The sequence below is a fragment of the Cydia fagiglandana genome, chromosome 6, assembly GCF_963556715.1.
Source record: "Cydia fagiglandana chromosome 6, ilCydFagi1.1, whole genome shotgun sequence".
Taxonomy (NCBI): Eukaryota; Metazoa; Arthropoda; class Insecta; order Lepidoptera; family Tortricidae; genus Cydia; species Cydia fagiglandana.
Window position 1 is genome coordinate 6,994,750 of NC_085937.1, and position 1,137,786 is coordinate 8,132,535.

General features: G+C 37.4%; 19 protein-coding genes and 2 long non-coding RNA genes across 40 annotated transcripts; 11 read left to right on the forward strand and 10 right to left on the reverse strand.

The window, feature by feature from the left end:
- Positions 1–918: 918 nt before the first annotated feature.
- On the forward strand, positions 919–162,747 carry LOC134665084 (alpha-L-fucosidase). 2 transcript variants are annotated; one of them, XM_063521894.1, is made up of 8 exons: positions 919–1,262; positions 1,481–1,619; positions 1,898–2,034; positions 2,223–2,552; positions 4,876–5,016; positions 6,018–6,379; positions 7,319–7,426; positions 162,733–162,747. In XM_063521894.1, the coding sequence occupies exons 1-7, from the start codon at positions 1,028–1,030 to the stop codon at positions 7,412–7,414; spliced, it is 1,440 nt and encodes a 479-aa protein (XP_063377964.1). In that variant the 5' UTR covers positions 919–1,027; the 3' UTR covers positions 7,415–7,426; positions 162,733–162,747. The 2 variants fall into 2 exon arrangements, with proteins under 2 accessions (XP_063377964.1, XP_063377965.1); XM_063521895.1 differs by lacking the exon at positions 162,733–162,747 and adding an exon at positions 143,460–143,470.
- Positions 8,763–54,163, reverse strand: LOC134665105 (TBC1 domain family member 9). The gene is made up of 19 exons (XM_063521928.1): positions 53,952–54,163; positions 53,703–53,869; positions 52,990–53,157; positions 52,465–52,561; positions 51,781–52,044; positions 50,169–50,433; positions 46,707–46,906; positions 45,026–45,149; positions 43,968–44,247; positions 42,641–42,834; positions 40,916–41,110; positions 40,076–40,225; positions 38,997–39,185; positions 37,905–38,084; positions 32,673–32,872; positions 31,897–32,012; positions 30,286–30,486; positions 13,208–13,323; positions 8,763–12,684 (listed from the first exon to the last, which is right to left on the reverse strand). Exons 1-19 carry the CDS (start codon positions 53,993–53,995, stop codon positions 12,463–12,465), a joined length of 3,372 nt encoding a protein of 1,123 aa, XP_063377998.1. The 5' UTR covers positions 53,996–54,163; the 3' UTR covers positions 8,763–12,462.
- Positions 15,754–28,309, forward strand: LOC134665060 (uncharacterized). 3 transcript variants are annotated; one of them, XM_063521852.1, is made up of 7 exons: positions 15,754–15,779; positions 15,889–16,000; positions 16,438–16,548; positions 22,061–22,434; positions 23,278–23,485; positions 23,949–24,118; positions 24,328–28,309. In XM_063521852.1, exons 3-7 carry the CDS (start codon positions 16,530–16,532, stop codon positions 24,616–24,618), a joined length of 1,062 nt encoding a protein of 353 aa, XP_063377922.1. In that variant the 5' UTR covers positions 15,754–15,779; positions 15,889–16,000; positions 16,438–16,529; the 3' UTR covers positions 24,619–28,309. The 3 variants fall into 3 exon arrangements, with proteins under 3 accessions (XP_063377922.1, XP_063377921.1, XP_063377920.1); XM_063521851.1 differs by lacking the exons at positions 15,754–15,779; positions 15,889–16,000; positions 16,438–16,548 and adding an exon at positions 20,431–20,674 and having other exon boundaries at positions 24,328–24,550; positions 25,388–28,309; XM_063521850.1 differs by lacking the exons at positions 15,754–15,779; positions 15,889–16,000; positions 16,438–16,548 and adding an exon at positions 20,431–20,674.
- On the reverse strand, positions 65,704–67,352 carry LOC134665572 (uncharacterized). Its single transcript, XR_010098387.1, has 2 exons — positions 66,306–67,352; positions 65,704–66,141 (listed from the first exon to the last, which is right to left on the reverse strand). It is a non-coding gene; the product is annotated as an uncharacterized LOC134665572 (long non-coding RNA).
- On the forward strand, positions 71,687–84,799 carry LOC134665062 (protein rogdi). Of its 4 annotated transcripts, none has more exons than XM_063521854.1 (7): positions 71,687–71,845; positions 71,951–72,022; positions 72,091–72,222; positions 72,630–72,805; positions 73,986–74,106; positions 77,644–77,853; positions 79,799–84,799. In XM_063521854.1, exons 1-7 carry the CDS (start codon positions 71,810–71,812, stop codon positions 79,865–79,867), a joined length of 816 nt encoding a protein of 271 aa, XP_063377924.1. In that variant the 5' UTR covers positions 71,687–71,809; the 3' UTR covers positions 79,868–84,799. The 4 variants fall into 4 exon arrangements, with proteins under 4 accessions (XP_063377924.1, XP_063377927.1, XP_063377923.1 ...); XM_063521857.1 differs by having other exon boundaries at positions 72,648–72,805; XM_063521853.1 differs by lacking the exon at positions 79,799–84,799 and having other exon boundaries at positions 77,644–77,952.
- LOC134665073 (sorting nexin-13-like) lies at positions 85,596–120,032 on the forward strand. Of its 2 annotated transcripts, XM_063521870.1 has the most exons (24): positions 85,596–85,931; positions 86,041–86,152; positions 89,367–89,581; positions 90,943–91,160; positions 91,756–91,908; positions 93,673–93,845; positions 104,933–105,049; positions 105,551–105,662; positions 105,824–105,949; positions 106,264–106,302; positions 107,501–107,721; positions 108,338–108,399; positions 108,499–108,539; positions 111,723–111,818; positions 112,482–112,595; positions 113,541–113,674; positions 114,140–114,352; positions 114,812–114,908; positions 115,654–115,733; positions 115,899–116,017; positions 116,348–116,416; positions 117,078–117,184; positions 117,294–117,407; positions 117,862–120,032. In XM_063521870.1, the coding sequence occupies exons 1-24, from the start codon at positions 85,819–85,821 to the stop codon at positions 117,966–117,968; spliced, it is 2,952 nt and encodes a 983-aa protein (XP_063377940.1). In that variant the 5' UTR covers positions 85,596–85,818; the 3' UTR covers positions 117,969–120,032. The 2 variants fall into 2 exon arrangements, with proteins under 2 accessions (XP_063377940.1, XP_063377941.1); XM_063521871.1 differs by lacking the exon at positions 106,264–106,302 and having other exon boundaries at positions 85,597–85,931.
- On the reverse strand, positions 94,517–96,225 carry LOC134665110 (uncharacterized). The gene is made up of 2 exons (XR_010098339.1): positions 95,648–96,225; positions 94,517–95,338 (listed from the first exon to the last, which is right to left on the reverse strand). It is a non-coding gene; the product is annotated as an uncharacterized LOC134665110 (long non-coding RNA).
- A 108,273-nt stretch (positions 162,748–271,020) lies between the features above and the next one.
- On the reverse strand, positions 271,021–860,077 carry LOC134665092 (RNA-binding protein Musashi homolog Rbp6). 5 transcript variants are annotated; one of them, XM_063521910.1, is made up of 15 exons: positions 859,770–860,006; positions 859,650–859,690; positions 668,778–668,859; positions 606,044–606,128; positions 587,837–587,878; positions 505,054–505,146; positions 430,199–430,247; positions 313,640–313,722; positions 296,630–296,714; positions 294,786–294,818; positions 293,758–293,838; positions 282,033–282,098; positions 279,144–279,364; positions 276,024–276,090; positions 271,021–275,250 (listed from the first exon to the last, which is right to left on the reverse strand). In XM_063521910.1, exons 1-14 carry the CDS (start codon positions 859,826–859,828, stop codon positions 276,049–276,051), a joined length of 1,062 nt encoding a protein of 353 aa, XP_063377980.1. In that variant the 5' UTR covers positions 859,829–860,006; the 3' UTR covers positions 271,021–275,250; positions 276,024–276,048. The 5 variants fall into 5 exon arrangements, with proteins under 5 accessions (XP_063377980.1, XP_063377981.1, XP_063377982.1 ...); XM_063521911.1 differs by lacking the exon at positions 294,786–294,818 and having other exon boundaries at positions 859,770–860,035; XM_063521912.1 differs by lacking the exon at positions 282,033–282,098 and having other exon boundaries at positions 859,770–860,012.
- On the reverse strand, positions 273,088–275,265 carry LOC134665504 (UPF0450 protein C17orf58 homolog). The gene is made up of 2 exons (XM_063522478.1): positions 275,076–275,265; positions 273,088–273,329 (listed from the first exon to the last, which is right to left on the reverse strand). The coding sequence occupies exons 1-2, from the start codon at positions 275,263–275,265 to the stop codon at positions 273,088–273,090; spliced, it is 432 nt and encodes a 143-aa protein (XP_063378548.1).
- On the forward strand, positions 362,999–371,525 carry LOC134665474 (uncharacterized). The gene is made up of 2 exons (XM_063522449.1): positions 362,999–365,228; positions 371,424–371,525. The coding sequence occupies exons 1-2, from the start codon at positions 363,048–363,050 to the stop codon at positions 371,523–371,525; spliced, it is 2,283 nt and encodes a 760-aa protein (XP_063378519.1). The 5' UTR covers positions 362,999–363,047.
- A 10,839-nt stretch (positions 860,078–870,916) lies between the features above and the next one.
- LOC134665077 (uncharacterized) lies at positions 870,917–882,822 on the reverse strand. 2 transcript variants are annotated; one of them, XM_063521883.1, is made up of 10 exons: positions 882,605–882,822; positions 882,323–882,509; positions 881,615–881,818; positions 881,102–881,170; positions 880,230–880,361; positions 877,246–877,452; positions 875,893–876,033; positions 873,717–874,430; positions 873,255–873,454; positions 870,917–872,466 (listed from the first exon to the last, which is right to left on the reverse strand). In XM_063521883.1, exons 2-10 carry the CDS (start codon positions 882,470–882,472, stop codon positions 871,839–871,841), a joined length of 2,445 nt encoding a protein of 814 aa, XP_063377953.1. In that variant the 5' UTR covers positions 882,473–882,509; positions 882,605–882,822; the 3' UTR covers positions 870,917–871,838. The 2 variants fall into 2 exon arrangements, with proteins under 2 accessions (XP_063377953.1, XP_063377952.1); XM_063521882.1 differs by lacking the exons at positions 880,230–880,361; positions 881,102–881,170; positions 881,615–881,818; positions 882,323–882,509; positions 882,605–882,822 and adding an exon at positions 878,256–878,373.
- A 14,373-nt stretch (positions 882,823–897,195) lies between these two features.
- On the forward strand, positions 897,196–903,367 carry LOC134665087 (isocitrate dehydrogenase [NADP] cytoplasmic). Of its 3 annotated transcripts, none has more exons than XM_063521900.1 (2): positions 897,196–897,279; positions 901,969–903,367. In XM_063521900.1, exon 2 carries the CDS (start codon positions 901,979–901,981, stop codon positions 903,203–903,205), a length of 1,227 nt encoding a protein of 408 aa, XP_063377970.1. In that variant the 5' UTR covers positions 897,196–897,279; positions 901,969–901,978; the 3' UTR covers positions 903,206–903,367. The 3 variants fall into 3 exon arrangements, with proteins under 3 accessions (XP_063377970.1, XP_063377969.1, XP_063377971.1); XM_063521899.1 differs by lacking the exon at positions 897,196–897,279 and adding an exon at positions 897,449–897,589; XM_063521901.1 differs by lacking the exon at positions 897,196–897,279 and adding an exon at positions 897,857–897,881.
- A 1,829-nt stretch (positions 903,368–905,196) lies between these two features.
- LOC134665080 (serine protease nudel-like) lies at positions 905,197–973,539 on the forward strand. Of its 2 annotated transcripts, none has more exons than XM_063521888.1 (11): positions 905,197–905,547; positions 953,779–953,914; positions 963,738–963,869; positions 966,638–967,282; positions 967,373–967,572; positions 967,829–967,916; positions 969,128–969,275; positions 970,042–970,167; positions 971,023–971,147; positions 973,039–973,141; positions 973,401–973,539. In XM_063521888.1, the coding sequence occupies exons 1-10, from the start codon at positions 905,485–905,487 to the stop codon at positions 973,065–973,067; spliced, it is 1,692 nt and encodes a 563-aa protein (XP_063377958.1). In that variant the 5' UTR covers positions 905,197–905,484; the 3' UTR covers positions 973,068–973,141; positions 973,401–973,539. The 2 variants fall into 2 exon arrangements, with proteins under 2 accessions (XP_063377958.1, XP_063377957.1); XM_063521887.1 differs by having other exon boundaries at positions 905,198–905,547; positions 967,829–967,928.
- Positions 973,540–980,186: 6,647 nt separating this feature from the next.
- LOC134665085 (uncharacterized) lies at positions 980,187–983,139 on the forward strand. 2 transcript variants are annotated; one of them, XM_063521896.1, is made up of 4 exons: positions 980,196–980,442; positions 980,959–981,128; positions 981,298–981,595; positions 981,903–983,139. In XM_063521896.1, exons 3-4 carry the CDS (start codon positions 981,488–981,490, stop codon positions 983,100–983,102), a joined length of 1,308 nt encoding a protein of 435 aa, XP_063377966.1. In that variant the 5' UTR covers positions 980,196–980,442; positions 980,959–981,128; positions 981,298–981,487; the 3' UTR covers positions 983,103–983,139. The 2 variants fall into 2 exon arrangements, with proteins under 2 accessions (XP_063377967.1, XP_063377966.1); XM_063521897.1 differs by lacking the exon at positions 981,903–983,139 and having other exon boundaries at positions 980,187–980,442; positions 981,298–981,396.
- A 3,342-nt stretch (positions 983,140–986,481) lies between these two features.
- LOC134665063 (sugar transporter SWEET1) lies at positions 986,482–993,665 on the reverse strand. The gene is made up of 5 exons (XM_063521858.1): positions 993,477–993,665; positions 993,314–993,391; positions 992,841–993,067; positions 990,948–991,123; positions 986,482–990,106 (listed from the first exon to the last, which is right to left on the reverse strand). Exons 1-5 carry the CDS (start codon positions 993,551–993,553, stop codon positions 990,005–990,007), a joined length of 660 nt encoding a protein of 219 aa, XP_063377928.1. The 5' UTR covers positions 993,554–993,665; the 3' UTR covers positions 986,482–990,004.
- A 762-nt stretch (positions 993,666–994,427) lies between these two features.
- LOC134665102 (GATOR complex protein Iml1) lies at positions 994,428–1,037,835 on the forward strand. Its single transcript, XM_063521926.1, has 28 exons — positions 994,428–994,639; positions 995,249–995,383; positions 996,068–996,237; positions 997,162–997,428; positions 997,765–997,907; positions 997,985–998,172; positions 998,677–999,154; positions 999,758–999,900; positions 1,001,530–1,001,721; positions 1,002,773–1,002,979; positions 1,003,732–1,003,890; positions 1,005,107–1,005,121; positions 1,006,557–1,006,774; positions 1,007,422–1,007,505; positions 1,008,401–1,008,528; positions 1,009,392–1,009,566; positions 1,010,067–1,010,264; positions 1,012,130–1,012,204; positions 1,014,209–1,014,288; positions 1,015,760–1,015,831; positions 1,016,275–1,016,473; positions 1,020,247–1,020,352; positions 1,021,183–1,021,407; positions 1,022,628–1,022,788; positions 1,024,135–1,024,303; positions 1,025,535–1,025,766; positions 1,036,637–1,036,736; positions 1,037,569–1,037,835. Exons 1-28 carry the CDS (start codon positions 994,597–994,599, stop codon positions 1,037,770–1,037,772), a joined length of 4,566 nt encoding a protein of 1,521 aa, XP_063377996.1. The 5' UTR covers positions 994,428–994,596; the 3' UTR covers positions 1,037,773–1,037,835.
- Positions 1,037,836–1,038,654: 819 nt separating this feature from the next.
- LOC134665065 (caspase-1-like) lies at positions 1,038,655–1,041,603 on the reverse strand. Its single transcript, XM_063521860.1, has 2 exons — positions 1,040,524–1,041,603; positions 1,038,655–1,040,036 (listed from the first exon to the last, which is right to left on the reverse strand). The coding sequence occupies exons 1-2, from the start codon at positions 1,041,413–1,041,415 to the stop codon at positions 1,039,840–1,039,842; spliced, it is 1,089 nt and encodes a 362-aa protein (XP_063377930.1). The 5' UTR covers positions 1,041,416–1,041,603; the 3' UTR covers positions 1,038,655–1,039,839.
- A 1,181-nt stretch (positions 1,041,604–1,042,784) lies between these two features.
- On the forward strand, positions 1,042,785–1,046,368 carry LOC134665573 (uncharacterized). 2 transcript variants are annotated; one of them, XM_063522544.1, is made up of 2 exons: positions 1,042,785–1,043,428; positions 1,043,723–1,046,368. In XM_063522544.1, the coding sequence occupies exons 1-2, from the start codon at positions 1,043,044–1,043,046 to the stop codon at positions 1,045,726–1,045,728; spliced, it is 2,391 nt and encodes a 796-aa protein (XP_063378614.1). In that variant the 5' UTR covers positions 1,042,785–1,043,043; the 3' UTR covers positions 1,045,729–1,046,368. The 2 variants fall into 2 exon arrangements, with proteins under 2 accessions (XP_063378614.1, XP_063378615.1); XM_063522545.1 differs by having other exon boundaries at positions 1,042,826–1,044,019; positions 1,044,655–1,044,737.
- Positions 1,046,369–1,047,312: 944 nt separating this feature from the next.
- Positions 1,047,313–1,059,829, forward strand: LOC134665064 (protein PTHB1). The gene is made up of 11 exons (XM_063521859.1): positions 1,047,313–1,047,684; positions 1,047,837–1,047,925; positions 1,048,418–1,048,682; positions 1,052,741–1,052,852; positions 1,055,402–1,055,543; positions 1,055,760–1,056,077; positions 1,056,474–1,056,947; positions 1,057,141–1,057,457; positions 1,057,917–1,058,092; positions 1,059,051–1,059,180; positions 1,059,474–1,059,829. The coding sequence occupies exons 1-11, from the start codon at positions 1,047,431–1,047,433 to the stop codon at positions 1,059,723–1,059,725; spliced, it is 2,529 nt and encodes an 842-aa protein (XP_063377929.1). The 5' UTR covers positions 1,047,313–1,047,430; the 3' UTR covers positions 1,059,726–1,059,829.
- Positions 1,059,830–1,060,331: 502 nt separating this feature from the next.
- Positions 1,060,332–1,075,348, reverse strand: LOC134665071 (obg-like ATPase 1). Of its 3 annotated transcripts, XM_063521868.1 has the most exons (11): positions 1,075,205–1,075,348; positions 1,074,692–1,074,877; positions 1,068,013–1,068,069; positions 1,065,844–1,065,971; positions 1,065,394–1,065,569; positions 1,064,833–1,064,910; positions 1,064,384–1,064,481; positions 1,063,577–1,063,717; positions 1,063,069–1,063,165; positions 1,061,401–1,061,548; positions 1,060,332–1,060,601 (listed from the first exon to the last, which is right to left on the reverse strand). In XM_063521868.1, exons 2-11 carry the CDS (start codon positions 1,074,874–1,074,876, stop codon positions 1,060,516–1,060,518), a joined length of 1,194 nt encoding a protein of 397 aa, XP_063377938.1. In that variant the 5' UTR covers position 1,074,877; positions 1,075,205–1,075,348; the 3' UTR covers positions 1,060,332–1,060,515. The 3 variants fall into 3 exon arrangements, 2 of the variants coding, with proteins under 2 accessions (XP_063377938.1, XP_063377936.1); XM_063521866.1 differs by lacking the exons at positions 1,060,332–1,060,601; positions 1,061,401–1,061,548; positions 1,063,069–1,063,165; ... (4 more) ...; positions 1,074,692–1,074,877; positions 1,075,205–1,075,348 and adding an exon at positions 1,069,577–1,074,654 and having other exon boundaries at positions 1,065,846–1,065,971; positions 1,068,013–1,068,076; XR_010098337.1 differs by lacking the exons at positions 1,060,332–1,060,601; positions 1,061,401–1,061,548; positions 1,063,069–1,063,165; ... (5 more) ...; positions 1,074,692–1,074,877; positions 1,075,205–1,075,348 and adding an exon at positions 1,068,147–1,074,651 and having other exon boundaries at positions 1,068,024–1,068,076.
- An 826-nt stretch (positions 1,075,349–1,076,174) lies between these two features.
- Positions 1,076,175–1,078,496, reverse strand: LOC134665066 (protein Asterix). The gene is made up of 4 exons (XM_063521861.1): positions 1,078,336–1,078,496; positions 1,078,133–1,078,244; positions 1,076,763–1,076,878; positions 1,076,175–1,076,347 (listed from the first exon to the last, which is right to left on the reverse strand). The coding sequence occupies exons 2-4, from the start codon at positions 1,078,242–1,078,244 to the stop codon at positions 1,076,249–1,076,251; spliced, it is 327 nt and encodes a 108-aa protein (XP_063377931.1). The 5' UTR covers positions 1,078,336–1,078,496; the 3' UTR covers positions 1,076,175–1,076,248.
- Positions 1,078,497–1,137,786: the final 59,290 nt, after the last annotated feature.

Consider the following 1,137,786-nt stretch of genomic DNA (forward strand, 5'->3'; position numbering starts at 1 on the left):
ACTCAAACGAAACCAGATTAATCCTCCTCTCTACTCAAGAAGAGGCGAAATTTAGATGTTGTATGGAAGGCCATCGCGCATTTATGCCGTCTTTTTCTAGCTTAGAGGTACAATAATGTATACCCCCATTACTCCCTACACACTATAGTTAATAGATAAAAATATTGTCCTGTTATACCTATGATAGTATGAGTACATTGGTAATATGGTAATAGCAATAGCACTGTGTGTTGTTCCATATTCTTGTATATAAAACGTCCACTCAAACGAAACCAGATTAATCCTCCTCTCTACTCAAGAAGAGGCGAAATTTAGATGTTGTATGGAAGGCCATCGCGCATTTATGCCGTCTTTTTCTAGCTTAGAGGTACAATAATATAGAGATGACACGGGGGAGGGGCCAAACGACCGAACGAGATGCACTTATGGAAATTTCAGTAGGAGTAGCAGAGAAAGCGGTATAATGCTTGTCCTTGTCACAGTCTCACTTTTTGTTTGTTCCCCACCAAAAATTTACTATGGTTTATGGTGGGCAACAAATAACTCGACTGAATTACGTAGAATGTTTTTGGTATGTTGTCAGGAATATTAAAACGTGTTTTTAATATTGTCGCTTTGGGTATGTTTTGTCTCTAACGGAGGCACGCGTATAGCTCATCTATGTAATACTATGTTTATGTTTTCTAGTGACGAAACGAAATTTGACAGAAGTGGTTTGTCAAACTATACCTAAGGTTTGTGAGGCCTTTTGGTAACTGGCAACTCAACATATTTGTTTTTAATTTTTAATAAGTAACTTCCTTCCGTTGCCCTCTCAGTTGATTGGTCGACTCGATATTTTGAATCGTTTGAGGCTTGACTGTCAGTGTCACTTTCATTCAATCAGTCATAATCAGGTTTTGGTAGAAGCTGGTCGTACCGTTAGTTGCGCAAAGTTGTTTTGAACTTGTGATAACAACTAACGGTAAAGATAACAATTAATAGTCTTTGTGTTCTATATTTATATTACGCTAAGAAGTCATCTAAAATGAAATGTGTGCTGCTGTTTTTTCTGCTCCCTCTTATAAGTGCAAAAATTCGTAATAAAAGATTCTATGTGGAAAACTTCGATGTGTCGCGGCGTTACATCCCTAACTGGGATGATTTGGATACTCGACCTCTGCCCCAGTGGTACGATGAGGCCAAGATAGGTATTTTCCTGCACTGGGGTGTGTTTTCTGTTCCAAGTTTCGGTTCTGAATGGTTTTGGAATGATTGGCAAGGTAAGTTAAGAAAACTTTTTCTATTATAATATCATTGCGCCTGAACTAAATCAAATTCTTTGTAAGTACTTTACTGTTGGCTTAAGTTCATTATTAATTTGCCATGCCTAGCATAGTGCCTAGCTTAAAAATATTATACATATAAGAAAATCTTTCAAAAGCAGACTTCTGTCTGATTATCTTTATACATTTTATAATTTCTATAATATCTTTTGTAGGGAAAAAAGATAACTACACAAACTTCATGAAGAAGAACTACCCGCCAAACTTCACTTACCAGGAGTTTGCTCCGATGTTCACCGCTGAGTTCTTTGACCCGGAAGAGTGGGCTACCCTGTTCTCTAATGCTGGAGCCAAGTAAGTATCTTACATTGTTAGCTCTGTTAACAAAGTTACATATGAACTAAGTATTCTGCACTGTGGGGTACTGTGGTATAGCCAGTGCAGCAAGCATAGCTTAGCAGTGTATTTACCTTATTACCTACCTATGTTTTATTTTTGGGCTAGCCAAACGAGGCGTCCCGTATATGGAGGTGATAACTTGATAAACCTTCCTTCAAATTTGCCGCCATTTTAAGTGATGAATATATTTGGCCAGATTATATGTCTAAATTGAAATTGTATATGTTACACAGTTATATAGTCCTCACAACCAAACACCACGAAGGCTTCACTCTGTTCCCGTCCAAGCGGTCCTACAGCTGGAACGCCGTCGACGTCGGCCCACATCGCGATTTGGTCGGTGACTTAGCGAAAAGCGTGCGCGGTGCAGGTAGGTTTGCTATAGACCAACCACTTAAATGAATCCTCGCCTGCGCGGTACGAGGGCGTACATTTAAGCGGTCGGTCTATAGATCGATGGACCAAAGACCTAATGTCTAGACAAAATATTAAAATGTAGAGATTTATGTAGCGAGATACACAATTTTTTAAAACTTTTCCTTTCTCCCACATTTGCAGGACTCAAGTTCGGCGTCTACCACTCGCTTTACGAGTGGTACAATCCCATCTACCTAGAAGACAGGAAAACGAACTTCACTACAAGGACTTACGTCATCAACAAGCTATGGCCAGACTTGAAACAGCTGATCAACGACTACCACCCCTCAGTTCTCTGGGTCGATGGGGACTGGGAGGCCTATGACCGTTACTGGCATTCGCAGGAGTTCCTGGCTTGGCTGTACAATGACAGTCCGGTTGCTGATGAGATTGTGACTAACGATAGATGGGGGATCGGCTGCTATGGCAAACATGGAGATTTTTATAACTATGCTGACAGATATAATCCAGGTACCTATATTACTTTTGGTAAGTGTCCGCGCGCGATCTCTTAAGGGGCCCACTGATTACCATTTCGCCGGACGATATCAGCCTGTCAGTTAAAAGCAAAATTAAAGGTAATCTGTGGGTACCTTTAGGATTGAGCCGTTTAGCTATGGAAGAGGACACTGATGAGCAAGCAGAAGGGCCAAGATGGCCGGCTCTTTATCATGTCACCATGCCTGTCACGTCCTAACAAGTTAGTATGTAAGTGCGAAAGTGACATGACAGGTGATAGAAACGCAACCATAATACCTGTGCAGGGGATTTCCGTTTCCTCGATTTATAAATTATTAGGCTATTGTTAACGATATAGCTTCTGTTCTTTACTTCTTTACTCGCATGACATAACTAATCATACTTAACAGGAAATAAGTTTTTTGCAAAAATTTCATTTTTGGTACAAGCTTTTATCGCTGACTGTACTTTTCTTACGACAGACAACTAATACTCATCGAGACAATTCTAAAAACCCCTAACACAATTAGGTTACGTTGTTTCAACACAGAGTTCCTATGGCCACCTACTGTCTCCATCATCAGATCAGCTCGATGGTACCATAATATTGCATTGTCATCCGATTTATACATGCATGCAAAATTTCAGCTCAATCGGAAACAGGGAAGTGGATCAAATTTAACTTGCAAGATTTGATTACACACAGGCAGACAACGGTCAGGCCCCAATTTCACATCGGTGACAGGTGCGACAATTGTAAAATCACTGTTGCTGACGTCACAGGCATCTATGGGCTGCGATTACCACTTACCATCGGGCGGGCCGTATTCCTGTTTGCCACCATCATTGTAGTATTAAAAAAAACTTTATTATATCGGAAAAAACAGATATTTATCTTGCTAAGTTTATGACAATTGTCAAAGATTTAGAAGAATTTTAGGTATTAATTCTTGACAGGTAATGAGTTATATGTCGGAATTTCGTGACAATTGTAGTGTTTCTTGTGACAATTGTCATAAACTTAGCAAGAGAAATATCTGTTTTTTTCCGATATAATAAAGTTTTTTTTAATAATACAATGATGGTGGCAAATAGGAATACGGCCCGCCCGATGGTAAGCGGTAACCGTAGCCTATGGATGCCTGTGACGTCAGCAACAGTGATGTTTTACAATTGTCGCACCTGTCACGTTGGTGAAACAGGGGCCAGGTGAAACTAAATAATAGCTTGTAACAATGATATTTTGTTAACGAGTGCATATGAATAGGTGTTATGTATTTACTTAACCTTTGTTTATTGTTATTGTCGTATTGTTTATATATGTGTATAGTATAGGTGTCATGTATTATGATAACTATGAAACTAAGTCCATAATGCCATATCTGTTAGATGTACATTATCTATAATTTTTTCGCAATTGAGCGCATACATATATATCAAAATCCACACTAACCTAAATAAGTAGTTGATTTCAAAACCAATTAAGATAAGTATAAGTTCTGATAAGTAATCGAGGTTGACAAACAACGTTCCTTCACTGGAACTGGACTTAGATATTTACGGCAGATAGTTAAATATTTGAGAAACGCGGTTATTGGTTAGGCAGATAACTTTTGTGTTTTGGCGCTTTGCGTTATTGGCGTGAAACTGAGAAACTAAAATCGGCGTGAAAACAATGTATGCCCTACATTTCATACTCTTTGATACTACAGGTTGTCCCAGAATTCGACGTCAAGCCGTAAACGGATGATAGACCAAGTCATAACAGTTATCATAAAAATACAAAAAAAATCCAACTCATGTTCTTTAAAAATTATGGTCACTTTAAAAATTCACTAAAAAATCCACACCCTGTAATTATTCAACATTACACAATAATAAAAAAATTAGAATAAATTATGGAATTTGTAGTAACAAGAGTTAAAGAACCATTACAGGGTGTGGATTTTTTAGTGAATTTTTAAAGTGACCATAATTTATAAAAAACAAGAGTTGGATTTTTTTTGTATTTTTATGATAACTGTTATGACTTGGTCTATCATCCGTTTACGGCTTGACGTCGAATTCTGGGACACCCTGTATAAGACAGGGGTCTCCAAACTTTTTTACCTGAGGACCATATTGCGCGTCAGAAACTTTCGCGCGGGCCACCGTCGGTTTTTGCGCCGGGGGAGGGTGTCTGGTTGATGCTGTTAGGAACAGTTCCATTCTCAATGAATGCTGAACCCCTGGAGCCTGGCTCACGGACAGTGGGCACTGGATTAGAACGCGTCGCGGACCGGGGCTTGGAGGCCCCCGCTATAAGACATTCACTAAGAAGTTTGTGTATGTACAGGTAAACTCTTGGCCCACAAATGGGAGAACGCGTTCACGATGGACTCTAAGTCGTGGGGTTACAGGAGGAATGTTAAGCTGAGCGAGGTGCTCAGCTTCGACGAGTTGTTGTACCAGGTCGTGTCGTCCGTCAGTTGTGGAGGTAACATTTATTACAGGGACCTACAGAGACTTATCCCTTCAAGTGGCGGTCGACCTGTGAATGGTCGATGCGAAAACCAGTAAACTGTCATCCACCAGTGAGTGGTTAATGAGGTGTTGCCGTATTTAGAGGTGAAATTGAATGCATTTAAGTATAGTTACGCTCTTCTAGCGCCCAAAATTAGGTAGCGAGTTAGAGAAGGATAGCATACCATAAGAAACACAAAAACACGTGGTATAAAATTTGTTGGAATGAAATATCAATTACCTCCAATAATCAATTAGTTTTATGGTGGTATTCATTTTTAACAAGGAAACTGGAAAACTGTCATTCTTCCGGAGTTTTATTAGGTCTGGCCAAATATATAAACATTAGAATAATTTAATTGCTATATTCAAATGGCCTATTTAACGCTGATTCTAACAATATGTGATTTAATATACTTTCAGACAGAAAAGCTTAAACCGACGATTTTGAAAAATTTTCTTTATCTGCGCTGACCATCCGCCCCGCCACTTGACTACTTTTCGCGTTTTTGCTGGCGCCTGGCGCCACTTGAAAGGTTAAATTACGGGTGATTTCTGGGCCCACAAATGGGAAAACGCGTTCACAGTGGACTTCAAGTCGTAGGGCTACAAATTGAGTGTAATCTAGAGTGCACTGATCAGTGCTCAAGCATTCCAGAAGTTATGGACGTACACTCAAACTTTTACTCGCAGGTTCTAAGTTACTTAATTTCTTAAAACGTTAATAAGAGAGGTTTGTTCGCTGACAATTAAGGTCTCTTTTCGTTCAACGCCATGAAAGTTGTGTAGACACACTAGTCACCAACAACGCATCACTTTAACTTAAAAAAAACTTAACCATTGTTTTATACTCTCGCTGGCCAACGTTTCTGAATTGTGATTGAACTGAAAACAGATTCAAATGGACAAACACAAGAAAACGTCCCACCCAACGGCTTCAAAGCCAATTTAAATAATCCACTTGTAATATTTCAGGTAACGTCCTAATCAACGTCGGCCCGACCAAAGAAGGCACAATTGCCCCAATCTACCAAGAACGCCTCCTGTCCCTAGGTGCCTGGCTCGACATCAACGGTGAAGCCATCTACGCCTCCTCACCCTGGCTTCACCAGAATGACTCCGCCAATACCGACGTCTGGTACACTTGCCGTAGAGCCGAATACAATGTACAATCGCCCTCATCGAAGCCTTCGAATACTGATAGTTTGACAGCTATCTATGCGATAGCGCTGAAATGGCCGCAAGACAGCGTGCTGGTGGTTAAGGATATAACGATGACGTTACATAGTGGAAATTATAAGATTGAGATGTTGGGTAACCCGGATGTTAAAATAGAGGTATGTTTATGGTTAATTGCCCCTTGCCTCAGCTATCGTCAGATATGGAAGATGGAGGAAGCGTTTCGTAAAGCGCAAACGATTGGCATCTTGGCTAGGCTCCCAGGTCCCCTAGGATCAAAAAATGAATTTGTTCATTTTCCAAATCTTGTAAGAGTGGACCACTATGATACCGCGATATCTTGAAAACAAATTCTACTAACATAGTACACTGATATCTACATGTACTATTACTTGTTATTAATCATCATCATCCTCGCGTTATCCCGGGCACGGTTCATGGGAGTCTGGGTCCGCTTGGCAACTAATCCCGAGAATTGGCGTAGGCACTAGTTTTTACGAAAGCGACTGCCATCTGACCTTCCAACCCAGAGGGGAAATTAGGCCTTGTTGGGATTATGTTTCCTTACGATCTTTTCCTTCACCGAAAAGCGACTGGTAAATATCAAATGATATTTCGTATATAAATTCCGAAAAACTCATTGGTACGAGCCGGGCTTTGAAACTTTGAACCCGCGACCTCCGGACTGAAAGTCGCACGCACTTACCGCTAGGCCACCAGCGCAGCTTACTATTACTTGTAATAACAAATTAAATAAATTAATATTTATTATTATTATTTCTTTATTCATCATTTCTCTTAGGCTAGGGTTTTTATAATATGAATATAAAAGTAAAATATAAAAACACTTACAAAACAATAAAAAATACATATAAACACATTATAAAAAACCTAACCTAGGGTGCCGCCAGCAGCGGGGCACGGCCCAAGCTACACGGTCAGGGCTGCAGAGAGAGGAACCGACGTACTATCCGCGCCGTGTCCAAGATCACCGCCTTCTGCATCTGTCCCTTGATCCAACCACCTAGCGAGAGTCTCTCAAGATTATTATTATTTATATTTATTTTGTTGTATTAATAAATGTAATTTTTTTTCAGTGGATGATAAACGATGGGCGAGCTTTGATCTTGTTGCCGAATAAAGCTGTGGTCAAGTCTACCAACGCGTGGGTACTGAAATTTACTTTAAAATAAATGTATTTTTTAGTAACTCGTGTTTTTTTTTTTACAATCTACCTAGCCCAGCCAGTTTTAATGCCTGTGCACACCGGCTGCGTGTGCGTGACGTGCGGCGTTGTAGTATACAGATCCTTATGAGAGACGGCACACCGCTTGCGTGAGGTGTGCGTGTGCGGCTCCAACATTTTAGCGCATACGCACCTGCACGTCACGCACACGCAAGCCGGTGTGCACAGGCCTTTAAGGCCAAACAAATTTACCTCTCCATAGAAAATGGACCAGCCAAAATGTATGAAACAGCCAAATTTCTTTTCGCTATTTCGGGATTGGTCCCATATTAAAAGTTACTCAATATAATCCCTAAACCTCAGTGGCAACGACAATGCATTTGTTTTTTGGCCACCCCGTATAAAGTGGCTAAACCATGAATCTAGTATATACAATACACTGGATCAGACATGAGGGGTTGAGGGAAATGACTGAACGGGATAGTTTTATGTACCTTTTAGTAAGAGTGGCAGCGAAACCGTAATTATTGTTTGTCCTTATCAGTCTCATTTTTTTTTTATTCTCCACCGTAAATTTAGTATGGATTATGATGGGCAACAAATAAATTCGAGTAATTATAGTGTCGCATTGCGTATGTTTTGTTCCTCAGGGAGGCACGCGTGTAGCACATCTATATCATCCTACCATCTATGGGATAAACATATTGTAACCCACCTTCTACCATATGGATAAGATGTGATGCGATGTTTTGTCAGTAAACATGCCACTATACTTCGTTTTTTTTAGCATTAGAAATTAGGTAAACAATCTTGATGTGTCTTTTAATTGAAAAACACATTTTAAAAATAAGTTACGGCAAATACGTAACAATTATGAATCTAATACGATCATTTATATTCTCGTGCTTTCATAAGTAATAGTTTTTGGTTTTTTTAAAAGCATTTTTCAATTAAAAGACATGCCAAAATCGCTTACCTTCTTTCAAGTTCTTTCTAATGCTAAAAAAAACGAACTATAGGTATTTTATTTATGCTAGTGCATAACTCTACACGATAACGTGTGGCACGTGTATTTAGCACGTAGATACAATAAGTAGGTACGTAAAATACGATTGTTTAAGTATATTTTATTTTTAATTTAATTGCTATTGTTTTAACTTTCGCTTTGGCTGCGTCAGGGGGAGAGGATGGGACGCTAGTGTGCGTAAAGCACCACCTAGCTGGCTATAATTAGTTTTTCAAAAAACACAATTTGACCGAATCATTAGTACGTCACAATGCGAGTAAGTATACGAGAATCCGACGAAACAAGAACTCGACGAATCGGGAACTAACCAGAAATAAAACCCAATAGATAACGTCAAACAAGTGTATTCATGTATACGATCTTTAGTATAACAGAATAATCTGGTAAACGGTTGGAATACATAATTAGATAACCCCAAATTGTGCATAGATTACATTAGGAATGATTTCTACATCAAGATTGTTATAGGATCGAAAACTTTATAGACTGTTTAAATTTGCAACTAAACTAAAAAATAACATATGTAGTTAATTTCTGGATGAAGCAATTTCCAGTGCTTTGACAAATTTTAAGTAAAACGAATAAAACATAATTTCTTTAATAATCTGTTGAGATAAGATATAAGATTTGTTAATAACATGACACTGTATAATACAAAACTAGACTCTACAGGGCTAAACATACTTCATACATATTTTTATAAATAATGGGACTTATTCTTATTTAAGAAGCATAATAAAATTGGATGGTGTTAAGCAAAAATTAGTCATCCCACATCCATTTTTCAATAAAATTTCAACCTTATGCGTCAATATTTTGAGTTGACATCTTATTGAAAAAACAATGTGGGTTGACACATTATTGCGTATCAGCATCCAATTACAATATTGTCTGGTATCGGGTCGTACCCAATTTGTGTAGAGGCTTCTGGTATTACTGGTTAACATAAGTATAAGCTTATAAAAATATACTTCAATTTCGATAATATAGCTATAAAGAAAAAAAAAGTATTTAATCGTAAAGACAGTTACATAGATTTCACCATAGACAAAATGATCTTAGTATGTATACTATAGTTCGTTTTTTTTAGCATTAGAAGAAACTTCAAAGAAGGGAAGCGATCTTGGCATGTCTTTTAATTGAAAAACGCTTTTTAAAAATCAATAACTATTACTTATTAAATAAGAAGAATATAAATGATCGTATTAGATTCATAATTGTTACATATTTGCCGTAACTTATTTTTAAAATGTGTTTTTCAATTAAAAGACACATCAAGATTGTTTACCTAATTTCTAATGCTAAAAAAAACGAGGTATAGACGTTTGCTAGCCAATGTATGCAGTTTGGGTGCGGGCCCCGTCACCCCTCGTCGAACGACTGTATAGACTAACCCTAGCATGTAGTTCAAATCATCAGTCAAAACCGCTAGACCGCAAAATCTGTCTACTATAGTTTTACTGTCTATGGTTTTAGTAAATGATTTAAGGTGCTTGGGAATATTTCGCACCGATTTCGCGTGGATACCAGCGATACCATACAAATAAGGTATATAAACACTTATCCCCTTATTAATAAACGTTTACTAAAGTTGACAAGCCGATAATAATCGTTTGTCCCTTTCCAACGTATTGGTATGGATTATGATCGGAAGGGACAAACGATTTTTATCGGCTTGTCAACTTTAGTAGACCTTTATGAACAAGGGGGTTTGTTCATTGGCTTTAACTGTCCAATACTTAATAATTGCACTACATCCATAAACGGTGTATATTAGCGAAGCACCATTATTTTACATATGAAGCATTTGCAAGCTATGAAATATGCAATCCCTCAGTACTTTCCTAAAAATATTTAGCTTAAAAAATAAAATATGATTAATACAACTACATATTATAATTAATATGGCTAGTTTATAAATTCATTTAAAAATAAAACTTGGGACTTTAAAAGTGCCTATATAGATCTATAACAATGTTTTTTGTTGATTTTAAAATATATGAAAAAGTTAATAATAAAGTATAATGAAATCAAATAATTAATGGCATGAGATTAAAATAAACCTGATAGATTAGCAGTATTGTACATTGTAGACAACTAATTTGTTTCTTTGAATGTTAAAAATTAACTGATGTTTCTCTTTTTCTGTAAATAATACCATTCTGTAAAAAAAACACGTTCCTAAGTTTTGGCAATTCATATTATTATAATGGCTACAAACGTTAACTCACCTCTTTTTACTAAAATTCATGGTAATACATAAGGAAAAACCCATTTGTTCCCATTTAAAAAAAGTATTAAAAATAAGAAAATAAAATTTGGAATGTTATTTTTTATCGCTTATCATGCGAATATTGCGAATGTTTCAAATTATAAAAAAATACAAAGCAATAAATTTAGACAGGGCCATAAATTTCATATATTATCATACCTGTATAATTTTGACCTAAAAACACAGCGCATTCGGTAGTTATGCGATTTTTAATGAAAAAATAGTAGCATTCAAAGCTAGACGTATTGGTAACGTTTTTAAGTTACATTTTATTAGTATTTTATTTACAAGTAAAACAATCGTAGGTAATTTTCTTGTTTAAGAATTAAAGGATAATGTTACACTAATCAGTAAAATAAACAAATATTCGCACATATGTTAGTTACTAACAGAAAAAGTAATACATCAATACAATAGGAGCTCGCCATACAAACACCTACTGCCCTATTCGAACTTTAAGATACATCAATTAATTAAAAGATCTAGAAACGATATGGATTAGATGAGTCAGTCTCAAATGTGACGTTTCTTCAAACAAAAACGTCACTATTGACACTGACACATCTAATCCATCTCGTTCCTAGATCTTTTAATTGACAGATCTTTGACACTGACACATCTAATCCATCTCGTTCCTAGATCTTTTAATTGACAGATCTTTGACACTGACACATCTAATCCATCTCGTTCCTAGATCTTTTAATTGACAGATCTTTGACACTGACACATCTAATCCATCTCGTTCCTAGATCTTTTAATTGACAGATCTTTGACACTGACACATCTAATCCATCTCGTTCCTAGATCTTTTAATCGACAGATCTTAAAGTTCGAATCGGGCCGCTACTCTTCAAAATAGAGATCGTTTCGGATACCATTAACAAAGATTCATTGATTGTATACGATGTGTAAAGTCAAAGGAAAATTCGTGCCTTCGAATTTGACAGCTAAACAAGATAGCGCTGTACATCGCCAGCTGTTTTGCATTAACATAATAGTCAAACGTCAACTTTCATCATCTAAATAGAGTATTTGACTGTATTTATTAATAAATTATTTTACACCATGCATGAAATAAATCACCAGAAGATTAATAGAGAAACGTAGACAGCAGTTATTTTTGATCAATTTCTATTATTAAACCCGTATAAAACTATAAAGAGTAGTAATTAAGAGTAGTAAGGGCCACTTGCACCATCCTACTTACCCGGGGTTAAGCGGTTAAAGCGTTAACCTGGTGTCAAATTGTACTGGAAACAATGGCAACTCCAGGTTTAACCGGTTAACCTCGGGTTTGTGGGATGGTGCAAGTGGCGCCAAGAGGAGTAATTTCATCGTGACGTCACATGCTAGTGTTTCATATAAATTCCATAGTAGCAAAATCTTTTTGACAGATCGAAAAAAGAAACTGATTTTGACTAGTTACAGCGCCCTCTACATAAGGTTTTAAATTCGAAGCACGAATTTGTCGTGACTTTAAACATCTAATACAATCGATGTATCATTGCTATTACAAAATAAAGTACATACTACTGGTAGACAGATACCAAAATACAAGTACATTGCGGGAGCGTTACTAATCGCTAAAACCCTTTGCTTGGTCAATGGGTACATATTCTTATTAGTTGCTGTCATACTTTTAACAAAAGATAATCGCTAGAACATGACGTAGCAATTTTACAATGCATATATTGCGCAAAAGGCCTCATTAAATCTCTTACACAATTAGAAATGCATTTATAGTTTTCAAATACCTTCACGACATCGATTGAAGCCTGTCTCTTTGTTTCAAGGCTTCTAAATCAGGTAATATGGATATTTTCTCGTTGAAGAACGCCTCTAGAGGTTCCTGCGAGAGCATCGTGGCGAGGAACTGCTCAAGGGAAATGGACCATTCGTCGTCCGTCGAAGGTTCGGTTTCCTTTGATGGAGATGGCTCAGTTTCTTGGTCAGAGGTTGTGTTGCCGTTGGGATCCATCTATAAATAACAACGTTTTATATGTGTGATTTAAGATTAGTAAATTAGTAAAGCATATTTTTTTATGTTAAGCAAGTACTCATTGATTTAGATTTAAATCCTAACCGGCTAAGTAAGCAGGGATGTTGCGGATGCAGATTCTTTGTCATCCGCGGATGCGGATATTTAAAGGCTCAGATCCGTAGATGCGGATGTCATGATTAGGTACTTAAAAACGTCAAATATTACATTTTAGTAATTTTTATTTAAAAAAAACGAATCGTTTAGTATTTGAGCAAGTAACTTTGCCGATTTTTCTGGATCTAGACGATTTCGTTATAGGTAATGACGAAATAACCTATCGCTTAAGCCGCCGCTAAGACGTTCCTGTACCGACTTGTTCGGCATCCGCATTAAGCTCCGCATCGATTTAGTGCGGATGCGGATTTTGAAAATTCTGCTGAAGTTCTGCGGTTGCGGATGCGAATATTCGCAACATCCCTGCTAGTAAGTTTAATATAGACGGTGAACAACAGTATCTTACTTGTCGCATCGCGGACTGCTTTTCGGCGGCGGCCAAGTACAGGCTGTCCTGTGATATCTCGCGGTCCAGACTCGGCCGCCGGTGGTTCCATTCACCCATCTTCAAGAGAAGCGTACCTAGAAACCAAAATTATAAAGGTGAAAACTTGTATGTTTAGATGAATTTAGATTTGTAGTGTTGAGAGATATTTTATTTCTCGAAATCGATCCCAAAGCGGGAGGCGTGGTTTTTACACGGATAAAGTTACGGGTAAACTATGACAACTCTGATAGAGGCATCCTTAAATTTGTCAATGCAGATTGTGACAGGGTTTCCACTGACTCTTATGGCCGTATAGTGAATGTGGGATTTAAAAAATCTTCAAGTCCCATGTAAGCTATATCGAGTCATAAACGACAATCAAACTTAAATTTTAAATTGAAACCTCAAGATCCTTTTTCGGTTCGCAAATGTAGGTCCTCTGAAGCTCCAGAGGTTCAATTTGGATTTAGTTTAGTTTAGCCGTGTATGCACTAGCGGCAGCATCGGGTCGAGCTGCATCTATAGTTCGTTTTTTTTAGCATTAGAAATAAGGTAAACAATCTTGATGTGTCTTTTAATTGAGAAACACGTTTTTTTTTAACCCTTTGACCGCCGTTGGCATGTATACAAGACAACGATAGAACGATACACTGGCGCCGCTGTCTTGTATACAAGACACAAATTCAACCGCTCGGTAAATGTGAAAAAACATCAATTGTAGTATTTTTTACACTCGTGTTAATGTTTTAGGTCTTTGATTTTTAAAATAATTGCATTCAAAGCAGATAAATAAATCCGTTCTTTTATAATAAGGCAATCAAAAAAATTTGCTCCAGTTTTCAACGTTTTTCATGTTCCTCGTCGCCGTTGTCTTGTATACAAGACAGCTAGGGATGGGAATGTTAACTCGATATGAGAATATTAGAGGTGCAACGGATAGTTGTTTGGCCAGATACCGGATATTCGGCCTGACCATCGGCCGAATATCTGGTATCCGGCCGCCGGATATTCGGCCAGCGGAGCTGCACCTACATTTCAGTTTTTCAGGTGCGCATTCTGCAGTTTTGACCTGTTTCTAAGTGAACGATCACGAGGACACATTTCTAGGTTCGAAATGAGTTCGAAGTCAGTGGAATCTCTAAATTGTTTTAAAATAATAAACAAGTACGATTATGACCGTGACTGTTTCTTAAATCCAATTTGTTTACTCCGAAATCAAGCAATGGTACTATCCGGTATCCGGCCGGATAATAGGGCACTATCCGGTATCCGGCCGGATATTAAAATACTGGCCGGATACCGGATAGTAACCGAATATCCGGTGCATCTGTAGAGAATATTCAAATTAAATATCAAGTGGCCAATCTGGTTTTATTTAAGCATTTGAACACCTGATGTTAAGGTGGTTCTCCTTATCTGAATTTCATACAATTGTATTTACAGATTTTCTCATAATAAGTTCATTTCCCGCACTTTAAACCTTGATCCATATCTTAATATGGATCGTTTGTTTTTGCAAAATGAAAAATTATGACCAGTTATTCAATGATATTATTTACAAATTCATTTAAAAATTTAGAAGATTTTGCTCTAACGCTTGTTTGTGTGAGTGATCTTTACGCTATCCATGTGAAACAAGATGGCGAGGTTAAGTTTAATCATAACCAACAAAGATGTCACTTTACCACAGGCGACCTGACTAAGTAGTGCCTAATTTGCTCGATAGGTGGTATTAGCGTAAAGGTATATGATTCACAAAATATATTGTACTGGTTTAGCTTACAAACCATTACCAGTAAAATTTAATCCCTTGATTAGTTATGTAGGTAACTACTAATCGCAGGTCAAGCCTGATTTGGTTTCTAAAGGGTTTCCAGGAATCTTCGACAATCATTTACCAGTTCCAATCTTGGATTGGCAGTAGGTAATAATTTATAATGATTTTAAATTATAATATTCTTTTTTTAATATTATAAATGCATTTTCATTGAATTATCAAAATTATTTCATTATTTATAACATTTCTAAAACATTATCATTGAGCCCGCGAAAGTGTGAAGGGTACTTTTATTCCATAGATAACCTGAGCGTTTTTCTACATCCATTTTTTCAAACTACCTACCTACCGCGTGATTTATTTCCCGTTCACCGTAAATTAGACTATGCTATACGGAATATCGCATGGTTTTAGTTGTGATCAGTTGGGATTTCATGGGTCGATTTATTTATACGGAAGACACCAAAACTCATTGTATATAGGTAAGTAATAAATGTCAAGTCATTAAAAATGTCAGTCCGTACAACAAAAGCCTAGATATTGTTGCCTTCATATCAGGCGATTCGTTTTCGCAGGGAAATGATGAGAATCACGATTCCTTCGGAGGTCAACTTCTACTAAGCATTAGTTCATACCCGGAATGACGCTGTGGCGACCACCGGCTCGCCACTCTCTACGCGCCTAAGTCCGCGCGCCTGCGCGATGCGCCACGTCCGTCGCTTAGCAACGACTCACAATACAACACACAATACCTTCTGCCTAAGAAGAAAAATCGTACGTTATTTTTAAATCGTTTTATAAATTTATGTAAATAATATTCTCCTATATGAATAGGAGAATATTATTTACATTATGATTATGAAACTTAGTTTCCCTTACATAGTTAACATGACAAGAACTAACAAAGCTGCATACAAGAAACATCAGTGGTCAGGTGGAAAAAGGAAACGGCGTCAAGTCCAAGCTGCCTTACAACACCATTATGGCACCAATTCGTAAGTATTTCACTGTCAATATCAAATCATACTAGGCTCTTCTAGGTACAGTCGCCATCAGATATATCGCAGCGGCCAAGGTATTCACAATATCTAAACACGCGCTCTAACGCCTTGACAATAGAGGCGTGTTCAGATATTTGTGAGCACCTTGGCCGCTCCAATATATCTGATGGCGACTGTACATGACACATCATCATCATCATCACTATAGTTAAGTAATTATGAATTTAAACTTTTAAAAATGTGCACTGCTGCACAACGACTACTACTCGTGCGCTGCCCGTATTCGACGGTTTTCTGCCATGTTGTTAATTTTGTAATTCTGCCTTTTTCAACCATTTATAATATTTCTTGTCCTCGCGGCTATGAGTATTACTCACAGAAATTTGCGGACCGAGTTGAAATTAACATAATAAATGGTATCATAATTCCAGAAGAAACGTGGCTTGGCGTAATGTTCAAATGAATAACCCATCTGACGTCACGATGTGTGACGATCCGTCAAATGCCCAAACGGTGATAAATAATGGTTCAACTAATGCTGAGTAAGTAAATTGATACCTGTTAGCGTTCTTAAAAGATAATGGCTTGTCACAATGTGTTTTGCATCAGGCGGTCTAGTGAAAGAGTTTGTGTAACTGGCAACCTTGTTCACTAGGGACGGGACGGTACCTACGGTAAGCATGATAAAGATATTGAAAGGAGAGTGATGCTGGAAATCGTGTGAATCGAGCGCTTAACGCTTTTATGAGCTGCCAGAAGGTGTCGCAAAAAGCACGGTTGGCTGTTCATCATGGTGTTGGTGCCTACACTTATGTATGGTAGCGAAAGTTGGGTATGGCAGAAGAGACATCAGAGCCAAGTGAATGCAGTGGAAATGAGAGCGTTGAGAAGTGTGTGTGGTGTTTGATTGCAAGATGCTCGTAGTTTATACAAAAACTGGCCAAGTGCGAGTCGGTCTCGCGTTTCTAGGGTTCCGTACATAAGTCCAACTCACGCTTGACTGCACATTTCTTATAGGTTTTCCTGTCATCTATATATAGGTAAAGAACTATTTTGTATATTTTTTTTTCAAAACTTTGAGTCCCATTCGTTTCGGAAATAAAGGGAGAGAAACGGTTCTCATATTTTTCGTCGAAAATGGTATGGCCGATTATCACTTCCCAACTCACGTTTTGCGGAATTTTATTTCGCCGAATTTTCATTTCCCAACCAAATGTTTTTTTTTTATTTGCCAACCGCACAGTTACCAACTAAAGGTTTGGTCTGTGTTTTATAATGTCAATTTTCAAAATGCCAACTTTCATGTCGTAGAGTGTATTTCGGTCAAATTGTGTTTTTAAAAAAACTAATTATAGCCAGCCTTTTATGAATGTAATATGACACCTTAGGGTATGGTGTTTTACGTACACTAGCGTCCCCCCCCCCCCTGACGCAACCCCCCCTCCCCCCCTTTTGCATGAAATATGTCCCGGTTCACAGTTTTTTACATTTTTTGAGGAAAGTATAAATTTTAGGAAAAAAGTGTCAATGAACGGAATAGTCCTTAATAAATTCTTAATAAAAAACATTATATTCATTTTTTTATGTGATGCACCATATTCATGTATTAGCTTTTACTTAGGGTTTGAAACTCATTTATTATACACGGTCACGGTGTATAACATGAGGAAACCGAATAATTTTTACAGCGTATTCGCGATCATATTTAGAGACAAAAATATCCTATAAACTTTTTTTTAAATTCGCCTAGTTTCAGAGTTAATACCAATTTAAAAAAAAAAACAATTTTTTAATGTTACATAGTGCAAAACGCCTTTTTGATGGCGACGTTGCTACTATGGAACGTAGTCTAAATATCCGTATTGATAGATGTCAAAAAGTGACAAGTAACACTTTGCAAAAACTAAGTTTTACGAAAAAAAAAGCAAAAATCCATTTTAACTGACAAGTTTACCAATAACATTTACTTCTTTTAAAATTTACTACATTCATTAGGGTTTGCAATCCGGATCCGAAATGTATGAAATTATCCGGATCTGGATCCAGAGCCGCGGATCTTCCCATACATTTCGGTACGTCGTGCAAACCCTACTTCTTATGTACCTACAAATATATATATATTCACTCACAAACACTTGCAACACACTCTAATTTACAATATTTTGATGAAATAATCACTTTTTTACAAGTTTTTATTTAGTTTCACCTGACCGTTGTCTGTCTGTCTGTCTGTGTGTAATCAAATCTTGCAAGTTAAATTTGATCCACTTCCCAGTTTCCGATTGAGCTGAAATTTTGCATGCATGTATAAATCGGATGACAATGCAATATTATGGTACCATCGAGCCAGTCTGATGATAGAGACAGGAGGTGGCCATAGGAACTCTGTGATGAAACAACCCAACCTAATTGTGTTTGGCGTTTTTAGAACTGTCTCGATGAGTATTAATTGTCTGTCGTAAGAAAAGTATAGTCAGCGATAAAAGCTTGTACCAAAAATGAAATTTTTGACAAAAACTTATTTTTATTTCTTAATAAACTTTTCTCTAAAATTAATAATGGCTGAGATATTTGACCCGAAAGTTGAGAAAAATCTAGGACTTGGTCAAATTTACGATGGATGTTATGTCATTATAACATCTAATTAACCGACTTCCAAATCTCAAAGAAGGAGGTTATCATTATCAATTCGGTTGTATGTTTTTATTTTTTATGTTTGTTACTCCATATATCCGTCATCACTGGACCGATTTTGAAAATTATTTTTTTGATTGTATGTATATGCATATAGATTGGTCCCGTTTTTGTCAAAACCCAGTTCTGATGAGATCCATGAGGAATTGAGGGAACTCCTCAAATCTTAAAGGCATATATGTAGTGATTTTTAGGTTTTTATCAACAAATTAAGCATATACATCCAAAAAAGTGACATTTGATGAAGTGGAACTGCTGATGATGATCAGAACGGAACTCTTCAACGACGCATAGTTCGCGTTTGGCGATTTTTCCTCTTCGTTATGTTTGTTAAGCAAGTTAAGTTTTTAAGCCACCTTTTTGTCAAACTCGAGTTCTGATGATGGGATCCATGAGGAATCGAGGGAACTCCTCAAATCTTAAAGGCATGCGCATAGAAATTTTTGAAAATCAAGCATTTTCATTAAAAACTATCGCATTTGATGAAGTGGACTTGCTGATGATGACCAGAACAGAACTCTTCAACGACGCATAGTTCACGTTTGGCTATTTTTCCCCTGTGTTATGTTTGTTAAGCAAGTTAAGTTTTTAAGCCACATTTTTGTCAAGCTCGAGTTCTGATGATGGGATCCATGAGGAATCGAGGGAACTCCTCAAATCTTAAAGGCATGCGTATAGTAATTTATGTATTTACATTAGAAAATTAAGCATTTTTATTAAAAACTGTCGCATTTGATGAAGTGGAACTGCTGATAATGACCAGAACCGAACTCTTCAACGACGCATAGTTTACTTTTGGCGATTTTTCCTCTTGGTTATGTTTGTCAAGCAAGTTAAGTTTTAAAGCGATTTTTCCTCTTGGTTATGTTTGTCAAGCAAGTTAAGTTTTTAAACCACATTTTTGTCGAGCTCGAGTTCTGATGATGAGATCCATGAGGAATCGAGGGAACTCCTCAAATCTTAAAGGCATGCGTATAGGGATTTTTGCATTATCATCAGAAAATCAAGCATTTACATTAAAAACTGTCGCATTTGATGAAGTGGACTTGCTGATGATGACCAGAACAGAACTCTTCAACGACGCATAGTTCACGTTTGGCTATTTTTCCTCTTTGTTACGTTTGTTAAGCAAGTTAAGTTTTTAAGCCACATTTTTGTCAAGCTCGAGTTCTGATGATGGAATCCATGAGGAATCGAGGGAACTCCTCAAATCTTAAAGGCATGCGTATAGAAATTTTTGTATTTACATCAGAAAATCAAGCATTTTCATTAAAAACTGTCGCATTTGATGAAGTGAAACTGCTGATGATGACCAGAACAGAACTCTTCAACGACGCATAGTACACGTTTGGTGATTTCGAATTTCGATTATGATTTGGACTGCGGCCCGGATTCCGACCAGAACCGGACTCATCGGACCGGTTTGGACCCGTACCCGGACCTGGACTCGGACCCGGATTCGGACCCGGACCCGGACTCGGACCCGGGATCGGACCCGGACTCGGACCGACTCGGACCCGGACTCAGACCCGGACCTCGGACCTTGACCCGGAAAACCACTATGATACCTAAACTAAATAAACCACTATGGTTACTAACCATAAAATGTAGGTACAAAATATGATGATGCCAAACCCCTCCCGCTTAAACCCCCGTACACCGCACCGCATGCGCCTTTAAGTGGGTTAGGTTAAGTTTGAACTGCGATCCTCACAGAACCGAACAAAAGTGGGTTAGGTTAGATTAGGTTAGAGGAGAGAATGGGAGAGGATTGTGCCGTGAAGAGAGCGTACTTGGGACAACGAAATGAGAGACACCCGATTGGACGTCCAAGGTACCGCAGAAACGACGTCGTTGCTCAAGACCTGCTCAACCACGGCCATAGCGACTGGCGAGAGCTATTGCAAGACCGAGAAATATGGCGTGATCTGGTGTTGGAGGCCAGGACTCTTTTTGGGTCGTTGCGTCACTATAGTAAGTAAACTCGCCCTACCCGTTAGCTTCACCCCCACTTCACTTTTAGTCGGTTATTTAATACACCATCCCAACAACTATGCCAAAATACGCTTATACACGAATTATTTCCCCCATTTATCCTTGGTTTGATGGCCTAACAGGGAAGTCGCTTTCAATAATATCTTATCTCTCTTCGAAGGCCGCAAAAATATGTGATACGCTCTTATAGTTTTACATATAAGATCTGTCAGATATTTTTGCGGCCTTCGTTATGTAAGATATTATTGCACAATGCTGGAATTAATGGAGATCAAAACCATTGGCGAACAATTAGATAAAAACCGAAGAATTGCGAGTCTGACTCGCCCACCGAGGGTTCCGTACAAATCTTACTTATTTTTTGCATTTTTTTTACAAATGTATACTTTTCATTTTTTTCCATGTACTTGTAGTGTAAGACGGGAAGTACCCTATACATTTTGATCTGAGCAAGAGTTTGCAATCTGGATCCGAAATGTATTAAATTATCCTGGTCTGGATCCGGATACGCAGATCTTCGCATACATTTCAGATCCGTCTTGCAAATCCTAATAAATGATAATAAATAATTTTGGCCACCTTAGCCTATGGAGACTAGCAAGCAACGCTAAGTGGTTTTCTTAGTCTATGGATGTTACTATATTAAGGGGGTCACATGCGCGTTTCTAGACTCAATGATTATTATAGTTGAGTTAGGAGCCCATACATTAAAAATACCCAATTGCAGTTTGGTAATCGAAATCCTAATGCAAGAATTACAGTCGACGAGTAGAAAAAAACTTATATTAGGTTTGTATAACAGTTTCATTGTAATTGAGCCTGTTTCCTGAACTAGGACAAAGCCTGTGACTCAGGATTCAGTGATACCTCTGAGGAAAGTGCTACAGGTTCTTTTATGAAGTTAAGTATTTAAAGTATAAAAGTATATGGTCTTCATTTCAACCCAATGTCTTCATTTTTAACAGACTACTGGATAGATTTGACTGAGACGATCTTGTACTGATTTGATTGGGATCATTTTCGTCAGGTCAGGATCTAATATGAAAACATCTGATGAAATCGAGGTTACTCTTTAAAGGTTTCAGGTTCACTAATACTTAATGTTTTTCATTACACTTGCGATACAAAAATTAAGTATAAAGACAAAAAACTGTCAATTATCGCATTAGAAACTTCATAACTCCCTAGGGAGAACGCTTTTTCTATAACTCCCGCTAAACCTGCGTGCATTTACACATTTACTGAGCGAGTGTGATGAAAACATCATTTGTCATACTGATGAAGGCTTATGTACTGATGGAGATTTTTAATATAGGTATGTAGTTAGTCGGCTCTTTTTTGCTAAAGAATATATTTATTTTTTAGGTTTGTCACAAACGACTGGATATAGTTGGCACAAACAAGCATGGCTTAAAACCTCCAGCCATAATATTGGCCAACATTTCCAACTTTACATAAAAAGGAAAGAACTTATCCGGATGCGACGCCAAAGATGTCCAAGGACGCGCAATTTTAAACCTACTGTCATTAAACCCGACAAAGACTATGGTCCCAAAGCATGCGATCCTGTTGACTTGAGTCGAGAAGATATAAAAAGAATAGGGCAAGAAAAGCTTATGGAACTGCAAGTGACACCCGACCAAATCGCTGAAATAGAGCAACAAACTAAAGATCAGCATGATAACGAACTCTACAACGTGATCAGGAGTGATAGATTGACTGCAAGCCAATTCGGGATGGTAATTAATTACTCTTCCTGAGACCAAGATAAGTCTGCAAAGATTTTGTTAGCAAACTCAGTGCAAGTGTTATTTTAAACGTCAAACTTTCATGAAATTTTGACTTATAAATAACACTTGCACTGCGTATGCTATCAAAATAGTTGCAGACTTTTCTTGATGGTCTCACTCTAGCAACATACTCTACATTTTTTTTCCTATGAACTTGTCTGAAATGTATATGCAACTATCTGTAGACTGGACATATTGGACCGGAATATGAACAGAACCTTTTGTATTGATTTCGAGCTCACGATATTTTCACGCAGTTACATGCATCTTGTTTATGGGTAACTGATAGGGTTTGCACGACGGATCCGAAATGTATGGGAAGATCCGCGGATCCGGATCCAGATCCGGATAATTTCATACATATCGGATCCGGATTGCAAACCCTAGTAACTGATGATAGCGGGCGGGTGTCTCAGTATAGGTGTAGTAGACCGCGCTCGCTCTACCCTTAGGTATTCGTGTGCGTCGGTTGCGTTCGCTTTCAACGTTATTACTGAATCGCGATTAGAAAGGGATTGAGATAGCTGTCAATCCATATTGATTTTGACGTAAGTGTATGGAAATCTGTTATTTCTAATCCCTTTCTGATCGCGGCATGATAATACCACTAGTCGTATTCACACTTGTTGGTATGTCCACGCACACTAAACTCACAGTGTCACTACGCGTGTTTGATTCGGATATCACTACAAAAGGTTATCACGGTCCATATCCCGGTCGATATAAGTCTAGTGAAACTAACCGTGAATCATTCAAAACTGTTTTCTGTAGACTATATTTTTTTCTAACCAGGTATGCAAACGACGAAATAAAACTCCTTGCCACAATCACGTGAAACAAATTTTGTATAAAAACAATATTTTAACATCTGATATGAAATACGGGCAGCATAACGAAGCTGTTGCAAGGACTCTTTTTGAAACCACAACGAATAAAAAAGTGGAACGTGCGGGTTTATTTATTGATAAACAATACGGATTCCTAGGCGCAAGTCCAGATGGTAAATATGTATCTGCAAAGAATCTTTGTTTGAAACTATGACAAGCACAGTCAAGCGCAGTCTTATTAATGCTAATATTATTAAAGTGAAACTATTATTCTATCGCCCAAATGTTTTAGACTGTCTACTAGCATGTCGCATTACATTAGTTACAGCATTAGTAAAACTCTACTTCATTTCTAGTACCTAGAGTTCATAGTCTGAAAGCGAGGACCTATAACACCAAAATAGTCAAAACAAGAGTTCATGTCTCTCTGAAATAAGCATCATCATCCAATTCCCATCTATTGCTGGTTACTCGCAACTCGCAAGCATGTAGACATCTCGAAAACTCCAGTGTAACGTGACCATGAGATTGATGAGATCCATTTGTCGAAATTTTTCAGTTTAATGCCTACAATCCGAAAAAAAATTTTTCTTGCATCGTAGTTTCCTAAAAGCACTCAATTAATTTTTATTTTAGGTATCATTATTGATGAGAATGCTCTACTTGAAATAAAATGCTTTCCATCACTGAAAAGAAGCCAAGAAAGCATTGAAACCGCGGCTGAAAGCCGCGGAAATAAGTTTTGCTTGAAATATAATAAGGAAGGTAAATTGGTTATGAACACAAACCATAATTATTATTACCAGGTGAGTATTTTATTGTGTATGTGTATAATAACTTTATTCAGATAATATTAATTATAAATACAATACTAACAAATCTAAATATGCGTGTAAACATAATCCCAACTTATTCGACTTGTTCTTGTAGTGTTTTAGTTTATATAATTTTTCTTCGTGGATTACATTTATCAAATAAAAGTTATAACTTAATGACTATTATATTGTATTACTAGGTGCAAGGACAACTGCGTATTGCTGACATGGCAAAATGTTATTTTGTCTGTTTTATTGACCCTGGGATAAATATGACTATAATCGAAGTAGACCGAGACGAGGACTTTATACACAATATGATACCAAAACTCGTATCTTTTTACAAGAACTGCATCGTCCCCGAGCTCATTCTGCGAAGAGTTCCAAAAAACCAAAAATGCGTCGAAATTTCAGACTTGCCTGGTACGTTACAGATTTATTTACGATTTACCCAGGATGGAACAGAGGTGGTATATTTATTCAAAGTGTAGTTGAATTGTTGTTTTTGTACACAAATTGTATATCCGTTTGCCTGATTCAGTCCTAGATATATACTTCTTACTTTTAGTTCATCTGATGTTGGAGCCAGGAGGTTGATTTGCTAACTCAATCTACTAGAGTTCAATTTGTTCAAAAAGTCCTTCACATTATCTTTAGCATAGTCAACGATGGAACTATAAAGAAAGAGAGAAATTGGGCGTCTTTTGTTGTTTTACAGAATTAATATAATATTCATTCCTATGTATAGTTATCATTATTTAAATGAACTCAACACGGGATGAGCTGTGGTTAAAGTATAATTTGTGTTAATTTATAGTCAATAATTAGTTTTTGGTAAAAAAATAACATTTTTGGTTTGGTATATGTTATTATCAATGACTGCAGTTTTCTTTCCATAGGCAACAAACAACAACATTCAGACAAATCAAATAATCCCAAACACAATTAGCTTGCGTTGTTTTATCACAGAGTTCCCATAGACACCTTCTGTGTTCATCATCAAATCAGCTCTATGTCATAATAATATTGCATATTGTCATTGTATTATGAGTGCAAAATATCAACTCAATCGGAAATCGGCTAGTAAGCCTTATTTAGCTTCCAAAATTTGACCTACACTAACATACATACTTATGGCGTTATTCATAAATATAGGTATTCATAAAACATTTAATTTCAAGTACTTTTAACTATTGTAATTTCGACTAGATTTTTTAAACTTTTTTATCCTTTCCTATAATCAATTATGATCGTTTTTAGCTGATCATCAAAAACAATAAACGTCGGACAACGGACAGTTCACGTCACGTCATCCCTGTAAAGATGAAAAAAAAATAGTATAGTATTTGTAAATATATACTCATGTACATAGTAAAATCATGTTGTTTAATTGATAGTGCCTACAAAAAGAAAATACGTTTATTTCCATTATTTCACTATGTTGTGAAAGTTATGATTAAACATTACCTAGGCCCTAAAATGAATAAAGTTTGGAATAATGTTTCGCCCTGAAAACTCTGAAATACATGCTAACTAGCATGTGATATGTATAATGATTATAATGAATGATTGATTTATTTGAGGAATATAATTTTAATTTAGTTTTATTGGTAATATAAAACTAAATTAAAATTATATTTTATCAATTTGATTAGCTGACTGATGCACGGATCTAAAATGTATGCGAAGAACCGCGGATTCGGATCCAGATCCGGATAATTTCATACATTTCGGATCCGGATTGCAAACCCTATGTGCGGACAACCAATCTGTCCGTATTTTATTTACTGTAAGCTTATTTTTAGGGTTCCGTACCTCAAAAGGAAAAAAAAGAACCCTTATAGGATCACTCGTGCGTCTGTCTGTCTGTCTATCTATCTGTCTGTCTGGCTGTCCGTCTGTCACAGCCGATTTTCTCCGGAACTACTGAACCAATTAATTTGAAATTACTACTGATTCTAAAATTTTTGAAAAACTACATAAAATAAATGATGTGTTAAAAATTGGGTATCGTCTTGGGTCGTCCCATTCGTTTTTCGTCAAGTTCTTAAATTAGTCCTATTCTGCTTTCGTCACTCATTCTTCATTGATCACAATCGTCGGTGGCTTTCAATGTAGAATGAGTGACGAAAGCAGAATAGGACTAATTTAAGAACTTGACGAAAAACGAATGGGACCACCCAAGACGATACCAAAAATTGTGTTATATACGAAACCAGGAACGCGAGTCCGACTCGCACTTGGCCGGTTTTTTTTTGTTGCTATTTTTCCATACATCATTCCGAATCCAATGAGGTACCTTATGTCACACGTATTTTTAGGATTAGTAAGTATCTCTAATTTTCACCATTTTAAACTTGACGACGAAACTACACTCTGCGTGTACACGGTGGCTAAAAAATAACTGCATTCCCGTTGCCAGGGAGGTTTTGGATTTACACTGAGCAACTTTTGCGAAGTAAAAATTTACCCTTCCATAGAAAATGGACCAGCCAAAATGTTTGAAACAGCAAATTTTTTTTTTTCACGATTTCGTGGTTGGTTCCATAGTAAAAGTAGTTCAGTATAATCCCAAAACCTCTCTGGCAACGGGAATGCAGATATTTTTAAGCCACCCTGTATATGTACTGGAAATAGATAAGAATGGGTATCTTTGGCTAGGCACTCAGTTTTGCACCGTAGCGAACGAAACTCTAAGTCTCTCTGTCGCACTAATTAGATGAGTGATAGAGAGAGATAACCGTTTCGTTCGCTACGGCGCAAATGATTGGCACCTTAGCTAGGCCCTTTGGAGATCTAAGAACTGTGTATATTCGGAAAATACGACCATAGTGGTTATCCCGAGCGGACATCCCATTTGCCGCACTCGCTAAGCGGATGGAATGAAGCAATTGCTTTAAAGCTTGCATTATGTAGGTACTCTCTCCTAAACTACCTACTAAAGCATGAATATTTCAGTTCTGCATTGAAATTCAACTTTGGATCCATGGACATTCTTTTATTCTAGTTAAAACCGTCAGTGTGCTCCATAAGTTCCACTACGTCACGTATTTTAGTACTTCAAGCTTACAAACGTGCATGATGTACCTACTTAGTGGAATCTACAAGTTCTATACAAATGTGGCTTTCCATCAGACAATGGTCCTTTTTTATCAGGAGTTCTGTTGAAAAGGACCATATTGCACTTGAAGCCTAAGGATTATGTGATGGAAAGCCACAAATATTTGGAACACTTTTTTAGCATCAGGATTGAATATAGGTACCTACTAGTGATTTTGAGTTGGAAGAACCAGATTAAAAAGATTAGGATCTGTGAGGCTCAGGTCTTAAATTTTTTTTCGAAAAAAGCTCTTTTGGACCATTATGACGCATGCTCCTTTGCGGCATGAAAAAACGCATTGTAGAAAGTATGTTTCAGTGACCCTTGAAATTTTTAATTTTGAATGTAAGTAGGTAGTTAGAATCGGACCAAGCTAACGCCTGAGCCACGAGCCACGAAACGCACGCTACGTGCGTGCATATGTAAGTATTGCGTAGGTAATGTATGGCACTCGATGACAACGTCTAGCAAAAAGAAATAAGTAAAGGTCTGTCTAAGATCTGCATACAGTTACGAATTTATCGTATGGGCCCCTACAAATCTCACAGATAATTGCATGTGATTTGCGTTACATTCTACGATTTATTGCAAGGTACCTATGTAGTATGTACTTATATGGAATACACCGTCCGTGACCATAGACAATCCGCCCATTTTGATGCTAAATTCAGCTCGTCTGGTTGCGCCTTTACCATAAATTAATCTTGCTAAAAATTCGTCTCCTACACTGCGCCATCTAGTTTAAAGTATTGTCCCTAGTTAGCTAATGAAAGTAATAAGAGAAAAGCCACTTTCTGTACTAGCGACCTCTAGTCTATTTTGGCGTAATAGTAATACGACTGACACCTGGTGAATGACAGTACGTATGGTAGTGTGCGTGAATGTAAGAAATTGCAATATTTTGCAGTTTATACAGATTTTTGATGAAATTTACAGACTGTTGAGTTAAAATATTTCGATTTAGACGTCATATTTTTTGTTGTCGTCGCCAGATATCAACATGTCTTAAAAATGTTTGAGTTTTGGAAACGATAGTGATAATTCGAAAATTGTGCACAGTCACGCCATCTTTTGGCGGTTAGTCGGCAGGACATCCCTACACATCCACCTTAAATGCCAATTGGTGATAACTAGTAACTAGAATACGTTAAACGAGAGAGAGACAGGCATAACTATAGCTGGAGTTCAGGGAACTTGTTCAGCTGTCCATAGTAGAGTCAGACAAGTAAATCTGTCCTTGTGGTCTATTTGCAGAACAAATGATTCATTTTGAGATGATAGTGTATACTGCAAAACGTAATTCAAGACCAAAAAAGTAAGAAATGTTGCCACTTTTTACTAGCGCGTCTTGTATTTATGTACAAATAAATAAATAAAAGTACTTTATTAAATAGTAGGAGTAAAATTACTAAGGAATAAATTATCTGAGCGTGATTATTTATCAAAAGGAATTTACTATTTTACAAACAAATTATTGCAATGGCAACATTGTCGTACTTTTTTTGGTCTTGAATTACGTTTTGCAGTATAGTGGGGAGTGATACCCTGCAGTGACCGCTTCGCACAAGAATGGTACCTACAGGCGGACGCTCGGACTTGTCAGTGTCGCCTAACTATGAGAATGTTACCTATGTATTTGAAATTGACGAAAAATTATTATGGTAGGGAGGGTGTAATACGGGAACTGACAAGCTCTTCTAAGGAACATGTCGAATGTGAAACATGCATTCCCGAACATTTCTGATCCCCACCCTTTTCCAATATTATTGTTCTTCACTCATTGACAATTCAACCCACGTGTCATTTTCCCCAATGCAGTTCCGGTACATTCATATCATCGACACACGATGCGCGGCTCTAACCTAACGCTTATAAAGTTTACGTACCGACAAGCGCTTACGCCGTTGACCTAGAGACTATTATTACTTAATCCGCGCGGAAACGGTCCTTGTCGGTCTGCACTGCGGGCAGTCCATGCGCGCCGTTGTCATGTATACAAGACTTCTCGTAGAGCCTAGTGCGGTGATATTACGTCATGAATCGATATTGTTTAGTGGTTGTTTTTAATGATAAAGACCTTTATTTTTAACATTGTCGTGTGTAAAAAATATGTTAATTTTTGGCATTCTAGAAATAAATTAAAGTTGGTTAAGAACAAAGCCAAATTGAGAAGATTTTTACCATAAATTGTAAATATCGATATCACAATTTGCAATCCCTAAACTTTTTATTAGTTGTTTACTTAAAATTTACTCTGGCGTGTGAGTGAGCGTCTTTGCGGACTAGGTCCGGCGGCCAAAAGGTTAAATAAGTCACGGCAAATATGTAACAGTTATGAATCTAACACGATCATTTATATTCTTCTACTTTCATTAGAATAGTTACTGATTTTTAAAAAGCGTTTTTCAATTATAAGGCAAGTAGGTAGATCGCTTACCTTCTTTTTAATGCTAAAAAAATGAACTATAGTGGATACGCGGCTAGTGGCGCCGTTTGATGGAGACGGGCTCGCACTCTGCGGGATTGCGCACTTGTAACGTGCTTCGAGTCTATGCCTCAGAGTGAGTAGCCTCAGACTGAGGCTATTTGCTTCAAAGTCGAGAGGCTGTTCGGCCTGAAGCTGCTCTAATGGATACTCGGCCACAGAATAATAGTACTATAGTTCGTTATTTTTAGCATTAAAAATAAGGTAAACAATCTTGATGTGTCTTTTAATTGAACAAGAGGTTTTAAAAATAAGTTACGGCAAATATGTAACAATTATGAATCTAATACGATCATTTATATTCTTCTGCTTTCATAAGTAATACTTACTGATTTTTGAAAAGCGTTTTTCAAGTAAAAGACATGTCAAGATCGTTTACCTTCTTTAAAGTTCTTTCTAATGCTAAAAAAAAAACGAACTATAGGTACAGAAGATTCACTCTCTAACAAAACGCGTCTGTTACGATTAGGACAGATATGACCGCTAGGTGGCGACAGCGGCACGCGTGGCTTATGGCTAGCCACCAAAATTGGAAAACCGCGGAGTGAGCTACGCCTGACTCGGCTTACGTACCGGCTTGTGCGGCCGCCTCGTACAGCTGATCCTTGTGCAGCGTGAGCGAGTGTATGGCGGCCAGCAGCTGCAGGAAGTGCGCGCGCGGCAGCGGCGGCGCGGCGGGCGGCGCCGCGCCCGGCGTGGAGGCGCCGGAGCCCGCCCCGACGCCCGACCACGCGCACGAGCGGATGGACTCCGCTACGGGGTCCACGCTCGATGCTGAACATAGAGGTACAATAATGTAGAGATGACACGAGGGAGGGGCCGAACGACCGAACGAGATGCACTAATGGAAATTTCAGTAGGAGTAGCAGAGAAAGCGGTATTATTGCTTGTCCTTATCACAGTCCCACTTTTTGTTTATCGTGGGCAACAAATAACCCGACCGAATTACGTAGATTGTTTTTGGTATGTTGTCAGGAATGTTAAAACGTGTTTTTAATATTGTCGCTTTGCGTATGTTTTGTCCCTCACGGAGGCACGCGTATAGCTCATCTTTGTAATACTAAGTCGATGAGGCTGAAAAATATTATTCATTAAATTCCATCCCGTTTTGAAGATTCAAGGGAATCCGTCAGAAAAGTCATTCATTCTCGTACTTGGGAACAAAAATGGTCGTTTTATACAACTGTTTACAGGAATTTCCTTAAACGAACCCTCCAAAGAATTGAATGAAGGCTGCGGAATGAACTTTTTGTTGATAATCTAAAATATGGACACATCAAAAAGGAGTTTGAACAGGTTTGAAGATTTAAACGTTCAGCAAGTCACGTGTAACATCCCTGAATTTGCAAGCGTGCATATGTATGTGTAACCGCTTACCATCAGACAGGCTATATGCTTGTTTGTCAAATAAAATACATGTAACATAAATCAAAGAATACTACAGAAAGATAGAACGAACTTGGTCTACGGAGCGAATATCTAAGTTAAAAGTTTATGTTGAGCTTACCGTGGGGCTTAGTCAATTTGTGTAAAAAAAAATGTCCTATAATATCTATTTATTTATGTAGTAAAAAAATCATGTACAGTCAGCAGAAGTTGCTAAGCGGGCGAGGTGTTCAAAATTACCTTGACACGCTCTTATTCTCTTAACAATAAAGTCGCGTTAAGATCATATTTAATACCTGGCCCGCTTTGCAACTTATGCTGCTGATTGTAACAGTAAACTTGTTTGCAGAGAGATGAGGGTCAGTTATCTCTGCTTACTGTACCTGAGACGTGGACACTAACGATGTGCGGAATGAAGAGGCTCAAAGTTGCACAAAGAGCGATGGAACGCAGTATGCTCGGTATATCTCTCTGCGATAGAATTAGAAACGAGGAAATCCGGCGACGGACCAAAGTAGTAGACATCGGCCGACGGATTGCTACTCTTAAATGGGCCTGGGCCGGGCACATATGTCGCAGAGATGATATGAGATGGAGCAAGCGTGTCCTAGCGTGGAAGCCTCGTTCAAAAACACCGGATCACAGACCTCCGACAATATGGGAGGATGCCATTAAAAAGATTGCAGGCCCACTCTGGAGGAGAGAAGCAGCAAATAGGGCTGCTTGGAGGAGATTTGGAGAGGCGTATGCCCAACAGTGGGCGCATACTCGCTGAGGAAGAAGAAGAAGAGACTGTACCTGATTGGCTGTTGGAGCTGTCGCTGGATTTGTCCATGTAGCCGGCATCACCGGCGTCGCTTATAGACCGCTGCAGCTCTTGGGGCACGGGTTCAGCTCCGGACGAATTCTCTACACTGTAACAATAAGTCATAGTGTTACAATTTTGTTGTTGTCGGTCGTTCATTTTCGTTTCAACTGAATAGGTATATAGATTGTTAACCACGGGATGAAAGGCACTCATTTCTGGCGAGGTAGTCTCACTACGTTCGAGCGCCAATAGTCCGAGGCTGAAATGATATCTTTCATTCGAGTTAAACAGTCTATTTTTAATTTCGAATACGAGAAAAGTAAAATACATGTGTTTTTTTAAAAACGTGAGAAAGTAGACATTTTAATAGTAAATGTTGAGGGTACTTTCAATTAACAATATAGGCAAAAGTATCGTTATTTATGGAATGGGAAGTCAAATATCAGAATTGAAATTGTTTAACAAATCCATTCATACCCAAAATTCAATTGATTATCGTAAAAAAAAAGTTTTGGAACCTAGAATGCTCTAGTGCTGAAACGTATGATTTTCTGCACACCTTTTAGAACAACAATGTTCCTCTTTCAGAACATGAGAAATGAAAAATCGTCGGGTGACAAGCAAAAGTCACCAATTAACACTATTGAAATTATTGGACAATAAACCATGTTACAAGTGTAATAAAGTGCATTGTTACTTTAATTTTTTGATAGTACTTAGTGACTTTTGCTTGTCACCCGACGAAATATGAAGGAATCACGGCAACCTGTCGAAGAAGGAGATGGCGTCAGCGGCGAGCTCGGCGCCGGCTTGCGCGGCTCTCGCGTCGTGCAGGTCGGCGAGCGGCGGCGCGTGCGCGCAGTACAGCACGCGCAGGCGCCGCGCCGCCTCTGCGCGCGCGCTCACGCCGATTGCCAGCGATAGCCCGCGAGCCGACACGAACCCATCGTTGTCGTTGTCCATTAGCTGCATGGAATTATAATAGTACATTATTGTCGAGGCTCGGAAGTAGCTACTTGCAGGCTGAGGATTCGTTTTAAAAGGACGACCTTGGGAGTCCGTTTAATTGAATCCGAAGCCAGCAAGTAGCCTTCCAGCCGAGTCATATATAGTGCTTTTCTCAAAAATGGTGCAAGAAATATAAATATCATAGAAGTATTTTACAAAACCAACGTTCTTACGTATATATTTTCACAGAAAAAAGCACTTGCCGCCTTTTTATTAAAAAATAAATAAAATAAAAGTGTATTTTTCTGCCGAAAATACGCCAACCTATTTGAGATAGCTAAATAGTCGCGGTACTAATCATCTGTTTGGCTGTTTAATGGGCCTGTTCCTTCATTTGACATGGTCATTTCAACTTTCTAAAAGTTTGGAACCAGTTTGGAACTCGACAAATAATGGAATTTGTATGCAACATTTTTAACTTTTTAATTTTTGACTGACCATAAACTACGAGCGTTCGCGACCTATTTTTTAGACGGCAAAGTCTTTAGCTTTAGTTTTTTAGACTTTGCCGTCCATTTTTGAGAAAACAATCTTAGCCTCCTAAGTCCTGAATTCCTATAAAAAGGACAAATTAAAATCGAGTTTTGAACTATAATGGAATAAAAGAAGGTTCCAAATTCAAAACTGCAAAAATGACTGGGTCATAGGAGGCTAGAGGATATAACCAACCAGAGACGCCATGTCTGTAATTTTCGGTACAAAATAGTCTGCGATTTTTGCGAGGGAGGAGCACGTCAAATGTATATGTATCGTAATAGTACATTACTACAGAGGCCGGGACGAAAGGGGTTGCCGGCCGAAGACATATAGACGGCCGAGCGAAGCGAGGCCGGATAGGTCTGAGCGCGGGCAACCCCATTTCCCGCCGAGGTATGTATAGTGCTTTTCTCAAACATGCAATGAAATAATTAAAATAAAAAATCCACGAAACCCAAGTTTTATTTATAGAAAAAACTAAAAGTAAACTACACCCAAAATATAACCAACACGTACCTATATCATTATCACGCGTATGTTTTACGCGAGTCGTGTATTTTTACTACCCGTATATTTTTTCATGTATCTTTGATTTTTTCGCCTTGTATCCGTCTGACTGTCGTTTTCGTCACGTAAGTTTACATATAGTCCTTCATGTTGATATCATGTTTCACATACATCGTTGCTTTATGCATGGAGTAAATAAGTATAATTTCCACATTGTTGACGAATTTGTAGTTACATTCATTTAAAATATGCCACAAAACTGTTTCTAATAAACTGCAACCCATTTTTCTTCGTTTCTCAAATAATAAAATTGCCATAAGCAACCATATACAATACTTCTTCTTTGACTTGGCGGCAGAGGCAGCAAGTTATTTAAAATAAATTCTGCTTTCGCTGCCAATTCCAACACCTACGATTACAATTAATATTAATTTCATTATTTTGTCGGAACTCATAATAAAGTAAAAAAATCAAGAACGCACTATAAACCCAATAAAACGGAATGAAATTTTTTCAACTTTACCTCCATAACAATTTAAAAAAATAACTAACTAACTAACGCGTGTTTGAGTCACAGAATAAATAATAGTACTACCGTACAGAAAGGAAGCTTCCTGCAAAACCGAAGTTTGACAGCGGTTCAGGGTCGAATCATACTATCCCTTTCTAATATATGGCACTATCCCTTTCGGCTATTTAGGGTTGTCAAAATTTAAGTGATTATCTTATCTGTGGTCGTGCACGCAAAAGGAAGTCAAGTGGTGCCAACCCTAAAAATTGCTCGGAGCAATGCTGAGCCGAGCGGAGCCGAGTTAGGCCGAAGTCAGGAGCTTCGCACCCCTGTTTGAGTAGACCTTTTTACCGCTAACGTTTAGATGAAATATTTTAAATGTTTTTATTTGTGTAGTTAAATTAAAAGTTAAATTTTAGCAAACATTTTTTTTTATAGGCGTAGTGGCAGAGTGTCATTACGAACCATAAAGCAAATACTGCCTCTAGTTTTTTTTTTAATGGATGAATGCCACGATGTTGTGTCACAAATATCTGTGAAATGAAAATTAAAAAAGAGGACTTTGCCGGCCTAGGCCTGCAAGATTTGTATGAAATTCCATTAACGACCTTTTGTCCTAGCCGCACCTGAAACGTCATACTTCGCAGCCTATTATAAGGAACATAACATCAATATTTCATTGTATGTTTGAGAAAAAATACAATGTGTATGACCATTGGTCGCCCATTTAGACAGAGGACAACGCCTGTTAATGGCTACTCCTTTTGGTTATAACCTCTAAGTAAACAAAATAGTACATTACTATAGACTCTATAGAGGCCGGAAAACGAAGGAATGCATGTCATGTACAGTCAGCAGCAGAAGTCGCTATACACTCCAGGTGCTCAAAGAGAGGTAAACGTTTAAACTGTCAAAAAGTTGTTGACTGTCATGGTAGCATTTACTTGTGAGCGCTCAACATGTCACAAATATCTAAACAGTCGCTATTCATTAATTTCTACACTTACAACAAATCATTGATACCTTAGCTGTCAAAACACCGCTGGTATCTAAACGGTCAACGTGTCAAATATATCTGAACAATATGGAAAAATAGACGTTAAAAGCATACATGTATGGTCGTATATTGAATGAATAACAGCTATGCTAATTTCAGGTAAAGCGTTTTGACAATCATCGAAAGCAGTACAGTCTTGTCATCACATACATCTATCTCACGTTTTGCTCTTCAACCATTGACAGGGGCCTGTCAGTCAACTTACTGCAAACTATTTGATTTATATAAAAGAATCATCAAAACGAATGAGTGACACATAGCGAAAGCTAACTGAAGCCGAATTTAGAGCCAATTGTCAAGGCACATTGTGGTCTTGTTACTAAGGCTTTGCTTTTCAAAGCAGAGACCGCGGGTTCAAATCTCAGTCGGACGTAAGTACCTAGAGATTACAGCTTTTTTTTTGGGTTTCATTTCTATTATTAATTTGTGGTATTATAATAATTTCGTAAAGTTTATGTTTTTTGAAGATATGTCACATGTAGCGTATGTACGACTTTCTAACAGGACGTTGTAGGTTTGAACCCGCAGTGGGCGTTCCTTAGATTACTCCTGTGCGGAATGCCATTTGATGTTTACTGCTAGGTTATACCTACTAACAATAAGTTCAAAGATATACAGTATGTATCAGAACGAAAGGCCAAAAAAGAGACCCATTAATGTTTAGGTCATACTGAACAACTTTTACTATGGGACCAACCCCGAAAACGCGGAAAAATAATTAGAAGTTTCATACATTTTCTGGCCCGATGTTGAAATTTTCTATGGGAGAGTAATTTTTTTCCGGGGTTTCGGGGTTGGTTCTTGGCCTTTCGTTCTGATACAACTGTATATAACTCCGTATACTCTATCCCCTCTACTAAGTTGTAAAAACAAAATTCGTCATTCCTATGGTCAACAGTTAGCATATTACGTAGGTATATGCATGGCAGTGATGGTTTTATCGCATAGGTACATCTATAGAAGAGGAGGCACCGTTCTTGCGGATCATATGTCCAGCCAACAAAATAAAGAGAGGAGTCATAGTTGGATATGCTTTACTGCCCGTGCTCCTCACGTGGGGCCACGGCTAGCCTCTATTACAAAGCCATAAGGTTTACATGTCAGTTTGGGACAGTGAACGTGTTAAGTTTCAATTCTATTATTTTCTCCTTCCTTCTTTGATAGATTCGGACATCGTATTTTAGTACTATATAGTATAATTATTTTAGTACAATAAGCGGGCTAAATAAATATATTAACTATAACAATTATAATTAAATATAATATACTCTACGGTTTGGAAGAACGGTCGCCTATGACAGTTAAAATAAAAAACCGATCATTCTCGTAGAACCTAAGTACTTATTTATTGTCTAAGTTTGACACTTGACGATAAAATACTTCTTTAAGAAAGGAGGAGTCAATTCGTAGCTGCTACAGTATTTTTTTAAACTTAACCAGATAAAATGTTGATGCTTAGTTACCATTGAAATAACAACTGCTTAGCAACTGGTGGCAGCCTGGCTGCTGACGTACGTGATTGGCAGTGAGTGTAGGTATTAATGACAGCAGCTTGAATTTGAGCGCTTAGTTACCACTGACGTTCTAACCGTTATTGTCATTGTGATTAAATAAGGGTGTATGTGTTAAAGAAAAACTCAGAAGTTAAGATATATGTGACGAACTGAAAGCCTACGCTAAAATGACAACTTAGATGTCCTTATTTTTGTGACGATTGAAGTGTATATGTTTTCTTGGACACCTTGCCCGCTCAGGTATATCTGCTGCTGACTGTAGATATAGACGGCAGAGCGTAGCTAAGTCGGATACGATCCGTGAGCAACCCTGTTTCTCGTCCGAAATTTGTATAGTGCTTTCCTCAAACTTGCAATGAAAATATCCATAGGCTACGGTGGCCAAAATCGAGAAAAAAAAACCGGACAAATGCAAATCGGACTCGCCCACCGATGATTCTATACTTTTTAGTATTTGTATATAGCGTATAGCGACAACAGAAATACATCACTTGTGAAAATTTCAACTGTCCAGCTATCACGGTTCATGAGATACACCCTGGTGACAGACAGATGGACGCACAAACAGACAGTGGAGTCTTAATAATAGGATCCCGTTTTTACTGTCCCTTTTAAAAACTGTCCGAAAATTAAATTTAGCGCGGAGCAAGTACCAGGACCTCATGAATTACGAGAAGGTGTCGTTGACCAACCCAGAGAATCCCGGCGGCCGACGCGCGCACCAATAATTTTTACCTTAAACATCCTAGCAGTGATGGCCTCAGCGCACTTGCCCTTCCCCCACGGCGACAGAGCAGTGAACAAGTTCTTGAACTGTGTGTAGTCCAGTCTATACGCTTCGTATGGGGCTTCTAGTCGCTCACACAGCCCACATTTTACCCGAAAACTTGATAAAGAACACTTCACATAAAAAACCCATCTTACCTTGAACATCCTAGCAGTGATGGCTTCAGCGCACTCCCCCTTCCCCCACGGCGACAGAGCAGTGAACAAGTTCTTGAACTGTGTGTAGTCCAGTCTATACGCTTCGTATGGGGCTTCTAGTCGCTCGCACGGCACGCGTTTAGCCCAGAGGAGCTCTTCACGGATTATACTTAACAATTCCTGTAAGTAAGAAAAACATTATCCCCCTTATTCATAAACGTTTACTAAAGTTGACAAGCCGATAATAATCGTTTGTCCCTTTCCGACGTAATGGTATGATGGAAAGGGACAAACGATTATTATCGGCTTGTCAACTTTAGTAAACGTTTATGAATAAGGGGGATAATGTTTAGTTTACATATATATCATTGTTTGCGTCATGTGTATTCATTTGCAGACAATATACTGTACTTTGTGCCCAAGCTGGGACCAAATGGGATATGTCAGTTTGGATATCAGCTGTATTATACTTTGTCTACCATAGTTTGGTAAGTCGTGTGTCAGTGGAGCATAGGCAGAAAGAATCACTGTATCTTCCTTATAATATTATAAACTTATAACCTCAAAAGAGGGATGAATAGAATTTTGTTTTTCTGCTATTACTGACAAAACTTGTTTGCCAGTCTATAATTTCCCAGCTGGATTGGAATTGGAAAGTGAAATCGCTGAAATCTAGGCACTTTTAAGAACCCCAGAAGGCACTAATAAAAATAGTTTATTATTCAAGTAGGTATTACAATGTGCCAAAAAAGCCAAAAAAGGTCGTCAAATAAAGCTACACCGGCTCCAACCCTACCCCTCTGCCTCGAGATTTAAATCCCCCCTCAATTGGAGGAGGGTATCCCAATATAGGACCGGCAACAAATACCCTCGTGCCGCCCACCATACAAAATTATAGCCAAGGAAGTTAGAATCTTGTTGTATTTTCAATTGGGTTCAATATGATTTGTTCGAAATTTTTACGAGACAAATGAAATGCTACCTACTATGTGTTTAATTAAGGTTGACATTCCATCGAAACTGAGTGTACGTGTACATCCTAATGTACATTGGGCGGCACGAGGATACAGTAAGAACAAATACGAGTAAGACCTGCAGTTCCTGTGGCTCCAGCAGCCGGTCCATCTGCAGCGCTCGCAGCGTGTTCCTTTCCAGGCTGTCTTCTAACTGCCGAACCACTCGCAGCCTGTGCTTTAGGCGGAGATGTTCTATACATTCCGGTGTCACGCTCTGTCCGTATGAGCGGTAGGACTGGTAGATGATCTCTTGGATTTTGACGCTCTGAAATTAATTGAGACCTGATTAAAAAAAAAGTTTTCCTAATGACAATGCTTGTCAAAATGTATTTTCTGTAACAACATTTACGCACGACCGGAAAACTACAGGCTTTGACGTATCCTCTACGAGGACAAACGCGCAAAGCTCTACCCAGTTGGTACTGTAATCTTTTAGGTTCGAATACACGAGCCTTTTCGGAATTGCTCGATAAAATACGTACCTACATCCATCATACGCTTGCTGGGTCATAATATTTTTTTCATTTTATTATTAAAATAAGTTACACAGCATGACAGTATACACCAAGACACTGCGGAACTACAAGTAAATTTAAATATGTATAAAAACAATATAACAAAAACATTGCGATACAAACATACTACTATATGTTTCACAATTATAGTACCTACTTTTCAAACTGTCGAAGGCCGGTTATCAATCATCTCGCAAAACGTCAAGCATTCCGACGACCGGTCTGGCCTAGTGGGTAGTGACCCTGCCTGCGAAGCCGATGGTCCTGGGTTCGAATCCCAGTAAGGGCATTTATTTGTATAATGATACAGATATTTGTTCCTGAGTTATGGGTGTTTTCTATGTATTTAAGTATTTGTATATTATATATATCGTTGTCTGAGTACCCACAGCTTACTGTGGGACTTAGTCAATCTGTGTAAGAATGTCCTATAATATTTATTTATTTATTATTTATTTATTCATCACGCACTACATTCCACCTACCAGCAAACAGATCACACTCAGGAGCTGATGCTAATAGCGCATTCAGGAGGTCGAGGGCGCGAACTAGCGGCGATTTTCTGCGAGAAACAGTTCGTGACATCTGCAATGCCAGTATATAAATTGGTCACATAAGGTTCACTCGCATTTTATCTCACCTTCTCAGCGGTCCTCGGCTCGGTAGATAATGCCATGGCCTCATCATTGTAGATGCCCTTCAGGTAGTCGTTCAGCACCTGCATGGCCTGCCCGTCCTCTGTACACTTGAGCAACTTGTCCCGGTTGATGTCCAGAATCTTTAGCGTCACCTGGAAGCATAAGGAAATCGGGCGTTCAATGTGGCTTTGGAAGTAGAACTGAACTGAAATTGACCACTCCTTTCGCTAAAAAAGGATGCACCAAAAAGTAACCACAGTCTTTCACTGCCCAAAATCAAGGGTTTGCAAAGACCTTGATTAGATCATCATCAATAGTTTTAGCCGAAGTACTGCTAAAAACGACCTCCCCTAATATTATCTTCAATAGTATTTCATTACTCTCGTCCACAAAAATCACGAGGAAGTCATCCACAACACCTACGTCTATCAGACATGAGGTAATGACCAAGAAGGTTTTCTTCCAACAGTTTCCAAAGATTCTTGGGTTGTTGAGGGCTTTCCCAAGAGATCTTATAAAACTGTTGGAAGAATATTCTTCTCCGATGCCAAATATACCGAAAAGGATTATTCCCACCAAGTTGTTACCATTGTAACCCACCAAAAATCATAAGACACATTTTTGAATAGTACTTTAGGTGGAACCCTCACTGACCTGGAAGATGACTTTAGCTCCGTCGTAGAAGAAACAATCCATGACGTTGACGGCGCACTCGTAGGGCATGACGCTGATGAACAGCGTGAGGAACCAGGACAGGGATATCATGTTCATCATGCCGAGCTCGTCTAACTTCGCGTGGAGTTCTGGTAGGTGGGATTATTTTTATTAGGAACTACTCTCACCTGGAAGATGACTTTAGCTCCGTCGTAGAAGAAACAATCCATGACGTTGACGGCGCACTCGTAGGGCATGACGCTGATGAACAGCGTGAGGAACCAGGACAGGGATATCATGTTCATCATGCCGAGCTCGTCTAACTTCGCGTGGAGCTCGGGTAGGTGGGCCTCTGTTAGCTCTTCTAGGACGCCTTGGTCGACCTTGAAATGAAAATTAAATAGCCTGTTGTAGGAACTGGCCGCCCTAAACTAAAAATGAATTCTATTCACCTATAAACAGAATTCATTTTAGTATAAGGCGGCTAGTTATTGAGGGCTGGCCAGTTACCTTTTACTAAAATGAACTTTGTTTATAGGTGAATAGAATTCATTTGGTGGCCAATTACTAAAACCGGTTACCCTACTTATTGGCACGAGCAATGATGTCGGTTGATTAAAAAAATGTAAGAATTGTTATGGAGCGTTTCACGGGTCTGTTCCGTACAAAAGCATGTTTTGTTCTCTAATGGCGTTCTTATGAACATTATTAAATCGATGACGCATTGATGATAATATAAGATAAGATAATACAGGACATGCGGTGGATTCCGTATGCTGCTTATTTTTATGACTAATGTGTAGTGAAATACGGTATCTGGTCAATTCTGGTCTTTCTCATTTCAGTAGTGAAACCCCAAGTCTCAGTTTATAGTTTTTACGAATCGTCCGTAAGAAATCCTAGTAAGAAATGCAACACGAATCTATACTGTGTCTGTCTCTCTGTTACCTCTTCACGCGTAAGCCGCTGAACCGATTTAGTTGAAATTTGGTATAAAGATAGTTTGAGTCCCGGGGAAGGACATAGGATAGTTTTTATGTCGGAAAACATCCCTGAAGATAAGATAAGATAAGATAAAGATAAAAAATAGTTTATTCAAGTAGGCATATTACAATGCGCTTATGAACGTCAAATAAATTTACCGGCTCCAACCGTACACCTCTGCCCCGAGAAGATTTAAATCCCCCTCAATTGGAGGAGGGTATCCCAATATGGGACCGGCAACAAACTCGGCGGGACACATCTTTTCAAAACATTATTACATCTTATAATTAACATGCATTACGAGTAATTAAGAAAAATACAATTTAAATTACTATAGAATTCATGCAATTATACTCAGTGAGTACATAACTTTATAGAATTTGATATAAAAAAATAAACATATATGTACATGAAATCACAAATACGTAGCTCTTTCAGAAAACAAATCAAATCTTACAAAAGGAAAAGAAAATAAAATCAATAAAAGAAATGAGAATACATATTATATGAATCTAACTGATTGTTATGAGATGCTTTCATACAATTTGATGTGCTTTCTTACCTGAGCTGAGTCACCTTTAACTCTACACATAATACAATGTTTTTAATTGCTACTTGTCGTTATTACAGTTTCTGGTTTGGACCATGCATGTTTGTCTGTCAAGTAGTCCTCGACTCTGTAATAAGCCTTCAACATCAATGACTTTTTTAAGTAATTCAAAGAGTGCAAAGGGGTGTGGAATTGAAAGAGTTAATGAATTGCCTAATAATCGAAGTAAGCAATGCCCGAATTGAATGATTGCTATTAGCATTATCCAGGCGCTATACCTACTTTAGTTGCAGTCACTAATTCCAAGCAGACGAAGTCGCGGGCAAAAGCTAGTAACGAAATACGGCGAAGTCAGTAGACATTTCATACTCGTACTCACCAAGGCGCCAACGACCCTCGTATTGTAATAATCCGGCAGTAGCGTCTCGCAGATAGTGGCTAGTAGCCAGAACGCTTGCTCTTCCGGACAGTATATGAGCAGTACTGAAGCCACGATGTTCATGGCTTGGCAGTAGCCGATGGTCGGGTTCTTGAGCGCGTACGCGCAGAGGACGCGACGGAGTGCCGAAATGCCTGGAGAGATCACATTCAAATTTAGAATATAGTAATTATAGTTTCATTAAAATTACAGCAAAGATAGGCGCTTTAAGGTATTTTAGTCCTAGAGTGGGTTTTGGAGGGAAGGGCTTTAATATTCAGCCTTTGACAAGATGGACGGACGACCTCGTAAAGGCCGCTGGGATGCTGTTGTATGTAGCACAGTACTTTGGCCCCTTTCAATCTTATTTGCCGCTTGATCGCTTGGTTTTGGAGAATAATGCCTCATTAACCAGCCGTAGCTTCCCATTTGGACTCTTAGTTCATACTAACTGATTATTCCGAAAAGCCGGATGCTATGTAAAATCCTTTCAATTTCATCATTCGCCTGATTCTTCGAAGATAACGCCTCATTCACGAGCCGTTCATACAGTCCTTTGTTCTGTGTCTTCTGTAGTATGGAGCCAGAAAGGACAATACATAGCTCGCCTTTTAGACTCTAGTATGAATCGAAATATTTAAAATAAACTCACCAATATTATTCTAAAAAGCCGGATGCTCGGGGAGCGACCGATGCAAATCCCTTTCAATCTCATCATTCGCCTGATTCTTTGAAGATAACGCCTCATTCACGAGCTATTCATATAGTCCTTTGTTCCGTGTCTTCTGTAATATGGAGCCAGAGAAGACAATCCATAGCTCGCCTTAAAGACTAGTAAGACCTTGATATAGAAAACTAAACTCACCAACATTATTCTGAAAAGCCGGATGCTCGGGCAGCGACCGATGCAAAACCCCTTTCAATCTCATCATTCGCCTGATTCTTTGAAGATAACGCCTCATTCACCAGTCGTTCATACAGTCCTTTGTTCTGTGTCTTCTGTAATATGGAGCCAGAGAAGACAATCCATAGCTCGCCTTAAAGACTAGTAAGACCTTGATATAGAAAACTAAACTCACCAACATTATTCTGAAAAGCCGGATGCTAGGGCAGCGACCGATGCAAAACCCCTTTCAATCTCATCATTCGCCTGATTCTTTGAAGATAACGCCTCATTCACGAGCCGTTCATACAGTCCTTTGTTCTGTGTCTTCTGTAGTATGTAGCCAGTTAATACATTCGATAGCTCGCCTTTTAGTAAGACAGTTATATAGAAAACAAAACTCACCAACATTATTCTGAAAGGCTGGATGCTCGGGCAGCGACCGATGCAAATCCCTTTCAATCTCATCATTCGCCTGATTCTTTGAAGATAACGCCTCATTCACCAGCCGTTCATAAAGTCCTTTGTTCTGTGTCTTCTGTAATATGGATCCAGAGAAGACGCTCCATAGTTCGCCTCGGAGTGACTCTGGTATCCCATTGATGACCAGCTCGCTACCAGCCGTTGTTTGGTACATGCTTATACCGCGACCGACGTCGGTCATGTGGTCTTCCCATTGTTTTTCCTGGACGTATAAAATAATTATGGCGTCATTCATAAACGCGCTACTGGCCTGATTTAGCTATGAAACGGTTGTCTTTATCTGTCATTTTGACTTATGTATTTGTAAGAAAGGGATAAAACATAATTTAACTAAAACAGGCCCGTAAACTTATGAATAAGGGGGTTAGTATTTTTGTATTTGCAGTTCGTTAATATCAAATGTTACTAGATGTAGACAAAGGTTAGTGGGGATAGTGTTAATTATTCGGGAATTTACCTACTAATAGAAATACGGTTAGCGGTCTTCGTAAAAGCTGTATAAAATGGAGTCTGCGCATAGCCTAAGGCGAATTGGAGATACCATTCCGCTGCTCACTCCAATATTTTACGCTTCTAATTTTGTATATTGTACAATCATTGTCACAGTTACCTACCAATTTGTATACCTTATTACAAAGACATACGGTCCATGAATGATCAGATAAATATGTTGCTGTTGGGATCCTATTTCATCGCATATTAATTGATTGTCTTAATGTAAAGTTACGCATAAATCTCTTTTCGCATATTTTTTCTCCAGCTGAAACAGAAAGTATTTTCGAAAATATTTTGCATAAGTTATGTAGAATAGGGTAGGTTAGGTTAGGTTTGTGTTATAATTTTTCAGAAATGTTAATATTTCCAGCACAATAACAATTATGCGAAATGAGTTTTATGCGTAACATTACATTAGGACAATCAATTATTATGCGACCCAATATGAACCCGTTGCTGTTAGTATGATATAGAGTTGAACACACCTTTTTCTGCTGTATCTGCTTAATGGGCGAAGTCTGCTGCGTCAAGAACAGCGACATCAGCGGCGGCTGCGGCACCCACGAGGGCTCCTCGGTCTTCTTGTGTGGCTTCTCCCTGTACACATCACTGACATTCAACAGATTGAGAATTTAGTTAAGTAAAGGGGGCACCCTCTGTTAGTAGACCATACGCGTAGCAAGGGAAAATTGTAGGCGGAAACCCATACTGAAAATGATTGGAAACGATACGTACAAGTTGAAAGATACATTTCAAACTTTTTCACTGAAATCGAATAAGGTAAGTTATGCGGCATGAAGTTGAGAGATGGTACGGTATGTACGTTTTGCTATATCTTTTTGAACGAATTTGCTCACATGTTCTTGAAATAAGTTTGTTAATGTATCCTTAACTTGAATAACCCCAATAGTCGTCCTGGCTGCATTCGAGTTAATAGCTGAAATGAAACTGAAAAATTAGATGATAGATTAGAACCCATAGTTACATACACGAAGGCAAGGAGAATCAAGGGAAATTGATAAAAACATCTCATGCTAACATTTTTTTTTTATAATTCAAGATCAGTATCTTTGATAATATTGCTGAACCAAATTACCCCGTGGAAGGTAAAAATACTCGTATTTTTTGTACCTATTTAATAAAATCTTATAACCATGTTTATCTCCAAGTACAAACTGAGCACAATATTGTTAGTGGTGAAAAAGTAGAATATTATATTATGTTCATGTTTGAAGTAGTGTAAAGCTGGAAACGAATTATCGGCCGCGGCTGACGGGCGCGACATAAAAGTGTGCACAGTGTTCGGGACGTGGCTTGCGGACGCGCAACAACGCTTAGTCCACAAAGAACTGTAGACGAAGAAACATGCATTTTTGTAATCCTTTAATTTGAGATTATACAGTAATTCGTTGTTGCGAACACACTCGATAATTCTTTCCTCCATTTTTACCGTACGCTCGTCTAAGCTCTCACGTAGTCCGCGTCCTTCTGGCGCAGTGACGCGTCCCGCACCCCGTGCATACTACTGCATACCGTCCGCGGACGTTTTCGGCTGACAGGAACATCCAGCGCGCCAGATTTCTGTCGGATGTCCGAAGGCTCGAGGTCAGCACAAGGTTACGTCCACGGCTTACTTCCGATAGTTTGCACAGTTCAGTGTATATTCATTATCTAGATACCTATAAGTCGCGGCTGTGAGCCGCGTCCGTCAGCCGCGTCCGATAATTTGTTTCCAGGCGGCGTAGCACGGTCGCGTTTTTATCCCTTATCACCATGCCTGTCACGTTCTAACAAGTATGTAAGTGCGAAAGGGACGCGCATAGTGATAGTCGATAAAAATGGAACCGTGCTGCGCCCGCAGCTTAAGATATTGTAATCACATATGTTGAAGTAGATGGCTATTCTGGGTCATAGCAACCCCATACATTGATTCGGCGTTCGCATAAGGGGATCGATAAGCTTGGAATCACTTTCAATTCACTCACTTGGGCAGCTTCGCCAGCAGCTCCGAGATCTTGTGCACCAGGAACTCGCGGTCGGAGATGTTGCCGAACAGGAAGCTGGTGTGGTGCGCGGTGGTGATGAGGATACTGCCCGAGTCCGAGCTGCCCGTGCCGCCCGAGTCCGCTCGCTCCACTTGGTGCAGGGTTAGACCTGGTTACTCACTTGGGCAGTTTCGCCAGCAGCTCCGAGATCTTGTGCACCAGGAACTCGCGGTCGGAGATGTTGCCGAACAGGAAGCTGGTGTGGTGCGCGGTGGTGATGAGGATACTGCCCGAGTCCGAGCTGCCCGTGCCGCCCGAGTCCGCTCGCTCCACTTGGTGAACGGTGCGCAGCGGGATAGTCAGACGGACCAGGTTACGCACCTGAAATTAAGTATAGATAAGGTGTGTTTAGTTCTGAGCCGACTTTTATTTGGTTTTCGAATTTTTTTTCAAGTCAGATTTCGATCAAATATGTTGGATAGATAGAGTTCCCTACTCTGTACAGTCGCCATCAGATATATCGGAGCGGCCAAGGTGCTCACAAATATCTGAACACGCCTCTATTGTCAGGGAGTTAGAGCGCGTGCTCAGATATTGTGAACACCTTGGTCGCTCCCATATATCAAATGGCGACATGTACAATCTAGGCGCAATTTCGTAACTAAACGGAAAATTTGTAATATGCATACATTTTTCGACACCAGTGCCCTGTTCATCAAAAGCTTGTAACTTGTAATACAAGTGGAAGTCACTCTCTAACAAAAGCTGTCAAAAAGGGACTTCCACTTGTATTACAAGTTACAACCTTTTGATAAACAGGGCCCAGGGGCCCGTTTCTCAAAAGCTTGTAACTTGTATTACAAGTGGAAGTCCCTTTCTAACAAAAGCTATCAAAAAGTGACATCTGCTTGTATTACAAGTTACAAGCTTTTGAGAAACGGGCCCCACTTGTGATTTCATATTTCGACAAAATAAAAATTTTATATGCGTATCCAAAATTATTAGAAAGATTACCTATACTGACATTATTTGCGAGTGTTTTGCATTAAATTACTATGTTATGATCTAAATCTAATTCTAATACATGTTATGAATAAAATTTGCCTGTTTGCGTGGCTCCAAGCCTTTTCAATCATATTTATACAGAATTACTGTCATGTAAATATGGCAGAAGCTTTGGAGAAGAAGAAGACTTATGGCGGTCACGACCCTCAGTCATGAGGTTACGACGAAGAAGAAGAAATGTACATAATCACCTCACAGGCGGCTAAACACCCTGTCGGTATATAGGTACTTAAAATAAATAACATTTTGGAACGAAACAGACATTGAAGAAGTAGAACATTTCAAACTCTTAGGTATTACACTTGATAACCATATTAATTTTAAAACTCATATACTATGTACTAAAACCAAAATATCCCAGTTTCTGTATGGTCTTTTTATGCTTCGCAAAACTACAAACTTAGCAACAGCCCTAACCGCCTACTATGCCTTCGCTAATTCATGATTACGATATGGGATCTTAACATGGGGTAATAGTACAGATGCACACGACTTATTCGTGATGCAAAAAAAATGTGTTCGTGTATTAATAGGAATCCGAAATTGGGAAAGTTGTAAACCTCATTTTATTAAACTTGGCATACTCACTCTACCATCTATATATATTATGAATTAGGCATATATGTAAGAAAAAACATTCACTTATTCCGAGAGCTACCAAATAAAAGACTAAAATATAAGCTTGAATTACCCGTCCCAAATTTAGAAATATACCGAAAAAGCCCTCATTATGCAGCAGCCAAATATTACAATCACATCCCGAACTATATAAAGGCAGAAGAAAGAGAAACGGCATACGCAAAAAAGTTGAAATCGTTCCTTACAGAAAAAGCGTACTACTCTGTCACAGAATTCCTTAATGATAGTTTTCTTAAGTAACTTAATATCAATAATTTGTATACATTTAATTTTAAGGCTTGTTTGTGTTCCCAAATAATTTGGTTGATACTTAGCTTAAGAAAATGCTTGCAACACCCTTCTGGGGTCCATGAGAAACTTTTATACTTTGTATTTTTTGTAACAACTGCTTACCATGGTGCAATAAACGATATTATGATTATGATTATGACATTATCATAATTGCATTTATAGCTCGCTGTGACTTAAGTAATTACTTACATCGCGTGCTACAATGCGATAACCTATTCGACAAACTATGTCAACATGCAGTCTTACTATCATAACATAACTTGTTATAATGTAACGCTCTGTTTAGTCTGGGAAAAGAGAATTTGAAATAGAGAGTTACTGTCATGGTAAATTATTACAGTACATTGTCTGCCATCTTTTTATTTGTTTGCCACTAACGCCATCTACTCGAGAGTAGGCTGAAGGTTATGGCGCTATCGCTCGAAAAGATTACACCATACCTTTGGCCTATAGTCAAGTAGATGGCGTTAATATTAATATTTAATAAGTTAACACATATCATCATCATCATCATTCTAGCCTTCAGTCGCCCACTGCTGAGCATAGGCCTCTCTTCGAGTACGCCACTTATCCCGGGCTTAACACATATCAGTGAAAGAACAAAGGATCAAATTCAAATGGCATTTTAACAGTTTTATTTTCTGTCGAAATATGGCAGTAAATTTACAGTGGCTACATAATTTACTTTGGCAATCCCTCTCTATGCACTCTATTCTCTTGCACTCTGAGTAACCATGTGAATATGCAAATGTACCTACCTAATTAACACTACACTTACACTATATATAGGTGTGCGTCTACCCACAACTATGATAATTTATGTGCATCAGTGTTTACCGCGAATTAGAAGTCAATTCTGAAATGTGTGACTTCAATACATTTTAGATTGAAAAAAGGCATTCCACGAAATGTCGCTTACAGAATGTCATTGTCGCTTACAGATTGCCATTCTTGTAATACTTCTGGTAATACTGAGAAAACTATGTTTGGTCTAATAACATTTAATGAGTTGGCTAACAAATTCGCACTATTGGCAGTATATTCTTGAGCGTTATGCATTTGATTAAGGTAGCTACCATACCATATAAGTATTAGGTACCTATGTAACGTAGCAATATCTGGGAGACCGAGCTTTGCTCGGGAAACATATAAAAACGAAAAAATGCGCGTTTTCCCAGAGATAAGACCTAGCTAGATTGATTTTTCCGAAAATCCCCATAATTATAGCATATTTCACCGAAATCGTTAGAGCCTTTTCCGAAATCCCCGAAATATATAAATAAATAAATATACAAGAATTGGTCGTTTAAAGGTATAAGAATGACAATGCTCCTTTTACTCTATCCTCGTGCCGCCCACCATACAAAATTATAGACAAGGAAGTTAGAATCTTGTTGTACCTATTTTATTATGTTGAATTTCATTTGTTCAAAAATTTTACGAGACAAATGAAGTGCTACCTACTTTGTTTTTAATTAAGGTTGACATTCCATCAAAACTGAGTGTACATCCTGATGTACATTGGGCGGCACGAGGCTATGATTATTACATCAAAATAGAAAACCAAATGTATAAAAACTACCAGTCGAGCACAAACTAAAGATAAAACCGTCGTAATCATAAGCAAATAATCTTCACATTTACTTACCCGACTATCAAAACAAATGAAATTCTGCGATAAGTACAACCGCCCCCAGTTATGTCTTTTATTATAAGGCGTCCACAGGGAACACTCTTCGGAGCCGTCCAGCTTTTCCGTCTGCGGCAATCTGAACCTTAGCGTGTAGAGATTAGATTGCTTTCTCGCGTCCAGGTCTCGTTTCAGGAAGGAGGGTTTCTTTGGGACGTTTTTGCTGAGTTTCGTTAGAAGGTCCTTGTCTATATTGAAACTGCCCGATTTGTCGTCGATCAACCTAGAAACAGATGAAATAAGGTTAAAGGATAAACCATTTTACAATGCCAAGTTAATTGATAATTTAAGAACCGTGTTGAAATAACATACTCCTTCTTCTTCCTCGCGTTATCCCGGCATTTTGCCACGGCTCAAATAGGAGCCTGGGGTCCGCTTGACAACTAATCCCATGATTTGACGTAGGCACTAGTTTTTACGAAAGCGACTGCCATCTGACCTTCCAACCCAGAGGAGAAACTAGGCCTTATTGGGATTAGTCCGGTTTCCTCACCATGTTTTCCTTCATCGAAAAGCGACTAGTAAATATCAAATGATATTTCGTACATAAGTTCCGAAACACTCATTGGTACGAGCCGGGGTTTGAACCCGCGACCTCCGGATTGCAAGTCGCACCCTCTTACCGCTAGGCCACCAGCGCTTTGAAATAACATACTATGGTTTGCTAATTTAGCGACGGTCTCCATTTCAGGTTGGGCAAAAATTCTTTCGTATGTCGGGATATTCTCCTCTACAGGTCGCATTCCTCGACCGATTCTAGTGAAATTTGGTATGCAGATTCGATACTTATATATTTTTGATAGAAATATTTAAGTGGGGCTCGGAGCTCCCATACAACATACGTGATTTGTTCTGCCGTTTTTAGCATAATGGTACGAAACCCTTCGTGCACAAGTCCGTATCGCACTTGGCCGGGTTTTAATATAATTCAGAGAAACTTCTATCAAGTATTTTTGGATTCAGAGTATATTTGCATAAATCAAATCAACACAATTAACAAACTACACTTATCAGTAACTTGATATGCTCCGCAAACTATTGATAAATGTCTATGACACATACCAAAACCGCGGTGATACTTTTAATTAACCACATTTCAATTCAAAAATATAACTAAAATAATTTCCCTAACTTACGAGGTTAAGCCAACTGCACTTATCAAACCACCCTAGTAGGTAAAATGTTGTATTGTATGGTATACTTCATTGGCTCTATTGTTAATTTGGTAAACACACATCAATGGTGCTTTACATGTGAGAGATGTTTGATGAGACACAACTTACATCAAGGGCCCCCCCCCCACATCTAGCGTCTTTCGAGCGTCGGCGTCTGGTCAGCGCTACGGAAAATGACGTTGCTGCGCAGTTATTTGACGTTCATAAGCGCATTGTAATATGCCTACTTGAATAAACTATTTTTTATCTTATCTTTTATCTGTTGCGTCGACGTTGCGCCGAGCAGCGGCCATAGAGTTGTAGACGCCGGCGCTCGAAAGACGCTAGATGTGGACGCTCGAAAGACGCTAGACCCTAAGACCTCTTCTTAAACAGGATATCACAAAAATACTCACTGTTTCATTGCAATATTCGCTAACTGCTGCATAAGCGCATACGTCTCATTTTTCTTCAAAAACAAGGTAAAGTAATGCTCCGCATCCCTCGTCACCACTTTGATGGAGTCCGGAAACAGTAAACTGTTGGTCTTGGCTAGCTCCGTCACATCGGCCCATCGGATCTTGATTGTGGTCTTGTGTCCGAATATGTTGGAGTAGAAGCACATGTAGTGGACGGACAGGTACATCCAGCCTTGTCTGGGCATTTTGCTTTTCCAGTAACTGTCAAATGAGAAGTATTTCAGAATCATGAAAAGCAAGTTACTACCAAAATAAACTACAGTAAATAAATGATACATAAATGGTGACAGTTGAATTGTTTTTGTTTAACACAAAGACTGGACATCAAAATTTCTTAGATTTTATTTAAATTATCATAAACTTAATTCCTATATGCTATATACATATAGGATACTGGTCATCGGAGCTCAAAACAATTACCAAAAACCCTCATTAAATTATAAATCTTTTATTTTATACAAGGTTTACATTTATGTTTTCAAACATACACGGTATACACTCTCACTCTTGAGTCACTATGTTATCAAATCACATTTTTATTTAACCAGTACTCAGACCTCTATCAGATTTAGGACAGACATGATTCACATATCACTTGAATTAACAAGGACAATGACTCACCTACAGGAGTAATAACACACCAATTTTTCATCTTTCGGCATTCCAAACCTTTGGTGGAACTCATACACAACATTTTTGTATGTTATTGTATCCTCATCTAAAAAAATAATACATTAAAAATCATTTATTCACCCAAAATATACATTTGCACATTGACATCTTACAAATAGACTAAATGATCAAATAAAACCTAAAAATATATCCAGATTGTATACAAAATATCCACAACGCGGGCTTCGTCAGGTGGCCACAAATGCAAATAAGCAATGTGCCTCGTTCAAAACATACCAATGATGATATCCGCAACAAGCTTCGTCATTTTTAAATAATAATGCAAAGTCATAAAAAAAAAATTTAACAATCTTCAGGCAACATATACAAATAGCAAACCCAATTAAATTGTTTATTCAAATAATTATTGGGTTAGATTATTTAATAATTGTATGATTTCTTTGTGTAAGAAAAATAGAACGAAATTTACTATGGTGTTGGAGGGACATAAAGAAAATAGAAAAAAAATTAAACCTTCTGTAAAGTTTTCTTGTTCCGTAGCAATGATCGAGTTAATTTTACAACAAACAAACTCGGTGATCTCCTCCTCAGTATCAAAGGAATGTAGTGTGGGGCAAACATTGTCTAGCAACCACTGCCAATCTTGACGAATATCTTGTTCCGTTAGGGCTGACGATATAACTGCAAAAGTCAGAAATTTGTATATGTGAGGGCAACTTTTTTAGATCATAATAAAAACTATTCTGGTATTAAACAGCACAATGGTATGAACTACTAGTGCTACTTCTTCTTCTTGTTAAGGGCTGTATAAGGCTCCACAGCCTATGTATCACTGTGACCATCCCTGATCTATTGTGATAGCCACCTATTACAACTCTCGATCCGTACCTGCAACTTCAAACAGCTGCAGGATCTTTTTGTTTTCAAGAAAATTTAACTCCTTCGGGCGCAATATGTGTCAGCCCAGGATAAAGTCACGAGTGTGCATTAGGTAAGGGCACTCTGTGAGGATGTGCAAGGGCGTCTCCTCTGCCTCCATACAGAGTCTGCACCGCCCCATGTCACGTTTCCCCAGTGCTACTGAAGTAAACTCTATTCAGTTTTGACCAATTAAAAGTAATTTTAAGTGTAGTTCTAAAATAGTCACAGACAAACTACCTACTTACTAATTTCATTAAATAGGCAATTAGAAAATTAACCAAAGAATTCTTATAGTCAATTCTTACCATAATATATTTCCGAATTGGGAGTTTGGTGGAGTATCCGGTATGGGGCAGGCTTTGTATCTCGGACACTGTCGAACGTACTGACGAGCAACGAAGACAACCCCGCTGACTTGCCATGCCCTTTCCGTCTCTGAAGTACGAAATATAGCGTCGTTTCATCACTATCCCTGTAAAATATTACTCCATTTTAACTTCCAAATCAACTGCATATGTACAAAATAGATAAGCCACTGCTTGAGTATACATTACCACAACGCAGTTTTTATAAACACTTCCTGCGGCTTAACCCACATGATAACACTTTACGATAACCTTGGCAATGAATCTTCACCGGCCATACAACAATATTAGCATTTTAAAACAGTTAAGAGTTTTCTGTGGACGAAATTAAAGATATTATGGTACAAAATGGCACAATACAAAACAACGGCAACTTGACAGGATCAAGACAGTACTTGACAATCGTTTTGACGGTTTTGACGTTTCACGGTGAACGCAATATATTGGCGTTTACAAAGGCCGCTGTGATTATAGAAAGAGATATTTCTTTCTCACTCTCACTTTTGGTTGCGGCGCACAGCCACAGATTATATAATAGTTAGCACAGCGCACCAAGCAGAGTATAAAGCCCGCTCCACACTCGTGCGCGAATCGCGGCGCGAAGCCGCGAACGCGAGTCTGGAGTCGATTTCGCATATCAGCGAACTAGACTCCACACTCGCATTCGCGGCTTCGCCCGCGATTCACGCGCATAGTCTGGAGGGGGCTTAATAAGAGTATGGTCAAGAAAATCTTGTATAGTAAAGCCCTTGCTACACGGTCGCCGACAAGCCCCCAGACCGCGTGGCCTTGGCCGGTCCCGGACCGTGTAGACAGTTGTTACCAGCAAAATTTGACCTAGGACAGACCAGACCAAGGTCAGACGGTTAGAAGGCTTGTCCGCGACCGTGTAGCAAGGGCTTAAGGATATTGAAGGATATGCACTTTGATATGCACCAAGGTCGCGGTGGAAAAAAGGGCGGGAAACTTCGACCGTGTGCGCGCGTGTTTTTTTTACATTTTGCAAAATTTAATTATTTTTGTGTTAATAGTGGTCATCTCAGTGTAAATAGTTTGTAAATATCATTAGTAGTTAGTTTATTATTTTTTGTCTATATAAATTCATAATTTAGGTAAGTTTTATTGTACATTTTACACCGCCATGAGCGGTGACGAAGGGGAGCCGCCCGACCCAGGGGGAGGTGGTCCTCCAGTTTCTCATACAATCACGATTGAAAGTCATGCATCTGATCAAGACATGAAAGAATATCACAGTGTGGATACAGACAGCTCTGTATCTTCTGTGGTTAGGAAACGTAGGACAGCATCAAGGAAGGTTTGTCGTCATTGCAACAAAAAAAAGCGACATAACAAAGACAAAAATAGGGATAGGGAATCTATCAAAGATGATTGTGATTGTCAGGGTTCCTCAAACAGTAATCTTAATAGTTTACAGTCTCAAGGTCCACTTACAGCCCGTGCTCCTGCTCCGGCCTCGGTTCCGGCCCCGGCCTCAGCCCCAGCCGCGAATCCTGCTGATATTACCTCCTCTCACCCCACAGTCACGGTTAGGAACCAATATATTCATACAGATTGTTCACCATACATTGTACATGTACAGAAGCAACAGGAATCTAACAATGATGGCACTTCAATGCATTCAGTTGCTTTTGGCAACTTTTTAAAGCGCAATAATTTTAGAAATATTGTAAATGGCAGTGTTAAACGCATAGGCCGCAATAGAGTCTCTATGTCCTTTTCAAAATATGAGGATGCCAACAATTTTCTGCAAGACAGCCGACTGAATGAGAATAAATATAAAGCATTTATTCCATCCTTTAATGTTATCAGAATGGGTGTAGTTAAAGGTGTTCCATCTGAAATGTCGTTAGATGAGGTGAAGGATAACATTAGTGTTCCAGTAGGTTGTGGGGAAGTCCTTAAATTAAGGCGGATTAATTATAAAGTCCATATAACCAACAAAGCCAAGTGGTTCTTAGACGTATCTGTTATCAATCAACTTAACTTTAATACCAACCACAGAATGCTACAAGGTAAAATACACTCCAACTGCCCAAAAGAAAGTAGAAAAAATATAAAAACCGGCCAAAACCTTGTCCCACAAATACTCCCAGAAGACATAATCCGAGACCTGAAAACTTCCCTCGAAAATATAGAACAACAACAAAGCCTCCAAGAAAAATATAATAAATTAGAATATGGATTACAAAAAGTAAACAAACAAATAAGTATTGCAAATAAACAGAAAGACAAAATTGGATCTCATGCCAGAAATCTTATAAACGAACGAAAATTACTTCTAGAAGACAGAAAAAGTAATAGAGCTGCAATATCACAACTAAGCAAACAAATTAACCTCAGCATCAGAAAACACAAGAAGCAGATACAATCTGAAACATTCAAATTTCATCTGGAACAAACAGGAGGGACAGCGAAAGCAATGAAGGAAATGCAGGAATATAGTAGCTGGATACCGAGCATGAGAAACAGAAGAACCAAAAAATTTGAAACAAAACGTAAGAATATCTCAAAAGCTGCCACACAATTCTATAAAGAATTATATGACTGTGAAGATATGACCCCCCCAAACTTAAAGCCACTATATCAACTCGACGAGGAGATAATACCACTAATAGAAGAAAATGAAGTTATTAAAGCTGTGTCAACTCAAAAAAATGGAAAAGCAACTGGCGAAGATCAAATCTCTAACGAACTTCTTAAATGTACACTCCCAGCATCACTCAGAAGCATCGTCACGTTATTCAATGAGATCCTTCAGAAAGAAGAAATACCTAAACAATGGACTACCTCCACTATCATCTTACTACACAAGAAAGGCGACAGAAACGACGTCGGCAATTATAGGCCCATCAGCCTCATGTCAAACCTATACAAGATATTTTCCAAAATCATACTACAACGCATAGAAAAAGTGTTAGATGAAAACCAACCCAAGGAGCAAGCGGGTTTTAGGAAAGGCTTTGCAACAATAGACCATATTCATACCATTAAACAAATAATAGAAAAGAGCAATGAGTATGGTAAAAAATACTACCTAGCTTTTATAGATTACAGCAAGGCCTTCGACTCCCTACTCCACAGCTATATATGGGAAGCGCTGAAAATGCAAAACGTCCAGAACAAATATATAAGAATAATCAGCAATATATACAAATGCATAACAGCAAAAATAAAACTAGAAACAGTAGGCGAGGAATTCAAACTGAAAAAAGGAGTGAGACAAGGAGACCCACTGTCACCTAAATTGTTCTCAGCAACTTTAGAACAGGTATTTAGAAACCTCAACTGGAAAGAATATGGTTTAAAAATAGGTGAAAGGTTGCTGAGCCACTTGCGATTTGCTGATGATCTCATACTTCTCTCGGAAAACACAGATGACCTGCAGGAAATGCTTCACCAACTTTCTTATGAAAGCAGGAAAGTGGGACTGGAAATCAACACCGAAAAAACTAAACTTATGACAAATGGACAAAAAATTGAAATGTCAATAAACAACAACATAATAGAATACGTAAATGAATACACATATTTAGGACAAATAATTTCTCCAGAACACCAGAATGACAAGGAAACAGAAAACAGAGTGTGTATTGCATGGAAAAAATACTGGTCATGGAAAGAGGTTATGAAGAACCCGGAAATCCCACCAAAACACAAAAGTAAACTGTTCAACTCTTGCATCCTCCCTAGCATGACATATGGTTGCCAAACGTGGGCCTTAACACAAAAAAATAGGAAATCCCTAGAAGTATGTCAACACAACATAGAGAGAAGTATTCTCAACATCAAAAAGAAAGACAAAATAAGACTAAGCACCATAAGAAAAAACACAAATTTAAGGGATGTATCCTACGTAACAGATAGCCTAAAATGGAAATGGACCGGACACATGCTCAGAGAGCCAGGACAAAAATGGTCAAAAATTGTTACAACCTGGTACCCCAAAGACGGGAAGAGGAAAAGAGGCAGACCATACCGCAGATGGGAAGACGACATTAGAGCTATCGCTGGACCAACATGGACATGGACAAGAAGAGCAACGAACAGAGAGGAATGGAAGGTCTTAGGGGAGGCCTATGCCGGGAGGCAAGTCGACCGATGTCAACTCTAACAAAAATGACAAACAACCTTATTCTAAATATTTAAAAATTATAATAATTAGTAACAATAAATGTAGATACAAACAATAATAATAATAGTGTAATATGTTTGACTAATATGAATAATTTGACAAATATCCAATAACATGACAAATATCCAATAACATGACATAATGTACCACTTAAAAATTTAAGGTCGAAAATAAAAGGCTATTTTATTTTATTTTATTTATTTTATTTTATAATTATAAAGTCATGGTGGATGGTTCTCCTGTATGGAAGCCATCGCAAACAGTCGTACTAACTTTTGATGGACAGGTTCTACCAAAACGAATTTTTATGTGTTACAACGCTCTTCCAGTAGATTTATATGTTTATCCAACGATTCAATGTTTCAACTGTTCCCGGTATGGTCACACACAGGTGCAGTGTAGATCTAAACCCCGATGTTACAAGTGTGGACAGAGTCACACTGGGTCCTCTTGTACTATTGAAGAGGATTGTGCTTCTTGTTGCCTATGCTCTGGCATTCACTTTGCTACAAATAAAACTCGCTGTCCAGAGTATGAAAGACAGAAAAATATCAAGCTTTCCATGGCTCAAAATGCTATTTCTTATACAGAAGCAACAAAATTGCACCCTCCTGTGACTAAACCGTATGCAGATGTGGTTATGACCACTCCAACATCTCCCCCGACCCAAATAACTAGAAATAATAGTAATCCAGGCACAACTACTCATTCATATAAAAAAACAGTCTTTCTCAAACCTCGCAGTTTGCCAAAATCCCAGAAAGGTTTTGACACTGCCTCACATAACAATTTAGTTAAAGATTACAACTTGCCATCTCCTTCTGGAAATGGTTGTGCCATTGTGCAACAATTTAACAATAAAACTACCAATGACCTTATATTAGAACTTATTCAACTGTTAAGTATTAATTTACATAAAAAACATTCAGAACCGTCCAACGCTGCACATTTAATTACTAGTCCTTCTCATGGATCCTCCAACAATGGCCAACAACTCCAAAATCCTTCAGTGGAATTATCGGAGTATCAACAATAAAAAAAGTGATTTAATTCACTTAATCAAGAAGTATGACCCATTTGTTATTACCCTATCTGAAACATGGCTCAGGTCTGAGTCATGTTTCAGAATTCCTGGCTATGCATGCCTCCGCGAAGACAGGTCGGACGGGCATGGTGGTGTAGCCATCCTTGTAAAAAAATCATATCATTTCTCTCATGTTCCATTATCACCTCATAATAATGAATTTTCCATCATCTCAGCACTTGTAGATAACATTTGTATAGTTTCAGTGTACATACCTCATCCTTCGCTTACCATACTTAGTGAAGTAAGAAATATTATATCAACTCTTCCTACTCCATGTTTGATATTAGGAGATTTTAATTGTCATCACCCTGCTTGGGGGTGTTTCAACTCAAGTACTTTAGGAGAGGAAATAATAGACATAGTGTAACCGGCTAGCTAGAGCGGTAAAAGAAAACCAAGTTCTTTGCAATAAACAATATAATATGAAAATATGTAGGTACAATAAAATAAACTAGTTTCTGTCAGTACTTGAATCTAAACCAATAAAATATCGTCACTGGCCTTAGCGTTCTTGAATCCCATTCTTTGTCGAACCGTACGATCAACTTTATGAGGCCGCGGTTGCGGGAGTCAGCTTTGGCAACGCAGGCTCAGCGAGGTCCGTGGGTAGAGAAAAGCTTCAGCAGCAAACGTCCAAATAATAAACAGCAACAGTAATAAATAGCTCTTCAATTTAAAGGTAGAAGAAAGGGCTGGAACAATCGTACGTTCTTAGACTTGTAGTCGAAACCTAACCCAAGCCTTATTCCGTTACAAGAACCAGTGACATGTATTATACAAATAAGACTTGGATTAGGTTTAATTTCAACATAAACCTAAACTTAATGCTATATATACAATTATACAAACTTTACCTGCATTAGTGGCAGCCCTAGTATTAAACTTTATCACTAATTATAACCATACAGTATTATTAAAATAATAATTACAGAATTGCTATCTCCAACAACATTTCCAAAGGAAAAATTTATGAATAAAAAACAAAAGACGGGCGAGACCCTTAGCTTTTTTATTTACAACCGGCCAGTGCGCGCGGTGACTGTACATGCAGGTTTGCCATGTTACAGTACCCCTCGCGCCCAGGAGAATTTTCCAGAATACAACATGAAGGAAAATTCCAGAAAGAAAAAAAAAACTTTAAAATACCTATATTATACAATATTTACAATTTCAGATCCTTAATGTGCCATCTACCCAGGGCACGCCCATTAGAATCGGCAAGTTCATATACAAGAGGAGATACTTTTTTTAATACAGTACATTTTACAAATTTAGGCGCTAGTTTTGCAGTAAAATATTTACCAGCATCACTAAGCTGATAATTACGACGCCAAACAACATCGCCTTCATTAAACTCTGCATGTTTACGCCTTAAATTATAATATTTACAATTTTTTACATGTGCATCCCAAATTGCAGCCTGCACTTTGTCGAGAATAGGGGACAAGTGGCCTAAGTTCTCAGCGTATATATCACGCGGTGCAAAAATTAAGTCGTCATAATCGATTTCACTTGAATTGGGGGCACCATAGAAAGACCCGCAAGGGACAAGCTCTCTACCGTACACCAGAAAAGCTGGACTGAACCCAGTTACTTCATTAACACTGGTGTTCATAGCAAATTGGATTTTAGGAATATTAAGATCCCAATTTCTGTGATCGTTCTCTACAAAAGAGCTAACAGCTGTCATTAAGGTTCGATTGTATCGCTCAACAGAATTTACTTGAGGGCAATATTTAGGAGTAAAATGTACTTCAGGGATTTGATATTTACTAAAAAGATCCTGTAAATCATTACTTATAAACTGAGCACCATTGTCCATTATAACAGTCCGTGGAAAACCGTGTACCAAGAATACAAAATCTTCCAAAATTTTACAAATTATATTAGACGTTGCCTTTTTAATTGGAAATATTAAACAGTATTTGGAAAAGCAGCAATTGACAACTAAAATGTACCGATTTTGTTTACGAGTCATTGGTAATGTGCCAACAAGGTCGATAGACAAACACTGAAACGGTCTGCAACACTCTTTTGGTTTGCCCATCATCCCCAAAGTTTGATGATTCTGGTACTTATAGGCTAAACATGTCTCACATTTTGCTATATATTTACTGATGTCCCTGTACATGCCAGGCCAGAAATAACGCAAAGAAATCCTTTTATGCGTTTTAAAAATACCAAAGTGACCAGCAGTAGGCTGTGAATGATTCTCATGGATAATATCTTGCCTCATTTCTTTTGGAATTACCAGTTTCCAATCATATTCAGAAGTCAGAAAAGAACTAGTTCGCTTGAGTCTGTACAAATTATTATTTACAACTTTGTAGTCAGGAAATTCAGAAGGGTTGTCCTGACAACCTTGTAAGAGGTTATTAAACCAGTCGTCGTTAGACTGAACATAAACCAAATCGACTGGTACTGAGCGCGATAAAGCATCAGGCACCACATGATCTTTACCCTTTTTATGTTTTATCTCAAAATTAAATGAAGACAAACGGACGCTCCAACGAGCCAAACGCCCAGTAGGGTTGTCTAAACTTAAAAACCATTTGAGAGCCGCATGGTCAGTATATACAATGAATTTCTGACCGTTATCTAAATAACATTGCCAGTGTTCTAATGCTAGAATAACGCTCAAAAGTTCACGTTCCGTTATTGAATAATTTTGTTGTTGTTTTGATAAGGAACGGCTAAAATAAGCTATAGGTATTTCAATACCGTCTTCATCTTGTGTCAGCATAGCACCGATCCCGTAATTTGAAGCATCACAATGGACAGAAAATGTTTTAGAAAAATCAGGACAAGCCAAAACAGAACTAGACACAAGTGCTTGCTTTATATTGTCAAAAGCAATGCTAGCCTCCTCATGCCACTTAAATGGAGGAGCCTTTTTTCCCGTAGATGTAAGCATATTAAGAGGAGCGGCCAAAGTACTGAAATTAGGTACAAAACGCCTGTACCAGCTGGCCGTACCGAGAAACTTTTTAAGTTCACGTCTCGTGGTAGGAACAGGAATATCAAGAATTGCCTTCACTTTTTCAGGGTCGGTTCTTAAGCCTTTGTGGTCAACAATATAACCAAGATATTTCAACTCACGTCGAAAGAACGCAGATTTTTCATAATTAATTGTAAGCTGAGCAAATTTTAACTTGTCTAAAACTCGGGATAGTAAAGAAATGTGTTCATCGAAACTGTTTGATATTACAATAATATCATCTAAATACCAAAACACGCGGTTTTCAAATTCAGGAGTAAATAGCATATCCATTAGACGCTGCTGGGTGGCTGGCGCATTCGTAAGACCGAAAGGAGTGACCTTAAAACGATACATGCCACGGCCTGCTACATAAAACGCGGTCTTATCCCTATCTTCTTCGCGTAGAGGCACTTCCCAAAAGGCCTTGGCAATATCAATGCTAGATAGATATTTTGCATCACGTAAATTGTCTAGTATTTCATTTATAAAAGGCAGCTTATATGCGTCTTTTTTAGTAACTGAGTTAAGTTTTCTGCTATCCAAACAGAATCTCCAGCTTCCATCCTTTTTAGGAGTAACAAGAACAGGACTCAACCACGGACTTTCGCACGGTTCTATGATGTCTAAAGCAAGCATCTTGTCAACTTCATCTACCAACACCTTTTGTTTTTCAGGAGAGAGTCTATAACATCTCTGCCTGATCGGTTCATGTTCACCAGTGTCAATTCGATGCTCAATCAAATGCGTGCGACCGAGCGGACTAGATTCCGTCGACGCTTCATGAAATCGCGATATAATATCATTCGCTTGAGCCTGTTGTTCTTGAGATAAGTCTTCAAAAGGAAGAACTTGTTTATTAGTACTAGTAGTATTTGTATCATTATTCGCAATTAAAGTAGAGCAATTAGAAGGTTGCATCAATTTAGCGTGTGTAACACATTTAGGTAAAAGGTCAAATCCTTTCCAAAAATCAATACCAAGTATTAGATGTGACGAAATATCAGGGATAACGTGTGCAGTAATGTTAAGACATTTATTATCAAAACATACTGGTAAGTCAATGTAACCAATAGAGTCAGCGGAAGCGTTCTGTTTTTTAGCAACTCGTACAGAGAGTTTGTGTGATGTGTTAAGAACAAAACCTTGTTCTAGTAAAACATGGTGAGAATTATTACCAAGTATAGTAAGAGAACTCCCACTGTCCAAGAGACCGCAGAGAGACAAATTATTTACATTAATATTTACATACGGCCGATCGTGATCATTTTGATCATCAAAGAGGATCAAAGATGTTTTACATGATAACATGAAAAGACGAACAACTGATAGCCAATCTTCCCACTCGCGACGTGAAAACTTATCACTATTATTTACATCCAATCTTTGATCCTCGTTTACTCGTTTTTTGGCATACTAGTAGTACGAGTAGACTTGTTACATTGAGGACATTCAGTGCTGCGGTAACCATCTTGGCCGCATTTAAAGCACACTATCTTGCGCGGTTCCTTACATGAACGCAAAGAATGGCCATTCACTCTACAGCGCACACAAAACTGCTTACTTGAACTAACTATATTTACCGACTTACTATTTACAGGTTTATATACAAAATCATCAGTCAAAGACGATGGACTGGCAGTAGGAGGCTCCTTAAAGTTCCTCGAGCGATCAAGGCACGCCTCATACTTCCTACATACAGCCTTCAAGTGCTCAATAGTTTTAATATCAGCTTGAGCTACCATACAATCGTATTCAGGACGGATATTTCTGAATAAAATTTGCAACCTATCCGTCTCCGGCATAGTATAGCTGAGCCGGCCAAATAAACCTGACATAACGGCAAAGTACGCAACGACCGACTCATCCTTACCCTGAGTACGGTCCTGAATTTCACGCATTAGTTTATAGTCATAATCCAGAACACCAAAATCATCAAACAGTTTTACTTTTAAGCTTTCCCAGGTGGAAAAACTGTCCTTGTAGGCACGGAACCAGTGAAGTGCTGCATCCGTAAATATTTCATAAGAATGTTTTAATAAGGTACTAGTAGGCAAGCTCCTAGAAATCGCAAATTCCTCAACCTTCTGCACAAAACTACGGGGACAACCTTCACCCGCGTATGTAAACTTCCGAAATTCGCTAGTTACCGCCCTGTCACAATGAACAATAAGTTTACCCTCAGAACCTTTGTCAGAACTCGCGGTAACAAATGAAGATGAAGAATCGCTGTTGTTAACATTTTTTGTATCAAAACGCATTTTCAACGCGCTGAATTTAGATACGAGACCTTTATAAGTGTTACGATGTTGCTCAGTGTCCGCATCAATACGCTGAAGGCGCATGTATATATGTACAAGATAGGCCTGAATTTTATTTACAAGTTTTGAGTCACCGGTACTTTCGTATAATACTATCTTATCCTCAATAAAGGAAAGTGATTTTTCAGCGCCTGACAAGTCATCGGCGACTGAAAAACTAGAGAGCAAATCCTCATCCGCATATTTTATTAACAAATTACTCAACTGTTGTCTCAGTTCTACAACAGTGTCGAGAGGCTTTTCTTGTCTGATACTTATTTCGTAAATAAGTTCAGACTTATTTAACATATTTACATTTACACTAGACAAATCCATGTTAGATCCCTATGAAATAACGCAAGTACAAATAAAACAGACTATTTACAAGAAAAACATACAGACATACATACAAATAAATAGTACATAATATGTACTATGTATACGTTATACTATAAGAAGTGTATACTTAGCTACATAGGTATATTAATATGCATACGAATAAAACGGCAAAATGCAAACTGCAAATTTGGTAACGCCAATAAGTCTATTAATGACTATATGCTTAATTAGTACACAAAAACTACGAAAAAAAAAACAGCATATACAATAAAATTAATAAGGTATGTACAAACACATAAAGTATTTACAAGTATGTACATAACCCAATCCAAGTCTTTAAAGACCCACGTACTGACAGAAAACCCTTTGGGCGCCAATGTAACCGGCTAGCTAGAGCGGTAAAAGAAAACCAAGTTCTTTGCAATAAACAATATAATATGAAAATATGTAGGTACAATAAAATAAACTAGTTTCTGTCAGTACTTGAATCTAAACCAATAAAATATCGTCACTGGCCTTAGCGTTCTTGAATCCCATTCTTTGTCGAACCGTACGATCAACTTTATGAGGCCGCGGTTGCGGGAGTCAGCTTTGGCAACGCAGGCTCAGCGAGGTCCGTGGGTAGAGAAAAGCTTCAGCAGCAAACGTCCAAATAATAAACAGCAACAGTAATAAATAGCTCTTCAATTTAAAGGTAGAAGAAAGGGCTGGAACAATCGTACGTTCTTAGACTTGTAGTCGAAACCTAACCCAAGCCTTATTCCGTTACAAGAACCAGTGACATGTATTATACAAATAAGACTTGGATTAGGTTTAATTTCAACATAAACCTAAACTTAATGCTATATATACAATTATACAAACTTTACCTGCATTAGTGGCAGCCCTAGTATTAAACTTTATCACTAATTATAACCATACAGTATTATTAAAATAATAATTACAGAATTGCTATCTCCAACAACATTTCCAAAGGAAAAATTTATGAATAAAAAACAAAAGACGGGCGAGACCCTTAGCTTTTTTATTTACAACCGGCCAGTGCGCGCGGTGACTGTACATGCAGGTTTGCCATGTTACAATAGTTGATTATTATAATTTATGTATATTGAATTCTGGTGTTCCCACACGTCGGTCTGCTCCCAATGAGAATCCTAGTGCATTAGATTTATCAATTTGTAGTTCTTCCATTTCACATTCCTTACTGTGGGAGGTACTTCCACTTTCCTACGGCAGTGATCATTTTCCAATTCTTATTTCTTTTCCTATTAAAAATAAACCAGTACTTAAAAGATCTCCACTGTTAGCATATAAACTTCAAAATGCAGATTGGGATAAGTTTCGCAAACATATGGATGAGAGGTTGAGTGAATTACCTGATGTATCTCGGGAACATTTGTTTAAAACTTCTGATGCTTTTGCTAAGTTTTTAATTGATATAGCTGATGAAGTATTTCCACGTAAGAAGTCCTCTAAATTTAATATTCCCAGTCCTCCATGGTGGGATTCTGAATGTTCAGAAGCTGTTAAAAAGAGAAAACAGAGTGAGTTGACGTATAATAATAATATGAGCGAAGAGAATTTTAATTCCTTATTAGTTACATTAAAAGAAACAAAACAGTTTTTGAAGAAGAAGAAAGTTAACAGTTGGAGAGCCTTTTGTGCATCTTTGAGTCCCAGTACTCACCCGTCAGAAGTTTGGAGAAAAGTTAGAATGTTTAGAGGAGCTTTTGTAGAAAATAACGCCATCAATCTTGAGCCTCCAGTAGCTGAGAAATTTTTAGATAAATTAGCTCCCCCATTTGTCCCATTCCCTGTGTGTCCTGAATCGGCTTCCCCGTCCAATAATGATAACGTGCAGCGTTTTAATAGTCCATTTTCGTTACTGGAGCTAAAGAACGTTTTATCATATGTTATTGATTCTGCACCAGGATGCGATGGTATTCCATATTCATTTTTGAAACATTCTAGTGAAAAGGTTATAGGTTACTTTCTTAATATTATCAACGGGATTTTTATGACAGGTGACATTCCACCAAATTGGAAAATACAGTTGGTGTTACCATTTCTCAAACCGAATAAACCCCGTAATGATTCAAATTCTTATCGTCCAATTGCGTTATCTTCTGTTTTAATTAAGATTTTAGAACATTTAGTTAAAAATAGGTTGGAGTGGTTTATTGAGAGTAAGAAATTATTACCCGATATTCAATATGGTTTTCGCAAAAGCCGAAGCACTTTAGACTGTGTGGGTTTGTTAGTTTCTGATATTCTTTCAGCCTTCTCGAAACGGGAATATGTAGTAGCTTGTTTTATAGATATCAATTCGGCCTATGATAATGTAAATATATCAATTCTTGTAAATAAGTTGTTCCTCTTGGGAGTTCCTGAACGCTTGTGTAATATTATTGCTGCTATGTTTTATGAACGGACGATTAGGTTAGATTTAGGTGATAAAGTATTTCACAGAACAGTTTGGAAAGGACTACCACAGGGTTCTGTTCTAAGCCCCTTGCTTTTTAATGTATATACTTACGACCTTAGTTCTAATTTGCCAGATTATATATCAATTTTACAATATGCCGATGACATAGTGCTCTATTCTAGAAATGGATCCGTACAAAAGGCCTGCGAACTTATAAATGCTAGTTTGAAGGAACTAAATGTATATTTAAATAATAATGGGTTAGACCTCTCAGTTCCGAAAACCGCAGCAATTATATTTTCTCCAAGGAAAAAAACGGTTGATAAAAGTTTATCATATAGTGGATCTACAATTTCCTTTCGTCAAGAAGTCAAGAGTTTAGGAATGGTTTTGGACTACAATTTGTCAGCCAAGGGTCATTGTAATTATGTTAAAGGTAGATGTGAACGCTCATTAAACATATTGAGATGCTTGGCTGGTGTATGGTGGGGCAGCCATCCTTTCTACTTGAAGCTTATTTATAATGCAGTTATAAGAAGCGTTGTTGATTATGGTTCTTTTCTTTTAACACCAGGTACAGAAGATGCCTTTAAAGTATTCAATGTTATACAAAATAAGTCACTAAGGACTATCCTTGGTGCTATGCGAACCAGTCCGGCTAATGCCATGCAAGTGGAGTGCGTTGACCCTCCTGCACATTTGAGACGTCAATTTTTATCCGACAGATTCATTTTCAGGACTATGCAATTTTCGGTACATCCTCTTATCACAAAATTATCGACTCTTTATGATCATATGCAGTCGTCTCCATATTGGCGTAATAGAACTCCTCCTTGTATAATTAATAGCTACCTTAAATTTTTGTCTATATCTTCTCCCACTGTCAGACATATTAACCTTCCTATATACGAGAAAGATTTTGACTCTCTGATTATTTCTCCGCAAGTTTTTCTAGACTCCAATATTTCTAAGGATATAATATGTGGCATGGCACTGGGTAGGCATTAGCCGGACTGGTTCGCATAGCACCAAGGATAGTCCTTAGTGACTTATTTTGTATAACATTCAACATTCCTACCCTTTTACTTGACGTTGGCTACGGGCAACACCGCCCTCAAGCCCATATAAAGAAAAAAAAAAAAAGGTCGCGGTGCGGTGCGGTAGACTGTTAGAGTTAGACTCTGTTAGACAAAAAAGTACAACGATGTACAAACAAAAAAGTACAACGTTTATTGCTGCAATAATTATTATACATTTTATATTAAAACTAAAAGAAATGGCTTTTGAGGTATATAATTGAAATGTAACAGACATTTTAACACATTCAGAGCCAAGAACCCGACTGTCGGGTACACTGTTCGTAGCGAGTACGCACTTCATACGGCAAAGACGTGGCTACGCGCTACGAGCGTAACGTAAACGTAACCCGTAGCACTTCGTGGCAATGAATGTGTTAATGAAGGAAAGTAGAGCTAGGGTGACGACTAAAGTAAATATGTTTTTACCTACTTTTACAGTGGGCGCTTGCGGTATTTTAACCCTTTTCCGGGCATAGTACGATTTAATATGTAACCTTGTCTTCAAACCAATCAGCATAGCTAGATTAATAATTGGAATATATTTGGATTTTTTGGGAAAACCTTGTAGATTAGCGCGGCCTGGAAAAGGGTTAGACTGCGTTTGTGCGTTATAAGGTTATAACTGATATCAAAAATCGGTGGTTTCAATTAAGCTCGGTTGTGCAGTAGAGTCTCGAAAAAAATTCAAAAAAGAGGACTAAAAAATTCAGTCAAGATCCTTACGCTACGTCTTACGTAGGCGAACAACGCGCGAACGCGGCGCGGCGCGGCGCGGCGAAATCAATCCTTTGATGCCCATAGAAGTGTCCTACGTAAGCGATCTCGTTGCGAACGCGGTGCGGCGCGATTTGCACGCGAATGTCAGGCGGCGCGGCGCGGCGCGGCGCGGCGGCGGCCGCTTTCGCCGCGCCGCGCCGCGCCGCGTTCGCGCGTTGTTCGCCTACGTAAGACGTAGCGTTATCAATCTTATCATATTCAGACAAGAAGTAGAAAAGCCGCAACCGTCCCCTGTAAACACCCTTCAAGGGGAAGTAACTATGTAGTTTTAGGAAGTTATTTTGCAATTTATCAGTTTTATTGAGAAATAATAATGGTAACAATATTTTCTTAATGATGTGCTTCTTTTTCAGCTATTTTTCTCTGTGATTCTGCCCAACTCGCTTTATTTGCGTCAGAATTTACTGCTGCATGAATCTTTGCAAACGCGTAAAATCCAACAAGCCAGCCTAGTGGATAATACATCCAGATATTGTTATATTTCATATAGTGAAACATAGGAAACTGCGCTATTTTTGCAGATAAAGTGTAAGGAAATTTCATGTGCCTTCCGGATTTCCTGAAAAAATATTAAATTAACACGATCAGTAAGTATTGCAATGAAACGGGCGCCAAAACTAACTTCGCATAAGGACAGTCAATTCGTGCCCGTATCTTATTATAATAACTGTTGTATTTATTGTAGTTATTCATGTTTTAAGAAAATGGGGTAAGACGAGTTGCTTTAAAGTGCTTAAAAAAACAGATTAACATTCTATGAATATGATGATAACATGACAGCGGTTCACACTCATCACTCATCACAATCATAATAATCAGCAGGGTATGATGCGGTTTTCTTTACTGATTATTTTGGAATGTAAAGTAAGGGTTGGGTCTTAAAATAAGTCACCTTATTTGAGGATAACTGGCGCTGCGAGGGTTTGTTTTGGGTTGTTTTTAATTGATTTAAAGCAATTTTAGCTGCCGCTAATAAGATTTTTTTTGGGTGATCATTGAATATTAAGACGGTCTAGAACGCAAAATTATTATATAGGTAGTGTAATGTTCTGCCTATATCCCTTATATATAGTCTATATATGTAATTCAGAAACCAAGCATTTCCGCGAGGGAAATTTGGAGGGGGGGGTTGTCCCCACTCCCCCCTCCCACCCTCTCCTTCCCACCTTTCTATTAAGGCGACTTATTTTAAGATTTTTACCTAAAGTAATTAGATGATTTACTACAATTCAAAGAAGGGGAGTATACTTAATGTATACTTTTGAGAAAATAAATACCCGGCAATGTGACCCATATCGCGCAGAGTTTTCTCAAGTGTAGCATAAAATACTTGCATGGCATTAGGAGTAACCATATTGACGCTTGTATTAAATGAATGAATCAACCGAAATCTACTGAATACTTGTGAATCTCTTTCTGCCAAAATCTACGAATTTACAAGTAAATTTAGCAAGTGATTTAGCACAAAAGAAATTGTCATTAATTCGTTCGAGGTTTGACAGTTTAATAAAGATTGTCAATTAGTTTTTTTATGTCCAGTTTTTGGGGCCTTTACAATGTACAAAACTCAATGCAATTTTAGATATAGTTTGCCAAACAATTATGTCAGTAAAAAAGGCGCGAAATTAAAATTTTCTATGAGACGATAACCCTTCGTGCCTACAATTTTTAAATTTGCCGCCTTTTTTTACTGACAACATGCGATTTTCGATTTATTTAAATTTTTTGGTATTATAGGCCCTTTGATTTCAGCCAGGTATTCCGGACGTGTGTAATCAGACTTATAGTTTGTCAAAGGACGTCGTCGTTTTAAACACAGACAGAGAGAATCATACTATCTTTGTCTTACACTAGTACTAGCACCCAAAAGAAAAGGATGAATACAGTTTTCTTTGGTTTTATTTACTGACAAATTGGTTTGACCAACTATAGACGGTCAAGCAAATCTTGTCAGTAGAAAAAGGCGCGAAATTCAAATTTTCTATGAGACGATCTCCCTTCGCGCCTACATTTTTCAAATTTGCCGCCTTTTTCTACTGACAAGATCTGCTTGACCAAGTATATATTTTCATTATTTAAATTCTCCTGCCGAAGGAGTGCCGGCCGCCTGTCCCGCCACGCCAGCCTCAACGATGTCATCCGTCGGGCCTTTGTCAGCGTGGGCGTGCCGGCCGCGTTGGAACCAGCCGGTCTGGCGCGCGACGATGGCAAGAGGCCCGATGGAATAACCCTCATCCCCTGGCAGATGGGACGGCCGCTCATCTGGGATGCCACATGTGTAGACACCCTAGCGCCGTCCCATCTAGTCGCCACGTCTCAGAGAGCTGGCGGCGCGGCAGCAGCGGCTGAAACCCTAAAACGCCGCAAATATGCTGGTCTTACAAACAACCACATATTTGCGGCGTTCGCGGTTGAGACCCTGGGGCCGTGGTGTCGTGACGCCCACAACCTTTTTAAAGACCTTAAAAAAAGACTGTTGGAAACGACGGGTGACCCTAGGGCTGGCTCATTCCTAGGCCAAAGAATAGGCATAGCTATTCAGCGTGGGAATGTAGCCAGCCTTATGGGCACACTTCCGCAGGGGACAGATCTGGGGGATCTAAGGTAGGTGGGTAAGTTTTATTTATTTATTTATTTTATTAGTTTTAGTTTTAATTTATTTAGTCTATACTTAATTTTAATAATAGTTTGTATAAGTTTTGTTATTGAATAAATTAAAATAATTTTTCTGAACGTCTATCAACTGTCAATAAAAAAAATTACTCCCACAACCAATTCCTCCTCCCCCTCTTACCTTCACTGACATCTGTCACGTCAATTGGCGAAGGCGAAATTACTTCACGTGAACCATCGGAAGGAAATTATTAAAAATTTACAGACGGCTATTCAGTTCGTCAAAATTCTATTGCAATGAGCGATAACGAAAAGGAAGAGGCTGCCAATTTGGTAAAAGACTAATCTGCAGTCAATAAAAACATAATTATCTAATGACATTTTAGTTTAGAGTGCTATCCTAACAATTTAACGTTTTTGGTTTTTGTGTTTTTTTAGAAAGAAGAATTCGAATGGGTTCTTCGAGAGGAGGTTCACTCGATCTTGCATCAGCTACACTCGGTTTTAGTCGTAAGTTTCTTTTTAATTTAATGAATCGATGTACTGTGGCATAGTTAGTATATGGCTTTGTTTTGCAGGGTTGCGCTCACAGATTTCCTGTCCCCCTGTATGGGAATGAGGGCCAGAAACAAGACAAATTTATACTGACCTCGCAGCCTGAACAACTGAAATGCATTGTAACACTTACTGGCGACAGCATAACTCATGCAGTAAGTATTATGTTACTTGTTAATCTTCACTCATTGGAATACAAATGAGTGGCCTTACACGGTTGGAATCGCTAACAGACGTTTGTTGTAAGCTTGTTAATAATACATTGATACTTTATATGTATTGGTGTATATGTTATGGAAGAAATTTTGGTTTTTATTATAAATTAAATAGAGTTGTACGTTTTTGAGGTAAAATAATGCTTAAGTTTTACTAGGTACTAATGAATAGCTTTCTAACATATGGAGCTTGAGGAATTACAGTTACAAGGGTATAATATGGTGGTAATCTAAATTATATGCCACTAATATGACTAAGGTTTGTTAATAACCATGGCAAGGAAGTAAAACACAATAGATTCACTTAATAACATTTATTTTCGAAACTGTTTATCTTCAATAAACAGTCTTGTTTCTCCCACCAGGACATAAGTTTCAAAGTGCTCCGGCAAATGCACACAATATGCCGCACATCAATCAATCAGGACGGGCCGTGGAAGCTTCAGCAGATCCAGGACGCAGCCAACCACTTGCAGCAAGCCATCGGCTACATTGACAATGTAGACAAACATTATATATTCAGGTTAGTGACATATTGGTGACACAATTTTACAAGGGCGTTATGAGAATAACATGACCTTATTGTTTCTGTAAATATATGATAGCAATGACACTATTTTTGGCCGGAAAATATAATTCTTTATAAGACCTGTATGTCTAATATAACTTTGTGGCTTATGTGTCACTATTTCAACTTAATAACATATGGTACTTGATTTTAATTTATCAGGCAAAAAGGGTTTTATGTGGTCTAAATAATATGGCTTCATTTGTCTGTATAATTTAAGAAAATTGATTGAATTATTACTTAAATCTCATTTAGTTGCAATTAGTGCACAAATGAGTTTATCATGAAAACACCAATTTAATAGTAGCATATTATCACTTTTATTTTATCAGTTCAATTGATCACTATAGTCTGTATCTTTAGGTATTTAAATAAAAGTAAACAAACAATTTGTACATTTTCGGGTAGTTATAACATTTATTGGTTCATCATCATCATCATCATCATCAGGCTATATTAGTCCACTGCTGGACATAGCCCTCCCCTAAAGAGCGCCATAGCGCCCTGTCTTCAGCTTGCCGCATCCAGCATCTGCCTGCAGTCTTTCGCAGATCGTCATCCCACCTGGCCGGAGGGCGTCCTACACTACGTTTGCCGAGTCGCGGTCTCCACTCAAGAACACGTTTCCCCCAGCGGTTGTCGGTTCTTCGTGCGATATGGCCAGCCCACTGCCACTTCAGCTTGCTAATTCTTTGAGCTATGTCGATAACTTTGGTTCTCTGTCGAATGTATTCGTTACGAATCTTATCCTTCAGAGAAACTCCGAGCATAGCTCTCTCCATAGCTCGCTGAGCGACTTATTTATTGGTTAACCAACTATAATTACAAAACCGCCTTGATCAGTCCCTGAATGACCTGACCTACATTATTTTTGATCATATAATGTTTTCTTTTACCCTTAACTGGCTTAAGGAGCCATTTGAGGGTAAATTTTGTTTACTTTTATTTAAATACCTAAAGATACCGAGTATAGATCAGTGATTTTACTTTATGTCAGGTAATTTATAAAGTTAAGATTAATCTCAGATATAACAAATGATAAACATATTAACTTAGACAAATAACAATATTTTTAAATGGATTTAGCACTTATAAGGGCATTTTAGTTTATAAAATAAGTTTTTCTTTGTTGCAGGTCATCAGATGAAGTACTACATATAATACAATGCCTGATTGGTTCCCTTCAAAGGGCGCGCACAGCTCTAGTCCTGCCAAAAAAGAAAGCCATTGATGAACTAATGAAAAGTCGAAATATGGTAAGTACATAGATGTCGCTTAACTTCAGACTCGGGTCATACATGGGGATAAACATCTTTATGAAAATGTAACAGTTATGGTGGTGATGTTAACAACCATTTATGTACTTCGCTTGCAACAAAAAACTACTGAGTGCATTTTTTTTTGTATGAGAGTAAAATAATAGCACACTGCGTCAGATTCGCACGTCGCTCCGGCGTGCGAGCCAGACGTTGCTATAAAACGCACATAGCGTTCTCTCGCTCAAACTTTCAGAGCGACGTGCGAATCGGACGCACTCTGCCATGCCCCATAGTTGCAATGTTATCTGTGACAACAAGCAATTTTTATTTATTTATATAGCCCTTTATTCTGAACATGGTTGTTGGTTTTTAGTTTTGAATGTTTATATGAAGTCTCTTGGTTCAGTGTGCCTGTCGGCAAAGGCCTCCTCCAACTCCTTCCAGTATTTCCTCTCTCTTGCCACCCTTGTCCAGAGTGGTCCCACTGTGAGTATAATTTCGTCTTCCCATCGTGTTAATTGAGGGCCTTGCGATCTTGATCCATCTGTAGGGTGCCACATGAGAATTCTTTGGCTCCACTTCTCTGTCTTGCATCTTATAGTGTGGCCTGCCCACCTCCATTTTTGCATGTCTATGTGGGTGAGGATGTCTGTCACTTTTGTTCTGGTTCTTATGTCAGAGCTGCGGTTTCTATCCTGTAATTTTACACCGAGCATGCTCCTCTCCATAGCTCTCTGGCACTTTGCAAGTTTATCTCGTTGTTTTTTAGTAAGAGACCAAGTTTCGCAGCCATAGGTTAGACATGGAAGCACACATGTGTTAAAAGTTTTGCTTTTTATCCGTATACCAAGGTTGCTTTTCATGATTTCTTTGAGTGACCAATATTTGCTCCAGCCGGATGCTATTCTTTTTTCAATTTCTTTATCCATTTGGTTCTTGAAAGATATTATTTGATCTAGATATACATATTCTTCAACATAGTCCAGACTGAATCCATTAACTGCAATTTCTTGTCTCCTAGAATTTGTCATCAATTTAGTCTTGTCTGAGTTAAGCTCCAGTCCCACTGCCTCACTCTGTTTTGCTAGATCTAATAGCATGCATTCTAGTTCTTTTGGGTTTTCCTCAAACAAGACTATGTCGTCGGCAAACCTGAGGTGGTTTAGGCGTGTGCCATTTATGTTGAGGCCAAGGTGTTCCCATTCGAGTTTCCTGAAAATTTGTTCCAAGACAGCGGAGAACAACTTTGGTGATAGTGGGTCACCTTGCCTGACACCTCTTTGTATAGGGAAGTTTTTGCCAGTTGATTCTAGTCTAATTCTGCTTTTGCTGATTGTATATATCCTTCGGATAATTTCCACGTATACTTCGTGTACTCCTTGTTGTTTCAGGCTTGTCCATATACAGGTGTGGTTAAGGCTATCGAACGCTTTCGAGTAGTCGATAAATGCTATGAACAAAGGCTTTCGGAACTCTTTATACTTCTGAATTACTTGTTTTACTGTATGGATATGGACAATAAGCAATACTTGTGATATATTATAATTCCTTGCCAATCTGTTTTAATTACCTAGATTAGCAATAAGCTGTAATACAATTTTTATCAGAGGCGGCATTGAATTTGAACTATCAATACTGGAATACTGCCCGTCTTTATGACTCCTCTACACGATGGGCCAGCGCCGGCCACTCCAAGGGACGCAGCCATGCGGTAGAATGAGATAGCAATATCACTTGCTTCCTCTAACGCATAAATACGTCCCTTGGAGTGGCCGGCGTTGGCCCATCGTGTAGAGGAGCCATTATTTGGGTTTTGTTAAGTTTAATTGTTGTTATCTCGATTAGGTACTATCACAATGCATTCAACTTATAAGGATTTACCGTATAACTGTACCTATCTCCTGTAATCTTTTATCAATCAAGTCATCGTCTAATATTTATCTTATGTTATCTTCAATGCTAGTACCTAGTTTGGTACAACGCATGCACTTGCACATTGCACATAAAATACCTATATTAGTAAAATAGATTCTTGTCAAAAAACTGTGTCTAATCTTAGATTATTAGTATGACTAAAACAAGCAAAACTTTTGTAAAACTATGATTCAACTATGGTTTCGAAGTTTGAAGTCAGTTAAAAATCAAATCCATGTTACATAATATGTAATAAACAAAACTGATTGAGACTTTTATCAAAATGGGCTCAGTAATTTTGACGTTACGGTTGAACTCATGACCCTACTCCTAAAATAAAAACCCTTCGCGTAGTCATGTAAAAATCAAGGAAATTATAAATACAACATAAGAGTGTTTTAATCAAAGTTGTGTAACTGTAATATTAACATGTCCTTAACTGTCAGGAAAATAAATAAGAACTCAAATCAGTGTATGACTCATTTTCTCAGACAATGTGTTCTGTTTTTTTATTTTGGTCCTTACCTATAAAGCATTACAGTTGAAAGTCCATTGTCTTACCGCTTTTGACCTTCTATGGGATAAGAATGACATAACATGAACGCTCATAAATTCATGTTATCGCACGAAGAACGTATAGAAAGAAACCCATTTATTATCTCACATTCATATTTCATATGATTATACACAAAGAGGTATTTACTATGTAAAAAAGATGGAAAGTCTAAAAAAATAAAATTGCCGTCAAGTTTCACTCAATAGATGGCGATATACGGACTACGAACTGAATTTTCAATCGTCAACTTATGATGATGACGACCAAAGTTATTGCATAAATTTATCAAGACAATATGTTTTCTAGACTTTACACCTCTTTTGATATTAAGAACTCTTTGCTTATACTTGTCTCTTTTATCGTCGTGAATAAAGTACCTATTTTAGACTATATACCTAATATAACTTACATATAGGTACGTCTGTCTGTTGTCCGGACATTATATTATACGGTCTGTAACATCTCTATAGTCCGTTTTTTTTAGCATTAGAAAGAACTTCGCAGAAGTTCGCTTGTGGTTCTAAATCTGGCACTTTTAGCGGTAACAATTTGAAGTAAATTATATGTATTGACCATGCTACATTAGATAATTCAATAATTATTAAAAATTAACGAGTCTGATAAAAACTGCACGCTTGCTTCTGCGGAGTTCTTTCTAATGCTAAAAAAACCGAACTATAATGTCGTCTTAACGAAATGTGGTGAATCTGTAAGCTTTTGACGCTCCTAAGGGGGTATTATACTGCGTGTTCTCTCACGCCCCGTTTCTTGTGCCTTTTAATCGCGATTGATCTGTTCAAGAACCCTGTTTCTTATTACATTACGCTATGCTATTTCTTTTGGCAGGGCCAGTGGCGGATTTGCAGTGTTGGCCGCCCTAGGCCCCAGGCCCTGTAGTAACTACTAGCCGCCCATTTCTCAGCACCCATCTATAGATTGCCGCCCCCAATATCTTGCCGCTCTAGGCCCAGGCCTTAATAGGGCAAGTGTGGCACTGGGCAGGGCCCGGCAAAACGTGTAACCCTTATCGTTAATTTGTAAAGCGAAATATATTTTCTTTCCAGAAAGCCCTATCACCAAACCTACCCGAAGATCTCGCAATATCATTCTACATCCAGTCCCACAAGCTGATATTCGTGGCCTACCAGCTCAGCTCGGTCCACGGCACCATGCGTATCGACTCGTGCCAGGCGGACTGCGCCGTTCCGTGGCTTAGTGATGTCTTGTTCATGCTGACGGCAGCGCTACACATGTGTCAGCAGCTTAAGGATAAGGTGAGGAGGGATAGTAGTCCCGACTGCACGGATTGGCCTGATCTTGAAAGCTTTGTTTGTGCTACTGTTGATTATGATGATTGATGACTAACCCTTTAAACATAATGTCGATGTCGGCGGCCGATCGTAAGATCAGGCAGATCGTAAGGTTCCCCGTGTATTGTTTTGAGGATAGTCACATTAAACCAATATATAGGTAAGATAGGTTCGTTAGGTTGCTTCAGATGCCCGAAGGGGAAACTGCCCAGAAATAGGAGCCCCGCCTAGCGGGGCTCCGTCCACTCGGGGAACGAGTCAAAGATTTTCACGTTTCACGATATGCCTAGGAATTTCACGATATGTCTGATCTTACGATCGGCCGCCGACATCGATAAATAATTCGCGATTACTAACTTGATAATGATCAATGATAACTGTTGTAAGTCAACCAAGATGATTGCGTCCATAGTGGAAATTTTATTGTCACTATACTGCAAAACGTGATTCAAGACCAAAAAAAGTAAGACAATGTTGCCACTGCAATAATATTGTTTGTAAAATAGTATATTCGTTTTGATAAATAATCACGCTAAGATAATTTATTTATTAGTAATTTTACTACTACGATTTAATATAGTACTTTTATTTACTTATTTTTACATTTGTCTTACTTTTTTGGTCTTGAATTACATTTTGCAGTATATAATTACAAATGCATAGAATTTGTTGTAATTTTACTGTGAAAGGTGCTTGAGATTTAAAAAAAAATATACCACATTGGTTCTTATATGGACGCAATAACCCTGGTTGACCTTAATTTAACGATATTTTACATTTATACACATTATTTTATAGTTTTTATTTAATTTAATTGTGAAAATAAAATATAACCAATAATTTATAATAGATTTGTGATGTTTTGTTTTGTGATGTTTTTTTACGTTTTACTAAACCGAAATACTAACAGAACCTAACCCTGCTTAATTAAATCCCTAATGAATATATTTTTCTACATATTGTGCATGCTTACTTACCAGGCGATATACTTACAATATATACATACCTAATAGAAATACGTAAAATTATAGACACAGGAGAATTACGTTGTTTGACTTCATTTCTCCTAAAATACCTAGCGAATATTCAAACTCAATTTGGTAGATAGTACGTGTTTCGCCTCCCAAGAGAAATTAAATAAACATTAATATCGACCACTTAATTTCGCTAACTCGTATTATTGTTTTGGGTTCAGCCTAAATATGAACTCTTTTCCTATCATAACTAAGTCCATTTTGCAGTGAGAGAGTTGAGTAAAATACGAGTTTGGTTTGGCATTTCGATGTGGGTGGTTATCTTGACGTGACCTAGCACACGCCTTGATAACGTTGTAAACGATAATCGAAGAATTTTGTAAACATCTTTTTTTTAATCGCTTGATTATTAATATCGATTTTATATCGATTTATCGAATCAATTCTCAGTTTTCTAATCTGTGGATAAACGGTTTCCAGTGTATGGGTTAGAAAGACTATCTTCTACATTCTTTATGGTAAAAAAAAACTACAACTCACTACACTATTTATTTACCTTCATAATTTTTCAAAATTTCCTCTTAATACGATTTCGATGTATTAATTCTGTCAGAAGTCTAGTTTTTCGTGACAAATTGTGTTTTTCTGTCTTTGCGTTTTTTTTAAACCTATGATTGATACAGACCTCAGATCCGGACCTCTCTCAAAATTTATTATTGGCCAAGAACCACCAACTGTTTGTAAGTTTTAACTATTAAAATAGTTAAATACCTATAGCGAATAAAGTCCACAACGGGTTGTTCTGTTATAAATTCGCGAACTCTTCAGGTGCTTTCGGGGAACACCACTTAAGAACCACATTTATTCAAATTAACTACAGTTGGCAATAAAATATTGTACCTGTTTTTTTACTAACCTAAACTTTTTCATTACAGCTGTGTGTGTTCTCGCAGTACAAAGACTTCACGGTGGGCTCCCGCTCCGCGTCCATGGTCTTAAACTGATTTCCATCTCCACGTGATTCTCAGTAATGTGCGTATGAATATGATTAACGGATGTGGGTGGCCAGTCGAAGCTTTTTACAGACGGCGCCATTATAGATTTCCATGTTAATCCTACCCAATATGTCAAATTCTTTTTTTTATTGTATGACCCGGATGCAAAGGCAAAATCCCATAGAATAAAACTAGAGACAGGGTAAACCTATGTTGGCGCCATTTATAAAAACCTTTGACAGTTGCTGTCCCCATTGTATGTATGTGTATTTATTTTATAGTTAACGAGTCCATTGTTGATATTCTTGTTGAATATGTTGTAACATAATGTATATGCGTAATAATTAACATTAATTTAATTAAGTATAGTTAAGGGAGGTTTGCACGTGTTAGAAGGATAAAGGATGGTAGCTGTTGAAATTAATATTATGGCGCACTACAAAGCTGTTTCCACACTTATATTTAACTTGTCTCACCCTAAGAAAAAAAAATGCCATCACAATTGATACAAAAAATGTATCTGTCTGAAACGCTGACATAAATTTGCCAGTTGGCATTTTGAAGTGTTCTGTTTTCATAACCTGTAAAACTGAATGCTACCCAGGAAGGAATTGGAAGTTGTCTTTTCGCATCCGAGACTAAATAAAAAAAAAACATTTCAGAAATAATAAAATTTGGATACTAATTTATTACATTTCTAAAAAATTATGTGGACACAGCTTTTTACACAGAAGCAATATAGCACAGGGATACCGCTGCCGATATACTTAATGTTAAATCACAATTGTATAGAGTTGTAACTTCACAGACTATTTTGACATACAAACATGTTGGTAGAAATTATTTAGTCTTGTAATAACTAAAACAGTCTCGTATAAGTTAGGCTAAAGCAATGCTTATTTCTTGTACAATGGGTGGTTGCAATGATGTCAAATGTCAGGGGCCCATTTCTCGAACGCTATTAGACTAATATTATTAGTCCACGAACTGTCAAATCGTATGGGTTGCCATGACAACCCACTAATAATATTAGACTAATATCGTTTGAGAAATGGGCCCCAGTTTAGCGTTCTACAGACGTATCAGTGAATTACAAAAAAAACGATATAGATTCAGCTAAAATGAAATATGTAGTACACGTACCTCTCATTCTAACAGATAGCTGCATCTCATAATAAATTCAGTGCAATGTTGTTATGTCTGGAGGGCGAATAAATTGAAGCTATATACGGTCAAACAAGTTTGTCAGTAGGAAAAGGCGCGAAATTCACATTTTCTATGGGACGATAACTCTTCGCGCCTACATTTTTTAAATTTTGCCGCTCTTTATATATAAATTTCTATATACATGTCTGAATTTTTTTTAAAGCTCCTGCCATACTTATTAAATAAACAGTGTCGGCAGTTGGTATAAGACTTTCACTTCGCAAGACTAATGTTAAATCGTTATACTTACACTAAACTGCTAATATTCGGTGCTATAGATTTTTTGTTACAGAAACATGTCAAGTATACACTGGATGTATTATAATTTTCTATGGTATTTTTTTATCAATCCAATCAGGGGCCCATTTCTCAAACGATATTAGTCTAATATTATTAGTGTGTTGTCATGGCAACGCATACGATTTGACAGTTCGTGGACTAATAATATTAGTCTAATAGCGTTCGAGAAATGGGCCTCTGATTCTGATATGACTGTTAAGAATAGTTGTCTATGTAGGCAAATTGGCGTTTTTAGTACAAACGATTTTACTTATACGAGTTATTTTTTCTTCCAATCAAAATGAAAACAACTACTTAAATTCCCAAAACCTGGAAAATTATTATTTTGTTTTAAAATCAATGAACTATTCATATTTTATGATATGTATAATTCGCACTGCGATATCTTTATAGAACCTCGATGAAAACAATGCTTATAATCTACTGAAAAAAGCCATTTGTAAAATTGTATTTGGGATAGATCTGAAAGAAATGAAAGGTTGTTGGTTAGTAATGTAATTTTGGAGCAATAACGCTTCTATTGTTTTAATCGCGAAAATTAACGTAACCCTCGAATGCATTGTAGCTAATTAAGTTTGTAGAAAATAATATGAATGTCTCTTCCTAGAATTCAGATGTCAAATTTTATTTTCTATGAAATTGTACTGCCCTCATTATATAGTAAAACACTTATCTATACTTACCTTTAGTACCATTACATTAGATGGAGACGAGTAGAAAATTAAGAGCCTTATCACACTGGCGATTTGCAGCAGAGTTGAAAGTGAGACGACTAGTTCGTCGTGAGCGTGCAATGATTTTGCCGCGATGGTGCTAATGTGATGAGGCTCTAAGCGCCGCTTGCACATCCCACTAACCCGGGGTTAAATGGTTAAACCGTTAACCCAGTGTCAACTTGTACTGGTAACCATGGTAACCAGTGGCGTAGAGTGAACTAATCTAGCCTTGGGCGAAATCACATCTATGAGGCCTTTCTCTTTCACTGTGTCCGAAAGGGCAAAGGGCGCGAGGCCACTCTTCCCCCGGGTTAGTGAATGGTGCAAGTGGCCTTAAGGGTCGGTTGCACCAAACTGTTCGTATCGTTAAAGAGTACGTTAAATTTTTATGTATGGAAAGTTTCATAGTAAAGCGCCAGGGCGCGCCGGCTGACGTTGATCAGTCTGTCAAATGTGGTTGGTGCAACTGGCCCTAAGTCTGCTAATCTTTGTGGAAAGTTCATCTCTGCCCGATGGCGCCACTTTAAACCTCGCTATAGACAGTCCTGATGTCATCAATTACCTACTACCTATATCGATTGGTAGTCGATATTATTTACTTGTCTCTTAATTAGCCTAGGATTGCCTTTGTTACTGTCCAGAATTGTGCAATTAATATATGTTTATAGGTCTATGAAATATACAAATTCATGGAATCATTGTGTAAATTCGAATATCAAAACACATTCATAACGGTTTCCATTTATGCCATACAAGGCGGTCACTGACGAAAATAATGGAGGTTTAGGGTCTCCCCAAATATATCGACGCGCATTCGGCAAAAGCCGATAGGAAAAAGCTTTATGTCCGCGCAATAAGAGCGAAAAAGTCGTCGTTCGGCTCGGCTCGCATCGGCCGGCACCTGCCAACGCGTCGACGGCTTTTTCGCTCTTATTGCGCGGACATAAAGCTTTTTCCTATCGGCTTTTGCCGAATGCGCGTCGATATATTTGGGAGACCCTTACAGACGTAGCCATTTCGCTGGCCCAACATTACACGGTTCTATGTTACATTTTCAAGACAGTTGAATTTCGACTTAATGTCACTATATGACAAAGTTCAAATTTCAGTTTGATAAAAGTGAAACATAGAACCCTGTAATATTGAACAGCATCGAATGGCCTTTGACGTTGCAAGCGGCAGCGTCAACAGCGTCAAATGCAGCGGATTTGCTCGGAGCGTTCATTTTGGCTACCTTTCCGCTGAGGAGGAGGAGGAGATGTAACACTTTAAACTCTCGCGTTTTGTACACATATTCAATTACACAAACGGGTCTACCGCGATATAATTATATCGCGGCAGACCCGTTTGTGTAATTGAATATGAGGAGGAGATGATTGGAAAATTAACCAATAGCACTCTCATCTTCGCCTCAGTGGAATGGCTGCCTTTGGCCAATTTGGCCCACTACATAGGCCAACAAATTTAGCAACAAGTTGCATGGTGACAAAATTTTTATATCTGTAGATCTCTCATATTATGTTTTAGGATCTGATCATAAATGCATATTTCTGTAATAGTTCAAAAGTTTTTTGCTGATGTAATATCATAATTACATATAAAATATAAGAAAAATACCTGCAATTAAAAAAATCAGTCATTACATTATGTTGCAGTAAAAGTCATCTGTTATATTTTAGTAAAATTTACTATGTATCTTTTAATTTAAGGATCTATTATGAATTATGATGTAAAAAAATATAATGTGATAATAAATCAAACAACGGAATTGGGAAATAAATAATGTTAAAATTGTATTTTTATGCACACAATAATAATTATAGTTATTGTTAACGCACTTTCTATTGTAACTTATAACCGTTAAGTACACGTAGGTACCGACCTTATTTAGTCCTTGTAATTAAAGAAATGTATTATTGTATTTTTTAAGTTATTTAATCAATACAAACGGTACCTAAAGTCATAACTCCACTAGTTTTCTGGTATCGGTTTAGAAATATGCAGGCCATGCACGACTCGTGCAATAATAATATTGTTTATTTTTATGTTAAAATACCTATAGCAAAGAGTTAGTTTTTGTAGAAGAATATAAAATAGTCTATGAAAAATTGATGCTTCGAACTTGGCAGCTAAGCAGGGCAATGCTAACTAGATATACTTGGTCAAGCAGATCTTGTCAGTAGAAAAAGGCGGCAAATTTGAAAAATGTAGGCGCGCAGGGATATCGTCTCAGAAAATTTGAATTTCGCGCCTTTTTCTACTGACAAGATTTGCTTGACCATCTATAAGAATAAGAATAATAAAGAAATAAGATGCGTACGCATGCGGGTCTGCGGGACGGTGAAAGCATGCGTATTGCGTACGCATCTTCATACTAACGAGCAATTTCTCATATATAAAATGCGGCCCAATACTGACAGATGTGATTCCACCTATAATCTCTTCTATAATCAATAATTCTTTGCTTTATAGTATAAGAGGTCTCCAATATTTGATTATTGTCCAATAATTTATGTATCCAAAAACTGCATTTATAATTAACATTTTCTTTTTATTAGACCTCTCAAGTACCACCTGTGTAATTTTTTTGACATGTTTGACAATAAAATTATACTATACTAGTATTATTAGGTAGTCTCGGACTATTTAAATCTGTAATATATAATAAATAAACCGTTCTTGTGATTGTGTTGTATTTCAGTAAACCAAAATGCTGTTACGTGTGTAGTTTTATTTATGTTTATTTCCATTACTATTTTTATGCGGATCTTAAACATGCCCAAAAGATATCTTCTTATATAAGTAGGTATAAGCTCACATACTAACTCTCACCAGTTTATTAACGGAGTATTACAAATGGAACTTCCGCTCTATATTAACTGTGTCCAAGTTAAATTTGAATCTATTTATAATGAATAGGATTGAATTTCCTTTGGTAAAAATATGAAAGAAACATTATTTTATTTGAGACAGTAGGGCCACTAGCGCCGTCGGTGTATAATGGCTCCTCTACCTACAGGATGGGCCAGCGCCGGCCACTCCAAGGGACGCAGTCATGCGATAGAATGAGATAGCAATATCACTTGCTCCCTCTAACGTATAAATGCGTCCCTTAGACTGGCCGGCGCTGGGCCATCGTGTAGAGGAGCCATAAGCCGTAACAGACTACCGCACCGCGAGGCCACCTTGGTGACCAAGCTTTTAGCGTGTGAAATTTTTGGGTCTGACAAATGACATTGATAAAGTTACACATACCTATTATATTTATTTTACTCTTTTGTTACACACGTAATGAGAAAGGCAAGACTAGAATGCGATACTGATTTCATGTTTTAGCCATTCTCAATTTTATTCCAATCCATTCTGGACACATTAATCGACGTATTGCAAACTAACTCCGTAAACGCCATTGACCTTTGGCTGCGTTGACGTCTATCAATAGACGCTTTTGTTTTGAATAACTTTTGTTGACGAAAACGTCGTCCTATTTTCACAAAATGTTGTTGGTTGTGAAACAAAATTTATCATTATTGCATGTAGTTAGAGCTTAAAATAGTTTACGATGATTTTATCAATCTTGATAAAAACAACGTTGTATTTCTATTGACATTTGGAAATTGTAGTGTTTTAGGGACGTAGTGTTAAGTTGATTTCACTGATATTTTCAATTATTTATATTTTTCTTCGTTCTAATGTAACTAAATTAGGGTCCTGCAACTGTAGAAACTTAAAAACACAATGGCATTAAGAATTGGTGGGTGGTTTGGTTTAATTTCCGTGATAGTGATTGGGTTGTTTGGATTCGGATGGTATTTAACAATTCTTTCGTTTTTGGTCTCGTTTCTGGCAGGGTAAGTACGTTTATTTTAACCGAAAATACTGTAATTTCATATAATATATCCAAGAATCTAGTTTTGACCTTTCAATGACTGTGATTTGTAAATAATATTTATTTTACAGTATATTTACCATCCTTTACTTAAATTATGACGACAAGAAAATCTTCAATGTAGACATAAATTGCCTGGATGACCCACTGCAGCGAACAAATTATTCCATTCAGTCCCCAAAGGTGAGCTTTAGCAGAATTTCTATAGTATTGGTTATGGTGTCTTACCATTAACCTTATAAGTAGTGATGTACCGACTATTGATTTGGCCGACTAGCCGACTAGCCGACTAATCGGCGCTCGACTGGCCGATTAGATCATTACTTCGTATAAGTTTTGGTGAAAAATTATAGTTTTGCTCCTTTGATTGCGCTATTCATCACATTAGCTTGGCTAAAAGGTGTTCTCTACAGGTTAAAAGTGTTCAAACACCTAATATCACAAGAATCGTCGTAAAATTTTTTTTTTATTATTTTGCGATCCTGAGCAGACCGTCAGTACAGCTTGTAGGGGGTATTTCCAAGGCTCTATTTCCCGTACGTAGTCGCCTGTTAAGAACCTATCCCCTGGGGTCAGCGTCTTTACGAGCAACGTGCCCTATCTAAGTCTCTAAATTTTGCAATAACGTTAATAGTTCCCCATAGATCCACCATAAAAAAAATAAAATAATAAATAAAAATAAGCCTTTATTGCTGTGTAACATAATAATAATATAAGTATTAAGTTGCACTATGTTTCTTTTATACTACACTATATATTTTATATCTAATTCCTTAACTAAGTGAATCAGCAACCGGTTTTCGCTTCTTCCTTTTTACAGCTTGTCTTTCGACATAGGCCTCCTCTAAACCTTTCCATTTTATCCTGTCTTTTGCAGTTCGTCTCCATGTAGGGCCAGCTATCTTTCTTATGTCGTCTTCCCAACGTTTAAATTGTCCTCCTTCTTTTCTTGTCCCGTCCCTCGGGTACCATTCCGTTATTATTTTTGTCCACTTTTCTGTTCTTTCCCTTAACATATGCCCTGTCCATCTCCACTTTAATCGTTTGTAAACATATTGGATGTTTTTGAATTTAGTTTTATTCTTTATAATTTGTAGACTAACCTTATCTCTGCGTTTTACTCCTAGAACACTTCTCTCCATTCCGTTTTGACACACTTTTATTTTGTTTAGTTGTTGTTCGGTCAGTGCCCATGTTTGACATCCATACGATAAGCATGGGAGGATACACGTATCAAATACCTTCCTTTTCTCTTTGATGGGCATGTCTTTGTCCTTCATAATTTCGCTCAAAGACCAGAATCGTTTCCAGCTATTTGTAATCCTTCTGTTTATTTCTTTTTGCATTGTATCTTCTGGGGCTATTAGTTGACCTAGATATATGTATTCGTTCACATACTGTATTTGTCCATTATTTACTTTAATATCTACTCTAGTTGAGTTTGTCATCACCTTTGTTTTGGAGGTGTTCATTGAGAGACCTACCTTGGCACTTTCATCAGATAGCTGTTGTAACATTTCTTCTAAGTTACTTGGATCTTCAGAAAACAGGACGATATCGTCTGCGAAACGTAGGTGGTTAAGTTTTTCGCCGTTTATGTTGATTCCATTTCGATCCCATTCCAAGTTTCTAAAGACCATCTCTAATACCGCGGAGAATAATTTCGGTGAGATTGGGTCGCCCTGTCTGACTCCTCTTTCGAGTGGAAATTCTTCCCCTGTTCTTTCCAGCTTAACTTGGGCCGTACTGTTCGAGTAAATGTTTTTGAGTATTCTAATGTATTTGGGCTCTACTCCCTGTATTGTTAGCGCTTTCCAGATGGTATCATGATATATGGTATCGAATGCTTTATTAAAATCCACGAATCCTAAGTAATAGACTTTATTATATTCCCTGTATTTTTGGATCACTTGTCTTAGGACGTGGATGTGGTCTATCGTGGAAAATTTGCTTCGAAAGCCCGCCTGTTCTTTGGGTTGATTTTCTTCGAGTTTGACCGTGATACGTGATAGTATTATCTTTGAAAATATCTTATAAATGTTTGCCATTAGACTTATTGGTCTATAGTTACTCATGTCTCCCTTGTCTCCTTTTTTATGTATTAGTATTATAGTTGATTTCATCCAATCTTTGGGTATGCTTTCGGTTGTTAGGATGTCGTTGAATATTTCTGTTAGTCTTGGTCCAATCACTGGTAACGTGTGTTTTAGTAACTCGTTTGTTATTTGGTCTGAGCCTGGTGCTTTATCTTGTTTTTGTGTGTTGATTGCTCTTATTGTTTCTTCCTGTAGTATATTTGGTACTGGTTCAGTGTCTGCGAATATTTCCATTTGGGATTCTTCCGGTAGTGTTGTTTGTTTTTGGTATAGTATTCTGTAATAGTCTGTGGCAATTTCTAGTATATCTTCTCTTTTGCTTGTACACTTTCCTTGTCTGCTTTTGATGTTTGGCATCCACGTTTTCTTTTTATCAAGTCGTTTTAATGCTTTCCTTAGTCCTCCAGTTTTTTCAATGGATGTTTTGATAAGGTTCAGTCGTTTATTTTTTCTATCTTGTCTTATATGCACGAGTATCTGTTTGCTTATTTCTGATATCTTTTCGCGATAAAAAAAAACTTAATAATAAATAAATTGTTTTACTATCGATCTAGCCTATGAAATTACACGAGAATCAGTTGAGATCAACCTGTAGAGGAAAATACAGAAAATACTAGCCCACCAATAGACGATAACGATCAAACTGTCAATAATTTGAACAAAACTTTTCATTTGCATCCTGAATAGGTATTTTAGTAAAATAGACATAAAACATATGGTAAATATTGTCTGTTGATTTCTTTTTTTTCTGTTTTCCTTTCACTAATAAAGTGCCGACTAATCGGCCATTTTTGCCGACTAGTCGCCGACTAATCGCCGACTACAAATGTGGCCGGATAGTCGGCTTTCCCGACTAGTCGGCGACTAGTCGGTACATCCCTACTTATAAGGCCTTATGACCTATTATCGGTTATATATTTATTCAGGTGGTAAAGTTGTGCCAGAAAAGTGCTTCGAATTACCCAGTCATACCCATTTTTCATAGATTTAGACAATAACTGTTACTTCTGTGGACTCATTCACATCATCCGAATGTTCACATGTTACATTATATTTGGGTATCATTAAAAGTATTACATTTTCGTAAATCTTTGTCACCAATAATTTGTTGGTAAAGTAGATAGGTACATATCTTAATGACAACACGCTGATAAAAATAATATTGCAGTGTTAAAGCTTTCTTCTGCACTATTTTTTTATACTTTGTAAATTTTTCTAATATAGTGACTTCTGATATATTTGATTACAAAATATTCAGTTAAATTGTAAGTTTATTAACTAATGCAACTTCTATATTTCAGATCCTAGAGCTATTCAAATCCAATCAACCTTTGCCAAAATTTGACCAGCGCATTACTGGCAGTGATACAGTGGACTCGTTCCTGAATGAAATCATCACTATCATCATAAACGACTATGTGACCACATGGTACGGCATCTTGACTGATGATGAAGAGTTCACAAGCCATTCAATCAAAAAATTGGTGATTTCTACAAGCGCTAATGTAGCCAATAGGTGAGTTTTGTTTAAATCTATTTACATCCTGCCCATTAAGTTCCTGTCTCATACAGTTAAACTATAATAAGAAAATAGTGTACTTCCATTTTAAGGCTTTCAAATTGCTTACCTTCATGCTCATGGTTAATGCTTTCCCACTTAAATCTTCTAGTAAACCTTGCTTGCTTCGTAAGGCTAACAATATTAAAATTTAATGAAGTTTAAAGTTCAAGGCAAGAACCTTAACCTACCCACAGAATGTTTTGGTATAGCACCATACTTAGGGGTCATCCATTAATTACGTCACACGAATTTCTAGGTTTTTTGACCCCTCCCCCCCTCCTTGTCACACTTGGTCACATTTGGCAAACCCCTCCCCCCTAGTGTGACGTCACATTTTTTCTACGAAATCGCCAAATCGAATTAAGTAAGTACCTAAGTATTATTAATATTTTATCAAAATATTTTTGACGATATAAATATTAGTAATTTTATAACCCAAAACTGCTTAGGAAAGAAAATTTAAGGAATAAAAACGATTATCATTTTAAAAACTTGTTATTTAAATGTACAGCGAATAAAATAATTTAAATAATTTTTCAGTTACTGATGAAGTTAAAGTGACGTCACAAACTTTGTGTCACCCCCCTCCCCCATGCCACAATATGTCACATTTTCTTGACCCCCTCCCTCCTAAACGTGTGATGTAATTAATGGATGACCCCTTAACATTATTACTTGATCCATAAAAATACCTCATTAGTTTCAAAGCTATGGTGAAACCAATTGCATAAAGCCTGTCCAAAAGTGTCCTCCTTACCTTCATTTAAACTTTGTCAGAGTTTTATAAAAAAAACCCTGTTACTGCCAGACTAACAAGAATAATGTGCCTTGTGTATAAATCACAAATGTTCCTAGATATAAATATTTGTTTGAACATAACATTGTATATAAATAATGTAATTATAAAGAGGTTAATGTCCACTGAGAAACATAATTAATGCTTATCTAATGAACTCTTTGCTATTACAATAATACTCTCAGGGAAGGTCTGTTATACATTACTTTAGTTTAGAGTTTTAGACCTTGACAATATGATTATTTTTTAAATATAGGCATCGTAGCATTTGGCATATTCATCATTGCTGCAATTTTGCAGCAAATGTTTAGTTCATAAAATTATTACACAATACATATTTGCGGGTTGCGTCTTGGGGTGCTTCTATACTTATATTTCATATTTAAAAGCCAGTCGCGTGCCGCGCGCCGTCGATTGCTTGCGACGGCGCTACTGTAGTATCCACTGTATATACATCTATAGAAGGTTAAAATTAATTTGACACGAGACGTGTCACGGCATAAAATGTTATCTTTTCCAGAGTAAAAAGCGTGGACTGGATCCACCTCCTCTCGACAAAATTTCCCGAAGAACTAACTATGCACCTAAAATTATTCAAACAGTCGAGAGTGAGGTTGAAGCACATAGATCTAGTAGCTGCTAAAGAGGTCAACGGCAACGGCAAACCTAGTCCAAAGAAGGAGGAAAAGAAGACGCATAGGAGGAATAAGAGTGACACAGATTTGTCCTGGCCCCCAGGTATGTTTAAGGTTTAAATCTGATTATCTAACCTTGAATCCAGAATGCGAAAGAGCAGTGTGACAGTTGCGAGTGTGTATTTCATGAGATTACATAAAAATCAATCATGTTTTGATACTATTACTATTGACTGTGGCCAGGCGTGTCTCACTCCGCGATTTCGTCGTTTTGCTACAGGTAGCTAAAAGTACATCCGTTCGACCCCAATTTTGGGGTTTGCCATAAGCCGCGCGTGGCGCTGTCGCCACCTAGCGGCCATATCTGTCCTGATCGTAACAGGCGCGTTTTGTTAGAGAGTGAGTCTTCTGTACCTAGTACTATTATTTATTCTGTGCTGTGGCTCTCAACAGTCTCAACATGTGGTAGTAATTAGTGAGTTTTGGTTGTCACCTGACGATATGTAGTAATACTTCTACACTGTCACTTGAAGTCGATGCAAAGTTAAACGGACTCGCAGATAGACTGCGCATTCTGCAGACTGGCTAGCATGAGTTGCGCAAGTCCATACTTGAAGACGCGCTAGAAGTATGGGAGAACGCAACTCATGCTAGCAGGTCAGACCTGAACAACAATAAAACCAGCGGCGTTTTTCCAGATACTCAAACATTTGGAAAGTCCAAGTTTTACGATAGCTCCGAAGATTTAAGTGGGAAATCATTGACCGACCTGTTCTTCGATTTGGAAACGTCTATAGAGAACAGACAGCTCTGCCGGGACGCTTTTTGCACCGATCCTAAAAAGGAATATGGTAAGAAATAGTAATATATGAAGGCAATTCTTCCTCCCTACTTAAATAACAACCGTATGTTACTATACATCCGAAAACTTCTTCAAAAACTATTGTACAAGTATGTATTTTCCTTCGCGCTAAAAAGTATATGTTTAAACTGTTTTTCCGGTTACATACGAGTGTTATAAACAGAATAAGGAAAAACGGCAACAGGAGCAGACTTTATGTCTATATTCAGCCAAGTTTAATTTGAAACTGATCCAGATCACACCATGCACACCTAAGAAAAAATAATGCTTTAATTCTTTACCAGGCTGATATTTAAAAAACCGGGCAAGTGCGAGTCGGACTCGCGCACGAAGGGTTCCATACCATAATGCAAAAAAAAAACAAAAAAAAGCAAAAAAAAACGGTCACCCATCCAAGTACTGACCCCTCCCGACGTTGCTTAACTTTGGTCAAAAATCACGTTTGTTGTATGGGAGCCCCATTTAAATCTTTATTTTATTCTGTTTTTAGTATTTGTTGTTATAGCGGCAACAGAAATACATCATCTGTGAAAATTTCAACTGTCTAGCTATCAGGGTTCGTGAGATACAGCCTGGTAACAGACGGACGGACGGACGGACGGACGGACGGACGGACGGACGGACGGACAGCGAAGTCTTAGTAATAGGGTCCCGTTTTACCCTTTGGGTACGGAACCCTAAAAAATACAATCGAATGTCAGTCTTACGCATCGAAAATAGAACACTAGATAGTAGAACACAATGTTTGAAGTGCCTTGTAATAATAATAATAAATATGCCCCCAGGGCAGCTTGTGGCGAGCTGAATGGGAAGTGACGTCCCTTGGGTCCCATACCCCCGAGAGTCGGTCAGGCCCCTCTCTCCAGCTTGCCTTCATTGGCCGGCTGGAGTGAACACTGAGCAGGGGCCGCAGGACTCTCACCTCTGGCTTGCCTTAACCGGCCGTCCAGAGTGGGGTGTCAGAGCTATATGCTCGCAGGGCGGAAGTGAAACATGCCTAAGACGCGAGTTGGCACAGTGGCTGCTTACAGCCACTGGGTAGAAAGCGGTGCACACCTCTCCACGCCCTGAGCCGCTCACGTGATGTTGTCCCCTTGTCGCTCCGTGCGAGCGGCCGTTTTCGGGGACCCATGTTGTGAGTTGGCGAGTCACCACCTGGCCCATTTTTTCATGTTTTTTAACATATGAGCAGGGCAGGTGCCATAGTCTCCTCCATAGTCCCGGTTACTAGCCCACTAACAACTCAACGCTATAGCCCGGTTTCTTTTTGTACCTTTTCTTGCAATAGTCCTACACTAACCGGGGCTTGTCCTTGGGTGCACTACTATAGTGCAAACAGGGATAATCGTCGGTTGGTGTCACATTACATTTAGAGTAAATTGTCTTATTACAAGGGGCCTCTACGTGTTGGCTTCGGCCCCACGCACGCCTTCCAAATGCCCGGGACCCCATGGTCCCGAGAATTTGTAAAAGACAGACATAATAAATATTCTTTATTGTGCACCATACAGTTAAAAATACATAGAAAATTAAATGCACATTATATAAAAGCTAAGTAAAAACAGGCGGTCTTATAGCTAAGAAGCGATCTCTTCCAGACAACCTTTCGGTAGCAGCCTTCGGTAGGTAGTGCCTTATTTGGGAAATATATATCCCTTAGCCTGGTAAAGGTTAAAAATTGAATTTTCTACAACCACAAAGTGACCCGTTTGTGCTTATAATTTACCCGTGTTTTTTGCAATTAATTTTTCAGCATTACTATGCGAAGTGTCCGAAGCCGTGATCTACCTAGTAGCCCCCGAGGAAGTGTGGAAATGCCACGCCTTGAAGCTGTTACTCATTGATCTACTGTCCTCGGTGGTTCTGCGACCTGTGGTGGCGCTGCTCAGTGATCCGGACAACATCAACAGAGCCATTATTAGGACGGTGAGTGTGAAACTCGTTATAGATTCAAGTATTTCGCCTTATAACATTTTAATTTTGTAGTTCAATATTTGATTAGGTAATTTTGAAAGCCAATTGATGATCAAGACGCTGAAAGATAGCTGGAAACTTACACTTACTTACACTTACTTACACTTCTTTTATAGATTACAAACAGACCACTTGTCAACTTATAAAAAAAGAACACTGTCATCCAAGCATAGAGTATGCTCATTATATTTTTTACTTCCTTACTTTAATGTACATTTGAAGTGTTCTTAGTATAGTAAGCATTTGGCTTTTTTTCAACCCTTATATTTTTACTGTAACGTAGCACATTTTTCTAAATTTAATATAAATATTTTGGGTCGATTGATAATTAAAAGAAAAATACCTCTTCTAATTTCAACGTTTTTAACGGTGTCCAAAACAAACCACATTGATTGCATTTCTATGCATAATCTGTTGCATTCAGATGCACCTCTCGTTGCTTATCTGTTGTCGGGGTTGTCATATGACTAAAAATAATTAAAACTTGAGATATTTATGTTGTCACTCCAGGAAAACTTTGTATGAAGTAGGTATAATTTACAAGATAAAAAACAATTTTGATTTAAAACAAAACATAGAAATTACAGACTTACAAAGTGGCTCTGGAATGAAACAATATTAGATTAAATGGTAAAAATATATTTCTTAGGCTCAGGAGTGATATTGTCTAAATAATTCAGACAGAATTTTCGTGGGATTTGTGTCTTCAAGGGACTGCCACCCTATTACCTTTTGTTAGGGCTCTCAGGGACTCCATATTGGAGATCATTCGAGAATGATATGCACATTTGATTTGGGAACCCCTCTGGGGACACTCGCTCGCAAGAGCCCAATTTGTGGGAAGGCCACACTTTCGGCATGGTGGTCTGAAAGATGGAAACGGCTTGAGTCCTTCGGAAGCTCCACTGAGTGAGTAGAAATTAAATTTCGTGGTGATCGACTCCACAATGGCGCGAAACGTTGTGGGTTTGTTCTTAACCAAATTTTGGTTCTTTGCAGAGAGACTCCTGCTCGAGGGAAGGGAGCGCTCCGCCAGAAGGCTTAGCAGCTACCAGTGCGGTGAGCCAAATTTCCAATGGTTTCATCTCTTTTCTAGCGGCCATAAAGGGCGTAGGCTAATATAACCTTTTCTCGGTTTTCAGGAGCCGGGATTTACTGATTTATTCATTCATTTATTTCATTCGTTGAGTAATTTATCTCAAAAGCTTCAAAAATCCTAGAAGTCAATTTAGTTTTGGAGACCTCCTGGAGCGAAGAATTTAAACACGCCATCTACCTCTGCCACGTCATTTTGGTACCACGTGCGCGGCCCCTGAGCTCTACGTCTCCGCTCAGCATCTAGCTTCACCGGGGAAAGCAGCCTGTCACCCCGCTGCATCTGAGGAACGTTTAAATTCTGAGGTCGGTCCTTTCCATGATTTAATTTAGTAGGGCATCAGCGCCAGCTGCAAAGTTTAGAGTAAATTTAGAATTTTGAGCAACCACTAAAGTAAGATAAAGACATTTGAAAATCCTGGTACATAGTATTTAGTATAAAATAAATTAGTTCCTAAATAAGTAGAATTCTGTGTGAAGCTTTATCCTGGACCTGTAAAGCGGCCCAGCTTTCCACTGAGCTAAGTTCTGAAATTAGGTGTCGTCAAATCAAGTTAAAGGTTCACATAGAAGTCAACAAGTTTAGATTTATCAACTAACATTCCATAGGCAAGATATTTAGGCTTAAATAAAGTTTCTATAATATAATTTGTGTTCACCTTTTTCATCTCCCAAAATAGGTTCCTATAGCAAGCAATTTAGACACCACATTTTTTATTAAGATTTAATTTCATTTTTTTTGTGCTAACGTGCTATAGCTTTCTTTGAACAAGCCGGAGCTTTGCAATATTATTTAACCCCTATAAAATAGCACGTTTCACTGGCGCCCTGGGTATAAACTTGCTAAAGGAATCTTGTGAAATTTCATGTACCAGGAAAGTTGTGAAATATTTACTGTGTTAATCACCCTTTTGTTTAGTCTTGGTTGCTCTCTATTCATTAAATAGTCTTTAGATATAGTAATTTGAGGATTTGATTGCAATTTTGCTGGTTTGATGCAATTTATTTGATGTTTTTTAGAAGAGAAAGTGACAAGCAATTTTTTGATTTTTGAGGTTATTGCCAACCGTAAAAATAACGTGGTTTTGTACTTTGCACCAAGTACATGCTAGGAAATTTCACTCATTTTAGATACTAAGATTTAATTTCAACATTTGTTTTAGATTTGTGTTGCTTTTAAGCGTAAAATTGAAATTTAAAAAGGTTTTTGTGCATTCTTTTGTAGTACGGACTTATGACAAAGATATTCGAATTTGAGAAATAACAATTAATTTCGAGTACTTGCTTACATTTCCCTTAAATTTCTTTAGTGTCAGCTCATTGTTACATATTTAAAGTAAAAAGTATTGAATTTCGTTGGAAGTATTACCTTCTTGGAAGTTTGTGGTATTGTTTGGAACCAATTTCATAGTAGCTTTCACTTTGCAAATTTAAAAAGAAAGTTGACGTTTGAAAGTGTACACCTGTCAGTTAGAAATTATTTTCGGTAGGAAAAATACTTTACTCATTAAGGATTACAGTTACATTATTTGTAGATTAAGATTGGTTTAAAGAAAATAGTACACTATTTAATATTATTTAATCTTGTTAGAAAACAACATAGTGATACAGTCATACATACAATACATATTGTTAATACCAGAATTTTCAATACAGTAGTTTATACACTAGTTAAAAATGGAGCGCAGCATTCAATTTCACAGTCTTTTGAAGGATGAGTTGATTTATGAGGTTCAAATTCGGTCGGAAACGCCTGCAACCACGGTTGACGCTTTGAGAAAGCAACTTAGGTCTCTTATTTTAGAAGCGCCTAGCGAGGACATAGTGGAGACTGAACTGTCAGCGGAGTCGGAGCTAGGCATTGTCTCGGAGAAAGTGATCGATTTGGCTTCTATTGTTGACAAATATTGTGAGACAAAGGAGAGGTATTCTTTAAGTCGCGCTAAAGCCCTCGGCTACCATATTTATCACCGTCTGGCTAGGGTTCAGCCGGAACGCAACCAGACATTGCTAGAACTGAAGACTAGTTTGCAATCCAAGCTTGAGAGTTTATTGGCAAAGATTGAGGGTCCAGGTTCAAGTCCAGCAGCACCCAGCGGCAGCGCAGAGGTTTCAAATCCAAATCCTTTGGTCTCCGGCAATAATTCTGAAATGTTAACAAGCGGTATTAGGGAAATGCAGGTTCAGTGCTCTAGTGATTTGAATATTTCAAAATGGCAGGTTAAATTTAATGGTTTGACAGACCCGCGCTCATTTTTGGAGCGTGTGGAGGAACTAAAAGAAGCAAATGGGGTTTCAGATGCCAAACTATTTAGGGCGGCACCACATTTATTTGTAGACTCGGCGTTGTTGTGGTTTAGAGGTGTCAAGGGTTCGGTTTCATGTTGGCAGGATTTAAAGTCACTTTTGTTGGATGAGTTTGTCCCCGGTGACTATGATTTTAGGCTGAGACAGGAAATTCAAGCTAGAACGCAGGGGGAAAACGAACCCATCCACTTATATTTTGCGGTAATGTCAGGAATGTTTGCTAGATTAAAATCAGACTTACCGGAGGAGGCGAAACTGGACATCTTGTTGCACAACATTCGCCCACATTTTACTCAGCAGTTGGCATTGGTAGATATTAAGTCGGTCGCCGAACTGAAGGCTTATTGTCGCAAGGTTGAGTTTTCACAGCAAAGGGCGAAATTATTTGTAGAACCGCCCAAGGTCAGCGAGCATACACTTTGTCGTGATCATGTTTATAAAGGCTCCAGTGCCAAGCAACCTCAGGTGAATTCCATCGCTGCTAAACAAAGCTCAAGCTTCGCGACCAAGTCGGATAGTTCCTTTTCACAGCGAAAACAGCAACCAAGGTTTTCGGACGCGAAGTTTTCGAAACCACATCGTGGAGTTTGTTACAAATGTGGTAAACCGGATCATAATTTTAAATTGTGTAAAGAAAAGCCTAAATTAAATTCGTATAGCTGTTTTGGTTGTGGGAAAGCAAATACAATACGATCGGAATGTGAGATCTGTCAAAAGGGTAACGTTACAAAACCAATGCAACAACAGTCAAAAAACGCCTAAGGTTGAATCGTAGCAAGTGTCAATCGAATCGATTAAAGTTTAAATCGATTGAACAAAATAAAAATGCTAGTTCGATTGCTACGATTCTGTTTGCTCCAAATAAAGACGATATTAGACCATATTTAAAATTTAAAGCGAATGATTTTGAGATTTATGGATTGGCCGATAGCGGTTCAGCATTGTCAGTTTTAGGGAACAATGCACATTTGGATTTTGTCAAATTTGGTTTTACATTTCAGGAAGCGTACTCTAGTTCGTGTAGGGTCGCAAATGGAGTAAATTGCGAGTCGATTGGGTACATTTTTGTCCCGGTTACGTTTGAAAATACTACGAAAGTAATAAAGTTTGTAGTAATACCCTCGATCGTAAATTACGTTATTTTAGGGTATGATTTTTGGAAAGCTTTTGATTTATTGCCTGAATGTTTAAAAAATGCGGAACACATGACTCCACCTGAAAATTATTTTAGTTGTAACGGTTTAAGTGCAGAACAAGTACACACGATTCGGTCTTACGAGCATTTAACTGCGGCCGAGAGGGAACTCGCGGACACCGTCGTAGGGAAATTTAGAAACATTTCGTTCGAGGAGAAGGGGCTTGGCAGAACCAGCTTGACGGAGCATGTTATCGATACTGGTGATGCCACGCCCATCAAAACGAAACAGTACCCGTTATCGCCGGAAAAACGCGCTGCTTTAGCCTCCGAGTTAGACCGCATGTTAAAATTGGACGTAGTTACACCCTGTGAGAGTCCGTGGAATAACCCGGCTCTTTTAGTTAGAAAACCTAACGGTGATTGGCGATTTTGTTTAGATTGCAGGAAATTAAATGCGGTCACAAAGGGAGATTCGTATTCCATTCCGTATATACCCCAGATTTTGGATAGTTTGAAGGAAGCGAAATACCTGACCTCGATCGATTTAAGTTCCTCATTCTGGCAGATCCCGTTAGCTGAAACCTCACAGGAGAAGACAAGTTTTTGCGTGCCCGGTCGTGGAATGTTTAAGTTCAAGGTCATGCCTTTTGGTCTCTGCGGCGCATCGGCGCGTCAGCAGAGGCTGATGGACAGCCTTATTGATCACAATTTGACAGGTGACATCGAAACCGGTTTAGCTTTTTGTTACATCGATGACATCGTTATTTGCTCATCAGATTTTCAGACGCACTTGCTTTTGCTAAATCGTGTGTTGGCGAAGTTGGAAAAGGCGAATTTAACTATTAATTTCGAGAAATCTAAGTTTTTCAGGCAGTCCATAAAATACCTCGGTTACGTCGTGGACGAGTTCGGGTTGCGTACTGATCCTGACAAGGTTTCTGCCGTTCTAAACTTCCCCACACCCACGAATGCGCGTGACGTGAGGGCATTCTTAGGAACGTGTTCCTGGTATCGACGGTTTATCCGAAATTTCGCATCGATAGCCGCTCCTTTGAATAAACTTACGTCACAGGGCAAGAAGGCGCCACCTTTCGAGTGGTCTGCGGAAGCAGAGGAAGCATTTAAGACTTTGAAGAACGCTCTAGTGACGGCACCCATTTTGGCGGTACCGGATTTTAAAAAGGAATTTTCAGTACATTGTGATGCGTCTTCATACGGAATCGGTGGAATGCTTTCCCAGACCATCCAGGGGGTTGAGCATCCGATCGCATACGTTAGCCGCGCCCTGAACAAAAGTGAGCGAAACTACAGCGCCACTGAAAGGGAGGCTCTTGCGGTCATATTTTCAGTGGAGAAATTTCAGGCATATTTAGGCTCACGTAAGTTTAAAGTGATCACGGATCACGCGTCACTCAAATGGTTCATGAATCTTGAAAACCCGTCAGGGAGGTTAGCTCGTTGGGGTTGCAGACTGTCTCAATTCGACTTTGAGATTGAGCACAGAAAGGGATCACTTAACGTTGTGCCTGACGCACTGTCAAGACTCATGCAAGTAGATGCAATAAACGTGACAAATGATGACGTTGAGCCAGATGAATGGTATGATAAGATTTTAAATGGTTGTAGATCTTTTCCCGCAAATTTTCCAAATTTTTGTTTAAAAGACGGGAAACTTTTTAGACTTTCAAAGTCAAAGTATAATTTGTTGCGAGAGTTCGATTGGAAGGAAGTGGTGAAGAAGTGTGATCGTAAGAGAGTTTTGCAGCAAAATCATTGCGAAGCAACTGCTGCGCATTTAGGTGTTTTTAAAACTCATCGCCGGTTGGCGTTGACTTACTTTTGGCCCGGTATGTATAAGGATGTAGTCGAGTTCGTAAAAGCGTGCGATGTTTGTGCAGCGTACAAGCACTCGCAGAAACCGACTGCAGGCCTCATGGGACAGCCAAAGGTATGTCGACGACCATGGTTGGTAGTTAGTATAGATCTCGTCGGTCCACTGCCGCGCTCTCGCGCAGGTTATACATTTTTATTTGTTGTTACATGTTGCTTTTCGAAACACACACTGCTATTTCCACTTCGCCGCGCTACTAGCGCTTTGGTGGCGAAGAATTTTGAAAACCATGTCATTTTGGAACATGGCGTGCCTGAAACCGTGATTGCAGACAATGGAACGCAATTCACGGGATCAGAGTTTAAGCAGTTATTGAAACGCTACAACGTACCTAACATTTTTTATGGCCCGCGCTATACTCCGCAGGTAAATTTAGTCGAGCGTTATAATAAGGTAGTGATGACCGCCGTAGCGTCTTACGTAAAGGACAATCACCGTACATGGGACGAAAAGCTGCACCAAATCAGGTTTGCGATAAACAGTGCAGTAAGTGAGACCACCGGGTATTCTCCTTTCTTTTTAGTGCACGCTAGGGAACCCGTCATTAACGGCTCGTTTTATAAAGATACTGATAAACAGTACGATGTGGGTATGCCTAGAGAGGAGTATGCAGGCGAATTTGGTTGTATGAGAGACATTTTTGAGCAGGTTAGGGTACGTATGCTGCAAGCACATGAAACAAATGCCAAATATTATAATTTGAGACGCCGAGAGGCGAAGTTTTCAGTAGGGGATATTGTTCACAAGCGTACTTATACGCAAAGTGACGCCTCTAAGTTTGTTATGTCAAAACTCGCACCTAAGTATGAACCGTGCAGAGTTAAAAAGGTTTTATCTCCTTTGGTTTATGAGCTTGAAAGGCTGGATGGTCACCCGATTGGGTCGTGGCATATTAAAGATTTTAAGTAGGAAATGGAAGTTAGGTTTTGAGGTGGAAGTTATCTCTGGACGCAAGACCCCGAGTCTCTTTGGGCTCGTCGTCTTGCCGCCAGAGTTGACAACCACTATCACCTACCTCTCATAACATAACAAAAACGGTTGAGATCGTTAGTAGTGTTAAATATTCGGTAAATATTTAATTCACGAATTTTGTTCGGAACGTGGCGAACAGTAAAACTGTTACGTTATTATATTTGCATGGGCGATGAATGTTTGAATCTGTTAGTGCGTGATGTATGTGCGGTGCGATCGAAGCTGTGCTCAGTCTCAGAGCGATTTGGACTATAGGACTTAGTATGGTTTTAGAGTTTGGAAGAGTTATCCTTGGACGCACGATCCCTCGTCTTGTACCAGTCGTCGTGCCGCCAAGGACGACAAACCACTCACCTGCTAAGTACCTCTCAACCCCAACATCGGAGCTATCTTTAATATGACCAAACGGTAACGCATTGTTACGCTTTGTCCGGTACTTACCATACCCGACAAATATCGAAATAGTACTTTATTTTGTTTTTTTTAACTTAGCGTATTTTTGTAATTCACGTGTCGTTAGGCGTAAGTCCTAATGATTTTTTTATAGTACTATTTCGCATGTTGCCGTACCTCGTTTTATTTAGGTATACCGTATTTTTGGGGGTGTTGTGCAACATGATTTGGGACGTTTCGTTTCCTCCGACAAGTCAGTCGGGGACAAATTTTTTAGGTAGAGATTAAAACTCAATTTAGCAACTTTGATGGTTTAAAACTTAGATTTTCTTGGATTGTTTTCCGGTTTGGATTTATGGTTGTTGGAGTCGGGTGATGGTTTATTACCCAGACTTCATCATTTTGCCCGGACAAGGAGAGTTTATATTGATGAATGCTGAACATCGGTCCTGGCGGTTGGAATTGGCTTTCTCAGTACAACTGCAAGCTTTTTCCGCGTTGTGCTGAGAAGGCCAACGGTTTGTTCACTGGATAGTAAGGTATAACGGAGGTTTTTTTCTATGTGTTGCGCAGATGGCCGCATAGTTTTTTTTCACCTTCCGTATGTTAACGTGGGTTCGAGATTTTATATTTGGTCGTTGGTTTTTAGATTCGTTTGATCCATGTTTGTAGAAACGTTAGATTTTTTCAAGATACATAGAGTAGAGTCCTTAGACTCCTGTTGGACAAAATCTCGAAGCCGCGTTAGATTTTTGGTTCAATTTGATTAGCTTTGTTTATTAGGTTAGTTTTTTTGCCTTTGGTGTGTTGTTGGTCTGGTCAAATAAACTTATTTGTAGGATCCGAGTCGCTGAGGACAGCGAGCGGTTCACCTACGTTGAACCTTAAAATCGGGGAGGGGGGTATTGTAACGTAGCACATTTTTCTAAATTTAATATAAATATTTTGGGTCGATTGATAATTAAAAGAAAAATACCTCTTCTAATTTCAACGTTTTTAACGGTGTCCAAAACAAACCACATTGATTGCATTTCTATGCATAATCTGTTGCATTCAGATGCACCTCTCGTTGCTTATCTGTTGTCGGGGTTGTCATATGACTAAAAATAATTAAAACTTGAGATATTTATGTTGTCACTCCAGGAAAACTTTGTATGAAGTAGGTATAATTTACAAGATAAAAAACAATTTTGATTTAAAACAAAACATAGAAATTACAGACTTACAAAGTGGCTCTGGAATGAAACAATATTAGATTAAATGGTAAAAATATATTTCTTAGGCTCAGGAGTGATATTGTCTAAATAATTCAGACAGAATTTTCGTGGGATTTGTGTCTTCAAGGGACTGCCACCCTATTACCTTTTGTTAGGGCTCTCAGGGACTCCATATTGGAGATCATTCGAGAATGATATGCACATTTGATTTGGGAACCCCTCTGGGGACACTCGCTCGCAAGAGCCCAATTTGTGGGAAGGCCACACTTTCGGCATGGTGGTCTGAAAGATGGAAACGGCTTGAGTCCTTCGGAAGCTCCACTGAGTGAGTAGAAATTAAATTTCGTGGTGATCGACTCCACAATGGCGCGAAACGTTGTGGGTTTGTTCTTAACCAAATTTTGGTTCTTTGCAGAGAGACTCCTGCTCGAGGGAAGGGAGCGCTCCGCCAGAAGGCTTAGCAGCTACCAGTGCGGTGAGCCAAATTTCCAATGGTTTCATCTCTTTTCTAGCGGCCATAAAGGGCGTAGGCTAATATAACCTTTTCTCGGTTTTCAGGAGCCGGGATTTACTGATTTATTCATTCATTTATTTCATTCGTTGAGTAATTTATCTCAAAAGCTTCAAAAATCCTAGAAGTCAATTTAGTTTTGGAGACCTCCTGGAGCGAAGAATTTAAACACGCCATCTACCTCTGCCACGTCATTTTGGTACCACGTGCGCGGCCCCTGAGCTCTACGTCTCCGCTCAGCATCTAGCTTCACCGGGGAAAGCAGCCTGTCACCCCGCTGCATCTGAGGAACGTTTAAATTCTGAGGTCGGTCCTTTCCATGATTTAATTTAGTAGGGCATCAGCGCCAGCTGCAAAGTTTAGAGTAAATTTAGAATTTTGAGCAACCACTAAAGTAAGATAAAGACATTTGAAAATCCTGGTACATAGTATTTAGTATAAAATAAATTAGTTCCTAAATAAGTAGAATTCTGTGTGAAGCTTTATCCTGGACCTGTAAAGCGGCCCAGCTTTCCACTGAGCTAAGTTCTGAAATTAGGTGTCGTCAAATCAAGTTAAAGGTTCACATAGAAGTCAACAAGTTTAGATTTATCAACTAACATTCCATAGGCAAGATATTTAGGCTTAAATAAAGTTTCTATAATATAATTTGTGTTCACCTTTTTCATCTCCCAAAATAGGTTCCTATAGCAAGCAATTTAGACACCACATTTTTTATTAAGATTTAATTTCATTTTTTTTGTGCTAACGTGCTATAGCTTTCTTTGAACAAGCCGGAGCTTTGCAATATTATTTAACCCCTATAAAATAGCACGTTTCACTTAAAGCGCGCGCACTTTCTAATACAGTCAAGGTATTAAATATCGACACGATAAGGTGCCGTTAGGGGCCATCCATTAATTACGTCACGCGAATTTCTAGGTTTTTTGACCCCTCCCCCGCTCCTTGTCACACTTGGTCACATTTGGCAAACCCCTCCCCCCTAGTGTGACGTCACATTTTTTCTTCGAAATCGCCAAATCGAATTAAGTAAGTACCTAAGTATTATTAATATTTTATCAAAATATTTTTGACGATATAAATATTAGTAATTTTATAACCCAAAACTGCTTAGGAAAGAAAATTAAACGAATAAAAACCATTATCGTTTTAAAAACTTGTTATTTAAATGAACAGCGAATAAAATAATTTAAAGAAATTTTCGGTTACTGATGAGGTTAAAGTGACGTCACAAAGTTTGTGTCTCCCCCCTCCCCCATGTCACAATATGTCACATTTTCTTGACCCCCTCCCTCCCCCTAAACGTGTGATTTAATTAATGGATGACCCCTTAATATGTACATTGTACACACTACCTTAATGTATGTCCATGAATAGATGTCGACCGTAATGCCCTAATATTACGGTTGAAACATCTCCAGGACAAAGTGCCAACTTCTTTTTGGCACTTTGTCCGTGTCGATATTTAATACCTTTTAAGTTAGTACAGTTAGTGCTCATGAGTGTTTGTTTCAGTGTTGTCGTGACGGGGTTCTGCCGTCAGAGCAGTTCCTCACAGTGATACGGTGCTGCGGCGATGCTGAGGAACTGGATGCCACGCTGGAGATGGTGCAGAAAGACATACAGAAACTTGTAAGAATTCTTAACTTAACATTTTAAATTACATTAAACTGGTAACAGTGATCTAGAACGACTAACGACCAATTATTTTCTTGCGTAAAAAACGTATCATCGTCCATACGGTTGACAATTCGCTAAATTAATTGCAAAAATATAAGGTTGCTATTTGCTGAAGCTAAAAGACAAAGAAAAAATACTCGCTTTAACCAAAGATATTAGGTACATCCATTGAGTAAGATGCGTAAAATCTAAGACAATTTCCTGCTTCGAATTTGACAGGTAAACGAGATGGCGCTCAGTGGCGTACTGGCGCGTGTACTAATCTAGACATGGGCGAAGTCGCATCTGTGAGGCCCTTTTCTTACAATGTGCCCGAAAGGGCCTCGCGCGATTTTATTGTAAAGTCGAGTTCTATGATATCTTTACACTTTTGCACCTTACTCCTTTGTAATAAGGCGAAAAATGTAAACATATCTTTGACGTCGACTGTAACATAATTTATTGTAATTTTAGCATTCGAGAGATAGTGCCGGAGAGTGGGAACTGCAAGATCGGCAGAAGCTTTCTTCACTGCAATACCTCACTAGGATCATACAAGCCCGGAAAGCTACTTTAGGTCCTCAAGGTACATTTTTTCCTGTAATTTCTCATCTGTAATTTGAGCTTTTTATGCGTTATTTTCACCTCTGTAAAAATGGCCAAAATTGTTAGTGTATGATTGGCTACGAGATTCTCAACCCGCCAACGGAGTATCAGCTGACGTTTATTATTAAACTTCCTTTTTAGGAACCAGCAGCGCCACAGAAGTGAAATTGTCCGAAGAAGTGATTAGATCCGAGAAATTTCTGCGGGCGCAAGAGAACTGGAGGTCTCAAGCGCAGTACACATTAGACATTGAACTCAATGAAGCAGGTCGGTTTTAAACATCATTTTAATTACCATTTCGTTCTACTTATGTCTTATAACGTAGCATAAATTGGTTCATAAAATGACTTAATATCATGCTTTGTTGTGATTATTCTGGATTTATCAGTAAATTCATAACATTGTAACGAAAAATACAAAGAAGCTTATACTAATAACTAAAAATATTAGTAATATTAGCTTTTAGTTAGAATTACAAAAATACCTAGAAAAAAAAGGATAAATTCTAGTTACTCGTAAGTCATGGTGGTTTTTATGTTCGTAAATTCTTGTAATTGTAATAATAGTTTTATATTTTAAAGTTACTCTATTTCGGAGGATGTCAACATTATCAAGCAGAGGTAGGCATGTTCTGCAAAATTCTAGATTAGCCTGTACTGCTTGCTAGTAGGTAATCATTAGATATAGTATGGTAAAGAGTTATAGTGGAGATGTAAAGTTCAAGAAGAAATCACGGAAGAATGAATGAGCGCGCCGCGCTCTGACGGGAAACGGCATAAGCCTCGCCAAAACGCTATCACAAAAATTAACCATATTTTCTTATTTCGAAAGGGATTATGAGCCCTCGCCCATCACAATAATTTCAACTTACAGTAAAGAAAATGATGTCGAAATTGCACTACAAGGCCTCATTTAGACGATGCGAGAATTCGCATGCGAGTTTCATTACATTGCGGTTTTAAATCGGTCGGTTGAATTGGATGTAACCAACAGTCCGCAATGTAACTAAAATCGCATGCGGGTTTGTGCGCCGTCTAAATCAGCCCTTACGGTCGATCACCTCGTACATTATACAAAAACTTTCATTTTCAAACGAACACAATTTAGTTAATTCACAATTGCCATAAAGTTCGACTATCAAAACCCCTAATTTTTTTTCAGACTCTCTTCTATATTCAATAATTCTTATAATTAATTAGAAAAACCGGGCAAGTGCGAGTCGGACTCGCGCACGAAGGGTTCCGTACCATAAAGCAAAAAAAAACGGAAAAAAATGCAAAAAGAAAACGGTCACCCATCCAAGTACTGACCACGCCCGACGTTGCTTAACTTTGGTCAAAAATCACGTTTGCTGTATGGGAGCCCCACTTAAATCTTTATTTTATTCTGTTTTTGGTATTTGTTGTTATAGCGGCAACAGAAATACATCATCTGTGAAAATTTCAACTGTCTAGCTATCACGGTTCGTGAGATACAGCCTGGTGACAGACAGACGGACAGACGGACGGACAGCGAAGTCTTAGTAATAGGGTCCCGTTTTACCCTTTGGGTACGGAACCCTAAAAACATTCAATGTGCTTATATGCGATTACAGTCTAGTGTCATTTTTCAATCAATGTATAGTCTCATTTGGATCAACATACCATAGTTACCACTTACCAGTACCTACTGGATTAACGATTTAACGGGTTAACCCCGGGCTTGTGGAATGGTGCAAGTGCCGCTTCAAATAGACGCAATCTTATGCTGTATTCAACCCGCAACGCATAAAACGCAACCTTACTACACAAACATAAAGTTTATATTTCCATTTTTCAGATTCGACACAGTCCTCTAAAGTAGTGATCGACAAGCTTCGGTCATCCGCCTTAGAAGTTTGCGACACATACTTGTCTCCGAGCCGAGTGAGCGTTTTGGGTCTCCCGGACAACTGTTACGCGGAACTGGTCAGAAAGATCAATACGGAGGGAGAGGAGTTTACGAACAACCCCGTAATATGCTTCGATGAAGTGTACAAATGCGTTTGGGATGCTCTTCAGGTGAGTTTTTTTCATTGATTTACATTGTGTCTGGAATAGGTTTCCTAGGACGTAGTTTTGTATAGTCGTTCGATTTGTAGCTGGCCCTAAACGGCTAATCCTTTGTCTATTGTACTTATATGTATAATATTACCCCACGAAAAAAAAAAGTTCGAACTTTAGTGTAAAACATGAAGTAATGAATAGATATTTAGTATGGGTTGGTTCAATTTGGTTCCCGTCTGCAGTCTGCAGAAATACGACCTTGTTTATGAGCTAAGAATAATAATATCACAAATATTGTAACGAATAAAAAAAGGAAATTTCTGACCGCCGTTCCGACGGCTACCTAGACCGTGAGCGTCGCGTAAGCGTGGCGTAATACGCGCGTACGAGCACGTACAAGGTCAAACAGGTCCGCAAACTAAGCGTAGTCGTAGCGTAGCGTATGAGATCTCTGTCGTCATTACGACAGGCGTAAGTGTGAAGAACTTGTATGCAAACAGAACGATCTCGCTTACGCGACGCTTAGTGCCCAGAACTCTACACCTCTCGTAACACGCTTATGCGACGCTTATGTCTCGTGTATTGAAGGCCTAAGTTTGTTATTAACTGGAAGTATACTATTTAATTTTAGGACGATTATTCTTGGCAATTGTATTGCATGACGAACGGAGAACAGGACTCAACTGCTAACAGGTATATATTAATGTTTATTAATTTAAACAACAAATGAAAAAAAAAATGTTTATTTATTCTAAAAACATCTCGGTCACATTGTTAAACTTTTATTTTCAGTGAAATCAAAAAAGATGACAAAGACACCAAGAAATATAGCGGTAAGATATTCACTAAAACATATCATAACTATAGGGACGATGTGCGTAGGAGTCTTCCATTTTGTAGCTTAAAAAGAAAACTTAAGACGAAACAGGAGCTGAGTTTTAAATATTTTAGGTAAATATACCCGTCTCGCTAACAGAAGTGGCTCCTCCTGCCTAAAAATCCTGCGTAAAAATCAAAAATCAAGGTTTCGTACTCGACTGTTTCCTCCTCCAAAACTTAACCAATCGTAACCAAATTTGGAAATATAAATGATTATGAAATTATCTGTGTCGGACCGTTTTGCTTTTTTTGGCTAATTGATGTCAGTTTTGAAAACTACGCCTCTCATTGCGGCATAGTCAATCATGCCATTTTGGCCATTTTTGAAGGGCTCTAGCGCCTTAAAAAACTAAAATATCAAAAAAACCGGGCAAGTGCGAGTCGGACTCGCGCACGAAGGGTTCCGTACCACAATGCAAAAAAAAAAAACAAAAGAGCAAAAAAAAAAACGGTCACCCATCCAAGTACTGACCCCTCCCGACGTTGCTTAACTTTGGTCAAAAATCACGTTTGTTGTATGGGAGCCCCATTTAAATCTTTATTTTATTCTGTTTTTAGTATTTGTTGTTATAGCGGCAACAGAAATACATCATCTGTGAAAATTTCATCTGTCTAGCTATCACGGTTCGTGAGATACAGCCTGGTGACAGACGGACGGACGGACGGACGGACGGACGGACGGACGGACTGACGGACGGACGGACGGACGGACAGCGAAGTCTTAGTAATAGGGTCCCGTTTTACCCTTTGGGTACGGAACCCTAAAAAAGCAAAACGGTCCGACACAGATATTGACAATATTAATCTGTGTTGAAAAAATCATTGCTCTAGCATCAAAACCCACGGAGGAAACCGTCGAGTACGTTTGTATGGAGAAATGATCACTCCTGTTGGCTCTTAAACTTGACATTGACATTAAAACTGTTTATTTTATTTATTTTGTCTTGTTTGCCAAGAAGCGGGTGCTACGCCATGCAGTTCAATGCGTTGGATAGTCTCCCACTGTGTAGTCTCAATCGGAAAATTAAACTCAAAAATAATACTTCGTGCGAATATGTTGGACACTCCTGTGTTGCATCTATAAATCACCCACCCCCCTATTGTCAATTCACTAATAAGATTAGGTACAATAACATTTTTAATGTTTTAATGTTTTTCGATACGTGCCGTCCGGCTGCGACTAGGGTGTGACGTCACACCTTTGTGTCAGTTACGTAGTCTTTGTGTTACGTGGCTTCAATGCAGGTCCCATATACCCATGTAATCGTCATCAAAATAGTACCTATAGATGGACAATATAAAAACACGAGCGCGAGCTTTTGCTCGAGCGCGAGCTTTTGCTCGAGCGCGAGCTTTTGCTCGCGTCTTCGTGGAATCAGTAACAGCAGCTAGTGTAAGAATAGCGCCTGAATAAAGTGTAATAGCAATCATATAATTTGAGCATAAGTTTTAATCAATGATCAGGCAGTTCATTAACTCTCTCAATTCCATCCCCCTCTTTTCACTCTCTGTAGGGATGATTCCCGACATAAAAACTGTCCTATGTCCTTCCCCGTGACTCAAAATATCTATACCAAATTTCAAATAAATCGGTTCAATGGTTTAAGCGTGAAGAGGTAACAGACGGGCAGACAGACAGACAGACAGACACACTTTTGCATTTATAATATTAGTATGGATTTAGTCAACATGTGCCTTACAATAATAGTATTTATCACCAAGCCCACCCAAGCAAATGCAAGAGACTATTGAAGTCGTGCCTCAGCACGTTTCCCAAGCTGTTTCACAAAACCGACAAGCTCCAGTGGACGAATAAGGCCTCCACATTCCCGCGTAACGTCGCCAGAAGACCACCGTGCGACAGGAGCCATACGCTGCCTAAATGCAAATTTGGTATTTCGTTGCGGTTTTGTAGTAGTCGGTGCCCCAACTTAAGTACCCAAATGCAATACTAATTGTATAGAAAAGTGGATAGTTACGTTAGGGAACCGACTGGAACGATGGTGAATACAGTCGACTTCAAAGATATGTTTACACTTTACGCCTTATTACAAAGGAGTAAGGTACAAAAGTGTACACATATCTTTGACGTCGACTGTACAGTACCATCATACTGCCAGCGGAGTTATACATACATAATTAGAAAAAGATATATTAGAAAAAATAGCGACAAGTAACTGTCACTATAGCTCGTTTTTTTGGATTGGAAACATAATCATGTAATTTGACTACGTTTCAATGTAATAAATATTGAAACATGGTCAAATTAGATGATTATTTCCAGCAATCTTGGAAGAATATTTTCAGTTTTAATATTGTTTTCTTAGTAATTGCACACTTTCTTAATCTAAAAATAAGAAGTATACATTTTGATCTCACAGATACCTACGATTTTAGTAGTGATTGATGTATTTTGCCGGGCACATTTTCTTACTGTATTATGTATCTTTAGTGTCAGTTGGTACATAGATTATAGATGTAAATTAAAGTAGCATTTGGTTAGTTTTTGAAAACGAATAAATGTAGTTAAGTACTTAATTCGCTCTGGGTGATTATATTATATATTTTTACACTGAAAGGTAATATTGATTACCGAATTGGCTAGATATTATAAATGTATATGTATAGTACAGAGTTTTCATGAATACTTCCCTGATGGTGGATATGACTTGGTCGCTAGCAACAATGCTTTAAATTAAACAATAAGGTCCAATACCTAGTACTGTGTGGGACCTTGTTTATTTCTTAGTTTTATTTTTAAGTTTTAGGCGTGAAATTGAACAAACCGCAAGCTGATTTTTTTTACTAATATTAAGTACGGCCGGAAGTATAAATTTATGACCCATTTTGTACCTTGTTACAGTGACAATCAATATGACAGTCGCTAGAGACCTCATAATATTGTCACTGCAAGGTACAGTCAACAACAGAGCTATGAATACAGGCAAAGTGCCAAAATATGTAAACACGACCTTAATGTACAGGCAATAAAGTACTGTATACATATTTTTGACACTTTGCCTGTATTCATAGCTCTGTTGTTGACTGTACAAAATGGGTCATAAATTAAAACTTTCGACTGTACCTAATTACATATTCTCTATGTTCATCGTCAGTATATGTTGTTTTCATAACAGGAGTAGACACGTTACCAGTGCCTGGTGCAAGACACAACCGATCACGGTCTGATATTGTGGGGAATTTGGCTCAAAAAATGATCAACGAAGGCGCAGGTTAGTTTGTCCCTTTCTCTTATTTGTTCAAATTATGTATTACAATTATAATTTGAAAACATTATCTTGTATGTTCTTCTTCTTCTTCTTGTTAGGAGCTATATAAGGCTCCAAAGTCTATGTATCACTGTGACCATCCCTGATCTATTGTGATGGATGACCACCTACTACAACTCTCGATCCAAACCTGCAACTTCAAACAGCTGCAGGATCTTTTTGTTTTCGAGAAAATTTAACTCCTCCGGGCGCAATATGTGTCCGCCCAGGATTAAGTCACGAGTACGCATTAGGCAAGGGCACTCTGTAAGGATGTCCAAGCGTCTCCTCTGCCTCCATACAGAGTCTGCACCGCCCTATGTCAAGTTGTATGTTACTCTAAGTCGCATTTTCACAGAGGTCCTCTGATTGTCACGGCGGCCATTACGGAATCTCGGAGAGCATTTCACCTGTGTTTATGAATACTGCGATATTATGTTATGCACCTAATCTACCTCAGCATACCTGAGTATTTATACCTTAGTCTACCTTAAAGTGTCATTCTATGGAACTTGTTAACTATGTAAACAAACCGCCATACTGAAATTGTCATAGAATGACACGTGAGTCGTGACATAGAATGACATGTGAGTATTATTCACTTGAAAAAAAATCTTAAAATTTCAGGACCGTCAAATTTGACTTCTCCCAACACAAGCAATATGTCGCTGTCTCACTCAAACATCAGTCAAAACGCAAAGAATCTCACTTCTCCATTGCAAGCGTCAATCATTGAAACAGGTAATCATTTATTTATATCAATCATGTTGAAAGGTATTTAATTAAACAAAAAAAAAAGAAACTTAATACATTCATTGCCACTACGTGCTACGGGTTACGCTCGCAGCGTGTAGCCACGGTTTCGCCGTATGGAGCGCGTAGTCGCTACGAACAGTGTACCCAACAGTCGGGTTCTTGGCCCTGAATGTGTTAAAGCCCGCTCGGTATTCTCGTGGAGAGCACCCGAGAAATGCTCTCTATCTATAGTTCGTTTTTTTTAGCATTAGAAATAAGGTAAACAATCTTGATGTGTCTTTTAATTGAAAAACACATTTTAAAAATAAGTTACGGCAAATATGTATCAATTATGAATCTTATACGATTATTTATATTCTTCTGCTTTCATAAATAATAGTTACTGATTTTTTAAAAGCGTTTTTCAACTAAGAGACATGTCAAGATCGCTTACCTTCTTTCAAGTTCTTTCTAATGCTAAAAAAACGAACTATAAATAGGCGGCAAGATTGTCTAAGGTGATTTTATCGAGAGTGTGGGCCTAGTATAATTAACAATCTTCTAAAACCCATCATACAAAATGGTTGGGTATTCTTTTGTAAACTCTCGACCGTAAATCAGTTGAACAAAATATGTGCGAGTGTTAAGTTCTAAAAAAAAGTTTAATTTTCATTGAAATCGTGTAGAACAGCCATTCTTAAAGTGTGTTCCGCGGAACCCTAGGGTTCCGCAAAGCCTCTGTTGGGGCTCCGCGAAAATACTTGTAAATAAGAAAAAAAACCAGCTCTTCTATAGTTATATCTGGTCCACAGTGAACCAAAATTTTTAATTTCGGGCTCCGTGAAATATTTCGCTTGCCAAAAGGGTTCCGTCACCAAAAAAGCTTGAGAACCGCTGGTGTAGAAAATGTTTTTATTTCGTGGCGTTAATAACCTGATACCTTCCTTGTAGCTCTGATGCAGGACAAAGGGAAGACAATTGGTATCTACGCTATAGCAGTGACGAGAGTGTCGGATAACGAGAAATGGCACATTTATAGGAGATACAGCGACTTTTATGACTTACATTCATCGATTAAAGATAAGGTAAATGAGCTTAATTTAACCCTTATTTATTATAAACAGCAACACTTTTAACTGTGGACCTTATGTCTCGGTAATAAAGCTTACGAAGTGATAGTTTATAATGCTTACAGATGTAGTATATAATTATTTTCCATCGTATCGTATCGTTTTCACGGAAACGTACGAATGTGTCTTGCTATTTCAGTTAGTCTCGGTACAAAAAGTACTGAGGTTGACTGAAGTAGCATGACAAATACGAACGTTTACGAGATGTACGATGGCATGTGATATTCAAAAGCATGTATTTAAAAAAAAGGTTTTGTTTTTTCTGGACCTGAGATTAAAATATCAATATAAATTATAAGTATAGGACTCTACAATAAAAGAGTGAACCGGTTTCTAATGCGTTCAATTATATGGACAAGAAACAAATATTTGTATTTAGTCGATTTTTACTTCATTCTTCTCTTATCTTTTATGTTCTAGTGGCCTGAATTAGGCCACCTCCCTTTCCCTGCGAAAAAGACGTTTCAAAACACCTCCCGCGCCGTCCTGGAAACCAGGAAACGGATGCTTAACAACTACCTGATGAATCTAGCGAACCTCGCAAGGGAAGCGCGTTATATGGCGCTCTGGTCACCGGATTATCTAGGAGGGTTCCTAAGCCAGGAGATACAGACTGGAAAGACTAGTAATATGGTAAGTACTATTCTTTATAAATAATAAATAAATAATTCAAAAATACAGGACCTAAAAGTTTCAAAATTAAGTTTTTTCTTAACTTCCAAAAAGGAAATAAGTAAGGATACCATTCGATTCCTTACATTTTATCCATAAAAAGACTGTACAGCAACTATATACATAAACGCAATATTTCACCGACAAAAACACAATTTTCTTGTTTGGCCATACTTCAAGATGGACTCTCAGTGACCTTGACGTCACGTTCACTTATCGTTTTGTTAGGAGCGTTTCGCGAGTGAAGTACGACTGTCGGAATTTGACATTTCTGATTTTTGTATTGCTTTAATGCAATGGGGCCCATATAGACATTTGATCCTAAAACAAACCTGATCAATTGATACCATAAATGGAAATTTGTCGTCTAGCCTATTACCTGATGAACTTTTAAAATGCCTAATCTCTTGTATTCCACAGTTCGATGCCCTGTTTGTGAATTCAATAAAGGCTGGTGTGAGGACCTTAAAGAATATGCCTGACCAGTTTGCCAATACAGTCGATGGAGTTATGGATGGTAAGGAGCCATTGATTTTTTATATTTTGATGCTGACTGAGCATACCAGTTTGACAACATATCTTCTTCAGTCTAGCGTTTTCCCGGCCTAGCGCCAGGGTCCGCTTTCCTACTCAATCTTCTCCACTTTGCCCGGTCTTCGGCATCCTCAGGTGTGAGATTGTTCTCTTCCATGTCGGCTATCACGACGTCCAGCCAGCGCTTCTTAGGCCTACCAGTTTGACGATATATACAGGGTTACTTTTTTACCGGTACAATAAATTTTACCACATCATTGGTATCGATAATAGATCACATTGCACAAATAAAAATTTATTTTATTTTATTTCGCATCAATTAATTTATCCTTCACCAATTTAGTAACTTCTGGTTGCACTAATTACAAGGTGTCAACGGTATGAAATCGCGCGCGATGACGTAAACAAACAGTTGCCAGTTCGTGCGTTTGCTAATTGATGCGTAAGGCATCCACATTTTCTAGTACTTTAGCGGATAAGTTCGGGCATTGGTTTTTTGTTTTTTGTTCCCAAATAGTAGTAACAAAGAATGCTGGTATTTTTTATTTTTGGCAACAATTACGTATGTTGATTTATTGTACTGGTAAAAAAGTAACCCTGTATACATATACGTACATAAATGACTTCCATGAAAAATTTCACATTTCACAAAAGAGTATAACATATTTGCTATCCTTCTATTACGTTAACCTTAATTTGGTCAGTTTGTCAAGTATTACTATTTTCAGGTATATCAAAGGTGTTCCAAAGCAAAGGAAGTGACAGTTGCGAGGACCTTAGATACGCCAATTCTTCGGATAGTCAAGATGTAAGTATTATTTATTTGATTTGGATCTTTGAGTACTAGTTTCAAACTGTTATCGCCCGCTGCGGGCGTATAATGAACGCGGTTCCCGCATAAAAACCACAAAATAGGCAATCTATTTACGTAATGTCCTGGTAACTATTATAAACTATTGTATAATTTACGCAGGAGGGTGACGAGAGCGCAGCGCTGCGCCTGCTGGAGGAGGTGTTAGGCATACGGGGGCTGTGGCTGCGGAGGAAACTGCTCGCGCCCTTGCGCACACTCATCGCAGACCGAGTCAACAAGTAAGTTCGGTCACAGAGAAAACACATACATAGAGTCCTCACTCCATACTTCAGTTTTAGTACCAAAAATACTATTATTTTCATAGTCGACATCTAGCATCGAGTACCGGAATTATACCGGCCGGCCGGCCGGCGTTAGGCTTTTGGAAATAAACTAAGTAAACTATTAGACGGAGCACATAAGACAGTCGAGGTCACCAAACATGTGTGGCCCTCCCATACTAAATTTGCAATGGAACTCCCGTGCAAATTTAGTACAGGAGGCCCACTTATTTCAGTTGCGCCTACAATTACGACCAATACTCCTGTAAATTAAAATTATTTTTACAGAAAGGTGTTTGATTTAGTCTCCTCGCTGACTTCGCCCCGGAACGTCGTTCAATATCTTAAGACATTTAAGTAAGTTGAATACTACTTTAATTTGTATTAATTGCACTATTGACAACATAATTACTGTATGCAGCCATCGTATATAATTATGTCGGTGATGTATTAACAGAATATTTTAAGTGTGCTCATACATACCTTTGTAAACAAATATAGGTAAGCTCATAGCTTCCACATTGCAGTGTTTAAGGCGCGTGTATGGGTGGTATTCCACCTGTCCAATGTGTATTTTGTCTCACATTTTGCTTAGTGAAAGAGTGAGACGCAATGACATTGGACCAAGATATTGGACAGATGGAATACCAATACCTAAAGCGACATAATGTTGCTTTTCATGCTCTAGGGCGTAAAGTGAAATCATCTATTACGAACCCTCTCGCGCTCTCTCCCCATGTGGCCGTGCGCGGGTACGGATATTTTCTTAGTCTTGAAATACGGTAATACATATAATCTTTTTATATTTGTTATTTCTGTATATTTCCCTCGCAATCGAAGTGAAAGCAAGGTATATAACTCGGGCATAAAGCCCAGTTCATCCTAGAGGTATCTTTAAATGATCTCGGATAAAGTGGATTACTTTATAATCTACGATTGTGTTGATTCGAATCTTATTCTGTGGTCTTGAAGGGCCTAGGTCTGTATGGATCCGGACCTAACAATATTTCTGTTTCAGACAATGGCTGACGAGCCGCAACAACCCGCAGGGCGGTAACCGCGATGCCGCCACTAAGGCCAGGACCAGAGTTGCTGCCAAAGTCGCCCTCTTAGCCGCTTCATCAGGTTTAAAACTATTATTACTAGCTTTTTTTCTTACATACGTAAAGACTGTAAAAAGCAAACTCTACATATTAGCCTTTTGTAATATGTAATTAATGTTGTTGTTTGACAGATGAGCTGAAACACATCGTTGGTTCAGACGCGGCCAGACGGGGCCTACTTACAGTCTTCGATCTATTCCAAAATGAAGAGATCAACAAGAGGCTTATATTCGTGCTACTTGAAGGTATGTTCTTATGTATATTGGAACTATTGAATGAATTATATTCATACATTATGAAAATAATTAGTCACTTTGCCGAGTTGCGTCATTAACCTCTCGTGTGCCGTGATTATTTTTTTCTAATATTTTCCTCGTACGCGGATCCGCGCTGCATACGGCTTAAGAGTGACAGTGAAAACGCCTATAACCGATTCGCAAGACCGAAGTGATCCCATAACAGTGTAACAGTGAAAGCAAACTAGTGTGAACTTTGAGTGTCGTATTATTTTAATGAGAAAACGTATGAAAGTATATTCATTGTAACTAACCGTAGATTTTATTCATATCAAAAATACAATAGTCATTTTTTTATCGTGTCTTACACACACGGAAGCCTCCGTGTGTGTAAGACACGATAAAATTAAATCGCTCGTCTCCTCAATTAAATCGCTAAATTAATTGTTTGGCATTGTTACAGCTACACTGGCGAACTTGTTCCCAGACAACGAATTCCCTGAACTGTTCAAGAAACTATACTCTAACTCACCGAGAGTGCCTGCCTCTAAGAAAAATGTTAGTACTTAGATTAAATTAATAAAAAAATACATCGTATTTAAAGTGAAGGGTCCAGCTGGTCCGATCTGTTCAAAATGCCGCGTGCCAAGTAATTGACTGTAATTGATATGTTATTTAAAATGGCGGTATGTTGTGCCCTAAAATGTTCAAGATGATTAGACAAAATATTTTGTACTGACTGTCGCATGTACAGTCGCCATCAGATATATCGGAGCGGCCAAGGTGCTCACAAATATCTGAACACGCCTCTATTGTCAGGGCGTTAGAGTGCGTGTTCAGATATTGTGAACACCTTGGCCGCTCCGATATATCTGATGGCGACTGTACAGTGAGCTGCAAAATTGCATGGACACATTATGAATGGCATCTTTGCAGCAGCACGATAAAAAACCATACTACAGCGAAACATGTTAATTTCTAAGCGTCAAGTATACCCCACAACTCGGAGTAATTAACAACGGAGACGCCATGTCTAAAATTTTCGGTACAAAATAGTCTGCCGTTTTTTGCGGGGGAGGGGCACATCAAATGTATAGGTACGTCATGTCAGATAAACGTCAGTCCATACATATGGTTGACCATTGGCCGCCTATTTTCGACAGAGGGGAACGCCTGTTAATGGCGGCTCCATTGTTAATTACTCCGAGCCCCACAACGATGTTAAAGCATCTTAATACAAATTGCTAAATCACTATACCTACCTATATAATTTAAGAAAATATAAATTCAACTTAATTATATTCGTTTACAGCGCATGGTCTACGTTGAACAGTTGCGTTTGATATACTCCGTCGAAACTTTGGAAAAATAAATTAACGGCTAAAAAAACTTTTTAAATTGAATGAACAGTGAATCTACCGCATGTTTTTTTCACACAAAATCATATTTCATTTAGTTAAAAGATTCCATCCTTTATGTATAGGCTAGTAATACTTATAAAAAATATACATATGTATACATATTTAACTAAAGGACTACATTGCACCGTGATTGAAGTATTATTCATATTTAATGAAAAATAAACAATTAGAGTATTGGAAATTATAATGTGATAAATTAGAAAAATTTACATACTTACCTAAATACTTGTACAAAAAAGCTTTTTACTATTGTTGTAATATTTACATATTGTAGTAAAGTTTTGAGATTACTTCGCAATTTATACTATAATTGTATATAATTTAGGTTGTCTTGGTAAAAATATCAAACTTTTGCTTTGTATTGTGAAAGACTATAAAAATACTTGAATAGTCCGAGAGCCAATCGTGTGGAATTTAAATTCACAACATTCAATGAGATTATTCATTTACCACTGAGCTATTCACGTTTATTTTATAACATACTGACAGTGACAGTTAACGGAATGTAGCGTGAAAGTTTGTTAAATAATGTACTTTATTGACAAAGCATTTTTGAAACAAGTACATACTTATACTCTAATTAGGAATCTGGAGGAAATTGCTGCGAGCGCTTTTTTTTAAATACTAGTTGGCATCTTGGAAAACATTGTATACACGCACTTCATGTTTAACATTTACCACAGACAACTGAACTAATAGACGTACAAAGTAAAAAGAAAGGTGCCGTAATGTGCCACGTTGTCATAGATTTTATTGGCTTTGTGAGAGAGTTATTTCGATAAATTCTCTTCTGCTTACCAGCATGACTATTTGTTGGGGTTATCTGTGTTATAAGCATTACATTATAAGCAATTATTAGTCTGGAGGGGTGCCATGTGACGGTTAAAATCTTATAATTTTACTTTTATTTTAAGTTTTGTTTCTTTTACTCATGTACCTATATTTAAAAGAGGTTATACAGGTTTTATGGTTGCTGGTCTGATAAGATACTTTTAGTTCAATTGAAAGCAATAAAATAATCAGCACATATCATGTAAGGTTAGGTAATTTCCGTGTTGTCTTCGTTACTATAATGTTAATAGTATTATATTTTTTATAGCTGGATACATTCCACTTGTTTAACTTATTTAAATTTTATAAATAGCCGAATGTTAGTGTAATATAGTTACGTGCCTATTTATTGATTTGAAATAAAATGTTTCAACTTGAAGGAGACATATGTTTTATTGACATTAAAAACACTTCTTTTTTTATTAATCGCCTCCTAATACTCATCTGATAATCCTTAACTTTCCGTCATCTGTATTAAGGTGCCTTTCATTACTTATATGTATTTGAAAAATATTAAACATCCACTAAACAGCGATTTTCCGATTGGGCTTACTTTGGAAAACTTGTTTTAGTACGATAATTTCCCCATTTATGGAGGTTATTGTAATAACTAAACTTTCATCTTCATTCAATTTAAGAGGTGGGCTCTTGTCGGTGCACCGTGATGAAGTTGTCTCCAACTTGGTCGGTCCAAAGCCAGCCCTTTAGTGTCCTGGTACGATACGGCCCCTAATACATGCTCTTTTACTTGGCCCTTATAACTAAACTTGACCAAAAGCAAATAGCCCATATTTATAAAACTGCGCTTTTACGACTTAGCATTTTACAGGCATAAACTACTACACTAGGTATGTCCTAGTACATGCTTGTAAAAGGCTCCCAAATCTGCAAATTCTGCCGAAACTAGACCATTAAACCGCCTCGTTTGCATACAATTCATCGTTAACCAGAGCTTTTCTCATTATAACAGCAATTAAAACAGTGCAAGACGTTCAAACGTAGACACTTTCTTGGTTTTCTCACAAAACTTTGTGAAATGGCTCTTGATTTCTTGGGTCGACTAAAGTCGGTCACGAAGGCTTATGCTTGAACATGACTTAAGAACTAAAACCCTCATTTGAGCGGCTGGCAGACCAGCTTAAGCCTCTGTCGAATCTAACCTAATGAGAACTGTTCTGAAGTTCTGTAAAACATATGCTTATTAAGATGGTACAGACAACATCAATAGTTAGTAGCGTATAAAACAACGCGCCAAAAATATCTGCCACACTCGATTACTTTTCTAAATAGAGATATAGGTATCACGACAATTAGTGTTCAAAGATATCTGCAACAGTCTAATTGTTCTTTATAAAGGTACATATTCCTTCTTGTGTGTACACTACTTTTGATCCTGACTGTACCTACTAAATTAAAATTAGATAATTAGGTAGTGCACCCTGCAGTGACTTTAATGCTTAGCGTGATCGAGTGCTTACAAATTAACGCATTTCCCATTAAATCTCAATAAGTTAAGTGCCCGTATTTAGTATCTGTATTGTTAAAGTCATAGTCTAAATAGACAGTAAGGGTTAAGCATTTCACTTTAACGGCCGACTCTTTCGTTCAATGCGATAATTCTTACGAAACTCAACTACTTGATTAAATCAGAGATTATAGAGGGAGAGGGATTAGAGCTGGTGTAGCTTTGTTTGACTTTTATAAGCGGATTGTAACATATTATGATATGCCTACTTTAATAATAAACTATCTTTATCTCTGTATCTTAAATCAAGTATTAGTGATAGCAACAAATCGTAACAGTATCTAACTAACTATACACCAACATTTCACAATTTCCGAAAAAGTCCACTCGCTTCCCAGATTAAAAACCGCACCGCGCGGCCAAAAGCTAACTCACCGTAAACCGACTTAACCTTCCTTAAATTATTCAAAAGGAATAATAGTGTAACATGAATTGAATGCATATTACTATGCAGTGAAAGATTGCCAAATGAAGGCGGTAAACGTTGCGACCACTTTGTGTCTGGGGGTTGGGTGGCCGCCAGAGGCCCCGATGCCAAGTCGCACTCGCACTCGTTAATGTGAATGGATTTGGACTTCAAATCTGCACGTCCGATGTGTTTTAATGAGATGTAATCAACGCAGGTTTCTTGGTAATTGCATTTAGTTTTATGTTTTGCTAATTTTTGTGTGATTTATTTTCGTACAAATAAAGACAAGCGAAACATTCGAAAAATTATAATTAAACTTGTTTTTTTTTTCATATAAAATCCTCCTCTTTTTTCGAAGTTAGTCGGTTATAATGTAGCCTATGTCATCTGCACCGTGAAAATGTATCGATTATCATCTTAAAAGTAGTAGTAGTACGAGTACCTAGGTACCTACATAAAAATCGGCCCAACAGTTTTGGCGCTATGGTGGAACATAATATTATGATACACAACATATCCGTGTAGGTACAAGTTGGCCTGGTTATAAATATGTATTTATAACCATGTTTATTAGGCATACCTAATATTCTTAAACTTTGATCTTGTGCATCTCGCTCGTATTTATTACATATACCCGTATAAGCGTGATGTGCTGCGAGATTAGTACTTAGGTAATTAATGTCAAATCATGACTAAAATGAGATTAACTTCGAATAGGCTTAAAATTAAATGAACCAACCAATGAAGGGCTTCATTTGGCTTGATGGTTTACATTAACTACATTCTAATGATAGGTACAACGGTTAAGCAATTAGGCAATTTTGAACTCCTTTTTAATGTTTAAAAGAGTAAGCCCTGAATTGGACGTGGTCCAGAGTTCAATGCTGCTGACGCGACCCGCGGTGTCAGGGACCTCCGGTACGCTCGTAGCTTGATGAATAGCGGAAGTTCCTTGACAACAGTTTAAACTTTCAGGTAAAATCGTTTTTAACAGATTTGTCGCAGATAAATGGCCCGGGATCTGTTTTCGTTGTGGGTGGCAGATTATTTGCAGATATAAATCCATGATGAATGTGCAGTCGACGTACCGACGTTGCGATATGTTTGTATCTTCATGCGTATTATTATACCGTTGAGACAGCTATGTTTTCGTTTGTTTATTATTTGAGTTAAAATGGGATAGGGGCGTACCTGCATACTAACTCGCTTGCTAATTATATACCACATGTTTTAAATGCTATTTAGACCGCGTTAATACATTAAGTAGGTATATAGCTGAACGCGTTCATAAGTACCTATCGGTTAAGCCGACCATTTATTACCTATTGAAAATTTGCGTTTGGGGGAAAACAGTTAGGTTAGACCCTCATTTATTAACGTCAAAAGAAGGAATGGAATTATTGTATACACGTACAAATATTGTAATATATATATATATATATATATATATATATATTTCCATAGTATCTATCTTGAACTGTACATAACTCTCGCTCATAAATAAACCATTCAGTAGGTCACAAAGGCGGAAATTTAATCATAATTTTGGGGAGAACAGCTGTTAAATTCCTAAAATTCTTTCCCACAACAACCATCGGGATTTTCTCAATGGTATAACTCCCGTCTAATCCGCAAATTAGGCGCTTCGTATACTCCCGGGGAATACCGAAAAGACTCACCTCAAACGGTAAACAATTTCACGGACAGTGCTTCGATTTAATTGGTCGATTATCTTTTTTTACGCTCGGGTTGTGTAGAACCGTCGTCAAGTGTGTGACAGACAATAAATGATGCATCGGGCATCGCTAACTAAAGGGTTCCGTTAGCGACCGAACTGGGGTCCTATTGACTTGTCCGTTTTTGAGTGATTGGTGGCCAGCGGCGAAAGGTCACGTCCTTAACTGTCTTTGATTTGTGCTCTTTTGTGACGAAACCGTTTAAAATCTCATTGATGTTGCCTTGTAAGGATTTTAAGCACTTAAAGGAAGCGTGGGTTTGAAGCGTTCACCCTAATAATAACGAGTCGCTATTCAATACTTGCCATTGTTTTTGAAGTAGCAAATTGGTATTGTGAGAGGGGTGTTGGCGGCAGTACATACTTTCAAGCTTTTAAGTCACGCCCTTTGAATTGATCAACCAGATTAGGACCGTCTGTAATATCTTGCCCTAATAATAAAGCACCTAAATTTCATTGTTGCACTTTACTTGACAACAACCCGATTTCTTTCATGTAGAAATGTAAACATACCTAATACTTATATTAATGGGTAGAGACATTTAACCTCCTGGGAGAAAATTAGGTTTGTATTAAACTTTAAAATAACTATTTTTATTCATAGATGCATACCTTTAATCGAATATAAAACTACAATAGTCCATAACTTGCAAACTGCCACCAAAGAGAATATAACCACTGCCACGGCGAAGTACCTTCGAAGTAGGTACCTACTTTTACTGTGTATTTTCGCGTTTAGTTGCCATTGGACGCTAACGAAAACTTATGAGCAGAACCCGAACAGCAATAAACCATCGCACGGCTAGATGTCACAGCGAATAAAATTATCTGAAAGTATTTTCTCTCCTAGCACTCAAACTGCCAAACTGTAGGTAATAAACTTGCAAAGAAAATTAAGAATGTGAAAAAGCAGTGAACGTTTTTTGGCAATCGCCCCAGAAGGCGGCCGGCGGCCGACCTTGCGAACACAACCAGAGAAAGTCCAGGATATTGCAATTCTCTTCCTACTACATAAATTGAGTGTCCCTTTGAAACAACTCGAACGGCGCGGGGTCTGCAGGGCCATTTGCAAACAAAACGCCCTACACGATTTTAAAAGGCAAAATTGTATCCTCTGCTACGGTCTTCGGCGGCAATAATGTAGGGGTATTTAGCAGACTATTTACTGCGCGACACTGCGCTCGGCGACTCCTCTAATACTCTTAATTATTTTTGCCAGTGTAAGCTGTTTTTCTGACGGGGAAATGCAATTGCAACATTTTGCATCCCCCTGCCGGCGGGCGCTCTCATTACGTACCCCGCATCCGTCCGCCACGGCTGAGATCGCAGAATAATTAGACTTTAAATCAGGAGTAGCAAAGCGGTCAACCTCTCCAATGTGGTATGAATAGTCAATCGTCATTAAATTGTTCAGCTTTGGTAGTCTAATGCGTTCGAGGGCGGATGGAGAGCCTTCCGCGGCCCTGGCATACGTGCTCACGTATACCTGTATGAGGAGAATTTATAATGAACGTCAACCTAGCTACGGCGAACTACGGATTTATTTACGTAAATTAATTTGTTGAACTTTCATTTCACCTGCGCTTTCCAACTTGCCGTTCCGGCTCGTATGTGCGCTGCGCTATCTAAGTGCTGCATAATTATTTTATAACAAAAAGTTACCGTATAATAAAATTCATTAGCGATTAAAATTAAATTAATACAGTCCGGGTGGAGTTCGCTCAAATTTAAGCAGTGCAAGATTTAAACGACAGCTCACATTTCGTACGTAATTATACCGTGGGTCGCCCGCTCGTGGCGCAATGTGCCAAATCGCTTACTCGCGGCTCTGTCGAGCTACCATCGTTGCTCATCGAGACATTGCATATTGCACACCTACTTCAAGGGCAAGAAAACAGGATGTTATTAATACATAGTGCGCCTGTGCTGCGATAGAGCGAATAGCGACTGACCATATTTCACGCAAAAAACGAAGATTTGTACACGTAGTAGATGCATGTTGCTGACGAGTACTTTTGCTAGAATAAAAAAAACTCGCCCGCTAAGCATACCGATCGGCGCCGCCGCTTCTCGGTCTCAGCTACCACTCCTAGTAAGTATCCTCAGTCTTGCAAGTGACAGCGGGTTGGTGTTGGCACTATAGCCGATATAGTTATATAAATACTTTATATCGGCACGGCGACTCGCTAGCGAGCTCCCACTTCGTTGTCCGCCTTCTTGGTGCCGACGCAGCGATCCTTCAGCGTCGCTCGCCGCGCTCCGCTGCCCGTATGCTGTAAAAGAGTTAACCATCAGTACATAGGTCAATTGTATTCAAAAGTACAGCACGTGTGAGTGATGTGACGTAATCTCACGCTGGACTCGCTGCGAGCTCGCTTAGTACCGCCGCAGCGATCCTGAGTCAGCGCCGCTCGCCGCGCTCCGCTGCCCGCTTCCTGTCGCCGTATGCTGTAAAAGAGTTAACCATCAGTACATAGGTCACTTGTATTCAAAGGTACAGCACATGTGAGTGATGTGACGTCATCTCACGCTGGACTCGCTGCGAGCTCGCTTAGTATCACCGCAGCGATCCTGAGTTAGTGCCGCTCGCCGCGCTTCGCTGCCCGCTTCCTGTCGCCGAATGCTGTAAAAGAGTTAACCATGAGTACATAGGTCAATGGTATTCAAAGGTACAGCACATGTGAGTGATGTGACGTCATCTCACGCTGGACTCGCGGCGAGCTCGCTTAGTACCGCCGCAGCGATCCTGAGTCAGCGCCGCTCGCCGCGCTCCGCTGCCCGCTACCTGTCGCCGTATGCTGTAAAAGAGTTAACCATCAGTACATAGGTCAATTGTATTCAAAGGTACAGCACATGTGAGTGATGTGACGTCATCTCACGCTGGACTCGCGGCGAGCTCGCTTAGTATCGCCGCAGCGATCCTGAGTTAGTGCCGCTCGCCGCGCTTCGCTGCCCGCTTCCTGTCGCCGAATGCTGTAAAAGAGTTAACCATGAGTACATAGGTCAATGGTATTCAAAGGTACAGCACATGTGAGTGATGTGACGTCATCTCACGCTGGACTCGCTGCGAGCTCGCTTAGTACCGCCGCAGCGATCCTGAGTCAGCGCCGCTCGCCGCGCTCCGCTGCCCGCTTCCTGTCGCCGTATGCTGTAAAAGAGTTAACCATCAGTACATAGGTCACTTGTATTCAAAGGTACAGCACATGTGAGTGATGTGACGTCATCTCACGCTGGACTCGCTGCGAGCTCGCTTAGTATCGCCGCAGCGATCCTGAGTTAGTGCCGCTCGCCGCGCTTCGCTGCCCGCTTCCTGTCGCCGAATGCTGTAAAAGAGTTAACCATGAGTACATAGGTCAATGGTATTCAAAGGTACAACACATGTGAGTGATGTGATGTTATCTCACGCTGGACTCGCGGCGAGCTCGCTTAGTACCGCCGCAGCGATCCTGAGTCAGCGTCGCTCGCCGCGCTCCGCTGCCCGCTTCCTGTCGCCGTATGCCGTAAAAGAGTATCATCAGTACATAGGTCAATTGTATTCAAAGGTACAGCACGTGTGAGTGATGTGACGTCATCTCACGCTGGACTCGCTGCGAGCTCGCTTAGTACCGCCGCAGCGATCCTGAGTCAGCGTCGCTCGCCGGGCTCCGCTGCCCGCTTCCTGTCGCCGTATGCCGTAAAAGAGTATCATCAGTACATAGGTCAATTGTATTCAAAAGTACAGCACGTGTGAGTGATGTGACGTCATCTCACGCTGGACTCGCTGCGAGCTCGCTTAGTACCGCCGCAGCGTTCCTGAGTCAGCGGCGCTCGCCGCGCTCCGCTGCACCCCGCTTCCTGTCGCCGCCCTATGCTACAAACTTTCAGTTCATTTCATCGGTTACGTTTATTGTACGCAAAATGACAGAGTTGGGTTTGTTGTTATCTGTTCACTTGACTTGTTCGGTGAAATGGCGATAGGAATTGTTGCAAATCGATCAGATTTTATTCGTTATTATTATTTTTATAAATAATATTAAAGCCTACTCTACTAACGAACATGGCTTGCCAGATCATAATATATAAATATGCGGAACCGCAAGACTGTGGCACAGTTACAAATACATAGTTTGGTAAACTAATAAGTCAGTAGAAAAGGCGCAAAGGATCGATCTCAAATACAAAATTTGAATTTCGCGCTTTTCTCTACTGACAAAGTTGCCTTGCCAGAGCATAATCATATTAATCATTTGTTAAGTGTGTGGAGCCGTATGTAAGACAGCGTGTGGCACAGGTACCTATGTACCTAATTACCTATGTACCTACTCGCAGTTTGGTAAACAAAGTCAGTAGATTAAGGAGCAATTTAAAACAACTACGAAAGACCACACTTTTCAAATTTGCCGCCTATTTAGATATGCCAGATTATGCCTTTATTATATACCCAGGTATATATTTATTAAATCTTACCTACGAGTATAGTACAGTCGAGTGCATACATATTCATTCACCTTAACCCATTGCAATAAGGTGATTTTTTTAAAAATATTTATGCACTCTACTTAACTGTACCTATAAGGTATAAATAATTAGTTACCGATGACCTCTCCTATATAACAATATCTATACTTGACACATCTTTTAAAAACGGGTAGCGACATATAAATCTACCCAAAGCCGGGGTAATTAAAAGAACGGCGTTTTACATTGGAGCTTAATCAGCACCCGCCCGCATGGTGCACGTGAAACGCTTGCTTCCAATGCAAAACATAATAAAGAAATTTTCATCCACTCCAGATAAAGAAATTTCTAGAATATATAGGTATTTATGGATGCTATAGGTATTAGGCAGTAATAATATATGTAAATATTTTGATGCCGCTGCTGGAACGACTACGATACGATATTGAAAGGATACGATACGAGTAGGTACGACGGTGTTGTTTTTCATTATTAGTTGTTAGTTTTTTTTATTAGCACCAAAAAAACTCTCAAAATGTATAATTTTGTCGCTGACTGTACATTTTTTGCAATATCTGAAGTTGCCAATAAATTTCTTTAAATGGTTAGGGATACCTTCCTAAGACTACTTTTTTTACATTACATAATCCATCCTTTATACAGCAGTTGACATGTCTCCTTAACTCCTTTTAATCGAAAACACCTTCCGCTAACAACAATTACAGGTGTGGTACATAAGCGCAAAATTGCATAACAACTTACAGCACAATGCTGCACTTTGACAATGCTCCACTTTGATTAGACGGCTTCAAACCCCTTTAATAAGCATACCGGGCTTAAACTAATAAATCAGCGTGATTTGATTAGCGGTATTTACTGCCGCGGCTCACGTGTTTGCGGAGCTTGCGGGATTATGTCGGATTCCCGGAATTACTGCGTTACGGCTGCAGATGTACTGCACGCGTGATCATTAACGTGGCTCTTACAATACATTTTCGAAAGCGTTCTGCGTTACATACTGTGCTGCGCTTTAGGATCATTAACTGGGTTGTTACAATACATGCTCGCGGCAATGTGTGCTTGCGATTTAAGTACATTCAGCAGCGAACGATTTAAAACATTTAAATGCAACGAAAATGAGTCTCTTTTGATATTTTATAAAAAAAGTGTAAGTAATCACTTTAATTTTCAAAAGATAATGAAAAATCTTGGAAATAACTATTATTCACAGCTGGCGGTCCGTTTTTACTAAAACTTCTATGGCAAGCAAAAGTCTCCTTTTATACTTACTCATTTCAGAAAGGTATTCGATAAAAATGATGAAACATATTGCGCAATTGATGCTCAAGAATATAATTAACTGTAAGATTTGTTAGCCGTTCGTCTGGCTCGCATTTGGTCCAGGTTGCTGTTTGTCCAATAAGCGTTTGGTCCAATACGCAATTTGCCCTAAAATCCGGACCAACAGCGAATTGGCTTAGTAGCAGTTGGTCCCAATCGGAGTTCGCCATAAATGCATTTTGACATACTCGCTGCTCGCCTTAAAAGCAGTTTGTCCTATACGCAGTTAACCCTTTTTTCGTAATATATTATCCATATCGTCAAACCAGGGACTGAAAAGGCACCTTTAAAAACGGGTTTGACCGGTCTTTTTAAAGGTACCCGACCGTTAAAAGTGGCATTTCCGTACCGATATCAATCGATACCCGTATCCAAACAAGCTTCCGTTCAAACGGTACCGTTAAATAAAAGTACCTTTAGGTGTTTTATTTATAGGTACCCCGACCGTTAAACTAGCATTCCATATTGATATCAATACTTTAGGGATCCAAATAAGCTTTAGCCCAAACGGTACCCTTAAATGTAGGCTTCCGTTCAAACGGTATCGTTAAATAAAAAAAAAACCTTATAGCGTTTGATCTGATAGCTCAATTCGGGTGTCATTCTGAATCCCTAACAACGTTTGTCCTAAAGTCACTTGCCCTAACTGGTTTGTCCTAATGGGCACATGCCCTAACAATCAATTGTCATAACAATTATTTTCCATAATGTAAGGTTCTGAAAAATGGTTAGGTTTTTAGAAGGTTAGAACTGCGACCCTCGCAAAAAAGAAAATATGCTTAATAACATTAGGATAGGTAAAGTTAGGTTAGGGAAAACAAAATTAGGGTTTTTAGTGTTAGGACAAATGATTATTATGACAAACAATATTAGGGAATGCAAAGATAGGTCTGGCTACTGAAATTTTACACAAATGTTTGGCGGGAAATTCAAAAAATCTTGGGCTGGTCACACTTTGTGTAGTAGGAATTATAGTTTTGATACTAGACAATATTATTGATTTTCTGTGCACAGGTAAGGTACCTAGGCAAATAAGTTAAATAAACGTTTACGTGCACTCAAAGTCAGCTCACATAATTTGTACCACTATTTAAAGTACAGTCAACGACAAACACATATGTTTTCGTTCCAATATTTAGATTCTATGGATATTTTTTAGAACTTTTAGTTTATCCGTTTCTTTATACACTTATCCTGTTTATGAGATTCAGGCATTAATAAATTCACGTACTTAATCAAAGTAATAGGCAAATGTTAGAACTAGTACTTAAAGTATCAAAATATTTATAGAGCACCAACTTTCTAATTTGTTTACATTTGGTTAGGACTTGTAAACATTGCAGTTTTTCGTTATACAAAGCTACACGTCGACATCGCACATTGTCGTAATTATTTACGAGCTTAAACAATAGTTTGCAAACCTCACTCAGTATAGAAATTATTAATATTATTTAAAATAAACCCCTTATAAACCGCAAACAATTTGAATGAATGACATAAATTGCCAACTGACTTTTAGCTTTTTTTTAAATCATAGACAATTGGTGTTACAACAACGAAATATCTGTCAACAATTTTTGGCTAGCCAGACTCTAGGAGAAAATACTTTAGGGATTCAGATATCAATTCAAACCGGTCACTAGCGAGAGCAGGAGGGAACGCGTGTCTCCCTCTCACTTTTCACTAAGTACATGGATCCCAATGTGATTGTTTGTGAATTATATTGTCATCATCATCATCATCATTGACATAAAAGTCATCATGGGTGTCGTTTTATAGGTTTTAGGGAGTGCCGGATTCGAAAAAGATAATTCCAAAATTGTTAGTTTTGGAATGCAAAATTGTCATCATTTTCGAATCCGGCACTCCCTAAAACCTATAAAACGGCACCCATGATGACCTTTATGTCAATTATGATGATGATGATGACAATATAATTCACAAACAATCACATTGGGATCCATGTACCAAGTGAAAAGTGAGAGGGAGACACGCGTACCCTCCCGCTCTCGCGAGTGACCGGTTTGAATTGAGGTATCAGATCAAACGCTAATAAGGTTTTTTTTATTTAAGGGTATCGTTTGGACGGAAGCCTACATTTAACGGTACCGTTTGGTCTAAAGTTTATTTGGATACCTAAAGTATTGATATCAATATGGAATGCTAGTTTAACGGTCGGGTACCTATAAATAAAACACCTAAAGGTACTTTTATTTAACGGTACCGTTTGAACGGAAGCTTGTTTGGATACGGGTATCGATTGATATCGGTACGGAAATGCTACTTTTAACGGTCGGGTACCTTTAAAAAGACCGGTCAAAACCGTTTTTAAAGGTGCCTTTTCAGTCCCTAGTTTGACGATATGGATAATATATTACGAAAAAAGGGCTAACTGCGTATAGGACAAACTGCTTTTAAGGCGAGCAGCGAGTATGTCAAAATGCATTTATGGCGAACTCCGATTGGGACCAACTGCTACTAAGCCAATTCGCTGTTGGTCCGGATTTTAGGGCAAATTGCGTATTGGACCAAACGCTTATTGGACAAACAGCGACCTGGACCAAATGCGAGCCAGACGAACGGCTAACAAATCAACTGTAACACGACTACATCTTGTTGCCATACTTCAAACCCCTTTCATAAGCATACCGGGTTAAAGCTAATAATCAGCGTGATTTGATTAGTGGTATTTACTGCCGCGGCTCACGTGTTTGCGGAGCTTGCGGGATTATGTCGGATTCCCGGCATTACTGCGTTACGGCTGCAGATGTACTGCACGCGTGATCATTAACGTGGCTCTTACAATACAATACATTTTCGAAAGCGTTTTGCGTTACAATACTGTGTTGCGCTTTAGGATCATTAACTGGGTTGTTACAATACATGCTCGCGGCAATGTGTGTGCTTTCGATTTAAGTACATTCAGCAGCGAACGATTTACAATATTTAAATGCAGCAAAAACGAGTCTCTTTCTATATTTTATTATAAAGTATAGGGACATATAACTTTAATGTTCAAAAGATAATGAAAAATCTTGGAAATAACTATTATTCACAGCTGGCGGTCTGCTTTTACTTAAACTTCTAGTGCAAGCGAAAGTCTCGTCGTCTTATACTTACTCATTTCAGAAAGGTACTCGCTAAAAATGATGAAACATATTGCACATGTGATGCTCAGGAATATATTAACTAACATGACTACATCTTGTTGCCATACTTCAAAGCCCTTTCATGGGCATACCGGGTTAAAGCTAATAATCAGCGTAATTTGATTAGCGGTATTTACTGCCGCGGCTCACGTATTTGCGGAGCTTGCGGGATTACGTCAGATTCCCAGCATTACTGCGTTACGGCTGCAGATGTACTGCATGCGTGATCATTAACTTGGCTCTTACAATACAATACCATTTCGAAAGCTGTCCGCGTTTTTGCTGTAGTTTGTGATCCTCAACATGATGATCCTCAGCGGCAATGCACGCTTCAGATTGAACTTCACTAACGGACTGTAGACCGAGGTCTCGGCTCGATTTTTGGTAAAAAAATGCCGAGACCAAGACAGAGATCTCGGTCGGACCTTAAAGAAGTAGCTAGATCAGTGCCCCAAACGCGTTAGTTCCGCGGAACGCGGAGCATTATTCCCGATCGCATATTTCCCCACTCGCATTAGTTCCACGTAGCATTATTTCCGGTCGCATTTTTCCCCACTAGAGTTTGTCTTCGTTCATATTTAGTTCACAACTTAGCTAGATGGAGCCCCGCGAAGCTATTTCTGGGCGGTTTGAAGGTTTGAAGGTCTGGGCGATTTCTGGGCATCTGAAGCTACCTAACGAACCTAACCTACCTAACCTATTAATTAAGTGTGATGTACATGATAACATTACACTTTGGCGAAAAAAGTGTAGGTAGGTTAAGTTCATTAGGTAGCTTCAGATGCCCGAAGGGCAAACCGCCCAGAAATAAAAAGCCGTCTAAAAATGCGACCGGGAATAATGCTACGCGGAACTAACGCTAGTGGGGAAAAATGCGACCGGGAATAATGCTACGCGGAACTAACGCGAGTGGAGAAAAATGCGATCGGGAATAATGCTACGCGCGGAACTAACGCGTTTGAGGCACTGATCTAGCTAATCCCTTAAAGATAGATATATCAAATCAATATCACATGTTCAAAGTCCAAACACGCCTCCTGTCTCGTCACAGAATGCACCCAGCAAGTCCTGATGCCAGTTTAATTGCTCCCGACTGTTCTAATGCCCAATGTTTGCAAATCTCTCGCACGATCAACTTACTTGATAACAATGTTGTGTGAAGTTTATCCGCGGTTGCCGTAACTTCGGTGCGGGATTAAAACAAGCGTAAGTGATTGTTTAAGGCTCTGAATACGGGTTGAGGGTTAAATTGGAATTCTGTTTCTAATTACGCTTTTAGACTTATTTATTTATGATATCACTAGTGTTCACCAAAATTGAAGTCTACAAGCTCTGTTGTCGCTTTCAACTCCTGGGTACACAACTACACATACTCCATACAGTACAGAAGGCCAGTACAGCAGAAAGAGCTCTACCTTTCTAATTGAGTCTGAGCGAAATACAAATACGTGAGTTCTTGTCCCATGACGGTCTTACGTGAAATAAATTTTACGAGGATATACCGGTCTTTTCCACAGTTTTTCGGTTCAAAAAAAAGTTAATTTCAATGCCATTTTTAACACACAGTGAAAAAGACAATAGACATCAGTGCCTAAATTTAGGTAGATTTGTGTAAGTACTTAATCTTCAATGAAACGTGAGATCTGGAGCAAAGTTTATCTGACGCAAGTCAGTGGTGCCCCAGGTCCAGCCACGCTCGCCAGTCTCGCCACAACTGAATAGTTTCTGACTAGCCGCGTTACCTGACTTAATGAACGAACTCACAGTGTATTTAGGTAATTGTAGTTTCTTATTTGAATCAGACTGTATTTCCGCATTCAGTTTGTTGACAAACAAGATTTCGATGCTTTTTTAAATACAAAAGATGTCAGTGCCTATTGTTATGTGCTGTGCTGCGCTGTGAGTATTCGTTTCAACAACACATGAGTGACCTGAGGCAAAGTTATTCTGACACAAGTCTATAGTTAGTTGTGCCGCAGGTCTAACCAGCCAGGTCTGTATACTACATATGCATTGTTTGCAAATATCGAGTCACAAATCAGGCTCAGTATCAGTACCCAAGTTTTTACAATATTAACACTTCGACCGCCATTTTCTATAAAGTTTCTGCATCAGATCAGTATACATAAACGCGATTTCGAATCAAGTTGCATTTTTACAGCCACATCGCGATACTGACAAACGACCATACCATACCTTTAACTTGAAAACGACACAAATATCAGACCTATGTAAACAAAACTAAAACTTTCACTTATCTTGAGGAATTCTGTAACAAATTATAGGCAGACTTATCAAAACAATCGCTGATAACTTACAAAGCAAGTCAGAATCAAAACTCGTAGTACAATTTAGACTTTTGAAGATACACACTGAAATGAATGATAGCTTCCACCTAATAAATTTGATGATTAAAACTGGAAGTTTGGACGTTAATAAAATGCTCGCGGCGTCAGTGGAAAGTTTCATTTGCAGATCGCTAACTCAATAGATGGAGCATATAAGTAAGACTAATCAAATTGAAACTTACAGTACGTGCGCGGTGCGCGGTCATCGTGCACTGGTGCTCAGCACAGTTAGTGCTCGAAAATGGAGAGATCTCGGAAACACTTTAAACTCTAAAAGACTGAAAACACATTAATCTTAAATTTGATATAAATTAAATTGACACATGTACCGGTAACAATACATTTAGCTTGCACTTACGCTACGTCTTACGTAGGCGAACAACGCGCGAACGCGGCGCGGCGCGGCGCGGCGAAATCAATCCTTTGATGCCCATAGAAGTGTCCTACGTAAGCGATCTCGTTGCGAACGCGGTGCGGCGCGATTTGCACGCGAATGTCAGGCGGCGCGGCGCGGCGCGGCGCGGCGGCGGCCGCTTTCGCCGCGCCGCGCCGCGCCGCGTTCGCGCGTTGTTCGCCTACGTAAGACGTAGCGTTAAATATTGCGAGGAATTGGCACTCAGAGTACCTACCTAATGTCAAAATTCTATCGTTAATGGATTTTGAAAGTTAGAATGCTATTCATGAGACCAGTGATAAAGAATAAAATATGCTTAGTTCAGTTACACCGACGTGAACACCCTGAATCGGTATTCGAAATTGAAAAGAATTGACTGGCTTTGATTTTGATTAATTATTTAACACTCACATCAAATCATGTACCTACCTATTACTGTTTATTCTATTAATTCCACTTTTGTACGCGTATAAAAATTACCTAATTTATACATTTTAACTTGGACTGTGGTTCTTGAAAAACAAAATAATGTAAGATGTAATTAATTAATTGTTGGGTACTTATGTGCACGAGTATATATGTTGTGAGCGAGCTTTCGTATAATCTTTATAACGCGAAATACAGGGGAGGTAATCTGTGGTTGGGCTAGACAAAACTCGACGGTCAAAGGGTTCATTACTTTATTGTAAATTACTTCGCAATAAATTCCAACATTTCCAACACAGATATTTAATTTATCGATGCTAAGTATCGCAATCGGGGTTATTATGCTTGCCCGTACCGATAACGAAAAAGTTAAGTAGTTGAGAGACTATTAAAACAACTTTTAATTGTTCTTTTGAATAAAATAGTTACACTTTTTAAAGACAAAGCGCTTTTGAAACGACGAGTTTCTATATACAATATTTTAGCAATAAGACCGACTGTTGTCTTACTTACAATTACGACATTATTTTTGACTAGTTTAAGTTGTTTAATGTTTTTTTTTTGTGACAAATGAAAATAAATGTGTGTAGTGTCATAGGACATAAGTAACATATTGGTTTAAAAATGGGCCTAATAAATTAGGATTTACCTATGTAAGAACAAATATGTTGATTTAATTGTAGCGTTTGTTCTATTAAATATTTTTTTTGTTATTATTATTAAAAAAATAAAACAAAAAATAGGATTCTGTATATTTGTAACATCACCACTTTTACATAAATTTTGTTACATTGGCGAGAGCATCTTTAATAAAACAAACAAATAACATAACATTTCAATCGTTTAAACATACAAATACACAAAAGACAGAATTCCTTCATCTTCTCAACAATTTACATAATATTGATATCCCAGTTTTCACACAGTTCTAAAAACCTAGTTCTCAGTCAGGACGCTAGCCCCCGGGTGCAGGTTCGACTCCCGGTGCTAGGCGGTAAAGCGTGTGAAAGATTCATCACGGCTCCCCCGGGGGCGATTCCTCTTCGAAGTTGTTGCCGACCCTCCTCTCGCTCCGTTAAATATCATATTTTTCAAAATTTCCCGCAACTTTGAAATTTCACCGGCTATATGATGAGAACTTTAACTTTGAATAGAATCGACGAACCGATATTATCGTTGTTTTGCTATCAGTTTAATTACGTTTAGCCACAGAATAAATAATAGTACAAGGTACAGAAGACTCACTCTCTAACAAAACGCCTCTGTTACGATCAGCACAGATATGGCCGCTAGGTGGCGACAGCGCCACGCGCGGCTTATGGCTTTCCCCAAAATTGGGCTGGAACGGATGTACTTTTAGCTACCTGTAGCAAAGCGACGAAATCGCGGAGTGAGCCACGCCTGGTTTAGCTCGGCTTGATCTATAGTCTGTATCTTTAGGTATTTAAATAAAAGTAAGCAAAATCTACCCTTAAATGGCTCCTTAAGCCAGCTGAGGATAGATGAAAACATTACATGATCAAATAATGTAGGTTAAAGTCAGGTCGTTCAGTGACAGTCACCTGGATAGGCAGTTTTGTATTTGGTCGGTTAACCAATAAATGTTATAACTACCCGAAAATTTACAAATTGTTTGTTTACTTTTATTTAAATACCCAAAGATACAGACTATAGTTCTGTTGCTTAGTTTTGTGGTTTGTAATAAAAGTTTAAATTGTTGGAAATTTTTGGCCGTGTTTCGGATTGTTTAAGGGGGAGAATCTTGGATTTTAATTAGAGCTTAAAGTAAGTCGTTCCTGAGTTTGCTTATTTATTCAATTAGATGCCTAAAATAGCAGGTGCGTGATTAATTGAAATCACAAACGACTATTGTTCACGCGAAATGTTAAAGTAAAGTTTGTATTTACTTTAAGTACCTAGATTATTACCAAAAATAATTTTAATTGTTTTTTGCAGATTAATGTGATTCAGGATTTTACATTAGTTTATTTAGGAGAACTGAGAACGCACAGAAAAGTGATATTGATGACATTTATAGTATCTTAACTGCTTTGAGAGCTTTTTGGATAGTCTAGTTTTAGGAACCCTGTTACTAGGTCTCGATATTGGCCACTTTTTGTCCAGTTTTTGTAATTAGCTAAGCCCGAGGTCTCAAACTTGGCTTGTTCATTATAAACAACTCTGCAAAACTCAGAACCAACGGATTTAGCGTAAAACTCAAATGTTTAAGTCAAGTTTGGAAGTGTGCTAGACTGGGGGCAAGATAAACATATTTCAAGTATCGCCTAAATGTAATTTCGGTACTTATATGGAATAATATCGAATTATTGAATGATTAACAGGCTTACAAATAACATAATCTACGGATGACAGACAGAGAACAGACATACATTAGATATCTAAGTTAATAGTTTATGATCGTAAACAAATTGCCGTTTTACATTCTAAATGCTTTTATCTTCACCCGAGGATTAGTTGCGCAGGAGCGTAAATCAAACTCCAACAGAACAAGACACTAGGCACTTAAGCCTAAACGCACCAAATAGCAGCAATAACCGATTTGAGAGGCATAACTTGATAGCTCTCAATAGTTATGGCGCGGTATCGCGTACTAACGAGACATTAGTCTGCCGGTCGGTCAAATTGCATATCATCTTGATTATAATTAACTGGCAAGTTATAGCCGGCAGCCACTCCCAGCCGTTAGGGCTGGTACACACCTACTGCCGTATTCGAACTTCAAGATTCACAAGAGACGACACGTACTAGATACATTCTAGATACGTTATAGTTTAGATATCAACTAGTTCTCTTTTGCAGCGCAATTCGGGCAACCAATGTCACTTTTACGTTAGATAGAGTAAGATATCTGTATTAGATGTGAATTGGATCTCTAAGTCATATCCTGTGGAAATCGTTCAAGAGTATCTCCAGAATCGCGCAAATGTCAAATTTGACAGCTTAGATCTGAAACATATTGTTATCGTATCTTGGTGATGTCTAAAAGATCTAATAGATGTCTATTTCAAAATCCGAATCGGGCCCCTACAATCGTTGCTCCAATCGTATACCTAGTGCAAACGAGTTGGCTCCTCGTTCAAACCAACTTATGACATCTATCAGATTCCGTACAGTCGTTACAGATCTCGAGCTCAAGTAATATTGGTCATCTTTAGAACTCGAGTTTGCTCACGTGAGTATGCGTTGTGAGTAGAAGAAAAGGCTATATGTGTAATTGTGTATCGTCTTGTTCGTTCTCTTGATGATCGTGCGAGACGGTTCTCATATAACGTAGCTCAAACGCAAGTTTATTTATGTTGTTAGTGGAAACAGATAATCAATTAGCTGGAATCTCAAAATTGGTTTTGAATAGGAAATCATCGAGATTTTTGAAATATTTGTACCAATATTGTCGAAAAAAGAAAAAAACTAGAATTGTCGCTACTTCATTCACATCACCATAAAAATCGAATTAATTTTCAATATTTTTTGTTGTATGATAGGTAGAAGAAATGCGTGTAAGTACCTATACAAAAGAAAAACGGTACAAAGGCTCAGGGGCCTATTTTAGATTTAAAGCTAGTTATTAATTTCGTTTAGTAGTACCAATGTATATTATATCTTTTATGTACCTAAATACCTACATGATTTTTCTTTAATAAGCAGGTTTTTAGAAAAAAAAAAACTTATTTCAAAACTTGAGAATAATATCGTAACAGTAGCTACTTACCTCTTAAAACCATGTTCCCTATAAAAAATTCTGGGGTATTTCCTGAGGGCCTACCGCGAACCACGTTCGATTTGTTGCCTTCCTGTCAGTCTTACGTACGAATTAACAAGTGCAACAGAGAGGCAGCACGTCGAACGTGGTTCGCGGTAGACCCTCTGATCCACGACCACGATCAGTGGTTTTAGTGTCGAATCGTTGAAAATAATAATAAAATAAATTCGCGAGAGACCCAGTATAATTATGTTCAAATAAGTGTTGAAAATGCTGAAGTTTTTAATGTTAAAATATAGGTAAAATATAGGTACCTACCTACTATTCGAAAAGCATAATGACTTCAACTAGACGTCAACATTTTGCATCATTTTTGTCTGACCTATAAAACGTGTTATCTTTACAAACACATAAAAAAAGAATAAGTATGGAATAAAATATCTTATTCAGCAGAGTTAGCTGGGAGGGATCGGTACGTTACTATCCCGGGGTATGCCTCCCGAGTAGGTAACTGCAATAAATGTCGGGAAACTTTTGCAAAACATCCTTTAGTTGCGCTCGTTCGACATGTTTGGTTTTTAGATTTTCACTTGAGCGAGTTTCGCGATTTCGTTTCTTAGTTATACTGGTCTTACCGGTTCGCGTGTATCTGTACAGTCACCTGCAATAATATGTTACACAACGAAGGCCGCAAAAATATCTGACACGATTTTATTTGTAGAGCCATAAGAGCGTGTCACATATTTTTGCGTCCTTCAAAGAGTAACATATACTTATTATTGCAGATGACTGTACCCCTAGTGTACATTTCATTCAATAGCGTTTGCGTTAAGTGTAATTTTGTATCATCTTTTTGAGTTTCCAAAACGTCCCGCTTGGCGCGCTGTTCAAAATCCTATACAAAAATAGACATAACGCAAACGAGCACGCTCGAACCGTCACGCTATCGAATGAAATTTACGCTAGGGGTCCTGATTTGTAGGTATAGCTCCCGTATGATTTAACGAGATTTAACGATTTAACTCATGAGAAGATTGTCATGTTGCTATGTCTCGAGTCATGTCGATTGGAAGTGTCGTACGTGTTAAAGAAATTGTAGCCGTGGGCGATTCTTGTTACCGATGTAGTGCATAATTATTTTCACCACACCAGCTCGGAAAGGCTTACTTTGCACTTCAAAAACTGATAGCAAAGTTGCGTTTTATTCACATGTGAGGCAAAGTAATCAAATGCAAATTCTGAGTTGTTTTCTGATGTGTGCTGGTAGAATTGACTATTAAATGATGATTTTGGATGATAAATATTTAATAACATTCATTTGGATTTGATTTGGTTTGATTTTGTTTGATATTTTACATTTAATATTTGATTCGGGTTGGTGTGGTGAAAAATTTTGTGTTTCACTCGGGGGCAAATTTTGTTTAACCCTAGTAGTATTAGCACGAGCTGTTAAACAACAACTTTGTCCCCTTGTAAAACAAATAACTATTTCCATCGTATTTTCACGAAAACGTACGATTGTGTCTTGCTATTTCAATCAGTCTCGGTACATAAAGTACTGAGGTTGACTGAAGTAGCATGACAGATATAATCGTTTCCGAGTAAATTCGATGGGAAATAATTATGCACTACATCTGTATGAATAAGATTTGTTTACAAATTTTAGTATGCATGAGTAAAATACATACATATTTTAATATTGTGCATCCTATTTTGTAGTGACGGTATATTTTGCCTTCAATATTAACATTAAACTGGACCCGGGTATGTCCTTAAACTACGTCCAAGGCCACCGGTGGACGGGCAGCAGCGTCCCTCAAATTCGGTGTGCTCGACTGCGATCGCCAACCCGCCTGCCAAGCGTGGCGATAATGGCATTCACCCCCCATCATGCAGAGCAGAGCGGTACGAATGAAGGTCCAAGGGGGAGGCCTATGTTCAGCAGTGGACGTCTTATGGCTGAGATGATGATGATGATGATGATGATGATGATGATTAACATTAAGAGTGCTATTACATTTCGGGGTTGAGCGAGTTTAGGTATTTTACGCGCTGCGGCAGGCCGTGCGAGCTCAGTATTCCGATCCCTTCTACCACACTCGCAGTACAATGATGGATTAAACATTCTTGATCCTTCGCGAAGCATATTGAAATCAACCATAACAACACTAACTGTACTTATAAAGTCCTAAAACTGTTATTTGGTAAGTACGAAAATACTAAATGCAGTGCAAATGTACATAGGGGCTGTTCATAAATTACGTCATATATTTTTGACCCCCCCATCCCTCAAATCATCCAAAAATCATGCTTCGGATGACTCTGTTTCCTCCTACGTCATGCTACCATCATCCGATGTCCAGACCCCCCCTCCTCCCATTTGAAACGACGTAATTTATGAATAGCCCCATACTCGTACTTATGAACGTATATTACTTGAAAGAAATTATAGGTACTCGCTTATTTACAAGAAACAAGTTACAAGAAACTGAAGATACACAGGGTCTGATGATGGAGCTGGAAGGTGGCCACGGGTACCAGTCTATCATGTAACTAAACCACTTCGTGTTTGGGCTCGTTTGATTCGTCTCAACAAGATCTTTGACACAAGACAGTACTCAGGGTCTGATGATGGAGCTGGAAGGTGGTCACCATTACCAATCAACCATACAACTAAACCACATCGTCTAAATGTATAACTATGTTTTCTTTTCTGAACATCGTGTTTAGGCTCGTTTTATTCATCTCAACAAGATCTTTTTGTCACTAGGTGATACTCAGAGTCTGATGATGGAGCTGGAAGTTGGTTACCGGTACCAATCAACCATGCAACTGAACCACTTCATGTTTAGGCTCGTTTGACTAGTCTCAACAAGATCTTTGACACTAGGTGATACTCAGAGTCTGATGATGGAGCCGGAAGGTGGTCACCGGTACCAATCAACCATGCAACTAAACCACTTCATGTTTAGGCTCGTTTGATTAGTCTCAACAAGATCTTTGACACTAGGTGATACTCAGAGTCTGATGATGGAGCTGGAAGGTGGTCACCGGTACCAATCAACCATGCAACTAAACCACATCGTGTTTAGGCTCGTTTGATTCGTCTCAACAAGATCTTTGACACTAGGTGATAAACCAAACACAAAGTGGTTCAGTTATGTGATAGACTGGTACCCCGTCGCCACCTTCGAGCTCCATCATCAGACCCTGAGTACTAACCTGTGTCCAAGGTCTTGTTGAGACGAATCAAACGAGCCCAAACATGAAGTGGTTCAGTTACATGATAGCAGTGTTGGCAAAAAATCAATTCGAATTGACGATTGAGAATTGACCGATCAATTCGAATTGACGATTGACGAAACTAATTCTAAATCTACTGATTGAAGATTGACGATTACTAATCGTTAATTCGAATTGATCGGTCAATCCTCAATCGTCAATTCGGATTGAAGATTACTTTGTATGTACCTACCTAATGTCCTTTTTATTTAGGCCATTTTTGTGAAACTGACCAAATGCGTTCAAAAGCGGTGTCTGAGTTTACCAAAGATTCCGAAACATGTTTCCGACGGCTATATGAAGGATGTCCTTTTTGTAACATTTTCGGGACTTTCCTTGAAATTAACCGATAGCGTTCAAAATCGATATCTGAGGTGCCCAAAGGTCTCGAAACTTGTTTCCGAGGGAAATATTGAGAGATGTCCTTTTTTGGGACATTTCTAGAAATTACCCGATTGCGTTTAAAATCGATATCTGATTTAAACAGAGGTTTCTAAACATTTTTTCAACTGCAATATTGAAAGGTGTCCTGTTTTGGGACATTTTAGTGACATTCTTTGAAAGTGACTGATTGCATTCAAAATCGATAGCTGAGGTGCAAAATATGGTTTCAACGGCAATATTTAGATTCTACACTTTAGCCGCGTACTTACTTTACTACTTTACGCCACCCTGCTGAAAAAAGGTCATTTCTCGGTATTGCCGTCAGAAACATGTTTCGAAACCTTTGGGCACCTCAGATATCGATTTTGAACGCAATCGGTTAATTGGAAGTAATGTCCCATAAATGTCCAGAAAATAAGGAAACTCCGTCTGTATTGCCGTCGGAAACATGTTACGGAACCTTTGGAAATCTCAGATATCGTTTTAAAGTGCCAACGATCAATTTAAAAAAATGTCCCGACATGGAAGGGACATCCTTCAATACTGACGTCAGAAACATTTTTCGGGACCTATGGTCGACATCGATTACGAATATGAACGTAATTGGCCAATTTCGAAAAATGTCCCTAAAAAGGACATCAGTCAATATTGACATCAGGAACATGTTTTCGAACCTCTGGGAACCTCAGATATCGACTTTAAGTCCAGTAAGTAAGTCCCTAAAAAGGACACCTTTGAAAACTAATCTTAGGGAAGGAAAAGGGACCCTAGGTTAATCTAGATTGAGAATTGATTTAATCCCAATTGAGGATTGATGCGTTAATTCCAATTGATTCAATCGGATTGACGCGTCAATCAGAATTAAATCAATTCGGATTGACGCGTCAATTCGATTGATCAATCCGGATTGATTTACATAGTTCAGAATTGATGCCAATACTGCATGATAGACAGGTACCCGTCGCCACCTTCGAGCTCCATCATCAGATCCTGAGTACTATCTTGTGTCAAAGATCTTGTTGAGACGAATAAAACGTGCCTAAACACGAAGTGGTCCAGTTACATGATAGACTGGTACCCGTGGCCACCTTTCAGCTCCATAATCAAACCTTGTGTATCTTCAGTGTCAAAGATCTTGTTGAGACTAATCAAACAAGCCCAAACACGAAGAGGTTTAGTTGCATGGTTGATTGGTACCGGTGACCACCTTCCGGCTCCATCATCAGACCCTGAGTACTATCTTGTGTCAAAGATCTTGTTGAGACGAATAAAACGAGCCTAAACACGAAGTGGTTTCGTTGCACGGTTGATTGGTACCGGTGACCACCTTCCGGCTCCATCATCAGACCCTGAGTACTATCTTGTGTCAAAGATCTTGTTGAGACGAATAAAACGAGCCTAAACACGAAGTGGTTTAGTTGCATGGTTGATTGGTACCGGTGACCACCTTCCGGCTCCATCATCAGACCCTGAGTACTATCTTGTGTCAAAGATCTTGTTGAGACGAATCAAACGAGCCCAAACACGAAGTGGTTTAGTTGCATGGTTGATTGGTACCGGTGACCACCTTCCGGCTCCATCATCAGACCCTGAGTACTATTTTATGTCAAAGATCTTGTTAAGACGAATAAAACGAGCCTAAACACGAAGTGGTTTAGTTGCATGGTTGATTGGTACCGGTGACCACCTTCCGGCTCCATCATCAGACCCTGAGTACTATCTTGTGCCAAAGATCTTGTTAAGACGAATCAAACGAGCCCAAACACGAAGTGGTTTAGTTGCATGGTTGATTAGTACCGGTGACCACATTCCGGCTCCATCATCAGACCCTGAGTACTATCTTGTGTCAAAGATCTTGTTGAGACGAATAAAACGAGCCCAAACACGAAGTGGTTTAGTTGCATGGTTGATTGGTACCGGTGACCACCTTCCGGCTCCATCATCAGACATCTTGTGTCAAAGATCTTGTTGAGACGAATCAAACGAGCCCAAACACGAAGTGGTTTAGTTGCATGGTTGATTGGTACCGGTGACCACCTTCCGGCTCCATCATCAGACCCTGAGTACTATCTTGTGTCAAAGATCTTGTTGAGACGAATAAAACGAGCCTAAACACGAAGTGGTTTAGTTGCATGGTTGATTGGTACTGGTGACCACCTTCCGGCTCCATCATCAGACCCTGAGTACTATCTTAAGTCAAAGATCTTGTTGAGCCAAATCAAACGAGCCCAAACACGAGGTGGTTTAGTTGCATGGTTAATTGGTACCGGTGACCACCTTCCGGCTCCATCATCAGACCCTGAGTACTATCTTGTGTCAAAGATCTTGTTGAGACGAATCAAACGAGCCCAAACACGAAGTGGTTTAGTTGCATGGTTGATTGGTACCGGTGACCACCTTCCGGCTCCATCATCAGACCCTGAGTACTATCTTGTGTCAAAGATCTTGTTGAGACGAATAAAACGAGCCTAAACACGAAATGCTTTAGTTGCATGGTTGACTGGTACTGGTGACTATCTTCCGGCTCCATCATCAGACCCTGAGTACTATCTTAAGTCAAAGATCTTGTTGAGCCGAATCAAACGTGCCCAAACACGAAGTGGTTTAGTTGCATGGTTGATTGGTACCGGTGACCACCTTCCGGCTCCATCATCAGACCCTGAGTACTATCTTGTGTTAAAGATCTTGTTAAGATGAATAAAACGAGCCTAAACACAAAGTGGTTTAGTTGCATGGTTGATTGGTACCGGTGACCACCTTCCGGCTCCATCATCAGACCCCGAGTACTATCTTGAGTCAAATAAATACATATAGAATGTCAGGTCGTTTCAAATATTTTTAATCCTGTCCGGTAGAGTATTAAACTGTACCATTATAAATTATAATACTATAAAAACAGTGCTAGGATCAAAGTTTCTCGTTGCGGTTTACACGCACACAGTATAGCGTTTTACACGGCGCCCGCCGCACACAATGATAAAAAACCTCGTCGTCGCCGTTGAAAATGTGCGGAGCCGACCGACACACGTCCTGCCTGTACAAGCTCTGCCGCGGCACTGAGCTGGCGAGCGCGCGTCATCGGTAATATAGAGTAGTTTTCAAAAAATTGCCAAAAAATTATAGTAGAATTTCATAAACACTTATGTATACCAACAGTTTAAGCAAACGTTGCAGATTGCTTGTGTATGAAAATGACTTCGATATTAAGTAGATTTTCGTAGAAATTGACACTTGTTTCGGAGAGAAAATTGAGTTCGTTTTACTTTGATTTTCTCTTTCTCAAAGGTATGTAGGAAAAATATCGTTTGATATGCCTAAAGTACAGGGTATTAGTAATACAAAATAGCCAGGTTTAGCAGAGTAAACTTCTCAACATTTCCAAATAAGAGCTTGCCGTTCAGTGCTTCACGGGGTTTTTCGGAAACGACCATCAGAAAAAAATTCATTACTAATTTAATAAGTCCTTTTTCTAATATTTACAACGATATTTAAAAAGATAAGAAGACGCTTTTACTGGAACAAGTACTCATTGTTTCTAATAATGAGCACAAAGTCCTGAATTTCGTCGACTAGTATCATCAATTTTGCATTATTTCGACTTTTCTTGTAAGAGCGCTCTTAAGTACACATCATCAATAATTTTCTACAATTTCTTGTCGGACTAGTCGCTTAAATATGAACAAAGTCAAACAAATAAAGAGAACAAGACGTAAATAGCAATGTGTATGAAGGTCGATCGATATGAAACAGAAGTTGAAACCTAACGCCGTAAAATAACCGGGATAAAGCGGTATCAATAGTTTGCTAAGTAAATACAGGGTGGGTAGTAAAACTCGTAAATTTATGCTCGTTTTAAACATGTCATATTGGAAATGTTCTTATAGCAAAGCATATTTTTCTATTTGATGTAACCTATTGTATTGATCGCTCTATCTCGTCGATGCTACCATTTGGAAGTGTACCACTATGTGTAGGTACCACTTGTAGAAGATTCTATGACAGAGACGAGACGAGACCGATAACTTTACCGTAATTTAAGTAAATGGGTAATAATTCTAAAACTCATTACTCATATAATCATACGTGCCAATTTGAGTTTTAGTTACTTGATCTGTTTCCCATATGATCATATCTGTCAGTGTTAATAGTAACGTTTTTGGTTGAAGAAATGTCAGTTTTGACACTGACAGTTCAATATCATATGGGAAACAGATGGAATAACTAAAACTAGAATTGGCCTGATAGTTCAATTTATAGTGTGATCGCTGAAACGAGAAACATGCATGTCTTTAACATTTTTCTTATTTTAATTAATGTAGATATGCTCACTCAATACCACCAAGTACCGTTTGATCATCCCTCGAACGTTTAAAACGCCTTTTCTATTAGAGTCAGACCTAGAATAGTCTGCAGCGGATTTATAGCCCACGCAGTGAAAGTTTTATTTTAAACGTCAAACTTCTATGACGTCAAACATTATGACGTATACATGACACTTGCACTGCGTGGGCTATCAAATACGCTGCAGACTTTTTTTGGTCCGACTCTAGACTTTTTTAAAATTTAAAATATAGATTTTTTTACTCATATCATACTTAATTGTATAAATGCATAATATTATCCGTTTTCTTTTACTATTTACCTTCCCATAATATACTGGAGTAATTTTTAGAAAGCAACATTATGTCCAGACATTTTATAAACCCCTCCTGTATATACCAAGAAATAAAAAGAATCTCTCTTAATAATAACAGTTAAGATAATACGCGTATGAGATCCAGAAACAGTAGTTTCCTTCTTCTTTGGTTATTGTTCAATAACGTTAAATCGAGTTGTATAGGAGCAAACTGGGTTACTAACTTCTGCAAGTCGCTGCTGCTTCCAGCAAAATTGATATCTTACTACATTTTTGCGATAGTTTCAACTGATTACATAGTTGTTTATTGTTTAGCTGGACACTCGAGAGGAATGGAAACTGGTCACTGTGTTTGGGCATTTAAATGTTAAGCCTCTTTTAAATTTTAAGTGTAATGCGATTTATTACTACTTAGATAGAATAATCCATTTTAGGATTTTTAAAATTTTTCCAGTATTAGTTAGGGTTCCGTACCCAAAGGGTAAAAACGGAACCCTATCACTATGACTCCGCTGTCCGTCTGTCCGTCCGTCTGTCTGTCACCAGGCTGTAACTCAAGAACCGTGATAGCTAGAAAATTGATTTTTTCACAAATGATGTATTCTGTTGCCGCTATAACAAGAAATACTAAAAATAAAACATGTTAATGTGGGGCTCCCAACACCACGCGTTATTTTTTTGCCGTTTTCTGCAAGTCCGACTTGCACTTGGCCGGTTTTAAAATTATTGTAGTATTTATTTACCTTGCCAGATCATAAAATAACCATATACCATAAAGTCTAAGTGATAATAGAATAAAATAACCATTACTGAGAACATCTAAGTGCTGGTACAAATAACACTAGCTTGCTGCGATTAAGATTCTTTGTTCAGACAGCCGGTGAGTTCGTTGATATTTGAGTCAATTTAACCGTCTTTCACTCTCACTCAATCGTGTTTGAATGTTTCAAAAGTTTGGGACTATTTGGTTAATGACGGCTGTGTCTAATTGATAGTAAAAAAGTAATGAAGCATAAATCTTAAATGCGTAACACTAAAGTTTGCGTAACGTGGACATAACATAACACTTTACACACATCAAAAGAACACAATAATAACATTTTTCCGGATGCATCCTGAATTCCGGAATTTCCTTTGACAGCCCAAGGACCTTTTTGGAATTAATCCGGTTCCCGTAAGATATTTTTGACTTACTTACTGTTAAATAGATCCCACCAAAAACATAAATGTAAAAAAGGAGAGCCAAGTTCAATACAAAAATTATGCTTGGCTGTGGGGCTCGCCGCAAAAAGAATGGAGATCTAAATGAGTGCCACTGCGAAGTTCTATACAAAATCCAAATATGTATTTATAGGAACAAAATAACATTATAAACAAGTATCAAACTCTATTTCCTTGCTTTATTGGATACCTATAACAATTGCTGTTATTTAAAAAAATGTGAGATCTTAAAGTAGGTTAGATTTGACTTGGCCAGTTTTCATTACATCAATCATTTTATATATATTGTAATTCTGATAAAATCTGGCCAAGCCAAATCTAACCTACTTTAAGACCTCACATTTTTTTAAATAACAGCAATTGTTATAGGTATCCAATAAAGCAAAGAAATAGAGTTTAATACTTGTTTATAATGTTATTTTGTTCCTATAAATACATATTTGGATTTTGTATAGAACTTGGCAGTGGCACTCATTTAGATCTCCATTCTTTTTGCGGCGAGCCCCACAGCCAAGCATAATTTTTGTATTGAACTTGGCTCTCCTTTTTTACATTTATGTTTTTGGTGGGATATCAATACTTTTTGTAAAGAAAACTAGGCAGGTATTGAGATTTAATGTTTTTTCTTGTGTTTCCGCTGTATGGTTTTTACTTCTGTTCTTTGTATAATTATGTGGTGCCGCGCGCCGCCGACGACACACCGTTGGCCGGTTGTTTAGAGCGTATTACAAGTTTTTTGTATGGGGACACCACTTATTTTTTGACTAAACTTTATTTTAATATATTGGAGTAGTTTCAAATATCTGCTTGTAACGGTTCCAACGCTACAATAAAAAAATATTTTTTTTGTATGGGGACCCCCCCTATTTTTTAACTTTTTTTTAATTTTAGATTTTTTCCTACGCTTACACACAATAACCGAGCTGGATTCCAAATTTTATCCTTCTAGGTCATCTGGAAGTAGGTTAGGTTTAGGTACTTATATGTCAGTCCCAATAAAAAATGGTTTTTTTTGTATGGGGACCCCCCCTATTTTTAAACTTTATTTTAATTTTAGATTTTTTCCTACGGTTACACACAATAACCGAGCTGGATTCCAAATTTCATCCTTCTAGGTCATCTGGAAGTAGGTTAGGTTTAGGTACTTATATGTCAGTCCCAATAAAAAATGGTTTTTTTGTATGGGGACCCCCCCTATTTTTTAACTTTATTTTATTTTTAGATTTTTTCCTACGGTTACACACAATAACCAAGCTGGATTCCAAATTTCATCCTTCTAGGTCATCTGGAAGTAGGTTAGGTTTAGGTACTATAAGTCATAAGTCAGTCTTAAAATTTACGACTTTTTGACCTTCATATCTTTATAACCGTTTGAGCTGGCTTCATGAAATTTGGGCTTCTAGATATCCTTATGGATATAATTAAACACACGTAGTTTTATGTGTTTACGTCAAAGATCTTTTGAGTTATAGAAGGGTCAAAAGTGGCACCAAGTGGTTCGTGTAATATTACACTCGGCGCTGGCTAGCCAGTTCCTTTGCTTGAACTTGGCTTGACACGCTGCCGCGTGTCTAGATAATTACAGTCCTTAGATAAGTTTCAAGAAATTAATTGATGTTACTCCAAGATCGGGCCGGCGGCTGATACCTATTCAATACTAATCTCGACGTATTAGGTCCTCGAAACTTTTTTTTGCTAAAATCAGGCTTTAAGAAAGCTCTACCAACGACCAACTTTTTATCTGCGCTTAGAAGATTTGTAAACGTGTACATACACGTGTGTGTGTGTGTATGTCGTGTACGTGTGTGTGTTTGACGTACACGTCAAGTTCCATGAGCGGCATGTAGATTTAAAACACATCACATTTAAGTGGCGTTTATCTTCTTAACATATGTTAAGAAGATAAACGTCACTTAAGTGTGTTTTATCATATGATAAAATGAAACCCTTAACGTGTATCTAACTGAGGAAGATGCGCTACTCATCTCCACGATTTATCTCAGTCCGTATTTATTCCATTTATTATTTACGGACACCGAGAATACGTTCCTCAAATATGTCACGAGCACACAAATCCAAAGTTGCCCTAAATAATGTGTGCATTTCGTGGAATTGTCACACGTTGCTGGCTTAACACGTGCTAGACAAAGACATACTGCCGTATTCGAATTTCAAGATATTCACAAGAGACGACACGTTCTAGATCCATTCTAGACACGTTATAGTTTAGATATCAACTAGTTCTCTTTTGCAGCGCAACTCGAGCAACCAATGTCACTTTTACGTTAGATAGAGTAAGATATTTATTAGATGTGAATTGGATCTCTAAGTCATATCCTGTGGAAATCGTTCAAGAGTATCTCCAGAATCGCGTCATCAAATGTCATTTGACAGGTTAGATCTTAAACATATCGTTACCGTATCTTGGTGATGTCTAAAAGATGTCTAATAGATATCTATTTCATAATCCGAATCAGGCCCATAGCTAGCACACGGCCTCCAGCACCTCGCTAACTTACCTGGCATTCCTGTTTAACTTTTTGGCACTTTCGACTAACACAAATATTCTGAAGAAACAGTCGAGTGAAATGGCGCTGACATTTCTAGCTGTTAGAAATTTTCAACGTGTGACTTAGAGTTGTTTGTTAAGATTTTACGGGTTGCGTGTAACAGTTTTGCAGTTTTGTAGTTTTCTCGGGGCAAAAATAACAAATGAAAAAGTCACAGTGCCTAAATAATCAGCCAGTTTTAAACCACATTGACCGGATAGTAGAGATAGAGCTTTAATATTTAAATTTTCTGTAATTGTTTATTAGGGAGGAGAAAAAGTAAACTTTCACTATGTACATCGCCTAAGTTTTGTAATAAAGAAGAGTTTTATAGAAAACAAAAATACGATTATGTATAGTTTCCACCTCATAATTTAGGTACCTAAATATTTTATATGAAGTTGTGGCAAGTAGACATAGTCTGCAGATACATAAATCCAAGACAATTCTTATGTAATTTATACATAGCATTGACGGAAGATGATTAAATTTCAGAAGAATAAAATAATCGATAAATCGTAAAATATCACTTTAAAAAAATACGTAACGCTAACGATCAGTTCCGTCTAATACAATATTCATTACCGCTCCCCGTCGATTAGTCTTTGATCAGTGCGTAATACCGGGCTATTATATCGAGGATCCTCACAAGGGCCTAAAAACGTGCTATGACAAAGAGTGTCGGGGCCTCGCCTCGGAGGGCCTCGGCCGGCCTCGCCCCGCGAAGGGCCCTCGGCTTTTGTTCGAGTTGCAACAATGCCTCTGTAAGGGCACTTGAGCGCACTTCAATCCGATGTGATATTCGCTGCTGGATTAGGGTTTCCAAGTAATTGTATGTTAAAAAGTGCCTTTGTCTCTGTCCATAAATTGTAGCATTTCTTAAAATAGGAGCGCTAAGTAGTTGTTAATGTATTCTGGGAAGGCGATACGCCTGCAACTGAAGGAGCCGCATCTCCTCTTGCTGATCTAAGTTTCAAGGAATACTCACTTTTCTTGTTTATTAACATTTGCAAGATCTTAGTCTTTAGATGGAGAAAAAATATTGTCAAAATATATGAAAAACATTAAACAGGCTACAGACCTAATATAAATTTTGTTCTTAAATATTCGTTTTTGTATTATATTTATTTCCGGAATGGAGGTTAACAAAGGTGTACAATAACATATAAAACATATTTTAGTTTCACCATACCATTTTGCTCTCCCTGGCAACGGGAGTGCACTTATTTTTTGGTCAAAGCACGAAGAGTTAAACAAAAACCATTTTTCTATGGCAAAAACTATGCCCCCTTGTAAAACAAATAACTATGTATTAACAATCAAGTCTGAAGCCTAATAATCTTCGATTACGTATGTATATAAAGTCCATACAAAAGCCGAAAGCAAAAGTGCGTAAGTAGAGTTTCAGTAAACGCCGGAACTAAGAGCACTCAGCATTGTTACAGTTTCCATGCTTCAACAAAATGCCATCTCTTGCTATCAAATAAACGGAACATACGATCTTCTGTAGATAGAATGAAGAGTTGTATAACAATGGCAAGGAAGCCGTCTCGTTCGCTCGCATTCAACAAATTAGACTTATTATAATTGTGGATGCAAACTTGTTATTATTACGCAGTTGACAGAGAGTCTTTCCGGCGAAGTTGCCCTAATCCTCTGTTGTTTGACACGGCTGTGTGTGTATGCTAATGAAAACGCAACAGGGAAGCAACAATGCTTATTTATGAGAAATTATAATTTATAGGTTTATAAAATGATGCGTAACAATTGTTAATAAATTAATTGTTAATTTTCATAACAAACCAAATAAATTAGAGGAGAGAGGTAAGTAATAAAGCAACCATTGGTGTATGAAAAAGGAGGAAACAGGTCTAACGATACTAAAAAGCAAGTGTTTCATTACTATCCAAAAATAGGGCCATAGTTAATTTACCACATTAAATCCTGTAGGCAGTTTTTTTACATTTAACATAAAAAGCTTAATCTATACCAATCAGGATAAAAACTCCGGGGTTTACGTGGATTCAAACTGGCTTGAATAAATTGCGAATTTTATAGAAGTCATCTCGCAAAATGTTTCCAAAATCATAGCGCACAATAAAAGTTTTATTGGCTCGGTATTGTCTCGCGGGAGCTCGGCTCCGCTTGGGGCCCACCCGCACTTTATTTTCATTGATTAAACTGTTTGTTTAATTGAACATTTCGTTTAAAATCGAATGGGTTTGTTTGCAGTTACGATGACCTTTTCCAGCGTAGATATAAAGCATCATACATATTAATAACATTTTATGTTGAATACAAAATATATGTTGAACATGAAATAGTAAGTTTTTTGGCTAAGTCAGGTAGCGTAGTTTAACTTTACTGATGAATTAATAGAAACTTTTCAAGTTTAAAACGTACTTAAGCGTAATTTTAGAATGCGTTGTATTGTCATCGACGGCCAAGTCTTTTGATATTAAAAATGTACCACCAAACGAAAAAGATTGACGACGCGACGGTGCGAATCGTAAGTAAAAAACCCATGTAGGTACAACATTTTCAGGCTGCGAAGTATTGATGCATTATGTGGCCAGTTAGTACTTCAATTTGTCCTTTACATATGTCTATAAAGTTTGTTTGACACAGCAACGTCTTTGTTAATATGTAAAAACTTGTAACTTTGGCTTTGACAAAAATAAATGAAATTTGGAAATAATGTGTTTGATGAAAAAGATAGTTTCAGTATACCAGTGATGATCCCTATATAGGTAGAGTTTTGTACAAACTAAGTAACTAATAGTCAACCTAAGCCCTCTTAATCCGTGGAGCGCCCTAGTATCACACGTGTGATACTAACTTAATTTGGGTCGTAGCGACTCAGTATCAGACGTGTGTTACTACAGATCAATATGGGTCAAATTGCTTTGCATCAATTTTTTATATGATGGTCGTTCGACGGGTTAAACATGCAACCAGAGGGCCTACCGCGAACGACTTTCGACGTGTTTCCTCCCTGTCACACTTACGTACGAATTTACAAGTGCGACAGAGATGCAACACGTTGAACGTGCTTCGCGGTAGGCCCTCAGGAAGTCGCTTAGATGACGAGTCGTTAGATAGATCTAAGTAGAACGCACCCAGCGGCGTGGGCGCGACTGCGAGCGGAGCGGAAAGCGGAAGCGAGTTGACATGACGTCCAGCAACTCCGCCGGACGGGAAGTTGTGTAATTTTTACAAACGTGAAACTTCGGCGTGACACCTTGCTTGCGTGACTTGTTTCTCGATACTTTGCAATCGATTACCAAAAAAGAAACGTCCTCAATTCGACTTTTGCTAACTCGGAATTCTGTAATTCAGAAATCGGTATATATTTTTGACCCTTTAGTCGAAAATCTTAGGAGTCAGGAACTTTTGAAATGTTCGCTATTTTATTTTGCTCCGCCATTCTTTATAAAAAAAAATATCAAAAAAGTCAAATCAAGAGGCATAGCTGTGGTTAATATCCATAGAGGAAAGTCGGGACTAAGTTATATGGAGAAGCGATCGTCCACTTTTCTCTTAAATAAAAGGAGCGTTATTAGATTTCATCGAAGAGTCTAATATTTCTATTATATTAGTCGGTTTTTATTAACTATGCAGTATGTACTGCCCATAGGAAATAGTATGGAACGCTCATTTGTTTCGTGCATAAAAATGGTGTAGTACTTTATAACTAGCTTAATCATATTTATTTATTTAATCTTTTATTTCAGTAACATCACATTACATTACAAATGCTATTTTCTAGCAGTGTACCATGTCGTCAAACAATATTAGCCCGATTCGACCATTAAGATTTATATTAAGATATGGATTAGATATATCAGTGTCAAAAGTGACGTTTCTTCAAACACTGACATATCTAATCCATATCGTATCTAGCCGTAATATTTGACGTAGGTATCTTAAAGTTCTATCGGGCCGTATATTACAGTGGGGGTAGAGTAGTTAAAACAAAGACGAGGTACATTTCGTCTGGATTAAATCGGTTCCATAAATATTTAATTTAGTAACCATTTTGATAAATTGAAATTTCTTATACAGACACTTTACGTGAGTGTTGAATGGATAAGTCGGGCTTCAAAGTGCTCGTATTACTTACGAATATAGTATACATAAGAACGTTCCCGAGGATGCAATGAAATGTCGACCAGCCGTCTGTTTTTGATTCAGTGCGAAAAACATAACAAACAATTATTTACAATCTGACAAAAATCAACCTTTCCACAAACTTAGCAATGCTCGTGGATGCAATGTACTTTGGATAGGCGACGATATTCATACGTGTTTAAATACAAACTCAGATACACAGAAACATTCCACATAAACACACAAATAAATGTCCTTACCGGGATTGGAACCCAGAACCTCCTGCATTGCAGGTAAGGTCAGTGGCGGATTTGCAGTCTTTGCCGCCCTAGGCCCCAAGCCTTGTAGCCGCCCCTTTCTCAGCATCAGCACCCATCATATTGACTACATTTAGATCAGGCAACGAAAAGATATATTATAGAGGGAAATGCTTGGGACACATTTTTTTTTTACTTAGTAACTTTTTTGGACTCGTTAGGAGGTGAACATGTCAAAAGTATGGTTTGGTTTGAAGGTCACATTTTGTGACATGATCAGGAACATAGGTTTTACGAAAAAACTTATTCATTTTAAGTGACAGTTTTACCTATAACATTGACTTTTAATGTACCTACAAAAACATTCAAAAAATCTAAAAAAGAAACATAAGAAAAACATTTTTTTGCCTATTTTCTTGAATAACTGCTAAATTATTTATCCTAAAATTATAAAAAAATTATATTTGAGATTCTTACAATGAGCTCTTTGATTTGATATGTAACACGATGTAGTTTGAAAAACTTTATCTTTAAATTTTCTCATTTACCTCCCAAAAATGGCCTCCATATTTAAAATTCATTTATTTACGTTACACGTCCATCTTTGGGTCACAAACGTACATATGTGTGCCAAATTTCCATTTAATTGATCCATCAGTTTCGGAGAAAATAGGTTGTGACAGACGGACAACCAGACGCAGGAGTATAAAGGTTCCGTTTTTTCCTTTTGAGGTACGGAACCCTATAAACGGGGAACAAGGCGCGAAGGCGTCAACAATATGCGAATACGCCACACTCGCGTTCGCGGCTTTGCGCACAAATGTGGATAGGGCCCTCCAGATATCGTAAAAATTTTAGCTTGTAGCAAATTTAACCACCTTACCTTTTTTTGAGAATTCGTTGCCTGGCCTAATTTTGAGTTATTTTTTTGTTATCATCAGCGAATTTTTTGTCACAATTTGCCGCCCCTAATATCTCGCCGCCCTAGGCCCGGGCCTACTGTGCCTTGGTAGGGTTTAGGGTTAGGGGGTAGGGTTACTACCGACTAGGCTAGGAGGCCGGTAAATAATACTGTGAAGAGTCGGCAACGCTCATGTGACATTTTTGGAGTTGCAGTTTTGTTTGGTATTAGTGCCGTAGATACTTTCATTTGCCATCACTGGTTTTATAAGCTTTAATTAAAATATTACCCTCCCACATACGACTCTATCGAGTATTTTGTTGGCCGGACGTAGAGATGTGAATTCCCTAATGATTGGCTTGCCAGCCACCGGTGTAAAACGAAATCTAAAATGGTTTAATCCATTCCCTCCGTGGGAGAAAGAATATTGTTCAGTATATGGTCATCGTCATCATCCTATTATGTGTTGTTGACCATGATAATTGAATCTCAAACTTTTTAGGATTGATGCTTGGCAAAATAACTTTTATACCAAGTGAGATTTCCTACATATTCCAAGCAAAACTACTGTAACAGCTACAAAGTAACTTCATACAAATGCCATTTATAAGGAACTCGTTTTACTTTTGCAAAGTTGAACAAATTCAAACTAGTCGAAGTGCGTCATTTCAATACGGAGCCAGTGTGCCCCCCACCTTAATCTATGCGGCGGATCTTAGAAACAATCCCGCCAGATCTTTCCAACAACTGAATTGAATTCATTATTCGAAAGAAAACACAACATGACCAACTTCGAATTAAGTACTGCACTTTTAAATTGTTAGTAAAGTAGAACTGGAGAATTGCATCGATTTCTATATTTCTCTCAATAAAGGAGAATCTAAATTCATCGAATACAAATAAAACGAACTGTGAAAGTTCTACCGTGCAATTAAACCGCACTTTACTGCTACAATCCCTTCAGTTAAATAGAGAACTTTTAAAGGCGTGTCCTTTTGTCCCAGTTCCTTTATTTCTTGCTGGGAAATAATGTGGGTGCGAGCGATGTACCTGCACTGCATGCGACGTCCGACCTCAAATGGCGATGCATTTTGTTTCTTTTCGGAAAGAGGATTAACCGTATTTTGGAATCATTTGCATAGGTACGAGTACGCTTGAGTGCTGGACTCTTTTGTTTAAACGGTAAAATAAAATCATTGGAACGAAATGTGTTTACATAGATAGGAGATTAAACAACGCCTTGCCTTAGATAAAAAGACATCGCCTTGGGCGTTCCGTACCGTACGTTATGGAGTTTAGTTTTCCTGTCTGTAGGTTATTGCTGGATTTTCAATTACTGTCATTGCCAGAAACAACCCATTTTCGGGAAAAAAATAAGCTAATTCGTATTTATGGCTCTTTGTCTAAACTATGTCCGACTAATACGATAAGTTGTGAAAATGGACATTTAATAATTACTACATATTTTGAATAGTACGTAAAATTATTAGACGTTTTGACGTGATAACGTCTACGTCTTATAAATCGATGAACACCGGTTGCATGTATTACGACAAAGTGTCACGTTGCGGTCAAATCTCCATGGTAACGTCGTGGACAGATCTCCATGGTGACGTTACGGCCACGTATTTTCTTATGACGTTATCACGCAAAATTATCATCCGTAAACCGACTTTACAGACAACCATATTTTTTGTTACTCATCCTAAATCCATCTCTTTTGTCACATAAACTATAAGTAAAATTATTCAACACTGTCGCTCAAAAATAAGGTCCCAAACGGCAGTTTTTCTTCCACGAATACGGGTTGTTATCTGTGTATATTTAGACGCGGGTAGTAAGAGTGGGGCGAGATAGCAATCAAATAGATGTTGTTTCACTGCAGTCCTCGTATGCACACGTGCCGACAAGTGGTCTCGAAGTCTTGACACTTGCGCTTATATACTGCGATGTAGATTATGACAACGGACCAAGGCCGTTTGCAGGACAAGAGTATATTTTCACATGACATTCGTGTGCAATGTGACTTGGGACCAGATTCGGATTTTGAAATAGACATCTATTAGATATCTTTTAGACATCACCAATATACGATAACGATATGTTTAAGATCTAACCTGTCAAATTTTAAATTTGCGTGATTCTGGAGATACTCTTGAACGATTTCCACAGGATATGACTTAGAGATCCAATTCACATCTAATAATTATCTTACTCTATCCAACGTAAAAGTGACATTGGTTGCCCGAATTGCGCTGCAAAAGAGAACTAGTTGATATCTAAACTATAACGTATCTAGAATGGATCTAGTACATGTCGTCTCTTGTGAATATCTTGAAGTTCGAATACGGCAGTTGAACGTGTTTCAAAGGATGGTTACGATCGATCGCTACTCACGAAAAGTTTCTGTGCAATGTAAATTACAATATGAAGTCGTTTTCATTGTCTTAGTTCCCAACTTGTCTGAATAATGCAGGTTCTTTTTTAATTCTTCTAGTTGTTTTTCTTTAACTCTTCAAACAATAACACATATTAAAAATAACATACTACAAGGAAAAGCAAAGTACAAAGGCGAACTTAATCGGCTTAATCCCTTTGAGGGATTCCATTTAAACTTTGAGTAGATCAGTTAGTATAAAAGTTATATTTATGTAGGTAATTGCCGAAAATCCTACAGAACGGAACCAAAGTAAAAATTATTTGTATTTTTCATTCGATATCCTATTCATAACATGATTCATTTGCTGGGCTTGCATCGCAAATGAGAGCCCGATGACGAAGCGTTTTGTCCAACTATCCGTGGCGTAAATATTAAAATGCAACCGATACAGTTGATAATTTTATTCTATCGTTTCGAAATTTTCAACAAAATATGCAAAATCAGCGAACGTTACATTTTTCGAGCGAAATACAACGGTGAAAACCGATGTTTTGTGGAAGTGTAAATTATAAATTGGTTCAGTGGCAACGTTGCACCGCAATTCAGAGGTAACATTTGAAATCAGCGCTACAATTAAAATATTTTGAAATAAATTTAATTTGGGTCAGAAACTTATTTTAAAATCGTATTAAACGGTGTAAATTTCCACGATATGCGCGGGACGAGAGCAATGGGCCCATAGCGACATAAAATATTTCAGGTAATATCGCGGTCGCTGGCGACAAGCAATTGCGGTAGGTATTTGTGAAGAGATTGTTATAAATAATATTGCGTTTTGTGTTGCAGCCGCTTCTGTGTTTCCAAGGAAACTCACTAAATGCATTTCATAGTCGCTAACAATGTAATTTTTGTAGAGTCCGCAAATAATATCCTGGAACAAAAGAGGCGAGAAAAATGCAATTTTACGCGCTAAATCATATTTCCCTGCTTTTAAAAATAGTGCACACTGCCCTTTTATCTTTCTGATTTTACATTCCTTCTTATGCTTACCATAATAACTGTACTTATTTACCAGCTAATAGTAAACAAAGAAGAATAACAAACTATCAAAACTTCAGGTTCCATGTACATTTTTCACCTGAAGTATGTTTCTGCTGACGTAACGGTCATGAAACGTATTTTGGAAGAGCGATAAGGAAATGACACAAAGAAAACAAACTACAGTCCTCGGTCGAAAATTTGTCGAGGCGGGCGGAGGCGGGGACGGCAGCGGGCGCGGGCGCGGAAGCGGGCGAGATAGTAGCAAATGTCAAAGTTATCGAATCGATGTCAGCGATCGCTCGCAACGGATATCTATCGACTTTTACGACGTTATTGCAATCTTTCGACGCTTTTAGACATATTCCCGCTGCCAATAAATTGGCGAGTTCCTAGGTAAGCTGCATTTAATAAAGTATGTACGTTATGTTGTTCGCGGAGCTTTGTCGTAAAATTATTTTGTGACATTTACGATCGAGCAGTTTGCGCGAAATTGAATAATGGTGATCCCACCTCCGGAAAATTGTGCTCTCCATCTGCAGCAAGCTTTTACTTGGTGCAAAATAAATCTATATTTTTACTAGAGATGATTAGACTAATGATAAAAGTCTGCAGCGATTTTGATAGCCCACGCAGTGCAAGTGTTATTTATAAGTCACAATTTCGTAGCAGTTTTATGTTAAAAATAACACTTGCACTGCGTAGGCTATCAAAATCTCCGCAGACTTTTCTTTGTCTAACTCTAGTTACTTATTACATTGGTTATTTTATTTATGTAAGCAGTAAATATGAGTACACTAGGAAGTTATTCCTGGAAGCTAGACATGACAAATCGATAGGCATTGTAAATTCAGTCCAGATTAGAATTGTATGCCGCACGCGAGCGATTGACGTGTCATCATATTGTCTTTGAAAATGGCCTTCCAAGAAATGATTTCTATAGCCGGCCAGTAAACATTACAGCAGCGATTTGTCAAGGGAATGGATTTCAACAAAAGGGTCCCAATTTGAATGGCAACTTGTTGTACGGCCGTTTTAATTTCATAAGTCGTTTATCATAATCAAGGCGTCGGGGTGATTTCACAACCCATGTCAATGTCTCGCCGTCAGCGATGAAGGAAATGTCACATACCTGCTTGGCCAGATGTGTGGACAAGGCCCGGACAAATAATCCACACGCTCGATAAAACCAAACATACTTTCAGGAGTCAGCCCGCAGTGTGCGTTCATCCGCCGACTCGTGTGCCCGTTGAAACTCTTCAATATGGAGCGAAATCTTAGCAATCTTATGCGAATTACCCGTTTTGGGTGGTGTATCCTAATTAAAGAATATCTTGATTTTTTCGGATTGTATTGTAAATATCTTTGTGGTTCTTTGTGATTTGGTGTGTGGTTCTTTGTAGTCGAATCACTACACCATATAAAACAAAGTTACCCTCCGCGCCTGTCTGTTTGTTTGTATATGTATGTACGTGATAAATTCAAAAACTACTGAACGGATTTACATGTAGTTTCCTAACATCAAACAAAAGTAACAATAAATCTTAATACGTACAAATTGTACAATGTTACAAAATTTATACCTAATGCAATTTTCCAAAACCGAAAGCCGTCTCCTCTTATCCGAGCAGAAGACATTACGACAGATTCAGGTAGCTAAATAGTTCGCGCGGACCGATATCCCTAATCTAATATGCTCCGTCCGGGGTCCGGTGTCCGTGCCGGCTGCAATCTTCACTCTGCTGCGGTCACGGTGTCCTTTTCACCCACTATTACTTGGACATTTTGTCCAGTACTGACGCTACTTGACCAGTGGTCTATTTTTCGAACGATCGAAATTGTAGAAGAATTTTCGGAAGTGTAGAATATTTATTTGTATATAATTATTATTGAACTAAACTGTTAGAATCAGTTTACTGTGGATACAAAATACTAACATGGGCATTATGTTTTGAATGCACAATACATTTTTTAAATCGCATAGGTTTGGTTTTTAAGGTGCCGTAGGTTCAGAGAACTGAATTTAACAAAAATACCGTTTTTTCACGACTGCCCACAAAAAAGAGTGTATTGTTTTCAGCGTTCATGTTTGTATGTATATATTTATTTAGAACACAATTTAACTAACAATGTTCTGGATTCTCTTTAGTCACTTCATCGATTAGAATTCTGATAAAAAAATCACGAACCTATGTTTAAAACGCACTACAAAAATTGCACTCTTGTTTTTTTTTTCCCCATCGATAATTTAGTATGGTTTATGGTGGGTAACAAATAACCCGACCAAATTACGTAGGTTATGTTTGGTATGTTGTCAGGATACTTAAAACGTGTTTATAATTTCGTCGCATTACGTCTATAGTAAATATAATTTAATTTTAATTATAAAATACATTCTGCTAAAACTGAATAAACGCTGCAATTTGCTTAGTGAAAAATTATCTACTGTTTCACTAATTGCTACCCCGTACGGTTACCGCGCATTCGAAATGTTCTACGAGTAATCCTGTATTGGTTGAATTAAAATTAACCTTCCTAGCTGTATGTACTTATATACCTAAACTTGCACATGTAGGTGTGAATACATAGTTACTGGCGCATTGTAGTGTTCGAGCGAATTGAATTGAGAGGATTGGTCTAGAATAGAAACCTAGTTTAAGGAATAGCTACTTAGAAAGAATGGGTTTCTATTTGTTGAAAAGTAATGATACTTTTGAGAGTATTAGTGGCTGAAAATCTGTTCTCATGTTGAAAATTTAGAATGCCTCAAGGCATTAAGTCCGCCACTTGTACATTTTGTTATCGTGCAATAAAGTTTAAATAAATAAATAAAATTTAGAAAATATGTTTTATACAAAGCTTAGAAAAATGCTAGCTATATTTACTTATGCATCTAAAATACAGACTGGCTGCGAAACATTCCGACAACAATTGTAATCTGACTCGAGTGTCTGGTTTCAATTGACCGTGTCCGTCACTCCAAGTTGATACCGACTGTCAGAAAAATTCCGCAATGCTCAAAACAATTCTATTCCCGGAAACAGACCGACAATACTTTTGTTTTAAAAATAGCTATCAGAACCCGAAATCTAAGTACGGGTATACGTATACGTGTAACTGAAGAACTCTTTATTTCTTTAGCTTCACAGTCGATACTCGCCGGCTTTATTGCGAAACTTTCGGCAAGCATTCCTCTTTTATTACTCCAATTTTGTACGACTAAGCCTACGGAGCAGAGGGGCCGCGCGCGATCTTTATTATTTAGATTTCGATTGTTTGAGCTTACAAAAATACACGGTAACGCGTCATATATATTCAGCGTTTCCGATTCGGAATCAATTGCGGATTTATAGCCTCGCGGCATCAATGGTTTATCTCCTTTGAGATTATATACTCAGTTTTGTTGAGCGTACTGCCAATCCATAACAGAAGGCCTGTTAGACATTTAAAAAATATTTTTTTTAATTATTGATATATATACATATATATATATATATATATATATATATAATATTTACCTAGATTTTCAGGACTACGACACACTTCGAGCAACACCGGGAAGGGAGACGGTGTGGCGTCTCCTCTAGCTGTCACTGCCGATGTCGTGCCATAATAATCTAACAGATGGCGTTAGGGAGCTAGAACGCACAAACGACTAAAAAGATACTACGTCTAGAACGCAATTAGTATGAGACCCTACATCGCGCTTACGGAGTTATAATGTCAGTTTCTTTATACAGGGTGATTCATGAGACGTGAGCAGGAATAAGCCTGCATACTCAGTAAGTGATAATTGATCGATCACCGTCGTATTTAGGTGAAACGACCACACTTTTTCCTATTTTTTAACTTTTTGGTGAGGGCAAATTTAATTCTCTAGAACAATGGTCACCCTACAAGACCTAATTAATAAACATAAAACCTCTTTAACCGTAATGACAGCATTTTGATTACGAAGAAAATAAACTGTCAACTTGAGTGAGATACGAGTTTTCAAAAGTAACCAGACCGTGATGACAGTGTTGACATTCAATTTGACACAGATTATCGGTAGTTTAGTATTCTAATTTTAGGGTGACCATGCATGTGGTAAATAAATTAATTACTTTTTTTTTCAACACGACTAGAAAATTAACGTTAACCTCACTAATATTGATACGAAACAGTTGCTTATAATTTACGAAATGCGCAGTGTTAGTCCTGCTCACGTCTCCTGAATCACCCTGTATATATAACTTCCGACGAACTCTCAACGGACTTCGGTCCCCAGGCATAACACCCGCCTGGAGAGAGTACTCTCTATTGCTTCTCTACCTTCTACAACGGCATTCATACTATTTCCCCTCTGCTTCGGCAGCAATAGGTAAATAAATAAATAATTAAAATTGTTTATTCATTTTAAGTAGGTATTTGTTTACATTGTACAAAGCTGGTACCCCTTTTTAACCGACTTCCAAATCCCAAAGGAGGAGGTTATCAATTCGGTTGTATGTTTTTTATTTTTTTTATTTTTTTTATTTTTTTTATTTTTTATGTTTGTTACTCCATATCTCCGTCATTACTGGACCGATTTTGAAAATTATTTTTTTGATTGTATGTATATGCATACAGATTGGTCCCGTTTTTGTCAAAATCCAGTTCTGATGATGGGATCTATGAGGAATCGACGGAACTCCTCAAATCTTAAAGGCATACATATGGTGATTTTTGTGTTTTTATCAACAAATCAAGCATATACATTCAAAAACGTGACATTTGATGAAGTGGAACTGCTGATGATGATCAGAACGGAACTCTTCAACGACGCATAGTTCACCTTTGGCGATTTGTCCTCTTCGTTATGTTTGTTAAGCAAGTTAAGTTTTTAAGCCACAATTTTGTCAAGCTTGAGTTCTGATGATGGGATCCATGAGAAATCGAGGGAACTCCTCAAATTTTAAAGGCATGCGTATAGAGATTTTTGTATTTTCATCAGAAAATCAAGCATTTTCATTAAAAACTGTCGCACTTAATAAAGTGGAACTGCTGATGATGATCAGAACGGAACTCTTCAACGACGCATAGTTCACGTTTGGCGATTTGTCCTCTTCGTTATGTTTGTTAAGCAAGTTTAGTTTTTAAGCCACATTTCTGTCAAGCTCGAGTTCTGATGATGGGATCCATAAGGAATCGAGGGAACTCTTCAAATCTTAAAGGCATACGTATAGAATTTTTTGTATTTTCATCATAAAATCAAGCATTTACATTAAAAACTGTCGCATTTGATGAAGTGGAACTGCTGATGATGATCAGAACAGAACTCTTCAACGACGCATAGTACATGTTTGGTGATTTCGAATTTCGATTTTGACTTGGACTGGGACCCGGACTCATACCCGGATCTGGTTCGGACCCGGACTCGGACTCGGACCCGGACTCGGACCCGGACTCGGACCCGGACTCGGACCCGGACTCGGACCCGGACCCGGACCCGGACTCGGACCGGGACTCGGACCCGGACTCTCACTCAGAGACCCGGACTTTGACCCAAAAACCACTATGATACCTAAACTAAATAAACCACTATGATTACCTACCATAAAATGTGGGTATGATGATGCCAAACCCCTCCCGCTCAAACTCCCGTACACCGCACCGCATGCGCCGTTAAGTGGGTTAGGTTAGGTTTGAACTGCGATCCTCACAGAACCGAACAAAAGTGGGTTAGGTTTGGTTAGAACTGCGAGTCTTACAGAAACGAAATGCTACTAGAAAAGTGGGTTTGATTAGGTTCGAACTGCGATCCTCACAGAACCGAACTGCTATCAGAGAAGTGGGTTAAGTTAGGCTAGAACTACGACCCTTACGGAAACGAAATGCTACTAGAAAGTACTGGTTTTACCTCCTTTTCTACACCATCTACCATAATCTTTCACCGGGCCCCATAGAAGTCGGTTTTTTTTTCTTAAAAATTATTTAGTATCAAATACCTGTATTAAGAGAGTAATAAGGTACAACTGTACCTATGGTAGTGTGTGTTGTGACTCGTCCTTACAGATTGTTGTCATTACAGATTGGATTTTGTATGTAGTGATTGAGAAGTGCGACTGTATGCACATTTTCCTCAGCAAAAAATGGCAGAACCAGTACGGTAAGATATCGCTTCAGCTCCTTCCTTCCGATATGTCGGAAGCCGGTGTTGCTCGAAGAGCGCACAGCAATAGGTATTACAGTGCAAGCGAGATCATAATCAATAACAAATTAAGTTGAGAGTTTAAAACTTGAATGTCGCTCCAGTTTTGTTATATTCAGTTTAATAAATAAAAATTATTGGTTTGATATAAATGCCTGTACGTCTGTCTTGTATCTGTGTGCAATTCATTTATAATGACTCGACCTCCACGTTACTGTACTTGGTAACCTAAGTAATGTCTATTTCCAGTAATAATTGTTCCAACTTTTACAGTGTTTAAAACAAACATTGCGCGACGCCTTAATTGCATTCTAAGACAACTAATTGCTATTGTATTAAGTGCACCGAAAACAAAAGGAATGCGATAGACAAATTAAACCGTTACCAAAACGAAGCGGGTCGTTTGGCGCTTAGCGTTTTTCGAGTGGTTTGAACATACACCCCCATACTACCCCTATATAACGCGGTAAATAATTATCTACGTGCTAGCCGTGACGTATGCGCGCTATTTAAGCCAGGCGGCCTTATTTCCAAAGCGTTCGAGAAACTTCCGATAAAATACCTGTAGGAATTCTACATTTTAAATAAGTGATGGATTTGTAAAATGAAATGTAAATGTAACAAAGCTTGATATGAAAACAAGATTATAGTTAGGTACTGCTGTTTGATATACTTACCTATAAGTTGTATAAGAGTTTTCAGAAAAAAGTGTTTTTCGAAAAATTTTGAGTAGAAGTATTTTAATAGTTTAATAGTTATTCGAAAGTTTTTTTTTCTAAAAATGCCCATATACGCGTCATACAGTTACAGATCATGTGTCAAACATATAACTCGGTCTACACTGTGTCCAACCGGATACAACCTGCCTGTTTACGTTTGACGGCATCCGCGGAAAAGGTCCAATTTGACAGGCTGTCAGATTTTTTTGGTTAGGAAAATGGGCCACCCCAATCACAATTTACGCTCACATTCGAGATAGTCTTTAACACGTTTTTTTAACCCTCAGATGAGTTTTTCGTTAGAAATTGTGAATATAGAGAATTAGAGACCGTGCGTGTTTGAGGGTCTGCTATCTCGTATCCTGAATCGAAAGCGAAAACAATTCACGCAGGTGCTGCCCCCTATACTTCACGCTGGCTCTATTTCGCTTAGAAGGGTTAGCCATCTAGCGGCTTAAATGTAAAAATGAAAACCTGACATAATGCTTCTCGCCAATGTATAAATATAGGGGGTTTCTGTTCTGCCGTCTACAGTTCATGCACACTCTATTATGTATTTATGAGCTTGTAAGTATGTACTTTCTGTAAGTACGGCGTTTTTACATTCCAAACATATTTCGCAGGTGTCAGAATAGGCTCCCGGCCAGAGTGATGGTGGCGATAAGCACTAGCAATTAAAGCATTGCTACGCGACGCACGCGTTTCTTTGCGCCTCCCTTAATGGAGATTTGTGGTTGCCTGTTCCGCGTGGATTGGAGTCCGCGGTACCTACTACAAGATGGCTGGTTAAAAAAAGCAAAAAAGTAGCAAGAGTATAAAAAGTACACTTAATTTTTAGTGCTCCGTACCAGGGATGGTTAACGGGGACTTCGGCCTGTCCGTTTTGGGTTTCTCAGTTACCGTAAAACAAAGAAAGCTCGAATAAAGGATGACTCACGTTAGACCGGGCCGTGTCAGAAGTTATTTAAGGAAATAGCCAAATAATTACCCTTTAACTCCGAAACTACTGGGGCTACAATTTTCAAAAAAAAAAAACACAAAATAGTTTTTTACCTATAGATGACAGGAAAACTTATTAGAAATGTGCAGTCAAACGTGAGTCGGACTTTTTGAAGGCGTTTCACTCACATCACGTTTCACGTACAAAAAAAAAATGTTGAAAATTGTGTGATGTACGGAACCCTTGAAACGCGAGTCCGACTCGCACTTGGCCGGTTTTTTTAACCATCAGAGTTCATTAAATGGCATTGATAAATAAATGTCATGCATTAAATCCTCTTTTTCTACGTTAGTGCCTAGTAGGTAAATAGACCAACAATAATTATGAGTTATGAGGCACGCGGCGATTAATAAGGGTTGTCAGGCTACTGGTTGGTATATAATATTCTCTAGTAATAACATCAGAAAACTGCAATTTGAGATACCACAGTAAGTGCTTCTACCTAGAGGTCTTAGAGCTCTTTCCCACTGACGTCCAGTTTACGGTTTTTTGATCCCGTTTTCTGTAGTGTGCTTGCAGGTTCCCACAAATTAACAGAATCCTCGTGTGAAAGTTACTATACAGTCTGTGTCTGACTAACTATGGGGCTTTAAATCCAGGGCTCGATTCTACTCGCTAAATTGAGCTACTTTTACTATGGCACCAACCCGGAAATCCCGATTTTTTTTTACTTTTTTATACATTTTTAACCGACTTCCAAATCTCAAAGAAGGAGGTTATCAATTCGGTTGTATGTTTTTTTTATTTTTTTATTTTTTTTTTATTTTTTTTTATGTTTGTTACTCCATAACTACGTCATTACTGGACCGATTTTGGAAATTCTTTTTTTGATTGAATGTATATGCATACAGATTGGTCCCGTTTTTGTCAAAATCCAGTTCTGATGATGGGATCCATGAGGAATCGAGGGAACTCCTCAAATCTTAAAGGCATACACATAGTGATTTTTGGTTTTTTATCAACGAATCAAGCATATACATCCAAAAAAGTGACACTTGATGAAGTGGAACTGCTGATGATGATCAGAACGGAACTCTTCAACGACGCATAGTTCACGGTTGGCGATTTGTCCTCTTCGTTATGTTTGTTAAGCAAGTTAAGTTTTTAAGCCACATTTTTGTCAAGCTCGAGTTCTGATGATGGGATCCACGAGGAATCAAGGGAACTCCTCAAATCTTAAAGGCATGCGTATAGAGATTTTTGTATTTACATCAGAAAATCAAGCATTTTCATTAAAAACTGTTGCATTTGATGAAGTGGAACTGCTGATGATGATCAGAACAGAACTCTTAAACGACGCATAGTTCACGTTTGGCGATTTTTCCTTTTCGTTATGTTCGTTAAGCAAGGTAAGTTTTTAAGCCACATTTTTGTCAAGCTCGAGTTCGAGTTAGAGGGAGCAAGTGATAGTGCATGGCTGCGTCCCTTGGAGTGGCCGGCGTTGGCCCATCCTGTAGAGGAGCCATTATACACAAGCGAAATGCTAGTAAAAAAGTGGGTGGTTTTACCTCCTTTTCTACATAGTGTACCATCTACAATAATCTTTCATCGGCTCCCATGGAAGTCGGTTTTTTTTTCTTAAAAATTATTGCTTATCAGATGTCAACGTTTTCTATGGAGAAGCCAAAAATTTTTCCCCGATTTAAGGGTTGGTCCCATAGTAAAATCAAGCCCTGGATTTAAAGCCCCATGGTCAGACACACCATGTATTAGCACCTATGCTACTAAAAAGGAAAGAAGGAAGAAAAATTTTTTTTTAGATATATTTGTTATTTTTGTATGATTTTATATACCATTAACCTTTTGTATAATAAATAAAAATATATCTAACTAAAAAGGGGTCCCGCAAAAAACCGTAACCGCAAAAAACTGGACGTCAGTGGGAAAGCGGTCTTAAGTACCCATCTCACCATGGACATCCATTAGGACACCGTCTGTACTGTGCTGTGTAAACGATTTTTTTTATGCTTATGAAATATTTTTCATCACACCAGCTCGGAAAGGCTTACTTTGCACTTCAAAAACTGATAGCAAAGTTGCATTTTATTCACATGTGACGCAAAGTAATCAAATGCAAATTTTGAGTTGTTTTCTTATGTTTGGTGGTAGAATTGACTTTTAAATTATGATTTTGGATGATAAATATTTAATAACAATTATTTGGATTTGATTTTGTTTGATATTTTTACATTTAATATTTGCTTCGGGTTGGTGTGGTGAAAAATTTTGTGTTTCACTCGGGCGCAAATTTTGTTTAACCCTCGCGCTTTGAAACCCTCGCAACGCTTAAGATTCCATTTTTCGAACCACTCACTACGCTCGTGGTTCAATTTTGGAATCTTTCGCTCTGCCCGTTGTTGCTTAACCGCTCGTGCTAATATTGAAAAACAAATAACTATATTCTCAGGTTAGAGTGATTAAGAAAAACAGCAGGCATTCTATATTTTTATTAAATAATAATTAATATTTTAAAACAGGTAGCAACTTAAAACGTACTATATACAACTAGGTAACAATTTAACGGCGAGTATTAAATGCTCAACTTTCCGCCCGTTTGGCCGGTTATTTCAGCTTTTTCAGATCAATTACGGCTTTCTGACTTTAATCCGTACTTACTGCGGCACTGAGCCGGTTTCAATTCTAGTTAATAACTCTCGCCCGACTTACTTCTCTACTATTGTATTAGTCTGCGAATGTGTATGTAAGGTATACATGATGTGGTTAGTTTTACAAGCAAATCATTACGTACAACAATGTATTAAAATTATACCCTTTAGATCTTTTGGCCTTTAACGGGAGCTGTGAGGAAAATACACACTGTAAAACATCAAACCAAATGATATCCACATTAACGTTATTAAGCATTAAAGATAAATGTTTATATTTTAATACAACGTAAACATTAAATATATAACTAAAAGTCTAAGAACGTACTTTTTATTAGAAAAATCACGTTGCGTCCTCCACACAACCTAATACATAGAAGGTAGGATCCTATAGAAGTGCTATACGCGCGGCTCCGTGAGCAATCCGTGAGAGACAAAACGCAACGCGAATTAAATTAATACGCGAATTAATCATTTGTCATTCAAAATCATCATTTCAAAGCCATTTCTACCAGTCAACATAAGGAAACAACTCAAAATTTACATCGAATTATTTTGCCAGTCTTGTGGATAAAATGCAACAGTTTTTGAACAATCAAGAGAGCCTTTACGAGCTGGCGTGAAGAAACATTATATTAAACGTCAATTGCTAAAGGTTCAGTGTAGTAGTATTAAAAGATTATCTATCACTTTAAATGCTCATAAAATCCAGTTTAATAACTGATAAGCCATTTATGATGACACGACATAATAATTTACGCGGATAATGAATCGTAGCTTTAATAAAAAAGAATGTACCTAATAGTTTAGAAATATTAGAATATTACAAAGGTTAAGATAAGTTTTGCAATGCACTTTAATATGAAACTAAGAGGTGGCCTATGACATATACATACTTACTCTTTAAAACTAGGTAATATAGAAACGATATCTCTGAAAGTATACTTCTGTTTAAAATTTTGCTAGTCAATATATATTTTGTACTAAAATTATACTACATATTTTATACTAAAATTATACTGCACTGGTATGCGGAGTAACAATATACAATTAATAATATATGAAAATTAGTAGAGTAGTACCTATTGAAGAATAGTTTGGGAAATTTTGTTAATAATGTAAAGAATTAGACAATGTGTGAAACGATATATTAGAGATAGAGGTTTCTGCGAAATAGAAAAAATAATCGGTGCTAATGTGCGAGATAGAAAAAATAATCGGTGATTTGGTTATCACTGGCTACAACTGTAGTGGGTACCAAATTACTGTATTTTTTCAATTAGGATTTTAGTCGTAGGAGTAGAAAAAAGCAGAGTCTAAGAAAGAAAGTGAGAAGAAGTTTAAGTTAGTTAGAAAATACTGTTTGAATTTAGAAATGCGTGTAGGTATTGACACGTAGTATAATGCTTATTTCACTACATTGCTTCCCTTTTTTCCTTGTAAAATGTAGTATGACATTCCGATTCATGCGAGGCTTAAAGATTTTCCCATCAGGATTTATATTCTTGATCCAAGCATGTTCGTAGAAACCCTTTCCAAATATCCTCAACTACGATAAATCACACTAAACGTAATAAGTACATTTCCATTGGGAATTTTATTTCTAAATCGGGCAACCCTCTAGATATAATTTAACAACGAGAAAATCAGGAAACTTGGTAATACTTGGTTCTCGCTAGCTTACAATTTGCGAAGTTCACTTCAGTACCCGTAACTAGAATTTGGTAGTTTGTAGCAAACCTACTTGAAACTGAAAAGTTTCAATGGATGCTGGTGCATAGGGAAATTAAACGTGGATTAGCAATGTATAGACTCACGGTTAACTTTGATTACGGTGCGCAAAACTGATCTTTGCTCCTCGATTACCCTTGAATGGTCAGAAACCGTATTATTAATATTTGGAAGATATATATTTGGCGACTGAGCCCCGATGTTACCAAACTATGCAGAGGGCGTAATCTGCGATTACGGTTAAAATTATGTTCTGATCCGGATTAGTTATCTCCGGGGATAAACTTATGTCTTGTTTGGTCGTATTAACATTCAAAATTATTGGATTATAAGGCTACTAATTTGATATAAGTATCAAACCGGCTTACTTAGGTATCTACCTCTAGTTTGTCATTGACAAGTGATTTTTTATAATAGAATTTCTGTACATTATCCTAATTCTCATTAATTACATATCAAAAGTATTATACTGGCTATGTTCTTAAAATATACATTTTATTTTGTTTGTTATAAGGTGGGAAAGTTTAAAATTGGTCTATCATCATTCATCAACTAGATAAGGTGGACGTCCGAGTGTCCGTTCACTGTCCTAGTACATGTCATCTTTAAACTTAAGTCCTTGTCAATAGAGGTGACAGCAGGGTGTCATTTATTGGGCATTCGCATGTCGAACACTAGGACTTTTATCTTAAATCTTCTCGGGGCAGAGGTGTACGGTTGGAGCCGGTAAAGGTTTATTTGACGTTCATAAGCGCATTGTAATATGCCTACTTGAATAAACTATTTTTTATCTTTATCTTTATCTTTATCTTTAATGCACCTGAATACTTTATGCTAAGGATCATAGCTGGTACATCGTAAATTAGTTACATCGTAATACCTTTAAAAGGTTAGGTTATATTGTATAGAAGATAAGATGGAGAAATAATATTGTGACTATTCTTTCGGAAATACATGAATGAATTGACATCGCATTGCATAGGTCAGGATATCCGCACGACAATTAGCACAAGTGCGTCAATGATGAACCACTAATCCGGCAAGGAATAAATTTGCATCCGTAACGGCGCATTATACTTAGGTGCATTCAGACTATATAATCTGTACTATTATATTTCCCTATATTAATAATACCTGTGCGACCATGGTTTGCCCAGGAGACAAAATGCTTGTTCCCAATTTAAGGCATTCGATAATCGTACGCCAAGACGACAATCGTACATCGATAAACGCCAAACAAAAAGATAAAATGTAGGTATCGGGATGACAGATACTACGGACTCACGTGACTATTGGCAGCATCTGTAGTCACTTACATTATTTAAGTTTCGGCTGGCGTGATCTATTAACGATTGTCAAGTTTGCTCGGTTTTATAATTTTCGTCCGCGTAACTAGACTCTGACCACACCAACTTTGCACAAGCTTGATAGTAAGAATGCATAAATAAATATCCCCCTATAAACTCCTTACTTGAAGTAGCACATGAAGACTCAGCGTAGAATAATACTTTCAGAAGTTCTAAATTTTTTTAAACCTCTAGACCTCTTTATGATTAAATAGGTGCCTATAATAATATTGTGTGCATATTAGACTACCCGCATTGTTCTAAGTAATTTAATTAAAAATTAAATCCGACGTAGGTACAATTAAACCAACAATTTCATTGTAAGTTTCTTAAAAAACTACAAAATAAACCTGAATACAGCTGCAATAACTACAGTTGCTTCATGCATTAAAACAATGTTTATCTGTAAATGCAGGGAAAACTGGAGAAAGATTGCATCATTTGCATTGCACCAATTCGTTTGCCTCAAAATACAGTGAAATAATCCACCTGCATCATACGAAGCCCGCCGCTATTTCAGGGTTCCGCGGCAACCGTTACAATCTACGCGTATCAGAGAAACTGTTCTCACTGCAATGCGTTTATTAGTCATACGACCCGATTCGAAATTTATATGGATTAGAGATGTCAGTGGCAAATGTGAGGTTCCTTCAACACAAACGACGAAAACGCCACTTTTGACACTCACACATCTAATCCAAGGGCCCGATTCGGATTATGAAATATACATCTATTAGACATCACCAAGATACGATAACGATGTCTTTGACATTTGCGCGATTCTGGAGATACTCTTGAACGATTTCCACAGGATATGACTTAGAGATCTAATTCACATCTAATAAATATCTTACTCTATCTAACGTAAAAGTGACATTGGTTGCCCGAATTGCGCTGCAAAAGAGAACTAGTTGATATCTAAACTATAACGTATCTAGAATGGATCTAGTACGTGTCGTGTCTTGTGAATATCTTGAAGTTCGAATACGGCAGCATATCGTTTCTAGATCTATTAATTGACGTACCTTAAAGTTCGAACCGGGCAGATAGTCAATTTAATATGTGAGCAATGAACTATGTGACTTATATGTATGCGTCGTTACTTTCTGCGTGAAAATCGAAGGAGAATGAATTTCTTCAATCTCTATCATCATTCGTTATGGTTTTTGCGTTTATGTTTACGTTTTTAACTTCACGTAGCCATTGAGAAGACAAAGAAATCATCTTCTCTGCAGATGGCTTCCAAGATTTATTTCTGGCTTCAGACCCTCTATAGTTAGATTTCAAATTTGAAACGAGCTCTGTTTTTATCTTCTATAACATTCTTTAGGAACTCCGCAACGTTTGTGTATGTACGCATCATTAAAATCGGCTTATCTGGGATACCAGAGTCCATATAACGTGGACTGGGCGGGTAAACATAATTATACTTGTTTTATAGCAACATTTTGTGTTGGTATTTAGTTATTATTAAAATGTAGTCCCACGTAACTCGTGTAGTTTTCGAATATATCATCTTCAAATATGTGAATAAGACTTTAATACACTGGAGTTGCTAAATGAATTAGGTACAATATCTATATCTGTAAGTAATGAATTAATGATTTATATGTACAATAAAAATGTAATTATTAATAATGTCTTTCCCATCACGGAACAATGGTGTTCCGGACCTTTGGGGGGCGTGCGCGGAGCCGAAGCCAACACGTAGAGGCCCTTTTGACACTTTAATGAAATGTAAGGGGTACACCGAGCGGATGCTGCCCTTACCCGTGTCATGGGACGCACGCAGAGGCAGCACCCGCCAGGGTGTAAGGGCTATTGAGAGTTGATGAAATCTAAAATGAACTAGGTTATTGGGTGAAAGCGATGGACTAGTACTGAGCTATGGGGTAAAAAACCGGACGCCTGCCTAATAAAACGGTATGCAATTTTATTTCCGGCAGACGGTGACTCGCCCTCACAAGATGGGCCCCCACAAAAAAGCGACATCTAGGATGGCTCAAGGGCAACACCGGTGTGAGCGGCTCAGGGGTGTCGAGAGGTGTGCGCCGCTTTCTACCCAGTGGCTATAATTATTATTAAGCACTTAAAATACTACAAGTATTAATGAACATTTATATTTTTCGAGAATCATTTTTTTTAGTAACAATGTAATTAATTTATTATAACACAATAAATAAAATAAAATTGTAAACTACATTACTACCTAAATTAAAAACTAAAATTAAAAACTAAACTAATCTTAATTAAAATAAATCTATAAAAGGCCCCCGTGGCATTGTGCCAAAGGTGCTGGCAGCATTCCCTCGCAGAATTGCAATACTGCTGCGCTGCGAGAGAAAGCTGCCAGCTCTCTGGTCACCGGTGGTATCAACCAGCTTTTTGCACAGTTCTTTTAAAAGAATTAAGATTTATTAGATATATCTCGAATATGAAAAATATTAATCATTACAATAAATATCCAACAAAATCATACGTTGGATGTATGGATTGTCAAGTGGATGACATGTTCCCTTCTATTTTTTTCTTACCTACATATTCTGCATACATGAATAAGTTTCATACTTACTCTCGGCTCGAACTGCTGAGCTTATGAGTCGGACCAACATAGTTATTTTAGGTGAAAACGTTCCATTCCCCTAGCTTTAAGGTTTTAGAAATTCGTCCGTTTTTGATATTGCTATTTCCCCTAATTATAACAGTCGTATAATATTATCGTATGTTATAGGCATTACTGACAGAAATATAGTACCCACCTGTATAAGACGTAAGGCCTCATTTATAGAGGAAAAATGCCGTCGGTTAGTGCAAATGGAGCACCATATATCATGTGTTACTGACCGCTTGCTATAGTAAAAGCTTTATTGGTAGGGCAGCCCGTAATGTAGTATTCGTGTGACTATTGAACGCTGAATGTCAACGTTCCTACCGGTATATTTCTGAATAAATCAGTGGTTATTATTATTATTATTTGTTTGTCCTTTCCACATCTCGGGACCATGGGATCCCGGACTTTTGGGAGGCGTGCGTGGGGCCGAAGCCAACAGCGCAGAGGCCCTTTAAGACAATTTAATCTAAAGGCAAGGGATACACGTGGCGGATACTATCCCCGAACGCACAATGTGATACATCCGGAGATGGTCCCCGCCAGGTGCAAAGACTATTGGAGTGCAGCACTTTTGTGCTGCGATGGGAACTAAGGTCATGGGCTATAGATTTGAAAGTTGGATGGACTGGATAATGGGCTATGGGAGAGACTAGCGGACACCTGCCGTGACAATCAGTCTCAAAATTGTGTAAGACAGGTGGTGACTCGCCTACTCATTTAGTGGGCCCTACAACGGCCGCACGCACAGTGCGACAATAGGGCAACACTTCGGAGCGGCTGTAAGGTTGTCGAGAGGTGAGTCTGCGGTAGCCAGATCCCGGTGATCCGTTCAGCAGGCCGCCGGCGTTATGACATTTTACACTTCCGACCTGGAGCATAGGTCCCGCTCTTGCGACTCCACTCTGGCCGGCCAATCAAGGCAAGCACAGAGGCGAGGGCCAGATGACAGGGCCCTCTGGAATAGGGGTCCGCGGTGTCGCCACTCACCGTCAGCTCGCCACAAGCTGCCCCCGCGGGGTTATTATTATTATTATTTGTATGTCTTTTCCATATCTCGGGACCATGGGGTCCCGGACCTTTGGGAGGCGTACGTGGGGCCGAAGCCAACAGCGCAGAGGCCCTTTAAGACACTTTAATCTAAAAGCAAGGGATACACGTGGCGGATACCATCCCCGAACGCACAATGTGATACATCCGGAGATGGTCCCCGCCAGGTGCAAAGACTATTGCAGTGCAGCACTTTTGTGCTGCGATGGGAACTAAGGTCATGGGCTATAGATTTGAAAGTTGGATGGACTGGATAATGGGCTATGGGAGAGACTAGCGGACACCTGCCGTGACAATCAGTCTCAAAATTGTATCAGACAGGTGGTGACTCGCCAACTCATTGAGTGGGCCCCGCAATGGCCGCACGCACAGTGCGACAACAGGGCAACACTTTGGAGCGGCTGTGAGGTTGTCGAGAGGTGAGTCTGCGGTAGCCAGATCCCGGTAATCCGTTCAAGGGCCGCCGGCGTTATGACATTTTACACTTCCAACCTGGAGCATAGGTCCCGCTCTTGCGACTCCACTCTGGCCGGCCAATCAAGGCAAGCACAGAGGTGAGGGCCAGATGACAGGGCCCTCTGGAATAGGGGTCCGCGGTGTCGCCACTCACCGTCAGCTCGCCACAAGCTGCCCCCGCGGGGTTATTATTATTATTATTACGAGCCCATTGTGTCCCACTGCTGGGCAAAGGCCTCCCCCCTCTTCTTCCATTCTTCCCGATTTTGAGCTGCATCTGGCCAGTCTCTCAAAAAGGAGTCTAAGTTATCCCGCCATCGCCGACGAGGTCTGCCGCATCTCCGGTTCGACTCATGGGGCACCCACTCCGTGGTTATCTTGGCCCATAAGTCATTCGGCATGCGGCAGACATGACCAGCCCAGTCCCACTTTAACTTGGCCGCTTTTCGAGCTACATCTATTATTTGAGTTTTAGAGCGCAGCGTGGTGTTCCGGATGTGATCCCTTAGTTTCACACCTAATATGCTGCGCTCCATAGCTCTCTGACAAACCCCGAGTTTGGACTTCTGAGCTTCCGTCAAAGACCAAGTTTGAGCACCATAGGTGAGGACTGGAAGTATACACATGTCCATGAGCCTACGTTTGAGAGACAGAGGTAGATCTCCCTTCATGAGGTGTTTCATGGACCAATAGCTCTTCCAGGCGTTCTCGGTCCGTCTGTCGACCTCTTTTCCAGTGGTTATTAATAAAACTTAAGTAATACTCTTTATATTTAGCTAGAACGGTGAAGGAAAATCTTAAATTATGAGTCTACTAGCTTTTGCCCGCGACTTCGTCTGCGTGGAATAGTGACAGCAGCTAAAGTTGGTATAGCGTCTGGATAATGCTAATAGCAGTCATTCAATTCGCGCATTGCTTACTTCAATTACTAGGCAATTCATTAACTCTTTCAATTCCACCCCCCTTTGCACTCTCTTCAGGGATGATTTCCGATATAAAAACTATCCTATGTCCTTGCCCGAGAGTCAAAATATCTCTATACCAAATTTCAACTAAATCGGTTCAGATGTTTAAGCGTGAAGAGGTAACAGACAGACAGACAGATAGACAGACAGTATGGATTTATCGTAGCAATTTCTTGGATTTGTTATATTTAACTATATTTTTTACTAGCTGTGCCCGCGGCTCCGCCCGCGTGGAATTCGGTTTGTATCAGTAAGCTGCTAAATATATAAAAAATAGTAAATTACATTACGCTGTATTTTTTTATTAAAAAAAATATAACATTTATAATTTCCTGCATTATAATTTCTTAAAATAATTCTATCTTATTGTTTCATACTTTTTAGAGAGCGATTTGTAGTAGTCCGACTACGCCCGACTCTTTTAGTATGAGAAAGTCGAAGTCGCCTAGCTTTGGACCGCATTCAGCGCGCCACGTGCGTCGGGCTTAGCCCGATGCTTTGAGTATGAAGGTGCCTTCGGCTCCCAACTTTGGCAAGCGTACAGCGTGTCACGTACGTCGGGTTACGCTCGACGCTTTGAGTATGAGGGAGGCGCCCGGCTTTGGAACGCGTACAGCGTATTACGTACGTCGATCTACGCCGGACACTTTTAGTTGAGGGCGCCGAAGGCGCCCGGCTTTGGAACGCGTACAGCGTGCCACGTGCGTCGGGCGTAGCCCGACGCTTTGAGTATGAGGGTGCCTTCGGCGCCCAACTTTGGCAAGCGTACAGCGTGTCACGTACGTCGGTCTACGCCCGACTCTTTTAGTATGAGGGCGCCGAAGACGCCCAGCTTTGAAACGCGTACGTTACGCCCGACGCTCTGAGTATGAGGGCGCCGGAGGCGCACGGCTTTGGAATGCGTACAGCGTGTCACGTACGTCGGTCTACGCCTGACTTTTAGTATGAGGGCGCCGAAGGCGCCCTGCTTTGGAACGCGTACAGCGTGTCACGTACATCGGTCTACTCCCGACGCTTTGAGTATTAGGGCGCCGAAGGCGCCCGGCTTTGGAACACGCACAGTGTGTCACGTACGTCGGTCTACGCCCGATTCTTTGAGTATGAGGGCGCCGAAGGCGCCCGGCTTTGGTAACCATACAGCGTGTCACGTACCTACGTCTCTTTTAGTATGAGAAAGTCGAAGTCGCCTGGCTTTGAACCGCGTGCAGCGCGCCACGTTGTCGGGCTACGCCAGATTCTTTTAGTATGAGGGCGCCGAAGGCGCCTGGCTTTTGAACGCGTACAGCGCGACACGTACGTCGGGTTAAGTCCGAAGCAGTGCCGGATTAAGATATTTTGATGCCCTAAGCATTTCTAGACTATGGTACCCCCTCTCCCTAGGGTCATTAAGATTACATTATTTTTTTTGGTAATTTGAGTGAAGTTCATTGCCGCATTTCAGCTGAGAATTGAAATCAGTCACATCATTTTATCTCGAAAATTGACAGTGCCGCAGCAGTAATGTTGCAACAGAGTACCTAATGCTGCTGCAGTCGCCACCCGAATGTCACCTTTATCATATCTTAGGCTAGAATGTAATTGAAAACGCGAGCGAAGCGAGCGCGAAATGTTTTCGATATAAAAACGCAATTTGATAGACGGTTGTAAATTTTTACTTTTAGTATGGAAATCAGTCACATCATTTTATGACGAAAATTTACAGTAACGTTGCAACAGAGTAATGCTGCTGCAGTTGCCACCCGAATGTCACCTTTATACCTTAGAAAGTTATTAAAAACGCGAGCGAAGCGAGCGCGAAAATTTTTCGATATAAAAAACGCAATTTTACTTTTAGTCCCAACCAGGCGCGAATCCAGGATTTCATACAAAGAAGGGATGGGACAGTTTTCTATCAGCCTAGCTTCGCATAGGGCTCGATATTTAAGGGTTTCAGCGAGGTTGTTTTCATGCATAAAAGATGAAAGAAAGCAGAGCTTGGAATTGACCAAGAGAATTTGAATTGGCGAAGTGTGAGCAAGGCAGTAGGCCCAGCTGCGAAAGAGGAAAGCTTGGATCCACGCTCAAGTTTAATTAAGGCAGAAGATCGACTTTGCCGTAAGGCAGAAGGCCTCGCATAAGACCTAACGCCGAACCGCAAAATAGTGAGAGAGAGTGAAACCCAGATAAATAAATATATACCTACATACAAACACGAACGCTGAAAACACAATACACTCTCTCTCACTTTTTTTTGGGTAGTCGTGAAAAATATGTCACTGTGCAATGAGGGGTAATTAATTTACTGTCGTTGAATTTTGTTGTAGGTATATTATTAAATCGACATAATTATTCAATTAAATTTGTTGATGTCCGTACCATCTAAACTTCGAGTTAATTTGGCAAAAACCTTCCTCGATGGCTATTCATGTCACTACGTATTAAGTAATTAAATGTAATTCAGCGCCATCTGTTAGTTTACCAGGGTACTCAATAGTGGTAGCACATATTTGAAAAAAGTTTGCCCCTCCTTCCTAAGTAGCGCCATAAGATTCAGGGGCAAACTTAAATCAATTGAGTGTTGTGGCTACCCCCCCTTTTAAGGGTTGAATTTTTATAGCCTATAACCTGGCCGGAGATTTTCTCGACAGATTAGTAAAGTTTGCATCAAAATCCGTTCAGCCGTTTTCACGTGATGCGCGTTCAAATAAACAGACAAACAGATAAACAGACAAACAGACAAAAATTCTAAAAACTGTTGGAACGTGTTCTGTTATCGATTCTAAGTATCCCCAGCCAACTTTTTTTCAAATATCTTCCATGTACAGACTTTCTACCCTCTACAGTTTTATTATATGTATATAGATGTATAGATACGAGTAGATTATCTTTACGTAATTCACCCACAGCACATCACTTTACACACAACCCTTGACATCATTAACATGTATTCGGGGTACATAGGGTCGAAAATAATCTTATTTTTTTTAAACTTCCACTTTATGCCATATCAACACAAAGTCACCTTGCTTGCAGTTTTGTGGTAAGCGTATGTTACAGACACGTAAGTAATGCCAAAGATAAATTGCTTCTAAGGTTGGTTGGTAGAAGTTCTATAAGATACCCTAATACATATATCTTACAACTTATTCCATTCTCTTGCTTTATTAAACAGCGTTTATATCTAAAGTTTATGACTAAGGATAAAAGTACGCAAAGTGTCCACCTACATACCATTAAACAAAACAAACTCAACGTTAACAATATTCTTTCAGACCCTCACTATTCAGTTTTATCTCCCTTTGCAGGTCCTTAATAGCGTAAAACATTCTATTACAGTTTTACCGGGGCCGTAGCCGATTTAACTGCAGTCCGCTTCGATTTAACCTTTCACGTGGTGAATCATAAACTGCGCCGGTTATGGAGCTCAAATTACGAAGAATGGCAGTATGCCTCCCTCATTGTCTGCCCTTTAAGGGCCTGAGTGTACAAAGGAATACACCGAAAATGCCCAATCGTATAACATTTCTGTGACCTTTAAATTTGGGTCAGGAGAAAAATTGAATTGGTTAGGGATTATGATGGGGCTTTTATGACTGAGCTTGTAATGTATGGCATCGAATGGCTTGTTAAAAGGCAGGTCGTTTCGTTGCGTAATGATTTGCTATGAGATTTTGTGGGCTTTGAGAAAGAAATTCATTCAGGTAATGCAAAATACATTCAGAATTCTCTCTAGGATGTTTTAAACGCACGCCGCTAATAAATCTCGTGGATCAAAATGAAATATTTACATATGAGAACTTTCGTTTAGTGGCTAATAAATTAATAATTAACAAACAAATGAAAGATTTTTGACAGTCTGTTTCAAAATGAACCGTCATATTTTCGCCCTCCCGTTATAACTTCGAAATAAGAAAATAAAGTCATCAATCAGCAAAAAGCACGAACAAAAACTGCAAATTAATCGCGAGCGATACAGGCTGACAATAAAGTGGAGACGTCCCAAATTGCGGGCCACTTCGAGGCGTAAATAAAAATCGTGGGTCGTCGAAATTAAGGTTCCTACGAGCGTTGTCATTAGGGCCCGAATAGGGTTGTGTCCCGGTGGTTGTAATAAGTCATGTCTGCCGCAGGACCCGACGCCCTCGACCCTGTCCCCCGCGCCGTGCTGCCCTCCCCCTGCGACGCCCGGAGAACATTATCGCTCGCTAAGTATCGCCAACAGTCAATTTAATGGACAAATAGCCTGACTGACCGAATGGAACAAGTTTTTGGTTTTGCTCAAAATCTATCACTCACGTTAGTGATTAGGTACTTAATTCATTTGTTTCGACATGATTATGACAGGTGGTTGAGGAAAATTTTCGAAGCCACATTGCGGACTTGCTTAAAGAGTCATTCTATGGAACTTGCTAACTATGTAAAGAATCCGCCATATTGAAATTGTCAAAGAATGATGAATTTACTAGTAACTTTTGTTTACATAACTAACAAGTTCCATAGAATGACACTTTAAGTCCGCAATGTGGCTTCGTAAAATTTCCTCAACTACCTGTCATAATAAAAAATAAATAAAGTACATTTATAATAATCATTATTCATTACCACTCTGTTTGTAATATTTGTATTGAGGACGATTTCGATAAAATTAAATAGAACCAAGTAGAAAACCGTTTCCCGTTTATCTTGAGTTAGTAATTTGGAGGTGCACTTATTCCCTGTTCGTACTTATCCATGTAAATACCTCACACACACAAATCCTGAGCGTAAGCTTAGGGCACTTTCCTGGGTCCCCGGTATCAGTTCGGTCCATAAACTACGTGCCCCTCCCGTTCCAGTTTTCCCCCGATGTGTTCCTCTTTGCACCTCCTTCCCCCATCCGTTCTTTCGTTCGCGAACATAAGCCCGGCCATTTTTTAAAATGCGTGCTTCGGACCACGCCGTTACATGCTATATCGACTCTTTGAAGTGTTCAACTTTTATTTCTTCCGTAGGTGTGCTAGGATTCTTTTGTTTCCCACGCTGCGAGAGATATATCGAATGGCGCACATGTGAGTGCTGTTAGGACGTATAAAGAGCATTGAAACGTTTTTAGTCCTAACGTGTCTTTTTCCTCGTTAGTTATAGTTTTGAATTTCGAACTAAAAATTAACTCTTTTTTTAAATACATTGCTAGTTAAATTTACAAGGTTGAAGAAAAAAACATAGTAAATACCGGGTAAAAATATTTATTATTTAGTTCTAGGTCCATACAATACAATTTATTGTACACATCACATACACGTACTCCATGCTTGTGTTTTATACATTCAAACATTTCACCTAACCCACTGCCGTATTCGAACTTCAAGATATTCACAAGAGACGACACGTACTAGATCCTTTCTAGATACGTTATAGTTTAGATATCAACTAGTTCTCTTTTGCAGCGCAATTCGGGCAACCAATGTCACTTTTACGTTACGTAGAGTAAGATATCTATTAGATGTGAATTGGATCTCTAAGTTCGTTCAAGAGTATCTCCAGAATCGCGCAAATGTCAAATATAACAGGTTAGATCCTAAACATATAGTTATCGTATCTTGGTGATGTCTAAAAGATATACGTATATATCAAAATCCGAATCGGGCCCCCAGGAGATAAATGTATTAATATTATGAGTACGCATTATAATATTCTATGCATAAACTACACATTATCTGCCGTAAATGTTAATCGTAAACAGATTAGAACAAGCGAATCTGCCATGATACCAGTTTAACCAACATTAAATTAATTTTGGCAGCGTCATGTAACGTATGAGGCAAATAATTGCAGCGATTAAGTGGGTTCAGATAGCTGAGAGGAAGTCTGAACATTTTGAAAAGTGACTATAGCTTCAGATTGTGTAATGTATCTCTAAGTAACGCGAGAATATTTATTTTATTTATAATTTTAAAATTTTATTAAAAATGGCAAATGAATGACATCACATTATACAGACTTACAGACAAACAAATCTTAAATCTACTTCCAGAGAATTAATCCACTTGATAGCTCTTTCTTTTATCAGGTCAGGTCTTCCGGGGGGCCTCCAATATATCGATAAATAAAATTAATAATTAGAATCTTGTTGTAACCTTATTTGAATTATCATACACGGCCCGATTCTAACTTTAAGATACGTCAATTAATAGATCTAAAAACGATATGGATTAGATATGTCAGTGTCAAATGTGACGTTTCTTCAAACAAATACGTCACTTTTGACACTGACACATCTAATCCATATCGTTTCTAGATCTATTGATTGACGTATCTTAAAGTTCGAATACGGCAGACAAATCGCACCTTCGACCTAGGTCTACGCGCAAATCTCTAGATTCTCTAGGTTCGAAGGAATTACAACAATGAACCCGTAACGCTGCCTACTTATGCATTCTGTGTGAAAACTACCAAGTAACAGGATGGAAACTACCACTAACCGCCGCGTGGTAGTTTTTGCGAGAGGTTGTCACAGGCATGACGGGTCGTGGCCTCTAGTGCCGCAGAAGTGTCGCGGAGTGTGGCAATTAAAACTTGCGAATGTCAAGTGCTTGCGAGGTCGCATTATAGTTTTATAATTGTAAACGTTGGGATTTGTGGGGCATTTATGTACTGTGGGTCGCGTAATTGCTGTGGGGCATTGTTTTCAAAAAGAAATGTCGGTGTAATTATGAATTTAAGTATCCACACTGGGTTATACGAATGTTTTGTATTGTTGCCTTATTTAGTGAGTTTGTCGCCAACGGTTGGCGACAAACTTCGCGCTTCATGGGTTACCCATGAAGCGCAAACAATAAATGGTTGTCATTCTTTTATGATGGATGTCTGCTACGAGCGTACTACTACTCACTACGGCGTAGCGCTACATGTGTAGCTTAACAGAAAAAACACGTTTACTTGGTACATTTAGTTTATTTCAAACCTTATTCAACTAGCGTACTAATGAAAATATTGTAACAGTGAACTTTCGAATTTGCCTGCTAGACATAATATGCTTTGGCACGTATTTAACCGATCAACTAATTAATCGAATTTGGGTAGTTTAAAAAAATAGAAATGGGTAATAAAATTAATAGATTGGCAACAAAAAGGGCGCCTTAAAGGACCCCGCAGCAAACATAGGGAAAAAGTGGTTTCAGTTAAATCTCACGAAATTTTAGTATGATGTTAATTTGGTTCTCCTGATTATTTTTTTGTATGGGCACAAATCTCTCAGAAGTATACTTCCAGAAATAATCAATATAATTGTTTCATACAAAATATGTGTTTGTCAACCATTATTTACGTAATAAATAAATTTTATTGACCCACAAAAAAACATAATAATAGCAGTACCTTCAGATCCACAGCGCAGGCTTCGTCACTATACAGATAGCTCATCCACCTCAGGTTTCGTCAATCAGGTTTCGTCGTCGTCAGGTTTACGTAATTCCGTCTCTTGACAGTTGTTGGCTGCACCTTATAACGTCGATAACTGTCAGTGCGTGTCATAACAATATATCAATTTTAGAAAACATTTCGCGTAAATAGAAAAATATATACTTGATTATTTCTGAAAGTATACTTCTGAGAGAATTGTGCCCATACAAATAAATAATCAGGAGAGCCAAATTAACATCATACTAAAATTTCGTGAGATTTAACTGAAACCACTTTTTCCCTATGTTTGCTGCTGCGGGGTCCTTATATACCAAGTTTTTCTTTAGCAATTGAATTATTATATTGGACACTATTTATTTATGAAGCACATTTTAAAAAGAAAACGGCTATATAGTAATGCAAAAACAAAGTTCTATAAAATATTTTATTTGATCACTACACGAAACACAATAATAAATTAAAAAAAGCTTTAATTACATAATAATTTAAAAAATCACTATTTCAGAGCGAATCAGATCTATAGATATGTTATTGAGTGGGTAAGTCAGAAACTTAATTTTTTATCGATTCAGATTATCGCAATTGCCCCATCACTTGCCCCTAAACTGAGAGTTACTCGCAGATAACGGGGTTTAAAAATTACATAGTATAACGATTGTTATAACTATTGTTTTGTCGACTGGTCTGGCCCAGCGGGTAGTGACCCTGCCTGCGAAGCCGATGGTCCTGGGGTCGAATCCCGGTAAGGGCATTTATTTGTGTGATGATTTATTTGATTTTTGTTCCTGAGTCATGGATGTTTTCTATGTAAGTATTTGTATATTATATCGTTGTCTGAGTAGGTACCCACAACACAAGCCTTCTTGAGGTTACCGTGAGACTTAGTCAATTTGTGTAAGAATGTCCTTATAATATTTATTTATTTATTATATGTCTCTTGACATACGTGCGTAAACTAAAATGCAACTGGATGAAAATCGTCTTCAAAAACGCCCGACTGCCGTGTTCGAACTTCATAATATTCACAAGAGACCGACACATACTAGATCCATTCTAGATACGTTATGGTTTAGATATCAACTAGTTCTCTTTTGCAGCGCAATTCGGGCAACCAATGTCACTTTTACGTTAGAGTAAAATATCTATTAGATGTGAATTGGATCTATAAGTCATATCCTGTGGAAATCGTTCAAGAGTATCTCCAGAATCGCGCAAATGTCATATTTGACAGGTTAGATCTTAAACATATCGTTATCGTATCTTGGTGATGTCTAAAAGATATCTAATAGATGTCTATTTCAAAATCCGAATCGGGCCCCGAGTGTACTGAACTAACACGGGAGTGAAGTTCAATAAAAGCTTGTAAACTAGTTCTGTGACAGTTTTAACGACTGAACGAGTTACGGAACGTACTGCTACCAGAGTTGGAAATTTACACTATGACATATAAAAATCAGGTATGTTCCTTTAGTTAATACTTAACCCTTAAATGTATAGTGTTGCCAAATGTCTACAAAGCATTAGACAGCTCACAGATTTAAAAAAAAAGGCTTCCGATCTTGAACGTACCTTTATAACAAACCTCAAGTAGTAAGGTGATGATTTAAGGGTTAAATTTACGCAATATTTTTAAATTATAAAAATTAAATTCGTTTAAAGACGAAAAGTCGGAAAGCTTGGAAAAATCCAGAAGTTGTCAATTTTTGGTATGTGATTTTGAACGGTGTTTTCGGGGTTTGTAATTATTTTATATTTAAAAACTTTACCATAGGTACATCACAAATAGTGTACCTTTGTATTGGTAGTAAAAATTTCATATATCTATTACTGATAATTACATATTTACATAAACATGATTTAGCCGATTAAACTTCTAACACTGATTTCGCAGTGAAAATCGAAGTTTTTTTTTACTCTTTTTCCTAGAATCGGCAAACAATGATGTGATACATATATATTCATTTCGGCCAAAAAGAAAAAATCATGCATTTAAGGGTCAAGATATAATCCACAACGCGACGACTCTCAATATCCAGGATATTAGGGTTTTTTTATTGCTAATCAGGATCTGATGAGTCCTGGAGAAACAGAGGATACTCTGCACATCTCTATAGATCACTGTTGATTACAGTCGCCATCAGATATATCGGAGCGGCCAAGGTGGTCACAAATATCTGAACACGCCTCTATTGTCAGGGCGTTAGAGTGCGTGTTCAGATATTGTGAACACCTTGGCCGCTCCGATATATCTGATGGCGACTGTACAATATTTTTCATACTCGTGCACTAGCACCTGGAAACCACTGTTATGCAGCTATTTAGTAAAATGGAACTACTAACAAACACCATAGAATATATCGTTTTGTATCGACTTATTGCAATTTTTCATATAAGCTCACTTACAGACCTATTCGGATTTCGAGATAATCACAAGATCTAGAGACGATTTAGAGATCAACTAGATCTACATTAGATATCGACTAGATGTAACTTGGATATCTAAGTCATAACTTGTCGAAATCGTTCAGGAGGACCTCCAGAATCGCGGAAACGTCAAATTTGACATATCTATCTTACAAATATCTTTAAATTATCCATGTCGTAACTTGTTGAAGTCTAGTAGAAATCTAATTCATTTTCCGAATCGAGCCGTTACTCGTAATCTAAAAAACATCTTATATATTGGTACATGCGAGATTCACACGTGTTGATAAATAACAGATTAAAACGAGATTTCTAATACATCGGGCAATAGCCCCACAGAGTATAATTTCATTTCTATTCTACTAACGCAAATATGTACTATGTACTAAATATTTCAGTGTTATGTTCGGTCTGTAATGCTCATATTATCTCTGGTGTAACAACGCACCGCAATTTCGACCATATGTAATTGACACAATCACCTAGGAATTAACTAACTAGATAACATAATCTCCCTATTCACTGTAGGTCAAAGTACTTACGGCGGAGTGGTTATAAAGCCAGCTATCAAGGCACTAGGCACAAATGAACTGACACATTAATACAGAAGGGATCAAATTACTACCCTCTCCCAAATAGATGACCTCATTTGCCTGTGCTACTGGTTTTCTATTTGCTTAAACTACGAGTATTCACCGACTTCGTAATGGCATTCGTGTAATAGATGGTTATGTCAGAAAAATGCTATTAAAACTAAGTAGTTAGAGGTCTTGTGCCGAAGACTTTTGTTTTGAGCGAAGAGGACGAAGCTTGTGGCAGACTCTCTTTTTAGGGTTCCGTACCCAAAGGGTAAAACGGGACCCTATTACTAAGACTTCGCTGTCCGTCCGTCTGTCTGTCACCAGGCTGTATCTCACGAACCGTGATAGCTAGACAGTTGAAATTTTCACAGATGATGTATTTCTGTTGCCGCTATAACAACAAATACTAAAAACAGAATAAAATAAAGATTTAAATGGGGCTCCCATACAACAAACGTGATTTTTGACCACAGTTAAGCAACGTCGGGAGTGGTCAGTACTTGGATGGGTGACCGTTTATTTTTTTGCTTTTTTTTTGTTTTTTTTTTGCGTTATGGTACGGAACCCTTCGTGCGCGAGTCCGACTCGCACTTGCCCGGTTTTTTTTTTAAGTATCGATGTTTCATTATGTCAATCCCTAGTGTTCGTTGGAAAAAATTATACGCGATTAGTACAAAATCAAACTCCACAAAATCCGTAACCGTTTTGATTGACTACATGTATTATTATGCAAAAGCATATCTGCATATTTTTATCACAATTTATGCTTTCGCCGGTTCACGCTGGCCGACAATGATTTCCGAAATCAGATTAGCTACTTCGTTCAATTCCAACCGAACGTATTACGAATGAAATTGATAAAATCGTCTGCGGTGTCAATGGGATTTATTCGCTTTTGAGCGGATTGACGTCAGGAATTGTATTTACTCACCTATGGGTTTTGGTGTCAGTGTTTTATGTCGGACTTCGCATCTATTTCGTGAATAACTAATTTAGTCAGTATATTTTTGTTGACGTTTTAAAGAGGCTCGTAATGACATACTTATGTACTACAGTACTGGAGACTTACATTTAGAAACGGTATTGATACGTCAAATCTTTAATCTATTCTATATTCCCTTTAGTTTGGTTTGTTTTATATTGGAAGTGCGTGTCAATAACAAAACATGAGTTAGTTGTTAGCGTAACTTATAAAAAATCGGGTAGAATAAATACGCAAGGTGTCAATAAATAAATAAATCAATATTATGGGACAATCTTACTTAAATAACTTAACAAACTTTAATATTACTTAGGTATACAGGTTGATTCATGAGACGTGAGCAGTAGCTCTACTATCAGTTGGCAGAGTATTTTTCACTTACACTCGGTGAATAAACGTGCCGTGTGTCACGTTTTACGTTTCTTTACGGTCTTATGTACCTAACTTCACTCCACTCCAAACGATGCTGTCCCTTTCTAAGTATACTAAAAAACAGAGCAAGAGTTATATCGGAGTTTTATACAGCGCCTCTAGGACTCACTTAAAGAACTAAATAAGAAAATTGACACATTTTCTCACGTCTACGTAATTTACTATCTATGCATCTCGCTCTCGCATATTAGTGCAAGTGAGATGCACAGAAAATAATGTTACATATAATGATGGTAGCCGTGAATATGGAGGGTAGAGGTAAGGAGAATCCTTTATGACTTTATGAGAAAACTCCTTTATGGGAGAATATTTGCAAAAACTGGGCACGCTGTCAGCTATTATAATTTTTCTAAATCTCTCCAGAGTAGCGAAAAAAGAAAACCCATAAACCTAGTTTTTCATTGTATCATTACCATACTAAAAATCATGGAGAATGGAAGTTTCTCGTATTTAGAAGTGGAAAAACGTTTTCTCTTTTTGTATGGACGATTACGACGTATAGTCAGACCGTAAAAAGTCTGCAGCGATTTTGATAGCCCACGCAGTGCAAGTGTCATTTTAAACGTCAAACTTCTATGAAATTAATAACACTTAAGCTGCGTGGGCTGTCAAATCCGCTGCAGACTTTTATTGGTACTACTATTATAGTATACTTCCCTCTTAAGGTTTTTGACGGAGACTTTTTCATTAATTAATTACATGGAGATTGTATTCCTTTACCTCTACCCGCCACTTAGAGCATTTAGAAAGGAGATGTCATCGCTGTCATTTTCTTTACAAAACGCGGGGACGTCAAATGTATTGCTATTTCTACATGATTTGTACGTAACGTACAAATAGCCATGTCAGTCCATACAAAAGTTTGCACAATTGTGCAAGTTTTTCGGCACAGGGGTGAGTAATATTGTCAACAAAAAAAATAAAGAATATAGACTAGGTATCTGCCGTATTCGAACTTCAAGATATTCACAAGAGACGACACGTACTAGATCCATTCTAGATACGTTATAGTTTAGATATCAACTAGTTATCTTTTGCAGCGCAATTCGGGCAACCAATGTCACTTTTACGTTAGATAGCGTAAGATATCTATTAGATGTGAATTGGATCTCTAAGTCAAATCCCGAGGAAGTCGTTCAAGAGTATCTCCAGAATCACGCCAATGTCAAATTTGACAGGTTAGATCTTAAACATATCGTTATCCTACGAGTATCTTGATGGTGATGTCTAAAAGATATCTAATAGATATCTATTTCAAAATCCGAATCGGGCCCTATGATATTTGATTTATTCGGTTGTCAATATAAAACAAATGTAGTTGTTCTTTCTTCTTGTATGAGACGCCATTACTATGTAGTCTTGCTTGAGATTAAGAAACATTATTTGGTGTTAAAACAAGCTTTTTTTTCCTGCTTGGAACCCTAATCCTAACAGTAAGCACTCAATGACCACTCCAGTTATTAAATGCTCTAAGACCAATTTTGTCACTTTGTTACTGACTCAACCTTCATTCTAATTTTTTTTAAGATTTGACGTTGCCATAGTTACGAAAATAATAAACACATCAATATTAGTAAACAATGTATAAAATAAAATATATTGTATTCAAGAAAAAAATTGCAAAATATGATAATTACGTAAACATCATTAATTAACGAGTTAAAATTATAACTTTGCGTGTTAAAAAATAGGAAGCAAAGTATATGGCGCGATTATACAGGCTACTTTTGGCTACATATTTATTACCTATGATGAAAATAGTACACACATGAGAAGAAATCTTAATATACTAAAATAGGTATATATTATATTATGGTCCGCTTCAGTCCGCATCATAACAACGGCCGTCTCCTGCTAAGTACCATTATCAAATAGAGTGTGCGGAAAGAGAAGAGTTGTGAAATGTAGGGGAGCCCATACTTATACCTACGACTCTTCTCTTTCCGCACAGACCCTGACCTTAATAGCGATCTTAATTTTATAGTAAATGATCTCGAGTATATTTCAGTGCCAAGCGCCCCATTTCCAATACAAAATGAACCCACGCAGCGGGTTTTTGGCAATAAATGTGTTTAAACCTTATTTAAATTTTCAGATTCTAAACCACCACGAAAAGTTTTTGAAGAAAGTATTATATTTCCTGTTACCAAATTGACATGAAAAACGATTACCTAGGTATCAAACACAAGAATTTGAACATCGGAAAATAAACTATACTTACTTATTAAAGAACAATAAATAAACTCACAGAATATTTGTATGTTTTATTTTATGTAAGATGATAATACTTAATAAAATACGTAGGAGTTCTTGCGTACATATTATAATAGGTCTTGCGGTATTCTTATATGTGTTATGTGCAGTAGCGGAAGCAGTTATAAAGTTGACCCAAAAAATTTTTATTAAGCTATGAGCTTCATCACATATGTTCCTTGAGTAATTCTAAGCATTTCAAGCCTGGGAGGCAATAAGAAATGTGTGTCTACTCGGATTTGTAATGGATTCAAACTTTCAACCCCCTTTTAACCCTGTTAGGGGATGAATTTTACAAAACGCTGAAATTACTTTTCCTGTCTTTTAATAATATCCCCAAATACAAAGATTCAAGTCCCGCGTTCGAAAATTTTTTTGATATCCATACAAACTTTCAACTCCTTTTTCACCACCTTAGGGGATGAATTTTCAAAAACGCTGAAATTAGTTTTCTTGTATTTTAATAATATATCGTTTTACGAAGTTTCAAATTCCTAGCTTAAAATAAAACTTGAACCCCATACAAACTTTCATCCCCTTTTTAACCCCCTTAGGGGTTGAATTTCTCAAAATCGCTTCTTATCTCTTGTACACTTTATAAATGTAATCTAGTGTGCGAATTTCAACTTTCTATCTTTTGTAGTTTCGGCTCCGCGTAGCAAAAATCTCCAACCAAATTTTTCACCTTTTTACGTTTTTCTTGTAAACTTACTATGAAATTGAAAAAACAAATATCAGCAATGAATTCTACGTCTTTGGTTTATACGAAAATGATACCAAACTTGCCCTAGTACCCACCAGGATCAGAGTAGATTTTTTTTAAAGATGACGGATGGCGGCCGTCTTTGTACCCCACCCTCCCCCCCACTTCAGGCTAGAAATGCTTAGAATTACTCAAATATCAGATGTGATGAAGCTCATAGCTTAATAAAAAAATTTTGGGTCATGTATGGCAGCGTTACATAACTGACTCCAGTACAGTGTGCACCCAGCAACAAAAGCAGCAGCATATCGTACCGCTCCTTGTAATGACCCTTAATTCTTATTGCATACATGCATACGCATGCATGCATGATGCCATCCGGATTTTCATGGAAATGTTGGTTCTTGCCTAAAACCAAAAACTGCTCGTAAGCAAATGTAGCAGTAGAAACAGGAAAATATGATGTCAAGTATATCTCATTACCTTTGTACTAAATCAGCCTTTTATCGAGCTATTAATTGATTTACCCCTTAAAGTTTTGCTTGAAGTTCACGTACTGTTATAAATTTATACATATTACGTTGAAAATTGCATTAATACTCGTGAAAAATCTGCGTATTTGTTGTGTTTACAAGTTGACAGAAATGTCACGTTGGAAACGCACGTATTTTTCGATAACATCTGTCACGTTTACTCGCGTAAGTATTTACGCAGGATAATTCTGGCTCAGTTTTCATTATATAATTAGAAAGAGAGCGTTTTAGGTGTGAAGTTAGGCAAGTATGGAAAACTCGCGTAAAAACGTTTATAACTCATGGTACCAATTGAAATTTTTAGTTCTTTAGGTGACCGGTAGAGGCTCTGTACAATTACTCCATACATTTTCCTTAACTTTCTCACTATCGACTGTCATTCACGGAACTTGACGGAACTCATAGTAGAGCTACAGGGCTAATCCTGCACACTCAGTAACTATCCGTCACCGTCGTATTTAGGTGAAACAACTACACTTTTTCTAGTTTTTCAACTTTTTGGTGAGGGCAAATTTAATTCTCTACAATCATGGTCACCCTACAAGAACTAATTAATAAAAACCTCTTTTACAAAAAAATTAAAATGTCAAACCTGAGTGAGATACGAGTTTTCAAAAGTAACCAGACCGTGATGACATTCAATTTGACACAGAATATAGGTAGTTTAGTATTCTAATGTTAGGGTGACCATCCATATCGTAAATAAATTAATAACTTTTTTTTTCAACACGACTAGAAAATTAACGTTAACCTCACTAATACTGATAGGAAACAGTTGCTTATAATTTACGAAATGCGCAGTGTTATTCCTGCTCACGTCTCCTGAATCACCCTGTATAAAGGCATGTAGGTATAGTACCAATAAAAAGAAAGAGAAAAAGGAAGGGAGTTAATAAGTTAACTTGTACGTCATGCTAATAACAGTAATAACGATTATGCTTAGTACATTCAGTACCCAAACATAAGTATCCCCGTGGGTACATAAGTTATACGGTACATCATGTAGATAAATGTGAGGGAAATTGAAAAAAATACACGATACTTAAATATAAATCGAAAACTGATACTCGTAAATTGAACATGAGCGGTGCGAAGTGGTCGATATGGTAATTCTAAGTAAACATACTTGAATCCAGACGCAAACTGCATGAAATTTCTCAGAGCTCAGTGAAATTATACTAACGATCTCCACCGTTATCAAATCTGGATGTTTGCGGGGCCACGGGTACTTACGCGAAATTAAATGTAGCTTTAATATAGGTAGGTCTATATATAAGGCCTGATTCGAATTCAATCTGCCAAATTGAAAACCCTATTAATGGTACTGAAGCTAGCTGAATCAAGATTTGTTTTTCCATAATTTATTGAAAATTTGTTTAAAAATTGTTATTTATAAGTAAATTCATCATTTTCCATTTCTTCCCGCTCCTGTCGTTAGTTTTGTTGTATGCCCTCCATCATACATCCGACAGTGTTTTTTGACAGTTTCTTAGTTTGAGTCCTATCAAGAACAATGTTTATTTTGAAATATTATATTGCATATAGTTTTTGTTGTTTTAACGAACTAATTCCTTGGACACTCCACTCCATACCGTTCAATAGGTCAATACTGTGGGACTTTGTTGAATCAAGTTTTTTGGTCCGATTTCGAGGGTACTGGCTTAAGCATGCTGATTGCCTCATAAACATCGTGGATCATCTCCAAATATTATCAAAGTAATATTGGAAATCCGCATTATTAAACTAAAGCTGCGAACCGTTTCTTTTAGTGATGTTGGTGTCGATTTCTCTGTCGAAAAGTAACCAATGCCCGGTAACTGACACCACATCGACGAAATTCCTGATACGCCAGATATTTGAAGATATGTCTAGATCCTCATTGTTTCATGGATATTGCAATGAAATTACCTTTCAGTATTGGTATAATATTAGGTAACAGGTTATGTTGGAAATTAGTTATGTGCAAGTTTCTTCCATACTTATCAAGTTTTTGACAGCAATTTGGCGCCTAATTAAAAAGACGGCGGCGTTTATTTGATTTTTTTGATCATCTTAGAATTGATAAAAAAAAAATTTTTTGGTATAATAATTTTGTTTTTCTGATAATTATAATGTCGTAGTGTATATATAAAGTAAGCTAGAAAATATCCAAGAAAAATCACTCTGAATTTGTCAAATTTGTTTCGAATCAGGCCTTATGTACCGTGAATCTATGTAAAGTTTATCATTATTAATTATTTGTAGAAAAACGTTTATATGTACTTATATGCTGTAAATCGATATACGAGTATGTGCTGCTTGGCTTTTAAAATTAAACATATTGAGAAACAATAATAACATTCTACGAAATAAAACTCACAAATGTACATTAGGTATTATAGTTAGTTCGACATGTCGATTCCGTTGACATAAGGTCGTTTCTCAAAAAGTTGGCACCGCCAGGTTAAAATTTATGTTTTTCAAAAATTTTGCATTTTCGCCTTTTTTTTTATTGGGGTCGTTAAAAGGCAACTTAAACTATTAGAAAATGTGGAAGGGAAGCAATTCCTTCAATTAGTTTAGAAGATATAGGCGTTTGAAATTCAGGTGAATGATATCAAGGACAGGTGAAAGATATTTTGTGTCCAGGTTATCGATAGTAGAAGCAGGTTATCGAGAAATAAGTACAAATTCCAATGAAAATATTGACAGGTTATCGAGAGGCGTCATTAACCTGTGTCCGTTGCCGTTAACCTGGTTTCTTGTCATCATTCACCTGTAATGAGTGTCATCCACCTGTCCACCATATCATTTTCAATGCCTTCTAAAAATAATCGAAAAATGTGTCATCTTCGATAAAAAGGGAACTAATTGTCCACCACGATGATAAAAATTTTGGATTCTGACCCACCTCACCTTCGATTCGATTCCCAATTTAACAACAAGTTTCTGTGAACAAGTAAACATTCAATCTTGCTGTCTATTCACCCTGGCAGTACCTAGTAGAACTCAGGTTTGGTGCAACATAGACACACGCTGTTTTGGTCATCCAACACGTCTTGATGAGCACTTGGAAGTGCAGTACCAAAGATAGAGCTGATGCTGAACCCTCGCAGTACCTACTGGAACTCAGGTTTGATGCAACATAGACACACGCTGTTTTGGTCAATCGACACGTCTTGATGAGGACTTGGGAGGGCAGTACCCAAGATAGAGTTGATGCTGAACCCTCGCAGTACCTAGTGGAACTCAGGTTTGGTGCAACATAGACACACGCTGTTTTGGTCATTCGACAGGTCTTGATGAGGACTTGGGAGACCAGTACCCAAGATAGAGCTGATGATGAACCCTCGCAGTACCTACTGGAACTCAGGTTTGATGCAACATAGACACACGCTGTTTTGGTCATTCGACAGGTCTTGATGAGGACTTGGGAGACCAGTACCCAAGATAGAGCTGATGATGAACCCTCGCAGTACCTACTGGAACTCAGGTTTGATGCAACATAGACACATGCTGTTTTGGTCATTCGACGCGTCTTAATGAGCACTTGGGAGAGCAGTACCAAGATAGAGCTGATGCTGAACCCTCGCAGCACCTAGTGGAACTCAGGTTTGGTGCAACATAGACACACGCTGTTTTGGTCATCCAACACGTCTTGATGAGCACTTGGAAAAGTGGTACCCAAGATAGAGCTGATGCTGAACCCTCGCAGTACCTAGTGGAACTCAGGTTTGGTGCAACATCGACACACGCTGTTTTGGTCATTCGATACGTCTTGATGAGCACTTGGGAGAGCAGTACCCAAGATAGATCTGATGATGAACCCTCGCAGTACCTACTGGAACTCAGGTTTGGTGCAACATAGAGACATGCTGTTTTGGTCGTTCGACACGTCTTGATGAGCACTTGGGAGAGCAGTACCCAAGATAGAGCTGATGATGAACCCTCGCAGTACCTACTGGAACTCAGGTTTGATGCAACATAGACACATATATGCTGTTTTGGTCATTCGACGCGTCTTAATGAGCACTTGGGAGAGTAGTACCCAAGATAGAGCTGATGCTGAACCCTCGCAGCACCTAGTGGAACTCAGGTTTGGTGCAACATAGACACACGCTGTTTTGGTCATTCGATACGTCTTGATGAGCACTTGGGAGAGCAGTACCCAAGATAGATCTGATGATGAACCCTCGCAGTACCTAGTGGAACTCAGGTTTGGTGCAACATAGAGACATGCTGTTTTGGTCATTCGACACGTCTTGATGAGCACTTGCTGGGAGAGCAGTACCCAAGATAGAGCTGATGCTGAACCCTCGCAGTACCTAGTGGAACTCAGGTTTGGTGCAAGGTCAGGTCAGGTCTCCGGGACTCCGGGTTTGAGTCATGGTCCGGGTCCGAGTCACAGTCCCGGTCCGAGTCCGGGCCCGAGTCTGGTTCCGGGTCCCAGCCCCAGTCCCAATCCAAGTCGAAATCTAAATCGCCAAACGTGTACTATGCGTTGTTGAAGAGTTCTGTTCTGATCATCATCAGCAGTTCCACTTCATCAAATGCGACAGTTTTTAATGAAAATGCTTGATTTTCTGATGAAAATCCAAAAGTCACTATACGCATACCTTTAAGATTTGAGGAGTTCCCTCGATTCCTCATGGATCCCATCATCAGAACTCGCGATTGACAAAAATTTGGCTTAAAAACTTAACTTGCTTAACAAACATAACGAAGAGGACAAATCGCCAAACGTGAACTATGCGTCGTTGAAGAGTTCCGTTCTGATCTTCATCAGCAGTTCCACTTCATCAAATGTCACTTTTGTGAATGTATATGCTTGATTTATAAATAAAAACACAAAAATCACTATATGTATGCCTTTAAGGTTTGAGGAGTTCCCTCGATTCTTCATGGATCCCATCATCAGAACTGGGACAAAAACGGGATCAATCTGTATGCATATACATACAATGAAAAAAATATTTCTAAATCGGTCAGGTAAACAAACGTTAAGCATTAAGGTTTCAGATTATCATCATCATTCGCTTGCCCTTGCCCCATTCATTTGGGGTCGACGCAGCATGTCTTTTTCTTTTCATCCATACCTCTCTCTCTCGCCCGTCATCTCATCACACAATAAACAAAATGAGCATGTTTTCACCTTTTTACAAAACATTTTAATATATGTCTAAAACTAAAAACGATCCTAAGGTACCTTTTCCCGTGGGACGTCACAAATCTAGTTTGAGTATATGTAACGTGGATTTTAAATATTTATCGATCACCTGTCATATGGCAGGTGAATGACGCTTCATTCACTTGCCATTGCATCGTTCACCTGACTTTTTAGGACAGGTTAACGAGACTTAAGACAAAAGTACACAAATTTCAATAATATGCAGCTTTAACGGACAGGATCGTTTTTATTCCTAAATTAACACACAAAAGCGATATAACCGCTATATAATTATACAGTTACGAGTATTAGTTGTGGTATCAGTGACATTAACCTGCCGCAAAATCTCATCCACCTGGCAGTTTTAGCCAGGTGGACGATATGCAGGTGATGGGGAAAATGGCAGTTATATCGCGAATACACAAAATGTATTAGCTTGATGAACTCCATACTTAGGCATATAAAACTAAACTATTGTTTACGTTACATATCTTGATAGTAATGCGATAGGTTACATAATTAGCAAGATATCGACGCCAGGATAAAGAGTACTTACCCATTACAAACTCCAATTTCCGATACTTTGTCGTTTGTGTTTTATTTGCGAAGCACATTAACCACGTCTTCGTCCTACCAGGTGATAGCTGATGAGTGACGGCTTCGGCTCGTGCGGAGTGAGACGGGATAGGTGCGGTGGGGGTTATACAATCGTCGTGAACGTGACGCGCCAGGTGACTGTTAAGAATTGCCTTGGACAAACTTTGAAGCCGAATAACTTAAAATATAAGTATAATATTGTTATGCCATAGTAATACTTTAAAAGTTAAGGATATGTTAATAAAATACGGTAATAACGTTAAATTAAGTTAATCATTTATGTGGTTTTCATAGCTCGGAACATCAGTACCTCGCGTTGGGACACGGCAGGTTAACGGATAAACGTAGTTACAATATTTTTTTTGTAATCAATATTTATTAAATCTTTTTCAAAGTATTAGGCCTCTGTGTAAAAAGTCTCTCTAAATATGTGTTAAAATTTTATATATAAAAATTATACATAATGAAAAAAAAGTTCTAACATAAACCTATTTACAGGTGGCGGTGCCAACTTTTTGAGAAACGACCATAAATATGTATCACTTTTTAACACGGCGCGCGTGCGATTGAAAGAGACAGGGTAGTCACGCTGTCACGTAGACAAATACGACCATCATATATTATTCGTACTGGTGATCATTGATATCGGTATCTAAATACAACGACCAATATATGTCTATTATTACAATTGGTAGTCTAAATGTCGCTAGCTCTGTGACCGACCTCTGCGTTTGGCAGTCGAAATAATGTTCACACCCCACTGGGTGAGGATAATTAACGTGATTACATCAACAACATAAGTTGGCAATTACACTACAATATACGCACATGTAGTCGGCTTAAGGCATATTGATCTCACTACGCAATTACGCATGCCCTGAGTTATTATGCCAATGTTAACTCTGTGCGGACGGCACTGAGTCGATAATCTCTTAAAAGTAACGCATATCTTAAAAGTAATATATATTTGTAGTTGTTTCGTTAAAGCTTTATATTTTTGTTTGAAGTCTTGTTTTATAGATTGGGATTAATATTTGAAAGACCGACAAGAGTTTTATTAGCTGTAATTAATACTGAATAATATACTTAGTGTATTCTAAGTGTAATTACTGCTCATTATGAATTTAATTTTAAAGGAAGGTTATATCTATCTATCTATTACATATAATAAAGCTGAAGACGGTCGAAAGTCTGTACATGGAAGATATTTGAAAAAAAGTTGGCTGGGGATACTTAGAATCGATAACAGAACACGTTCCAACAGTTTTTAGAATTTTTGTCTGTTTATCTGTTTGTCTGTTTATTTGAACGCGCATCACGTGAAAACGGCTGAACGGATTTTGATGAAAACTTTACTAATCTGTCGAGAAAATCCCCGGCCAGGTTATAGGCTATAAAAATTCAACCCCTAAAAGGGGGGATAGCCACAACACTCGATTGACTTAAGTTTGTCCCTGAATCTTATGGCGCTACTTAGGAAAGAGGGGCAAACTCTTTTCAACTATTGATCAATAGTTGTGCTACAACTATTGAGTATCCTGGTAAACTAACAGATGGCGCTGAATTGAATACGTTGTGACATGAATAAGCCACCGAGGAAAAATTTTGCCAAATTAACTCTAAGTTTAGAAAGGGGGTACGGATATAATATCAACAAAAATAATTGAATAATTATGTTGATTTAATAAATTAATAATACAACAAAATTAAACGACAGTAAATTAATTGCCCCTCATTGCACAGTGCCATCTTTTGGGGAACCGAGTAAACATTAAGTAATCAAGAAAACTAAAAATGAGTTTAAGTACATAGTAACGTAGAGATAAAATAAACACACATATCAACACGCCTGTAATTTCATAGTTATTTAAAATTATTAATTTTCTCCATCATGAAATTATACCTAATCGTAATTATATCGCACCCATATCAAATCTATATTCATACGTATCGCCTACTTTAAGCACTTAATAATAATGACCACGAAGGTGGGTACTTTGAGAAAAAAAAAACATTGACCTCTGTCATTTGCAGTGCCGGATTAACCCTTTTAAGCAAAATATGCACTTGCTTAGGGCACCAAAACCGTAGGCAAAAAAAAGCGCAGGCAAGTACCCATCTAATAACGAAGGCCCGTAGGGATCAAGTAAGAGAGTGAGGGTAAGTAAGAACATCTCCAACGTAGGCTTTCGATTTGACCTTACGCGGAGGTCCTTAAAGTCATGGAAAAAATTCTTGCTTTCGGGCTTGCGGCCAGCCGATTTTTTCGACATAGGTTACCGATTTTATAGCGAATTTTGCTCTATTGCACGCCAGATTTGTCAGCCAAGCCGAGTTGCTCCTTAGCTGCGATCCTGAGACCTAACTGTCAGTGTTATAAGCGGCCCCGTGAAAGCCGAAAACTAAAAGCATCCTATGAAGTAGCGCTTTCGAGTGAAACCAAAGAGCGTGCAGTAGAAGAGTCGTGATTACATGCATAGATTCGATTTCAAGCCACTCTTTTGCAGTTCGGCGTAAGGTCTTACGCGAGGTCTTCTGCCTTATGGCAAAGTTGATCTTCTGCCTTAATTACACTTGGGTGTGGATCCAAATCCAAGCTTTCCTCTTTCGCAGCTGGGCCTTCTGCCTTGCTCACACTTCGCCAATTCAATTCACTTGGTCAATTCCAAGCTCTGCTTTCTTGCATCTTTTCTGTATGAAAAGAACCTCGCTGAGACCCTTAAATGTCGAGCCCTATGCGAAGCTAGGCTGATAGAAAACTGTCCCGTCCCTTCTCTGTATGAAATCCTGGATTCGCGCCTGGTTGGGACTAAAAGTAAAAAATAATGTACAACTGTCTATCAAATTGCGTTTTTTATATCGATACATTTTCGCGCTCGCTTCGCTCGCGTTTACAATAACATTACAAGATATGATAAAAGTGACATTCGGGTGGCGACTGCAGCAGCATTACTCTGTTAAACGTTACTGCTGCAGCACTGTCAATTTTCGTGATAAAATGATGTGACTGATTCCCATACTAAAAGTAAAAATGCACAACTATCTATCAAATTGCGTTTTTATATCGAAAAATTTTTGCGCTCGCTTCGCTCGCGTTTTCAATCACATTCTAATGTATGGCAACTACAGCAGCATTACTCTGTTGCAACGTTACTGCTGCAGCACTGTCAATTTTCGTGATAAAATGATGTGACCGATTTCCATACTAAAAGTAAAAATGTACAACTGTCTATCAAATTGCGTTTTTATATCGAAAAATTTTTGCGCTCGCTTCGCTCGCGTTTTCAATATCTTTCTAAGATATGGCGACTGCAGCAGCACTACTCTGTTGCAACGTTACTGCTGCAGCACTGTAAATTTTCGTGATAAAATGATGTGACTGATTCCCATACTAAAAGTAAAAATGCACAACTATCTATCAAATTGCGTTTTTATTGCGAAAAATTTTTGCGCTCGCTTCGCTCGCGTTTTCAATCACATTCTAATGTATGGCAACTACAGCAGCATTACTCTGTTGCAACGTTACTGCTGCAGCACTGTCAATTTTCGTGATAAAATGATGTGACCGATTTCCATACTAAAAGTAAAAATGTACAACTGTCTATCAAATTGCGTTTTTATATCGAAAAATTTTTGCGCTCGCTTCGCTCGCGTTTTCAATATCTTTCTAAGATATGGCGACTGCAGCAGCACTACTCTGTTGCAACGTTACTGCTGCAGCTCTGTCAATTTTCGTGATAAAATGATGTGACTGATTTCCATAATAAAAGTAAAAATTTACAAATGTCTATCAAATTGCGTTTTTATATCGAAAAATTTTTTATATCTCAAAACTATTGATTTTGGATTGTAGTTTTATTTAGTGGGACCTAATTGTAAAATATTTTATCTGGACTACAGTCCTCTAGCATATCCATCTGACAACTTTACTTCAAGTTCCGCCTCCAGGGGAGAGGGAGAGAAATTAGGATTAGAAATTAGCCGCTTACTGACACAGATCGAATTCCACGCGGGCGGAGCCGCGGGCACAGCTAGTTTAGATATAAACACTGTCTTTAGCCTTATACACCCATATAACCATTCCAGTCGCAGAATCATCAAAGTGGTAACTAAATGTCAGATGTGTCGTAACAGAGTCCACACAATGTGTCTAGAATTGTTTCGAAACAAAGTGTCGTCGCCGTGTCTACACTTTTCCGTAACAAGGTGTCGACACATTTGTGTGCACTTTGCGTGTGGTTTGCGACTAAATCTGACAGCAAATTTGTGACAGCAAATGTCAATATAAAATACCTCTTGAAAACCAAGGTTTGTCAAACTACTATAAGTTGTGTCTCGTGTGCTCGTAAGTAATTCTAATAAGTCATCATGGGCGATGCGAATGATAAAAATCGACCAAAACCATATAAACACCCAACACCCGTCAACCTTTTACAGAAAAGTTTTTAAAGAAATGCAATAAGCTACTTAGGTCAGCCAACGAATGCTCAAAAAAGTTGTAGAGGGAAATGCTCGGAACACAATTTTTGACTCTGTAACTTGGTTTGGACAAGTTAGGAGGTGAACATATCAAAAGTCCCCGGCCGTAGCCCTTGAGCGGGGGGAAGAGAGGGGGCTTTGAATGTCCCATTTTCCGGTTTTTCGATTATATCTCGGAAACTATGCATCTTAGCGACATGGCCACTTATACAAAATGAAAGTTACTTTAATTTGTTACAAGTTTATTCAGTCAATTTTTTCGATATGTTGAATAGTTTTTGAGATATCGGCTCTTGAAAGTTTATTTAGGGCTCTCAATTTTATCTTGATATATCTACATCAGTGAAGGTGCTAGGCCGTGTATGGTATCGTTTTCGTATAAATCTGGGTTGCTGAATCCATTTAAGGTATCACATTGAAACCATTCCACAAAATTAAAAAAAATCTTTTTAGGGTTCCGTACCTCAAAAGCAAAAAACGGAATCCTTATAGGATCACTCGTGCGTCTGTATGTCTGTCTGTCTGAATACACAAAATAGTTCTTTACCTATAGATGACAGGAAAACCTATTAGAAATGTGCAGTCAAGCGCGAGTCGGACTTAATGTACGGAACCCTTAATACGCGAGTCCGACTCGCACTTGGTCGGTTTTTTTAAACTCCTCTTGACGCTTAACCGCTGAACCGATTTCGTTGAAATTTGGTATAGAAATAGTTTGCGTCCCGGAACAGGACATAGGATAGATCTTATAACCAAAATCATCTTTTGAAGGTGTGAAAAGTGGCGTGGAAATTTGTACGGGAAATCAATAACCGCTGAACCGATTTATATTAAATTTGGGATGGTCTACATCTTTGATTTAGTTAAAAATGATAAAAAAACATGACTTCAACCTAAACTTAAACAGTATTAACTTCAAGAAGTCAATTCTGATTTCCCCCCTACACCTCATTTCACACCTTTGAAGGATGATTTTTGAGATAACTTATTATGTCCTGTCTCGGGACTCAAAATATATGTGTACTAAATTTAAATTAAAACTGTTCAGCAGTTTAAGCGTGAAGAGGAGTTTAAAAGAAAGTAAGTTTATATGTTTTTACTTTGGAATGGTGTCAATGTGATACCATAACTAAATTTGGTACTGCTAATTTATACGAAAACGATACCAAACATGGCCTCGTAGCTTTACTGTTGTAGAAGTCAAAATAAAATTGAGAGCCCTAAATTCTTATTACTTGACCAAACTTGTGTAGAAGGAAAAAGAAAAATAAAAGTCTTCGGCAGGAATATAAGACACAAATATAATTTATTTTTGCGTTACTATTTCAATTATCAAATATAAACATACCTTGATTATATTATTCTAGTGAGATCCTCACAGATAAACAAAAACATTTACATAAAAAATTACAAGGTCGAAATGTCACGGAACTTGTGAGAGTAATACGTGAAAAATAAAAACTTTTATGACAAAAAAATCTGGACACAATTTAAGAAGCATCCAATTGCGTCGAGGAATCATCTGTATTTTTGCTTGTTTCATTACCTCCTCGCTTCTTTTTTTGTCCTTTGTATTCTGTAGCAATTTGTTAGATCTGAAAATAAAGATAACTTGCGTCGTCACGGATGTCGATTTATAGGTTTTAGGGAGTGCAGAATTCGAAAACGATGATCATTTTATAATCCAAGATGGCCGCTACGTATTTTGTCATAAAAGTCGTCATGAATATCGTTTTATAGGTTTTAGGAAGTGCCGATTTCGAAAATGATGACCAGTTTAGAATCCAAGATGTGTGCCGTGTATTTGTCATAAAAGTCGTCATGGATATCGTTTTATAGGTTTTAGGGAGTGCAGAATTCGAAAATGATGACCATTTTGGATTCCAAGATGTCTGCCGTGCACTTTGTCATATAAGCCGTCATAGATGTTGATTTATAGGTGTTAGGAAGAGCAGATTTCGAAAATGATGACCATGACCAACAAAACGACATCCATGTCGACTTTTAACATAGTGCATGGCCGCCATCTTCGATTCCAAAATAGTTATTATTTTCGAAATCTGCGCTCCCTAAAACCTATAAAACGACAGCCATGACGACTTTAACGACATACTGCATGGCCGCCATTTTGGATTCCAAAATGGTCATCATTTTTGAAATCAGGGCCCCCTAAAACCTACAAAACGACACCCATGACAACTTTTATAACATAGTGCGTGGCCGCCATTTTGGATTCCAAAATGGCCATCATTTTCGAAACCTGCGTCCCCTAAAACCTACAAAACGACATCCATAACGACTTTTATGACATAGTGCATGGCCACCATTTTGGAATCCAAAATGGTCATCATTTTCTAAATCTGCGCCCCCCAAAACCTATAAAACGACACCCATGACAACTTTTATGACAGTGCATGGCCGCCATTTTGGATTTCAAAATGGTCATCATTTTCTAAATCGGGGCCCCCTAAAACCTATAAAACGACATCCATGACGACTTTTATGACATAGTGCATGGCCGCCATTTTGGAATCGAAAATGGTTATCGTTTTCGAAATCTGCGCCCCCCAAAACCTATAAAACGACATCCATGACAACTTTCATGACATAGTGCATGGCCGCCATTCTGGATTCCAAAATGGTCATCATTTTCGAAAGCGGGGCCCCCTAAAACCTATAAAACGACATCCATGACGACTTTTATAACATAGTGCATGGCCGCCATTTTGGAATCCAAAATGGTCATCGTTTTCGAAATCTGCGCCCCCTAAAACCTATAAAACGACACCCATGACGACTTTTATGACATAGTGCATGGCCACCATTTTGGAATCCAAAATGGTCATCATTTTCTAAATCTGCGCCCCCCAAAACCTATAAAACGACATCCATGACGACTTTTATGACATAGTGCATGGCCGCCATTTTAGAAACGAAAATGGTTATCGTTTTCGAAATCTGCGCCCCCCAAAACCTATAAAACGACACCCATGACGACTTTTATGACATAGTGCATGGCCGCCATTTTGGATTTCAAAATGGTCATCATTTTCTAAATCGGGGCCCCCTAAAACCCATAAAACGACATCCATGACGACTTTTATGACATAGTGCATGGCCGCCATTTTGGAATCGAAAATGGTTTTCGTTTTCGAAATCTGCGCCCCCCAAAACCTATAAAACGACACCCATGACGACTTTTATGACATAGTGCATGGCCGCCATTCTGGATTCCAAAATGGTCATCATTTTCGAAAGCCGGGCCCCCTAAAACCTATAAAACGACATCCATAACGACTTTTATGGCATAGTGCATGGCCGCCATCTTGGAATCCAAATTGGTCAACGTTTTCGAAATCTGCGCCCCTTAAAACCTATAAAACGACACCCATGACGACTTTTATGACATAGTGCATGGCCACCATTTTGGAATCCAAAATGGTCATCATTTTCTAAATCTGCGCCCCCCAAAACCTATAAAACGACACCCATGACGACTTTTATTACATAGCGCATGGCCGCCATTTTGGATTTCAAAATGGTCATCATATTCTAAATCGGGGCCCCCTAAAACCTATAAAACGACATCCATGACGACTTTTATGACATAGTGCATGGCCGCCATCTTGGAATCCAAAATGGTCATCATTTTTGAAATCTGCGCCTCCTAAAACCTATAAAACGACACCCCTGACGACTTTTATGGCATAGTGCATGGCCGCCATTTTGGATTCCAAAATGGTCATCATTTTCAAAATTGGGGCCCCCTAAAACGTATAAAACGACATCCATGACGACTTTTATGACACAGTGCATGGCCGCCATTTTGGATTCCAAAATGGTCATCATTTTCGAAATCGGCACTCCCTAAAACCTATAAATCGACACCCATCTCGACTTTTATGACAAAGTGTTTGGCTACCATGCATGGAAGACATTTCTATTATTTTTACGTACAAAAATGGCCCCCTGTCAACTTCCAACCGAGATTTAATCGATAATTTATTCGATTAATGTTCAGATTAATTCAATTTCAATCTATGTTAGGTCGACTAAACTAATCGTGATTAAAAGTTGAGGATTAACTTTTTTTATTCCATTAATTAGTCGAATAAACAGTTAATCTATTAAGTCCCATCTCTGACCACGTCATTTTTACACTTTGAGAATATCTGAAAACAAATGAACACAAGGAGCCATTTTGCAAATCCAGTAACTTTGTTATTACTTTTGACAGCGCGTGTCATGTGTCTACACAGAGTCGACACAAAGTCGAAACATTTGCGACTACTTTGTGACTGCAATATTTCTCAGCCTTAAACCATATTTATACATCATAATTAACAAGTTTCGTAGTATGTAAAGCGTTATTTCTGTTATTTAAGTATAGTATACGCATCGAAGTACTAAAAATGCATCAAATAATATATTTATGAACACAAGCACTGAGAAATAAACAATTTCATTTCCGGCTAAACTAAAACAATGTGGTGGCGCGTTGATTATATTACACTTAGTTTATCAAATCACTCGAGCAGTTTAATTCCCCATAATAATTTAAGTCCTATTGTAATATAAATGCAAACAATATATAATTACGTCTTGTAATCCGTTTTAGGGATGGCGTATTAATGTCACTTATTTTTATTTAAGTATTTTTCCATCTGACAGTTTCCATTTGACAGGAACAAAATGAACGAATGAACGAATGATTTTGGCATAAAGTAGTCGCAAACCCGAAACAATGTGTGCACACGGCGACCACACTTTATGTCACTTTGTGTCATGTGTCGACCCTTCCCCATTTCTGGTAACTGTGTCGACACGGCGACGACTCTGCGACTGGAATTGTGACCGAAACAGACGGTGTCGACACAAGATGTGTCTACACCGCGTCGTAACGGCGACTGGAAATGGTTGTATGGGCATATAACTGTATAATTAGTGCTTCATTCGTATTAATATTAAAGATTTACCCCCTTATTCATAAACGTTTACTAAAGTTAGCAAGCCGATAATAATCGTTTGTCCCTTTCCATCATACCAATACGTCGGAAAGGGACAAACGATTATTATCGGCTTGTCAACTTTAGTAAACGTTTATGAATAAGGGGGTTAATATCTAACATTTGTTCTAAAATAATTTGTGTGATAGACCTAATAAAATAAGTTACCATACTCGTAAACTTACTCTTCTTTATACCTACAAAGTATGCAAAATATGGCATTGCACTGAACGTTTACTCACATTAAATAGAACTAAATATGTCAATGGTCAAATGCAACATTTTTTTTTATCATACTGTAAAAAAATATTCAAATGATAATTTCAAATTCAACAAAATATTAAGAGGTCTACAAAGGTTTACTTCGTAATACGCAAGCGATAACAAAACCTTTGTAAAGATACTAATTTCATTTGTACAAAAAACAATGTGATTATATTATGAATAATTTTCCAATAACCCATTACAGCATGTATCGTACAATAGGATCATCTAAACCATAACGAGGGATATAAATTGGCCTCAAATAATAATAACGCATTAGGTACCTAATCCAGTGAACCCTATTAGGAGCCACCTTATTATGCATATAGGTATAACTTTAAAATACTGGGTTGTCTGCATAGGGGAGCGGTGTAACGCTACGTCTTACGTAGGCGAACAACGCGCGAACGCGGCGCGGCGCGGCGCGGCGAAATCAATCCTTTGATGCCCATAGAAGTGTCCTACGTAAGCGATCTCGTTGCGAACGCGGTGCGGCGCGATTTGCACGCGAATGTCAGGCGGCGCGGCGCGGCGCGGCGCGGCGGCGGCCGCTTTCGCCGCGCCGCGCCGCGCCGCGTTCGCGCGTTGTTCGCCTACGTAAGACGTAGCGTAATAGAGTTACAGCGCAATTCGGGCAACCAATGTCACTTTCGGCTCGAAAATGAATTAGATTTCTACTAGACTTCAACAAGTTACGATATGGATAATTTAAAGTATTTGTAAGATAGATATGTCAAATTTGACGTTTCCGCGATTCTGGAGGTCCTCTTGAACGATTTCGACAAGTTATGACTTAGATATCCAAGTCACATCTAGTCGATATCTAATGTAGATCTAGTTGATCTCTAAATCGTCTCTAGATCTTGTGATTATCTCGAAATTCGGATTTGCCTGTTTGGCCAGCTTTAACCCCCTTATTCATACAGGTTTACTAAAGTTGACAAGCCGATAATAATCGTTTGTCCCCTTCCGACGTATAGGCATGAGGGAAAGGGACAAACGATTATTATCGCCTTGTTAATTTTAGTAAACGTTCAGGAATAAGGGGTAGCTGTTTAGCTCTGGATCATAATGGTTTTTACAGTGTCTGACCGTTGTAGAAAAATCAAGGGCACAAAATAAATAATAGTACTAGGTATAGAAGACTCACTCTCTAACAAAACGCGTCTGTTACGATCAGGACAGATATGGCCGCTAGGTGGCGACAGCGCCACGCTCGGCTTATGGCAAACCCCAAAATTGGGGTGGAACGGATGTACTTTTAGCTACCTGTAGCGAAGCGACGAAATCGCGGTTTCGAAGAAAAATACATGATTAGCCGAGCCCAATTAAATTAAGTTTAAATAATATTGAATTGGCTAATAGTCGTATTCGAACAATGAGATACGTCAAATACTAGATAATGAAACGATACGGATTGGATATTTCAGTGTCAAACAAGTGTCATAAGTGACGTTTTTGTTTAAAGACGTATCTCATTGTTCGAATACGGCTGTAAATTGGTTTGTATAAAAACCCAGACATCCAAAAAACCATAATCAAATTTGATGTAATACACATTGCTCGACTCGACTGCATCCTCGTACAAACTCCAATTCTACAAAAACAGAGTTTCGAAACAATGTAGCCCAGTATTTAATGGATTGCGCTTTTATGTATTGGACTGGTGGAATTGTATTGCTAAATCCAAGATAATCTCCTTTCTGCCGTGTATCGCCCGCGCGCTATTATCCGGTCGAAATAAAACGACACTTTAATAAAATAACTGAACTTGCATTTGAGTACCTGCTCAATACTGACGGATAATCCTTTTGGGTTTCTTTATTCATATTACAGTAGCCAAAGAGTACAGTCAACAGCAGTAGTTCCTAAGCGGGCGAGGTGTTCAAAATTACCTTGACATGCTTATTCTCTTAACAATAATGTCGCGTCAAGATCATTTTGAACAATAACCAACCTCTAACACTAAACCACCATTATAGTAGTAGTAGTTAGTAGTAGTAGTAAACTCTTTATTGTACAAAAAAAACATATAAAAAATGACATACAATTAGTAAGAAGTACAAAGGCAAACTTATCCCTTTGAGGGATCTCTTCCAGTTAACCTAAGTCAAGTCAAACTTATAGTCACGTACCTATCTATAGAAAACTATTAGTTGGATGGGTTATATGATACTGTACGGAAACTAGTTTTAACAAGGAAAAACACGTTTTCACTAGAAACGGGTTTTTACGGTAATAGATACACGCAGAAAAATATAATTTTTATCTTCCATTCCTGAAAGCCTTTGGGGTGTTGACGTATAATATTTGTTAAAAATGCACCCGACGAACTGCACCAAAAATATGGGCAATTGTTTTAACAAAGTCCATAAGTACCTAACTTCCAGAAACAGAAATATCAAATTAAAACCTAAGTAATGGTAACATTCCATTTCTAACCGCAGCTGCATTACCGGTGCTGAACGCGTCGCTGTCATTGTCAATTTCCATAGTAAAATTGACAGTAAAGCAGCTGCCGTTGGAAATGGAATGTTACCATAATGGTAACATTCCATTTCTAACCGCAGCTGCACTACCGGTACTGAACGCGTCGCTGTCATTGTCAATTTCCATAGTAAAATGAACAGTAATGCGGCTGTCGTTGGAAATGGACTGTCACCTTATTACTCCGCCAACGATCGCGATGATGCTCGTTCTCGGTTCTTTCTTCTTCAACCAGTGAAGAATTTTTACTCTTGACATTGACATATCATTTGATGTCATTTATTTATCATTCGCTCGTGTATTGCGCTGGGACTTGTCCATACATGTATTGACGTGAGCGCACGGGCGAATGATAACAAAAATACATCATTTAGATATCAAAATGTAAGTTTGTATTGGCCTCCAAATTAAATTCGTAACCCATTATTGCAATCAGAATACGCTTCAGGCTCTCCATCATTTTAATTTTTAATTATCATTTATTTTAGGTATACGAGTATCAAACCGTACTATTACTGTGATAACGAGGAAATAAATATTTAATAAGTATTAAAAAGTTACATAATTGCATCATTCTGGTTTTATGTCCCAAATTTTGTTAAATAATTCAAAAAGTTAAACATTTTCTGCGAAATACAACTTCTGGATTAAATTACGTTCTATTTCATACTTGGTTTTGCATGGAAATATCATAATTCACATCAAGGACCGAAATGAATCCGTTGCTGTATACAGATACGTGGAAATAATTTAGAAGTATTTATTAGATTTTAGGCAATAACTTTAAACTGCAAACATTAAGTATTTGTTACAATATCAGAGTTAGACCAAGAAAAGTCTGCAGCAATTTTGATAGCCCACGCAGAGCAAGTGTCATTTATACGTCATAATTTCATAGAAGTTTGACGTTAAAACAATACTTGCATTGCATGGACTAACAGGCCTATTCGGATTTCGAGATAATCACAAGATCTAGAGACGATATACAGATCAACTAGATCTACATTAGATATCGACTAGATGTGACTTGGATATCTAAGTCATAACTTGTCGAAATCGTTCAAGAGGGCCTCCAGAATCGCGGAAACGTCAAATTTGACATATCCTATCTTACAAATTATCCATATCGTAACTTGTTGAGGTCTAGTAGAGATCTAATTCATTTTCCGAATCGAGCCGTAAGTATAAAAATACCTAGCTGCAGACTTTTCTTGGTTTAACTCTAGAAGTAAAATCGTAGGTATAAAGTAGGCGGTTAATTTGATGACTACGGCATTATTTTAAAAATAGAATTTCATTGGCAATCCGAGAAATATTAGATAAGGAATTTTTCCTCACACAGAAAAGCCAGTCCAGCGCTGCGCAAGCACCGAGCCGGATTAACGAACTTCCTACAATCTTCCCGTGAGGCGAACTTAAAATGCTAACATCAGTTTCGGGAATTAAAGGATTTCCTTCATAAATTTATAAAGCCCGCTTACTTCAACTTAATCTTGTTTGCTTATTCCTAGCTCTATTAGCGGATAAATCGAATAAGTTATTCCCTTTGGCGAGCCAGGTTGATTAGGTAGGGATTATGAGGCGCCAGTGTGATTTGATAATTTTCTATTGTTGAATAAAGTAGTGGGTTGGCGAGTTACGTTTGTTTCAATCTTGAGCAAATTTGTTTCAAAATGAAATTCAAACTGACATGTACTTTTGTAGGTATATTAAAAGTACAGTCAAGGTATTTGAAGGTTTATCACTTTTGAATCTTCATGATATCACATATTTTGTAGCATTTCTTACTACAAACAACATAGTATAGAATTGTAAATGTAAATTATTACCATCAAGGATCCTAATATATGTAATTAGTTAAAACATATTAATAAATATTATATCTCCAAAGCAGTCAGCAGCAGTCATAAATGTTAACGAATTATTAGTAAAAAATATTTGTGTCCCTGCCTGAATGCTGCCAAAATGATAGAAGCCCGTTTTTTTATTTGAACCAAACCTTATTTCTCGTACAAATAAACTATTTTTATTTCAATACGAATTGGTATAAATATATCTGTTATATTATGTATATTATGTGTGTATTATGTATGTCTAGCCTTATTGAGCTTACTGTGGAACTAGGTCGATTTATGTAAGACTGTCCAATACTTGTTTATTAAATTTAATCATAATGTTTTGGTAAAAATTCGTAAACACACGTAATAGTAGATAATGTCTTAAAAAACCGGGCAAGTGCGAGTCGGACTCGCGCACGAAGGGTTCCGTACCATAATGCAAAAAAAAACAAAAAAAAAACAAAAAAAAAAACGGTCACCCATCCAAGTACTGACCACTCCCGACGTTGCTTAACTTTGGTCAAAAATCACGTTTGTTGTATGGTAGCCCCATTTAAATCTTTATTTTATTCTGTTTTTAGTATTTGTTGTTATAGCGGCAACAGAAATACATCATCTGTGAAAATTTCAACTGTCTAGCTATCACGGTTAGTGAGATACAGCCTGGTGACAGACAGACGGACGGACGGACGGACGGACGGACGGACAGCGAAGTCTTAGTAATAGGGTCCCGTTTTACCCTTTGGGTACGGAACCCTAAAAATACCCTACAACCCACTTAACAAACAAATAGTTCCAACGCGTGCCGCTATAAAGCGTCACCTTATAATAAATTTTAACCCATGTTTGTACTATAAAATATGTGAACAGGTACTTTATCAAATAGCAAAGCCGTGTGTCAGGGCGGTATGATGTACCGGGACTTGGCGGGCTTACGGTACGACCACGTTTACAAGGATCACGCCAAAATTAGTGGTTGCCGTAATAGATTCCCCGAACTCCGAGTTAAAATGCTGCTGGTTTTCTTTTTTGTTCGTCTTTTGATATCGCATTTAAAAACTTATTTTAGTTTTGTAAACGAATGTTATGGCTCTGGAAGTAAGGTAAAAATTAAGTTGTAAAATTTCTATTAATTTAATAGAAGTAGGCATCTAACTAAGATTACTTTTAGCAAGATTCTCGGAGTTTGGTAAGAATTTATGAACCTAAAGGTTTTAATTTAAAGTCAGACCCCGAAAAGTCTGCAGCGATTATTATAGCCCACGCAGTGCAAGTGTCATTTTAAACGTCAAACGTCCGGTGTGTAAATAACTCGGAGTAATTAACAATGGAGCCGCCATTAACAGGCATTCCCCTCTGTCGAAAATAGGCGGCCAATGGTCAACCACATGTCAATTATATGTATGGACTGACGTTTATCTGACATGACGTACCTATACATTTGATGTGCCCCTCCCCCGCAAAAAACGGCAGACTATTTCGTACCGAAAATTTTAGACATGGCGTCTCCGTTGGTTATATCCTCCAAGGTAAATAACACTTACACCGTGTGGGCTATCAAAATCGCTGCAGACTTTTCTTGGCCAACAGTATTTAATTTAGAGTTTTGATTGCACCTTTAGCAATAGTGAAAGAGAAAGCATAGTGTTATACGTCATAATGTCATAGAAGCACGACGTTTAAAATATCACTTGCACTGCGTGTTCTATCAAAATCGTTGCAGACTTTTCTTGGTTCAACTCTAAAGCCCCCTCCAGACTATGTGCGTGAATCGCGGGCGAAGCCGCGAACGCGAGTGTGGAGTCGATTTCGCTGTCTGCGAAAATCGACGCCACACTTGCGTTCTCGGCTTCGCGCCGCGATTCGCGCACGAGTGTGGAGGGGGCTTAATAGACATGTGCCAAAGTTAGTTTACCTACAATGTAAAATCTATCAAAGGACAACTTAAGATAGGTAATAATAGAATAGAAGTGATCCTACCATATAATTCTCCTAACAATTTAGTACCACCATACATAATTGTAAAGTGCAACGTAGCATTACGCATCGCCCCCTAGTATAAAGAGTATAATTATATCAATGTCATTTATAGCCTTTTAGATCGAACGTGCCAAAGAAAATTGAATCCACTTTGTATAATTACATGATTGAAGCAAATAATTAGACCTCGTTAATATTAAAATAGAAGACGACAATTAAAACACACGGACTGGTTTTTATATTGTTTTTTCCAACAACAACTTTTACCTCGGAAAGAGAGAGAATAAGGGTAACATTCCATTTCTAACCGCAACTGCATTACTGTCAATTTTGACGCGTTCAGTACCGGTAGTGCAGCTGCGGTTAGAAATGGAATGTTACCATAATCTGGAAATTCGTATTCACCTTTAAGGATGACTCACGCTAGGCCGGGACGAGCCTGGGCCGAGGCGTTCGACATGTCACTTTCTCTGACGGCTGATCGGTGATCACGTGGTGCTTTCTATAGAAATTGAAGCGCCGGAAGCTCCGGCCCCGGCCCGGTCTAGCGTGAGTCATCCTTTATTATGGCGTTCTATAAGTTAAATATGTATATTTAAAACGGGTCAAAGTTTTGTTATTAAAATCGTTCTATAAGTTGTCTTAAAAGTCACAGAAAATCTCGTGTGTGCGTCGGATACTCGGCTTTTGGCCAATATCGAGGTTTGTGTAGCTCTATTGATGTTTTGTTTACGTCAAGGTAAACAATTATTCATACGCTCAACCGTCTTCAAGAACTCGAACACTTACCTAACCCGACTATGGTAGTTTCGTAATAACTAATAAAACTTCTTCGCTTCCAAGGTTGATTAAAAATTTACGCTTTGCCCACGTCATGAAAATGAATCGATTGAGTCCTAATTTACCTAGTATTAACGCTACAGTGCGGAACACTATAGACTGCTAAAATATATAGCCTTGTTGTAATATTGTCTTTAACTTAAAATAAAATTTTGCTACCTATTAGGTAAAACAAATGTCAATGGTTAGTAACGTAATGGTAGATTTGTGTAACCACCTCAACCGTTCATTTTAATATTTTACACGAAATACAGTAACACCTGCAAGCTTGAATTCTCTGCTTCAAATCACTGAGTTGAGTCAAATTTAGAAACACAAAGTACACATTTAATGTGTACTTTTAGGGCTATATTCAGAAATGAATATTCATTATCTATGGTGGCAATCAAATATAAATACGTAACAGTGCGTAATTCTCGCAGGATTAAACTGCACTCTAGACCGGAGGAGCGAAGAATACTTGAAGAACGTCAAATGTAATCTAAAAGTAAAATAAACTAAGACGCTTGAGAGCGTTTCATGTCGGATACGACTACAAAGAAGCAATTTCATTATTTAATTAAAGCAATCTAATAAAAAATTGAATGTAAAAGTATTAAAATATTTATTCTTATCTTATCATGCTATCGATTACTTGTTAAATAAAACTGCAAAGGAAATATACCCCAATCTTTAATATTATTGCACACTGGTAGGTTTGTGAGCGCCCAGAATAAGATGTCAGGTTAAACTTGGCAAGCCAATATCGAAATATGCTGACGTTGTTACCACTGTGCCAAGGGTTCTATTCTTGTTTCAACCTGCATCTTCTATTGTGCAGCTGAATGCTACGTTTACTTCGAACAATTATTTTATGCAACTAAGCGTCAGACCTTTAATAATTATTTTCATTAAGCTGGCGCAATTTAAAACCGAGAATAAACCCAGAACGGGTACCTAATGGCATACAATACAATTTCCATAGTATAGTACCTATATTATTAAAAATTTACTGCATTTGCATCACTTCGTAGCGTAGTACAAATTAACAATAACTCAATTACATATAATTTGCCAGTGTGTAACAGACAGTTACAGGCCAATACGAACGTACATTGATATCAGAATGACATCAAATTCTGATGTCAGTGTACGTTCGTATTGGCCTGTCACTTGAGTGCAGGTAGCTTAATTTGGACCTCTGACTAAAACTTGCTGCAGTTATTACTGAGGAATTGATTTTATTTAAGCAACAGACCACTGTATCACAATAAATAGTGTACCACTACCTAAATTACGCAATTATTTAATAGATAAACAGAATACTATGCAGAACATTTATTTTCTTTCTGATAACATACCTTTCGAAAAGCCTGCGTGACCGGCAAGACGATAAGGCATACTTTGTTTTAAAAGAAATACCTACTACGAGTAGAATTAGGTACTTCAAAGTAGCTTATTCGTAACAAATAACGATAAACCTTAGAATTTCTGGAAGCGTTAAAATAGCGACACGGAACAAAACTGCTGCATTCTATGAATTCTAAATTAACCTCAATTTGCGATTTCCGCCTTCATAGCAATTCCCGTCAACTATCAACAAGTTCAATAAGCAATCAACATCGCACCGCGTGCCGCCGTGTAATGAATAGCTGAACTAATTCTACGTTATGGACCTGAAAAGGCGGCGTAGTTATAGCACCATCACCGGTTGAGTTTCCCTGCCGCTCGCACTTCGTCTCATAACCTATCTCCAAGGGGTTGACGTTTGTTACTTCGTAGACCAAACTTTAAAAGATGTACGCACAGCTCGCACTTTCATATGGACACCGTAAATCAAAATGTACCGAAATTAAAACCAGGCTAGCAGAGCCGTCTATTAGTTTGAAGTGCAGCTGGGCAGCGGCGCCCGACGGGGACAGATTTTGCGGTCTTGTAAAGCTCGGAATTGAGACGCAGTTGGTAACACCTGTATGTTGCTGGTAGCCTAGTCTTTGTTCGCGAAATTGTATATTTTAGCAGTAACATACGAGCGGCTATTTAGGAATAAATGGCTGAAGGAATTTCAGAGCGCATGTTTGATTAAAATTTTATAATAAAGCATTTGTAGCATATCTAGATATGTAGATTTATTTTTCAATCTTGTTTAAGTTTAAGTATACATATAATAATAGGTACTTAGATATAAATGTAACAATGCTTTAGATCTCGCAATCAAAATAACAAGTGCCAGAATAACATTAGCCTTAAGGCTCCATTCGGATTTTGAAATAGACATCTATTAGATATCTTTTAGACATCACCAAGATACGATAACGATATGTTTAAAATCTAACCTGTCAAATTTGACATTTGCGCGATTCTGGAGATACTCTTGAACGATTTCCACAGGATATGACTTAGAGCTCCAATTCACATCTAATAGATCACAATCTTACTCTATCTAACGTAAAAGTGACATTGGTTGCCCGAATTGCGCTGCAAAAGAGAACTAGTTGATATCTAAGCTATAACGTATCTAGAATGGATCTTGTACGTGTCGTCTCTTGTGAATATCTTGAAGTTTGAATACGGCAGTTAGTGACCCTTAAGTCTTCTTCTTCTTCTTCCTCGCGTTATCCCGGCATTTTGCCACGGCTCACATAGGAGCCTGGGGTCCGCTTGACAACTAATCCCATGATTTGACGTAGGCACTAGTTTTTACGAAAGCGACTGCCATCTGACCTTCCAACCCAGAGGGGAAACTAGGCCTTATTGGGATTAGTCCGGTTTCCTCACGATGTTTTCCTTCACCGAAAAGCGACTAGTAAATATCAAATGATATTTCGTACATAAGTTCCGAAAAACTCATTGGTACGAGCCGGGGTTTGAACCCGCGACCTCCGGATTGCAAGTCGCATGCTCTTACCGCTAGGCCACCAGCGCTTTTTTTTTTTAGTGACCCTTAAGTACCTACCTGTAATTATTTTAATAGCGAAAACATGAAATAGATCACAATTGGTGTGCAATGCCGAGTCGGAGCATGTAACCGAAGCAATCTAGTTACAATCCGCAAATGGTTGACACAGAGTACAGAGTGGTCCATTTCTCAAAATGGACGGCTTTATTCAAGTCCACAGGTGCCCGATAAGCGCGGAGATCACTGCCACTCGGTTGATGGAATTACCGTCTTGGTGCACGCTGCACTACATTTGTGCAAGTCTTACTCGATATGCTTTTTGTTGTATGCACCTGCATCTTTGTGTATTCAGTAACTTGAGACGCCATGGCTGTCATTTTCTGTACAAAACAGTCTGCCGATTTTTGCGGGGGAGGGGCACGTCAAATGTATGGCCATTTGTACGTAACGTACAAAATTACAAATAGCCTTGTCAGATAAACGTCAGTCCATACAAAAGTTTGCACAATTGTGCAAGGTTTTCGGTAGAGGGGTAAGCTTTTAAAGGCGACTCCGGTTATTAAAGTCAAGTCAAGTCAAAAATACTTTATTCATGTAGGCCTAGTAACAAGCACTTATGAACGTTTTACATAATAATATATTATCTTAAGCTAATTATCAGAGCAATTTATTGAAGTTAATATTATTCCATAGTAATATTGGATTATTATACAGATCAAATTTAATACTAAGAATTTCTCAAAAAGATCGTCAAACATAAAAAAAAATTGTATAAAAAATACTAGTCTAGAATGTTTCTAGAATAAAATCTAAATGTCAATAAAACTTAACAAAGAAGTACATACATTGAATTATCTATTTCGAGTCACAATTAATCCCACGTTGTTTTATCACTCATGTAGTCTTGTGTGGTATAATAAGCTTTAGAAATAAGTTTACGCTTTACATAATTTTTAAATTTATTAATTGATAATTCAGTAATATGGTTTGGAAGTTTATTATAAAATCTTACACAATTACCCATGAATGATTTTTTAATTTTATGGAGCTTAAATGCTCTAAGACCTGCATTTGTATCAAACAGCATCATAGTGTTAAATTTTGTCATATTTTTTCTCGATGTTAGCAAATGACACATTTGCTCTAAAAGGCACACAACAAAGCTGGCACGTGGTGTTCTTAAGTATGATAATATAAAGGTTATTTCTGCGTAACTTACTGTCAAACATAGGACAATAATAATATAAAAATATTATTCTATTCCTGTCATCATCATATAATTTAAGAGCATGGCTCTTGTCGGTGGAGTATGCGGCAGTTTTCGCGGTCCTCGGCCAGGTATACTTTTCTATATTAAGTATTAAATGTTCAGGGAAAAAGATGCTTCGAATTATATATGAACAAATTTTATCTAGCATTTAGTAATAGTATATAGTTATATGGAGCGGACCAGGGCGGCTTGCTTGCCGCTGAACCGAATCTGCGCGAGCATCCGGCGGTAACTGACCGGGCCGGATTGGGTCGGCTTCTGATTCATCGTAGCGAATGTACAAACACTCGATGCTAGATGCTGAAGCAGAAACGTCGAAAGGATTAGACTATAGCCAAAGGTAGCTAACCTGGCGTGCCGATATTCGACTGCGAATGCGATCTACGACGAGCCCACCGCGTTTTGACCCGGCCCTGCCTTTCGATGTGCTTACTCTATGTAAATAGTAAATCTTATTGATGAAATGACGATGGCAAAAAAGAAAAGGAACATAGATTCACATCCAATTACTGAATTGATAGACCACCCGGTGGGCCTCGTTCGGGGGATTCTTATGCTGCTTTCAAATATAAAGACGATGTTCTTCTTGACAGGTTATTAATTAGTATTAGTTTTACAAAGCTGGTTTCTAATTTTATCGGCAATCCTTCACAAGTTGACAGGCAAAGTTAAATCACAGACATGTCACAGTTAACTTATATCAGCACTACACGCTCAAAGTATTGATTCCCTTGTCTCATCTTTTCTTATCATTCTTTCTAACGAATACAATAAACTGCTGCTACTGAATCCTGGTTAAGATGGTTATGTTATACCATAACAGTAACAAAAGGTCCCTTATAATCACGGCAAATCAGTGGCTGGAGTTCATTTATTAGAGTTAAATTTAAGCAACAGTATGGTCCATTTTCTGTTCCATTTCACTTACGGTTCAATTATAAAGTTTAAAGCGCCAATGGAAGATCAAATGGACACTGAACTCTGACTGGGCGCTTGGTAACTTAATTTTCACAGACTGTCAACATTCTCTGTATTCGGGTGTGTTGACTGCAGCTTTAGAGTCGTTGGATTAAGTTAAATTAGGTAGTAATGAGTTTACTCGTTATAAAAACATATTATAGCGACTATTGTTCACAAATCGACCTAGTCCCACAGCAAGTTCAATGCAGACATTTTGCAAATGAGAAATATAAGTATAGTAGCGGGGTAAGTAAGTGCAGTGAGTATGCACTTTTGTCTCATGCGATGCCGCTTGGCACAATTATTCCTTGAATTAAACAAGTCAATCTAGCCTGGTAGCCATGAGATTGTGCGTGGCTACCCCCCAAAAAGAGGGGGAAAGGCTTGTTGGCTCGTCAGGTCCGGTCCTTGGAAGAGTTGGAAGGATGTCTTGTTTGTGGTAATCAGTCTCCGAGCATCTCTAGACAGAAAGTACACAGAGTAGCTGATACTTTGTGTATAAAATCATTAATTAATAACCCACAAGAGCACCGTAAACAAATTTTATACGATTACTTAGAACTTAACTATTCTACGAACGACAAACGCTTGCGCGTTCTATCTCGATGCCACCGCCATCTAGTGAGCGGTTTGCATACTAATCTCGAATATATGCCATGAAACTGTGATAGATTAACGCTTGCGCGTTCTATCTCGACGCCAGCGGCATCTAGCGATTAATTGAGTAAACTTTCTGTATTGGAAGTGACACTTTTGGCCTTTAAAATCACAGTGATTTGCACTAATATTTATGTTGGTTTGTGGAAGAGGTAACCATGATAGCAATATCGACACGGAATAAACCCCAGCACCTATGATTAATACCGGTCGAGCGGGTGACGCGTGTTCAATCGCCATCTGCCCTTATTAATTGCCCTGTCAGCTGTAATCGTGTGTCCTTCGCTCGTTGTCCCGCGCCAGAGGGCCTACCGCGAACCACGTTCGACGGAGTGCTTCACTGTCACACTTAAGTACGAATTTAAAAGTGCGACAGAGAGGCAACACGTCGAACGCCGTTCGCGGTAGGCCCTCAGCATGCCCTATCTACGGGATACTTCCTGCAGATAATTGCCATTCGTACGAATATGAATACAATCATATTTCCCGGATTTTTACACCAGTCATATTCTGAAATACGTTAGTATTCTAGGAATAGCATTATAATAAGAATTTCAATACGCATATGGCAATATGAAGAATACATCGAAGCATATTCGCACACAGCTGGGGTAATTTCGAAGATCACAAATTTGTTTTCAATAAAAACCACTTTATTCTTCGAAACGCTTATCAAGGCGTCTTGGTGCCTAGGTTGGTGGTTAAGTTGTGTTCTAATGTATGAGGAAGACATACAAATTATTGCCAGCATTAAATGAATGTAGTATGTAGTACCTTTGGGTATGGTGCTTTACGCACACTAGTGTCCCATCCCCTCCCCTTGACGCAAATACGTCCCATACATACATACGCATGAAATATGTCCCAGTTGTCGATTTTTTTGGGGGAATGTATACAATATAGGAAAAAGCGGCCAAGTGCGAGTCGGACTCGCCCATGAAGGGTTCCGTAACAGCAAGTAACATAATAAAATTGCGGTTTACGGTTTATGACGTATTAAAAAAAAACTACTTACCAAATCTTGTTGAAACCAATTTTCGGTGGAAGTTTGCATGGTAATGTACATCATATATTTTTTTTAGTTTTATCATTCTCTTATTTTAGAAGTTACAGGGGGGGGGGGGGGGACACACATTTTACCACTTTGGAAGTGTCTCTCGCGCAAACTATTCAGTTTAGAAGAAAATGATATTAGAAACCTCAATATCATTTTTGAAGACCTATCCATAGATACCCCACACGTATGGGTTTGATGAAAAAAACATTTTTTGAGTTTCAGTTCTATGTCTGGGGAACCCTAAAAAAATATTGTTTTTTTTCTATTTTTGTATGAAAAATCTTAATGCGGTTCACAGAATACATCTACTTACCAAGTTTCAACAGTATAAAGCTTATAGTTTCGGAAAAAAGTGGCTGTGACATACGGAAGGACAGACAGACAGACATGACGAATCTATAAGGGTTCCGTTTTTTGCCATTTGGCTACGGAACCCTAAAAAGTGTCAATCACACTACATTCAATGAATGCTGGCTATAATTTGTTGCTCAAAAATCTTATTTGGTATATCACATCTAAATGCTTGTTCCTGTCCATTATCCATTTCAAAATTCAACCTAACCACCTCATTAAATCTGAAATAGTGGGCTTAATATTACGTGCTCAGCGAAAACGCAAGACATTATTAGAGTTTTTTTTTGTATAGCCTATATTGTGTCCCACTGCTGGGCAAAGGTCTCCCCTGTCTTTCGCCACTCCTCACACATTATTAGATTTAGACCAAGAAAAGTCTGCAGCGATTATGATACTCCACGCAGTGCAAGTGTTATTTATACGTCATAATTTCATAGAAGTTTGACGTTTAAAATATGTAACACTAGCACTGCGAAGGCTCAAAAATCGCTGCAGACTTTTCTTGGTCTAACTTTACATAAATTACCTTGGGATACCAACATGGTCAACCCTCCCTATTTGACAGACACTTATTAGTCACATTCAATTGCGCCATAGCTCAAGGCTCGTTTTGACTAATGTCTGCACAGTACAATCAACAGATGACAAGCAATTAATCGAATTAATTACCACAACGGTTGGGCCCGGCGCAAATGACCGAACCCTCCAGTGAATCCTCATCACGTCCCGATCTCCAGTGCATTCCACAAGATGACGTTTTATTACATTATACCACAGATATGAAATTATACCGACGGGAACGCAGGCAACCCTGGGGACCACGACAGATTCACCACTAGCCGGTAGCGACAGTATCTCGCCGGGGGACAGACTACCCGAGTTAGAAAAAGACGGGTAGTCTATCTCGCGGCGAGATACTGTCGATGTCGCGACAATCATGTGCTTGGCCTACAGGCACGTCGAAGTCATCCAGTTTAAATGAAATCAATATACAGGGTGTTACTGACCATCGGACTTTAAATCTAGGGCTCGATTCTACTCGCTAATCTGAGCTACTTTTATTATGGCACCAACCCCGAAATCCCGATTTTTTTTTACTTTTTCATACATTTTGGCTGATCAGATGTCGACGTTTTCTATGGAAACGCCAAAAAAAAATCCCCGATTTTAGGGTTGGTCCCATAGTAAGAGTAGCTCAATTTAGCGAGTAAAATCAAGCCCTGGAATTAAAGCCCCATGGTCAGACACATACTGTTTAGATTGTCAGACACACCAAACTCATACAAAATTCGGTTTCTCACTATTGTGTAGCTAGTCCTCTCAAGATATACATTTAGATACTAATTTAAAATTAAATTGATAATGTATAACTTCTTACAAGTTGAGTCAATTTGTGTAAATTATGTGCAAAGCTTTGTTGATTTAATATTTAATTATATTGAGTAAACTGTCACCTGTTAAAGTGATTTCAGTTAAGTATTTAATTTAAATGTAGAAAGATAGATACCTACATAAAATACTCTTTATAAGTTATGCCACATTAGATAAAACTTACGGAAAAGTTGATTAAAGAATAAAAATACAAGCAGACAATTAGGCAGTCTTATCGCTAAGAGCGAATGTATTGCTGTTCATTTAAGTAGTATTTTTCTAAGCTCCCAGCAATCAAGTTTCGTCATTTGGTGACTTATATGTATCTATAATAAAAAAAATCCTTGCTTGCATATCCGTATTTGTACCAACATGTTTATGATACACAAATAAATTGAGTGTAAAGTTCTAGGAGATCTCTACAAAAACAATAGTAAACACTTTTAATCACTATCATAGTCCCCAGGGAATAGCTCCGGCGAACAACCCGTGTCCCATTCTACTATTCCGGACAAAACTCTTCAGGACCTCTACCACCAGTTTTGACATTGACAGATACGCTCGCGTCTAAGTAACTTACTTTCTATGCATTTCACTCGTACTCGCATATTAGTGCAAGCGAGATGTATAGAAAGTAATTTACGTAGACGCGAGCGTATCTGTCAATGTCAAAACTGGTGGTAGCCGTACAGATGTAGTATTATTCACAGCACGACAGTGCCTACTTGTCTCTGACTACCTTGCAAGAGAGTAAAGCCATGCGTATGTAAACGTGTCGTGACTAAACGTTCCCTCTACTTCGATATACCGGGTGTGGCCTGTAACACGAGCAAATAATTAAAACATAGATTGTACTCCTCAAACAGTGACACTTAGGTTCAACAACTATTAAAAATTTTGAAGTATTTAGAGTCACTATTTTTCATACAAAATAAATATTATCTTCAATGGACGCCATCGCCACGCCATTTAATTGTGATTGACGTTGCTTGTCACGTCTTAAACATAACAAAATTCGCAATACATTGCGTCTTAGAATAAAATTTAAAGTGTATTAAATATCAAACCATAAGTTATTTTTAAAAGTCGCTGAACAAATGTTGGTAAGTATGAGGAGTACAGCCTACAGTTTAAATTTTTGCTCATATTACAGGTCACACCCGGTATAGGTATCTACGGTAGATAAAGCAAACAACTACTCCCAGCGACAGTAAGTTTCAACTAAAGCGTGACAAAGCAAGTTTATAATACACCTACAATCTGTGATTCAAATCAACTTTATCATCCGCGAAGGCAACAAAGCGTGTGTACGGGACTCCAAGTTTTCAGGCCCGAGTCACACCTGCGACTTTCCCACAAATTGTAACCGGTTCCAACTCGCAAGTCGCCCGTCGTCGCCAACTTGGCCTTCTCCACTTCATAATTAATTCTTTATTCTGAACTCAGACTTCGGACAGAAGCGGGTCGCGTAAGCACTTAAATAGTCCAAATTGTGTCGAAGAAGCGCCCGTTTTAATGACGATGCTCATTTTTAATTAGTTCGGAAGAGCTCTTTAATTGTTAATGGCCACATTTTGAAGTTTGATTAGTTGTTCAAGTAAGCGGGGCTCGCTTTATTGCAAATACAACACCCTGGAAGTTAGCCTGTCTTTTTGTAAATATGGGAGGTCAAATAAAGGATGAAGTAAACTCATGTCACGTTCTAATATCATATAGGTTCTAAACCATTTCTCATACCTGCTTGAGAAAATAATGTTCTAAAAGAAAAAAGCAGTGGATAATATTTAAGATAAGTGTATGAGCTGAATTATAAACTCAAATAACGAATCAGAAACTTTTCTACGTTTTCTTTTATTACTGAGGACTGAATGGACTGAGATTAAATTCTTTGAAGTATCTAAGAATTGTTAATTATTTAAAAAATAAAAAGTTACAATTGCTAATTGGCTTTTCTTAGTAAGAAAGTCGCGGACCGGACGGGTAAAGAGCTATCAATATTTAATAGATAGGATTTTCACATATAAAAATTTTCAACTTTAAAATTTTTGATCATCTATTAAAAAAAAGCCTATTTATAGGTATAAATATATAGGATTTTTAATGCACCAGGCGGATATATGATATCTCGTTGACATCGTTGTATTTTATAATAATTTGTATAAAATCTGGCCCCTGTTTGACCACGCTGGCAATTGTTGTATCCGACATTGTCAATTTTCCGTACATGGCTGGTCCAACAAGTAAACGTTCACGCGATCCTGCAAAAAGCCGTTCCCACAAAAAATATGGTTGTCTGTAAAGTCGGTTTACGGACGATAATTTTGTGTGATAACGTCATAAGAAAACATTGATGAAAAATTGCATACTTTAAGCATACGTAACCATGGAGATCTGTCCACAACGTGACACTTTTTCGTGCATGCTACCGGTGTTCATCGATTTATAAGACGTTATCACGTCAAAAACTGGACCTCAGTGGAACAGAGCTCTACCCTCGTTACTTATCGACCCAGAAATGTACAGGAAATTGTCAGTATCAAGTGTCAGTTGCAATGTACCCGCCTTACAATAATATGAAAAATTACGAATGATTCGTTTATTTACAGTGCCAATGATTCTGGTTAAGAAAAAAACACAAAAAGATGGTATAAGATTTTGTAAAGTATTTTGGATACTGCAAAATTAAGGGTTAAACAGCCTTAACTTCAAAGCCCAAGCTACCTTCGTGTGGTGCGGTGCCAAGGTTAAACCAGGAAAGGTCCAAACCTTTCTTAGCAACTAAAATTGTTGACACCCGAGAAACACCTGACGGTCGAATTTATAGGCACCGCACCACACGAAGGTATCTTCTAATTTGTGCCAACATACCTTACACGTACTTTGAATGTGATAACTTTTACCACGTGGCTTTAAGGTGGAGAATGGTGTGTTGTTTCTATTCGCCGGTGTCTAATGGAGGTGGTGTGTATAATGTTCGCCGCTTAGTGTAACTCTGTCAGTGTCAGCCCTAATTAGAGCCATTGAAATAGGCTGATTAATATGCGCAATGCCGTGGTCTATGCCGATGCTCTATTGTGGATGCTGTGAATTATGTATATTAGGTGATTATGTGTCATATCTCAACGCACTGGCTGTTGATTCACCGATAAGGGAAAGAAATGATGTGCTGAAGCCATAATTTACATGAATTATTGGTCAATAATTATCGATAAGTACATGCTATCGGTCAAACAGGAGATTATTGTATTGTAACTTTGAATTAGAGGTAGAACTGATTTGAAATGTTTTTAGATCCATGCGTCATGCAACCATATTTTGCTACATGCAATCTGAAAAAGCTGAATCTCTTTATACTTTTTCGCAGTGTCGACGGATATCTTGGCAGTATCAATTTGTGAAATAAATGTAATCAATTACAAAAATATGGCTCCGATTTAAAAGTATGAACACGCTTTTTAAAGCTGTTTGAATGCTTAATCGACCATTCTGTACGACTCGTGTGTCTGTCTGTTCATTCGTCTGGTACACTCAATTTGCTCTGAAACTACTGAACCAATTTAATTTAAGATCAATCAAAGTAATTTATTGACCCAAAAAAAAAACAATATAATACTCGTAATAACAGCACTGACCGATTTAATTGAAATTTACACAGACATGTCGGTGACCCAAAAACGGACACATGTAGGTAACGCAAATGTAAGTGAAAACAAGAGAAAAAAATTGCGAACTATATAATGAGAGTTATCAAGTATTGGTATGGTAGTTATGTTTTTTCATAGTTTTGAGACTAGATAGCACAGATTTGCCAGGCTCAAATTGCATTGGAAGTAGCACACTGGTTGTAAAACCGATGACCGCTGGGGTACAAAGGTTCCTAATGGCTCCTCTACACGATGGGCCAGCGCCGGCCACTCCAAGGGACGCCTTTATGTGTTAGAGGGAGCAAGTGATATTGCTATCTCATTCTACCGCATGGCTGCGTCCCTTGGAGTGGCCGGCGCTGGCCCATCGTGTAGAGGAGCCATAAGTGTCGGAAATGTACCAGACAACGCAGGTGGTTGCAAATGATCTCGACCGACATCTGATTAATAAAGGTGAGTCCATTTTCAACGACAGCTGCAATACTGTTCATTTTACTATGGAAATAGACAATAACACCGACGCGTTCGTACTAATAGTGTGCAGCTGCGGTCAGAAATGGAATGTTACCCTAATTCTTAGAGGATGCTTGTGCGCAGAAATGAATCATGAATATCAGGTAAGTATTCCTAAACATGTTGATACATGATAAGGTGGTGGTACTAGTGCTCGACATGCAAATACCCTGCAGTCCACCTCTATTGACAAAGACTTAAGTTTCAAGATGACATGTACTGGGACCGCGGCGAGCACCAGTACCACCACCTTAGATGATAACCACGACCTTCAGTAATGAAGAACACGAAGAAGAGTGATGATAACTACTAGCTGATATAGATGATAAGTAGTTAGTACAGTCGTGATTTTCGTTCCACTTTATCCTGGTCGGATATGATGGTTGTTCTTGTCTACGTGACAGCATGATAAAACGGTGTCCGTCACTTCTAAAAAGTGGCAGTTATTTTATCACGTCACGGATAAAGATGCCATCCATAATATGCCGGCTGGGTTGTTGTATGTTCCTACCTGTATTTATACGACTCGTTGTCATTAGCTTTAATTCAATGTTGGGTTACAACAATGGTTTTATACGTCTGTCGCAAGCAGCGGCGGATCGGTTCGGCAATCCATTGTGTGCTTGCATTGCGATTGCTAAGCGCATTTCACGCAGGTGCTCCTATCACTACATTTTCGGTAATTAAGCAAAATATTGCCTGATTTTGACGTGACGTCAGATCGGCAATCCGTTCGTTGACTATACATACATTTAGAAATTGTTCAAAGAGGTAACCGTCAGCAGCATGCTAGGCACATTTACCCGGGTACCTATCGACCCTTAGTCTCAGACTAGTAGTCTGTAAATTTCTATAATATTACCTACTTTTTATATTTGTTATATAAATAAATAAATCGTTTGCTGAAATAAACATTTAGACATTTAGTCTTGATTATTTTAATCGTACAGTAAGTAGCTATTTAATACAGCACCTATATTCTTAACAAATCTAAAATTATTTGTCTAATAGGTTTGTTGTATATTTATTTAACCTTTATTGCGCAATACCAGACAGAGCAATTGGCGGACTTGATGTTACATGTGACACTAGTTTTATGACTATGAGCCTAAAAGTGGTTCAATATGATCGAATTTAAGCTGTTGTGAGACATACTAACATTGAATAATTTTACGGTTTAGACTCACTTGTTTTTAGTCACTCGCGCGACATGGTGCGAGTGACTAAAAACAAGTGAGTCTCAACTGTAAAATTGTTCAATGGTTAAATATGTTCCACGTTACGAGCAAGTGTGTTGAAAAAATTTTAAAACCCACATTTTATATTAAATATCCAACTAGATAGTCAATAGTAATAAACAGTGTGTACAGAGGACAAAGCAGGCGGGACAATGCCGCGAAAACAATGAATGCGGCTGCAACACGCAAACAGTGTTCCCGCCCGCTCTGCTCTGTCACTGTCAGACCTAATTAGACCCGCCATTGAGATTGTCTGATTAATATGCGCATTGTTTCCTTCCATGTCGCACTCTACAGACCTAAATTATTGACTCTTTGCGATATTTATAGGGCTCCAAGTAAATTGCCAACGTTACGACAATTCGAATACCTACCTTCTGTTTTAGCTTCGTATTTCCCTTCTAAGAAATTAAGTATGATACCGCTTTCATTTCAACATCATTAGGCTTTGCTCACTAAGCGCACAGTTACACATATCGATCACGTTCTAACAGCCTACTCGTATAGTACGCCTATTTATTTACATAATAGAAAAACTATTAATGCGGCTGCGACACGCAAAACAGCATTCCCGCTTCTACTGATGTCACTGTCAGACCTAATTAGACCCGCCATTGAGATTGACTGATTAATATGCGCATTGTTTCCTTCCATGTCGCACTCTACAGACCTAAATTATTGACTCTTTGCGATATTTATGGGGCACCTCCAAGTAAATAGCCAACGTTACAATTCGAATACCTACCTTCTGTTTTAGCTTCGTATTTCCCTTCTAAGAAATTAAACATGATAGCGCTTTCATTTCAACATCGTTAGGCTTTGCTCACTAAGCGCACAGTTACACATATCGATCACGTTTTAACAGCCTACTCGTATAGTACGCCTATTTATTTACATAATAGAAAAACGATGAACGCGGCTGCGGCACGCAAAACAGCATTCCCGCCTCTACTGATGTCACTGTCAGACCTAATAAGACCCGCCATTTGTATTGTCTGATTAATATGCGCATTGTTTCCTTCCTTGTCGCACTCATTAACACAGATCTAAATTTATTGAATGCAAACTGCAATGTATGAGGTACCTGGATGGTAATTGCCAGCATTACCTGCCATAAGCTGATGAGGATGACCGTTAGAAATCACATTTCGATACACTAACCTTACCCACTTTAAACCCCAAATATTTACAGCTATAGAGCTGCAGCAGTTCGTCTCACCCAACTTTTTTTCTTATACCACGTCGGTGGCAAATAAGCATAGATCCTGCCTGATGGTAAACAATCATCGTAGCCTATGGACGCCTGCAACTCCAGAGACGTTACATGCGCGTTGATGACCCTTTAAGAACCCGTACACTTTTTTGAAGAAAATACAGTATGGGGATATTGTAGCGCCTCGGGAAAACCAGCCGGAGCCAGCCGATATCGATAAAAAAATGTTTTTACTTTAGCAAAGTTACGACAGTCTTTTGTTTTGCCGTGTAAATTCCGGATTTTGTTTATTATTATTGAATATACAATTTCTCTACATAAATAAAAAAAAAACGTATTGCAACCTAAAATACGACATAAAATAATTAGCAAATGTCACGAATGAAAGTTGCCATCATGATAATTTCCCCCATAATTAAAAGGCGACCAAACAACTTAACATTAGGTTTCTCGTAAAAGTTATAAAGCAAGTCGAGTACCGTAGTCGTAACTGGCAGGGCGAGAAATGTGTTCGACAAAATTACCACTTTTTGTTGATAAATGTTCGTCGGTCCCTACAGGCTGCTGTTTATGTGCCCATTAAGTTGATATACCTATTTGTTAATGAGTAATCTGTAATTGTATTTTGTTAGTTGCGAATGTACAGGTCGTTAAGACTATTCAGTGCGGAGAATGCAAACACGCACAATACTTTCTACGAGCGCATCGCAAGTCTAGGCACGTAATGTCAAATTTTTTACAAAAGTATAGTCCGTTTTTTTTAGCATTAGAAAGAACTTCGCACTTGTGGTTCCAAATCCGGCACTTTTAGCGTTATTAATTTGAAGTAAATTATACCTATGTATTGACCATGCTACATTACATAATTCAATAATTATTAACAAATAACGAGCCTGATAAAAACTGCACGCTTGCTTCTGTGGAGTTCTTTCTAATGCTAAAAAAACGAACTATAGGTACTGTCAAACATATTATGTATACGAGTAACCCATGCCTTCAGTACGGGAGGTAAGAAGCCGATACTATGCCATGACATAGTCGATAAAAGAAAAATACTAATATGCTTTTAACCACTAACTATTTAATAAAATTGCTAATATCTACTACACAATACTTTACCAGTCTCTCTCCGGGACCAAGAAGGTAATGTTACCTTCGAGACGCGAGAGGCAATTTTCAAGCATCTTACGAGGTCAAAAAACAGGTTAAGAACTAAAAAAGGATTAAATAATTTAATAATATGTAAAAATCTTGGAAGTTTATCATCAAGAATGTCAACAAATTCTGAGAAGCGATTGAAAAATTAATGCATAAAGCTCAACGGTAATATCAAGTGTCGCTTCTTTCAATATTAATTCTTTGGTGCGTGTAGATACAGCTGTTGTTAACGTACCAATAATGTTGTAAACTTTGATCGCAATATCTCGCAAGAAGCCACACAGGGTGCTCGCTTATATCGTGCTTAAACTTAAGTGGTTTATTATGGAACGGCTGTAGAATTGTTACTTCTAAACAAGCAAATGGTATAAACCATCTATATGACAAGGCACAGTACATCGAAAACTTCTTAGACGAGGAGCTTATTTACCTAGTGGTACCTAGTGTCCAATAAAGTCGTGTTTTACATTGTTTTAATAAGCTATTTTCCTACTAGTCAAATCAGTTACTTTTTTAGAACTGTCAAAACGATTTGCTAATATCAAACATTACATCGTGACGTCACTGTCATTCCACCTACTTTTTATATTTCTATACAATTTTTTAAATAGAACCAGTGTTTAAAAATAACTCCTATCTATGTTTTTCTAATAATAATATCTATTGCTTTATTTCATAAATGGTGTAAAAATAATTTATTTTAAATACAGTATTATGAAATTACTTATAAATCTGTCAATAACTTGCTTAGTAAGTTCAGTTCAAGATCTCTTTTTTTTGGTTTGCTTTTTTTCACACGCCAGTTTTGTAAAACTAACGTAGAAACTACAGAATCCAACCAGTGCCCTGTCATTTGTTATCTCCAATGAAGTGAAGGTATCGTGTTATCAAAACGTAGGTAACTACAGTGCCCACATCCACTGTCGGCTTCTTTGAATGTAATCGTTGGACCAAGTCCGGTACGAATTACAAGCATGACATTTACAGACTTATGGTAACATTCCATTTCTGACCGCACCTGCACTATTTTAACTTACCTACTGGTTACATTACACCGACGCGTTCGGTACCAGTAGTGCAGCTGCAGTCAGAAATGGAATGTTACCATTATGGTGTTATTCATAACCGCGCTGCAAGTCCAGTTAGCTATACTGCCCGATTAGAACTTTAATGGCTCCTCTACACGATGGGCCAACGCCGGCCACTCCAAGGGATGCAGCCATGGGGTAGAATGAGATAGCAATATCACTTGCTCCCTCTAATGCATAAATGCGTCCCTTGAAGTGGCCAGCGCTGGCCCATCGTGTAGAAACGATATAGATTAGATGTGTCAGTGTCAAAAGTGACGTTTTTGTTTGAAGAAACGTCACATTTGACACTGACGTATCTAATCCATATCGTTCCTACATCTATTAACTGACGTATCTTAAAGTTCGAATCGGGCTGATAGTATGTTATGAAAGGAAAAAAAAAACATAAATTAACTAATTAGGGTTTCTAATGCTTTATGAACAAGGCGTGTAAACGCGCAAATTATACCACAACATTCTTACAGGCCACATTGCACGCAGAGAAGATGGCCGATGGGGTCGAAAAGTGCTCGAGTGGAGACCACGGACTAGCAAGCGCAGCGTAGGACGTCCACCCACAAGATGGACAGACGACCTTGTTAAGGTCGCCGGAAGACGCTGGATGCGACTCGGTCCAAGGGGGAGGCCTATGTTCAGCAGTGGACGTCTTATGGCTGAGATGATGATGATGATGATTCTTACCGTGTCGATGTACCATGGAAACCTACAAATTTAGGGTTTGTCATGGAGTCACAATTCACACAAGTAGTTCAGACTTAATATGCAGAATATATAGTCAGCTTCAACTTAGCTGTTCAAACAATAAACTACAAACAAATTGAATAACATGCACTATTGCAGACTTATTCTATTTTTTCGCTGAACAAAGCTAGCTCCTTCAATAGCATATTCATCGTGTTCCATTGTGACTTGATTACAATTGTAAGAGTGAAAATCGAAGCTATGGATAACTGAAGCACATTATAATTATAGACGGCCGTATTATTCTCGAAAGAAAACGAAATTGAGTTCTTTAATTTGATTGACCCAGAATTCTATTTACACATTCACATGTAGTAGGGTGACTGCCATAGTAATTCCACCACTAATAAGCAAAGCAAAGCTATATATATGTCGTAGTCAGATCGTATAATCCGCCGTATTACATTACGGCTAGCCGTTTTCAAAAACAGGGGCGTTTTGAAATGCGGCGGTTCGCCGATTAGCCGGATTGTCATTGCTATACGTTCTTCAATAAGGCGGCCCACGTTTAGCCGCATCGTACATTGTAGAGTGACCAGTTCTTTCGGTCGCCTACGTAACCGGAGTTTGACAATGTTTGCAATTTAATTTATTTCTACCATGGTCCCACCGCACTACATGTGTTTCTTTTCCAAAACATTTCCTTCACAACTTAAATAGACGGAGCCCCGCAAGCGGGGCTCCTATTTCTGGGCGGTTTGCCCTTCGGGCATCTGAAGTTACCTAACGAACCTAACCTACTTACCTACCTTCGCTTTTTTCCCCAAAGTGTAATGTTTTCACGGACGTCTCACTTAATCAATAGGTAGGTAGGTTAGGTTCGTTAGGTAGCTTCAGATGCCCGAAGGGCAAACCGCTCAGAAATAGGAGCCCCGCGAAGCGGGGCTCCGTCTACTTAAGTTGCAAAGGAAATTTTTTTTGAAAAGAAACAGTCCGACGAACTCCAGATTTGATGGACACCTCAGTGTTTGTCAGGCAGCGCCACGAGTGTTAAAAATGGGAACTAAAAACTGTCAAAGCGGCGGCTAATGACTCACTGTATTACATTACGGCTAGCCGTGTTGAAGAACGTATGACGCCGAATACATTCCGGCGGATTCTCATTCAGCCGCATTCAATACGGCTAATCGTTAAACCGCCACATTTCAAAACGCCCCTGTTTTTGAAAACGGCTAGCCGTAATGTAATACGGCGGATTATACGATCCGACTGCGACATATACATGGTCATTTTTGGACCGTTAGCCATATAGTGCGAGGTGATTAGGTAGGCCATACTGAACAACTTTTTCTATGGGACCAACTCCGACATCACAAAAATTTTTTGGCCATTTCATACATTTTGGCAGAGTGGAAGTCGACGTTTTCTATGGGAAGGCCAAATTTTTTTTTGGGATTTTGGGGTTGGTCCCATAGAAAAAGTTGTTCAGTATGACCTACCTAATCACCTCGCACGATATGGCTAACGGTCCAAAAATTACCCTGTATAGTAATTGGCCATTCTTGAAGGAATACCGTATTAGTAACAGCAACATTTGGATGGAAACTTTTAAAATCGTTTATACGGCGTCTATGCGGTAAAGACGTCTAGCCGTGTGATCGATTTTGTAAGTTGCCATACAATTTTTGCTTCTTAATGATTTGTTAGGAGTGGCCAATATGTAGTATAAATAGAGCAGTCATCCTACCTGAAGGCAACAAAATTGAACCCTGTGCCACCACTAATAAAATGTTTGTCGGTTTATCAGTCTGTCTGTATGTTATCTTTTCACGCATCGATTTTATCAATTTAGATGAAATTTGGTATGGAGATATTTTGAGACCTAGCGAAGGACATTGAGATAGTTGTTACCATCAACATTCTACGCTAATGAAGTTTCGGGGAGAAACTAGTAGCACTATAAGTTCAGAAGTACTGATAGTTTCCTTCCCATTTATAACGTACATTTGACTGACGCCCCAAAGTTCCATTTAGTTGACCATACAGTATACTAGGTTAGTTTTACTAGAGTACTTATATTTACGTAATTTAGTTTTAGTTTTATGTTATTAGTTACTTATTATTTGTGCTAATAAACATTTCTTATTCAGGTATACTAGTTTTTGGCCCTTTGTCTTGTTTGATATACGATAAAATACTTTCACACCAAGCAACGAATAATGATAATATTTATCGTGACGTCATAAATTTAGATTCTAAATAATATTTAACGCAATTAATGTTGAAGGTAGATCGATACAATATCTCCCTAATATTAATGAATATTGCCCGAGCATCGGAGCATTGTCGCCAAATACCATAGTGTAATTATTATAAATAAATGAGCAATACACGGGAACCGCTTCAAATATCCTAGAAATGTTCATATGATTTATTATGCATAATAAGGGGACGTTTTTAACCATAAATGTTAACAAAACCAAATAAATATAATGTAGGTATTTCTTTGTTACAAATCTGCATAACGCAATGTTTCAATGTTAGTGATCAAAAGACAAAAATATTAATTACCCATTCAGTGTTATTTAAAATAAAAGTTTGAAATATGGAGAAGTTACCTCGAGATCAAGCAATAAAATAAAACCTTCTTTTTATATATTTTTTTCAATAATTTTGTTCATTTTGGTCATTTTGTTTGTAAATATAATATGCGCCAAGTTAAATTTTCCAATCGTATGACTTTATACTATTTCCGATGTGACCTCAGTGACCAAAAAGTTCCATTAAGTTTCGTTCAGCGTCTAGTTTTAAAACTAGACTCTAGTTTTAAAAGATTAATTTCCATGAAAAACCCCTCAGTTCAAATAATGTTGCCTTAAATAATATGATTTTACACTAATCACTAGATTACTACGACACTAAGGGCAACTTGCACCATTCACTAACCTGGGGTTTACATGGTTAAATCTGGAGTTGCCATGGTTATTAGTACAATTTGACACTGGGTTAACGGTTTAACCGGTTAACTCCAGGTTAGTGGGATGGTGCAAGTCGCACTAAACAAGTCAAGAACACTTTATTACGACCACATTATCCCTGGGAGAAATCTATTCCAACGAACATACAGCAATTAAGTCAGACTAGACAAACATGTCGGTCTCGACGCCACATATAACGTTTACCGCCTCGTAGTTACATTACTCAAAGGACATATAAGAGCAATTATTAAAATGATACACGATCTTTTAGTAGGATAGAAGCTGGTTGTAACTCTCCCAAGTTCGCAACTTGACCAATCTAGCTGATAGCAGTTGATCCTCCAGAGACTCTCTTCTTTATCTGCGACGCCAATGTGCGATATTGTTTAATAAAAAAAATGTTGTAGAAGGTACCGAGATTTTATTTTTAAGGCTAGCAACTATGACATGCGCTTTGGATATGCGCTGAACTAGACAAGACAGTTCAACATCTTTTTGAAACTAGTATATCTTGTCTCTTAGAAAATGGTTATATTTAAGACATATTCATATTGTCAGACTAGACAAACATGTCGGTCTCGACGCCACATTAAGGATGACTCACGCTAGACCGGGCCGTGGCCGGGCCGGGGCGGGCCGAAGCGAGCCGACACAGGAGCTGTCAGGAGCGCCACCGTGACCGCACCGTTCCGGGGCCAGGGCGTCAGGGCCACCCGTTTATTACATTAACACTAGTGCTGTCCGAGCAATGTGCGAGCCTCTAGTATTTGTACAAACTCGAGTCCTTTGAGTCTGAATTGACTCACTGACTCACGCTAGAAGAACAGCTCCTTTTTACAAGACTGCGCTTTTAAAACTTCTTCCAAGTCGAGTCCTTTGTAGTCTTTTTTAAGAGCAACTCAAAAGGACTGGAGCCTTCAAATAAAGACGCCGTGAACAATTTTGTAAGTATTTCTTATATAACAGTAAATAAATTAATCGTAATTGTATGATTTCTGTACGCATCTTATCTACAAATTATACATAGAGACAATGTATTTCGATTTTTTTGTAAAAAAAAACGAGAGTTCTCTGAAAAGTACTCAAGTCTCTACAAGAGACTTGGGTCTCTATCTAGTTGAAAATAACTCGAAATTAAACTTAATTATAAGAGTCTGAAAACTCAACTCAGTCTTCAAGCAGAGGACTGTAAGGGCTCGAGTACTGCCCAGCACTATCCGAGCTGACCGGGACGTCCGAGCTGACTGTTCGTGACAAATGTCATAATAAATGTCAATCAGATTGAAAAAAATGGTTCGATCGAAAGCAAGCGGATATGGAAGGAAATAATAAAATCAAAATATTGGCCCTGGCTGCCTTAATGACTGATGAAGAGGCTACTGCACATTCTAGGTAATGGGGCGTACATGCACTTTGGTCGACACGTTCGGAAAAATGAGAATACACAGCATGATGTAAAGAGCTTTATTTACATATGATATGACCCAAGACTCTTTCGAAGCCGTTCACTGCAGAATTAAACAACGTTTAACAAAAACAAAAACTCTGGATCTCTGCTTAAGGTAAGATATGGAAATACAATGCATGTACCTACTAATAAATATGTATAATCAAGTGCCGAAACATATTAAGCTATTAAGAGGAAAGGGAATGACCGATTCCCCATACAAACATAGTTCCCGTTTTCCTGACTGGATATTGATATTATGGAATATTTAAGTAGCCTTCAGCAAACTGTAGTGATACCCAATGCATTTTGTTACATTCCACAATTGTAGATTTTTCAGCTTATCGGGTTTTGACATTATTTTCTCCCATCAATCCGACGTTCTTCAGTGTTCATGTGTTCTGTTCAGATTTGTTCAGTTCCAGGAACGCATACCTAAGAAACAAGTTTAAAACAGAAGAAATTTACAATGGCTGCGAGAATGTAACAAAAATTTAAAGTATCGATATAAGATAATTATCTTCAAGCTGTTTTCGGCCACAGCGAATACAATACAGCACTAAAAATGTCGGTGGTGCGCTCTCAATAAAATAAGTAAGTAAATAAAAACTACTAAGCTCGTTACACTAACATAGAATTGTAATAAACTATTTACTCACTCACTTACTTTCCTCTGGTGAAAAACAAGCCAAAATAGCAAATACGGAACCCTTACAGTTTCGTCATGTCTGTCTGTCTATCTGTCCCAGCTATTTTCACAGCTATTTTACTCAAAAAGTATAAGATAACGAATTTGGAAAGTAGGTGTATTTTGTAAGCCACTAATTAGTTTAGAAGTTCAAATGTATACAAGTTTAATATTTTTTCAGGCAGTTCATATTACGAGTGACGTGACTATAATCATCATATCAGCCTTTTATAATTACCCACTGCTGAGCATAGTCGAGACAGATCATCCGCTCCAGATGCAACCATGATACTGACCACGATCCTCAGACATGAGGGACCGACCAAAGAGAGAGCTGAGCATAGGCCTCTCTTCGAATACGCCACTTATCCCGGTCCCAAGCTAATCTCATCCAGAAGTGACCCGCAGTCTTCCACCCAACGAGCTAACGGACGTCAGGCACTCCTTTCGTCTGTATGTGGCCACCATTCCGTTAACATTTTGGCCCACCTGCCATCACTCTGCCTGGCAACTTGTCCCGCCCAGCTCCATTTAAGTTTGGTAATGACGTATCCGACTTCTTGCAACTTGGTGCGACGTCGAATCTCTACATTCCTCACTCGATCTTGTAGTTTGATGCCGACCATCGCGCGCTCCATGGCTCTTTGTGCCACTTAGATTTTATGCATGACGTGACTATATAGGAAAATATAAATATAAATAAATATACGAAGAGTTTTATTGAATTATTTCAGTAGTTAGTGCCTTTGGGTAGCTTTGGGTAATTTAGGCAGGAAAGAGGGAATATTACGCAAAATTCTGCGTAGGGGGCGTAACTACCACTAACCCCAGGACCTACTGCGAATCACGAAAATCAGGATTTCGATTTTTGCCTCTCTAACACTAAATATCTGCCTCTCTGTATTTTTATAGCTTGTCAAAGGACTGTCTTATTTCAAACATAGATAGAGAGAATCATACTATCTTTGTCTTACACTAGTACTAGCACCCGAAAGAAAAGGATGAGTATAATTTTTTTGTTCTTATTTATTTATTTATTTAAACTTTATTGCACAATAAATGAAGAGTACAAATGGCGGACTTAATGCCAGAAGGCATTCTCTACCAGTCAACCATGGGCTAAACCGAAAGAAGAAAGAAGATATTTACTGACTAACTTCGTACGAAATAAAAAGTATCTAAGTAATAAGTTGGAATGTGAGAAAAACTAGTAATATCTTAATATTTATTACTCAGTGATTTGACAAACCATCGCAAAACGATCAAAAATCATTTATATCTCAAAATAGGGCTAGGTTTATTAAACTCATATTATGTATCTTTATAAAATTTCCAGATTGTAGTCAAAAAACTGCAGTTCAAAATTGTTAAAAAAATTGTATCATGTTGTTCCAAACAATATTTATTTTTGCGATAAATAGTCCGAACTCTGTTCATTATAAACCTACATGCTCATTATTAAATCATTTTTACGTGCAGTAACATCAGTCCCATACAACCATTTCCAGTCGCCGTTACGACGCGGTGTAGACACATCTTGTGTCGACACCGTCTGTTTCGGTCACAATTCCAGTCGCAGAGTCGTCGCCGTGTCGACACAGTTACCAGAAATGGGGAAGGGTCGACACATGACACAAAGTGACATAAAGTGTGGTCGCCGTGTGCACACATTGTTACTAGTTTGCGACTACTTTATGCCATAATCATTCGTTCATTCGTTCATTTTGTTCCTGTCAAATGGAAACTGTCAGATGGAAAAATAGTTAAATAAAAATAAGTGACATTAATACGCCATCTCTAAAACGGATTACAAGACGTAATTATATATTGTTTGCATTTATATTACAATAGGACTTAAATTATTATGGGGAATTAAACTGCTCGAGTGATTTGATAAACTAAGTGTAATATAATCAACGCGCCACCACATTGTTTTAGTTTAGCCGGAAATGAAATTGTTTACTTCTCAGTGCTTGTGTTCATAAATATATTATTTGATGCATTTTTAGTACTTCGATGCGTATACTATACTTAGATAACAGAAATAACGCTTTACATACTACGAAACTTGTTAATTATGATGTATAAATATGGTTTAAGGCTGCGAAATATTGCAGTCACAAAGTAGTCGCAAATGTTTCGACTTTGTGTCGACTCTGTGTAGACACATGACACGCGCTGTCAAAAGTAATAACAAAGTTACTCGATTTGCAAAATGGCTCCTTGTGTTCATTTGTTTTCAGATATTCTCAAAGTGTAAAAATGACGTGGTCAGAGATGGGACTTAATAGATTAACTGTTTATTCGACTAAGGCCCACTTGCACCGTCCCACTAACCCTGGGTTAAGCGGTTAAACCGTTAACCCAGTATCAAATTGTACTGGTAACCATGGTAACTCCAGGTTTAACCAGTTAACCACGGGTTAGTGGAATGGTGCTAGTGGCGCTAATTAATGGAATAAAAAAAGTTAATCCTCAAATTTTAATCACGATTAGGTTAGTCGACCTAACATAGATTGAATTTGAATGAATCTGAACATTAATCGAATAAATTATCGATTAAATCTCGGTTGGAAGTTGACAGGGGGCCATTTTTGTACGTAAAAATAATAGAAATGTCTTGCATGCAGATGGTAGCCAAACACTTTGTCATAAAAGTCGAGATGGGTGTCGATTTATAGGTTTTAGGGAGTGCCGATTTCGAAAATGATGACCATTTTGGAATCCAAAATGGCGGCCATGCACTGTGTCATAAAAGTCGTCATGGATGTCGTTTTATACGTTTTAGGGGGCCCCAATTTTGAAAATGATGACCATTTTGGAATCCAAAATGGCGGCCATGCACTATGCCATAAAAGTCGTCATGGGTGTCGTTTTATAGGTTTTAGGAGGCGCAGATTTCAAAAATGATGACCATTTTGGATTCCAAGATGGCGGCCATGCGCTATGTCATAAAAGTCGTCATGGGTGTCGTTTTATAGGTTTTAGGGGGCCCCGATTTAGAAAATGATGACCATTTTTAAATCCAAAATGGCGGCCATGCACTATGTCATAAAAGTCGTCATGGGTGTCGTTTTATAGGTTTTAAGGGGCGCAGATTTCGAAAACGATGACCATTTTGGATTCTAAGATGGCGGCCATGCACTATGTCATAAAAGTCGTCATGGATGTCGTTTTATAGGTTTTAGGGGGCCCCGCTTTCGAAAATGATGACCATTTTGGAATCCAGAATGGCGGCCATGCACTATGTCATAAAAGTCGTCATGGGTGTCGTTTTATAGGTTTTGGGGGGCGGAGATTTCGAAAATGATAACCATTTTCGATTCCAAAATGGCGGCCATGCACTATGTCATAAAAGTCGTCATGGATGCGTTTTATGGGTTTTAGGGGGCCCCGATTTAGAAAATGATGACCATTTTGAAATCCAAAATCGCGGCCATGCACTATGTCATAAAAGTCGTCATGGGTGTCGTTTTATAGGTTTTGGGGGGCGCAGATTTCGAAAACGATAACCATTTTCGATTCCAAAATGGCGGCCATGCACTATGTCATAAAAGTCGTCATGGATGTCGTTTTATAGGTTTTGGGGGGCGCAGATTTACAAAATGATGACCATTTTGGATTCCAAAATGGTGGCCATGCACTATGTCATAAAAGTCGTCATGGGTGTCGTTTTATAGGTTTTAGGGGGCGCAGATTTCGAAAACGATGACCATTTTGGATTCCAAGATGGCGGCCATGCACTATGTCATAAAAGTCATCATGGGTGTCGTTTTATAGGTTTTAGGAGGCGCAGATTTCAAAAATGATGACCATTTTGGATTCCAAGATGGCGGCCATGCGCTATGTCATAAAAGTCGTCATGGATGTCGTTTTATAGGTTTTAGGGGGCCCCGATTTAGAAAATGATGACCATTTTTAAATCCAAAATGGCGGCCATGCACTATGTCATAAAAGTCGTCATGGGTGTCGTTTTATAGGTTTTAGGAGGCGCAGATTTCAAAAATGATGACCATTTTGGATTCCAAGATGGCGGCCATGCGCTATGTCATAAAAGTCGTCATGGATGTCGTTTTATAGGTTTTAGGGGGCCCCGATTTAGAAAATGATGACCATTTTTAAATCCAAAATGGCGGCCATGCACTATGTCATAAAAGTCGTCATGGATATCGTTTTATAGGTTTTAGGGGGCCCCGATTTAGAAAATGATGACCATTTTGAAATCTGAAATGGCGGCCATGCACTGTCATAAAAATTGTCATGGGTATCGTTTTATAGGTTTTGGGGGGCGCAGATTTAGTAAATGATGACCATTTTGGATTCCAAAATGGTGGCCATGCACTATGTCATGAAAGTCATCATGGGTGTCGTTTTATAGGTTTTGGGGGGCGCAGATTTCGAAAATGATGACCATTTTGGAATCCAAAATGGCGGTCATGCACTATGTCATAAAAGTTGTCATGGGTGTCGTTTTATAGGTTTTAGGGGGCCCTGATTTCGAAAATGATGACCATTTTAGAATCCAAAATGGCGGCCATGCACTATGTTAAAAGTCGACATGGATGTCGTTTTGTTGGTCATGGTCATCATTTTCGAAATCTGCTCTTCCTAACACCTATGTATAAATCAACATCTGTAACAATACAAATTCTCACGACGCGCAGGCTCGAATACTTTCTCGCTCGCACAGTACTACGTCACACCGGCCAGCCACCGAGGAGCACCGAGCGCGCACGACGATCGCCGACCGGGCGGTATAAAAGCCGCAGCCCGCGCCGCATCAGATCACTTAGCTAGCGACTGCCTTAGCGATAGGTACACCTCTGTCCTTTGGCGAGTCATAATGAGTCTGGAGTTCGATAGCCCACCTGCAGTCTTCTCCAAGACTTACCTAGGTCCCTTGGCGATAGGTTCATAGACTGTCCCTTGGTTTTTACATTATTGTGAGCTGTCACGCTCAACAATGACAACTACCCACTCTTTTAAAGAAGAAGTTGCATCTACCCTACATTATTTTTCTAAACTACCCTACGTGTAAAATGGGACTGTACAAAATAAATAAGGAGGCAAACGACGAATCATCTAAAGAAGGTAGTAACAACACAACAAGAAGTCATAGTAGCAACAGAAAATCCACAGTAACACCAATACAGTTGATGTATGCTATTCAAACCAGCTTCACTCCAGGGGGAGGGTTCCGTCGAACACCCTCTCGGACAGTAACTGTAAGGATAGTGCCAACTTGGCGAAACTGAAGGAGACATCGTTCTACACATGTCCTGGTACTCTCTCTTCAGACATACGTGTGCCAGAGGGAGAGACTATAACAGTACAGATCCTGGTACTCTCACGGGACGTTACCCAGCACCAGAGGTAGAGAATGTAACAATACTGATCCTGGTACTCTCACGGGACGTTACCGAGTACCAGAGGGGGAGAATGTAACAATACAAATTCTCACGACGCGCAGGCTCGAATACTTTCTCGCTCGCACAGTACTGCGTCACACCGGCCAGCCACCGAGGAGCACCGAGCGCGCACGACGATCGCCGACCGGGCGGTATAAAAGCCGCAGCCCGCGCCGCATCAGATCATTCTAGCTAGCGACTGCCTTAGCGATAGGTACACCTCTGTCCTTTGGCTAGTCTCAAGTCTCGGTCGGGAGTTCGATAGCCACTTGCAGTCTTCTCCCTGACCTCCCTAGGTTTAGCTAGTGCCTTGGCGATAGGTTCCCGACTGTCCCTTGGCAATTTGCATCGGTAACAGGCGTGCTCAACCTTGCCGTCGGTTATTCGATTTTAAGTTAGTTAGGAAGTAACCAGTTTTGTATGAACCCATAAATGTATGCACCTATATGTATAAGTTTTCATAGTCAATAAAAGTATCGTTGACATTGGCGTTTGAGTGAAACTCCCATCTACCCTACACATCTATGACGGCTTATATGACAAAGTGCACGGCAGACATCTTGGAATCCAAAATGGTCATCATTTTCGAATTCTGCACTCCCTAAAACCTATAAAACGATATCCATGACGACTTTTATGACAAAGTGCACGGCACACATCTTGGATTCCAAACTGGTCATCATTTTCGAAATCGGCACTTCCTAAAACCTATAAAACGATATTCATGACGACTTTTATGACAAAATACGTAGCCGCCATCTTGGATTATAAAATGATCATCGTTTTCGAATTCTGCACTCCCTAAAACCTATAAATCGACATCCGTGACGACGCAAGTTATCTTTATTTTCAGATCTAACAAATTGCTACAGAATACAAAGGACAAAAAAAGAAGCGAGGAGGTAATGAAACAAGCAAAGATACAGATGATTCCTCGACGCAATGGGATGCTTCTTAAATTGTGTCCAGATTTTTTGTCATAAAAGTTTTTATTTTTCACATATTACTCTCACAAGTTCCGTGACATTTCGACCTTGTAATTTTTTAAGTAAATGTTTTTGTTTATCTGTGAGGATCTCACTAGAATAATATAATCAAGGTATGTTTATATTTGATGATTGAAATAGTAACGCAAAAAAAAATTATATCTGTGTCTTATATTCCTGCCGAAGACTTTTATTTTTCCTTTTCCTTCTACACAAGTTTGGTCAAGTAATAAGAATTTAGGGCTCTCAATTTTATTTTGACTTCTACAACATTAAAGCTACGAGGCCATGTTTGGTATCGTTTTCGTATAAATTCGCAGTACCAAATTTAGTTATGGTATCACATTGACACCATTCCAAAGTAAAAACATATACTTTCTTTTAAACTCCTCTCCACGCTTAAACTGCTGAACAGTTTTAATTTAAATTTAGTACACATATATATTGAGTCCCGAGACAGGACATAATAAGTTATCTCAAAAATCATCCTTTAAAGGTGTGAAATGAGGTGTAGGGAGAGGAATTCAGAATTGACTTCTTGAAGTTAATACTGTTTAAGTTTAGGTTTGAAGTCATGTTTTTTTTTATCATTTTTAACTAAATCAAAGATGTAGACCATCCCAAATTTAATATAAATCAGTTCAGCGGTTATTGATTTCCCGTACAAATTTCCACGCCACTTTTCACACCTTCAAAAGATGATTTTGGTTATAAGATCTATCCTATGTCCTGTTCCGGGACGCAAACTATTTCTATACCAAATTTCAACGAAATCGATTCAGCGGTTAAGCGTCAAGAGGAGTTTAAAATAAACCGGCCAAGTGCGAGTCGGACTCGCGTATTAAGGGTTCCGTACATTAAGTCCGACTCGCGCTTGACTGCACATTTCTAATAGGTTTTCCTGTCATCTATAGGTAAAGAACTATTTTGTGTATTCAGACAGACAGACATACAGACGCACGAGTGATCCTATAAGGATTCCGTTTTTTGCTTTTGAGGTACGGAACCCTAAAAAGATATTTTTTTATTTTGTGGAATGGTGTCAATGTGATACCTTAAATGGATTCAGCAACCCAGATTTATACGAAAACGATACCATACACGGCCTTGCACCTTCACTGATGTAGATATATCAAGATAAAATTGAGAGCCCTAAATAAACTTTCAAGAGCGGATATCTCAAAAACTATTCAACATATCGAAAAAATTGACGGAATAAACTTGTAACAAATTAAATTAACTTGCATTTTGTATAAGTGGCCATGTCGCTAAGATGCATAGTTTCCGAGATATAATCGAAAAACCGGAAAATGGGACCTTCAAAGCCCCCTCTCTTCCCCCGCTCAAGGGCTACGGCCGGGGACTTTTGATATGTTCACCTCCTAACTTGTCCAAACCAAGTTACAGAGTCAAAAATTGTGTTCCGAGCATTTCCCTCTACAACTTTTTGGAGCATTCGTTGGCTGACCTAAGTAGCTTATTGCATTTCTTTAAAAACTTTTCTGTAAAAGGTTGACGGGTGTTGGGTGTTTATATGGTTTTGGTCGATTATTATCATTTGCATCGCCCATGATGACTTACTAGAATTACTTACGAGCACACGAGACACTAATAGTAGTTTGACAAACCTTGGTTTTCAAGAGGTATTTTATATTGACATTTGCTGTCACAAATTTGCTGTCAGATTTAGTCGCAAACCGCACGCAAAGTGCACACAAATGTGTCGACACCTTGTTACGGAAAAGTGTACACACGGCGACGACACTTTGTTTCGAAACAATTCTAGACACATTGTGTGGACTCTGTTACGACACATCTGACATTTAGTTACCACTTTGATGATTCTGCGACTGGAATGGTTATATGGGGTAGGTGTCGCATTGAATATAATCCGACTAATATACATTTCAGCAACACCTCCATATTTCACAAAATAAATCAAGACATTATCCAACCTATATAATCTTGACGTATATTATATCAAAGACGCCTGCAAAGAAAATTAAATCACTATGTTTTAAGAGTCTGCACTCTCGAATAAGCCTTGAACCGAATTATGAACGTACATTGTGCCAACACACCAAATACATGTCAATACTACCAACACAAAAAAAACAACGCTAGGGCTCGACACTTCCAGTACCTACTGTTTATCGATATCGATAAATCACGTGGATTAATAAAAGAAAGCATTATATAAATAATTTTATTTTACATGATAAAAGTAACATAGTTTATTATACAAGTAAGCAAATTACAATATGCACTTATGAATTCTCGCGCATTCTTTTTTAATCAGTTTCCGGTCTAAAATGCAAATATCGCATACAAACATCAGTTTACCGACCTGTTCGGATCAAGTGGAAATCTGGCCAAAAATATGTCAGTAGTTAGTCTTCTTACACGCCCACCACAAACTTCACATTTTCATAAAGATTTGGCCCCAATTTAATAACAACTAAAGTATTTTGTCTAAATCAAAATAAAAAATAAACACGTATTTCCACGTTCACAACATTTTAAAATGACGTTATTGACGTTTTACTACCGATAATACAAACCTAAAAAAACTAAGTATAATCTGTATAATACATCTAAGTTGAAAGCAAGTATGGTATGTGTTACCAAAATGCAACAGCAGTCATTTTAATTCGATAAGATTATTTCTATGCCTCAATGTTGGTAACAAGTACGTTCATAATTTATCATAGTATGGGAAGTCGATGGGCTGACGCCAAGTACCTAATATAAACCGACCAAGTAACGAATTAGCTATACCATCATATTTAACAAACAAATTTATGACGTTTTGCAATCCTCTTAATTTGGCAAATATATCCCGACGCAGCCGAGCATGTATATTGTGAAAGGTGGTATTCCATCTGTCCAATCTTGGTCCAATGTGTATTTGCGTCTCACATTTTGCTTAATGAGAGAGTGAGACGCAATGCATATTGGACAAAGATCTTAAACTAGTAGAATACCACCCGAAGAGAAAAATTGGGTCTCCGGGCCGTCAGGAGGCTCCGGGCCGTGACAGGGCCGGGCCCGCACCGTGCCATGCCCGAGCCCCGGTGATCACGTGATGCTCTCCATAGAAAACGAAGCTCCGGAAGCTCCGGCCCGGCCACGGCCCGGTCTAGCGTGAGTCATCCTTTATACGTTTACCGCGTCGTAGTTACATTACTCAAAGGACATATAAGAGCAATTATTAAAATGATACACGATCTTTTAGTAGGATAGAAGCTGGTTGTAACTCTCCCAAGTTCGCAACTCGACCAATCTAGCTGATAGCAGTTGATTCTCCGGAGACTCTCTTCTTTATCTACGACGCCAATGTGCGATATTGTTTAATAAAAAAAATGTTGTAGAAGGTACCGAGATTTTATTTTTAAGGCTAGTAACTATGACATGCGCTTTGGATATGCGCTGAACTAGACAAGACAGTTCAACATCTTTTTGAAACTAGTATATCTTGTCTCTTAGAAAATGGTTATATTTAAGACATATTCATATTGTCAGACTAGACAAACATGTCGGTCTCGACGCCACATTATACGTTTACCGCCTCGTAGTTACATTACTCAAAGGACATATAAGAGCAATTATTAAAATGATACACGATCTTTTAGTAGGATAGAAGCTGGTTGTAACTCTCCCAAGTTCGCAACTCGACCAATCTAGCTGATAGCAGTTGATCCTCCAGAGACTCTCTTCTTTATCTGCGACGCCAATGTGCGATATTGTTTAATAAAAAAAATGTTGTAGAAGGTACCGAGATTTTATTTTAAGGCTAGTAACTATGACATGCGCTTTGGATATGCGCTGAACTAGACAAGACAGTTCAACATCTTTTTGAAACTAGTATATCTTGTCTCTTAGAAAATGGTTATATTTAAGACATATTCATATTGTCAGACTAGACAAACATGTCGGTCTCGACGCCACATTATACGTTTACCGCCTCGTAGTTACATTACTCAAAGGACATATAAGAGCAATTATTAAAATGATACACGATCTTTTAGTAGGATAGAAGCTGGTTGTAACTCTCCCAAGTTCGCAACTCGACCAATCTAGCTGATAGCAGTTGATTCTCCGGAGACTCTCTTCTTTATCTACGACGCCAATGTGCGATATTGTTTAATAAAAACAAGTGCGAGTCGGACTCGCGCACGAAGGGTTCCGTACCACAATGCAAAAAAAAAAAAACAAAAAAAAGCAAAAAAAAAACGGTCACCCATCCAAGTACTGACCACTCCCGACGTTGCTTAACTTTGGTCAAAAATCACGTTTGTTGTATGGGAGCCCCATTTAAATCTTTATTTTATTATGTTTTTAGTATTTGTTGTTATAGCGGCAACAGAAATACATAATCTGTGAAAATTTCAACTGTCTAGCTATCACGGTTCGTGAGATACAGCCTGGTGACAGACGGACGGACGGACGGACAGCGAAGTCTTAGTAATAGGGTCCCGTTTTACCCTTTGGGTACGGAACCCTAAAAATGTTGTAGAAGGTATGATGACCGAGATTTTATTTTTATGGCTAGTAACTATGACATGCGCTTTGGATATGCGCTGAACTAGACAAGACAGTTCAACATCTTTTTGAAACTAGTATATCTTGTCTCTTAGAAAATGGTTATATTTAAGACATATTCATATTGTCAGACTAGACAAACATGTCGGTCTCGACGCCACATTATACGTTTACCGCGTCGTAGTTACATTACTCAAAGGACATATAAGAGCAATTATTAAAATGATACACGATCTTTTAGTAGGATAGAAGCTGGTTGTAACTCTCCCAAGTTCGCAACTCGACCAATCTAGCTGATAGCAGTTGATTCTCCGGAGACTCTCTTCTTTATCTACGACGCCAATGTGCGATATTGTTTAATAAAAAAAATGTTGTAGAAGGTACCGAGATTTTATTTTTAAGGCTAGTAACTATGACATGCGCTTTGGATATGCGCTGAACTAGACAAGACAGTTCAACATCTTTTTGAAACTAGTATATCTTGTCTCTTAGAAAATGGTTATATTTAAGACATATTCATATTGTCAGACTAGACAAACATGTCGGTCTCGACGCCACATTATACGTTTACCGCCTCGTAGTTACATTACTCAAAGGACATATAAGAGCAATTATTAAAATGATACACGATCTTTTAGTAGGATAGAAGCTGGTTGTAACTCTCCCAAGTTCGCAACTCGACCAATCTAGCTGATAGCAGTTGATTCTCCGGAGACTCTCTTCTTTATCTACGACGCCAATGTGCGATATTGTTTAATAAAAAAAATGTTGTAGAAGGTACCGAGATTTTATTTTTAAGGCTAGTAACTATGACATGCGCTTTGGATATGCGCTGAACTAGACAAGACAGTTCAACATCTTTTTGAAACTAGTATATCTTGTCTCTTAGAAAATGGTTATATTTAAGACATATTCATATTGTCAGACTAGACAAACATGTCGGTCTCGACGCCACATTATACGTTTACCGCCTCGTAGTTACATTACTCAAAGGACATATAAGAGCAATTATTAAAATGATACACGATCTTTTAGTAGGATAGAAGCTGGTTGTAACTCTCCCAAGTTCGCAACTCGACCAATCTAGCTGATAGCAGTTGATCCTCCGGAGACTCTCTTCTTTATCTGCGACGCCAATGTGCGATATTGTTTAATAAAAAAAATGTTGTAGAAGGTACCGAGATTTTATTTTTAAGGCTAGTAACTATGACATGCGCTTTGGATATGCGCTGAACTAGACAAGACAGTTCAACATCTTTTTGAAACTAGTATATCTTGTCTCTTAGAAAATGGTTATATTTAAGACATATTCATATTGTCAGACTAGACAAACATGTCGGTCTCGACGCCACATATAACGTTTACCGCGTCGTAGTTACTCAAAGGACATATAAGAGCAATTATTAAAATGATACACGATCTTTTAGTAGGATAGAAGCTGGTTGTAACTCTCCCAAGTTCTCAACTCGACCAATCTAGCTGATAGCAGTTGATTCTCCGGAGACTCTCTTCTTTATCTACGACGCCAATGTGCGATATTGTTTAATAAAAAAAATGTTGTAGAAGGTACCGAGATTTTATTTTTAAGGCTAGTAACTATGACATGCGCTTTGGATATGCGCTGAACTAGACAAGACAGTTCAACATCTTTTTGAAACTAGTATATCTTGTCTCTTAGAAAATGGTTATATTTAAGACATATTCATAGTGTCAGACTAGACAAACATGTCGGTCTCGACGCCACATATAACGTTTACCGCCTCGTAGTTATATTAATCAAAGGACATATAAGAGCAATTATTAAAATGATACACGATCTTTTAGTAGGATAGAAGCTGCTTGTAACTCTCCCAAGTTCGCAACTCGACCAATCTAGCTGATAGCAGTTGATCCTCCAGAGACTCTCTTCTTTATCTGCGACGCCAATGTGCGATATTGTTTAATAAAAAAAATGTTGTAGAAGGTACCGAGATTTTATTTTTAAGGCTAGTAACTATGACATGCGCTTTGGATATGCGCTGAACTAGACAAGACAGTTCAACATCTTTTTGAAACTAGTATATCTTGTCTCTTAGAAAATGGTTATATTTAAGACATATTCATAGTGTCAGACTAGACAAACATGTCGGTCTCGACGCCACATATAACGTTTACCGCGCCGTAGTTACATTACTCAAAGGACATATAAGAGCAATTATTAAAATGATACACGATCTTTTAGTAGGATAGAATCTGGTTGTAACTCTCCCAAGTTCGCAACTCGACCAATCTAGCTGATAGCAGTTGATTCTCCGGAGACTCTCTTCTTTATCTACGACGCCAATGTGCGATATTGTTTAATAAAAACAAGTGCGAGTCGGACTCGCGCACGAAGGGTTCCGTACCACAATGCAAAAAAACAAAAAACAAAAAAAAGCAAAAAAAAAAACGGTCACCCATCCAAGTACTGACCACTCCCGACGTTGCTTAACTTTGGTCAAAAATCACGTTTGTTGTATGGGAGCCCCATTTAAATCTTTATTTTATTATGTTTTTAGTATTTGTTGTTATAGCGGCAACAGAAATACATAATCTGTGAAAATTTCAACTGTCTAGCTATCACGGTTCGTGAGATACAGCCTGGTGACAGACGGACGGACGGACGGACAGCGAAGTCTTAGTAATAGGGTCCCGTTTTACCCTTTGGGTACGGAACCCTAAAAATGTTGTAGAAGGTACGATGACCGAGATTTTATTTTTATGGCTAGTAACTATGACATGCGCTTTGGATATGCGCTGAACTAGACAAGACAGTTCAACATCTTTTTGAAACTAGTATATCTTGTCTCTTAGAAAATGGTTATATTTAAGACCTTTATTTTGTATTCATATTGTCCTTAAACATGTTTTTATAAAAATACTTACTGTGATATTTTCATATTCTCATATCAAGTCGCACAGTAGTATTAAGCAATTAATTAGGATTGTTGAGGTTTTGTTTGGTAAGGCCTAAAATCATTTGCTGGTACTCAATATACTACTTATTTTCATAGTATAATTATGGCTCACAAAAAGCTTATAAATCATCATCATCATCATCACCATGGCGGAGTTATAGTGGTTCGCGAGGTCTACATCTCGCAAACCCACTGTTACACGCAAATAAATATTATGGTATTATAAAACAGTAAAGCGCTTCCACTAAACTGTTACAAATCAATCGTCCTCACAGGTAGTTGTAAAGTCGGTCGTAAGTTCACTGGAATCGATATCTGGGCCCGAGAATAGCCAAGTTGCAAGACTTGCAAGACTTCCTAGAGACACCTAAGTCGCAATCACTGACTGTAACGGTCGCCGCCTCGTTACGCAAGGGACTGTAGAATGGCGGTATGTATGCTGCTTCTTGAAGAAGTATATAATTGCCAGTGTTGCCAACTTGGCATAAATGATGCCAGATCTGGCATATTTTCACTCGCTTAGGTACCAAAATTTTCCATTTAGGATCTGGCATATTTTTTTAGCATAATTTTTTAGTCTAAGCCATGTTTGCACCAACTTGGCAGCAACAATATGCGCCATCGCCTTATGTGGTTCATATTTTCATATGAATATTGACTTTTGTGGACGGATAGACGTCAACGGACTATATAAAGTTGGTCAAGCAGATCTTGTCAGTAGAAAAAGGCGGTACATTTGAAAAAAGTATGTGTTTTAAGTGTCTAATTGCAAGTGATATTTTAGCATTTTTTTAGCATAGGGGTTTCAAAAATCTTTGGCATAATTTTGGCACAATCTAGACATTAGTCTAGCATTTTTTTTAAATCCGAGTTGGCAACACTGATAATTGCTGAAAATGCAAGTGCGTATTTTGAGTTGAAGATGCTATACAATTGATGTTTATTGATTTAGTCACCTTGTTTGTTGGTTCGGTACAATAATGATTGGCATTAGAACTATACAAATCTGATCTTGATTTAGCAGTACATTAGGTACCTTTACATCAGGGATGTTGCGGATGCAGATTTTTTGACATCCGCGGATGCGGATATTTAAAGCCTCACATTCGCGGATGCGGATGCGGATGTCAAGATTTGGTACTTAAAAAACGTCAAATATTATATTTTCAGCATTTTTTATTTAAAAAAAAACGAAACGTTTAGTATTTGAGCAAGAATATAGTTGCGTTTTATTTAATAAACAGTAACTTGGCGGACTTTTCGGGATCTAGACAATTTCATTATATGTAATGACGAAATTACCTAGCCCTTACGCCGCCAGCTCCGCCGCTAATACGTTCCTGTTACCCGACTTGGTCGACATCCGCATCGTGCGGGTGCTCCGCATCGATTTTATGCGGATGCAGATGCGGATGTTGAAAATAATGCGGATGTTCCGCGGATGTGGATGCGGATGCGAATATTCGCAACATCCCTGCTTTACATCTCCACCGTGAATGTTATTGCCGCTAGCAAAATACAGTGACAGTACCTAACATCTAATCAATTCGTTCGAATGGCGCTCTAAGTGTGACGCATTACCTAGTTACTCCTCCTGCGGTGCTACGTTATAGCATGTTGTAATATAAACAGCAGCACTACGCATAACAACCGTGAATTACGCCGTAGCCTTAACGTAAAATCTAGCATTACATTCAAATACTACAAAAACCCACTACCCAGGCTACTAATATACCTTAGCATTGCAGTGCAATCATGAACTAATTTTTCATATATCTGGGTAAAAAAATAGTAGATAAAACTCGATGCGTCTGTAGTATGTCAAGAGCGATTACGTGGCTGTAGCGTGTTCGTCGAGCTTCTTCATTTACATGTTAATAGCTAGGTTAAGATTGGCTGACGCGGGCTCCAGATATAGCCGTCTTGCGGCCCGAGTTCAGGAGTCGTTCGCAAAGGCCAGGCGAGCGCTCGACTCGGGTTAACTAGTAGTTGGCATTGAGGTAGTTGAGATTCGTAACAACTATATACGAGGACTATACAGGGTGACATTTAAGTCGTGATCAGTAAATATGTTTTTCTAACTCCGTAAACACCGAACAATTTAATGCCCCTACTCTTACTAAAACCAGTCAAGATTTATTTAATTTTTTGCTTATTTTTTGTCATTTATTTTACTTTTATGAGTGGCAACGTGGTATTTACACAGCTTTGTAAGATATTTCAAATGAAAAATTAAGTAAATTTCAAAAACAAAAAAAATTAAAAAAATCTTGTCTGATTTTAGTAAGAGTAGGGGCAATATGGGGCTATGGGGCAAAAAATATCCTTGGGTGCACTGCTATAGTGCATAGAGGGATAATTGTCGGTTGGTGTTACATCACATTTAAAGTACATTGTCTTTTTACAAAGGGACTCTGCGTGTTGGCTTCAGCTCCACGCACTCCTGGTTCCGAGATTACATTGTAAAGGATTATAATTATAAACATTTGGGGACAATTTTACACAAATCGACTTATTCCCCAACGAACTATCAAACTAATTTCCATCCTTTATCTTATGTTCATCTATCTTGCACTATTAGGGTGGCAGGGAAGAGGTAGACAAGTTTCAAACACAGACTTCCGCAACAACTGTACGTAATAAGAGGGCCTACCGCAAACCACGTTCGACGTGTTGCCTCCCTGTCACACTTACGTACGAATTTAGGTACAAGTGCGACAGACAGGTAACACATCGAACGTGGTCCGCGGTAGACCCTCAGATTCTTAAGAGGCGATGCGCTGGTCGATGGGAATAACGATTCAGAACTAGTGAACATTAAATACAACAGTGCACTTTTCAGCGGTTTAAGATATCAGAAGTTGTGTAATAAATTATAATACATTAAGGACCAAAAGAAATACTTCCAGCAAATATTAAACTTCAAAAATCATTCATTTTACAAATTTAGTGGCTTCTATCTGGTAAATTTACCATTTCACCTGACATCATCATCATCATCATCTCAGCCATAAGTCCATCCACTGCTGAACATAGGCCTCCCCCTTTTTTGGGGGGTGAATGCCACGCTTGGTAGGCGGGTTGGCGATCGCAGTCGAGTACATCGAATTTGAGGGACGCTGCTGCCCGTCCACCGGTGGTCTTGGACGTGGTTTAGGGACATACCCGGGTCCTGGACGTAGTTTAAGGACATACCCGGGTCACCTGACATACTTCAGGTAATGTACCTTATAATTAATGCATTTTAATATAACCTTTATTTTACATGTACCCTATTATGATCTAAAAGAGCGCTACGATTTTAATAAATGCGAATTAAACCTACTTAACCTTACTCTTGTAATTACGTATTAATTCTACGACTTCTTAACTGAAAAAATTTAGAAACTAATTAAAATTACATACGCGACTTCGGGGCCCGAATTCTCACCAACATCCGAATGGAAAGGCAATATTTGCACCGCAAAAAATAAGAATGCGCTTATGTTTTGCGGAAATAATTCACTTTTATTGTATCCTACGCGCTCTTTGCTATATTTATTGCTCACCTTGCGTTGCTACTATATTCGTACTTATAATAAAATATGATGTTACTGGGAGCAATACCTTATACCAACATACATACTATATATATTATAAGGGCGAAAGTCAGTCTGTCTGTCTGTTACCTCTTCACACTTAAGATGCTAAACCGATTTAGTTGAGGTATAGAGATAGTTTGAGTCCCGACACAGAATAAATAATAGTACTAGGTACAGAAGACTCACTCTCTAACAAAACGCGTCTGTTACGATCAGCACAGATATGGCCGCTAGGTGGCGACAGCGCCACGCGCGGCTTATGGCAAACCCCAAAATTGGGGTCGAACGGATGTACTTTTAGCTACCTGTAGCAAAGCGACGAAATCGCGGAGTGAGCCACGCCTGGTCCCGGATAGTTTTTATGTTGGAAATCATCCCTGAAGAGAGTGTAAAGGGAGGTGGAATTGAAAGGGTTAATGAATTGCCTAATAATTGAAGTATGCAATGCGCGAATTGAATGATTGCTATTAACATTGTCCAGGCGCTATACCTACTTTAGCTGCTGTCATTAATTCCACGCAGATGAAGTCGCGGGCAAAAGCTAGTACATAATATGGGGTCCCTTTGTTTCCCATAAAGTTTTAAGTCATAATGTATTGTTTGTCATATTATCGTTAGTCATAAAACTGAAACCGTTAACTTTTCAGGATTTTCCTAAGGTTATTCTATAGATAGGTTAGGTTAGGTTAGGTTAGGTTTGTTTTATGGCAATCCTGAAAAGTTACGCGTTTCTGAGAAAAACCAATTATGACTAACGAAAATTCGGACAAACAATACATTATGACTTAAAATTATTTGGGAAACAATAGAGACCCACATAATATACATAAACAAATACTTGCATGTTAATATGTGTATATGTTATTCCATTTCCGATGCTGATGGATTGTAATCAGGTAGGTACTGTTGATATTGTTGATTGACGTCATGATGTATATCAATAATCCCAGACACGTTTCCGGCTTTGGACGACGTTATACGGATTAATTAGTGTTAAAGACACTTATCGCGGGTTCTAGTATCTCCGGGTTACATCCCAATCTCACTAGTATATTGCTACAAATGCTCAATGCCGGTAAACTAAACTGTCGGTATACTTATTCGTTCTTCGATCAATTAGTGTTGCTGTTGATTAATTTGTTATTAATATAGCTTTTTTACTTATATAGTATCGGCTAAATATGTTACTTTTGATTAAGTGATCAAAACATATATTTTGCTAGATCCTCATGTGCCACATGCACAAAAAGAATACAAGAATTGCTCGTTTAAAGGTACAATAATACAAATTCTACACAAATCTTGTACATCAATCACCTAGGTACACAATCCAATCGTCATCTTGAACCAGATACAATAAAACAAAATCACCAACTTTTTTTACAAATGCCAACACAAGTACCCTTCTTGGTACTGAAATCGATACGCAATGTAGTGGACATTACATTCATTTTGAGACACTTAACCAACTTAGCAAGCACTTCGTAACCTCGTAACAGTGTTGTCTTTGAGTCGATTTTGGCCCGTATCAACTGCAGCGGACCTGACAGCTAGGCCAACGTACAAGTTGCAGGCTTGCTGCTTCTTAAGCCTTGGTAATAAGAATGTATTTTGTTTGTTTAGGTGTCAAGTCCTGGTTGGGTCAGTTTGGACGATCGCTCGGAAGGAGCAAGTGCGTTTGACAGTAGGTCGATTAGCGTGCTAGGACACGGGTTCAAAGGCATGCGACAACTAGTGATACTGCCCGCTATAGACTGGACGAGATGCTATTTATAATCCACAGGTAAACACCGGGGGTCTTTGAAAGGTACTGAAGGGTTCACTAAATTCATCTATGCACACATTTGTACTTTTGTCAAATATATAGGGTGGATTTCTTAAATAGGTCACTGAGGGCAGCAGAGCTACCGGATCCTGTACTGCTACGAGAAAATGTTCTTAGGAGATCTTCTCTACGAGTAAGTGTTAATATAGGATGATTGACATTTTAATGATTCTGGAAAATAGGTACAGTCTGCGACAAAATCGTGAATTAAGTATGACTAAAAAATCCAGAAATTAAAGATAATGTTCTACATACATTTAGTATAAAAATTATGATCCCTGCTCTTTTTTTACGCTAATATTATACGAGTAGCAAATACAAAAAAAACTACATACAACTACATAATATTTTATTTTCTGGATGACAGGAATAGGTACTTGTAATATTAAAGTATTAAAATACTACATACATTTTAAATAGTTCTCTTTAATCTAGCGTATCCGCCATAGTGCAGTCTCACCAGAGCAAGCGTAATTAAAAGCAATGTCTGGCACCGGCGACTCTTCAATTCCGTTACATTGTTGGCTAAGTGGTCCGAAGTTATGGTGGTTATCTTGAGGTGCAATTGTCAGCGATTAATGTTGCTGAAATACGTTGTACCTACAGAGATTAAATGTACAGATAGATGAGCAGATTTATAGAAAGTATGTACCCAAATTAACAATATTGAAAAATGTTAAAAATAACTTTAATATTGAAAATCATGTTCCTGAATACTTAAAATACACTTATAGGCAAACACATCAAAGTAAAATTAGTACTTTCTCTCTCCTCTTTTATATAAAAGAACGAATATCCCTAATTAAGCAACGGTGTAATATAATCACGATCAATTATTATTATTAGTCATATCATTTCAAAAGCAGTACATTTTATTTACCACTACATTGTATCACTACACCTTACAAAGTCCCCGGCCGCGTCTGTCTGTTTGTGTGTGTTGTGCTGTGTGTTTGTATATTTGTATATTCGCGATAAACTCAAAAACTACTAAACGGATTGTCATGCGGTTTTCACCTATCAATAGAGTGATTCTTGAAAAAGGTTTAAGTATAATATAATTGGTCAACCCGTGCGAAGCCGGGGTGGGTCGCTAGTCTGCTTTAAAAGCCAAATGAATGATCCTTTTAAAACTTACATTCCGTTCTCGTGTAATCTAGTTATTCAAATAGTTTAGCCTGGGACAGATATGATTTAGGTTCCAGTCACACGGAACATCAGAATCCATTACAATATAATCGAATGTTATTGGTATTTGTGTAATATATAGGCAATATTGCGCGGTCGTTTGTCAAATAGCACTCTCGTAAACTGGTGTAATGAACGTCCCATGCTGTAGGGCAATTAAACGAACATAAACCAGTAACAAGGTGAACATTTTACATTGTATTTAAGTACTATGTCTCTGTTAACACAAAATCAATTAGCGAATGCAGCCATTTTAACATGTTGCGAGATTAATTGCTAGTATTAGCCGAGCGCAAAGTAATATCAATATAAACTGTTTCTAAACGCAACCGCCATGCATCTAACAAAGTGCAAAGCAAATACCGAGAAACATTTTAATTTTTATATTGAGATTATTTTATTGAGCTACTTAATGTTAGTAATATGCAATACACTTAAGTCAACTCACTTTATGACTGTTTTATTACAATATCAATAGACTTTAGTACTAATTTACTAAAGACCTGTCTACATTGTCGTGAATTGAGCGCATTAGACGACTGGCCCCGTCACATACGCTATAGTACGTTTATCCACTGTTATACGAGCATCGTAGGTTGTCGTTTAGATTATGAGCTTTAAGAACTCGCATTAAGGTCGAAATTAGACTGCATCTAAAATGGTGTTAGAAGCTTTTTAGCCTGCTAAGTCAGTGAGTATTTGTAGCAGGAGATAACAGCGCACGAGCCGGCAGCGGACCTGTTGATGATAAGCCATAGTCGATAAGGACTCCAGTTGATGGACTGGACGAGACAGAATTTCGGCGAATGCATATTGCATGAGTTGATTAAATAGTTTACGTTTTGGACTCGACCGCGTATGTGTACGCTAAGTGGGAATACCACAGAATTTGCGGTAGAATTTCACGAATGTTTTATGTTTGAATTGTTATTTCTGGTGTTTACGGATAATGCTAGTGCTCTGACTCGACCGGATAACGTAGTGCGGTGGTATTTAGAGCAAAAGGGTACGTGTCACGCAAGGACACAGTTTTATATATGTTTTAACAAGATTTAAATGTGGCAACTATTATACGAGTTAACCATTGCCACGGGTTACGGCTAGCACGGGGGCTACGGGTTACGCTCGTAGCGCGTAGCCACGATTCGCCGTAAGGAGCGCGTAGTCGTTACGAACAGTGTAGCCGACAGTCGGGTTCTTGGCCCTGAATGTGCACATTCATTACCACTAAGTGCTACGGGTTACGCTCGTAGCGCGTAGCCACGATTCGCCGTAAGGAGCGCGTAGTCGCTACGAACAGTGTACCCGACAGTCGGGTTCTTGGCCCTGAATGTGTTAAACGACAATTTGATAGTGATTACAAAGAGATATACGGCTCGATTCGGGAAATGAAATAGATCTCTACTAGATCTCAACAAGTTACGATATGGATAATTTAAAGATATTTGTAAGATAGATATGTCAAATTTGACGTTTCCGCGATTCTGGAGGTCCTCTTGAACGATTTCGACAAGTTATGACTTAGATATCCAAGTCACATCTAGTCGATATCTAATGTAAATCTAGTTGATCTATAGTGGAGACTGGTCTGTTTAAGCTAACACGAGCTATTATACTTAGTAACTTAATTTTTATTAACTAATTACAGTGAGACGCCTCATTCTGTTCTCGTATGTTTCTTTTCTCTTAATGAATGTATTAATTATACAGGATATTGACTCTTGGAGACCCTATACATCTCTAAGGATAACTTGATAAACTATATATAATCTTATAGTTCTGACACCTAGAGACATTTACACCTCTAAATATTATAGATTTTTTTTGTGTGTTTTTTGATCTGTATTTTGTATGTAATTCGACATTAAGAGACCATATACATCTCTTAGTAATTGTAATACGTTAGATTGAATTGTTAGTTTTATTTTATAAAATTGTTGATGTTATTATTTTTGCTTTTGTGTAAATTCAATGTTGACGTGTAAAAGTGCCCTTGTGGCCTATTTGCTGAATAAATGTTGATGTTTGATGATGTTTGATGTATATCGTGTCTAGATCTTGTGATTATCTCGTTTCCCGAATACGCGTGATAGTTAATGGGCTTATGCTAGGAATCCCTTAGAGAAATAAGTATATTTTTATTGGCACGTATATTTTTACTTATGCAATCATTCAAAAACCATTTCATAAGGAAAAATGTTCAAGGAAAGCTTTACGTGGCGATTATTTTTAATGAACTATGCAGGTAGCAAGTAGTAAAAAGCATTAAACCGCCGGTATAGTATACGGCTTTGTTTTTACAATCCTTAAAGTGAAGTAGTCCGTAAAGTAACTTCAAGTTTAACATAAATCCTTTTCCTTGCTTAAACGTTCGTATAAAGTTAACTTTATATGGACTGTTTCTAAAAAACTATGTCGCCGCCAAACCGTGCGATGGCCGCGACATTAGTTGCAGTACTATGGGTGTTTTAAATAAAATGCAATTCGTGTTTCGTTTACTTTGTTTAAAGAATTTGTAAAATATTTACATACATGTTTTGATTAAAAATCTGATTTCCATTTTATAATATAAAATCCTGCTCTGATCATCCAGACGCCGACGTTATGACATGCGTAGCGCACAAAAATGCACGGGAAAAAATAATCTGTTTTTGCTTCGATTTGTGTAACGGCTCGATTCGGAAAATGAATTAGATCTCTACTAGACCTCAACAAGTTACGATATGGATAATTTAAAGATATTTGTAAGATAGATAATATCTATATGGCTTGACATATTATGTCAAATTTGACGTTTTCGCGATTCTGGAGGTCCTCTTGAACGATTTCGACAAGTATGACTTAGATATCCAAGTCACATCTAGTCGATATCTAATGTAAATCTAGTTGATCTCTATATCGTCTCTAGATCTTGTGATTATCTCGTTTCCCGAATACGCGTGTAAGCCATTCGTCGAAAGGAGATAACTTATCACGTATAAATAATCGAACGTTTACTCGTAGCTGTTTCGAATTTTAAAAGTGTAAAATTTGCAAGTACACAATTTAAAAATCCACCACTCTAGAAAATTCACTATGCTTTATCTTAATTATCGATCGTAGTTTCTAGTGGGTTCCGTTCTAGAACAAATAGTTGCGCACGATTCTGCCGCGTGTGCAGTAGCGGCGTGAGTTAGCGGCTGGCCGCGTTCACGATAAAAAATGAAATATATCCCGCGACGGACACCACTTTTATTTTCACGCCGCACTCCAAATTGCGAGCGTTTTCCTACACTAGCTTTATTAGAAGAGAGTTAATCCCTTTCCGCGCGTTCGCTGTTTCAAACTCATAAATTTAACGCAATACTAATAATGACGAAAGTATTGGTTCCAGGATTTTTTTTAAATGACTGTCGTTGGTGACGCGTCTTCAGAAATAAAATTAATTTATTTGTCCAAATATGTATTGATGAAACCTTGAATTAGAATTATTGCGTTTCATCATATTCTACCGTGAAAGCGGTGTACAAATATTAGGTGTTATTAGGTGTAGAACTCGATTAGTAGGTCCAAAACATAATTTTAGAATATACTCAAAAAGTATACTGTTTTCATACTGCCGTCTGTCACTTAATTGATAGGTTTATCAGTTGCTTTCTGTCTGTTAGTCTGACTGGAATTAAAGACCTTCAGTACCTACCGGTCTTCCATTTATAAAACAATTGCTGTATTGACACCGTCGTTAAGAATTTGTGTTAATAACGAAGCTCAACAAAATACGTTATAACCAAGCAGTTAACAAACTAAATCCCTCGATTTCAATCAACAACGCGGCAGCATTTGATGCAGTCCACTTTTAGTTGATAGGATTATAACAAACGGTGCAATATCGCTAATGGCTCGATTGGCTTGCGCACAGATACACCAAGAGCTAATGTCGTTGCACACGCGACGATGTTTCTGAGGATATGTGGGTTTTGAACATTGTTTTGTAGGTGGGTGGGTAAACGTAGGATCTAATGTAAAGGATAGATAACCCAGGAGGCGTTTTAAAATTTAAAAAATACAATTTTGTTCATATCGACCTAAAATATCATCCCTTACAACTGGTTTTTACCAGTCCCATATTGGATTACTTTGATTCGATATCATCAATTTTTGAGCAATATGGAGTTCGTATCAGAACGCGCGCTTCAGAATCTTATGATGTGGTTGGAATCTTAACGGGAATATATTTATGACGAAAGCGTTCAGAAACGTATTTCTTAAAGTTTAATAAAAAACCGGGCAAGTGCGAGTCGGACTCGCGCACGAAGGGTTTCGTACCATAATGCAAAAAACAAAAAACAAAAACAAAAAAAACCAAAAAAACAACGGTCACCCATCCAAGTACTGACCACTCCCGACGTTGCTTAACTTTGGTCAAAAATCACGTTTGTTGTATGGGAGCCCCATTTAAATCTTTATTTTATTCTGTTTTTAGTATTTGTTGTTATAGCGGCAACAGAAATACATCATCTGTGAAAATTTCAACTGTCTGTGTATCACGGTTCGTGAGATACAGCCTGGTGACAGACGGACGGACGGACGGACGGACGGACAGACGGACGGACGGACGGACGGACGGACGGACAGACGGACGGACGGACGGACGGACGGACGGACGGACAGCGAAGTCTTAGTAATAGGGTCCCGTTTTACCCTTTGGGTACGGAACCCTAAAAATCGATCTTCGATGTTATCCAACGAATCAAAATAACCACAGTTTACCGATAACTTCTTTTTTAATCATTTATTGGTCTTAATATCACACTGAAACGCTAGGTAGTGTACGTTATTAATTAATAACATTTCATGCAATAGTGTTCAAATTTACAACGTTACAAATGTTGAACAAGTAGTTTTACTCATAAAATAATATTTATTTATTTTATTTATTTATTTATTTAAAATACCTTGCTCTTGTACTATACCATGACCACTCAGCATTGAGTAAACTGTTGTACTTATGTCAAATAACGTGCTTTGACTCATTTCCTGTAAACATTCTGTTAAATGCAATAACATTTATATTAATGGGAGTTTTGATTAACCGTAATCAAATAACAATTTGAACAGGTAAATAATTAATAAGTTTAATAACATTCAACTAATAATATGCATGAAAACAAGTGGAGAAGAGATACATTTTGGCCTCGAAGGTACTTAAAGTGGGTTTGGGTTGGAGAATAGTATAAAGATGATGAAGCCAATTTATGCAGATTGAAGATTAATTAGGATAAGTATACAAATGTTGTCAATTTAGACAGAGTCCGCTTAAAATAATAGTGAAAGGTAATTCCACAACAGAAAACGAAAGATATCTATTATTTTCGTTTTCTGTTCTGAATATTTTTGAAGTTAGAATTTAAAATATTTGTTTATGGTCAAATATTCGTTGATTATAGACGTTACGTAGTGCGATGTTTGTTTGTTATATAAACTCCCTTTATTCTTTAGCTTCGCCACTATGCTCAATTATTTCATTATAAAAATGTATTCTCTACACAATTCCTAATAAGCAGCAGAATATCTTATTTAACCAAATATAATGCGCGACAAATACTTCCTCGGTTTAATAGATATAAAATAAATGTTACGGTTTTCAAGGATGACGTTATCAAATTATATGCTGCCACGAAACTAGAGCACGAATCTGCTAGCACTAAGTCAGTTTGCCGAATAACGGAAATTATTATGATGAGCATGTGTGTGTACTTACTTTAAATTTGGGTCAGAAGTTCAACCAGTTTAAAACATTTACGCGCACGAGTTGTCTATCGACGAACTTTGTCTAAAACTCTCATTTAGCTGTAATCCGTATCCACGAGAGTTTAAATTGAGCAAAAAGATTTTTTTTTCACCATTTTCTGAAATAGTTATAATCGTTTATTTTTGCCTAATGACCCGTCGGGCGGCGAGGCTTCCTGAGATACCCGCGGGTGCAAAAGGTTACCATTTTTGGCCCGCCTAATGCCAGCAGTTAAAAAGTTGCGAAATAAAATGCTAGTACTTAAATGGACGGTTGATATGCTAATTTACTGTATTCAACATTCAGAAATGAAACCATTATTTATTATCAAGAGCGCCGTATTATTTAACGTCTTTGTTACCGTTGTAAAGATGTATGAATATGTTGTTTGCTAAATACACTGCAATGAACTAATAAAAATTTACCAATTACTTCATAATTTAAGTCATCATTTCTGCTTGGAAAGTTCTAAAGTACTCAATAAAACTCACTTAATTATCCTTTTCCAATTATTTCCGCAGCGCTCCCCAACAACACTCACAATAAAGAATCGGCGGTACAAAAGGCGTCGTAAGTTTAGCTTATCGCCTCGGCCGTTAGCCGAACAATTGATTCTTGCCACTCCCAGTCGCAGATTCCCTTAGATAAAACCCCACTTTTGAATATTATCGTATTTTACTGTGTCAATTGCAAGTACTATTAACCTGCGCTTATAGCGAATTTCTCTTTTGATTCCGCATTGGATGGTAAATACAAAGAATCGTTATGCGATTATGGCTTTTGTACTAAGTTGACCGAGCAGCTCTCGAATTTAAATGGAAGAATGAAGCGAGCTAAAAAAGGAACTGCGACGTACGGAGGGAAGAGGAAACGGAAAATCGACAAATGCATAAGTGATCAATGCGAATGGGATATCTAAATTGTGCATAGTCACAAAAGGGAGTTACCATTTGCAACCTCGAAACATTGTTTGTCAATTCATGCTTCATTTCATTAGCCAAATTTTGATTTGACTGTTCCGTAGGTCAGGGTTTTTTTCATAACGTCGAATTTTGAGAATAATAACAAATCAAACCGTTGGTTTAACTTGGTTTAATTAAAGTATTGAGATTTTTTAATCCAACCCGTTATGGATGGCTTTTCCAAAAAAACAATACAAGTTTTGAAAAGACCTTACAGTAAAAAAAACATTCGTCAAAATGAAATTTCGGATATTTTTTCCCAAGTTCTTTTCCCAAATCTCATCTATATACTTACCTACATTTTTAAAAGTTAGGTAAGAATGGAATGACTACGCTACACTTGATTACATCCTTAGATTAGATCATTGAGGCATTAATTCCTTACATCTGATTTTATTTTAATGATGTTATGGGTTTGTTACTAGGTAAATATAAATGATAAAAGCGTGCTTCATAACTATGTAACCATTAACGGCCGGTTAGCAATCGTCACAAAACTGACGGTCTGTGTCAATATCCATGCATTTTGTCAGGAATGTGACGGTTAGACATTACTGAAATACGACTTAAGTCGCGTTTTAAAGTACAAGTGAAAACGAAAATGGCCCTATATGAAATAGAGATTAGATAAATCCTGAGTATACCTACGTGAAAAAGAAAGCAAAGAGAAACAAAAGCAAGCTTTATGAAAAAAAAGAATAATAAACATTCAACCCATTTCCTGAAAATCTGCATGATAATAACTTTTTGTGACACTGTGTACGTTTAATTTATTTTGGCGTGTCAATTGCAAGAAGGTACCTACCATTAAGCTCAGTCGTATTCATGTTGCACAAAGGCTTTTCTGGATTAAAATGTGCTGATATTTGCGATGCGATTGCTTTTTAACGTAGTGCAAACATAAAAATCATATATGGATGCGGGAGTAATCTGTGTCTGCACTTACGATTAAAATGTTCAATGTTTTATTAGCTATGTTGGGATACTTGTATTGGAGTTTAAAAATTAAATATAAATACAACCAACTTAAGTGAGCGTAAAATAATCTAATTGTACAATTTTTATCAAGTATACGCACACTTTCGTTGTTAAGTATTGATTGTACGGTCAATAATTGTGAATTATCCAGGTGAAATGCATAATGGGTTGTGTACCTATTTAATTATTTTATCGTGGCCCAAATTTCTAAATAAGTTTAAAAGTTATACCTAATTAGAATTTTAATTCATTTGTGGTGAGCGTTCCGACTGAACATCTAGCGACCTTCACCAATGAGGAGTTTTGGCCGAAGGGTGTCAAGTTTCGGCGGTTCCGCGGCCGGCTCCCAGACACTGCGGGGTTGCGTGATGCATCATAACCATAATGTGATTTGTAGTGTTTAGTTTTAAAATATATTTTTATATTATATATACATATTATATAGTTATCTAGGTTTAAGGTATTTATGTATGGGCCACTAGTTGCCTGAAATAAAAATATTCATTCTTTCTTCCTATATAAAAAAAACTCTATATTTTCCTTTAGTCTTATACCTAGTAATTTCGCTACAGTCCCTTTATTCTGCATTTCGCACATGCCTTCCTATCTGGCCAATATCAAAAAGCATATGGCTTATTATTAACCGGCCAAAAATTTTGCAAATGAAACATCAGGCAATCAAATTTCATAGTTGCGATATGATACCGGACCTATTTCTATGTAATCAGTATGCGATACGATTCCGATCTGCCATTGTCAAAAATGGCATTTCTTAAACCAAAAATGTTACTTTTGACATAGACAGATCGGTATCGTATAGCTGTGCTATCTCATAAGCAACGGCATACGGCCATTATTTACTTGTAATCTTACAGTTGATTTTAAACATTACACAAATCCATGTTAAAGGAAGTACCTAATGTATGTGTTGTATGTAATTGTACTACTCAATAGGATATCCTGTTTAATTGACTAACGATGTCACTCCGGTTTACAAGTACTTATGCACTATATATATATAAATACATATAGGTATTGGTACAGACAGGCCATTGACATACCACCTCAATATTTAGGTAAGTACTTGGCGGCTGAATGGCATAGAAGTGTACGACAGTATTTTTGATCTGACAGTTATAAATAATGTTAAAAACCGGAAAAGTTCGAGTCGGACTCGCCCATCGAGGGTTCCGTACTTTTTAGTATTTGTTGTTATAGCGACTATTTGATGTGAAAATTTCAACCAGCTGCCTGGTGGTAGACAGACGGACAGACGGACAAACGGACAAACGGACAGACGGACAGACGGACAGACGGACGGACGGACTTTTGGTACGGAGCCCTAATTAGCATTGCTTTGCCTTGAATATATACTATACAGGGTGAAATTGTTTTCTCTGGCCATACTCTGAGGGGTGGATATGTAGGTCAACTTATATTATTGGGCCAACCCCGAAACCGCGGAAAAATAATAAGCTGTTCTATAGAAATATTGACTCTGATTAACCGAAATGTATGAGACGGCAGAGTTTGGTCAGAGATAATAATTTCAACCTATATTTGCATCTAGATAATGGTCCTGGCACTAACGATTTATACGCATAAAACCTTAAAAAATGTTGACTTAAAAGTGTATTAATGACACTTTGAATTTCGTAGGTGAACTGCGTAGGTGTCGTTGACCGCCTGTCACTTATTTTATCGAGAAAATTACTTACTTAAAAACCTAGGTACAGTCAGCAGCAGAAGTTGCTAAGCGGGCCAGGTGTTCAAAATGATCTTGACGCAACTTTATTGATAAGAGAATAAGAGCGTGTCTAGGTAATTTTGAACATCTCACCCGCTTAGCAAGTTCTGCTGCTGACTGTACTTACATTACCCGTTTGCTGCTCCTGCAACGCTGCGTCGGCAATGCTGCTCTTTCGTAGTGTTACCTTAAGAGCCCCAGCAAGCTCGGCCGAATTTCACCTTCCCATACAAACGGAGATCCGTTCTTATTTTAAAACCTTATCCTAGGGTTCCGTACTTTTTAGTATTTTTTGTTATAATGGCTATTTGATGTGAAAATTTCAACTAGCTGCCTGGTGACAGACAGACGGACAGACGGACAGTGGAGTCTTAGTAATGGGGTCCCGTTTTTACGGTCGGCAATGCTGCTACTTTCGTAGCCGTTACCTTAAGAGCCCCAGCAAGCTCGGACGAATCTCACCTTCCCATACAAACTGAGTTTCGTTCTCATTTTAAAACCTTATCCTGTTGTAAGTACAAAGTTTCACAGCAATTTAGCTAGTGATTTTAAAATGAGGGCGAAACTACGTTTGTAGGAGAACCGAGCTTGGCAATACCCAATTGGAAGACTCATATTCGGATGATTAGGTTTTTAAACTACACAACAGTTTGAGATTCTATTATTGTACGGCAGTACCCTTATTCATCTCTTCTCTTCTTCTTAGCCCTTTTTAATCTTAAGGTGACAGTCCATTTCCAACGACAGCTGCACTACTGTTCATTTTACTATGGAAATTGACAATGGCAGTGACGCGTTCAGTACCGGTAGTGCAGCTGCGGTTAGAAATGGAATGTTACCATTAGAGATGTAGTCCTCCTTAAATTACTGCCATTCTGTTCTAAGTATTTTGGGCTTTATGTACCCATTTCGATATAGCTGTTCTTTTAATATCATCATACCAACGCAGGCAATTCGTTTTTGGCTTCCCTGCTGGGCGCGACTCTCCCCAAGGTCTCCTTTCTACCAGCTTCTTACACCACAAGCCGACTTTTCACTTCAGTTTTGCCATTCGCCTGGTTAAATCAGTGACTGTACTGTTTACTTTTATTCATACAACTTGGCAAACTTTTCTCATAAGTGTAAATATTACAGATAGAGTCCGTCTGGGCTAACTGGTCTACTGAGATACTTACCAATTTTCATTAATTATTTAGGTTTTATAGTAAAAATGTATTATTTTTAGATACCTCGTAGAAAAAGCATTGTTTACAATAGTGATATAATCAAGCTCCTCAATCTCGTATCTTATTTAGGCAACGAACAAGCTTGCTGAGTTGCCTAAATAAGATACGAGATTGAAAAGCTGTCTATTATATCACGGTTGTATAAAATACTATTATCGTTGATGTTACAATATTGGGGTGAAATAAAGAATGAAACAACTGGTTATTGTTTGAACAATGTCCATATTATATTTATTACCACATACACACGGCACGATGTGAACCTTGTCTTAAATCATTGTATCATAATAGGTATATGTACATTGCACAATGTGTATACATACATCGCCATACACGCGCGCCCCGAGAGGCTGTATGATTATATATCTCATAGTATTATGTACGTTATATAATGTAATATTCCCATAAGTTAAAGTGCACTGGTGCACGGAATCGGGGCGGCGGACATACCCACCGCTTTTTACAAAATGTTTTGATATCATTATTTTAGTAAAGAGATGACGTAAAAACTAATTTATTTATTTTATTCAATCATTATGATTTATATCCATATTGTATACAGATTCATGTAACATATAATACACGAAGAAATGACGAAAATATTGCGCCGACGTCGCGACGAACTGTCGCGACCCGTTCGCCTATCGTTATCCTTCTTTCTCTAATATTTTAAATGTACATGACACCAAATTCGAACGTATATAAATCCAAATTTATTTTAATGTAAAATCTTAGGTAATTGATTTTTATTGCTATAGAAAATCAGTCAGCACGCGAAGCACGCAATCGAGAAGTAACCGCGAGAACGAAACCAAGCGGGCGGCGTTGCGCGGGGGGGCGGGGGTGCCGGGTGAAGAGGGGCAGGGGGGGACACAGGCGCGAGCGCCGGCGGCGGCGGCGGCGACCGTCACCGCGCGGTCGCCGCCCGGCGCGAGCTGCTTGCGCGTCGCGTGCGCCGCGAGCGGCCGGCGAGCGCTGGCTGGCGGTGCCGCCGCGGCCGCCACTGCCCGCTGTTTAAGTGACTTCTCATCATATTCTATACCCATAGACACGCTCTGATGGTGCAATGAAACAACCGATCGGCTGGGGTCGGTTCGTGCGGAGCCAATGCGCGTCCGGTTCTACGCGAATAAGTATACCTTTGGTCCTTGAAACATTATGTTGGCCATCGCCGAATATGCAAAGCTACTTGATCTAAGGCCGCCACGGCGACTCTACGAACTTTACCAGTCTGTCACGTTATTAGATTAAAATTAATTATTATCTTTAATAACAATATAAAGTAGGTCGAGTGTAAAATAATGTAGAATGTTATTATACAAAATATAATAAATTATCTTTTCAATTTTATATATAAGATAAGTCGCAATATTAGGATCATATAACGAATTTTTTAAAATAAATTTGAGATCTCGCTTATTATTACGTAGTCTTTATCGTGATATAGATCACATTTCTAGAAATGATGACTGAATTAAATCAACTAACGCATATACGAGGAAGCGAGAAAGCGGTGCAGCGGCGGCAGAACGCCTGGGCACATGCATAGAGGCGTCGGTTCACGGCGCCGAACTATCAAACTGATATATACTTTATATGGGTTAGAAAGTTCGATGCCATCGTAGTCGTGTCTATGTTTGTGCCTCCAGGGCATCTCCCGCGCCTTTCCGCGGCAACTAGGGTCACACTAAAGAAACAACCTCACATACCGTAACAACAAACCATTTCAACAACAATGAAACTAATCCATCGTCAAGCTAATCCTGATTGCAGCTCGAATGAGTCTAATTTCGATCAGATGGTATCGGCTAACGTCTTTTTACATGCGGCTAACTATGTAACTATATACAATAGTAAGTATCATCGTCTCGATGCATCGCGGCGAACCGATGGCTTCTCACGAACGCGGCGAAACGAACGTCTCTCACTAAAATGTTTGTTTGTTTGTACTCGTACTCGCACGGGGACAAGCGGCCGTGTGCGCTTCTACTACATTAAAAAGGTCGGTAAGAAAATATAATTAGAGTGAGGATGTGAGAGTGAGAATAGTCGGCCGACGGCGGAGGGGAGCGCGGCCGCGCCGCCGCCGGCCCGGCCTAACAAGTATAACATCTCATCGTAATAATTAAATATCCTAAGAAAAAATGTCTTAATTACCTATAACACCGTAAATATAAAACAAATAATTACGTTAATTTGTTAGGTATGATATCGATTTTCCGACCGTCCTACAGACTCACACCTTTCGATTTCATTATCAATTTCCTAGCTAACGTTTAACAACATAATCGCGGTCGCGTCTCCTGCGGTGCGGTGTGTGCGGCTCGGTGCGGCCCGGCGCGGGCGCGCTCGGGCGCGCTCGGCGCCGTTCGGCCGCTCTCGGGCGCGCTCGGCGCCGCTCGGCCGGCGCGCGCGGCGCTCTCACCGTCGCGTCAGCGAACCGACTCTCGGCACGAACGAAAATACGCAAAGCGAGCGCGCCGCCCGGCGACGAGCGCACTCCCTCTAACACTCCATTATTCAATTAACTACATACTCATAAGTAATAAATCACCTTTAAAAAGAATATTGATTTATTTCGTATGATTTTCAATATTTTTTTTTGTAACAGGAAACATTTATATTTATAACGTATTTATATAATAATAGCATTTAAAAGATTGTTTATTATAATACCTAAAATTTAATACCTAGATTTATAATATTAATGTTTAATTGATGTAGATAATGTGTAATAATAGTAATTAATAGTAAATAACGAACGAATGAATGCAACCGAGTGCATATGTGTGTAGCGAGCAGGCGGCTGCGCAGGCGCGGCTGCGTAGCGGCGCGTAGCGCGTCTACGGCGTAGCGGGCTACGACGCCACCTACGCGCCTGCCTGCAGCAAACTAGACAAAAGTGGCCGATAAAAATGTCTCCAGTACCTAACGAATATGATTAATGAATTGACTTCATATTTAATCTATTACCTCGAACCTGCGCCTTTGGCCGAGTAACTTTTTGTGATATCCCTGTCTTTATTTTATTGAAATGCTTGTGTCGTGTGACTTTATTATCTGTACGAAAATTTATTGTTTATTAATAATTTGATTAAAATTGTAAATACAACTAAGTACGGTGTGACGCCACAATCTAGCGACGCCTCATTACTCATTAACAGTGGTCTTACATTACGGTAAATACAATCGTAAGAAATAATGCAATATGTATTACGTAATGCACAAAATTTTCATTTATTATAATTACAATACCTACTTTTAAAGGTACAAGATAGAAACGAATTATTATCTTAACGCGATGAGAGATATTGTGAAATGTTCCGACTTAACTTCCCGACCGTCCTTATGAACCGTCTATAATCATTATTATCCTTAGGATAAAATTTTATATCATAATACATAAATATTAGAAAGTATGTATACGTAGTATTTTATCGTAACTAACATAGTCTTATACAGAAGTAATCGAGAAACTGTAACTACTTGAAACGGAACAGCGGTTCAAAGACGTGATTTTATACAATTCGAATTAGGCGAAAAATAATTACATTCATAGGTAAAATATGCGTAATATATAGTAGTATAATAATTATTAATATTTGACATTAATATTAAAAATAGAATAAAATATGTGTTGGTGGACGAGCTAGGAGCGTGGTGCGCGTGCGTCGAGCCGGCGCGCCTCGCTTATTGTCACATGGCCGTCCGGGCTGCGGGCCCGCTGCGCCGACGCACGCCGCCGCCATGCTAGCGACACGTTAGAACCTCCATACATAACTGCTCTTCATTTTCAAACTCCTACTCATTACAAAAGCTTGTTCCTAAAAAATTGTGACCCGTGAAACGCGCTCGGTGGGCGACGTTATAGTACATGCCAAGTAACTCTGTATCTAGAAACGAAGGTCCCGCGCGCGTGGAGGGACATTAAGTTACATCTTAAAACTGTAATTTAACTATGAACAATAAAATAGTGAAGATATATCTCCCTGCGATTTAACTGTCTAGATGCATGTTTATATAATTATGAAATGTATTTTTTTGTAGTTTAATCCTTTAATATTCTGACAACACATCTACGGTACAGTTGAAAGCGAGAAAAGTTTGAAAAAATACCTGTTTAAGTAATAGACTATCTCTCGTTCACACGATAAAAAGTAGATTATTATTATTTACAATAGACAGGGTCTCCTCAGGATCTTCGGGATAGGGGGTGGATTTAAGGAAGGAGGGTAGAGGTGGGGGGGTGGTGTTTGCGGTCGACGGATCGGTCCGCGCGGTGGTCGGACGGATGAGACGACCGTCGCCGGCGCACGCGGGGCGCCCGAGGGGCGCCGGGGCGGCGCGGGGTGAGGGCGGCGGGGGCCGGTCGAGGAGACGTGTCGTGCGGCGGCTGCCGCGGGACGTTACGCGACGCCACACCGCTCGCCACCTGCGCATACGACATATATCCTTTCCTGAAGGCCACGTTCGCACGGCAGCTTATTCAACGCGCTTTAAAAAAGCGTTTGAATGACACAAATAGATAACCATGTATGTATTCACACGACAGCGGTGGCGCTTTTTATCAAGCGTTGTTGGATTTTAGACTTTAAGCCTTGGTCGTTAAGTCGAATTTAGAGTGTGGACAGATTCAAGCGCTTTTTTAACGCGCGTTGAAAAAGCTGTCGTGCGAATGGGGGCTAAACCATTTAGTAACTGGAGACGTTATGGCTGTCATTTCCTGTACGAAACAGTCTGCCGATTTTTGCGAGGGAGGAGATGTCAAATAAATGTATTGCTATTTCTACATGATTTGTACGTAACGTACAAATAGCCATGTCAGTCCATACAAAAGTTTGCACAAATTGTGCAAGTTTATCGGCAGAGGGGTAAGCTCTTAAAGGCAACTCCAGTTATTAAATGCTCTAAGATGGTTTCATACTCTAAAGTCACATAATACGTATATAGGTACTCTAAAAGTAACCAAGAAAACCAACATCCTAGATATTAAATATTCAAAGAGAGTAATCTGGGACCTACTCTCTTGAAAGTCGAATCCACTCACATTTTACAATGTTCCCACTATGTAATTAGAAAATACCTAACACTTGTAAATAATAGTTTATGGCAATAAATTAGTCTATTGCACCTACAAGTTATATGAGAATAATAAATAAAAATGTAAAAATAGGAGGACGATGAGTTTAACGCTAAAATACTTACGTAAAATATTAGTGCTGAGACACTTTCAATGGTATCCATTGGTAAAAGCCGCAGGAATCAGGGGTCCCTGAAATGAGGAGAAAATACCATCAAGTACTTTGTTTTAATCCGATTTTATTTTAATCCGAAAAGAAGATTTTTGACATTGCACTTAATGTCCTATCCGTTTCGATTCAGTTTTAAAATAAAGCCGAACTGCAAGCCATAATTGAATGGAAGTATAAAGCGTTCAGTCGAACATTATCCTCTCGGGGGACAGATTTAAAGGTAGTAAGTTTGGTGTTCGCAGTCGATAGAGCGGTAGAGGCTTGGTGGCCAACAAAATAAAAACAGTGAGCGGATGAGTTAGAGCTGCGCGCGACCGCTCGCCAACGGTAATTACACCGCTTGTTCTCCTTGATTTACTGTTATTGCCCGGGGGGCACTCCCGTTACCTAATAAGACCGTTTTACACCCGGGAACCACATGCGCCGCGGCCCGCCCGACGCCTGGACCGTTCATTCTCTCATTAGCGACATATTTGTTTTGCCCCGGCGATTACGGACGATTGAGTTAATATCCCATTTGATATATGACGCGCCTGCAACGGAAGGGTAGCTTATAGCCTCCGACCACCCGAATTAAGCGACGAAAAACATTAGCTCGCAAGTCTACGTCTACTTAAGTCAGTCCATCATTAGCACTAGGCCGTTTTCGGTTTAAGTATCCAGCAAATGAAAGGAGCTTCCGCTCTTGAAAAATGTGTTCGAGATACGAGGACGTGAGGAGTTAAGATCTCGCCGGCGGCCGCGCTGGCGGGCGCCGACAAGCAATGAAGACTGATGGCGTCTCAGAGAAGCAGTTATGGAGCGTGGTCGCAGTTTTAAAAAGCCATTACCCGCGGCACTGCACCGCGTAGATTGCCGCCCCGCCCGCTCGTCCCGCTCATATTTCGGAACACTTTATAATCGCATCTCTCACGCTTCACTCGCTCGCTAACTTATGGTGATTATGCTTTAAGAGCGACAAGGAAGATCGGTTCCATAATGAGATTGGACCGTCTCGCTAAAATTTTAGAGTGCCGTCGGCTGCTAATTGCGTCTGCGGTGCTCGGCGCGCAGCTCGTGGCGCGCGCGGCGCGTGTCCCTGCCCCGCTCATCAACACACCCACTAACTAACTGCTAACCAATTTTTTTTTACAACGCCTTGACTTTTAAAACCCGCTCGGCTTTTTACTGGGCTCTGCAAATGATTGTGGCTATAAAGAAAATGCAAAAATGATTTCAACATCTCGAAGCGCGAATCAAAAGCTCCGAAGAAAAACAAAACAGAACAAGCATTAATTTGAATTCCGTGACAGTTGAAACTTCCCAAACGAGGACAATTTTAGGAATGGCTGTCGTTTGAATCGGCATTGGAATAGGCATTTTTGAACTCGACGCAATAAATTAAAAAGTTAATAACTAAGTTAACAAGTTTTAACATTTGTCCGTGATGAAAATACTAAATTGTTAATTTGTTTACTACATTCCAAAGGTACTATCTAATATAATATACGAGTAAGAGTAGATATTTAATATTTTATGATATCATAACATAAAAATACGAGTATTTAAATCGTTCAATACAGTGTACCCTTTATTAAACATATTTTATTATTTTAATTAATAGCAAAGGTAGAAATGAAAGAGTAACAACACTGTACAAAGTTAACATAGTAATAATTAACATCCTATTAAAGTTTTAACGTCAGAGCCATATCAGTTTGAAAGATGTTCGAAGTTTAATGATTTTTGATCCACATGTTGCATTAGTTCCAACCTACAATATTACTAATATATGCATATAAATTAAGCCACATAAGATCTTCTAATGTGGCTTTAATCGTGGATTTTGTGTAAATAGTATTGTAAGATTTGTAAGTTATCATGACCAAGTTGCAAGTTATTATAAACGATGATATTCCATACGTTTCCTCAGGTTTCTAATCATAAATTCATAAGTCATAAACATCAGCTGGTTAAGCAACAGGTTATGTTAATATTTTTTCATATCTCATGCTCTGAAAGTGGGTCGTTGTTGTTCTAAAAGGTGCGCAGAAAGTGATACGTTTATGCTCTAGTGCAGAAAAGTGGTGTACTCCTCTGCGTCCCCGACCCACGAACAACTGGGTGGAACTGGAAACAAAATGGTAAAAATAGTGTCTTTATTTCCTCGCCTGGAACAATTCGTACTTAATTGTTTAATTTTACTAATCCCACGTTGATCCTTTTTTTATAAAAAAATATGTAAGTAAGTGAATTGTTAAAAACAAATTATTCTTGATTCCTTTCGTTGAATTCTATTTACTCGATTTCATTTAAGGCGGGAACCAAAAGGAATACACCAAAAATATTTTTTAAACCTTACACTTGCGTAAATGAGCAAAGGCAGAATCTTATACAGCCACAGTTAATAGTTTGTACGATATTAAATTGATTTTTAAAGTTATTTAGCACTATATTCATGAAAATAAAATAAAATACAAGATAAAAATTACTATAATTGTTAATTAAATTGTTATTAAATTTAACATTTAAAATACTTTTATTATGTTATTACGTGGTGCGGCGCACCAAGGTCGCGATGCGGTCCGGTAGTCTGTTGCGGCTTTTAGAACGAAAAAGTATAAAATTAAAAAGTAAGAGGCAATCCCGCTGATTTTCATACTATAATGAACAAATCATTTTAAAATTACTGCAGTTTGTTAAAAATCTGTGTTTTCGTAAATATTGCAATCTAAATGATTTTCGCTAGGGGTTATTATTCTTCACACATGTAAAGTCTCCGATTGCAAGTAAGTCTTAAGGAAAATAAATCATGGCCGTAGATCTATTAGGTACTTCCATTACTGATTTTGTGAAATTGCCTTGTCTTGTTTGGTTTCCTCGCATTCGATATGAAAAGTAGAGTGTTTAACTCGGGTGAAAGACACCATTTCTGTCTCGGACTATTGGCGCTCTCACTGCGTTCGAGCGCCAAACTACCTCGACAGAAATGGGTGCCTTTCAACCCTTGGTTAACAATCTACTATTGTGCACCGATCAAAACAAATGCAAAATGAGAATGTGAATGGTGAATACGAATGCATCCTAATCATACCGGGGTGTAATTGAGGGGCGCGCGGCTGACTGCGATCGCGGGGAATCCAGAGGGCTGGGGGCTGGCGGCCTGTACGTAGCCGACGCTGTCCGCCGCCGAGCCGTACACGTCCAGCGCGGGCCCGGGCGAGCTGGCGGCGGGGAAACCCGCGCGGCCGCTGGCGGCGTGTGGCGACGCTGGCGGCCCGAACCCGGCGGCTGCCGCTTGGTAGTTGTTCATCACTGGGGATGCAGAAGCACACAATGAAGACGTAGTTAAAGGGTGAGCAATTAGAAAATTGGCTCTTAGCACTCTTGAGTGTGGTTTTATAGAGGCAAATTAAGAAAAATATAATTCCTAGTTCCAAATTCGGCCTCATGACAACTAAGAACAATTTTCTGTATATCGGTTTTTCCTTGAATACTCGATCTATTATTTCAGTTATTTTGATCAGCTTTTTTTTATAATCGATTGGGCAAAAGAGGGCTTGGGCAATCCAATCTTTTTTAAATGATGAAAAAACCTTCAAGGAGCAGTCGAGGACATACTTAATGGATATTCATATTTATGCAAGACCTTAGAATGATTCTGTTTTATGAGTACATACTTATATATGCAAGGAAGATTAATTGAAATGTCATAGTTTGTAATTTTATAATAATCTGCATTGATTGGCCAGTTATAAGAATATCGATTGTTTTGAAATACGGCCAACTGTTGCTCCAAACATTATATCATAATGTCACACAACATTTACATAAATTATGTCTTTGTTTCACTTATGGGGTTGAATAGGACAACTGATCGTCTCTTCATAGTAACGAGTAAATTGTACATAATATTTACATACCATGATGCTGTTTCAAGTTTATATTCAGAGATTATGATAGAAGATTGCCACTTGTTGCCAAACAAACCGAAGTTATGACAATATATTCGATTTAGTTCAAACATATTTATGTACTAATATTACCCGGCAACCGATAATCTTATAATGGGACAAAATCTTTTTATCCCGGCGTAATTTTTATTTGAGTAAGGCCGTCAGCACACGGCGTCGTAACTTAAGAGACGCGTAATACAACGAGAGTACGAACAAATTTAAATAAGTCCGCACACGAAGCGTAGTCGTAGCGTAGCGTATGAGATTTTTGTCGTAATTACGATAGTCGTGGCCTAGTGCTGGCGTAAAAAACAAGGCGTAAAGATTTTTTTTATGCAAACAGTTTCTTCGTAATTACATAATAACATGGGTGATAAACTGTAAAAGTAAGATCGCCGAATACATCTGACGCTAGTGACGCCATGATTTAAACGAATGAGATTTCACTTATAAACCACTCTTACGCGACGATTATGCTTACGCGAGCAGAACTCTACACGCCTCGTACTCGTAACGTTTTTAAGATATGCCGTGTGCTGAGGGCCTTAGTAATCTTAGTATATGCGGGCAATTGCACTAACCACCATTAGCGTAAGTTTGTTAGCTAGAAATGACATGCTTTTAGATCAACTTTAAATAATGATTTAAGTTTTATAATATGACATATATGAGTTTATAGGTATATACCTAAACGAGCGATTGACGAAAAGTTATGTCAAAATTTTATTTTATCAATCCCTCGTTTTTGTTACAACGAAACTTAATAAATTTAGATTAAAAATTCAACAAAACTGTAACAATTATTTTCGACCGTATAATTAGCTTGCCTCATAGGCTACTTGCATGGCCATTTCTAGCGTGTTTGCGTGTAAGTTTTGTGTCACATTGATATACATATGTAATGTGTAATAAATAGCCCCTACAGACTCACGGCCAGAAAACTCTGCTAGTTTTATTGATAATTTTGGAGAATTCAGCGAATCATCCACACTCACGGCTTGTTCTCATTTTTATTCTCATCACCATCCAGCATCTATGTTTGTATGTAAGTGTAAGTGCGCCAATATAACTATCATAGTTTCATAATGACCTGAGCCAGTGTGGTGTTATTCTCTTGCTCGTGAAATCTCTTTAAAGTGGGAAAAAAGCTAGATAGCGCCTGGAGACTCCCGAGGTCAAAAATGAAAAGAGAAATTCATTACATACTTGTTTCTCGGGGTTTTTGAGTCTTCTCGCCGTGAGTGTATAAAAGTGTTAAAAGAGTTATGAATAAACAGTAAAGCTGTTCTTTACTACTATTTACCTATCTAACAATAATCAAAACTATACAAGCAAAAAATAAATAATGATATGAAAATAAATAAAATGGTTGCCATTGCAAAAGGTACCTTATGGGTAATATGCATAAGACTGGATTTTAAAACAATTATTCGGTTCTACAAAGAGCTCCACCACGAAGTTTAGGGTAGTATTATCATAAAAATGGTGTAATATTTTATGTATTATCTAAAATAATTACACGTACTAACAGAAGAAAAAGAAAAATATATTTCCACAAAAGGAAAAAGAAAGACAAGTAAAGAAGTCGTTAAACTGTTTCCATTCTGGTGAGTTGTTGGTAATTATTGGACCAAATAAAGTTCGACGTAAGCAGGTACCTAGTACAGAACATCTAATGTGACAAAGCAAACAGAAATGTAGTTGACAACGACTAACACAACATTAAAAGACACAAATACAAATACAACACTGAGATCTCAAGCGACCAACGTGGTGTTATTAATGACTGTAATACAATTTTGTGTTATTTCGTGTAAATTGTTAAACCTGTAGGTACAAAATGAGTGACTGCTTTAAGCGTCTAGTTAAATTTGGCGTGTTTTGACAGCGCTTTATTGTATTGTTGCGACAATGCGTTGCGTTAGTACAAAAGCAAAGTTTAGATTTTAAAAGTGGTGAAATAGGTGTGTTCGTGTGGTTATTGAAGTACATGCGCAGGATTGGTGGCGGAGGGAGCTGGTGCTCACCTGAGAGCGCCTGCGCGAGCAGCGGTGTGTTGTTGTTCGGTGTCAGTTGGCCGTTGGTCAGGTCAACTGCAAATATACACACGGTTCGCATTCGCTCCATGTTCGAGTGACGCGCACTCTCGTTAGTGACACACACATCCATGACTGAACCATCGCATTTTTGAATTTCAAAAACTTGCCACCTCGCTCGCAACACCTCATCTTTTCTCAATTTAGCATATTGAACGGTAAAGTGACTATCGATGTAATCCCAACTCAATATTAAAGTTCTCCAGAGCGGATAAAGTTGGAGCGCGTAAATGCATGAATAATTTAGCCGTTGGAGACAGATGCCGTGCTGACGAATGAGGACAAGGAAGACTCCCCGGACTCAGATTATGTCGGAACAAAAAATATCACGTATGTCACGTGCATTCAAATGAAAAAGAGTACTCCGAGTTTCGCGGGTATAAATCACAGAGGGCGAAAAAACTTTTACAAACTATCCAGTAAATTATCCGACGTGAGTTCTCGCTGGCACGCGGCGGTGTGCTTATTGAATAGGGAAGGCATTAGCATACGGGGCACGTCCCAGCGTCTTGACGCCGCGCCCGCGCGGCTTACGCATTCCGCGGGGGTAACTTTGATACAGCTTGCCGGACTACGGCGGCGGGTGCATAACGATTGCGACGGGCTGCGGACGCAATATGTCCACGTACCAGTGATTTATTCTCCGTCTGAGACTAACTTTTAATTGTTACGCTTACTAAATTAGGCCAATTACGACGATTTGCAGCGAATTCAAGAAATGAAAAGTAGACGTCATACTTAAAATAATGTATTATGAATACGAGTGTTTATTTTGGCAGGAAATCCTACTTATCAAGTAGCCGATTTATTATTCGCTTGTCGTTTTTTGCTTGCTCATAGTGTTACCATTAGCCCTATCGGCTTGTACGACAAATTTAATTTTTGTCAGATGCGCGAGTTATCATTTGGTGTGAAAAATGGAGGTCCGCGGTCGCACCAGGTGATTACCGGCCTGCGAGTGACTTTGCGAAAAAAGTACAATATAAGTAATGGAGGATGAATGATAGATGGCGTCGCGAACCGGGCGGCCGGCGTGCGTCCCGTTCCTGCCCGCGACTTCGCCCGCTTCCGTTCTCGCTCGCGCTCTGCTCGGCGCGCCTCTCGTACTAAAATGCTGACACGTTTTAATAACATTACTTTGCGTTGCGAGAGGCTATTTATTTTAGGGTTGCTGTGTACCAAAATATGAAGTGGAGTGTTAGTTCAGACACGTCCTTTGATCGTTAGCGCGCCGATCCGTCAAACTTCATTTTTTCCCCATTACTATAGGAAATAGGCTTTCTATTTAAGTAGCACTATTTATAACGAATACCAATATTTTTGCGGAAATAATATTTCTTTCGTCTGTTAAATCGGGAGGGCTCAAGGGATGATACGAGCCGGTGAAACATTTGTTGAAAATGTTTAGTTACACACTGAATTAAAAATTAATTGATTTGCAAGATCGAAGTGATCCCATAAGTGTTCCGTGAACAAAGTTTTGTACGGAACACTAATAATTAAATAATTAGGCGATTGAACTACAATTTCTTATAGCATGCTGTCTGTAGCTTTAGTTTATATTTCGTCTCTCAATCCCGGACGCTAGTTATTGTATAACCGTTATATAAACGTCCAGCCTTAATAATCCGGCCGCAAAAATGGCAGTCAAGTGCCATAAATCTTTATTTATCCGTCTCAATCATAGCCCATGGGTCGGTGGCGATCAAAGTCACCGCCAGGATCCGAGTCCGCCGACCTCAAATAATTTACGATTCAGTTTACAAGCACGGAGAAGCAACTCTGTTGTTAGTTCTAACGCCGGTCATATCTGCGTCCGACGTTAACTTCCAACTGGAAACTTGTGGGAATCACGATAAAATTGCGATCTGTCTTTCGGATTGCCTACCGCGAGCATGAAAAATAGCAGACAAATGGCGAAAAGTGCACGCATGAGACAAAAAGTGCCCTATAGCAAATCTATCTACATATGTAAAATTTGAAATGAAATATTAAGAAAATGATGTTTTTGTACCTACTAGTAATAACTACTTTTTACTTTACGCTGCTCTCAATTAAATTAATTTGAAATCTTTTATAATACGTATGTAGGTATATCGTCACCTAGTACCCATAGCATATAAGTGTTGCTTAGTTTGGAGCTAGATAAATCTGGGTAAGATAGTCCCCAAATATTTATTTATGTATTTCTAACTAACAGGTCAAAAGTAACGTTTCTGGTGAATAAAATGTCACTTTGGACAGTGACCGATCATATCCATAACAAATCCATATCATATTCATAACCTGTTAATAAAAATATGCCTTCATTTTACTCGTGTGATGTGCACTTAGTTGACCGCGTATACGTCATACGTATTATCTCTAAAATTCACATTTAAGATCTCGCGATCTGTCAAGAGGCTGCTAATGGAAATGTAGGCTGTCTCAACTCCGCACACTTGGGTCAGCGCGTTAACAAGATGAGTGATGTGCTAATATTCGCCAATGTTCCACCTTGCAGGTGAGCATACATCTATAAATTCAGGAGCCGTCCTGCGAGAGCTATTCGAACTTTCATAATTGCGAAGTTCGGGGGAAACTTAATAATTCTTCTTCAGAAGTGGGATGACGGCCGAACGGGAATATTCACAGGGCGTACTCGCGTAACACCCGCCCTTCAAGCTACTATATTACTTACAAGTGCCAGCTTTTTATATCCTCCACGCAATATAAAAAGTTTCACATGAAAATATTTGGATGGTGTGTTGCGGAGTTTTTTTGAGTTAAATGGTGTGTGGGGAAGTTTTGCTTTGAGTTAAACTTACAAATTCTTATTACTGTGTACAGTTATGCTTTCAAAGTGCGGAGTTAATACGTATAAAAGATATATAATGTGCTGTACATCGCTTCATACATTAAACATATTGTACCACAATGTATAACAGCATTCTACATTTCTAAGGAGCATTAATAAAACAAAGGTATCTGGCAACAATGCAGTTGCAACAAAGCAGCGTAAGTTAACGCTCCCACAGCGATGCTCGTAATCGCAGAGGGCATCACTCGTCGATAACATATGCGTATCTACCGACATTCGCAACCGTCGGATTGAAATGTTTTATATGAGCGGTTACGGGAGGCTCGTCCGCACACGTCTTGCCGTAAACGTATATTTAATAGACGCCATCAATAACTCCTCGAGATGATACGCTTTGCGGGTTTTCGCGATGGTTTAGCCGTTGGGACTTATCTCAATTGCAAATTAATCGAATTTCTATGCTGGGTGGCCGAGGAGTGGCCATCGCGCACGCGCCAACGCCCGGATTTGTAATTCAAAGAAGCATGCGTCCTTTCTTTAAATCTCTCCCTGGACTATATTTTAGTGCGGTTCGCCGCTAATTCAATAAGTTGTTTACTTTGGCGCGGTCATGCGCACCTACGTCATCCTGGTTCAGTCATGGACACGAATGTTAATCAGTACAAGTAAAGCGACATTAAAGAAGCAAAATGAAACATAGACAAACATTTTTAGTTAAAAACCCTTTAACACACGCTTCAAGTACTCAAAAAATGCTACTTTAATTGATTACTATCTATAAAATTGGTTAAAATTTTTCTACATTGTTTTAATACAAATTTTAACGATACTCTCCATCAATTTGGATTTACTACTACATACATTGTAAACTACAGTAGTGAAATAACGCAGAATTATTCTAGACTAGTTTTATAAAAATAATTTGTCTATTCTAGTTGCAATTTGTAAATTAATTTTAACATTGTATTACAATTTACCTAAGGCACAACAATGTTCAAAATACGGTCTAAGTCTAACTTAAAACTAAACAATAATATTCAACACGCTATAAAGAGTTTGCACCACCAATCACAAATTATGTTGACCATTTTGCTATCTAGTCATTTACAAAGAACAGCTACCAACTGTGTCAATTACTGATAAAAGCAAAGTTTTGCCATCCTGGTATTTAGCATAAAATACATGGGACCCTTAATACTGACACTAGTTTTGAAGCTTTGCTAAATTACAAAAAATCAAATAGTCCACCATTATTTTAAAACAATCTAGACTATTAATACCGATTGAAAATCTTCTAGTTTAAAATTGGTAACGATAACAGATCTACAGACTTTTGATTACTTTGACACGCTTAAAAGTTTCTATTTCTTAGTCTATTCTAGTTTCTATCAGAATTCACTAAAAACTAATTCAGCATTATGTTTATCTATTGAAAATCTACCACACTTGGATTTTAATGTATGAAACTTTAACAACAATATATCCAACGGTATAATTAAACTATTCTATATTTTCAAAATGGTATAGTACCTTACTGATCAACTCGATAATGTTCAAATAGAAAATTACTCGCCCTAGTTTCGTCGCCGTCACACTCCATTCACCAAACTGCTGTTTCTCTTGTTTTTCTCTTCAGCGATTTTTTTGTTTATGCTCACTCATATATTTGACTATTTGTGCTATAGCGTTCGTAAATCCTCTATCCCTTGCAGGGATATGAAAGGTAATATTACTTTCGTTGTAAAGCAGCAGTGTGGAGTGTAGAGAAAGCTACGTCGACGAGTGCTATTACGACAGAGAACGCCAAGGCTTTGGCTGGGGCATTGGTGTTACCAGAAACCTGACGCAAGGAGACGAGTGGCTAATGCGCACGAGAGCGTTACCGGATCGACCATGCAGGGGAGAAAGGATTTACTACGCAAACATCCCGGGTTTCTGCGCTGAATTCGTGCGCTCAACTGAACACTAACTAGAAGAGATTAGTATGCTAACAGTCACCATTATGGTCCCATGGACACACTTCCATTCGGTGAAACACTACATTAAAGTTTATAGGCGATGGAGCTCGCTAGACTAGCGTGTTTATAGTCAAAATCTATAGACATCCATAAAATAAAATAATCATCTAAAACAACAAACTAAATTATGAATTCTGACCCATCCAAACACAGCACTCGTGATCTAAGACAGCGATGGATGGTCGCCGGTCGCTATGATCGACAGCTATGTCTATATAATTATGTACATGATGGACTAAGAATGGTCAAAAGTAGCCGGCGACTCGAGCCACGTTCCGACCAAGCAACAAGCACTAAACGTAACAGTTACTAACACAATTAACGGTCAAATATCTTAAATTACAAATGGAGTTGGCACAGTTTGCGACACGCGGCCACTCGCCGCCTCGCCAGCTAATTATTTGGATTCAACCCGACGGCTGTGTGACCCTTTAAGGGATTTTGTTTTAATGCGCTAATTTCGCTGAGGCATTGACTTGAAACTTTTTTAAACGAATCGAGAATTTAATCCGCTGTCTTTGTAGGTACAATATATGGGCAATATTTTATCGGAAACGCGAAGCTGAATATTTCCGTTTTGAGTTGTAAGCATTAAAGTGGCCGAATTAGGTAGTGTAGGCGTGTTCGGTACCTAGATAGTGCATTCTGGGGGTGAACGTGTAGAATGCAAGGAATGCGGATTACGCGTGCGAGGCGGCGGCGGCAGCGGTCACCCGGCGTCCCCGGCGGTGGCTAGTGCATGCACTCGGATTGCAAGTCGCACGCTTACCGGCCGGCTGCGCAGCGGCGCGGCGCGGACACCACGCTGCTAGTGCCGCATTGGATGAGTCAGAAAACGAAAGCCACCGTTAGAAGTAGAACACATCGAAAGTACGGCCGCGGTGCGCTTCCCTGAACCCATGTAAGGAGTAATCTAACTTCACCACTCGCTAGCCAACTCCTCGCTAACACACTATCTCTTCCAGTTATTTTGGTCGCAATCGATATGCGAACGAACGGTAAATAAGTGAGGCCTTGATTGACCTGTATTACAAAACGATCAATTGGACAATAAGCGATAAACGTTTTGCTTAATACAACGGCAATTTCCTTTATTTTAAAATATAGCGACTTCACAATATGACAAACTTACGGATAATGATATATATAAGACGATATGTTAGAACAGCGATAAGAACATTTCTATTGACTTATTATTAAGGAATAGACTTATTGAAATATGAATTTGACAAGTGTTTACATTACAATGTTAAAAGTAATGCGCCGTTGACGACGCTATTTCTTATAATATAAGTACCTAATTATTTATATAAATGGTATGACTTCCTGAGGGAGACCGCAATTTCCTGATTAAATTCGAAGCGAATTTGCTCAAGTGACTTGCAACGGGCTATATGGGCGAACCTAGTCGGGCGATCATCGGCACACATCTGCGAATCCGGGCGGGCTCAAAGTTATTTATAAACCCTTAGTTTTTGCGACATTGCATTCCTGGATCCGCGGCGGGGTGGCGGAGGGAATTATACCAAAGAGATATTCGTTCGAGAAAAGTTTTATTTGGTTTTATGTTCTTAGATGTATCCGGGAGCCGTTAAGGTGGTTGTGGAAATAGGGAGTGGTATAGCGACGTGGAGGGCTCCCCGGGAGTACGACCGACGATGCGCTACGAGCCCTGCCCGAGCACCACTGGGCTAACGTACTCGGCGCCGACCAAGAGCCGACTTTCCGCCGGGATAACTCCTACTACACCTGCGGCAACAAAAAATAAAGCTACAAAGCTGGTCACGCAGTCACTGACCGCTCAAACCAACTCACATGTCTGCAAATAAATCAAAATTAAAAAAAAAACGGACAAAAACTAAATGTGTTTTGCAACTTATGCGCTGATCTACCTACTTGAACATAAGATGAAAAAAACCCAACGGGTCCAAATATATCATTACTCTTAGAAATAATATGAAAAACGGAGTATATCGCCCGGGGCTCCACTCATCGAATCTTTATGGGGAAACTTGGAATTGATAGTTTCCTGTTTACTGTTTTCGGGGTATTTAAAATTGTTTGCACGCACAGACACGGAACGATAGACTTGGCTTTATTGGGTATTTGTATTCAAACTATCTGCATCACGCACTGCCACGATGCGGGGAGGGGGCATTTCGTGTTACACTTATTGATTCAATCAAACTATCACAAACATACGGTTATTTACTAATATTTCATTTGGCGTTAGTACATCTAGACACGCACTGGGAACTCAAACGGAGTCAATATGTAGTACAGCTGCCCGGAGTTTGATTTTTTTGGAGGACGGTTTGGTACATAATTATGGTTAGGGCTCCAATGATACTTCCAAGAATAACGGGCGCGAACTGATGCAACCGTTGCATGTTATGATATTGCTCTATCCTAAATAGGAGTACCTTATTTCGTCTTATTGTAATATAACCTTATTGTTATTTATGACTAGTTTAGAGGATGGCGATAAGGACGGTCGCTCACTTCGGTGATAGCGATTTAATGATCTTGATCAAACATTAACTTATAGTTATGTAGTAATTTTGATATCACACTTTCAATTTTGACAAAACGTAATTGCGAGGTTTGGTAAGCGATGGCCAATGAAGCACATACTTGCCACAAAAAATTGACAATTAGATATATCGTAAGAGAGCGGTACATAAGGCCGAACCAAACCCGATGCGTTTGCATACTCCTAATGTGGTTCGGTCTTTACTGCCCTTCAAATTCGTTGCACCGTTACATGAATACAATGAACCACTCCATAACAACAATAACACGAAGAAGAGCATAAAATAGTAGCATTCAAAAATATCATACAACAATAACAATAAATTTTATAATTACTTCATTTTATATAGAGTCGTGTAAATATAATTATAATAGAGAAATTACTTTTCGAACAAAAAAATACACAATAGTTATTAATGTAGGTATTATAGTGAATACAAGATAAAAATTTAGTGATAAATTATATTATCAAGCTCGATAAAGTTTTTATTATTTATATACGATTGGCATAGGAAGTGAGAAACTATCTAAACTAGTCTAGCTACAGGAAGCTAAATAACAAAACTGCTAAATGTATATTGGTTAGAAGTACTCATCCTCTAAACTTAGTAATTTGAAATTAACGGCTAGTAATTAACCTTCTACTACCTATCCCTTAACTATCTAGGTCAGATTATTTTACTTATCTAACTTTAAACTCTTAGACAAAGACAAATCTAAATTTAGACTGACAATAACACTACATGTATATCCAACGTCAACTTAAACTCCAATGAATCTCCTACATGAATTAGAGAACGTTAAGAACTATCATTTGGTACAGAATACATACGTCTTGTAATATTATTGTTGGATAATGTATGAAACAACGAAGACAATGACAAATGACTTTTATTCATTTTATTGTACGAAAGTACGGCGCGGGCGTATGCCCGTCATTTCGTATGCATGCACTGGGACATAGAAGCCCCTACTACGAGCTAATACAAGCAGTCGAATATAGCCAAAAATAAGAAACAACTTTTTTATGCTTAGCTCAATAAAAATCTAAAAATATAGGTACACTGAGAGAAAAATCATCACCAGGAATTAAAAAAAACAGTTCTGTACTGGGGGAAAAAATGAAGTTTTAGTAATAATTATGGACGTTTCACTATTTCTGTAAAGTTTATTTATTTCTACAAACAGCTCAGTAATCCCAAATATAATTTCAAAAAACAGATAATAGAAATTGCAAGAACTAATAGAAATAGCAAAAGTCAATTTGTTCCTATTAGTTAACTCTCCTTGTCCCCGGATTAAGTTTATTTTTGTAATTCTACTTAAGTGTATTTTTGTTGTACTTTTCTCTCAGTGTACTTAGCCCTGCCAGAGTTCCTTGTAAAAAGGTATCGTGTAGGTAAGTTACCTGATGTTTGAAATCTAAGAGCAGTATTATCGTCAGTCAGGCCTAGTTTCTAATGAATTCGAAACTATCATCTACAAAGTTAAATTGAAGATCTCCTGAATATATGGACTATTAAAAACACTACAAAGTCCCTAATGCGTCTAGTTATTATAATATCTATTTGGTATATAATAGAGAACTAAATTGATACTAGATTTAAATCTATTATTATATATGTATATCTACGTATATTAAGTAGTACATATCTAAGAAGTTCTGAAGAGCTATGTTTAATTTTTTTTACGCATATGATCAATGCAACGTTTTAGTGTTTACGGTGGCTTTTACTACATTGTATATTGGAATAAAATAAATTTTATTGTCACGCCTGATTATCAGAGATATGAAAACCAACAAGTTTCTGGCAAACTTTTATTATTAGTTCTATAAGTTTCAAATACTGGAATTAACTAGACATACTTAGGTATGTATCATTAAATGTGATGGTCTTAAATGTTTGGCGCACTTTAGAAGCTGATAAATACAAATAAACAACCACTTTTTTTATAACAAAAGTGATTGATTTATACTTCTTTATATTTATACTTCTCGATAGCAGTTTCGCGCTCGTGGTAGCACACAATAATTTCACCGAGTTATTTGCCATCGTAGTGCGAACTATGTGTAAACTATGCCCTTGCGACTCGCATCTTTTCTGGCAACTGAGGCGGTGTATTAAAATGTAAAAGCTGCGAAAATTTCTTATTATTTTTCGAAATAGGTTTAAATCTAAAATATGTTCTAGTAAAAATATTATTTTTTTCATTATTCCAGTACATATATTCGTACGTATTGCAGGTTAAAATATAAATATTCCTGGCAAAGTCAACATGCTACACTCTATTAATGATGATGGTAAATACACAACACATGCCATCGATCTCATTATGATTTCAGCAGCGTAATGTAGGTATGTCTGGGGGTGTAATTAATTTATGATGTACTTAAATATCGCTGTAGATGACGTTACCAATAAGCCGGCGCGTCGGCGGAGGAATGCTAATGGCCGTAATGGACGTACATTAATTGCGGGCGGTTGCGCGGCATACGCACGTTGCGGTCGCGGGCCCGCGCCGGTCGCCGGTCGTCGAATACGGCTGCCCGCCGGTTCACAGTTACCGCTACCAAGAAAATGATACCTACATATATATAATACGCGCTTGATAATGTCACCCTCAATAATTAATATTTTAATAAAACCTAACAGTAGGCACCATTGCTATTATCTAATTTTGTTTTTGTAATAAGTAGCTCCTTCTGGATTATACCGTGATCGAGCGGCCAAATTTCTACCGTAACACCAGTAAATAAAAAGGTTCATATGGGACACTGTAATTATTGGGCTGGTTCTATTGTTAAATAATATTTACAACTAAACGAACGCCTACAATTAGTGTCATTTTGTGAGCCAGCCTGTAGAAACGTCTGTCTCGCGTGCCGTAAAACGCTCACTCGAAAGTAATTAACGCGGAACGATTTGTACGACTAATACGAAAGAAAAACTACCCTAAGCGCGGTCACCGACTTTTCTGCGATAGCATCGACCACCGCCAAGTTTTCCAAACAGACCGCAATCCAATACAAACTGAACTATGGTTTAAGCGCGATTCTCTCAGTTAGAATTCTCAATTCGCGTTTTCGGATTCTGTATGCTGGGCGGTGTTGGGACCAAAAAAAGTGTAAAGTCAAAGCTTAGTGGCGCAATTATGGCTGAGCGAAGGCGGCTCAAGTACGGAGTGTGGACAAATAAAGAGGAGAGTATTTGTACAGCTGTGCTCTGCTACGGCACTTATTAGGGAACCCCCACTCGCGCCCTATATCGAATCGCTTTTCGATGCAACTCACTAACCTCAAAAGTATTGTTAAAGTCAAGCAATAATTTACATTCTGGCCCCATTCTGGGCTCTACTACCGACCTCAGGAGGACTACGTTTAATTAGTGGAAATTCTTTTTCGTCGGTTCCAGATTTACATAGAAGTCACCGCAAAAAGGACGTCACTTTTTCAGTACTTTTGTTTGAATCTGTTTAAATCTCTTTTAAAAGCTTTTGCTGTTAATGAGGGGTCGGCGATTGTGCGATACTAGTCCGGCGCGAGCGCGGGGGCAGGCTTGCGGGCGGGGGTATGTGGAGCGAAGGCAAACACGGTATTTGCGCTAGAGTGTTTGCACGACGCGTAGCATTTGAGAATCGTTAGGGCGACTCGTTGGTAAACATCGAGCGAGGCGCTCACGATTGGCCGGATTTTCTAGACAAAATTCTGGAGATAAACAATAAACATCATTTCTCAAAACATGGACGTTTTGTAATTGACAGCTTGGCAGATTTATCTAGATGGCTCAGTCGTTTTTAAGGGTGTTAAATTGTTAGTAAAGTTGTTAGTGAAAGTTTACACGAATGAAAGTTTTGTTTTAGAACAAGTTAGTTGAAATAACAAGTTAGAATTAGTCACCACATTTACGAGAATCAGTGCTCGGATGCGATTTTAATGACGGGATAGAAGAAACAAAAATAAATCTACGGCAACGATTCGAATTATGTATCCAACTATAGGTATCTTGTATCGTGTGACAAGTGGTCCGTTTAATCCGATATCTGACGCACTTCTCGTTGATCGAGTTACAAAACGGTCGAGATATCAAATGAAACGGGGCCGAGTGTAGCGCGACAAATGGAAGCGAATCGTTGCCGCCGGAAGTTAGCGGTTAGTGGAATGCATTGTCGCAGGCGCGAGTTCACAGATGCATGGCGTGTACATTGTAGACGCCGCTCAACTCGAGCGGATGGTAAGGCAAGAGTGTCGCCAAGTGGTGGTAGTGATTGCCGGACAGTTGGTGGTGCAAGCTCGTCAAGGGATTACCTGCAGGGTATGGCAGCCCGAAGCTAGGATAGCCCGAATAGCTCCGTCCTGCCGCGTAGGCGGCGTATGCTGCGGGGAAACCTGTACAACAAACGAAATACATTAAACAACCGCTTCATAAAGCTCCGCCGTGAGAAGCAAAGGTTAATTGTCAGGTTGCATGCTTTCTTTGAAACTTTGGAATCGATTGTACAAATGTGTCGACTCTCTTTTCTTGGCCGTGATATTTAAAACTTGTTCTATGTTCCTAAAACTTGTCCTGGTGGCCCAATTCTAAAATAGAGCTGTCTCACTGAAAACATAGGTAAGTGTATCGTACATACTTCATCGTACGACATCGTTTTGGACAATGTCCAGCGGAATATATTTTGTAAACATCGTTTCATGTTGCGCACTGTAAGTGAAGTAACGACGGCTTTATTAAACAGCTACAGCGTCGCTAATACTGCATGTTATTAACAATCTATCTATGCGTATCGTTTTGCTAAACAAAAGGTAATTACACTATTTCAAAACATGACATTAATACTAAAACAACTAGTTATAACAATGGTACCATGGTTTCATTAACATGTAGGTATGTACTAAAAAATCTACTTGTTCATCACATTTCCGATATCAACAAAGTCCGGCAAATATAAAATGTAAAATGAATGATGGCCGGACCCGTCCACAGCGGCTGATATGATTACTACACCGGATCGTTTATCATATTATTGCCAATCAAAATAGTGTATCTGTCAGGCTCCGCTATCCATCATGCGGTAGATGGACGTACAGCGCGACAGGCTGATGTTCGATAATTCATTAATTAAATGTACTAACACCTACTAACACTTAAACTGGCCGAGTTAATTATTACTGCCATAATCCATTTCCATAACCCCAATAAGGACAAGTTCATTAATTAACATCGAAAAGTTTATCGAGAGACATAAAGGACGCGTTCATTCCAATGAGAAATGATCAGAGAGATGCAGGGTAGCAGAATGAAGTGACTTTGGTAAAAAAATATGCAGTAAACTTACCGTCAGGAAGAGCACCCAATGACCACATGAAATCTAGAAATGTAAAAACATTTACATAAATCGATCGATTCTTACACTTAGAAATGTGTCAAATTTATATAATAAGAGTTATTTGACATTAATGTGCCGGGAGACACTATTTTGCTTGGCGAAAAGTGTTGCTAATTATTAAGTAATATCAATACTGATTGTATAAAGAGTGTGGAGTTATAATTAACAATGAATGTTTTGAAAGGCATTCATTTTAAAGTGTTCCGCCACCGATTGTATGATCAGTGGCTCAGGGGGTATGTTAGTTATGTCATCAATGATGATAATAGTAGCTAATTTAACATGTTAATCTAATCTACACATTGTTAGTCTAACGCTAAACATGTTAAACAAACAGACGTTTTCAAATATTTTGGAAATGATATTTATTAAACTAGACTACCGATTACCTACTTTAAACGTTAATACAATTAATTCTATTAGTTGACGAGAACTACGATTATAATACAATTCCAGTGTATCTTTATAACTTTACTGCTTTAAAAACAGAAGGGTCTAAAACTACAACAACTAAATCAAACAAATGATGAACATCTGTTTAGTCTTAAATTGTTATAATATAGCATATAATAAATAATAAGAATACTAAATATGAACATCTATGGTATTCGATATTTATCTAAAATTAGGTGACTATATTACACACAAAGATGCTTTTAAGTACGTATACTAAGTTTGAAAATCATATTATTATGACACAAGTTAGAGAAGAACAGGTAGTTCCTAATCGTCTAAGTGATAGCACAAACCGCATAACATTCAATGATAGATAATACCTCTTGTTTCCACTCATACAATATTTTCAAAAGCCGACATCAAACTGTAAAGCTATTTATAGTAAAAAGCTAAATAATAATAATATAAGTTAGGAAAATATGATTCGTAAGTGACTTCACCAAGTATCCGTAATTACTGGCGCGACTAGATTCTGTGGCTAGAAGGTAAGTTAATATGGATGGACACGTGGCATGGCAAGCTGGTCGAACCAAAAGGCTCTCTCCAAAATGTATATCATATTAAAAACTACATAAAAATTTAAAAATACCAGGCTTAGTATTTGTAAAATCTATATGTAAATCAAATCCAATTAAGCGCCTACTACCTGGTAGAAAAATATCTCTATCTCCCTAAAATTAAAATTGATCCCTAAAATAATATTATTTTGTATTAATTGGATATACGAACTCCTTTCTATGGATCTTCTAAAATCTGATTAGTACACAATTAGAAAATCTGCTAACTAACTGATTTACTAATGGCATTACTAAAATAAGACACTTTAAGATATTATCAGTTTCCTTAGAATTATAATCTTTGTCGGTCGGAAAGAAAGTTGTAGGAATGTAATATATACTAGGAATATATAGGAAGTTTGCCGCAAAGGAGAAAACAAGCGGAGTGATATCATCGATGTGATTTTTTTCCCCATAAATTTCAAAAGGGATGGTGCGGATGTTGCTGGAAAAGGATCGCGGATCAGAGGGGCAGAGCGGCGGGCAAGGTTGCATGTGTCAGGGGGGAGTAGAGCGCCGGGATGTCCAGAGCATGGGCACCCAGCAGTTCAGAGACGGAGTACGTCAGGGGAGGGATAGCGAGCGGCGCGAGCGCAGGACGCGGAGGCCGCGGGGCGGGGCGGAGAGCAGCGAGCGCGCGGCGGTAGGCGGCCGCGTGCGCAGACCCCCCGCCGCCCGCGCCCGCGCCCGCCACCAGCAGCTGGGCGGGCGCTGGGAGAGGGTAAGGAGCGTACCGGATTCCGCTGGCACCGGCCATCGCCGCACTGCCTAGCAACTCACCGTACGCGCCGCGACCGGCGGCTCTCGTCTTTGCCAGATTCGCTGGTAGCATAACTTCTTTAGGTTGTGCTTTCTTGCATTCCACCTGAAACAAGTACATATTATAAATTTTAACGCTTAGAGTAAATAAACCCCCCAACAAACATCATCAATGTGGGTAGACCCCCCACAAGGTGGCCTGACAACCTGGTAAAGGTCGCGGGTGTCCGCTGGATGCGGGTGGCGCAAGACCGGTACTGTGGCACTCTTTGGGGGAGGCCTATGTCCAGTAGAGGACGTCCTCTGGCTGAACTGATGATGATGATGAGAGTAAATAGAACCATTAATTGCTTCTAGACTGATGTTAGGCCGCTTAACAATTGACTTTACAGAATAGCGAAAATGCTTCCTTGGAGCGGGAGTTCGTAGAATTATGGAAGAAAAGGGGCGACGAAGCCGGTCGACAATCCGTTATGCTTCACGGTTCGACTAACAAATTGAATTTTAATTTGCTTTATCAAGTCAAGGAGCTTATCATTAACTGCTTATTATGCACTACGACAAATTTTACGACATTTGAAGCAATTGTTAAATATTATGTTCAGATTGTACGAAGAGGTGTTTAAATTACAAATAGGTATTACAAAACAGTTACCTCTCAAACAAAAGTAAATAAATAACCCCATACAAATGCAAAAAACCTTATTTTACTTGTTTTAAAATTGGTAAATATTCAATATAATGCAACATTAATATTTATTTGTTAAGTAGTGACAGTCAAAACACTTTATAACGGCTTCGCATATAACGATCAACTTTTCTGTTTTGGTACAATATGAGTATTTAATCTTGGTTATAGCAACTACCGGTTATATCGACCGTAATCCATCGGTCCCTACGATCGATATATATTGTGTATTTTGCTTTGAAGAAAATTAAACATCTAATAGTTCGTCTTAGTATACTACATAACCAATTAAACATAGGTTTATTAACCTATCGATTAGCTATGTGCACCCTTGTAGTAAACTACATTTTAATATCCACAAAATAATTAAATTCAACGCTTAATCGATCCATTAGGTAATTTTAACGAACAAGATAACTCTCTGCAGTGCTTGTATCTCCCCCTTCCGAGGTGGAGGGCAGGAGGCAAGTATAAATTACCCAATCTACGCTAACCCAAACCTTTAGCAATAGAATTTTCTCTACCAAGTAGCATCGTTACAGAAAAGTACATAGGCTTAAATAATGTTAAAGCCAGTAGGATAAATCACTTACTTAACTCTCCCCCGATCCTGTTCCGAAGTTACGTTCTATTCAAACGCGAGTTCCTACTTGATGAATAGTTATCGTACAACGCTTGACAGACAAGTAAAAACTTTTCAGTTTCATTTTTCATAGCGGTGCATAATCGCGGTCGACTATATGTGTAGATGTAGCTAGGGCAGAGGCGGTGTAGGTAAGTCGCGTCCACATTTGTCACGCGGACGTCACGAGCCGACAAATGAAGGCTTTGCCACGGCGTTCGCACACTTTGTGCACTTTGCACAACTTTCTGTGCCGACGTGGAACTACGTGCTCTTGCATTAACGCGGCGAAGTGAGTGCGCTGCCGCCGCAATGAGTGTCTTCCCGCCAAGTTTTATGCCTAGATAAAGCTGATTAATCAAAACGTAAAATTAAAGTTTGTTACAACCTCGGCTTTAAGTAATAAAACGCGTACATGGGTATACGTACCGCAATGAGATCTTAAAAGTTTTTAGATATTCGGAGCATTCAGGAGTCGTATTATTTAATTATTAGCTTGTATCAAAGTTGCAACATAAAAAAAGTTGAACAATACGAAACAGAGCTAAATCGTTCCGCAACATGAACGGTATTCTTCGATCGTCCGCGACATAAAAATAGTAAGTGTCGCCATTTGTCAGGTCCGATAAAGCTTTACAAATGAACCGGCGCCTACGCCAGTGGCGGCCGCCAGCGCCGGGCCCACCCTCCATTTGTTCCCCAACACGCAACCTAGGGGACATGCCAGATAAATGCCACTCCACTTTAAAACTAAGACAACACGACTTTTGAGATTTGTTAAAATTTAACGATCCTACTTTGTTTCGTGACCTCGGCACCGAAGTTAAGCCTGGAGAATTTGAGCCCAGTGACATAACAGAACTCCCGCAGGTATGCAGCATTATTCAGCGGAAAATGATTTAATTTTAAATTTATCTACAATTCGCCAGTATAGCCAAGAAGAAAATTCAGCCGGGGATCCGACGTTAATTGATGTCGCGTCGCTGGCGGGCGAGCGAGAAACAAAAGCTCACAAACAATTCGCATTGGAGTTCGCAATCCCGATCAAGCGTTCCGAGATCGCGACGCAGTTAAATGACACGAAAAATAACAAAGGTAAATTGTATTTAGCCCCCGCTAGGTAGGCGACGTATCGATCCGACACGGATCGAGTAGTCCTCGACGCTGCCGATGCCGACGCGAAAATGTCGGTTTAACCGAGCGGACTTAAGATCCGCTCCGACGCGCCCTAGCTTAATGCGCCCAACCAGGGTCTTTCGCCCAGAAACTCCGCGCTTCTAATCCCAACGATGTATGAGAAATTTAATTGTTTCGCAGGAAAACGCCGCGCTTCATGCTCTACCACACTCACTGAACATTCGCGTATGAAGGTGAATTAATACGAATCTGAAAGCAGTCATTAAATTTTCGCTCGATTTGTTCTGGTTGAAAGCCTTTTAAGGTAAAACAGTGATGTCAATAAGGTTGCTTGCAAATGATTTGGCCTACCTTTTTGTGAACGTGATTACATACGTGAATTTGAGTAAATACCAGCACAATAGGGCAGCGTTTTTCGACTTGTTTCGTTAGCATTACGGGATTACGTGAGAGCTTGCGGAAGCAATAGGGCTCCGGTTGATGTTTTTTTTCATTCACCTTTATGGACCTACCATTGAACATAAAAAAGCGTCGAAATAAAACGGCGAAATAAAATACTCAGGAGTTTTGCGAATAAAAAGCCCTGGGGTGTGTTTAAGTAGATCCGGGACGGAGTCGAATTTTATTAATTCTCGTATTGGCTGTATATTGCGGGGACCGATGAGTTATTGCCGACCCTGCTCCTAACGGGGACCTCAGGAATAAAAGACACTGAGATTAAGACATTCACTGCCAGCAACCCGCTAGGCGGGTTCTCTGTTTGTATGGCGATTTTAATGGGAAAAACCGTGTTATTGGCTATGCTCGTAGCACGTAGCCCGCGCTGATAGTTAAGTGATCGAAGGAGATGTCGTAAAACGATATAGTGGGAATAGGGGCCAAAGCAAAGTAGTAGTAGCTACAACTCTATGTAACAATCGATAGTGAAGTAGAAAAACTAGTTAGATCCATTGCGTCGTGTGCTCTGAGTATACCGTCCAGGATTATGCCGAGTACTACTGATGAAACAAAGTCCTATGGTTGTGGACATTACTTGAGATATCCTAGTGTAGCGCAAAGTATATAAGAACTTGCAGAATAAAGCAACTTCACCGACTTGAGTACAAGCTCACCGAACCAGTCGGCATGTGTGTTGACGTTAACTGCATTTTATAAGATTTCGTGTTTGTTTTCTTTTACTAAAATTTCTGTTTCCTTTGAAATTCTTGCGGCGGTCCTCGGGCAACCAGCCAAATAGACAACTTTTATAAAAGGATAAAATATTATGGCCATTCTTAAACGAATATGAATTGGTACACGTTGAAGTGACATTTGATAACTTCTGAGCATACATTCAAGTGAATAACTCTAGGTTGTCTTAATAAACTGAAATATGTGATTTTATATTTTATTCGTTGCCATCTAAAACGTTATAGTTCGAACTTTTAAGTCGACGCACTGATAAAAAGTCAAGGAGCAAGCGTCACATTCGGTGAGAGTAATGTGGTGCGGGCGAAGCGTACGGAACATACGTGAGATAAACGCAGTAGACGGGGGAGGTGCGGGGCAGAGGGGCACCGGGGAGGAGAGGGCGCTAGATAAGTTTATCAAGGAAACCTCTCGCCTTCGTATTGACAGAGCGCGTCGCAAGCGCGCCCTGATTGCCGCTAAACGGAAGCCCGAACGTGGGAACCGGGAACAGCCAGGTTTTTCCCAAATACTCGATAAAAATACTAAATATCGTCGATCATTTTGTAAGATGTTCAAGAAAACGCCTAATATTTGTATGGAATACTCCATACGAATTAGTACGTAACGTAGTTATTATTTAGATTTAATAATGTTTTAAGCGATGGGGAAACAAATAAGCATCTTCTTAAGTCTTAGCGTATACTTCTTTAAGCCTTAGCATATACTTCTTTTTAGTAATTGCGATACGGATGCTCTCTGTCGCTAAACTACAAAAATACTCTGTTTTGTTATAATAAAGGACTTATAACAAAAAAAGTACCTACTTTTTTTCCCGAAACTGCACGTAAGTACGTATTTAAGAGCCGCTGGAGAGTGGTGTAGCTACATTCAAAAATTGCAATTATTAGTATTAAACATGTGTGAGTGTCAGCCACTCTTTAATGCGCTCTTAAATACTTTTATAAGTTTCATTATTCTCTAGAAATCGACGAGTCATAGGGCTTGTAGATACATTTAAGCTACAGGCAAGGTTACGTAAGAGATGACTCACACATCTTGCGCTCAACAGGTCAAAGCACAGATAATGAAATAGTCAGCCGCACACCAGCTCTTTCCATATTTACCTAACCGTTGTCTGATAAAATAAGACAAGCGCGAGTCGTGAATTCAGCTCTCAACTATGGGCCCGATTCGAATTTTGAAATAGACATCTATTAGACATCTTTTAGACATCACCAAGATACGATAACGATATGTTTAAGATCTAACCTGTCAAATTTGACATTTGCGCGATTCTGGAGATACTCTTGAACGAACGAACGACCTAGAGATCCAATTCACATCTAATAAATATCTAACGTAAAAGTTGCGCGAATTGCGCTGCAAAAGAGAACTAGTTGATATCTAAACTATAACGTATCTAGAATGGATCTAGTACGTGTCGTCTCTTGTGAATATCTTGAAGTTCGAATACGGCAGTCTGTTTACGGAGTGGGGACGGGGGCCCGATGGGCTGTAATGCGAAATTCAAATCAGATATAAGCGATCGACGCTCGGCGCCGATAAGCGGTAACGTTACCTGCAATGCTCCGCTGATAGCCCTCCAGCCAGTCTTATATTGAAGACGTTTTATATGGAAAGGTTAAAAATAAATTTAAAATACGATAAGCAGATTTTACGCGCCCAGGTGACCGCGTGGTGAAATATATTAGATACGTATTTTTAAGCTTGTTTGGGTAAATGCATTCTAAATCTTTAGTCTTTTATTGGTAATAATATATTAGCAGTTTTAGAGGATAAAAGCCTAAAGGGGTCATCCATTAATTACGTCACACGAATTTCTAGGTTTTTTGACCCCTCCCCCCTCCTTGTCACGCTTGGCCACATTTGGCAAACCCCTCCCCCCTAGTGTGACGTCACATTTTTTCCACGAAATCGCCAAATCGAATTAAGTAAGTACCTAAGTATTATTAATATTTTATCAAAATATTTTTGACGATATAAATATTAGTAATTTTATAACCCAAAACTGATAAGGAAAAAAATTAAACGAATAAAAACGATTATCGTTTTAAAAACTTGTTATTTAAATGTGCAGCGAATAAAATAATTTAATTTAATTTTCGGTTACTGATTAAGTTAAAGTGACGTCACAAAGTTTGTGTCTCCTCCCTCCCCCGTGTCACAATATGTCACATTTTCCTGACCCCCTCCCTCCCCCTAAACGTGTGATGTAATTAATGGATGACCCCAAAGCGGGTAGGTGCAGTTTTATTGCGCAAGCTCTAATCGGTCACTAAAGTTATGATATAATGTCATCATCATCATCCCGCCTCGGCTTCGTAAGGGTTACACACAACCTTAACAGATTATAAATAAACCTTCCTCAAGAATCACTCTATTTATAGGTGAAAACCGCATGAAAACCAGTTCAAATTTGAATACAAAATTTAGATATTTTGTCTTATTTCGTTAATTAATACGAAATGTTTTAAATGAATCACCATGGTAACGAGAAAGTAGGTGTTGTGGCGTTAAACCGTGAGTATATAACTTCAGTTTCCTGTTTGCAACTAATAACACCTGAGGCTCGGCTATCCCTAACTTCTCCGCCGCTGGCCATGCAATGATTCATCATCATCATCTCAGCCATAAGACGTCCACTGCTGAACATAGGCCTCCCCCTTGGACCTCCATTCGTACCGGTTGGAAGCCACCCGCATCCAGTGTCTTCCGGCGGCTTTAACAAGGTCGTCCGTCCATCTTGTGGGTGGACGTCCTACGCTGCGTTTGCTAGTCCGTGGTCTCCACTCGAGCACTTTTCTACCCCATCGGCCATCTTCTCATGCTTCTCTGCAGAGAAGATGCAATGATTGCAATAGTTTTATTTCCTGTAAAATTATGTGGCTTTCTTATCATCATCTGACCTTTTATCATCATCATCAGCCTACTCTCGTCCACTGTTGGACATAGGCCTCTCCTATCAGGCCTTTACAGAAGATTTAAGTAGCATCTATGAATTATTATATCTAGCGACAGACAATAAAACACATGCGCGATGGGGTTCGCCTCGGTGCGGACCCTCAATGTACTTTTATTTGTACTTTTAGTATTCTTATACAATCTCAATAATGAATATCAGGTCATTCGAACGGCCTTGTAACCTAGTTTGGTAGTGACCCTGCTAACAAATCAGGAGATCCTTCGTTCGAATCCTGTAAGGGCATTTGTGTGCTTATCAGAAGTTATATGTATCTCGTCTCGTACCCACAAAACGAGAGACGGCGAAATGTCGCAACTGCGATTTTTACGGGGTTTATAAAGCATCAATATCTTGTGTTTTTATATTTTTCTACACAAATATCTTATAAATGGAGGTTTGTCATAAGATATTTGTGTGGAAAATTTTGTCGTCACTAAATAGCATAGCAATTTGGTTACAATTTATATTAAACTCAAGAATACTACATAAACTGGTTCGACAACTCTACTTTCTAGTTACCTATACGAATCGCCCAACGATAAATGTGGAAATTTCCAGCGGTTTAAAAACAAACTGAATAAAATCACTTCAATTATTCAACAATAGTCGGCAATCAGTTACGGCTTCAACATCACAAATTTAGCTCGTGTCACATTAATGTTGAATTTCAAATTACAGTGGCATACTTGCCTTGCGATTCGCCGTCATATAAATGTTAGTTAGGCATTAAATATGGAGGGTGGTGTAGAACGGGGCTTGCAACATTCTGAGCAAGTGTAGCACCCGCGGCTATTCTGAGACATCGATCGCAATCGATAGCAATCGCGAGCCGCGAAGCCCTCGGCCTGCCGCGGCTGCTTCGACGCTCACTGATTTATTTATTTTTACATTTTATTTGCACTTTTCGAGTTATGGAGCATGTAGTAACGTTATCATATTTTTTTTTACACAAATATTGTTGTTGTAATTTATTGGTATAAAATAAGTTAGGAATATGAACTTCGGATTGTTTAAATTAATTGTTCAGTATTTTGTATAAAACTTTTATAATTTTAATTAGTTAGTAAGTTAACAGTTAAGTGTTGAAATGCTTTGGTGTAAACTGTAATGTTACGTTACTTGTGTTTCCAATAAATAATAATAATAAAGCGTATGGGCCTTGTCAAGCTGCTGGCGGCACGCTAGTTGTATTTTATTTTTATATCCATATTGTTAAAAACCCTAACTTAAGAAAATAAATAAATAAAGCATAAAAGTATTTTTAAGGTTAGGTTATTTCACGCGAACGTATAACGTGATTATTTTTTTATTCTTTCGCACAGGAAAATGCATATTCCGAATAAGAAATTTAATCTGATTCGATATTCAGGTAAACTTCCAAATCCATTGAAAAAACAATTACAATGAAAGCATAAGTAACAACAAAAATATAACTGGTAACCACTCAACAGTATTAGCCGTTTGCAAGTGAACATGATTACCGCGGACTCGTTGCTTTACTAATCTTAAGAGGGTAGGTACTTGGATGAATGAGAGTGGGATAACATGATGCGGAATGACTATCCGACACTTTCACGCCGATTATTCGTTTCAAATGTATAAGTGATCAAATTTTGTGTAAGTATTAGCAGACTTTTATTGATGGGTATAAAAGTATTTCCATGTATTCTATTGAAATGCCTCGGGAATGAATTCCTCGACGAGATTCAAATAAAACTGCTCCGATTGGTTGCAGAACCTGCATTAGCAATAAAAGGTAGTCGTTGAATGCAGCAATGCTTAATTGATACATATTGGTGCAATATGGTTGGTGATTGAATTCAAATTACACTTATTTGTTTTCCTTTGGTGTGACTCTTGAAGTTATGTGTGGGTGACGTAAGATTTTAATGAATGTATTCCAGGAGCCCGCACTAAGGTGAAGTTTATGCCGTAGGTACCAACGTACATATCAGCTGCAGCAATTAGTTGGCAGTAATTAAGTAGGTTAGAGCAGGCGCCGCCGGCGTCAGCCGGTGCCGACTAGATTAAGGTCTGAAGCACGTGGTCTCACCGCTCGTAACTTGTTTTGCATGAATCTGTACGCGACTTTCATATGACTCCCGTAGGAGTCTCCGCTCAGCACCTCTAATGTAAATGAAATTGTGCGCAAGAAGCAAGAAACAAAGCAGGGCTTCTTGCCCGCTATTTATCGTCGCTCGCGTCTCCTAACTCCCACGTAATGGGAATGTGGAGACGCCGAGCGCAGTAATGAACCGGCCTGCCCTAACGTATGGCCTTTATTGATGACGCCCGCGCCCTCAACACTCCCGGTACTTTATTGTCTCACTACGCAGCGACACCGTTTCAATTACGCGCGGCTTCTTACAATACTTTATGGTGATTTAATAATTTGTCGCGAGCTCCCGTTCGAACCATTCAGTTAGGTACCTACTATGCTACTGTGTCATTTGGGTCTTAGAGCATTTACTAACTGGAGACGCCTTGGCTGTCATTTTCTGTACAAAGCAGTCTGCCGATTTTTGTGGGACGTCAAATGTATTGCTATTTCTACATGATTTGTACGTAGCGTAGAAATAGCCATGTCAATCCATACAAAAGTTTGCAGAATTGTGCAAAGTTTGCATAATCGGCAAGGGGCAAGCTCTCAAAGGCGACTCCGGTTATTAAATGCACAAACATTTGGGCATTAGTGCGTGATTGTTAAAAGTTCCAGCCGTGTCAGCCGTCCTTAACACCAGGGGTATGCAAGTGTAAGCGTATTGGATAGGTATGGCAGGTTCGTGTGCGCGATGCCGTGCACCACCTGTGATTAATTAATTTTCTTTCACGCTTCGAATTTAAGTCGCAATCGTTAACGGCAGGAAAGGCCTGTTGAGCCATAATTTACGTCTTCGCGTTCGACTGAAGTTGGTCGCGTCATTTGGAAATTGCGTGCCAGTTGCCTTATAACCATTAAATTTATATTGTACGTACATAGGAAATTAGGCAGTTGTTCAAATACTGACTGCCGTGAGATTAGAATCGAACTTGTAAATTTTCGTTAAAAAGCTTCGATTATATACAGATCAATAATGTAACCCTAACTTTCAATTAATCGATGTACTTTTTGGATTTAATTTAGGTAGGTACGTATTTTTGGATCAATTTATATCATAATTTTATTGTGCAGGATAAAACGGTTCTCGGATCTCATTAGCGGGAAGGTATTGCACACTGCTAATCCGACAGGGGATTCATGGTAACGTAACGCCTCTATTATTAATGATACAGATATGCTCTGGGACAATTCCCAGCCCAACTTTAACAAATGTATATATGAGTAACCAAATATTTTGCGGCCAAATATATTTGTAGACCAACGATACATTCGTACGCCTTTAAAAATTGGTAGGAGCATTACGTAATAGGTACTTTTCACTCATTAAAATTGCATGTTAGAATTGGTAAGTACGTACATTTAAAGATATTCTGTAATTACATAATAAGTAACTATGAAACTCGTTACTAAAATATATTTGAGTTGTGACGTTATCAGTGATCACTAGAATAACGTCAATGGATGTTATTCTCAAGGTAATCAAAAATAATATTCAGGTATAGGTATAACGGCTGCTCAAAAGTAGGTAACTTTTATAAAGAATGAAACTTTAAAAGCAGTTTTATAAACAAAAAAGCTAGCTAAGCCGTGGCAATAGTGAGTCTCAAAGAAAAGGGGACTGTCACAAAACTCTTAATACTTATATAGAAAGCGTAAAAATGGCCGAATCGATAAAGCTTAGAAGAAGCGAGCCGGGTCGTAGTAAAACGGAAAGTTTATGGTAATCACGGAGCAGAGGAACCCGTGATTGATTGTTCGACGGGCCACAATGGCGGGAGAGAGTGCTGAGTCGTGATAGACGTGTCTCTCCAACACGCATATCCAGCGGCCGGCCTAACAATGGAGCACTCAGAACAAGTTAAGCTTCATTTAAGTGAGTCTTTTAATCAAAAGTTAAGCTCGGATTGGCTAGTGACAACGGCCGTATCTCCATCTTAATTTAAAGGGTTAAAGGTCGTGAGGCGTAATCCTTATCGGGGGCTATCTGCGCCGCTTAGGTATGTAGGACATTCTTTAATGCGCAGTAACGACGAGGGTGCGCCCGGTCCCGCACCAGTTAAGACACTAAGAGAAATGGCGATCGAGGATCCCAAGATTTAAGTGGCAGTTTCAAATGTGCCTACTTTTAGTGTTATTTCCTAAACGGAAACCATTTGTTTGCCTCATGCTCGATCGGGGAGAAAAATATACGCAATACCCAAGATATTCCTCTAACGTTTACGCGAGGATGGCCTAAAGAAGAATGCATTTATGTGCCACGCAGAACTTCGGGTTGCTAATGAATATTGAGCTCCAAAAATATTAAAAATAGTAGATTTATATGTATCGTGTAAGGCGTTTCTGCCATAAAAAAAAACTTGCCTATGAATCATCGAGTCCTGTCACGTTGTTTTGGGAAACCATTAGTTAAACGTCCAATAAAACGCAACGCGTATAGCGAACGAAAAATAAAATTTAGGGAATTCTTTTATATCGCTAGAGTTATAAAAGTTTCTTATGCTCGCAAGTTTGAAGTTATAAAACTCGTTGAACGTTTGCAGCTAAAATAAAATAAAAAAAGCACGAAGGTAAAATATAATCAATTTAGCTGAAAACTGAAAAACAAATTCATGAACTCGCGAAGTGAAACATATCCGTCTGGCTCTGAAAGTGTCATCAGAAACAAACGAGCCTTTCCCCTAGTATTTATGTTTGGCGTCGAATGTTTACAAAGTTGATGCGATACTATTCCCGCAAAGGTGGAGTTGGCGTGTTTTCATTTGTACAGCAGCGCAGGTGCGACTTCATGAGGCACCTACATATGCATAAGGCGTGTCGACACTGCTTCTACCGTTGTTGCATTGATTGCTTATCGACTACGTACTCGCGCAATATGAGAACAAGAATTTTATGTCATATCGGGAAAGAGTTTAACATGCTGTTGTATAGGACTGAGGGTGGCTTACTAACCAATGTAACACGCGCTTAGTAATACCACAATAATTTCATAAAATACGCGTTTTTACTGCCGCAAGAAAGTCACGGTATCACCCTATCACTCTCGTGCGAGGAGGCGGTGCCGCTATTAGCTTAACGACCATTTTAATATAAGAGATGACATATTAAATTTACGAGGGCAGCTACCCGTAACGCAAACCTCGCGTTGACGTGCCATGACCCCTCTGTCTCCTTTATTGCTGGAAATATAACTATTGGAAGTGTTTATGATACGCAAAAGTGATTGTTTGCATTCATACTATTTTCTGTATCTCCATGTATGTATGTGTCGGCGGCCGATCGTAAGATCAGGCATATCGTGTAATTCCTAGGCATATCGTGGAACGTGACAATCTTTGACTAGTTCCCTGAGTCGACGGAGCCCCGCTACGCGGAGCTCCTATTTCTGGGCAGTTTGCCCTTCGGGCATCTGAATCAACCTAACGAACCTATCCTGCCTATAACTAACTAACTATTTTGGCTCAGCGATCCAAAGAGAATCTTGGCCTCCGAAACGAGAGCGTGCCACCTGTCCCGATCCTGCGCAACTTCCTGCCAGTTACTGACGCGAAGCTGAAGCAGATCCGCCGCCACACTGTCTTCCCAGCGATACCTGGGCCGACCCACTGGACGGCTACCAGTCGGTCGTCCCAAGAACGCCTTCTTGACAGCCCGATCCTCTCCCATTCTGAGTAGGTGACCGAACCAGCGAAGTCTGTGCGCTTTCGTTTCGCCGATGATATTGGGTTCGGCCACTAACTCCTCGATCTCGGCATTTTTCCGGATCCTCCAGGTGCCGTCATCTCTCTGAATAGGTCCCAGGATCTTGCGAAAAACTTTTCTCTCTGCTACCAGGAGCTGACCTTCTTCTTTTAGTGTTAGGGACCAGGCCTCACAGCCATACATTAGGATAGGCCGTATAACGGTTTTATATATCCGTAACTTTGTATGTTTGCTGAGAAGCCTGGACACCAACACCTTGTGGAGGGCTGCACTGCACCGCAGGGCGTTTTGGATGCGTATGTTGATCTCCTCCTCTCTGGTGTTTGTGTCGGTAACAGTGCATCCCAGGTACCGAAACTTCTCAACTCCACGGTAGACGGTACCCCCAACATGAAGACTATCACGCTGGATGCGTGTATTCTTGTAACGTTTCATGTGGAGGTATTCAGTTTTTGCCTGGTTGATCCTGAGACCTAAACTAGAGGCCTCTCGTTCCAGGACACTAGCTGCCTCCGCTACCTGTTCACGGCTCTCCCCTAATAAAGCCAGGTCATCTGCGTACCCCACCACCTTGTGCCTGCCGTTCAGCTCTACCCCTATGTCCAACACTAAAACTAAAAATCCTGCCTATATATTGGTTTAATGTGACTATCGTCAAAACATTACACAGGAACATTACGATCTGCCTGATCTTACGATCGGCCGCCGACATATGCATCACATCCATTATAATTACTATAGCTCATACTTTACTTGAGAAATACTTTGTCAAAATAAATTATTTCATTAACAATTTTATCCAACGCTCAAATTAAATACATAAAAACACAAATACAGAATATCTTTTGTTAAATTCAGGAACACATTTCTGTTAGTGTTATTTTAGCAAACATTGTCGACATACACAAAATACTTTGTTACTTAGCAACTTTCTACATTTTATTGGAAGACGAATCGGTTTTAAAAACACCTTTGTACTATAAATATTAAACTGTTACAATTCACTTGATAAAGTATTTTTGATCATTGATAGCATAGCATTATTGATGAAAGGAAGTATTCATCTCAAATTACAATGATTGAAAGTATTACCCGTAACATTTACATAACACAACAGAACAACACAAATAAAAAATTACATAGGGGTAATCTTAGATAATGTGACCTAAATAATAGTTTCTCACTAAGTCCATTAAGGCTTAAGTTGTCTACATACATGGTGTATGGATTATATCGCCATACTATCGGCCTAAACCTACTTAAAATATATCTCATCACATAAATACTTAATTGCCCTTAGGTCGCTATTGTCCGTGTTAGGCGACGATGTCTTCAATTTCAAATTTCAATAAAATTTCACTTATTTATTCGTTTAATTTACATTTTATACGTCATTATACAATTACAGATACTTAACATATATATGTATAATAAACCGATTTTCTTGGATAGCTGTTGGTAACCCCATTAGAAACTGGACGTAGTCGCGTAACACGGTTCGTTTTGTCCGGTGACAAAAACGGACGTATATTTAGGTAGTTGCAGTTGTGGCCAACTATAGGAACACGTCATAGGAGAAATAGCTAAGGGTGGATTAAATCATAATGTCCCATCCCATTGATTGCGCCTTGCTTTCGAAGTCTGTATGCAATGTTAGGCGAAACATTATTCGATTAATTTCCGCTGTGGCTGCGTGTGTAGGTACATTACGCGTCGCAAAAGAGCCCGATTCATGCACACCTCACGTTTCGCGGAAGCGAACCGTAATTGCTCTAAAACGCCGCCCATTTGTTTGATGTCTTTGTTCCTTGTTTGCACCACTAAGGGTACATCAGGCGGTACTGTACTCTTACGAATTCAGACCCGCGAGTTTCTACACCCATTATGGCGGAGACAATGGGTGACACAAAAAACAAGCATTAATAATCAGGAATATGCATCGGCTGGGGGCGGGTGCTGAGGAGACTTTACAGCGACAGTGAAAGATGATCCCGGTGAAAACTTTTAGTGACAATGAAGGTGGGGGTCTGAATTGCGGGTACGTTTTAATGAGTGTTCGCGGATTTTCCTCGTGAAGAGTGAAAATGTGTGGTATTGTTAACAGCTAATGCTTCTTTACACTCTCCTGTTTATGAGTACCTGTCCCGAGTTTTGTGTTTAAAAAAATATTCATTGTACATTCGAATTCGCCTGTATGGCATTATTGCGTCTAATTCGTTATTTCGCGATACGTTTGTTCGGAACGCCCTCTATGTCGTGTTTTATTCTCTAAGTACCTAGCTCAGGCTTTTATCAATAGACGACGGGAGTTCTTAGATGCAAAACCCCATAGTCACATTTATCCCGGTCGACCTTACTTTGAATTTAAACTATCTGAGTCTCGTTAATTGAAATCTTACATATAATATATGTAACTGAACGAAAAGCAATTACTTATACCTGTTAATGGTTAGGTCATACTGAACAACTTTTACTATGGGACCAACACTGAAAACACGGAAAAAAAAATGGATGTTTCATACATTTTGCTGGTCTGATGTTGAAATTTCCTATGGGACAGTCAATTTTTTTTCGCGATTTCGGGGTTGGTCCCGTAGTAAAAATAGCTTAGTATGACCTAAACATTAACGGGTTTGAGTAATTGATTTTCGTTCAGTTACATACTGTATATGATTCATCGTCCTATCTCAGGCTTATGCCGAAAATTTACTATATAATAGTGGACAACGGTTGCGTGTTGTCACAAGTTAATCGAGGGCGAGGTTTACTGCGTCACATGATTGTAATGGTGTTGTAAAGGGTGAAAGTAATGTATTGCGGACGGCTGTAGCCGACAAAGTACAAGTAAACAGTACGCAAAAGGTTTGCCTAAAGTGCGGACGTGTTGTTTCGTAGAGAGAGAGATAAATTGATTAAACCAAGGATTTTGGATTTAATTGAACTATTGATTTGAATTTGCAAGTTTCTAATTCTTTGTAAATAAATACTACAACATAAATAATTAAATATAAGGTAAAAGTACCAGTGCTCGACACGCTAGTGCCCAATAGATGACGCCCTTCTGTCAAATTTATTGATAATGACTTAAGATTGAAAGTGGCATCTACTGGGACACTGTCGGGCACTCGGACCTTACTTAATATCGAAAGTGAAATCTCCTCTTTCATTCAAATACAGTCCACCAACACTTTCTATCTTTTTTAGTAATCGTCACCTAGGCGTTGAGAATACTGGTCATACTATGAATAGAAAAACCTTGTTGGAATCAAAGCCTTTTAGAAAACTTGTTTTAACTATAATGGGTTTATACTGTAACAAAACTGTAGTGAGTACAATAATACTACTACTAATATCACAGAATAAATAATAGTACTAGGTACAGAAGACTCACTCTCTAACAAAACGCGTCTGTCACGATCAGCACAGATATGGCCGCTAGGTGGCGACAGCGCCACGCGCGGCTTATGGCAAACCCCAAAATTGGGGTCGAACGGATGGACTTTTAGCTACCTGTAGCAAAGCGACGAAATCGCGGAGTGAGACACGCCTGCTAATATAAAGAAAACGTATTTAGTTGTGGTGACATCTCGAATACACGCGCCGCGCCCCTCTCCGGGAAAAATCTAAACACAGTAAAAGCTGAGTTTACTGGTGTTTTATTGGCTCCGTTTGGAACAGCGCCAGCGCACTCCTTCGCTCCTAATTGATATCTGACCGACAATGTTAACAGTGGGATTGACTTGCGCTGCGCAGATGATTGCATGTTTGTGTTACGATTCTCGAATTTAAACAAAATGTTCATGATCGTTGAAAATATGTAAAGAAAAAAATGTGACCTTGAGTTTGATAGCTGTACTGGATGGTCAGGTACCATATATTTTATGGTAAAGTAAGGAGCCTAAGCTCGCAAGCAGAAATATATCTAATTATGAGCGTGAATAGAGATAGGAACAGAGCGGCTACTGCGAAAATCAAAATTCGCAAATTGCGGGGATCTTTCTCTTTTACTCCAATGAAGGCGTAATTAGAGTGACAGAGAAAAATCCCCGCAATTTGTGAACTTCGATTTTCGCTGTTATAGCCCTGGCGTAATGTACGAAATTCTTCGCGCTTCACTAAGCGCACTCCCTTACTATGTAAGGACACTTCCTTACTTTAACCAAATTATCAGACACCAAGTTATGACAACGGCCGGCCTAGCCAAGGTGACAATCGCTATCGTTACGACAACGAGACGCTTTGTGTCTCTCTATCACTCTTCCATATTAGTGCGACAGTGACGGTTGCGTTACGATTGCCACGGAGCGTTAAGGGTAACATTCCATTTCTAACTGCAGCTGCACTACTGGTACTAAACGCGTCGCTGTTACTGTCAATTTCCATATAATAGTAAAATAAACAGTAATGCAGCTGCGGTTGGAAATGGACTGTCACCTTAAGCGATTGGCATGTTGGCCACGCGGCCAGTTTAGGTAAATATTGCACGAAGATTTCTGTACATCTCTACATTACACATCTTAATCACATTCATTTTAAAGTAAATATTTATGTTAAAACTCTGTAGACGCAATTTTACATACATGTTATTTAACATAATTCATCAAGTTGTAATTACGTAATGAAACACTTACCATTTTGTTGTTGATTTCGTGAAAATGTATTTCGCACACTTTATCTACTATGTCTTCACTTTGAAACGTGACGAAACCGAAACCTGAAACAAAACAATAAAATGTTAGAAATAGGTAAGTATTATAAACTTTTACAGCAGTTATTGCGAGATACGTTCCAACTGCGAACACAAACTATTCGTACTAGTAGTAGGTAAGTTTGCGCTTCGAACATTTCACGATTCGACAAGTCTCGCTATTACCGGCTAATACCCCGGAAAATAAGTTATAAAACTTAGAGTTACCTGTGAGCACCGACAATATTTAAGTTAAAATTGTCTTATCTCTCGGATCGTTTTAATTAAGTAAAGGAAATTTGTGTCGGACTAGTTTCAAAGAAGCGCGTCAGTCAGTTTTCGACAACAGCTATCGGGCGGAATAGCGCGGCGCGTGGCGCGGGCAGGCACGGCCGCGTTCGTAGGTACTACCGATTTCATAAAACATAAACTCACCAACTAGGGTAAGACCACCAGTGAATGAACACTTAAGCAATTATCCAAGTTTGAAAAATCATTGCTCAGCATACATTAATAATTGGTATAATTAACTGCAATTTAATCAATCCTCATTTAATAAATAAGAAAGTAATTTCTGCGATTTTTAATTACTTTCATAGTTTTTGAGTTATACCAGAATTTACCAAAAACTACCCAAAAACCTAATGAATGAACATAAAAACTAGTGAATGAACACCGAAAAACCCAGTGAATGAACATTATTTAACTCTTTTAATTAGCACAATAAAATCATTTTTATCACAAACACCGTTTCCGGCTCTATTTTAATAGGTATAGCGATAGCGTTTATATCTTTTTATTCCTCCATATTGACTTCAAATCGATTAGAATGTGATAAAATGATGGTTATTCACCAATAACATAGAAACCCGTTACATATTAAAAGGAAAAAATAAAATCAACCATTAAAACAAGAACTAACGTGCATAATTTGATGAAAAGGGGTCATGCTCACCAAATAATGCTTAAAATAATAAACTTGTCACGGCATTGTTCGTGGTTACACTGTTCATACATAGAATTAGTAGAAATCCAATAAATGAACAAGCCAAATTTTGTATTGTTCATACATAGGCATGACAAATCTAGTAAATGGACTATAGAAATTTGGTTTGTTCCAATACTGGCTAAATGAATCGGAATCGTTTTCTATGCAGAATCACAAAAAATAAGCTCAATACGATTTGGTTTACATATACATTTGGGAAAAAAGTTAAATCTACGCGACACCAGTAAATGAACACACTGTTCATTTACTGGTTTCAGAACATTTGATGAGCCAGTAATGGAACTATAAAAAATAAAGACTTAATCGCATAATATGCCGACAAAGTGTACATAAATAGAAGGTTCAACTCATAATCTAATCAAATAACTAAACTTTGTACTGGTAAAGATTAAATAAGCACTTCATATGTTGCTCCAAACGTACACTGTTCTTATCTGGGATCTAATATTTCCATACAAAACTTCAAATCCAGAAACACGTAAACTTCAAATCCAGAAACACGTAAACTTCAAACGCCAGTCACATCCTAACTGGTCGAAAATAAATTTATTACGGGTTGTCATTGCATAGGAAATAGAATTGTTAATAAGAAAAAAAATATGACAAGTGGAAGAAATTACTACATTTCTTATTTTAGACAAAAAACGTGATTTTGTTCATTCACTGGGGGGTGTTCATTCACTGGAGGGTTTACCCTACTTATGACGACAAACTATACAATATTCCTTCCTTTAAACGTTCCCAGATTCGCTGAGCCGCAGCGCTGAACAACTTCGGCGATACGTTCCGCATTCGACGCATAAGATCGCTCAAGTTCACCCCCTTATGGGATTCATGAATTACAAATTGCGATTTCGAGTTTCGCACTCGACATCCGAATTGCTTTCCGATATTTACTCTATACTCTTAGATAACTTACTTCAGAGATTGAAATGTGTTACAGGAATAGGTCAACACGACACGGAATGCCTAAATCACGTAATCACCTGACACGGGCAAGTTTCCGCTTAAAGTGGCAAACAAAACACGATGATGAACCGGCGTGTTTCGGTCAGTTAACGATGAAGACACACACACGCAGACGTGACGTGACGCCTCCACTACGACAAATAGCATTAGCGAGCCGCTCGACAAACAGGAGGTGGCGCCGCGATTATGCTGACACGTAGGTACCGAGGGCGCGACTCCCCTGTCTCGCGCAAAAACTTTCTAGTTCGTCCCATGTCCACGTGTTGATATGGGCACGTGTGAAGTTGCCCGCACTACACATGATGCGGGATCAGCGTCTCACTGCATCAGGACGGAAAAAGTAATTTCGAAACGGAGTCACATTCTATAAACAAACCATGAACCGTTGTTTTGAGCCACGCCAATACCCGTCAAATACTATCTTTCGAGAAGGGAAATATGACAATTTGATAGTCGATAATTCGGGTTTGTTAATATTAAGCCCATCACCTTTCACGATTGTTCTGCCCTAAACAAACAGCGCGAGCTCTGTGATCGGCGAAACTAGGACGCATTTGGTATTTCGCGCGCGAACGGGTTTTACGATGGAATTGAGGCAAAGATAATAAGAGCCCGATTCGGATTTTGAAATAGATAACTACTAGATATCTTTTAGACATCACCAAGATACGATAACGATGTTTAAGATCTAACCTGTCAAATTTGACATTTGTGCGATTCTGGAGATAGGTACTCTTGAACGATTTCCACAGGATATGACTTAGAGATCCAATTCACATCTAATAGATATCTTACTCTATCTAACGTAAAAGTGACATTGGTTGCCCGAATTGCGCTGCAAAAGAGAACTAGTTGATATCTAAACTATAAAGTATCTAGAATGGATCTAGTACGTGTATCGTCTCTTGTGAATATCTTGAAGTTCGAATACGGCAGTAACACCCTGAAAGGCAAATATGGGTTCCCGACGAGTTTCATAGATAATGGTGTTATTTTTAATCCATCGTGCATATAAATGCATCAGAAATAGTTCTGTACAAACTTTTTACTGGCAACTTTTTCGCAGTTCTTGATAGCTTTTTGATATTATTCATATGAATTAATGAAAAATGAAAAGAGTTGGTAGAATCGGCAAGCATAGAATCGCGGGGCGCTACGATGCCCTTATTTATGCGGGTCCGCAAACCGAATAAAGTAAGCAACAACGGTCCGTCTGAACTTATCTGCGGGCCAATGGCTAAGCAAATATGAAATAGGACCTCCGAATCAAACTATAAATGAAGTTCCTCTAAGTACGCGAGTTAAATTCGTCAATGTCAGTGACCGCATAAAAAGTTTTGGGTTTCGTTTTGCTTTTGTGTGGCCGCTCTAGATAAATGGGCCGTTTTCAAGAAATTCGTCCGCGTCACTTCTGGTAACAATGGGGAAGATAAATATCACTGCGTAAGAAAAGCTTCCTGTAAACATAATTATTTGAACTTGTAATTGTAGCCGTGAATCGCTAATGAAAGTTCTCGAGCGGCGTCGCTCCAGGAATTAACTTTATTTTTTCCGGCTTCAATTAGACTACCTTTATTTTTTAGGAGGAATACTTTAATTAAATCCTGAAGCTTACAGGTGATTTGCGAGCAGTGCTTTGGACGTTCGGTGAAATAAATTGAGTTTGCATCACTGATCGAGATGTTCCTACTTATATTAATAGCGGGCTCGCACCTGTGCGGGTGGTATTTCCTATTTTAATATGTAAGAAGTGGGGTGGTTGTAAGGCGAAGATTATGAAAGTGTCTTCCGATATCGGGTATCTCGACACATCTGTCGGGCGGCACGTGGTGCTGACAGTGGGCGGGCCGCCCGCCCCGCGCCCTCGCCCCCTATCGGGGCCACAGGCAGTATAATCTGCCCCGGCACTGTATGAAACACCGGCCGGTGGCGTTTATGGCGCTATAATAACCGTATAAAGTGCGACTTATTGTAGGCGTCGATAACGGACGTTATATACAACCTTAGGCCTCTTGTTCGTGCCCTCTGCGCTGACGTTTTCGTCGTCGAAACTTTGTATTTTTTATGGTACCTTACCTTTCTACAATACCTTACTAATACAGTTATGAAAGTTCGAAGGTTAAGCAACAAACATTTGGTCCTAATATTTCAGGTTATATTTTGTGGTTATTACCATTGTAACTATGGGGCAAATGCAACTATAAAAATAAAATGAGTCTAAAGCTAAAAGCCACTTCTATTCATGGCATACTTTTGCCAGTCATAAAATATAGGTATAGTTCATCTATGGTATAAGTGGCTCTAGCTCTATAGGTAGCATATGTCTCATAGTGCTTTGCTGTATGGTGTATTAAAATTTAAGAGTGAATTGGAAATCTATACGGGAAATATTATTTTGCTGCCTACACGCAGACTATGCAAAGTGATCAAAGTAAACTAGAGCGCAAAAAAACATACACTTGTTCAAACAGCTGCCAAATCGAAGGCTAAAATACAAACTTGAACTACCCGCGCCTAAATTACAAAAATATAGGAAAAGCCCTCTTTATGCAGCAGCTAAATGCTACAATCATATTCCGGACTTTATAAAGGCAGAAGAAAGAGAGACAACATATACAAAAAGATTGAAATGGTTCCTTGCGAGAAAAGTATATTATTCTATTAATGATTTCTTTGCAGTTAGCTTTAATATGTAATTTATTAGTTTTATTTATATAATTTAATAATTTAATAGGATGCTACTTATTGTGCTGTATTGCATGACATATGTAAATATTATAAATCTTAGTTTAAGGAAATGTTTGTCATACCCTTTTAGGGTCCATGAGGTACTTACTTGTATAAATGTTGTAACATCTCTTGTTGTAACCATGGCGCAATAAATGATTGATTGATTGATTGATTGACAAGTCATTGAGGACAGTGGACTGCGCGCGAAAAATAAAAGTATGTTCGTTCTATGTTCGCGGTAACTAACAAGTTTTCATTAGGAGCGCGCAGAACAGCACTCAAATGAGCAGCAAACTTGCCCAGCCGCGCTCCGACGTCCAAACTTTTGTTATTGTTTCGCTTCATTATTGTAATACGAAATACGCAGCAGTATAATTAAGAGATGCCCTAGAATTGTCCTCGCCGACGTAATAGTTGGCCAAAACTTTTATCTACTTGCTCTCATCGTGACAGAATGTTTGCTGCGTAAATAATTGCCATTTTTCTTTTGCGTCCAGCTAATAATAACAAGTTAATCGTAATAGTTATTAGGAATGAGAGACCGTTAGGAGAAAATTGGCCACGCCATGTCTAAACGTCGTGGCGAATTCGGGCCTTATTATTAGATATCGGCTGATTGTCGGCGGTTGATTAATTAATGGCTTACGCATAGCTGCGGGGGAGTCGTACTGTTTGTCGCCAAGTCACTATTACTTGCTAAAGTATTCATAAGCAAATACGGAAACAAACTATAATAACGAATCTCTCTGCTTTGCCTTAAGGTTGACTGGTAGTGAATGCTTTTGGCATTAAGTCCGCCTTTTGTACGATAAGTTTTTCTTTTGTGCAATAAAGATTAAATTAATGAAGAGCTAAAATTATAATTAAGATATTTTGTACAAAAATAGCTCCAGACAAATTATTAAGTATTTTTTAAGTTACGGATATTTGAATTTTATTTGAGTGTGTTCCAGCTCAAACAAAGATGGAAGGAAGCAGACAATAGATTGTTATGGAAACAAACAGTTTATCAAAATTGGAACTTTTAAGGTAGTAGCTGATTCCAAGACAAATATGTACAGAGATTCTAATGCATTCTCGGCGAAGTGAAAACTGTGCGCAAACTTTCGGCTGAGCGAAGAGATTCAGGAGATAAAAGCTGTTGTAAAAAGAATTGGCTCCTCTTCATTTTCTCTATTGTGAAGTTGAATGGAACACGAACAATCAACTTTCCCGTCTAGCTGATTGTGTGGAGACACCCTTATTGTCTACCTTCAGGTAAATAAAATAGAAACACAATTGGCCCGGTACTCGGTGCGTCGAGATGCTCAACTTTTAAATTCCCAAACTTGACTAAGTTATTTTTATTTACTTTCATTTATTTTGTTCGTTTCAGTGTTAAGTTGCTGGTACGGAATGTTACGATAGTCCTCCCCAGTGTACAAAGAAAATTTCAGAAAACTTGTCAAAACATATAAACGAAACTACTTAGGTGCCATAAATCAAGCACACATAAAATTCTTTAGAGCGATACGTTAATACACGAGAAATATTTGGTACGTTACATCGAGAGTGACCGCTAGGCCGCAGCTAGCAGAACAATTTATCAAAGGCGACGGAACCCTCGTCCAATCAGTTGATAGCAATGCCATAAATATTTACTTTAATAAGATTCTGTCCTTTCTTTCACGACCCTGTTGTTTTACGGCACACTTTGCCCTAAGGCTTTGACTTGCAGTAGCCAATATTAGAAACAAATACCATGTAATTTATAATGTAACTCTTTCAATAAAATGTGAAATTTTCGGACTAAAAATTTCATATCGATTTCATAGGTATGTGTAAATGACAGTACGTCTAATGATACCTGACAATAAGTTACGTTCTTCTTAAAAACGGCTCAAATAAAGCATTACTCGTAGTATTTCTGAAATGCCAGAAAGACATCATTAATGCTATCCTTAAGCCGCTAAGACGCCAGCATTACTAGCAGCGTATGGACGTCCAGATAGTCGAGTATGATTGTTGTGGTCACCCGGGATCACGTCTAGATCGCGCAAAGCGCGTAATCCCGCGGAGAATACGTGCCTGCAACTCAAGGGATGGGATTTGCGGGATCATCAGGCAAGACGGGAATTCCCCGTTGGTCTCGACGTTGCTCCGAGTCTGATCTGCGTGTTCAGTTGCAAGACAAACTCGATAGTGTAATCCCTACGTCAAACTATCATCCTGTTTGTTCTTGTCATATGCAGCCGGAAGAAAACCGATGTATGCATTAAGGTTTACTTTGTAGTTGCAATTATCCTTTTTCTTTTACTAATGTATGTGTGGCCGGGTGGATATGACGCCTGACTTTCAATCCGGAGGTCGCGGGTTCAAATCCTGGCTCATACCAATGAGTTTTTCGGAACTTACGTACGAAATATCATTTGATATTTACCACTAGCTTTTCGGTGAAGGAAAACATAGTGAGGAAATCTGCATACATCTGCGAAGAAATTCAAAGGTGTATGTGAAGTCCCCAATCCGCATTGGGCTAGCGTGGGGACTATAGCCCAAACCCTCTCGTGCTTGAGAGGAGGCCTGTGCCCAACAGTAGGACGTATATAGGCTAAATTATTATTATTATATTATTAATGTATGTGTAATTTATTCAACTTGTCACCAGAAAATTCCTTGACTGCAAAAATATCACGTCACTGCGTAAATCAAATGATTCATAAAGCTGGCGCAAAGTTAAAACTGATGACAATGGTACGGACCCACATAATATTCCAATATTAGTAACGGCTCACACGAATCCCACAAAGATTGGGCGTTCATATCTACATTTATAATTCAAGCGCTGCGAAAGAGAAGTGCATGATTCTGATAATATCCTTTTAATTGCGTAGCGTGGGAGCATTGTGATGCCACAAGCGTACGCTCGGGGAGGGAAGGCGCTCACTTGTTAGTGAGACTGCGGCGGGAAAACCAAATATTAACAATTGAGGAAATGCAATCTGATTAAGATTTAGAAGGGAACACTACGATGTTTAGTAAATGTATTAAATGTATTTTCCTATCAAGGAAATGTATTTTTTTATTTAGTGACTGTCGTACGGTAGATAATATTCTCTGGTGGTCTTAGATAACTTCGATTATAACATTTATTTTTAACTGATTAAATAACAGTAAAATAACATAAGGGAGGTTACTTTGTTGTAAATACACAACAAAATGAGCCCTAAAATTTTCATATTTATTTTAGCTGAAAAGAAAAACTTGAGAACGTAGACAATTTAACCAATAGCGATACGTATCTCTAAAAACTTTGCACTCGAAAAAGAGTCGTCCAAAAGTTGTCGGACGGGTCGTAATTCGAGTTGTCCTCGGTCGAGTTCTCGAGTGACCGGCGCGGGTCAGCCGTTATTGCGAGAACGCTTATTTGCAGAACACTAGAGAACAGTTTTCGTGCTGATTTTGGCAATATACGACTAACGGTAGTGGTCGGTGTGTGGTGTGAAAACTTTTCGGATTGTGTTTCGAACGGCTTACAAAATCGCCTATATTGTGATGAAACTTTTATGCAGGTACATTGTTTGTCCTGATTTTCTACATCACATAACTGTTAAGGTCTTTAAGTAGGATAGGGTAAAATACCCAGTATTTAGCAGCACTCTGCAGGGTGCATTGATTGTAAGTTCCTACAAAAATGAATGCCAATGTCTGGAACTTTTAAGGCATCTCATTGCCCTAACTGGTACAACGTTATGCTAAGCCAGTTGAATTTTAGGCGTGTACAAGTAATTAAATAAGGCATGAGTGAATTTCTAAAAACGGCAATGCATTGTTTTCTCCACCTAAGTAAACACATCAAAATTTATAATATGTTTTCATATTGCTGTCAAAGTCTCCTAAGAAATGATTCAACTCGCAAACAATAATGCACGTGACTAGAAGTATGTTACGTCACGTGTCTTCTCTCTACATCGTTTTAATCACGGTAAGAAACTCCGGGCATATGTAGAGTTGTAGACACCCTAATTTCTGTAAGTACGTCATATCAGCTCGACTTTCACCAAAGAGCCACTTGGGAAACCACCCTTATACTAAAAAGTTGATACATTGAACGCTTTGATCCGTGCTTTGTTCCAGCAAGGGCCTGCACACACGGAGGCATAAGTGCAGAGCGTATTTGCGCGCCGCGATTACGGTGGTGCAGCCGTGTTTACAGTGGAATATTAAACGAACGTTAATGAATGCTTAGGGTTTTAAGTTTATTTCATTTCAAAGTGATTAAGGAAAATTTCAATGGTTTTTTAATGATTATATATCGTATAAAATCAACCGTAGGGTTTCGTAGTTATCATTCTGTCAAGATAGGCCAAACGGGGGCTATTAGTAAATATCATAAGGGAGTACCTTTGGCGCTTTGTACATGACGTCTTTTTACTAAGAAAAGAAGATTTTTTGCAACAAACGACTAGACGGATCATGTTCGCTATAGTTTTCATTGAAAGAATTTATTAAGCTCTTGTATCGCAATTTTTTTCATAATTTTTCGATCCGTGGTTCAAAAGTTAGATGGGGGGACACATATTTTTTTTCTTTCGGTCGCATATTTCCGAAAATATTAACTTTATCAAAAAATGGTTTTAATACACCCTTATTCATTTTGAAACACCTATCCAACGATATCCCACACTATCGGGACAACGTAAAAAAAAATTAAAAAAGAAAACTTTTTGTATGGGAGGTAAAAATTGTATTGTCGCAATTTATGATTTATGTATCCAAGCCAAATTGCAGCTTTCTAGAACTAATGATCACGGAGTAACGCCTCGGAAAGACAGACAGACAGACCTGGCGAAACTATAAGGGTTTCTAGGTGACTACGAAACCCTAAAAAGGTTGTAACATACGGACGAACAGACAGAAATGACGAAACTATAATATATTACAACAAACTTTATTACATTACTACATTACTATCACAACAAACACCACATTAAATAAATAAAATACTTTCGAGGTACTAAATTAAATAATAAACCTATAACGAGAAACAATGCACTTTTCATGGCAATAAATAATTCAAATCCATTAATAATAATAACAAATGATCCTGTGATCATGACGTAAAACTTTTGGGATTATAGTATATTTAATTGGTCGATGCTCGTCCATTGTGTTAAAATGTTTGTAGTGAAATAAAGGAATTACTTACAAAAGAACTGGCTCGTTTACATTTCGAAATAATGTTTTTATTTGTTTCCGTTCCTATTAAGAGAGGACTAATGCAAAATTGTAGTTTTTATATTGAGTTAATACACGTTTTTATCAAGAGCAAATGCGATGAACAAATTAACTCGGAAATTAGACTATAAATACTTGCAAGGGCAAACTCTAAGAAAATCTTAAAAAGTTAAATGTGGATCGATAGAAAAAAAATCACGAAAATATGTCTAATTTTCATTCATATTCAATTGTATATAGTTACTTACCCTGCATCCCATAGCAGTATAATTTTAGTAAAAAATAGCTAATGATACACATAAAACGGAATTATGCTTTTAGAGATATTGAGGAAAAACGTCAAAACCCGCGCGATCGCGAAATCTTGCCTTATCTTTGCGTTGCGTTGTTTTATCACAGAGTTCCCATGACCACCTCCTGTGTCCATCATCAGATCAGCTCCATATCATTATAATATTTATAATACATACATACATATGTATGCAAAGTTTCAGCTCGATCGAAAATCGGGAAGTGGGTCAAATTTAGCTTCCAAAATTCGACAAATCAAATCCAACTCCATAATAAATAACAGGATTAAATTAGCGTAATCAGAGTTGTAATGACGGAATCGGATAGGAAATTTACAGGTAGGTCGCAATAAAGACGCGCATAAGAGAGAGTTAACTGCGCAAAGTAATCGCGGCCGACCGTTGTTTTACGGTCCGATTTTGCATATCCCAACATCTGTTAGAACAATAAAACCGAAAGAGACGCCCGGGTGTTGTGCGGAGTTGTTACTTGTTATTCCGTCCATATCTATCTTTTAAAAGCTTAAAAGCATGTTTTTATAAGCGTTTGATCTACCATTCATGTGTAATCTAAATTATTGTGGATTGAAAATATTTCAGAACGGTGATATGCCCTACATTAAATGAAATTTTAGGTTATATTACAAGATGCACCTAAATAATTTCCTTAAACTAAATTGTAACTTAAGTATACGTGTTGTTAAGTATTAATTAACTAATAGGTACACAATGACATGTGTGTAGCAGAAGCAATGCTCAAGATTTAAAAATCATTTATTTGTACATATCTATTTCCATTTGAATTTTTGTATCCAATATTTCATTACCTTCTTACTCAACCATGCATTTTTCTCCTAACAGTTGAAAAAATGTACTTTAAGTTGAAAGAAACATAAATGTCATCAAAAGAAATATATGTAATTTAAAATTTAACCACCCTGCTACTTTTATAGATAGCACAAACAACCTCAACAATAGCTTATGGCTATGTGAATGTTGACGAAGTTGACAGGTATATTCGGATTTTAACCGCAAGTTGTGAATTAGACCTGGATCTCATCCGTCAGTGTCAAAAGTGACGTTATTGTTTAAAGAATGGTCACTTTGACACTAACAGATCAGATCCATAACTGATCCAGATCTAATTCATAACCTGTTATTAAAATCCGAATACGCCTGTGATTCTACGAGAATAAAAGACCGATGCGACATATATTTATAACATAGCAATTATAAAACGCGCTATGAATGAATACAAAATAGGTTTAGCATGATCGCATCAAATTATTTAATCGTATGATATAGTCAATACGCTCAACAATGCCGATGCACGCTATTTTATAGCGATCGTAAATACTTAATAACAATGTTCCTGTTTATCGACGTTCTTTGAAAGCGAGCCCTCATTAGTAATACTGCGATAAACATTGTCTTCAATTAAATATTATTGAAAGGAACTTAAGTACATATGTAGGTACCCTTTTTATTATTTACTATAAAGTTATAAACGCCTAAAGGAGTTTAGCTCGGGAGAAATTTAAAATAGATGTTTTTAAAAATTGCAAACTCTCTCGCATTTAAATTTGAAAAGTTGGCCGGGACCGTTCGGTTCTGTAACGGTAAAAGGGTATTACTTATGAATCAATAGTTAATGAGTATCAATGGGAGGCTTTTGAAACTCGCCGGCCTCTCTGTGTGCATTCTCGGCGCATCATTAATATTGAAACTTACTCTCCCGTCCATTGTCTCTCGAGTGGGCCTCTTTGTATAACTATACAGCAACTTCCTTGCCCAAATGAAAATACTCATTTCCTTTGCAAAGTGCTTTTCTCTCAAAAATTATAATCGGATTGGTTTTCAGCGAGTCTGTTTTTAAGTCTGGTTTTAAGAATGTCATTCGAATGTGTTTCCTTTAGGACAGTTGGACGTTCTCTTGACATAAAAATGATGTTAGTTATCATTCGCGCGTTCATTTTGTTCGGACTTGTCCGTAGCGCGAGCGAGACGCACGAGCGAATACCATCTAGGGAATGCAAATCGGTTAATTTTTGTATGGAAATAACCGCGGTTTCGGTTAATAACCGATTATTTCCATACAAAAAATAACCGAAAATAACCGATTTGCATTCCCTAATACCATCATCAGCACTAACTGACGTCATTCAGATTTCGTTTTGATATCAAGTGTACCTACGTTTGAATTGGCCTCCTTGGCTACTTTATGTTTCGTATATGACGTCTATTTCAGTTACAATAACAGTTTTGAATGATTCACGGCTAGTTTCACTAGACTTATATCGACTGGGATCCCGCTTTCTTTAGTTACCCGTGAACAATCTATTCAGTTCTAATCAGTTCAGAAATTATGTAGTGTGTGTTGCACGTTGTTCTCATAAGGTAAACGTACTAGTGCTCGTCACGGTCCCAGTACATGTCATCTTTAAACTTATGTCATTGTTAATAGAGGTGACAGCAGTGTGACATGTATTGGGCATTAGCAATATTAGCATGTCGAGCACTAGTACGTTTACCTTACCTATATTCCAAAAAGAAAAAGTAAAAATTAAATAAAATGCATTACCAGTTGTTTTGTAAAACGCTGCAATAGAAAAATAAATATAGGTATTTGCTCATTTTTCTACAAACTTTTAGTTACTACACTGCACGCAAAATGCGAGAAATGTTGGAAAATAGAAAGCCTTTTTTCATATCGCGTGAAATGGCTATGGCAACAAATATACTATTTTTCCCATGGAAACTATTTTAATTAAACCTGTTCGGTTGGAAGGAGTTTATAGGGGGGCAGAATCGAGCGGGAGCCGATAGATTGGGAATGTTCAATTTGGGGGCCTCTCGATGAAGCTTGGTGGCAGTAATTGTCGTAGTCATTAACATTTACGATAATGACCCGGCTGGGATTGACGCCGCTATCTCCGATATCGTGCGCCGGAGATATCGTCAATCCCTGTGCGCGCAAACGACCGCGACGGATTGATATGTCATAAGTGACGCCAACGCCGACGCCGACCTACTTGTAATGTAACGAAATTAACTTAATCCGATTCCCGGTAACGACGGTAAAGATAATTAAACTTATTTGAGGCTTATCTGAACTTCACTGAATGATCACATTTTGTCATTACGGAGCATGTTGCTATGCAAACGAGATATACTACCTGCTTGATTGGAACTTTTAGATACGTCATTAATAGATCTAGAAACGATATGGATTAGATGTGTCAGTGTCAAAAGTGACGTTACTGTTTGAAGAAACGTCACATTTGACACTGACACTGACATACCATCCATATAATCCATATAGTTTCTAGATCTATTAATTGACGTATCTTAAAGTTCAAATCGTGCCGTACGAGTAACATTTAAATAAGATCAAGTAGAATAGTTTAATAGCCCTCCTGAATGCTGAAATTAAATCAAAACAGGAATCATCATTACACTCTTTATTGTTCAAAAATACATTAAAAATAACATACAATTAGTAAGAATTACAAAGGCTTCTGGGATCTCTAAACTTATTTCATGAATCTAATTACAACAAATTTTCTTATCTTTATTAAAATTCTGTCCTAGAAAAACAATCTATCAAGAAAATTTCACCGTATTTCCAAGAAATGTTTATCTCTTCTCAACTTCACAATCGCTTTGGAATCTTATTTTTATTAACTAATAATGAGAGTAATCAGTAGCCATTAAAAGTTACAATTTAATTGGAAGTTTAGTATTAAAGAGATCATTTCGCTTTTGTACCTACTAATGATGTCTGCTTTTTCCTTTCTTGTTTTTCTTTTTTGTTCAATAAAGTGTTTTACTACTAAGTAGTAACCGTTAAAATTCACATTTTTTCTTTAAATTACAGGGCCGTAATAAAAGGAAGAAATCTTGTAGTTGGGAAATTTTTTTTGTTTACATACAAGATATATACAGTTGTAGGTATACTACATATTTAGTAAGTAGATAGGTCTGAGTTTAGGAATTATAAATAGTTTATATTTGTGTACTAAATTTTTATTTAACATTATGCAAATTAGCATAACCAAGTTCTCATCAATGTCCGTAAGTGACCAAAAAATACTCCATAGTTTATGAAATTTATCATTATGTATGTTAGTTTATAAGGGCTTTGTTGCCTGAAATAAATTTAAAACTTGATAACTTTACCTACCGCCACAGTTCCATGGACGACCTATATTTTAAGGTTTTATTAATTTCTCATCACTTATAATTTTTTAAGGTTTTATAACTTTCTCATCGGCAGTTTTAGCTCATTACTCCCTAGTCGTATGAGTATTGGTAAGTCATTAAGGCGGAGACATCTGGCGAGGCCTGCATATGCATGATTCGCGCATATTAATATCGGGCTCACGGCATCGATGCTCGCTGCATAAGACGGCTCAGTTATGAACTCTGCATACAGACATATTACAATATTCAACATTAATTAATCCAGTCTTTTTATGCTTTGAAATATAATGCACAGATTAACGAGTACTATATCATACAGAAACAGTGGTGGCCGAGTGGATATGACGTGACTTTCAATCCGGAGGTCGGGGGTTCAAATCCTGGCTCGGACCAATGAGTTTTTCGGAACTTATGTACGAAATATCATTTGATATTTACCACTAGCTTTTCGGTGAAGGAAAACATCGTGAGGAAACCTGCATACATCTGCAAAGAAATTCAAAGGTGTATGTGAAGTCCCTAATCCGCAGGGGGCTAGCGTGGGGACTATATAGCCCAAGCCCTCTCGCGCATGAGAGGAGGCCTGTGCTCAGCAGTGGGACGTATATAGGCTGAAATGATGATATCATACAACCTTTATGATTTAACGTGAAAAGTACAGGGCTTATTTTCCTAAGGTACTATTTAAGAAAATTCGGGGCCCCAATTGCTGCTGTGGCGTATCGTTCACGTCAATACATGCACGGACAAGTACAAGTCATCATTTAGATATAATTTTGATGTGACGATGTAAGTTTTCATTGACCTCCGTGAAATAGATGTATAGGTACTGCCTTATTCGACTTCAAGATATTCACAAGAGACGACACGTACTAGATCCATTCTAGATACGTTATAGTTTAGATATCAACTAGTTCTCTTTTTTTTTCTTTATTGGGGAAAAAAACAGACATAGGCAGATATATAATACAAAAGAGGACATAGATTTATACATTAGTAGGTGCAACCTACATCCTGAGACAATTCCCACTATGATTTACAAACCTAGGATATTTAAGTGGCATTGTCATCGGATTGAGGTATAACAGGATAATAGATACTAAACTAACATTTTGCAGGGCAATTCGGGCAACCAATGTCACTTTTACGTTAGATAGAGTAAGGTATCTATTAGATGTGAATTGGATCTCTAAGTCATATCCTGTAGAAATCGTTAAAGAGTATCTCCAGAATCGCGCAAATGTCTAATTTGACAGGTTAGATCTTAAACATATCGTTATCGTATCTTGGTGATGTCTAAAAGATGTCTTTTAATAGATGTCTTTTTCAAAATCCGAACGGGCCCATAGTTTTTATTGTCAGCCTAATCACTGATGTCATGCAACAGTGCTACGCCGTAGCATTTCGTAGTCTGTAGCACGCTTATGCCGTATGTCAACTCTTTGGGCTCGAACTATGCTTCTAAGATGTCACAGCAATACGATACATCTATCAGTGTCAAAACTTTACACCTACCAACCAACCGATCAAGTTTGGCTTCGCAAGTCAGAGCGTTCTATGTTCCTGACTAAAAGCATTTGGAGGAGTCGCCGCCGTCGGACTCGGTGAGGAGGGCTATATATATATATATATATATGTGGGTGGCCGATCGTAAGATCAGGCAGATCATAATGTTCCTGTGTAATGTTTTGACCATAGTTACATTAAATAAATGAATAGGTAGGATAGGTTCGTTAGGTTGCTTCAGATGCCCGAAGAGCAAACTGCCCAAAAATAAGCGGGGCTCCGTCGACTCAGGGAACGAGTTAAAGATTTTCACGTTTCACGATATGCCTAGGAATTTCACGATATGCCCGATCTTACGATCGTCCGCCGACATATTTATATATATCCTCCTGAGTCCCCCTTGTCATTATTGCTGTTTTGAAAATGGAATATAGTATATTCTATTTTAATTCAAAATTCCATTTGGATTAAATCCTTTATAAAGTCCTCAGGGACTCAGGAGGGTAAATATGTCAGTATAAAAAGTGACGTTTTTGGTTGAAGAAATGACGTGTCGTGATTTTTTTAAAGCTCTGGATGGGTTTAGGGATGTTTTCGTCACTAGCGCATAGAAAACACTACGTTATAATCGGATCTATTCTTATTATATCAGTGCCTTTCGTGCAATTTAGTATAAATTGTTAAAGCTCGTTTATTTATTTATCTTAAACTTATATTATACTACTATGCATACTATTGGCGAGAGCTCGCACAGGACCGAGAAAAGTGGCGCTCTCTTGTGTCGGAATCCAAGTATAATTTTGGGTCACTGAGCCAACGAAGTAAGTAAGTAAGTAAATAAATATACTAATGGACATTTTTTATTAAAGAGCCACAAACTTTCACAAATACAAAGCATCTAATCAACCACAAAAGTCCACTAAAGAAAGAGGAGTCTTAGTCTTAAAAAACTTTTCAAAAAACTTGATAGCAAGACGGTTTTCTGTTTGAGCGTCAGAGATGCGGATCCACGTCGAGTACACCATGTAAACACGGCACCCTCAAATGAGGCTTTTGGCTGTGTACACAGTGCGCTAGCGAGCGGGTAACGCGTAAGTAGAAAATAAGGATGGGATGTACCCAATGACCTTTTATTTATGTAGACGGGTGACGTTCATAGTTGACAAAACTAAAATTTGATCCAACGATTTTGACAACTTGACAGGTTGGCGTCACCCATACGACTAACTAAATATAGGTTTCGGAACCTATATTTAATGGCTCACGATCGTGCGCCTGGTACCATATCTACCACAATTTACTTACATCTATGGATCATCATCATCATCATCTCAGCCATAAGACGTCCACTGCTGAACATAGGCCTCCCCCTTGGACCTCCATACGTGCCGGTTGGAAGCGACCCGCATCCAGCGTCTTCCGGCGACCTTAACAAGATCGTCTGTCCATCTTGTGGGTGGACGTCCTACGCTGCGCTTGCTAGTCCGTGGTCTCCACTCGAGCACTTTTCGACCCCATCGGCCATCTTCTCTGCGTGCAATGTGGCCTGCCCATTGCCACTTCAGTTTGCTAATCCGGTGGGCTATGTCGGTGACTTTAGTTCGTCTACGGATCTCCTCATTTCTGATTCGATCACGTAGAGAAACTCCGAGCATAGCCCTCTCCATAGCTCGTTGAGCGACTTTGAGTTTTGAGATGAGGCCGATAGTGAAAGACCACGTTTCGGATCTATGGATCTATGGATGTACCAAAGAAAATAGATAGTATAGAGGAGTCCTGTTATAGTTAATTTTGTAGTCACAGTAAATTTACTGCCATCTATAAAATTACACGTATAAAATTATCAAAAAAATGTATAATATATATATATGGATAAATGATTTTATTATTTTTATATTGTTTTGACCCATGCTTATTCACTGATATCTATGTGTTAAAATTGTGAAATATGAAACGGTGTCATCACGCCATCTAGCCGAGCATAGGCCAAAGGTGTGTGCGTCATCTATGCGAGAATGACTATTTATTGAATTCCGAGGCACGTTTTTTCCTTAGACTTTATTCATCTTATATAAGAAGTTACATATGTTTTTGGATGTACTAACACATACAACATACATGTTAGAGTTTTATTTAACGCTCCTTCTTGGGATATATATATTGATTATGATTACTAAAGTAAAACTCCTTTTTACCTTTACTTTAAATAAAGTCTTTTACTTATAACCTACATGGTTCGTTTGAATTAGTCACAATAAAAAAAAAAACACTTTTTTTCACTATCCATAACTCCCGCAGGAACAATATAGGTCTTGGTCCTTCAGTACACCTGCATGAAAAAAGGTATTTTTCGAGAAAGTGTAATGAAAAGAATCTTCCAAAAATGATTTTACACAAAACGATTCCCTCAGAATTAACGTTCAATATATGCTTCTGATTCTGATATTGTATAAATTTATTCGAGAAGCGCTGGTGGCCTAGCGGTAAGAGCGTGCGACTTTCAATCTGGAGGTCGCGGGTTCAAACCCCGGCTCGTACCAATGAGTTTTTCGGAACTTATGTACGAAATATCATTTGATATTTGCCAGTCGCTTTTCGGTGAAGGAAAACATCGTGAGGAAACCGGACTAATCCCAATAAGGCCTAGTTTCCCCTCTGGGTTGGAAGGTCAGATGGCAGTCGCTTTCGTAAAAACTAGTGCCTACGTCAAATCATGGGATTAGTTGTCAAGCGGACCCCAGGCTCCCATGAGCCGTGGCAAAATGCCGGTATAACGCCAGGAAGAAGAAGAAGAAGATTGTATAAATTTATTCAGCAGTGATACAGACAGCTCAACCAGTCCGTATAGGCTATAAGGATCATCATCATCATCATTGGCCACAGCATCTTTACTACAGCAGCGACTACGAGTAAAGAGGTATTTTTAGGAGGTAGTCTACAGCCTAAGATGTAGAATATTGCCCTTCGTAAGGGGCCCACACAATATAAGTTCACCGGACGACATCAGCCTGTCAGGTAGTCGCAAAAGATAACAGTTCCGAACAACTGACAGGCTTATATCGTCCGGTGAACTGGTAAGCTGTGGGCCTGTAGAGAAATATGCTAAAATGTATGCCCGTGGTACTTTTTAAATTACTTTAGTACTTAAATTTGAATATGGACTAATAAGTTAACGAATAGGTACATCAAGTTCATATACAGTATGTGGACCAACCCTAAAATCGGGGATTTTTCTTTGGCTTATCCATAGAAAACATCGACATCTGATCAGACAAAATGTATGAAAACGTAAAAAAAATTTTCGGGATTTCGGGGTTGGTGCCATAATAAAAGTAGCTCAGTTTAGCGAGTAGAATCGAGCCCTGGATTTAAAGCCTGATGGTCAGTAACAACCTGTATATTGTTTTATTAATATCACTGGCTCTATATTTCACAAAACTGGGCGTTCGAAAACTAAAGCAAAAAAAAAACGCATTCCGCTCCGCTCACCGCTTCCTCTTTTTCCAAGTTACCTGCCCGCCCGCCCTCGGCGCCGCATCACCCCGTAATGATACGTCTCGAGAGATGCAACTCGAGGCAGCCTCGCGAATTTTAATTACGTCACGCACGCATTTATGAACTGTGCTTTATTCTTCTTTACCAGGCTTTAATATGACATCGTGAAGTCGAGCGGAAAAAAATACGCAAACAACGGCAAAAAAATCTCGTTTGTTGCGCGGGAGCCCCACTTAAATATTTATTTTATTTTGTTTTTAATGTTTGTTGTTATAGCGGCAACAGAAATACATCATCTGTGAAAATTTCAACTGCCTAGCTGTCACGGCTCATGAGATACGGCCTGGTGACAGACAGACAGACAGACGGACAGCGGAGTCTTAGTAATAGGGTCCCGTTTTTACCCTTTGGGTACGGAACCCTAAAAATTGATGAGAATTGTTGAAAACTACGAGGGCTGGTCCGAAAGTTGCAAGTTGTTCCGGCTTTACTGAGCGCTCTTCAACTATACAATTTCAAATACAACTACCCATACAAAATTAAGCACCTATAGGTTTAACACGAACGATACGTCAGTCATTTCAACCCTCAAACTTTTCTTCAGCTAATAAATGAGTCAGTTCAACGGAATCGTGAATCGATATAGTATAGCCCATTATTATTTCACCAACTATGTAGGTATATACAAATACGCTATAACTATTAGTTTAGGCACCGTAATTACATCAGTACCCACACACAATTTTACCTCTATATAATAAATGGGGTTGTACATAACTTAAATGTGAATTGATGTTATTAAGTTACGCTACGTACGTACCACGTACTTACTCGTACCAAAGACATATGTAACTTAGTATAAGATGAATAAAGTCTAAGAAAAAAACGTGCCTCGGAAATCAAGAAAAAGTCATTCTCGCATAGATGGCGCACACACCTTTAGCCTATTCTCGGCTAGATGGCGTGACGACACCGTTTCATATTTAACAATTTTAACACATATATATCAGTGAAAGAAAATGATATAAAAATAATAAAATCATTTATCCATATATATTATTTTTTTGATAATTTTATACGTGTCTATTTTGAATTATAGTCGTGTGTCGATAGATGGCAGTAAATTTACAGTGACTACAACATTTACTATGACAGGACCCCTCTATACTATCTATTCTTTTTGCTCTATTTACATACCCGTTTCATAAACAAGTTTGTAATTTATAGAAAATCTAACTTCATAATTCTAGCAACCGTTTTAACGCGGCTGTATCATTATTATTATAATACTTGTGAGCCAAATAATATTATTTCGTCACTGGCTCAAAGTTGTTGGTTTTCCTCGTCCATTTTATTTGATTTACACGAGCATGCCTAAGGAAGAATTTTATTCGCAGAAATATCAATGTGTACACAGTCAGTTAGCCACCTGACTTCGTGTATGGCTTCGTGTATTGATGTAGTTAGGCCTATATATTTATTTCGTAACGGGTACTTCAATTATAGTTTTACGTATGATATACGTATCAAACACATTTTTTAACAGACTCCAATTTCAATTTTCTGTATTCGGTTGTGGCTATGTTTTTTTTATGTATGTTCACCGATTACTCCGAGACCCGGGGGTCGATTTGAGTAATTATTTTTTTGTTAGAAAGAAGGCATTTCCAAGGTGGTCCCACATTAATCTGGTGCTGTTCTGATGATGAGATCCATGAGGAATTGAGGGAACTCCTCAATTTTTCAAAGCACATGTATGGTGATTTGGGTGTTTTCTTAAGCAACCCGAGCATTTTCTCTTGAAAAGCACCAATTTGATGAAGTGGACCTGATGATGATGATTGTTGATGATAATGATGATGATTTTATAAATGTAGATTACTCCAAAACCCGTGGTCCGATTTGAGTAATTCTTTTTCGTTTGAACGAAGTTACCTCTAAGGTGTTCCCATAACATTGTTGGTTCTAATCTGATGACGGAATTCATAAGGAAATAAGGGAACTCCTCAATTTTTAAAGGCACGAGTATGGCGACATCGTTGTTTTCTATAGTAACTTAAACATTCCCCCCGGAAATCACCAATTTGATGAAGTACAACTGTAGCCCTACCACGAGTTTGACACTACTACATATTCGCTAACGTCTTCGCAACTTACTTTCTATACATCTCGTTCGCACTAATAGGATGCCAGCACGACGCATAGAAAGTAAGTTACGCACACCCTAGCGAATATGTCAGTGTAAGACTTATGGTAAAACTACTGAGGAGTCGGGAAATGGCGGTTGAAAGGTTGGGGGTTCAGGGTCGAGGGGTTCCGTGATCAGGGGTTGATGTGCTGTGAGGTTGAGTGGTCGGGGGGTTGAGGGATTGGGTCAGTGGCGGGGCGGAGGATGGATTTTGTGTTTGTGTAGTGACAGGAATAATTTCGAATTTAGTGATACGCATTATTATGCTTTTCATTCATGCGCCACACGTCACTCATAAGCTTTTAACAATGCCTTAAAACTAAAAATTGAAAAATAAAAACTTTTACAAAAAAAAAAAGAAAACCGACTTCAAAAAGCATGAAATAAAATATTATCCGTTTTTAAGTATATGCGTTACCAACTGATATGTTTGAAGTCGGTGCCAAGCCAAATTTGAAGCATACCATGATTTTAGGGTGATTCGATAAGAATGTGGCTATATGTACGTTGGATTACCTACCTTACACCACACGACAGCAATGATCATACTTTATGTAGATACCTAAGAACACACCTTATTTTTAGATACGCTACGTAATTACATCACAAAATTGATTTTACACCAAAGTTAACTATGGCCTAAAATACACTGGTTTACTTGTTCCCACGCTGAATATTGAGTGTCTACAAGGTTATTAAGTTTATACCTAATGTTGCGATTATAAGATTGTATAAAACGGTCTTGTTTTGCCTCTCTGATTAGTAAATAATCGGGTGTACAAATTGTACAATATCCATAAATATATTTATTTTTTGGAGATAAATAAAAGTGTTCAAAGGGTATGCAGGTGTGTTGAATCCAACTGATCCCCTCGCCCTGGGGAGTCAGAAAGAAATATCGTAAAAACTCGTGAATATTGCAAACAATTCGTGAAGTTGTAAGTACCTGAACATTTTTCTCTTTCAAGTATTCGCGTGCTGGAGTTTTGGGGCTACATTTTGTATCTAAATGTGAGATAAGGGCGTACTTGAGAGCGTGATGCACTAACGAAGGAAAAAATGAAGCTCTCCAAGCCTCTCCACTTGAAAGAGGGCACCGTCTCTCAATAGCTCTAAATAAAGATATTTCGAAAGTATATATGTTTATTTTGCGAATGTTTTAACAAAATATGGAGTTTACTCCTATGATAAAGTGTTTTTTTAGACGGCATAAATACCAAGTTAAAATATTAAAACAGCATTATATAATAAAAAAAAGTATTTAGAGTAACGTGCCAGTGTCAATGTCAGTGTCAAATATGACGTTTCTTAAAACAAAAACGTCACTTTTCTAATCCATATCGTTTCAAGGTCTATTAATTTACGTATTTTAATGTTCAAATCGGACAGTTAAGTCACTTCATCCCATATAGTTATATAAATACTAGCACTTCTTACGAAATACAACAACAGTTGACACTTGAGAAGTTTTGTTTTATTTAAATAATCTAGTTAAAGCTGTATGTTTTCTGTTAACTAAGCACTTACTCGATTTTCATTATAAAATGCCTGTATATACCAAAGCTCACATTAACATCAAGTATGAACTAGTTACACGATGCGCGTTACCTACCGCGTTACTTACACCTACATACTTGTTCGTGCTCGCATTAAAACATAAAAATAATCAAATTTATAATATGTAACAGTACCTAGAAAATAAACACTCACAAAAGCAATGTAAACAGGCCGCTTTATATGAATATTTCCACATCATCACAGGTGACCTGAATTAAATACCTAAACAAAAAAATGGACATACTAATTATTGTTCTTAGATTTTAAGTCAAACAAGAGGTTATAAATACAGATAGTGAATTTACATATTCAATAATTTTGATGTAACAAAGTTATATATTTATTACTACATCTATGTTTCAGAAACATACGTGTCCTCAACAGGTTTTCAGCTCTATTAATAGTTACTACGGATATCCAGAAAGGCAAATACGGTATCGTCTTGGGTCGTCCCATTCGTTTTTCGTCAAGTTCTTATATTAGTCCTATTCTGCTTTCGTCACTCATTCTACATTCGTCACAATCGTCGGTGGCTTTTAATGTAGAATGAGTGACGAAAGCAGAATAGGACTAATTTAGGAACTTGACGAAAAACGAATGGGACGACCCAAGACGATACCGCAAATACATATCACTAACCTATTTTGTCAAGGATAGAGATCCGGAATGTCGTAAACTAATGCAGTGCATAACATCGCAGTTCTGCAAAAGAATTTCCACAGATGTCGCTGGTGTCACCGGCGTCATAAAGGAGGAATATGTTTACAAGCCGGTAGCTCGTCAGCAAATCCACCGTTGCGAGGGCGTCTTACAAATTGTCGCACCCGCGGCTACGCTGCGTTATGAAAACTTGCCACAGGTAAAGAGAGCTCCGGCAAACAATTTGTGCTCCGTTTACACACTGAATAAATATACTTGCTTAACTGCCGTATTCGAACTTCAAGATATACACAAGAGACGACACGTACTAGATCCATTCTAGATACGTTATAGGTTAGATATCAACTAGCGGCCCAATTCGAACATTAAGATACGTCAGTTATTAGATCTAGAAAAGATATGGATTAGATATGTCAGTGTCAAACAAGTGTCAAAAGCGACGTTTCTTCAAACAAATACGTCACTTTTGACACTTGTTTGACACTGACATATCTAATCTATATCGTTTCCATATCTATTATTTGACGTATCTTAAATTTCGAATATAGCTGTAGTTCTCTTTTGCAGCGCAATTCGGGCAACCAATGTCACTTTTCCGTTAGATAGAGTAAGACATCCATTAGATGTGAATTGGATCTCTAAGTCATATCCTGTGGAAATCGTTCAAGAGTATCCCCAGAATCGCGCAAATGTCAAATTTGACAGGTTAGATCTTAAACATATCGTTATCGTATCTTGGTGATGTCTAATAGATGTCTTTTTCAAAATCCGAATCGGGCCCTAAGTGTTTACTACAGCACAAAGTTTTCTGTCGATGACGATGTCCGTGATGTAAAAAATAGTATATATTTAGAGTCAGTCAATATTTTTATCTAATCCAAATTATATATATAAAGTTAGTTTTTCTAATAATATTCCCGATAGAGTGCGCCGAATATTTTATATGTTCAAAAGCAAATTGGTAAAGGTTCCATGATGTTGGCTAAATAAAATCTTGAATATTCGACACGGACACTAAATCAAGTTACTAAATTCCTACAACAATTTTCAACAACACGCAAACCTAGATAATGTGGAAAATTTATACATTCGCGGTCCCAGCACGGTTATTATTTATCTTTATTGTATTGTAATTGCTTTTTACAAATAAAGCGGAACGTCGTACACGCATACGTCTATTTTAATCGGCCCCCGAGGAGCCGTAATGACGACTCAATTAAAGCAATCCACCGTAAAGCGTTTACAGTAATAGTCCGTTTAATAGAAATGGCGTCTTCAGTAAATATTATAAACAGTTATTGGCGAGTCCTTGTATTTATGTAAATAATTATTTTCTCCTTAATTGCTTAGTCGGGATAGCTCGTATTTCATCACTAATGAACTCAAATGTAATGGATATTTACAAGGTACCATAGTGGAGAAAAGATGTTATGTTCGACCAAACGAAGCCAATTTTGATCTATTATGGACCCGAAGCGTAATCGTGGGCTTAATTTTCATTAAGCGGAAGAATGGAAAGTTGAATAATTACTCGTAATTGCTAAGAACGAAAATGTAAGGATAAATGTCGATTTATGCGTGCTTTATAATTATGGCAATTATTTCAGCAATCCAAGGACTGGCTGAAATTGCTTGGAAGCTTTTTCCGGAACAAATGTGTACCTTTTAAATATCTGGCGGTAATATTTGTTCATTTGAAAATATGTGGTGTATAAGGTGGTTCGCTTTCTATATAAAAAACAATTGCGTTATATTAAGTAATTGCACATTATTACTACATAAATATGTGCGCATATATCTACTTTCGAATGCTTATTTGCGCTAAATTGATAGTAAAACTTTGTTTTATACTGAAATCACGCAAAAAAACGTTTTATTTTTTATCAATGCAATACCAAAATAACGTTTTTTGCGTGATTTCTGTATAAAACATAGTTTTACAACCAATTTAGTACATAAACAATTGAAAGTAGACAGATGCGCACATATTTATGTAGTAATAGTGTGTAATTACTTAATATAACGCAATTGTTTTTTGTATGGGTAGCGTACCTTATACCGGGTGTGGCCTGTAATATGAGCAAAAAAATTAACTGTAACACCACACACACCACATTATCTAGGTTAGCGTGTTGTTGTAATGAGTAAGCCCATTCATAATAAAAAAAAAAACTGTAGGCTGTACTCCTCATACTGACCAAGATTTGTTCAGCGACTTTTAAAAATAACTTGTGGTTTGATTTTTAATACACTTTAAAGTTTATTCCAAAACGCAATGTATTGCGAATTTTGTTATGTTTAAGGCGTGACAAGCAACGTCAATCAAAATGATATGGCGTGGCGATGGCATCCATTGAAAATAATATTTATTTTGTATGAAAAATAGGGAGTCTAATTCATAATTTTTTAAAGTTGTTGAACAAAAGTGTCACCGTTTGAGGAGTCCAATCTATGTTTTCATTATTTGCTCATGTTACAGGCCACACCCGGTATGTAGCGTTTTTACAGGCCTGTTAACGTCTAATTATGAACAGTAGCCTTATCAGCTAATAAAGTAGAGAAAAACGCTGGAATTTATGGCGGACTGAAGAAGGGCGATAATTGCAGGTTGAGGTGGTGATACCTGATACGTCGGCGTCAGTGATTTGTTGAAACTTTAATTACAGTGGTCGTAAGTAAATAATTAATGGGGTCGGGCGTCTTATCGTTGATCAGAAGTTGGGTCTTGAGGCAGCGGTGCGTAATGTATATAAATATATCTAATACCTTTAACCGACCAATTCTTGTTTATTTACATACATATATATATTTCGGGGATCTCGGAAATGGCTCTAACGATTTCGCTTATTTGTGGGTTTACGGGGGCGAAGAATCGGTCTTACCGCTGGGAAAACGCGCATTTTTTGAGCTTTTATAATTATGCTGTCCGAACAAAGCTCGGTCTCCCAGATATTGTAAATAATAACCGACTGAAATCAATTATTCAGCCATACGTTTAAACGACATACTGTCGTATTCGAACTTCAAGATATTCACAAGAGACGACACGTACTAAATCCATTCTAGATACGTTATAGTTTAGATATCAACTAGTTCTCTTTTGCAGCGCAATTTGGGCAAACAATGTCACTTTTACGTTAGATAGTGTAAGATATCTATTAGATGTGAATTGGATCTCTAAGTCATATCCTGAGGAAATCGTTCAAGAGTATCTCCAGAATCAAGCAAATGTCAAATTTGACAGGTTAGATCTTAAACATATCGTTATCGTATCTTGGTGATGTCTAAAAGATACCTATCTAATAGATGTCTATTTCAAAATCCGAATCGGGCCCATAACCAATAAGACGCAATATGATTAAATTGTTTTGAGATAGTACCTGTTGAATAAAACGTACTTGTGTTAAAATATTCCTTACGTTGTTGATTAATCAATTCATGTATATGCATTCTTATTTTTGTTACAGTGATGCGCTTATTATGATAGCATAGCATAGTATTTACATCATTACATATACAAATATTCAATCAAAACAAATTAAACTAAAGCTCAGTTAGTTGAATCAGAGTCTTGATTAACAAGTGAATACATCTAATTGGATAAGGACATGCCTCTGAGCGATTTGTATAACAGAATCAGACTTATTTTGGTACATTTTAATTTAACTTCATGCGTTATAATAACTATTCCGCTACATTTAAAACGTAACCTTATAAGTAAGCGGGCGATCAAGGGTTCGCGTTATGACTGTGAAGCACGCTGTAGATAATTACGGCAGGCCGAGTGGCGGAAACAGAACAAATATATACTCGCACACCTCGATCCTGTCTAAAAACAGTAATAAAATATTCAGTGAGTCGGACTCCACTTAGGCCGAGCAGATTTCTGAACTGCAAATTGTAAACACGTAAACATATGTACAGTGTATGTGTGTATGTATGTATGTATTTTGTATTGTTTTCTTTTATTGAGGTGTGCAATAAAAAGTATTTGTATTGTACTGTATTGTATTGTATTAAGGCATACATAAATTAAAAGGAGCTATCAAATTTCAAGCAGTGATTATTTTCAATAACACTAGTAATTTCTTTTTCAATTTATGGCGTATCTAATAGTGTTCCATTAACGAAAATACATATTCCTATTTTTCTTATCAAAATTATACAGAGCGCACAACAACGCTAGTAAATATATGTATACGATATAATATATACGATAGCTACATATAAAACACTTATCGAGATTTATTAGCTGTGATAAAATATATGGACCAGCTTAATCAAACGCGCAATAGCCAATACATCTAATTGTCCACCCCCAATTCTATTTCAAATTAAACCCTTCGTACGTTTACATTACTTGTAATAAGAAATGGATCAACCGACCCTTGCTTTAGTTTTATTAAATACTTATATAGACTTAGGTACTAAGTATGTCCTGGCCTAGTTATATCAAACGGCAGTCGTGCTAACTCTCAGCTTAGTTTTATCAAACGTGCGTCGAAAACAGCTGCACTTCTAGTTAAACTTTGTAAATGCTAAGGCTAAGTCCTTTTATCTTTGAATTTATTCAGCCTTTAAAACTTTTCTAAGACTCGAAAGCGATTAAGGAGCTGGCAGTCGCGCGCAAGATCCTGATTATTCCAAAGTGTGAGTCGTAGAATTTTTAAAAAGCTCACGGTGCGCCGCGTTGGGTAAATAGTTCTGTTGTAATCTTGCACTGCTGTTCTTTAAGCTCAAGTAGATATGCAATATTTAAAGTTGAAAGAGTTTTAATGAGACATATGTTGGAAATTGAAAGTGAACACGAAAAAAGTTGCAAATAAAGTACCTAGGTAAAACCCGATACGAAAATTGTAAGTCAAAGTTGTGGCAAAAATTATACCGCAAACATTCCAGGTGCTTGTTTTTGTTGACGCGTCAAGATTTAAATCAATATCGGCCGTAAATGCAACGTGCCGGGAATCTTTCGGGAGATCGTTTCCTTAACTCCACGACGCAATCGGATCTAAGCTGTCACACCGCGCGCCACTTTTACACAACTTTTGAACTCCTAATGGTTGTAACATTGTGGGAGTTCAAAAAAGCAATTTCGTGCTTGCCGGTCTAAGGTTTATGTTAATGCCGTTGTGTCCCGTCTATAGCTTTGTTTAAAATTGTGCAATATTTGTTTGGAAACTGCGCCCGTGGTTTTCAGGTGCCTTACACAATGGCCGTGGAAGTTAGTTCCAGAATCTTTGTTTGTATAACGGATACAGCTTGAAATAGTGGCCGGTGGATTTTAAAAAGTGGTAACTGATTTTCACTTGTGTATTTTTATTTACGTGTATTGTAGTGGTGTAGTTTAAGTTTTGCGGCACGTCGAACGTGGTAAACGTGCGAGGTGGAAGCCGGAATGATGTTGTACAAGTGAGCAAGCTGTAACAATAATGTAATACAGATATAGCCTGCGGGAACGTTGGGCGGACGACGGCGGATTCCGGCCCCGCTCGGCTTATCACCGCTGATAACGCGCGCCACATACCTAACTTTCTACCTATAAACGACGGTATTTATCTTGTGGATTTTCTAACATAATTGTAAAAAAATAAATTGAACGGCCGGTCCCACTTAAAATATGAGATTTGCCATGTTTAAAATCGGACAGTATTTTATTTATCGACCGTAGGTACCAAGTTGATAATAAATCGTATTTATAATACGAGTTTAATGACATTGACACTATATATAATATAGCGTGTTAATTAAAAAATTAAGTAAACGCAGCAATTAGTGATGTTTACATAATTGCAGGTCTGTCGTCGAAGAAGAAATTATGAGATTTTGTGTATACAAGAACAAAAGTACTTTAAATTGACAGCTTGTAAACTTAAAAATCTACGCTTTTTCATAAGAACACATTAGGTACGGCTTTATCAAAACTTTCTTGAGATAAAACAAAACCTGAATGTATCGGCAAGCAACTTGAATGTAGGATCATTAACCGTACATATTACTCGTCCGTGCATTGTTATCTTCGTAATAACAGCCCTTATAAGACCACTCAGCGTGAACCCCTACATTCGCCATAGCTTATCGTCTCATCTTATTACGAACTGATCCCCTTTTTATATACCACAAACCAGAAATACCCGCTTATTTCCGAAATTAGTTCCCAACTACAGTGTTATCGAAACTTGTACACGGCTCGATTGGTCCAATTTGTGTAATATTACATAAGTTCTTGATTAAATTTAATAAAACCAAGACGGTTAGCTAATTGCGCGCGCGAAGTTTGGTTAACGATGGTTCGATTCCGGCGCGTTCGCGAAATTTCCGATTCTTGATTTGACGACATTAATGAGGATCAGTGGCAGAAACATACAAATATAGTCTTACGTTCACGCTAATGCTTCTACAGTCGCCATCAGATATATCGGAGCGGCCAAGGTGCTCACAAATATCTGAACACACCTCTATTGTCAGGGCGTTAGAGTGCGTGTTCAGATTTTGTGAACACCTTGGCCGCTCCGATATATCTGATGGCGACTGTACTATGTAATAATTAAACTATTTTTATATTTTTCGGTCTTAGTTGAAAAAATATTAGGTATGAAACTAATAGATTTGTTTCGGATTGTATTTTCATGCTCATTACTTTAATCTAAATAAATGAAGCATTTTGTTTTTATTGGAAGGCCGTCTATAGCTAATGAGGTTTATCATTACAGTCATGTCAAGTTTAACAATCCCTTACTACAAAAAGAATAGATAGTATAGAGGGGTCCTGTCATTGTAAATTTTGTAGTCACAGTACATTTTACATCGATAAATGATTTTATTATTTTTATATCGATTTGATCCATGTTCATTCACTGATATCTATGTATTAAAATTTGTTAAATATGAAACGGTGTCGTCACGCCATCCAGCCGAGGATAGGCTAAAGGTGTGTGCGGCATCTATCCGATAATTACTTTTTCTTGATTTCCGAGGCACGTTTTTAGGGTTCCGTACCCAAAGGGTAAAACGGGACCCTATTACTAAGACTTCGCTGTCCGTCCGTCCGTCCGTCCGTCTGTCTGTCACCAGGCTGTATCTCACGAACCGTGATAGCTGGACAGTTGAAATTTTCACAGATGATGTATTTCTGTTGCCGCTATAACAACAAATACTAAAAACAGAATAAAATAAAGATCAAGTGGGGCTCCCATACAACAAACGTGATTTTTGACCAAAGTTATTTCCTTAGACTTTATTCATCTTATACGAAGTTATACATGTCTTTGCTTACTACATCAATAAGCAAAACGTCAACATAATATACAAATACACAGGCAACAAGAAAAGGCTGCACTAAGCATATATTATTTTTTAAGAAATATAATCCTTTATAATATTTTTGAGGTACCATCGCCCACACTGTTAACTGTTACAATGAAATCTTATTACAAAAGTCATAACGTCCACCGATGTACAGATTGGAGTGTTGCTGTTTGTATTATATCGTTTGGCTGTCATTTGTATTTCAGCCGGCGTATTATGGATAGCTTTGTCCATCTTTATCCACGTGATAAAATAACTGTCACTTTTTAACACCGTGGGATAGAAAGTGACGGACACCGTTTTATCACGCTGTCACGTAGACAAGAACGAGCATGATATCCGTACAGGATTGCTGGCAATTTGAAAATTGTATGTTGAGCGTTAAATAAAAAGTGACTTTAAAATAAAGAGTGACGGGCTAATACTACAGTTTTCTCTATTCTATAAACTTTCAGTTTGCCCCTTGTATGTAGCTATAAAAAATGTAGCTAAATTGAGCCCGAGGTTTGAAGCAATAGAGTTCGATAGACAATTGAATACAACTGACACTATTCTTGTAGTTTCAAAGTATAACCAACTGCCAGAAGTCATCTATTGATACAGTTGAAACCAAAGCATCAAGATTATTTGCTCTGTTAGCCTACAGGCTAAAATAGAAACTTTCATGCTCGGGAATAAGCCAAAGGCGTTATGATTATGCAGATTAAGTTGCGCCGCGTGCTTTCAGTTTTGTCACTGAACCACAATTGAGCCAAAATGATTTAAATAATGCCCCGAACACTTAAGAATATTGCCAATCAAAATTTTAAAACGAACACGGGGCTTTAATATTATGAGTGAAAATCGTGTTAGTTTAAATCAATATATTGCTAATCAAATTATTATTTCAAATAGCTGTAAGAATCTAAGTTGTGATTGTGTTCTTTCTATTTTTTTTTACAAAATAGCTGATTCATTGATGCACATCAAACATTTCACAATGTTCGATATTATCTGCATCAAATCCTGCGAAAAGTACGAAATACCGATCTCACCCTCTTTTAATTAAAACAATGAAAAAATTATTCTAAAATCGACCAACCCGATTCCGACAATTCCATTCGCGCGAGTCACCTAAGCCCAACAAAAGATCCGTTTTCCATTTTAATTCTATGTCACGTTTGCGATTGAATCATTTGGGAAATGTGGGACCGAAAATGAGAAAGCCCAGCGAGTGGATGAAATGGTACTTGCGTAAATGAGATTTATCAACGCGGTAGATTTGGCAGACGATTGCCCGTTTTAATTGCCGCGCGATGTTCTCCGCAACCTTGGAAGTTAGCAAACTTGTTACACTGCAATAAGGTTGCTACGATTGCATCAATATCATGTTCTGTACTTCATAAACATTGCCAGTTACTATTAAAGTGTATTTAATATTCTCCGACTGAAGCAATTAAATCACTTCATACTGGCGCCTGGGGATCAGAGCACTATCATGTTAATATCAGTTTAAAACACGTTGGCAACATTTCGCCTCGTACCTACACGTAAGTCTGAAACTAACACGGATAGCAACACCGGTGCGGTTGTTGCTTATTAAACTTCGCTCTACCTTCTACTATTAATAATCTACATGCGTTTATTCTACATCCACGCGCTCCGATACTATTAAACAATTAATTAAATTGCTCGTTGTCTTACTCGTACAGGCTATACAAGTATAAATACAGGATATGTATTGTTGATATTACTAGTTAATACGTCAGTGAAGAAGTTCCAAATACCTTCAAGTAATATTTAAAAAAAACTAACGATTTTGGGACTGTCTCGCTTTCGATGATAACATTTATTGATATAATTATTAGAAACCTTATTTGTTTGACTTATTTTTATATGAAAACAAATAGACCGTACAATAGCAGCTTCAAATTAAACTGAACTCATCAAGTTAATCAGTACATCACGTCGAGCGAGAGCGCATATAAATAGTTCTCTTACAGATGTTCATTAAAGCAGTTAAACAGTAGCTTCTAGAAGCTGAACAAATTCCACAAGCAAGTCAGCTCTGACTCCTGTCTAGACTACTACAACTTAGAGCACTGTAGAAACAAAGTGAAGCAAACTTTAACTAAGACAACTACTTTTACATACAATATTCTCGGGGATACACTGACTTTTGACTTTGCATGTTTAGTAAACAAATCATACACAGCAAAGAACATCGTAGACTTTATACCTATTTCCAGATTGGAATCGCAGACGAAAACACTTTTAGACTTTAATCAAAAATTCGTAGCCAATAATCAAAGAACGAAGAAAAGAAAAAAACAAAATGATGTCTCTTTAGTTAATACAAAGGCCGAGTGAAACCGGTAGACCGTGGACAAAAACAGTAATGGATCCGAACTTATGAAGCATAATTTTATCATTTAACGTTTGGGAAGCATAGAACGGACCGTCGAAAAACCTCTCACCTCGAAAGGCAAAAGCAGAACGGAAATAAAACCGGTATTAATTTAATTGAAACTCCTCTTCATTAGTTTCAGTCGTGCAGTTGAGTGGGCAAACAAATAAAAATGTTTGATCTCACCGGTTATGCAATTGGAATGATATTCGAATCGTAACATACGGCCGAGCGCTTCGATGGTTATGGTTTTGCGGCGGGGAGCTACTACGAGTAACAACCGCTGCTTTCATTATGCAACTAACTTTTCCCTGCATCATTTGCTAAAAGGTAATAAATACGCATACTGAAGGTACGCTAGTTAAAGAATTTCTTTTAGCCAGATTATATCAGTGGCATCGAGTAACTGACCAGAAATGATTTGATCTGAAACATTGATTTTTAGTATTATTGTACCTGTGTGTATAACGTTATACTCTTGATATTCCAGACGTTAGTTCAATGAAAACATGACTTAAAAGTTACTTTTTCATGGTCACCAACCAATTGAATTTAGATAGCGTTTCGTTGCCTCGCAAATCTTACTCTGTCTTCATAACTTCATGTTAAACAAAATAACGCTATAAATATATCATTTCAATAATGTGTTACTTTTGATGAACTATTTGGAATAGATTAAGTAAATAGATAAGAGTTTTGATTTTATTAATCTAATTTATAACGTAGGGTACCTTGCGTCGAGCTTAATGCAAATAGATAATTTTACAAACAAAAATCCAAACTCGGCCTAGAGATAGATATATTTTATTGATAAAATTATAAATATTATGGCATTAAGTCCGCCTTTTGTACTATAAGATTTTTCTTTTGTGCAATAAAGATTAAATAAATAAATAAATAAATAATTGTACACCTTATTATTAAGTAACCTATTAAAAAAATCGTTTTATAGTCGATGCTTTAAAACGATGTGCTTAAAAATGTATTTATATGGAGGAACAAGTAAGTAATATACCTTTATGCTCTAAACAAAACATTCGTTGGCCAATATTCATCCAGCACGTTTATCGGGATCGCTCGCAGTGAATAGGCAGTTCTACCCCCGTACGTTCTATCCATGTTCGATTTTATGCCACTGTTATTGTTTTCATACAAACACCTATTAAAGCTTTTGACCGACTAGAAAAGCTGGCCTCCGCAAAAAAGGGGAAACGTATTTAGGCATTTTCGTGAAATGTAAAACGGTTTTCTCGATTTGGGCTAAGCGGTATATTCGACGGCTTTTAAAAATGCGTGTGAATTTTCAACTTTTATGAAGGGTAAATTTAATTGTGAAACGGTAGACAATGGGGTTAAAGCGTTAAGCGGTGTTTGTTTTAATTACCACTAAAAGGCTAAAGGCGTCTGAGATATTATGCGCAATTTAATGGTCAGTGAACAAATCCTAGTTGTAGGAAAGTTTGTGCTTAAATCATGAAAGCATTGTGAATTCTGGATTAAAATCTCTTTCGGTGTGTAAAGAGTTCCTAGTAAACTGGAACTTTAGTTTTATGAATAATTATTATTCTCATTGAAAAATGTTGGTGTGAGCAACTCTATCGCTAAGCGGTCATTTATACGATGCGAGAACTCGCATGCGAGTTTCATTACATTGACGTAAGCAACAGTCCGCAATGTAACTAAAATCGCATGCGAGTTCGCGCGCCGTCTAAATCAGCCCTAACAATGTATTCTCTAATAAGCCGAGCGAGATCCGAAGAAGCGCCGGCATCCGTCAAGCGAACACTCGACTCCGTCGAGAGGCCTACTGCGTTCGTTAGCGGCAGCGTGACGAACTGCTGTCCCACTCTGTCCCACTCCTCGGCTCTTTTCATTAGGAAGTAATTCAGAGTGGGCACTCTTCCGCTTCATTCCTCCACGTTTGTGTCTCGCAAGAGTGCCTCGTGGCCTCGCTGATTCAGGTAAGGCTTTTGTGACGAGATTAAAGAGAACACATTTCCTTAGTGGTGCAGCCGTGTTCTCGGAGCTATATTTGGAATTAAGGTTGCTTCGTTGTTAGTGTAGCTGGGAAGTTGATAACTTGCGTCGTACGTCTCCGGTGTCATAGTCGCGAGACAAGCTCGACTTTCTTACTTGTTTTGGAGTCGTCTTAATTCAATAGTTTTGCCACAAATAAATATACGGTAGAAAAGCAACATTAACTATTACTATGATGAAAACAAATTTAGCGCAAGTATTATATTGAAATGTGTTGTCTGCAGTGTACCTGTTTGTATGCATGAGGTTTTCAAAATTACCTTGACATGCTCTTATTCTCTTAACAATAAAGTCGTGTCAAGATCATTTTGAACACCTCGCCTGCTTAGCAACTTCTGCTGCTGACTGTACTCGTAGATCAAGTATAATAAAAGTAATAAACTAGAATCAGAATCAAGCATTTTATTCGTGGTAAACTTAAAACTTAAATTACATACAAGAGTATAACGTATAACGTCTGGTTGACGTAACTGGTGACCGAAGAGCTGGCGGCTACCTCGCACAACGTATCAGTATTGCGATACAGCGGGGAAATGCCGCCAGCATCCTTGGTACAATGCCTCAGGGGCCTATTTTAGATTTAAGCTAGTTATTAATTTCGTTTAGTTGTACCACTGTATATATATTGTATGTAAATAAATGAGAAAAAAATAAAAGAATATAACTAAAAACTACAGTTATTAATAAAATAAGCGTTAAAGCTTCCCAAGTAGCATGGAAGAGTCGGCAACATCAATATACCAGCCAATATAGAACTTAGAGAGATTTAAGAGACGTATAAGAGTGTCAGAAAAGATTTAAACTGTATAAAAGGTATTTTACCGACATTATACAGCTCAAGCTGTATAAAATCATTATAAAGGATTCTGCGGAATCATGGGGTGCTTTATCAGAATATAGAAAATCTACTATAAAACTAAAAGTGTTGTGAAACACTACAAGCTAATTCTATCGTAAAAGCTGTATACAGGCTGTATTGTAGTAACACTTGGCACTTTTAGCTGTATAAAAGTATCTGTCAACTCCGTTTTAAAACTTTAAGTGTTGTGAAACACTACAAGCTAATTTTATGGTAAGAGCTGTATACAGGCTGTATTGTAGTATCACTTGGCACTTGTAGCTGTACAAATGTATCTGTCAACCCCGTTTTAAAGCTATTTCTTATGGCGTAATTTTACTCTCCTATAAGAATAGTAGTTGTATAACTTCTGTCTGTAAGGGTATTATAAAACTAAACGAATAAATGGCAGCTATAGTACAGCTTTTTTCTGTATTACTGACAGAGTCGCTTATTTCAGCGTAATTTTACACTCGTATAAGTATATATTTCGACCACGAAAATAAAAAATTGTAATGAACAAGATTAATAATTAAGAAAATTATGAAATGGAACGAAGAATAGACCAAATACATTTGGACCTAAGGGTTTTTTTATTTGTTATACAGATCTCTAAAGAGACTTATAACTTATGTACGGAGAACCGAAATACAGCCAAATGAATACAAATCTTCTATTCTAAAGCTGTTTTAAATACAAAAGCTGTAAATGACACTCCATTTATTACACAGCACAGCTACTAAGATTATAATGCTCTCCAACTATCCTGTAAGCTGTTTAAAAATTGTCGCCATTTTACAATGTAACAAAAAAGTATTTGTAAATATAATTAAGGAAATACTTGCAAATATTAAGCAGACTAACATCGTGTTATGATTACCAGCTACAATAAATTAACTTTAGCCTTAGAATTAATATTTATAAAACTTTTTGATATCCTAACCTTAAAAACAAACACTAACTTTCCCGATTTTTGATATTTTCCTTATGGTTTCTCTTTGTTATTTTGCAGGCGCGTGAATATTTTGCCGCAAAAGATACATAGGTTCACAATAAATAATAATCGGCACTTACAAATAGTATAATATTCCACTTAAGTCCTCTATAATATTTACTTTTACTTTTACCATCCACTATAACACTTTATTGTCGCCATTACTATATTACGAATGAACAAGATTAAGACATTTGAGTTTCCTAAATGATTATTATTCTCTTGTAATCATTTTTAAAAACTCATTTAAAACTCATATTCTTATATCGTACTTATAAGAGATTATCTGTAGTGTTAAGGTTTCCTGTTACACCGAAATATAGCTGTAATGCAGCTATTATGCAGCTTATGTATTGCTTATACAGCTACTCTACAGCTCTAATAACGCGAAAGGCTGTATAATTTGGGCCCTTTTTTAACTTATAAGGGCTGTATAAGCGCTTATACAGCCTTTGTACAGCCTAACTGTACAGCTTATAGTATACAAATAAACTTCAATACAGCTTATATACAGCTTGCAATGCTACTTGGGTTACCACGGAAATTGGCTCGCCTCAGCGTAATACTGACCCGAAAGTCAGCGCTGATCTTCCGGTGAGACCATTTTGTGGGCCACGAACGCAACCGTACAACCGTAGACTTATATCGACCGGAAAATAAGACGTGATTACCTTTTATATCATCAGTTACCCGTGAACAAGATGCATGTAACTGCTTCGAAATAATCGGGAGCTCAAAAACAATACCTACAAAATGTAATCACGGTTCAAACCCCGATCGATGTAAGTCTACATTCAATAGAACTTGCTAACTATGTAAACAAACCGCCATATTGAAATTGTCAAGGAATGATGAATTTACTACTGGCTTTTGTTTACATAGTTAGCAAGTTCCATACTGCCGTATTCGAACTTCAAGATATTCACAAGAGACGACACGTACTAGATCCATTCTAGATACGTTATAGTTTAGATATCAACTAGTTCAACTCTTTTGCAGCGGAATTCGGGCAACCAATGTCAATTTTACGTTAGATATCTATTAGATGTGAATTGGATCTTTAAGTCATATCCTGTGGAAATCGTTCAAGAGTATCTCCAGAATCGCACAAATGTCAAATTTGACAGGTTAGATCTTAAACATATCGTTATCGTATCTTGGTGATGTCTAAAAGATATCTAATAGATGTCTATTTCAAAATCCGAATCGAGCCCATAGAATGACACTTTAGTGAAACCAACCGTGAATCATCCAAAACTGTTATTGTAGCTAAACTGTAAAAAAACGGCCTTACAAGAAATTTTATGAAGTGGGAAACGGCAGTCTCGCACGTTTCGCACTGAAATTACTGAGCGAGCCGTCACTTCAGTGAAATTACTCGCTAAAGCGGCGTGTGAAGCAATTTGGTAATGCACTTTTATCCCGACTGCGGACATCTATGTAAGGCGGTTAGAAACCAGCAATACCTCTAAACGACACTGCGATTACGTGTGTAAGGTGACAGTCCATTTCCAACGACAGCTGCAAAACTGTTCATTTTACTATGGAAATTGACAGTGACAGCGACGCGTTTCCATAGTAAAATGAACAGTATTGCAGCTGCAGTTGGAAATGGAATGTCACTTTAAGAGTGACAGTCCATTTCCAACGACAGCTGCAAAACTGTTCATTTTACTATGGAAATTGACAATGACAGCGACGCGTTCAGTACCGTTAGTGCAGCTGCGGTTAGAAATGGAATGTTACGATAAGAATGTCAGATTTATGTCATATGTCGAACGAAAGAAGTAACGTGGAATGCCTATTTTCGATTCAGGGGCAACTTTGATAGAAACTTATTTTCGTGTTTTAACTTTTTTGTCTGTGTGAGATTTGTAGTCGTGGGGTCAAAAGACACATAATATTATTAGTGACTTATGAACTTTTAATAGATGGTTCTAATAATAACACAATACAAACTTTAGTAGATACCTTACTTTTACTTTAGTCAGTGGATCTTTACTGTAAATCATGTCTTGAATGAATCAGATAATTACTGTTGTTACAAGAGGTTACCGTAAAAATAAGGAAATTTCTCTTTGAGTCTTCTATTTAGATACTAGAGATAACGAATGACCCAGTAAATACAAAGTTTCAGTGTTAATAGGGCTGCATTAAAAGTAGCATAGTATTTTACGCAAGAGGCGTATCGCAGGGATCAATCGGCGGTTATCGGGGAAGAGATCTCAGCGCGTGTGTAGGGCATGTAGCTCACTATCGCGCGGCGATCGCGCGCGGTATTAGCGCCATTCGTCTTTGTCGTACCGTTACCTAATTTGAATAATCGTCGGCGACTAAGGTGAGAATACCTAGTGAATTGCCTCACACCGTACGAACCCTCCCGGCAACCTGCAAGAAGCAATATGTCTTCCAGATTGGAACTTGTTTTTCTCCAGTCAACAAAACATAAATTTAGATGCCAGCTATAGAACCCCTATAACTCCGAATTCAGCAGTAACAACAGGAAAATAAGACACGTAAAATAATACAAAAGAGAAATGACAAAAATTCGAAGTGAGAATTTTCTCATTACACCACAAATCAACTGTTAAAACAAATATTTAAAAAGAGAAAAGAATTTGCAGACTACAAAATGCTCCTCATCCCTGGCTACTGCGAAATGCGAAATCCGATTTAATTTATTTTTATCGCGAGGCTTTATAATTTCATTTTCGCACTTTCCATTTCGAGAGCGCCGGCGCCGCGGACCGCTGCTCTATCCGAATGAGATCTCTACGAAATCAGGTACAAAAGAACGATAATGAACGCTCACAGCTCGCTACGTAATCTAAATTATTATACGAGTCGAAATTCTTACTTGGCAGCGAAAGAAATCAACTTTATCTCGGTACCGGGAGATGTTTAATAAAATTAAAACGTCGGAATAGGGCTCTGTAACAGTATTCCGATTCTAATTTTCTCTCATCTCTCCAAAAACGCGTTTTATCTTCTGCTACATATAGTCAGTTCATTTCGGACGAGCAAGAAACTCTGGTGTTTTTGTTAGATAGCGCCAACGTAAAGCATAATTCAGTACTTACTGTAAGGGCTGATTTAGACGATGCGAGAACTCGCATGCGAGTTTCATTACATTGCTGTTTTTGATCGGTCGGTTGAATTGGACGTAACCAACAGTCCGCAATGTAACTAAAATTGCATGCGAGTTCGCGCGCCGTCTAAGTCAGTCCTAAAAGTAAAAATGCTTATGCCGCACAGTGCCGCACACTGGTGGAAAGCTGCATTTACATGCACCTTAATTGGAAATTAGTATGTTATATGTAAATATAACATGTATGGAATACGTAGTCCAACAGAAGCAACCAAATGTGCGTCGTTCGTCATCATCATCATTTCAGCCTTTATACGTCCCATTACTGAGCACAGGCCTCCTCTCATGCGCGAGAGGGCTTGGGCTATAGTCCCCATGCTAGCCCAATGTGGATTGGGGACTTCATATACACCTTTGAATTTCTTATATGCAGGTTTCCTCACGATGTTTTTCCTTCACCGAAAAGCTAGTGGTAAATATCAAATGATATTTCGTACATAAGTTCCGAAAAACTCATTGGTACGAGCCAGGATTTGAACCCGCGACCTCCGGATTGAAAGTCAGACGTCATATCCACTCGGCCACCACTGCTTGTGCGTCGTTGTGTGCAGTTAAGTCTCAGTTCCCTCCCTTCCGCCGTGTTTTAATTTATCGCCGATCGTTGCGATTTTCCTATTTCGCACTTGTATCGTAATATACCTACTAATTGTGATCAAAGCGAAGCGAAACATCAAGATGGCAGCGTTATGGCGAGACGTGCTAGAAGTTGCTTTTAATAGTTATTTGTTTTACAAGGGGGCAAAGTTGTTGTTTAACCGCTCGTGCTAATATTGATACCCGAGCGAGCGAAGGATTCCGAAATTGAACCACGAGCGTAGCGAGTGGTTCGATAAATGGAATCTTGAGCGTTGCGAGGGTTTCAAAGCACGAGGGTTAAACAAAATTTGCCCCTGAGTGAAACACAAAATTTTTCACCACACCAACCCGAAGCAAATATTAAATGTAAAATATCAATAAAAACTAAAATCAAAAATCAAATCCAAATGAATGTTATAAAATATTTATCATCCAAAATCATCATTTAAAAGTCAATTCTACCAGCAAACATAAGAACACAACTCAAAATTTGCATTTGATTACTTTGTTTACATGTGGATAAAATGCAACTTTGCTATTCGTTTTTGAAGTGCAAAGTAATTCTTTCCGAGCTGGTGTGGTGAAAAATAATGTAATGCTAACTATAATGTAATGAAATACGATTTAAGAAAGTAGAACCTTGATAGAGAGTTTTAAAAGTAATAGTGACATTAATTTACATCCAGTAGACACTTTGGTCGTTACCTTTTCTACTCTAATTGCGTTTCATGTTACTGAAGACGAGCTAAGTTCAGTTATTTATATCCTAAGTAATAAGATTCCGTCGGGATGCGACCAGATGATGTCTGAGATGAACTCGAATTTTGTAGAACATAATCGGGCTGAGTAACGTAGACGTCTCCCGAAATAACCGTTTCGGTAATCACGAATTGTCACACCAGTGAACTGAGCTGTAATTAGGCAAATGCACCATGTAACGTGAAGTGTACGGGGCGGGCGCGGCCCGCGCGCCCGTCGCAGCTCGCTCGCTTCGCAGCCGTATTGTTCCCGTAATGATTATATTGTTCAGCGGTGAGGTGGATAATGCCGGTTCAGTTGAGGCGAAGATAATTAAAACCGTCTTGTATAGTCACAAATAATTATATTATCAAAAGCACAAGTTACATATTTAGGTGTAATGTGAAGTATAAATTATTCTCGTTCCCATGGTAATATAATTCAAGGATAGAACAATACCATAGATAACTATGAAAAGGAATTAGTCTTCTGTTGGACTTGCCAACATGCTGGGGCGGGCCGAAACCTTCGCCTTAAATAATAATAAGTCCATAATTTGCTACTAAAATAGGTATAACCTCATTACCCAGCATCATGGTATAATCCAATTAAAGAAACTTATGTTTACAATGAAAGCTAAACAATAAAGAGTAACATCTTATTAAACGTTATTCAAATCCTACAGAAAAAACAAGAGAAAATCAATATTATTGAGGTCATCCTGTTGAAGCCGTATATTTTAATGTGTATGAATTTCTTTAGTACTTCACAGTTTCACATAATGCATTCATAGATGGCGTTAGTAGTAGCGATTTTGGAAATTTATTATGGTTATTTTTGTTGGCAATTCATTCTAAAATATTTGTAAAATTATTTGGAATAACATGTTTGTAATATTTTGCATTAAAATTCACATTTTAGCAATTTGTTATTATAGGAAATTAATTACCAAATAAATCAAAAGATGGCACTTTGTTCCCAACGCGTCGGTTCTACAACGCGGTGTTAAGATTTTTCCGGGTTTCGTATATAAGCTTCGAGGAACAATAGGTCGTCAATTCAAAATTCAAATCAAGCAGTGAGTGTTATATACAGTGTGTAGTAGTAGTAAGTTGTAAATAAAGTGGTGGTTTATACAGTGTGGTGTTATTTTTGGACCTCGTACATGGTCCTTCGAGCCGGATAGTTTGGCTATTCGGTTCCAGGAGTCGACGGCAGAGGGCGCCGTCCGGCACAGTGCGGGGCTGCCGAGTGCAGTGCCGACGTCAACCACGGCCTGACGTCATCGGCAGCAGCGTCATCGCGTGACGTCATCGGCAGCAGCGTCATCGCGTGACGTCACGACAGCGGCGACATCGGGTGACGTCATCAGCGGCGAGTGCAGTGTGACGTCAGTTATGGTCAAGTATGAGTGCCGGTGGTGAATTGTGAGTACTTTATTATTCATTACTAAGTGAGGACTTAGAAAATTTCACGTGTAACTGGACTTAGAAAAATTCAATCAGATAATCTGGGACTTAGAAAATTTTCAATCCGATTGAGTTGGGTCTTAGAAATTTCAGATCAGTAGCCAGGACTTAGAATATTTTCACGGGGAACTTATGCCCGATTTAAGTTAGCTGTCAAACACTTAGAAATAAATCACGATGGAGAAACTTCTGAATATACAGGATGACTTGCAGTCTAGAATTGTTCGCGGTTTCGAAAACTTCAAAAAGTCTCCCAAAGAACGCCGTAATTCTATTGATTATCTCAACACTAGATTGGAATTGTTGGAGGAGTTATGGACTCAATTTTCACGCACGCATACGCATATTATTCAGAACAGCGAGTCAGAAGCCTTGACTCAAAGCACATATGTCGTAAACAATGTGTATGATGACACTGAAGAAGCATACATAACTTATAAATGCCTTGTTAAATCTATGCTTAGCAGTCTCCAGCCAGCTTCTACATCTGCGACGTCAAGCATGAATGTCACCGAGCCCAGTAAGTCAACCAACAAGGCTGAGGCACGCGTCAAACTGCCCAAGATTTCAATACCAACGTTCTCCGGTCAGTATGCTGAATGGGTGAGTTTCCGTGACATGTTTGTTTCGTTGATACACAGCAACAAAGATCTAGATGATGTCCAGAAGCTGCATTATTTAAAGGGGCATTTAACTGGCGAAGCTGAACAGTTGTTGAGACACATTCCAATCACCAAAGATAACTACAGTACCAGTTGGGAGCAACTCGAGAAGAGGTATAACAATAAGAAATATTTATCAAACTGCATCCTGAAACGATTATTGAGTCAGCGTAACTTGGCTACTGAATCTGCAAGTGCCCTCAAGGAGTTATTAGATACAACCAACGAGTGTCTACAAGCGCTGAAGAACTTAGGCATAGATGTTAAGAGTTGGGACGTTATTATTGTGCATCTAATGTGTTTAAAGTTAGATGCTGAGTCGCGAAAGCAATGGGAACTGAAGTCAATTGAACACAACAATGAATTGCCAACTTATGAACAATTTCAAATATTTTTAGAGACACGGTTTCGCGCATTGGAGTTCATTGACCCAAAGCTTTCTAGACCCAGCACCAACGCTCACCAGAGCTCCAATACATCTGTGAAGGTCCATCATGTGTCAGTTGTGACAACCCCAACCTGTACATTCTGTTCTGAAGCCCATAAGATTAGTAATTGTAAAGAGTTTTCCAAACTTGATACTGATGCTCGTCGTGGTTTTGTCCAGTCACATAGTCTTTGTTTTAATTGTCTAGGACCTCATCATTCAGTTTATGCATGCCGTCAATCCTCTAGATGCCGAATTTGCCAAAGGAAACATCATTCTTTATTGCATTCCAAGAATAACACACCAGCAACTGAGTCTCAGGAGTCTGAAGAAACAAATCACTCAGTTGTACCAAATGTGGTTGCAACTGCAACTGCATCTCACTCGTCATCTGATGATGAGCGCACCACTACCAACATTAAAAACCACTTTTCGACAGCTCATAGGTTGGTTTTATTACCAACAGCATTGGTTAATGCCATGTCGAAATCTGGTCAACTCATAACACTCAGGTGCTTTATCGACCAAGGATCAGAAGAGTCGTTTATCAAAGAATCTGTGGTTCATCTGCTCGGACTTTCCAGGATTCCCCACAAAAGCACAATCACGAGACTATGCGAAGATGAAGAGCAGAGTTCCCTGAGCTCTAACTCGTCGGTGAAGATAACAATCACATCTCGCCTAGACTCTGATTTTAAGGTAAACGTAAATGCTTTTGTGTTAAGCAAACTCACATTGAATCTTCCAGAGAAACGAGTCAATGTTGAGTCTTGGTCCGAGCTGTCTAGTGTAAATTTAGCGGATGCAACATTCAATGAACCAGGACAAATCGACTTGCTACTTGGTGGAGAAGTTTATAGCCAAATATTCATGGGCGGTGTTCTAAAAACTCCACAGGGAGGACCCATCGCTCAGCAAACTTCCTTAGGTTGGATCATTTCCGGGCCGGTTCGCTCAGGTGAGTCGGAGTTACACAATAAGATCAGAAATAACTACATTCATGTCAATGACAACGAGTTCCTGAAGAAGTCTTCAGAGCTTGAGGCTGATCCTATTGCGCCAGATCTTAAGCACAAACACACTAAGGAAGAAGAGAAGCAAGAAGAATCTTTTGCTACCACTACTAACCGGGATTGTAGTGGTAGGTATTCACTCAAGTTACCCTTCTGCGAAGAAAATACACGGCACTGCAGGTGCACCGAGGGGAAACTTTATCTCGCAGCAGTTAAACAATCCAATTCACTCGACAGAAAAATCGAGCAAGAACCCCAGTTGAAGAAGAGGTACATTAATAACATCAAGGAGTACGAAGAGCTTAGCAACGTGAGAATGGTTTCGAATGAAGTGCAACCCAAACCAGAAGTTGTGTGCCTTCCCCAAAAGGCAGTTACTCCTGAAGACAACGAGGTACCGATAGTCTTCAATGTCTCATGCACGGGAATGAAACGGCAAGTCTATGAAGAAGATGCTGAGTTCCGACAAAGTTTATGTCGAGATGGTCAAAACGAACTTGGAACAACCGTGGCACCTGCTCTGGCTAACAAAACACTGCAGCAAGTTGCACCTGAGCGCGAAGAAGCCTATCATTGGACAGCAGCAGACAGAGTGTTGCGTGTGAATGACCTTCTGTCAGATTGTGAGCCTGTGGGAGAAGGAAAACGACCATACAAAGAACTCAACGAATCATTGGACAAAGCAGGTTTCGAAACAGCAACGTGGAAAACTTATAGCCACAACCTATTGAAAACAAAGAATCAAGATTCTAGGAACGAAGATAATATGAAGATCAAGCTGGACACAGCGGTGAAAAATTTGGGTAGGACTTGGTATCAAAAAGAAGACATATTCGAATACTCTTTTGCAGTTCAACTATCACATCTCAAATTTTGTTCAATGAGGACAAGGATGACTGACATATACTGGGTTGTTAACCCGCTTGGTTGGCTGGCGCCGGTTATTCTCTGGCCGAAGATATTTCATAAAATTAAAATAAACTCTATGTGATATCAAGCATTTTGGCTGCCTGAATTGGAATAGAAGACTCTTTCTGTTGACAGGACCTCTAATGCTGGAACCTAACTTTTATTAGAAATGTCAATAATCTCAGAAGAAAGCGGTTGACTCAGAAAATGCGCAAGATTTTAATTTCATTTGTCAAGTGGCAGTTTTATCGTCGTTCCAAGTCTCGTCACTCCTGAGCCAATTGTTGGTGTCGTTGTTTTATCCAATTTAGACTGTTCCTGCATTTGGATGGTTGCATGGCATTCAAACATAAAACATTCAGGTGCGAACAACATCACACGAGTAGTCAGTTTGAGTAAACACATAAAAATGGGCTGTATATAAACTGTTTCCTTGTTATTAAGTATTGTTATTGAAACTGTTTTCTTTGTTATTTACTCTCAATCTTATTGTTTTAGGTAAATGCAAAGGGCATGTTAATTTTGTGTTCACGTTATCACTTGCCTTTGCTTTTATTTGTTATATCATGCCATGGTGGGCGGAATTAAGAACAAACTGCCCTTTGTTCTTGGTAGGCGGAATGTTGAAGCCGTATATTTTAATGTGTATGAATTTCTTTAGTACTTCACAGTTTCACATAATGCATTCATAGATGGCGTTAGTAGTAGCGATTTTGGAAATTTATTATGGTTATTTTTGTTGGCAATTCATTCTAAAATATTTGTAAAATTATTTGGAATAACATGTTTGTAATATTTTGCATTAAAATTCACATTTTAGCAATTTGTTATTATAGGAAATTAATTACCAAATAAATCAAAAGATGGCACTTTGTTCCCAACGCGTCGGTTCTACAACGCGGTGTTAAGATTTTTCCGGGTTTCGTATATAAGCTTCGAGGAACAATAGGTCGTCAATTCAAAATTCAAATCAAGCAGTGAGTGTTATATACAGTGTGTAGTAGTAGTAGTAAGTTGTAAATAAAGTGGTGGTTTATACAGTGTGGTGTTATTTTTGGACCTCGTACACATCCTAAGAAATATTACCTAAATAACAACAAATACAACGCATATGTTGATAAACGCAAGAAAGAGAACTAAATGTACTCTCTTTAACTTCTAAGTAGTGTTAACAAGGCAGCAGTTTACCTGCAAACACTTAAGAGTTATAATCAAAGAAACAAGAACCTTGTCAAACTATAAACTTAGCTTACACACATATTTAGACATACTTAGTGTCCAAACTTAAAGGTGTATTAAAAACACAATGCATAAAAGCTTACTTATACAATAGAAAATTATTCAATGGGTAGCACAGCAAAACCGCTTAAAGATCGTTTGTACACCTTTTTATTAGGTGCCAAGAGGTCTACAACGCGTACCTTATTATCATCACCAGGATATACTTTAACAATTCTGGCCATGGGCCATGTCATGGGGGGAGGGTTAGGCTCTCTCATAATAACTAACGAACCAACTTTAACATTTGGTTGGCTATCGCGCCACTTGGGACGACATTGTAATACATTCAAATAATACTTATGCCATACCTTCCAAAAGTGGCCTTTAACCTTGTTACAGATCTCCCAGAACTTTAATCTATTATTAGGTAACTCGGCCAAGTCCGCTTCCGGGAAGGATGTCATAGAAGTACCAATCAGAAAGTGGCCAGGCGTAAGGTAGCTGTAATCGTTAATATCGTCAGCAGTTACAGGCAAAAGTGGCCTAGAATTCAGGGTCCCTTCAATTTGACATAAAATAGTATTAAGTTGTTCATACGTCAGTACATAAGCCTGCAATATACGCTTTAAGTGGTACTTAGTACTTTTAACAGCAGCTTCGGCAAGACCAGCAAACACTGGTGAATAGCTTGGCACAAAGTGAAAGGCAATACGTTGCTGTGCCGCATAGGATTGCACCAGAGTCTGATGATCCTGTGATGCATTTAAATTGTACAGCTCAGCTAATTGGTTCTTTGCCCCCTTAAAGCATCCACCATTGTCACAAAATACGTCGGTCGGAAGGCCTCTTCGCGCTATGAATCGCTTGAAACATGCAAGGAAAGCATCAGTGGTTAGGTCTGAAGAGAGCTCCAGATGTATAGCCTTTGTCACAAAACAAACAAATACGCATATATAGCCTTTTGTCTGTAAAGCTCTTCTTATCCATAGGTCCTATGGTATTGTTCTATCCTTGAATTATATTACCATGGGAACGAGAATAATTTATACTTCACATTACACCTAAATATGTAACTTGTGCTTTTGATAATATAATTATTTGTGACTATACAAGACGGTTTTAATTATCTTCGCCTCAACTGAACCGGCATTATCCACCTCACCGCTGAACATTGGTCCTTCGAGAGAGAAGAAAGGACGAAGATAGAAAATTCCGGCTTGCGATAAATGGTCACCGATCCATCGGCTTCTTCGTGCAAGAATATTCACGCTTTTAAAAAGAAGTACGCAAGCGGCGCGAAACAATAGGGGTGCAATACCTATTCGCTGCATACATTCATCGTCATATTTTCGTGCAACTGTTCACGCAAAGATTCGCATGCGACGCAAACATACTCGTCGCATCGCGCATATCGTCGGTCCCACGCACACCCCACGCTTCAAATTCATCGTGGTCATCGTGGATCTACATTTCAAGCAAAAACGCGCGTGTGTCGCGAAACTTATATTCGTCGCATCGAGCATCACGTTGGTTCTTCGCTTCTACACATCGAGAATCTACATTCCTCGCATCGCGCAAGTTTTTACAAAATATTTACAATTTTAATTATGTAATTCGTCGAAATGTCATTCGTCATTCGTCGCGAAAAAAATAATTTTTCATATTAGCCGCCATTGCAGCATTGGGTTGTCAATGCTGCCAACTAACGAATACTTTAAAACACATTTCATGGTTGAACTTTACTGGTCATTGTAGGGAGTGAAGCTTGTGCCTATATTAAGTAATTTAAACTATACCTAAAGTTTATGTGGTACTTTAAGTCCTTTAAGTCGCAATCACCAATAATGGCATCTGAAGACTTGAGGAGGTTGCGAGCTGCACGAGGTTACACCAAGGCCTCAATCACTCGTCTCTTCAACTTTAGCAATAATGAGAATGATGTTGGCCTTAGTGCAATTTCTGACTTGGAAACGAAGCGCGCCAGGATAGAAGAGTTATTCAAAGATTACGAGCAATGTAATAAGGAGATTTTAGCCTTAGACGAAGCGGACGCGGAGGATGTGGAGGACTATGAGGCAAAATACTACAACATTCTCACTATCCTCAATGAGGCTATAAAAAACAAGTCGTCCTCGTCTGATGCGCCCTCGTCTGACGCTCCCGCGTCTTCCTGCAAAAAGGCTAAACTGCCTACTATAAAAGTTGAAACTTTCACTGGTAAGTATAGTGAATATACAGGTTTTATTAACTTGTTTAAGGCAATAATACACAACGATAGATCAATTGACAATGTCCAAAAATTGTACTATTTGCGCTCATTTCTCGCAAATGAACCCTTTGACTTGATTAAGAACCTGCCTCTAGCTGAAGGCAGCTACGAGGAGGCTCTTAAGCTTTTAGAGGAGAGGTATAACCATAAGTTCAAAATTGTAAATGAACACATTAATTCCTTGCTTGATATAAATGCCTTGGTCAAATCTAACCCTGCAAATTTAAGACAGTTTGTGTCATGCATTAAACAATCTTTATCTGCATTAAAGAATTTAAATGTAAGTACGGATAATTGGAATCCTATTATATTGGCTATTTTGTACCGTAAATTAGACACCTACACGTCACGGGCATACCAATTGGAGCGTGATGACACTGAGGAGCCCACAGTCACCGAGTTCCTGCTGTACTTGGAGAAACGCGCCTTGGCACTGGAGAATGCTGAGCCGTCGCCCACACCCGGGAAGTCTCACCACAAGGCAGTGGTAAATGTGACAGCGACCGTCTCGCCTGCCTGCAGTTATTGTAAGTCCAATCACCGACTATTTGACTGTAGCAAATTTAAAATGCTTACTAGTAGTGAAAGGATAGCTTTCAGCAAAAATAATGACCTATGCTCTGTCTGTCTAAACAAACACAATGGAAAGTGCCGCTTTCATTTCCGGTGCAGTACTTGCAAACAGGCTCATAATACCTTACTGCATCCGGACTCGGCTAACCAACCCCAAGTTTCTTTAATATCAAACTTGGGGCATAATGGGGTACTATTACCCACAGTCAGAGTGAAGTTATATTCACGGACAGGTAGTGAGGTTCATGTGAAAGCTCTTTTAGATTGTTGTTCACAAAGCTCTTTAGCCACCACTAAATTAATAAATGTTTTAGGATTGACCCCAAGCAAGGACAACAGCAACATAATTGGTGCTGGTGGAAAAAGTACTGATACACAGTATTCTATACCTTTAGATGTGTATTCTTTGACCATGCCTTACCGAGTCACTGCGAATTGCAATGTAATGGAAAAAATTACATGCCAGCTGCCACAAAATGCGATCAAATTGGACGCTATTAGTATACCTGATGGGATCACTCTGTCTGATGCTGATTTCCATCAGCCGTCTGAGATCAATTTACTTCTAGGTGCTGACATATTTTTCCAGGTCCTCCTTCTGGAGCCAGTTCTGGGTCAGCAGGAGCGGTCTGCGCAGCCTGTTGAAGACCCAGCCAGTCCACACCCGACGGTTGTAAATACAAAGTTTGGCTACATCATAGGTGGGGGTTTACCACGACAACAAACCAGTGACAAAAGTAAGGTAACGCTTTTATGTACACAATGTGACTCAAGTCTTAATGACAGTCTACAAAGATTTTGGAATGTAGAGAGCATACCTGAAACCTTTTGTGAACGCATGTCAGAGCATCAAATGTGTGAAGATACTTTTAAGAGCACAACGGTGTTAGAAAATAACAAGTTTCAGGTTGACTTGCCTTTGAAAGTTCCTTTGAATGAGGTCAATGATGTGCTTGGTGGCTCTTTTGATATGGCTTATTATAGGTTCCTTAACCTCGAAAAAAGATTGCACAAAAATATAAATTTGCTATCAGATTATGAAAAGTTCATCAATGAATATGTGGACTTGAAGCATGGGCACTATATTGACTTCAATCAATTGGATTTTGAGAATGATCCTCTATACTTTGCATCCCATCATGCTGTAATTAATGACTCTAGCAAAACTACACGTACCCGGGTAGTCTTTGACTGTTCTTTGCAAACTAACAAAAAGGTATCGCTCAATGACATTTTGCTTAACGGACCTCCGGTACAAAAAGAGTTGTTTGACATAATGCTTTTGTTCCGATTAGGCAACTATACCTTCTCCACAGACATACGACGCATGTTTCGATGTGTTGATGTTAATCCTATACATGCCAAATTGCAAAATATATTGTGGAGAAGCAATCTCGATGAGCCTCTAAAATGCATACAGCTAGATACTGTTACCTATGGGCAAAAGAGTAGTACATATTTAAGCACTCGATGCTTACTAGAGTTAGCAGATAGGTTTGAAAGTGATTTCCCACTTGCAGCTTATATATTAAGAAATTGCACCTATGCAGATGATATGTGTTTTTCAAACTCCGATTTAAAGGTTATGATGGAAGCCAAATCGCAATTAAGGGAGTTGTTAAGTAAGGGTAGTTTCAATACACACAAGTGGGCATCTAATGATCAGAGAGTCTTAGAGGGCATTCCCAACGATAAACGGCAGTTTGATGACTTAGACTTCCAGAAAGATAATTTATATTTAAAGACGTTAGGTTTAAAACTGAATATGCGAGACGATGTCTTTGTTTTTTCTTGCCCCGAGGCCTTTAAAAAGGAAAAACCTACCAAAAAAGAAATATTAAGCTATATTTCGAAATTTTATGATCCGCTAGGTTTTATAGCGCCAATTATCATGAAGGCAAAGGCTTTCATGCAAAAAATATATGCAGAAAAAATAGGTTGGAATGAGGTTCCTTCAGCTATGCTGCTTCAGGAGTGGTCTTCATTTGCTTCCAAATTATCTCAAATGGAACCCTTCACTATTAATAGGAACCTGCATATACCCTCCAATGCTTCTGCATTGCAATTGATAGGTTTTGCTGATGCATGTAGCACGACTGGTTACGGCTGTTGTGTGTATCTTCGGGTGGTCGACGAACACGGTAATGCTTCACTTTCATTACTTTGTGCTAAATCTCGAATCAACCCCCGCAATAAGGATACGCTCACCATAGCTCGCTTAGAACTGTGTGCTATGCTACTATTATCTAAACTAATCGCACGAGTTTATGAATCGCTAAAATCGCAATTAAATATACAAGATGTATATCTGTTTTCTGATTCGCAAATTGCGCTAGCATGGGTGAAAACAGAGCCTTTAAGGCTCCAAGCTTTTGTTGCCAATCGGGTCAGGTTGATTCGAGATCTCACAGATAGATGGCGCTGGCTGTATGTACCCAGTGGAGAAAATCCGAGCGACTGCCTGAGCAGAGGTACAGATCCAGATGAGCTGCGTCACATACCCATGTGGCTGCATGGCCCAAGCTTTTTACAGGAAGGTAACTATAATTTTAATGATAAGCTTAACCCTCCTACAATCGATGACCTACCTGAATTGAAAAAGGCGCCCTCTAGTGCCAAGGTGACGTTAGTTACCCAAAAAGGATCAGATCCTTACGATTTCTTAGAAAGGTTTTCTGATCTCAACAAAATGGTAAGGGTAATGGCCTATATAATGAGGTTTTGCTCTAATTTAAAAACTAAAGACACAAATAATCTTGAGTATCTCTCCGCTAAGGAGCTTCAATTAGCTTTACTTCAGATTATAAAACGTGAGCAAGGCATTTACTTCAAACATGAAATTGACAGTCTCAAGGCTAACTTAGATAATGTTAAAGGTTCGCTCAACTCCTTACATCCTTTTCTTGACAATCATGGTTTGCTGAGAGTTGGTGGCAGAATAAAAAACGCAAATGTGTCATACTCACAAAGACATCCTGTAATACTACCGAGGGAATCTCGCATAACAAAGCTTATTGTAAAGCACGAGCACCTTAGGCTGCTACATTCTCCGCCCAAGTTATTATTGTCAAGCTTAAATGATAAATATTGGATTGTAAATGGTCTTAGCTATGTAAAAAGTATAGTTAACAAATGCTTACCTTGTTTCAGAATGAAAGCTCAGTGTGCAAAACAGCTGATGGGTTCTTTGCCACCTGAAAGAGTCACGGCCTGCCGAGCTTTCCAAAAAGTCGGCATCGACTTTGCAGGTCCAATAGCAGTAAAGAATTCTCGCGTAAGAAGAGCTTTACAGACAAAAGGCTATATATGCGTATTTGTTTGTAACTGCTGACGATATTAACGATTACAGCTACCTTACGCCTGGCCACTTTCTGATTGGTACTTCTATGACATCCTTCCCGGAAGCGGACTTGGCCGAGTTACCTAATAATAGATTAAAGTTCTGGGAGATCTGTAACAAGGTTAAAGGCCACTTTTGGAAGGTATGGCATAAGTATTATTTGAATGTATTACAATGTCGTCCCAAGTGGCGCGATAGCCAACCAAATGTTAAAGTTGGTTCGTTAGTTATTATGAGAGAGCCTAACTCTCCCCCCATGACATGGCCCATGGCCAGAATTGTTAAAGTATATCCTGGTGATGATAATAAGGTACGCGTTGTAGACCTCTTGGCACCTAATAAAAAGGTGTACAAACGATCTTTAAGCGGTTTTGCTGTGTTACCCATTGAATAATATTCTATTGTATAAGTAAGCTTTTATGCATTGTGTTTTTAATACACCTTTAAGTTTGGACACTAGGTATGTCTAAATATGTGTGTAAGCTAAGTTTATAGTTTGACAAGGTTCTTGTTTCTTTGATTATAGCTCTTAAGTGTTTGCAGGTAAACTGCTGCCTTGTTAACACTACTTAGAAGTTAAAGAGAGTACATTTAGTTCTCTTTCTTGCGTTTATCAACATATGCGTTGTATTTGTTGTTATTTAGGTAATATTTCTTAGGATGATCTCAATAATATTGATTTTCTCTTGTTTTTTTCTGTAGGATTTGAATAACGTTTAATAAGATGTTACTCTTTATTGTTTAGCTTTCATTGTAAACATAAGTTTCTTTAATTGGATTATACCATGATGCTGGGTAATGAAGTTATACCTATTTTAGTAGCAAATTATGGACTTATTATTATTTAAGGCGAAGGTTTCGGCCCGCCCCAGCATGTTGGCAAGTCCAACAGAAGACTAATTCCTTTTCATAGTTATCTATGGTATTGTTCTATCCTTGAATTATATTACCATGGGAACGAGAATAATTTATACTTCACATTACACCTAAATATGTAACTTGTGCTTTTGATAATATAATTATTTGTGACTATACAAGACGGTTTTAATTATCTTCGCCTCAACTGAACCGGCATTATCCACCTCACCGCTGAACATATATAACCGTACTTTTACTACGCAATTAAAATTTAAGCGTTCCTAAAATTGTACGGAAGATTGTACAGTGCCTACCTACTCTATTTCATCTCAACCGACCGTGGCGGGGCACGAAAGGATGTACCCGAAATCGGACTTTAATGTTAAATTCAAATATTAAGAAATGCGAGAGCGAATTTGTCAAAATATGATTCAAAGACATAGTAAACCTAGGTATCATGCCATTAGCAGATGAAACTTAAGGCGCAGTAGCGAAGCGAGTGGATTATTATCAAGATAGCGAAATATGAAAAAGCAGCATTCTGCTGAGGGGCGACAAATCCAACAGAAAAGGTTAAAATGTTCTCGGCGGTAAGTTCGTCAGCAATACACTCGGAGTTTATAAAGCACCTTATTCGAAATAACAACGCGAAACGCTGCGGATGTCTAACTTAAATAAGATTTAATATTCCTATCCGACAGGAAGTTTCCTGAAGGAGCGTGTGTAATCAAAATCTGCACTGGGAAAGTTTGAGCGGGAATCTCCCAGCAATTGCAGAACCAAGTTGCCGGTAAAAAACTGAAATGAACTTGTCGCTTGAAACTAATTTCATTCCCAACTTTGTGTTAGAATAGTTTTTTCATGTTTTGCAGCTTTTTTCATTCCAACTTGTTCACAGCTTAAAAATCAATTTCTTGAAAGTTAAGGAAAGGGCAAGTTGTGAGGTGTTTACTCCGGCCCGCGACACTGCTGTGTGAACGAAAACTTTAACTTACTCTACGTACAACGGAACTTTCTTTCCTAAATTAACCAACTTTAAGAAAATATTTGCGAATAAGTTTCGTCGACTTTAAAGCGGATAACCACTAAAGAAAAAGTAAAAAGCCATAAAAAATAAATGATTGTAGAAAAACTCATATGGAAATAAAATAATTTTTCTAGTAACTATAATTATCTGTCATATCTTTCTCTTGTTATCTCTATAAACAAGTCGAGGTTTCCTTATAATAATCCCTACCAAGAAAGGTCGCAACAAAAGCTCTAGCCGCAGAATCACTGCAAGTTATAAAAGCAATCTTATAAAAAAATATAAGCTGAACAAAATTAATCCCGTTTTGTTGATTATCGGGGTCGGAGTGAGCCCTCGAGTGGAAATATTAAACGTGACTAAGTACGTTTACTACAGAGCGGTAGTGCCCCTTGTCCTTCAAGAGCGCAATTAGTCCGCTTTTTGCTGCACTCGGATGCTTTGAGTAATGATTGGACGCTGAGAGCTGCGGTTGTTTATGCTCGCAACAAACGCTGATTTATAGTTGTTCTAGCGAACCATTTAGGCACATGACAACATCATTACATACAGTATATATCAGAACGAAAGGCAAAGAAAGAGACACATTAATGTTTAGGTCTTACTGAGCAACTTTTACTATGGAACCAATCCCGTAAACGCGGAAAAAAATTGACTCTCCCATTAGGAAATTTCAACATCAGACCAGCAAAATGTATGAATCATCCAATTTTTTTTCCGCGTTTTCGGGGTTGGTCCCATAGTAATAGTTGCTCAATGCTCAGTATGACCTAAACATTAATGGGTCTCTTTTTTTGCCTTTCGCTCTCATACATACTTTATAAGACCATCACGTTTTGAACATTGCTAGTTTTCTTTCTTCAGCACTTACTAGAGAATTGCGTTTACCGCTAATATGTGCTCCAGCATCAAACGATTCTATGAAATCGGTGTAGAAATACTCCAAGAGGAATAGCTTGAACGGTGACGGCCAAAAACAAGAAGACTCAAGACAAATTTCCTTCCGCGTACACAAATATTTATCCTGGCAAACCCGTGATGCTCCGCTGTGTAGACGGATAAACAAATCGCCAAGCAAATGGGTCACCCCATTTATTACCGGCTTATAATTTTCTCGTTAGTCCATATATTGTCGCTGGTTACAAAATAATTAGGAATTAGGGCATTTCTATTTAAATCTAAAATGCAAGTTGGGGAACTTGCATTTTATATTTTGTATTTTTTATATTTTTTCCACTCAGAATCACGAGCTCTTTCGATCCTAATCCGAGAAAAAAACTGTCCCCAAATGTCATTCAAAAATTTTTATCCCGTTTTGTTACGATCATAGAAAACTTTAACCAAATGGACCAAAAATTGTGAGGATCTTTTTTCTCATTAAAAATGGAAAGAGCTAAGTGATTCTGAAAACAAATAATATAAAAATTCCCAATTTTAAAATTTAACAAAATTTTTTGGTATAACTTTAAATGAGAATGCCCATTAACGAAAAGGATAAAATAAAATGTGAACGTCATAAGGTTTTCGATAGTTACGCTTCTAAATTACTAGCAGGGGCTTGGAAATGTTGATATATCACAAAAATGAGACGGAGACGCAAGCGTAAGATGCAAATCATATAGCCGGACTTAAGGAACTTGGCAACGAACGCGTGGTGGTGGAGCAAATCTGTGCAGCAGGCTTATCAGCTGATTCACATCCCCGCCGCATACAGGGCATCGGGGACAATGGTAACGAGAGAAGCTAGACGACTATGCGACTTTATATATTACGGTGTGACCGCGCGCTGCATATCATTATACGTATAACCTTCACCATTACTGTCCTAGATCTTTAAAGCGCTCACACTGTGGTAAACGAATAAATCATGATTAATATAGGCGTATAAATATTGTTTAGGAAACGAAGCTTACTCTGACAAGACCGCATAGCAAATTTGATTCTTAATTACTGAGAAATCCAGTATCAAATGATAAAACTAGAACAATATAGACGAAATTGAGCTGTCATGCCGATCTCGTTCAAAACAACACATCCAGTAAACAATACCTGCGAAGGTAATGCAACAGTTAAACAGGAAGAGTACGACGTTAACAACATTTTTTCACTTGTAGGTCGTTACAAAAATACAGATAACAGCGCACGTGCCGTTTATGGCTGGAAACATTGAGGGAGACGCGAGCACAAAGCGGCCGAGATTTATTGGTCTGCCGTAAACGCACGTAAGAGGAAGTTTGTTTACTCCCGCTCGACGAATCGCAATATCTAACGTTCAACTATTTCCATCAATTTGTTCTACCAAGAAAGGAAAAACTTAAATTGAAGCGATTAAATTGCGCGCGGCTCGTGATTGATTCCTCGGAGCGAGGCGCGCCCGCGCCGATGGACCCGCGCTCGCGCCGTTGCCCCCATTGTACCCTTAGATTTATTTCTATTTCGCTGTTTTTATTGCGTACTCAGAACTTATAACGAAATAGTTACGGCTGTTAAAAGGTTTTATTGGTTAACCTTCGGCGTGTGTGGTCATAAAATAGATTCGTAACCAGAGAAGCGTACGCATACCGATAGATTTATAACTGAATCACGTGAAAAAGAAACAAATTTGCCCTACAGAAGGATATAAAACTAGAGGTATAGAGGAAATTTATTGGAAAATTGTGCAAATCTCCGTATAATAAAATATTTTCTATTGAATATTGTATGGAAAGTGTTTTACGGGTCTCACTCATTTCACTCTATTTTACTACCTTTTTATGCAGGACCTCTGTATCTTGGAATACAAAACAGCTTAAAGCTATACGGGGGTTTAGGATGTCGCTTGGGGCTCACTTACCTGAAACAAAAGAAGGGTTCAATTAGAAATATGTAGCAATAACATTTATTATGCTACTTATAAATAATATTAATGTTCTGGCAAGGCGCTTCACCGTAGCCATTACATTTTAAGAAATAGGTATGTAAGTGCAATGTGACGATACCAGCGCAACCATCATATTCGGCCTGACCACAAAACAGATAGGTACAGAAATCAATCTACATACAAAGTGCGCTCGAGCAACGCACACATAGACGCTGCTCACAGACACGATATCTCGGACCAGTTGGGACCAGTGCGAGCGCGAGTGCCATCCGCTTGAGACACGCGTCTGTGAACTTTTTTGTGCAGTAATGGAGAAACAAAAAAAAGTTATTAATAACTGTACAGTGGACGGTTGTTTAAATTCAACATTAAACGGTGAATTGTCGTTTTTTAAGCTACCAGTGGTTTCAGAGAGAATGCGAATGCGAATTTATTACACTTAAAATATAATAATCGTGCATTTCGCCAATCTCGAAATCATCGCAAGATATTCTCTGTGGCAAATTTGTAATATAACTATGACATTAGAATTAAAATACCTATTTGAGTTATTAATGTTATTATTAATTTATATTTCCATTCTTCCCGTTTCATCCTCAACAATAAATCAAAGAACTAGATACGAGATACGATACGATAGATTCGAGTGCCACTACCACGATAGTTTTAGTGCATAAACCATAGTTTGCAACCCTAGAGCGACCGCCGATCGTAGGTATGAAAAGTAAAGTACATACATGTGATTGACTTCTGTACCTATCTGTTTTGTGGCCTGACATCTTTTGTCACCCATGTTCTATCTATGTTGTTATAGCAGACCCCATATATAAATAATATATATGTAATGTTTAGTAATAAAACATTTGTTTCGTTTTACACATGTAAGATCAAACAGCCTTTAGGGCTTTAGGGTAACATTCCATTTCTGATCGCAGCTGACTAGTACAAACGCGTCGGTGTTATTGACAATTTTCATGGTAACATGAATGGTAGTGCTGTTGTTGGAAATGGACTGTCACCTTTAGTCTCGAGCAAATCCGTTATCACCAACCCCATAGTTACACAGTTTATTCCTATTCAACAACGTCTGACCTTGCTTAACAAATTGATATGCTGGTAAATAATTATTAAAAGAGGCGTATTATCCGAAACCAAGGTCCTCATCATCATCATCATCATCTCAGCCTATATACGTCCCACTGCTGAGCAAAGGCCTCCTCGCATGCGCGAGAGGACTTGGACCGAGGTTCTAGTGGTTATTAAAATCATGAATGTCACTAGAGTGATCGTTGCAAGCGGTGTCTAGAGTTTGCGAGCAAATTCACTTAATTTACCTCTCGTCGGCTTCGAGCCCTTCCGCTAAAACTTTACGCACTTAATAAACTCCGAGCCGAATTAAAATTCCGCCGGTTTAGTAACAATCGTGTCGGAACGCCGTTAACTCTGCGCTCGAGTTATTAATAAGAAGCACGCCTCGCCGCTGATTACTGTCCCTTACATTTTGTACATCTTAATTATTGTCAATTTAGAGGTTTTTAACTACGCGAGCTGTGCCGTTTATGAATATGGTAAGTGTTAACTTTATTGTACCCAACAAAATTTGCAGAAATAGAGTACAAATGCGGGGATAACCCCAAAAAGGGATATCTTCCTTCGATTAGAGAGTTGCAAATACATGATTTGTAACTCTAAGAAACATTTTTTAACAAATTATAATTAGTTAGAAAAACTTACGGAATGAATAATAATATAAAAAAAATTACAAACATCGTGTCCTCAAATTATTAAAATACTTAAATAACATTATATTTATAATAATAATATACAAACTACGTATATAATACCACCTTCATTACCTTAGAAATCCGAAAACAAGGACTTGAATAGTTAAATATTATTAATCAATAGTTAGCCTTTAATAATGTATAACAATATTACTTACATATTAAAGTACACCGACCGTTAAAACATGGCAAGGATTCTGTATTTGTAATCAAAACAAGACAAAATTAGTACTTGCGGCGCCGTGCGTTGTTTATATGCAAATCATTTTTGAGTGCACGTTAGTTCGGTTGCACTTGTTTAGCATAAGCAAATCGCACTCTCGTGTGGCCACTCTTGCGTAGTGCAAAGATTGTTGACAATATTACAGGGGCTCATTCTACTCGAAAACTTGACAGAGAGGCGACAATATGACTCCCATGTTATACCACATCCATAATAATAATGATTTCTCTGGTAGATAATTATACCGGGTGTGGCCTGTAACATGAGCAAATAATTAAAACATAGATTGTACTCCTCAAACGGTGACACTATTGTTCTACAACTTTTAAAAATTATGAAGTATTTAGACTCCCTATTTTTCATACAAAATAAATATTCTCTTCAATGGACACCATCGCCACGCCATATCATTGTGATTGACGTTGCTTGTGACGCCTTAAACATAACAAAATTCGCAATACATTGCGTATTAGAATAAACTTTAAAGTGTATTAAAAATCAAACCACAAGTTATTTTTAAAAGTCGCTGAACAAATGTTGCTCAGTATGAGGAGTACAACCTACAGTTTAATTTTTTGCTCATATTACAGGCCACACCCGGTATGCACAAACGGCCACGTTTTGAAGGAGGATGTCTATGAGTCTTTACAAAATTCGAGTTTAAAGTGCTCTTGAGCTGGCCTATCTTCAGGATTTCTCATATCTGATCAGATAAAGTCCGCCTAGGTCTACCCCTTCCAACTCCTTACATGCTTACATGTTGTAGCTGTAAAAATTAATTACACAAATACACTACCGGGTCTAACGCGATATAATTTCATTCTTTTTACCTTAAATTCCGACGTTTCAGCTGAGTTGCACCAGCTGTGGTCACGGAAAGACTGACGTTCGTCGTGACGTGTGTAATTTAATATGTGTACAAAACGCGGGAGTTTAAAGTGTTGTATAATGTAATAATTATCATGAATTAATAGATGATATAAATAATAACATTACATATGCTGCACTCGAAACTTAATCCTCAAGTTATTTCACTTATCGCCTTCGTTCAGCAAGTAATGTTGTTCCGCGGTTCTTCTAATGGACTGCGAGAGAATTAATTGAATAAACTTACGATACCGGCGTGTTTGAAAGCAATATAACTTTGTTTTTAGTTTCCTGTCATATTGAGACGTTTACTGTAATACTTGTGGCGGAGTCGCGGAGGAATAAAAATTAAAACGCGGACGAAGATGGTTACATTTTGGATAATGATGTCATTTAGTAGAGGAGTATTAAAGTGACATTCCATTTCCAACTGCAGCTGCAATACTGTTCATTTTACTATGGAAACGCGTCGCTGTCACTGTCAATTTCCATAGTAAAATGAACAGAATTGCAGCTGCAGTTGGAAATGGAATGTCACTCTTACACTAAGTACACTTGTAACGTATTTCAGTTTCACTATCACAAATAGGTCAACAAGCGATACAATACAATACAAAATACAAATATTCTGTATTGCTCATCAATATGGAAAAGTACATGATATACAAATTAAGCATGACTTAAACTATGGTAGACAACGGTCTTATCGCTAAAGAGCGATCTCTTCCAGACAACCTTAGGGTAATGGAGACACGGCACAAAAAAACAAGTAATGTGATACCTTGATCTTGAAAAAAAAGAAATCTTTTTGATTTGTAGAATATTTTTATATAAATATTGAGACGTCTCGTTTATGGACTGCTATAACTTCTTTAATGCCACTGATTATTTTTAAATTTCTTGTCACATCAACAGTAATGACTTCCGAAATTTTATACCGACAGAACTTCTAAGAGATAAGCAAGTTTTTTTATACCTGAACTATTAAGGAATGTTAATTACTGAATTGTATTAAAATCACAATCATACACATTGTCATCAAGTAAAAAATATAGTAAGATTAGTTTAAAGTTATAAAGCAACTCTTAATATCTTTATTCATCACAATATTCAAATAGAGCAATAACAAATTAGCTTGCAAACTGAAGATTAAATAAGTTTTTGGCAAAAATTTCATTTTTGGTACAAGCTTTTATCGCTGACTGTACTTTTCTTACGACAACTAATACTCATCGAGACAATTCTAAAAACCCCTAACACAATTAGGTTGCGTTGTTTCATCACAGAGTTCCTATGGCCACCTCCTGTCTCCATCATCAGACCAGCTCGATGGTACCATAATGTTGCATTGTCTTCAATGATTGATACTGATTTATACATGCATGCAAAATTTCAGCTCAATCGGAAACCGGGAAGTGGATCAAATTTAACTTGCAAGATTTGATTATAGTCAACGGTCATGCAGGTGAAACTAAATAAAAGCTTGAAAAAAAGAGTGTAGCATTAGTTTGGTACTTCGAGTTTAACTCTAAATTTTCTTGTGTCAAGTTGTGCCTTATCTCTGCAGTAAAATTAAGTAAGTTGCTTCAACTAGTTAGAAAATATTCTCCGCAACTAACTTAGTGTCTATGAAAGTTAAAATAAGCCTCGCTGCGGACGACTCCAAATAATAAACGAGCGGATTAAAGATCACTTAAATATTAAGATTAATGAGGTATAGCTAGCTGTTAAAATGGAGTTGATCACTACTAATTTACATAGTTAACTTTTTAATTAAAAAAAAACTAATTTTAGGTTTTCATTTTCTCAATATTTTTTTTTTTTTTAATTTATTTAGGCAACAAACAGTCTTGTACAAAAACTTATATAATAATATTATATGTGTTAATAGACCTTGAGTGCCCTATCTTAATAAAACAATTTTTAATCTAAGTGTAGGAGCAGTAAGCGGAAAACAAAGTTATCATTAAATAACAAAGTTATCAATGAGTGCATAAATTATACTAACTAATATACATAAGTTATTTTCAATTATACCTATTTTATCGTTAATTATCGTTACCTATTTAAATATACAGTTTGTTATTGTTTATAATTTCAATTTAAAGTGAGTAATAATTTGTTTTTTAATACTTTCACAGGTTTTATACGAAAATAGATCAATGTGGGATACATTTATATTATAATAATTGAGACAACGGTTGAAATAAGAATTTGAGCAATATTTTGTACGAGAGAAAGGGATAGCAAATAGTTTCTTATGGCGTGCAGTGCGTTGAGGTGTCTTAAATAATAACCTACCAAGAAGTGAGGGGGAGTCAATAAAGCTGTTAATGATTTTGTAAAGAAACATTATATCAAACTGTGCTCGACGATCTTCAAGTGTCAGCAATCCATAGTGAGAAAGACTGTTTTTATATGAGTTCCGACCCCGTCCCATACGGAAGTCGATGGACTTAAGAAATTTCTTTTGCACACGTTCTATCCTATTGATATGACACTTAAAGAAAGGGTTCCAAATGATACACGCAAAATCTAGGATTGATCTGACTAAACTGTAGTATAATATCCTGTATGTCATTTCGTGTTGAAAAGGCTTACAAACCCTTAATATAAAACCAAGTTGTTTGTAAGCCCTTTGAACAACAACATCTATGTGATTATTAAATGTAAGTTTATCATCTATTATAACCCCAAGGTCACGGACCTTATCAACCCTGTATTGCCATTAAATCAATAAATCAATACCAATATTGGTATTGATTTAAGCGATTATGTACAATATAATATGCCAGTCAAATTAGATTTTTTCGCAAGAATTAATTCCCAGCAAGCTGGAAAGCGTCTTAATACCTTCAAATTGATTGCTCCTTTTTAGTTTTTTGCTTGTACTTCAAAAACGGTACGTCCGACGGAAAATTTGCTTTAATCATAATAAAAATTTACATCTGCCGCCATAAGGTATCTTTTGCCGTAGAACGTCACATATCTTTACTATTTCATATCTAGTGAATCTCTAATTCATTTCCTGAATCGTGCCGTTTATGCGATTTATTTTGGCATAGTTTACTTTGACTGCGTAGGCGACGTTAAACCTCTACACCGTAGAGTCTACGGCTCGTAGTATGCGGATTCGAAGGCGCATTCAGATTGTAATAAAAGGCTATTGTAAATTAGGCCTCCAGTAGCGATGAACGGATTTTTAAATCTGTTAAGGAGACAAATTTGATCTTACAGTCATGAAAACAAGTTCATATTAATATTGATATGATACGATCGCTCGCACTTAAATATATTTGAATACGCGAGGTATCAAAGTTACGACTTGGAGTGCTATATGCAAGTGATCAATTGTGCTCGCGAGTTTTAAAAAATCTGTAATTATCAATCCTCACGCCTTACCTCGCTCGATAATGAGATCAAATCGACATGGATTCGAATCTATTTTATTGATAAAAACAAAGAATGATGAATAATTCGAATTGACCTCCATATACCGTTAAAAACACATACACTGATTATATTTTTACAATTTCCTTCTAGTTTTTGTTTACGTCAATAGTGTCAATACCAAAAGCTAAAAATATTCCTTAAAGTATTGATAGTAAAATCTTGAATATAAACAGATGTCATTATAATTAACGAGTTGTATGTACATATATAATCATAATAATACAATGTACTCAACAGAACAGAAGGATTACCTGAGGAGAGGATAAAATACAGGATTATTCGCGTCTCCATGCACGGCACATTCCTTGTACGAAGATTACAAGTATGTATCTGAGTACGTAAATAAAATAATGCGCTGGCACATGGTCTCTCCCACGAAGCCTCGGAGTAAATTATAACTTTCTATTTACGATTGCTGGCTGGCTTAAACCGAGCTATGATTAACAGGACAGTTCGAACGTGCACGGACTTCAAAATGACATCAATGATGTCGTGCGTATTGGGGCGAGCGAGACGTAGGTACTATAACTAAATGACATCATTCATAGATTCTAATGTCAGTGTAGGTAAGTTCGGCTACATGTCGACTTTGAGACCGAATTTTATTGAGCGAACTATGTTTAATCGTAAAACTTGTTGAAGTTCTGAACTAGTGTGAGAACTATGGTTAATACGGGATTACAAATAACCGGGCAAGTGCGAGTCGGACTCGCGCACGAAGGGTTCCGTACCATAATGCAAAAAAAGGAAAAAAAAAACGGTCACCCATCCAAGTACTGACCCCGCCCGACATTTCTTAACTTCGGTCAAAAATCACGTTTGTTGTATGGGATGTTAAATCTTTATTTCATTCTGTTTTTAGTATTTGTTGTTATAGCGGCAACAGAAATACATCATCTGTGAAAATTTCAACTGTCTATCTATCACGGTTCGTGAGATACAGCCTGGTGACAGACAGACGGACAGCAGAGTCTTAGTAATAGGGTCCCGTTTTACCCTTTGGGTACGGAACCCTAAAAACGATACAATTATTGTACCCTATAGTCCGTATTTTTTAGCATTAGAAAGAACTTCGCAGAAGTTCGCTTGTGGTTCTAAATCTGGCACTTTTAGCGGTAACAATTTGAATTATTTTTAATGTATTGACCATGCTACATTAGATAATTCAATAATTATTAATAATTAACGAGCCTGATAAAAACTGCTCGCTTGCTTCTGCGGAGTTCTTTCTAATGCCAAAAAAAACGAACTATACATACGGAATGATTTCTTATATTCGATCATGTTATACGACAAGTGGTATTTTGGGGTCCTAATTGAACTGATTTTTTGTGATGCTTTAAGGAATGCCTTTTTTTTTTGTTAGCCTGATTAAGTGTCCCACTGCTGGGCAAAGGCCTCCCCTCGCCTCCTCCACAGGAATGCCTTAAAGTACATATTATTTAATACGTAGTATTAACATAATATACCTATTGTAAGTAAGGGTAGTTGTAAGCTTCACATATTAATTGATGAATATGTAGTCTTTCATGTATACATATTTATATTAATTTACATTTGATTATACAAAACAAAACAATTTTCCCGCAGGTATAAACGTCTTATTATTACCCATTCGGACACACACGAGCTCAGGTTGACACCCACGCTCGGCTACGTAAATGGACGGAGAAAATTGCGTTTGCATAACGTTGATGTTTCCAGAATTAAATTAGTATGTCTGAAATTGTGACTTCAACGGGAACTCATTTTTTTACAGTGGTCTCACGTGGAAACTTAGGGCTCTTTTTGGTAGTATAATTTTAATAGAGCTACCTACCTTTTAATGTTTATATGAAAAATATAATATAACCTATATACCCTGTAAATGAAAGGTCATTTTAAAACAATACTTACACAGAACCTAAAACTAACAACTAAATATAAAATATCTCTCCACCAAAGCTACCCACTTTCCTTTATATTATTATGGTTTTTCTTTGATATAAAGAAAAAGGTATAAATGTCAGTAACTCAGTACACTTTTAGATCAGACATTTATAGATCGAAATTATCATAAAGTGTCCCGATTTGGGCCATGGTGCGTCCATTAATGAATCGCATACTAACGGATAGGGGTTTACGAGTACATTCACGGAAAAATAGTTTCATTGTTATTTGAAGTGGGCATATGATTATAGGCAACCCAACACTGGTGGCTTAATTGCCGTTTATATATCTGAAGATTCTTCATGGATACTGTCAAATCTTATAAAATATGTCTCCCATTTCTAATCATGGAGGTTTTATTGGTTGTGTTAAATGCCTTGCACAATGCACACCCTTTTTACCAAATAATGTGCTGATTTGGCCCGGTAGCAACGAGATCATACCGTGTACCAAAAAAAATGGAAGTGGGGAAATGGTCGGCTCCCCAGGTCCAATCTATGCTATATTTCTTCATGCTCTTAGCAACCAGGGCAAGTTATATATCATTTTTTGTGTAATTTAGGGGCGAGGAATTCATTTTTGAAATAATCGGTATACCTTTTCATACAAATAAATAGATTTATGCATTATAAATGAAAATTATAATGTATTTTTTTAGGACAATTTTGGCCTTTACAATCACAGTGTGGCGATTTGTACTGAATAAAAGATTGTACAATTTAGCTTATTTTTTCCTCATTCTAAAAAGTATCACTTTAAAATAGGCACTCATATATTTTTTTGTGAATAATAATTTTTAGGGAGTGGCGGTGACGATTTCCATTTAAATTGAATTATGGTCAAAGTCAAACATTAAAAATGTTTAAAAAAAAACTGAATCTGGCATTTGAAAAGCATGAATACAGTGTCTTAAAATTTTACAGATAAATTACAGGCGATATTTTTACAAATGAAATTGGTTTCTGTCGCCCTATTATAAGGCAGTAGACTTTTTTGCTAATAAGGTATGCCCACCAAATACGCTCATAAGAATGATATATTTTATCGATATAGGCTATGTACTATCTAATGATATACAAGTTACTTCGGGACGCGTCATGGCCCAGAACCCATACTATCCGGGTCACGGTTCTTTAAATGTGAGGAAAGGTCTTCTAACGGTATATATGCGGATAATATCAGTGGACGTAAATAGTAACCTAATTTGTACTTATTAAAAATCCAGCACATCGTACGTAAGTATATTGACACTGTCTGAGACTATAATTATGTTGGTAGTGTAATTTTTAATCCTAAATACGTTTCTAATACGATTTTCATACACGGCTAATTTTAAAAACTTTTATTACAAATTGCATAAAAGTTTTTAGCCATGAATAGCAACATTTGGCTAAACTATACTGCAAAACGTAATTCAAGACCAAAAAAAGTAAGAAATGTTGCCACTTTTTTACTAGCGCGTCTTGTATTTATGTACAAATAAATAAATAAAAGTACTTTTTTAAATAGTAGGAGTAAAATTACTAATGAATAAATTATCTTAGCGTGATTATTTATCAAAAGGAATTTACAATTTTAGAAACAAATTATTGCAATGGCAACATTGTCTCACTTTTTTTGGTCTTGAATTACGTTTTGCAGTTTACATTATATCTAAGAGTCAAACTTGGTTAGTAAAGGTAAAGTTAAATAGTAAAGTCAAGCAATTTACGATAATTATTATGAAAATTGATTTTGACAACCCTTACGAGTATTTTCACTGAAGTCCTAACGTGTTCTGTGCGGATATGAGGGTCGTTCTTGTCTACGTGACAGCGTGATAAAACGGTGTCCATCACGTTCTATCCCACGGTGTTAAAAAGTGACAGTTATTTTATCACGTGGATGTAGATGAATAAAGCCATCCATTATACGCCGGCTGGTTTAAATAAATGCAGAAGAACATTGAAAACGCAACGATACATACGCGTACGCCTTCCGTGGAGGTTATAATTTGCAACACACCCTGCACTTATCAAGAACCACTAATAGTGTGGTATTAAATTAATGACAGACATTATTAAATAGCAAAGAATAGAGGCTAAATGGATGATACGTTGATTTTAACTGTAAGTTGTATTAACTAAGCGTTCCATGTTCCTAATTGAAAACATTTGGAGGAGTCGCCATCGTCGGACACGGCGAGGAGGACTATATATATATGTATTAACGACAATTATGATTCTTCTTTAATGTTGATTTAAGCATTGTTACTAACAAAGTTCATTCACAAAATTTTGTGAATAAATTATAAAAACCGGCCAAGTGCGAGGCGGTCGCACGAAGGGTTCCGTACCATTACGCAGCAAACGTCAAAAAAATCACGTTTGTTGTATGGGAGCCCACATTAATATGTATTTTATTTTGTATTTAGTATTTCTTGTTGTAGCGGTAACAGAAATACATAAACTTCGAAATTTTTTACTGCCTAGCTATCACGGTTCATGAGTTACAGCTTGGTGACAGACAGACGGCCAGCGGAGTCATAGTAATAGGGTCCCGTTTTTACCCTTTGAGTACGGAACCCTAAAAATTAGAACAACCGGAGAAAGTCGAACAAAACTGTCGACATATGGAAGTATTTTTTTTAAATACGGTCCGATAAACATTGAACATATTTTGGCACTAGAGCTCGCTAACTAATAATTATCATTTGAAATAAGGTGAACGGCCTAGTGCTAGTTTTGTTTTTGTGTTATAAAGAAACAAGATGCAACACGTTTGGTATGCAACAAAAATGATGGTATAAGAAGCGCGATTAACCAATAATACGTGTATAAGTACATTCTAGTCATGTTAAAGTAGGACTCGGAACGAATCTACTGGTAACTCGTCCAAATTGATGACGTTCTTGAATTTTAACCAAAGAAATAAGTAAATTAATATACACTGAAACAGCAACTTAGTAAGTTCCGCCAGTATACAGCAAACTGCCGACCTATTGGAATTGAAATTGGAAAGTTGGCTCTAATTAAAGATTCCCGGATAGGGTCACGACGGAGGGCCGCCACGTGAACGCAATTTCTGGGATTAATGGTGCGAGCCTAATCCAACTAAGCAGGCGCACAGAATCTCGATTACAACAGTAACCTCAAATACTCGTAAGCAGAATCTAGGCCTATCATAAAACATGGCTGACTTTAAATGCTTTTTTGTAAAGTTAGTACCTTCTTCCTCGGTCCCTCATTACTGAGGATCGCGACCATGTATGCTACGTCTCCACAGTGTGCGATCATAGACCATATGGGACACGCACTGCATGTTGCCGCCAACCACCCTCTTCACAACATCAGACCATCTCGTGGGTGCTTTTCCTCGCGCTGCCCTTTATATTGGCCTTTCTAGGTCGTGCTTAAAAATCACGACCGCATGATATGACCAAAGAAGCTGAGTGCGCGTTCTTGACATATTATTGTTATTTGTATCTCTTTTGAAGTCACGGGTATATACATCCCGGCCATTTGATAGGCGTGCGTGGGGATACAGAAGAGAGGCCCTTTGGAGAAGTTTGCTGTTATGTAATACACCTGCTAGAACCCATTCACGGGTACAAATAGATACCCGTAAATCGGTCCCAACAGGCGTAGGGGCTATTGTAAATATAGTGGAGAAAAGTTCTGGTTATGGTAATGAATGTTGGCTGGTCAAAAGATTGGGCTATTGCTGTTATTATTAAGTTAGTACCTATGTATTATGTCACCTAAGTTAAATATTCATTTGTTATTTTACAATACTGATAAACTAAAACCAAAACGTAACGATGTCATTAAAAATACCTATTCATAATACCTATATCTCATCATCATTCATTTAAGACTTATTCTTTTGTCGGTGGAGTATCTTCCAACTTTCCCTGTTTCCCTATCTTGTGCCAGCTCGTTGACTTTTTGACTTTTTGATACAATCTATCTGCCAAAAGATATTTATTGAGAAACAACTAGTTTTTTTTTTTCAGTTTATTTTGCATTTATACATATTTTAATATGTTGCCTTGCGGAAAAGATGAGAATTCTCCACTGAAAAGTTAATACTACTATAATAATCTTAATATGAACATTATTGACAGGTCCAGGTAAACGTATAATATTTTTGCTAATCGTTATATCGATGGCATTTAATAAAGTGTATTATATTTTATCTTAATACTATTTTGCACATTTGTAGTATACTGTGCACATCACGTATACTGTGGCTGGAGATGAGTACTACCGAAATTCGATACGTTTCTCACACGTCTATCACCTTAATTTTCTCGAACTATCGATTTCAATTTGATTCAAATCAATTTGAGGTAATTTTATTCATACAGTGGGAGGAGTCCAATGAATTTATTGACTTTTCCAGTATGAAATGTTTAGAACTTGATTTGGAAAATAGGTATGAATTATTTGGGTCTTTTTACATAGTTGAATTATGATGTCAACCTTTCTAATTGTATTTTTTTATTATTATTTTTTTAAAACAACATATTATGTACAACATAAACTTGTGGTAACGCTGGTGATATTCTGCTGCGTAAGGCCATAGATCTGATATAAGTGGATACTAAACACAGAGTATTATGTATTGGTTCTCAAAATTGGTTGTTGTTTTAGAGCAGAGGGCAAATAAAGGGTATGGCTTAGTTATACATCAGTTTCAGTCCATTACTATTTATGAATTTTTAGGGTTCCATACCCAAAGCGTAAAAACAGGACCATATTACTATGACTTTACTCTCCGTCTGTCCGTCCGTCTGTCTGTCACCAGGCTGTATCTCCTGAACCGCGACAGCTAGACAGTTAAAATTTTCACAAATGATGTATATTTCTGTTGTCGCTATAACAACAAATACTAAAAATTACGGAACCCTCGGTGGGCGAGTCTGACTCGCATTTGTTCGTTTTATTTTTAAATTGATAGCCTTTCTTATAATCATGATCTTCATTTATAAAATGTGTTTTTCGTAACGTTGCTAGGTAACTAAGCCTCTTTAAAAGCAGGCTTTAAACAAATAAAATTACATGAGCTGCTTATACGTTTGAGGATCCTTACAAAGTCTAAAACATGAAACATTATATACTTTGATATTTAGGTAAACTCATAAAATAGAATGTTTCTATGGGTTATTTATTTTATTAAAATGTTTAAAGTTCCCTTTCTATGGCGTTTATTTTACGAATACCATGGTTAGCCAAGTAGAAGCTTCGTTCGAGTGTTATGTGCTTAATCGATACGTGGTAATTAATCTTCTTTGAAATTACTCGAACGTTGATCATGACGACGCTTATTAATTGCAGGGCACTTGCTAGAAATTTTGTTCATGTATGTAATCAAACATATATTTCGAAATGATCAAATACAGGTAGGTTACTACCATTTGTATATTTTACTTAATTTTTAGATTATTTGTAATTTGTAATAAAAATATCTGACGTAAGATTCGATGATACATTGTTTACTTGGCTAAAAATGTAAATATATTTCCACGTATAATTAATAGAATACCACTATTAACAAACAGTTGCCAATGCAATTTAAAAAAGGATTTACTTTAGTAGGTACTATATTCATCACGTTTTGTGTCTAACTCCTTTTTCTTATTTTTTCTTACTTACTGCCGTATTCGAACTTCAAGATATTTACAAGAGACGATACGTACTGGATCCATTCTAGATACGTTATACGTTGTAGTTTAGATATCTAACTAGTTCTCTTTTGCTGCGCAATTCGGTCAACCGATGTCACTTTTACAGATAGAGTAAGATATCTATTAGATGTGAATTGGATCTCTAAGTCATATCTTGTGGAAATCGTTCAAGAGTTGCTCCAGAATCGCACAAATCTCAAATTTGACAGGAATCTTAAACATATTGTTATCGTATCTTGGTGATGTCTAAAAGATATCTAATAGATGTCTATTTCAAAATCCGAATCGGGCCCTTGGTTTTATTAATGCAATTTAATCATTCCTTGTTGTATAATGTAGTTTTAAATATATTTAAAAGGTGCCTTGATTCTCAAAGTATCTCCTATACGTTGCATGATGGCGGTATTGTGCAGACGTCAGCGATCAATCAACCGATTGCCTGGCTCATCTATCACGCCATGGACTTCGCACCAAATGGCGGCTAACTGACGAGAAATTAGAAAACAATTTTCACCTACTTTGCCGTGGAAAATATTCAAGTATTTGCTTTTAGTGCGACTTATAACGAGAAAATAGGTATAACAAATATCTTTATTAATTTCTAGAAAAGGTAAACATGTTGATTTGATTGAGTAAAATAAGATGAAGCGTTCTTACTGAAAGTTAATCTATATTCTTAATAAATAATCATCATCATCATCTCAGCCATAAGACGTCCACTGCTGAACATAGGCCTCCCCCTTGAACCTCCATTCGTACCGGTTGGAAGCGACCCGCATCCAGCGTCAAATCTCTTAATAAATACGCATTATTAAATATGATCAATATATATGATGAATATATCGAGAATCCCGTCAAATTACACGTATAGCCTGTAAATATTGAGGAAAATCAGGCTTTAGATGCCATATAATACCGTGGATATACGTAATATAATTACAGTAGATATTAATAATCAACTCAGGTTCGTCTCTCGGTAATTTCAGTAACTTTTCAGATGTTACTTAGTTGTATGTATTGATATAAATGTTTTGAAGGTAAATGATAAAGCGACGTTTGTAGTTTTATAAAAACAAAAGCAGCGAATCGATTCTACGGGAAAATACATTTGTTATGGCAATGACGTGTCACGTAAGCAATATAATACATTGTCCTGTGGAACAATACAGTGTCGGGTAAAAAACACAGTCATTTGTTAATTTCACCGATTTTCTTAGCTTTACAATTTAATAGCACAATTTGATTTGATTTGTAATCACGCTCCAGTATAATAGCAATCAACATAATCTTCTAAGGCTTTTACTAGAGAACGATCTTTATTTTTTAATATACTTACCAATATTATTGCGAAGGTCAAAATACATTTTGAGAAAATATTTATCATAAGTTCGTGCGTTTTTTGGTAAAGAAATAAAGTAAGTATATTTATTAGGTAATACTCATAAGTACCTATATCAAAACCTGTACACTCAAATAAAAGATAATTGTACCTACATTACATGAGAAAAATGTATATGCTACTAGTGAATGACAATGGGTATTGTTTTATATCATTTAGTCGTTTTACTGAAAAACGTTTCCGGGTCATAAATTTTACCCCTAAATCCTATTTGGATAAAATGCAAAAATGTTCGGAAAAAATTTAATCACGCGCGGTAATTTCTACGGGACGTGCCTAAATCGGACGATTTTATGATGTCAGACACTTCGCGTTAAATACGAAGGCTTAAAAAGGGTTGACAGCGAGTAGCCTTGTCACCTGGCAACACTGGGACATACCGCTACCTTCATCATACGGCGCGGCCGGACGTTCATTGATAATTAATGGGCGATGCCACTGTAACGAAAACAAACGACTGGCGGCACGCGCACGATAACGATTAATATCTTTGCGGGCGCAGCAAAAACAAACCTACTCCTGGCCTTGGTGTGATAAATCATATCTCATCGAGGCGCAAAAATAAATGAAGCCAATGATAAACGACGACGAATTCATGGAGTACAGCAATAGTCCATTTGAAAATTTTAACTCTCGAAGACACTTAAAAACAATATTGCGCCATGGATAGAATCTCTGACGTCAGGACAAAATTAAGGGTGAGTGATGAACCGAAAAATAATCTGGGCGGATATTATCACAAACATTTTATGTTCACCGTCAAAAATGTGCCTCCGCCAATTTAGCTCATGGGCTAATGGAATCCATTTATTCCTTGAAAAAGCGGCATTATAGCGACGATTTTACAGCCAATAAGACGTTTTGCGTTACGAACGTTGCTGTTAATAAATGTTAAAAGCGCAAGCGATGTTGTAAATTGCGAACAAAGTAAACATTTTAACATAATTCAACAAAGTAACATTTTTATCGAGGAATCGTCTCAATCACGTAATCTCAAAAGACTCTTATTTGATTTTACGATAATGGTCCCAGGAGCGAGCATCGGCCGTCCCCAGGTACCCCCTATATCCAGCCTCGGAAATTGTGTTAGCCACATTCGAGGACCAGGAAATTAGAAACGTTGAAGGATGTAATCGAATGTCCTTCTCTAGCTTTGGTCTACCTTTGTTACCTTTACCACTCTGGTTATACAACAAGTTAATCAGTAAATGTGAAAATGTAAGTATTTTACATATTTTACATTTAAAAAGAAAACTAAATATATATCAAACGGAAATTTAAATAAAAATACGTTTTGGATATAATCCATCCCACTATACCTATTCAAATAGGAAATAAATAATTAAAGGTTATTCCTAAAATCTTAAGAGAGGTATTCTTACATTTATTATAAAACTTTTTGTTCAATCTTGGAGCTTAATTGTTTAATATAAAGAACAATTTTAAACTAAAACTGGCATAAAATTATTTTCATTGCGTTTTTTAAAACAAGATGTCGGTTCTGATTCGACGAAAAAACCGAATGTTCGTCGTGCTAATTTCTGGAATACTTTGTGTTCGTTAGACCGACGTGACTCCGGAACGGTCGCCACCGACCGACTGTGCTAATTACGTTAGTGATCCCCACCCACCCCCCCAAAGTAAACGACTCGGCTTTCAGTGTAAACAACCACTCAACTTTACCAAGAAAAATTCGCAAACCCACTTATTCACGTCTCTAAGGTATACAGCGACAAAACGTATACGTTTGAGAGTTCTTTGATGTGATAAGATAAATTTTATTTATTTTGTATCAATGAGAACACTAAGTAGAAACTATTGTTTGAGACTTACAGAAAAAAAGAGTTAATTTCTAATATGTACTTAGTTTCGTGACGTCAACTAAGCAATTTAAATAAATATCACGTTACCATTATGTTTATTCTTTCTTATGCAATCAAAATATCAAATTAGTAACTGTTTATGAAACACACAAAAGAGGAGAGAAAAAATACGAAAAGTCAACATCTGTAACAAGACCTGTCCTGATATTATATTTTCCAATTTATTGATCCCCTAGGATATTGTGTTCGGTTTCGTTTCGGTACCTAGAAGTTTTCAATCCCTCTGCGTTTTGGGAGTTGCACTCGACAATCTTATCAGGGAGGGAGGGAGGAAAGATTTTCCAGTGTCCGGTGCCCTCTCACCTTGAAGGATTTCCCTCGGCGCAGAACAGGGTACCGATACTATTTCAAATTATGCGTATACCTAGTCCGCCTTTGAGGGCTTTACTATTCATAACGTTGTTTTGTTTCGTTTGGGAAATGTGCGTAGGTTTACCGGTGAGATTTTAGCTTCATCCCTTATTGAAGTTCAATATAAAAGGATAACGAAATTTGTTTAATAGAAATGTTCATTCAATTTTCAAGTAGAATACTCGTATATTATCATAAAATATAACCAAAGCAATAATAAAGATATAACGTAAAATGTTTACAAAACAACTTGAAATAATGAGAGTGGAGAAAAAGTTTTAAGCCTCAATCGCGTTAGAGACAGCGCGGCCCTCGCCGATGATAATGCCATTGCAATACTCGAGATCCGATTGTATTGGCAAATTGGATCAAATGCAGCGTTCGCCGTGCAAAAGATAAGGTACCCGTACAACCTGTGTAGTTATACGGGCCGTAATATCAAGTCGTGCTATCGGGCTCTGACCACCGGCTCTAATCGCTACATACAATCGTTTTCTCAGTAAGTACTTTTTTATCATACAGGCAATTCATTTGTTCTTGATAATAAACTGCTTTATCAGTTTGTGTTCTTAGCTTCTTTTATGAAGTCTGTACTGAGCTTGCAAATACTATGTATTATGATTTTTGTATAGTCGAGTTCATAAAATATGTTTTCATTTTTTCCTTAATCCATTGCAATAAACTCGACTATTATGAACTCAACTGTACATACTAGGTAGTCTAGTTTATTTTATTCTTTACTATACCTTCTTTCGGCGTTTGGTACCTTGGTATTTATGTTATATTTCCACTACAATTTGGTATTTTTTGGAGTTAGAATATCAAAAAAGCATTCAACATCTTTCTAGCATCACTTAGGAGCACTGAGATTGATCTACTAATCTCAAGAATTCGATAGATATTACCTACTAGTAGGAGCAGCCGTGCGATCCCGCGACCTCCGGTTTATGAATCGTACGCCTTACTGCTAGGCTGCCAATGCTCATATGTAGTATTCAGATATGTTAATAAAGTAAAACAAAAATGAATATTTTGTTTAAATGCATTCGATTCAAAACAAACAATTGGAATGACAGGTTTAAAAACATCGCCTCAAAATGGTATAAACATGAATAAAACACAGATAAGACAAAATAACAATATCGCAAAACATTGCAACAATTCCCTAAATGTTTCGCATGTTACAAAAAAATATATATGTAATATCGCGTCGTATCAAACACAAGCGCCGACGGCGCATTCGTGCCATTGTTTTTGTAACAACGAATATCATTCAAATAAACGAGAGCGCTGTTACGCAGATTATTACTGCGCTATGGAGGCTCGTTACTAAACACGATAAAAATATGAAAAAATCAAACTCGAGCTTACTATTTCAATACGAAGTGAAATTAAAGCGAACCTTCTATAATGAGTGAAGTGTTGATAAAAAATATCTAGTTGACACGTGTCATAACATAATTATATCGGCATGTAATTGTTAGCTACTACATATTACAAATGTATCAAAATGTTTTGATGTAACTTGCCAAGTTGACAATCGCTTGCGCTACGACAACGAAACGCTTTGTGGCTCTCTTCCGCTCTTCCATATTAATGCGACAGTGATAGTTACGTTTCGTTCGCTACGGAAAGTAAACAATTGGCAATATTGGCATGTTGGCTACGCACCCAGGAGCGGGATAAGTGGCGTGCACGTGGCAAGATGTTTAAATGCTGTTGATGATAATGTTCAAAACGTGAGGAAAAATATGAAAAAAAAAATTAGAACGTTTCATAACCGGCGACCATTTTCGGCAAAACCCTGACTTGTAATATTCTCATTTTTTTCCATATTATAACAGTAATTGCGATCAAACAGCGGTTCTCATTTGGGGGTGAATTTTAAATTTGCGAGGGTGTCCCAATCAACTATGTATGAAGAGGTCCTATCCTCGCACAGCGTTTGGTCGTTGCACGCATACTGGGAAACCTCATTGTGTCCAGGATTGTCAGGAAGGGTTTAAAAGTAGAGTGGCTTCAGACTATGCCTGAATATTAGTAAAACTATCACTTAAAATGAGTCTGTACTATTTATTTAGAAATCTAGTTTTTGCAGTGTTGATTGTCACATTTTGATATCCGCCAATAAAGATATTTAGACTAGGCCTAAGTTACAATAAAAATATGTTTTTTTTTACGTAAATTGGTATGAACTCTGAAACTACATAGCCGAATTACAGAAAAATGTATAGGACATTTTAGTCTCTAAATATGATAAGGAATACCTACACTGTTTTCAGTTAAACACAACTAGTTAGTAATACTTACAACTTTTCGCTTCATCTCCGCGATCTTTCTCACTCCGCGGGTGAAAACTCAGGGTAAACCGATTACGTGGTAAAAATTCATAACGCCAATGTTATCTTCATGTTGAGCACCTAATGTTTAGTAAGTGGGCTGGGCTATTACGCGAGTATTTGCGTTTACGTAAATGATACAAAACAATTTTTTGGCTGATAAAAATGCCGCGTTTTCCCTGCTAAGAAATGCTGCTGCTAAAAAGTTGAAAATCGAAATACGGTGTAAATTCTGTGCTTTGATTTGAAGTTAAACGTGGTTGTAATGGCCAAATGAATATTCTAGAACCTATCTTAATCAATATTTCAAAATTATTAAAAAACGCTTTAAAAAAGTTAATTTTACAAAGCTTTTTTTAATAATATGAAACCTATTACTTATGAAACTAAAAGAATGTAAATAAACATGCATATCTACGAGTAAATAAGGTTCTAGTGTATACCTACACTATCGTGTTAGAAGATTTATTTCAAAATTGTAATAATTCAAATTAGCTTATCCTAAAAACTACAAAAAAAGACTATAAAATAATTGGGAATACAATGATATTTTACATATGGACACTGCGAATATATAAATTAAAAAGTACGGGTAGTGAACAGTGTCGCTAAGACGGTAAAAGCAAGACCCACGTTTCACGTTATCGTTTATTTCGATTTTATCTCCCAGAGATAAGTTAAGTACATAATTGAATTGAAAGGAGCTCTCATGTGACAATGTTTGCATTTTTGTGACTGCAACATTTTAAGTTTCACGTATTTACTACCTATTCATTTCTTTTTAATTAATTCTGGTACCAAATAAATAGGTTCTTAAATGTATAGATTTTTGACGTGATAACGTGTTATAAATCGATGAACTCTGCCGGTAGCATAGACGAAAAAGTGTCACTGTGGACAGATCTCCATGGTAACGTTGTGGATAGATCTCCATTGTAACGTTACGAATGGTAATGTTTTCTTATGACATTATCACGAAAAACGTCCGTAAACCAACTTTACAGACAACCAAATATTGTAGAACAATATCTTGTAACTCAATAATGGCAAAAGCAAATGACGCAAATATAATGAAGCCCTCAAGCACTTATTGAAAACAAAAATCTCAATAGAAACCTGGTAAACAATACGGCACCAGCTTATCTCCCTCGTTGACTTATGATATCATTATTTCCCTTTTTGCAAAAATTTACGGAGCAAAAACAGGCGCATGGCGTGAATACTAATTTTTTCGGTCAATATATTGATATCGGCGCGCCTCAGGCCTAACGTAATTGCCCCCTCGTAGTCAAACTCTATTCGAAATAAAACAGATGCAAGGGTTTGTGTATGTATCATTTTGCCTGTTTTTACCACGTTTCCTAAATTGTTCAGCTAAGCTGCTAAGTAAACTCCGCAACACATCCGTAATGTAACGAAAGCTTGCTTAGTTATTAATGAAAAACCACGTTTCATTGTGGGTTTTAAGCCTTTTGTGGGTTTAGCATAAGGTTTTTATTTTGTTGATGATAATTCTATTTTATTATTCCATTTTAAATCACAGATTATTAAGTCCCGCTAGCTCAGAATGTATGTCTAGAATTATTAATGTCCATATCGTGTTTTGTGTTATGAAAGGGAAAATAATGCCCATTCACCGTCACCCTCACATAAAACTGGTGATTTAGTGGAAAATACCGCTTATTTGCATTGCCAATACATCTCTCCGTGGGCATAAAACATGTGAACGTAAAACCGGATGAGCGAAATAAGATATAAACGGCCGCTTGCACATGGAATCTCAGATTTTACAGCCGTCTTATATATCTTAAAGTGAAATATGGGACGGATGTCATTTTAGTCAATCGCCTGAAGTCGACGCCCCAGTATTTATCTGCGAAACGTCTTTGGTGTATTGTGAGTTGTGACTAAATAGCTCATGTTTTGGAGTGGAGAAGCAAGCAAGTGCGTTTTGGAGTGGAGACCCCGGCTAGGCAGAAGAAGTGTAGGCAGACCACCCGCCCGTTGGTCCGATGACATAAAGGAGACTGCGGGACCAGTCTGGATAAGGGAGACTAACAACCGCTCAAAATGGAGAGAGATTGGAGAGGCATATGCCCAACGGTGGGCGAGCACACACAGAAGAAGAGAAGCTCATGTTTTAAGCGAATTATACTTGCATACATTTAAAATGTCTCCTTTTATTTGCGTCATCAGTAGCTTTCAAAGTAATATCCGCGGATGATTATCTTTCATAAATATTTCATTCTGAGAAATTTGCTTTGAGCGCGTTACGTTGAAGAATTTAATAATTCATACGTACGAGCCATAAATTAAATCAAAACCTTAGGAATAGATAATGCGATCTCTTGAGGAAAACAGGATTGCCGAAATCTGTGCAAACAGGATAATGTAGACTCAATCGTGATGGACAAACAACGCGACAACAGAATAGCGCTCTTAAACGAACTGCTTTTAGCATTGTTTGTGTTTAGATTTACAGAACGAGTATTCAAATAGGAATTCTATATTAGGTTTTGAGAAAATAAAGAGTTATTTTGATGAACTCGAGACACTTCCTGCCCTATTCGAACTTTAAGATACGTCAATTAATAGATCTAGAAATGATATGGATTAGATGTGTCAGTGTCAAAAGTGACGTTTTTGTTTGAAGAAATGTCACATTTGACACTGACATATAGAATCCATATCTTTTCTAGATCTATTAACTGACGTATCTTAAAGTTCGAATTGGGCCGTTATTATTTATAGAAAAAATCCTCCTACATCTTTGATGACTGATTTAAAATTTTCTTCCATTTAGATGTAGATTAAACTACTGAGTATGTCGTAACATGATATTGTATGGTATTCATAATGCCTTATGTAAATGTCTCTTGTAAGCTCAATTATAAGTTAAAATAAAGAAAAATTAACTTTTATTGTAACCACTTATCTATATTGTAATATATTATTATTTGCACTCGAAAAACTAACCAAATATTTGCTTTTGTTATTTAGTTGAAACACAAGACCAGGAATGCGACTAATAAAATGTGATAAGCAAACTCGTACATAAAACCTCAGTGGCAGTGGCAGGGATTGCTCATTGTGAATGCGCGCGCCGGAAGCATAAGTTCAAATGGCGGGATTCTGCCCTTCATACATACTTGAGTGAGCCCGCTTTAGTATCGTAAAAATTGTAATTAAAATTCACATCCAAGAGTCGTTGAGAGCCAGAGAGATAACTATCCTGTGGGTGCGTCGGTGTAATATACCTATACTTATATAAGTATACAATACTTTTAGGTAGGTACTAGCACAGACAATATATATGTAAATGCAAACACTTTAAAGTACATATTATGGAAACGCGTCGGTGTAATATATCATACTATATTACATAAGTAGACAATACTTTTAGGTACTAAAGCACATACAATATAAAAATGCAATTAATTTATAGTACATATTATGAACGAGGCCGTTGAAATTAAAATAAAGAAATATTAACCATATTTTTTACAGCGATTATTATTACCTACTTTGTGTCCTTTTTCCGGCCAATTCGAACGTACGAGTACACTGACTCAGAATCGACGTAACCAATCATTAAATAATGTATTCGTGTAGCTATCTTTTAGCAACACATGGGAAGTTAAAATCTTAAAAACACACTTAGCATCAAATAATCTATCAAAATGTGTGAAAACGAGGCAAAAGTAAGACATTCATCTAGTTTTATTTCCATTTATTGACCCGACCGCCGCGGGCAGGGACTGCAAAACTTATATATCCATATTATCCATGCTCTATTTCCCAACACAAATTACCTGTAATAATAAAACGTTTCCATAAAAGCAAATGTTGTTTGCAATGTAAAAACAATAGGTACCTACTCAATGTAAATATAACTAATTCATGTCTATTTACTCATAAAAATTTGAATAACTAACTGAGGCAGTCGATATTGTGAATATTTGTTTTATATTTCAGGTTTTACTAGTCATTGATGACATTTTGAATAGATAAAAAAACCTGAATTGTAATCCATACAATTGTGCAAGTCGCACTCCTTACGAGTAGGTTTTTGCCATCACGTTGGTAAATCTATATTTTGTACTTATATACGGTGTAACATGACGAAACCGAATAATTTCAACAGCGTATTCCTGATCATATTTAGAGACAAAAATATCCTATAAACTTTTTTGAAATTCGCCTAGTTTCAGAGTTAATACCAATTTAAAAAAATCATGTTTTTATTGTTACATAGTGCAAAACGCCTTTTAGATGGCGATGTTGCTGCTATGGGACGTAGTCTAAATATCCTTATTGATAGATGTCAAAAAGTGACAAGTAACACTTTGCAAAAAGTAGGTTTTACGAAAAAAAATGTAAACATCAATTTTAAGTGACAAGTTTACCAATAACATTTATTTTTTATGTACAAATACATTCAAAAAATTGAAAAAACAAAACAAAAAAAATCTTTTTTTAGCGAAATTGACCCAAACTCATATTACATTTTTTCCTTGTTTTGACCTCAGAAATGCGTGCTTAAAATTATTCGGTTTCCTCATGTTCCACCGTGTATACTATGACAAAGCCATCACCCTAATTAAAAGTGTGTAAAGCATCATCATCATCATCAAGCGATGCTGTTGAAGCGGACTTGCGCGATCTCCATGCCGATAACTGGCGGGAGATGGCACAGGATCGAGACAACTGGCGTGTACTCGTGTCGGCCAAGCCTAATTTTGGGTCGCTGCGCCATTAATTAATAGGAAAGCATTCATTTTGCTTCCTTACGCTCACACCATACATAATGCATTTAAGCCTTCAAGCGAACAATGGAACCGTCAGAACATCATTCCATTGTACGGGGCGTTATCTAAAGATACGTTCCTGAAATCAAAAGTTCATGAATAGAACGCAGATTACACGTAACGTGGGCACGCGAGGCATTTAATGAAACAATAGATAACGTTCAAAAACACAAGGTAAACAGTAATACTAACAGCGCAGCGTAAAAATACACAGATATTTCACTTCACATAGCTACAATCGGAAAAGAATGATATTTTTGTGAAACACCTTTTAACTTATCCTTTTCTTTTTGTTTCTTTTTTTTAGACAAAAGGCAACGAAAACAACTGTAAAGGTGACTTTTTAATTAAATGAATGCAAGTTTAGTTAAGAGGCGAATTCGAACGTACACTTGACATTAAAACGATACCTATATCAAAATGATGTCGGTTAGTTATCATTTGCGCGTTAATTTCGTTCGGACTTGTCCATACATTGGGCCCGATTCGGATTTTGAAATAGACATCTATTAGACATCTTTTAGACATCACCAAGATACGATAACGATATGTTTAAGATCTAACCTGTCAAATTTGTCATTTGCGCGATTCTGGGAATACTCTTGAACGATTTCCACAGGATATGACTTAGATATCCAATTCACATCTACTAGATATCTTACTCTATCTAACGTAAAAGTGACATTGGTTGCCCGAATTGCGCTGCAAAAGAGAACTAGTTGATATCTAAACTATAACGTATCAAGAATGGATCTAGTACGTGTCGTCTCTTCTGAATATCTTGAAGTTCGAATACGGCAGATGAGCGAGAGCGAGACGCACGGGCAAATGATAACTATCTGATATCGTTATGTTGACATGTGTACGTTCAAATTGGTGTGTAAGAAGAGAAAAGTAAAACGTTAACGCATTAATCGCTAAGCGTCTATATTTGCAAGTGCAGATTCCAAGCAAAACTTTAGAAAGTTAGGGCCCCCCCACATCTGGCGTTTTTCGAGCGTCGGCGTCTACAATTCTATGGCCGACGTTGACGCAACGTCGACGCAGCGTCGACGCAACTGCGCAGCGACGTCATTTTCCATAGCGCTGGACCGACGCCGACAGACGCCGACGCTCGAAAGACGCCAGATGTGGGGGGGCCCAAGTTGGTTCGATAAAAAAATTACGAAAACATATCTATTTCTTTTTCAGTTTTAAATCCCTACCCTGCATACAATTGCGGTATAATATTTAATATAAAATAGCTAGTAATATAGCCGAGGGACCTGACGAGCAAAATGTTAAACAGAGATATATTTGCAGACTAATTGAGATAAAAGTTTAACCCCGCGCGATGATCATATCTTCCGTCACAAGCTTCGCGCGGCACGCCTTATCTTTTATTACCTTCTAAGATTTTCTGTCAGCAAGTGTATTTACATATGTTTTTTTAAACGGTGATATTTATTCAGGACTTTTACAACAAAGTAAAAACACTACGAATACTTATAAATAAAAAATTGCCCTACGTGGTCCTTAGGTAGGGTGCCCAGAAGGCTGGCGTCATTGCCCCGCTGGATAGCAATGCGGATCCTTTGGGCAAAATATTGGCCAGCCCCCTATTTAAACTACTATTCTTGTAGTCATCATGTAGTTTGAAGTTTTCATTCTAAGCATATACAACCTAAACACGATGAAATCGATTAACAATTATTCGCTACGTTTACTAAAACCTCAGCAACCTACTTTACACATTTTAAGGTGTGGTGGAAATCATTTTTCACGCAAGAGTCGCTTGATAGCGGCTAATGCTTTGCCGCGGGCTCGACCACTCCGATAGATAGGAAATGAAGACAGATTATCGCGTGACTGCGCACGCCTGTGACTATGGAGAAATACACAGTTTGGACATAACAGAGAAATTAAATTTTATAAAATTGAGCCACAATTTGGTTATTACGAAAACTACTAGAATTTAAGGCCGTGCTGTTTATTTTTATTATTAAATTGTATCTAAGGCAATTCACACACTAACACAAGAATTTTCCATAATGAAAGGAGTAACATATCAATCATCACGCGCGCTGTCATGTCCTCAGTGTGTTTACTGGGCACGTTGTATTGGCAAACTGACATATGACATGAACGACCAGTTATCTAAGAGTTTACGCGAAAAAAAAAAGATATCTGTCTCTAGAGCTCTAAGAATATTGGTCAGTGTGTGAATCGTCTACAAGTTTAAATTTTCTGTATAGATTACACTAAAGTGTTGTAATACGTTGGATATACCTACTCTTGGAACAAAGCTATTGAAACATAAAATTAGATTTTAAATCAAATGAGTTTGCACGAATGAGATATTATGAGAATAATGCTAAATATTACAAAAAAAAGAAAACCGACTTCAAAAAGGATGAAATAAAATATTATCCTTTTTAAGTCTATGCGTTACCAACTGATATGTTTGAAGTCGGTGCCAAGCCAACTTTCGAAGCATACCATGATTTTGGTGCGATTCGATAAGGATGTACGTTGGATTTCCTTACAATGAACGTACTTTCTGTAGGTACAGTCGACGTTAAAAATATGTTTACACGTTTCGTCTTATTACAAAGGAGTAAGGTGCAAAAGTGTATAATACATATCTTTGACGACGACTGTACCTAAGAACACGCCTCAGAACACACGATCAAACCTTCTTGGCACAGTCCGTAGGTACCATGTTTGTCGGCACGCAAGCGTGGGATTGGGACTGAAGTTATTTCCCGTCCCTTATTCAGAGGACTACATTTCAAAATATAAAACAATTCAAGGAATTTACGTTCTTGCCAAATTTCACCTAAAGCGGTTCAGTTGTTTAGCCATGAAAAGGCGACAAAGAGGCAGACAGAATTACTTAAACATTTATAATAGTTCTAATAGTACAGTTCTAATGGGATTTATAGTCATAAAGCTGGTTATTTTTAACGGGTATTCTTTACTACTTGGCTTGGCACCGACTTCAAACATATCAGTTGGTAACGCATAGACTTAAAAAGGATAATATTTTATTTCATCCTTTTTGAAGTCGGTTTTCTTTTTTTTGTAAAAAGTTTTTATTTTTCCATTTTTAGTTTTAAGGCATTGTTAATAGCGCGACGGGTGAATGAAAAACAACATCATGATTAACACTAAATTCGTGTGTCTACTTTAATAAATATGTAATCTGGAATTTTCTCGAGTCCGTCTGGGAAATTATAATTCCTGTCACTACACTAAATCCACCCTCCGCCCCGCCACTGACCCAATCCCTCAACCTCCCCGATCACTCAACCTCATAGCGTATCAACCCCTGATCCATGTACCTACCCCTCGGCCCTGAACCAGCACCCCTTCAACCACCATTACCCGACCCCTTAATCCCCGACCCCTTAACTCCTAACCCTAACCCCCGATCAGTAGCCTTACCAGCTTACCAAGAGTTTGACATTGATTTATTCGCTAGCGTGTGTGTAACTTACTTTTTTTGCATCTCGCTCGTACTGGCATATTAGTGCGAGCGAGATGCATAAAAAGTAAGTTACGAAGACGTTAGCGTCGCTAACTTAGCGAATATGTCAATTTCAAACTCGTGGTAAGGCTACACTTGCACTACATCAAATTGGCGGTGTTCGGAAGCAAATGCTCGAGTTACTTTAGAAAACACCGAAATCACTTTACACGTGCCTTTAAAAACTGAGGAGTTCCCTCAATTCCTCATGGATTCCATCATCAGACCAGAACCAAACATAATACGGAAACACCTTGGAGGCAACTCCTTCCAAACAAAAAAAGAATTACTCAAATCGGATCACAGGTGCCGGAGTAATCGCTGAACATACTACATTTAATAAATCATCATCATTATCATCAAAACAATCATCATCATCAGTCTACTTCATCAAAATGGTGGTTTTCGGGAGAAAATGCTCGAGTTGCTTAAGAAAACACCCAAATCACCATGCATGTGCCTTTAAAAATTGAGGAGTTCCCTCAATTCCTCATGGATCCCATCATCAGAACAGAACCAAATTAAAATGGGACCAACTCGGAGGTAGCTCCTTTCAAACAAAAAAAGAATTACTCAAATCGGACTACGGATGTCGGAGTAATCGGTGAACGTACATAGAAAAAAAAATAAATAGCCACAACCGAATACAGAACCTCCTCCTTCTATGAAATGGAAGTCGGTTAAAAAATCAGGTTGATTTTAAAAGTTCGAATAAGGTTTATTCTGTGTCATTCTATTTATGATACTTGTACTTTTTACACAGGTTTAAAATAACAAAAATATAGCAAGTATTCCACTCAAAGCATAATATAGTACAGTTTTATACAATTTACGACAACAGTTTGCTCTGTTTGTATGCGAGTTAATTAAAGCAGAAAAATTACGTCATACGAGCTTAAAAAATAAAGCTCACATATTGTAGCTTTTTACACAAAGCTCCTGTACTTTTAACTAACTGAAGTACTTGTGCGGGCGTAGTAATAAAATATGTAGTTTTATTTTTCATATTTTTTAAACTGTACAAGGGTACAAGTAGGTACTATAAGTATCTAAAGGCGCACTAATGTTACGATGGGATTTTTAACTCATATTTTGTATTTTTACATTTAGGGATTGGTGAATGAACAAAGTAATATTTAGGTACCTTACTTTACTTCTATAGTCATTGCCATGTCATATAGAAAGTAAAAGAAACGAAAAATCTACTCGTTTGGTTTAATTTTAATCTGAACAGCAAGCAAGTGATATAACAGACGTCTGTGTGTGGAACCTAAGGCATTTAAATACATATTAAATTATAAATATTCTTATTGAAACCCCGTTCTTTTAGCAATTACCAACTAACCAGTGTCTTTAAAAAAATCTAACTGAACATGAATTAGCGAGGCTTGCAAATCAGAAGTTGATTAATTAAATAGAGTAAGCAGTGGTCGAGTCATCGTGACACACGTGGTGCGTGCGCGAGCTCCGTGCGTGCCAACAATCACGCTTAAACCAGCCTGAATGTTTACACATAAACAAGACAATTATAATTTGTCGTCCCTTATCTACCGCTAACTTATCGCTCTATTAGCCGCTGTTTTACATTTTTATTTACGTCACTCATGGAACATCGTTATTTGTGCTTTAAATTTTCAGGATATGTTGTGTTCGTAAATTATCATTGCTTGGTAATAGTTTTACAAGTTAACAAGTATTTTTAATTGAAAGTAATTTAAAGAACACAACAACAACAACAACAATATAGTTAACAAGGCATATATATAGGTGCTAGGTTATATAGGTGTTGTTATAGTTAACAAGGCATGGAATCTCAACATTTAATAAATACAGTTTTACGGCTATTCTCGTAACTTCTTGAAACAAAGTGGAGTTTCGTTTAGAATTTTGCTCTATTTGCGTTAGAAGCAATCATAATTAAATACCGTGCGTGTTGTTAAAAAAGGCTTCGTATAAAGAGCGTCGTAATGCCAAAAATTATAACGAAACGCAAAACTCTCGTTTATTTTTATTTTTGGAATCATTTATTTTCGTCAAACAATTAGGCTGCGAGCGCTTCAAATGCCGCGGCAGCCCGGCGGAAGAAAGTTCACGTCACATCGACTCTTGAAAAAAAAGGGTTATTTTAAAAGCACTTTTTTGTTACGTAATCCCTGGCCACGCGGTCCATTGTGCCTTCGGATAATGCGCATGGCTCAGTCGAGGCGTGAGTTTAAAAATGTCATTTGCAGGGCAAGTAAATCCAGATTTGTTTTTAGCGGGTGACTTTCTAATTCCGGCGTCGGGGGAGAAGTTTCTGAAACGTATACCGTGTTCACGAGACCTGCGAGTGACCGCGGGTGGTCTCTAATCCGATCCGTGGCCGAGCCGAAACTTCTGCCGACTCGGCTCTCGCAGCGCCCGCTTTGTCACCGCTTTATAATCGCTACACATTATACAAAACTCTCTGATTAATTTATACCGCAGCCGGCATAAACTTTTGTATACTAAAACAGAACCGTTGTTTTCTCGCTAATCCTTATAAATGCGAACGGCAAAAGTTTATAGGTATCTAATTTGAATCTGATATCTGATTATTTGGGAACGTAAACTTTCAATTAATAAAATTAATCGTTTAATTAAACAAGAGCGTAGTAATAATTAATAATTAATGTGGTAAATAAACATCAGCATGCTGAAGTTGAAGCCGCAAACCTCTTATCTATGCCGACTGGAACTTTAGGTAAGTATTTCCAGCTAACATTGTAAATATTTTTTTTTGTAAAATTATATCTATTGTAAACTTCCACGAAAGAAGTGGAGTATATGTTATACAATACAATACAAAAACTGCTTTTCTAATTGTTAAAATTTGAGATAAAACTTGTAGCATATTGCATAACGTCGTCCATGCAAGTACGACACACGCGTTCAAAGTTTCTTTTGGCTTGTCTCAAAACTAATAGCGTTGATATGATTCGCAAAGTAATTGGCAGAATTCGGGCGGATGGCAGGCTGGGTAGCTTACCAGGCAATCAGCGGGCAGCAGGAGGGTTTATTAACCCGTCAGGGCACTGCGGGCCCGGCTAATCAATCGACGCTCGCGTGTCGACCGCGCTATCTGTCTTTGGCCGATTGGACCCAGATAACGCCGACGCAAGATTACCGACGTATACGGGAATAGCCCATTTATAAAATTAACTTCTTTTATCTTCCCGAGTAGACAGCATTAGGAAGAGTAAATAAGTCTAAAAGTGCTCCTTAGGAAATGAATAGGCCGATATGAATGCTATCACCGTTATAGACGGGTAAATAGATAAGCATGTGTGTTTTTATTGAGATACAGCCAAGGCCTGCGGTGGCAGCATGGTTCCATTTTTACCGCATGTCACTATGCCCGTCAGTTTCGCACTACCTTATGACAAAAATGCGACTGTGCTACCGCTGCTGCAGCGGTATCATGGTCGCATTTTTATCAACTGTCATGCCATGCGTCACTTTCCCACTTACATATTTGTTAGAATGTGACAGGAATGGTGACAAATTATAAAGAGCCGACCATATTAGCCCTACCTGAGTCCAATACATGTACATTTACTTATGTAATATCTTTAAACGAGCAATTCTTGTAATATATATATATATATAAAACAAGAATTTATATATATATACCTATATATTTCGGAGATCTCGGAAACGGCTCTATTTCGATGAAATTTGCTCTATGGGGGTTTTCGGGGGCGATGAATCCATCTAGCTAGGTCTTATCTTTGGAAAACGCGTATTTTTAATTATTTATATGTTTCCGAGCAAAGCTCGGTCTCCCAGATATTTCCCACTAATATGTTTTAGAAATGCGAACGTTACATTACCTTAATTTACCTCTTTTCTTAATAAAACTAGTCTAGTTATATTTGCTTACAACAGGAAATTGCTAGAGTATGATTTTGCTGTTTGATTTGTAAACAAAGCTTCACTGCGCAATTATTACAAAAATAGCACTGTTACCAAACGAATGAATTCGCAAAATACAAATGTTTTCACAAACAAAACGTCCAAATAAATGCACGCGATTTTCACTGCATATGTCATACCCAAAGATTACCTATGAATTGAAGAGCATTTAGGTACGTCCAAAAAGTTAGTTATCAAATGAAAATGTTTTAGGTATATTTCTCACAATGTTCGACTATTCATAAATCACCGCACTGAATGACAGATGAACAACTTAAAAAGTAAAGTCGGATAAACTCTTCCTACAGCTTTTTATGATATTTAAGTCATACTTTCCTTGATTAGAAGACATTATGTTGTCAAATACGAAACTGAATCTACTTAATTTGCAAGAAAAAATACAAGGATAAAACGTTCAAAAGAGGGGGATGATTATATCTAAAGAGGCATGTATTTCCAAAACGGCGTAAAAGACCGCTCATTACCGTCAACGCGGATACTGGACGACTTTATAGCGCCGATACCTTTAAGGTATTTACAGAACGGTTAAGCGGTCGCAATCTAGCTGAGCGCGAAAAAAATCCCGCACCCACATAATCCTGGTGAAATGCCCTTTAAGAGCCTCACAATTTAATGCTAAGTATCGCAATTTCAAGACGACGGTGAGTCGGTCCTCGGGAGAGGGTTGAAAAAATGATACACGTGGGGTGAAGGGGGAAGGGCCAATCACGGTTAGTTAGCGGGGCAGCTGGTCCCGGGGCGCGATAACACTTAAGGTGGTTTACGGGGCGCTCCGACAGGCAGCTCGGCGCTTGAAACCAAGTTCTACCCGCATCCCACTGAGATATAGCTCGTTTACCCGCTAACCGCTTGACCGTTTACTAAAAAACTATTAATACATGCACCCGATTGTACAATGCAGCACTGAAAAAGTTTTACATATTAAATAAATGTCACCCCAAAAAAGCAAAAGTGTAAATAAACAGCATAAAGTAAATTTCCACTTGATACTTCGTTACAAATTCCAGTATTAACGCGTTGACAAATGACGTTTATAATCACGTAATAAACAAGTAAAATTAAAATTTACGCAGTGCTGTTAACATAATCAGTTTATTAATCAAAATGTGCATAGTTCGCAGCAATTTATTGGGCAGTCTGAACTCGTTAAGAGGATGAGCGCTAAAGCTCTCCGCTTAAATTATGCGTTTCATTTGATGTGTTTCACCGAGTGTAAACAAACAACTATCTAAATTTGAGTGGTTTTTGTATACGTTTATAACTACTATGTTGTACACAAAAGTTTAAAAAGACAAATGGTATACTTTATTAACACATTGAATACAGTTAAATGCAATAATGGGAGTTACTTTACTCCTATATGACATTACCTAATTAGCGAAACGTCTAAAAACAGATTGCAGCCGTAGAATTTAATGATTCTGTTTAGGAACATTACGCAGGGGTCGAAAGAGAAATAACAGTTGATTCAAACCCGCAGTTTAGGTTACGCGATAATCGCAGTATCGTATTCGTAGTAATGGCGGCTAGTTAATTCATTATCGGGTGCGGCAGGTGTGCGCGCGGCTTTACGGCGTCGTTACGTGCGCCCGCCCGATTGATGCGCCCCCCACCCACGCCTATTCAAACGCAAATGCTATAGCCAAAAAACAATACCCGTTGATGGTACGTAATATTACTTGATATTACGACATTAGGCATGTCTGGGCAATTAAACACCTACTTGACCACTCGTGTTAACTGGAATGGAATTATTATCCATTTACCAAACATATTTAATACCTAATCAAATATGAAAAACCTTTTTTTTAAATAATTATATTGACTATAAAGTAATATAGTACCTAGTATTCGCGGTACCTAGTTAAATTACTTTCCGAAGAAATGGAGCGTAGACGAATCAATACAACGAATTCAATTTACATTTCTCCGTACATCACTGACGTATCAATTGTTCAATCTAAGCGAAGGCTGATAAACGCACAGATCTGGCGATCGCTTTCCGATGAAAAAGACTGAAGATCCATCGATAGGATGCGCGAGTCCCAAAGTGAAAAATGTACATTCGGATGGCGTTAATTCGTTTAATTTCCGGTGAGATGGAGGGGCGGGGTGATAAGCGGGCGGGGGTGAGGGGGACGGGTCTCTCAGATTAATTCCGCGCCAACGCCGCTGCGATAAGGACACTGAAATAAATTGAAAATGTTCCGAGATTGATTTGAATACTCTCGAGGATATATCGACGGCGGTCGACGCAAAATGACCACCGCACTCTTATCACATTTCTTCGAGACTTATCTAGAAAACTGCGGCTCCAATGAATAAATTAAACGCCTCACCGTCTAAAATAAGTGGAAGTTTAATTGTGTTATTTGAATATCATGGGCCACAATATTCAATTTATTAGTGACATACCAGGCTTTAATACATAAATTACACTATTACCATTTTGCGTTGGATATAACCATTTTCCGTCCGGTTATAAATAGCTGAATCTGGAGATTGACTATTAAATGGTTTATAAAATGATAAAATTAATGTAATCGGTGCGAGTCAGCCGAGATGGGACATCGTTCTAGGATTCCGTGCGCCGAATGTCAAATGAGCTCGGGGTCTGCCGATCCTGGGCCTACCATTTACATTTATTGCAAATTTTGTGTCAATACCGATTACTAGATGAAAAACTCTGATAGGACGGTAGGAAACTTCAAGATCAGAAAATTCAGTGTTAAGTAACTACAAAATTTTACCATTTACACTTTGTGTTTGATTCAGCTGCGGTCGTAAAGGTAAATAAGACAACGAAACAACATAAACTTGCAAATGAAGACACGCCACAACGAGCATCCAGTCAGTCTCGTGTTTCTGTGAAAATCAGAGAATCAAAACGTCCGAACATGAAACAAATTGATTGCTGTGCGGAGGCGCTCGACAAGCGCCGAGCTCGCCGGCAGATTGGTAATAGCGCATGCTAAACTTATTAGCCAAACGGAAAATGGCATTAGCAGACGTACAGCCGTCCAGTCTGCCGTGAAACTACATTCTTATTTCAGAGTTGACACAGCCGCACGTAAATGATTGTTGCAACCAATCAAACGCGAGCTAATCTGATTCCAGTCAGCTTCAGGGAACTGAATTAATCTGACCGGTTTAGAGTTTGGAAAATATTTTCCTAGAGAATTTTAAATGGGACAATGGAGTTTCGTTTCATAAAGATTACGGATGACGTCCGGTAAAATGGCCTCTTCCAAACGCTAAAACAATTTATCCGGAGTAATCCCAAAATGTCAGATAATAATAAGAATGACATTTGGAGCTGGCCGAGCGGTTAATTCTGCAGCAGCGGCCCATTGTGACACGCGCTAAACCCTGTTGCCAACGGTAAGCCCATCAGGTGTTCGTTGCGAGCCTTCAACCTCACACTTCGTTTGCAAATGCAGTCATTTAAATGTGCTTGCTTTAAAAGTGGATCAATAATAATTGACAATGTATCGTTTTGGCAAGTGACATTGTTTTCGAGTAGAACAATAAGTATAGGTACAACAATATTAAATATTGCACCAATAGAGATGGACGCTCATTTTAGGAGGCTATTAACGAAGAACACAAACTGTGCTATTCCATTAAAACTACACGATCCATATCCCGACAGAACGAAAGCAATTATTCGCATTCAGTCAACAAAGACGTAGTAGAGAACTGCACAAAGAGACCATTTCATAAGTTAAAGCGTCGCTGACGATACTTATCTGAGCGCAACTAGTGATGCGGTAAATCCTGAACGTACACTTCGGAACTATCCCTTGTTACATTTCTGAAACCTACTACTTGTTCTATCCGACAGCCACTTTAATATTTTATTATATAGTCTGTCAAGCAATTTCCGTCAGTCAGAGCGACAAAAATGTAGGCGCGAAGGGGTATAGTCCCATAGAATATTTGAGTTAAACGTCTTTATATACATATGTACTGACAAAGTTGTTTGACTGGCTATATATATATCCATTATTTTTGGTACAAAAATCTATTAATATTTTTATGTAGCTTTTTTAATTAAACGACAGTAAATTATGGAAATATGTTGAGGGCGACACTAAACTTCAACAGGCAAGGCAACAGAGCGAAGAGTCGTGAAATGTATGGGATCCAATACATTTCACGACTCTTATCTTGAAACGCATAGACTTGAAATTTTGGCCAACCGTCCTAAAGCACGTCTTATGCTATCTTCAAAGCTACATTATATTATACATTTTTTAAAATGTTATTAGGTAAAATAGAACTTTAAAAATAATAATTTACGCTTCTAAAACCATTTATTTACATACAATATATATACAGTGGTACAACTAAACGAAATTAATAACTAGCTTAAATCTAAAATAGGCCCCTGAGGCATTGTACCAAGGATGCTGGCGGCACTTCTCCGCTGTATCGCAATACTGATTAATATTCTAATCTACGCTTCTAAATAAAAATCTCACAAGTAATTGATAATTGTGACAAGACAACTGGAGTTGCCATTATGATTCGCTTTTTTTTTTAAACATGAATTGTTCGTTTATATTATTATAGATAGATAAATATATTGAATCAATATAAATGTTGTATAAAAACTTATAAACTAAAATTAAACTAAATTAATAAAAATCAAACCTAAACTTTTAGTTCCGTTAATTTAATTTAAACCTACAGTTTCTTGTCGGACTGTAAATATGTTTTCACGATTTAATAACGACGAAACTGAATTGTGACTAATACTAGTAGTGGTAGTGGTTTTAGTGGAAGATTCTGCCCACACAATTCCCTGTGAGGATTATGGCAGAGAGAAGAAAGTAAGAAGATTAATCCCACAAGGTAGAGAAGCGGTGGAATTTATTATAAAACGGTTTCGTCGGAGGCTTTAGTGCGATCCCGGTTGGTGCATTCGCCTGGTTATCGATGTGGTTGCTGCATGAAATGTTTATGTTTAGCCTTCGTTTATTTAGTTTGAAAAATGCGTTCGTGTTTTTATAACGTTTTGCTCAAATTTATTTACGATATTGGAGTATTTGATAGTCTTTTAAAGGGAAATTGTGAAAGGTTGCTTCAAAAATTGTACTTTACCTAGTTTCGAAATGCAATTTTACAGGAAGAAGTTTTTCATTCGGTACATTTTTAAAAGGACTTATATAAAAACGTTTTAAATGAATTAGAATTTGATTTTCATGATTGTATATTCCTTTCCTACCTATATAAGCAAGATTAAAACATTACAAATAAGGTTTTTAAAAATGCTTGTAGGTAAAAAAGAAAAGAATAAGTGTAAAGGTGACTACGATCAGCTATATGGGAAGTGTGGGGTCCTCCCTGTTCAAGAAAAGTTTAGGTATCTTGTGGCCGTAGACCAATATGGGTGCAACGACCATAAAATGCCTAGACGGCTAAACGATAGGTTGTTAAGAGCTGACAGGCGTGCACAATATCTCGAACCACAATGTTGTAATTACTATGGGGAAAGAACATTACACTATATAACTCCTCGGATTTATAATAACATTAGATTTCTGTCTGTAAATGAAAATATTACAAAAGCAGCGTTTAAAAGAAAGTTAAAACTGGAGATGTTGGAAATATACTTACCTAAAAAGTAATAATTTCAAATACATACTTACCTAGAAAATTATAAAATCATTCCACAATCATGTACATATTAAAATATCAATAACAATATAAATAGTTAAAAAATGCATGCTTTCTTTTCTACTAACAATAGTATATAAGTCACGATTGTAAACATTTACCTTAATATTAAGTAAGAGTTGAGGGCGGCGCGCCAACAAACTGGTTACTCCAGTTTGGCGCATTTATTGTATAAATGTATCATTGTAATTGTTTATATGAATAAATGAATTAATAATAATAATATTTTACAGTATAGTATCTTAAGATAGCTAAATTAAATGTTGCTTTAAACTTAGAAGTCAACAAAAACGTTTACAAAATGCACGATCAAAGTTTATCGCGCACAGTTTTTAGGGTTCCGTACCCAAAGGGTAAAACGGGACCCTATTACTAAGACTTCGCTGTCCGTCCGTCCGTCCGTCTGTCACCAGGCTGTATCTCACGAACCGTGATAGCTAGACAGTTGAAATTTTCACAGATGATGTATTTCTGTTGCCGCTATAACAACAAATTCTAAAAACAGAATAAAATAAAGATTTAAATGGGGCTCCCATACAACAAACGTGATTTTTGACCAAAGTTAAGCAACGTCGGGAGTGGTCAGTACTTGGATGGGTGACCGTTTTTTTTTGCTTTTATTTTGTATTTTTTTTCATTATGGTACGGAACCCTTCGTGCGCGAGTCCGACTCGCACTTGCCCGGTTTTTAGTTATCGCGTGCTTAGAGCAAACCAATTCGTTTTGGGCAAGTGCCTGCGTAAAAGGTCATTACAGAACTAATCAATAGTTTCATGCTCTACAAAATGTAGTTCAGCCTAAATGCCATGTCTTCACCTGTGCAAATGTCAGTCGAGGAACTGTCGGCGGTAGTGTTCAAGGTGACTTTGGGTGAAGGTACTTATGTTGGACTCTATTGAATTAAAGACAATATTATTTGTCGCAACGTTATTGATACACACGTACCTAATGTTTTTGAGGGTATCACAGCCTTATAAACATTCTACTTCTAATATTTTTGATTTATATCCTTATCCTCTAGCCGCCCGTATGTCAAACCTTGCCAAGCAAAATGAAATTCTATTTTGTCAGCACAAAGTACAAATTAAAATGGAACAGGAGACTTTTTTTATAGCTCTCTGGGCGGGTAGAGGATATAAAGTGTTCAAAGTTTCAATTTATAGTATCATACCTCTTAAATAATATCCCTATATTAGGATTATTTTTTACTAAAACAGTTGAAGAGTCGGTTTGTTAAAATATATTTTAATCTCAATCAATGCAAAGTGCGAATTCGAATTCCGACGCCGGCATGGTATCCTATTCTAATCCTGTTGTCGCTGTCACATTACAGACACTAAACCATAGGCATATCATCCGCAGTGACATTCCAAACATGAGGGGAACAAATGGATCTGACGTTCAGTAAGTAGGCACCTATTTTAGCGACCTTAACTATAATGTAGAAGGCATTCGGGTTATCGCCAATTATATACGGCTCTGACAAACGCAAAGAGTCTCTTACTAAAGTGACAAGTAGATCTCTATTCAGGGTACTAAAAGTTTGCTCGAATACATGTAAGTATCAGGATAATATCAACATTTTTGGCAGTTATGCAAACTTAGAAGTTTTTATCGGGTTCGCAATATTAAAATCATACGGGATAAATTAACTGGACAAAGTTTATTTTAAAATCTTTCGCACGTTCCCGAAATACAATTTCATAAAATATGAGTTCCTTTTATGATTTTACTGTAGCATTTTCCTGGTACAACAAATTCATCGTGATTCTTGGGAAATAGAATAAGTTAAACGGGAATAATTCACAGTTTCAAACTATCTAGACTGAAGTAATGGGGTTGAGTTCTAGGAGGAAGTGTCCGCAGATGTGAGGCAGTAGTAGCAAGGGTAAGGGTAGGAGAGGAGGGGTGCCGTCGGCCCTGACGGTGTAAATAATTGCTCTGTCGAACACACCTGCCGGGAAAGAAAATTAAGCAAAACGCAATTTGACTGAGTGATGAAGCACCTACAGCGCTGGATCAGTTTAATGAGTTACCGGCGAAAAATTACTCCTGATTAATAAATTCATTATCTCGACTCCATTATAAACAGCTTCTATTCAATTGTAAATAATTAATTTCTAAGGAGCCAGTGTAATTTTGACACCATTAGCAATAAATTTTCCGTAGAAAAAATATCTAAAACATATAATATATATTATCAAGTTAATAAACAATTTTAGATATTACTTTTATAAAACCTTAACCGTTGGACTTATACCTAAGTTTATAACTACATATAATCCTTAAAAACAGCTTTCAAAGAGTTATTCTTAACAAAGTTGTCTCTGCACATGATAGTACGTACTTTGTTCCGAAGCAATGATCCGATAACATTTCGACGCGCGACACACGCTGCGCGATAGCGTTTATGTGCTCATTGCATGACAACCCCTCCTTAAGACCGCGATACTTACACCAATCAAGACCCTAGACCTCGTAAAACAGACTATTTTATCAAAATTACTTAGGGATTACTTTTATTTCGGCCAAATAGCCATTTCAGATAATTAGCTTTAGCGTTTTATAGTGCGCTAAAGTAAACTTTGTCACCAATTTTGTGTTGGGTAAATTGCAGAGGTAACAGCCTTTCACTCGGGCGTTTATTGGCAAATTCATAAACATCGACTCGCAAATAAAACGGTTGCGAGTGTACTTTGGAACGTTAGCGAGCCAACACGTTCCATATTTTCATGGGATTCAAATAAAAATAAACTGGATGACCACGGGCCGGGCGGTCTAATTTAATACAAGCGTTGCATGTTCCGTCATACGGCTGATGTACCTGCTTTCATTTTATTGCTTAGGAGGGTAGCCAGAATACAAAAATGTTACACGAGGCGGCGCGTTTGACAGCTGTTAAACAGTTTTATTATTGCCGGACGAACATCGCAGCGCGTATTTGCATAATTGAACGGCCACTTGGAGCCACTAGCTTTGTTATACTCTGCCGTGCCATTTGTCATATTCGCCGTATCATTTATGCATGTTGGTCGTAACGAGAGCTGCGCCGTTTTTCTGGACCATTCATTATTTCTTTTGTGTTGTTTGCTATCCCGACCAGTCTTGCCCTTACTCGGACGACATAGATACGAGTAACATATGTCGACTGTCCTCCCTATTGACACAAGCAACCGCATTTTTGTAACATGAAGTTGAAAGGGCTTTAATCTGGAATTCAGTCAGGTAAAATAAACATTTGCTTTTTGTTGCGCTCCAACAAGTTAAAACGGACTGTGATAGCTTTTGTCGCTAGAGTTTAGGTAAAAAACGAAACTCTATTTTTCAACGAAATTGCTTTCGGAAAAGGTTGTGCGAAATAAAAATTATGTTCGGCTACCGCGGTGACAAAACATTGATTGAAATGTGACTCTATTGGACCCAGGGGTTTAAACGAATAAAACTGCCTGAAATTACCATTGACAAGGATAATAAATCATCTATAAATATTGGACTTACTCTAGACTGAGTGAGACCTCTATTACATTGCTTAACATAGCCACGCATCAATTAATCCGTATCTTTCCTTGCGCAAGAACTTTGAAAGCCGCCGATCAGATCAGGGAATAATAAAAGAGCCATAAAATAGGTGTAGCCAACACAAAAAGCAGGCGTTATCTCGAACGCGTAAATGTTTAATGGCACGAGCCACTCGGAGCGTTCGTGCGCAGCTCGCGATCCGATTTTAAACTGATGACTTTTAGGAGCTGGTACGGAAATAGCTACTTAAGGTCGTGAACTGCTGAGCACTTAAAAGAAACACTATCAAGTCATTCAGACAGGTACCGTTAATTAAGAAAGCTCTCGAGAATCATACTTTAATTCCAGTTGTTTGTAACGAACCAAATATCCATCCAAACCGAACAAAATAAATCCTCTGAGCACGTTGTTTCGAACCCCCGTTTTTTTAGCTTCGTTGACTGTTTGTTATTAAAAGAACCACTTTCTCTGTAATTTTGGCGACATTAATCAAGAAGCCATGGACATCAAACAGCAATGTTCATTGTCAGAGAACAAAGATTACAAGACATACATAGAGCGAATGTGATTTTTATCATTCAAATGCTCACATACGCTTATTGCGGTATTGTGGAAAGGAGCTTTGTTGCAGGGACTTTTCTTTGTTGATCCTCTTTCGACAATATTATTATTATATAATTATTAAAATTTTCATATAACATTCATATAAATTTTACGAACCATCTTGTCGTATGCCACAGTACTCATAATTGAGCTAAACGTACCAATACATAGGTCTAAACTAAATGGTTAAGTTACTCGTAGTTGCTACCGCGGTTACATTACGGTTTCGTATTAAACAACCTTATTATTGTCCTGAGGGTACTGCGAGTGTGAACTGAAGTCTCAGAGGTGGCCGAGCTGTCAGAGCGAGACAGCCGGCCAGTCCTCGGGGCTCGCTACACGAAACCCCTGATAGTTCCGTGGTTTACTAGACAAGTTGCAAATTTGTTGCTAGCGATCAGAGAATTGAATATCAAATAAAGTTTGTCGACGTTCAACTCTCCGTTGCATCTGCAGATTTGTAGTAGGTACTATTGCATAACTATTTATTCTATAATATTTTATGGCAAAATAGGTAGGTACAAAAGGAAAAAAAATTGAAATCAGATTCAATATATGGCAATATTCAATTGAACAAATTTAATTTTATAAAACAAAGCTAAATGACAACAATAAATTATACTTTTAATTATAGAAAACTGTGGGTATATAGATGCTCCTTTTTTTGTTGCACTTTTGTAGGTGACATGCCGTTTTCAAATAACCCCGGGCTCCTATGTGAAAAATGAGATGCGTAATTGGACAAATAGTACAATAGCGCACTATAAAAAATAGTTTTCCGCTTCTAAAATGATATCTGGAGAAAATGTGTTTTGAGAATCGGGGAGTAATTAAAAAAAACCGGGCAAGTGCGAGTCGGACTCGCGCACGAAGGGTTCCGTACCATAATGCAAAAAAAAAACAAAAAAAAGCAAAAAAAAACGGTCACCCATCCAAGTACTGACCACTCCCGACGTTGCTTAACTTTGGTCAAAAATCACGTTTGTTGTATGGGAGCCCCATTTAAATCTTTATTTTATTCTGTTTTTAGTATTTGTTGTTATAGCGGCAACAGAAATACATCATCTGTGAAAATTTCAACTGTCTAGCTATCACGGTTCGTGAGATACAGCCTGGTGACAGACGGACGGACAGCGAAGTCTTAGTAATAGGGTCCCGTTTTACCCTTTGGGTACGGAACCCTAATAAAAATGATTTCGACTAAGTGTTGTACGACGTTTTGGTAGTTGTTCACTTGGTAGCAGTCAATTATAACCTTCTATTCGATTTGATGCTCGCTCGGTCCCTTGGGCGGTACGGCGCTCGGTTTGGCCAGCAAAGTTTAAAATTAATTCAAGATTGACAAATCGCACCTCGTCGATGCTCGGATTTTTAATCCTTTGATAGTATAGCAACTTTTGTATCTTTATTTCTCAGATACCTACTTAAAGTATTTTTTTGATTTAACATCTAGTTATGCGCTTTTTCATTGGAAGCAATAAATAACATATTTATTTAACTGTTTATTTAACTAGTATTAATTATTACATTAACCTCGTAAGTTCCCGCGTACTTGTACAAGTACAAATTAAGGATAGCACTTCAGACCTGACATTTTAACCACGTAGATGGCGTAACTGCCTAATGTTCTTACTCAAGTACAAATTTTTCATTTCCCATTTACCGGGTAGTTTTTTTACAACGGCAACACTGACAGGTCATTCTCATTCTATATTCTATGGTCAATTTCGCCATGTTAGACAGGTAAAGTCAACTGTCAGTGTCAGTGTCATTTTTTCGCAAGATGGCCACATAGTCAGGTCGCTGGCCAGCACGAGGCAAAATAATCGGTTTATATTCAAGCAATCACTTGTTTTTTCTGTTGTCATACGAATGTATTAGTATATTTAAATAATAAATATTGTAAAATAAACAATATTTCAAAGAAACCTGTATATTTAAGGGGTTCGTGATTGGTCAAAATAATTTGTACTTACGGTAGTACGTTCGGTCTAACTTACAAGTTTTTTTTTCTTATTCTAGCGTTTGATGAAAAGCAAATATTTCAATTTCTCAATGACTATGACTTCAAGGACTCTGATAATGAAGATATGTTTATATCAAAACCCGACCAAGCATCAAATAGGGACTTTTCTTCGTTTTCGGAATATGAAGATGGAGAAATAGAAGTTGTAGTACGCGGACGTGTATCTAGTCATCGATTTCAAAGTGCTCGTGGTCAATGAGGTGGGCGTAGCCATGGTAGAAGCACAAGTGCACAAGGGCGAGACGTGGGAAAAGTGCAAGGGATAGGCCTGGAGATCTAGTCTAGGCTTTGAACACCCAAATCCAATCTCCTTGGATGTAGTATAGTATTAAAATAATGAAAAGAGGTTTTTTAATTCACCTTTTTATAAGAAGAAGAGTTATGTTGTAATAAAGTTTTTTTTTTACTTTACTGAAGTTTAGAGAAAATATATGATTTAATTTTAATATTAAATAAATCCTTTAATTTTTTTATTATACTGTGTAAAAACCTAATGTACTCACACAAGTACAAAATATTTTCAAAAATTTCCTTCATAAAAAGGTGCTATACATAATAAACATACCATAAAAATACTGAAAATAAAACCTCACTTCAAAAAATCTCTAAAATCGACATCTTTTTGTCTCGGTCTGAAGCACTATTCTTGGTTTGTACTTGGTATAGTACAGCCGGCAGATATGACTACTGCCCTCGAAAAAACACAGGACTTACGAGGTTAAGGTACGTATAAAACATGCTACTAATATGCATTGCTTACTATTTGTTGATCGAAAACTAACATTACACAAAAAAAGAGTGTGTAAGGTGAAGCGGGACAATTTCGACTTCGTGGTAATTTAAACGAAATATGTTCCATGTTTTATATAATTAACTAGAGTGCCATATATGTCCAGATAGTGAAAAATATGTATTGTGTGTGTTGTGAATGACTCTAGTTAATAATGTAAAACATGGATGATATTTCCATAAGTTGAAATAAACCCGCAGTCGAAATGGCCCCGCTGCACCTTAAATGGTATGTTATTATACTGTATCAACGGAGGCAGCTAATATTTTTCGGCTGTGAGCGTGCACTCGCATACAAGACAAACGAATAAATCTGCTCGTCGCACACATTCGTTGCGTGCTCCAGTCCGTCTCGGATTTATGGGCCAAACCTCTTACAGCTCCATCAAAGCTTGCAAAATATTTACCTGACTGAACCATCCTTAACTGAAATAGCAAACGGCAGACAGCGTTCATAAAATATCAAGCAGTTTTGTAGATAAGTAGTCGTCGCTAATATGAAAGTTAATATTCCATCCAAATAGTTGGCTATTGGCGTTGTTGTTTTCCAATTTTGTTGTCAGAAAATTGCGAGCCAAATTTACGTTTCCACCGTTTTATTGCGATCTGTGTATAGGTACTTTGCCAAAGTAATTTTTGTATTTAGTTAAAGAGCGAATATTGGTCACCTGTAAAATAGTAATAGCCATAAATCTCGGAACAAAGATTATTTTCCATGCGGCTATTGACGATGGTCATTTTAATAGGTATACATTCACTAAAGATTAATTTGATTTGTCCAACAAAAGAAAATTACTGAAATGTGTTTCAGTTTAACTGAACTTAAGTGGACATGGCGCGAAGCGCTCGGCTGTATTGAGAATGTGTTTTAATGCAAATTTCCATTTGGCCGGTTGATATGCGCGAGCGAGTGAGTAAATTCGCAACGAATCACGTGTGACATTCAATTGACAAGCGAACAAAATTGTAAATGTAGTAATGTTGTCGGCGCCAGAGAGTTTCAGTCGCAGTGTTGTGACCCGCCGCCTGGCGCACTCGTGAACCGTCAATGACAACTTGAAATGTATTAAATTGATCACCTAAAGAGACCTGCACTCGTGGTCGTATCCAGCGACGTAGCCAATTAAATCGGTTTTATTCAGTAAATCACTGCGTCATTTAAAACGGGGCATTAATATTCTGCGGTTTTTGAATTAATGTTTTAATTAACTTGGATTGGCAGTATCAGTAGGGACTGCGCGCGTACGCGTTGCTGTTTTTCTTTCAGTCGAGCTGTAGACAGTAGAGAATAGGATAGCTAGTGATTATAATTATAAGTATGCAGCGGAGCTCGGATCGTCCCTCGCACCTGTTGCCGCTCTAAGCATACGTATACGAGTTGAAAGTCCGCCTCGTAGACTGTTAGTAGATATGTAGTTAGGTCTATATTTTGAACAACTTTTGTGAAGTTTGAATAAATGAAGTGTAATGTATTTGTTTATTACCGTTTTTTCTAGTAACACGCTAATTAATAAGCGACATATGAATAAGTACTTAAGGATGTAAATGGAACAGAATAACGATCGTAACTTGGGAAGAAAGGTGAAGGTTCTATATTACAAAAGTACTGTAAGTACTTGCTGCGTAAGTTTAGAAATCCATTAAAAGTTCAAGCAATGGTTGACCTATTAATCCAAGCGAGCTGATGTGTTTAAAACATTTAAGACCCCTTTAACAATGGATAAGTTTTGATCGGTTTATTATTCAACGTATAAAATAGAGGGTGCGAGAAACTTGGGAATTTACTTGTGAGTTTTGACATAAAATAAAATGTTTGCTCACTTCATAGTCAAGTAACGCTTAGTGTGTTGGTTTAGAAGCTTGTTCCGTGTATCGCATGTCGGTAGAATTTGTCTTACTCGTGGTGCATTGCGTTATACCCTGTTACACTTTACGGTGTTCGCTTATGGAACGACGTGGCTAGAACAGTCGACAGTAAAACTTTCAGTGGATTGTTACATTGAAGCCAACTAAATAAAGGCGGGGGTAGGTTCTCGCCAGAGCCTTTTCATGGGCGTCGCCTTTATGCCGATTTTATGTTGCATGAGCAAAATACAGCTGTAATTCCGACACGGGAAAATGTATATTACGGCGAATCCTTAGTAGAATCTGGCAGGCGAGTATAATACGGGGATTTCTTGAGAGACCCCCGGGCTAGGTGAGGGTAGGCGCGACTCGAGTTTGTTACATAAAAATCCCGTTACCGCTACGGAGGTCGACAGATTACTTTCTTGTTAAGAGGATGAAAACAAGAGTTAGTTCACTTTCGACAAGGAAATAAATAAGAAAGATTCTTTCTTTTAAAAGGCTCTTTTTCAGCGAATCCGTTAAGTGTAGCTGAGAGGCTGTTTCTGGAATGTATTCCATTTACTGTTGAAGGCTCATACAGGCCAATTCGAATATACATATTTAACATTTCTGCAACCAAAAACGTTAGGTACTTACTTCTGACACTGACATATCAGTATTATATCGGTAATAGATCGAATAACTTAAACTCTCTCTAACTATAAGATAAAGCTACACTAAAATTCACTTAGGTGTGTAGAAACTACCACCGTGTCTTACCATCACCACGACCCAGAGAGAATACCGATGCTAAAATCTCGGCGGGACTCATGTTTTCAAAAATACATGACAAATCCACTCATTATATACTGCATTGTCATGCTGCATGATCATTTAAGATAGATGAAAATATAGACTTGCATTTATCACATAACTGACACAGGTCAATAATTTATCAACCATGGAAAAGCATCTCTGATTCCGGAAAGAACCATCAATTTCCGATTTGGATTCTACAACAGAACGAATAGAATGATATTATTACGCTACAACAGTGGTCTAGTGCATGTAAAACAATTTATGTTATCCAAATTGTGCGAAAGTAATCAGTCGGTTTATTCTGTGTTCTGGAATGATCTCCCGGCTGCGGCGGCAAACACGCAATTTGTCCTCGGCGTTAAATAGACCGCAAACAAAACGGCGGCGCCGGCGCTGCGCCATCATTCACCTGTGGTCGCTCGTGATAATGAGATGGACCTACTGTTCAACATATTAGGCTGATTGCAATTGTGCATGCCGTAGGTAAATCGACAGTACCCAGTGGTCTTGCTTATTGGAATAGATTTTCATTATCCAGACGCTATTCAGAGTTGCGTAATTCTGTTTTGTAATGTTTTTAGGGTTCCGTACCCAAAGGCTAAAACGGGACCCTATTACTAAGACTCCACTGTCCGTCTGTCTGTCACTATAGTTCGTTTTTTTTAGCATTAGACAGAACTTGCAAGAAGGTAAGCGATCTTGACATATCTTTTAATTGAAAAACGCTTTTTAAAAATCAAAAACTATTACTTATGAAAGCAGAAGAATATAAATGATCGTATTAGATTCATAATTGTTACATATTTGCCGTGACTTATTTTTAAAACGTGTTTTTCAATTAAAAGACACATCAAGATTGTTTACCTAATTTCTAATTCTAAAAAAACGAAGTATAGGCTGTATCTCATGAACCGTGATAGCTATACAGTTGAAATTTTCACAGATTACCCATGTATTTCTGTTGCCACTATAACAACAAATACTACTAAAAACAGAATAAAATAAATATTTAAGTGGGGCTCACATACAACAAACGTGGTGATTTTTTTGCCATTTTTGCGTAATGGTACAGGTTTCTCTTAGTAGGTATGTGAAATAAATGTATGTTAGTAAGTGTAAGTACGCAGTATACGAGTACATATTTAATACTAGTATTTAGTTTAGGTAGTCAAATATTATAGAATTAACTAAAATTAAATGTATAGTAAATTATGTTGAAGCTAAATTAGTACCTATCCGTGAATAACCTTCGAAACTTGTTTCATTTTCTGAAACCAAATTTCAACGAGATTTTTCACCCTGCGAGATATAAAAATTATATTAGAGGCCCTAAAATATGAGAAGCCTTAAATCATTCTAAGTATCAAAAGATTTCACCATAATTTTATTATGAAAAAACTTTAGAGGAACTCATTATTTTAAGGTGCGGTTTGATCCTGAACTAACTTCTTAGATAACCACAAGCGTATGACATAAAGAGATTTTCGCGATCGCGACTTGCTACTAAATTAATGGGATAACGCTCTTTAGGCGTTAAGTTTTACCGCGTGTAATTAACTTGGCCTTAGTAATTAAGATGGTTAATAAATGGCTGTGTAGTAAGTCGCTTTGAGATATGCCTGGAATCCTTTAATATAACCAAAGAGAATAGAGTGTATAGAGGTGTATAGTCAAAGTAAATTATTTATGTAGCCACTGTAAAACTGCCATCTTTCGGCAGAAGATTAAAATTGTTACAACGCCATTTGACTTTGATCATTATTCTTTCACTGATAAATTATTAAATATAGATAACTTGTTAAATTTAATATTAATGGCGTCTACTCGAGAGTAGGCCAAAGGTATGGTGCCATCTTTTCGAGCGATGGCGCCATAACCTTTGGCCTACTACAGTCGAGTAGATGGCATTAATTTCTATATTTAACAAAATAACACATACCAGTGAAAGAATAAGGATCAAAGTCAGATGGCGTTCTAACAGTTTTAATCTTCGGTCGAAAGATGGCAGTAAATGTACTGTAGCTACATAATTCACCATGACAGTAACTCTCTATTTCAAATTATCTTTGATATAACCAAAACAAGCACGAATAACTCGCGTTAAAGTGTTCGTGTTAATGTGACAGAAGGACTTGGGGTAATGCTTTAGTGGCTAAGTTGTTGCGGAGGTCGCTTAATTACGCGAGTGCGTGCGATTATCAACACCTTAGTTTTACAAAAGTTTTATTGAGGGTCCCTTAGGTAATAGCAATTTTCAGTAGCGTTCATTTTTATGAAATGATTTCAAATGGCTATTTCATAGTTTTGTAATTATGTTATATATGTATATATGTAATGCTTACAGAAACTATTGTTGAACAAACATACGGCGCGATTCGGGAAATGAATTAGAGATTCACTAGATACGAAATAGTAAAGATATGTGACGTTCCACGAAAAAAGGTACCTTACGGCGCGGCGTCTTGCGCTTACGCTGTTATTAACGCCGCTCCAATATTCAGCCGGGGCAATGGTACCTTTTGCCGTGGAACGTCACATATCTTTACTATTTCATATCTAGTGAATATCTTAATCATTTCCCGAATCGCGCCGTTACTTGTTTACATTATGTAAACTAATAAATTTGTTCATTATATTAAGATCTCGCTTCGATGAATAAAATTATTAACATTAACATTATTTAAGTCAGTATAATAAAGTTTGTAAAACTTTTTGATACGTATCAAATTAATAATCGAGGGGTAAAAATCTAAATCGTATTTATTAGTTGTATAGCCAGTGTTCCGTCTTTTGTCCTTCGGCGTGACAATGTGAAGGTTGCAGTCAATTTTCCTCGGCCGCAGAATGGATGACTTTTCAATCGCTACCACTTTATTTACCTTGACTCGGTAAGGATGTCTACAATAGCTATTCTACCGTGTCATTTCCCGCACTCACTATTTTTTTACCCATCCCTTTTCGATAGGAAGTGATTTGCTAAAACATACTTCTAATGTACATTGTCGAAGCGTCGGGCCCTTAATGCTCCATTGACGACCAATTCGAGTTTCGATTTATTGCTATCTATTCTTAAGGAGGCATTGTTGTACGATCCAAAGGAATTATTGGATGATAGAGTCCGAGCGCGTACGTGATTCCATTGGTCAGATTACACAAATATAATGGCGGTAATGTTCGCTACTAAATAAGAATTACTTAAAGATACATTTACTTAGCTACTTAAAATTGTGTTCAATCCATACTAATATTATAAAGGCGAAAGTGTGTCTGTCTGTCACCTCGTCACGCTTATGCCGCTGAACCGATAAAGTGTGTCTGTCTGTCTGTTACCTCGTCACGCTTATGCCGCTGAACCGATTTAGTTGAAATTTGGTATAGAGATAGTTTGAGTCCCGGGGAAGGACATAAGATAGTTTTTATGTCGCAAATCATCCCTGAAGAGAGTAAAAAGGGGAGTGGAATTGAAAGAGTTAATAAATTGCCTAATAATTGAAGTAAGCAAAGCGCGAATTAAATGATTGCTATTAGCATTATCCAGGCGCTATACCTACTTTGGCTGGTGTCACTAATTCCACGCAGACGAAGTCGCCGGTATAAGCTAGTAACACTATGAATATGCCTCCATCACACAAAACTGCTAATTTCAGTGTTCAATATTACAAACCGTAAAATCTAAACCATTGGCGAAGTTTTTACCACTAGACGTAAAATATGCACCAACTAGTTGAACAAACCACTTATGTATAACTACCGTCCGCTGAAAAACAGACCAACTAAATTCTCCAGTATTTTCCATACCACTACTCCCCGCAGGGATCTCAATCCCCTACTAACGTGTAAATGAACTTGTTACTTGTTGCAACAGGGAGATATGGCTGCCCATCGTCGAATGTACGGTCTAAGTGTGCGGTTATGTATTTTGAGGTGAGTTGGAAGTGGTTTCAGGCTGTATTTGATTTCAGTTGAAGTGTGCGGTCGAAGATTATAGTTTAATTTACCCACAGAGGATTACCGCAAGCTGTCACGATTTAAAATATTAACAAAAATCCGAATGTGTACAGCGACCTGCAAAAGTGCATACCGTAAAACCACCCAGCTGAAGTCCAGTCCTAGAACTATGGTTGTAGTGAATTCATTGAATGAAACTTTTAAGTTTTCTGACCTAACGAAAAGAAAACATTCGATAAGAACTTAAATCCTTTCTACTCAGTCTTGAAAATATACAAAGAGGCGCGGAGCAGGTGATTACGGAGCGGTCCCAGAGGGCTTACCGCGAACCACGTTCGACGTGTTGCCTCCCTTTCACACTTACATACGAAATTACAAGTGCGACAGAGAGGCAATACGGTGATCGTGGTTCGCGGTAGGCCCCGAGAGCTCGCGGGCCACATACTCTCATATGCAATGCAACGGGATGCATTCTCACTCAACCGCGCCTCCTCGGGGGAGCCAGAGACTCGATACCGTATCAATATATCAACATTCTATTTAGAAAATGCAGAAACAAAAATGGTACGTAAATGTAACGCCGATTCTTTTCCGTCAGTGAGTTGAAGCGATTGAGGTTTAATGGTATTTAGGTTAGGTTGGTAATTTCTTGATGACGGTTTTAAGTGTAAAGTAGGTAAAGCGATCGCATATTTGTCATTAAGTTGAGGTGTTTTTTGTGGTGTAGGTGTAAATTTAATATTGAGTGGGATAGTTTAAGTAGGTAGTTAAATTATTTACGTACACTTCTTTATGCTTGTACAAAACCGTAAAGCTTGCTCACGACGCACACACGTGCGTAATTTAATTGATATTGTGTATGTATTGAATTCTTATTTTGAATAAAATATCGACCTTTTGAGGGTAGCATAAAGTGTACAACATTTAATATTGATAATAGTATCATTAATAACGTTACAATGATATGGAGGCCGATTGAAACGTATATTTTGATATCAAAATGATCTTGTTATTATTCTCGTATGCATTTCTTTCGTAAGTGTTCGTTAGTAAATAACATAGAGATAAGTAAATAAAGAGTGGTTACTCCATACATCAGTTTTCTTACGAAAAGGCGCGTTATTTCATAGTCGACATCTAGCGTCATCTAGCGGAATTATCGCGAACTCACGGACGAATGAGCAAAATGATATAATTTTGATGTCAAAATGTAACTTTGAATTGCTCTCATGTTAATTTTCAATATGAAATACATTAACAAGTGGCTTTGTTATTTTAAGCGGATAGAATGGGTGACCTCATTGCCGTGTTAATAAAGCAATAATTATGATATATTCGCGGTAGAGTAATTTATGGCTATATCTAAATCGTCCAATTAGTTCAAAACATCGGTAGGCGTTTTAGTTACATTTATAGGAATGCGTGTGGTCATTTTAATGATTATTGTGAGCGGTTGTGTTTAGTACTACGATACTAATTTATTTGTATACATAAGTTGCTACAATTACTCACACAAATAATAAATTGCAAATTTTACTTATCACTTCTACTTCTCAGTATTCGCGTACAAGCCGGTGTACTGGTGTTGTAAAATGAATTAATTGTAATACACGTAATATTAACAGGGCGGTTTGGTTTCCCGCAAGATGCATCTAAGCTCGATGTGCTCTCTCCCCTGGGACGCTCCCACGTGCCGCCACTTAGCACTCGGCGAATACACGCTTACGAACTTATAAGACAGCCCAAACAACTCTTATTGTCCACTCATAAAGACCAAAACCGCATGCTCTGATTCACGGACTAAGATAGCAAACTTTACAGAGTCTGAGAGCTCTGCTCCAGAAGCTTACTCGTGTTGGAATTGCTTCGACGTGTACAAAAATAGCGAAAGTGTTCGGTGAATTGAATCCAATACGAAACAAATATAACATTTTAGTGTGTTGTGTTTGATTCGAATGCAATTTTATGATGCGCAACTACAAATACGTAACAGTTCGGATACGTGCAAGTTATTTCGTTAAAAAAGAAGTTGAATTCATTTGTAAAACAAGTGGTAAACTAAGAGAGTTTTAAAAGAAATATCCCAAAAACAAGACAAACAGCGAGTTGAAGCGCTACGTTTGATACCCCTTTTTTTAGTGAATCGAAAACGATCAACATTTATGATTCACGCGATAGGCGTCTTTACACATTGCGAACAGAGTCGAATGAAATATAGATAACACTACTTTTATGCAAAGTGAAAGGAGAAATTTTCACGGTAGCAGGGCACGCACTCGACGAAATGTGTCCCATAGGCGCGTGTTCTTTACCAAAAACCGAATGGAATCCGCCCCACTGAGATTGGTTCCGCTAGTTCTTTTCCCTTTAATATTTAACAACTAGGTGGCTCACACATCGCGTTCACCTTTTATAATGGCATTTGATTCAAGCTTCACTGCCACTGAAGAATCGTATTGCCGTAACGTAGTGGTAAGATAAATAAAAACACTTTATGCACGGCCTTGCAAAAATAAAAACAATAATACCGACTTTATCAACCCAGCTCAAATTTAAAAAATTAAATTATAAAAAAAGACAATGGAATATTTCCGTGAAGGGATGCCATTTATATATTTTTTTATCAACAAAGGTCGTAAATAAAAGTAAAGGGTGCTATTAAACGCATTATTCGCGCATATTTAACGTACTGTAAAGGTTAAAAGGATTTTATTTTTCGCATTTTCTACAGCTTTACATAAAAATCACCCTACGAATTAAGTCCCTATTCAACACATGATGTACAGGCAAAAAAATGGGCACCTAGCAAACAATTGGAAATCCTAAATATAAGATAATGCAGCGGTTATAATTATTTATGATTAACAAAATATTTGTTTTATGCAAAGCGCTTGGGAGCTTTTTAAAGTGCGACCATTTTGACTACGTTTGGTCTCTAAATTAAATACTTATATATAAGTGTAATACGAAAACCATAAAAATATATAAACCTAAAGTATAAAAGTACTTAATGTAAATCGCCATTATCGCCAATACCGACTAAAATACCCAAAATAAATATGTTCAAAATATCATCATCTTCTTCGCGTTGCCCGGCATTTTGCCACGGCTCATGGGAGCCTGGGATCCCCTTGACAACTAATCCTAAGAATTGGCGTAGGCCTTAGTTTTTACGAAAGCGACTGCCATCTGACCTTCCAACTAGGCTTCCAACAAGAGGTTAACTAGGCTTTATTGGGATTAGTCCAGTATCCTCACGATGTTTTCCTTCACCGAAAAGCGACTGGTAAATATCAAATGATGTTTCGTATATAAGTTCCGAAGAACTCATTGGTACGATCTGGGGTTTGAACTTGAACCCGCGACCTCCAGATTGAAAGTCGCACGCTCTTAACGTTAGGCCTCCAGCGCTCTATATAATATATTGTTCAAAATAGGTATATACAGTATGTAACTGAACGAAAAGCAATTACTCAAACCCGTTTATGTTTAGGTCATATTAAGCAACTTTTACTACGGGACCAACCCCGAAATAGTGAAAAAAAAATTGAATCTCCCATAGGAAATTTCAACATCAGACCAGCAAAACGTATGAAACATCAAATTTTTTTTCCGCGTTTTCGGGGTGGTCCCATAGTAAAAGTTGCTCAGTATGACCCAAACATTAACGGGTTTGAGTAATTGCTTTTCGTTCAGTTACATACTGTATTATTTAAGTATGTATATACAGGGTGATTTCGGGGTCGTGGAGCAAGAGAGCCAGACATCATACAGAATCCAAAGACGAGCCTAATGATGTTGTTAATTATTGTTTATCACCAATAATGATGATTATTTTCCAGATGACAAGTAGGAAAAAACATTTTTGCATACAATTTGGTGACCCTACTCAATGTGACGTCTTGTCGCTTTCCATACAGCGTTTTTCAAAAGTCATAGGGTGACCATAATTAGTTAGTATAACATTAGTTTTACTTGAAAAATAAGGATAATTAAAGTAATTATCTTTTAATCAAATACTACCATATGATAATGTGGATCATTTACAGAGTCAGAAAAATTGGTTCTGGATCACGACCCAGAAATCACCCAGTATATGAGTAAACGGTATACGTTTACCTGATCATGCTCACGCGGAACAGCGACCACGTGAGTCACCTTTTACGCTTAGTCACAACCGTTGCAGGTCATTCAACTCGACTCAAATCACTCGGCAAGCATAAAGCTATTGTTGTGATTTATAATTCAGACGGCGGGATATTTTGTCGTCTTGCGGTGCCTTCGCCCGGGCCTTCGGTACGAAAAAATAGATAATAAAATGTATTGAAATGGCTGCGGGCCGGCTTATCCGGTTGAAAGTCAATGAATATTTGATTTCAATTTTTTTCCCAACGTCGCCGTGAAGTATTCACGATATACCTAATTTGATTTTCGCCATTCCGCCCGTTCGTCGGGGCAGTTTGCATTCATATTCAGTTTGAATACGCGTTTGGGTTGCCTCTTGCCCGAGTTTGATACAAATAAACAGGAATATTTTTACATTTCTTGCTAGTATAACCCGACCCAACTGATTACGTTTCTGGGATAATAACCCATCCTGTGTAAGCCTATATGAGGAAAATTTACAATAAAAAATTATACTCATGAATTACATAATAATATTCCAATGTCTCTTTACATAATGATATTTGAGTCTCACAATCTTACGATGCGAGATAGAAGGTAATGTCATTGAAAAGTAAATTGAATTAACCAAAATTTTAATACATGAAAATATTCAAAACATTTCTAATATAGGCACGTACATATGTATTAATCGTAAGCTTTTTTAAACTAATTACCGAGTGAGGAGTTTTCATCAGGCCGTTACGCAAAAGGGGCTAAAGTTGGATTCAGAGAAGATCGTAGGTAAATCATTTTATGTCTTACGACGACAAAAAAAGGTTCGTTTTCCCTGAGCTGGGGATGAACAGGAATGGTTTTTGCGAACTTGCACAAATGACGGCGCAACGATATTTTACCCAAGCTGAATATTTGGGTCAACCTGTTTTTGCGTAATAGGGATTACAAAAGCAAATTTAACATTGTGTTTGTTGTAACTGCTGCAAGGGAACCTTCGTTGGTAACAAAAGATGGCCGGCCTTGATACATTTTCCACGGATTTTAATTAAAATCTTACGCGTTGTGGGGTTAATGAAACTGACTGAATATAAGTCCCGGCGAGTAGTGATTTAAGATAAAATATAATAAACTCCGTTACACATTTAATAAAAACAATAACAGCTACGTTGAACGGTAAATTACAATTATTGCATTTTTTATTTCAAAATCTTTACGCCTATCCTAATAACCGAATGTTAAGTATTTACATACTAATAGACCGCGAGCAAGCAACATGTATGTATGTTACTTCCCCTCAGGCGTAAGTACGCGAAGCGGCAGTTGATGTTCATGAGGCTTCAATATATATTTTTTCATTGCCACCGGATATCGCCCGGAAAATAAATTACTGATAGAATTAATTGTACCTGACTCGAGGTCTAAACGCAGAAAACAAAATAAAATTACTGTTCGCAAGATAAATGTTTCAACGTTGTTGATACGGTTTTCAACCAATTTTTCCCTTTCACCCGCACTAGATACCTACAAAGAAATCTACATAAGGAAGCCATACATTTTATTCGGGCGTCGATTTGTTATTTATTAGCCGGGAATAGTTGCAATACGAGGGAGGGAACACAATACCGAAATCGGTGAGCCTATTTAGTATCGATACCACCTCGAACCTCCGTTTCGCTTCGTCTGAGCTGTAACCTCTACCAGCGATCCTTGACCTCCCTTGCCTCTCTGGGGCCCTTAGTATTGCGTGGTGAGGGAAGGCTATCTGTACACTATAATATGTCTTACTCCACTGGCCGTGCTTCATCGAGCGTTGGCGTCTGTATTTATCCGTAGCTAGGTTACCAACGAAGACTTTGTGGCAGAGACGGCCAGTGAAATGAGGCGAGACGAGCACAAAAATGATATGTTTCCGTATGTGACATGCAAGCCTTTGGAAGTTGGCTGTTTTTCTAAGGAAAAGGAGGTGATATGACAGCTTAGCGCTTATGCGTAGTGATGTGCCGTTCCCGGATATATTTCCCCAATTGTGTGGGGAATATTCTCGCTTGGTTAAACATACAAATGATGTAGGTAATATATCGTAGGAACGGTATATTATAACTTGTGCGCTGCTTTTAGATTATTATCTTTTAAGTTAAGTTTGTGTTACAACAAACTTTATGTCGGCACCGTATGTAATTAACTTGTAATCACTACCCACTGCTAAATATTAAATGGTATACCGACTGTATAGAAACTACCTGTTACTTACGAAATTATATGAACAGCCCCATTATTTAAATGTACCTTCCATTTCGAATTGCTTGTACAATTGCAGACACAGGTCCACTCACACATGTGTAGGCAGGGTTGAAACGAAATTCAGTTGCGTGATTCTAATGGTCAATTAATTATTTGTAAGCGAGTAGGTATAAGATGTTACAACACGCAAACATACAGTTTTTGACCGCGCACCATTGAAATTACAGGTTGCCCCAATAAAGGTTGATCGCTTGAAATATTTTATGGAAGTTTGTATCGTTACTCACCTCTGTGCCTATTGGTTTGTTTGTCGAACATTAACATGGCGTCCTCGATCTGCAACAAGAAAAAAAAGACATAAAATAAAGTTCAAATCCTGAAAAGATCGGGGGGAATACAGCGAAAAACAAGGGCGTCGTACGCGATTTTAGCCCCGCCCCGGCAATAAAACACTCCGGCGCTGTAATAACGAATAAGCACCGGTACAGAGTAAACCACACGCTGCAAATAAACTTTGATAAGCGGGGGCGAGCAGGTAATAACGTATTCATAGAGAAATAAATGGAAAGTCGGCGGTTAGGACACGAACAATACACGCGAGGAGAGATGTGCTGTCAGCGGCGCGCGCGCCGCGCGGGTTGCTCGCGCTCACCAAACTCGGCCGCGAAGGAGCATTTTTTAAATTCCCTATCCGGTTACAAAACAGCGATAAATCTCTGGTGCTAGGTAGCGAAATAGCATCGTCAATATTCATGTTTAGCGTACGCATTCTACATTCAAGTCGGCCGCTGTAAATTCACTGCTTTTCAACATTTTCGAGTATGTTACTCAGTCTATACATATAAACCGTTGTCATAATATTTTTCTGTAACAACTTTTCCTCGCCGAAAAGTACTGTAAGTATTATCGTAAAAAACAAAGTTAATAATAGCTTGATTTTATTTTTAACGATAGTAATACCCTCCAAAAAGCAAAAATACAAAGTTTCTGAATACTTAAGAGTTTGCTTAAACTGTCTATTAATTTATTACCTACTAATGTTAAAAAAAACGGCCAGGTGCGAGTCGGGCTCACGTTCCAAGGGTTCCTTACATTAAGTTCGACTCACGCTTGACTGCACATTCAGGTTTTCCTGTCATCTATAGGTAAAGAAAAGTTTTGTGTATTTTTGTTTTCAAAATTTTAGACCGAGTAGGTAGTTTCGGAGATAATACAGACAGATAGTCAGTTGCACAAATGATCCCATAAGGGTTCCGTTTTTCCGTACGAAAGTTACGGAACCCTAAAATGTGTCCGTGGAACACGATTGGACAAGTTGAGTTTGACAAGCCAGTGCCGCGGGTCTATCTCGGCGCCGGCATTGGCGGCGGTTCCCTCGGGCCACATTAGGCGGAAGGTCGACGCTACGCACTCCCGATGATCGATGCCCAAAACCCGTAACAGGTGACCTTACCCTGAACCACGTTCGACGTGTTGCCACCCTGTCACACTTACGTACGAATTTACAAGTGCAACAGAGAGGCAAGAGGGTTCGCGGTAGGCTCTCAGGTGACCTTTCGCTGAATTATTCCTTCCTGTAGAAACGTTTGTTTAGCGGTGATTTGTTTGAGTGGGAATTGCGACGCTTTTTGTTTCACATGTGAAGTGGACAACCCTTTTTTGCGGAGAAAGAGTTGTATTAAATTGTGCCGGGACGAGTCGACTTTTGTTCCGAGTTTTGCTGTAGTTTTTAGCTAATGTGAGTTATTACGAACCTTTGTGAGCTTTCGTAGAATTAAATCCTTTAAGCCACTTTTACTCATGTCATAAAAGAGTTCATATAATGTATTAATCAACGGAGCCTAATTGGCTCGAAGATCAGAGCTACAAAACAGAACCCGTATTTAAATCTTTGTCTCAAAAATAAATTAGTGGCCATTGAAACGTTTTATTAGGGAAGTTTGGCGTAAAGCAATCTTGTAAGGAAAATGAGAGAATTTGTTTCGTTAGGCGTCCGCCCGCGGGCCGCGATTCGACATCCAGTCCCCCGGGCGACATTATAAATAAAGCAGCCTATCCGACACGCCCATACTACCAAGTTTGGGGAGTGCGTTCGATACAATCCATACTTACTAATAATCCATATTAATATTATAACAGAATAGAGTAGAGAGTAGAGTATTATTGTTTGTGAGCCCACCGGATTAGCAAGCTAAAGTGGCAATGGGCAGGCCACATTGCACGCAGAGAAGATGGCCGATGGGATCGAAAAGTGCTCGAGTTGAGACCACGGACTAGAAAGCGTAGCGTAGGATGTCCACCCACAAGATGACAGACGACCTTGTTAAGGCCGCCAGAAAACGCTGGATGCGGGTCGCTTCCAACCGGCACTTATGGAGATCCAAGGGGAGGCCTATGTTCAGCAGTGGACGTCTTATGGCTGAGATGATGATGATGATGATGAATATTATAAATGCGAAAGTGCGTCTGTCTGTCTGTTACCTCTTCACGCTTAAATCGCTGAACCGATTTAGTTGAAATTTGGTATGGAGATAGTTTGAATCCCGAGGAAGGACTTACTTTTTATCACAGGAATCACCCTTTAAGGGGGTGAAAAGGGGGGGTGGATGTTTGTATGGGGAATCGATAAAAAGCAGATTGGATAAATACTCCATGCAGATGAAGTCGCGGGCAAAAGTTAGTAACGTATAACAAGTATTTGTCAAAATCATATATTTTTTTATAAAAGCTATTATCACCAATTGCACTTTTCTTTAGCCGTCTATTATTCACCAACATTTTTAAAAAGCCCGAACTCAATTCTGTTGCGTTGTTTTTAAAGACCAGCTGCAGAGCTACTAAGTAACTAAAATAATGCAATTTAGTCACAATTTCATCGGTGAGACATAAAAATGATGATGTATAACTGTCTACCCCACTCTGTTCTTAAATTAGATGTAGAAGTAACTAAACGATTTTAGTTAAAAGGCATAACATACTAGAGATTACGAAAGAACCGTTTCCTTGGTAAATTTTCAATTCACCACTTTACTTCGCCACTAACTCAGCGTATATTTATACGGCTTCGATAACTCCAAGGAGATTGTGATCTAATGCGGTATCGTAACGGGCAATTTGTAAGGTCTGGTACTGTTGTTGCACTCTAGCTTGTCGGTGTGGCAAGGGTGCGACAAGGACAGGTGACTGGCACGGCATGGGCCGCTCCCTTGGGTGACGTTAGAGAAATCGAACTTGGCTTGATCGACGCGGCCTCTGCAGTGTCTTTCGCGTTAATGATCTTATGTTATCTATCTAATTGATGGATTTGATTTTAAATGTTAACTTTATTCTGTGATATAACGTTAACGTAATAGTTTTGTGGTCTTATTTTAAATTTATATAAATAATGTTTAGTCCCCTTTTTACAAAAAACTTTTAACTTACGGCCTAATTCTAACTTTTAGATACGTCAATTAATAGATCTAGAAACGATATGGATTAGATATGTCAGTGTCAAATTTGATGTTTCTTCAAACAAATACGTCACTTTCTAGATCTATTAATTGACGTATCTTAACGTTAGAATCCGGTATAGCAAATTGACGCTTGTAGAGCGTTAACGAATAATGCCATATGCTACGCTACATTGCGCTACAAGGCGCTGATACGCTGCGTAGCAAGTTAAAGTCGTAGCAGCATGTTTTCGATTTGTAGCCAAAACTGCTCGTAGCGCCAAGACGTCAATTGATATCATGAGCCACTTTCAGATCGCAGTGCTTTCGCACGCGCTCCAAAAACTGCAAATGAGATGTGTTATCATATGATATGATACTTCTCGTAGTGCAGTTTGAGCGCACCAAGTAGCGCAAGGTCGATTCTGATTTAATATGCAGGGTGTTTGTTGAGAGGTTGAGTCATTTGCTATCTTCTCAGGCCTAGAAATTTTTAATTTGGTGCACATTTTTTTTCAGTTCAATACCAATTTTTCGTAAATTTCAAATTTTTACTTGCGTAGTAGTAAAAAAAAAAACCATGGCCAATTTTGTTTTTCTAGGCATGAGAACATAGCAAATGACTCAACCTATCTGCCGTTTTAATTTAGCAATGGATGTACCAAACATCCTGTATATTCTGTGCTTCGCTTTAAAGACTGTGCTAAGCGAGACATGTTAGCAATTGAAACCAACCACTATGCCTGGGAAACTTTAGTTGAAGACCGTGATGGATGTTGTTGAGGGGAGAAGGCTATGCGACCAAGCCTGGTTCAATGCGTTGGATTGCAGAAGGTATAGCAGAAAGCAAACCGGGACAGGAACCTCAAGTGGCACGAGCTTTCTCTGCCAAAAATCTGGGAGGTCATGTCGCTGACGAATCGGCCTCCACAGTCACCAAACCCGTTATTGTCTTACAGCAATGTTTAAGGGTAACATTCCATTTCTGACCGCAGCTGCGCTACTAGTATGAATGCGGCGGTGATATTGTTAATTTCCATAGTAAAATGAATGGTATTGCTGCTGTCGTTGGAAATAGACTGTCACCTTAAATCGTCTGCAATAGACACAAAGGCCTCTGATAATGTGCTCAGTAGTGAACGGTAGGCTAATAAAAATGCCTTAAATTCTTAGACATCCATTATAGTTAAATAAATTAAGTAGGTATAAATTATGTATAAAATGTACCTAATAATGTACATTCTATCTTTTCCAGCTCTTACATAAGTTATGCGCAACAACGTCGTCGTGAAACGGCCGTCACCGCCAAGCAAACATTTCACTTAGTGAAATTTTCGTATATCAATATACAATTATTATGGAGCTCGTAATAAAGGGCGCAATCTTGCTAAATGTCGCCGTTTCCCTACAAAGCTGCCGGCCCTATTATTATTTTACTTAGGGGGTAGGCCCCGTCGTCCCCTGAGATACCTGTCGCTATAATTTACTACGTGTAGGTACTTGTTTTAAGAATACCCGCTTTAATTCTTCTCAGTTTCCCCTGTGTTACCGTGATTTAATGTAATATTGCGAATTTGAGACGTTTTATCTCTGTTATTGTTGAGTTTGTGATGTTTTAAGACTAAGCCTTTGGCTAAATAGCTTTTGATACCTTTATTTTAGTTAATAGCCCTATTCGAACTCTAAGATACCTACGTCAATTAATAGATCTAGAAACGATTTAGATAAGATGTGTCAGTGTCCAAAGTGACATTTTTGTTTAAAGAAACGTCACATTTGACACTGACATACCTACCTAATCCATTAATTGACGTATCTTAAAGTTCGAATTGGGCCGTGATGAGTTTTTTGTGCCCCCATCTAATCATAAAAGGTTTACGATATAAATTAACCGTTTAATTATTATAAACACAAAGAGTACCTAATATTGACGGACCTCAGAGACAATCAATGAAGTAACAGACAAGTTGGGCTTGGAGCAGCACACTGAACAGTCGACTTATTGCATTTCACAAAATATTCGATAGGCATGTAAACAACAGAAGCTAAGTGAACGCGTGTTTGTGCCGCAGTCCATTAAAAGCTAGCATGCGATATCGCGAAGCGCCAACATTTTGTCAGTTGAACTAATATCAAATCAATCACGGGTGTGTTTGCACGCGTTTGTATCGGCACCGGTTAAACCCAGCACATGGGTCAATTTCTGAACACGATTTTTTTTCTGTCCGTGATGAAAATCGCGGGTTAGCATCAAATAATACTTACCATTTTTTTTTTACATAAAGAAGCCACACTTTCACACCGGGTTCCATATGAATTCACTGATTAATTGGTTTTTAGAGTACACTTAAAAATACCTAAAGGCTCAAATTACTACTCCCGTGCCCTGTCCGGAATCTACTTTTGAGCATAATGAAAAATCCTACGAAAAATTCTACATTAGTATCACAAATTTAGTGTCAAATACTTAAACTAGATGATATTTACTATCACTGAGCACATACACTATTAACTTCATTGTGGTAAATAACTCGTGATCGAAGTTTAAATTTTGTCCGAGCGCGCGAGTAAAATTTCGTCGGCAAAACTCAAAGGGCTCTGACAGCCGACGTATGTATCTGAACCGCCTCGTGTCCCGCCTCACTTGTACTGGCAGTATTCGGCTGTTTCTCAAAGTAATCGGATGTACGTCAAGCCGCGGCGTGTTCGAGCAAATCGCATAAGTATTTCGGAATCCGGGTGGGCGACAATTTTTTTCTAATTTCGATGCCCCTTATAAATTTTATTTCCCACATAGCTTTCAATAACAATTGTCATATTTAGGAGCCCTTTATGTATCTTTATGTAAGCGATAACATAACAGTTTGGTTAAACACGATTTAAATTTTTGGCGAATTTTTTTATTACGAATTCTAATTTCTGTGCCCTAATTCCCATGGAATATTTACCTAAAACAGCTGATTAAGTGGCACGGGAATTAGAAATTTTTAATTGGGGGCACTGTAAGTTAATTGGCAATGTTTACGTCATATTATTATTACATATATATATATTGGCATTGAATATATATTATATATATATATTTTTTTTTTATTATGCATGGGTTTACTCATGGCCACAGACTAGCCGAGGCGTAGACGTGGCCTACGATGGAGCGAGCTCGCCCAGAAGGTGCCTGTTCACTCTTGATTTGAAGGTTGCCGGGTTATAAGAGCACGGAAATATAGACGCCGGCAAGGAATTCCATTCCTTGGCTATATGTAATAATAATATGACGTATATCTTTCTATTTTACATTTAAGGTAATCTCAAAGAATGCACAAAAATCTATGAACGGTTTTTTAGTATAAGTACTATAGTACATACCTACAGGGTGGACCCGAATAACCCGGGCAATTTTAATACGTAAGGTAAGGTGGGGTAAGACGACACTGGGGTAAGACTATCACTTGTATGGAATCCTCGTACTGTTAGTCTTGCGCCACCTTACCTTATTCATTGATCATATTATAACATTAAAATATTATATAAACATAAAACTATTTTTGGAATTATTACGTAGGCTGTTCCATAAGTCTTGCAATGGAAGGAATCTAACTATAATATGACTGAGCGAATGGTTATCTGCCACTAATTACAAGTTCTTACATGATGTGTTTGTTGAGCCTGCCAGCAGTGATAGTCGGTAAATAGATCGAAACAATTGTGAAAAGGGTAACCGCAAGTACAGAGTGATTTTCTATTATAATTTCAAACGTGGATTATTTTACCAAGAGTGCCACGAGGGAAATGTTCGGTGCCTTTGGTAAAGAGTGCCCTTCCCTTTCTACCGTATTCAGGTGGTACAAGGAATTTCAAAGAGGCAACTATAATTTAGATGACGACGAAAGACCGGACCGACCCTTTACAAGCAGGATCCAAGAAAACATAGACGCTGTTAGAAAACTGATAACTATTAATAGGCGAATTACGTGCAGGCAGATTGAGGACATTCTCCACATTAGTGCATCAACACTTAATTCAATTTTACACGAAGACCTACAAGTTAAAAAGTTATGTTCTCTCTGGATCCCTCATCTGGGCAGTTGGTACCTCCACCATCATAACGCTCCTGCTCATCGTGCGATTAGAACTCGGGAGTTTTTGGAGCAATCGGGGCTTACTGTGCTGTACCATCCGTCTTATAACCCCGACCTTGCACCGTGCGATTTTGGTCTCTTCCTGCTGATCAAGAGCCAATTAAAAGGACGACGGTTTGCAACTGATGACGAGCTAGTGAGTGCATGGGATGAAGCCTGCGCCACTGTCACAAAGGAGCGGTGGAAGGTCATGTTTGATACATGGTTGGAACGCATGCATAAGTGTATTAACAGTGATGGTTTTTATTTTGAAAAAGCTTAATAAGAAGTTACACTTTTGCAAGACTTATGGAACAACCTACGTACATATTATAATACCCGTACCTATAAGGTTACATGAAACAAAATGAATCAAATTTACAATGGTTTTTTTTTTGTAAATTTGACAGCTGACAGCGTAAGCCGTATAAAGTTTAAATATCTGGGAGACCGAGCTTTGCTCGGAAAACATATACCTACCTAAAAACTCAAAAATGCGCGTTTTCCCAGAGACACCTAGCTAGATCGATTTTTCATCCCAGAAAACGCCCATATATGATCAAATTTCATCGAAATCGTTAGAGCTGTTTCCGAGATCCCCGAAATATATACAAGAATTGCTCGTTTAATAGATTAGTTGTTATAAATTAGCTTTTCTAATAGGTACAAGAAAAATTTAATATATCCTATTCTTACTCTATTAGAAATGCGAAAGTATCTCTGTCTGTCTGTCTGTTATCTCGTCACGCTTAAGCCGCTGAAACAATATCATCTTGATAATACATATTTGGCATGGAGATAGTTTGAGGCCTGAAGAAGGACAAAGGATCTAGGGGCACGGCAGTGCCGCCGCCAAGTCGAGCAAAACAAAGTGGCACGGCCGTACCATCAAATCTCAATAACATTCTATCTAAATAACATTTAATTTGAGCATGTAGTCTAAGAATTAATACACTTTAAAATCCCTTAGTTTTGTCACTGGCACAATCACTCTCAATCAATATTATTTTAAGGTACTTCTAACATACCCACAAGTTCCAAATTTGAAACGTAATTAGGTTTTAGTTTTTTAAGCCAATAAAAATCTAATAATACTGCAATATTAGTCACGTTCTAAAGATAACTGCATAATTAAGTTTGTAATCCTATAGAAATATATGCGATAACAACGTTACCTTTTAGTTCTTACAATTTGTAGGGAAAGTAAAGGTACACTACGATGGACGATGTGAGTATGAATAAAGATGTATTATGATATGTATATACACAGTATCAGTATGGTATGGGTATGATTACCCGAAAAGAAGGACAGCCTACAAAAAGAGATGGGATCATTTCAATTCATGTAAAAAGATGCAAATCTCGCAACGCAGTTCTTCTACTCTACTACAAAAAAGTTTTGGGATGTAATGTGAAACCAAGTCGGTTATTTTAGTCAGTGCCGGGGGGTATTTTGTAAGCAAGTTTTTTTTAGGAAGATTATGATATTTTTGAGAAATTACTTAACCAACCTACACTTTGAAGATTTTCCCGCAGGGCAGGGACACCCCGTACACCTATGTGTAAAGTAAGGCGGGGTAAGACTAACTTAGTTTATTTTGATCGGGGCAAGACTAACAGTATGAGGATTCCATACAAGTGATAGTCTTACCCCGGTGATAGTCTTACCCCACCTTACCTCATATGTGTTCAAACAATTTTTTGGGTTATTAATTTATGAAGGCAGCATATTCGATTTCTTCAGATTAACTTACACAATAACTTCTTCTCACTGTGCCCCTATTTATTTCTTAGTATCATTTCCTATAAAACCATATACCAGATTATACATCTTGTACCTATCTACATGCAGATACATAATGACACTTTTTAATGAATAGTTTTGTATGTAAAGGCGGACAAGTTTACGAAACTACTCAAAGTATTGTTTTGAAATATGTACATTTTACTAAGAAAGAGCGATTAGTTGCCATTAAAATAAAGGAAAGGATTAGTCAAATACGTAGTTTTTAGTGTAACATACTTTCGTAGATTTGTCGTTCGAAACTAAAATTAAAGAAGGTAAATATGTCCGATGCCACTTCAGTATGGTTGCATTATATTATTGTAGATTAAAATATACATAAATAATAGTTTTAAGTACCAAAATAAGTTAAGAAAACAATTCCCGTGCCGTGTTCTAATTTCCGTCCTAGTAAAATCTAATTTCCATGGACACACTAATTCCCGTGCCCTGACCAAAATTTTAAATTTAAATAACTTTTATAGTTTTTTGAATATTTTTATCCCATAAGAAAATTAATATTTATTATATTTTTTATCAAATTCTCAGCATATTTTTTTTTGTGTAATGTTGGTATTTCAAAATTCCATGGGAATTAGACAAAAATGCTCGTTTGGTGAAATTGACCCACATGCAAGCGAATACTGGGCACTGCTTTAGCAAACACGTATCTCGAACAGTAGCGCGAATACAAAAGCGACCTTGCTTACATCAAATTAGAGTTCAAAGTTTAAATTAAGTTGAAACTTAGACGTGAGATTATGCGATCAACGAGAATCCGTAAACAGAGTTAGTTATGTAAAATTTAATTGGTTTGTTTAATCACCATAATGTGGGTACTTTGTTAAGGGATCAATCTGATATTCGACACGACATGGCTCGGAACTGAAAACGAAAACTTTTTTTAGTTTAGCACTTATTATTATTGAGAGCCTGTACTGTCTCACTGCTGGGCAAAGGCCTCCTCTCGCTTTATCCATCCCGGTTTTAAGCAGTCTTCGGCATTCTTTTAAAAAGGAATCTTGCTCGTCTCGCCATGGTTATTATAGTAACATATCATAATATAATAATATTAAAGTATTATAGAGAGAGAGAGACTGACAACGTAGTATGATAAAAATAACCTTGAATTTTTTTTTATAATCTTGTTATTTTATTGAATATGTATTTTCAATCTCTTTCAAGCCATGCGAAATTGTAGTTGATTTATTTAAATTATTTGCGTGGATTTTCACGCATTTTTTATCGAATATCACTCGATATTTCTCGATTTCTAACACGCCACGCATTCGCTGCAGGTGTTGCTTAATATTTTGCATTTCATATTATTACATAGTTGTTTTATATGTCATAGCAAATTCTGCACTTCAAAAGTGCTATACAAAACGCTACTTGACAAAATGATTCACTCCAGTAGCAGCAAGGCGTGCTTATACGTCACATAAAGCTGTATCATTCCTCGGTTACATTTTCGAAAAACTATTTAACCTTATCAAAACTGATACTGCATATGACGCAAAGCATCCAATCGTGGGACGTAGTGCCAAGTCGTAAATAAGAGCGATTTATAAACGATGCGATGATGGCCATCGTATTGCAACTACTTCGAACATAGATATCTAAATGTACCTTATTTATGAAACTTATATATCTCAGTTGATTTTTATAGATATAATAATACAACATAAATCTGCCGTATTCGAACTTCAAGATATTCACAAAAGACGACACGTACTAGATCCATTCTAGATACGTTATAGTTTTTAGATATCAACTAGTTCTCTTTTGCAGTTCAATTCGGGCAACCAATGTCACTTTTACGTCAGGCAGAGTAAGATATCTATTAGATGTGAATTGGATCTCTGAGTCATATCCTGTGGAAATCGTTTAAGAGTATCTCCAGAATCGCGCAAACTTCAAATTTCATAGGTTGGATCTTAAATATATCGTTATCGAATCTTGGTGATGTCTAAAAGATATCTAAAAGATGTCTATTTCGAAATCCGAATCGGGCCCAATGTTACATAAAATGGTAATAGATAGTTCTTCGATCCGGCACTTATATAAGTATGTGTTATCACTAATGTATACTCGTAATTTATTTAGAGAGATTGTTTTTTTTTTCTGTAAGAGGATTATAATAATGTTAACGATTGATACTTATACCTAGTTGGTATTTATATATCATTGTTATATTCTACTCTACACGCTTCATATTTAATGTGAAATATTATTTGATAATTCATATCCACAATTTAAATTCAAATTCAGAATCCCAAAACGCCAGCTCATAGATTTATGGTTCATAAATCAGCTTTTACATATTAATTTCCTAATATCCTGACATTTTTATAACGAAATGAGCTTCCATTACCCGGATATTACGCAATAATTCCTTATTATGATTTCAAACTGCGTTATTACGTTTCAACAGAAATTTGCACAATCACTTTAATTTTGCTTAAACACTCACAGAATCAATCACTCAACGGTAATATTTCAAATTAGTGCCGCTTGTTGTCGGGAACTTTCAAACTATGCAACCGTTTTCTCATGACGGTCAGTGGTTACTTTAGCAGTTTGGGTAACAATGGTCTAGTAATGGTCAGGCTCGCGTCCATCAAAATACCAACAATGTTGGGCTAACAATGCTGCTTGTCTGTTATCTTGGTTTACACTGGACGTGGATCGTCCACATTTATTAAAGCTGGATTTTAGGAGCGCCGTTTTTTCGCGCTTAAGTTTTCGTGGAAATATTGTGAAAGGGTCTGTTTCACTCGTTAGTAGAACAGTGAAACATAAGTACTCACTGTTATGATAACGTAGTTGTTATTTTTTTTAATAACCCAAAAAATCAAGTGTGGAATTCTTTGTGTATTTTTTCAGCTATACAGCCTACGTTAAGTGTTGTAAGGAAAAGTTTTAATTTGTTGAAATATTTCCGCGGGGTTGCATTCCCCGGGCGGTTCTCAAGTTTCACGCCTCGGCATTACAGAGCCCGCGGCGACCTAATGGGACAAGCCACCTGGTCTTAAAGGCGACATAACAATTAACTTGAAGAAGAAAATATTAGTTGAGCTAATAAAGCCACTCAGATACACTCCTGCCCCTGCCCTCTATAAATAACACCCTTTCCGGACAGACGCTCTAGAATTTTGTCGCATTTACTTAATGATTCTCTAAGGAGACAACTCTCGGAAGAGGACAGCGGAATTTTATCCTGTGTTTTTATAGGCGAATTGATTGGGAGCCTCACGAAATAATCTCGGGATGGGATTAGTTTTCTTAGGAAAGTTTAGGGACGGCTGTTTTCTTATTTAACACTACTGTGCGACCACTTTGTTTTAAACTCTCTCGGCACCTTTGCTTTCTATTCAAAATAACTTATCGACTCAGGTAAGAAGCAAGTTTAAAGTGAAAATTTAAATGTAATAGAAAATGAGTTGGAGTAAGTCTAGTGATGTAGGTAAATTCCTCCGCACTTAAATTGGATGCCGTAGTTACCTGTATGGACTGTTCATTTAACAAACGTAGGCAAACCTGAACTTATTAATTAAAAATGACAGGCAATGTTATCGTTTAATTATATCATTGGGATTCTACCATCTTTCATATTTACACAATGGATACTACAGACTATTTTAATGGTTCATTCTATAATTAAATTTATACACACGGAGAAAAATGATAGTCCCAAGTAATTATTAGGCATGTTAACGAGTATAATTACAAATAATATACTGCCGTTTTAAATTAGTTTTAAGTAGGTACAAGCTACAAAGGCAAGGTACAAGGCACCTTGCCGAGGGGTGATTTTTTTATTGTACGAGTAGTTTAGGTTTAGGGATGTTTTATTTTTATTAATTTAGGATAGTTATTTTTAGTTTAATAGTTTTTACACAATATTTATATTTATCTGCTTAATGTTTACTTGAACTTAGGAATATGTCTGAAATTTCATTGTAATATACCTTATACTTTTTTGTGATAAATGGCTGTGACATGCAGACCATCCGATCGGCCCGTCCGACGGATGGACAAATGAACTTGAAAAAACTATAATGTAATGTGTCCGTTATTGCCATTTTGGCTACAGAACCCTACAAATCAATCTTTAAATACCTAAGAATCCACTATAAAATGTGGCAAAGAATATTCACGGGGTCAACGAAAATCATCCGTTGCTTTTCTGTGAGCAAATAGCTGCGAAAATTCTAACAACAATTACGAATTCCTCAAACCGTGAAGAAATCAGTGAATAAAATATGAGAGAAGTTTAGGGAAAACCGAAAACGTTTTTCGTATTTGAATAATCACTTTAACAAACAAAACTCGGTCGAATCCGCTTCATTACTTATTAACCTGCGCTTGAGTACCGAGACAAGCGGGAGGGAACGGGACGACACCCCCGGGGAGCCCGATCGAACCCAAAGATGAACCCTTCGGTTTTCACCTATTCTGTTCAAACCACCGGGCCTTATAATAAGATCCCTGAAATTTTACATCCGTTTCAAATGAAACACTACATTTTTAAGGTTTTAAGTTTTAAGATTTTTTGACAATTTTGGCTATTGGTTTTGGTCTCGTGCTTGAGAGGAGGCCTGTGCCCAGCAGTAGGACGTATATAGGCTAAATCATATTATATTATAAATATATATTGGCTATTGGTAGGTACTCTTCACAGTTTCGCAGAACGGTATAATTTTATATTGCAGGCGTAGGAATATTATAGATAAATGAGTAAATAAGTACCTAAGTAGTAGATAGATAAAACCCGAAAAGTTTTAAGTGAGCTTTGATAATAGATATGTGTCATGAGATTTAAAATACATAAGTATTCACTTTTAAGAGAGTTTTAAACGTATTAATAATACTACTTTTTACCATACCTCCATACAACTTATTATTTACTAAGTAAGGAAACTGGTACCAGAATGTAACTTTATGTTCTAAGCATACAATACCAGGTTACCACCTATGCTTAGGTAGTTAAAAAATAAAAGTGTTTTTAAAATTTAACTACAATATTGAAAATGATTAATGATACGTAGTGAATAAAATTTTCTAATATTGTGTAATAAAAAAATTACATAGGTATACAAGTTGGTTTCCATAAAAAAAAAAACTATCAATTAAGTACCTACAGTCACTTACTGCCATAAGCTTATTTATCCTCCACATGCGTTGTTTAAAATCGAATAGACATCCAATGTCAATAGAATTACTATTGCTCACTCTAAACAAAATCTATAAACGGGGGCTTATCATATTCGGTATTGATTTAATCTCAGCATTAGAACGGAGCAGAGTTGCAAGCACTTTCAAGTTTGTACCTTTTTAATTACAAAACTTCGCCTATCATGCGACCTGAATAAAAAAGTCATCGTTTTGAGCAAGCGACTCCCTGTTAATGATTAGGGCATTCTCCAAACTTTATGAACACTTCAAAAGTTAGGACGTGGTCTGCGACTCTCGCCCGACGTTAATTATCAACTTTTTTAAAACTGCAACTCATAATAGACAGGCCGGGTAAAAGATGAATGATGTGTAGGCCTTTTCGCTGGCTTTCTTTTTCCCTAAAAAAGTTAATGAATGATCAGGAAAAAATAAAGCAACGTGGTTTTGACAGCGATTCTGGTATGCGAATATTCAAATTCATGGCAACGCGGATTACAGAGAAAATTAATTACGTAGTTGTTGAGGAGGTATGGTTAAAATCTATCAGACAAGCTCGGACGTTGATAAAGTGTACTAGATAGGTAAATTGATTTAGAACATATCATCATTCATCATCATCATTTCAGCCTATATACGTCCCACTGCTGAGCACAGGCCTCCTCTCATGCGCGAGAGGGCTTGGCCTATAGTCCCCACGCTAGCCCAATGCGGATTAGAACATATGGATGGTGTTAAGCAAAAATGTGTCAACCCACATTAATTTTGTAATAAGATGTCGACGCAAAAAACTGACGCTTAAAGTTGAAATTTTATTGAAAAATTAATATGCGTTGACACATTTTTGCTTAACACCATCCATATATTGGTTGGTATTTATGAGTACTCCAGGTGGTTACCGAAGTGGAGTGAATGAATGCAACAGACTTACAGCCGTATTTGAACAATGAGATACGTCAAATACTAGATATTGAAACGATATGTATTAGATATGTCAGTGTCAAACAAGTGTCAAAAGTGACATATTTGTTTGAAGAAACGTCAATTTTGACACTTGTTTGACACTGACATATCTAATCCATATCTTTTCTAGATCTATTAACTGACGTATCTTAAAGTTGGAACCGGGCCGTGAGCATGCGACGGGCTGATACGATCGCTGAAAGCATAATGACGCCACTGAAGTTTCACTCGTTAGTGTTGATGGAGACCGTTGCCAGTCATATGAGAAAAGACACATTTTCATGTGCTCGCTTTCATTTTCTGTATTACTTACCTAATGTTGAAAACGAAAGTATCAGAGCAAAACTGAACACAATATTTCTTTGCTTTCGAGTAAGCCGTCGTGTGAATGAGTGAATGATGCTTTTATCCGAACACACATACACAACATAGGTCCTCATAGGTCGAGGAGATCGTAAAGTATGTACGAGTCAAGTCCGGATTCATCCTGAGGATCGCGAAGTTGGAATCTCGACACAGTGTGAATTTTAATTCTTTTGTGCTGAGCGTTCCGACTGAACATCTAGCGACCTTCACCAAGGAGGAGTTTTGGCCGAAGGGTGTCAAGTTCCGGCGGTTCCGCGGCCGGCTCCCTGACACTGCGGGGTTGCGAACTGCATCGCAGCCATAATTGTGTTTTTAGTTTTAAGATATGTTTTGTAATAATATGTATGCTAGTTTTAAGGTATTTATCTATGGGCCAGTAGTTGCCTGAAAATATTTTTTTTTTCATTTCATTCATTCATTTTTAGGGTTTTTTTCATTTCATTTCATTTACAACAACATTAAAATAGTCTTAAATCTAGGTAAATCAGAAGTTTCAGTGCGGCGAGTGGTTCCAGAAAAGGATAACACTCAGCATGTGTCGCAGCTCATGAGTAGTGTTACGACGCTGATTTTCAGTGTACACATGTGTTAACAGTGTGTGATCGAAAATATTTAATTTTATTTAACATAATACCTATAAATCTCAAATATTTGAATTATATTTGTGACCGAAATACGTTATATTTAATTGAATATTCACTGGAAGTATGAGTTAAACAAATGACATCAACAGAGACATTAAGGACTTTCGAACTTTTAGAAGCTCTAAACAATACTTAACTGAATAATTTCCTTGTCAAGTGATTTCTCGGATTATGTCGCTGACACTCTTCATCTCGCATACTTGCTATGAATAGAATCGACTACCATTGTAATATTTTATTATCACTGAGCAAAATGCAGTAAAGCGAGAGATATTGTTAAGCCCTTACAATGGAGCTTCTGTCGTCTTAGGGTCCAGTGCGCAAAACTTTAACAAGGATCTCAGTTCCGTTGAAAATACCGGACGTTTGTATACGTACTAGTAGGTATCTATTATCTGTACTCTTAAGATTTACATAAAGACGGGAGAAATTACGATAAGTAGCATCGTAGCGGGTACCGTAGCTGTTAGACAGGGCGGCATCGTAAGGACGTCGCGTCGTCAGCTGTGACGTCACGCTGCCACGGCCGCGCCCACGCTCCTTTACTCCTAATCTGCATATAAATCGAATATCGATAATGACGTCACTATCGCATGAATCCCGAAATTCGTTCAGAATCCGATAAGCCCTGCCGGTGAAAGCCCTAATCCACAGAAGTTTGGATGACCCCGATAGGGGATAGACCTACCGTCTTCTATTATGTAAATTATCAGCCACATGAAACTTTCAACTATTTAGCCACTATGGCTTCTAAGTTTGTGGGTAAAAGTTACGTTATTGACTGGCTGTTGTATCTTCTGATAGGTTAAAGTTCGGTTATAAGTAATTACGATGAAATCTATTGAAAAGTAATAAGTAGGTACTGTTATATAATTAAGTTTTATAAAATTGCTATGGGTTGCAGTCATATGCTTGGCGCTATCAATGAGTTTTGAGTGCTGGTAAAAGAAAGTAATTAGTATTGTTAAACATACTATTTACGGTTCAAATTAGTGCTTTATATCATGTAAAATGTAATACAAGCAATGCTCTATTGGTACTATAGTAAAATTTCCTATGAAAAGAAGAGGTCGTTGTGCCTGTGGCGACAACAGCTGTTGGTAACGATGGGAGCAAACGAGTCGCGTAGAAACACGACCGCCGACCGGCAGCCACTGCCCACGCCGCGCCCCGGCCGGCGCAAACTCTTGCCAATTACGGACAACGTATGACATTGCTTTAATTATTACTCGTGTGTGCTGTGGATAAGCTCCAATTTAGTTTTTTATTTTATTTTGAATAATTATGTAAATAATATTGTCTTCGGTTACCGCGATGAAACTTATGCTCATACTACTGTTACTCATGAAATAAAACTATTGAAACGGATTATATCGCGTACCTATATTGAATTCATACTACATCCCGACGTTTCGAACCCTTTACAGCGTTCGTGGTCAACGGGTGACTGAGGAAAAACTACTGCTATTATAATTAAGTAAACTTATAAAGACGAATGTGGAACCCTTTTCTAAATTTAGTTATTAAGTGTGCAAAAAAAAGGAATTATTATTAATTTGCTCGGCACAAATTGACGATATTGCCAAGTTGCGGGTTGCCTTTTCCAGTGGCGTATTCTGGGAAAAGTTATTTAAGCGGCCTCCTATTGAGTGCATGTAACTTTGCTTTTAACCCAAGCACAGCTGGCTAAAAGTAATGCAAGTTAGTGTGATTGGCCGTTCCTTTCCACGGTTCCTGTTTTGTATAAAAATAATATTATTAACAGTATTACGTAGCTGGACTTTATCGCAAATATAAAATAATGTATTTTTTTTGTAGCAAGTAAATAATCTCTATTGTACACTACACAGTTAAAATTACACAGAAAATGACGTATTAGTCAAAACTACAGCTAGGTATCAATAGGCGGTCTTATCACTCAATCTCTTCCAGACAACCTTCTTATTCACGAGATTTAGTTTTATGAGTACACAGATGTCTATAAAGATATTAATGGATGAAACAATATCACTGAAATTATGTCCAATTCATAATTAAATATGGTAGGTGGTTAAGACGTAATTTGGAGGTAGCTACCAACACGCTTTGTTTTCATAGGGTAGTTTTACCCTGACCCAGTTTCTTTTTAATCCATCTCTTACCTATAACTTTTTATTGGCAATGGCCTATTACGACCTACATTATCAACATCATCATCCGATTTTACTATTTCCAGTCACGTAATCTTGAACGACGAATATAAACTTACGGCTGGCACACTTCTATATGCTTAGAATAGGGACCCGAATTCATATGAACGGCGAAGTGGGAAGGAAATATATTTCCCTGAAACTTTTTCAATAACACTCCCGTCGTAAAATATCATGTCATTTTGCATAGCCTCTTTAGCCTTTTTAGATTTTTTGCCTCCAAAGCTCGCACCCAGGAATCAGCCACTAAGACAAATATGAATAGGGAAATGAATTATATGGCAAGCTCCTTCGGTGTGACGTGTGAGAGATTGCGTCGCTTTGCGTCGACCTCTGAATTTAACCAGTCGTTTGTGCGCCTCGCAAAACTTGCCTCGAGGTCACATTAAGCGGATTGCCAGCTTCAATCAAAACCCGCCTTTTTTCGAGATACTATAATATACGCGTAGGTATATAAGAATCCTGGTAACACCGAATACGTAAATATTTTTTGTCGGTCTGCTCTACAGAATAATTTACGTAACGAACGTGAAAATTACATTCATTACGCCAAGTACGAGATATTTTATCAAGCATATTTGTTTAGGTACCTAATTATTATGTTCGGTGTGTATTCGGTGCACTGGGATACAAAATAAATAAGCAGCTTAAAAGTGAAGCAACCAAAGTCTAATGTTGAGCTTTAGACTTAATTTAGTATTAAAGCTGCGCTTAGGTAGATTTATTAAACGCTTCCCGCGTTAATGCATCCCGGTAAGCCTTGAAAAAATACTAGCCTTTTTCCATGCGACTGACCATCGGTCCGACGGTCTATCGAGCCGTGGGATCCCTTGCTGATAAATTGCGAGTCTTAAAACCAGTGGCAGGTAATTCTGCACAAATTCCTGTCGCTAGCCCTCCTGCCTTGGAAAACTTTCAACGATTACTTTTACTTCTAATTTATGTCCCTGGGTACCGATAAAACGGTAGCACGGGAGCCGAGCACAGGTGAGACCCCGACCAAATTCCCCACTTTAATTAAAAAAGCGCCGATGAGAGTCACTGCTGAAAGTTTTAAATATTTTCAACTTCATAAGTATTTCGATTCGATTTTTATTGTACTTGGTTTTACTTACTCGGAGGTAGATTGGTGGTCTTAAGTCTGAGGGCCTGAATGAGGGCTTACGTGGGGCTGATGAATTGGCACACATTTATCACGCGCGGCGCGGGCGTGGCACGCTCCGTTGGGACGTGAACTTGCGTGAGGGATCCCATTTAAAATCGAACGTCTTTGCTCCAAGAGACAATAGGTATTGCTCCAAGAGACATAGGTACCTACCATACATTTTTAAAATATCGAAACAAATTTATTCCCCATACGACCTTGCATTAGACTTGCAACGGTAACTGAAAAACCAATTTAAATATGTCGCATCGTAGTACTCAATTGAAAGAGCTTTTCAATGGTTGTTAACGCTCTTGTGAGTAGTGGGGCAGAGAAAGTGAATACCTATATCTAGAAGATGCTTCTTAAAACCTACCACTACTGGCAATATAAGGTTATCACTTGATACATAAATAACTTTTATTAATAAAATAGTACGATTTTTTACCTAAGTCATCGTGTCAGACTCTACAAGACAGATACAAAAATAGCTCATTATATGATCCAACCGAAGTGAACCGATTTACCTCATCAGGGAAACTATGACCGCAGCCCTTTTCGTACGTGATGCTTCAATGTTTTATTCCTGTTTGTCCCTTCCGTCGGACTGATTTTATCGCAGGCCCGGATAAGTCACGGTGATGCATAAGGGAAGAACACAATCACTGTAACTTGGGATTACAAGTGAACGTACCCTTAAAATATTGCCTCTCTGAAGATTTAGGTACAGCTACATTTGTAGTCGTTTTAAGATTTTTGCATGCTAGTACAACTAAAGTACAAATAGCAAAATTAACAACCAATTGTCACTTATGAGTGAATTGCAAAAAAATTGTACATAGTTAAGCACCTGTAATTAGTCTAAAGTTAATTGATTCCATTGTGTTACCACAGTTAAGCCATTTCTATTTAAGTTAGATGCATTAAATATAGTGATATAGCGTATATGCTATGTATAAACTTATATTTAGTACGAATTAAGCCTTTATAAGGCAGAGGGAATATATTTCCCACCTGATTTTGCACTTTATTTTAAAGTAATAGGGTTCAATTTTGCATAATTTCTGGTACCCTTATGCCTTATAAAGGGTTAAGTACCTACAATAAATACAGTACAATACAATTTATAGAGTTAATTTTTGTAACACAAATGAATCAATTAAATTAAGACTAATCACAGCTCTTAACTGCGCTTGATTATAATTACGTACAATTTTTTTGCAATTCACTGTAATCACCTAAGACACTATTATTCTTTGCAAATAAATACTTACTTACTAAAAGATTTAACTGATTCTCCATATACCTACCCTTCGAAACAAATCCCTGTCCAAATACGTCAGTACGTTAGGATTTGTATTTGCGTAGCAGGTCATGTGTAATTTTGATTGGCATTTGAAGTTTTATTTTCCTTCTTTTCCCTAAAGCAGTACCTACCTATTCCCGTGTTCTGTGTTGACGTTTTCGATTTATTTTCCTTGGCAGAAGGATGATTTACGATAGGGAACATTGAAATCTATTTTATTTAAGAGAAGAAACTTGTATGAATACAATGTTTTTATTTTTTTTGTGATTCTCTTAAGTGCTTAGTGTTAATATAGTGTTGGTGACCGAAAATTTAGAAACTAGCCACCCTTCTTATTTTAAACACTTATTACTAATATAAAATAGGTGTTCGTTAATAAAGACGTGATCGATGTAAGGTCTGCTATAAATACCTAACTTTTTTCGCAGATATCATATATAAAGTATGTCATTAATCTAAAGCAAATAATGACTATATCTACTCGTATATAATTATTACATAGTAAGAAAATACAGTAACGGATACTGCGAATACCGTAAATCAGTTATTGCGAATGAAATAAATATGGCGAGATTGGCTGGATCACAACGCACTTACACAAATTTTGTTCTCGTGTCTTCGGCGATGAATAATATATGTCGGACGCACCGGGTCGAACTCTCCGATACGATGCGTACACAACTGATATTGGTGCGGTCGAGCCAGTATATATACCGCTTTTTCTATAGGTACTAACATTTCTTACGGAAATACGAGCACATGTAAGTATAAAATAGGCCTGTACACGTCCATGTGAGTAAAAATCAAGATTTACGTTACGATAGTTTTAACACTTTTATAGTAAGATTTAAGTATCTGTAGATTAAAAATTACATCATTATATTTAAGTGAATAAGCTATTGTTATTTATTGTGCATAAATTAGATTAATCAAGTTGTATGTATCCATTTATGCATGCAGATTCTATCGGTATTGTAACACGGAATGCGTAGATAGGAATTATTTGAACATTTGGGCTGGTACTATTGCGGTGCCATCGGCTACAGTCTGTTCCGAGCGGCGGAAGAGATTTATGTACGGTATTCAATACATCTTGTTTAAATAGAATCTACGCAATTCGCGTAAATCTAGTAGTAGCTATTCCATTAATCTGGACGCGAAGTCGTATTACGGACGTTCATAAAACAACATAAATCGTACTTAGGTACTTAATACATTTTCCATCTCATCTCATGAAATGGTGCGAGTAATCGTTATATCTAGGTAAAAGAGATATTTTTTATAGCATGCAACAAATATATATAAAAATGGCCCTACATTTCGTTGAGTTACTTTATAAGCGAAGCACATCGGGCCAGGCGCGGCAAGTGCAAATGGCGCGAAACGACAATTTTAAAGCACAACATTGAATATATCTGGTGTTCGCACGTGCGCGGCGATTACTCGGTTCCCGCTCGAACTGAGCAAGTTGTATGCCGGCGCTTTTAACGCATTACCATGAATAATATATACTCAAATTGAAATGTCGCATTCGTGTCGCTCGGGCTGCCTATCTGCTCTCGCCTCCCGGCTGCCGCCAACCTCTTTCTGTATTCTGCCCCTCTCGATTTGCCAATAGGCTTTACCTTTTATCGAAATCCCGATTTTTCTCTTTCAATTGTTTTAGGACTTCTCTGTTGTAGTAAACTCCTAATGATTCTCTATAAAGGCTCCAAACTGCCCGATATTAATTTATCAGTCGTAGAGATTACATTGCAATCATAATTTAAAAATTAAATCGACACGTTTAGTACAGCTTAAAATAAAGCGAAAGCTCTATATACATCTTAATTTCCTACTTCTATTTAGGTTCTTAAAGTAAACCAAAATTAATTATCAAGAGATCCAAAGGCGAAGTAACAACATAATTTTGAAAATTACTTTTGCCAAATAGCCCTCTCTTCTTTACACCGCACTGAGTGAAACGGAAGCACCACAAATTGCCGCTTTAAATATTTAATCTGTGAAGAAAACGGATTAGCGAGTAATTGTGGTGAAATTAATACATACGGAATACAATACAGAGTAAATCGTGCAGAGCAAGTAGGAAGGAATTTATTACGGTCCCAATTATCAGCCTTACCCACGATCCATGCCATTCATTTTGCCAATTAGGCAAAATTTCCTTACAAACTATTAAAAGGGACCTTCCGACATCAACCCCTAAGAAACGTATAAAGCAAGGGTCATCTTCAGAAATCAAAGCCCGGTCTTATTTGTGACCTGGACTCGACTGTCCCATTTGGGCGAGATAAGGCCGTATATTATAATATAATAAAGTTTATACTGTTAAGGACGGCTACCTTACTCCATCTCGGGGTTAAGATAAGATCTCCATTAGTTGCAGATCTCATTCATCGTATGCGTGGAGCCAGCTGAAGGAGCCTCGACCCGTAATTACACTTATAGGGGCGCGCGCAAACAACCGTCGAGTCGAGCCGCCACCGAAACGCGATATGCGGCTTTATTCCTTAAGCCATTAATTCTTCGATCGTGCAGCCCAATAATTATTCCCTCTTTAGAATAAGTAAATAAATACTGTGAGGAAATAATATGTTTGCTACAAATGGTTATGTAAGTTATGTTAATGCTTTATTGAGTAACATTTCCAGAAAGTAAAATGCACGGAGTAGTCTAAGCTCAATGTCTAGTGGTTTTTAAGCTCTCAAGGAAAAGCGTGATCAAAGAGAGTCTGATGTCTTGTGTGACTTTAGTGGATCTTGGGTGGGATCGTGAGTGCTAATCTTGGGGGCGAGCGGGCTCTGTAATCCGGGCACTACTGCTGGGCAGAGGCCGCTATAATGCGCAATAGGAATTAGTATTAGTACCGAGTGTTGCGGGCGCGCCCGTAATCAGATTAATTAGATGATTTTACGGGCGTTATTAAAAGTTGAGCCGACTAAAGCGCGGCTCTGTTACCTCTGCCAAGATAGCGGGCTTATGCGCTACGTACACTACTTAGCGGATATTATACACACGCCGGGAATGCTCTTTAATGTTTTAGTATTTTCGACTGAGGTTGCGAACTCTGTGCCGTTTTGTTTGTGCGCCGCAGTGGGCGGCTGGAATAATTCACTTAAGCTTAACTGGGAAAGATAATTAGGATTCTACGTCGGTTGATGCAAAATGAACGCGAAAAACATGGTGGAGGATTCTTTTTTTGCACTCATTCAGAAATTGAATTTTATATTTGTAGACCAAAGTTTTAACGAGATGAACATTTTTTCTGCGTTTAGACATAAAATGAAACTGTGGGTTCTTTTTCATAATTGGATATAGAGTGAGTATTAATTTACAATATAAATGAAGTTTATATAGCGTTGAGGTTGACTCCAGTAGTATTAAGTAGATCGAAATTATTAATACACATATCGACATAACATATATGAGCATCGGAATGGTTCATAATTGACAAAAAGTGTGGTAAGTACTTATAAGAAAGTTACATAGGTACAAATGCTGGCTTAAGAATATGGCTGCTTGGAACATACCTAACTGCTTTTGATATCGTGGTAACCTCACGCACCGTGATTACCGCTCTGTTAGGACAAGGTCTAAAAAAATACACGTCAAACTATCCATAGCTTCGATACGGTTGCAAAATTACGAATTCAGAGCTCACAGTGGTCTGTATTATGCAACACGTGACAATGTGCACAAACCGCCCAGCAGATAGGTCTCTTAACAGCGGATCACGGCCGGCTGGGCTGAACGCGCGACCGAGCACGGCCCGTGTGCTGTCAATCATAAAACAAAAAAAAAACGGGTGAAATTTCAGTTCCTAACTCTCTGTTTAGTATAGACGTGCGACCAGACTAGCTGGCTTTTAACGCGGCCGCAAACCCAGTTGCATAAAGCCGCTAAAAATGGCGGCCGTTCGGTGGATTTAATCAAATGTCACCATTTCTACTATGTAAAATAAAATGAAAACAGCCAAGTGACGAACACCCGTACGTTAGTTTGAACTGAGTAACTATTGCATGATACTCATTTTAAAGCTATCGAGGAAATACTTTTTCTATTTACTTAATTGTCTTCATACGTTATTTGTTTCTTCTCAGCTAGCATTTTATGAAATCGTTTTTGAACCCACTACATAGCTTTCACCTTTTAACCCTGTTATTTGTACTTGTAAAATTTACTTAATATACCATATATATAAGAAACGGTAACGCGATATTAATAAGGCACTTACATTAGAAATACCTAGCAGCCTTGCTTAATCACTTTATCTTAACTTAACGAATTACCTACTACTAAACAATGAATATCGGTAAAATGACTTTTCTTTGTAACCTTCTGTAACTAGACCGAATGGTGGACTTCACTCGCACGTGTACGCCTGGCATCATGTTCCAATCGCTTGCCGAGCTGAACAGACATTGGTTACTGCTTAAAGTATGGCCTTGAGATTTGTAACAAGTAGGCTTGGCTCACACTGCGATGTCGTTCGTTTGCTACAGGTAGCTAAAATTACATCCGTTCCACACCAATTTTGGTGGCTAGCTATAAGCTGCGCGTGGCACTGTCGCCACCTAGCGGACATATCTGTCATGATCGTAACAGACGCGTTTTGTTAGAGAATGAGTCTTCTGTACCTAGTTCTATTATTTATTCTGTGGCATAATCAAAGTTCATAATTAGTATAATTACACTGGTTAACACGTTCCCTGCCCGGGTGCCCCCGGGTGGGGTCATGAAGCTTTTTTTCAGGAGTCCGTGCTTCCACTATGGGTTCACAACTTCAAAGTGGAAGCACACTTGGACGGATGACTTTGTGATATCATTTTGTATGGGGACAGTGAACGTGTTAATATGAAGCGAACTCTGCAAGCATTGGAAATATATGGTCCAGTACGAGTCGATAATGCACCGTGCACCGATTCGTCCGGCCGGTCCATTCTTTTGTTATTTCCTCTTTGTTCCGCGAAAGGTGGCGGTATTGTTTACCCACCGGAATGGCTCCAGATTGTGCTAAGAGCCGAGATTAGCGACAACGTGATGTGTGTGTGTAAGTGCCTTAATTTAGTTTCGATAATGCGGAAGGAACGTAGAAAACGTTTTGTGTGAAGGTAACTCTTATTGCCGTATGAAATTTTATCCTTGTATTTATTTTATGCAGTAAATTTTGTAGGTAAGGTACGTGGAGAATTTGTATTGTACATTTTTGTGTAAAGTTAAAATAAATAGTAGGTAATAAATAAACAAGGAAGTAAGCTAGAGGGGCAATGAGGTTTCATCAAGGCTTTTTTATGTGTACTTTAAATGCAATTTTTAACAACCCCGCAGTTTAAATCAAAACGATGGCATTATATCTTATAATATCTTCAAGAAATCTTACGTCTGAAAATTGTTCGTTCATTTATTAGCATAGCTGATTGGACACTGTCATTGTTGTAAAAAGAAAAAATAACCCATTGGTTATAAAATGAAAAGTGAAATGGTATTCTTCCTTCTACATAATGCCTAAAAACCTTTATCGCTGCGAGTTATATTACCTCAAATTTTAATTACATCACAAACTACTTAGCTTACACACTCATACACTAAACGTTCCATAATCTCCGTCGGCACACATGCATTCCCTCAAACTTAATAATCCCCACTATTAGTTCAATGCACTACAATTACATTGTGCTTGTAGGTGCGTACTGGGCGAGAATTATGCAAACCTTCAATTGGATTAGGCTCCTTGTTTCCTGCGTCTGGCGGCGGTGTGTGACTGGACTAAGGCTGTTACGATTACTAAGACGATCATGACTTCAGTTACGTCTATTATCTCTCCGAGTGCCGCTATGTTATGGAGTAATATGAAATAACTGACAGAATATGTGTTAGAACTCAAATTTGAATCTTATACAAATTATTTTAAAAAACCGGGCAAGTGCGAGTCAGACTCGCGCACGAAGGGTTCCGTACCATAAAGAAAAAAAAAACGGAAAAAAATGCAAAAAGAAAACGGTCACCCATCCAAGTACTGACCGTGACCACGCCCGACGTTGCTTAACTTTGGTCAAAAATCACGTTCGCTGTATGGAAGCCCCACTTAAATCTTTATTTTATTCTGTTTTTAGTTAGTATTTGTTGTTATAGCGGCAACAGAAATACATCATCTGTGAAAATTTCAACGACGATTCGTGAGACACAGTCTGGTGACAGACGGACGGACGGACGGACAGACGGACAGCGGAGTCTTAGTAATAGGGTCCTGTTTTACCCTTTGGGTACGGAACCCTGAAAATTACTAAAAGTATTTTATTACTAAATGAAATTTAAATAGGTACAGAAATTTAAAAACTTATAACGAGGCAAATATATAAATTAAGGGTATTACAGTGAAAGTGGGACCTGGATAAGTGAGAAACCTCTATAGCTGGGACTCATGGTGCGGTCCCGACACTTTAGCACTGAATTACCTCTGTTACTGAGAAAAAACGAACCTCTATAACTGGGATTCGTTGTTGTGATTTTATAGTCACATTTACCTCTATAATTGAGACAGAGAGTGTATTTTACCTCTTTTACTGAGACTATATTTATTAGATTACATTTTTATATTTTTTTTTTAGAATTTTATAGGAAATTGACTTCTGTATCTGAGATAACGTCAATCTATGACCTCTCTAACTTGGACTTCATTGATCAATTTCCGTATTCTTACTTACTCTTAGTCTATCCACAAATTCCGCATTTACCTAATTGTGTCTAAAAAACTTCAAGTATGATTTAGTTAATTTATGTAAGTAGTTAAAACTATCGAAACGAAAGCTGAAATTTTGATAAGTAACCCGAAAAAATATTTTTTTATTTATTAAATTTCTAATACGCAATGAAGTCCGTATCAAACTTAATTTAATTTTGAAATATCTATCCCTTGGAGAATCATTCAAAATAAATTCAAATAAATATTTCAACAGACTTAAAAAATATTAGGGACAAGGATTATTTTACCTTATTTATTTTTAAAGATAACTACTAAATACCTTATTAACCACCTCTATAACTGAAATATACTCCATTCTCACCTCTATTAATGGAACCCTCTGTAAATGAGACAGAATTTATTTGTACCTGGCTAACTGGGAGCCTGCGTAAGTGGAAAACCTCTTTAAGTGAGACAAATTTGCTCGTCCCTTGAGATCTCACTTATCCAGGTTTCACTGTATATGAAAAATGACTTATTAGAAGTATAATATTTAAAACTTTCGCGTTTTGAACACATATTAACTCACATTTGTAAGCGGTCTATCGTTATTTTATTACCTTTATTTACCTACCGACGTTTCGACACAGGTTTCTCTGGTCGTGGTCGCGGCTAACAGGCCCCTATTTCACCAACGTGACAGGTGCAACAATTCGACAAGTCTCATTGTTGCTGACGTCACAGGCATCCATGGGCTACGGTTATCGCTTACCATCGGCTTATCAAAGAACTTTCGGTAATTCTTGACAGCAAATGAGTTCTGTGTCGAAATTTCGTGACAATTGTCGTATTTCTTGTGACATTTGTCATTAGCTTCGCAAAATAAATACTTATTTACTGGCGATATAGTGGAGTTTTTTTTAATTGACATATTCATCATCATCATCATCATCTCAGCCATAAGACGTCCACTGCTGAACATAGGCCTCCCCCTTGGACCTCCATTCGTACCGGTTGGAAGCCACCCGCATCCAGCGTCTTCCGGCGGCTTTAACAAGGTCGTCCGTCCATCTTGTGGGTGGACGTCCTACGCTGCGTTTGCTAGTCCGTGGTCTCCACTCGAGCACTTTTCGACCCCATCGGCCATCTTCTCTGCGCGCAATGTGGCCTGCCCATTGCCACTTCAGCTTGCTAATCCGGTGAGCTATATCGGTGACTTTAGTTCGTCTACGGATCTCCTCATTTCTGATTCGATCACGCAGAGAAACTCCGAGCATAGCCCTCTCCATAGCTCGTTGAGCGACTTTGAATTTTGAGATGAGGCCGATAGTGAAAGACCACGTTTCGGAGCCGTAAGTCATCGCTGGTAACACACATTGATTAAAGACTTTCGTCTTGAGGCACTGAGGTATGTCGGACGAAAAGACATTACGTAGTTTCTCGAACGCTGCCCAACCGAGTTGGATTCGGCGGTTGACCTCCTTCTCGAAGTTGGACCTACCTAATTGGACTACTTGTCCTAGGTAGATGTACGAGTCAACAACTTCGAGTACCGAGTTCCCAACAGAGACTGGGATGGGCACAACATTGGCATTTGACATAAGTTTCGTCTTGTCCATGTTCATTTTCAAGCCCACCCGTTGTGAAACTCGGTTGAGGTCATCGAGCATCATGCTGAGTTCCTCCATCGACTTTGCCATGACTACGATATCGTCGGCAAACCGAAGGTGAGTGATGTATTCGCCGTTGATGTTGATGCCAAGTCCTTGCCATTCCAGGAGCTTCCAGGAGCATTCCAGGAGGAATTGACATATTGGTCGCAAACAACCACACCGCCCGTCTGATGGTAAGCGGTTACCGTAGCCTATGGAGGCCTGTGACGTCAGTAACAGTGATGTCGACAAATGCGACATTTGTCACGTTGGTGAAATAGGGCCCTGATGTCGCAGCAAAAACTATTAGAAGTACGTATGCTATGAAAAACTTATCTTTCTTTAACTTAATTGTCGAATCCATTTGGAACCAAATGAAAACTTGCATTTAACATCTGAATGATGTCATTTTGTTATCATCGCGCTTGAATTTCACTCTTACTTCTCCGTTTATTTTTAGATAGAAATGGGAACGACGATGTATTTTTGAATTTTCGATAAGAAGCATAATAATTGTCAATTTTCACCATAAGCTAGCTCACTACGCATAATTTTGGTTTAAATGCGAATAAGTGAATAAAAGGAGTAAAATATGTTTTATTAGTATTTGTTATTTAATGAATACCTATTCTTTATTTAATAACATTTTAAATCATAATAAAAATACTTAAATTAAAAACGTATATACGTATAATAAATTTGACCTAAGTCGTTATTTAATTGATAGCTTAACATTTTCATATCCGAATGATTCAATATAATATATCTTCTTGCTTCGGTGGTCTGCTGTAATAAATCCTCAAGTTCCCAAGTACAAAATGATGTTTTTACTGGCAATACTATATCAAAATTTTAAGACGGCAGTTACAAACTAAAATTGCAACTTACAAGACAAACTTCGATGAACATTCAGTAAGTTAAAATAAAATACACGTTGAGTTTTGACGGTTATGTAAGTTTAAATGGTAGGACATATTTATATTTTTTATTACATAGGGCCACTTGCACCATCCCACTAAACCGGGGTTAACCGGTTAAATCTGGAGTTACCATAGTTACCAGTATTATTTGACACAGGGTTAACGGTTTAATCGGTTAACCCCGGGTTAGTAGGATGATGCAATTGGCGCTTAGTACATTTAATGGCCGGTAAGGTTAACTGTCAGTTAACTTTAAGTTAATTCCGTGAAATGGGCGTTATCACTGTCAATATTCTTGATAAAATGAGTGTCGGACTGAACGGTTTAACCGTGACAGCAATACCTATGCTGTATAAGTATTTGTGTACACCAGTAAATTCTCGCATAAAAACCTAGAAAGCTTCGGGGAAAAGCATTGGATACCGCTGGAGTTTCCCATAGCCTGTGGTGTCCGATTACTGTTAAATTTTGATTCTATGGGTGATTTTGTCATTCATATAAATCGAAAGTCGAAATAACCCTCCTGCACCTTACGTACTTCATGATGTACTGACACATTATACCGGGTGTTTCCTATAGAAAGAGCAATAAATTAAAAACATGGAAAATATTTCGGTTATTTGAAATTTCCCGCAGTCGGAATTGCCCCTCTGCACCTTCGTTTTAATACTTTAAATGATGGGCTTGTTGGTCTGATATCTAATTATTTGAAAAGTTTGAAACTTGAGTTTATAAACTCCCTGCCAATTACTTGGTTAAAGAAAACCAATCGCGGACTATGAATATTTCATTTCTGATATTTATGGTTGCGCTGTAAGTAAACGCTTAATTTAATCGAAGCAATTGCCCGTGGCTATTTAATCCAAGTTTAAAATTAAATTCCATCCAAAGTCTCAGTGGAAAAAACACAAAAGGGTAGCGGATATATAATAGCTTATTTAATGTAGGTACCTATATCCTTTCCGCGTGCCACGCCGCATTATCGTCGGGTGAAATGGACAGTCCGGCCCCTTGAGAAGCCCAAAGGGTTCGGTTTTCGTAGGCACTCAATAATTGAAGTCGTTGAAATTCCGAGCGGATTGTTGCGGCGCCACCTGAGGGAGGGGCGGCGGGGCGTTTAACGGGAAACAATAACGTTAATGTTTATTATAATGCCCGATTTATTGGCGATTCTCATTTACGGTCCACGCTCGGAGTTAAATTCGCGCGGGCTTATTAACGCGCCGCACGCGCTGCGTAGTCGATTTTACTGCGTGGTGCGGCTTAACGGCAGGCCTAGCTTAATTAAAACTAAAACGACACTGTAAATACATTGATCTGCCCTCTGTATTCATCTGCTTTAACCAACCTGCTCCGTGTTCTAATGATCTTACAGCCGAGATTGGGTAGAGGCCCACGGAGACCGTGTGGCTCCGCGATGTATAATAATTGAGCAAGCATTAAAATGATTGAGGTGAACCATTTCCCAGGTAGGTAATAGAACGCGTACCGCGGTAAGCTCGCAATTATCGAAGTTCATTAGTAAGGGCTCTATATTTTTCCCCTGTTAAAGTTTCTGTGCGTGGTTAAACTATTTTCAGGGGTACGCGGTGAGACATTTTAATCCGATAATATCGCGCTATGTGTTGTGCACGAGTTTGTAATGAAGTTTTGTTGTTTAACTTTACTAAGGCTATTTGCGTAACGTTTATATGCGTCGAATGCGACATAACTTAGTTAAGTCCCAGTTTTCGTGCAAATCAGATATCAAATTAGTTTCACATCGTCGCCTCTGTTCTTGACATAACCACAGAATAAATAATAGTACTAGTTGCAGAAGACTCACTTTCTAATAAAACGCGTCTGTTACGATCAGGACAGATATGGCCGCTAGGTGGCGACAGCGCCACGCGCGGCTTATGGCTAGCCACCAAAATTGGTGTGGAACGGGTGTACTTGTAGCTACCTGTTGCAAAGCGACGAAATCGCGGAGTGAGCCACGCCTGACATAACACGGTGTGCCTGGTAGAAATAGAACTTAAAAGTAAAAAAAAAAAACCTGACGAGGCTATAATTTTCTTTTGCCGAATCTTTTATGGTGAAATTTCCTCGTACATAAATGCAGCAACCGCCATCGAATTGACGGGCCGCTGGCTCCTTCGGGGTGCGGTTAGCTGAATTCACGTGCAAATACATCTCGGCGTAGCCCAATGTGCTAATGAAAGGCAATACATTATTCAACCTTTGAATTATACAGTGGCATGTAAATCGATATTTGCACCGCATAACCGCAATTAGCTGCTGAATGATTTGGTGAATGCCGATATAATTGAAAAGTACACTTATACAAGTATGCCGGATTTGTTTCGCACTTGTGTTTTGTTGAATCAATTAATATTAGCCGGGAATTGCTTATAATTTAATTTTTTCTACCATGTTAAATGGTCTAGATAATTGTTGAATTTATTAGATAATTCTTGGATTAATTACATTTTAAATTAGGTAATGGGTTCATATTTTACTCAATAACTATTTGTATTTAGGTTATTTTTATACCCACTAGTTTCTCTAGCAAAAGCGAGAGGTTGATAAATAACTTAATACCGACAAAATTGTTATTACATAGTGAGGAAATGTATACCGGGTGTGGCCTGTAACATGAGCAAATAATTAAAACATAGATAATACTCCTCAAACGGTGACAGATTTGTTCAACAACTTTTAAATATTATGAAGTATTTAGACTCGCTATTTTTCATACAAAATAAATATTATCTTCAATGGACGCCATCGCCACGCCATATCATTGTGATTGACGTTGCTTGTCAAGCCTTAAATAAAACAAAATTCGCAATACATTGCGTCTTGGAATAAACTTTAAAGTGTTTTAAAAATCAAAAGACAAGCTATTTTTAAAAGTCGCTGAACAAATGTTGGTTAGTACGAGGAGTACAGCCTACAGTTAAATTTTTTGCTCATATTACAGGCCACACCCGGTATTATGGCGATTTACATTGATTTAAGTATATTTTTGTAACATTTCAGTGAATTACAACTGACATTATAATTTGCTTTTATATATTTATCGTTGACTTGCTTTGCTTATCGACTGATTATTTGATGATGATTCATTTTGTCCATCCCTCAGTTTTGCCAGAAATCCTAAGTATGGTTATTTTATCTCAATAGTCTATTATTTGACTTTAAATGTTTATTTCCGACTTAAGTGTATATTTTAGTTAAATCCTGCGTAAAAGTACCTACTTCATTGTTAGCAACGACCATGCCAGTTAGAACTGCCCTATTCGATCTTTAAGATACGTCAATTAATAGATCTAGAAACGCTATGGATTAGGTTGATGTGTCAGTGTTAAAAGTGACGTTTTTGTGTGAAGAAACGTCACGGTTGACACCGACATATCTAATCCATATCGTTTCTCGATATGTTAACTGACGTATCATAAAGTTCAAATCGGGTCGTAAATCAGCAGAGAAATCATCGGCCATCAACATTTTTCGGAAACAGACAAATAAGCGTGGACATTATTAAAAAAACGCGAATTGGAATTCCCGTTCCTCTGTTCGGGCGTTGATTAGTTCGGTAACAAAAACTATTCCCAAACGGTGTGCAACAAGCGATGTGGAAAAAATCGATATGAGAGGGAGGCCGTGCTATCTGATTGTGGGACGTAAGGTGCAATCGACGAGATGCGTTTCACAGTGAGCGCGCACCATTTTTAAATGATTACTGTCCACAGACAAAACATCGTCCAGACTGAGCATAGTCGCGCTACCCCTCTGCCACGCATACGGCAATTTTACTCCATCTTCGAGTCGGAAAGTGTCTTTGTGTGACGTCCGTGTCTTTGAACGGACCAATCACGGCACGGGACTTCGCTCACCTCGTCCCGCGCACCTCCGCATTTTTGGCATCATCGGTTGCATGAAATAATTGCTCTAAACTTAGTCTAGAGCTAGCCTCCGTCATCCGTCATCCCGGGGTGCTGGCAGTAGCTCGAAACGTATAGGACCTGGGAGTACATCACTGATGTACCTTTTGTAAATGTAGCTGAAAACATTTAAATCAACATTCATTCAAATAAATAATAGGTACGGTCGAAAGTATTAATTTATGACCCAATTCGTATCTTGTCACAGTGAAAATCAATATGAAATTCGCCAGAGACCTCATACTATTGTCACTGTGACAAGGTACAAAATGGGTCATAAATTAAAACTTTTGACGGATGGCCCTATACGGATTTTGAAATAGATATCTATTAGATATCTTTTAGACATCACCAAGCTACGATAACGATATGTTTAAGATCTAACCTGTCAAATTTGACATTTGCGCGATTCTGGAGATGCTCTTGAACGATTTCCACAGGATATGATTTAGAGATCCAATTCACATCTAATAGATATCTTACTCTATCTAACGTAAGTGACTATAACGTATCTAGAATGGATCTAGTACGTGTCGTCTCTTGTGAATATCTTGAAGTTCGAATACTGCAGTGAACCTACTAATATCAAAATCGTCAAAGAATAATTATGTATGTAGGTACTATATTATACCATATACTGATAAGACTATAAATAGTGTAACTCCAATCATCACTCTATATTAATACATGTATGAAATCCGTAATACATTTAAAGTATAATCTTTTTAAAGGGAAGTTTTATTACAAACGATCTTTTATTAAACTTGTTCTATATTAAAAGTACAGCCCATCGTCTAGCCAATACCTCTCGACTTATAACCATTGATTGCTCTGCACAATTGGACCGAAGCTCGCACGCACTAGTCCGCTACAAAGAACTGTGAACCAATTACAAAAAAGAGAAAAACGACTTCGAAGATTTTCATTATGGCAATGGAACGCCAGGTCTTTTACTCTGGGCCGCTTCATAAAGCAATGGAGTTGGGTGTAGACAGGTACAGTCGACGTCAAAAATATCTTTGCACTTGTACTTGTACCTTACTCCTTTGTAATAAGGTGAAAAATGTAAACATATCTTTGACGTCGACTGTACTTGAAATTATTATCTACGGTCATGTGCTAGTATCCGATATTTTTTGTTTTAATGATTAGATTTTACCCAATTGTACTAATTTTGCTATTTATTACGCTTTGCTTTGTCATGCCATACATTACAATAAACAAGAACAGAAACCGACGGTGCAATAAACGTTGCCTATTTTTTTTTAGCAGAAACCGAACGTGCCCAATACCAACAACAGAGAACGAAAACTCGTCACTTGCGAAAACGAATTCATTCGTCGGATATGTAAAATGCTAAAGCATTCATCTATTCGCTCCGCACACTGGAATTCATGAGAGAATATAGAGCACACAAAACTGCCGCGACAGCAAACCTCACTGCATCAAACAACAACCGTCACATTTGATTAAAATAAATAAAAGGGAATCATATGGCACGAGTGGCGCGTCCTTCCACCCCACCCGTACCGTGCACACACCGGTGCTCCACGAATGCACATACATCACCACACATCTAGATAAAATTTTAAACTTTACATGCAGTATGCATATTATTTATGACAAAAAAACATTCCAACAATTCTCATCTCCTATTTCAAAACAACCCGGCAATAAATTAAAATGCATGTACGCGATGTAACAAATCAAAATTGTATCATGCAAATACGTGAAGTGCAAACCGTCATAAATATCTCGAACGCACGTCGAATACAAGTAAGACGCAACGCTCTAAAACGGCATATCTATTCTAAACGGAAGCTAGCGAAGTATCGAGTTTCAACTCGTACAGAAAATCTAGATGTTGGCCATGCTCCAATCGAGAAGTGATCATAGCTGTCAATATTCTTTGAGCATAAGATCCGTTTAGACCGTTCTCTACTACACTGTAAGAAAGGGAAGTTAGCTAAAATAAGCTGGGGCCAAATTCGACATGTACAACTGTCAGATTTCGCATCCACGTCAAATCAACAGTTGATTTTATTGCATACTGAGTGTTGATTCCATCAACGGTGGATAATATCATTTGGTACAATCAAAACTCAACTCTAAACTAAGGGTGGTTCGGTTTGGTTTGCTTGTCACCCTAACTGTGGATTGTTAATGTCAAATTTTGACATTGTACGTATTCGAGAACTTATGATTTTTCCCACATCAACGGGAGATCAACACGATACGTCAAACGTCGCTTGTCGAATAGGGGCCCTTACGTAATGTCTTATCTACCTAATATCTAAACCTAATACCTAATATCTAAATATTTATCATAATACATTTTAAGGAAATAAAACTTTATTTGAATACAACAAAAAACAACGACACTTTTTCCTCAATCTCCATCTAAATCCTAGCTGACTCCCGAGTCTCTCTTAATCTAATTATGACAATTCACTGAGTTACCACTTCACAGGGCCTTGGAAATTTCTTTTAATAAGTTAAAATTTTGAGGGCGTCCAAAACAACTTTTTAATTAAAGATAATCAGGCTGAAATGTCAGCAATAACGCGGTGTCACGGAGGCAAACGCCAACTTCATAATTCTGATGCGACTCCCGCTGACGTGCCGACGGAAGGAACACGTTTTATTGGTAATTATGGCAAGTGGTGAAACTTAACTTTGTAGCGGAGTACTTCGCTCGAGTAATGCACATTTGCGGCGTTTGTAGGACTGTAATGGCTTCTCCGTAGTTTAAAACAAGGAGGATTCTCGACGCAGTTAGGTGATTGCTCTCGTTAGACTGCGTCGCAAGGACACTAGACGGTTCCTATGCGAATTCCAGTCTCCTTACGTGGATTATACGGTACAGTCGTGCGGCAGTCGACTGTTTTGCATAGATACGTACAGTTAAGTAAGTACGTAGGGCACAATCTAAACAATTTACTGTCGTAAACTACAAACTCGCATGTTTTGGTACAGTCAGCGCAACGGCGCCCGTATATTTACGGTACTGTCGAGTTGTCAAGTTGCGCGGCAACATTTGGCCGACATTTACATACAATTTCATATTCATATCAGAATTAGGTGGCTGGCGTGTCTAGGCCGCACTCGATACGTTGCGGAGACGAGTTGCGAAACTAGCCTGTAGCCTACTGACTCATTTTTATTGCACTGCATTAAGCATTCTTCAGCAATCTGCATAAAAATAATTATACATTTTAAATTTTCTAATGTCGACATCATTTAATAATATAATCATTATAAAATTTTGGTTGTAATTTAAAAGTTAAAACGCAGTTTTAATTTTGGTGGTCACTTACTACTTTTGTCAGTAAAAAGGGTTTTTTACGATACATTTTACTATATCTCGTGATCAGTTAAATCCCAGCCATAAAAAGCACTTAAGGTTTACTCGGGTAATTCCGAATGTCGAAAACTGTCGGATAATTCCGAAATGAGACTTCTATTATGATGGCATTAAGGGTGATTTTCATCTATATTTCGGAATTATCCGACATTCGGTATTACCCGAATACACCTTACTTAGTTAGATATATTTATTCAAAGTATATAAGAGTATAATATATTTCTGGTATAAAGTTAAGTAGGTAATTTTATTTAAATTACGCTTGTATTTTGCGGGGTTAAGCCCGTTCACGCGCCTAATAATAGGTACCTTCATCCGTGTGAAAGCAGACCTCTGATTACATCAATCATTCAACATTGTCTGACTTAATTAAACGTAGAAATATTAAATTAAAAGGCAAACAAAACAAAACAAAGCGTGGCTTTCAATGGCTTTATTTAGCACGATAGGAAGTTACAATAACTTGTGCATTGCTGATGCGAATAAGAGAAACGGAAGATAAAACAGTGCAAGTTATATTGAATAAAAACTTTACTCTTGCATACTAATGCTAAAATTTGTATTCGACTGAGTTTGCTTGACTTTTCATTAACTTTCTCGTATCTCGCGGGCGAGAGATGAAAATCAAAATAATCATTAAGTCTGATTAAGCGTCTTGCAAATCGCAGTTGTGATGTTTTCTTTGTTAATATTAATTAGCGATCATTTGGCTTTGTCGTATTGAATTAAAAGGAAATGGTTCATTTAAAATATGATTTTCTATTAAGATAAATTTATATTTATTTCAGGTAACATTTCATCTCACAAAGTTATTAATCATAATACTTCATCCGGACGCCTTGGCGAACCTTTAACCAGCATCAATTTAGAAATAAATTAAGACCATTCCTCTTCCTTTCTTGTTACTTAAACAAAAGATTTTTTATCTTCGTTCATTACTCTGAAATGTTCTAAAAGTATATTATTACATACTTGAAAGCTCATCAAAAACAAAACTAATAAAAACCTACTCCCATAGAAAAAAAACAAGCTGTTTAAAATTCAACAGCCACCGAGTAATAAACGCGCTGACGCGAAGGCATACAAACTAGCGTTGCACTTAAGAAATAGCATACAAAACCAAAGACAAGGGATGCCGTGTCATGCATTAGGCGAATTAAAAAGTTTTCCTAGTACTGTAATAGAGCTGCCACTGAACGAAGGGGTGCAGGTGCGATCATTCTAAACGTTAATCACGGTGAAAGAGTTGTTGGAATCAAACGTTCTAAACGCGCCGGCTTCAAAGGGCGCGAAATGAGCATGTTCACAGTGGAACGAATTCGAATAAGTAGCAAGCAAGCGGGTTGTGAGCACGAGCAGGTAATCGCACCGACCGGTGCACAAATAAGTTTTAATGTGATGAGCATCGAACTGCGGGATACCACGTACCGATAACACCGTTCAGGATCCATTTCATATAAATAGCTTCTGTATTCAATTGAAATTAGCTGAATGGGAAATTAAATTTTATTACAGTGTGATATTGAACAGTAAAGATAAGGTAACGGGGTTTGATCACGTTTTATGATTTGAAATATTGATTACATAAACTGTAGGTAACATTCGAAAAACATAACAATTACGTATTCCTCACATATTTCAAACTTCCATCGAATCACAAAAGGCTCGCAATCAAATCAATCCCCGTTGCGCGTCTATAGTTTGTACACAAACTATTTTGTGACTCATAAAATATTAAGTTCCGTATAAAGCCACAACGGACGAACGCGCCATACCTTTCAAAGCCGTAACTGCCTACAAACATTTAGGTTAGAAAACCTCCGGCAAGAATTACTAAGGTCAAACGTAATAAATTTAGTTTTAGCTAGCAAACTATGCGGTCAGAGATTTTCGGGGGAGCTCGGGCTTTGTTTTGTCGATGCCTACTTTATTCCATGTAATCCATTAAGACACATGACGAATAGTTGGAGGGGGGAAGGGCCATCGACAGCCCTCTTAACTGCCCGATGCCGTGGCAAAGATTTGTAATGTGTTTACGAACCCCTTTTTGTAGGACAGTTCAGGCCGGGATGCGGTTTCCTAAAAGGCTATTTGTTATGATTTCAAACAAAGTCCTGTCAGAGAAAATAGCTTTTGTGTTTTATTTTCTGAGCCGGATATTTTAAGACCCTTACACGCAAACTGAAACAAATGCTTAGTGCGGGTACAAGACGGCTTCGATTCAGGGTTTTGTTTGCGTATGTGGGGTATTAAGTACGGCCGCTTTGTATTTACGCATGCTTACATATTCCGCGGAAATTAAGTATTTTGTTAAATATACGTATAATAAATCATGCGACAAAATAAATAATTGTATAAAAATATCTTACATAAAGATACAGAATATTGTATCCTGGTTTAATTTGAAAAAAATGTAAATTCAGATACATCGGAGTGGGTAAGTCAGAGATGCGAAATAAATCCACATATATGAAAATCATATTACGCCTAAAAGGCAAAACAAACCTATTGCCACAAATCATTCCGATCTAAGTGAGCATGACATCAAAAAGGAGGAATATTCTTATTTTTTGCGTAGAGTATTAAAAGATCAAGAAAAATTTCAATTGAATAAGTAACTTTGTATTTAATGTGTCAGATGTAACCCAACAAAAACATAAATGTGAAATGAGAGGCAAGTTCAATTTCAACTTTATCTGGATATCGATGTGAATCATTCAGTCAATCAAGCTACTAGGCCAAGTTTGGTATCGTTTTCGTATGATTTGGGGATGCAGCGGGCGCAGCATGGTTCTATTTCTATCGCCTGTCACTATGTCCGTCACTTTCACACTTAAAAACTTGTTAGAACGTGACAGGCATAGTGACAAGGGACAAAAGTGGAACCATGGCGCCCGCAGAATTCATTTATGGTATCTTATTGACAGCATTCCAAAGACAAACATAAAATATTAAGAATGAATGTTTTTTGGCATAGATTGTTTAAGATTAGATTAGTTTAAGTACTATCGGGGAAGGACATTCCAAAAATCATCCCTTCAGAGTGTAAAAAGGGGGTTGGAAACTTGTATGGTAAATGGTAAGGAGATTTTGATAAAAAAATTGATTTAGTTGACTTTGACTTAAAAGTGATATATAAATATTACAACAATTACCTACGCATTCGATTATTAATAGAAAATACAGATTCATTTAAATTGTAAAAACACCCAATAAGAAAAATAATACTCAATAAGAATTGTGTTATAGATATCTTACAAGATAAGTATGTACCAAATAATCAAGACTTGTAACTTAAATTCTACTCAATGTTGTTTTTAAGTTCTGAAAAGATGTTTTCTCGAATATAAATAAATCACTCTCAAGGAAGTTGTAAAATTGCTTTATGTTTTTCCCGAAAAGAAACAGAAAAGTAATAACTTTTCAACCAATTACAACACTCTACTTACATTAATCCAGTGAACCCGGCCATTTTTCCCAAAAAGAAAAGTTTCAAAACAACTTACCCTCCGAAAGAATCCCGAAAAAAGCATAAATATCAATGGTGAGGAGGGCTCAAAAGCGATTTAAGCCTTAAGTAAGTCGGTAGGACTGAGAGAAAGGGCTTATTAGAATTGACTGGGGCGCGAGGGGGACAAACATGGCGGAGTGATACATGACATTCACGAATAATCAATATGTAATATGACTTCTCAGCGCAATGAAAACTTTTGTCCTTCACCAGGAAGTAGCCTTATGGAGAAAAATCAGTGGAGCAACGCTCCAATCATATATTCCGAGGGATCCGTAATTTCCGCAGGAGAGGGTTGTGTGATGAATAGTTATGTTGACTACCAAGAATTTATTCAAATTTATTTGCCTTCATTTTTAGGTATGTTTTACCTGTATTTTTGGGTATATTACGAAACAAAAAAGTCATTATTCACATATTGTACACCTATAATCACACACACACAATCATTTATACATAAATAACAACAAGTTGGCACACATTGTGGGGAAAATACATGATAAAGCCTTTATTTTGATACGATAATAAATAAACGTCATAAATAGCACACCAAAATTAAATTAGCGGATTATTTGCGTACGCAAATGTTGAACAAATGATTAAGCGTTTCCAACACGCGCTTCCTCCCAAAAGACTAATACGTTGTGTGGCATAATTACTTTAGGCAAAAGGGGCGCCAGTTTAGGGCAAGATGAAGAAGAATCGCAGGTGTAAATGGCCGTCTATTGCGCTTTCCATCACCAGCACTGCGGGTCGCCCGAACCTCGGCGGGATCACCTCAAAAACAAGCTAAGCAACAAAGAGATGTGGTCGATTTTGGCACAGTTAGCGAGGAATGCCCGGGAGCGAATTCGCGCGGCGCGTTTGTGGTGGAGCTACGTTCCGGACAGCGGAACATTTAGAGCCAATTCCCGGCTGGCTTGTTGTATGAACAATTAAGTGTGCCAACCTGCTCCCGCGCGGTAAGAAACGTAATGAATGTTTACTGCTTCTAAGTGGTATGTCTAATGCTTGTAACGTTAAACGTAGTGAACTGTCCTGAACTGCCGCCACATGACACTCAGTTTGCGGTTAGGTAGTGTTGATATATTTGGAGTTTTAGGTTTGTTGAATAATAATTAGATACTGTTTTTTGAGCCTAGCGAACTTACAAGGTTGTTAAGCAAAATTAAGATATTTTATAGTCAGTATTTCTTGTAATACACTCGAAAATTTACATTTAAGAACGTGTTCTTAGTATTAAGTAAATTATAAGAATACATGTTAATATAGGATGTCTCGCTTCAAGCTAATTAAGACTAGTAAAAATATTGCTTTGTATCCAGCAACGAGCGAAATTTAGGCTTCTAAGTAGAACAAATGTAAGACGTGACAATGTATACTCCAATTAGAGCTTACAAATTACTATCAAATTCATCAATTTTTGATATCACTTACATGAACATCTTGTCGTATACATACCACTAATGGCGCACTGTGTACGTTTCGAGAAGTACATAATAACACTTCAATAACATATTATAATGATAGTAAAACGCACGGTCTACTTAATACATACTGAAATGCATGTTTTTTTTTTTTAGTTTGTACTTAAATAGCTTTCTTTGCGTTTTACTCCCATTTCAAACTATATCAAAGGAACACATCTTAAAAACTTTCTAAATAATTCAAAGGAAAATTCTCACCCAAGCTATTAAACTGAAGCTCGAACAACTTACCTGAAATGATAAAAATAAACATATTATAGGGAACATGCTCCATCGGGTTTAGAAATATGTTGCTTAAGTAGAACAAAAGCCCGTTCGGCGTAATGAGCGTTGCGTGCGGCTCTGCGCGCGTCAAACATGTAAGCAAACAATTTAGGCACGGCTGAGTAAATACGACTGCGAAATATCTTTGCTCGGGACCCGTCTGAGCAGACTAGCGCCTTGGCACAAACTCCGAGCGGATGTGTTTTAAAATATAAATCTGCAAAGTTTTATTTTAACGATTATTGAGATGCAGTCTGGATTTTATGTGGTAAGTATTTGCGTATAATATATTAGTGAATACGCCCAAACTTACTAATTTTGCATTCATATTGTAAAATCTGGGACTCGTGAGTATGATCTTGTAAAGTCCGGGAGCTCTAAGAATTTACTGCCCAATTCGAACTTTAAGATACGTCAATTAATAGATCTAGAAACGACACCTATGGATTAGATGTGTCAGTGTCAACAGTGACGTTTTTGTTTGAAGAAACGTCACTCACTGCCCGATTCTAATTTTATATTTAAATTTTGTCAAATACTACGACAAGATACGACATGGATTAGATATGTCAAAAGTGACGTTTCTTCAAACAAAAACGCCAGTTTTGACACTGGCGTTTAAGGCACATATATTCTAATCTATATCGTATCTTGTCGTAAAATTTGACGTATCTTACAGTTAGAATCGGGCCGTCAGTTTTATGGCAACACAACATGAGATTATGAATGTAAAAAGGAAATGTAGTGAAATCGACCATTTTGTGACTTGCGCCTATTGTGTTAGGCTTAGTACGGATCACCTCGAAATAATGCTTACTCACTTTTTATACGTTGTACCTGTGTTAGTAATATTGCAATATTTAAATATTTCGGTAATCTCAAATCTGACAGAGCATTATTTGCTATGTAAAATTGAAATCAAATGTAAGGTCATCAGCTCAATATTCGGAACCTATTAACACATTCAACACCAAGAACCCGACTGTCGGGTACACTGTTCGTAGCGACTACGCGCTACATACGGCGAACCCGTGGCTACGCGCTACGAGCGTAACCCGTAGCACTTAGTGGTAATGAATGTGTTAAGCCATGTGGGTAAATCATAGAGTGGTAACTCCATACTTTATTTTTCTTACCAAAACGCGAGTTCTTTCGTAGTTGCCATATAGCGAAATTTATCAGTACTGCTGGTAGACACTAGATGTCACGGCAAACGAAAACTCTAATGCTCGACAATTTTTAGCTAACGCTAGAACCGGATTAACTGGAAGTCTATTTTCAACTCCTCCTTATTAGTTGTTCCATAGGAAGGGAAATCCTCGAAAGGAAATGGCGCTGGATCAGACACGTACTCCGTAGGCCGGACAGCCATCTGGCCAAGCAGGGTCTCCGCTGGCATGCGGCCGGCAGTAGGCGGTCGGGGAGGCCTTGTATTACATGGAGGCGATCAGTTGAGAAAGAGGCTGGCTCAACTGGACTCGGCTGGAAAGAGCTGGAAGAAGCCGCTCAAGGTCGTGACAAATGGAGGATTCTTCTGCGAGCCCTATGTCCCTAATGAGGGATAACAGGAATGCATCATCATCATCATCATCATCATCATCATCTTATGAGTTGTAAATTATTTTAGTAGTACATTTTTCGTCAGTAGCGACACTTGTGACATCTGGTGTCAAGTAGGGGTACTGATAGTTCCACTACTTGATATTAGATGTCGACGGCGAAATAACTCGCAGCTTGGAAAGAAAACTGATGTATGGAGTTACCACTCTTAGCTGGAAGAGATCCCTTACAGGGATAAGTTCGCCTTTGCACCTTTATTTCTGTAAATATTATGTAAACCTGTGTTGTGTATAATAAAGTGATTACTACTACTACTACTAAATACTACCACACTTAGATTTACCCACACGGCTTAAGAGGTTCCCAACATTGAGCTGATGACCTTATATTTGATTACAATTTTACATAGCAAATAATGCTCTGTCAGGTTTGAGATTACCAAAATGTTTACTCTTTCTTTACTTATATTACTCTATGGGGTAAACAGACTTGAAGCGGCATTCCAAATTTACTGTCATTTGATCTAACTTTGATATCAATCAGAGTGTGTGTCGCTCGTACAGTCGCCATCGGATATATCGGAGCGGCCAAGGTGTTCACAATATCTGAACACGCACGCTAACGCCTTGTCATTAGGGGCGTGTTCAGATATTTGTGAGCGCCTTGGCCGCTCCGATATATCTGATGGCGACTGTACGTATACATTATTGCTGCAAAGGAGATGTGCGAAATATATGTTTGTCAACTAAACTAATTTTAATATATTAACGTTACTTAAGTCCATTTCCGTGGTTACTGGTTACTGTAACAAAAATGATATAAAACAAATTTAAACTAATTAACTGAAGCGAACCTCAAAGAGCTCCGACTAAGTTCCGGATTGAGGCGGTTCTATTCAAGTAACAAGGGAGAGATATAGCGACAAAACTGTGCGCGTAAACAGATTATCTTTATAAGTTATTCGAGAGCACAGGAATTCAATCTGTCTAAAAGGTGCGTGAATACATTCTCCTAGTTACGTAGCATTTGCTCTTCTCTTGTATTGTCATTCTCAGGCCTATTCGGATTTCGAGATAATCACAAGATCTAGAGACGATTTAGAGATCAACTAGATCTACATTAGATATCGACTAGATGTGACTTGGATATCTAACAGGCCTATTCGGATTTCGAGATAATCACAAGATCTAGAGACGATTTAGAGATCAACTAGATCTACATTAGATATCGACTAGATGTGACTTGGATATCTAAGTCATAACTTGTCGAAATCGTTCAAGAGGACCTCCAGAATCGCGGAAACGTCAAATTTGACATATCTATCTTGTCGAAATCGTTCAAGAGGACCTCCAGAATCGCGGAAACGTCAAATTTGACATATCTAACTTACAAATATCTTTAAATTATCCGTATCGTAACTTGTTGAAGTCTAGTAGAGATCTAATTAATTTTCCGAATCGAGCCGTAAGTTCCGAATTCAGGCGGTCCTATTCAAGTAACTAGGGAGAGGTTTAGCGACAAAAGTGTGCGCGTAAACAGATTATCTTTAAGTTATTCGAGAGCACAGGAATTCAATCTATCTAAAAGGTGCGTGAATACATTTTCCTAGTTACGTAGCATTTGCTCTTCTCTTGTATTGTCATTCTCAGGCCTATTCGGATTTCGAGATAATCACGAGATCTAGAGACGATTTAGAGATCAACTAGATCTACATTAGATATCGACTAGATGTGACTTGGATATCTACCAGGCCTATTCGGATTTCGAGATAATCACAAGATCTAGAAACGATATAGAGATCAACTAGATGTACATTAGATATCGACTAGATGTGACTTGGATATCTAAGTCATAACTTGTCGAAATCGTTCAAGAGGACCTCCAGAATCGCGGAAACGTCAAATTTGACATATTTTTCTTACAAATATCTTTAAATTATCCATATCGTAACTTGTTGAAGTCTAGTAGAAATCTAATTCATTTTCCGAATCGAGCCGTCTTTATTGTTAAAATAGGTTGTTGAGATGATGTCACGATGTAATGAGTTCACTGTTTGACATTGCGAATACATTTTACTTAAGGTGATGGTACTGGTGCTCGACGCGGTCATGTCATCTTGAAACTTAAGTCATTGTCAATAGAGGTGACAGCAAGGTGTCATCTATTGGGCATTAGCATAGCACTAGTACGTTTATCTTATTTTATCAATAAAAAAATGTGTCACGATATTTAGATACAACAACAACGTGAATAACAACGGCAACGTGATAGGGAAAGGGTGGAGGCTTTTGAGATATGGTGCTGGCGTCGATTGGAAAAGGTCAGCTGGATGGAGAAGAAAACAAACGAAGAGCTTTTAAGCATGGTAAGAGAGAAGAGGAGTTTGTTGAGAACCATAGAAAACAGAAGAGGAAAGATGCTTGGTCACCTGCTATGACACGACGAATTTATCAAAAATATCATTGAAGGGAAAGTTGAGGCAACAAAACGAAGGGGGAGACCAAGGAGAACGTACATAGATCAAGTAAAGGAAAAGCTCAACGTCGTGTCATATCAGGCTGTCAAGGAGAAGGCAGAGGACCGACATACATGGAAATCGCTCCACCGACGAGAGTCTAACTCTTAAATAAATGATGATGATGATTTAGATACGTATAGTATATGTAAACTAGCGAAGTGCTAATAGGACTCGCACTCTCCCAAGCATTCCGTACAGTCAGACCATTTTTCAATGTTTTTCTTAAGTTCAAATATTTTTTTATTATTTATGTTAATAGAGTATGTTTTTCTTTATCGTACCTAGTGTCGTATCGAAATTTGTGTGTAATACCACTCAATGGTATTAAAAAATCAATTTAATCATATTTAATTACACGAATGGGTCTACCGCGATATGATTTCATTGTGTTTATCTTAACACATTCATAACCAAGAACCCGACTGTCGAGTATACTGTTCGTAGCGACTACGCGCTACCTATAATACCTACATACGGCGAAACCGTGGCTACGCCCTACGAGCGTAACCCGTAGCACTTAGTGGCAATGAATATGGGACCGATTCGGATTTTGAAATAAACATCTATTAGATATCTTTTCGACATCACCAAGATACGATAACGATATGTTTAAGATCTAACCTGTCAAATATGACATTTGCGCGATTCTGGAGATACTCTTGAACGATTTCTACAGGACATGACTTAGAGATCCAATTCACATCTAATAGATATCTTACTCTTTCTAACTTAAGAGTGACATTGGTTGCCCGAATTGTGCTGCAAAAGAGAACTAGTTGATATCTAAACTATAACGTGTCTAGAATGGATCTAGTACGTGTCGTCTCTTGAATATCTTGAAGTTCGAATACGGCAGTGTGTTAAATTCAGTTTTTTTTTTACGTAGCTGAAACGTCGGAATATAAGGTAAAAACAATGAAATCATATCGTGGTAGACCCGTTCGTGTAGATTAATATGTGTACAAAACACGAGAGTTTACAAGTGTTATAATCTAATTAAATTTATGAATATTTTCTCCCTTAATAATAAATAAACATTTTTTAAAACAAAACCAGTCGTTGCATTCTGATTTAAAATATGATTTTAGTTTAAGTAACATTACACTGTCATATTTTAAAATCAGAATAACTGATGTTTTATCACAGTCTGTCTATATTATCTACTGTGAAAAGATTCATCATAGTTCGAATCTAATAAGGGCATTGTTAAATTTCGAGAATACCAAAATTATAATTCATATGATGATTACATGAATCACTAAATAAATATACATAATTATCTTAAAACTTATAATTAAATATGTTAGTGGCTAGTGCACGTGCTACAGCTAATAGTGTATCATTTCACTTACTCCATAGCTTATCATAGATTAATTATAGAATTTATTACATGTGTAGCTTCAACACTAAGCTGCATGTAATCGGCTAAACAAAACACTAACGCATTAACATACCTCAGCGCAGAATTTCACTAATAACAACCGGATTCACAAATCTGCAAGTTGGGGAGCGTAAATAGAAACAGTCGGCGAAACTTCGCTGCATTAGGCCACAATACGTGGGTTGCACGATTGCGCATATATTAGCGTCTTGTCCTTTGGCGAGATATCTCTGGAAGTTTGCCGTAGCCCGCGACGATTTACATTACTTCCGAAATAGTAAGGCGCGCTCGCCAAGCCGTACTAGTACCCGGAGCTTGCGTTGCTTCCGTGAGAGCAAACTAATTTGTTACTACAACGTAACGACACGCTTCGTGGCCTTTGAATGACAAGTATGAATATACTTAGATGTTTTTAAGGCAGAAAGTTCTAGCATTGCCTCGTTCCTGCCAAAAAAAATCTAGGTACCTACAGATTTTACAAATCTGACGAATGAACTAAAAAGATTGCTGCGAATCATGACTTGATAAAATGCCATAACTTAGTTTGATAACGAGTTCATGATACTCATACATTTGCATTTTTCTCTTCATTTAACTACCCGCTACTTCTTAACTGCCGGGAAGTATGTAGAAATGAGATTTGCTTAACTAAGGGGCCCACTGATTAACAGTCCGCCGGATGGTACCGGGCTGTAAGTTAGAACAAAATTTTGACCGTTCCGAACAACTGACAGGCCGATATCGTCCGGCGGACTGTTAACCCGTAGGCCCCTTAAAGTCATAAAATAGACTATGTTTCAAAAATCTTTAATCTGTAACATAAAACTTAAGATGAAATATCCATAAACTTAAAACTCAAATAGGTATTTTGTCTGAAATCGTTAAAAAAGAAGTACACGATAAGATTAAGTCGGAAAACACCGCAAGCTAACCCCAAGACCGAGGCACACACAAGAGGCGTGCCGCAAACGTACACGGGAACTATTTTACGTCGCCAAAAGAATGTGGAAAACGGCTAGTAAACTTCTGTCTGTGCGGCGCGGCCGGGAGATGGCGGCTGCGTCTGGGTCAGAAACTACGGATTATTTTACTGCGAGTTATTTGTCAACAAGGGTATTGGGGCTAAAGTCAGATACTTGAGGATGTAACAAATAATATGTACTAAACATGCTGTTAAACTACGCTTGTAGCGGTACGCCGCAGCACGTATTTAGCTAGTTAATATTAATAGGTATAATATATAGCAAAACAGCGTCCATTCTGCGTTGAATATAATATATGAATTGAATAAGTATATATATATATATGGCTCACGAACCTCACGAGGCGTAATAATTTGCTCTCAATTGGTTAACAATAGGGTTTGCACGACGGATCCGAAATGTATGGGAATACCCGCGGATCCGGATCCAGATCCGGATAATTACATACATTTCGGATCCGGATTGCAAACCCTAGTTAACAAGTTAAAAGAAAGATTCATGGTCTTTTTGAATATCTGTAAAAAGAAAATAAAATAGTAGTATGTACATAGGTACCTATGTAGGTAATTTAGGAGTAATTTACTTAGTTATATCATAAACAATAGTGAGCCGCTTCTTGACCAGACTGCCTGTTGAATACGAACTCAAAGGGATAAATTTGTGCATTTGATATCCATCTGTACAGCCATTTTAGGCATCTTGAACTTTGACATCGTTTTTTAAGAAATATTTCTCGGTAGTGACAATATTAAAAAAAATTACAAGTCACAATAATTTGAATCCGAAATTATTTTAATTAGACACTAAACGGGGACTAGGTTAACATATCAGAATCATTCAAACATTAACAAATGACTCTAGTAATGAAAATTCAACAAAACAAACGCCATTTGTACGCGTTTCAATAGTATTCGCACCACAAAATAAACGCGGTTTCAGAAATTAATTAAACGAATTATTTAGTTAACCAATGTAATGGAAGTCAACAAAATAAATCGAAAACAAAGATCATGTTACTGTAGAAATTAAAGGTTAGCAGAGCAATACTCGTTTGTGTGAACGAGCCCAAAGCACTATCTAATCAGAGCAGAGTTGCCAAATTACGTGGTTGGTATAAATGTGGGCTTACTGTAAGCTCGCGATCTGCGATACTAATATGTACGTATGTAGAGCTGCGGTGTGTCTAAACCCAGCTCCCAACCCACTGCATTCAGTCGGTACTGTGAACGTCTTAATATAACTGTTTTTTTTAACTATGCTGACCGTGTAGAACTATGTTACCTCATAGTAATAAAAACGGCCAGCTTAAAAAAATTCAACTATAGGATTTATTTATTTTTCTTCAGGTTTATAGGTTCTAGTAATCATTTGACATACTTGTACCTAATTATGTAAAACATTTTAAAGCGAAAGGCACTATGCATTTGTGATCAATTTCGTAATATTGTATTTAAAAAGAATTAAGCTTCCTACAAAATGTGCTTTCTATGATAGCCCTTATTCAATTAAGATACCTAGTTCACAATTACACTAGGTATATAAAACTAAGTGTTTTCAAGATAAAATGTGCTTTAAATCCAGGAATGACAGCACGCTAATCGACTCTGGAGTCGAAGTAGAACATTAAAAATCTCATTTCAACTATTATTGAGATCAGTATCTACGTATTGCGTGCACCAATTTACAAGTGCGAGCCAGAGAGCAATTTATTAGTGATGAAAGATTTACCTATAAAATATAATACCAGCGCTGTTAAGGTTACATTCGGATGGCGACTACAGGATCTATATATACTGTTACACTGTCACTGTAGCGGCGTCGAAGCTGGCGGGTGTCGCTGTCAATTTCCATGATAAAATTAGTGACGGGTGGCATAGTCTAATCGCGAGAGCAAAGTGGCAAGAAAAGAAACGCCATTTATAAAAAAAAAAGTGATGTTGCCTGCGTCAACGCTGCGGTAGTTAAGGTGACAATCCATTTCCAACGACAGCAGCACTACCATTCATTTTACTATGGAAATTGACAATAACACCGACGCGTTCGTACTAGTAGTACAGCTGCGGTCAGAAATGGAATGTTACCCTTACGCTGCAACTGTAAAGCTGCTTCAGACAAAATTCGTCATCTTCTGTAGAGCGTTATGCAGAACGCTAGGAAAAAGTAAAGAACCTGGTAAACAAAACAACAGTTATTGCGGTTGAAGAGTCAAAAACACCTGTATTATTTTAGGTATATGTGTATATTGTTACAATATATGTATCACAAGTCTCAAGTTGAAGTTTAGTAATTTAATTTATATCACGTTTCTCTGATATATTTTGTAAGGATCATTGTTGTTAAAGTTGTCACTTAGTCAGCGCACGTTTCCATAGCACTTAAAACTTTCGACATTACCTTTCTTCCGATTGACGTATACAATCAAAACACTTTCTTTAGCATCCCTTGTAATCCGTCCGGTGATGTCACGAGTTTCGACCCGGAGAGGCGGACAAGCCGAGCCCCGATTGGCGGCGGCTAACTTATCACTTAGTCACGAACAAATGAATCCGAGGAGGTTACCGAATTAATAGTACGGTGCTGTTTCGATAGCTTCTTGCCGCTTGTCCTTTATCGTTCCAGTCTCGATATGGCTGTAATTTATTCCGCAGAGAGCCAAATTAAATATAAAACGTCGTTGCGGTGTATCACTGTAAGTGACTGTGATAAATGAAGCCATTAGTAACGCGAGCTGTACTTTTTTCGGTTCATCCGGCGGCGTCGACGGGCCGGGGGTTGCGGCGAGCGGGAGTTTGTGGACAATTTCATTAGAAAACGTTATAAGTGTGTCGCCGGGTGACGGGGTGACGCGGGTGACATAGAGGGGGGCGGCGGCGGGGCGGAATTACAAGCGACGCGATAAATTTTGTCGCCTCGCGACATTAGGCTCACGGCGAGATAGGGACCGGGACACACCGCACGGCGGCGGCGACACAACGAACGGGACGCGCTGATCCTTGAAAGAAATTAAAACAAGGAGCGCACTTGGCGAACAATAAAAACGTCCAATAAATCGCAGCTGCTGTCGACGTGTGTCCTGCAGGGCTTTATCAGAAACTCTTGAGCCATTGTGTTCCGCTTTACCTGCGTTTCATGAGATTCTACGGCTTAACACATTTACATTTATACATGTAGCTAATAAGTTAACAATTGCCTTTATATTAAAAGAAAGGTTATGATTTTTTAAAGTATGAAATACTAATAGGAAATCATGCTAATTACTCTTTTTGGCTGTGCACGTTTAAAATAAACATTATTTATTCTTGCACAACGGGTTTTGAAAACGACTTGAGACGTTACATTCAGCTGTGGTCCACAAAGACCAGCTATAAAGTTAAAAACAAAGTAGGAATAAATAAACATTAAACGCAAGTACTTAAGAGTATTTTCATTAAGGGGCTACAACGTCGCATGTTAGTACCGACAACGATTACTTTGGGAGGAAAAACTAATTACGGTTGACAGAGTCTGTAAAGAGGGTAGGTGCGCGCCCGGTCCTTATAGGGAATGTCGATTATCTTGCAAAGATAAAACATTTTAATACTTGACGTTTAAAATGTAATTTTTAAATTTGAAAACTTTTACGTAAGAGAGTACCTATGTGATTTTCTTTTGTTTGTATAAGAGTACCTGGAGGACTGTCATTAATGGTATTATGAAGTAATAGTTTTCAAAACTTTTTAAATTAACTTAAGGATTCACCTTCAATCCAACAAAGTCGTAACACAATAATGAGCGTCTCTAAAGTGGATGATGCCAATCATTTTGTCTTGTTTACTTAATAAACCTATACATAATTTATATTTTAGCAATATTTTCCTCTCCACCCCTTTTGTTGTGTTATTAAGAGTGAATACTATTTTACCGTAAATCTCACCAATAAATATTCAGTAACTAAAGCAATTAAACATATTTGCGTGTACATTATTGTTACATGTGCTGGTATGATTAGCCCGGGTACTTTGATCGAATAAGCTTTCTTTTGAAGGCATGGAGATCAATTTAACAATTTGTTAGGTATGGTTTTGACACGATCTTGAAGATCTTCTTTGTAGTTAGGGCGCGTCTCACGCAAGTCTTTCACTTCATTTCGCATACTTCCACGGCTTTATCATAACCGTAACAAAATGTTAAATATGAACCAGGCTCGTGGAGGTCAGAGGAGACATTTTGATATATTTAATTACACAAACGGGTCTACCACGATATAATTTCATTGTTTTACTGTTTTTTTTTATTGTTTCATTGTTTTCATTGTTTTGTGTAATTAAATATGTGTACAAAACAGGAGAGTTTAAGGCATTTTGATATCAAGACGATGTCATTATGTTATCATTTGGGCGAGTATTTTGCTGGTACTGTTCATACCATCCTCCACACTATGAACTGTAAATCGGTGGACCTTATGCCTTTTGTAATAAGGACCGCCGATAGACAGAGTTAGGAGTGATGCTGTGTGTACATATTATTGGAGCTAGCGAGACGCACGGGAATAACAAAATGACACTAGAGTGCTAGAATGTAAGTTTAAATCAACCTCCTGGTTTAATTTAAGGACTATTGTGTTTTTAAATCGTTCATGGATAATCGAGCAGAATCTGTTGATTAAAATATTAATTTAGTACCTATTGCCTGAAAAGTAAGCACCCGTAATCTTGTTTTTTTTCCACTGGGTGCTATTTACTATTTAAATTAATTACGTAATTGTGATAAAACAAAGCTATTTTATACAATTATGTTTATAAATAAATTACACGATACATGTTGGTCAATACTCGTAAATAAAAATAAAAAAAATCTTTTTCTGAAGATATTTTGGTTAGACGTTGGGTATATGCCCAACTATGAAGTCCACATTTATTTCGAACAAAAATCAATTTAATTCTCATGTCTTCTTTCCAACAGATTTGTATACGAACAAATACGAACGAATATATATTAAAATACGAATAAATAGAACGTGTACAGAAAATGATTATGATTAATCAAATCCAGGAAATATATGATGATAAGGATTCGGGTCTGGAGCCCAAGGAAATTGTAATGGTGTTATTGGCATGCATTACTGTACCCTCACCCTATCGACATTCAGGGCTCGCCCGTCCTGCTGCCAAATATATTTATCGCTTTCACCAATTAGATTTTTACTGCTTTAAACCTAAAGAGAAAAAACTTTACCAAGATACATTATCTAATTCCATTGCCGGGGATAACAGTAAAGCAAGTTTTATTACTTCGACGTTGATGAACGTAGGCCTTTTATTGAGTTTAAATGCGGCATTTACGAAGTATTTAAAGTTTCGTGTTTCACATAAAAAGTCTAAGGGCCTGGAAGTTAATTGAAATATTTTTATAGGGAGGAAATTAGGTCTAAGTATTTTGATTCGATCCTAATGTCTACAGCGGCTGTAAAACTTTGCTGTAAATCGAATTTTGACACTTTTAATAAAAAAAATTACCTTTAAATATTAAATGTAAATCTAAATAAAGATCAGAATAAAAGTTTTGTTTAGAAATTCATGCAGTCTGCATCAAAAAGATAGTACCAGCCAAAGTTTTTGCAATACACATTTGTAACTATAGAAATAAGGATGTGTTGTGGTATATTCGGTCACTTTGGCTGACCCTATTTATTCAATACTGGCTGTATGGAACCATGCAAATAAACTTCTAATAAAAAAATGCTGCTAATGAGTGACGTCACAGGAATAAGACGTACATACGAATAAATCACATGAAAAAACGCATTTAACGGATTTGCAAGACCGAAGTGATCCCATAAGTGTTCCGTGAACAAAGTTTTGTACGGAACACTAAAAAGGACTCTTTTTACTTCTAAGAATCTTGTGAACGCTAAGGCTTTGCTCATTGCCTTTCTATTTGACTATTTAATTATAAATTTTAACATTCAATCGCTTTCCGTAATTCCGTACATTGTTGCTTACCGACATAAAATAAAATGTAAAAGTTCAATACGAATTTAATATGTCTTCTGTATTCCGACGCCACCCTATTTCTCCTGGAGGTATAGTTACCTACGTATAGAACTTGTGACGCATTCGATTTGAAATCACATTATGACTTTCCAACATGCAACTCAAGCTTTCCATTCCTTGCTTTTATATTGAATCTTTCTAAGTCTACGTTTTCAATATGACGCACATACATGGCGTAGTATAAAATATGTATCGGGATGCTACTACTGTTACGAGACATAGGAAAGGTAAAGATGTGTAACATGAGGAAACCAAATAATTTTAACAGCGTGTTCCTGATCATATTTAGAGACAGAAATGTCCTATAAACTTTTTTGAAATTCGCCTAGTTTCAGAGATAATATTAATTAAAAAAAAAAAACAATTGATAGATGTCAATAAGTGACAAGGAACACTTTCCAAAAAGTAGGTTTTACGAAAAAAAATGTAAAAAATAATTTTAAGTGACAAGTTTACCAATAATATTTATATATATATAACAATAACTCAAAAAAATTAAAAAACAAAACAAAAAAAAATTGTTTTGCGTAATTGACCTAAACTCATATTACATTTTTCCCTTCTTTTGACCTCAGAAATGCGTGGTTAAAATTATTCGGTTTCCTCATGTTACACCGTGTATATATAGTATGCTGCAATTGCTGTAAGTTAATTCAGTTTACATCCAGGTTTCCAGGTTGTAACTGGTCGACTGTCAATTTAACTAGGTACCTGGATTTGAGTTCACAATGAAATAGTTCACATAACACTAAAACTTCTGATTTAAAATAGTTTCAAATTAAACATCCAAGTTTAGATGATTGTCCTGTAAGTGTAACTATCTATGGATGGTTGAGAATCTCAACCAATCAATCTCAACTTGAGATGCATGAAAAAAAAGAACAAATGAGCCCCGAGGGGCGGGGAGGAAGAGGTAGTTTTCATTACTTTTGAGTGTAGGGTAGGTTGTTATACAGGGACAATAATTTATAAATGACATGACATGATGAAAATAATACCTATACATTATTTTAAAATATGTTTGATATGACATCCACGAAATATATATAAAAGCTAAAGGCATAAACTTAAACAATTCTGAGTAAGTATTAAATTATATAGATAATTTCAGTGAATTCCACTAAATTCAGCAAAATGAACATTGTATTATATAACGTCGCTTCAGCTAACAGCAGGCGTGGCTCACTCCGCTATTTCGTCGCTTTGCTACAGGTAGCTTACATCCGTTCCACCCCAATTTTGGGGAAAGCCATAAGCCGCGCGTGGCGCTGTCGCCACCTAGCGGCCATATCTGTGCTGATACGCACAGATATGGCCGCGTTTTGTTAGAGAGTAACGGCTCGATTTGGAAAATGAATTAGATTTCTACTAGACTTCAACAAGTTACGATACGGATAATTTAAAGATATTTGTAAGATAGATATGTCAAATTTGACGTTTCCGCGATTCTGGAGGTCTTAAGTTATGACTTAGATATCCAAGTCACATCTAGTTGATATCTAATGTAGATCTAGTTGATCTCTAAATCATCTCAAGATCTTGTGATTATCTCGAAATCCGAATAGGCCTGTGAGCCTTCTGTACCTAGTACTATTATTTATTCTGTGCTAACAGTTTATCCCGACAATCCAGTAAAGTACACATGATATGAAAGTAAATGAGCAAGGAGAGTTTTGCGGGCCTAGTGTCACAGAACCGGAGTAATTCCATTAATCTTATACATTAGCATAGAGGGGACAGGTCGGCGCCGTTTCATCTGTGATCTACATAGCTTATACACTCTTAATACTACAAATTAATTTTCATAATTAAATACCTATTCTAAATCTTAGACCAATTCAAAATACAAGTATCTTGTGACAAAAACCTCATCGTAAACTTTTCCTTCCCGTGTTGTTTTTTTTTTATTGTATCAATTTCTTCTATCGAGGTGTGCAATAAAGAGAATTTGTATTGTATTGTATTGTATTGTATTGTAATGTATTAAATAAATACATGCTCATTAATCAGTATCCGTCGTTCCCTTACATGCCACAATACACATTTTCGTTTATCCAGAAACGAGTGAGAGTACTTTTTACTAAGAGGAGACAAATAGGAATTTAAATACATTTCTTACGTTAGGGTTGTATTCCACCTGTCCTGAAATTTTATTTGCGCCTCACATTTTACTTAATAATATTGAGACGCAATGCTCATTTGATCAAATATTGGACAGGCACCTTCTGGGCGAGCTCGCTCCATCGTAGGCCACGTCTACGCCTCGGCTAGTCTGTGGCCATGAGTAAGCCCATTCATAATAATAAAAAAAAAAAAGGTGGAATACCACCCTAACTGCTCGATTCGAACTGTAAGAAACGTCAAATATTACGACAAAATACGATATGGATTAGATATGTCAGTGTCAGAAGTGACGTTTCTTCAAAAAAAACGCCAGTTTTGACACTGACATATCTAATCTGGTATCGTATCTTGTCGTAATATTTGACGTATCTTAAAGTTAGAATCGGGCCGTAAGTAGGGTTTGCACGACGGATCCGAAATGTATGGGAATATCCGCGGATCCGGATCCAGATCCGGATAATTTCATACATTTCGGATCCGGATTGCAAACCCTAGCCGTAAGTTACTAAATGGTACTCAGTCAAGGTTGCAATTTTCTCCTTACATACGTACCTACTCGTAAACTCATGGGTCGTAGCAATAGGTACGCGAATCACGATACCGTCATTTATATACGAATTTAGTTGTACCCAAACACTCGAATATCCCATCGAGGGCCATTCTACGTTCTCGTTTGTTGAAACGCCAAATCGAGCCGCATTATTCTAATTCTCTTTCCCGATAGCTTTGGAAGAAGCTATTTATTTGCGCCCGAAGCCCAATCTGCCCCTTCAGAGTTGAAGCAACTCTGTTTAAAACTTAAATAATGTCTTATATTTATGCTGGCGTATTTTAAGAGCATACGTCGACTATTAAATAAAGACATACCTAAACATTTAAGAGATCTTTGTACATATCAGCCTACGTGTCAAATAAAATGTATGGGTAAGAGAAAAGAGAACATGATAGATGACAACACACACTTGGTCATTGGGAACAATAAAACCGGCCAAGTGCGAGTTGGGTTCGCGCACGAAGAGCTCCGTACCATTACGGAAAAAACGGCAAAAAACTCACGTTTGTTGTATGGGAGTGAAAATTTCGACTGCCTATCACGGTTCATGAGATACAGCGGCCGTGTTGCATAATAAACTACAACTAATATTACAAGCGTAATATTAGTTGTAGTTTATTATACAACACGGCCCTGGTGGCAGACAGACAGACAGACAGACGGACAGATGAAACAGTGGAGTTTTTAGTAATAGGGTTCCATTTTTACCCTTTGCGTACGGAACCTTGAAAATCATTAATAAACAGTCACTCTAGGTTTAAACACAGAGTGTTCTGACAATAAATTACAAGAATGAAAGGGTATAACTTTTCTTACATATCATGATAATGTAACATCGGAGCACATGTGGAATCTTTATTTCTCGTGGGCCGCAGAAGTGAAAGATATTCCAGATATAAAAACATGTGCCCAATGCTAATAAAGTTGGGCAATATCGAAAAGGTGTTTTGTATGAACGGTTTCCAAGGGAGGCCAAAAAAAGGGACATAAAACGAAAAGAAACGAATGTGGAAATATGGGCAGTATTTTATTTACTGCATACAATCGAACCTTTATCATAGAATGTATCGCTTTACAGTGTTTTGTAGCATGGCGTATTTGAGGAAGTTGAACATAAATGTTATTTTGTGAAGCATAATATTTGTAAAAAAAAGGAATGCCTTAATATTTTTTTGTCATTATGCTGGCATCTACGTACTGATGATATTATTGTATTCTTTAGTTTTACTATGTTAATAATGACGGCCTATAAGCTCGCTCGCTTGATCACTAGTGACCCTGCCTACGTAACAGGAGTTACCGGGTCTAAACGTGGTAAGGGCTTTTATTTGTGTGTTTATCGTAAATGTGTGTTCCTGAGTTATGGATGTTTCATATGTATGTAGGTATGTAAGTAATTATATACCTAGTTATAATGCATATTATATGTATTAGGTATGTACATCTTGATATAGACACTAGTCGTATTAAGCTCACTGTGGAACTAGGTTGATATGCGTAAAATTGTCAGATTTCAGATTTCATTTACTTGCAATAAACATGGTACAGTGGTTCTTATGCTATTGTTATTAGGTAACACATGATTAACTACAAAGTAGCATGCAAATTTACACCTTAAACTCTAGGACATACAATTCATTAAGCAAAATAGACAGATATATACAAAACAATTCAAATGTCAATGTTAAAGCTAAGAAATTTAATTAATTAAAGGAACCGTCAATTTAAAATTTCATTAATATTATACAAGGTTTGTCCATGTAGCCATTTATAGAGCCTTGGTTTTAGTGCTTTGGCATTCAACTCTTTAAGGTGTTCAGGCAATTTGTTAAAAAGCTTAACACACATTTTGAGACAACTTTTACTGTAGAGTGTCCTGTTATATTATTAGTAGGAATGATTTGTTGGATGTAAACTTGAGAGGAAGTTATGTATAACATAATTAATATGATGAGCGCCAATAAGATGATCTAGAATTATCGAATAGCATATAGGTACCTACGATATTACATACATAGTCCTTACACTCGCTTTGCGTTAGTGCTTGCACAACAAACCAATTTAGACAGCCTCAGGCCGCGTAGCCAAGATGCCAATCGATTACGCTCCGTAGCGATCGAAACGCAACTGTCACTGTCGCGCTAATATGGAAGAGTGATAGAGAGACATAATGCTTTTCGTTGTCGAAGCGATAGCGATTGTAACCTCGGCTAGGCGGGCTGCTGAGCGAAATTGCACATCCCATGTGTGAAATGTTCAAAAATAAAATTATAGTACATGTTTAGTTCATATTGCCTAGTATTATTTTGTCAGGTACTAGTATATAAAAGGAAATAAATACCTATACACAAAAAAGAAAATGATTACTTTCCAATATTTTCACAATAATTTATGTGGATAGGTGTTTTACAGCAAATTTAATATTTTTGTCTTATTGCATAAATATACGGAACTCTTATTTTTTCTGTGGCCCAAAGAGTGTTCAGTTCTTGATAAAGTGACGAAATTTTGTATTTATTCATAGGTTGACGCCCATATATTATATGCCTATTGCGGCTAAATGGTGAAGTAAAATACTTTACATAAAACGAATCTGATGAAATGAAAAACAAACGTGTAGATTTTCAAGGAACTCAATTCGATTCCCTCGCGTTGTTCAGCCGATCATAATCAATTGTGTATTAGCAACAAAGACGGCAAAGCGTTCTATCGGTAAGGCTCAATAATTGGATTCGAAGGAAAGGAATTTTAGCGAAAAAATGTTCGACAATTTGTCAGTCAGCTAGGCGGGGATCTCAGCGACATGATCGTGCTTCATCATCGGTTTTTCGTCAAAGTACCCGCCCCTACTCGCGGTGATACCAGAAAATTCTTATTACGCGCTCTGGATACATTCTGTGTATACTTTTCCTTAAAAAGAACTTTAATTCTCTTCGCCAGTCCTAAATAGGGGAAATCGAGCAGCTTTATTACTTTGGGTACGCTTGCTTTTGTTTTCTTTTACGATAAAACACGACGTTACAACATTGTGCCGTAAGTGAGGGATGTGGAGCTGCTTCGTGTTATGACGAGATTTTTATAAAAATGTAGGTCGAGACGCTACTGTAACTAACACTGATGAGAAGATTTTTTGTCATAAATATCGTAGTAGGCAATTTCTCCTGTAAGAAAAATTTGGATAGGCTTTTGAATTCACCTTTACCTATATAATAAAATGAGATGCTTTTATAACATAGTGATAAAAACGTAGATATGATAACTAACTAGTTGCATTTTGTTACCCTTAAACATAATACAACATAATATTTAGCCAATATTATGCTTATAATATAATATTATTATGCTCAACGCTTCTTGTATATTATTATAGTATAGGTAACTGTTATGTTTTGATAGCTCAATGCATTTATATGATTGCAAGCGGTAGTACCTACGCGAAGCGCAGTACTCTGTACCGCGCGTGAAAAATACCTTTTCATCCAGGGAATTCGTGCAGAGATGCCGAACTCTTATAAAGCGAAGCGAGAAATAAAGAAACCGAATGATGGAAAAAAGGAACGGACTGAGTCTTGCTCGCAACGGCCGTAGATCTAGCTGATTGTGAGAAACGCCGTGCCGCACCTTGAATTATTTGACAGTTTGAATTGTCACCGCTCGCCCGCTCTGTTATTTTTCGCACTTTCCCGCCTCGCACGCCGGAAAGATAATGCGTAAGTTATAAAAAATACCGAAACTTGTTACAATACACCCGTCGCGTCGGTTTGTATTACCACTTCGGATGGTAAGATAATAATATATTCCCGGTAGACGAGTGGTGCAAAATACTTGCTTCGACGTTTTCCTGGGGCGGTCGGAATTTATGTTTTATTTATAAAATATCGTGAGACAAAATGTTTCATTAACTATGATCAGTTCTACTAAATAGATAAGTGAAAATATAGACTTATATATGTCACTTTGCAAAACAACAATTTAATCGAAATGAAATATTCATAAGTGTTACTCGCCTTGTCTAATCAATAAAACATTCATACTAACGATTAACTACATATATTTAGGTAGTTGTTCACCTAGCTCTTAGTACGCAGAGTAGATAGTCCTAAAGTTGTTTGGATAAAATATACCTACTGATATCTAAGTAGTTAGGATTGTCATTTGCGTTAGCTTAGCTTGGACGTTCTCGAAGTACCTACCTACATAGAATCTGTGTGCATTAGAACGATCCTCCGAGAGCCACGCAGCATCCATTAATTACCAAAGCAGCCCGCCGCGTGAGACGTCAACCTTCGCCATGAGGCGCCTGCCCCCCCCCACCTCCGACCGCTTAAACCAAACCTCCCACCTAAATCCCAACACTGATCTTTTCTCAAAGAATTTTTTTCACAAAGCCGTCATAAAATGAATGAATTAGCATACCTAATTGTCCCTTGAAATGGGAACAATAAATGAAGAGCCCCTCTGTAGAATCCGAGCGGATTTCAACGAGGCAATCAAAATTTAAGAATTATTTAACAGTTCCGTCCACATGAAAATCCTGTATTTTTAAAAGGGAAAGTTAATGCGAGAACAAAAAAGAGATATAGGCCGAGATGATGAGAGTTTTGCGGAATCTAAACACTTTTATTAACGTCAGATAGGGAGAAATAAAATATGTAATTGTGCCGGCCGCGAATCAGCTTTGCGAGCTTATAAAATCGAGTCCGCAAAGTCGACTTGGGGAATCTCCTCACACACGCGTGAAACGAACCTCTTTCGATTCTGAAAGAGCTTTGAATAAGACGTCTCGGGCGCTCTGTTGTGAGCTGATTCAAATGCCTACGTTGATTTTTTCATTTTAAAGGCGACCCTTTCTTCATGTTCCGTTTATATTTTTCGTCATTATTAATTTTGCTTAAATTTAAATAAATCGTAACGGAACTTGAGTTAACAACTCCATGAATGGTTCAATTTGTGTAAGAAATTTCCTAATTCCTAACCTTTCGATGTGATGTAGGTCAGAATCACTGAACTTCTATGTATGTAAGGAGTGCAACTCATGATTTTGCAATGTTACGCATACTTATTTAAGCGTCTTGTTTCTCTTGGTGTTACATTTAATTCAAACTACGTAGTGATGCGCGAATATTGAATAATTGAGTAGCTACCTTAAAATTGACCAACAAAAGATAATCGGGCAACATCACAGCAGCTTTTGGCGGGAGTGAATTCCGGGACTCGTTTCGTATTTTAATTTATTTTGTTATTTTGTAAATGATCGGCTTATGATGTCCCATCGGGTCCGAGTATTGTAACAGGATGAACTAGTCGATGCGTGAACCGTATTTATTAAATTTCACTGGAAGATTTTTTATTGGGAAAACCTTTTAAAGGATTTTTAACCAGTCGGATATTGCCATCCGATGAATGTTTTCCAAAGAGTATCTCAAACTTCTTCGTAGCAAGTTTGCGGGAAAAAATATTTATATTTTCATAGTCCTATTTTTATGGTTATTTTTAGATTACTTAAGTTATGTACTAACATTTATTATTTTCTGATGTATAGCATTATAGCACAGTATAAAAAGTCACACTGGTCCATCGCCCCTATTGCTTAACATCTTAAATAATTATGTGTTCTGAGTTTACTCAAAGAAAAGTAAGCCTAAGCCTTACAAATAAGAAACAAGCAAACGACACGGAGACATCGTCTACTAATGGATAATCTTATTCTGCAAAATTCAAAAATATTTTTGGCTATTTGAAAAAGGGCTTTTTCTTCCCTGATAGATCAAAATTTTATTGCCAGTATAAAAAACTCAAACAATGAAATATTAAAATAGTGTACACAATATAATCGCATCCACAGTCCATAGGCTACTGACTGCTTGGTGTGGACTGGATATACATATACCATCAGGCGAGTCTTATACTTGTTTGGCGCCGACTTGGTATAAAAAAACGATTTAGATTTCTTTTTAATCGATTACGTGCATACTATTTTGAAACCATAAAGGGGCCCACTGATTAACAGTCCGCCGGACGGTATCGGCCTGTCAGTTGTTCGGAACTGTCAAAATTTTGTTCTAACTGACAGGCCGATACCGTCCGGCGGACTGTTAGTCAGTGGGTCCCTTAACAATTTAATTTACGCTTAAATAATATTATGAAACAATAATTTCCTCATAGATGATGTGAAAAGCTATAGGTTGCAAAATTATTTCGGTAAACACTTGAATTTCTCACTATACTCAATATTTAATGTACGCCCACGCCGTAAATATGTAACTTTGCTTCCTTGTAACACAATCGACTATGTAGCTTCCCCGTTACACTGTTAACAACATTACAACAAAGTATACACTACACATAAGTAGACAATAAAAATAATGAAATATGCATTCTACCATAAATTGACAATATTTATCCGAAAACCCCAATAAAGCTTTTAGTTACCGTGACCTGTTCTCGTCACGTCCTCGGATGGCAGACGTATCGCGACGGAGCCCGGGGCGTCGACAATTACGAACAGGACGAGTACTAGACTTCTAATACAAATCGCTCGCCCCAGGGTTTATCCGTACCTCCCCACCCAACCCCTTCGGGTGCGGACGCACTTAGGACGAATCAAGAAAATGTAAGGCTTAAGCGCTCTTGTTCACTAAATTTAAGGCACGTTTTTAAAAAGTGGAAATGTTTTTTAAGACAGGGTTTAGGGAGCTAAGTATATGGATTAATCATTTTAGGAGATACCTTCTGATAAATATATTGATCATAATTCATGATCATAAATCAGATTAGCAGTTCACGAGCGAAGAGGTAACAGACAGACATAGCCACTTTCGCATTTATAACATTAGAATGAATTAGTATTAATTATATATTATACAATCAAATATTAAAAACACATAATTTAAACATAAAACTAATTAAAAACTAAACTTAAATATAAACTAAATATGTATAAAATAAACTAGGTAGTTTATTTTATACATATTTAGGTTTCAGTAGGTACTGAAACCCATCCCGGGCGGCCCCCGACGCAAATGTGCCCATCACGCTCGCTGCGTTGCCGCGTTGGATTGTGATGGACACTATGGACAGCCTCTGCATCAGGAAAACCCCGGAGAGGGGGTCATGGCCCCTTTGATTTATATATATTATATATTATAATAAATTCAAATTCAAAATGTTTTTAATAAAATAGGGATTACCTGTATTATCGTGCTATATTTACGAGTATACTACTAAATATGTTAAATATACTATTATAATGCACTATGATGTTTCTATTTTTCCAGTTAATCTCTTCTAGTACCGCCACACCCCAATGCCGAGAAAACTATTACATCATTGTCCCACCACATTCCGATTTTATTTCTCTCGGCGAAAGCTCTTGTATCAACAGAATATACGACAATGTAAATGTTTCGCTGCGACTTTCCGAAACTCTTTGTTTTTGGGCAAATAGAGGAACAAGACGGATTTGAATGAAATAAAAGCACTTTTAGTGACTTGTTTTGGTTAAAATAGGTAATCCACGCCAGAAAACTACACTTAAATTATCTAAAGCTGTCAAGGCAAATTGCAAATTTATGTGTCGCAGCGAAAGAAACCATTGTAAAGAAAACTGTAAAAAAATGGTGAAGTTTAATAACTCTTTAACCATATTACGAGTACACTAATGGCTAACTGGTCATGTGAACGATTTAAAAGACTATTTCAAACAAGATAGAGGAAATATTATATTACACCCTAGTGAACCATATTTTAAAAGAGAAGTTCCTTAAGGGGTCATTACGTGGTCCTGTAAAATCGTTCGGAGCGTAATTAGTTCGCCATTTGCTTAATATATTGGCACTCCTGCTACCCGACTCGCTTCAATGCCAATGCAAACGAAAAAGCAAGAAAAAGTAAAGTCTATTTAGAAAAATGTGCTCGTAATCATTAGAGCCAGAGCTGTTTGAGTTCCTTTTCGCAAGTGCATTTTATTTCGGAATTTTAATTTAATCTGAAGCATAATTTTAAATGTTTGTTATGATTACAGAAAATAAAGACACCACATTTAATCAGTCAGGGCTGAACTTTCCGATTTACCTTTCACCCAAAATATATCAATCAGTTTTTGTTCGTATTTTTAGCATTAGAAAAAAGGTAAGCAATCTTAACATGTCTTTTAATTGAAAAACTCTTTTCAATAATCAGTAACTATTACTTATGAAAGCAGAAGAATATAAGTGATCGTATTAGATTCATAATTATTAGGTACGTATTAACGTGACTTATTTTTAAAACGTATTTTTCAATTAAAAGACACATCAAGATTGTTTATCATTTTTCTAATGCTAAAAAAACGAAATATAGGTATATTGAGTTCGTTTTTTAGTATTAGTACGGTGTTTTCTATCATCATTGCACTAAGCTTGAGTTGGTTCTAAAACAATTAAGTATGCTACTGAAATTCTATGTGTTTGTTATCTATCACAAATGTATCTAAAGCGCACTGACTGCTGAAATATTTTTAACTTATCCGTTTTGTGAAATCTAAACTTTCGTAATAATATGAAGTAGGTCGGTAATGTAGCACTTAATTCCTACTTTATGGATCGTAGGAGTCATAAAAACCTCCAATTAGGTCGCCATTAAGTTAATATAATGCCATCGAAAAAATTCAAGTTTCTTTCTTAAAGTAACTTTGAGGCAGTCCGATAAAACTTAAGTGGGTAGTCTCAATTCTTATTAAAAAGCATAATTCGTTGCTTATGGAACGTCTATTTCTGCAGTTTCTTACGGTAGAAGCGAAAAATAACATTGTAGTACTATACTTAGTATCAAACTCGATATACGAACATAAAACAGTTATGCAAAAGCCTATACAAATTACATGCCGCAACTCGAGTGTCGTTGGTGGTCAGGGCTTTAGCAGCCTTCGATCACCCGTCAGCGCATAACCAAATTAGAGCAATTTAAGTCAGGAAATTGGAAGCGCTATCGGCCGTTCGATGCACCGCCGTTGCAACGGGGTGCGCCTCTACCGCCACTGGCATTTCAGACATCCACCGTTTCAGCAACCGTGGCTAATGTCTGAACAATGCACGAATCTGGACAGACAGATCCGAACGGACCCGAAGATAAACGACAACCGTGGCGCGTTGTAACAACTGATTGATATACGGTTTGCGATGATATCGTACCTATAGAAGTAGGCTACAGCTAAGCCGAATTCCGGGCCCGCTTCGGTTACAGTTCGAGTGCTGTTGACAGTAAGCTATGTTTAGTTAGTGTTGCGAGCGATAAGAGACGAATAGGGATCCAGTTACATTTGGTTTTTATAAACCTATCAGCTGAATCTGTTTACGTTTTTCCGGGCAGTTGTTTTTTAAGTGCTAGTCTGTAAATGAAAGCGGAAATTGCTAGGATGTTATTGAATTTGCTTTTGGAATGGGTTAAAAATTAAAATTAATAAATGACTTACAGCTATGAGCGAACATTTTACTTGCGTCCCTGTTTGTCCTATTACTGAACGGTAGATTGTGTTTATTTTTAAAGTATATTTCGATCGCAGTATGTATTAAAAAATGCAAACTGAACACTTTAACAGATCTGTTCCAGTAAATATTTGTGTATATGAAAGTATAACATATCACATAGTATACGAGTACATTAACTACAATATCTTATAACGCAAGGTGAAACAGATAAAATATGCCTAAAACATATAACGTTTCAACAAATGTCCTCACGGGAAAATAGGAATAAATATACTTAATGCCCACAAGATGGACAGACGACCTTGTTAAGGTCGCCGGAAGACGCTGGATGCGGGTCACTTCTAACCGGCGCGTATGGAGGTCCAAAGGGGAGGCCTATGTTCAGCAGTGGACGTTTTATGGCTGAGATTATGATGATGATGATACTTAATGTACGTATATTTTTAAGTAAATATAAATATTTATGATTTCTAGCTATATTAAATTTAACATTAAATACATCACGTTGTAAGGCAAATATTACGGGCTTGCCAAAGCGGGTCGCCGTTGTTATAAATATTCATTAATATTTTTGATGAGATTGGCCGATATTTTCGCTGCATGTAAGTTTGTTACGTCATGAATATGGGTATCGAGCTGATAATAATCTGTTTGATGCGGAAAATTCCGCTAGCGGACCGGAACAGTTCGATTCGAGGAAGGGCATTGCGCGGTTGTAGCTAATCCGGATGAATATGTATAGGCTGCGTATCCGGGTACGTTTTTATGAAATGTTTGACTTTTATTTTTAAATTGTGTGTTCCTAGTTCCTAAGTATTCTTGAATGAATCATAAATAGTTTTGATATTTAATAGTTTTAATATACATAATACACTATATCTATATAGTAGCAAACTATAAAAAAAATACGCAGTGACTCTTTAAGATACGCTGTTTAATTTGTGATATAACTCCATCAAAATATTTGATCATAGATATCTTGTTTTCTCACCTGAAACATTTCAAGTTTGTTCATAAAAGTAAAAAGCACAAAGCAACTCGCACAAACACCTGCTACGCCATTTGCAACTGTGTACGGAATTCCGGCATGCAGTTGCAGTCAAGAGAACATGTCGATAGCCCATACAAAGTTAAGGAGCATAAGTTAAGATAATAACAAGTAATCGTGCAAGTCGGAGCAGGAGGCAACACGCTTGCGTACGAGCTTGGAACGAGCCGGACAGAGTTTGGACTCGCTCGACGGCTAAAACAATGGCGAATCAAGCATGCAACGGAACTTTCTCAAAGACACCCTCTTGTGCGTGCGACGCTTAGCGAACGCTCGGTCGCTAACTTTATATTGGTTAGGAAACTTCATCGTTAGCTGAGCTTAGAACCACAAGACGCCAGATTTGCAAGAAAGCAAATTTTGTTAATTATTACCAAAGTCAAGAGTAAAGAGATAACTTTGCTTTACTGAGATATTAATGAGCTAAGACATGGAATATAGGTCAATATAGATAATTCAATGGAAAAGAATAACTCACTTATCTCGCATCGCTAAATATAATCATAATACAAACGGATACTCGAAAAACCCGTTACGCAGAAAGTATATTTTTATTTAAGCATCACAACCAAAAATGTTGAGTATAAAGTTGTCCGCTTAACATTAAATAAGATCGTTTTAGCGAAGCAGATAGACAGATAAAGACGGCATACATTTTCATGAGAACAGAAAAAATAAAATGTAAGCAATCTGCGGCAAACTTGTGAGGGCTAAGAGTCTGTTGAGATTGGCAGACGCGAAGACTCGGGGAGCAATGACGCAAGCGACTCGGGGTGCGCTTCAAGATGACACCTACACCCCGACCCCTGGGGTAAACATTACAAACAACAAACTTGGCTAGATAACACTTAATCGTCGCAGTCTGCAGAGATTACACCGGTCGTTCGGCTAATTAATTTTTAAGCATCTCGGAGCCGGTAACCGGCATTCGACTTCCAAATGAATTTGAACGCTAAGTTGGTACTGCTTGAATGCTTAAAACAAGTTCAAAACTTCAAAAAAACGAGTAAAAATTAATATAAAGCTATTTATATTATACGGAACACAATATACCTAGAAGAATGTGACGCATGTTGAACAAGAGAAAACTATTTAATTTTGTTAGCAAAACAACTTAAAGTAAACTGTAATTAAGAAGATCCTTTTCATAAGTGTAACAATTTACCCGAAATTAATTTATGAGACGAGGTTAGGGCGCGCGTAAGTTATTAAATTACAGAAATTTTAATTCCTTTAACATCTTTCTTACACATATTATTCGTTATTTCTAACGGCTATCAAAAAGCCACATGATAAGCTACTCATAATTAGCCTACATAATTATAGCAATTAAAAATCCTGAAATTGTTACGAGTGCTAGATAATGTTTTTTATTTAGGTGCCGTTAAAATCAACCAAGGCAATCTATTTCTGTCATCTTAATAATTACCAAAGATTAATTGATGAGGTATACAAAAGTCATACACAAATTCGTGCTTAGAATTTGACAACTAATGTAGATGGCGTTGTGTGACTCCGTAGATCCGGTGAAAAAATTACGCTTTAGAATTCAGTTACCTACTACAAAATATATGGCATCGTATTCGCTCGTCATTTTCTTTTGCGGTCACACTAAGGAACACGTGACGATTTTTCTTATACTTCACATAATATTGTCTTCTTTTATATTTATGTGAGAATATACCCTCTTTGTTTTTTTGTATTATAGTGCTGAAACCGTCTTTATTTTACTGGACCACAGCTGTGCCGATTAAACCGAAGGCACGTTATCTCCATAACTCTTTAGCTTAACTCCTTAGTTCCACTTAAAAGTTCCAAATGGAGGGAATTTTATGGAAGGATGATGTCAAGGGAATATCTCTAGAAGCGACCGATAGTAAGCGAGCGATAACGAACACTATTGAAGGGAATGAAAGTTGCAGCGACCGATCAGGCCATAAATACTACTAATACTTGAAAGGGCACTGCCAAGCAGCTTTCATCAGAAAATTCTCCATTATCTGGAGGAAATCGTTACCGGGGTTGAACCCACCCTTCGGTCCCGACCCAACGTGCTCCTTTCATTTACGGCGGCGTTGCGTGCACGCGTGCCCGCGGCCTTTGCTTCAGGTGGGCGTAGTCATTGTGTTCGGTATTTAAGGGGCTCATTTGATATTCTGAGACAGTTTGCATTCGGAAAGCTCGCACGTGGGGTGGGCCGGGGCCGTATCGAGACATCGGAGCCACGGAGCACGCACACATCGCCAGTAGTGTCGGGAGCTGGCCGCACCGGGCCGGCTCTCGGTGCCGCACGTGCCGCGCCGTGCCGCCGCCGGCACGCCACCTCGCCTCGTATCGTAGCTGGGTCCCACGCACACGCACGCACCTAGATTGCGCCGAGTTACTGAGCTCATTGCGCAATGTTTATCCACAAATACACTAATGAAGGCACCTACAAAAGCGACTGGATTGTTAATTAAACTTGCTCAAAATGTGACACCCTTACGAAATGATGCCGAGTTGGGAGCACAGTGCACGGCTTGAATGTTATTGAATTAATTTGTAATCAGAATTCTCCGTGTGCGTTCTTGGATGTAATAATGGTTAATTTAATAATTAATTTATTTTGCCGCGTTGGAAGTACCCTATAGGCTTGTTATGTAACGTTTTGTGTAAGCGTTGGTTTTGATAGTAGATACAGCGTGTCAAGGTCGACCTAATTTACAATTGACCTCAGAAATCTTATATTTGTCTCGACAAAAAATGAAATCAGAATAAAAGTATCTAGAAGAAATATCCAGAAGCCGGTTTATTGAAGAGCTACCTACTCGTATGTACACCGTCCTGTTAAGTACACACCAGCCGGTTTTCCTTCCTCCCGTTTAATTAGATTAATTGCGGTTACACAATATTTCGTAGACGAAGAAAGTAATTGAAAAGACCCCATCATTAGGCCTCCGACTAAAAGGAATAACCATTCCCTTAATCATTATTCTTAAAAGTCTTCATTAAATTCCTTTTATCTCTCTCAGGATATTTCCTTCGCTCGGCATCAATCACATCGAAAAACTCGTTGGCTCGTTATTCTAAACTCTCATAATAGGTAATGAAGGTCTTGATCGGCCGGCGCGGGCGACTGGCAGGCACCGATTACTTTGAGAGCCGGCACAATGACTCCCCGGCTGTAGCCAATGTTGAATTCTGAAAAGTCCCTTAGTGTGCATCCACGATGGATACGGGGCTAATTACGACGAAACTTTTGTAGATAGACACCTGCGCTGCGCGGCCGCCAGACAAAGACCAACTTATCGCAGACTTCCAGGCCGGCAGGCGCGATAAGGCGTTAATGGAATATTTACTTTAATGTCAAATACCAAGGCTCGGTTTTGCCCATCGCCGCGCCGCTTTAGCGCCGACCGATGGTGTTAAGAAGGCAGCCTCATTCAATGTCGATCTAAGACAATGATGTGACAAAGCAAATCGTTCTTTGATCAGCATCTTTGTATTGGTATTGACTTCAACATTAACAATATAGTGGAAATGTTATTTTTCTACTGGTATATACATAGTTATGCTACTTTTGAATTTACCAGGATTGACGGCGTTAACTGTCAGTTTTTAGGGTTCCGTACCCAAAGGGTAAAACGGGACCCTATTACTAAGACTTCGCTGTCCGTCCGTCTGTCCGTCTGTCTGTCACCAGGCTGTATCTCACGAACCGTGATAGCTAGACAGTTGAAATTTTCACAGATGATGTATTTCTGTTGCCGCTATAACAACACATACTAAAAACAGAATAAAATAAAGATTTAAATGGGGCTCCCATACAACAAACGTGATTTTTGACCAAAGTTAAGCAACGTCGGGAGTGGTCAGTACTTGGATGGGTGACCGTTTTTTTTTCTTTTTTTTTCGTTTTTTTTTTTGCATTATGGTACGGAACCCTTCTTGCGCGAGTCCGACTCGCACTTGCCCGGTTTTTGCATATTTTACTCAGTATACATATTACTGGTATCTAACAAAAACTACACAATACGCGATTTTTTTTTTATCTGATTTGTTTATATTCGGGACCGAAGCATAGATAGAGATACATCAGTTTTATTATTAAAACGCGGGTTTTTTTGTAGTCGACATCTAGCGTCAAGTAGCGGATTTATTAGTACCGCTACTTGACACTAGATGTCGCGAAGAACGAAAAGTCTAATGCTCAACAATTTTCAGCTAATATTATAACTGGATTAACCGGTACTCTATTTTCAACTCCTTCTGCTTGTAGGTACTATTAGTTGTAGATTGTTGAGCCATACACTTTTCGTCAGTCACACACGTGACATCCATCCTTATTATTATTATGACCGAAGTAAGCGAGCATGAAATAGTCATAACACAGTTTGCTACTTTGACAGACGCGCCTAATTCGAGGGTAACGTGTTTAATATTATGTGCACGAAATGATTTAGCTACGGGCAAAATTAGGGTTGGCTAATAACAACTGAGACATGACAGCGCGAATTCAGTACACTTTTCCAAAAAGTTCGATGTAAATTAAATTTCGCGAGTGAAGTTGGCATAAGTTCACGCTCTCGACGCTGACATGTCTCACGCAACATGTCAACATTCCTGCGTCTTGCTAACAAATATGAAATACAGAAATAATATATCAAAAACTTACTTTGTAATAACTTAAACTATACAGGTTGGCTAAAAATAACTACATTCCCATTGCGAGGGAGATTTGGTTGGTCCCAAAACATACATTAACTAATGACCGGATACGGATGACATTCTAAAACCATCGTCCCGATTGAAATTGCAATGTTTTCTGATTTCAAATGGCGTCTCGAACTTTTCTACTATATAGCGGAAGCAGTTATAAAGTTGACCCAAAATTTTTTTATTAAGCTATGAGCTTCATCACATATGTTCCTTGAGTAATTCTAAGCATTTCAAGCCTGGGAGGCAATAAGAAATGTGTGTCTACTCGGATTTGTAATGGATTCAAACTTTCAACCCCTTTTTAACCCTGTTAGGGGATGAATTTTACAAAACGCTGAAATTACTTTTCCTGTCTTTTAATAATATTCCCAAATACAAAGATTCAAGTCCCGCGTTCGAAATTTTTTTTGATATCCATACAAACTTTCAACTCCTTTTTCACCACCTTAGGGGATGAATTTTCAAAAACGCTGAAATTAGTTTTCTTGTATTTTAATAATATATCGTTTTACGAAGTTTCAAATTCCTAGCTTAAAATAAAACTTGAACCCCATACAAACTTTCATCCCCTTTTTAACCCCCTTAGGGGTTGAATTTCTCAAAATCGCTTCTTATCTCTTGTACACTTTATAAATGTAATCTAGTGTGCAAATTTCAACTTTCTATCTTTTGTAGTTTCGGCTCCGCGTAGCAAAAATCTCCAACCAAATTTTTCACCTTTTTACGTTTTTCTTGTAAAATTACTATGAAATTGAAAAAACAAATATCAGCAATGAATTCTACGTCTTTGGTTTATACGAAAATGATACCAAACTTGCCCTAGTACCCACCAGGATCAGAGTAGATTTTTTTTAAAGATGACGGATGGCGGCCGTCTTTGTACCCCACCCTCCCCCCCACTTCAGGCTAGAAATGCTTAGAATTACTCAAATATCAGATGTGATGAAGCTCATAGCTTAATAAAAAATTTTTGGGTCATGTATGGCAGCGTTACATAACTGACTCCAGTATATAGAAACGATGTTCCTTATTTATAAAGGATTTTTGACAACCGCGACATGTTCCTTAACTCGCCATACTAGAGTTAGACCAAGAAAAGTCTGCAGCAATTTTGATGGCCCACAAAGTGTTAGTGTTATTTATACGTCATCATTTCATAGAAGTTTCACGTTTAAAATAACACTTGCACCGCGTGGAGTATCAAAATCTGTGCAGACTTTTCTTGGCCTAACTCTACCAAAGCCCACATGCCGCAGGTGTCAAAAATTTTCTAGTGAACAAGTTCAGTCTACCGTTGCTGAGCAGTCCGATCAGAAGTCTTCCTCAATACCACGGGGAAAACGCCGTTGTCGAAACATTGGAGGTAATTACAAGCTTTTATTTACTTTCACCTGACCGTTGTCTGTGGGTATCAAATCTTGCAAGTTAAATTTGATCCACTTCCCGGTTTCCGATTGAGCTGAAATTTTGCATACATACGTAAGTCGGGTGACAACGCAATTTTATGGTATCATCAAGCTGATCTGATGATGGAGACCGAAGGTGGCCATAGGAACTATGTGATAAAAAAACGAAACCTAATTGTGTTTGGGGTTTTTAGAATTGTCTCGATGAGCATTAGTTGCATGTGGAAAGAAAAGTACAGTCAGCGATAAAAGCTTGTAACAAAAATGAAAAATTTGCCAAAAAAATATTTTAAATCTTAATTATACTCGATTATTTATGCACCGTTATAGTATCATTGCTTGTCACTTATATATCCTATGGATAATATTCATTATTTATTACCTTTAAATTTAAAAACCTATTTATTGAACCAGGGCATATATTTTGGAAGAAAATTCACTTACCGGGCCAAACTGTTCGAAGTAATTCTTTACGTCTTCCAGCGTTGTGGGTGCTGATAACCCTCCTACGAAGATTTTCTTTGTCCTGGTCACCATCTGTAACAAAACATTTATATTCATTTAAAATATGTACCAGTGACAATAATTGTGACAATCAGGTAGTAAAAAAAATTTGTTGTCTATGGCAGATTTCAATAATTCACTAAAGCGGCAAGTGCATAACAAGAAGTCTAGCGAAAAACGCAGTATTTTTAATAGATTCTATTTTTGAAGGCGTCCCCGAATTTAAATGCCACCCTTACACATTACAGTATGCATATTTGAGTTCAGTGGTTACTTTTTTCTTTTCGTGTTGACAGTTTGAGTAATTTAATAGTTTATAAAAAATATAACGATAATGATGGGTTAAATAGTTGGTCCCGTCTAAGGACCGAATATTGAATTTCAAGCGCTTATTTTCTTAATTTTACCTTCGATATATCTCCACTACTAGGCATTTAAATTCTAGTAATAGAAGTAAAAACTAGTTGTTAATACCACTAGATCATCATCATCATCATCAGCCTACTCTCGTCCACTGCTGGACATAGGCCTCTCCTATTGCACGCCATTGACCACGATTTGCGGAAACTCTGATCCAGCTCTTGCCAGCCCAGCTCTTGTTAATACTCGTACCACTAGATGCCCGATATCTATTTCTCGTATTTCAAAATTATCAATTTGCCGTTTTTTACAGACTTTTGAGAGACGAAATAAAGCGTTCGTAATTCAAAAATTCTGAAATCGGGGGTCGCCATCTTCATTAAAGCTCGGTATGGTTGAGGATTGCAAAGTTTCAAGACTGTGCGCCGTAACAAGCGGGCGGACTTGAATCTTGACCTTACTATATAAAATTGCAGTACATTTTTATTCTTTATTCTGCTAGGGTTTCTTGTGAAGTGTAGTGTTACTAATAAAACTAGATCAAGAGAGATCGTCACAAAAAATGAAACATCTTTGCTTGTTCCAATTAAATTAGTGATCATTAATTGTCTGCCCTATGTATTTTTTGCAGACATAGTAATGGATAAAAATCTACAAAAATGTTTCAATAAATATTTTATAAATAAAAAAACAACGGGTTGCACTCCGGGAGTGCCGACAGAAGTGAAAACTCAATGACTAGTCCAAAATGTCTGCAGCACTATGTATAATTAAAAGGTAAGGTATTGTAAGGTACCGTTTCCCCGGCTTAATATTGGAGCGGCGTTAATAATAGCGTAAGCGCCAGCTGCCATAAGGTACCTTTTGCCGTGGAACGTCACATATCTTTACTATTTCATATCTAGTGCATCTCTAATTTATTTCTCGAATTGCGCCGATAGTTTTCACCAAGGAATACGCATTTTTCTAAGATCGGGTTTTTGCGGTTGCTGTATTATTATGTTATTTTTAAGATTGTTTACAGTTACAGTTAGTAGTTAGATTGTGACAGTTATTTTACTGGTTCTCAGTTAAAATGGCTTTAAGATTGTATAAAGTATATTCAGACCTTTTAAGAGTAAAAGCGTAGACGTTTATAGCGGATTTCATTATAACGTCAATATCGTTGGCTCGTTGTCAAAGGACGAGCCTGTTTCTTGAATATTTATGCCAGTAATAACGAGCAAAAAAGCATGCGACTAGCTAACAATGGGGATTTTAGGTATTCGGCGCCGGTGATAGAGCCGGTAGCGGAAAATAAAAACAAAACTTCACAGAAGCCAATTAATTTTACGAAAGTTACAAATACCTAACCCGTTATTTAATTTAACTTGTGACATTGTTATATTTCAATTCAAGTTTTGTATTTCGAAATAATTAACGTTCTCACGTTCGTCTCTCACATTAGAAGATTTCAAATTGAGTGCCTTTATTTAAATTACTTTGTTGTTTTGTTTTGAAATTATTTTATTAATCATTTTTATATTTAAACTCATAAATGACGACTTCTTCAAGGCGACATATTCAGATGGTGGAGGCTTAAGCCGGCCCCCCACCATAACCGGATTCCCGTGTAGCAACGGACTTTGCTATCCCTTTTAATACAAATGCATGACTAGTCAGTATTGACGTTGTTTTGACTACCGTTGCTGTACTGACTAGTATTCCCAAATAGGTACAAATGGTGTAAATTGTGACATATTACAATCAGCATGTGCGGTTTAACGAATTCGCACCTCTGTGTAGATATGCTCACCATTAGAAACTAGACTGAATTAACAGGCGACTGTTAATTGCACTCTACAAGTAATGTAACAAAATGTAACACCTATATATACGCTTGTTTGAAGCAAATAAACATTCATTCATTCATTCATTCATTCATTCATTCATTCATTCAATGTTTAGGACGTGCAACACGCGGGAAAGTTATTAAAATACTAGTACCTAAAATTTGAGGTTCCTAAAATAGCTATTGAATATTTAAATAGTGTTTTTATTGACAGACCGTGTACATACTTTACTTTAGATGGCATATTTTTATGTTGCTGATTAAATATATAGGTATGTATGTATGTATGTATGTATTTACTTTATTGTAGGTACATAGAAATATAAACACGAGAAACACAGAAATAATAAAAGAATATATAGGTATTACATATATTGCGTGATATACCTAAATTGAAAATATAAATCAGTCCTTCTGGGGTATTTGCAATTATTTACCTATATTTATTATATATTTTAGCGTTCTTACGATTCCACTTCCCAATATCTTAATCTCATTATATGAAAGTACTAAAATTCTGGCGATAAAATATAATAACTGGGTAGAAATTGAATATAACAAGATTCGGAAACATAATGTAACTAATATAAGTAAGTGAGGCGCTTCGGAGTTCTGTGACGATCCCAAACGAAATCACACTCAAATATAAATGACAAGAAAGTGCCTCCGCCCGGTCCGCTACGTGTCCAAGTGGCGGTCCCCTCCCTAGCATCCCCGTCTCTCCCGTAAATCTCGAGTGTGACAACATATCCTGCTTCCCCCGAGTCGGTTTCTCTATAAACCATCGATTTTATTTTTTGTGAAACGATGCGATTATTGACGTTCTTTTGAAATTAACCTACTTCATGTTCAACTTCAATAGATGCGTAAATCTAGATGTATTTGTATTTGACTATCGATCAATTATATGAAATTCATTTATACTAAATTTCAATAGCATTTCTACTTTTTCAAGAAATAGTCTTACTTCATGAACGCATGAACAATAACATCTGCATTTTTTCCATTAATGTAAATGACTATAATCAAGAAAACGTTGGCGGATAATAGAACTCAATAAAAAAAAATCAGAAAAGATTAAATCATCCCACCGTAATCTCACAGATGAGATCGATGTGATATTCAAAATAAATAAACCAATGGGCGATAATATCACGCGTGGGACCAATTTGTCCCGCATCGATAACTGGTACGATCTTGAATGGATCACGTTTCGCTTCATTCATTCGTTCAATCGATATTTGCGATTTTAATCATCGATATGGTAGCTGATACATTAAGGGTAATTAATAAAATACCAATTTTATGGAACTTAACTGTTAATTAATTGTCAAATCAACAAGTATCACTCATAATACTCTCTTTGTCAAATACGTTTAACCAAACGTGAGCCGCAAAGAGAGACAAAGTGCGACTTTAATTTTTCGCTACACCGTAAATTGAGTTAAATATTTATAAAACAATAAATAAAAATTTGATAAAGCGGCATTTATTAGTGGGATTGTAAAGGGCGGCCCCGTGGGAGCGAGTGTCAGGTTTACCGGCGGCCGTCAGCCGAAACTGTTGGCAATTACCTTAAATGTGGACAACGCAGTTTACTCCACTGGGAAAATTATTATTCACCGCATATCCAATTTTTGGCATACCCTAATTGGGTCCCAACCTGTGATTGCCTCACGTAATCGCCACCATAAGTCATGTTTTAAGAAACCTGGTTCATAAATAAACTTCACTGCTGGTTAAATTAATTACTTAAATGAGTTTTTTCGCAATAAAAACAAAAGCGATGAATAAAATGGTTTCTAAAATTAGTCCACGTCCTAGCGTCATAATTCAAAATTTTCAAACATGTTTACGGCAGATACAAGAGCGCCGCTTGGCCAAACGACATTATCCGCCCCCTCGTTAACAGGAGTCGGTCACCGCAGTCGTTTCGTTGTGAAAAATACAACAATTTAATTTAGTCTAACTTGACCGGAGGCGGCGGCAAACACCGAACGGTCGTAGCACGACAAAAACATACACACATCAATTACAACACGACCACCCGAGCCACGCCACGAGCGTCCCTCGCGACCGCGGGATCGCGAGCGCGTCCGCGTGTCCACGTTCGCACGACATCCGTTTGCAATATCCCGGGGCCATTTCCAAATAATAATTTAATACAACAGAATTCAAATGCAAACTTATAAGAACACGCATGTATAGTAAAGATGCTTATTTAGACACAAAATTAGATAGTCACAGCTCAATGCATCAGTAAACACTTTTAATTTGTACTTAATTCCAATTTCAGTCGCCAGTTAAAAATAATAATAATTTGATACTTGGAATTAAATTAGCGTAGTTTGTGACTCATTCATTACATAAACATAAGATTTAACCCATTAAAATTTAAATTCAATTCGCATTTAATTGTTTATAGCTGAATACAGGCGTAAGTATGTATTGGTTGAATATTGTCGGTTGTTACACATATATTACCGTCGCAATTCTGTTACTCATCGCTTGCTATTCATTCATAATTTTAGAGCTCCACTCTAGCCAGTGGGTGTAACAACGTTGTCACTAAGAACATGTACCTCTTTTATTATTGTACTTGTCGTAACAGATATAAATGTATCAATTATATATGTGACTACTGTAACTACCCGAAATTAATCATAAGAATGATTAGAAATTATTCTGAATGGAGCTCTCTGACTGGATGTTGTAAGAATTATTGCCGTGATTATTGTGCACCCATCTGATTGAACTACAGTAGCAGGATAAATGATAATATATCAGTCACATTAAAACCGAACATTGATTATAACAATAGCAAATTTATTTAATATGTATTATACCAATACGTGTACGTTAAAGTTAATTCTAAATTAAGTGTTTCAGTTGAAATATAGGAAAATAAACGGTATCGTAGGCCACGTCTACGCCTCGGCTAGTCTGTGGCCATGAGTAAGCCCATTCATAACAAAAAAAAATGCTTACGTCGATTTCGGATATTATTCACCTGGAAACGCGTACGAACTCTAACTCAATTCATAATGTGCCATGCACGCTGCGTCGGTGAAATTTTTATGTTTCCACCTGTATCCCCCAACGCTCTGCATCTAAAGGTATGCACCCAACGTCAGCACTCACGCTATTACTTTGAATGTAAAACCATTTTAAACTGTGAAGGTTATTTGATTAATCTCTTTTTATGATGCTTTTGAAATTAGACTCTGTATACCTTCTATAGACATTACATGAATTATTTATATATTATATTTTTTTAGAAATCTAAGATGTGATCGAAATGTGCAAACTGTTTGAGAATTGCTCAGGTACATTTATTTCCATGAATTTATATTTTCATAAACAAGGATGGTCATACAGGGTGATTCAGGAGACGTGAGCAGGACTAACACTGCGCATTTCGTAAATTATAAGCAACTGTCTCGTATCAGTATTAGTGAGGTTAACGTAAATTTTCTAGTCATGTTGAAAAAAAAAGTTATTAATTTATTTACGACATGCATGGTCACCCTAAAATTAGAATACTAAACTACCGATATTCTGTGTCAAATTGAATGTCATCACTGTCATCACGGACTGGTTACTTTTGAAAACTCGTATCTCACTCAAGTTTGACAGTTTATTTTCTTCGTAACAAAATGCTGTCATTACGGTTAATGAGGTTTTATGTTTATTAATTAGATCTTGTAGGGTGACCATGATTGTAGAGAATTAAATTTGCCCTCACCAAAAAGTTAAAAAATAGGAAAAAGTGTGGTTGTTTCACCTAAACACAATCAATTATCAATTATCAGTTACTGAGTGGGCAGGATTAGTCCTGCTCACGTCTCATGAATCACCCTGTATATTATTATGATATGGATGTGACAAAGTCCGGTTAGGAGGGTATTAATTAGTTTCCGTCCAGAGAAAATTTTGCGATCACCCGTCGCCACACAAAGGTCGCTCCAACGCTGACGTTGCGTTTTATTTTTATGTTTGCTCCCGGCGTCTGGTCTGCCTATCCATTCTTTGTCTTCCTGAATAAATGCGTGCATTGAGCTACACGTTTTTCATTATTACAAGACTTTGTGACGTAGAACTTGACCTTTATGAAATACAAGTTCTTTGTCACGGACCCTACCTTTATAGGTACATAGGTATGTATAATTGTATATACTACTATAGGCCTATAGGTATTATATACAGAATGTAACAAAAATTGGGGATCCGTTTAAACCCCATATTAGGTATCGTGAATAGGAAAAAGTAGAAGAAAAGTTTTTTCACGCGAATGGTTTTTTGCCCTTAAATAAATACAAATTCGTTTAAAAAATATTTTTTGCTACACCTTGTATGATTTTTATTAAATTAAATACATTTGAGTAAGAAAATACGGTGCATCATTATTTCCTAGTTAAATAAGACTTGAACGTATTAACTTAACGTATTTCTAAGTTTGATTTAAATATATTTTATAGAATACCTACATTACAACTTCCGACGTTTGTGTGAATATATGGCAATATATTCACAATATTACGTAAGTCGAGGAACACATTTACCTTGAGCGCAGTGAGCATTCCACATAGATAGCAGATGATCCCGTCTCGTCGTGTCGCACACCTTATCTGGTTCACAGCTCATTAGGTCCGCACGGAGCGGCTGCGAGCAGACCTGTGCCATTTGTAACAATACAAGGACCGCACGGATGGCAAATGGTGATTCCCAGGGCTTACCGTGCCAGTCCCGTTACTTCAGTCGCAGTCCTCTCCATGCGACGTGAAATAACTGCTCGGCTAAGGCGTGCGACATCAACCGACGCAAGACACTAACCGTGTACGTTCTAAATGGCAGACATTAACAAAACGTTATTGCTTCTCGGCTTCACTAGCACTTGCACAGTATTAATCTCTATCTCGTTCTGATGCTCACTATCTGACGCTTTGTAGACTAGTTAATTCCTAGAATAGCTAGACTTGGCTCAGGCACGTATTGTTATTCGAAGGTGAGACGATTTTGGTATAGATAATCGTGACTGTGAAGTGATATTAATGCAAGTGTTTGTACCTAAAGTACCCACCCTTGTTTGCAATATTTTATACACAGCTATTTTATTAACTCATGCTGTGAATAAAATATATACTTAGGGTTACGTTTTTTTTCAATTCTGAAAAAGCAAGCACAAACAAGTAAATACGAAAGAAAAAGCGAATGCATGTAAATGAGCAAACTTCTTAGAATTACGAGTACGTCGTGAGCTGAATAAATAACGACTGATCGATGGGTTGATAAGCCCATGATTTTTTTAAGAAGATTCTATGCAACGGTAGAAACATATGAAGTTCGTATCTATTCTGAAGCTCAGAGTCTTACATTTACATTTTCGATCTTACACTTGTTTTAACTTTAAAGCAATCTATAGGTACGCTCTAGTAGTTTTAATATTTCACTTTAAATATCTATTTAGATAGGAAGATAGCTAACTTAAATATCGAAATGCTGTTGTGTAAAATCTCTTTTGATAGAGGTACACGCTCCTACACGAGGGTTACAAAACAAAAGGCACATTTTAGCCGTCTAAAACGTCATCGAAACCATTCAAACACATTGAAATGACTCCATTTCCGCTTATGTTTGGCGTTTACATCGTAGTAGGTGTGCATGTACTTGCCTTTCTTTTAGCAGTCTCGCCCAATGAGTGGATGAAAGCGAGACGTCAAGCCGCATTGCCGCTTACTCCCCCATCTTTGCTAAATGCAAAAACCTACGCTCATGCTAACCCCTACCTATTGTTAAGACTCGCTGAGAATGTTTTATTTCGAATATGCAGACAGGAACGCTGAATATAATATCGACACGAGAATCAAAGACCGACATAACTGCGCTAGATTCCTGTAATTTGACGCGGTACTACGTAGACTAAATTATGTCTGATTGAGTTTCAAATAAGTGAAATTCAAATAAATATTCAATAGTAGACTACTTAATTCGAGATTTCTCTTCTGAATCTGAATTACATAGCAAGGTGTGTGGTAACGTTTGAACACGCAAAGCAGAAACAGAGATGGGGTTTTAGCAATTTATAAGAACTTTGTTGTAATAACAGCGCTGAAAATTTTCGGCTTTTGTTATAAATGAATTCTTGAACATGGTTTATGAGAAGTTTTGTAAGTACCTAAGTAAATTATAACGTAAATATTTCATCTCCATTACAAGTAAAAGGGAAAGGACATGAGGTATTTCGAGTTTATTTATTTACTTTTGCTACGCATAATCAAATAAAACTTGATTTTATGTTTCCAGTCAAATTATAAGCGGAGGGGAGAGTGAAATAAAAAAGTGAATAATGAATGCGGAGGCCAAAACCGGGACCGCGCGACCGGAGCAATTATTTTGTTTCGAGTGCCATCAACGCGGTACGTTCTTTAAAATTTTCATACATTAAGCAAATGTCGAGAATTTGCAACAAGGTCCTAATTGTACTAAGCCTCTGCAGATCCACATTATACACGAGCAAGCCAGGATTACGGGTTCAATTAAAAAAAATCGCTTTAATTTTCACATTTTTGACATACAATTAACATGTATTACAGTCTACGGACCGATACTCAAATCAGAAAATGTTCTTAATGTTAATGTTTGACCACGTGTAAGTATGTTTGTAAACGACTCATCTTCCTGGCGTTATCCCGGCATTTTGCCACGGCTTATGGGAGCCTGGGGTCCGCTTGACAACTAATCCCATGATTTGACGTAGGCACTAGTTTTTACGAAAGCGACTGTCATCTGACCTTCCAACCCAGAGGGGAAACTAGGCCTTATTGGGATTAGTCCGGTTTACCTCACGATGTTTTCCTTCACCGAAAAGCGACTGGCAAATATCAAATGATATTTCGTACATAAGTTCCGAAAAACTCATTGGTACGAGCCGGGGTTTGAACCCGCGACCTCCGGATTGAAAGTCGCACGCTCTTACCGCTAGGCCACCAGCGCTTGTGAGCATACTATGTTTGTAAACGACTGAACCATTTATTGTTCAAAGCAATAATAATACTCTGGTTGTAAAATAGTTGTACAATTTTATCAAAGTTGCGGTTTCAACATTAATATCAAACAGTGGCAATATTACTGTTTACTCGCTCAACTTTATTGCGCTATTAAATTTTAGAGAAATTTGTAAAGTGTAGATACCATTTTCTTCTTTACTTTACAAGAAGTAATGGCGTCACGAAACAACTTCTTGGCGTTCGCGCTTCCACACAAAACGTGCCGGGAAATGTATGGCACACCATTCGTAAGAGTGAGTAAATAAATACAAACTACAGAAACAAGTGTCATGTATGACGGAGGCTGCCTGCAAAACATGCAATCTGTATGAATGATTGCCGTCTGACTGAACTCTATATGCCTTGTAACCGTATTTTTTCCGAATCCCTACCGAAAGAAAACGACGTTCCCGACAAAACGACTATGGAATCTGAGTCGTGTTATGTAGGTGCAAGAGTATTATTCTGTATGACACATGAGGCATTGGGCTGAGGGTTTTCGTCTCCGCATCGGTCGATAGTGTTGACGAACAAAATAAGCTCCCCTCGGGTGGGAGCGGTGTCAAGAGGCTATAGGATTAAACTTAAACTGGGTTTGCCCGCAGTTTAATTACACAAAAGGTATGTATTCACGTGCGACTTGTGCAAATGTACTGTTCCCTGACACTAAGTTAGAAATTAGTTAATTAAAGTGTACTTATGCGTGGCTTCGGCGCCAGAAACCAAAATTCAAAACGAATTTAAATCTTGTTTCAATTTCACACTCAAACGAGAGAAATGGTTCATTGGGTTGTAAAACAGAACGGTATAAAATAAGTTTTGTTACGTTGAACTTAATAAAATTCGAATTAACAAAGTTGTGTAATATACGAAAGCAGCATACGGAGTAATTGAATATAACAGTTTTGTTGTGTGTGTGCGTTGTAAAGGCCGCACACACTCCACGACTATACTAAATTGTGCGTACCACGGAAAACTTTTACAATTTTATGGCATGGCAAGAGCAGGTCAATAAATTCTTAGCGTTCCTCTCAAACCAAACTTGCTAGAATAAGACGCCGTATTTTAAGATTACGGTACCATAATCCCCATTGAAACTTCATAATTGGTCATAGGAGAAATTTCATTGTATGAGATATCGCTTTGCTTTTGATAAGGCTTCGCGTGTTTGTTCTGATTATATTTGTCAGTTGTAGAAGAAAATTGGTTCAAATAAAATAAAAAAATATCGCTTACTTAGTAATTTAATAATAGGTATTTCCTCGAATTTATTCGAATATTGAAGTAAGGTACCTAGATAAAGTTTCTGATTTTCCGGTTTATCGCGTGTACCTACTTAAAGTTTGCAATATTGTCTCCTATTGACACTACCTATAGTATAAGAAGGCCTGAACTACAAGATCTTTAAAAGTAATTCAATATAAATATCAAATAAAATTCATAATTTACTTAAAATGGCCTACACATTTTAGCAAAGTTACAGTAACTACGCCTAAAAATAAGTGTGACGTCATTTAAATTAATATTATCGCATCTAAACAGAAAGGACTAGACTAAAAGGGCTCATTTATGTAGATGGTGTGAGAACTCGCATGCGAGTTTTATTACATTGTTTATTTGATTGGTCGGCTGAATTGATGTAACCTTAATGGTCCGCAACTAAAATCGCATGCGATTTCGCGCCGTCTAAATGAGCCCTGGCCTATTTAGATGATGCGAGAGCTCGTATGCGATTTTCGTTACACTGCAGACTACAACGTATTAAATCGATCGACCAAATGCCGCGATGTAACGAAACTCGCATGCGAGTTCTTGCATCGTCTAAATGAGCCTCGTTCAACTTGAATAGGAGGTCCTTAGCAAACACTATCACTTTACTTAAATAAAACGCTAAATAATATACTTTCCTATAAAAAAAACAAGGGGTTTTTAGTAGTAGTTCCAACATTGCGAACATAAAAGTACCCGCTGTACTTGCGGCGCTGACGACGTTTCCGACCAGCTGACACGGGGCAATATGGCGGACTTCCGCGAGCGCGAATAACGTCACGTACACGGCTTCATGTTTTTTGATATTGAATATTTTTTACTTTAAATGCCCTAAACATTTAACTAAAATTACAATAACTACACCTTAAAATAAGTATGACGCCATTTAAAGTAATATTATCGCATCTCAACAGAATGGACTAGAGGCCTACTTAGATGGTGCGAGAACTCGTATGGAAGTTTCGTTACACTACAGACTACTGAAGGTACAACGTGTTCAAGCGAGTTTCGTGAAACTCGCATGCGAGTTCTCGCATCGTCTAAATGAGCCTAACGTCCAACTTGAATAGGAGGTCCTTGGCAAACACTATCATTTAAACTTGATTACAAAATAATAAACTTTCCCTTTAAAAAAGCAAGGGGTTTTTAGGAGTAGTTCCAACATTGCGAACATAAAAGTACCTGCTGTAGTACGGCGCTGACGACGTTTCCGACCAGCTGACACGGGGCAATATGGCGAACTTCCGCGAGCGCGAATAACGTCACGTACATGGCTTTATGTTTGGGATTTTGAATATTTTTTACCTTTCGGAAGGATTTCCACTGGAAAGTATCTTCCAAGTGCAGTGTGAGCTACTGCAAAGATAAGCGTTGGCTGCAAGTTATCAGTTAAGTATATCTTATTTTGTTAGCTGACAGACTTAAAATTACATTAAACTTTTAATTATCATATAATATGACATTTGTTCTGACCCGACTCTTTGATAAAATATATTAATTTCAATAAATCGTTCACGACCTCCTATTTATTGAAAGAGAAGCTATTTATTTAATAATAAATAAAATAATTGACATAGAGGTTAAAAAAAGATGTGGACCGTATATAAAAATGTCAATCAAGTTGACGACCTCATTCAGATTCACGTTCTATTTAGCTTTTCGTAAATACCAGAAAGATCACCGCCTAATATATCGCGCGGGGTGGCTCCGTGCGGCGTCAGCTTACGATAAATGCGTTAAGATCGTGGCTACATTTGGCTTTAGCGTGCTATTAGACGAAACTCACGTCACGCAAGTAAAGCCTTGGCATTATTTAGCTGAGTCTTACCCATTTATTATATCCTAATTGTGACTAAATTATTTTCAGTTTGTCTGAAAGAGGTCGCTGATTAGTGACCTATTTCGCTTCTAACTTAGCGAATTCCTGTCATAAAAATACCTAAAATACATTTTTTCTTCAGAAAATATGGCAACTGAATTAAAAAACAAAATCATTTACCTAAATATTAAACATTTGACTGTGAAGATAATAAAAATAGATTTTGAGGAGTTGTGTTTACCGTTTAAAATGTTTATAAATAAAACGTATTTGTTCTTTTGCTCGCTTTATCTCTAGGTACATGTACATGTGTGCCATTTCCATAATTAACTTACTGAAACATTGAACTCATAAAAAAGATAAGAAAAATATTAAGTCAACCAGCTGCCAAATTGAGGCTTAAGCAGTGTTGCAGTTAATTGTAATAAGCTTCGAGCTAGATTGGGGGCCGCCGGTGTGGGAGGGGGTGGGACGTGAAAGGGGGAGTGCGCAGGCGCATGGCAGCGGGTACTCGAGCACGCGTCGACACTCGAGCGCCCTCGAGCCGGTACTCGGCGCTCGCCGCGTCGAATTGAAAAGATACCTACGCCGACACCGCACTGAATATTCGCTCACGTATCAAAACCGTAAAATGCAAATCTATGCAGTGCGGTTGTCTAGAGTGCTCGCAGCTCGCGGGCGCGATTCATCAAATACAATCTACTACGGATTATCACAAATCCAGCGTGGATATGTTTTGATAAATAGTTTTTGCAACTGTTTAGAACTCTATAATATTTTTAAATTTATTAGAATTGATTATTATTTTTTAAGCTTTGAAACGGTAGGTACTGATTATTTTTTTATGTCCATACTAAAATTTCTATCATCAAATTTCAAAGGTCAATGGTCAAACTTACGTTATCTTACTGTATGCTTAGAAATATTGATGTGGTGTCGAAAATTTTCCATACTTGCAAATTTTGTACATGGAAAATTTTCGGATATTTCTCATAATTTTGTAAGGGAATTGAATGTATTTGAAAAATGAAAGCTTTATTTGTTTCCTGCTAAATTTTCCTTATTATTACGAGAACTTTTCAAACTTTTTAGAAACTTTCTTGCATATCTGTACTTTTTTTATAAACACGTAAGCCAATACGAGCCTAGATAATTAATTTACTATATAATTAATTTAAAATAGTTATATACCTACGTACCTACCTTTGGACTGCGCTCCTTATATGTCGTTCTTTATTTTTTTACTAGCAATTTTAATACTTTAAACGTGTTGCATATTGTGCTGTCGGAAAGAACGTCTACGAGTAAATATCCCATTCTAATATTATAACATTAATATTGTTAAAAAACGATAATTTATAAAATCTTAATTTTGCGTTACCGAATCTAAATATTGGATAACGGATTCCTTTGTAAATTTATTGTATGTTGTTTATTTGTCGTATACAAGAAATCAAATTACAACATCCATCTCGCTGGCCTAATAGTGTCCCGGACACGTTAATAGAAAACGCAAACGAATGCGGTGCGACATGAGATGGAAGCACGGGGTCACAGGACGCGTCGCCTGTGTTTGTACAGTACCTACCTATGTATGTATCTACGCTACTCCAATTTATAATGCGGACAAGCCACACTGAAATGGATTTACAGCTGCAAACCTGCTTGCCTTTGATGAGGGTCTATTTTCAGATGCGGGCCGAGCGCACCGCAACGTTCCGATATTTCCAGCCGATATATTATTATTACGCTCGAATCCGAATCGATGGCATGTTATAAAATTTATTACGCACTCGTCTCCCCGACGTTTCTTATTTGTAAACAGCGCTTGGGTAACTTCTCGCGAGCCGTCGATGATGTTTGATGTCTCGTTAAAAATAAAGACGACCGTCAATTGACGCGAATAAATCCGTAACTAATTTGTCGACTGACATGGCGAGGGACGTGGTAAAAATAATTTTTAGCTGGTTTCGACATGAGTTTGTATTAATAAACGTTCAAGAAGCGTGGCTTACAAAATTGGTGATCCGATAATAAAAAATCACTAAGGATTAAGAGCGTTCACTGGAAGCCATTCGAAGTGGGAGCTTATACGAATTCAGTATGTCAGAATTCGGCTTGAGTCTTTACCGTGGAGTTCGATGGTGACGCAGTCAGATTCAGGTGGCATGTAAAGTTTCGTGTAATCCACTGTAGGTGAACTAAAGTCCGCAGTGTCTTTTAGGCACGCCTACTCTGTATGCAAGCGTTTTCCTGCACATCCGTTGTACGCGACCGCGGCAGGACTTCCGTACACAAAATACTATGTTTATGTCGAGTTCTTTTAGAATTCCTCGTCGCAGTTGACTCTTCGTGCCGACAGCGAACCGGAAATACACATACTTTTAACTTTTCGCTGGGATTACCAAATTCCGTACATTGTATTAAGTTAACGTTGATATGAATGCGTACGGAGCTGCCATATGAAGTTTACAATTCAAGGCTAGTAATGTAAGATATTATAATTATCATATTTTATACAGTTACCATTTCAACCATTGTATGGTTCTTCTAAGCTTAAGGTGACAGTCCATTTCCAACGACAGCTGCACTACTGTTCATTTTACTATGGAAATTGACAATGACGGCGACGCGTTCAGTACCGGTAGTGCAGCTGCGGTTAGAAATGGAATGTTACCATTAAGCATGCGCACGACAGGTAGTGTATGCCCGCTAGTATCATGTAAAACGCAGTATCGTCAGTCGCCTGGATTATCGTATGATGTGCCAGCCAGCCGTATTCGACAAGCCCAAATATGTATTGCTTTACATAGAGCTATGCTGCACCTTGCTACTGTTTTCACGCAAGTGAGTACATACGCATAATATTCTTGTTTACTGACACGTAAGATTGAATAGCAAACAGAGTGGAAAGGATTAATAAATATGTATTATTGTGGCTAGATGGTCTTCCAATTAACGAAATGAGGATGTCTTAAATTTAAGGTGTCGAATTAACAAATAAATACATATGTGAAGCGTTATCTAACACGCTAATATAAGTACATTGTTTAAACATTATAAATTTACTTACCTACCTCGGGAAATTTTTTTTGAATAAAATATTAGCAGATATAATTATCAATAATTAATATTTTCTCCAAATGATCAATTTACTTGGTGTAATTAATCAATGTGTAACCTCACATTTCCACAATTACTATAAACGAAGCCTATCGAAACCGCATAAAGGTGGAGAGGCCAATTCGTAGAAACTACCTTATTTACGATTTTCGTAGGACTGAAAAGGTTTATACCGACAAGTGGTAATGTTGGAATCAGCATGGTCATCATCAAAATGTACGTTGTCGCTTCTTAAAATAGTTAAATAAGTTTATGTGATGTCATATATTCGGTAGTACAAAAGTTTGTTTACTGTTTTTAAAAACATACCATGTGGATCTATAAGTGGGTACCTAAACGTGTTATTTTTTATTAACCTCATACTAAGTAAAATCACCGCCTTCGCCGCTATACGTATTGTTTTTACCCACTTAGTGTGGGAGTGGCTTAACAAACGAGTGAATAGCGTAGTTCGAGATATTTGCCACACTAATCTCCATTTTAAGAACGGTCGTGCGATCCTCGAGCCTAGGATTACGGAACTTGCGTGACACTAATTAAGTTGGAATTAAGGCCGAGCCAGTATCAGGAGCCGCGGCGCGAGTTATAAATGAAAGGGTATTACGCGTGTTTACTTATTACACCGAGCTCATAGGAAACTGATAAAGCATATAATTTTGTTACCATTTTCTACCAGAACCCGTAGTGTAAATTTCATTCGATAGCGTGACGAACGTACGCGTTTGAGTTAAGTTTCATTTTGCATAGGATTTTGAACAGCTCGCCAAGCGGGATGTTTTGGGAACTCAAAATCCGATACAAAAAGAGACTTGACGCAAACGCGTTCGTCACGTCACAGTAGTTTTGGCTGTGTATTTTATACGTTGACTGGAAGTGGCTGAATATTTTCTTATTATTTTAATTCTTATAGATTATGATTTAAATTTTATGATTGAAAAATTGACCTATGGTTTAAACAAAAAATAATAAATGAACTTCACAAAAAAGGTGATGAAGTTGCACCAAAATTGCCAATCGTACCTACAAGATAAAATTATAATATAAATATATGCATATTATTTGCTTGAAACATTTAATTCACACCAGCTTTAGTCAATTGATCTGTAAGTATAAATAATTTTAGCTGAGCGCACGTTACGAACGTAAGGTATGTGATTTTATTTTTAGACAGCATCATATTTAATCACTGATACTATTCAACAGATACAATAAACCGAATTTAAACTTGTGAGACATACTAACATTGAATAATTTTACTGTTTAGACTTACTTGTTTTTAGTCACTTGTGTTTGTGTTCTAAAGATACAATATATATTATAAAGTGTTCTAAAATGCGGTTCTTCAAATTTCTAAGAAGTTTTAAAAAGATATACCTACTTAACAGTTACAATATAGTTAATACATTTTGAACTAAAATTATACTAAATTAATAGAAATAAAACCTAAACTACAATAAGTTTTTATACAACATTTATATTGATTCAATAAAGTTAATACTAACTAGTAAATATACATTTTTCTCAAAGACTTGTCAATATGATATTCCCATAATCCTTTTGAAGAAGCGTAAAAGTCAAACACAAATCCTACTTTACTGTCGCTTGTGTTAAAGTAGGGTACACACTTTGATGGCTTTCGGGGAACCGACAAGTTTTGCAACTTCGGTATTTATCAACTTTCCTATTAGGGGCTTATTGATGACATCGTTACGTTGTCGATTTAATTATCTGCGGTCATGTCGGTAGAATAAAATTGAGGATAAACGAAAGAAACGGAAAATAAGGAATGAAAATAGAATAAGGCAAAGATCGGACATCGATTGAGCGTGGTATTGGGGCCTCGAGTATCCGATGTAAGCTGCGCCCGATCGCCTAATCCCTGTGCTCGGCTAACGGCAGCGGTTAGGCCCTCTACGTAAATTTGTGTAATTTGGAATCCAGGCCAAGTGCCAAGGGATCGGGCGGCTTGGCGGCAATGGGGATTGATATGACGCTGTAGTGAGCAGCGCCTTGCCCAGTCTTCGGGCCGCGGCCCTGTCAGTCTCAGACAGCGCGTTGCATTTGTAATAGGTTGCTAGCTTCTAATAATACTATAAATAGGTGAATCATCTACTTCAATAACGATACCTACATTAATTTTATATCAAGCAGAAACGTCTGCGAACGATTAGGATACTGGGCTAGTGATTCATTGGTCGTGGGTTCAAGTCCCACCCAAGACAGTGAAATTGTCCACTTTTAATTTGTGTCTAAGTTTGATACCTACATTATTCTAGTTTGTATATCATGAAACTTTTTAGTAAAAAAGATTGTGCATTTCGCGGTAACTATGGATTTTTATCAAACAATATTGTCATGAAACGACCAAGTTATATTTCTTATCAATTACGAATGTCAATGGCCAATTAGCGAATGCATCCCGAGCATTAAGGATTCTAATCTTCTTCTGTGTTTATATAAAATGTTTGTGGAACATTTTGTAAGATAAAGTTTAGGGAAACAACATTACACGCTAATAACAAGGATAATGATGAGAAACTAATGTCTGTAACAAGCACAATTTTGAATCCAGCATGTGCGCGCCTAGTTACAGTGCAAAACTTTTGATGCGTCGAGATGCAAATTTCAAATTCTGGCTTCCACAACGCGTTTAAAAGCGATCCATCTCCATTTCATTCTATACAGAATTTATATTACTCGTACGGGTTCCACAGGCGATCGCTCCTCGTACCGCCACGCCACGAGAAACTGAATTTCAAATAGCTACGCAAAACCTGCGGTTGTTCCAGCGTGCTCTTCAATTTCTGCCATTAGTTGCCTTCCGCTTCCCGCAAAATGTACCGTCGCTGTACTTCGCCGGCCAAAAAATGGTCAGAGTTAGAGAGGCTGGCGATTTTATGGTACAAAGCTACTGTAATCAACGATCGGATAAAAAAGGCATTGGAAAAATAAAACTAGGTAACTTGCTTATTTTTGTTTTGCTAATTTATATTAAAGATTATGTTATGTATCTATACTATTATGTCACTATGTTTTTGGACCAGAGAAGCAACGTGCAATGTATAGAAAAGCAGAATTTTAAAGGAATGTTCCCAGAACTACCATCTTTGCCTGATTTTGTTCCGTAGCATGATAAAGGATGACTCACGTTAGACCGGGCCGTGTCCGGGCCGGAGCTTCCGGCGCTTTCTTTTCTATGACATGACAGGCGATCACGTGATGCTTTCCATAGGAAACGATGCGCCGGAAGCTCCGGCCCGGACACGGCCCGGTCTAACGTGAGTCATCCTTAACCGAGTGATTTGTTTTAAATTGAAATACCCCTAGGGGTTAGTAAAGTGCTTGTGACACCCCCTGGTGTTTCCACCGCCCGAGGGCTGGGGTGACCGCTTACAGGTAGGTCATACGCTTGCTTGCCACGGTCACTTCGTTGTATTAAATAAACAATTATATGTTGGATGACATAAATATTTCCGTAATTAGTAATGCATAATATGTACACATTTAGTCAATGTACTAAGCGAGCATTTGTAAAACACGCAGCTGCGATAATAACAGTACACAAAGCCTAACCCTTGAGAATTGTAGTCGAGTCAGGAAACTAAATGGGAAACGAAATAATAGCAGCGAAACCACCTTCAGTTTTGTAAATTACTATAAACCGTGGCGAGATCGTGGGCAGAATTCATGATGGCGGTGCCGGCGACAATAGGCTTAGATTCGGTTGGGCGGCCCGATATCTAGTGCGGATGTGAGCTCTCGCCGGCCATTAACTTAACCCGTTTTATAACTACATTTCACGATTGTTGCAAATAGTTAAATACGAATAGAAAATTGACTTTAATGGTAACATTAAATTTTTGACCGCAGCTGCACTACTAAAAAAAAAAAAAAAGAGAGAAAAGTGGCGCTGTCTTGTGCCGGAGGCTAAGTCTCATTTTGGGTCGCTGAGCCAACGGAGTTAGTAAGCTGGCCGCGTAGCCAACATGGCAATCGCTTACGCTCCGTAGCGATCGAAACGCAACTGTCACTGTCGCACTAATGTGGAAGAGTGATAGAGAGACACAAAGCGTTTCGTTGTCGAAGCGATAGCGATTGTAACCTTGGCTAGGCCGGCTGCACTACTAGTACCTCGGAGTAATTAACAATGGAGCCGCCATTAACAGGCGTTCCCCTCTGTCGAAAATAGGCGGCCAATGGTCAACCACATGTCAACCATATGTATGGACTGACGTTTATACATTTGATGTGCCCCTCCCCCGCAAAAAACGGCAGACTATTTTGTACCGAAAATTTTAGACATGGCGTCTCCATTAGTTATATCCTCTAAGACTAGTACTAAACGCGACGGCGTTATTGTCAATTTCCATAGTAAAATGAATGGTAGTGCCGCTGTCGTTGGAAATGGAATGTCACCTCAAAGGAAATAAATTTTTTAATACAGTTGCTCAAAAAGTGCTACTTTACGTAGCTGTTTAGCGTGCGGAAAGTTGGTTATCTCGAACTAGTGCTTTTTACTTTTCCAATTTTTTAAAATTTATACTTGTTCCAATTCACGACTACTTATTGATGAGTGTTAATATTAGTTTCCTTTAAACGTCGTAATCAGCATAAAAACCTACCGTTAATGTAAGAATACGAAAAATATTACATATTTCATATTTAATTACTTACCTCTTCATCATTATAACACGTTTAATTTTTAATATTCAATATTGAAAATTCCGTTCTTAATAAGTTGACTGAATGGAACGGAATAGCTGTCAAACGCCCATAGATATAATATACTTAAAGACGACGTCTAACCGAGCTGTCACTGTTATCACTTTTGTTTAGTGTACGATTAACAATGTTTTTCTTATTTTTTCGCAACTGTATTAAAAAACGTCGTTCGATACACGTGCGGAAATGTCATTCTTCACTCGTCCCGAGTCTTGCCACTCGCCTGCGGCTCGTAGCAAGATATCTCGGTACTCGTGAAGTAATGACATACCTTCCGCACTAGCATCGAAATGTACTATTATGCTCGAACGTAACCTTTTGTAAAATAGATTTGCTTGACCTTGTGACCAGCTTGACACATATAAATTTTCGTGGTGGGTACTGTAAGATGTAGCTCTAAAAAATGTTAGCCGGTATTCTATGAAAATCAATAAAATAAGAACATATCATAATTAATAAAAGTTAGGACACTCAATACAGTGTATTGGAGAAATTTGCTGGAAGTTTTTTTTAAGTACAATAATGAAACATTCCTGAAGAGTATCGGTATTTTATAGATTCTAAATATATGAATTTTTAATTTATTTGGTAGAAAGATATAAATTAGGTCAGTTAAAATCACTAATTTCAACCAATATTATTTAATAATATTTTTTTATCCATTTTCCTAACATATACATCACTCGATTTATCGTCGATTAAATGACAGTAATTGTACCATTCTTATTTTACTACATATTCGATACTTAACATTCACAATAAGAATCCAAACAACAATACCACATACTATCATAACGTACAAAAGATCGCCCTCAATTGTTACGGAATAGATTGGGCGGCGATATCGAAAGAACTACGGCTGAAAAGGACGACCTCGTTATTATTTGATAGACCTCATGATGAAAATCCACGCGACACGCAACTTCCCCGGCGTTCACTCGTCAGAATAAAAACAACAATGTATGGCATTCTGTAATCCACATCGAGCGACCTAGCCGAGCTTGGCCCATGAATACGAATAAAGAATGCTAACAGCCCGCCGAACGAGACAATTTCTTGACAAGCTATGAGGAATTGGCCTTCATCACGCACAAATTTTCGCAAAAAGCTTCGGGTATCAGCGTGAACGTACATTACGTACAAGCCCGCGGCGCGGCGATCGTAAACGGTGACGTCGAGTACCTTGCACTGACGGTTAAAATTGAATTTCAACCTTTTACCGGTAAACGGTGCGAAACGTTGAAGATTTACGTACCTATAACGCTATCCTATTTACAGACTAGCAAATTGTATTTGCCTAAAGGTCGAATGGAGGCAATATCGTGGACGTCGCGACGGTGTGGGCGGGGGATGCAATAAGCGGAGCGGCCAGCGGCGGAGCCGTCGCCAATTTAAAGAAAGCCCATTGAACCGAAAGACAAGCGCATTGGCGGCTCACGAGCACCGCGCCCGCACCACCCGCTTTCTAAGGCTCCTCATATAATTTTCAATCCAGCGAGCTCTAAAATCGATTGCTCTTTGTAAGTGCAAAATAAAACAAAGGAGATAACCGCACGCCGCTAAATTAACTCTTTAATTTGCTAATTTTCTCGGAAAGTGCAAGTTTTTCTGTTTTAGATTCCAAACAAAACAGCGAATACCTCGTATACATTTCTATGTTTCTACAACACTGTATAAGTGACTATTCTTGAACAAATTTATTTTGATAGTCCTAAGTAACTAAGTAATAAATCTAATTTCGTTGTTAAATAGTCGATTTATGTGGTTTAATACCAGTCAAACCTCAACTTTCACCCATATCAGAGGGATATCGGTATTGATGGCAGAGGATTGGGTAGTTCCATTCGTAGCCATACCGTTTCATGCGAAGACCGCACTTAGGGAGCGAGTGCGTAATGTTCGGGCTTATCTTTCTCCTTGATGCCACTTTAATGAAAGGGTTTGATCGTAAATCTACATGGCTAAACTTAATAGACTGTCCTATTGGGTTTTGCTCGGCAACGGTTAGTAATTAATGTGCCGTCATAGAGTAAGTTTTATAATTAGGATAAGGTACGTATCTATTGCAAAATCTCTTTAATAACATAATAACCAGATCGTGTAATTCAAACATAAACTGTAAGACTATAAAAGCTTTTATGTCATAAAAAGCTATCACGATTTAAAAGGTAGGAAATGACTTAATCATTTTCTATATTTAAACTTGCTGCAAACTTTATTACATCTCATATTGTTAGAACCGTACAACTACAGGTAGTTAAAAGATGGGGATATACATTTTTGCATTCATGATTCAAAGTGGTTTGTTACGGTATCGTTTGTGTTCATTATTATACTGCCACAAATCAAATAAACATGCAGCTGAAAATTCTTCAATGTTATAAATGTCAGATAATTTGTACTGGGAGCGTTGTTCAAAATTAAAAAGGTGTTATGGTTTTGTATTTTATATGATACGATCGTTCACGCGTATCACGCGGTGCACTACGGGTCATATAAACTTCATCATACTATAACAATATCAAGACTATTTCTACTATACGATAGATGATTAAAATTATCATATTAGTTCTAATTTTGTTTAAAAATGTATTGCATTAAAACTATATAAATTATAATAATATCAATTTGCATAGCATTTAGTTGCATAGAGAACAATTGGTCAGTCACGTCGTATAAAGATTATACAGGGTGTATTTTTTTACGTGATACAAAATATGTTTATCTAACTCCATAAACAACTAGCAATTGAATGCTCCTACTCTCGTTGAAATCAGACAATTTTTTTTTTATTTTTTTTATTTTTTTTCGTGATATTTTTTGTACTTTTAAAGGATATTATGATATTAAAACAGCTAATAATATCATAATATCCTTTAAAAGTACCAAAAATATCACGAAAAAAAATAAAAAAATAAAAAATAAAATTGTCTGATTTCAACGAGAGCATTCAATTGCTAGTTGTTTATGGAGTTAGAAAAACATATTTTGTATCACGTAAAAAATTACACCCTGTATTTACAAATACAAGTAGCTAGGACCCGCCAAATAAGTGACGAAGCCCCGCTTGGCGGGACTTCTATTTCCGCTCTGAGGAATAAAAGGTTTAACAAATCTACTTTGGTAAACCGATGTTCAGTTTTTTCTTGCAAATATGGAGCTAACATATTTTACAAATTTTAATCGTAACGATACTTTATGACAGTAGATTTCAATCAAAATACACAACTCGTATATTCACAGCAATGGTTGTAATGTGCAATGAGTATTTTATTATTTAAACACGATGTCGACATATCAATTTTCTTTGTATAAAATTGGAACAGTTCATAGAAGTAAGCATGTAAGTTTATCATACAAGCCTAATCGAACGTCAAAATGATATTGACATAATGGATAATATTTTTATACAACTTATTGTACGGTCAAGGAATTAAATTTCGATACCATTTTGGTAACTTGTCACAGTGACAATAGTTTGCGGTCCCTAGGGACTTTTATATTGATTGTCATTGTGACAAGGTACGAAATGGTAGGTACTGAAATTGAATTCACAAATATTTTTCAAATGTTGTCAGCTTTCGTTAAAATATGTTTTATTTGGTAATTAGTTTATAAATATAATACCACTTTATTATATAATTATCTAAATATATACTCGCTGGTATGAATAAGTAAGTGGCCCTTAATAACCGATATGTAGGTAAGTAATAGTTTCTGATATTTGACATGTGTAATATAATCCACCATAATTGTAAATTTACGAAATTGAACCTTATTGCAAACTTATAAGGTTAACTGGAATAAGTTCATTTAGAATGTTGGTGGTTATTTACAGTGATAGATTTATTCAACAAGGGCGTAAAGTGGCTCATTTTATCCGAGGCAAATTCTCGGTCCGAAAGGAAGCGAGTACTGATTTAGGTCGAGGCTAAAATGGAAATTTATGCCTGATTTATATACTCGGTTTTATATACAGAAATATCAAATATTAAATATAAGGTTATTTTATCGTATTTATTTAAGACTAAAAAAATAGTACTAGGGCTCGCGCATGGCATGGCAGCACTATCTGCAGCAGTGGCAGGTTGTATGGCAGATTTTGGACTTTATTACTAAGTCAATAAGGCTCGTAATAGACGATTTTACTTTGCCAGCATGAGAAGTGACAAAATATTGCTTGATATTAAGCTACCGTAATTAGCAAACACACAATAAAAAAATGTCAACAACCGATATCTTTACCTAAAAGTAGACCTGTGGTACGATAAAAAAACTAAGAATCAAAATTTGATACAGTAGGTAAGTACATATCGGGTGAAACAGAACGAGAGACTTTTATGCAAACGGAGAATTGTTTCAGCTACTTACTTTATTTTTCATTTATCAATCACGTTATTACTATATACCTGTTTGTGAGATACAGTTTATTAAACATTAATCTGCAGGTTCCAACCCTAGCAAGTAGATCCGAGCATGTGTCAATTTAAAATGTTGTAGTGGCAGGGTTGTCACTGATATTAAAATATTTCATTTTACGAATTTAATAACTCGTTTGTAGATCTCTTAGATAACACTATATTTCAGCTCAGTCTGTAGAAATGTTCCACCCTGTATATCATGCCGAAATATTATTTGAGAGATGAATTTCATGACAGTACATTTTATGTGAAAGTATTAGTAAGTACCTAATTTGTAAAAAAGGATTTCCTTTATACGTTCAAGTAATAAAATGTCATAATAGCTTTATTTTTTATAAAATCTGCCTCTGGAAAATTGAAAGCGCCGTTATGGAAGCGCAGTCAAATTTTACGATCCGTTTAAAAAGTCTACGCTTTAAGCGACAGTGCGGGAGATAGTTAAAAAATAAATGACATGAGGCGTAAAATCGCAACATATTATAAACATCCAATTTTATACCATAAAACTATTACTCTAATTGTAGCTTAAAATCTCATTAAAAAGTTTACGGAAAGTATAAATTTTCCTCATTATTTTTTTCATTAAAGTTATTAGTGAAATACGTACTTCAAAATTTTATTCAGAACTTTTATTATCTTTTATATTTTACTTTACTAATTCAACTTTAATATTGCCTCTCAATACATTTCACCCTCACACTTTGAATCGACTCTCAAGAGTTAGTCTACGAGGGTCGGGTATAGCTAAAAATATTGATAGGTAGCTGTAATAATCCCAATCCGGACGCATGAAGGTGAAAAGGTGAAGATATCGAGGTCTAAGCCGGGTAAACACCGAAAGTTGTGAATTAATAACGATAACCTCAACCCTAGCCCCCCGGGGGACCAGTGGGCTTGTAGTAATAAGAACAAACTACAAGTAATTATAACAAGAATAAGTATTATTAATTTAAAAACAACAGGTTAAAGAGCTTGTTTCCTGTTTAATCTGCATGCAACGGTCAATTAAAAACGGCTTCTTGTTACTTTTGTTGTTGACTTAAGCACTTATATTGTGTTACTCGCGATTTAAAAAAATGTTAGTTTCATTCTAGTGAAAATAGTGAGTAATATACTTTTCGTTTTCATTGCCATGTTTCAAAAGAATAAAATTAAAGTGTCATCCTTAGCATTTAAAATAAAATTTACAATAACTACGCGCATTTTTATTTTCTTTATTATTGAATTGCTATTTGCATCGCCTAGACGTATTACCCCGTATAAAACTATAAAGAGTAGATAATTTGATCGTGACGTCACATGCTAGTGTTTCATATAAATTCCATAGTAGCAAAATTGTTTTGACAGTTCGAAAAAAGAAACTGATTTCACTAGTAGTCGAATACCCTATTGTATTGGTTAGGTTTTGTTATGAACTTTTTCCTTATCCTTTAACATTAATACCACTATAACATGATATCTTACATCCTTCATATACCACTAAGTTAGGTGTGCGTCAGACATTTAAGTTTCATCTATCATCATTCCCTGCTCTTCAATCATTACTGTTTACTTATTACTGGAGACAAGAACACCAAATAGCTGTTAAGCTTTATTAAACTTGGTAACAGCCTATGGTATTAGGTTAGCTACTCGATGAAAAGGATTATTTCGATGATGTTATGGTTTTCAAACACTTATCGTTATTCAAGCGAGCGTGACTTTTATAAGACCTGAGAGAGTATATGAAGTTTAGATTGCCAACATTCACCTTAAATAAAAGTTAACAGATAAAAAACAATAAAGGTAATAATAGACACCCGTGTGACAGAAAATGATTTTGAGGTGGCACTCTTGAATTGTACAAAGTAAAATTATTTAGTACATAAATAAATTAATAGTTTTTTTTAAAGGTCAAATATGCATTAATATCAAACTGGATATCATTTTATTTACATAACATACAATAAATACATACCTAAGTACAAAAACTATTACAAAACACATAAATATTATTTCAGACTATTACAAAAAAAATTTTTCTTGTATGATATGGCATTGAGGTTTCATAAAATATAATTAAATGAATTTAGTTACTTTCAGTTTATAAGTTTTTATATAATATTTATTTTTTTTACTCAATGTTTCAATAAAATTATTTCTACATTAAATGAATGGGTTGTTATATCGCGTCCAAAATGCAACATAGATTTTCGTATGAAAAATATATAAAATTCAATACTATATTTTTTTCTATTTTAATATGTTAATTTTTCGCAGGCTTTTAACCTGTTAGGCAATTTGTATTCGCATGTATGTATGTACCATCACAATTTTTATAAAAGCCAACAAACTCTGCTTCCTTTTAGATATTAGTGAAATTACCCATTTCCAATATAATATCTCTTCAGTTATTTTATGGTTTTGTGTTGATAAACTTATATATCATGAAAAATCACCAATGCATATACTAGAGAGATCTTGATTTACCCAGACAGAGTTCAAGATCCGTTTAATGTTTGTTACTTTAGTGTAGATACCTACTAAAAGTCTTAAGCTAAGTAATTTAAAGTTAGTGTAATCATAATCTAAAATCGTACTAGCTTCTAGGTTATAATCCATCTCTAAAATCAACAGGTATAATTATTATACCCAGGAAATGTTTGTGTTTTTTTTTTAACATTTATACCTTGGTTACGGGAAACTACAAAATACAGGGTTGAGTGGAGGAAGCGATGGAAGGCCTTTGCCAAGAAGTGAGATATTAAATTAGGCTAATAAAAAAATACCATTGTTGATTTTGTGAGCAGAGGCAAAATTTGATTGTAATATGGTAAAAAAAGATATACTAACAATCCTATTAATTTATATCATTAAGTAATGTATTCAAAATTGTTGTCAAAATACATAATACACAAATATAGGTAATATGTTAACAAAACAATTTGACCTTCCTTTAAAATATCCATAACCTAACATAAAATTCAAATTAACTATGAGCGTAACATAGCATTGTTACACAAATCACTTGTTACTATTACCCATCACTGTATAAAACAATTATTTCTATGTTCTCGTATTCATGGAAGGTCACGCAATAGGAATATTACGGACAAAACGACGGCATCAAATAATATAAACTAGCATGTCGTCTTATACATTTAGAATTAACTGGTTATCAATAGGAAATGTACTTTTATGTAGATGAAATATTCATCAACTAATTTGATTACATATTTTATATTATTATAATCAGTATTACAGTTACTATATCACAGTGCCTACTAAATAAAAATAAATTTTCACAAATAAACTGGGTAAATTCAAGACATTCAAATGATTTATGCACCGCGCAAAATACAATGTTGATTGGATTTAGTATGACATTAATAAAACTCATACAAGATGTGGTACATTTCTCAACGGACGTTGATAAAGTATGACTGCGTAATAATTATATTTCATTGAAGATATTTAATGATCTCTGATAATATACCGATCCATGCACTTATCTAGGTTACACTTGAGTCCATTCAAGAATGTCACCTACCTATATGTGTAGTACTTTACTTATACATACGCTGCACCGCGCAAAATACAATGTTGATTGGATTTAGTATGTCATTAATAAAACTCATACAAGATGTGGTACATTTCTCAACGGACGTTGATAAAGTATGACTGCGTAATAATTATATTTCATTGAAGATATTTAATGATCTCTGATAATATACCGATCCATGCACTTATCTAGGTTACACTTGAGTCTATTCAAGAATGTCACCTACCTATATGTGTAGTACTTTACTTATACATATGTGTAGTTCATATCATAGTCATACAAACTGAATCTAATTATAGACACAACTGAAAACCGCCGTGTCGCCGAAAAAAATATTTAGTTTGTAAGATTTTACTATTGTAGGTATGTATGTTAGTTTGTAACGTATGTATCTATGGGCCTTAGTTGCCTAATAATAAATGATATTTGATTTGATTTTGATAGATATTTTAATGCAAGTAAACTATAAAGATAGTAAGTGTGAACAGTTAATATGATTGTTCCATGTTTCAAGTGTTATTTTCTGCTTTTTAGACGAGAAAACAACGTCTGTAGCTGTATTAAAAGTAGTAACTTCCGTCAAGAAATAAACGTTATCAAAACAGACGTCGACCCTCGAATTTAGTTTACCATAAAATGGCCCACCGACGTAATTTGAGAAAATAGTAGGTAAACTTGAACTGTGAACAGTTAATATCACCGTTGCATGCGATCGCACAATTTTATTTCGAGCTAATAGTGTAGTTATTCTTTTCTTATCGTTACATTCGGGTATTACACAAAATGTTAGTTCATCAATTGAGATTCGTCGGTTGGATTACCTCGTTTAAATCGTATCTGTTGAAAGTAACAGGTCGATTGATCTGTTTGTTGTTTTTAATAGGAGGGAAGCGTCTCCGCGGCGCCGCCCAGCAGATACGAACCACTTGCGGCCGGCAATGTGCAGCGGCCGGCAATGTGCAGCGGCGCGCCCTTCAACTTTACAAAACTTTGCGCTCCCGAAATAAACTTTTTCCAAACGGTACCAATCGATCACTCGAACACCGGGATGTGAATGTGGCGGGATGATGATGATACTAACCCTGATCGTCGCGCAGGTCGGGTTCTTGTGGATGGGTAGCACTGTAGTAGCGATAGGTAGCACTGACTTTAGCACTTTGGTCATGTAAAGTCGTAGGGGTGGTCACGTGTTTGCGCGGCGCGGGCCGGCGGCGCGTGTGGAGCGACGGTCGGGCGCGGGCGCGGATGGCGTGTGTCGAGCGACGCGGCCGCGGGTAGTGTGACGCCGCCGCCGCCGCGGGGCCGGCGCGCACGCGTCGCCGCCCAGCGCACGCCCCGCGCCCCCACCACCCCGCATCGACCGCCGACACCCTGCCCGCCTACCACCACCCGACCTAGGGTTGCCGATCAACCTAGCCGCACGAGCTCAGCGCTCAACTTTCAAAACTTACTACCAGCAAAAAAAGTTATAATCCTACGACCTACGGTCAAATTACTTCAGCATTCAAAAAAGTTTATTAATTGGGTTTTAACCGTTGTTTAAATGTTTCTAAATATTATTTATAGATATGTATATCACGCAAGATGACAAGCGTGAGTTTGATCTAAGTGTCAGTGTGTCACCCAAGTGCAAGACGCTGGCGGCGATAACCCTACGCCCGACCGACTGTTTTTCTCTCGGCACCCGAGCGGGGGACGCACCTGATTTTTTCCGTGATATTTTTTCCTCCCTCCTCTTCGCGACGCGATCCGTTCGCTTTCATTACGGTTTCGAGTTTGATTTATCACCGCAGTAGGTCTGAAATATTCTTACAAATAAAACTGGGTGTCGATCGCTAGCCTCCCAATTAGCATCAATTGATCAAACGGTCATTGATCGTAAAAGTAAAAAAAAACTTTGATTATTTTTTTTATTAGCATAAGTATAAAAAACATTTAACCGATACGAAAAAAAAATCACTTATTTTGTTATAGAAATTAATCCATAAATCAGCCTTAATTATGAGAACGTAATTACTGCAGAAACTCGAAGAAGTTTTTCCTATTTGATAAAACTTTTTCTTCAAGGGTTGTTCGTTCAACCGCGTTCCGATAGCTTTTCCGCAGCATGCTAAAGGCTGCGTAGCACATGCCACGTTCGTAGCACTGCAGACTACGGCGTAGCCGGGCGTAGCGAATCTCCCACATTATTTGACCAGTCCGTAGCCGATTGGTATTCGCCGACCACTCCGTTCCTACATCCCCTCACCGACTTAACATATTTGGCCACGATTCAATTTTAATGTTTTCATATTTGTGTCATAACTTTCGGTAAAGGGGAAAACAAAAATTACCTCCACCACAGACGTTATTTGTAAACGCTTGACGTCTCGGCATTTTTATGCAAAGTATGAGACACCCTTGTTCCATTTTGAGAAATTGTTTAGGTAGCCGGTACGGGGCTTGTAAAACAATAGCCGGTATGAGTTTTGATATGAAAAGAGCCGCGGCGATGTTGCGCTGAGATTGTGCGGTTTCGTATACGCTGCAATAAAACTTGCGTGACACTGACGGATCTAATATGTAGTTCCACAAATCTTTTACATATTCGCTTGTGAATTAGGACTTCGTAGTGGAAGTCGGGTCAGTTTGGCGTATTTTTAATTCAGCTATAACATTTGATGGACGGATCATTTTTGTGTGGCAGAGTTTCAACAAAAAAGGGGTAGGAATTAAAAGTAATGGTCGTTAGAGCATGGCAGCAGAGACATGAAAAATAATATGCATGAGTACCGGCGGATGTGGGGCGATACCGGGGTTCGGATCTCGGAGACCGCGTTCAGCTTATGATTTAGCCTCGCTGTAAATATTTAGCAACCAGTAATCGCGGTTCTGCAAGTTTATTAATAATCCGTAATGAATAATTATATTAATGATATACTATTACAAAAGTTTGTTACTTCATAGCACAACAACGTTGGTATAGATTTGAGTCAAACTTTGTATTATAAATTACAACTGACCTTGATTACAATAATATAACATAAGTTTTTCCTCGCTTTCACTCATACCTTTTCTGTAAAACTTTACTAGCACTTGTACTTTAGATGGTCTCTTAAAACTTTATATCTATTCTCAAAAACTCAAATTGGGTGCATTGGCGCATTATTGATTGATCAAATAGCTTGTTTCTTTGATTAGTATCACTTAACTACCCCAATACTCTTTAAAGCTCTCAGCCCTATAGGGCTGTCCCCACAGCTCGTCGCAAAACGGCCAGTGTTCCGTCCACTTAAGTACGTAAGCGGGTGCACAGCCAGCCCTAATTGGATCACAATCGGTACCTGTTACGTCAGACACGCTCCGCAGGGCAGAGTCCCTCGGGCGTCCCACTTGTCTTATGCCTTTTCTTCGGGTTAATTCGCTTTAGCAATTTTCGATTACATTAAGGATCTGATTTAGTAATTTCCTCAATTAATCTTCACAAATAGAATAACCATAACTAGCAAAGCCTGTAATTAACTGAGTAACGAAGTTAAATCGGCGGGGATTACCGCGATCGGCGGCTTCGATAGTGCAAAACAGATAAAACTCTCATCAAATACAATCAGCCGGCGCCTGGACACGGCTTACAGCACTAGGCCTGCCCGCCATTTCCTCCGAGAATTTCATTACCACTAGCTCGTCCAGTAATCCCCGCCAGGCAACTGCCTTAATCTACCAGCTCTCACTTCGATTCCAACTCTAAAATACGCCACTTGTTTAATTTTTACGTATAATCCTTTTTTAATTGTCTCCTCTCACTTGGCCATGATTGAATTGTCGAAGAGAAATTAATTAGAAAAACAACTTTCAAAGGCCGTCAATGTGACAATAGATTGTATCGGTGTTAATTTATTAAACAAAGCCGAGTTTAGAAGACTTTTGTTTCTGATTGATGTAATTCGTGGATTAAGATTTCAGATAAGCAAAATTCTCTGGTATTGTGGGAGAGTGGAAGTCCAATCAGTGTTTCATCAAATCTTACTATTGCGTTGTTTACTTAATTTAAATGCTAAAATACGTATGATAGTAATATTTAAATGGTAACATCACTGACACTGCGGTTACTAATTATTATCTGTAAAAGGATGAGAGTGGAAGTAACAGGTTATTTACCTCTCGTAGGTAGTAGGTTCGTCGAAGGGCCCGATTCGGATTTTGAAATAGACATCTATTAGATATATTTTAGACATCACCAAGATACGATAACGATATGTTTAAGATCTAACCTGTCAATTTTGACATTTGCGCAATTCTGGAGATACTCTTAAACGATTTCCACAGGATATGACTTAGATATCTAATTCACATCTAATAGATATATTAATCTATCTAACGTAAAAGTGACATTGGTTGCCCGAACTCCGCTGCAAAAGACAACTAGTTGATATATATGCCTATCGTCGAGGCCTATGTTCAGCAGTGGACGTCTTATGGCTGAGATGATGATGTGTCTCTTGTGAATATCTTGAAGTTCGAATACGGCAGTATGTGTCGTCGTATGATAGGAAGGGCGGCACGTGTCGTCGATCGCGCAGGCGGCGTGAGCGGCCGCGAGCCGCGCGGTTTAATCGAAGACTGCAGTTACGATTAGTCGATGATTAATGCTCGTACGGCGACGCCATCTGCTGAATTAATTGCTTCATTTCCTCTCGACGGCACCGAATGCCATTTTGTATTTCGATTCGTAAAGCGTTTGCCGTTTTTGTAGGACGTACTAGACGGTCTGTTCAGGTCTATTATGGACTTGGTGATTTATCTTTATTTTACAGCGTAACTTTGAATTTTCTATTTTTTTATATTTTATAATACATACACGGTGTAACATGAGGAAACCGAATAATTTTAACCACGCATTTCTGAGGTAAAAAGAAGGAAAAAATGTAATATGAGTTTAGGTCAATTTCACTAAAAATTTTTTTTTTGTTTTTTTAATTTTTTGAATGTATTTGTACATAAAAAATAAACGTTATTCGTAAACTTGTTACTTAAAATTGATTTTTACATTGTTTTATTCGTAAAACCTTATTTTTGCAAAGTATTACTTGTCACTTTTTGACATCTATCAATAAGGATATTTAGACTACGTCCCATAGCAGCAACATTACCATCAAAAAGGCCTTTAACATTCATCATCATCATCATCATCTCAGCCTATATACGTCCCACTGCTGGGCACAGGCCTCCTCTCGAGCGCGAGAGGGCTTGGGCTATAGTCCCCACGCTAGCCCAATGCGGATTGGGGACTTCACATACACCTTAGAATTTCTTCGCAGATGTATGAAGGTTTCCTCACGATGTTTTCCTTCACCGAAAAGCGACTGGTAAATATCAAATGATATTTCGTACATAAGTTCCGAAAAACTCATTGGTACGAGCCGGGGTTTGAACCCGCCCTTTAACATTATGTAACAACAAAAACTTGTTTATTTTTAAATTAATATTATCTCTGAAACTAGGCTTAGGCTTTTTTAAAAAAGTTTATAGTACAATTTGTCTCTAAATATGACCAGGAATACGCTGTTAAAATTATTCGGTTTCCTCATGTGTATACATCATCATCATCATCATCATCATGTGTAGACCACGCTAACTTGTTTGTACTTGTACGTAATTACTTATTAATTTTCGTGTTGTTGACTTTAATTCCATGTCTTATTATTAATTTGCGAAGAAGGAAAAAACAAACAAGTGAGTATACGGGAAGTGAACAAATTTGACGCCTCAAGAATGAGTTAAACTCCTTTGTAGGCTTCGGAAGTTTCCACAAAAGAGGGCCCGCATGATTTGTGAATGCGTGTAATTTTTCAAACGTCATATTTTTTGTAACGGTTTTCCGAACGTTCATATAAAGTTTGCTTTTATACCGAAACGACTTTTGGAAATGTTTCTTTCATTTTTTTAAGTTCCATAGTTTGTCTCGGGAGCACCGGTGGCTTTGCTAGTTTGATAAAGTTTTCAATTCTATTTTATTTTTAATTCTGAAATACCTTTTTGAACTTTATAATTGAAGTTTAAGGTTACATTCTGGTTACGCCTGCAGAAGCAGTTATTGTTGTTGCAGTGGTCGCAATCACAATCCAAGTTTAACATTACCTATACACGTTGGTATAATATTAATAACCGGGCAAGTGCGAGTCGGACTCGCGCACTAAGGGTTCCGTACCATAATGCAAAAAAAGGCAAAAAAACGGTCGCCCATCCAAGTACTGACCCCGCCCGACGTTGCTTCACTTCAGTCAAAAATCACGTTTGTTGTATGGGAGCCCCACTTAAATCTTTATTTTACTTACTTACTTACTGCCGTGGCGCAGCGACCCGAAGTGGATCTTGGCCTCTGACACTAAGGAACGCCATGCTTCTCTGTCTAGCGCCGTTTCTGTCCAATCGACGGCACCGAGCTCGTTCAGATCTTTCACGACTTCATCGCACCAGCGATACCTAGGACGCCCAACCGGCCAAATCTTTATTTTACTCAGTTTAAAGTATTTATTGTTATAGCGGCAACAGAAAAACATCGTCTGTGAAAATTTCAACTGTCTATCTGTCACGGTTCGTGAGATACAGCCTGGAGACAGACGGACGGACGGACGGACGGACGTACAGCAGAGTCTTAGTAATAGCGTCCCGTTTTACCCTTTGGGTACGGAACCCTAATAAGAACCTTTCGTATAACAAAATTAATCAAGAAGGAACTAACCCATTCTGTACACCCCGGCAATAAGCTCAAGCGAACTTGATCAGTTTAGCATGTGACTCCGTGTCCATTTCAAAGCGCAGGTGACGAAGTACCGAGATGAGTTATGGCACAGAGGGGTATCTCCGAACGGGTAATCCTATGACGGCACGAGCCGCAGAAAGGCTATCTGTTGATGGCTGTCGTTGGGTGATCGACGGACTCTGCGCTCGCTGTAGACGGGCTAAATGATGAATTTTACTGTCTGTATCGTTGAGACAGATATTGCAGTAAAATTTAATATCACTTGAGGGCATTTTAAACTAAGTAGTTACTTATATTGTAATTGTATTAACAGCTAAAAATAGTAGGTATTATTTAAAAAATAAGCTGAATACGTCGCTTAAAACTTCTTATTCATAAAACTTAAAAAGCCTTAACATGAGCATCAAATAAGTGCTTTATTTGAATAATAATATGCTTAGGAGTGAGTCGCATGAACGAGCGAGGAAAGATCGCATCCGAAGTAAACTTTAACTAATGTAAACTTTAATTGTTAATAATAAAACACTTGTTTAGTTGTCAAGCGGACCCCAGGCTCTCATGAGCAGTCGAAATGCCGGGATAACGCGAGGAAGAAGAAGAAAAACACTTGTTTTAAAGAACAGTATCACAATCTTCATTGTAACTGAGCGGTATTCATCTGATCGCATTAACCTCTAGACACAGAAACGACCTTGTTTGATAACAGCACTTTCACGGTTGGCGGCGATGCACTCATATTTCCGGATTTCATTCCCCCGCGCTCACTATATTACACACAGCAAATCCAAATGTCATCATAACGCAACCCTAGCGGTGCTCCCTGTAGATTGTATTAAACAAAAGGGAATTAAATAGCAGACAGCGCGGTGCGCCGAGCCGCGACCGGCCGGGTATATGAACCACTTTATTCCACCTTCTATGCTGTATGCGTTCCTAGTACTCCACATGTGTCATACACCACCGTTTTATTTTTTTGTGTAACCGACAACTTTTTAAGGTGACAGGTCCATTTCCAACAACAGCAGCACTACTTTTAATTTTACTATGAAATTGACAATAACACTGCCTTGTTCGTACTAGAAGTGCAGCTGCGGTCAGAAATGGAATGTTACCCTTAAGGTGACAGTCCATTTCCAACAACAGCAGCACTACCACTGCCGTATTCTAATTTCAAGATATTCACAAGAGACGAAACGTACTAAGTAGATCCATTCTAGATACGTTATAGTGTAGATATCAACTAGTTCTCTTTTGCAGCGCAATTCGGGCAACCAATGTCACTTTTACGTTAGATAGAGTAAGATATCTATTAGATGTGAATTGGATCTCTAAGTCATATACCCTGTGGAAATCGTTCAAGAATCGCGCAAATGTCAAATTTGACAGGTTAGATCTTAAACATATCGTTATCGTATCTTGGTGATGTCTAAAAGATATCTAATAGATGTCTATTTCAAAATCCGAATCGGGCCCCCATTCATTTTACTGTGGAAATTGACAATAACACCGACGCTTTCGTACTAATAGTGCAGCTGCGATCAGAAATGGAATGTTACCCTTACCCAACGTCTGATTACGTAAAAATCGCACGAATGTCACACCGTGACTTACAAAACAAACTGATTAGGCGAATCAACACTACCAGGCGTTTTCGATTACCATCCCGCCGTTGAAACAGCAGCTGATTAATTAACATAATCTGGTTTGGAAATAAACAAAGTTAATTTTGTATAAACATTTCCCGTTTTAAATTCGTGCCGTGAAGCGATCGGACAGCGGGATTTTTTTTAAAGTTCACAGTATAATTATTTACACTTAATGATTGTTCGGGCGCGGTCAGCTCATTACCATTTGTAAATGAGAGAGAAAAAGCAACGGTCGGCCATTAATCAAGAGAATGGAGCAACAACACTGGCTAATACACTTATCAAGTTTAATTCAATAATCCGGCGCTCGCGCTGCCCTCACTGCCCTCGCCACTGGACTTTTCGTAACGTGAAAAATAAGTGGGAAATGGAACGCACGACCTAACAGACTAATCCCAATTAATTGCGCAGTACTGCCTAGCACAGGAGAATTCAACGGACATTTAATATGTGTATTATGGCTCGGGCTCAGTACTCAAGGCCGAGTTCTTATTATCATTTCATCTAGAATATGTTAGAACTGCTAAATAGGCACAACTGAAGTTCACGGCTTAGGTATTTGCTGCCAGATTTGAACTTTAAGATACGTCAATTAATAGATCTAGAAACAATATGTCAGTGTCAAATCTGACGTTTCTTCAAACAAAAACGTTCACTTTTGACACTGACACATTTAGGTAATACTGTTTTTATATCAATATTTAGAAAATATTGACATAGTAACAACATAACGGGTGAGCAACGTGAGGCCGCTTAATAACAAAAGGCTGGCAACCCTATTTAGATTGCGGCATATTTCATTATACATAACTTTGTTAAAATGATGATACAGTTAAAAAGTGATTATAAATTTGACCTAAATATTAAATCAACAGTTTGACATTTAATCATTTAATCATTGCAATCATGTACAACATTATAAGTATACAAGGTACACATAATATAAGTGAACATGAACCCGGACAGGGTATAGCAATTAATAGGCAGATGTCTGTTCTGAAAGATCAGCGAAGAGAACATGCAGAGAAACTGGTTTGTCACCGCAAAAATGATCACCGCTTATTGAGACTGTATTAAAAATCAGTATTAAGCCATGTGACATAAAGTTCATAAAGGGGTGTGTATGTGGTTTGATAACAATAGTTAATTATCTTAAGTATCCACGTATCCAGAAAATAAAAGTGCTTTAAATACGTTGAACAAGCTTAAAGGTGCTTCGCAACTGTGAAATTGTCCATAAATTAACTCACAAGTGATAAATACGCTAACAAAAACTATGCTAAATTATTACAAGGCATAAATAAGAAGAGTCTACGGCGTAGAGCGTAGCACCGTAGCACCGGTCTACGAGCGCACGTAGCGCCATTTAGGACACCGTGTACAGAAAATTTGGTACACTTAAACTCTTTAAAACTATTATCATAATTCTATAGTCGTATTACGTCAGCAGCAGACTTTAGAGACTCCTCGCTAGAATTTCGCAGTTATTCTCTAGTGTTTGGTGCATTTTCGGCACATCCTGTAGTTTATGGGTTACCTCCTGACCTGTACAACAGTCAATAAGTAAATGGATTTTAAAAAATACCGGGTGTGGCATGTAACATGAGCAAATAATTAAAACATAGATTGTACTCCTCAAACGGTGACACTTTTGTTCAACAACTTTTAAAAATTATGAAGTATTTAGACTCCCTATTTTTCATACAAAATAAATATTATCTTCAATGGACGCCATCGCCACGCCATATAATTGCGATTGCCGTTGCTTGTCAAGCCCTAAACATAACAAAATTCGCAATACATTGCGTCTTTGAATAACCTTTAAAGTATTAAAAATCAAAGTACAAGTTATTTTCAAAAGTCGCTGAACAAGTGTTGATCAGTATGAGGAGTACAGCCTATAGTTAAATTTTTTGCTCATATTACAAGCCACACCCGGTATATAAAATGGAAACAAGGGGAACAATAAAATTAAGTAGGTACAGATGTAGTGCATAATTATTTTCCATCGTATTTTCACGAAAACGTACGAACGTGTCTTGCTATTTCATTCAGTCTCGGTACAAAAGTACTGAGATTGAAGTAGCATGACAAATACGAACGTTTCCGAGAAAACACGATGGAAAACAATTATGCACTCCATCTTGTTGACCAAAAATTTACCAAGGCCTTAATATGTACTTGAGGTTGAAATCAAAATCAAGTTTTTTGTGATCTCGCCTGATGTCATAATTATGACATTTATCATTAACGGGGTGAAATAATGACATAAAACAAAAGACGACGGAATATACTGAACATTATTACACCTACTGAACATTATTACATGTTTGCTTTAGGGCTACTTGGACCATTCCACTAACCCGGGGTTAAGTGGTTAAACCGTAAACCCAGTGTCAAATTGTACTGGTAACCATGGTAACTGCACGTTTAACCAGTTAACCCCGGGTTAGTAAATGGTGCAAGTGGCTCTTAGAGGCAGATTTTAGCGATGATTACACTATCAAAAGATAGCTAGGTGGAGTACCTTGACCCTCGTCGATTTCTGCCCATAAAACAGTAAATTACCTAATTTTTAATCGAATTCCACATCCATTCTTAAATTTCTAAAATTCAGCAGTGCCCCAGTTCTAAGAATGGCGAACTAAGGTTTCGCGATCCAATTTCATGCCTTCCTGAACTCATGCACCAATGGTCTACCCACTAGAGAAATTTCACTAACACAAAGTTATGATTAATTGAGGCAATAACATGAAGACTGCTACATTGTCCTGCCGAGATCCCGGAAGACAAAGAGGTTAAGGCGAAGTCGGTGCGGCGGCATTTATTCCGTTAAGTAGACATTCTGCCCTATTGGGCCTTTAAGATAAGTCAATTAAAAAATAACAAAAAAAATATAAATAATATGGAAAAAAAGAAGAAATGATATGGATATGGTACTGACCATAACACCACTACTTCACTCACGTCACTTAACGTCACTTTTGACCAGAGTCAAAAGTGACGTTTTTGTTTGAATAAACGTCACTTCTCGGACACTCGGGCCGTGGGGTAGATGAGCGCGTGGGCTCCTCAAGGAGCTTGGTAAAACGGTTAAGGGGGGCATCAGGGGACTCTCGTGCGGGCAGCTTTCTCGCGCAAAGGATTGCCATCGCTATACAGCGCGGGAATGCTGCCTGCGCGATGGGCACCTTGCCGAGGGGCCTAGGTTTTAGGGATTTTTTTTTGTTATTAGGTTTAGTTTTAGTTATTTTATTTTATAAGGTATTTAATCATCATTTCAGCCTATATACGTCCCACTGCTGAGCACAGGCCTCCTCTCATGTGCGAGAGGGCTTGGGCTATAGTCCCCACGCTAGCCCAATGCGGATTGGGGACTTCACATACACCTTTGAATTTCTTCGCAGATGTATGCAGGTTTCCTCACGATGTTTTCCTTCACCGAAAAGCTAGTGGTAAATATCAAATGATATTTCGTACATATAAATTCCGAAAAACTCATTGGTACGAGCCAGGATTTGAACCCGCGACCTCCGGATTGAAAGGTATTTAATACTTAAGTTTATTCATACTTAAGTTTATTTTCGTTTCTAGATCTATTCATTGAGGTATATCACAACGCTGCCCTGCTTATTGTATGTGCAGTACTTGCATGAAAATCATCGTTTAAATAAAGAACTTATTCAAAGAGAACAAGGTAAAAAATTGAATGTCTTTTCAACTGCGATTACTGCATATATTGTTAGCACGGCAGAACGTGAGAGAGTGTAATTACAAACGTCACATTATAAAATAAAATAAAAACCGGACAAGTGCGAGTCTAACTCGCGCACGAAGGGTTCCGAACCCACGCAAAAACGGCAAAAAAATCACGTTTGTTTTATGAGAGCCCCACTTAAATATTTATTATATTCTATTTTTAGTATTTTTTGCGGCAACAGAAATACATCATCTGTGAAAATTTCAACTGCGTAGCTACCACGGTTCCCGATATATAGCCTGGTGATAAACAGATAGACGGAGAGACGGACATAGGGATAGCAAAGTCTTAGTAATAAGGTTTTTACGCTTTGGGTACGGAAACCTTAAAACAACATTAATAATGACATTTATTATTGCAAATTCCATGCAATGTTAGTTTCGTCCGACTTTAATAAAACTTATTGTTACAATTTTCTGCGCTGTATTACATCTAGCAAGCAATTTTTCAACTTACTTCAATTTATTTTGTGTATTACATGTGAAATTGATTCACAAAACCATTTGTGAAAGTTTACATTTCTCAGCCTGGTTAAATAAACGTTACGGCTATATTGAAATTACTCTGAAGCATAGTTACTCTGCGCTTAGGGTTAACCAAATAGTTGTAATCTACGTTAAACTCCCATTCCAGCGCCATATATATTTGACTGTCGAGAGACTCAGTAATTCATAACATTTTATGCGTGACCCTACCTTCTGTTAAACTGAGATTACTATAAAATAACAAAAGTTAATTACGCCACTAAAATATGTAACAAGATAAGCTGTTTTAGTTGAGCGCGGAGGTTATGTCGGAACGAGTTTTTAATTAGTCAAGCAGGTTTCATTACTTAACGCCGCCGTTGCCACGTGTTGCTCTCGCAGACGCAGACGAGCACAAAAGTTTAGATTTTTCTCAAAACAATAGATATACACGGCACTGCCGCGCGCTGGATATTCCTTACAGCAGTTCCGACTTTCATACCGAAGACAAAGGGACTTCCTACGTACCAACAAAAACTCATCCACGCCAGATGATGTGTCTATGGCGAGAAATTGCAAAAAAAGAAAAAGTAACTTCTACGTGCCGCTACGTACGCGTGGAATTTTCAAACGAGTCGTTTTTTCCCTACTTTTCGTTGAAGAAAACTGTACCGGATGCGAGAGGATAGACAAAAGGGCTCTCTATACTTTGTTAGATATCTGGCGCGAGTAAAAGCGAATGTAGATGAGCCTTGCCCCGCGTCCCCGCCGCGCCCCTGCTTAACTACAAACACAAAAGTCTTTACATAAATCTTGTCGTGCCGGGAACTCGCTCGGCGCCGACTCACCTCTCGCAGCCACTACGCAGTCGCCATCAGATATATCGGAGCGGTCAATGCGCTCACAAATATCTGAACACGCCTCTATTGTCAAGGCGTTAGAGTGCGTGTTCACATATTGTGAACACCTTGTCCGCTGCTATATATCTGATGGCTACTGTACGCACGCTCCCCTCGCCGATGAATTCGATAACACGACAAATTAGAACGTTGCTTCGCGCCCATGCGAATATAAAATGATAAAAATGTGGATTTGCTGCCGTAAAGCTCTACAGTTTATTGGGTTTTAGGTGAGTAGCTCCCTTATTTTTAAGACACGTTTTTCATAAAAAGAAGTCTAGTGAAAAATCTTCGCAAAATTCGTGCGTAAATTTGCGTAACTACCAATTTAGAATACCTTTTATCTCGGAGTTATTTCAATTCGCGCTTAAATGTTATTATATCATAAAAGTTAAGTAAGGCGATGTAACAAGACAACAATGAGTCATTAAACTAAATTAATGCGGTCCAGACACTATCAGTAGGTAAGATATAAATAATATTGTTATTCTTATGTTCCAATCCTGTTTTTTTTTTTTTTATTATGAATGGGCTTACTCATGGCCACAGACTAGCCGAGGCGTAGACGTGGCCTACGATGGAGCGAGCTCGCCCAGAAGGTGCCTGTTCACTCTTGATTTGAAGGTTGCCGGGTTATAAGAACACGGAAATATAGACGCCGGCAAGGAATTCCATTCCTTGGCAGTGCGCATAAGGAAAGTAGAAGCAAAGCGCTTCGTGCGAATTGGTGGAATATCTACCAAGTAAGGATGGAAACCGGCCGTGCGTCTAAAAGTCCGATGGTAGAATGGGGACGGTGGAATAAGCTCGTGTAGCTCTTGGGCACACTCCCCGAAGTGCAACCTGTAGAATACCGACAGGCTGGCGACTTAGTTTTCATGTAATTCTATTTCAACCAATCACTAAACTGTCAATAGTAATGTCACTTACATAGTGTCGGAACCGCAAAATTATATGAGTAAAATTTGGCAGTTAATCACTAATAACACCAGTATAACTACATATTCCAAGTCACAATAGTTAAGAAGCGCTACCAATTTGGTCTTACAAACATATATGCAAGTCATGGTAAGAATTTGAAAACCTACCCTATGCAACAAGGAATAAGGTTGGAAATAGCTAATGCAACGCAGTGCCCGCAGTTGGGTTGATTTTACACGTTCGTACTTGTGAAGTTTTATGACGGCAAACCTTACTACAAGTGATGCCCTGGTTTTAATTAACGATTTCCTTGGAACTCCCGTCACTCGTTCTGAGCAAATTGAGAGCGAGTAATGTATTCCCTCGTCTTATTAGGTTAATTTAGTTATTCACTATTCCAGTGCGTTCTATTTACAAGATTTTCGAAAATACTTTCTCTATAAAATATAACTACCAACGGAAGAAAACTAAGACTATCGGCCCGATTCTAACTTCAAGATACGTCAATGATAGATCTAGAAACGATATGGATTAGATATGTCAGTGTCAAACAAGTGTCAAAATTGACGTTTCTTCAAACAAAAACGTCACTTTTGACACTTGTTTGACACTGACATATCTAATCCATATCATTTCAATATCTAGTATTTGACGTATCTCATTGTTCGAATACAGCAGTGTAAAACGCGTATTTCTCAACAAGCAGCAAAAAAATCAAAAGGTCACGAAATGAAATAATGGAGAGAGATAAATTTGACATTCAGTGCGTTGATTAGTCAGTAAAGGAGCGCCGGAGATTGGCCGCTCGGGCCGTGCATCAAATATTCTACAAGTTTATTCCTACTAAACGCTCACAATGAAAATGAGACTATAAACTTTCCTTGCGACGCAGAGTGATTCTATTACGAATATGAAATGTTATTACCTCGGACGGATTATAAGCAGGAGCAGGTTTTCACAAATGAAATTGCTTCCCTCCTTTGGAATCCATTTTAGGGATGAATGGTATAATTCTTACGGGTAAAGACTTTGTCAAGCGGGGCGCGCATTTGTTATAATGAAACCATCTTATTCATTGAGCCTTCAAATGGTAGGTATACTAGGCAGTGTTTTGCTTAGACACAATTTGTCACTTTGATTTTATAAAATAAGTTATACAGTAGGTACGTAATTTATATTGATTCAATTTAAATTACCGACACATACTTAAGTCAGGGTATTAATATATACAACATGAAATTTTAACCACCAGCCATAAGCTGCGTATTGACTTTATAGGCCATACTAAACAACTTTTATTATGGAACCAACGTTGAAATTAAGAATCAAAATTTGCCTGTCTCATAGAAATTAGTGGCATCACATCACCCCGGAATGTATGAAAGAGCCGAATTTTTTTCGCGAAAGCGGCATTGGTTCCGTAATAAAAATTGTTCAGTATGATAAAGTACGCAGTAGTCACGCAGAGTATGTCAGGTGGTTAAAATTTCACTCTGTATATAAAGAAGCATATGGGTATACCTACCTATACTTGAAATGTTTTTGTCTGTATCTCTACTTGTCTTTCATGTATACCTTTTATGATTGTTTAATTGTACCTAGATACCAGAACTTTATAAAGTTAATGAATTAAATATATTTTATAAGACACGTATTCAATATGCCCTAATACATTATTTAGGATCACATAAACCTTATAAAACAACAACAACAAACAAGCCACATGAACATTTTACATACCGTGTCGCAAACCGACTTACCTGAAAATAAAAATGGTTCCATGTAAATAAATTCTAATTGCAATGAAGTCATAAATTGCACTCATGTAATCCCGTATTCACGAGTTGCAAACTCGAACGCCAACCGGGCGTGATTAAAGGCATAATTCGAGTTTACGACGCAGCGATATGTACTTAGTCGCACTTACGTACGAGAACATAATTCCCTGTCATGGTTTTATTACAATTTAACTCCTCTTCACACCTGTAATGGCACGTAATGTCGGGCAGCCATTACTTCAAGGGTCGAAAATGATAAACACGTTAAGTTCCGGACGTTAAAGGCTTTCGTATAAGTGTGAAGCTGTTTTAACTGCCGCGGAGTGAGTAGGTTTTTTACTGGTGTCACATAAATGACCTCATTGGTTTTTGGGCGTAGATATTATGGCCATAAAATGTTTGTTTTGGACAATATATTATTGTATATCGAGCGAAACTGGTTTTAACTGCCGTATTCGAACTTCAAGATATTCACAAGAGACGACACGTACTAGATCCATTCTAGATATGTTATAGTTTAGATATCAACTAGTTCTCTTTTGCAGCGCAATTCGGACAACCAATGTCACTTTTACGTTAGATAGAGTAAGATATCTATTAGATGTGAATTGGATTTCTAAGGCATATCCTGTGTAAATCGTTAAAGATTATCTCCAGAATCGCACAAATGTCAGTTAGATCTTAAACATATCGTTATCGTATCTTGGTGATGTATAAAAGATATCTAATAGATGTCTATTTCAAAATCCGAATCGGGCCCAAAGTACAGTGGGTACGTATCAACTTGCGTACAAAAGTTATCATATCAACAAGTTAAATAGTGAACTCAAACTAATAAAACTTACTCATCAAGTTGGTGTGAAGTGTATGATAAATTTAAGTACCTTTAGTACTGCTTTAGTAGTTCATTTTGTCATATAGATACACACCTACATGAGATGTAGGTATCTTTCTTTACATCGGTTCAGTGAAGCCCCAAAATATATTTCAAAGGCGAAGTGCTTACAACTTTCTCCACCTACTTAACCCATTAAGTTTAGTTTAAGCTGCGGTTTAAGTGATGTTCGCAGGTATAGTTCTATTGTTAATGTTCATTGTAATTTTAACTGTTGTTATATTAAATTAAGTTTACCGTTGTTGCTCTGCGTCGCTACATGTTGTGAATTATGCTCGTGTTTTTACAATAATTGTTAATATTATTGTTTGTTGGCTATGTGTGTTAATTATTAACATATTAATAATTTCAATATAAACGGAACTATGCTGATTGTAATGTGTACTTATATGATAGGTATCGCAGCGGACAGCGGTTATGAAATCAAGTTTATGGAAATACAAAAAAAAAAAGGTCTTACATATTTTGTTTATTGTGTATTATTATTTTTAAATAAAATAAAACTCATTAAAGGAGGTGTAAATTTTAAGTTCATAGTTATCTACTATCATCTATACATCGATTTGATTACCCTATACCTATACTTACCTATTTTCACATTACAAAGTTTATTGTGCATAATTCTTTGATCTCCACTTCATAAACTTCACTTCACTTACATAAATATACTTAAATTAAGCTTAATCTAAATTAATAGGCTCGCAACTTTAATAGTATTTTATACAACCGTTGTTTAAGAGAGGTCAAAAAAGACGAGTGGCGTGAGTAACAATTTGAGGCGAAGCCGAAAATTGTTAATAAAGACGCCACGAGTATCTTTTGACTCAGTTAAACAACGTTGCATACAATACTTTTTCTACGACCAAGCACTTACTTTGAAATAAAATTGTAAATTTAACAAATATTTTTAAATCAAAAAGTACCAAAAATGGAGGGTATGGGCGGGAAAAGAATGAATTATTTTTTATTATATATTTTTTAAGTGGTCATTACACGAAGTAGGTATCGTAAAATCGTCAAAAAGATACTGCGTGTATGTACAAATTCTTTTGTGGGGAATATACTAAACTTGTCTTGACAACTATAAGGTAGGGTTTTAAAGGTGTGTGCACGACCCTTTAAATGACAAATAAAAGTACGGGAGTAGAAAAAAATCTTTTCAATACACTGTTGTCTGCTTTAACCGTCATTAGAGCTATGATAAATCGCCTATCACTTCTACCATCAGCAGCTGATTACGAAACGGCCGGTGCAGCGATGCGTGAGGAGCCCCGACGCGGCCCGCGCCCTGCGTGCCTCTGACAGCGAGAAACAAATCGCCTACAATACATATATTAGCCAGACCCCATATCTGTAATCTCTAGTAAAACCCATTTTCTAAGCACGCAATACGCTGATACGCAAAAACGAATGAAAATAAACCCCCTGAGTAATAGGTGTTGTTCTCCAACTAATCTGATAATAATACGCTTGTGACTGCTAAGTTTTTTAATAAGCTGTTGATTTTTTTCTGATCACTCATACAAAAAGCTGTACTCTAGTCGCAGCAGTCTAGTCTAGTCTAGTCTTAGTTTTAGTTCATGGCAGCCCTGGTAACAGTGGTTGTATATTTGTTTGTTAAGTATATATTTGTTAAGTATAGCTTCAAAATAAATGTAGCGAGTTCAAATCGAAAATGCTCGTTAATAATTAACATTAAAAACTGGACCATAGTTGTGTTATAGGACTATAAGTTACCTACCTGAGTTTACAGTAACTAAAATACTAAAGCAAAAAAAGACATAAAAGGTACCTATGAAGAAACTGAGACAATTAAATATTTCAAATTCTCGAACCCCGTAACATTGCAACGATTAAAGCACTGTTTCTATTAGCTTTCTCATTTTTCTTCAGAATATATCGAGTATTTTCGTAAGACGCTATTATTGGAAAATAATTTTCTTATTAGCTTTTGAATATAGGCATATTAAGAATGTCGTTTCATCCAATAATTCTGGTAGCAGCATCGTATACTCTTTGACAAATTAGATTTTTGCTGAGTATTGCTGGCTAAGACGAAATTACTGCTGACTTAGACTCAAGTGCAGGCTTTTAAACGTGAATTAGAGACCGCGTCGCTCAAGCGTTAATGGCATATTATGACGAAGCGGTTGCCGCTTGTGAAAATAATTAAGTCTTTTCCTCTTTTTCCATGCAAAAATCGTTACAGACATACCGCTTTACCTGCACCCTTTTTGCGATAAATTGGAAGAGAACAAATTTAATTTCTCGCATCACCGTTGTTACGTCCTGGTTTGAAACTTTGTTTGTGAAATTATTTTCGTATTGAAAAAAACACAGGAAGTGTGTTCGGACGATGATACGTCCATGAATTTTAATGTATCTGCGCCGTACCGCGCGGCGCGGCGGTTTAACAAACGAATGTTGAGCTTTTGTCTGTGGACGTAGATGGGTAGGTAGGTCGTGTTTAGCAAGGGTCATGTTATACATTGTAGGGTCCTGTGGCGCAGCACAACATAATCGGGTGCTCGCCCGCCATCTGCCGGAAGTTTTACAATGTTTATGAGCTCCATCGGGAAGCGTACATAAATTCCGACTATTGGACGTGTACAAACGATAACGCGATACAATGGTTTAACTGTATTAAGCCGGGTAATTGTTTATGTAAGCCTAATGTATTAATGACTGTTTGTTTTGCAATTAAGAGTGTTTTCATTTGTTTGGTAGCTGCCAGTTTGGTCAGTCATATGTTAGGTTGAAAGCCAAATGTATAAATTTAAAATTATAGGCTGATGTTTCCTTATTTTTCTTCCATACTTGAACAAAGCTTAACGTTTCATGAATTCATTGGCCGTAGCATAAACTTGACATTTATTTTATCGCTCACGCTATAGGAACGCATGCTTGCAGCCCAGTTAAGTTTGTCATGCACGGTATGAAACAGGAAAATATGGTATAGGTACTTGCATTGAACTATAATTTTTTTTTGAGGAAAACATGTGGACTACCTTAAAGGTACTACCAATCTTGACACGGATACTATTGTCTGTAGGATATTCAATTATTTTTGCATCTATTAACAGGTAAACGAATTCTTATCATGACATGTTCATCAAATTCTGCCAAACCGATTGGAAGAATAGTTGCTTTCCATTTTTAAATATTCAAATACGTGCGATGTACGTGGTACACCGACTATTTCTCTGTAGTATTTAACCGCAACTTTTTATTTTAAATCCTGAACAACCTTCGAGTCGCAACAAAGAAACAACTTCCACACACAGCTGTACTACAAACTAAAGGTAAAACAACGGTCTCAATTTATGGACAACTCTATCTTCAGAGACGAGTCCCAAAATTATTTTATATTCAGTATTAATCCCGCAACCCGGTCTCGAGCACCGTTTCTTCCATACTTTGGAAGATTTCCGAAAGAAAGCTGCTTCGAGAAACTTCGATCCCAACTCCCGTGTAATCTTACTTATAAAAATAAACTTTTACATTAACTGATTCTGAATCAGGGGTGAGCAACTTTAGGTAGGCTGAGGCCGCGTCGGTCGGCAGAGGCTAGATCCAATCAGCTGAAAAATGGAAACAAATAAATACGTGCTTAGTAGTTTGGCTCGATAAAAGTGAGATGCAGGGTCTCAAATTTATGGAAGAGTTGGGTAGATAATGTGAAAGTTGGCAGATAAGACAGGCTTTGTCGAGCTTGAGCGCGCACTCGGTACGGTTGAATATTCCCACTCTCAGGACTTCCTGCATACACACGTTAGATGTCGACTACGAAATAACTCGCGTTTTGGTAAAAAAACTGATGTATTGTTAGCGCCTCATTGGTGCTACCGTCGCGTACCTACGTGCTGGCCGCTTGATCGCCTAATGAATTCGGAATTCGTTTTATTGACATTGATTAGATATATATGATTTTGTTTATTCTGTAAAAATTATTGATTCTTGACTCGAAGAAGATATGTTATTTTAATTTATAAAAATGTTATAATATTAATAAAGTGATGTTTTAATGAGTTGTATGTTCTCAAACATGTATGAAGTTACCACTTTCTTTACTTTTAAGTATATTACTCTATGATACACACAATCTGATGCATCTCTTAAAATATAACTAATAGTTATAGAGAGAAAGTTATAACCTACGTATGTAACACATTTGTGTGCTATATCTACACCGGCTGACATTAAGGAGCATTCCACGGGCTGTCCCGTACAAACGCATTTTATTTTCTGTGTTGCGACTTTTTTCTCGGCATTTAAAGCAGGCGATTATTTTTCTGTGCATAGTTTTGACCATTTGTCATAGAAAAGAAAACTCTTATACCTTTAAATCTTCAGAATCTTCGCGTTTGTACGGGACAATGGTAGACAATTTCATGGAATGCTCCTTAAGTGTAGGTATTTCAGTGAATAAAATTAATTTACCAAACCTGTGTTTTTTCTATTTATTTGTATTTCTCAATTATAACGCTTTAGAGTTAGACTGAGATAAGTCTGCAAAGATTTTGATAGCACACGTAGTGGAAGTGTTATTTTAAACGTCAAACTTCTATAAAATTATGACGTATGTATTTAATAACACTTACACTGCATGTGCTATCAAAATCGTTGCAGACTTCTCTTAGTCAGTTACAAAAAATAGATTCTATCAAAAACATCGGCAATCAGTCAATGAATAAAAAAAGTGAAAATAGGTAAGCGCTTATTTTCGATGTGAGATTTTTCCCTATCTTTGGCTGGCTATACGTGTCGTACTTGTGCTGAGGCCAGGTGTAATTAAGGTGCAAGGATATCCGAAGTCTGCCGACTAGAGAGCCTCGAGGACCCTTCAGCGGTTGGTTGTGTACTCAGAACCAGCAAGTGTTGCGTAGGCCGCCTTTATTCCTCTGTTTTGTGCGTTCAAAAGATTCCAAGCAAGCTTAATTGGGTTGTAAAAAGATAATCTTTTAAAATTCTGCACAATGTTACTTTTAATGCACCGTAAAATAAATCTGAAATAACGTGAGGCAGTAAGTAACGCTACTAAGTTTATTTCGCTTTGTCAACATAAGAGCCAACTTTATGAATAAGACAGATAAAGTTTAAAACCTAGAGCGTCTATAATACGAGACGGTGTCGTTAAAGCCAGAGCTAACTCTGCGCGGCGTTACATAGCGCTCCTAAATAAACTAGTGGCTGGAACAGACAGAAACATAGAATCCAATCTTATTACGATTGCCCAACTTATATTCCACATTACATTAATTTCTCCGGAGACGTCTCGCAAACTAACGAATAGCAGCTGCCCCGGTCGGTCGCATGTTTATTGAGAAATTGCCTAATCTCGAAGAGCTACAAAACAAAACCACATCGGAAATGTTGAACTAAAGTATTTCTTCTCTCCAAGGATGCTAGTTGTACCCTTGTCTGCGCCAACCGATCACACCCTTAAGGCTCCCGAATTACTGTCCGGGTTGATTACCGCCCCCGCCCCGCCGTCGCCTCGCGAGCCCTCGCGCCTCGGGCCCCGCGTCAACTAATATTTGTGTTCCCTACTTATAATTTGTGCGCTGGAAAAGTTCGACAAACACCAGACATTTTATTAAGTATAACAAAACTTTCCGTAAACTTCTGTAGTGCGCTCTGGGATTGTTTATTGACGTTATCTGATCGGGGGCCCGATTCGGATTTTGAAATAGATATCTATTAGATATCTTTTAGACATCACCTAGATAAGATAACGATATGTTTAAGATCTAACCTGTCAAATTTGACGTTCACGCGATTCTGGAGATACTCTTGAACGATTTCCACAGGATATGACTTAGAGATCCAATTCACATATCTTACGTATCTAACCTAAAAGTGACATTGGTTGCCCGAATTGCGCTGCAAAAGAGAACTAGTTGATATCTAAACTATGACGTATCTTGAATGGATCTAGTACGTGTCGTCTCTTGTGAATATCTTGAAGTTCGAATACGGCAATTTATCTGATCGGATCATTACCGATCTGCAATTGAATTAGGCATCTCTAATTACCTGAGCGCGATTAACATACATTAATTTGTGGGGTAGGGCATAATAAGACGGTGTACATTTCAGAATAATAAATCTCATTTGAATAACTCGTAAAACCTCTTTAATGAATTGGTACCGACTTTAATAAGTAATAAATATTTATGTATGTGTACGCGTTCCTCGGCGAAAATAAATTTCAATTTATCGCCTCCTCTGCTTATTCTCATTAGAGTAAAAGATGTGAAAAACATTTTATTAGCAAACATCAACGAATATTTCTATCGTAAATATCCTCTTCACACGCCATAAAGGTACACAAAAAGGCACAAGGTTTTAATGCTCTTACCTACATTCTTGATTTTTCACCAAAACGGAAAAATGTGTTCATTGGCGCGAAACGAAATCATCGTCCCAAATACGTCTGTGAACAACAAAGACCGCCTCGGTACGTGTTTTACATAATATTTTTCTTTAAACAGGACAGGATATTTACTGGCTCACACATATATAGGTTTAAGGGGTAAACAATGAAGCTGCAAATATGTGCTTGCTTCAGGCAAGCAGTCGATTTTACAGCACAATACAACCAATTTAGGAAGTAGTATTGTCCTTATATTTGAAAAGGTTATTGATTTTCTTTTCATTAGGCATATCGAGCCGACATACCACTTGTCTATGGGTATGTTCTTATGAGGGTAGGGGTCATGTATAATATGAACACTATTGTGTTCACATTGTCTTGCAAATTGCAAAGTCAAGTTATTTTTGATAATTATGTTAATTAACATTAATATTAATTTGAAAATTAACAAACTTGTTTATTTTGTTGAATTGGTGTCTGTGAATAGATAAAAATATATATTGCACTATAAATGTCTGATATGTCGATACATTATGTACATAAAGTCCATTCCAATAGAACTTGCTAACTTTGTAAACAAAAGACGTAACTTTGTTTTGTCACTGTTTCTCCTTGAATTTTCACATCATCTCATCAAACACCATTGAAACACATACACTATACACTATTAAAGCGGTCGTTACCGTAAAATACAACAATATATAACTGTATCTTGGATATTTCATTAAAAGTTTAAAATGGTTTCATAAGTTAGGTTATTAGGCCCTGATGTAATGACGTTTTTGTTTCTTTTACATTCTACAATTGTCTATGATGGGTAGTGTTGTGACTAAAGTTGGTGATATACTCGTAAAGCCGCTACACACTACGCGACTCACGGTCTGTACCTGCCAACGCGGTTATATACACTACGCGGTAGTTTGACAATTTTAAATTTCAATGAATATGTAAACTCAGATTAATCGTATAATCCCTTTTTTTTAAATAACCTTTTCCATTCTTTCGCACCATTTTTAGGGTTCCGTACCCAAAGGGTAAAACGGGACCCTATTACTAAGACTTCGCTGTCCGTCCGTCCGTCTGTCACCAGGCTGTATCTCACGAACCGTGATAGCTAGACAGTTGAAATTTTCACAGATGATGTATTTCTGTTGCCGCTATAACAACAAATACTAAAAACAGAATAAAATAAAGATTTAAATGGGGCTCCCATACAACAAACGTGATTTTTGACCAAAGTTAAGCTACGTCGGGAGTGGTCAGTACTTGGATGGGTGGCCGCTTTTTTTTTTGCATTATGTTACGGAACCCTTCGTGAGACTCGCACTTTCCCGGTTTTTTAAACATTATTTTTAAACTACGGAAAATTATAACTGGTCGTTTTGGACTGTTCATAAATAAAAATCTACCCTACATTTGACAAAATAATGACTGTTGAATGATTGACGGTTTCAATATTATTTTACTCGTTCACTGTTTTTCTTGGCATGTACGCGTATCTTACTTCTTTGTTATTGAATTTAAGAGATATCTGTTTCTCGCTCTCACTTATGGATGCGACGCACCAAGTTCGTGATGCAGTGCGATAGTGTGTTACGGCCTTAAGTAAAGGACTAAGTAAGACTCTTGCCCATCACTAGCAAATTCATCATTCAGAGACAATTTCAATATGGCGGTTTGTTTACACAGTTTGCAAGTTCTATTGGAATGGACTTTATATACTATGTAACTAAAAATTGAAGGATTTACTTCAGTCATATTATGAACGGAAGTAGGGCGAATCGGAAATAATTTATAAATTCTGATGTTTTTAGTTAAACGGATAAATTATGATTCTATACTCTGTATCTTTAAGTATTTAAATAAAAGTAAATAAAATCTAACCTCATATGGCTCCTTAACCAGTTGAGGGTAGACGAAAACTTTACATGATCAAATAATGTAGATTAAAGTCAGGTCGTTTTGTGGCTGATCCAGGCGGTTTTATATTTGGTTGGTTAACCAATAAATGTTATAACTACCCGAAAAACAACAGTCCACCTGTTAGCAACTGTCCACCCTAAACTAAAAAGCAATTCTATTCACCTATAAATATAATTCATTTTAGTACATATAAGGTGGCTAGTTATTGAAAGCTGACCAGTTATTGAAATCTTATACTAAAATGAATTCTGTTTATTGGTGAATAGAATTAATTTTTAGTTAAGGGTGGTCAGTTATTGGCCGGTGGCCAGTTACTGGCGAATTACCCTATCTAACTATTTTGTAGCAGAATATATTCGTTTTCCCGTTCTAACCTTCTCAGCGGCGGGTTACACAACAGGTTATCGCTTATCACACAGACGCGACATCTTTGCGAGGTCTAATCCGAATTTAAACCTTAACTAAAGGGGTGAAGGTAGATTATACTCTGCACACTGAAGTATCATCCTGTTATTTATGTTAAAATGATGGTACATCATTGATATCTAAAAGACATATATAATTATTATTTCTTTTTAGGGTTCCATACCTGAAGGGTGACATTCGAAAAGTCATAATCTTATTTCTTAGCTTACGTTGTCCGTCTGTCCGTCAAATGTATAAACATAAAGGCACATTTTAATTTTTAACAAGCAGAAACGTCTGCGAACGACGCTATTAAGCGTAGAGTAATTTTTAAAGTGGAAAAATTACTGTCTTGGGTGAGACTTGAAATCACGGCCTCTGGCCCCCTTGACTCATAATAAGGTGGAAAGAGCTGCTGGCCATGGATGAGGTCTTGGTGGCTCAGATGGCAGAGCGCTGGCGTATCGATCCAGGGGGCCGATTTTTGAATTTCGACCGCTCGATTTCGTGTATTTCGTTCAATAATATCTCCGATACCCGACATTTAAATTCTACTAATAGAATAAACGAGTGGTCAATACCACTCGGTTCCCAATTTTTAACGCTCGTATTAAAAAAAAATGCATTTTGCTGTTTTCCTACGATTTTCGAGTGACGAAATCGAACGCTCGAAATTCAAAAATCGGCATCAGAGGCCGTGAGTTCAAGACTCACCCAGGACAGTAATTTTTCCACTTTTAAAATTCTAAGCTTAATAAAGGCACACTGTAGTGAATGTAGCTTAACAACTACACTGAAATTAAGTACCAATATCGCAGCGTCATGTCCTTGCGTCGAATAGAAGTTCTTATTATTAAGCATTCAAACATCCTTGAAGCAGAAATGTGTCACGTACCGAGCGGAGACTAGCGCGTTGTAAACTACGTCTTTGCCAACGTTTTTCCAATATCAAGGCAAGTGTTAACACTTTGTGTACCAATCGACTTAGGTATCAACTGCAAGTGAACAGCGGCTCTGGCTCGCAGTAGAGTTTAACAGCAGTAAACAGTTTTGTATGAGAATTGTACAGATTTAATCTTAGCGTACAATACGGAGTGAAGTGAAGGATGCTAGTTTGTCTACTGTTAATTGTGCTAAATAACGGTAACATTCCATTTCTAACCGCAGCTGCACTACCGGTACTGAACGCGTCGCTGTCATTGTCAATTTCCATAGTAAAATGAACAGTAGTGCAGCTGTCGTTGGAAACGGACTGTCACCTTAAGAATCACGCTGATGCGAATTCACACGTCGATTCGGTGTATGAGCGTGACAGCGCTATTTGCGTATATTATTATATTATTGGGGTTATTGTGGGCCTTTTAGTGCTACGTCGAAAATGCTGTGATGTATTGTGCCGTCCCTCTAAACTATAGCACCCTATGATATTGATACCATAAATATCACTGGGCTATGGCACGAAATGCACTGCGAGTCATGTTATTAAGCATCTTGATCGCAATTATCGCCAGTGACAGATTTGCAGTGCCGCCCTAGACCCCAGGCCCTGTAACAGGGCCGGCGGCACTGCAAATCTGTCTGATAATTGCTACAGTAGTCACCCCTTTCTCATCACCCATGATATTGACTACATTTTTAGATTATTTCTTGTTAACATCGGCGAATTTTTTGTCACGATTTGCCGCCCCTAATATCTTGCTGCCATAGGGCCGGGCCTACTGGGCCTTATTAGGACAACTCCTCCACTGATTATCGTTACGCGCGCGCGCGAGATCCACTGATGCGAGTCAAGGTGAAAGTCCAGCACCAGTCAGTGAGGGATCGTCACAGTCGTATCATAACCAGATCAAAAGCTTAACAAATTTTAAATACAGAATTGGCCTCAATGCCTTATAGTTTTAGTTTAGTATCAGATATTCTGTGTGCTGCGGGTTCGGCGATGGGTGGAGCTTGTCGGACGCATTAAGACGGATCGCTGTAGTAATCAGTTAATGCATTATGCGGTTTAAACTGCAACATGGAGAGTTTATACACATATAACCGCAATGCTTTAGCGTTTTTTCCAGTCATCATGAAATTTATATACTTACTGTAACCAGTACAGAAATTAGTAGGCGGGAATACTTGGTACCTATTCTTTTTCGTACTGAACTAATTTTCACTTCTTTCCGGGTTTTCCCATGTTTGCTAAAATATATATCTGTTACAACATTGACTTACAGTTTGATTACATTTTAAAAAAGAGGCTATTTAGGCTATAACATGCTTTAGTTTTTTTTTTTCGGCTATGTCTTGGTATGATGTGCCATGGTGAAATTTTAGGTAGATCCTGAACTAATATTGTTCCTTCTTGACATACATTTTAATAAAAGGCTGAGAAAAGCTGAGAAAAGCCGAGATAATGACAAAAGAGACTCTTAAGGTGACAGTCCATTTCCAACGACAGCTGCCCCACTGTTCATTTTACTATGGAAATTTACAATAACAGCGACGCGTTCAGTACTGGTAGTGCAGCTGCGGTTAGAAATGGAATGTTAACCATTAGTCCATATCAGCACATAATTTAGCAACAGCATACTTCAACCCTCAACATTTGTATCACGGGTTAGGTAGATAGGTATAAAAGAAAGTATTAAATTTGTTTTTGTTAAGCCCTGGCTTCGTAATGGTTGCCCCATCGCCATAGCGTCCAAAACTAAGGTGCACATTTAAGAGACAGATGGCGTCATTCGGATAATTCTGTTATCAGCCGCGAGAGGGCGCCCCTGCGCTCGTATACTCAGACGGCCGTTTCCTGCGACGTTAAATCCTTATAAAGGTAACTGTGCTACTGAAAAACTCCCTATTTCTGTGACAAAGTGCGCTTTTAACCGCCCAAGTGAAAATTCTACGAGATTTTGTTTTTATCCAACGAGATACCAATCTTGCCTTCGCAGCAAAAAAAGAATGGAGCCCGATTTCAAGACAGCCTTATTATTTTCCTATTACAATGTCAAAATATAATAAAGTTTCTGTAATAGTTTTGTTATTAAGTATATCGCGTCGCACGGCGCGCAATCAGCAGTTTGTGAACTAGCTATCTGTAGCGACGGCGATATCGCATAAACATAGAAACAGAAATAATTCCTCTCCTTAGATTTATCGGCTATTGTGCGAGTTGAATCTGTAGCTTTTACTTTTACGCACTAAATCATATTTATATGATTAACGACTGCTGACGTAGGAAAACAAGGTGAGTGGAAGGTAGGGCGTGAGATAAGTAGACATTAATAGTCCTACTTTTAGTAACAGAAACAGTTCAAAGGTCGGTTTGTCATCAAAATTGTTCCACCGGAAAACGAACAAGATTATTTTCCACAGCATTGTAAATAAAATAATCGCATTACGCATTAAAATTCGAGTTCACATTTCGGCTGGAAGTGACACATTCGTTACCAACAATGCGGACAATTTTATCGGTTCAATTCCTCTATTCATTCCAGCATACAAAAAGTAATTTGAAGTACTGATCCGGATGAGCGCTTACTTAAGTATCTATTTTTGAGAGACGCACCGAGACTCGAAACGAGTGGAGCTGACTTCCGCGCATATGTGAGAAGGCACGCACCGTCTCACACGTCCGTGTATGCTTACGAACACGGTAAACACTTACATTATTCTATTCAACAGATTCAGCTCCCCTCTGTAAATGCAGTATTCCTTTCTGTTGCATTCAAAATCATTTCACAACGACTCTACACTCTTCGGCACTTTAGTGCAATATTAATAAAGATTTTCATCGTCGTATGAACCTGAAGAGGTTAGATTCAAGTGGATTAAGTAAATCGCCATGAAACCACTATAGAATATTAGAGTGGCAAGCAGGCTTCGTCCCGCGAGTGGCTAGTAACAATGACGACGCAGATAAAGAGGGTCGATAACGTGAAATAGCAACGTGAAAACGTGGCGAGAAAATAGCATTATTAACCTCCCGGGCATAATACGCGTACCAGTGCGCCAGATATGGTAATGATTATGTAAATCCCCTCCTCACAGGTACATCTCAGGAACGTTATGTACTTATTAAAAGCAAGATTGCGAGACCGAGGGGATTGTCTCACAAAAAGTTTGCCCGACCTTCAAAAGGCTCCAAGTGTTTACCGCCCTCTCAAATTTTACGACGTTAGTAATTCGAAATCTCAGGTTTCCTGAAATCGGACTATCGACGTTGCAGTTTTACTTGGCGACTCTCTTTTCAATTTTCTTAGTTTGCCACTCGATGCAGGGAAGCATTGTATGGCTAGATTCTTATCTCTCCCGAAAGCTATTTAGCTAAATGGAATTTACAGAGCCCGCACTGCAGTTCGACAAAGTACATTGCAATATTTAAAATCTTGAATTTTAAGTCTTAAACTCAGACATTGTATTATGTGTCTAAGATTTCTCAAGACTCTTTATACAAAACTCCTTCTGTATCCCTTTTTCATAATGCACTTCTCAAAATTAAAAAGTATCCTTCGCTGTAAACATCTTTTTATTTAAGTAAATAAGAGCTTCAGAGAGATTTAAACTGAATTGAGAGTTTATGAAAGTTCCAAATTATACATTTTATGTACGCTTTTGGAAAGTACGTATCCGATAAACATTCGTCAACAATTACACAAAGCGCTGTTTAAGATGTTTAACTTGAAGCACCTAATTGAGCCCCGTTAATCAAGATTCAAGAGTACAAAGTTTTCACAAGTGTTTAAATTATTTACCTCAAACAAAAAACATCGACGTTCAAAGCATTTCTGAGATGTTGTTGCTTACACTGAAAGGGGCGGAACACAAAGTGTATATATTGCGAATATAAAATATTGAAAGCGAGCGCTGAACGTCAAAAAACTGACGCCGAACCTCGTTAATGAACTTAATGAGTAAAGAAAGTGAGTTGTATCACACGGATAAGTTTGCGAAAGCATCTCCCAAGTTTCTATTCTGAATGCTGGTGCTACAAGCCGGAGTGTTCGTTTAACTTGCACAGAACAAAATTAAATGCATCATAAAATAAATACAGTCTTATTTCATGTTTCAAAATGTACCAACTGTTTAACACGAGTTCCAAACTATTTTGCGCATTATTCGTTAATTATGCATTTGCCTGTAATATTTAAGAAGATTATCAGTGATATCGGTAATGATGTAATGGAATTGATTATACACTTAAAAGCAATAAATCAGGGTCACTTTGTATAGACATTTATACAAAATATGTACAACCTCAACTAGGCTATATTTATTTTAGGTTTACAATTATATAGTACAAATGGCGGACTTTAATGTCTAGAGGCATTCCCTACCAGTCAACCTTCAGAAGTTAGAGTAAAATGTCAAAACAGAAAAATAAATGTGTCCTTACCCTATAAAGAAGTTCGGGTTAGAAATCACATTTTCAAATCACCCACCACACGCATATTGATTATTGTCAATACCAGTCACAACTACTATAGGTAGGTATTTAGGTAAACAAGTAGAAGCAAAGTATAGGTAGGTATTTAGGTAAACAAGTAGAAGCAAAGTATTAATTCAGGTAAACAAAATTATTTCGCAATAGAGACCCACTAAAAATATTTTATATATTCGTCTAAGGATAAGGCTATTGAATAAGGAAATAGATAAGTCTATTATTATTATTATGATACTAATTTATTGGAGAAGTGTTAGTTATATCTAAAGATTAATGGAAAAATACTTCGTACAAACGATTACTCATTGAATTACATCTAGAAGGACATTTTTCTTTTCTTTTTTTATTAACATCCTTTATCAGTTTTATCACAGAAACGCAACAAAAGCTTCACAGGAAAATTGACACTAGACAATATTGGCGAATAACATTAACAAAAACCCAGTCTCCAAAACTACGCGATACCTACGTACCGTAAACCGGGGATACTTTGATCAATTTTAGAGTTTGACACCATTTTTTGACCATCCTAATATACGTAAAAATATGAAATAAAAATATAATAATCGGTTTTTTCTCTTCTTTCTGCCCGCCAAATAAAAAAAAATTAGGACTTATAATTTTTTCAGAAAAAAATAAAAACAACGCGATCAAAGTTATATTGAGAATGGGGTTACTTTGACACCACTTATTTTTTTGCTAACAATCTAAAGTAGACCCGCTAAAAAGCCCGTAAAAAATAAAAAATAAAAAATCGGTTAAGTACTTTTTAAGTTATTTATATTTTTAAGGTGTGGGGTTACTTTGATATCATACAAAATGATACAAATTGGAAAAATTAAGCGTTTATTTACTATAAATAACGTAGGAATTTAACTTATCATCGCACTTAGCTACAGATTTTTGAATTGCAAGCTTTTCCGTTTCAGTAAATTTGGTCTGTGCACCCGGGTTTTTGATATATTACCTTTATACTTATTGTATAAAGTTCTATAAAAAATATTGTGTGCTTTCGATGCGGCACGAATAAATTTTGTGCCAATATATGCAAATGCATCATTAAGTTGTTCTTCTTGGTATTTTTTGTAGTCTCGTTACCCGATATATTTTTTTTTGTAATCTATGGCATTATTTCTATAAAAAACAATGCATATTTATTTATTGTAGAATTAATGCCCTGGTGGGCTGCTGGCCTTACGCACGTGTAATAAAACAGCTAAAGCAAAGCCGCAGGATAAAATGTAGCCAAATTCCACCCAGAAACTTAATTCCATACGACAACGGTATGGAAGAAACAGGTAAAAGAATATTTATAATCAGATAAGCAGTTCCAGAGATCAACTACTAGATACAAATTTATAATTCTACGACCTCTAACTCTTCCACTGGCTCAAACGATGCCTATTTATTACATTACTATTGAAAAAAATACATAAAAAATCGTAAGCTGCCAAAATAATTCATGGTGTTATCATTATCTTTTGATCAATTTCACCACGTATAAGTGATCAAAGACACCCCGACCCATGGATTCCCTACGCTACGTGCGCATGTGGAGGTTGTCGAATTCAGGATTTTTTTTATAAACTCGCGAATCAACACTGATTAACGTAAGACACTATAAAATTACATGTATTAATTATTGACACAAATACAGTCAAAGTTTTTCAACCAATAAAATCAGGAAGAAATGGCGTACCCGCCATTAATATTTTTTTTTTAGGCGAAATAATAATATTACACTCGCATCCACTTACTGCGCGGTGAAACAACTATCAGAGTTGCCAATAAAGAAAAAAATACTGCGAAGTTTTTGTTCAACTCGTTAAAACAAGGACTTTAGTAGCGGAGAGAAGTTGCTATCAAAGTCGACCCGCAAATCAAAGTAACCCCGGTTTACGGTACTCAGTAAAATGAAATACGTACTGCCGTATTCGAACTTCAAGGTATTCACAAGAGACGACACGTACTACATCCATTCTAGATACGTTATAGTTTAGATTTCAACTAGTTTTTTTTGCAGCGCGATTCGGGCAACCAATGTCACTTTTACGTTAGATAGAGTAAGATATCTATTAGATGTGAATTGGATCTCTAAGTCATATCCTGTGGAAATCGGTCAAGAGTATCTTAAGAATCACGCAAATGTCAAATTTGACAGGTTAAATCTTAAACATATCGTTATCGTATCTTGGTGATGTCTAAAAGATATCTAATAGATGTCTATTTCAAAATCCGAATCGGGCCTGTAGTCGGCACCGGCCTTCGGAAAATGGTTTAATATCGAAATGTGATCACTTAGCGCAATCTCTTACCAAAGAAAAAACACAGAAAATTCACGAATGTACTTAGCTTTTACCAAAAACCGAAATATGTTTCAATTTTCATGAAACACACAAAAACAGTTGGATAGGCGGCCCAATCCATTCCTTTTTTGTATTAGATGAATGAGTTTTGCGCTTTTTCCGCTACATACGTTGTGCTCAGGATTTTATAAAATATTGGAATATACATATTATTTATATTACGAGTGTTTTATGATTGTATGAATGCCAAACGATTAAATAAATGACTTAACAGTCATTTGTTATTTGGTAACCCTACTTACCTTTAAATCGTTTCTGTAATTTTTTTGGTAAATTTATTTAATTAAGATATTGAAGGTATTAATTAACTAAATTTGAAAGCATAGGTACATATGTAGTTTCCTTCACCTAGATTTATCAAAACTAGAAATAATTAAGTATTCATGGAGATACGGCTATAGAATTCTTCGACGCTGCAAAAGCACCCAAGAGGAAAATATTTACGCTTTTTCGAAATGCAGAAATCAAGTAACAAGGAATCGGTTTTAGCGTGGAGCGTCAGGGCTTGCGAATAAAACGAAAGTACCAACGGTGCAGTAATAATGCTTACCTTCTGAAATATGAGTGAGGCATCCAAGCATGCCGCAATGCTGGCGAATCATCGGAAATGAGCAAGTAATTAGTGCAGGTTTCGATATTTCGTAAGATTATTTTTGAACCATTTCATCGTTGGTTACTTTTCCGAGTTTGATCAGAAACGAGACCTCAAATGCCTTGACTTAAAACTCGTTTTTTTAGCATTAGAATAATGATATACAATCTTAACGCGTATTTTTATTGAAAAACGCTTTACGCGTTTACATATATTTATGTATGATATATTTAATTTCTGTCTCACGTAAGTTTTAGTTTGTGAAATAACTTACAAAAGGAACTTTGTCTTAGCTTATTTATTACCTACAAAGATATTAGAACTCGCAGTTCAAATCAATTTGTCTAATTTAATATTGAAAAATAATAGCTTCATAATTACACTAAAATTATTTGCCTAAATAAATGTAGCATGAATTTCTCGAGAATAGTATACGGTCAACTATAAGTTTGATTATAGACGGGCTGTTTAATAAAGTGGAATCTTTGTTTTTATTAAGTCGCACGTTGTCGTCCCCGATCTAATCATGGGCAGTCCCGTGCGTCATTTGCCTGCTCCTCTGGTGCAATGCAAGTTTGATTTCCGTATCGTGTACTTTTATCAAAGCTATAGATTAAATATTAATATATCTTACTGAACCTTAAAAAATATGTTGATTTGAATCTATGAATAGGTACTACTAAGTATATAAAAAAAAAACATTGCCTAGATGGCCTGGTTCGAGCATCTTCTAACACACTCGAGGGTAAGTTTACCAGAGCGAACGAAGCTGCATTGTGTTGACAGCGAGGTACCTTCATTTGTTTCTTAATCTTTCCACACAGTGAATTCTTCTTATATGTATAAGTACTCATCAAAAGAAAGGTACTCATGTGTCACCTCTGGTGATACATATTCTTACCAAGGCGGATCAAAGGAACCTAAGGTAGGTTTACGGCACGCAACCCCTAAATAAGCTTGATCGTACTTTATCCTACGAATAAAACCTAATGTTTAGGATGTAAGCTCCAAAGTAACAACTTTATTCATGCCAAAAGCAAGGCATTAAATATCGCAAGTAACAATAAGAAGCGAGATCGTGGAAAATCACCGGGTAGCGAGTCGCAATTAGCGGGCGAACACCCAGCGGAAATAAATAACGATATTTGCTTCGAGCCGCAGATCCGGGTAAAAAATAAGTTAAGTACAAGTAACTTACCGACACGAATATTGAGTGCTCGATCAAAATAATGCTTGGTAAGTACAAGTTGTACTGAGTACAATATATTTTTAATCTAGGTAGTCATTTTATTAACTTGATAAAATAATATAAGTATTTGTGTAATTTTGGGGATTGTATTTTTGTCTCAATATAATAACAATAAACCCGGCCAAGTGCGAGTCATAGTAGCGCACGAAGGGTTCCGTTGCATTACGCAAAAAACCGCAAATATAAAATCATGTTTGTTGTATGGCAGTTCCACTTAAATATTAATTTAATACTGTTCTTAGTATTTGTTGTTATAGCGGCCACATAAATACGTCAACTGTGAAAATTTCAACTGTCTATCATGGTTCGTGAGACAGACAGACAGACGGACAGACAGACAGATAGACGGACAGATAGACGGACAGTAGAGTATTAGTAATAGGGTCCCGTCATTCACACGTCATATTGTTATAGAAGTTTGACGTTTGAAATGACACTTGCACTGCGTGTGCTATCAAAATTGTTGCAGACTTGTCTTGGTCTAGTTGTGTTGGAAAACTTAGAAACTTTATCAGTACTAAATACAGCAAACAAGGGTATACTGCCGTATTCGAACTTCAAGATATTCACAATAGACGACACGTACTAGATCCATTCTAGATACGTTATAGTTTAGATATCAAGTAGTTCTCATTTGTAGCGCAATTCGGGCAACCAATGTCACTTTGAAGTTAGATAGAGTAAGATATCTATTAGATGTGAATTAGATCTCTAAGTCATATCCTGTGAAAATCGTTTAAGAGTATCTCCAGAATCGCGCAAATGTTAAATTTAACAGGTTAGATCTTAAACATATCGTTATCGTATCTTGGTGATGTGTAAAATATATCTAAAAGATGTCTAATAGATGTCTATTTCAAAATCCGAATCCCATAGATTCTGCTCTCAAAATAACATAAAATCGCCGGATGAGAACAATGTCGTTTCCCGACAACCTTACACATAAGTATTAGTAGTTGTTATTTACTCTTAGCTATCCTGAAAAATAAAAACATAAAAAAAACTCCACTAAATACTGGAATGAACAAAGTACTCGTATTTACAAGTACCTACAATATCAATTAATACAAATTACAAGTAGCCACTCAATTGTGACACAATCTCTGGAAAATTAATTCACATCGAGCTTAGCAATCGGTAAGTTAATAACAATTTAGAGTAGGAGGCAAAAGCTTTATTATTCACGAAGATGGCGCCTATCTTGGTGCCCACTTAATAAACGCTTTAAATACATTTCGACAGAATTTAATTTACAAATTCGGTGCTGGGCAGTGAGCGTTTGACGTGGCGGGAGATTCACTAATGGCGACTACAGAAATGCAAATAGAATTGATTGGCTGGTACTCCGTACCTCACTTCCCTACCTGTCTTTACGCTCCGGATTTTCCCTACAATTCAATACATCCTTATTCAGGAGTGCTTTGAGCAATTTCGATGATCGTACAATGCATGTGAAATGATATAGCGAGAAAGCGGTGGGCGAGTAAAGTGCGCCTTTAGAAAAAACAACGTCTCTGTTGAATGTAACATAATAATAATAGGTAGGTACCTAACTAAAATTAATTCAAGTTAAGTATTTCTTCAGTGATTTAGTATCGTACAGTCAGTTATTGTACCTACCTACATAATTTTGTAACGTACGTTCTTAGTTTTTAGGGTTCCGTACCCTAAGGAAAAAACGTAAGACTTCACTGTCCTTCTGTCTGTTTGTCAATCTGTCATTGTCAGCTATATCTCATGAACCGTGATAGATAGACAGTTAAAATTTTCACACATGATGTGTATTTCTGATGCCGCTATAACAATAAATACAAAAAACAATAAAATTAATATTATTTATTTTAAGTGGGGCTCGCATATGTACAACAAACGTGATTTTTTTGCGAAACCCTTCGTGCGCGAGTTGTACTCGCACTTGGCCGGTTTTTTTAACAAAAACGTGACAATAAACAGGTTTTTACCAAATAAGAAAACGAAGATTACATACGGGACGTAACTTAATCTGGCTTGTAATGATGGAAGCTAGACTTCCAGATTTTCCCTCCTAAGGGAACAGCCATCGATATCAAGTTACTTTATTATTTGAATTGGCAGAAATCGACTAAGCTCAGAATGGAAGTCATTACATGAGGAATTTACTAGCAATTTCATTGCCGAAAATGTTTCTCAGACCTACTAGCGTACCAGCAGTTTAGTATTTCATGTTGCTGTGTTACATTTCACTGTGGGTCGTGTCGTAATTCGTAGTCGGCATATTTACGCATTGCAAACACGTAGATGTTAAGCTAGGTAGACCGCGATGTACTAGCTGCTAGCCCTTTGCTCTGCAGTATACAAATTATATTCAACTAGAACTCTCGGGAATGGATAAGAGTGATAGATTTCGCTGGCCCTTACGTGGTTAAATTTTTTATGTCACTATTATCATCAATATTATGGATGCATCGCAGCCATAATGTGTTTTGTAGTGTTTAGTTTTAAAATATATTTTTATAATGTGTACCTATGCTAGTTTTAAGGTATTTATGTATGGGCCACTAGTTGCCTGAAATAAAGATTTTCATTATCTTATTTACTTGATTTAATAATATAACTGTCCTATTTAAGCTCATTGTGTGGGTATTTTGGCATTAAGTAGCTTAACTGCTTACATGAGTTAATTCTGTTGTTATTATTCGCAGATAAAATCTATGAACATGAACATAGACAAGAAATGAGTCCAGTTTAAAAACTTTTCCATAAAAACTAATCTCGACTATGATTCTCATTTTAAACCAGTTAAAGATGATCGCCGTAAGTTATAGCTCTTTGAAATTCTTTACCAAAGTTAAAAATTTGTTCGCGATGAAATGTGGCGCCACGTATTTAAGGTTTGTTGATGGACACTTTTCATACACATAGATTGTTCTCCTTACAATAATAGGTGTTTGTAGCATTTCTGTTATTTTGACTACTCATTTACACTTCAATATTAATAATTGTTATTATTTACATGTTTATTCTTCAATCACGCTAAAAATGAATTTCGATGAAATTAGGCGCGCAGATAGTTTATCACTAAAGTGGTTCAATGACTTACAATTTATTACGAGACTACTAGGCCAGAGAAAGGGAGGAAAGCAGTTAAACGAATATATGCGGACTAAATCGCGGGAAATTTTAGTCAACAACATAGTGTAGAATTCACCACGTAGAAGTTTTATGTAAGTACATATAACAATTCGTAAACCTACCTCCCAGTCTGACATTCCAATAACATAATACGTATGTTGTAATCTGCAAGGAAGCAGTGGTGGCCGAGTGGATATGACGCCCGACTTTCAATCCGGAGGTCGCGGGTTCAAATCCCGGCTCGTACCAATGAGTTTTTCGGAACTTATGTACGAAATATCATTTGATATTTACCACTAGCTTTTCGGTGAAGGAAAACATCGTGAGGAAAACCTGCATACATCTGCGAAGAAATTCAAAGGTGTATGTGAAGTCCCCAATCCGCATTGGGCTAGCGTGGGGACTATAGCCCAAGCCCTCTCGCGCATGAGAGGAGGCCTGTGCTCAGCAGTGGGACGTATATAGGCTGAAATGATGATGATGATGATGTTGTAATCTACGCATATAAGCTTCTGGATTACCCTTTGAGAAGGTTTAAAAACTCTCTAGCGTTTAGTATTACCAAAACTGATAGCTTGCACTTATATCAAATGAGGACCCACTTCCATTATTGGCAGTTGCGTCTTCCTGTACAGAGACAAAGCAACGAGTTGACAAACTACAATATTGCAGTAGGTATTTGGAGAGCTTACCAGTATAATACGCGATGACAAAGCGCCGTGAGCCGTGCCGCATTTCGAGCTCCAACTTATACGGCTAAATGGGAGTAAGTAGTGATGCAAGACAGGCTATGACAAATTGATTGAAAAGCTAGAAAGGCGCCTTAAAGGTTATCGTTCGTTTTTGGAATTCTTTTATTTATATTCATGCAAGCGACTGATCTCATCGGATCGAATCAGGTTATACAAATACGTATACATATTTACATCGGCCACTCAAGATTATCTCAGGATAAAATCTCGGGCTTGTTTTTATTTTATGTTTAGAAGTTTAATCAGTTTCATAACAGCGATATTATGAAACAGATTAACCTTCTAAAACATGGCCTGGATTTTCACCATAGCAACTATTTGTAATGTTATTTACTTAATCAATAAAATTACGTATTGTTGACCTAGCTTAGCAATACAAAAACAACAGCGGCAAGTAAGCTCCACTTTAATAAACTGCGATATTTTATTGTAAACAGCATTATTTCTAAGTTATGGCATAAAGTTTAAAATATAATAGCGTGAAGAGAGTTTACGGTCAACGAGCGACTAGAAATTGGATTTAAATAAACGAGGTGTAGTCTCGGTATCGCAAAATCTTATTTAATTGAATGATAACAGCCGCAAGACAGTACTCTGTTTATGTAAATTTGACTCGGTTATTAGACCCTCGTTGGAATGTTTCGATTAGTCCATACTAGAGCGGAGTGCCAATGTTTTAATCATAGTTTTAGCTGTCAATAATTTTAATATTTATAGCTCATTACCGCAATATCACAAAGCTTTTAATGCGTTTTGAATTTGATAATTAAGGGAAGAATATTTTGTAATAAATTTATGCACTCATTTATCCGATTATTACAATTAAGTGAAGGACTACGAGAAATTACACACCCCTGCCTGGTAAATAACAAAATAAGTGCTTTACCTATGCTCTATGCTCGTAGCGCTACGCCGTAGCCTGCTTATTCTTAAAATAAAAGCAGTAAGTCTTATAAAATAGAACCAAATACTTGATGTCTCATCCATATACATATTCCCCTATTTTAAAATTTGCTCTGACTCAATCCATCCTTCTTATTAACATTCTAAAAACAATTTCATCCTCACAAAAGGGGTAAAGTGTTTATATCACAACACCTATTCAAACGGCCGAGGAGAAAATTTGCATTAAATCCATTTACAGCGAAGATTATGGCCTCACGGAATACTCTGCTCTGCGGCGGCGTATTCCGTAGGCAGTATTGCAACGCACAATACACGTCGATTCGGATTACGCTATCGGCCGCCTCGTAAGTGGCTACGTAGCCTCAAATAGGCACTTACTGACACCACAATGAGACACCTCACAGCTTCCTTAGCTAGATCGAGCCCCAAGATTGTGCTATCACCACCGATACGCGACGCGCTTTTACGCTATAATTGAATTAGATATTACTTACGTTAGCGCGTTCACCCATCAATATATTGCTTTAGACGGATATGTAAACTGATAATGTTAGGCGTGAATATTTGCATATGATTAGTGTGACGTGTTGAATACGAAATCGTACGCATTGTTTAAGGTTGATAGTAGGTATACTCGTACTTACAGACATTATTTATATATATTTTTTTAATTAGGTACAATCTATTTTACGGGTGGGTATAGGTTATACAATACAATACAATACAATACAAGACAATGCAATACAATACGATACGATACGATACGATACGATACGATACGATACGATACGATACGATACGATACTATACGATACGATACGATACGATACGATACGATACGATACGATACGATACGATACGATACGATACGATACAATACAATACAATAATCTTTATTGCACACCTCACATACACGTAGTATGTGTATGTGGTTATATAAATAAATATATAAACGTATCATATTTTTTCCTTCTTTAGTTTATTATATTATCAATAGTTTTAGCCTATCTCAGCCTTGCGATATATTCAAAATACGTGCATTGAATAGTTATCTTTCGTTTGCGTTTTATTAAATTTCCTGACGACGCCGCTTTGTACGTTATTCCTGCGTCGGCCAACCTAAACCTTTATAAACGCTAGTAACAATTTTCAGTTTTGAAATCGATACACGGCGAGCAGAATGCCAGGCGGTTAGCATCAAATTCTATGCACATTTTCAGGAATAGGGAAGCAATTTTCACTCAATCCCTCTCGACAACAAGTTCAAACTTACGCTGCGTACGTGCGTTCGTATCAATGGTATAACAAATAGGCTGATATTTCGTCAGAAATAACCCGAATCAAGTTTCAGTGCGAAAGCTTTGTGTGTGGCAGGTGAAAAAGTGAGAGGCTTGATTTATTCGTCCCGGCGCCGCCTAACGCTGGATGATTGAACGGAGAACGTGTTTATACATCGGCCAAACCGTGAAATATGACAGATGAAATACGTTTGCAATCCTAATGTTTGTCTATTTTGAAAAGTCAAAGTTAGAGAACTCCTTAAACACTGACTGATTCACTCGTTCCGGTCCTCTACAAATTTTCATTGGAAGATCAGGGTGGCAGTCGCTTTCGTCAAAAACAAAAACAGCCCGAGAAGTTACTTTTGTGTCATTCATGGCATTTGCATCTTATTAAATTGCGAAACCTAAGTATACAAATATGACATCGTAACGACTATTGAATTTTTGTTCGTAAATAAATAGTTGTGCATGCATTGCAGCTAGACAGGTTATTTTGTTCCGTCAAACACCTCCATTTCGCTTTGCACGGATGCATGTAACATATCGCTTAAGTTGTACCTCTTTTCAAATAATCGAATTTGGGTTATTTTTTGTGTTTATAGTACAAAAATAAGTTAACGAACCGATTATATTGCAATATTCTTACTTCTTCACTACAGCCACAAGTTTACTAAGACTAAGTGTTTTTTCTTTCACGAACATGAAAGAAAATCATAGGAAAAAGCTACGCCTACATCTAGCGCTAGGATACAAGTAGGTACGTTAGTGAGTCAATAAGAACTGGTGAGTACATACGAATAAAAAAAAATGTAGACAAATCCCAACCCAGCTAATTTCTAACAACGCCACACAATGAATTTCAGCTTACGAAATTCACGCGTGCAAGTAAGTAATAGATGCTCGCTATAATGTGTGTGGCTGAGCGTCGACAGTCGATATTGACTTTGATAAACGAGCTAGTCAGTGTCGCCACAACCAGCCGCGTCACCTACTTTGGTGCATTGCGGTTCTTACTTCTTACCAACACGATACCCTGCCCATGTTTACACTCCATCCTCGTAGGTTTTATGACTACTAACATAATATTACGTCCTACAAGAGTGCCTGTGGTAGTCCTTTATTTGTTTGATACAGTTTATCGAATGTTGTAAGCAAATTGTGATTTCTCGTTCGCTTTCGCGATGTTGTTTTGGTCGTTGTTTTCAAGAACTATTAGGTGCTTTAAAAAGTTAATGTGTTTGTTGATTAGCTGATAGTTTCCCAATGAAATTATACAATTAGGAAAGTCTTTCACACATATTTTTTAATCTTATCATAATGATTTATTTTTTGATCCGAACCCGTTAGAGTAGTCTTGAATGAACTGTTAAAAATGACATTTCGTCACTACTTTGAAAAAATTTCGTATCTCAGACTGCTACTCAAAGTTGAAACGCAGTAAGATTTAGATTTAGATTTATTTATTTCATAATATGAAATTACAATATAAATTATTTTACACTAATCTATACGAATTTATATTATGATCGTCAAGTCAAGTCAAGTCAGTATGCATTCCATACATAGTTTCCACATTTTTCTTTTGATTGGCAGGACAAGTTTTTTTCAAAGTAATCGCGATTTGCTTTGTGCCAAGAATAATCGTTGTAGTAATGCATTCATTAAATAATAAAAAAATCAACACTACAACTCCCACCTAGCCAAATTTTCTGAACACTATGCTATTCTATGAGCGGCATTGGAACTAGGGTAAGTATAAAAACTATTATTGATTTGTTCCCAATATTTTATTCAACTCAGAGCATCTCAGTCATATTTATTCATAAGTATGAACGTGATACACGGTCAGTAGGTAATGTTCAAAAAATCATTCGGATATCCATTTATAAATTAGGAAAATTATTACATAGGTAGTTGTATTTTGATACCATTCGTTTTATAAACAACAATTATGCCAGTGACAGGAAACCCCTCTATAATCGATAAGAAGATGCTTTTTAATACTTTCTGGTACCAAAATATATTCTATTCGGCGAGTTTTCGTTATCGTTGCTTAACGGTAACAGAGACGACCACCGGAGGCTTTCAGCCAACTAACCGATAGCATTTGCATAATATTGAAGCGTTTCCAATACGGTGCCCTGGGTTCATTAGCCTCATTGATCGGATTACGATATCAACCATATGTAGATATCTATTTAATACTATTGAAATTAGGTACCTGCGGATAAATCGTTTACACTATGCAATTGCCTTAACGTAGTAGGTAACTGACGCTATTTAGCAACGGTAATAATTAATAAATTAATAATTAAATAAGAGTTTTTCGTAATCTCATACTAGATTCCCTATTCCCTATGTAGGTAACCTCTTCTGTGAACAGTCACCTCCTACCTTTCAAAACGATTCTAACGAACTTATGTTCACTGTTTATTCACATACCCCTATGAACAATATACTTAGGTATTATATTTGACCGAAATAAATACCATAACTACATTAAGAATTTAAATAAAGCAATATTTGTAATAGCTTTTCACCTTGCTATATTATACAGTGTGGAAAAAAATTAAGAATAAATAAAAAGTAATGCAGTTTTGTTTCTATTTAATAATAAAATAATTTTTCCTTTAAGTAAAATGAGCAAACCTAAGGTTCTAAGGTAGGTACTTTACCTCCTGGACCCACTATTTTTTTTTCCACACTGTATACTGTTACCAAAATTAAATGTTTAAAAAGTACAATTACAATTTATGATTTAACGCAAAAGCCAATTCGAAAAAAAAATAGTCAGCATGTTATGTCAAATGCATCATAAAAATAAATCGAGTAACCTGGTAACGAATAGGTACCAGGCAATAAATATTTTGTACTGACAAATTAAAAACAAGTAATATTTTTTTAGATTACTCTTGCAGTGTTGATCGTGCACAGATGATCAGTGGGCACTAGAAGGCTGATGGCGATTGGCTTTTACTCGGTAAATAAACGCAAGCTCCTGGCCGCATATTCTCATTGCTTATCGAACACAGGCGAGTTAATAGCTCAACTTAGCCATCATGTAGGTGACCTTGTAATCGTTAGCAATTATACGCAGCCAAAGAGGCTGTTCATAATGGATTTACTGTGCGTCCGACTTGGTTAGCGAGTCGAATAACATCTCTGCATAATATTGAATCGTCAGCGATACGGATCCTGTGCTCATTAACGTAATTGATCGGCTTTCCGCTGGTCCAGAATCAATCGCACGTCCCGTCATTGATTTGCATTAATTACTGAACACCGAATGTCACATACCGTCAATGTACTCATAAAGTAAATGGTTTTGATGAACTACGCATTTGATTATTAATGAAAGCCCCGGTGTCATATTTTTGGACATATGTATGCCATTATAATAAAGTCGTTTTTTATTCGCATAGTGCAAACATCTGACTTGACTATCAGAGTAGTTTTCTATTGATCTTATAAAAAATGCATAAATAATTATCGATTGTTTAAAATTTAATATTTCAATTAAAATAATAACCTCAGTATTTCAAGTAAGAAAACGAGTACGAAAATGTCATCATCAATATCGCGCGAGTTACGTTAAAACATGTAGTGAACCTAATACCTTCCGTCGCGAAACAAACAAGGCAAACAACAATGAGGCTCCGTTTCAAAACATACAACTTTGACATCTGCCAAACCAGAACAAACACAATCCAGCGGAAGGCGGTGGTACACACCCGGTTTAAATCAAATAACTGTATTGCTTTTAGCTTTGTAAAGCTTCAAGTGCAATAGCGTCAGTGGCGGATGTTCCCCCGTCTCTAGTCTGTAGTCTATGATATTGCTCTCCGCCGTTTACGTGTAGCAGGGGTCTGAAGACGGCAGGCGCGAGCACGCACGGCCCGCGCCCGCTCACCGCTCACTGCGGAGATATCGCGAGCGTGACGCTCGACTTAACTGCTCCAGTTTATCCCTTTAATTGCCTTTTTTCTGGAGAGCCGAGAGAGCCGGTTCAAGCGCGCCCGCCATATCTCCTCACGTCGTAATTACGGAGACGTCTTATGATAAATCTGCCGTAATTTGCATGAGATAGCATACGCTCTCAACTTTCACGCGGTCCTTCCTACTCTTGTCGTTTATTACATTAAGGAACGTTTCCAAGAATGAGAATGAGCTATTTAACTACTAACTAGATAGCGTTAACTACGTTTTGCGGTTTTAGTGCTGGTGAGGATTTTTCTTGTACGATAACTGTGACATAACTGGGGTGAACGAAATTTGGAGTAAATCTTGGTAATATGTATTATGTAAAGTTTTGTTCCATGTTTTGTTAAATAATTTATTAATGACAACCACATTTATTGCTTAGTACCTATATTTTTATGATGAAAATAACCAAATTTTTGACAGTCATGTTTTGACATTTTGTCCTATCTGTTGAACTTTTGTATTATTTCCGTGAGCCAATTTTGCAAGTGTTTCCAAGAGAAAGAATTTTATTAGCGCACTGTGCCTTCATACAATTTTGCTCCACGGATATAAGACGGTAAGAGGCAAACTAAACAGACGGCACAATCTCCGTGTTGCAACGTAGCGATCGAGCTGACACCCCCAAGGCTCTTCGGCAATCTCGACATTTTTTCGCAGTTGCCAGTGGGTTGGTGACCGGTGAAAATTGTAGAGTCAGCGCTGCCTGCCCGCCTTCTACCGCCGCCTACCGTGCCGCGGCGCTGACCGCCGTACGCTGCGGACTGCGACGGCTATTTGTCGAACGATGCGCCAAAACATCGCATCGCAATCGCCGGGAAAATTATTCCTCGCCAGATTGCAACTTTTTGAAGGTGAATTTACTTTGCAGGTTGGAGTTTTATGCTCCGCGGATTGGGAATTGAGATTGTCTTATCTTCTTGGCAACCGTTTCAATGCCATTTCACGTTTCGATAATGCGGATGGGCGAGTAAATATAAAATGCCAACAATGTTAAAAAAAAAATATGTTGCTTGTATTTATTTTTGTTATTCAGCAACCAACTTCTTATTTTGATTTTTTGATAGCTATTTTAATACAGCGTTACGAACTGTTTAGCATCCTTTGATTTGCATCACACACAAAACTTTTTCCAATTTTCTCCCAACATTTTTAAACGTAGTAAAAACCGTCACACGAAGCTCCCAGTAAAACCTCTGGTCGATAAACTTATCTTATTACAGTGGAGTGTTCAATGATCGTTCGAGCGGACGGGCGGGCTCTTACGATGACACGTCATTAGTACCGCTTAGCTTCTGGCCCGGGACGTACTAGGCAAATAAAGTGGAGGAATAACACTGCTTCCATTATATGACCTGACTACTAGTGTTTTTAACTTTGTGTTCATTTGTTTTGACCCATAGGTATGTATGTATGTATTAGTAAGTTATGTGTGTCTTTGTTAAAGTTTACTAGCAAGTTAAAGTTACTCGCACCTAACCATTGACGACAAGCGGACAGTGAAGCGACAAGCGGGTATTCATAGATTCAATTCAATCGAATTAATTTTTTTTTTCAAAAACAACTTTCTTTAATGATTATTAAAGGATAGGTATATGTCAGAAGGATCGCAGACCCTATCAAAAAGTCCACTATTAAACTATAGTTTTTGTTACGTACTGTCAATAAGGCAAGAAACTTAGGTATCACAATATTGATCATAGTTTTCACCGGTACAAAACCAAAACCTAAATTAGTGCTCGTACGTATAACTCACCGCCTATATTCAGTAAAAGGAGTGCCAATACTTAGCGAGAGGTAGCCGTGAGCGGGTCGCTGATGAGTCTGTAACTGAGGAGCAAGCTACCCATCATCTGCGATGACACCCTATTAACCCAACGGACTGGGCTTGCTAACTTACTTTGCTAATATGTTTTGAGACGTACACCTCGTTACCATCTAGCTGTAGGCATGTTTAGCAAGTCGGTAGATTTATGTGGAATGGACATATAATGTCTCGCCGGGCCCTGTAAACTGAGAGGCTGTGTTATAGAGTTATTTATTCACTGACGCGTGTCCCTTCAGTTAAATGCGTACATGCGATGTCAGGAGTAAATTATTAAGGCTTTTCCAAATAAGCTGAATAAATTGGTAACGATTCCTTTAACTAATTTAAAGAGATATTTAATGCAGTGATGCGATGAAGTACCAATTTTAATTCAATTAAAAGTCGTTAATGGCTAAAAATATTTGTTATGTATTAAGGACCCGTCGTAAATAATAATGTTGAATAAAAATATTTAAGTGCCTTTGTCCCTTTCACATTTCGTCCTCGTCACTGGTGGCCAATTTAAGTATTAATAAGACGACAAAACGTGACCCGGGCACCGGCCGCCATCCATCAGGGCCACCCGTCAAGTGGCGGGCGAGCGATTAAAAAAGTGTACCTAACCGATGTACCTAGCGGCAGATAGGGAAAGGTATTTCGGGCACAGCCCGGCGGTAAATGTTTTAGACAAGGGTGAGATTAAATATTAAATTCGCGGTTAGGAATTTTGGGTTGAAAAGTAACGGCGCTGAGCATGCGCAGACCCCTCTGTCGGTTCAAAATCCAGTTACCATCGCTACATCCGGACTAAAAACAAAAGCATGTAATTTTTAACATGTTCTAGAACCGGTGGACTGTACATTAGGAAATGCTTTCCATGTGTTAACGAATTTAGTAGTTGGGTGAATTTTGAGCGCAAATAACCCAAACATGGGCCCCGAAGTTGGTAAAGGCACGTCGTGTGCCAACGCGATAACGTAACTAATGATTGATATACTCTTACGTCTCTGTTCAAACTAATGACAGGGCGAAGGGTGTTGACTTTCAAGTTATTAATTAATACAGCTATTATTTAGACAGAAATGATTACTTACACATTCGCTCTAGTTTGGCGTTGACGGCCCTAAAAATTAGTATGTCAATGACGTGGCTCATTGGATTAATGTACTTACAACATCAGAAATATCTCTTCACTGTTTCAAATTGAAAATATTTCTATTTATTTTAAGTCATCACCATCACAGGCCTTTCCGTCTATTGCAGACGATTCATGCATTGCTGTTAAGACAACGGGTTTGGTGACTGTGGAGGCCGATGACCTCCCACATTTTAAGTACTGCTAGATTTAATCGATGTTTGTATTATACTAGATTTTTCACATAATCCACGATTTCAAATATAACTCTAGTTCTATTTAAAAGCACTCAAACGACAGATAACTCGGTGGAAATGTAATCTGGCTTAAGTAGATGCGCGTTAATTAAAAGTTGCTGAAATATCACGCACGGAATAGAACTCAATCTACATAGGATGGATTAGAAACGTCGCGTAGTTTAGGTACCTATGCACGAGATGTTTTTATACCATTCCTCAATATGATTATAGGATCCCAATGAAATGAGATTTAATCGAGAATACCTACTTAATATACTTTAAAATTTGATATAAATATTGTGCTTAAGGTACATATTTCTCACACTCGAACAACGGTAGAGAAGTATTGCTCTCGTAAGTTTGAAATATAAACCGTACGCCGTAGCATATGACAATCGCACGCAACAAATTAAAAGATATGTGACACACCGTGTATATATATGTATGTAAATTATTAACTCTAAATACGCTGAAGTATTTAAAAAGTAAAACGCAAGTTTTTGTGTTTATGTTGACATGGGAAACTTACAAAATTATATCCGTCAGTTCCGTTACAAAGGCGCGAGTAAAAACCTTATACGACGTTGAAAGTATTAAAGTAATAGGTTGACAAGAAGTATGTTAGGAATTCATAAAATATACGAGAGAAAGCCAAGTTATGAGAAGGTCTCAACATGATTAAATGCAATTTCTTCACAAAGTATGCTCCTTGCGCCCCGTGCTGGAACTTTTGCTTTCAGCGGGCAATGTCGAAGAAGCGATTGTTTATGTATTAAACTGCATGTTCGCATGTTTGCGTGTGTACATGTATGTATGAAATTATTTCCCCGTGTTTTTTTTTGTTTAGAATTTGACGGTGTGGGTAAATGTTTAGATATAGAATACCCCATGGTATTGAAAATTTTGTTGACTAATATCGAATCTTTTGTTTTGAAAACTTAAGTTATTTAATGTAAATTATCTTCTCTTATTTTAAATTCAAGTGTTATATTTCATGTAAATAATATACAAATATATAGGAGTGCTATAGGGCCCCAAGATATTAAAATTGCAGCACAGATTCAGATTAGCATCAATGTATAGCAATGCATACTTAGTGAAATGTATATTTTTTTTAATTAAAAAAATGACTAGTATTTTTTTTATAACCAATCCTTGGCGAAATTATATACGTCATAAACCAATAAATTGTATCAAGATAATCTGCTTATTTATTAGCTTTGCGGAGAATTCGTAGTTGCAAATGATATGCAGCGTTGGTTGCAGCTTCACTCTGCGGTCACGGGACTTATGCCCCGCTGGCCGGTAGTTATGAGTCCCGCCTAGCCCGTAAGTCACTCGCCGCATCTGTCCCATTCAACAGGCTTACCTTTATTAACTGCAAGATTTTAGTACTCATTTGCTGTTTTAGATATAGTTCAGTCTTAGTTACTGTTTGGGCCTTCTGTAATGGAGTTTTATAGATAAAACTTTTCAGTAATTGCGTAGCCGGCAAGTAGTTTTACTTAACAAAATTAAATAAGTAAATTATCAGGTTTTTAAAATGTTAACAAACACACGGTAGTATTTTGATGTTGTTCTAGTTGGACCAGGAAAACAAGTTTATTTCTTATCAACATAGAAACAAACATATGTACAAGTCTGGTCACATCTTATCTTCGTATCTTAATATCTAGAAAATAAATAATAGGCTTGGTTGCAGTTTCTGCTTCATACGATCATACCTCGTTTACTATTCAACGGTAAGAAGTGGAAACAAAAAAGTGCTTGCATGCGCCCAACCACACCCAATTTACCGATTCCGTGAAGCACTATCGCATAAAACCTTACAATTTCATTAAATCCTCCCTAAATAGTTCTAAAGAACTTTGTTATTTGGCTGTCAGTCAGCTTTTAAAAGCCCAACATCAAAGTTAAAACGAAGTAGTTAAAAAAGAAAACACAAAATGCTTACAAAGTCGGAAGCTCGGCTCTCTTCACTTAAATTACTTGCGATTACACCGACAAAACGTTTAATGAAACACGTTAAATCGCGCCAACTGGGCCCCGCCACACCGCGCTCGCGCCGCCTGCCGCGCCCACCGCGCGCCGCGCCATTCCGCCGCGTCGCGAACAGCGCGTCGCCGTCTCGCGCCCTCTACGCGATACTTCTCCAACTTCGCCACTTACTGCGGTAGGTGCGGGTAGTTTTTCCTCAAATATCTTAGCCGTAAGGAGAGTTGGAACTACTTCTGCAAAGTCCATTAAAGAGTATAAACTCACGCCACGGTGATTACAAATGCCACCGATTTTGGCGACCGTTTCGGGCTCGATTAAAGCTTTTTAATTGAAGTGACGGTGGATAAACTTTGAGTAAGCATTGATTGCTGAATAGAAACGCGATAAGTGGGTGTAGCCACGTAAAAGGTGGCGTTGAGTGGACTCATTTAGAAAGCTTTATTTGATAATGGTACCCTTCTGCTTGAATAGAAAAAGTTTTAAAGATTTTATGAAATTATTTTATTTAACAAGCTACTCAATGTACTTTTTAAATGGATTGTTATTGTTAGGTACCTACCTACCCTGTTAAATCAAATATTATTATTATCGATCTTCAACGAACACCAAAATGATCATTTAATGAACGTATAAGTCTGCCAGTCAGAAAATCCTTAGTACGTAAAAAAGAAAATATAGATTAAATTTAAACCGAAGCTAACAATTCGCAGACGCTATTAAAATTAAACGAATAGATATTATTTTATGGAACGCAAGTCAGCGCGTCGTATAAATATGTAAGCGAAGGAAACGCTGACGTCTGCGTTCCGCCGCGCCGGTGCGGAAACCGCGTCAATTAACTTGGCCGCGATGACATATTAGCCTTTGTTCCTGCTCCCTCTCCGCATTCTCCAGCTTGGAACCTCCGTATAATCCAGATACAGATATCGCCCACAAGTATGCAGCACCCGCGATGCATCACAAATCTTGCTCTGCATTATTTTATACCCACTCGACCCGCACTTCCCCTTAAGGCCAAGCCCGCAATAATTTTGATAAAAAGTTTGCGATTATACAAGTCACCTGCCAGATGCTAGACAAATTAAGTTTCACTGAATCAAATCTAAATTGAATAGACCCACTGTGAAAATACAAAGTTTAGTGACTGTCAATGTCAAACAAAGAAGATGAAAAAAGTTTTTTCTTCCAATTCCATTTTCCTTCACGATTCCTCTTTCAGTCTCTAAAAGTTTTTAAAATAAGAGGTTTTCGCAAGAGTCTCAATTATCGATAAAGACGATATTAAAAATTCGTTTGTTTTGTTCTCAGCTTCCGCTTGAGAGCGGTGTCCCCTTTTTTCCATTGTTTGCGCTAGAAGGGAAAGCAGAAGCGCCGACGATAATCAGAATTTTAAATTTTCAGCCCCCCTCAATTACTGACAACGTCATCCAATTTATGATATATGCGTTTTAACCAACTAATTAGGAAAAAATACAGTTAAAATTTACATTTTGTGTAAGCAGCAACGTAAAATACTAACGTTCTATTAATTTGTAACTTTATAAAAAGTACCAAATATTTATGAATGGTATCCTTGATTTTACATGAAACGGAAAAATGTATTCAGAGACCACCATTTACTTTAAAAATTACATTGTACCGTACGAGTAGCTCATGGCGCCCATGGCGGAATAATTTAATATAGAACGTGTCTTTAATTTTAGTTATATTTGTTGCAGAATGCAGTTTATAACGAGCGCCATAGATTGCTAAAAGCAGAGGGTTCACGGCACGAAAAGGCTATAGTAGGTTCTAATTTCGACCGCCATTCCGAGACCCCTCGTTATCACAGGCGATCTATACACCCCGTCGAATTTCCATACCTACATAGTTGCCGTTTGGTAATGCTGTGATGAAGGAACATGCTCTAAATTTATTCGTGAGCATTACACTGTAACATGTACGAGGCAGTGCTCCCTTAATGTATTCATGTAATTCGCATAGCCGGCATCCCCTTTGACCGGCCACGCAACACCGCACTGGCTCGGATAGAGTAATACAACGTGATGTTTTAAAACCATCCATCACGTTTAATGTCTATATTATGAAAGGAGCTAGCATGCTGGCGATCTTTTTTATGTAATTTGCGGTCGCTCTTAGCAAGAACGTGTTCCGACTTTTGATTTTACACAATTTTGGAATTACGAGTATTGTACATAGTTTTAATCTACAGTTTGCATGTGGCAATGGCAATTTGCTTTGAAGTTTTAAATTGTGTCCCCTAAACCTGGTCCGAATTCTGCCATTTACTGAGAACAATAGAAGTTTTCGACATAACCTACTGGCTTGATGATTTCAAAATGCTCTTAATTATTTTCAGTACCTAATTGGTTTTGCATATTACAGTAATAAATAGGTATTAAACAATCAATTTTATCAATAAATTGATATTTAGAACAAATCACAGAATTAGATATATGAAAATAACAGAACAAAATTATCAATTACACTCAAACACACAACAGCGCTAATACAAAAGCGAAAGCCGCCCAACTACCCTTAGTGGGGACAAATAAAACCCCAAGTTTCAGCTACTTGAATGTAAAAACGTTGCGATGCGGCCGAGCTGGCGGCGGCGGTCGCCAATTTACATTAAATGCGGCCAGCCCCGACCAGTGATAACTCACACTTACTTACAGAAGCTACAAAACAAGTGTCCAACCAGCTCCATGGCGAATTGCCTTGCCATTGCCAATTGCGGTCGTGATTGGGATGTTCTGGATCTAATGAGGACAACATTTATTTGGTGGTTCGCTTTTTGTACTGTGAATTTAACTCGTCAAATTCAAAATTCACTATATACTTATTTCAGTAGAATAACCTAGAACACTTCACTAGACTTTATATAATCAGTTTCATATGTAACAATTATAAAGCAATTGAGTTCTAAAATTATTTATTCACCGATTTGAAAATCGTAACGAAGTAATAGTAAATGTTGTTATGAAGTAACTTTGCACAAAATGAATTATAACCGACTGATCCGCCCGTACAGCTGTCATAACCTCCATACGAATGAATCTTCAAACATTCCGCAGCTGAATTCAAAATTACCTATTTTATGCGGTTTTTAACGTGGTCGCTTTGAGGAGCCCCATTTGCAACTATGTTGAACAAAACGGAATAATACTAGACGCCGTGAGCCTTTGATATTAAACTCAATTTCATGCATTTATTAATAAATAAGCTAAAATTGAAATTCTGGAATGGATGTAAAATTTGGCACGGACGGAAACGGTTGAATATAGGGGTGGATGACATTGAGTAAGGTGCCTAGTGCATGTAAGGTGCATAGGGTTAATTTAATAAAACCAGCCAAGAGCATGTCGGGTTCAGTAGTTAGCTGAAAAAATATCATCCCTACTTTACTTAAGAGTGCATGTGGCATGGCACCGACTTCAAATATTTCAGTTGATAGCACTAAAATTCTTCAACTTGTATTCTAACTTTCCTTAATTCATTACTTTGTAAAAACTACATTTGAATAGTAATAAATAAGTATCTACGTTCAGAGATATCATAGGAAATAGAGTTGATACGTTATTACACGATTCAATCAGGGGTCGGCCTCTGATTGAATCGCATCCAGGATAAGGATGGCCTCAAGATCACTGCCCGCATACTAAATTGTTAGCCCTTAGTTATTTATGCATCGTAAGCCAACATCTTAATAGCGAGCGAGAGTTATGTCCAGCCTAAAATAATATTTTGTGTAAATGTTTGAAAATAAACAAGCAGCGTTCAAGCGGTATACTTTACCCTCATAATATGTCGTAACTTTGCAGTACAAGGTTGCCATTTTGCGGCGATTTAATGTCGGAATGAGTTTATTTACTCTAATGGCAAGTTTAAGTTTCAATTTATTGCTAACCACGATGATATTATAAATCACTTACCTTTGGATGTGCTCTTCTGGGAAAGGCCACTTTAGGATCAATCTGGAAAGAAAATTCACCATTACATTTTATGAATATTATAGTCTTTATTATGTAAATTTGTTTCAATATTAAGCGGAGTTGAAAATGAAAGTGGAAACGAAATTTTCCGTCGAATCATAACATTTTACAGCGTAAAGGTTTATAATTATTTTAACTAGATCGTAAGCAGAGTGAATAAAGGGTGTGAGTCACGCAGCACTAATGAATGAATGTGAACTAAAAACTAGATTTTCTCCTGCCAACTAAACACGTCGAGTTCGGGACGAGCTCGATAAATTCGCATCTCGCAGCGCGGCTGCATCGTCCAGGCTCAAAATCCAGCTAGCAAAAAAGCATCGGGTTGAAAATCCTGCGCCGCGGTCCTGTCACTCGATTTCGGCCCTCGTCTTTTTCATGTAACCGAGCGCTAGTATTTCATACGTAGCACTGTTTAAGCCCTCAGATTTTCTCCGGCCGCAGCCGGAGGTCTTTTTACTCGTACCGCGTCGCCGCTGACCGTTATAAACGCAAAATATAAACCTAAAGAAGCTACCTTTGACATTTTTAGAGGTAAAATGCTTCGTTTCTACTCGCGTTGATCATTTTGTCGCTTCTGCGTACTTTACATTGCAGCGGGTTTTATGTTTTAAAATTAGTTTTTAGGTTTTTTTTTTGCTTAGTGTAGGTATACTTAGTAACGTTAAATCGGAAAATTTTATGGAAATAAAGCCAGATAAAATATGAATATCGCCGTCCCTGACAGGAAATTATCAAGCGAATCAGAAATAATATAGAAAGGCACGAAAAAAATGTTACCGTAGTTTGTAAAATATATATTTAAACTTTAAAAGAGTTTCTGAAAATTCTTTTAAACGCTATACACAATAGATGCACAGGCTGTAGGCATCCGCGTCCGCGTAATTACGAAGCAAGCGTAAGAGAATAATTTAAAAGATTTTGCCCAAGAGGACTGCATTATTACAATATCAGGGAAAACGGCTTTACAGCGTCATTCATACATTCTTAATTATTTAATTATCTTCTGAGTGCGCCTCGGAACACCGCAACTGCAGAAAATCTACCTCACTTATTTGATTAAATTGGATTTTGAGAACGAATTAAAATTTTCTGGTAATTTCATTATGCAGAGTATTTAACAAGCTTATTGTATTGTTCTTTGCAATAATTATAATATTTTTTCTAGTACGGGGTTAAGGGGCCCACTGATTATTAGTCTGCCGGACGGTATCGGCCTGTCAGTTGTTAGGAGCTGTAAAAATTTTGTTTTAACTGACAGGCTGATGCCGTCCAGCGGACTGTTAATCAGTGGGCCCCTTTACTTTAAACTGGGATTATTTACTTATGTCTTTACAGAAAAGACATGTCTTCAATTCCAAAACATACCTTACTTACTTATCATTAATGTAATCAATAACTATTTCTTTACATTTGTATTAGATAGTAGGTTCGGAAAAAAATACGGAAAGGCCCCTAAAAAATTCGAACTTGCCTGAAGTTGCAATAACTTCAAATATGGTAGATTTTAAGTTTAAAAATTTTACCAACCTATTAACATATTAAAAGTACCTATGTCATCGCAACTTATTAAGCGCTTATTATGTGGCCACATAAACCCTCCACACAAACAAAAAGAGGACTTGTAAAATGTAGCAAAGCTTTTAACCCCACGCAAGCAATTTTGTAAACGTTGTAAAATGACCACGAAAGTACACAGAGCAAGCAGAAAAATCATAAAACCCCAGATGGTGGCGTTAAAGCGATTAAGCGGGTCGATGATAAATTTTAACGAGTTATTTTAATGGAGGCGATCGCAGTCAGTGGCTATCCAGCAGCCTGCGTTGATAGAAAAATAAAAGGTAACATGCCAGAAGATTTTAAATTTTTCGCTTTTATCAATTTATTTTGGTGCGTAAATTTTCATAATAATTTTAATCGCAAATAATATTGCCTGTAAATATGGGAAGGAAATCATGGCGGCGAGTGCGACTTTAAACTTTAAATAAACACGTGCCACGTGCGATGAACGATTGTGCGACAGATCGCTATTGCAATAAACTGTTGGTCAACAGAATGTTTGCCTGCCGAATGTTTGTTCGAAAGATCGTTATTTCGAAAAACGGTTGCCGATATTATCAGATCGAACGTTTCGAACGACTTCGATTTGTCGAACCAACGTTCGTTGCAGAATCGTTCTATTAACCGACAGTTTCTTGCACTAACGATCGATTAGTGTATCGCAAGTTTGTAATTTGAAGTAATAAGTCACACTCATACCCACAGTGAGAATCTGTATTAGGCCTAACTATTTTATGTACACATTACACATACATTTTCTTTGTCTTTTTACAACATTCTGCATTTAATTGACGCATTATTCCTAGGTATATTAATTGAAGATGGTGATTAATAAAATATGGCAAATTTCATTAATAACTAAATAAATTATAATTAATCGTCTAATTTTATTTTACTAAATCGGTTCAACGGCTAAAGCGTGAATAAGGTAAAAAACAGAGTTACATTCGCATTAATTAATCACATTTATTAAATTGAATTGACAATTAGGAGTAGATCACGATTTGACGTTCATGGTAGCAGGAAGACGGGTTCAAACGATTAGAAGAAGACGTTTATCTTCTTGGTTGCTTTATGTCACATACGAAATGTCAGGACCACTAAATAATAATAATATATGAGTGTATGCGATTAAGTCATATCACATATCACATTGCATAAGATAACGCCCTATTTTTTACTTCTAAAAAGTAGCCTACTTTTATATTTATCTGATAATTATTTGAATAACAAAATTTATAAAAGGAGGATTCCTTTTATAAATAAGGATAAATGTGTACGTTCAACGAAAACTAAAGTACCTACCTACCTAAAAATACAGATAGGAGTTCTCGGTCTAAAACAAATCAATTGTATCATCGGACAGCAAACGATTCCCGATTATCCCACAAACGACTAAAGGAAGTTTCTAAAACAAACATCAAGACACTCGAACTACTCCTGCGCAAAAATGACAACGAAACATCGAAACGAATGTGACATTTTGATATGGAGCCATTTGCGTGATTACAATCGACGCAGTGGCGCACCCTCCTTAGCCACCTTGGCCTCCCCCTTCCTACAACTTCCCTTTGCGATAAAGATTGACATCGCCGCTTTTAAATTTTAACTTATCCTATGTCAAACACCAGAAACCAAACAAAAGTATACCATAAAATCGACTTGCTAAGACCGAGATTCATTTGCAATTCCAACGAATTTTAGCTTGTCATCGTAAGGAAAGATTGTAGGAGAAAGCACATTAGTAGGATACCACTAAGGTTGGAAAAGAGCATGTTAGCTTTATGTAGTCAGAGCGATGTCATCGACATAAAGTCGATTATGTTAAATTTTATATTGAGCAAACACAATATCGGTGTCTCACGCGGTGAACACGAACGCCCGCAAAGTGGGTGTACAAAGCGTTTGCTCACTTTTTCACAGATAATGTCTGTGAATTCACTAAACACATAATCCTATTGTACTTTCAGCGAGGTCAAAGATTACAGTTTTATTGTTATATGAAATGCTACGACGTATTTTGATGTTCTTTACTATAAATATATATTGTGGTATTTTGTCATTTATAGTCCATTTAAATACTTTCGACTTATTAAGTAAGTTATTCATGGCATAGGAAAAAAAATACTATTAGATGTCTTACTATAAAAAGTGCGAATTGTGAAGATATATTAATATATTTAAGGAGCCGTGTTCTATTTTCTTTACCTAGTAAATTTAGTAGTTTTTGTATTTAATAAATAAAACGAATTTACGAAAATCCGATCTGAAGTTACGATTAAATAATATACGAATATCTTTCTATACTGGGTGAGGCCTGTAACATGAGCAAATAATTAAAACATAGATTGAGACTCAAACGGTGACACTTTTGTTCAGCAACTTTTAAAAATTATGAAGTATTTAGACTCCCTATTTTTCATACAAAATAGATGTTTTCTTCAATGGACGCCATCGCCACGCCATATCATTGTGATTGGCGTTGCTTGTCAAGCCTTAAACATAACAAAATTCGCAATACTTACATTGCGTCTTTGAATAAACTTTAAAGTGTATTAAAAATCAAACCACAAGTTATTTTTAAAAGTCGCTGAATAAATGGTGGTCAGTATGAGGAGTACAGCCTACAGTTTAATTTTTTGCTCATATTACAGACCACACCCGGTATAAAGCCAATACTCAATCCAAGTCCAATTATGTTTCAGTGAGTGCGAATCAGGGTAGTTGTTTAAACTCACAATAATTAACAAGCATCCGGCGCTTCGGTCAAAATTAGGGAGCAGCTGTAGTGCACTTTAAGTTACACATGTAGCGCTTAATGACGCAGGTATACTGAGTGAAAATGTTAACTAAAATATACGTGCAGACGACACGTAAATGTCGCAGGGGCGGTATTAAGTGGGGACCGCATCATTCGGTGTTCAGTCAGCACCGCGCACTCTAACTCCGCCTAATTGGAACGAATTTGGCTCTAGGTGCAATACTCGAGTTGGCTCAAGATTAGGGCGAGCTATTGCAAGTATATTCCGGACCGTTCCCTCTGAAATATTTGATGTGCAATGTGCGACTTGCGGAGTTGCGGCCCGTGAAGTACCACCGCTTTGCTCGCGCCATCGCCCACGTGCGCTTCCACTAACTTGAATTAAATTAAGAACAATATTTACCCCTGCAGCCGAGATAAATGATATTGCACCGTTTAGCTAGAGTTTATGCTTAGTGACGACTTATTGTACCCACATTCTTAGAATAAGCTAGTGAAGTGCCGCAGCGCCACGACGAATTAATATGAGCCTTGTTGAACAGAAAGAGAAATACGAGTCTGGGAACCACCTCCAGATGCACGATTTAACGAGCCGCGACTTTACCGTGTAGACAAATTGCCGTGTTAAGAGGCGACATTAAACTATGCCATTGTTGTAGATTCTGCAATTTTTATATACGTGTAATTTTATTCTTAGGGGATTCAAAAGACAAAATCAGAAAATACTTTACGCGGATGGTTAGCAAAATCGGCTTTGGTTTAACGCTACGAAACCAAGCCGTAGGTAATGACACCGCCAGGGAAGAGGCTCGACAAACGTCATTACTGGGGCACGCATAAATATGCAAGGCAGGTAACGCACATTTTCATGCGACGTCGCAAGAATTTTATCGCTCGTTTAATTCTGTAAGAAAAAAGTGGAATTCTTCCCGGTGTAACACGAGACAGTCGGCCGCGTGGGAACCGGGACACCGGCTCGAGCCTACTCCTCACACCTAAGTGCAACCGAAATATATTCTCTCCATTTTGTCAGATATTACTTTCTCTTAAATACCAACGTCGAAAGCGTAAGCGGCGGATGGGAAGAGACGTAATCTTATCCGTCAGTCGAAAGCTCATTCGTCGGGCGCTAATGTGGGTGCTTCGCATACCTAGTTAGACGCACCTATTAACGTGTATTTTATTCATTGCCCTTTTCCTTCACTGTTTGTTTCACGTCGACCATTGTGAGCACAGTGACCGGGCACTAACGAGGCTCTTTTTTCGTAATACCTTTGCTAACTTCCTTGCTATTTATTCAACAGTTGTAAGTTTGTTCATTAATAACGCGTCTAGACATTCCCAAAGACCCTCGTAGTAAGAGATTGAAATAATCTCTTTGTGGTTTTAGTTATAGTAGTTTAGCAGCTAAAGTTAGCTGTAGATATAGTTTATAGTCAAATATTGTCAGCAACAGCTGCATAAAGGCCAGTCACAACGTTAGCTAAGTCAATGTGACTTGAGGACTCTTGGGACTAAGACCACTCACTATTCCCTTCGAGTTACGAGAATGTCACCACAACGTTTAATTGTAATCGAAGTTACCAGCAGGATTTAGTTGGTAGTTTGTTTATTATTTCTCCAATTAAAAAAAGAAAATTGTAATACTACTTGTTATAAGTTACTACTTTCTATCTTTTGGAGCGTGATAAAATCGCAAGCACTTTCAAACCAGAGGTCATTTAATATTTCATAGGTACGATGCTTCCAACCGGTACGAATGGAGGTTCGAGGGGGAGGCCTATGTTCAGCAGTGGACGTCTTATGGCTGAGATGATGATGATGATGATGATGACGATGCTTTAGTAAAAACTGATGCGTTTCGCGTGGTCTGGTTTAATTTTCACAAAGAATAATACTTTATCTTCGTCACATCCAATGCAGACTGTTACAAGTCTCCGCAACGCAACAAATCAGAACGTCGCAAGAAATTAAACCTCGGCGAAAGCATTTACAAAGCTTAGTCCTTTGAGACTTAAAGAAAACTACGAGCTGACGATGAAAAAACATCGTCTAGTTGCGTGGTGGTGTTGGTCTATCTACTGGGACTGTGCGGGCCGACCGGTAGACATCCGCCGCAGATATTTGCAGTCAAAACAGACTTAGGGCGCTGGCTCCACTCTGCGCATGTCACTCCGCCTCTGTATTATTTAGTAACTCCAACGAGCTTCCGATGTTACTTTATTCTATTGTGCAACTGTATCTATGCCGGTTCCTGATGTCCGAGCTCGGGAAGTTTGCTCCGAACTGACACGACTCGGAGAAACTTTTCGTGCATAGAATGAATGCCTGTCAGCCAAACGTAAACAGAACTGAGACGCTTAGCCGGTGTGTATAGCGCTTGCAGTTGGATTTGGATATAAATTATAAGCAGAAATGGTTGAACCGTTTGTGGGGATAAATTATGCAAAAATATAAATCTGTAAAAATATTTTTATAAAAATTGACGCTATTACATTTTCGAATGTATGATGAATTATACTCAGCCTTCAATATCGTGTAGTTTGTGTTGATACGAGTGTAGGTATGGCCGCGTAGGTGAAGCGAGGGCTGTTATTCGGGGACCGGGTGCAAGTAAAGGACTATATTAAGCATTCCAGGGCCCTGATCTCGTCAGGTGAGCGCGCCGCACGGTACATGAACTCAACTCAAACTTATTATTTCAGAGCCGCATACAACTCTTTTGTTTTTCGTCTACAAACCAAACATTTAGGTATATCTACCGACCGCATCTAATCCTAATATTACGTTCTAAAAATATTTCGTCATTCCTGGACTTGAAGGTACGTATTTTTATTTACTGTCCTGACCGTCGACAATTTTATAATTACTTTAATTAATGCGTAGTTAAAATTTGTATCAAGGCCAGTAAGAATATTATTTACGTAAAAAAATCTCCTCCATTTTTGCAGTTGGGACTACGTAGCGTAGCGGTATTTTTTGTTTTACCTGGTGCTCTGTAAAAGCTGCCCGTTTTAAAACTGCCTTTAAATCGTCCATCATTAATGAACTCGTTATAACGTTAATTGTTGCCACAATCGCGCCGTGGCGGGGCATTAAAAATGTATGTACACTATTTAAAGATTCCCATTTCGCGGTACTCGCGTGTAGGCGATTTACGAACGCGACTGGCCCAGTGCCCATTAAGGCAGATTACGGACGAAAAAAAAACCTCAACGAGCTCTTGGCGTTATGAGTTAATTTTGGAAGAATAACGCCGGCTACGGTTAGTGTTTCCCTTTATTTGGTGTTCCGGCCGCTCGGTTTGTTTAAAAGGGTAATCCAGTGCAAAAACAAGCCGAGGCCACGCTGTACGTACGGCCTGTGCTTGCGGTGCTACAAATGTATGTTGCTCGCAATTTTGGCTGAACGTTATCGCCAGCGATAAAATCACTTAGCGCCTCAGAATAACCAGTAGAGTCTAGTGCTAACTGCTACTTACATAAAAAGCGTACTCTCACTCCACTTCTATAGGTAGACAGGAGAGATAAAATTGCTACTTAAATAAGTTAAATATTAGGCCTTGTTAAGGATGAGTCACGATATACCGGGTCATGCTCAGGCCGAGGCGTCAGACATGTCATGTTCTATGACGGCTGATCGATGATCAAGTGGTGCTTTCCATAGAAAACGAAGCGTTGGAAACTCCGGCCCGGCGCCAGACCGGTCTAACGTGAGTCCTTTACATTGTGAAGAAAAGCTTGAACTTATGATTTGACATTTATCGAACTCCAAATGAAACAAAATAGAATCGTAATTTACAAACCTTTGCATTGGAATATAAAATGCAACTGTTACTAATGTCTAGCGGATGCTCCATATTTTTGCAGGTGTCTAAAAGAAAAAAGGAAGAATGCGTGCCGAGCGCTTACCCTGAATCTGCTTACAAGTTATGCAATAATTCAAATCGCTTAATGTATATCGCTGCACAAAAAGCTACTTCATGGGCTGCATTGGAAAGGATTTTATTTCTATGGACGGCGGCGATTCCCTGCAACCACCCGGTGTCGTATTTTCGAATTCAACCAGAGAGCGCGGAACGTGGTAGTTGACAATATGAATTTATGATTATGGGAATGTAAAAGCGTTAAAGGCGAACGTGATTCGACGTCGCAGTCATTCGTACACAATCAAGAAATTATTATTTATTTATTTATTTATTATTAGATATTGGTACTTCGGTAAACATGAGAATTCTTGGGAGATTTCAACTGTCAAGTCTGGCAGAATACTTACTGATCCTACATTTTAGCAGTATATTATGTACAAAACCAGGCGTGACTCACTCCGCGATTTCGTCGCTTTGCTACAGGTAGCTAAAAAGTCCATCCGTTCGACCCCAATTTTGGGGTTTGCCATAAGCCGCGCGTGGCGCCGTCGCCACCTAGCGGCCATATCTGTGCTGATCGTGACAGACGCGTTTTGTTAGAGAGTGAGTCTTCTGTACCTAGTACTATTATTTATTCTGTGACATAACACACGTGTGTATATGTGGATAAGATTGTTTGTGTCCCAGAGAATGTTATCTTTAAACAGACGTCATTAGAAATAGAGGTGACAGCTGCTAAGTATTGGGCATTAGCATGTCGAGCGCTGGGTAAAACTTTGAAAAGTTCTTATTATAATTCCGAGCGGATATTATTATGTGTGCACCAATGAGCAAGTGCAAACGCGATTTGTGCACCAACAAACTGGACCACTTCGTAGTGCCCGTAAGGCTCGTCTTTATGAAGTAATGAATGAATGAATGAATGAATGAATGAATGAATGAATGAATGAATGAATGAATGAATGAATGAATGAATGAATGAATGAATGAATGAATGAATGAATGAATGAATGAATAAATGAATAAATGAATGAATGAATGAAATTAATTTATTCCAGAAATAATCCAATATGAGTAATATGTAAGTCAATGTTGCTGGGACGAAAACCTTATGTTAATTAGTAAATTAACGCATGTCGTGTTTACCTATTGAATAGACCTTATTCATGTACTCGTACTTTTGGCTCTTATCTGTAATTTCTCTAGTGTTGTATCTATTGGTAAACCTTAAATAGATAAAATACAATGAATAGTCAATAAATTAGTTTTTATGGCCCGGACAGATGAAATTACATTTTTTACCGGCTTTGAAAGAGGTTTTTTTAAGAAGTTAAAAACCGTAGTCAGTATAAAGCTTTCAAAACTTGTTGCTTGTCCTAGGTAAACTACTTTTGACTAGGTACTATGGTACCCGTATATAATTTTGAAGATTTTGTAAGTAATAGCAAAGTATTAAATTTATCTCTAAATGTTGTGAATTTAATGTTCCTTAAACATAATAGTTACTCGTTGCATATAAAACAAATAACACAATTCAACCTTTTTGTCTTTTACAAGAGCACAATAATAATAATCCAAGCTATAGGTACATATATATGCGTAGCTAAGTTTAGTCTCGTTAAGGCTCACTAGGGCCCCACATAGTTCCGGCCGCGACAAAAGGGAACCCATCCGGACCCACCGACCGGCGGGAAGAGGAATTTTTAATTGGCCTCGATATAAAAAGCCTAACTTATCTATGAGACTCATGCTTTTCATGGCGCATTTTGATGGCAATCTTTTAATACCCAATGAAAGTTTATTTATTAATATTTAAGTAATCTTGGTCAAAGCGAGAAATATCTAGTTTAATATTTACATATTAGGTATTCGTGCATTGTCATAGCAGTTTCATGCTTAATATTAAAATAACATGAAAATTATAGAACATTTCATAATTAAAAAGAGTTAGAAGTTAGAAGAAGTTACATATTTGAAAAAAAAATGCTCGTTTTACACTGGTCATTTATTCCCGATTAATCTTTCCCACTTAAGATTCGTTATTGTAGTGGCTCTTTCAGAATCTTCTTAAACGGGTTTTATGCTCAGAATCTTTTTCAGGGCCTAAAAAAAGACTTTTTGAAACCACGGGTGATCCTAGGTGACGGCTGGCTCATTCCTAGGCTAAAGAATAGGCATAGCTTTTCAGCGTGGGAATGTAGCCAGCCTTATGGGCACCCTTCCGCAGGGGACAGATCTGGGGGACCTAAGATAGGTGGGTAAGTTTTATTTATGTTTGATTGTTTTAATTTTTGGATATTTTTCAATGAAATAAATCTTTTTTATCTTATTTATTTTATTAGTTTTAATTTATTTAGTTCAATAATAGTTTATAAGTTTTGTTATTGAATAAATTAGTTGTTTTACTTATTACCTTTTCTTTACTTATTAACCTACCTTCTAAAGATCGCATTTCAAAAGTCTATATTTATCTACATCTTCACCAGTCACTGTGAATGCTTGTTAGTCTTATGCCTTATGGGAATATAGTTCAGAGCCGGAAACCGCTACCAACTTTTAGTATGTTGTTGGGCATGGCATTGGGTCTCCAAAACTGCCGGGAGACAGCGGCGCCGGCCATCTACTTCAGCGGAATGACGTCATCAAAATGACTCCCGTTTCGTTGCGAATATTGCATATTGTACCCAAACTATGCATGGCACATAATTGTGTGGGGTATTGAATGAAAGCCAGTTAAATATGCTATATTTCATTTATACAGTGTCTATCAAAATATTCAGCCGTTTAAGAGCTATTTGCAAAAGAATCAAAATGATGTAAAAAAATATTAAATTATTTGGGTTTTACAACCAAACCAAAAGTCGGACGTTAAAGCAATGTACTACAAAATTAAAGATGACGTCTGATGCCATACGTTGATATCAATCAAGTCAAAATTGGGCCAAATATGTGGAAATTATGCATCAAAATGTAGATATTTGCCCATACAAATGCATTAAAGTTAAAAAAATCCAAATTGGTCATTTTCAGGATAATCCGCGTAAGCTTCTAGTATGTTATTAGCAATATGACCTGGGTCCTAAAACTGCCGGGAGACCATCTTTATTGTCCCCCAGTCACGAATAATGACGTCATACAAATAATCACTGCCGTATTTCGTAAAATGTAAATTATAGCTATACTATGAGTCACACATACATGTGTGTTACATGTAATGAAAGGTTATTAAATTTAGTATGATTCACCTAAACATTGTTTGTAAAAAAAATGTACGATTTAAGAGCTAGAAACAAAGAAATACCACTTTTTATGGAAAAAGTAGATGTATATCAATTTTATAGCTAAACTAAAATCGTCAATAAAATGTTGCGTATAAAATTTAAAAAACCAGTTATTTAACTATATATCACAATTTAAATTTTACATTTCCGACAAAAACTGTGGAAGTTCTGGAAAAAAAACTAAAGCGCCCCAACAATTCTACCTTAATGCGCTCATATTATGCAAAGAATAGTTCTAATCATCGAGTATTAAATGAATGAACGTTACATAAAATACATGAAAACGACATTTTCGAATGGAACCATAATTAAAAAAATAATAATTTACTAGATAAGTAAGCAAAATACTGTTTCTTTAAGTACCTAATCTCCTCCTTTCAAAGTCGGTTAAAGTGTAGCTTTTGTGACCTGGGCTACAAAGACAAATAAATTGACACCTAATTTATCAAAATCAGTTCAGTTGTTTCATGTAAAAAATACATAATTATATATTTAAGCCTCGATTAGCCTTATACATACATACATACATACATCACTGGCTCAGTGACCCAAAGAGGATCTTGACCTCTGACACAAAAGAGCGTCACTCTGCCCTATTCTGCGCCATTTCGCGCCAGTTGGGTATTCTTATAAAAGTGGAATCTTGAGTGGTGCAAGGGTTTCAAGGCTGAGCTGAGAAGGCTGGCAGAATTTTCCCTCTGATCCTCCGAAATAAAGGTCACCCCTCTGGTCCGCTAACATCTACGGCCTGAGGGTTTCAACGTTAGATGCCAAGCCACGCCAGGCCATAATAGTAAAGGTCTAATTATTGAATTTTAATTTTTTGTCCGACTACGGCAGAATTTGCTATCTATGCGTGCATGTGTAGGTACCGTTTGCATGAAAGTACTGAACTGATTTTGATAAATTAGGTGTCAATTTATTTGTCTTTGTAGCCCAGGTCACAAAAGCTACATTTTAACCGACTTTGAAAGGAGGAGATTAGGTACTTAAAGAAACAGTATTTTGCTTACTTATCTAGTAAATTATTATTTTTTTAATTATGGTTCCATTCGAAAATGTCGATTTCATGTATTTTATGTAATGTTCATCCATTTAATACTCGATAATTAGAACTATTCTTTGCATAATATGAGCGCATTAAGGTAGAATTGTTGGGGCGCGAGTTTTTGTCGGAAATGTAAAATTTAAATTGTGATATATAGTTGAATAACTGGTTTTTCAAATATTATACGCAAACTTTTTTTGACGATTTTAGTTTAGCTATAAAATTGATACATATCTACTTTTTCCATAAAAAGTGGTATTTCGTTGTTTCTAGCTCTGAAACCGTACATTTTTTTTACAAACAATGTTTAGGTGAATCATAATACATTTAATAACCTTTCATTACATGTAACACATGTGTATGTGAGACTCGTGGTATAGCTATACTTTTCATTTTGCGAAATTCGGCAGTGATTATTTATATGACGTCATTATTTGTAACTGAGGAACAACAGAGATGGTCTCCCGGCAGTTTTAGAATCCAGGTCATATTGCTAATAACATACTAGAAGCTTATGCGGATTATCCTGAAAATGACCAATTTGGATTTTTTTAACTTTTATGCATTTGTATGGGCAAATATCTACATTTTGATGCATAATTTCCACATATTTGGTCCAATTTTAATTTTATTGATATCAGTGTATGGCTTGAGACGTCATCTTTAATGTTGTAGTACATTGCTTTATCGTTCGACTTTTGGTTTGGTTGTAAAACCCAAATAATCGAATATTTTTTTACGTAATTTTTATTTATTTGTAAATTTCTCTTAAACTGTTGCATATTTTGGTACACTTTGTATAAATAAAATAAAGTTTATTTAATTGGCTTTCATTTAATACCCCACACGTGTATTTGCTATGCATAGTTTGGGTGCAGTATGCAATATTCGCAACGAAGCGGGAGTCATTTTGATGACGTCATTCCGCTAAAGTAGATGGCCGGCGCCGCCGTCTCCCGGCAGTTTTGGAGACCCAATGCCATGCCCAACAACATACTAAAAGTTGGTAGCGGTTTCCGGCTCTGAACTATCTCTGCGACCGTTTCCCATAAGGCATGGCACTATGTGTCATATGAAGCAGATGCAATCGGAAGTGTACTAAAGGTAGCTTCTGTTTTGGCATCTTGTTGCTTCCGGTGAAGTGTCTTGGGATGTTGCCATTCGATCGTGTCTACGAATGTCTTTGAGCTACTAAGCTGTATATCTTTTGCAGTTATCTTTGCTCTTGGACAAGGCATCTCGTGCGCGTTAGGTCAGCCATCTTGTGGCCTGAATCGGATACATATGTGCACATGTACATTGCCAAAGCAAGTGCTACCATCTTACCGTTCTCGTCGGTACGTTTCCTTGTGCTCGTAGGTTCTGCCATCTTGTGGGCTACATCGGAAGCATAAACGACACATTTACGGTATAGTCGCGGACAGTCTAGAACGCAAAATGACTAGTGTAATATTTTGCCTTTATCGCTTTTAGTCTACATCGCGCCAAAAATCTAACGGCTCCTATGCTGCCCCCTATAGATCATGCACGGGGCCTATAATGGGATCTATCTATCTAAAAAATAACAAAATATGAATAAAATAGGTATACGCCTCGGGCGAAACTTAAATTCATGACTGCGGGATACCGCTGGTACTAGACCGCTGCTCTCCCAAATGAGATATGGAGACTTACCTTAGAGACGCAGAGACTAAGGTACTCGTAATATTTAGTTCGGGGTATTTAATAGTAAATTTTCGTATATTAAATGAATGGGATTGATTAATATGCTATATGAATTAAACATTAAATATAGGTAGTGTTAAGAGTAATATTTTCCTAACGGTATTAATAATCTATCTACAATAAGAGCTTACCGGGTGTGGCCTGTAACATGAGCAAATAATTAAAACATAGATTGTACTCCTCAAACGTTGACACTTTTGTTCAACAACTTTTAAAAATTATGAAGTATTTAGACTCCCTATTTTTCATACAAAATAAATATTATATTCAATGGACGCCATCGCCACGCCATATCATTGTGATTGACGTTGCTTGTCAAGCCATAAACATAACAAAATTCGCAATACATTGCGTCTTTGAATAACCTTTAAAGTGTATTAAAAATCAAACTACAAGTTATTTTCAAAAGTCACTGAACAAGTGTTGATCAGTATGAGGAGTACAGCCTACAGTTTAATTTTTTGCTCATATTACAGGCCACACCCTGTATACTGTATTCCACTTAAAAAATAGAAATAGTAATGAACGATGGATACTAAGAACAGACCACGTGTAAATTATGGAAACCGAAGATAATATTCGATTAAAAAAAATAGCCCGCATTGAATTTATATCGTAACCGCTTTTAAAACTTCGTTAAATTAGTTCGAAACGTCACATTGCGTTAACGCGCCGGTCGTGCGAGTAACAAAGTGCATCATATTTTTGAACGGCGGTTATGAAGCCGCATAAAACATCGAACATTTCCCGCGTAAGTGAAAATTTTATTTTTACGCGAAATATTCTGACGGCGTAATTTAAACGTCCCGTGATTTAGAGCGTTACGCTGTGCCGCATCAAAACTCAGGAGCGGCATGCCGAGGGCCTCCCGCGAATCGCGTTCGACGTATTGCCTCTCTGTCGCACTTGTGAATTCGTAGGTAAGTGTGACAGGGAAGCAACACGTCGAACGTGGTTCGCGGTAGGCCCTCTGATTTTAATAATTTTATATTGAGAGAAATTGCTCTCAGTGCATCTCGCTCGCGCTTATTCTTTGATACGATGACAATGCATAGGTAGTCGCATCAATATCAAATAAATACAAATTTTAAAAATCTGAATGCTACTTCAGTAACTTTAAAATATATTTTTTTTTAATTAAATTTTAATTTTAATTAAATTTTTAAAGACACTGATTGATCGTTTATGATATAACCTCGATATTCACATTAAGTAATAATTTTTGTTTGAAGTAAGTGCACTTCACGAGTCAACAAGATCTACTGTTTATTTTTAACTATTCTAAATTACAAAGGTGACGTGACCGTGACGTGTGACATAAACGGGAAAAGGCACATGTGCACTCCGCCCGTTGTTCAATCGTAAATATTGTATAAATATTGATGACGCAGAAAGCAATATTGTTCAGGCATACCTACTCCCGAAAAAATGCCCGGCAATTTACGACCTAAAGACATGCGATTAAGTTTTCCGCTCGGTAACGGCATTTAGCCGACATTGAAACCAATTTTTATATCGATAGGTAACGCTACGTCTTACGTAGGCGAACAACGCGCGAACGCGGCGCGGCGCGGCGCGGCGAAATCAATCCTTTGATGCCCATAGAAGTGTCCTACGTAAGCGATCTCGTTGCGAACGCGGTGCGGCGCGATTTGCACGCGAATGTCAGGCGGCGCGGCGGCGGCCGCTTTCGCCGCGCCGCGTTCGCGCGTTGTTCGCCTACGTAACGCTACGTCTTACGTAGGCGAACAACGCGCGAACGCGGCGCGGCGCGGCGCGGCGAAATCAATCCTTTGATGCCCATAGAAGTGTCCTACGTAAGCGATCTCGTTGCGAACGCGGTGCGGCGCGATTTGCACGCGAATGTCAGGCGGCGCGGCGGCGGCCGCTTTCGCCGCGCCGCGCCGCGCCGCGTTCGCGCGTTGTTCGCCTACGTAAGACGTAGCGTAAGACGTAGCGTGACATTTTCGTGACGCAAAAGTCTGCGTTAATATTATATAGGTTTTATAGATGTTGAAGAGACCCTGATATAACCTATGACTGTTACTTGAGCCATACTTGTATGAAATCATAAAAGTAAGAAATAATATTTTATAAAAAATAACAAATAAAAATAATAGCGTCACTATCAAGTGATGCCGTGGATCATATTAGCCTCAGTTTTGATATAAACGGTTACAACAGGTTAACTTTTAACAACAAAATGATAACGAGATTATATTATAAAACAAATTATCGAGTACGGCGCCGTGAATAATTTAATTAATACGGTTTAGAGAGGGTGACGAAATATTATTTCTGCAAGGTTTCACCCGAACCACCTCGCTATCTCAAAAGCTGTAATCTAATCCTCTGGATCCTATTGAATTCCTTGAATACCGTATATGATTATTCTTTGACAGGTGTGTAAAATAACTGTTATACTATAGAGATGGAACTACCAAAATAACTTTTGCCCAACTACCATTTTTACGTGCTATTAACTAAACTAAAAGATCATGTCTAACCTACTAAAAAAAAACACATTCTAACCAATTGTATAACAATAGATATTCCACCAGACTAAGATGTATAGCGAAACAATATGTTGTTGCTGTCTGAGACAATTATTGCTAATAGTCTCAGCAAAAGCTAAAAGTACTTGTAGTACACAGAAACAGCATAATAAAGAATATGAAAACATTCATTGTAAACAAATACCTACTTAGAAATCCACTATTGCGATCTTCCGCGTTCGTTTTATGTAAATTGAGAAAACGCTCTCTCTTCCCGCTCGATTTGCGAGGCTTCGGCTAATCTTCCGCCAGTCGACTACAATTTAATCAAAGTAAACAACGACGGGCGCTGTAATTTATCTAGATTATTTCGTGGCGAGCGATAGTAATCGACTTTTTTCTCCATCCGTACACAGAACGCGCGGAGGGAGCTCGTAATGTGTCTCGAATCCCAAGATACAAAGATGATTATTATCTACATAAAAAGCTAGACGTTATATGTATAAATAGCAGTCTTACATGTTTGCTGCGGGATTTGGCGTAACTATTTGTTTTTATCGAAATAGTTTGACATAATAAAGCATTCGCAACAGTTGACCCATACGTCTGTTTCAGGGACGCGAGTGAGTGCGTGATAAATGGCCAATGTATGTAATAAACGACCGCACTTATGGTTTTAGAATATGTTATATAAAAACCGCCCCCGCTTAAATAATAAGTATTGTGACATTGAATGAATAAATATAACTGTTTGAGACTCACTTTAAAATGTTGGATTATGCTGAAGGCATGATAAATTTAACTGCCCGATTCGAGCTTTAAGATATGTCAATTACTTAATATATCTAGAAACGATATGGATTAGATGTGTCAGTGTCAAAAGTGACGTTTTTGTTTGAAGAAACGACACTTTTGACACTGACATATCTAATCCATATAGTTTCTAGATCTATTAATTGACGTATATTAAAGTTCGATCGAAAGTCCGATTCGAACGAATTGGGCAGTGAATCTCAATAATATATTCGGTAAATAGCATTTTCTGTTACTTAGCACTAACAATTTATGTCGGCCATCAAAGCCCTCCGCTGAGGAAGCGACTTACACAAAATAAATGTATGTCACTTTGAGTAATGTATGTAAATAAAATCTCCCAAGAAATCATGGCTTAAGTCGCTTGGAATAATATAATATGCGTTGGAGTAATGATTCAATCGTAGTAGATTCTAACGGCCTACTTATGTTTTAATTAGATACTCATCCGATTGTATGCTTGCTTAGGAAGTACAAGTACAGCTTTGTATATTAAAAGTGATTCAAATTTTTTTGACACATTCATAGATATTTGTAGAATAGATTGCATACTAACAACATTCTCACTTGTAAATTCTTATTAGAGCATAATTACTTACCTTTTTGCCGTCTAATTCGTGTGTTCCTTGCGCTAATACTTTATCTACGCTACCAGGGTCTCCAAATGTGATAAAGCCAAAACCCCTGTAACAATAGAAAAACACAGGTTAATTCAGTAAAATCCAATAATTATCGGTGAACATAGTACATATAATAACCGTAGTATCTTCTAGGTTAATTCAGTGAAATCCAATATTTATCGGTGAACATAGCACTTATAATAACAGCAGTATTTTGTAGCGGCCCGTCATAAAGAAAAATTGGCCGTCAAATTTGAATCTACGGTATTAGTAAATAAAATTACATTTGCTTTTTTTCAAAATGGAAAAAAAGAAAACAGATGCAATTTTATTACATTTATAATGATATAATAATGATTAATTGTAGGTAATTAGTACTAGTATTAGGATGGTGGGACTCTAGAGGTTAAGTAATAATATTCACATAAAATAAATCTAGCATTTGTAGATTCTTAAAACAAAAAACACACTGTGTGATTATACGACTTCATATTTTTGAACATGCACCTACGTATAGTAGCTATGTATTTAATAAACTCTTACAATTTTTACATAATATCGGCCCGATTCGGACTTTAAGATACGTCAAATATTACGATTAGGTACGATATGGATTAGATATGTCAGTGTCACTGCACGTCACTTTAGACACTGATATATCGTATGTTGTAGACGTAATATTTGACGTATCTTAAAGATCGAATCGGGCCATATGTCTACGAAAAATCAAACATTCGGTCAATAAAAACAGGTTGTATATTTTTCATACATTCGTCAATTGCTTTTGAATGTCTATTTGTCCTGTCATTTATTGATTGGTTTTCCACCGACTAAAATAAAAACCTGAGTACACATCTGATATTCCAGGAATTGCACCTGTAGAACATATTGCTCATAAACGCAAACGAATCTACAATTTTTAATTTCTCATGTTTTGAAAGTGGGTCGTTGTAGTTCTAAGAACTGTGCAGAAAATTTTTTTTAGGCTTAAATAGAGGAGACTTTATTGGGACATAAAAATACAACAATATTAATGTAAACTACATGCAATATAAAACTTAAATAATCTTATAAATAAACTTATAAATATACTATTGAGGTTTATACTTAATCGTTTTTTTAATGAACATGTGTTTTACTTTCCTTGTATTCAAAACTCGGGTTAAAGACACTATTTCAGTCTCGGACTGTTAGCCCAAACAATCTTGACAGAAATGGGTGTCTTTCAATTCTTTCATCCCTTAGTTAACAATATACTATACCTACTCAATAGACGAATCTACTAGCTTAACAAAATCTCTGTACGAAACTTAAACTTACGTAAAAGTACGTAACAGGTAGAGTACAAAATGAGAAATTTCTTCAGTGTGTACTGTCGTCGGAGTGGAGACGGACCGATAGGAGGTGTCTCTCTGATTGCGCTCCGCCCGACTGTTGGTTCACAGTAGTAATTTTATAAACAGTTTTTGAACTAGTTGCATAAAAGTTTATTTTTTGAAATCTGGAGACCAATTAGAACTTAAATATATACCTAAATTAACAATAATAAGTCATTTCCCATGTAGAGAGGTGGAAAATAATTAGTGCGGCCTGAAATTCTCCTAAATACCTTGGGCAAGAGACCAGAACGCACGAGTTTCCGAAGGCTGGTGCTTTAATTTCTCGCCAATCCTACCAATGAGCAACGACTTTGCCTTGGAAACAACTCTTTTAAAAGACTTGGGGTAGGGAATGAAAACCGGTTAAAAATTTGCATATAAATTACCGGTATTTCACATTCCCGGTTGCAGTTCCTAACCTCCTCCAGGTTTAACTCTTCTGCGCTGTTCTTTCTATTCCGTACAGCCGGTGCATTTACCCAGGCTAGGTTCTTAATTCATTAGAAATAGTTTTGTCACATATTTATTTAAAGGTTATTTTCAATATCGGTTGAGTTAAAGGTTAAATACATTTATTTAACCTTTAACTTTGATAAAATCGCTGCGTAATAATTGACTTTTCCATAAAAAATAAAAAAATAAACTGGAAATAATATGGTACTGGTTTTGCTACTTTTACTGTGTAGACGGCGACACTAACGACGTTTGTATTTATTTTGTTCCAGCATTCAAGTTTGTTTGCAAACTTTTATAAGTAATGAAATAAATTAAAATGATAACTTCTGCGTCTACGACTGCATTTAGAAAGAAATATTTATAAAAAATATTTAGTACCTACATCATTTAAGTTGTTTTCGAATTTTTCGTTAAAAATAAGCATACCTATGCAAACATAAACCAATTTAAAATAAACGAATATTTATCAACCTTGAGCTTAGACTTGATATACAGTTTTTTAGCTTCTATCCATTGCATAAAAATAAATGATTTTTTGTGACCATGATATCGTGATTTTCCGAAACCCTTGGAGTTGCAGGCTGCCAGAAAATGGTCAATTAAATCATTTTTTAAACAATTAAATTTTCCTCCTTTTGCACCAATCCCAATCTCCTTTTTAGTGCGTGGAAATCAAAATCATCTACGAAATTGGCACGCATGCATTCCATTTATTAAATTGAACAAGTTAACACAGCGTATTTTGGAATAAGCGGCCAGCGGCTCGCAAGCGATAAATAATAAAAAGCCTTCTCCACTTTAGGACTTGCAAAAATCACAATTTATAGAGCATTTTAATTTCACTTAGCCGATCCATATTTTACATGTGGCGGGCGCCCGACCGTGCCCGGACTCGAATTAATACTAAATTGAAATTGTAAAAATGGAAATACAATTTTCTTGTTGGAACTCGCCTACCTTCCGTTTATACGGAAGATGTGTTATCTCCTCGCCGAGTTACTAGGCGAGTATAATTCAAGCGAGAAAGGAATGTGAACCACATTAGGTATATTAGGTTTTTAGTTTTGGGGCGAGAATATCATTAATTTGTGACTAGCATAATATTAAATATACAAAGATAAGTCGGGGTTAGTATGATTAATAATAAAATAAACTACAACATTATATACCAGGTCAGTCAAATAAGTCAATTAACAAATATAACAATGTAAATTGATTTTAAAATAATGGAAATTAGTAACTTCTTGACTAATATTACTCAACGGCAATTTCACTTTACGAGCAATATTATATTTAAAGTAAGACACGTATAATATGAATAATAATACGATTTAATTAAGGTACTATATTTTCTTTGGTACAAAAATAATATGATACCGGTCTCATATCTATCTTGATATTTTTTGTACTTAGTTTGCTAACATTTTTAATGATGATGATTGATGACGATGGTTTCATACTACACTTTTTCATTTTTAAAATGACTTATACTCGTATTTCAAATTTCTGTGGCAAACTTCATCCACTTTGGCTTTCTACTTATGCTTCTATTTATTCCATTAAGGTATATAAACTTGCAATCTAAAAAGTTAACCTAAAATTGAGTTATGACCCTTTATCAAAAATGCTCGCATCACAGTCGTATACACCCTCGAAACCGTATTAAATCAGGCAGGTCTTTATAAGATTCATGACTTAATACACTCGGCACTCATATTCGTATACAAAAACATGTAGAAAAGGGCGCTCGTGTTGGGAAATTGAAAATAACGAGAACCTCCGTTCGCACCGCGCATCATGCCGCCTGTATGCGTCGCGACCAACAACTGGTGACCCATCGCCGGTCTTTCGATCTACCTTATCTCCTCTGATCTTCTCATCGATATGAGACGCGTCGGGGCTCAGGGGTACATGGTAGCACTACGGTAGCTCCGAGTGGAGAGGCCTGTTACCGCATACAGTTACATCCTACTTATCTTTAAGGAGACGATGCCTTATTTTCAACCGCTTGCTATAGGAACAACTCAATCCACTTGTCTATCATTAAATCTTATGAGGATTTTGTGAACCTGTAACTTTGTTTTGAACTTGTTTCTTTGATTTGGTTGTACATATCTAAATTAGCATTACTATTTAAGTGAATCACTAGTGACAGTTCAGCGGTAGCTGTGTTGTGGTTTCCTGTCCCTCTTCGGTTATGCACAATAGAGCTTAAACGGCTCAGTCGGTAGCAAGCGTAACCGCGCCCTTAATTTATGGATGGCGAGATTTTGATACTGCAGCTCCACTAGTTATCTTGTTATAACTAAACGAGTCCGGTTGTGGCTACCCGTGCCCGTCGACGCACTTGCAAATAAATCCCACAATTCTCTTTTTGAATTTTTAGTACTTGTGTACCTACAAAGCGATTTCGATGTGGTTTTTGCTAGTAGCAAAATAGCAATAGTAGCAAATTTAAATCTATTTTTTTAAGAAATCGCTAATAGGCTTGGCATGCCAGTTTTCTGCAAAATACAGAGCAATATTTATTAACCATTGATTCATTTTCCGGCATTGATAAATACAATTATTGGACAAAAGTTCATTAATATGCCCAACCCGCAGTAGAGTTATTTCAAATGAGTCTATTGTTTTCCGCGGCATTAGGTTAGGGCCGAACTATCGAAATGAGTCCGATAATCCAGTCGGCTATTGTGTTTGGACAAAACTCCAAGAAAATAAATATAGGACCGGGTAGAGGCAAAAGCCGAAACCGCAACGTCAGGAACAAATAGCGGTAACTCCCGTATTCATGGCTCACGGCTGCAGCTTCAGAGGGAGCCGATAGCAATTACCGGCGGAATTAATATCACGCCCCAAATGTTGCTCGCACATTTATACGTATCGAGTGCAATATTGTCTCCTTTATTAGTTGCCGGGACAAATGCCGCCGCTGTCGTAATTCCACCCATATTTCGGTCTTCGATTGCCGCCTTTCTTATTTAATCTTGACGATAATTAATACTTCTTACGACCTCTCCCGTTACAGTTCTGGGGTTGACGTGGTCACCTTTTCAATTTGTATTAGTTTGATGTAATTAGCTCGCTATTGGATTACGCAATTGAACGGAATGTGATTTAATGCCGGTACAATTTGGGCACACGACGCCGGCGCGGCGCGTAAATGCTAGCAGTTTTCAAATGCGCTCACCATTGTGAACGATACTGTGCAAGTATTACCCACATAATCCGGAGCGAAATTAAGTAAGTAATCCAATAATTAATCTAAATGGACCGTACAGCCGAATGGTTCAAAACAATCAGCCCTGCCGCAAAATACGTGCATTAAATGAAGCGAATCGCCGCCTCCGGGGATCCCTGATAAATTAAATTGATTAGAATCCGTTCGATGCCGGCCGGTGGTGTAGCTGTGTAAAAATAAGACCCACTGAAAAACAGCCCATGATTCTTGATCGGCCCTTTTGCACCATTATGTTTTGAACTTCTTATTTACAGAATCAGGTTATTTTCTATTTTTTAAAGGTTGCTCACTTTAAGCGTTGATTAACGTGGCAATAAATTCACGTTACCTCAATTTTTAATAGAGCATGATAATACAAAAACTGAAATTTAAGCTGCGGGGACAATTACAATATGGAAAATTTCCTTTAGACAATTACTAGACTTTTTTCTAAAACATCATATTTATATTTATAACAATATTTACCTAAATTTTTAATTAAAGAATAGTTCTATATTTTTTTTTCATAAACTTCAAAATTGAACAGTTTCCCGTATGTCTACCTCGGATAATAAACATTATTCTCTAGCTACACAGCAATTACTCTCGCCCTTCAAACTCGCTCCAAATCTGCCTATCGCCGACTACCTAAGTATACCTGTCACGTACTCGCAAACATTTTAAGTATAGCACCAAAGTGTTCAATAAAGAGGAGCTTTTCACAAATTCCGTTCACGTAAGCTTTAACTGGCGATTAAAATTTAAGCTCGAATTTAGACGGCCTAATCTCAGCGCTGCACCGTTTCACTGCATTTTCGTATAATTTTATATAATGAACTCGTCAGTTATCTATTTAGGTTGGCCAAGATGGGACGGTAGTGCAGCTTGTCCTCATGTCGCTGCGACTGAGCTTATCTGTTGCGGCACACGCCCTGTATCTATGTCTATTAGCAGCCTACTACCCTAGTATGAGTACAGAACCCTTGCGTCTTATGCTTGTGTAGTTAACAAGTTTGGCTTCGCAGCTATTGCATTGTGCTTCAGGCTGGTGCCTGATAAACTACGACCTTTGTCATCGTAGACGACGGATGATATATTATGTGACATACATATAAGTGCGGTAACTTGTCTGTTAGGTATGTCTTATTGTGATTGTGATGCACTCAAACTTGTGCTGTTGTTTGCGAGGGTTGCGAACTATACACGTTAAGCACTTGAACTACATATCAAAATACCTATGATACGAAACTCCATATTACAGAAGCTGGTTGCTTTTGAAGTGTTGCAAAACACACTGTAAATAACTGTAACAGGTTTATAGATAACGAAGAGTTGTGTTTCTGCTTCTAACGTCATGTTTATAGAAAAATAAATTAAACTGTTCCCGAGTTCCGCATAGTTTGATACAACATGGATACAACTAAGACTTCAAAATATTCTTCTAATAATCGAATTTAAACTGCTGTGAGACATACCAGCATTAAATAATTTTACGGCTTAGACTCACTTGTACTCTTAGTGCTTAAGAGAGGAGACCAAGGCTCTCCGATACATGTCGCGCGGGTGACAAAAAACAAGTCTAAATAGTATTTTTTTAATATTCTTCTAATCACTAAGTTATTGTAATCTACAATAAAATAGAACGCGCGCGTCTCATGACTTAGTGGATGACACTAACAATGGTCAAGAAAAGATATTATAACTCATTTTCCTACTTTGCCTTAAAAACGGCGTAATACAAACGTTTACAGCATTTCATGTAGCTCATCAAATAATTCATCCCTATATTTATTTGTTTGCAGTCTGCATCGAGCCTTGTTTGTCGATTGTGTACAAGGATACCGCGATAGAGGCCATGTGTATACTTAGTTAATAATTACATTAGCCCGTCCATATTCCGGTTTATTGATTATGTATACAGTATTTGCGTGTACAACCGTCGCTTATGGCAGTAACTGAAGAGTGGCAACATTGAGTGTTAGATCAAGACACTTGATTGATTAACAGTTTGTAGACACAGTAATGTCGCATGTCAGATACAGAGTTCAACGCATATTGCGGCTTTATTTCATTTAGGTTTCTAAATTCGAAAATAGAAGACCATGGTTGGTCTTTTATTGGATACTAGCTGTTGCCCGCGACTTCGTCCGCGTGGAATCTTATCTTCAACATTTTACATCTTTAGTACCTATAATTTTCATATCCACACCCTTCTACTTTTTTTATTTTGTATGTCACACATTTTATGTGTAGTTGCCTAGTTACTGTTTTGCGTTAAGTAAATAGTGGGTATTAATCCATTTCAAAAAGTTAAAAAATATATGTATACATATTTAGAACTCGACGATATATTCATGGCACTAGTGTTTATCGTATTAACTGCGTAATTTTAAAGCGTTCATAATTCTAACTGCTCATTTTGGATGCAATGCTTTTGCAAAATCCATTTCTATTTTACGTTATACAATTTCAACCATTTTAATGCTTAGAGGGAGTATCTTAACGCTAAGATTATTTTTCTTGTAGGCCAATAATGTTTAATTGTTTAGGTATGTGCGTAATGCCTTTGTATGAAGTTTCAAGTCTCGGCCTGATTGAAAACTCATCGATTACTTTTCTTGTGTTCTATACTTATCAAAATGTCTGTTTACAAGGTTTCAAGTTCCTAGCTTAAAATAAAAGTTGTACCACATATACAATTTTATCCCCGATTTAGAATTTTTCCAAATCGCTTCCTTTTTCTTGTATCCATTATAAATTTTTACATGTGCATATTTCAATTTTCCAGCTTCGGCAGAATCGTTGCCACTTCTTGTGATCAGTCAGTCAGGACATACCTACGTGTTTTGTATATATAGATTATATTAATTATGTTTTCAAATATTTCAGTATGTTTTAGAGAAACCAGATCAAGTATTCTATCGTATTTCTTATTCAACTCCCTCACATAATGGGTGCAATGTAACCACTATTATTTCTGCACCACAAAATATACATGTTCTGTATTAACAGGATATTTTAATTAATTGAAATACCATCAGTGGATTAAATAAATATTGATATTTTGTTGCTTAATTATTTTATGACGTGCATTCGTTGACAAATAATTTTCAAAATGTGATATTGCAACTGAAATAAAATACAGGGCCCGATTCGGATTATGAAATAGACATCTTTTAGACATCACCAAGATACGATAACGATATGTTTAAGATCTAACCTGTCAAATTTGACATTTGCGCGATTCTGGAGATACTCTTGAACGATTTCCACAGGATATGACTTAGAGATCTAATTCACATCTAATAGGTATCTTACTCTATTTAACGTAAAAGTGACATTGGTTGCCCGAATTGCGCTGCAAAAAAGAACTAGTTGATATCTAAACTATAACGTATCTAGAATGGATCTAGTACGTGTCGTCTCTTGTGAAGTTCGAATACGGCAGATAATGTTTGATGCCCGGGTGCGAGAGAGATCGCTGTGGGGTTGTCAACAATTTAAATTAGCTCATTGTGGTTTCATAATGAAACTATAATTTTTAAAGTAACCCACAAAATGGGAACGAAAATATTGCAGTAATTAATGTGAATGTTTTAACAAAAGGCATTCATAGTAATAAATTTCCACCAAAGCCCTACTTCAGCTTCGAATGTTTAGTTTTCAGACACTCAAAATCCAGTAGGCAATGTAATTAATTCGTGGTGGGTAGCGGAGGGCTCCCATCCTGGATTAATGGATAGGAATTACAAGCGCACACACAGAACATTATTCTTTACGTTTGAACTTGATTGCTTTGCCTTGTGTCTATGTAAGCTGTCACTAAAACTGCTAAACCATACTTGTATCCACTTGAGAAGTATCTGGTGTCATTTTTAAGGTTGCAATGGCGTCACGGGGGCTGCACTTTTGGAGTGGCGGGGATTTATCCGCGACCAACCCGAGCTTTGTTTTATAACTATGTATTTTACTTTTATTAATTAAAATGTTTAAAAAAATGGGAGCTTGAGTTACTATCCCCCACGTTAAGTATTGAAGTTTTTTTCTATCCGTTAAATATCCCTGGTTCAAGAACATTTTATAAGAATAATTACTTATTTCCCATTGAAAGAACCATCTTTTAAATGTTTATATAGTTTTAAATTGTGTGTTTAACAATTGTCTACAGAATATTAATAAATTCTAGTTAAACCCCGATTATTACACCATATAACGTAACTAATTATACAAACATAGTTAACATCTACATTACAACCATACTGCCTTGCCTGTTGCATGCCGTTTATGTAAAACACCTAACACAAAATTAACGCGTTTTAAACCGGAGAGGTAAAGCGAGCCAGACACCTCCGTGGCACCGACCCGCTCTTCGAGAGAGAAGGTCGAAACCTCAGGCGGGTTAACGCGATGCCTGCGACGTTTCTCCGAAATACATTAGCAATAGCTACCCATTAGGACAGCATTATTTGACCGGCAGAGGTGGCGTGCTTGAGGGCCGTTTTGCTTCAACGAAATTTACACCAGTAGATATCCAACCCACCAGACAGTCAGATATTAAAACGTCTGCAGCTTTTGTGCAGGAAACTAACTGGAACAGTTTAAAACGAGAGCCTTAGCGTTGGCGGGAAAGATAAAAGTTTATGACTTATACATAAAACGATTTTCAAATCATATTTATGAGTGTCGTCCGAACATCTGCAATAGCTAGTTTGCGAGGAAATTGAAACCGTAGAGTGCATAACGCTTTCACGAACAATTTAAGCTGGTATTGTGCTCAGACCGCCGCGGACGATGCGCTTTTTGCGATGGTCAGCGGTTCCGGCCAACTTTATTGTTGTGTTTTGTGTACCACCACCCTCTGATATCTTTTGTTGGAATGTTTGTGCAATTTACCTTATACCTGATAAGCTCGAAGTTTTGCGAGATTAACAAATAGGATTCTTTCATAAAGTAACTTTGTATACACAAGTTTTGAAAGCATTTTTGAAGTAAGTATGGACTATAAAATTATTAATTAGGTATAAATACTTGCATTCAGAGTAGGTAAGTGAAATCCACAATGCCAAAAAAATTATTCTGTCTGTAAGAATGGTATTGAAAAATATTGTAAATAGTGTGTTAATGTAACAGCTTGGAGATTAGATGTTATTAAATTCCTTCCCGGCAATGGAATTCCTTGCCAGCGTCTATATTTCCGTGTTCTTATAACCCGGCAACCTTCAAATCAAGAGTGAACAGGCACCTTCTGGGCGAGCTCGCTCCATCGTAGGCCACGTCTACGCCTCGGCTAGTCTGTGGCCATGAGTAAGCCCATTCATAATAATAAAAAATAAAAAAAAAATTCAAAAAACTTCTATTAAATTATTCGTAAACAATGCTTTTAGTTAACAGATAAAAGAACAGATCCAGATAACAGTGGCTGCAGGTTAAGTGTGGCCTTCACATTGGGATCTGTTTGTTTACATATTGATTACCTAGTGTTTATTATACCGAGATCAGGTATTTGCCACTAAACGCAATAGGCAAGGAACAAATGTATGAACTCTCAATAAAACACTCCCCAATGTGAAGATCAGCCACACTTAGGTACCCATATGCCACTCTAATCCGTATTGACCACCTAAATAATAATATTTATTTTACACGTAAAATTATTCGCATATACAGCTCTTACGTTCCTGGTAGTTTATAGATTCGTTCATCATTTAACTTTAAAAACGAAGTTTGGTTTACGTTCGACGTAGTAGAAGGCATAATCCTCGCAGCATCGCACTGCGCAGTCACGCTCCGCAAGTCAAAGTCTTCTATTGCAACTAAAACGTTCCTTAAAATGCATTAATCATAGTATTCCGCGCCAATCTTGCAAAAGAGTTTCAACTCTATCCCCATCTTTATAAAGTTTGAAATTCCTATTTTACATTTTGCGTGAACTTGAACGTACCGCACGCTATATCATGCTTCGGCTTCGTTCCTACCGGATATGTTTTGCATTTTCTTTGAGGGTGTTGCTTAAGTCACTCACAGTAAGGTACGTATTATTTAATTCTTTACGAAGTCTTTTGATTCAAAAGAGCGTGTAGTAATATTATAGGAAATCAGAAGAAATAAACATACGTAACGTACTTATTTAGCTTACACATATACAAAAGGGTTAAACTATTTTAAGGCTACATGAAATATATTTGTTATGTCATTTTAATATGTATAACCAACTTACTTTATATGAATATTAATTAGTACTTATTACCTAAACCTTTACAAACATTGCACTCAGAATAATTTAGAAGCCTATAAGGAGCATCATTCAAACCTTAAAAATCTCATCTGCATTATCAATATCAGATTGATAAAATATTAATTTGTATAATTTCATTTTCCATTCTGCAAGTAATGTCAAACAAATATCCAATCGAAATGATATTCTTAAAGTTTGAATAACGCTAAAGCTAATGTGTAAACTGATATTTTAAATATCGGTAAGGTTCGGTATCGGTAAGCCATGTTCATAAATATAACATTGAAGACCTTACATCCATTTTAAAGGATTATAACCAGACATAGGAATCCGCGAGACAAATTGTGAATTAAGACTATGTTTGGTACCAATTACAACAAAATTTAGGTTGTTTTTAAAAAGATAAGGCATTAAAAACTAATTTTGTAAGGAATTAAAAACTAATTTTGTACTATTTTGTTGTAATGACCAACAGGCCTTTCATGTTTTTCTAAAAATCTGTTTGGAATTACTGACTTGAGTCTTCGATATTTTTGCTCGCATTATAATTTATATCAGGTACAATGTCGTGTCAAAGTGTGTAAAATCATATTTAAAACGCTAGTTTATCAATCTCTAAGTACTGAGACGTCTCGTTTCATTACAAGCTTGATTATAATTTAACAAGATCACTTTCTTAGACGAGCATCCACAATCATACTAATATTAACTGAAAAAGGCCATCGACGATAATGAAACGGTCCTTTAATTTTCCAAAAATTACCCACGCGCGACCTCCGCTTTAATTCGACAAGGAGAAGAGGAGAGGCAGCAATCAAAAGAACTAACGGCGGTTCAAACGAGGCATTTCCATACGCGAGGGGGGCTTCGCAAAGTGCAAACGACACGATATTAGTTCGCAACTGATTACATTTCTCGCCGCCTTCGCTGCGAACGACTCACAATGAAGTAGCGACGAATAAACTTCATTACGCCGAGTTAAGCAATGGGAAATTATAAGGAGGAATTTTCGTTGAACGGCGGCGGTGGCACGTACAACACATGTTCAACAGAATACTTCGGGGTTATGGCCCAGGGCACTTATAGCGGACGCGACGCCACCGCTTACAGTCGCATACATTTGCCTACGCGGAAGTTAAACACCTGGAATGTTCTCCAAGTTCTTGTCGATAGTTTTCCTATAAAATTCAAATTTAACATTCGAACGGTAGCCCTGGTGCAAAGCGCAAGCCGCTTTGAGCGGCTCGGCCGTAGACCGTCGCAGCAGTGGCGGTCCCTTGCGAAAAGTAAATAGTGGTCCGGTAAAGGGCTTTACCAGATAAGATCTAAATCAGTCTTTGTCTCGTGCTAAACGCTATCCTTTTGAGAGATTTTCCATCTTTGCGGCAGCTCTAGCGTATATTGTATTGGATGTCGAAATTGAAGGCTTCAGCGCATTTTCTGAACCACTTTGTTCGGAAAATGATTGTGTGGAACGATTTGGCATGCAGTTCTAATGTGATCAGAATTTTTAAAATCGTGTTATATATTTTTTGTATATTTCGTACAGAACAATATTATGATATATTACTCAGCTTTAAAATCCGGAAAAATATATTTTCATAATAATTCTAATGTTTTAACTGTAATCACAGTTTAAGTGAATTTGCGACGAGGGATTTCAGCAGTGGGTCGGTCAAACAGCAGAGTTTACGTTATGGTGATTTCACATATTGTTCGGAATTAGGGTCTTTATAGCGCATGTTAGGTACCGTCACAAATAAGTTTTAATTAATGGAGTGGCACTTAGAGACACGCGCGCCCCGGTCGCTTCTATTACACGCATGTTCGCTCGTTGGCCCTTACACCTGACGATACATTTACTTTTTATATTTATTTAATTAATGAACGTTCAGAAAGTTTGGAAATTGTTTATATATTACTTTAAAAAATGCCGGGTTAGCAGCAAGCTAAGATTGATGAGGAAAATAACAAAGGCAATGCCAATTAAAAAAGAAGGATAAAATAGATTCATGTATAGGCGATAGTCGCCGTAAATCTAATACTTTCCTGCTCGCTCGTCTTATTCCCGTCTATAATTGAAACCTGTTATCTGCGAGAAGCACAAAAGCGTAAGAAAAACAATTTGCCGACATAACTAATAACAGGAAGTCACCTCGTTACTCACAAGTGAATGGTACGTCGACAATCTCGCGAGCGCGCCCTCCACTTCTCAACTTAATGAATGAGAATAATTTTGCCAAAATACTTCGGAGAGATGGGACACACGCCCCGGGAATTTTTCAATTTGCAAACTGACATAATGTAATAAGAGTTACACCGTGAGCATGCCGACGCTGCGTAATTAATAACCTGTGAAATATTACCTGTTACAATAAATTTAGAGGATAAAAGTTGAGTGATAAATTTAAATAACAAGATAATGGCTCGTAGCCGGGACGAGGCCGAATACTTGGGAATAGTTCGCGTCGGTGATAAGTAGGTGTGTCAGGCGTTTTAGGGGATTCGCAAGTTTGTTCTCGTGCCTAATGAACGCGTGAAAGCGGAATAACTTCGCGAAAGCTTGAATAATGTATGCTTTAACGAGATGTTTTTCTTGAGGGAATCTCATTAACCCACTTTCTGATTGTGTGAATGTAAACTTTGGAAACTTCTTATTCTTAGTGTTAAGAATCTTTTACGAGTACCGTAAATTAAATCACCTTCAAATTAAACTAAGTGTGTTGTTTGTTAACTCGCGCTGAATTCTAGTTGGTGCCGTTGATTTTCATTTTGATATCGTGAATATGTGTCCGAGTAGACTTACATAGTGTTAACATTATGGCGTTAATCTTTTTTTTATTAAGATTTGAATAATTATAAAATAATTTACTTTATTAATGTCAAAAAAAATTGTTACACAAAAACGCCACCGGTAGATTTGAATTAAACAAAATTTCAATTTAGTCGTTATATCATCCTAACATTTTGAAATAAGATTTACTTCAACAGCCAAAAATTATCGTAAGTCTAGCGCAAATGGTGACATCGTTTAATCAAGGAAAAGCTAAATGCTTACTATACGTACCTAGTACAGTCAACGTCGTATAGTAGGTAGCATCCAAAGTATTTAAATAATTCCGTACGCCATACAAATAATATGGTGTACCGAACTGTTTGAATACTTTGGACGCTACCTACTAGGTATATGACGCTGACTGTACCTTCAAACTTAGATATAAAGGAAAAGTGAAAAAATTACCAACAATTAACTCTTCACTATTGCTACTATCACAGCTATTAGTAAAAATGTTATGACTAATATATGAGCAATGCAGTTGTATCTTTGCCGAAATAGAACCAATATAGCATTTTAAATATTCACATAAAATCCTTCGCCCGGCGTTGTTTAATCGGCGCGTTAAATTCGAGAAAAGTCGAGAACACATCAAATATTAACTCGGCTCGAGCGTTGTTTCGGTAAATGGGATGATATCGCGATCGTCCATCTAAATACGGTTATTTTTAGATAAAATTTTAAAAAGTGCCAGAAAACGATTTGGTAATTCGTGTTTTATTGAAAGCCGGGCGACATAAAATCGTTCCTTTTCTTGAATCCCCTCGAATCACCATTAATCAAGTGGAACTGAAGTTACGCGCTACCTCCCGAATCTAATTTCGCAAACAAAGAAAGCGAAAATCGATCTACCTTTATCAATCAAAACTGTTTGAAAATTCTATTCCGTTAGTTCGCAATGCGGCGGCGCGCCATGGAGACAATTGGAAAAATGTATCACGAATAAAAAGTCGAATCGGAATGTAATATCGAGGGGACGCGGCTCCGAATATTCTTGTCAAGTGAAAATAAAGGGTCAGGAAAATACAGTGACAGGTTGTGAGTGGACAGTGGTCGTCCGAAGCGGGCACAAGTTTCGAATAAATAAACCCGGGGCAAATAATGACGTCATCTTCACGTGCTCTGCTCGCTGTCACGGAAAAGAGCACCTGCTCTTATATGACACATTTGTGACAGCGAAGTCGGACTATTGTTAATTTCGAAGCCCGGGCGCTACTTTTTCGAGAAAGAAGTTTTGTCATGTATAAAATAATATTGTGCTATTTTGAGAGGCTGTCAACCCTCGCATAGTAATAGTACTGCGATTTACGATCATTTTGGATTTTAAGGTTGCATCAGTTATATTTTCTTCCCACGGTAAATTTCTAAGTATAAATTACTCAACGAACATGAGCAAGGATTATATACTTGTGTATATAAATTTTGACTATAACCAACACCAATTACAATACCTATTGAAAACCAAGAATATATGTTAGATAACGAAAACTAGTACTTGCCGGACATAGAATACATAGATGTGATAGATGTAAATATGCCATGTAAATGTTAATGCCAAATTTCATGTAATTTAAGCATGCCGTTTTAAAATGAAAGCGTATCCGCGATTGTATTGAAGCGGCTTTTTTGCTTCGGGTTCGAGTGACTCTTAAAGACCAGAGTGACGGACATACATAGACTGCCTTTGTTTGTTGAAATCACCGTGAGGAGAGAGGGGAGGCCACAGGCATAATTAGTACTTAAGGCCTAGTTTTCCCCCTCTGGGTTGGAAAGTTAGATGGCAGTCGCTTTCGTAAAAACTGCTACGTCAATTCTTAGGATTAGTTGTCATGCCGACCCCAGGCTCCCATGAGCCGTGGCAAAATGCCGGGATAACGCAAGGAAGAAGAGAGATTTTTTAAAGTTTTTTTTTTCAGTCAGGGGTGTTTGAAAAATAACATTCCGCACAGTTTAAAACCAGGAAAAGGTTTTATTTAACAAATTCAAAGAAGTGCTAAAACAGAGCACGCCGCGGGCTCATTTCCATAGCATTTGACTATCCAAACATATCAGACACCGCCCAGCACCCACTATCTTCTGCTCCAGACTTCATTGACTTCTCACACTTGAGAAAAAAGCAATTCAGCCGATTTTATACAGTGGATTGCTAGATTTGTTTAGTGGTCGGTGATAAGCACAGGCAAAAATGAACGAAGAATGAAACTTTAAGATAAAGGAATTCGAGAAAACATATTTGAGTTTCCTTTTAACATTAGTTATATATATATATATATATATATATATATATATATATATATATATATATATATATATATTCGTGACAGAATATTAGACAAATTTTTAACCAAGTCAGTGGCAGACAAGTAAACAGCCTGTGTGATATAATAAGACGTTTAAAAATTTGTTGTAGGAAATTCCCGTTGAACCGCACCGCACAGTGCAGTCCATTTAGTTACCAGGGCACGAGAAAAAATATCCTACCGGTGGCGAGTGATGCGGTGGTAGAATGCAGCCATGTGCCACAAATCAAATAATTCTTCTAAGCACAACCCATTGCATAAGCGGAATATGGAGCAAAGTGTCCTTAGACTTAATTAAAGGTTTAATATCGCTTATGAGTCAAAGATTATCGAAGACTCCTACAGCGTGCCTCTGGATCCAGTCAAAGGGCTTCCTACTCGATATCAAGATGCTTCTAGTTAGAGATAACAGCAATACTCGTGACGTTTATTCGTGACTAACAAAATAATAGTATGCTGCAGTGTTTTGGATTCCAGCGTGGTTTTTACTTTGAAGTACTTCCATAACGGAATTGAACATGACGAAAACATGTCAATACCGAAGATCCCAATACTCTCTGACTTGGTAAGTTGTGTATTAGAAGGAAAAACCTTCAAACCTTATTTGAAATTGTATGCGTTTTCGAAGCACTTTAATTGCTAAGCAGAATTAAGGCTTGTGTTTATAAAAAATTAGTAACAATACTAAATGTAAATGTCAAATATAAATAGAATACGTGTACTAAATCCATATCTAACACAGATTTTTAATTTCCCTTTCAATAGTGTAGACATTAAATGAACTATCGTAATATAAGCAATTTCCATTATTGCAAGCAACAAAACTTTAATAAAAAAGCGAACAACGCAATACTAGGTTTAATTAAGGACAGATGAAAGTTTACTTCATTGAATAGAGTTCTCATTATTAGGCACCGCAGCCCCGAACGCTAGGTATACAATATGTTACATAGTACCACAGTTGGAATGTTAAGGAAGCAATATTATGCAAATCCGCGTGGAAGCCGCAAATATAAAAAGCTCTCGTTCGCCTCATACTTTGCATATCAAGGCTTGCATCTGACTGATACCAAGATGCCCCAGGAGGAAAAAGTGAAAACCCTATTTGAAATTTTATGCCTTTTTAGAAGCACTTGAAAGTCCCATGAATGGGGATTTAGGATAGTGGTAATGAATGAATGAATGAAAACATTTATTTTCAGGCAACAATTGGCCCATAGATAAATCACAATATTTGTAACAATATTATTTATTTAATCTTTATTGCAAAAAATTTCACAAAAAGAGTACAAATGGCGGACTTAACGCCTTGAGGCACTCTCTACCAGTTAACAATTGGGCTAAACAAACAGTTAAGTGCAGGAAGCAAGTGTAAATAGTAACTATAATACTATACTTACCTAGCTACTTACACAAATATATTTCTACATTTTAAATATACTTACGTTTATACAAATTCAATATATATAAGAGTTATGTACCTACCTATAGTGTGAAATATCACGTATACGCGAATGCTTTCGCTTTTTGAATATTAGAACTAGGTATTTTTCTGGCTCTGAAAATACTTTTACTACTTATCAGTTATCAAACACTATAGGGCCGAATTTTGAGTCATTACACTATATATAGGTATTGTAGGTGAGTGGTTGTAACGTAATAGCATGCACTATATTATGATGCGTATGATCTACTCAACGACCCACAGCTAATTGTTTGCAATACTTCATCAACTGGCTCATTTAAATTAATCAATCAACCCAAGCAGCGTAAACGATAGACTATTGGACAATACATCACGAGGCAAGTTTGAAGTGTTTAAATCAATTATAGCCACTAACGTTCTACGTAGAATTCATTCCAAGATAACAATCTTCAATGTCGGACAATGGGACCATTATGTGACTAGCGACGTCTTGTTCGATATGAGAGGAACCACGACCCACCTATGAATGCGAAAGCCGAACTTGCAATAAGATGTTATTGTAGGTTGTGTAGGATGTATTTTGATCGACAATAGCCAATGTTATTGTGGTAGGGCCTTAAGATGATTAGCTTTGGGGCACACATTTGCGAGCCTGGACAATGGAGAGAGGCTTCATGTAGATTTATCACGGTCTCGATTATATACGATGTCTCTGTTAGATTTATAACCCGCGGCTTGACATGTAAAAGACTAATTATTGTAAGACAAAAGAAACCCCTTTTACTTTACTCAAATTGTCTCGTTGTGCAAAATGGTAGGTACCTACTTGCAAAAGCTACTTAAAAACGCGATAACAACGTAGTTTCATGTCCATTTTCAAAGGTTAACCGTCGAAAATATTATTAATTTATTCGTTAAAATCATTAAATATAGGATGAGCGACCTGAAGTAAATACTATCACAATTATCCATATACATAATAGGTACACTGTACTGTACTCCTTTCCGAAAGTTTGAACTAGATGGTAATGGGTTGGTCCCTTATGGAATCCGTTTTGTGTCGTCAAAAAGTATTGGTAGTTAATCTAGACATTAATTAAATTAATTACGTAGGTATTTTAAATTATTTCCTACGATTGCCCATCACTAACATAAAACTATTCTCCTTAATATCGCATAGTAAATGAAAGTAGCCCTCTCAAAAATCCGTATCAGACAGATTATGCATAGCCGATGCTTCGTATGTAGGCATCAGATTCGAAGCATTGTTATGCAAACTCCGTGGTTCGGTTTGCTAGCGTCAGTGTACAAGACAAAGCGCCGCTGACGACCGACGTCGACGTCGCCCGCTATCAGGGATCCTGTGGACGCAACTGCTCGAATTTCGTTCTTGTTACGTCACTATGTCATCGTTCGCCAATGGATGTTGTACAGACGTTTAACATGCCGGTAGCAATTTTGATTTTGCTATGTCAACTGGATTGTTGATAGGATTTTACTTTTTTATTTTGTGTCTTCCGTCAGCTGACATGTTGTGAGTTAACTTTTGAAACATGTAATATACTTAATAGATTGTAAAACGTGTGTTAGTCCTTTCAGACGCAGCGAACGTGAACGTTATCGAATGAAATAATAATATAGAATGAAATGTTGTCATTATGTGTGATGCATAATACTTTATTATCGTTTTTACGGGACCCTGTTACTAAGACTCCGCTGTCCATTTGTCCGTCCGTCTGTCACCAGGCTGTATCACATGAGCCGTGATAGCTAGACGGTTGAAATTTACACATCAGATGATGTATTTCTGTTGACGCTATACCAACAAATACTAAAACAAATATTTAAGTATGGGAATACAACAAACGTGATTTTTTTGCCATTTTTTGCGTAATGGTACGGAATTCTTTTAGTCCGACTCGCACTTGGCCGGTTTTCAAGAATCCTAAATATCAGAAAGGAATATCACTTAGATGTAACGAAATGTTGCGCATCCGGACTAGCAAACAAATACCTACACTTTATGACCTTTTCCGGGATCAGCGGGATCCAGCTCCTCACGATCGTGACTTACATCTGAACCCTATCCTCAAAATGAGTATCGGAAATTTACATCAGCCCGTAATCCCGTACCGACTGAGCCTTCATTGTAAACGGAGTAATTTGAATTTCGTCTTTGATATTTAAATGAACCTCTACTTGAGACACTGCCTTAGTTATTTGAGTTTTTGTAAAGCAATCAAGTTTGTTTATAAGAGTTTGTGTAATTGTGAATCTGATTCTGTGAACTTAATTAATGCATAAAATCACTCGCCACTCTTTGATGAGACAGGCCCGCTTTAAACTGAACGGAATAAATAATGTTGAAGTTTCAACCAATTAACTTTAAGAGTTCATGTAACTGTTAAGTACTTATTTCACATTTAGCTGCGTTGTCAATAAGTGTTAGTTATATAGTGAAATTTCAAGTCTTATTCAAGTTCATTTTGCTTTTAATATACAACGTGTCATATTATAAATATTTTATTTTTAATCCACTGCACCGATTTTTTAAACTATAATTCATAACTCTAATAACAGCGCAACCTCTTGGACAACGTGCGTAACAACAATTTCCCATGGCTATATCGGACCCGCAATATCAAAGAGTTTTCTCGCAAAGCCAACATTCGATGTCATCTTGTAATTCTGGGTGTACTATTGAATAAGAAGCGTCGTATCTTATACTACAAGGAGACTACATACTCGTACCATTTTCGGTAGAATCTCTGTTATTTGGGGTCATAACACATAAAGCGCCCGATTTCCATGCTGATAACAGTTTGCGTGTTCGATGCCCTTCCGTGTTCTAAAGTTTTCAGCCGAACCGTCTGTCCTGAGATCGAATCGATATCGAACCACGAATGTTCCAACACGAATGAATTTAATATGCTTTTGAATGTGCATTTTCAGTAGGTACTCATATTATGACATTGATTAGTAGGATATACCTACTTCTTCTTCTTGTTAGGGGCTATATAAGGCTCCAAAGCCTATGTATCACAGCGACCATCCCTGATCTATTGTGATCTAGGACATACTTAAAGCAATGCGTTTATACTTCATCTCCATTCCATGTTTTGCGACACGTGAAAATAAACTACTAAAATAATAATATTACACTAAGCCAATTTTAATGACGTAATGAATAGAACGGTTAATTACAAAACTGTCCACAAAGTCACGGTAATGAGACAATAAACGTGATTAATAAGCGGTCAATCGTGTCTCTTTAATTATTGAACCACGTAATTTACTAAAACCATGCACTAAACGCGTCAAACCAACTATTGACGCGGCGAAACGCGTCATTACTGCGCCACTTTACTTTGGCTGTATTTGACACATTAAATCTTTTGCTTTTGACATGGAATACTCGTACAGTATGGTGATAATTTTAATGCTGTTATTATCAGCGGTAATTCAAATTTATTTAAAATATTTAAAAAAGAACAGTATATTAGGAATGTTTAATATTTAAATTAAGATACTTAGCCCCAAGCAATTAAAAAAGCGGTTTGTACGAGATTTAGAGGTTGTAGATACACTAGTACCACGCAGTAGTACAATAAGCAACAAAAGTAGCAGATCTGACTATTGTATTATATGTAATTTTAAGAATAAGAATAAGAATAAGAGATGTTTATTAGCACAAATAATAAGGCTGCTATTTAACTGATCACCAGATTTAATAAAATTTAATACCAAAAAAATCTACTTTACCACCCTAAAATCATAAATGATCACCAAAATTATAACACCATTTTAATTTGAAATGATTACCAATTTTATTACATTTTACTATCTTATTAAAGGAAATGACACCAAACTAATCATTATTAACCCAAAAATAGTAAATGATTACCAAATTTCAAACCCCATTTTAATGTCAATTGATAACCAAATTTTTACATCTTGCTATCATATTAAATAAAATGACACCAAAATAATCATTGTAAACCCAAAAATAGTAAATGACCACCAAAATTAGAACACCATTTTAATGTAAAATTATAACCAAATTTTTAAAATTGCTATCCTATTAAAGCAAATGACTCCAAAATAATCATTATAAACCCGAAAATAGTAAATGACCACCAAAATTGTAACCACAATTGTTTCTGTAAGGTTCGCAGTTCAAACCTAACCTAACCTACTTTTCTAGTAGCATTTCGTTTCTGTAAGGGTCGCAGTTCAAACCTAACCTAACCCACTTTTCTAGTAGCATTTCTTTTATGTAAGGGTCGCAGTTCAAACCTAACCTAACCCACTTTTCTAGTCGCATTTCGTTTCTGTAAGGGTCGTACTGTTAACCTAGCCCACTTAACTGATAGCAGTTCAAACCTAACCTAACCTACTTTTCAGTATTAGAAAAGTAGGTGAGGTTAGGTAGGTATGCGGTGTGGGGTACGGGGGTTGAGCGGGAGGGGCTAGTAATTTTGGCATCATTTTACTTTATTTGGTAATACGTATACATTTTTTGGTAATCATGTGGTTTATTTAGGTGCAAAAATCTCATTAATTTGGTCTTCAAGATTTGGTGATCATTAATGATTTTTGGTAATCATTCAATATATTTGGTATTCGAATACAATTTGAAGTGCAGTCGTAATTAAAACGGTGGTACATTTGTAATTTTAGGGCTTATTTTTTTGGTGTTCAGTAATTTTTTTTGGTAAGCATGATTTTTTTATTTAGGGTACCAAAGTATTTTTTGGTGGTCATTATATTTGTAGCCAAATAATAATAATAATTTTATGTTGTGTGTAATTATAACATTTTATTAAGTATAGGTGGATTCTTAGTTACATTTTAACACTACACCTACAATACCTACATACATAACTTGACACATTTCTGTTCTACTGCAACTCATTTTGTTAGCGAGAACCATTCCTGAAAACTTATGGGAAGGCTGGTACTGGTACTCTCAAACCCCGTCTCAAACCAATGGCATCTAGGTACTTTTGTAAAATATATTTGATATTTACCAGTTGCGTTTGTATCCTATAGGTAATATAATTTTCTATGAAATTCAAAGTAAGTACACAACTTTGAAGTTTACAATCCGCATCGCCATAACTTTCGGCAAAAGTTCAACCCTCTTCTATAACGAGAGTGGGACTACAATATAGTGGGACAGTATAAAACTAGTGATGATGGAAATATAAAGTGTTATTTTCAAGCTTTTTTTTAAAAAAAAAATAGTCCGAGGCTTGATATGTACTCCGATGCGCTGTTGCAAACTTTTTATTTCTTATTTCACCAAACATTCCACAATACGACGACCGGTCTGGCCTAGTGGGTAGTGACCCTGCCTATGAAGCCGATGGTCCCGAGTTCCCTTTAGTACCGTTTGGTAACCAAAATTTCGTAACCAGCTACAGAATGGGAATCAAGATTCCCAGTTTGTAGCCGGATACGTATTGGGCCAGTGTGTTACCGTTTGGTAACTAAAGGACTATGCGTCAAAATTGCCCCAAAACCAACAGAGTTGAGAGGTAGGTCATTAGATAGGTATTTCTCTGTACTTTATTTCGTTCTATGGGCACCAAGCGGAATTCCATTGCAGAACTGAGTAATTGGTATTTTAGTCAAAATGTCGTCAACCTTATTACCTAGGCAATAGAGTCCACCGCCGCGCGCCGGGCGAGCGCGGAGTGTGCTCGCCCGGCGGTGCGCGAACATCTACCCTGCAGCAATTAATTTACTTACTCAGTCTCTATTGCCTAGATAATAAGGGTGACGACATTTTGGCTAAACTACCAATATCTCAGTTCTGCCATGGAATTCCGCTTGGTGCCCATAGAACAAAATGAAGTACATATAAATACCTATATAACGACCTTACTCTAATTTCTGTTGGCGTTGGGTCCAGGCTCCATACAAAGTTGCCCATGGTTCTTTGGGAACTAGCTACAAAATGGGAATCTAAAATTCCCTGTATGTAGCCAGTTACGAATTGGGCCAGAGTGGTACCGTCTGGTAACTAAATTTTGTAACCGGCTACAAAATGGGAATCCAAAATTACCTGTTTGTAGCCGGTTACGTATTGGGACGGAGTTACTGATCGGAGTTTATTCTACCAATTCGAGGCTAGAACGGTGTACATACGAAAGTACTTCAGACTTATTGTCATTGCATACGTTTATTTTAAGTTTTACTAGATTTTATCAAAACTTGTAAATGCCAATTGTCATCACTTAAAAAGTTAGAGATGGTTTCCCAAGACCATTTTCGAGTGACAGCAAGCTGCCTTCACTGCCCCATTTCAACTTTCCACCCTGTATACAACTTAATGAGCCACTTCAAAAGTTCCATTTTGTAACCAGTTACAACGCGGGATATTTTTTCCCGTTTGGAAGCTAGTTACCCAACCGTGGCTACGAATCGGTAATTTAAAAGTCCCATTTTGTAACCAGTTACAACCCGGGATTTATTTTTCCCGTTTCGAAGCCAGTTACCAAACGTGGTTACAAATCGGTAATAGAAAAGTCCCAATTTGAAGCCAGTTACGAATTGGCATTTCTTTCCCGTTTCGAAGCTGGTTACCAATTTTTAGTTACCAAACGGTACTAAAGGCCTAGTTCCTTCGAATCCTGGTAAGGGCATGTATTTGTATGATGATATAGATATTTATTCCTGAGTCATGATTGTTTTCTATGTATTTAAGTATTTATATATTATATCGTTGTCTGAGTACCCACAACACAAACCTTCTTGAGCTTACCGTGGGGCTTAGTCAATTTGTGTAAAAATGTCCTATAATATTTATTTATTTTATTTAATAACACGCCTATAGTTCGTTTTTTTTAGCATTAGAAAGAACTTGCAAGAAGGTAAGCGATCTTGACATGTCTTTTAATTGAAAAACGCTTTATAAAAATCAGTAACTATTACTTTTGAAAGCAGAAGAATATAAATGATCGTATTACATTCATAATTGTTACATATTTGCCGTAACTTATTTTTAAAATGTGTTTTTCAATTGAAAGACACATCAAGATTGTTTACCTAATTTCTAATGCTAAAAAAAACGAAGTATAGTAAAACGTATAGTTATTGCGGAGACCATTAAAGCTCGTGTAATAGGCAACCAGGCAAGCGAATCGCTTACCTTAAGATAGCTTATAGCGCTCACGTCACGGCGCTATCAAAGCACCGGCCGTGGCTCAACCCTCCCGCCGTCGCGGCGAATGTAAACAATCGCCGCTAAATCGTGTTATGATAGCCATCAGCCATTAACACCTCGCCGCGATGTTATCACTGCAGTGACATCACTATACGTGTCACTGCCGGTTCGCGCTTCACGTAATTGCAGAGCAAATTGGATTTAGTTTAAAATGATAGTTCGTTCACAATTTTATGTTGCACGCGTTTATAGGGAGATGTTGAAGGTATGCAATTTGCATAGGTATTTTATTTATTTATTTAAACTTTATTGCACAAAAGAAAACTTATCGTACAAAAGGCGGACTTAATGCCAAAAGCATTCTCTACCGTCAACCTTAGGTATTTTGTGCTTGGATCGGTTGTAAGTCTATTTGGGTGACTAGAAGACCTGGGTTTGAATCCCCGATGGGGTATTAAATATATTTGGCGTAAAATGTGTCCTTGCGTTATGGATGTTTTCAATATAATCTAATAATGTACTTACCTATCTTCATTTAATATTAAGGTGGTGTATTATCGTCTTTAAACGTCACGTAGTGAAAGCTTTGCTTAAGTACGGCATGGTCAATTTGTATAATTATAAATGTGTCTGTTCCTTTTACTGAGAATAGGGGCGCGATTCGGGAAATGAATTAGAGATTAACTAGATACGATATAGTAAAGATATGTGACGTCCTACGGAAAAAGGTACGTTATGGAGGTTGGCGCTTACGCTATTATTAACGCCGCTCCAATATTATTGCGGTGCTATGCGACGTAAACGCCGGCCGTCATAAGGTACCTTTTTTCGTGGAACGTCACATATCTTCACTATTTCATATCTCAAGTAAGTAAGTCAATCTCTAATTCATTTCCTGAATCGCGATGCCAGCCGCCATAAGGTACGTTTTGCAGTGGAACGTCACATATCTTTACTATTTCATATCTAGTGAGTCTCTAATTCATTTCCCGAATCGAACCGTAGGTTGAGTAGGATATTCTAAGGATGTGCGCTACGCTTTAAAAATTAATTCCTACTTATGGACTTGTTGCACATTTTACTACTTTACTAATAAAGTTGACACAAAGTTACACATAACTCTGACGTTACGTTTTACAACCTTTACAGTTTAGAGACGGCAAGTTGCGAGCGCAGGTATGTCGTAAAAGTTTGTTATTAATTTATAACCCGAAAATGCTGGAAAATAACTGTTGAAAATAAATTCTCTTTTCTTAGATGCCAAGTGATTCTTTAAAAAGTAGATCATGGGCCCGTTTCTCAAAAGCTTGTAACTTGTAATACAAGCAGATGTCACTGTTTGACAGCTTTTGTTAAAAAGGGACTTCCACTTGTATTACAAATTACAAGCTTTTTTTGAGAAACGGGCCCCTTGTCGTATTAGACATAAAGTCAGCTACTTATAGCTTTCAATAAAATAGTCACAAATCTAAATGAATAGTCACATGATGTAAATATCATGGCGTTGACAACTGCGACTGAGTTCACATTGGAAAATTAGCTCTAAGCAGCAATTACATGGCAGCGAAAATATTGCAAGAACACGACAACGTGTCGACAAGGCGTCGTGTTAACACGTTAGCGTGCATTCTTTCGCAGCGTTCATTAGCATAACAAGTAGTTTCGTTAATCAAATGTACGAAATTAATAGCGGAGTTTAGCGCCGGCATTCCGCCCAGCGATCACACAGCTATTACAAATTGCCAGCAATTACCTGCCCCTCACCTTCTGCATGCATGGCCGGATTTTTTGCCAGCACGGAACATAACTATAATAGTTTAAACTCGGTACACGTGTAGTTAATGAATATTTGTTTGTTTTTGAACAATTTAATTTTACAGTCGGGGGATCGGTTTATGCAAATACCTTGTGTATAGGTATTTATGCATATTATGCAAAAGTTTTTATTACATCACTTCACTACACCTTATTAAACAAAGTCTCCCGTCGCGTCTGTCTGTTTGTGTGGATGCAGATATGTTCGCGAAAAACTAAAAAACTACTGAACGGATTTCCACCTATCAATAGAATGATTCTTGAGGAAGGTTTAAGTGTATAATTTGTTAAGGTTTTGTATGCCCGTGCCCGTCCGAAGCCGAGGCGTTTTCATATAGAAGGTACAAAACGTGCCAAAAACAATTCTAGTTTTACCTATGTCGCCGTGTGCCTGCTACACTGCCACTTCTCAAAAAACCGTTTTTTCGAGAAATCGCGTCTCAAAGTTGTGAGAGTATAGTTCAGGGTGTTTAATAGGATCTTACTCCTTTTAGTTTTAGGTCTATGAATTTAAAATTTAGCTTGTTTTATTCGGAATGATATAACCCTCCTTATGACCACGCCACTTTTTAAAAGAAATGTATATTCTTTAAGACACAAGGCCCTAAAGACAGGTATTTAGAGTTGTGGCCGTATTGCAGAAACGTTTTTTAAAGATTTTGGGATGCGGCCAAATTTAAACACAAAATTATTGGATAAAGGTTACCATGCAAATATAAATAAAAACACCAAAATAGTTAAAATCCCTTTATTTTATCAATTTTGATAGGAACAAGATCACTGTACGCGATAATATGTGTAACTCAACTAATTATTATTTTCTAGGACGCAACTCAAAAGCTTCATTTAAAACCTGTGCTATATAGCCACAACTCAAAAGGGCCGTCTGAGGGCCTACCGCGAACCACGTTCGACGTGTTGCCTCTTTGTCGCACTTGTAAATTCGTAGGTAAGTGTGACAGGAAGGCAACACGTCGAACGTGGTTCGCGGTAGTCCCTCAGTTCATGTGCGAACGCCGCGGGAGCAGGCAGCAGACTGGTAAGTGGCTGTATTGCAGGGAATCGTCTGACAATTTATGGTCAAATGCATAAGGCCACTTGTGAGAAAAAGGCTCTTAAAGACCTTTTTTGCTATGGCTCTCGAAATAAGGTCGTAAATTGAACAATTTTGAATACGAATCTGCAATAATCCAGAAAATTAAAATTTTAGAAAAGTGGCCGTATAGCAGGCGCACGGCGATGTTATTGATGCGAATTTAACATAATACAATTACTTACATTATTATTTTAAACCATATGATAAATTATAATATTTTGTAATAATACAAACAAACAAAGAATATATCTGGAGTCAGGTATCACGTGTTATGTTTACTCACGAAGGGAAATTGTTTAGGTAACGTAAAGGGCAACTTCTTATCAAATTATATTTTGATACACAAATGGATTGGACTTTGTCGAAATCCAACACTACACCAACTTCAAGGAGTTATGCTTACATCTCCCCTGCTTCGGTATGTAGATCCGCAAATATTCATTTTTACTCACTCAAAGGCGTATAAAGCTCTCCATTCCTCATCCTTTGAATGATGTTATCGCGATTTCCCAAATGTTTCGCTCTTTTTGATCTAAATTCTTTATATTTGCTTCGCGTTTTGCCTTTTCCTACCACACATAGCGATTCTTTTGTAGTACGATAAGGCTTAATAAAAATCGAATCTTATTCGTAGCGCAATGCACTAAAAATAGCATGGGGTTTGTTGTTAGTAGACTGTCTGACGACCAATCAATACCCGGCGGTTACACAATCATGTCAACCTTATACTTAGTCGTTAAAGAATATACTTACAGTATGCTAAAAATACAATTCTAAATCAATTGCCGGGGTTTCTAATATACATAATATATGTATATTATACTAGTATGTAATTATGCAGACTTTTCAGTGACATAAATAAATAATAAAACCATTTCTTATAGGTTTAGTTCAACTTAAACAGTGCTTATCAGGAAAATTATTTTAGGACAGAGTTTAAAAAAGCTCGTTTTAAGAAGTCTTATCCGTGGGTAAGGGCGTGGTGGTAATTAAGATATTCATGCGATTATAAAGTGAGGAAAGTGACAAAAAAGAAAACTTTAATTAAGCTCTCCAGAATCATTATCAGATAACATTATTCATTAATTTTAAATGGTCCCAAAGCCTGGGCCGATGCCTGATAATTTTTGCCGAGTTCCAGGCGACAGGAAATGACGTAAAATTTATCTCCAAACCAGAGGAATTACTTTGTGCCAACTTCGCGCAGATATGGAAATCTGTGCAGGTTTATAACTTTCGTGAAAATTGTTTTATTTTTCGATTTGTTATTTTATTAACTTTGGGTGCTAATTTAAGAAGTTTGTTTATGAGGCGTTATTAAATTATTGAGACTTGTGGGTGGAGGTTTTAAGGATGACTCACGCTAGACCGGGCCGTGCCCGGGCCGAGGCGTCCGACATGTCATTTTCTATGACGGCTGATCGGTGATCACGTGGTGCTTTCTAAAGAAAACGAAGCTAAAAAAAGCTAATAAAAGCGAAGCTAGTAAAAGTGGACAACGTTAAAAAAATGTCACTGGGCGCGCTAGTATTTATATGGAAGCGATGGTCGGCCATAAACCGAAAAGAATATAACGCATTCAAATATCAACGAAATTTTATCAACCTCCAAGCATCGGGTCCAATACGTTCGGGTCGTTTATGGCATATTACAGACGAAGACTCGTCAGCTCTCCGGCGGAAAAGTCAATTCGACGCAGATTACGGGACGACTGAGGAGATTCTTACTAAAACGTGAATGTTTGTAGACATTTCATTCGATATGAATAAAAAGGACGCGGCTCAATTGAATGTAATTTACGTATGCATCATGACTTACGTTTTTGATTTACATCGATGTATTCACCTAAATAGTTTTAGAATATTTGTAAAACGAAAAAAAAAACGAATGAAATATATTTATTTTATAAGTAGATACACGTCGTCTAGTTTTTTTATCTAAACATTCTAAACCATTGGGATATGTCGGATACGCGCCAGTTAAATTTTTGTTACTTTGAATTGTATAACTATGAATCAAGTTTGATAACGAACCTAACAATATTCAATAAGTATACATAAATAGACAACGATCCATCAATATCCCATAGTCCGTAGTTTACTAGGAAATATTACACGCGTATTCGTTATCAAGCATTGTGTTCGGTCCTCGGATACACACACTGAGTAAGAATGTGATAATAGTTGCCTGCGGTTCATTTTCTACGCGCACTAAGGCTGCGATTTCATGAGATTACGATATTTTTCTTGATATTTAGACAAATATAATAATAACAGGTTTTGTTTATAAATACTGGGAAAAATAGTTCTACACGCAATAGGTACAATGCAAGGGACTAAATTTAGTGTTATACAGTAACTATTTTTATTTAAGACAGAGCCAATGCCTATGACGATCAACGTAACGTCACGTTCGAAACGTCAGGCCATAAATAAACGTGAGTTTTACGCAATTAAGTCCCGTGTTAGTTATAAAAGTACACATATGTATTTTATAAACTTAAACCTAAATACTATTTATGCTTTAAAACGGCATGGCTCCGTTGAATTGGCTGCTCTTGTGTCGGATTCGGCAGTTTGCCCCGGAAGTTAGATATTATGATGATCCAAATATAATTAAGATATATTTTATTACACAAACGGGTCTAAACAATGAAACTATATCGCGGTAGATCCGTTTCTGTAATTAAATATGTGCACAAAACGCGAAAGTTTAAAGTGTTATAATTAAAATCATCCAAACATTTACTGTGGAGTCAAAAACATGCAGGAAGCTCCATGGTGATCGCGGCCTAAGCGTCCACTGAGTGGGCCGTGTAACTCCATGGGCGCGTTTCGCGACGATGTTCTATTACAAAAGGGAATTGGATCTTGATTCATTGGTTCGGAAAATCGGCAGCGTACCTTGATAATTTCATTTCTGTACAATTTGACCGCGTCCGTGGTCAGACGATTCTTGGGGCCCTCCGCGGACCCGAACACAATATAGGGACTCCCCTGCGGTACTCTCACACAATACTAAGCTTTTATTGCCTCCTTTTACAATCTCCCATTACCTCCAAGGCTCTGCTACTGGGAATTAGTTTTGTTACAGTTTTTTTTATTTTTCCTTTTGAACGGTTTTCTATGGCTCGGACAGTTTTTTAACGTTATCGTTTGTAAATTTATAACATTTTTGCCAGGTTATATAGACTGAACACCGGTTCATACACCATACCAATAGGTGCAATATATACAGATTAATAAGTTCATATTGAATACAGGAAGGAAGGCTTGATCCAAAAAAAATAGTTGACTAACCGGTGAGGAATGCTTAATATTATGATAATTAGGCTGGAAGATATCGCTTATGCGATAAGACCGACTGTTGGCTACCTTTATTTACACTGTATATTCTTTTGCTTTTTGTCATATGGTGCAATTATTTACATTCTAAACTGTTTTATTACTCGACTTCGGGAAGGGGTAATTTTAGCAACCTATGTACGTGTGTAGGATTGTGTCGTAGGTATGACTTGTTGACCTACCCCCGAATTTACTGAGCCGATTATGATAAATTAAGTGTTAATCGATTAGTGGTTTATGACGAAACAATAAATAAACTGCGTGTGCTACTTCTTAAACCGATTTTGTAAAAAGGTAGGCGACTTTTTTTATGTAAAAAATTGTTTGCACCTTAAAATTTTCCAAACGTTTTGCATTGCAATATTGTTAGAGATTACAAACCACAATCGTCCGCTATGAAATCTAAGTCGTTACGATTGCAGTAAGAGCAATGCTATCGCCAGTGGCGGTATAGCATCAAAATATCACATTAGAGACCGTTATACCTACTTCAGAGCGATCCGCGCACATACCTGGCTTTCACAGATATTGCGTTAGTGAAAATAAACGTAGGTATTGTAAATACACTTGCTGGCAGCACAAATTGAAAAATTTGTAAAATTCATGAATATGAATAAGTGTTCCGTAGACGTAAATGGGACATCAATTATGCAAAATGTATTGCATTGATCGTCGCTGCCGCTGCGGTGCGGGTTCGGTGCTGCGACGCGCAATCAATACTCATCATGTTCGTCAATTGCATACCGTGCCGCCAGGATTTTTATCGATATTTTACATTATGGGCCCGATTCGGATTTTGAAATAGACATCTATTAGATATCTTTTAGACATCACTAAGATACGATAACAATATGTTTAAGATCTAACCTGTCAAATTTGACATTTGCGCGATTCTGGAACGTGAACGATTTCCACAGGATATGACTTAGAGATCTAATTCACATCTAATAGATATCTTATCTATCTAACGTAAAAGTGACATTGGTTGCCCGAATTGCGCTGCAAAAGAGAACTAGTTGATATCTAAACTATAACGTATCTAGAATGGATTTAGTACGTGTCGTCTCTTGTGAATATCTTGAAGTTCGAATACGGCAGTATTAATGTTTATTGTAGAAATGTTTTAATTTTCAATTGCGCCCTTCAGCTTAAGCCTAGTGATATTAAATATTATATCGAATGCGTTTGAAATTATTATTACACTTATTTTATGTATTTAGGTTACATTAGGTGTTTAAAAAATAAGAAAGTGCTTGTAAAATGATTCATTTTGTAAACCCTCTACTAAACCTACCCGGTACTAAACCTACATTTTATAATAAGAAAAAAATCTTACACAAACTATATTTGCTAATCCATCCATTATTTAGGTATCCATCGGATATTATAATTATTACCTACTTGACTACCTTACATTCAATTTTGTACATTTAAATGAATTTATTACTTTACCTATATTTATAACCATTGAAAAATCTGTATTTACTTATATTATTCTCTTTAGACTAGCAAATGCATCTAAACAAAAATGTTACAAAAATAGGTGCACCTATTTGAAACCACACTCCCTGCATCGACTGACTATAACTACAGTATATTTACTAATAACAGTATGACATCTTGCCCAAAGATTTGGTCCTTACAGCAGAGTTATATTTGAAGGGTCAAGTTAAGTGGATGTCTCCGCATACTAACAGTATTTAAAGTCCAGTATTTTTTTACTTTATCCTAAACACACTCTCAGGATACGACAGACGGCGGTGTCAGCGGTCAGCATGTAGCGATAAAAAGGTTTTTTTTTCGCAATGAAGGAAATTGTCTTAAAAAAAACATATTCTCCAGCAGCATGAACAGTCAGCGATTCAAGTATTCATGTACCTATAGTATGCGTCTTTGATTCACAAAGCATTTTATCTTTAAATAGTCATTATGTGATAACCCCAATATAATCAATATTTTTAAAATATTTCGTTCCAGATTTGAATGGACTGATGCAGCTAAACAAAAAACGCTTTGGGACAGTGGAGTACAATCAATACCTACCTATAAATAATTCTGTTCCCTATCTTGTAAGACAGAACAAAAAAAGTCTGCAGCAATTTTGATAGTCCACACAGTGCAAATGTCATTTAAGTATACGTCATAATTTCATAGAAGTTTCACGTTTAGACAACACTTGCACTGCGCGGGCTATCAAAATCTCTGCAGGCTTTTCTTGGTCTAACTCTATCCTACTGTTTGTCCCCTGTGCCTTGCGGCTAAAAGTCCTGACGCAGCGTTCGGTGAGCGATGTCAACTCCAAATTACAGGGCATGGGAATTCCGAGCACTTGCGCCCGCACTTCTCCTTGCACTCAAAGCTTTGTGCTGTGGTCGGTTTTTACGCTTTACTTGCAGTTCCGATAGGCAAAAACATGTATAGTGAATTCAACTGCGACTGCAGAGAAAAGATGTAGGTACCTACATAATGAGCTAATAAGTGCATGTTAAGTTACTAAAAGGCTCTATATTTACATCAGATTTAATTAAGAATTCTATCAGAAATCATCATCGCATTTATTCGTGATAAACTATAACATACATAAGTATCAAACAGCAAAGCAATTTAAGCATAAAAGAAATATACAGTTTACCACGAAATTATGATATGTTCAAACGCATTTCAATTAAAAAAAGAGTCTTTATATTATGTGCATTATACCTACCTATTCAGCGCGGCAATATCTGAATGACAGCAAAGAGCCTTATATCAAATTAAAATTATATTTTTTTAAATTGCTGTGTGCCTCCAGAGGCAAGACTTGATATGTTGCTACCTTACCACTTTATAATTATTATCTTATAAAACATAGTAGTAAAATGTATGTGGAAAAATTCAATCTTTTAAAATTTACAGCGTACAAAATTTGGTAAAAGCGGAAACTTGAATTTTAATAGGTATGAAATAAAATTTCTCATATTTGATAGAGTACCTATATTAAAGTAATGGCATTTGTGAAATTAATCAAACATGCAATACTCAGGTAGTCAAGAGTTCAAGACAAGATTTCACGTTGTTCTTATTTCTTAATCTGTAGTATGGTGAACGTACTTTATAAAATGTAGTTCATTAAATAAGAGAATATTTTTCATGATTTAAAAATCACACCAATTTGTAATTCAACTTTATGTCATCGTAACACAGTCGAGTTTTCAGTGACAATGAAAATGTAATCAGCATTACAAAGTATAAAGAAGTGAAGAGTTAAAACGTGAAAAGAAAATGTGCATTGGAATGAATTCTGCTACCCGGGTAGCTGCCACACGTATCTTTGCCACAGTAGAAATAAAAGTAGTAGTATCAAAGCGTGTTATCAAAAAAATGTACTAGTATGAAGCACTGGTGGCCCACCGGTAAGAGCGTGCGACTCTCAATCCAGAGGCCGCGGATTCAAACCCCGGCTCGTACCAATGAGTTTTTCGGAACTTATGTACGAAATATCATTTGATATTTACCAGTTGCTTTTCGGTGAAGGAAAACATCGTGAGGAAACCCGACTAATCCCAATAAGGCCTAGTCTCTCTTCTAGCCCCAGGCTCTATGTGCCGTGGCAAAATGCCGGGATAGCGCGAAAAAGAAGAAGAAATATGCAGTTGCGAAAATTATTTCTTAAACAACAACCAGTCCGTTAAGGTACGGCATAATTACTTAATTAGTCAGTATTTACGGGACCGCTACCCCGGCAAGCTGTTACTTCAGAATGCAAAGCATGCAGGAGCGCTATTTCACAAATTCTTAGACCACGCGTCACCTCGCACGTATACCATATGGATGTCCAGTGGAGAAAGGTAGTAACAATAAACTAGGCCATTCATTTATATATATTATAATGCGATTTCTGCTAATAACAAATCAAGATTTGATGTTTAAAATGAATGTCATTCCTACGACGCGGTAGCATTTTTATTGCCTGTCACCTTGCCACGTTCTAACAAGTATGTAAGTGTGAAAGGAACGTGAGACGCGACATGTAATAAAAACGCGACCATGCTACCGCTGCTGAAAATGCATTCAAGGTCACTATGGTTGCCACACTGCCACTGCATCTACTGCGAATTCACTGTCTAGGCATTTACTTGAAGATTGCACATTGCACAAGCACAAAATTTGTAATCTCACAAAAATGCACCTAGCGACGCGTGCATCCTACAAATGAAAGACCAGCACCCTTATAATTTTGCCTGCAAACAAACGATAGAAATAATTTAGTCAGAGGAAATGTAAGGAAAAAGCTGAGTATGATATTCTAGGATTGATGCGAGATGCCACTAACTTTGTGACTATATTAAAAGTTGATGGCTACTGGGTTAGTTACTTTTAAGGATGACTCACGTTAGACCGGGCCGTGTCCGGGCTGGAGCTTCCGGAGCTTACTTTTCTATGACACGACAGGCGATCACGTGAGGCTTTCCATAGAAAACTATACGCCGCCGGAAGCTCCGGCCCGGACACGGCCCGGTCTAACGTACGTCATCCTTAATCGTTTATTATTTAAGTACGGTAAAGTAAATACATCAAAGAAAAACCTGTTATAAGCGAAGTGTGAAAATTGACCCCGAGCGACTCGCGTCACCTTGAAATTGCGAAGTTTTATCTCTTTTTCTCTATCCAATTTAACTTGAATGTTGCAAAAACTTGTAATTTTTCCATTTAATAAATATCTCAACAATAGCAATAACGAACGAAAAAGAACGATATTTTATGGAATAAAATGTAATAACGTGATGTAAACGCGATGTTAATTAATTAAACTGAATTCCGAAGAAATACCCAGAGCCACGGATTTTTCTGACGAACATAAAAGCAAATACGTTTATCAGTCTGAGCTCATTTCCTCGCTGGAATTTTAATTCTCTTAACGCTTTGCCCGAATTAAAGTTACGGCGAACAATATAATTTTTATTGTCCTTAAAAATTACTCCTTTAAATAAGAGCCTTTTTCTGTGACAGAGCTTAAGGAGAATGGGCATTTGGTACGTAATATTCGGGTGGCATTAAAAGCAATCGAATCGTTACAGGCGGTTCCAAAGGGCTCTTGCAATATCCCTTCGCATCGAGCCACTCTATACCGGCACGTTCTGTCAATAATTTTCTTTGAACATCACAGATCTCGTCCAAGAACAATCGACGCGCAGTAAATATCGAAAAGAGCGCCATGTCTACATAATATCATTTTTATCTGTAATTTTTTTTGTTCTACGTAGAATCCCGTTCTACAAGTGGGCAATAATTGAAAACGAAACTGTTGTGCGGAGGCGGGACCGTGAGACACAGTATAAAGGCGCTCAAAATAGATTGAACGTATAAAATTTTCAGTTGAAATTCGCACGAAGCGGCGCCGGGGGAGGTGCTGTGTATCTTTTTACTTTGTGACCTCACTTTTTATTCCATTAGCGGGCGTGTGGGACCCTCTAGCCCTGTAGCCAAATATCGCGGAATAATAAAAGCGATTAGTAATGATAATGCGTTGCGCAACACTCGCTACGGCAGCCTAACTGAATTAAACTTGCGCGCTATGAAATTCACGAACGAACTCTTATTGCCGCAGTGCATTAGTTTGTTTTAAACTAGCCTAAATCGAGTCATAATTATGGAGAGTTCGGAAAACTTACCTAGAATCAGACGTTAATTATATTTAATCATTTATACACAATTTAAATAAAAATGTGCTAAAGTATCTTTGACGTCTGACCTACGAATACGTGTCCTCTTAGACAGTATCTTAACAAAGTGAGTTAAGTTGAAAAATTTAATAGAATTCAAATACTTATACCTTATTTTTCTGAGACGCTATTTTTTCCAATTTGCACCGTGGTTCTTTCGGAAGGTCCAGATAATTTTTTTATTAATGTAACCTCATCATCGATTTATTATCTATAGGCAAAACGGATTTGGTAGGTAGCTGATTATGTAGGTGCTGGATTACTTAGGACAAAATTTACGTATTGCATTTTTTTATAATAAACATTAATACACTCTGTAACAAAATAGGTAAGTATTAGAATCAAAATACATAATTGCACTTTGTACCCAAAATACAAAAGAAGAAGTCGTGTGCTATACTAGTAACTATGTTTGTGTTCATAAATTTCAATAAAATTATTTGTTGTTGAACTACATTAAACCAATCTTTTGAGATGAAATGTACATTTTAACAAAAAAATCCACCTTTTTATCCTCTCATCGTATTTTATCTACACAATAACCCGCGCATTGCATTGGTGGAACGAAGACTTTATGTTTAATCTTATTTTCCCTATGAGACACATTGCTGTTCGTTGGTTGCAGTCAGAAAGGAGAAGCGCGATTTTCTGTGACTACAATACAATTCCTTAATACAGCAAAGCTCTGTTATCTTCCGCAAATAAACAATGTTAAGTATATTGATCGTTTTTTTTTATTCAAAATTTTGTGAAGTGGATGAGAAACATAATCATATTATTTTTCTAATAACGGCCCGATTCGAAGTTTAAGTAATAGGTCTAGAAACGATATGGATTAGATATGTCAGTGTTAAAACTGTCAAACGTGACGTTTCTTCAAACAAAAACGTTACTTTTGACACTGACACATCTAATTTATATCGTTTCTAGATCTATTAATTGACGTATCTTAAAGTTCGAATCGGGCAGTAAGTAAGACTCCACTGTCTGTCTATCCGTCTATTTATCACCAGGTTATATCCCATGAACTGTGATAAATAGCTAGGTAGTTGAAATGTTCACAGATGATGTATTTATGTTGCGATAAATCCAAAAAAGTACATCATCTGTGAACATTTCAACTTTATTAAAATTTATGTTGCGATAAATCCAAAAAAGTACGGAACCCTCGGGGTGGCGATTCCGACTCGCACTTGTCCGGTTTTTTTATTATAATTTACGAAGAATACCAAGATTTCGTTAATTACGTTTCTCGAAATAGATTATTTGTATATCTAGGTTGTCAGAAAAGATCATAATGAAGCACATGCGAACATTTGAAAATTAATATGTAACTAGAGTCGAACCAAAAAAAGTCTGCAGCGGATTTGATAGCCCACGCAGTGACAGTGTTCTTTAAACGTCATAATTTCATAGAAGTTTGACGTTTAAAATGACACTTGTCTTGCACTGCGTGCGCTATCAAATCCGCTGCAGACTATTCATGGTCTGACTCTACTTCACGAATGCCGAATCTGTTGCTAGTAATGAGCTTTAAGCCTGTTAAGTATAAACTGTCTAGGTGGCTATTTAATCTGCAAACAACACAAGCAAATACGCTTAAGCGTGCAATGTATCATAGTGGGTCTAATATTTAGATGTTTATCCGTTAAACTGTATGGTAACACATTGTGTTTGAAAGTACAGGAATCATCATCATCATCATCATCATTTCAGCCTATATACATCCCACTGCTGAGCACAGGCCTCCTCTCATGCGCAAGAGGGCTTGGGCTATAGTCCCCACGCTAGCCCAATGCGGATTGAGGACTTCACATACACCTTTGAATTTCTTCCCAGACGTATGCAGGTTTCCTCACGATGTTTTCGTTCAGCGAAAAGCTAGTGTTAAATATCAAATATCGATATTTCGTACATAAGTTCCGAAAAACTCATTGGTACGTGCCAGGATTTGAACCCGCGACCTTCGGATTGAAAATCAGACGTCATATCCACTCGGCCACCACTGCTTACAGTAAGTACAGGAATACTATAAAAAAATAAACATTACTCTTAAATTTAATCTGAATTGAAATTAATTTGTATACTCCGTTTAAATAATGTATTAATAGCGAGATTTCTGAGATTCCTAATGACATGCCTCAAGAGCTATTTGTCAAGTTGAAATTATAACACGATCAAAAGCTTACCAAATTATTAATAAAACAGATACGGTCTCTAGAAATTATATGCAATAGAGAAAGAAAAAATGCATGTTGTAATCAGGTATAGGTAACGTATAACACGATTCTAGAAGGATATTTATATTTATATACCCAGCGTACAACGCTATCGCTCTTACACAAAACTTTTTATTTCCGTCTATAGCAAGTCAATCGTCTGCAAAAATTTTTCAGGCAAACTTTAACAGTGGAGGCAATCGCTCCTGAAATTCGAAAATGAAATCGTACCAAGCGTCGCAAAGATTTATCGATGAACGTTCCCAACTTTTGGGGCATAAAACTTATGACATGTAATCATATTATATTCCATTCAAACCTAGCGGCGTGAGTGCCTTTTATTTTAACTTTCGTGAAACTATTTACAGAGGCTTTGTTTGCTCTCTGATTTATAAATGTGTGTGTTCAACCGAATACAGAGTGAGCTGCCGGATCAGCGTTTAAAACCATTTGAAGGATTACACTGCCATTTGAATGGTTGTTGATTAGTATATTTAATTTAACTATTTTATAATATTTTGTATACTTTAGTAAGTAGGTACTTATACTGGTAGGTAGAATCATAAAAAGTAAACCAAATCAAACTAACGGTAACCCGCGGAACTTGTACGACATTCACAATCAAACGTTGCAATTTTGCACGAGGAACGGCTTAACTACAAACAAAATATATAATAATAATATAATAATTCAGCCTATATACGTCCCACTGCTGGGCACAGGCCTCCTCTCGAGCGCGAGAGGGCTTGGGCTATAGTCCCCACGCTAGCCCAATGCGGATTGGGGACTTCACATACACCTTTGAATTTCTTCGCAGATGTATGCAGGTTTCCTCACGATGTTTTCCTTCACCGAAAAGCGACTGGTAAATATCAAATGATATTTCGTACATAAGTTCCGAAAAACTCATTGGTACGAGTCGGGGTTTGAACCCGCGACCTCCGGATTGCAAGTCGCACGCTCTTACCGCTAGGCCATCAGCGCACAAACAAAAAGTAATAATAAAATAAAATAAATAGATATTTGTTATTGATTTGGTATTCTAATTCATTGTAAGTACATCTAAACTAACCAACGCTAAAATAACAAGAAATTGTAATATTTTCTTTTAATACAGGATTCAAAACGATATTAGCTGTTTCACTTTTATTAAAAAAATAGATACCAATCTCTCGAATAGATTGTATTAAAAAATTAAAGTATCCGAACGTGCACAGGTATTGAGAATCGAAATGAGCAAAAACTACAAGTTTCAATGCAAGCGCAAATGAACTCAATAATGTGTGGAGGGATAAAAATATCAGATACGGATAGAAATTCAATTAAAAGTAAGCATTTCATTTCGCTTATTACATTCCACATCGTTATACGATCTAGAGTTTGCACATTTGCTAGGTAGTCTACGTATATTTTAATAGTTAAATATGATGTAGTTAATGCATTTGTAAATATTTCGTTTTCAAGAAAAGTCCGCAGCGATTTTGATAGCCCGCGCAGTGCAAGTGTTATTTATACGTCATAATTTCTAGTCGCAAAATATGCAGCGTGCAATGTTGAATGTTATCTTTTCATTGTAAAACAACAACCTACTACTCCATCCCCAAGTATTCCCGAACATCTTCATCGAATGTTCGAATCTTATTCCAACAGATACATTTCTGCGTACAAGTACATGCCGACCGCAGCGCCTGGCGGATTAAGCGAATGCAATACGCGACGCAAACAAATATACCACATTACGCGTGATTGATTCGCGTGTCAAAACGCTAGCGATTGTGCTTCCTGATCGCTGACTTTACTTAGGAAATCGGATACCTTAGAGATGTGATATTGTTAGGAGTTACCTATACGGCTACCACCAGTTTTGACTATCGGCTCGATTCTGAAATTGTATTAGATCTCTACAAGACCTCAACAAGTTACGATATGGATAATTTAAAGATATTTGTAAGATAGATATGTAAAATTTGACGTTTCCGCGATTCTGGAGGCCCTCTTCAACGATTTCGACAAGTTATGACTTAGATATCCAAGTCACATCTAGTCGATATCTAATGTAAATCTAGTTGATTTCTATATCGTTTCTAGATCTTGTGATTCTCTCGTTTCCCGAATACGCGTGATTGACAGATACGCTCGCGTCTACGTAAATTACTTTCTATACATCTCGCTTGCACTAATATGCGAGTACGAGCGAGATGCATAGAAAGTAAGTTACTTAGACGCGAGCGTATCTGTCAATGTCAAAACTGGTGGTAGTGGTTCTACTAGCAGAAAAACCGATAACTCATAAATTTAAGATGTGTTCCTGGTACACAGAAACATAACTAAGATTATTTAAATAAACATCTTACTTATTTTTAGACACAAAAATAAAACTACGAATTTTAAGTAAAAAACAATAAAACAATTCTTCTCGTACCTAATAAAAATAATTTGAGTACCAAAACATTAACATTGTTTTAAAAATTTAATATGATCGCATTACAAGTATCGCCAGGTAATAATTATACTAAAGATGAGTTACTAACAATTCTATCTCTTACTTCGAAGGGTGCAAATATTAAATAATCTAGATTCGATTAGCATTTAAGCGTCTAACTATCCGACTAAAACCTTGGAAATAATGAGCACTTGTAACAAAGGCGCTATCTCTGCGTCTGTATTGATCTTAGCATTAGGTACTTAAGGTGCTTACCCAACTCCATCTTTACATTATTTCAACGGATCCGTGGACGAATGCCAATAACAACTTGTTAATTTCACTAGTGGTTCTCGCAAAATGAAGGCTCGGACTCGTATTTCCAACTCATGAAATATTTATAGCGGTATAAGCAATCCCACCATTGGAAGTCTAGACGCAGTGTGAATGAGATGAAATGAAATATTATCGACTCTGTACAAAACTGTCCTCGTGTTTATTGCCGCTTTAAAGTCAGATTTAGAGACATAATCCCTTAGTAATACTGAGGATTACGGTTAGATATATTATTAAGACGGAATCCTTCGTTGTATATGAAATATCGTCAGCGTGAATGTATGTGCTAACATGAATGTGTTTATTGTGTATCACGAAACATATTTTTGTCATTTAGGCGTTCTTAGGTTTTTGTTAGGCGTTCTTTGGTCAAAAACCTGCTGCATTAGAGTTTTATTTATTGAATGGCCAACAATATATATAATATTAGACCTACCTCCACTCCATCCGCCCACCTTATGCGATCTTTATTATATTCAATTTAGGTTCAATAAATAAGTGTGCTGGAAGACTTTTTATTTTTGTATACTATTTGTGTAATTTGAATATACTGATTAAGTTCTAATATTTTTTCTTCCTAGTTCCGTTAGACTGCACGGCTGGCAAACTGACGAATGCGAGCCAGTCGTGCAGGAACGATAAAACTTTTTCCGTCTTAGTTGCGTTAGACTGCACGACTGGCTTTCATTGGTTGCGCACAACGATTTGACATATATTATATTAATGTAGGTATCTACATACATAAATGTATTAAAATTACTAAAAAGACAAACTTACGAGTACATATTGACTGTTTTCATTATTATTGAGTCCGTTAGCTGATCCCATATCTAAAGTTATCATATCGAATAGGGAGAGTAAACATTTGCAGCTGACGGCAGCGTGCAACACGATGTCGGACAAAGCGTAAGTTCGGGTACATTCCACCGATGGGAGAGCAATCTTCGTGAGTGGTAAGTAGTCGGGAGTGATCGCAGCGGACTGTGCAAAACCACAGAGCATAAACATGCAGCGGTATCACTCAACGTGCAATCAGAATCAGAATCAGAATGAGATCATTTGTTTGCTTTTCACATATAAATACATGCAAATATAGTTATAAAATAGACTCTAAGATCAATCGAACAAACTGATTTGTGACCCATATAACACTAAGAGTGACATTCCATTTCCAACTGCAGCTGCAATACTGTTCATTTTACTATGGAGATTGACAATGACAGCGACGCGTTTCCATAGTAAAATGAACAGTATTGCAGCTGCAGTTGGAAATGGAATGTCACTCTAACTCTCGCGTTTGTACACATATTTAATTACACAAACGGGTCTACCTCGATATAATTTCATTGTTTTTACCTAGAATTCCGACGTTTCAGCCGAGTTGCACCAGCCGTGGTCACGGAAAGACTGATGTCCCGCAAATATCAACAGAGATATAATATAAATAAAACAACACTAACCTACTCGAAATTAGTTCAGGGTAAACAGAGAAATTGCCGCTAAGTACCCGTTAAAGTTTATTGTCCACGGTACGGCACCCAACATTCACTTATACCGCGGTAGACCCGTTTGTGTAATTAAATATGATTTGTGACCCACCATAGAACGTGTTCACAGTGTCATAATAATTTTTACTTTTTAAATCAATGTAATGCCAATGACGAAGTATATGTGAAAAGGTTTCACAGTTGGTCAGGAATCAAGTTGTTCAATAGTAGAATAAACACTGACCTATTTATAAGTAAATGAATGTGATTTACAGTAGAATTTTGGTAATTTTTAAAATGGTGGTAGTGTACAGTCAGCAGCAATAGTTGCCAAGCGGGCCAGGTGTTCAAAATGATCTTGACGCGACTTTATTGTTAAGAGAATAAGAGCGCGTCAAGGTAATTTTGAACACCTCGCCCGCCTAGCAACTTCTGCTGCTGACTGTACGTCGTCAGGTGACAACTAACACTCACTAATTGTAAAAATAATGAAAAACAAAAAAAGCAACCTTGTCTTACTGATTAGTATATATACGTTTTATTTTGATTCTGATTTAGGTAAATGATTATAAATAAGTAATAAATTTGACTACGCTGTCCGTGTGTGATCTGTGGCGGCTAACAATTCCGTTCGTACCGCGTCACCGCTCCCGATCGGATAAAGCCTCTGTGCGGACGAGCTCGATGCTTATACTAATATTGCAAAAAGATAACCTATTGTGAACCAATAACTGAACAGGCTTAGTTCGATTGACTATTATTATTTGTGTACATATTTAATGTTATAGTTGACGGGAACTTATCAAAGTAAACAAGCAAATATTTTGGACAATCTTAAATCTTATCTGTTGTTTAACCTCTTCTACCTGTATTATTTGTATTGCAGCCGTATTCGAACAATGAGATACTTACGTCAAATACTAGATATTGAAACGATATGTATTAGATATGTCAGTGTCAAACAAGTGTCAAAAGTGACGTATTTGTTTGAAGAAACGTCAACTTTGACACTTGTTTGACACTGACATATCTAATCCATATTTTTTTTAGATCTTTTAACTGACGTATCTTAAAGTTGGAATCGGGCCGTTGTTTTCTGTAAAGGCCCATTTACACGATACAAGATTCTTGAAAATTCAATACAATAAAATTGAGGCAACAAAAAACTTGCACTATCTAAACATACGTGACATTCTTGTATTCAAGTAGCAACTTGAATTCAATACTGGCTTACATATAAACGAAGCCTAGTGCAGTTAATTGAATACAAGAATTGCCAATCCATATTTTATTTTCGATTCCGTACGCGAAGGTGTGTTCCTTGTCGCTGCTTTAGTAGCAACTGTGTTAAGAGAAAAACATCAGCACTGCTAGATCCAGTTCCCATTGAATCTTTCACTTTCTTATTTTCAGCTAGATATTGCGTTCTTATGCTCTTAAGTTTCTTCATTATTTCTTTGGGACCAAAACCTTCTACCCCAAATTCTATAGCAAAATCTACAAGGGCAGCTTCGCGAGCCTCACGGTTTTTATAATTTTTATCCTCTGTGTCCCACAAACATTGATGACTTCTATAAATTTCTATGAATTTAATTATCTCTGAACTACCTAATTTAAAATAATTTTTGCTCATTTTATCAGTTTTACCACCCATTCAATATTGAATGAAAATCTGCCAATGCAAATCGGTTCAATTCTTGCTTCATTATGGCTTCAATACATCATACTTGATTCAACTTGAAGTTTAGACCTGTCAAGACTTGCATGCAATTATTGCCGTTCAATAAATGTCTTTGGTGTAAACAAAATACGGTCAAGAATATTGCCCATCAAGAATTGTATACAATAATTGCATTCAAGATTTTGGTTATTGCTCATGTATAAACACTTTGATTCAATTCTTGAATTCAATTATTGCCGATTCTTGTACAAGAATCTTGTATCGTGTAAATGGGCCTTTATGAGGCGTGCAATGAAGAGTATTTGTATTGTACTATATGACTACTTCCATAGTAAGCAGAGGCTTGTATTGTAGGTACTAGAGGGCGATGAACTTAGGTAGGTATTCAGTTTGAATGTAACGAAATCAATTGAAATTACCCGGGCTGCACTATTTTATACATATACATATATATAAAAATAATTAGAATAAAAGATGCCAATTACGACTTAGCTTTCAACTTTGAACAACTTAAATAAAATCAAGAATTAAAGGGTTTGCCAGTTTTATTTGATTATTTACCAATTACGTTTTGAAAGCATTTATCATCAAGTTTACCAACTTTATTCTCAACTTGCAGAAACTTTGAATAAATAAAAACTTAAATCAAAAATAAGGTTGTACCTATTTCTGTGTATAATATCTATGTACGCCTGGAGGCTTACTCTGATTTTAATAAGTCGGTAATAAGTAGGTAATAACAGCAGACGTATTATTGAAAGCTTTATTCATGTGATATAAAATGAGTGTCCATTTTTAACACCACGCGATTGAGAAACACGGATATCGTCACCATCACGCTATCTCGTGGACAATAATGACCTGTGCCCCTAGCTTGTAACTTGTAATACAAGTAAAAGTCCCTTTTTGACAGCTTTTGTTTATTTATTATTATTTATTTATTTACATAAAAATATACATCTTATACAATTACAATGTCCCACAAAACAGGTTTGACTGTGGGATCGTGCAGTCTCTACTCTCTTATATTACAAAAAAAGTTAACATCTATCATTAGTATCATTACTAATATTTAATGCTCAACAATTGCTATACGCGATTTGCGTAGTAACTACGCAGCTTTTTACCATTTTTTTTTACTTTATTGGCTTCCTGTCTGATGTCAGAGTTAGAAAGGGACTTCCACTTATATATTACAAGTTAAGTTAGCTTTTGATAAACAGGGCACTGATATTTCGCATTCGTTTTATTTCTGGTTGAAGAAAAGTCAATTTGAACAGCTGACAGATGATATCCGTATTGCCGTAACGGATACCAATCTAGATCAAATTCATAACCCGTTATAACAATCAAAATAAGACTCCCGATTGTAATTGAATTCCTCCAATACCTCATGTACGTCGATCAAAGTGACGGCACTTTTTAGGCTTGAGCTCAAATAACAGGAAACTTGGCTCAATACTCAGAACTCTGAGCCTTATAGTTCGTTTTTTAGCAATAGAAATAAGGTAAACAATCTTGATGTGTCTATTAATTGAAATACACATTTTAGAAATAAGTTACGACAAAAATGTAACAATTATGAATCTAATACGATCATTTATATTCTTCTGCTTTCATAAGTAATATTTACTGATTTTTAAAGAGCGTTTTTCAATTAAAAGATATGCCGAGATCACTTACCTTCTTTCAAGTTCTTTCTAATGCTAAAAAAACGAACTATAGAGCATTTAGTAACTGGAGACGTTGTACGAGACGGTACATGAAATATGTAATGACATCTGTCAAAAGGTCACTTGAAAGTCAGTATAGAGCTTACCTCGTATCTAAGCACAAGCGTTAACGGTTATGAACAGTATATGTGTGATGTAGTAGTTAGAAGAGTGGAAATATAGTTCTTTATTAATATTTAAAATATGTTTCATTAGTGCCTAACAGACGTCATGTCTGTAATTTTCCGTACGATTATTCCGGGGAAGGGGACGTCAAATGTATTGCTAATTTTACATGATTTGTACGTAACTTACGAATAGCCGTACAAAAGTTTGCACAATTGTGCAAGTTTTTCGGCAGAGGAGTAAGATAAAGAAGGCGACTCCGGTTATTAAATGCTCTAAACTCTGAGCTTACCGAAATATAGCCGATGTGCCTATCGTGCCTACCGTCATATCATAACGATAGTGGATAGCCTCATACGATGGTCGATTAATGAAGCCAGTACTGTGGAGCACAACGTTCCTGTAATGGTTTTACGACGATGCGTTTGAGTTATAAGAGGTAGCGGAAGAATGAGCGGCAACAGGGAGTAGCAAGACGGCTTTATTTAGGCTTGAACTCAAAAAAATAGGAATAATGAATAATGATAAATATAAAACTAACTAAACTAGATTAAAATTTGATAACTCTAAAAATTGTTTAACTCAAGACTTTAATAGATATAGGTATAAAAATAACTGATTAGACTAAGATATTATTAACTGATACTAAAGTTGAACCTAGAAACAAAAATTAATAGTAATGTTATAACAGATTACAAAAATGTTATAATTAAAATTATTTTACTTATCTTAAGTTGACTTGCATGACATACAATGTACATCTGGTCTCCCGCGATACAGGCCTAGCCTAGTGCGGGGACTCCTGGAATCTCTGAATGTCAAGTTGGTTATGCACAACTCTTATCAGTAACTCGTGCTGTTATGTTACCACTGTATTCTTTCTGTGCAATAAAAATATTTTTTACTTTACTTTACTTTACTTTTACTTTAATGATATCAATGCTGAGAAAGCGCCATTAGCCGAAATATGACCGGTCTGCCTACCGTCATATCATAACGATAACGATTAGCCTCATACGATGGTCGAATAATGAAGCCAACTCTGTGGACCACAAGGTTCTTGTAGGGGTTTTATACGGAAGACCCCCCCCCCCACCACCTGGACTGGTGGACGACGGTCCAAGGAGACCTGAAATCCTAAACCTAAAGATGGCACTTAATCGTGCGGAGTGGAAAGAAAGGACAGGAAAGGCCGACCGCAAGTACTAAATGGGTTTAGGTTCAGGCAGAAGAAGGCTTGAATAAAAAAAAAAAACAGGAAACTCAATTTTTTAAAACGCGGAGCTTAGACTAAATGTGATCGTATGGAAATGATATCCTAATATGATGACTGAATAATGAAGCTAGGACAACCTTCCTGTAATGGTTTTACTAAGATACGTTTGAATTATAAGCACGGCTCGAAAACACGCCCGTCATTCCGTCATTTTGAAAACATAATTTAGTACCCTTTAATAAGTGGAAAATATTCGTTCACTGCTGACGTCATTGGAGCATATTATTTAATCGTTGACATTGGTATGAGGCTGCAATTTCCGCTAGTTAAAACGTTTCCGCAAACGCTATTACTAGTGACTTGCTCCACACGCCAGTTCCTCTCTCCCCGCTAACTTCGTCCCTTTAGCGCAGCAGACTCGACTACTTGATTATGCATCGCGCTACTTCCGACCGATTACCGAACTAGTAATGAACGTTACCGCATAGAAAGTTCAATATTTAATAACGGACTCTAGTTACTAATAATTAATAATGTTCATGTAGTTATTGCCTAGATTCTTCCTTGTACTGTTCAGGCTATGAATTAGTTCGTACCTAGTACCCACATATTTTTCGTCTATTCCTGATTTTGTTATGCATTTCCAAATATTATATGATGGCAATAATTAACATAGCAGTGAAATATGCTTTCAAAATAAAGAGTTTTAGAGTTTTATTATAATTAAATTTATTTAAAAGTGTCAAACGCGACCTTTTTTTCTTTGAAGATCCGTCACTTATTACAGTGACATATCCAATCCATATCGTATCTAGACCTAATATCTGACGTATATTAAAGTTCAAATCAGGGCGGTTGGCAATGAATACGTTAAAAGATAACGCTTTTAAGGCCTTTACACATGCACGTTAGCGTTACAAAAATGCTTATATATTTTGTACGCTACGCGCTACGCAATGTTACGACGTAGCAGTGCTGTGCGCAATTTTTTTATACGTAGACGTCGTCTGATGGTTATACAAATAAGTACTTACTTAATAAAATAAGTCCACTTTGAACCACAATATAAATCCTCACAACGCTTATAAACGGCGTACATTCACTGATCTAATTGCTCGTAAATAGATTAAGGCGTCTATCAATTAGCAAAATTAATTTTGGACGCAACTATTCCCCAAACTTGGTGGCGAAGTGCTGTATAATCGTAGTGTTGTATGGACGTTTGTGACGTTTTGGTTAAAATGGCCACGGCCGCACGTTCCGTACCCCATCACCCCATCAGTATCGCAATACGGGTGTGCGATCGGTCAGAATAATGCTTCCTCGGTACTACTACCGATACCGTTATTATTCCGGATAATTATCTGTGTAAAAATTGGAAAACGATTTTATATGCAGCGTGTGTTTTTGATACGACCACATATTCTAAGGGTAGTTAGTAGTATAAGCCGTAATATAGACCAGCGGTGGAACAAAAATGGGTTTTGATAACATTAAAGTTTTTTCTTTTTTGATATGTTATTGTAAGCATGTTAAATAACATTCATGTAAAAAGTTAGAAAATTTTAGGTGGAGCGTTCGGCCATATTTAAATTTTCAATTTTTGCTAAATAACTATGTAAATATAAAATTAAAGTTACAAAAAACTTTAACATATTCAATAACACTTTAATTTATTCACAATATTCGGTTTTTAGAAATCTGGAACAGCTGCTTTCTGGTGAACGTAAAAACAGGAATTATTATGTAAATACAGAATTAGAGTAGCTGATATTGCAAAATTACGATATTATCTATCAACTTAGTATACATGTAAAAAGTTAGAAATGTAGACAATGTGCTTGTCTAGATATTGATTTCTCGTTAAGCAGTATAGCCAATATTGAATTAGTTTGTAGAGTTAATATTACACGGTCATAATAAAGATCTTACTTCTCACACAAAAGATTAGAAATATAAAATCACGGCGACACTAAATACTGATACGTAAGTATGCATTCCGAGCTTATATTAAGTTACATTTCAAACGCGCGGCGTTTGCGCGCGCCGCGCTGTGCGCCGTGGCAGGAGGCAGCGATCGACGGTCGCGGGCTAGCGGTTAGCGCGGTGCCCTTAAAAATACGCAAAGCGTTTATAAAATTATTATCAATGGTAAATAGTTATTTTACACAGTACACTAATGGAAACTTACCTTCCCTTATTTATTTCTATATGTACTAGGGATTGCCCGCGGTTTCGTTTACGTAGAATTCGTTATCGTGTTAAGTATAGAAATAATAGATACATTTGAAAATTATTTTAGGTGCATTGTCATACAGATAACTACCCTTGTTAAAGTATTCTTCAAATTCAATACACAGGTGTCATTTCAATATAATTTTGCGTAATTTGGCGCTTTTAGGTTATAAATGACTAGCGACATACATTTTATAAGAGCGATCATCTCCGATAATATTTACTTTATCATAAAATCAATTTCAAACTAACGTTATTCAATATTTATCATTTTAAAGTCAATATTACCAACCAACTGATCCAATTTACCTACGGTAACAACTCAAAATTTGCATCAAATTAAATGCCACTTTTCTTATCCGTTTCGAACAATCAAGAGGGCCTTTACGAGCTGATGTGGTGAAAATTATATTTAACCTTCATCCCTTGAAACCTTCACTACGCTCAAGGTTCAACTTTACGAACCACTCGCTCCGCTCGTGGTTCAATTTTAGAATGTTTGAATTTGTGAATGTGCTTCCTGCCTCGCACAGCCAAACTGTGGAATGAACTGTCCGATACGACCTTCAAACCTTCAAAGACCCCCATCTTAAAGGTCGGCAACGTGCTTGCAACCCTTCTGGTGTTGCGGGTGTCCATGGGCGGCGGTAATCGCTAACCACCAGGTGATCCGTCTGCTCGTTTGTCTCCTATTTAATAAAAAAAATTGTTTCGCTTGTTTGGGTATCAATATTAGCACGAGCGGTTAATCAACAACTTTTCCCCTTGTAAAACAAATAAATAAGGTAGGTGAGGTGCAGGCATATGAGGCCCGGCGGGTAACAAGGCCCAGCATTCAAAAATAGCAGTTGCTCCCTATTATTCCCAATTATTCTGAATTTGTACTTGTTGCTAAGAAGGCCCACTGTCAGTGCAGGTAAAAAGGTCTAGTCCCGGGCCTTATTGAACGTATGAGATGAAATATTAGATTAAAATATTTTAAGATAATTTTCAACATGACATGTCTGCCGCATGCACCCTGAAAGGTGGGCCAAAATGGTTACGGAGTGGGACCCACGGAATACCATAGATGGTGCTAGTCGGAGTGCAGGCAGACCAAAAAGGAGATGGCGGGACGACTTGGACGTATTTTGTCCGGATTGGCGGGAAACTTCAAAAGACAGGGTTGAGTGGAGAAAGCGAGGGGAGGCCTTTGCCCAGCAGTGGGACACTTAGCCAGGCTATAAAAAAAAAATTCAATATTTTTAATCTCTTATTAATAAGGTCGATTTGAAGAAACTTCTATGAAATTATGACTTATAAATAACACTTGCACTGTGTGGGCTGTCAAAATTGCTGCAGACTTTTCTTGGTCTAACTCTAATATTTTTTCACTTGCTTTATTGACCTAAAGACGTTTTAAAGGATCAAAAAGTCTAATAACATTGAGGCACTTATACTTTTTAAAGGCAGTAACTAATTACAAGTGACTTTTTTTTGTTAATACATAGGTCGGTGGAATTTCCATGTTTGGCGGTCCTCCGCCTTCTCTTTGACAGCCCGATACGACACGACGTTGATCTTTTCCTTTATTTGATCCATGTACGCTCTCCTTGGTCTTCCCCTCTTCCTGTTTGCTTCAACTTTCCCTTCTATGATATTTTTGATAAATTCGTCGTGTCGTATCAGGTGCCCAAGCATCCTTCCTCTTCTATTGTCTATAGTTCTTAACAAACTCCCCCTCTCTCCTACTACATAGGCCACACTGAATGTTTTGCACTATTGGCCACTGGTAAACATTTAAATTATGAATTGTATATTTAAAAAAAATACAGGCTTTTGATTATGGAATGTGACAAATGTTGGCGACAAATCGATCGTCTTTTGTTTTTAATGGCTTGTCAAAGTAAGTCAGTGCGTTGAACGTGGCTTTAACGCGAAAATATTTTTAGAGCTATGATTTTGTTATGATTTTAAAAGTTCGCTTACTCCGCAAGAGTGTAGTGCTTGCCTTCAAAATGCTTTTGGGATTGAAGCACCACATCTGAGCATCGTGAGGCGTTGGTATGGTGAATTTAGTAGAGACAGTATTATTCTAGGTAATGATTTTCGTGATGGTCGACCGTCCACGGCGATCATTCAAGGAAACGTGGCTACTGTGAGACGACTCATTGAAGAAAACCCACGAATCACCTATGACGAAATTTGAGGACAATTAGGGATAGGTTCAGACAAATACAAAAGATTTTACAAGAATATTTAAAAGTCAGGAAGCCTTGTTGTCTTTGGATTCCTCACGAATTAACTTCAGTCCAAAAACAGGTACTTTTTGACTGGTGCCGAGAAATGCTGCGTAAGTATATGCAAGGAAGTTCAAATGCTGTATATAACATCGTTACAGGAGATGAAACCTGGATTTACTGCTACGATCCGGAAAAAAGGCATTAGTCCAGTCAATGGGTCTTTCGAAGGTGACAGGAGGCCCATACAAGTTCAACAAGCCAAAAGCGTTGCCAAACATTTTGATCGTCTGTTTTTTTTAAACGCGACATTTTTGTACCGTACTTTTAAATAATAAAAGAACGTTAAATACTGAGCAGTACACTACCATTTGTGTGCTCGCAGTCATTGAAAAAGACCGCGAGAGACGACCGAGAAGCCGCATCCTCCTGCGTCATAATAATGCGTCCACCGATACCGCAATAAAGGCAAAAACATTTTTTAATTACGAAAACGTGGAAAATGTCTCTTATACGGATTATAATCCAGACATTGCACCATGTGACTTCTATCTATTTCCCAAAATTAAGGATTTAATTTGGGGTTTGACATTTAAGACCCCGGATAAGGCAGTTACTACGTTTCATCACCACGTCGAAAAATTGCAGTCAAGTGATTGGGCCTCATGCTTCCAAAAATGGTCCGAGCGAGTGAATATATGTGCATAGAATGTAAAGGGAAACATTTTGAGAAGCAATAAATGTATTATTATGGTTATAAATGGTTTTATTCAAAAGTTACGCAAAACTTTCAGTATGCGTAAAACCTCTTCGTTAGTTTTCTTTTCTTTTACGATAGAATTGCGTAAAATCGATATTTTGCAACAAGTGACGAATTTTAAAACACGGTCAAAGGGAGTGTTTTAACGTGCTTATTATAGCACCGGTGTCGTAATGTAGCACCAGATGTACTGTAAAAATTATGTTAAAAGATAATACTTACTGTTACGAATAAATATTTATACTGTAAAAAAATATCCCACCAAACACATTTTCATGTAAATTTTGTTGCTAAGACGAAACCATAAGACTAGCACTGTCAAAAAGTTGTCAGATCTCTTGTCGAGCCAAGCTTCAAACTCTACAAGCCCTAACTTCACTAACTCTACACCTTAGTCAAAATATGTGGCTTGACTGTTTCGCTACCGCCACATGGGCATAAGGTGAAAAATTTATTAAATTCATTATTTTTAGGGTTCCGTACCTCAAAAGGAAAAATACTGAACCCTTATAGGATCACTCGTGTGTCTGGCTGTCCGTCTGTCACAGCCTATTTGCTCCGCAACTACTGCACCAATAAGTTGAAATTTGGTATACACATGTAAGTCTATAGCCCAAGGACATACATGTAAAGTAAATAATAGAAATTAAAAAAAATATATATATATATCAAATGAAGGGGCTCATTGTAAGAATGTCAGATATATTTATTCATAATTTTAAAATAAATAGTTTAGAAGTTATTTAAGAAAATACGCAAAAAATGACCATTCCGCCCCCCCCCCCCCCCTTATCTCCGAATCTACTGGGTCTAAAATTATGAAAAAAATACACATATTAGCTCTTTTCCTATAGATGACAGGAAAACCTATTAGAAATGTGCAGTCAAGCGTGAGTCGGACTTAAGTACCTAGTTTTCCGATCCCTACGGGTTTTTTAAAGACATTTTACTCACTTTTCTCTAAAAAAAATATATTGTTAAAAATTGTGTAATGTACAGAACCCTTGGAACGCGAGTGCGACTCGCATTTGGGCGGTTTTTGTATTATACTTACATACAATAGTTCTTGTAGAAACGAAACGGCCAAGCCACTCACTTTTGGTGTAGAGCTAGTAAAGTTAGAAGCTTAGCAAGAGATCTGATAACTTTTTGACAGTGCGAGCCTTATGGTTTCGTTTGGGCAACATTTTACATCAAAATGTTTTTGATGGGATTTCACTTCTTTTTGTAAGTTGTTTATGACAATCTTCCATCCCCTAATTTAAAGGGTTGGGGGTGATTTAATATTAAAAATCCTGAAATAAGTATCTGGGGGCATCTGTTACACAATGTACTTCTTACTGATTCCCCATATAAACCCTTCACCCCGTAAGGGTAAACTTTGGGGTTGAAATCTGCCTTCATCCCGTAAGGGTAAACTTTGAGGTTGAAATCTATTCTATATCCTTCCCCATAACAATACCTATCTACATACCAAATTTTAACTAAATCGGTTCAGTGATTATTGATTTCCCATACAAAATTAAACCCCATCTTCATCCCCTTAGGGATAATTTTTTTTTGAATTTATTTGTTGTTTGTGTACTAAAACTATCTTACATACCAAATTTCAGCTTCTTAGAGGACTTCAGGAAGTACCCGGTATTGATGATCATCAAGTGAGTGAGTCAGTGACGAAATCGAAGTTTTTAGATATGAATAAAATCTAAAGTATAAGAGCTATGCAATTGATATGCTTAATAAGTCCGAGAACTTTGTTTATCTGGTATAATCCAACCCCAAGTTATGAGGGTTCCAAAAAACGACAAAGCGCTTCGAGAAAAGGTAGATAGTGTCCTTGCGCTTTTCTCGTCTTGGCGGGGGCACTGCCGTGCCCCCAGATGTTAAAGGATGAGACTACTGTAACTAATAAAGATTTATGTTTAGTTACCTACTATTTTCGCGTAAAATAGACAATTTTTATATCTTTAGTTATTAAGACCCAAAATAATTATTTTCACTTATTATAAATAAATCCTCCTGTTATGAAGTATCAAATATTGTTATTTGTATATGTATAACTCTTAAGTTAAAAACAATAAAATCTGTTATTACCTACTGTCAAAATGATTATTTTTTGCGGGATTAAGTAATACTCTGGTAGTGTTCAATAAGGCCCATAATAGGACTTTTATAAAAGGTATATTTTCCAAGAGTATCGTAATATTTTTATAACTATTTTGGTATAATGAAGAAACTTAAATAAATGAGAAACCTATTTGAGTGAGTTTTTCATACTTCATGTCCTGTTTATTAAAAAAAACCCATTTTAATTTAAGGTGAGGCATACGTATTCCGTGTGGGCCGTATAGGCATATACGGCCCACACGGAATATACAATAAGGTAAGTGAGGCCACTTACCTTATTGTATATTCAGGATGTATACCGTGTAATATTGAGCAGTTGGTTTATAATATACATATTATGATATTGACGTTGAATAGGACAGGACATGACAATAGGAACCAGAAATAGGTATAGTTGGTCAAACCAATTTGTCAGTAAATAAAAACAAAAAACTATATTCATCCTTTTCTTTTGGGTGCTAGTACTAGTGTAAGTCAAAGATAGTATGATGATTCTCCCTGTCTATGTTTGAAATGAGACAGTCCTTTGACAAACTATGTATAGTTTTATCATTTATCAAACATTACGCAGATACCACAGACTAATAGCCCCTACAATCACATTTGGCAACAAACGCATAGCTCACTACCCCGTACCTCGCTGTAATAGTGCATGGTCTAAAAGGCATTTTTCATTTTTGGCACCATACTTATATAACAAAGCACACAAAACCCTTAATATAAACAACATTAGTAATTTTCAATTAAAAAACAAAATTAAGATTTGGTTAAAATCATTAAGTTATACTGAAGCAGAAGAGCTATTACGATGCGTGTTCTAGTACATACATTCTAAAATAACCAGACACACATGCGCGTAAACACACAGAAACACACACATATTCTAAAAATCAGACACAGAATACTCACACACGCGCGCGTACGCACACATCACAGTTTCATCTTTCTTTAAAATTAATTTTAATATTGTTAATATGTCATATAAAATGTCTAACATTGTAACATTACCTACGCTTGTAATTGGGAAGGAACTGGCTCTTGAGACACAGGGAAACCTACTTTGAGAGCCAGGAACCAATGTTATGTAACAACTCAAAGTTGCAATAAAGATTATTTTATTTTATTTTATTTTATTTTATAGTAAAAAATAGTTGTGAATATCTTGTACATTTTTATTACAATATTAGTCAAGATAATGAAATATAGCTGGTCAAGCAAATCTTGTCACTAAAAAAAGGCGCGAAATTCAAATTTTCTATGGAACTATATCCCTTCGCGCCTACATTTTTAAATTTGCCGCCTCTTTCTACTGACAAGATCCGATTGACCAGCTGTAGGTATTTTTACTTAATAAGATATTTTAATTTCACGTAATGTCCGCATATAATTTATATATGTGCACGGTAAACAAACAAATGAATGATAAGAAAAGACAGACAGTGTTACTGAGCGGGAGGTGGGGCGAGGGGCGAGGTATAGGTAGGCTATGATAGGCTCTCGAGCGCCGCGCCGGCGACGGACGGACCAGCGCGGCGTATCTATGAATTTCGCGCCTTTTTAACTAGATTTTACTATTACAATGCAAGCTACACACAGAAATTTCTTACTTTCCATATATACGCTGCATATATTATTTTATAGTAATAGACTTATTTTTACAGACTCTAATTCAATATTAGATCTTATAGGATAAAAAACGCATATTAATTCTAAAGCATATATCTTATTCTTCTAGCTTTTTAGCTTGCCTATTAACTTATAAATTTAGATATGTTGTTGTGGATTTATTAAACTTTAATTCAATATCGACAAAATAATAAGCTAATTGTAGTTTGACAAAGAAGCACGTTAAAAAAATTTCTAATAATTTTACATTATAAAGCGTCATACATATTATAAACAATGGAACTTAAACATTGCACTTTAATTCAATATTAAAAAATCATTACTAAAAATATATAAATACCTAATTTATATCTAACGCTCGTTCTAACTTTTCATCAAATATAGCATATATGCTTAAAAATATGTCCTATATCAGATAAGTATCACTTTTTCAACTTTAGAATTATCAAAACTTTTCGTGCAAAAATCCGGTCCCACTATTGAGCTAATAAATTAATAAATTTATTACACTTTCAGTTCTTTATAAAATAATTAAACACGCGATAAATGAAATAAAATAAAAACTAAATATCATTTCGTTTAATCGTTTACTTCAGGTTTTTAGCCCATAAAATACACTGATACAAATTACACATAGCAATGTGTCACTACATTGTTTTTTTTTATTCAAAAATTCAAACTTACTTACCACGACGATGTCACAAATATCACAAGCGATGACTATGTACCTACGCAATATGCCGTATAGTAGTAAATATTACGCTTTTAAATTTATGAATTTGATTAATAATTCAGACTACTCTATACGAACGTTTATGAAATTTTCTAAGAAAATTGATGTCAGACACTTTTCTCGTAGCTTGGTCAAAGTAACCATCGAAATCCCATTTTATAGAGCTACTTGTTCCCATTTCACAAAACGTCTAAGCCGGTAAAAGTCGTTGCATGTTAATCGTATCCATATTTCACACTTTCATACTTTATTTGTTCATCTTTATAAAATAGTTGCCAGTTATATAAAGATGGATAATAACAGCAAACAAAAAATACAGTAAAAAGACTGAAAAATATTCGTTTAAGATCGCACTCGTCATCAAAGTGAGGACTCGTCTCAAGATTACTGCGACTTAGAGTGTAGAGCGCGCGGCGGCGCGGGCGCCGGGCCGCCTCCGGCAGAGGGGGGGTATTCCCAATCCCTCTCATTTAAACACCGCTCCATTCATCTGTAGGTATTTGCCCAAGCGATTTCGACGAAGGATCTCCCTTTTATGACGCTACTTACAGCCTCATAGTGATTCGCGGTTTTATTTCGGACGCCTCTTGTAATGGGGCGTACATTTTTCATGCGGCGCGAAAAGCGAACGAAGTAATCTTTGCATTTACGCCGTGATCCTTTATTGATTTTAGATTTTTAGTGGAAAGCGAAACGAATGAAACGGGCGTGAATGGAGACGCGCCCGCTCAAAGCCGCTGTAAGCCGCGCTATGATATAAATTCCCATTCAGTCGGGCGTATATCAGAAAACCCTAAAGTTGCCCGCATGTTTGCACGGGCCTAACTAGTTCGCCGATTAACGATACCCGGCTAATTCAGAAATTACGAATTGTAGAATGAATTACGAAAATTTTGCCATTGCTAAGTCATGATCATCTGTTCGGCCTCCCCAACAGGAAATAGGCGTCTTAACTACACAAACTTGGACCATAAAATTATAATAAAGGGTTTTGTTTTTACGACTAGAATAATTTGCCAAAAGTTGCTTTTCAGCATTTTAATATATGCCACGGATGAATTTTGAAATAAAAATAATAAATGCATTGTTGTACCTCTCTACATAGGACACATTCCTTCTGTTCTTGTGAACACGCTCATTTCCTCTTGTACCTTCCCAAAAAAACAAAGAAACCGACCTATCATTAAAATAAATAAAAAGAAATAAAGAACCAACCGCAAATTATTTCACTTACCCACCTACTTCTTTTATAAAAATGCGAACGACGCATTAAATTTTGGGGAGAAAGGAAACTCCCTTGTAAGCAATATCGAGCAGGCAAATTTTTCAGATATTGCCTTCAGGTAGCGCACATTTATTATGTACCCGAATATATTACTCTTGATTCATTGACTTTCGATATTGATTTACTTTGCTTGCATAAGCTGTAGTTGGGGAAACTCCGTGGCGAGCAAACTAAACGGCCTTTGATCTGAAGAATTAAGGGCGGGCTCGCGCGTGCGTGCCCTCGGACAAACAATACGAATCCACACACGAACCTTTCCGACTTGCTAAATCTGTGAGGTGTGACCGTACAATGCCATAACCGTTTCCATAACACTTCAAGCTAACGTTTATTATATAGTACACCACCATTAGCATTTTTTTCGAAGCAAACATTCAATGATAATTTGCAAGATACACAACCACCATTAATATCTTTGTTTATGGCCGCAAGTTTGAAACTGTTATCACTTTGGGGCGCAGGGCGACGGTACATCTCGGCCTTTTCCGATGTCCACTTGATTTACGGTAACGATAAGGTGTCGACCTGAAAACTTCCGTGCTTCCCTTGGACAGTGTTCCTGTCGCAAAAGATTTAAAACCGAAAAAATAGCACCTCAGATATTACCTCTTTCCCCATTTTCATGATTCAACTTTATGGTATCTAAGTTGAAGATTTAAGATAGGTGTAAGAGTTGAAAAGAATTTTCAAGTTTAAAAGTTAGTTACAACTTTGGTTTTTGGCGCGAGCAATTTTTTATAACAAAGTGGCAGCTCGTAAAGTTACTATCAGAATGCCAATAGTGGCTAGATTGCTTTATGTGAATTTATAGTTCCGAAAACACAATCCAAATAAGTACTTACCTTATTGCTTTTATTAATTTGAAATCTCAATTTGGTTATAAATCTCAAGTGATTCCAAATATAAAATATCAAAATGTTATTATAGTTCAATATACTACACACAATTACCACCAAAATGAAGTAGTTATAAATAAGGTGAAGCGTTTAATTAACAGGGATTTAACGTTTATCCCGAATATAGCAATAAGCATAAACAAAAGACGTTTATGTTACATTTGGCTGAGAGGCAGAGCCCCGTAATAGCTGGCAGGCTGCATTCAGATTCAGCTGAGCCGCTTCAATATCGGTTCTCTGGATATTATTTCAGGGAGGGGCGAGGGGTAATATTGAGTTGTGAAACCGACGATTTACCTAACAGGAGACGCTGTTTACCGACGAACTTTACCTCGACACTTTGACAACTTATTTCTTGTCTAGAGAGTTGCTAAGCCACTTGGTTTGTTTATACAGTGGCTTGATTGTTGTGCGGTGCGATAGTGTTCGTAATAGCTGAACGAGATTGGTTTTATTGCAGAATTCATGTAAATGAAGTTTGGTCACAAAAAATAACTAGTTAGAAATGCGTTCATAAGTGAATGACCCTGTTCACTAGCCATTGTCAATTACACGCAATATTTACATCCCTATTTAATTTTATTTATTTGGTTTAGTGCGTTTACATTACATTAAATTACATATTTACAAATAAAATTAACAAAAGTCTGAATTTGTTAATCGAGGGTCAACGAGATTTGCAGCAAAATGTGGCTTTTGTAGGAATTTAGTTTAGCAACTTTATAGTGAATACCGAAATCCTCACTCATTGTACTCGTCCAAACGCTTAATTTAGTTGAAATAATTCGAGTTCTATTGTTAAGTTCCTAAATTTGAAGTCTAACATTTAACTACTTACAATTCAAAGGTAACCGCAAATTTTGGAACGAGCATGCCTCTACATAGAACAAAACTTATTTGCAAACCGATAACTTTTGGCGGGAGAGCCGGCCAGTTCACGCCGCTGCGCCAACTGAGTGACCGCCGCCATTCCAAAGTTGGCTGTGACAAAAATGAACTGCCCTGTGTTATATTAGAAGCAATACTCACTCATAGGTACAGTCAAGGAATTTAAATTCCGACCCATTTCGTACTTTGTCACAGTGACAATCAATATGAAAGCCGCTAGAGACCTCATACGGTTGTCACTGTGACAAAGTACGAAATGGGTCGGAATTTAAATTCCTTGACTGTACGAGTACGTACACTATATTAATTTTCATTGAAGCTTACTTAACTTTTTTTGTAGGTAAGGAAATTTTAGTAATTGGTGGGATCTTGCTCAGAACAGGTAGGATTGGAAAGGGACAAGGGGCCTTTGCCAGTGGGACACACATATAGGCTAACAAAAAAAAGGATTTTAGTAAGTAGTACGTAGTAGTAGTAGTAAGTAGTATGAAATAATTAAAAAAAAAACAATGCAAATCTATGTACATATTTAAACTACTTTTTTTTTTATTATGAATGGGCTTACTCATGGCCACAGACTAGCCGAGGCGTAGACGTGGCCTACGATGGAGCGAGCTCGCCCAGAAGGTGCCTGTTCACTCTTGATTTGAAGGTTGCCGGGTTATAAGAATACGGAAATATAGACGCCGGCAAGGAATTCCATTCCTTGGCAGTGCGCATAAGGAAAGTAGAAGCAAAGCGCTTCGTGCGAATTGGTGGAATATCTACCAAGTAAGGATGGAAACCGGCCGTGCGTCTAAAAGTCCGATGGTAGAATGGGGACGGTGGAATGAGCTCGTGTAGCTCTTGGGCACACTCCCCGAAGTGCAACCTGTAGAATACCGACAGGCTGGCGACTTTCCGTCGATGGGCCAAAGACTGAAGCTTAGCCGTTAGCTTCTTGTCGCCAATCATCCTCCTAGCTCTGCGCTCCACTGAGTCCAAAGCGGCGAGTTGGTATTTAGCTGAGCCATCACACAGGTGGCTGCAATACTCCATACACGACCGGACTTGAGCTTTGTAAAGTGTTAGAAGCTGTCCAGGTGTGAAGTATCGCTTCACCTTATTTAGGACGCCCAGCTTTCTGGCCGCAGTTTGTGCTTTAGACTCAATGAAACTGCCGAAGCTGAGGACTGAACTCAGCTCCATGCCGAGGAGTTCCAGGCTGTCGGTAATAGGTACAGATGCACCCCGGAAAGAAGGAGTCAGGTCAAATGGACTACACCAAAAACGAATGTTCACTAATCGGTAATCAATGTTAATCCTGTTAATTCTTTAGATATGAATGTTTCTGTTGCTGTGTGTATATACGTATATATAGATATTGATTTTTATGTTTGACTAACAAACATAAAAATCATTTATGATTATGCTACGTTGATAGGTTTATAACCAGATAAAAAACGTAACATCCTATTGTAGAACCGATCCTATCCTATCCTCTAGGATAGGAAGTTTACTATGGCACTGCAATTAACTAGTTCTAAGGCAAAAACTAGTGGTAAATATACTTACTACATCAAAAACTTCTTATTGTCTTATAAAAAAGGTAAAATTTTGCATAAACAAATTAAATACTTCTTGTAAACCTTACTTTCCTTATTCTGCTGGTGCCCAAGTTAAATCTTTTTTTTTTCGTTTTCGTGAAAATATCTGCTCAGCGATTACAGTAAAATACCAAAATCCTAGTTGAGTATCCTTACAAATTGAATATATAAAGACGTACCTCGACCGCCTCGTTGTTGGATCTTTCATAACCATAACTTCTGTGATTTCGCCGAATTTGCTAAAGTAATCCCGAAGGCTTTCTGGAAAGGAAAGAAAAAAATTGGTTAAACAATGTTCAGTAAACTTTTAATAGGAATCGGAAAGTTCAATAGTTAGATGAGAATGGAGACGCATTTGTATTTCTATGCATAAAATATATTTTTTACTTTATGCGATGAAACATATGAAGCCCGTAGAGTATCGACATCGAGTCCGGTGGCATTAGCTTGGCATCCACGTAAAGAAATCACTTAGCCAAATTGAATATGATTTTAATCCTGGCAAATACCGCGTGCGTGGGTAAGGGAAATGCTAGTTTGAAAAAATAAAGTACACGAATGTATGTTGATTTTTATTATCAGAGGGTTAGTGTATTTTCCGAATACGAAAAGTTACGAAAAGTATTGGTACAGCGACAAAGAACGTACATGGTACATTCACTCAACACTTCCACACAATAGAAGGGTCGCGTTTTGTAACGTCGAAGCCTTTTCGATTCGCAGTCCATAAAAGTAAGACGATAAGAGCCGTTCCCTTCAAATGACTGAAGGAGTCGTCAGCCAGAATGTTCGAGAGCGCACGCTCCGCAGAACCGTTCCGGTTGTTTATCGTGTCACGAGAGATTTGCTTCGACAGGGAGCTCGAGTATTTAGTATCGAGTTTCTCTATTTATGTTGGCTTGTTAAAACGTCTCGAATGTTTGCCTTAAATACATGCAAGGAGCATCCGCGAGATTTGTTTGCGGCCGCGCCGCCCTAAGTCTCACTAATGGATAGGGTTCCCTATAAAATGAATATTCTGATTTTCCACGTTCACGTTTTAGACCTGCTTTACATAATTTCCGGTCAGTGACTAAAGCGGTATTTTGTCGAAAAAATATTCATTTAATTTAATGAAAGTAAAAACAACTCACATGTATGCGGTGGTTTTCTTAATAACGCAGCGGGTATAAAAACCAATGTACGTAGGTTCAAATTGAATTATAAATATGGACCAAGCATTCTAGTGAATGCTAGAGAAGATAGATCTTCTTCAAACAAAAACCCCACTTTTGACACTGACACTCAAGTTTGCTGATACCTATATGATTTTTATGTATATGTAATAAAATTCTAAAATCATTTATGAAAGCGCGGAAATACGGGAGAGAATTGGATTAAATAAATAAATAAATATTATAGGACATTCTTACACAGATTGACTAAGTCCCACAGTAAGCTCAAGAAGGCTTGTGTTGTGGGTACTCAGACAACGATATATATAATATACAAATACTTAAAATACATAGAAAACACCCATGACTCAGGAACAAATATCTGTATCATCATACAAATAAATGCCCTTACTGGGATTCGAACCCAGGACCATCGGCTTCGCAGGCAGGGTCACTACCCACTAGGCCAGACCGGTCGTCAAATTGTAAGACCAAGTCACGGGAAGAAGTTACGTACCTCGTAATAAGTTAATTCGAATTTATTTTCTGCACTAAGTAATTGAATTGTTTTATAATTTTTGCTGCGAAAAAAGTTATATAAATAATTAGTAAGCTAAGCGACAACCCTGCATGCAGTGCGTTGCAATTTATCGCGTGGTTAACTATAACTTTAACCTCTTCCTAAAGTAAACATCCATACCTTGTCGTATGTATTTACTTCTGTATAACATCGAAATGACTGCGAGCGCTGCATTTACTTGGCATACATACACACGATCACATCCAGTGTGTGAAACCTTTTCGGTATAATTAAATGCGCGGTGTTATTGGAATGTAGAGGGCTTGAATGTATCCAAACACCATTCTTTTTCAGCTGCATCGTGTAAAACTTCCCGATTAATACCTAGTAGGTAATTAAGTACAAACAGGCCAATCAGGAGAGGCTTATTGCGGGATACATTCCAATTTAAAGTTGCCTTCAATCCGGCTGCCGAGGCGCTTGCAAAACCAAATGTTGGGCCATGCTTTTAAAGTCGATTTTCGACTTGTTTAGAAGTAAACTTTTCTAATCTGACCAGGCGGCCGCGGCTTTAGGGTCCGCACTTCGGAACAGTAATGAAAAGTAACGATTGCATGTTGACTGTTCCATTAATCACCTAGGACATACTGGTACAGCGCATTTTACACTTTTTATTCTTCTTTGTTGTGAGCAAAGTGACCGTGGGTAATGGAACGTGCATTGGTTTAATTCAATTATTACATTATTATGCAAATTGGTACATCGGGAATTCGTCAAAGTTTTTAATCACATTTAAATTCAGAACGAATTGCATGCACTGCAGAAGTTCTGTAAATATTAAGTGAATAATTCAAATTTTCTGGTTGAAAAATAACTTGTTTTCTGACAAACAGTCGCTTTGATTGCAGTAACAACAGGGGAAGAAGTTTATGATTTCAAAGCAATAATTTTATGACGGATAAAACTTTGACATATTTTGTCTTATTTCAACAATTATTATAGCAGTTATTTTTAAACAGAAGTTCTATTTAATAAATCGGATACAAATATAAAAAATAGGTCAGGTACGCCAATATATGATGTTTCATACAAATTCCAAATTAGCAAATCCTTTTGACAGTTAAAAAATAAAACTGCTTTGACTAGTTGAAGACTACCCTATCGTATCGTGTTCGTTTCGTTTATACAAATCAGCCTTACAAAGTGTATGTATATTTTATTTAGATGATGCCTACTAGGCAATACTGGGGAGCCAGTGCGAAGGACAGCGGGGTAGATTCGGCACAGTTGCTCAACCACCATAAAATTAGCATTTGGCTGGCGAGTAGCGTTGCCATCCGAACACAACTTGTAGCGGTACCTGAATTATTCGACCGCACTTCTCGAGAGATTGGAGATTTTGTACGTCTAAGAACTACACGGACATTCGGGGCTATCGCGGGGTATTTGTTTGCATTTTGTCCCTTTTTCCTTATTCTAGTTCATTCTCAGATAGTGCCAAAGGAAGCTCCGCGGAATTACATTGCAGTATAAACAAATCTGTTTAAGACAAGTTTCTTAAAGTAATATTTGTAAAAATATCTTATTTGATTTAAATCAATTTGTTGTCTATGTAACTTAGTAACATAGGTAATATTAACAACATTTCACACAAATGTATTACAAAAATTAAATAATTGGACTTTGCAGACAATTATTGCATTTTATATGTATATGTTATAGGTAATATATATTCGTAATTGCTTACGATTCTCTAAAACCAAGAATAACTTTTTACATACTTGCACTCAAATATGACGGTAAAACTAATTTATCCTAGCAAGTCCAGACTGGCAAGTGTTCCATTTATTAAGTTTACTGCGTTTAACTTTGCCCCTTAAAACAACATTCGCTCGCCGGCTCACCTCCAAGTAAGCTTTAAGGGTGCATTTAACATTTACCTGCTTTTTAAATGAAATTAAAAACTTTATTTTCAGGCAACTAGAGGCTTATAGATTATAGCCCATATTATATTACAAAAATATATTTTAAAACTAAAATCTACGAAACAAATCATGGTTGCGAGATTTTACGCAACCCCGCAGTGTCACGGAACCGGCCGCGGAACCGCCGTAATGAAATTATGAAAGTGGCAAGCTTAAGAACAGGGCCTTCTTAGACGCAGGTACCTCATTTAAGTCAAGTTATAGAAAGGAAGTGTCACTTCAAAACCTATTTACTGACACGTCAAAAAGCCTTCTATAACTATAATTAACCAAAATAATATGTGCTACTTTGTAAAACATCAATAATCTCTTACTCGCGGTAATGAATCCACAGCATCACTAAATTGCTACTTTTGCAGTACACGGAAGCCGCGTATCGCATATCGGTAATGAAGTAGCGCGGCGTACCTACTATAATATTTTATATCTTTTGTCGGTGCGCCACGCAGCAGTTGCTCAACCACCATTAAATTGGAAGTCACCATATTACTGGAACTAGCGCGCCGCTGATATACGTCTATATCGCAGAAGCACTTTAATTATTACCTCCGAGCTCGAGCGTACGTATCCGAACTTAGGTAGTTTAACAATAACGGGTAGTTTGATTTTAAGATTAATTTCTAATTAATAACGATCTTTAAAAATATTCGTCATTATTAATACATATTTTCATTCATTCATAAACATGTACTTACATTGCGTTGCATTTCATTTGTGTTTTTAGTTTTAAGATATATTTTGTAATAATATGTATGCTTGTTTTAAGGTCATTATCTATGGGCCAATAGTTGCCTGAAAATAAATGTTTTCATTCGTTCATTATTATGAGGCCTACATATTATTAAGATGCCATATTATCATATACCTATTAGGGTTCAATCAAGTTCTGATATTTTTTTACATTTTACGATCAATCTTTGTTACCAGAAGCGGCATTTAAAGTTTAAAATTGAAAATGTGAATACCACCACCTGTTTTCTTTGATAATTATATGAAAGTCAATAATAGCGCGATGTAATGTGAAATCAACGGGTATCATCAATAAAGATTAACCCCCTTATTCATAAACGTTTACTAAAGTTAACAAGCCGATAATAATCGTTTGTCCCTTTCCGACGTATTGGTATGATGGAATGTGACAAACGATTATTATCGGCTTGTCAACTTTAGTAAACGTTTATGAATAAGGGGGTAAATATCTAAAGCTTTGCTGGTCTAGGTACGAATCTTCGAAACCGATAGTAGTGTGGTACAGTCGGCTTTAAAAGTAACGTACCCGCATATGCGTCAAAAGTAGGTTGAGAAATGAGATTTAAGTGTGTTCTATAAGTATGTAGCAAAAATATGACTGAGGCGGATAATTTTGAACGCAAACTGTTGATATATAATCTAGTAAGTATATGAAAAAGTATTCTTGGGAATCGTGACAGATACTTTTGGTACGGCTGTTACGCATGTTTTGGATGGTAGCACCTACGTTTTTGTACATTTAAGAGACGAATATTTTCTCTCTCTCTACAGCGCCTCTTTACAGCTATCCTACATACGAGTCGAATAAACTCCTTAAAAATCAAAGTGAAAAAACGAAATTGTTAAATTTCTCAAATAATGACATGGAAACATTGTGGATCTACAAGTATTTTCGTAATTTAAATACATAATAATATATTATTACACCAGGATGATCCGACGGTTATCCAAGATTTTTCAAGCGGACGAAGAGCTTGGAACTCTTTTGAAAGTGAAAGTATTTTCTAGTCAGGAAAACGTTCAATGACTGAAGATTGTTCAGTGACCATAAAATCGAAATTCAGTCGGGCTCCGTTCAACCCCTTACACTACACGTAGATACGCACAGATAACATCAAAATTGTTTACAATAATTATTTATTCAGGACACGTTCTCGCAATATCTACAGCCTAAGTCAGTAGTATATCAAGGCTGGTTTAGATCTAAAAAATAGGGGTATCTTTTGGTGTTTTTTGTTTAAGATAAATGCCAGTGCTGTTGCCGTGGCTTTTGTGTCCATTCACGTGCAAATTCGAGTTTTGTCCGATCTACTACTACTAGTCGGTGCCAAACCTTACCTTACATTTTGAAGAACCAGCACAATTGTGATCTCAGATAACTCATAGTAGCCATGGACCTTTAGGTCAGATTTATACTGGTAACTTCTGAAATAAATCCTCGCTCTTGGCGGCTAGCGATGAGAATACCTAGAGAGCCAGCGCCTGAGTCAGGAACTCGTTCAATAAATAGTTGTGTTTGTCTTTGGTTTGGACACTGGACAGTCGTGTGTCCACATACATACACACAATTGTCTAAACAGTGTCGTGTGTTAGTTACTAAGATACGAGAAACCTTAGGTCAGTGTAGCATAGTTTTTTTAACTAGGAGAGACCAGACTGGACGTTCCCAGGATAGTGTTTCGACAGTAATAACTTTGTAAGGAAGAGAGATAGCAATCATTTGGAAATGCATAGTAATAACGTCCCTTAACGAGAATCGTTTGCAGTCATTTTAATAATTTCCTACCACTTGTTACTTGCTGAAGCTGATTTTCACATTTCATTTTTTTATTGAATTGATATGCTTTACTTTCTTGTATCATTGAAATACACTTTATACAGATTAAATAACCATCGCTCTGACGAACCGGACAATTGCCGTAAGAAAGGGTTATTTGTCAATAGAATTGTCAAGTATCCATTCTCGTCAAGTCATCCAAGAATAATTACGCGAATTCTTAAACAACTTGGACTTGAAATACCCCTAATTGGCAGTTTTAATGTACTAACTTTTGTACGGAATTCGACAGAAGCAGGCAACAACTTGTCGCGGTTGGTGGCGGAACGAGGCGTCTCTCTAATTGAAAATTTTCAATTTATTCAGGATAATTATACTCACCTAGAGGCGTATTCAGATTGTAATAACAGGTTATGGATCTGTCAGCATCAAAAGTGATATTTCTTCAACCAGAAATCAAAACAATATCAAAGCCGTAACAGATTGTCAATTCAGAATCGGTTTGAAGATTTACCACTACCCTTGCAACTACAGACTACATTAGGGCCTACATTGCGTGCGTATAACCATTTATGATAATTTGGTCAACCGCAAATAGATGCTTAGATTTGTATATTTTTGTCATTTGTACAGAATAAGGCCCTGTATTTATTTATATTTGTCCGAATTCACCGGCGACCGAGTTGGAAATTTCGCGCATTTCGAACGAGGGCCCGATATCGATGCCGCTTGCCCAACCACCATAAAATTGGAAACTAGCCCGACAAATTCGGCCGAAATGACCCGTCGCATCCATCACATTGAAACAGTACGATATTAGCTAAGTGTAGTTGGCAAGAATAGCATTAAGTGAGAGTTAATTGTTCATGATAATTATAAATTTTAAATTATAAAGTCTGGTAACATGTTGGTCTGTGACTTGTGATGTCTTTAAAACGCTTATTATGCTATGTAGAAAAAAGCTGTATCATTTTTTGTTATATCGGCCGAACTTCGTGATCACCATTTTCAAAAACCGGCCAAGTGCGAGTCGGACTCGCGTTTCTAGGGTTCCGTACAGAAGTACGACTGACGCTTGACTGCACATTTCTAATAGGTTTTCCTGTCATTTATAGGTAAAGAACTATTTTTAGTATTTTTTTTTCAAAATTTTAGACCCAGTAGTTTCAGAGATAAAGGGGGATGGTCATTTTTGACTATGTTCTTAAATAACTTCGAACCTATGTATTTTAAAATTATAAAATAAAAATACATGTCCATCTTTGGGTCACTAATTTACATATATTATGTGTACCAAATTTCAACTTAATTGGTCCAGTAGTTTCAGAGAAATAGGCTGTGACAGACGGACAGACAGACAGACGCACGGGTGATCCTATAAGGGTTCCGTTTTTTTCCTTTTGAGGTACGGAACCCTAAAAATGATTTAAGTAATGGCAGAAAGTAGTTCAAAAGCTTTATTTAATTTTTGAACCCTAAAAAACAATATTGTTATATTAGACCCTAAATTTTCGCAAAAAACGCTACCTACTATATAAATGTCTAATTAAAAAAATTCGCTATGGCCATAATTGTGATTATTTACTTATGAAATTTATGCGTAAAAACCTCAAATAAATTACTCCAGAATAATAATAAAACACTAATCTTCGTTTAGGAACAGTTTATCATAAATTTGATATTTTATAAATGAATATCCGTTTGACATGAATATCCATTGCCTCTATTTAAAATATGGCATATGCTACTAAGAACTGGAGTCATTTTTGCTTTTTTTTATAAGAAAACTTCTTTTAATTTAAAGCCTAAAGTCAACAGATAGAGAATGTCATTTCATTAGTATTTGAAGTCCGTTATCTGTACATTTTTAATCAAAACGTTAATAATAAAATATCGTTACCTATCATTGATTTTCGAACAGTCATTAAAATCATCTCTCACACTTGAAAATTAAACAAAAAATGTTCCGTTGCTGAATTCGCAGTAGTAATGAAGCAATCAATCAAAATGTAAACGAAAACAATCCGCATCGCATATTTTATCTTTAACAATCCTTGCCCAACCGAACCAATTAGCGTAAAAACCTTTCGTAGTACAGTCCCATGTTATAAATTTGGCACTTAGCCTGACGCAAATTTTCACTGGTGTCAGCAAATAAAGTGTGCCGCAGTCATAGTTTCCGACTGGATGCATTAAATCTACAATATCTATAACATTATTCAGAGCTTCTGTTGACAATGCCGTTCTTGTCACATATTGTTAATAATTGTACATATAATATTGACTGCGATAAGCGTTCAGCTATTTACATTTTTACATAAATTTTCATTGGTTTAAGACCGTATCACATAGATTTTTTTCAACTTATTGCTTTACAAATGAAAATCATCTTTACATGTCGTAAACAATTCATATTATTTTTATGTCAGAAATCGCGATTCGATAATAAAATCGGAACAAAATAAAAACAACGAAGCGGTGCATTACTTACTATTACATTTAACGTTTATAGACTACTTTAAAATTGTGTCCTGTGAATAAAAACTGCACGTTAAATGTGTATTCGACAAGTGAGAAGAAAAATGCTCAAATATTATGTAGGTTTCCTAGAGACTTAGGATCTTTCTCGTTTGGAATTCTGTATTGCGGCTGGCGGAGAGCCAGCCACGTACGACACACGTTTGGGTCCGTGAAGCTCTCACTCGCTCCGATACCCGCGTATTTCGCCACACAAACACTGTCTAAATTAACTTACCTAAATAACAGTTTTTTAGAATTCCTAATACCGTCTTCTTAATTGTAATAACCGTTATCTTTTGTTCTCTCAAAAAACGAAATGAACGTAAGTGCATCGCACAAAAAGTTTTTTTCACCCTACGTAACCTAAACAGTGCGTCTCTGGGCATATTCTTAATTAAATGTAGGTACTTACCTTGATTCATTTCTACGACATTATTAGCGTTAATATAAGATATTTTAAACTACAAGTTGTCGAATTAAATTAAATAAATAAGGACGTGGTTTGGTATAAAATATACTGTAGTAAGCCCTTGGCTGGTTATTTTATGCGTGTTTATTAAGTTTTAAAATATTGCAAGTTTAGGTAGAAAAACAGCGTCTGGAAAAATTACTTATGAAAATCACATATCATCAGGATTTGTTTAAAAAATCGTGGAAATAATACTTATGAATATCACATATCATCCAGGATTTATTAAAAAAAATCGTTGTCTCTCCAAATATATTCCAAAATATTTGTTTTCAGGGTCTTCACTTCGCCAGAATTTATATCTTCCCGTGTTTTTTTTTTCCCAGTTACACAAACTCATTAATGGGATGAGTACACGAAATAGACAAAGGCTTGTGGCGAGCCCTCGACGAACCTTCAAAATGATAAAACATGACTTATCAACCCCAAGCTTACACTCAAAACACAGACGCGGCGGCGCGAAAAAAATCCTGCTTACATCAAAGTAATTGCGAGCGAAAAACGCCACAGAGTCGAGGGGAATGTTGTAAAAATCACGACGACGTGTGAAGTGTCATCTGCTTCGTCTCAGTCGAGTGGCGATCGGTTGTTTTTCCCACTTTCGATGAGCGCCGCGGGCCGGCCTCGAGTCGAGGACTCTCCGATTTCAGCGGCCCTGCAACGGGCTCTGTGTTTTATGAGGTCAAGAGAGGGCCTCCACAAAAAACACGTTCCGCGATAAATTACGCACTGACACATTCAGATTCGCCCATAATATACACGATCGTTATATATTGCTTTTACGATTTCCTGCGGCTGTTCACGTTATATGTATTTGTGTTTTTACTCAACCGCCTGTTGTTGTACATTTTAGAGAGCCGCAATTCTGAATAATAGTTTGTCACGATAATATTTAACTATAACCGTGAATAAACAATGTTAGATGTTAACCGTGTAATAATCCATCTATTGTCATTGTTACCATTAATTAATTTGGGAAAGCTTAATTCAATTTTATAACTCCTCTATTGTGCGATTGAAACGTTAATTAGTTTAAAACGTTATCCGTTACATTAAGAATTAATTTGATTGCTAATTTGGATCAACATTACTTCGATGAGGGAATATAAATTTTGATTGCCCAATGTAAATTTTCCATGTTTTATTTGCACTTAATTTTCATATTATCTGTGTGATATTATTGACACAAGCTTACTAAATCTATGCTGGTGTGTAATCTAATATGAATGCACCTGATATATATGAATTCGTATCTACGTATATCTTCATTAATAAAACTTTGTATTATTGACGAAGTCCAACTAACACGCCATGTTATAAAACATAATATTTTTAAACGGTATACAAAGAAACTCAGCCAGCAATTACAACCACACCATTATGATGTTGGAATATCATCTAATGTAATTTTTTGCAATAACTATCAAGCGAGTGCAGATGTTGTTCAGTTTCAATTTAAGGGCCCCGCCAGAAGTTGCCTACGAGAGAACTCCGTCGAACTTTGTTACTCATGACATTGTCAAGTAATCTCCGACCGTCGGCGTACCTAACAAACAATAATAACTAGTTTGTGTATAGCTATATTAGTAAAACTTTAATTGTTGTACTTTTCGCTGCTTTATTTTATAACAAATGACATTTTTAGCCACATTTGTATTTTGCTTGTTGCATTTTTTCACTCCAATCACAATAAAAACCGTCCCGTCTTCATTGGTGTTAAGTATACTTTTCTTCTAGCTGGTATCATGTGTACAGTGAGTCCTGACTGGAAGCACTTACGTATTGAATACAAACATAGAGGCTCCAAATCACTATAGGTACCTTATAAAACAAAGTCCCCCGCCACGTCTGTCTATTTGTGCCTTTGTTTGTACGCGATAAACTCAAAAACTACTAGATAGACTTTCATGCGGTTCTCATTTATCAACAGAGTGATTTTTAAGGAAGGTTTAAGTGTATGATTTGCTTACCCATGCGAAGTCGGAGCGGGTCGCTAGTATAAAATAAAGTAGGTAAGTAATTTTATATTTGTTAAAAAGTAACGCAAAATTCATACTTAGAGTTAATTATGAAAATCGTGTCTTAGAAGTTTGTATAACCACTGATATTTTCTAATATTTAAATATAAGCGGTTACATTTAATTTTTAAGTAGCTAACAGAATAATAGTAACGGTCCCGAACCAAAGATAGCTGTGATAGCTTTGTTCAGCAGTTAATAACAAAGCATTCAGATATTTTGGTACCCATTTCAATTTAAGGGCCTGGTAGAAACAGAAACTTATCTAACTCCTGCCTAAAGTTTGCGGGAAACTCTGGTCCTTAGCGGCATTGTCTATAATCTGTAAGATACACTTGCACAAACTAAAATATTTGCTGAATAATCTGTATATGACACATTGCGCTAGTTATAACTTTGCGTGGAGATATAAATTAGTTTCTAGGCAGAATTTATATTAAAATGTTTAATATAAAATTTTCATTTGAGTACATTTATTTCTATCATTTGTAAGTGTTATGCTTTCATTGGCTCAATTTAAAGATTGGTCTATTCGTTACGACTCCATTGATTTGTACCTATTTACTTAAAAATAAGTAAGAAAAGGAACAATATATTTATTTATTATACAAAAGGTTAATGGTACACAAATAATCATACAAAAGTAACTTAAATATATCTAAATATTAAAATATTTTAATCTAAAAGACCTCCGCGGGCTTTACCGGGTGCAAAGGTGCCCATGATACTTGCTGCGTTACCACGTTGGATAGCGATGGCTAGCCTTTGCACCAGGTACGAACCCGCGCGAGCATCAGAGTAAGAAAATATATTTTCAGTCAGATATAGCAAAACATCCTCATGTTTCTTACGCCGCATTTTTTATCTCAGATTTGGTGTTGCAGACAACAACTTATTATTTTGGTGAATGCGTATATTACCTATAGTAATTTTAAATATTTTACAACAGCCTAGCCAAAAATATCAAACTACTTACAACAATAACTGTATAACTTAGACCTAAATAATACCTAACTCAAACAATAATAAAATAAAATTAACATTCAAATTTCAGTTTTGTGTTAGACTAGTTATGCTTTGTTTATATACTTATACTTCAGTAGTTCAACTAAGCCGAAGTTCCAATCGAGACGTTTCGGACTGTAGTGCCTCCGTGACAGCTTCAAGTAATCCCAGATGGCGTTGCTGGGGATGAATTAAAGTCACTCAGCCCAGACTAGGAGCTAGGAACTTAGCGGCCCGAAACTCCCGTTTTGGAGTCGGCAGATACTGTTTTATTTGTCTTAGACGATACAAGTATACTACTACATATTTTGGAGAAATATCCATCTTGATAAAAATGTATACATGTGGTTGGATCAACAATTTTTGTTGTTGTCCCATTTTCCAGGGGACAATAAATAGAGGCACATTTTCTTAGATGACATGTTATATTACGTTCTACGAACAGATGATGGCCTATTATGGAAGGGTTTATAACTACCACAACACATTTAAATAGTATATACCAAACTTTCCGAGTTTTAGGGATAAGGGGGTTAGGGGGGGGGGTTTAGGGGGGGAGTTCCTTTTAGGGATAAGTTCGCCTTTGTACATAACATTTTTATTTTTGTTTTGTTTTTGTCCATTTTATGTAAACCTGTTTATGTGCAATAAAGTGACATACATACATACATACTTTCCGAGTTTTAAGAGTTGTCCAGTGGAATGTAACCATGGCGACAAGCGAAAAGAAAAAGTCGATACAATTACTTCGTAAAAAATAATCCGTAGCCCAAAACATTACACACCAGGGTTGTAGCTCGTGTTTCGTATTAAATCGTACCGTGAAATTCACTAAACAGGTAGGGCGTGAAAATGCTAACTATTGTTATCCATAAAACAACCGTATCTGTCAAAATAACTAACTGTATCATATGCCCACGTGAGCGCAACGCACAAACACAAGATCTCGGCTAAACAAACAACAGTTCTCACAGGGTTGCCTGTGGGGATTAAGAAAGGAGTATTTTGTAGTTATTATGTCTTATTACACATGATTTTTTTTTATAAAAAGGAAGTCAGATTGAGATGACATGTCACAAGATATAATACAAATATTAAGTTAGCCGCACAACAGAAGACAGGTTGTAAACAATAAGGGTTAAACATCATAGGCCTCGATCAAAAAGACCCGATCACAGAGCTCCAACAAAATGAGAGGATGATATTAAAAAGATTGCAGGTCCACTCTGGAGGAGAGAAGCAGCAAATCGGGCTGCTTGGAGGAGATGCTTGGAGAGAGGGCTGCTTGCTTTGGATAGGCGTATGCCTAGGGTTTCTGCTCGAGAATTCCCGAGGCGAGAAATCTCGAGAAATTTGTCCTAAGTCGAGACGGGAAAAAAATATTCAATGCCTCGAGAACTCGAGAAATAAATCTCTTGTGATAAGTAAAAAGAAAACACACATGATGTGTCTGTCGGCGGCCGATCGTAAGATCAGGCAGATCGTAATGTTCCTGTGTAATGTTTTGACGATAGTCACATTAAACCAATATATAGGTAAGATAGGTTTCTTAGGTTGCTTCAGATGCCCGAAGGGCAAACTGCCCAGAAATAGCAGGGCTCCGTCGACTCAGGGAACGTGTCAAAGATTTTCACGTTTCACGATATGCCTAGGAATTTCACGATATGCCTGATCTTACGATAGGCCGCTGACATGTCTATAATGTATTTCTTTAAGTAGTTAAATAAATATGAACAATGTTTTTTTTTAAATTTTCAGGTAGGAACCTACTTGAAACATTTATTACCAACCAAATAAAAAACTACCTTGATCCGTGAAATTTATTGACTTGAATATTGCTGCCTAATAAAATACCATATTGTGGTTTGTTTACATTTTGGAATACCTAAAAAAATACATTATAGCATAACACATTGGCGGTGCGCACGCCTGCACCTATAGTTTTTTTTTGTTGTTGTATTTTTGATTATTAAGTGCAATTTATGGTGACTAAAAATGTACCATATGTGATATTTCATAAGATTTCAAGAATAAATTATAATTATTTTGCGTGAGTTATGTTAAACTTATGGCATTCAGTGGGTAGTGATTAAAAATGTGATTTGTGTTTACCCGAATATTTGTTAATTAATCTGTGGGGAGTCGCGAAAATGACCCTTCTCTCCTACCCGCCAATTCTAATGAGGGAAAAGTATAAAATGTAACTTACCATGGGATGGGGGGATCATTCTCGCTTGGCGCTTGAACCAGTAACATGTAGCACGAAGGTTACGGCTTGTTAACTAAATATTGTCAAAGAGTGTTGAAGTAACAAGTTGGAGTAAAATAAAAGTAATTGATTGTACGAAGGACTTTGATTCATCACAAGTCAGAAGCGGTGATCAACGGCGCCCATAAAAGGACTAGAACGTGTGAGTACCTAGTATACATATACATATTTTATATACTCAGACGTTATGGTAGTAAGTTTTAAGTTGCAATGCTTGTAACCTCAAAACCTGATTAAGAATACATGTAGATTCACGATCATGGTCAAGTTGAAGTAACGAATGCAGATTTATTACATAATTTAGAATTCTGCTGGTAATCAAAATCGGTACAGGTATTGAGCGAGTTAACCTTTTTTTTTACAAGAGCCATGTTTAAGATAAGACCGTGGTTACAAGTTGTCTTAGAATTTGAATACTTACTTACGATTAGTGTGTACAGTGTAGTAGTATGTTATTTTTTTGTGTAATATCGATGTTTAGCCGAGCATAGGCATATACGATACGTGATCGCGATTATAGTGAAATTGGATACGATTTGGATAAATATTTAATGAATCCATTAGCAATTAAGATACAAACATGTATAATTGTACGTGTACGGATATAGGCAAGTAGGTAAGTTTATTGTCATTAAAGGAACAATTTCATTTACCAGAGTGGTTTTAAATTTAAATAGCCCATATTGTGAAGAAACATACAGTGTGAAGTGCTCTGTTGTCATGCAGATTTTGTTTAAATACTTGCTGTCGTTAAAATGAAAGTATTTACATCATGCATATTAAATATATACGTGAGTTTCGAATACTGATCTTAATCTATTCTAATAAATAGTATGAGCTAAATGATCTAATAAGTAAAGTCATACATGATAACGCCTTTGATTGGTTTCTGAAATGAATAAAGGGCTCCATTAGGTTAATGACACGTTGTCATTAACAGTGTAGTCACCATGTAGGTGGTGTACCATCATAGTCAGACGGGTCAGACCCTAATGTCTTTGTTATACAGATTTTTATTGGTAAATTTTTCATGTCATTCGATTTTTACAAATAAAATTATTATTAACTATAATAAGTGAAAATGTTATAGTAGGTAAATAAGTAATTAATAATGGGAGGTAACTGTTAGGACTTAGAACCCTATTCAATACGATGTGTTGGAATCAATGATCGTTTTGCATAGATAATATAGATTCGTCAATTGAGTAATAAGCGTTTTCTAGAAGTAATGATTTCAGTTTTTGTTGAATGTAGTGTCACTTTTTGATTCCTTTATGTCAGTCTGCACTGAATTACAAAGTGTTAGTCCATGATCTTGAAGAAAGGCTTCGTCAGCAAACATAACGCAGGTTGTGTCTGTGTTAAGTATCTTTGGCAGGTCAAGAAATAGTAGGCATCCACAAACGCTTCCCTGAAATATTGACATAATGGAATAAACAATATGACGCGATTTTGATGTCACGGTCTTTAGTTCCTCGCGGTCCTTATCTAAGTGTTCTACTTGTACGCATTGTTTACGGTCTCAGAGGTACGATTTGATTTGAACCAAATATACAGAGTGCCGCGTATTCCCATCCCGTACAATTTACAGAGTAAGATTTCGTGTGATACTTTTTTTATATGCTTTTGTCATGTCCACCAAAAATCCTAAACTATGTGTTCTGTTGTCTTTATGACCTAAGATGTTCTGTATGTATTAATAAAATGTAAATGATAAAATACTGTACTTTACGAAAAAGTTGTCTTAGACTCCATTTATTAAGATAAAATCGGGTAAGAGTGCGATAGGTCGATATTGGTTTGGATGGATTACGTCACCGTTTGTAAATATGGGTTTAATAAAGGATATTTCATGGATATTAAGTAAGTCCGGGAATATTCCTTGATTAAATGACTGGTTAATCAGTTTTGTCAGTGGCTGTGCTAACTTTACAAGAACGGGCGGGATTTCATCGACTCCAAGACTATTTTTATTTTATTTTTTGAGTTGTTTTATAATTTTTATTGTTTCGGTCACCGGCTGAATGAATATTGAGTTGATGGCGGGGTATGCACACGGCGCGCGCGGTCCGTTATCGCTCCTGTTTTATTAAATATGAGAACTCTTGCGCTGATTGATAAATTGTTGAACTATGGTGAAGCTATATATCGTAACATATCATATAGGCGGTACCCTATAACCAGTTTTAATGGTTAGTTACCTATGTAGGTTGTTATGGTGTAGTTAGTTAACTTGTAAGTGCTATGTTGCTCGTGGACCCGATGTTTCATTACCTGAGTACGGGAAGAACGATCTAGTTGCCACGTTATTACCTACATATATTTAATATTATACTACGTATACAAGAGCTTGATCCTATGATTAGTGGTTTGAATATATATGTTTTTGATAGTATCATTGGGTACAGGACAAACAAACCACATGAGATCTGTTATTGAGTTCACTGCAAATGGATATTAAGACTACTATATTACGGGTACCATTTAGGTTTGTTTGGAGGTGGCATGTTATAGCTAGACCCAACGTCTACGATTCCTACGAGTCTGATTCGTAAAAAAGCAAAAAAAAAAATAGCATGGTGTTTTTGTAGCATTCTAAATTTCTCGAGATACTCGAGAAACTCGAGAAATCTTGGTCGAGAATTCCCGTGCCTCGAGAAATTAAAAAGATCGAGAAACCAGAAACCCTACGTGGGTCGTTCTCTCATTTCGTGCAAATAGGTGATGTTCTCTCGATTTGAAATTTTTCTTTTAAATGGTAAACTTTTGGGTTTCGTTAATGTATGAATTCATTTATTAACACTTTTCTGCTAAAGGCACCTTTGTAACCTTAATACTTTTCATTTAATAAGGCTACTGGTAATGAACTACGCGCTGGTAATGAAATCGGCTGAGATGGTAATTTTATCAGTGGATGGTAATGAAACAAACTTATGAAATCGGACATAAAAAACTTTATTTCAAGAAAATTAACACCAAACAAAATCAACAATATTAAAAACATGTGTCTTAAGCACTGTGGAGTCGATCAAACCGACTTACACATGGGGTTGACAATCTCAACTTATAATGTTCAAGCTAGATGGTACATTTACCATTTACTTATGATTATAAGTCGGGATTGTCAACCCCAAGTGTTTGTCAAGTAGGTTTAATCATCTGCGCAGCACATCCCGTAAGACATAGTTTTAAAATTTTCAAAAATTAGCATAGACAAAATATACTTAAATCATTCGCGTTTTGAACACATATTAACTCCCATTTATAGACCTCCCATCTATCGCGAATTTATTTTATTACCTTTATTTCCCGACGTTCCGACTTCCGACACAGGTTTCACTGGTCGTGGTCGCGGCTGATTTCCCAGCAAAATGTTAAAATAGAGATTTGTGCAACTACCCGACGAAAAGTGTTTGAAAAAGTTTTGGGTAAACAAACAATACAATCATTAACATTATGTGGAAAATTTGATGTCTACCTCAAACATTTTCATACACTTTTCGTCGTGTAGTTGCACAAATCTCTGTTTTGATATTTTACTGGTAATAAAAGAAATTCACGATAGACCCATCTATAAATGTGAGTTAATATATGACAAAATAGCTTTACAAAACTATGTAACAAATGTAACCATGAAAAGTTATCATACAACGTCTTCAAAGAAGTGTTTATTGTACAGAGGATAGTAGACGATGAACGAAAAACAGCGTTTCCATAAAAACGTAGTCCCAATTTCCTCTATGAATATCAATATTTTAGAAAATAGTTTTAAGTGGATGAATATTAACCATAGGTAAATATATGTCTAAACTTCCGTGAAGGAGCCCAAGAAGGGTCTTTTTAGAATTACTCAAGCGTGGTAGATTAACATGATATGAGATACCTTTGTTGAGTACTTTTGTCATACTTATATGCACGATAGCCATTTAGGGCAGTCGATTGAAATATTTAAAATATATTATAAGTAATTATAACAATCTGACAAGTAGACTTGTCGGATTGTTTCTTGTCACTCTTTCTTAAGATTAATATTTAATAATATTAAGGTTTACCCCATGTTTAGAAAGAGTACATTATTAATCTGACAAGTAGGCTTGTCAAATTGTTATAATATATCTTTCTTAAGATAAATATTTATCAGACGAACCCGCACATTCAAAACTTATATATCACAGAAGTACTCAACACATGACACAAGTAGAGGTTACAGAGCGGCAAGTTTATATCAATCTACTGCGCTTAAGTAAATCCAAAACTCCCCGGTTTGGCTTCCCTATTATCACATACAGTTTTAAATATTTATAACAACGTAATATTTATAATAACTAAGCCTCTTTCCATTAAATGCACTGCCTCTAATATACTATTATCGTTACCTTCTTAAGTCGTTCATTACCTTCCCCAGTAAAATTGGAAGGGAAAGAAGTGAATGAAACCGATATGAATGAAGTTTTGGTAGTTTTTGTCGCCTACATCAGTTGGCATCAGACCTTAATTTTGCAGAAAAAACCATCTGAAAGGCAACCCTAAAACACATAAATACTTATATTTATAATAATGTACACTTGGTACTTACTGTATAAATCACGCGATGGTGATGAAGACTGACGAGAACCACACCCCTTCCCGACACGAGAGATCGTAAATATTTTCGCTAACAGCGGCATACGGGCGTCCGCTACGAGAGCACGTTGCCAACTGATTGCTGAACAATGTATTGCATCGGCGGTAGGCGCTATTTACCCTTGCTATATAGCAAAATATAGCTAATCCATTTCTCGCGTCGGTAATGAAGAAATTACTTGAACCATACACTTATAAGGCTGTATAGTTATTATTATTAATTTCTACCTTCTAATATTATACAATTTAAAACACAACTAAATTAGTCATTTATTGAACCACCAACGAGTTTTCTATTTTTAGTATCTTAAGGTTAAAATGTAGGTCAAAGTTATATCTTCACGCGTTACATGTAGAGATGAATGAAAAAATTGGGTGTTTATTGTACATATAAAGAAAATACCTACCTTTTTAGAATTGTTCATTGGAGAGACATATACTTTAGGCCCTATGTTACAACCTTGCATTAACAGATATTCGAAAACGCCACCACATTTTTGGTAAATTTCCGAAAACACCGATTTGCACGAAATGCGAGAACGACCCACGTATGCCCAACAGTGTGTGGGCGCATACTCGCTGAGGAAGAAGAAGAAGAGGATAAGGGTTAAACACCTCGTTGACGATTACAGGAAGATATTTAAAAAGAAAAGTACATCACAAATAATTTATTGCCATTACATACATAATACATAATAGTTGATATAGTACAACCAGCAACTCTCTTAACTGTCCATCGGTGGACTTTATGCCTTTTGTATTAAGATTTACCGATGGACATTAAAGTTAACAGTGTGGGCGATGGTATAATATTTACTTGATTACCATAAAAAAGGCTCCGCATTACCTGTTCAAGTAGGTACATATCATAAAAACTCATCTGAAGTTCCGGGCTCGCAAAAACTCCCTATATTAAACTTGGCAAATTTGGCTTATCTCATTTTTGTCCGGGCAACCCTAAACCTAACAACGGCATTTTCGGGAGCAACATTATAAACAAGTAAACTTAATATTAGACCACAGTGACACAGTTTATTCATGTCACCAGGTGTGAAGACACGGCCTAACGCTCCAAGTTACCGCCATATTATACGTTTATACGTAATACGATATTCAGACGCATTACACTCAACTTTACGACTCGAACTGAGGTGGAAAGCTTATGTTTATGAATCTTTTAACATCTTTTAAAATCCGTATTGCGGTGTATTTTATGTCGCCAGCCTACATTATTATGCCGTCATTACTCGTGTGATACGAGTAGGCGTAAGACTGTTTTGAGTGGATATGTACACCGTGAAAAAATAATGATTCCCTCGTTAAAAAAGCGATTAATTTGCAAAAGTTTCTTTTTATTGATAAAATCAGTTAAAGGTGATTGGCAAAATCAGACTAAATATTTTATATTGCATGTAATTCTATATATTTCCTCTTTGAGTGAGAGTAAACTTTCTCATACCCATTGAAAATCGTTTTGAATTCGTATAATACAAAAGTACATCTCTTTCGCGCATAATTGTCTAAACGTTAAGCGCGAGTGCACACACAAATGAGTTTCGGTATAATTTGATACGTCAATGTATATTCGAGAATAAGTCATTTAATTATAACAATAACCCACCCCACCTGTATTTTCATCGGTATTGTAGCCGAAACGCATTTATTATTTATTGTCCTGCATTTAATTGCCAGTTCTATTTTGAAATGTAATTTATACAATTTATGGCACCCGTTCATTCTACGCTTCCTACAATCGCTGTCTGTTCCCATTCACAGTGGTGATCGCTAAATGCGTCCCAAAATTAGCAACATATAGCTTGCCAGCTCATTTCTCATGCCGAAGACAGGGATGGATAAACTGGATATATGCGATTACACGATAATATCCAACTGATTATATAAATCATCGGACGCAACAATCGTCCACTTAATCACTGCCTACGGGAAGGCGAAATTACAGACCACGCAAATTGTGTATGTATCGATTTGCGCGCTCTGCAAATTATAACGATTTATGAACTTGTTAACAGATTTAGAAATGTCATAGACGATTGTTCATGATTTAGAATGTCATAACTTAAGGATGTTAACCATATGAAGATGTTGGGAACGTCTACCATTAAAAAGCCAACCAAGTGTGAGACGAACGCAGACCCGAAGGTTCCTCTCTCACGCTTGATAATTTCCATTTTTTTGTTGCTTGGCAGTTTTTTATTATTATTGCCTATACTATGTACTTTTTCAAAGCTGTCCTGCCGTTCAATCAAACACGTTATTATATCCTGTGATTATATGTATGCCTGAAGTGCTAAGTAGACAATGCTCTTAATAATAATGCTCTTCGACAGAATGTAAGTAGATTAATATTAAGTGACGTCTGTGCAGAGACTGCACGGTGCAGTTCTAGGATGTTCACACATGTTGAATTTCCTGACTCGCAGCTCTGCAGGGACGCTCCAGCTAATGTCTTCAATAATTTTGGCAGGTTTGCTTTAGTCTCAGGATGGAACATTATGTGAATTAAATTGGATCTGCATTAATCAAAAATTCCTAGAGTTTTCTCTTTTTTGTTAGTGCTACTTTGCTTCGGCTTTTTTATAGGTGTTTTCTATTCTCTTTTATTGTTAGAAAAATCAAAGGAATTGATATGATATGATAAATGATAAAATACTTTTTTTTGATTTGGTTTGAGGGAAGTTAGGACGTCAGATTGAACAAATATCTTGTTTCCGAATAAATTCTTGTTAGTGAATTGCGAAAAATTTTACGAATGAAACATTGTTCAGCCAGTGATTAGGTGTAAGCGGTTTTACTCAAATATTTTGTACAATGGAAGCAAGACAAATACCGTGGCCACTCTTTCTGGTCGGTCTGAAGCATGGCCGGTCGTCACGCGATCTAACCGCTCCGCTTCCACGAGAAAAACCTTGATAATATCCAATGGTTACTTTATGAGCCTCGTATATTCATGTGATTTGTATTTAGAATATGGATTTTGCATTATGCTATATAAAGTCGCTTTTAAAGTGACACTACTTAGCTTGACATGAGGTCAAGATATTAAGTGATTGTTTTATAAGATATGTGATATGTTGTAAATTTTTTTTATTCCCAATCTTGTTTGTAACTGGGGAAAACTTTTGAAGGTCATTGACATTAATTATGATAGAAATGTTTTTATTATGCTTGAATACTTTTACTTAAATAAAGTTAAAAGCCTATTGGTAGCAGTAAATATATTTCGGAGTCATAATAACCCCATCCCTATTCTCACTAAATCCACTACCAAAATATAATATAGTATTAATATATATATATATATATATATATATATATATATATATATATATATATATATATATATATATATTTAATATTATATGTTCCATTAAAAGCGTACACGAAGTGTGATACGTACCTATTATAAATATAAATACACCGTCCGTCCTCAAAATGAATAGAACTTGTCAGGAATTGATAAATTCAGGTCAGGCATTCTTGAAGCACCAAAAAAGGTTTGCGGTCAGTTTCGCCGTCGGATAGTGCGCTGTCCCCGACCACTGATTTTGTTATAATAATAGACTTTGCCTCATCTATTGAACTAGGTTGTCATTGTTACTATTTTATTTTTATTTATTTTAGAAGTAGGAGAGGGTGGATTTTTTTACGGATGACGTATGCCGTTGTACAGTATAGGTATTATTCATATGTAGTCATTATATTATTTCTTTCCTTAAACCAAAGCTTTATTTTTTTTATATTTTAACTGAATGTAAATTTGTACCTACTATCGACGAGTCAAAGAGGTTTTGAAAATGAATACAATAAAAATGAAAATTCATATCAGTTTCCTGGTAACTGTATTTCCCAGCAATACTGTATTTAAAGAAGTATGTGCTTGCATGTAGATACCTACTGTAGATTCTGAAAATACAACACTACACAGGCTCAATAATGACATTGATGTTAGCCATATTATAGAAAGCAATCTTGTCCAGTGAGCTTTGAATGTGGCAGTGAAATATAATTTCGATCGGACGGCAATCAGGTCCTGTTGAAGACGGCGCGTGAGACGACTTGCCAAAATATTAAACGTAGGTACTCTCGTTGCCCGTTCAACCCTCGGCCACCTTATTTTTGGAGGCATTTTAACAGAGAGACACGCATTTTAAATATTATTTATAGTAAATTACCTTCAAATGTTATTTGTTATAAAAAGTTTAGACTCAAAAAAAACAAAGATAAAGACAATCGTTATTATCTTCCGCAATCAAATAATCCAACAAAGCCAATAGTGCCAATAGTTTATTCTAGTAAATCAACTGTCTCAGGAAAATTCGAAGAAGCTTTAATTCAAATTACAGAACACTGGAAGCGCAAAGTCAATAGCAAGGATTCTTAAAATTGCATCGCTGGATAGACATTGCCAAGAAAATTCTATCTTGGTCACTCAAAACCTTTGAACGCTTAAGCTATCCAATTACTCCTGTTTATAGCAATTTGAACTTAAGAAGTTCTGAAATAGAAAAATCCTTGGAAGTGTAGCTGTATCATGGCGGGCAGAATAGATCACTCCCTGTAGGAAGGCGTCAATCGCAGGGTGATTTATAGAGAGCGGTGCGGGCGTCGACTAAACTGCTCGGCGTTTTGCTCGCGCTGCACCGGCAAACAAGTCACTCACCTGCCCTGCCGCTCCCTCATCGAAAATGCGAACCCTATAAAATACCTTTAAAAACGGATACATTTTAAATTCCGTATAACCTACCGAAACATCGGCGGAACTTTCAGACATGACGTGCGTGTTAACGAAACGTTCGCATCATATTTCGCATGGAAATTTTACAACTTTATATGAGCAATTTTAATATTAACAAGTCATTTTGGTCGGTTTTTAAGTCGGACTGCTATTTTAATGAGAAATCGTGCCCTTTTCAAGCCAATTCAGCTTGTACTTCTGTTTTTAAATATTGCTTGATGAAAATGTAAGTAGTGTGTGTCAACATCTGTTATTTATCAGTACGACTATACTTATCCATGTAGAGAGTTAACTGTTTTTTTTTTGTCTACTTATTTACCAGTACTCCAAAACGACTATACCTATCCATTTAGAGAGTTAATTATTATTTTGAATTTTGCGTTCGATTTCATATTGACATCAAAAACTCAGTGCCGACTAAAATTGAGTTCCTAGATGTTTTTAAAAATAAAATAAAATGTAATTGGAAAATATATACGTTTTACGGTACTGTTAACTAACTTCTTAGAAATGTAACAGAATAGAAACGCTGTACGAGGAAATTAATAATTTGCAAGGCGTCTTTTATGCAAACTTTAAACGCAAACTTAACGTAAGAATTCAATTAGGATTGGGTTGGCAATAATTGCACGATCCGGGAGCGCACTATTGCAAAACTTTACATCCCGTTGTTAACCTTCTATTGAAAACATCTTAACGTTATTCGTAGTTCTGTAGTTCTACACCGGGGTTAAAAATTGTTACAAAGCAAACTACTTACAATTGAACAAAGTTTAAATTTAATCTCCAAATGCAGACAACATTTTCAAATTACATCCCGCTTTAATTAAAGCCGAATTTCGCCTCTTTAATTAATACGACATCGATTGTACAAAGTGACAAGTTGTTCCAGACATTTGTTCACATTTTTGTCATTGACCACCGACGTCAAAAGATAATAAAACGAAATGACAATCGCATTTAAATGTAAATTAAATGCATCTAGATAAAATGTAATTGAAACATTTTGGAGCATTGAAGAAGTTTTTAGTTCAATTTAGCGGCAATCAGGACGGCCGCTGAAGACGGCGCGTGAGCCGAATGGCTAAAATATTAAATGTGCTGGAGTGACGGGTGTGCTGCGCCCGGCACGGTGAACGCCGGACGCACCGGACGACAGTTCAGACTTACAACGGCTTACAATCCTCATAATGGTAAATAATTGATAGTCTACTGGTGAGTAAGTATTATATTCAAGTCCAATTCGATTCAAACACGAGAAATCCTTGAAAGGAATTATACTCGTATTAGACCTACGGCGCGATTCGGGAAATGAATTAGAGATGCACTAGATATGAAATAGTAAAGATAATATGTGACGTTCCGCGGCAAAAGGTACCATTGCCCCGACTGAATATTGGAGCGGCGTTAATAATAAGCGTAAGCGCCAGCCGCCATAAGGTACCTTTTGCCGTGGAACGTCACATATCTTTACTATTTCATATCTAGTGAATGTCTAACGGCGCGATATTTTAAAGTTCGAATCGCGCCGCTAATTTGCTATAAATTTAGCCCGGCAACTTCTTTTTTGCGTTTTTTGTCAATCTAAAGTCTAGTCTGGAGAAATTGGGGGAGGCCTTTGCCCAGCAGTGGGACACGACAGGCTCCAAATAATAATAAAAGTCTAGTAAATTAGAATCTAACTCCTAACAACTCTACGGGAATCGTCAATATTGTAGATAGCATTAAATATTATTTTCACGTTTTAGTTATTTAGTTAAAAAGAGAGGTTCTCGTTTTGGTTCGAGTTAAACCTACCTGTGTAACCAATGAATCATTTTAATTTTCATAAAAACTGTCAAAAATTTGACCCTTAGCTAAAAGTGGGTTGAATTACAAGTCACCTCAAATAGGCGATTATCTACGTACTTATGTTATTTATTTATTAAAACTAAATTAAATAAACAAAAACCAACTTAATAAAACTTAATACTAAATACTTAACCTACCTACAGGTAAAAAATTTGGCCTAAATCGCCGTCAATCTACGTACTTGTAAATAAAATTCCGAAGTTTTCACAAACTGCAGGTAAAATTATTTAAAAGTGATCTTAAGCACTTAAAGAATAAGAAAAATGCGAAAAAGACGTGAAGGAGCAATAACTAAAACAGGTAGAGATAAAATTTGTGACAGAGGGAAACGAGCCCAGCCGAGCGTATCTCACGAATGCAGCTCTGCTGATTTTAATTTAATTCAAGAAAATATCACGTTAATTAATTCGTTTAGGGAAATTTGCTGTTTATTTAAATGAGGGGTGACTCTTCACTCGCAGACAATATCGCGATTCCATTACACTACTTAATGGAAGAGTTAAATGAATGGAATTTTGTTGTTTTCAATTTACCTAGATGTTAATAAGTACTTTTTTGTTTTTATGATTCTGGAACAGAAATTAGAATTAAGTAAACTTAAGTTATAAAATTGAAAAGATTCATGATAAAACTGTCTAATTCACTTAAGTATTCATCTGCGCTATTGATTTATTCAGCAATAAAGCTGACTGAATTGTGCTATGAAATATTCACTTTTTATTATTTAAATGAATAGATTGGAATCAACCATTCGTGATTGTGTCCATTGCGTTGTTTGGCTTGAATGTAGTGACATCATTAATAATGTGAAAAACTCATCCAAGGGCCTCATTCGGAAACAATAATTCAGTATCAAAACGATATTTAACTTTTTATAATGAACATCGGTGTGTCTATCTCGAACACATGAAGCTGTGCTTTGGAGAGAACAGGCGCGTGTAAACCGTACGTTAAACATAATGTTATTTCATCAATACACATTTGAAAATAAAAAGCTTGTAGTGTGTTAACACAACTTGTTGTTGACTGTAGTCAACATCCGCCGTATAGACTTCTATGCAAATTGATACATATAAAAATATGTTACGGATATTATTATTATTAATAATATAAATATCTTGTTTAATTAAACTTTACTGCATATAAAAGGAGTAAAAAATACCTGTACCATTCTCTACTAGAGTATTATGTATGTAACAAAATCAATGATAGACACACATGTTAATACCATATTAATAACAAAATGAGACGAGATTTTTTAAAGTTCAAATGACCTTCCTGTATTTACGAATCGGTATATTATGTAGCAACAAATTTTCCAAATAAACGCGCTCCAGCATATCACCGAAGATCAAGGTAATACGCGATAATTTATTATTTTGACGATATGCGACAAAACATTTTTTTTCATGTTACTTATTTTGTACCTTATTGTGCAGCCTAGAACGCTTATTTTCACTCACTAGACGATATATTTCCCAAACCGTGGAAGGTTTAGCTGTTCATAAATAGGTATGTTTTAGTTTAAGGCTGAATTGAATAATACATAATCTATTCAACGCCTAAATGATATTAAAATTATTGATTATTCGCGTTATTCTATAAGTAGGTATGTTATGTCATATAGAATAGATGTGTCCAGTACATAGTTATGTCCTGATTATATCCAGCGTTAGATTGTGTATAAATATTTGTTCCTGAGTTATATAAAATATTATATTATTATGTTTTACTATCTAGGATATCGTATGAGCGAAAGCGATGGAGTAAATACTGACTGGGCTACGCGATAAAAAAACAGTTAATGTATTTACTTTTTGCTATTACCGGGGGCAATGGACAAACATTTTTCTAAAAAAATGTCTTCTATTATGGTCCATACGAGTGACATACGAGTATAATGTGGTGGGTATACTAAAGTGTTAAAATCTTTGTGCAAAATCGCAATTCGCTCTTTTCATCGGCATTTGCTCTTGAAACTTAAAAAATATGTTGCAATTATTATTAAAAATATTTCGTAACGATTTCTATTTAAAAATATTTTATAACCATATCATATTTAAGTACTCGTAACATTAAATATGAAATGGTAACTTTCCACTCCTTAAATTTCTAGTGGAACGCTAGGCCGACGCAATCGCGAGCCCGCCATCTTACTCTATTTGCTTCATTTTCAACGAGATTCGGATTGCCAAGAAGTTTTGCGTTCAATTTTTATAATATTACCTGCTTTTCTTGCGATGCACGGCTCGTTTCAGTAAACGGTTTTTCAGCTTAGTCGATTTGGCGAACGTCTTCATCATTCGTCAATCTTATTGTTTTATGCGAAAATTTCATGAGCTCTTTCTGAATCTAAATAGGGGAACGTTGGCAGGATTTGTTCAGTATTCTCGGAACTATTATATTTTTTGTCAACACAAAAAAGTTATGCCGACATGTATAAAGTAACATTTAAAAAAATCCCAAGCGTATACAATACAACCAGTATACTACAGTTCCTATCGCTAACAAATTTTAAAAATATAGTCCCACACAGGAAGCTTACACAGGTATTACAGGCCCAATTTGAGTTATTGTTTTTATGTAAAGGACTTAAATAAATTATAATAAAACTGTCAATTAACTGGCAAGAAACTCTTATTATTCATACCTATCTTTAATATTAGCGATGACCGACGAACCTAACCCCTGGAACCGATAACCAACCGCAGTGACCCCATCTCTCGTAACATCATCTGCAAGAACAGTTTCGCATGCAATCTGACACTTAAAACCACTTGGCTGCGATTTCTTGGAAAGTTAGTGCGCTCGGTATGATACCCGTCACACCCCGCTTCCGATGGACCCAAATCGATGAACTATAAATCCATTGTCTAAGTTTGCACAGACAGTGCTCCTCTCTGGACTCAGAAGATTAATTTTCTTAGTTTAGATTGTTTCGTGACCCTTTGTGCAGGCGATAATTGGATTTTCTCGACTATCTGTGATCTAGTTACCTACCTCTTGAGCTTGACTTAAGTGTAAAATTCATCCAATTATTTCACCACAATATGCATGACAATGGCGTGTATGTAAATGTCCCCATGAATCAACTAAACTGAATAAATAATACATAAAACAAACTCCAAACTGTTGAACTAAAACAACAAAGTAGGTAACCCATAATCCAAAATCGAAACGTAGGGAGTTAGTGCCGAAATAAAATGTTTCGTTGCGCACAACGCCCAAACCACGTCGAAATTCCAAACGATAATATTATTTTTATTGAAAGAACGTTGACTTAACATTGTTGGTATTTTATCCCTGCAACTTGGTTTCTACCTTTTCACGACAGGTGGGTAGCAACAGCAATAAAACAGTTCTGTTTTATGAGCATCGTCGTCAAAGTCAGCTTAGCTCTGCGCGTTTCGTCGCGAGATTATTCTTTGCTCGAACATCATAACAGCTTTCAAGCGTGCAAGCGTGGTTTCTTAATTTTATGAACGCGAAAGTAATCTTTCACGCAATTAACAAAATTGCGTGTTAGCAATATGCAAAAGCGCTGCAACATCAACAGAGTCTCGAATAATCAGAAAGATGCTTCGCGCGAACTTAGCGGGTGTGATTTCGCTCTTATTACGCTAACTAGACATTGGTATGTTTCGCACTGACACAGACAACTGCCAAGTGGAATAACCTCCATTTCCATATTAATAATGTTTGTACCATTATTTTTTTACTCGTGATGGGTATTTAATACATTACTTACTTATTTAACTAATTTACTTATGTATACTTCTTAGTTCGATAGTTCGTAAAATAAACTTTTTAGGACAGACGTTATATTAATAGGTAGTTTTTACCCGTCGCCGTGGTACAAAACACCGCCCAGCCATGGGTAATTGATACCTACGTGCTGAACGTACCTTTGAATAAATAAGACGATTGATATTGATCTTTTCTAATTGTGTTGCGGCTGTGAATGTCGACTGACGGCCCCTTCATTAAATATTACTTAAAAGGGATTGTAAGTAACTTGTTAGAAAGAATGGACGAGGCTTATTGGTGCCATCTCTTTTACGTTATTTTAAAATTCAGGAAAAGGTAAGTCGGCGAGTTGAATCGAGCGAGTTCAAATAAAAGGTTACGTTAATGTAGGTCGACTTTTGGTTTCTTAATTGAAAAGACTTGTCCTTACTAATTAATATAAATCTATCTACTTCTACATTGTTTACTTAAGGTTCCTCGGCCAGAATGTCATATGTCCAAAACACAATACTCACCCAAAATGCAGATCATAATATCATCGTTAATTAAACCCCGAAACATTACAGTGTAACGAGGTCCCGTTATTATTAAAACAACTTTTAAACTTGTCATTTTAGTTGTCAACGACTAAATCATAAATAAAGTTCGAGGGATGAAGTTTTTAAGGGACTTAGTGGGGAGTTAAAAAGCGGTGCATTTCATGCGGCAGGTGACCGGCGCTTTATCAGCGCGGTGCAGCCCGCGGGTGACGGCATTACACTGGACTGCAGTACTGCACGCTACGCCGGTCTACCTCTATTAGTCCTTGCCCGTCCACGATATACTTTGGTCTCGCTAAGACTGAAAGATGAATGTATTTTGTTTTGGCACCGACTACTAAATTTAAACGTTTTTACGAGGCTTCAGCGAAGCTCTTGAACCCTGTATTTTTAATTCTTCGTGTTCTTACTAGTCTTACTAGTCATTCGGTACTTAAGTATAATTGTTTGTAGGTACTTAAAAATAGGAAATTTATGGTAGACTTATCATTACATTATCAAATATTAACGTATTTTATTTGTTCGTTGTATATAATATATGTACGAGTATAGTTTTGACGTTTGGTAAAGGTACCTAGTTATCATTTTCTCACTTGTCGATATGAGCATACGAGTATTATAATTGTGTTTAAGTAATTACATTATTAAATTGTATAACGGGACTTAATCGCGTATTTAAGTATTAAGATTTACCTCCGACGTTTCGAGGACGACCACGGGGACAACGCCTGCCGTCCTCGAAACGTCGGAGGTAAATCTTAAAACTTAAATAGGTACGCGATTAAGTCCTGTTGTACAATTGAATAATGTGTAAAACCGTGAAAGCTTAAATCAGTAATGACTACTAATGACATTGTTATTGTTAACAGTAACAGTTTAGGTAATTCCTTAACACAACAACCGACAATAACTAAATTTTGCATGAAAACAGTACATAATAAAGTTTCTATATTATTTCGCTCATTCAGATGACTTTAAATATTCTATATCAATTATTATATTACAGGCATTCGATAGCGATGTAAATTAAACTTAAAAATTACCTTATATTAATTACCCGCCTGTTTCATATATCTTTTAAGAACTATGGATGTACGATATCTTCTAAGAATGCAATAATAACTTACTTAGAGTAGTTTAAATGCTCAGCATTTGCTTTATGAGCTTTGTATCTAGATAAAGAAGTGCATCAGTGCAGTCCGACGTGGCTCACTCCGCGATTTCGTCGCTTTGCAACTGGTGGCTACAAGTACATCCGTTCCACACATAGCTAGCTAGCCATAAGCCGCGCGTATGGCGCTGTCGCCACCTAGCGGCCATATCTGTCCTGATCGTAACAGACGCGTTTTGTTAGAGAGTGAGTCTTCTGTACGTAGAGTACTATTCTTTATTCTGTGGTGCAGTGGGATAGCCTTACTGCTGCTCCGAGCACTGTGGCGGCTGAGCTGAGCCACAAGATGCGGGCAGGCACACCTATCGCCCAGGACCTCCGCGAGAGGATAATCGGCTCATTTATAAAGTTTAGCGGGACAAAGCTGTGCGAGTTTTTGATTGAAAACAAACTTAGAAGGGACGGCCTCATTTGAATAAGTATTCTGCGAATAAAGTGTGGCTTTATGTTTTCCTTTAGGTGTTTTTTTTTCCTTTTGTAATGCAAAACAATGTTCCACCTTGTTTAGGTACAGCACGCTTTATTTTTGAGTGAAAGACTCTTTTGAAGTAAAGCTTTACGGTATAAATTATTTCATTTTCATAGCATTGTTCTTAAAATACTGTCTTTTGAAACTTTATGTGACTTTAGGCAGGCGAATCTCTACTGATTATTTAGAGTACTACTTAAAGGTCAGGTCAACGTTTATTAATTGGATTTATTAAAAGAACTTCTGAATTAAAATATTGGTCATTCCTTTAAGCCGTTATGGGTAGGTACCATGTGGTACCATGGCTATATACGTAGGTAAGGTCACTTCGAGTGGTCAGTGTGCCGGCCCGATTGGAACTTTAAGATACGTCAAATATTACATTTAGACGAAATATTTGATGTATCTTAAAGTTTTAAATCAGGCCGTTGGTCCAATTTCATTGGTTCACTTGGTGTTGCTAATACCTCTAATACTTTGTACTTGCCCTACTCTGGTTATACATATCTTGTACCACCCACACTTGACACATTGATCAACGTCAATCAACAGTGAGCCGTAAAACTTCCAATTCCTATGACAATAAAATTTAGCAAACATTAAACAATTTTTTGGATTCTGTAACAAAAATAAAATCTGGAAAGTCATCATGGTGTGTCCATCTGAACGTATGTCACAAGTCACAACCATTTACATAACTGGACAAAAGCTCTAGCGGTCCACCCCGTCCACCATACACGAAAAAATGTCAGTCATATTTGAATTAATTGTGTGTATTAGAAAATATAATTGAACTTGTTTCGTTTTATAATCAAATCAAACAAAGGGGGAGCCCTATAATTATACTCTTTTCTTTTCTTTTTTTCTAAAATTTCTAAATTGTATGGAAATTTGTAATACCATACGTTGTTCGAAATCCAACTTTCTTGGCCGGTTTTTCTACTTTTCAAAATGTTAAGGAAACCAGTAATAGCCTATATCCCGAAAATGATCGACTTTATGAGGGCTTATGATGCCCGGATATAAAAATTAAATAAAAATACTCTTTGGTTTTTCTTTTAATTTTGTTTTAAGAAGTTAGAAGAAGACCACAATGCTAGAAATAAAGGAAAGATGGAAAACTCACTGTTTTGGAGACTTCTGGTTACTAGTCTACCGCTTTACCAACTAAGTTACCGAGACTTTTTTAGACCCGTTGACAGCAAATATTTCGACTATTTAACTACTTACTGCCAGTGTGTCCGAGACAGTGAGTTATTTCACTTCTTCTATATTTCTAGCAATGACCTTGTTTTTTGTTTCAAAATCAAATACAATGTCCAAGAAAATCGTTAAGCAGTGGTAGCAAACACATTTACTCCCAATCCGGGCCGCTTAGTTCCGAATTAGCACGTACCGGCGGCGCACTGATGTTGATTAGACAAATTTCGCGCGGTACAGCTAACTTGCTTTCAGATTAGCGGCTCACGTCCGTCAGTCGGTCCGGCGCGCAATTAGCGGCCTGATGCCGATGGGACGACAATTAACAACTTCGTACGAATTCCAACTGTTGGTGGGGCAAAGAAATTTAAGGCTTTAAATGGTGGTGTGCGGAGTTTGTTGCTCTAGTCGGCTGTAGGTGATCGGTGACTGACACGGAAAAGTGTTACATCGACGAGTCAATGTCCTAATTTTTATGCCAACACTAACAAATAGATTTTATCATTAAATGTAAATAAAGGGTGACTGTCCATTTCCAACGACAGCTGCATTACTGTTAATTTTACTATAGAAATTGACAATAACAGCGACGCGTTCAGTACTTGTAGTGCAGCTGCAGTCAGAAATGGAATGTTACCATAACTTAACAGCCTGGTGCCGTTTACATTAAAACGTATAATATTAATTACTATATAATTTCGCTAGATAGTAAAAAACTTTAAGTAGCCTATCCTGGTGAACATCCGAAACACTTAGATGGCGAACCCTCTGACGTCATCGAGTTTAATTTACACCCCAAAGAAAAATAAACTCGAGTGATGAATGAAAGCACATTATTGAACTCATTTCTGTCCTATCATCAATCTTTGCGGTATTGAAATTAGGATAAAGTACCACACCTAATTTAACACAATTTATTTTCTTTGAGGATTGAAATAGTATAATACTTATATATTTTCTTCTAGATCAGATTTGACGTAGAGCAAAATTAGTTAATTCAAAGGGAAATTTTTAATTTGACTTGTTTGATTAAATTCTGGAATCATTTCTGGAATAGAAAAAACCTACCTAAAAGATACTATTTAGCAGTAAGTACATATAAAAGCAGTGTGCTGTAAAGTAATACATGGGGTCTAAACGTGGTCTTAAAATGAAACAAAAAAAAAACTATTTCATATTGTTTTTTTTTCTACTGTCACACTTTAACTTCTTCTTTTTACCAGAAAAATGTGAAACTTTGATATTTTAATTTGTAGTTCTAAATTTGACATCGTCATCATCATCGCCTTTGCACCTATTGCAGACGATTTATGGTGTAACACCGGAGAAACACCGTTTTTGCTGGCTGAATAGACCGATGACATTATTTTCTGTCATAAGTAAATCTGATTCTGTCTCGTCCACTTTTCCTGGAAACGAAGAACTACGAGTATGTTAGACTAGGAACAGTAAGAACCACACAGACATGGGTTAATAATAATACAAACACAAACACAGAAAGAGTACAATACGGGCCAACCACGCCTAGCAAGTACACTACCTACGTCAAGATTAGCTGCAGGCTGCGGGCTGATTACGTCGCCACGTATAAAGAGGCGAGATGGGCGAGATGAGCGCTGTACGTGGCTTTCTTTCGAGAACTTTCTATGGATGATGTCGTGCATTCAATAACCAGATTTTTTAATGAAAATAAGGCTTTATCATGATTTATGCATAATCGACGACATACATGCACTAGGTAGGTGCAGTAAAGTATAAAAATATGGGTGTAGACAACTTACTCAAAAATATGTCCCATAGTTCTTAATTCGTTGACATAAGAGCTATGGGACATATTTTTGAGATGATTTGTGCACCCATATTTTTACACTTGACTGAAGAGCACAAGTGTAACAATGTCACTCACTAATTTAGTCCGTTAATTGTTTATGAGCAATGGTCAGATATTTTTTTATTTTATCATGATTTATGCATAATCGACGACATACATGCACTAGGTAGGTACAGTAAAGTGTAAAAATATGGGTGTAGACAACTTACTCAAAAATATGTCCCATAGTTCTTAATTCGCTGACATAAGAGCTATGGGACATATTTTTGAGATGATTTGTGCACCCATATTTTTACACTTGACTGAAGAGCACAAGTGTAACAATGTCACTCACTAATTTAGTCAGTTAATTGTTTATGAGCAATGGGTCAGATATTTTTTTATTTTAATTATTTTCAAAAGACTTTTCATTTAAAATTTTCACGCATTCGTGATGACTACAATTGATCTCAAAATTTGGGTACATTAAAAAAAAGGGTGCTTTTTAGAATTATTTTCAAAAGAAATGCGTAGTGACTAAAATTAGTCCCAAAATTAATACGTTAGTGCTTTTAAATTTGACCTAAAAACATCCCGCATTGTAACTATGAAAGCCTGTTGTGTACTCGTCACTATAAAACTACGTGCGTGAGTGCACTAAACGTACGCAACCAGATTTATTAAAATTCTCGCACCTATATATCGACGCGAGCTTTTTATTGGGGCAATAAATCTATTTTTTGTATCCCTACCTGCCAGCGCAATCGTACAAAAAATATTAAGTTAGTATCGGAATAACAAAATAAATGAAATAAAAGTGGCCAATCGCCTGTTCAAAATGAATTGCAAACAATATTACATTTTGGAAGCAATCTACGTTAAACCAAAGGGGAATGATGTGGCAGCTCTTTATATTGCAATTTTTGTGTCCAAACAAAACGAATTTGCCGCGCAATCAAAGCCGGAATCCGATTGATGACATGGCGGTATAATTGTTTCGCGAAATTGAAAACATTGTGGCTGGTTTCCTCTGAAACACCTTGCCTGGCGCCGCCAGCTTCGTGGCCAATGTGATGTGTACTATGATAAGTTGATAACGATAAAAACTTGCTGTGTTCTATCGAAACGACGTTAGATATATATAAAAGCAGTTTAAATAGAACGAATATGTAAAACTGTAGTTAGTATCACTGTTCAAATATTAAGTTAAGTATACGTCAAGTGGTCTTTGAGAAAAACGCTTATAACCTATTAACAGCACCCAAGTGATCTCCTAAGTATAAGTGTTCCTTGTACAAAATTTTGTACTAAACAACCATATCGTTCTCTAGGTACTCAGATATTCAGTGCTGCTCATCTAATTCACGTAGCTATGCACATGCTAATGCCCAATAGATGACACCTTCCCAACACCTCTATTAACAATGACATAAGTTACAAGATGACATGTACTGGGACCGCACCAGTACGTTTACCTTACATATTATTATAATTATTGAGTACAAAGTCCAACTACGAATTTTGTTCATTTTGTATGTATTCCTGTTTAATGTCATTAGATACATTGTTTGAATAAGTTGCTAAGTTACCAATACCAATCTACCAATCGTTTATTCACATATTTGACATTATATAATATGTACATTCTAAGATGAACTACTGTTATCTAGTTTGCGTTTGTAACAACGCCATCTCTGAGGAAATTAGGACATCTAACTAAATCGGCTCGAACACAGTCATATTTACTGCGTTTGTTTTTTCTAATCGCATTTTGATAACTGTAGCCGCCCATATTCTTTACCTCGTTCAATGTCAATAATTTTCTGACTGCAGTCAAACAAATAGATCAAACGGGCCACATTAACATGCAGCTAACTCAGCGGCCATTACTGTGCATAAATCAATCATGCAACTACCATTCAACTCATTATTGGAGTTACCATTCATTGAGGATTAATCGTGATGGTCCATTGGTATGATATTTGTGAGACGTGAGATATTACGGAACCAGTGTTTTGAAATGAGCCATAAAGAAAGACTTTATAATGCGGGGTGACTTCAAATTGGTAATACAAAACACTTCATTAAATAGTATACTACATTAACCCGTTGTTAAAATTAGCTGTATTTTATAATCGCTAATTTTCTAATCAAACAAATAATTAAATTCCCGAATTGTGGTTAGAGTCAGACCGAGAAAAGTCTGCAGCGGTGTGGTGTGGGCTATCAAAATCGCAGCAGACTTTTTTTGGTCTAACTCTATCACACATTAAATGCCTATCATACCTGTCACTCTTTTTTTTTGACATGTTAGAATCAAAACACGTTTATTTGTTTCTGTGGCAGATGATTGACAACCAAATGAACACTAATAATGATGACATCGGATAACCAAAGGAAGGAAGTCTAAAAAAATGCGATAAACTAAAACTTAAAAAAATGAATACCTACTTAGTACTTATGATTATTTTAAAAGCGTGAGATTTCATTGAGGGGCTCAGTTTAGGCAATATGCGTGTAAACATTGATCGTATGGCAAACATTGTGAAAATACAAAACATGTACAGTCAGCAGCAGAAGTCGCTATACACTCCAGGTGCTCAAAGAGAGGTAAACGTTTAAACTGTCAAAAAGTTGTTGACTGTCATGGTAGCATTTACTTGTGAGCGCTCAACATGTCACAAATATTTTAACAGTCGCTATTCGTTAATTTCTACACTTACAACAAATCATTGATACCTTAGCTGTCAAAAAACCACTGGTATCTAAGCGGTCAACGTGTCAAATATATCTGAACATTATGGAAAAATAGACGTTTAAAGCATACATGTATGGTCGTATATTGAATGAATAATAGCTATGCTAATTTCAGGTAAAGCGTTTTGACAATCATCGAAAGCAGTACAGTCTTGTCATCACATACATCTATCTCACGTTTTGCCCTTCAACCATTGACAGTAGTCTGTCAGTCAACTTACTGCAAACTATTTCTTTTATTGAATAGAATCATCAAAACGAATGAGTGACACATCGCGAAAGCTAACTGAAGCCGAATTTAGAGCCAATTGTCAAGGCACGTTGTGGTCTAGTTACTAAGGCGGTTGCTTTTCAAAGCAGAGACCGCGGGTTCAAATCTTAATCGGACGCACCTAGAAATTACAGCATTTTTTTTTGGGTTTCATTTCTATTATTAATTTGTGGTTTTATATTAATTTCGCATAAGTTTATATATATGTTTTTTGAAGATATTATGTCACATGTAGCGTATGTACGACTTTCTAACAGGACGTCGTAGGTTTGAACCCGCAGTGGGCGTTCCTTAGATTACTCCTGTGCCGAATGCCATTTGATGTTTACTGCTAGGTTATACTAACAATAAGTTCAAAGATATACAGTATGTATCAGGACGAAAGGCCAAGAAAGAGACCCATTAATGTTTAGATCATACTGGACAACTTTTACTATGGGACCAACCCCGATAACGCGGAAAAATAATTGGAAGTTTTATACATTTTGCTGGTCTGATGTTCAAATTTTCTATGGGAGAGTAAATTTTTTTCCGGGGTTTCGGGGTTGGTCCCATAGTAAAAGTTGCTCAGTATGACCTAAACATTAATGAGTCTCTTTCTTGGCCTTTCGTTCTGATACATACTGTATATAACTCCGTATACTCTATCCTCTCTGCTAAGTTGTAAAAACAAAATTCGTCATTCCTCCAACAAAATAAAGAGAGGAGTCATAGTTGGATATGCTTAACACCTTTACTGCCCGTGCTTCTCACGTGGGGTCACGGCTAGCCTCTATTACAAAGCCATAAGGTTTACATGTCAGATTGGGACAGTGAACGTGTTACGTTTCAATTCTATTGTTTTCTCCTTCGTTCTTTGATCGATTCGGAGCATCGTATTTTAGTACTATACAGGGCGTCCCACGGCGATGCCACATGGAGGGAAAGTACCTTAAATATCATAGATAGCATATTTTGCTGAAAGAAGACTTCATTTTATTTTTAAAACTTAGTTAAATTGCATTCATACTTTTTTTAATTTTTTTTGAAAAAAAAATGTATGGAAAAAAATTATCGCGTCATTGGAGGAAAAGTACCTTAATTATTGTAAATGAAGAAGAAATTATTTCGATTTAAAAAAAACAAGTTGAATTGCATTTTAAATAATTTCATGGTTAAACCGGGAATCGAACCCGCTACACGAGAAAAAAAAATACCTTGTAGCTTTGTCATACCGATCGAAAGGCTTCAATGTGAGAATTAGTTTTTTGGTACAAGGTATTTTTTTTTCTCGTGTAGCGGGTTCGATTCCCGGTTTAACCATGAAATTATTTAAAATGCAATTCAACTTGTTTTTTTAAATCGAAATAATGTCTTCTTTCAGTAAGATGTTCATTTACAATAATTAAGGTACTTTTCCTCCAATGACGCGATAATTTTTTTCCATACATTTTTTTTCAAAAAAATTAAAAAAGTATGAATGCAACTTTACTAAGTTTTAAAAATAAAATGAAGTCTTCTTTCAGCAAAATATGCTATCTATGATATTTAAGGTACTTTCCCTCCATGTGGCATCGCCGTGGGACGCCCTGTATAGTATATTTTAGTACAATAAGCGGACTAAATAAATATATTAACATATAATATGCTCTACGGTTTGGAAGAACGGCCGCCTATGACAGTTAAAATAAAAATCCGATCATTCTCGTAGAACCTACCAAAGAATATAATACTCAGAACCTACTTATCTATTGTCTAAGTTTGACACTTGACGATGAAATACTTCTTTAAGAAAGGAGGTGTCAATTCGTAGCTACTACAGTATTTTTTAAAAAGTTAAACTGATAAAACGTTGATGCTTAGTTACCATTGAAATAACAACTGCTTAGCAACTGGTGGCACCCTGGCTGCTGACGTACGTGATTGGCAGTGCGTGTAGGTATTAATGACAGCAGCTTGAATTTGAGTGCTTAGATACCACTGACTTTTTAACTGTTATTGTCATTGTGATTAAATAAGGGTGTATGTGTTAAAGAAAAACTCAGAAGTTAAGATATATGTGACGAACTGAAAGCCTACGCTAAAATGGCAACTTAGATGTCCTTATTTTTGTGACGATTGAAGTGTATATGTTTTCTTGGACACCTTGCCCGCTCAGGTATATCTGCTGCTGACTGTAATGTAATTAAAAAAATAAATTTTTGGTATAAACTTTTATCGCTGAATGTATTTTTCTTTCCACAGCCAAATAAAGCCAAATAATATTAATAACATTAATTACATGATTCAACTTTAAACATGATACCTATACACATATATAACTATACAAATGCTCAAAATATTAAAACACAATTAACCTCTAAAGTTTATCTTATCAATAATGATCATAAACTTAAATATAAATATATATCAGTTCATACAAGCCCATTCGAACTACAGTGAATATTGCGAATCCAAATATCTAATACATTATATATCCTTAAAACAAAATCGCGCAATCCTATCAAACCGGTGACAAGCACAATAAAAGTTTACCTATAAGCAATATTTCATCCGTAAACCAATGTCACACTCGACTTCAATCTCAAATGGTAATATTTTATGAAGCGATTTCCTACGTAAGAGCGTAAGTCAGAAACGGAGATGAGTTATACGTAGGAGATTCCCCTAGATTCATTATATCGTATTTTCATGCAAGTAATAGACAATTTTGCACTCTAATAAGAATTATTGCTTTGGCATTCATGAAAATTCGCTACAAGTTTAAGAAAATTTAAGAATATGGTGCTTTGAAAAGAAATAGGTATTGAGTATTTTATTCTAATTACCTAGTTACATTCTGCTCCAGAATAAAGACAGAAATTACTATTCAAAAATACTATTATTAGATTTTTTAATAATAGTAGGTATGTCCATATATTCTAATTCTTATGTATCCGATACCCAAAGGTTGTCTGGAAGAGATCGCTCTTAAGCGATAAGACCGCCTGTTGTTACCTCTATTGTCTTTGTTTATGGTGTGGTTCATTTATTGTAAACTTCGTGTATGTGAGGTGTGCAATAAAGAGTTTTGTATTGTATTGTATTGTATTGTATTGTATTGTATTGTATTGTATGTCTTATTTTCATACCTAGCAGCAGCAAAAATAATTTTACTAATGAAATCTATAATTATGTACTTACTTGGGCCTTTCGAGCAGTTTGTTCCATAGTGTTTTCAGTGGGCAGGTATTACTATGCGTGGTCACGGCGCGACTTACCGCAAGCTCGCTAACGCCACCTCGTGACAATGCTCTGAACTAAATCACACACAGCGCTTCTAAATCACACTATTTTGCTAATGATTATTACGCTCTACTTTGTGAAATAGACAGTCGGTTTTGATTTTTAATTTGATTTTTTACGTTGTCTTTCCCGTGGAGCGCCGTACTGTCACACGTGTGATAGTAATTAGTATAGGAGTTCCATACTACTGGGGCGCTCCTCGGGTTAACGATACTTGTATTAATATTTAATTTAATTTCAATGATACTTAAAAGCAGCCCAGCCTGTTTTGATTAAATCGAGTAATATAATTTAAATCGTATTTTGTTGTTAAAATAACTTTGTCATAATGCCACGTAGCAGAAACATTGAACCTACTTACGTATAGAAGGTGCAAGCGATTTGGTTGCCCTTAGAGTTGGTCAAAGACGCCTAGTCTTAGTAAGATACTCGTATCATATAATCGAATATTTGGGACCGGTTCCGCCGTGGCGGGGTGGCCCAGCCCAGGGGTTCAACCGCCGTATTCGAACTTCAAGATATTCACAAGAGACGACACGTACTAGATCCATTCTAGATACGTCATAGTTTAGATATCAACTACTTAGTTCTCTTTTGCAGCGCAATTCGGGCAACCAATATCACTTTTACGTTAGATAGAGTAAGATATCTATTAGATGTGAATTGGATCTCTAAGTCATATCCTGTGAAATCGTTCAAGAGTATCCCCAGAATCGCGCAAACGTCAAATTTGACAGGTTAGATCTTAAACATATCGTTATCGTATCTTGGTGATGTCTAAAAGATATATAACAGAAATCCGAAAATCCGAATTGGGCCCATAGTCGAGAAATTGGGACCGGTTCCGCCATGGCGGGGTGGCCCAGCCCAGAGGTTCAAGGCGTTAGCCCGGATTGCTAAAGACGCCGGTTCGAATCCGCCCTTCACCACTGGAGGCATCGACACTTTTTCTTTAATATATGACATCTAGGTTCAGGCAGAATACCAGCGCTGTGGCAGCAATGCTGCAGCACATGCTGCATGCGACTACACAGTCGTGACAAAAAAAAAACCTAGTATGTAGTTAGTAATTAGTTTAGTTTAGTAGTTAAACATAAGTTTTAGTTTTATTCTTATCATTAGTTCAATTTGTTTTGTCACGATAATGTTTTGCAATAAAGTTTTTATGTATCTATCTATTTAAGTTTATAAATTCATGATTGATTTAAACCCGTAAATTAACATCACAACTTGTCGGTAATAAAAACCTGCGTGTTGATGGACGCCACTGCCATTTAGCAGCTTATTCATCTCATAAACAATTGCCTAATGAAATTGCAAATTTGAATATTGTGCAACAAAATTCATCAAAACCAGTTGGTGTTACGTAGTTCTGTTTCACGTGCATTGTACACGAGGTAAAGACAGTAGAGGAGTAGATTCCAACATTTATGTTTAAAACAACTTCTAAAGCATAATACTTGTAAGTAGGTATATAGGGTGATTCAGGAGACGTGAGCAGGATTAACACTACGCATTTCGTAAATTATAAGCAACTGTTTCGTATCGGTATTAGTGAGGTTAACGTTAATTTTCTAGTCGTGTTGAAAAAAAAAGTTATTAATTTATTTACGACATGCATGGTCACCCTAAATTTAGAATACTAAACTACCGATATTCTTTGTCAAATTGAATGTCATCGCTGTCATTACGGTCTGGTTACTTTTGAAAACTCGTATCTCACCCAAGTTTGACAGTTTATTTTCTTCGTAATCAAAATGCTCTCATTACGGTTAAAGAGGTTTTATGTTTATTAATTAGGTCTCGTAGGGTGACCATGATTGTAGATATTTAAATTTGCCCTCACCAAAAAGTTAAAGAGTAGGAAAGAGTGTGATTGTTTCAACTAAATGCGACGGTGATCGATCAATTATCAGTTACTGAGTGTGCAGGATTAGTCCTGCTCACGTCTCATGAATCATCCTGTATAGAGTCAGACCAAGAATAGTCTGCAGCGGATTTGATAGCCCACTCAATGAAAGTGTTATTTTAAACGTCAAACTTCTATGAAATTATGACGTATAAATGACACTTGCACTGCGTGGGCTATCAAATCCGCTGCAGATTGCTCCGACTCAACTTACGTTAAATGTTTTTTTTTTAAATATTGTAATTTAATATGTAGGTATATTATTATTTATATAAGTATAATAATTATAAACAGCTATTATTTATAAAGGTCCTTAAAAAACCATTAAGTTTACTTTTTTATCGTTTGTATGTAGTTGTAATACGGCATACGTTATTGATGACGTTTTATTATGGTATTCTAAATTGAAGACAAACAAGTCTAATAGTTAATTCCCGATATACAGCTGTTACCTATAATGGATCAGTATTAAAAACGTGCCACTGTAACACTAATACCAAAGAGAATAGATAGTATATAGGGATCCTGTCATAGTAAATTTTGTAGTCACTGTAAATTTACTGCCATCTATCGACATACGAATAAAACTCAAAATAAACACGTATAAAATTATCAAAATAGTGTATATAAATGGATAAATAATTTTATTATTTTTATATTATTTTGTTCCATGTTCATTCTTTGATATCTATAATGTTAAATATGAAACGGTGTCGTCACGCCATCTAGCCGAGCATAGGCCAAAAGTGTGTGCGCCATCTATCCGAGAATGACTTTTTCTTGATTTCCGAGGCACGTTTTTTCTTAGACTTTATTCATCTTATGCGAAGTTACTATGTATTTGCTAATACTTAACAGGTCCGTTAAGTTGGAGCAATGATAATAGATAGTATAGAGGGCTATTGAACGCCATATGACTTTGACCCATGTTCTTTCTCTTATATGTTAAATATCAAAGGGTGTCGTCAACGCCATCTAACTGAGTATGGGCCAAAGGTGTGGCGCCATCTATTCGAGAATGACTTTTTCTTGATTTCCGAGGCACGTTTTTTCCTTAGACTTTATTTATCTTATACGGACTTACATAATATCCTTGGTTCGAGATTGTTTTTCTGCTTATTATGCGAGTTTACTTTACCATTTACCATTCCTCGTGTACACCGGGATAAAGCGAATAGCCGATAATTAAATGATGACGTAGAGCGGTGCCACTGACGGGCGCGTGGATTATTATGGTGATTTTGAGTTACATTTATGAGTTGATCACTTATGAAAATCTAAACGGTTTCGGCCGGTTTGTGCTTTTGTGACGTCACGTTTATAAAACAAATATTATAGCACATTCTCACACAGATTGACTAAGTCCCACAGTAAGCTCAAGAACGCTTGTGTTGTGGGTACTCATGCGACAACGAATATATATAATATATGTATAAATACTTGAATACATAGAAAACAACCATGACTCGGGAACAAATATCTGTGTCATAACACAAATAAATGCCCTTACCGGGATTCGAACCCAGGACCATCGGCTTCACAGGCAGAGTCACTACCCCCTAGGCCAGACCGGTCGTTTCCAAGTGTATGAAACAGTTCCAAACGGTTTTCAAGTTAGTTTGCCATCATGCCAGTATGTAGACATCATCTTTTAATATTATTGATTAAAATATAATATATTGATGCATATACAAACAGCTTTTCGCGATCTCATGGTTACTGATCCTCTTGAATTATTAAATAGTTGGTACATGATTTGTACCATATGATTTTATTACACAAAATAAGAATGTAAGGGATTTTTTTCGATTTAGCTTAGTTTTATTTTAGAATAGTTTGTATGTAGAACAGGTAATTCCTATGTCCAGCAGTGGACTGAAACGGGCTGTTGAACGGGGTAGTTGTAATTTTAAGTTTTTTTTTATTGATTGTTTTTGACATGTTTATGTACTTTATATATGAATTAATATAATGTAAGAAGGGAAAACTTACCGAAAATCTAGTTGCAGCCATTTCATCATTCAAGGATCTCTATTAGTTGAGGATCAAGTAGACTATGGGCCCGATTCGGATTTTAAAATAGATTTCTATTAGACATCATTTAGACATCACCAGGATACGATGACGATATGTTTAAGATCTAACCTGTCAAATTTGACATTTGCGCGATTCTGGAAATACTCTTGAACGATTTCCACAGGATATGACTTAGAGATCCAATTCACATCTAATAGATATCTTACTCTATCTAACGTAAAGTGACATTGGTTGCCCGAATTGCGCTGCAAAAGAGTACTAGTTGATATCTAAACTATAACGTATCTAGAATGGATCTAGTACGTGTCGTCTCTTGTGAATATCTTGAAGTTCGAATACGGCAGTATAGCCGCTAAGCCCGAGCGTCAGCAGAATAGATGGCTTGATAACACCCGCGTCAAAATAGCAGACGTCGCGTTATCATATTCAGTCAACTTCGTGACAGGATAATCTCCCGGCCAAATCGAATTTCCAACTAATCGAGCTCTATTGTTCTACTAATCGTTGTAAAATTGCTAAGGAAAAATACCACGAATTCTCGAAGCTTAATAGCAGCGCAGCGTTCGTTATTTGTTGTACATTGTATCGAATTACAATTTGTTAAATCCCTAAGGGATCTTAAATTGAGATCCGTAAAATTAATATATTTAATAAGGGTTTGAGGCCAGATATTGGTTTAAACAACTTCTAATTTATAAGCGCTTGGACAATGCGTACCTACCTAAATTTTTGTACCTTTTTTATTCAATATTTTATATTTAGGGTTCCGTACCTAAATGTTGACAAAGAAAACCTTACTACTAAGCTTCCGCTCCGTATATCTGTCTGTCCATACTCGTATCTTATATCTGAGAGCTCTTTCTTCTTAGTTTGATAACGATTGCAAATCAATTAATGTTAACCAGCAATAGTCCATTTGTTTTCTTATACCAAAAAAACCATAACTAACTGGCTCTGTGGACAACTAACGAGATTAAAAAACCCAAAATTAAATCGACAATAAAATGACATAATTATAGAACCTGATCACATATGTCCAAACAGAACTTTCGCTCCACACCGTCAATAAATGTAAGTTCTATAAATCAGTTTGTTTCTTTACAAAGCACAGTAAAATTAGAACCCTTATATACAATTAGCATAAATTATCAGTCGAAAGTATAGTACTCAGCGCGGATGACAGCGTCGTCAATAATGCATGCGGCGGTCTCCGGCCTAATTGATTCCTGACGCGATGTGCGCGCATCACTGGCTCCTCGCGAGTAGCCGCCCCGGGGCCCGCGCGCTTCATTACGCTCTTATAGGATCACGTGCATGCGGAGATAGTGAGTCGCGTACAATCCCTTACCTCGTAACGAACGCAGTCTATATTATGTAAATGAGCTGTTTTGTTTTTTTTTCTCGTGTTTTTGAGTTTCCTCGTGTCGGAGGCCAAGACTCAGGGCCCGATTCGGATTTTGAAATAGACATCTATTAGATATCTTTTAGTCATCACCAAGATACGATAACGATGTTTAAGATCTAACCTGACAAATTTGACATTTGCGCGATTCTGGAGATACTCTTGAACGATTTCCACAGGATATGACTTAGAGATCTAATTCACATCTAATAGATATCTTACTCTATCTAACGTAAAAGTGATATTGGTTGCCCGAATTGCAAAAGAAAACTAGTTGATATCTAAACTATAACGTATCTAGAATGGATCTAGTACATGTCGTCTCTTGTGAATATCTTGAAGTTCGAATACGGCAGTGAGTCGCGTACAATCCCTCACCTCGTAACGAACGCAGTCTATGTCATGTAAACATGTTTTTTTTCTTGACTCATGTTTTTGAGTAATATAAAGCTGCCAAGATCAAGAGGTCAAAGATATGGATATACGAGAGGTAGAAATGGAAAATATTATACTCCACCGACAAGAGGGTAGGTACCTCTTAAATTCCATCTGAATGTATGGTTTAATTAGCCCTGCATCTCCAACGACTTTATCAATTTGGTCTGAGAGGTATTCGCTAGTGCGCAGTCGATATCAAAGATAATATATGTTTACACTTTTGCACCTTACTCCTTTGTAATAAGGCGAAAAGTGTAAACATATCATTGACGTCGACTGCACAAGCAAGTCTAAACCAAATTTTCGTAAGTTGGGTGAAAAAACTACTACGTACTGGGGCCCGATTTTTGAATTTCGACCGCTCGATTTCGTGTATTTTGTTTAATAATATCTCCACTACTACGCCTTTAAATTATACTAATAGAATTGATAACAAATGGTCAATACCACTCGATTCCTATCGCTCGTATTTCAAAAATTAGCATTTCTCTGTTTTTCACCGATTTTCGAGTGCCGAAATCGAGCGACCTGAGGTCAAAAATCGGCCCCCTGTATCTTGACGCAGCATTTAACTTTTAAAATCATATTTTATTGCTCCCAGCGAACCCGGTCGTAAAATTATATGCGTATGAGCGAGATAGCATGAAACAGAATGATATCAAAATGAGATGAAATTGACATCAATTTGTTAGTTCAAATGGGCAAGTCAAATGTCAATATTATTCTAAATTTAACCTAAAATTATGTTTTCTTATCAGATTGCAATAATAGTTGTCCAACCCTAAATTAGTGGCAGAAAGCGAGTACCCGGCCGCAGCTAATTGACATTCAGAATACATACCTCCGCAATCCCACTAGAGGCCATGATCTTCAATGGCGTGACACAGCGGTCCACGCTGCGTCATTATTCCGAAAACAGCAGGCTATTATGGATGGCTTTATCCACGTGACAAAATATCCGTCACTTTTTAACAGAGCGCTAATGAAAGTGACGGATACCATTTTATCACGCTGTCACGTATAGTTCGTTTTTTTAGCATTAGAAATAAGGTAAACAATCTTGATGTGTCTTTTAATTGAAAAACACATTTTAAAAATAAGTCACGGCAAATATGTAACAATTATGAATCTAATACGAGTACGATCATTTATATTCTTCTGCTTTCATAAGTAATAGTTATAGATTTTTAAAAAGCGTTTTTCAATTTAAAAGACATGTCAAGACCGCTTACCTTCTTTCAAGTTCTTTCTAATACTAAAAAAACAAACTATAAACAAGAACGACCATAATATCCGTACTATGGACAATAACGATTTCAGCGATAGTAATTATAGCATTTTTTTTTAAATATCAGTGCGATAAACCCATAAACGCTTACGTCATTTCGAAACCCCTGATTCGGTGGTACTTTCGTTGTTATAAATATATCTTCGTTCAGAATTTTTAGACCAGTACCAGTAGTGATTAGATCAGATTTCACAAAATTAGTCTTAGTCACACATTCGAATGAGCCACATTGATATTCAATTTATTATTTATAATTACAATCATTTATTTACATACAATATATATACAGTGGTACAACTAAACGAAATTAATAACTAGCTTAAATCTAAAATAGGCCCCTGAGGCATTGTACCAAGGATGCTGGCGGCATTTCCCCGCTGTATCGCAATACTGATGAAATCGCAATACTGGTGAAACGGCCTCCTAGCCTAGTCTGTAGTGACCCTGCCTACGAAGCAGGAGGTCCCGGGTTCGAATCCTGGTAAGGGCATTTATTTGTGTGTTCATCACAAATATTTGTACCTGAGTTATGGATGTTTCCTATGTATACAAGTATTTATATATGTGTGTATATTATATATATCGTCGTCTAGTACCCACAACACAAGCCTTATTGAGCTTACTGTGGGACTAGGTAGATCTGTGTAAAATTGTCCTATAATATTTATTGTCCTATAATATTTAACTGATACGTTGTGCGAGGTAGCCGCCAGCTCTTCGGTCACCAGTTACGTCAACCAGACGCTTCGCGATTTCTGCGAGAGTTTCTGCGAGAGTTAGAGTTTCAACTCCAAATGGTACAAAATGGTACTCTCTAAACTAGAAATGTCAAATTTATTTCAAATGGTCCAGTTTCTGTAATATTGAAGTCATCTTATCATTTACTTCTAAACCTAACGGATGTAAACACGACAGCATTTACCGGCCTATCCGTAACGTTCACCCGAGCACTTTAAAATCTGAATATTTTAATACCAAAAGTGATTAACATTGAAATGAAAAGGTCCTAGGTTTATTTAGATTGCAGATTATGCCGCAATCCGACTTGTTTACAAAGTTGGAGGGAGCAGAATAATTCCGGTGATCCCTGCTCGTAATGACAGACGTACGTGACTTATGTAAATAATGGCGACAGCGAAGATCAGTGGCCGTTACACGTTCTTATGGCCGTAATCATATAGTTTGAATATGGAATTGCCTTGAATGAATGCATGTTAGTTTTGATGTGCAAAGCAGCAGGCGAATTTAGAATGGTTTTAAAGACTTGATAAAATAAATGTCACTTTTATACACCACGTCATTGAAAGAGATGGACACTGCATTTATAACGCTGTCATGTAGACTAACAGGCCTATGCTGATTTTAATTACAGGTTTACAGGTTACGGATTAAATCTAAATTAGTTATGGATCCAATGCATATGCATAACCTGTTATTAAAATTAGAACACGCCTGTAATACGAAAGAGTCACTAACTTTACGCCTACCACGACTTAGATACTGACTTATATTCGCTAGCGTGAGCGTAACTTACTTTCTGTGCATCTCGCTCGTACTGGCATATTAGTGCAAGCGAGATGTATAAAAAGTAAGTTACGTGGACGTTAGCGAATATGTCAGTTTGATACTGATAAGGCAGCAGTCGTGTTAAGGCAACTGATTCTAAAATCGTAAGTATTTATGCTATAAATTTACAATTTTACACACTTACAAAAACATCTGATCTAGTCTAAAGTGTACATTTAGTTATTTACAAGGTTGTCCATTAGGTATTTTATAGGACACCATTATAATGAACTTTACAACATAATATTACGCCAAATCACTCATTATCACAATATTATGCATGTGCAGTTGTAATGCGTTCCTTTCTCAGAATACGCGCGCCTGCGCTGTCCGTCTGTAGTCTGTATTTTGGTCTTGTTTTACTTTTCCATCATAACTTAAATATTGTATAATGCTCAAATGATATTTTGACGTTGGTACGGAATAAATGTTTTTGGCGTATTTGACTCGTCCCGAATGTACGAATGTAGGTAATACCGAAAATTAATTTTGATGTGATGGAAATACAAGGGATTTCCTCGTTCGTCGGAAGTCATTGGCAATGACCCCAATACACGTAATTTCAAATGATTGTTCTGCCCACAGACAAGACATCCACCAGACTTAACATAGTCGCGCTACCCCCTCTGCCACGCATACTGTAATTTTACTCCATGTTCGAGTCGAAAGTGTCTTTGTGTGACGTCCGTGTCTTTGAACGGACCAATCACGGCACGGGACTTCGCTCACCTCGTCCCGCGCACCCCCGCATTTTTGGCATCATCGGTTGCATAAAATAATTGCTCTAAACTCGGTCTAGAGGATTCCTAGTCTATTGTATTACCTATATGGGCTGTAAATAAGTACTGAACGTTTGTAAGTGTAGGGTGTTTTGCTAAAGGTTGCATTATAGGATAGCCCTCAAATACGTTGACAAATAAATAAATAAATAATAAAATTAAATAAATAATATAAAAATTAAAAAAAAATCTTACTTGCACGTCTTTTACAAAATATCATTATAAATTAAACAACATTCTTATAATATTAAATATATTAAGAACGGGTCACTCACGTATTTTAAGTCGTTCCTAATATATTTAATATGTCTGTGTCTCACGGAAGTTTTGTTATTAAAACATTCTTATAACTGGAACAAAACTTATTACCTTCATAATATTTTCCTTTGACTTTGATACATAAATACGAAGCTTTGTTAAAATTATCAACAACATGCACCTGCATTCAAAACATACTGCCGTATTCGAACTTCAAGATATTCACAAGAGACGACACGTACTAGATCCATTCTAGATACGTTATAGTTTAGATATCAACTAGTTCTCTTTTGCAGCGCAATTCGGGCAACCAATGTCTTAAACATATCGTTATAGTATCTTGGTGGTGTCTAAAAGATGTCTAATACATGTCTATTTCAAAATCCGAATCGGGCCTATAGTGGTAGCATATTTTTGGGGCACCTATAGATTATACAGTATCCAACCAATGAGTTCTAGCTAACCAATTTGCTACAAAGGGATTAAACGGATAAATCAAAGATCCCCACTGCAAATACGGTGCGTTTTGCCTCGTTGCCTTGCAAGTGACCGATAGTTTGCCAGCACAATACTGATTTGAGCGATTCATATCATCGTCGGCATACCGGAATGTAAACAATTGACTGAGGTCCAAATCTCCTACCTATACCGGGTGTGGCATGTAATATGAGCAAAAAATTAAACTGTAGGCTGTACTCCTCATATTGACCAACATTTGTTCAGCGGCTTTTAAAAATAACTTGTGGTTTGATTTTAATACTTTATAGTTTATTCTAAGACGCAATGTATTGCGAATTTTGTTATGTTTAAGGCGTGACAAGCAACGTCAATCACAATGATATGGCGTGGCGATGGCGTCCATTGAAGATAATATTTATTTTGTATGAAAAATAGGGAGTATTTATACTTCATAATTTTTATAAGTTGTTGAACAAAAGTGTTACCGGTTGAGGAGTACAATCTATGTTTCAATTATTTGCTCGTGTTACAGGCCACACCCGGTATACGAACAAAGGGAGATAGCCGAACAATTTAACATTACGGACTGTTATTAACACTACTCATGACGAATACGAATAGGTATAGCCACATGCATTTTTTTTTAGTTTTTCTGCTATTAAATAACAAAAATACCACTTGTTTAGTAAACACAAATTTACTTGTTTAGTAAAAAAAATATTTATTACATACTTACTTCATCATCATCATCATCATCATCTCAGCCATAAGACGTCCACTGCTGAACATAGGCCTCCCCCTTTGGGGGGTGTATGCCATAATCGCCACGCTTGGCAGGCGGGTTGGCGATCGCAGTCGAGTACACCGAATTTGAGGGGCGCTGCTGCCCGTCCACCGGTGGTCTTGGACGTAGTTTAAGGACATACTTACTTACTATGAAATAATATACAATGTATTTTAATAATGATAATATAAATATATTTTTTTAAGGGATTATGGAGATTTAAGGTGGCCATTGATAATAAAACAACGCAATCTCATTAAGTTTGTTTTTGTTAGGATCGCGTCAATGATTGTTGACTGTTGAATAAAAAGTAAAATCGGCGGTAATATCCTGTATTAAAAATATAATAAAATTATATTCGTCATAGTAATATAACATAAGTACTTAGGGTACATCGCCAATTATTAGCCAGTTTTCAATTACTGGCCACCTATACTAAAATGAATTCTGTGTATAGGTGAATAGAACTCATTTTTGTAAGAGGCGGCCAGTTATTGAACGAGTGGGTTGTGGATAAATTTCAGTTACTGGCCATTTTCCTTATACTGAAAATGAGTTTTATTTATCTGTAAATAGAATTCATTTTTGGAATAGGTGACAAGAAATTGAAAACTGGCTAATAATTAGATTTTCGTACCTTATATACTAAAATGAACTTTGTTCACCTATAAATAGAAATCAAATTAAGTGGCCAGTAATTGGGGGGTGGCTAGTAATTGGCGATGTACCCTATATGATAATTGATAAACAAATTTAGTCTAAAAACGTCATTCAGGAAGAATGTATGTCATATCAAAACTTGGTCGTATCAATAAATTTAATAAAACAACCAAGTTTTGATATGGCATGTAATTATTGCTGAAACTTTCCTCCTTACAACTTTTCCCATAGTTTCAATATGTATTATAAACTAGTCAATATCTTCATAGTTTCCTTCACTTTAGTCTTGATATTTTAAAGTTTTCAGACTGACGCGTTACAAAATGTAATCGAATACAGGCATAGGCTTCGTCGAATAGAGTACAGTCAGCAGCAGAAGTTGCTAAGCGGGCGAAGTCTTCAAAATTATCTTAACACGCTCTTATTCTCTTAACAATAAAGTCGCGTCAAGATCATTTTGAACACCTCGCCCGCTTAGCAACTTCTGCTGTCGACTGTACCACAAGTACACGCCGACTGACACTAATGAGATGCACGGGCGACAATTTGTTTATGGCGCTCGCCTGCATACAATGCGGGGGACGGCAAAAAACTACACCGTTGCATAGTTAAAGAGCCGAAATGCGTCGGGGAATTTTCGAAGACTGTCACGCTGGTGAATGGTGATGTAAAATGGATATTTAGGTTTTGTGTCGCTAGAGGGTTGGATAGATAGTTTTGAACTACTTTTATAAATAGACTTGCTTAGAGCTTATTTTAGGGATTGTTATTATTTGTGTCGACACAAATTAAGGTTTTATGTATATGATCCAAAAAATTGCACTACATAAAATATCGATAGAGGTATATTATGTTACGTCATAATTTTTTTTATAAAAAAAAATGATTTGGTCGGTGGTTTTTTTAATCTTCCTGCTCAAAGGTTAACTGAAAGAGATCCCTTATGGGAATAAGTTTACCTTGTTACGTTGTGTATGTATATTTTGTTGTTAATATAAATACAGTAAATGGTTTGCATACAAAGGTACATGTACAGGTCATAAGCAATGTGGAGAAGTCACACTGAAAATAAAATGCTATGACCACAATTCAAAATCACGGTGTGATCAAAAACCCACTAAGAACGTGTCAGAATCACTGATTGCATATATGTATTTCTTACACCACGATGCTGTTTAAGCGCTGAAGTCCAAGTAAATACAGCCCTTGTGAACGTAGTTTGCATCGTAAATTGAAGCCTTTTAAACTCAAACGCGTAGGTAGCTTGTTAGGAAGCGAGGCGGGAATTTCTTCGACAGGTTTCGCACTAGGTGAGATTTCAAACGCAGTACCATACTTGAATGTGTAAAACGTGATTTACCGTGAGTCGAGATGAATTATGCAGTTTTGATAATTTTTATTTTGGGTTTAATGTTTAATATATAGATGCCACGGTTTAATATATGAATGTCATCAAAATGTTAATACTGTCACTTGATTTTTTTTACCTAGATGGTTAAAACCATTCGGATGAAAGAAGCGCCTGGCGTCCGTTAGTTTGTTGGGTGGATGACATTCGGAAAATCGCGGGGCACTTTTGGATGAGACTAGCCCAGGACCGGGATAAGTGGCGTACACGAAGAGAGGCCTATGCTCAGCAGTGGGCGACTGAAGGTCTAGCCTTCTTCTTCGTGATGATGGTGATTATATACAAATTTGTCTATTTACTCGTAGTAAATAATGGACAACCTTTTTTACCACCACAAGGACTTAGAAGTTTACTTAAAAGTTTCTTGGTTTTACCTGATTTACTTGGTTTTACCAGTCTTTCTGAATTTATTACAATATACATATATATTATAGGTATTTGACATATATATTTAATTTTTATCTCTCTTGTCAGCATTTTAGTTTTTTACCCTCTAAATATTTTACCCTAAATAAACCCTATTAATTATGCTTTTCATTTATAATAACTTCACACCATCGTTGTGTTTGTACCTGAAACAATAAAAAACACTTATGAGAAATTCATCATTCTGAACTTGATGTCCTTATGTTAAAGTCATTTCGTAATTTTATTTAATAACATTTTTACAACTTTATAACAAATCACTAAAACTTATAAATAAAAAATTTGCCCTAAGTCATGGTCCGTAGGTAGGGTGCCCAGAAGGCTAGCCGCATTGCCCCGCTGGATGGCAATGCTGATCCTTTGGGCAAAATATAGGCCAGCCCTCTGGTCACCGGAGGCCTCTATGAGGCGCTTTGATAACTCCCCATAGAGGCGACGCGCGCTAGGTCCCCACGGCCCCAAGGTTTCCACACCAAACGCCGCAAATATATAGCTACTACCTAGTGTGACATATTTGCGGCGTTTGAGGCTTTCGGCCGAGGACCAGTCATTTCTATTTAAGTACTCATAAAATCCGATTCAAGTTAGACGGTTCAACAAAAGACACTTAGTAACTGATTGGCAATACATGTCATGGCAGCATAATACTCTGTCCTGTATTTCTTATTTATCTACGTCCACGCTATAAAAGTCGCGGCCCTGTATGTCGTACACAATAAATGCCCGTCGAGAAATCCAGTTACGTAGAGCGAGCCTCGACAGTTGATAGAGAAACTGTGTGCAACGATGAAATTTAAAAAGTCATTTATTTCGAAATCCTTTTTCTCCGGTCGCCCGAGGCGGGGTGATATCAATTTTATTTTCTGTGGCGGCTTCCAGCGAGTACAAGCGGGCGGTTGTTTCCCGAGCGATAACACGCGTCGCGATGCGAGATACAATAACATTAATTACTAACTCTTGCCCGCGGCTTTATACGCGCTAAGACTGCTGCGTCGACTGGGGGAGACGAAATATGAGCCTTTTTATAACCATTGCTATTAATTTCGAGTATTACGCATGAACACTGGAAATCTATGCAATGATAAAACCATAACACTGCTCTAATAATAATATCGTACCTTTTAAAATTTGTTTAAATATGTATACCTTCGCAATGGAAATGTAAACATCAGTTAAATAAATTAATTTATTTAAAATAATAATTATGTTATTTTATTCCGTTGATTGTTCATACTTAAAAGAGACAAAAGGAGAATCCAGGGTTTTCTCTTTGGGTATTTTAACGATATTTTCTATTTTTGTCCAAAATATTGATACGGAAACGCTGGCTTGGATTAAATAATATTTATAGTAAAATAGAGGAAGAGTAAAAAATAATTTAGAGTATCGGGTTTATCTAAAAATACAGAATTTAATAAAATTTCAATTCTGTTTTTTATAAACCTATCATTTTTAGGGTTCCGTACCCAAAAGGTAAAACGGGACCCTATTACTAAGACTTCGCTGTCCGTCCGTCCGTCCGTCCGTCCGTCCGTCCGTCTGTCTGTCACCAGGCTGTATCTCACGAAGCGTGATAGCTAGACAGTTGAAATTTTCACAGATGATGTATTTCTGTTGCCGCTATAACAACAAATACTAAAAACAGAATAAAATAAAGATTTAAATGGGGCTCCCATACAACAAACGTGATTTTTGACCAAAGTTAAGCAACGTCGGGCGTGGTCAGTACTCGGATGGGTGACCGTTTTTTTTTTGCATTTTTTTCCCGTTTTTTTTTTTCATTATGGTACGGAACCCTTCGTGCGCGAGTCCGACTCGCACTTCCCCGGTTCTATTTAAATACCTGTGATGCCTATGTAATACATAGTATGTAAGAACCGTGCCTTGCTATTGAGTTACTTACATAATTTGATTTGTATCAAATTAAGTATTTACTTCGATCTTACACAAATCAAACTAAGTTAGATATCTATGCCAAAAACAGAACTTGTTTTGAGCTTACGTTACTACTCTTAACGCCACTTGCACCATCTCACTAACCCGGGATTAAGCGGATGAACCGTTAACCCAGTGTCAAATAAAATTATACAAGTATCCATGATAACTCCAGTTACGTAGTTAACCCCGGGTTAGTGAATGGTGCAAGTGGGCCTTAGTATCAGTTTTAAAGGTATCCACTATTTTTATTTTTATCCATTTTCTTTGTTGGCTGACATCGGCGGATGTCCGCCACCGGAGCGCGGTCAATGCAATTAAGCTTTGATCACATGACGACATATTTTCTAGACTTCCTCGCTATACTGACGGTAGTTTAATGCTTAGCAGCAAAAAATAAACAATTAATAAGTTTCAATTTGATATTATTATTAGCAATAAGGTTTTCTCAATAAATTATTCTTATTCTTATTATGAAATAAAATAACCCATTCAAAGGAGGATTGATATTATTAGCAATAAGGTTTTCTCAATATATTATTATTTTTCTTATTATGAAATAATCCCATTAAAAGGTGGCTGTAGTACATAAGTACGAGTACATATAATGTTCCATTTATTTCATTTTATTTTAATGTACTTATAAATGTTCGGGTATATATTAATATTAAACAATTATTGTAAAACTGACCGATGGTCACCATGGACCATCGGTCAGTTTTATACTGTTAATTATTAACAATAGGCATACTTATGCAATTTGAGTATTGTTACAATAGGCACGCTATGGATTATTCGGTAAATGTATTTATAAATAATTCATCCTCTAGGTAAAAGCGAGATAAGCTTCAAAGTAATCTGATATTCTTACTCCGCCAGCTGAAATATTTATTTAAGAATCTTTCGATTATTTTTCCTGAACGATCGCTCATCTTTATTCGGTATATTACAATTTCAAAACGATTGACGTCAATTGGCTTTAAGATTTAAATAGTGCTGTCTTTAAACGACTTGTTTGTGTTTAGGGGGATGGCGTTATCTTCCGCTAATGTCCTGAGGGTCAGTCAGTAAGGGGTCGGAAGTGTTGTTTTATCCGATTTTTGATCCGTTAGTAAACATATGTGCTGACACGAATCAGGCATGTGTGCAAGGTCAAGTTATTTACTCCCAACTTTACAGTTAGATCAGATTTTAAAGAGATGATAATGTGTCTGTGGCTGCCTGTCAGTACGCGACGAATACGTAAAGCGAATACAGTCTGGCCGATCGAAATTTAAATGATTGCCGCCGTTTTATTGAATACCAATATCGGATAACATTTTGCTTACTTCTCAGACCAAATTACAAAAACAATATACGAACGGAAAAGTTACCGGAACCTCAGCGCTCTGAATTCCAAGATATTATCAAGATTCAAATCATTTGATATCGGTTTACTTCTTGTGTTTAAATTAAACGTATCAAATATCTGACGTATGCGTGATTTGATTTTTTAATATGCGTTAGCATATTCCGTTTTAAATCTTCTTCAAAAACCTAAGCAACAAATTAATCATTATGATTTCGTGGAACAATTTCCCTTTGAAAATGGCGTTCAAACAAGAAATACTTTATATCTCTCGCCGAACAAAATGAAATCATCAGGAAAGCCTAAGAGCGTTGAGGGGCCGCGACTATAACATATTACCAGAAATTTACGTAATACTAACACCATTCAGACCCGAGGCGTCTATTACGAGATATGAAAAGTAAAACGTTTATAATACGAGCGAGAATGAAGTATGGGCGGTGGAGAGAGAAAGAGAAAAGATAAGAAAATAATGCGCCCCCATATATCATGACAATCGCCATAATTCTAGTCGGCCGGGTTGGCCAGCCGCGACCCTCTTCAGCCGTGAATATCCTGAAAACATTTAACTAAGCAAGAATGCCCGCCACGGCCGCTAACCTATTTACACACCTTCCAATTTATTTTCAATTCAATTTCATTTTGAACAATGTACAAATTTATTATGTTTAATCTACATACTTATATCACATTGTCAAAAAACAACAGATATAATTAACGCTATGCTAAACCAGCTAAGGCTGATAATAAAAATCAAAACTATACTCGCGATGTAGATAATTTGGTTTTATGCCGTGTCCAATGCTTGGCAAAACATAAACAGGTAAATATCAAAATCACTAAATAAAGCCTGGCTGAAAGTTTTAGTGCTAGGACGTGACGTTCTTTTAAAACTGATTAAAAATAAACCTTTGTTAGGAACAGATGATTTATGTGGTATTAATCTTTGACCATCTGTATTAGAGTGGATCGTGAAGGGTAAAATCCACCTTGGCCGATCGATACAGAATAAACTTAATATTTGGAAACGAGCTTGAGAGAATAAACAAACGATTTGTCAGTGTAAATAAATATAGTAGCCAATGTACTATTAATTCTGCAAAGTGATGGATGTCTACGCCAATAATTTCAGACGGATGCATCCATCAGGTGAATCGTGATTTAGTTCCGCTGAATACATTCTTAAAACTGCAACCCTATGCATTAAAACTGATTTGTTTACGTTTAAAAAGAAACTTTTAAATTCATGGTTAATCTGGAGAGTAAAACAGCGATTATTCACGAGTATTTATACATCAGAGTGCAAGGCACTTGCCAGGATAAACTTCTGGTTTATTGGTGCGCGTGAGATGTATTGTGAGTCGTATCAATACAAAATCAAAACAATAACAATCAGAATAGAGTCCTAGGTCTGGTCTTGAAGGTATCCTCTCTAACTTTAAAATGTACAGATTGGTGGTGATGTATCCCCACCTGATCTGAGCATATTATTTTAATCAAGAATTTAAACGTTATTACGCAAAAAACGGCAAAAAAAAATTACGTTTGTTGTCTGGGAACCCTACTTAAATATTTACTTAATTCTGTTATTAATAGGTATTTGTTGTTATAGCGGCAAGAAAAATACATCACCTGTGAAAATTTCAACTGTCTAGCTATCACGGTTCATGAGATACAGTCAGACAGACAGACGGGCAGTGGAGTCTTAGTAATAGGGGTCCCCGTTATTACCCTTTGGGTACGCAACCCTATAAATCCAAGCCCATACAATCATTAACTACCAAATGAGGAAGTTAATGCAACGTTACTAAAATAAAATCCTCAATGAGCATATAGTAATCACTTCACCTTATAAAATAAGCGTTTGTCTGTTTGTATTTCTATGTTCGCGATGAACTCGAAAACTACTCAATGGATTTTCATGAATGCGGTTTTCACCTATCAATAGTGATACTTGAGGAAGGTTAAGGTGTATAATTTGCTAAGCATGCGGAGTCGGGCGGGTCGCTAGTTATATATATGCAAGAGTGAACGCTGCAACATTTGGTCACGTAAAGAGGAAGCAACCTACGTGTTGCAAATTTAGCAGTCCAACTTTCCACAGACACCGGTCAAAAATGCAGAGGTAAAATTATGATTGTCAACTATCTGAAGGCTATTTCGAGAAAATAGTGTAGTGAAAAAACCAGACAAGTGCGAGTCGGACTCGCCCCTTACTTTTTAGTATTTGTTGTTATAACGGCACCAAAAATACTATCATGCAGATTTAAACTTTAAACATTATCAAACTGCACAACGGGACTAAATCGCGTATTTAACTCGCACGGCTAGATGTTGATGTCAACTTGAGCCAGTCTTCTCCGAGACCACGGGGACAACGCTGTCCTCGAAACGTCGGAGGTAAATCTTAAAACTTAAATAGGTACGCGATTAAGTCCCGTTGTGCAGTTTGATAATACTATCATGGTTCATGTGATATGTACAGCCTGGTGCCAGACAGACGGACAGTTGAGTCTCAGGTAGTTACCCTACGAAGCTGGATGTCCTGTATTCAAATCCCGCGAAGGGCATTTATTTGTGTGTTTATCACAAATATTGACCCTAAATATTTATCAAAGACTTACGTATTGATTTTTGATCCACCATAGAACATTTTCACAGCAAGTGTAAAAAAATATATATTTTACTTTTTAAATCAATATTATGCCATAGTAAATGTGAGAAAGTTTCACAGTGGGTCAGGAATAAAGTTGAAAGGAGAAACAGCAGTAATATGTATAAGAACATACGGCTTTAAAAATGAGGTTAGAACATATTTTTGGCTGCACATTTTACAGTACCTAGATACACAATATGGCATAGGAACGAATTCTCAGTAATACACTAAGTAAGTAAGTAAAAAATGATAATTTTTATTGGAATAGTAATTTCGAACCGTCATCATTACCGGCGTCTATTTAACAAAACTAAGTATCTTTTTCATCGCAGTGCGGCGCCCTGAGTTCCCATTCATTGCGGTCAATTCGGCGTAATGTAATCAATTGTCGAACCAATAAAATAAATCAGTCGAGACAGTTTTAATTGATACCGTTCGGTATTAACTGCGTACAGTAACGGCACACTTGTGCCGCGTTATTATTGGCCAAGAACTGCCGGCAAAAGAAAAAAAAGTTGCTTTAATTATGGAGGTGTGTATGACAAGTTTTGAGTCCTTGTTGATATATGTTTTTCAGGGTCTCTATTGTTTTAAGAGCCCTTCAACGTGCACACTAGCGCCACTGCTAAATAATCATGATTATTTAAATTTCACGAAAGATATTTAAAAAAGTTGGCCGCTACGGACTGTATTGTGTATTTAAGTACCTTTTCAATACATCATACTAGTTTTTATGTTGCTGGATTTGTCAAGCTATGCGTCCAAAGTAAAAACGGCCGTTTTTGTTTTGAGTTCCTAGATCGACGAATCCAGCAACATAAAAACTAGTTTGATGTATTTAAAAGGTACTTAAATACACAATAAAGTCCGCAGCGGCCCCCATTTTTAAATACCTGTCGTTAAATTTAAATAATCACGATTATTTAGCAGTGGCGCTAGTGTGCACGTTGAAGGGCTCTTAAGTCAATAATATAATGTTTGTCCGAATTTTCGTTAGTCATCATTGGTTTTTCTCAGAAACGCGTAACTTTTCAGGATTGCCATATAACAAACCTAAGCTAACCTTACAAAAATCCTGAAAAGTTAACGGTTTCAGTTTTATGACTAACGACAGGTTTACTAATATGTGGCCAAAAATTGTATGGCAAATTATTTTTCCATAGTATCATTTGGCAAAACTATCAGATGGCAAACCAATGTTTCGCATATATAGGGTCATTTTTGGACCGTTAGCCATATTGTGCGAGGTGATTAGGTAGGCCATACTGAACAATTTTTTCTATGGGACGAACTCCGAAATCACAAAATGTTTTTTGGCCGTTTCATACATTTTGGTCGACTGGATGTCGATGTTTTCTATGGGAAGGCCAATTTTTTTTGGGATTTCGGGGTTGGTCCCATAGAAAAAGTTGTTCAGTATGACCTACCTAATCACCTCGCATAATATGGCTAACGGTCCAAAAATGACCCTGTATAACATGTCGCAAATGATTATTTACAATATTATTGCACGGCAAAATATTTAGTTGGTCATGTTTCAAAATGTCTTTTATTGTTATGTCGAATGTATTGATAGGCATAAACTATTTTTCGCCTAATATTGTGAATAATCTACCTATCTCTGGGAGCAGTTTCGTTTTACGGGTCATGAAAAAAATAACCATAACCTACCTATCTCTGGGAGCAGTTTCGTTTTACGGGTCATAAAAAAATAACCCTAACCTGCCTATCTCTGGGACCAGTTTCGTTTTGCAGGTAATAAAAAAATAACCCTAACCTACCTATCTCTGGGAGCAGCTTCGTTTTACGGGTCATAAAAAAAATAACCATAACTTACCTATCTCTGGGAGCAGTTTCGTTTATAGGGCCATAAAAAAATAGCCATAACCTATCTATCTCTGGGAGCAGTTTCGTTTTACGGGTCATCAAAAAAATGCTAAATATAATTGTGATCAAATAAAAAGTATGCGAAGTTTCAATTTGGGCAAACGTTATTTAACAATAAATAGTTAGGTATAATAAAACATTTGTTTAGTGACTATTTTATTAAATAAATCGTGGTAAAATGAACATCTGCTAAATAAAATTGTGATCAAATAAAAATTATGCTAAATAATAATATGCTAAGCCTGTTGTCTGCCTCTACATTTAATCAATTGTACTTTTCTTTTGTATCTTTTTACTGAGGTGTGCCAATAAAGAGTATTCTATCTATCTATCTATCTAAGCATTGGTTTTCCAACTAAAAGTACTGCAATAAGTTGGTTGGGAAGTGAAATTAGGCGAAAAATATTTCGACGAGATTGCAGTAGGTACACCCTAACGATAATATGACAAACAATAAATTATGACTTAGTGTAACATCAACTTATCCAGGCTCATAACTTGCTAAAAATGGAATATGACCTTTAGGAATCACAATGGGCAGATGTATTAGGCACTTGTTACGTCCTTATAGTTGTACCTATGCCTACCAAGTATATCCCGAAGAAGAGATTGGCTTGCTTGGCATGTTAGGCTGGATCGGATTGCGTAATACTGGACTAGGTATATTGGCGTCCTCTAGTGCTTAACTCAACATATATTAGGCACAACATTTAGCATCGGGTATAAGTATAAAATATAATAATATAATTATTATTTAATATTTTTTTTATTTACATAAAATATATATACAGTGGTACAACTAAACGAAATGAATAACTAGCTTAAATCTAAAATAGGCCCCTGAGGCATTGTACCAAGGATGCTGGCGGCATTTCCCCGCTGTATCGCAATACTGATACGTTGTGCGAGGTAGCCGCTAGCTCTTCGGTCACCAGTTACGTCAACCAGACGCTTCGCGATTTCTGCGAACAACTTATGCGCTTTTAATAATTTAAATAATTACAATAAGAACAGGTGTACAAAAGTAACGAAATAAATGCCTTTGTATTTTTAAAATGACGATATTTCACCTACTTTTTTATGATATAGGAAGCAAACGACCAGACGGAGCGCCTGGTGGTAAGCGATTACCGCCGCCCATGGACGCCCGCAACACCAGATGCATTGTAAGTTGTTACAATTATGCAATTGAAGCATAGTGCCTATATCTTTGTTAAAATTATCCTAATGTTTCAGTACATGATCTCCAACCTAAGGTCCTATTAAAGTGTCCTATTAAAAAAAGAGTACCGTCTTAAGCGAATAACAACAAATATGTACCTTCACCCTTCCAACCCTTCATCATTTAGTCAGGTAGTTATATGAATGGAGGATTTAAAATATATCCGCATGGTATTTTATTTTAACGAAAAATATTTATTATGTGCGCGACGGAAAACAGTTTGTGTAAAATACATGTGAACTTTTATCGTGCAGTTAAACTGTACCCCAAAAGTGTCAGAAATATCACATTGCATTTCACGCCGACTACCAAATCACACATCGAAATAAATAACATCTTTCGGTATTTAAATCTGAATGAAATAGCTCCGCGTATTTCATTACCACGAAGTGAATGTAATGTGTGAATGAGTTCCTGTTGGAATGTTTTGTCATTATTATTATCAACTTTTTAATAATTTAATGTGTTTTATTCTCACCATGGGTCTTGATCTCTTGATTAAAAAAACGATTATATCTTATAGACTTACCAGAAAAGGCATACCAGGTTATGAGGGTTCAAAACAACGACGCTTCGAGAAAAGGTGCCCTTGCTCTTCGCTTGTGGCGACTCCGAAGATTCCGACTTTAAGAGTTTTTTAGCGATTTATTGTCAAGGGTTAAACAAACAAATTTATTAATTTCATCTTACATCACGACGATGCCACAAAGTTGGCCATATGGTATTGCCGCCACATGAAAAAATGTAAAAAAACGCTGGATTGCCCAGATGGTTGGTTCTAGGTACGTGTCGTACTATTAATAATAAAATAACTCTTTGGATGCGAGTGGTGACTGTGATCCGATCCAAAGGTTCCTATTAGCCATTCTAACTGAATCATTACGATTAGCAACGCTAAAAATGTCTGAAGATGGCCATCTTGAACATTTTCATCACACGGTACAAAACTAATAACGAAAACGCGAAAAAATCTACTATTTTACAAAAAACCTAGCTAGTAGCGGAAAAGCGTAAAATATTATTTAACTTATCGCGGTTTTTATATTAGTCCCACGAGAAAACTTCTGCAGTACGGCCATCCTTACCACTTTTTGGTATCATGACATGACCAAGGAATCACCCGTATATTTCAACCCTTAAAATGACGGTCAGATGTTAACTTTTCCACATCCAGTTCAAATTGGATACTTAATTAATGTAATTTGCCAATCAACTTCCACAAAGTCATACGAATACATTAGGCCCGCAAACAACAGCAGGTAACAATAAAATAGTATTTGATCCTGCCATTGCATTGATTGAGCGAAGCGCGCGGATAGCTGTTTATTTACTTATCGGCTCAATTAACGAATACGCTCCAGCACATTATCGATTCAAATCGGAATCGGAGCTTTCCCACGTTAGCCGATTTTCCGTGAAAACTCAATGAAAACTTCATAACAGTGTTGACTTTACGCTTGGAAACTGATCGCGTAATGGCCTTTGTCGAGCACAAAAAGCGACTGATCCGGTCCAGATCCGCTTTGTATAGTCCGTTTGCTTTAGTCAGTTGACAACATAATTATCGGCTGTTGTGTTGCAGCCGGTCAACGCACCGCGTGGAAATAGACTCGACCGCGACCGTCGCGGGCCGTATTGACATGTTAGCAAAGCGACCAGCAAGAGCAGGGCTTCTAATTGTGCCTCCTACAATCTGCTAACAGTCTGCTGCGAAGTTAGGGTTACCAGATGTTAAACCCGAAAATCCTGACAAAATTGCTGATCACCTGATTGATCATCAAATCTAATTTAAATACTTATTTAACTAACTAGACTTTTTAGATAACAAGTATTACAAAGTATACTAATACAACTTTCTTGTTTAATTAAAATAATGATAATACAAGTTCAAGAAAATATTTTATCGGATTTTAGTGTTCCATTTACTTGTCGAATTTTCCTGAAATATTATCCATTTCCTGCTGAAATCCTGACAAGTTACCAAAATTCTTTCATCTGGCAACCTGTCATGTATCAATGATAATTGTGTTATCGAAGTCACTCGTGAGACTCGTTCAGTATTAGGTACTGAAGTACTGGATAATAATACCAATTAGTGAGTATTTTACGCTTAACCGTTAAACATCTTGTTTTTTCTTGCACCTACATTCTACATAAAATAAGATAAAAAACGAGTGTCAATAGAATTTATACCTTATTAAATCTACAACATAAAATAATTCCAAAGTGCAATAAATGCTTCTCACTAGTCAGATTTGGGGCGTTCTTGAAACTACCAAATCAAATCAAGCGAATCTATTCACTTACCAAAGTAGGTAATGCACTCGTCTCATCCCACTATACAGGCTTGCACTTTGCACTACGACCGCGCATTGTGAGTCCAGCCCATCGCTACTAGATGGCGTTAAAGAAAACTTGCAAGCCCCAGGGAAACGTTAAATTCCGATACCGAACTTTCCTCTAGATGTCGCTCGGTCTCCTTCGGTCACTCCAATCAGGCAAATGGCTATGTCATGTAATTTTCAAGGCTGAGATTTAAAAGCAATCAACAAAATAAAAGGATTTTTTCCTCATTTACTTTATAATGATGTCAGAGTCCATTATTATTTTACTCTGTTAGAATATTTATCAAGCGTCTTATATTTCGCTTATTATTCATGCAGCCTTCTATTGTTTCGTAGAAAAAAGATATTTTTGACAATAGCTTGTCATCATTCCATTTCACAATTAATCTTATATTCACCGTGCATGTGTTATACACGTGTGGTAGGTATTCTAGTTGTGCTTTTTTTGGGAATCATTGAGCTACGTTTACACTGCCATTTTTAAACTATTTCTGGCATTTTTTAAACAACATGCTAGTTTACTAATTACCTAATAGGATCAAAATTGTATTCGTTAATATATATTCATAAAAATGTGATGAAGTATATGTACAGTCTTTACCATTCGTCAAAGATATGTTTACATTTTTTGTCGTATTTCAAAGGAGTAAAGTGCAAAATTTGACAGTTCACACTACAAATTATAATTATGTAACTGCGTCGAAAAAGAAAATATAATACCTACGGAGTATTTTCTGAAGATATGAACATATTATCGTGAATCAGTGGTCAAACACAAGGTAGCAGAAAACAATATTGATTTAATAATTGCATTTATGCTTTTAGTAAAAATTATTGCTCTCAGAAATCTCTTCTGTTTGGTCTGAATAAAGTTTGTAGCGAGCCTAAACATTAAGAAAAATTGAAAAATGTTATTTATAATTATTTATTTATTATTGGAATATAATTTGCACCATCTGTTTATTTTTATTTGATGAAAAAAAAAGAAAAAAAGTGACCGGTATAAAGTGTGAACACATCTTTATAGAGAAAACAAAAGACGACGTTTCTAACGGGGGACATTTTTGAATTCTCGTTGGAACATTTTTGTACAGTCGCCATCAGATATATCGAAGCGGCCAAGGTGCTCACAAATATCTGAACACGCCTCTATTGTCAACGCGTTAGAGTGCGTGTTCAGATGTTGTGAACACCTTGGCCGCTCCGATGTATCTGATGGCGACTGTAGTAGCGGTTGAAGCGGTTCGTCATTCGGCACGACAGCGCGCATGTTATTTTAGATGAAGTGATGGCTGACACATGTCAATTCGCGCGCGATTGATTATAATTAGACGAGCGTAGTCGATAGGTACCGGAGGCAATTTAATTTTAACCGCGGATCTAGACATGCAACTATACATTCTTCTATCTAGAGGCCTTTTTACAGCACACTAAATATGATTCATGCATACCTACATACCTACCAGTGGCGGCGCGTCAAACATATCCATAGGCAAGCCGGGGCTAATTTCGCTTACATATTTCCTTTACAAATCTGCTCAAACATCCAAAAACAGGCAAGCCGGTAGGAATCGGCTTTTATGGACGCGCCGCCACTGATACCTACTTACTTATTAAATATTATGATTATGAGTACTATCTTTACTTAGAATATTTTTTCAACAAATCCCAACATTATAACAGAAAGCAAGTACAAAGTTTGTTCGACATTTAAAGATCTTCAGGTCTGAATAAATGAGTGGGATAGCATAGACCCTTTTGTTTCAATCTGTTTCACTTTGCAGTAATTACAAAGTTAATAAAAAATTACGATATTCCGCGCCTCCTTCCAATGTTGAAAATGAACATTTTATGAAACAAACCAGCCTAAGTAGCCGCTTTAAGATGAATCTTTTTTCACATTTAAGCACGACTTAGCTTAAAAAAAAGTTAACTTAGGTCCTTAATACGAATCTTGGTTTACCTACGTAATTTTTTATGTCCTTAATAAAACAAAACTATTAACTTTGGAATAACCTGATCTATACTTTCTTGGAAATGCTTACTGCTCGCAGGAGTAAGCGTAATGTACTCGTTATTTAATGAGCAATTTTCATGCACAACTACTTCAATAATTCAAAAAGCATTTGTTTCTGACATCGTACGTGACTCAAGAAATTAGTGCCGCAAGTTCGTATTCACATAACTGTTCCGTAATACTGGCCACTCTATTTGGCCTGTATTTTTAATGAAAGAGTGACCTTTCAGTTGGTAAAAAACACAAAATGCATTCAATTACTTGAGCGACGTGGAAACGTTTTAAAATATCACTAAGTAATGTTGATATTTAGAGTTTGGGAATAGTTAAGATTCCAGAAGGGGAGCTAATTAAGGGGAGGAACAGTTTGAAGACTACTTTTTAATCGTTGTTCGTTCCGGACAATTGTCAACAGAATTCGCCGTCGCGTTTCAGCTTGAATCTTAATTGAAAATTCAATCATTTATTCATCTGATCAGAGTCGTTAGGGCTCTTTAATGGATCGCGTGTTTTCATACTTTATTTTTACTTGCACGTAGGTAATATTATTTGTGTTAGCGGTTAGGCACTAACTTTTTGATCGTATTGAAATGGTGGGTAAGTACTACCTACCTACTGCCTACTTTTTTTCGATCGGAATTTATTAAGCTAGTACGCATGATCAAATAATCGAAGTTCTCACGGCTGTGTCGGCAATAAGCACGTTCACCACACGCTAGTGATATTCTTTTATTGCCGCCGCATCTACATGATGAAACCGTACTCAGCCGAGCGTGTTCGCAATATTTACTTTACCTTATAATAAAATAGGCAAACAATCTAGCAAAATAATATTCCCAACAGAGTTGTAGTCTGAGAAAAAACAAAAGGTGAGAAAAAGTGCATTTGAAGGGAGCTTATTGAGTTTCCAATAACGTGTGATAATGAAGTGGATGAGTAATATTACGTTCGTGAGCCCACTGTGCTTCATCTCATATTTATAACTTTATTTCTATCGCCCTGTAGCCGTGCACGTGCTCCAAGCAAAAGTTATTTATTTATACGAATAGGAAACCATATAATTCATTCTAATATAGGTTTTGGTTGATGAACGACTTACAGATACCTACCGATGATGTTATTTGTTTTATGCTTAATGAATGAATTTTATTTATGTGCAGAATACTTATTATTACTTATTTATTAGAAACTGAAGTGAAGAATGAAGTTATTAAAGCGCTTTTAATGTAAATATTAATATTTCTAAGGTACTTCATAATTTCAATGTACAAATAAATAGTTAAATTGTATATTTCCTTATTTCTAGGAAAATAACAATGCTTTTTGACACTGTGTTGGTTTCTCTCCTTTTTTACATCATTTTCTACTCTGAAACAGTGTTTTGTTTGTGTACCGGGTTAATAATAATAATCCTAAATCATGTTAACGAGCGTTCAATACAGTACAAAATGCTTCTTTGAAGATACTTATTATAAAGTCATAAAAACTCTATAAAGCAACAGGTAAATATTAAACGGTGTCCTCGATAATTGTTTAATTTACGATGATACTATAAAGCTCAATTTAGTGGAAAACTAATCAAAATCCGTTAGACGATGTTTTAGTGCCCAACAAATAGGGTGTCTTTAGTTGTCATGCTAGCACATTTAGAAGTTAGTAGTAATGTTGTTCATATTAGCAAAAATAATAGATACTATAGAGGGGTCCTGTCATTGTTAATTTTGTAGTCACAGTAAATTTACTGTCATCTATCGACACACAACTAAAACTCAAAATGAAAACGTATAAAATAATCAAAAAAATAATTTTATAATTTTTACATAATTTTGATCCATGTTCATTCATATTTAACAATTTTAACACATAGGTATCAGACCTATGTGTTAAAATTGTTAAATATGAAACGGTGTCATCACGCCATCTAGCCGAGAGTAGGCTAAAGGTATGTGTGGCATCTATCCGAGAATTACTTTTTCTTGATTGGCACGTTTTTTCCTTAGACTTTATTCATCTTATACGAAGTTACATATGTCTTTGATATTAGGTAAGTAAGGACTGATATGAATAAACTTGCGTAGTGATCAATAATAATATTTGGAGTCACTAAGATGTATTTTTTTCACCTTTATATACTTAATTCCTTAGTAAAATGATGACTGCACTTTAAACTCTCCTCGGAAAACTCATCGATACTATTATCTGATTAAAAGTTTAATTAGTTATGAAATTCGGGGTTCTAATATTAAACTGTAACTTTATTTTCGTTGGGAATTTTCGTTTCGTTTGGAATTTAGAGAACGATGTCTACCATGCCAAAGGTTAATATATTAGTATAATATATTAGGAATTACATATAGACTACTATTGGTAGACAATCGCGTATTTTTTCAAGCCAGAGATATTTTACCGTGACGTGATAGGTAATGATGTTTATGTTATGAACTAAACAATTTAAAGTTTGACTTAAAATAAGAATAAGAATAAGAATAAATACACGATAATATTGATCAAAAATTTATAAAGACCTATCAAAACAAAGATGAAATACCAAAACGAAGTGGACATTGAAAAAAAGTGTGGATTAAAATTCTCAACCTTGCAGATAACTGTTATGCTATGTATTTTATAGTGTATAATTATTTAAAAAGAGTATTACTGTGCCAGGAAGACATTTACCCAATATTTTCACACAGCGGCCGCAAAAAAATTTAGAAAATAATTGCCGCATGCAAAACACGTCCAAGAAAACATTTTCACAAATGTGAAACAATAAGTGCTATCGCAGCTTTCAAGCGAAGCCAAGAACTCAACCTTTGTGAGAATTTATTTCATTCTTATGGCACTATTATGCCGTGCTCAGCTACACAACATAAATAATAATGCGGAGCGTTATAGGGTCATTACAGAGGGAACGGGCCTCGTGACGTCAGACCTTCTCCACTACGGACGCTATGCTTGACTCCTACTGAAGAACATTATAACAATAGTTATTTATTAACTGCATCGCGAATATAATATCATAATAGCTATCATTGTGTTTCAGTAAAAAAACTTGCTTAGCCTTTCAATTCAACACACTTGTCTTGGCCTTTATTACATTATGCCTTCTTAATATTTTATAATATTGTTTGGACATATCGATACTTTATATTATTGATTTATATTTCAATCTAATAGAGTAAACGGTTTTTAATAATCTGATCATTACAGTGGAAATAAAAACGATTATTTCATGAATGAATCTCACTGGCTGGCTATTTGGAGCTAAACCATTATAACAATATCAATTCTCACTCAATATTTGTAGCACTCAAATTGTACTAAATCTTATCATTGTTAAAATAAACCAGAAATGTCTTAAACGTAAGTCTGTTTAACCTCGTAAGTCCCCGTGTACAAGTACAAATTAAATTCGAGTTTTGAACTCATATAAAAAATAAATGAAAGTTCCAAATTCAAAAGCGCCACAATTGCCTTAAATCTTACTAGGTTGGTATAGAACAAACAAAGTAATTACACCAATTGTATCATCCGAACCCCGATAGTTAACACGACGTTATCCACATGCAGCAGCACTTTAAACCTGCACTCATAGCTTTATCCATATCGGCAAGACGGCGAAGTGGGGTAAGCCCGCCTCAACACCCAGTATCTGCTCGCCTTTGCAGCTCATTGAGGGCGCGCTGAAAGCGGGGTCATTACCTAGAACAAAAGCACGAATGCCGCTCAAACTCTAGCATAAATCGGACCCTGTTTGCTCAACGCGGTAAAGAAAAAACGCAGCCATTTTGAAAGGGCCGCCTGAAAGGACGCGCGGACCTTATACGTTTACTACGTCGTTAGGAATATATTTATTGTTTAAGTTTGCTTTGAATATATTTTAGGAAGTGGTTTTTTTAATAGTGTAGGTTTTTTACACTAAATAAAAAACCCTTTTTATTTATACAAGTATGAATAAAACTGTAATAAAATAAACTAAAATTGAATAAATTTTACTGGTATTCGTAAATCATGACTTTCAGGCCTATTCGGATTTCGAGATAATCACAAGATCTAGACTATCTAGAGACGATTTAGAGATCAACTATATTAGATATTAGGTAGTCTTTCCGTGACCACAGCTGATGCAACTCAGCTGAAACGTCGGAATTAAAGGTAAAAACAATGAAATTATATCGCGGTAGACCCGTTTGTGTAATTGAATATGTGTACAAAACGCGAGAGTTTAAAGTGTTATATCCCACTTATACTGATTGGCGTTCTAATTAAAAGGAAACATATGTTAACACAAAAACAGATATAGTGTCACGTAGAATAGGAAAACAGTCTCAGGTAACGATGTAAGGCATAGGTGATCGTTAGATTTTTACTAATTTTTTTTAATGTACTTTGTAGGTATATTTAAAGAAAATATGTAGATTACAGCCTGGCTTTTATAATTAAAAAAATGCATTTAGGTAAGTAAATATGGTTATTTAACACTTTCTTCTTCTTGCGACGCGACACGCGACGATACTTACGCCTTGACGTGTAGTGCCATTAATATACTTTCACTGATTTAAGATTATATTTGCACACGTGCAAGCAACATAAATTGTGCCTGACAAATAATGATACCTGTTAATAGATTGAAAAAACAGTTTACTCGATATTTCGTGCGACTACAAAAAACAACTCGATTGGAATACACCCAAGATAAATGAGAAAATATCACCACTGGTCACTTTCATAGAAAAAATTCTTTTGAGTTTAATAAAATGATTAGTACCAATAGTACCTAGATATAAATATAGATTTGTAATATACCTAAACAAAATTATAACAGTAATGACAAAGCCGTTAAAACCAAAGAGACGGACCTATACTGACGGATAAGACATGAACGCCAAACTCTCTTGCCTTGCGCCCGTACTTAAGCCGGTGCCACAGCAGCAGCGATTTACATGCCGGGTCAGGCGGTCCCGCTATCGGCTGATTTACTGCCATATTCAATTGTTAGCAAATCTTGTATCAACTGCAACTGCTCCTGACGCCGCCAAATGGATGTGGCGATGCATCGCTTGCAGTGGTACGGTTATTCTTTTATAATGGCGCCGATGGGATGATAAAGGGCTTCCGCGATTTATCTGGTTTCCAAGTTTTATAGGAGGATTAGTTAGTTTGATACCCCGCCATTTTTATGCACAGCTTATAAGTGTTTAAAGAATTTTAATTTGAAGCGTAAATTCTACAAGGCTAAATATTTTAAAGTACGCGAGTTTTTATGGATATTTAGTTAATTGGATGCTTGTCCAAAAACAACAAGCGAAAGCTAAAATATGGTATAAGACCTAGATTATCCCTGGGTCTTGGGTGCGGGAATGATTTCGTGTAATTTATAAAGTTTATTGTAAAATATGTAGTTACTAAACTAATAAAAAAAAAACGTTATAAGCTCCAAATGTGATAAGAAATGTGAAAATAGTTTCTGTTTTTACAGTTTTTACCAATTTTTTAGCCCAAGACTAAACCAAACTAAACCAAACATATTTATGAGATAGAAATAAGTTTTAAAGAAGAACAATTTTAATTCGAGTGTACTAACCGGGTTCTACTTATATTCTAACTATTTCCAGGCGGACAAAGTCGCAGGCAGAGCACGGGTTACTACAGTCAGCGTCAAAAGTAACGGATGAATCAACGCGCCATATCTATGAAGTTCCCGATCAAAAGTATCTGTCACAATCTAATTGTTCTTTAGATAGAGACATATCTCCTTTTGTGAAGTTATTAGATAATTGAAGTTTTAGGTACAGCTTTTGATGCTGACTGTACCCTATAATATTCAAACGGCTCGATTAGGAAAATGAATTAGATTTCGACTAGACTTCAACAATTAGCGATATGGATAATTTAAAGATATTTGTAAGACAGATATGTCAAAATTGACGTTACCGCGATTCTGGAGGTCCTCTTGAACGATTTAGACAAGTTATGACTTAGATATCCAAGTCACATCTAGTCGATATCTAATGTAGATCTAGTTGATCTACATTAGATATATATTAATTGAATAAGTATAAGTGGGAGTCGTCTTTCCTCACAAATTGCATCGCATCTCAAGCTTATCGCTTACACACAAAATGTCACAATACTTACTAGACAGTCTCGGAATTACAGACCAACCGAACATCCGCGCGTATTTTCCGTAATATGACGCGACTCTCGTTAAACTAGACTAGAACCGAGTATATCGCATTTCGCATTAGACATAATCGAGACACATGTTCCGGTGCTGGCGATCGCAGCCAGGCGAGCGTAGAATTTATGCTTGTTGAGCGTGGTTGAATAAATTTTTTGCATTGCTTTAAAGGGTTTTATGAATGAGCCGTGAAATGATTTACCGTAGATATGCAGAGGATACTCATTTGATCATTATGCTTAAATTTCAATTTATCAGTGTAAATAATACAATGTACTGGTACCCATGTATGCAAAAGTACACGGAGTAGATAATTTGACACCCAAGTGTAATTTATTCCAAGACCTTATTTTAACTACTTATTGATTATTACAAACAAACCTTATCTAGTAAATACTCTCTCAGTTCATTAAGATAAAATTGTAAATATCATAGGAAAATAACATTGATTCAGTAAATTAATAAACAATACTTGTTTAAATTCAAAATTTCGCCACATGAAAACTGTTTATATTTTATTTTCCTGGTTTTAGATGGTGCTCACTATTTTAAGATACTGTTTTCTCCACATCAACGACAGCTCATAGCGAATGAACGAATAGACAATTCAGAATCATACATCCATGTGCATAAAGCAGATTGCATTCGTCTTCACAGACTGGAGAGAGACTGTTATGTTTATGAAACTGACGCGTTATCTGATGTTAGTGTATAAATCATCGAGTCTGACATTTAAAGCAAACGTGATGACTCGTTGACAACGCAAAGGGCGGACCAATTAGTCTTATATTTTATTGTTCAGAATGGAATAGTTAATTTAATTCAGCTTGTTTCTATTACAACTATATTAACCAATAAATTAGATCTAGTGAATAGATTTTGACATGCACGTGTGTTGATGCCACCACTGTATCTGTCAATTTCCTTGATAAAATGAGTGACGAATTGAACGTCATAATTAATCGCGGCTGTAATGCAATGTCACTCATTCTAGCACGGAGATTGTCAGGAAGAAGCAATAGGCCCCGTGCATGAACTATAGGGGGCAGCATAGGTAGTAGACGTCAGTTTTTTGGCGCGAGGCGTACATAGCGTACCTACATGCGTGTATACACTATCCACAAAGTAGCATTTCCTTTAGCAATGGACATGTGCACATGAGTTTCCGATTCAGGCCACAAGACCACAGTGAGGTTTTGGGATTATACTGAGCAAAAAATAAGATGGCAGACCCTCCAACGCGCACGGTCCCTATAATATCGCAACATTAATGCAGCTGCAGTTGACATCCGAATGTCACCTTCAATGAAATAGATCGGTTCAACGGAAATAGAAACAAATGACAGCTGAAAGTAGGTACATTAATGAATGGTTACTGGTTACGGATCAACGAGCCCTTTCTCAGTCGAGTTAGCTGCATATAAACCGTCATTATAACAATGTCAACAGCACCTGTTGCCTCTAAAATACATAACCCTTATTGACTATGTTTAGAGTTGGTTCGCATCGTAAATATCTTGAGCACTTTTCACTGTAAGATCCTATTTGATGTGACGTAGGAACAGCCCGCGACTACAGTTGGTTGGGCATACGCCAGATTACTCTTTTTGCTCAGCACACGAGACGTATGCTTCCTTCGCGACAGTCTATGTATCGCACATTCTCTCTAGGAATGAGACTCTGAATGCGTGGAGGCGACGCGACGTCCACAAATCAGTAGCCACTTTGTTCTTTCACGGTCGCAAACCATTCTCTGCCGAGAAATCGTTATTGATCTATTTTAAAAGTGATTACTGTCCGTTTGTCTCCCATTGTTCGATTTGGTTTCTGACGACTGAATTTAGAATAGACATATTCATTGTAAACTGAGACCGTAAGACTTCACGCTTAATGTGAAACTAAGTGGCGTCCAATTATGTTGAACTTTTGTTCTGTTTTCTTTTGCCGTCGAGAGAATGGTTTAAATGATCAAGTTTTTCATAAAGTTGCAGGTGGAATTTATTTTGTTTGTTAAGAAAAGTTGTTTGCCATCTGCTTAAGAGGTAGTTTTCACGAATGTCATAATTTTATAACATTTTTGTTTCAGCTGTTTGTAGACTTCCGTATCCTTATTTTAGGGTGTCAACTAGACCCAGTTACGGCAGTTACTTAGCCTCTGCTGTTTTACTGTCTCTTTGTCAGCAAATTGTACTCTCATTAACCGTAGGTACTTGTAGACTGTGAAGAAATATCAGAGTAAACATAGACGTGTTTTTGGTTTAGCAGGGCGTTCTGTGTGCGAATATGACCTGGCCGATTTTTTCTGCATTAACTTATTAAATAGTATACTTACACAATAGTGTAAAAGAATATTGAACCCTTACAGGTCTGCACAATGGTGCCTCCGACGGGCCCTGGCATTCCTGAACGCTGACTACTGCCTTATGCATCAGCGACGCACAATAAATCCCATTTATAGGCTCTGTGCGAGGGTCTAATTCAAATTCAGATTGACTACCTAAAAGCTTTCCTTTACATAGAAAAGGAAATGTCGTACGTGTTAGCCTCTGCTTACGATTGCGTACTTGAATTTATTGGTTTTTAGCGATTGTGTGTAAGAACTACAAGTTAGTAGGTGTATAGAGGTACTGATTTATTGAGAAAGGGTGGCTGAAAAATAACTGCTCTCCCGTTACCAGAGAGGTTTTGGGATTATACTGATCAACGTTTATTATAGGACCATCCTCGATATCGCGAAACATTTATCTGTTTCATACATTTTGGCTGATCTATTTTCTACGGAAGGGGAAATTTTTTTTCGCGATAGCGGGGTTGGTTATATAGTAAAAGTTGCTCAGTTTAATCCCAAAACCTCCTTGACAACGGGAATGCAGTTATTTTATTAGCCACCGTGTATACAGCAAAAAATCAATGCTGGAAAATATATACATTCTATGAATACGAATATATCCTATAACATTAAACAGGCAATATTAACAGACAAGAAGCGTTGGTAGCTTAGCGGTAAGGACTATGTGACTTTCAATCCTGAGGTCGCAGGTTCAAACCCCAGCTTCTACCAATGATCCGAGTTATTCGGAACTTAAAAGAGAGTTGTTCATATTCGTGAGGAAGGACAGAAGAGGAGGACTATTCCCAATAACTTTCCCCTCCGGGTTGGAACGTCGGACGACAGTCGCTTTCGTAAATATACGCTATCAAATTTGGATTCTTCGGATTAGTTCCTAATGCGAGCGCCCAGATATGATACTTAATGAGGATCCATTGCTGTGAGAAAATAACATAAATCGATGTCTTCCATTATTCATTAAAGTCTATTCTCGCAAAGATCAGTAATAAATCAGTCTTAATTAGATCTAAAAACAAAAAAACGTGGTCAGTAACGATAGGTATTTTTATGGCGATCATTAAGTTCATTTTGCTCTTTCCCTACAATAAATTCTGCTTCTAGATTTTGGTCTTGCTCTCTTGACAGAAAGACGGCCCAATTCGAACAATGCGTATAAGATATCACACCGATACGATATCGATCTATCAGTGTCTCAGGGCCCGATTCGGATTATGAAATAGACATCTATTAGACACTTTTTAGACATCACCAAGATACGATAACGATATGTTTAAGATCTAACCTGTCAAATTTGACATTTGCGCGATTCTGGAGATACTTTAACGATTTCCACAGGATATGACTTAGAGATCCAATTCACATCTAATAGATATCTTACTCTATCTAATGTAAAAGTGACATTGGTTGCCCGAATTGCGCTGCAAAAGAGAACTAGTTGATATCTAAACTATAACGTGTCTGGAATGGATCTAGTAGGGGAGACCGAGGTGAGTTGTGACAGAGGAGAGTTGTGACTTCATCGATTTTTTGGAATCTATTAACTAAAAACTAGGTCGCAATAATGCGCGTTTGTTAGTTCTAGTTACGAGCTAACAAACGCACATTGTTGCGAGCTAGCTAACAGTTATTAGATTCCAAAAAATCGTCAATGTCACAACTCTCCTCTGTCACAACTCACCTCGGTCTCCCTTACGTGTCGTCTCTTGTGAATATCTTGAAGTTCGAATACGGCAGTCAGTTTTTTGTAGAAGAAATGTCACTTTGGACACTGACAGATCAGGAGCGGTATCATGGTCGCATTTTTATCACCTGTCATGCCCATGCGTCACTTTCGCGCTTACATATTTGTTAGAACGTGACAGGCATGGTGACAAATGATAAAGAGCCGACCATCTTTATCCTACAGTATCGTGTCGGTGTGACATCTAAGACATCTTATAAACATTGTCCGAATTGGGCCGTGAGTATACCTACACCTATTTCCAGCCAACAACTCATACGTACCTGCATTAAAGTTTTCAGTTTTTAGTGGCACTATTTACAGGGGGAGCACAGTTTGCAAGACATTCTAAAACTTGGAAAAGAAACTGTCTCAAAGAGCCGGCCTCCTTAGAACGGCACTGCAAGAAACTTGCGCAATTCTCAGACGCAATAAATGGTACGATCAATTGCTTGGCGTACGTGGCTACTTGGAAAAAAAAGAAATGCTTCGCAACAGTTTCATGTCATAAAGAGTTATAAAAGTGCGATGTGAAATTCGCGATAAATTCCCACTGGATCTCGGATATACTTAAATGAAAATTAACTACTACATCAGTAACATATTAATGGAAGATGTTTTGAGTGAAATAATTCCTTGCTAACCTGAAAGTACTGAAGAAGTTGACTATTGTACTGAAAAAGGTGACGTAGGGCGACAATTGAGAATACACCATTAAAATAAATTGGCATCGTTCAATGATTAATGCGTTTTACGAGTATAATATATGTTTTCTACTCTACTATGTAGAATAATCAAACTCAGAATTTAAAAATCTAAGTTATTATATGTATAAAGAAATATGTATGAAACAAACCGCAAAAAAATGTTCCTTACCAAACATTGTCCCTTCCGAAGTCTATTAAAACGCTGTCCTCAACTTTCCCAAACCCGAAACATTAGCATTTGCACTTAAGGCACGTGTATGCAAAGTTTCAAGACTCCTTTATTTGTAAAAAGCCTTCGACATTACGCCGACTGCTTTCTTCTCGTCCCAATCACGGCGGCGCACTCTCTGCCGGGTTCTTTAAAAACGAGACAGCTCACTCCGATGCAACCGCTACCACTGGTTTCTCGAATATACTTATAATTTTTCAACAAACGCCTTCAAATATACATATTCCTTTCGAACCCGTAACATAAGTTCAATTTAATGAACCACAATTGTTGGCGGCATTGGCATAATTTGAAGCATTTTTAGCGTTATTGGTATTAAACACCCAACCCTAAAGAAGACCAATTAGCTCGAAAAATATAACCATTCACCACCATATTCAGCGCCAGCGCGAAAACCCATAAGAGAGTACCGCCTAGCGGGTTGCTGGCAGTGAATTTTTCAAAAAATATTGTAGTTGTAACGTTATTAATACAGTTTGCATAAACATAAACGATCGTATCATAAGTGTATTGCATAATAAGTAGCATGACAAACACGAACGTTCCGGAGAAAATACGATGGAAAACAATTATACACTATACGTCTGTACCTATGGTTTAACTGATTTCAACGTTTTATTGTTACTTAAGCTATTGGTCTGCCGGAACAGCATATTTACATCTTTAAAATACAGCTTGCACAATAGAATAGAAGAGGTTCAAATTTACATTTCAAATTCAGCTGCACAAACTCTCGCGGCAACTCGCACAGTAACTTAGTAGGGGTTTTACAATACAAGTACTTACTCCAATATTGTTTGTATGGGTTTCTGCAACTCTCTGCTACTTTGAGGCCTCCGCTTTAAGCATTTCGGGGAACAAACAACCTTTCGGTTAATTAAAGCAGGACAACGTTGTTAAATGAAAATTAAATAGGCTTCTAATGACGCTACAAGGCCCGTGTTCATACGTACCGGCTTTTAAACTAACTATGCGTATGCCTACTCTCTGAGAAGTTAAACGTTACATTTTAAGTTATTCATTGTGTGTCGTTTTTTTTCTTAGTTTTATATTACGTAACTAAATATATTACTTTTCTTTTTCACTGAATAACGTGTAGGTAAGAAGTTCAATTAGCGAATTAAATAAATAAGGGTAAATACAATTTATACGGCGCGATTCGGGAAATTAACTAGAGATTCACTATAGACCGACCACTTAACTGAGTCCTCGCCTGCGCGGTACGGGGGCGACGGGGCGGGACGACTACGGGCCCGATTAGGATTTTGAAATAGACATCTATTAAATATCTTTTAGACATCACCAAGATACGATAACGATATGTTTAAGATCTAACCTGTCAAATTTGACATTTGCGCGATTCTGGAGATACTCTTGAACGATTTCCACAGGATATGACTTAGAGATCCAATTCACATCTATTATATATCTTACTCTATCTAACGTAAAAGTGACATTGGTTGCCCGAATTGCGCTGCAAAAGAGAACTAGTTGATATCTAGACTATAAAGTATCTAGAATGGATCTAGTACGTGTCGTCTCTTGTGAATATCTTGAAGTTCAAATACGGCAGTAAGGGTGACGGGGAAGGTGTGGGTGGCAGGCGTACGGCGCCCGCACCTTCCCCGCCGCCCTTAGTCGTCTCTCCCCGTCGCCCCCGTACCGCGCAGGCGAGGACTCATTTAAGCGGTCGGACTATAGATATAAAATAGTAAAGATATGTGATGTTCCACGGCAAAAGGTACCTTATGGCGCCGCAATAAAATTATTGCAGCGCTCTATGCGATGTATGCGCCAGCCGCCAAAAGGTACTTTCATTTCCCGAATCGCGCCGATAGTCTCTAATAGAATAGATCTGTATTATGTATACCTACATATATTCATTATAACGTCGCTAAAGAATTCATAATTATTGTCACTGTGACAAGGTACAAAATGTTTCATAAATTACGAGTAAAACTTTTCACTGCATATTTTAAAAAAAAATGTTTTTTTTTTCACATATTATGTCATACCTTACAGATACAACACAGTGACGTAAATTTTCAAATTGCCTTCTACATTTGAATGCGTAGTTTTTAGTAACGACCGCAAATACCCCTCATTTATGATGCAAGCAGTGCGTAACATTTGACAGCCCATCTAAATCATGACTCACGAGTGACGTACATGCGGCTGTCAAGTCAGTAAGCCATAATATCACATTAGACCCAGTACAGTGGCATATAATAGCAGTTATTATCGACCACTTTATCATATAAACCTACTAAGTTATTTTTTATTCTATTTTAAGTGTCATGTTACTTTAAATAATTTATTTAACTACGCAAAATATTGTCATTTGCTAGGATAAACAACAGACACACTGCTAACTGCTAGGATCTAAATCCTACATAAATCCAAGATTGTTCAGCTTCGAACACATTAGAAATAGACCGGGACGTTGATAAATATTAGGTTTATTTAGGAACGTGACATTTATGAGCGTATTTTGAATAATGAAATGAAACAGTGTCACTGGTTTGTGCAAACTTAAAGTACCTACCTACCGACACATTATATTTTGTTTTAAAACAAAATGGTACATAATTGAAATAAATAACAAGTTACCAACAATTGTAAAATTTTGTGAAATGCAATAAATAATTCATTGATTGGATTAAATACGTATTAAATGTTATATTTCAAAAACAACTTAGGTACTTATATAGCATAAACTTAAAATAATTTTTAAGAAAAAAAAACCGACTTCTATGGGGCCCGGTGAAAGATTATGGTAGATGGTGCACTATGTAGAAAAGGAGGTAAAACCAGTACTTTCTAGTAGCATTTCGTTTCCGAAAGGGTCGTAGTTCTAGCCTAACCTAACCCACTTCTCTGATAGCAGTTCGGTTCTGTGAGGATCGCAGTTCGAACCTAATCAAACCCACTTTTCTAGTAGCATTTCGTTTCTGTAAGACTCGCAGTTCTAACCAAACCTAACCCACTTTTGTTCGGTTCTGTGAGGATCGCAGTTCAAACCTAACCTAACCCACTTAACGGCGCATGCGGTGCGGTGTACGGGAGTTTGAGCGGGAGGGGTTTGGCATCATCATACCCACATTTTATGGTAGGTAATCATAGTGGTTTATTTAGTTTAGGTATCATAGTGGTTTTCCGGGTCAAGGTCCGGGTCTCTGAGTCAGAGTCCGGGTCCGAATCCCGGTCCGAGCCCGGGTCCGGGTCCGGGTCCGGGTCCGAGTCCGGGTCCGAGTCCGGGTCCGAGTCCGGGTCCGAGTCCGGGTCCGAGTCCGGGTCCGGGTCCGAGTCCGGGTCCGAACCGGATCCGGGTATGAGTCCGGGTCCCAGTCCAAGTCAAAATCGAAATTCGAAATCACCAAACATGTACTATGCGTCGTTGAAGAGTTCTGTTCTGATCATCATCAGCAGTTCCACTTCATCAAATGCGACAGTTTTTAATGCAAATGCTTGATTTTATGATGAAAATACAAAAAATTCTATACGTATGCCTTTAAGATTTGAGGAGTCCCCTCGATTCCTTATGGATCCCATCATCAGAACTCGAGCTTGACAGAAATGTGGCTTAAAAACTAAACTTGCTTAACAAACATAACGAAGAGGACAAATCGCCAAACGTGAACTATGCGTCGTTGAAGAGTTCCGTTCTGATCATCATCAGCAGTTCCACTTCATCAAATGCGACAGTTTTTAATGAAAATGCTTGATTTTCTGATGAAAATACAAAAATCTCTATACGCATGCCTTTAAAATTTGAGGAGTTCCCTCGATTTCTCATGGGTCGCATCATCAGAACTCAAGCTTGACAAAATTGTGGCTTAAAAACTTAACTTGCTTAACAAACATAACTAAGAGGACAAATCGCCAAAGGTGAACTATGCGTCGTTGAAGAGTTCCGTTCTGATCATCATCAGCAGTTCCACTTCATCAAATGTCACGTTTTTGAATGTATATGCTTGATTTGTTGATAAAAACACAAAAATCACCATATGTATGCCTTTAAGATTTGAGGAGTTCCGTCGATTCCTCATGGATCCCATCATCAGAACTGGATTTTTACAAAAACGGGACCAATCTGTATGCATATACATACAATCAAAAAAATAATTTTCAAAATCGGTCCCGTAATGACGGAGATATGGAGTAACAAACATAAAAAATAAAAAAAATAAAAAACATAAAAAACATACAACCGAATTGATAACCTCCTCCTTTGGGATTTGGAAGTCGGTTAAAAATACTACTATTGTGTTATTATTTTAGTTCATTATATAATTAATGTAATCATTATTGAGAAAAATGCTCAGATTTCTCATGAACAGTTGAATGCCGCACAAAACGCCATCTCTATCCTTATCAGCTCACCAATAAGCGATGCCCTCCTTGTGCCTAGACAACACTGCTCCAGGCGGTCATTGAAGCGATATTATACACACTTGACAAATACTATATACTCCTTGCTGCTCGCCAATTCGCCAAATTTTGTGAATTGTATGTGGTTGATGAATATTCTCTATATTCTGCCAATAGCAAGCAATACCGGTGCCGGTGCCGGTTCAAACTATGACCTTAACATATTTTAAGCAATGTTATTACATTTTCATTCAAGTTCACATTTTTATTCAAGAGTTCAAGATAGAAAGTTATTTACTAAGAATGATTTCACTGCTCAAAATTACTGCAGCAGTTTGAAAACGTAACTATTTCGGGTTTATGGGTTATGCTGTAATTAAGACGAATTTGTATTTACAAAACAACAAACCCCGACTGAAGGTAAATTCTGAGTATTCTGACGGTTACCTAACTACCCATGCCAAAAATCCTCTGTGACATATAAGCTCGCTTATCTAATGCAATGACAGAAAAATGAGTAATGTAGTCGTCGGGAAATATATGCTGAAATAACGGGTCGTGTCGCGTTTTGGTGTGTTTTACGACGAAAAAGTTACCGTCAGAATATACAACCGCAGGTGTGAAGTAGTTTTGCTATCTCCATGAACTCTTGATTTCACCAGTCGTAAAATTTTTACTCAAGAGATTTTATCGTTCGTCGAGTGGTCTAAAATAACCCAGTGTACTGTCGCTTACGTCTTTCGACTGCGATGGCTATCATTGTAGTGCATGCTTTCAGACACCACCTGTTGGAGTCTTATTTATATCCTAGAACATAGATATAGATTATGAAAACAGTTAGATTACAATTTCAGTTTATATTTCTTGATTTTCCTTTTAATTCTCGTTTCTTGAATATTATTAAAGTTCGAGTTATTTAACCCCTGATATTTATGCATCTATATTAAGTAACCAGCCATGATGAGACGTAAACAAATGTATTCTATTCGATATTGTCTGTCTTATAAAATGTGTTAATAAAATAAATATTACAATGATTATGTAGCTTGAAACTATTTGACTTATAACTTTTCAATCCATAAAGAACTTTTCTCATTTATTTGTGAAATCATCTTTGATGAGATGTATTTATTACTCTGTCATACTGAATCATACTGGCTCTGCACATTAATACCTACGATGACGAAAGAGCACGGAAATAATTAGAGACGCTTTATCCAAGCAGATCGCATTCAGCATCGCATAATGAATGGAGCGTCACGGTACTGACGGTACCGTCACAGGCGAAAGAATAACGCCATAGCCCCGCGCTGGTCACCGGTCCTTCAGCTTTTCCACGAAAACTTTACTGTTCGTTCCCAAAATACCGTACACTAGCATTGTTACTGCCAAATAATGCTTTGCTAATACCCTTTTCCTAATTATAATCGTAGTCCAATAATACAATTAGAACATGGCGATTTCCTCGATTTATATTCACAAACCTTAATGCAAAAATAAATCAAAATATCGCAATACCAAAGAAATAAAACATCGGATTCATTTGTGTGCCAGTGCCTCCGGAATGACTAAACACTCACATCGCAATGAAATAAAAACGTGTCAAATGTTTCCAAACCACGGAAATCGATACGAGAAAAGTAAAAAACAAAATATTAAAAATTTTCAAACGATCCCAATCCTAGCTATCGCTGTCAAAGCACGTCCAATCAAAACGAGGCATGACACTGAATGTGAACCTTTTCGATTTTGTGAATGGGCTCGCTAACTTATCGCCTCTTTATTTGCTGATTGCTGTTTGACACCGGCGCGCTGTGGCGGGGTGGAAGCTCGCGGCGGCGGATTTGGTTGGCATTTTTATTTAATTAACTTTAACTGTTACGTTTGTGGCGCGGGAGGAGGTGGGAGGGAAACACAATGATGACTAATTTACGCGCGTTTCTAGTTGCGTTTTTATTTCTCGTCTCTATCGGAAGTGTTGCGCGGATTTTCATAACTCGGTTTAATTTGTTTTAGAGTACCATAAAAATGTTATGTTTGCAGCCTGCGAATATTTTCACTTTGCTAATGAAGCTGCATAAAGTTCGTGTGTCTAATTGAAAATGCAAGTGGATGAATACAGGAGCAAAGTTGAATACGCTTCTAGGAAAGTAAGCGAAAGATAAGGCTATAATAATTCTTCGTGAAATGTCATGAAAGTTCATAACTGATAAAAGTTAAGTCCCTTTTCTGAAATTTTAATAGAGATTTAATTTTCGCAAGTGCCCTAACTGCTGCTGATAACGGAACTAGTGCCGCCGCCGCTGTCCCAGCACCCCTTAAACAATAGCCGAGATAACTTACGTTTAACGAAGCTCGCTAATACTACCAATCTTATCATCTAGATACGAATAAAATACTTTTATGAAATGACGCTGCTGACTACTTTTAAGGAAAGTAATATTTATTTATTGATGCCTTTATAACCACAGCTATCCTGGCGTAAATAATGATTATTAACTAATGAATCGTTGTACTTTTTTCCTGTCTTGGACAAAGAGGTTAACGTTTAGTGGGTACCTACGCCATTTCTCTAAAATTGCTATTTAAATATGCCCCTCCATTTTGCTCATCTTAGTTTTGTTGTAAAATCTCAGATTTAATCGTTTCTTAATTGGAACATGTATACTAGCTTTCATCATTTAAAAAATCTTGACCTCATTATTAAAGCTTCATCATTTCTTTTAGACATCTAAACGTAATACATATTTCGTAGAAAGGACAGGAGGCATATTGCGATAGGCATAATCTGTAAACGACTTTGAAGAAGGGACATTTTACGATCAGGTAGATTTTGTGAAAGGGGCAAAAATAAAACCAAATGGGATTTGCAAATGGATTTTAAGTTTATAAAGGGATATTTTGCAAATAAAACTTTATGCCTTCTAAACTTAAACTAAAACTCGAAAATTAGCTATGAAACACTTAATTGTATCAACCAGCTTACAAGTTTTATTTTACTTTTAAATTTCAATAAACTTTAACCACATTTGCCACCATTTTAAAGTGCGGCATCTGATAGGTTTGATGGGTCATACTTACCATCTTCGCGCGGCGCATGCAAGTTTGTAATTGAAAAAGTTGGCGTCGTATTTCTGATAGCTTTTTTTTATTTGCCTTTACTATTTTGTTTCATCAAACCGTACCAGCCGCTTTTTTAGTTAAAACAATAATTTCGTTAGAAGTGTAGTTTCCCCTGAGTTTCTCAGGTTTTTTTACATATATAAAGGTTTTTTATTTTTTATAAACCTTTTTTTTTACTGTAAAAAGTAAATAATTGTTTAAGAATGTTTAACTGAAGTTATTTTAAATGTTACTCTACTTGACCTAGTAACGTGACTTTGAAATTTTGCGCCCCCCTCATATTGGGCATGTATCATATAGGGAATTAAGAAAAAATAACACTTTCAATGCATTTATTCAAATTACAAATGGAGTGTGTAAGTAGTTGAGACGGACGGACAGTATCACCATAAGGGTTCCTTTTTAGCTTGTATGTAACGAAGCATAACTGTGGTAAAAATAATTATCAAATTGCGTAACATACTTTCTATTTTTAATATCCAGATAGGAAAATGGGGGCTATGGCTCTATGGGCTATGGGGGTAGGGAGAAGTGGTCACATGACTTAGCCTCCTCTCCTCTTAAATATAGGTAGTAATAATAAATAAATAATATATATATTCATATTATAAATAACCTAAGAAGAAAAATAAATAAAGAGAATAAATAATAATAAATATTATAGGACAATTTTTTACACAGATCAACCTAGTCCCACAGTAAGCTCAATAAGGCTTGTGTTGTGGGTACTAGACGACGATAGATATAATATACACATATATAATACTTTTATATATAGAAAACAACCATAACTCAGGAACAAATATTTGTGATGAACACAAAAATAAACAACACAACAACAACAAAACAAACAGTGGTAGTGAACAAAACTTTCAGATTTATAATGTTACTAATAGATGTAGAAGAATATTGTAAAACTTCAGTTTTGTAGGAATAACTACATATTTCACTCACTACCTACAATGCTCCAGTTAACGTAAATTGAATTATGTGATACTGTGAACGTAAAAAGCTTTTTGAATTACTTACACTTTAACAGAGATTTAAAACTAGACAGTTTTTTTAGGAGCTTAAAGTGTTAGCGAGAATACAGTGTGATCGTTTTTTAGAGTTTTTAGTGCTCCTGTAAAATGAAAAGATTTAGTTTGCAGGAATGAAGGATATAGATGTTTTATATTGCATGTCAACGATTTTGCAATAGTACATTACGATGCGAAAAGTAGGAAATGCGCAACGTGTGGCGATAAATTAAAACACGACCAAAGGGAATAAGTAAACGTTTTAAGTACTTGTGGCCCTTTGAATTTTCGACATACACATGTATAGTGCTAGTTACGCACTAGAGCGAATGAAAAACAAATGAAATGCACCATTCTAAGTCATGTACTTGTATTATTTAATTTTATATAGGTACGTCCCCAGATTATCATAATTAATGGAAAATTCATAAACCTGATTAAAATTAAACTTATCAGGTCAAAACTGTTGAAGTGTTAACATGGATAATTCTCGTAGACTTACAAAGCATTACAATCTTGTTTAACACAACTGAATAAATTAACCGTTTTTTTACAAACGTTAATTCAATTTAACAATTAATATCGCGCTTACACCATGTAATTAAAGTCGGAAAAAGCTTGCATTATAAAATTCCAGTGCAAGGGTTTTACTGGCTAGAAAAACTATAATTATTCAATTTTCCTTCTTAACTGTGTGTGATAAGACTGAAATTTACTACGTCTCGCCGGCTTGAAACGTGGGTCGTTTCATAGCCTGGCTTAGTGTATAATTGAGTCATTAGTAGTAGGGGAACACGAGAGGTGAGAATACGTCAAAAGGTGCAAGCGATAAGTAAATGCAATTTCCTTCCAGACTGTGATGTTAAATAACTGCATTTATTACAGCCTGTCTTTGCCACAGCGTATCGTCTTTGTGTAACCGTTGCATGTTTGGTGAACAAAGTAAATAACGAGGCTTTAGTTTAGGTCGTGGGAAAAGTGCATAACATCCTGGCACCGCCTCGATCATGTCCTGAAAATAAAAAAACGGCCAAGTGCGAGTTGGATTCGCGCACGAAGGGTTTCGTACCATTACGCAAAAAAAGGCAAAGAAGAAACGTTTGTTGTATGGGAGCCCCACTTAAATACTTATTTCATTTTGCTTTCGGTATTTGTTGTTATAGCGCCTAGTTACAGAAATACATCATCTGTGAAAATTCCAACTGCCTAGCTATCACGATTCATGAGAGACAGACAGCCTGGGGACAGACAGACAGACGGACAGCGGAGTCTTAGTGATAGGGTCCCGTTTTTACCCTTCGGGTACGGAACCCTAAAAATAGCTCTACCAAATAACAATGTGTTACTTTAAGAGCACTAAATTAGACTTACTAACTCGAAGTTATAATGTGTGACCACCAAAGCAACCAAAGTGTTACTATTTTATCATTTGTGTCCAATGAAGGGAATAAATTAACAGCTCACGGTATGCAGGGTCATTATTAGGTCTGTGTGAAGTTAATAGTTACATTTCACATTAGGACACTTCACATTGAAATAGTCTGTGTCCCATTTATTTTGAATGTATATTACGTTGCACTAATTGTACCACATCGCTTATATTACACGGAAATAGATACTGATGTACTTATATACTAATAATATGTCTTTATTATCATTATTTTACAACGTTTAATACATAATATGATGAAACATTTCAAAGCGAAAGCTTAAATAAAAGAAAGTTTTATCTTTATTGGTGCGATAAAAGCAACCAACCTTTCCTTTCTCTGTCATTTTTGAAGCAGCTGTGCATATCTTTTGGAACTATTCAATACCAGCGTGGTACTAAAGGTAGGAATCAGCAAAAACGGCGTCAGCGAAATCAGCGAAATGCATTGTCCATCGACAGAGCGGAACGCGAGCGGGCGCGCCCAGTATGGAATAGCATTCGTTTTTGGTCCGAATAGCGGAGCCAGAACTTAATTGCTCTATTGTTAATTACGTAATGTTTCAACGTTCACCGCATCGCTTGGTGACCAATTCGGAAACCGCTATTTAACTTTTAATTTCGGGACATCAATATAATGATGTTTCGTTTGCGGTCGCGAATTACCCTAACGCTGAAATTTTCTGAGGTAATTTGGCTTTTATGATTTTCTTTGAATTTGAATGTTGTTTCTTCAAAGCTTTAATAACTTTTGCTGCGTTTTATTTGCGTATTTCAAAGTGATCATTATTGCCATTATTGAATTTAAGTTTGTTTTGTACTTAGTAAAAGCCAACTAATTTAGCGAGTGTCAAAATTGATTGGACACGGGCAGCTGAGGATTAAGAAATCAAAACGTTTACTTTTAAATGAAAGCAGGTCGTCATTAATCATTGCGAGGCAATCCGATTGGTAACGGTGAAGTGTTTGTATCTCTCAATTGTCACGTCGATTGTGTTTGATACACGTGTATGGTGCCTTGTCAGTGTTGACATTGTCAGTGACTCTTGGTACGGGTACCGGTTTGTGATTGCCTGTAATCACCCCTGACATTTAAATAAAAGTGCTAGTAAAATGCTGTAGAGATATAATCAGTTCGTCTCATTCGCACTAATATATAAGTGGAAGAGGGACGTTCCATAATATAGGTATGTAATCTAAATCTTGTGATAATTACAGGGCAAAGTAACTACGTTGGATATCTGACGTCACATGTTTACAAACCACTAGGATACGTCAATGTGACGGCAGTTTGCGCAGATCTGATATTAACTATATACATAGAAACAGGTGAGATAGACGTGTGCGTCTAAAGTAGAAAGTAGAAACCCCAGATGAGAAGATAGTATCAATGTAGGATACTTAAGTAATAATATTAACATTTCATTTTTAAATGAGTATTTACATAAAAAAAATAAAAATGACGAAGCCTGTTGCGGATATCATCATTGGTTTGTTTTGGACGAAGCATGTTGCGGATTTGCATTTGTAGCCACCTGACGAAGCCTGCGTTGTGGATATCCTAATTAAAAATTTGATGTAAGTGGTTTTATATTTTTATAATAAATAAATGCTAATTAGTATTTACTCGTACAGGAGATATTTATATCAGGAAGTAAAGATACCTATTAGATAGTGACGTGTTTGGTTGAGAAAATGTCACTTCAGTATCGTATCATAATCAGAACTATAAGTCACCGAGAAAATCTAAGTTCACAAATTGCGAGCATCTTGCTCTGTCACTCTAATTACGCATTCATTGGAGTAAAAGAGAAGGATCCCCGCAATTTGCGAATTTCGGTTTTGGCGGTATTGGCCGGCCGTTAGTCAAGTTGTATATTAGCTCGTGAGAATTTACATACCTAATTATCACAAATTGAAACCATATTTCATATGCCTTATTTCACAGAGGGGAGCCTTATTGAAAAAAAAAAGATTTGTCGAGTCTAGTAAAACTTGAGAAAAGTGTTGTTGAAATTCTTCACAAACAGATGGCGATTTTGGGCATATACATAGCAGGTTATAAAGCTAGCCAAATTACATTCGAATTTATTTAGCCCTTTGTGTCCTTAATATGAAGGTAGGTAACAATAATCTAACAAACTTTCAGGTGAATACAGATACAGATACATACCTGTATTATTAAAAAAATATATATTTATCTTAGGTCTTAGGTTAGGGTTTTATAATATTAATATAAAAGTAAAATATAAAAACACAAAACAATAAAAAATACATATAAACACATTATAAAAAACCTAACCTAGGGTGCCGCCAGCAGCGAGGCAAGGCCCAAGCTACCGGTGGTCAGGGCCGCATAGGTATCTACCGGCGGACTATCCGCGCCGTGTCCAAGATCACCGCCTTCTGCATTTGACCCCTTAACCAACCACCTAGCAAGAGTCTCTCAAGATGTTGGTCGAGACTCTTCGCTATTAGACCGTTCGCTGTATAGTTACAACTAGTTTTCCTTAAAGAACTGCAGTACTTGTTTGAATATAGTTGAATTAGCACGTTTACGCTCTATTTCACGATGCAATCATACATACAATCATATTTCATATCCACTATACCATCTGTAACTGATCATACGGGATTTCACAAGCTATTTCATTTTAAATGGCTTGGCGTAACTAGGTATGTATTTACATGAAATCATAACACGATGCTGTATCTGATTATTAACATATGCGCGCATGCGCGACGTGCGTAACGATGAGCTATTTTAAACAGTACCTCATTGAACGAAGTTATTGGATAGATAGATTATTTGCCCTATTGCCAAAGTTCAATTGGTAGGTACTACATGTTATGCCACAGAATAAATAATAGTACTAGGTACAGAAGACTCACTCTCTATAACAAAAAGCGTGTGTTACGATCAGGACAGATATGGACGCTAAGCGGCGACAGAGCCACGTGCAGCTTCAGGTAAGATTCCATTTCTAACCGCAGCTGCACTACCGGTACTGAACGCGTCGCTGTCATTGTCAATTTCCATAGTAAACGTGCGTAACGATGAGCTATTTTAAACAGTACCTACCTCATTGAATGAAGTTATTGGACGATAGATTATTTGCCCTATTGCCAAAGTTCAATTGGTAGGTACTGCATGTTATGCCACAAAATAAATAATAGTACTAGGTACAGAAGACTCACTCTCTAACAAAAAGCGTCTGTTACAATCAGGACAGATATGGCCGCTAGGCGGCGACAGCGCCACACGCAGCTTATGGCTACTGGCTAGCCACCAAAATTGGTGTGGAGCGGATGTACTTGTAGCTACCTGTTGCAAAGCGACGAAATCGCGGAGTGAACCACGCCTATAAAACGAAAGATATTTATATATTTCTTTTATAAATATTTGTTCATTAGTTCTCGTAAACGTCTCTTCTTTAAATATTCAGAGTACCTAATTTGTAATGTAGGGGCATTTACAGATAACCGATATTTCCTAGTTTTCTTGGTCACCACGTTATTCATTGTACGTATTTATTATTAACCTAGTTGTATTTGGGCCACACTGAGAAAACATTGTGCTCAAACAAATATAGATAGATACCTACACGTACGAGTACATACACTTCTTGCAGTTCTAAGATTAGTAAAAACATATGATACAAGAAAAACTTAAAAAAAAAACATAAAATAAATAAAAAAGCAAATTTAAAAAAAATAAGACGCTCACTTAATTCAATCTTTTCTATTTATTACAATTACTTAAGCTTATGTTTTGTATCAAGTTAGTCCTTATTTCATTTATAAATAGGTACCTACCTACTTATTTAGTTTCACATTCTTCGCCATAAATTGATAAAAGAAAACAGTGGGCAGGTGTGTGCCGTTATTTATTTAGCTATTAGAGGAAATGATTTATTAGGCTTAGATCATATTCATATATCATCCTTGCACGTAATTAGCCGTTCATAAACAACCGGTCGACTCACACTTTGAAGTCCGATACAAGGAAACAATTATACTGTCCTTTTAGCAAAATAACATAGAGAGAAGATTTATATCAAAAACAGGCACCGTTGTCTGTATGTGCACGCTTCTAGGGCATACACAAGGGTTAAAAAGAAGTAATGGTTAGTGAATTTACAAACACGTTTATTTTGATAAAGGATCTCTGACATTAACAAAAAGTGTAATAAAAATCAAAACATAAATCTCAAAAGTTGCTGAAATAATGTTGGTCAGTTTGAGGAGTACAGCCTACAGTTTCATTTATTGCTCCTATTACAGAAAACACACTGTATACTTAAATCACAACTACATAAATAATACGGCTTTTTACCTAAGTATTTATAATTTTTGCTTACTAAAACAAATACATACCAAAGTTAATAAACGTCAAGTTTGTTTTTAAATGAAAATGTTACTAAGCATGTCCTAATTAGCGACTAGCGACATTCTTTTATTTTCAGGCGTCAAAAACTCTTCAACAATGCTGTATAATTTGGCCATAGTTTTTTATAGCTTGCATAAAGAGCTCGTTTGCAGTGTTCCAGTAATCCGCTTAAACCGCCGTTTAGCGTTAACCACCCATCCGTTTTGTGCAAGTTTTCGACTCTAACAAGACACTCTTGTTCTAGAGAAACTTCTTGCCGTGTCGCATCGTTTCACTCACCGTGTTCTATTCACACTATCTCGACAGATTTCTGCACCCGCACGATGCACGATGGTCAAAGAATAGGTTATAGATAGGTAATATATAAAAATACTACATGCACGTGCGAATACACATTCGCACTAGCAGTACCCACATCATGAGTACTAATAAAGTATGTTCCTGACTTATGCCGAGAAAATAATTGATTCTATGACACTGTGTTTGACACAGGTTACAGGTAGGTACTGGACTTGCTTGGACTACTGGGTGCGTAGCCAACATGCCAATTTGACAATTTTAAGTCGTACCTGTATGCCTTTTGCCCACTGCGTTTCATACCTTTATGTAAGTACGTTTAACAATAAACAAAATGGCAGACGGAACTGTAATTTAACCGTCACTTATTTCTCTTGAAATTTCTAATAGCCTCTCCTTAGGAATCCCTTTCTTACCTCCCTGAATGCACAATGTACCATATATTATGTATGTTAATAGGGTAAAATAAATATGTACGAAATATCATTTGATATTTACCAGTCGCTTTTCGGTGAAGGAAAACATCGTGAGGAAACCGGACTAATCCCAATAAGGCCTAGTTTACCCTCTGGGTTGGAAGGTCAGATGGCAGTCGCTTTCGTGAAAACTAGTGCCTACGTCAAATCATGGGATTAGTTGTCAAGCGGACCCCAGGCTCCCATGAGCCGTGGCAGAATGCCGGGATAACGCGAGGAAGAAGAAGAGAAGGGTAAAATAAATACATATTATTTATTTAGATACTTAGTTATACATAAACTTTTATTGAATGCAAAGTAAATTTCAATACAAACATTACGTTATTTTAAATGCTCAACAGATGAGCTTAACTACCAGCCCGACACAACAGGTATTTAAATCTGTCGCCGTGAAGTAGCGGACATTACTTGAGCATAGTTAACCGTCCCGACCGCCCTCGTGAGAAGTGGGTCCGCGCCGAGAGTAACCTTTCAATACACCGCCGACGTGTTCGAGATGTAAAACCGCAGACCAAAGATAGGTGTGCGTTACCTACGACATCTCATCATCATAAATAATGTATACGGTCCCGGCGACGCCTGAATTATTCAACGTTGACGTCCACTTTATTAAATTTGTCATTTTATGAAAATATTAAGCAACTCTGTATCCACGAATACAAATTAATATGGCGCCGAATTAACATTTTCTAATTAAAAGGTTTATAAAGCGCCGGTTGCTCTTTAATTGATACTGAATCGCAGCGTGCTTTAAATACTAATTGTGTTTAAGCAAAACTAAATTAATCCAGCGATCAAATTTATAAATTTGATGACATATGGTCCAGTGATTCAATAAATGTGACAGGTTTTGCTGTCTGATTTCATGCAGCAATGAATTAACAAATTGACGTAATATCAACACTGACTGTCGCTCGTGAAAGCATGTTGATCCATTTTATCCAGATATACAATGCTAATAAAACAAAGAAAAATACAAAACAAGCTTTACCTCCCTGAATTCTTATAAACAATATTTAATTAAACTTGATTTTAATTTTACCCTTGATACCTAAGGGTTTACTTATTTAAGTTTATAGACAGAACAACTTCTACTTTCAAATAGTTTATTTTAAAGTAAACAACCAGAAATCATTGCTACAATACCAAACTTAACACTATTATTCAGTAATATATACGTAAGTACATACCTTGTATTATCTAAGATCTAAATGTACTGAAAATTTACATTATTGTAATTTAACTGTAAGCCACAGATCTAAATACTAATCTGAACTTAACTTAACTTTAACTTAACGTTACTTACTGATCTGAACGGGCTGGAAAATAAGAAAATACGAGATATGGTGGTTGGTTATAGGTATATAAAATATTAATTCTGAATGTGATACTTCCTATTGTAAGTACTTACGCTTGACATCATTCCGATGTTCAATGCGCATTTGATCTTTCACAAGCAATCTTGTACACACACAAAAGTGAGTGGCACAATTTTGCAGTCTGCTGTACACTTGTACAGTCACCTGCAATAGTATGTTACACAACGAAGGCCGCAAAAATATCTGACACGATCTTATTTGTAGAGCCATAAGAGCGTGTCACATATTTTTGCAGCGTTCGAAGAGTAACATATTATTGCAGGTGACTGTACATTCTAGAGTTATGGTATAAACAGGGTGCATTACATTTGTTATAATTATTTTCATATATTATAGTTTGATATATCGTTATTTTGAATAACGTAATAAATTGCATACACCCGTAACTCCTAATTAACGGTATGCATAATGTTATTATTGGTATAATGGTCATAAGGTATATTTACACTTCGTCTAATATACATTGCCATAATTATTACATACTCTAAAGCACATTATTTGTTATAACAAGTAACATCACATAATTATTTATATGGCATAATAGTTGCATGACATAAATGGGTAAGGTTAGGTTGGAACTGCGACTCCGCACAAACGAATAACTACCTAACAAAAGGAGGGTCAGGTTAGGTTAGAACTTTGACCCTCCGTAGAATAAAATACTCGAGCAAAGGTTTAGGTTAGGTTTTAACTGCGGCCCCCGCAGAACGAAAACCGTGAAAATATTGGTTCGGTTAGGTTAGAACTGCGACATCCCTAAAATAAAATACTTAAAATAGCTAGCAAAAGCAGTAGGTCTGGCTAAAAAGTACGTAAAACTACGTTATCAGTAAAAGAAATATGTCAATAAATGTTATACAATATATGTATTTATACTTGATTAAATTGTATGAAGTATTACGTTATACAAAAATATAATATAACAAATGTAATTATAAAATATGTCTGTCTATATATTATTTGAAAATTATATTACATTAGGCATTATAGATGAAATAACAATATAATAAAGGAAACGTATAATAAAAATTACATTATAACATACAATAATATATCAAGTGGCGTTATAACAAATGTATGATAGTTTTTTTTATAATTATATTAACCATTACACACCCGTATAAACATATTATTGTATTGAAATTAGTATTATTGCTAGGTAACATAAAATTTGCCCACAATATCATTCTTGTAAAATCCTTGTCGTGATCGTCATGATCTCATGATAGAAACCGAGATGAAATCAAAATGCGAACCTGGACTGAATTAATACGAAGACGTCAATAATATAGAGCTACGCAATACACATGTCAATCAAACAATATCATGGATGTTTGTGTATGATGTGAAATATTTTTGTTAGATAAGATAACAATTTAGGTGTAACAAATTGATTCAAAGTTCAGGTACTTTTATATCATAAGGTTTTCTATGAAACTTTTATAAGTTTTATAAGTATTTTTAATTTGCTAAGGCGCACTGCTTAATTGTTCAAATATACTCGCACCTCGCACGGCTTCGCACGCCATTGGGTCGAGGTTATGGTAACATTCCATTTCTAACCGCAGCTGCACTACCGGTACTGAACGCCTCGCTGTCATTGTCAATGTCCATAGTAAAATTAACAGTAGTACAGCTGTCGTTGGAAATGGACTGTCACCTTTAGCCTGACGCGCTCCTCCTCGCTTCATTTGTCGTCGCACCTACCTTCCGTCGCTGGCAGAATACCTACCGTCAAAACTAGTTTTCACTAAAATTAATTTTAAATAATTCGTGAAAACTATTTAGCCTTACGGAAAGCTACTTTATCTAGTAAAAACGCGTTTTCACTGAGGCCATACGGAAAACTAGTTTAACTAAAAACGGGGTTTTTTACGTTGACCTTTTTAATAATTTATTTAATTTTACGTTATTTATTTAAAGAAATAATGTAAATACAGGGAATATGAATCATTTCAAGTAATGAAGGGTATTCAAAAATCTTCCCAATGCGTTATTAAGAGCCAACAGGAGTGGTCATTTCTCTATACAAACGTACTCGACTGTTTCCTCCGTGGGTATTGATGCTAGAGCAATATTTTTTTCAACACAGATTAATATTGTCAATATCTAGAGCTCTTCAAAAATGGCCAAAAGGGCCTCGTTGACTATGCCGCAATGAGAGGCGTAGTATTCAAAACTGATATCAATTGCCAAAAAAGCAAAACGGTCCGACACAGATAATTTAATAATCATTTAGATTTTCAAGTTTGGTTAGGATTGGTTAAGTTTTGGAGGAGGAAACAGTCGAGTACGAAACCTCGATTTTTGATATTTTTACGCGGGATTTTTCGCCTTGTCCTTATCGCACTAGTTTTAGGACCCGCTTCCGTTAGCGAGAGGGGTATATTTACTTAAAATATTTAAAACTCAGCTCCTGTTTCGTCTTAAGACGTTAGTCGATGTTCCCGAAATAGGAAAGATCTAAAGTGTTCAGTCCAGCGTGCTCGACGGACTGGCCAACCGCGACTCAAGGGTTGTTGACAACGAAGAATATTCACAGAACTGAGTCAAGTATCTACCCTGAGGGATACATTTTCATCGTTTCTCTTTGATTTGCGTAGTATTATCGTGTCGTTACCAAGAAGAATTTCCAGATATTCAACATGAATTTAGCCTTATCATCATCATCATCATCATCATCATCTCAGCCATAAGACGTCCACTGCTGAACATAGGCCTCCCCCTTAGCCTTATACTATAAACTTATTTAAAACTTCTATTTTATAAGATATTAGCGACTAGCGACTCACTCCGTAATCATTCGATTTATTATTTACCCATATAGTTCCACTCTTGTTTCACTTTCTAAATAAGTAAGTAAAACTTTAAAATTACCTATTTCAATACCTATTGTATTGTAAAATATACGTGCCTGTGAGTGGCGCCTCTGTTATGATGACAACGGTTTAGTACTTAAGCACAGTATAATAAAGAGTACTAACGTACAGTATGGACACTCCCTGCCTCCCGTTGAAAGTGCCGCCCACCCGCTCTCGGTTACCTCACAGTTACCGGCTGGCAAGGACGCGACGACGCGGTGCGCAGAGCGGAGGCCACGTACAATATTCAAATATTAAACAAATATTTACAAAACCTATCAGATCACACTGAAAACAACACAATATCTATATGAACAAAAAATCATGTTTTCAACTTACGTAATATTTTGGTGGCCTGATTTCCTTACAAAAATTTTGTTACTTCGTTTATACTGATTCAAAATAGGAAACTATTGTATAAATCGAGCTTAGATACCCACCTTACAGCATAATACGATTCTTATTTATTCCTAATTCGTGCAATGAGTTTTAAGTCACTGAGGTCATCGAACTTGACAACAAAATGGCGAGAACCCTCGCACGTCTTATCTCACTCACACAAGCATAGTACGCGTTCACCTACACGAGCTAAGCTGTGCGCGTAGGAACGCGTTTGTTTCATACATTTGATCGCCAGTGTCCGGGGTGTGACTTAAGTCTCCAAAAGCATTATGTAGTAGTAACATTTGCGGTAGATACCAATTTTACTTTTATACTTGTTGAGATGTAAAATCGTCGCATATTGTAAATTAGTCACTGAATTGATCGCTAGATGTCGCTTTTTAAAATACAAACTAGCTAACGGTATGTTTACCTAAAAGAATGGAGTCAAACAGTTTACAGTGTCAAATAGTACGTTTTAATCCAGTAACTTTGTCGAATTTTGTAACCTGGCTCTTTTGCGTCAAATCCGGTAGTTCTGATTTTTTGCAGGCATGTTTATGATGTTGGCCCAATGAATAATCCAAGTTTGTGACCTCGAGCGCTGAACGCAACTTTGTCAAAATCGAATAAACCGCAATTTTTTTTAGATATGGGCGATTATAACCCTAAAGTACTAGTTTTTGATAGTAACTTTCTAGGGCGTTTTTAAAGTAGATTAAATTTGCTACAATAAAACACTAGAATTGTCTCTGTACATTTAATATTTTCCGAGATAAAGTCTTTCAAAATTTTATAATTTTACGTCAGTTCTTAGGTATAATATGAGGGTTAGGTAGGTAATTTATATGGAATTCATCACCGCCACGTTCTACAAAATATTTATTTTCCAAAAAAAAATATTTTTAGCAAAATAGGCACCCATACATTTTTTTATCGAACATCGGTCGTCCGAGATAGCTGGAGATAGTACTTAAGTCTAGTAGCAAATGTATGAACTCGTACTGAACACTAATCAATGTGTAAACAGGCCCTAAGGCAAGTGTACATACACGGTACTAACCCTTATCAGAAAAAAAATGATTATCTCCGAAATGGGTTTTAGGATACCGATGTCTTTGAGAAAGTTAGGTACTCCCTTGAAATTAACGGAAATAAAAAAAACACGGTGCAAGGCACTAAGGCTACCAGTTAAACGGTAGGTCTTAACTTCGTAAATATAAGGATCAATTCATAATTGTCAATATTTACTTACACCGGCTATGGACTGGACTTGCATAATCCTCATGCGAAAGAAAACGTAACTCCTGTAAATATGCCTAGCGGGTAAAATTGGGGTAAAATAAAAGTAAATTATATTAGCAGTAAAATAAAAGTAAATTATAGTAGCAATTATATTATATTAAAAGTCTCCTGGAAACAGTGGCAGGACGGGAAGATAGTCCCTTCCATTACTACTGGAACAAGATGCACATGTTGCCCACCTAGTTTTTAAGTGTAGTTTGTAAATGTATATAGAGTTTAAGTTTTATTTAAGTGTACTTATATGGAATAATTTAATTCTGAAATAAATGATATATTTTCTCTTTATTTATTTATCGTCTTAGGTTAGGTATTTTTATAATATGAATATAAAAGTAAAATATAAAAACACTTACAAAACAATAAAAATACATATAAACACATTATAAAAAACCTAACCTAGGGTGCCGCCAGCAGCGGGGCAAGGCCCAAGCCCATGATATATTATTATTATATTATTATTAGAGTATGGTCGTTCGATTGATGTAGTCGTGTCACGCTATTGCAACCTTATTGACTTTTACCATGGAGAGATATAAGTAAGGAAAGAGTGCTGAATCCATACATCAGTTTCCATACCAAAACGCGAGTTATTTCGTAGTCGAAATCTATTAGCGTCTAGTCGTGGATTTATCAGTACCGCTAGTTAACACCAGATGTCACGAGTGTCGCGACTGACTAAAAATGTATTGCTAAAACAATTTACAGCTAATATTACAAGTAGAAGGAGTTGAACATACGGTTCCGGTGAATACGGTTATAAAATTACTTAGCTGAAAATTGTTGAGCATTAGACTTTTCGTTCGTCGCGACATCTATTATCAACTAGCAGTACCTACTGATAAATTCGCTACTTGACGCTAGATGGTGACTACAATAATAACTCGCATTTTGATAAGAAACTGATGTGTGGAGTTAGGACTCTTTCCTTAATTCTCTACGCTTTTATTGACTATTCAAATTACGGTTGTTAGGTTAAGGTTAGATAATAACAGCAATTTTGCAATCGGCCACGTACGCTAAGTATCTCTCTCGTTATTACGCACATAATCTTATAAGGCACTGCTTGGCTTGCTACTTACTTTAAAGGCCTGTGCACACCGGCTGCGTGTGCGTGACGTGCACGTGGGCGTGCGGCGTTGTAGTATACAGATCCTTGTGAGAGATGGCACACCGCTTGCGTGACGTGTGCGTGTGCGGCTCCAACATTTTAGCGCATGCACACGCAAGCCGGTGTGGCTCGGCCTTAATACGAGTGCAAGAATAGGTACATAGCATAGCGTTAAGAATAACATACGATTGATTAATTTTTAACCCTATAATCTGTATCTTTAGGTATTTAAATAAAAGTAAACAAAATCTACCCTCAAATGGCTCGTTAAGCCAATCATCTACCCTCAGTAGATGAAAACATTACATGATCAAATAATGTAGGTTAAAATCAGGTTGTTCAGTGACAGATCCAAGCGGTTTTGTATTTGATTGGTTAACCAATAAATCTTATAACTACCCGAAAATGTAAAAATTGTTTGTTTACTTTTATTTAAATACTTAAAGATACAGACTATAGCTTGGTGCGTAACAAGCGATCTGTCTGCTGCTGTCATTATATCCTATAATCGTAACTCCATTTGTTGGTTTAATCATCAAATATAAATTATATACTAGTAACTTATAGACGTATCTTATATATTCGGACCAATAGAAGGACCCTTTAGATCGACGATGAGCTCTCTTTCAGTATAAATACGTTAGGCAAACATAGTCCTTTCGGGGCAAAAGGTCAAGAGCGACCCACATCTAGGCCCTACATTCCCACCATTAGCCGGACACAGAGTCGAACACTCTGTCAAACTGTAAGCTCATGGTCCGTAACTATCCATACTAATCCATACTAGTCCATAGTAATCCATATTTTATTAATATTATAAAGATAATATTATAAAGACGATATTAATATTATAAAGACGAAAGTATGTCTGTCTGTCTGTTACCTCTTCACGCTTAAGCCGCTGAACAGATTTTGTCGAAATTTGGTAAAGAGATAATTTGAGTCCCGGGGAAGGACATAGGATAGTTTTTATGTAGGATAGTTTTTTATGTCGGAAATTATATGAAGAGAGTGCAACGGGGGGTAGAATTGAAAGAGTTAATGAATTGCCTATTGAAGGGCGAATTCAATGATTGCTATAAGCATTATCCAGGCGCTATACCTACTTTAGCTGCTGTCACTAATTCGACGCAAACGAAGTCGCGGGCAAAAGCTAGTAGCACATAATCGAAAACTGTGGTTAAATCGGTTCGAGTTCGACTCGTTTACACTTAAAGTGATTGGAATACCAACCGATTATTAAATAAAATAAGTGAGCTTGGGCCGAGGGTTGGCCTACGTAATTACGCCTATAAGAGATTGCTCTGTTACAGTTCCAAGATGCTATTAACCTTTGTGTTGTATTGTTGTTGGATTACCTACTACCTACCTACATAATATCCACGTCGTGACATTTCAAGTTCAACATAGCATTTTCTATTTTATTGCTAACGACTAAAGATCAAATCAAATTTTCTTTTCACTCGTTCGTTGCTGTAACCACTTTAGATATGAGCGCCGATGGGCATTTTGGCGGCGGCAGCGCGCCGGTCAGAATCGGTCGGCGGCGGCGGCGAATCGGCGGCGTGGCCTTGAAACACTTTGGATTTATACAAAAGCAATTCAAACCAAAATTTTACATGTTTGTTGCCATAATCACGCTACAAAAGCATGAAAAAAGTTTCATATCGCATATTAAACTGTAGATAAGCAGCAATGCCGCGGCATCAGAGTCGGTCTTTCTTAGTGGGGCCTTTTGTCCAGTCTTTTGTGCTAAGAAAAAATAGCGGATAGACTATATCAGGGAAACGTCTTGTCGACAGTCGAAAAACCGGGCAAGTCCGAGTCGGACTCGCGCACGAAGGGTTCCGTACCATAATGCAAAATAGGTAAAAAAAACGGTCACCCATCCAAGTACTGACCCCGCCCGACGTTGCTTAACTTCGGTCAAAAATCACGTTTATTGTATGGGAGCCCCACTTAAATCTTTATTTTATTCTGTTTTTAGTATTTGTTGTTATAGCGGCAACAGAAATACATCATCTGTGAAAATTTCAACTATTTAGCTATCACGGTTCGTGAGACACAGCCTGGTGACAGACGGGCGGACGGACAGCAGAGTCTTAGTAATAGGGTCCCGTTTTACCCTTTGGGTACGGAACCCTAAAAAAAAAGAGCCGGAGTGAGGAAAATCGAACTCAGTCATTGTCATTAACCAACATCGACTCAATAAAACCGATTCCGACGCCTCCTCACGCGAGGCCATAGGCCGAACTGCATGCAAGCAGACAGCTTAGAATGGAACGCAAAGTGTGAGCTAGGCTGACGGCTGAACTCTGTAAAGATGGGGTCGGTGGCCTTGAGCGAAAATTTACGAGACAGAAAACTTTGCATTTACCATCGATATTTTTGAGTTATATGAACCTAAATTACCATTTGAATGCTTATAAACTATTCAGAGAGACGCAGTTAAAGGTCTAAACTGGACCAAATATATATTATCTGACTCTGAAAGTAGTAGTATCTAACAAGGTTACGCCGATGCCACGCCGATAGCGCAGCGTCGGCGGCGGCGGCGCGAAAATTTTGTCGGCGGCGGCGGCGCGCCGGCGCGGCGCTCATATCTAAACCACTTACAGTAGTTGGGGTCACTCTTAGAACCCTTTTTTTATGATATTCCAAATAAATCAACATACATTTTTATGGCAGTTAGAAGCCAGTTCCATAATGGGTCATCTACTAAGCACTTTTTAAGAACGTAGTATAACATTTCTTTAAATAAACTATGCTACTATTATTGCATACTGACGAGAGAGAATAACATGAAAATAATAATATGTAAATCACCCTAATATTGTTGATCATTTAATTTTTTTACTCAAAAATATATTTTTCATATTTAAGGTTCCGTACCCAAAGGGTAAAACGGGACCCTATTACTAAGACTCTGCTGTCCGTCCGTCTGTCACCAGGCTGTATCTCACGAACCGTGATAGACAGACACACAGACTAGACAGTTGAAATTTTCACACATGATGTATTTCTGTTGCCGCTATAACAACAAATACTAAAAACAGAATAAAATAAAGATTTAAGTGTGGCTCCCATACTTACAACAAACGTGATTTTTGGCCGAAGTTAAGCAACGTCGGGCGGAGTCAGTACTTGGATGGGTGACCGTTTTTTTTTTGCCTTTTTTTGCATTATGGTACGGAACCCTTCGTGCGCGAGTCCCACTCGCACTTGCCCGGTTTTTGTAACTTTTTTTTCTTAAAGACCAAAACATTAAACCTTTCTAGAAAACGTCTGTTGCCAGCAGCCATCAAACACCCACTTGTCACGCCAATGTGCCTCGACGAATGCAACTCGGCGTCGAGAAACACTGGTAGCCCCGCTTTGTACCTGTCAAAGATTTTTTTAAGTGCCATCGAACTGAATGGGTCCGCGGTGGCGGCCACTTACACACGGCCCGCTTCTGAGAGGGAGAATACTTATTCTCTAAAAGGGACACTGGAGAAGTGCGATCTACAGAATCCTGTGGTAAGCACCTAGCAAATTATAACACAGTGATATTTTCTCTAGACAAACTTTGCATAGACAAACTTTGCATTTGTTTTGTTCTATTTAATTTTAATAATAGTTGAAATCAACTTATTTATTGTCTAAGTTTGACACTTGACGATAAAATTTAATTGTTAGAATTTCCTTATTCACTTTCAACAAAATAATCATTTAATGTGGGTAATGAAAACATGCGACTCTAATACGCCGTGAACTATTTTAGATGTACCTACTCAATGAATATAAATGTTGTATAAAAACTTATAAACTAAAATTATACTAAATTAATAAAAATAAAACCTAAACTACAATAAATAATATAGTTGAAATTAATTTTACATTCAGAGTTTTATTGTTGTACTTATTCAGCGCGCGATAGCGCAGGTCTACGTTTCAGCTTGGCCAGGCGTGGCTCACTCCGCGAGTTCATCGCTTTGCTACAGGTAGCTAAAAGTACATCCGTTCCACACAAATTTTGGTGGCTAGACATAGGCCGCGCGTGGCGCTCTCGCCACCTAGCGGCCATATCTGTCCTGATCGTAACAGACGCGTTTTGTTAGAGAGTGAGTCTTCTGTACCTAGCTGGCTTGCTGGCTTGGATAATAAGGCTTTCGTATGTCCATATATATATTCTCCTCTACAAATCGCATATCGCAACCGATGCCCGTGATATCCATATTTGTTTGTGTTTTGTGAACATTTCTTTGTCGTTTCGTTTTTTGGAAAATATTTAAAATAGTGGAAATTGGCACAAAAGACTTAAATGTCGTTATCAGAGTCCCCCCAAAGCGTGGCGGGCAACAAACTCCCGACTAAATTACGTACGTTGTTTTTTGGTATGTTGTTAGCAATATTTAAACGTGTTTTTATTTTTTATTTCGTCGGAGCACGTCTTTCTAAGTTTATAGTAAACTTGCTTTTAGATCACAGTTTTATAATTGTACTGACAAATACTTCTTAGCAACCGGGAACTGTTTTGCCAACATTACACCAGTGCACTACCAGGAGAGTCAATGAATCAATCCTTGTAAATAAGACTTATTTAAAAAAGCCGGCCAAGTGCGAGTCGGACTCGCGTTTCTAGGGTTCCGTACATAAATAAGTCCGACTCACGCTTGACTGCACATTTCTAATAGGTTTTCCTGTCGCCTATAATAGGTATTAACTATTTTGTACATTTCTTTTTTCTAAATTTTAGACCCCGTAGTTTCGGACATATATATTGGGGATGGTAATTTTTTGGCTTTTTCTTAAAACTTCTAAACTATTTCTTTTAAAATTATAAAAAAAACATGTCCATCTTTGCGTCACTAATTTACATATGTGTACCAAATTTCAACTTAATTGGTCCAGTAGTTTCCGAGAAAATAGCCTGTGACAGACGGACAGACAGACAGACGCACGAGTGATCCTATAAGGGTTCCGTTTTTTTCTTTTGAGGTAGGGAACCCTAAAAATACGAGTCAGTAATGTAGGTCGCACGATGGGGTCGGGCTCAAGGGTGACGATGCCGAGCCGAGCACATGGGCCCGATTCGGATTTTGAAATAGATATCTATTAGACATCTTTTAGACATCACCAAGATACGATAACGATATGTTTAAGATCTAACCTGTCAAATTTGACATTTGCGCGATTCTGGAGATACTCTTGAACGATTTCCACAGGATATGACTTAGAGATCCAATTCATATCTAATAGATATCTTACTCTATCTCACGTAAAAGTGACATTGGTTGCCCGAATTGCGCTGCAAAAGAGAACTAGTTGATATATAAACTATAACGTATCTAGAATGGATCTAGTACGTGTAGTCTCTTGTGAATATCTTGAAGTTCGAATACAGCAGCATGGCCGCTCCTCGATCAGAGGCTTCTTCACCTCAGCGTTGCAGACTGCGGATAAAACTCAACTATGTCAATTGACTTGGAACTTGTGAGGAAATATCAAATATTTCGCATACTGGCTTCTGCTTTGTCTGCATGGAATGGTGATGACGCTTGATAAAAACTACCACATATCGGTTCAACGGTTTAAGCGTAAAGAGGTAACATACAGGGGTCAAACAGATCACTGTGTTACGCCTTTCCTGTAGACATACACAAGAGTTAAGGGCTATAAAGGTTAATTTTCTTATTTAACCCTTATCCGCGTGAAAAGGTCCTCCTTTTATTTAGAGAACTATGATATAATCATTACTTACATGCCCACAAGCTGCTAACTATTGCCCACAGGAGAGAAAAATGTACAGTTCGCGCGAACACACTAGTTTTCTCTAGTAGGCAGTCACTTTCGCATTAATTATATTCGTAAGAATAGTCTGCGTTCCTTTCTACCTGATAGATATATGCAATTTCAACTAAGTTAAATCTGATTAACAGCGTGCGCGCAGCAGGTGAAATAATTCGTTCTAATCTGATTTAGTTCCTGATCCGGACCCATTAAATTAAGCTGTGAAAAATGTATACACTAAGTTACTTATAACATCATTCACAAACGCGCTATAAGCCTCGATTAGCTATTAATCATTTGTCTTAATCCGTATTTGTAAGAAAGGGATAAAAAAACAACGGTTTGCACTCCGGGAGTGCCGACAGAAGTGAAAACTCAATGACTAGTCCAAAATGTCTGCAGCACTATGTATAAATTGACCCATCCTCCTTTCTATTGAAAAACTTTAGTTCCGAAATTGCTGGTCAGTGAGCTTGTTTAAAATTCGAAATTAAAATTTGTAGCGTTAATTGTTTAAAATTCGAATAGAAATTGTTACCTTGCAGCCTCGCATCTAAATATACATATTATTTGGTCATGATATTTTGAGTTTTATTCACCAGTACTAGAGTTCACTTTTATTGGCGATTTCATCAAGATGCAGCTTTATTGAATTATATTTGAGTGATATAAAGTTAGAATGTAACTGTGAGATCCTCGTATTCAGAAATGTGAAAAATACTTTATAAAAAGTATTTAAATACAAAATACAAATACTTCCTTGATTTCTATTTCTACTATTTCAAATGCAAAATACAAAATAGTTTTTGAATTTGTATTTAAATACAAAATACGAAATAGGTATTTTCAAAATACTTTTTAAAAATACAAATACTTTGCGATAAAAGGTACTCTGAGTAGTGAATACCTAGTCTGAATTAAAAAGTATTACTCGGAATTTCAGAGTTGAAAAGACTCTCTTTATTCTTTGAAATCAATCCTCTATCTAAAGTGCAAATTTCTAGTTGTTTGCTCATATTAACCGGTAGGATGAAGGTATGGATGATGGTTTTTAACGGCCAACTTTTAAAGCATTAATTTGTAATGTTTTACAGCAAGTATAATGCCTCTCGTTAGTGTGATGAAAACGTCTCGTTTGTGTTTCACCAGGGCAGAAAAGTTTGTTCTCCTCTCGTGCCTTGAAACCCTCGCAACACTCAAGATTCCACTTTTTTAACCACTCGCTACGCTTGTGGTCATGTGCGACGTTACTAAACAGATTCAACAGTTCCATATATGTTAAAAGAATGAGAGAGTTGCCAGGATTGTAACATCAGAAGAGATTGTAACTCCTACCTACGAGTACATTACCTACCTACTATAAAGTATTTTGTATTTTGAAAATAGAAAATAGGTCCCAAAAACTATTTCAAAAAAAATACAAAATAGTTTTCTTCAAAAGGTATTTAAATACAAAATACAAAATAGGTATTTTGCATTTTGTATTTGCATTTTAAATACAAGTATTTCAAATAAGTCACATCTCTGCTCGTATTTTAAAACGTACATGATTAGAATCTTTTTCATGTAACGTCATTGAGTTTTTCTTTATTGATTTAAATGCCATCTAAATGAGTGGCCATCTAAACGTTACGGTCACGTGATCGCTGTCTCGAGTTTATCTTTTTTTCCCCACCTCAGAAAGTGCCCAGCGCCGCTAAAGAAGTTTTCACTTCAAAAATAACTAATAGAGGCTTGTACATTTTTATGATTCAGGGGGTTATACACTGAAAAAGTATACTTACCTACTCCGTCCCTAAGCATAACACACACAGGCCAAATAGTTAGCTCCTACATGTGACTTCTAGAAATGTGGAGTATATTCACTTTGTTTACAAAACAATTGGCAACATTCCGCTGGCGCACTTATACTTCAAATTGTTGAGTCAGGAAATAAATCCGTGTAAATAAGGGGAGCTAGCAATCTGGGTCATACCTGGCGTACATCAGATCTGCCCAGTGCCCACTCTGAACGGCATGATATAAAAAACACCTAAGTGTGACAACGAGAGAGTATGAAACAATATTATGTGAACAAATGACTTTAGGTACTTTAACAATTAAAAAAAATGACTCACATTAACATTTTCAATGATATGTGGGCATTACAAAACAAAGCAGGAAAGTTAACTTCTGAAACTTTTTCTCGGTGTTTGGTCTCGTTAGGCCTTATTTAGCGACTTAATGGCGACTTACTTGTATTTTTGGTGTCAATAAATTATCCAATATTTAAGCATTGTGCTGCGTTATGCTTAGTGCGGGTCCTATTTTAGCGTCCAAATATTTTTATTATGTCCGCATGCCTTGTGTTATGTTCTGGCGTTAAATAATTGTATTTTCTTTCTTTCATTGCACCCTCACACTTCTTCCCTGTTCAAACTGACTATGAATCATTTCTTCTTTCTGTTTTACATTCCTTAATTTGTTTCACGATGTTTAACCGTTCGCCTGCTCTATTTCACGTGTTTAGTTAAAACTCTTTGTATGTGCAGTAGCATATCGTAACACATTTAATTTCAATAGTATTTTGAGCACCTCCCTTTATGGCGCTAACCATACAAGAGAGCTCCGTCGATCATTTGCAGGAGCCTTGCGTCACGTCCAGAGTCAAATCAACTAATTCAATGTGCTCGTGCGTCAAAGCTATCACCTGTCAAAAAAAACTGCTCAAAACGCGACTGAGACTAATTGTTTTTGTTGCCGATATGTGACATTCCACGAGTTGGAATTTCATTTGATCTAGCTAGTTTGCGAGTGTTTGTCTTTTCATTAGCTTTCAGCTCTCCAGATCAGTTAGCTATTTGTTTGATAGAGTAATATTTTGAGGAAATACTGACCCACTTTGAAGGCAAACAAGCTAATGCTAGCTGTGTTTACTTAGTTCGCGGCTTTTGCATTGCTACTAATTTACCTAAACGAGTATGTGTAATATAACGAAAATCTTTGCTGGCATGGTAATAAAAAATATTCGTGGTTCTATTTTGTAAGCATTCATCTGATTTCATATGTATGTATATGAAAGTATAATTATTTATTTGTATAAATATTTATTTTTGTACTAATTATGATTGATTTGTTTTAGGACAAGTACTTACCGAATTGTATCATCTTTAGTTCTATAATACTACACAATTTTACACCGCCTACAAATTATCTGCTTTGCCTAAAGGTTAAATGGTAGAGAATGCTTATGGCATTAAGTTCGCCTTTTATACAACGTATTGTATTAGGTGAAATAAAGATTAAATAAATAAATAAAATCTCAGAGGTGCATTTTAGATCACGCACCCCTTAACCGAACGTGTGGACACAAGACATCGCGCACTTAACTATGTTGAACATTTTTATATTTCGTGATAGAATCCAACTCTCAAGTGCCGCACATTGATTACTTCTGAGCATGATTAGCTTGATTGATCTGCTAGATACGTATTGACTGAAAACAATATGGCACCGGTAACCAATCTCCGATGGCAATTAAGACTATGCCGGTCCGTGCAGGCTGAAACGAATGGGGCTCTTCAATCAACGAATCAATCTACAATCGCGAATGGTCGCCACTTGCCAGCGACAGCTCTACAGATTTATTGCTTCAAATGGGTGGTAATTTTCAAATTTCGACGCCTGTTGATCGCCGTTCGACGGGACGCAACGCGCTACGTGACTGCACTACGTGCAAATCGGGTTCTTTGTTTACTACTGTATGATTTCCATACGCAAATGAAGCTGCGGTACAAACTGGGATTATACGTACAAAACGCGAGGTTACATTAAACAGTCTAGTTCACACCGCCGTAACAGCGTTTTAAAATGTTAGTTTTGACTGGGATCTTTAACTTTTTCTTTCACTGCTCTAAATAGTGGTGATTTATTATGAGCAAAGTAGCGTGACAGTGCGTTGGCATGCATCATCTGTTAGTAATAGGCCAATTAGTAACCTATCTTACATTACTTAGTGACATTTTGAATGTATAACACTAAAGACAAAGATTCGTAAACTATCTTTTTCTAGGAAAACATAAATTGTGTGCTCAGCGCAAAAGTAGACACCTGTATTTATATAAAATGTGGTTTTGAAGTAGGTATACGAAGCAGGCGAACCCTATTAAGTGTATCGTACATGTCACAAATGTAATCAAATTTTATATTATTATAAGGATTTTTTTTAAATCATTGCTTGCGGCACACACAAATTTAATGTAATCTCCCTGCAAATATAAATATTACTTAAATACGTAATTAATTAGATAATAGATGCTTATACTTACGTATCATTCTTTGTATCAGTACCTATCCCGCAATCTTGTCCGCGCAAAAGTCGTTAAAAATTTAACCCTTGCCACTTGCACCATGTACTAACCCGGGGTGAACCGGTTAAACCTACTACCTCCTACTACTACTACTACATGGAGCTACCATGGTTACTAGTATACTTTGACACTGGGTTAATGGTTTAACCGCTTAACCCCTGGTTAGTGGGCTGGTGCAAGGGGCGATTCGGGAAATGAATTAGAGATTAACTAGATACGATAAAGTAAAGAATATAATATCTTTACTATTTCATATCTAGTAAATCTCTAATTCATTTACCGAATTGAGCCGTTAGTCTGTTTAATTCACTTGACCACCGGGATTTTTTGAATTCTTCATCTATGTGCTTTACGTACCTACTTAATACAGTAAGCTTTCTGTTTTCAGCGACTTCTTTGAGAGCACTATCCTGACTCAGGCGCTTGGCGAGTTTGTTAAACGTTGTTTTTTAATGGTGCGTAGCTTAGTTTGGCGTTTATTGTTTAATTTTTATTAATTATTTACTCATATCTACTCATTGCGGGGTTGCGAACTGCGTCGCAACCATAATTGTGTTTTTAGTTTTAAGATATATTTTGTAATAATATGTATGCTAGTTTTAAGGTATTTATCTATGGGCCAATAGTTGCCTGAAAATAAATGTTTTAATTTCATTTCATTTCATAGCTAATTCAACGCAACACCATACTCAACCATAATAACTTTTCAGCCAACTTATAAGTTAAAAACCCACATAGCCGGTTCTTGCGTGCAATATTCGATACATTGCTAACTACAGAGTTTTTACTCTGGAATTCAATCGATCGACCAAATACTGCAATGTAACGAAAATTGCATGCAAGTTCTTGAACTGTCTTAACGGGGATAAACCTTATTATATTTAACTTTAATCAAGTCCTGTATTACATAATTAAATTTATCACATAAATACTTACGAATACCTCGTTAACCTTTCAAATCGCAGAAATATATGAGAAACTACGTAAAACTGAATTTCACCATTTTCAAATAAAGTGTACAACTAATTTTATAAATATATCGTAAATATATGCCCCTTGTCTTATTAAGTGTAACGAACTATATAACCTAATAGGTACCTACATTTTGTTTTGGAGTTTAATCATGCAAAAAAATTAAATCAAATAATAAATAAACAGTAACAAACCTCACATAAACATTACATGTTTTAATCGACAATCTAGCAAAACTACGGTTTAATATGAAAATTCAGCGAAGGCGAATCTCGCTATTAACAGTGCTTGAGCACGTAAAACGACGTTAAGGCGTGCTTAAGGCGTGCTCATCGGTTCCGACTCATTACGAGTTTTGCTCGACTCGCACTCGAGTTTAAGCCTGGTTAAGGTGCGCCGTGATTAAGCCAAGCAGACGTCGGCCGTTGCCAAAACCACTTCAGCCATCGGTGGTTCAGTAGTTGCTTGAGTAGACACCTTGTTAGCGGAGCTTAATTTTAATACGTTGTTGGTACTGTTGGCTAAATTTGTCACGTTCCTCCCAAAACATATCCATCCGGTATCCTATTTTATCTAATACCTCTCGCGACAAATGACGATTCCTATGACAGTTCCTTCAAGTATCTTTCGTTGGACTTAATTTAACTTATAAGTGAACAATTGCTTTTAACGTATTTTTATTTAAATGTTATATTTTTAAATAAATGATTGCACTAAACTTCCAAAAAATGTCTACAAACATTTTACATAACAGCTACCTACTCCATATAAAAATTAACTAACATAGGGACCACCCTTTTTAACGTATTATTATTTCATTAACCTTTTCACATTTGCGATATTTACAACATTATGTACAAATAAAAAAATGAAAAGGCTACAGCTAAATTCTTTTGTTTATTGTCCACGTGTTGCCCTTATCACAATACATAAATAAGCCAGCGTTGCCAATACATTTCAACATATAATAGTGGTATTATTAACAACTAAATGGCCAATCCGTCCGTCACGTCAATACAAGTCCCTCGGAAAGCTTCTTCTTCCAGATACGTCTTTCAGCGATTTACCTGAAAATAAGGAAAAAAGTTCACGTTAATTTATGGCGCTGGACACTAGCCAAACATTTCAACCACTCGTCTAATCTGGTCTTGTCGTAAATGAGCAAAAAAAAGTCTTCTAGACAGTTGTTTGGTTCCTGATCAGTTATCTAGGAGACTTGAGAGATAGGCTTAGGTGCGAACAGACAATATAAAACTCATTTATATCCCGTGACGTGCAGGGCGTGCCAAGGCGTTTTCCAATACGCTCGTTTATCACACGCTCCTCGACATAATGAGACGCATCTGAGCCGCTCGGCGCTCAACCGCCTCAACTGACTCCCGCGTCCTTTTCCTAAACATTTACGTATTTTAATATTTAAATTTCCCCCGAAATTAATATTAATTGTCAAATTTATGTCTCCGAATGATTCTGTTAAAAAATCTGTCTTATTGCACTTAAATCTAAATAAATAATCTTCCGTTCAGTGTCCGTTCACATTTAAATGTTACAATAAATTTATCTTGTACATATTTCATAAATCAAAAGAGACGGAAATATTCACTGGGAAAATAGAAGAAAGAAAATTAATAACGCAGTAAGTGTTGGGTATAATATTTTCAGAATCGTCACGGCGATCCCTAGATGATAGCGTGTCATCAGTGGCATCAAGACAAATATATTCTTGTGCCTACTTAACCTATGCTAACCTCGATTTCTGAAATGAAATATTTTGGTTTTTTTTTTCATAGTTATTTAAATTCGTAGGTGATTTTCTGATGTTAAGAACTATAAATTAATATGAATAACATGTTTAATAATAAAAAAATAGATGATACCAAATCTAAATTGGGTATCTTGAGCAAAATTTGCTCAAGATACCCAATTTAGATTAATTATTACCTATATTTTAAAAAGACGATAACAATAAAATATAAATTCTAAATGAACACTATAATAATCCGCTTAGTATTGCTTAAGCTTTTAAGAATTTTGAAAACAAAATATATCCTTTAACGAAAATATTGACCGATAATCAATATATTTATGGAATTTATGACAAGTCTCATGCAATACGACACATATCTATTCTTATCCTTTTGATAGAACTTAGGCGAAGCAAAGGTGACAAGTGAGCCGCAAATGTGAAATTCACACCACTGCCAATCTGCATGCATTATCTAAATTTAATCAAATTTCACACGTCTGTTGGAGTACGTCTGTCAGGCGTAACAAGCCGCGATATTTCTGTCCCGAGTAAAGGCAATCACTTTTAGACATTACATTAGAGAATCAAGAAGCATTAGCAATCACATGACAGCCGACTTCGGCCAACTAGGCTAACGCCCGCTGACGCATGAAACCGGCAAAACAAATTCAAATACCTAGTAATATTTAAAACGAGTTTTCTATTTCAAAGACTGTTGTTCCGTTACAAATTTTAATAACATTATTCTTTTCAATGGACCGCAAAGCTCGACGGACTGTTCCACATGCCGCACGGAAAGTTTGTGTGGCTATTTGCAAATTGTTGACGAACTCCGTAACGTTTGAAATGCCCCGACTAATTTACCACTATACTTCGAATTATTGTTTTTCTTTTTTACTTGTTATTGTTTATTTTGCACTTCCAAAGAACCTAGGTGGTAGATATGGCTTTGACACGGTCGGGTGCCTTACATAGAAAAAAATCTATGCATGCATATATTATGTTGGTTTCGGTGCTGAAGATCTGCCTTTTTCGGTCTTGATTAGTTATTAAAAAGAAGTAGAAAGAAATCGTATGTTTATTTTATTCAATTTCACATATAATAGTCGGATGACGTTTATATATTTTTTTAATTATATTTATCACTACATCAAAATAAATTTGTCGACTTTTATACTTTGAATACCTAAAATCTTATCGCGACGGATTGGTCACACTGAAATTTTATTTACGCTTTATTATTTTAGGCTTATGCTTAGGATTTAAAAATCGATGTGAGTCGATCTCATTTTGTCATCACTTTTGGTTGATACTTTATATATTACGTGTACATCGTATGCATACTCGTACTATTAAGATTAATTGCTTATTATTTAATAAAACTATTTTGAAATTATTTTAGCAGGTGCGAGTTACAAATACAATATCGATTACAAATTAGGTAATAGCCGATTTTTAACGTTCGAATGCCGCCTCAGTTCTCCTAATAATTGACGTCGGTATGTTGTTGGAGATAAACTCTAACGATGATATACGAGCGCTACTACAGTTCGTGCGTGTGCGGCGCGTCGATCACGCGGTGGAGTATTGCGCGGGCGCGGTCCTCGCAGCGTGCGCGCACCGTGACGCGCAATGACGCACGTGTGACGCGCCAATACCGACCATAACCCACAAAATATTTTTACTACAAAGTCCCCGTCACACACTGTCAGAGTGAGGTTACCAAGGACAGGCTTTTTTTCCGTAAATATTAAAATTAATGCATTATCACAAAATAATAAATCATCAAGATAACGAGCGATCTGCACAGTAATGTTATTACAGCTTAAACAAACTAAACCACCGGTCGTTATTAAAAAGTCTCATCTCCGAAATCATTTCACAAAAAGGTCTGTTGGATTTTGCACACACGGCGACATTGCGAAACAACAAAAATATTCAATGGTAATCAAACACTGCCCGGCACACAAGCTAATATTTACTCAGAAAATTTGCGTTAATACTCGAACAAATACTCTTCAATTATAAAGCTTCTCGAAGCTTTTTTATAAAGGAAATATGTTGTTATGAATGCACCATTTTTTGATAAAATCACTAACTACGCGTTTCTAATGACTTTCTACTTTTAAAAATTGTACATAAATCCTTTTTCAAAATTGGCCATAAATTAATACTGAGAGACCTACGACACCTCGAATCATAAACATTTTACACAACTTTCGCATTTTTTGAACGTTATGAAAAAACATAATTTGCGCAAATTTAACGCCTTTCATACGGGTATGGCGCATTCAACGGCACTTAGCACATCGGTTGGTTGCTATTGCGATTTATTCGATTCCCTATACCTTTTGGAAAAACATTAAATTTGTCAGTCATGATCGCTTAGAACGAAAATGGCCCCCGGAGGGCAGAGCGCAATCGGCTTACAGCCGTTCCCTGCAGGGATGGCAGCATATGCCTAAGAACTTTATGCAAATTAATTCAAAGCTATTTTACAACGGCAATGCAAATACGCATGTGACGTAAAACTGTACAAATATCAATTCGAATCAGGAAAAAACTGAAATTTTAGATAATTTTATTCATGTTTAGGCGTTCCAGATTGATTTTGAGTAGAAGTTGACAACCCTGCTTTGGTGCCCCGCCCCCTCTCGGCTCTCTATGCAAACACATTAACGCCAATTTCTCTTGAACCACTTCCTCAATACAATATGACACACGGCTCGTTTACATTACGCGTTTTAATAAAATAAACAGAATGACATTGAATTAGCCCCGGTTTATTTAAGTTTATATCGTAATTTTCACTTAAGTTCTACATTATACACTAATTCATGTTAAAATAGTTGTGTTTGCTCAGAGCAAAAAAAGGTCAACCACGACGTTGCATGAACAAGAGATTTCCTTTAGCAGGATTGATCCTTAGGACCCAAGGATGGATTTAAGAAGTGGAGCCACCCAGATTTTTGATGCAGGTGGGGGGGGGGGGGGGGTTTAAACGTCTCCGACGTTTGAGGTTAATACTTTTTTAAGTTTAGGTTCTAAGTCATGTTTAGTATCATTTTCAACTAAATCAAAGATGTAGACATAGATTTCATCAAAATCGGTTCAGAGTTTATTGATTTCCCAAACAATCCTACACCTTACCTTTCATTTTTAAGGTTTTTTTTGGAATAAAAACTATCCTATGTTCTTCCCCGGCACTCAAACTATCTCTATACCAAATTTTATCTAAATCGGTTCAGCGGTTATTGAATCCCCATACAAATTTCCTCCTCCCTTTTCACACCCTTAAGGGATGATTATTGAGATTAAAAGTATGCTATGTTATTCCCAGGGACTCAAACTATCTCTGTACCAAATTTTAACTAAATTGGTTCAGCAGTTTAAGCGTGAAGAGGAATTTAAAAAGAAGTATTTTTTTCATATTTTATGTGTTTTTACTTCGGAATGGTGTCATTATGATATCAGAAATGAATTCGGCACCCCCGATTTATACGGAAACGATACCAAACTTGACCTAGTAGCTTAAATGATACAGATATCAAGATCAAGTTGAGAGCCCCCCCCCCCCCCCCCCCAAAATATTTACATCAAAAATCTCGGTGGCTCCACTTCTTGAATCCATCCTTGGCTCCTAAGGACCAATCCTGCCAAAGGAAATCTCTTGTTCAAGCAACGCCGTATATTAGCTCCAGCGCCATCCGCTAAAACCAAAAATAGTCAACGTGCCGATAATGCCGATGTTGAATATTTCAATTGTCTACGTAATGAAATCCTTGGTACTTCTAAAAATAAAAGGATTTTTTTAATAATTTCCGAGCTGTATTGTTAAGAAGAGTTTTTCTTAGCGAAAAAACAGCGTTGTTTCTTTTGTTCAGCAATAAAATATATTTCATTGATGAGTGAATTCAAACATAATTCTGTTTTGATACAAGGTAGGTACAAACTAGTAAACTAAAAAGCAAAAAGCAAAGTATCCCCTTAATTAGTTTACCCTAAAACTATTTAATAAGAAGAAATAGATAACTAAAGTAGTTATGTCAGTCAAATTGACTATAATGAGCAAAACTATATTAGTATAATCAATAAATCTAACAAAAGTTTCAAAATTGTCTATAGTTAGACCGATCAGCGAACTTCTTATAAAATTGTCCACAAAACAGAGCGGACTTACATTAATCAACAATTCACCGTACATTACAAAATACTTACTTAAGCTTTTCTGGCAGCATAATAAAAAAAGATTGGTATATAATCCTATTCGAATATCCACAAATCCGGCAAAGCCTGCTAATATTTCGATGAAAATATTTTGATACAATATCTATTACGTATTGATTGATTCAGCGGGCGAACGTTCCGTTTGCATTCTAAATTGAATATTGCTTTTGTTTGATACTTTTTTAGGATTTTGCAGCGGTGGCAAGCCGCGTCAGGGATTTCCATACGTTCTTTTAAGTCAGAATATTCTCTACATCTATTAACAAAGTTTTTGTAGGAAAATAACACAAAGATCGGCCGCTACCTATTGCTTATTTGTAATTGATTCATTGATTAATGTCACTGTAGATACGCAAAGTTCTATTCATTTGACTATTAATGTATAATAACTTTTGATAAATTCTGATCATATCAACATTTACATTTAGAGATAGTTTGTATTATTATTTGTAAGCTAATTTAATGTTTTATATTTACTTAGTAGTGAATAAATATTTAATCTTTACATGTTCGATTAAGAATTATGTAAAGCGTAAACTTATTTCTAAAGCTTATTATACCACACAAGACTACATGAATGATTAATTGTTATTCGAAATCATTATTAATTTATTTATTAGGTATATTTGATTATTGATGAGGAAATGGATATTCCGATGTAATAGTTACTATAGTCTACGTCTTTTTTTGACATTTAGATTTTATTCTAGAAATTCTAGACTAGTATTTTTTTATAAAAAATTTTTAATGTTAGACGATCCTTTTGTGAAATTCTTAGTGTTAAATTTGATTTGTATAATAATCCAATGTTATTATGGAATAATGTTAACATCAATAAATTGCTCTGATAATTAGATTAAGATTAATTACGATTCATTCGACCGTCAAGAGCTTGTTGCTAGGCCTACATGAATAAAGTATATTTTGAGTTGAATTGAGTTGGTTACTAATATGTATCCAGGCTGCCAGCACGTGCGCGTCACGTGACCACGCGCGGTCCCGAGCCCCGGCACGAAAGCGCGCTAATTGAATAAACCATGTTACTTGTACTTTTTTACATGATTGGCTCATTAAAGTTCCTAACTAAGTGAAGCTTAAACAGCGACGTTTATTGTACGGTACTCGTAAACGTCAAAAATAATGAACGGGTGACATGCACATGCCATGATCATGTATCGTGTTTTATGTGGTTTCCCTGCCGCTTGGAAAATTCAAAGGCGGATAGTTTGTGAGGGCTCGCGTGTCATTTATTACACGGTGTCAATATTAAAACATGAATAATTGAGGGTGAAATTCACCTAATAATTAAATGTCGTAATTTTTTTTATTCGACATATCCTAAAATGTTCAGTTCATTAAATACATATTAGTTACCAATAGCTACATTTTAATGAGGAATGTTTCAAAAGAAGTTTATATGTAGCGCAGCTTTACCAATGCAGATAGTAAAGTCGTAGGTATAATTGCCATAAGAAAAGTGTTGGTTAGGTTAAATTCCAGAATAAAGATCCCAGGCTGAAAGGATAAGAGTTTGACGTAACTTTATCTTACGTACATATGTTAAGTTTCAGCACAACTGTTTCCTGCACTTTGGCCAGGTAAAGAAACACAGCAAACAAAAACTACTACTCCTGTTAATTACTCCTGAATATCAGGCGTATTCTGATTTTAATAACAGGTTATGAATAACACCTGGATTAGTTGTGGATCTGATCTGTCAGTATCAAAAGCGACAATTTTGGTTTAAGAAAAATTTGGCAACAAAGTGCCACTTTTGACACTGACAGAGCAGATCCATAACCAATTCAGAGCGGCTACCGCGAAAACCAAAATTCGCAAATTGCGGGGATCTTTCTCTTTTACTCCAACGAAGGCGTAATTAGAGTGACAGAGAAAAATCTCCGCAATTTGCGAACTTCGATTTTCGCGGTTATAGCCCTGATCCAATTCATAACCTGTTATTAAAACACCTGAAGATATACCCTAAGAATACACCTGTATATTTCATCTAAATTCTGTTGCGCTTGATGCCCTTAAATGAACTCGTTGAGATATAGCATAATTTGTGATATATTTCGAGCAAACACTTTTACATTTCCTTGGTAAATAAAAATGATAGCCACTAGTGAGAAGCGACAATAAAACAAACGGAAATCGCTCCCGTATCTGACTGCCTGAACTTACATAGATCCACGTTTAATAGTGTTTAAAAGTTGCAACAACTTAACTGTTAGCAAGATTTACTGGCGTTTTAATAGCCTCTTTTAACTTTGATGGCGGGAACTACTTCCGATACTAAACAAAATGCGCTTAGTTACTGCCAACTTGATGAAAAATACGCAAGAGAAATCTAAAGACTCTCAATCTCACTGACTTTTCTTGTTAACTGTTCTTGTTGAAAACTAGTTTTCTATGCTATAAGGGGCCCTGCGGTTTCTGGCGTTCCACTGTTTTAGAAGAACAAGAGCGTAGTTTGCAAACAAGTACATAAAATACTCATTTTACGCTGCATTAATTTAATAGAAACATTATGAAAGCTCTGATATATACAAACAAGTAATTTTTTTTTTCGTAAAGTAATCTTTGATGCAGCAATCTAATATTAATTTGCAAATTTTAATGACAATACTTTGCTATCCTGGCATAAGTAGGTATAAAAATGCTTATAATAAGACGGATAAAAAGTGAAATTATAGTACATAATTTAAATCTATAGTAAGTCATCTAAACAAATGCGCAACATCTGACGAAAAAAGGTGTATACGTTAAAAATAACTTCGCTGGCGGAAGATTGTGTCATTTCGTTATGTAGAAAAATGACTTATTACCGGGCGTTTCGTAACGAGGTTAGCAGATAGCGGCCAGCAATCAATCACGATAGTAATGAGTTGATCTCTTCTTGCGAGTAAGTTGTACCTACTGAAGCGCGTTTGCCACATGTGTCTTTAGTAATAATAAGAGTTGTTTCGATAGGTATACGATAATGGAAAAAATGCTTGGAGCGAGTATTTTAAATGTTCAATTAATCATATTCGGCCGTATTCGAACTTCAAGATATTCACAAGAGACGACACAGATAATCTTCAAGATACTCACAGATACGTTATAGTTTAGATATCAAATATCAACTATATTTATAGTTCTCTTTTGCAGCGCAATTCGGGCAACCAATGTCACTTTTACGTTAGATAGAGTAAGATATCTATTACTTCTATTAGATGTGAATTGGATCTCTAAGTTATATCCTGTGAAAATCGTTCAAGAGTATCTCCAGAATCACGCAAATGTCAAATTAGACAGGTTAGATCTTAAACATATCGTTATCGTATCTTGGTAATGTCTAAAAGATATCTAATAGATGTCTATTTCAAAATCCGAATCGCGCCCTTTGTCAGCTACAAAGAATATTTTATGTGTTTTTATTACAATGGGGTAAAAGTGCTTTTATTGAAGACAAATGGGAAAATAAATTATAGTTGTTTTTTTAAGGCCGTCAGCTAACACTACTTTTTAAATTCTTTGTGATATCACGACTGTTAGACCTAAGTATTATTAAACTCCAGATCAAATAATTAACCTGTTATTACAATCAGAATAAGCCTCTGCCTCCGAGTTATGAGATATCACGAAATATTTGTGCCAGATTTGTAACTATGATATTTCATTCCTTGTCGGTATGCGCAATAGAATAAACCTACTCTAGGTGTAAATACCTTTTGAAATTCCTACAAACGAAACTGTTTTATTTTCTGTTTCGTTTTAGTTTCGGGCACCACGTTTTAGAAAACCCGAATAATCTACATGTTACTTTGTAAAGCTGCAAGCTTAAAAATAATTTCGTTATAAAAATAACTTGAAAAGTTAGATAAGGGCCGTGGGTGGAAGACCTGAAACTACTATGGGAATAAAATTCATAACGTGCTTCTAAGTTCACCTGTCTCGTCGTACTTTGGAATTTTTAAATTAAATTCTGAGTACCGCCGGCTGAACAAAGTTACGAATTCTTAAAATTTGGCATCGTAATTAATCTTTCGGTTTAATAAACATACAAAAGGTCCACTCAACCTTCTTGGTGAGTGTCGGGTTCTTCGAATTTGTCCAGTGAACATTCTTAATATTTGGTTCAAGTAAATAAGTGGGGAGAAGGGCCACCCCACACTAGCGTCTTCCGCGCTATCGAAAATGGCGTCGCCGCGCATTTGCGCTAACGTTGCGTCGAGCAGCAGCCATAGAGTTGACTAGACGCCGACGCTCGGGTGACGCTAGTGTGGCTAACGGCTTTAGGAGGGGGCGTACAGCCAGGAAATTAGAAAGAAATAAAAGATACGGCGCGCTAGGACATAAAAAATAAAGATAGGATAAAAAGAAACCCACAGTGTAAGCAATGAGTATTTATATCACATGGGTACCTAGCATAAATACCAATACTAAAATGTATAATTTATATTTTATATAGGTACCTACAAAAATTACCGCTCTTAGACTTTTTTGACAGAAAATCAAAAATTCTGAGTAAGTATTTTTCTTTACTTTGTATGCGGCTGTGGTCTCATTCATTTCTATATCTAGAAAGTATTATACCTAAATGTAATGGTCATGAAACGAAAATGTCTATCCTAATAAGCAGAATAGTCCTACTTCTTGTTTCAATGAGATGTAGCAGCGAATTTAAAGGGTTCAGACTTGGCGGGGCCCTAAAAACAGGAAGGAATGTAGAGTGGGGCTTATTCCTTATTAATGGAAGGGATGACGCTAAATCTTGTAATTAATGCAGGTGCTCGCGTCGGCAAACTTACCGAAAGGATCTCCGGCAATTATCGGAAAATCGCTTTCTATAACACGTTGCGCACAAAATTATTCTACATTCATTTTACTAAAAGCTTTTCAGCGATTCTTAATGACTTTCAATAATTAGTATTAAGAAATCAATTACGAGAATGATAGCGAGACGTCTATTGCATTTATTCGTACAATATGGCGTTAAAGAAGAATTTTTAGTAATTAATATAAATTTAATTACTTACTGAATACACTAACCTATAACTTACTAACTTATAACTAAACCTAACCACTTACCCTAAACTTATGTATTTTTAATTATGTAAGAAATATAATGCGAATCTTTTTACTGCTAAATAACGACATGATTGTGTCTAACAAAAAATATATATGTATAGCAAAGATAAAATTGGCTAAAACTCTAGTGTAAATAAGAAATAAAACAGATGTGGAAGAGGGCAAAGATACTGTAAGTATATCTCAAAGCTTTTAACAACTATCCGATACAAACTTGCTCCAGTCCTTCTTCTTAGAGAGGTACTAATGCGTTTACAGCTTAGAAAAAAGTTGAAAGGATATCAAACTTCATACTAAGTACTATTTACTTCATACTAAGTCTATACGTACTACAGTTGGGAGAAAACTACACAGATTAATTTGAAATGTACAGAATTTGTGACTTTACAGATTTTTATTTTATGACTTTGTTCCCGCAAACTTTACTTCTTAAGAACTAGATTCGAAGTTAGAACGCTTTTAAATTTTAACTAAAGTTCTTTCAAGTTAGTATTAAATACCTATCAAGTTTTGTATTATAAAGTTTTATACCGACTTTTGAAACATTGTTTCGATGTGTCAGTCAAAAATTACAAAGCGCTTATTGAAAAAGTTTAACGTACCGCGGACGTGATCTGAAAAATATTAAAATATTTCCATATGAGGTTCATGTTAATGAGGCACTGGATGCGACCTACGCTCGAGGAGCTGGTATGAGGAGCCAGTACAAATGTCGGTGGAGCGACGTCAGCAAGGTAGGACACCAAACGCACTTCTGGCGTATGTTATTGATTTTCACCGCCCGATGGGCGGGGCTAAATGTGCGCGAGAGGGATCACTAGATTGCCTCCTCATCAAATTAGAAGGGGAACCAGCATTTCTCTCAATAGCTATTCTAATAAAATACGTACCATTAACCAACTATTTGAAATAGGTAAGGGCCCGTAGAAAAATATTCTTGCAAGAATTGTCTTCTCTACGTCAAAGTTGGAACATTTCAAGTTTTACTTTATTAATTGTCTTATTTTTGTTTCTAGATTGAACATTGTTATTTATGTAAATGTCTTAACGTAATGACACGTTTAAGGCAAATAAACGTGCAATAAGTGTAGTCCCCGTTTCATTAAAATAATTGTACCTAAACAATTTGTCAAGCAATCAACTGGTCTTGTTGAGATTGTAGAAATATTCATTTCGTTATTCATATTATATTAATCCATACTAAAATATGTTTACACTCAATTTCGTCTACCTAAGCAGTAAACGAATATCTCAAAAGGTACGAGTGATTCTTTTCGTTACTTGAAAAAATAGTACATATTAATAATAGTAAATAGGTTCACAAATGTCACTGATGACAGCTGACAGATCATATCCATAACTGTTTCATAACAATAAATTAAAATCTGAATCAGGCTCGCTCATAACAAAACAAAACGGATTCAATTTCCTAGCATAAAACTAACTAACTAATAAATAAATAATAAATAGATCATTCTAAAAAAATATCCCATATCTTTTAGAGTCATCTATTGCTGGTTAGATTTCCAGTCAATAGATGAACAAGGAAAGAAGCTGATTTATGAGTTAAAAACACTGTACAAAACGAACAATGAGACAGAACACAGACGCCATTTGTGTCATTGTTCTAGTTCTAAGAGTGAAAAATATAGCTAACTACATACTTTGGCAACCCATGTCAATGCGCGGATGCTCACAGACTGCTACATAGGCTGTATGATAGCAAAAAATAACCCGGAAGATATTTTAATCCCTTCAAAGGTCCGTTGTGCTTGAAGCTGGGATTACGGAACTGTTCCCTTAATGACGTCGAAGTTTATTCATTAATAATCTAAACAAAAAATATTACGGTTAGATTAATCTTTCGTGTTTTTAATTTTGGACAACTTAAGCTTGCTACAAGTTATAGCCTGATAAACGGCTATGAGTTGATTTTATAGTAAATATTCTGTGCTAATATTTTCATAGGATTTTGAATCAAGTTATAATCATATATCTTGTTATATGCACACGCGTCCCTTTTGTACAGCGAATAGGTACAAACGTACCTATTGCTAGATTGTGCAGTTTTATTTCAATAATCAGAAATAATTAATTGATGCTAAGTGCAGACTCTGATGATAACATATGATGTCAATATTGTATTTCCAATTGAATGAGTGCTCCGGGACCGTTGAATTAGAAACCGCATGTCTGTGATTTTTTTATAGTTAATTCAATTTTTTATCAGGCTCCGAGAGCAACGTGATTCGCTGAAGGTGAAACCACGCGAATGTACTAAGATTTTCTGGTAAATCCTTGCATCTAGTTACAAATACCGTACCGACGGGAAAGTAAAACTCAACACAAATGATGTTCGTCCCGTGACATTTCCCGGGAGTTCAGCGGGTCAGGGTTGCGGGATGAAACGTGATCGTAACTATCTCGGCGATCGTGGAGGGAATAAGAATTGTGCAGCGGATTTGAATCCTCTTCGCCTTGTTTGTACATAACAAGCGGGAAGGTTTGTAAACAAACCATTAGGACGGTGATTCCAGGACGTGGCAGCTGCTGTGATCCCAAATAATAATTATATAAACTGGGATATAAGTATTTTGGAAATTTTGGTAATTAAATAGGTACAGAAATTTACAGACTTAAAACTAGGAAAATACTAAGATAGATAGATAGATAGATAGATAGACAGATAGAATACCTACTCTTTATTGGCACACCTCAGTAAAAAGATACAAAAGAAAAGTACAATTAATTAAATGTAGAGGCAGACAACAGGCGGTCTTATCGCTAAAGAGCGATCTCTTCCAGACAACCTTTAACCTTTATTACCTTTATTAAGATTAGGGGTATTATATGCTATTTTAGGCCATAGGCACCCGGCTTTTAGTATCTAGCACGCTGGGATTGGGATATTAGCTGGGAGGTTGTTGCAATGTTTGCTTAAAAACTTTGTAACTTAATACAAAAATAACGTGACATACCTACAAATGCACATAAATAAACTATTTGACAAGAATTCCTCAAATATCTACTTTTCATAATTAAGGTCGATAACTCACAAATGCCTTGTCCCTTGTCGAACGCCGTGGCAAGTTTCTGGAAGAAAAGCTTGAAAAATGATACTTGCTACGTTCTCTAATATAAGCCCGCTTAGCCAAAGTTTTAAAACATCATTAAATAGACTTTAAAGCAGGTAAAAAGCAAGTAACCCTTATCATAATGACCTACGTAATACAAAATTCAGCAAAGTTTCGTCGTTCTTTCTTTTGAGCGACCCCTAGGTAAAAGTATTATGAAGGTTTAAAAAACTTTAGTCAGGTTTTGACAAAACGTGCCATCCTTTGAAATATAAGTCAGAGAAGAGGTTTCTGCTGTGCGAATACAAATTTATCAAAATCACAGAGGATCACTTAGATCACAGCTGTATTTACATTGAAATTCAATTTTTGCTGGCAGCAAAACGGAAAAATAAATTGAAAGGATCGGCTCGCAAATTAAATAATAAACTTTTTTTCTGTCATCTACAATTTCAACGGAGAATTTATCGACTTTAATCGTAGTTAAAAACCCTCCGACGACGTAAATGGGTTTCAAGTTTCAGCAGAACAATAGCAATTTGAAATTACAAAAAAAGTGAAAAAGCGGTCAAACTCAGCACAATCAAGACTCTCAAGTGCAGAAACATAAATGAAGCAATTAATTATCCGCGATCCCAATTATTCTTCCTGCCCTCTCCTCCGCTGCCTGCGCACTTATATTTTTCTCTTTTCCGTTAATTTGTCGAAAGTTAATTGAAGGGATACTGCTGTAAGCGCTGTATAGCTCGAACATGGGCCGTAATGACGCGCGTGAGGAAACTCAATGTCCAGCTTAAGTTATTTGTTGCAATCTTGAGCAAAGCTTGCAGAAGAAATTCTCACATTAAGTATTTTTTAACACGCAGATTTGGTTAGTACACAATTAGTAAGTAGTTGACATATGGTACGTTAAGACTATCAAATGTAACTCGGAAACAATTGATTGGTGAATGGACTTATTTTATTTCAAGTTATAAACCTACTTAATTACACTGCTGAGATCGAACCAGCGTCCATAGCTTCCGCTGCAGATGCCTCATCCACTCGGTCATCCGAGTCATGATGGTAAGGCTAGAGTAGAGTAGTAGTAGTAGTACTCGTTCATGGCTTAATTGTAGTTACAGTACTTAGTAATATTTGATATTTCAACGGCACCCTCAGTTCTCACAAATGCATGGGCTCTATATTACCAGCTGTCAGTAAATGAAAGACTAGCGCTTAAATTCGTGTTTTTATGAGCGCATAGTAATGCGTCGTACTCGTCATGTTTATTTTACCGGTTAGATCAAACACCCCGTAATAAGCAACCAAATTTACACAATCAAACTTCTAGCTATATATATCAAATAATTATTAAAAAATACAACGTTACGGGCATAATAAGCCGTAAAATTAATAACTTATATGACGATGGTGCGATCCATTCATCACGTTCGTCAAATAAAAACGCGAATCGCAATTGATGAAACCTTTTAAAATTGGCGGTATTTTCACCCGCTGCAGGATCTACTTATCTGTAGCGCGTCACATGTAAGTTGATTTGCTACATTGACATAAAGTGTATTATTGCTTGTGCCGTGTTGGCTGTAGGTTGTTTTGTAATAGGGTCGTCACCTAGTGAGGCGAATAACTGGAAGGATTGACGGCGCGCCGCAGCATTGTGTACAAAAACAATGGCCGACCTCCGCGGAGTCATTAACCCACCTCCGATGTCGGAGCTTGCAGCGTGCATATCTCAAACGTTTTAAACTTCGCCGGTGAAACTTATTTAGGGTTTTACCATTTATTTTAGTAAATTGTTACAAATTGTATAACGATTAGTCTTGATGGCTTTTCAAAAATTGCTTAACTAAACTATTTAACAGCTACTCACAGGCGTATTTTGTGTTTTATAACAGGTTATGAATTAGATCTAGATTAGTTATGGATTTAAAAAAGAATACCTACGCCTTTATGTCAGGGATGGTGCAACTAACTAATTGTTAATAAATGTTTATTTACCCTTAATGTAATTCATATTCATACAATCACTACACCTTATAAAACAAAATCCCTGCCGCGTTTGTCTGTTCGTGTGTTTGTGTTTGTTCGCGATAAACTCAAGAACTACTGAACGGATTTTCATGCGGTTTTCACGTATCAATAGAGTGATTCTTGAGGAAGGTTTAACTGTACATTTTGTTAACCCGTGCGAAGCCGGGGCGGGTCGCTAGTACAAAAGTAAAAGTAGGTTCCTACTTTACGTTCAAATCATGCTGACTTTTATAACCTTTACCTAGAAAGTCAATAAAAGAACATTAACTACCCCAGCATATTCCTCGATTACGTAGCACTACATATTTCGATTGGCAAAGTTGCACAACGTTTCGACGCGGGTCTCTTATAGGTCCCCGGCACGGCACGCGTCCCGATCAGGCGGACGGCCGCGTGATCATTCACGTGCCACTTATAGGACGAATGGGGTACCTGGTGATATTTCTCAATAACTATTTACACGACTACTTGACCTAATTAAGATAGAAGTAGTACATTGCAAGTTCTCAGTACGGCCACTGACAACTAATAGACAAAGTAAATATGCATGAAAAAAATTATAAACATAATTTTAATTTTCCGATATCGAAATTATTTTTCAGGAAAAAGCGAAGTCGAAAGTAGACTTCTTTAATATGTAACCGGGATAAGCGCTAAGATGAAGAGGTAATAGTACCTACCTACAGTCAACTGTTACTACCCTGTTGACAGTGACACTCCCCCACACTGCGAACCAAACTTCTATGTGGTCAACTACTTATCTCTGCAGCTAACTGTGAACTTAATGCATCAGTGATCAAACCTACCCATACTTTTATGTGTAATATGAGCACACTTATTTTTCTGTATCTGTAATGTAAATAAATACTCAAAATAAACTGCTCAATAACAATTCGACATAAACTTGCGAAAATTCAATCCCTAGTGTCAATTACGTACGGTATACCCGACAAGTCTAGCGAATCGCTAGAACGCGTTGAAAGGGTAAACATAAAAGAGTAGAAAGGAACTTTTATCACGGCCTACCTATTCACCAGATTTTACAACGTAATAAATTACTGCGGAAAAAGTACTATCATTTTTAGCTTATATTGTTAGTTGTGTTGTATTGTAAAAATTGTCATCATCAATCACGCTGAATGAAAATGTGTTGAATTACTCGATTTACATTATTACATTTTTTTAGTGCATCAACTTCTATATTTGCGACACACTTTTTGACAGGTATGATTTTGTATTTTTAACTTGTACTTATTTATTACCCGAAAGTGCGACGCAAAGGAGGATAATGTGTATAATTGTAGTTTTGCACTATTCATGAAAAATTTTTGGAACCGATAATTTTGAGTTTAATTTCGTCTGAACTATTGTTTATTATAAACATTTGTTTCTTAGTTATGTATAAGTATGTGTTTATATAAATATTTATGTTTCTATATCGTCATACTTGAAGTAAGTATATGCTTTCCCTAGGAGTGTAAAGATTGCGTCTAAAATTACTTATTGGCACGCGTGAGATGCAATACGAGTAGTAGGTACCATCAAATAAGGGTATTTTTTTAAACTTTGTGAGCCGTACGCCATACTGCTTGCCTACCAATGCTTCATTAATAGAACACAAGTTCAAATAATGGTAACCGTCTCATTCACTTGGTAGTTTAGTTCAGTTTCTTTGGTTATCTAATAAAAACAAATAAAAACGGCTCGAGTGAAGATATTTCGCTTGCTCCACACGAAAAGTATACCAAACGGCCGTTTTCATTCCTGTAATGAAAATTGTAACTCCGGAAAATGTCAAGCCAGAATCACTGACCCAATTAAGTTCGAAACGCCATGCTGTGCATTTGTTTTGAACGGTTACAGAGCGGGCATCGGATCGGTGTCACGTGACCACACCGCCGGTGTCGGAAACGTCACGTGGCCAGAGCATCCGACGGCGATACCTGGCTGAATTAAATGTGCCGTCGAAATCGGTTTTGTCAATACACTTCGATGTTTGCTAGTTTATCTGAAGATAAATAAGATTTTTAACTTTTAATCCTACTATTCCTACAAGAAGTTTTAGTACCACAAAAATACGATATAAACTTTAAATAATTTACTTAAGATAAGTACCAAAAGATTGTTTTAATTTTGAAAAGGAATGACTAAATATTTTGATTTCCGTTCTTCAATACGACAGCTGATGCTGCGCGCTTCAGATAAATAGATTTGATAAAAAATATGTATGTAGGTTATTTCATTTTAAAATAACACAAAGTTACGAATAATGTACTTAAATAATTTTATAGTTCTCTCTAGTAGTAAATAAGGTACCTACATCAAATGACTGGCAAGTGTCTCACTAAAAATGTTTTCTTTCTGAAATTTTATCCGTAATTGTATGCTTCTCAGCTCTCAGTTCTAAACAAAAGTATCTTTTACACAAAGAAAAAGTCTCATCGTAAGAAGTAAAGAATTTTTATGAGCATACTTTTGTCGGCGTGGTGGCGATATCGTTAATCCTCCACATTGTCAAGCACCTAGGTATTTCCACGCTTCTTTAAATTACCACTTTTATTTTAAAAGGAGGCAATTTTTCGTGGGACCTAGTCGTAAATTAGTTGGATAGCAGAAATAGGCTTCTAGTAAAACTGACGCAGTAAGACTAAAAAAAGTAAACATTCCGTATTTTTTACATCCCAACAACATATGAACCACCTACTACCAGGTGGTTAATTCACAATTCTTTATTGTAACCATGGTACAGTATAAGTGTCAAATATGATATACAATGTCTTACATGGACCCTCACCCATCACCGCCCATGGACACTTGCGGCTCAGGAAATCTCCAACGCCCTCAACTTTCTTAACAACGGGGTTTTCAAATATCAACTTCTGCAAAGCGAACCAATGTTCGCGACATTTTTTATTTGTTTTAATGCAGTAGGTCTTTTAGTTACCATGGTTACCAGTACAATTTGATACTGGGTTAAACGGTTTAACTCGAGTTAGTGGGATGGTGCATGTGGCGCTTACATTATTAACTATAAATGTCGCTTAACAGTTGCATTTTAAATACGATCAACAATTATTCAATTCTTATTCCCAACCCAAATATTATGCAAACCTCAGCACAAATCCATAAGCATGCCGTTTATTAAAAGAGCATTTTCAGCGCACATCGCAATGTAAAAAGCCATTTGCAAGAACCTTCGAAGATTATATGGGTTAAGTAGTGAGTCATTCATTACGCAAACAATGTGTCTCCGCGGAAAATTGCACATGAGCGTTGCGTCATGCCTGTGAAGGCTGTGCACATGCAGTTACGCGCGCTGCACTGTTAAACCTAGATGGATATGTTTCATAAATAATAGTTTTAACTTTTTTCCTAATAATTTACGATTAATGCGTAATCTATAAAACGTGATCAGAATATTTACACAAATCCCAAATAATTAATAAAATAACAGTAAAATTGGTGATCCATTGTTGGATCTTATATGTCTTTGCAATAAGATTTTCGAATTGTTATTTAACTTTGTGGGCGATGGTACGTGTTTGTAAGCTTTAACTAGTTAATTATCTAACCTAATAACTTTAATTATTACGACTTACAAATAATAATTATAATAATGATAATTGAATCAGTTTAACAGAACTGGAATATCTAATATCCACTTAATTGGTGTCTCTATTGTTTAATAGAGTTTATAAGGCTCGTTCATTATAATAAATTGACAGCATATTTGTGATTTTTATTTTATACAATATTTTATGTAAATAACATCTGACTCCTAATCAGCAGTATTTTGTTAAAGGCTGTTTGCTTAAATCTCTAAATGCGCGTTACGACAGCGCTTCTTTTAACCGCTTTTCATTTGCTTCAGTATATGGGGCATGTAGCATAACAACGGTTACTAGAGCAGGCTCACTTGGCAGCGGCGACGCGGGCTCGCTGTATCATGTTATCCCTCGCCAGCCGCCTCTATGCCAGGACTTGGCATCCTCGACGCGGACAATTTGGGCCCAGGCCGAGCCACCTACCCGTTATTGGATTGTCATAATTTAACGTTGTATGGTAACTGGCGTAACTGCCAGGAGCTATGGGGATAAACTTGCCCGTGGCCAAGCCAGATATTTGATTAGTTTTTAGTTTTGAATCGAACGGGTATAGGTTGTTTTGATATATTAGACAAGTCGCGGTATCTTAAGATAGTACATATTTTGTCGTTGAAAAATATATCTATGGCAATCACACCCATTATGTAGTAAAGACTGTAAATATTCGTTGAGTATGAATATTCATCCAGTGTAGCTTTTTCAGGTTATATCACCTCAAGAAACAAGTTGATTCAAAGGAAAGTTTATATAGGCTGGCAATGACTGGCACATGAAAGACATTTTTGATATGATTAATGGTGTGATATTATTTAAGTATACTAACGTTGGTACATACCTAGAAAGCAAATAGACAGGTACAAAAGCATTAATTTAGCGACGGGCGTGGGAATCGCGCATTTATTCGCAGCTCACAATACTGACCGAGCTCACATAAAAAGATGCCACAATGCAAGAGACTGCTCACCGTCCCAGTCCTCGCAAATGAGGGCGACAGGCTGGCACGATTTAATATTTATGACCCAGTATTAGAGCTAATTTCGCTAAATTGGTGTGTTTACCTTTGAACTGATTATTTACATACCTAATATTTTATTAATGATTTAATTGAATCGCGGTCCCTGCAATTTGTTAAAGAATTATATAGTAGCTTATTTCAGTAGTAGTAGAATAGTAGGTATAGTAGGATATTTCAGTGTAAAAAATTTGCTTGCGCCACCTACGGCTATTTCATTTTCACCTCTGCGGGGGTCAAAGTCGAAAAAATCTTATCTATTTTCGTCTATAAGTTGGAATTCGCAATATAAGTTGATTCAAAAACAAAGCTAGTCAAACATTTAGTCATCGTTCTATCAACCAGTGTGAAGAATAGCTATTTATGTATTATAAATATTATTAATTTTATGTTTATTTATTTATACGTAATAATTATATCTTTTAAACTATGACACAATCATAAAAATAGACATTCACTATCGTAATAGGTACTAATCAAGATAAAAACCGAAGTCATATTATAAAAAAACCGTTAATCCCTTTATTGATAATGTAAAAAATAAAATATGTCATGTTCTAAATTCTTCATCATTAATACACTTTCGACAAACATGCGAGTCTTTTTATAGGTTGCTAGGTATTCTGCACGACACGCACTTAAAACTTCGCGTAAAAACTGTCTAGGAAGCAGGAACATAATTTCATTTCAACGCCGTCTAATTTCTGTCGGCAGTCAAGGAGCTCACGTGTTAAAAGCAATTTCCATACAAATGATGTCTCCGCAATCTGTCTGGGGTTTAAGCAAGTGCAGCGGCCATTAGGAGCTCGATGCCGCACGCCCATTAATTTAATAGCAAGTTTTCTTTGCGGCAGCTATTAACCGACTGCTCTCGCAGACTAATTCTTAGGAGGTTTAACGGCAGATTTACGCGACGCTCCTTGCGTCGCGCATTGAGCCTTAGGGCTGATTTAGACGGCGCGGCGCGCGAACTCGCATGCGCTTTTAGTTACATTGCGGACTGTTGGTTACGTCCAATTCAACCGACCGATCAAAAACCGCAATGTAATGAAACTCGCATACGAGTTCTCGCATCGTCTAAATGAACGCTTAGTCTAGCTGTGGTCATGTTATGGGACTGGGCCTTTTACTTTTAGCTGAATGTTCTTAGGATAAGTTCTAATTTAAATCGATTCAAACAAAGAGATTAGGTGTGGCTATGACATTCTTTTTAAATAGTGTCATAATATATTTAGTACGAGTCGGATTCCTTTGTTGGACATACGAGCCTTCCTCGAGAATCTTCACAACGACAGGTCGCCCGCTACCCTAATTTAAAGTAACTAAAAAGTAGTTTTATTAGGGTGTGCTTGTATATGCACACCCTATAACTGAACTTAAAATTAATTCGCATTTTACAACAGCCATAAACTGTTCGTTACGCCAGTTTATAACTTTATATTGTTGCAATCACATACTCGTAATTAAGGGTCAATTAAAAGTTGTTATACCAACTAACAAAATTATAATCAAGTATTTAATTGTTGTTTTATGTCGGTATTGAAGTTAGACCTACAGTAAATTAATTAAGTAATAATAAATTCTAAGTGTTTGAGCACAAGAAAACGCTTCTAAGCCCTTATTTGCAAATGTAAATATCAGGAATTCCAAATTGTCGTGACTAAAATTACTACTTTGAACATAAAACCAAGCTTTCTCTCCCCCACACTGCTAACCAACCCCTTATAAATCTTTGAAACTACGGATCTCATTTCAATAAAACCTTTACATTCACGTAATTAATTTCCTCGAAGCTTTATCTCGGTGTCTTCAGTATATTTACATAATTGCCAGCCTGCGAGCGAAACCGCAAGCAAAAGCTACCTTTTAATAATTTAATTTACACTTTAAGTCCGGCGAATTTGCATATAATTCCATTGAAAAGAGAAAATACATAGAACGCACGCTTACCTCAGTGCCGGAATGAAATTAAAAGTTATCTTACAGCGGTTGAAAGTTGAGAGCGTCGCGAGATCCAGTTGTGCTGAAGAGATTAGCGGCGCGGCGGCGCGGGGGCAGCTCTGGTTACATTATCAATTTACAGGCTCTCATCTACTAGAGCCACAATAATATGGCGAGAAGGAATTTTTGCACCTTGTGAAATGAAAGTTAGAGCTGAGTTTAGGCTTTCGTCATAGCGTGTTTTTAATATATACCTTGGTTACCATTATATATAATTTGGTTATAATTGGTGATTGGCTTTTCAGCTAAGCACACCTTTGATTTTTATATATTATGGCGATAATTAATTGTACCTAGTCTATTTTTAATTATCATGAGAACTTTACGATTGTGTTTTAAATGTGTGTGGGCATCCAGTTTGAATATAAATGATGATGATGATGATGCTCTCCTGACCGATTTCGGCCACAGCGACCGTGTGCTCTGGAGTAGGCAATTTTTAACTCGTGTTAATAGAGTGTAGCTGATCCACCCTCTGGTGCGCCCTTAAGTACGGTGGTGGTGGTACGGTGGTACCTATATTTATTTAATACATGGTGATGTACTAAATAAAATTATTTATAGTTCTGATAGTTTACAAGAAATTGTATTTTTTTAAAGTTCATTCTTATAAACTTCTAAACACAATATCCTATGAACTTACCAACAACCTCGTTTAACTTTGGAGTACTTAGTATCAAAACTATTTATAATACCTACTGTATTCTTACAGAATTGCGCTTACAGAATTGAAAAAATTACCTTTGTTTATGAAGGTAGGTATTAACCTTTTGGCCGCCGGACCTAGTCCGCAAAGACGCTCACTCACACGCCAGAGTAAATTTTAAGTAAACAACTAATAAAAAGTTTAGGGATTGCAAATTGTGATATCGATATTTACAATTTATGGTAAAAATCTTCTCAATTTGGCTTTGTTCTTAACCAACTTTAATTTATTTCGAGAATGCCAAAAATTAACATATTTTTTACACACGACAATGTTAAAAATAAAGGTCTTTATCATTAAAAACAACCACTAAACAATATCGATTCATGACGTAATATCACCGCACTAGGCTCTACGAGAAGTCTTGTATACATGACAACGGCGCGCATGGACTGCCCGCAGTGCAGACCGACAAGGACCGTTTCCGCGCGGATTAAGTAATAATAGGCTCTAGGTCAACGGCGTAAGCGCTTGTCGGTACGTAAACTTTATAAGCGTTAGGTTAGAGCCGCGCATCGTGTGTCGATAATATTTGGCATTGGGGAAAATGACACGTGGGTTGAATTGTCAATGAGTGAAGAACAATAATATTGGAAAAGGGTGGGGATCAGAAATGTTCGGGAATGCATGTTTCACATTTGACATGTTCCTTAGAAGAGCTTGTCAGTTCCCGTATTCCACCCTCCCTACCATAATAATTTTTCATCCATTTCAAATACATAGGTAACATTCTCATAGTTAGGCGACACTGACTAGTCCGAGCGTCCGCCTGTAGGTACCATTCTTGTGCGAAACGGTCACTGCAGGGTATCACTCCCCACTATACTGCAAAACGTAATTCAAGACCAAAAAAAGTACGACAATGTTACCATTGCAATAATTTGTTTGTAAAATAGTAAATTCCTTTTGATAAATAATCACGCTCAGATAATTTATTCCTTAGTAATTTTACTCCTACTATTAAAGTACTTTTATTTATTTATTTGTACATAAATACAAGACGCGCTAGTAAAAAGTGGCAACATTTCTTACTTTTTTTGGTCTTGAATTACGTTTTGCAGTACACACTATCATCTCAAAATGAATCATTTGTTCTGCAAATAGACCACAAGGACAGATTTACTTGTCTGACTCTACTATGGACAGCCGAACAAGTTCCCTGAACTCCGGAGTTATGCCTGTCTCTCTCTCGTTTAACGTATTCTAGTTACTAGTAATCACCAATTGGCATTTAACAGGTGTTCAAATGCTTAAATAAAACCAGATTGGCCACTTAATATTTAATTTGAATATTCTCTAGAGATGCACCGGATATTCGGTTACTATCCGGTATCCGGCCTATCCAGCCAGTATTTTAATATCCGGCCGGATACCGGATAGTGCCCTATTATCCGGCCGGATACCGGATAGTACCATTGCTTGATTTCGGAGTAAACAAATTGGATTTAAGAAACAGTCACGGTCATAATCGTACTTGTTTATTATTTTAAAACAATTTAGAGATTCCACTGACTTCGAACTCATTTCGAACCTAGAAATGTGTCCGCGCGAACGTTCACTTAGAAACAGGTCAAAACTGCAGAATGCGCACCTAAAAAACCGAAATGTAGGTGCAGCTCCGCTGGCCGAATATTCGGCGGCCGGATACCAGATATTCGGCCGATGGTCAGGCCGAATATCCGGTATCCGGCCAAACAACTATCCGTTGCACCTCGAATATTCTCATATCGAGTTAACATTCCCATCCCTAGCTGTCTTGTATACAAGACAACGGCGACGAGGAACATGAAAAACGTTGAAAACTGGAGCAATTTTTTTGATTGCCTTATTATAAAAGAATGGATTTATTTATCTGCTTTGAATGCAATTATTTTAAAAATCAAAGACCTAAAACATTAACACGAGTGTAAAAAATACTACAATTGATGTTTTTTCACATTTACCGAGCGGTTGAATTTGTGTCTTGTATACAAGACAGCGGCGCCAGTGTATCGTTCTATCGTTGTCTTGTATACATGCCAACGGCGGTCAAAGGGTTAATAAATATACACTGAGAGAAAAGTACAACAAAAATACACTTAGAATTACAAAAATAAACTTAATTTGGGGACAAGGAGAGTTAACTAATAGGAACAAATTGACTTTTGCAATTCCTATTAGTTCTTGCAATTTCTATTATCTGTTTGTTGAAATTATATTTGGGATTACTGAGCTGTTTGTAGAAATGAATAAACTTTACAGAAATAGTGAAACGTCCATAATTATTACTAAAAATTCACTTTTTTCCCCAGTACAGAACTGTTTTTTAATTCCTGGTGATGACTTTTCTCTCAGTGTACGCATAAAGTGAGGTCCAGAAGAAAACATGAGACAAAGCAATGTTTAGAGGCGGAATTTATAGATATTGCCCTTTCCCAGCCATAACAATATTAATAACGCACTGGCCTGAATGCTACCAGTCTAAATAATAATGGCCACGAAATTATCAATTACCCGCTCGTTTACAATACCTAATAGACACTGATTACTATAATTAGGGCAACGACATATCTCTAGCTACAGGAAATGTGCTTAAGCGGCCTAAGGTACTACATTTTGTCACCGTCACAACAGCGTTAAATGAAGCAATTTCCGCTCCTTAAATTGACTCCCCTGTGAAATTGGTTTTGAGAAATGAGCTTTGGCATTATTTGAATTGTTTTACTGAATTGCCTTTGTTAAATGGGGAAAAATGCTCTCTTGTAACACTTCTTAATCATAATGTGATAATGTAGCGTTTCGTTTTTGTTTGAGAAGGATTTATTTTTGTCATTGTTTTTTTTATGTTTAGAAAATATTCAAATGTTAAAAATTCAAAGAAACCGGCGATACGATCACTGCTCGCGGGACGGATCTCACGTTTGATGTCGACAAAGAATTTTAACTAACACTCATTCATTAGTTAACTGGAGCTTGTCGTCATCTCAACGCATTTTTCGTTAATGTCCGTTTTGAATTTGTCACCCGATATTAGCATGCGGGTAGCAGCGTCTGTTGACACTGCGGTCGCCGTGTGTTTGTATCTCGTCCCATGCCTACATACCGTGAAATCATTCTTCGCACCTACTCTTCCCGGCCTTGTCCTTACGCACCTCCATCTTCACGCGTGCTGGTTTTTCAACTTGAGTGCGCGTGAACGAATGCACACAGTGCTCCCAAACCACCAGAATTAAAGAGTTCACCCGCAGGGAACGTCTTCCGACAATACCGCCGCCTCTTATACTTGGCTGGGTATTCTAACAAGTGCTTCACAGTTTGTCTTGTTATGCTAAACAGTCTTGATTTGTTTCCCTCAGCTTTGTTCTCTTTGTGCGTAGGGTTTAGGTAAATACTTAATTTTAAAATTAAACTGAGTCTCAAACTCAGAAAGTAGAAAGCGATCTTACATTGTTAAACAATTGAAACCTACAGGGTTTCACTTCGCGCTATTTTATACTGTCGTCTTTTTGCCTTTGTAACGCCTGAAGGTGTGAAGAAAATAATAAATAGGTATACGTCTTATTAGGTACAATGGTTGTGAAGTTTTGCGAAGCGAAAAGTTAAGCAAAACTATATCCAGTTATAAATAAATACCTACTATTTATGATGTAATGATGAGATACAATATATTCTTTGGACAAATAACTTAGAAATACGGTAAGAGGAGGTATACCCCAAATCAGGTAGCATGTCTATCTAGGTATCTAGCGCGACTTACAATATGAAAGGACGCATATCACGCTAGCCGGTACGTTAAATAGTTTACGAAAACAAAATCTGCTTAATACCACACTAGTCTCAAATTTTTAAAAGGTTTAAAAAAGTTTAGGTGTGTTATTTGTCTTTCTTTATCCAATAGACATGACAAAATACATTTTATATTTACAATACGGAACAACTGAGAGTACCTGTCATGTATGTTCACACCATATTGCTCTGCACCTGACGTGACACCGCCAATTATGACGAAATCTCCGAAATGTAACTTCTTTGAAGCTCGAAGGTAAATTGCCTTTTCCAAGTTCACAAACGATTAGCCGAAACAGGCTGCTAATGCTGGTTTTTAGTGCGGCGGACATATGAATGGAGTTAATTGTCGCCTAGGCGTGTGGAGGCCACAGATCGTTCACCTACTAGACGGGGCATATAAGAAGACTCGCTGTCATGACACAATACAAGGTTACATTTGGATGGGGAACGTAGCAGTGTTACTCCTGCGTCATATTTGGACGATTCCATGCCTGATTTAGCATGAGATCCCTTGGGATCTGACCTTGGTCACAACCGCTTTACCACCAAGCGGGTCGTATGCTTGTCTGTCACTGACGTGGTATAACAAAAAAAAAGAGCGTGACTTCGCAATCTAGTTCCGTCCACGTGTACACGACGTCATGTGAATTGCTAATATCAACAGTAACTATACTAACTATGTATTAAGTTATATGGGGCGCAAAGTTGGAGGAGGGTGCAAATGCCTCTAATGGCTCGCGGTGAAATTTACAAGTAAATAGCACCAATATATCGCACCTTTAAAGTCCACCGCCAGGTGGCTTGGGTTTGACGACGGTGCCGCCCTTCCACACATCGATTGAAATCACTTTTCTACCCTACCCACATATGTATTACCTAACCCTTTGCCTATGTACAGTCGCCATCAGATATATATCGGAGCGGCTAAGGTGCTCACAAATATCTGAACACGCCTCTATTGTCAAGGCGTTAAAGTGCGTGTTCAGGTATTGTGAACACCTTGGCTGCTCTGATATATTTGATGGCGACTCTATTACTTATGATTGTTGGATAATTCAACCATTAAAGTCGACGAGTATATGTATATCGTGACCGGATTTAAGGATTCAAGGTTTTAATCTCTTTACCCCTTACCGCATACGAAGCCATATATGGCAGATATGATATTTAACTCTATTGACAGCTATTAAAGTTCAAATTTCAACAAATATTTTTTATTACATGCAGTAAGGGGTTAATACGGAGTCTGTCTGAGGCAGTCGACGGCTGGGGCTGACGTTTGGCCGGCGCGCGCGACGCGCGTGCCAGTTGGCGGGGCACCCCGCCGCTAATCAGTGGAAGGACCGCCGAAACCGCGACATTATAGCACTTACAACTTTTTCTTTAACGTCACAACTATCATTTTTAGGGTTCCGTAACCTAATGCAAGAAACGGAACCCTTATAGTTTCGTCACGTCCGTTTCTCCGTCCGTCCATGTCTGTCCGAATGTCACAGCCATATTACTCGCAAGCTAGAAGCTGTTTATTTTAAAGGAATTTGGAATATAGGTGTGTTTTGTTAATCAATGTGACAAATTCGTTTCCTTCAAATATTTTTATACATATCATTTGATGTACCGATACGTTTGTGTTGTCCCATGTGTTCGACAAACATCTCGGGACTCGTACAATATGTCATACATATCTTGTGCAGTTTCATTAAAATGTACTCACTACGAGTACAATAGTATTGTCTTAATATTATATCAGCGTTATTGCGGTATTAATTTTTGACACTAAACTAAACAAAAGCAATACGAATAATATCAACAGTGAATAAAGCACTTTCGTAAAGTGCTGAAAATTATTCAAATGTGCTATCACGACGTGACATGTCCATTAATGAACGAGCAGAATGCATTTCAATTAATAATCGTAAGCGACACAGCACAATACTTAAAAATATAACGTCGTATGTATTCGCTTTATGTGTAGGACTTACGTCAGAAAGCAACTGAGGTAGGACTACAATAAGCTAAAGGTCATTGTCAATACTTTAAATACAAATGAAGTTCTCATTCCGGTACCATATGGTGCACTGTCGAGTACGATGCTGGTCGTTGCATATTCGCTATAATAGGCGATAATCGAGTGATACTCGAAATTGCAGCAGACGATTTCGAAAACGAACTGGATCCGGCTAAAGCTGCTACATTTTGAGACTGCTACTGAATTGTCAAATTTAACATTTAATAAATTATATCGCAACTGATCATTGACAGAGAAGATAATGTATTTTGAAAATAATATTAAACTTATTAAATAGAACTGATACCGCTAATTTCAAGAGATTCCGTACTAAAGGCCTTAAATACTGAGCTCTTAATGTTTTAAAAATAATAGATATCTTTTCTTCTTTAAAAATAATAGATATTCTTAGCGTTTTTTAAGTGTTTGGTTAATAATAGTACATTACGATACGAGTGCGAAAAGTAGGAAATTCGCAGCGAGTGGCGATAAATTGAGACATGACCGAAGGGTACGTTTTCGCACGTGTATTGAACAACGTTTTACAGTACATATGGCCCATTAATTGTTTTGACATAGGCACGTATTGTCCTTAATCCCGCTCTAGGGCAGTAAAGTAGCACCATTTGACACTGAGATATCTAATCCATATCGTTTCTAGATCTATCAATTGATGTATCTTAAAGTTCTAGCTACAATAACATGTCAGTGTTTAGATGTCATTATGGGCCCGATTCGGATTTTGAAATAGATATCTTTTAGACATCACAAAGATACGATAACGATATGTTTAAGATCTAACCTGTCAAATTTGACATTTGCGCGATTCTGGAGATACTCTTGAACGATTTCCTCAGGATATGACTTAGAGATCCAATTCACAAATAACAGATATCTTACTCCATCTAACGTAAAGGTGACATTGGTTGCCCGAATTGCGCTGCAAAAGAGAACTTGTTGATATCTAAACTATAACGTATCTAGAATGGATATAGTAAGTGTCGGCTCTTATGAATATCTTGAAGTTCGAATACGGCTGTATAACATGTCAGTGTTTATATATCATTATGCCCTGCTTACAATTCACAAAACCGGGTGGGGAAAGTCCGACCTGCCTTAAATGCCGACCACTGAAACAGCAAATGTACAAAGGACACGACGTAATGCTTGCACGTCGTGGTGCCCGGGGCATTAAGGGCCGTTTACATTTTTCACCGTACTAATTTTATTTGACCCGCCCTGAATATATTATGTCCTATTATTACGCCCACCCTCCACAAGCGTTTAATGCCAGCAATGAGAAATTTTTCCTCCCTTAAATGTTAAACATTAAATTCAGCTGAAAATGTTAAAAATCTAATATCATTACCTTTTATTGCTCATTAAGGTTTGCTTTTATTTTTCCTTTGGGCGTTAAACAGACACATTTGCCAAGGCCACAGTGTCAATGGTTTTAAGCGTTTTATTAAATTATACTTGGCTTTAATAAATAAGACAATTAATTTTGCAAGTTAAAAGCTTAATCCGAGGTAAATATTAGCACATTTACCGCTTTGTAGTATAATTACAACAGGATTATAATCTTCAGTACCTATCCATAATTTATTTACATCGAGAGCCGGAAAAATTCAGCCTTTTCATAAATTCTACTCCATAATATTCTCACAATTAATTTTTACCGTTATAATTACACTTATTTAACACTAATTTAAGAAAAGTCACCTGTTTATGAGATAAAATGATTGCTCGCTCCTTGGAATGTGTTATGGCTCCTCTACACGATGGGCCAACGCCGGCCACTCCAAGGGACGCATTTATACGTTAGAGGGAGCAAGTGATATTGTTCTGTCATTCTACCGCATGGCTACGTCCCTTGGAGTGGCCGGCGCTGGCCCATCATGTAGAGGAGCCATTTATATAGTTCGCACCTAATAACCAAAAAAATTGCTACGGCGTAGCACTCGTAGCATTCTAAACCTTCGCGGTAATTTCTGAGGTTTTATTCCTCATTATATACGGTGATAAATTTAATTATCGGGTGGGGTCGAGAAGCCATGTTGCATATTTTAGAGCTAACTGCTCTTTTGATATTAAAAAGTTTTTTTTTTAATAATATCAGACTAAAGTCGTATCTGCCTTAACACCTCTACCTCTCTCTTCTCTGTCTCTCTAATAATTTAAGAATATTTATACTGGAACCGCAAAGTTAAATTTACGAAACGAAACAATAATCTGACTGAACTTACATTATTTCCATTGTAAAGAACTGTGTAAAAGAATTTCTCGTGCGAATTGGTGCATAATTCTACCTGAAACAAGAAAAAAATGTATTAGTGCTGTGTTATATCTAAAAGAAATACACTTCAGGACTTTGAGTACGAGTATTTAATAACTGGAGACGCCATGGCCACAGAATAAATAATAGTACTAGGCGCAGACTCACTCTTTAACAAAACGCGTCTGTTATAGGACATATATGGCCGCTAGGTGGCGATAGCGCCACCCGCGGCTTATAACGCGCGATGTGGAACAGATGTACTGTCGCCATCAGATATATCGGAGCGGCCAAGGTGTTCACAATATCTGAACACGCACTCTAACGCCTTGACAATAGAGGCGTTTTCAGATGATTGTGAGCACCTTGGCCTCTCCGATATATCTGATGGCGACTGTACTTGTAGCCACCTGTAACAAAGCGACGAAATCGCGGAGTGAGCCACGCCTGCCGTGGCTGTCATTTTCTGTACAAAATAGTCTGCTGATTTTTGTGGGGGAGGGACACAACATAAGTATGGCTATTTGTACACGATTTGTACGTAACGTACAAATAGCCATGTCAGATTAACGTCAGTCCACACAAAAGTTTGCATAATTGTGCAGAGGGGTAAGCTCTTAAAGGCGACTCCGGTTATTAAATGCTCTGGGCTTCAGGAAGATCATGCAGAGTTTTTATCATTTTCCTCAATAATAACGCACTTAAACTTCATGAATGGAACTTCCTCATCCTTTATGCTGTCAATGTAAAAAGATTTTGTTATGTACAACGTGATCTGGCCTTCTCATTACGTGGATGTACCACCTGAGCCACGTTGCCCCTAATTCTATGCCTGGCTAATATTTAATGGGAACGAACGGTTACTGCGATCGGTGACGCCGCGCGGCTAACTGGCAATTAATCGCTAATCTAAGGCCAAGTATTGGCATTGCCTGGGAAACGGAGATACAAACGCTCAGAGAAACCAATTTAACTATGACCTCGAGACCTTTAATGAGTGTGTGTAATCAAAGAGCGCACGTAAACTGGTTTGACCAGCGTTCGAACGTTTGAGCCCGGAAAGCGACTGAAAGGACACCTAAGGTGTCACATGCATGCGAGTCTCGGTCCTCACCAATTTATGATATGCCACTTAGGCAAGGAATAGGCATTTAACACGGAGTTAATAAGGACTCCAGGTTGTTGTTTATTTCGTCGAAGTTAAAATTTTCTACGTCTCAGTCATTAAAAAACTAATGTAGATATTTTCTAGAATTTTTTATTACGTTTTAAAGGTCGCTATCGCACTGTAATAATTTTGACCCTTCTTACATTTTTTTTTTAATTTTGTATTAACGTGCAGTTCGATGAAATAAGCAACACCCTAAAGGACTCCCTAAGACATATTAGTGCCTATAAACTGTACGTTAGTAATTATCAGCGTCGTCGTCACGACCTTCTAATTTCTAGTTAGGCCAAGAGACATCTAGATAATCATGATATACCTACATAAATAACTGGCATAAACTAAACCTTGTAAAATTTAATTGAAACACATTCAGACACACCCACACAATAACGTTAACGTTTAAAAACTACCGGCCTGCGACAACACATGCTAAAGCAACTACGTAATGAAAGTGTCACTGAAATCACGTCCAAAATAAATAAAAATAAATGGAACTTAATTAACAACGTATTAAGCATTCAAACAGGCTCATGTTTACACATGTTAAAACGGCAATCGCATTCGTCGGAAACTCGGGAGTTAATCCTGCTTTCAGTTAATCCAACATTACAATTGTTTTATCTAGTAATAAATAAATTACTCCCGATAATATAGGGAAATAAAATAAACAGACAGCGCATTAATTACTTGGCATTTAATCAACGACCCGCTCGCACGGCATAATGACTCGGATAGGATAAGACAGCTGAAATTCGGAGGCACTCATTCGAACCAATCCAATAATAGCGTGCTTCGATCGTTCCGAGTATAACCGGCCGGGAAGCCTCGCTGCGGCCTGCGGTGCTAATGGACCCACTGTGACATTTGTTTTTAAATTTAAACCACTCGCTGACCCACTCTGCCAGACAGTTCCCAAATTATCATACCCTACTGCTGCGGACGATCAAACCTACAAATAGCTAATGGACATCATACTCGAATTTAACTTATTTAACCTGCAAACGAACCATTTAGTTGTGATATATTCATGCGGTTTAAATAGAATATTAATAGTTTCTACCGCATCAAATATAAAATTGCGGTCATGAAGCTTTTTAGATAATAGAACATCATTTTCTAGGCTATTTCTTGCCGTCGCATTTTCGACGTTTCATTTCCTCGTCGGCAACTGGCGTGACTTTGACGTCTAAGTAGTTTGGCATTGCTATTAAGAAAATAAAAGCGCACTTAGAGCGTCGGCATAAGCCATGTATTTAATGCTAGGTAAATGACACGAGGAATGGGGAGCGGGCGTGCCGGTGCGGCGGCGAGGCGATAGCGCTGGCTTACCGGGCTCTATCGCCGGGCGCACCCGCCACAGCCTTAGCGCAAATACGCGCCGCCGCACCGCCCTGCATTTTGCCTGCGATTGCACTCGACCTCGCTTACAATAAAATAGGACAACACTTTAAACGCAGTCACTACGTTACTTTTACGAGGCGAAAATGAGAAATTCATTTTCCACTGGCTAGTCTCTATAGGACACTTGAACTTCATCTTAGAAATAAAGAAAGTATAATTTCCTCCGTAAGGCTGAGATTCATAAAGAGTACCGTGAAAAATAAACATCACTTGTATTTCAACGCGAGCATCTCATCTAACGCGGCGCCAAGCTCGCGTTTCTTAAGATGCTCGCGTATAGTAAGTATACGTAAACAACGTCCGCGCTGTTTACGCGGCCGCGGCTGCCCATCGGTTTACGAATGAATACTAACATTACAATATGAAACGGTCACGCATTCTGTGCAATGCTTAACAAAACGCGGTTATGAAATATTCCTAATAGTACTTATACCAGCGTATATAATATATATTATGTGCAAATATATACAACGCCTTATTAGCGTATAATATTTAAGGTTTCCGTAAGCGTATAAAATAGTGTATTTGATCTATCAAAATTTGCCTCCGCTATTAGCTCTAGTCGTCGGTCATATTTAGATACCTACCTATGTGAGACTTCTAAATTCCGCATATGATACAAAGTGTTGTTTATGTTCCTAACATTTGAACTAGACGTCAAAGCCTCTATTACGAAACCAAAATAAAATCGAGGGGAAAAATACTGCAACGAAAAATCGTTTATTGATATGAGGTTAGACAGATAACATAGTGTACCTATCGCAGAAATGACTGCACTGCGTTGCGACGTGGCTGTCTTGTAAGGCTAAACAAAACAAACATCAGTGCAGGGAGATATGGCTGAAAGCCCGACAGCCGCGGCTCGCGCCGTCTCCCGCGAATACCTCTTACGCCGTCTGAGCGCCTGTTTCTCTGTCAATTACCACCTCATTACCATGCTCGCAAACCTCACCTGGAGGATTCACAATTGTTCACCCGGAAACAAGGAATATTCTTTTAATCCACAAATAGTTAGTTAAATGTGGCCAGTTCTTTAAGACTATATTCCTGATATTGTTAATCTTTTTTCAGCACTAATATTTTTAACCATAATATTATCTTTTCCTATTCCGATGTAACTTGTCGAGAGAATTCGTTGGTGCCAAGGCAAGGGAGCGAATATCTTAACTACTACAAAACAAACAAGATAAGGTGCAAGTCTGGCTCAGGGTTACACATGTATGCCACTATCGGAGCATTTTATAGACACGACTCAGTGTCGTTGTGTGCGTGAGCCACGAAATACGCTAAGCAGGTCAACGTTCTTCAGGCTGATGATAATATGCGTTGTTACCACATATAGATATAATCATACACTGCGCTGACAGTGATCGATTGTTGAGAAGACCTCAGCTTGGGCAAACATCTCCATATTGAGGCTGAAGACAGAAAAATCAACTGCCGAGGAAACGATGCATGCTAGTAAGTCGGTGCGTGATAGATCGCGTAGTAAATGATCTCGACAATCTCGCAACAATTGAAACGTTAAGGTACAAGCGAGTACACAGACTTTTATTATCTATAGGAAAACTACTAGTTCAGAAGTACATACAACACAATAATCCTAAATACCTCATTTAGAGTGCAACCGCCATAGTTACCTATATTTCATGCCATAACTAATGTCCTTTCGTTAATATTATTATATTTTGTACAAGAATTGTTTATGACAAATAATTTTGATTTTACGACGCTCAATAGCAATAAAATTATTATCTCCTAAACATTAAGATAGCTGGCTTAATTTATAAACTGAGATAGATAAGTACTTGGCGACACTAAATACTTGATGAATAATATCATAATTAAGATTTTCAATACTGCGTGTTTGGTCCTAAATGGAATCAACTATTAATATAAGTCACTAATGTAACTATTTTTTAGTTTATTTTTCAGTATAGCTACTACTTCCATTTTTTTTTTTTTTATTATGCATGGGTTTTTATTTCCACTTAAATAGTGCATTCTAATTACGGAGTGCTCCCGGTACTGGTTTTCTATACAAATACAGTTACCGGAACCGGGAATTCTGTTCGCGCCATACAGTACCTACCGAGAGTATTCCCTAATTCTAATTCAAGGGATGAAGTCTCGATTTTCAGTAAGGAGAAGTTGGCCAAACGACTGCCGGCGTTGACGTAGCTACACGTCACATACCTAACTATAACAAGTGTCTGTCATTATACAATATATGCGTAGTATAAATAATTACTCTACCTATGGTTGTCACATTGGTCTCTATTACCAGCTCTTTATGTTGCCATATTATATCGAAAAACGACTAATAATTATCAAAACAAAATTTGAACGAGATTACCTATCTCTTATCAAATATTGTTAGTTCACAAAATCTAGCCTTCGTTATTTCTATACACTTAATGACTAATAGTGACATTCCATTTCCAACTGCAGCTGCAATACTGTTCATTTTCTATGGAAATTGACAATGACAGCGACGCGTTTCCATAGTAAAATGAACAGTATTGCAGCTGCAGTTGGAAATGGAATGTCACTCTAATGACTCACAAATGTCGTACTTGTCAAATTTCTTTATTTACCACACACACGACTAACCTCTTGTCCAACAGACAACGGTCATAAAACAGGTGTAAAGATAATTAATAAGTAATGTTTGAGCGATAAATATTATGACATTAAACTAGGAGCTGGATATATATGACGGTACAGATCAAAAATTGTACATTTAAGCAGTTATTATTGAGGACCAGGCCCCGTAGACAACATGCCAATCTATCGCTCCGTAGCGATCGAAACGCAACTGTCACTGTCTCACTAATACGGAAGAGCGATAGAGAGACACAAAGCGATTCGATGGCGAAGCGCAAGCGATTGTAACCTTGGCTAGGCCGACGTTTCTCTTTGAATTTTTATGCCAACTATGCCTTATTAACAACTGACAGAAACGATTATTTTGCTATGCACTCACATATATTTCTGCATTAATGCTTCCAACGACAGACATATTTATTCCGCTCCTGTGTTTTATTAAGTCAACTTACGAGAAGCGCGATGCGAAATTACGGATCTCAAATCTATGACTGATTGTAAGGACAATTTATGGGCTAATATATTACAATAGCGGTATCTGGCGGTGAAATGCGCCACAACATGGAGCCACATTGTTGCTCCAACCGGCGAATTATGCAATAAATCCTCGGATGCGGACAACGGCTCACTACTAAGCCGATCGACGAGATTGTATACAAGATTTTTAATCGCAATTTATAGCGACTACATCCTTATCACATAGCAATAAGCGCGAGAACTTTACTATCCTACTGCACCGTATCGTCTTTCATTATTGGCAACTATCGACCGCGAGTTTCCGAACACGTGCTAAATGATAAATCATGTGTTTCCCTGCCTCCATAAAACCGTGACGACATATTTAACACTCAAACTCGGTTAGTAACAGTACCTAACGTTACAAAATTTATGTGTGTATGAAAAATAATCCTGTTTGACTTAACATTTGTTTAGTCGGCTGGAGCTAAGCGATTGTCGAGAAAGTCGTGCCTCTCTGATCAGGCCAACATTTGATACTTCTCCGAAGAGCCGACCAGGACCGAAGTGCTAACGGAAACAAATGAACTGTTGCTGAAGGCTATCTCGAGCTATATCGCGGCGTGAGCAAGAAACAACCCTATCGGCCTGTGATAATGTTGCATTTGGAATAGAGGTGCAAAATAAGCAAACAGGTCTAGTTGCTTTCAACGCACTGCATTGCATTCTATTGCATAGCCGCAACGAAGCGGTTGGAAAGACATTTGACACGTCCCCGTGACAATAATATGTGTGTGTAAAGCGGAGCAAAATACAAGTAAAAAGGTACGACCTACACAATACGTCTACGCACCTTACAAGACATCTGGTATACAGTAACAGTCATAAGTTTAAATATTATGTGAGAATATTATATCAATTGTCACAATAGTTGGAATTGAATACCGTCCTAGATTATTTAATAACTGAAATATTCTCATATATATTTACAAACGGTACTATAATTTCACGTAATATGTGAGCATCAGAAGAATCTACAATAGCCTAAGGCCCCGTTGGTTCAGGTTCTTCTCTCACTCTCAAGGAGCGTAAGCGTGAGCGAGGTGGCATGCCCGGGAATTTAAATTATTTGGAAGTTTTAATTTATAAAAAATGAATCTATGAGTACAATATCCCAGGTTCCCATAGTGCAAATTTGTAAGTGCGAAAATAATTTGCGTATCCATACAGGCCTATTCGGATTTCGAGATAATCACAAGATCTAGAGACGATTTAGAGATCAACTAGATCTAGCATTAGATATCGAATAGATGTGACTTGGATATCTAAGACATAACTTGTCGAAATCGTTCAAGAGGACCTCCAGAATCGCGGAAACATCAAATTTGACATATCTATCTTACAAATATCTTTAAATTATCCATATCGTAACTTGTTGAAGTCTAGTAGAAATCTAATTCATTTTCCGAATCGAGCCGATAATCTGAATACGTATGAATCTTATTTATGGTAAATAGTGCGTGAAACGCTAATCACTTTACTAAAATCATCAAAGCCATTCGAATATACCCTTTTGCTTCGTTTATTAATTATACGGGTGAATCGGTTCTTCCCCCCCTCCATTTCACCCCCTCAATAAGGCAATAACTTGTTTATCGCACGACTGCGGAAACTAGATCCCTAACTCCGATCGGAAAATATCCTCCGAATTTCCGTCCCACGTTTAACACGTTAATTTATACGACATAAACTGACAAAGTTTCCACGGGAAGAATAATTAAGGATATCCGTTGAGGAAAGGTGTATAGTAGTGTACCCTATGATGGGCGTGGAACCAGTAATGGGACAAAAAACCACAAATCCTGTAAAATAAGTGTCTAAAAGTAGTTTATAAACATTGCCTGTATATTATCATAAATAAGAGTCCTAGAGCTGTTTCAGTTTGAATTTTTATTAAATTTGGTTGTTTTTTAAGAAATTGGCGTCAACCCAAAAGTTGTCGTGTCACTGAAAAAAAATACCACTACGAATTCTTAACAACTTCGCTAAGAGTTAATTTATTAAATTTTAATTAATTAATACTTGATGAAAACTAGAATGTGTTTTGTTAATTGCATTTACCATGAGATAAGGTATACAACATACTATGTTGTGACTCCACAGATGTAAAAAAATAGTGGTATTTGGCCCAATCCCATTATAGGAGCTGTAAAACTGCATACCTCCTATAATGGGACAATTTACATAATGATGCTTGCCATGCCATCATTTCATGTTTAAACAATACAGAAGTAAATTTAGTTACGAAATATGTCAACCAGGGCCCAGTTTTATAAAGTTACAAGTTACAGGTTACAAGAGTACAGGCTACAGGCACCTGTAATGCACTGTGTACGGCTACAGGTGTTTTATAAATACACATAAATAATTACAGTTGTAAAGAACCACGGTCAATCTCGATTACATGTGAAATCTACAGGTGTGAAGGACATCACTATTTAAAAAAAAACGTGTGTCATAGATACTCGGTTCTCTACTAAATTATGTGTTTTTGTTTGCTGTAAAATATTAATTACTGGAAAAATGGCCAGAAATGAAGGAAAAATCGAGTGGTTGAGAGCGGCGTTCCATGCCAAGGATATACTTTTTGGGCCGTTTTCAGATTCAGATTAAGTTAGATTTAATGAAATATTTACGTAATAAGTAAATAACATGTAAATAAGTACTCTTTCACATTCTTACATTAAAATGTATCGTTTCGGTAGCGACTCAAAGATAAATACGGTGTGTATCGAAAATTATGAATAGTACACTTTACCATAATGTGAATGCACTATACTTAAATAAAGAGACGAATGCTAATAAATCAACGACAAATATCGGCAATAATCCCTTTCCATTTCCTAGTAGATAAAATAAAACGAATCGTCAATAAAATCAATATCAAACATATTGTCACTTTATTTCCTATTTACTATATATTTCAGATACATTAACAAAAACTAATAAGGTCAGTGCATGGAAAAGTATGCATGCCCTGGCACAATCGTTGGCGTTGGTGCTTAACAATAAAGAGTAAAGTTTAAAATCTCTCAGAAAACGAGTCAACAAGTAACTGCTGTTGTGCTGTTACAGGACTCAAGACGTATGTAAGTTTTTGTTACAAGTGTACCAATCTACACTTGTAATTTACAATATTTTTATAAAACGCTTGTTCGATTATGAGTTTAAAACTATAAAACTCCCGTATTTTCGTCTATGGTTGAGCTACAGGCACTTGTACCTGTAACCTGTAAAATTATAACACAGTACTTTTATAAAACGCAAATTGTAAAAAACGGAGCAAGTGTTGCCAGTAAACGCCTGTAAACTTGTAACTTGTAACTTTATAAAACTGGGCCCTTGAGGTACGCTCGGACTTCGGATAAATTAATATCGTTTTTTAGTGTGGGTCAAATCTTGGTAGCCGAGTTTGAGCCACTTTCCCGTTTTCCGATTGAGTTGAAATTTTGTATTCGTAATTAAATATGCAAATCGGATGATAATGCAATATTATGATAACATGGACCAGATCTGATGACCTATTTCACTATTTTATACTGATAGAGCAGTGTCCATTACTGGGGGGCCCATTACTGGAGCTTTGGTGTCCATGACTGGAGAAAAATAGCATAGTTTTAATTTGTTAAGTATGTGGAAACTCATTGCAGTATCTTTGATACAACACGCCTAAAACATGAAAGACGGATAGGACTTTCATCTTTTAACACGCTAAGCGGTAGACCATTTACATGTATAAGGGAAATATCATAAATACTCCAAATTTCCTCTTAAATGTCCCATGACTGGTGCTGTTACTATATACGAGTACATTTATTATTACGATTTACTTATCCCCGAAACCCAACGTAAGTGCTTATCCTAAAATCAATAAGATATTTTTTATACTTCGCAAAACTCGTTCGACTCGGTGTCAGCAAAAATAATAGATATTATAGAGGGGTCCTGTCATAGTAAATGTTGTAGTCACTGTAAATTTACTGCCATCTATCGACACACGACTATAACTGAAAATAAACACGTACTTATAAAATTATCAAAAAAATGAATATACATATGGATTATTTTTATATCATTTTGACCCATGTTCATTCACTGATATCTATGTGTTAAAATCGTTAAATATGAAACGGTGTCGTCACGGCATATCTAGCCGACCATAGGCCAAAGGTGTGTGCGCCATCTATCTGAGAATGACTTTTTCTTGATTTCCGAGGCACGTTTTTTTCTTAGACTTTATTCATCTTATACGAAGTTACATAATATGTCTTTGGTAATATCAGTTAGCACTACCGACCTTGGTTACAAGAGCCACCCCACACTAGCGTCTCCCGAGCGTCGGCGACTAGTCAACTCTATGAATGCTGCTCGACGCAACGTGGACGCAACTGCGCAGCGACGCCATTTTTCATAGCGCTGACTAAACGCCGACGCTTAAAGGCCTGTGCACACCGGCTGCGTGTGCGTGACGTGCACATGTGTGCAAATTTGTAGTGTACAGGCCGCGTAGCCAAGATGCCGATCGCTTACGCTCCGTAGCGATCGAAACGCAACTGTCACTGTCGCACTAATATGGAAGAGTGATAGAGAGACATGATGCTTTTCGTTGTCGAAGCGATAGCCATTGTAACCTTGGCTAGGCCGGCAGGTCCTTATGAGAGACGGCACACCGCTTGCGTGACGTGTGCGTGTGCGGCTCCATCATTTTACCGCACGCGCACGTGCACGTCACGCACACGTAAGCCGGTGTGCACAGGCCTTAAAAGACGCTAGTTTGGGGTGACCCTAAGAGAGAAATTGTCCCCATTTTTCTGCTCCAATGCGGCACGTTTTAACATACTATAACATTACTCGTATTATATATTTTTAATTAATGTTGGAAACAAAAGTTTTCATACATCTACTAAAACTGATATCGATGAAAATTATTTGTAGGTAAAGCTACGAATAGGTTATCACAAATATGTATGTACCTAATATGGTAAGGTGGTGGCACTGGTGCTCGACGCGGTCCCAGTACATTTCATCTTGAAACTGAAGTCATTACTAATAGAGGTGACAGCAGGGTGTCATCTATTGGGCATTAGCATGTCGAGCACTAGTACCACCACCTTATATGTTATCCATTAAATATTTCAAGTTTTTATTAAGGTTGTTTATACAACGAAAGTAAATATCTATGTTTTCAATTATCTAAACTGCGTCATAAGTCATAACTTCGCTCGATGTAGAAATGATTCGATGAACCGCAATGTCGCGTTGCTTGAGAACTAGGGTAAAGACCCATCATAAAGTTTGATATCTTGACTTTGATTTTTTCTGATAAAACGTTAATAGTAATTCCTTATCTCGTGTTCCAATTGATTGTGGGTGCACCGCGAGGTCGGGCGACAGCGACAGTGCATCGGAGGGAAGGGTGCGCTCAGGGATGACACTCGGTTATGCACTGATAAATCTATTCAACTATAATGTTACATAGGTTTAAACATACACGATTTTTAAACATTATTGAATTGCACAACGGGACTTAATCGCGTATTTAAGTTTTGAGATTTACCTGCGACGTTTCGAGGACTGCGTTGTCCCCGTGGTCTCGGAGAAGAGGCTAAAGTTGACATCAACACGCGATACGCGATTAAATCTCGTTGTGCAATTTAAGAATGTGACATAGGTACTTATATTTTTAAGTTTAATAATCAGCAATAAAACAAGTATTAGAAAAGTAAACTGCAAGTTTTACCAGATTTGTCATTTTTAATATACCTAAAACAAAAATGAATCATATTAGTATGATTTTTTTATCTATGTTAATAATAGTTTGCTGATATTCTTACACAAGTATTATAAAATGTCGCCATTATTTTTCTGCATATAACATATTTATACGTACACATTAATAGCCTGGAACGTTTAAGACAATTTGTGAAGTAGGTGGGTACAATTTTTACTTGGCAAAAGTTTGAAAACTAATAATTTGGCTAAATATTCTTAAGTAAATCACGCGGTAAATATGTCTACAAACGTTTACATTTCACCTATCCTATAAGGTAAGAAATACCTATAGTAAAAATCGAGGTAATATTTGAGTACCTAAATCTGTCAACCCTAAGGGGTAGGCACGGCGCGGGCAGCGGGGGGAGCTTCCGCGCCAGCACCGGAGATTGCGTCCCAGCCTCCCGCGCAACCGTCTAACTCAATCATCTGCGTGAAAATATCGAATAAAACTTGCTCCCGGCGACACTTTTAACTGAACGCATGGAACGAACCGTGGGCTATAAGAGTTGGTGCGAGGTTTTGTTCTAACCTGTCAGTGTTTCCATAGAAATACCGCGTGTGCTTTCGTGAATCAATTTGTAGGTCCTCACCGCAGTAGTTTTGTGTACAAAAACATAAAAAATACGTTTCTTTTTCCGCTCCAATACATATGTAGGCAGTACATTCATGTTTAAACTTGCAATTTAAATTGTAAATAAGTATTATAGCATCAATAAAATTATCAAATATAATTTAAATCAGCATTGCCCTACAACGTAGCAATGCTGCCAGCCTTCTGGGCACGCTGCCAATAGACGGCGATTTGGGGCAGATTTTCTATTTATAGTTTATTTTTAAGTTTAGTTTATTAATTTAATTTTATTTTAGTTTGTAATTTTTATTTTAATGTATTTTATTGTGTGTTGTTATACTACTTGTTTTTAGTAATAAATTATCATTTATTGCTGACTTTACGCCCCATAGAATTAGACTCGTTAAAACGAATCATATGAGCCCAATCTCGAGGAGACAAACTACAAGTACATAAATACCGAATATTTCCACTATATACTTTCTGGTTTCACCTCGTTGGTACCAAATTATTGTATATATTATCATCTGTATTATTTTATACTAACAATACTTTTCAAATCGATACGACTTAGATATAGATTTAAATTTACTTAGAAGGTTTCATAATCAACATTGTAAGTTAGTCAGTTACTTAATTATAGTTACAAGTAAAATTAATATAAATGTTAAAATGTACTAAACGAGATTAACAAATATATTGAAAGCGGCGTCGGAGGTTACTGTAATAATAAATTTATGAAATAACGATGACTTTGCGTTTACTGGCGGTGCGGTGTTACATTGCAAAGTTTAGACAAAACATCCGCAATTCGCTCCTTTTTCTTGACAGCGACGTCAAAAACAAGCGTGCGTGAAGGTGAACGCCTGAGCATCAATCAAGTGGGATGATCTATTTTTGAACGGTCGACGACTACTTTGTAACATTTTTACTACCGGAATAGTATTCAAGTGCATTGATCATGGCACACATCCTACACTGACGCCGGATCAGCCCATTTTTTTATAATTTATCTATGCTGTGCTTGAACTTATATGAAACTTACTTTTTACACGACTGCCCAAAAAAAGTGTATTGTTTTCAGCGTTCATGTTTGTATATTATAGTTATTACTTGTGGGATATTTTATTTTCGTTCTAATATAATTTATAAATTATACTTCTATAACGGAAATAGTTATTATTCATGTAATCCGTTCCTTACGGCCTGAAGAGACCGTTAAACCGTCTTTCCCTTTGGCAACTGATTGAGAAAAGTATTTATAGATGTTAATGTAACTGGTCTCATGAATACCTGTATATATAGTACTTGTGTTTTGTTTTCATTCGGTGTTAATGTCCAGTACTAAAATACAAAGTGTCTTCAGCACTACTGTCAACAGCAAATTGTTTAACGATGGACAAGATATTATTAGTTTTTCGTCGATATAATGAGCCGCGTATGACAACGCGTTAACCGCGAGACACAAAATCACGGAATATGTTCGTTTGAAATTCTCAGTAAACGTGGAAATTGTGTGCATGTCTTTAAAATATTAGACATTGTTACTGAATAATCTCGTTTGTAAAATTTATTGCACGCGACTTAGTATTCAGCGGTTGTTATTTTAAATATGACATCGTTATTATCTTTCTTGTAAAATAAGAAAGTGCGTTATGTGACGACTGGTTCCAAATAAATTATTAACGAAGTCACTATTATATTTGGAAAGGATAAACCAAAAATGAAGTAAATTGATATCCAAATACTTAGATCAACAAAACAGTCTTGATCAAAGTGTAAAAGTGTTGGACTGGCATTCACCGAGTCAGACTATTGGTATATAAATGGACAAGATAAGTAGAAATGATCTTCAGACTTTGGTGCTTATCCTTTCTGCAAAGACGACCAACAATATTTGAGGTTTGGAATGTAGCCAAAATTTGATTTTAATGTCAGCTCATACGCACATATACGACTGTTGCTTTAGAATTTTTCGTTGAAGACAGAGACAAATAGTTACCTCTTCTTTGTGTATAAATGTGTAGACATAAAATAACTTAGTTAAGTTTTACTTTATTTAAAGTGTGACTAAAATATGACTTTATGGATAAAAAGATGAAGAAAGAAAGCTGTACCGTTCTCTCCTTCTGAAGTAAATAATTATATGTCAATTGTTATTACTATTTAGGCATATAATGGAAGTGTCTATTACACAATGAAAGAAAAACGATTTCAATTAAAAATGTATGACAAATAATAATGACATTATTTTTCCAGTCATAAATATCCTGGCCGGTTTGGCGAACGGAACGGCACAAATCGTCAGTCGAATATTTATAAATACGGTAGCGCAGTTGGTAATGCGGCTCGACAGACAGTTGCTAAATTTCAATGTGCTCTATTTCGAATTTCTAGCTTCGGCTTTCATACCGTCAGAGAATAGCTCAGCGGTGACTGTTCGCTGCCGAGGGACACCCGTTCCGCCTCAAGATTCCGATATGGCGGCTTTGCTATAGCATCCTTTTCTTTGATTAAAATACATATTACTATAAACAAATACCACCACCACCACCACTCTGGCCTAGTGGGTAGTGACCCTGCCTATGAAGCCGATGGTCCCGGGTTCGAATCCTGGTAAGGGCATTTATTTGTATGATGATACAGATATTTGTTCCTGAGTCATGGTTGTTTTCTATGTATTTAAGTATTTATATATTATATATATCGTTGTCTGAGTACCCACAACACAAGCCTTCTTGAGCTTACCGTGGGGCTTAGTCAATTTGTGTAAAAAATGTCCTATAATATTTATTATTTATTATTATTATTTATTTATTAAATACAAAAAAATAGAACATAAAGGAAGTAAAAATTGAACGCAAAAATCCTCTCAGCTCTGAGATTGACTCCATAGGCGAGATGCCCGATTCACTCGGTGGCGTTCGACCACGTTCGATGCAGCAGAACGCGCCAGTGTGTGAACTGCAGCCATATAAATTTCGCAGAGCTTCCAAAATACCCTAAAGCCGACATACATTGTGGACCATATTATTCCGCGCACTTCCATTTGGGTTCAGTAAGAACTACTCAGCCAAATTTTTGAGTTATATTCACATGAAGTGAAGACAGTTTATGTTATCGTCTGCTATTTTCTATGTAGATGCGATTTCGCAAACTCTATATTATAATATTCTTGAAGACGGCAAAAGCTGTTGTCGTATTATGCAGTATGACTTTTAGTGTTATTAATGAGCACCGATAATTTTTATTTAATGCTCTTAGAGGATGTTTTATTAGCCCAAGAAATATAATGAATGAACAGAACAAACTACTTACATTAAGGTTCTCGTACTTCTATAATATACTAATAAAAATAATGAAAAAAGTAATTGTGTGTAGTGTAGTCAGAAGGAAATGTTTTAGTTGGTGGGGTTAACACAATTTATTATGCATATTAATTATATATTTTGTTATCTTAATGGAAATATGGTAACAAAACCCCTGTAAACAAAGCTTAAAAATTAAATCAAAATTGCCAAAAAGTTTGAAAGGTCATGTATTGGGCAATAAAGCCGGTGGCTGACGTTTAATAGCTGGTATGTTCGTGAGAGTATGCTTGGGGACGTAATTGCGTTTCTAGACGCAGTGACATCGTTCCGCGTCTTTATGGGGCAATTACTGCTGTTATCTGGCATTGATATTGCATCTAATTTATTCATGCTCGCATTGGAATAAATACATGCCAGCTGCACTGACCTCCCATATCCATTTCACTGTTAGACTTTTCACATCCTATACGAGCCGCGCGAGATGTACGATTACCATACAGCAACTATTATTCCCAAAGCCAGCCAAGAACGGTTTAAAATGGAACGCGAAGCCAGCATCGAATGAAGCCGCGGCTCTGGTTTTAATTAAATGCAAGGTTTTTGAACACGTGATCCCGGATTCGGGGCACGCGTGTGTCGTCTACCCAAAGTTAAATTCTGAGGGAGTAGATTATGTTTGAATATTTTATAGGAAAGCGGCAGTAGATAGTGAGATATGCAAATTTCGAGGTCATGCCTTGTTGAAATCCAATTTTGACGTTTTGCGTCTCAGTTTACTTACTTTTTTCGAGCCGCAGTTTTACTTCCTACTATTTATTTTCCGATTGTGCCGTGCTCGCAGCGTGAGCTACGGTAGTTTGCAAATTGAATAACCAGATAATTCTAGTACCCATTACTTGTTCAGATACTTCTGCTACGTTCTAAAGATTGAATTGTTATAAAACTTGAATTATCCTAGTCAATCCCGAACCCACTCAAAATTTAACGAAGTTAGTCAGAGCAAAGTTAGATTCTTATGAATATTTACAGGCCGCAGTAATTATATTACGCCGTATTTTGTACCATCTATAGACCTATGATAAAAGTATCATATGACAAATATGACGCATACCAAACATTCTTAGATATCATCACTCATTCCCCAATGAAATGTGATTTTTACACCTAATTTAATGCAGTGATATGCAATATAAATTCAAAAACGATTAATAAAAAACTGTTAGTCTACACTACCAAGATACTTATCAGAATAGACACAAACTTCAAAGTCCGATCATTTTAATAGAAATCATGTGATTAATATAAGATTCAGTGCTAAAAGCACTTGTTTGAATTTACTGCATTGTATAGACTAGTTAGATTTGTGAAAGCAAAATGATGTGGTACGCTATTCGGACTAAGGAGAGACTCATAAGCCGGTCGAGCTTGCCAACTTGGATTCTTGGTTGTTTCTTTAACCAGAAACTATTTATCCTCCACAATATATGGCAATACAGCTTAAGCTTTATAGGGTCTGCACCCGTATTCCTAAATACGAGTATACATAACAACACTTCCGTTAGACACAGACATATTAAATATATTACAATCGCGTTTGTAATATATTTAATAAGTGACCCGCGGGTCACTCACGTATTTTAAGTCGAAAACCGCTCGACATGTTTCACTCCGTGCCGAGGAGCGTTTTTCGACTTAAAATACTTACGTGAGTGACACGTTTATAATATATTTAATAAATACATACTTATTTTAACGACTTTTTTCTGAAAATTATTAATACTCCTACAATGTACACGGTCAGTTATCCTGCCAAAATATTTAATTTATAAAACGGTAATTATATTATTTATTCTAAATTAAATGTAAATAAAATTAATATGCATCATAATTTTGAATAATTTATTTCTTGTTGATCGAATTATTTACCTACAAATTGTCACAACATCATAATAAAGATAAACTTAGACAAAAATTAAATTGTTGCGGTTCGATAAGCTGTCTAATATCATTAAAGATTATTATGTTGCTTGAATATAGCTTGCCTGAATAGTGAGTGATGTTGTGACATCAATAAAAATGTCATCGTTAATTCTATTGGCTTTACACATCCACACTCGTTAGAGAGATATGAATAATAGTTTACCTTTGAAACTGGGTTCATATTATCATTTGTTTCTTAATGGAGTGGCGGTTGGCAAGTTGGCAACGCATCTATTGAGATTGAAAAATAATTTGAGTATACATATTATTAAATGCGCCAGTGGTATGTTTCTAATTGACTATTTATAAAAAATCGATCTCTGATTAGTTTTAAATCTAATATTGAGGGTTATCTAAAAGACAGATCCAAAAGATGGATACTGGGGCTTATCTTCTGCTAATGACTTACATTGCTCGAAAATATACCCTACGTAATGAATGATTGAATGAAATGGTCGAATGGAGGTATCGTAATGGAAAATTTAAAATAGCGTCACGTTTTCTTGTATTAGAATCAATAGTGCTCGTGGTTTAAGAGCTCATGAACTTACAGCAAAAAAAATGACAATGTTCATTTTCGGTACAAGTTTTTATCGCTGACTATAATTTTTACTTTCCACAGGCAACTGATATTCATCAAGACAATTCTAAAAACCCCAAACACAATTAGGTTGCGTCGTTCTATCACAGAGTTCCTTTGGTCACATCCTGTCTCCATCATCAGATCAGCTCGATGGTACCATAATATTACATTGTCATCAAACTTCCGTATGTACACAAATTTTCAGTTTCATCGGAAACCGGGAAGTGGGTCAAATTTAACTCGCAATATTTGATTACAGACTATACAGACCCACTGCTGTATTCGAACTTCAAGATATTCACAAGAGACGTCACGTACTAGATCCATTCTAGATACGTTATAGTTTAGTTAGATATCAGCTAAGTAGTTCTCTTTTGCAACGCAATTTGGGCAACCAATGTCACTTTTACGTTAGATAGAGTAAGATATCTATTAGATGTGAATTGGATCTCTAAGTCTTATCCTGTGGAAATCGTTCAAGGGTATCTCCAGAATCGCGCAAATGTCAAATTTGACAGGTTAGAACTTAAACATATCGTTCTCATATCTTAGTGATGTCTAAAAGATGCCTAATAGATGTCTATTTCAAAATCCGAATCGGGCCCCCACACACAGATAGACAACGGGACACGTGAAACTAAATAAAAGCTTGTAAAAAACGCCCAAATTCAATGCATAACCGAGTTATACATTAATTTACCTTCGTCTAAAAAATACCTAATATATGTTAAACATTTTCAAAATTACTTACTGTAAAATAATTATATATCTAATGCTACATAAATAATAATAAAAAAAATAGTTCTTATCACGGCACCCTGGCACTTAACTTAGATTTTGACGCAAGAGTCAACAGTGCTTATCTGTAACGAAAAAGCAAATTTGGTTTATCAAAATGATAAAACCTGATTTTAAACAACGACATTGACTAAATCTGGTGACTCCGGGCTGTGGGAATATGTGACGTCCCACGGGTAAAGGTACCTTATGGCAGTTGGCGCTTACGCTATTATTATAACCGCTCCAATATTATTGCGACGCTATGCGGCGTAAGCGCCAGCCGCCATAACGTGCCTTTTGCCTTGGGACGTCAAATATTCTGTTACGAGCGTCTTAAGCACACACTTTTAGATACCAAACTTTTTTCCGTTCCGACCGTTTATAAGATTAATAGGTAAGTAAGTACACAAGTCTCATATTTGCCATGTATGCCTACTATAATAATGTGAAATATTTAAGTATATGTTACTAAGTAACATGAGAAGGGCGTTACTGGAATGATATTCTTGGACGCCATCCTTGTTCAATGCGACAAATTGCCATGTAATGCAACAATAAACTTAAGTACTCTTCATTAATATCCCTCCGTGCTCATTAGTAGGCTGCACTCTGATGTAGTAATGACACTTCCGCATACTCGTATATGCCAGAGAGTATTGATGAATGTCAGCGGCTGCTGTAGGTAATCCCTTGTGATTGGACTGACATCTGATTCGCCCTGACGCGAATGAACTTGCAGGATTCGATTATTTGCTTTTATTACCAGCTCTACGAAGGATTACGCCCTTTGAGGTGAAACCGCGGTAAAGTCATGTAAGCCGGTTGGATACCGCGGCTTTTACCGGCGTTACTTAAGCATTTTGTACAACATTTTCATTTACCATCTATTGAAAATAACCACACTTCACCTCAATGCATTAATTCACACTAATGACTTTCTAAGATACCTCATAACATGTTGATAAATAAAAGCTTGGATATTAATGTCTATTTGTTATGACTCCTCCCATTGAAGGACACATCGTTTTAATTGTCAATCAACTGACTGTGCCCGAGCACACTGATTGATTGAAAAAAAATGTTAATGTATGTTTTATGGGCAAGTTAATATTTGAAATATCCTTAATTATGTATGCTTATCTACACAGCTTATTTTATACAGCGTGTATTTATAATTCGACCAGTTACTCTACGGTGAGTTAGTATAAATCCTAATGAATTAGCTTACATATACATAACAAATTTTAGGATTGTTCAAGAGATTTAAATCTTCGTCCTAGTTTTTTTTGTGTAGATTCTGAATATAAGTAGGTACTTCTATGTGGTTAGGTTAGACGTTACAACATAGTTTTCATTATCAATTTAATGACAACGATTTTAATAATTTAGCAGTAGGGAACTTGGTATGGTTTAAAAGTTTGAATTCAAACATTATGAAACTACACAATGGGACTTAATCGCGTATTTAAGTTTTAAGATTTACCTCCGACGTTTCGAGGACGGCGTTGTCCCCGTGGTCTCGGAGAAGACTCATAATGTTAAATAATCGTGAAAGTTTAAATCAGTGTTTTTCAATTCAAAGTCAGGCACAAACTTTACAATTATACATTTACAAGTCCGACATAATTAAATTACAAACCATTTAATTCCATGAATATTTACAATTAATGTGGTCTTGTGATAAGTATATTAAACTAATTTTGCAATTTACTGATCTCGCGGTAGATTAATGTAATTTAGAATTCTATCTCATGGTGTGGCGAACCGCAGTAGGCGGCTTAACTCGACATTACCCATATCAACTGGGTAGTTAGCCTACAGACTACCTTAAACATAAAATTACTTACTAGAAACTTGGCAAAATATTATTGAAAATTAACTTTCGAACAAAACAAAATAGTATCGGATGCTTTTAGAATATTTTTTACCAAGGAACGAATTGAATTAATTTATAAAAAAAGTATTTGATTTAGATTTTGTAATAAATATTCTAATCTTGAGGTATGTATCCATGGTTCACTAGTTATTATTTCATATAAATTGTCAATGAAGGATTGATATTAGAATCTATTAATTTCGGCTACTTAAAGGTTGTCTGGAAGAGATCACTTTTTATCAATAAAATCGCCCGTTGTTTACCACTATTTCAGTTGTATTCTTTGTATTATTTTTTATATTGCAATTACGAAGTATTGTATTTTTATGATATTAGTAAATGAGATAATAGCTTCCAACTAATCCAACTATTTACTAAAGAATCCTTTAATCATAACAGTATCTATTAATCCTCAAACGAATCCTACATTTTCCACATTCCTACACTACGTATACAAGGTATCGTATATAAATAGTATTTTTTTTAGATCTGAAAATACTAGTAAATACTGAAAAAAACACGTAATTACTAGATTTTGTCCACCCCAACCCAATTTTACCCAAATCAGAGTAATATTTGAGACTCCCTTTTCATGACATACTATTAATACTGAGTGACTATTTTATGTTAGTGTCCAATGTTTTTTTTTCTATTTGTTTCGTTTAGTTTATGTCGTATCGTTAAAATATAAAATGTCGTTAAAGTATTTTCTTTCCTTCTTTCTTTATTCTAAATATTCTGTTTATCCTTAATAATAAAAAATAGCCGTAGGCTATGCCTTAGGCAGGGGTCGTCGACCTAATAACTATAGTACCTATCATTATATATTTACCGATTTATCAAATTATTGTAGCAATTTTTCAATCGAGGAATTCCTTGCATATTTAACTTCAATGAGCGAACAAAAGACGCCTTAGCGTTCAAGACCTAAATGGGAACTGTTTTGTAGCCTAGCAGCGTCTAGCTAGGCAGTGACGCACGCGCTAGGAGCTCGGCGACTTAAGTGTTTCTTTCCTGCCACGGAAACACACGGTTAATTTAGTCGGTACCGGTTTAACTCCGTCTCTTTGGGGTTATTTAGAGCTGGCAAGAACTGATTTTTACTGCTCAGACGGAAGATGCTTTAAATTAAGTAGTTTACCGAGATGAGTAGTTAAGTCGTGAAACACTTTCAAGTGTTTGGTCATGTTGCACAAAATTATTATACGATGTACCTACATACCTACTCGTACTTAACTTTTCTTGATCATTAAATTTTGTTTACTTTAGATACTATCAGTACGATTAGTTACGACTAAGTTCCTAGTAACGAAATTATTAAGTGAATATTTATTGAAAATTAGCGCAATGTAATTTTTAACTTTAAACATACAAATACTTGGAAACAACTCTGCTTGCGGTATCTTTATTTTGTCGACGACACTGAATTGTCACAAGTTACAGGATTGCAACAGCTATTATGTCGTCAATATGGTGTTATTGGAAGTTACGTTGTAGTAACATGCTGAATGTTTGATTATTATCGAACGTTTCTTTTGAGTATGAAGCTTTGGAAAAAATAGACTAGCAAACAACCGCGCGCTCGACCGCGTAAACATTGGTTTAACTTGACGTCTTGACAGTTTCAATAGCTGCTCTTTTATTTTAGTAGCTAATGTTCGATATGAACTTCTATTTATTGTTCTGAGGGGTCATACGTTGACTGTAATTTATTTTTCATAACTTACATAATATTCATTTAATACAATAAAATTACCTAGCCTTTATTCACCCATTTCTAGTTTTATTTTGTTCCATTATCTTTGTTTTTAATTGTCACTAGTCTAGTCAGGTTGTTGGGGTTTCCAACAAAACCCTCTGATAAAGCTTCCCAGTCTTCTCTGTTTCGAGCAGTTCTTATCTACTTTGGTGGGAAATCGTCCTCCCATCTCGTTTTCGGGTGTCCCTTACCTCTCTTGTTGTATATAGGCATCCAATTGGTTATATTTTGTGTCCATTTGCCTATTTTTAATCTTGACATGTGACCTGTCCACCTCCATTTTCTTTTTCTTATTCTATTTCTATTTTTTTTTTGCTGCGTCTCTGACTTTAGTTTTCTTCCTGATTGTTGCCAGTCTCCATCTGTCATTTATTCTTATTCCTAGCATGCTTCTTTCGATGCCGTGTTTTGTATATTTATCTTAATGCATGCCCGTGTTCCACATCCGAATATCAAGCATGGCAGTAGACAGGTGTCGTAGAGTTTGGATTTGATTTTCACTGGTACCTACCTACACTTTCATTTTTCATTATCTCTTTCATAGACCAGTATTTGTTCCATGTGTTAGGATTAAGGATTAATCCTTCTGTCTAGTTCTTTGAGCATTTGATCTTCTGGTGAATTCTTCATTCACTGTGTAGTATTTTCTAAATTATGAATGTAAGACAAAGAAGCCGGACTTTTTTTTAGAATTATACGTTGACTTGGTTATAGATTATTTTATAATGTAACTTACTCGCGTTTAACTTTATATAACGTTGACAAGTTTTTAGCAATAATTCATTTTTTTTAATAAAACTGCCTCTCGGAGCTAAATAGTTAAATTTAATAAAGCTAATATATGATGATAGATGATAGATGGCGAATCAATAACAAACCATAACCAAAACAAAATTTTACCTAAACAAACTAACAAAAAAACTAGTACAAACAACGTCGTTGATACTGAAACGCAAAAACGAGAAATCCGAACAACGTGGAAAAGTTTAACGTTGACATATTTATGTACCTAATCTCGGCATTTGCCAGTTGCAAGGTTGGAAGATCCCTAGCCAATTACAATTGAGGTTCGTATTTGCTAACTATTTAAAACTTCAATTAGTTGGTATATCCGGGGAAGTTCCGCGCTAAAAACTATCTAACTGGCTTCAAGTAATTTGGCACTGGACACAAAGTGGGCAGTGGGCAAGAATTGGACAGCTGACCACAGCATTAGCACATGCTGGCTCGTACTTCTCCATGGCTGCTACTTCAAACTTAATTAGTACATTAGGACTAAACAGATTTTACATGAGAAACGTTGTTGAGCATTACGCACATACAGAAAGGTATGCAAAAAGTTTATTTTAATAAGTTTATCAAATAACGGATATGCTATGCAATACCACGCTTAATTAACTCGGTGCCTTCATTATTATGAAAGAAAACCAGAAGAATTTAATTACGAGTCTTGTACGAGTATGATGTCCCCTTAAGTTGAATTTATATTGATATATATTTTTAAATATTTATTTGTTACAGTGGCAGAAAAAAATTATACCCATGTTGTAGTAATGTCACTACAATTATTATGTAGCCAGAATATATTTCTGTCAGAGATATTGCCAGCGGCCAAACAGAAAATGTCAAAAAATCCTGTGACGTAGGTATATGAGATTCCGTTTTTTTTTTCAAATTATATAATTTTTGTTACAGTAAGAATATCACGGTTTATGAAATAAAGTATTTGCAAACATTTCTAGAACAGAGACAAGAAAAATATTCGATTCGATCGCGAAAGTCTAATTTACAAAACTTTTTTTGTATAACAGATTTTTTCATACGTTTCGAGCCGTCTGGTGAACACACGTCAAAGACATTATTCTGTCCTTGGCCTTCCATGTTTTATTGAACGATATACGTAAGTGTATTGCTGTATTCGTAACTAAACTTCACGAAGGTTAAAGTTGATATGTTGCATGCACTATTGATATGATTTGGTACCGATTTATGGTGGAGAATTGCGTCCGATGTTTTTTTTAATTGTATTCAGTTGTTTTGTTACGTCTCCAGTTATGTCATGAAATATAGACAAAATATACATACCTACTACTTACTTAACCTACCCCTAAAACACACATACCTACAACACTTACAATAGACTACCTATATTATGTTATTTACCTAATTGTTGTTTACTAAGTTGGGGTTAGAATATTATTTAAGACTTTCGTAGCAATTATTGTATAAACTATGTATTTACCTACTTGATCAATATGGGTGTCCGCTAGTTGGCGCGGTTACACGGAGCGGGTGTGCGGGTTTACGAAAAATAGTATGAAAAACGCTAACTGGCGCGGACGCATGCGACGGATTTTACAAACCCTAACCTTATTTTCAACGACCTTATTATCAAGCGATGTGTCTTTCGCAAAGTTCGGCATATTGTCATTATGAACACGATAAAAATAGATAATAAGTAATCGACATTTATAATATCTTATTTTACCATCGTTCGAGGAGCTCAAGCTACTGTTAACTAAGAACATAACTTGTAAAATATATTATGTAACACAAGGTGATTTGAATAACACATATTGGAAAAGCAGTTTAGCTCAGATTACTGCAATCTCTTATTATTCAAACATCGATGAAGTACATCTCTAGCTCGAAGAGCACAAAATGCGGGCGGTCGCGAGTGTCTGGGAGCGTAGCATTTTGTTACATGTACCTAATCCGATTAACGCTGCGACGTCTGCGCCCTATGCGCCTTGCACGTCTTCCGCATATAAATACGGTTCCAGTACTAGAAACTGCTCAACTAGACTATATTTGTTATTGAGTTGAGATTCGATTCTACTAATTTTCGAACTGTTTATTATATTTAATAACTTTTAATTGTAGAAGTGTAACTAGATCGGTTGACTGTATTAGGCGACTGTGTGTATCATCGGACATTATTGCGTTGCAGGAAACATTTCTTTTGCCGCATGATATTGCATACTTAGGCCAAATTGATGATAAATTTGCCTTCACGGGTACATCAGCGGTGGATACGTCGGCCGGGGTACTTCGCGGGCGTCCTTATGGAGGAGTGGCTCTGTTATGGAGGAAATCGCTCTTTACAGATGTTACAGTGATAAAATGTAGTAGTGTTCGTCTTGCTGCAATTAAGGTACGATATCGGAACTGCTCTTTGTTATTTTTCTCTGTGTACATGCCCACGGACTCGTTGGACAATATTATTGAGTTCACTGAGTGTCTAAGTGAGATAAGTGCCATAGTAGACAGTAACGATGTGCAATCCGTTTTCATGCTAGGGGATTTTAATGCTCATCCCGATACATTGTTCGGTCATGAGTTATTGACTTTCTGTGCGGAACAACAATGGACATGTGTAGACTTAGACTTACTATCGTTAGACACCTATACCTATGTTAGTGACGCACACGGATGCCGGCGATGGCTTGACCACTGTGTAGTCACGGAGGCCGCTCGGGGCCTTATTGATGCGGCTGAAGTGCTTTATGATACATATTGGTCGGATCACATGCCTTTACAGATTAAACTTAACTTGACCTTGACTAGGCAGTCTATTCATTTGTCGAGCCCGCCTAGTAACAATAATGTCAGATGGGGAGAGCGAGATGCTATGCAAATATCTAGGTATACAGAATTATGTAATGATAAGCTAAAAGAAGTCGATTTTCCTTCTGAATTGGCTAGGTGTGCCGGTAGGTTGTGTAGAGATTGTAGTCATAAAAATGTTTTGAACAATATGTATTGTGACATTATTAGTAAACTTACCGAAGCATCACAGTTAACTAGTAAGAACAGCAGGGCAACATTTAAACGTATAATTGGATGGAATAAGCATGTTAAGCGCTCTCACGGGGAGGCTCGGTCTGCTTTTCGAGAATGGTGTATGTTTAATAAGCCGCGTTCGGGTCCTTTATATGACAACATGTGTATTACCAGAAAGCTCTTCAAGTCCGCACTAAAATGGTGTCAAAATAATCAAACTCAAATTAAAATGGATATACTGGCACAAAACCATAAGGTGAGGGACTTTAAGAGTTTTTGGAAGAATACTAATAAATTGAACCCTAAGTCGAGTGTCCCTGTGAGTGTAGCGGGGCAACATGATCCCACCGCCATAGCAAACCTTTTCAAAGACCACTTTAAGGTAAATGCGCCCTTAATACGTCAAACTAAGGTGCTTAATATGGAGAGTCAGTCAAGGGACCTGAGTGTGCACTTCACCGCTAAGGAAGTCGCGTCAATAATTAGTGGTATGGAAAGAGGCAAGTCTCCGGGCCACGACCAGCTCAGTATTGAGCACCTAAAGTACGCAGGGGTGCATTTGCCCAGAGTATTGGCTATGTTTCTTAATTTGTGTCTTAGCCACTCACACCTGCCCGATGAGTTGATGAAGACTATTGTCGTGCCAATCATGAAGGATAAGACTGGTGACATTTCTGAGCTTTCTAATTATCGACCGATTTCGCTTGCCACAGTAGTAGCAAAAGTGTTAGACAGTTTGCTTGACAGGCATATGGCCAGTCGCATACACTTACACGATGCGCAGTTCGGCTTCCGGCCAGGTCTTTCTACCGAAAGCGCAATCCTGTCTCTCAAGCACACTGTCTCTCATTATACATCTAGAAAAACACCTGTCAATGCATGCTTTCTAGACTTGTCTAGGGCATTTGATCTTGTATCATATGACATTTTGTGGCAAAAGTTGACAGAGGAGACTGATGTGGCGGGCGAAGTTGTGTCGGTGCTTAGATATTGGTACAGTAAACAAACCAATTATGTAAGATGGGCAGGGTCACTCTCTGATATGTATGGGTTGCAGTGCGGGGTGCGGCAGGGGGGGTTGACCTCGCCTCGTCTCTTCAACTTATACATTAATCGTCTGATTGTTGAACTCAGCAGCACCTATAAAGGCTGTCATATCGGTGGAGTGTGCGTAAACAACATTAGTTATGCAGATGATATGGTGCTGCTGACTCCATCAATCAACGCGATGATCACTCTTCTCAGTATTTGTGAGAAGTATGCCGAGACCCATGGACTCAGATACAACGTAAAGAAGAGTGAGTGGCTTGTGTTTAAGGCTGGCTCCAAATATTATCCTGACGTACCACACCTAAAACTATGCGGGACTCCTCTAAATAAAGTCGTCAAATTTAAGTATCTGGGTCACTGGGTCACGGAAGATCTGAGTGATACCATGGATATGGAACGTGAGCGTAGAGCGTTGTCAGTCAGATGCAACATGTTGTCGCGTAGGTTTGCACGGTGTACGAAACAAGTCAAGGCGACGCTGTTCACAGCATATTGCCAATCTTTTTACACCTGCAGCCTATGGGCCAACTACACGCAGAAGGCTTACAACGCTCTACGCGTACAATATAACAATGCTTTCAGGGTTCTGATGGGGTTGCCTCGTTACTGTAGCGCCTCGGGGATGTTTGCCAATGCCGGAATAGATGGATTCCATGCCATCATGCGAAAGAGGTGTGCTTCAACCCTGAGCAGGATACGGGACAGCCCCAATGGAATCCTGGGCATTGTCTCAGAAACGTGGGACAGCCCCCTAATGAGGCACTGGCTCGGTCTGCATGCGCCAGTTCCGTATGTACCGGGTCATAGGTTAAGTTAGTTTTGTTTTATTTTTAAATTTTAATGTATTGTTTAGTTTTATATGATATTAACCCTAATTTTAAGTTTAGTAATAATGATACTAACCCCAATGGACCTAAAGTCTGAAATAAATTATTTTTATTTTATTTATTTTATTTTATATAATAATTTATTCTTGAAAAACCCAAGTTGGACTGCCTACCAAAATTTAATACAGGCTCCGCTGTACATATTTTATGGTGTTTTTTTTTTCAGAAGGAAAACTAAATAAGACTTCAGCCCAAGCGAGTGTAGAACTTGACTGTTATTAATCTGCCCAGAGGTCTTTGATATGGCTTGATGACTACGACTGCTATCACAAACTAAGGAATTGATGTCTTCTACTCGTAAAACATCGAATCGCAAATGGCAGTAACAACTGGGAACGGTCTACGCTCAAACTGTTTATCTTTGTCTAACCTTACTACTAATATTCCAGCTTTGTATCAATGTAGGTATGGAAGTACCTACTCGTGAGATAATGAATTGTCTGTACTAATATATACCTAATATTGGCTATATTAAATAAGTATCCACATATTCAGGATAGGGGGTAATCCTATAGGATTAGAGCCGCAGTAGGTGGTGCGCCGAATTCGCAGACTTCTATTACACGGCTCAGTTGACTCCGCGGCAGATTCAGTTCATCATAACCCAGCTATCGACTAACATCAACCAGTATAACTGTGGCCTGGCAATTTAAAAAAATGTACGCAATCTGAGATCTCAATAATGCTGGTTAATAAATTAAGATCGCTGGCGTTTGATAAACGATGGGAATATGAAGCCTGGCCCTGCAGCGATTACACTGATAGCTGTTCGCACCAATAATACCAGCTGATATCTTAAAGTCATAACTTAGCCTCGTATTCCAAACGATTTCTCATAAATATTTATACGATGCGGCCTTCATTCTGAAAATACACTGACATTTAACAAACAATATAAGGCAATGTAGGAACATGAAAAAATGTGCAATAAACACCAAAATACATCACAATAGGTACATAAACGTAACAACAATAATAATCGTGCTCTTATCGTAACCATGCATAGCGTGACATCGACTGTTAGACGCTCTCTAAGAGTATCTACTAAGCTCTGTACTCAAGCGCTACTCTACTGTGTAAGAATGCGGCCGGTGGTTCCCGGGAAAGAGCTATTTATGCGTGATGTTCCGCACTGTTGGTGTCAAGAAGCTTGCGACAGGGCATCAGCGGTACAATCGACAAAATATTTCTCTCCGGAATCACGACGGGCAGACTGTATAAATGGAGTGCCTCACTTACCAAACTTCGGAGGATGGCAACTAAGGTGCTCCACCACAATTACCGCTTGCGTAACCCTGGGGAAAATATTTTCTCCGTGAATCTAACGTGTAAGTTATTCTAATTACAACGGTTGGTCTTAAAGATAGGGCAACTTTACTGGATTCAAATAATACTCCGTGACTGGGTGTGACTCTTAACACTAACATGCTGGTCTGTTTCTGCTGGAGCATAGATTAAGGATTGACTTTGCATTAGGATTTTATACTCTAACGTGGTATACTCTGCATTTTGTAAGTAAGTATTGGAAAAAAAATCTGACATATAATCTACTTGACTTTAAATAACAAAATAAATAATTGTACTAATAACCGCTAACCGGTTGGTACTAGAAACTGATTCTATAAACTAAAACACAATATTTATTCTCTAGGAGTAAATACGGTTTTCTAACACACAATTACAGCAATTTAATGAGTAAGTAGGTAGGTAATTTAATATTGCTCGGCGGTAGTACAATAAACAGACTACGACAATAGTGGAGATAAATAGAAGTACATATTCAATTATAGACTACAATGGAATAGGTTTTACAGAGAAATAAAGTGAATGATTATTATTATTTTCCAATAGAAATATTACCATTTATTTATAGGAATTGTAAGTTCACCTGGAAAAGATGGTAATTATTAAAATACATTATACACTTCGCAAATAAATTAATTTTATATTCCTGTCGATAAAATATGTTTAATACGGATAAATCAAATCTTTATAAATCATAATGGTGTGGGCCTTGAAACCGTTTCAGTTAGGTCAGCGAGCGCGCACTAAAGTCGCTTAATGCACATTGTGAGTCAAACAAACAAGCATTGTAGGGGCAACGCAACGGCGGCGCGGGCGCGGCGTCCGGCAGAGGCCGTGGTCCGCTCATTGAGCGCTCGCCAATTGAGATAATGGCCTCGAATGCAGATGATTACTGACCCATTCATTGGAAACTAGCTGTTAGTAGCTCGCTGCGTTAGCGATTTATATCATTACGCAACGATAGGGCACTTCTATTAAATTAAGTTAACGCTGAACACTCGTACCGTTCCTGGTGAAATGTGTGTTTACCTAAGCCCGATATATTAGTTTGTACCATTTGTTTTAATGATTTGCAAACGGAAATAATATAATACGTTGTATAATTTGTGGTTAAATAACCAATAAATACATTATCACACTGGGTATAAATGTATGGCTAGTAAGACAATCAACCGAAGTCGTTGTATGGATTATATGTATGTGTTATGATACCCTAGAGACTATAACATCTTAGTAGTCATGAAGATCTTGCTTTTCGATAGTCCTTGGCTCCCAGTGGTTATATTAGCATATTAATGACAACAATATATCGAATGCAAAGCCGGCTACGATCCCGCGGACGGAACGCAGCTTGTAATTTGCAGGAAATGCATATTTTCTCACTGAACTATGTTCTGTGTCTGAACGCTAGTTAGCAGTTAATAAGAAATATGACTATGCGTACTCACTAAATTTTTTATCAAAGTTTAAAAATGTTCATGTCAAGTTAGCAGTTTTAGCGCTCTTTTTGATTGTACCACACTGAAAACGCACCCGCTCGGTGTTTTCAATTTATGCTTCGGTGGGTTTATTACTGTCAAACACATTTGTGTTTAATTGCATTTATGACAAATTTTATGCCATTAGAGTGTGTAATATAATAACATTCAGTCATCGTCACAGACAATGATTTACGCGCTAACTTTAGTCGTAACCGAGATTTACAGTGTCATACAAACAGCTATTTTTGAATCGGACCGGCCTCTTCACACTTTAATAATAGACACGAAATGTTAGAGATATTTCAATGGCTAGGTCCAGTTCCTAAAGAATACTATAATTTGGACTAAATATAAATTTCTTAGTGATTTGCTATTAAGAGTAATAGGTTCACGCTTGCTCTGATTTTGACGATAGTTTAACGAGTAATAATTATTAAAAACTTCTAATAAACATTATCAGGCACAATATAACTGAATTATGAAGTAACAGTTTGTTTAAATTAACTAAGACAGTTCCATGAGTACAATATCTATCGAAGCTTTAGTTCCTATAAATATTGGCACGACGGCACAGCCGTACAAATGTCAGCACAGAGTGAATGGACTCAAAGTGTATCTTTTTTTATTTCTGCATATGTCCGCATGCACGTGCCAACAAACCATAGAACCGCTAAACTCCTAACAATAAAATACTTATTCCGAACTCTCGAAATAACATATACAATTATTTATGCTTGTTAAAGTTTACTTAAGAGCTTTTATGGATTGGGACAGAAATAAACTAAACCTGAAGCAGTTAAGATTACATTCGATCGTTTTGGAACGACGTTTTCTACTGTTGTAGCATTCCCGGGGAGCCATTAGGTTCGCGTAAACATGTGTTACGTAATGAAGTTCAATGACGTGACACGCAGTTGCCTTGATCTGGCCGAGTATCGTAAGTGGATTAGTGCGGTGGGCTATCGCAGGGCACTCTGCGTTGCTCGCTGCACTTCATGCGCCCGGCGGAGGTCGCGCGCGCAGATCTATAGCACTAGGCATAACCGCCTTAAATGTATTAGAAAAGTCAATGAATTTTATGCCTTGTTACCAGACAGCAAGTTACACAATTAATCAAATGCAGATACGACAAAATTGCCATAGGTACGCGAAACGGGCGCAGGCGGGGATACGACTTGCTAAGGTCGTTTCACACTACATCTACAGCACTGCCTATGTGATATAATGTTAATTAGTAGTTTTATGTGCATTTCCTGATAACGTTTCTAATGCGAACTAGGCTATTTACCACACTGCACAGTTACGTCACCGAATAAGTAGGTAATAGTAATACCGTATTGAAAGGAAACTACCTACAAATCCGAAGTTTGGCAGCGCAGCGGTTCAGAGGCGAATCTAATATTTCGACGAACTGCAAAATACTCTTTTAGCGTGTGTGAACTAAGATTTAAATATTTGACGGATAAGTTATAAATTTTAGCAACGGAACAACCCGCCCCATAGCGGGGTTAGTTGTTCCGTTCCGACCTATCTCATAAAAAAAAATCTGGTAAAAAAACTGTTTAACGATGCACAAAATAATATCGCTACTCAGAAACGCAAATAATCATTATTTAATATAGCGCAACCCACATACCTTATTCACACTGTTTTCATTGATCAAATTTGTATTTTATGAAAATCGGCACGTTTAACCCCGCTCTCCCCTACTTAGATAGTTACAAATTGAGCACTCTTTTCGACAAAAAGAAAGAGATGGCGACAAATTATTAAAACTATTTTGTACCATGTGCTCTTTATAATCTGATCTCTGTAGAGATGACCACAATCCTCAGTTATAATAAAGCGAGGGCCAAGTATTCCAAAGTATGCATTTTGCTTTTAAATTGTACCTACCTACCTACAGCAAAAAAATGTGGTTGTATATGTCGGCGGCCGATCGTAAGATTAGGCAGATCGTAATGTTCCTGTATAATGTTTTGACGATAGTCACATTAAACCAATATATAGGTAGTATAGGTTCATTAGGTTGCTTCATATGCTCGAAGGGCAAACTGCCCAGAAATAGGAGTCCCGTGTAGCGGGGCTCCGTCGACTCAGAGAATGAGTCAAAGATTTTCACGTTTCACGATATGCCTAGGAATTTCACGATATGCCAGATCTTACGATCGGCCGCCGACATATATAAAGTCGTTTTACGGACGATAATTTTGCCTGATAACGTCATAAGAAAACGTGGCCGTAACGTTACCATGGAGATCTGTCCACAACGTTACCATGGAGATCTGTCCACAACGTGACACTTTTTCGTGTATGCTACCGGTGTTCATCGATGTAAAAGACGTTATCACGTCAAAAATGTGATGCCCATGCACGCTGCTATTATTGACATGCGTCGAGTGCGTGCGATGTATGCGCACTGGGTAGTGACGGCTGCAAGATATTGTACATCATGAATGGGCGGATTGTACCTAACCTACTCACATTGCATCGACCCCTAATGCGTTGCAATCTATAACTGATAGCTAGAGAAATCTAAGCGTTTTATCGTTATGACCTGACTGACTTTAGATACATATTTTGCCCAAGTTATAAAATGTACTTACATCAAAGTGGAAGATAGTTGTACTTGGTAGGTACATCTCGATATCGTACATATATCTAAAAAAATCAACCACTAGCAGTTGTGTTTAATGTAAATTTACCTTAACGAGCATTCAATGAGCATTTTACATTATTTTTTTGACTTCATGATGAATACTAGTTATTTCATTGCATTCTTCCGCGAGCACACAGCTCCCTTGTTGACCACACAGCTATAATAAAAATGGCATCGGTATGCTAGTTACCTTTTCGATTGATGTACCTATTTAGAATTTCTAGGTATGTGTTTATCATTACACCTTATAAAACAAAGTCCCCCGCCGCGTCTGTCTGTTTATGTGTCTGTATGTTCGCGATAAACTCACAAACTACTGAACGAATTTTCATGCGGTTTTCACCTATCAATAGTGTGATTCTTGAGAAAGGTTTAAATGTATAATTTGTTAACCCGTATGAAGCCAGGGCGTGTCGCGAGTTAACTTATATACTTTAACCTAATATACATACTTAGGTAATTCTTAACTACCTACATTATATGAATTAAATAGACATATTTACTTGGACAACGACAAAGATCGCATTTTTTTAAACTTTTAATCGAGCCCAAAAGAGAGAGTTTTCTTTCTTACTTGTCCCTGAATAGATTCATTACACTTTTAATAATAACGTCTTAACAAACATTCTCGACAAAGTCGAAATGTAATCCCTATTTCAATGCTATCGCGCTCGAGAGGGGAACAATTTCTATGCCTAAACAAATATTTGCCGTCGCCTCTAGAAACTTTCGTAAACGGAGGATTGTTGCGCCTCGACGCCTACAGCGTACCTAATAACACTCGAAAGCCAATCGTCAATATTAAATATAATCCATATAACCCTAAACAACACGTTTTGGTATAAAATTTTACGATCATCGTTAAATTAATTAGCTACTCGTTTTGAAGTTTTAGGTATGGAGGACCCTATGTGGAGATGTGGAGATGTTAATAAAACTTGAACTTGGCTTGACACGCTGCCGCGTGTCTAGAACAATGACTAAATATTTTTAAGAATCTGCGACTAGTCCATTGAAATATTAAAATAACGCAACCACATATTTCAGAGTGTTAACATGACTTACTACTAAGCCAAAATGAGAAAATAAAATTGCCCTGCTTCCGTTCTCATTTTGTCGAGCATCCTATGACATTAATAAGTTTAACTATTCGTTACATTGCCCAAGTTGGGTCAATAAAGACTAACAAAGGGGTCTAGTATGACGTTTGGTTTTTAAACTAAAGTAATAAAATCGCGCAATATTATGCAAATAGAAGTCTTTCCTTTATATTTTTATTTATTTTATCTGAAGGCTGTTAAAGTATAAAGATAAAGCACACAATGGAGGATTAATGTGACTGATCTATAAATCAGTCCATGTTAGCGTCCAGAATATATGTTAGAAGCCCTAAATAATAATTATCTTCATATATTTGATACTAAGAAGAGAAATAGAAAATCAAGCACAAGTCGGCAGTTACTAATAGTTTTACGACTTTCATGTTATATTATGCCAAACGAATAGTGGATAAACGTATTTCGCTGCATTCTTGATATTATCATGACACCGAGACATGTGTCTTGGCTAGCGTCCAAGTACTTTCTCTTAAATCGTGATATTATTTCATTAAATTGTAACTTACCAGCCGTTTGAGACGCTACTATGTATTAGCTATAAAAATAAGTACCGATCAAAACCTATAAAAGTTTAACGTCGGATGTTTTGGTTTTGATAGTGCACTTGGTCGGGACACGAGCTAAACTGTTCTTTGTAGAAGCGTAGTAAAATAAAAATTGTTGGTAATTTTGTCGGTAAAGGAGATTGGACTAGTACGAAGGCGCCTGAGAGATCCATTAGGGCCCTGGAGTGTACGGCAGCCATTAATTGCGGCGGCCGCGTCTCCGAGTGACACCCTTGATTCTACCTGGAACAATACGCTTTTTCTCAGCTCGATCGACATTTTCGGATTCGACAATTCTAAATAATAGCTCAATCAAACGACTCGTGGCTAATTTACGACGGTAGTATATTTCATTTTGAATTAAATTTAGTGAGTTCAATTTCTCTAAAGCGTGTTTCAGTATACAAAAGTTTGTCATAAAATAAACCTGTGTTTTTTTATTTCAGAGAAACAAATAAAAACTAAGAATATTTCAGTAATGTCTTACGTAGGTACAATATAAAAGCCTGGGTAGCCTGGCGTTCGTTAATTGAATAGATGCAATTCACAGTCGCTAAAGACAGGGACAGTGTCAAAACATAAAGACATAATATCACTCATTGTTTTATTAAACGATACTTATCACTCAGTAAGAGGAGCTCACGGAATGCAAAAGTAATTACTTGAGCCCGCATCAAACTTACTACACGTTTAAATTAAGTATTGCGTGACATATGAACGGTCTAATTAACTTCCTCTTTATCTAGATGTAGGTACACGCTTTGAAATGCCAGTCACGTAACATTTATGGTTATTTCAGATCTATTTACTTGTGTCGGTTTTACTATTTTTCTTGCACATGCTTTACGCATCTTACATTATGTTCTTTGTAATTATAAAAATAGTCTATATACGACAGTAAGGAGTGTTTTTTTTATTTATCTGGGGTGCTTTTTTTATTTTATTTAATATAGTTTAGTTGCAATGTTTAGTTTATTTATATTGTTCGTTATTAAATATTAACCTACTATGTTTTTTGTTTAATACACGTCTCATATAAGTATTGTCTACCGTATTCAAGGTTAGTCAACATACTTAGAACGCGCAATTCATAAATAAGAAGTAACTGCGGCGCATGGCGCATGAGTAATCATACTCGTATTATTTTAACCGGAGAAACAGATGACGCATGTATATGAAGACAATAATCTTCAGCAAATGCGTGGGTAATGTTTTCTCTAAGAGTAATTATACTACATGATAATAAAAGAGATTGAGAAAAAACTCCCATTATATATAATAGTGGAATATCTGTCGGCTCCAACTCGTAATGTACATGTTTATCCCTCACACACGACTCCGTGAGACGGCCGAGAAGTCAATAAAATCCTGCTTAGCATTTCTTATTTACAAAACAATCTGAGGCCATAGAAAACGACGCAAGTATCTCGAACAAGATTTTCCTTCTCTCCGTATGATAAGTCGTCCGCAGCGGTCACGAATGTGTGAATCCACTCAGCCAGCTGTGCTCGACGGAATAATGTTTCCAAAATGAATAACAGAGCCGTATCAAAAGTCGATATCATTATTGTGATGTTATCGCTCTCATACAAGACACAGTCTTAAATATAATGGAGATTTTTTAAGTGTCTTTGAGCTTATAATATGGTGACAATTCGGTTACAATGCTTGCTTTTTATTAGTAGGTATATATTAAATAAAAATCATTCCGGACTGTGAACATAAACGTATTAAAAAAAACATTCCTCTCTACTTTGAACCATTTCCGGATTTTTTTTCAGACAGACAGACAGTTAGAGCCCTTGACATCAAATAAATCAGTTCAATACGCGTAAAGTAGGCAATCGCCATTCAGTTAAAAGACTTGCGTAACACACTCACGAAGCTACTAAGCACTCGTTTAATAAATTTTATAACCACTTTATGAGAAATTTGTGCTAATTATTTACAGTAACGTACAGTATATATTAAATAAATAATAATAAACAATAACATGTAGGTTAAGTCGATAGATAAATCATGGACATTTCAAGAGCAATTAGGGACAACATCATATTGTATTTATTATCGCTACTACAGCTCTTTACGTGAAATGACACGAACTTGGCCGGTTTTTTCACTGCTCTCAAGAGTAGCAGCCCTAAGTATTGAATTGACATTAATTTCAACTTGAAACCTCCACGCGTTCCTGAGAAAAAACGTCCTTGACGGACGAACAGACGGAGATCACGCTTTTTCTCCTCGTGTTGAAATATTATTTTTATTTTTTGTTGTTCTATAACGGCGAAAATCTCAAATGTAATATATTTTTATGTTATGCTACTAACTTGATACTACGCACATAAGCATCGCGCGTTTCGCTTGCATTGATTATATAGTTAAGGGGCACAAAAACCTATCAATATTATTAGATATCTCGCCAATGTCGATAAAGGTATTTATTCACTCGTCACGTCTTAAATTGATTATCAAAGCGCTTTTATTTGTATCCTCCTTTAAATTAAGATCTCAATTATTCACTTCGTTTCTTTTAATAAAAGACAGCGATAAATGTATCTAAAATATATCTAGAAGCATCACTGTCAAAGGGTTCCGTTTGTCGACAAATTTAAACAATTCCGTTGTCATAAAAACCACAGGAGCAAATATTTATAACAGAAAAACCAACAGTTAATTTCCTTCTTACCTTTGTAGGCGAGTCGTTTCAAATCATGGTGGAATCTAAAGTAGAGCAATTTGTCTAGGACGACTTTACCCTTTGGAATAAATATAAACCGTAGTATTTTTTCTGTATATCTTGACTTTCTTGTTTATGAAATGTATTTTCATGGTAGAAATTCTTTGTTTATTTTTTATAAGTTGTATTTTTTTTCTCGTATTCTGATTTCGAAGCTAAAAGTCCTGGGCTTTCCCTTTCCCGCGAAAGGACATTTTTCATTTGTGTGATGAACATGATGCATTAATGCAAGTTTGTAGGTATATCGACGCCTATTAGAGTTAGCATTAGGCTACCATTCTATGAAAGCTTAACAAAAGTGATGTCTTTAAATATAGAACAATGTGACTGTAGGTAACAGATACTTTTGAACGTGAAATCTAGAGGTAAATCTTTATTTGGTAAAGTTGTCTAGGGTAGCATTTATACGTTTGGCACAATGTTTCATCTAAGTACTACTATTGATGTTTACTGTGCCTCTAGTACGTACAAGCTTAGATTGCTCATCTCTATATAATTATAGTCTGTATCTTTAGGTATTTAAAAAAGAGTAAACAAAATCTACCCTCAAATGGCTTCTTACGCCAGTTGAGGGTAGATGAAAACATTACACGATCAAATAATGTAGGTTAAAGTCTGGTCGTTCAGTGACAGAATCAGGTACCTATTTGGTTGGTTAATCAATAAATGTTATAACTACCCGAAAATGTATTTACAAATTATTTGTTTACTTTTATTTTATTACCTAAAGATGCAGAGTATAGTTACTAGAGATTTTTGGTGTTCTAGTCGGACGTCGGATATATTTTACGACGGCGACAATAAAAATTATCATAAGGGTGTCAATTAAACCTAAACACGTTTTTGGTCAAGTTAAATTTCTCATATTTGAACATTGGGTCCAAAATATAAAAACTACGTCTCTTTACCCGCGCTTCACGCTCCCGTCAATTAGCATGTCGTTTGGAGATACACTGCACTTCACAACAACTAGTCTCTTTAGGTCACAATTCATATAAAATTTGAGTAAGATATCCACCTTACGGTTTAGTTTTTAGGGTTCACTATTTCGTGTCAGCGCAATGGAAATGTGGAGTTTAATGGTAAGCCGCGGCAGGTCGGCGGCACCGTGAAGTCGTGTGCGCGACATATGAGTAATGACAACAACGCAGTGGCGTGTGTCGTCTGAGTCGAACGTTCCCAGATGTGAGTCCATAATGCGCGGATTGCAGTTATGCAAGCCTCGAAGAAATGTTCGTAGTGCATGCGAGGATTCCGGCCAAGATTAAGGCGATATTAAAGCCGCTACATGTAGTTTGGGTATGTCTAGATGCAATAGTTGCTTATGATTAACTTCGAAACTTTTTTCTTTATGTACAGTTTTTTTAATCAATGTATGTGACTACAACAAAGGTAAAACCAATATGAGAAGTGGTATTAGAACTTTAATTTATTGCTCTAATATTGCGAGTTATATCATATAAACATCAAATTAAGATGAACTAATCTATCAGATCTTTATAATCTTTTGAACCTAAATGGCGGCGACGCAAGCATTTCATTTCTTTTAGCTCTACTAATTAAAATAAAAACAAAAATAGGTTTTTTTATTATTCCACCAAAGACAGATAATCCGGATTTCGTAAGACTAAGACTAGGTATTAAAAAAAAATGCGACTATGCTATCAATTATCTGAGATTATTTACATCGCATGTGTAGTACATGAAATTGTTTTGTTAACTACGCACTACTGCTGATGTAACTTATCATATCATTCATAAAGATTAAGGACAAAAACAAAATGTTACAAAAAAGTTTTTAGAGAATTATTATTCAAATACCATTTTGTTATCTTATTTTGATTAAATAATATTTTTCAACACTTTCGTTCTTACCTATTTAAATTGCCTGAAAGGCGAGCATATTAGTAGCTCCCCATGTTACCAGCACACTATAAATAGTTACCAACACTACGGGGAACTCGCATTAACCACATGTGCCGTATCAACAAAAATTTCTAAATTGTTCCATAGCGTTGACTGACGTTTCGTCGTCAGCGGCGAGCTACAAAAAATATTTGTTATAATGTTGCTCAGAGCCGAAAAAGAGTAATCAAGTATATTGGTTGCGCCCGCGGGCATTTGATGGATTGCTTTATACAAAGGTATTAAAAACCTAAACCTAAGAAAAATTACTGGCAGTCTTGAACTTAAGTAAACGGTTCATTGGGTATTGGTTAGTTTGTTTCAGTAACTGCAAAATTCTCGAAGAACCGGATGACAATGGGGACAGAGACCGCTCTGGCAACCATTAGGTACCTGCTTACCTACGTGTGCAGTCATTTATGTTACCAAGTCAGTTATGTTAAAAGTGTATTATTATGTCACAATAGTAATTTGTACCTTTGCTTGCTATATACGTTCTAATATGACAAAAAGCAAATAACATGTGCGTGCCGACAAGTCCATAAATTGTTGGTCCACCACTTGTCTTTTTACTAGTTATATAGATATCCAATATGTAACAAAATTATATTCTTTTTTCTTTTAAATAGATTTGTCAATAAATTTATCGCAATTTGCAAAAATGAACCAAGTAGTTTTATCGTTTAGAAACTGACCTAAAGCTCTAAAAGTAGCGTAGTGAATATGTTAAAAAAATAAAGCTATCGCAGATGGGACCGTAACAGGGATTTTTTTCAGCTAAGACGGTTATCTTCGGCGTTAACGCGCTCTAAAATAAACAGAATAAACCGCAAGCTCGTCGTTTATTGCCTGCTAAAAGTTAGACACTATTCAATGATTTATTATTTTTTTTCTATCTCGATTTATGCGAGACAAAGAAGTGTTCGCACGCGCGCTCTAAGTCTATTTGCGGCCAGGCCAAAATAGCCCACAAAACGAAACGAAACTTGTATCCGGTTCCTATATGGTAAAGCAGCTCCCAAACTGCTGTTTCCTAGCGCAATGCCGCCACACGCTTTGTAGGGGGATTATGCTACGATTTGCGGTAATGCGGTCGACTCTTCAGCTCACTCGCTACACTCTTTCCTCTTTGACCACATGCTAAATCTTTTGGCTGTCAGATCAGTAGAAACCGGAATGGAATGGAATAATGTAGAATACCCCTTTGCCGCATAATACTCGGATATCCTTTGAAGCAACAGAGAAGCAAAGCTATTTTCGGAATCGACCTTCGATTTACACCTCACTTGATGTAATTTGCATTGTGTTCGTGTAATCCTAGCTCAGATTTAGATCACTGTTTTGTTTCACTAGTTCCGTTCCCCTTTGTTTTATTTCATTAGGTACTTACCTATCTATATATATTTTGTTAACCCATCTATGCTGAATATTATGTAGGTAAGGTCAGTGAAACGAGAGCATATTTTCGTAGTGCTAGTATAATATTCCGGTGAATATTTTTAGGCAACGTCTCCGAGTAAAATGAAACACAATCCTTTTCTCTACCACCTGCTGAGCGCTCAGACCGTTAACGAAGTACTGGGATGTTTTTTGTAGTGCGCTGTCAACTTCAGCTCCGGGGCTTACTGAAGCGCGGCACTTGCCTTCTATAATTGTGAAAAATAGAACTGTTGGAATAGTTTTTGAGGAATAATTCATTGGGACAGTACGAAAATGAATTCTCTGAAAAATTTAAATATTTTTCCCTGAATATATCTTGTAATAAATAGGTATATTAACTGTTTATTAGTATAATTTTAAGTAAATATAATAAGTAGGTAAACATTTATTAAGATTTGTTTAAACCTAGACAATTTATATATATATAATGACTAAAGTATAAGGACGCTAAGCACGAAGAATTTTGTACATTGACTCTCCTGTTCCTATCTTTATTGCACGCGCGTAATTATATTGTTGTCCCACCCATGACGCTGGCGGTCAACGACACTCTGCAAGCAGGACAGCAATAGCCTTATGCGCATGCGATAGAGATAGGAACAGGCGCGTCAATGTACGTAATTATCCGAGCTTAGCGTTCTTAGTTGATGAAATCAAGTCGAAGCTGGGTAACGTATTTCTGATTGTATACTACATTAAAAGGGTAATAATTAACCAAAAAAGCCCGAGCTTATACTTAAACCAAATTTATTTTACTGTTTTATTTTGGCAATCAGTAAACATTCTATACTTCGCATAGGTATTAAAAGACAGTAAAGTTGATATACTTACAATACCATAGTTTTGAAAAATAGATCCATGTGACTCGTAAGTATACGAGTAGGTACCTATATGCGTAGCGTCTGCACAGTGCAGTGCAGGATGCACTACACTGTGCTTGCGCCACGCCATACATATATATCATGATTCACTCGGACTAGTCGGACTTGAACTTGAAGATTCGAATATAAACCTACTTTTTAAATTGTCAACCCGAAAATCGACCTGATTGCCTCTCTCTCTCTGCGTACTCTCGTGAAGTTCACTCGGAGTGGAAATTAAATAAGACAATCCGTTCGTTCTGCATTAGAGATTTGCCTGCTGCATAATTCAGTGTATGCAAAATGTCTGGTTTAATAATAGATAGGGGCAAAGGTGAATTTCTCGCAATCGACGACGGAATTGAGTTGTGACCCTTTCAGCAACTGAAAGGGGTGCGCAGTCTTTTGTCTTCGGGGGAAATTCAATGATAATTTCCATTATCTTTAGAATAGGACGAATGCGCGTTACGTCCTTACGTCCTATCTATAAAACAAATTTAGCTTCCATTTAAATGAATAAATTCAGTAACTAAACAATTATTTATATATGTAAATAGCTTTATAGTTAAAAATAGATTAAAAGTGCCCTAGAAGCCGAGAATATGATATTCATCTCATTTTGAAATCACTCGGCCGCCAACATATCAATAACGTATTCACATAGTACGTATGTCGCTTCTAAAACGGGGACCCGCGATGATAAACAACCGAAAACGTTGCTACAAAAACGAGATACGGTCGATACACAAGCTCATTATTTCATTAAACACTTGCAGAATTGTAAAGCCGATCCATTGATTTGTACAGAGACGCGCAATGCTCGAGCTAGGCTAACAATCGTATTCATAATTTAACCGTAACATGTTTAACGGCGATGCTGCTTCATCTGTATTGTGTTAGGAGCAGGCCGAGTATTACTATGGAATACTGAGCTCAGGCGACACGAATACTCAGCGAATACCAGTGTACCTGTAATCTTGTGACCCTACAAACATTCTGAACAGTCTCGCACTTAAATAGGCTGGTTATCTAAGTGTTAGTCTCACATGCACTTGGTGAGCTATTGGAATCGCACCACAAGCACGCGTCGGCGGCCACTAAACTAACGTTTCTGGGACAGATTTTACGATTGCCTACACGATCAGTTCGCGTTACTACCTACTACGTTTCTCTTATTAGTAGGTAGGTACTAGACAGTAGACATTGCTACAAAAAGCGGGAAAAAGTATTACCAATTTTCCACTACAACTACTTTTATTGATTAAAGTTGGAAAATTATGTCCCATTAGAGTTCTACTTAACAAATATTGCCTTTGCTAGTACCTACCTATTACTCTTAAGGAACCCTTCGGCTACATATAGATCTACTCAGTTCAGTAGGTACCTATAGAAAAAGTCCTAAAGTAAAACTAGCAGGATTAGACCAAAAAAAAAGAATGTCTGTCGAGTGTAATACAGACGGTCGAACGTTAACCAAGGACGTTTACGTAAATCGAAGCTGGCAATCCATACCGGAATTATTATATTATATCTAGGCTTAGGTATTTTTAGGCTTAAGTATTCAGGTATTATTATATTATAATATATCAGGTATTGCTTTTCTCAAAAGTTATCTGAAAGATGATTTGTAGCGTCGCAAAAATGAGATAGGGAAGATGTACATGTATCAATCAATCAAAGTCCTGATAACAAATGCAGTGTACCTGTCTTCTTTGTAAAGCTACATGTAAGTATTAAAGGTACATCAGATTTTAATACCTAATGCTAACACGTGGCCAATCTAGACAGCGGGAGTCAGTTAAAGAAGCCGCCTTTGTAAATTCCGGAGTCAAAGCGTGTCAATGATATGTCAGGCGCGAGAAGTGAGCCAGATAATGGAAACAACCTTTTGTCTAGCAACTATTTACTATGAAACAGCTTACGCTTGCAACACGGGGATAATGAGTTTGTACGGTGGAAATATAAAATAGAATAACTTATCTCGCTGTTGCATACAATTTAACAAAGAGATGGGCGCTTTTATCTGGATTTAAAAATGTCTTAATGCTGTAAACACTCCTATCCCATTTAGTTGATTTATTTCATTTTAGATACAATTATGACGATTATGAATTAATACGTACCTACTAGCTTCGTAAGACCCAATGACTCCTATATTACTATAAAATTAAACACTATCATAACATAACAGTCCACGTGGGTGATTTTATTAAAATACGCGTTACACTTTCTGAGAATCGTCATTTTAATGTAGGATTAGGTATTTATATATTTATATTTTTTGAAAATGGGCCTTTTTTGGACACTGTAATTTTTATTTTTGCTTACGAATATACACCGTGCTCTATAGTGGGACATAACGGTAAAATGGGAAGACTTAGAATCATGAGCATTTAGCTAATACACGGAGTAAATTTTGTTTCGTCGTTAAAACGTCGTTAAGCCAAGAGATCAAGTCACCCACGCCGAGTTGGATTCGTTTCCTTCCGCTCCCATGCTGTTTTAACCTCTTGGGGTTCAATGTCCTAATACTAGTACAAATTACCTCCAATGAAATTTAAATCTTAATGAAATCGAATAGAGTTTATTTTATTTCGTTTCGTTCGATTTTAAATCAAAACAAATTCAACTCTATTTTCTAATACCGTTGATTCAAATTCGATTGCCAATTTTCCTTGTATGGTGGGCCGCTAGAGGTTAAACCAAATTGTCTGCACGAACAACTAGCTCTCTAATCTCTCATCGACTCATTAGGGAGCCTGTTGTTATACCATTTGAGTTAAGGTTGACTCACGTGAGACCGTGTCCGGGCAGGAGCTTGCGGCACATCATTTTCCATGGAAAGCATCACGTGATCGCCTGTAATGTCATAGAAAAGTAAGCGCTGGCTGGAAGCTCCGGCCCCGAGACGGCCCGGTCTAACGTGAGTCATCCTTTACCCAAGAACCAACGTCATCTCGTGCAACTTAAGAAAAAGGATGTTTCTTTCCGGCGATAATTAGTTTTTATAATAATTAGGTACTTTATTAACAACTAAGATCTGTAGTTACCAATATGAATCTATTCCATAAGTATTATGCTTCTAGTAGGTAGGTAAATATAAAGTAGAAAAGAAAGCTTACATCCGTAATCCACAGAAAATATACGAATAAGAGTTTTGGTACTATGTTGAACCATAAATTCATTGCTTGTTGTAAAAATATCTTATCGCATTACATTTTGGTTCCCATCCAAGGAAAATCCCATCCATAAGTCATATTTTTACACGTTGCGTATGTACATGATACTCTGCCATGGTCCTAAAAGCGGTATGTTAAGTATTTTATTTGTTGTCCGATTATAACTAGGTAAGTACCTATATATTATAATATCGCAAATGTATGTTAAAGGAAAAATCTCTGGCGTTGAATAATTTTACGGTTTAGACTCATTTGTTTTAAGTCACTTGTTTTTAGTCGTAAAATTATTCAAAGTTAGTATGTCTCACAACAGTTTAAATTCGTAAAATCTCTGGGTTCTCAAAGAGTTAGATAATGTCGAGTATAAAATAACGCCTGTCAGTGTTTATCCCTTATCACCGAGTTGTGATTGATTCCCGTACTGTATATTTAAACATTTAAGATTACCGAAATATATCTTAACTACATATTTGTACGGCGCCGCGATAAGGAAGACTATCCGACTATCATGCGATAACAGGTAACAAGTTTCAAATTATCTTATCATCACGGCTCTGGTAAGGTGTAAACAAGCGGAGCAAACCTATTTCGGGGAGAAAAAATCAATGGATTCCATAACTTAACACATTTAGAGTCACGGCTAGAACCGGCACAAAATAATGTACAATGTACATACCTATATTTTACATGATTTTAGTAATAGGTATTACCTTTTCTAGAGCGAAATAATCGCCGAATTAAACCTTATATTTATTGATTTCGTTTTTATAAAAAAGAACATAGTTTAAAATTCAAATATTTTAGCGTTTCTGTCATATTATTACAATTGCTTGTGAACTAGAAAGATACGACCGGATGAAGCATTACACGGTGCATGATCGAGGGCTGATTCATGATGCTACCGATATAGAAGCGCGGGATTGGTCGATCCGATAATATCCAAAGCATATTGGCTAGTAATCGCCGATGCAGCGCCCTAGATATCTCCAGAGAAGAACAAAGTTGGCATAGATAGAGGGATCAAAGTGCGGCGTGGGCGCTCGACCCAATACCGCGGACATCACTTGCGGCGCGCGCGCAGACCTTTTGCGTTGCACACGCGCAATTAGTTTAAAAGTAATTGATGGCCTTTATTACGGGTCTAGGGGAACGCTAATGGATGTAAAATTATACGTTTTTACTGAGCTATGTTATACTACGCAATGAATAATCGCGACAATATTTACTATTACGCGCTTTACTAAATATTTATGTAAGATAACATAACCGTTAGAGTGTATGTTTCAAAAAAAATTAAAAGCTATATTTATTGCGATATGATTGTAAATTATAATAATGATTTTGAGTTAATGTTCCTTTCGATCTGGTTCTAATTCTAATACCGCTTTGAGTTTCATGCACACAAGGATTGGAATGAAACAATTTAGATATAATTTTGTTTTGTATTTAAATATCTTACAAGACATCAAGTACAAGAATCAAAACTTATTGCCAATTGGTACGGTGTGAGCATAACCTAAGTTGACGGAAACGCGCCGGTCGGTAGCGCTCTACCTAGATTGAGGTTATGTTGTGATAACCGTTAAAGGGGAAAAGCCGGTAATGGAAAATGTTGCTAGAGTTTCCAACTGAACCGTTGTAACAATAGGGATGAGATTCGTTTGAGAGTTGACAACGTGAGAGGTCGCAGCGGCGGAGGAGCCTGCGCGCGCACCTGGCATGGCCGCCGCCACACACCTGACTCGCAATACACCTCGACTTCACAACTCAATTACATCATTTTATATAGCAACTCCAAGTAATTACACGCGCCGAAGATGCCGAGTACACCCTACACATGCATCTCACCGAATATCACGTGCACTCAACTAACGACACCGATAACTATTCGGCCACATAGCACGTCTAATCAGCTGATAACGAAACTTTTTGGTTACCGGTGTTTACGTGCCGAATTTTAGTACATCACTGAAAACGCGAGAGTTCCTATTGAGTAGGAAATGGTTTTCCGCGGTGCGGCGGGCGGCTCGGCCGCGCGTGCATCGGATGCACTTTTCGTCGCCGGCGAGCGTACCTGGACTAGTCTGCCAGCTGAGTCCTCCGACGAACATCTTCCTGCAACAAACATTGCGATTAGAGTCACGAGTCTCTGGCGGAGATGACAGCCGGCGGAGGGACAGCGGCGGCGACGTACCCGGGGTCGTTCGGCACTTCAGCGGGGCTGTGTGCCGCATCCTGATTCTGGGTTTCCATGGACTCGTGGGCCGGCGTGGGGCGGGCGCACTACGACTACGAGCGAGCGACGGCGCGGCGGGGACGGCTCCCGGAGTCGCTCGGTTGACCTACCGACTACCGGCACGAGACTGGCGCGCCGCGGCGCACCCCTCCACGCAGCCGCCCCGCTCCGCCGCTCCCGCTCCCGCGCCGCGCATCGATTCATTCACTCCGTACACAATTATTCATACGGGCCGGCACGACGGACGCGCGCTCGGCGGCACCACGTGAGCGCGCGGCACGTGCTCGGCGCTTGCAGCCCTCCCCCCTCCCCGCCCGAGCCGTCTCGGCTCGCACGCCCACCAAGCACCTACGCGCGCCAAGCCACCCCCACATTTTGCACAACAATACTAACCATTACAATTCGGAACTTACCTAAAAGTTTTATAACCTTTTAGATCGTCTTTAACTTACACTTGGAATCACAAATATTATTTGCATGATTAAATAAAACTATTTGGCAAATAATAATGTAGGTAATGTAAAAAAAAAGTAATTTTGTACTTTTGACACACTAATCGATTATCTGACGATCGCGAAACATAGTTCGTTTACCTTTCTGATGCAACGAAGTGACAATGATAAAAATCGTAAACAAAGCGATTACCGTGATGTAAGGCGAGGCGGCGTTGTGAAATTGCCGCCGACGTCACTGTTACGTACGTGCGGCCGTAGCGGGCTACGAACGTGCTACGCAAACTGCGCTCAATCGCCGCTACGTGTGTAGATCCGAACTTTTGACAACTGAATAATGACATCGATTGTTTGAGATCATTTGTTAATGTTTATTAACAGTTGCTTTGAATTTGGAGTTTTCGAGCAATTGTCATAAGTATTGTACTTCTTAACTTCAGAAATATTTTTTAATTAATACCTAATCATCTCGAAAATCGAAGATTTATTTATAAATAAACTTGTGTTCCGATAATTATTTCTATAGACTCAGTTTGACAGAGATCATAGACATATAGATAATATAGATCGATAACGCCTATACAGATCACAGCATTCTGAAACATGTTATTTTTAGTCGTTTTAAAAGCGAATATAAAATTAAGTGCGTGGCTCAAGGCTCAAAATGGTTGATTTTGTGAATGCCAGCATATATATTAACCACCAGTACTCGGGAGTCATATTATATTCTATAATATTAACAGTACTAGTAACTAGTACTAGTTTACGTTTAAACAATTTCTTAGGGGATTAAGTACAATATAACTTATAATTTTAGTCAAAATATTTCTCGCCGCGCCATTTCAATATTAGACTCGTGTTTCTACATGCCAAGTAAACAGTATCCGGATAATAACAGTACCGCTGAAATAACAACGAATACATTTCGGTCTAGGCGTTATGGCTCATTTAAATTATTCGTTTGATGATCGTTAAGCCGCCCGAGGTGGCTCTGTGTTCGTGGAAATGACTGCTTCCAGCCATTTGTTAAATGGCCTGAGCCGGCCTACCATTGCTAATAGCTTATATATGTTGATAATCCGAACCCGGCCTAATAAGACCTTGTTTACACTTGTTTTGCGGTTCCTTTATGAAGAAGTCAGTCGATGAAAAACGAGTAACTGTCTGAGACTGCTGGGGGTCTATACGGCTCATCAATGACTAGCACGTGATACTATAGAGTTAGACCAAGAAAAGTCTGCAGCGATTTTGATAGCCTACGCAGTGCAAGTGTTATTTATACGTCATAGTTTCATAGAAATTTCATTACTCTAGTAGTAACCAAGACACACTTCACACTTTGACTAGTCGCATTGATCCGCATATAGTAGGTACATACATTACGACCTTACCAAGTGTAGGGACCCTTAGAAACCCGTCAGTTACAACTAGACTCAAATTATCCGACTCGAAGCTACCTTCTTCGACTTTTAGTTTAGTTTAGGACTTGTTTAGGAGAACAATTTGTTATCATTTTCGACAGTTCTAGGCGGCGTCTAGTATATTGTGACATTGAAATAATTATAGCACTTCAACTTTTAAACTGTCTGACAATTCGCCGATAACATCGCCATACAGCTTGGCAAAAGAGTAGAAATTAAAAAGTGGCAACACTGTAGTGTCGTCCCGTTTTCTTATATAAATTGGTTTGAAAGGGACGACACTAAAGTGTTGCCACTTTTTAATATCTACTCTTTTTTGCCAAGCTGTACCTTTACATGAATATTAAGTGATCGTAATGCTCACAGAACATATGAAATTATACAAAACATAAACAGTACGTAGACTATAAAATTATACAAGTGTGAAATAGTTTGTTAACACATCATTTATTACATCCACAAGCTCGTAATAACAAAGGCAGTCTACACTTACAACCATAAGTCGAGTAGTCTAGCTTGTACAATGTAGATACTAGTGTTGAACGACTTACATAGCGTTCTACACGACGCACTCACGAGATAAGAGTTGGGGTTTGCTATAACATTTGCATTTCAACTAAATACCCATACCTAGTGGTATGGGTATCAACATAGGCTAGCTTTCTGAAGAGCAATAATTTTACAGCAATCATGATCATGAGGAAAAAACAACAGCATCATATTATGTCCTGAAGATTTTGCGATAAAACTATTTTTAAACTAGCGTAAAAGCATTGATATAAACGTAAGTATGATATATTATGACGTCACACAAATTCGTGTTTAAACAACAATTTACTGAACCTATGAAAAAAGTGGGAATTTCGCACATTAACGTTTTACATATAACGTTACATTTGATGTAATTTTGTTATCACTTACATATACGTATAGGCGCAACTGAGAAAAATCATTTTGACATCAAAATGTAGGTTCAAATTGGCCCCCAGGTTAGCAAAAGTGTAACAACATAGTATAGGAAAGTGTGACAAATGGCAACAGGAATAAGTAGGATTATTTTAATTTTGATTTAAAAGGAACTACACTATTAAGTATGAGACTTACAACAATTATAAACGGCCCTGCCTACAGGACGATCATATTAACTTCCCTCTATTATACGCACGCATGGGTGCCCTCAAAAGCTGGCATCCTGTCGCGTCTGCACGACGGACGAACGATTCAACAAATGTTCCATTCTTGTAAAGAGAAATAGACCTCGACAGTTGGCTCTTTAAAAATAAATATTTAACAAGATTTTCGATAAGCATTGTTTTATGCCAAATTTTCATATATGTAAGACTAGCTGTTGCCCGCGACTTCGTCCGCGTGGAATCTTATCTTCAACATTTTACATCTTTAGTACCTATAATTTTCATATCCAAGCAATGTTGAAATTAGGTACTTTTCTTTTTAGGGTTCCGTACCCAAAGGGTAAAACGGGACCCTATTACTAAGACTTCGCTGTCCGTCCGTCCGTCCGTCCGTCCGTCCGTCCGTCCGTCCGTCTGTCACCAGGTTGTATCTCACGAACCGTGATAGCTAGACAGTAGACAGTTGAAATTTTCACAGATGATGTATTCCTGTTGCCGCTATAACAACAAATACTAAAAACAGAATAAAATAAAGATTTAAATGGGGCTCCCATACAACAAACGTGATTTTTGACCAAAGTTAAGCAACGTCGGGAGGGGTCAGTACTTGGATGGGTGACCGTTATCTTTTTGCTTTTTTTTTGTTTTTTTTTTTGCATTATGGTACGGAACCCTTCGTGCGCGAGTCCGACTCGCACTTGCCCGGTTTTTTAGCAAGTTGTATGAAGTTTTATTTCAAGTGGATTTTGATGTTGGTTGCTGAAATTACTTTTCTTGTATTCTCATAATAGGTACCTATGCCCTTATACAAAGATTAAAGTTCCGCACTCACAAAAAGTTCAAGTTCCTAGCTTAAAATTAAATTTACACCCCAAGACGAACTTTCACCCCCTTTTTAACCCCCTTAGGGGTAGAATTTCCTAAAACGTTGCAATTACTTACTTTTTTTTGTAATCGGCTATTATGTCTTTCTAAGAAGTTTCAAAGCATTTGTAATGGATTCAAACTTTGAACCCCATTTTAACCCTGTTAGGAGATGAATTTTACAAATCGCTGAAATCACTTTTATTGTCTTCTAATAATATCCCCAAATACAAAGATTCAAATCCCGCGCTCGAAAAAATGTATGATATCCATACAAACTTTCAACCCCGTTTTCACCACCATAGGGGATGAATTTTCAAAAACGCTGAAATCAGTTTTCTTGTATTTTAATTTAATACCTTTTTAAAAAGTTTCAAGTTCCTAGCTTCAAATAAAATTTGCACCTGAAGACGAACTTTCATCCCCTTTTTAACCCCCTTAGGGGTTGAAATTCCAAGAACGTTGCAATTACTTTGTTTTGTAATCGGCTATTATGCCTTTCTAAGAATTTTCAAAGCATTAGTAATGGATTAAAAATTTGAAACCCATTTTTTAACCCTGTTAGGGGATGAATTTTACAAAACGCTGAAATTACTTTTATTGCCTTCCAACAATATCCCCACATACAAAGATTCAAGTCCCGCGCTCGAAAAAAATTTCGATATCCATACAAACTTTCAACCTCTTTTTCACCACCTTGGGGGATGAATTTTCTAAAACATTGAAATAAGTTTTCTTGTATTTAAATTTGATACATTTTTACAAAGTTTCAAGTTCCTAGCTTAAAATAAAATTTGCACCCGAAGACGAACTTTCATCCCCTTTTTAACCCCCTTACGGGTTGAATTTCCAAAAACGTTGCAATCACTTTTTTTTGTAATCGGCTATTATGCCTTTCTAAGAAGTTTCAAAGCATTTGTAATGGATTAAAATTTTCAACCCCTTTTTAACCCTGTTAGGGGATGAGTTTTACAAAACGCTAAAATTACTTTTCCTGTCTTCTAATAATATCCCTAAATACAAACATTCACCTCCACCACTCGAAAAAATTTTTGATTTCCATACAAACTTTCAACCCCTTTTTCACCACCTTAGGGGATGAATTTTCAAAAACGCTGAAATTAGTTTTCTTGTATTTTAATAACATATCTTTTTACGAGGTTTCAAATTCCTATCTTAAAAGAAAACTTTAACCCCATACAAACTTTCATCCCCTTTTTAACCCCCTTAGGGGTTGAATTTCTCAAAATCGCTTCTTATCTCTTGTACACTTTATAAATGCAATCTGGTGTGCAAATTTCAACTTTCTGCCTTTTGTAGTTTCGGCTCTGCGTTGATGAATCAGTCAGTCAGTCAGTCAGGACACTTGCATTTATATATATAGATAGATAGATAGATAAGATAATGGGAATATGGAGATATATATAGATAGGTGGGCAATTTGAAGGCCTAAAAATAATAAATTAAAAAGAAAACTTAAACGGAGTCATAAATAGGCATTAGGCCTTTTCCAGTGTGTTTTCCTTACTGGTATCATGATAGGTAATCGATATTTTTTTATGAAGAGCAGCTGCATTACTCATCAGATAACTAAGCTAACTATTATGCGGGATAAATGTGACTAGGGTTTGCACGACGGATCCGAAATGTATGGGAAGATCCGCGGATCCGGATCCAGATCCGGATAATTTCATACATTTCGGATCCGGATTGCAAACCCTAAATGTGACAGAACAGTTATAAGAAACAATATTGTGGTTGAAATAAATTTACTAGTAAGTCTAACGTTCAGACACATTCAACATTACACACATATTCCACTAATACAACACATTGCAATTAGAGAATGCATTAAGAAGTAATACTATCGTCTAGGTAGTATTAGATAAGATAGGAATCATTAACAACATCAATATCTGATTCTAATTCTTTACACAGCCATAATAACCTACAACTATTTAGTTATAGTATTAGTAATACATGAATAATGTAGGCAACGATTTATTGAAATGCCTGGATATTAAAAAAAGAAGATTTAAAATATAGCCCAAGTCCTTCAGGTTGATCCACGAAAGCTGGCACGAATGGAATAAATGAGTGAATGCAAATATTTGTGTAACAGATAAACCAATATAATGATGACTCTGGCTGCATACAGATAGGTACAGTCACGCTCCGTGATTGTTACGCCATTTAGGGTTCTAGATAATTTGGACATTCCGTAGCGTAAGTATGGAGGAACCAATTTAGCTAGGACCCCAAATGACGTAACAATCGCGGAGCGTTTTGGTTGGTACATGTGTCAGTCAGACAATGATAGAAATATAATTATTTCGTTTGGTTCATTCCATTCGTGCCAGCTTTGATTACTTAGACACAAATACATTTAGAATCAAACTTACTAATCGTTCAATTAATGTATCGTTACCAAACGCTTCAACCGATTATACATTGTGGGTTTGTATGAATATATCACAGAAAATTACTTCAAGTTATTTAACAACCATCCTGGTTAAAGTACTTAGCAAACTATTATTTAACACATTTTGCTTTACTGTTTTTGACTACATGGGAGCAAAAAATAGGAATACATAAATATAGTGAATATTGATTTGTACCAATAAAATATTATGTTACAAAACATGGATGTCTATTCGTCAGACGAATTCATGCTACTAAATAAGTTTATGATTCGATTACTACCACCACTTGCGAGGTTACACTTAAGATCAATCTCGAAGTTTGGAGATAGGAGAATGAAACGAATAAAATCGACACGTAAAAAAATTACAGTACATTGGCATAAATGGGGCTGGTGTGACTCCCTTCAGTGTGTGTGTGGTGACCAGACATCGTACATTCTCCAGCATTTTTGGTACAGCAGATTGCGTACTGTACTAACGCTAATTAATCATTAGGGTTGAAATTATTTATACCAATTCCGTTAACACCACTCCGCTGCACCAAAAATGCTGGAAAATGTACGATGTCTGGTGGTGACCCTGAGCAAACGGTCGAACATTGTTCTGGAACGCCATTTAACCAAATATTTATATTATATAAGAAACAACAAGCGAACAGCGGAAGATTCATTTCATAAGTTTCATAACCTACAAAGTTTTTATGGGTTCCACTTCGAACCATTATAATTATAATCTGTGAGTTTTTAACCTCATTCCGAATTTAAAATGACGTTGACAGTTTCATGTTTAAACACGACTGTTGTAGTGTGACAGGCATCTGTCCACCGTCTATTTTTGCCATTTGCTTTGTCTTGTCCTTTTTTTTAAGCATTTATTTCTTAACAAATAAGTAGATAGAGCTAGACCAAGAAGTCTGCAGCGATTTTGATAGCCCACGCAGTGCAAGTGTTAGGTTACGTCATAATTTCAATAGAAGTCTGACGTTTAAAAAAATGATAAGTAAAAGTCTAGGGGTTTTCCCAGATCATGACTCTTTTTAATCCTAATCAAACATCCTGAATTAAGTTCTAAGTGGCACTGAACTGGTCATATGACGGCTTAAAAGGATTTATGCCGGACCGGACATCTATTATCTCAAACTAAAAAGACAACTACGAATATCGCAGTTGCAGCAATGCAGGCGCGGTATTTTCGGAAAAATTGATCGCAGTTATTCTGGAAATAGGATCGCCTCCCCCTCTTCGGGGGAGCAGGGCCGTTATTTCAGTCGGTCTCCGGTCATTCGCTCGAGGTAAACCAGTATAAGCGTTAACTGGAAATCCGTAACAAGTAATGGGAACTATGCTATAGTCGATAGCTCGCCTACGCTCTTGTAGCTAAGGAAATACATAGCCAGATCTGAAACTCTACCACTGCGCCGCATCCGAGGAGACTAACTTTAACCCAGGTCACAATGAAACGAATAGTGGACGGCCTGATCGATGCCCCAGTAGCTAATTTTAAATACGGAATAGGTCGGATTCGAGGAACGAAAAGGGTCATTAAAATTCAAGCTAATATTCTACTCCGGGCACAAATCCGCTCGCGCTTGCAACTGATATAGGTATATTTGATAAAAAAAATAGTAATATTAGCTCACCTGCTCACTTACTAATTAGGGTAGGTACTGCTTTTTTTTTCTTGTCCGTGTCAAAGTAAGTCTGATCTGACTCCCCATATAATATAAACTCTTGTAGGCATGATTTTTTAAAAGCATGACATTAATTTTGTAGATACTCGGTATTATACAACTCATCTTGAAAATAAAGCCTTTTTGGAACGAAGTTCCTTATCGGACGGTTTGCGGGGGCTAGGCGAATAAAAGTGACATTTCATTTCCAACTGCAGCTGCAATACTGTTCATTTTACTAAGGAAACGCGTCGCTGTCATTGTCAATTTCCATAGTAAACTGAACAGTATTGCAGCTGCAGTTAGAAATGGAATGTCACTCTAAAAGTGTAAGATTTTGCCGCCAACCCATATACTAGTGCGATAGATTCAAATGTCAAATATTGGCGTCACAAGCCATACTAGTGCGATAGATGTTTTATCCTTCTCATCTTAGTGATTTCTCGGTTGCATCATAAAGTAGCTCGTCCGTTCATGCTTATCCCAAAAATTGGCGCTCATACTAATTAATTTACGACAGTAAATTAGCAAATTATCTTTCGTACACAGTTTCATAATATTTGATAGTCCGATAACCTTTTCCGCGCCGACGTTGTAGGCATTAATTCATTAACGTAAAGTTGACTTAGACGCAAGTGACTTTCAAATCTTTGAGCATAACGAATATAGCTTCAGATTTGATAGTTAACGTTAAAATAGTGACATAAGCAAATTGATATTTTATATAACGACGACTTACTCGTAATAATCTTAGCATGATATACGAGTATATCAGCGGCCTCACGCTTCCTTCGATCTAAGTATTCGGTTTGGGGTCGTCAGGTGATAACCCCGTATCAGTAGACGAAGTTAGTCGCTCCACAATAATACCTACGTCTCAAGTGTCAATGGAATTGTTTATTTTATGATCACGATTTTGATAAAATACAATACGATTTAGCAACTGTAGCATATCGAGTCTGAAAATGACCCGCAATAGACTAAGGGCCGATACAGACGGACTGCAACCCGACTGTAACTTGTTTGGGAACTGCACGCCGACTGCACGTCAACTGCAACGTCGGCGGGCAGTTCCCATACAAGTTGCAGTTGGGTTGCAGTCCATCTGTACCGGCCTTAAGGTCCCATAAGGGCCTAGGCAAACACGTTAAAGGCGTGGCTCACTCCGCGATTTCGTCGCTTTGCTACAGGTAGCTAAAAGTACATCTGTTCCACACCAATTTTGGTGGCTAGCCATAAGCCGCGCGTGGCGCTGTCGCCACCTAGCGGCCATATCTGTCCTGATCGTAACAGACGCGTTTTGTTATAGAGTGAGTCTTCTGTGCCTAGTACTATTATTTATTCTGTGCCTATACTTGTAAATCCTGCCGAAATGAAATTTTAATAACAAAACTTCCTTGACACTCTGACATATTAAATATTTTCAAACGGGTCACCCACGTCATTTAAAAAGAAAACACGGCTGCAAAAAAAAAAAAGTTAAAATTGCGTCGGTCCGCCAACTCGGTCTTCTGTTGATGCTCCTCGTTACTGAGTGAAACATGTTGAGTGATTTTTGAATTAAAAAACGTTATTGGCCCGTTTTACTATATTTTGTCGAAATGCCTTTCCAAAAAACTTTTTACAGTACTCAAGACCTAAAATTCTGGCGACTGCTGGGAATCCTGAGGGCCCTCAACACCTGAGGATTAAAAATGCGGAATTCGACTTCCGAATAGACCATCCGATAATATGAATCATAAAATAAGAACATATTTTCAATGTTAAATTTCTACAGAATTTTTTTTATTATACAATCATTACGAGTATGTGTATAAAACATAATTATGTTCTGACATGCATAGGCAACATCAATGACTCGGTAATAAATATTTGTATCGTACAAATAAATACCCCGCTGGGATTGGAACCTAGTGGTAATCAGCTTTGCAGGCAGGGTCGGTACTGACTAAGCTAAAACGGTCCTGACTATCAACGTTTAAATCTTATAAGTTTAATAATAAAAGGGCAATTGGAATAATAGGGTATTTGACTGTTAAAGTATTTAAAATAAATTATTTTACACCATGCATGAAATAAAGCACCCGAAGAGAAACACAGACAGCAGTTTTTTCTGATACGATTTCTATTTTAAAACCCGTATAAAACTATAAATTGTAGATAATTTGATTGTGACGTCACATGCTAGTGTTTCATATAAATTCCATAGTAGCAAAATCGTTGTGACAGTTCGAAAAATGTAACTGATTTGACTAGTAGTCAAATACCCTATTCACGGCTACGGGCAAGATTTCAGCAATTAGGTTTTTTTAAGGAAACACAATGATAAGGTACTCTTCATTAACAAAATGTTGCAAAGTATCGAAAAAACAGGTCAATAGAAAAATATTCTCATTGAAACTACTGTTCTGTTTTACAAAATGTAGATTGCCATACATGCGCGAATGGACGAAAATCTTGTTTACAAAAATATGTCTGTATGTATTCTGTTTCCCATGTAATGCCTCCTATCTCGTAAAAGTCGACTTAGCTTTCATTATAACTAAAAACCTGGTACGGTACATTTATTAAAACTACACCGCGACATCAACTTATACTTGAAAATTACTAATAAAAAAAACAATACAACAATAAGATTAAAGCTTAATATTATAAACACAGCCAACTTATTTATATTCATCAGTGACAACGTATTTTAAGACGCAAAGCATGTCTAAAATAAACACAACAATTATAAAATATTGTCTTAAATTGCACGCAAGCATCAAGCTAATGGTCGCTACTACGCGGCAAAGTCCAAATCTGTAACGACCATTCGTAACAACAATTAATATTGCAACTAAAAGCATAAAAAAAATTAAAGCTCACAAATATTAAGCATTTTACAATCAAAATACAATAACTTGTAACGATCATTCGTAAAAACAATGAATATTGCAACTAAAATAATACAAAAAATAAAGCTTACATTATATTAAGCATTGCCTCAAATATAAGAATGGCTGGGAAAGCCTAGTCTTTTGGTTATATAAAAAAAATAAACAGTACAGCCAAACAACTTAAACAAATATAAAAATACAATAAAAAAACAATTTTAACATTTTAATAAAAAGCCTAAAAGCAAAGCAAAGCAGTCTTCTTGATTAAAGCAAATAATTTTTGTCGAAGATATTTTTGGTTTTATAATGATCCTTATTTTTATAATGAAATGAGATAAAGTTGACAGTTAAAAAGAAAATATATAAATCAATTTCCACATTGTAACTAGTTGTGATAAAATCAGTGATCGAATTTTGCGTGCATTTTCATTAACTGTAGGTAACATTTATGAACAAAGCATTAAAATGATAATATTTACGAAACATTTACTAACACTAATCCCTTTTCTAATAACATGTAAATAAACGCCAGCTTACAAGCTATCCAAAACGATATTTGCCCTAAAATACAATGAAAAAGTATCACATATAAATAATACTGATTTACAGTTATTTGTACTCTAATTTGGCACATATTATAATAAACACAACCTTCATTTAACCAGAAGATAGAAAGTTACAACCAAGCCCTAAAGTCAAAGAGTACCTTAAAAATAACGGTATTATTTTATGGCATTTCCAACCACAAGGATTCATTCTTTGATTTAGCACTTAATTATAGCTAACCACATTCTGATTTAGCTTACTAATAATAATAGACTTCAGTATTACACAACTAAGCGATCAGGTAACTTAAGAGGTAGTAAATTAATATAAATCCAATTAAACATGTCTCGAATCACAAGTTTTCAGCCGTACTAAGTGGTTCTCCATATTATTCAATCAATAGAATTTTGATCATGATACATTTAAAATTACTCTACATTACGGTTCATAATATTTTGAAATAGCATTGTAATTTTGAACCCTATTACTCGTATGTTTCGTTATTACGCCACGAGAATGTTAAGCTTCAATACATAGTGACAGTAAATGCATTAATAAATAGTTACCTTAATAACTACATTTTGAGATCACGAATTCGAGAATGATTAATTACTTGGGAATGTTGGAATCTAAGCTAATTTTAATTCTTGTTTCCTTGGGCGTTCTCGGCGTTCGACGCGAGCAAAGCGGACAGGGTTGCGTGAGTGGCGCTCAAAGTGCCTGACGTCGGACTCGTTATGTTCGAAGTAGGATTGATGATGGCATTGCTTAAAATCGTGCTGCCCGAGCTAACGATGGTGACGTTAGGCGGTGGGGTAGACCCGTTAGCGAAACCCGTAGACAGAACCTTTTGTGTGTTATGCATCATGAAAGATTTAGCGGCGCCGGCACTTCCCAGTGTGAGAACTTTCTTGAGCATGACCGAAGAGTTACACGCGTTGTCGATCATGTCTTTAGTAGTAGAAATGTTGTCGAAGTCTCCAGTGCTCGCTGTTACTACGGTGCTTATTTTAGGAGTAGTTTGCAGTGCCGGCTTGACTGTGGTAACGTTAAACGACATGGCAGAGGTGACCGCTGTGCGGTTGAGAATGTTACGAGAAACGATAGCGTTATGTAAGATGTTACCAGTGGGGAACGATTTAGAGGAGACGTTGACGTACTGGACTGGAGTAGCGTTAGTAGTACGAGTTCCGAAGCCGATGATAGCGCTGGCGGTGCCTTGAGACATTACGGTGCTGAATGTGCCGGTTTTCGTGTTGATCGGGATTCTGAAAAGAAACGTAAGGATTGCAAGAAACACATCTTTAGCGCGTACGTTAAAAGACATATGTTTTCTTAAACCCTTTGACCGATAAAGAAGTTATCTGACGCGCGTGACTGCAGCCCAATATCAACCTTAGTGGATTCCGACAAGGTTCAAGACGACGGGATCTCTTATCAGTCTCGTTGTAGGTACAAGAGGGGTTGGGCTATACACGGTGGCCAAAGAATAAGTGCATTCCCGTCGCCAGGGAGGTTTTGGGATTATACTGAGCAACTTTTACTATGGGGCCAACCCCCGAAGTCGCGAAATAAAATTTACCCTCCCATAGAAAATGGACCAGCCAAACTGTATGAAAGAGCCAAAATTTTGTTTCGCGATTTCGGGGTTGGTCCCATAACTCCCATAGTAAAAGTTGCTCTCTGCCCATAGAAAATGGACCAGCCAAAATGTATGAAAGAGCCAAAATTTTTTTTTGCGATTTCGGGGTTGGTCCCACAGTCAAAGTTGCTCAGTATAATCCCAAAAACTCCCTGGCAACGGGAATGCACTTATTTTTTGGCCACCCTGTATACAGTCCTCACGATAAACGAAGGTGGATTAGGGACTTCATACTTACGTGAATTTCTTCCCAGTTGATAGTTAGAGATGTGAATGCAGACCTACATGTACATGCATGTCATGTAGATGTACATGCATGTCATGTTTTACATGTAAGTATGTAAGATGTATGATTATTGGTGCAATAAAGAATATTTACTTACTTACTTAATATCTGTGAAATGATATACTGACCCGCGGAGCACCTGCGACTGCGGCAGGCCCTGGATGGTGACGGACGGCAGATGGTGCACGGTGCGCTGCGGCACGCTGGTGTAGTAGTGCACGGTGGAGCCCGTGATGCGCGGCGCCTGGATGTGCGCCACGGGCACGCTGTGGATCATGCCGCTCGTGGTGGACGCCACGGTGATGCATTTTGTTTGGTTGCTGGAAAACTGGAGGAAGAGACAGGGAATTATGTCTATGGTCGTACGTTACGTACGTTGCCTCGATGGACACTAGTTACACTTTATTTTATTTAATCAACAATTTCATCACATGACTACCGCTCTGGCCACAACGCAACGGTAAATAACGTTACAAAACCAGTATGACTTTGGAAATTATAACGGTAAATAGTATTAAAAAACTAACGTATTTTCAGTTTTAGTAAAATGATGAGACAAGAGTAAAAATAAATTTGTAGTCAATACTTACGTTGCTGGTATTCAAAGTGGGCCCCAAATCAAACTCGTCACCCACAAGAGTGATAGTATCCGGATTGGCTCCCGTCAACTTCTCAATAGTTTTCCTGGCGTCCGCGTCACTCTCGATATTACCGAGATTTCTGCTGAGAAACTCAATATCAGACTCCAGCAGACCATCAACTAGATGATTCTGATCATCATCTTGCTTGCACAGAGCGAAATCTTCTTTCTCCAATTTCATATCCTCTACATTTATTCCGTCAATGTCATCGATGTTTTCTACTTTGATATCCACATCCAAATCCTCCACCTTAATCCCGTCTACTTTCATTTCGTCTAGGTCTTCAACTTTGATTCCGTCAACTTTGATATCTTCAATATCTTCTACTTTGATATCAGCTAAATCGGTATCATCTTTGTTAGTTGGTACGTCAGCGAAATCTCTAGTATTATCGGTGTAGCGCGATGCGTCGAAAGAGTCGTATGTATCTTGATCGGGTTCGAGTTTAACTTCTGATTTAAAGTTGGGGTCATCATTGCTGGTGGAGGGTTGTGGACTGTCTGGATTACTAATGTCTCCACTAAGGGCCCGTTTCATTACGTATGCTTTTATTTTTCTGAGCATGAATGGTGGCACTTTGAAGCCCGTTAGTTCGCCGAGCATTGGTAAAGAGTTGTGACGGTAGGCATCGCTGTTCGCTAGTTCTTCTATATCTTCGAGTACCTATGACAACATATTTATTACAACTTTAATTATGTTATTAGAAGGTTTACATAATGTTTTTTATTTAACAACAATTTTTGAAATCGCTTAACAGGTCGTATCAGGGAGTAATAATAAGGGGGCATAGAACACGCACCACCTGCACGAGTGGTCGTCTATGGATGATATATTCCATCTGTCCAATATCTTGCTCCAATGTGTATTTGCGTCTCACATTTTACATAATGAGAGATTGAGACACAATGCACATTGGACAATGAAATTGGGCAGGTGGAATACCATCCTATCACATTTTGCCTCGATTGGCTCTGGCGAACTCCATATGTCAAGATACCCGGATGTATGAAGTCGCGCAACTAGTATCAAGAAATGCTAGTCGTGCTGTGTGATAAACTGTAAACTGTGCTGTGTGATAAAATAAAATAAACTGAAACATAAACTGAAACTGGAACTGATAAGAACATTACTTTAATGTACACAAGCGTTAACTATTGTCAACACAAGTGAAAACTTTTGTTTCTAAATCCATGTACAAAGCTGCAGCATTTTCAACAGATTTTAGACACACTCGTAACGCCCCGTTCTGATAATGACTAAGATAAAATGATGGCATACTGTTTACTGAATACAGTTCTTTTTAGGGTTCCGTACCCAAAGGGTAAAACGGGACCCTATTACTAAGACTCTGATGTCCGTCCGTCCGTCCGTCCGTCCGTCCATCCGTCTGTCACCAGGCTGTATCTCACGAACCGTGATAGCTAGACAGTTGAAATTTTCACAGATGATGTATTTCTGTTGCCGCTATAACAACAAATACTAGAAACAGAATAAAATAAAGATTTAAGTCGGGCTCCCATACAACAAAAGTGATTTTTGACCGAAGTTAAGCAACGTCGGGCGAGGTCAGTACTTGGATGGGTGACCGTTTTTTTTGCATTATGGTACGGAACCCTTCGTGCGCGAATCCGACTCACACTTGCCCGGTTTTTTGTTAATATTTATCTTTGAACTTGGTTGGACTGGACACGCTACTCTAGATTACTGCGTCGTCGTAAGTACAGATCACCTTTTCACTTCGTGCATGACTGTGGCGCAACCATAACGGGTGTGAGACATATAGCTTATTTGACAGTTGGCAGCTGCCAATTAGTGAGAAAATGTCGTCCCACGAAAGCTCATATTTTCACCACATCGTGCGTTGCCGTCGCTTGTTTCCCCACTACCGCACATATCCAGCAATAGTGAATAAATAAGGTGACGTCCATTTCCAACGACAGCTGCACTACTGTTCATTTTACTATGAAAATTGACAATGACAGCGACGCATTCAGTACCGGCAGTGCAGCTGCGGTTAGAAATGGAATGTTACCATTAGGGTGGTATTCCACCTGTCCAATTTCTTTTTCCAATGTGTATTGCGTCTCACATTTTGCTCGATGAGGGAGTGAGATGTTATTCTTACCATGATATATGTTTTGCCGCCGACGGCGTTGACCAGATTGTGGCTGGCGATCCACTCCTTGTCGGAGCTGTCCGCCGGGTAGCGCAGCAAGCCCGCGTGGCGCGTATACAGCCGACCACGGCAGTTGCCCAACCCTAAGACCTGCAAACACAAGCGATTATTTAGTAATTTCATTGCGTAACACTGCCATATTATGTTCCCAGTAATAGTAATAGGGTATGCTAGGGTATTGCATGAGATGGCCGATGGGGTCGAAAAGTGCTCGAGTGGAGACCACGGACTAGCAAGCGCAGCGTAGGACGTCCACCCACAAGATGGACCTTGTTAAGGCCGCCGGAAGACGCTGGATGCGGGTCGCTTCCAACCGGTACGAATGGAGGTCCAAGGTTCCATGTTCAGCAGTGGACCTCTTATGGCTGAGATGATGAATAGGGTATTATACTGTATATAAAAATAAATTATTTTACACCATGCATGAAATAAAGCACCAGATAATTATTAGAAAAACACAGATAGGAGTTATTTTTAAACACAAGTTCTATTTAATAAATCGGATAGAAATATAAAAAGTAGGTGAGTTGACCATGACGTCACGATGTAATGTTTCATATAAATTCCATATTAGCAAATCGTTTTGACAGTTCTAAAGAAAGTAACTGATTTGACTAGTAGGAAAATACCCTATTCTATTATCCTACTGTAACAATGGTTGTTAACAGGTGGTCACTGCTGATTGGTCTCTTCTCACTGAAAGTTAACTCTTTCAGCTCGGCCAAGACATTGCGCGACTGGTCACGGCGGCGGCGGCAACCATAAGTAGAAACGAAAGGGCGCTGTGTCTCGCTCCATCTTATGGTAGCCGCCGCCACCGTCGCGAGTCGCGCAATGTCGTGGCCGAGCCGTTTGAGTGCCACGCGTATCATGTACCTACCGTCGGCATTTTTGCTACGGCTCATGGGAGCCTGGGGTCCGCTTGACAACTAATCCCATAATTTGACGTAGGCACTAGTTTTTACGTAAACGACTGCCATCTGACCTTCCAACCAAGAAGGGAAACTAGGCTAGGGGGGGATTAGTCGTTTCCTCACGATGTTTTCCTTCACCGAAAAGCAACTGGTAAACATCAAATGATATTTCGTACAAGTTCCGAAAAGCTCATTGGTACGCTCTTACCGCTAGGCCACCAGCGTGTGGTAATGGTACAATGCGCGTTCATAATCTGTTATTTATAGTAACATTCCATTTCTAACCGCAGCTGCACTACCGGTACTGAACGCGTCGCTGTCATTGTCAATTTCCATAGTATAATTGACAGTAATGCAGCTGCGGTTAGAAATGGAATGTTACCCTTACCTTGTGAGCGTGAGACCCCATAATAAACAGCGTGTCTTGCGTCAGCCGGTTAGGGTTCCATTTCTCAGGGTCCCTGTAGGTCGACAGCGGCAGGGGCGACGAGGACCCGCTGTCTGAAGTCTCTTCCTGCTTAATCTTGCGTCTTTTGAAGCATGCGTCGAAATCTGCCTCGGACTCTTTGCGTTTGGTATGCGAGGGACTCTGTAACTAATTTTTTTAATTATAACCTAAGCCAGGGGTCGGCAAATTGCGGCTCGCGAGCTTTATGGAGGCTAAATTACGGCTCTTCAAGTCACTGAAAACAACACTTGCGGATCTTTGAGATTGTCAAAACTGGTAAGATTGTCAATTTATCATCATCATCCTCCTCACAGCGATGTCCATCCACACGACTAGCGAATTGCCTATTCGCGCATGTATCGTACAACGTTTTACAGTACATGCGGCCCTTTAAGTTTTCGACATATTAGTTACGTAATGTACTATAATTACTCGCACTAGTGCGGAAAAGTGGCACCGTAGCACTATACAGGGTGGAAAGATAAGTCGGGCCCTGGAGGGAAACTACCTTAAATCCTTAAGCTGGCTCATTTTACTTAAAGAAGACATTCCTTTATTTTTAAAAAGAAACAAAACTGCATTCAAAGATTTTCTAAAACTCGCTTGCCTCGCCCGGGACTCGAACCGACTAAAAATTCAAAAAAATATAAACTCGCAATTTTATTCTACTAGTCGATACAGTTAATGTTAATGATAACATTTCTCCAAGAAACATCTTACACTCGTCTGTCGTACAAAATATCCATAAAATCTAAAATTTAGTACTTAAGATTTTTTTAGACAAGCCAAAATGAAGAAAAAAAGAAAAATACTTTGAATGCAGTTTTGTTTCTTTTTAAAAATAAAGGAATATCTCCTTTAAGTAAAATGAGCCAGCTTAAAGATTTAAGGTAGTTTCCCTCCAGGGCCCGACTTATCTTTCCAACCTGTATGTACTGAAATATACTTACATTGGTTTGTTTAATCTTACTGTCTGCGCTGTTGGAGTCATCGCTGGTGTCGGAGGGGCACGGCGCCGGCTTGGCGGGCGTGGTGTACAGCAGGCGCGTGGCGTCCAGCATGGCTCGGCAAATGTACTGAAATATACTTACATTGGTTTGTTTAATCTTGCTGTCTGCGCTGTTGGAGTCATCGCTGGTGTCGGAGGGGCACGGCGCCGGCTTGGCGGGCGTGGTGTACAGCAGGCGCGTGGCGTCCAGCATGGCTCGGCAAATGTACTGAAATATACTTACATTGGTTTGTTTAATCTTGCTGTCTGCGCTGTTGGAGTCATCGCTGGTGTCGGAGGGGCACGGCGCCGGCTTGGCGGGCGTGGTGTACAGCAGGCGCGTGGCGTCCAGCATGGCTCGGCAAATGTACTGAAATATACTTACATTGGTTTGTTTAATCTTACTGTCTGCGCTGTTGGAGTCATCGCTGGTGTCGGAGGGGCACGGCGGCGGCTTGGCGGGCGTGGTGTACAGCAGGCGCGTGGCGTCCAGCATGGCTCGGCAAATGTACTGAAATATACTTACATTGGTTTGTTTAATCTTGCTGTCTGCGCTGTTGGAGTCATCGCTGGTGTCGGAGGGGCACGGCGCCGGCTTGGCGGGCGTGGTGTACAGCAGGCGCGTGGCGTCCAGCATGGCTCGGCAAATGTACTGAAATATACTTACATTGGTTTGTTTAATCTTGCTGTCTGCGCTGTTGGAGTCATCGCTGGTGTCGGAGGGGCACGGCGGCGGCTTGGCGGGCGTGGTGTACAGCAGGCGCGTGGCGTCCAGCATGGCTCGGCAAATGTACTGAAATATACTTACATTGGTTTGTTTAATCTTGCTGTCTGCGCTGTTGGAGTCATCGCTGGTGTCGGAGGGGCACGGCGCCGGCTTGGCGGGCGTGGTGTACAGCAGGCGCGTGGCGTCCAGCATGGCTCGGCAAATGTACTGAAATATACTTACATTGGTTTGTTTAATCTTGATGTCTGCGCTGTTGGAGTCATCGCTGGTGTCGGAGGGGCACGGCGCCGGCTTGGCGGGCGTGGTGTACAGCAGGCGCGTGGCGTCCAGCATGGCTCGGCAAATGTACTGAAACATACTTACATTGGTTTGTTTAGTCTTGCTGTCAGCGCTGTTGGAGTCTTCGCTGGTGTCGGAGGGGCACGGCGCCGGCTTGGCGGGCGTGGTGTACAGCAGGCGCGTGGCGTCCAGCATGGCTCGGCAAATGTACTGATATATACTTACATTGGTTTGTTTAATCTTGCTGTCTGCGCTGTTGGAGTCATCGCTGGTGTCGGAGGGGCACGGCGCCGGCTTGGCGGGCGTGGTGTACAGCAGGCGCGTGGCGTCCAGCATGGCTCGGCAAATGTACTGAAATATACTTACATTGGTTTGTTTAATCTTGCTGTCTGCGCTGTTGGAGTCATCGCTGGTGTCGGAGGGGCACGGCAGCGGCTTGGCGGGCGTGGTGTACAGCAGGCGCGTGGCGTCCAGCATGGCTCGGCAAATGTACTGAAATATACTTACATTGGTTTGTTTAATCTTGCTGTCTGCGCTGTTGGAGTCATCGCTGGTGTCGGAGGGGCACGGCGCCGGCTTGGCGGGCGTGGTGTACAGCAGGCGCGTGGCGTCCAGCATGGCTCGGCAAATGTACTGAAACATACTTACATTGGTTTGTTTAGTCTTGCTGTCAGCGCTGTTGGAGTCTTCGCTGGTGTCGGAGGGGCACGGCGCCGGCTTGGCGGGCGTGGTGTACAGCAGGCGCGTGGCGTCCAGCATGGCTCGGCAAATGTTCTGAAATATACTTACATTGGTTTGTTTAATCTTGCTGTCTGCGCTGTTGGAGTCATCGCTGGTGTCGGAGGGGCACGGCGCCGGCTTGGCGGGCGTGGTGTACAGCAGGCGCGTGGCGTCCAGCATGGCTCGGCAAATGTACTGAAATATACTTACATTGGTTTGTTTAATCTTGCTGTCTGCGCTGTTGGAGTCTTCGCTGGTGTCGGAGGGGCACGGCGCCGGCTTGGCGGGCGTGGTGTACAGCAGGCGCGTGGCGTCCAGCATGGCTCGGCAAATGGCTCGCACCTGGGAGGAAATATTAATTATACTTAACTTGATGTAAACTTAAGTTATGTTAGGTGCATTGGGATAAATTCGAAATAGAGTAAAGAAGCCCTTAATCTAGCAATACCTCACAATGTGTTAGAGTTAGATCAAGAAAATCTGCAGCGATTTTGATAGCATACGTAGAGCAAGTGTCATTCATACGTCATAATTTCATAGAAGTTTGACGTTTGAAATAACACTAGCACTGCGTATGCTATCAAAATCGTTGCAGACTTTTCTTAGTCTAACTCTACATAGACATGTTACCAAAACATTCTCATCAGAGTAGGGTACTTGTGCTTAATACGCAATAAGGACCATTCTATCAAAATTTGTGTTGGAATTTCAGATAAAATAAATCTTGTTCTTCTAGTTCCATAGTAATCTATGTTTAAAAAAATTACTATTAATGATTTGGAAAATCTCAATCAATAAAAAAATATTGGTGAAAATTGGTTAACTGAAAGCATACACCAATACACACAAACACCTTATAACAAGTACATCACACTTATGTTTGCAAAGAGGGTTAAAAAGCCAATAGAAAGAACATGAATGCTTGATTTATTTGAATAGACTATGTAGGATGCAATCTATGCTATCAGTATCAGCAATAAAAGATAACATTATCAGTAAAAGGTAATTTAATTCTACAATACCATTTACTAGCCAAAGATTAATAGTAATTATGTTCATCTCAATATCAACTTATCACTAACCTGATCTTCACTAACAGACTCATCTCCCAAGTTCAGTCTAATATTATTTACTGCAGGTACAAAGAATTTCTGAAACATACAATAAAAACTTTACTCATTTAACACACTCACTGCAGCAGTGGCCCAAAAGTCCCAATATTATTATTTATTGTATGGCAATATGTACACACTCTTATTAAATTTACACTTAAGATCAAAATTTACAATTCCGCAGGTACAAACTCGCGTTTATTGTCAGGTTTTTTAAATCCGCAAGGCCTTTGCCAACAGGCACACTGTACTTCGAGACTTCATATAAAAATCAATCCAAGCAAACAGTAGTTCAGAAGAAGAGGCTATACAAATACAAATTATCTTATCTGTGCTTGTATGGATATCAAGTTATGCCAACCCTAATAATTGCTCAGAGCAAGAGTATGCATGAAGGCTCTAGTTTCGTACCCCTGCCTATGACACCATTTAACATTAACCATTAGGTAGTGTAAATAGTTAGCAATTAGTTTAATAACTTACTTCCAAATACTTTTTTATCACTTGATCAATTTCCCTGGTCACTGCTGACTGTATGGTCTGCCGCAGCATGTCCAAAGACTTGTTGGCGCTGGCCCGGAACTCAGCAATGGGCCTGGAATAGGGCTGCACTGGGCCAGGCAGGCTGAACCGTCGATGCATTGCTGCTAGTGTGTTAATGGCTATTTGCCGTGTGATTGGCTGCTTCTGTGAAAGAAACTTGATATCTGACAACTGCATTACTGCAATGAGAATATTTTCACTGTGTTTAGGCTTTTTAGCGCCACTTGCTCCATCCTAACTTAACCAAACCCAGGATTGAGTGGTTAAACCGTTAACCCAGTATCAAATAGTACTGGTAACCATAGTAACTCCAGGTTAAATCAGTTAACTACAGGTTAGTGGATGCTGCAAGTGGCCCTTAATGTCAATATGATTGAAAAGCAATTTTTACCTAGAGATAAAAAGAATGTAGAACAGTGTATTCTGACCAAATAAAACATAATGGAAACAAAAGAACAACTACATATTTTAAATTTTGGAACTGAATTTCATGAGCAAATCAAGAATTAGGTAAGTATGTACAATTATTAATTTTATCGCATTTTTGCAGCCTCTTTTCAAGATATTTACGCTATAAATTACTCATTGAATTAAGCCACTTAATTTGCGAATTCTTACAAGATTCTTTCAAATCAAAACATGACTTACCGTTTGCATGGTGCATGTAGTGTTTGGACGAACAGTCAACGTTTTAGTAGGAGCTTGGAAACTCCATGAAACAGTGGCTGTATTTTGGGTCTGGCTTTCAGAAGCAGACGCCGTTGTTTCTGTGTTATTCCAATTCTTTTGAACCACCATTTCGTATGTAAATTTATCTCGACTCTTTACAAATTATCTGCAATAAGAAGTTTTTAACATAACACTATGGGTTTAATTTATAAACACACTTAATTTTACAATTTAATCTAATTATAAATAAAAAACAATTACGCTTTAATGAAAAATACACAGCACTCGACTTTGCTTGCTCCATCTTCAAAAATATCAATCAATCGTTCGTAGTGATGGATATCAATATGACATGTAGGCCATAATTGTACCGTAACGATAAATCTGGTACAAAATTACGGTTTAATAACGTATTCATGTAAAATGAGAAACAAGAACGATTTCCTTATTTATTATCAATAGTTTCAATTACGCTTCACTACGCCTTTTGTGTTAAAATAGCACTATTTATATGTAGTATTTTTTTCCTAATACGATTCGACATGAGTGGGAATAAGCTAAATAAATATTGTTAATTTTTTTTAACAATATTATTTGATTTGAATCACTTCTATAATAAATGTTTTGGAAATTAATGCAGTAAGTGGTACGTGTACCGCAACATAAACCATAACCATAAACATTTGCACAAGCACAAACCTAAACTTAATAATGTTACCAGAAGTAAATATTATCATAATATATGTATGTACTATCAGTGAATACAAGGCCCCAATGCTGTCTGTTCTCTTTGGCGGCGCAGCAACTAGTATAATTTCTCTCTCCTTGCTCTTTTAAAAATGCCGTTTGTCAAAAAAGGACAACCATACTGTTGACAAGATGGACTTCAAATCCAGTGGCCCATTTTATAAAGCTACAAGTTACAATTTACAAGCGGAAGTCTCTTTCTAACTCTATGTTTTAGAACGAGACTTCCGCTTGTAAATTGTAACTTGTAGCTTTATAAAATAGGCCACAGGTGTCCCTTTAGGTAGACCCAGGTTGTGTATGCGTGCGTAAAAACGTATATGCGTGCTCTTTTAGGGATGTAAAAAGTCAATTTTAATCATCTTATAATATCGATAAACGCTACACAGCGGAACGAAATAGCGATTAATTGAAGCTTCAATATCTTCGTTAAACATAAACATAATTGAAATGCTAATGGATAATGAATATATTATAATATAATAAAATAATTCAATTATTGCGAAACACCTATTTTAGTAGGTATTTATGTATTTTAATTAAATATCTGAACTTTCCCTTGGTTCCCTGCTGGGGCATGACTATAAAATTGTGATCTGATAACCACAATAAAGAATAAAAGCGTTTTTGTTCAGTTTAGGTATCGTTAAACCTTTGAAGTAAAATTAAAATTGCAAGAAATGTCGATAGTTTATCGATATGACTTTATCGACATGGCTACAGCAAGGTGGGCCACATTGTTAATCGTACACTAAACAAAAGTGGTCCCAGTGACAGCTCGCTTGGAAGGTATCTCTGTCACGGACGTAGAGAGTAAACTGGATCGCGGACATTGGCCAAAAAGTGTGTCCACATGAGAAGTCAAGGTTGGGCGTTGCATCTCTTTCTAATTAGGGTGACCATACGTCATATGTATGTGGGATATTCGGATAACATGGAATATAGTTTGGCCACGATCTTTTCTCATTCGTGCATAGTTATAGAGAATCATACTGTATTTTCGCTGAACTAGTATTATGGCCTGAAAAGGGATGGATATAGTTTTTTCTCTCTTCTCTAAAACATTTCACACAACCTTTATTAGGTACTTAATTTAGTCGTTCCCTGTCACTGATAGGCGACCCGACCACGAACGTAGTCGATCGTCAGGAAGTGGTCGGCAGTAACGTCTGTCAAGAAAAGAGGTATGAGTGAGAGAGATAGAGTGACAGATATTCTGACAGGACAAGGGTCGTGGTCCGCTACGCCCGTTTATTATAGTTTTTAGGGTTCCGTACCCAAAGGGTAAAACGGAACCCTATTACTAAGGCTCTGAGGGCCTACCGCGAACCACGTTCGAAGTGTTGCCTCCCTGTAACACTTACAGACAAATGTACAAGTGCGATAGAGAGGCAAGACGTCGAACGTGGTTCGCGGTAAGCCTTCTGCTGTCCGTCCGTCCGTCTGTAACTCACGAACCGTAACAGCTAGACAGTTGAAATTTTCACAGATGATGTATTTATATTGCCGCTATAACAACAAATACTAAAAACAGAATTAAATAAAGATTTAAGTGGGGCTCCCATACAACAAACGTGATTTTTGACCGAAGTTAAGCAACGTCGGGCGAGGTCAGTACTTGGATGGGTGACCGTTTTTTTTGCCTTTTTTTGTATTATGGTACGGAACCCTTCGTGCGCGAGTCCGACTCGCACTTGCCCGGTTTTTAAATAGGGCACTAGTCACGGGAGCATTGACGGCGAAATTCGCAAATTGCGAGCATCTTTCTCTGTCACTCTTTTTACTCCTTTATAGGAGTAAAAGAGAGAGATGAGCGTAATTTGCGAACTTCGGTGTTGACGATGGTATAGTATGACAAAAAAGAGTACCTAGAAATTATAAAGTGGCAATACTGTAGTGTCGTCCCGTTTTCTAATATATATTGATTTGAAAGGGAACACACTACAGTATTGCCCCTTTTCAATTTCTACTCTTTTTGGTTAGACTATAGATATATTTGGAAAGGACGACACTACAATGTTGTCCGTTTTTTAATTTTTTGTCAGACTATAAGCCATCTGTGCGGAAAGAGAAGAGTCGTGAAATGTAAAGAAACTAGTGATGTGCCGTTCCCAGTAAATTCTCCAAAGAGAGTAAGGCTCCAGTACACTGTGGTCAAGGATAGTCCATGCCACAACAATGGCGATTGTGTGAACAACACACGCCACGGTACGCCACGATTCCTTTGAAGTGTGCCAAAAAACCGACAACTCCCCGATTGCTCACCACGGCTGACAACTGACGGCAGTCGTCCGCCATTGCATACCATAGCCCCCTGTACACAATGGTCAGGGCGTGGCATGGCCCATCTTTCACCACTGTGTACTGGGGCTTTAACGTTTCTAGTATCCATCCTAAGCCCCCATTCGCACGGCAGCTTTTCCAACGCGCGTTAAAAAAGCGCTTGAATTGCCCGCCCTCTAAATTCGATTAACGGCCAAAGCTTAAAGTCCCACAACGCTTGATAAAAAGCGTCACGGCTGTCGTGTGAATACACACATGGTTATCCATTTATGTCATTCAAACGCTTTTTTAATGCACGTTGAAAAAGCTCCCGTGCGAATGGGGGCTAAAAGCAAAGGCTAAAAGTCAGTAAATTACGATTATTTTTTTATAATTAAACTTCTATTTTTTTATAATCAATTTTTTTTTCATTGTAACAATAAGTATACTCTACTGCATCATATGAAATGAAATAAATGAACATAGGTACACTAATTAAATTACCTTTTACACTAATTTTATTCTTAAAATTACCGGGAAATTTTCCGTTTTATAATAAACCGGTAAATTTCCCAATTTACTAGTACCTAACATTACTCCTTGCCTGGCTTGCCTGCTCACAATCATTATCATCTTCCTTGCGTTGCATTTTGCCACGGCTCATGGGAGCCTGGGGTCCGCTTGGCAATTAATCCCAAGAATTGGCGTAGGTACTAGTTTATTCTAAAGCGACTGCCATCTGACCTTCCCACCCAGCGGGTAAACTAGGCTTTATTGGGATTAGCCCGATTTCCTCACGACGTTTCCCTTCGCCGAACAGCGACTGGTCAAATATCAGATGATATGTCGTACTTAATTTCGAAAAACTCATTGGTTACGAGCCAGGATTCGAACCCGCGACCAGATTGAAAGTCGCACGCTCTTACCGCTAGGCCACCGGCGCTTCACAAAAAACTGATAATATGTTATATAATTAGATTTTAGGAAAAAATAAAACTAAAATGTAAAAATTAGGTTCATTTTTTTAACAAAAACGTACATGAAATTTTGCGAGGGTTCGATAGTTACATAATTAGATATAACTTTTCTGTAATTTAGATTTTTGGATCATGTCCGAAATGGTACAAATTGGCATAAATGACTTAATTAATAGTGCCAGTAACGTCTAAGAAACTTAAGATCACTGTGAGATTTGTGATTTTGTTGTGATAATTACTCAACAAAGCAAGCATGTTTTTATTGACATTTTATAAACTTATGAAACTTATAGCGAGGTCCATAGCTCACAGAGCCACTAGTTTTATCATATCATAGTTATCTTAAATAACATATACCTAATTAACAATCATTATATTCTTTACTAACGTAATTTAATATCATTTATCAACATTTTTTTAAATATTTACAACAATCATTTATTAATGATTATGATTATAGATTGCTAAACAATATAGTTTTATGCAATTTTTGCCTCAATCCTACTTTATTTCCCTGTCCTTTTAAAAATGTCGTTTTTGCGTGATGACTCATGCGCAAATTGAAAAAACACGAGGCAATGGCTTTTACAATTTGAATTTCGTGATGGTCTTCTGTGCTTATAGATGTTTTTGGGTGCTCAATGTTAAACTTTTGCAAATTGTTTGTCACATGTTGCATTGTTAATAACATAAGTTTATTTCGAGTGACTTCCTTCATACAGTGTGTATTTACTGAAAAAGTAAATAATTTCTCAGCCACTATTACTACTTCAAAGGGGAACTGTGAGACGTATTTCAAGCCTCCTCGATCAATAAATGTTGTAAATGCTGAAAATTGTTGCAAATCAATCGAGTAGCAGTGATCGTTATTTTTTTTGTTTGTTAATAAAGCCGCTTGGCAATATTCGCAATGTATTTTTTTTAAAAGCTTATTCACAATGGCACCTGTTATATAGTACAAAATGTTTGCCTTTAACTCTGAGATACTTAATGAATCAAGCAAAGTGTTGATTTGTTGCTCTTCAATTTCCATGTTCTGTTCTACCTCTCTCAATAGGGATCTCTTTTTGCTTCGAAAATCAATTATCGGTGACAGCTCAAAAGCATCGTCAGTGCAATTCGCGTTGATGCTGGGTTTCACACTGTTATGAAATAAAAGTTTCCGTAATATATATCTTAACTCTAAAGCATTTGGGTTATCGTTGCTCCCACCGCGTGCCCTTATGCACGAAAAAAACATTTCTAGGTGGTCTTGGGAAGTTTTGTGTGGGAGAAAATATTTGTACCCTGTCTTATTTAATATGTCTATGGTTAAGTTGTGAAAGCTGAATGTATTTGCAATCAAACCAAGTGCTGGGATTTTTCTTCTGGTCGTTAATATGGGTTCTCCATTTACTTTTAAAGTGAGCAAATATTCTCTTGTGTCTTTTAGTACATTAGACCAGTGGCCTATTTTATAAAGCTACAAGTTACAATTTACAAGCGGAAGTCTCGTTCTAACACATAGGGTTAGAATGAGACTTCCGCTTGTAAATTGTAACTTGTAGCTTTATAAAATAGGCCACAGTTATCTTTATTTTCTAATCTTAGGGCAGACTTGAAACCGCTACCTCGCGGATCTTTGGCATTCATCAAATCAAAAACTCTGTCTAAAAATCTAATAAACTCTACAGTTGCCTCGCTGCCAGCAAATTTGGGATGACCGGTTCTACATAAAAATTCAATCGCGTCGGCTACTGAAGAACTTAATAATTGAGTAGCCAACTTCACATTCATCTTCTTTTGAAAAAAATTTACATGTGCGTTGCAAAGTTTATTTGCTAATCTAAGACCTTCCTGTTCTTGTAGATCATGTAATTCTGTCACGTATTTGTATTTTATCAGACCAGAATTAGATTCTAGGTTTGTTTCAGCGAACAAGTTTCTAGCCAGCTTAATCATATGGGGTGGGTCGAATATACAATGCACTTTCTGGTCTTTTAATGGGTGCTTAAAGCTTGTTACCATATGTGGCGGCGAAAAATTGCAGCCTAAAATTTCATACGTCTTTTTATTTGTCGACGTGCCATCACAAGTTATTGAGTGTACATCGATTCCAAGTTCACTTAACATTCGAATCGCTGTCATTATAAGCTGAGCTTGCACGTTAGCCGTCATTTTGTTCGTAAGAAAGTAAGCAATAGGGCACTTGAACTTTTTTTTTAGTGATACAATTTGAAACATTAGTACTTCTGTTGCTAACACTTCTGCATCTGGTTGAAGGATTCCACCATAATCTACATATCCCACATATTTTCCGCTATGTCTATCTGGTACCGGTTCTGATTTTATTGACATTCCATCAAATATTAATGCTACTTCCTTTATAGGATCATCCTTTGTCGAGAGATCACGCAGGTACTCAAATGATTCTTTTATGAATCCTACATTGCAATCTGTTTTTGATAATATTCCACGCAAAGTAGCGGGATGCGGCAAAGCTATGTGATTTCGTAGTAAATTGTATGCTGGTCCGGAATAATAATATAGAGTTAGTGCAAACTGCTTTAATTCATCTGAGTATCGTACGCCCTTATTACTTTTATGTGAATTAAAGTGTTTGTGAATATTGTTGAAATTGTTTTCCATGACGACTTGAACTTCATCAAAATTAGAGCATTTTTTTTTTATTATTTGCAATAAGCTTTGTAGATTTTGAATTTTGCTATTCTTTCTTTTAAGTTTTTGCTGTAAAGTTTTTACTTTTCTTTGTAATGTTGCTTTTTTAGAGACAATGGACGAGTCTGTCTGAGTGCCACTATCGCAATATTCAAGCCGTGGACGTTTTGAATGTGGTTCAACATATGCAATATCTTTTTCAGATGCAGGGTCATTTTCAGGTGCAAATGATACAATGTTGTTTTCAGATGAAGTACCCGGAGAAGGGTCAGAGTATATTAATATATTACTTAGAACATTTATTCTCTTCGTTGTGGGCTGTGAACAAAACACGGATACTTTAATAGAAATATAATGCTTTAGGAAATGAGTTCCAGGATGTAAAGTAACCTAGGTCTCTTTTCAGGTGCTATTCAGGTATGGCCATTATAGGTATAGGCAACATAGGTATCTCGGTATATCATATATATGTTAAATTTTATTCAAATCGGCTTTTTTCGGCGTTTTTGCGTGAATGATAAACAAACATCTAAACATACAAGTCCGGTTTTCACACAATGTTTTTCTTCACCGAAAAGCGACTGGTAAAGTATCAAGTGATATTTCGTACATACGAGTAAGTTCCGGAAAATTAATTGCACATTGGTACGAGCCGCGGTTTGAACCCGCGACCTCCGGATTAAAAGTCGCACAATCTTACCACTAGGCCACCAGGCGCTTATTTATAATATTTGTAGCATAATTTAATTTATTTCTTACCACTATATATGGTACTGCGTTATCAGTTAATCTTGCCTGAATAGTAGTTGTTTTAAAATCTTCTTTTTTAAAATGACGGCTGCACACAACTGGATCTTTGCATGTCACTTGACCGCCTACAGCTTCCAACCACCTGGCCTTTAATTGTTCATCTCTTGGAAACCTGAAAATTAAAATAGATGATATTACAGTATTAAATTATGGTATTGCAAGTCATAGCCCAAAGCCCATTGTATTCCCGAGGTAGTACCTAATATACTTTACTTTATGCTAAAGGCCCTAAAGGGCTTTTAAAACCTCATATGTATCAATTATCTATCAGATGAGACTAAAAACGAAAAAGTTCAAGATGATGGCTACTGAAAAAGCGTTTATTTACATAAAAGTATACAGATACAGATGATACTACTAAACTAAATTAATAAGTAACTTAAATCTAAAATAGGCCCTTGGGACATTGTATCAATGTTGCTGGCAGTATTTCTTCGTTGTATCACAATGCTGGTACGTTTTGCGAGAAAGCCGTCAGCAGGGCTTTTTCTTCCCTCTTAGGAGGGATCAAAGTGACACTTTTCGGTTCTGCGACATTTTATTGCCAGTATACATATATCTTCTTCCTGGCGTTATCCCGGCATTTTACCACGGCTCATGGGAGCCTGGGGTCCGCTTGACAACTAATCCCGTGATTTGACGTAGGCACTAGTTTTTACGAAAGCGACTGCCATCTGACCTTCCAACCCAGAGGGTAAACTAGGCCTTATTGGGATTAGTCCAGTTTCCTCACGATGTTTTCCTTCACCGAAAAGCGACTGGCAAATATCAAATGATATTTCGTACATAAGTTCCGAAAAACTCATTGGTACGAGCCGGGGTTTGAACCTGCGACCTCCGGATTGAAAGTCGCACGCTCTTACCTCTAGGCCACCATATATATATATATATTTATTATATATATTTAATATAATTTGTTAAACTCGACAAATTCAGCACTGTTAGAATATAAATGAATCTGTTTCATCAGTCATCACTAAGCTCTTTTATTTTCCTCATAAGTGATGTGAAAAGCAGTATGCAGCTTGGGCGTTAACACTTCAACCCCTCGCTACGCTCAAGATTCTATTTTAGAATCCTTCGCTTCGTTCAGGATTCAATGTACGCCCTCGCCGTAAATATGTCATTTTGTCCCCTAGACACAATCTAGTTTTATTTGGACCACCCTAATGATGGCAATGATGATGATGTTATGATAAGTCATTTTAAATCATGTATAAATAATTTGTGGTAAATTAAATGTGTATACGTGTTTATTATGTGATTATGATGACGATGAGATAATTTGTGATCAGTGTTTGACTGATTCATCCATTATTTTTTCAAATGTCGTGTTGTTTCGTACAAATAAAAATGTTATATGAATTTTATTAGATCCTATTAGCGCCTATTGTATATTTAAATTTCTTATACAATTAAATAAATAACGAGACTTGATAACCGAGACCGAATCGGCCATCGTATTTTAAATTTACCGCTAAACATATGCATCTAAAAACGCAACGAGATGGTGTGAGTGTGACCAAATATCCGCCCAGATGGACATCACACTAAGCAACGCTTTCCACAAAGCAACCGACAGAGAGAAGTGGAGAGCTGCCATAGGAAAAATTAGTAAGCGGAGTCACGATCCTCAGCAGTGAGGGACCGACTTAGAAGAAGAATGCATCTAAAAAAGGTAAAACAATCGTTATTATTTTAAGTCGAATATTAAACTTAATATTTCGTGTGAAAAAATATTTTGATATTAATATAACGACTGGCTATCGATATCGATATTAGTTATTAAAACATTTTGTCAAGTTCAAGCGTAGCGTAGGTACCTACTAGGTAACAATTTAGGTTTTTACACAAATTAGTCTTGATTATTGACTAGCTATGTAAACCAGCTTCTTATACTAATTATGCCCTTAATTTACTTAACAAAATACCTATAGTTAAGAAAATTTCGCGCAAAATATCATAGGCACCTGTAAAACAACACGAAACTATTATGATTTGACTGCAATACGTTTTTAATAGTTCATTTCCGGCTTGATTTATATTTTCTAATTTAAAAATTAAACTATTACGATGCCAATAACGTGTTGCGGCGTGTTTGAAAATAAAGAAATGTCGGCTGTTCGCGGCCACTGTCGAACTCAAAACTGAGGGACTACCGCGAACCACGTTCGACGTGTTGCCTTCCTGTCACACTTACCTACGAATTTACAAGTGCGACAAAGAGGCAACACGTCGAACGTGGTTCGCGGTAGGCCCTCAGGTCACGTATTTTCATTTGTTGCTTCTTTCGCACTCATGGTATGTTCACATACATGATGGCTTCCTTTTTGCACACTTCAACTATCTTTAAGCGTAAGTGTAATGGTCACGTGAATCACTGAAACGATTAGTTAACGAAGCACGATTTTATTTACAGAGAAAATTTACAAGAATATAGGACATGGCAACGTATTCAACTATTTACTATTTACAATGACAAGGTTCTAGAATAAAATAAATAATATTCAAAATATAAACCTAAATGAACCTCTTTACAGTAGTTAGAGCAGAATACGACACAGTAAGCGTCATCAACTCATTGTAGATCTGTGATTACAAGTATTGCAACTACATTTTTCAAATTTGCCGCGTTGTTCTACAGACGGAAATGTGTGCCCTACCTATATAAAATCAATTACGTATACATAAATAGTTAGAAAAACCGTTTCAGTAATTATATATAATTTATTAATGTTTAAGGACTTTGGAATTGGATTTCAATTTTGGCAATTATTTATTCTGTTATAGTTCTCATTTCACCAATTTAAACATGCCGAAATAAATGCATACCTATTTAGATAAACTTACTTTTAAGTACGTAATAAGAATTGTGTAAAACTGATTCACATCGTGCCGATATCATAGTCACCCTAATGAGTTTGACAATATTGTCTTGTATTTTTATTGTAAAATTGAATAGTTGTGACACTTGTGACTTACCTGTGAAAAGATATACCACAATCAGTAAAACTTTCACTTCTGCAACCTTTTACACAACACTTTTTACCCATTTTCTTTTATATTCCGCAAATAAATTCTGAGCGCCGCCATTCCCGTATTTTGAAAATATCTCCAAAGTATGTCATCAAGTTGGGGATACCAATTAATATTCAAAGCTACTATAATGTCTACCATAACAAAATTAATGTTTTTTTTTCTGTGCACATGCTTGGTTAAATCAGTTAATAATATTGACATTATAATTATTTACAAATTTCTTAAAATATATCAGAACCTTACTCTGAATATAGCACTTAAATAATATAAGAAGTTATTTAATTTGAGTAGTATATTGGTATAAATACTACCACAATGGTATATTTTTAACATTGGCAACATGTGCGAGTGAGACACCACGACCCACCTTTGCTATCTCAAGTGGACCGTTTTCTCTAGTCTGGTACGAACGTCTTTCTGGCTCGGTGATAAAGTTCAATTTAGTATGGCAAAAAAAGTGACAGCGCAGTCCATCTTATAAGTCCATGATCTCTGTATATTATAAATCTATGAGTGACTACCACCCGTATTCCGTCTGTCCAATGTCATTCGTCTCACTCTTTCATTAAGCAAAATGTGAAACAAAATACACATTGGACAAAGAAATTGGACAGCGGAATACCACCCATAAGCACCTGTGGTGTTAAGGCGTCTCCAGACGAGTCAATTTTTCGCTAATCTGATTAAATTGTCTGATCAAATCAGGCCGTGCGGCCACAAACGCCAATTTGGTTCGCCGAATTCAATCGCCGATTATGAGCGATATAAATGCGATATTACCGACAAAATGGAATGCGCAAGAATACCAATTTGTGACCGCCTGCGATCATATATAACTAAGGATACCGCCTTTAGGAACATTACCGTTCAAATTCTTGGGCCAAATTAGCACACATACACAATTACGCCTACATTCAAATAAAACGACGCGTTTACAGAGCCTGTAATCAAAGCTGGTAAACGAAATAATAGTCATCTTTATTACACTAATGGTACATAGCTATGTTTAGATGAAATGCATATAATGTCAATAACTACCAATCAGCGACATTAATCCGCTAATAACCTTCTTGCTGTACGTACTGGCCGCTTAGAGTTCGCGGTTCATATTTGATTAGAATATGACTTGGACAGGGATAGGTTTATGCCATACAGTGAAGAACCAGTCAAATAATTCACGTATAATAATTTAATGCAGATTAAAATATAACTAGTTAAAATGTTGTTATGACATGACAGACTAACTCAACATAAGTAAATATATAATTGTTGTATAAATGTATTCCGCTATGATAAGTATTTTGTATATTTTATTATCAATCTGCATGGCAGTGCGAAGTCACGTTCAGGTATAGTCCGTCCGTTTTTCTAAGATCAAGTACGCCAAAGTAAATGTATGGCGAGCTTGATCTTAGAAATAGGACTGGCTATACAGTCTGCAAAATTTACATGGGTACACGAATCGGGTCAAAAATATTTGAACAGGCGGAGTCACAATAAATCCCCACTTTCAGTTCAGAATATTTTATATGTATATAGCCGGTCAAGCAAGTTTGTCAGTAGAAAAAGGTGCAAAATTAAAATTTTGTATAGGACCACATCCGTTCGCGCTCTTACATTTTCTAAATTTGCCGCTCTTATAATATTTTAAACTTTCGCGTTTTGAACACATATTAACTCACATTATACGAAACGAAACTGATATACGTCGGTAAATCAAGGTATTGAATATAATTCGCGTTAGACCCGTCTATAATGTGAGTTAATATGTTTGCCGCTCTTTTCTACTGACGGAAATGGCTTGAGAGAGAACCTACATAAATGTGACAGTAAAGGGTGGATTCAAATGATCAACATTTTCAGATAATGTGTGTATTTGTTAAATTAATTCAGTGAAAGCATGATAGGAAAAATGTATCTACATATAGGAGACCGGGTATGATTATCTCACGGGCTATATCTCATGAATAGAACATATTCTAGATATCTTGCCAGGCATCCGCTCAATTTCATGTCTCTCTAATTGGACAGCTTTTTTCCATAGTTCTCTGCGAATAGCATCTTGTGGGAATCTGAATGGAAAGTAATGTAAAATGACAATACCAAATTTGATTATTAATTTGAAATAACTAGGTAGTTTTTTTATAGCTCCATCTCATGAAATAAAAAAGGAAAATACAAATCTGTAAGAAGGAATTTATTACTACATTTATAATTATATAGAAAATACCTAAACCAAACACATGTTAATAAAATAGTCTACTTCATTTAGCATAACACCATCCCTATTATCCTCGCAATTTAAAAAGTCGTATGTTGTTATGAAAGTCGTATGCAGTTGTTACGTTTTAGCTTAGCACGGTAGTATTGAAAACAAATCGTCATGTTTTTTCCAAATTCTACTGAAGTTATCTGTTTACTACAAGTGAAAAGTGATTCCACTGGCCTTGGTATGAACTAAAATAACTTCTGCACAACTTCACGACACATGAATATATTTTTAATTACAAAAAAACGTTGTTTTTATAAATCAATTTAGCCATTTGTCACGGACTGTCATCTCGGTCGTACTGAGATTGCCAATCGAGCAGTTTGTAAGTACCGCCTATCGCGGGGTAGTTTGCGTTGGGTCATAATTGAGCGGACAGAATACTTCCATGTATAGCATTTCGCTGGTGACCGCAGTATTTTCGTTTTGAGGCATTTTTTCAATTTAGAGGGCTCTTAATATCACCATAAATCTAAAATTTGTTATTAAATTGGAAATTACGCTAATTTCATTTCTAATCAAATCGGTCGATTTGATCACCACGTCTGGAATCCTCTTTAACCTGGAAATTCCAAATTTGGTAGGATCCTACAGATGCGACAATGTGATTGGTCGGATTATTTGTTACCCACTATAAACCATAATAAATTTACGGTGGGGAATAAATAATAATAGCGGTTTCTCTGCTACTTCTACTGAAAGATACACAAGACTATCCCGTTCTGCCCGTTCTCCCCACCACTCATGCCCAATCCATACATCTGGATGGAATGGGAAATGGGGATTGAATTTCCCATTCTTTGAAATGATGACGTATAAATAACACTTGCACTACACGTGCCATAAAAATCGTTACAGACTTTAACTCTACAAATTTTTATTTCGTGTCACACAAACTCCATAGGTACATATTTATACTTGAAGGACATCACTGAATGTCAAAATCAAGGCCTGTTCACTTCCTAAGAAAGTTATGTCCCCAAATAATTGCGCATGTGTGCGCCTGAAGCTTCTATGTGTGCGTTGGCCTCCGAGAAAAAGTTGCGAGTAATAAAAATAAAAACATTTTTCTACAGCAACATTGCTCCCAACTCTGATTTAAATTATCACGAATTTTATACATAATTAATCATAAAACGGGACTTAAAACGCTTAAAACTTAATTACACGCGATTAAGTTTTATAATGAATATTTGCTTCCAACTGTCTTTATCAATATTCATAAAATATATGGAGGGTAGGTACGTCTACCCACCATAATAAAAAAATATATTTGTCAATGACTCTGTCCAACTGCTGTGGTTCAAGTTCATAACGAAAATTTTATTCATTAAATCTTTAAATAATAAATACAACGTAGCGGTACAACCACTTAAGACTGTAAGTCTGTACCTACATAGATTAAAGCAATGCAAATAGAAAATGTGCTAAATGCGGAGCAACGGCTGTTGAAGCAGCCAGAGTGAAATGTATACAGCTTTAGTGGGTTCAGAAGGAACGCGTATTAATTAACCGTGAAGAAATGTATGAATGAATACAAGTTAGAAATCTGTGTAAAATGCCGTGTGTAAAGTGTAGTGTATCTGTGTGTAAAGTGTAATAGGTAGGCATGCCTAATGTTATTTGTATAATACTGAAAACTTTGTGAATGCGCTTTATTAATGTCTATTTTTATTAAGTTGTCGGGGTTTAATTTTCAGTGTATATTTCTATATGTAAAACATAATACAATGTTATAAACATAAATATGCCTTTTATTTAATAGATAATACCACAAACAAGGGGTAATATTTGCATCTTTCATATATTTCGTGATATGAAGATAACAAATATGTTTATCAACATAATTACTATATACCTATAATACCAATACCCGCCAGGCTAAACCGGTTGTCAACTTTAGTTCCATTGGTACACATCGAGGGCGCCAGTAGTATAAACGTATAAACGGTTGGGGACATTTTTTTGTATGGAGTTACCGTTCTTCTCCTAGTGAGTATTATATTCTTTGGTCAAAATTAACAAAAACTATCGATAATTACTCGAGCACCATTCGGTACAAGTGCACGGCGCTATTATAAAACTGAGTCTGTGACGTATGTGAAGTGACGGAAAGAAAGGAACGGCACGGCTTACGGCTCGGCTGACAGTTCTTTTCTGGTGCTAATTAATTGGTAGGTGATTTTCTTTTATTTATAAAGCGTTTAATCAACGAAGATTATTCACTTCTTGTGCTAAACCCCTAGTGACAGATGAGTAATTTTACATACTTTATGTTTTTTCATACATTATATTAATTACTCTTATTACACGATCCCGTCGTGATGTGGCCGATTGTACTCCCAGAAACCGAATGATAATGAATTCATACAATTGCTCAGTCAAAATTATTCTGTTATCAATTACTATCAACTGACAGAGCAGTTGATTCGTGGTAGTCGGTAGAGTACGACGTGTCCAATTGGTTATATATTGTCACTATTGGTAAGCAATTTGATTTAGACTTTCACTAATTCATAGTTTTCCTATAATAAACTTCTTAAAATGTCGAAGTTAATTACTTTATTTTTTAGACTTATAACAGATACTTTATATATACCTTAAGGTAGCAACTTGAACTTTGTACTGGTTATTTACTTGGCGACAACCTGTTCTCAAGGTTTCTCCTTGATTTACAATTGTAATTGACATAGAATGTAAAAAAATCGAAGTTCAGTTGCCTGTTGCTCGTGGCAGTGAGTCCCTTGTTCACTAAATACTTGTAAATAATACACATGTAAGTGTTTTAGTGTTTCTGGGATCTATTTCTTGTTTTTATTACTATTTTTAGGACTTAAGGCTAACAATTAGCAATATTGATATGTAATAAAGTAATAAATTTGTGTAAAGTCTGCTTACAATTTATGCTAAGTACTTTTATTGTAATACTGCATGGTACATTTACCAGGTGATGATGTTGCATTATTTTAAGAATTCATAAGCTTTGTTGATTCAGTTTGTTAATTTTGATACCTAGATACAAATGTTTTACTGACAACAGTTATCAGTGTTAGCACTGTTAGCAGTCATTGATAGTTTTAATACTATCAAGATGTTGCATAAAGAAAAATCAGTAGAATTATTGCTACGGTTCAATTTGCACTATTTCAAATTTTGTCTTAATGTCCCAATTATTTTGCCAAAGTCTTTTTCGGTTTTATTATTCTATCATTAAAGTACTATATTATTTGAGAAATCCTTTTATCTTTAATGATTGACTTTGATTCTAAATTGCTAGTATTAAAAGCATTTTTAATAGGGATGTACCGACTAGTCGCCGACTAGTCGGGAAAGCCGACTATCCGGCCTCATTTGTAGTCGGCGATTAGTCGGCGACTAGTCGGCAAAAATGGCCGATTAGTCGGCAAAAATGGCCGATTAGTCGGCACTTTATAAGTGAGAGAAAAACAGGGCAAAAAGAAATAAACAGCCAATAGTTTCCTAAGCTTTTCACCTATTTTACCCAAATTCCTATTTAGGATGCTTACGAAAATTTTGTTCGAATTATTGACAGTGTGGGAGTGTGGTCGCTTTCTTGTGTCCGATTGTCCGGTTGTCGTATGAAATATACTTATTAACCACCTTTTTTGCATTTGGGTAGATTAATAGCTCGACGATAGGGGTAAAACGATTGTTTGTGCATGCGCAAGTGCATCTGAACCGAATTTAGACGAACCTAAATGATCTGGCCGACTAGCCGACTAATCGGCCAAATCAATAGTCGGTACATCACTAATTTTTAACATTCTAGCCGGACATAATGCCCGAGACATAACCTATCACATTATCAATGTTATGATTGCTAATCAGGGTAATAATTACATATGTATCTAACTAAATCAGCTATTCATGATATGTTTTACTTCTGGTATCATATACTATTATTTAAGCAATATTTGTATAATTCTAGGAGCTAAAAGTGCTAAAACAAACAAAAATTATAAAACTAGCAAACTTTCCCTAAGTATATTTAATATTATTGAATTTGATGAAGAAGACATGATAAAGATATATATCTTTTGCTCCACTTGTTTTACTTTTTCTTATTATAATTGTAGATAAACGGTGTTATGTAATAAGTGATCAAGCCACTCTTAAGTTAAAACCGAGAAAATGAGTTCCATAGATTTAACATTGTAATGTTAAATCTGTTAGAGGTTGTTGTAAGTTTGATTATTTGAGAAGTGGAAAAAAATTCTTTATTAAATCAGGATAATAATAGGAATAGGAACAAATGTCATTTCTAAACTAAACGATGAAGTATAATTTAAAGATATTACAATTAAAATTTTACATTCAATTAACAACGTGCATAATTACTACAAATAACTTAACCTTTATTTTTATGAAAAGCGTACATATTTTATTCTTAAGCCATAGACGGTCGCTAGTACCATATAAAATTGTAGCAAAAATTCGCTTAATTCTTTAAAGTCTTAATTTTTTTTCGTTTCATTCTTTGCTACCTTTTCTCAAACGAAGAACATAACTTAAAAGATATTTACAAAACTTTAATGCAAACCATGAAAATAATTTACTAAATAAGTAGGTACCTATTCATAGATTGTGCAAAAACATATTTCTTTAAATTATTTATATAATCGTCTGAATAGGGTTCACATGATTATGATTAGCTGTCTAATTACAAATTTGTTAAATATTTTATAGACATTGCATGTCTGTTTTTTATTGTGAAACACGCTTTAACATCGCGTGACTACTAATATTACAGGATTTATTGTTCTATAATTTTATGTAAGTACCTAAGTAATAATAAAACTTCTTTATCTAATAATATTCAAACTTCCAAAACGCCTCACACTTACACAAGGCGCTTACGTTTTTTATGTATGAACATTAAACTTAAATACATAAAAGTACCCAAATAACTCCAAATAATGAGACCGTAACCTAGCTAAAATTCAACATATCCATTACCTATATGCTGTATGTGCAAACTTTTTCTCTAAAAACACATTTGAATTCCCCGAAAAAGTAATATTTAAAAAGATTGTACATTTTTGTACGTGATTTACACAGTAGAGTTCAAAATGAATAGGTACTTATAAACTTCTTTCGCAAAATTATTTTATTAGGGGCTATTATTAATATCATGTTTAATTTTAAACCATCAAAAATGGAATTATTTATTGAAGATATCTACTCATTCTTCCATAGTGCCATTTGCGATAACGCGCCCTATCTCATTTTGTGGCGCGCTTTGATACATTTATCTTCAAAGTTCAATATAGTAAATATGCCTTAAACTTGTTATTTTTATCTTTGAATAACGTCACATATGCGGTATCTTCAGCAACTAGCGTTGACACAACACGTACACTTTTATCACTTTAAATAATAGTTAGATAGGTAGCTACGCTACCAGTGATGGACATACAATTATTTATTTAAGATGAAGATAGTTTATTATTCAAGTAGGCATATTACAATGCGCTTATGAACGTCAAATAAAGCTACACCGGCTCCAACCTTACACTTCTGCCTCGAGAAGATTTAAGTCCTCCTCAATTGGAGGAGGGTATCCCAATGGGACCGGCAACAAACTCGGCGGGACACATCTTTTCAAAAGATTACGTATTACGTGTTATTAATTAACATGCATAACGAGTAAATGAGAAAAAACACAATTTAAATTACTATGGAATTAATGCAATTACATACAGTGGGTATTTTTCTTAATAGAATGTTTTTATTTATAACTAATAGGGGTTTTAAAATTTGATGTTTTAATATCAATATATTTATTTATGTACAACATTGTAAGAAATATTAAATTACATAAATTACTAAAAGACATAAATAGGAATATAAAACTAAAACTAACTACAATTAAAATAATTAAAACTAAAAATTAAAAATACCTATCAAAATTTGGTGCCTTCGGGAGGGTGCCCAACACGCAGGCAGCGGTTTTTAGTATGGTGATACTTTCCAATTCTGCAAATTACTTTTATGTAGACAGGCGGTAATGCGAGACCGCAAGCGTTAATTTATATGCGCCCTATGTAATTTTTCGGTTTCGGTAGTGTGTTCTTTGCAAAGGTACATGGTATCCTTTTCAAGAAATATCAATAAAAAATATTAGAGAAGAGCTTACGTAAATAAGCATAGCATAATAGTAATATCCTAATGTATTGTAGTAAGCATTTTTATGCTTTTCCGATAGAGGCTATCGGGCAAGTAGCTCTATCATTTGTATAAATAGTTTGCGCGTTCATTATCAAGGTTACTATTGCGAGTGATTGACCTACCCTACCTATGTTATAATATAATTGATAGTAAGTATTGTGATAACGCGCGTAACCTTTGCTTAAGAGCGTATGAGGGTTCGATAATCTAGATATAATATGTAATAATATCCAACAATAAGATAATAAACGCGACTGGGTCTATATATCAACAAAAAAAGAATTTTAACCACCCGCTAATAGTAGTGGGGAGCACAATTTGGTATACATTTATCATAGCTGTATTAGCTATATTGACAATAATTAAACTTAAAAAAATACTAAAATTAGAATGTTACAATGCTTTTATTAATGAACTTAATTATATTTAAGAAAGCATGATAATTTGTATTAAGTGCATGTGTTATGAAAGGGTTAGACTGTATAAATAAAGTTATTAAACGTAAGGAAAACCATCATTAAAGAGTTATACTTACGCCATCCAGCAGCAGTCATTTAGCATCGACTCGTGAACAAAATAATAGATACAATAGTGAGATAATGCGTCGAATTTTGACGCAGTAAACAATTCCATAATCACATTATTTTCGTAACGTTTTTTTATTATTGTTACAGAAAAACCAACATGTCGAAAATCAAGGCTGGACCCGTCGTTGACATCCTTGGTGATGAAATGACCAGAATCATCTGGGACCTCATCAAGGACAAGCTAATTTTGCCCTTCCTGGACATCGAGCTGCATACCTATGACTTGGGCATGGAATACCGTGATAAGACTGACGATCAGGTCACAATTGATTGCGCCAACGCAATCAAGAAATATAATGTTGGCATCAAGTGCGCCACGATCACTCCCGATGAGAATAGAGTAAAGGAGTTCAAACTCAAGAAAATGTGGAAGAGCCCGAACGGTACCATCCGTAATATCCTTGGAGGTACCGTCTTCAGGGAAGCTATTATCTGCAAAAACATTCCCCGCCTCGTCACTGGCTGGGAGAAGCCTATCATCATCGGCCGTCACGCTCACGCCGACCAGTACAAGGCCACCGACTTCGTTGTCCCCGGCGAGGGCAAACTCGAGCTCATCTGGACTCCTCCCTCTGGGGAGCCTATTAAGCACGTTGTAAACGAGTACAAGGGTGCCGGAGTTGCTCTTGCCATGTTCAACACTGATGCATCCATTGTCGACTTTGCGCATTCCTCATTCAAATTCGCTTTAGACAGGAAATACCCCCTGTACTTGAGCACCAAGAACACCATTCTGAAGAAGTACGATGGACGCTTCAAGGACATCTTCCAAGAAATCTACGACAAGGAATACAAGGCACAATTCGAAGCTGCCGGCATCTGGTACGAACACAGGCTGATCGACGATATGGTCGCCTACGCCATGAAATCGGAAGGGGGTTTCGTGTGGGCGTGCAAGAATTATGACGGTGACGTCCAGTCGGACTCTGTTGCTCAGGGTTACGGATCTCTGGGGCTCATGACCTCCGTACTCATCTGCCCCGACGGCAAGACAGTGGAGGCCGAAGCTGCTCACGGTACCGTGACCAGGCACTTCCGTTTCTACCAGCAAGGAAAGGAGACTTCCACCAACCCTATTGCTTCCATCTTCGCATGGACGAGAGGTTTGCTACATCGCGCCAAGTTAGATAATAACGCTGAGCTTAAGAACTTCGCTGAGACCCTCGAGAGCGTGTGTATCGACACGATTGAAGGAGGCGTCATGACTAAAGATCTTGCTATTTGCATTAAGGGTATGAATAACGTAAAACGGTCGGATTATTACGAAACGTTTGAGTTCATGGATAAACTGGCCGAAAACTTGAAGAAGCGCCTTGGCAAATGACTGCCTGAAGCGAAACTCTAGATTTAAGAGTTCTATACTATTCTGTCTCAAAATGGGATAAAGGGTACCTATTTATACATGTAATGTAATGCTGAATTTATATGCTTTTATTTATTTGATTGTATCAATATTTTCTTATTATAATATATTTCATTTACTTAACTTTAATGTTTTTATCATACCTTTATACCTTCATAGGTATATTTAAGCTGATGCTTAATCATTACCTTTAGGTATCTTTAGTAGGTATAAGAGGAATAGCAGTAATTGACGTAAATAAAAGGAACTTAACAAATCCCATTCATTATTTGCCGACCGCATAAACAATTAGTTATTTATTCGATTTATTTACGTGAATTTTGTTTGAATTGACCTGAAAAGCTAGAGGCCTAGCCAAGACGACAATCGTTGACAGAAAACGCCAATTTATAAATAATGTATGTATGTAAGTAGTCACGTGATTTTTCGTAGCATTTGTCAACACGATTCATTTTTTCTATTCGTTTGTCGATGTACGATTGTAGAGATAAAAACTAGTAGGTATAAATAATAAACTTGCACTTCAGCCAGTATTCGAAGACGGTACGTTATTGCACAGTAGGTAGTCGAGTTTTATACAACAATAGGCTGTTACAGCGATACATTATGAACAAACCTGAGAATCGACTACGGAGAGCAAATGCGTTATAAACAATGCATGTTACGACTAAAATAAGCCCCCAACTTCCACATTTTACGTAGAATAATATTGAGTACTAAATGATTTGAACGTAAATGTAAATTAGATGTAGATCTCGAAACACATTCGAACTATCAAAATCTTAACTTGATGCACAGTAATTTGACATTGCTCACAGTACACCTCGCTCAGTTATGTCAAAACAGAACCAAATCAAGTTGGCTTTCTAAAGTACAAATGCGACTCATGTGGTAAAGTCGTAACCTCTCATTCCGTTGCTCTGACGCGGCCGCAAGCGCGTTATCATAAGACGTCCGGTGCAAATGCACCGCCTCACTCACAAATCACACAATCGTCTTGTTCAACTGTTCCTAATTCTAATACACATTGACGAGTACACTAACAGATATTATGGTAAAGAGGTTTTCTTATACTGGTCACGTGGAAGCGATGCGCAGTGTTTAGAGATAGACCAGTTGTGTCACATCCTCAACGCTTTTGCTCCGATAATAAATTGCTTATGACGACCTTACGTACTAATAAGAAGTTTTTTTAGTGCTTAGCTGTACGGTCTGCAAAGGGGAGTTATTGTGTTTACGTGTTTTAATACAAGAGCGCAAAACTAGTAGGTACTGATTGGGGTACTTTCGCTTGACTTCGAAATTATTTAGCTAATATTATAATAGCGGAGGAGGGGTTTCGAATGTGTATTAGACAATGTTCTTATAGGCATGTACGTTTGTTTCAAACATTGTGCGCATTAACTGTTGTTATTCGGTCTTTTTTAACACTAAAGAAACATAATTTTAACTGACGCTCTCATAAACAAGTTTAAACTTTAGGTAAACGAATAATAATATTACCTATCATGAATAGAACGTTTATACGTGCGTATAAATAGTTTACAAAAATAAAACAGTAATAGTAAGGAAAGTCGTCAATTTAACGCAACGCTAATACGTTGCGTGATTGATAATTTAACCAGATTTAACTTATGGTCCTTCGAGCCGGATGGTACGATTTCGAACTTGGGAATTGTCTTTTTTTATAAACATCTAGAGATTTTAGAGTAAGTACCTTATGGAGATGAGTGTCCAAATTAATGACAATTATAAAATAACTAGGTAGTGGAATGAAAATGAAACATCTTGACTGAAACAAAATAGAAAACAAACATATCTACTTAAATCAAATCGAACTATAAACTATATAAACTATAAATCAAATAATAATATTTTTTTACAAATCGAACGATTCCCTGTAGATGCGAGTCAGCAAATAACTTTTCTTAGTGAATTACCGGCGGTTGACGCGGTTTCCCCTACACGATCATAGAAACACAGTAAGCAGTAAGACTGTACCAGCTTCTAGTGTTTTTAGTGCCTTTCTCCTTTGAGGTGTAAGGCGGCCCTCCCGCCGTTCTCCCTCCGTTTGAGAGGGCCATTCAGAGTCGGTTCGCGAAGCTCTCGGTGCTTGCTGGTTCAGTTTGGCGGGCTTAGCGTCAGTCAACAGTCGTGCGGCGCTGCCAACTTCGCGGACACGCTTGGCGGGATCCGACTCGCGGCAACAACCCACCCCAAAGTTTATGTGCGCGTGAAACATGTCTATAAAATCAGACTATTTGATGCTTTTACGATGGTTCATCGTAATAAATATTGCTGTGGTAAGCATTTATGTGTTTTTATATAAACGTTAATTATTAAAAAAATTTAGTTACTATGTAGTTTTATGGTTGTTACTAAATATTTTTATATCTCACTGATGCAGTAAGATATTTTAAACAATAATTATTAAGTGCTTTAATAACTACCACTTATATTTTATGAAATAGGTGTGTAAGTTATTTATTATTTATCTGTTGTAGGATTCATATATACTCGTAGACGTCGTATAGCCCAGTCAATACGTCTGCTTATTTTAAAGTATACTTACCTCCAGTTTCATTAAAAATATCAAGTAATTTAATAATGGCCAACATAGGTTTCACTATTGATACAACTGTTTTGTGTATCTCCTCTGGGTACTTGCCTAATATTCAGTAAGTAGGTACCTACAAAGTCGAAGGCAATAGATCCAATAAATATAAAGCTTGAAAAATTGCTATAAACTAATTTATGTAGAAGTTATTTGTATACAGTATTCTTGCTAGTCTTCCTACAACTCTAGGTATACCTAGGTTAGGTACAGGATGTAGGTATACATTTAAAATATTCCCTATAACTTTATTATGATGAATGCACTTCTCTCATTCGGAATTGAATAAAAAAAAATTAAATAAAACAAATAACTAAATATAACTATAATTTACGTATGTATCTCTATATCACCTGTATAACCTGAATTAACCTGTCAAAACGAACAAAATGTTGCTAATCATGGTGAGAAAGGATAGGTCTTATAGATAGAAGCAGGCGATGAAATTGATAAATAATACGTACATACCACTACATAACTAGTTAAGTAATTTACCCACGCTACAAACATCGATTAAAATACTTTTGAAACTAAAAGCCACAAAAAAATCACTAATATTTTTTTAAATTTTAACCTAAGTAATAAATAAGTGCACTGTTAACCCCTAGAGTCAGACCAGTCAGTCAGTCTGACAGATATTATAAACAGTGATCGTACATTTTCCAGCATTTTTGGTGTAGCGGAGTGGTGTTAGGAGCATTCCATGAAACTGTCTACCGTTTGTCCCGTACAAACGCGAATTATTTGAAGATTTACAGACCGGTATAAGAGTTTCCTTTTTTTATGACAAATAGTAAAAATATGCACAGAAAAATAATCGCCTGCTTTAAATGCCGAAAAAAAAGTCGCAACGCAGGAAAGAAAATACGTTTGTACGGGACAGCCCGTGGAATGCTCCGTTAACGGAATTGGTATAAATAATTTCAACCCTAATGATTAATTAGCGTCAATTACGATAATATTGACCTTAATTTACTATTTCAGTTGAAATTATCTATACCAATTCCGTTAACACCACTCAGCTGCACCAAAAATGCTGGAAAATGTAAGATCACTGATTAAACGTCAAACTTCTTATGTGATGTTTACTTAACACTTGCACCTTCTGGGCTATCAGAAAACTTAGCTTGATCTGACTCTAAGTGCCTATTACCTATTTTTAAATTGCAATACTTACCACGTTATTTAATTACATAGTTCTCACACTCAATAAAAAAAACCGTGAAACATAAATCTAACCCCACATTTAATTTACCTCCATCACTAATCAGGTTTTAAATGCCGTTCAAAACGTTATCTCCACATCTAAACATACATTTGTCCATTACAAACTTACGATAACTAACTGTAACGATTGCAACACGGTGTCTGCTTGTACTTGCACTTGCGGTTCAAATCGAGTCTAAATCGTTCTTTAAAAGTTTACTCGTAGAGTCGTAGCTACCGGTATTTTCGTTCGTTGCCGTGACGATAGAATACATGCCATGTGAAGCATATTTAAACTCGTAGATATAAAGACCCAAGAAAAGGAAATACATACTTTATTCACTAGGGATCCCTTTGTTTCACATAAAGTTTTAAGACATAATGTATTGTTTGTTTGTCATTATGGGCCCGATTCGGATTTTGAAATAGATATCTTTTAGACATCACCAAGATACGATAACGATATGTTTAAGATCTAACCTGTCAAATTTGACATTTGCGCGATTCTTGAGATACTCTTGAACGATTTCCACTGGATATGACTTAGAGATCCAATTGACATCTAATAGATATCTTACTCTATCTAACGTAAAAGTGACATTGGTTGCCCGAATTGCGCTGCAAAAGAGAACTAGTTGATATCTATACTAAAACGTATCTAGAATGGATCTAGTACGTGTCGTCTCTTGTGAATATCTTGAAGTTCGAATACAGCAGTATATCACTACTTAGTCCTAAAACTGAAACCGTAAACTTTTCACGATTTTCGTCAGGTTATCCTATATAGATGAAATTTAGCGTGTAAAAAGCTTAAAATTACCGTTGGAAATACACACGGGCGTGGAAAAAGGACATAGACGGAATCCCACGCTTGTGGGACCACGGACCTAAAAGATTTAGGTAATACTTAGAAAACTTCCACACACACACAGTATAAACAAATGATTGCGCTGATCATACAGATAACTAGTATTTTCCCAGCCAAGATTTCGTGGTCCTGGCGGTTTCATAGGCATGGTCAATGACGTCATGTCGTATGCCAGTCGTCGTGCTTTCGATAAGTTATCGTCCCACCGACAAAGCACTGGCAAGGCTACACACGGCAGAGAACCGCTAGCCTGCCATATCAATTACTAGAGCCGCTCGGGTGCACCCAATTACGGGCTCTGGTTCACATGATTCCTATTCATCACCGTCTCGAGATTGCTCGCCGATTAAAAATCGATTTAGCACTCGGTGCAGTATAGCATCGATAAGTTACTTAACGAGATTACGTTGATTAGGGATTATTGATAAAATTCCTGGATGATGTTCCTGACTAGAGATGTAGCGTCTTTAGTCGCTGTACTTTGATGTCGTGTATAAGACTAGTGTGTGTCTCCTTGGATCTGATTAATACACAATCTGATTATTTCTACTTTACCTCAAGAGTAAAGCCTGTATATAACTCAAAGACCTATACCAACCATATGGGTGGAAAAGGGTTGAAGTTCCATAAGAGAAGAGAATACCCCTTGACCATATAACGTCTGAGTGTTAAGAGTCATTTGTTTCACCCCATGTATTTAATTTATTTTGGCAAACATATTCGGAAACACATCAATATTCAAGAAGTCTTCAAAGCTTGTAACTATCAAATGTACTTATGTTAAGTCATATACATATATACTTATATTTTATAGAACGAGAAGAGATAGATCTCTTCTCTTCTCTTCTCTTCTTTGCTAAATAAACACGCTTAAGCAGCCTCATTGGATACGGTGCAATTATAATACAGTGAAACCTGGATAAGTGAAATCTCAAGGGACGAGCAAATTTGTCTCACTTAAAGAGGTTTTCCACTTACACAGGCTCCCAGTTAGCCAGGTAGAAATAAATTTATGTCTCACTTACAGAGGATTCCATTAATAGAGGTGAGAATAGAGTATATTTCAGTTATAGAGGTGGTTAATAAGGTATTTAGTAATTATCTTTATACTTAACTAAATAAGGTAAAATAATCCTTGTCCCTAAATATTTTTTAAGTCTGTTTAAATATTTCTTTGAATTTATTTTGAATGATTCTCCAAAGGACAGATATTTCAAAATTAAATTAAATTTGATACGGACTTCATTGCGTATTAGAAATTTAATAAATGAAAATTAATTTTTTCGTGTTACTTATCAGAATTTCAGCTTTCGTTTCGATAGTTTTAACTACTTACATAAATTAACTAAATCAAACTTGAAGTTGTTTAGACACAATTAGGCAAATGCGGAATTTGTGGATAAACTAAGAGTTAGTAAGAATACGGAAATTGTTCAATGAAGTCCAAGTTAGAGAGGTCATAGATTGACGTTATCTCAGATACAGAAGTCAATTCCCTATAAAATTCTAAAAAAACCGGGCAAGTGCGAGTCGGACTCGCTCACGAAGGGTTCCGTACCATAATGCAAAAAAAAAAACAAAAAAAAGCAAAAAGAAAACGGTCACCCATCCAAGTACTGACCCCTCCCGACGTTGCTTAACTTTGGTCAAAAATCACGTTTGTTGTATGGGAGCCCCATTTAAATCTTTATTTTATTCTGTTTTTAGTATTTGTTGTTATAGCGGCAACAGAAATACATCATCTGTGAAAATTTCAACTGTCTAGCTATCACGGTTCGTGAGATACAGCCTGGTGACAGACGGACGGACGGACGGACGGACGGACGGACAGCGAAGTCTTAGTAATAGGGTCCCGTTTTACCCTTTGGGTACGGAACCCTAAAAAAATTAGGAAAATGTAATCTTATATATTTATAAGTCTCAGTAAAAGAGTAGTCTCAGTAGTAGTCTCAGTAAAAGAGGTAAAATACACTCTCTGTCCCAATTATAGAGGTAAATGTGACTATAAAATCACAACAACGAATCCCAGTTATAGAGGGTCGTTTTTTCTCAGTAACAGAGGTAATTCAGTGCTAAAGTGTCGGGACCGCACCATGAGTCCCAGCTATAGAGGTTTCTCACTTATCCAGGTCCCACTTAACCAGGTTTCACTGTATAACATTGATATTTTGCACTGCATGCAAAAAAACCTCTACATTTGGAAGAAACATCAAAATAGCTTGCCGTATCATCTTGTCGTGTTACAATCTTACAATGCCATTGCCGGTAATATTTTGCTATTTAGGTGGATCCACTTTTACCACACAATTTGTGTACTTACAGATGGCGGGTAAGCTGAAGATACCTAAAAGACGAGAAGGTTGTTTTTGAAATCTAGATGGCGCTACTTTAGCTACTTATAAATATGTCTGATCTATATTTTGTTAGACGTTTCTAATAAATCTCTTATATTGCCAACCATATCCTATATTGCCACCTATAAACTGAACTTACTGAGCCATATTGATTGTACCAGGATTAGTCGTGTTCCGGATCTAACGTCGGGTTTTAAGACCAACCGATAGTATAAAGATATATGACAGTTAAGGTTACCCATGTAAGCTATTATATTTTATTATACTCATATAAGATCTGGTCTTATTGATGAATGCTAGGTTATTCCAAATACTTCGCTTACTATCGCTTGGGCGATATCAGTACAAAAGCTTTCTAAGATTAGACTACGCGCTGCGATGCCGCAAAAATTCACTGATCTTCGATTCATAATATTCATATACTTTTTAAGTATGTAGTTACGAGTTTTTGAGACCACATTATACATATTTAATTCTTTAATTACCTACTTGACTCTATTAATGAGCTGATGCAATCACTAAAACTGAAGTAGCTACCTACTATTGAAAAATCTACAAAAAGTCATTAAACTTTTATCACGGAAACTAGTATTAAACTTCACTTACAGCTAAATAACTAACAATTACCCATCACACTTAATAATTATTTCATAAGCATCATTACTGTCAATAGAATGCCTGCAGCGATTCATGAAAATGTAACATCGGAAAAATATATAGGGTGGTTTTCCGCTAGTCAATGAATGAGTTCATACCTCAGTAAGTTCAGTACAGACATTCATTAGATGCATTTGATTTTTTAATTTAATAAGGTATGGAATAAAATTGCAGGGCTTCATTCGGCTTGGTTATAAGATCACTTGCGACATGCCAACTATGAGGCTATTGAATTTAATGAAAACTAAATTGCAATCATAATGTGATTAAATATATTCGAAATAAGTTGAAATGTGGTAAATGTCGTGTCATGAAAAAAGTTGTTTTAAAATGTATTTGTAAATGTTACTTTAAAATGTAGGTACATATATTTTTATTTAACACGCTTATGTAGGTACTCGTATACCAACTGTGTACCTACTTTTTAGAGTGACATTCCATTTCCAACTGCAGCTGCAATACTGTTCATTTTACTATGGAAACGCGTCGCTGTCATTGTCAATTTCCATAGGAAAATGAACAGTATTGCAGCTGCAGTTGGAAATGGAATGTCACTCTTAGTTGACAGGCTCTGTCTTAGTCTTATGCTAGTACTAGCACTAAAAAGGGATGAGCATATTTTTCCCGGTCAGACTGTACATTCTCAGTCTCATCCATTTCGCTGTTTCTGGGTAACATAGATGGCAGCACTAGCCGGTAATTGGGTGCCTCGCTCCCGGCGTTCCCTAATTGCGGACGCGATTCCCACGCGAGCGGATAGATGCGGCATTAGGTAAACTTATAGATCACTTACCTTTTATATGGAGCATGTAATGAACGTGATGACTCGCGTTTATTAGGCTTTGACGCCCTTGTACACTTGTACAGGCGACGTTTAAGATATGATTACCATTTTTGCTGCAGTTTTGCACCTTACTCCTTTATAATAAGGCGAAAAATGTAAACCGTTTATTAGAATAAGAGCGTAGATCGCTCATTACAGCTGCGTATATTTTTGAGCCAACGAATAGGATCCCTAAGGAAACGAAAAATTTCAAAATCAATACTTAAATTAGCAAGCTGAAGTTGCGTTCATGTTTACGATTTGTGGATATTTGGTGGTTCATGGTTAAGATGCGATTTACATTTATTTAAATTAAAACAACAATCTCAACAATAATAATTCTCAAAAATAATAACAATAATAACTCATTTAAGTTTACTTGGGTCCAGGGTCTGATCTTGCACAAAATAGTGAGAGATGTCACGGCCCGTGTCGTAGCAAATATTACAAGTAAAATATTATTTCTTTTATGTTTCATAATGCGGAGTCTTTGGGGATGGTCTCTGAGTACAGTTGATTATTAGATGAGCAACCGCCTAAGGAAGTCACTACTGTAAGTTGAACCTTTTCCCGTATACATCAAAGTCGCTTTTTGAACGGTTTCCAACCGGCCAACTTATGGATTGCAAGTACCTACCTACTACGTAACTTTAATCCAAATTTCATGATCGTAGGTGGGCTTCAAGCAGTCGGATGCAGTAGTTAGCAGTAATATGTAGTTAGGTGCGCATAACTTGAACTACTGTGAAAGAAATTGAATTAGGTATCTATGGACCGACATGGAACTTTGTGTCAGCGATAAATAAAAACCGGGCAAGTGCGAGTCGGACTCGCGCACGAAGGGTTCCATACCATAATGCAAAAAAAAATAAAAAATAAAGCAAAAAAGAAACGGTCACCTATCCAAGTACTGACCACTCCCGACGTTGTTTAACTTTGGTCAAAAATCACGTTTGTTGTATGGGAGCCCCATTTAAATCTTTATTTTATTCTGTTTTTAATATTTGTTGTTATAGCGGCAACAGAAATACATCATCTGTGAAAATTTCAACTGTCTAGCTATCACGGTTCGTGAGATACAGCCTGGTGACAGACAGACGGACGGACGGACGGACAGCGAAGTCTTAGTAATAGGGTCCCGTTTTACCCTTTGGGTACGGAACCCTAAAAACAAGACATCAAAAGTAGCGTACCAAACTAACCGTCTAAAGCAGCGGTCGGCAACCTGCGGTCCGCGGGCCGCATGCGGCTCGTGAAACTGTCACTTGTGGCCCGAGTGCCGCCTTGGCTATTTTGTATGTATAGTGACAAACGACAATGTCTCATAAAGTCATAAATATTAACAAAATACGACCCGCGTCACCTCCGTTAACTACTATGTGGCCCTTGGCTGCTAAAAGGTTGCCGACCGCTGGTCTAAAGTATATGCGTACCAAACTATCATTCTCAAATAGCTTAACAAAAAGAGTTATGTTTTTACATAATGTATGTAGAACAACTGAGATAGATACTTGAGTATTTTTAAATAGATAATGCAAAAGGCATTAAACTGTATGTTTAATGTTTTCATTCCATTAAAGACTTCTCTGTGCGATAATTATTGATTTATATGTAGTGTATGTCGAAAGTTTATAGCACATTTATGCGTGGGTAAGTACCTATATAGTTTTTCGCATCTTTACGTTCTGTAGAACTTATGTTCTGAACGTATTTTATCGATTTTATCGGTTTTCCAGGGATAGACTTAAGAGTTTCTTCGTGTTCCTGGGCTAAAAGGAAACCATAAATGACTAACGTATAATTTGTAGGAAAAGTAATTAAGGTGCAGTAGTTTTATGGTTTATTTATTTATTTGAAATTTATTGCACAAAGATAAGGCTTGTTCACGAAAAAAAGTAGCCACCTAAAGTTGAGTCTTCTTAGGTATATAGAAGCTTTTTGCAATGCTACTACCTGACATTCCAAAATAAATATAATCAAGTTTAAGAAAAATATATATTAGTTTTCATTAATCAAATAAAATCAAAATGCCGAAAATAAATATAAATATTCGTAAACTAATTCTTGTCGCCTATTGTACAGAAAAGGGTATTGCGATGCGGCAACTAGCAAAACGATGTAAAATGTCCAAAGACGGTCTGCGAAAAGTTATATATAAGTTTAGGCAGTCTAATATGCCAGGTGATCTGCCAGGTCGCGGCTGCAAAAAAGGCTGCGTGAAGCCAAAATTAGACGCGGCAATAGTTGACTTGTTCTGCCAAAATCCATCGGCCTCGAACCGAGATGTAGCCAAAAAGCTGAGGACTTCGGTTGGAAAGGTGTAAAATGCTAAAAAAAATGAATAATAGACATACCAGAAAGAAACAAAAAATCCCAAAAAGGACGCCTGCCCAGCTCGAAAAAGCGAAATCTCGAGCTAAAACTTTGAACAAATTTTTAACTCAAAATTGCGACCGATGCATTTTCATGGATGACGAAACCTATGTAAAAAAGATATGAGAACCTTACCGGGGCCTCAGTTTTATACATGTGTTGCTGGCGAGGATGTTTTGGAAGAGAAGAAGTCCGTGGCTTTTCAAAAATTCGCCCCTAAAATCTTAGTATGGCAAGCTATTTGCTCATGCGGCCTTAAGAGTTCAAGCTTTTTCACTACTGGCACAATCAACGGAGATGTCTACCGACAGGAGTGCGTTAAGAAGCGAATTTTGCCTTTATATAGGAAACATGCACGTCCTTCAACATTTTGGCCTGATTTAGCTTCAGCTCATTACGCTCAAGCCCCTTTAAATTTGCTTGGAAATGAGAATTTTATTTATATTGCAAAAACACGATCCCGCCGAATTGCCCAGAACTTCGCCCGATTGAAAGGTATTGGGCAAACATGAAGCGATACCTTCTCAAGAAAGGTGCAGTAGCCGACAGTGAAGCTGACTTCAAAAAAATATGGAACACGGCCGCTCGTCAGTTAACTTACACCTCAATAAGAACACTAATGGCAGGCGTTTGAAAGAGAGTAAAACAACTCGTCAACTCGTAGGGTTTCTACAATAAATGCATTGTATTTTATTTTCTAAATGTTTACACATATAATTATTTGTTTTTGTTTTCCGTAGCGTAAGAAATAAAAGATTTATTTACATTTTCCTATGGCTACTTTATTTCGTGAACAAGCCTTATAAGACTATATAATTATATTAATTATGTACCTACAAATGGTGGACTTAATCCCAAACGGAATTGTCTGCCAGTACTTGTTAAGTGATAAAAATTACTCGTTCAACAATTGATAATTCTCGATTCTGTATACTTAAACCCTTTTTCAGGTTGTGTTAGGTATAAATGATATACCGGGTGTGACCTGTAATATGAGCAAAAAATTAAACTGTAGGCTGTACTCCTAATACTGGCCAACATTTGTTCAGCGACTTTTAAAAATAACTTGTGGTTTGATTTTTAATGCACTTTAAAGTTTATTCTAAGACGCAATGTATTGCTAATTTTGTTATGATTAAGGAGTGACAAGCAACGTCAATCACAATGATATGGTATGGCGATGGCGTCCATTGAAGATAATATTTATTTTGTATGAAAAATAGGGAGACTAAATACTTCATAATTTTTAAAACTTGTTGAACAAAAGTGTCACCGTTTGAGGAGTACAATCTATGTTTTAATTATTTGCTCGTGTTACAGGCCACACCCGGTATATATAGATGATCAAGCAAATCTTGTCAGTAAAAAAGGCGCGAATTTCAAATTTTCTATGAGAATATATGCCGTCGCGCCTACATTTTTCAAATTTGCCGCCTTTTTCTACTGACAAGATCTGCTTGACCAAGTATACCTACTTAAGTACGTTTTATACAAACAAATTACGGTTACACTGAACGTTACATTACACATTAGATTTGTATCAAAGCGTAGTAGTAATATCAGCAAAAACTTAATAACCCACTCGGTGACAAGTGAGCTGCGTGAGTAAAAGCTATTGACATCAGACGTAACCTTATTTTGAGTAAGTCAGTAATAACAGACGTTACGTTAACGATCGTGGTGATAACGCCATTTGCTTTTAACCTTAATTGTGTTAAAGAGGTAGATAAGCAATAATTACTTAGTAATGCATAATCCCGCGCAGTGATTAAAGTAGGTATATTATTAGTAAATTAGTACGTGGTGTTGATGAAGAAATGATTTCACCTAATATTATACAGTGTGTTTTCTGTAACAGGAGCAATAAATTTAACTGTAGGCTGTACGCCTCAAACTGACCAACATTTGTTCAGCAAAATAACTCATGGTTTGATTTTTATTACACTTTAAAGTTTATTCTAACACGCAATGTATTGCAAATTTTGTCATGTTTACAGCGTGACAAGCAACGTCAAACACACTGATGTCAGCGTACATTGAAGGCAATATTTATTTTGTATGAAAAAGAGGAAGTCTAAAGAATTCATAATTTTTAAAAGTTGTTGAACAAATGTTGGTCAGTTTGAGGAGTACAGCCTTTAGTTTAGTTTATTGCTCCTGTTACAGGAAGCCCCCTGTATAGAGTTTCTTCAAATAAAAACGTCGCTTTTGACACTGACACATCTAATCCATATCGTTTCTAGATCTATTAATTGACGCATCTTAAAATTCGAATCGGGCTGTAGGTATCTACTTATATGCTACTTGTGCTATACACACGTTACCTACCTACTGGCTTATGTATATGGCATTATATCAGCAATGACAACTTAAATGCTTCAGTTACTTTCGAACAGGAGTTATATTATGTTCGAATCGTGGTCTGTAACGATGAGTTTCTCATTACACTCGAAGTATGCAAAAGTGTATATGTAAATGTCTTTAGCTCGCAATAAACCTGGGAGCAGGCATTATAGTTGCCATAATACTCATTTGCATTTTAAAAGGAAACCGCCAGTCCGCATTTGCCAGTACCTAATCTAGCTAAACTCAAACGAAGTCTCAATAAAAATAATATAGGAAGTTATAAATTAAAAAAAGTCAAATTAAACTTTCCCAAGTGAAATATAGAACGAGTGTGGATTTCCTGGTAAACTCGTACCTAAGACCCCACTTTAATCATCTCCATTCAATGTTAAGCTAATTCAATTCCGATACACAACAATCGAATTCTTATTAACCTCATTAACCAACTCATGCGTAGCAAAACATATTAACCAACTCAAATGATATCACGCACGTAGCGATTGGTATCAACATCAACTAGAAAAACGGTCTGAGAAAGTGATTTGCAAAAAACATACAAAAAACCATATCACATGTGTTTTGCGTCGTCACACGGTCAATAACCCGATCCAATTATCGTTGCATAATAGGTTCTTTTTTTACGGTGATTAGATTGACTTTTTTAAGCGCGAAGCAATTTATGATATAGTAACTTCCTCCAGATAGTGTCAGCTAGTCTTTATCGAGTAGCAGATGCTTGTTATTTGTCTTGGAGAAGCGATAGTCAGCTTACGGATTCAAAAAATGCTGACTTGGTGCTTTTTTAGAACTTTGGCAAATAGAGATTATTTGTACGACACCAAGATATAAGTTGTCTTTTGGAAAGAGGGTCAGATATAATGGATACTGTCAACAACACCTAATCCTCTTGGAATACTTATTTGCTACCGTGTTGATGTAGACTAGGTACATATTACGAGGTAGTATGGTGCAGTGTAGGTATATCGCCAATCGCTAGCACGTATAGTAACGTCAACCAAATACATAGTTTCTTCATTGGAACAGTAATTATAGTTTATGAAATACCTTGTTCTTTTATTCTCAACATTGTTCATATGTTTATAAAGTAGGACAAAGGGACAAAGGTATATTAGGTATCTATAACAGATTCTTATAAAAAATAACGTAGGTACATTACAACGTACTTATCGATCTATGATCCAAGTCCCGTAATGAGGATTGTTTTTTCAATGTATTTTTAACTAATAAAGTAACAACCAACCGCTTATACCTAACTATTCATTCAATCTCTATCATTTATAAGAAGTCCCTACATATTTTGTAAAATTTAGAACCGTCCCAGTTTTAGACCTTCTAAAATATTGCAGATAAAACATAGATTTTTTTCTAAAGTACTTAAGTTTTTTAATTTCCTTCAAACCTGGTTCACAGATGTAGTTTTAAAAATTAGTTCTATTATATTAAATAAATAGCCAGTTTTGTCTGCCACTTTACTTCTTAGCGCCACTTCTTTCACCAATTCACTAACCCGGGGTTAACCGGTTAAAACTGGAGGTGCCATGGTACTTCTGTGGCAATTAAGTATATCATACTTAATTGCCAGAAGACAGTTAGGTATTTCGTTTCATCACATCTCATCTCACCTAGTCCTTAGTAAAAAAATCTCACTGAATAAGTTAATCTATTTAAAGATCTAATCTCAAATAGGCAAGTCGAAGTACAATGAACTGTTTAACGTGGAACTAATTTCGATTCGCCATTTTCTTGATACAATGTCTATTGTGGTCAACAAATTAGGTCCAGAGGGCCTAACGCGAACCACGTTCGAAGTCTTGCCTCTCTATCGCACTTGTAAATTCGTACGTAAGTGTGACAAGGAGGCAATACGTCGAACGTGGTTCGCGGTAGACCCTCAGGTGTGTTGTTGCAAATGTTTAGCGAGCTGAGGAGACCTATTCGAATATCACTATCATCACGCGCAGAACATCACTCTCGCGCCAATAATATTCGTACGAGCACGAGCAACACTCATTCACTTCATTGAGTTCAATTTACTTATGTAAGGTGTATTCGGGTATCGTAAGTCGGATAATTCCGTAAATCAGAAAAAACTGACCCATAATCCCATCATAATAAGAGTCCGTTTTCTGAATTTTCCAATGGTTTTCGACATTCGTAATTACCCGAATATACCTTATTGAACTTCGGTATAGAGGCTTCGCCAGCCTAGGTCCCGGCTATAAGTAGTTCTCTGAAGGATCAATAAATTCTTATTGATCGTTCAGAGAGCTATTACCAAGAGAAGAGCCTAGATGCTCGTAGGTTATTTAAGTGTTGTCCGATTCATTCCTCAGCGTGATTAGCGTATGTATTAGGTATGTTTCGATATCGATTACAGATGACGGAGATAAGTATTGTACATTATCTATTCATTTGCAGTGTATGAACCTGTCTTTGGAATGCCATTTTGTCCGATTCATGATTGCAATCGGTGCTTGAGAAGCTGAGATAGATTTAGGAGAAGTATGTAAATCGTTTTTTTTATGTACACCTTTTCCCCTGTCACCTCTTGTTAGTAAACCATTCAACCCCTACAGCAAAATATATTTATTATAACTACCCAAATAGGACGAATAGGGTAACCAACACAACCTTCCTTAGTACTTTTATTCATTTAGTTTTATATGAGACGAATATATGTATGTGCCTATTGTCTAACTAAAGATGACCAGACAACCAAGACAACATTCTCATAGTCATATATATATAAATAAGTATATCTCAGCATGATATTTTTCTATACGTCAAAATAAGAGGTACGTTATTTTGAAAAGACTCGTCGGTTCCTAATCAATCATGGGTCGCACGGTACGCTGTTATACTGCCGTATTCGAACTTCAAGATATTCACAAGAGACGACACGTACTATATAGATCCATTCTAGATACATTATAGTTTAGATGTCAACTAGTTCTCTTTTGCAGCGCAATTCGGGCAACCAATATCACTTTATTACGTTAGATAGAGTAAGATATCTATTAGATGCGAATTGGATCTCTAAGTAATATCCCGTGGAAATCGTTCAAGAGTATCTCCAGAATCGCGCAAATGTCAAATTTGACAGGTTAAATCTTAAACATATCGTTATCGTATCTTGATGGTGATGTCTAAAAGATATCTAATAGATATCTATTTCAAAATCCGAATCGGGCCCATATATTATGATGATTGAAGAATTAAATGGCCGAGCGCCGGCCGACAATCGTGTCAAACACGGTACGTGTTACGTGAGTCATCCTTAATTCTAACTTCAATCCACGTTAGTAATTTTATGGTTTTCCAATTACCTCGTTTCACACTTGCGTTAACGGTAACGCGCGTGTTATCAATAGTAACTCAGTTCTGACCGTAATAGATCACTGTTGTTTGCGGTCTGAGATCTAAATTGTTTTGGGCGTGGAGTTTTATGAGAGTAACTTTCGTAGACTCCTATTTCAACCCACGGTTTAGACTGAATAACATTATTTCCTTGTTAAAAAGTTTAAATTTATATGCAGTAACACACTTTCTGTTCATACGTATTGTGTCAATCTACACACAGGCCCGATGTTAGCATTAAGTATTCGACAAATTTTGCTTATTAGTATGGGCACCGGGCCCTTTCTTTTTCGGGCTAAGTGGGACCTTAGAAAAATGCGTATAAGTACTTACCATATTTAAAGTGATAAGCACTATTCCGGGACGCTTTGCCAAACAAACTATGTATCTACTTCCTTTACATCATACGTAGATACTTGAATTAATTGCCCTGATAACCTTTTATAGTTTACACATTTTTGCAATCGAGCAATTAACTATTGCGCAACTTGAATTAATGAGTAGGTAAGTAACTAGGTATGTAAATATAAAGATACCTCTTTGTTTGAGCTTCTATGCAAACAGCTTGATGGATTTAAATTTTGGCGTGAGCAGGGGTAGAAAACTAGAGCGTTCGGACAATCTCGGCTCCGCCGTTCGGCTCAGCATTGCTCCGAGCAATTATTAGGGTTAGCACAACTTGACGTCCCTTTGCGTGACACAGCCACAGATAAGATAAATTATGTACTTAAATTTTGACAACCCTAATTAGCCGAAAGGGATAGTGCCATACATTAGAAAGGTATGTACAGCATGATTCGTTCCTGAACCGCTGTCAAACTTCGATTTTGTAGGAAGTTTCCTTTCTGTAGTAGGTACTATTGCTATTGTAGGTTGGCAGCTGAAGGTCCTGACTTTTCTTTCGGACAATGACCTGCAGTGCAAAATAGACAACCATCTCTTTCAATGCATTCTTTGCAGTCCATTTCAAATGCGAGGACAACTCTAACATTGTCTTATCACGGTTAAACTACTTAACGATTTTGATGAAGTACCTAAATCAGGTTACTTTTGCAAAATATACCCGGCGGGTGGAAGAAATGGAAACAGCATAAAATATAAATATGTAACTGTTAAGGTGGGATCAGACGGTTCACTCGAATAAATGTTCACTTGAGTGAATGATTCATTTTTCTTTCATTGCATGTTCACACGGTACTGGGGGCCGATTTTTGAATTTCGACCGCTCGAATAATATCTCCACTACAAGGCATTTAAATTCTACTAATAGAATTGAAATCGAGTGGCCAATACCACTAGATTCCAAATTTCGATCGCTCTCATTTCAAAAATTTGCATTTCGCCGTTTTCCACCGATTTTCGAGTGACCAAATCGAGTGATCGAAATTCAAAAATCGGCCCCCTGGTTCTGAGATTATTCACTTTTCATTTTCTTTCACTATGGCGTCGAATGAAGTTGTCCGTCTTGGATAAAAAAAATGTGATCATTTAATAAATCCGGAATTGTATCGCAATCATTTGAGGATGAATTTAAGTTATTTTGAAGAACTTCTCCTATTAGTTGCATCAGCGGTGGCAGCATGGTTCTATTTTTATCGCCTGTCACTATGTCCGTCGGTTTCGCACTTACATACTTGTTAGAACGTGACAGGCATGGTAACAGGCGATAAAAATGCGACTGTGATACAGCCGCAGTATAACCTACAGATATGTATATACCAAGCCAAATAAATCATCGAATTTTACTGCGATACCTTGCTACCGGCGATTATTGTGGAATTCTAGAATATTTATACAGAGTAGGTACCTACAAATACCATATCCTGCTTTTTCCAAGAAGTCTAAGTACTACTACCCACAGGATTCGAGAACAATATGCAAAATCGGAATGAACATTCACTCTGTGTTCACACTGTTCATTTTTTTGGAGTGAAAGATGCCGAATGAAAGTATCCAACACTGTTGGATCATTTCACTAATGAATTCACTTTTGGTTAATTTTGTGTTCACACGTGTCACTTTGAGTGAAAGATGAATAATGAAACACGAAAATGATCACATAATGAATCGCCTGATTTCACCTTTACCTACAATAAAATAAACAGTTAACAAATTTACAGCACACAGTGTGCGACCTAAGTACCGACGCGCTATCAAATCGTTTAGGGCATGGCATGGCACATAGTGAATGGCTGAACGAATTCCCATCGCTCACCAAACATCGTTGACACATTTAACAGGACTTTAAATCTTACTGCAATGAGATAAGGTCCATCAAAGCTCAGCAGCACCTGTTAGCCAGAGTCGAACGCTACATCCAGTATAAGTGCGCCCTCCAATCACGCATAGTTGTTAAGAATCCTCGGCTCATATTTCTATTGGTTTTGCGTTTATTAGTGAGAATATACGGCCTGGTCAGTGGTACCGTTGCACCGTCAATGGTCCGGGTCGTGCCTTCGACCCCCCGTGCCCTATCGATCCATATACTAGGCCCTTCAGCCAATAAACTACAACTTTCCCTTGGCAGTCTAACAGCTACGTGCACTAAGGATATTTATGTTTCTTGAAAGTTGAATTATACTGTGTGAAAAATATAGTTTTTTTTAAAGAAGCGCTCCTTAAATTCTTGATTGGACACTTGTCCCGTGCGTAGAGTCAGACCAAGAAAATTCTGCAACGATTATGATAGCACTCGCAGTGTAAGTGTTATTTATACGTCATAATAATTTCATAGAAGTTTGACGTTTTAAATAACCCTTGCACAACGTGATTTTGATAACTAAATCGCTGCAGACTTTTCTCGGTCTAACTCTAGAACCATAAGACATCGCAATTGTCACTTTAGCAAGTTGAATTTCCCCCCAACCTATTTAGGTTTTGTCACCTAGAAATGTACCTATTAATTATTATGTATACGTTTTTTGTGGACGGTAGCTGGTTAGTATATTATGAATGCATTGTCATCGGATATATGTATAATAATATCCTTACCTCAACTTAATCCAACCACCGGAAGTTCGTAAAATTCTATTGTTATTATATTACAGGGGGTGGTAAAATTAAAGTTACCTAAAGGCTTGTAAAAACACTCCATACCCGTGTTACGATGAGTATACAGGTAATAATCGTTTCACATAGGGTCCATAGGGATGAAATGTTCAATGCAGTGAAAGGGTTGAAGTATTCTTCTTCTTCCTCGCGTTATCCCGGCATTTCGCCACGGCTCATGAGAGCCTGGGGTCCGCTTGACAACTAATCCCATGATTTGACGTAGGCACTAGTTTTTACGAAAGCGACTGCCATCGGACCATCCAACCCAGAGGGTAAACTAGACCTTATTGGGATTAGTCCGGTTTCCTCACGATGTTTTCCTTCACCGAAAAGCGACTGGTAAATATCAAATGATATTTCGTACATAAGTTCCGAAAAACTCATTGGTACGAGCCGGGGTTTGAACCCGCGACCTACAGATTGCAAGTCGCACGGTCTCACCGCTAGGCCACCAGCGCTTTAAAGGGTTTAAAGGGTTGAAGTATTGCAGACTATTATAATCCCTGCCGCTTATTAAGCTGTGTTATTGTGTCAACTAGCCCATTCAGTGTAATGTTGATTGAACTGTTCGGCTTACCACTTTTTGCGGGATGCTTTTGTTTAATCCTGTGTTGGTTTAGTTTTTATCGCCGGTTTAGTTTTTGTGAATGGCGTTTAATTAAATAAGCGTTACATAGCGACAGCCGGTGTCGTAGACTGATAGCAAAAAGTGACTGATATCGATTTACGAGACAAACGGATGACCACGCGATACGGTTGCTGGAGACAGTCCGATAATACGATCATAATCTCTCACCCGCGTCTCATCGAACGAGACTGTAAACAATATTCGTAAGTTAATGCGTATTTAAATATTGGTACAAATGGCATTATTATAAAATACTATACAAACTAGCATGTCTCATAAATGCACCTACTTAACATGAATTTTGCTTCTGTGACGATATGGGACAAAAAACTATTTAACTACAATAAAAACTGACTTCAAAAAGGATAAAATAAAATATTATTCTATTTTAGAACATACATATATGTGTTACAAACTGATACGTTTGAAGTCGGTGCCCCAATCGAATACAGAACCCCCTTTCCTCTTAGAAAGGAAGTCGGTCAAAAAGTAGTTTTTCCCAGTTTCATCGGTAACCTAAATATTTATATTTTACAAGTCGGGCACGACATTGGTCGAAAAAGCCTTACAGTGTCAAGGCTAATAAGCTCCATCACAAAATGGATTGAAAAATATAACTTCTAATAACAGTTTTTTTTAATGAAAATATTGTCACCCCGGCATCGATCATCACTCTGACATTTTGTGAAGCCAGCCGTGACAAATAGGTAGTGTTGTATCAATGATAATCATAATCATCGTGCTGATTAATAATTATCACAATTACTTACATTAAGTCGGACAAAAAGCCGCGTTACAGTTAGCCAAGGATTTTGAACCGTTAAGAAGATTTTAGAGTTCTCGGTAAATTATTAGAGCTCTCGTCCAAACTTGTTTGTTGTACAGTATTATATATTATCTTGTTAATAATCAGTTGTCTCGTTCAGCGCGCGTTCAAGTTCCTAGCCGAGTAGGTAAATAATGTTGACGTTTAGGTTAGGTTTATGTTCTAGGTTTTGTTTCGTACTAAGCCCGAACGAAGGCTGGCTGGCTTGTGGAGTTGACTGACGTAACTAACATAACATATAATAATCGATTACATCTCTATAAATCTATACATAATTATGTAAATAACCAAAACTAGGGACAACTCTTTTTCGACATGTTAAAACGTAACGGTCACTCGTAAACTACAATACAAATCATAATATTCTATTCTAAACCACCTTATATCTATTACTAACCAGGATCTTAAGCTTATTTTCACTTTCTAGTCCCAAAAATGGACTAATGATGACCTACTTAATGGTTTGAGTGGAAAACTGTTATAGAGGTACATCCCAGGGACTCTTCCTGTTTCGCAAAGCTAGGGATTAAAACGGACTCAGCGTCCGCACAACACATAAGTACTTCACAAAGTCTTGTAACTTTAATCTTTGCGTATACGTGTCATTAATATGCGTGTCTGCGGATAGATCTTGTCGAATTTGTTTTTTTGTTGTTTAATTTGGGCATAATTATCTTAATTCCCGCCATAAACTGTTAGATTTATCCGCAAGACACATCTGCCAGATAGATCTGACTGACACATAATATACTCGTACACATATCTATTAAGACTATTAAGAGGTCCGTGCCGACTAGTGATCCAAAGGACTCGAGCCTTTTAGCTCTTTTTTTAGGGCTCGCCTCATCTCTTGATGCCTAGAAGGCCTAAAAAAAGAGCTCCAATGCCTCGAGTCTTTCGGATCACTAGTGCCGACTTGCTTACTCTTGAGAAGTATGCATATTATTATATACATTATCTAGGCTGATAACGATCATAGTCATTAATCATAGTAGATTTTTAAATGTTGGTTAATGTGTTAAGTATGTAGATGTAATCGGTAATCGGCTAATATTTGAATAATAGGCAGACAACTTACGGGTGTAGAACAAAGTTACGTGCAGCGTATCGACTCTTGTCATTCAAACATCTCAAATATCGGACCTTGTATGATTCCAGAAATCGATGTTGTTTGCAATACGCGGTCGAGGGTGGCGAGGGTGGTCACCCCCTCTATAAATCACTGTCCGAATTACAGCGGTACTATAATATTCGTAATCCGGTGGTTGGACATGCGGTCGGAATGGGACACAATCGCCCACAGCGGGGTCACCCTACACGGATCAGGAATTAATTGAAATTTGAAATGATTTGTCATTGTTGATTTGTTAATTGTGTTGATGAGTAACGACGTAGTAACATTTGTTGATATTAAGATTGATGGAAAAATAAGGATGTTTTTCTTATGCTTTAAATTAAAGAAACATAATATGCATTACACAATTGTATTATTGTTTATGAATAAATGAAATGAAATGAAATGAATGAAAATATAACAAACGATCTTCTGTTGTGTACCGTCTAGAACGATGCATGTGTCCCAACTAGCTATTCTATAAAACACAATTTGATACAATATACTTAACTAACCTAACCTAACGAATTACTTGTAGGCTTAGCTGTACCTACTAAAGTAGCCTATGTATTAGCGAGTCCAGTTACCCGACATTATGAGCCGTGTCGTGTATCAAAAACTGCACAACAAATTCGGTAAATACAGTTCTGTAGGTCCCTAATAGAAAGGCATTAACGTTAATACCCTATTATGGAGTCCGAGCGAGCTAGGGAAAGAAGATAAGTATTTATTTAGGTAGCCACAAGCCGCAAAAGGGTCCCAAATAATACGAATATTTTGCTCCGTTTAGAAAGTTTGTAACTTGCGTAACTTAACTTACCTGGCCGTAATAATAGTGTTCGTGATTTGATTTACAATGCCGATGTTGAGTTATTCTTAGTAAAAAATGCGCTTTATATAATAATATATTCCAATAGACTTTACGGTAAAAACTATGATTTAACTTTCGATTTAATCTGTAAGTTTGCTTTTACAGTAATACCTATCAAAAAGATCAGTATTTAATACCGTAGATACCAGGGTAGCAGGACTTAACTGTGGAGACTTTCACGAAAATGGAAAATGGTAGCATGTAAGATCCTAATATAATATTTAATATCTTTTGTACCTACTACATGTATGCAATTATGGAAGAATAAAGAATAAAATTTTATAAGAAAATCAGCGTCAGCGATTTCTATAAGAACACGGGGTATCGACGGGAAAAGCCACATCATCCTTTTGAAAAATAGCTTCTTGAGTAAGGCTTTTTCTCTTGAGCATGTTTAAAATAGAATAAGTCGATCGTCTAGACGGGTCGGAGGGTGCGTGCCCCGGGGAGATAGGAAAATTGTAAAGCAATAAAATAATATTCAATCTACTTCACAAATAGCTCGTAACTTGTAAAGGAACGAGGGAGTGCCGGCAGGACTTAAGATCCTGATCCTGTAGCGCGAGTGGAAGAATGAGACATGTGCAGTCTGATTTATTTATGTACGAAAATATATTTTAAGTAATAGATTTAATGCTGGGCCGCTTTAACGATTGAACAAAAGAGAAGAAAATTCTTAATTTTTTTAAGTATCTATTTCTAATTGTGTAAATTAAGCTTTTACCAGTCTCGTCGTTTTGTTTGTGACAAAGTGAAATTGGAAAAGTGAGGTACGAAACGCGTGTTGCTTTTTCAGCGTAGGTAGAATAGATACTAAGGCAATAACCCGGTAAAATGATTGAAGTTGCCTATTTCATTCTGATTTACGTACAATTAATTTCTTTGTAAAATTCTTAATTACTCGTATAAAAAAAAAAACAAAGTATCAATAGTACCTAACTATTAAAATTTAATACATACATATTGCCAAAGAGAATTAAATCACTTGCTTACTGCAATGAAAACACCTGAAAACTTATAACTCCGATAAATACCCAACCAAAAATTTTCACTGTAAAATATTACTTTTGAGCAAGACAGGTAAATTATTCTAGTCTAGGTTATTTGACGTTAATTCTGATTCTACGATAAGGGGAAAGTTGCAATCATTTTTCGCTGCGCGTTGCATTTTCACTCAGTCGTGCTAGACGGACCCGATAATGATAATATAGGAGAAACGTAAACCACCGTCGAACCCACGGTCCAATGAACTAAAGCGTAAGTTACATTAATTTAGAAGCCCTCAACTGGAGCGCTAAAATACTTTTCCAATGTATTACGAGCTGGAGCGAAAAATAACTTTTCCAAAATGCGGTTCATCATATAAGACTTGTTGGACATTTTATAAAATCGGAGCTACAAAATGTTTCTTGGTTAGTTTTAAGACTTTTGAGTTCTATAGCATTTTCTTGTTATTTATGATTACACGTCATATTTCAGCTTGAGTAACTAATACTATAATAATTTTAAAATTATGTTTTTTTTCTGTTGAAGTCGCCGCAACTGGTTCTTGATAGGATATTTCTCGTTACAAGCCTATTGTTAACGTTGAGCGGAATCGTGAATACGCGGCTAACTGCTACACTTAACGGTTCAACTTTGACATACAAAAGTGAGAAGTTCACACCAAATCATAGAAGGTAGGATCCTATAGAAGTGGTATACGCGTGCCTCCAATAGGGACAAAACATACGCAATGCGACAATATTAAAAACACGTTTTAGCATTCCTGACAACATACCAAAAACAATCTACGTAATTCGGTCGGGTTATTTGTTGACCACCATAAACCATACTAAATTTACGGTACAAACAAAAAGTGAGACTGTGACAAGGACAAGCAATGATACCGCTTTCTCTACTCCTACTGAAAGCTCCATACATAAGCGCATCTCGTTCGGTCATTTGGCCCCTCCCCCGTTTCCTCTCTATATTATTGTAGGTACCTCTATGCACCAAATCCTAACCCCGTTAAGACTTTTTGTGGCCGGAGAACAGATGGTGGAAAATTGTATACGCACGTGTTACAATAGCCTATCATAATAGAAGAATAGGAGATATTTATTTATAGACGGCATTTTTCAAGGTTTTTTTTTATTATTATGAATGGGCTTACTCATGGCCACAGACTAGCCGAGGCGTAGACGTGGCCTACGATGGAGCGAGCTCGCCCAGAAGGTGCCTGTTCACTCTTGATTTGAAGGTTGCCGGGTTATAAGAACACGGAAATATAGACGCCGGCAAGGAATTCCATTCCTTGGCAGTGCGCATAAGGAAAGTAGAAGCAAAGCGCTTCGTGCGAATTGGTGGAATATCTACCAAGTAAGGATGGAAACCGGCCGTGCGTCTAAAAGTCCGATGGTAGAATGGGGACGGTGGAATAAGCTCGTGTAGCTCTTGGGCACACTCCCCGAAGTGCAACCTGTAGAATACCGACAGGCTGGCGACTTTCCGCCGATGGGCCAAAAGACTGAAGCTTAGCCGTTAGCTTCTTGTCGCCAATCATCCTCCTGGCTCTGCGCTCCACTGAGTCCAAAGCGGCGAGTTGGTATTTAGCTGAGCCATCCCACAGGTGGCTGCAATACTCCATACACGACCGGACTTGAGCTTTGTAAAGTGTTAGAAGCTGTCCAGGTGTGAAGTATCGCTTCACCTTATTTAGGACGCCCAGCTTTCTGGCCGCAGTTTGTGCTTTAGACTCAATGAAGCTGCCGAAGCTGAGGACTGAACTCAGCTCCATGCCGAGGAGTTCCAGGCTGTCGGCAATAGGTACAGATGCACCCCGGAAAGAAGGAACTCGAATGGACTCCGTTTTGCGGAAAATAGACACGTCTGCGTTTTGGAGGCATTGAACGTGACCAGATTGTCATCACCCCACTGGGAAACGAGACTAAGGGTCAAGTTCATTCGCTCAACCATGGCCTCTCTCTGTGAACGTATATCCTCCCTGCTGTCCCCTGCACCAGCCAAATATCTCTCAACAACCGTACTGTCATCTGCATAACCTACAATGCTGGGTTGCAGCATGTCGTTAATGTGGAGCAGGAAAAGGGTTGCGGAGAGAACAGACCCCTGAGGAACACCGGCGTCAATGGCCATGAGGTCTGAAGAGCAGCCATCAATAACTACTCTGATCGACCGTTCACTCAAGAAATCAGATAGCCAGCTACAAAAGTCAGCAGGGATGCCGTATGCAGGAAGCTTGCTAAGGAGACTTGCGTGCCAAACCCTGTCAAAGGCCTTCGAGATGTCCAGTGAAACAGCAAGCGCTTCACCGTTCCTCTCGATGGCCTCGCCGCAGCAGTGCGTGACATACGCTAAAAGATCCCCAGTAGACCGACCTCGGCGAAAGCCATATTGACGGTCACTGAGCAGATCATTTGCTTCGAGGTATGCCAGCAGCTTGCCGTTAAGTACCCTTTCCATGACTTTACAGAGCATGGAGGTAATGGCGATTGGTCGGTAATTGCAGGGATCAGCACGACTACCCTTCTTGGGTACTGGCTGCACGTTTGCAAGCCTCCAGGATTTCGGCACCGTTCTTGTTTGGAGAGAGAGGCGGTACAGGCGTGTCAGTACAGAAGACAACTCAGGCGCACACTGCTTTAGTACACGTGCAGGTATACCGTCTGGTCCACTGGCCTTATTCACGTCAAGATTCTGCAGAGCTCGGCGTACCTCTTTTTGATGAATAGCAATTCTCTGCATAGAGGAACTGCTTTGAGGTAGCGTAGGTGGAAGTTTTGAGCCTGCGTCTAGACGTGAATTGCTCGCAAACAGAGAAGCAAACAAGTTTGCTTTCTCTGTCGCGGAGTGGGCCAGTGTCCCATCAGGTTTCTGCAGAGGTGGCAATGTGGGTCGGCAGAAGTTGGATTCGACCGCTTTCGACAGGGACCAGAACCGCTTGCTACCAGGAGGGTAGGAGGCGAGTTTGGCCCCTATTCGACTGACGTGGTCGAATCGAGCCTTTCGAAGCACCCGTTTGCAGGACTTGGCAGCTGAGTTAAAGGCTTTTTTCCTCGCGCGAACCCTCTGTGCGCCAGCTTTGGTATCGCGGGCTAATACCCAAGCCTGGTATGCAGACTGCTTAAGGGCCTCGGCTCGAGCACAGTCCGAATTGTACCATGCTCGGGTCTTGTGATCGAGCGATAGGTCGGAGAACGGAATGAAATATTCCATTCCCTGCCGAATCACATCCGCAACAGCCTCAGCAGAACACGAGGGGTCACCCGAAGAAAAACAGACCTGCCGCCAGGGGAAAGACGCAAAGAAATGCCGCATCTCATCCCAGTCCGCTGACTCGTATCGCCATACTCTCCTCGTGCCCCTAGGGCAGAGATCAGGAGGAGAGTGGATCGACACGGATTTCACTAGACAGTGATCGGACGATCCTAGCGGAGCTGAGACCGAAACCGAGTGCCTGTCTGGATCAGTTGTCAGCAGAAGGTCAAGGCAATTGGGTGTATGGTCAGTAACATCCGGTATCCGCGTCGCAACATTTACCAGCTGGGTAAGGTTTAGGGATACAGCAAATTTGCGCGCTTCCCTCCCAGCGTGGCAAGTATTCTTGAACGGGAACAGCCACTCCTCGTGGTGGGCGTTAAAGTCCCCAAGGAATACGAGTTGAGCCGCAGGGTACCGCTGTTGGGCTTTATCTGCCATCTCAGTAAGGTGGTCAAAGAGCCTAGTTGTCTCCTGGTTTCCGCTGTGCGATCGGTAGACACAGGCATACAGAGTTTTCTCTGAGCCCGAGTCAACCATAATCCACAAAGTGGAAAACCCGGCAGCCTCAAAGCAACGGAGACGCTTGCAGCAAATGTCATCGCGGACGTACACACAGACCCCAGCACGTGCTCTGAACTTATGTTCCAGTGAGTAGCCTGGGTAGTTGAGGTACGACGCGTCCGCTGGGGTTTTGATTTGCGTCTCCGTCAAAAAGAATAGGTGCGGTTTTTCGGTTTCAAGATGGTGGTGGACCGGATCGATATTTGAGTGCAACCCCCTGATGTTGGTGAGGTGCACTTTCAATGGGGGGAAGTGCAGCCGGTGTTTAACCCTATTATTTTTTCTTTTCAATTTCATATTTGTGAAGTGTGGGATGGGTGAAAAAATGCCTGTCGAGGTGTTGCGTTTACCATTTGGATCACTTGAGCTAATCCGGACAATGAGGAGCTCACTTGGAGACTGCGGGGACGCCCGAGCCCCCCTGAAATAACCCACCGGGTCCTCCCGTCCAGTCGCCAACTGGCACGGTGGAGCTATTCCAGGATTTTTCGCTAGGTGGCGGGGCAGCCTCTCGCACGTGGCTGTCGTACAATTGGGCCCCCAACTTCCTGCGGTCGGCCACCGGCAAGACCGTGCCTCGGATCCCGCTACCCTCCAGCGTGAGCCGCTCGGCCCGACGTCACTCAGGAATCCAAAAACCGGCATTATGCAACACAACTGACAGCCAATCATCCCCCAAAGGCACTGGTACTCCCGCACATAGACGAAACGCAGCAAGGCTGCTTGGCGCCTGACTCCGGCGGGAGGGTGGTAGCAAACCAGGCGGCCCCTTGCGGGACCTACCACCGCTGGTTTGGACGTAGTTTAAGGACATAGGGTAACAGCACCAGTGGCCAGCCAGGGACCAGTGGTCAGCCTTTTGTGTCGTTTATTGGTCATAAATATCTGGTATATTCGTTTAAACAAATCGCGAGTACTCAAATAGGAGCTTTGATTCCTTATTGGTTAATACGTCACACCACAGGTGCGGTGAGGGAACGGGGGGAAGAAATATACTCGTTCATACAGGTACTGTTTGTCGATAAGTGCAAAAGTGTCATGTCCGCCATATTTTTTACTGCACGTGGTGTTCTCTTAACAGGCAAGAAAAAGTATGTTTTAATGTTATAAGTTATTGTTTTTGTTAATGATTGGTTTGTTTATTAGTTTATCTATTCAATTGGATCATCTTTTGATGAATATATCGATATTTCACTTATAAATTGAGGGGGCTGGCCACTGGATAACACTTTTTTCCAAAAAATCCAGTGTTCAGCCCCCCACGGCTGACCTTTGGGTTATTCGTTTATTCTATTATTTTCGAGCCAATGCGACCGTTAGGACCGTTAAATTTACATTTTCAAATTTAGTTAGGCATGCCCTAGTCAATTTTAAGTAAAATCCAGTAGTCAGCCGCATTTGAAATTACGTTATAATGCGGCTGACCACTGGAACTTCTACACTTCACTTCGCGGATCCAATACTCAGCCATTGACGTTGCTTGGTGCGTCACCGCCAAAAATATGTTCACATTTTTAAACCCTATCTCATTGAAATAAGGTTCAAAAGTGTATACATATTTATGACGTTAACTATACATACCTACCTATCATTTTGCTTTTTCCCGGTAGGTATATGACTTTGTTTATTAATGATAATTAGATCTGCATAGAAAGTTACCTAGAATAGGTACCTTCTTCTTCCTCGCGTTATCCCGGCATTTTTGCCACGGCTCATGGGAGCCTGGGGTCCACTTGACAACTTTTTTAGTTAAGTACTTACTTACATAGTACTTAACTAACAAATTTCGTGTCATAAGAATTGTATGTAGGTACTTATAAGAAAAAATAATGATTTTAATCATATTGTTGGTTATGATATAAATATGTGATTTTGATCAAATTATTATGAATATTATAAAGGCTGAGTACTGGGTACACAGAGGCTGCTTACTGGATTTTGGAGGCTGACTACTGGAGAAAAGTGCCACTTTTTGTTTTAACTTAATTAGATATATTATAAAGAGGATTGTTATTTTTTTTAATATTTTGTTTTAAAATTATGATAAACAATTGATCGAACTATGTCATTTGTTTAATTATCCGACTAATCCTGTAGAAATGCCGAACATTCAAACTTAAAAAAGTCGTTATAAGGCTGACTACTGGTGCCTTTACCCTACCCGGGTCCAAAAAAGGTGGAATTGAATTGACCGCATAAAGATCTGTTATCAGTGTTATCGATTAGATAAAGTGAAACCTGCTGACCAATTACATAACTAAGATAAATTTATAAGGAAGGTTAAATATATGAACTTAACTGATTTAATGCTACATCCCATTTTTGGGAAAAATCTTCATAAAGTACCTATTGATTAGTAGGTATAGATGGTCAAGCAAATCTTGTCAGTAGAAAAAGGCGCGAAATTCAAATTTTCTATGAGACGATTGTAAGGATACTGTGTGGTTTATATAGATTTTTAGTACTTATAATACATTTTTATAGATTAAATAAGTTAAGTGACTATACTTTAAAAAGTATTTGTAATGATCAATCACGTGAATGGTCACGTGATCGATCCCTCCATCTTGAATATTGAACGATCATTCGTGGTCATTCGTGGGGTGACGTTGACAATGACGGTCGATCAATATTAAAAATGGTAAGGTGTTTGAATTGTGAGCAGGTCAGTTCGTTTTGTTTTGCGAGAACCCGAGATAACAATTATAGTATGTGTCTTAGTGTGGTTAGTCAAGCTCAGAGAGGTTATATTCATTGTGCCAAATAAATGTATTTTGATTACACGTACCGTTGTTTTAATAGAATGATTAGACCCTTATATCTCAGAAGTGAGGATAGGCGAGTATTTTTACAAATCACTCGTTTATCCCGCCTGCATAAGTTAATTAATCGGCCTTGGCACAATGAATACAATAATGACACATAACAATTAAATGATAATTATTATTTTTGTTGACCACTTATTTTGACTAATTATTTTTTTTTTGTGTGAGAATCGTGCTCACATTTAATAATGATAGCTTAATACAACTAGGGATGTAAACGAAATAATAAAATAATGAAATTTAATAACATCATAAGAGTCGTTCTGACTTCGTGATCTCAAATTTGTTTAATGTGAGAAATATACTACGAAACGAGTGCATACATACGTTAAAACTTATGCTTGTCTGAGCTGTTTTGACAAAAATAAAAACAACAGTTACAAGTTTTACACTACAAAGGTAACTATAATTTCCAATACCTAAGGTTGAGTGTTGCTTTCTGTTAAATACCTATTTACTTTATTACTTATACGATGAATTTCAATTGCGACGCGACGGTCAGATTTAATAATGTTTTGATTGGTTCGCAACTAAGTGTTAATTGTTATCTTAGTGTAGGTACTTGTAAATATATATTATATTTTCACGATTTGCCTAAAACTAGATGCGTGATGATGTGCTAATAAGGTAATGCAATACAACTTCCCGTTTTCGTTTTTCTTTTATTCTTCGAATTACATTAAGTTTGAGTTTGCTCGTGTTACATTCATGTGAACAAGTCTAAGGGTCCGATTCGGATTTTGAAATGGACGTTTATTAGATATCTTTTGGACATCACCAGGATACAGTAACGATGTGTCTGGGATCTAGCCTGTCAAAATTGACATTTGCGCGATTCTGGAGATACTCTTGAACGATTTCCGCAGGATATGACTTGGGGATCCAATTCACATCTAGTATGTGTCTTGCTCTGTCTAGCGTGGGGGTGGCATTGGTTGCCCGAGTTGCGCTGCGGAAGAGAAATGGTTGATATCTGAACTATAATGTATCTAGAATGGATCGAGTACGTGTTGTCGTCTCTTGTGAATATCTTGAAGTTCGAATAGGGCAGTATATGTTGTTTATTCAAATAATGACCAAATTACTAGTATAAAGAAACTAAACGATTTGGTAAATGAAGAAATAAATCCTTAAATACTTCGTAAATCATATGGTTAATGAAATTGTAATGTAACCATGATGATGGTGTTTTGTGATTTAAAATCATTTGTTTTATAAAATAAATAATGAAACCGTTTTAGACGCGCCCTGCGACGTTACTTCAGGCTGCTGAAAAACACTGATAATTGATGAAAATTTAGAATTTTTGATACAGTGTAGATAATTATTAGAATCTGCCTGAAATATGTCTGGTTGATGTAAATAACTGAAATTCGTAAAAGTTTCAATTCTTTTACATTACGTAGAGCCTCATTCATAACGACCTGAAACGATATTTCAGCCTGCTGAAAGCGACTGAAACTTGTGTAAATTTCAAATGTTTTGATATGTAGAGCTTCATTAGAAATGACCTGAAATGATATTTCAGGCTGCTGAAAGCGACTGAAACTTGTGAAAATTTCAAATGTTTTGATATTGAGTAGAGCTTCATTAGAAACGACCTGAAACGATATTTCAGGCTACTGAAAGCAGCTGAAACATGTTATAATTTCAAATCTTTTGATATTGTGTAGAGCCTCATTAGAACCGACCTGTAAAGATATTTTAGGCCCCTGAAAACTCCCTGAACTTAGTGAAATTTAATAAATTGTCAGGGATGATAATATTCCGGGTTGTTAGAACCTGTTGGAAATGCTAATATTACGGGGTTAAATCGTGTAAAGAGCGTTAATAATAAAAACTTAACTGATCAAGATAATTTGTCAGCTGTTAGAGCTCTTTTAAAATAACAACGTGTAACTATTCTAATCATATTTAACCATATAGTGAAAAGTGACGCTACAACATTCGAAATGTTTGTAAGGACGGTTAAAAATTGGAATGAGCGGGAATAATTAACCGCACAAATATAATTTTGGCTTATCATTAAACAGGAACTTTCATTTTATTTTAATAGTTTAGAGCCAATAAATTTATATTAGTCTCAAATATAACCATGATAATTATTTAAAAAAAAATGGCAGCAAAATCGATCCAAGAAAAAGAATATATAGGGAACTTGGAGTGATAGGTTGGCGTCTAAAATGATAACTAAAATATTGTAAAGCGATATACTTATAGTCGAAATCCCTAATCATAAAACACCTAACGTCCATTGTACCATTAGGTCTTTCAATTTTTAATTACTTATTACAATAGTTACCACTGTATTCTGCCAGAATCAGAAAATAGGTGCGACGACGAGCGAAGCGAGGAGGAGCATGTTAGGTTGACTGTGTATCCAGTGTAAAGGTAGTAACCAAACAAAATATTTCTAACGAACTTCATTCTTGAATAAATAGATAGCCCTTTTCTTTTCTTTTTTAAATGTGCTACACAAAATGGTCTCCAGTTGCCAAATAAATATTTGATACCTGCCTAAAAGTAAACTAAAAGCTGTAACAGCATTAAAATACAACTCATATTAATATATTTTAAGGCCCCCTTTTGTCGCCAATGTATTAAATTTAGTACCCATTTCTATTTTTTAAACTACCCATATTCGATTAATTAGATGACCGGTTAAATACGTGCCTAAAAGTCCCAGTGATGGACGTAATCATAATCATAATCGTTTATTGCAGCCATGGTATTACAAAATGTTCTTATGTAGTCAGTACGTACATGGACAGTAAATGACGATAAGGTCAGCGATGGTGGGTGCAGAGAGATTCAAAGCACAGATCTTAATGTCACAGAAGTGGACGTCAACGAATGTAAGATTCGGGTACGTCCAACGCGTAAATCATTTGCCATGCCAAGTGGGAGAGCGGAAGGGAGCCTGAAAGTAGGCAAAGCCGCAAACACTTGCTGCATGATGAAGAATATGATCGCGATTTCACACGCACGAGGAATCTGTTAGAGATTACCACGGTGCTGGGCCGTCGAGCCACATTCCGCGCAGTAGAAGCACGTCACCATATGTGGACCCACGAGCCCGACGGATATTGCGGAGGTCGCGGAATTCCTCTTATGAAGACAATGAGGATAATTATAAGCATCCACGACATCATGTGAGTCCCAAGACGGTATGGACGCATGGAGAGAAAGAGGCGTTATATTTATAATACAGTTCCGATAATGACTATCGCATAAAAGTTTATATATACTTCCACTCTCCAAGCGTCGATCGTGTCAAAGATTTTCCCAAACATAGTCTTAATTAACGGCGTGATAGCATAAGTAAACTAGGTATCCGAATCTGGTGAGAATGTTATAAGTAAATTTCTAGACACCATAAAATATATGAAAGGCAATTTATCTTCTGAATTCTCGTTAGATAATGTTCTTTCCGAGTTCGGTCCTATATAGAAAAAAAAATCAAATCATTCTTATATGGCTTACAAAGTAGAGGAGCGCTGAGATTTACGGGTGGACAGAGAAAGACATTATACATATTATGCTTCCGAAACTTACAGGCCCTGCTAAATCTTCGTACCGAGGTCTCAGCACTGTCCTCTACACGTGGTCGGAGTAGAAAAATAAACTTGTAGAATCATTCCCATGTTGTGATGATTACGCAGAACTTTTAACAACTATGCTCTCCAAGAAAGCTCAATATCCATTCACTTGAGCACTATTACTATGACAAAGTTAATTTACTAAACAGATGTAGTATTCAGGGTTGGAAAGCTGTTGTTGACTGCTTGTTTGATGGTATAGATGACCGTGCTGTACACGTAGGTGCCCAAGCTGCCGGCTTTCGTGAACCTGAAGAGGTTCATAAGTATTTAGAAACAGTTAAGGTGGGGTTTAACAGAGAAATAGGTGAGAAATCTGATAAGCAGGGACAAGATAGGAAATAGTTAGATGACCATACTATAAAACCACGGAAGAAAGAATGAGCGCGCCGCGCTCTTATAAAACAATCTGAGTAATCCTCTAATAAAATTGTTTGTCATAATTGTAAAAAAAAAAAGACAGCGGACCTGCGGCAAGCTAGGTCATCTTCCAGTGTTCTGTAGCAGTAGAGAAGCAATTCCAAATATAACTATTATCAATATCCTGATAATAAAAAATAATAATAATTACATAGAAATCTTTTGTGTTCTGTCAGTATGGGTATTGGGTAGAGCGTTAACTCTAAATAGAAAACCGGCGCGAAATAAATTAAATTTAACTTATGACACTAGCAACCTGCCTGTAAAGGTAGGTGTAACTGGCCGCGTAAAGCAATAATTAGGTAAGATTAAAGTTAACGTGACTGTACAGGAATAAAAGAAGAAGTTGATGTAATGATAGTAGAAGATCACGTTACAAGATATCCGTTCTGCTAGACGCTGCTAATAAGACTAACGACAAGTTAACTAAAAAAAAAAAGGGATGAACCTAGCAAATTGAAATTGCTCTTGACAGATGTTGTTCTTGAAAGTTCAAACACACGTAACAATAGCTCCTCGTGAAATTATACATGTACAGGTGATTACGGGTAATAAGTGCAGCGGCAGTTTGTGTATAGATGGGTCACTAAAGAGTTAGAAGCTCAATTAAGACAAGCCAAGATAAGATGAGGTAAAATTTATTTCATTGAAAACTATTTAAAAAAAAATTGTAACGATCTTAATACGCTTGAATAGTACTCAAACACTGTAGATAGACAAACATGGTTAAAAAAAAAGTTAACATAAAAATCAAATCTTGCAAGCTAAAAATTGTAACTGGCTGTTTAATATATTTTATATCAATACCTAAACCAAGTAACTCGATACTTGTATCTTAGGTATCTCGTGTTAGTAGGTTAATGTAGTGCAAGTTCATTCATGCTCATTGAGCAAAAACAATAAAGATAACCTATAAGGGGAATAGGATCTTTATTGAAGAAATTATAATTATAAATACTGAGGTTACACAAAAAAAAAATTAAGATTGAATACAAGGAAATTATGGATACTGTTGCTGAAATTTTACTTCAAAAAAAAAGTGACGAAGACCCTTTTAAGCCAGTCTCGTATACTTTAGCCGAAAAACTACACCAGATAAGCAACGTTCGCATTCATTTGAACTAGAGACCCTCACGGTGATTATCTCCTTGTTATAAATGACAGCTTTACTAAATTCGTTAACATCAAGTCTGTTCGAAATATAAAGACAACGGTGAAGGTCTTCCGCGACCACATGAGCTATTTTGGAGCACCCGTTAGATTAATCACAGACCTAGTGAGCGTTAGGAAAGAAATGCCGATTGGTGGTAAATCAAAATTGGGTAGCAAATACCAGGGACCGTATAGGATTATTAGATGCCTTCCGAACGATTAGATATTTTCGACTACTTAGCAGTCGAAGATACACCACTAACACGGAAAAGGGCAACCATCGTTATGAAAACATAATTGCGATAAATAAATTTAAATCTTGGTTGTATTTGATAACAAGCATGGTAAGTAAGTAGTTCTGAATTTGGCAGTGTCGACACCGAAAGTCCAAATGAGTCTGAGTAATCATCATGGCTACTTCGCATGGCTGTTAGTCTATGATCTAGAATATAGTTAATTTAGATAAATTGTTAATTTTTAGTTAATATTGTACTATCGTAAGTTTGAATCTTTAATTAGGTGTACTGTACTAATAGAAATCCTAAAATGTCCTAACTATGTTGTTAGATTATTTTATGTTATATAAGTGCTATTGATTAGGCTTTGTTGACGTTGTTCAATAAGTTAATTAAAAATAATTAAATGAATGATAATAAATAAAGTGATCATATAAATTCGTATAGCTTAGTTAAAATATACTTTAATTAGTAATATACTGTTATAAAACCAGTAAATCTAACATTTAACCGAATGGTAATTGTAGATGAGCAAAGGGACTTGCTCTAGCAGGATGGCCGAGCTGTAAGGATACTGTGTGGTTTATATAGATTTTTATTTAGTACTTATAATACATTTTTATAGATTAAATAAGTTAAGTGACTATACTTTAAAAAGTATTTGTAATGATCAATCACGTGAATGGTCACGTGATCGATCCCTCCATCTTGAATATTGAACGATCATTCGTGGTCATTCGTGGGGTGACGTTGACAATGACGGTCGATCAATATTAAAAATGGTAAGGTGTTTGAATTGTGAGCAGGTCAGTTCGTTTTGTTTTGCGAGAACCCGAGATAACAATTATAGTATGTGTCTTAGTGTGGTTAGTCAAGCTCAGAGAGGTTATATTCATTGTGCCAAATAAATGTATTTTGATTACACGTACCGTTGTTTTAATAGAATGATTAGACCCTTATACGATATCCCTTCGCGCCTACATTTTTCAAATTTGCCGCCTTTTTCTACTGACAAGATCTGCTTGACCGAGTCTAGTAATATTATTTGCAACTTGCAACATATCGGTACCTACCTAAAGTGTCATTCTATGGAACTTGTTAACTATGTAAACAAACCGCCCTTTTGAAATTGTCAAAGAATGATGAATTTACTCTATACTTAGTGATTTTTGTTTACATAGTTAGCAAGTTCCATAGAAAACTACCTACAATTTCAGACGAACACTAAACACCTAACGAGTTAAGTTTCTCACATTTTTTTTCTATGAAGTATTATTCTCAGGTATTCTCTAACAAACATGATTTAAGTGGTTTAATAAATTCCCTTAGAAAGCACGATGATCCTAATTAAAGACATGGTCCGGTCAACGCTGTAAGCCTATGGCCGGCTAATTGTCGGCTTCCTCATATCGGCATTTAACCTACGTACTACACTTACCGACTAAAAGCCTCTTAAGGGGTAGTCATTCCCATCGCAACGTGGGTAAATAAAATTTTCCTGGGGTAACGGTGCCGTCATATAGCGGCCGTCTCCATACAAAATAATACGGCTAAACATGGATGTCGTAGTAGATATTTGTATGGAGACGGCCGCTATCCTAGGAAATCAGAGCATAAGTAAGGCTCTCGGACAAATCAACCAAATTCTCAGTTTGATTATTTTGGATCATCGCTCGAACTTGTGTTAGGGCGAGCGTAATAATGCGTTAATTGCAAGTGATGTCAAAATGAGTTGGATATATGTAAAGGTTTACGAGTAAAAGTTTACGCATAATATAGTATGAACTTACATTAAAACATAAGAAACACGGTGACAGAAAGAGAGAAGAAATATTTACTTAACAACAAAAAGCAAACTTATCCTATATTGTAAGTATGTCAATTTTTTATTGTTCTCAAATGCCGATTCACTAGCATGTAATGTATAGTAAGCTATGCCATTAAAATGTATATTTTCATGTAACTTCGTGATAATTCTTTTACTCGTATTAATCAAGATAGTTGTTTTATTAGCGAGGTGCGTCATCTGCTGAGCTAAAAAGGATTCCGGCGTTATCAAATAGGATTGAACCCCTACCATACAGGTTGTATGTACTGTATGATGATATACACATTTTTTTATTCGCGCAGTGTTGCCAACTTGGCATAATTGATGCCAGATCTGGCATATTTTCACTTGCTTTGGCACCAAAATTTTCCATTTAGCATCTGGCATATTTTTTAGCATAATTTAGTCTAAGCCAAGTTTGCACCAACTTGGCAGCAACAATATGCGCCATCGCCTTATGTGGTTCATATTTTCATATGAATTTTGACTTTTGTGGACGGATAGACGTCGACGGACTATATAAAGTTGGTCAAGCAGATCTTGTCAGTAGAAAAAGGCGGCAAATTTGAAAAATGTATGTGTTTTAACTATCTAATTTCAAGTTGACATTTGAGCATTTTTTTTAGCATATTTGAAAAAACTTTGGCATAATTTTAGCATAATCTAGACATTAGTCTAGCATTTTTTCAAAATCCGAGTTGGCAATACTGAAATTCGCGGCAATTTGGATATTCTGTTCGATACCCAGATAACGGATGCCGATTGACCCGGATGACAGGTCATGTTATACTAGTTCATTCGAGATCTTGACTCGTAATACGTATAATAAGAATACACGGCGGTCAGATAATGAGAAGCAAAGCCGCTAATGATTGCATAGACCGATAAAATTTCGCATGATCACGTTTTTAATGTAAATATGGACTTTGGTTATTTTAAATACTGCTTTGCAAAAAATGCTCATAAATAAATATTTACCGAGTAATATAATAAAATTCTTCATAAACTAAAAAAAAAATACATTTTCAACTAAACTAAATACATCATTAATTTTACTCAATTCAGTAGGTAATATAGAACTATTATATAATCTGTGTTCATGCTGGAAGAGATCCCTTATAGGGATAAGTCTGCCTTTGTACCTAAATTTATGTAAATTTAATGTGAACCTATTTTTGTATTATTTATTTATATTTTAATCTTTATTGCACAATACATGAAGGTACTTAGCGGACTTAAGGCATTACTACTATGTACTATATCAGGTAGGTACCCTAATAGCTTCCTACTACAAATACATAATATTACAGGGTTAGTGCTCCGTGTCTTAGCCATGTGTAACTACAACCTAACAGCCGGCTAGCCAAGGTTACAATCGTTATCGCTTCGACAATGAAAAGCTTTATGTCTCTCTATCACTCTTCCATATTAGTGCGACAGTGACAGTTGCGTTTCGATCGCTACGGAGCTTAAGCGATTGGCATCTTGGCTACGCGGCCTGGTGTCTACTTTAACCTGACATTATGTACGTAGACACGCTAGAATGCCAGTCTTCAAAACTAGATTATAGCTCAATGACGTGACTAGCAAAAATATACGTCGGTACCCATGCAATCTAGATTTGCGACCTATAAAAAGGCACGTAGCGCTACTTGCATTATTTTTACTCTACTGCATGACCTGCTTTATATCCTACGCTGAATTGAAGTGAGGGTGCTTAAATGGAACTGCGAGAATAAGCTTTTCTATATGTATATGTACATTTTCTATAGGTACAGTCACCTGCAATAATATGTTACTCTTCCAAGGCCGCAAAAATATGTCACACGCTCTTATGGCTCTACAAACGAAAACGTGTCAGATATTTTTGCGGTCTTCGTTGTGTAACATATTATTGCAGGTGACTGTACCTACATTCATTCAGTAAATAATTAACACATCATGAAATGTTGTTATAAAGTACATATAAATAGTTCTAACTTTAGAGTTTAGGGGCCCGATTCGGATTTTGAAATAGACATCTATTAGATATCTTTTAGTCATCACCAAGATACGATAACGATATGTTTAAGATCCAACCTGTCAAATGTGACATTTGCGCGATTTTGGAGATATTATTGAACGATTTCCACAGGATATGACTTAGAGATCCAATTCACATCTAATAGATATCTTAATCTATCTAACGTAAAAGTGACATTGGTTGCCCGAATTGCGCTGCAAAAGAGAACTAGTTGATATCTAAACTATAACGTATCTAGTACGTGTCGTCTCTTGTGAATATCTTGAAGTTCGAATACGGCAGTAGAGCTTGTTTTTAAATAGTACCTAGTCGTGTATTTTTCCAGTGAATATACATAATTACAGTTACCTATATCATTTTGATGAATTAATCTAAAAACTCTGGGTTTAAAATAGAAATATTTAGTCAGAGAATCTCTCCCAGGCGTTAAGTTCGTCAGTACTTGGTATGTAAGAAGAATACGAGCTAGAGATGTATGGGCGCATTGACAGTGGCCAAAGAGGGCTCGTGCGCGGTCAACGACCACGCGGCGCACGCGGCTCTATTCTCGACGCTGCGCTTGCGCAGTGTGAGCAAAGTCAAGGCCGTACTCGGCTGACCTGACCTTTGAGGTCAGATATAGTTTTAGTTAATTTTCTATAATAGAAATAATTATTGGCATCAGCTATTTTGCAAAGATGTAGCGATAAAAAATATTGTCAAGACTAGAGTCATTTGTAGAGTTTTTAAATTGTGTTTTTTTTAATGTTTATAGATTTTAACGGACTTTTAAAAGTGGTGGAGGAGCTGTTACAATAAGTCCTTATACGGATGCACACAATTATACTCTATAATTGTTTTCCTTCATATTTTGTCGGTAACGTTCGTATTTGTCATGCTACTTCGATCAACCTCAGTACTTTTTGTATCGAGACTGACTGAAATAACAAGACACGTTCGTACGTTTCCGTGAAAATTCGAAGGAAAATAATTCTGCACTACATCTGTAGTGATCAACTGACTGACTATTTACGATATATAAGGCGGCTAATGTTACTTTTTAAGGTTTTTGCTTCAGCTATGATATGTATATACTTATTAGGACCATAATTATTTATTCAACTTGATTTAAAGCTTAAATTCTCTTGCAATTGGCCCATGTACCGTGGCAATCGGGTAGCAAGAATTCTAGTCCATTAAGAAAAAAAATGTATCTAAAATTACGATTAGTTCCTATCGCAGATGACTGCACCTAGGCATTTCTTAATTGAATTTTTACGAATGAAAAACATTCGCAAAACGTAAAAGAGTGAATTGCAAAAAAATTGTACATAGTTAAACACCTGTAATTAGTCTAAAGTTAATTGATTCCATTGTGTTACACAGTTAAGCCATTTCTATTTAAGTTAGATGCATGAAAGTGTGTTAGCGTATGCTATATAGACTTATATGTGTACAAATTAAGTATAATAAATACAATACAATACAAAATACATAGTAGGTTTCGTAACACAAATGAGTCAATTAAGACTAATCACAGCTTCTTAACTGCGCTTAATTACGTCAATATTTTTGCAATTCACTCAAAAAGAGAGGAATATTTCACGATGCATTTTTTATGTCCCGTTCAACATGCTACTCGCAGCTTCGTACATAATAAAGCTCGCAGTGTTCGCACGCACATTAGCTTCCGGTGCATGATTGTCGACCTGCAATTCATATGGTTTCTATTACACCCCAATAAAGTTCATATTCGATCACCCATATCCACCTTCATTACGATTGCAAGCCATAGAATGCCTCGACGTGCGCGTAGGGAACGGGTCTTAATTGGCAAACAATGCATTGTTTATGCCTGAAGTAGGCACATAAGTTATCTCCTCAATCTTTCATAATATTGAACACTATAGAATTAATCAGTTCATGATTATTGTGTGTGATTTCCGTTATGCCCATTCTCGGGGAAAGTCGCATAAGTATAAATGTTCAACGGTGCTCGCGAATTGTGAATGTGAATTCCCATGGATCTATCGTAGGGTCGCCTTTATTAATTATTTATAACATGACTACTAGTTTCTTGGAAATTTGTCCGTGATTTACTAATTCCGAGCATGTTTTACTGCTGCGAATGATCGTGTGAATGACCGAAGAACTGATTGTTTGTGTTTACGGATGCGGATATTGAGTTTTACTACTATGACCGCGCAGCATAGTTAGCTCTCGGCAAGAGTAATGGCTTAATACGTGGCAATTAAATGCAAACAACCTCTAAAATAATGACATGACTTTATGGTTTTTCATTGTTTTAGTGCAAACACTCAATTGTTATTTGTTTTAATGGGGTAGGTACCCATCAAAGATAAGGTTCTGCTTGATGCATAGGCAGGTATCCGATTTCAGTAACACCTATCATAAGGTTAGCCTTATGGCGTAGTTAGCTACTTAATTATAATATTCATCGTTACCTAAACCGTTTATGTTCAAAAACCCGGTGCTGCCTTTCCCGTCTACTCATTAATAGGTACCATCATATATATTATTAACTGATTGAGCAGTTTAGGAGGAGTTCTGAAACAATGAACTAAAATTGCACGAATCTTTCAGCTATCGAATGGTTAAAGGATGTTTGAACCAAAACAATTCTTACGACGAAGAATACATTTTTAATATGAGATTACGAGTAATAACTGATTTTCTGAGTCATAGCATATTTTTTTTAATTAGTTATCAGTATTTTGATTTGCTTCCAAATTCTTATGGAAGCAAATTTAAAGAACTATTTGCGTATTGATGTTAAAAAATTAATGGCGCCTAGAGCAAAAGACTCGGGTCAATAAATCATGTTTGTTTCCACAGATAGCCACTTATCTATGAATATTCGATGGAATTACAATTCTTAAGATAAGATAGAATCATTATTACGTTTAGATTATTAATTTTATTGCCTTAGAAACAGTTATTAACTGGTTTAGTGGCGATCAGTTCGATATTCGACGCGTGTGATCTCGTTTAAATTGAAATGATTAAGTTCAATGACTGTTCGAAATTAAGAAATTTGGAGCAAAATTCCATTGCAAAATAATGTATGGGGATGAAGAAATGCAAACACGTATCGCTAGAATGTTAGATATTCTTAGGTTGTATAGTATCTTAAATACACAATTCACTTTAATTCATTGATATGTCATATGAGATAATAGGTGAAGTATTTCATAGTAGTGACTAAATATTCATACTTACCTATTTATGATCAAAATTTTTGAGTAACAAGACGGATAGTCGGCTATGATAATAAAAATAATATTATATATTTTTTGTAATGTTTTGTAAGTGTTTTTATATTTTACTTTTATACTCACATTGTAAAATCCTAACCTAAGGCCCTAATAATTGAATAAAGAAGAAAATAATTCGGCCTGTAAGTATACGTCCCACTGATGGGCACAGGCCTCCTCTCATGCGCGAGAGGGCTTGGGCTATAGTCCCCACGCTAGCCCAATGCGGATTGGGGACTTCACTTACGGACTTTAGGTATATATTTACGTAATTAAGTAAGTAGGTTTGAGGATTTTAATTATATACGAAATAAAGCATAAAAAGTCTAAGAGGTTTTAATGCGTTAGGTACTGGAGAAACACCGTTATTTATTCCTATTTATTCCAAAATTAACATAAATATCTCAAATTCCAGACTGGACGCAACATACCTTTAGCGTAAACTTTTTGTTTTGACGCCAGCTTTGTCAATGGTGACTTGCGGCTACCACAAAGCACAATATTCACTTGCGGTCTCGCCATGTCTATTGTTCTCCGAGTTCATATAAATTTTATGTTGTTTTGTCTTACCCATCACCTGCAAAGTTTTCTTTCTAACTTGGTTCGCTACCGGCATAAGTTTTAGTACACAGTAAAATGTTCATAAGTTTTAGTAACGTTTATAAGTTTTACTACACAGTAAAACATCTTGAGTACAAATATAGACAGTTGCGTTGTGTTACCTTACGGCTTAATTAACAGAACTAAGTAGGTAGAGGAGATATCTGTAGGTATAGAAAATACAGCTATCATGAGACATTTAAGAGAAGAATTGGAGTATTGTTAAAATTTCACTGATACCTGTAAAAATTTCCCTACTTTGCGAACTAAAACTCGAATGTCCTATTCGTCCTTTATTTTTTCGGCTCTTGTTTAGAAAATTTTGCCAGTGTTTACAAACTGATGATAAATACTCATCATCATCATCATTTGAGTGTTTACTATACATATTTATAATAAAAAGACATAAAAAAGTAATTTTTAAGAAGTCCAAAAAGCAAGAATAATGGAATCGTAAACGATATTCCATTTCATTTCGTACTACAGTATTACTTTCATCACTTTCATGAGAAGTATTAAAGTCGTTTATGACGGGGCTCATTAATGGAGCGACCATTACGCGTACATCTAGCCTTTTATTAACTTTTTATAGAAAGCCGGTATCCTGGAAATACAGCGATAAAAAGTAAACTAAGACCTTCATCTAATATCAGGAATAAAATGATTATATTCTAAGAGTGTTTAGGTCCAAATAACCAAATAAAAATACGAAACAGAAAACGGCACTTAAACATAATATTTTAAACTTTCGCGTTTTGAATACATATTAACTCACATTATAGACGGGTCTAACGCGAATTATATTCAATTACCTTTATTTACCGACGTTTCGACACAGGTTTCACTGGTCGTGGTCGCGGCTGACTGATTGTCCCAGCAAAATGTCAAAACAGAGATTTGTGCATCTACCCGACAAAAAGTGTATGGAAAAGTTTGGAGTAGACATCACATTTTCAAACCACCCACCACACATAATGTTAATTATGTGTGGTACGTGGTTTGAAAATGTGATGTCTACCCCAAACTTTTCCATACACTTTTCGTCGGGTAGATGCACAAATCTCTGTTTTGACATTTTGCTGGGACAATCAGTCAGCCGCGACCACGACCAGTGAAACCTGTGTCGAAACGTCGGTAAATAAAGGTAATTGAATATAATTCGCGTTAGACCCGTCTATAATGTGAGTTAATAAGCACTTAAACAGTTAACTTTAGGTACCTACATACCAGACAAAGTTAGGTAGGTACTTGATCAGCAAGGTATATACGTCTATTATACGAATATATTACTTATTGACTTAGCTTGCAATAATTCATTTACTTTTAATTAATCCCCCTAAACCGGGATTGTTTTAAACAAATAGTAGGTACCTAAATTACACGTACAGTCAGAATCAATACGCGCCAATAGTACACAATAGTGTCTGGCTCCCTCGAATAAATAAATAAAGATACATTTCTACATCACGCGTTCTGAAGTAGTTGCCACAGTATAATTGTTCTACATGTCATGTATAAGTAGAGAATTATATCTCTTTTTGTTAAGCTATCAAAGAAGATACTGTAGTCAGTTACTTTTGACGCATAATCTGATACGCTACTTGACTGTAAGTACAGTCAGCGTCAAAATACCGCCAGCTTTAGGTAAGGTAACCTAAAGTTGGCCGGTATTTGGCAGCTAAAGCGAACAGCTTGCTTACAAATTCTAGTGGTAGCCTCATTTGTTTCGGGTGTAGGAATGTTAGCTACATGATATACCTGCGTCGTCCGCACGTAAAGGTTTGTTTATGACACCTGTTTGCCGCATTATTCTCGTCATGTCGCGATGTAAGAAATAAGAATACCGCTCGCGGTAACTTTCTCAAGCCCAAGAAACAGTTAACCTTTTGTCGAGTTCAATGTCACTTCATCACCAGTATGGTGCTCTATTCTGCCTTGTTCCTTTAAGTTCGCAGGAATCTTACAGGTCACAAGAAAGTAAACACAATCGTGCCTGTCACGCTCCCATGGTCGCAGTAATAGGAAAACTCACATTTCATTTTCTTGACAGATAAAGTCTGGTTTCAAAAAAAATAATTGCGTTATAATACATCATTATGTCATCACGGAATGCTGTTGTAATTATAGCGCTGGGCTATGCAAACGACGGACTGTGGATGTGTCCTAAGATCATGCCGTGTAAAAAGTGCATACCATGCACTTCGCGTACAATGCTCTTTTATCTTCACGAAGAGCTATTTGAAAGATAATCGTATGTTTTACAAAGTATCTAATTATCTCATTGCCCCTGGCTAGAGTTAATTAGTACCTACCTACATCTAAGTGGAAGCCTTGGCCAGATAGTGTCTTTCTTTGCAGTGATTTTTATACAGCGTTCCTAATCGATTAGACACTAATTAATAGACACCAAATAAATAGTCATTAATATTTTTAAAAAGTGCTAAACAAACTGAATTAAGAACTGAAAGAAGACTGAAAAATGAAGAACTCATGCATAAACTTTCATATCTGTGATGCGAAAAAGAATTGTGGGTACAACGTCGGTGCAATAAAAGATGACTATCGGTCAGGATCCTTATCATACTCATACTAGAGGTTAAATGACACAGTACAATGGAGAAAGCAATGTAGCGATATGTTGTTAAAAACTTATCAAACAGGATTTCTTATATTTTCAACATCATTATCACATCAAGTTTCTTTTATCTAATTCAAATCGCTAACTGTAGATAAAAGGACGACGAGACGCCGATATAACACTACCTGTCATCATATAATTCATATATATCATTAACACTGTTGTGTTGACTCCCAAGTGTTAATGTCTAGCCTATTGTAGATACAGTTAGGGGTAATTTAATCACAAAATGCACTTATGGATTCAAACTGATCACGCGCACGTTGTATCCGAGTTTTCCCACATAAATCATACAGAATTCTAAATTATACGGTTTATTCACGAACTGGCACGACCCATTCTCTAGATATCTGAGATACCTTATGAGTGGTTGGGTACCTACTGCTTGGAAGTTACCAGGAAATTGATGTGAGATCTTCGTGGGGTCATTTACACGTTGATCTGGCCAGGCAAATCTGAAAAGAAAATATAGGTATTCTTGTTTTTATCAAACAGATACGTTTTTCGAGCGGTATTACGAAATTATATGAAGGAAAAATTACCATGCCCGCTTCTGGTAATCTTCGATAGTTCAGTTGGTTTAGAGCGCTCGGCCTTTTAATTAAAAAAAAATCCCTATCGTCTAACTCTGCGGTCGGCAACCAGCGACCTCCCGACGAAACAGCGAGCCTCCCTGGCTACTTTGTATGTAATATTGACAAACGACAATGTCTGATAAAGTCATAAAACTCATAAATATTAACAAAGTGCGGCCCACGTCAACTTCGTTAACTACTATGTGGCCCTTGGCTGCTATGCTGCTAAAAGGTTGCCGACCACTGGTCTAACTAATCAAAATAATTTTATTGTTGTATTGCCGGAATACTTATGTACCTACCTTTATGTGGCTATAAGTAACTTACCCGAAACCTAAAGCTAACTTTTTCATAACAAATTCAGGTCAGTGCGCTAGAAAAGGAAAATACGACTGCAACGTCGTGACGGAATTAATAATTACCAATTCGTTATCGATTCTCTTTGAGTGTCGTACTGCCGTATTCGAACTTCAAGATATTCACAAGAGACGACACGTACTAGATCCATTCTAGATACGTTATAGTTTAGATGTCAACTAGTTCTCTTTTGCAGCGCAATTCGGGCAACTAATGTCACTTTTACGTTAGATAGAGTAAGATATCTATTAGATGTGAATTAGATCTCTAAGTCATATCCTGTGGAAATCGTTCAAGAGTATCTCCAGAATCGCGCAAATGTCAAATTTGACAGGTTAGATCTTAAACATATCGTTATCGTATCTTGGTGATGTCTAAAAGATGTCTAATGGATGTCTATTTCAAAATCCGAATCGGGCCCATATTCGTTCGATAACTTTCCTTCTTATAAATAATAGGTAAACGTCGAACTCTCTTGAGTAAAAATTGTTTGATTAACGTCACAAAACGGGACTCATGAATTATGGATACATATCGGACCCTTCTTGCTTTCTGAATAATTCGGCGTTTTCGGTGCTGGTACAAGTTACTGAGTATAGGTACCTACCTACATATTTTCCCAAGCTGAGACGTTAAAATTTTAATTTAGGGGCCTATCTAAATTTTAAAATATGATATCGATCTGGCGTTATTCGCTTTACGTCCCTTTTGATCAACAAATGTGTGAGAAAATTATTAAACCAAAGTCATATTTTAAAAGTCAGGTTACACTCTTGCTAGGTCGATTATTATAGGGACCGAGGGGTGAAATACATTAGAAACTCCCTCATCAACCTTACCATGAGATCGTATGAGTAGTTATTTCGTACGTATTTAGGGTAATTCTACTACTAGTTTTCAATAGCCAGTTTCCGTAGATGACGACTGCTGCCTAATAATTTCACAAGGTTAATAGGATGATTTAGCAAATGTATGAGGAGGCGTACATCAAAGGATATCCTTATATAAGCGAAGACCACCGATTGTAACTGACAGACTCATTTCACAATTTACAGCTATGACAACATATTTTAAATGATAATTCGGAATGCGAGCCACATCGGCATAATTCTACAATGTTTTTGACAGTTTATTAAGTGAAATTGTGACATCGGAAATCTTGGACAAGTCTTTATTGTGAGTTCAGTTCAATTTAAAGATTTTCAATTAAATTCGGCATAAAATACAAGCATGTAGGAATTAAATTAAAATGTTCACTTTTGGCACTAATTTGTTCTTGCGTCTTCTCACATTAATTATTAATTATCATTTCATGAGCTATTTTTTAAATAAGTTTGCCTCCTGTCTACCTGTACGTATTTAATGGGTACAGTCAGCTGCAATAATAATTATGTTACTATTCGAAGGCGCAAAAATATGCGACACGCTCTTATGGCTTTACAAATAAGATCGTGTCAGATATTTTTGCTGCTTTCGTTGTGTAACATTTTATTGCAGGTGTACATACCTACATTTATGCAAAGTTAATGAAAAAGGGCCAAAAATTCAGCTTCGACAGTGAAACGGCTTAAAAATAACTTGTCAAGGAGAACAAGCAAGGATGGTTACAGAGTATTGCCCTTTAAACGGGTGAATATTCAAAATGGCACAGCTCACACTTTGTAAACGCAGTCAACATGAACTATACCTACATACGAGTATACAGTGTGGAAAAATAAGTCGGGCTCTGGAGGGAAACTACCTTAAATCCTTAAGTTGGCTCATTTTACATTCATTTATTTTTAAAGAAACAAAACTGCATTCAAAGCATTTCTAAAACTCGCTTGCCTCGCCCGGGACTCGAACCGTCTAAAAATTCCAAAAAAGAAACACTCGCAATTGTATTCTACGTATAGTCGACGTACAGTTAATGTAAATGATAACATTTCTCCAAGAAACATAAGGTTAGTTAATCTGTGACATAAGGTCTGTCGTACAAAATATCCATAAAATCTAATACTTAAAGTACACAAAATTCTTTTAGGCTAACTAAGCCAAATTGAAGAAAAAAAAAACTTTGAATGCAGTTTTGTTTCTATAAAAAAGTAAAGAAATGTATTCTTTAAGTAAAATGAGCCAACTTAAGATTTAAGGTAGTTTATTCCCTCCAGCCAGCGTATTATGGATAGCTTTATCCATCTTTATCCACGTGATAAAATAACTAACTATCATTGTTTAACACCGTGGGATAGAAAGTGACGGACACCGTTTTATCACGCTGTCACGTAGACAAGAAAGACCATCATATCCGTACAGGGTCTGACTTTTTTTTCCACACTGTTTATTTATATTATATGCATATCTCGTATAGACATAGTAGCTGTCGGTGTAAGTGTCTCGTACCTACTGGGATAATGTGTTCTTGGAGGTCTTGAGTATTTTTTTTTTTCGTTTTAATTACCAACATAAATAACTTTTTACAACTCAAGATGAGTATAAAATAATGACCTATACCGCGTGGCTCACTATCTCTCCGCGATTTCGTCGCTTTGCTACAGATAGCTAAGAGTATTGGGGTTTGCCATAAGCCGCGCGTGGCGCTGTCGCCACCTAGCGGCAATATCTGTGCTGATCGTGACAGACGCGTTTTGTTAGAGAGTGAGTCTTCTGTACCTAGTACTATACAAGTAGATTTACCAGTAGGTAAATATTCTGAAACACCTTGAGCCAAAAGTTCAGGTTCAGTGGTAGAATTATAGTATGTGACACCTCCTAAAATGATTTTTGCACAATATCCATTCAAGCTAAGGGTGTATGTTGTGTGGTACAATCAAAATAAATACAAAGTTATTGCTCTTAGTTAAGTTTAATCATAAAATAATAATTTAAAATGTAAAGAATATGTAACTGTTAATAGGTAATTAATCTTATTATGTAGTTTATGAACATATCGATTTTGCTTAGAAGTACCTAGGTAATTAACTTTCATGAATATTTCAAAAAAATTTAAAAGACGCGTCTGTGCTCTGTCTTAGGCTGGATTAGTAGGTACCTATAATTTAATTTTTTTAGAGTAACAAATCGAATTCAAATATTCTTTTCTATTTTTCCTCAGAGGGCCCGAGGTGCACTTTTGGGTGCGCAGTGCCGCTCCACCTCAGACTGCGCGGTGCGGAACGCGCACTGCGAACACGGACTCTGCACCTGCGACCCGTACTTCGCTAAAGTTGACAACTCCACGTGTCTTGAGTGTAAGTACCTATTTTTCACTGCAACTATACTTCGTTTTTTTTAGCATTAGAAATAAGGTAAACAATCTTGATGTGTCTTTTAATTGAAAAGCACATTTTTAAAATAAGTCACGGCAAATATGTAACAATTATGAATCTAATACGATCATTTATATTCTTCTGCTTTCATAAGTAATAGTTTTTGATTTTAAAAAAGCGTTTTTCAATTAAAAGACATGTCAAGATCGCTTACCTTCTTGCAAGTTCTTTCTAATGCTAAAAAAAACGAACTATACACTAACTACAGCTTTTCTAATGAGCTAAAGAAAACTTCTATGGCATCTAAAAATCTAATAAGTTTAGTATCCAGTTTCATTATTTTTATCAATGTAAGTTACTTACATAGTACCTACTTTCATTTACTGGATCCACTCCTTCAAATTTAAACGTTGTTTGAAACGTCACAATCGACATTATTTCTTATTTAGAACAAAATTTACTTACATAAGTATACCTGTACAGTCCATTTGGCTTCGACCGAGCCACGCAAATATGGGTAAGAAATGACAAAATATTTGTCTCCGCATTATTTACCCTCGCATTGTTTCTGTGAGAGAATTCTTCTCACTAAACCAGGTTATGTACTTAAGACATTTGTTTGCTTTCCTATCTCGGCTAAACTAAAACTAAACCTACCCATCATGCTAATCCTAGACTCAAAACTACATACATAGCGATATACCATAGAAAAGAAAAAAAACGACTTACTTAAATAGTTTTAATGAATAAGTTCACTCAGCTTGAATTGGATAGAAAAAGATACCTACTGTCTTCGTCAAACCGCACAAGTGACCATCATAGCTTTATCAAGAACTTAGCCAACACAAAGATTATGGCTTCGTAATACTGATACATACCTTTCTCTAACTTTCATGCTTGCGTAAATCACCGACATAATGTCTCAGCACCCTTTTTATAAAAATCTCATCTTACGTTATAAGTAGCCATTTTCACTTTTATCATTACACACAACCGATGAGGCCTTTCCTAATGATCCTGTGTGGTGTGGTAGTCTGCGGTGAGACAGATTACTTTCACTTAAACGGTCAGTTAACAAAACTGTCCAGTTTTCCATACTAACAAAGATAACTTTCGTTTTGCCAAAATCGAATTTTGCTTCAATATCACAATTTACTTAGTAACGAAAGTAAAGTTTTCAGAGCACTAATCAAAGCAATGCCGATGCCGCTTCCGTTAATGACCATGCCATCTTGATTTCATTGTGTCAGACTATTCAATAGTTCAGGTTTGTTCGAAGTAGGTACAATAGAAATAAACTTTGCATAGCAATTTTATCTACTTTCACTTTTGTTTTATTTGTCGTTTACTATCAGTGCTTATTTTATGTGATGTGGAAATGAAATACCATCATCATTTAAATATCCGGTCACATATACCGTTTTCTATAAATAAATACCTACCTAATATTTTTCGCTATTTATCCAACCGCTTATGTGGCATTGGCGCAGAATTTTCATTTTAAAAGCAATCCTAGGTTATCAAGCGCTCGTCATCGGCAGGCCGCGTCTGCCGTACGACGCGATGCTAATCGCGACATTATCACACGCCTTTATTTTGATCGCCCCATTATCCCACGCTCGTCTTACTTTCTTTGCCCAATTCTTTCTGTCGTAAGTATCCAAATCGAGCAAACCTCACGGAATGGGCTTACAACGGTACTTTTGCCGATTATGTTTTTGAATAGCACCTCATTCGGATCAATATCATTAGCAAAATACGGACGTTAGGTTTGGTTTTAATTCGCATATTGTTAAAAACATTCGTATTCATAGTAAGTGGGTCGGTCGTGCTAAGAAATAAGTACAAGATTTAAATAGGGCACAATTATCGACACTTAAAGGATTTATGGCTGCTGACCGCAAATGCCGCAGGGCAAGAAGGCCGACATGTTTTTATCCTCGTTTAGCTCGATCTAACTACATTTTGTGCGACTAGATGACGCGCAGGCCCGTAATAGTCAAGTTGCTGGCGGCAGGAACTATTAGCGGATGCGGTGAGTAACACACTTACCCCTGGGACCCACAGGTCCAGTCGGGCGGCATTTCAAACGAGGCCCGACCCGGCCCGCTACGCAGCGGCGAACCAACGGGCAAACGTAACTGGCTATTCATAATTCAATGTTATTAAGCCGTATTGCAAACATATACGTAAATCATCGTCGAGTATTCATTGAGGAATAAGAGATGACCTCCGCAATCATGCAAACTCAATTTACACACGCTTATGCCCCGATGGAGATAAGCTGCAATATTTTAAATCCTGAGTTATATAACATCGTCCTGTTTTTAATAACGGGCCCAATCCGAACCCTTGCATGGTTTATTATGTTTGCACAATCGATCTTGCAGGTTATCCTGATAAGGGATCGAAATAAATAAGTCAGCTACTTGAATGAAGATCTTATAGTTACAAGTCCAATAGCTTGCGCTTCTGATATACTGTAGTTATCTAATAAGATGGGTGCGATGTTAACCCGACCAATGCCAATTCGCGAAGGTTGTTATACATAGGTTTTTTTTCTAAATTCACCATACCAGTTAACTGAGTATCAGTGCACCGTTACAGCTAATAAAATAAAAATATTATAGTAGTATACCCTATAATGGACGTGGAACCAGTAATGGGACAAAAAAACATAATTCCTCTAAAATATGTACCTAAAAGTAGTTTATAAACACTGGCTGTATATTATCATAAATAAGAGTCCTAGAGCTGTTTCAGTTTGAAGTTTCATTAAATTTGGTTGTTTTTTAAGAAATTGGCGTCAGCTCAAAAGTTGTCGTGTCACTGAAAAAAAATACCACTACAAATTCTTAACAACTTTGCTAAGAGAGGTGAGTTAATTTATTAAATTTTAATTAATTAATACTTGATGAAAACTAAAATGTGTTTTGTTAATTGCATTTACCATGAGATAAGGTATACAACACACTATGTTGTGACTCCACAGATGTAAAAAAATAGTCGTATTTGGCCCAATCCCATTATAGGAGCTGTAAAACTGCGTACCTCCTATGATGGGATAATTGACAGAATGATGCTTGCCATGCCATAATTTCAAGTTTAAACAATATAGAAGTACTTAAAATGTAGTTACGAAATATGTCAATCAGGAGGTATTCTCGGACTTCGGATAAATTAATATCGTTTTTCCAAACTTTTATTTAACTTGCCCTGTTAGTTAGTGTGGGTCCAATCTTGGTAGCTGAATTTGAGCCACTTTTAGATTTCCGATTCAGTTGAAATTTTGTGTAAGTACGTAATTAAGTATGCAAATCGGATGATAATGCAATATTATGATAACATGGACCTGATCTGATGATGGAAACAGGAGGTGGCCATGGGAACTTTATCGCAATAAACCCTAACTAATTGTGTTTGGGTAGGTATATTAGAATTGTCTCGATGGATCTAATACAATAATAATTGGCTGTGGAAAGAAAAATCCATTCAGCGATAAAAGCTTATACCAAAAATTGATTTTTTTGCCGTAACTTATTCCCCATTTCAATATTTTATACTGATAGAGCAATGTCCATTATAGGGGGCCCATTACTGGATCCACGTCCATTACCGGGGGCCCATTACTGGAGCTTTGGTGTCCATGACTGGAGAAAAAAAACATAGTTTTAATTTGTTAAATATGTGGAAACTAATTGCAGTATCTTTGATACAACATGCCTAAAACATAAAAGACGGATAGGACTTTCATCTTTTAACACGCTAAGCGGTAGACCATTTACATGTATAAGGGAAATATCATAAATACTCCAAATTTCTACTTAAATGTCCCATGACTGGTGCTGTTACTATATAGCAATTTAATTAATTACATTTATTGACGTTCTCTAAAAGTACATTAGTCAAAATTTCTTTACATGCACTCAAATTTACGATAGGATATCCGTGATAGTTGGTATTTTAATAGACGATTCGCACACTTTCTTTATAAAGGTGCACAATTATCTGTCATGCAGCGAATATCAAAGTGGACTGTAATTGATTCAGGCCCGCCCATTCAACAATAACAAAGGAATTGTCATTGTATATGGGCTAAACGTCTAGTGGAGTGACAGGTGGCCCGGAGCACCCTGGTCAGTGTGCCATGCGTGAGCAATCTCCGGCTAGGGAACGCTGTGCCTTACCGTTCGATATAGCCTCACCATTTTGCCATCATCCGTGACAGATGAATGCTGCAATTATAGCTTTTAAATAACAGTGTTTTCAGAGCACGATCATTGCCAACGTAAATTAAATATACCTACCTCTACCTACGTACATTTACTTCTTATCGGCACAATGTATAAATGCAGGGATTAATTCTCTTTTAACGTTTTAATGGTTTTCTGGCGTGTTTAAAACTGCGCCCTCAAGAAACAATGTCTAGACTTCATAATTCAGGGTAAAGCCGTCAACGCGCGCTATCCTTTAATTAAGCCGTGTATCAACGCGGCTCAATGAAACACGACGCGCCAATAAATTCTTATTCCGGCCCTAAAGCACCATGTGTTATTGCAATGTGTCCACAGTGCGTTTATTTGTGGAACCAATTTAAATAAACTTGTTGACGGTTACGAGAGCCCGCCAGGGTTTACTCTGATGCTCGGTCGTCCGGTCCGGTCCACAGTAAATTGCCTGCAGCATTTGCTTGGGGACGCGATACTCGCACAATTTAATTTAAAATATAATTGGAATCGAAAACAATGACACGACAATAATTCTTTACCAGTTAACAATTTAGAAACTGGCCGACCTGGCAAATATAATTGGCGATCGAGACACGCCGTGTGATTTCGATTTCTAAGTCAGATTAGTTCCTGCGCCTCCGGTTGAGAAGTTGCTTGATGCAGTTCGTTGACAGACATGCTTATCTCTAAGTCTCGTTCAAAGTTACATTTCCGTTGTATATGTGAATTGTGTCATCTTCGTATTTTACCGTTACATGAGTAACTCTTCTTACAAATTGAATTTTTGATTGCTTCCTCTTTTTGCTACGCTCATCCTTAGTGCAACTGCATCGCTGTTATTTTGTGCAGAATCGGTATAAGTACTTATTTTAACTGACACAGACTGGTAGAACAGAATTCGGTTTCTTAGTTTGATTGTGAGCATAGTACAAATAGCTGAAACCTAGGTAAGTATGTAAATAGTTTATATCGGATCGAGCGCGTTTTCTTCTAACGTCAAGCCCTGACACTACACTAATCTAATAGTAGCTAATAGCCAAACTTCTGGCTAGATAATGTGCGACGAGTTTTGTCACCACTCGGGTGGGTTAAACCTAATTAAACGTAACTATACTTAAATGGGATCGCAAAGACAAAACTTCTGATGATAACTTTTATACAGTATGTAAACTTACTAAAACCATTCCTCAAGCCCGTTAATGAATGGGTCACACTGAGCAACTTTTACTATGGCACCAACCCAGAAATCGCGAAAAAAAAATTGGCTCTCCCACAGAAAATTTCAATGCTAAACCAGCAAAATGTATGAAATAACCAAATTTTTTTTCGCGATTTCGGAGTCGGTGCCATAGTAAAAGTTGCTCAGTGTGACCCATTCATTAACGGGCTTTAGTAAATGGTTTTAGTAAGTTTACATACTGTATATTCGCAGGTTAAAACGTGAATGGGAACAAAGTTAATTTAGTAGGTATTGTATTAGTTGTGGCATTCTTAGCCAACTGTTCGCATCCCACGATAAGTACAGTTATCCTTGCAGTTTTATTTTTTATTGCCCAGGTTTATGAGTTGCAGACCTTATCTTTGACCGAGATATCGCACTCAGGATGAGCCTTAATTTTACAAGAGATAAAACTAAAGTTTTTCTGGGTTAAAGATGCCTTTTGATATTTAAATTTTAAAACGTGAACCCTGTTTTTAATTACCATAATACAGTGATGATCTACTTACCCATTTGCAAATACCTGCTAATATTATCAAATTCAAATTCAAAGATTTATTTGTTCAACATAGGTAGGTATCACCACTCGTAATTCCCTTCCTCTTCCTTCCAGATCATCTGGAAGAAAACAGCTTAATCATTAAGGTTTTCATCTCCTTATATTGTCTTCCAAAATATCCATCTACATACCTATGTATTGTATATAGCATAATAACATATGTTTTGATACCACGAATCTGGTACATCAAATCCCTGCAACGATTAGACGTTCACGAGTGTTTAATCCGCTCTTTGACCCAACGAACAATACTGTTTCTGCATCCATTAACCCAGTTCATGGCTGTAACAAGCAGCACTTTATTTTCAACAGCCACGGCACGCTAAGCACTAATGATGGATTACCGGAATATTAAATCTTTACCTTGTTCGCAGCCATCATCACCTTAACCTGGCAAGTTTGTAGATCGTGTAAACGAGGCATGGGGCATGTTAACAGCGATTAAGTACGGTGCGCAGTCTGACACAGTCATTTTACTTTGGTGATAGGTATTTAATGTATTTTTAATATTCATGCTTTATCATAGTCGTAATCAATAAGAAAATCTTTTACAATAGTTACCAAATACTAATTACCAGATAGTTTTGTTGGTCAGTCCGGCCATTTAGGTACGTAGTAAATTTGAAATGTTTAGGAAATAACCTCCAACGGAACAGAGACGGAACTACGTAAAAGTCGATTTATCTGACATAGGCATAATAATTAAGAAAGGTAAACACAGTGGTTATCTAATCTAATCATCTAAATATTATCCATAGGGAAAAGCTCTGCACTCCACCTGTTTTAACCTAATGTGTAAAATATACACGACACCACCGGAGAGCCAGTTGAGTATAGTATTTACGTATCCCGATGGGTAATATTCGTAGAAGGAGATTTAGGGCTCGTATGATAGAACCGTTACGACGATAGACCTACACACCATACAAGGCAGACCCTCTATGGCGATGGCGGCGCAACGGAGATATTGCGGCAGGCACCATAAAAGTATACTCTAGCCTACTACGAAACGATTGCTTCCATTTACAATATGTCACTATCACAAGTGACTCACACAGTCGGCAATCACTCTTGCTATTATAAAGCAATTACGATGTACCTAATATTTGTTGCGCTGGCGCCTCCTTCCGCGTAGAAGTCGTTCAACGATGACCCTATACAAACTTTCAATCCACTTTTGACCCCAAACTACGCTGGACTATCTAATGGAAAGTTTCATACACATTCGATCAGTAGATTTGGCGATGAAGGGAAAATATCGGCACAAACCCTCACATTTTACCTCTAAACCTGGGCTCATTGTCAGATTTAAGTATTAATTGGCTGGACCACCGCTGCCAATACGAATAGGATTAACTCTTACCTAATTATATAGGTACAGTTCCCTCTGTGGAACTAGGTACGCTTATTTATTGTCAGATTTGCATTTTGCGGCTAATTTTATTTGTCATTTTAAAAATTATTTATAGTGATTACAAAAACAACAATAATCCAAAGAATGAAAACAAGAAGCCAGATAAATATTTATATTTGAATAAATCGTTGAAAAACGACGGCTAATGTATACTCTCATTAGTTAAATGAATTCGATCATTTTAACTTGACGTAAAAGGCACGCCCACTTACTGCCACAGGTTTTCGTAGGCAAATAGGTACCTAAAATAACCGCACACCTACAAAGTCCATATCACAAGGCCACTACATTATCATTAGTATATTATAAGTTCGTTACTTTTGGGTGAAAACATGTTTACCTGAATTAAAGTGATGAAAATAGATGAAAACAGTTGTTTTGTTCTAATTAGATAGGTCTAAGTAGGATGTATTCATAAGGAAACTTATTTCCCCTATATATATAAAGACACGCATATGTGAGGATAGCACTTCTGAATTCTGTTACCTAAATAAGGAAACTTCAAATATGTCGATCGACACTTTTTTACTCACAAAAGATACTTCACTCACTTGATGCGATGCGCCCCAAATACCCCGTACCCCGACAAGTAGGTATCAGCGCTGAATCAAATCGACCTTGACTTTGTCTCGAGATAATCTCATCAAATCAAAACGCAAAGTCACGCACATCAAACTTTTCACGGCTGTCGACGGTGTGCCAAATCTAATAAACGCAAGTGCCCGCCATTGTAATCCATTTTGAGATTATTGTGCCAGTTCAGCATCTTGATAACGAATGATAACTTTATTGAAGTCTGCAAACTGACAGCGGTTAACAGTTTTTTCTTCTAGGTACTTACTACTTATCTGCTTAGTTACATTTTTTTTGTTTATTAGTATTTTATTTTAAATATTAAGATAGACGTTCTTCAGCATCAGCCAATTTACAAGTTAGTAGCGGAACATAAATTTTAATTATCCGCTCAAAATTGATCAAAACATCTTTAATCTCTTAATATGAATGGCGACCAAAACAGATGAATATCGTTGCTGATTTGTTGAAAGCGTATCTGCTGTATAAATCACGATTTGCTAGACTAGCGTAAAGTCCGAGGATCATTATCATATTATGATAAATAAAAAAAAAGCCTTCGTGTCCGCGTCTCATAATTAAAGAAAACTAGTGAAAGCATAAAAATAGAGATTTCCAATTAATGAGTATGCAAAACAATAATTATTGTCAATGTGAATTAAACTGACGTAGAAATTATTGGGTGTCAATTGGCAAAAATGATTCATGAGCGGTCCCGTTTTATAATTTCACGCGGAACTCGGGTTTCGTCCGTTTAAAATCGTTGGTGATTATTCAAGTGCGTAAAACGCATGCATATTCATACACACACCTATCAACTGCTTGCCAATTTCCTTATGGATGGCCGCATACCACTGTGTTATCAAGTCATTTAAATACTTCGATGTTAAACAGTTTTACGCATTTTTCACCAGCTTCCGAGTTTTTATTTTATTCCGCTTGATGGTACCATCATTAATAACTATTAGGTGGTATTTCCTGTTAGGTGGCCAAGGAGGAATGTAGAACTTTTACAAACTATCATACACACTGATTTATATGTAGGTCGGTATATCAAATTTACAGTTAAGACACCTTTTTAATAATTTTAGGACGGATGATGATGTTTGATGTGTGTTAGCAATATTTCGTAACTTATACACAACGAAAATCTAAAATCTCCGTTAATATCCTGCCTATCGTAAAGTTTTTACTTCATCTTTATATTTTACGATTTCCTGAAAGTCAACAGTATTTTAATTACATGAAATTAAATGAGTATGAAATCCTGTTCCGACTCAATTATACGGACCTGCAATTAAATTACTCGTAGAAACATAATAAGTACGTCAGTACCTAGCGTCAGAACCAACGTGCCTCCGGGTATCGTTATTCTGCCTATTGATCAACAGATTAATCGTTCCATTTGTGAGACTTTGTCATTGTCTAATAAATCGTAATTCTTTTTCATCTTGTTTCCGGTCTCATTAATAATTTAGTTAATTAATTTAAAAAAGTAGTATTGACGAGTTCTTACCGCACCGATTAGCTAAAGATAAGAATACCATACCAACTTTTTGGAATTGCAAAATTTTGCGTTTTTTCTAGTTAGGATCACGAGCTCAATTTCTTGTGAAAATCCTACCCACGGAAGAAAGAATGAGCGCGCCGATCCTACCCTTTCCTACTAATCCAAATCCTACCTTAAAAAATGTGCAATAGAAGTTTATTTGCATCTGTCCCCTACGAACATTCCTACATCGTTTTTCCTATTAGTACTAGTTTTCTAACATAAAATATATATTATATTAAACAATGCTTTCCTGTTACAGCAACGCTATTGGGCTCGGAGTGCGTCGTATCGGAGCAGTGCACCCTGAAGGTGGCCTATAGTGCATGTTTGGAAGGCGTGTGCCGCTGCACCGACGGTCATCTGCAGTTCAGGAAGCACACATGTCTTTCTCGTAAGTAACTCATGACTTTGACTAACATAAATTAAGGGATTAAAATTGAAATGTATGGTATTTATTTAGTATAACATTTACGTGGGAAATCTTTTAGAAACCTCACGAGCCGCTTGCAACCCAGTATATGACAACGTCTGCGTCTGAATTTGAGATACAAACAAATAGTATTTTTAGATTACACTGAGCCCAACTTTATTGTTCAGCCATAAACTGTCTGCAATTTCCCGAGCCCGATTAACAACATAACTATCTAACCCGCTCGTATTGTACGAGCCAGTAAGCGTAACAATAGCATGGCATTATCCTCACAACTCCTCACTCCGATACACACCGGTAACACATCATTTACTTTCGATTTCGTTCGGTCGTCTAGCGACTCATGCCGAATTGACCAAGTCACGGAGAGTTACTGGACTGCGACGAACCGAGATAAGTCGCCGTGTAATTCTATAAATCGGGAAGATGTGTGTCATCACGGGGGAGGGTTCGAGCCGATGCGACTTATGATATCGCTTTGTGGTCCTAAATTTATTATTTTCTCTTATGTCAAACATCGCATAATACAAGTATAACATTTTCTTTGCTATAAGTCTAAAAGAATAAGTAGCTACTCCAATAGCGCACACATGTGAACAAAATTATTAAACTAAAATATTGCAATTGAACTTTGAAATGGTGTGTCTGCATTGACTAATGTCCCATGCGAATTACTATTTATGTAGGTACTTAAAGGACATGACGGCAATTATAATTGAGTTTTATAGTTAGTAATAGGTGCCTATAAAAGAGATTTCTTCACTTATTCTGTATATTTTCAAATATAGTGGAAGTAATTTTAATAGAGCATCATTTCCGTGTGCGAAGCCCGCCTGTGAGAAAACGAGGTAATTGTTCTTCGGACTGCCGGCGACTTCATGTGAACCTCTCTTATTACGGCCAATAACGCCACCATTATGATCTTATTGTGAGAATTATACCACTTATAGCATAGTCAGTTTAAATGCCTTAAATAACCAAGTTTTCTCACATACCGCGGAAATTAGTGTTAGAATATGGTAATTCCATAAACTACAGATAGCAAAAGAAAGGACAGCAATTAACATCTAGAAACATCAAAATTACAACATAAAATATTGAAAGCATTCCTACCCGGACAAGTGCGGTCCCGTTTTTACTCTTTGGGTACGAAACTCTAAAAAAGGCTCCCGGTCAACTTAGGAATTACGAATAATGTCATAGATTTCCGTAGTAACGATAGGTATCGTAGCAATGACTTTCAGTGTAATACAATACAATAACAGCAGTATTCACAATAAAACTTTCGTGATTGGATTAACACATTGTTTCCAGCACGAAATCGAAATCCTTAATTTGCATGTTAATTATAATTATATCACGAATTAGTTCTGTAGAATCATTGCTGTATTTAGTTCTGAAGCACGGAATTGTAATCACACCACAATATCTCCAATTCAAATGGAATAAGTAGGCGAGTAGATACTGTCCCAGATAACTGAACATCTTGTTATTATCTAGTCAAAATTTTGATATTTGAATAACCATAGGCGATGACTAGGTATCTGGGTCGTCAACACATCTGAAGGCAAGTCCACACAAAAAAACAGTCAGAAGACCAACTATGGTGCGTGCCTTACTGTTTCTGATTACCATGTAATGGACTATCAAATTACCATTTGTAAATTTACATTCACTACACTTAGTCAAATTGGCGTCGTTTTATTATTATTATAGTATGTATTTGCATTGTAAAACAATCGCCGTTCGGAAAACTTGCATCATTTACATACGCAAAGAGGTACCTACCCTCCCGCGTTTGGTCATCGGCACGATAACGTATAGTGATTTACTTAGTCTATTGGGAGTATATTCCTTTGTAACCTGTTCTACTGAATTTAAGTATTGGTTCATTAACCACAGTATGTTATACTTCCTTGCTCACTTTTTTCTTACTGTTAATGAAATCAGACATGCAAATGAATAAGAAAAAACACGACACGTGTTACGCCCTTTACGAGGCACTCGCATTCTGTAGGTATCTACTATTGTATTAGATATCTTTAAATTAAAATTATATTGGTAACTATATTCTGGCAAACAAGTCATGACAGTAATAGTAGAATTTCTTATATATATATATGTATGATAATATTCATCTTCTTACCTCATCATGTTGTCATCTATAAAAATCGAACCATAACCAATGTACGAGTCGTATCTGATGCATCTTGCATAAACGAAAGTGTGGGATTTTGCTAAACTACTGTGTACGCATTAAACAACTATTCAATCATACCTTTTTGTGGTGTTAAATACTACTTAGCCTAAGAAACAGACAGTATGATTATTTTTGGTTATTAATCAAAGCCAAACTATAGCTTGCGACGTGCTGCAACTAAATTTTTTATTCTAGGGTTTTTTTCCGAGAAACCGTTAACTTTCAAATTCCATAGGAAAAACTATGACTTACTGCACTATATATAAATATATAGAAGATAACACATGACACAATGATGCGACACAAACAGCTGTTTACAACTGTACATCGGCTATTAGAACGTTAGCAGAGCGTCGCGTATGGTCAGCATCGGGAAAATTGCTATCAACAACCGATCATTAAGACCAGCACGTTCCATGCATTACTGTAAATATATACAACCATTTCTAGAATATATGCTTGCGAAGGACTCCCATTAATATATGAGTAAGATTAGGTTCTAATTATTATATTATTATCTCGCTTTCAGCTGCACCCCCCGGACATGTCTGCTACAGCAACGAACACTGTCGGCTATGGGACAGAGAAAGTCATTGTGAATTTGTTATACCCAATCTCTTTGGTAGATGCTCCTGCAACGCATTTTACCGATTAACCGGCGATAAATGTGTGGCACAAAAACCGACCTTGGTCACAGAGGCGGTTGTTGCTGAACAAGAAACCGTGTTAGTGGACGCCAATGGAACCATATTAGAAAATACTGTGAGCCATAAATCGCCCACGGCATCCGCATTTGTAAATTCTGGGTCCGTTGATTCTTTACGACCAGCAAACACATTTACAGATTCGTCAGAAGATGTCAAGCCCAGTAATTTACCAATGTTCACGAACAAAAACGAAATACTAAGCACACAAGAAGATAGTCCCCTAATGCAAGCTGTTATGAAAGTACCCGAGCCAAATAAAAAACTGCCGGTGTCGAACCGCAAAGATGGAGAGCCTAATGAAACCGTTGGTATCGATGAGTTGACTGCCAATTTGCATGCAAATGATCAGCCGATCTATAGAGTTGTGACGCAACCGTCCTTAGATAAGAAAAATAACAAAAAAACAGGAACATCTAAAGACCAGCAGAAGTACAAAACGGGACATCAAAAGAAATCATCTTTGAAAGGTAACTTGTCTTTTTTCAATTAACATTATAATATAAACAAACATTTAGTTTTCTAATAAGTGGTCTAACGTTATAATTTGCAATTTCTAGATAAACACCGTATCCGAGCAGATTCCGTAGCTGATATCGGACCGGCCTCTCTCGGAATGCCTTGTTTAACCGACTCACAGTGCCATCTCGTTGATCCGTATACGAGATGTCTCAACAAACGCTGCGACTGTGCGTATCGGACTAATTCCACTTCGGCGTGCTCAGCGAGAAACAGAGGGTGCTTGCCAGGGACATTCCAGGTTAGTTAACCTTTTTAATGTTATACTTAATTATTGAAGTATAGTCTATGAACGTATGTAATAACTAGAGTCAGAACAAGAATAGTCTGCAGCGGATTTGATAGCCCACGCAGGGCAAGTGTTATTTTAAACGTCAAACTTCTATGAAATTATGACGTATAAATGACACTTGCACTGCGTGGGCTATCAAATCCGCTGCAGACTTTTTTTTGGTTCGACTCTATTCAATATTCATTTTTGCAATCTATTATTTCAGTGCCGGTCGACTGGGGCGTGCATCAGTTGGTACTTTGTCTGTGATGGCCGAAAAGATTGTCCCGACGGATCCGATGAAACTTGTCAAGGTACCGGTAAAGGTCGGTAGTTAATGCACATTATCTTTTTGCACTTCTATTCCTTCTCTACTCGTATTTCAACTATCATTTTCTCATAATCTTAATACACTTAGAGCATTTAATAACTGGAGTCTGCCGAAAAACTTGGACTGACATGGCTATGTACTTTACGTACAAATCGTGTAGAAACAGCAATACATTTGACGTCCCCTCCCCCGCAAAAATCGGCAGACTGTTTCATAAAGAAAATGACAGCGATGACATCTCCAGTTACTAAATGCTCTAAGTTAATACATACTCGTACCTACTTTTAAGAACTAGATCTTCAAATGTGGCTCAATGTAGACGCGTGCCTGATCGTTACCATTAGCGGCAGTAATGCTTATTTATATCAGGCTATTGGTATAAATCCCTCGTTATAGTCTAATTTAAACGTACTCTGTCTTATAGGAAACGGGTTGTGAACTGGTTTACTAGTAATTCTCGTCATATACATAGGTAATGGTCGCTCAACGGCGCTGATGGCTGGCGTCTACACGACGTTATTGTCCGTATCGCGATTTCGCATTAATGTACCGGGTAAATAATCTAGAGCGGTTAAATTACTTTATCAAGCGTAATAACATCGCCTCTCATTGCCGTGTTAGAAATTCTAAGTGGCTTGATCTAAATTAAAATCGTCGTTAAATTGGTTTAATGCGCTCAAAATAAAATAATAGTCATGAGTCATGACATTAAAGAAAAACTTCAAATACTTACTGGTAATGAACAATTGAACAAATACAATGAAAATTTACTACATATTAGTCTCTGGCAGAGTCATTTATCGACAAAAAAAAAAATTTTAAATTGAAAATTTTTACTTGAATATTTCATGGATACTAGATACTATTTATTAAGTATTAATACTATTAAGGGCCACTTGCACCATCCCACTGACCCGGGGATAGCCGGTTAAACCGTTCACCAAGTGTCAAATTGTACTGGTAACCATGGTAACTTTAGGTTCGACCGGTTAACCCCGGGTTAGTGGGATGGTGCAAGTGGCCCTAACTAGGTAGGTTTGATATAATCAGACACCGTATACGACTTTTTAGGGGTACTAACTAGTGTATCATGATAGCGTAGCACGTGCGACTTTTGCGTCGCATGAAGCATCGATCTATTAACATAATATGAACATATCATTCAAGCTCTCAGATGTTTCATTGGATTTGCAGATGGTACTGGCGAGCGGTGTCCCATGCACGCGTTCCGTTGCGGCGGCGTGGGGTCTCAATGCGTGTCGCGGGCGGCGCGATGCGACGGCACGCCTCAGTGCCCCGGAGGAGAGGACGAGAGGAATTGTCGGGCTACAAGGAGAAAAGGGTAAAGGGTGATACTTACTTACTATATACTTGGCTATCCGATGACCCAAAATGAGCCTTGGCCTCCAACACAAGAGCACGCCACTTTGCTCGATCCTGAGCGGTATCACGCAGTTGGTCGACCCAAGTAGGTAGGATACTTAGCACAAACCTTTTATAAAACAGATTAAAAACAGGGAGGATCTCAAAATAGGTACCTACTTTGCGTTTGCAATAATTCAAACGATAGTTTACCGCCATTTATTGCTTTAAAAATGTCATGTTTTAAAGAGCGTTTTTAAATTACATTGTAAACTATGCCATATCTTAAATTATTCATTATAACAAATATTCATTAACATAAATACCTCACCAATGATCTCTAACAGACAATCATAAGGAATACCTACGCAACCCTATTAGACGGAATACCTTAGTTCTCCGTTCAGTGTTCCTAGGCGCTTATCGTTACATACGGGTTTTCTCATGTTATCGGCTACGCTCGTAGCGCGTAACTCGCGCTGGCATTGAATGTGTTAAGGTTAGATATTACTATCAGTCGAGAACCTACCTATAGGTACCTACACTTTGCAACATATACACATACACATAAAAAGGGGTTAAAGATTGTCCTCTTTCGCATCAGGATTTTACGCCTGATTATGTCTATATTTACGGCCCGACGTAAGTACTGTTAAAGAAACACAAATCTGTAGAAAAACAGATTTAATGATAGTTTAAATAGTCAAGAGATACATTTAAACAGTCTATATTCATATTTATTTCAGATGTCCTCGCCATACGTTCCGCTGTGGCTCCGGGGAGTGCTTGCCAGAATACGAATTCTGCAACGCCATAGTGTCTTGCAAGGATGGCTCGGACGAGCCTAAACACCTATGCAATGAGCAGTCACGGTACGTACCTAACTTTCATAACGTAACACTATGAGGCTTGTAATAAGTAAATATTATAGGACCATTTTACACAGATCAACCTAGTCCCACAGTAAGCTCAATAAGGCTTGTCTTGTGGGTACTAGACGACAATATAAATAATATCATTCATGAACCTCCAGGTCTGTTTCTTAAGTATGTTAAGTACACTACATTGTACTAAAAATCCATTTGTATTATGTGACTGTTTGTGTTCTAAATAAATATATATATATATGTATATAAATACCTACTTATATTAAGTAGAAAACATCCATAACTTAGGAACACATTTTTGTGATAAATATGTACACAAATAAATGCCCTCCCACCAGGATTCGAACCCGAAAGCTAGGAAATAATAACAAGTTGTAATTTTGTTCTGGATTTGCTTTTGATATGATTTGTGTTGTGAAATTCCTACTTTCCGCACTATCGTGAATGACTATTTTTTTATAAGCTTTTATTTAGTTTCACCTGTCCCGTTGTCTGTCTGTCTGTCGGTCTGTAATCAAAATCTTGCAAGTTAAATTTCATCCACTTCCCGGTTTCCGATTGGGCTGAAATTTTGCATGCATGTAAATCGGATGACAATGCAATATTATGGTATCATCGAGCTGATCTGATGATGGAGACATGAGGTGGCCATAGGAACTCTGTGATGAAACAACGCAACCTAATTGTTTTAAGAATTAAGAGATTTAAGGGTTTTTAGAATTGTCTCGATGAGTAGTTGTCTGTCGTAAGAAAAGTACAGTCAGCGATAAAACCTTGTACCAAAAATGAAATTTTGGCCAAAAACTTATTTTCTGTTTTAATTTATCTTTTGTTTTTCAGATGGCGGGCCGCGGATTTCTGCCCGCTACGTTGCGGGAACGGACGCTGTAGGAGCACGGCTGTGGCCTGTTCGGGCCGCGACGGGTGTGGTGACAACAGCGACGAGATAGCTTGCACCGTCTGTAGTAAGTTACACTTTCTATAAATCAATTGGGTACTTTCCTCGACTTAAAATAAATTATATCACACTGTGCACCAAATAATAACACCAGATAACTATGTGGAAAAAATTAAACTGACATTAATATCTTCGCGACATCCACCTTCGCTGCGGCAATTAGTGTAACTTGCTCGATACTTTGCATGGGGTCGTTAGACTGCCTACCACTGTAAACGCGTAAAACTATTACGAAACATTTAGCACATTAGCGTTATTAATAATCTTCTTGTTGGTCGAATGGAAGCAACAGATATATGTACGCTCAAGCTCTTTTTTCCGCTTCTCTATTTACTGTACCTAACAATTAAAACACAATTCACTCCCAGCGTGAGATCTAAAGACCCAACAAAATAAAAAAAAGAATCAAAAGCAACCTACAATAGAGGCAATTTCGAGTTCCATTTCGAATAAGTTCGTTGCCCATGAAAATTGACCTTAGCACTGAAGTTGAAAAGGAGAGTCCAGCTGATTAAATATTTGTTCGCTATGAGGACATGTGTGGCGCACATTAGAACGATTTGCTACGATATGAGGTCCCGTTACTTGTACAATGCTTGCAAATGATGCCACATGTCAGTCTATGGTAAGGTTTAATATAGGCAAACGGAATACCAATAAGGTGACGGGGCAGGGTGACGGCCGGCCGTTTATACGTACGTATAGAAATAGAAATAGTTTATTCGTATAGAATTAAATAAGAGATAAAAAAGAGGACCAAAAAAATTCACATAACATTATATGACATAATATAAAAAGTAACATCAGCCACGAAATGGTCCCGTCTCAGCATAACATAGCATGCATCAGCATAGGAATGGCATAGGATGGTATGGTATGATGGTATGTTTAATGAATTGCAATACCTATCTTGTCATTTCATGTTATGTTTTTGCAATTTAACTTCTGTAACCGAATCTGCCCTATTTCACTAACTAGCGACCCGTCCCGGCTTCGGTTAACAAATTATACACCTAAACCTTCCTCAAGAAACACTCTATTGATACGTGAAAACCGCATGAAAACCCGTTCAGTCGTTTTTGAGTTTATCGCGACCAAACACACAAAAACATGGACACGGCGGGGGACTTTGTTTATTAAGGTGTAGTGATAGTGATAACTATATTGTTATGTGGCCTGTTGATTCGGTCAAATTGTGTTTTTTGAAAAACTAATTATAGCCAGCATGCTATGAATGTAGTACCTATGATACCTTTGGGTATGGTGCTTTACGCAGACTAGCGTCCCATCCCCTCCCCCTTAAATTCCCCCCATTAAATTCTAAACGAAAAAGGTTATATTCATTTTTTTGATCCGACGCACCATATTCATTTTATGGCTAGATGAACTTCGACAAAATTTAACCGTTGAAAAACTTGCAGAAGATCAATATAACATAGTATGTGATAGTACTAAAAGAAACCATACAGGACAATAACCTTGCAAGCTTATTTTCCGTATAAGATTTTTTTCAGTACTATCACGTACTAACTTATAATGAACTTCAACAAGTTAATACATGAATATGGTGAGTCTTACTAAAAAGTTGTATATAACCTTTTTTGTTTAAAATTTATTAAGGATTATTTCTTACCTTGACACTTATTTCCTAACTCTAATACTTTTCTCAAAAATAAAAAATAAACCGTAAACCGGGACATATTTCATGCTAAAAGGGGGGGTTGCGTCAGGGGGAGGGGGAGGGACGCTAGTGTGCGTAAAGCACCACACCCAAAGGTATCATACTACATTCATAGAATGCTGGCTATAATTAGTTTTTCTTGCCCATACATTAGAACATAATTTAACCGAATCATGTATGTAAAATGAAAACTAACAGTAACTTTTCTTTTCCACAGGATGTCCAGCGCCGCAAGATAAACATTGAATTAGAGTGTAGCTCAACGAATCATTCTAGTGAACATTCTTGACTGTCGGATCTCAACTTATAGTGCATTTATTGGGGTCCCTTTGTTTCCCATAAAGTTTTAAGTCATAATATATTGTTTGTCATATTATCGTTAGTCATAAAACTGAAACCGTTGACTTTTCAGGATTTTCGTAAGGTTATTCTATAGATAGGGTAGGTTAGGTTTGTTTTATGGCAATCTTGAAAAGTTACGCGTTTCTGAGAAAAACCAATTATGACTAACGAAAATTCGGACAAACAATACATTATGACTTAAAACTATTTGGGAAACAACAGAGACCCGCATTTATGATTTGTCGAGTGAGATCGTTCTGTCTCTTAGCATACAACGCGATATCCGAGGCTGCTCAAGCGAGAACACTGCCTTATAAATAATGATTTCTATGTATAATTCTTAGCAATTTGACTTCTGCCTATAAATGAGGCAAGTGACAAACGGGACAAGAACCTTATAAAACATGGAGAGAGTAAAGTAGAGAGAGGTACTTGTTTCATAAGAATCCCTATCTATGTACCTAACTATAGAACAGCCGGCCTAGTCAAGGTTACAATCGCTATCGCTTGGACAAAGAAAAGCTTTATCTCTCTCTATCACTCTTCCATATTAGTGCGATAGTGAGTATAGCGACAGTTGCGTTTCGATCGCTACGGAGCGTAAGCAATTGCCATCTTGGCTACGTGGCCAGTGGTTCTTAATCTGTAGGTAGTCTACGGACCACTAAAGCGGTCTCTGTAAGGACCTGAAATTTTTTGTTGACTTTATCAGTAGGTATCGCAGTTATTTATTTTTATACCAAAATTTTGTCGAGTCCCTTATCACTGAAAGGTTACTGCAGTCTGAGAGAGTGAGCCAAACGGCAAATAATTGCCTCTTCTGTCTGCATTCGAAGCACTTGTCCTACGTAACTTACTCTTTCACCTGACATTATTTCTGGGCTTTTAATTCTAACTATAAAATATAAGATCTAGAGGTAAAACAAGCTTTTCTATATCAAAGTCTTTCTAAAAATGATAAAAGTTTGATACACTTGCAGGAAATTTTCATTACACTGTACCGGGTTAGGGTGGTATTCTACCTATCCAATTACTTTGTCCAATGTGTATTGCATCTCATACTTTGCTTTAAATGAGAGACTGAGAGGCAATGACATTGGATAAGCGGAATACCACCCTTAGACGCGTCTGTGCACGTAGATTCCATAAAAAATTTATACAATTAAGAAATAACGAATTTGATTAATTTATTTTATAATTACACTAGCGAGCAATAATTTTAAGTATAGGCAGTGGCACGATAATAATAGAAATAAATAATAACAGTACGTTTAACTAGGACTAGGTCATACTCAATAAGACTGAGGAGTAATACTCTGGCTCTAATTAACGTGTTTAGAATAAATAATACCACTGCACTGTAAATATTTGACATATTATTTCAATTGTATTTTTAATTTAATGAACATAATGATTATTGTAATTTTAATTCTAGACATACATTTTTTATTATTCTCAATAATGAGATGATAATATGTATTTATTTTCTGATGGAGCATTCCATGAAATTGTCTACCGTTTGTCCCGTGCAAACGCGAATTTTCTGAAGATTTTCAGGTATAAGAGTTTTCTTTTCAATGACAAATGGTCAAAAATATGGGCAGAAAAATAATCGCCTGCTTTAAATGCCCAAAAAAAAGTCGCAACACAGAAAATAGAATGCGTTTGTACGGGACAGTCCGTGGAATGCTCCTGATGCTGACATGTAATATTTTAAGAACATTATGAATAAATGAGTATGAGTAAATATGAGTATTAGTAATTCGTAGGTCTGCGCTCATTCACAGTTTATAATATTATGTATAATTGTTTTTTTTTTAGGCTGACCGTTTAGAACTCTGAGCTCAGCTTAAAAAAAATCAACTACACACTATTAAATAGGTTGTATAGCTGGTCAAGCAAATCTTGTCAGTAAAAAAAGGCGCGAAATTCAAATTTTCTATGGGACGATATCCCTACAGTTTTCAAATTTGCCGCCTTTTTCTACTGACAAGATCTGCTTGATCAGCTATAGAAAGTAATGTGGTCATAAGAAGAGATTTCATAATATCTTTTATACACTCATCAATTTATTGTAACTGTCATTTGTCGAAATAGCTTTCTTCTTTGACTTCAATTAGCATACTTTTCTAAAAATTATACGTAAGTGTTCAAAAATGTTTGAACTGATATTAATATGGTCCTAAAAATTTGTGACGAAGCAATCGAAACATTATCAAAAAATAGGTACCCAATGTTGCCATAACTTTGATGTACTTTTATCAAACTTATATATCATCATTTCATCAATATGTATACACCAAAATTATCATAAATCGTTCCATCCAGCTCACTATATTTTACATAAGTATTTGTTGTTGGACACAGACCTTGCCTTTATGCACCTTATGGCTCCTCTACACGATGGGCCAGCGCCGGCCACTCCAAGGGACGCAGCCATGCGATATAATGATATAGCAATATCACTTGCTCCCTCTAACGCATAAATGTGTCCCTTGGAGTGGCCTGCGTTGGCCCATCGTGCAGAGGAGCCCTTACTAGTATTCAAATCAAAATATATAATTATACCTACTTAGTTGTATACAAGTAAATATAAGTAAATACGTGTTAATTCTTATAAAATAGGTATTATGCTAACTATTCCCTTGGTTGCTAATAATTTGAACGTTCCATAAGAATTATGAGATGAAAATGTCTATAAAAGATCCCTAAAACGAAGTAACATTGTCAAAAATGTCGTAATGATATGGAGAAAAGCTATCAAGGGTAATTGACAGTGTGAGTCATAAGAAGTCGATTTATTTTTTAATTGTTACTATGTATTTATAAATATATGTATGTAATTGGTACACTTAGCAAAGTAAAACTACGGGCTCTTTGGAACTGTCACAGTACATATTGTACTTAGATATGTAAGTTATTAAAGAAATTATGATATTTGTGAGAAATATCCTGTTTTGACAAGATTCTATGCCCACAATTGCATTTTGTTAAGTGACCATATATTTAAGATACTATAAGTTGATTATAATTCATTATGGCTCAGTAATATTTATGTTCAGAATAAAGATTACCCGTAGTATTATGAAACTGGTTGTAATATAGCGTGTAGCGTGTGTGTGAATGTGATATTTATTAAATTACGATAAATTATTTTGCTGTTTCTGTCTTTACACCATGTTGTTCTTCGCACCCAATCCATTAAAATACCTAGGTAAGTATTAAATAAAGGAGTGACGGTGCCATATAGGTAAAAAAGCGGCCAAGTGCGAGTCGGACTCGCCCATGAAGGGTTCCGTAGCAGCAAGTAACAATAAAACAGCGGTTTACGATTCATAACGTATTAAAAAAAACTACTTACTAGATCTCGTTCAAACCAATTTTCGGTGGAAGTTTCCATATTAATGTACATCATATCATATATTTTTTTTAGTTTTATCATTCTCTTATTTTAGAAGTTACAGGGGGGGGGGGGCACACATTTTACCTACACGTATGAGTTTGATGAAAAAATTTTTTGAGTTTCAGTTCTATTAAGTATGGGGGACCCCCAAAATTTATTGTCTTTTTTCAATTTTTGTGCGAAAATCTTAATGCGGTTCACAGAATACATCTACTTACCAAGTTTCAACAGTATAGTTCTTATAGTTTGGGAAAAAAAGTGGCTGTGACATACGGATGGACAGACAGACAGACATGACGAATCTATAAGGGTTCCGTTTTTTTGCCATTTGGCTACGGAACCCTAAAAAGGGAAGGGAGTGTTGCAAATTACCTGTTCGCACGTGTGTGTACAACGTTTTACAGTACATATAGCCCTTTACATTTTCGACGTAGTTACGTAATATGCTTATTATAGCACCGGTGTTGTAATGTCGTAGCAACAGATGTACCTAGGTACTGTAAAACGCTGTACGATATACACGTGCGAATGGGAAATCCGCAACTCGTGTCCATTTAAGACAATCCCTTCGGACATGTTAAGCCGGGTACTCACTAGCGAGCTGTAACCGAACATGCGTGATACAGTAACGAGGTTCTAGTGTGTACGCGTGTTACAGTTTCGGCTCGCGACGTCGCCGGAACGCTTTCACCGAGCGTACTCATTTTGCGAGCTGTAACTGTAACCGAACAGATACAGTACGAGGTTCTAGTGTGTACGCATGTTACAGTTTTGGCTCGCGACGTCGCCGGAACGCTTTCACCGAGCGTACTGATTTTGCGAGCTGTAACTGTAACCGAATAGATACAGTACGAGGTTCTAGTGTGTACGCATGTTACAGTTTCGGCTCGCGACGTCGGCGGAACGCTTTTACCGAGCGTACTCATTTTGCGAGCTGTAACTGTAACCGAACAGATACAGTAACGAGGTTCTAGTGTGTACGAGAAGGCCAAGCCGCTGGAAGCCGAATCTATCCTCAGTTTTGGTTTGTAACTCCACGATGTCGGACGAGTATTTTTCGCATGTGCAGAATACATACAGATGCCTACTCGATGGTCATAAACGGCCACGAAGATGTGGGATTCATAGAATTTATCGGGAAAGTGGTTCCATAGAATACATTACATAGTACACTATTTTCCCTGTAGGCGTCTATCAGCAATAGTAGTTTGTGTTACAAGGGATCAAAATGATATATTTCCGTCAAGGGCGTATATTGAATCCTGAGCGTAATAAGGGATTCAAGTGTTAACGCCCAAGACGAAATAATTTTGATACCGTGTGACACATACTGCTTTTCACATCAACTATGAGGAAAATAAAAAAAATCTTAGTGTTGACACAATCCGATACTTAAACAGATTATTTAAGCTAAAAAAATAATGTGTCAAAAAATTTAAAAATAGTGTCCTTGAACAGAAAAGTGCCACTTTGATCCCTCCTAGCAGGGAAGAAAAGTGCCACTTTGATCCCTCCTAGTAGGGAAGCAAAAGCCGTTTTCCGAATATATGATGTGAAAAATACATTTATCCTCTGACCATTCACTCATGACGAATAAATACTCGATATATAACTGGTTTGCAGCGGCTAGCAACAACTAATCTTGACGTCCACGAGCGCAGTGCAAGCGTCCTTTGGTTCGCGGCAAAAACCGACAACCGTCGGATCGCTGCGAGCCGCCCGTGTAGCGTTCGTTGCAGGCTCGCGAGCACGTACACACTATGTTTTTGGCAACAGTAACTGTTACAGTTGCGTGCAACGTTACGGGTTCAGAAATGAGTACGTTGTAGATGTCGGCTCGCTGCGAGCCGCTCGCGTACCGCTCGCAGCAGGTTTGCGAACCACGTACACACTATGTTTTTTGGTTACAGTACATGCAACGGTTACAGTTACAGCTCGCTAATGAGTACCCGGCTTTATAAAATTCGCCCCTCGTTGCAAATTTCCTATTTATCGCACTTGTATCGTAACTAACTACTACGTGAGAAAATTTTAAACACAGGTTTCCGAACTGAAGGGCAGCGTAGGTACTAGAACGGACCTCATTAAGTGCCTAAGTGCCACTTTCACCATCCGTTTAACCCGGGGTTAACCGGTTAAACCGTTAACCCAGTGTCAAATTGTACTGGTAACCATAGTAACTCCATGTTTAACCGGTTAGCACTGGATTAGTGTTTGGTGCAAGTGGCTCTAATTAAGATTAAAATATGTAACGCAGCTGCGCATGCGTCAGAAAATAAAGATGGCACCCAGCCTCCGGACCTGCAAGTGACATAGAACGTAGACCGTCTCGAGAACACCGCAAACATCGATAACATAAAACGTGCTATGAATATTTAACTTACGAACCACTAACAAGTGTTTCCATCAACAAGATTGAGATAAAATAACGCACAGGTGAGTTCACTTTTGATTAAGTACCTATATATGTAGGTATATTACACTGAAGTTATATTGATATACTATCTAAACATGAATTCAAGTGTTTACGTACACCATGCACCCGTAAATAATGTTTTTACAAATTTTCACGAGTTTATCAGCAACACATTAACAAAATTCTGATATTTTCTGCACGCTTGTCTAAGTAGAATATGGCATGGCGAACTTGTAAGAACTGTTATACAAAGTTATGTAACCTATATCGTAACAAAATGAACCAATATCAATTTCAAGTAATCGAATGACCAAGTGTTTCAATACAGGGTATTTATTGTTTACGAATTTTTCTTGACTGTAAACACACACACTGAATAGGATAGGATTGTTGATGTGATGCGATTCAACATGTACCTATTATCTTCATTCGACGTCGGTAGTCGGTCTCTCGTTAGTTTAAATGGAAAATAATAACGACAAGGGACTCATCGTTTGCTGGAGGATATCAAAATGGTTATTAGCTCCCGTTCAAAGGTTAGTCGTTTATACGATTTATATTAACTAGTAGTTTGCCCCGAATTGAGAATTCGCGGTTCGCCAAAAACTCTATATATTTAACTTTCGACGCGATTGAATAAAATAAAAATCAAAATGGCTGCCGTTTTTAATGATCTTCCCAACGGATCTATAATAGGCCTTTTATATATATACGATTAGAGCAAAAAAGAAGAAATTCATGAAGGCGTCCATTACTCGTATTTACAATTTTGATATCGGATTTCTATTAAGAAGCCTTTTCGAATCCTCAGATTTTTTTTTAACATGATTGGAAAAAAAAAAGGAAACTCAAGATTGCGGGCATTTTCAACAATTTTGACTCCTATTTTACACAAATATTTGGCGGGAAATTCAAAAAATCTTGGGCTGATCACACTTTGTATTGTATTATAGTTTTGATACTAGAAAATATTTGGTGATACAATAACGAAATATCTGTCAACAATTTTTGGCTAGCCAGACTCTATCTTGGTCTAGTTCTGTTTATTAATTTTACAGTTTGTATTTTCATACTCTATAATTTTTTATTTAATACCTATCATGTGTGTGTCATGTAGGATGTCACGCAAAAGCGATAGTTATTTTAGGTTTAGGTATATCGATTACTAAAATGATTTTAATAGAAATAAATTGGTTTCAGAAGGAAACTGAAAAGATTCAAAATGAAACAGATTAAAGTTGGAGTGTTATTTCTACTACCGAGTTGTTCTTTCATCATTCTACTACTATACTACTGGCAGCATTTGGGGCTCGGTTTTCGCCAATTTCCGGCGATTACTGCCCAGCCTCTAATCTCTATCCGACATCACAAAGTCGTGCCCATGAAACATATAAATCTTGACGAGTTATACAAAGACAACAAAGAATCAGAAGAAAACTTTTTAAATGAATACAGAACCGGTAAGTCTCGTATCTGCCTATTAAAGATATGTAGACTTCCATGCTCGGTATCAAGCTTCAAGATCGAGTAAGGAATGTCGAGATCCGTCGCCGCACCAAGGTGCATGACATGGGTTTCGTCATTACCAAACTAAAATGGAATTGGGCGGGACATATGTTGCTAGGCAGAGTGATGACAGGTGGACTAAAATGTTAACAGAATGGTGGCCGCTTTCGGATGAAAGAAGCGCCTGGCGTCCGTTGGCTCGTTGGGTGGACGACATTCGGAAAATTGCGTGTAGATCACTCCTGGATGAGATTAGCTCAGGACCGGGACAAGTGGCGTACTAGAAGCCTATGCTCAGCAGTGGGTGATAAAGGGCTGATATGATGATGAGTCTTCATTCAGAGAATCAACATTATTTATGTTGTAACCAGAATAAACTTACTAAACATTATTTTCTATCTGTATTTAATGTAGACATGCAGACATCCTTGATTTATTTGGTACTAATATCTTATTCCATCTACTTTCAGTGTACTCTATAAACACGCCAGGGTGCCAAATTCCATTCAATATGATAAATTACAGGAAGCAAATCGAAATTGAGAAAAAACATAAGCAGAAACGATCTGACTGCGGTAAACGAGCAGTTCACATAAAGAAAATTGACGGGGATCGTGTACGAGCGACGGTCAACCCATTGGTAATGAAAAAATATCTAAGGAAAAGCGCCCGTTTTGATTGCTGTTACAGATTTCTACAGCTCCGTCCTGGTCACGAAAATACCAAAATTAAGTGAATACGCCTTGTCCAAATTATTTATTAATTTTTACTTTATTATTTAGACCTCAAATAATGCTTTTTTTTTACAGCTTTACACTATGTGTGAAATTTATCTCCGGTGCCACGATTTTTCTTCAAACTGATTTCATAAACGTGAGATGTGTTGAATATGATGTGAGAAACAAGACACATCCGATATATGATGATGTTTTCGCCTTCGCCAAGAAGATCAATACGAGACACAGCCAACAATCTTGTAATAACAGCTACAATGTACTGATGTTAGGCATGGACTCTATGTCTTTGCCGCGAATTGTGCAGACGATGCCAAGAACTACGGATTACCTTCACAAGAACTTTTGGTTTTGCTTCCGTGGTTATCACAAGGTGTTGTTTATTTTTTTACGTTCTTGAGTTATTTGTCGTAATCATTATAACCAAAGGTTTTAAGTAAACAATTTGAAGTTTAGTTTAGTTGACCATAGCACGCTTAGCAGCTCTCTTCTACTTCAAAATCTCATGTCACGATCACAACTAAAGGCCTGTCAGTTGTTCGGAACTGTCAAAATGTTGTTCTAACTGATAAGCCGATACCGTCCGGCGGACTGTTAATCAGTGGGCCCCTAAATAAGTTCGTTCTATGATAAAGTGCTTGCCAGAGTGGCTGAATTTCGATAATTATTTGTATTTTCAGGTGGGTGATAATACGTTTCCCAACGTAATGGCAACATTGACTGGCCACAGCATGCCAATCATATCCTCAGAATGCCAAGATCAAATGGACCAGTGTAACGAAATGTTAATGTGGAGTAAATTCCAGGATATCGGATACGTCACAGCGTACGGAGAAGACTTCTTGCGTTTACCTGATACTTTCAGTAGGCGCTATGCGTTTCAGAAACCTCCGACCGACCACTATATAAAGCCATTATTTATCAAGAGGGAGAAGGAGTTGAATAATAAATCGCTAGTTTGTGCAGGAAAGATATCCGCTGGCCAGCAGCTTTTGGATTACGCTGCTGATTTTGTGACAACATATCGAAATGATCGCTTCTTTGGATTTTTTTGGATGAACTCATTCAGCCACAACACGAACAGTCGTCCTCAGGATGCAGACAGACTACTGGAGAATTTCTTTAACAAAATAACGTACACTGGTATTCTTGAAAATACGTTCGTCATTTTTTACAGTGACCACGGCATTAGATTCGGACCACTTCGTTTTGAATTAGAATCGTACTACGATGAGCGGTTACCGTTCTTTTTTATGCGACCGCCGACAAGGTTCAGAACCCGGAGATGGAAAGAATATAAGGCGCTCGCGGATAATCAATTTAAATTAGTGACCCCCTACGACCTGTTCAACACGTTAATGAATATAAAGGAGTTGTCTACATGCAAGAGTATGTCCGACGTGAGCTTTTCTCGCGGCTGTCCGAATTGTCACAGTCTGTTCACGCCAGTTAAAACTTCACGGACGTGCCGCGACGCTGCCATCCATGATAAGTGGTGTAGTTGTCACCAGTTGTATCCCCTAGATAATAACGACGTTCAAGGCATCAAGAGCGTGCTACTAGCGATGTCTCATATCAATAATATAGTTAAATCTATAAAAACAAGACAATGCTGGCATTGCCTGGACATCTCGCTCAAAAACGTCATAAGAATACATTTCTATTACGATGGTAGTAAAGATAATATCTATTATGTGGTTGCATTCACTACGGCGCCGGGTAACATGTCTTATGAAGCTGTCGTGAACAAATCGCAATTAATCGGACCTCTGAGCGTTATAACGCCGTATAAAGGTCAAAAAACCTGCACAAGAAATATACGAGAACTTCCAAAAGCGCGATTGTATTGTACATGTCAAAAGAATAAAACTTGCACTTAATAATTGTGATATCTTTTGATCATTGAAGTTATCTGTATATAGGTAGGATAGCTATAGTATAGTTTGATAGGTATTTTTAATTTTTAGTTTTAGTTATTTTAATTGTAGTTAGTTTTAGTTTTATATTCCTGTTTATGTCTTTTATAGTTGTGTTTGCTCAGAGCAAAAAAAGGTCAACCACGGCGTTGCATGAACAAGAGATTTCCTTTAGCAGGATTGGTCCTTAGGACCCAAGGATGGATTTAAGAAGTGGAGCCACCCAGATTTTTGGTGCAGGTGGGGGTGGGGGGGTGGGGGTTTAAGCGCCTGCGACGTTTGAGGTTAATAATTTTTTAAGTTTAGGTTCTAAGTCAAGTTTAGAATCATTTTCAACTAAATCAAAGATGTAGACATAGATTTCATCGAAATCGGTTCAGCGTTTATTGATTTCCCATACAATCCTACACCTTACCATTCATTTTTAAGGTTTTTTTTTAATAATAACTATCCTATGTTCTTCCCCGGCACTCAAACTATCTCTATACCAAATTTTATCTAAATCGGTTCAGCGGTTATTGAATCCCCATACAAATTTCCTCCTCCCTTTTCACACCCTTAAGGGATGATTATTGAGATTAAAAGTATGCTATGTTATTCCCTGGGACCCAAACTATCTCTGTACCAAATTTTAACTAAATTGGTTCAGCAGTTTAAGCGTGAAGAGGAATTTAAAAAAAAGGATTCTTTTCATATTTTATGTGTTTTTACTTCGGAATGGTGTCATTATGATATCAGAAATGAATTCGGCACCCCTGATTTATAGGGAAACGATACCAAACTTGACCTAGTAGCTTAAATGATACAGATATCAAGATCAAGTTGAGAGCCCCCCCCCCTAAAAATTTACATCAAAAATCTCGGTGGCTCCACTTCTTGAATCCATCTCTGCGTCCTAAGGACCAATCCTGCCAAAGGAAATCTCTTGTTCATGCAACGCCGTATATTAGCTTCAGCGCCATCCACTATTAGTACTTAATTTAAATTTATATTAATAAAGTTGTTATTCTGTATATAGGTTTTGAACAATTGAATGTCTGTCGCTTATGTGATAATTTTTTCGCTAAACTGTGATAATGACCAAGTGCGATATTTGATTTTTTACTGTACGCAATTAATATACTATGGCATATGGCACCTGAATAGTCTCGTCATTTTTGTGTCATTGCCCCAATCCGCTTACCCAAGTGGATGATACCTAATGCTGCAAATTGAGTAGCCACCTCTGGTAAGTTAACATTGTGGGCATATTTAATTACACAAACGGGTCTACCGCGATATAATTTCATTGTTTTTACCTTTAATTCCGACGTTTCAGCTGAGTTGCACCAGCTTTCCGTGACCACAGCTGGTGCAACTCAGCTGAAACGTCGGAAATTATATCGCGGTAGACCCGTTTGTGTAATTAAATATGTGTACAAAACGCGAGAGTTTAAAGTGTTATAACATTGTGGGTTTCAACAAAACCGTTCTTGAGCAAAGGATACGTTGCGCTAACTCTTAGGATCAAGCAACTATTAATTAATTGTACCTAGTAGTTATTTACTAAGTTCTGTTCCTGTAATAAAGATTAATACATTAAATATACCAATGAAAAAGCAATAAACTAAAAAAAAGAAAGTACCTATAGATACTCGATAGATGATAATATACGTATATAAATATATAAATATTATTCAAAGTAACCTCAGGCACGGACACAGAAATGAAGAGAAATGGCGTGGGAACCCCTGAAGTGGCAGGTATACGCATAAACTGACCATCCAATCGAAAACCCTTGTTAACAGACAAATCAAATCAAGATTTTTTTAAATCTATTTCCTACCCCATAGCGAAGCCCTAGGGGGAAATACATATACCTACACTTGAAATGAGGGGTTATTCGCGGATGGTCTAGAACGCAAAATGACTAGTGTAATATTTTGTCGATATCGCAATTAGTCTACATCGCAAACGGTCTAGAACGCAAAATGCCCACATTATTTTTTCCGTTTTATCTTAACTTTATAGCGATGTCGACGGTTGGCCTTCTGCCATTTGAAGATACCTAACGAACCTAACCTACCTATGTAAAATATGGTGATATAAAAAGTGGGCATTTTGCGTTCTAGACCGTCCGCGACTATACCGAAATGAGGATCTGAGCTGAGGATTTAAACTTTGTTCTTGAGTGGGTACCTACCTAAGATCTTCCCCCAGTGGTAATTCGTAAACTTTATTACAAAGACGTAAGGTCCGTTTATGGGCAGTTAATAGTATTAGTACGGAGAACAAGGGCTAATTATACGCTTTATGTAATTCCAGAATTTTATTTTAAAATTCTAACATTTAACAGGGATAATGAGATAAATTATACAGTTTCGCTGTTCTATAAGTAATAATTATCTATTGTTATTTATAGGCTTTTACCCCCCTATTCATAAAACTTTACGGGACTGATTTAGTTAAATTATGTTTTATCCCTTTCTTACTAATACATACCTAAGTCAAAATGAGATGACAGATAAGGACACGATTATTAGCGCGTTTATGAATAAGGGGGTTTTAGTATTACAAGGATCCGTTAGACTGCATGTATCCACTATCCCCGATAGTCGGATCAAACCTCACGGGCGTCACCAGCGACGCGCGACGGACTTTATTTGAACTAACATGACATTGACAAAAGACTGACGGAATTTTATGAAACTAATCCCTAACAGCCCACTATTGATCGATGATTCAAATTACTTAAGAGCCCATCAACGTGCACACTATAGTGTATACAACATTATTTGCGGTATTTGACGTCTGTCACTCACAACAGCAATACTACGTAAAATGTCTTGCACATCGAAATCACAAAGGAAAACAACTGCACTGCAAACGTTTACGTTCTACGTCTTTTTTTTTTAATTTTAGGGTTGGCCGGTCACCATCGTTATGAATCGGTAGTCGTCTAAGTAAATCGATATGAATTTTTCATTTTTCTTTTAATAAAAGTAAGGAAAAGGTGGATAATTAACTGTATATATGGATATATTTATCGTCACCTAACAGACAACAAATTTGACACAGAAATAACATAAATAAACTTTAAAATAGATCCCCAGTTAGTTTAGATTTTGACGATGGGTGCGACCTACTCGGTCGGTGTATTAAATGCATTTACCTTGCGGGAAAACCATATAATTCTAGCTTTATTTAAATCACAAATAAAAATTCATTATACGTCACAATTCGATACCTCAGTCTACGTGCCATCCAATCGTAATCGCTTGCTGTGACAATCGATTTGGGTTAGTTACATCTCTATATACGTCAGTCACAATGTGTCAAATAACGCAAATAATATTGCATACACTATAGCGCCACTGCTAAATAATCGTGATTATTAAAATTTAACGACAGGTATTTAAAAAAGGGGGCCGCTACGGACTGTATTGTGTATTTAAGTGCCTTTTGAATACTTACATCAAACTAGTTTCTATGTTGCTAGATTCGTCGATCTATGAACTCAAAACAAAAACGGCCGTTTTAACTTTGGACGCATAGATGACGAATCCAGCAACATAAAAACTAGTTTGATGTATTCAAAAGGTACTTGAATACACAATACAGTACGTAGCGGCCTCCTTCTTTAAATACCTGTCGTTAAATTTAAATAATCACGATTATTTAGCAGTGGCGCTAGTGTGCACGTTGATGGGCTTTTAAGTATAGGTACGGTAGGCCGTACAGTCAACAGCAAGTTGCTAAGCGGGCGAGGTGTTCTAAATGATCTCGACGCGACTTTATTGTTAAGAAAATACGAGCGTGTCAAGGTAATTTTGAACACACCTCACCCGCATAGCAACTTCCGATGCTGACTGTACAGTGAACTTAATATAGATTAAAATGGTAAACACGGGTGGTAATATTAAAAAGAGCATATTTAGATTCACTTTGGAATTTACATTAGGGTTTATAAAACTTTTAGTTACATTCCGATAAAAATATAAGTGTAGGCAGTGCTACATTGTAAAGTCGAAAAATATTTAATGTTTTATCAATTATATATTTTTCATATGGCGATAAACGTTAAAAAAGAAGTCAACATTTTATTTAAAAGTGTAACAATACACCACCAATACACCGAAAATATTATATACATAGCACCAAAGTAAACACCACAGAATATTCTACTAAAATACTTATATATAGGTATTTATTACCTACTTCTCAATACATGATAACTTGATAAGCTAATAATTTACAATTACGCTATAGAATACCGTAATATAATGCCATATGCCATATATAGGCATCAGGTACTACCACAAATTTAATGTATAGTATGTAGGTATGTATATCTCACGTCAAGTTTTCTTGATTGATTGATTGATAACACCTATATTGGAAGTTAATCATAAAATAAAACATGTCAGATGTTGAGAGTATTTAAGAACAACCACTGTACTATATTTTTCTCAATAAATTATTTGTATTTGTATTTTGTATTTAGATTGACACTTAGGCTGCCTTTCTCCTCTCGTCTCTGCTCATCTCCGCCTCCGTGAAAATGTTCAGCTTTAAGTTAATTCTAATTAATTTATAGAACATTGATGCCGACGAATGGAAACATGGAAAGAAAGGCATTTTCTGACGAAGGACAGAATGGCAAAAAAAGAGTAGAAATTAAAAAGTTTCAACACTATAGTGTCGTCCCGCTCTCTTATATAAATTGATTTGAAAGGGACGACACTGCAGTATTGCCACTTTGTAATATCTACTCTTTTTTGCCAGGCTGTACGCACATGCCTGGCTGAGCTGAGGCTTGCCGAGGCCTGGCAAAAGCCTTTGCGTTTTCGATTAACGAAATAAATGCGACAATTTCCGAGCATGTTTGAGAAGAAATACAATCCGGTACTGCTGCTATAGGTACTTATCAATGAAACTAGCACTCTCTGTTTCGTTAAATTATCAAACAGCACACAAAATACAAATATTTTACATTAAAGGAAGAAAATGAAAAAAAAATACGCTTCCGGCAGGAAAATACATAGTACCTACCTATGTAAAATACATAATTAACTACCTATTTATAATTAGTCTCTCTGTATAATTGACTTTTTTAATATATTTCACATTAGAATCCTATTCTATGAACTGTTAATATAAAATTTAGTCATTTTTAAATATTCGATTCAAATTTTACTCAGATACGATACGAAAAATAAAATATAACCAGAAACAAAACAAGTCCATTTAAAGTTCGCTCTATTAACTGGAATACATCATGAGATCACTCAATCAGATCGTACCAAAACTTTTTTACATACAATTAAACAATACTTTATGTTAGTATGTCATGGACATAAAAATATTGACTGATAACCAGAGTAAATTTTATAGCATTTTCGGTGCAGCGGAGTGGTGTTAACGGAATTGGCATAAACAATTTCAACCCTAGTTCGTTTTTTTAGTATTAGAAAAAACTTGACAGAAGGTAACACTTGACATGCCTTAATTGAAAAACGCTTTTTAAAAATCAGTAACTATTACTTATAAAAGCAGAAGATTATAAATGATCGTATTAGATTCATAATTGTTACATATTTGCCGTAACTTATTTTTAAAATGTGTTTTTCAATTAAAAGACACATCAAGATTGTTTACCTTATTTCTAATGCAATAAAACGAACTATAATGATTTATTACCGTTAATTACGTTAATATTACCCTTATTTTACCATTTCATTTGGAATTATCTATACCAATTCCGTTAACGGGTCTCTATTGTTTCCCAAATAGTTTTAAGTCATAATGTATTGTTTGTCCGAATTTTCGTTAGTCATAATTGGTTTTTCTCAGAAACGCGTAACTTTTCAGGATTGCCATAAAACAAACCTAACCTAATCTAACCTATCTATAGAATGACGATACGAAAATCCTGAAAAGATAACAGTTTTATGACTAACGATAATATGACAAACAATACATTATGACGTAAAACTTTATGGGAAACAAAGGTACCCCCCGTTAACACCACTCCGCTGCACCAAAAATATTGTAGAATTTACGATGTCTGCTAATAACTATAAAATATATGTTAAAGTTAGACCAATAAAAGTCTGCAACGATTTTGATAGCATACGCAGTACAAGTGTTATTTATACGTCATAATTTCATATTTTGTTTTTTTTTTGCCCTCTCGCGCCTGAGAGGAGGCCTATGCTCAGCAGTGGGACATATATAGGCTGAAATGATGATGATGAATTTCATATTAAGTTTGACGTTTAAAATAACACTTGCACTGCGTATGCTATCAAAATCTTTGCAGACATATTTTCGTCTATCTCTACTATCTCTAGTAACTAGTGTAACTACGCAAATCCTACAACAAATTATACCTGCTTGATCGGAATAGACCTATACAAATTGTCATTATGTATACCCATAGGTATTTTCCTTTGCTTTTGTATCTATTAATAACCTACTTTATTTACGCCAATAAACTCAAATGCGTAGGTATCTAATCCTTTAATAATTAGTCACATATTTCCTTTTGAACATTTGTTTTCGATACATTAATATAAATAAATGCGTTTTAATTTCAAGCTTGCTATTATATTGGCAATGTGCTCACTAAGGTTTCAATACAATATTTCATAATTTACCAGTGCCTGAGAATTTTTTTTTCGGTACCAAAGAGCGTGCGTATCATACGCTAGTAGTGTAGTATGTAATTAATGTAATTATGTATGCTACGTGCGAAGTGCATCATAGCCGCTAGGCAACCTAGCCAACACGGCCATAGTATCGCCCTAACACCTACTAGTACAACATAGGAAACACTTACATAATTCTCAGCACAACGGGTACTCATTAGCCTGTAAGTCTGTAGATTACGCTAACACGCTCTTAGGCAAGAGAGGAGGCGTCCGGGGGAAGACAACGAACAGCGAAAGCTGGAACACCGAAAGGCCCGCGCCGACTATATTTGGTAGCTGAAAACAAAAAGGGCTATTTGAATTCAAACAGGTAAGATTTTTATATTACTGATCGTGCGGAAAATTGTTACGGTCTAACGCTAACCGTTGACAAGCGGTAGAAAAATAACTTGTAAAGTCGACGTCGAAGATATGTGTACATTTTGCGCCTTATTACAAAGGAGTAAGGTGCAAAGGTTTAAAGATATTTTTCACGTCGACTAATTATTTTTCCACTCAACATGTCTAATAAAGCACTTGGACAAATCTTTCACCGCCAAGGGGGCTACCGCGAATATAGAAATTCAATCCACGACTAGATCTCTATCGCTCTTGCTGTTTTAATGTGACAGTAAAACAATTTTCGAAATACGCGGTAGGCTCTCATGAATAGGTATGTACTGTACTTAAACTCTTTGTCTAGTACAGCCATTCTCAAAGTGTGTTCCGCGGAACCCTAGGGTTCCGCAAAGCCTCTGTTGGGGTTCCGCGAAAATACTTGTAATAATAAGAAAAAGCCAGCACTTCTATATGTATATCTGGTCCACAGTGACGAACGAAAATTTTTAATTTGGGGTTCCGTCAAATATTTCGCGTTCCAGAAGGGTTCCGTCACCAAAAAAGTTTGAGAACCGCTGGTCTAGTTGGACTCTATGAAATCGAACTATCACATATTTGAACTAGATAAGTACAAGTATGTAGTTTAAATGTGAACTTTATCACATAAGAGTAAAATACACAATTGAATGAGGCGCCTATGTTAAGCGCGCCTAAACAGTTTAAAAGTTTTGCACTTAAACCTAAAAATGTATTAATACTTGTGTCTGTGTATTTGTCGGGCTACCCCATTAATACTTACAATTAAATAATTGTCTTCCTCTATAACACCATAAAGGAACCACAGACTCGACACAAAGAATGACATGAGGATCATAGGGAACGGGAGACATTCTGTGCTCTTCACTTTTAACACATAGAACAGCTTGCTCATCGGAGCTGCTATCGCCAGCAATGTGACGAGGCATGCAACTGTCCCTGAAATATAAATGTGGTTATTTAAAATACAAAGTTGAATTAACAATCAAGGGTGTGTTCCGAAGTAGAGGTTACCATTTGTTATATTTCTTATATATATGGTGGCCTAGCAGTAAGAGCGTGCAACTTTCAATCCAGAGGTTGCAGGTTTAAACCCCGGCTCGTCGGTTCGGCCGGCCGGCTCGGCGCTCGGCTTTTCAGTGAAGGAAACGTGAGGAAACCGGACTAATCCCAATAAGGCCTAGTTCCCCTCTGGGTTGGACAGTCAGATAGCAGTCGCTTTCGTAAAAACTAGTGGCTACGTCAAATCATGGGATTAGTTGTCAAGCGGACCCTAGGCTCCCGCGAGCCGTGGCAAAATGCCAGGATGAAGGCATTTGTTATATATGTACTTATACTTTGCAATGTTCCCATTTGCAATTATTCATATTTGAGAAAACCATAATATTTTCATTTTATATCAACATTTCTTTTGTCATAGCGTGTAGTTTAACTGATGTACCTTTATCCACACTTATATAAAGACAATTCATAACCCTTTTTGTAAAGCCATTAGGTCCATTAGTGGTGTTTCATTTGGTAAAAAGTATTTATTTAATTAGTCACACTTATTGTTGATTATAGCCAACTACAGTGTTACTAATATGTTGATAAACTTCTTATAATAGATAACAGCTATGAATGACATTAACATTGAAATTCATGTATTATACTGGCTAGGGCCACTTGCACCATTTACTAACCCGGGGTTAACAGGTCAAACCTGGAGTGTCACCATGGTTACCAGTACAATTTGACACTAGCTTAACGGTTTAACCAGTTAACTCCGGGTTAGTGGGATGGTGCAAGTGGGCCTTAAGAGTATAATGACATTTTATATTTGATTATTTTTATTTTTTATTTTTTTATTATTGTGTAAGCAGGCAGGCAGTTGTGACAACTGATATTGCCTGTATCCAGTAATCATTAATAGTTATCGTTGACAAGTAGATGTATTGATGTGTCTGTCTAATTTATTTTTAAATTGGTTCACATTTTGTGCTGAAACCACATCTTCGAGGAGTTTGTTCCAGTTGTTATTTTTTTAAGTAATAAATTTATAATACATATTTATAGCAAAGAGGCCGGGGCAGACCACAAATGCGTTGGGAGGAAGACTTAAAAAGAACAGCCGGCACAGACTGGATGGCGACAGCACAAGACAGGGACAAATGGGCAGCAATGGAGGAGGCCTTTACCCACTAGGGATTCATTAGTAAAACACATATTATAAGTCATAGTTTTATTTTAATTTTTTTATGTAAACACTTTACAATAAATAAAGGGCTTTTTTATTTTTATTTTTTATTTTTTTTTATTTTTAGCAGTTTAATGCTTAGCTTCACCAACCTAATAATAAGAAAACTTCTGTGAGACTCGGACATATTAAACAGATTAGAATGGGTCATACACATTTTCTTGTTATGGAGCAAAACTTACTGAGTAATCTTCAAAAATTTAATGGACTCTACTATAATACCATACCCATTTAATTTAATAATGATTGTTGGAATTTAAAAAAATACATATACTGAAACTAAATAAAAATTATAAGTATTAATGTAAAATTCCATAATATCAGCCCATAAGTCTTAAAACATAGTAGTGCCTATTTAAAACATGTTAGAAACAGTAGTACCTACTTAAAACAAAAAAAAAAGATTCAAAGGTGGCTTACCCAGTCGGCCGAGAAGAGTTTCTTTATCCTCCTCAAATCTTAAATATCCCACAGACAAAACAAGCAAGCCCATTGTAAAGACCATCTGCTTGAATGTAGTAGACTTCTTGTAAGTATACATATAGAACACAAGAGAATACAATGTCATGAGTGTTATTCCTATTATGTTTACTAGTATTATCTTACTATCATCCTTGGTAATCCCATACATGAGCCACAAGGCTGATCTGAAATATAATTAAAATATATTAATAATTTGACCGCATTAATTTAGCCGACAAGCCATATGTTTGTTCCGCAACATGCGGTCCTCGTAAGAACCAAACCAATTTTTGCGCTTTTGAATTTGGAACTTTCTTCTATTTCTATAAGAGTTCAAACCTCGAATTTAATTTGTACTTATACCAGGACTTGCGAGGACTTACGAGGTTAAAAAAAGAACTCCCTTACAAAATACTGTTTAAACAACTTACGCTAGAACACCGGTAAGAAAAGGCAATGGTGACGCTTCAGCTGTAGACCTATTAACCACATATTGCTTGCACACTAACCTGGAAAAGGAAGTAACATGTTTAAACTATTAAAACAGATGTAAGTCATTCAGAAATCGTGTGTATTACTTTAAATGAAACATACATTCCTGACAAAAAATTCAATACTGTTGTAACGACGGCTAAGCCGCTAATAAGTTCCTTAAATTCAGACAAAGCCATATTTATATTATATCAAAATTAACGCTAGCATATACATTCCCACGCACTCATAATTTTAAAACTTAGAAAATAGCCGTGATATCGTCGAATGAAAATATCGTCGATTCGTCGTTCGACAACAAGACAATATCGACACTTGACACTTGACAGAACAGTACTTGACAGTATACGAAGTGACACTGACATTGATGACAGCTTGCCTCATCCAAAGTGACAGAAAAAATCCGATTTGGGATAGATTAATGACAAATTTACTTCATTATTATATTTTTATTGATATATATCCCCTTTTTGATGTGTACTAAACAAATAATATAAATAAAAATTATTGAAATATTTACCGATCAAAACCTTACAGATTTAGTCCAGTTTCATTTACAAAATTTAATTGCATATTATCATTTCTTGCGTATAAAGGAATGGATGCCTCAGGTGTCTGCTGTTTCATACACTGCTATACACGCTGAACAAATATAAATACGGTGATATCTGTTAATAAATTTAGAAAATAAAAATTATTAAAATATTTACCGATCAAAACCCTACAGATTTAGTCAGTTTAGTCAGACAGTTTCATTTACAAAATTTAATTGCATATTATCATTTCTTGCGTATAAAGGAATGGACGCCTCAGGCGTCTGCTGTTCCATACACTGCTATACACGCTGAACAAATATAAATACGGTGATATCTGTTAATAAATTTAGAAAATAAAAAGACTAATTATATTTTTTTTATATAATAACAATAAATTTCACATGCAACAAAAATATATATAAAAAATACATTTTTTGTTAAATGAAAGAAAATAAGAGCGGTTTTATATATATGCTGACTAAACTGTCAATTTGGTCATTGATGTTGTTATCCATATCCATCCATATCTATACTTTCCGTAAATTCATTTATGGTTTAATACGTATATTTTATCGTTAAAGCTAAATGATTTTATTCAATCGCAATCGATTTTGTTAATTAAATATAGGAAAGAAGAAAAATACCATGTGCTCCATTTCAAAATGATTAGTTTGTAATCAAGGACGATGAAGGCGTTTAAACTTATAGTCCACCAAAACAGCTTCAGTCGTGAGTTCTATGCATACCGTTATTTATTATTGCTTGAGTATGTATTATTTTATGTACACATAAGCGATAACCTATATATTTGTAGTACATAACGGTGGTAAAGGTTAAAAGGCAACAACTTTATTACACTAATAATAAAACCGCATTCTGTATGATTAATAAACAATTTAGAATATAGTAGGACCGTGCTAACTCGGACGGAGAAAAATCGGCCATTGATTACAGAGGTTTCGGAATTATTATTCTCAAAATTTAAACAAATGATTTTTAGATACATATGATGAAACTAAAGATATAGATTACTAGCAGTAAATAACCAGCTAGGTATACTCCTCTGCTTTACATTTTTGCATTACATTTCGAAGGCACTCATGGAGGAAAAAAAGAACTTGTGTCTATCAAATTCAATATCTTCAGCCCAAGACCGTTTGGATTACAGCAATCTATGGATTAGCAAGAGTCTGGATTACCGAGGCACTACTGAAGTCTGTAATACACTGTCAGACCTGTTCAATACAATTTGCATCTTTTTTATTTAGCACTGTGAAATTCAAAGTGGTAATATTTAAAAATATGGCTAAGTAATGCAATCTGTTTATTTATTTACAGCTGTGGACTTAATAATCAGTTTAAAAGATTATCCTGGACTTAAAGAGAAAGACATAGTGGAAATATACCACCCTGAAAATGACTATCCCAGGCTGCTGCTACAAGTCATTAAGGATGCCCCAGGGAGAGGCAGAGGTTGTTACCAATCTTTAATCCCTTTATTACAGCGGTCAGCAACAGGCGAACCTCTCACTTGTGGCCCGCTAGCCTCCCTGGCTATTTTGTATGTAATATTAACAAACAACAATGTCTGATAAAGTCATAAATATTAACAAAGTGCAGCCCTCAGCATCTTCGTTAACTACTTATTATTTGGCCCTTTTGCTTAAAACTGGCCGACCGCTGCTTTAGTATCTGGGTTCTTTGTAGGCTAACTCTGTAAATGTCAGTGAAAGTGTTAACTCCATTTACTGCACTGGGCCGAAAAACTTGGTTACTTACAAGTTAGAGTCTGTTTGCAAAGAGAAGAGTTGTGGAATGATGGAACTTCTCTTTCCAAACAGTTTCTACAATAATTCCCACAGCAAACATGTTAAGTAACTTTCAGACACTTAAATAATTACCAACTATACTATGGAGGCAATGTCAAAACTTACTGCAGGGGCGCAGCAACCTGAAGTATATCTTGTCCTCCGAGACCAAAGACCTCCGTGCTACTCTGTTTAAAGCAGTTTCTGTCCAGTCAACGGTGCTCAGTTCAAATTTACAAAATCTTTAATTTTTAAATCAATATGTAAAATTTTTCATTTCTTTTTTTTTAGGGTTTAACATCAGTAATGATTGATCTTCAATAATGATTGTATTCATATATTTCTATAGATACCATCAGTGTGGAGCAAAGCATTGCAACAACATTCCAACTGCGGACATTTGCCGACGTTTACGTGAACATAGTGAATGTGCCAGATGTGGCCCTGGACTCCGTGGAGCTCACCTTCAAGGACCAGTACATGGGACGCTCGGAGATGTGGAGACTAAAGAATCACTTGGTTTGTTTATTCTTCATCTTAGTACTTTTTCTGGAGGTATTCTAAAGAAGTTCAACCCAAAAGTTGGAGCAGGCACTATGTTTTTGCAAACCCTACCCATAAAAACATCAACATACTAACAATAACATATTCCTTTGTTTTAATTTTTTTATAATGTTTGTGTGGACAAACTAATACCGACGAAATAAAAGTACATTTTAACATTGTTGACGTTAAAAACCAGCCTACATAAATAATTCCGTCGGGTTCATTGTTGCTTGGGGGTCATCCATTAATTACGTCACACGAATTTCTAGGTTTTTTGACCCCTCCCCCCCTCCTTGTCACACTTAGTCACATTTGGCAAACCCCTCCTAGTGTGACGTCACATTTTTTCTACGAAATAGCCAAATCGAATTAAGTAAGTACCTAAGTATTATTAATATTTTATCAAAATATTTTTCACGATATAAATAGTAGTAGTTTTATAACCCAAAACTGCTTAGGAAAGAAAATTAAACGAATACAAACGATTACCGTTTTAAAAACTTGTTATTTAAATGTACAGCGATATAATAATTTAAATAAATTTTCGGTTACTGGTGAAGTTAAAGTGACGTCACAAAGTTTGTGTCTCCCCCCTCCCCCATGTCACAATATGTCTCATTTTCTTGACCCCCTCCCTCCCCCATGTCACAATATGTCTCATTTTCTTGACCCCCTCCCTCCCCCTAAACGTGTGATGTAATTAATGGATGACCCCTTGTTGGGGAGCAATAAGAGTTTAAGAAAAAAAATAATCCAAATTGGCCACAATAGAACGGTCTCGAGAAGAAAAGTGTACAGGTGTAGGTACTGCTCAACGGGGTCAGTCCAAAGTAAAAGTAAAAGTACCAAACTACCAAAAAAATAATTTGACACTAACATGTTTCTATTTTATTAAAGGTTAGCACATGTGTGTACCTCAACAAAAAGATCGAGTACTGCGGCGGTGCCATCAGATGTCAGGTCTACGAGATGTGGTCACAGGGCGACCGCGTGGCCTGCGGGGTAATCACGGAAGACACGAAGATCGTCTTCAGATCGTCAACCTCAATGGTGTATCTGTTCATACAGATGTCGTCTGAAATGTGGGATTTTGATATACACGGAGACTTGTACTTTGAGAAGGCTGTGAATGGGTTCCTTGCTGAGCTTTTTACGAAATGGAAGGTAAGAAATGTTCATACCTCCATTCTACCTACTATAATAGATTTTTTTTAAGCTGACCATTTAGGACTTTATGAGCTCATAGTTCTAAACGGGCAGCTTATAAAATTTCAACTAAGTATACATTTAAAGTTTTTTATAAGTAGCCGTACTACGAATTGACATTTGCCGTTTACGTTACTGATTGATATATTGGTGCGATAGAGAGGGAATGCGGTCGATTCCGCGCAGTCGCTATTGTAAATGTCGAATTTCAACTCGTGGTCACCGTGAAGGTCAAAAAATGATTCTTGTTAAAATGACAAAAAGAAATGACGTGTTGACATGTGATTTTTACAGAAAAACGGCAGCAACCATGAAGTGACAATTGTGCTATTTTCAAGAACATTCTACAAGGCTAAGTCTTTGGAAGAGTTTCCACAACATATGAAGGAGTGCCTGCAGAAAGACTACAGGGGCAGATTTTACGAAGATTTCTACAGGTATGCAACACAGCTATGACTGGTCAGCCAAAGTAACATCGCCTTTATTTATCTAAACTACTCTCTTGATTATACAGAGTGGCGGTTCAAAACGAGCGTTACGAGGACTGGTCGAATGTGCTGCTGCAGCTAAGGAGACTGTTCACCGACTACCAGAAAATCGTCCTCCAATACCACGAGCGGCCTAACATGGAGATTCCGACTGCTATCAACTCGACTGCGGCGCAGGGGAACTTCCTTGAAGTTCTCAATATGAGCTTGAATGGTGAGGATCCTATGCTCAATGGCTATTAATACGTGGGCCATACTGAAACTTTCTGGATTCTGATATATGAGCCGATTTATTTTTTCTAAGTGGCCAGTTCCAGGAATTTTCAGTATGCCCTAAGTATTATAAGTTTTATTTAATCATATTTGGAGCCCAAGGAAGCTGTAGCCAAGTTAACTAGATTGGGTATCTACCTTTTCAATGGACATTCCAATTTCTTACTAAGTGCGCTCTCCAGTTCTAACAAATGCAGCGCTAGCTATTTTTACGAGTATATCGTTCTACTTCCGGTATACGGGATCAGTTAGTGAGGCTTTCACAGACGATTTAGACTCACACTAGGTCCGTATCCTTTATATTGTGGTGTCATGACCAAAAGTGACCCTTGTGGAGTTTGAAAATGAGCTATACGCCCAAGCTATGTAAAACTGATTCTTACAAAACATAATAGCAAAACTTAACTGTTTTACTAAAACTTATATCAGTCTTATTTGCTTTCAGTATTCGAAAAACACTACCTAGACAGATGTTTCGACCGGACCGGTCAGCTTAGCGTAGTAATAACCCCCGGAGTCGGCGTGTTCGAAGTCGACAGGGAGCTGACAAACGTCACCAAACAACGAATCATAGACAACGGCGTCGGCAGCGATTTGGTCTGCGTCGGCGAACAACCTCTCCACGCCGTACCACTCCTTAAGTTCCACAACAAAGACAATAACCTAAACTCTATAGACGATTACTCCATGCCCCATTGGATCAACTTGTCCTTTTACTCAACCAACAAAAAAGTAGCATACTCTAACTTCATTCCGAGAATAAAATTGCCGCCCCGTAAGAGTCAAGAGCCGCTTAAGAAAATGTATGAAGACGAGAGAAAAAGCAAGCTTTTGAAGGAGGACGAATATATGCATAATTCTATATTTGATTATGATGCGTATGACGCGCAAGTGTTTCAACTGCCACCAGCGCATAGCACTTGGTAAGTCTTTTGACGTTCGCATTTTACAACCAAACTGACGTTTGATTTAACATAAATAAAATAGGCCTTATTTCACTGCGATAAGGCTTGCTCATTGTCACTTAATTATAAATGATTGTGTAGCGAAAAACATCTACGAATAGAAAACCCACCCAATGGGTCTCTCGTTCCCAATTTAAGTAACCACCATAAGTAAAATGAAATTTAATAAAAAACAGGTTCTATTTTTCGATGAGGCTTTTTTTGAAAAATGTTTGGCTCATTTTTTGCCATTTGCGCAAAATTTGCCAAGTTAAGCCGCGGCCGACCAAAGAGCAGTTGAAGCTACTAAAAGTCAGCTACCCCTAACCTCGTAAGGCCCAATATGCATTACAATGTACACTCCGTTTCCATTAATTTGAACCTTTCAACAACTACATAAGGTAACATTTTTTTTGTTTTTTTGTTATCTAAAACAAACGAAAGTCACCCTAATTTCCTATATAACAAGGTTCATATTAAAAATAAATAGGGAAACTTTGTATGGTGGGTCTTACGAGGTTAAAGAGTAGGTATTTTCTATTTTTTTTATCGGGTTTAATACTTTTATGTTTTTGATTGTAGTGTGCAGAGGGTTGCTCGGACTAAAAAGACCTCGGTAGCTGGGCTGGAAGGCTTGAGGAGAAGCCCGCCTGCGTCCATCACACACAGGAAAATGTCCGATCCTGACATCCACCACAGCCTTGGAGACATTCTGTCCACAGGACGTATGTATAATTATATACACGGTGTAACATGAGTAAACCGAATAATTTTAACAGCGTATTCCTGATCATATTGAGAGACAAAAATGTCCTACTTTTTTAGGGTTCCGTACCCAAAGGGTAAAACGGGACCCTATTACTAAGACTTCGCTGTCCGTCCGTCCGTCCGTCCGTCCGTCCGTCCGTCCGTCCGTCCGTCCGTCCGTCCGTCCGTCTGTCACCAGGCTGTATCTCACGAACCGTGATAGCTAGACAGTTGAAATTTTCACAGATGATGTATTTCTGTTGCCGCTATAACAACAAATACTAAAAACAGAATAAAATAAAGATTTAAATGGGGCTCCCATACAACAAACGTGATTTTTGACCAAAGTTAAGCAACGTAGGGAGGGGTCAGTACTTGGATGGGTGACCGTTTTTTTTTGTTTTTTTTTTGTTTTTGTTTTTTTTTTTCATTATGGTACGGAACCCTTCGTGCGCGAGTCCGACTCGCACTTGCCCGGTTTTTTTTAAAACGCCTAGTTTCAGAGATAATATTAATTTAAAAATAAACAAGTTTTTGTTGTTACATAATGTAAAAAGCCTTTTTGATAGTAATGTTGCTACTATGGGACGTAGTCTAAATATCCTTATTGATAGATGTCAAAAAGTGACAAGTAACACTTTGCAAAAAGAAGGTATTACGAAAAAAAAATGTAAAAATCAATTTTAAGTAACAAGTTTACCAATAACATTAATTTTTTATGTACAAATACATTCAAAAAATTAAAAAAAAAACAAAAAAATTTTTTGTTTGTGAAGTTGACCTAAACTCATATTACATTTTTTCCTTCTTTTGACCTCAGAAATGCGTGGTTAAAATTATTCGCTTTCCTCATGTTACACCGTGTATGTATAGAATTAGAGCAAAATGAAGTGGAGGCGTATTGAAGGCATTAGTTGGAGAGACAAGATAACGAATGAGGAGGTGCTAAGAAGAGTGAATGAAAGGAGAGCTATCCTGAACACCATCGATAATAGACGCGGAAAAATGATTGGACACTTAATACGACACGACCACTTCTTTAAAACTATCCTGGAGGGGCGGATAGGACACAAGCGGGGACGAGGAAAACCCAGACGCAGCTTCTTGGAGCAAGTGAAAGAAAAAGTGGGGGTCGTGTCGTACCAAAAAGTTAAAGAGTTGGCGCAGGATAGGGAAAGCTGGAAGATACTCCACCGACAAGAGAATACCTCTTAAGTTAATGATGATGATGAAGTTTGGTCGTAATAGCTACATTATACTCGTACAATTCTCCTAAGGCCCACTGTTAACCTTAGTACTAATTTATTTCAATATGATTTAAACCCTTTTTTCAATTGGAAAAGAGTTGTATTTCTTTGTCTCATTCGATTACAAAACACAATAAATTGTGTCACATTTCCTACACTATTAGTTTCATAGTCAACTTATGTTTGTACAGTCAGCAGCAGAAATTGCTAAGCGGGCCATGTGTTCAAAATGAGCTTGACGCGACTCTATTGTTAAGAGAATAAGAGCGTGTCAAGGTAATTTTTTTCGCATCTGCTGCTGACTGTATGATGGGCGTTAGGAGGTAAAATGTACATTACTAAAACATTACATGTTTTCAGTCAAACGTTGCGATTCCGGTTGCGATACACCGGACTCGCCCACCGGCGCGCGGCTTTCACCACGGAGCTCCATCTCGACCCACAAGCCCGTCATAAGAACGGGACGGGCGCTGATCAACCCCTTCGATCCATCACATGTCACCGTGAAACTGACCAGTAATAGGCGACGGTGGACGCATATATTCCCTAAAGGTGAGTTCTTATGATATATTCTCTGGTTATGACACATCGGCGCGCGGCTTTCACCACGGAGTTCCATCTCAACCCACAAGCCCGTCATAAGAACGGGACGGGCGCTGATCAACCCCTTCGATCCATCACATGTCACCGTTAAACTGACCAGTAATAGGCGACGGTGGACGCATATATTCCCTAAAGGTGAGATCCTATAAACCTCTAGCATACTCCCTAACAGTGAGATCTTACAAGATATTCTCTGGTTGTGACACATCGGCGCGCGGCTTTCACCACGGAGTTCCATCTCAACTCACAAGCCCGTCATAAGAACGGGACGGGCGCTGATCAACCCCTTCGATCCTTCACATGTCACCGTGAAACTGACCAGTAATAGGCGACGGTGGACGCATATATTCCCTAAAGGTGAGTTCTTATAATATATTCTCTGGTTGTGACACACCGGCGCGCGGCTTTCACCACGGAGTTCCATCTCAACTCACAAGCCCGTCATAAGAACGGGACGGGCGCTGATCAACCCCTTCGATCCTTCACATGTCACCGTTAAACTGACCAGTAATAGGCGACGGTGGACGCATATATTCCCTAAAGGTGAGATCCTATAAACCTCTAGCATACTCCCTAACAGTGAGATCTTACAAGATATTCTCTGGTTGTGACACATCGGCGCGCGGCTTTCACCACGGAGTTCCATCTCAACCCACAAGCCCGTCATAAGAACGGGACGGGCGCTGATCAACCCCTTCGATCCTTCACATGTCACCGTCAAACTAACCAGTAATAGGCGACGGTGGACGCATATATTCCCTAAAGGTGAGATACACTATCTGGTTACAACTATCGGGCCAATTCCAGTTTTAGTTATCTGTTTCCGATACGACACTGATCTGAAGAAAGGCCACTTTTGATACTGACATATCAGTATCATATGGGAATCAGATCGCGCAACTATAACTCGAATTGGCCCGTATGATGTAAATGATAGCCTAGTTTCCGTAAAAAAACTATATTCAGTTTTTGATACCTAATTTTATTTATTTTATTACAGGTCCAACCGGAGTTTTGATTCAGCAGCATCACTACCAAGCGCGACCGGCCGGCGAGCCTCCGTCCAGAACCGAGAACCATCGCGAGAACACACGAGAAAGCCACCGAGAGAGCCATCGAGAGCGCCGGGAGAGCCACCGAGAAAACTTGCCCAAAGAAAACGGGTCGCCGATGATTAATAACAATCATTCTATTTACCAGGTTGATGGTGAGTTCATTTGTTATAAGATATGTCTAGGATCGACTGGAGAGGTTACACAGCAATACCATTACTAATCGCGGTATCAGTGGCCATCGAGAACACGTAACAACCCACCGAGAAACCAACTAGAGCGCAGGGAGAGCCACCGAGAAAACTTGCCTAAAGAAAACGGGTCTCCTATGTATGTTTAGATACTGGCCGAGGACCGCGAAAACTGGCGCATACTCCACCGACAAGAGCTATGCTCTTAAATTAAGATGATGATGATGTTTGTTTCATGTGATTTTTTCTATTTAATTAATTTCAAATATTTTTCGCCATGTTTTGAAATTTCCTCAATTTTCATATTCTTCGTTTTTTTAGCACTAGAAATTAGGTAAACAATCTTGATGTGTCTTTTAATTGAAAAATACATTTTAAAAATAAGTTACGTCAAATACATAGCAATTATGAATTTAATACGATCATTTATATTCTCCTGCTTTCATAAGTAATAGTTATTGATTTTAATAAAGCGTTTTTCAATTAAAAGACATGCCAAGATCGCTTAGCTTCTTTCAAGTTCTTTCTAATGTTAAAAAAAACGAACTATGCACCTTCAAAACAAAGTCCTCCGCCGCGTCTGTCTGTATGTTCGCTATAAACTCAAAAACTACTGAACGGATTTACATGCAATTTTTACCTATCAATCTAGTGATTCTTAAGGTTTTGTGCCGATCGCTAGAGTATACTAAAATCATTTTTTTTTTCCTTTTTAGGCAACATAATATCCCAAAGCCGCAAACGTATGATCAGTGCTTCAGGTGCCCTTAACATTCTGGGCACGGTGTTAGGCCCGCCGTCCACCAACAACGCTTCCCTGGCGTTGCTATGGGGCGCTACTGGCGAGCAGGAGTGGACGCCAGCCCTAACTACAGGTCAGTAATAATCACAAGTAAATGTATTCATGAGTGAGTTTGAAATGTATGCTTGTTTTCGTTTTTTTTTTATTTAAAGCCTATGATATTACTTGGACGTTTTGGTAACTGAGAACGATTTTTTAATACTAATTAAATTGTGAAGTTCTTGGATATATAAACTGTGTAACATAAGTTGATCATGTATTGCCATCAATCATTTTAAGTTTTAACCAATCATTATCGGCCATTTTGGGACGAGGGTCATGCCATGCGAGTTACTTTTTTTTTCATTTTTATACTCTATAGTTCGTTTTTTTTAGCATTAGAAAGAACTTGCAAGAAGGTAAGCGATCTTGACATGTCTTTTAATTGAAAGACGCTTTTTATAAATCAAAAACTATTACTTATGAAAGCAGAAGAATATAAATGATCGTATGGGATTCATAATTGTTACACATTTGCCGTCACTTATTTTTAAAATGTGTTTTTCTATTAAAAGACACATCAAGATTGTTTACCTTATTTCTAATGCTAAAAAAACGAACTATAAATGTTGTAAAAAGTCTATTAATGCTTTTGCCCTGCGAAGCAGATAGATCTATTTTAAAATACATTATACAATGATTATTAAATTTTCCTCAAGAAAGTAAATTTTTAATGAAAATATTTTTTTTTTTTTTATGAATGGGCTTACTCATGGCCACAGACTAGCCGAGGCGTAGACGTGGCCTACGATGGAGCTCGCCCAGAAGGTGCCTGTTCACTCTTGATTTGAAGGTTGCCGGGTTATAAGAATACGGAAATATAGACGCCGGCAGGGAATACAGCAGGGCAGGGCAGGGCAGGGCAGGGAATTGGGAATAGGGAATAGGGGGGAGGGGGTATTCGGTTGTTTTGTAAAATTGGATCCTATTTTATAAAATTACATTATTCAATTTTACATGAACTGACAACACAAGACAGTCATAAGGCCTCTCGTCGATAGACTAATTTAATCCCGTAAGATTTTAAATAAGTTTTATAAAATAGGACACTTTCTTAGACATTCCGAGAGCGGGTGGTGGTCACACGGTTCCATCGACCCTAATTAATTATTAATACTTAATTAATAATTAATATTAAGTAATTATGATTACTGGCAAGTCATGTTCACTTCCATACTAATTGTTCACCTCATTTCTAATGTTTCATGATATCGTCGCATTGATACCGCGTCGGATGTTCGGGGACAAAGCGAACCGAGCCATAGGTTTGATATTTAGCTCATTTATGTTTGCATCGAGTAGATAACGCGTAGATATATTTATAATATTTATTATGGTCTCCTGTGTCACTACCGCGTAATTTTTTAAGTATTTTTACTAAACTAAGGACGCTAAGTATGAAGGAATCTTGTACAATGACCCGCCTGTGCTTATCTCTATCGCACGCGCATAATGGTTATACTGCTGTCCCGCTGATGATGGCGGCGGTCAGTGGCACTGTGCGAGCGGGACAGCAATATAATATTCGCGTGCGATAAAGATAGGAATAGGCAGGTTAATGTACGAAAATCCTTGTGCTTATCGTCCGTACTTTATTCAGAAGATTCTTAGTTTCACGAAACGGTTGCTATTTGTCAACGAAGAAAGTAGGAAACATATCATTTACCGTGTAATAAAAACACTTATTCAAGTCTTACAGACCTAATTTTAAAGCTGCAATATCACCTATTTTTTACACTGGTCATGAGAAAGATTTGTTTCGACAAAAATTCTGACCAGTATTGTTGTAAAAACAGCTCTACGCGCTTGAAAATAAGGTCGACTTATACTGTGATCCAAGTGGTTTAAGATAATACGTTGCTAACTTGTGTCGCGGTGTGATGCAGGGGCCGTGGGCAAAATAAACGCTTCGGGGTGATATTCAGTAGATGCAAGTAGTGTAGAAGTTACACATCAAGCTGATTGAAATTGTATAATATATATGCTTCTAAAACATTATCAACGCTGCAATAATGAAGCTTATTAAAAAATAGGAATATAAATACAATGGGTTAATGTATAATTCGTCGCACATAACATTAGCTGCAACCATAAATATATACTTAACTTAAAGTTGCATGCTTACCAAGATTACCCTCTCATGGCCGGTTTCGATTGAATGCCTAAAAGAAAATTTAATGTCTCGTTGTTCATCACATACTCATCTATCATCATCTGTTTCCAAGCTTTTTTAATATCGATCTAGCTTGTCTTATATTATAACTGATTATATTCACTTGTATGCTTCATATAGCATGAATAAGGTTAACACTTAACAATTTTTTGTAGATATGCCTTTCTTTACAGACACAAAGTGGAAACTGAGACAATTTCTTAAAGTCCTACATTACGAATTGTCATAATAGAAACTGTTTATACCGATGTCGATGTTTAATTGTTTGATTTACACTAAAATATTGATGATTAATGCCTTTTCTATTCAGTAACATTACAGACATTAAATTTACTCCCCATCCCCACCTTCGCAAAATATCATCTACTAAATACAAATCGTATAGTTGATCCGATTTTGCCTTGAAAATGAGTATTGCAATCTTACACATATTCAAAATCTTTGTGTAAATTTTCAAGACTTGATAAATAATATCCAATCTTAATACATAAAGGCTCTGTCTAATCTCATGATATTATTTCGGGCAGGCGTGGACTGGAAATCCCTTACCATCCCAGCTTGCCTGCCGATCACGACCGACTACTTTCCCGACAAGCGGTCTCTTCAGAACGACTACCTGGTGTCAGACTATAACCTGCTGCCAGATGATGTGAATGCCGACTTCGCGCAGAACAGGGCTATTTATAAGGAGCCTTTGACTACTATGGAAGTTTTTAAAGAGTTGGTGTCGCAGAGGTTGGCGCAGGTATTTTGAAATGACTTCATGCTATATCGCCTATTTTTTAGGGTTCCGTACCCAAAGGGTAAAACGGGACCCTATTACTAAGACTTCGCTGTCCGTCCGTCTGTCTGTCACCAGGCTGTATCTCACGAACCGTGATAGCTAGACAGTTGAAATTGGATTTTTTTTTGCTTTATGATACGGAACCTTTCGTGCGCGAGTCCGACTCGCACTTGCCCGGTTTTACAAGTCTACTTTTTGGATCTACTGCCGGGCTTATGAATTTGTTACTTTTCTAATGTATAAGTTTACTGTCAACTGTTAGTCTAGCGCAGCGGTCGGCAACCTTTTAGCAGCCAATGGCCACCTAGAAGGAAGTTGACGCGGGCCGCATTTTTGTTAATATGTGTGATTTTGACATTGTTGTTTGACAATATTGCATACAAAATAGCCAGGGGGGCTAGCGGGCCGCTTGTTGCCGACCGCTGGTCTACCGTATTCCTACATATCAGTGGCCGTAGTGAATAAGGGCGCAAGTCTTGGGCAGCGCAGGTATAAAAGGGTAAGTCCCACTTAACACTTGCCCTTTACACCTAAGCTGCGCGAGACTTGAACCCCTTTCACCGGGGCCACCGATATAATAATTTTGATATCAAATTGATTTATGACAGGGCTTCCAATTAATTGTGGGCGTGAGCGAGAGTGATGTGATTGAAGCACATTGTCCGTCAACGCCGGCGCCGCCGCCTTCCAAGGTATGTATATGTCGGCGGCCGATCGTAAGATCAGGCAGATCGTAATGTTCCTGTGTAATGTTTTGACGATAGTCACATTAAACCAATATATAGGTAGGATAGGATCGTTAGGTTGCTTCATATGCCCGAAGGGCAAACTGCCCAGAAATAGGAGCCCGTCGTAGCGGGGCACCGTCGACTCAGAGAACGGGTCAACGATTTTCACGCTTCACGATATGCCTAGGAATTTCACGATATGCCTGATCTTACGATCGGCCGCCGACATATACATTGTAATTTTACATGTATACTACATATTTTAAGAGCACTGCTGCAAATTTTTTATAATGTTAGACTTTTATAACTACTAAATTATATTTATACCTTGTATGTAAGCACATGAATAACTGTGCCAACGCTTGTTGTGACTGTCAATCAGGATTTAGATAGCGTTTCTTTTTCATCCTACACCGTTCTCATGTGAACGTGTAAATCTATCTTCCTAAGGCCCAAGGTCCTACCTATAGTACTTATTCAGTTCGATGAAATTTTAATCATATTCAATTGGAACAGAGTCGCATTTGTTTTGTTTCGTTCAATTTTCAAACAAAACCAAAACTCAACTCTATTCCCTGCACTAAAGGTTCAAATTTGAGTGGCAAATTCGGGATTTTTTATTTGTATGGCTGGGAGGCTATACCAAATGGCAAATATAGAGTGCGACGCCATTTGGTGAAACTAAAAATACATTTCACTTAATTACTCGTAAAGAAACCCGTCGTGAAGAAACTCGAAAGAGGGGGGAGGCCTTTGCCCAGCAGTGGGACACAGTGGGCTCTGAATAATAATAATAATAATTACTCGTAGTTGTAAGTATTAGCATTCTTGTTAACCTTTCTACCAACGTAATTTTTAGGTGGCACCGCAACACAGCAAACCTGTTAACCAGGCGCCCACAAAGAGGTTTCTACTATCCATCGGCAGGATATTCCACAAGCTGACCCTCGTCGGCTCCACCATCACAGTCACGAGATACAGACCGAGGTAAACCTATGCTATCATGTTACATATATTATTTAGACCAAAGGCTTCATAGAGGAGTTCGGGTGGTTAGAGTTGCGCTACCTCGTTTCACGCAAAATAGTCACAATGGTTGTCGATTTGCGGAGAATGCCCACAAGCACTAACTGACTAGACGAATAGTTTTTTATGATCTTGATAATGTTTTTTAAGTAAAAGTTAGCGAACTTAAATAAAAAGCTGCATTCAGATGAGTATTTGAACTTGGAAATAGTTCGGAAATAATAATTAAAATGGCTCTGGACCCCACTCCGATGTTCGTCGTTGACAAGCAATCTTCTAAGTATTAGATCTATAACGATTTACACTTGAGCGTTTAAAAGTAATTTTCTCTTAATTTAAGTAATTTTTTTTAATTAATATTTTCGGTTATTACTCTGTAGATAAGATAAAAGATAAAAAAATAGTTTATTCAAGTAGGCATATTACAATGCGCTTATGAACGTCAAATAAACCTTTACCGGCTCCAACCGTACACCTCTGCCCCGAGAAGATTTAAATCCCCCCTCAATTGGAGGAGGGTATCCCAATATGGGACCGGCAACAAACTCGGCGGGACACATCTTTTCAAAACATTATTACATCTTATAATTAACATGCATTACGAGTAATTAAGAAAAATACAATTTAAATTACTATAGAATTCATGCAATTATACTCAGTGAGTACATAACTTTATAGAATTTGATATAAAAAATAAACATATATGTACATGAAATCACAAATACGTAGCTCTTTCAGAAAACATATCAAATCTTACAAAAGGAAAAGAAATTAAAATCAATAAAAGAAATTAAAATCAATAAAAGAAATATTGTGTATTTCAGACATCCGTACCCGCCGTTCAACATCCACTACCGGTACCGGTTCCACGCGCCGAACCACGACACGTACGAGGTGTCCTGGGTGTCCTTCACCACGGAGAAGCTCGAGAACTACAACTGGAACTACATGGACCACTACATCTGCACCCGCGGCGACACCGACTTCGCGCTTGTCGAGGTTCAACTTAATTCTTCTTCTTCCTCGCGTTATCCCGGCATTTTGCCACGGCTCATGGGATCCTGGGGTCCGCTTGGCAACTAATCCTTAGAATTGGCGTAGGCACTAGTTTTTACGAAATCGACTGTCATCTGACCTTCCAACCCAGAGGGTAAACTAGGCCTTATCGGGGGATTCGTCCGGTTTCCTCACGCATTAGAAATAAGGTAAACAATCATGATGTGTCTTTTAATTGGAAAACACGTTTTAAAAATAAGTCATGGCAAATATGTAACAATTGTGAATCTAATACGATCATTCATATTCCTCTGCTTTCATAAGTAATAGTTACGGATTTTTAAAAAGTGTTTTTCAACACAGACATGACAAGACCACATGAAGACATGTCAAGATCGCTTACCTTCTTTCTAATGATAACAAAACGAACTTTAAATGTAAATTTAAAAGTGGAAAAATTACTGTCAATAGCTAACGTAAACTAACATTGTAATTCTTTCCAGGCTCTCAAATACTGGCGGTTCCGCACTCTTCTACTGCCGCTACACAACCCAGCCACCAAGCAAATCCTTGAAGACGAGTCCACTCACTGCGACATTTACCCCACGCCCACGCGACAAGACTTGGATCAACTCACGGACGGATTCCTCAAGATGACAGAATCTTACTTCAATAAGGTCAAAAGACCTAATAAGCAGAGGGTAAGTGTTACTATAGTCGAAACAAAATGGAAAATAATTGAGAAGGTTAATGATTTTAGAGGCAAATCTTTCTAGGCTTGACAACTTGACATAAAGTTTCAGAAATAATTTTTGAGTGTTAGTTAATTTATTTCGACGGTATAAATAACTGTTTGATGTATCAGACAAGACACTTCACAAGACAAGACTAGACAAGGTACTACAGTACCTATTGACGTCAACGGCACTATGAAAGATTTGCTTCCAATATAATATTTATTACTAAATCATTGTCTTGAAACAATTATAAAAAAAAACATATTGATAATTACTCTACACTGTTGCATAATTGAATTCAACTTTAATAATATATGAACATTTTAGTTATATACAGATATTACTCTGCATAAATTGTATATAAAGCAGTTACTGTACATAAATGTTATGTAGCATGACGATATTATTTGCACTTTTTAAGTAATTTAGATAACGCACTGCATGTATGTAGCAATGCACTAAACTGTTTTAGTTTGTACCCCTTAACCAGTGCCCGAGTATTTTGAGACTTTTCTCTTAATAACTTACACAGTAAATACTAGATCGAAACTCAAACATGAAATTGAAATATGTCCCGAGAATGTGATGTTGTGACGCACGCGACCTGTTACCGAATGAACTACATTTATATGTACTTTCCCTTCCCTTTACATGCCGAAAAGCACATAATAGCAAGAACTTTGTTCGTATTGTTCATAAAATCTTTGCATAGCTACAAGAGGAATGTAAAATAACACAATACTTCCTTTTGATGTTCGTCTAGTTACCTTAAACAGGCCCCTGTTTCACCAACGTGACAGGTGCGACGAATTGTAAAATCACTGTTGCTGACGTCACAGGCATCCATGGGCTACGTTTACCGCTTACCATCGGGCGGGCCGTATTCCTGTTTGCCACCATCATTGTATTATATAAAAAACTTTATTATATCGGAAAAAAACAGATTTTTCTCTTGCTAAGTTTTTGACAATTGTCACAAGAAACACTACAATTGTCACGAAATTCCGACATATAACTCATTACCTGTCAAGAATTACCTACAATTCTTTTAAATCTTTGACAATTGTCAGAAACTTCGCAGGAGAAATATCTGTTTTTTTCCGATATAATAAAGTTTTTTTTATATAATACAATGATGGTGGCAAACAGGAATACGGCCCGCCCGATGGTAAGTGGTAATCGTAGCCCATGGATGCCTGTGACGTCAGCAACAGTGATTTTACAATTCGCCGCACCTGTCACCGATGTGAAATTGGGGCCAGGTGTTAAGTGTATGCAATATACTCTATGAGTGTATGCAATATTAAAGACTACTTTGTAGCCGAATAGAAATGCTATGACATAAAGTAATGTAAACAAAGAAAATCATATATGTGAAGAGGCGATGCCTGTGCAGAAAAAATCATTAAATCATTGTATTGTCATAAAATGATGATGACGAATAATAAACGTCTCTTAACAAAGGCGCAATTATCTTTGAACCCATTAAAAGCGTGCTTGACAAACACTACTGTTGAAAAACTTAAAAATAATTGGCTATGCAAGGATTAATCTGTCTCTCACGCGTATGAATGTTGTATTTAAATATCTTCGAAATGCACGTCATTAATTTCCTGTTTGAGTCCGAAAGCATGTTATTAACTCGAAAGCTAACTGTAAAATACAAATTGGCGTCAATCGGTGGAGGATAATAGATCAAAATTCCAAATTCGAGTACAAAAACGCCTCGCGGCCGCGGCTCTCAATCTGTATTGATGCGTCGCGTTGAATGAGGCTACAGTTTGACGGGGACGGGTGTAGAATAGCGGATTGAGTTGTGGTGGCTTCAGATGGCGCTCGGCGGCTGCGACAGCGCGCTCACGCGGCGGCGCCACTCCACCTCCATCCTCAGGCCCAGCGCCCAGGTACTGACCGGCACACACCGGCCTAACGAGCGAATGAGACTTGCACCCGACACTCACCACATCTCTCTGGCCCAATATTTTAGGGTTCCATGTTACATTTTCAATATAGTTGAAATTCGACTTAATGTCACTGTGACAATGTTCAAATTTCAGTTCGATAAAAGTGAAACATAGAACCCTGTAATATTGGGCCAGCGATCTGTCGACGCGGAATCACATATCAAGCACAATAAGCTGTACGGTACGGATAACCTCGGTTGTGATCGTTGGGCATATAGTTGTCTTTTTACTCCTTTTAATAGATAGAAAATAACTAGACACTTCTTACGGTCGTCCTTTGTAACGCAATTTTACGATCGGACATTCTGCTCGAAGGCTCGAAGTTCTTTAGTTCACTGCCGATGACGTACATTCTTTAAATCTTCTTCTGCCGCGATAAAAAAAATCGTAAGATGTTTGCCCCTTTTTTGCGATTTCGCGTCGATAATTGTGGTGATGTCCGAATCTAGTATTAGTGAGAACCCCTCTTAGATTTAGCCCCCATTACAGATCATTTTATAGTGGGGTGGAGTTCTAAGATTACTTTCCGTTACATTAAATTTGTTAAACCGATTCAACATATCTGTCTTTAGTCTTTTAATGTGGTATAGGATTTTACTTACATCCAGAGTAAGGAAAAGTCAAATATGCTTTGATCTTCCTTTTAATATTTTCGCCCCAAGTAACTCAGTAAATTTTGTAAATAGTATCTCAAATACAAATCTTGGTTGACCAAAAGACTAAATTGTCTAATCTAATCATTCCGCTCGTTAGCCCGAACGACAGACGATTTTTATTTTTAGGACAATCAAAATTTTCCGTTATACATACTTTATGTTTCGTGGCATATTCCGCGCACAGATTCTTATATTGGCTCGACTAGAAAAAAAAACTGGAAGAACAATTAACATCTTAAAACCGGCGATTGGCATTTTAATATTCCCTGCACACCATTTTAACCCTCAGAAACTAATTGTAACAAATCTTCAACATTGACAGCCGCAATACTACATTTCTTTGAATTACACTGTATATTCAGTAGGACGGGTTGGCAGGCGCATTTTCCGTAACCTACCCTTGTTACTTTGAGTACGCACCGTATTTAGGTACCGTTGTAGGTACTATTTTGGTACTATCTATACCAATCTTCTTCCAGATTTGGAGTGGACCGTGCAGAAGTGTAAATGTGAAATGCGTTATAATTGCACTGCTTATTATAAAATTATGCGAATAAAATGCACGGATTGCACTTAAATAATGTGATATTGTTTGCTGGCTTATTTTTAATTTATTTCTCAATTAATCGTCGCCTGTGTATGTTGACGTCGAACGAACATAGCGAATCTGGTTTAAGAACGCGTAAAACAAAAACAATCATAGATGTTTTTAACTAAAATAGTAAATTTTGTGCTAGTTGACTCAAAATTGTATGGCTGATACTTGCGTTTTTAGTTTATACATACAGCACAGAACGGATACAATTCAGTGCTCGATATTACGCCACAAATGTCCTAATTTATTCGTCAGTACAAGTTTAGTTATAAACCCTGTTTTTATGGCTCAGATACTGAAAGTATACTAAAAGTTCAATCTGCCCAAACTGTCAGTCTTATACTAAACCAGATAGAACGATTCAGTGTTCGATATTAAGCCACAAATTTCCTAATTTATCCGTCAGTACAAGTTATAAACCCTGTTTTTATGGCTCAATATTAAAAGTTCAATCTGCCCTTATACTAAACCAGATAGAACGAGTAAGTTTGGGCAATCAAGTTGTTATTTTATTATGGATATAAAACAGAAAACTAGTATATTTTTTGTATTTATTATGTACCGAAATTGTAGAGAAGCGTTCTGCCTTCGGTTACAATTCCACTAGTCATATCCAACAATTTTATAAACATATGTTCGTTCGTCGTCGCCCTGGCCGTCGTGTCCCCATGTTAACGTGTGGTGTGGTGTCAGGGCGGAGTGAGCTCGCCGTTCCGCGAGCGCGTCGGCAGCACCCGGCTACCGGACCGGCCGCGGCTGCGCGTCGAGGCTATGTCAGTACCGCACCAACCCGCACCGCTTACATACACAGCTGTACCTTATTTCATTAAACCGATCTGTCATAAGTGATGCCAAAGACTTCCATCACTTTCGCTCTATCGGCAACCGAGTGAAAGAGACGGTTTAAATATTAGGCAAACAGGACAGGTCTTCTATCTTTACCATGATCAATCCACGCTCTTAGAAAGAACAAGACGTATCTTTAAGCGTCGGATATTCTTTGTTGCGTTTAGCTTTGAGCTCACAACACAATATTTCGCTGATAATTATTTTATGGTAATTTTCTTCTCAAACTTTTACTCTTGACTATTTTTAATAATATTTTCGAATTTGCTTATCTTATATGAAGGATACTACATTCATTAAATAATTTAAAAATAATAAGTACGAGTTAGAATAAGTTTCTAAGAAGTATGTACTTATACTTAGTATTTTAAAAAAGTAGTTAGTCGCTTGTAGCGGGCATGGTTTGCGGTTCTCTAGATAAAATCATCACTTCATGCGCTTCTTATGTACTTATTACTTTTATTTATGTTATGTATATTTTATTCTTCATGTGCCTATTATATTTATGTAACCTTATTTACCTATATACTGATGTGTCGTTAACTGTCCTTTTTGCAATTTATGTTGTTGCACCTTTTGACAGGGTTAAATCTGCAGCTGGTTTCTTCCACTTTAATTTTATGGACTAAAGCAATTTTCTTTTACAGATTTTGTCACGATTCTATTAACGAATTCTCTTTTATTTCTATCTTATGCTATCATTGAGTGGAACGCTTGTGAGCCCCCTTGGTTGCTTGTACCCTTACCTACCGAATGTTTCATTGCAGCAAGTTTCGCCTACTAAGTCACTAAACACTAGTCAGAGCAACAAGTAAGTAAGACCAACGCTTCCATCCCTCATTTCTAGATTGTGACTTGTGTATATTTTCTTATTTCTGGTTGGCATTTATGAAGCAAAACATGTTTTAATGTTCCTTACTATAGTTTGTTCACGGAACACTTATGGGATCACTTCGGTTGCAAATCAGTTAAGTGCGTTTTTCTCTGAAACCGTTCGACGTAGTTACCTAAATTTTTTATTTTTATTTGTTATCTCTGCAGCTGACTGACTTTACTATGGAAGTGTACAGTTGTATGGAAACAAGAAGCAAAAAATAGATTCTACTTAAGTAAAAAGGCTAGGCCGTAAATTACGATCGATTTTGTCGACATGACACAACGATTGTTTGACGTCACTGTGTACCTACCTCATAAAATCTCACCGGTGTCTTTAATTCAAGAAATAATATGTTTAAATCACAAGTGAATCCCAAAATAGAAAATTCTCCAAAAACAACTTTTGTTTCTGACGTGTCAACCAAACTTGCTTCAGCTGGAAATGGCTTACGAATCGCATTTAAATTAGAAACCGTGGTTTTACAGCCCATATGAGAAGCTAACACTATTTCTATATTTCAGGGCGGCGGCGAAAACTGTTTTAGAGAGGACGCAGTCACAAACAGGCGAATCGGATGACACATACGATGACAGGTTTAGATGTTTAACTTGCCATTATTTTATACAGTTGTGGTTTCGTTTTAGGGCTCTTGGGTTATGCATAAGTATTGCGCACTAACTACCAATTTTAATCTCTAATAAAATGCTTCCTAAGCATCAAATGTTTAGCTAAGCTTAGTCTTAACTGGTTTGCTTATTCATTAATTCGTTCAAATCGTTTATTAGTTGATTGTGCAGTCGAGATCAAATAATTAGGTACACTTTCATAGGCAGTTGGCTCAGGAGAAATGTATAAACTCTGCCATACAAACCTTTGGCTACTAAAATTATCCTATTCTATGAAACAACCCTCTTTGAATTCCAACGTTCTAAGAAATCTAAGGTTACTAAGTAAATACATAAGAGGCGGCCAACACAATAGCTGATCGTACTTTCAACTTCATCATTTCAAATTAAAAATCAACTCAATCTCACAGCGTGGTAGAACCGAAGCTGAAATCGACTGCAACGCTAGCAGACATCGTGGAGCGCATGCGGCACCCACAGCTGGGCGTGGGCTTCCTACAGCAGACCGTAAGCCTGCCGTCGCACGCCTTCGTCTCCATATACGCCATACACTGGCTCCAGGCTAATGTAGAAGGCGTAACTTATGAGAAGGCCACGCAAATCATGGAGGTAAATTCTATTATTTGACTTCATATCTCTCTCTTTCATGCGGCACCCACAGCTGGGCGTGGGCTTCCTACAGCAGACCGTGAGCCTGCCGTCGCACGCCTTCGTGTCTATATACGCCATACACTGGCTCCAGGCCAATGTAGAAGGCGTAACTTATGAGAAGGCCACGCAAATCATGGAGGTACATACTATTATTTGACTTCATATATCTCTCTCTCTCTTGCATGCGGTACCCACAGCTGGGCGTCGGCTTCCTACAGCAGACCGTGAGCCTGCCGTCGCACGCCTTCGTCTCCATATACGCCATACACTGGCTCCAGGCCAATGTAGAAGCCGTAACTTATGAGAAGGCCACGCAAATCATGGAGGTACATACTAATTATTTGACTTCATATCTCTCTTTCTCTCCCTTTCTCTCCCTCTTGCATGCGGTACACACAGCTGCGGCCGCTTCCTACAGCAGACCGTGAGCCTGCCGTCGCACGCCTTCGTCTCCATATACGCCATACACTGGCTCCAGGCCAATGTAGAAGGCGTAACTTATGAGAAGGCCACGCAAATCATGGAGGTTAATTCTATTATTTGACTTCATATCTCTCTCTTTCATGCGGCACCCACAGCTGGGCGTGGGCTTCCTACAGCAGACCGTGAGCCTGCCGTCGCACGCCTTCGTCTCCATATACGCCATACACTGGCTCCAGGCCAATGTAGAAGGCGTAACTTATGAGAAGGCCACGCAAATCATGGAGGTACATACTATTATTTGACTTCATATATCTCTCTCTCTCTTGCATGCGGTACCCACAGCTGGGCGTCGGCTTCCTACAGCAGACCGTGAGCCTGCCGTCGCACGCCTTCGTCTCCATATACGCCATACACTGGCTCCAGGCCAATGTAGAAGCCGTAACTTATGAGAAGGCCACGCAAATCATGGAGGTACATACTAATTATTTGACTTCATATCTCTCTTTCTCTCCCTTTCTCTCCCTCTTGCATGCGGTACACACAGCTGCGGCCGCTTCCTACATTAGACCGTGAGCCTGCCGTCGCACGCCTTCGTCTCCATATACGCCATACACTGGCTCCAGGCCAATGTAGAAGGCGTAACTTATGAGAAGGCCACGCAAATCATGGAGGTTCATACTATTATTTGACTTCATATCTCTCTCTCTCTTGCATGCGGTACCCACAGCTGGGCATGGGCTTCCTACAGCAGACCGTGAGCCTGCCGTCGCACGCCTTCGTGTCTATATACGCCATACACTGGCTCCAGGCCAATGTAGAAGGCGTAACTTATGAGAAGGCCACGCAAATCATGGAGGTAAATTCTATTATTTGACTTCATATCTCTCTCTTTCATGCGGTACCCACAGATGGGCGTGGGCTTCCTAAGCAGACCGTGAGCCTGCCGTCGCACGCCTTCGTGTCTATATACGCTATACACTGGCTCCAGGCCAATGTAGAAGGCGTAACTTATGAGAAGGCCACGCAGATCATGGAGGTACATACTATTATTTGACTTCATATCTCTCTCTTTCATGCGGTACCCACAGATGGGCGTGGGCTTCCTACAGCAGACCGTGAGCCTGCCGTCGCACGCCTTCGTGTCTTTATACGCTATACGCTGGCTCCAGGCCAATGTGGAAGGCGTAACTTATGAGAAGGCCACGCAAATCATGGAGGTAAATTCTATTATTTGACTTCATATCTCTCTTTTTCATGCGGTACCCACAGCTGGGCGTGGGCTTCCTACAGGAGACCGTGAGCCTGCCGTCGCACGCCTTCGTGTCTATATACGCTATACACTGGCTCCAGGCCAATGTACAAGGCGTAACTTATGAGAAGGCCACGCAAATTATGGAGGTAAATTCTATTATTTGACTTCATATCTCTCTCTTTCATACGGTACCCACAGCTGGGCGTGGGCTTCCTACAGCAGACCGTGAGCCTGCCGTCGCACGCCTTCGTGTCTATATACGCTATACACTGGCTCCAGGCCAATGTACAAGGCGTAACTTATGAGAAGGCCACGCAAATTATGGAGGTAAATTCTATTATTTGACTTCATATCTCTCTCTTTCATACGGTACCCACAGCTGGGCGTGGGCTTCCTACAGCAGACCGTGAGCCTGCCGTCGCACGCCTTCGTGTCTATATACGCTATACACTGGCTCCAGGCCAATGTACAAGGCGTAACTTATGAGAAGGCCACGCAAATTATGGAGGTAAATTCTATTATTTGACTTCATATCTCTCTCTTTCATACGGTACCCACAGCTGGGCGTGGGCTTCCTACAGCAGACCGTGAGCCTGCCGTCGCACGCCTTCGTGTCTATATACGCTATACACTGGCTCCAGGCCAATGTACAAGGCGTAACTTATGAGAAGGCCACGCAAATCATGGAGGTAAATTCTATTATTTGACTTCATATCTCTCTCTTGCATGCGGCACCCACAGCTGGGCGTGGGCTTCCTACAGCAGACCGTGAGCCTGCCGTCGCACGCCTTCGTCTCCATATACGCTATACACTGGCTCCAGGCCAATGTGGTAGGCGTAACTTATGAGAAGGCCACGCAGATCATGGAGGTACATACTATTATTTGACTTCATATTTCTCTCTCTTTCTTGCATGCGGTACCCACAGCTGTGTCGGCGTCCTACAGGAGACAGTGAGCCTGCCGTCGCACGCCTTCGTCTCCATATACGCTATACACTGGCTCCAGGCCAATGTGGTAGGCGTAACTTATGAGAAGGCCACGCAGATCATGGAGGTACATACTATTATTTGACTTCATATTTCTCTCTCTTTCTTGCATGCCGTACCCACAGCTGTGTCGGCGTCCTACAGGAGACAGTGAGCCTGCCGTCGCACGCCTTCGTGTCTATATACGCCATACACTGGCTCCAGGCCAATGTAGAAGGCGTAACTTATGAGAAGGCCACGCAAATCATGGAGGTACATACTATTATTTGACTTCATATCTCTCTCTCTCTTGCATGCGGTACCCACAGCTGCGTCGGCTTTCTACAGCAGACCGTGAGCCTGCTGTCGCACGCCTTCGTCTCCATATACGCCATACACTGGCTCCAGGCCAATATGGAAGGCGTAACTTATGAGAAGGCCACGCAGATCATGGAGGTACATACAATTATTTGACTTCATATCTCTCTCTCTCTTTCTCTGTCTCTCTCTTTCTTGCATGCGGTACCCACAGCTGCGTCGGCTTCCAACAGCAGACCGTGAGCCTGCCGTCGCACGCTTTCGTCTCCATATACGCCATACACTGGCTCCAGGCTAATGTGGAAGGTGTAACTTATGAGAAGGCTACGCAGATCATCGAGGTAAGCTTGCCAAAAAGAGACCCTTGCACTCTTATACGCCAAGATCCTCCAATGAAACCCAAATCGTCGTACTGCTTTTATAAAATGTCCACCACCACCTTTTACTACCTCCACCTTTTAATAAAATGTTTATAACGTACCTACTTTATACACACCACACTGGCTCAGGCGTATCATGGTGGTAAAATTGACATCATTTGACATTCTCTAAATGTCTTTCCGATTTAATCCAAGTAATACTTGGAATAAACGCTCTGTCCTTTGGTACTTTCTCATAATTTTTCTTAAATCTACCACATAGAAGTAAAAATGTACAATAAAATAAAATCTATCCGCTGACTTTTTGTGCCAAAAACCGGTCGTCTTTAGAATATATCGACGACATGTATAGGTATGTATGTAGATGTTTGACACTTGTTTCCTTTTACAGAAAATGTTACAAGAGAAAATGATATGCCACGCTTCTGGCGACACTACCAAGCGTTTTGTTGTTGGGTACTACATGTATCACATCCTGCCTCAAAAGAAAGACAAAGGTGAGAGAAACAATATATAAGATCAAATCGTCGGGTGACAAGCAAAAGTCACTAACTAACACCATTGAAATTATTGGACAATAAACCGTGTTACAAGTGTAATAAATGTGCATTGTTACTATAATTTTTTGATAGTACTTAGGGACTTGCTTGTCACCCGACAAAATTACAGTGGCACCCTGAATAAACAACCTTAGAGGATATAACCAACGGAGACGCCATGTCTATAATTTTCGGTACAAAATAGTCTGCCGTTTTTTGCGGGGGAGGGGCACATCAAATGTATACGTAACGTAAACATAGCCATGTCAGATAAACGTCAGTCCATACATGTGGTTGACATGTCGTTGACCATTGGCCGCCTATTTTCGACAGAGGGGAACGCCTGTTAATGACCACTACGTTGGTTATATTCTCTAAGAATAAGACTGACTTACGGCGTGCAATAACTTATGCCTCGTGTTGCACACACAACTTTTCACCTCAGATAATAGAACATATAGAAGTAATAGTAATTACTAATTACTGATTAGTTTTTATATGTTCTGACATATTACCGCCCTAGAGCGGAAATTAGCCAATACTTGCCTATGTCGAAAATTTAAAGGGCCATATGTTCTGTTATACGTTGAACAATACACGTGCGAAAAGGTTATTCGCAACTTGTGTCGATTTAAAACATTTATCGTAATGTACTATTTCGCAAGTGTGATGAAAAACATTGTGTATAACATCGACTTCTGTTATCAATTTTAGCCATATCGCTTATTGCTGGTTCGCTGTTAGCGAGCTTTTGTAGCAGTTCGTCTAATATTTAATTTTGTCCCCAGACCCAACAGACTACGTCCGCCCCCTCGGCGACCTCCAAAGCTTCGAGAACGAGTGGATGGAAGTGGAGGTCCTCGGGCCGCGGTCCCCGCTCGTGCCGCACGAGTCCAGCTCGGGCGCCTTAGACATCTCCGGGTGCAGCCCACAGACTGATCTCACCGGCGTGCCTGCCTTCCTGTGCGACAACATCGACCCCGAATACATGCACTGCGACAATGATAACGACAGTGAGTGGCATAACTATTATGTACTAGCCACCAGCCGGCCGTCCCCAGAAAGCCCTCTTGACAGCCCGATCCTCTGAGTAGGTACTCAGAATGGGAGAGGTGACCGAACCAGAGCAGTCTGTGGGCTTTCGTATCGCCGATGATATTGGGTTCGGCCACTAACTCCTCGATCTCGGCATCAAATCGAACTCGGCTACAAATAAAAATTGATGCGCTTAATTCTGTCGGTGAAACGTCGGTCAAAAACTATGCACTAAGTCATAATAAAAATTTTAGTATTATGCATGAGACTAGGTCGAAATATGATCAGAATCCTTTCTGGCCACATTGTACAAGAATAGTCGTAATTCAGTTTGTGTATGTGTTAACACAGCACATTACATTTAAATCATATAATGTATTAATGTATTGCACGTTACTGATATCAGTTAGATTAGTAGTAGTTACTTCGTTAAATTAAATTAATGAAATGATAGCCCTTTCAACGCTTACAACGATACCCGATAACAGTGGTTCATTGACATCGAATAATCTATGTGCAGAGTTCTTCGTTTTCTGATTAAAATAATGTTGACTAAGGGCTCATTTAGACGATGCGAGAACTCGGATGCGACTTTCATTACATTGCGATTTTTTATCGGTCAGTTGAATTGGACGTAACCAACAGTCCGCAATGTAACTAAAATCGCATGCGAGTTCGCGCGAAGTCTAAATCAGCCCTAATTCAAGAAAGGAAATAGCAGAAACTTCTCAAGTACAGTCACTACACAGGATTGTTATACCATTTAGGGTTCTTGCTAAATTGGAAATTCTATAGCGTAAGTATTGAACAACCAATTTAGCTAGGACCCTAAATGGCGTAACAACCGCGGAGCGTGATGGTACGTATGTATTTACACCATCCTTATATTAGTAGTATTTGTTGATGTCTACGTCGTGACCAGATCTTAGAGTTAATCATTTCATGATGTTGCAATCATTTCAGGAAATAATCGGTTGGCCACGTCATGAAAGAGTCAAACCTAATCTAACCACACCGTGAAGTGATCAATTTTAAAATAGCATTCCATGAAATTGTATGATCTAATTCTATGACACAGTGGCCGCTACAAATACATACTTTAAAGCTGGCAATATAAATGTACAATATTTGGGCGCAATTGAGCAGCAGCCAAGAAAATCTAAAGAAAAATTTCTTAACTTCCCATGATTGTCCTCAGTGCCACTCTACAAGAACACACATCTGGATATCGATGTGAACAACAAGAGCGACCGCATTGAGTGGGGCCATGCACGCTACCAGGCTACATTCAGGCCTGACCAAGCTTATGAGATGTGTATACAGTGGGCCGTCGCGTCTGGGAACATTGTCGCTGAGTTGGTGAGTCACAAACTACAGAATCGGTAACTTAATAACTTTGATCTTCCGTTGCGTGAAGTGCTGTAGCATTGGGGGTTAGTGCAGCACCAAGACATTACATAAAAATCGATGTGAACAACAAGAGCGACCGCATTGAGTGGGGCCATGCACGCTACCAGGCTACATTCAGGCCCGACCAAGCTTATGAGATATGTATACAGTGGGCCGTCGCGTCAGGGAACATTGTGGCTGAGTTGGTAAATATCACAAAAAATACAGTACTTTACATGTTTGATTCGAGTATCAAGACATTGCAGTAACCACAATATTTTATATTTACCTAATCTAAGAATCGCTGGCGTACCACGTAACTTTAAAAAAAAAGACTGCAACCAAAGTGACCAAGCTAAAAGGGAATATTTAATTGTATGCACAAATAAATTAAATAGCCTCTCACCCTAAATGCATATACCGTCTCTGTTTTGGTTTGGGTAAACAGTAAGTATTATTTTTCTCAAAAATGGACGGCAAAGTCGTCGCGAAGTGCGTAGTTTATGGTCAGTCAAAATTTAAAAACATTGCAGTCTCGATTTTGGGACTGCAATGTTGCATACAAATTCCATTATTTGTCGAGTTCCAAACTTTTTAAAAGTTGAAATGACCATATCAAATGACGGCACAGGCCCATTAAACAGCCAAACAGATGATTAGTACAGCGACTATTTAGTTGTCTCAAATAGGTTGGGGTATTTTCGGCAGAAAAATACACTTCTATTTTTTTTATTAAAAAAATAAAAAGGCGGCAAGGGCTTTTTTCTGTGAAAATATATACGTGAGAACGTTGTTTTTGTAAAATATTTCTATGATATTTATATTTCTTGCACCATTTTTGAGAAAAGCACTATATATGACTCGGCTGGAAGGCTACTTGCTGGCTTCGGATTCAATTAAACGGACTCCCAAGGTCGTCCGTTTAAAACGAATCCTCAGCCTGCAAGTAGCTACTTCCGAGCCTCGACAATAATGTACTATTAAAGGTTTTAAATTTAGTTACTATCATTTTAGTTAACCATCCGTTTGCGTTTCAAGTCTATCGGTTTACATTGATAAGATAATATTTTTGGGTGTCCGATTTGTTTGTATCCTTAAATATAAATCATTAAGGGTCAGTTGCACCAAACCGTCTGTCACCGTTAAAGCGTTCGCCAAATTTGATTGTATGGGAAGTTTCATAGATCTCTGCTGGGTGACGTTAATCAGTCTGTTAACTATGGTTGGTGCAACTGGCCCTAAATATAGCTAAAGGCCGACCAGTAATGTTTCAAGTAGTTTTGATCCTTGTACTGATCCTTGTTTCCTTTCTCTAGATCTTTGGTTGGGCGCGCAAAGCTCAGAACTGCCGGCTGCAGATGGTCCCGATTCCAGCGGATCCTCTCGCCTTGCCATTCACGCTCAAATCGGACCCCCTGCGCGGACCGATCTACGTGCCGCTCAACGAAGAGCCGCTGCTTAGGAACAAAAACGCGCTGTTTGAAGGTATCTGATATTATATTGTTTCGGGGGCCCTTGCGAACGAATTTCGACTCCTCGGAATCTTTTGTGTAAGTAATAGAGAGCTACCAAGCTATCCTAAGTAGCTAGCCAAGAGCTTTTCGAACATCTCTATGAGTCGGATGGTGAAGCTCAAGGGTTGCGCTTTGAATTCCTTCGGTTTCAGATAGGCATGACATGCATACATTAGATGTGTTACTGTCTGTTTTTTCGCCACACATTTGACCTTGTATATTACTTATTACTTTACATATTCGGGAGCGAGTAGGTTGGTGAATTTTCGGTTTATATCGCTTTCATTTTTTTTTGTTTACTCAAAACAAAACATAATGTCACTGTTGCGTCTACAGTTGCTCTAGGAGTATTGTACTTCCATATTGGTAGGTAATCATAACATAGGATGTGATAAACAATATGCACGAAATCATTTAAATATTCAAAATAACAGTCTTGTGCCTACAAAACATTAGATTTACCTTTTGCTTCATAACTTAGTGTTATTGTGGTTTCAATTTTCCTTATTGATGTTGGTCAGTCGTTATTTTACACAGCATAATAATATGCGCCACTGACCTAAAAGGACGTACAACAGGAGGCTGGGTGTATTGGTACAATTTGGTCAATATTTAGGATTTAGGTCAACGTTATTTGATTTACCGACAAGAATAGACATTCATTTTCCCTTACATTTCATTAAAGTGTCAAAAGGGCCTCTTCGCGTGACTCCGCGCACGCCTCCCAGAGGTCCGGAAGACCATTGTTCCGTGATGGGAAAGACTTATCGTATATCTATAACTTTTTGATATTTCGGAATCACTTTATTTACGAAAAAACGAAGCGCTGGTGGCCTAGATGTAAGAGCGTGCGACTTGCAATCAAACGTGGAGGTCGCGGATTCAATCCCCGGCTCGTACCAATGAGTTTTTCGGAACTTATGTACGAAATATCATTTGATATTTACCAGTCGCTTTTCGGTAAAGTAAAACATCGTGAGGAAACCGGTCTAATCCCAATAAGGCCTAGTTTACCCTCTGGGTTCGAAGGTTAGATGGCAGTCACTTTCGTAAAATCTAGTGCCTATGCCAATTCTTGGGATTAGTTGTCAAGCGGACCCCAGGCTCCCATGAGTTGTGGCAAAATGCCGGGACAAAGCGCGGAAGAAGATTTTGATTACGAAAAAAATTCCAACAAATTTTAAAATCTTTTATATCTCTAGGTTTCCCAGAAGACACTTGGCTCGAGCGCCTATTCCTCTTCCAAGAGGCGATAGTCGGCCGGTTCGGCTTCATAAAGTGCACCGTGGAGAGCACGTCGCACGCGGCCGGCGTCGGCGACCACCTCTACGTGCACGTGACCGGCAACATGTTCATACTGATCATCACCACGGTCAAGAGCGAGCAGAAGGCGAGGGGCACGCGCCGGGCCAACAAGCCGCTCAACGCCAGCAGGTGATATACAATAGTGTTTTATCCCACGTCGGTAGCAAACAAGAATACGACCCAAACATGTTCATACTGATCATCACCACGGTCAAGAGCGAGCAGAAGGCGAGGGGCACGCGCCGCGCCAACAAGCCGCTCAACGCTAGCAGGTGATATACAATAGTGTTTTATACCACGTCGGTAGCAAACAAGCATAAGCCTAAGCTGTCACCGTAGCCTAATTCCTCTTCCAAGAGGCGATAGTCGGCCGGTTCGGCTTCATAAAGTGCACCGTGGAGAGCACATCGCACGCGGCCGGCGTCGGCGACCACCTCTACGTGCACGCCACCGGCAACATGTTCATACTGATCATCACCACGGTCAAGAGCGAGCAGAAGGCGAGGGGCACGCGCCGGGCTAACAAGCCGCTCAACGCTAGCAGGTGATATACATTTTTTTTAAGCAGTCACCGTAAGCATAATCATACAATAGTGACTATTAAAGGGTTACATCGGATACGACTACAAAGAAGCAAAAAGTGCCTTTTTAGGGCTCCGTACCCGAAGGGTAAAAACGGGACCCTATTACTAAGACTTCTCTGTCTGTCTGTCACCAGGCTGTATCTCATTGAACTGTGATAGCTAGACAGTGGACATTTTCACAAATGATGAACGCCGCTATAACACTCGCTCGACTCGCACTTGTCCTTTTTGTTTCACTTGCTGGAAGGGGTGAATAGCTCAATAGTGGGACCGGATTTTTGCACTAAAAGTTTTGATAATTCTAAAGTTGAAAAAGTGATACTTATCTGATATAGGACATATTTTTAAGCATATATGCTATATATGATGAAAAGTTAGAACGAGCGTTAGATATAAATTAGGTATTTATATATTTTTAGTAATGATTTTTTAATATTGAATTAAAGTGCAATGTTTAAGTTCCATTGTTTATAATATGTATGACGCTTTATAATGTAAAATTATTAGATTTTTTTTTAACGTGCTTCTTTGTCAAACTACAATTAGCTTATTATTTTGTCGATATTGAATTAAAGTTTAATAAATCCACAACAACATATCTAAATTTATAAGTTAATAGGCAAGCTAAAAAGCTAGAAGAATAAGATATATGCTTTAGAATTAATATACGTTTTTTGTCCTATAAGATCTAATATTGAATTAGAGTCTGTAAAAATAAGTCTATTACTATAAAATAATATACGCAGCCATATTATGGAAAGTAAGAAATTTCTGTGTGTAGCTTGCATTGTAATAGTAAAATCTAGTTAAAAAGGCGCGAAATTCATACATACGCCGCGCTGGTCCGTCAGTCGCCGGCGCGGCGCTCGAGAGCCTATCATAGCCTACCTATACCTCGCCCCTCGCCCCACCTCCCGCTCAGTAACACTGTCTGTCTTTTCTTATCATTCATTTGTTTGTTTACCGTGCACATAACTATATAAATTAGATGCGGACATTACGTGAAATTAAAATATCTTATTAAGTAAAAATACCTACAGCTGGTCAATCAGATCTTGTCAGTAGAAAGAGGCGGCAAATTTGAAAAATGTAGGCGCGAAGGGATATCGTTCCATAGAAAATTTGAATTTCGCGCCTTTTTTTAGTGACAAGATTTGCTTGACCAGCTATATTTCATTATCTTGACTAATATTGTAATAAAAATGTACAAGATATTCACAACTATTTTTTACTATACATAGTTTGTCAAAGGACTGTCTCATTTCAAACATAGACAGGGAGAATCATCATACTATCTTTGACTTACACTAGTACTAGCACCCAAAAGAAAAGGATGAATATAGTTTTTCGTTTTTATTTACTGACAAATTGGTTTGACCAACTATACCTATTTCTGGTTCCTATTGTCATGTCCTGTCCTATTCAACGTCAATATCATAATATGTATATTATAAACCAACTGATCAATATTACACGGTATACATCCTGAATATACAATAAGGTAAGTGGCCTCACTTACCTTATTGTATATTCCGTGTGGGCCGTATATGCCTATATACAGCCCACCTTAAATTAAAATGTTTTTTTTTTTTAATAAACAGGATATGAAGTATGAGAAACTCACTCAAATAGGTTTCTCATTTATTTAAGTTTCTTCATTATACCAAAATAGTTATAAAAATATTACGATACTCTTGGAAAATATACCTTTTATAAAAGTCCTATTATGGGCCTTATTGAACACTACCAGTGTATTACTTAATCCCGCAAAAAATAATCATTTTGACAGTAGGTAATAACAGATTTTATTGTTTTTAACTTAAGAGTTAGACATATACAAATAACAATATTTGATACTTCATAACAGGAGGATTTATTTATAATAAGTGAAAATAATTATTTTGGGTCTTAATAACTAAAGATATAAAAATTGTCTAGATTACGCGAAAATAGTAGGTAACTAAACATAAATCTTTATTAGTTACAGTACTCTCATCTTTTAACATCTGGGGGCACGGCAGTGCCCCCGCCAAGACGAGAAAAGCGCAAGGGCACTATCTACCTTTTCTCGAAGCGCTTTGTCGTTTTTTGGAACCCTCATAACTTGGGGTTGGATTATACCAGATAAACAAAGTTCTCGGACTTATTAAGCATATCAATTGCATAGCTCTTATACTTTAGATTTTATTCATATCTAAAAACTTCGATTTCGTCACTGACTCACTCACTTGATGATCATCAATACCGAGTACTTCCTGAAGTCCTCTAAGAAGCTGAAATTTGGTATGTAAGATAGTTTTAGTACACAAACAACAAATAAATTAAAAAAAAATTATCCCAAAGGGGATGAAGATGGGGTTTAATTTTGTATGGGAAATCAATAATCGCTGAACCGATTTAGTTGAAATTTGGTATGTAGATAGGTATTGTTATGGGGAAGGATATAGAATAGATTTCAACCTCAAAGTTTACCCTTACGGGGTGAAGGCAGATTTCAACCCCAAAGTTTACCCTTACGGGGTGAAGGGTTTATATGGGGAATCAGTAAAAAGTACATTGTGTAACAGATGCTCCCAGATACTTATTTCAGGATTTTTAATAGTAAATCACCCCCAAACCTTTAAATTATTGGATGGAAGATTGTCATAAACAACTTACAAAAAGAAGTGAAATCCCATCAAAAACATTTTGATGTAAAATGTTGCCCAAACGAAACCATAAGGCTCGCACTGTCAAAAAGTTATCAGATCTCTTGCCAAGCTTCTAACTCTACAAGCCCTCTAACTTTACTAGCTCTACACCAAAAGTGTGTGGCTTGGCCGTTTCGTTTCTACAAGAACTATTGTATGTAAGTATAATACAAAAACCGCCCAAATGCGAGTCGCACTCGCGTTCCAAGGGTTCTGTACATTACACAATTTTTAACAATATATTTTTTTTAGAGAAAAGTGAATAAAATGTCTTTGAAAAACCCGTAGGTATCGGAAAACTAGGTACTTAAGTCCGACTCACGCTTGACTGCACATTTCTAATAGGTTTTCCTGTCATCTATAGGAAGAGAGCTAATATGTGTATTTTTTTCATAATTTTAGACCTAGTAGTTTCGGAGATAAGGGGGGGGGGAATGGTAATATATATATATATATATATATCAAACGAAGGGGCTCATTGTAAGAATCTCAGATATATTTTTTCATAATTTTAAAATAAATAGTTTAGAAGTTATTTAAGAAAATACGCAAAAAATTACCATCCATCCATTATATATATATATATATATATATATATATATATATATATACATATATATATATTTAATTTATTGAACAATAAGCTAAATAAAGTACATTATTATTACAAGACCCATCGTGGGCAAAACCTTGAGGAGGTTTGTATGCTGATGGGGAGTTCGAGAAAATAACATGACAATATACATATCTATCTTATACTAATTAAAATTCTAACAAAATTCTCTTATATTAATTCATATTCTAATTCTCTTATAGTAATTATAACAAGATATAGTTTTTTTTTATTCTATTTATCATTCATCTCAAAAGTGACCCCTTTATTTGAATTTCTATTATTTACTTTACATGTATGTCCTTGGGCTATAGACTTACATGTGTATACCAAATTTCAACTTATTGGTGCAGTAGTTGCGGAGCAAATAGGCTGTGACAGACGGACAGCCAGACACACGAGTGATCCTATAAGGGTTCAGTATTTTTCCTATTGAGGTACAGAACCCTAAAAATAATGAATTTAATAAATTTTTCACCTTATGCCCATGTGGCGGTAGCGAAACAGCCAAGCCACATATTTTGACTAAGGTGTAGAGTTAGTGAAGTTAGGGCTTGTAGAGTTTGAAGCTTGGCTCGACAAGAGATCTGACAACTTTTTGACAGTGCGAGTCTTATGGTTTCGTCTTAGCAACAAAATTTACATGAAAATGTGTTTGGTGGGATATTTTTTTACAGTATAAATATTTATTCGTAACAGTAAGTATTATCTTTTAACATAATTTTTACAGTACATCTGGTGCTACATTACGACCGATGCTATAATAAGCACGTTAAAACACTCCCTTTGACCGTGTTTCAAAATTCGTCACTCGTTGCATAATATCTATTTTTCGCAATTCTATCGTAAAAGAAAAGAAAACTAACGAAGAGGTTTTACGCATACGAGGGCCACACTGAAAGTTTTGCGTAACTTTTGAATAAAATCATTTATAACCATAATAATACATTTATTGCTTCTCAAAATGTTTCCCTTTACATTCTATGCACATATTCACTCGCTCGGACCATTTTTGGAAGCATGAGGCCCAATCACTTGACTGCATGTTTTCGACGTGGTGATGAAACGTAATAACTGCCTTATCCGGGGTCTTAAATGTCAAACCCCAAATTAAATCCTTAATTTTGGGAAATAGATAGAAGTCACAGGGTGCAATGTCTGGATTATAATCCGTATAAGAGACATTTTCCACGTTTTCGTAATTAAAAAATGTTTTTGCCTTTATTGCGGTATCGGTGGACGCATTATTATGACGCAGGAGGATGCGGCTTCTCGGTCGTCTCTCGCGGTCTTTTTCAATGACTGCGGGCACACAAATGGTAGTGTACTACTCAGTATTTAACGTTCTTTTATTATTTAAAAGTACGGTACAAAAAAGTCGCGTTTAAAAAAAACAGACGATCAAAATGTTTGGCAACGCTTTTGGCTTGTTGAACTTCTATGGGCCTCCTGTCACCTTCGAAAGACCCATTGACTGGACTAATGCCTTTTTTCCGGATCGTAGCAGTAAATCCAGGTTTCATCTCCTCTAACGATGTTATATACAGCATTTGAACTTTCTTGCTTATACTTACGCAGCATTTCTCGGCACCAGTCAAAAAGTACCTGTTTTTGGACTGAAGTTAATTCGTGAAGAATCCAAAGACAACAAGGCTTCCCGACTTTTAAATATTCTTGTAAAATCTTTTGTATTTGTCTCATACCTATCCCTAATTGTCCTCAAATTTCGTCATAGGTGATTCGTGGGTTTTCTTCAATGAGTCGTCTCACAGTAGCCACGTTTCCTTGAATGATCGCCGTGGACGGTCGACCTTCACGAAAATCATTATCTAGAATAATACTGTCTCTACTAAATTCACCATACCAACGCCTCACGATGCTCAGATGTGGTGCTTTAATCCCAAAAGCATTTTGAAGGCAAGCACTACACTCTTGCGGAGTAAGCGAACTTTTAAAATCATAACAAAATCATAGCTCTAAAAATATTTTCGCGTTAAAGCCACGTTCAACGCACTGACTTACTTTGACAAGCCATTAAAAACAAAAGACGATCGATTTGTCGCCAACATTTGTCACATTCCATAATCAAAAGCCTGTATTTTTTTTTTAATATACAATTCATAATTTAAATATTTACCAGTGGCCAGTAGTGCAAAACATTCAGTGTGGCCTATGTAGTAGGAGAGAGGAGGAGTTTGTTAAGAACTATAGACAATAGAAGAGGAAGGATGCTTGGGCACCTGATACGACACGACGAATTTATCAAAAATATCATAGAAGGGAAAGTTGAAGCAAACAGGAAGAGGGGAAGACCAAGGAGAGCGTACATGGATCAAATAAAGGAAAAGATCAACGTCGTGTCGTATCGGGCTGTCAAAGAGAAGGCGGAGGACCGCCAAACATGGAAATTGCTCCACCGACAAGAGTCATACTCTTAAATATATGATGATGATCGTAAATACCTACCTATGTATTAACAAAAAAAAGTCACTTGTAATTAGTTACTGCCTTTAAAAAGTATAAGTGCCTCAATGTTATTAGACTTTTTGATTCTTTAAAACGTCTTTAGGTCAATAAAGCAAGTGAAAAATTATTAGAGATAGACCAAGAAAAGTCTGCAGCAATTTTGACAGCCCACGCAGTGCAAGTGTTATTTATAAGTCATAATTTCATAGAAGTTTCTTCAAATCGACCTTATTAATTAGAGATTAAAAATATTGAAAATTATCTTAAAATATTTTAATCTAATATTTCATCTCATACGTTCAATAAGGCCCGGGACTAGACCTTTTTACCTGCACTGACAGTGGGCCTTCTTAGCAACAAGTACAAATTCAGAATAATTGGGAATAATAGGGAGCAACTGCTATTTTTGAATGCTGGGCCTTGTTACCCGCCGGGCCTCATATGCCTGCACCTCACCTACCTTATTTATTTGTTTTACAAGGGGAAAAGTTGTTGATTAACCGCTCGTGCTAATATTGATACCCAAACAAGGGAAACATTTTTTTTTATTAAATAGGAGGCAAACGAGCAGACGGATCATCTGGTGGTTAGCGATTACCGCCGCTCATGGACACCCGCAACACCAGAAGGGTTGCAAGCGCGTTGCCGACCTTTAAGATGGGGGTCTTTGAAGGTTTGAAGGTCGTATCGGACAGTTCATTCCACAGTTTGGCTGTGCGAGGCAGGAAGCACATTCACAAATTCAAACATTCTAAAATTGAACCACGAGCGTAGCGAGTGGTTCGTAAAGTTGAACCTTGAGCGTAGTGAAGGTTTTAAGGGACGAAGGTTAAATAAAATTTTCACCACATCAGCTCGTAAAGGCCCTCTTGATTGTTCGTAACGGATAAGAAAAGTGGCATTTAATTTGATGCAAATTTTGAGTTGTTACCGTAGGTAAATTGGATCAGTTGGTTGGTAATATTGACTTTAAAATGATAAATATTGAATAACATCAGTTTGAAATTGATTTTATGATAAAGTAAATATTATCGGAGATGATCGCTCTTAAAAAATATATGTCGCTAGTCATTTATAACCTAAAAGCGCCAAATTACGCAAAATTATATTGAAATGACACCTGTGTATTGAATTTGAAGAATACTTTAACAAGGGTAGTTATCTGTATGACAATGCACCTAAAATAATTTTCAAATGTATCTATTATTTCTATACTTAACACGATAACGAATTCTACGTAAACGAAACCGCGGGCAATCCCTAGTACATATAGAAATAAATAAGGGAAGGTAAGTTTCCATTAGTGTACTGTGTAAAATAACTATTTACCATTGATAATAATTTTATAAACGCTTTGCGTATTTTTAAGGGCACCGCGCTAACCGCTAGCCCGCGACCGTCGATCGCTGCCTCCTGCCACGGCGCACAGCGCGGCGCGCGCAAACGCCGCGCGTTTGAAATGTAACTTAATATAAGCTCGGAATGCATACTTACGTATCAGTATTTAGTGTCGCCGTGATTTTATATTTCTAATCTTTTGTGTGAGAAGTAAGATCTTTATTATGACCGTGTAATATTAACTCTACAAACTTTAATTCAATATTGGCTATACTGCTTAACGAGAAATCAATATCTAGACAAGCACATTGTCTACATTTCTAACTTTTTACATGTATACTAAGTTGATAGATAATATCGTAATTTTGCAATATCAGCTACTCTAATTCTGTATTTACATAATAATTCCTGTTTTTACGTTCACCAGAAAGCAGCTGTTCCAGATTTCTAAAAACCGAATATTGTGAATAAATTAAAGTGTTATTGAATATGTTAAAGTTTTTTGTAACTTTAATTTTATATTTACATAGTTTAATTTAGCAAAAATTGAAAATTTAAATATGGCCGAACGCTCCACCTAAAATTTTCTAACTTTTTACATGAATGTTATTTAACATGCTTACAATAACATATCAAAAAAGAAAAAACTTTAATGTTATCAAAACCCATTTTTGTTCCACCGCTGGTCTAGAAGTGAAACTGTTATTTCAAAGGCACGATTTTATCTTTTTTATTATGTTTCCATTCCACTATTGTGTCAGTGCTATTTTTGTACGTAGAAATAACAAAAAGATACCTGTGCAGGTATAAAAATAGTTAGGCAATCTGTTGTCAACTTGGCGACCTTTCAGCGAAAACAATTACCTGACTGACAACAGTACTTAAGTATTGCCAGAACAATAACAAACTAGTTCCGACCATCAACGGCCCAATATATGATATATTTTAAGCTTTATTGCAACTACATAAGGTCCACCAATGCCCAGTTAAATGCCAACGCACGTGTTTAAAAATGAAGTCCTTGTCAATTTCACTGCATGCAGTTATTGACTTAACTAGCTGTTGCCCGCGACTTCGTCCGCGTGGAATCTTATCTTCAACATTTTACTTCTTTAGTACCTATAATTTTCATATCCAAGCAATGTTGAAATTAAGTACTTTTCTTTTTTAGCAAGTTGTATGAAGTTTTAAGTCAAGTGGATTTTGATGTTGGTTGCTGAAATTACTTTTCTTGTATTCTCATAATAGGTACCTATGCCCTTATACAAAGATTCAAGTTCAACCCCTTTCTCACCATCTTGGGGGATGATTTTCAAAAATGCTTGAATTAGTTTTCATGTTTTTTAATTTATTACCTTTTTTCCAAAAAGTTAAAGTTCCTAGCTTAAAATTAAATTTACACCCCAAGACGAATTTTCATCCCCTTTTTAGCCCCCTTAGGGATTAAATTTCCAAAAACGTTGCAATTACTTTTTTTTGTAATCGGCTATTATGTCTTTCTAAGAAGTTTCAAAGCATTTGTAATGGATTCAAACATTGAACCCCATTTTAACCCTGTTAGGGGATGAATTTTACAAATCGCTTAAATCACTTTTATTGTCTTCTAATAATATCCCCAAATACAAAGATTCAAATCCCGCGCTCGAAAAAATGCATGATATCCATACAAACTTTCAACCCCGTTTTCACCACCTTAGGGGATGAATTTTCAAAAACGCTGAAATAAGTTTTCTTGTATTTTAATTTTAAACGTTTTTACAAAGTTTCAAGTTCCTTGCTTAAAATAAAATTTGCACCCGCAGACGAACTTCCATCCCCTTTTTAACCCCCTTAGGGGTTGAATTTTCAAAAACGCTGAAATTAGTTTTCTTGTATTTTAATAATATATCTTTTAACGAAGTTTCAAATTCGTAGCTCAAAAGAAAACTTTAACCCCATACAAACTTTCATCCCCTTTTTAACCCTGTTAGGGGATGAATTTTATTTACAAAACGCTGAAATTACTTTTATTGTCTTTTAATAATATTCCCAAATACAAAGATTCAAGTCCCGCGCTCGAAATTTTTTTTGATATCCATACAAACTTTCAACCCCTTTTTCACCACCTTGGGGGATGAATTTTCTAAAACGCTGAAATTGGTTTTCTTGTATTTGAATTTGATACTTTTTTACAAAGTTTCAAGTTCCTAGCTTAAAATAAAATTTGCATCCGAAGACGAACTTTCATCCCCTTTTTAACCCCCTTAGGGGTTGAATTTCCAAAAAATGTTGCAATCACTTTTTTTGTAATCGGCTATTATGCCTTTCTACGAAGTTTCAAAGCATTTGTAATGGATTAAAATTTTCAACCCCTTTTTAACCCTGTTAGGGGATGAATTTTACAAAACGCTGAAATTACTTTTCCTGTCTTCTAATAATATCCCTAAATACAAAGATTCAAGTCCACCACTTGAAAATTTTTTTGATATCCATACAAACTTTCAACCCCTTTTTCACCACCATAGGGGATGAATTTTCAAAAACGCTGAAATTAGTTTTCTTGTATTTTAATAATATATCTTTTTACGAAGTTTCAAATTTCTAGCTTAAAAGAAAACTTTAACCCCATACAAACTTTCATCCCCTTTTTAACCCCCTTAGGGGTTGAATTTCTCAAAATCGCTTCTTATCTCTTGTACGCTTTATAAATGCAATCTGGTGTGCAAATTTCAACTTTCTGGCTTTTGTAGTTTCGGCTCTGCGTTGATGAATCAGTCAGTCAGTCAGTCAGTCAGTCAGGACACTTGCATTTATATATATAGATTACGCGACGCATAAGTATCAAAATGGTGCACATTTTCTCGATGACTTGGGATCTCTCTGGGATTCTGATAAAGGGATAACTAGCGAAGTGTGTGATTTCACAACTCGTTTTTTGTTAGATTTCAACAAAAGGAACTCATTAAAGATGACACTTTGACTAAACATTGCTGTTAATGTTTTAATGTTTATTTGGGCACAAACGGTACAATAATGCTTACAGATATTAATATTATTCAACATATGAACCAGTGAAGTTGCCACTAACTAATTATTAATTCACCTAATATTAGTACACAAAACAACTACCTGTTCTGGTCGTGACCCTGGCTCGTGATAAAACGAGGAAGAAAAAGATATTAGAGTAGTGCTTGTGACAAAAATGGCTAATATTATTTTTAACAAGCCACTACCAACGACTTCGTAGAATTTGCCTATGCGCTTATCACAGGCATAAAGTATGTCATTCAATGCACATTTATTCTAAAATGTATTCCATTTGTTATCAGGTATCCTGTGCATTTAGAAGCGGCGCCCAGCCCGCACGAGGCCTACATAACGCGGCACGTCAGCGGCAAAAACAAAGATGACTACGACAATAGTCGACGAGTAAGTTTGGTTACCTTTTCCCAAATAAGTGCTACAATAAGTTTATTTTATTTATCCTCCTTGGCACGGCTCACTTGGGTGACTAGAGTCTGCTCAACAACCTGATTCCAAGAATTGACATGTGCATTGGTGTGTACGAAAGCGACTGCCATCTGACCTTCCAATCCAAAGGAGAAACTGTGCACTAGTCCGGTTTCCAAATATTTTGTTAATAAAATTAATAAAAAAATAAAATGAGAATGGGTAGAATTATGAAAATAAAAATAATTAAACTAATTAACATTGGAAGAGGGAAGTGTGCTACAATAGAAGTTCATTTTCATGCGCTAGCCCAAATTGGCCTTATCAATAGAGTGGTACATTAACGGCAACAAAATGGAGACGCATTTATTTTATCGCTCGCCTTATCAGTGCAAAGTGTAGTTACCAACTTTGTAGATCTGTGTACTGCACTGCCATCGATAATATGCCCATAAGGCCAATTAGGCCCATAAACGTCACATCTACGCAGCCGAAACCACCGAAACTAACCGAGCCTCTTTCGAAAAACTGATGTGCAATATAAGCCCGGGTACCTACTTTAGTTAAGGTTGACTACTCTGTCACGGAAAATTTCAAAAAGCATAAATGTCATCTCTCTAGTTGTTACGCAAGCTGTCTCACATAAGATAAATTTGTATTTTCAACTACTCCAATGTTATTCTATAACTATAACCACATACGTAATTTTATATCCACTGGAATGCTAATTTGCTTGTTGCCAAAACGTAAATAACTTCCCACCCACGTCGCAAAATATACTGATGATTACAAATCCAATATTTATTTTCAGATGGGATTCCTATGGTCCTGGAATCACATGATATCGAAGAAGTGGAAATGGTCGCAGTACCCGGCGACCGGAGACGAAGCCTTTCAAACGCGCATGCTGCGAGACTTCAAACACTTTTGTGCCAACCAGGAGCAGCGCCTTAGCCAGTTTTGGGATCAGTGCTGGGCGCTTCAAGAGAAAGCCCACGGAATTGACTTAGAATAATTATTTTTAATATTGAAACCAAAAATATTTAACTATTAAATATAAGCATTTTTTACGATACAATGTCGTTTTATTATCATTCAATAACTTAGAGGATATAACCAACGGAGACACCATGTCTATAATTTTCGGTACAAAATAGTCTGCCGTTTTTTGCGCGGGGGAGAGGCACATCAAATGTATAGGAACGTCATGTCAGATAAACGTCAGTCCATACATGTGGTTGACCATTGGCCGCCTATTTTCGACAGAGGGGAACGCCTGTTAATGGCCACTCCGTTTGGTTATATTCTCTAAGTTCAATAACCTACTAGTTAGGTTGTAGTTAGTTCGCACTTCAACTAATGCTTGCTCGATTGAAAACCGTTTCTAAGCTTTACCAAAAAAGTACCTAGGCAATTCCCGCCTTAAAAAAAAGCTAGAGCATGTGTAGTTTATTTCGAGCCCCAGATTAATCAAACGCCACACTATGAAGCGCTTAGAAAGAGCGCGAGGTCACCATTAATTCTTACTTGTAAAATGTTACGACGTTAAAATAATTGATTTGTACACCTTATAGTTAACCAGTTCATGTTCATATAAGGTTGGTTTACGATTTATGATATTCCACATTTTGCTTAGTGAGAGAGTGAGACGTCATGCATATTGGACAGGTGGATTAACTCATTATTAGTAAATATTTTTAATTTACACGAGTAACAGGGATAAACGTGGACCCAACTGAAACAAGCGGTCGCGTTCTCATGCTAAATTATTCAGTATGGGAGCGCCCATGAGTACCGTGACCGTGATATGCTTCATCTTGTAGTCAATGAGATCTGTGTTTCTGTTTCGACTACTTCTTTAGGTAGGTACCTACTTTGCTGCATATTCAAACAAACATTCATGGAAGAAAAGTTTATTGCTTAATAAACCTTACACAATTAGTATAAAAATAGTTTCACTAACAAACTCCGTTATTATGCTCTTGTTAAAATCCCTATGAGGAAATGGTGCGTTTTAAAAAGTTTTTATGATCATTACATAACTACGAAATATTAAAGTGTCTTTAAAGGCACGTACAAAAAGAATGCATATATATCACACATAGCATATCATTACAATTATTTTCCTCGCAGGTATTTTGAATACTTTTTATCACATTCTAAACATTATCAGTTCAATTCATATCACATACACCAGTCCAACATTGAGCATATTTCTGAACATTTCCAAATTTCTACTAAAATACTTACGTAATTTTGATCTATTTTTCTCCTTAACATCATTGGTATGATACTTTGATATGAATACATGAAATATTATACTATACTACTAAAATGGCAGAAGAATTCTTAAATTTAAAAAGATCATTTCAAGGAATATTGTATAAAATATACTAAAACAAAATTGACAAGACTTCATCAAATACAACAAACTCATATTCACTATTTTGTTCATGGAATCAAGGTACCTATGCAATGAAAAATAAAAATAACTTAAAAACTATTACTTCAATACAATAAAATAAAATTAAGCTCATACAGTTATGGACTAAGTAAAACTAAATCAAATGGAAACAAAAATCTGGCAAAATTACATGACAAGTGGCTGTTTCAAAATTCACAACTAGCACACAATTAAATTCTATGAGGTTTATTGAAGTTACTAACTTATCAGGGGCAAGGCTTTAGAAAGTCGACTTTCATTGGCTTTACTACTTTGAGATACTTCTAGGCCAAATTAACATAGGTTGTATGCCCCGCCACTGCTATATTTTAGTATTATTGTGAATAAAACTCACAGGTAACACTAAATTTAACTAAACATTTCCTATATTAACAAAAACATAACATAACTAATATGGAGAAACAAATTAGGTAGGTGTTAATGTTGCATTGTTAATTATAATAATTTTCATTAAACATATAGCCCATGAGAAAATAAATTACCCATTATAGGTAAATATATTAATGCACCTAATTAAATCATTATCTTATTAAAAAATATTACTGTATGTAAAGAAATTGTTACTGTCTATAAAAATATCAGATCAATTAATTCAGAGCATTTTGAGTACTGCGGATGTCATGATTGTGCATCAAAGCATTTCAAGCAGGTAAATAACAAAGTAATAATTACCATTATAACTATGATAAATGCACCAAGTAATAAAAACTTCCTTTGCCACAGGCCTGGGAAGGAAATTTGAGATGTAGGTAACAGGGTGGTGGTAGGATCTAAGCTACCCATGTGTGTAATTATTTTAGGAGGCCCCACATAATCTGCAATTATAAATACATAAGTATTATCCTACTTTGTGCTCATTATTGTGACCATTTATTATATAGCCAAGAGGAAAATTAATATAAGTAATTAGTAGATGGTAATAATTAGCTTACCATATACAAAGGTTTATCAAGTTTTGATATAATTGAATGTATATTCACTAGGCATATTTATATGTATATATATAACATATATACTACAGTAATAATGTATCAAAAATCTCTTGTAAGTACATTAATCTAATAATCATTATGAATTTCTAGCTGCTTTATAATCTCCAACAGCAACCACTTTCAACTAGGTATTCAAATAAGATTTGTTCATACATTTACGCTCGCACCTCTTCAGAGATCACAGAAAATGCAGAATTACATAAAACACAAAATTAATCTAAAAAACAAAAAATAATGGAACTAAGATTGTTTTAATCTTGATAAATCAGTAGAAAATCAAGCAAATGCAGAAACAAAACTTATTTCTTACTGCCAAATACAAGGAGTCTGGTCAGCATACTGGTGATGCATGGCACCTGCTTCTGTTGGTGCATAGTTGGCATGTCCGGAGTGTTCGACTCATAGTCAAGAGCCACTTTTTGACAAACAAATGTTAGCAGTGTCAGAATGTCTCTATCAGTTCCAGCATACCGCAGCTCCTCGCACAGCGCTTGCATGAACCAGGACCCACGGGTAGTGTTGCGCCAAGAAAAGTAGCCAGGCACAGTAGAAAACACAATCAGAAAATCAGCATGAATAGGGATTCTGTAGGTTGAACTCGACAAGCCGTCAGTTTCAGTGCGATTAGAGGTTGCTAAAGTAATTCCTCCATCAAGCTTATCTCCTTGACAAGCTTGGATAAAGAACAACTTTGGTTTACCAGCCAATGATGGGCATTTATCAGCCGTGAAGTAGTACCATAAGTTGTCTGGCTTGTAGTGAGTATCCTTAGCGTACAGCATACCAAGTTCGCCATGACTCAGCACTGCAATAAGCAGGCAATCATTATCGGTGTGATCCATTCCAGCAAGGTCTTGTATGTACCTATTGATGTCTTCAGATTTCAGATTGTGGCAAACCGTGACTCTAAAGCCAAGGGCCTTGAGCACCTTGCTCAAATTATCGCTGTCGACGTTCGTTCCCGTGCGCGATTTGAGGCTATGAATATCAAAATGCTCGTGGTTGAAGATAATGGCCATGCCGCGGTTTTTGTGGTTCATGTTATAATATGCGGCATTCCTATCGACAGGCATTTTTGCCACTTGCCGTATGTGTGAGGAGTCGCTGCTTCCCCACGCGTCGCCTTCATCTCCTCCGCCGTTCTCCCTTTGTTCGTCTCCGTTACTACCATTACCATTGTTTTCTGGTTTTGGCTCCGACATCGTAGTTTTCTTGACGATTACAAATAAACTAACGCACTTGAATGTCCCAGCACACAGTAAACGCTTTAATGTGCACAATAGATTGATGAAATTTGAAGTTAATACACAAGTTTTGAAAATCACCACCACAAGGTGACGACACAAACAACTTTATGAAAAGCAAATCAGTTTTGATGGCCAGTGTTGTCACTATCACAAAAATGACATTGCGTCTTCGCAGGTGTTATCGCTTGAAAAAAAAAATATTGATGTGGTTAAAGAGCGGTATGAGAGCGGTTAACTCATGGTATGACCATTATAAAAATAAAAAATTCGTGAAGTATGGTCAGCAGCATAAATTTTAAGGCTTATTCTTAAGCCACTAAGGCTTAATGATGTTGATGATGAAATTATGTGCTCTGCGTCTGTTCTGTTGTAAAAGAGAGGAGCAACTAAAGCTTATAACAGTTGTAACTGTTTAAAGTTATATATTATACTAGTGACGCGCTCCGGCTTCGCACGGGTTACACAAAACCTTAGGTAATAAAATATACTTGTAACCGTCTTCGTTATTATAGTTCGTTTTTTTAGCATTAGAAAGAACTTGCAAGACGGTAAGCGATCTTGACATGTCTTTTAATTGAAAAACGCTTTTTTAAAATCAAAAACTATTACTTATGAAAGCAAAAGAATATAAATGATCGTATTAGATTCATAATTGTTACATATTTGTCGTAATTTATTTTTAAAATGTGTTTTTCAATTAAAAGACACATCAAGATTGTTTACCTAATTTGTAATGCTAAAAAAAAACGAACTATAGAACAACATAGGTATAAAATGATATAATTAAAAGCTAACAGCAATCCAGAACATACATAAATTATATCTTATGTAGGTACTTCTTATGAATTAGCCTGTTAGCAACATTGAAATAAGAACTATAAGTTCTAAATTTAAAATATTAAAAATAATGTTATTTAGTTGCCATAGCGGCACTTCTTTAATTTTCTTCAAGATATGGTCACCCGCTTCATATGGTCCTTCTATGGAGAAAATCAGCGCCGAAGATGGAATCACGCAATAAACTACATTGAAGGTCAGAAATCATTCTTTATCACGCCGACTTATTGAAGTCCTGAGCGGCGCATTATAAATGATAAAGAGTGCAATATTAAATTTTTCTCGCCAACGGCGCAATAACAGAAGAATGAAATAATTATCGTTTTTTCTTTCGCCGTCTTGCAAAGCCGAGCGGCGCAATACGAAGAAAAACGCAAGATTCATATAAAACGCTATGAAGCACCAACTACCGCTCAGTGCGTGCAAGAAACATTCGTCTCGTGTAGTCAACGTGCAACCTGAACGCATCCCTTCGTGCTCGTGCGGGCGGCAGCATTGCGCAATCCTCGAGTTCCTCGACCAATCGCAGCGCCGTACGTGAACGCCGAGAAAACGCAACACCGCGATTCAACACAGCGATAAAGCGACGACGCCATTAATCCGTTTCTTGTTTGAACAATTCAATTTATTTACCGTCTTAGTAAATTACTTGTGACTCGTGTATTGGTGTATAAAAGTAGTGTAGCATTGTTTAGTGCTTATAAAGTGTAGTGATTGTTTAAAGCATTTTATACAGAATTGTAAAAATGTCAGACACCGAACAGAAAGAGGCAATAGCAGCCCGTGGTCGCGCCAAGGGGTCAATTACACGTTTAAAAAACAGCTTTGACCGAGAAGCGCTCATAAATTCGCCGATAGAGTTAGTGCTAGCAAAGAAAACTAGGCTTCTAGAGGCCTTTCGTGAATATGAGCGCCTCACTAGCAAGGTTGCCTCGCTTTTTTCCTCCCCACCAGCTACTCTCGCCACCGATGATGAGGAGGTTGAAGACAACTATATTTTATTGTTAGCACAGCTAGAAAGTATAATAAATGTCATCCGCCTGAGAGACAACCCTCCTCAAGCGAGCCCTAGCGTAAGTGTCAAGTCGGAGAACCTCAAGCTGCCTCGAGTCGTCATAAAAACATTCACAGGTAAATACACAGAATATTACGAATTTACAAACATGTTCACAGCTATGATCGACAAGTGTACTTCCTTTTCAGCGGTGCAGAAGCTGTATTATCTTAAAGGTTTTTTAAGTGATGAACCGCTCGATTTAATAAAAAATCTGCCATTAGAAGACAACAGCTACCCAGAAGCACTGCGCTTACTGAAGGAACGATACGATAATAAAGTTCGAATTACGCAAGAACATGTTAATGCACTACTAGATATGCCTACAATCACGCGATCTAATGTCACTAATTTACGAAATTTTATTTCAGTTGTCAAACAGCATCTTGCTGCTCTGCAAAACCTGGGTGAGCCGGTAGATAAGTGGGATGCCATAATCATTTGCATCCTATCTAAGAAGATTGACCTGCCTACCTACAGAGCATTTCAACTGGAGCGAGATAAGAATGTGTCGCCCACGGTAAAGGAATTCCTAGGATATGTTGAAAAACGTGCCCTAGCATTTGAAAACACTGACGTGAAGGGGCCTTCGCAGAGCTTTGTCAGCCGTCCTGAGGCTGCACAAGCAAAGCTGTCAGCGCATCAGCCTCAACGGCAATGTTTATACTGTAAGTGTGCACACAGATTATATAATTGCCCGAGTTTTAATTTAGCTTCCATTCATAAACGCATGGAGTTCGCTTCAACAAACAACTTGTGTAAGATTTGTTTGTCGCAACATAAGCGCAAATGCAAATTTCATTTTCGGTGTAAGGTGTGCAAGCTACAGCACAATAGCTTATTGCATCAAGACAAGCCTACTCCTTCTGTAACTTTGTCTGCAACAAGGAATAGGGCCCATAATATAGTTTTGCCTTCTGCTCGTGTCAAGCTGATTACTAAGTCAGGGCGAGTAATATATTGCAAGGCATTGTTAGATGGTTGCTCACAGGCATCGTTCATTACACAGAAGATTGTGGATAAATTGGGATTACCGATGCAAAATACTAGTTCTAAAATAACTGGTATCAATAATGCCAAGCATGCGATTGACAAATGTATAAACCTTGATGTGCATTCTGCTGTTTATCCATTCAAAATAAATGTCAATTGCAAGGTTGTTGATAAAATAACAACGAAATTGCCACAGATTCCTATTAACAAGTCGCACATTACATTGCCTACTAACTGCAAACTAGCCGATGAGAATTTTAATAAGCATGGTGATGTGGATTTGCTGCTAGATGCTGGTGTCTTCTTTCAGATTCTTCTGACGCAGACGAAGAATAATGGAGACCAAGCAACCAAACAGCCTATCGTGACTGCGGGCACTCCAAGTACTTCCGCACCGAGCCTTACAACCTCGAGTGCTGCAGCTTCGAGTACTTCAATAGCATGCGCCGCTACGCCACAAGGTCCGACACTAGTGCAGACATCATTTGGCGTGATCATCGGTGGTCGACTGCAGCTGCCTGCAAGAAAAAAGTCCAAGCAGGTAATATCTTTGCTTTGTACGGAATGCAATGAATATCAAAGCGACCTGTCAAGTGCTTTTGGGGAAACTAAAAAGGTGACTGAAATTTTCCTAGATAAAATACCAGAGCAAGACTATTGCGAAAAACCTTTTAGGGAATCTACAAAGCTAGCAGATAATAAATATGAGGTCTCACAGCCCAATAAGTTCCCTTTAGAGCAAGAAGTCAACTCTGAGTTAGGAAAAACTTCTCACCTGGCACTCAATGGATTTCTCAATCTAGAAAAGAGGTTGCATGTGCCACAGAATCAAACTCTTTTCACAAAATATCATGATGGGCATGGGCAATTAATCCTCCATAATGAAGATTGTATATTTTCAGAATATTCACCTCTGCCCACCGAGTTACCTGAACTGAAAGCTGATCATACCAGTGCTCTGTGCCTTACAACCACAGTGCACAACCCTGATCTCTTTGAAATAATAAAAAAGTTCTCTACTATAGCAAAAATGACTTGTGTTCTTGCATATATCCTTAGGTTTTGCAATAATGTCAAACCAACTTCTCAGAACCTTAAGGACTTAACTATAGTCAAACATGAGAAAGCTCAATTCCTTTCAAATGATTTAAGGATGCTGCAATCTGACAAGCAACTTAAAGGTAATTTAAATCTGCTAACTCCCTTCCTTGATGGCGAAGGCATTATACGAGTTGGTGGTCGATTGCAAAACGCGTCGCTTCCTTATGCCGCACAGCATCCGGCAATATTGCCAAAACAGTCACCTATAACAAACTTGCTTGCAAGAAATGAGCATATATGTTTACTAGATGCAAGACAAAATGTAATCTTATGTTATTCATGACAAAGGCACTGTGTAATAGACCACTGTAAAAAAGGTTATACATAAATGTGCAATGTGTTTCAGACTGAATGCCGTTGCCACAACTCAGCTGATGTGCTTCATGTCTACAGACGGTTCGGCGAGGCATTATGCGAGTTCGGTATTCGTAGTTTAATTGTAATGCGTAGTGACAATTCACCTCCTCTCGAGTGGCTCATGGCGAGGGTAAATAACTTGTTCCCGGGGAAGAACTGCATAGTACGCGCAGTTGAGCGACCCTTGGAAAAGCGGTCATATTCACAAAGGTCTATTACAAAAATATGTGTACTCCCAATAACTTAACAATAATTACATAAAATGTGTTAGTTTAATGTGTCTAAAATGCCTATTGTAAAGGTAGCGGCAACATACTTGCCATCATAAAGGAATTACGGTTCAAAATAGAATGACTACAAAGGAATGTCAAATGGTTAATTCTTAAATTCTGTAAACAAAGAGCTTTTGTTTATATATGTTAACATTTGTGTTGATTACCAGATCATCAGTTGTTTTCTTTAAAATGTAAGTTATATTAATTTAACTGTAATTGTTAAATGTTGCTCATATTAACATAGGTACCTACTTATTTAATTTCATATGATTCTCGTGGGGGAATAATGTTAGCAACATTGAAATAAGAACTATAAGTTCTAAATTTAAAATATTAATAATGTTATTTAGTTGCCATAGCGGCACTTCTTTAATTTTCTTTCCTGTGACAATGCATATTTTGTGTGGTTTCTGAAATAAACTATTTTTTCCTAAAAGATTCTTTAATAATATACAGTCCACTCATGCTCTACTACCTACTGAAGCCAAGACCGCTTCATAGCCTTATAAAAGTTTCGGTTAATAATGCCTATGTGCATCACGCAATAAAACCTAAACCATTCAAAGTAACGAATTTTTTGAAAATAATGTTTCATACATATATTATAATAACTGATATATACACGTACCTAAGCAATGATGAGTGCTTTCTAAATAAAAGTAATTATTGAATATTTTTTCATGATTTCACACTTTTTCGTGATCATAAAAATGGACTACCAATACCAATGGAATACCATAATGCCTTAATAAACTACCAGGCCTTATTATACCTATTAATTTGGTACGCGATTTATCTTTTAATTATTGTAAGTAGTAAACAATCTGACGAATGAACATATTGTATTTTATTTATTTCTATATTGGTCCAAATTTACTATGAACTACATTACCATTACTAAGTTTTAATAAAATATTTTATTTAATAAATAACGAAATTAGGTAGGCCTTACGCTACGTCTTACGTAGGCGAACAACGCGCGAACGCGGCGCGGCGCGGCGCGGCGAAAGCGGCCGCCGCCGCGCCGCGCCGCGCCGCGCCGCCTGACATTCGCGTGCAAATCGCGCCGCACCGCGTTCGCAACGAGATCGCTTACGTAGGACACTTCTATGGGCATCAAAGGATTGATTTCGCCGCGCCGCGTTCGCGCGTTGTTCGCCTACGTAAGACGTAGCGTTACTCGTATTTATCTCAGGTACCTTATTCTCAAAATTCCTAACAGCGTAGCACCGACCAAGTAATTCCAACAATTCAGAATGAACTTCCCGTGTGATTGTTTTCATTGGCAGTTGCCCCAGCAACATGAATCAGCTGCCCCAACCATTCATGTTCTGACTGAAGTTTCATACCACAATGTCTATATTCAAAGTAAAACAGTGGTGGTCCAACAATGATTCACGAGGAGACCAAGCTGAGGTGGGAACCCAAAATGGTGGTTGTTTTAAAGTGGACAGATTTAGCTCTCATAGCGATAGTGACAGTATTGTTACTGGTGAAGGATCAATACTTAAACTTTACAAGCCAAGTGGTCAAGATGCATCGAATATTCTACTAGAAAATAATTTCAATTTGCCTATACTACAAATTGAAACTGGGAAATTCATAGCGTAAGTACTTTTCAAAGACCCATTGGACCATATACCTAATATAATGTAACCGCTACGTATTGATACAAAACATGAATAAATTAAACTGAGAAATGCTTCATAAGTTCATATATAGTATAATTATTAAAATTTCAGTAATTTTTAACTTACAGTGGAAAAGAAGACAGACAAATCTTAGTTCTGCATCCACAAAGCTATGCCGTCTATCAATTAAACAGGAAGGAAGGCCATACAGATGTCGGTAAATAATTCAAGCTTTATTTCGGGCATTTCGGTTCGGTAGCTGCAGTTAACTTAATAATAAAATTGTGACGTTATACAGATAACGGTACCTTAGGTATTATGGCAGTTGGCGCTTATATCGCGTAGCAATGCATTAATAAAAAAATAGTAATTTAGTAGGCGCCAACTTCCATAAGGTACCATTACCTGTGGAACGTCACAATTTAATTGCACAGTATATCTATTTACAACCTGCTATATAGATTACCCTGAAAAATGCTCACGTTAAATACTTACTAAGTACAAGGCAGGCAAACAAGCTTCCGTTGGCTATCAAAATCGCTGCAGACTTTTCTTGGTCTAACTCTAATTCTTGGCCAAGTGACGTTATTCGTTGGTGGTTAGTGCAAGTAGCCGTAAGTTAAAACGTCTGTAAATAATATAAAACACTTTACCTGCCTAGATAGAGATATATGCTACACTGTTGTTAACTATAACCCATTCTTTTCAGGAGATCAAAACGCCCTTGAATCGGTTGTGAAGCACTCGTTCACACGTCGAGCCTACAGCATAACATGTGGTCCCTTCGGGAATATTAAAACAAGGGACTTCATATGCGTGCAGGCCCTTGACGGTACTTTGAGCTTCTTTGACCAAGACACGTTTCTCTTCATGTGCATCTTTAACGATGTTATAATTCCTGGCCCCGTGTGTTACGTAGCTAGCTGCGATTCTTTCGTTGTTTGCAAGTCGACGTGGGTGTTAGAAATATACAGGTAAATATAATTTTGGTTGAAAGCAATAAATAAACATTTCAGTAAAATAAGGACTTTTCAGTCGAAATAATGTTACTTAATATGAAAAATGTAAAGTTGCTAACACACTATCGCACCGCACCAAGGTCATTGTGGGACGCACCCATAAGTAAAAGGGAGAAAGCGATATCTCTTTCTCCCTCTTACTTATGGGTGCGTCCCACAATGACCTTGGTGCGGTGCGATAGTGTGTTAGCAACTTAAGAAGGTACCTACTCAGCAGTGGCAAGTAGAGATAATATAGATAATTGTACCTACTCTGTTCTGATCATAGATATAAGAATATATACAGATACCTTCCAAGCGAGCTGTCAGTGGGACCACTTTTATTTAGTGTACGATTAACAAAGCGGCCCACTTTGCTGTAGCCATGTCGATAAAGTCATATCGATAAACTATCGACATTTCTTGCAATTTTAATTTTACTTCAAAGGTTTAACGATACCTAAAATGAACAAAAATGCTTTTTCTCCAATATGCTCGGAAATGTTCACCTTACTGTAGCAAAAATACTACGGGAAGTTCTTCGTTAATGTCAAACTCTAATTAAAAAACATCAAACTATCGCTGTCCTGTTCTAGCGGACGGGAAGTAAAAAAACACTACAGTAATAACTTATTACTGTAGTGTTTTTTACTTTTTAATAATAAAAAACGCAAACGGCCAATTATTATTGCCGCGAGCCGCTTCTACACGACCCGATCAGCTATCATTTCACGTGTATGATCGTGCGAATACTGCTTAATAAACTCAAAGATTATTTTTATATTTTTTTTAAATCTCATCCGTGTTCATAAAGCTTATATAGTTTGTCAAAGGACTTTCTCATTTCAAACATAGACAAAGAGAATCATACTATCTTTGTCTTACACTAGTACAAGCACCCAAAAGAAAAGGATGGGTATAGTTTTCCTGGTTCTTACTGACTGAAAAGTTGGTTTGACCAACTATATTGCACATTTATATTGAATGAACGAATACTGAATGGCAGAATAAGTTTGTAACTTTAACTTTTAAAAATTAATTAAAGAGGGAAATTGTTTTTGACATTTTGGATGTGAAGGTTTGATTTGAGTGATGCTTGATGGTTAAATAATAATTATTTTAGCTTATTTCCTCGCATGTTTGGAGAAAAGCACTATATATGCCTCGGCAGGAATAGCAATTCGTGGATTCGTCTTCTTTGTCGAACTCCGCTTCGCGTCGTCCGACAAAATCGAAACTCATCCACGAATTGCCCTTTCCCGGCCTCTGCAATAATGTACTATTATTCTTTATTGTGGTTATCAGATCACAATTTTATAGTCACGCCCCAGCAGGGAACCAAGGGAAAGTTCAGATATTTAATTAAAATACATAAATACCTACTAAAATAGGTGTTCCGCAATAATTGAATTATTTATTATATTATAATATATTCATTATCCATTACGATTTCAATTATGTTTATGTTTAACGAAGATATTGAAGCTTCAATTAATCGCTATTTCGTTCCGCTGTGTAGCGTTTATCGATATATAACATGATTAAAATCGACTTTTAACATCCCTAAAAGAGCACACATATACGTTTTTACGCACACATGCACAACCTGGGTCACCTAAAAAGGGGACACTTGGATTTGAAGTCCATCTTGTCAACAGTATGGTTGTCCTTTTTTGACAAATGGCAAGAGCAAGGAGAGAGAAATGATATTAGTTGCTGCGCCGTCAAATAGAACAGAAAGCGTTGGGCCCTTGGTTCTGATAGATACTGATGTACCTTACCCCGGCTACACACGTAACGATAAATCGTAGCGATAAAACTGTGCAGTCCGAACTGCGCAGTTTTATCTGCCGTGTGTATGACAAATCGTTACGATAATCGACAACTATTTGTCATACACACGGCAGATAAAACTGCGCAGTGTGTGTAGCCGGGGTTAGGTACTCACGGTATTTTGTTAACGATGCGTACAGTCAGCAATGAGCATCAAAGTCATAGATATAAACTATGGATGAGCGCATGCATACGAATTGCCCGTTGCGATCTTCATGTCAGCAAAAAAGCGCCATCTCTTACACACTGCGTACAACTACGTGAGCTCGACTCTCGCGATAACTTTGTACGGGCGTACAAGGCTTGTTAAGTTTATTCGCGGCTTATATCAGAAGAGCGTCGATTAAGTTTATGGTTAATCAAAATTATTTGTTGTATTTGTTGGCGTTGTTTGATATCCGTGTCGTCGACACTGACGCTCCTTCTTACCTCTCACGACCCGTGACATCTGTACTAAAATCAGCTGAAGACGAAAAACAGAGAAAATATTCCACGGCCTGTGAAATGCGACATGCAACTTTCACACCACTTGTAACATCTGTTGACAGCGTCTATGCACCCCAAATGTCCTCCGTTATAAAACATATTATGGCAGAAACCATATCTCAACGTTGGAACCGTTCTCTAAGTACCATACTGGGCTGGCTGAGATGCAGGATCAGTAACGCCGTTATACGTGCCACCAGCATGTGCATCCGAGGCACACGCCACCGGTTTAAGTCCCCCGCCAGGTGGCTTGGGTTCGACGACGGTGCCGCCCTTCCACACATCGACTGAAACCCCTTTTCTACCCTACCTACATATGTCTTAACCTAACCCTTTGCCTATGTATTACTTATGATTCTCGTAATAAATGCTTTAGTTAACATATTTATTGTATTAAAATGGGCGAACTTATCCTTATAAGTTTCCGTTCTTCTACGTTATTTCGTGATGTCATTATCGTCTCAGGCGGCGATGCAATATTTTAAACATTCGCGCCGTGCGGTGTGCCGCCCTGTGTGAGCCGGCTCTGTCAAGGTCGACAAGTTGGCCGAGCTACTAGCTACAGCAATACAGTTCGATAAGTACCTCCCGAGCTTTCGCGAGTAAAATGCGGCGAACAACTATTTCTGTTAGTTTCTTGCTTGCAAAACAGGTAGAGTAAAAAAGAAGGAAACAGCAATACAAACTAACTATTTTGGCTCAGTGATCCAAAGAGAATCTTGGCCTCCGAAACGAGAGCGTGCCACCTGTCCACAAATATGATGCAAAAATATAAGTAGGTAATGGAAAGTATTAAATACAGCGATGTGAATTAATCGGTGTTTGAAAATGCGCGCTTTGTTTCTAGCGCTCACCTGTTAATTTTTTTTTTAGTTTTACCTACAGTTAATTAAAAACTTATACCTGACAAGAATTAATATACTAGGTACCTAAGTCAACGAATAAAACAATAACAAATACTTGATCTTGTTATTTTGAATGTTTTTAATAATTATGTAAAAGAAACGGGAACAAACTCTGTAAGACAGACAATAGGTACTTTAATTTCGGTAATTATATCCGGTAGGTAATCAACTAATCATATTTAAGTAAATTTACCTATACAAATCACGCAGTATGCATTTCTACTTCATAATAACTTCCAAAGAGAAATGACGTCCTTACAAGGTTAATGCATTAGCGCTATGACGTACGAGCGAACATCAGTTGCTCGTGAGAATGAAATAAAATTATCGTTTAAAATTGGTTTTAAGCAATAAATAAACCTAATCGGAAATTACTTACCGATGATATGAGATCCCATTTTTTTTCTTATACTTCCTATAATGGTTTTTGCACCCTTTTACAACGCAATAAGGCATTTTTGTGTTATGCTGCGTGACAACTTTCTACTGCGCAATTCGCCACACGACTGAGCGCCGGGGTGTGATAAATGCAAATATCACACCCATGTAGCGGCCCCCTTTTTAGTGCTCGTTAGCCGCGTCCTTACGAAGTAATATATATGTCCATGATCAAAGTGCTTAATAAATCGGAACAACTCTTTAATTTCTATGGCTACTGTAGATGTGGAGGGTAGAGGTGTGTGCTTCCGATTTATTAAGCCGTCATTATACAGTATTGACCCTGACTGTACATCCAAAAGTTTCGGTAGTAAAATAGGTAGGTACCTACACTTCATGCAGGGTATTATGCCGCAATATATAATTTTACAGCTATCAGCAATTGAGAGAGCTCAGTGAACTAACCGCCAGACAAAATAAAAAGAGCATCCCGCAATGGGTTTACAATGCCGGCGAGGAAGTGACGTCGCTTCAAGCTATACAGGTTAGTCGTTATCTCGCTATAGCGCTTATTAGATACCTACATCTTGTACTATAGCCCACACTGTTAACTGCCACCACCCTTTGTAATGTTTTATGTGTTTTGAGGCCTTATTTTGATAATAAGGCCTACAGCTTTTAAGAAGTAGAAAGTAACAGAGGTAAGTACATTAAAGGATCCAGCAAGAAAATTTGGCTTTCAAGATCACACACCATTAACTAATTCGGATTATAGACGTGCGCGCCGCCGCGGCGCGCCGCCGCCATAAGGAGTCAGCGCGCCGCCGCCGCCGCCGGTAGTTTAAAATTCGCGCCGAGACAAAGCCCGCAAGAGTACAAATTTAAAATCAATGGACATAAAGCGCGTGCGACGTGCTTAGCTTTAGCGTTCCCACTGTTACGTTTTTTTTTAATTCATTGTATGATTTATTTTAACCCATAAATCGATAACGTCCACTATAATGGACATCCCAAGAAAAAAAATCTGCACCAAATATTAAAGCATAGCATTACTTTCCTCTGGTAGCGTACTCACACTACCAGGAAACTACTACTGCTACCAATACTACTTGAATGATATGTTATTTTTAAGTATGTATGAGTATCCGACAGACTGACATTTTACCCATTTTTTTTTTTTATATGACAGTATTAAGCAGCGTTAAAATAAAACGTATAATAGGTTACTAACTGGTCTGTTTATTACGTGGCAATATGATTTACATAAAAATGTTTTTTGTTTATAGGTAAAACAAGTGTAAAAAGTGTAATGTCCAGTATTTTGCCCGTTGTAGTTTGTAGTCGACAACACGGCACTTTTGCTAAGTCCAATATGTTAGACGTTGCCAAGTATGCGAAGAGTAAAATTATTACATTTTCTGGTAGTTTTTGTGATAAATAAATTAAATAGAGGGATGTTAGGTGTTTCAAAACATTTTAAAAAGTCATTACTTACCGTATTACGTAATGAACCAAATAGATAAAAATATACTTTTATAGATTTTTTCCCTGTGGATGTGGTGTGTGTGTGTGTGTGTATTTGTTTCCTGTTTGTGTGTGGATTTGTTTTTATCAAGAGACATACCCGATTTCATTTGAGAAATTTGGTAGGAAAATTTTGATAAAAGTGCATACATTATTGTAAACCATTGCTTGGATGTTACTGCTTCGTAGGATAACCCGCTGTTTGATTTAATGTTAAATAAATGACGTTAATGACTGGTAAAATTTTACCACCTACGAGCTATAAAGTTATTCCAAAAATACAAAAATAGTAGGTTTTACTTCAATTCATTACATAAGTTGACATTATCAGTAAGTGTATTTCTAATTAAAAAATGCAATTATTCTATATTTATTTATAAAAAACATGAATTGGACTAAAAAAACCTTATGCACATAAAGTAAGTAGTCTATACTCGGCAACGTCCAAAATACTGGACGTCTTTTCATTACGCGGCGTATTTTTTTATTTACACCGATCCTGGCAACGTCCAACATACTGATATATGTTTTTTTCATGATATTTCTACAATAAACCAAAATAAAAAGCGGCCAAGTGCGAGTCGGACTCGCCCATGAAGGGTTCCGTAACAGCAAGTAACACAATAAAATTGCGGTTTACGGTTTATGACGTATTAAAAAAAAACTACTTACCAAATCTTGTTCAAACCAATTTTCGGTGGAAGTTTGCATGGTAATGTACATCATATATTTTTTTTAGTTTTATCATACTCTTATTATAGAAGTTACAGGGGGGGGGGACACACATTTTACAACTTTGGAAGTGTCTCTCGCGCAAACTATTCAGTTTAGAAGAAAATGATATTAGAAACCTCAATATAATTTTTAAAGACCTATCCATAGATACCCCACACGTATGGGATCAATGAAAAAAAAATTTTGAGTTTCAGTTCTATGTATGGGGAACCCTAAAAATTTATTGTTTTTTTTCTATTTTTGTATGAAAATCTTAATGCGGTTCACAGAATACATCTACTTACCAAGTTTCAACAGTATAGTGCTTATAGTTTCGGAACAAAGTGGCTGTGACATACGGACGGACAGACAGACAGACAGACAGACAGACAGACAGACAGACAGACAGACAGACATGACGAATCTATAAGGGTTCCGTTTTTTGCCATTTGGCTACGGAACCCTAAAAACGATATATCACAGTTTTTTTAAATGTTTTTTCCCTTGTTGATTTAAGAGTTAATCTTGGTTTCTCATTATACGTATATTGAAAAGTTGAAAATCCCACGCCGCCGCCGTGGATTTTTTCGTGGCGCGCCGCCGCCCGATTTTTTTCGACCGGCGCGCACGTCTTTCGGAAACTAATGAGCTCCTCATTACGCATCAGGTACCTACTAAAATCTTAACATTGCGGTTCAGGTTTAATAGCTCCATCTAGTGTGCGTTCCGTAAACTAAATAATATGTAGGTAGGGTATTCAATGAAAATCAGTGCTATCTAATAAATAGCGATACTAGTAAACAAAAAGAATGTACGAACGTAACACACCATTAACACAATTTTGGTCCCCTCCAGACAAGCAGCAATTTCTCAAGCATCATTGCCCTGGGTGAGAGACATCTCTACTGCTTCCAAGACAATGGTCTCATGAAGTATATGATCAAGTTTGATTACATGCCTATTTGTTTCAACGCGTATCTAATTGGCTGGTATTATGGTAAGTTGTTATGTAGGTACCTATAATTCATTTACAAAAAGTTTTAATTTCCACCGATTTTCGAGTGATGAAATTGAGCGATCGAAATTCACAAAATCGCCCCCCTGCACAGATTAATCGCTACGATTTATAGTTACGTGTGTAGCCGGCATTATTTACCTACTTTAATCCTTTTGTTAATAGACTTAGGCAAATAAATCGTTTACTTTTTTTTAGAACCAGGATCCCGTCTCCTAGTAATGGTCACCTCTGAAGACTCCAAGCTATTTGTATACGAAAACACCACTTTACTATGGTCCTGCGATTTGCCCCATTTTGCCATATCGATATCGCGTTGTTTCCTGAAGTTGCTACCAGGTGGCGTTGTCACACTCTCCAATAATGGTACCATTCAGGTTAGCTATTTGGGGACGGAACCTGATTTAAACGCGAATGCTGGGTCGATGATAAATGATGTTATGGATCCAGAGGCGGTGCAAGCCGAGTTAGATAATGTTGAAGAGACGCTGCAGAGGATTCTGGAAAGTAAAGAAGGTAGGTACGACGGCTTTGATATTTTAAAACAGTAGGTAATGTTTGAATTGATTAAATGATCCAGCGTTTCGTAGTAGATATAGACTCAAGTCTGCCGAAGGTGTATCAAGAATAGAATAAAGGTATAATATAATAAAATTAAGATAACTGCTAATATCATCACGATTAAAATTTAAAGTGCGGCAGAACTTGCTCCGTTGCTCGCGTTGCCGATTGTGGTCGGCATCGGCATCTGTATTAGCTAGGTACCTCCCTTAGTTTAGTTACATAGTTATTAGCTAGTGTTGGATGAAAGCTGTTGGTTCGCATCCTGCTCGAGATATTTTTTTTTACCTTACAATATCATTCACCAAATTAAACCAGTGCAATGTTCAAAGTAATTTATCATGTTTTCAGAAATAAACGACCAATATCCTACAATAGACAAAATTATAACCATAAAGGCTGACGCCGGAAAACCTGTTCAAAATCTATTCCAAGAATTCACGCAAGACGACGCCTTACACTTATGCCCGGTCGTCCTCATAATAACATGTGAAGACCCAAAGATGGTTCAAAGTATTCAGATCACATATGTGTGTTCTCCGCCCTTTGCCTGCTCCGAATCTGTGATATGCTTAGACAGTATAAATGGCACTGAGATTGTAGAGACTCAAGTATTTATGTCCAGTGACGCGGATGTTTCTGATACGTTCGTTCGAATCATGCTGACCGTTACGGATGCTACAGGGAAGATAGATGTGCTAAATAAGAAAGTTTTACTGCCGGCGAGTTTGTATTGCGCGCCTAGTGGAGATGCTCATGAGAATAATATAGTTTTAAATTTGAGTGTGAATAAACCTTGCATTAAGTTTAATGAGATATTTACAGGTAAGAGGTTTGTACTGTTACGACTACATTACATGCGCGTTCCTATATTATACCTATCTAGTCTACCTACTATGCATTTTACCGAACTTTAAGGAACTTTATTCCAATGCAAGAAGGATGAATGTATTGCGTAGCGTGCGTAAAATTGGGATTAGGTATGCTTGTTGTAAATTAATTAACTTTTCATTTACAGATTTTTCGGAAGAAGAAATGGATGAACATGGAAATTTATCAGAATCAGTAACTTTCACTTACAGGAATACGAAAAGAAACGTAACAGTTAGGGCAGCGGAAAAACAATACTCCGTAGAGGCGAAAGAATTTTCAGATATTATTGCGATATTAGACCATTTGATTAATAAGCTATCTGACCATTACGCTAGAATGGACAAGGCAGATTTCCGCTATAATTTTCAATTCGACTCTGAATTGAGCAAGCAGATTATTGTCAAGTTGTTAAAAAGTATCGAAGTTCATGCAAAGGAAAGAATTAAGTTAAAAAGCTCGGAGGTAAACAGTTACGATACTTGTTTCTAAGGCATCTAATAAATGCATCTGATTATACTTTTCAAAGCTAAAAGACGCCTAAAGACAGCCACAATTTTTCCATAAAATGCCATAAGATTTATTTCAGTTGTTTCGTAATAAAGAGTTTGGCGTGTGACTCATTGCTTTACAAGTTTACATAATGGTATCCATTCTATAGGTTTAAAAAAATATTTAAATAATTACATTTTTATCTTTGTAATATCGTTTTCGTATATCTCAACGAGATAAAAGATTCTGTAAGTTTAGCGTTGCTGTTAGTACAGTCGCCATTCATATGTATCGGCGCAAGCGCTGACAAACGTCTGAACAGGCCTCTATTGTCAAGGCCATAGAGTGCGTGTTCAGATATTTTTGAGCATCTCGACAGGTCCGATATATCTGACGGTGACTCAAGAGAATAAAATTAATAATATGTTACAGGATGAATTGAACGTACTCCAAAGACAGTTCACATTAGTTCAGAAAAGGCTCCTAGTACAATACGGGTCGCTCCCGCCCGGAGACTGCGACCCTTTGGAGTATCTCATGAAGGACACTCATAGCAGATTGATTAAATGTGTCAACGATATTATACAGGGGAAGGAAGCTGTTTCTAGGTAAGAATATCTACTTAATAGCAAATACAACTAAACCACCTATAGACGTGCGCAACCAGAAAAACCGGGCAAGTGCGAGTCGGACTCGCGCACGAAGGGTTCCGTACCATAATGCAAAAAAACAAAAACAAAAAAAAGCAAAAAAAAACGGTCACCCATCCAAGTACTGAGCACTCCCGACGTTGCTTAACTTTGGTCAAAATTCACGTTTGTTGTATGGGAGCCCCATTTAAATCTTTATTTTATTCTGTTTTTAGTATTTGTTGTTATAGCGGCAACAAAAATACATCATCTGTGAAAATTTCAACTGTCTAGCTATCACGGTTCGTGAGATACAGCCTGGTGACAGACGGACGGACGGACGGACGGACGGACGGACGGACGGACAGCGAAGTCTTAGTAATAGGGTCCCGTTTTACCCTTTGGGTACGGAACCCTAAAAACGTTTTACTCAACTTTAACATCAATGATTTAGTAATAGAGTTAAAAATTGCACGTAGACAACCCGTATAACATATCAAGTCGTGGCGTGTGGGGCACGAAATGTACTGGCTCAATGGCGGCGGAAAGGTTAAATAAAAATAACACAATCTTGAAGGTATGGACGGTGCATGCACAGTTACGCTAAGTAACAGTATAAACGCTAAGTAATTTGAATGATTGGTAAAATAGACGATACGGTTCACTTCATCACAATGAAATAAATACTTAGTTGGTACTATTATTATTAGTACACTATTAACCTCTAGCGGCCCACCATAGAAGGAAAATTGGCAATCGAATTTGAATCAACGGTATTAGAAAATAGAGTTGAATTTGTTTTGTTTTAAAATCGAACGAAACAAAATAAAAGAAACTATTCCATTTCATTAAGATTTAAATTTCATTGGAGGTAATTTGTACTAGTATTAGGACATTGAACCTCAAGAGGTTAAGTGGTTTTATTTTAATTTTTCAGAGCAAGTAGCACTGTAACTGCAGTCGGAAATCTCATTATGCGTATTTTAAACCACACGACGCCAGATACTTTTAAATTAAAATTGATAGAAGAAATGTTGGCGCTAAATTCGTTATACGAAGATTTTCAGGTAAGTTATATTTGTATTTTAACGCATTCACTGCCACCGACGCATAAGTATATGCGTCATCCGTGACTTTCACCCTGTGCCTTTGACGCACAGACGCGTTCATAATATATAGTGACAGCAAAGTGCTGTACCTGGTGAATGTCCAGGAAAAGAGGGTGGCAGTGAAAGCGTTAATTAAAATTACTCTTTGGTATTTTCTTTTTTTTAACACAATTTTTTTTATTTTTAAAACCATAAACATAATTAATAACAAATTAATTTAGGATTAATTTCAAATGGAATGTTACTTTTAGGAGTTGGAAGAAACAGTTACTCAAGCATTATCGTATATTGTGAACGACGTGTTGAAAAAATCGGAAAAGGACAGAGAGAAATTAGCACCAGTCACTGAACAGGGGATACTGTCTCATATCAACTTAAAGAGATTTTTGAAGCAGATAAAAATGATCATGGATCGAATGTTTGAAGAGGCAGGGGCAGGCGAAACTGAGACTAATAAAAAGGGAAAAGTGATACGTATTGAAGAGTTTGTGGAGGTGTTATAAATTTTCTATACCTAAGCCTGTTTGGGACTCAAGTTTGTTAAATATATACATTTTATCTTCACAGACCAAAAATTATTGAAATATAAGTTAATTGTGTAAAGCTCCCTCCAGACTATGCGCGTGAATCGAGGGCGAAGCCGCGAACGCGAGTGTGGAGTCGATTTCGCTGTCTGCGAAAATCGACTCCACACTCGCGTTCGCGGCTTCGCCCGCGATTCACGCGCATAGTCTGGAGGGGGCTTTAGACGTACAATGCAAAATTCGTTATCACCTTAAAAGTTTGCATAAATAAATATGATTTTTTTTAAAGGGTATATTTATTTGCTTTGCCAAATTCACTTCCTGATATAATTATCCATACATTAGTAATTAACGTTTGTAAAAAAAAACGGAATTGTCGAGTAGCATAGTCATGGCTCATGAAATTGTTGGGACAATTCAAAACATCCGAATAGGATCCTGTTGTCTGTTATGTTGTGCCCCTACTTTTGCAATGACTTCCATAATGGGATCAGCCTTATGATATAAGAATATTGCAATGTAATCTAAAACTGTAAATAACGCAATACATTTCTTTAAATTTTAAATAAATAAAAGCTCTAAAAATTACAAACTTCAACAAGCTTTATTTATTACATCACACAGACGATCAATATAAATATTAATTCACTTATTGAAACCTTATTTTGTAAATAAAAAAATGTTAAAACGTTTAGGCGACGTGCATTAAAGTATAGAGAACCAAGTTCAAGTACAGGAAATGTACTAACAGAAGCAGGACCTTGTCACGTCATTTCTTCTTGGCGTCCTTCAGGCCCGCGCCGGCGTTGAACTTGAAGAAGATTATGTCACCGTCCTCTACTACGTAGTTACGGCCTGCAAGCAACGAAACGGATATAGCCGTGAATTACTTCGTACATCTATTTGCCTCTATCGTTCCAATGTGAAAATCGATGCAGAAACAAAAACACATTTTCGCGGTAGCCCCCCAGAAATGAATATGGTGGCAATTTCCAATTTAATCACCTATTTTAGATTTATGGTGATATATATTATAGAGCCCCCTAAATTGAAAAAAATGCCCCAAAACGCTGGTGTCACAAATTGGTATTGTTCCGTCCGACCTCCATTTTATGGGTAATATCGGTCATAATCAGCGGTTTAATTCGGTGAGCCAAATTAGCGTTTGCGTCCGCACGTCCTGATTCGATCGGGCAATTTAATCAGATTGGCGAGAAATTGACTAGTCTGGATACGCTTTACGTCATTGGTAAGTAGTCTGGGGGCTACCGCGAAAATGTCTATTTATTTCTGTATCGCTCTTTCACATTTCACTGACAGTCGTGACATGTTTGGCCAAACTCTGACACAAGAGGTTTCAATGGGCGCTGTTATAATTTATCGTGATCGTCTGAACGTGCACGGTAATGACACGTTTTATCGTCACGATACATCAGGGGACCAAAATGTATGAGTATGCAGTCGTTTTTAGGGTTCCGTATTCAACTGGTAAAAACGGGACCCTATTACTAAGACTCCACTGTCTGTCTGTCTGTTTGTTTGTCACCAGACTGTATTTTATCTCATGAAACTTAACAGACAATTGAAGCTTTCCCCTTGCGCACGCTTCGTGGTGTTGTGTGCCTTATGAACAACGACAGTAGATTCAAATTACCTTGTTGTCGGTATTTCCCGGCAGACTTGCAGGCCGCTTCAGAGCCTTCCTCCTTGAAGTCCTTATAGTGCATGACTTCCGCCATGATGAATCCTTTCTCGAAGTCGGTGTGAATGCGACCCGCGGCCTGTGGCGCCTTTGTGCCTTTCTGCAATGAAACAAAAAGGGTAATAAAGTAACTGATACCACAGAATAAATAATAGTACTAGATACAGAAGACTCACTCTCTAAAAAAACGCGTCTGTTACGATTAGGTCAGATATGACCGCTAGGTGGCGCAAGCGCCACGCGCGGCTTATGGCTAGCCACCAAAATCGGTGTGGGACGGATGTACTTGTAGCTACTTGTTGCGACGCGACGAAATCGCAGAGTGAGCCACGCCTGCTGATAATGTTTTATAGACATGTGAGCTCTAGAGGCCTAGGTACCTACTCGCAGAATTTTTATTTATACTACGCTGGTGGCAAACATGCATACGGCCCGCCTGATGGTAAGCAATCTCCGTAGCCTGCAACTCCGCACCCTCGTTGAGCTCTAAATGTTTGTATTTTGTAAAACTTGAATTATGATGTTAGAGAAGTCTATAATCACATCTTCACATCTTGATAAATAATTGATCGTATACATTTTACGCCTTTATCTGGTCTGTGGAATTTGTATTTAAATGCATAGATAAAAGGTAAAAAAAACGAGGCATTTCAGAGTAATAATAATATATAATAGTAATTTCAGCCTATATACGTCCCACTGCTGGGCACAGGCCTCCTCTCATGCGCCAGAGGGCTTGGGCTATAGTCCACACACTAGCCCAATGTGTATTGGGGACTTCATATACACCTTTGAATTTATTCGCAGATGTATGCAGGTTTCCTCACGATGTTTTCCTTCACCGAAAAGCTAGTGGTAAATATCATATTATATTTCGTACATAAGTTCCGAAAAACTCATTGGTACGAGCCAGGATTTGAACCCGCGACCTCCGGATTGAAAGTCGGATGTCATATCCACTCCGCCACCACCGCTTCATAACGTCGAACGCTCTTAAAATATCAAGTGTTCAACTGGTTATTTACCTGTATTATCCAGGCCTTGACCTCGTCGGCGCCGGCGGTGAAGAAGTACTCCAGTTGCAGAGCCTTGTAGCCTGATACGGTGATTTTATCCAATATGAAGTGTTCAAGTGGTCATTTACCTGTATGATCCAGGCCTTGACCTCGTCGGCGCCGGCGGTGAAGAAGTACTCCAGCTGCAGAGCCTTGTAGCCTGACACGGTGATTTTATCCAATATGAAGTGTTCAAGTGGTCATTTACCTGTATGATCCAGGCCTTGACCTCGTCGGCGCCGGCGGTGAAGAAGTACTCCAGCTGCAGAGCCTTGTAGCCTGACACGGTGATTTTATCCAATATGAAGTGTTCAAGTGGTCATTTACCTGTATGATCCAGGCCTTGACCTCGTCGGCGCCGGCGGTGAAGAAGTACTCCAGCTGCAGAGCCTTGTAGCCTGACACGATGATTTTATCCAATGTGAAGTGTTCAAGTGGTCATTTACCTGTATGATCCAGGCCTTGACCTCGTCGGCGCCGGCGGTGAAGAAGTACTCCAGTTGCAGAGCCTTGTAGCCTGACACGATGATTTAATCCAATGTGAAGTGTTCAAGTGGTCATTTACCTGTATGATCCAGGCCTTGACCTCGTCGGCGCCGGCGGTGAAGAAGTATTCCAGCTGCAGAGCCTTGTAGCCTGACACGATGATTTTATCCAATGCACTGAAACAGCGACACACTTTATATGAGCAGGCTAAGAATATTATTGTACAAAAAAAACATTGTATTTTTTACGAGGCATCCTCAGGAGCAGATGCCAACGGTCCGACGCCCGGCAACGGAACCTCCTCCTCCTCCTGCCACTCCTGGGGAGGCCTCGTAGAGGGGCAAAACACGTGTCGAGTATTGTTCTTTTGGTGGTGGTTTGATATTTTTATTTGCGTATTTACTTTTGCGGTGGGAGGGTGGGAACATTAATTGCATGTAAAAATTACGCAAGGAACTGGTTGGCACTGATTGACTAGCACGTTATCTTTTCGCGGATTAGCAAAGTAATATTTTGGTTTTGATTAGTTAGCAAGTTCCATAGAATGACACGTGAGAGTTGTCAATAGTAAGAACTTGTCATTATACCTAGTGATGCCGTGTTCCTTGAGGAAGGCCTGCCTCTCCGCGGGCTCCATGTCCATGAGCTTGGTCTCCAGCACGCCGGAGAAGGGGATGAGCGGCGCGCCCGGGTCGTTCTTGTCGATCCACTCCTTCAGTTTGGGTAACCTACAAAATTATATTAAAAATATAGATGGCGCTGGCCGGGGTGCAGGCAGACCACGACTTGGACGCATTTAATCCGGATTGGCGGGAACGTACAAACGATAGGGTTGAGTGGGGGAGGCCTTTGCCCAGCAGTGGAACACTAAACCAGGCTAAATAAAAAAAAAATTGTTCCGGGACAAGCTGACTGTACTTTTCTTTCCACAGGTAACTGATACTTATCAAGACAATTCTAACAACCCCGAACACAATTAGTTTTCGTTGTTTTATCACAGAGTTCCCATGGCCATCTGTCTCCATCATCAGATCAGCTCTGTCATCATAATATTGCATGGTTATCTGATTTAAACGATTTACATATGTATGCAAAATTTCAGCTCAATTGGAAACTGAGAAGTGGGTCAAATTTAGCTTCCAAGATGTCTGTTGCTCGACGCGGTCCCAGTACATGTCATCTTGAAACTTAAGTCATTGTCAATAGAGGTGACAACAAGGCGGTGTCATCTATCGGGCATTAGCATGTCGAGCACTAGTACGTTAACCTAATGGGGCAAGTTAAATAAAACCCTGTAAAAACACATGTTCACTATAAAATATAACGTTACACCTATAATACCTATTCTTATTTACGCAAAATGCACATTGTGTGGCAACTAGAACTCGGCTTACCATTTATTCTTCTTTCTAATGTAATCCTTCTCAGACAAGTTGACCAGATAAAGCGCTGGTTTTGATGTGATAAACAAATATTTGTTTAGTACTTCTATCTGTAAACATAAAATAACCAAGTTAATAAAAAATACGATTAACTTGTCGGTTGTAGTTCTGTTTAATGACTAGGAATCATCTAGACCGAGTTTAGGGCAATTATTTCACGCAACTGATGATGCCAAAAATGCGGGGGTGCGCGGGAAGAGGTGAGCGAAGTCCCGTGCCGTGATTGGTCCGTTCAAAGACACGGACGTCACACAAAGACACTTTCGACTCGAACATGGAGTAAAATTACCGAATGCGTGGCAGAGGAGGTAGCGCGACTATGCTCAGTCTGGAGGATGTTTTGTCTGTGGTCATGTCACATTGGTTTTTTTCAATAGACAAATGAAAATGAATAAACTTACATCAGCTGCACTCCAGTCTCCGAATCGTATATGTTTCTTTTCATCAACTAAAACAGCCTTTATTCTTAACAGGGCGTCCTGAAACAAAAAAAAAATTATACGGATTCAGACTTTCAATCGGTATCTTCGAGATAAAATGACCGTAGTTATGCAGAAAACGACCAACTCATTTTTTTTATCAATGCAGAAAGCGACCAAAGCTATTGAGTTAGGATGTAAGTCAGTCACTTTGACAAAAATAAAAAGTTGGTCGCTTTCTACAGAACTACGGTCAAATTTAGATTCTAAATAGTGATGCGATTAAGGCCACAGAATATGCAATCCTAACGAGACAGTAAGGGTAAACCTGACACAATAAGATAATATAGTTCTCGCAGTCGCCGCCGCGGCATACGGTGAACTTTAGTTCATACTCCTTGAGGCGCACCACCTCGTCGATAGTTTTCAAGTTGTATGGTCTGCTCACCGTCAATGTAAAACCGACGTTAGCTCAACTACATAAGCCTTGGTTTTGCATGTCGTGTTAAATTATTTCAAAACAAATATTAAAAAGAAACGTACATATTCCGGCTTGAGTTTCTTGTCACCGCCGCGGCCCACGGTTCGCTCTAGCTTCTCGAGAGAGCTCATGAGCTGTTCTTCATCCTTGAGGCGCAGCTCCTCGGCGATGGTCTCCAAGTCGCGCACGGGGTTCACCTCGCCGTCGACGTGGATCACATCTTCGTCGTCGAAAGCGCCTGGAAATATACACCATTATTTTAATATTTTGAACTAACAGCACAGACAAAACATCCTCCAGACTGAGCATAGTCGCGCTACCCCCTCTGCCACGCATACGGTAATTTTACTCCATGTTTGAGTCGAAAGTGTCTTTGTGTGACGTCCGTGTCTTTGAACGGACCAATCACGGCACAATATGGTTTGTTAGCGCAAATGGTTTCAAAAGCCACACGGTAGAAACGAAACATATTGTAATGATAGTGTGTAAAAAAGATTTAAAATGGCACGTACGGCAAAGGTTAAAAATGGCGTCGCAGGCCTTGATGTGGGATAGGAAGGCGTTGCCTAGTCCCTGGCCCTCCGCCGCGCCCTTCACGAGACCCGCGATGTCCACCACGTTCAGGAACGCAGGCACTTTGCTGGAACCAAATAGGGATTATAGGACATTTGTACACACAGGGCCGTCTTAAACTATGCTGGGGCCCTTGGGCACATAAGGATTTGGGGCCCTTTTGGAAAGTAAAGTAAGCGAATTAAACTAACTTTTTTAATACAGTTGCTCAAAAAGTGCTACTTTACGTAGCTGTTTAGCGTGCGGAAAGTTGGTTATCTCGAACTAGTGCTTTTTACTTTTCCAATTTTTTTAAATTTATACTTGTTCCAATTCACGACTACTTATTGATGAGTGTTAATATTAGTTTCCTTTAAACGTCGTAAGCAGCATAAAAACCTACCGTTAATGTAAGAATACGAAAAATATTACATATTTCATATTTAATTACTTACCTCTACATCATTATAACACGTTTATTTTTTAATATTCAATATTGAAAATTCCGTTCTTAATAAGTTGACTGAATGGAACGGAATAGCTGCCAAACGCCCATAGATATAATATACTTAAAGACGACGTCTAAGCGAGCTGTCACTGTTACCACTTTTGTTTAGTGTACGATTAACAATGTTTTTCTTATTTTTTTGCAACTGTATTAAAAAACGTCGTTCGATACACGTGCGGAAATGTCATTCTTCACTCGTCCCGAGTCTTGCCACTCGCCTGCGGCTCGTGGCAAGATATCTCGGTACTCGTGAAGTAATGACATACCTTCCGCACTAGCATCGAAATGTACTATTTTCTACTATGATCTTCTATTTATTATGGGCAATCAGATATACTGTTACTGTCAGAGATGTGACTTATTTGAAATACTTGTATTTAAAATGCAAATACAAAATGCAAAATACCTATTTTGTATTTTGTATTTAAATACCTTTTGAAGAAAACTATTTTGTATTTTATTTGAAATAGTTTTTGGGACCTATTTTCTATTTTCAAAATACAAAATACTTTATAGTAGGTAGGTAATGTAGGTAGGAGTTACAATCTCTTCTGATGTTACAATCCTGGCAACTCTCTCATTCTTTTAACATGGAACTGTTGAATCTGCTGTTTAGTAACGTCGCACATGACCACAAGCGTCGCAAGTGGTTAAAAAAGTGGAATCTTGAGTGTTGCGAGGGTTTCAAGGCACGAGCGGAGAACAAACTTTTTGCCCTGGTGAAACACAAACGAGACGTTTTCTTCACACTAACGAGACGCATTATAATAGCTGTAAAACATTACAAATAAATGCTTTAAAAGTTGGCCGTTAAAAACCATCATCCATCCTACCGGTTAATATGAGCAAACAACTAGAAATTTGCACTTCAGACAGAGGATTGATTTCAAAGAATAAAGAGAGTCTTTTCAACTCGGAAATTCCGAGTAATACTTTTTAATTCAGACTAGGTAGTCCACTACTCAGAGTACCTTTTATCGCAAAGTATTTGTATTTTAAAAAAGTATTTTGAAAATACCTATTTCGTATTTTGTATTTAAATACAAATTCAAAAACTATTTTGTATTTTGCATTTGAAATAGTATTATCAAGGAAGTATTTGTATTTTGTATTTAAATACTTTTTATAAAGTATTTTTCACATCTCTGGTTACTGTCTGTCCTTCGGGCCCCCTGAGGATTGGGGCCCTGGGCACGGGCCCCGTGTGCCCTTATGGTAAAGACGGTACTGTGTACACAACGACTTAGAGACGACTCGATCGTAGGCTAGTGTTACCCCTAGGTATATAAGATGTTGTTTATAACATAGAAAGCATCCATGACTATGTAAAATATTTGTGCCCATCGCATAAATGAATGCCACTACAGCTTATTCACAAGGTACCTACTAGCTAGGCTATGCAAGACATTGAATGGAAGCAGATTTCATTATTATGAGTATTTAGGTGCTTATTAGCAGTTAGCACACTGCATCCGATCGGTCACTGGATCGAGATGACTCTGTAATACGCGCTTAGCGTTATCTCGGTGCGTGCGGAACAGATGCAGTGTTATATGCGCCAAAACAGACCAAACAGAAATGCGCAAGATGAATAATCATCATAATTGTCGATTAAACTCACCTCAATGGTTTGTGATATTCGCAGAGGAAGTCATATCGCTCATCCGGCACCGGTACCCTGCTTGCTGAAAGAAAATGAATGGTCAGACATCCCCAAAATGTAAGACAAATATACTATTAGTTAAACATACGTACCAGTGATGAGATTGTTCACAAACGTCCAGAAATAAAACCACGGGATAATTATCTTTAAATATTAGATCAACACAAAATAACAAAAACAATTAAATAGTTTTTCTTTAACATTAAACGAAAATATCAACACAACTTCAACTTGGGTAACTAGTATGACACCTGTAGCAAAAAATAATGGTCTAAGTAGCTAAATATCTAGGTATAAACTAAGGAAAGGTGAAGATATTAGGTCGAATCATAGACGATAAGAGACGAACGAATCTCCACTGCTACTGGAAGCTACAGACTTTAACTCAGAATTAGACACCATCCTCTTTGAACGATGGTGACATATAGGATATTTGGAAAACGGATTGTCCATGGCTCTCAAGCGTAAGCCGACATTTATCATTAATTTGCACCTAGCTTCAAATACTTCAAGAGCTCTCAAATACTTTGGCAGGAAACTCTTATCCGTATGAGTGTGATGCGTTTTTAGATAAAGCGCTATATAGAGCAGACCCGAAAGCTGTATATCCAAGCCAGGGTACTTAGGTCTCAGCACATTTACTGAACAACAAGCTTCGGTAATTATGTCTCCTACAGTTTGTTCCAAGTAACCAATATGCGGTAAGTTCTTAAGAGATAGCTTTGGAAACATCTTTGCATCTTTAAAAACAACTACATTATAATACAATTGAGGTTTAGCCAAAAACTTTTTTAGGCAAAGGGCAGAACAAAACAAATATGTATTTCTGTGGTAGTTAGCTGCAAACTTATTATTCCCTCTTTCTATCTTTTGTGCTGGTAAGTTTTCGGCATAGGATACGATACAAATGCCATTTTCGTAAACAAGTGAAGGGTTGATTCTTTTGACAACTGTCGGGATTTCTGGAATATCTATCTTTCTATGAGCTAAGTAATGGTCGGGATTATTAAGAACCAACCTCAAGTGCTCTTCGCAAACCCAATAATACATGTATTTATACTGCAGTACACCTTTTTTATCAACAGGGAATTCGTTGTGTCTCAGAGTATTTTTGGAGAGACAAACGGGACACAGGTTTTTATAACAAGACATTCTTTGTTTGAATGCTTCGTTCGAAACACACATGACGCCGGCAGGTACAACATTTGAGTGAGCTTTGTGCAAGTAATGACAAATCTCTAGAGCTGTTGATTCAATCCTCAGAACGGCATCTTTTAAACACTGCCATCTGGATTCGTTCCCGTTTAAAAGACAAAGGTTTTGAATGTCTTCCTTCACAAAATCCCTTACACTCATACAGTTTTTAGCCCAGCTTATAAACCTGTTTTCAATAAAAGATCGTGAATACGGCGGTTTATACTTAATGATATCTAAATATATCTCATTCTGTGAATTGTCTAGGATCGTCATTTTGTCACTAGAAAGATCGAATATTGTGAGAGGATAAAGCCCGATACTTAACAATTCCATTGCTTCAGCTGCACTATCAGGAAAGCCATCAAAGACACAACCGTTCGTAACTGTGCGGTGATCGGTAGCAACAATCTGAACAGCTTTGATTATGAGGCCTGTTTCAATACATTTTCCTTCTCCTAATTGCATCTGCATTTGTTCTGCTAATTCTGTCCAGTGCATATTATTTAATACATGTCGAATAGCTTTACCTTTTGAAATACAAATCAAACCATATTTTTTTGCCAATTTCATTGCTAATTCACTTTTTCCACACTTTGGCGGTCCAATTACGCTGAACCTTAAAGGGTATTGAATAAAATTTGTTATATTATTGTTTACAATATATTTCAGTGGATTAAGTCTGAACTTCTTCAAGTTTGTTATACCACTGATGAAATAAATGTAAGAACGGTGGGCAACAGTGTAAACCGTACCTTTAGTTTTCATTACTTTATAGGGATTCATTATGGTGTTGGGGTTTTCAAAAATATGTACTGGACACATTCTATTAAACCTGCTAATAAAGTAAAAGCCTTCTAACAGAAGTCTGCCTGCTACATCTGGATCAAGTATAAATGTTTGCTCAAAAAAGGATTCGGATCTATTCCTTATGGTTTTAAGCTGGGCTGAAACTTTTCTCAAAGTTTTATTTAATGACTTTGTATTATTAATAGGCACTATCTTAATTTTTTGTTCTTCTGCAGGGTCTCTTAGATTATCAATGTTTCCTTCTTCAATCTCATAAATGCTGTCTATTCTGGCTTCGATTCTATCGCGAGCATCGCTAGCATTTTCCCAAGTGCTTAAATCGACTGGCTCTGGAAATTTTTCGACTATCTCGTTATAGTACTTCATTAATTCAGATTCCTGTGTACCAGCTTCTATTTTAATACTTTCTGTTGACGGGGGTTTAATAGGTTCATCTTCTACTACAGCAGCGTTTACAATCTCATCTAAAATTAATTTACAAACGACTTTCTGAGTTACAGATGAGAACCATTCACTTTTTTCTTTGTCAAATTTCAGTTTAGCTAAATATTTTGCTTCAGTAATTTGAGCTTTCCACGTTTTGTACATATTAGGCGCTGTCCGTTCTTGTACATCGTCTGAACTAGTACTTACATCAATAATAAGATCTGGAATGCAGTAGCAAGCTACCATATCCTCAACATCAGATGCCATTCGTGGAAACCCATCTACTACAATACCTGTGGAGCAAAATGGTTTTTCAAACCATATTCTCTTTAATATTTTTTGCAACAAAATCGACAGAAGTGGTGTTCCTTGCTCAAAATAATTATTTAACATGCGTCTAAGCTCAGTCTCTTTTGCCATTAGATCAGCTTCAAGGTTTTCTAAGTTTTCTTCGCCCATTTGTATTTCTACAGCATTTTCATCTGCAGTTGATGTATCAGTGAAGCTATTTTCATACTTGCGACCAATTTTCTTGAAATGTCGCGGCAATAAATAGTCATTCATAAGTTCAACAAAATCGACATGAATTAAACCAAGTTCTTTGGCTATGTATTTTGCTATTGTAGTCTTCCCACTGCCAATACAACCCATTACACAAATTCTCAAACAAGGAATTTGTTTAAACGGCTTATTGTATGACTGATACTTAGTAACATCTTTTGAAAATATGTTATTTAAACAATTTTCATTCGAGAACAGATGGAGTTTGTTGTTGTATTTGATAGAGTATTCAGGTTTTCCTTCCCATAATACGCCATAATCATAATACGCAATGGGGCAATAAACATTCGTTTCACACAAAAAATAAGGTAAATTAAAGGTACTTGTATCTTTTGGTTGATCCACTTCTTCGCCGAGATTTTCTATATCCTCTGGTTCGCCAGGAATACACGGCAAATAATAGCATTGACGTAACTTTAATAACACTTCTTCTGTAATAGCAACATCAGTTTTATTCTCGAGCTCCGCCACGATGTGGCATTTGTTAGCTCCTTCAATTTTAGATTGAATTTCCGTCCAGTTTTCTCGAAATGTATCAATTGCTTCAGTAAATGTCTTTATATCATCTGTTAAGTCGGAAACATCAGCAGCATTTTCTGGGCTATCACTAAAGATACCATCCAAAACTTGGGCCTGGTGATCAAGAATAATAAATTTTATTACTGAATGTGGAGAGAGTGGAGTGGGTTGTTTTTCTTTTAGTTTAATCTTGATTAATGGATCATCGGCTAAAACAAATCTCTCTTGGTAATGTTTAACGCTATTTTCAATATTTTTATATTCTTTCATAAGCTCTGCCTGTATTTCTCTGTTTTCTATTAACGCTATTGTATAATCAGGCATGAAGCCGGAATCTATTAAAAGTCCCCAAAATACTGGATCTGACGGAAAATCATCAATGACCCATTTTCCATATTGTTTTTCATTAAATGTTGACTCAGCCACTTCCTTATCAATATTGTCCAAAATCTTGCATAATTCAGTCACTAACTCCTCAGGAGTGGGCTCAAGGTCCTTTTGAAGTTCATTTGCAACAATGTAGGCGCTAATTGCTTCAGTAACATCAGCATCACCTAGCACCGGTAATGCTGGATTTTCTGTTGGAATAATCAAGTGATCAGGGCCATTTCTCAACAAAGTGTCTTTATCAGCAATAGCTCGTTTAATTTCCTCTACATCATTGACGAATGGAAGGGTCAACAATTCGTTTCGATATTTCTGAAATGTGCTTAGGAAATCCAGGTCTATAGGGGATTTTTTTTTTACATTTTCTGCTTCCGCTTCCTTCGTTCCTTCCTCTTCTTCACACGAGCACTGCGCATGCGTTAAGTACGTATCTAGTAAAGGCAGGTATTTTTTCAGATTCTTCAAAGTTAAGCCATACCAGGCATTTAAATCTTTCTCTCTTTGAGATTCAGTGGTTTGCCACAATGCAAATCTCGCATCTTCTATTGTTGCAATTATTTCGCCAAAAATATTTCTTTTTATCATTATTTCTTTCTTTTTCTTTTCTTCTTCATATAATTCATTGAAGTTGATGTATTGTGCATCAAATAGCCACTCAAGACATTTACAGATCATTGTTTTGCCTGCACTTTTAGTGCCAACAACAATAGCTCTACACGTCGGCTCTAAATATGTTAATTTCAGAAATGGCCGAGGGTTTCTGCAAAACTGTATCATAGACGATAATGTAGACAAAAGATATACATGTTTCAGGAAAGTAACAGCAAATTTGGAGTGTCCTCTTGTTGATATTCTTTTCTTGAGTTCTACAGGACATCTATTGTACCATGGAGATGCGTATCTATTGAAACTGATATTATTACTACGAATTACAGCCAATTCTTCCACATTTTGCCAGAATTCCTCCATATCATCAGAAGGATCTTCAAGATACATAGGTTCTGGGATACAAACTGGTTTGATAGACAAGAAAAGAAGCCGTTCTGAAATTTGTTGCATCATTTGATAAACTTGAAGACAACCATCTACTTTAATGATAGTTGCAGGTTCATATTGTTTAAGTTGACATTCAATATATGTAAGGAGATGTTTCCTAAAGTTACACATCTGTTCAACAGAATTCTCCTTGAAATTCATTGGTTGCCTACAATAATACTTAGAATTGACAATATTTTCTTGTCTGTGAGACTGGTCTACATTAATATCACATTTAATGGGCCATCTCAGGTCTGCTTGAATTCTACTAGGGATAGATTTGTAAACAGTAGATAAATTCCCATAATTCAAATAAGTGTTTTGTTTTTTGGATACAGCGTCTGCATCTGAACTTGTGATATAAATTACAACATCCGGTTTTAGAGGCAACTCCATAATCTGTTTGAACTGTTCTAGCAATGCAACTTTTTTAGAGGTCATGTATGGTTTATTGAATGAGATCATTCCAGAACATGGGTCTAATAAAAATTTTGGTAATTCAACTGGAGGTTCTTCTTCTTCTCCTACATCTTCATCTTCAGGTTCCTGTTCTTCTTCAGCTTCTTCCTCTCTGTCTTCTTCCGCTTCCTCTTGACTTCCGATAGAAGTAGTCTCTACATCTTTCTTCCGCTTTTTCGTTTTCTTCATATTGAGTATAACATTGTATAAAAAATCATTTGCTTCTAATATTGAATCTTCATCATGCAAACTACCAAAAAGGTAATTCTCATTCCAACTCGTGGTCACTAGCGGTAGTCCTGACATCACATAACCCCTGTGTTGGACGGCTGGTGATTTCATCTTTTCTTTAATGATTGGGAAAACTGTGTCATACTTGCACACCTTATTATCTCTCATGTTAAAGTCCATACATTTTCCAGTTGAGGTCTTCTGTTCCATTTCATCTATTATTACATTTCTTGGGCACAAGTGAATACAATTGAGTTTTTTAGATATAGATTCACCCAGTGTGTATGCCCCAACTCCAGGCTTACCAAGAATGAGAAAGCAAGTAGGCTTTGAGTTTAGGAAGAGCTCTTGAGCATCAATATCAGTCCAGGCATTATAAAATTTTGTCTTTTCTGGAAGGGGAGCATCAGTGTTATTCCATCCCACCACAGCAGCACCAAGAGGTGGAATTTCAGTGTCAAGAGAGTAACTTGGACTGTTTTTATTTAATAAATCAATGCAGCCTCTAAAATTAACACTTTTATCAATATTAACATCTTTTATGCCAGATTTGTCATCAACATCTAAATTATGTTTAAATGTTTCAAATCTTATCATTGTAATATAAATATTTTTTAATTAATATAAATATCAGAAGTGACTGTCGTGTGACAGCTGACTTATAATCATTTTTTTTCCTATAATTTTACAACCAGTTTTGTTATGTCTCATAAACTAAAATTAAGTATGCAACCTATCTTTTTTTTAATCATACGAAAAAATAAAATTATAGCTCTGCAAATATGATATATTTTCCAACTTTGAAATAAAGTGTGTACTTCTGTAGTAATAGTGTAGGTATATGCTTAACCCGTTGAACGCCCACCGTACAACAAATTGATGCAAAGCAATTTGACCCATTAATTTGTAGTAACACACATCTGATACTGAGTTGCTAAAACCCAAATTGAGTTTGCATCGCAGGGCACTCCACGGGTTAAGAGTTAAATAGAGGAAAAAAATAAAAAATGGATACTTATTTTCATTAGGATCAATGGTACAGAAGGGGAAGTTCTCCGCAGCGGCCTGGCTTTTGGTCAGGACATTGAAGAATGTAGACTTGCCCACATTGGGTACTCCCACAATGCCCACTTTCAAATTGGTACCCACTCTACCAATCAGAGGTTTCTTTTCAGGTTCTTCAACTTTTTTAGGTGGCATCCTGGAATCAAGATAAGTATATATTTGTTTTACCGTTATATGCAAGAACCAAGAATATTTAATGAATGAAAATATTTATTTTCAGGCAACTATTGGCCCATAGTGGGAGCCTACGTTGCGGACATTAAGGACTCTTATTCTTAACCAAATATAGACTAGTGTTATCTTTATATAAAGTTATAGATCTTGCAAGTTTAATTTAGAATGTGTAATAATTACTTTTAAGTCTTCATTTTAAATAATTATTAAAAAACCTGGAGTATTTCTGATAATAAATTTATCTCAGTTGGCTAACCTCTAACCTACCATAAATACTTAAAAAACTCACCTTGTAGATAGTATAAATTACACCAAATACTAAAGTAATTCACTTATATTATATCCTATGTAAGTTTCACACGAAAACTAGTATTTTAAGAGAGATTACCATACAGATTTGATGGCAAAACGCCGAATCTTCAGCGTATGGAAAATGATGGAAATGAAAGATCTTGAAATTGAAATGTGTCAAGTCAAATGTCAAAATTTGTTTTTTAAAACTTTGATTAGCATTGGTGAACATACTGCCAAAATTTTCATTTGAACCATTATTTTTATAATTTTAAAACTAATTTTTTAGATGCCAAATAAATATTTTAACATTATATACCTATTCATCTATGGTAAATACTAAATACGGTTAAATCGTTTTTGAGTTTTTTCTCTTGCAATTTTAATACATAATAATATATCGATTTAAGGTGCAGAGCCCTCTATTGGGCGCTTTAGTTGATAGGTACTTTAGTACAAAACAAATCGCTCCTTGGTGTAGGAAAACATTCTTAGAAACTCAACTTTTCCCAATAAAGACTTTCGGAAGTCAGATTCATAGAAACTAGTGCCTGCGTAATTGGTACCTATTACGTTATCGCATCTTACGTTGCCGTTGCCAACTTGAGGCTTCCTTTTGTGTGCCATGGCAGGAAGTTGCGATGATGTTTCTATTGTTCTTTCTCTCTTTAGTAGAAGTGAACTCTTCTGTACAAAACACATAATTGTTAAAAGTAGCAAAGTACAATTAGGAAAAGCGAAGTACAAAGGCAAAATTATCACTTTGACACCTTTGAGGGCTTTGAGGTCTCTTCCAGTTAACCTTTGAATAGATGAGAGGAGAAAGTAAGAAGAGTTACCATACTACCTTTATTTTATTGATTTGTAGGTGCAGTCAAGAAAGTAACTAAATAATTTTAGCTCTTGTATGAATTATTTGGTTAAGATAAGGTTATAAACTACCTACCTTCATTTTATAAGAAATATAATTTATATTCAAATAATAATCTTTATTTCAACGTAATCAGACAAATAATATATTATAATAGTTATCACATTAATACTAAGTGGTGAGGGCTGCCCATGGTGGTGACATTGGCTGAGGGTTCTGGAGGTATGACATGACCACAGCTGATATTGACAGCATGAAGGAGCTAACAATCTGAAAAAAAAAAACAGTTTTTAATACTTTTTATGTATTAACTTTGATTTTAACACTGTAAAAAGCTGTCTACAGATGATTAAAAATAATTGCAACATGCTAGGTGTGTTCATTTTGTATTGAAAATAGGGCAAATGGTGCTCAAAATGTACTTTTAGAACTACTTATATATTTATCAATAAAAATAAAATAAAATTCAGAACCAACTACTTCATAAAGTTAAAATTATAAAAACCATCAAGATTTTTTCTTCAAATACTAATATAAACCTCTGATGTCCCTTATAGGTAATAATTTAATAAAAATAGGTAATATTACTTTTTAGGACATACTTTATCAGCACAGCACACTACTGTAACTTTGTCTTACACACATGATTCATAAGCTAAAATGAAAATAGAAACTCAATAAGCACCTGTTTAGTGTCATCAGAAACCCTGGAGTTGGCAAAGCTGATGCTGGAGCAGAACACAGCAGTCCATGCACACCACTTCAGGCGCATCATGAGACCGCACATGGAGAACACCATACCTTAAACAAGAAATTGAAGTTTTTCATTCTTCTTTCTTTCCAGTCGTATCCTCATTGCTTAGGGCAATGATTACCAGCATTTAATACCACTTTTTTCCAGGCACTCCTATCCTGCAACATATGCAGGCAGGTCTGGGCCTTGGGTCCTGCACACATACATGTGAGGCAATTTCCTCGTGCATATGTTCACTCTGTGTGGACCCAGCTATTGATAAAAATGAAGACAGCATTTGAATGTCATAAGACAGCTGTTCTCATCTAAACTCATTAAAGTAACTGTCTGCAGGGGCAGATGTAGCCTAGACCACAGAATAAATAATAGTACTAAGTGCAGAAGACTCACTCTCTAACAAAACGCGTCTGTTACGATCAGCACAGATATGGCCGCTAGGTGGCGACAGCGCCACGCGCGGCTTATGGCAAACCCCAAAATTGGGGCCGAACGGATGCACTTTTAGCTACCTGTAGCAAAGTGACGAAATCGCGGAGTGAGACACGCCTGCCTAGGCCCAGTAGGCCTGGGCTGCCAGATATTGGTGCCAAGAAAGGGATGGTTAGTACTTACTACAGGGCCTGGGGCATATGGCGGTCAAGACTGCAAGTCCACAACTAGCTGTCTGGACTGCAGATTTAGGTAGCAATTTTTACAAACAATGAGTTTAGATGTAGTAATTCTCATATGAATAAAAAAGATGCAATTGTGTTGACTGTTCACACTGCTGGAGACTATTTTTTCTATGAGAAAAAATATTTTAAAGAGTTGAAGAAGAACCAATACTCATGACCCTCTGTCTGACAAAGTCAGAATATTTATATGTAATTATTAACTATAATTATATAAATAATTAAAAAAATTAAAATTATATAATTTGACGACCGGTCTGGCCTAGTGGGTAGTGACCCTGCCTGCGAAGCCGATGGTCCTGGGTTCGAATCCCAGTAAGGGCATTTATTTGTATGATGATACAGATATTTGTTCCTGAGTCATGGGTGTTTTTTCTCTGTATTTAAGTATGTATTTGTATATTATATATATCGTTGTCTGAGTACCCACAACACAAGCCTTCTTGAGCTTACTGTGGGACTTAATCAATCTCTGTAAGAATGTCCTATAATATTTATTTATTTATTTTATTTATTTATTTATTAAAGGAATTCAATAAAATATCCATGAAAAGAAACTACCTACTACTTTAGTGGGTAACCAATATACCATTGTAAGTGAGATCTACATAATAGCAATTGAGGTCATACCCAAAATGTTCATGTAGTCCGTGGTGAGATCCTCAGCAGGGGCCGATGACGGTGGTGGCGGCTTGTAGCGGCGCTCACGGTCGGCTCTGCGTGGATCTGATGTCAATTGCATCTGTAACCATTACAATAAAATTCAATCTTATAATTAAAACCCTTGCCTCCTTGTTGAATTAAAATACGAATCGGATAACTTCACAACTTACCTTTTGAAATTTAAGGATTGGCCCACAAATAATTAAAATGTATTAAAACCTGGGTAGCAACAAAAGAAATAAATATAATCTTAAACAACTTTAATTTAATTTATTCATTCCTCATTGTAAAACCTGTAGCATAATCTTATCACGCAATTGTCAATGTCATCGTATTTAAGTCATGACGACAGCTGTCAAGTGTTAAAATTATAAAGTCCGAATTGTACCTTTGATTTTTCTAAAGGGATATCCAGACGGGACTGACGAAATCAGTCGATTTGTTCAGGAAAATTAATTGGTCAATCTCATCTAGCGTCCACAGGTACACAAATTAAATCACCAATTTGCATTCTAAATACTATGAAAATTGGCATTTTTGTGTCCGCGCCTGCTGATCTGGTCGGGGAATCAAATTGGTATTTGCGTCCGCACGGCCCTGTTCGATCGGAGAATTTCATCAGATTGGCGAAAAATTGTCTCGTCTGGATACAACTTAAACAACTTGAAGCGTATAAAATGACACTTGCAGACTTTTCTCGGTCTGACTCTACCTACATTTCGCGAAATTGTTGAACCCGTTCACCACCTCATAAAAAACAATAAACGTACCCATGAGAAATGAAAAACAAATATTAAATAATATTATAAGTATTATAACTCAGGATAGGTTATAGCAAGGTTATAGGCATTTCAAAATTGAAGTGCCGACCTTGTACAAATTGTATAAGTTGCCTTTAGGGCCACCACACACTTACGTCTCATGAGTGTCGGCGTTGGTCGGCGTCTAGTCAAATCTACTGCTTCCTGATTGCGCACCACGATACCACGATCAAAGAATATAATACTCACTAGGAGAAGAACGATAACTCCATACAAAAAAATGTCCCCAAACGTTTACACGTTTATACTAGTAGCGCCTTCGTTGTGTACCAAACACTAAAGTTGACAACCGGTTTAGCCTGGCGGGTATTGGTATTATAGGTAGATATACAGGGTGATTCATAAGACGTGAGCAGGACTAATCCTGCACACTCAGTAACTGATAATTGATCGATCACCGTCGTATTTAGGTGAAACAACCACACTTTTTCCTATTTTTAACTTTTTGGTCAGGGTAAATTTAACTCTCTATAATCATGGTTACCCTATAAGACCTAATTAATAAACATAACACCTCTTTAACCGTAATGACAGCATTTTGATTACGAAGAAAATAAACTGTCAAACTTGAGTGAGATATGAGTTTTCAAAGGTAACCAGACCAGTGATGACATTCAATTTGACACAGAATATCGGTAGTTTAGTATTCTAATTATAGGGTGACCATGCATGTCGTAAATAAATTTATAATTTTTTTTTCAACACGAGTAGTAAATTAACGTTAATCTCACTAATACTGATACGAAACAGTTGCTTATAATTTACAAAATGCGCAGTCTTAGTCCTGCTCACGTCTCCTGAATCACCCTGTATAGTAATTCTGTTGATAAACATATTTGCTATATTCATATCACGAAATATATGAAAGATGCAAATAAACCCTTGTTTGTGGTATTATCAATTGATTTAAATAAAAGGCATGTTTATGTTTATAACATTATATATATTATTTATTAAAAAATGTTTTACATATAAAAATATACACTGAAAACTGGCAACTGGCAACTTAATAAAAAAATAGACATTAATAAAGCGCATTCACAAAGTTTTCAGTACCTTTTATACAAATAACATTAGGCATGCCTACCTATTACACTTTACACACAGATACACTACACTTTACACACGGCATTTTACACAGATTTCCAACTTGTATTCATACATTTCTTCACGGTTAATTAATACGCTTTCCAGATGCGTTATGACATGACTCGGTTCCTTCTGAACCCACTAAAGTTGTAAATTTCACTCTGGCTGCTTCAACAGCCGTTGCTCGGGTTGCTCCGCATTTAGCACATTTTCTATGTGCATTGCTGTAATCCTTGTAGGTACAGACTTACAGTCTTAAGTGGTACGTAGCGGTACACGTTGTATGTATTATTTAAAGATTTAATAAATAAAATTTTCGTTATGAACTTTAACCACAGCAGTTGGACAGAGTCATTGACAAATATATTTTTTATTATGGTGGGTAGACGTACCTACCCTCCATATATTTTATGAACATTGATAAAGACAGTTGGAAGCAAATATTCATTATAAAACTTAATCGCATGTAATTAAGTTTTAAGCGTTTTAAGTCCCGTTTTATGATTAATATTGTATAAAATTCGTGATAATTTAAATCAGAGTTGGGAGCAATGTTGCTGTAGAAAAATGTTTAAATTTTTATTACTCGCAACTTTTTCCCGGAGGCCAACGCACACATAGAAGCTTCAGGCGCACACATGCGCAATTATTTGGGGACATAACTTTCTTAGGAAGTGAACAGGCCTTGACCACGATAGAAAACTGATGGCCAGACGTCCGCCATTGTATAAAATTGCCCCCTGTACACAATGGCGATGGCTTGTCATGGACTATCCTTGACCACTGTGCCTTTAGCCACTGTGTAAGTGTGTACTGGGGCCTTAAAAGCCGTAACAGATTACCGTACACTTTTAAGGTGGTCACCGTACGTGCGTTAAGGACGTTATAGCTATAAGTTAGAGCGAGAAAGATATATTTTGACCGCACCAAGGTCGTGGTGTGGTGCGGTAGTCTGTTACGGCTTTAAGTAGGTACTTACCTAAACCAGTACCTAAATCAAAGAATATAATACTCACTAGGAGAAGAACGGTAACTCCATACAAAAAAATGTCCCCAACCGTTTATACGTTTATACTAGTGGCGCCGTCTTTGTGTACCAATGGAACTAAAGTTGACAACCGGTTTAGCCTGGCGGGTATTGGTAGGTAGTAATTCTGTTGATAAACATATTTGTTATCTTCATATCACGAAATATATGCAAGATGCAAATATTACCCCTTGTTTGTGGTATTATCAATTGATTTAAATAAAAGGCATGTTTATGTTTATAACATTATATATATTATTTATTAAAAAATGTTTTACATATAAAAATATACACTGAAAACTGGCAACTGGCAACTTAATAAAAAAATAGACATTAATAAAGCGCATTCACAAAGTTGTCAGTACCTTTTATACAAATAACATTAGGCATGCCTACCTATTACACTTTACACACAGATACACTACACTTTACACACGGCATTTTACACAGATTTCCAACTTGTATTCATACATTTCTTCACGGTTAATTAATACGCTTTCCAAATGCGTTATGACTCGGTTCCTTCTGAACCCACTAAAGTTGTAAATTTCACTCTGGCTGCTTCAACAGCCGTTGCTCCGCATTTAGCACATTTTCTATACTGTGCATTGCTGTAATCCATGTAGGTACAGACTTACAGTCTTAAGTGGTACGTAGCGGTACACGTTGTATGTATTATTTAAAGAGTTAATAAATACAATTTTCGTTATGAACTTTAACCACAGCAGTTGGTCAGAGTCATTGACAAATATATTTTTTATTATGGTGGGTAGACGTACCTACCCTCCATATATTTTATGAACATTTATAAAGACAGTTGGAAGCAAATATTCATTATAAAACTTAATCGCATGTAATTAAGTTTTAAGCGTTTTAAGTCCCGTTTTATGATTAATATTGTATAAAATTCGTGATAATTTAAATCAGAGTTGGGAGCAATGTTGCTGTAGAAAAATGTTTTTATTTTTATTACTCGCAACTTTTTCCCGGAGGCCAACGCACACATAGAAGCTTAAGGCGCACACATGCGCAATTATTTGGGGACATAACTTTCTTAGGAAGTGAACAGGCCTTGACCTAAATACTCTAAATACGTAAAAGACGAATACGACATTCAACTTTCAACGCGCAAAAGGTATAGTAATTAATTTTATAGGTAGGTATCACTGAAATATACGGGGTCAAGCTACTCAAGCTAAGTAAAACCCTTTAAAAGTCTTCCAATTATTTTCTGAAATTAAGATTTCATGATTAGAGCTGTTTACAGTTCAGTTATATACCTATTAGTTCTTATGGCAATTATGGCGTATAAATAATACTTGTACTGCGTGTGCTATCAAAATCGTTGCAGACTTACCTCGGTCTAACTCTATGTACAAAATAGGTATAATAAAATAGGGTCATTGCGTCAGTTTATTACCATCCAGACGAGCCTGTTTGCTACAGAATTGCATATTATTTGAATATATATATATGTCTATATGTACAGTCAACGGTAAAAATATGGGTGTACAAATCATTTCAAAAATATGTCCCATAACTCTTATGTCACCATATACTAATTCAGCGGTTCTCAAACTTTTTTTGGTGATGGAACCCTTTTGGAAAGCGAAATATTTGATGGAACCCCAAATTAAAAATTTTCGTTCGTCACTGTGGACTAGATATACCTATAGAAGTGCTGGTTTTTTTCTTATTATTACAAGTATTTTCGCGGAACCCCAACAGAGGTTTTGCGTAGGGTTTCTGCTCGAGAATTCTCGAGAAATTTGTCCTAAGTCGAGACGGGAAAAAAACACTCAATGCCTCGAGAACTCGAGAAATAAATCTAATGTGATAAGTAAAAAGAAAACACGCGTATAAAACGTGATATGTCTAGAGTGTTATTCTTTAGGTAGTGAAATAAATGATAAAAAAATTTTTTTTTACATCTTCAGGTACTTAAAACATTTATTTAACCAACCAAATAAAAAAATAACTACTACTTATGAAAGCAAAATACTTAATGTAAACTATCGTATATGATTTGTATTTGTTACATAATTTATTTGCGGTGATTTAATTTTCAAGTGTTTTTCGATAGAAAGACTCGTCTAAATCGCTTATCTTCTTTCTAATGCTAAAAACAAATTATAGGGCCATGTAATAACAAATATAATAAATTACTATTGATAAATCAAACTATCCCGATATATTCCTATTAGCAAAATATCACAATTTTAGCAGCTTCATTGTTACGTTGACTATTTCGTAGTAAAATGTCTGTAAGTTTGTCACATCTAGTTAAATTTATTGACTTGAATATTCCTGCCTAATAAAATACCATAGGTATTGTGGTTTGATTTCATTTTGTTAAATACCTAAATAAATACATTATACCATATCACATCGCCGGCGCGCATGCCTGCACCTATAGTTTTTTTTGTTTGTTGTTGAATTTTTGGTTATTAAGTACAATTTATGGTAACTAAAAATTTACCCTATGTTTGATTATTGACCTCACCTACGATTCCTATGAATCTGATTTGTAATAAAGCAAATAAATGAAAATAACATGGTGTTTTTTGAAACATTCAAAATTTCTCGAGATACTCGAGAAACTCGAGAAATCTTGGTCGAGAATTCCCGTGCCTCGAGAAATTAAAAAGGTCGAGAAACCAGAAACCCTAGTTTTGCGGAACCCTGAACACACTTTGAGAATGGCTGTACTAATTATTTCATAGGATCGGCGGCGGGCCGGATAAAATCCATTCGCGGGCCGGACTTTGCCCACCACTGCCCTATAACATATAGAAGTAGTGGTACGTTTACTGGTACGTACCAAATAACAAAAAGCTGCTTTTACCTAAACCAGTACATATCCGAATAAAAGCCCCAACAAAATTAATAATGGTAAAAATATGCAAATCCTCTCAATTAGTGTAACTGCTGTAAAAAAGGTAGAATTCGTGTTGGCCCCTTCGCCATTGGCCGGTGGCCGGACTGCGCACGCCCACCGCCCGTGGCGCGCAAGCCTGCTGTTTACATGTGAAATCTTAAATAATACATTTATATTAAAAGTGGACGTTTATATGCCATTAGGTATGATTATAGGTAGATGTGGAAATAGAAATTTCTTATTGGACTGAGGAATTGAAATTCTAGGTAAGGTAAAGTCGGACCTAGAATAGTCTGCAGCGGATTTGATAGCCCACGTATATAGTGCAAGTATTATTTCAACCGTCAAACTTCTGTGAAATTATGACGTATAAATAACACTTGCACTGCGTGGGCTATCAAATCCGCTGCAGACTTTTCTTGGTCCGACTTTATTCGTTTGCGCAGTTGATGTTTAACATGTTAAATATCAAAGAGTTATTGATTGTAATAGGGATTAAGGGAGGTAGGTAAAGCCTATAACAACGTGCCCTCTAGTTTGACAACCGAAAGAGATGGCGCTGTATTGCTTCATATTGCTCATGCTGGTTTATACTTAGGTATCTTATATACTTAGGTAAGTATCTACAGCCTACAGATTTGCACGGCTCAGCTCAGCTCGGCTTGGCTTTGTATGATAATTCTTTCTTTCGTAATATTTTTCAATGTTTTTAATAGTTATTCTGCTGTTCGAGGCGGATAAATCCCACAAATAAATAACATAAAAATCGTTCCAGCCGAGTTCTCGAGTTATCTGGGTTGTAATTGTAACAAACCCACATTGTTTTATATATTACTAGCGTCCTGCCCCGGCTTCCCACGGGTTACACAAAGCCTTAACAAATTATACCTACATCTACATGTAGGACATGTTGCTAGGCAGAGTGATGGCAGGTGGACTAAAATGTTAACAGAATGGTGGCCGCTTTCAAATGAAAGAAGCGCCTGGCGTCCTTTGGCTCGTTGGGTGGACGACATCCGGAAAATTGCGGGTCACTGCTGGATGAGATTAGCTCAGGACCGGGACAAGTGGCGTACTAGAAGAGAGGTCTAATGCTCAGCAGTGAGCGATAAAGGGATGATATGATGATGATGATGACCTACATCTAAACCTTCCTGAAGAACTATCACTATTGATGATTGATAGGTGAAATTCACATGAAAATTAGTTCAGTACATATAATGTTTTGAGTTTATCGCGAACATATAACATATGTACATCATACAGACAGACGCGGCGGGGGACTTTGTTTTATTAGGTGTAATTAAGTTCTATATCTCCCCAAAATATAATGTACCAGGCGTGGCTCACTCCGCGATTTCGTCGCTTTGCTACAGGTAGCTAAAAGTACCATCCGTTTGGCCCCAATTTTGGAGTTTGCCATAAGCCGCGCGTGGCACTGTCCCCACCTAGCGGCCATATCTGTGCTGATCGTAACAGACGCGTTTTGTTAGGGAGTGAGTCTTCTGTACCTACTGTACCTAGTACTATTATTTATTCTGTGCTAATACAGATATAGTGCATAATTGTTTTCCATTCCACTGTTGTACAACTGTAGGTAGGTACCTACTTACCTATCAAGGTAGGCAGCGGGTACCTAATGAAATAATGACAGTGACATCAGTCCCAACGCTATGCCCACACCCAGCCTACGCTATGACTAAATTGATAGAGGGTCATAATCAAGTCATAATCATAACGTTTAATTAATTTGCTTTGGTCACCGTAAATGATCTAAGGCTAATCTAAGCCTAGATTAGTAGGTTCAGTACTTAACTCGGAAAAGGAATGACGATATCGCTATCGCATATTATAGGTGCTCAATTGTTATGATAATATCTGGGAGATCGAGTTTTGCTCGGAAAACATAAAAACTCGAAGATGCGCGTTTTCCCAGAGGTAAGACCTAGCTAGATCGATTTTTCGCCCCCGAAAACCCCCATATAGCAAATTTCATCGAAATCGTTAGAGCCGTTTCAAGATCCCCGAAATGTATATAGAGTCGGACCAAAAAATGTCTGCAGCGGATTTGATAGCCCACGTAGTGCAAATGTCATTTAAATAAATATTATAGGACATTGTTACACATTGTTGACATTTTTGTTGTTGTTATATATGTATATATATATATAGTTTTGGACTTGGTCAATCTGTATATATATATATTGAACTAATTTTCATGTGGTTTTCACCTATCAATAGAGTGATCGTTCTTACGTTTCTGTGAAGAATGCCGCTCCAAGTCACAGTCAGCATTCATTAAAATTCATCCATAGCAAGAAATCATCATAGCACAATAAAAACAACATAATTCAATGGAAACATACGTGAAGACATGCAATTATCCGAGCGTGCACCAAGCGTGACGCGCGGTAGGGACGGGCGGTAACAATTAACTAATATGGCGGATTAATTAGCGGATATCTTTTTATTACTATTGTGCTTTTATCGTTATTCATCGTACCTACCTACTGTTAATATCAGCCGGCATAGAGCCAAACCAAGGTAACTCTGCATTAGATTTTGGAATGACACCATCAACGTCAAGTTTCTATAAAAATATGAGGTAAATTATTAAGGCTCCGTTACACTTGGCAAGTCAAAGTCGGTGATTAGGAGGTAAGCTTATTTAGTCGGACTCGCATCAGTACAATTCTTAAGAGGTAATTTCGCAACTTAAAGGCTTCTTTCAAATGCATCAAGATACGCAAATAGGCATTGTAACTGCAGGTGTCTGAGGCTAACAAGCGGCGTGCATGGCTACAATGCACGCTCTTCATTGTGGAAATCAGAGAAATTGTAGAATATGGGAATAAAACTCACGAAGCCAATAGTGCCGTGCCTAGCAGCGCACCTTATGATCTATTGTATCTTAGGCAGATACTAGAGAATTCCGGAAGGTACCTAATATACTATGTACTTACCTACTTACCTGACGGTATGATAAAAATCTCTCACGAATCATATATACACTTGTCTAACCCTGTACGGATATGATGGTCGTTCGTGTCTATACGTGACAGCGTGTTAAAACGGTGTCCGTCACTTTCTATCCCATGGTGTTAAACAGTAACAGTTATTTTATCACGTCGATAAAGATGGATAAAGCTATCCATATGATAATAAGCCGGCCGACTACGAGTATGTTGAAACCATCGCATTTTCCACACTCCACCTGCTAATGCCAAGAGACTTCTAATTGTGATTAGTTACTTCCTTTCCTCTTATGTACGGCGGGAATCGGATGTAGATATTGGATCTTTCATAATCTCGCTAGCTATCATGACATAATTAGATTATAAGTAGGCATGGAAGTCCTTCAAAACCCCTCAATTTAGTGGCATTGAAGAAACCTACTTAGCAATACACCTGCATTATATTTAGTCCCCGCTCATGCCCATTTCCCGATTAGGCAGCACGATTCCAAAAACTGATTATGTATTTATTCCGCTACAATCTGTATTTTTTTAATCTGTAGATTCGTTGGTTCTGAATCAGACATGATTGTTGCGAAATTAAGTCAAATTACGTGGTGGGTCTAATTTTATTAGCGATTTGAGTTAATGCTCGTCATTACGCACGGGATCGTCGGGAGGTTAAAACTTTAAAACAATGCTCGGGTGTTATAGGATATTTATTATTTAAATCGTGGTATGAGACGGTACGAGAGTTAAGTATAGATGAGAGCGGCTGGTAATTCGGTAATCAGTGGTTGCAAGTTCACGGCGGGACAAGGTCGTCGGTCCAACGAGATAATTTAGCTTAAGCACCGGCGTCTCGCTGGCGGCTCCTCAATAGTTCATCGTCATATTGACCCAATTCCAAGAGCTATGTGGTACTAACGGATATTCAAGGGAAGGGTTGTTGACTTGAGAACATTGATCATAAGAATAAGAAACCCTTTAACTTAGTTCCGCAGGCGTTCTACATAACATCAAAGCTCTTCAAAGGGCCTCTACGTGTTGGATCTATATCCCCACGCAAGCCTATCAAAACACCGGGATATATAGGTCCGTGTAATTGAAGGAGAAACCTGAATTTTAAATCGTTGCTTCGACTTCCCGGTCGTGTAAAGGTTTCAAATGTTGCAACGGTGTTGGGTATGGATGGAGAGAGGTACAGTCGACGTCAAAGAGAAATTTACAGCCAAAGTAACAAAAAAATGTTTACACGACCTTTTTTTTTTTTTTTGGGAGGAAAATCCGTTATGTGGAAAATATGTTATGTCGGACTTTCACCGACTAAAAACCTCCCAGTAGTCCTTCTCAGCGCATTTCGGACGGCTCTGGGATCTCCAGTGAACGCGCCAGTGCCGTCCTAACGCTATGCCTCATTGAGGGTCCTCTCCTTTTTTTTTTATATATATATTTTTTTTTTTTTTTTTTTTTTTTTTTTTTTTTTTTTTTTTTTTTTTTTTTTTTTTTTTTTTTTTTTTTTTTTTTTTTTTGTCGCAGTCCCTAGCTGCGACCGTCTCCGACCCCGAGAACCCCTTTTAGTCGCCTTTTACGACAGGCAGGGGATACCGTAGCCGTATTCTTACGCCCGGGCTACAGGGCGCAGCGGCGACTTATTATCGTCGCCGTCTCCTCCTCCTAGCAGGATCGGAACGCTCCCGTTCGCGCTCAGCAATCTCCTTTTGGACCATGACAGTCTCACAAAAGGTGACAGCTGCATCCCATGCTGCGTCACTTCTCAGCATTGCTGCGATGAGGCAGGGTGGAGAGAGATCTTGCCCCACTTCTCTTACTAAGACCTGCCGCTCGGACTGCCACGCTGGGCATTCCTCGAGCGTGTGCTGCGCAGAGTCTAAGTCAGAACAGCAATGGTGCGATCTTGCCGTCTGCTCTCGCTTTATTCTGTGTAGGTACTCACCGAAGCAGCCATGTCCGGTGAGTACCTGGGTCAGTCTATACGTCACGCGACCCTTCTTTTCCATCCACTGATTAAGGTGTGGCAGGATTGCAGCGACCACTCGCTGCCGCGTACATCTGGGTTCTTCCAGTTGCCCCCGCCAACGAGTGATGGCCTGTCTGTGGGCCCTCTCCCGAAGCACCTTAATATCTTCCGCGGCAGAGCTCCCAGCTTCTGCGCGCAAGGCGCTATAAACTCTGGCATCCATTTCCGCCATGATGTCTAGTGGCGGAGACCGTGCCAGGAGAGCAGCCGCCTCGTACGAAATTGTACGGTATCCGCGAGCGACCCTAATAGATATCCGGCGCTGAACGGCTAACACCTTCACTCGGCTTCGTCGGTTGCGAGTCAACCTTTCTGACCACACGGGTGCTCCGTATAGTGCAATGGACCGCACCACCCCTGCGTAAAGGCGACGTACCCCTTCTTCCGGCCCCCCGAGATTGGGCAGCAGTCTGTGCAATGCACCCGCTGTCCTTTGAATCCGAGGCACGAGCCGGTTAAAGTGCTCGTCAAAACTCCATCGACTGTCAAGCGTAAGGCCCAGGTATTTCATAAACTGACCTACCTGGACTCTTACCTCTCCAACACGCACAGAGGTGGCTGAAGGTTCCCGGCCTCGTCGCAGTCCATGTAGCCAGATTGCCTCGGTCTTGTGTGGGGCACACATGTTTACACGACCTAAATGCTATGACAATAAAGTCGTGTAAATATTTTTTTGTAACGTTAGTCGTAAAGATCTCTTTGACGTCGACTGTACCTATATGTACTCATGAGTTCTAAAAAAATAGGGATAAGTATAATAATCTGCTATACTTATAAGAAAAAGTAAATAACGGCCTTCCAGGAAAATCATAAAATATGTAAAGGTACCTACATAAATACTTTGTATTCAATCTACCCTTACACAATGAGGGCTCACACCTCAATTTTATAACGTCTTTTTGAAAGGCGAATTTAAGAAAAATGTGTCACGTGCTGTCGTCGAAATCTAGAGGGCGGAGTTCCTAACACTACAATGAGGATCCTGGGGTGCCTAAGGATTCCTAATTCCAGGGTGAGGGTTCCGTTTCCGGGGCCTGCTGCTTGGCAAATTGCTGAAGAAAGGGCCCCGCCGGCAGCCATTGTGAACCGATTTCTGCGACAAAACATTGTTAACATCGTGTAGCGGATCAACTCTTTTGTGTCGTTGCGCACTCCTTAATTATGTGGAACAATGAAAGGGTCATATTTTCTATTTAATTTACAGAGGGCATATACAGCGTGATCTTTTAAGAGAAGTGGTATCAACTGTGGCAGTTGTGGCACACACAATATTTTTGATACTGTCTAGTGTTAAATGATAGTGTGTGGAAGCTTAGGTACAGTAGGTAATTTTGAATGAACAGTTTTATATATTTTTCACAAAACACGTGCGAACTAACGCAGATTTTAACAATATAAACGTTTACTTAGTGGTAATTAAGTACATAGACATATATTTTTTTTTTATGAAACATATCTATCTTTAAGGTATTAGTGCATACAAACTTAATACCTACAAACAAAATAATATCATAAAATAACTAACCTACGAAACTTAAAAACTAAATCTAAAAATAAATAAAACTAATCTAAAAATAAATAATTACAAACTATCCTGCGGAATGGTGCCGTAGATGCTGGCAGCATTTCCCCGCTGTATCGCAATACTTATTCTTTGTGCGAGGAAGCTGCCAGCTCTACGATCACCAGTGGCGTCTGCTATCATTATAAGTACATTACATATCTCTTAACCCATTCTGTCATAGACAAAGTTCTGGTTGCCACGGTTAGGCATGTTTTTATGTAGGTATTCAAAATTTCAGCATGCTCTTGAACTTCCTTTAATCCCAACTAGAGTATAAAGGAAAGAGAAAAGTTGTAGAATATATGGGAACTAATACATCCTACGGCTCTTTTCTTTCCGCACATCACTCTACATACCTACCTATTTTTGGAGTAGGTACTTGCCTATCCCGGCATTCAGGGCGTATTTTGACGTATGAGGATGCGGCCCGTGCAATCTTTTCTTATTCGCTACGCTAACTTATATTTATATTCTAAGCGTGTATGTAGAATAACTATTAGAAAACAAATATTCAATAATTTCATTAATTATTTTGAGTTGTGTTATCTTAAGTAGAAACATCATTATGTAAATTCTTAACTGATAAGAATGTCCTATGCTTACGAAAGAAAACAACAAAAAAAATATCCAGGTATCATACATAGGCAAGCCGGGACTAATTTGGCTTACATATTTCCTTTACAACTCTGCTCAAACGTTCAAAGACAGGCAAGCCGGTGGGAATCGGCTTTTATGGACGCGCCGCCAATGCTACCTACCTAGGTACCTTTGTACCTGGACAAAACATGCCAAAACAAAAGTAAGTGGAGCACTCTGTAAGTACCACGAGCAGCGCATGTGGTGGCGCGCGAGTGCACCTCTATTGTTCCCCCATGAGCAGATTACTATAATCATGGCGTCCGTAATGTGGTAAATGATAAGGTGTGCTCTAGTGCTCAAAACATATGCTTTGTAACTCATTCGTTCCACCAGGGCACCCCGGTTTGAACTGCTTTGTGTAAACAACCCTTAAATCGAGGTTTCCTCCAACGGTTGGTTAGTGTCGCAAGTAAAGGTAGGCTAGACAAACATTCAACTGACTAGACCTAAGATTAATGAACTACACACTAATTTATTGTATTTCGTATGTCCTTACTTTTGGTTGCCGCGAGAAAGTTATTGGACATACGCCCTCAGACCATTTTTTGAGGTTCTCCTATGTGTTAGGTATTACCTACTACAAAATATTATTTTACGAGTAGATAAAAACAACAATGTTTAAGACTGATAACAATTATAAATTAATAATAAATTTATTAGATAATTTGTAAATTAAATTGTTTCAGGTAGGAATTTTTAACAAAATGTAGTAAGGTAAGATTTACCTATACTATATAGTAGTATACCCTATAATGGACGTGGAACCAGTAATGGGACAAAAAAACATAATTCCTCTAAAATAAGTATCTAAAAGTAGTTTATGAACACTGGCTGTATATTATCATAAATAAGAGCCCTACAGCTGTTTCAGTTTGAAGTTTCATTAAATTTGGTTGCTTTTTAAGAAATTGGCGTCAACCCAAAAGTTGTCGTGTCACTGAAAAAAAATACCGCTACGAATTCTTAACAACTTCGCTAAGAGAGGTGAGTTAATTTATTCAATTTCAATTGATTAATACTTGATGAAAACTAGAATGTGTTTTGTTAATTGCATTTAGCATGAGATAAGGTATACAACACACTATGTTGTGACTCCACAGATGTAATAAAATAGTGGTATTTGGCCCAATCCCATTATAGGAGCTGTAAAACTGCGTACCTCCTATGATGGGACAATTGACAGAATGATGCTTGCCATGCCATAATTTCATGTTTAAACAATACAGAAGTAAAATGTAGTTACGAAATATGTCAATCAGGAGGTATTCTCGGACTTCGGATAAATTAATATCGTTTTTCCAAACTTTTATTTAACTTGCCCTGTTAGTTAGTGTGGGTCCAATCTTGGTAGCTGAATTTGAGCCACTTTTCGATTTCCGATTCAGTTGAAATTTTGTGTAAGTACGTAATTAAGTATGCAAATCGGATGATAATGCAATATTATGATAACATGGACCTAATCTGATGATGGAGACAGGAGGTGGCCATGGGAACTTTATCGCAATAAACCCTAACTAATTGTGTTTGGGTATATTAGAATTGTCTCGATGGATCTAATACAATAATAATTGGCTGTGGAAAGAAAAATACATTCAGCGATAAAAGCTTATACCAAAAATTGATTTTTTTGCCGTAACTTATTCCCCATTTCAATATTTTATACTGATAGAGCAATGTCCATTATAGGGGGCCCATTACTGGATCCACGTCCATTACCGGGGGCCCATTACTGGAGCTTTGGTGTCCATGACTGGAGAAAAAAAGCATAGTTTTAATTTGTTAAATATGTGGAAACTAATTGCTGTATCTTTGATACAACACGCCTAAAACATGAAAGACGGATAGGACTTTCATCTTTTAACACGCTAAGCGGTAGACCATTTACATGTATACGGGAAATATCATAAATACTCCAAATTTCCTCTTAAATGTCCCATGACTGGTGCTGTTACTATAGTTCGTTTTTTTTAGCATTAGAAAGAACTTCGCAGAAGTAAGCTTGTGGTTCCAAATCCGGCACTTTTAGCGGTAATAATTTGAAGTAAATTATATGTATTGACCGAGCTACATTAGATAATTCAATAATTATTAACAATTAAATAGCCTGATAAAAACTGTACGCTTACTTCTGTGGAGTTCTTTCTAATGCTAAAAAAAACGAACTATAGGGAAAGCAACACGGCTCGCCATGTAAGTAGGTACTGAGTTACTGACAAGTTTGCTTCGATAGCCCATCCCATGCACGGGGAAGCGAAGTGAGTAGGAGGTGAGTAGGAGAGGCCAATATGATTAGGACCTTTATTTTGTCAATTTTTAGTGTTCCGTACAAAACTTTGTTTACGGAACACTTATGGGATCACTTCGGTCTTGTTTTCAATGATGTGTGTAAAAATATTTCTCTACAAGATCTCCACTGCATAGGGGCTATGAATCATACCAACAGATCTGAATCCGGCTGCCGTATACATACCAATTAGCAGCAAACCAAAGGCAAAACCCACGCTAACCATAATGCGAAGCGTCTCTAATCAAACCTAATTAGAACCACTAGTAATTCTGATCGCCCGCGGGCTTCCTAGTACTTACTGTATGTGCACATGGGCTTAGGTACTGCGGTATAACCTACATAGATTGCGCGGATCAATCGAGGATCGGCTCATTATGCAGCATCCACGGGTAGACGCCGCGGCCTGTCATTACGCCAAATGGAGGCAAATTGTGCACATCTAACGCACTGCCGCTCATCATGCCGACTGCTGGTAAAAGCGTGAACTCGAATCGTTTCAGCAACAAAGTACCTTTATGCTAATGTCGGTACGCGGCGTAATGTTTCGGCACTTTCTAACGTATTGGCGAAACGGTATCGACATGGGATCTGCCATTTTGCTATTGCCCGGGCTGATTTTACAGTTGAAATATATAAAAAAAACTGTTAAAGTTCAGTCTTGGTTCTTAAAAAGACTGACCTTTGCGGGGTCTGTTCCTACAAATCTTTTTCTACGACCAGACCCGGGCAACGTCATTTAAAGAACTTAATAAGTTTGATTCGTGCATTTCTTCCGCGAAATTATTAGGTTTAAGGTAACTTAGAGGCTTAGTTCAGATTATTGACTGTGACAGTCGATTTCAAAGTACTAGATTTGGCTAAGGGCCAGTTGCACCAACCACATTTAACAGACTGATCAACGTCAGCCGGCGCGCCCCGGCGCTTTACTATGAAACTTTCCATACATAAAAAAGCGAACTCTTTAACGACACGAACAGTTTGGTGCAACCGACCCTTAGTGTACCTAAATGGGAAACATGTAGGTATTAAAATGTTTCACGATAAAATGCTAAAATAATAAAAGCAGACAACGTAAAATGCAGAAAAAGCCAAGCGCATATTATAATTCAAGGATTTCGCATTGATGCAGACATACGTTTGCGGTATGTAGGTGAAGGAAGACACACATCAATTCGCATTCATAAGAACGCGAACGTCATTAGAATTGTCGTGAGTCTGTAATTTGAAGTAATTTGCGTAATAACCACAACCCTTGAACACTTTGCGCGGGTACCTTTGTAAGCGAGAACCAATTATCTACATACTTCATAGGTTTTATGAACTGGTAGAATGGACAAGGGAATAGAGTTATCAATCAAAAAACCAAGAAAAGTCTGCAGCAATTTTGATAGCCTAAGCAGGGCAAGTGTTAAACGTCAACTTCTATGAAATCATGACGTATAAATTGCACTGCGTGGGCTATCAAATTTGCTGCAGACTTTTCTTAGTCTAGTTCTACCTGTTAAGTATTCAGTTTTGTATGTATTAAAGTTGACATCATGCTATGTCATCTACTTATGCCGGTAGGTAATAGAATAAGTTGAATTAGCGACTTAACGTAGGTGCTCGCTTCGTTCGACAATTTCTGATCGCATTGCCCTTAGGCTTAATAGCCTAGTCATGACAAGGTATACTTACTCGAAGTTAGGACATTCCATCTAAATGTCAATTTAGTGTTCGAAGAGACAAGCATTGAATGCTTTGGTGGCGTATTATACAAAAAGTAATATAGTATCTAATTCATAGTATAGGTATGTGATATATATTAATAGAATATATCCTTTAAATGCGTCGTTATTAGGAGGTTTCCACACAGAGAGTTTATCCCCACGCGGATTAAGAGACATCCACAAACTACTAAGAAGATACTACGGAACTTCTAACTCACCATTTAAATTCTTCGCAGACGTAACTATACGGATTTCGTCACGATGTTTTCCTTCCCCTACCTATCAAATAATATTCCTTCTACACAAATTTGGAGAAAGTCCACAGAAAGTCATTGGACGGGGGTTCGAACCCGAGGGGACCAAGTTTTGAATTAGGTACGACTGCTCGATTCGTTCAATAATATCTCCACTACTATAAGCCTTTTGACGGCCTCCTAGCCTAGTCGGTAGTGACCCTGCCTACGAAGCAGGAGGTCCCGGGTTCGAATCCTGGTAAGGGCATTTATTTGTCTGTTTATCACAAATATTTGTTTCTGAGTTATGTATGTTTTCTATGTATATAAGTATTATATATCGTCGTCTAATTAGTATACCCACAACACAAGCCTTATTGAGCTTACCGTGGGACTAGATTGATCTGTGTAAAATGGTCCTATAATATATAATTTGATATGTATTTATTTAAATAATATTTATTGGCATTTATATTCTACTAATAGAATTTAAAACGAGTGGTCAATACCCCTAGATTCATATCTACCTAGGTATCTATCTATCTATCGCTCGTATTTCAAAAATTTGCATCTCGCCGTTTCGAGTGACGAAATCGAGCTATCGAAATTCAATCTTTGTTTTTGCTTACGGTGTCATTCACTATATGCAGACATAAAAATGTGAAAATAAAAATAGTATAATACTTATAGAAATTGTAAAACTACCGATCGGCCAGTTCCACCATGAATTAGTACTAGTATATAGTAACTTAGTACCTAATAGTATCTAGCCTTAACAAATGAATTACCCGCATCGCGGCGTAGAGTAACAAGCGAAATGACATCAAATATGAAAATTATTTTTAATCGTGTCCAATTGGCGGGACGCTGTAACTGGCTAACCACTGGGCCGATGCTAGCCGAGCGTTACCTTAATTAAACGGTAGCTGACAACCGTTGTGTCAGACCACGGACGCTCTACCCAGTACAATACCACTTCCGAATCTACATATTCATACCTATGTCAAGTCAATAGTCTGACCTAACTCAATAGAAGGACTTGATAAAGAGATGGTGCGCGGAATTGGTGCAAATTAGTGCTTTGTGGTTTGGCATAAAGCACCAAGCATATTCGTTACGAGTAGGAGTAGCGAATGGCTTGCCTATTATGCTTTCAGATGACCACGAGCAGTTGATTCCCTTGCGCATGAGGATTTTTGTATTATGGCGTATCATGCTTGTGTAGTAGGTACTTTTCCAACGATGAATGTATACTCCATTAAGGTTCTATATTCTATTAAGAATTTTGTAGAACTCTTAGCTAAACAAAGCTATAGAGGCATCGCGTTACCGCGAACACACACCCTCTAGTGCCTGCAAATTTAATAGCTACTGTAATATTTCAGCCCACTTACCTAGAGCAATTTCGCGCATTAAGCCACTATCGTACTGTAATTACGTATATACGGTCGAAACAATACGAAATAATAAAAGCGGATCGGGCGTAGGCCATTTGCATTTCCGTCCGTCGAGTTACAGGAGGTGCTTTTCCTTTCTGATGCAGCGCCGCTTCGGAGGGCAGAGAGAGAGGGCGGAGGGCGGCCTCCGCGGTGTTCTGTGTGCCTGGTACCTACTTACTAAATGATTATTTTGATTACGTTTAATTTGCATACGACCGGAGTGTGCGCCCCAGGCCAGCCGACGCCGTAACGACCCCGGTACTTTTCTGTAATGTTTTCGCCATTTTCAACAAAATTCCTCACAAATCGTATAATTTCAGGCTTTATCATGGTTATTACGAAGAAGCGCCCGTGGTCCTCGTACCGTCATAATAGGCCGGTCGATGCTCAAATTCATGATAACTACGAGTAGGTAATCGACATAGAACCTGCCCCGGCAGGCTTAATAACCCTCGTCTTCAATTATTGGTAATATCAGACTCTTAAAAGTTTGTAGGAAGCTGACTGACGAGTCAGGTCGGTTGGTGGCCGCGTATTTATTCTAAGGACATTGGAATCTCGTTCTGAATTATTACTTATGAAGAAGTATCACCAAGTAATTACACCTTACTGCAGGAGGATACCTATTTTAACAGTTAAGTTAATTTGCCCTAGAGACTGCTACCTATTTCGCTTAATCTTTCAGCCAATTTAAGACTTGTAAAGAAGAGCTCTGTACGGCTATTTCGCGAATAGTACTTATTGCGTTTAGGCGAATTCTGTAACAACACAACAGAACAGTCTTACAGTTTAGTGGAATTCACTAGGTATATCATTCTTACTCGTATTTAAATTTTGGAAAAAATGTGGCTTTATAATGATTATAGGCAAGTATATCGTAGACCTCACTATCTTTTGAGATCCTTGGGTCATTTTTCGTAACTAACGTGTTCCTTCGAACCGGACATTGCGCATCGTTATAAGCTGCGTAGCTACCGTGCAGCGCCCGCGCATTGGCGGTGCCCGGCCCAATCGGCGCTGGCCACGCCCCCGCGCGTAAAACTATGCGATAAGCCTTTAAGGTTTGATGAAGATGGACCGCATGACCTTATGTGGATAAGGTAAGTATAGTTAGTCGGTATTAAGGATCCGGTAAGTTTGTTTCTCTTACATTATTAAGTAAATTAAATTTAACTAACATCTAGTAACTAATTTTAGTAAGCGGATGTGATTTAGCTTTGGATTTAGTAGATATGGATCTGATCCAAATCTAATTCAAATCCGTCATTAAATAACCATATGCCTAAAATGTTTTTATTCTCCTTTCCCAGCAAGCTGGAAATCATTTTAATACCTTAATTTGGTCCTAAATGCATATCCGATTGCTCGTAAGTAGTTTGCTCCATCTCAGGAGCTGTGGATAAATTTTGGGAGCCTTGGGATGGGAGATACATTTTAGGTACCTTGGATTGCAAAACCACTCGATGTAGAACGAACCCACCATCAATTACAATCGGCTCGATTCGGAAAATGAATTAGATTTCTACTAGACTTCAACAAGTTACGATGGATAATTTAAAGATATTTGTAAGATAGATATGTCAAATTTGACGTTTCCGCGATTCTGGAGGCCCTCTTGAACGATTTCCGGCCCGATTCCAACTTTAAGATACGTCAGTTAATAGATCTAGAAAAGATATGGATTAGATATGTCAGTGTCAAACAAGTGTCAAAATTGACGTTTCTTCAAACAAATACGTCACTTTTGACACTTGTTTGACACTGACATATCTAATCCATATCGTTTCAATTTCTAGTATTTGACGTATCTCATTGTTCGAATACGGCTGTTCGTCGAGTTATGACTTAGATATCCAAGTCACATCTAGTCGATATCTAATGTAGATCTAGTTGATCTCTATATCGTCTCAGGATCTTGTGATTATCTCGAAATCCGAATAGGCCTGAATGTCACTACCAGTATTAAGTTCTATTAATACATCAAAGTATATATAGTACAGGCAGTAAAGCACGACTCACCTAGATCCAAGACCCCATAACTTAGGTCCAGCGCCATCATCTAACATATGATTGGGGACAATTGGGTCCATCGCTGTGGGCCATGGTACGATTGAGCTTTTCAACGCGACTCGACATCCGGGACATTCCGACACTTAATGGCATAATCGCGCCCCACGGCGTAGCGCGTTCCGTCGGACTAACGTGCAGAAGATGGACCACTTGAAGTGCTTTTCAGGCTTACAGTTATACCAAGATACGTCTAGTACATATCTATTTACACAAACAGGTCTACCGCGAAATTCCGACGTTTCAGCTGAGTTGCACCAGCTGTGGTCACGGAAAGACTGATGTTCCAGCAAATATCAACGGAGATATAAATAAAACAACACTAAACTGCCCGAAATTAGTTTATAAAAATGCCTAGAAGTCTGCAACGATTTTGATACCACACGCAGTGCCAGTGTTATTTTAAATGTCAAACTTCTATGAAATCATGACGTATTAAATAACACTTGCACGTCGTATGCTATCAAAATCGTTGCTGACTTCTAGGTCTAAGATGACCATTTTCTGTTCTCTAACCAAGTTTGTTTGTCCTAACAAAAATGCTATTAGAAGAAAGCTTTTGACTCGAAGGTTGAGTGTTGATATGGATGGGTTTCTCGTAACTGATGAACTGAACGAAATATTTTTAGATATTTACCAGACGCTTTACGGTCAGCGAGATCATTGTAACTATTGTAAGGAAAATGGACCTAATTTCAATAAGGCCTGTTTGCCAATTTGGGTCAGAATCAGAAACTTTTTCGCTTCTTCTGGGTTAGACATTTCAGCTTTCTATTACTAACGATCACCAACATTGGACATGGCGAAACTACAACTACTTGACTAAGGAACCCTCGGAACAAGTGTCTACGCCAAATCATGAGATTAAGTCGCGAAGCTCCGGTGCCCGGATGAACCTTAGGAGACCATGATCCAGAGTTTTCTTGCTGCATTTGATCTAAGCTATGCCAAGGATGACAGAGATTGCACGGGCGGACAGCGGGGCGGACAGCGGGGCGGGTAGCGGGGCGGATACGAGGCAAATTGATTTGTTGCTGGCGGCCAGTGGTGCACCTGATCTGCACCAGTGAGATGGCATGAGGACTCCTATCTCTGGCTGTTTTGCTCATGTGACCCTCTTGAGTAGAGTATTTTTGTTGCATTTGCTCTGTACTCGACGCTTCGGCCTCCATGTTATAGTTGTTACATTTTGTTTCCTTGTAAGACAATGTTATTGTTAACCTTGTAACAAAAGGATAATCACGAAAACAGCAGGCGATTCAACGATTTGTCGGCTAAATACCTATTTGTGTTAGTCAATTCCGTAAAATTCAAGTACTTATCTGTAAGTTTTGTAAAGTAGATCTTGCAGGCTAATTCAAATCGAAAAATAACCAAAGCATTGTAGGCAGTATGTCACGAGCTGTTTCTACAACAAGTAGAATTTGCCTCCTGTCGGTGGTTACATTGATTCCAGTCTGCATAAGCAAACGACTCAACGTGTATCCGCAGCGCAACTTCTGTGGACTGTACACGTAATGGACGGTAATAGCTTTGATTTTCCACGTCGCAATGGCGGGATTTTTATTGTCCCAACTAGTGTTTTCTGCATAATGGTCGCTAGGCTAGATTATAGAGCCGCCGCAGTGATAGCCGTGTTTCCGTGGGACTGCCAATGGTAACGGGAACGTATTAACAAAAGGCGCAATTTATTGCGCACCTACTACTTTCTAACGGCAAATGACAAAGAACTTGCATATTCTATGTGTGCTGTCTCTGTATTCATGTGGAAATGCTTTAATATCGATTTAAAGAAATCGCAGCCGTAGTGTAACAACATTCAACAACATGTCAAAGATGCCATTTTTTGATTATATTACTGACATTAAAATTAGGGTATTGTTATTATCAAATCATTTATGTATTTTTTTACCACACCAGCTTGGAAACGCTCTCTTTATTCTTCAAGAACAGATTTATATAGTAGGTATATTTAATTACTTTGGGGACAGACCACGTAAGAAACAAATCCTAGTAATTGAATTTTAATTGTTTGTAATTTGTAGGGTTACGCTCAGTGGACTTCTTCGATTTCGGGTGACAGCCATTTTAGGGCTACCACATAACAAGTCTTTTCACTATCTATATCTCCTAGTGAGTATTATATTCTTTGATCTATATACTTGGACATGGGTACGAGTATGGAGGCGGCCACATCACGATCAAACCAAATAAATTCCCAGGTTTCTATAAGTAGTAGTATTTACTATTTAAATAAATACCTATGTAAAAACCTATAACAGCTTACACACGTGTAGGTACTACGCAACTTTTTGCTGTTTTATTTAGTTTGGTCGTGACAAAAACAAAAATACTCAGAAATTGTTTCGCGGTTTTGTCTCATAACTAATCCCTAGGCGGGCCAGGATAGATTCGTATAAAATCAATTGAGGTTTGTTTAGGCCTTAATCTGAGTAAGTACGACTCTAAGGTTGCCAGTTTCTATTTAATTCGGATTCTAAATAAATAATAAATAGGGCATTTTCTAAGTTATCCAAGTTTCTAAAATGTAAGGTTATTAAAATATCAAATTCCTAGCACTTCCGAATTATAATATAAGTACCTAATTTAAATAATTATACAATAGTAAAGTTACTAGACGTATTAATTAAACCGTAGAAATTAAATTACTTATTTTCAGAGAATGGCCGTAAATACGACGACTACGACGTACTTACTTAGACGCTCATATTTTTAGTATTCCGTACCCAAAGGGTAAAAAACCGGGCAAGTGCGAGTCGGACTCGCGCACGAAGGGTTCCGTACCATAATGCAAAAAAAAAAAAACAAAAAAGCAAAAAAAACGGTCACCCATCCAAGTACTGACCACCCCCAACGTTGCTTAACTTTGGTCAAAAATCACGTTTGTTGTATGGGAGCCCCATTTAAATCTTTATTTTATTCTGTTTTTAGTATTTGTTGTTATAGCGGCAACAGAAATACATCATCTGTGAAAATTTCAACTGTCTAGCTATCACGGTTCGTGAGATACAGCCTGGTGACAGACGGACGGACGGACGGACAGCGAAGTCTTAGTAATAGGGTCCCGTTTTACCCTTTGGGTACGGAACCCTATATTACTAAGACTCCACTCTCCATCTGTCTGTCCGTCTGTTTGTTTGTCACCAGGTTGTACCTATCTCATGAACCGCGATAGCTAAATAGTTGAAATTATCACAAATGATGTTCTTTATTTCTGTTGCAGCTATACGAGTAACAACAAATACTGAAAAGTACGGAACTCTCGGTGGGCGAGTCTGATTCGCAGTTGTCCGCTTATTCTTTTTATTTCCTATCCGATATCCATTTCTAGATTTCTACTTAATTAATTTTAGCATGATGCACTAATGCACTGATCTTTCTGGTGATACTTGTAGTAGGTAACTCAAATTGGAATAAAATGAAAAGATCTGGAAATAATAAAAATATTTTTAGGGTTCCGTACCCAAGGGGTAAAACGGGACCCTATTACTAAGACTTCGCTGTCCGTCCGTCCGTCCGTCTGTCACCAGGCTGTATCTCAGGAACCGTGATAGCTAGACAGTTGAAATTTTCACAGATGATGTATTTCTGTTGCCGCTATAACAACAAATACTAAAAACAGAATAAAATAAAGATTTAAGTGGGGCTCCCATACAACAAACGTGATTTTTGACCAAAGTTAAGCAACGTCGGGCGGGGTCAGTACTTGGATGGGTGACCGTTTTTTTGTGCCGTTTTTTGCATTATGATACGGAACCCTTCGTGCGCGAGTCCGACTCGCACTTGCCCGGATTTTTTATAAAACTATCTATTAATATAAGCCAATTAGCGGTATCTCAAATAAAAATTTAATGCAAACATAATACGAGTATTCTTCATTTCAAAATACCACATTGAACATCATTTGTTTTTGAGATCCGCTAATTGGGCTTAGGAGAGGAGGCAGAATAAAAGTTGGGGAACTAAAATAATAATATGTTACGGAACTATCGCGTAAACAGGTGCTCACAAGAAATCATAACATCTACCTTCTTAATTGAACATGGTGACTACGTCAATTGCCGTTCTATTTCAAAACTAAGTATGTTAATTACGTTATGATATGATCTTCGTCAAATTTGAGACAATTTGGAGTAATAAAATAAAGTTTTATGTCGCATTTACTTTGATGCGGTCTCTGCAACCTGTGATTATGGGACAAAGGGACTTTCGGTCCCGTCAGACCCATTAAATACTCCTTCCTATCACTTTAATGGGTTCCTAATATTATTTAACCACAGAAAATTAACTAGCAATTTTACAAATAGCGCTGCGAACGAGAATATTTACTGTTTAATAAAATAGAAACGATGATTATGTATAGGAAAATTCTAATAATGATTTTATAATTAAGACATACCTACGATTTAGAACATTGCATTTGAAAATTAATTAACTATATTGTTAATTAATTTTATGATTAATGAATATTCTTTGGCCATGGATGATTTAATATCCCAGATTAAGCTTAATTCAGAACGGTTTGAGTCACTGACCAATGCCCAGTCATGTACTTGTAAGCAAGTGACTGAACATTCGTCGACCAGTTTGCTCGACCTAAGCCTGTGTGACGGTTTACCACAACAGCATGTAAATGATAATAGCTCCTTCCACACTACACAACAAAGCACACCTAAACCTAATGTTATTATGTATTCTGATGAAATTGGAAGCAATATGAGCTCATTTTTAAGCTTTTACCTAAAGGGACTTAGTACAATCAGCAATTGTCTGCCTCACAGTAGCTTTGAAAATATCTTAAAACAAATTTTAAATGACAGTAATATTAATTCTAAGACAACACTGCTTATTCTTATGGGGAATAGGGGTAATGTGAACAAAAATAATCTAATTAAATACTTTGAACAGTTAAACTCGCTTGCAGTGCATGAAATTATTTTTTTCACATTCCCCTATTGTGAGCAAATGTCAGAGGCAGAAAATACCACTAGACATAAGTTAAATATATCTCTATATAATCTTTGTACATATAGTAGTAAGTTTAGCATAATTGACACTAACAATTTTGTTAGTAAATACCATATGCCTATGGTGTTTTTGACTAAAGGCAAGTGTTGCCTTTAAAATTATTATAAAAGACAAATAGCTTTATCGCTATCCTATTTACTTGACATTTCTGCCAAGAATTTGGCAGACAATTCTGCTCCTATTGAGCAGCCCAGTATGAACTTGGAATTGGTTCCAGTCATAACCAATGATTTAATAGATTTAAACTAGCTGTTAAGACAAAAGATTCTGTCTCTGGCAATTTAGTTTTAAATAAATATAATGAAAAATACTGCAAACATGGAAAGTATATCCACCTGGTGCATCAAAATATTCAATGTATTAGAGGAAAAAATTTGCAGATTGAACTTTTTTTGAATGATTTTAATATTGATATTTTATGTCTTACTGAACATTGGTTACATAATAATAAATTAATGCCCCCATTTAATAATCACCAGGCGGGAAGTTCGTTCACCAGACTTAGTTCCATACATGGTGGGTCATTAATTATATTAAATAGTCAGTTAAAATTTAAGGAACGTAAGGACATTGTATCCATGTCTGTTGAACGGACTATAGAACTAAGTGCAGTTGAATTAGAGCAATTTATTGTTGTCTGTGTGTATAGGCCGCCATTAAGAGGGCGTAGAGGAGGGTAAATTTTCAGATTCTGTCAAATTACCCCATTTCACACACAAACGCAGCTCACGCACACTACCTCAATTTACTGGGACAGGTCAGTGACCCCTAATGTTTTTTTAAAGGTGCTGCTTCGAGTTTAGTGTTAACTACTAACCTTCTTTGAGGAATTCAAACTGTCACAGCTTTCCTTTGTGAGAAGACAGAGAAAAAACACTTTTTTATATATAGCTTTCCTTGTTTGTTCATGTCATGTCATAGGTATGTGACGTATTAGGTAATTAATTATTTTCGTTGTTGACTTTTGTATTAAGATAGGTTCAAAACGGCGACGCTTTTAACTGTCCATCGGTGGACCTTATGCCTTTTGTAATAAGGTTTACGGACTGTCAGTTAACAGTGTGGTGGTGGGCAATGGTAGGTATGCGGTTTGTAGACAGACCGAATTAAACCTAGGAGTTTTATTATTAAAAATATAAGAAATCATCTCATCTATCTACTCGAAAAAAGTGGACTATATCTAAAATTATCCCTTTATTACTTATAGGTCTTGTAACATATTTTTTTACAACTAAAGACGCTTATTTAATTTCACTTACAACTTAATTTTTAAAGCTCTGTTAATAATAAAGCTTTAAAAACATCTAATAAAATTCAGGTACTACACTTATACTTTTGTAAGTCAGTAAGTGATGCTTACTTAAAACTTATTGGGAAATCAAATAACTCATAATTACCTATATTAAAATATATAAATGTACTATTTCATCTCATTTCATCCCAATCCGCATTGGGCTAGCGTGGGGACTATAGCCCAAGCCCTCTCGCGCATGAGACGAGGCCTGTGCTCAGCAGTGGGACGTATATAGGCCGAAATGATGATGATGATTTCATCTCATACGTTCAATAAGGCCCAGGACCGGGCCTTGTCACCCGCACTGACAGAGGGCCTTTTTAGCCCTACATAATATTAAAGAACTGTGTCCCGGATAGTATGGGTTCTGGTCCATGGCGCGTCCTGAAGTAACTTATACAGTGTGTAATCGTTAAGTGTAGCCAGGCTATAATTCCGTAAATATAACAGATATCAGAAAACTTCAAATTGATATCAAAAGTGCGTTACCCAATGAGTAAAATTACATTTATAACTTTTTTTAAATAAAAGTAGAAATATCTCAAACATTAACTTCAAACCCTCCCATACATTTAGTACGACGACTCACCCCTCAAAGAACGTCGGTGTCCTAAGAGACAAAACTGCTTGAGATTCATTATTTGCGATTGTAAACTGTAATAGAATAATAAAACTACCGTTTATTAAATAATAATCTCAAGCAGTTTTATCTCTTACGACACCAACGTTCTTTGAGGGGTGAGTCATCGTACTAAATATTTAGGAGTTAGGGAGGGTTTAAAGTTAATGTTTGGGATATTTCTGCTTTTATGAATAAAAATATTAATGTATTTTACTCATTGGATTACGCGCTCTCTATATCAATTCGAAATTTTCTGATATCTGTTATATTTACGGAATTATAGCCTGACTACACTTAACGATTACACCCTGTATATCATTAGATAGTTCATAGCCTATATCGATAGAATATATCGTTCTTATGAGCGTATTTGGTGGGCATACCTTATTATTAAAAAAGTCTACTGCTTTATACTCGGAGTAATTAACAATGGAGCCGCCATTAACAGGCGTTCCCCTCTGTCGAAAATAGGCGGCCAATGGTCAACCACATGTCAACCATATGTATGGACTGACGTTTGGCTGACTTGACGTACGTACCTATACATTTGATGTGCCCCTCCCCCGCAAAAAACGGCAGACTATTTTGTACCGAAAATTTTAGACATGGCGTCTCCGTTGGTTATATCCTCTAAGGCTTTATAATAGGGTGGCACTGGTGGCAGAAACTCATTTCATTTGTAAAATTATCACCTGTAATTTATCTGTAAAATATAAAAACATTGTATTCACACTTTTCAAATGCCAGATGATTATTTTATTTAATTTTATTTCAATATTTAATGTTTGACTTGCCACGTGCGGTGCCACAATTATTATTCAGAAAAAATATATGAGTGCCTATTTTATAGTGATACTTTTTAGAATGGAGAATAAATGAGCAAAATTTAACAATTTTTTTATTTAGTACAAATCACCACACTGTGATTGTAAAAAAATACATATAATATTCATTTATTGTGCAAAAATCAGTTTATTTGTATGAATCGTTATACATACCTATAACGATTATTTAAAAACTGAATTCCTCGTCCCTAGATTATACAAAAATGATATATAACTTGCCCTAGTTGCTAAGAGCATGAAGAAATATAGCATAGATTGGACCGGGGAGCCGACCATTTCCCCTCTTCCCTTATTTTTGGTATACGGTACGATCTCGTTGCTACCGGGCCTTATCAGCCCATTATTTGGTAATAACGGTATGCAAGGCATCTAACACAACTAATAAAACCTCCATGAACAGAAATGGGTGACATATTTTATAAGATTTGACAGTATCCAAGAAGAATCTTCAGATTCAGAATCATTAAACGGCAACTAAGCCACTAGTATTGGGTTGCCTATAATCATTTTTCTGTGAATGTACTCGTAAACCTCTATCCGTTAGTATGCGATTCATTAATGGACGCACCATGGCCCAAATCGGGACACAGTTCTTTAACACGTAATGTTAATAATCAGTGAACATTATTAATTACGCTCAAATGCTTAAGTTTCAGTACAGGTAAAAGTACATATGAGCTGTACTTTTAATTGTTAGTACAATCGGCATCAAATAGATAGTGACGGCCAAAGTGACCAAATATAGTTATAGGATCTAAATGTGAACGAATAAGGTCAGGTGAGGCATATAAGGCCCACCTTTATATTAACTGAAATAGTTTTATTAATAATCAGGATATTATGACCAAACCAATTCAATATATATTTCTCATTTGTTCATGTTTCTTACACTGCTACTGTTGCTGTTACTGTTACCGACACAAACACCAGAGAGGAGGAGATCAAAATACGCATCCAAAACGCCCTGCGGTGCAGTGCAGCCCTCCACAAAGTGTTGGTGTCCGGGCTTCTCAGCAAACATACAAAGTTACGGATATATAAAACCGTTATACGGCCTATCCTAATGTATGGCTGTGAGGCCTGGTCCCTAACACTAAAAGAAGAAGGTCAGCTCCTGGTAGCAGAGAGAAAAGTTTATCGCAAGATCCTGGGACCTATTCAGAGAGATAACGGCACCTGGAGGATCTGGAAAAATGCCGAGATCGAGGAGTTAGTGGCCGAACCCAATATCATCGGCGAAACGAAAGCGCACAGACTTCGCTGGTTCGGTCACCTACTCTGAATGGGAGAGGATCGGGCTGTCAAGAAGGCGTTCTTGGGACGTCCGACTGGTAGCCGTCCGGTGGGTCGGCCCAGGTATCGCTGGGAAGACAGTGTGGCGGCGGATCTACTTCAGCTTCGCGTCAGTAACTGGCAGGAAGTTGCGCAGGAGCGGGACAGGTGGCACGCTCTCGTTTCGGAGGCCAAGACTCTCTTTGGATCGCTGAGCCAAAATAGTTAGTTAGTTAGTTCATGTTTCTTAATACAGCTTTTGAAAAATCCATTTTATAAAAAAAACATACCATGTTGGTTCGGAACCGGGCCTTGTTACTGGCACTGACAGTGGGCCTTCTTACAATTAGTCATAGTACAAGTTCAAGAATAACAGAAAATACTACCGGGCCTTATTAGCTTTTATCATGAATTAATTTCATCTTAGATTTAAAATGGTCTATAGTAAAATACGGCCTACATGAGTCATGGAAAAACAAATTGTATTTTATTTAGTACCTATTTGTTGTTCAAAATCTTCAGTAAGCTAACTTATAAGACTCTTTCTATTATAATTAATCTAGATTGACAGTTTACTTAGCAAATTGTACTTTTACCTTTAGGTTTTATGTCGGAAATATTTCACCCAATTTGTACTGAAACATAAGCATTTGAGCGTAATTAATGATGTTTACTGATTGTTAATCTTAAATATACCTATTATGTAGGGCACTTAAATTATTTTAGCGGACCAAGCGGATGTGTATGTTTGTGGACCACTTTTTTATTTAAATAATTAAATTGTAATTCATTCAAAAAAAGCTATTACAATTAGGGATTTAGATACCTCACCTACCTTATTACAAAGCATTACAAAAATGTCCAAAGGCCAAAGCCACGCCGATAAGACATAAGACCTCATAAACGACTTCATAAATATAAACGTTCACTGAAAAAACCCAAATTCATTTCTGATAATTTTATTTCGTTACTGAGTTATCGTTTTGCACCGAATATCAATGAAATAAAAGCACGTTGTTGTTTGATAGATACATTTATATAAACATCGTCACATGAAACCAATATAGGTACTCGTAAACCAGACCACTGCGATGCCACTGGCTTTAAATATCGTTCTTTCAACTGATGATATAGCCACAAAAACCCGCTGAAACTGCAGGTCGAGTCTTGATTTCAATTTCTTGATGATATATCATTGCATTAACTTTCAAAGCACATGATAGATCTTAGAATAGCAACAAAACTGGTTGAAACTAAGAATTTTATTGCTGAAATTATGTGAACAACATTGCTTCGTCTTCATAAATAAAATTTTAATAGTTTATATTGTTTAGGCTAAAATGTGAAGAATTTTGTTGATAAATTGTTTATCTAGTATATTGACATTATGTCATATATGTTTTTAAAATGACGTAATATGAATACCAGCACAATGAAAATTTATTCCAATAAGAAATAACAAATCTTCAAACTTTTTTTCATTTTAAGTGAATTAGGAAGAAGCTAATTATACTGATTTGGTTGTATTAATATATTTTATTAAATAATTTGTCATATTTTTTAAGTATTATGACTCGTGAATAAAAATAAATCGAAATTTTAATGACTCTAGATCTCCGTGTGACGTTATTTATTTACCCTATTAATTTTGAACACAGTTTTTCACTGGTATCATCATTCGTATACGGACATGAATTTCTGTCAATATATATGCCAAATCGAACTGTCAACTTGGAAAAAAGAAGTACGCGTCCGCTTCCAACGGCCCACAGCGGGCATCTGAGGAGAAGGAGAATTTGACAGATATGGCGGATGTATGGAAATTATACGAAAGTTTACGTTTACGATTGAATTTCACTGTAGCCTTTAAGAGGAAAAATAGGAAAAGCCTGATTCGTTGTAGTCCAGTTATCTGGCTTTCGAAATCACTCGATTTTATAGCATGAGCATCGATTTTTTTATACAAATTTTACTAAACGCTGACACTCGTTCATCACGTTTTAGGTACAACTTTGCATAAGTGTATTTATTATATTGTAAAACATTTCAGATTTTCAAGGGTGATTCGTTGTAAACACACTCTTTGGGATATTAATGACATTTATTATAATTTTTTTTATCAAGAGATGTGAACGCTAGCGACTAAACGGTGACTGCCTTTTTCGCTGATTTTGCTCGATGCAGTCTTAAGTAATTTTGAATTATTTGAAAACATAATGGAATCTGCCCTACGTAAAATATCATCTTCTAGTAAGAAATTGCTTATATGCGGCGACTTTAATGTAAATATTATGGAAAATTCAACAATGTCTTGTAGATTATTGAATCTTTTTAAATCTTGTAATCTCAACCACATGTTTATGGAGCCCACTAGAGTGACTGCTACTAGTGCAACCTGTATAGATAATATTTTCACAGATATTTTTCCTATTGCTAAAAAAGTTATCAGCAATTTAGAATCTGACCACTTAGGTCAATTAATGGTATTTGAGGCATTTAGGAAAAATACCATGAGAAAACAAATAACTTTTGTACCAGTAACCTCGGACCGCGTGGAAAGAATGAAGCTAAGTTTAGTTCAGGCGCTACCCTTTTTGTCTTCCGATATGAGTCCTAATAGTATGTATAATTCATTCTTTCACACTTTTATGAATCATTATAATGCGATATTCACCTCAAAATCGGTCGTAGTTAATGGTGCATCAGTTTTTAGTGAGTGGGCTACTGCGGACTTACATCAAAGAAGACGTGAACTGTATGCCTTATATGAGGAACGGCGGTTTAATCAGAGTGATGAATTTAAAGAACATGTGAAGGCGTATTCGAAGAAGTTTAAAGTAGATTGTCATATAGCTAAGCGAAATTATCTAAGTCAGAAAAAAAAAGTAGTTCAGACATTATTAAAGCAACCTGGAAAGTAATAAATGTGGAGACTGGTCGTTCGAAACACACAATTAAAGAACTTAAACTAAACATTGATAACAAAATTATAGATTCTAATTTAGAAGTAGCTACAGAATTTGAAAAATTTTTCACCGAGGTACCAGTATCTACAACTAAGGATTTAAATTCATCACCCTCATCTGCTGTTACATTATTAAAAGATAACGCTCCAGAGTGTTGTGGAGACCTTCATTTTGAACATGTTTGTACCTCAGATGCAATAAAGGCGTTTAAATCAATTAATGTCAAAAAAACTAGTGACCTCTGGGGAGTCTCTGTCCATGCTGTCAAATCCTTAGTAGAAATTGTAGCGCCTGACTTGGTAGTTATATTTAACAACAGTGTTGATTGCGGCGAGTTTCCTGATCTAATGAAACATAGTAAAGTAATTCCTTTATTTAAATCTGGTTGCAGCTCTGACCCCACTAACTTTAGACCGATATCTGTGCTACCAACATTTAGCAAGATTTTTGAAAAATTAGTTCTTTCTCAATTAGTACGACATTTTAACGTTAATAATTTGATGCATAATAAGCAGTTTGGTTTTACACGGGGTCGCTCAACAACCGATGCTGGTGTTGAGCTAATTAAGCATATTTTCGATGCCTGGGAGGAGTCACGAGATGCTTTAGGTGTCTTCTGTGATTTATCTAAGGCCTTCGACTGTGTTTGTCATGAAACATTATTCAGGAAACTTCATTATTACGGCGTTAGAGGATCGGCACTGAATTTACTTAAGTCCTACTTAAATGGTAGAATACAAAGGGTCGATGTGAATGGACAGCGATCACCTGGGTCATTGGTCTCTATGGGTGTACCACAGGGGTCAATATTGGGGCCTTTCCTGGTCCTTATCTACATAAATGACTTGCCATTCCTTGTTAAGACCCACCATGATATAGTATTGTTTGCAGACGACACTTCACTTATTTTCAAAGTCAAACGACAGCAACAAGCTTACAATGATGTAAACAATGCTATTTTAAAAGTAGTAAATTGGTTCAATGTTAATAATTTAATGTTAAATGAGAAAAAAACTAAATGTATTAAGTTTGTCACTAGTAGTAACGTAAGGCATGTGCAAGCAAGTGTCATTGTGAAGGATGAGGAATTGGAATTAGTTGATAGTACAGTTTTTCTTGGTATAACTTTAGATTCTAAACTCCAGTGGGGTCCCCATATTGCTACTCTTTCGAATAGACTGAGCTCTGCAGCTTTTGCAGTGAGCAAAATCCGTCAGTTAACTGATGTGAAAACAGCTCGATTAGTATATTTTAGTTACTTCCATAGCATTATGGCATATGGTATTTTACTGTGGGGCGGTGCTTCAGAGATAAATACCATTTTTGTTCTGCAGAAGAGGGCTATTCGAGCAATATACAAAATGAACCATAGAGACTCACTTAGAGATAAATTTAAGGAAATTGACATAATGACAGTGCACTGTCAATACATTTATGAGAATATTCTGTATGTACATAAAAATATTGTAAATTTTAGGAAAAATTGTGAAATCCATAATATTAATACTAGAAATAAACATAAGTTCGCAGTGCCCTTCACTCGGCTCCATAAAATTAAAAAATCATTCATGGGTAATTGTGTAAGATTTTATAATAAACTTCCAAACCATATTACTGAATTATCTATTAATAAATTTAAGAATTATGTAAAGCGTAAACTTATTTCCAAAGCTTATTATACCACACAGGACTACATGAATGATAATACAACGTGGGATTAATTGTTATTCAAAATGATTATTTATTTATTAGGCATATATGATTATTGATGAGGAAATGGATATTCCGATGTAATACTATCTACTTGTTTGTTACTTATGCTTTTTTTTGACATTTAGATTTTATTCTAGAAATTCTAGACTAGTATTTTTTTATACAATTTTTTTTTTAATGTTTGACGATCCTTTTGTGAAATTCTTAGTGTTAAATTTGACATGTATAATAATCCAATTTTATTATGGAATAATATTAACATCAATAAATTGCTCTGATAATTAGATTAAGATTAATTACGATTCATAAGAGCTTGTTGCTAGGCCTACATGAATAAAGTATATTTTGATTTTGATTTTTTTTGATTTTTGTTATTTGATCTGTACGTGATAACAAGACTAATATTAGGTAGGTATATATACCTACCTTCTCGTACTTACCTATCTATATGTAGGTAGTTAGAAGATGTATATATGTAGTACTCTATATATCGTCTGTCTTTTATATACTGGACGGACAGGAAATAAATTTACAATTTTGGATCATAAGGTTGAAAATTATTTGCAAAAATGATTACTTATCGACTACGATTTCAATGTAGTTCTACTACTCACCGGAAGATGGCGCTATTGCTAAAACTCATAATGCATCCTTTTAACCTTTATGCAGGCATTTATAGGTCTTTTATGTCTTTTCTTAATAGATACAAGGTATCTTACCAACCATAATTATTACTGTGATGACAGTTACAACTAATACGCTGTAGATATACAGACTAATACAAATTCTAACCACGTTCGTGCCTACCATCAAATTATTAATACGGGGTAAATGTCAGGCCACATTCAAACAGTCATACATCAGGTGTACCTAATTGACTCTAACTACCCATTAGATATATGTAAGCAATTACTGTTTGCTACCTATCTATTATATGTTTAATTACGTGCTTTTTCTTGTTTAGGGGCGGGCTCAAAGCATGTCATTAGTTGTTGCACAAATGGCGAAAAAACCGTTCGTTTGGGCCCCGCCTCGGTTCGCCATACATTTGTATTCGGGCCGCACCGCTGCGGCGGACCAGAACGTAACTGTGCCGCGACATGCAACCACCCTCGGTTAAGGGCTACGAATGTATACCTTCAGAATTTTGATGGAGTTTTCTATTGTTATTATTACATAATGATAAGTTTATATGCAAGCTGATTATGATTATTTATTGTTATTGTACGAATTTAGCGAGCAAGCGTGGGGACCATGACTCTACATCTACACGCACTATCAGGGACTCATTTGAGAGGAGACCTAAGTATCAGACTATGCCCAGCAGTGGGGTGAATGTACCATCAGCCTGGCGATGATGATGTGAGAAGATAACAAGAACTGGATTTTTAATTTAGAACTTCTGCGTCATAGTGTTGAGAGCGCGCGCGCGTTCAAACATTGTGAACACCTTGGCCGTTCCGATATATCTGATGATGACGACTGTATATGCGTATTTATTGTTTTAATCCAAAGTGGACTGGACACTGGACGCTTTAATTCTCTAAATAACGAGTCTAACGAAAACGAATAAAGTAGATAAAATGTACCTACCTACCTATCGGGGTAACAAATGAGTGTCTTTTCAAAAAGGCTTATTTCTCTATGAAAACCATACCAAAATAAGCCCTTTTGAAAAAACACTTCTCAAATGCCAGAAAAAGTCACGTGACTTCTTTTATACATTTAATAAGTTTCGATTGGCGTTTTATTAATATCAATGAATGTCATTTTGACTAGGTCCCCAGTAGGTACCGTGTATAGGTAATATATATATTAACGTAAAAATATGACGTTAATAATGCTCTAGTTATCTAATAAAGCGAGCGTGGCTGCACCCGCGACTGCGGCGGGGCGGCGCGCGCCCGCCTCCCAGATGGTATCTCGCTTAAACGGACACTATCATAGAAATTAGGTAGCCCTTAATATATATTTTTTATGTAATTAACTTAGGTTTTGTACTTACATCTGGCTTCACGCATTGGTTAGGTTCGGAATAGAAAGTACGACGTAGGGCGATCGAACAACTGCAGGTAGGTGCAGGTGCTGCAGGTATTAGGTATTACTTACGATTCATAAGACCCTCGCCCGCACTTGAATATTACTGCGGGCAAGGACGAAGCAATAACGAGATTTGTAAAATTCGAATTGGCATCTTGGATGGAACTTACTATTGGGACATCAGGAGCCCGTGTCTCTAAACTTTGTAACTTGTAATACAAGTGGAAGTCCCTTTCTAACAAAAGCAGTAAAAAAATGATATCCGCTTGCATTACAAGTTACAAGCTTTTGAGAAACGGGCCTGCCAGCGATTATGGATAACTTTATCCATCGTTATCTACGTGATAAAATAGGTAACTGTCACTTTTTAACACCTTGGGATAGAAAGTGACAGACACCGTTTTATCACGCTGTCACGTAAACAAGAACAACCATCATATCCGTACTGGTTTATTTATTTTATTTACGTCTAAAACAAAAGTAAAACCACTACCTACCTCTACATAGAAGAGGACATTTAGTCTAGCTACGGGTTAGAAAATCCGAGAGTTACTAAATCTTTACCCAATCGTATTATTTTGATATGTTTGATAAAGAATGTAATGTCCGCACGTGTTCACGTGTTCAGGAATGGTGCTGCGGCCGCTGGTGGCGGCAGCTGGGAGGGTTCGGGCGGCAACGTCCCGCCTCGCTGTTTGTGCTGCGAATAAAGGACTGCCCGACCCCGTGGAAATCATACTTATACTACTTATTTGCTATAAACATCCTATAGTAAAAAGTAAGTTTCCGAATGTGGAAATAACAGCAATCTGCAAAATTGTAGTAGGTGCCTCTACACTACTTCCGGGTCCGCGACAGCTTTTGACTCCAGAGATTTCCGGCGATTGGTGGGTAAATTCGGAATGGAGGGTTAGGCAGATTCACGAATACCTACTTAAAGATTTCGAGATTTAATAATCGTTAAATATTCGATCGTACCTAGGTATTATTTTGATTATTTTTATAAAGAATGTAACATTCGCACGTGTTCAGATACAAACGGCAACACTCTTAACTGTCCATCGGTGGGCCTTATGCCTTTTGTAATAAAGTCCACCGATGGACTGTTAGTTAACAGTGTGGGCGACGGTACGGTGCTGCGGATGCTGGTGGCAGCTGGGAGGGCGGTTCGGGCGGCAACGTCCCGCCTCGCCGTTTGTACCGCGGATAAAAGACTGCCCGACCCCGTGGAAATCGTAGTTATGTAACATCATTTAATGATAAAAAAAGTTAGCTTAGAAAGAATAGTAAGGCGGGTAACAATCAGTAGATTGTGTCCCGAATAAAGAACTAGGCGAAGTACCAGCCAACCAGAAATTCATTATCTTTAACATTCGGGAACAGAAGAGACAACTTTTAATTTTCTGTAGGTATTTGGATGACCCTCAGCCGTAGTCGAACAATGAGATACCTCAAATAAAGTTTCTTCAAACAAAAACGTCACTTTTGACACTTGTTTGCCACTGACATATCCGATCCATATCGTTTCAATATCTAGTATTTGATGTATCTCATTGTTCAAATCGGGTGCTAGACTACTTCGTTATGTAGGTAGGTACGATTTTTATGGTGACAAACTTATTTATAGCACGCGTTGCGAGGAGTGAAGTGCAGCGTCCGCGCCACGCCGAGCAGCTGAGAGGGCGGCGCGGCCCGCCTTGCTGATTGTGTCCCGAATAAAGAACTGCCCGGCCCTGACAGCCCCGTGGAATTTCGGTTCGTTATGCTCCTTATGCTTATGCGATAAAAGTGTAGTTACCACTGAAGTTATAGAATTCTATAACTCTAAAAATACCAGTCAACCTAAATAGGTTATGAGTATTTTATATTATAGGTGGTGATGTTTTAATTGAGGTAAAAGTACGGCCAAGGTAACTCTCTCCTACTTCCTAATATATTCGACTACTCGTATCTGCTGTAGTGTTTAGAATACGGGGAACAGTGCTTCATAAGTTATTGATAAACAGAGTGGAATCTGCGTCATCGTGTAGTACACGGTGTTCAATCGTTCCCGCAATAAAACCGAGCGTATTTTACAACGCTCCATAAATATGGTCAATATGTCGAGCGGCATTGTCGATGCTGACAAATTGCCCCTCTCGCCTGCCGCATTGTTGCTCACCGAGCGAGCGACTTTTGTCGACCCTTTCATGTCTCTCGCGCCACAATACCGAATGACTTTGCCGACTATCATACTCACTCCGACCTTTTGAGAGAATGTTGCAAATCGCTTTTATTATGTCTTGTGGATCGCGAGGATTCTACGGTTTTCAATTTCGAATGATAAATGGGATTCCTCTTTTTCTTTGTATATTTGCCAATAACTTGTATAGTCGATAATTTTACAACAAAAGTGTTTGGTTTGTGGATGGCGACAAAGAGTCGGTTGGTCGGGACTAGTGATATTCAAGATCAAAGCAAATAAAAGTTTAAATTTTGATCCCTACTATTCGATTGGTATGTTGTTTATTTTTTGCTTAGATATCCATTATAAAAATAACCTACTACGCAAGACACAGTATGGTTGCCTACCCAAAAAAAACACATTCAGAAATAGTATAATCTAACTGTAGGTACACGTTTACTTCAATTTAATTTGAAATGTTTATATAATTCGATATTAATTATGGGAAATAGGTAATTAGGTAAATGTATAGGCACTTAAGAACCTACTGTACATACTACGAGGTCTACGAGTTTTAAGCGATTAAGTCCGTAAAAATAATTTGTTAAAATTGGGCTGTAGTTGAAATATTCCTACAAACTCAAACATGTTTGGTTTAAAATCATACTGCACAATGAATCTGTGCCCCGACAGAAACAAATTACTGTGAAAATGGAATAAAAACCCTCTCTTCGTCCCCTACTATTAGGAGATGATGTAGCGATACTTGCGCAGACGCAGTTGCGAGACATTTCGTACTCCGCGTCATTTGAAACAGTCGACATCCGTGACTGTTACAGGACCATAAACCTTGTGAATGACACAATAGAGTTTTAAATCATATTGATTGTTTTGGAAGTTTCGTTGTAGTGAAATATAATCTAAAGTAACCGTGACGGGTGAATAGGGCATAAAAAACATATAAATCAAAGTCAAAAAGGCATGGAGAATGGGCATCGCGGGCCGCGGGTAGATTGTCACCAGCTGTTGTTGAATTTCGGGGGCTTTGGGCTCTGCTATAAAGCTTTGTGCTTCCCATCAATAATGAGGGTAATTTTCGGCATTTTGTCACATTAGCGATACCTATTGTTGTTTGTCTTCTGTTGTAAAATTCCTACTGGTTGTTATTTTTTGCTTACTTATTAATAAGTAGGTTTGCGAATGGGATAATGTCCTTTTAATTTAATATAGTGTAATTCAAACATTCCCCTAAGTAAATATAAATCTGCTTTTATTTTATAGACTTATTAGAATATCTGCGAAGAGATAAGTCAATACCTTATTGAGCCCACTCCCAGGCCTATGTTTAGCAGATTAACTTAAGTTTTCATTGTTTAGGTATTATTTTGACATAATAAATTTAATGATAGGTAGAGTTAGACCAAGAAAAGTCTACAGAGATATTGACAGCACACGCAGTGCCAGTGTTAGTTATACGTCATAATTGCATAGAAGTTTGACGTTTAAAATAACACCCGCACTGCGTGGGCTGTCAAAATCTCTGCAGACTTTTCTTGGTTTAACTTCTACCCACTTTTTCTCTAGGTATGTTTGTTGTTATATACCTATACAATAGGTTTAGCATTGTTGTGTTTGTCGATGTTGTTACTTTTCAAATCTCAAGCAAGTCGTATCTATACCTACTCTAGGTATCTAGGTACCTACTGTAAAAAAACATCTTAACAAATATCGTCTAAAAATAAATTGCGCCATACAGCTCAGGAGCCTTACGTTATATGGAAACGTATTAGGTAAATATTAGCTCCCTGTATTATTTTAGCGACAAACCTGTAATTTTGCGGTTCCACCATTCGAATCGGCAAATTTGAAGCATGTCTTCATTACGTATGCGTGTTTGAATGTTTTAGCAGTATTTGATATGATTATTGCAGGTTAGACAGCTTTATGCAACCTGCGCAAGTAGGCAGGTGGTTTGAAAAGTATATATACGTACATACATACCTACTAAACTAAGTAAATACTTAACTGCGTGAGTACATTTTATTTTTATTTTAGCAAATATTTAACTGCTTCTGCACGGTATGATGGTGGTTTTTGTCTTCGTGACAGCGTGTTAAAACGGTATCCGTCACTTTCTATCCCGCGGTGTTAAATAGTGACAGTTATTTTATGACGTGGATAAAGCCATCCATAATACGCCTGTTGGGCACGTATTCTGGTTGCGTAAAACAGTACCTATATCTATCTACCTACTTCCTACTTTAAATACTAGAATATTAGCCATAGCATGATATTATTTGTGCTGACAAATGGATATTAATGGAAAAATAATACGTAGACGATGTAGAGCTAGACCAAGCTAATTTAAGATAGCTTGCTTTGCTTTCATAAGTTTGCTTTGGATGCTCGGTGACTGTCAGTTTACTTGAGTAACAGTAAGTTACAGTTTATTTTCAAAATTTAAAATTTACCTTAAATATTTAAGCAAGACCACGTACCGGTGGACGGGCAGCAGCGTCCCTCAAATTCGCGGCCCAAGCGTGGCGATTATGGCATTTACCATAAAGGGGAGGCCTATGTTCAGCAGTGGACGTCAAATGGCTGAGATGATGATGATGATGATGATGATGATGATGATTTAAGTAAAATATGTACATAGATAGAGTGTTTCATTATTTGTTAGATACTTCATAAATATGACACTTTTTGGATGACCAAAACATGATTTCCTTGGGTGTTTTATTTTAACTTGTTTTCTTACGTAGCCTATATACCTGTTTAGATACCTCAGTACTAAAATTGAAAAAGAAACGTTACCTTTAAATGGTCGCGTAATTTGAATGAAACGCCGTTGAGTTTAAAAGTTTAAAATATATCCAACGTCACATTATTAAATTAATTAAGTAAAATGTATATCGTTTTGTTTTATAGATTCACTGTACAGTTTTGCATGAACTTGTTACTATTGCAGTCCATATGAAGAGTAACAACATATTCAATTCATACATCGACTTTTCTTCAGCAGATCTAACCGCTTCCTTGCTCTATATTCGACTAAGTAACGCGAGAATGGGTGGATCGAGAACCTGAGCTATCCATTGTAATGTACAACCTTAAAGTTCATGACAAATCTGAGAACGATATTAAACTGGTTCTACCGAGCAACAGTTCGCCCGCGCTCGGTAATCGATCGGAGCGTCAGCCCTGGCATGTGCGGTTACCACGTCCAAGACGGTTGCGGTCGTGGACAAACTCGAACGCCATCTGCCGGCCTAATTACTTCCTACGCTTTCAACCAACTCCGGCCTATTGTTGAAGCCCCAGTTAATTTTTTTAAAAGCCAATTACGCAATAAGAAAGTAAGCCACACAATGAATTGAAAGAACGAGAAAGTCGGGCGGCCATATTTGCCTGCCGTGAAATTGTCAGTTTATTTTCTAACCGCAATTTATTTTTTGAATTGATACCACGCGAAGAGTTTATAGCGACAAGCTGTCGTAAAGGTAAAAATCATTCATATGTAGGTAGGTATCATTCTAGAAACGAGGCAAAGGGTTTACGGCGATTGAAAGGGCAGATAAAAGGCAACAGCACAAGCACATCTCACTGTTTCATGGTATTCACTATTTATTCTGGGTTGACCCCTATCCCAAAAACAAAAATAGATAGAGGTAGGTATGTACAGTCAGCATCAATAGTAACGGATGAAACAACGCTCCAAAAGTATCTGCTACCCTGGATTGCACTGGAATTATTTTCCAAATAGAGATACATCTCTACAGTTCGTGTTCTAAAGTATAATTCTTGTGATGTATCTCTGTTTAGCAAAATAATTCCAGGGCAATCCAGGGTGGCAGATACTTTTGGAGCGTTGTTTCATCCGTTACTATTGATGCTGACTGTACACCTAAGAGCAATAAAAACAAGCCACTTTGTGTGGAAATTTGATAAAAAGTGATCCATTGTATTGTTTTTGAGTACCCATACCTATTTATTTAGTTTTTTTGTTCTAAAAATAAAATAATATTATAATAATAACTAACAATAAAATAAATGTTTCCTTACGTCGCGGCTGCTATAAAGGAAAAGTTCAGCTACTGCCCGCTAGATGGCTGTATCCAAACCGTACGATTATATTGTTCGTTAGTATTATACGATATCTACTGTGTCAAGAGTTGGAAACCGGTATCTTTTCTGTAGAAAATACAAAAGTTAACGATTTGGATACATTTTATAATACTTTTATCATACCACTTTTAAGAAATAGATTTTAACATGCCTTGATGATAAAGTAAGGAAATTAAGCTTTAAGCCCGTTTATTTTATGTATGATGTGCACAGGATATACATAATAAACACTTTATTGTACGAAATAATGATGGTAACAGTAATTATACATTAGAAAGTACAAAGGCAAACCTCGAAAGGCTTCGTAGGCAACGTAGGCACGTTGCGGATTTGAATTTATTTAACTTTCTTTATGACATAATGCTAATGTTGGCACTAATAAATTATTATTAATTATGTAGAAATGTTATATATTTAGTACAAGTTTATATAAAGTGTAAGTAAGTAGATTCGTAATAACATAGGTAATAAGTATGTATTTAAAAAAGAGATAAGAACATGACGTTTAAACAAGCTAAGAATACTAAAATGGTACTTACGGACAATTTATTTTTATAATTCTGAGTAGAAAAAAATACAAATTCTAAGTACATATACAGCAAAAAGTCACAAGTCCAGTTTTTTCCTTTATGTGCAAAAATAAGCAAATCACGGTCTCGTCGTATTATGTACAAAATTCCTCTAGATGTGGTCGCAGTGGGCGGGACCGTATTCGGAACGGGAATTGATCGAGTATTGTCTGCGGCAAATAAATAAAACAAATGAATTAGAGAATTAATCCCGGCTTGCGAGGGAACACTCCTGTCGTGGCTATAAATAAACAAATGACAATACAGGTAGGGCCGAGGTTTCCTTCTGCTTATATCAGTTAAACCCCAAAGATATGAAAAGGTAGACCCAGGGGTTTATGTAGAAGTAAACAAGTATTAGTAAGTAGGTAACATGTATTAAATTAAGGTAGGTATTTTTAATTACTGATCGATTTTTTATTTAGGTTAACTATTACCATGTTTAGTGATATAAACGTGTCTCATGCGGTATGATTTGATTATTTTTAACTTATTTGACGTTTCAGCTTAGGTTGCACCAGCTTTGGTTACGGATGACTTAAGTAATAGGTACGTTACGTCCCAGGAAAATGTCAACGGAGGCATTCGTGTGGCTCCCTTCAACATAGGTATCTCCACTACTAGGCATTTAAATTCAACTAAAATAATTGAAAACGATTGGTCAATACCACTACATTTCCAGTTTCTATTGCCCGTACCTATTTCAAAAATATAATAAATCTACGTTTCCCACAGATTTACGAGTGACGAAATCTGGCGCTCGAAATTTAAAAAAATCGGCCCCATGGGTAAACAACACTAATTTACCTGAAAAAAGAGTTTATAAAAATGTTCACATGTAAAAGGTGCTGAATTAAGGCTCACGTTAGACCGGACCGTGTCCGGGCCGGAGCTTCCGGCGCATCGTTTTCTATGGAAAGCGTCACGTGATCGCCTGTCATGTCATAGAAAAGTAAGCGCCGGAAACTCCGTCCCGGACACGGCCCGGTCTAACGTGAGTCATCCTTTAGGTAGGTACTCTACTTATAGCCTCAAATGTATTTTTCAGATTTCGCATTAACCGCCATTATGATTCAATACCGACGGATCTCAATAATGGTTTTATTGAGATCAGTCGCCTAGTATTTATTTCATGGGCTAGCCACACCATAAATCAAATCAAATCAAATATCATTTATTATCAGGCAACTAAGGCCCATAGATACATACCTTACAAACTAACATACATACAATAGTAAAATCTTACAAGCTAAAAAAATATTTCGGCGACACGGCGGTTTTCAGTTGTGTCGCATGTTTTGCCAAGAAAACTATAAGCTTAGCTTAAGAATAGGTAGTTGTTAGTCTCAACGAAATCAAAGCAATCGTTAAATGAGTGTGCATTCTACTAAACAGTTCCCTTCAACGTAATTAATTGCTTAAAACAATGCAGACCAAAATTAAATCAGCACCAACTGACTTAACTCCTTCAGTGATTTAATTATGAAACGTCCAAACATTTAACCATCCAACGTGTTGGCTCTTCTCGAGCGATCTAATTCGATTAATTTATTTCAGCCACCAATTAACAGAACAACGGAAAAGCGACCGAGCGTAGAAAACGCGAACAAAATACGACTATTTATTATTTGTTCATTGTGTCGCGGGCACAGGAATACGCCGGGGCGGCGCCGCACAATGCCCGCCATTATGGCCTAAAACAATACCCGGCTTTATTAAAAAGACATTCAATAATTTATTTTATTCGCACCGGTTTAAAACAAAAGTGTTCAATACAGGCGCGCCAATAAAATATAGAAAAAATCCTAATTTATAAATCTATCGCAAACATTTCACACAAGCCGCATTGAACAGTGGAAGAGGGCGTGTGCGAAACCGCACAAACGGTTAAGCTATTCAAGGAATGTTTGAACAATTCGAGTCGCGCGCCATCTGTCGAGAGAGATTGAGACATTTTTGCGAAATAGTGACGTAATTACACACTTCCGCTTCCGGCAGCGCGTGCGCAAACGACGCCGCCCCCGCCCACTGCAGCTTTCATGAAATTTAACACTATTCCATTCACAAAGCTGTTACATTCTTTGTAACGAGCGGGGCATTAGGTAACTATATTTCATTAAACATTTTTATGGCAGGAATTTATAGGGCTTAGCGCATTGTATTTCAATTTGACTTCCGGTTAGGATTTGAAATTTTGAGTGATTCATTAATATCCTTAATTACATATCAATGTTATAGTAAATAATACCAGTACCTTTAGTTACTATAGGTACGTATGCCACTTACCTATAGTTAGGGGAAATAGGCCACACATTCACATACAGGGAGAGATAGGGCAAATACCTACATACGATATACGCACAGACAGAGACGACCTTAAATATGCCAGTTTTAAAACCATACATCATACATATAAATAATTACACACTAAATTATATTACCTACTTATACAATTATGTAAATAATACTTAAGTATACACCTGTAGAGTACCTACCTAAATTACGCTATGTAATGTTTACTGTCCATTGAATCTATTTAACCTACAAATAATTGTACGTTTCTCGGAATGTCACCTTCCAGGGTTCAGTGGGTGGAATGCCCATTATTAATTATTAAAGGTCTCACCTAACAGTGACATCGTGAAACTGAGAGATTTATTTTCCAATGGAATGTCAGTTTTTGCCGTGACCTACGTTAGACACAAAAAATGTCGCGTGCATTAGGTATTATGCATGACACAAATTAATTTTTATTTCTTTGTATGTAAAACAGATTACTTAAAAGGGAGTTCTCCAGTCAATCAATTGATGGAATGAGTTATTTTAACTGCATTTACACTTTGAAGTAATGTCATTTCTTATTTTGTACCGCGCAAGCATAAATTTGTATTTAATTTATTTTATGGGCGTTTACTGCTTTTAAACGTTTCCGGAAATTTCGTAAAATCATGGTGATAAGAAGTGAGTGCTAAAATTAATGTATTAAAATCTACAGTAATAAAGTACTAGGTGTATTAAGACCTACGTACGTAACTGGACTTTTTTGAAACGGACATGTCAGGATTTTAAGAGGTAGGCATTCACATAGCTAAAATGTTTCAGGAAGAGGTAGTTACCGCATGTTTCCTACATCCATAATCCATATAAGGCGGTTGTCTGATTGGCGATGGTCCCCGATTCGCCGCCGCCGACAAAGCTGGCATTTGCATCCACTTTGTCATTCTTGTCACCGCTCTGCCTCATTCCTATTCCGCGTTTATCCGAATGTGGAGCTATGGTAATGAGATTCAGACGTTTCCGACTTTCTTTTATAACAATTTGTATACGGTATTAAAACGTAACTTTGGCAATAAAGCACTATTTTTCCGCTCCGTAGAATAGTCTGCAATATTTCAATCGTTTTATGTACCTAGTTGTTGGGACAAATGTTATGTAAAGCGTCATTCATTCAGATTTATATTAGCGTCAGCATTGATGTTTTCACATATTTATTAGTTTACTCTAGCAATGTTTGTGTAGTAACTGATGTCTTTAATAAGTAAACAAGTATTTTAAATGGCATATAGGTATATTTATTTGATAGGTAACTTACAGATAAATAACAAAAAAATATGTCTTAACTTTTAGGATCATTTATGGTAACGAAATAGGTAGGTAGTAACGAGAGAGGTACATAATAAAACTTTTTAAGCAACATAACAAAAACAGCCATAATAGAGTCCGTAAATATTAGTCCGATCGCTAACAAACATCAAAAGGCCACAAAGAGGAAAGTAATAAAGTGTCGCAATAGGAGATTGCTTTAATCTTTAAAGTCCACAAACGAGGGCTGATTGAATGCTCCCCTAACGCCAAATGAGAGAGCAGTTCCCATTTTATTCAATAGATGCGTTAATTTGCATCATCTTTGTGCATAATCAACTCTTGGGTCATTTTACCCTTAGGGTTAGGTTTATAAAAGCTCTGTGAAAATATGAGCAAATATAAGTGCGCTTCATGTGGAAGACGTTGCCCAATTCGAATTTTAAGATACGTCAATTACTCGTAATAGATCTGGAAACGATATGAATTAGATGCTATTAATTGACGTATCTTAAAGTTAGAATCGGGCTGCGGCCTTATTAGGCTAATTTCTACACGCTTGATACTAATATTTGTTTTATTCTGTTATTTGTTTACAATATTGATGTAATGATTTCAAGTGAACAATTATAGAAAATGCGCGTCATCCTGAACGCACCTATACCTAAATAAGTATTAGGGTTTAATAAAATCCTTGGAATACAGGATTTATCACGAAATTTTATGAGATATAAGTATACTAAATTAATAACTAGCTTACATCTAAAGCCTTTGAGGCATTGTACCTACCAATCTTTGGCAACTGTTGTACGAGTGCTTGTGACTTACGCAGCATCAGCCCAATTGCTGTCATTATTTTATCACATCACAAAGACAGTCAGTGTACATATTAACAAATTTTAAATTCACCCGTTGTGTGCGAATCCGACGCCCCCTGCCTTTATTGGCATTCCTTTATTAACCAGTGTTTGATGTTCGAGCGACGCGCAAGGAAATAGATAAATTGTTTGTTTTCCTCTGCCATATCAATCCAGTCAAAGAGACGGCAGGGGCAGGGCTTGGGGTGAGCGGCGTGTTAAATCTCGAACAATCGAGACGTGATTATTGTACGCCGTGTTTTCACCTATTATAAAATGTATAAAGTTAGACCAAGAAAAGTCTGCAGCGATTTTGATAGCATACGCAGTGCAAGAGTTATTTATATTTATATCATAATTTCATAGAAGTTTGACGTTTAAAATAACACTTGCACTGCGTGGGCTATCAAACTCTCTGCAGATTTTTCTTAGATTTCTCTATGCGTGTGTAGAGTGGTCTTATTTTGTTTAAATACTGAAACAGACGGGGCTGAGAGATATTACATATTTTTGAACTACAAATGTTTGTTGTTACTACATATTTATATGACACTTAAACTAAGAATGATTCAGATTCGAGAAAGTCATAGAAAACTTCAATTAGGTAGGAGATACTCTAAATGGCACTTTATCGAAACCGAGTTCTCAATTTAAAGTGACAAATTGCTTGCCATAAATTTAACTAAATATTACATGATAAATGATAATAAATAATGATTTAAAACATAACAAAAGCGATAGGTAATTAAAATTAAAGTTCAATAAAATGAACTGGCCACAGAATTAACATTATTAAACTCTTACAAGTGACAAACGGCATCTTGACAGTATTAGAAGCACTCGCTACAAATATCTTTTCAAACGCACCGTTAACTCTGCTCATTAAAGCGTAACATTAAATTATGATCCAGTCAAAGGGTTCTCATTTCTGTGATTAGTGTTCCGAGTTTGGTGGAGATTTATCGTCTCCCAGAACGCGGCGAGTGTCAAATGTCGGTGATGGCGGATATGGCAACGTATGACGGACTGCTGCGGTAAATTAAAACATTTTAACTTGACAGTCGGTGTCACGGTTATTGTGAACATGTTTTAACTGGCTTCTGTGCGCGATGAGACGAACTGGCTGGAATATGGGTGCCGTGGATGCGCTGTTCTTTAATGAATATTTATTTACCTACTTTTAAATCTCAAGAGCAGTTAGTAATAGTTCCAATCATATTTTCTTTGACATATAGCTCAGTATAATTTTCCCTTATCGCTATCATTATTTATGTAGCGTTGTGATTCCAATATATCAACAATACACTTACTGCGTTGGCTGAGTGACCCAAAATGAGACTTGACCTCCGACACAAGACAGCGCCATTTTTCTTGTATTAATAATAATATGTAAGTAGTTTGAAAAATTACTACCTATTTACCTTAAAATTTTAACTATTTAGACTAATTATTTTACGTTACAATGAAGACGAATGCGATGGATTTGTCTAGACAAATATGGATGGATTTGTATAGACCTAGGCCAAGAGGCACATTCACTGACTTTAATTGTTGAGCCATTAAGGGTTTACTTTACATTGGACATTTCATACCGTTAGTAATGACAACCAAATTAGCTTTAATCCTTAAATTACGACTCACGCTAGACGCTCTTCTATGGAAAGCACCACGTGATCACTGATCAGCCGTCATAGAAAATGATGTGTCGGACGCCTCAGAATCAGAATCAGAAATTTATTTGTATAACATAGGTAATAAATACAGGTGGTACTTTTTATACATTTCGATCACTATGTCCACAAATGCGGATGTACAAATTTAATGTAATGCCTAACCTAAATAATAACATGCTGCGTGCATATACTTTGACATTAATAATATTCTTACAAATATCACAATCAAACTTGCAAACAATACAAAATATTAGTTATTGAAAAAAAATTATCTATATCGTGTGATGTCATAAGGTCCTAACATATACAATTTATATAAAATGAAAATACGAGTACTTATACTATTAAAGAAATGATATTACAGTAAAATGTGAGAAATAATTAATATGGGGAAGGAATTCCATTTACAATATCAGTTATCTATGTCGTTTAGGAAATCATTGATTGAGTAATAACATTTACGAATTAGTAATTCTGTCACCTTTTTTTTGAAATATTTTGTATCTAGCTTTAGAATGTCACTTGGTATCTTGTTATAGATAATAGGAACCATTTTAAGAATGTTTTTATTGAACAGGGCTGTATTTCCTTTTGGCGCTCGTAACTTATGCTCATATTGTGTTCTGACTGGCAGCCTGCGCCCTTGAGATGCAAGTACAAATAGTAGAGGGTTACTTTTTACAAATAGAGCTATTTCTAGGATGTAATTCGAAGGAAAAGTTAAGAGCTTTAAATATTTGAAACCGGGAACACAACTTTCCCTGTATTTCAAGTTAAGTATTGCACGAATGCATTTTTTTTGCGCTATAAAAATATGTTCTGTATAACTAGAGTGACCCCAAAAAATTACCCCATAACGCAACTTGGATGCTACGAGGCCATGATAAGCACTTATTAAGGTTGTTCTACTTACAATTTTTGAGTAGTTTCGTAAAGCATATACTGCTTTGTTGACTGCTTTGCAAATTTCTATGCCTTGTTCTTTCCATTTTAAATTACTATCTATGGTAATGCCTAGGAATTTACAAACTTGAACCTCGTTGATATTGGTTCCTTCATAATTAATATTCATACAAGGTACTGAAACCGCCTGCTTAAAGTGCATTATATTCGTTTTCTGGAGGTTTATAACTAAATTATTATTTTGAAGCCATCCAACAATATCACTTAGGACAGAATTTATATTATTTTCATATTCATTTAAATTATCACATTTAATTACGGATGTACTATCGTCGGCAAAAAGTATCATGGGACATTCTACAGCAGTGGGAAAATCATTTATATAAATTAAGAAGAGTAGTGGCCCAAGTACACTACCCTGAGGGACTCCGTGTGTGCATTTCCTAATATCTGAAGTGTATTTTAATTCCTTCTTCCGATTTGTGCAAATATGGGCTATTTCTGTGTATTGCTGTCGATTACTTAAGGATTTTATTAGATTTAGTACTTGCCCTCTAATTCCATATGCGTTAAGTTTTGAAAGCAGGATATTATGATCCACGTAATCAAATGCCTTCGTCATATCTGTATAGATTGCACATATTGGGGTCCTATTGTCTACATTTTCAACAATTAATTTAAGTAAATCAAAAATTGCCATATTAATTGTTTTATTTTTTCGAAAGCCCTTTTGTTCTTCGCACAGTATATTGTATTTAGTAAAAAAATTGTAAATTCGATCATAAATAACATTCTCAAAAATTTTAGAAAATATAGGGACTAGAGCTATCGGCCTGTAATTTTGACACAATTCTCTATCTCCTTTTTTATAAAGCGGTTTGATTATAACAGTTTTTAAACTGTTAGGATATCCTCGGCCCGGGCCCGGCTCGGTCTAGCACATCGGTCGGCAACCAGCGGCCCGCGAACCTCTCACTTGCGGCCCGCGAGCCTCCCTGGCTATTTAGTATGAAATAATGACAAACAACAATGTCTGATAAAGTCATAAATATTAACAAAGTGCGGCTCGCGTCCACTTCGTTAACTGCTATGTGGCCCTTGGCTGCTAAAAGGTTGCCGACCGCTAATCTAGCGTAATAGCATCTTTAATGTATCAACAATTAAAGTTCGTGACCTTACACGCAATTAAACTTAAACTGGATATCTCCATATATTTTCTGTTCCTGGTGCCGCAATATGTCACAGGAGCAGCTACTGTTTTATGAAAGGCGCTGACAGTTCCAATAGTCGCGTCCTCACAAAAACGAGCAAGACACCGCGCACCGTAGTCTTTTAGACAAGGAGTGTAAACGGATTCGGAATTGAAGAATTAATGAGCAACGATTCACTTTGCGTAGGTATATTCGTTTTGGTTACATGTTTATTCGAATAGAATAACCCCCTTATTCGTGAACGCGCTACAAACATCGATTAGCTAATAATCGTTTGTCTTTATCTGTCATTTTGACTTATGTATTTGTAAGAAAGGGATAAAGCATTATTTAACTAAAACAGGCCCGTAGTTTTATGAATAAGGGGGTAAGTAGGGGGGGGGGTGTTTGGTAGAATAGAAGTATACTGGAATGTTTTAACCTGGTACTAATCTGATGATGATGATTGGTACTCCTGAACAATTTCGGCTACAGCGAGTACCTGCTCTGGAGACTCTGGAGTAGTCAATTTTTGATTCGCATTATTAGAGTGTAGCGACCTTAGATAGGTGGCTCACGTACACTTATCTTCCTGCTAACTTCTGGTGCGCATTTTGGGCACGTCAGAACATCACCTAATACATAGTTGTAGGGAATTGAGGTTGGCGGCCGAGCTTTGAGCTCATATTGTTTTCTGTCGAGCTCACTACGGCGTTCCGTCTCAAAATCGCTGATTCAAGGAGATATAGAATTAGGTAGGTATCATCATCATCATTCATCATTTCAGCCTATATACTTCCCACTGCTGAGCACAGGCCTCCTCTCATGCGCGAGAGGGCTTGGGCTATAGTCCCCACGCTAGCCCAATGCGGGTGATTGATCATACACCTTTGAATTTCTTCGCAGATGTATGCAGGTTTCCTCACGATGTTTTCCTTCACTGAAAAGCTAGTGGTAAATATCAAATGATATTTCGTACATAAGTTCCGAAAAACTCATTGGTACGAGCCAGGATTTGAACCCGCGACCTCCGGATTGAAAGTCAGACGTCATATCAACTCGGCCACCACTGCTTTTTGGTAGGTATAGTTTATATTGTATGTGTAAGGGAAGTAAGTTACTGCTTGCTTTGTAGCCCGACCATTTCCCTTTGCATTTTGAAGTATGGCAGATTAATGTGAGTTCGAAGAAGTCGATATTATTTGTGAAGGGGGTCTAAAACTCGTGATTTACTGCGAACGGGCAAGGCGGTTAAAAAGTTGTAAACTGCCTGTGTTTCCGCCGCTGCAACAATGTTTATCTGACGTTTATTCATGGTTTCTATTCCATACATATACAAACTATGTAAGGTGTATTCGGGTAATACCGAATGTCGGATAATTCCGAAATTCAGATGAAAATCACCCTTAAATCCATCATAATAAAAGTCTCTTTTCGGAATTATCCGACAGTTTTCGACATTCGGAATTACCTGAGTAAACCTTAGGTACTTATTACACGCCATTTGTTTATTATCTTAAGGTCGAAATATAAACAACGAAAATAATTTTGATCCAGCTAAACAAAATTAAGTAAAGGTCCACTTATGTAGTAGAAAAGTGTGTGGTAAGTTTGTATAATTAACCATACCCCGAATTTAACGGAATTCAATGAAAACACATTGTAGATGTTTACAACAAAATGTTTTTTTTTTAACTTTCTAAACTAAATAAAAGCTCATAAAATACACCCAAGTATGTTCCAAATTTCATTAAAATATACCTTATTGTTCTCGAATAGGTATAATGACTGTGACATAAGTACCTACAGATAGTCAGACGGAGGCAATTGGATAGACAGACTGAAATAACGAAAACATACAGGTATATGGATTCCGTTTTTGATATTTTTGCTACGAAACTACAATAAATAAACAAAATAAATAAATAAATATTATAGGACATTTTTTACACAAATTGACTAAGCCCCACGGTAAGCTCAAGAAGGCTTGTGTTGTGGGTACTCAGACAACGATATATATATAATATATAAATACTTAAATACATAGAAAACAACCATGACTCAGGAACAAATATCTGTATCGTCATACAAATAAATGCCCTTACCAGGATTCGAACCCGCGACTATCGGCTTCATAGGCACAGGCAGGGTCACTACCCACTAGGCCAGACCGGTCGTCAACAATGACATTTGCTAAGAGCTTATTATTATTTATTAATTACAAAAAAAAAATAAGTTTAAAGGATGTCTCACGCTAGACCGGGCCGCTTAACTTGTTTATGAGCTTTTAGGCCGTTAGAATTCATTTCTTCTAAGCATATAATATTTCAGAATTTTATAAATTATATAATTATTTTATAACTTTATGAGTATTAAGTAAAAGGTCAAAGTATAAATATTTAATTACTTATAGAAAGGCCTTTATTATTATTTTTATTAAGTATACATATTTTATATTTGTACTACAACAGCTCCTTTTTGTAATTTTGATATATCGTTCCTAAGTACTTTATTTAAATACTTAGTTGGTTAAATAGGTAGATAAATAAATAAATAAATAAATTATCATCTAGATAATTTATTATTGTTATTTTATTTATTTATTTATTATTTATTTTCATCAATATTAAATTAATGAAAACAAAATGAATAATCTTTTTAATTATTCTTGTGGCTTAATGTGGGGGTGGGGGTGAAAGTATTTTGACAACACTACTGATATTTTAAGTTAAGAGGATAAAGCTTGTGGCCGACCATTTTTTTATAAGTGAATAAATAAATGTTTGCAGGGGTTAAATTATTATCCTCTGACCATACTATGTATATGCGGTGGATATTATGTAGGCCCTAGTGAACAAATTTTACTATGGGGCCAACCCCGAAACGCGAAATAAAAATCAGCTGTTCTAAAAATTTACTCTGATGCACCAAAATGTATGAGACGGATTTTTTGTCGCGGTTTCGGGATTAGTCCCAGAGTTTGGTCGGATATAACAATTTCACTCTGTATTATAAAGTTTGAGATTATATATTACTTATTGTCCCCGATGTAGTCCGATGTGGTCTAATTTGGTTGCCATTTTTTTACCGGGCACTCGGGCAGTGCGCAAGCGCGCTTTCCAGGAAGACGTCACACGTGCTGCGTCCGCGCCGCCGCCGCGTCTCTTTGACCTGCCGCGATTTATGATTTCTGAATGAACCGATGTGGAGCGACTTTTAGAATTAATAGGTTAGGCCTTTGGCTAATATTAATATATTTTTGGCCTATTGCGGACGAAAATGCTGATGAAGTGACTTTTGAAATCGTAAGTTATATCTCAACACTTTTTTTCAAGGTCTCCATTCTTTCGGCTCTTCGGGTCTTCAGAACTTTGCCGCTATAGGCTGTAGAGTGGTAGCTATGGAAGAAAACAGCTAAAAGTCACTGATACCTACTCCTACATATTGACCTATCAATATGGTACCTATACCTACGAATCCACATGGACCATGGTCACGTCGTTTGAATAATACCGTTACCTCAAACAGCCTCAAATGACAGCATATACACATAAAAATTACATAGGTATATTTAGATATATCGGTGAAAGGTAGGTTGTAAAGTTGTCGTAACTTTCCACACTAAAACGTCCTATTGGTCATAACTACATTGCTATTGTTGTAGGCCTTTAGTTAAAAGCTCCTTTGATGTGTCTGACGGTGGTCGACAGCGTCTGCGCGACATTAATCCTCAAAGGAGTGACTTGGAGTTAAGCACTTGGAACATTCGGCAGAACTAAGTATAGGCCGGATGGAATACCTCTAGGGAAGCTCTTGAACAACAATGTAGTTAGTACTTTATTTTTAGAGTTTAACAACTGTATGATTGTAATGACATATGTATGATATGTTCTCAAAATGCTTTCCGGAGTCTGGGCCCGATTCGCATTTTTAAATAGACATCTATTAGACATCCATGAGACATCACCAAGATATGATAACGATATGTTTAAGATCTAATCTGTCAAATTTGACATTTGCGCGATTCTGGAGATACTCTTGAACGATTTCCAAAGGATATGACTTAGAGATCTAATTCATATCTAATAGATATCTTACTCTATCTAACGTAAAAGTGACATTGGTTGTCCGAATTGCGCTGCAAAAGAGAACTAGTTGATATCTAAACTATAACGTATCTAGAATGGATCTAGTACGTGTCGTCTCTTGTGAATATCTTGAAGTTCGAATACGGCAGTCTGTAGTGACAAACAACATAACTCTTACCTATTTAAAATGTTACAATCGGGAATATGCTCAGATGTCCTCAATTTGGCAAGCGGGCTATTCTACTCGTACTAGTGAACGCGTTTGAATTCTTCTTTGCTGCAATACCTAACCTGTTACCTAAGTGAAACTTAAGTTGTTACACATACGAGAAAATCATACTACTTTTAGGTTAACCTTTTAAGCGCCATAGAATTGTCATCGAGCGTGCTCGTATCGCCGGTGTTATTTATCAGACCGCGGCGAAATGAGCCCGATTTTGTTTGTCTTGTATATCAGACTATGGCGGTTAAAAGGTTAATAAAACTGGTAAATGAAAGATCAAACTAATTAAAAACCTTATCCCAAAACATCTACCATTTTAATAGGTAATTAATATACCTAATAGACAATTCTTAACAACTAGGCCGTTAATTTTAAGGCCTTTCGTATCAACTCATAATAAAGCTACCACCACGATACTTCATCATCTGAAACTAGAACTCAATGAGCCATTCGCGTAATCTGATCTGTTGGAATTAAAGACCCCATCGGCGTTGTTACGCTCCGTCGCCCCGGCTGATTTATCACTTATCAGCTGAACTGTGTTGCACATGAGCATGCAAACACACATGACGAGATAAGGCAATTATGCTGATGATCGTATTTCGCACACTTGTACTACTTCGTTTGCTACTGCCGTCCGCATACTGAGCGAGTCATTTTGATTAAGCCGGTACTGTTGTCCTATAAGGGGACCCGAAAGCTCCGGCCCAGCCACGGCCCGGTCTAACGTAAGTCATCCATTAAGCAGTCGGACTTGATTATTATTCAATAATAATCAATAGCAAAACCGACATATTTAAATAGAAACTTTTACCAATCTTAAACCAAGTTTTTCTAGCATTCCTATTTTATACCTTAATAGAAACTAAATGCACTTACATTTATGTATAATGACAAGGAGCCGTGCGCTATACTGTTCTCTACTGATTCATAACTTTTTATTTCGAAGTACTTCCCTGTTAGAAAGTGACGTTTGCTCTATAGTGTCATTATCCTTCGGTAGATCCTACTTAACTACTTGACTATCCTACTTAACTGAACACTTGTGTTGGAGAAATAAGTAAGCATTTTTGCTTTAGCTTGGCAAATTGGCTATATTATACTTAATGCATCATACAGGTAGGTACCCATGTCCCTTGCTCTCGAGGGTATTTTGAACTGTAACCGTTTTCCAGACAAGGGAGAGCACATGCCTAGAATATCAAACAGAATCTCCCTCATCGACTCCAATCAGTTGACGATAATTCGTTTAGGGGCTATAAATCTCTGTTACTTTAAGGGTAACGACTGTATATTAAATTACGAAAGGCAAGCGAGGATAATACTGTATTTGATATAATTATAAAGGTCAACGTATAATTATGTTATCTCACAAATTGTTTATATTTTATCTTATTAATTAGAAGTGGATTACATTCGAGAGATTACAAAATATACGGGTGCGAACACTGAGGGCTTGAAATTGGAATTCAATTATCTATTTATATAAAAGCAAAAGTCCTAAGTAATAACTGACTACGCTCGCTACGATCATGGTTCAATCTTTCACTTGTTCAGGTCTTAATATTAGCAAATATGTATTAGCATGCGGGGTAATTAAAATGATTGCTTCCTTCTTAAAAAAATATTTTTTTATCGTTATTCATTGGAGTTGCCAACCTTGATTTACTTGATGGTATTATCAGCGTTCTAGCAAGTCGTCAATAAATAAAAAATAAAGTACAGTCAGCATCAGTAATAGCAGATGAAGCAAGGCGCTAAAAGTATCTGTCACCCTGTACGGATATGATGGTCGTTCTTGTCTACGTGACAGCGTGATAAAACGGTGTCCGTCACTTTCTCTCCCACGGTGTTAAATAGTGACAGTTATTTTATCACGTGGATAAAGCCATCCATAATACGCCGGCTGGAATACATATAGAACATGCATCTTTTTGTTAAGCTGTATATAAGTGAGTTGTAGATACTTTTGACGTGTACTCTGATGCGCTACTTTTGATGCTGACTGTACCTACAGTGGCAGTGAGCGACATAAGACATTACATATAATATGTATAATAAATTGTAAACATTGTTAAGCAGAGGAAATACAAAACAATGATGGTGTGATTGTGATCATCAGGGACCACCGCCGTCGCCGTTAATAAAGCGCAGATTAGCCTAGGCCACGAGCGGTAATGGAGTCGGCAGTCTGCAGATGAGCTCGGTTTTTACGGCACGAGCTCGCCCACCCGCAGATGGGGTTACCAGACGTCAAGAATTTTCCTGACATGTCAGGAAATTTCCTGACAGGCCGGAATTCAAAATGTCAGGAATTTTAGTGAATTAACGGACTTTTCTATTATGAACCTAAAAAGGTACATTTTTCAAATTTACTTACATAAATCCAAAATAAATGAAATTTAGACAATGTATATCAATCAAGCATACATAGATATCGCTTACGGCTAGCAACCCTCCCTGCTCGCTGATAAAAAAAAGTCAGGAAAAATATTCGCCAATCAGGAATTTTGTCAGGAAATTCCAAATTCGGATCTGGTAACCCCACCCGCACAGGCGACAGCGACACTCCGCTCCCCTCCTCATTATTGTGGTTTCAATTCACTTTTTACGATGCTCGCCCTCTTTGTGGTTCTGGCTACCGTCTAGAATGACGTAATCAACTGAATGGAGTACGCGAAATATTTGCTTTTTCGCAACCGCGTAAGGTTCATGAAGCACGATGCTTCTGCCTAGATGACATGCTTTTAGAGTTGTCTGTGTAGATAGGATAGTATAAGTACAGATGAATTTCATTTGGTACCTACCCTTGTGAATTAATGACATTATTAAAGGTAGCGGAATCAGCTGCTGTGGTAGATTTACTAGGGCCGGTAAATTTTAGCAAACAGATTTTTTTTGCGATCTAATCTTTCACGTTTGATTTGATGCCTTATATTTACGAAATATTGTTTGGTTGCATCATAATATACATTTATTTATAAATACTATATATGTATTTGATTGCGGATTAGGTACCTAAATGTTATGCCGTCAATCCAAATTAAGTCATTTTCTATTTGCAAGTGTGATTATGTTACTGACTGATGAATTTAATTTAATATACTTATTCATAGAGGTAGGAAAGGCCAATGTGTGGAGAAAAAGTTGGCATATAAATAGCTGGGAAGACTGTCATAGTGCACGAACTCTCGTATTTGTAACGTCGCTTAGACGCAGTCAGAAAGAAAAGAAACAGCTTCAGTCCTTCTCTACCGACCTTCTTTCAATAACGTATGCGTACAAATTATAAGTGTCAAAAGAGATAAAAGAGCTTGTAGACCATAGGCGTAACTACGCACGGTGGGGCAAGTGGGGCAACTTGCCCCACCCTGGTCTGTGGTCTGACGAGAAGCTAATGTAGACGATCCTTATAGTTATGTAGATAACTCACCCATTGTATCTTGATTTATATACAGTAGTGGATGAAAATACCTACCTTCACCATCATCATTTTGTAACTGCGTCCCGGTGCCCATTTATTTTGCTGGTCCATTTCAGTTTCGCGTCAGTCGGCGCTCTCTACTCGTCCTTATATACTTACAGACGTTAAAAGCGCGACCATCGTCCGCCCACAAATTATATACTCGTAATGCGCTGTTGTTTGACTGAGTGATTCTTTCTTTACATACAAATTTTACAGGTTGACATTATGT

Excerpts from the sequence above, each read along its gene's own strand:
- LOC134665084 (XM_063521894.1), top strand. The coding sequence starts at position 1,028 with ATGAAATGTGTGCTGCTGTTTTTTCTGCTCCCTCTTATAAGTGCAAAA. Across the intron at positions 2,553-4,875 it reads TGCTGACAGATATAATCCAG|GTAAACTCTTGGCCCACAAA; the intron begins GTACCTATATTA and ends GTGTATGTACAG. Across the intron at positions 5,017-6,017 it reads GTCGTCCGTCAGTTGTGGAG|GTAACGTCCTAATCAACGTC; the intron begins GTAACATTTATT and ends GTAATATTTCAG.
- LOC134665060 (XM_063521850.1), top strand. The coding sequence starts at position 20,461 with ATGGGAGAGGATTGTGCCGTGAAGAGAGCGTACTTGGGACAACGAAAT. Across the intron at positions 22,435-23,277 it reads CTGCAAGCCAATTCGGGATG|GTATGCAAACGACGAAATAA; the intron begins GTAATTAATTAC and ends TTTTCTAACCAG. Across the intron at positions 24,119-24,327 it reads ACCATAATTATTATTACCAG|GTGCAAGGACAACTGCGTAT; the intron begins GTGAGTATTTTA and ends TTGTATTACTAG.
- LOC134665105 (XM_063521928.1), bottom strand. The coding sequence starts at position 53,995 with ATGTGGGTTAAGCCGCAGGAAGTGTTTATAAAAACTGCGTTGTG. Across the intron at positions 42,835-43,967 it reads AGCCTTTCAGAATAATGTTG|GCATTTCGGCACTCCGTCGC; the intron begins GTGAGTTTTGTT and ends TGATCTCTCCAG. Across the intron at positions 32,013-32,672 it reads GCCATCTCCTTCTTCGACAG|TGTAGAGAATTCGTCCGGAG; the intron begins GTTGCCGTGATT and ends TTATTGTTACAG.
- LOC134665062 (XM_063521853.1), top strand. The coding sequence starts at position 71,810 with ATGAGCGATAACGAAAAGGAAGAGGCTGCCAATTTG. Across the intron at positions 71,846-71,950 it reads AGGAAGAGGCTGCCAATTTG|AAAGAAGAATTCGAATGGGT; the intron begins GTAAAAGACTAA and ends GTGTTTTTTTAG. Across the intron at positions 72,806-73,985 it reads GACAAACATTATATATTCAG|GTCATCAGATGAAGTACTAC; the intron begins GTTAGTGACATA and ends TCTTTGTTGCAG.
- LOC134665073 (XM_063521870.1), top strand. The coding sequence starts at position 85,819 with ATGGCATTAAGAATTGGTGGGTGGTTTGGTTTAATTTCCGTGATAGTG. Across the intron at positions 86,153-89,366 it reads ATTCCATTCAGTCCCCAAAG|ATCCTAGAGCTATTCAAATC; the intron begins GTGAGCTTTAGC and ends TCTATATTTCAG. Across the intron at positions 93,846-104,932 it reads ACAGAGCCATTATTAGGACG|TGTTGTCGTGACGGGGTTCT; the intron begins GTGAGTGTGAAA and ends TGTTTGTTTCAG.
- LOC134665504 (XM_063522478.1), bottom strand. The coding sequence starts at position 275,265 with ATGTCGTATGCGCAGGTGGCGAGCGGTGTGGCGTCGCGTAACGTCCCG. Across the intron at positions 273,330-275,075 it reads CGCGGACCGATCCGTCGACC|TGTTAGAGGGAGTGCGCTCG; the intron begins GCAAACACCACC and ends TGAATAATGGAG.
- LOC134665474 (XM_063522449.1), top strand. The coding sequence starts at position 363,048 with ATGTGGTACTTTAAGTCCTTTAAGTCGCAATCACCAATAATGGCATCT. Across the intron at positions 365,229-371,423 it reads ACTTTGCATCCCATCATGCT|GTCGTTACAAAAATACAGAT; the intron begins GTAATTAATGAC and ends TTTCACTTGTAG.
- LOC134665092 (XM_063521910.1), bottom strand. The coding sequence starts at position 859,828 with ATGGAAACCCAGAATCAGGATGCGGCACACAGCCCCGCTGAAGTGCCG. Across the intron at positions 293,839-294,785 it reads ATTGGGTGCTCTTCCTGACG|GTTTCCCCGCAGCATACGCC; the intron begins GTAAGTTTACTG and ends TTTGTTGTACAG. Across the intron at positions 276,091-279,143 it reads CGCCCCTCAATTACACCCCG|GGACCCCTGATTCCTGCGGC; the intron begins GTATGATTAGGA and ends TCCTCATTTCAG.
- LOC134665077 (XM_063521883.1), bottom strand. The coding sequence starts at position 882,472 with ATGGTGGTTCAAAAGAATTGGAATAACACAGAAACAACGGCGTCTGCT. Across the intron at positions 877,453-880,229 it reads GCAAGATTAAACAAACCAAT|TTACAGAGTCCCTCGCATAC; the intron begins GTAAGTATATTT and ends TAAAAAAATTAG. Across the intron at positions 873,455-873,716 it reads CCACTTTGAATACCAGCAAC|TTTTCCAGCAACCAAACAAA; the intron begins GTAAGTATTGAC and ends CTCTTCCTCCAG.
- LOC134665087 (XM_063521900.1), top strand. The coding sequence starts at position 901,979 with ATGTCGAAAATCAAGGCTGGACCCGTCGTTGACATCCTTGGTGATGAA.
- LOC134665080 (XM_063521887.1), top strand. The coding sequence starts at position 905,485 with ATGTCTATAAAATCAGACTATTTGATGCTTTTACGATGGTTCATCGTA. Across the intron at positions 905,548-953,778 it reads TCGTAATAAATATTGCTGTG|AGGGCCCGAGGTGCACTTTT; the intron begins GTAAGCATTTAT and ends ATTTTTCCTCAG. Across the intron at positions 969,276-970,041 it reads CGGGCTACAAGGAGAAAAGG|ATGTCCTCGCCATACGTTCC; the intron begins GTAAAGGGTGAT and ends TATTTATTTCAG.
- LOC134665085 (XM_063521896.1), top strand. The coding sequence starts at position 981,488 with ATGTTAGGCATGGACTCTATGTCTTTGCCGCGAATTGTGCAGACGATG. Across the intron at positions 981,596-981,902 it reads GCTTCCGTGGTTATCACAAG|GTGGGTGATAATACGTTTCC; the intron begins GTGTTGTTTATT and ends TTGTATTTTCAG.
- LOC134665063 (XM_063521858.1), bottom strand. The coding sequence starts at position 993,553 with ATGGCTTTGTCTGAATTTAAGGAACTTATTAGCGGCTTAGCCGTCGTT. Across the intron at positions 993,068-993,313 it reads TTTCTTACCGGTGTTCTAGC|ATCAGCCTTGTGGCTCATGT; the intron begins GTAAGTTGTTTA and ends ATTATATTTCAG. Across the intron at positions 990,107-990,947 it reads AGGAAGACAATTATTTAATT|CTACCAAATATAGTCGGCGC; the intron begins GTAAGTATTAAT and ends TTTTGTTTTCAG.
- LOC134665102 (XM_063521926.1), top strand. The coding sequence starts at position 994,597 with ATGAAGGCGTTTAAACTTATAGTCCACCAAAACAGCTTCAGTC. Across the intron at positions 999,901-1,001,529 it reads AGACATTCTGTCCACAGGAC|TCAAACGTTGCGATTCCGGT; the intron begins GTATGTATAATT and ends ACATGTTTTCAG. Across the intron at positions 1,014,289-1,015,759 it reads CGGCTGCGCGTCGAGGCTAT|GGCGGCGGCGAAAACTGTTT; the intron begins GTCAGTACCGCA and ends TCTATATTTCAG.
- LOC134665065 (XM_063521860.1), bottom strand. The coding sequence starts at position 1,041,415 with ATGTCGGAGCCAAAACCAGAAAACAATGGTAATGGTAGTAACGGAGAC. Across the intron at positions 1,040,037-1,040,523 it reads CAGACTCCTTGTATTTGGCA|ATTATGTGGGGCCTCCTAAA; the intron begins GTAAGAAATAAG and ends TTATAATTGCAG.
- LOC134665573 (XM_063522544.1), top strand. The coding sequence starts at position 1,043,044 with ATGTCAGACACCGAACAGAAAGAGGCAATAGCAGCCCGTGGTCGCGCC. Across the intron at positions 1,043,429-1,043,722 it reads CGTCATAAAAACATTCACAG|TTGTCAAACAGCATCTTGCT; the intron begins GTAAATACACAG and ends ATTTTATTTCAG.
- LOC134665064 (XM_063521859.1), top strand. The coding sequence starts at position 1,047,431 with ATGTCTATATTCAAAGTAAAACAGTGGTGGTCCAACAATGATTCACGA. Across the intron at positions 1,047,685-1,047,836 it reads GAAACTGGGAAATTCATAGC|TGGAAAAGAAGACAGACAAA; the intron begins GTAAGTACTTTT and ends TTTAACTTACAG. Across the intron at positions 1,052,853-1,055,401 it reads CGTCGCTTCAAGCTATACAG|ACAAGCAGCAATTTCTCAAG; the intron begins GTTAGTCGTTAT and ends GGTCCCCTCCAG.
- LOC134665071 (XM_063521866.1), bottom strand. The coding sequence starts at position 1,074,273 with ATGATAAGATTTGAAACATTTAAACATAATTTAGATGTTGATGACAAA. Across the intron at positions 1,068,077-1,069,576 it reads GCAGCTGAAGCAATGGAATT|CAAGCAGGGTACCGGTGCCG; the intron begins GTTAAGTATCGG and ends ATTTTCTTTCAG.
- LOC134665066 (XM_063521861.1), bottom strand. The coding sequence starts at position 1,078,244 with ATGCAATTGACATCAGATCCACGCAGAGCCGACCGTGAGCGCCGCTAC. Across the intron at positions 1,076,879-1,078,132 it reads GGACTACATGAACATTTTGG|GTATGGTGTTCTCCATGTGC; the intron begins GTATGACCTCAA and ends TTCTTGTTTAAG. Across the intron at positions 1,076,348-1,076,762 it reads TTTCTGATGACACTAAACAG|ATTGTTAGCTCCTTCATGCT; the intron begins GTGCTTATTGAG and ends TTTTTTTTTCAG.